This window comes from Podarcis muralis, chromosome 4, assembly GCF_964188315.1.
Source record: "Podarcis muralis chromosome 4, rPodMur119.hap1.1, whole genome shotgun sequence".
In the NCBI taxonomy this organism is placed as follows: Eukaryota; Metazoa; Chordata; class Lepidosauria; order Squamata; family Lacertidae; genus Podarcis; species Podarcis muralis.
Window position 1 is genome coordinate 11,182,992 of NC_135658.1, and position 981,132 is coordinate 12,164,123.

Genomic DNA, 981,132 nt, shown 5'->3' on the forward strand with positions numbered 1-981,132 from the left:
TCAGTCATCATGCAAGAAGAAAGGGAATGAGAAGAGATCTGAGCAATGTCAGCGGTGGGTGTCAGAAACAGACATTTCAGAGGCATTTGTGGTTCTTAAGACAGTGGAAAAAGCAACGATCTTAGCCTGGTGGACAAAACAGTCACTGCATTTTCTCTAAAGTGAAATTCAGGTGCCATTCTAGTGGGCAGTGCCAGCCTGCACATTTAGGATGGAAAAGGAAGTGCGATGCCCATCTTTCTGACATGTATCTATACTTGCAAGAAGAAGAGTTTGGATTTGATATCCCGCTTTATCACTACCCGAAGGAGTCTCAAAGCGGCTCACAATCTCCTTTCCCTTCCTCCCCTATAACACTCTGTGAGGTGAGTGAGGCCGAGAGACTTCAGAGAAGTGTGACTAGCCCAAGGTCACCCAGCAGCTGCATGCGAAGGAGCGGGGAATCGAACCCAGTTCACCAGATTACGAGTCTACCGCTCTTAACCACTATACCACACTGGCAAGCAGACTGTTTTGCTTCAGACTGCAGGTAGGGAGGGGTCTGCAGAAGCTGGATGACCGAGCAGACTTCCCTGCATGTAGAAAGCCAGAAATTTTGCCCTAGCCTCCTTGCTGCAAACCATAACCCTCACTTGCAGTCTTGAGATTATAAGGTGCACTCACATGGCAGTTGTTATCACCTCCAAGTCTTTGCTGGAGGATGAAATGTAGGTCTATGCCTAAACAAAGACTCTAGTGTAGGGGACCTGTGGCTGTTGGACTCCCATCACCCTACATTATGGGGGTTAGACTAGATGGCCCTTGGCCATCTACAATTCTATTATCTCTGACCTTGCTGACTGGGGCTGATGAGAGTTGGGACACGAGGGGGAGTTGGGACACTAGCACGAAGGAGGCGATACAGCAGTTCCCCACCCACAGCACTGTTAAAAGAGGTTTATTTTCTGTGCCAGAGACAACCAGTTCCCCTCTTTGTCCCAGAGGCGGGTTTCCACTGTGAACCAGAGTCTCACAATGCTGCTGTTTTCATTTGCACATGTTCTGAAATAATGGTGGCGGGGACCCTGGGAAACAGCCCTGGCCTGAGAAAATACAGTGGAACCTCGGGTTACATACGCTTCAGGTTACAGCCTCTGCTAACCCAGAAAGAGTGCTTCAGGTGAAAAACTTTGCTTCAGGATGAGAACAGAAATTGTGCTCCGGCGGCGCGGCAGCAGCAGGAGGCCCCGTTAGCTAAAGTGGTGCTTCAGGTTGAGAACAGTTTCAGGTTAAGCACGGACCTCGGGAACGAATTAAGTACTTAACCCGAGGTACCACTGTAAGCCGTTGGCTATTAAGTGGGACCCCGGTGTATACGGGCAGTATACCTGCCAACACCAAGAAAAAAAGGATTGCTGCCGTGTAATCCCTTGTACAGTCATAGCTCGGGTTACAGATGCTTCAGGTTGCGTTTTTTGGGGTTGCGGACCACCAAAAATCGGAAGTACCGGAACGGGTTACTTCTGGGTTTTGGTGGCTGCGCATGCGCAGAAGTGCTAAATCATGCTTTGCGTATGCGCAGAAGCGCCGAATAGCAACCCGGTGTGTTGTGAACGTGCATCCCGCATGGATCACGTTTGCAACCCGAGCATCCACTGTATGCAAGCTTCCCATGGCCATCTTCCTGGATCAAGTCAGAAAGAGAATGTGGACCTGGGCTGACTCAGCAGAAAAAGTCTGACTCAGCAGAAGTTCTGAATTCTCACGAATTGCATGGAATCTCAAGGCAGGGTTTGCCACAGACCAGTGCTCTACCACCTAGAATTACAGAAATACGCTTTCCAGAAAGCTAAGCATGGAAAGAAATCCTTTTGCAAAGGTACAGCTGTTGTTTTTTTTAACAGTCAGTGCACAATTCGCGACGTCACAGCTTTCGCCGGCTACCCGCGATAACCTGTACAAAAGTGCAAAGGAAGGTCACGACGATATGCTAATCGAGGCTGCGATCCTAAACACACTCCCCTGGGAGTAAGCGCTACTGGACACAATAGGGCTTACCTCTGAGCAAGCATTCACAGGGCACGAGGATGGTGTCGTTCGTCGGTGGCGTAGAGCCAGGTAGAATAAGGTGGACGGATCCTGGCATGCAAGGAAGCAGCGGAGATCACACCAAATAGCATTCTTCGGCCCCCGCTGCAACCCATCCTCATCCACACCGAGAAGCAAGCTCCAAGAAATGCAATCCTTTATCCCCACCCCCTGTGTTACCCGGTATAATGGCATAACAATGCACCACATTACGGCGGCGGTCCAATACACACCTGGGAAATAGCTCCATTGAACACGGTGGGACTTACTTCTGTGTAAAAAAAGGACAGGACAGTGCTGGACGTGAGTCTGCCTATGCTCAGGTACGGGTGGAGGTTGTACCTTTAGGCCAGAGGTCTTCAACCTTTTTGAGTCCATAGCTCCCTTGACCAACTGCATTCTTTCTGCGAGGCTCAGGAGCCCAGTTATGCCCCCCCTTGCCTGCAGAGCTGGCAGCCTCTCACCCCTTTTTGAACACCCTGCCTCGTGGAGGGTTCCCTCGGCCTCCTCTCCTCTCCTTGGGAGTGCTCTGGGCAGCCGCTGCTGCCACCCCTGGCCTCTGAGCTGCCCCCCAGTGCCCCAAAGAGGTTTTTTCCAGAGGCACCACTCGTCTGGGCAGCTTGTAGCCAGGGCTGCTGCAACCAACAGCTGTTTGGGAGGTAGAGACGTGAGAGGGCATCAAGGAGGGTGGGAAGGAAAGAGGGACAGAGGCGAGTGTTGCCTGCCGCACCCCTGACCACCATTCACAGCACCCTGTTTTAGGCTCTAGCTTAGCAGTATTTACAGGACCGCCTCTCCTGGTATGCCCCACAGAGGACCCTAAGGTCCATGAATAACCATAGTTTAGAGGTCCCGGGCCCTAAGGAAGTCAGATTATCCTCCACCAGGGCCAGGGCCTTCTCAGTGATGGCTCCGACCTGGTGGAATGCTCTGTCCCATGAGGCCCTGCAGGATTTCACTTCCTTCCGCAGGGCCTGTAAGACAGAGCTATTCCTCCTGGCTTTCCATTTGAACTTAGCCTGATCTTTTATTCCTCTTCCTTCCCTTCCCCCTCCCCTTTTTATGAAGATTACCCGCTCTGGGATCCCACAGCTAATAATCCCCTGGTCTCTTCGCTCGCCCAAATAGGACTAATTTAGCCAGCTAGCCCTAGCGATCATCTAATGTTTATTGGGTGGATTTCCCTCCTAAATTTATTTTTGAATACTGAATTTATTCCCGTTTTATACTGTATTTTATGCTGTTTTTTGTTGCATCAATTAAGTGTTTTAAATTTGTTGTTAGCCGCCCTGAGCCCGGTTTTCTGAACTGGGAAGGGCGGGATATAAATAAAAAAATATTATTATTATTATTATTTATTAGTAGAGCCAATGAGTTGTATGCAGATGGTTCCATTTCCAGCATTTCCAGTTAGATGGATAAGGTTTCAGGTAACAGGAAAAGATTCTTCTTTCTAACTGAGACTCTGGAGGGATGCTGCCAGTCCGAGTCGGTAATAATGGACTCGGCATAAGGCAGCTTCATATACAGAGCTCCCCATGCACTTACCACATTACGCTGGGGGCCCCAGAAGTGCTTTTAAGGTTGTCGTTTTTTTGCGGGGAAGGGAGGGGTGTCTGCTGATGGTCCAATATTAAATCCAAAAGGAATCTCTCAGCTACATGAAAAAACACATGGATATTCTAGAAGGGTTAAAGAACTAGAATCTCACTATTCTAGAGCAGTTGGTCAGAGCATGGTGCGGATCATGCCAAGGTTGCAAGTTCAATTCCTGTATGGGACAGCGGCGTATTCCTGCATTGCAGGTAATTAGACTAGATCAGGCATAGGCAAACTCTGCCCTCCAGATGTTTTGGGACTACAATTCCCATCATCCCTGACCACTGGTCCTGTTAGCTAGGGATGATGTGAGTTGTAATCCCAAAACATCTGGAGGATTACCGTGAGACAGGGTTCAAACCTAACAGGGCAATTTTGCTGACATCTGGTGAAACAGGTCCTTTTTTTTAGTGTGTTTTGCCCCCGGACTGAGCATCAAAGCAATTGGCAAATTCCAACACATGACGGCTGAATATTTGTAAATATTCAACCTTTCACCAACGTCTGAATTTTCGTTTTGAAAACGCGAAAAGTTCTAACGAGTTTTGAGTGCGCTAGATTTATTGGCAAGCATCGGACATGAACAGTGGCTATTCCTGGAAACGGAACGTCGGCCTGGATAGACCTTTAGCACAACCTGACAGGGCTCGTCTGACGGTCTCAACTGCGCATCTCTTGAGCTGCCAGACATCAAACTCACTCACCTACTAAGCACAACTGCACACCAGCTATCAAACACTTGTCAAACATCAAAGGCTGAACTCAAACATTACAGGATATCAGATACAGATATCAAATATTCCGCGAATGTTCAACAATATGCAAGAATTCAGAAAAGATTCGACATTAAGATTTGCAAAGGAGAATCTCGGAGGGGAACCAACACACTTTTTCAAGAAACTGATATATGCCAACGAGCAGTGGTTGTTTCCTTACAACCCACCATCCTCACAAGAAAAGCTCTCCTAAGTGCTCTGAGGACAAGGGTGCCTGTAATTTGCAAGGTAAACAAAAACCAGCGCTTCCACAGGCTTTGCTGAAAATCAAACGTGATTAGAGCCGACGTCCGGCCACTTTCTTTTCTGTAAAGGGATCAGGAGACGGAAGAGGGAGGCAAAAGGGAGACCCAAAGATCCCAGCAGAAGCCCAGCATTCTGCCATACTGGCACCAGTTTGGCTCGGGGCAGGTGTACTTTGAAGAAGAGGAGAAAACAGTGGATACAAGGCGGGTCTGGTGATGACTGAAAGCATGCAGGGCGTCAAAATTCCCAGTATTGCTATGTTGAATTTTGCAGATAATTTATCCACCAGGAGCTCTGGCATCCTTTAGCACTGGTAAGCAGTTGTCAGCCATGTTTTCCCCCCTGAAGTGAACTTTGCTTTCTTAGCCGACCCTGGCGCTAGCAGTCCTTGCTGAACGACGGCCGGTAGGCCCAGCGCCTTGATGGGCAGAAGTATTTAGTCTTTGCCCTTCTGGAAGGCTCTCTTTTTTTCCTCTCTCTCTTTATCCTGGTGTACCTCCGCCGGCTATTACTTCACCGCCTTGTTGGGCTCCGAAGACTGCCGGACGTCTGTCCACTCCTGCATGGTGCTTTGCAAAGCTTGCGTCTTCTCCTTGTCGACTTGTACATAGTCGACCTTCTCGTCTGAGGCAACCGAGGATGTGGAGGGCTGGTGACAGGGAAGAAGGAAGAAGAAGAAGAAGTTTGGATTTGATATCCCGCTTTATCACTACCCGAAGGAGTCTCAAAGGGGCTAACATTCTCCTTTTCCCTTTCTCCCTCACAACAAACACTCTGTGAGGTGAGTGAGGCTGAGAGACTTCAGAGAAGTGTGACTGGCCCTTGGTCACCCAGCAGCTGCATGTGGAGGAGCGGGGAAGCGAACCCGGTTCACCAGATTACGAGTCTACCACTCTTAACCACTACACCACACTGGCTCCACCACAAGGAAGCACAAAACAGTTGAACGTGGTTGCACATCTACCCCAAAACAGAGTGGGTGGCAGGGGGTGGAGAGAGAAGGGAATCCTTTTCAGTCTGGGGGCCACATTCCCTTATACAAAACCTTTTGGGGGCCATATACCAGGTGGTGGGTGTGCCAAGAGGCAAAACTGGGTGGAGCAACAGTTGGTTCTCTTGCACACATTCCTCTTTAACCGGGCCTTTGGCTGACAGACACCTAATGCTTTTTAAAAATGTGTTGTGGGGCCGTTATTGGGTTGTTATTGTTTTTTTATTTTTATTATGCATTTTGTGGTTTTATATTGTGATTTTACGTTGTGAACCGCCCTGAGACCTGCAGGTATAGCGTAGTATACAAATTGAAATAATGATGATAATGATAATAATAATGATTATGATACACAAGCCATGTATAGTTCAGAGGGTGCTATAATAATAATAATAATAATAATAATAATAATAATAATAATAATAATAATAATTAATAATAATACAGTGGTACCTCGCAAGACGAATGCCTCGCAAGACAAAAAACTTGCTAGACGAAAGGGTTTTTGTTTTTTGAGCTGCTTCGCAAGACGATTTTCCCTATGGGCTTGCTTCGCAAGACGGAAACGTCTTGCAAGTTTGTTTCCTTTTTCTTAACACCGTTAATACAGTTGCGACTTGACTTTGAGGAGCAACTCATAGAACGCGGTGTGGTAGCCTTTTTTGAGGATTTTAAAGACTTTGGTGATTTTTGAAGCTTTTCCAAAACTTTCCCGACACCGTGCTTCGCAAGAGGAAAAAAATCGCAAGACGACAAAACTCGCGGAACGAATTAATTTCGTCTTGCGAGCAGTGGCGTAGCGTGTGTTGTCAGCACCCGGGGCAAGGCAAGTAATTTGCGCCCCCTAACCCGTGGATTTGCGCCCCCTAACCTGTGGATTTGCCCTAACCCCAGATGTTGCGCCCGGTGCGGCCAGCCCCCCCTGCACCCCCCACGCTACGCCACTGCTTGCGAGGCACCACTGTAATAATAATAATAATAATAATAATAATAATAATAATAATAATATTTTTTTATTTATACCTCGCCCTTCCCAGTTCAAAAACCAAGCTCAGGGCGGCTAACACTTTAATTTAAAACACTTAATTTAATTTAAAACACTTAATTGTAAAAGCAGCATAAAATACAGTATAAAAACATGAATGACAATAAAATTCAAAGTTCAGAAATCTTTTTATGGGAAATCCAGCTAATAAATATTAGATAATCACCAGGGCTAGGGGAAAGTACATTGCTTGAATGGGACAGAACATTCCTTGTTTGCATCCCATTTGATTAATGTAAAGTCTTTGGGCTATACCTTTCTGTGAGGGCCAGGTGAGCTTGGCTGGAAGTCCAGAGCCAGGTAATCGACATTTCCTGTGCTCTTTTTCGTGGCTGGGCTGCTTGTGCCGCTGGGGATGGGCGAGGCAGAGACAGGGTTTTGCTGGAAAAGACAAATAAAGAAGGAACAAGTGAAAAAGAAACCACAATCAGAGGCCAAGGTCTGTTCTTGGACTTCTGCTCATGGTTTTCCCAGTAGTGATGTATGGAAGTGAGAGCTGGACCATAAAGAAGGCTGATCGCCAAAGAATTGATGCTTTTGAATTCTGGTGCTGGAGGAGACTCTTGAGAGTCCCATGGACTGCAAGAAGATCAAACCAATCCATTCTGAAGGAAATCAGCCCTGAGTGCTCACTGGAAGGACAGATCCTGAAGCTGAGGCTCCAATACTTTGGCCACCTCATGAGAAGAGAAGACTCCCTGGAAAAGACCCTGATGTTGGGAAAGATGGAGGGCACAAGGAGAAGGGGACGACGGAGGATGAGATGGTGGGACAGTGTTCTTGAAGCTACCAACATGAGTTTGACCAAACTTCAGGAGGCAGTGGAGGACAGGAGTGCCTGGCGTGCTCTGGTCCATGGGGTCACGAAGAGTCGGACACGACTAAACGACTAAAGAACAACAACAAAAGATGGAGGGCAGCCACCAGGGGTTCCATTGCTGCTCACCCTCTGCTAAAATGTGAGGTGGGGTTGGGACCACAAGGGAGGAAAATGGACTACAGAGAGAGAACTTGGGTTGTACTGAGAGATGGATTCTGCAGGGACTTACCATGGCCACATAATTCTCTTCGCTGTCTCCGGAGTCTGTGCTGGTGATGCTCTGGGTGGAGATGGGACGACAGTATTGGGAAAAGTTGGAGTTGAAGGTCTGGCTGTAATGAGAAGTTGAGAAGATGAGTTGGGCGAGGCGAGGTCCCTTACACATCCTGTTTACCCCCCCCCCCCGAAATATAGGCCAATCAGGCTGCGGATTCACTTCCACCTGGAGCTGGATTGGGTGGCTCCTGTGGACCAATCAGACTGCTGCATTCTGGATCCTATTGTTCTAGGACCAATCAGACTCTGCATTCTGGATCCTATTGTTCTAGGACCAATCAGACTGCTGCATTTTGGATCCTATTCAACTCAGTACATAACACCCCCATTTGCACAATCTGCTGGAGTGTTGAATGAGGACTCTGCACATGCCCCAACAGCTTTCCCCCGGAAAACTTGCTCTTTGGTGCTAAATCAGAACCAACGACAATCCACGGAGAACTCACTGTTTGCTGTTTGTTCCGATTAAGTGTTGAAACTGCGAGTTTTCCCGGGGGAAAGAGGAGCGGAAAACGGAAGTGTGAAAAAGCCCTTCTTTAACCCTCTGTTGACCCCATGGAGGGCCTTTGCCCTGTTTCATGGGCAAGATCTTCACTTAAGGAGGCTGGTCGTTTTGAGAGCAGCCAAGCCTGGTCTGTAGCGGACAAGGGGTCCTTTACTCACCCAGGCCTAGACCAGGATTTGGTGACCGGCGACTTGAAGGGAAGTTCATCGATAACGGTGTTGTTCCTCAAGTCCAGAGGCGTTGGCTTTGCTGGAGCGGAAAGAGATCTGAGTAAGGCCTGAGCAATCGTTTAACGGACACTTGATTGAATGGACTTGTCAGGGGACTGCCATCGGAACAGGGGAGGGAGGCAGGGGGGCCGTTGGGATACAGAGTGCCTCCAAAAATCCTGAGGAGCAGCTCCTCCTCCAGCGGTGAGGAAAGCCACACCTCCAGTGAAGGAGATAGAGAAGGGACCAGCCAAGTGGGGGAGGGGCTCGAGGATGCTGCTGAGAGCCCCAGCGCCTCACATAGCCAGGATGCCCAGGAGGGACGCACACCCCTTCTGCGCAGAGGGGTGAAACGTAAGGAAGGGAGGTGGAGGCTTGGGGTACCAAAGCTCTTCTGTTGGGGCAGAAGCCAGAAGGGGCCACTCCCAGATTCTGCAAGTGACTAAGACGGACATGAACATTGAGTTTCTGCACTGTAAATAAAAAGGTAAAGGGACCCCTGAGCATTAGGTCCAGTCACAGACCTCTCTGGGGTTGCGGCGCTCATCTTGCTTTATTGGCCGAGGGAGCCAGTGTACAGCTTCCGGGTCATGTGGGCAGCATGACTAAGTCGCTTCTGGCGAACCAGAGCACCGCACGGAAAAGCCGTTTACCTTCCCACTAGAGTGGTACCTATTTATCTACTTGCACTTTGACGTGCTTTCGAACTGCTAGGTTGGCAGGAGCAGGGACCGAGCAACGGGAGCTCACCCCATTGTGGGGATTCGAACCGCCAACCTGATTGGCAAGCCCCAGGCTCTGTGCTTTAACCCACAGCGCCACCCGTGTCCCACTGTAAATAGTTTGCATCAATCGAACCTGTAAAAGACAGGTCGGAGTCTTGCCTGGTTACTCACGAGCAACCACCACCTGCATCTGACAGGACTGATAAAAAAAACAGGAATCTGGCAGGCATCTGGTCAGCCACTGTGAGAACAGGATGCTGGACTAGCTGTTGGCCTGATCTAGAAGGTTCTTCTTAGGCTCTTATGGCAGAGACTGGCAGCCTCCTGAGGTGCGGATATTAGCCTCTAAACGCAGCTTCAAGCCGTAGCAGTTGCCACACACATTGCAAAAATATCGAATTGCCCACAGAAGAAAATGGCAGGAAAGCGGGGCCTTTCCTTCCCTGAACTAAATTAATGCAAAAAACCTCCCAAAATAACACCCAGTCCTCTGAAATGAGGGATAAGCTAGGGTACCTACACCTACCTCACAGGGTTGTTGTGAAGGGGGGGAAATGGGGAGGGAAAACCCATGTAAACTACCTTGAGCTCTGAATTGGAGAATATTTTGTCTCTTTTCATATTTAGTTATTTATACCTCTATAAAAAGGGACGTGGGTGGCGCTGTGGGTTAAACCACAGAGCCTAGGACTTGCTGATCAGAAAGGCGGTGGTTTGAATCCCCGCGACGGGGTGAGCTCCCGTTGCTCGGTCCCTGCTCCTGCCAACCTAGCAGTTTGAAAGCACCTCAAAGTGCAAGTAGATAAATAGGTACCACTCCGGCGGGAAGGTAAACGCCGTTTCCGTGCGCTGCTCTGGTTCGCCAGAAGCGGCTTAGTCATGCTGGCCACATGACCCAGAAGCTGTACGCCAGCTCCCTCAGGCAATAAAGCGAGATGAGCGCCGCAACCCCAGAGTCGGCCACGACTGGACCTAATGGTCAGGGGTCCCTTTACCTTTACCCCTCTATAAAATGCTATTAACAATAAAGCAGTGAAACGAAAGATAAGATATCAGAAAAAGAACAAAGAAAAAATAAAGAAGTAAAAGAAAAAGATCATAGGTGAAAATTTTTAAAAGTAGATAAGTACGCACAATACATAGCCGTGTCCCGTCTATATTTATATTCAATTGTATAATTTCATCTTGTCTGCCAAGGGCGGTTTGGAGGGGAGCAGAGCTTACCTTTGCGGTCTGGCTTGAGGTTGCGGTTGACGGGTGGGGGCTGGATTTCGCTCATCCTCCTGTGCAGCTGAGAACTGCTGCTACCTTTGTGGACCGGGAAGGTAGAGGAGGACATGCCCATCAAGTCCAGGTGGTGTGGCCCAGGGCTCATGGGGATGTAGAGGTGCTGGGAGTTGTCATTCGACCTCTCTGTGCTGATCAGGACCGAAGAGCCTGGGTTCATGGGGACATAGTTGTCTTCCGAGTCCGCACTGTGAGAGCGAGCCACCGTCGCCTTGTTTTGCTGGGGAAGGGAGAAAGTGGTGACACATGAATGGGAGGAGAGTCGGTGAGGAAAGGTGGCAAAGGGGAAAAACTCAGGTTCTAGGTCAGGGGTCAGCAAACTTTTTCAGCAGGGGGCCAGTCCACTGTCCCTCAGACTTTGTGGGGACGACGACTATATTTTGAAGGTGGGAGATGCATTTTAAATAAAAGGACACATTCTACTCATGTAAAAACACCAGGCAGGCCCCACAAATAACATAGAGATGCATTTTAAATAAAAGGACACATTCTACTCATGTAAAAACACGCTGATTCCCGGACTGTCTGTGGACCGGATTTAGAAGGCGACTGGGCCGGAACGCGGGTTAAGGGACGCGGGTGGCGCTGTGGGTAAATCCTCAGCGCCTAGGGCTTGCCGATCGCATGGTCGGCGGTTCGAATCCCCGCGGCGGGGTGAGCTCCCGTCGTTCGGTCCCAGCTTCTGCCCACCTAGCAGTTCGAAAGCACCCCTAAGTGCAAGTAGATAAATAGGTACCGCTTTATAGCGGGAAGGTAAACGGCGTTTCCGTGTGCTGCGCTGGTGCAGGCTCGCCAGAGCAGCTTCGTCACGCTGGCCACGTGACCCGGAAGTGTCTCCGGACAGCGTTGGCCCCCGGCCTCTTAAGTGAGATGGGCGCACAACCCTAGAGTCGGACACGACTTGCCCGTACGGGCAGGGGTACCTTTACCTTTACCTGGGCCGGAACTGGCCTCTGGGCTTTAGTTTGCCTACCCATGGACTAGGTCTTTGGAATTTTTTGCAAGGTAGCTTTCTGAGAAGCACAGATTTTATATTATTTATATATTGAATTTATATACCGCCCTATACCTGGGAGTCTCAAGGTGGTGCAAAGAATAAAATCAAGACATAAAACCACAATAATAAAAATGAAAACAACAACCCAACAGCCCGTCCCACAAAAAACCCACACACATTTTAAAAGGGAATCGGATGTAAATCGGAACAACCAAAGGCCTGGTTAAAAAGGAACGTTTTTGCCTGGTGCCTAAAGCTGTATAATGAAGGTGCCAGGTGAACTTCCCTGAGGAGAGCATTCCGCAGACGGGGAGCCACTGCAGAGAAGGCCCCGTTCTCCTGTTGCCACCCTCCGAACCTCTTGAGGAGGGGGTACATGAATGAGGGCCTCAGAATATGATCTCAGGGTATATATGTATGTATAGAAAACCTCAAGTTGCTAGTCCTTAGGACTCCAGCTAACTGAGCACCCATAGCTTACCAGATATGAGTTGAATCCAGCATTCACAGACTCCGTCGACTGAACTGCACTGCTGCTGCTGTGCTGAGGATATTCATAGGTTTCACAAGACGAAGCTGAAATCAGTGACATCGAAATCACAGTTAACAAGCAGTAAACAAAGTTTAAGAGGATCAACTGAGTGGGTTCTCCCAATTCCTTTTAGATGGAGAACAAAGGCCAAAATTCCTAGAGTGCAGATTTCATGAGCGTTGGATGAAGTTGTACATTATCTACACCCTCGGGGCAACTGACTAATGGAGGTCACACAACAGATACAGCTCTTTCCTTCAACATGCTACCACCACTTCTTGCCCCACGCTGTCTAACAGTAGAGCCGGACGGGCCCCAGAACTGGGAGGAAATTTGTCCCACCTCTATTTTTTTTACATCAAGGTCCTTCTGGAACAGGAACTCTATTTCTGAGCGATGGAGATGGAAGAGTGTCGTGTCCGTGTATTGTTGGCATCCGTCTGTCTCTAGAGACAATGGAGTGTGCCTCCGGGGGTGAAGGGAAACAGCTGCATCTGCAGCACTCAAGTGACCTCTCTGGGGCGCAAGCCTGGGCAACGTGTATGGAGGTCCTGGGCTGCCCAGAAGACAAGACCCCGCTCTCAGCCTTGACGAGATGGTCCAAAGGAAAGCTGAGCAAGATGTCTAACACCAGCATGGCTGGAGGAGTTGCTGGAAGGAAGCGTACAAGGTACCATCCAACCATCTTAGAGACTCCACTTTGGATTTGTGGAGCGTTGACTCCTTAGCCTTTTCTTCTCCTGAAGATGTCCCTCAAGGCAGTGGAGGTTTAGGATCAGAGATTTCCTTCTCCTAGATGGGCTCCCTTCCCAAGTGGATGAGACCCAAATGCCCCTCACTTCCTGAAATACACTCGGAGTCGAGAGTGGATTTCATGCTCTTTATTCAGCTCATAGTGGTGAGGAGGAATGGAAGTTCCCCCAGAATGTCGGCTTTATAAACATTATTTACACAATAGGCCTCACATGATTGGCTAATTCCGGGATTCTCCTGTAGACCAATCAGGTTGCGGATTCACTTCCACCTGGAGCTGGATTGGGTGGCTCCTGTGGACCAATCAGACTGCTGCCTTCTGGAACCTATTGTTCTAGGACCAATCAGACTGCTGCATTCTGGAGCCTATTGTTCTAGGACCAATCAGACTGCTGCCTTTTGGATCCTATTCAACTCAGTACATAACACTTCCCTTTACAGCATGTGCAGAAATCACCTTCTTGGCCCTTGGACCCACTCTTGGTCTCATCTGCTTAAGCCGCCAGAGCCTGTCTTTGCATGTAGGGAAAGTCCCCAACTCACTGTCAGGGTTCAGGGAATCGGATCCCTTCCTCCCTGGTAGTGAATCAGCAAATCAAACAAAAGGAGCGTTCTTACCAGTTAGTTTCTTTAATACTCACAGCGAAAGACAAAGGAATGTATATCTCTCTCTAGAAATGGCATTGTTCCCAGTAAAGGCTCACATCCTCTGTCCCTACTAATTTATGCCACATTGGGTAATCTGAGCTGGTTGCCCCTGTTCTATCACTTTCCAAGCCTGTCTAGTCTTAGGCGAAAGAGGGGGTCAGAAATGCTGTCCAAGGATACTGAATCTGCCAGCTGTCTCCTAGTGTTTCTGTGCTGGGCCCGGGGGTAACCTGTGAAACGTGGTCCAGGACCGGACCAGAACCTGGAGGTTCCGCTGGGAGTCAGTCTGACAGGGCCAAGGCAGGACACGAGGCAGGAAACCAGGCAAGGACAGGTACAGGATCTCAGGCAGGATCTAGCATACAGCAATGTTGCTCCTGCAACCTGGGGCCAGGTCCAACAGCCTTTTATCTTTGTCGGGGTAGCGGCCGGTCCTGATCCCCTAGCGACTCACCACCCTGTTTCGCCCAAAGGCGAGCACTCCTCCTGCGAGTACTCAGGTCTCTCCTTCTCTCAGACCTTAGTCTCTGCATCTCGGGAGACGTCGGTGGGTTACTAGACCCAGGGGCCGCCTCAGCCTCCCCTGAACCAACCTGTAGTGGAGCAGCTATAAGTGATGGCCCAGCTGGAGGCAACGAGGTCATCCCCACATCTGGAGCCAGGGCAGGCTCAGACCCCTGACTCAGCCCAGCTGGTGTTTGTTGCAGGGGAACCTGTGCAGACTGGGACTCTTCAGGATCAGGCCCCAGACTTGGTTCAGATGATGCCTGAGGCAAAGGATCCGGTGCAGACTGAGACTCCTCTGGTTCCGAGCCCGAGCCCGAATCCCAGGCCATCACAGTTTCCTTTTCTTGCTGTTCCTCACCCAGTATTTCCCAGCTTTCCTCCTCTGGACTCTGTCCCTCTGCAAACCACTGTTCTAAATCAATACTGTCCTCCTGCCCTTGAGAAGGTTCAGGAGAGGGGCCGGCGGCTCCCACCATTCCTCCTCAGTCCAGCCCCTGACACTCACTGAGGGTTGGATACTCACTGGTTGCCCTCAGCTGTTTTAGTCGGTCAGTGGAAGCTGTTTCCCGGGGTATGGCTGCTGTCCCATGCTGGCAGCTTCTATGAGCTGATTGCAAGGTGGGGACCAAAGGTGGACAAGCTACTTCTGAAGGAGCATGACGTGTCCCCCATGAGAGGTACTGCCCCTCCCCTAACAGCCCAGGCACCGCAGCTCCTGCCCAAAGCCTTGGAGAACTACTGGCAGTCATAGCAGTATAGCCACCTACAGTGGTACCTCGGTTTAAGTGCGTATTTTTCGCTCTATAAGACGCACCGGACCACAAGATGCACCTAGTTTTTGGAGGAGGAAAACAAGAAAAAAAATATTCTGAATCTCAGAAGCCAGAACAGCAAGGGGAATCGCTGTGCAGTGAAAGCAGCAATCCCTCTTGCTGTTCTGGCTTCTGGGATAGCTGCGCAGCCTGCATTCGCTCCATAAGACGCACACACATTTCCCCTTACTGTTTAGGAGGGAAAAAGTGAGTCTTATAGAGCAAAAAATACGGTACTTAATTCCTTCTGGAGGTCCGTTCTTAACCTGAAACTGTTCTTAACCTGAAGCACCACTTTAGCTAATGGGGTCTCGTGCTGCTGCTGCGCGGCTGGAGCACGATTTCTGTTCTCATCCTGAAGCAAAGTTCTTAACCTGAGGTACTGTATCTGGGTTAGCGGAGTCTGTAACCTGAAGCGTATGTAACCCCTGGTGCCACTGTATAGTCATCCAGTGCAAAGAGCCCTGATACTCACCTCGATGCAGCCGGCAGTTCTCCATGGCAGGCAGCGTATTCCTTCTGGGAATGGTAGCAGCAACTGAGCCCACGCCTAGGCCTTCGCTGTCCAGCAGGCGCTGCTGAGGGCTGCCCCACCGTGTCTCTGCCTGCCCTGGTTTAGGTGGCCTAGGTGGGGGAGTGGCGGGCGTTTCATTGGAGGCCACCCCCAGGGTGTTGTGGTTCTTGTCCAGCGTGAATGTCCTTGGAATCTGATAAATGGACAGAGGGGTGCCAGGGACGTCGTACGAGTCAGTGGACAGCTCCCCAAAGTCCTTGCAAAGGGTGTTGTTGGGGGTTTTGAAGGTGTACACCTCCTCGCTATCCGTTTCGGAACCAGTGAGGCTGGATTTGGTGTGCGTGTAGCACCCGAAACTCCTCGGAAGGTCGTAAGCACTGTCCCTGAGCTCCGAGTTGTGCCGGCTTGGCTTGGGCAAGCTGTAGAAGCCGTGGGCTTGCCCGCCCACCCCGTTGACACAGTGCCCGTTCCCCTGAGACAGCTTCTGGACAGATGGGTCGCTTCTCATGAAGAACGAGGATCTTGTGGCTTGAGAGAAACTAGCGCTCCTAAAACGAAAAGGGGGAGAGAAGCCGTGAGGCAGAGATTCACATTGGGCATTGCCTATGGTGACAGCAGTCACGAAATTAAAAGACGCCTGCTTCTTGGGAGGAAAGCAATGACAAACCTAGACAGCATCTTAAAAAGCAGAGACATCACCTTGCCAACAAAGGTCCGTATAGTTAAAGCTATGGTTTTCCCAGTAGTGATGTATGGAAGTGAGAGCTGGATCATCAAGAAGGCTGAGCGCCGAAGAATTGATGCTTCTGAATTATGGTGCTGGAGGAGACTCTTGAGAGTCCCATGGACTGCAAGAAGATCAAACCAATCAATTCTGAAGGAAATCAGTCCTGAGTACTCACTGGAAGGACAGATCCTGAAGCTGAGGCTCCAATACTTTGGCCACCTCATGAGAAGAGAAGACTCCCTGGAAAAGACCCTGATGTTGGGAAAGATGAAGGGCACAAGGAGAAGGGGATGACAGAGGACGAGATGGTTGGACAGTGTTCTTGAAGCTACCAGCATGAATTTGACCAAACTGCGGGAGGCAATGGAAGACAGGAATGCCTGGCGTGCTCTGGTCCATGGGGTCACGAAGAGTCGGACACGACTAAACGACTAAACAACAACAAATATCTTCCTATAGAAATAGAAATGTAACGTGTCATCACGTTCTGCAGCATGCTGAACAGCAGGCCGGGTGAGCTGTTTAACAGAGGGAGGGAAGTCACCTGCATCCCCAGTAAAGACGTCTGCAGTGAGGTGTAACATGGCAGGGGGGCTTCACAAGTTTAGCAAGCTGCTTTGTGAAGCACCTCTCCAACTCCATTAACATTTGGAAAATGCAATCTAATTTAGGGATAGGTGGGGATTTGTCAGAGAAGTCTCAGTACCTCAACAAATTATAATTTCCACGATTCCTGGAGAAATGTTGTAACAGCCTGGTATAAAACTTAAATGGGTTTATAGTGTAGAGACGCTAACCTCTCAGACCCCAACTGTGGGATCGTAGCAGTAACTGGTCTGTGTGATGTGATCTTACGTAGGGCTCTGAGCTTCACACAGTGGCCTGTAAAATGGTGAATAATTGTCTTGGGTCACACAAGTGTTGTGAAAGGAAATTTGCAGCCTTGGCAACAATGAAGATGAGTACTAGGGGATGCAATTACTCACAGTTCATTGCAACGACAATCCCAGAGCTGGTTACATAAGCCATTAAAATAGCAGAGAGACAATAAAATATTACAAATAAATGGACCATGTGACTTGCAACAAGCAGAAAATCGAAAGGGTAATGGCAAACAGGCACCATGCCCAGCAAACGCCTAAGTGTTTGGGTGGCACCTAAAACTCTCAGGAGCTGGCGCCAGCTGCCTCTCAGAGATGAGGAAGTTCTATAACTGGGGGGGCCACCACCAAGAAAGCCATCCCTTGGGTTGTGGCACTGCAAATATAAAATAGCTCCACCTCCACCAGGAGGACCCCCCTGAGAGATTTGAATGAACCAATGTGCACCCACCCACACCAGATCTTAATAAACACACACACAATTTTAAATTATTATTTTTTTAAGAGAAAGAGCAAGGGAAGCTCATTCAGTCATCCCATCAGCCGGGATTTAAATTTAAGAATTTAAAGGTAAAGGACCCCTGGATGGTTAAGTCCAGTCAAAGGCAACTATGGGGCGCGGCGCTCATCTCACCTTTCAGGCTGAGGGAGCAGGCGTTTGTCCACAGACAGATTTCCGGGTCATGTGGCCAGCAGGACTAAACCGCTTCTGGCACAATGGGACACCGTGACGGAAGCCAGAGTGCACGGAAATGCCGTTTACGTTCCCACCGCAGTGGTACCTATTTATCTACTTGCACTAGCGTGCTTTTGAACTGCTAGGTTGGCAGGAGCTGGGACAGAGCAATGGGAGCTCGCCCCGTCGTGGGGATTCGAACTGCCGACCTTCTGATCGGCAAGCCCAAGAGGCTCAGTGGTTTAGACTACAGCGCCACCCGCATTCCATTGCTGCACAATGGAACTTCCCCTTTCTCTCTGATCCCCTGAAAATTCCAGATGCTCTAGCAGGTCCTCCAACCCTCTGGAGCAGAGTTTTGGGGTGTGTCGGGTGGTGGAGAGTTTGGGGAAGCTCCACTGCTGAAGCAGACATCTATCCCTCTCATGCGGTGCTGTTGCTGGATGCAACCCACGCTGTGGAAAGGTCCCAAATGGCTGGATGCAAAGGGTTTTTAATGACCTTCCATTAGTTCCATCAGAAGTGAAGCATACTTTTAATTATTAATGAAAAACAGATGTAGGGGTGAAATTCTCTTGAACCCGGGAAAGCCCTGGGGTTCACCGAGAATCCAGCTGTGATTCAAGCATGTTGGGACCTTCTGATTCACACAGCTGGTACCTCTCCAGCTGTCGCCCACTGTCCTTTGAGCCATTTAGGGGTCCCTTCCTCTCATCCATCCCACATCACGTTCCTAGTACGTTCCAGTATGGTTTGAAGGGAAGGAAAAGGCAATAAGCGTTCATCCTCTAGGGAAACTGGAAACCAGTATAATGATAACAAACCAACTGTGACCAACAGAAACAAAAAGCCACAACACTGCTAGAATAAAGAAGGCTGATGTATGGAAGTGAGAGCTGGACCATAAAGAAGGCTGATCGCCGAAGAATCGATGCTTTTGAATTCTGGTGCTGGAGGAGACTCTTGAGAGTCCCATGGACTGCAAGAAGATCAAACTTCTCCATTCTTAAGGAAATCAGCCCTGGGCGTTCACTAGAAGGACAGATCCTGAAGCTGAGGCTCCAAGACTTTGGCCACCTCATGAGAAGAGAAGACTCCCTGGAAAAGACCCTGATGTTGGGAAAGATGGAGGGCACAAGGAGAAGGGGACGACAGAGGACGAGATGGTTGGATAATGTTCTCGAAGCTACCAGCATGAGTTTGACCAAACTGCGGGAGACAGTGAAAGACAGGAGTGCCTGGCGTGCTCTGGTCCAGGGGGTCATGAAGAGTCGGACACAACTAAACAACAACAGCAGATCGAAGCAGTTGAGTGGGAACATGTAGAGCCAGGAGATACATGTTCACACAAAAGTTTCAACCAAAAGATCATGGTCTAAGGCAGCTTCTGTGCCGTACTGCTTCATCACCAGTAGGTGGAGCTGTGTATAAAACGACTACAGGATTTATTTATATTTTGCAGGATGGGCCTATTTTATTCCCAAAACACAGCTCCTTTTGCAGAACAATTGCAAAGTAAGATGTGTCTTGTGTTGAAAGACCAGCAGCTGCTTCTTGTCGTTTGAGCTTCAGTCTACTCTGATCTCTTGCCACTAAGGCTAAATGGCTGTGCCCCAAGTTTTATAGAACAGTGGTTTTTGAAGAAGGGTTTATTTCCTGATTTTTAACTGCATGGGTATAAACTGCTTCAAATTATCAAAACGACTTTTACTTCTGTAAATGCTTTTTAAAGGATGAGGCAACGAGGCACAATACCGTAAGTGGAGCATACTGTGACTATTGCTGCTTGATTTTACTGGATTGTATCCAATGTTTGCCCTACTCTGAGTAGTACCATTGAATCTAATGGACCTAAGATAGTAATGGCTGTTCATTTCAAGCGGTGTCCTCCGAGTAGGAAGAACTCTGGGCACTACCCATGGTGCTTAATTGCCCTAAGCCATCCTGAGCATTGCAAATTCATTGGAAGGGCAGAGTGTGACGTTATTAAAAATAAACAATGGCTCTCAGGCACTGAGCTTGTAGGCAACAAAGAATATGCAATGAGTGAATCTGTCAGTTTTGGCTTCTCGTTTTTCCAGTCTGAAGTTCAGCACCTAACATTTCCACCTCAGTTTGCGATTATTATTGTTTTAAAGTCCTCCTGAAAATTCACCAGCAATTTTAGTGTGAATTTCTCCTAAACCACAGAGCCTAGGGCTTGCCGATCAAAAGGTCGGCGGTTCGAATCCCTGCGACGGGGTGAGCTCCCGTTGCTCGGTCCCTGCTTCTGCCCACCTAGCAGTTCGAAAGTACATCAAGTGCAAGTAGATAAATAGGTACTGCTCTGGCGGGAAGGTAAATGGCGTTTCCGCGCGCTGCTAGGGTTCACCATAAGCGGTTTAGTCCTGCTGGCCACATGACCTGGAAACTGTCTGCAGACAAATGCTGGCTCCCTCAGCCAGTAAAGCGAGATGAGCGCCACAACCCCAGAGTCGTCCATGACTGGACCTAATGTCCAGGGGTAAAGGTAAAGGGACCCCTGACCATTAGGTCCAGTCGCGGACGACTCTGGGGTTGCGGCGCTCATCTCGCTTTATTGGCCGAGGGAGCCGGCGTACAGCTTCCGGGTCATGTGGCCAGCATGACTAAGCCGCTTCTGGCGAACCAGAGCAGCGCACGGAAATGCCGTTTACCTTCCCACCTATTTATCTACTTGCACTTTGATGTGCTTTTGAACTGCTAGGTTGGCAGGAGCTGGGACTGAGCAACGGGAGCTCACCCCGTCGCGGGGATTCGAACCGCCGACCTTCTGATCGGCAAGTCCTAGGCTCTGTGGTTTAACCCACAGCGCCACCCATGCCCCGTTTCTTGAAAGTAGGGTGGTATAAAAATATTAAGGGACCTGCGTCCCTTACATTTTTATATGCAATTTTTATATGCAATTTTGCCCAGTAAACACATATTCTTGCATAGTATTTCTCCCAATGCTGAAGCATTCTTGTACCTTAACTCCACTATGATATACAGTTCTATGCACGCTTTAATGTGGCAGATGAATTTTTGCAAATGGTGGTTGGCTAGAAAGCTTCACTACAAAATTCGCAGAAGTGTGAATTTCGAAGGACCTTTGCGTTTCTGTTTGCGTACCGTTTCGAAAAGTGAGAATTAGGGAGATTCATATTTGATGTGAACCGAATCGAATCTCTCCCCCTACCCACCACCAATCCTTAGCCAAGAGATTCCGGTCCTACCTGGTGTTCTCCGATTTCCTGCTCATACACTGGTGCAGGAAGAGATAGTCTTGAGGGGCACTGGTGGAAAGCGTGGTCCGGATATGGTTGGCGGGTGAATCGAAGGTGAAAAGGGTGGGCTGGCTGGAGTGCGAAGGAGCGGATGACTTCCGTTCTCGCAGGAGCCGCTGGCTGGAGCCACTCAGCTCAGCCGGGGAGGAACGTGGCCCGTGAATGACAGAAGGAATGTTTCTTAGAGAATCTGCACAGGAAGAATTGAGGGAGATATTGTCACCCTTAAAATAATAACAACAATAACAACAGCAGCAATAAGGATAACAACAACAACAATAATTTATACTCTGTCTATCTGGCTGGGTTTCCCCAGGGACTCTGGGTGGATTCCAGCAAAATATTAAAATACAGTGGATGCTCGGGTTGCAAATGTGATCTGTGCAGGAGGCACATTTGCAACCCGCAACGCCGCATCTGAGCACGTGCGAGTTGCGACTCGGCACTTCTGTGCATGCGCAAAGCGCGATTTAGCGCTTCTGCGCATGCACGACCGCCGAAACCCAGAAGTAACCCGTTCCAGTACTTCCGGGTTTCGGCGGGTCCATAACTAAAAAAAACGCAACCTGAAGCGTCTGTAACCCGAGGTATGACTGGACAGTGGTACCTCAGGTTATAGACGCTTCAGGTTACAGACTCTGCTAACCCAGAAATAGTACCTTGGGTTAAGAACTTTGCTTCAGGATGAGAACAGAAATCGCCTGCCGGCAGCATGGCGGCAGACCCCATTAGCTAAAGTGGTGCTTCAAGCTAAGAACAGTTTCAGGTTAAGAACGAACCTCCGGAATAAATTAAATTCTTAACCTGAGGTACAGTGGTGCCTCGCAAGACGAAATTAATTCGTTCCGCGAGTTTTGTCGCCTTGCGGTTTTTTTCGTCTTGCGAAGCACGGTGTCGGGAAAGCTTTGGAAAAGCTTCAAAAATCACCAAAGTCTTCAAAAACCTCAAAAAAGGCTACCACACCGCGTGCTATGAGTTGCTCCTCAAAGTCAAGTCGCAACTGTATTAACGGTGTTAAGAAAAAGGAAACAAACTTGCAAGACGTTTCCGTCTTGCGAAGCAAGCCCATAGGGAAAATCGTCTTGCGAAGCAGCTCAAAAAACAAAAAACCCTTTCGTCTTGCGGGTTTTTTGTCTTTGTACAGTCTTGCGAGGTACCACTGTACAATAATTCATCAAATATTAAAAGCTTCCCTAAACAGGGCTGCCTTCAGATGTCCTCTAAATGTCAGATAGAACTTAACAGAGCTATAATGCCCAACATCCAACAAGCAAACCAACAAACCAACCACAGTTCCCATGATTCTTTGGAAGAAGCAATGTGCATTAAATATGAAATCAGGGACAGAGAACGAGTGGTTCTTCAGATGTAGAACAATAGAAGTTGGGACGGACCCTGAGGATCATCTAGTTCAACCCCCTGCAATTGGAGGAATATGCAGCTGTCCCATACGGTGATCAAACCTGCAACCTTGGCATTATCAGACCATGTTCTAGCCAACTGAGCTATCCAACTGAGTCATGCATCTAGATTCCAGTTCCCACCATCCCTAGCTACCAATGGCCATGTTGGCAAGAGGCTGATGGGGACCCTAAAACCCTAGGGATGACGACAAGTTCCTCATCTCCTCTGCCTAAACAAGGTGATTCATCAGTCTCCTATACATTGTCAAGTGATAAAAATAGGCATGTCTGCAGGTTTTCTTTTAGCCGTACCACAAATTCCGTATTTTAGAAAGAATAAAATAACATCAGTCCGTGGTTCTGACTGATTGGTTGGTGCCTGTGTGCACCACCGATCAATATCGAACATTAAATTTAATGGTGTCATTATGATATTAAGGAGAAAAGTTCTTTGCATAGCTCAGTACAGGGATAGATTACACGCACAATGCTCAAATTCCACTCTTTGGGCAGAGGAGAGCTACCTGGCAGCACAGCACGCTATCGGAATTTAAATCGTCACATTTGCCTAATTTTGCTATTAATATTACCCTGCGAATCATAATCTGAGGTTCTTCTTTGTGGGCCTCCTCCAGGTGAGGCCCGGAGGGTGGCAACACGAGAACGGGGCCTTTTCGGTGGTGGCTCCCCGTCTGTGGAATGCTCTCCCCAGGAAGGCTCGCCTGGTTCCTCCATTACATACCTTTAAGTTCCATGGCCTTTTAAATGTGCTTTTGGGAGGTAGGGTTATTGGCTTGTCATTGTTATGCATTTTGCGTCCTCATTTTGTATTGTTATGTTGTGAACCGCTCTGAGATCTTTGGATGAAGGGCAGTAATAATCTGAGAGAGTCTGGCTAGGGCTGATGGAAATTGAAGTCCAAAACATTTGGAGAGCACCAGGTTAGTGCCCTTATGATTTAGGAAGTTTTATATTCAATCCCAGGGACACGGGTGGTGCTGTGGGTTAAACCACAGAGCCTAGGACTTGCCAATCAGAAGGTCGGCGGTTCGAATCCCGGCGACGGGGTGAGCTCCCGTTGCTCGGTCCCTGCACCTGCCAACCTAGTGCAAGTAGATAAATAGTCAAAGTGCAAGTAGATAAATAGGTACCGCTCCGGCGGGAAGGTAAATGGCATTTCCATGCGCTGCTCTGGTTCTCCAGAAGCGGCTTAGTCATGCTGGCCACGACCCGGAAGCTGTACGCCGGCTCCCTCGGCCATTAAAGCGAGACGAGCGCCGCAACCGCAGAGTCGGCCACGACTGGACCCAATGGTCAGGGGTCCCTTTAGCTTTACCATTTATATTCAATCCCTCGTGCTGCATTCTCCATTTTCACAGCTGCTGCACACGAGGTTCAGAAAGGGAGGAGAAATGTGGAAGGAGGCAGGAGGAAGGGAATTAATCAAATCAGCTCCTGGATGAATAAACCCGTCCTGTTTTTTGGGTTTTGCTTCTTGGTCACGCAAGGAAGTGACAGAATGCCAGGAGCTGGCTTTTAAATGTATGGCTGCCCAACTAGTTTTTTCATTCAACTTTTGGGGGGGGGGCAGAAGGCAGAATCCTGAAACATACAAATAAAAAGAGGTACACACCAGGGATCTAGCCAAATTGGGGAGGGCAGGGGCTGCTGCCCCCCCTAAATCAAGTAAATAAATAAAAATACTTAACTGACTAATCGTGTTGCAGATAGCTCGGTTCTGCCCCCCAATAAAGCCTGTGCCGTCATCGCCACCATAAATCCTGGCTCCGTCCATGATACACACATAATTTTTGGACATACCCTAAAATATAGACCTTTTGGATCGAAGAAATAATAGTAGCTGGAAGAATGATAGGATATGTAGTCCCCGTGAACCCGCTGGTAATTTGGTTTGGGTATGCCTTGATAGACGACAGCGGAACGACCTTAAATATTATTTTTCTTTCCTTTGTTAAGGAAATTGGAAATTACAAAAAAGAGGAATGCTTTGATCTGGTTTTACCAAAATTATGCCAATACATCAGTCTCCCACCCCCACAGTATTTAACGAGCGCGTGGCACCCTACGCAGTAATTTTTATTGTTAATGGGGAACTACTTTTATGCTCCAAGTTAACAGTGAACTGGTGATCATTTGCTGCTTAAAAAACATTGAGCAAAAATAGATAAAAAGATGCATGCTGTTTAAACAAGCTAAGTGGGAGGGGGACGACAGAGTGAAATATATTTTGGGGGGGGGGTTGCTGGAGAGGAAGACAAATGAATCGGGGCGAAGGTTCATTGCAGGAGGCTCTAATGCAGTAATTTTTTTTAAAGCGCAGATTTTAGGTGGGAGAAATAGGTCGATTACTCAACAGCCGCACGCTATTCTAGAGACATGAGCGGGCATCACTCAAAGCAGACTCACACTCCATAATCTCTAGTAAAAGCAGGCTTCTCACCCCAAGGGAGCCCATTCCATTGACACTGGCATCGATTTTCAAAAATGTATCCTCGCTTTTCTCCCCACAGTGACCCGGCCACTAAGTGCTATTAGCGATTGCAGCGGGTTCAGAACTCACTCGCCACTGCTTTGGGAGCCGAAACCCCATGAATAGAGGCAAGCGGAAGGGGCAAGGAAGCTGCGAGCTGCTTGTATTTGAACTTGCTGTGGCACAGAGACAAGCAAAAGGAGGGGAAATAAGTCAGAAGATGGAACGTTTGTCCTCTGGGGCGGAAAATTCAGCGGACGTGCCTTACTTTTGGTCGCTGTTGGAGAGCGAGAAGGATCTGGGGCTCGTGGGGAATACTTGCAAACAGGTGAAACGTTTTGTTTGCTTGTTTATTATTTTAGTACAGTGGTACCTCGGGTTAAGTACTTAATTCGTTCTGGAGGTCCATTCTTAACCTGAAACTGTTCTTAACCTGAAGCACCACTTTAGCTAATGGGGCCTCCTGCTGCTGCCGCCGCGCCACTGGAGCACGATTTCTATTCTCATCCTGAAGCAAAGTTCTTAACCCGAGGTACTATTTCTGGGTTAGCGGAGTCTGTAACCTGAAGCGTATGTAACCCGAGGTACCACTGTTATTGTTCTCTATTGAATTTGTTTGACGACCTGCATCCGAAGATCACAGGGTGGTTTGCAATGTAAAAATGAGAAATGAAAGCACAAAATACGTAATAAAACAAAGACAAAGGCGAAACAAATCAATATCCCTCCCTTCTACATCCACTTTATGATTTATTAAATTTGCACCCTGCCCTTCCTCCCGAGGGAGCCCAAAGGAGAAAACCTAAAACAAAACTTATTTGCGAGCAATTAACACCATTTAAAAACATTTTAAAACGAGTAAGAACCATCTAAAAAATAAGACACCCTCAGTTACTAAATTTCAGAGGTATCTACCAGACATCTTGGGTAAACAAGAATACTTTCAATTCCTCCTGAACTATATGGGTTTTACATCTTATTATTATTTGTAACGAATACTATTAGCATCTAGAAGGAAAACTCTGATCCTAAACCTCTGCTGCCTTGTGGCGAATAATAATGATAATGATAATAATAATAATAATAATAATAATAATAATAATAATAATGATAATAATAATAATTTTATTATTTAAACCCCGCCCATCTGGCTGGGTTTCCCCAGCCACTCTGGGCAGCTTACAGCACATCTAAAAACATGATAAAAACATCAAGCTATATTCATTTGTGAGAGGGGCTTCAGGAATGAACCCTGAAGAACAATCCATACCCTCTTCCTTGCAGGATATATTTGGGAGAATAAAAAGATAAGAGTTAACCCTACACAAGGGGCTGACCTTGAGACCGACCCAGAAACTCCAGCGGGTGCAGAACGATGTGGCGAGACTCCTTATGGGGTCTTCGCTGCGGGATCACATTCACCCAGTGCTATACCAGCTGTACTGGCTCCTGGTGGAGTACAGGATCAGGTTCAAGGTGCTGGTTTTAATCTTTAAAGCCCTATGCGGCCTAGGACCCTCGTACCTACAGGACCGCCTCTCCTGGTATGTCCCACGGAGGACCTTACGGTCTTCAAACAAAAACAACTTGGAGGTCCCAGGCCACAGGGAGGTTAGGCTGGCCTCAACCAGAGCCAGGGCCTTTTTGGCTGTGGCCCCAATCTGGTGGAACGCTCTGTCACAAAAGACTAGGGCCCTGCGGGACTTGACATCTTTCCACAGGGCCTGCAAGACAGAGCTGTTCCACCAGGCCTTTGGCCAAGGCACAGTCTGACCCTTTGGTAATCCTCACAGAACTCTAGCCCAATGGTTGCCATTAATTTGATTTTGAACTGATTTTAAAATGAATTGATTTTAGAATGCCGTGTTACTTTTATGGTTGTTAGCCGCTCTGAGCCCGGCTTCGGCTGGGGCGGGCGGGATATAAATAAAATATTATTATTATTATTTTATTTACACAAATCCAGAGCGGAGTCCCCAAAGCGGTTGGATGCCTCCTTCCAGCAACACCTGCAGCCAAGCTGGTGCCAAACACCTTACTCTGCAGCCCAGGACCTCCAGACACACTGCCCAGGCTTGCGCCCCAGGGTGGCCACTTTGGTGCTGCCGACACAGCAAAAGAAAAGCTGCTCAGTTCTGACCGGTGCCAGGCAGCTGCCATCTGAAGTCTCCCCCAAAACCAATGCTCACCATCGATGTCCCATCCAAAAGCAGCATATACCATCACTGGGTGAGACACTTGTTCTCTCTGGCAAGAGGAGACAACCGAGTGACCATAATAATAATAATAATAATAAATTATTATTATTATTATTATTATTATTATTATTATTATTATTATTATTATTATTTTATTATTTTATAGCCCGCCCATCTGGCCGAGTTTCCCCAGCCACACTGGGCGGCTCCCAATCGAGTGTTAAAAACAATACAGCACTAAATACAGTGGTGCCTCGCAAGACGAAAATAATCCGTTCTGTGAGTCTCTTCGTCTAGTGGTTTTTTCGTCTTGCGAAGCAACCCTATTAGCGGCTTAGCGGATTAGCGCTATTAGCGGCTATTAAAGGCTTAGCGGCTAAAAGGCTATTAGCGGCTTAGAAAAAGGAGGGGGGGAAGCGGAAAAAAATCGCAAGTCTCGCAAGACGTTTTCGTCTTGCAAAGCAAGCCCATAGGGAAAATCATCTTGCGAAGCAACTCAAAAACGGAAAACCCTTTCGTCTAGCGGGTTTTTCGTCTTGCAGGGCACCACTGTATTAAAAACTTCCCTAAACAGGCTGCCTTCAGATGTCTTTTAAAGATAAGATAGCTGCTTATTTCCTTCACATCTGAAGGGAGGGTGTTCCACAGGGTGGGCGCCACCACTGAGAAGGCCCTCTGACTGGTTCCCTGTAACCTCACTTCATGCAATGAGGGAACCGCCAGAAGGCCCTCGGAGCTGGACCCTCAGTGTCCGGGCTGAACAATGGAGGTGGAGACGCTCCTTCAGGTATACAGGACTGAGGCCGTTTAGGGCTTTCAAGGTCAGCACCAACACTTTGAATTGTGCTCGGAAACGTACTGGGAGCCAATGAAGATCTCTCAGGACCAGTGTTATGTGGTCTTGGTGGCCGCTCCCAGTCACCAGTCTAGCTGCCGCATTCTGGATTAATTGCAGCTTCCGGGTCACCTTCAAAGGTAGCCCCACAGAGAGTGCATTGCATCTGGGAGTCTAAGGGGGCGCGTGAAAGCAGCCTAAAGGTGGCAGGGATGATGGTGTGAGGGTTGGCATTGCCTCTGGTGAGTCCCAACAGATGCCCGAGTGTGGCTGATGCTGGTTTTGAAAGCAAGTTGCGAACGTGAACAATAAAATCAATGAACGGCGTATGCCGAAAATAAAAATTGTGCAATGCAGTTCCATCTGTCTCTGTTTACCAGGTTCAGTCCCTATTTTCGGCACCTCTTCCTGGTAAAACATCGTCCCTATTTTGTGTTTTTCGGTGTGTGTGTGTTGGAGGGGGGGAGAGATTGGGAGGTTGCTATTTTCTTCCTTTAAAAAATGCAATCGCAGTTCCAACAGGAAATGTTGAGTTCTGTGAAGCCCTGGAAGTTTGTTTTATTCCACATTTACTTGAACTTCCTGTGGATGCAGAACACACGCACAGAAATCTAGCAAACAGAATGAAGAAAATGTTATTGCTGCACAATGGTTTTCTTCTATTTCTGTTAAGACTGACACTGCGAAGCGTTCCTTTCCCCAGCAGGCTCTTAAAAGGGGAGGAAGAAAAGGATCTGGCAGAGAATTAAGAGATTTCTCCTGACACCGAGTAAATCAAGGCTGGAGATTATCTGCGATCAGTACTCAAACCACTCTAATGTGAGAAAGAAATTCTATCTGTTACACAGGCCCGAGGCACGGTCGTGTTTTGTTCCACCGTCTCTGGGTGCAAGGAAGCTCACAGAGGGGGCCTTGAAGGTTTAAAACAGCCATCATTAAAAATATGAGCCCTCCATGATGTCTGCTAATGTGATGTGAAGGCTGGCAACATCAAGTCCGACAAGCGGGAATCCCCTGCAGATGACCGCAGTGCCTGGAGACAAGACAGTCAGGTTGTGCATCCACAGCAGTGACCACGGGAGGAATGGCCACCACGGTGCGTCTGCAGCAGCACAGACAGACACCGTCATCTGCCCCAGCTGCAACAAAACATGTCTCTCCTGCATCGGTCTCTAGAGGCACTACAACCTTCCAACAGCTTCCCTTCACTTCCTAAGGTGCACTCCACAGTGGTCTCCCAAGAAAGACTGCCAGCAGTTCTCCAGGGTATGGTGCAGGAGCTGGTGAGGGGCACGTTGTTGTCACAGTCCGGTTCACGAGCGATCGAAGTCCCAGCTGGGGACGCCGGGACCAGGGGCAAGATGGTGGGGTGGGAGCAGGAACAGGAGTCCAGAAGCCAGGAGTCCAAAAGTCCGAGGGTCAGGAAGCAAGGAGTTATGAAGTCAGGGGTCTGAGGATCAAGAAGCAAGGAGTGGCGAAGTCAGGGGTCCGAGGATCAAGGAGTCACAAAGGCAGGAGTCCGAGGAGCAAGGAGTCAAGGAACCAAACACAGCAAGGCAGGGAACGTGTTGCTGTGGCAAAGAGCTGAAGGGAAAATGCTGACCTTATATCCCTTCCCAGCTCTTGCCACCAGGTGCTGTGAGTTACCAATCGGCCTCACCTGTGCGACCGCGCCTTGCCTCTCCAAACAAACTTAGGAAGGCCCAGTCCTACAGAGTCCTACTGGTCACAGGGCCTGGCTCCTGCACGCATTTCTGACAGTCGTGCTCCTTCTTGGGTGGTTTGTCCACCTTTGGTTCCCACCTAGCACTCAGTTCTCACTTGTGGCTCCCAGAAGCTGCCAGCATGCGAGAGCGGCCACACATGAGGAAACGGCTTCAAGTGGCCAGCTAAACCAGGTGAGGGTAGCCGATGGGTCTCAAACCCTTGGTGAGTTAGGGACTTCCCCTGTGTACGAAGACAGGCTCTGGCAGATTGAGCAGACGAGACCAAGAGGGGGACCAACGGTCAAGAAGGCGGTTTCTGCACGTGCTGTAGAGGGAAGTGAGGGGCAGGTGGGGCCCCTCAGCCTGGGGAGGGTGGTCCACCTAGGACGGGGGTCAGCAAAGTTTTTGTGGCTTGGGCCAAAGTGCACACGCGCGCACACACACACATGCATGCGCAAACGCTATTTCCGGCGCTCCTTCCGGTGCGGAGGAGGCGGGCACAGCTTCCCATTGGCTGCAGGAGCTTCCTGCAGCCAATAGGAAGCTAGCCAGCATCGCGGAAGGTGGTCCCTGCTCTGCTCCGCGCCAGTTTAGTGCGGCGCACGGGAGACAACTGAGCAGGCGGCAGGGGTCCATGGGCCGGTTAAACGACCCCCATGGGCCGCTAATAATAATAATAATAATAATAATAATAATAATAATAATAATAAAAAATAAATTTATTATTTATACGCCGCCCATCTGGCTGGGTTTCCCCAGCCACTCTGGGCAGCTTCCAGCAGAATATTAAAATACAACAGTCTATTAAACATTAAAATCTTCCCTAAACAGGGCTGCCTTCAGATGTCTTCTAAAAGCCTGGTAGTTGTTTTTCTCTTTGCCATCTAGTGGGAGGGCGTTCCACAGGGCGGGTGCCACTACCAAGAAGCCCCTCTGCCTGGTTCCCTATAACTTGGCTTCTCGCAGTGAGGGAACTGCCAGAAGGCCCTCAGAGGTGGACCTCAGTGCCCGGGCAGAACGATGGAGGTGGAGACGCTCCTTCAGGTCTACTGGGCTGAGGCCGTTTAGGGCTTTCAAGGTCAGCACCAACACTTTGAATTATGCTTGGAAACGTACCAGGAGCCAGTGTAGGTCTTTCAAGACCGGTCTTATGTGGCCTTGTGGCCGGTGGGCCTTAGGTTGCCGACCCCTGACCTAGGAGAAGGAAAACTCTGATCCTAAACCTCCCCTGCCTTGTGGGACATCTCCGGGAGAAGAAATAATAATAAACCCTACACACATCTGGAGTGGGGGCCCTAAGGCGGTTGGATGGCGCCTTGTACGCCTCCTTCCTGCAGCTGCTTCAGCCCAGCTGATGCCAAACACTTTACTATGCTTTCTGTTAGAGATCATCAGCAAGGCCGAGAGGAGGGTGCGTGTGTCTTGCCGTCTTGGCAGCCCAAGATCTCCACATGCCCTGGCCAGGCTTGCACCCCTGAGAGGCCACTTTGGTGCTGCATTAGGAGTTACCAGTCTCCGCAGCCACAGCAGGCTCTGTGATTCTCCCGAAGTTTAGCTTCATCTCCCGGAGGCGCACTGCATTGCACTGTCTCCCGAGACAGACGGATGCCAACAAAGTAGGCAAGAGTTTTCCCAGCCTTGCCTGGAGAGGGTATTAGGTTTTGAACCTGGGACCTTCAGCATGCAATACAGATGTTATTCCAATGAACCTTAAAGGTAAAGGTAAAGGGACCCCTGACCATTAGGTCCAGTTGTGACCGGGGTTGCAGCGCTCATCTTGCTTTATTGGCCGAGGGAGCCGGCGTACAGCTTCCGGGTCATGTGGCCAGCATGACTAAGCCGCTTCTGGCGAACCAGAGCAGCGTACAGAAACGCCATTTACCTTCCCACCGGAGTGGTACCTATTTATCTACTTACACTTGGTGTGCTTTTGAACTGCTAGGTTGGCAGGAGCAGGGACCGAGCAACGGGAGCTCACCCCATCGCGGGGATTCAAACCGCCGACCTTCTGATTGGCAAGTCCTAGGCTCTGTGGTTTAACCCACAGCGCCACCCGCGTCCCTACCAATGAACCTTGCCTCCTGCTTAAAAAACCCTTTCCTCTGTTCCCCTCTGAGATCCTAATTGTGCACTTTAACAAGCACTGGGCCTGCACCTTTTAAATGAAAAGCAAGCCACCTTTCCGCCGCTTCCTTCAGCACAATAATCCAGCACCTCTTGCAAAGATGCCTTTCAGCAATTTGCAACTTAAAAACGTGACACGAGTATGGCGAATGATGCCTTGGTCCTGCGATGGGAGCCTAATGTATTATTTTCAGAGCGAACTGGAAATGCTGGTACTGCAAAGCGTGAAAAGCACCCCCCCCCCATGTTTGCTCTGTTCTCGGGTCCCGATATGCACAGCTAAAGCTGTTTCTCTTCATCATGCATGACAATTGTCCCTACCAGTGGCATTCCTTCTCGAAGATAAGGGCAGAATTTGCATAAGAAAGGGCTGTTTGGGTGAAGATAGGCTTGGCTGAAAAAGCACCCCTGCCTTATTTAATAAAATTTACGGTCCTCACAAGGAGCCAAGCCACACAATCAGCAGAAGCAGTTCCTTTGGGACTTCACTGTGACAGACTGCAGAGACGAGGGGAGGAATGTCGGAATGCCATTTTCTTTTAAAAACAAACGCTACCTTCATTTTACAGTCATACCTCTTGTTACGTCTGCTTCATGTTATGTTCTTTCAGGATACGTCCCGCGGAAGTACCGGAAAGGGTTACTTCCGGGTTTCGCCGCATGCGCAGATGCGCAAAATCACATCATGCGCATGCGCAGAAGCGTTGAATCGCAACCCGCGCATTGCGTTCTGCTCATGTTGCAAACGGGGCTCCGGAACAGATCCTGTTTGCAACTAGAGGTACCACTGTATGAAGCAATTGTGCCATGCAGAAACCTGGGCCAGGATCCTTTCCCCTTGATATATGTATGCTAGATTTCTATGCGCAAGGAGTTACGATGAGAGGAAACATTCACAGCATCACAGAATTGTGGAGTTGGAGGAGACTCTGAGGGTCACCTAGCCCAGGCACCCCCAAACCCGGCTGGCTTGATCTGGCTGGGCTATCCTCATGTTCTTAAGCTTCATAAAAAAACAGTACTGTATTGTGTGAATGAGCCCAGAAAGATGAGAGTTTTGGCGAGGCAAGGAAAGAGAACGGGCGTAAGCAGCAGCAATCGAAAGCAGCCCAGCTTTTAAGGAGAACCTGAAGGGCACTGAGACCTGAGTCACCAAATCCACTTGACATTTAATCTGCATGCTGTGTGTGCACACATGTTATCAGCAGGCCATTTGTTCCAAAGTTGTTTTGCCTCCGACTCGCTGCAAATATTTTCCACTATTTTAATCATGTCAACATGAGCAACTGCCTGGAGACACCTTGCGAATGTAGTCAGCCTGCGCTTAAGGTACAAATGTTTTGTTTCCTGGAGATGACAGCGCAGTTTATCTCTGTAGCTGCAAGGCAGGCTTCCCCAACCCGGTGCCCTCTGGGCAGCTGTGCTGGCAGGGGCTGATGAGAGTCACAGTCCAAGACATCTGGGGGGTGTCAGGTTGGGGGTGCCTGCTGTATGGGGAAAACAGACATCCTCCTCCCAGCTTCTGCTACCATAGCCAACATTTGCCCTGCAATGGGAAGTCGCTGGAGAAGAGCAACGATCTCTCCTCAGTTTAGTTGCGCTTCCAATAGCTTTACATGTGTGATTTGCTCACAGAATGTGGGTACCACCTATCCATTCTTAAGGAAATCGGTCCCGAGTGCTCACTGGAAGGACAGAAACTGGAAACCAGTATAATGATAACAAACCAACTGGGACCAACAGAATCCAAAAGCCATAACACTGCTAGAATAAAGAAGGCTGATGTATGGAAGTGAGAGCTAGACCATAAAGAAGGCTGATCGCTGAAGAATTGATGCTTTTGAATTATGGTGCTGGAGGAGACTCTTGAGAGTCCCATGGACTGCAAGAAGATCAAACCTATCCATTCTGAAGGAAATCAGCCCTGAGTGCTCACTGGAAAGACGGATCCTGAAGCTGAGGCTCCAAGACTTTGGCCACCTCATGAGAAGAGAAGACTCCCTGGAAAAGACCCTGATGCTGGGAAAGATGGAGGGCACAAGGAGAAAGGGGCGATAGAGGATGAGATGGTTGGACAGTGTTCTCGATGCTACCAGCATGAGTTTGATCAAACTGCGGGAGGCAGTGGAAGACAGGAGTGCCTGGCGTGCTCTGGTCCAGGGGGTCACGAAGAGTCGGACACGACTAAACGACAACAACAAGCTGCATTTGCAGCACCGAAGTAACTTTTTTGGGGCACAAGGCTGGGTAGGTTGTATGGAGGTCCCGCGGTGCCCAGCATCGTCCGTTAAGAGTTTGGGTGTAATCTTCGATACCTCCCTCTCCATGGAGGCGCAGATTACAGCTATAACAAAAGCGGCTTTTTCTCATCTCCGCCAAGCTAAGCAGTTGGCTCCTTATCTCTCTCGCCCTGACCTAGCCACTGTGATCCACGCGACGGTCACCTCCAGACTGGATTATTGTAACTCGCTCTACGTGGGGCTGCCCTTGAGACTGACCCAGAAACTCCAGCGGGTGCAGAATGCCGCGGCGAGACTCCTTACGGGGTCTTCGCTGCGAGATCATATCCATCCGGTGTTATACCAGCTGCACTGGCTCCCGGTGGAGTACAGGATCAGGTTTAAGGTGCTGGTTTTAACCTTTAAAGCCCTATACGGCCTAGGACCCTCGTACCTACGGGACCGCCTCTCCTGGTATGTCCCACAGAGAAATTTACGGTCTGCAAATAAAAATATCTTGAAGATCCCAGGCCATAGAGAGGTTAGGCTGGCCTCAACTAGAGCCAGGGCCTTCTCGGTCGCAGCTCCAATCTGGTGGAATGCTCTGTCACAAGAGACTAGGGCCCTGCAGGACCTGACATCCTTCCGCAGGGCCTGCAAGACAGAGCTGTTCCACCAGGCCTTTGGTCAGGGCGCAGCCTGACCCCCTCCTCTGGCAATCGGCATTCTGCACAGAATTTTGCTTGATGGTTGCCATTAATTTGATTTTAATTTGATTTAATTAATTTTATAATGAATGTTTTTAGAACGTCGGACTATTTTGATTGTTGTTAGCCGCCCTGAGCCCAGCTTCGGCTGGGGAGGGCGGGATATAAATAAAATTTATTATTATTATTATTATTCAACCGTACGTTGGCAAAATCCGACTGCAGAATTAAAGTTGATTGGAGCTGTTGCACAACAAACGTGTTCCTCCCCTCTCACCCTCAAATATCCTATTTTTTTTGACGGGAAAATGCACCAGAAAGTATGATATGGCATTTGCTTGATGCAACATCATCTAACGTCCCTGCAAACCAACCAGGATGATTTTGCAATAAACAGGTCACACAAACATGATCTTAGTTTTTCCTGGCATTTAATAAGGAATTAGATTGTCCAAATAAAGATTGGATACTTTCCCTTTCCGCCTTCATAACCTTACACATAACCTTAAGGCCCGGGACCCGGATCCGGCCCAATCACCTTCTAAATCTGGCCCACAGACAGTCCGGGAATCAGCGTGTTTTTACATGAGTAGAATGTGTCCTTTTATTTGAAATGCACCTCTGGGTTATTTGTGGGGCCTGCCTGGTGTTTTCACATGAGTAGAATGTGTCCTTTTACTTTTACTTAAAATGCACCTCTGGGTTATTTGTGGGGCATAAGAATTTGTTCATTCCCCCCCCTCCAAAAAATATATATATAGTCTGGCCCACCACATGGTCTGAGGGACAGTGGACCGGCCCACGGCTGGAAAAGGTTCCTGAGTCCTGACCTTACACAAAAGATTAGAGCAGGGCCTTCCCTTACTCTCAAATATTCTTGACGGCACCTCCATTTTTTCTCCTTTCTTGATCTCTCGTTTCCTTCCTTCCTATCTTTTCCTTTCCTTTTCTCTCTGTGCAATTTCCCTTCTTCCTTCCTCTCACCCCCAGACTCTATTGCAGCCATTTTCAAAGTGGTAGACCTGTTAAGTCTGCTGAAACGAGATCAACAAACAGCCCTGCTCTTCATTGTTTTCTTTTTCTGTTACCATCCTCATTTCCTCTCCCTATTTCCTGTTTGCCTTCTTTCTTCCACTTAGAAAAAGATTAGGGGTGTGCATATGGGGGGGTGCTAGCAGACTGGAGGGGGAGTCGCACCAATTGCTTATGCAGCTGAATGAGGTGGGGATCGTATAATAAAGCACCAAGGAACCTCTTAGGATCTCCAAAGAACCCCAGGATTCCTTGGAATATGGATGGAGAAATGACCAGCTCTTCGCACCATCCTCTGATTTCTCCTTTTGGGGCATGCAAGAACTTCCTTTGAGAGGAGTGGAAAAAAAGACCAGCGAAGATTTATGCAATGTTACGCCCCAAAGTTAGAATGGGTGACTTAGCCAATTTCGATTTCTCTCAATATCCCATTTCCCACCCAATCTTAATTTCAATTCTCCACCAAAAAGAAAATGATTTTTTTAATGGAAATTCATCACCGTTTTATAGTGTGGGTTGCTCATTCTAGATGCGCACCTGCATTTCATTTCCCCCAACAGACACATTTTTGCAAAGCAATTTCTCTCACCTGGAGAATATTTACCACTCTCAATTTTACCAGTGGACTGCCATCTGTCCAGATTTTAATTTGCTCTGAACTAAGTTTTAAGATGTATTTTAATTTAGGATTGCCTGTTTTTATTTTTTTATGTTCTTTGTATACTGTGTTAGTTTTATGATGTTAGCCACCCTGAGCCCGGCTCTGGCTCTCTGGCTGGGTAGGGCGGGGTACAATTTTCCCTATTATTATTATTATTATTATTATTATTATCATCTAATTTTTTACCAACCACCAAAACACAAACAGTGAAACCCTCCAGGCGGCTGATACATTGGGTATACAATATTCAATAATATACATATTCAACAATTTACATATTCAATAATAACATATTGAAATTAACCGTATGTACACTTCTATATACCTTAACACTCCTCCTTCCACAAGGGCGGGGTACAAATAAAATCTATTATCATTATTATTATTATTAGTTACACTCTCTAATATAGGTATCTTTAGGCACCCAAATATATATGCATTTTTGAAGAGGCTACTTGGCTTGAGAACCGCATTGCAAAATTCAGGTATGCGTGAATTTTGAAAGATGCCCGTGTTGCAGTCTGCATGCAGTATTGGAAAATAAATTCCGACTTTAAAGGAGAACTGGATCAAATTCCATTCCTACCCCCCATCTTGTAATAGTCATTTAAGAGAGAGGGAGGGAGAGGGAGAGAGATGGAAATATGAGTCCTTTTCCAAAGAAGCAAAAGTCACACGAGAACGACAGAGAACCAGAGCCCGCGATGGAGAAATGAAAAGGAGCAGCAGCAAAGAAGGGGTCTGGGGAAAGGGCCAAGTCAGATCACCCTGACCTCAAAGCATTATATATCTCGGTTATTTTAACTGCAATCAATTCTTTGAAGGGCAGAGCAGGGAAAGGCAGAGAACATAAAGGCAAAGCTCTGCATCTCATTCTGCCTAGCCTTGTCTAACTTTGTCTAAACTTTATGTCATTCCCACGAGAATCCTTTTCCAAATGCAAACTGCTCATGTGCTAATCTTGTTGCTGTTCTGTGAAAATAATAATAATAATAATAATAATAATAATAATAATAATAATAATAATTTATACCCCACCCATCTGGCTGGGTTTCCCCAGCCACTCTGGGCAGCTTCCAACCAAATATTAAAAACAATAGAGGATCAGACATTAAAAACTTCCCTAACTTCAGTTGTTTTTTAAAAGTAAAATGGTTGTTTATTGCCTTGACATCTGCTGGGAGGGCGTTCCACAGGGCGGGCGCCACCACCGAGAAGGCCCTCTGCCTGGTTCCCTGTAACCTCACTTCTCACAGGGAGGGAACCGCCAGAAGGCCCTTGGCGCTGTATTTCAGTGTCCGGGCTAAACGATGGGGGTGGAGACGCTCCTTCAGGTCTACTGGGCCTTTGAGGCCGTTTAGGGCTTGAAAGGTCAGCACCAACACTTTGAATTGTGCTCAGAAACATACTATTTTAGATCCACGGGATGCATTGTCTCCAACCTTATGAAGGGCACCTGCTGTTTTAGTCTATTGTCCAGTACAGGGTCGGCAATTTTTTTTAGCTGAGGGTCAGTCCACTGTCTCTCAGACCTTGTGGAGGGCCAGAGAAGTGGCACCGGGGGGCGGATTTGGAAGAAGAGGTGAGGGGGGCATGTAGTCCTCCTTCCTACCCCCCAGCCACTGCGCTTACCTTCACAGGGGATGCCACCACCACCGCTGCTTCTTGTGGGTAGACAGAGTAAGCTTCTCTGCTCTGCTCTTTGCCCCACAGGAGCACCAAGGCAACGGCGGAGGGAAGATGAGCGGCGCAAAAGGGCTGGCCCTGGAGTGGGGCTGCTTAAAATGGGGCTCAGCCAGCTCAGCACAGCCCCCTTCCTCCTCTAGGCAGGGCAGGGAGAAACCAGGGGGAGGGAGGGAGGAGGCACCACCACGGTGTGTGTGTGTAGGAATGGAATAGCGCATGGAGGGAGGTGGCGCAGCCCAAACGAACAGAATCCCCACAGACAGTCCGCAGGCTGGATCCTGAAGGCAACTGGGCCTGATCCGGCCCACAGACCTTAGTTTGCCAACCCCTGTCCCAGTAAATGGTAAAGATAAAGGGACCCCTGACCATTAGGTCCAGTTGTGGATGACTCTGGGGTTGTGGCGTTCATCTCGCTTTATTGACCGAGGGAGCCGGTGTATAGTTTCCGGGTCATGTGGCCAGCATGACTAAGCCGCTTCTGGAGAACCAGAGCAGCGCACGGAAACACCGTTTACCTTCCCGCCGGAGCGGTATCTATTTATCTACTTGCACTTTGACGTGCTTTCGAACTGCTAGGTTGGCAGGAGCAGGGACCAAGCAACGGGAGCTCACCCCGTTGCGGGGATTCGAACCGCCGACCTTCTGATCAGCAAGTCCTAGGCTCTGTGGTTTAACCCACAGTGCCACCCAAGTCCCACCCTGGTCCAGTAGCTTCCTTTAAAAACCTGGCAGTCAACTAAACGTTAGCAGGGACCCTGTTATAAATTGAGGATGAGCAGAACAGCCTGTGATGCTGGCGACATACTCTGATTCACGAGCTGAGTGCCAGAGCTGCAGATGATGCTAAACATGTCATTTGAAGCTGTGTTTAGGGGATGGGGAAGAAATTTGGCTCAGTTCGCATTTACAAGCAAAGAGACCTAATTTGCACGACTCATAAACTGAAAAGCATCAATCCTTCAAAACTCATATTTTTTTCTAATTTGCCAATGCAGTTCTTCAGTCAAGTTGTTGTTGTTAATTCAATTTGTGTCCTGGCTTTCTTCCCAAAGGAGACTAACATGGTAGAAAAGTGCACATACTGGGGTTAAACCAGAAAATAGCATGTAGAATCACTTTAGGAAAAATTGCTTGCAAAAATATGTATACAGTGGTACCTCGGTTTAAGAACAGTCTGGTTTAAGAACGATTCGGTTTATAAACTCCGCAAAACCGGAAATAGTGTCCCGGTTTGAGAACTTTACCTTGGTCTAAGAACGGAATCCGAACGGTGGAAGGGCACCAGCAGGCCTCATTAGGGAAAGCGCGTTCCGGTTTAAGAACAGTTTGGGTTTAAGAACGGATTTCCAGAACGAATTAAGTTCGTAAACCAAGGTACTGTACATGACAAAATTAACATTAAAATGCTGCTGAATTTTCAGAACTTTTTTATAAAAAATCTCAAACTGATGTGGAAATGTGGAGAAGTTAGCTTAAAGTTTGGAAAAACAAGAAGCAGGGAGAAACCGAAATTGTCAGATTTGCCAATCCCTTATCGTTCTATTGTTTTGTTTTGTTTTTTTAAGCTGGAAGTAGCAGGCACATGGGGATAGAGTCAGGATCCATACTGTAGAGAAGGAGGGGGGGGGGTTATCGGTTTTATCCCAAGCCACAGTCCCGACCAAAGTTGCCCCCCACGGAAGTGCAACAAAGGCTTTTTCAGACTTCTGTTCCTCATTCCCTTTTTGTTTTGTGTTTCAGCTTAAACTCGGGAGCGAGCAGATGAAGTCATAAGAAGACAGCACTGGGAACCAAATGGGAGGAAGTGGAAGAGAGGAAATGCAAAATTAACTGAAGCACTTACAAGTCAAGTCCGACTGAAAAGTCCCGGGAAACCACAAATTAACAACGCTGGGGGAAAACCATATATATTAGGACTGAGCGTGTAAAGAAAACTGTTCAAGAAATCTGGAAATAATTTATTAGGGTTTAGAAGGGTGTGTGCATCTCACAAGAGGAGCAGAGCAAGTTGAATTAGCAGATCGTATATATAGGGAGGGGGAAAGCTAGAAATGCTTCAAAACACATTTGGATTGCTTCCCCCCGCTGTATGCAAAGGATAGACTGCTGATTGTTTTACTTACTTGTCTATACATCTTGCGCAAAATAAAAAGTTTGACCTGTATTTGATCTGTGATGTGCTGCTAACTTAACATGCTAGCTTATGCTCAATGCGGCAATCATCAGCCTAGGCTGTGGCCCCAAATCTACCTCACCCCAAACCGATACACATTGCAAACAGGAAAAACACAGGTATAACTTCTTACATTTTCTCTTCTGTGGCTTCGAACCAGCTTTGGGAGAGGAGATTTAGATTGGTGCTATCGCCCAGGGGCGAGGGGTTACAACACTCTCTCCTGGCCTGGTGTCCTTCTGATATTTTGGACAATCTGGCTGATGAGAGCTGACGCCCAAAACAGCTGGCAAGAACCCGAATAGGGATCAAGAGCGAGCCTGCAATAAATCACACCAAGTAAGTGAAGTTAACTCTTTATTGGGAAAAACAAGATCTACCAGGGCCTTCTCGGTGGTGGCGCCCTCCCTGTGGAATGCCCTCCCACCAGATGTCAAAGAGAACAACAACTACCAGACTTTTAGAAGACATCTGAAGGCAGCCCTGTTTAGGGAAGCTTTTAATGTTTGATGTATTACAGTATTTTAAATTTTTTTTGGAAGCCGCCCAGAGTGGCTGGGGAAGCCCAGCCAGATGGGCGGGGTATAAATTATTATAATTATAATTATAATTATAATTATAATTATTATTACTCAGGGGTGCCAGGCCTAATGAGCATATCAGTAGTTCTTAAGGGTAAAAGATGCCTTGAATCCTGTCCAGATTCAAAGCCTCTCTTATTTTTCTCCCAAAAGTCACGTGCCTGGCTTTCTGATGTTATGTTGATTCTTTTTTTCTTGAATGTAAAGGAAATCCCTTCGGGGAATTCCCACCTGTAGTTTATGTTTGCTTTTTTAAGTACCGCTGCCAGGTAAAGGTAAAGGTACCCCTGCCCATGCGGGCCAGTCGTGTCCGACTCTAGGGTTGTGCGCTCATCTCACTTAAGAGGCCGGGAGCCAGCGCTGTCCGGAGACACTTCCGGGTCACGTGGCCAGCGTGATGAAGCTGTTCTGGCGAGCCAGCACCAGCGCAGCACACGGAAACACCGTTTACCCTCCCGCTATAAAGCGGTACCTATTTATCTACTTGCACTTAGGGGTGCTTTCGGACTGCTAGGTGGGCAGGAGTTGGGACTGAAAGACGGGAGCTCACCCCGCTGCGGGGATTCGAACCGCCGGCCATACGATCGGCAAGTCCTAGGCGCTGAGGTTTTACCCACAGCGCCACCCGCGTCCCATCCCGCTGCCAGGTATTTGAATTGAATTGAAGCATCCTGGCTTCTTCACCTGCCTGACTCATCTCTGCCTCTCCATGGCCCTCTCTTCACCTTCCATCTCTGCGTCCAGCCAGTCCATGACACTGGGGAAGGCCAGGTAAATCACCTTCCTCCCATACCTGTTTTCCCAGAAAGACGACAATGGCAGGAGCTCCAAGCACAGAGCAGAGTGCCTGGATGGATTCTAAGATAAGCCGAGGTGGTTTCACGATGCCGGATGAGAGGGGAATGGAGGAGCCAGATGGAGCAGGCAGAGGTGTCTACCTTGCTTAACCGAAGTCAACAGCGCTCCTCGCTTGATGATGATGCAAGCAGCAGGGATGCTGGCGGTGATTAAATGCCTCATTCCAGATAGGACTTCTCTCGACTTTAATTAATACCACTGCTCAGCTATTTATCTTGCATTAGACGGGAGGAAAACATTTCCCTGTCTCTGGTGATCTTTAGGGAAAGGGCAAGGAAATATTTCAATTACGTCTTGCCGGTGTCGGCGCTATGGGATGATTTTCTTGAAACTGTGCGCCGACAGAGTCACCCCAAGCCGAGGAATGAATAATAACATTGCATTACAGGTCGACATAAGCTGCCCAAACCACAGCTTTCTGGCCTGAATAAATAAGAATCATAGAATTGTAGAGTTGGAAGGGAACTTAAGGGTCCTCTAGTCCAACCCCCTGAAATGCAGGAATTTTTCACCCAATGTGGGGCTAGAACCTATGGGCCTAAGACTAAAAGTCTCATGCTCTACCAACTTAATTAATCACATTGCCATCACTCACTCTCTCAAGCTCAGCTAACGAAGGTGTTATTACAGAGTTATTACAGAATCTCTCAGTCACTAGAATCACGTTTCTGGCTTCTGCCGCACATTATTATTATAATTATTATTATTATTAAACATTATTATTATCTGCCACACATTTTCAAGCTTTATAGCAAGAGTAATAAAAAGAAATTGTTATTTAGGGGAACTGAATTTAATTCTAAATTATATTCCAGAAACGTGGGAGATTTCACGGCGTCAAAAAAATATATGGATGTACTGTGCTATATTAGAAGCAAAAAAACTTGTTTTGATGAATTGGAAGAGCCGCAAAAAGATTCCATTGAGCACACGGATTGATAATATGTACAGATTAGCTACATACGAACGAACTGCATGTCAACGCAAAATAAGAATGGATAAATATGAAGAAATCTGGAACGAATATTTAAGCGATAAGGCGGATAGTGGTGGGAAGTGGGGGGAGGAGAGAGAGGTGGGAAACTATTGTTAAAAAAGGTATAGTCACAGGTATATCAGTGTATTCAAATCTGAATTGTCAAATTGTGTTATTATTGTTATTATGGTTTTTGTTGTATGCGTGTTTTGCAGCTGATGTTAGTATCGAAAAATGATTGAACAAATAAAAAAAAAAAAGCTTCATTTTTCTTGCCAGCAGGGTGACTTTTGTACCGTTTTATTGTCGTTTTATTATACCCGTGGTAGAAGACGTCGCTCGTTATCTGCCAGCCTGTATAGGGACCCAAGAGATCGCTTTCTGAAACCTTTGTTCACACAAGTAAGCAGGTACACCCTGGCAGAAACGGTTTGGTTTCTTGTTGAGTGACAATAATAGCTGTGCAACACACAGAGTGAGGGCCCTCTATGCATTGGCTACGGGGGGGGGGGGGGGAGAGAAAACGCCAGGAAAAAGGAGTTAGATTATTCATGTCCCATCGATTTGCTTTAATGCTCTCTGGTCTTCAGATTCTATTGATTCCAGCAACTGACGTAGCCTCTGCAATCTTCTTCGTGTGTTTGTATATATGCGTTTGTGTTTGTATGCCTATGTGCTTTAGTCTTGGGCATAAATGCAGTTTATGAATATCAAGTAAAATTCATCAGCTCAGATAAGATTCATAGGTCTAAAAGCTTTTAAAAACGAATGCTGAAATTTTCCAAAAACCCAGGAAACATATATTGAGACGGATTGGTGCAGCTGTTAGAATAGGTCTGAGGATGGAATGTGGACCTTCAGGCATCCTTACCTGGCCCTTGGATCTCTCTCGAGGCCACACCCCTCACTAGTCCTGCTCTACGTACTCCTCCTGGCTGGAGCAGACCCCTGGGTTGTAGACCAATGCCTTTTGGATGGAGAGGAATGGGTCTGTGGCCCCTGGAAGGCTGCCAATGGGGCTCAAACTCTCACTCAGCCATGAAATTTACTGGGTGACCTCGGACCAATCGCTAAGGGAGGGCAACCAAGATGATCAAGGGTCTGGACCACAAAGCCTGATGAGGAATGGTTGAAGGAGCTGGGTGTGTTTAGCCCGGAAAAGAAGAGACTGGGAGGAGATAGTATAGCCATCTTCAAATAGCTCAAGGGCTGACGAGTGGAGGTTGGAGCAAGCTTGTTTTCTCCTGCTCTGGAGAGTAGGACTCCAAGCAACGGACAGGAAAGGAGGTTCTGACTGCACATCAGGAAGAACTTTCTGGCAGCAAGAGCTGTTGGGACAGTGGAACAGACTCCCACAAGAGGTGGTGGACTCTCCTCTCATTTAAGGTTTTTAAGCAGAGGTTGGATGGCCACCTGTCATGGATGCTTTAGTCGAGATTCCTCTATTGCAGGGAGGGGTCGGACATGATGACCCTAGGGGTCCCTTCCAACGCCACAATTCCATGATCCGAGCCTAATCTACAGCACAGGGATTTTGAGCGAGTAAATGGAGTGAGGGAACCAACATATACCCCTTTGCGTTTCTTGAAAGTAAAGGTAAAGGGACCCCTGACCATTAGGTCCAGTCGTGGCCGACTCTGGGGTTGCGGCGCTCATCTCACTTTACTGGCCGAGGGAGCCGGCGTACAGCTTCCGGGTCATGTGGCCAGCATGACTAAGCCGCTTCTGGCGAACCAGAGCAGCGCACTGAAACGCCGTTTACCTTCCCGCCGGAGCGGTACCTATTTATCTACTTGCACTTTGACGTGCTTTCGAACTGCTAGGTTGGCAGGAGCAGGGACCGAGCAACGGGAGCTCACCCTGTCGCGGGGATTCGAACCGCCGACCTTCAGATCGGCAAGTCCTAGGCTCTGTGGTTTAACCCACAGCGCCACCCGCGTCCCGTTTCTTGAAAGTAGGGTGGTATAAAAATATAAGATTTATTTTTTGGATAAAATCTTCTCTGGTCTACCTGAGGGCCAGGTAAGAGAATTCCCAAACTATTCCCGCTGCCTTACCGAGAGCTGCTTCGACGCAACTTCTTTAATTGTGAGAGTGAAAGCCCAGTGAAAAGAGAGAAGCCCCTCCAGATGGGACTCAAAACCTCTGCTTGCAATTATCGGGGTGGAGGGCAAAAGATGAGAGGTTTTGTGTGAAAACATCTGTATCGGTTTGACAGAGAGCTGGGGAGGAGGGCTTGCGCCCGAGCCGAAAAGCTGGCCCCAGATGAAAGCAGCACAGACGTGAAATGTGCTCGCTTGATATCCCGCCTTATAAATACAAGCCTTCTTCAGTTTGTTGCTGCTGCAGGCTTCTAGCGGGGCCTGCACCTTCAGCGAGGCCAAGCTCTGCTGGCACGCCTGTTAATAATAAATACAACCCCCGGGACCGATTCGTTCAATCTGCTCTGCTTCGGGAAATCAGGTGGATACTCGACGTCTTTCTTGTTGTGCTAACAGCAATGAACCCAGAAAAAAAGGCTCTGCATCATAAAGTTTTACGTCCACGCACAAACCCCTCAATTTTTGCTCTTCGTATAACAATAACTCGAATAGGAAAGAGATATAGGAGGGACGCAGCATTGCCAGACTCCCGTCTTGCTTTGCTATTGCAGATGTCTTCTGCAACTTATGATGGATGCAGTAAAAGCGGCCACCGAGACCACATAAACACCGGTCTTGAAAGACCTACATTGGCTCCCAGTACGTTTCCAAGAACAATTCAAAGTGTTGGTGCTGACCTTGAAAGCCCTAAGCAACCTCGGTCCAGTATACCTGAAGGAGCATCTCCACTCCCATCGTTCTGCCCGGACACTGAGGTCCAGCTCCGAGGGCCTTCTGGCAGTTCCCTCACTGCGAGAAGCCAAGTTACAGGGAACCAGGCAGAGGGCCTTCTCGGTAGTGGCACCCACCCTGTGGAACACCCTCCTACTAGATGTCAAAGAGAACAACCACCACCAGACTTTTAGAAGACATCTGAAGGCAGCCCTGTTTAGGGAAGCGTTTAATGTTTGATGTATTACAGTATTTTAATATATTTTTTGGAAGACACCCAGATGGGCAGGGTATAAATAATAATAATAATAATAATCATCATCATCATCATCATCATCATCATCATCATCATCATCAGCCACCCATGTTTCTGCACATCCCCCAGGCATCTGGTCAGAGCCACTGTGAGAACAGGAAGCTGGGCTAGATTGGCTATTGGCCGGATCCGGCAGATGTGGCCTTACGTTCTTATCTTCTTAAGCAAACAGGACCTCCTGGCTGCTACGCTTTCCCAGCTAATGATCTCATGGCCCCTGAACTGGAGAACATAGGGCCACCCCCGTCTGATAACTCCTGCAGCCTTGCCACACACTGTGCTATGCACCCTTCCCATAACTCAATACCAAGCGACTGGCAATCTGAAACAGAAAGCCAGGAGCCAGCGTCCCTTGAAATAAATCCAATCTGGTCGCCTACTGAGGAAGGGAGAACTTGGGAAGGTCTTCAGGGGCTTCTCCCTCCCTTGCCGTGACATAAATTTAATAAATAAAAACAACAACAAAAAAGCATATTTCTTGTAAGCAAAGCTGCCTGCCAGAGGATCTTCTAGGGAGGGCTAGCGGATGAGTCAGCCGATGAAACGGCCGATCCCCACATCATCTCTGTACCAAAGAAAACCACCTCAGCTCCCGATATTTGCTCCAAAACTCCTACACGAAGTATCCTGCGGGTTAAAAAAATAATTCCCCCACCCTCTCCTTCCTCTCTGAAACAATGCTCTTATTGGGTGGTAGATGAAAACAACTCTCTGGCCACTATCTATACCACACAAACACACACACACAATGGAAAGGGAGCCAAAGAAATCAGCAAGGCACTGCCTTTGGAGGATCACTATAAAACTGATTAGATGAACTTTTCCTCTATTCATTTCCCCATTCCCCACCCCATCTATACCCTTATTCAATGGCCTTTATAGATGTGTAGAACCCAAGGTCTTCGTCACCTTTGGACATTTGGCCACGCAGACTGGGTCTAATAGGAGTTGGAATCCAACAAAAACAATTTCATTATTTGTACCCTGCCCAGTCGTATAGTTAAAGCTATGGTTTTCCCAGTAGTGATGTATGGAAGTGAGAGCTGGACCATAAAGAAGGCTGATCGCCAAAGAATGGATGCTTTTGAATTATGGTGCTGGAGGAGACTCGTGAGAGTCCCATGGACTGCAAGAAGATCAAACCTCTCCATTCTTAAGGAAATCAGCCCTGAGTGCTCACTGGAAGGACAGATCCTGAAGCTGAGGCTCCAATACTATGGCCACCTCATGAGAAGAGAAGACTCCCTGGAAAAGACCCTGATGTTGGGAAAGATGGAGGGGACAAGGAGAAGGGGACGACAGAGGACGAGATGGTTGGACAGTGTTCTCGAAGCTACCAGCATGAATTTGACCAAGCTGCGGGAGGCAGTGGAAGACAGGAGTGCCTGGCGTGCTCTGGTCCAGGGGGTCACGAAGAGTCGGACACGACTAAACAACAACAACACCCTGCCCAGTGGCTTGGGTTGCCCCAGCCACTCTGGGCAGCTTCCAGCAGATATAGAATCATAGAACTGTACGAGTTGGAAGCAACCCCAAGGACCATCTAGTTCAACCTCCTGCCATGCAGGAATATGACGCTGTCCCATACTGGGATCCAACCTCCAACCTTGGCCTTATCAGCCCCACGCTCTAACCAACTGAGATATCAGTTGACCTAGTCTCAGTGTACTTCCAAAAAGCTTTCCACTAAGGACCTCACCAAAGAGTAAGCTTAAAAGTCATGGCATAAGGGTAGAGGTCCTTTTTGTTGGAGGGGGATTTCCAGCCGGTGGCAGAGTACAGAGTGACTCCAGGAGACATAGGTGTAAAAACCCAAACTAAAACGAAGACTTTATTACTAAGCAAATAAACACAAACTCTGGTGGGTGTTATTCCTGCAGGCAGGCAACAAAACTCAGCTTTTTTCCTTTATAGCAACGGTCACCTGCAGCCAATTAATCCCAGAAACTTCTTAAAGGTATACACACATGTTTCTGTGCCGAATGTCCTCTAACACCCCCTCTCATTCAAACAGAAACAATAGTATTTTAAACAGAACAGAACATATTTACATATCACACACAGCAACTCCCAACTTTGCTACCAGTCGTGCATGTTTTTCAAAAGTTAACGCTTTTGTAAATACATCCGCCACATTTTGTGCACTTTCACAATACTTCAGCATTATCTGGTTCTGTTTTACATTTTCAGCTACATTTTGATATTTAATTTCCAAATGCTTTGATTTGTTTCTAAACAGGTCAGACCCAGACAAAGTTATTACGGCTTGATTATCTTCCATTGTTTGTTCTTTGAATTTCTAAACCGAGATAATTTTTTACTGGCCCCAAATCTCTTACTTTAAATTCCTTTCTTAGTTGTTCTGCAAATTTTTTCCACTTGCTTGTCACTTTTTGTAGAGTAAAGCAAATCATCAACATAACACAAACACAATTCTTGTTTATCACCCTTTCCTTTAGTGTACAAGCAGTTATCAGCTAAGCTTCTTTTAAAACCAAGATTTTTTAAAGCATTATCAAGACACTCGTTCCAATTTCTAGCTGACTGTTTGAGCCCATAAATTGCTTTGTTCAGCCTATATACAGAATTCTGTTCTCCTGCCTCAAAACCTGGCGCTTGATTCATAAAAATTTCTTCTTGCAGATTTGCGTTAAGATAAGCTGTTTCAATATCAAAATGGTTTACCTTAAACCCACGTTGTGCTGCAAGAGCTAGCAATAAACGTACACTTTCACTCCTTGCAGTAGGAGAAAAGGTTTCATCAAAGCTTTCACCTTTTCTTTGAGTAAAGCCTTGTGCTACCAGCCTGGCTTTGTACTTAACATCACCATCTGCCAAGTGTTTTATTTTATACACCCATCTACAGCCCACTGCCTTTTTTCCTTCTGGCAATGGCTCAATGGTAAAGACATTGTGTTCTGCTAAAGATTTCATTTCTGCTTTCATTGCATTTTTCCACCTTACTATTTCCTGGTGTGGTAACTTTAAAACTTCCTCATAATCACGAGGTTCCTTTTTCACATCAACAGTTTTAGCTTCTTGTATAGTAAACCTTTCTGGAGGTACCCCCTTATTGCTTCTTTGTGACCTTCTAACTTGAACACTCTCCCCCTCTGAACTATCTTCCCCTTCTGATTCATCCTGCTCAGGAGAAATTGGTTCAGCTTTAGGAGATTGTGTACTGGGATCCTCATCCCCTGAATCCTCATCACTGTCACTTTCAGAACTTTCTTTAATTTGTGGCTTTTCTTCCTCAGATTTCACAAATTTATCTGTATCATCAGAAGATAACACAACTGCTGAATTTCCATGTAAACGAACCCAACCATCTTGCTCACAAAACTCTGCATGTCTTGATATTACAACTCTGCCACGCCCTAGTGCAAAACGATACCCCTTTGACCAAGTTTGATAGCCAACAAACCTAAGTTTCTTTGCCTTGGGCTCTCCTTTCCTTCTCTGTCCTTTTGGGATGTGAACCCAAGCCCAGCAACCAAAAGTTTTAACATGGTCCAAAAAGGGTTTTTTTCCATAAAGCAAAAAATGAGGGGTGTTGTTTATGGTAGAATGAAACAATCTGTTCTGTATGTAGTTAGCACACAGAATTCCTTCCCCCCAATACTTCCTGGATAGGCCAGAATCACATAGCATTGAATCTAGCATTGTTTGTAAAGATCTTATCTTGCGTTCTGCAACTGAATTTTCTTCAGGCGAAAAAGGACACGATTTACGGTGACTAATACCACGCTTTTTCAACCAAACTTGGAGGGCTTCAGACATGAACTCACCTCCACGGTCACTTTGCAACTGGGTAACTTTGTAGGGAAACTGCCTTTCTATATAGTTGACCCAATTCTTAATCAGTTGACCAGTTTCACTTTTGTGTTTTAACAAATATACCCAAGTATACCGGCTATAATCATCCACAAGAACCAAAAAAAACTTTGCTCCTCCTTCAGACTCTGCAAATGGCCCACAAAGGTCTGAATGTACTAAAGCAAATGGCCTCTTGCTAATTCTAGTACTTTCAGGATAAGACCCTCGCTTACTTTTAGACTCCTTGCAGGTATTGCAGTCTAGAAAAACTGAACATTTTTTCATTTTAATTCCCTTGCTTAATTCTGGCATTTTTGCAATACTGCGGAAATTGGCATGCCCCAAACGACGATGCCACAGATGCTGGCACTCATCATGCAAGGCTCTATTACAGGCTTTAACACATGCCCCAGACTCACTTACTAGCTGGTCTTTCAAAACAAACAAACCATTTTGTAGCGACGCTGTAACCACTTTTCCAGCTTTCTCTATTCTACAGCCTGAACCAGAAAAGGTTACTTTAAATCCCTGCTTAACAAGACTTGTAACTGAAAGCAAATTATTTTCTAAACTTGGTACACATAAAACATTGGTAAACTTGGTACTTAAACAGTTGATATTCACACTACCCTTTCCAGCTGACTCATGCACTGTTCCATCAGCTAGTACTACATTTACAGATTTACAAGGCTGCTTTTCTACAAGGGTTTGTGCAGACTTAACAAAAATGTTTGTCGCTGCTGAGTCTAAAATCCAGTCTTGTCCAACGTCGTGACTGGTGCCTCGAACTGCTGCAGAAACATACTGGACTCGACTCTTCCTGTCTCCTCGCTTCCCAGCAAACGCAGGCCGCCCTTGTCTTGTATTTTCTCCCGCAGACACAGTGCACTGTCGTACTAAATGCTTGGTTGACCCACAACGATAGCATCTTCTAACTGTGAACGCTGCTTCCTCTCTGTGGTCTACAACCTCTTTAGGTTGCCGCTCCTCATCAGTTGCATATTTTTTACTGGACTGCCTCCCATTTCTGGAGTTACGGTGAGGGGTTGTGGCCTTCCTCTCATGGCGTCTTTCCTCCTCATCAAGCAAACGCCCAGTTAAGAAATGCATTGTTAATTGGCTTTCTGGGATTGCTTCCAGAGTCATCACTAAATTGTCCCATGACTCAGGAAGTGAAGACAGCACAATATAAACCTTTCTCTGTTCAGAAAAATGTTCCCCAAGTTCATTTAACTGTGAAAATAAATCACGCATTCTTTGAAGGTGTGTTGAAACACATTCACCCTCACTTAGTCTGGCTCGGTACAGAGCTCTCGTTAGAGTAATTTTGCTGCCAGCAGTGTCTCTAATATGTATTGCTCTCAGTGCTTGCCAAATCTCACTTGCTGTTTCAAGGTCTCGCACATGAGATAACTGAGACTTCTCTAAACTCAAAATTAAATTGGCATAGGCTTTGTCCTCCAGCCTTTGGTCTGCTTCATCTACTTCTTCATCCTCCTCTTTTACAGGAGGGTTAACAATAACAGTCCAACATTGTTCTTTCTTTAAAAACGCCTGCATCTGTAAACTCCATGACATATAATTGGACTCTCCCAGTATCTCTACTGGATAATGGGAAGCTCCCCCTTGAGCTCCAGCTCCAAGTCCAGCCATGGCGCCACCCAGCTTTTAGCTTTCCACTCAGTCCTTACTCACACGTGGCTTGAAGAAATGTTCGGCTCCTGGTCCCAAACAGACACTCCCTGCCGATGCCTTCACACAGCCAGCTGCTTGAGAAACGCTGAGTTGCTTCCAGTCTCTGGGTTCTTTTCACGCTCTGTCTCTGCCCACTCAGGACTGGGGACTGGGCCCATAACCTGTTGGAGGGGGATTTCCAGCCGGTGGCAGAGTACAGAGTGACTCCAGGAGACATAGGTGTAAAAACCCAAACTAAAACGAAGACTTTATTACTAAGCAAATAAACACAAACTCTGGTGGGTGTTATTCCTGCAGGCAGGCAACAAAACTCAGCTTTTTTCCTTTATAGCAACGGTCACCTGCAGCCAATTAATCCCAGAAACTTCTTAAAGGTATACACACATGTTTCTGTGCCGAATGTCCTCTAACACTTTTGTGGGTTGGAATAGGAAGCAGAGAGTAGGAATGAATGGAGAGTTCTCCCAAAGAAGGGATGTGGAGGTCCTCTGTGAGTGACTGGGGGCGATTGGAGGATGGGTGGCGGCAAATAGATTGAGGTTGGATCCTGACAAGACAGAAGTACTGGTTTTTTTTGGGGGGGGGCGGGCTGGTGGGGAGGGCTCCCTGGTCCTGAATGGGGTAACTGTGCCCCTGAAGGACCAGATGCACAGCCTGGGAGTCATTTTGGACTCACAGCTGTCCATGGAGGGGCAGGTCAATTCTGTGTCCAGGGCAGCTATTTACCAGCTCCATTTGGTACGCAGGATGAGACCCTACTTGCCCGCGGACTGTCTCCCCAGGGTGGTGCATGCTCTGGTTATCTCTCGCTTGGACTACTGCAATGTGCTCTATGTGGGGCTACCTTTGAAGGTGACCCGGAAACTACAACTAATCCAGAATGCGGCAGCTAGACTGGTGACTGGGGGTGGCCACCGAGACCATATAACACTGGTCTTGAAAGACCTACACTGGCTCCCAGTACGTTTCCAAGCACAATTCAAAATGTTGGTGCTGACTTTTAAAGCCCTAAATGGCCTCGGCCCAGTAGACCTGAAGGAGCGTCTCCACCCCCATCGTTCAGCCCGGACACTGAGGTCCAGCTCCGAGGGCCTTCTGGTGGTTTCCTTACTGTGAGATGTGAGGTTAGAGGGAACCAGGCAGAGAGCCCTCTCGGTGGTGGCGCCCACCTTGTGGAACGCCATACCATCAGATGTCAAGGAAATAAACAACTACAGTGGTGCCCCGCAAGACGAATGCCTCGCAAGACGAAAAACCCGCAAGACAAAAGGGTTTTCCGTCGCGGAGGCGCTTCGCAAGACGAAGTTCCCTATGGGCTTGCTTCGCAAGACGAAAACGTCTTGCGAGTCTCGCCATTTCCCCCCGCTTCCCCCCCTTTTTCAAATCCGCTAAGATGTTAATAGCCTTTTAACAGTTTAGCCGCTAAGCCCGCTAAGCCGCTAATAGCGCTAAATCGCTAATAGCGCTAATCCGCTTAGCCGCCAATGGGGTTGCTTCGCAAGACGAAAAAACCGCTAGACGAAGAGAATCACGGAACGGATTCTTTTCGTCTTGCGAGGCACCACTGTACCTGACTTTAAGAAGACATCTGAAGGCAGTCCTGTTTAGGGAAGTTTTTAATGTTTGATGTTTTATTCTGTTTTTAATCTGTTGGGAGCCGCCCAGAGTGGCTGGGGAAACCCAGCCGGATGGGCGCGGTATAAATAATAAATTGTTGTTGTTGTTGTTGTTTAGAAAACAGAGTCCCCCAAGCATCTGTGTTTGGTATTTTTATGTTGTGAATCGCCCTGTGTTAACATCAAGAAGACGTGAAAAGATAAAATACGCGAATGAATCTGATAAAATATACCAACTGAAGGGAGGGAGGGAAGTCACAAGCTCGGGGGAGCTAAAATGCTTATACAGTGGTACCTCGCAAGACGAATGCCTCGCAAGACGGAAAACTCGCAAGACGAAAGGGTTTTTTGTTTTTTGAGTTGCTTCACAAGACGAATTTCCCTATGGGCTTGCTTCGCAAGACGAAAACGTCTTGCAAGTTTGTTTCCTTTTTCTTAACACCGTTAATACAGTTGCGACTTGACTTCGAGGAGCAACTCATAGCACGCGGTGTGGTAGCCTTTTTTGAGGTTTTTGAAGACTTTGGTGATTTTTGAAGCTTTTCCAAAACTTTTCCGACACCGTGCTTCGCAAGACGAAAAAACGCAAGACGAAAAAACTCGCGGAACGAATTAATTTCGTCTTGCGAGGCACCACTGTACAGTGGTACCTTGGGTTACATACGCTTCAGGTTACAGACTCTGCTAATCCAGAAATAGTACCTCAGGTTAAGAACTTTGCTTCAGGATAAGAACAGAAATCGTGCTCCGGCGGTGCAGCAGCAGCAGGAGGCCCCATTAGATAAAGTGGTGGTTAAGGTTAAGAACAGTTTCAGGTTAAGAACGGACCTCCAGAACGAATTAAGTACTTAACCCGAGGTACCACTGTATGTTGATCAATGTATTGTTAAGAAAGAATGTGTAAAGAAAATAATAAAAATTTATTGGGGGGGGGGGGCAAATGTTAAAGACTTCCCTGTATGGTCCAAACCTGCCACCCACCCTACTACCTTGGGGGGAGGGGAAGACACACACAAGCTTCTCCAACCTGGTGCCCTCCAAATACTGTTTGGCTCCCAACTCCCATCAGTCCGCAAGCAGGAATGATGGGAGCGTTGGGGAAGGATGCTGTGGAGTATTAGGGTACAGCTGCAGGTCTGCCCATCCCTAGGGTGACTTCCTGTCCTCTCTCTCTTTCAATTGTTTAACGCGGCATATGCTCCAGCTGTTCCTAGGAACAAGGCACAGCCCCTATTTTCCTCAAAGTCTCTATATCCCATCACGCGCTGTTCCGGAACTTCGTAAATGTCAGGACAACACATCCCTCTTTCTTTGAGAGCCTCGTGCTGAGAAAAAGAGGGGATTGGTTTTCATCGCCTTCCTTCCTTTCACTGCAGACTCCAGGCACGGAGAATTCCTGGGTATTTATTCGCCATTGAACAACTTCATTAATTGTGGTTTATTGCTGTTATTTATTTCCTCCTAGGCTGATAAGGGTAGAATTTATTAGCTTGATCCTGAGTTCTGTGTGGGTGTTATTGTTCTGGTGTGTTTTTTAACTTGTTCTCTTTGAGAATTTCCATGTTTTGCCTCCAAACTGCCTGTGTTTTGTGGGAAGGAATGAAGCACACACCTGAACTTCAGGTTTCCTCATTTAAAGAAGATTAAATGTCACTCAGGTATAACAAATTCGCTAAATCCCTGCACAATCACAGACTTTTTGTAGTTTGGAAAGTGACAAGGATATGCACGGAAATGTGCGGGACGAATGAATGACCAAAGGGAAGATGTGTAAAATACTCCGCAAGTGAATCGGAATGAACAGTCGTTGTTGTCTAACCACCCCACAAACCAATCAGAACAAATGCGAAATGAAGACGGGATATAATCTAACCTCTCTGAAACCTTGTGCAAGGAAATCAGGATCAATGCTCATTATGTTATTTTGTATGTATTATTTAAACACAAGCTTCTGGGTTAGGGTGGATTGTTTTATTATGTTAATTTACGCTGTCGTTTGAAAAAATAAAGTGAAATTAAAATTAAAATTTATTTTTTAAAGGGCCCAATGGAGCAATATAGTGGAACCTTGGTTTTCAAACGTAATCCGTTCCGGAAGACTGTCTGACTTCCAAAACGTTCGAAAACTGAGGCACAAAGGGCGGTCTGTATATTTACAGAGAAAATTGAGAAAAATGCAGTGGGACCTCAGAAGAAGCTGTCTGCATTTACTTCTGGGTTTTTGGCGTTTGGGTTCTGAAACGTTTGTCAACGGAGACGTTCAAAAACTGAGGTACCGCTCAGTGCTGGATTTACGTACAAGCTAAACAAGCTATAGCTTAGGGCCCCACTCTCTTGGGGCCCCCCAAAAAATTTAAAGGGAAAAAACACTGGATGTACATTTCAAAAATGAAAGATAAAAGGCTAGCAGGCTAGCAGGCGGGGCCCATGACTTACATCATAGCAGCCTACACAACACAAAGCACTGTTGCTGTATGTAGCTTTCATTTATTTAACAGTGTTTTGTGTTGTGTAGGCTCCTACGATGTAAGTCATGGACCCCGCCTGCTAGCCTGCTCCCTAAATATCACTGGTTTGCTCCTTTCTATATATAGGGTGCCTCCATTCTGCATGGACTGGTTGCAGGCAACATGTGCAAATGGCTTGAGGTCCATAAATTACCATATAGCATATATTCAACACAAAAAAAGTGGCAATTTGTGGTTGACAAAGGGCAGCTGGACATATAAAGGGCCCCATTACCTTCAGTAGCTTAGGGCCTCATCAAACCTAAATCCGGCCCTGGTACCGCTGTACAACTAATCAATCAAACGAATAAATAAATAAATAGCACCAGCAATCTTACTGCGCAGGCACACTGAGCTGGCTCCCTCCCTTCGGCCAGAGAGACAGAGCGTGCGTCAGCATTGCCAAAATGGCTCTTGGCTTCCGCAGCTACTTCCTAGCCATCCTAAGCCATTTATTTAAGAAGAGCCGGCAAGATCAGCCCAAGGCTCCTGTGCCTTCACACCAGGCGGAAGTTCAAAAGGTGCAGTTATTCCCCCCAGTGCATTCCCATGCCACGTATATGTTTTTCTAAGCTGAAGTTCTTGAAGGCGCAGTAATACTTTTTGGGTGGACGGCAAGAAGATCCAACCTCTCCATTCGGAAGGAAATCAGCCCTGAGTGCTCACTGGAAGGACAGATCCTGAAGCTGAGGCTCCAAGACTTTAGCCACCTCATGAGAAGAGAAGACTCCCTGGAAAAGACCCTGATGTTGGGAAAGATGGAGGGCACAAGGAGAAGGGGACGACGGAGGACGAGATGGTGGGACAGTGTTCTGGAAGCTACCAGCATGAGTTTGACCAAACTGCGGGAGGCAGTGGAAGACAGGAGTGCCTGGCGTGCTGTGGTCCATGGGGTCACGAAGAGTCGGACACGACTAAACGACTAAACAACATAGTGTTTTCATGGCTGCTGCAGCCAAAATGGAACCGCCATGTTCAGAGGCACTCTATCTTTGATCACACAGGGGCCTGTTGTCTGTGGGCTTCTGAAAATGACATGGCTGGACTGGCTTAATCAGGAGAGAAATTCCTTATGTTTTCTCTCTCGCTTGATAAATAGAGGCAATGAAATTAGAGAGGGGAGTGGGACATAATCGAACATATTTCAGCATCTCCTGTGTGCCAAATATACTCCTCTCCTCTGGAATTGTTTACTCTTTAAAACGAAAGCCAACTAGCGCTGGATTCTTAAAATAACTTGCTGCTTGGGACTCAGGAAACTTCGGGTCAAAGACATTTACGGAGAGAGGATAAAAATTAAAGAGGCAGCTGGCTATAAAATTATTGCTTCATATATTGCACGTACGGCGAGTCTCTTTTGAGCCTCTGGTGCCAACCAAAAATGCTAACTTTGGTCAAAGCCGGACAACAAACTGTTAATGAATTTCATATTGCATTTATTCTCAATTTCCCCCACCCCGGTCACCACAAGGTCCCAAAGGCAGGTCGCAGCAGTGTAAAGCAGAACATTAAAAACCATTTAAAGCAAATTTCAACCACAGCAAGAGAAGGTCCTAAAAAGTTTAAGCTCAAGTGTCGAAGGCCAGGGTGCAGAGATTGAGTCTTCAGCATAGAAGGAAAGCTGTGTAATGAAGGTGCCAGGCACCTTCCTGTGTGCGGAAAGAATCGTACACTTTTGAGGGACCCTGAGGGTCATCTAGACCAACCCCCCTACAAATCAGGACTCGAATCCACAACCCTGAGATTTAGAGTCTCAGGCTCTACTGATGGAGCTATCCCAGAGTTCCACAACTTATTCATTTATTTTATTGCATTTCTACCCATCCTCTCTCTCCACAGACCTCAAGGTATGGTTCTCACTCAATCTTCACAACAACCCTGTGAGATAGGTTAGGCTGAGAGGCAGACTCGTCCAAAGTCACCCAGACTCGTCCAAAGTCACCCAGCGAGCTTCACCGGCCGAGTGTGGATTTGAACCTTAGGGCTGCCACGAAGAATACCTTCTTCCAGAGCAGCCTTTCTCAACCTGTGGGTCCCCACAGATGTTGTTGAACTACAACTCCCATCACCCCTAGCTAGCAAGGCCAGAGCTCAGGGATGATGGGAGTTGTAGTCCAACAACATCTGGGGACCCACAGGTTGAGAACTGCTGTTTTAGAGGGTCTGGAGGGAAGGAGGCGGTCTTTCAGATATTGATGCGTTTTATTGACACGTTTTTATTATGTTCTATTGACGGAATGCCCCCCTTTGGGACTTACTGGCAGTAAATAAATATAGTTTTATTGACCAGAGGAGTCGACCCTGCTTCCCAACTACAAATCTGTGAGCCCCTCCAGACATCCTTTTTATTGTACTCATGATTTGCGCTCACAATACTATTGGGACATGATTTGCATTCGTTATTCTGTACAGTGGTACCTCGCAAGACGAATGCCTCGCAAGACAAAAAAACTCGCTAGATGAAAGGTTTTTCCGTTTGCGAGTTGCCTCGCAAGACGAATTTCCCTATGGGCTTGCTTCGCAAGACAAAAACGTCTCGCGACTTTGTTTCCTTTGTCTAAATAATAATTCGCAAGACGAAAAATTCGGTAGACGACAAAACTTGCGGGACGAATTAATTTCGTCTTGCGGGGCACCACTGTACATAATTGTGCTTTCAACACCTGCATAAGGGTTTGTTTTTTTGGGTGGGTGGGTTATATTGCTTCAGCTCCAACCAGTGCAATATAAACCCCCCTACAAAAAAAACAACAACCTTATGCAGGCATGTCCCATAGCTGTCAACGTTTCCCGCTTTTTAAGGGAAATCCCCTTATTCCGAATAGGATTCCTCGAAAGAAAAGGGGAAATTTGACAGCTAAATCCCATAACTTCTTATGATTTTTTTTTTCAAACTGCGAACTTTTTTCCAAACCTTTTTTCAAACCTAAAATCTCATAATTTATGACTTTTCCCCCCAAACATTTTGTAATATACAAGAGCGGCATGCCAAAGTGCCAGAATGAGCCTTCTGCTTTCTGATCTACCCACTCCTAAATACTTCCTGTTGATGCCAGATACCAGCATTCCTGTGGTTTGTGAATGCTGGGAGGGGGGGGGGGGGACACCAGTGGTTTAGCAAAACTTCCATTGCAAAACTGGAAGTGTGATGGCACCATGTCAGGGCACAGCTAGCTTGTGCATGAGAAACAGTGGGGGGGGGGTGAGGCTTGGGAGTGGTGGTGTAATAGGAATTTTATGGTCTTAGATATTTGGTAATGTTCATAAGTGTACCAACCAAGCACCTACATAGATCAGCACAGGCCAACCTGGAACCATTTTGATTCCTAAACTGAGCAAATGTTTTCTCTGCAAGGTCAAAGTGGAAAAGCCTCCCCATTGTCATTTCCTTCACAAATCCTGTCTTAAGGGTATGTCTGTGTTTGAATAGGGTGTGAGACTGTGACCTGGCCCAGGAACTAAGTATTTATCACTACAAAAGAATGGCCAGGCTCCCCAGGAAATCCAATCAAGTAACCTGCCAGACAGGAGATAAACAACATTCAAATTTTCTGTTTTAGACCGCCTTGTCTGTGATGTAGGTGTGATGTATCTGAGGGGTGGTCTTAGGTTACACCCCTTCTGTGATGTATGTATGATGTTTCTGGGGGTGGTCTTGATCTACAGGGTGGCAATTTCAAAAGTCTTTATAAGGCCTTGCATGCCATTTTTCTGGGGTCCTCCTCCTCTCCTGCGGGTGAGGGGAGCACCCTGTTGCAACAGATCAATAAAGATCAAGCTTACTAGCTGCTTTGCTTCTCAATATTCTCTGGTTGGCCTCTGTTATCTTCTTCTACCAATAGGGAACCTATGTAAGGACTCTATATGGGCTCTTGGATATCCCATAAGGGAAAAGGGCAATTTTTGTTTACAACAGCGGGAACATGGAACATGGACATACTATTAATGAGTCACTGACATGTTGTTGAAAACAGTCACAATAAACCAGCAGTCTGCATGAGCAGTCTTTTCACCACAGAATCATAGAACTTGGGAGGGACTCCTAAGGGTCTTCTAGTCTAACCCCCTTCAATGAATGAATCACAGCTAAATAAACCCAGGAAGACAGCCATCCAATCTCTTAAGTTCTTAACCCGAGGTACCACTGTATGCTGTCCCCCCCCCCTCTAATTTATGCATTGCTATGCACACTTCTGCACTTTTGTACGCACTGATTTGCTGGAGAAGAACAACATGGCAAAATTCGCAGAGGCACAGATTCCGAAGACGCTGTGTTTCACTTTCCATGTTGTTTGGGAAAAGGGGGATGACGCGGGGTGACTTTTAATCGCGAACTGAATCAAACCCCTCTCCCGTCCTTCGTTCCAGCCGTGCGCCGAAGCATTTGCCGACTTCCTGCTCCTCCAAGCGCTTGACACCCTTCCCCTCCTCCTCTACCCAAGCCCTGCCAAGAAAGCGCACATGGCGACCTGCCTTTGCGAGCGAGCCACCCCAAGTCATTGTTAATCTGCTCATGATCTCTCTTCCCCTACCACCCCAGAGACAATGCGCCGACCGCACAAAGCCAGCGGGGAAGGAAGCGGGAGTGTGCTGCTCACAATGGCGAGGAAGCACTCGGGGGTCTGTTGCAGCTGCTGCCATTTTCCTGTCCCTGTTAAGGTGTCGCTCTTAAGCCAACGGCCGCCGCAAGTAAATGCCGTTGCAGTTCAGACGCCTTGAATGTGTTACCGGAGGCCTTTTTGCAATTCTTCAACAGCCATCTGTCATATTAAAAGAGAGGGAGAGAGTTTACTTCGTATCCTTGCTTTCCTATGTTCTTCCATTCTTCTTTTCTCCCTGTTAATTCTACCCCATGTTCATGCTTTGCTTCTTGACGTTTCCTGTCTTGGATTAATGAAGGTAGGCACAGGAAGGGGATGGAGGAAGATGAAGGAGCCTGTATGAGGAGCAGGATAGAGAGGATCTCCCAGGGAGGCTGGGAGAAGAGGGGGAGGCTCCCAGGCGAGAGCTGGGAGGAGTCACTCTTCTGTTTTAGGAATAAGGGTTAAAACGTAATTAAGACAGAGGACCTGTACTGTGTCCAGTTCTGGGCACCGCAGTTCAAGAAGGACACTGACAAACTGGAACGTGTCCAGAGGAGGGCAACCAAAATGGTCAAAGGCCTGGAAACGATGCCTTATGAGGAACGGCTAAGGGAGCTGGGCATGTTTAGCCTGGAGAAGAGGAGGTTAAGGGGTGATATGATAGCCATGTTCAAATATATAAAAGGATGTCACATAGAGGAGGGAGAAAGGCTGTTTTCTGCTGCTCCAGAGAAGCGGACACGGAGCAATGGATCCAAACTACAAGAAAGAAGATTCCACCTAAACATTAGGAAGAACTTCCTGACAGTAAGAGCTGTTCGACAGTGGAATTTGCTGCCAAGGAGTGTGGTGGAGTCTCCTTCTTTGGAGGTCTTTAAGCAGAGGCTTGACAACCATATGTCAGGAGTGCTCTGATGGTGTTTCCTGCTTGGCAGGGGGTTGGACTCGATGGCCCTTGTGGTCTATTCCAACTCTATGATTCTATGATTCTATGACCTCGTGTTTATTTCTTCTTCTTTTTCTTCTTCACTTGTACTTCTTTATTTTCTTCTTTCGCTTATTCTTGCTTCTTTTCTTATCTTCTTTGGATGAGTTCGGCTTTCATTGTATTTTATGTTGAAAATTCCCAACAAAAATTGATAAAATATATATACAGTGGTACCTCTGGATGCGAACGGGATCCGTTCTGGAGCCCCGTTCGCATCCTGAAGTGAACGTAAGATGCGAATGTGCGTGTCACTGCTTCCGCACATGTGCATGATGTCATTTTGAGCATCTGCGCATGCGGCGAAACCCAGAAGTAACACGCTCCGTTACTTCCGGGTCGCCGTGGAGCGCTACCCGAAAATATTTAAGCTGAAGCGTATTCATTCCGAGGTATGACTGTCAAAGGATGTACAAGCAGTACAGAGGGTAGGGATGTGGGTGGCGCTGTGGTCTAAATCAGTGAGCCTCTTGGGCTTGCCAATCGGAAGGTCGGTGGTTTGAATTGGCGCGACAGAGTGAGCTCCTGTTGCTTGGTCCCGGCTCCTGCCAATCTAGCATTTCGAAAGCACGCCAGTGCAAGTAGATAAATAGGTACTGCTGCAGCAGGAAGGTAAACGGCGTTTCTGTGTGCTCTGGCATTCATCATGGTCCTCCGTGTGCCAGTAGCAGTTTAGTCCTGCTGGCCACATGACCCAGAAAGCTGTCTGTGGACGAACGCCGGCTCCCTCTGCCTGAAAAGCAAGGTGAGCACCACACCCCATAGTGGCCTTTGACTGGACTTAACCGTCCAGGGGTCCTTTACCTTTAAATCCTTAGAATGGTAGAGTTGGAAGGGACTGCAAGGATCACCTAGTCGAACCCCCTGCAAAGAAACTTTTGCCCAAAGCTGGGCTCAAACCCACAATAATGAAATTAACTGACTGAGCTATCCCTTTCATCTAGGTTGATCCCATTTCTATACTTCCTCTTCTTCCATGGAAGGCCAGTGAGCAGCGTAAAAATGTGATCCAAAAATACATTTCTAAAATAATAATGAAAAGACAAAGCAACACCAGTTGCAGAAATTTCAGTAAGAATTCCTGTCTCAAAGGCCCGGGTAAACAGATAGATGCATTTGCTCAGAGAGGGAGTTCTGCAAACGGAAATCCTTGCAGGAACTATTTTAGAAGCCCCTACCATGCTACAGTGGTACCTTGTGTTACAGCCGCTTCAGGTTACAGATGCTTCAGGTTACAGACTCCGCTAACCCAGAAATAGTACCTCGGGTTAAGAACTTTGCTTCAGGATGAGAACAGAAATCATGCGGCGGTGGTGCAGTGGCAGCATGAGGCCCCATGAGCTAAAGTTTTACCTCAGGTTAAGAAGAGATTCAGGTTAAGAACAGACCTCCAGAACGAATTAAGTTCTTAACCCGAGGTACCACTGTATTTGATGTTTTAATGTAGGTTGTAAACTGCTTCGTGTGTGATTTCCCCCCTTAAAAATACTAAGCGGCATAGGATTGAAATGAATAATAATAATAATGTTGTTGTTGTTTAGTCGTTTAGTCGTGTTCGACTCTTCATGATCCCCTGGACCAGAGCACGCCAGGCACTCCTGTCTTCCGCTGCCTCCCGCAGTTTGCTCAAACTCATGCTGGTAGCTTCGAGAACACTATCCAACCATCTCGTCCTCTGTCGTCCCCTTCTCCTTGTGCCCTCCATCTTTCCCAACATCAGGGTCTTTTCCAGGGAGTCTTCTCTTCTCAGGCGGTGGCCAAAGTATTGGAGCCTCAGCTTCACGATCTGTCCTGAATATTATCTGAATAATAATACAGTGGTACCTCGGGTTAAGTACTTAATTTGTTCTGGAGGTCCGTTCTTAACCTGAAACTGTTCTTAACCTGAAGAACCACTTTAGTTAATGGGGCCTCCTGCTGCCACTGCGCTGCCGGAGCACGATTTCTATTCTCATCCTGAAGCAAAGTTCTTAACCCGAGGTACTATTTCTGGGTTAGCGGAGTCTGTAACCTGAAGCGTATGTAACCTGAGGTAGCACTGTAATAATAATAAGAATAATAATAATAATATCCCAGCCCTACATAAGAGATGCCAGGCATTTAATCTGGGGCTTTCTGCCTGCTCGCCGCTCACTTCCTCCCAGAAAAGAGACAGGAGTCTCGAGGAGTTAAAAGTTAACTTCTGTTGCCACCAGAGGACCATTGTGAGCACACAGAGTTCTCTGATGGGACCGCTCTGAACTTTGCTTCCAAAGGCCGCTGTGTTCACACTAAGTCCTTTGTGCCCCTGTGTCAGAACAGTCCGTGACTCAGACATCCCTCTCCCCTCCATTCTCTTCCCCAAACACACTTCTCCCCTTGCTTTTCTTTCTTCCTCCTTTCCAAAGATCTTCTGTGGGGAGGGAGAGAAGCAAACCCATACTGGGGGTGGGGGGTGGGAACTGTGCGACCCAAGGAGACACACTGTACACACTTCCAAGGTTGTGCTTTTCAGGCCATGCACAAAAATGCATCAAAAGATGGGGAGAATGAATTAATTCAAACAGTTCCTCGAAAATGGGCTCCTTTGCAAGCAAATTAATCCTGATTTTTCATGCTCAAGTGTGAGGCATTTGGGAAACACCACCTGAGGGCATGCAGGGGGTGGGTCATAGAGTTGGAAGGAACCACGAGGGACATCCAGTCCAACCCCCTGCAATTCAGGAATTTTCACCCAACGTGGGGCTTGAACCCACGACCCCAAAATTAGGAGTCTCATGCACTACTGACAGAGCAATATGACTCTGTGACACTTGGTCCCTTCGGTTTCTCGTTTAACCAGTCTTCAGGCATCTGTATTTCTAAATAAATAAATATAAATACATTTCAATTTATACCCCGCCCTTCCTGGTTCAGAAAACCAGACTCAGGGCGGCTAACAACAAATTTAAAACACTTAATTGATGCAACAAAAAACAGCATGACTTTGCATTTTACTTAAGTCCTCGGGAAACCCACGGCATTTTATCGCTTAATATACACACCTTTAGGGACGCGGGTGGCGCTGTGGGTTAAAGCCTCAGCGCCTAGGATTTGCCGATCGAAAGGTCGGCGGTTCGAATCCCCGCGGCGGGGTGCGCTCCCGCTGCTCGGTCCCAGCGCCGCCAACCTAGCAGTTCGAAAGCACCTCCGGGTGCAAGTAGATAAATAGTGACCGCTTACTAGCGGGAAGGTAAATGGCGTTCCGTGTGCTGCGCTGGCTCGCCAGATGCAGCTTGTCACGCTGGCCACGTGACCCGGAAGTGTCTGCGGACAGCGCTGGCTCCCGGCCTCTTGAGTGAGATGGGCGCACAACCCTAGAGTCTGGCAAGACTGGCCCGTACGGGCAGGGGTACCTTTACCTTTACCTTATACACACCTTTGTGATCAATTTTGCCTGCTAATATTTTCTTGCAAGCTACCGGTATTTCTTCGCACGCAATGCATTTCATATGTTATTTTCCACTATCACCTGTATGTTTAATGTGCACTATCTTCCCATTGCTGTGGTTTGTAAAAGACACTGACTTCCCTAGCAAAACTACAATTCCCGGAGTGGTTTAACAATCAATGCCTCTTCACAGGGGACACTGGGAATTGTAGCTTCACAGGGGACTGGAGGGTCTCCTAAAAACTCTCAGCACACGTAACAAACTACAGCTCCCAGAATTCCTTGGGAGAAGCCGGGATTATCTGTTGTGTGTGGGTGATGCCACATGTGTGACGTCACATGCCATGCGCACTGCAGTGCCTGCCACCACTGCGGCGAAGCCTGCCATTGCAAGGCCCTGTGAGATTAGGCGCTGCCGCGAGGCCTGGCGCCTCAAGATTGGGGGCAGTGCCGGATTAAACCCTGTTGCAGCCCGTAGGAAGTTGAAACCTCGGGGGGGCCCTCACAAATTATCTCCTAATACTTGATTGTACAGTCATACCTCGGGTTACAGCCTCTTGATGTTGCGTTTTTTTGGGTTATGCACCCGCCGAAACCCTGAAGAACGGGTTACTTCTGGGTTTCGGCGGTCGCGCATGCGCAGAAGCACTGAATCGCAACCCGCATGTGCGCAGACTGGTGCGCTGCGGGTTGTGAACGTGCATCCCGCACGGATCACGTTCGCAACCCAAGTGTCCACTGTAATTTTATTTCAAGATCAAATCAATATTATTTTGATCTTGCAGGGCCCTGAAAAGGACCCATCGGCCGGTGCCTACTCTGCCTGTGTGTTAATCCAGCACAGATATTTTTTTTTTTTGGGGGGGGGGGGTCTCAGCCTCATCTCAACAGACTTTTGTGGGGGGGGGGGGCTGAACACACCTCAGCCCTACAGAGTTGGGGCCTACGGGCGTTGCACTCAGGTTGGGCTCGGAGGCCTGCCATTGTGGGAGCACCCAGCTGCTGAAAACAAATCACAGTCCGTGTTTTTGTTCCACGAGCCTTCCTGCTTCAGAAATCTGAACGACGCACTTAAGGACTGAAGAAGAGTTTGGCTGCTAGTCTCATCGCAGCCAAATACAGATGGATTTTATGGGAAGCCTGCACTTGTACCCTGAGCAATATTTATTTTAAGCATAGCTCATAGTGGGTTGGGCTGGATTCCTCATCCGATCCAAAAGTGAGAGGGGGGAGGCAGAAAGAGAGAGGCAGAGAGCGAACAGCACACAAAAGTATGTTTTAGCAAAACAGATGAGAAACTTTGGTTCCCAGATGAGAGTTGGACACCAGCCCATTGGGGCAGGCAAAATAACAGACAGCGCCATTCCTAAGAAGCGATTAACATTTCTGCAGCAGGGATAGCCAGTGCTTTGGCGTGAATGTTGCAAGTCAAGCCCAAAGGACACGCCTTGAGCACGGACCAAGCTTGTGGATAACAAGAACCAGAAATACCGTGTTGGATCAAAACAAAGATCCACTCAGAGCCGTGTATGGCTTCCTATAGTGGCCATACAGATAGTTCCTGGAAGCCTACAGTGTTGGATGTGCAGCAGCAGGAATCATTACATTTTCAACTCGAGGGTTAATTATGTTATTAGTAAACCAGCCAACCAAGGGGCATGTGTGGAGGTGTTGCTTAGCAACCAGTCAGAGTAGCATGATCTCTAGTGTTCTGATTGGCTATGCACCTCCGAGGGAGTTTGCCCTCGGTGTGTTTGGTTAAATGTCTCCCTTCTCTGTACAAGGCCTGAACTAAGAAAGGCAAAACTTTATCTTGCCTATGGCTATGCACTGTTTGGGACGCTAAAGAAGCCATAGCCCCGCGCAGCCTCTCCCTGCCAGAGGGGCTGCGCACAGCTATCCCTGAAGCCTTCCGAGTGCAGCGCAAGTTCCTGCTGCGCTCCTCAGGCTTTGGGTTCCTTTTGCTGAAGCCGGGAAAGCAAGACTCTCCTGGCTTTAGCGAAAGAAACCTGAAGCCTCCAGAATGCAGCGGGAACTCGCGCTGCGCTCCGAAGGCTTCAGGCGGCTATCCCTGAAGCCTGGAGAGCGAGAGCTGTCGGTGCGCACCGACGCCTCTCGCTCTCCAGGCTTCAGCGAAAGCAACGCGAAGCCTCCGGAGCGCGGAGGGAGCGCTCCCTCTGTGCTTCGGAGGCTTCGCGCTGCTATCGCTGAAGCCAAGGAGCCTGCATTCACTCCATAGGACGCACACACATTTCCCCTTAATTTTTGGAGGGGAAAAAGTGCGTCCTATAGAGCAAAAATACGGTATATTGTTTGATTATAGCCTTTCCAACTTGTGTAAACAAGTTCAAAATTTAGCAGAGTAACATTCCCCCCTTTAAACTCAGCAGATGCGTTTGCTCAGGCTCGCTAAAGCCTCTCTAATAACTCTTCTGATATTTTCCCCTTATTCCCACATAAAAGAGAAGACACGACACAGTCTTCTATAAAAGTATAAAAAGAGTTTACTCACATTCTGTTCACAATCGGATCCCAGAAGGCAGACTTAGCTTAGAAAAGTAACATACACCTGGAAACTATCTCATAAGGAGACAGTCCCTTTGTCCTCTCTTGGCTGGAAGCTAAGAGAGCATCTTTGGCTAAGGAGATGTTGCTTCTTTGATGCATGCAGTGAAAGAGAGAGGGATGGTTGCCCTGGCCTGTGCTTTTGTCGTTACCTGCACAGGTGAGGCCACGCCCACCTCTAGTCACATGCAGAGGAAGTCTGCCCCAGCCCAGAAGGAAACAGGAAGTTTACCTACTGGCTGGACAAACATTCCTCCCCATGTGTAAACATGTTCACTCTAGGAATGTTGTACTTGACTGCTCTTGTGTTTCACATCCCACCATCTACACCCAGAATGCATCAGGAGTATCTATAAACGGCCATATGTCCTCTGTAGGCTCAAGTCTTCCTTCTTCCTGTGAACGTAAAACAGCTTGGGAGCAATTGATTCCCACCTCGAGACGCCTCTTCTCCCTAATGCATCCAGGCACGTCTGCTGAGTTTGCGGCTGCCGAACGCCGTGGCTTTTCGTTAGGCTACTTGAGAAGAGATCAGTCTTGGCAGGTGAATTTGCTTCCTTTCCTGGGGCGCTAACCAAGTGCGAGTTCCTATCGCAAGGCCCTTCTCTGCCTTCACTCGCCTGCCGCTGAGGTCACTTGATCGACGCTTGGAGCTTTTCCACTTCAAACAATTCCTCTCCTCCCTCCGGGACGCGTCTGCTCCTAGCTTGTTTTCCACGGTGCCACTGATGACAATAGCCAGACTCCGATTACACTTGGAAGTCCAGCATTGATTCTGCAGAACCGGGGCTTGTTTTGCTAACGGGAACGCAAACTGCAGCCCGGAAGTCTGACTGATAAATGTCGAGACCAAAGTCCTGCAAAGGGACATCTCCTAAAAGCCAAACTACTTGCATTCCTCAGCGAGGTGCCATCTGGTGGTCCCTCTCCCAAGAACCCAGAATACGGAAACTGGATATGAGAGCCAGTGTGCTGTAGTGGTTAAGAGCGGTAGACTCGTAATCTGGTGAACCGGGTTTGATTCCCCGCTCCTCCACATGCAGCTGCTGGGTGACCTTGGGCTAGTCACACTTCTCTGAAGTCTCTCAGCCCCACTCACCTCACAGAGTGTTTGTTGTGGGGGAGGAAGGGAAAGGAGATTGTTGGCCGCTTTGAGACTCCTTCGGGTAGTGATAAAGCGGGATATCAAATCCAAACTCTTCTTAACATTGGCATGGCACCATTAGTGAAGATGCTACTTTACCGAGTTATAAGGAGGAAAAGGAGGTTCTGAAGGTATTTTTAATTTAGTTGGGCAAGAAGGAGTTTGGTCATCTTGATATCTGTAAACACCCAACGGATAGGCAGTGAGAGAGCCAAGGGCGTGAACAACCAGGGATATATATTTTTTAAAAAGCTTGGAATCTCTCTCTCTATAGCCTTTGGAATGTAAACACCCTTCAAAGTTTGAGGAGATGTGTCAGTGTTCTTCTCAGCATGGAAGATTTAGCACCACCCAATGACCGCTGTTCTGTTTTAATTTGGAAGAGGTATAGCAAACTTCTAATGTTCTTACAGCCGCGAAATTAAAAGACGCCTACTTCTTGCGAGAAAAGCAATGACAAACCTAGACAGCATCTTAAAAAGCAGAGACATCACTTTGCTGACAAAGGTCCGTATAGTTAAAGCTATGGTTTTCCCAGTAGTGATGTAGGGAAGTGAGAGCTGGACCATAAAGAAGGCTGATCGCCGAAGAATTGATGCTTTTGAATTATGGTGCTGGAGGAGACTCTTGAGAGTCCCATGGGCTGCAAGAAGATCAAACCGATGCATTCCTAAGGAAATCAGCCCTGAGTGCTCACTGGGAGGACAGATCCTGAAGCTGAAGCTCCAATACTATGGCCACCTCATGAGAAGAGAAGACTCCCTGGAAAAGCCCCTGATGTTGGGAAAGATGGAGGGCACAAGGAGAAGGGGATAACAGAGGACAGAGGACTCTGTGACTCTGTGTGTGTGGTCCCTTCGGTTTCTCGTTTAACCAGTCTTCAGGCAACACTCTGTGAGGTGAGTGGGGCTGAGAGACGTCAGAGAATGTGACTAGCCCAAGGTCACCCAGGAGCTGCATATGGAGGAGCGGGGAAGCGAACCCGGTTCACCAGATTACGAGTCCACCGCTCTTAACCACTACACCACAAAGGCAGTGTGGACCCAAGCAGACCTCCTTTCGGAAGGTGTTCTGCTACCTCGGTGCCACAGCTGACAAGGCCCTGTCAAATGTAACACTAGCAGCACCAAATGCAGCCTTTGATGCACATCTCAAATGTTTCAGATGCTTTCAGTATCAGAGGAGGCGGTTATTAAGCTATCTCCGTCACAGGTCATTTAAGGTCAAAACCACCACCGGGTCCCGAAACAAGCTGGAAACCAGCAAAGATCAAACATTGGCAGAGTTATGTGCTCCAGACCGCAGGCTCCAGTTAACAACCGCATTTTGGACTCACTGTACTTTTCAAACCGCCTTCAAAGCAGACCCACCTGGAGCATGCAGTATTCTAATGTAATAATAATACATTTTTATTTATACCCCGCCCTTCCTGGTTTAAAAACCGGGCTCAGGGCGGCTAATAGCAAATATAAAACATTGATTAAAATGCGACTTAAAACAGCATAAAACAGCATAGAATACAACATAAAATGCAGCATCAATATCAATAAAATTCAAAAGTCACTTTTTTTTGCGGGGGGGGGGGGGACCCCAGTCAGTAGACATTGAATGATCACCAGGGCTAACTGGCCACGTTGGTCCTACTAGGGCCAGCAAGGAGGTGTGTGAATAAGAATTTAAATGTGGGGTCATAGAAAGGGTGTCTTCATTGAAGAGGAAAGGGAAAGAGGAATAGAGGATCAGGCTAATTCAAATTGAAGGCCAGGCAGAGTAGCTCTGTCTTACAGGTCCTGCGGAAGGAGATCAAGTCCTGCAGGGCCCTAGTCTCGTGGGACAGAGCATTCCACCAGGTCGGAGCCATCACTGAAAAGGCCCTGGCGGAGGATAGTCTGGCTTCCTTAGGGCCCGGGACCTTTGAGCTATTATTATTCATGGACCTTAGGGTCCTCTGTGGGACATACCAGGAGAGGCGGCCCCGTAAATGTAGAAACGGCAAGGGCAAGAGTGAACATTATTATATACAGGTTAAAAGGACACTATTGCAGATTTTTAAAATCATGAAATGAAAGGTTGTGGAAGCAAGTGTTAAGGGTATGGCTTTGTGATGCTGCAAGATGGACATGTCTATAAGAGGGGAGGACCAGGAATGGATTATCGAACAGGCTAAAGACCCTCAAAATTCATAATGTGGTTCACCAAGAGCACCCAACTTCAGAACGTGGTTCACCAAGAGCCTCAAAATTCAGGATGTGGTTCACCAAGACCCCCAAAATTCAAGATGTGGTTCACCAATAACCCCCAAATTCATGACGTGGTTCACTAAGAGCCCCCAAAATTAATGACATGGTTTACTGAGACACCCCAAATTCATGACGTGGTTCACCATGATCTCCAGTCATTTTTGTTCCCTGTGGACAGCTTGAAAATAATGGTTGCTTTAGACCACACAAATGTGCTTGTCAACTTACCTGCTCTCATCCTAGAAAACACATGTCAGATTTTTCACTTCTACACGTAAGAAACAACCCTTTTCACAAGAGGAACAACTGCCTGTTGCTTTAAGGACTTTTTATTCTAAATGGTACCAACGTCTGTGCCGTGAAATTTCGCGCATACCTGGGTTCTCCTCGGACTGGTTGAATCCACAGATCTGGCAAATGCAACGGACCCACTTGTTCATATCCTCCTCTGTTTCGGCCACCAGGTAGAAAGTCCTCTCGCTAGTCTTGATATCGAAGACATAGCTGTCCTGCAGCTCCTTCTTGTTGAAGGTCAAGCCGGCGTCCACCTGCTCGCAGAAGTTGAGGTTGATCACCCGCAGGGGCTTCTTGGAGTGGTCGTTCTTGTAGTACTCTAGAACATCGGGGTCTCCGCTCATTCGCCCACTGCGAAGGATGAACCATCGCTTCTTCCATGCCTAGGAAAGAGAGAAGAGGTTGGGAACAGTCTGAATTCCTGGAATTAAGCATCTCCTGGCTAGCGTGGCTGAGCCTGTCATGTTTTTTTAAAATATTATTTTATTAATTTTCCAAAAATAAAAAATACTGTATTTTTTGCTCTATGACGCACTGTTTCCCTCCTAAAAAGTAAGGGGAAATGTGTGTGCATCTTACGGAGCGAATGCAGGCTGCGCAGCTATCCCAGAAGCCAGAACAGCAAGAGGGATTGCTGCTTTCGCTGCGCAGCGATCCCTCTTGTTGTTCTGGCTTCTGGGATTCAGAATATATTTTTTCTTGTTTTCCTCCTCCAAAAACTAGGTGCGTCTTATGGTCTGGTGCATCTTATAGAGCAAAAAATACAGTAAATACAGAATACAGTGGTACCTCGGGTTAAGTACTTAATTTGTTCCAGAGGTCCGTTCTTAACCTGAAACTGTTCTTAACCTGAAGCACCACTTTAGCTAATGGGGCCTCCCGCTGCCGCCGCATGATTTCTGTTCTCATCCTGAAGCACAGTTTTTAACCTGAGGTACTATTTCTGGGTTAGCGGAGTCTGTAACCTGAAGCGCATGTAACCCGAGGTACCACTGTAACAAAAATTAAAATAACAATATGGAAACAAAACAAAACAAATTGACTTCCCTGTAATCCCTTCCTTGGATCCATTATTCATCGAGATACTGCATGTCCATTGTTAAGTTTATAACATGTTTAAATCACCCGTAGTCCACTCACAATAAAATTGCAAGTATTCTTAAAACCCTGCTAATGTATTAACCTGTGTACATTGCTTCTGTATATATGCAGGATGAAGAGGTTGAATAAGTCCAGATTAAATGGGCACAAGATGTGGGACATAACATTCAAATGGCGGAATGGGAAAAATTATGGAAAAGTGATATAAAATTTACAGCATGTGCGGCGATCAAAGAAAATTATATGAAAATGATGTATGCATGGTATCTAACTCCAGCAAAATGAGCAAAAATGTATAAAACTAGCGAAAGCAAATGTTGCAAATGTAAAGCAACAGAAGGGACATTTTTCCATATGTGGTGGGATTGTAAAAATATTAAGAAATTGGGAAAGGATTTACAATGAAATGAAGAAAATGTTTAAAATAACCTTTGTTAAAAAACCAGAAGCCTTCTTAATAGGTATTATAGGAGTGGACTTACCAAAAATACAAAAGAATTTGTTTTATGTATGCAACAACGAGCCTGTCATGTTTAACACAGCTAACTGTGGTAAAAGTTCCCAACTCAGGAAAGCCTTGACAGGCAGCGTCAACTAATTCTAGATTTTGCCTCAATACTTCTCATAATAATAATAATAATAATAATAATAATAATAATAATAATCTTACACTCTACCCATCTGACTGGGTTATCCCATCCTCTCTGGGCGACTTCCTAGCAGACCAATTGGGATGAATAAGCAGCCAATGTCCTCCAAACTACTCCCAAACTTTGTGCAAAGTAATCTGGGATGCCAGATTAAGCAGGTTGCCAGAGATATCAGAGCCACGGGTCCCAATCCACCAAAAGATTCTACAGTGGAACCTCGCTTTTCGAACGTAATCCATTCCGGAACACCGTTCGAGTTCTGAAACATTCGAAAACCGAAAACTCAGTACGGAAGCCTCAAAAGGGAAAACTCAATATGGAAGCCGCGTTTGACTTCTGAGGTGCGTTTGAAAACCGAAGCATTTACTTCCGGGTTTACGGTATTGGAAAACTGAAATGTTCGTCAACGGAGATGTTAAAAAACTGAGGTATCACTATGCTGCAGAAAGGATAAACGAAATGAAAAGGGCCCACACAGGACGAGTTAATGAGAGAGAAATAAAGAGAACAAGTGTGTCTGTCTGTGACAGATTTGCTGCCTCATGCAGAAAAATCTCTTGGATGGGCCTTGAACTAGCTGGAAGCAACCTTGAATGGGCAATGAATGCAGAGCTGTGATTTATGGGCGCTGTCAGTAAACTCTGGTCCAGGGCGACGGAAGGGCTGAGCAAGACCGTTTGCCAATGCCTGATCTGAGGGAACATTTATTTAGCACAATTGTATCTCAAAACCTCTTCCAACTTGCTCAGGGCACAATGCACTAAAGTATATAGTCTGAATTAATAAATATATCTATTCTGTGAGTCGTCTGACCTGTAACGTCGTTTTGGAAGGCTTTTAGGGGTTGAAAATGCAAAGTCTGAACGGAAAGCCTTTCTCAACACCAGCAGATTCTTTGCAAGGTTTACATTTATACAGAAAAGCCGCAATTTGCGCAGGGGTTACGTTCCTGGTCATCACGCACTTCTGTGAAATCGTGTGTAACTGAAAAAGCCTGCAAACACCCTATTCTGCCCTGTCCTTTTAGTGACATCTTTTATGATGTCTCCAGCTCACTTCCAGATTCACACTGATTCGCATCCTGAAATGGGGCCCAAAATTAAAAGCATTTCAGCGGTCTGAAGATTGTATTGCTGCGTTTAAAACTCAGCGTGCCCCCCATTTGTCAGAGGTAGCACCACTGAGTTGAATGGGGCTTACTCCCAGGAAACTATCCATAGGATTGCAGTCATGGCAGATGTCTCAACAGGGCTGTGGAATCGGGTCTCCCCAAATTCAAACGTGCTAACCGCTAAGCCATCCAGTGCCATATTAAACCCTGTGGTGACCCCTTAGGCCGTCGAAATCTCGGGGGACCCCCCTCGCAAATGGTCTCCTAATACGATTTTGAACTTGCGGCACACTGACTCACGGAAAGCTCAGTATCCAGAGGTTTCTCGTCTGTGCACTCTTGTGAGATAACATTGAACTAAGATAGCTTGATTGTAATTGTCTTTCAAGATCAAATCCATATTATTTTGATCTGTTGTCACGGGGCCCCTAAAAGGGCCCATGGGCCAGGGCCTACTCTGCCTATTTGGCAATCTGGCACTGAAATGTTCTTTACAGTATGCTGGTCAGCTGGTCCCAATAATCTGGATACTAATCTATAATACAGTGGTATCTCGGGTTAAGTACTTAATTCGTTCCAGCCGGAACAAAATTTCTGTTCTCATCCTGAAGCAAAGTTCTTAACCCAAGGTACTATTTCTGGGTTAGCGGAGTCTGTAACCTGAAGCGTCTGTAACCCGAGGTACCACTGTATTAATAATAGTAATAATAATAATAATAATAATAATAACAACAACAACAGGGCTGAAGGCAGTATGCTATTTCTGGGTTAGCGGAGTCTGTAACCTGAAGCATACGTAACCCAAGGTACCACTGTAGTAGTAGTAGTAGTAGTAGTAATAATAATAATAATAATAATAATAATTTATTTATACCCCGCCCATCTGGCTGGGCTTCCCCAGGCACTCTGGGCGGCTTTCAACAGAATATAAAAACACAGTAATGCATCAAACATTAAAAGCTTCCCTAAACAGGGCTGCCTTCAGATGTCTTCTAAAAGTCTGGTAGTTGTTCTCTTTGACATCTGGTGGGAGGGCGTTCCACAGGGTGGGTGCCACTACCGAGAAGGCCCTGTGCCTGGTTCCCTGCTCTGTGTGTGTGTGTGTGTGTTGTACAGCTTGTTTCTCCCACCTCAGGGCTGCGCCACCTCCTTCCACTACCAACCAAGCCATTACTAAGGTCCCTCACACTTCCAATTCAGCATCTATGCATTGAAGCTGAGGTGTCTGCAATTACCCTGCCCAATTTCTCTTCACTGCTACGCGGCCCCCGCAAAGTTGCCTACAATGGGATGTGGCCCTTGGCCTGAAAGTGTCCCCCAGCCCTGCTCTACGCAATACTTCAGTGTTGCTTCTGCTGGTGTGGGACGTTTGAAAGCCTTCTCCATCTCCTTCCCAGCTAACGGAGGACCAATTTCACAAGTCTCCGAACATTCTGCGGCGCTCAATTCTATCTCCCTTTCCCCCGGAAAACATCTGTTTTGTATGTAGGATGGAGCTGGCTGAGTGACGCTCGCTCCGAGGGCTGTTTCTCAGATCATGCGTCTCCCTGCCAAAGCAGCGCATGTGTCTGTCGAATGCATATTGGCCCAGCTGTCAGAGACAGACAGCAGGGACTGGAGATAGAATGTTAAAAAGCGCGAGAAACAGCGCCGGCCTTTAATCATAGGTTGTCGAGGGAGTGCAGATGAGACCCAGCCCTTGAACACACAGCTGTCCCAGCTAAAGCTGCAGGCCTTCGTATGACGTGCCCCTCCACGCATAACTTGAACATACCGCAGAGAGCATCTCTTGCTAGCGTTCATAGGTAAAGCTCAAGGACACAGACCTCTGACACCAATGTCCCCTGTGCTGATTTTATAACGCATAGGTGGAATTTTGGGCCATGTTTCCGGGCTGGGGAGACAAACTCTGGCTCATGCTGTTAGGAGGGTTTGTTCCGCATTATGAGGTCCCAACAGGATTTTCTTGAGTTATGCTCAATGTGGGTTGGGCTCACTCATAATCTATTGGCAAGAACTACTGATTACATTCACGCCAGACAAAACAAAACTGAGCACCCTTTGGAGAAAGGGGATACAGCAAAGTTTTTTCCCTCCCCCTCTGAGAATTCGGGGCAACACAATGAAACCGAATGATGGAAGATTTGGGACAACAAATCTCTTATGTTCTCAAGACTAAAAAATAAATGTATCCTACTCAACGTTTAGTGAATTTATGGGGCGCGGGTGGCACTGTGGGTTAAACCACAGAGCCTAGGGCTTGCCGATCAGAAGGTTGGCGGTTTGAATCCCCGCGACGGGGTGGGCTCCCATTGCTCGGTCCCTGCTCCTGCCAACCTAGCAGTTCGAAAGCACGTCAAGTGCAAGTAGACAAATAGGTAGCGCTCCGGCAGGAAGGTAAACGGCGTTTCCGTGCGCTGCTCTGGTTCGCCAGAAGCGGCTTAGTCATGCTGTCCACATGACCTGGAAGCTGTACGCCGGCTCCCTCGACCAGTAAAGCAAGATGAGCACCGCAACCCCAGAGTCAGCCACGATTGGACCTAATGGTCAGGGGTCCCTTTACCTTTACTCAACATTTAAAATGACATCTCTCTCTCTCTCTCTCTCTCTCTCTCTCTCTCTCTCTCTCACACACACACACACACACACGCACCATTCCTCTTCTACCCCATCCAACTAGGGCACACACTTAGAAGTCTCCTGTCACCAGTCAATGCAATATTCAGCAAACTGCAGATAATCACAACTTGTGCCACCACTGGAAAGAGAATTAAGGTGGCAGGCATCTGGGACCTTACTGGCACTGTGTTTTGCAGTGACCAACCACCCTCTAGGCAAAGTATTAAATAAATGGTTTTTAAGTAGGAGAGGATGGGTTTAGAGTTGCGCAGCCTTGAACCCAAGACCCAAGGTTAACACAGTGGAGCTGGTTTCAAAGCATCGCCTCCCTGTCTCCAAATGCCCCCCCCCCCCAATATATATATTTTTAAAACATTCATCCCTGATTATTTGTGCTCATAATGGTATCAGGTGGTTATAGATGACCCAGCTTTCAATACTGGTTTGGCCTGCAAGTGTTTCCTGGTGGACACACTGCTTTGTTTCCAAATCAGTGCATGGCCTGTAACTTCCGGCAGAAACCCTGTGTCTTTTCATACCTCAACTGTTTCGATTCATTCCTACTTTTGTCTCGTGTGTTTTTTGCTGTGCTACAGAACAAGGTTACTGCCCCTTCTGACGGCAGTGTTGCTGTAACGCTGGGGTAGCATCAAAGGGCAACTAACGGAAGCGGAATGATACATGGATAGTCCTGCATTAATCCACCAATAAATGCACTATTTATTGCATTAGTCACGGGTTGCAGAATACGCCCACGGAAAACGCCGCCACCGCCAGGCCTAATTTCTTTTGTGTTTATATATATTTATAATATTTGCATACAGCTTCTACAACCACGATGATTCCCAAAGCAGTCCCAACGGCCATTAAAAATAGTAATCAGTTAAAACAACAATTAACTAACCGCGACATTCAGCAATTAAGACGGAGTAAACAGCAGAGAGAAAAGCACCACCACAGGAGTTCTCCAACAGCGGCAGACAATATCAATGGGAAGAGACCCAATGAAATAACAGGTCTTTACCCCTCTCCATCTTTTGCTTAAAAATCTCTAATGAGTAGCTGGATCAGACCAACAGACCACCTAGTTCAGCACCTTGCTTCTTACAGTGAGAGCAACCAGACCCCCATAGAAAACCCACAAACAAGGCAGAAAGGCAGTATTAGGTTCCACTTTGCTCTCATGCCTAATATTGGTGGACCAGACTCAACTCCTTCCCTTCTTCCAAAAGGAAACAAGGCAGCAAACGTTGAAAGGTGAAAACAATACAATTTAAATTAAAAGTAAAATAAAAACTGTTTAAAACATTAAAACTATCCAAGACAATTCAAATACATTTAGATAAATCTAAAAACCTATAACAGCTTTGCAGTTCTTAATTTCATGGCCAGTATCAATCAGCAATCAAGTGCCTGGGACATAGGAATGCTTTTCAATTTCTTCTGGACGTCAACAATGAGGGAGACACACGCACCACATCAGAGGCACAAATGGGGAGCCACCACCCAAAAGTCCCTGCAATGTGTCAGTGCAAACTGGGCACCGCCATGGGAGCCTTGGAAGGCAATAGCCACTGAGAAGCCTATCCACCTCAAATGATGTGGCAGATCCTCCTTTTAATAATAATAAAAAAGCTACCAAATCTAAAAGTCATAATCACATAGCATAGAACAGGGGTGGACAGCCAGCACCCCCAGAGAGGAGGAGGAGAAGGGAAAGTCACCACCACCTCAAAAAGTCTCTCTTCCCCTCTTAACATTATCACCACTTCATATTATTCCCCCACTTCCTTCCTTCCTTGTCACAAGAGTGTGGTGGTAGCTCTGGCGGTAGCCAACATTGGTAATATCCAAGGGCAACACGATGACCAAATACAACAATGCAATGTCAATATAAACTCGTTACATAATCTATGTTGTTGTTGTTCAGTCGTTTAGTCGTGTCTGACTCTTTGTGACCCCACGGACCAGAGCACGCCAGGCACTCCTGTCTTCCACTGCCTCCCGCAGTTTGGTCAAACTCATGCTGGTAGCTTGGAGAACACTGTCCAACCATCTCGTCCTCTGTCGTCCCCTTCTCCTTGCGCCCTCCATCTTTCCCAACATCAGGGTCTTTCCCAGGGAGTCTTCTCTTCTCATGAGGTGGCCAAAGTATTGGAGCCTCAGCTTCAGGATCTGTCCTTCCAGTGAGCACTCAGGGCTGATTTCCTTCAGAATGGATACGTTTGATCTTCTTGCAGTCCATGAGACTCTCAAGAGTCTCCTCCAGCACCATAATTCAAAAGCATCTATTCTGCGGCGACCAGCCTTCTTTATGGTCCAGCTCTCACTTCCCTACATCACTACTGGGAAAACCAGAGCTTTAACTATACGGACCTTTGTTGGCAAGGTGATGTCTCTGCTTTTTAAGATGCTGCCTAGGTTTGTCATTGCCCCTTCATGGATCACTGCCTTGCCGTGGCGAAGGGGCTTGAATAACTCAGAGAAGCTATGAGCTATGCCGTGCAGGGCCACCCAAGATGGACAGGTCATAGTGGAGAGTTTTGACCAAACGTGATCCACCTGGAGCAGGAACTGGCAAGCCACTCCAGTATCCCTGCCAAGAAAACTCCATGGACAAAGACAACAGGCAAGCTGCCTTATTATGGGTCAAACCATTGGTCCATCTATGACGGTATTGTCCACACTGACTGGCAGCAGCTCTCCGGGGTTTCAGACAGGGTGTCTCTCTGCCAATGAGCTAGGGCCCTTCCCAGCTGGCCGAACCAAGTGAGAGCTCAGCTAAAGCCCCAGTTGCAATGGGCAAAGAGGGGCAGAGGAAAACCCTTTGCTTTTTTATTTGCAGGAGTCAGTGTGCACAACCAATGTTGCCAACCCTTGGGGGGGGGGGACGGAGAGAGGAGCTACTCATCTCCCAGGGCTGCAAGTCTTCTGCGTGAGGACGGCGCCTGTTACGTGTTTGGCGTGCAGCACAGGAACTGGTGCATTCCTCCTCGTCCAGAGGTCACCTTTTTGCCACCTGCGATTAAGACAAAGTGGCGTTTTGTTCCGATGAAGCAGGCAAGGACTAAAGCAAAGGAAAGAAGAGACCTCTGCATAGCTTGGCAAACAACCAGGGAGTTAATTGGGCCCCAAAACCATTCATCAGGTGCCTTTTCAAAGCCGAGCCGAGCATGATGTGGCATTTATCTCCCGTAAACAGGTCTGGTCTCCTTCTGCGCAGGTGAGGCCTCTGCGCTCGGCTGCTGGGAAGAGGCAGCCCAGATACTCAGGTGGTACGGCTGCGTCGAGCCTGCAACTGTTTCACCCAGTCAAAAGCATTGGCAGGAATTCCTGGCTGGAACTACAGGAAGTGTGTTGGGTCAATGTAGGAACATAGCCTTGCACTGAGTAAGACCCCCACTCTGTCTAGCTCTGTAGGATCTACAACAGGGGTTGGCAAGGCTGGATCACTCCCACGGAGATCATCCGTGGGCTGGGCCAGTGCAGTGAGACTCCGGAAATCGCGCCTGCACATGTCCGTGGTGCTGGAAATTGCTTCTGCGCATGCCCAGACGCTGAAAACCGTGCTTGCGCAGAAGCAATTTTTGGCATCTGGGCATGCGCAGAAGTGATTTCTGGCACCGCGGACATGCGCAGACGCGATTTCTGGCATCTGGGCAGAAGCAATTTCTGGAGCTGTGGAAGCGAGTCCCCGCACCGTGCTGGTTTAGTGCAGCGTGTGAGGACTTGGTTCGGGGGCGGCTTGGTTTGGGGGCAGCTCATGGGCCGGTTAAGTGACCCTCATGGGCCGCTTCCACGGGCCTTAGGTTGCCGACCTCTGCTTCCCCATGGGCCTTAGGTTGCCGACCTCTGGTCTACAAGGACAGGCTGTGGCTCTTTGGAGTTATGGAAGAGGCTGTTTTCCAGTCCTACCTGGAGATGCCAAGGATTGCACCTGAGGCCTTCTGCATCCAAGGTTGATACTCTGCCACTGACCTGCTGGGGCAGTGTTTGAAATTAGATGTTGTTTAGTCGTTTAGTTGTGTCCGACTCTTCGTGGCCCCCTGGACCAGAGCACGCCAGGCACTCCTGTCTTCCACTGCCTCCCGCAGTTTGGTCAAACTCATGTTTGTAGCTTCGACAACACTGTCCAACCATCTTGTCCTCTGTCGTCCCCTTCTCCTTGTGATCTTTCCCAGCATCAGGGTCTTTTCCAGGGAGTCTTCTCTTCTCATGAGGTGGCCAAAGTCTTGGAGCCTCAGCTTCACGATCTGTCCTTCCAGTGAGCACTCCAGCACCATAATTCAAAAGCATCAATTCTTCAGCGATCAGCCTTCTTTATGATCCAGCTCTCACTTCCATACATCACTACTAGGAAAACCATAGCTTTAACTATACGGACCTTTGTTGGCAAAGTTTGAAATTAGCCAGGCACATTTTGCACCTGGCTCTTGGCCACTTGTGACCGAGTGAAGATCCCCGGGGGCCTGATATCTTCACCATCTGGAGGTGCATGCCTGAGGATCCGTGGATCTGGGCTGTTTTCACACACACTAATACCCCATCCTGTATAAATCTCTCCGTTATATTTTATCTGCACAATTGGAATGAATTTCAGGAACCGAAATTCTTTACCTGTTCAGCCTGAGCAGGGGCAGTGAACAACGTTACAGTTAATTGATGTCGCTTCACTTACCCCTACCCCACTCATAGTTGTGAAGAATATTCTTACATTACGAATGGTCCATGTCGATGTTAAGAAAAGGAGGTAGGAATAATCCTACAAATATGTGGACTGTCCCTGGATCAAGTGACTTTTCTTCCTTAAGTTCTCAAAGCTCTAAAAAATTAAGATTACAATTTGGAAGACAATTGGACTTTTTTATTTTATTTTTTATTTTTATTGGATTTGATTTGATATGTTAATTAGATGTTTTTATTGGAAAATTAATATTAAAAAAAAGTTCTCAAAGCTCTTAACCCAGCTCAAGGTTGTCATCTGAACTATCCAGATGTTCAAGTGAGAATCAACCACAGTCAGTCCATCCTTGGAAAAATGAGACTTTAGAGCCTTCTTGCCCCAAAATGGCAACTAGAAATTCCGTTTTGGCCACTGTAACCCCGGATTAAGGAGCCATTTAGCACCTGGCTTATATACCTGAATTTCTAACACTCCCCGCAATACAGATCTTTGCTTTACAGAGCCCCTGTGCTGAGAAACAGGATACCTCTAATCGCCAGATGGCGGACATAAACAATAGGGTACGGCGCTCCGCATCGTCTCCAGCTGGTGAGCTTCCAAAAACAGCTGGCTGGGAGCTCTTGGAAGCATGCAGGATTAGACAGAACTTGGTCTGATCCCACAGTGCAGCCCCTGTGACGAGAAGCCTGGAGTACAAGTTGGGAGCAACAAGGATAGAGAGCCAGCAGAACTTGCTTCCTGCTAAAGATGCTTAGGATTACAGCCTCAGCTGAGCAGAAACACAACCACATCTCAGAAGGGGGAAGGATGACTTCCCTTCTCTTTGCCGTTTTCCCCACTCCCTCCCCATGCCTTCCTTTGTCTTGTCACTCCAAAGATTTGTAGCCTAATTAGTTTTGCACTAAATCTCCAACTGGCCGCGCAACAGCCGAGGAAGTGGCGGCAGGACGGATCTTCGCAAAGGCAGCAGAGCAGCAAATTGTTTGGCAGTAAAATAAAAGCAAAAACCGTAGGCCGGCTTTCGGATTTCAATTTGGTTTGGGAACTAAATGCAATTTCCCCTTTGACATGCCTGCTAATAGAGGAGCTAAATATAGACATGCAGCCATCTTGCTGCGCCTATCACCGAAGGGGGGGGGGGGATATATAACTTGGGTCTTCCTCAGCAGAGAAGGAAATGGGATAGGGAAAGAAAGAAAGAAAGAAAGAAAGAAAGAAAGAAAGAAAGAAAGAAGGAAGGAAGGAAGGAAGGAAGGAAAGAAAGATAGAAAGATAAAGGCAGGCTTATGCTCTGTCGCTCCCCAAGTGAATGGGGAGGTCAAGATAACCTTCCCAGGTCCTTTATGAAAATCTCTTTAATTTCAATATATATGCAATGCTCCAGTGAAGGGGAAATAGCTCTGTTCATCTACAGAGAGCTCTAATGGTCTGAGGTTTTTGCTCTTTTATTCATTGTACTCACCCTCATGTGGGCAGCATAATTGTTGTATGTTGCTGGGTGATTTTTGTGGAGGATCACTTTTAGAAGGTTTGCTTCACTTTTGTGGATTTTTTTGGTATACAGCAATACCTTGGTTGTCGAACTTACAGTGGTGCCTCGCAAGACGAAATTAATTCGTTCCGCGAGTTTTGTCGTCTTGCGATTGTTTTCGTCTTGCGAAGCACGGTGTCGGAAAAGTTTTGGAAAAGCTTCAAAAATCACCAAAGTCTTCAAAAACCTCAAAAAAGGCTACCACACCGCGTGCTATGAGTTGCTCCTCGAAGTCAAGTCGCAACTGTATTAACAGTGTTAAGAAAAAGGAAACAAACTTGCAAGACGTTTCCGTCTTGCGAAGCAAGCCCATAGGGGAAATCGTCTTGCGAAGCAGCTCAAAAAACAAAAAACCCTTTCGTCTTGCGGGTTTTTTGTCTTGCGAGGCATTCGTCTTGCGAGGTACCACTGTATTCCGTTCTGGGAGTCGGTTCGACTCCAGGAATCGTTCAGAAACCAAGGCACGGCTTCCGATTGGTTGCAGGAACTTCCTGCATTCAGTCGGAAGCCGTGTTGGACGTTTGGCTTCCAAAAAACGTTCACAAACCAGAACAAACCGGGTTTGCAGCATTTGGGAGCCGATTTGTTCAGGAGCCAAGCCTTTAGACAATCAAGGTACCGCTGTATTTTGCATTGTTTAGTGCACGTATTCATTGAATTTATATCCTACCTTTTCCTCCAAGGAACTCAAGGTGACTTACACGGCTCCCACCGTCCAACATCACCTGCAAGGCCCACTAATTTCCAACCACACTGGCTCTCATATAGCACAACGTGCCCAAATACCTTAAAATGTACCATTAAACACCCTATATATAAAAGTGTAGCAATGACAAACCTAGACAGCATCTTAAAAAGCAGAGACATCACCTTGCCAACAAAGGCCTGTACAGTTAAAGCTATGGTTTTCCCAGTAGTGATGTATGGAAGTGAGAGCTGGACCATAAAAAAGGCTGATCGCCAAAGAATTGATGCTCTTGAATTATGGTGCTGGAGGAGACTCTTGAGAGTCCCATGGACTGCAAGAAGATCAAACCAATCCATTCTGAAGGAAATCAGTCCTGAGTGCTCACTGGAAGGACAGATCCTGAAGCTGAGGCTCCAATACACGTCATGAGAAGAGAAGGCTCCCTGGGAAAGACCCTGGTGTTGGGAAAGATGGAGAGCACAAGGAGAAGGGGACGACAGAGATGGTTGGACAGTGTTCTCGAAGCAACCAGCATGAGTTTGACCAAACTGCAGGAGGCAGTGGAAGACTGGAGTGCCTGGCGTGATCTGATCCACGGGGTCACGAAGAGTCGGACACAACTAAACGACTAAATAACAACAACATATAAAAGTATGCTTCCTGCAAGCTATTCCCTTTGCATGTAGACCATTGAAGGAATAATCAGTGGCGAAAGGAGCGATAATGAAGGATTGCTTCTGTTACGGTATGGGCGCAAGTTTGTGCTTTCTCTCCAACTTTCTGAAATCAAGTTCCCTTCCAAACTTACTCTGAGCGCGCAAGTGCACACACACAAATTGGCCATCCATCTCTTCGGCACAGTAGTGCGCAGACCTCCTTGCACCCAAGTGGTGTGCTCCTCCTTCCAATATCTGTGCATTCCACATGGCTGGCCAGCCAAACGAAATCTGAAGGGCACCTTGCTTCAGAAAAAAAAGAGATACCTCGCAAGTTCAAATGGTATCCATTAATCACGACATGCTAGAGGACCCAGATTGAAGGATCGGGCCATTAAGCCAACAGAATGCTCAACTGGAGACCCAGTTCCAGTTCATTTCAGGGGTTTGGCCATTCCCTAGTTTGTTTCGAAACCCATTTTCCTGGTTTGTCAGCCCTGAGCCAATTTGTTCCATTCACTCTGTCTCCTGTTTCAAGTGGGGCTCGGTTTTCTGCACTGCTTCGATCCATACCCTCTCCTCTTGAGCTTAAAAGATCTGAAGGTTCCTGGGCCAAAATTTCACATGACACTGAGATGGAGTGCAGTTTTTATTTTGACTTTTCATTTTCCTATTACAGTGGACGCTTGGGTTGCGAACGTGATCCGTGCGGGATGCACGTTCGTAACCCGCAATGTTCGCAACCTGCAGCGGCATGTCTGCACACGTGTGGCTTGTGATTTGACACTTCTGCGCATGCACAAAGCGTGATTTAGCGCTTCTGCGCATGCGTGACCGCCGAAACCCGGAAGTAACCCGTTCCAGTACTTCCGAGTTTCGGCGGTCCGTAACCCGAAAAAACGCAACCTGAAGCGGCTGTAACCCGAGGTATGACTGTATTACAGTGGTACCTCGGGTTACATACGCTTCAGGTTACAGACTCTGCTAACCCAGAAATAGTACCTCGAGTTAAGAACTTTGCTTCAGGATGAGAACAGAAATTGTGCTCCGAGCAGCCGGAGGCCCCATTAGCTAAAGTGGTGCTTCAGGTTAAGAACAGTTTCAGGTTAAAAACAGATCTCCAGAACGAATTAAGTACTCAACCCAAGGTACCACTGTATTTTATTTTATTTTTTTAAAAAAGCTTGGAAAACATAGGTGCCAATACTGCAACCTGGAACAGATGACTGGGACTGGGGTCATAATAATATGAACAACAACAGAAGCAGTTGCTGGTGATACAGACTCCCTCCAGCCTGGCAGGGTGTTTTTTGGAGGGGGGTGGCAGATTTTTTTGCATGTGCATTCTGCACCATGTCACTGACACACTAATAGTGCACTCATGGTAGATTTATACTGGACCATCCACACGCATCGACACACTTTATTCGTCATTCTGCAAGGATTTCCCTACATTATTGCCATCTGGATGAGCACTCTTGCGCTACAGCGCAACAAACGTCGGTCAAAATATAAACGGGAACATTTCCTGGCATGCAAAGTTGCGGGATTTCAGCAGGAGGCTACGGGACAGGCGTCAATTGGAAACGGACCCTGAAACTTGGGGCAGGTGCGAACAGTAGTATGTGTGGGGTTGGGCATAACCATCCCAATAACTACCAAGGGCCCTAGTCTCCGTTTCCGATGTTTACATATCTCCTTTTATGTGCAGATGCCGAAACCAGATGATGCCGTTCTGCAACCTCCGGGCAATTTGAGCTATTTGGCTCTGATATTCCAGTAAACCAGAAAACGCTCATGCAGAGACTGCACTGTAAATCAGGTTACGTCTACAAAGTACACAGGTCACCCCCTTGACTATCATCACGGATTTAGCCCTGCTGAACCACCTGACTTCCTGACTTTGTGGAGCCTTTTACCACTAGCAGGGACGCGGGTGGCGCTGTGGGTAAAAGCCTCAGCACCTAGGCTTGCCGATCGAAAGGTCGGCGGTTCGAATCCCCGCGGCGGGGTGCGCTCCCATCACTCGATCCCAGCGCCAGCCAACCTAGCAGTTTGAAAGCACCCCCGGGTGCAAGTAGATAAATAGGGACCGCTTACTAGCGGGAAGGTAAACAGCGTTTCCATGTGCGGCTCTGACTCGCCAGAGTAGCTTTGTCACGCTGGCCACGTGACCCGGAAGTGTCTGCGGACAGCGCTGGCTCCCGGCCTATAGAGTGAGATGAGCGCACAACCCTAGAGTCTGTCAAGACTGGCCCGTACGGGCAGGGGTACCTTTACCTTTACCTTACTGGCGGAAAGTTAAACGGCGTTTCCGTGTGCTGCGCTGGCTCGCCAGATGCAGCTTGTAACACTGGCCACGTGACCCGGAAGTGTCTCCGGACAGCGCTGGCCCCCGGCCTCTTGAGTGAGATGGGCGCACAACCCCAGAGTCTGTCAAGACTGGCCCGTACGGGCAGGGGTACCTTTACCTTTAACTTTACCTTTACCACAAGCAGAGAGGCTGATACAGACACCCACTAGCTCTGCAGGTGAGGTCAACCAAGTCCTGAGACTTGGAAAACGCGCCTCCTTGCAGGGATTTCTGGCTTAGTGACAGCTGCCCTGCACCTGGGTTTCAGAGGAAGCCATGCGTTATCTTCCCTGTTATTGCAGAATAGCAGATAAAAGGGGGGGGGGGGGAGAAGGTACCAGAGGCAGACAGTCCATAATACTTCAGCAAGAGATTACAAAACACCCTTTCAGAGGCAAGGCCCTGGCAACTTATTTAATCACAGCAGTGGCTGATAAGAGAACTTCCGCTGCTGCTGCCGTGGCTCCGTGAAGTCAATAAAGAGCAAAATCCACTCAGAGGGGAAGAGATGGGCTCTTTCCTTCTAAAGATTTCAGCGCATGTAAGGACACAGGTTCGCTCTTGGATATATTCTAGATTATACTGCAAAACCTCCAACCACTGTGTGTTTTTAAAAGCTCCCGCTGCAGGACCCAGCAAATGGAGCATTGAACATCTGAACATCTGGAGAGCAGTAGTTACGGAAATTACGGGAGGCCACATCTTTAAAGTTGTTAAATGTTACAAATATTATGCATAACTGTATTATTTCGAATTGATAAATCAGGGAAGTTACCCAGCTTTAAAAATCATATAAAATCAACTCCTTTGCCAGTTTCCTTCATTCCACCGCCAATTTGCTTCATTGGCCAAGGACTTGGAAACCACTTGGTCCCCACCATAATCCCTCAAGCGGAAGGTCACATACTCACAGGAAGGTACTCATAGGTGTCAGTCGCTGGGCAAAGGCACTCCTCCGGACTTGCCCAGGCAGCAGACTATGCAAACCAAAGTTCTATTGTCCCTTTGTAATAGGTGCTTAGAATGTGTGATAGGAATTTTGAGGTCTTAGATATATGGTAATGTGCATAAGCGTACCAACCAAGCTCGTACATAGATCAGCACAGGAAGACCGACCTGGAACCATTTTGGATTCCTAAACTGAGCAAATGTTTTCTCTGCAAGGTCAAAGTGGGAAACCTCCCATTGTCTCTTTCCTCACAAATCCTGTCTTAAGGACACATTTAAGATATGAATAGGGTGTGAGCCTGTGACCTGGCCCCAGGAACTAAGTATTTATCATTACAAAAGACTAGCCAGGCTGCCCAGGCAATCCAATCAAGTAACCTGCCAGACAGGAGATAAACAAGGACAGAGAAAAACAACATTCAAATTTCTGTTTTTAGACTGCCTTTTTTGTGATGTAGGTATGATGTATCTGAGGGGTGGCCTTAGGTTACACCCCTTCTGTGATGTATGTATGATGTTTCTGGGGGTGGTCTTGATCTACAGGGTGGCAATTTCAAAAGTCTTTATAAGGCCTTGCGCGCCATTTTTCGGGGTTCTTCTTCTCTCCTGTGGGTGAGGGGAGCACCCTGTTGCAACAGATCAATAAAGATCAAGCTTACTAGCTGCTTTGCTTCTCAATATTCTCTGGTTGGCCTCTGTTATTCTCTCCTACCAATAGGGAACCTATGTAAGGACTCTATATGGGCTCTTGGATACCCCATAAGGGAAAAAGGGCAATTTTTGTTTACAACAAATATACTTCCCAATACATATCCTGTATCGGCCTGTTGCCCCAACACATTCCTCCTATGTTAATCATGTATAACCCTCCCCTTTTCTGATGTGGCAATGATGTAGTGATGATGCTTAATGAACTGTATCCTGGGATAAGATAGACACGTTTAAAAATCCTTGTCACCCCATCCTCGGGGTTCAAAATTCCTCTTTGAACCTGTTGTGCAATAAACTTTGGTCTACAGCTATTTGCTGGTTGCTGGACTCCTTTCTTTATTCCGCAGGGACCAGCGGGCTCTGTCCGATGAGCTGGGTGACTGAGCAGCCTCGCACCTAGATTTTTCCGTAACAGCAGTGTAAGAAACTCAGATATAGAAGCTAGGTGCAAAATGGCTCCTTAAAACGGGGTTACAGTCGCCAAAGCGGAATGCGCAGTTGCACAACCAGGATGTGATTTTATGTTTCCAGTTCAAATCCCAGCTTGGAAACCCACTGATTCCACCCCCACCCCCCAGTTTTTAAGGGAGGCAGGGAAGACACCAACAAGCACACACTGCAACTTGCCATTTCCCACAAGCGGCGAGACACCGCAATCAAACTCGGTTTGCACGTTTACGGCACAATTCTTTGTCTGGAGCACCACACCTGTGACCCGGATTTTAAGAGGCGAGGAAAGATGCAAGAGACGTGGCAATCAGATACCCTCTCGAACTTCGTGATTTATTGGCATTTATGAGGAAATAGGTCCGAGCAAGGGGAATGCACAAGCAACCATGCTCCTGTACACTGAGGAGGTTTCTCTGACAGCCCTTTTTGCAAAAAGGACAGGCATGCCCCATTAAGCGCGATTGGCTCCCGGCCTCAGGGCATCCATCAGCTTGGCAGGGAGGGCAACCCAAGCTTGAAGAATTCACACTCCAAGGACAGGCCTGCAAGAGCCTCGACATTTTAATGAGGGAGGCTGAGGATTTTTCCTTGTAGATGAGGAAAGAGACTGAATTTATGGTGTGCCTGCTGTTGTGGTGAGCTCTGGTGGCTACTTGCAAAGCGTGGCTTGCTAGCGAGGCCCAAAATTTGGGAGTGTGTGCACACCCCACTGTCCTTGCCCCGCTGCTGCCCCAATTCCCTTCTGTTGTGGACTTTAGCTAGGACTTAGTGCCCTGCCAAGGAATCTCAGGGGCCGCACTGCCTTATGGTCCCGAAAGATCTTCATTGGCTCCCAGTACGTTTCCGAGCACAATTCCAAGTGTTGGTGCTGACCTTGAAAGCCCTAAACAGCCTCGGCTCAGTATACCTGAAGGAGCATCTCCACCTCCATCATTCAACCTTCAGAGTGGTACCTATTTATCTACTTGCACTTTGAGGTGCTTTCGAACTGCTAGGTTGGCACAATCTTTTAGAGCAGAAGATTGTGACGACTTTACCCGGCTCTAGGAAGAGCCGCCAGTTCCTTGCCGAAGCCGCACAGCCAATCCTGCTGTGTCTTACTCCTGAAACGAAATGCAAACATGCGTACTTTCCGGTGACACCTGTTTACACAGCCAAAGCGCCTTTTAATCCAATGTTGTATTTTACCCAACAGCTGGGTTTGTTTGCTTTCGGCCACGTTCTCCAACAAGGAAACACAGGAGAGCCCCTAGCGCATGAGGGGAACACGAGGAAAGTACTGTACATGAGCCCGTTGTGCATAAACCATAGCTTTAACTGTCACCGGGCAAACCGATAGGTAGAGTTTGTAGCCATTTCTGCCTTATCCCTCACCCCCTACCCACCCTGCAAAAATGTGCAGCGCACAGGTCTCTCAGTTTAGCCATGCCATGGCTGGCTGGCCAAATCTATTTTCTGTGCTTGAGTAGCTAAGATGCATCAATGCCTTCAGGGAGCTAGGATTTAATATCCGCTCACATCTGAATTAAATAGGAAATTGAGAGCAACACCTATGAACAAAAAAACGAACTGCATCCTTTGTGAACCTATGTGCTATTGCACCCAGTCACTGATTAATCTAACCCAGAACTGTCTACTCTGATTGAAAGCCGCTCTTTGGGGAAAGGGCGGTAGAGCTTGGTGGTAGAACATCTGCTTTGCATGCAGAATGTCCAGGTAAGATTATGAAAGGCTCCTCTCTGAAACCCTGGAGGTTTGCTGTCAAGACGGTAGGCTTCGCCGAGCCAGATGGACCAAACGCCTGATTCAACAGAAGGCAGCTTCCTGTTCTAAAATAATAATAATAGATGGTTCAGCTGTTTAGGTATGTAACAGCTAGGATTCTTTATGCACAAAAATGGAACGAGGTTCCCAACAAGGAATGGATAAGCAAGGTGATGGGGCTATGCAGAAATGGCAAAGTTAACAGCCAAAATAAGAGAAACTAATGACGATTGTTTTGTGGAAGAATGGAAGCCTTTTTCGGATCACTTAAAGAAATGTTATCGAATGATGCACTCGCGAGCAAGATTTGAACTCTGAGCAACAGGAGGAATTGGAGATTATTATATTGTCGTTATTGTATAAGAAAGGGAAGATAGTGTGCAGCAGAGGGGGAAGAAATTAAAAATACCGTGGTAAACGGGATGGGAAGTCGACAAAAGAAAAGGAAAAAAATTACTATGTATTGAAGTGTGTTCTTGGGGGGGGGGGGGAAATAACAAACCTAGACAGCATCTTTAAAAGCAGAGACATCACCTTGCCAACAAAGGTCCGTATAGTTAAAGCTATGGTTTTCCCAGTAGTGATGTATGGAAGTGAGAGCTGGACCATAAAGAAGGCTGATCGCCGAAGAATGCATGCTTTTGAATTATGGTGCTGGAGGAGACTCTTGAGAGTCCCATGGACTGCAAGAAGATCAAACCTCTCCATTCTGAAGGAAATCAGCCCTGAGTGCTCACTGGAAGGACAGATCCTGAAGCTGAGGCTCCAATACTTTGGCCACCTCATGAGAAGAGAAGACTCCCTGGAAAAGACCCTGAGGTTGGGAAAGGAGAAGGGGATGATGGAGGATGAGATGGCTGGACAGTGTTCTCGAAGCTACCAACATGAGTCTGACCAAACTGCGGGAGGCAGTGGAAGACAGGAGTGTCTGGCGTGCTCTGGTCCAGGGGGTCATGAAGAGTCGGACACGACTAAACGACTAAACAACAACATTGAAGTGTGTATGTTAAACATTTGAAAATTTAATAAAATATAATAATAATAAAATTAGAGGGCAGCTTGCTACGCTTCTGTGTTCAGGGCTTTTTGAAAGGGGTCTCTTCCAGAGGGAGATGTAATTCTGTCAGCATCTCCTAATTTTATAAGGTCTTATTATTAATAATTATTAAGTCAATGTATTTATTCGCTGGCTTTCTCCCAAGGTGGGATTCAAGGTGGCGGGCAGATTTTTTTAAAAAAACATTGTTATAAAATTTGTTGTTTAGTCGTTTAGTCGTGTCCGACTCTTCGTGACCCCATGGACCAGAGCACGCCAGGCACCTCTGTCCTCCACTACCTCCCGCAGTTTGGTCAAACTCATGTTGGTAACCTTGAAAACACTATCCAACCATCTCGTCCTCTGTCTCCCCCTTCTCCTTGTGCCCTCCATCTTTCCCAGCATCAGTGTCTTCTCCAGGGAGTCTTCTCTTCTCATGAGGTGGCCAAAGTATTGGAGCCTCAGCTTCACGATCTGTCCTTCCAGTGAGCACTCAGGGCTGATTTCCTTCAGAATGGAGAGGTTTGATCTTCTTGCAGTCCATGGGACTCTCAAGAGTCTCCTCCAGCACCATAATTCAAAAGAATCAATTCTTTGGCGATCAGCCTTCTTTATGGTCCAGCTCTCACTTCCATACATCACTACTGGGAAAACCATGGCTTTAACTATACGGACCTTTGTTGGCAAAGTGATGTCTCTACTTCTCAAGATGCTGTCTAGGCCTGTCATTGCCCTTCTCCCAAGAAGCAGGCGTCTTTTGATTTCGTGGCTGCTGTCACCAAAGAAAAACAAACCAGTTACAAGCAGTAGCCACAATACACTGAAACACACTAAGAACCAGCATCAGAGATCGCCCTGACAGCAGTCCAGCACCCTAATTTTCAAAGATCTGTCAAATACAAAGGTTTTGATCTCCTGGTGGACGAGAACAAGGAGGGAGCCAATCTAACCTCTCTTGGGAGGGAATTCCGCCATCTGGGAGCAGCCACAGAAAAGGCTCTCTCTCGCGTCACCTCTTGCCTCTAATCAGGGTGGATAAAAATCAGTGATTTTAAAAAAACAAAAACCAACGGATTTTTTAAAATTTAAATCGGATTTTTAAAATAAAATGCTTTTGGAAGAAAAGTCTTTCTAAAGAGTTTTCTACTTAAGTTACATTATAGTCCAATGGCTATTCCTCAGGAAATAAGGTTTTGTTTTAAGTTTTTTATGTGTGCTAAAACTCAGTCTAAGTTTTGTTTTTTTAATCGTTTAAAAAAAATCAGTTAACAAACATGGATACATAATGCTGTAACATTATTGTTTTAGTTAAATAAATAGTTTAAATTGTTTATAAGGAAAGGATTATTTTTCTCCTTCCAATAAAGTACAGCAGAAAAGTTGTCCAAATATACACAGTTAACTTATTAAACCTCACAAGAATTTCATAATTATCTGTGTATGTATTTCTACTAGTAGAACCAAATCAGTAATTTTTGATATAACTGTAAAAACTACTCTGAAACTACTTTTTTCATCAACAATCTGGCTTCCGCATGCTCAGTCGGTGCATTGTGATAGGAATTTTATGGTCTTAGATATATGGTAATGTTCATAACCGCACGTACATAGAGCAGCACAGGAAGACCAACCTGGAACCATTTTGATTCCTAAACTGAGCCAATGTTTTCTCTGCAAGGTCAAAGTGGAAAAGCCTCCCCATTGTCTTTTCCTTCACAAATCCTGTCTTAAGGGTATGTCTGTGTTTGAATAGGGTGTGAGCCTGTGACCTGGCCCAGGAACTAAGTATTTATGATTACAAAAGACTGGCCAGACTACCCAGGCAGTCCAATCAAGTAACCTGCCAGACAGGAGATAAACAGTAAAGGTAAAGGTACCCCTGCCCGTACGGGCCAGTCTTGACAGACTCTGGGGTTGGTGCGCCCATCTCACTCAAGAGGCCGGGGGCCAGCGCTGTCCAGAGACACTTCCGGGTCACGTGGCCAGCGTGACATCGCTGCTCTGGCGAGCCAGAGCCGCACACGGAAACGCCGTTTACCTTCCCGCTAGTAAGCGGTCCCTATTTATCTACTTGCACCCGGGAGTGCTTTCAAACTGCTAGGTTGGCAGGCGCTGGGACCGAACAATGGGAGCGCACCCCGCCGCAGGGATTCGAACCGCCGACCTTTCGATCGGCAAGCCCTAGGCGCTGAGGCTTTTACCCACAGCGCCACCCGCGTCCCAGATAAACAAGGACAGGAGAAAAACAACATTCAAATTTCTGTTTTAAGACCGCCTTTTTTGTGATGTAGGTATGATGTATCTGAGGGGTGGTCTTAGGTTACACCCCTTCTGTGATGTATGTATGATGTTTCTGGGGGTGGTCTTGATCTACAGGGTGGCAATTTCAAAAGTCTTTATAAGGCCTTGCATGCCATTTTTCTGGGTTCCTCCTCCTCTCCTGCAGGTGAGGGGAGCACCCTGTTGCAACAGATCAATAAAGGCCAAGCTTACTAGCTGCTTTGCTTCTCAATATTCTCTGGTTGGCCTCTGTTACTTTCTCCTACCAATAGGGAACCTATGTAAGGACGCTATATGGGCTCTGGGATACCCCATAAGGGAAAAGGGCAATTTTTATTTACAACAGCATCCCTCTCTGGTCCTGTCGAGATGCCCTATGTGCCCTGAAGACAGAGGGAGGCTGGTGTGGAGAAGGGGAGGATTGGCCAAGGCTGAATGCACAAAGCAAATCCTTAAGAAAGAATCGTCCGTGTAACTGAAGTCACATTTGCCCACATTCATCGGGACAATATCTGATGCGCGTGGAGCCAACTTGCTGCCAGATCCAATCAGCACCCCAGACCATATTTTAATTATCTGCCACACTGGTTGCAGTTTGGAGGTGTTGAAAGGTCAACGTTTACGTCGGAAGGTTTTTGTTTAGCCTGTTCATTAATTGGGGTAGCGGTGGTTTCTTGCATTTTGGGGGGGGGGGGGGCCCACACCACATCCCACATTAAAGGGGCTTTCAAAAGGCACACACAAAATAAAATGAGGAAAACAAAGCCTCCCATTCTGGGAACCATAAATAAAGGATCTAAGGGAGTCAGATGATACATAAATTAAGGCGTCAGGGATAGCCACAAACACACACTCAGTGAAGCGAAGACCGAGCGCAATGAGAAGCTCGCGCCAGACATTAGCCCATCGCCACATGACTTTGCTGGCTGGGGCTGATGGGAGTTGTAGTCCAAAATATCAGGAGGGCGCTAGGTTCACCTAGCAGCAATGTTGTTTTCTGAAGCCTTCTATTTCATACGTGGAAAACGTGACCAAGAAACTCATACGGCCTCGGTCCAGTATATCTGAAGGAGCGTCTCCACCCCCATCGTTCTACCCGGACGCTGAGGTCCAGCACCGAGGTCCTTCTAGCGGTTCCCTCATTGCGAGAAGTGAGGCGATAAGTTACTATCTGACTTTAGAAGACATCTGAAGGCAACCCTGTTTAGGGAAGTTTTGAATGTTTGGTGTTTTATCGTGTTTTTAATATTCTGTTGGGAGCTGCCCAGAATGGCTGGGGAAACCCAGCCAGATGGGCGGGGTATAAATTATTATTATTATTATTATTATTATTATTATTATTTATTAATGTATGTCGGAAGCCACCCAGAGTGGCTGGGGAAACCTAGTCGGGTGGGATATGAATATAATCATCATCCGCTTTTCAGTCTCTGGTTTTAGCTGACAGAATGTGGAACTAGTCCCTAGCTACATGTTTTTTTAACATTTTTGTGCGGATACGTATTGGGACCTCCGAAGGATTTCTGAAAACGCTGGAATTCGTGGACATCCCATGAAGCTGATTGTTGGAAGAGTCAGGACAGACATCTCAGAAAGAGAGAGAGACGCCAATTTTGAACACATTTCATCCCAAAGCATGCATTTATGCCAGAACGTGCATTTTTGTTTGCACTTAAAACTAAAATACACTGCTGTTGTTGTTGTTGTTCACACTCCCCTGTGATTTCTGCTTTTTGTGTGTGTGTTTTTTGCAACATTTAGAGCATTGTTAAAACCAATGGGTAACTCTTATCTGCATATCAGTCTGGGAAGTACAAAATAGGTGGATTTGCTTTAAAATGTGGGCTGAACAACCTCCTCTGACATCCCTAACCAAGTGGGATGACCCCGCGACCTCTTAATCACATGCAACTCTCTAGGCAGCGTGAGGGCATATTCCTGCAGACAATTTGCCCTAGACCTCCCTGTCTTCGGCACATCTGTTGTATTAACAGCTCAGGAGAGCACGTTCGATGGGGGGGGGGGTGTGTCAGCCGCGAGGTCATCTTCTAATGCAGCGAACCCGCTTGCCCCATGTGCATTAACAAGGAAGGGCGGGGGTTTTTTTGTTGCCCATTAAATAATGCATGCAGGTGGAAACTGAGTTTTGAAATGCTTGTCAAATATTCATGGGGTTAAGCAGGGTAGTGGCAGAATCAATGGGGTTGAGGGAGGGGGAATGAAAACAAGCTGGTCCGATTCCTAATCCATTGTAAATCTCAGCCCGTGAGGACAAATTGTTGGGGTTGGGAGGTGTCCGCCAGAAAATTTAGGAGGGGCGGAAGAAATATGAACAAGGGAGGTGTCAGCATGGAGAGAATGAGCAGAGGGACTCCTTTGTTTTAATTTCATTTATTTTATAATGTTTTATTATCATTTTGTATGTGCTGAAAGCCACCCAGAGTGGCTGGGGGAACCGACTTAGATGGGCAGGGTACAATTATTATTATTATTATTATTATTATTATTATTATCATTATTAGTGTTATTATTAATGTTCTGCTCTTCTACTTAGTAAGTACCCACAGCAGCTTACAGTAGAAATAACAACACAATAAATAATAATCTTTTTCTTCTTTGGTGATCACTCGTAGCCAAGTAAGATTGTCTTCCATAAACACAGTTTTAACAATGAGTCTGTAAGTGACTGTGGAGGCCAATCCTGGATCCACACGTCTTTCCACAGTGGAGACATTGGTTTCCGGGTGGGAGTTGATCACGGTGTGGATTTGCCAAGCGGGCTTTCCTCTTAGCACATTTCTCCTTTGCGTCCTGAGTTTGAGTGTCTTCAAAGCCCATGACACTGTTAGTAAAGGCTGTTCTTCAGCTGGAGCACTCGCTGGCCAGTGTTTCCCAATTGTTGGTGTTTATACGACATTTTAAAAAATTTGCCTTGATACAGTCTTTAAACCTTTTTTGTTGACCACCAGCATTACGCTTTCCATTTTTAAGTTCGGAATAGAGTAGCTAAGTTTGCACGTGCGCGGGTCACGTTTCGGCGCTTCTGCGCATGCACGTGACATGATTTTAACTATCTGCGCATGCGCGCATGGCAAAACCCGGAAGTAACACGCTCCATTGCTTCCGGGTCGCCGCGGAGCGCAACCCAAATTTGCCTAACCTGAAGCGTATTTATCCCGAGGTATGACTGTATTTCTGTTCTCCGCTAAACCGAGATCAACCAAGGCCACCTCGCTCGAAAAGCCCTGCAGGTTGACTTGTGTTAAGTTTTGTGTAGTAATGGAGATCATCCAGCCCCCAAATATGCTGGGGCTACCCTAGACCGGTCACAAGCTATCTTGCTCCAGAAAGCACGTTGCGGGGAGTCAGCTGCCATCCTGCGAACCTCTTTTATCTCCCTCTTGTCTCTTTGAAACCAGGCTCTGTGTGCCCTCCGGTCTTTTGAACTTAACCACACTTTCTCATCTCGCAACCTACGTTCCCCCAAACTTTCCCAGCCAGTCGTTGAGCTAATCGTACTGACAGGCGACGTCTAGCAGCGGGAAGAAATAGCAACAGCAGCAGCAGCAGCTGGAGAAATGGTTTCCTAGAATGACGTGGCCAGGCACACACTTGTGATGAGTGCAGAAAGATTTTTCCTTCGTTCTGCAAGGCTGCCTTATATCAGGGACGCGTCAGCCGGGTGTGAACGACATACACACCCCGCTTCTTGTTCTAGCAAAACAAAACGCGAGGACTATCTTGCGGGAGCAGGCGCAGGTCCGTCGTCTCCAGCATTTGAACTTGTGGTGCTGTCCAGCGTAATTCTCCTTAGAAGTTCACCTGCAGCACCCGAAGGAGATGGCACCAGCATCTGATAATTGGAAGTGTGCTGCTTCTGAATATCTGAAGGCCTGTCCTCACACTATTAATATTCACTCTAGAGGCCCCGGGCCCTAAGGAAGTCAGATGAGCCTCAACCAGAGCCAGGGTCTTCTCAACACTGGCCCCGGCCTGGTGGAACGCTCTGTCTCATGAGACCCTGCGGGATCTGATTTTTTTCTGCAGGGCCTGTAAGACAGAGTTGTTCCACCTGGCCTTTGCCTTGGAGCCAATTTGATTCCCTCCCCCTCTTTCTTTTTTCCTTTCTCCTTCTGTGTTGGAACTCCTATTTGGGGACTTCCCTGGCTTTTTTCTGGCCCATGTAGGACCAGTCTGGATAGTTAGCCTTGGTGAAGACTTGACGTTTTTATCCCCAAAAAAGCTTTTGATTGAGTTTCCACTGAAATGAGACTGCATTTTAATGTTGTATTTTAATCTTATCTTTTAAGCTGTATTTCAATCAATTGTTTTTATATTTGGTGTTAGCCGCCCTGAGCCCGGTCTTGGTTGGGGAGGGCGGGGTATAAGTTGTTGTTGTTATTATTATTATTATTATTAACTCCAAATCAACCTCAGTTGCACAAGCTGAATTGGCTGGTATGTGATTGAATCCCAACCCACAAATAGCAACGTCCTAGAAATAATAGAATTGTAGAGTTGGAAGGGACCCCAAGGGTCATCTAGTCCAACCCTCTGCAATGCAGGAATCTCATCTAAAGTATCCATGACAGATGGCCGTTCCAACCTCTGCTTGGAAACCTCCAAGGAAGGAGAGTCCACAACCTCCTGAGGAAGACCATTCCACTGCCGAACTGCTCCGACTGTCAGAAAGTTCTTCCTCATGTTTTGTAGGAATCTCCTTCCTTGTAACTTGAAGCCATGGGTTTGAGTCCTACCCTCCAGAGCAGGAGAAAACAAGCTTGCTCCATCTTCCATGTGACATCACCAAATCACTTCCAATACGCTGCTTTGTGCACCCAAGTGCCACAGAATCTTAAAAAGGAGAGATGGAGAGAACCTTTTGCTTCAGAATTACGTTTCCATTCAAATGCAAATACGACTTGCGTTAATAGAACAGGTCACATGGCCAATAGGGCTTTGCTGCCCCCTCCTCTCCTAGCCATCCCCTGTGGCCCCATAAGCCTCACTTGAGAGCTAGGGGACCCTCCGTAACAGAGTAGGATGCAGTGCTGCAGAATGTAGATGTAGAATAACTCACTGCAAGCAGAAAGCTAGGGTGTCAGAGAAGGTTGGAACGCTGTCTCCATGATGCTACTCTTTTCCATTCAATGATGTTATTGTAGAGTAGAGCTTGAAGGCGCATCTGTCTCTTCAGTCTTGGGTCCCCAGTTGTTGTGTGACTACAATTCCCATCACCCCCGACCATTGGCTAATCTGGATGGAGCTCATGGGAGCTGCAGTCCCTGCAACACATGGTTCCAGCACCTGCAATCTGAAATCCTGCACCCCAGCAAGAGGATATAAGTTCAAATAATAATAATAATAATAATAATAATAATAATAATAATAATACCCCGCCCATCTGGCTGGGCTTCCCCAGCCACTCTGGGCGGCTTCCAACAAAGATTAAAATTACATTAAAATATCACACATTAAAAACTTCCCTAAACAGGGCCGCCTTCAGTTGTCTTTTAAAAGTAAAATAGTTGTTTATTGCCTTCATAACTGCTGGGAGGGCGTTCCACAGGGCAGGCGCCACCACCGAGAAGGCCCTCTGCCTGGTTCCCTGTAACTTGGCTTCTCGCAGTGAGGGAACCGCCAGAAGGCCCTCGGAGCTGGACCTCAGTGTCCAGGCTGAACGATGGGGGTGGAGATGCTCCTCCAGGTATACTGGACCGAGGCCCTTTAGGACTTTCAAGGTCATCACCAACACTTTAAATTGAGCTCAGAAATGTACTGGGAGCCAATGTAGATCTTTCAGGACCGGTGTTATGTGGTCTTGGTGGCCACTCCCAGTCACCAGTCTAGCTGCCGCATTCTGGATTAGTTGTAGTTTCCGGGTCACCTTCAAAGGTAGCCCCATGTAGAGTGCATTGCAGTAGTCCAAGCGGGAGATAACCAGGGCATGTACCACTCAAGCCAAATATTTAAACAGACAGATGGGGTGGCAGCATCCTAAGAACATAGGAAGGCACCAAATACCGAATTCACATACGTTTTAACAGATGTCGCTCCATCATTCTGGTTGTCTCTTTTTGAATTTCTTCTACTTCTAAAAAGAAATCTCATGCTAGGCCTGTTCTGATCTCCCACTCTGGTCCTGGGTCTCCATCCTGGCACCAGAATTTTTATTTCAAGTGTTGCGTCCTGCCTGCAGCGTTTAGGCAGCTCTGTGATTTTTTATTTATTTTTTAAAGTCAGTATAGACTCTTTTGACACACCCACACCGAGATCTTTGTTGTTTGCCAGTGTTTCCCCCATCTGCAGACCGTAACATTTCGCCATATGGGTCTTGTGAGGATGGTGTGGTCATCGGCCGTCTGCAGCGAGCGCTGAGGGCGGAAAAATTCCAAGTTACATCATCTGCAGGGCTGTTTTCTGCCCAAAAAGAGGGAAAGTGCAAGCACTCTCTCCAGTGGGATGATGAGGTGGCAGAAAGACTAGCGGGAGGGGTGTAGGAAACGAGAACACCCCAGCCAGTAGTTTGGGAAAGACGGCAACTGCAAAGGCATGTTTCCTTGAATTGCGGCTGCAACGGCGTGAGGCTCATTAGCCTGGGAGGGAACCACCAGCTGGCGGGGAAAAGATGATGTCGAAATATTTTTGGGCACTGAAATCACGTCTGGGACTTGTGGCAGGCCGTTGTCATTGGGATGAAGGAGCCAAAATGATGCTGTTCTCGGAGAACTCTGAGGCACCAGCAGAAGGATGCGCAAGTCATTTATCGCTTATCCTAACAATGAATTCATTCTCCGAGCGCTGGATTCCTTATGAGGGAAGGGCGAATGTGTCGAATTTGGTTTTCCAGAAGGAGATCTACAACGAGGCGTTCAGAGCAAGGCCCTACTTAGCCTTGCTGATAAAAGAAGAAGAAACCCAAAAGACTTGCACAACAAAATATTATTTAAGGAGTTGAGCGAGCCTGGCTTATGAGCTAATTATTTAGCTTGGCTATGTGACAGGTCCAGTGATAACTGCCTGCGAGGGTGAGGAATTTGCTAAGCGCTAAAAGTCGAGAGAGCCATTGTGTCATGGCATCAAGGAGCAGGAAGGGCCTGTTTGATTCGTGAGTGTGCCCTTCTTTCCTTCTCCCGTGTGTGAATTATCCTACCCAAATAACTTGAGTACACATTTCTACTTAGCAAGGAACAATCCTGATTGGGGCCTGAAAACAACACTGGCCTTCCACAACAGGAATATCCAATGTAAGGTAAAGGTAAAGGGACCCCTGACCATTAGGTCCAGTAGCAGACGACTCTGGGGTTGCGGCGCTCATCTTGCTTTATTGGCCAAGGGAGCCAGCGTACAGCTTCTGGGTCATGTGGCCAGCATGACTAAGCCGCTTCTGGTGAACCAGAACAGCACACGGAAACGCCGTTTACCTTCCCGCCGGAGCGGTACCTATTTATCTACTTGCACTTTGACGTTCTTTTGAACTGCTAGGTTGGCAGGAGCTGGGACTGAGCAACGGGAGCTCATCCCGTCGCGGGGATTCGAACCACCGACCTTCTGATCGGCAAGTCCTAGGCTCTGTGGTTTAACCCACAGCGCCATCCAATGTGGTGCCTTCCAAATAATTTTGGACTACAACTCCCACCATCCCATGCTGGCGGGGTTTGATGGGAGTTGTAGTCCACAACATTCTGGATGTTCCCACATTGGTGGCCCCTGTCTGTGCAGCACTGGAATTTTTAAAGAAGTTAAGACACTGTCTTCCACTAAAGAAGACACTGTCTTCCACTAAAGAAGTTAAGACACTGTCTTCATACTCAGTAGTATCGACACGGACTGGTAGCAGCTCTCCAGAAAGTTGCTTAAAAGGAATCTCTCTCACAGTCCTATTTGTACTGGCCAGGAATGGAACCTGGGAACTTTTGCATGTAAAGCATGTGGTACAGGACTTAGATAAGGGCCTTCTGCTCAATGAGACTTTTGGGGGGGGGGGGCACGACAAATTCTGCCATGGAGAAATCAGAAGAAAATGTGCAGATTTAATGTATCTCCATAGGTTTGCTTTGCTTAAAGTAAAGGTAAAGGGACCCCTGAGCATTAGGTCCAGTCGTGACCGACTCTGGGGTTGTGGCGCTCATCTCGCTTTATTGGCAGAGGGAGCCGGCGTACAGCTTCCGGGTCATGTGGCCAGCATGACTAAGCAACTTCTGGCGAACCAGAGCAGCGCACGGAAACGCCGTTTACCTTCCCGCCAGAGTGGTACCTATTTATGTACTTGCACTTTGACGTGCTTTCGAAGTGCTAGGTTGGCAGGAGCAGAGACCGAGCAACGGGAGCTCATCCCGTTGCGGGGATTCATACTGCCGACCTTCTGATCGGCAAGTCCTAGGCTCTGTGGTTTAACCCACAGTGCCACCTTCAAAAATCCAGGGATTATTTGGGTGAATAGAATAGAATAAAGGTAAAGGTAAAGGTACCCCTGCCCGTACGGGCCAGTCTTGCCAGACTCTAGGGTTGTGCGCTCATCTCACTCTATAGGCCAGGGGCCAGCGCTGTCCGCAGACACTTCCGGGTCACGTGGCCAGCGTGACAAGCTGCATCTGGCGAGCCAGCGCAGCACACAGAACGCCGTTTACCTTCCTGCTAGTAAGCGGTCCCTATTTATCTACTTGCACCCGGGGGTGCTTTCAAACTGCTAGGTTGGCAGGCGCTGGGACCGAGCAACAGGAGCACACCCCGCCGCGGGGATTCGAACCGCCGACCTTTCGATCGGCAAGTCCTAGGCGCTGAGGCTTTAACCCACAGCGCCACCCGCGTCCGAATAGAATAGAACAGAGTAAAGTTGGAAGGGACCCAAGGGTCATCTAGTCCAACCCCTGCAATGCAGGAATCGAACCCTGCTCCAGAGCCATGAGGTCTAGAAACTTAAAAAATAAATAAACCTGAAAGTTTCAGGATAGTGACTTTCACAACCAGAAAGGAGTTTCAGCGCAAGAAGTTGAAGCAAATGCACAGAAAGTCCAGATACTGAAAGCAGCACAAAAAGCGCCAGAGATTCATGATACACAGCCGTGAAACCTTAGAGTGTAGGGCTGCCTCCCGGGGCGGGAAAGTTTTAGCACTTCAACCTCTTGGAATTAGGAGAGCAAATAACATCACTATGAACAAATCTCGTCTGGCAGAGACATACAGCTCAGATGACCTAATATTAACTCTCTCTCTCAGGCCTCTCCTCCCAGAGAAGGCCCAGAGCACTTTGCAAAGCAAATGTGGAGGATCTGGAAACGAGGACGTCCGAAAATATTCTGCCGAAAACATCTACGTGATGTTAACAGTTAACGCGAACGCAGAAGGGGAGATTTACAAGCGAGGATCAAGTTTTCCTGGTTTTTGCCAATTCTGTTTGCAAATGCCCTTCCCTCATTGACTGCCACCCTCTGCTTCTTCCATTTTCAGAGCCTGGCTGGAAGAGGGAAGAACAGTGGGTGGGGAAAAGATTAGGCATGAATTGTCCCCCACGGAATTGGTTTCCGACATCCCAACTTTCCGACATAGAGCTCAGGACAGCAATTGTGGTGTGGTTTGCCAGCACACAGTCACACAGAGCACAGAACCTAAGGATGTTAAGAAGAGTCTGGCCTGCTGGATCACGCCAATAGACCTTCCAGACCATCCTTCTCCTCCTCCTCCTCCTCCTTCTATTTTATTTATACCTAGCCCTCCCCAGCCAAGACTGGGCTCAGACTGGGCTAACACCAGGTATAAAAACAATTGATTAAAATACCGTATTTTCCGCTCTATAAGACGCACCAGACCACATGACGCACCTTGTTTTTGGAGGAGGAAAACAAGAAAAAAAATATTCTGAATCTCAGAAGCCAGAACAGCAAGAGGGATCGCTGTGCAGTGAAAGCAGCAATCCCTCTTGCTGTTCTGGCTTCTGGGATAGCTGTGCAGCCTGCATTCGCTCCATAAGACGCACACACATTTCCCCTTACTTTTTAGGAGGGGAAAAAGTGAGTCTTATAGAGCAAAAAATACGGTACAACTTAAAAACAAGATTAAAACACAACATTAAAATGCAGCCTCATTTCAGTAGAAACTCAAATCAAAAACTTTTTTGGGGATGAAAACATCAAGTCTTCACCAAGGCCAACTATCCAGACTGGTCCGACGTGGGCCAGAAAAAAAGCCAGGGAAGTCCCCAAATGGGAGTTCCATCACAGAAGGAAAAAGGAAAGAGGGGGAGGGGATCAATGTGATTGCAAGCCAAAGGCCAGGCGGAACAACTCTGTCTTACAGGCCCTGCGGAAAGAAATCAGATCCTGCAGGGCCCTGGTCTCATGAGACAGAGCGTTCCACCAGGCTGGAGCCAGTGCTGAAAAGGCCCTGGCTCTGGTTGAGGCTAATCTGACTTCCTTAGGGACCTCTAGGGTGTTGCTATTTATGGACCTTAAGGTCCTCTGTGGGGCATACCGGGAGAGGCGGTTCCGTAGGTACGAGGTTCCTAGGCCGTGAAGGGCTTTAAAGGTCAAAACCAGCACCTTAAATCTGACCCTGTACTCCCCCAGGAGCCAGTGCAGCTGGAAAAGCACTGGGTGAATATGCTCCCATGGCAGGGACCCCGTGAGGAGCCTCGCTGCAGCATTCTGCACCAGGTGGAGTTTCTGGGACAGCTTCAAGGGCAGCCCCGCGTAGAGCGAATTACAGTAGTCAAGCCTGGAGGTGACCATCGCATGGATCACTGTGGCCAGGTCGGGGCGGGAAAGGTAAGGGACCAACTGGCAATCGGATGCCCCCACGCTGGACCTCGGTGAAATAGACCCTTTCCCCGCTCACTCTCTTCCAGGAAATGAATCAAACAAGGAGATGAAACCACATGTTACAGTGAAGAAAGAGGGGAAGTGGTGTTCACACATGACAAGTGATGTACACATGTACAAAGAGTCTGCAAAGATGCTTGTGTGAATCACTGTACGGGTAGTGAATTCGAAAAATCAACACAAAAACCGACGGAATGAATGTATATTACAGATCAGATGTGCAGCTGGCCACATGTTCAATGTGTGGGACATTATTGCAGTCAAACCAACAATTCATGTTTTCCCAGATAGGCATATGAAGGGGCCGAGGGTCGCAGAGCTTTCCTGTAAAGTTTGCTAGAGAGAACTCTTGTGAGGTCACTTCCTTTGTCTGCCATGGCAGGAAACTGTGACACTACATACCTCCTTCTTGTCTGGGAAACTCTCTTTCCGCATCATCCCTCCAAGCTGACCACACGTGCGTGTCTGAGCTCTGCAGCTCAGACAACATTTGGAATTTAGGATTTTGTACTTTTGTAACTTAGATAGTATGGGACGCGGGTGGCGCTGTGGGTAAAAGCCTCAGCGCCTAGGGCTTGCCGATCGACAGGTTGGCGGTTCGAATCCCCGCGGCGGGGTGCGCTCCCGTTGCTCGGTCCCAGCGCCTGCCAACCTAGCAGTTCGAAAGCACCTCCGGGTGCAAGTAGATAAATAGGGACCGCTTTCTAGCGGGAAGGTAAACGGCGTTTCCGTGTGCGGCTCTGGCTCGCCAGAGCAGCGATGTCACGCTGGCCACGTGACCCGGAAGTGTCTCCGGACAGCGCTGGCCCCCGGCCCATAGAGTGAGATGGGCGCACAACCCCAGAGTCTGGCAAGACTGGCCCGTCCGGGCAGGGGTACCTTTACCTTTAACTTAGATAGTAGTTATAATAAACCAGGGGTCAGCAACCTTTTTCAGCCGTGGGCCGGTCCACCGTCCCTCAGATCATGTGGTGGGCTGGACTATATTTTTTTTTGGGGGGGGGAGATGAACAAATTCCTATGCCCCACAAATAACCCAGAGATGCATTTTAAATAAAAGGAAACATTCTACTCATGTAAAAACACGCTGATTCCTGGACTGTCCGCAAGCTGGATTGAGAAGGCGATTGGGCCGGATCCAGCTCCTGGGCCTTAGGTTGCCTACCCCTGTTATAAACCTGCCTTCCTTTTGCTACTGTAACTGTTGCTTCAAGACACAGATTCTGTAAGTAAATACTACTTTTACTTCTTCACAAAACACTACAGTAGTACCTCGGGTTACATACACTTCAGGTTACATACGCTGCAGGTTACATACTCCGCTAACCCAGAAATAGTACCTCGGGTTAGGAACTTTGCTTCAGGATGAGAACAGAAATCATGTGGCAGCGGCAGCAGGAGGTCCCATTAGCTAAAGTGGTGCTTCAGGTTAAGAACAGTTTCAGGTTAAGAACGGACCTCTGGAACGAATTAAGTACTTAACCCGAGGCACCACTGTATGTGTGCATATGTGCACATGTTATTTTTAAGTGGGGGGGGGGGGGGAAGGGATGCCTTAAAGGGGTTAACACCAGGGAAAGTCCAGTCTGCTTTCCAAGCACCCTGGATTATTATTTCTAGAATCAAACTTGTCTTAACTTCCGCATTTAAAGCAGCAAAAGATGGTAGTCGCTCATGTGAGCAAGGAAGGACAATAACAATATATTCTCTCCTAGTGCCTAAATCCATTCCTACAGAATGTACCCATGTATGATCATATGCAATATTCTAGAAACAGGCACAAAACCCAAACTATTGATGGAAAGTTATTGCCCTATTTGGACCCTGAAGCACCTGTCCGTAACCTAAGCCTGATGCTTAGGCTTGACCTGACCTGACCGAGACCTTTCGCACCACAATTCTTGATGTTTCCTTCTCCTGGGTTGTGATCCACCCCTTTGCCTCTGCTCTGCACGTTTGTCTCGCCTAACCAGCCCTCCAAATTATCTCAGCAGCACACTGCCCCCCCCCCCCCGCTGGTACTTGTGGAAATAAAAAGTTTACGTCCTGACATTTAAAGATGCTGCCAGCATATTAATAGCCTGCTGGGTTGAAAATAACACTGGCTTAGCCTGCAAATACCTTGAGACTCACAAGTCATAAACACCATTGCTTTTTATAGTAGAATTAAATATTTGGCCCTGGGGGTTATTAAACAGGGATGGGCACGTATCCTGCTATACAGCGGACAGCTGGGTGATCTTACTTCCTTCCAAATTTGCTTCTATATATATGTTATCACATATATCACATGGTACTATCATATACTGCACATATATAAGTGTGATATATATGTTATCACAGTGAAATCCTGGGCATATCTTTGGTTTGTCCTCCTTTGGGAGGTACGCGGGTGGCGCTGTGGTCTAAACCACTGAGACTCTTGGGCTTGCTTATCGGAAGGTCAGCGGTTCGAATTCCCTCGACGGGGTGAGCTCCCGTTGCTCTGTCCCAGCTCCTGCCAACCTAGCAGTTTGAAAGCACACCAGTGCAAGTAGATAAATAGGTAGCGCTGTGGTGGGAAGGTAAACGGCATTTCCGTGCGCTCTGGCACTCGTCACGGTCCTCCGTATGCCAGTAGCGGTTCAGTCATGCTGGCCACATGACCTGGAAAACTGTCTGTGGACAAACGCCGGCTCCCTCGGCCTGAAAGCAAGATGAGCGCCGCAACCCCATAGTCGCCTTTGACTGGACTTAACCGCCCAGGGGTCCTTTACTTTTTTTTACCTTCTTTTGGGGTGACGCATTGCACAATGACATCCAACCCCCCCCCCCAGCCCTGACCTCACTATCACTTTGCCCCTCCCACTGTGGATCACTGCTACAGCTCTGCCCCACCATGTGAGGTGCTAAAAGGTAGGGCAAAATTTACACCCTCTCCAACCCTGAAGCCCCCTAATCTCACCAGGGAGTGCTCACAATCACTAAATCAAAATATGAAGTTTTAACGCTAGCTGACCAACTAATACTCCCTCCACACCACCTGCGATTCCTTTAAAATCTCAAGCATGCCCCTTCATTCACTCAATCCTATTTCCACCCCATACATGCTCTAGGGACTTAACCAGCTTTAAGGACTTACTACTTACATATAAGCTCCCATTATGAACTTATATGTAAGTAGTTGTGAGTGCCCGTTGCTCGGTCCCAGCTCCTGCCAACCTAGCAGTTCGAAAGCACGTCAAAGTGCAAGTAGATAAATAGGTACTGCTCTGGCAGGAAGGTAAACGGTGTTTCTGTGCGCTGCTCTGGTTTGCCAGAAGCGGCTTAGTCATGCTGGCCACATGATCTGGAAGCTGTACGCCGGCTCCCTTGGCCAGTAAAGCGAGATGAGCGCAGCAACCCCAGAGTTGTCCGCGACTGGACCTAACGGTCAGGAGTCCCTTTACCTTTACTTACATATAAGGCCCATAGCAACTCTGGAGTAGGTTCTCTACCCTCCTTTCCCCGCTAAGAATCATAGAATAGAATCATAGAATATGGAGTTGGAATAGACTACAAGGGCCATTGAGTCCAACCCCCTGCCAAGCAGGAAACACCATCAAAACACTCCTGACATATGGTTGTCAAGCCTCTGCTTAAAGACCTCCAAAGAAGGAGACTCCACCACACTCCTTGGCAGCAAATTCCACTGTCGAACAGCTCTTACTGTCAGGAAGTTCTTCCTAATGTTTAGGTGGAATCTTCTTTCTTGTAGAGCATTGCAACTAACAAATATAACCCAGCAAGTTTTGCCGTGGGCTGATTACTGCCGTGTGGCAACATGGAGGTGGCTTTCTCAGTGGTGGCCCCAGCAGCAAGGAATGCTCTCCCTGCTGAAATACGAAAGACCCCCATCAGTATTGGCATTCTGCCAGCTCTTGAAGATACACCTGTTTAAGACAAGCGTTGGTTTGCTCTCTTGACCTAAACCTCCTGTTTTACTTGGCTTTTTGAAATCGTGGTGCAATTTTAATGGCCCTTTTAGCATGTGCACATTTGAACTGTGGGTTTTTATTCCAGTGTTTCAATGGTGCTTTTCCGCTGTGCCTTTTAATTATGTTGCTGTTGTTGTTTTGCAATTGGCTTTATACTTGCAAGCCGCTTAGAAGCCACGGCAGCGACTAAGCGACGTGTGAATTAATTTACTGCTACTGTTATTATTGATTACCGTTAACAACGACAGCAACATGAAAATCCCTGCCGTCCTGTCATGATCTCATCCTGTTGGGAGCACAATAGCGGAGATCATCAGCGCGTGACTCTGTTATGGGCATGGATGACAGCAAACTCCGATTGCCTGGAGGACCTAGTCAGTTGGGAACTAGCTGTCAGCAAGGAAGATGGCTGAGATTTGACAGCTGGAGGAGTTCGAAGGAAAAGTGGTTCTCAATGAGTATTTCCCCCTGTGTAGGCCTGGCTTAAGGAAGACCAACTTTTCTGCTTATTTCTCCTCATACAGTGGTACCTCGGGTTAAGTACTTAATTCGTTCCGGAGGTCCGTTCTTAACCTGAAACTGTTCTTAACCTGAAGCACCACTTTAGCTAATGAGGCCTCCCGCTGCCGCCGCGCCGCCAGACCACGATTTCTGTTCCCATCCTGAAGCAAAGTTCTTAACCTGAAGCACGATTTCTGGGTTAGCGGAGTCTGTAACCTGAAGCGTATGTAACCTGAAGCATATGTAACCCGAGGTACCACTGTATTTTATGGTATTTTTGTTCTGTTTACCTCTGTAAAGACTCACATAGGGCTGTTGAACCCCAGACTGTGTTTTGCTAGATTTCATTGGTAATTCCACTTTCTTTCTTACTATTTAAGTGTCAAACCTAACAAGGAAGGGGAAAAAACAGGTTCATTTTTTAAAATAAAGGACAGAAAATACACATGCAACGACAACACACAAGACAGGCTATCAACTCACAATGAGAATGCAATAGCTATCACGTGGGTGGTGCTGTGGTCTAAACCACTGCGCCTCTTGGGCTTGCCGATCAGAAGGTCGGTGGTTCGAATCCCTGTGACGGGGTGAGCTCCCATTGCTCTGTCCCAGCTCCTGCCAACCTAGCAATTCAAAAGCACACCAGTGCAAGTAGATAAATAGGTACCACTGTGGCGGGAAGGTAAACGGCGTTTCTGTGCACTCATGGAGTCCCGTTGTGCCAGAAGCGGTTTAGTCATGCTAGCCACATGACCTGGAAATCTGTCTGTGGACAAACTCCAGCTCCCTCGGCCTGAAAGCAAGATGAGCGCCGCAACCCCATAGTCGCCTTCGACTGGACTTAACTGTCCAGGGGTCCTTTACCTTTACTTAGCTATCAGTATTTTAGAAATCAATTAAACAACATATGAGTAAAAATAAAAACAATAGCCATCAGTACTTCCATCTAAAATTACAGACAACTCCCCATGCGCATTCAAGGCATGCGCGACCGCACACTTGCGCATCGCTGCGAACCCGCAAACGGCACAAAAGGGGCAAAAATTGCACAAAAACAGTATTTAGCAATCCCAGAAGCCTTTGCACCAGCCTTTGAGTCCAGAGAAGAGTTGGAGTTTTAGAGAGGTGGTTTGTGGGAGCAATTGTGGTGGAGTTGGGTGGATGTTTGGTTTTTTAAAGTGTTTTTAAAGGGTTTCCAGAGGTTTAAATGGTGTTTGCAGGTATATACGTAAAAATATTGTACAAAATGCATTAAACCACACAACTCAACATACGCTGAGGCTGCGTTCTGTGGGTAATGCATAAAGCCAAAATTCTGTAGTCGAAACACATTGACTTTGATGGTGGGTGGGATTGCCAAAGTCTCCCCCCCCCAATGCCCTGCCCCCATTCCATCCCCCCCTTTTTTTGGGGTGCCCAAAGCATAAAGCTGAATGTGCAGAAGTTAAAAGCGCGTAAGTTGCAAGATACATGGGGAAACTGCATGCAAAAATTTGTACAGGGGAAGAAATGCTTACTCAGATGCCGTTGGATTTTTTTTCACAGGGACTTAAAAAAAATGCACACACGGAGGTGGAAAAATGGCAAACTGAAATTAGGCTGGAAAAACAAAAAAACTGAGAGAAACCGCAATGGTCAGATCCATCCATCCCTACTCCTACACGGGCAGGGCCTACAACTCCCAAACCAAATCCCTGAATGGAAAAAAAAGAAATCTATACTTCTAAATCTGGAGCTGTAGCCTGAGCCTCCCCTCTGGCAGGGAATCGATAGCCCGCGTCCCCAGAACCGAAGAGAGAGAGCAAAAAGCACTAGGAGAGATTCTTCTCTGGAGAAAAGAGTTTTATTGCAAATCTGTGCACAGAGACAGTCAGCAGAATATAGTTTCTGAAATCTGACTGTAAAGCAATACGCATCTGCAAGCCTTCTTATACTTTAGAGTATTTACCCACCTCCCAGACCTCCCCCCAAAACTTCCCCAATCAGCTGGCAAGTTTTCAACTTATTCCTTATATGGCACATCTATATTTGCTGGCTAAGGCTGCTAGCTAAGCACTTCCTCTGCTGGTTAAGCATTTTGTCTGCTCAGTAAGCACCCCCTCCCACCTCCTTGTACACGTGTCTTCTTTTGCTAGCTAAGCATTCCCTTCGTATCTTCTTATCTTGCATTACTTAAAGCAGAAGCAAAGCAGGAAACATCTTGCTAGTGGTTTTTAGTTGACAGCAGTTTTTGGCTAGGCAGGGAACGACCTTCTGACCTGTAGCTAACATCAGCAGTTTCAGATAGCTGGTTAGACAGGAAACGGCCTCCTGACCTGTCTGATTTAGACTTTGCAAATAACTGCATTTTTGAGCTTGTGTAACCATCCTAGCAGAGTGCCGGAATTTACTATGTGTAGATAATATTAATGATTAACCGTTCCCCTCTCCCTTCACTCCCTCCTCTTCTTCTGAACAACCTAATACTTAGGTTCGTTCTGGGGTATGGGCCTATACTCCCTCATCACAGCGATGACTGTGGGTCCTAGCTTCCGTGACAGGAGTCTTTGCATCATTTGCTGCAAGCATTGCAATAAGCAGGGGATACAGAGGCAAAGAAGCAAAAGGATTAATAGCGGTCCTGCTAATAATACTATAACATTCCTGAGCCAACTGCCATCAGGGAGCCAGGAATACAACCAACCCCATGCATCACTCCCTGTGGCTTTCAGCGGGTTTTCAGCTATCATTGTTTCCATGTGGTTGATGGTGGCTGAAATACTGACATTATTATCTGGGATGAACATACAACAATGAGAATGAACCAGGGCACAAACCCCACCCTTTGAGGCCAACATCACATCCAAAGCATAGCGATTCTGTAGGACAACCTCCCTCATAGCAGTCACCTCTCGATTGAGCTCCTTCAATGCTTTTATGGTATCATTGAATAATCCTTCTGTCCAATTGGCCAGCAGATGGAGATCTCTATAATTCATGGCTGCCCCTAAAGAAGGTAGCAGGGCTCGTGATATCTGGGTCCCAATATAGTGGTTAAGAGGTGTATTAACTGCCCTGCGGTTACGCAGCCTGAGAGATGTTGGTAGCTTTTCCACCTTATATAAAAGGGGGATCACCATTCCCAAGGTACAGACTCCAGTAAGGTCTCGGGGAACAGTTTTGAATGCTGCATCGCCACAAATCAACCATAGTTCCTTCGGAAGAAGGCGACTGGTGTTTCGGCGTTGCTCTGACCACTGGAAGGCTTGCGAAAACAGGAGGCTCATGTGCCATTGCTCCTCAGTGAAGTTTAACAGGGCTATAACGGAAGAGTTGGATCTAGAGCTTTCGTGGAGGTGGTGCATGTCTGTCAGTAATTTGGAGCTAGTATCAGATTGATAACACCGGGAGGTATTACCATAAGGAAAGAGGGCGGTACAGGTCCTATTGAATACAAAATTTAAGACATAATGGCAATTGGGGTAAATCCCTCTTGGATTTGACCCTTCAGAAAAATTCAAACAAATAAGGGCTGGCTCGGACAGGGCTATTTTTACAGGTGGCCATTGAGCTTCCTCGGGGTTCAACGTATTTTCTATGCTAAAGATGGTATCAATGGGAATTCCGTGTAGCATCAAACCTGGCCGTTGCGCATAAGGTGGTATATGCATACACAGCCAACAATCGGAGAGTTGTAACATAGTAGCGAACTTAAACATATCCTTGATATAAACATTGTCTTCCCACATCTTATGGTAATCTTCTCCCCTGGATGTCTTGTTTAACAAACCTGTTCCCCCCTGGCCTTGCTTGCCAGTCCTTGCCTCTCCCCCTACAATAGCTAACATAAGATATACTATGAGGATCATCATGGGGATAGAAGGATCTGGCCGTCGTCTCCCGCAGAGCCTGTGACGCTCATGCCAGCAAAAGAAAGCACACATCCATATGACAAGAGCGGTTGAGATAACCCCTATCCACCAAAACCAATATCTCCAGGGTTCCTCCCACCAATATTCAGGGGGTGTGCTCATTGTTGAAGAGCTCACTGATATTTGTGCCCGACTATCTGTTGAGCCTCAAGGATGAGAGTCCACTGGTGAGCTGATGCTCCCACTACGTGGGTCAACTTTTCTGCTAACCCTGATGGGTGGATTGAACCACTTGTTTAGCAATTTCAATGCACACCTGGTTAAGGCTCCCACCCCTGCAATACTTGCATTAAGATAGGTTCCGTCCCATCTATCGCCTGGATTAAGAGTAGGACCTGGTCTATCAAATGAGGTTGGTACAATGCTCTACCTCCCAGATAACAGTTGATTACCCTCCCACAACAGCAAAAGCGGTCCAGAACTCGATAGATTTCGAGCGTCTCTGCAACTTCCCGTATGAGCACTATCCACGCTTGCTGGACAGTGGTGTGGGAGAGGAGCCACAACGGGGCAGTGGGGTGTTTCAATACGGCTATCTCATCAATCCCCAGTTTCCAATAGCCAAAGAGCACGCCATCTCTTACCACCGGCAAGACGAACCAGTCGTAGCAGAGGCTAGCAGGCCAATAAGGGCGGTATGGCTCAGTGGGGTCAGGGCTGCGGGACATAGAGCAGATAACAAAAAGAAAAGAGAAAGTCCTTATGGAAATATTAAATGTCCTGGTGAACTTCCTGGATTAGTCCCGGCACGGAGTTGGGGACGCTGCCCGCGGGCGCCCTTCCCATCCAATTCTTCAGCTGTGCGTTGAGATATCAGCTTCCGGTGTGATATCAGCAGAGCGGTCGTCTGCCAGGCGTCTGGAGATGGTCAGCCGAAGGGAGTTCTCTGGATCTGGAGTTACTGTCCAATCCAAGATGGCTTTCTTCACTCGAGTATGGTGGACCCACGGGGTGATGCCGGCAACCTTCACAGCAGTAGGAGTAGAGAGTAGCACGGTGTATGGTCCCCTCCAGCAGGGCTGTAGGGGGGCTCGCTGCCAGTCTTTCACCCACACTTCGTCACCTGGCTCGAACTGATGGAACGGTTCAGTTAACACACATGGGGTGCGGGCCTGGGTCCACCTGTTGAGATAAGAAAGAACTCGGGAGAGTGACTGTACATAATTATTCAGTTGCACATCTTGGCTAACATACGGATTTAACATTCTAACATATGGGACTGGTCTCCCAAACAGAACTTCAAATGGTGACAAGTGGGTCCGTTTTGACGGAAGACTGCGGACCCTGAGTAATGCCAAGGGCAACATGGCCACCCAATTAGACCCGGTTTCCTGTGTCAGCTTGGACAGCTGATTCTTTAGAGTTCTGTTCATTCTCTCTACTTTTCCAGAACTCTGGGGTCTATAAGCAGTATGCAGCTTCCAGTTGATCTGGAGCGCTTTTGCCAGCCCCTGTAGGACTGCATGAACAAATGCTGGTCCATTATCAGATCCTATGGACCTTGGCAATCCATAGCGAGGGATGATTTCCCTAAGCAGGCACCTGGTTACTTCAAATGCCTTTTCAGTCTTTGTGGGCCATGCTTCGACCCATCCGGTGTAGGTGCACACTGCCACCAGCAGGTAGCGGTGTAGTCCACAACGGGGTAATTCAGTAAAGTCCACGACAAGATCTTCCATAGGTGCCGTTCCACTGTGCTGAATCCCTGGGGGAGCCAGTGGTCCGGCTCTGGGATTATTCTTTTGACACAGCAGGCATTTCCTGGAAATCTGGGCTGCCAGTTGGTAGAGGTGGGCTATATAGAAGCACTTCTCCAGCTGCTTGGTTGTAGCATCTGGTCCTATGTGGGTTGAATCATGGTACCTCTGAATTATTTGCCGCGAAAGAGACTCTGGAATCCATATCCTGTCATCAGGGGTAAGGTACCATCCTTCTTTGGTCAATGTCAGTGCCTGGGCGTCTGCAGTGTCCTTTTCCTGCTTGGTATAAGCTGGCTTGTCAGCGGTGCTTAAAATCTCTTCTGGGACCAGTGCTCCAATGATTGGAGCTGGGGCCAGTTCCCGGGCTGCTTCCTTGGCCACTCTGTCTGCCAATCGATTTCCTCTGGCCACTTCCCCTGGTCCAGTTGTGTGTCCATAACAATGGATAACTGCTACCGCTTCAGGCTCCCATACAGCATCCAGAAGGTTCAATAAGGCTTGTGGGTGGGCCACCTGGCTTCCTCTGGAGGTAAGCAAACCTCTCTCTTTCCATAAGGCTCCATGGGCGTGTAAGGTCAGGAATGCATACTTAGAATCAGTATAGATGTTTATCTTCTGTCCCTTTGCCAGGCTCAGGGCTCTGGTAAGCGCAGTTAGCTCTGCCAGCTGGGCCGATGTTCCAGGCGGGAGTGACTTTGCTTCGACCACCTGGTCGTCCAGGGCTACCACTGCATAGCCTGCTTTTCGCTGCCCAGCCTCGACAAAGCTGCTTCCATCCACAAACCATGAAAGCCAGTGGGGGTCTGCTTCGTCTTTGAGATCAGGCCTGCTGGAATATACTTCGTCCATTACTTCAATGCAGTCGTGCGTCTGCTCCTCACCTTCTCCTACCGGCAACAGGGTAGCTGGGTTGAGGGCGGTGGTGACCTGGAACTTCAAACGTGGGTGCAACAATAACATCTGACACTTCCTCATCTTCGCTTGGGAGAGGAAATAGGTACCCTTCATGTCAAGCAGAGCTGGGACTGCATGCGGGGTCACACAAACAGTGTCTTGGCCAAAAGTAAATTTGTCTGCTTTGTTCAGTAGGGTGGCTACTGCCACAACTGCTCTCATGCACGGCGGTAAGCCTTGTTCTGTAGGCGTCAGGCGCTCAGATAGGTATGCCACGGGCTGCTGCCAGCTTCCCAATTTTTGGCATAGCACTCCCTTTGCTGTTCCCTGGTCTTCATCCACAAACAGGGAGAAAGGCTTCTCAGGATTTGGGATACCCAGCGCTGGTGCTTGCTGCAATGCCCTTTTCAGATCCTTGAAGGCCTGCCGTTGCACCTCTCCCCACACAAAGGGGTCCTTTTCAGTTCCTCTGGTTGACTCGTGCAGAGGCTTGGCAATTGTGCTGAAGTCAGGGATCCATATTCTACAGAATCCTGCCGAGCCCAAGAAGCCACGAAGTTCTCTGCGATTCTTTGGCTCTGGAATCTGGATAATGGCTTGCTTCCTTTCTTCTCTAAGGGTCCGTTGCTGATGGGATATATCAAATCCAAGGTATTTTACAGTGGGTTGGCATATTTGGGCCTTTTTCTTAGATACCCGGTATCCTGCTTCAGCCAAGTGATTTAACAAATCCTTGGTGGCTTCCATACACGTGTCCTCGTCTGAGCAGGCCAAAAGAAGGTCATCCACGTACTGTAACAAGACCCTGTGTGGGCTGGTGGGGAAGCTAGACAGGTCCGAGGCCAATGCTACCCCAAAAAGGGTTGGAGAATTCTTGAAACCTTGTGGAAGCCTCGTCCACGTATATTGCACCTTGGTGCCTGTTCCTGGATCCATCCATTGAAATGCAAACAGGGGCTGACTTTCCTCTGCCAGACGGCAGCAGAAGAATGCATCCTTCAAGTCCAGTACCGTGAAATAGCAGGCAGTAGGAGGTATTAAACTCAACAGCGTGTAAGGATTGGGCACATTGGGGTGGAGGGTTTCCACGGCTTGGTTGACCAATCGGAGGTCTTGGACCGGGCGGTACGTGCCATCTTCCTTCTTTACCGGCAAGAGTGGGGTGTTCCACTGAGATTGACACTGTCTCAGGATGCCATGGCGAAGCAACCGTTCCAAATGTATCCATACTCCTTCTGCAGCTCTTCGGGGGATAGGATATTGGTTCACAGCCACAGGGTTGGCGAATGGCTTGGGCTTGACTATTATAGGTGGGATGTTCTTTGCCATTCCGGGTGGGTTGCTTTCTGCCCATACTCCAGGGTTAACTTCTTGCAGGAGGTCCTCTGGGATAATCCCCTCCTCTTCTTTTACCATCATTAAGCGCCAGTGTTCCCTTAAGGGTACCTCTAAGGAGAACTCGCCTGCTTGCCCTGTAGTCATTGTCACTTCTCCTGTCGGTTGAAAGGAAATCTGGGCTTGCAATTTTGATAGCAGGTCTCGGCCCAATAATGGGATGGGACACTCTGGTATATATAAAAACTTGTGTTGGACTACTTGGCCGCCCAGGCGACAGGCAACAGATTGCAAGAAGGGGGCTCTTTGTGATTTCCCTGTGGCTCCTATTATGTTAATTGTTTGCTTGGTGGGCTTGGACACTGGCATGGGCAAAACAGAGTGGGCGGCTCCTGTGTCAACCATAAAGGGGATAGTTTGGTTCCCTGTTTGTATTTTGACCATGGGCTCACGGGAACCTAAAGCAGCTGGGCCCGGTCTGTCCTAGTATTCTTCCTCCTCTTTCAGGCTCATCATGCCGGGCTGCCTTTGGGCTGAGGGGTACCAGGGAGGTCCCTGTCCACGTCCTCTACCCCTGCTGGCATTTGTCGATGACCAAGGTCTCAGTTCCTGTCCAGGTCCCCTGGGGGTTGGGCCTGGGGCTCGTTCTCCTCGTCCTCTCCCTCCTAAGTGGGCCTGTGGGCATTCTCCTTTCCAGTGCCCTTCCTGCCGGCAGATGGCGCACTGATTCCTCCCCAGGCGGCCTTGCCCTCCTCCCCGGGCACTTCCTCTTTTCTGAGGGATGGGTGCGGTGGCCTGTAATGCCATCAACTTCTTTGCTTGATACTTCTCCTTTTTCTTTTGTTCCTCTTCTTCCCTCTGATTGTAAGTGGTTTGAGCCAGTTCTAACATCCACTCAAGGGTGTGGCCTATGAACCCCTCGTGTTTTTGAATTTTTCGGCGGACATCGGGCGCTGCCTGAGCTACAAAAGCAGCCTTTACAATAAGGGCGTTGGCAGCCTCATCTGGGTCTACAGGAGTATACTGACGGTAGGCTTCCTTCAGGCGTTCCAGGTAAGCCCCTGGGGCCTCTTCATTCCCCTGCACTACCTCTCTGACCTTCACAAAGTTGGTGGGTTTCCTGGCTGCCCTCCTCATACCATTTAACACGTTCTGGCGGTAGGTAGTGAGGGTTTTCTGGCCATCAGCAGTCTGGTAATTCCAATTCGGTGTACTATCAGGGTATCCTGTTATAATGTCTGGATCCGGTGTTCCCTGTGCTCTCATGTGTACTCGAGCTTCAACATGGATTCGCCTAGTTTCTTCTGTGGTTAGCAGCGCATCCATCAAATACTGCACATCATCAAAAGTGGGATTATAGGTTTTAAAAATCCCTTCAAACAATTTTATAATTTTAGCTGGATTCTCCTCAAAGGAAGGATTTTGATTTCTCCAATTACAAACATCTGCACTTGAAAAGGGTATATGCTGGACCGTGTAGGTCCGTGGTGCCTCCGCCCCACCAGGCCCTGGAGGTCCCGGTGGGTCATAAACCCTTCGGAGGGGCATTACTCCGACCCCACCCTTTTTCTGTGCCTCATGGGACTTATGGAAGGCTGCCCTGGTTGCTGCTTCTATCCATTCCTTCTGCCATTTCTTCCCTTGTGTTGAGGAGCATCCTGCTGCAGCCAACACGTGGGGGCTAACATCCACTTTTTCCGCATAGGGTTGTACATACTGTTGCAATCTCAAAGACTGATACTGAGTCCACTCTCTTCCCTTCTTTGCTAACTCAACCAATCCCTTTACAAATTCCTCATCATTCTCTTCTTCCTCTTCTGATTCATCAGCCTTGGGGGGTTCAGGCTGGGGGCTAGCTCCTCCCGGTGCTTGGGGACCTGGGCCTGGGGGAATTGCTAGAGGGGCAGTTGGTGGAGCATAGGGTGGTGGCGGTTTGATGATTCCCCCCTCCTCATCTTCTGGATCTTGTATCACCGGGGGCTTTTCTGCCTTCCCTGCCGGTCGAACTGTACAAATTGTATTTCGTGGGGCATCGCCTTGGCAGGCTTTCAACCACGGTGGATTCTTTTCTACATTGGTTTTCCAAGTAGAAATGTAAGGGATTTGGTCGGGGTGGACATTCAATATGTTCTGATATAATGGGCTGATTAGTTGCAAATCAAAGCTTCCTCCTGATGGCCAATTAGTTTGTGCGGGCCAGTCAACTTCACATAATGTCCTCATTCTCTGTTTTCGCAATTTGATTCCCCAATCATCATGCTTTGTGGCCGCTTTCCAGTTCTTTAAAAAACATTCCAGAGGACTACATTGGCTTGCCCCAGACCCCATTTTTTTTTTTTTCAGATACTCCGCACCTAATCCAGTTTGTAAATTCTTTCACACTCCACACGATACAGATTGTGATCTGCCGAGGTCTCCCTGACAGAAAATGCACAACCCTGCAATCGCTCGGCCAAGGGGAACGCTGAGCCCCGACCCACACTTGACAATTCAGTCACTAGAGTATCTTGACATGCACCACACAACATACAAAACACACCAATATAATTCCAACATGTAACACACCAAACACATCAAAATAATTTTCCCTCTGTTCCCCCCCCCTTTTTTTTTTTTTCTTTACCAAACCTTACTGGCGGCCCCCCCCCCTGTTGCCACGGCCAGTTCCTTTCCTGGTAGCACTGTACTGCTGACCAGGTGAGGCTGATCAGGCCTCGCCTTTTCCCTTGGGCCCACGCCCTTTCCCTTACGCCCTTTCCCTTGGGCTTACCGTTTTCCGCTGCGGGTTCCCTCCTGGCCAGTCCTCTTTCCTCCCTCGACCGAGGCCCTTGCTCCGGAGTGGTGTGGCCGGTTCTCCCCACGAATTGGCAGGGTGCGCGCCAGATCCTGCAAACGCCAGTCCAAGCCGTCCGCCTGCGGTCGAGCCTAGCTCTCCCCGGCCCTTCTGGGGCGGGGCGGATTCCCGGTCAGGGAACCAAGCTGTAGCCTGAGCCTCCCCTCTGGCAGGGAATCGATAGCCCGCGTCCCCAGAACCGAAGAGAGAGAGCAAAAAGCACTAGGAGAGATTCTTCTCTGGAGAAAAGAGTTTTATTGCAAATCTGTGCACAGAGACAGTCAGCAGAATATAGTTTCTGAAATCTGACTGTAAAGCAATACGCATCTGCAAGCCTTCTTATACTTTAGAGTATTTACCCACCTCCCAGACCTCCCCCCAAAACTTCCCCAATCAGCTGGCAAGTTTTCAACTTATTCCTTATATGGCACATCTATATTTGCTGGCTAAGGCTGCTAGCTAAGCACTTCCTCTGCTGGTTAAGCATTTTGTCTGCTCAGTAAGCACCCCCTCCCACCTCCTTGTACACGTGTCTTCTTTTGCTAGCTAAGCATTCCCTTCGTATCTTCTTATCTTGCATTACTTAAAGCAGAAGCAAAGCAGGAAACATCTTGCTAGTGGTTTTTAGTTGACAGCAGTTTTTGGCTAGGCAGGGAACGACCTTCTGACCTGTAGCTAACATCAGCAGTTTCAGATAGCTGGTTAGACAGGAAACGGCCTCCTGACCTGTCTGATTTAGACTTTGCAAATAACTGCATTTTTGAGCTTGTGTAACCATCCTAGCAGAGTGCCGGAATTTACTATGTGTAGATAATATTAATGATTAACCGTTCCCCTCTCCCTTCAGAACTACCAAGGACTAAGGAAAGAAAGTTGTTTGGGGGGGGGGGTTACCAAATCTTAAGCGATCTTGAGCCTATCCTTTGAGGGGACTTTCTGCACAAGCTGGAGAGGGTCCAAGGCATTTGCACCCACGACATTCCCTGAGAGTTTTTTAAAAAGGCCTAGGGAACTTTTCTAGGAATGTGGAATGGCATCCCAGGCCAAAACAAACACAGAGGTGGATGATGACCTTCCCATCGGAGTTTATTTTTAAATAGACGTGTGTATACATAAAGGGGGAAAACAAAATGAGTCCTTTAAAAAATTAATAATAATAATAATAATAATGGGTTTCTGGATACTGGGCAAATCTTTTAATTAAAATTGTCTCAGAAGGTTGAAAACTTTCATCTTCCGTCCCAAGCACCCTACAAGAGGTGACCTTTGTGTCCAAATAATTACGGGAAGGCGTCTAAAATTACGAGCTTTCTCTCTGCATGGTGAAAAGGATTCTCTCTCCTCCCCCCCCCCCACAAAAAAGTGCTCCTCAATTAACGGGTGGAAGCTTTTCAAAATCCCCACCGCGCAACTGTAGCCGTTGCCACGGCAACGGCAAAACCGCTCGCCGGCCCGACAACGAATGGAGCAGCTTCGCGGAAACGCTTAATATTCGCTTTTAAAAAATCCCGCAAATTCCCAGGGAGGGAGCCCTGTCCGTCTTACCGCTAAGGTAACATTGGGCGATCGTGCCGGTGAAATATTCATAGGAAGGGAAGACATGTTTGCCGGCCTCATCATCTACCTTTCACCGCTCAGGAATTGGCAGAGATAAAATTAGAGCTCGTATGTTTAGGTGTGGAGGGGGGGGGGGAAGCAATGATCCCCTAATGGAGCAAGACATCCAACCAGTTGCAGAAATGGTAAAAAAGGGGGCTTTAGGGCTCGTCCAAGGGGACATGGGTGGCGCTGTGGGTTAAACCACAGAGCCTAGGGCTTGCCAATCAGAAGGTTGGGGGTTCGAATCCCCGTGACGGGGTGAGTTCCCATTGCTCTGTCACTGCTCCTGCAAACCTAGCAGTTCGAAAGCACGTCAAACTGCAAGTAGATAAATAGGTACCGCTCTGGCGGGAAGGTAAACGGCGTTTCCGTGCGCTGCTCTGGTTCGCAAGAAGTGGCTTAGTCATGCTGGCCACATGACCCGGAAGCTGTACGCCAGCTCCCTCGGCCAATAAAGCGAGATGAGCGCCGCAACCCCAGAGTCGTCCACAACTGGACCTAATGGTCAGGGGTCCCTTCACCTTTAGGGCTCATCCAACAGTTCTGCCGCCCCCCCCCCGAAAACCCACCGTTTACTGCTGAATCGGAGCAAATGACGATTGGGTTTTCTTCGAGTGGCTGGGGAAACCCAGCCAGATGGGTGGGGTATAAATAATAATAATAATAATACAGTGGTACCTCGGGTTAAGTACTTAATTCGTTCCGGAGGTCCGTTCTTAACCTGAAACTGTTCTTAACCTGAAGCACCACTTTAGCTAATGGGGCCTCCCGCTGCTGCCGCGCCACTGGAGCACGATTTCCGTTCTCGTCCTGAAGCAAAGTTCTTAACCCGAGATAATATTTCTGGGTTAGCGGAGTCTGTAACCTGAAGCCACTGTACCACTGTAATAATAGCAATAGTAATAGTAGTAGTAGTAGTAGTAATAATAATAATAATAATAATAATAGTAATAGTAATAATAGAAATAAAGAAAAATAAAAAATAAGAATAAATAAAGAATAATCATCCCTACACACTGCCCAGGCTTGTGCCCTGGAGAGGTCACTTCAGTGCTGTCAACGCAGCCGTTTGACTTCACCCTCGGAGGCGCACTCCATTGTCTTTCGAGACAGACGGATGCCAACAACATGACCAAAAACGGAAAACAAAGAGGATTGTGATTGGTCCAGCCTTGACCTCCAGTTCTCGAAACGCTAGTCCTTCAGCTGGGACTTAAACATGGGGGTAAAGTGCTGGCACGTTTGCCTGCTTAAATTCATGATGTGTTGTCATCTTGGTCTCATGGTGGAGAGGGAGAACGGACGTTGCATACCCTCCTGTGCCCTGAAACCAGCAGATAACACCCCAAAAAAATGTTTGGGAGAAAGGTGGGGAGGGAACTGGTGAAGAAAACATGCAAGTCCACAAATCGCTTAACTCAGGCCAAAGAATCGGCCCTGCTGCCTCTCAATGATTTCAGTCTAGTCAAGATTTTTTTCTAGCATTTTTGATCCCTTTGGACTTCAGATGCTGAATGTGCTGTTATGGTTGACAGCGATTCATCCTGGCACGACAATTGACAGGATGACTGTCCTGTAAATAAGGCAGCGGAAGGAGATAGGAAGGTCGTGAAACTTGAAAGCGTTTTTTTGAAGACGCAAGGACCGGCCTGTGCAAATCTTCTTGTAACTCTAAGTTCTTTTCATGCAAAACCCACAGAATGCCATGTGCCTGTTCCCCTCAGCCACTCCACACAAAGCACCGTGGGGCAGAACCTATCCAAAAATAAGTAAACTTAAGGCGTATTGTCTTTAGTGGGGCAGCTCCTATCCTACTCTTTGGAACTCACCGCCCATTGACATTAAGCAGGCGCCGTCACTGTGTTCTTTTAGTGCCTATAGTCAAAGCCACTTCTGAGCTGGAGAGGAGGTGGGGTTGCGGGCCCACCCCTCCCACACATGCGGGGGCTGGCTCTTAGCCCCCGCGAGAGCGAGAGAATCCCTGGGTGTGCCTTCGACCTAGCCTGCCAATCGGCGGGGTGGGGAGGCGTGGCCTAGCCCATTTAAGGCCGGTGCGCCCGGGGACCGCCCCCTTTGCCCTTTCCAGCTGCCCGGTTTTCCCATCCCACCCACCCTTTAGGCTTAGCTAGCTATGACCTTGCTATGGACTCCAGTTGGTCGCCGCAAGGTAGGAATTTTTCCAATTTGGCGCACTTCAAGCCATTTGGTTTTTTCGCCTACCTCATAGCAAACGTCACAACTTCCTCGGTATTGGCGGTTAGGCATTGGCAGGGGTAATTGTTATGCAAATGAAGGGGGGAAGGAAGCGCCATCATCTTCCCCCAATAAAAAGGGTAGTTCGGTAGAGGACTCCGGGGGGCGTTGCCCTGTCCGAATCCTAGGGAGGTAAGGACCTCTGGCACGCCCCCGAGCGGTGACACCCGTGGGATCCTAGTTGGCGTACTTCAACAGGACTATAACCCTTCCCGGTCTCCATGCCGGGTAGTCGATAGGAGCCAATGCCTAAGGCCAAAACCTTCCAATTCCTGTAATCAATAAAGTTGTGGCCTTTTACACCCATTAACCTTAAATAATGTGTCCGGTGTCTTCATTTCACATGGGGGGAGGGGACTTGCCACGCAAACCTATCCAGACATTTAAAGTTGATGCTCATTTCAATCCGTAATCTGAGCTTATAATGTATACTTTTAACTGTTTGGCTTTTTAGAAACAAACCTTGATTTTTATTGAAAACCCTGATGTGTATTTTGTATTTGCGTTTTTTACTTAGACTTGCAGATGAATGAACCAGGGAACTTCCGCATGCGAGGCTACTGCTGAGCTGTAGTCCTCCCTGATGCTCAAACGCCGAACAAGAGAGCTAAATCTGCCTGCCCCCTTTCTACGCTACGCGTCTCCCTGCAAGGTCAGCTGGCAAAACCTTGGATCTCAGCCACCTCGCAGCTCAGTTTTCGCAAATTTTTCTTAATTAAAGCGCAAGGAGGAGAGGTTGTGTAAACAGCTTTGCTTTGAAATCAAAGCTCAGGTCAAATGTTTGAGAGCGTGTAAAGCAGACTTATTAAGCAACCGCAAGAACCCGTTTTCCAATATGCCAGAGGAATATCCCTGGTGTTTCTATCTGAGGAGCTACAAATATGAAGAACGGCATCAAGATGACTCTGACTTGCCTTTCATGGACCTACTGGGAACCAGAGGCTTTTAAAGCTCTGTGAGAAACACAAAAACTACTGGCCTGGATTGGGTGTAATGCTACGTTTTTGTTTAGTGAAGAACTGGGTAACCTTCCAGATGTGGTTGGATTCCAACAACATCTGGAGGGCCACAGGTCTTTGCTGCAATGTTTTGTACAAAACCCGTGAGCTCCTGTGTCTCCTTCTCCCTCTCCGTCAAGACCACATCAAGGTGACAGGACTCTTTCAGTTCTGCTTTCGCTTCGCTGCGGTTTAGTGTTACACCTCAACCCTAAATGGCAACTGACCACGGTTTACTGTAACAACCCAACTTTGCAAACCACAGTTTGACGCTGGCTTACTTCCCTGAACCGCAGTTAAGACGAACAACTGCTTGTCTGGGTTCAGATATAACGCTAAGCTGTGGTTAAGGGAGGAAACGGGAACGCTTCCAATCTCTTCCTCACAGCTTCACCCGAGGAGGAGGAGGAGGAGAGGAGACTATGATTTAGCATCGTGCAATCGTGACGTGGGTGGCGCTGTGGGTTAAACCACAGAGCCTAGGACTTGCCGATCAGAAGGTTGGTGATTCGAATCCCCGCGGCGGGGTGAGCTCCTGTTGCTCGGTCCCTTCTCCCGCCAACCTAGCAGTTTGAAAGCACCTCAAAGTGCAAGTAGATAAATAGGTACCGCTCTGGCGGGAAGGTAAATGGCGTTTCCGTGCGCTGCTCTGGTTCGCCAGAAGCGGCTTAGTCATGCTGGCCACATGGCCCGGAAGCTGTACACCGGCTCCCTCGGCCAATAAAGCAAGATGAGCGCCGCAACCCCAGAGTCGGTCACGACTGGACCTAATGGTCAGGGGTCCCTTTACCTTTACCTAATGCTAAATCCTAGTTTAGCGCTATGACCAAGCGCAGTCACAGAACTCCAATTTATCTCGCCTCTCACATCTTTTGACAGGTATCTACCCCCACTCAATAAACGAAGACTTGGAAACAAAGCAGAAGGAAAAGCCTGCTTATTTCTGGATCGATCCATCTCATACTATTGCAGCGAAGGAAGGCTGTGTGGGGACTGCCCTCAAACGCCGACCCACAGTCAACTGGCTGTCAAAACAGACTATTTTCCACAGGAGCCATCTAACACTTCCACAGAATGACCTGTTTATATTTAGGCAAAGCTTTTCCTCCTTCTTCAGGGCTTGCAGGAAATCTTTTCTTAGACACTTAAACAAACACACAAATACCGTCCCGGACTATTCCCCTGGATTCTTCCTTGTTACGTTTTCTCTCCTCCTTTCCACTCCCAAATTTCATCTCTTTGTCCCTCTCTTTAAGGGTGATGCCCCACAACTGGAGAGCGTTGGGAAGACTAGCAAGAGACGGATGGACGAAGGAAGAGTCCTTCTTACCACAAATCTTGCAGGGAACATCTTTTCTACGCACATTCCGTCTCTCGTCCCCAGCTACTGCCTTTCCAGGGAGTATTGTTGTTGAACTGCACCCGGTGACTCATTTTCAGTTATGAATTGAGCAATGCCTCGCTCATTGCCACTCACACCAAGCCAGAAGCAGATGGCTCTTTGAACCTTTCAACTCACCAGGTGTTTTTTAAAAAAGGAAAAAAGAGGAACCGAGGTTGCTTCCAGGTGACCTGTTTCTTGAGTATTCATCCTGATTTGTTTGCACCAAGTCTGCAGTAGGGATGGCCACCTGCCCAGGATTATTTAGCTGAGATTCTCACATTGCAGGGAGTTGATCTAGGTCAGGCTTCCTCAACCTCGGCCCTCCAGATGGTTTGAGACTACAATTCCCATCATCCCTGACCACTGGTCCTGCTAGCTAGGGATGATGGGAGTTGTAGATAGACCAAAAACATCTGGAGGGCCGAAGTTGAGGAAGCCTGACCTAGGTGAGCATTGGGGATCTTTCCAACTCTACAATTCTGTGATTCTACGACGGGTGGATCTCTGTATGTTCCTCTCCATTTCTGATTTTTCTAGTCTTAAATTGCACCCCCCCACACACACATTTCCACATCAAATTGTAATAAAATTCCTCAGCATCCGAATGCATATTTCTCCGAATTCGCACATTCTTACATGCACATCTGCCAAACACACCCATTTTTTGCAAAACGATTCCCCCGATGCAATGCAGTTTTTTTGTATGCTGTTTTCACTTAAATATGCATTTTTGTACAAATTACTTGGCTGGAGAACAGCACCACCCAGAGAAGTTTAAAGGATGGGGTTGTGTTTTCGGTCCCAGAAATTGCAAATTTTGTAGCTTCACCCCTACAATCGAATTTCTCCCCCTTCTCCAGTTTGCGGGGAGGTCAGATGACAGGATCAAAGGGATTGCAAGGTCTCAGGTTCTAATCCCACCATTTCTAGGTAGGACTGAGAGAGGAACCCTTGAAGTGCTGCTGAATGTGGACAATACTGCAATACATGGGACCAATGACCTGACTCAGTAAAACACCACTTTCCACACCCTTAAATCCCTGGAAGAGAGGAGGGGATACTTTAGGGAAGAGCTGCGACAGAAGCTGTTCATGGTTAATTTCTATTTGGCAATGGAACACTGTACTAAATTACTGTACTCTTCGTGGGCATCAACAATGTCTTCAAAATTTTTTACACATCACTTGGGAAGACAGGCGAACTAATACCAGTGTACTGGAAGAAGCAAAGATCACCCGTCTCGAAGCAATGATTCTTCAACATCAACTTCATTGGACTGGTCATGTTGTGCGGATGCCTGGTTATCGTCTTCCAAAGCAACTACTCTATTCCGAACTTAAAAATGGAAAGCATAATGCTGGTGGTCAACAAAAGAGGTTTCAAGACTGTCTCAAGGCAAATCTTAGAAAATGTAGTATAAACACCAACAATTGGGAAACACTGGCCTGCGAGCACTCCAGTTGGAGAACAGCCTTTATCAAAGGTGTCATGGGCTTTGAAGACACTCGAACTCAGGACGCAAGGGAGAAACGTGCTAAGAGGAAGGCACGCTTGGCAAACACTCACTGTGATCAGCTCCTGCCCGGAAACCTGTGTCCCCACTGTGGAAGGATGTGTGGATCCAGAACTTGCCTCCACAGTCACTTATGGACTCATTGTTAAAACTGTGTTATCTTACTCGGCTACGAGCGATCGCCAAAGAAGAGTTAGTAAACCCTTCTAAACTACTACGGTTGTTTCAAGTCCCACTCGTGGGTGTTCTGCAAGCTGTTATGGTTTCGTTTTTAACAAGCGGAATACAGAAAATCAAAACGAATGCTAATGGACATCAAACTGATGGCTTGGGAGCTTTCTATCTGCCACTTTAACAATAAGGGTTAAGATGTCAGCAAGCACACAGATTTCCCTGCATTGCGGTTGAGTGAGGCGGCCATCTTGATTCTTGCCCCCAGATTCTTGCCGCCTGTTCAGTTCCCTGAAAAAGTGGGGTACCCCCGTCAGCTGATGCCTGCAATGTGGGAGGGACGAAACCCCTTTTATCGGCTCCCTCTTTCCCCACAAGGTCGTGGAAAACACAAGGCAGCAGCTATAAAGGCAAACATCCTGGCAGGAAGAGGAAATGTTTCCTATAGAAAGGGAATTTTATGTTTCCTGGCTGAGGGAACTTGCATCGAGCAAGACGGGGGCGGGAAGGCGATTATATACATCCTCTGCCTATATCGCGAATGGGGTTGTCCCATTTTGCTGAGGGAGATTTGGCGGTCAGCCTTGAACCAAGATGAGCCTGTGTTGTGCGCAGCACCAAATCAATAAAGCACAAAATGAGACCAAGGAAAATAGGCTTTCTGGTGAGGGGTTGGGTGAATTTGCCCATTTCGGCTTCCTTGTCTTCCAGCTCATCACATTTTTTCACGTGTTCAATAAATGAAAAAAAAAATCCTCATGAAAACCCACCAGCGTTTTAGTGCTGATTTCCTAACAAGCAAGCAATTTCTCCCACAAAAATGAGTATTTTCACATACAGTGGTACCTCGGGTTACAGATGCTTCAGGTTACGTGATTTCTGGTTGCGAACTCGGAAGTACTGGAACGGGTTACTTCAGGGTTTCGGCACTCGCGCATGCGCACTAAGTCACACTTTGCGCATGCGCAGAAGTGCCGAATTGCGACATGCGCATGTGTAGACGCGGTGCTGCGGGGTGGCGAATGTGCCTCCTGCACGGATCATGTTCGCAACCCAAGGCTCCACTGTATATGGCTATGCTGGCAATGCCTGATGGGAGTTGTAGTCCAAAATCTCTGGAAGCCAACAGGCTGGTGCAAAGCTGATTTATAGTCTGGCCCCAGGAATTGTATTCTCAACCGACAGAACTCTGGGTTTTGAAACTGCTGGTACTTTGCCTGTCGTTTTGAATTTGTTATTTGGATTTATCCCCCCCCCCCCCCAATTTGTACTCTGCGTTCTTTGTGGCAATTTGCTGAGATGCATAACGAATTGCGTGATTCCCAAAGTCATCATGCGTGACAACTTTTCTGAAACAACAACAACAGACCATTTAAGGGCATAAACCCACTTTCACTTACCCATTTAAAAACTATTCAACTGTACACAGGGCACCAGGCAAGCGGTTAAGGGAGAAACGGACACCATCTGAGTATATTCTACCAATGTTTTCATTGCTTCCCCCCGCAGACGCTATAATGGATTTCCCATTTGAAATTACAGTGGTGCCTCGCAAGACGAAAATAATCCGTTCCGCGAGTCTCTTCGTCTAGCGGTTTTTTCGTCTTGCGAAGCAACCCTATTAGCGGCTTAGCGCTATTAGCGGCTATTAAAGGCTTAGCGGCTAAAAGGCTATTAGCGGCTTAGAAAAAGGGGGGGAAAGCGAAAAAAAATCGCAAGACTCGCAAGACGTTTTCGTCTTGCAAAGCAAGCCCATAGGGAAATTCGTCTTGCGAAGCAACTCAAAAACGGAAAACCCTTTCGTCTAGCGGGTTTTTCGTCTTGCGAGGCATTCGTCTTGCGGGGCACCACTGTATTACTGATGTTCTACACTGAAGTTGTAATGGCATGGGGGTGAGGGGTGCTTTCAGCCATTATAATAACATTCTACCCAAATCTGTCTGTCTGTCTATCTATCTATCCATCCTCTTCATAGTAAACTGTAAAACAGACATTTCCTCTGCAAAGCACGGACAGGCCACCTCCCAAAACCAATTAGCTAACTGGCTGCAATCATTCCCCAAGGAAACAGAGGCTCGTGAATGAACTCTGTCCACAGAAAGGGACCTGTTCTTCGTGCCTCGTACCCTCTCTCCCCCCTCCCCACCCTGAATTCATAATTTAACTTGGATAACCACTCTAATAAATGAAACCACACGTGCACCGTTTTTCTTTGCCAGCGATTAAGGGTGGAAATGACATGGAAATGAAAAGTGGTTGGGAGCAAGTGGGGACACAGCAACCTGGGGGGGCGGAGGGGGGCAACCTTCCGAACTGCAGCCATTGTCGGGGGTGTCTGTGTTTCATTTGCATACAATTCAGAATGCAAAGTTGATCTTTGCTCTTGTACAATGAACCCATTGCCCCCCCCCCTTCTGCAAATCAGACTTGTGTGTAATAAAGGAAGGGGGAAAGGCCAACATTCGTTCTGGAGGTCTGTTCTTAACCTGAAACTGTTCTTAACCTGAGGTACCACTTTAGCTAATGGGGCCTCCCGCTGCCGCCACGCCACCGGAGCATGATTTCTGTTCTCATCCTGAAGCAAAGTTCTTAACCTGAGGTACTATTTCTGGGTTAGCGGAGTCTGTAACCTGAAGAGTCTGTAACCTGAAGCTTCTGTAACCCAAGGTACCACTGTATTATTATTATTATTATTATTATTAATAATAACAACAACAGGGCTGAAGGCAGCCCTGTTTAGGTAAGCTTTTAATGTTTGATGCATTGCTGTATTTTAATATTTTGTTGGAAGCCACCCAGAGTGGCTGGGGTATAAATTATTATTATTATTATTATTATTATTATTATTATTATTATTATGCACTGGGTTAACATTTGCATGATGTAGCAATGTTGTTCTAGCTTCCCTGCAAGCAAATCAAGCACGTGCTCAACAGATAGTCAATGACTTTGACTCATTGTTGTTGTGTTTTTGATATCTACCGTATTTTTCACCCTATAGGACGCACTTTTTCCCCTCCAAAAATGAAGGGGAAATCTGGGTGCGTCCTATGGGGCGAATGCAGGCTTTCGCTGAAGCTTGGAGAGCGAGAGGAGTCAGTGCGCACCAACCCCTCTCGCTCTCCAGGCTTCAGGAAGACATCCGCAGCCTAGGCAGCCCTGCGGGAGTTCCCGCAGGGCTGTCTAGGCTGCGAATAGCAGCCTGCTTCCTGGAGCGCCGGACGCGCTGAAAGCAGAGCGGCAGGCGCTTCGGGAACACATCCGCAGTGTGGGGAGCCCTGCAGGAGTTCCCCGCAGGGCTCCCCACGCTGCGGATAGCAGCCTGCCGCCCGGTGGGCGGGGCGCCCTGAAGCAGAGCGCCCCACGTGCTGGGCAGACATCGGCCAGCCCCACAAGCTCGGGGGACAGCAGGGAGGCGCAGCGCCGCCATCCCGCTGTTCCTCGACCTGGTTCGGTTTCCCCAACCTGGTTTTGGGGGGGAAATAAAGGAAAAAAAATTCCCCTTTATTTCCCCCCCAAAAAACTAGGTGCGTCCTATGGGATGGAGCGTCCTATGGGACGAAAAATACGGTAATTCAGATCCGGATGAATGCCCAAGAAACAGCTCATCAGGGAGCGACCTAGGATAACAGGCGCAAAGCGATAAAGGGGGAAACAAGAAATGCGCTCTGGGGAGCGTAGTTTGGAGCAAAGTGTTCAAAGCTTTTGGAGAGTGCTTGCACCCTCTTGCACAAATGATTGACGGGCACACAGAATCGTAGAGTAGGAAGGGACCTCCGAGGGTCATCAAGCCCAACCCCCTGAAAATGCAGGAATCGCAACATGCAGTCCCCCCCCCCCAATCTAATTTGAAACCACACAGGACGCCGCTTGGCTTTGCGAATGCGATAGCGGTTTTATTGCTAGGAGGAACATCTATGAAGCCACATCTATCAAGTCTGAGGTCCAGAGCCTTCCCAGTTGGCTCTGCTCGTTTTGGGTTTTTCTTTAAGACAATGTACTTACATATCACATTTACAACCAGTAAATCTCTGATCAAAGCAGTGACAAAGTAAGGCAAATGATACAGTAAGCCCACAATTTAAATTCTGGGGATCACGCCCTTGCGTATGGTCAAAACACATTGGCTTCAGTGGCGGGTGGGACTGCCAAAGCCTTTTTCCCTGTATGCCTGTCCCCTTTCTTATTGTATTTAATTTTTTTGCCATGCGCTTAAGGCTGATGAGCGCAAGTTACATGCGCATTAAGTTGCGGGCTTACTGCATCACTGCAACGGAATGCCGAAAAAAATATCGTCAGCAACACACGGTTCAAATACAGCTGTACCTTGGATCTCAAACGCCTTGGATCCCGAACAAATCGGCTGCCAAACGATCGAAACCCAGGAGTGAGTGTTCTGGTTTTTGAACGATTTTCGGAAGCCAAACAACCGGTGCAGCTTCCGACTGGCTTGCAGGAGATTCCTGCAGCCAATCGGAAGCCGCGCTTTGGTTTCTGAGCCTTTTGGAAGTCGAACGGACTGTAACATATCTAAACATTAAAGGAATAATAATAATAATTTATTATTTATACCCCGCCCATCCAGCTGGGTTTCCCCAGCCACTCTGGGCGGCTCCCAACCGAATATTAAAAACAATACAGTGTCAGACATGAAAAACTTCCCTAAACAGGGTCGCCTTCAGTTGTCTTTTAAAAGTAAAATAGTTGTTTATTGCCTTGACATCTGCTGGGAGGGCGTTCCACAGGGCAGGTGCCACCACCGAGAAGACCCTCTGCCTGGTTCCCTGTAACCTCACTTCTCGCAGTGAGGGAACCGCCAGAAGGACCTCGGCGCTGGACCTCAGTGTCCGGGCAGAACGATGGGGGTGGAGACACTCCTTCAGGTATACTGGGCCGTTGCCGTTTAGGTCTTTAAAGGTCAGCACCAACACTTTGAATTGTGCTCGGAAATGTACTGCATACTAAGAGGTCAAGTCAAACTATCCATGAAGCAATTCCCTTATAAAAGTGCCTATGACTGGAAGTGGGGCAACACGGGTAAAACCAATAATCTCTCTCTGTCCCTAATAATAATAATAATAATAATAATAATAATAATAATAATTTATTTATACCCCACCATCTGGCTGGGCTTCCCCAGCCACTCTGGGCAGCTTCCAAAAAAATATTAAAATACTGTAATACATCAAACATTGAAAGCTTCCCTAAACAGGGCTGCCTTCAGATGTCTTCTAAAAGTCTGGTAGTTGTTGTTCTCTTTGACATCTGGTGGGAGGGCTTTCCACAGGGCAGGTGCCACTACCGAGAAGGCCCTCTGCCTGGTTCCCTGTAACTTGGCTTCTCGCAGTGAGGGAACCACCAGAAGGCCAGAGCTGGACTTAGAGTACTTCCTCTGGAAACAGTTCCCTTATGAACAGTCTCCTTCGGAAGGTGATGGACTCTCCTTCCTTGGAAGTTCTTAGGCAGAGGTTGGATGCTATAGTTGAGATTCCTGTATTGCGGGGGGTTGGACTAGATTGCTCCTTGAGGCCCCTTTCAACTCTGCAATTCTACGACTGGCAAATCCCCCCCCCAATACTTTGCAAGGCTGAAACGAATTAATAATACGGGAACCTGCTCTGACATGCTGCTGTCAACATCTCTCTCTCCCCTGCGGAGAAAGGAGATAGGAGGTTGCTTGGAAACTAGATTACTTCTCGTTCTTAGAAAGCAGTCGAGATGCTGGTGAGGTCACGACGCCAGGTTTAGCAGGGGCTCGCTGAAACGGCTTTCTGCCTAGAAGGGAGAGAATGAGCAAGAGATAGATTCCAGTCCTTGGTTGACTTCATCTAACACAAGGATGGGGAACCTGCGGCCCTCCAGAGGTTGAGGGCTGCAGTCCAACGGCAGGTGGAGATCTGGATGCTGTTGTTGTTGTTATTTATTAAATCTGCACACCGCCCTTCAACCGAAGATCACAGGGGGGTTCACAACAAATTAATCCTTTTTTTTCAACATCTGGCTCTGCCCAAATCTAGAAGAGGAACTGAAGAAGGGGGCTAGGCAGCCTTTCCCCTCTTTTGCATTTCCACCAAGTGAAATTTCAGGAGCAGAAAGATCTCCCTGGTCCTGAATGGGGTGACTGTGCCCCTGAAGGACCAGGTGCGCAGCCTGGGAGTCATTTTGGACTCACAGCTGTCCATGGAGGCGCAGGTTAATTCTGTGTCCAGGGCGGCTGTTTACCAGCTCCATCTGGCACGCAGGATGAGACTCTACCTGCCCGCGAACTGTCTCCTCAGGGTGGTGCATGCTCTGGTTATCTCCCGCTTGGACTACTGCAGTGCGCTCTATGTGGGGCTACCTTTGAAGGTGACCCGAAAACTACAACTAATCCAGAATGCGGCAGCTAGACTGGTGACTGGGAGCGGCTGCCGGGACCATATAACACCGGTCTTAAAAGACCTATATTGTCTCCCAGTACATTTCCAAGCACAATTCAAAGTGTTGGTGCTGACCTTTAAAGCCCTAAACGGCCTTGGTCCAGTATACCTGAAGGAGCGTCTCCACCTCCATCATTCAGCCCGGACACTGAGATCCAGCACCGAGGGCCTTCTGGCAGTTCCCTCATTGCGAGAAGTGAGGTTACAGGGAACCAGACAGAGGGCCTTCTTGGTAGTGGCACCTGCCCTGTGGTACGCCCTCCCTTCAGATGTGAAGGAAATAAACAGCTATCTTCTTTTTTAAAAGACATCTGAAGGCAGCCCTTTTTAGGGAGGCTTTTAATATTTAATGCTGTATTGTTTTTAACACTTGATTGGAAGCCACCCAAAGTGGCCGGGGAAACTGAGCCAGATGGGCGGGGTATAAATAAATTATTATTATTATTATTATTATTATTATTATTATTATTATTATTATTATCACCACCACCTTGAAGAAATCGTAGCTCAGCACCAGAGTAAATTCTGCTCCTACTGGATTCTGAGACCAAAACTGAACTGACCCATGCAGTGGCTGGCGTTTGACTACACCCCAACAAAGCCTACTATTTTGACACCCAAAGCCTACTAAGACGTCCTGGGAGGCTGTGACCAACTAATCATCTAAATTTCAAGTTCAGAAACCTGAAGTTGGATTTTATAGCTCTGATGTTCTGTGGATGTTCCCCCATCTCGGAGCAGGCAGAGCACCCAAAATAAATTCCTGGTATGTTTCTCTGCTAGGGACGCGGGTGGCGCTGTGGGTTAAACCACAGAGCCTAGGACTTGCCGATCAGAAAGTCGGCGGTTCGAATCCCTGCGACGGGGTGAGCTCCCGTTGCTCGGTCCCTGCTCCTGCCAACCTGGCAGTTCGAAAGCCCGTCAAAGTGCAAGTAGATAAATATGTACCACTCCGGCGGGAAGATAAACGGCGTTTCCGTGCGCTGCTCTGGTTCACCAGAAGTGGCTTAGTCATGCTGGCCACATGACCCGGAAGCTGTACGCCGGCTCCCTCGGCCAATAAAGCAAGATGAGCGCCGCAACCCCAGAGTCGGCCACGACTGGACCTAGTGGTCAGGGGTCCCTTTACCTTTACTATGTTTCTCTGCACCTTTCAGGGACACTAGATCCTATTTTGGATCTTGGGAGCCTGTATTCTGGGAGCGTGGATGGGCAGACCACACTTTCAAAATATACGGGCCGTCAAGGAGCGCTCGTCTAACCAACATCTTGTTGACCAAAGCCTTTTCCATAGCATCCTTCTCCAGTGACGTGTTCGCAGTTGCAACTCAACTTTTCCAGACAGGGAGTTGCCGAACGCACACATATATGATGATAATGGCTAATTCAGGCGACTTCTGGGAATAAAGAATACAAGACAGGCTGAGCGGCTGGGTTTTCCAATAGCAGCCAATAGCCATGTTTTGAGAGACGGCGTCCCCACTCAAATAACTTCCCCATGAATATATATATTTATAAAATTAGGTGTGCAACCAAGCAGCTATTTTAGAGGATTAAGTGCAAGTGGGGCCTGCTTCCTTGCTCTGCTTCCCAGGGTGGATAAAAATCAATGCTGTGTTTTAAAAAATAATAAAAAAATAATAATTGGATTTTTTAAAATTTAAATTGGATTTTTTAAAATTTAAATTGGATTTTTTAAAATTTACGGTAAATTGCATTTTTTAAATAAAATGCTTTTGGAGGAAAAATATTTCTAAAGAATATTAAATATTAAACAGTTTTCTATTTAATTTACATTACAGTGGTACCTCAGTGGTTACAGACGCTTCAGGTTACATACGCTTCAGGTTACAGACTCTGCTAACCCAGAAATAGTGCCTCAGGTTAAGAACTGTGCTTCAGGATGAGAACAGAAATCGGGTGGCGGCAGCGCAGCGGCAGCAGGAGGCCCCATTAGCTAAAGTGGTCTTCAGGTTAAGAACAGTTTCAGGTTAAGAACGGACCTCCGGAACGAATTAAGAAATAAAAAAGTTTGAGCACCAAGGTACCACTGTATGTTCTATTACTCCTGGTAAGAGCCCTCCTGAAAGAATAAAGACACCACAGTCTTATTCATAAGTAACAAAAAGCAGTTTTACTCAAGATCAGGCAGAGCAGTGTGTGATCCCTGAAGGCAGGCTTTAGGCTTAAAAGTTACAAACATGTATAAACTGGTTTACCCCATATGGGAGACGGCTGGCTGGCTGGCTGCCAGCAGTGCAGTCCAGGTGAATCAGGATGTTTGAGGGACGAAAAAAGAAGATCAAAGATAGAGATGTTGCTGTATGACTTGGCCTTTTACCTGGTCTGGAAAGGTTACGCCCACCTACTAGTCACATGCTAGGAAGGATGCTCCAGCCAGGTGTAACAGGAAGTCTGACCGGCTGGACCAACATCCCTGTGCATGTCCACTCTAGCAAAACAGTACTTGACTGCTCCCAGTGGATTACATCCCACAGGTAAAAGTCAGCTCCAACAGAATTACCGTATTTTTCGCTCTATAGAACGCACCGGACCATAGGACGCACCGGACCATAGAAGGGGGATAACGGGGGGGGGGGGGAATTCTCCCCCTCTCTGCTCAGCACCCCTTCAGCGAAGCGGCAGGAGAAACGGAGCGCAGAGAGGGAAAATTGTGCGGCGCCTCTCCAGCGAAGCGAAGCCTGGAGAGCATGAGGGATCGGTGTGCACCGACGCCTCTTGCTCTCCAGGCGGCTATCTGCAAGCCTTCGGAGCGCAGCGGGAACTCCTACTGACTGCACTCCGAAGGCTTGCGGATAGCTGCCTGAAGCCCCCGGAGCGCAGCCTTTGAAGCCTCCGCAGAGCAGCGGGGTGAAGGCACCCCACTGCCCTGCCGAGGCTTTGCGCAGCCATCCCCAAGCTAGAACAGCGAGACGGAGCGCTCCACAGCGCTCCGTCTCGCTGTTCAGGCTTCGGGGACAGCCTTTGAAGCCTCTGCAGGGCAGTGGGGTGCCTTCACAGTGCTCCGTCTCCCTGTTCTGGCTTTGGGCTTAGCCGCGCAGCCTGGATTCGCTCTATAGGACGCACACACATTTCCCCTTAATTTTTGGAGGGGGAAAAGTGCGTCCTATAGAGCAAAAAATACAGTAACGAGCCTCGAAAAGCTCATAGACAGTAATAAGAAGTGAAGGAAACACGAAGGAAAGGGAAGCACAATTCGCCATGTGCTTATTTCTAATATGAATTGCAGACAGAAAAGTCAAATGAGGATAGTCCCTGAAGACTCTCCGCTTACGGGTCTGGGCTACTGTAGAAACGGTTGCAATTAGCCTTCTGAACTAAAGTTACATCCCGAACGGTTAAAGAGAGAGATGGAAAACTTTCCAAAATACGAGCTGCCAAGGCGGTTGTGGAGGGGGCTATGAGCTCAGTGGTTTAATTGCTTTTAAAGAGGGGGAGTGGGGGAGGGGCAGACTCCTTAAAGCTCATTTTTTACAGGTTAATTTTTAACTCCAGAGTCACCTAATTACAGAATTGGGAGAAAAAGCCCCCTCGCCCACTTTATTTGAATTAAGCAACAAGCCACTAATAAGAAAAAGGTCAAAGTTGGAGAGGTCAGTGTGCCTCAAATGAGACACACCGGTCGACCTGCGAATGAACTCTTAAGATGGTGGCAGGTGGGACTGCCAACTGTGTGTGTGTGTGTGTGTATGTGTGTGTGTGTGTGTGTGTGATTTTTATTAAGTTCTCTCTTTTACAATTTAAAATATTCATTATACAACCTTAAAATGTCAATGACTTCCCTTCTTCTCTTTCCATGGTTCAATTTGCATATCCTAAATCCCTGCATATTTTACATAAACTAAACCATTCAGTATTCCATTAATACATCCACCAAAACTTGCATGCACTGTTGAATTTATCTTAATGCTGACAACATTTTCAAGTGTACACAGTCCCCCCCAATATATTCAATAAACATTTTGCAATCTTCTTTGAATGTATGTTCTTCTTGTTCTGTTATTCTATATGTTAGGTCTGCAAGCTGCGCATATTCCATCAGTTTAAGCGCCATTCTTCTTTAGTTGCGACCTCGCTCGTTTGGGGCTAACAACCACGGGCCGCAGTAAAGGTAAAGGGACCCCTGACCGTTAGGCTCCAGTCGTAACCAACTCTGGGGTTGCGGCGCTCATCTCGCTTTATTGGCCGAGGGAGCCGGCGTACAGCTTCTGGGTCATGTGGCCAGCATGACTAAGCCGCTTCTGGCAAACCAGAGCAGCGCATGGAAAAGCCGTTTATCTTCCTGCCGGAGCGGTACCTGTTTATCTACTTGCACTTTATGCTTTTGAACTGCTAGGTTGGCAGGAGCTGGGACCGAGCAACGGGAGCTCACTCCGTCGCAGGGATTTGAACCAACACCTGGGAATTTCCGTCTGAATAATCCCCAATGAAAAGGACTCTTTTTGGTGGTTTGTTGGAAAAGTATTTTAAACATTTTTTTCAATTCATTATAAATTATTTATAGAGACTGCCAACTTTCTTACTGCCCACTGCCCCTGTGATTTTAAGCAAGAAGCTTAATCAGGCATAGGCAAACTCGGCTCTCCAGCTGTTTTGGGACTACAACTCCCATCATCCCTAGCTAACAGCACCAGTGGCCAGGGGTGATGGGAGTTGTAGTCCCAAAAACATCTGGAGGGCCAAGTTTGCCTATGCCTATACAGTGGTACCTCGGGTTAAAGTCGCCTCAGGTTACAGACTCTGCTAACCCAGAGATAGTACCTCGGGTTAAGAACTTTGCTTCAGGATGAGAACAGAAATCGTGCTCCGGTGGCGCAGCAGCAGCAAGAGGCCCCATTAGCTAAAGTGGTGCTTCAGGTTAAGAACAGTTTCAGGTTAAAAATGGACCTCCAGAATGAATTAAGTACTTAACACGAGGTACCAGAGTATATGTATGCCTGGAGGGCCAAGTTTGCCTATATATATGTATGTCTTACATATCATGTATTTTGTTCTGTGACCTGCCCTGTGATCTTGTGATGAGGGGCAGTATACAACTCTAATTAATAGCAGTAATTACATATGCTAATACATATATGGTTATTATGATACTTCACTTTTGAAGTATTTTGACCTACAGTTGCGGTTTGTTTTAATCTCCCTATGGACTTGGTTCTTAATGTGCAGTACGCCAAGCTATTCGTATCTTACGGACTTGCAAGCTGCCTCGAGACAATTCTTTTTTGCGGAAAGCGGTGGATAACAAAACAAAAACGAACACACCTTTTTGGGAGGGTGGGGATACCAGCAGGAGAAAAACTTTATCCTCACAGCAGGTGAAACATTCTGATAAATCAGCCCCAAACTCCTTCTAGCTAAGAGTTCTCTTGGCTTGACCACACAAACACACACACACAGAAAGAAACATGGTTTTATTCAAATCAGATTACTGAAATTGCATTAAGCATCACTGTGCACATGCTTAATTAGGGCTCAGTAGCCGATTCTTTTGCTCGGCCCTGCACTCCCAACTGCTTTGAGCTGGATTTGAAGAGAAGAGGAAAACAGATTAAAATCAACTCCTAATCCAAATTGCTCCATTCATCCTTCCCCTCCACTACGCAGATCTGGCAGGCCAGCCTGAACTCTTGTTGTGTGCTGTTACACCATTTCTCTCATTATCCAAATTGATTCCTTCCTCTGCATGGGCTGTTTCCGAAAAAAGGCCAAAAAACAAAAGAAAAAAACCGTCAACAACGGCTGTCAGTGTAGTCTGAATCACCCGCATGCTCTGTGAGACAAAACAGAAATGAGAAAGAGAGAAAGAGAGAGAGAGAAAGCTTTGGCAGAATCACCAATTTGCTTCTTAGTCGTGGGAAGTGTTATTTACAGTCACAGACCAGACACTAAAAGTGCCTTCCTTGCGGAAGTTTTGAGGACCAAAATGTGGCCTTTTTGCTCAGTGTTCTGGGCACCGCAGCACAGAATCTGGATGCTTTAAAAAACAACAACCACCCCTTTGCATTCACTTATGCAAATAAACTTTAAGAAAATACTTATTTATAGAGCTAAGTAGCGGCCTTCCAACTTCCTATTTTAAAGGGACCTTTTGCAAATTGAGTATATAATCCTGAGGAGGGGGAATGGGTCCTCTGTCCCCTCCCTTCCCCAGTCAAACTTTGCATCCTTCTTCGGTGATCTTGCCTGGCCGGAATATGTCATCAACTCACAGCATTGTAGAGTTGGAAGGAGCCCTAGAACAGGTTGTTTGGGATATAGACTAGGATTTTTTGCAATTCTCTTGCATTTCGATGACAGGGGTTCAGGGGTTCCTGGTGGATCACCAGTGAGGGACTTTTTTCAGCCTGAGAGCCAAATTCCCTTCTGGGTTACCTCCCGGGGGCCACACCTGCCAGGGAGGGCTGGGCTAGAGGCAAAAGGTTGGCAAAGCAATGGGATGCAATTTTTTTTACCTTTTTGCAATAGGTAAAAATTCTCTGATGCTCATCTCCATCCTCCATCTTATATATTTACAGTGGTGCCTCGCAAGAGGAAATTAATTTGTTCAGCGAGTTTTTTCGTCTTGCGATTTTTTTCATCTTGCGAAGCACGGTTTCAGAAAAGTTTTGGAAAAGCTTCAAAAATCACCAAAGTCTTCAAAAACCTCAAAAAAGGCTACCACACCGCGTGCTATGAGTTGCTCCTCAAAGTCAAGTCGCAACTGTATTAATGGTTTTAAGAAAAAGGAAACAAACTTGCAAGACGTTTCCATCTTGCGAAGCAAGCCCATAGGGAAAATCGTCTTGCGAAGCAACTCAAAAAACCAAAAACCGTTTCGTCTTGCGAGTTTTCCGTCTTGCGAGGCATTCGTCTTGCGAGGTACCACTGTATTTATACCCAGTCTTTTCCCCGGACAGGAATCAAGGCAGCTTAAAGATACAAAACAGGAATCGCTAAACACACACACACACACACACACACACACACACAAAACAATCCTAAAATAACAATTGAACATTGTTTTTATTCATACACTTGAGGGCATCTTCTGGAATAAGGAAAATTCGGATTAAATTTTGTCCTGAGGTAAACATACGAACAGGTTTTTGTTTTAGGTTACTTTGCTAATTCGTGCCGAAGTAGAAACTAACTAGCAAACAGAGACAGACAGACAGACAGACAGACAGACGGATGGACGGACGGACAAACAAACAAACAAACAAAGAATGAATTCCTAGCTTGAAAGCCAATCGCCTGAAATAAAAAGGGCAGAAATTTAGGTCAGGCCAGCTGGCAATCGATGGGCGTCGTTAAGATGATGGAAAAACCCTGCGTTGTGTAAAAATCCACAGACGTGTGAGGAAACAAGAATATAGAAATCCCTCGCTGCGAAGGGGTGAAATGTAATCACCTGCCCTCCATTTTGCTTCCATTTGGCCTCACTGCATGTGCCAGTCGTAGCTGAGAGGTGAATTCCTCTTATTGAACAACAGCACCATCCAAAACATTTGAATTTGGTTACCAAAATACTGGGCGCTTAGACATTTCACCACACCGGGCAACAAGTGCAATCGGTGAATACACAACTGAGGAGGGCTCAGGAACCAAAACTCTTTGCGTCAGGTCGCCCTTAGGTTGCCAACCCCTGGAATACATAATACCCCCTCCTGCAGTTTCAGAAGCACTGCTGCCGCCAACCATTGATAATACAGTGGTACCTCAGGTTACATACGCTTCAGGTTACAGACTCCACTAACCCAGAAATAGTGCTTCAGGTTAAGAACTTTGCTTCAGGATGAGAACAGAAATCATGCTCCGGTGGCGCGGCAGCAGCGGGAGGCCCCATTAGCTAAAGTGGTGCTTCAGGTTAAGAACTTTGCTTCAGGATAAGAACAGAAATCGTGCTCTGACGGTGCGGCAGCAGCAGGAGGTCCCATTAGCTAAAGTGGTGCTTCAGGTTAAGAACAGTTTCAGGTTAAGTACGGACCTCAGGAATGAATTAAGTACTTAACCCGAGGTACCACTGTAATAGTAATAATAATAATAATAATAATAATAATAATTTATTTATATCCCGCCCTCCCCAGCTGAAGCCGGGCTCAGAGAGGATAGCCTTTTCCTCCACCGATTTGTCTGACAGGGTTGTTTTTAATATTATTATTATTATTGTTAAAGATTTTCTTGTTTTACGGAAGTATGTGTAATGTCTCTCGTATTTTTTCAGTGTAACATTTTTACAAATCAGTTTTATTTGTTGAGACATTGGGGGGGAAGATGGGTGGGGGGGCGATATTTCTATTTTGCTTAATGTATGTAGGGTTTGGTGTCACCGTGGCTCGTGCTGTTCATTTGTGTTCCTTTGGTGGGGAGAGAAGTTGGGGTTGGCCTAGGGTGTGGTTGTTTGTTTGTGGTTGGCTGTGGTGGTCTTTGTTTTCATGTGTGAGTGGGGTGGGTGGGTGTTTTGGATCAGGTTAGCCATATTGATTTATATGCTGTTGGTGGATTATTGTCATTGTCTTGTTGGGCTGTGTATGTGATAAAGGGGAGCCATACCGGGGTAAAGGTGTCTTCTTCTGTTTGTCCCTGTGTCAGTTTCAGTTTATCGGTTAATTTTTCTAGTAGGGCTGTTTCCCATGCTATTTGGTACCAGTGGTCCATGCTTACTCCTGACAGGTCTCTCCAGTGTCTGGTTATGGTGCTTCTTGCTGCTGAGAGCAGGTGGGTTATGAGTGCTTTCTGGTGAAAATGGGCATTGTTGTCTTGGAAGATGTTTAGTAGGGCCAATTCTGGGGTGATGTCTAATACTTGCTGAGTTATTTTACATATTTCTCGTATGTCTGTTGTCCAGATTAGTTGGATTTTGGGGCACTCCCACCACATGTGGAGGTATGTGCCTGTGGAGGTTTACCCTCTCCAGCATTTTGGTGAGGTTCCTGGGCGTATTAGCGCTAGTTTTCTTGGTGTTAGGTACCACCTGTAGGTGAGTTTCAGAGTGAGTTCTTTTCGTTGATATGGATTTAAAGGGGGGTGTAGACCACCTTCTGGTCCATTGAGTGGGGTGAATCTCATAGCCTATGTCATTCTCCCATTGCTTTTTGATTGCATCTAGGGGGTTTGTGGGATTTTGGAATAGGGGTTGTTGTGGAGATTAAATGAGGAAGGGGGTGAACCACGACCGCCACCTTGAGCACCTTGGGTGATACCGTATTTTTCGCTCTATAAGACGCACCAGACCACAAGACGCACCTAGTTTTTGGAGGAGGAAAATAAAAAAAAAAAATTCTGAATCTCAGAAGCCAGAACAGCAAGAGGGATTGCTGCACAGTGAAAGCAGCAATCCCTCTTGCTGTTCTGGCTTCTGGGATAGCTGTGCAGCCTGCATTTGCTCCATAAGACGCACACACATTTCCCCTTACTTTTTAGGAGGGAAAAAGTGAGTCTTATAGAGCAAAAAATACGGTATCCCAAAATCATATGTACCAACACTACAGACTTCCTGTCAATCACATTGTATATTCCTTTTTCACAAATGAGAGCCTCTGCGTTAGCTCAACAAATCCACTTAGAAAAAAACAACTGGCTTTGATATGGTTTGAAAAGTGTCGGAGAAGATCATCATCATCATTTTACTTGTACGCCACCTTTCCACAGTTAAAACAACGCTCAAGGCGGCTTACAATATGAAAATATTTCCATAATTACAAACATAGCAAAGCAGTCATAAAAATAAATAAAACACATCACAAACCACATAACCAAACTGAACAATTTCCACATAAAAACAAAGATACCGAAAAATTACTATCAATAACAGCAGCAAAAACTCCCAACAAAACTTCCCCCAAAATGTGCGGGAAAGTCTAGGACAAATGAATGATTAATGGGAAGATGCGCAAAACACCCCAAAAGCAAATTAGGGTGATTGCCGTCTGTCATATACCAGCCCCATAAACAAATCCAAACGAATGCTCAGTAAATATCAGATGTACACAAACCACTGTGTCAGCTCTGCCCAAGCAACTCAGGAAAAACGCTGAATAAGGTCAGTAAATGCTGTCTGCCAGTAGGCTTTTTATTACGTTTTTATCACTGATGTTCTGTATTAATGTCCTACGCCGCCCTGGGATCTTTTGATAAAAGTGTGGTATATGAATTGAATATATAATAATAATAATAATAATAATAATAATAATAATAATAATAATAATAATCTAGAGCTGCCCTTAAGAGAAAGTTTGGTTCCTTTTACGTTTCCTCCATGGTACAAATTCCTCCGGCATGCCCTTAAATGTCTTTTATAGTTCACTCAGACTCAGGAGGAAGATAAATCATTCATGCTCAGTGCTGAGTGTGGCCCATCGTGAGCAGCGAGTCCAGAGCTAAAAATGAACATGACTTTCCTTGAGCGCAAAGCGGGGCTTGGAAACACGTGCGGCTGGGCGATCTATCGCAGCAGGTAGATGCGAACAGCTCCGACAGCACTTGTTTCTGTCTCGTCAGCGATATGGTTCTCAATGAGACCAGGTGCACACGGACTTAATGCGCCGGCTGCTTTCAGAGCACACTCCACGGGGGAGTCCGGTTGCCATATTGTCAGATCTTAGAAGGAAGATGAGTGAAACGCGGCAGTTTTGCTCTTGGAAGAAGCCGGTTTCTCAAGAATGAAGTCTAGTGTCCAGGTCAAGGAGATATAATAGTACCACCCTGTTCTGCCTTGGGCAGACCACACCTGGAATACAGTGGTACCTCGGGTTACAGACACTTCAGGTTACAGACGCTTCAGGTTCCAGGCTCCGCTAACCCAGAAATAGTACCTCGGGTTAAGAACTTTGCTTCAGGATGAGAACAGCAATTGCGCAATGGCGGCAGCGGTAGGCCCCATTAGCTGAAGTGGTGCTTCAGGTTAAGAACAGTTTCAGGTTAAGAATGGACCTCCAGAATGAATTAAGTTATTAACCCAAGGTACTGTGCCCAATTCTGGGCACCACAATTTGTGAAGAATGTTGACAAGCTGGAACGTGTGCAGAAGAGGGCTACTAAGATGATCCAGGGTCTGGAAACGAAGCCATATGAGGAACGGTTGAAGGAGTTGTGTATGTTTAGCCTGGAAAAGAGAAAGATAGAACAGCCATCTTCAAATATCTCCAGGGCTGTCCCATGGAAGATGGATCAAGCCTCTTTTCCTCCTGCTCTGGAGGGTAGGACTCGAACCAACGGCTTCAAGTCACAAGAAAGGAGATTCCCACAAAACACCAGGAAGAACTTTCTGGCAATAAGAGCTGTTGTACAGTGGAATTGGACCATAAAGAAGGCTGTTCACTGAAGAATTGATGTTTTTGAATTATGGTGCTGGAGGAAACTCTTGAGAGTCCCATGGACTGCAAGAAGATCAAACCTCTCCATTCTTAAGGAAATTAGCCCTGGTAGGACAGATCACTGGTAGGACAGATCGTGAAGCTGAGGCTCCAATACCTTGGCCACCTCATGAGAAGAGAAGACTCCCTGGAAAAGACCCTGATGTTGGGAAAGATGGAGGGCACAAGGAGAAGGGGACGACAGAGGATGAGATGGTTGGACAGTGTTCTTGAAGCTACCAGCATGAGTTTGACCAAACTGCGGGAGGCAGTGGAAGACAGGAGTGCCTGGCATGCTCTGGTCCAGGGGGTCACGAAGAGTCGGACACGACTTAACAACAACAACAACAGTGGAATAGATGCCCTCAGGAGGTGGTGGACTCTCCTTCCTTGGAGGTTTCTAAGCAGAGTTTGGGCAGCCATCTGCCATGGATGCTTTAGCTGAGAGTCCTGCATTTCAGCGGGTTGGACTAGATGACCCCGGGACCCTTTCCAACTCTACAATTCCATGATTCTCCTGGCTCCATGAAGGTTCTGATGGTGGAGCATGCCTAGGGAAGATTTGGGGGGTGGCATTTGGCAGGGTCCACACATCACTGGCACCTGAACACAGCCTGCCCCACCCCAGCCCCCCTTCTTGGGTGTTCCTGTTGGTCGCCATCCCAGAAAAATTCACGTGGACTCCCAACTCCCAAGGCTACATTTTCCATGTGAGCGCCTACGACGTTTCCTCCTCCAAAACACAATTTTAAAACCTTTCCCATAAGGCGAATGCTGTTGGAAGCGGTCCCTGCGCACACTGCTTCCGCCATGATTGAGCAGCTTCTTGGCAGCTTTAAAACGCGGTGCTCAGGAACTATCTCCCAGACCTGCAGGAAGCCGGAAGGGAAAACATGGCTTTTGAATTGTACGGTCTGATTACGCTTCTAATTCTCTTCCCCCCCATCCTTCTTCCCTCCTTTCCTTTCCCCCACCCCCACATTTCAGTGTGTAGGCTGCAGTTTTGAGTTTCCAAAGGGAAGAGCACAGGATGATACCCAAATGAAGCAGCTCATTGTTTGGCAGGTCAAGGGTCCGGGATTTGATGTCACGATGTCGGGGAGAAGAACCAGCAGCTGCGTCCCATCCTCTGAAAAGGTCCACGGAAGCAAAACAGCACACAGGCCGCTCCCGGGAGCTGACGCTGTCTGGATCAGGCTTTGCCAACCTGGCGCCCTCCGGAAGGTTTGGAGCTGTGTTCGAAATTCGCCCGGCGCATTTTGCACCTGGCTACTGGCCACTTGGGGGACGCGGGTGGCACTGTGGGTTAAACCACAGAGCCTAGGACTTGCCGATCAGAAGGTCGGCGGTTCAAATCCCCGCGACGGGGTGAGCTCCCGTTGCTTGGTCCCTGCTCCTGCAAACCTAGCAGTTCAAAAGCACGTCAAAGTGCAAGTAGATAAATAGCTACCGCTCTGGCGGGAAGGTAAAAAGCGTTTCCGTGCGCTGCTCTGGTTCGCCAGAAGCGGCTTAGTCCTGCTGGCCACATGACCTGGAAGCTGTACGCCGGCTCCCTCGGCCAATAAAGTGAGATGAGCGCCACAACCCCAGAGTCGGCCACGACTGGACCTAATGGACCTAATGATAAAGATACCTTTATCTTTAGGGCTCATCCAACACTTCTGCCTCCCCCCCCCGAAAACCCACCGTTTACTGCTGAATCAGACCAAATGACGATTGGGTTTTGTTTGAGTGGCTGGGGAAACCCAGCCAGATGGGTGGGGTATAAATAATAATAATAATAATACAGTGGTACCTCGGGTTACCCAGCTCCTGCCCACCTAGCAGTTCGAAAGCACGTCAAAGTGCAAGTAGATCAATAGGTACCACTCCAGCGGGAAGGTAAACAGTGTTTCCGTGCACTAATCTGGTTCGCCAGAAGCGGCTTAGTCATGCTGGCTACATGTCCCGGAAGCTGTACGCCAGCTCCCTCGGCCAATAAAGCAAGATGAACGCCGCAACCCCAGTCGGCCACGACTGGACCTAATGGTCAGGGGTCCCTTTACCTTAACCTTTATTGGCCACTTGAGACCAAGTGAAGATGCCTGGGGACTACCATGGAGGTGCATTCCTGAGGATTTTGACTGTTTTCACACACTAGCAACACATCCTGTAGACTTCCAGCTGCGATATTTTATCTGCCCAATCAGAACAAATTTCAGGAACCCAGAAGCCAACCAGATGGTAAAACCACAAGCCGAGACAGCCCTCTCCCCGTATTTATTTCCACCTGCCATTTTGACACAAAGTTTTGCAGGTAGAGATGTGACTGTTGAAGGCAGGATGTTTCTGAACGCCCGTTGCTCGGAAGGGCAGTTCTGTTGCACTTGATGTTAAGAAATTGTCATGTGTCGAAAGAAGAATGGCAGACAAAATTAATGGACTACGCAGAATTGGATAAAATGACAGGAAGGATTCGAAACCTGCGGGACCAGAGATTTACATAAGATTGAAAGAAATATGCGAATTATTTGAAGAGCAACTGTAATCAACAAATTACGTTAGTAGTTTTGTGAGGAGAAATATATGAAATATTGCAAAGAAGAGAGATACTAGTTATGAGATTTAAATGTAATAGTGAAAATAAGAAGTGTAAATTAAGTAGATTGGAAAATTTTCAGATGTGATTGATGGAAGTCAAAAAAAATTGTATAAGATGTAAAAGTACATTTAATTATTGCTGGAAATGATATGTTGAAAAACTAATAAAAATTTATATAAAAAAGAAAGAAGGAAATTGTCAGGTGTGTTTTGCGACTGGCACGGGTCCAATTGTGATGACGTAGAGATCTCTGGATGCTAGTTGGACAACCAACATCTCCATCTGGCTGGTCCCTCCAGTTTTCTTAAGCAGGTCAGCAGAAGAGCTTACTCATTGCATTTCTATCCCACTTTTTTCCCCTCCAAAAAAAGTACATGGTTCACCCCCCTCCTCAGAGAATGCCTACAACGACCCTGTGAGGTAGGGCCAAGAGGCTGTGACTGACTCACCCAGTGAACTCACCAAGTGGGGACTTGAACCATGACCTCCCAGGTCCTAGTCCGACATTCTAACCACTGTACCACACGGGTTTCCTTTAGTACTTCTGCTATGGGGCAGCTATACAGATCAAGGAGGTAAATAAATATGCGGAAAGCAAAATCTCACTTAGAGAAGGACCTGAAAGATTTTCCTTGGAACTTTAATTCGTTTTATTCTGGGTTGTTTTGTCTGATGTTCTAATGTGTTGTAAACCACTTTGAGATTTTGTCCTTTAAAATATAAGGCGGTACAGAAATGAAACTAATAATAATAATAATAATAATGACAATAATAAATGTCACTGCCAAAAGAAAAAAGGTGCCTAGACCTTCCGTTGTGGCAACCATAACCTAGGTTTAAGGTGCCATTTGGCGATTAGCATGTGTATATATTTTACACACACACACATATATATGAGTTTTTAACGCTGGAATTTGCACTCAGGTCCTGCTAGCAGGCTGAATTCTGCCAGGCCACTGTGAGAACAGGCTGTGGGCCTGATCCACCACTCTTACGCTACTGGGCGATTCATAGTTTTGCAGAAAGGTGTTCCAATATTAATTTGATGCTTTCCTGACAACATATCCTTTGGATTTCAGAAAAAGTACACCCGCACATGCCTGACTTCCCTGCAAAATAACACGTGCTCAGACATTTTAACAGTTGTCCCTTGGACAGCAGCCACGAGATAAAAAAGCTGTATTTGCATAAACCCATCCGTCCTCAGGAAGGTATTTGCATAAAAGTCAACAGAGTGTCATTTCTGCAAACAACTTGACTCCCAAACGTTGACAAGTAATTGTTCCGGGACTGAAGGCTTTCAAACCGAACATCTTCTCTGTTATTACTGCGTAGCTGAACTCTCTTGCCATTTTTTTAAAAGGAAAACACCCACACATGTACGACTTTTGAAGCCAGCTACGCTTCAACGTGAAACGGCGAAGCAACAGAAAGCATTACAAAGTTTGCATCTGTGCGCAAAGGAACGGCTACAGCCTTGCTCTGTGTAAATGGGACTACTTGCAGGTAAACATCAGGCTCCCATTGTGGCTTTTGTTCTTCCTATCTCTTTATATCGTTTGTAATGCACGGGTGGCACTGTGGGTTAAACCAAAGCCTAGGACTTGCTGATCAGAAGGTTGGCGGTTCGAATCCCCATGATGGAGTGAGCTCCCGTTGCTCGGTCCCTGCTCCTGCCAACCTAGCAGTTCAAAAGCACATCAAAGTGCAAGTAGATAAATAGGTACCACTCCGGCGGGAAGGTAAACGGTGTTTCCATGCGCTGCCCTGGTTCACCAGAAGCGGCTTAGTCATGCTGGCCACGTGATCCAGAAGCTGTATGCCGGCTCCCTCCGCCAATAAAGCGAGATGAGCGCCGCAACCCCAGAGTCGGTCACGACTGGACCTAATAGTCAGGGGTCCCTTTACCTAATTGGTTATGGGAGCCCCTTCCCAGCCTACTAACCTCCATTTTTGGACTATAACTCCCATCAGCCACAACTAGCTTGGTGATGTTTACTGGAGCCGATGGGAGTTGCCCAGTCTATAAAACAGGAGATTGGGGGAAAGCTGGGTCGTAGCAGGTTTGGGGCAAATGCCACAGTGTGGGGCTCATTGCTCAGGGACCAGAATGATAAAGGGGATGGAGCAAATCCCCTGGGAGGAAAAGTTGCAAAGTTTGAGACTTTTCGGTTCAGAGAGAAGGCTTATCCACACACACACCCAGCCCCAGAGAAAACCCTTCTTTAGCGCTCAACTGGAGGAAACGGCAATTGGGTTTTCTGCAGATTGCTGCCTGTTCCGACTGAGAGCTAAAGAGCAGTTTTTCTCAGTGAAAGGAGTGGCCAGATGGAAAAACACCCGGAACTGTGCCCAGAAAACTGCTCAGACCCATGGAAAAGCAGAAGTGTGGGTAAAGGTAAAGGACCCCTGGACGGTTAAGTCCAGTCAAAGGCGACTATGGGGTTGCAGCGCTCATCTCACTTTCAGGCCGAGGGAGCCAGTGTTTGTCCACAGACAGCTTTCTGGGTCAGGTGGCCAGCAGGACTACAGTGGTACCTCAGGTTACATACGCTTCAGGTTACAGACTTCGCTAACCCAGAAATAGTACCTCGGGTTAAGAACTTTGCTTCAGGTTGAGAACAGAAATCGTGCTCTGGCGATGCGGCGGCAGCAGGAGGCCCCATTAGCTAAAGTGGTGCTTCAGGTTAAGAACAGTTTCAGGTTAAGAATGGGCCTCCAGAACAAATTAAGTACTTAACCCGAGGTACCACTGCAAACCGCTTCTGGTGCAACGGGACACCGTGACGGAAACTGGAGCTCACGGAAATGCCGTTTACCTTCCCACCACAGGAATACCTATTTATCTACTTGCGCTGGTGTGCTCTTGAACTGCTAGGTTTGCAGGAGCTGGGACAGAGCAACGGGAGCTCACACCTTCGCAGGGATTCGAACCGCCAACCTTCTGATCAGCAAGCCCAAGAGGCTCAGTGGTTTAGACCACAGTGCCACGACGAACACCCTAAAAGGAGACACGACTGAAGTTTATAAAAAATTCTGTATGGTACAAAGAATCTCTCGACACATGTCGAGAGACATGTGTTGAAGCTGAATGCTTCAACACAGGGTAGGTAAAAGAAAGGGTAGGTAAAAGAAAGTCAGGGTAGAATCATAGAATCATAGAATCATAGAATCGTAGAGTTGGAAGAGACCACAAGGGCCATCGAGTCCAACCCCCTGCCAAGCAGGAAACACCATCAGAGCACTCCTGACATATGGTTGTCAAGCCTCTGCTTAAAGACCTCCAAAGAAGGAGACTCCACCACACTCCTTGGCAGCAAATTCCACTGTCGAACAGCTCTTACTGTCAGGAAGTTCTTCCTAATGTTTAGGTGGAATCTTCTTTCTTGTAGTTTGGATCCATTGCTCCGTGTCCGCTTCTCTGGAGCAGCAGAAAACAGCCTTTCTCCCTCCTCTATGTGACATCCTTTTATATATTTGAACATGGCTATCATATCACCCCTTAACCTCCTCTTCTCCAGGCTAAACATGCCCAGCTCCCTTAGCCGTTCCTCATAAGGCATCATTTCCAGGCCTTTGACCATTTTGGTTGCCCTCCTCTGGACACGTTCCAGTTTGTCAGTGTCCTTCTTGAACTGTGGTGCCCAGAACTGGACACAGTACTCCAGGTGAGGTCTGACCAGAGCAGAATACAGTGGCACTATTACTTCCCTTGATCTAGATGCTATACTCCTATTGATGAGGCCCAGAATTGCATTGGCTTTTTTAGCTGCCGCGTCACACTGTTGGCTCATGTCAAGTTTGTGGTCAACCAAGACTCCTAGATCCTTTTCACATGTACTGCTCTCAAGCCAGGTGTCACCCATCTTGTATTTGTGCCTCTCATTTTTTTTGCCCAAGTGCAATACTTTACATTTCTCCCTGTTAAAATTCATCTTGTTTGTTTTGGCCCAGTTCTCTAATCTGTCAAGGTCGTTTTGAAGTGTGATCCTGTCCTCTGGGGTGTTAGCCACCCCTCCCAGTTTGGTGTCATCTGCAAATTTGATCAGGATGCCCTTGAGTCCATCATCCAAGTCGTTGATAAAGATGTTGAATAAGACCGGGCCCAGGACAGAACCCTGTGGCACCCCACTAGTCACTCTTCTCCAGGATGAAGAGGAACCATTGATGAGCACCCTTTGGGTTCGGTCAGTCAGCCAGTTACAAATCCACTGAGTGGTAGCATAGTCAAGACCGCATTTTACCAGCTTCTTTACAAGAATATCATGGGGCACCTTGTCAAATGCCTTGCTGAAATCAAGGTAGACTACATCCACTGCGTTCCCTTCATCTACCAGGCTTGTAATTCTGTCAAAAAACGAGATCAGGTTAGTCTGACATGACTTATTTTTCAGAAATCCATGCTGACTATTGGTGATCACAGCATTCCTTTCTAGGTGCTCACAGACTGTTTGCTTAATGATCTGCTCCAGAATCTTCCCTGGTATTGATGTCAGACTGACTGGGCGGTAATTATTTGGGTCCTCTCTTTTCCCCTTTTTGAAAATAGGGACAACATTTGCCCTCCTCCAGTCTGCCGGGACTTCGCCTGTTCTCCAGGAATTCTCAAAGATGACTGCCAGTGGTTCTGAAATCACATCTGCCAGTTCTTTTAATACTCTTGGATGCAGTTCATCTGGCCCTGGAGACTTGAATACATCTAGACTAGCCAAGTATTCTTGTACTATCTCCTTAGTTATTCTGGGCTGTGTTTCCTCTGCTGAATCATTTGCTCCAAATTCTTCAGGTCGGGCATTGTTTTCTTTATCGGAGAAGACTGAGGCAAAGAAGGCATTGAGGAGTTCAGCCCTTTCTGTGTCCCCTGTTTGCATTTCACCATCTTCTCCTCTGAGTGACCCCACGGTTTCTTTGTTCTTCCTTTTGCTACGAACATACCCATAAAAGCCTTTTTTGTTGCTTTTAACCTCTCTAGCAAGCCTGAGTTCATTCTGTGCTTTAGCTTTTCTGACTTTGTGTCTACACGTGCTGGCTATTTGTTTGAATTCCTCTTTGGTGGTTTCCCCCCTTTTCCATTTTTTGTACACATCCTTTTTTAATCTTAACTCAGTTAAAAGTTCTTTAGATAGCCACCCTGGCTTCTTTAGGCACCTTCCATGTTTCCGTCTCATTGGTATTGCCTGAAGTTGTGCTTTTACTATCTCCCTCTTAACAAACTCCCAGCCATCTTGAACTCCCTTTCCTTTTAGTATTACTGTCCATGGGATCTCACCCAGCACTTCCCTAAGCTTTATGAAGTCGGCTTTCTTAAAGTCGAGAAATTGAGTCCTAGTATGCTTGGCTGCTCCTTTCCGCTGTATAGTAAACTTCAGAAGAGCATGATCACTCGCGCCTAATGATCCTTCCACTTCTACCCCACTAACCAGGTCATCAACATTGGTTAGGACCAGATCTAAAATGGCTGTTCCTCTTGTTGCTTCTCCCACTTTCTGGACAATGAAGTTGTCTGCAAGGGCAGTGAGGAATCTGTTTGACCTTATGCTCTTGGCTGAGTTTGACATCCAACAAATATCCGGGTAATTGAAGTCCCCCATTACTACTATCTCCCTTCCTTTTGCATGCTTGGCCATCTGTTCCAGGAAGGCATCATCTATGTCCTCCGTTTGGCTTGGGGATCTATAGTAAACTCCCACAATGAGGTCACTGTTATTCTTCTCTCCCTTAATTTTGACCCAAATGCTCTCACTTTGGCTTTGAGATTCTAAATCTTGGATCTCTTCACAGGTATACACATCCCTGACATATAACGCCACTCCTCCTCCTTTCTTGTCTGGTCTGTTTCTTTGAAATAGATTGTATCCCTCCATTATTACATTCCAATCGTGGGATTTATCCCACCAGGTTTCAGTGATTCCTATTATGTCATATTTAGTTTGCTGTACCAGGAGCTCAAGCTCATCTTGTTTATTTCCCATGCTTTGCGCATTAGTGTACAGACATTGAAGTCCATTAATCATTCCCCCGTGTCTCTTATTTAAGGATTTTCTCCTCCCACCACTAGGTCTGCATGCTCTTTGCTCCATTCGGTCTATGACATTTGGATGATCATCTTCATCAATTGATAGACTCCTACCTTCAGGAGCACTGTCTCCCTCCCCCACATTAGTCAGTTTAAAGCCCTCCTGATGAGGTTTCTGAGATTTTTTGCAAAAACATTCCTCCCAACCGTTGTGAGGTGCAGCCCATCGCTTGCCAGAAGTCCATGTTCAAGAAACTGCATTCCGTGATCTAAGAATCCAAACCGTTCCTGTTTGCACCATTTGCGAAGCCAGTTGTTCACTTCCACTATTTTTCCCTCTCTCCCTGGGCCACGTCGTTCAACTGGGAGGACAGATGAGATGACAATTTGTGCATTTAATTGCTTCAATTTCCTGCCCAGAGCCTCGTAATCTCTTTTGATCTTCTGGAGGCTATTGCTTGCAGTGTCATTGGTTCCCACATGAACCAAGAGGAAGGGGTATTTGTCAGTGGGTTTTATGATTCCTTGCAGTCGTTCAGTTACATCTTGGATCTTAGCCCCGGGGAGACAGCACACTTCCCGAGACATCTTGTCAGGCCCACAGATCACTGCTTCTGTTCCCCTCAGTAGGGAATCCCCTATCACCACTACACGCCTCCTCTTAGGTCTGGTCGGGGTTCTTCTGTGAGCTGTCGGTTCCAAGGTCGCCTGGACATTCCCAGAGGACTGCCTTTGCTCCTCGTCTTCATATACCTGATCGACTGTAATGAGGGAGAGATCCTCAAATGGAGTCTGCTCTTCGTCTTCCATGCTAGGGGAAAGGACCTCAAAGCGATTGCGTATTTCTAAACAATCAGAGCGAACCCTGGGCCTCCTACTTCTTTGAGTCACGTTTCTCCATATATCTGGCTCCTGTGTTGGTGAACTAGCCACCTTCTCAGGGGAGTCCCCTGTCTCTTCCTTGGTGGAGACGGTGTGCTCTGTTGCTTCCAAGAAGAGTTCCAGCTCTCTAATTCTTTGGAGCGTAGCTACACGTTCCTCCAGTTGCTGGACTTTGTCTTTTAAGAGGGCAATCAACATGCAATTGCTGCAGGTAAAGCTGCCTGCAACCTTTGGCAAGATGGCAAACATTGCGCAGGAACCACAGGCGACTGCAGCTGTTCCCTCACCCTCCATCTTGGGAACGTGTCGTTGGGGGTGACTACAGTGGTCCTCTATCATAAAAAGTGTGGAGACAGGACAAATAAATCCCTCCCAAAAAAACCTAGGTCTCCCCCAACAAATGTTTGAGACTAGCTCCCCTAAATCTAAAATATGGATCAAACTGCGCGCGCCACCAGGCGCGCGCCACTGCCCTAAAGCTCTGATAAGCTCCTCCCACAGCTAATCACCTACCTCAACAGAAGCCCTGCCCCCTCTGACCTTTGCCCAGAGAGAGCAGCTAAACAGCCACAAGAAACTCACACAGGAAAACCCTTTTTGTTCCTTCTTCAGCTGCTGCCCTAAAGCTCTGATAAGCTCCTCCCACAGCTAATCACCTACCTCAACAGAAGCCCTGCCCCCTCTGACCTTTGCCCAGAGAGAGCAGCTAAACAGCCACAAGAAACTCACACAGGAAAACCCTTTTTGTTCCTTCTTCAGCTGCTGCCCTAAAGCTCTGATAAGCTCCTCCCACAGCTAATCACCTACCTCAACAGAAGCCCTGCCCCCTCTGACCTTTGCCCAGAGAGAGCAGCTAAACAGCCACAAGAAACTCACACAGGAAAACCCTTTTTGTTCCTTCTTCAGCTGCTGCCCTAAAGCTCTGATAAGCTCCTCCCACAGCTAATCACCTACCTCAACAGAAGCCCTGCCCCCTCTGACCTTTGCCCAGAGAGAGCAGCTAAACAGCCACAAGAAACTCACACAAGAAAACCCTTTTTGTTCCTTCTTCAGCTGCTGCCCTAAAGCTCTGATAAGCTCCTCCCACAGCTAATCACCTACCTCAACAGAAGCCCTGCCCCCTCTGACCTTTGCCCAGAGAGAGCAGCTAAACAGCCACAAGAAACTCACACAGGAAAACCCTTTTTGTTCCTTCTTCAGCTGCTGCCCTAAAGCTCTGATAAGCTCCTCCCACAGCTAATCACCTACCTCAACAGAAGCCCTGCCCCCTCTGACCTTTGCCCAGAGAGAGCAGCTAAACAGCCACAAGAAACTCACACAAGAAAACCCTTTTTGTTCCTTCTTCAGCTGCTGCCCTAAAGCTCTGATAAGCTCCTCCCACAGCTAATCACCTACCTCAACAGAAGCCCTGCCCCCTCTGACCTTTGCCCAGAGAGAGCAGCTAAACAGCCACAAGAAACTCACACAGGAAAACCCTTTTTGTTCCTTCTTCAGCTGCTGCCCTAAAGCTCTGATAAGCTCCTCCCACAGCTAATCACCTACCTCAACAGAAGCCCTGCCCCCTCTGACCTTTGCCCAGAGAGAGCAGCTAAACAGCCACAAGAAACTCACACAAGAAAACCCTTTTTGTTCCTTCTTCAGCTGCTGCCCTAAAGCTCTGATAAGCTCCTCCCACAGCTAATCACCTACCTCAACAGAAGCCCTGCCCCCTCTGACCTTTGCCCAGAGAGAGCAGCTAAACAGCCACAAGAAACTCACACAAGAAAACCCTTTTTGTTCCTTCTTCAGCTGCTGCCCTAAAGCTCTGATAAGCTCCTCCCACAGCTAATCACCTACCTCAACAGAAGCCCTGCCCCCTCTGACCTTTGCCCAGAGAGAGCAGCTAAACAGCCACAAGAAACTCACACAAGAAAACCCTTTTTGTTCCTTCTTCAGCTGCTGCCCTAAAGCTCTGATAAGCTCCTCCCACAGCTAATCACCTACCTCAACAGAAGCCCTGCCCCCTCTGACCTTTGCCCAGAGAGAGCAGCTAAACAGCCACAAGAAACTCACACAGGAAAACCCTTTTTGTTCCTTCTTCAGCTGCTGCCCTAAAGCTCTGATCTGGTAGAGGAGCTCTGGTAGGTAAAAGAAAGTTATTCTTTGCATACTGCGTTAAACTATGGCACTTGTTTCCCCAGGAGGGAATGAAGGCCACCAATTTAGATGGATTTGAAACAGATTAGGCAAATTAGAGGGGAGAATTGCCCTTGCGCTCAGCTTCAACTTGAGTTTCCCACCGGCATCACATGACTAAGTGAGTCATGGGCCTAATCCAGCGAGCTCTATACGTATGCCCCCAATACTTTGCTTCTAGAATAGGTGCACTTTGGAAGAACTGGATCTGAAGCACGCTTGTATGCTAGGGGCCGGCCCTATCAATGGGCAGAGTGAGGCGGCTGCCTCAGACAGCCGATCGAGGGTTTCGTGAAAATGGGAGCTGTTAGGAGACCTCTATTCCTCTCCAAGAATGGCCGGACATACAATCCATCTTCGAAGGGGCCTCTGGGAACTGCAGCTCTGCAAGGGGTTCCTAACAACTGTCAGCACTGGTAAGAAACTACAATTCCCAGGATTCTCCAGGGGAAACCCTGACTGTTAAAGTGGTATCACAGAGTTTCAAACGTACAGATGGGGTGTTTCCAAGTGTAGGATTTGGTGGTGGTGCTGGGCCACTTGTTGTTCTGCCTCGGGCAGCAAAATATCTTGGTCTGGCCCAACTCTCTGCTAATCACAGAATCACAGAATTGAAGTGTTGAAAGGGGTTCCAGGGTCATCTAGTCCAAACCCCCTGCAATGCAGTAATCTCAGCTAAAGCATCCGGTGACCTCAATCTGTTTTCCTGTTTTGCTTTCCCCCACTCTTTCTGGGGTACAGCCACCATCTCCGCACCTGCAAAAGTTCCCCACAATCTCCCAAGAACGATTCCCAAGGCCTGCCTGTTTATTTCGACGCTTGCAAGGTCCCAGTTGCCGCGAAAATTTTTTTTTAAAAAAATCACGTCCGGTCAGCTCTGCTTTTATGGCTTCCAAGCCCCCGTTTGATCTCTTCCTGGGCTGTAACAATAGCACTCTGAAAGCCCTTCGCCACTTCAAAGAGTTCGGCAGGCGTTAAATAATTAATGCTAATGACAAAAACACGCCATCTCGACCCCTCCTTCCCCGAAGTAAAGGGACAAGTTGATCCACGGCTGCAGGCTGCCCGTCAAGAGGTGCAAAGGTCTCTTATAATAAAGAGAAAGAAAGCGAAAGCGGCGAAGGAAGAGATCAAAGGATACGAGGAGGAGTGGGCGAAAACACCTTGCTGCAAAAATCACAGGAGCGGCAAAGGCAAGGAATGGCCATTAATCTGCTTCTTAGTCCTGCTCACTCCCAGGCCACCAGACCAGGGCGTTGACTTCCATCACCGGCTAGCCAAGGTGAGCCTCGCTCATTTCACTAATGCATCTAATTCTTGGAAGAGGCCTTAACGAAGGATAAAACCCAGCTAAGGCCCTCCTCGCTCACCTTCCAGCCCATCTGGGGGCTGAAACATCCCCATCTCAGATGTTTTATCCTGAAGTTTGTAAATATGTGAATGTTAGAACTGGGAGATATTTCGCTGTATCGTCCAAAACCGGTTCAAAGCCCGTATCGGGGTATTGGTTTCATCGTTTTCTGACCTGCCAAGATGTCGCAAATCATGACATGTGTGCCCTATGTCAAAACCAAAATTTGGGAAAACCCCTGAAGCCAGCTGATGCTTCCTGCAGCCCTTGTTAACTGCGCTGACTCAGCTCACCGCAACAGGAGGAAGCATATTGCCAGCCAGAATCACGATGCGGGACAAATTGTGAAGCCGGCCAATGCCTCTACGGAGCTCCATCCTTATTTCAGATATCCTAATATATCACAATGTTTAGCTGGCGGATATATCGCAATGTTGTAGTATAAACACCGACAACTGGGAAACACTGGCCTGCGGGCGCTCCAACTGGAGAACAGCCTTTACCGAAGGTGTCATGGGCTTTGAAGACACTCGAACGCAGGACGAAAGGGAGAAACGTGCTAGGAGGAAGGCAGGTTTGGCAAATCCACACCGTGATCAACTCCCGCCCGGGAACCAATGCCCCCACTGTGGAAGGACGTGTGGATCCAGAATTGACCTCCATAGCCACTTACGGACTAAATGTTAAAACCGTGTTTACGGAAAACAATCTTACATGGCTACGAGTGATCGCCAAAAAATAAGATATCGCAATGTTGAACACCAGATATTGAGATGTTCACCTCTTCCATCCTTATTTCAGACATCATGATACACCACAATGTTTAGCTGGTGGTGATATGAATTCCATCACCCCTGTGCGCCCCTCTTTCCCCACTCTGTAATCCCTTTTGAGGTGTGGCTGTGGGATGTGATACATAAGGAGCAGTCAAGTACAACATTCCTTATTTTCCTAGAGTGGACATGCGGGGGAATGTTTGGTGCAGCTAGTCGAAAGCTTCCTGTTTCCTCCTGGCTGGGACATACTTCCTTTGCATGTGACTAGAGGTGGACGTGACCTTACCTGTCCGGGTAACAAAACTACAAGGCACACTGCACACACTCTCTTTTTGACTTCCTCCGTCGTTGGAACAGGTTTTTTAGCTAGACAGGACACTGAGATTATCCCCATATGGCAGTGATGGCCAAACTTGGCCCTCCAGCTGTTTTGGGACTACAATTCCCATCATCCCTGACCGCTGGTCCTGTTAGCTAGGGATGATGGGAGTTGTAGTCCCCAAACAGCTGGAGGGCCAAGTTTGGCCATCACTGCCATAGATCCACATGAATATACTTTGTAACTATGTCTGCCTTCAGAGATACAATGTGCTCTGCCAGATGTAAGTAAACTTCTTTCATTGACTTTGAATAAGATTGTGGCGTCTTTATTCTTTTAAGAGGGATTTAAGGGAACTTACCAGGAAGGTACTATTCAGTCTAAAACAGACTGAATTATATAATAGTGAGAGGCTTACAGCACAAGCCTGCAACCAGTTATCCGCTGTGCGTTTTAAGGGAGAATGTAGAACTCTGCTAAGTAAAGGAACTTGCTAGCGCAAGTTAGGAAGGATATTAATAAACAATATATCCTCTCCTGCCTCCCTGAACATTCCTACAGTGGCAACCAAAACTGCTCACCATATATCTAGTTACAGGTAGGTAGCTGTGTTGGTCTGCCGTAGTTGGGAAAAAATAAAATAAATTCCTTCCAGTAGCACCTTAGAGACCAACTTACTGTATTTTTTGCTCTGTAAGATGACCAGAACCATAAGATGCACCTAGTTTTTGGAGGAGGAAAACAAGGGGAAAAAATATTCTGAATCTCAGAAGCTAGAACAACAAGAGGGATCGCTGCGCAACAAAAGCAGCGGATCCCTCTTGCTGTTCTGGCTTCTGGGATAGCTGCGCAGCCTGCATTCGCTCCATAAGACGCACACACATTTCCCCTTACTTTTTAGGAGGGGAAAAGTGAGTCTTATAGAGCAAAAAATACGGTAGTTTGTTACTGGTATGAGCTTTCGTGTGCATGCACAATCTGAAGGTATCTGAAGAAGTGTGCATGCACACGAAAGCTCATACCAATAACAAACTTAGTTGGTCTCTAAGGTGCTACTGGAAGAATTTTTTTTAATTATTTTTTTGCTCACCATACAGGCATCGTCAGCCTGCAAACTTGTGTCAAGGAATGACAATTCTAGCAGTTTCAGATCCGTTTTCTAACAAACCCCAGAATTTAGCAGCACAGCCGGCTATGCATCTCGACTAACAGCATAAGAGACTCAGCAATTTCATCCATCACCTGGTGCAATTTCGCCGTCAGCGGAGGAGAGCTGTGGCAGCCAAGAGTTGCAGACTTTGCAGACGGGCTGAGTCATAATCCCTCAGCTCGAGGCCAGTTCCAGATCCCGTGCAGGGATGGGGAGAGAGAGGGAGAAGGAACTGGGGTTCTTGGCCCCTTGCTCCATTTATCATGAGAATAGGGCCGGTACTTTAGCATTGTATAGCAACACAGAAAATGCCCTCAGAAACACTAAGAGGAATTGACTCAACAAGGAATTCTTCACAAACAAGCAATGACAAATATCTAACGGCTCCTCACACATACTGGAGCACATGGCTTGACGACACGGCTATACTACAATATGTCCACTGTCTGATGAGAAGAGTCGGTGGAAGAAGATTGGAAAAAATTTAAAGTATATCTACAGAAATATTGTAAAATTAATGAATGTTAGAAGGATGCTGGCTTTATATGGCTTTAGTAGAAATGTTATAAAGAATTAAGTAAGAATAGATTGATAACGGGTCAAGGCGTTAAGATAAATTATGGAACTAAATTTGAGAAAGAGGGAAAGGACTTGCTGAAACAACTAATTGAACTAGAATACAAAAAAGGGAGGTGTGAGGAAGTCAAGGAAATAAGTAAATGAAAGATAAAGACATGAAAATACTGGATGGACCCCCCCCCCCCTTTTTAAATGTTTTTCTTTTTTCTTTTTATTGTTTTGTTGTTGTTTTTATTGTATTTTCTTGGTTTTGAAGTATTGTAACTTTTTATTGTTTGCTTTTCTCTTTTCTGTAATTGTTAAACTTTAATAAATATTTTTGTAAAAAAAAAATATGTCCACTGTCTGCTGTTTAATTTGTGTGCATACACAAACACAGAGGCCTCCATTTTGGAGGGATGGGCGGGAAATGACTCCAGAAATCACCATTGCTCAATATCCCACAAAAACTGGTCAGTGACCACCTCTAGAGCAGCATGCTGGATTTTTGCTTGACAGACAGCTGTCGAGAGACAGAAATGGCAAGCTTTTTTCTACGTCAACGGCGGGGACAAACAAACACAAAGTTTGTTTTTTGTGCATGTGTTTTTTGTTCTCTCTCCCACAGGGGTGGAAGAACCCATAGCCCTCCCAAAGGGCTATATAGCTCAGCAGCACTGAGCATGAGACTCTTAAAGCCAGGGTTGTGGGTTCGAGGTTCACGTTGGGCAAAAAAAAAAATCCTGGATTGCAAGCAGTTGGGTAGATGACCCTCAAGTTGAGCTTTTTTTGGAAACATTACAGGGGGCAGGAAGACCTGCAGGTATATAAATTCCACAAATCGAATCAAATCTCGGTTAATTTGTGCACTTTGAATGCTTTTCTAAAAAAAAAAAATGGGGAGTCCGCGACCAGGAAGAGGAGGAGTATCAGGAAGAGTGGATTAAATTTAATGATTATTTAGTTAAATATGTTATGTTAAATTAACTGAAAACAGCTTGCAGATACTTAATTGGCTTAGGATTTTATTTATGTTAAGTGATGAATTAATATCTTTAATTTCATAACGTGAAGATTTAAGGATGTTAATGTCTAAGTTAAATTTTATAAGAATTGTGATTTGGAAAACCGTTAAAAGGATATGCAATGAAATTCAACCACGGGGAAACGAGGAAGTCACGTAACAAAGTTAATAGGTGTAATTTCCAATAAGGCTATGATTTATGTTGTTTGTCTTATGTGCTTGTTTGTTTATAATATTGTGAGAACCCAATATTATTATTTTTTGAATTTTTTTTTTTTAATGGGGATCCTATTCTCCCTATGAGGTGGGAGAGCCGCGGATGCTTAAAGCAGGCACCTCCAAACTTGGCCCTCCAGATGTTTTGGGACTACAACTCCCATCATCCCTAGCTAACAGGACCAGTGGCCAGGCATGATGGGAACTGTAGTCCCAAAACAGCTGGAGGGCCGAGTTTGGGGATGCCTGGCTTAAAGCGTCGCCATGCTGCTTTAAATCGGCAGTGTCAGACGGGGCGGGCCGACGGAACCGGGTTCCTACAGCGCGAACCCGGCCGCGTGCGTTCCCAGCCGAGGCCGCCAGGGGGCGCGCAGAGGCGGGCCGAGGCGGAGGCGCGCCCGCAGCAGCCAGACGCTCCCGGAGCGCTCCAGCCCCAACAGCGAAAACAAGCCGCCGCCGCCTCCGCCCCTCCCAGTCCGCACCTGTAGCAGCCGGAGCAGCGCAGCCGGGAACAGGCCGAGCCGCTCTGCACCCAGGTGGCGGCTGCTGCTGCTGCCCAGGCCAACCTTGGCGACGACGCCCAGCCAGCGCCGCTTGGATCCGCAGCTCCGCCCTGAGATCCGGAGTCACTCCGGAGCGGCGTGGGAAGGGATGCTTCCACGCGCGCTCGCCTTTGCCCGCCTCTCCCCCCCCCCCGTCATCCAGTTGTTTCGTTTTTATAAGTCCCTCTGGAAATTTATTTTAAAAGTCTAGCCAGGCAAGCGTTGTGTGTGTGTGTAATTGCTGTCCTTACGCACCCGGGTCCAACCCTGATCCGAATTCGCACCTCTGGAAATGACCTCAAAAGCAGAGACGGAGAGGGACAAGATCAATTGGTGGGGGAGGAAAACCGAGAAAATCATTGTAATGATATAGAAACATCCTACCTAGAAACACACCCCTACACCGGATTAAAAGCCAGGCAAAATCGAAGCCATACCCCCCCCCCCCGCGATCTACTGGGGTGCGATCCAGCGAAGGAGCGCAGCACCGACTTTTAGGAAACAATGTTGGGTTGATTTGCTCCCCGCACCTGCTTCTCTGCACGGAGAAACGGGTGTGATCTGCGAGAAGGAACCAGGAGGAAGGGAGGCAGGCTGGCTTTCCGAACTGATCCCAAACCAGTCTCTCTCTCTCGTCCTTTCTCCTGTTTGGGACCGAGGCTTATGACAGCTTGCACGGGACACGATCGATCCCGTCTGCACAACCAACCCCAGCGGCGCGGCTCGCCCCCCTCCTCGATCATTTTCACCGCTAGCTAACCTTCAACTAAGGACAAGCTATTGGGGCGGCGGCGAGGTGCGGGGGGGGGGGGGGATCCATGCTTGCACCGAGATTTTGCAACTGCACACACACACACACACACACACACACACAATCCTGGACTTTGCAATTACACGTACACAATCCGGGACGTTGCGATGACACACAACCCTGAGCTTTGCAACTGACACACACAATTCTGGACGTGCAACTTTGCATCCCCCCCCCTTTCCCAAAACAAACTAGGACCTTGTAGCTACACACACACACACAAAATCCTGGACGTTGCAATTATGGACACACAATCCCAAGACCTAGCAGTCACACATCGCTAGGGCTTTGTAGCTACACATGCACAATCCTGGACTTTTGCGAACCACACGCACAAACAAACCAGGACTTTGCAATTGCGCACGCCCATCCAAACAATTCTGGATGTTGCAATTGTAGACACACAAACACAATCCTGGACTCCCGCTTGGGCACAGCCCCAGATCGGCCTCTCCCGGTTTCTCTCTCACACACAAACACAAACACACACACACTCCTTGTCCGTTTGTTTCCAACCGCCCCGCTTCCTCCTCCGGACTTACGTATCTCCTCAACTTCTTCTCCGGCGGCGATTTGCGCAGCCAGCCCGAGCAGACCACCTCTCCGCCGCCTCCGGCTCCGCTCATGTTGCGCGGGGGCGCACAGGGGCGCTGGCCGCCTGTTCCTGGAGCTCAGCGCCGAGTGGCCCGCGGCCGGGTCGCCTCCTCCTCCCTGCCTCCTTTTGGCCCTCTCTGGGCTGCGCCTTCGCCCGCCTGCTCCGGCTCACAATGGCCATTCAGCGGCGCCGGCCCTCGCCATCTCCCGATCGCCCTTTGCGCGCTGTGCGCCTCCGCCCGCAGCGCAAAAGAGCCATCCGTCCCCGGCGGCTGCTCCCCGGGCCGCCTCCTTCTCCATCCCCGGACCACAGTGGCGCTTCTGTCTCTGCCGGCTGGCTGTTGTCCTCCTCCTTCGCCTTTCCTGGGGAGGGAAGAGTCCCCCTTCCTGCTTCCCTTCCCGGAGAGGGGAGAGCAGGGAGCGAGAGATGATGCTGCGAGCGAGCGCCCTTGCTCTGCCTTTCTCTCTCTCTCTCGTGCGCGCTCCCCGACCGACCCCTTGGGCGGCTCGGCAAGCAGGAAACTCCTCGCCGCCTCTGGAGCTCGCTCTCCCCACCCTCTCCAAGCGCACCCCGCCTACCTGGCAGGCTGGCCAAAAACGCACTTGTTTGGAAACAGAGCGCCTTGCCAAAAAAGGCCGAGCGGAGTCGCCTGGTTGTTGCCGCGGTGATCGGTGACGCGTGGGAAAAGAGACACAGCGGCATTAAGGATGATCATCATAATAATAAATAAAATAATAATAAACATTTGATCAGTGATGCTGGGAAGGGCATCCTTACGGCATGGAGAAAGACTGTGATATATTCATTTATTTAGACCTGCAGGGACTGAAGGCAGCTTGCAGATAAAAATAAGCAGATAAAAAGTGGGTTGGGAAGCAATTACAGTGGTACCTCGGGTTACAGACACTTCAGGTTACAGACTCCGCTAACCCAGAAATAGTACCTCGGGTTAAGAACTTTGCTTCAGGATGAGAACAGAAATCTTGCTCTGGTGGCACGGCAGCAGCGGGAGGCCCCATTAGCTAAAGTGGTGCTTCAGGTTAAGAACAGTTTCAGGTTAAGTACAGACCTCCGGAACGAATTAAGTACTTAACCCGAGGTACCACCGTAATAAGATTATATGTGTACAGTCATACCTTGGGTTACAGATGCTTCAGGTTGTGTGATTTCGGGTTACCATGCCGAACCCAGAAGTACCGAGACGGTTACTTCCGGGTTTTGGCACTTGCACATGAGCCGAAGTGCTAAATCGCACTCTGCACATGCACCAAATCGCGACTCACGCATGTGCAGATGCGCGGGTCGCGAAAGCTGCGGGTTGTGAACGTGCTTCCCGCACGGATCACGTTCGCAACCCGAGCGTCCACTGTATTATAAATGTGTGTGTAATATATTATATACCTGTAAGCACACAAACATACAGATAATTACAATACAGCACAGCACAGCGCCAGCCCTTTCATAGAATCCTAGAATGGTGGAGTTGGAAGGGACCCCAAGGGTCATCCAGCCCAACCCCCAGCAATGGAGGAATCTCAACAAAACCATCCAACCTCTGCTTCAAAAAACCTTTCATTAAAGCCTCCTGGGACAAGGTCACCTTTGCCTGCGGCCAGAAGGACAACAGGGAGCGAGCTGGTTTAACTTCTCTAGGCAGGGAGTTCCAAAGGTATCTGAGAGCGGCCACCGAGAAGGCCCTCTCCCGCATCCTTACAAATATTAATTGCTTAAGAAAACACTGTATTTATTATTATAATAATTTAAAAGACATTGTTACCATTGCATAGCAAAATAATAATAATAATAATAATAATAATAATAATAATAATAATAATAATACTTTTATTTATCCATTCTTCCATTTATGATTTGCTTCCCATAAAATATTTTAAAGTGATTTTGCAGTAAGAATATCAACAGTAAAAACTATTCCATCTGTAAAAACAAACAAACAAACAAACAAACAAACAAACAAACAAACAAAGGCCACAGCAGTAATGACACATTGAGGGAAAGGCAGTTTAGAATTTTCTTTAAAAGTTTTTATAGTTAAAAAAAAATCATTAAAAAATATTGAGAAGAATAATTGCTGCTGAAACACAGATTCAAGCAGCAAGAGTCAGGCGGTTAAATAATAATATATAATAGTATATAATATAATAATTATAATTATACTGCCCTATACCTGGGGGTCTCAGGCAGTAAGGGTGGAATATATTTCTTATGCAACCTTAACCCCGCCTTTCCATATCACACTGGTGGCCAAAAACACCTGGGAGGCACCCCAGAAATGTTTGCTTCTTCCTTCTGAAAGGCCGCAATTTGAAACTGTGGAACTCTCTGCCACATGATGAACTTCAAAAGCGGGTTAGAAACATTTTCACCGAGGTCAAGGCTATCAAATGCTACTACAGAACATACTATCACCTGGATCATAGGTTGCGTGCCTCTGATTACCAATTGTTTGGGCAAGAAGAGCCAAAGAAGGCTAATGTATTTGTGTCTTCCTTGCAGGCTTTCCGGAGGCATCTGCCTGGGCCGTGTGATAAAAACGATGCAGGATTAGAGGCCTTTAGTCAGATCCAGCAATTCTCCTCTGATGCCCTTATGACAGCAGCTGCCCCCTGGGTTGTTTTTTAGATAAACGCATTTCTTGCTCCAGAAAACCCAGACACAATATACCCGCTATAGGATTAATTTGTGTTATTATTAGAAGCCCCAGGCAGCCGTGCTGGGCAAACATCGCATTCGACTCCACCCACCCCCAAATTAAAGAGAAACCCTCCTCTGCTGCTCCTTCACTCAACCACCGCTGCCCTAAAAGGGACCAGAGGCATGGTTCATCACAGAATCGTAGAATTGGAAGGGACCCCAAGGGTCATCCAGTCCAGTGGCGTAGCGTGGGGGGTGCAGGGGGGCCCGGCCGCACCGGGCGCAACATCTGGGGTTAGGGCAAATCCATTGGTTAGGGGGCGCAAATCCACGGGTTAGGGGGCGCAAATTACTTGCCTTGCCCCGGGTGCTGACAGCCCATGCTACGCCACTGATCCAGTCCAACCCCATGCATTGCATGAATCAGTTTAGACCAGTGTTCGTCAACTTGGTGCCCTCCAGCTGTTTTGGACTACAAATCCCATCAGCGTGTGCCGACTGGCGCTGATGGAATTTGTAGTCCGAAACAGCCCACCAGGACGGCAAAGGCTGATTTAGGCCCTGAAGAAAGTACGCAGAAGGGGGTGAGAAAGAGACTTGGAACCCTTTTATGGATTGCCATGTCATCTTGTTGCAGGAAATACGGATACAGAACAGGCGTTCGTCCATTTATCTTTAAATTTAACAAGTGCTTAATGCCCCTTAATGCAAAAAGAACCTCACGAGCAAGCTTTCACCTTTCGCATTCATTCATCCTTTATTGGCAATAATAGCAGCTTTACCTAATATAAAACATTCATAAGAAAATGCCGGTAAAACCCGGAGACTAAAAACACACAATGTAGGTACATTAAAGCTATCAAAATGGAGATAAAACAAAATAAAAAAAATTCCTTCCAGTAGCGCCTTAGAGACCACCTAAGTTTGTTACTGTGGTTGTTGTTTAGTCGTTTAGTCATGTCTGTTCGTGACCCCATGGACCAGAGCACGCCAGACACTCCTGTCTTCCACTGCCTCCCGCAGTTTGGTCAGACTCATGTTCGTAGCTTCGAGAACACTGTCCAGCCATCTCATCCTCCGTCATCCCCTTCTCCTTGTGCCCTCCATCTTTCCCAACATCAGGGTCTTTTCCAGGGAGTCTTCTCTTCTCATGAGGTGGCCAAAGTATTGGAGCCTCAGCTTCAGGATCTGTCCTTCCAGTGGGCACTCAGGGCTGATTACCTTCAGAATGGATGCATTTGATCTTCTTGCAGTCCATGGGACTCTCAAGAGTCTCCTCCAGCACCATAATTCAAAAGCATCCATTCTTCGGCGATCAGCCTTCTTTATGGTCCATTGTTACTGTGGTACTTCGGGTTAAGTACTTAATTCGTTCCGGAGGTCCGTTCTTAACCTGAAACTGTTCTGGTAGATCCATTTTCTGTGCGCATACATGGGCAAATGCTTCAGAGCGCTCCGAGACCCTCTTTCGGAGTGACCTAAAGCAGTTTCCCCCTGAAGTTTCATTGTACGTAACAGAACTTATCTATGTTTTCAGCACTCCTAAATGTTTCGCTTTGGAGCACACCTTAAAAAAACAACCCCCCTCTTTTTATGCTGAGCGGCCGGCTCCAGGACTCTGGAGGCAAGGACCCTGCTGCAGAAATAGTAAGGGGTTTTTGACTGCCCCCTTCCCATGACCGCCAGACCGCTACACAAATGCAAGAACACCTCGCTAACCCACACACCCAGGTGCAAAAAAACTCATCCAGGTATCTACAGAGGAAGTCGCGACACCTTCCCAAAAGTCACCCACTTCTCCATTCCTGCCAAGTCATTTCTTGAGGGTTGGTTGACCGCGCACGTTGCTCAAACCGGTATTTTTCAAGAAATACAATTCCCAGATCTTCTTCGTGTGAAAAGGGGAGCTGCGATCAGGTTAGGTGCCGCACCCCGGACCATTCCAAACCCTCTGTCAGTTAAGCGTCTGGGTGTGGGAACCTCATTTTGCACAGACTCTGTACAAATTTCGCCCGATGCGCAACTCAAACTCATGACCCTGGGGTTAAGCGTCTCACGCTCTACCAACTGAGCTGGCCCAGCTACCAATGAACATGCCAGCAGTCACTTACATCCATCCAAGCTGCTTAAAGCAGCACAGAAAAGCACAATCACCTTTCAAATACAGCAAAGAGACTGATTTTGCACTTTTGAAAAACAATGACGACGACTTGTGCCATCTATTGGACCCGGGCTGTCACTGCACAAATAACATTTCACCTCTATATAGAGATACAGTGGTACCTCGGGTTACATACGCTTCAGGTTATATACGCTTCAGGTTACAGACTCCACTAACCCAGAAATAGTGCTTCAGGTTAAGAACTTTGCTTCAGGATAAGAACAGAAATTGTGCTCTGGCGGCGCGGCGGCAGCGGAAGGCCCCATTAGTTAAAGTGGTGCTTCAGGTTAAGAACGGTTTCAGGTTAAGAACGGACCTCCGGAACGAATTAAGTACTTAACCCGAGGTACCACTGTACTGTTATTTAAGTAGAGCTGTGTGCGTTTCATTATAAATACAGAGGAACCTCGGCTGTCAAACGTAATCTGTTCCAGAAGACCGTTCGACTTTCGAAACATTCGACAACCGAGGTGCAAAGGGCTGTCAGCAATTCCAATGGTGAAAATTGAAAAACACGCAGCGGAAGCCGTTGGACTTCCGAGGTGCGTTTGAAAACAGAAGCAATGACTTCCGGGTTTCCGGTGTTCGGGTTCCGAAACGTTCAGCTTCCGAGGTGCCCGAAAACATAGATTCCACTGTACGCTGAAGCAAAACAACTACCACCACCCCTCAAGGTGCTTCAGCTTCCCAAAAGCGGGCATGTATGCATGCATTAAAAAGAGCAAGTTTCTAGCCCTCATTGATACCAATGTATGATTGACATTTTTCAGGGTGGCTGGATGAGGTCTACATATCTCCTCGCCCCTTGCCCCTTACTCTCAGAAACAGGACAAAACTATGTACACACATGCAAAAGGCAGAATAAATGGGATTACGTCTATCTGCTCAATTTATGCTGGTGGCAAAACTGAGGCATTTTATTTTTTTCAGTTGAGAATTTGGGTTACCTTTGTGAAGAAGTTCAATTTGTTCCCCGTCCTGAAAACACAGAACACACGTATGGCTTTGGTGTTGACTAGCAGTGCCAACCAAACCTTCAAAATTGCAAAGGAATTTGTGTTTTTCCGGTTAGGACTCTTCCGGACTCAGAAGAGTCCGCGACCAGAAGGAGGAGGAGTATCAGGAAGAGTGGAATAAATTTAATGATAATTTAGTTAAATCTGTTAAGTTAAATTAACTGAAAATAGCTTGCAGATACCTAATGGGCTTAGGATTTTACTTATGTTAAGTGATGAATTAATATGTTTAATTCCATAAGGTGAAGATCTAAGGATGTTAATGTTTAAGTTAAATTTCATAAGAATTGGGATTTGGAAAACCGTTAAAAGGACATGCAATGAAATTCAACCAAAGGGAAGCGAGGAAGTCACTTAACAAAGTTAATAAGTGTAATTTCCAATAAGGGTATGATTTACCGCATTTTTCACTCTATAAGATGCACCAGACCACAAGACGCACCTAGTTTTTGGAGGAGGAAAACAAGAAAAAAAATATTCTGAATCTCAGAAGCCAGAACAGCAAGAGGGATCGCTGCGCAGTGAAAGCAGCAATCCCTCTTGCCGTTCTGGCTTCTGGGATAGCTGCGCAGCCTGCATTCGCTCCATAAGACGCACACACATTTCCCCTTACTTTTTAGGAGGGAAAAAGTGAGTTTTATAGAGCAAAAAATACGATGTGTTTGTTTGTCTTGTGTGTTTGTTTGTTTGTTTGTTTATAATATCGTGAAAACTAACAAAAAAAAATTAGGGGGGAAAAAGGAAATTTTGTTTTTCTTCCCCTCTGTCTTCCTATCTGCCCCATCACCTGCCCCCCAACTCCTGCCCTGTGATACAGAAAGCTGGAGCTATGACAGACAAGGGAGGGTCACAGACAGAAGAAAGAAAGAACCTACCACTGTATTATCTCCCTTGTTCCTAGTGGTGGTGTTGCTTTTTAAAGATATGCATGGTATTCAATTAAGTTTTACCAAAACTTGAAATTGATGAGCACAACTCCAAGTTAGGCCCATTCATTTTAATGTGTCTGCTCTGAGTAAACCGTGGTTGAATACCACCCAACAGATACGCAGCATCACCAGAATAGGAACCTTGCCAGAGTTGGACCTGTGACAGGTGCAATGACTAGAGACACAGTCTAGGCCTGGGGAGACCAATATAATAATAATAATAATAATAATAATAATAATAATAATAATAATAATAATAATAATAATAATAATAATTTATCATTTATACCCCGCCCATCTGGCTGAGTTTCCCCAGCCACTCTGGGCGGCTCCCAAACGAGTGTTAACGACAATACAGCATCAAAGCATACCCTCCAACATTTCACCGGTGAAAACAGGGACGTCCTATTCCATAATAAGAATAATTTTATTATATATACCCTTCCCACCTGATTGGGTTGCCCCAGCCACACCAGGCGGCTTCCAACATATATAAAAACATAATAAAACAACAAACATTTAAAACTTCCTTGTACAGGGCTGCCTTCAGGTGTCTTCTAAAGGTTGTATAGTTACTTATTTTCCAACATTTCTCTGATGAAAATAGAGATGTCCTAAGGAAATGAGCCCTGAGTGCTCACTGGAAGGACAGATCCTGAAGCTAAGGCTCCAATACTTTGGCCACCTCATGAGAAGAGAAGACTCCCTGGAAAAGACCCTGATGCTGGGAAAGATGGAGGGCACAAGGAGAAGGGGACGACAGAGGACGAGATGGTTGGACAGTGTTCTCGAAGCTACCAGCATGAGTTTGACCAAACTGTGGGAGGCAGTGGAAGACAGGAGTGCCTGGCGTGCTCTGGTCCAGGGGGTCACGAAGAGTTGGACACAACTAAACAACAACAAGAAGAAGGAAATGCAGGGCATTCTGGGATCAAATCAGAAACCGGGATGGCTTCTGTCAATCTGGGACTGTTCTTGGAAAATAGGGACACTTGAAAAGGGTTGTTGTGAAGATAAACAAGGAAACCTGTATGCTGCTCTGTGTTTGGAGGAAGGAGGGAAAGAAATATTGTACCTATGCAAAGGGCCTTTGGCTAAATTGGAGAATTACTCCCCTCCCAGCAGCTCTTTCCACCCGCCCAGTCAGAATATTGGCATGCTTTGCCAACGACAGCGAACTTACAATTGGCATTTGTTCCTCATTGGGAAAGAATGGATCGAAATATTGCACAAGCGTTTTAACAGGGCAAGCCAAGACTGCAGGTTTCCAAGCGTGGAACTTTCCTTTCTCCTTGCTGCACTGCGAAAGGGCAAGACTTGCCTGCCAAAAAATAAAACAACTTAATTAAAAGTTCCAAGAATGCTCCCTTACATCAAGGCGTCATTATCCCCATCATGTAAATGGGGAAACTGAGGGAGAGAGGCCTCTTAAGCAACCGCCCCAAATTTCCACAGCATTTCAACGACCGGTAGGGAAGAGCTAAGGCCTAGGAGTCATCCTTTAATTGATCGAGTCAGGGTTGTCTACGAGTCAAAACAAAACATACCAGTCTATCATGGCAAGATGTCACCGATAAGCTCTTTGAACCAGGACTCTGAAGAGTTCAATGAGAGGTGTTAATGAAACATCACTCTAGAATTCCAGAACCACCTGCCAACTACTTAAAAAAGAAATTACGTCAAGATCTGCCAGTATCTTTTTTTCCTTCTATACAGAATGGGAATGCATGAAGAAATATGGTGCTAAAGCAGAACTCTTAATAGGCCATTGTTAAGTGTGTAAGGACAAAAGAAGTAATTATAATTTAACAGTTTTCATGTTATTCTATTTTCTTAAACTAGAAAAAAATATTATGATGGGAAGATCTCACACAGGTCAAGGGAAGCGGTGGGGAGGAGTGGAGGGTTAGGTAGAATTCGGGAAATAAAATAATATATGGGACAGCAAAGGATATAATAGATTCTTATAGAACAGTAATGTACTGTAACCAGAATAGAAGTTCAAAGGGAAGTAAATGTATTTTTTAGTATTTTCATTATTGTAATAAGTTATTATTATTTCTTATAGAAAGAAGGCAATGTTAATTCAGGCTTCTTCGTTTTGCTGTTTGTATAATTTTCTTAAGTCAATTAAAAAAAAGATATTCCAGTATCTAAAGGGCTGTCACATGGATACAGCAAGCTTGGTTTCTGCTGCTCTGGAGGGTAGGACTTGAACCCAGGGATTTATGTTTCAAGAAAGGAGATTCTGAATGAACATCAGGAAGAACTTTCTGGCGTTAAGAGCTGGTGGACTCTCCTTCCTTGGGTGCGGCAGCTAGACTGGTGACTGGGAGCGGCCGCAGAGACCACTTTACCCACAGCACTGGCTCCCGGTGGAGTACAGGGTCAGGTTTAAGGTGCTGGGTTTTGACCTTTAAAGCCCTATGCGGCCTAGGACCCACGTACCTACGGGACTGCCTCTCCTGGTATGCCCCGCGGAGGACCTTAAGGTCCACAAATGACAACACTTTGGAGGTCCCAAGGAGGTTAGAGTGGTCTCAACTAGGGCCAGGGCCTTTTCAGTACTGGCCCCGACTTGGTGGAACGCTCTGTCACAAGAGACTAGAGCCCTGCGGGACTTGGACATCTTTCCGCAGGGCCTGCAAGACAGAGCTGTTCCGCCTGGCCTTAGGTTTGGACTCAGTCTGACCCTTATGTTTCCCTCCCCTTATGGTTTTGATCTACGGGCTACTTTTAAAATGAGGCTGCATTTTAAATTGCATTTTAACCTGTATTTTAAATTGGTTCCCCACCCCCCTATTATGTTTGTACTGTAATTTTACTGGTGTTAGCTGCCCTGAGCCCTGCTCTGGCCGGGGAGGGAGGGGTATAAATAAAATTTATTATTATTATTATTATTATTACTACTACCACTACTACACTGGTCCTGAAAGACCTACACTGACTCACAGTATGTTTCCGAGCACAATTCAAAGTGTTGGTGCTGACCTTCAAAGCCCTAAATGGCCTCGGCCCAGTAGACCTGAAGGAGCGTCTCCACCCCCATTGTTCAGCCTGGACAGAGGCCCAGCTCCGAGGGCCTTCTGGCGGTTCCCTCCCTGCAAGAAGTGAGGTTACAGGGAACCAGGCAGAGGGCCTTCTCAGTGGTGGCGCCCGCCCTGTGGAACGCCCTCCCACCAGATGTCAAGGAAATAAACTGCTATCTGACTTTTAGAAGACATCTGAAGGCAGCCCTCTTTAGGGAAGTTGTTAAATGACTGATGTTTTAATGTATTTTTAATCTTTTGTTGGAAGCCGCCCAGAGTGGCTGGGGAAACCCAGCCAGATGAGCGTGGTATAAATAATAAATTATTACTATAATATTATTATTCTAGGAGGTTTTTAAGGAGAGGCTGTCATGTATGATCTAGTTGGGATTCCTGCATTGCATGAGGTTGGAATAGATGATTCTTGGGTTCCCTTCCAATGACTCTGGTCGGAAAGTCCTGACATACAAAATTATATGATGTGCAGTTAGTTCAGAGGGGTGGGAATCTCAGGTCCAAGGGCCGGATGTGGCTCCCTAGGTCTCTCTATCAGGCCCTTGGAAGTCCTCCAGGTTATATGCCCTCCTCCCCAGACCACACTCTCTTCAGCGGCCCTTCTTCACCCCACAAATGCTTTTGTCCAGCTGGCAACTCTGATAATGCCTCTCTGCATGTCCAAACAGAGGAAAGAGGATGCAGAAACTAACCTGCTGTAAAGATGGGGAAAATTACATACAAGCTCCTCCCATATTTTGCCTTAAAGGTAAAGGGACCCCTGACCATTAGGTCCGGTCGTGGCCGACTCTGGGGTTGCGGCGCACATCTCGCTTTATTGGCCGAGGGAGCCAGCGTACAGCATCCAGGTCATGTGGCCAGCATGACTAAGCCGCTTCTGGCAAACCAGAGCAGCGCACGGAAACGCTGTTTACCTTCCCACCGGAGTGGTACCTATTTATCTACTTGCACTTTGATGTGCTTTCAAACTGCTAGGTTGGCAGGAGCGGGGACCGAACAACGGGAGCTCACCCCGTTGCGGGGATTCGAACCGCCAACCTTCTGATCGGCAAGTCCTAGGCTCTGTGGTTTAACCCACAGCGCCACCCGCGTCCCATATTTTGCCTTACCTTTACCTTTAAGAATGAAGCAGAGGTTTGGGAGAACAGCTGGCTCAACCCTTTCTGGTTCTTATCCAACCAGGGCATCATTTCAGTTTATGCAGCAGTTCAGTTTCCCTAACAAATTCCCCTGTACAATTCTTGAGGTAAGTCAGAGACGCTCTTCCAGGCAACACCACAACTTTCAGACAGGCGCTGAGCAGCAAAACGGAAGCAGGGCCTTCTCTGTGGTGGTGCTCTGCCGCCAGGCTGGATTGGGAGGAAATTCCTTTTGGCCAAATACTTTTTACCCAAGAAGGTAAAGGTACCCCTGCCCGTACGGGCCAGTCTTGACAGACTCTGGGGTTGTGCGCCCATCTCACTCAAGAGGCCGAGGGCCAGCGCTGTCCGGAGACACTTCCGGGTCACCTGGTCAGCGTGACAGAGCTGCATCTGGCGAGCCAGAGCCACACACGGAAACGCCATTTACCTTCCCGCTAGTAAGCAGTCCCTATTTATCTACTTGCACCCAGAGGTGCTTTCGAACTGCTAGGTTGGCAGGCGCTGGGACCAAGCAACGGGAGCGCACCCCGCTGCGGGGATTCGAACCGCCGACCTTTCGATCTGCAAGCCCTAGGCGCTGAGGCTTTTACCCACAGCATACCGCAAATTTTGCAGCGTCGCTTAGGGACTGTGCAGCTCAGCCCTTGCGCAACCTGGACCCGCCACATCTTTGCTTATTCTATGGGTGGGCAAACTAAGGCCCGGGGGCCGGATCCGGCCCAATCGCCTTCTAAATCTGCCCGGGAAATCAGTGTTTTTACATGAGTAGAATGTGCCCTTTTATTTAAAAATGCATCTCTGGGTTACTTGCGGGGCATAGGAATTCGTTCCATTCCCCCCCCTCCCCCAAAATATAGTCTGGCCTCCCACAAAGTCTGACAGTGGACCAGCCCCCTGCAGAAAAAGTTTGCTGACCCTTGGTTATTCACTTCAACAATTTATATGCCATTTAACTCTGTTGCCTCTAAGCGGCGTATGGGGGACTCTCCACTTACACATGGTCAGCACACAGATGACCGTAGGTGCATGTGCTATTTTGGGCACTGAAAGGGGGCAGGAGAGGAACAGACTTGTGAGCGTCCCACTGACGCACGGGGTGGCCAGGAACAGAGCCCCCGCATTAAGGGGCGAAATCCCCCTGTACCGTAAAAAGAGAAGAATTAAAGATAAATTCAGCTAAAACTAACTGCAAAACCAGAAGACAAAGAACACCGGTCTTAAAATGCCTGCTGAGATAAAAAGCTCTTTGCTAGGCGCCAGAATTATGAGAATTTTGAATTATGGTGCTGGAGGAGACTCTTGAGAGTCCCACGGACTGCAAGAAGATCAAACCGATCCATTCTGAAGGAAATCAGCCCTGAGTGCTCACTGGAAGGACAGATCCTGAAGCTGAGGCTCCAAGACTTTGGCCACCTCATGAGAAGAGAAGACTCCCTGGAAAAGACCCTGATGTTGGGAAAGATGGAGGGCACAAGGAGAAGGGGACGACAGAGGACGAGATGGCTGGACAGTGTTCCTGAAGCTACCAGCATGAGTTTGACCCAACTGCGGGAGGCAGTGGAAGACAGGAGTGCCTGGCGTGCTCTGGTCCAGGGGGTCACGAAGAGTCGGACATGACCAAACGACTAAACAACAACAGGCACCAGAAGAGGAAGTGGTACAATATCAGCACAGAATCGGACACAGTCCCTGGTGAATACGAGTAGTACGCCCAAGGCACAGGGGACCAGTAATAGTGGTTCGTCTCCCAGCTGCCACTGACCTCAGCCAGCCTAGCAAATGGTCAGGGAAGATGGGAGTCGGAGCCCAACAAATTCTGGAAGGCACTATGTTTGAGGAACAGCTGGCATCTCTCTTGCAACCTTCATAGTGTGTTGCTTCTTATTCCTCCTCGTTGAGTGTTTCGCGGTCCGCCCAAACGCTTCTTGCAGACGAACAGACACCTGGTGAAAGTTTAATTTTGTTCGTTCTAGTTATGGCCAAAGACAAGACAATTGTTTTCTCCCCTCCCTGAAAACAGTCAGTGAGTCCTACAATGCAAAGTGCTCTGCGGATTTAAAAACAATGCAATAATACAAAACTATCCTCAGCTTCGAATGTCTTTGGTGCAAAGTTTACCATAGTATTATTCAATGCTAAAAAAAGGGGGGAGCATTGTCTCTATATTCTTCCAGACAACATTGCAGTTTTGTCGTCAGGGCAGCAGGGCATGGATCCGTAAAAACGAGCGACAGCGGGATCTTCGGGAAAGGCTACAAAACGCACGAGTGCGAAAACCGTGGGAAGGGGATGACGTCCTTGATGTTCTCGACGCCCAAGATGCAGCGGAGGTAGCGCTCAAATCCCATTCCAAAGCCACCATGAGGGGTTGATCCGAATCGACGCAGGTCGATGTACCTGGAATGCAAAGCGGCAGATCAGTTATGTTTACCAATACTTGGTTTGATCCAGGAGGCCTCTATTTAGGTCCCAGCAACTGAGGAAGTTGTCTTATTCAGAGTCAGAGAATTGGTCCGTCTAGCTCAGCACGGTTTGCCCTGACCGGGAGCTACTCTCCAGAGTTGCCTCCCAGTCATAATGGGAGATGCTGGACATTGAGCTCATGGTTGTCTACACTGACTGACAGCTGCTGTCTGGGCTTTCAAGTAGGGGAGATTCTCAGCGCTGTCTGAAGATGTCAAATACAGCTACTGACAAAGACAAGCAACCACTTTCCCCCTCTGAAATCGTCCCAAAGGTTTGTTTCTGCCCAACTTACTTACTTTAAGAAAGATGTAGAATGGTAAAGGTAAATGACCCCTGGACGGTGAAGTCCAGTCAAAGGAGACTATGGGGTTGTGGCACTCATCTGTTCTGCCTGGCTTTTGGTTTGGACTCAGTCTGACCCTTATGTTTCCCTCCCCTTATGGTTTTGATCTATGGGCTACATTTAAAACGAGGCTGCATTTTAACCTGTATTTTAAATTGGTGGTTTTTTTCCTATTATGTTTTTACTGTAATTTTACTGGTGTTAGCCGCCCTGAGCCTGGCTCTGGCTGGGGAGGGCTGGGTATAAATAAAATTTATTATTATTAATCATCATCATCATCATCATCTTGCTTTCAGGCAAAGGGAGCTGGCGTTTGTCCACAGGCAGCTTTCCAGGTCATGTGGCCAGAATGACTAAACCACTTATGGCGCAATGAAAACCAGAGCGCACGGAAACACCATTTACCTTCCCGATGCAGCAGTAACTATTTATCTACTTGCATTGGTGTGCTTTCGAACTGCTAGGTTGGCAGGAGCTGGGACAGAGCAATGGGAGCTCACCCCATTGTGTGGATTCGAACCGCCAACCTTCTGGTCGGCAAGTCCTAGGCTCTGTGGTTTAACCCACAGCACCACCCGCTGAGGTAGAATGACAGCTCTGTCACTCACTGCTCTGGTTCACCAGAAGTGGCTTAGTCATGCTGGCCACACGGCCCGGAAGCTGTTTGCGGACAAACGCCAGCTCCCTCGGCCTATAGAGCGAGATGAGCGCCGCAACCCCAGAGTCGTCCGCGACTGGACCTAATGGTCAGAGGTACCTTTACCTTTTTACCAGCAGTTGGTGGCTGCAAATGTTTGGAATCATGGAACTGCAGTATAAGAAGGGACCCCAAGGGTCATCCAGCCCACCCTCTGCAATGCAGGAATCACAGCTCAAAAACCTCAGACAGGTGTGCCACCCAAAGAGGTGGATCAGATCCACCTGGGCAACGCTATGAACACAGCCGTAGACCGACAAACAACACATAGCTGTCCTTACCATTGGTAGGTGTCTTCAAGCCCCAGCCTGTGGAACCAAGCGGAAAACATCATGAAAGCAACCTACAAAAGGCCTTATATTATGGAAAACTGCTTTTGTGAAAATGTGCGTCAAAAAGAAATGATAGTGGACACAGGAGATTTTCATAGGTGGGCGTTAAGATGAATAGAAAAGCAAGCACTTAAGACAACAAGGTGATGCACGGCTGTGAATTTCTGTCCCCCTCCCCAGCACAAACACATTTGTGAGAAAGGGGCTGCAACAGTATTTTTTTTTGCATTTCTGCGTATTGGACAGATTGCACCAACGGCATGTCAAGGAACGCATCCCCTAAGAAGCATCTGTTCTGTCTGAACAAGCGGCCGGCCTCTCCCCTTTAATCACTGGCGTCCTCAATAGACCCTCCTTGACCAACTGTCCAACAGCTCCCCACAGTAAGCCAGAAGCAGAAATCCTCTCCCTGACCTCTGTAGGCGGGACTGTAGGAAATCGGGTCGGTCTTCCCTCAGGCTGCCTCCGCAAAGTTCCCCGACTGCTGGTACAAGGAGGTCAACTGCCGACACCTTGAAAGGAAAGGGGAATAAAGGAATAAATCTCTCTCTGAATCGCGTTATCCAAGATGGCGCTAGCCAGTGCGTATTTTAATGCCAAAACAGGACCGTTTTATTGTGCTTTTTAATTATGGGTGTTTAAGTTTTAAAGTCGTGCAATCAGGTTTTGTACGCTGTATATCACTGGCAAACCCAGTTTGTCTTTGTGTATGTATGATTATGTATGTACTTATAATTAATCACTTGCATTAGTTTATACAAAAAAAAAGTCTCAAAGTGACTTAGCAACAAGATTAAAATGCAAAACAGGTGAAATCAATTAAAAGCCAATTAAAGCAAAACAAAACCCAAGGGCAGCGAACAATGTGAATTCCTAAAATGCTCACCCTTCGCATTGAATTGCTGGATAAATCCTGTTCCACCCCACTAAAGCATGACAATGTGGTGCTGTTCGGATGCGGCTGACTGACAGCTCCCATCACCCCTGACCTCTGGCCGTGCTGGCAAAGGCTGATGGGAGTTGGAGTCCAAACACACTGACTACCCCTGGCCTAAGCAGTAAGCAGGGATACTAAATCACAGTAATTACACAGCAAACAGAAGCTTTGGGAGTTCTGTGTGGTGCCCTAGGCAATCCTTTCCTTTCCTGGGAGATCATGGGTTGCAGCCAATGTTAGTCCTACTCAGAGTAGACCCACTGGGATTAATGGACATGCCCAACTTATGTGCATTTGTTTCAATGGGTCTGTTTCAAGTTGGGCACTCTTTTAAATCCTCACCCACCACACACAAACATTCCCCCAAGATTCGGGGCATCAGAAGAGCAGTGCTTCATTCCAGAAACTATATGAAGAAAGCAAGATGCAAAAGGGCAATATCCTGCACTGCTTAGGCCCTAGGCATTCTGACTTGGAACTCTTACTGTATGTTGGGCTCCATCTTCGTTGTCCCGCATATAGAACGGCTTCAGGTCATAGGGATAGTTGAACACAAATACGGGAATCTCGCCACAGTGTTGGACGAGGTATCGCTCATGCTCAGTCTGAAGATCACGACCCCACTGAAAAAAGAGAGCGGAAAGCAAAAATATTAATACTCAGGCCTCGGTATTCATTTAGTTTTTCGAAGAAACCCTCCCTCACAGACACACACACGCGACAACACTCACCTCTGGCTTGTAAATGAATTCTTGGCGAGCTCGCTTTAAAACCTCTATCGCTTCCGTGTAGGACATCCTAGAAGGTGGGAGAGAACCTGTTAAGAACTTGAGCAGATTTATTCTGGGCACACATTTATTTGCAGTCTGCCTTTTAGGACAGGGGAACTCCTTGCTGCAAGGTCACACCTGAGGCTCAGGTGGCCTCAGTGGCCCGGAGTGCCTTCCATCATCTTCGGCTGGGGGCCCAGCTGCACCCCACCTGGACAGGGATAGCCTAACTACTGCTGTCTATGCTCTGGTAACCTCAAGGTTAGATTACGGCAATGCGTTATATGTGGGGCTGCCTCTGAAGATGGTTCGGAAACTTCAGCTGGTGCAGAATTCAGCGGCCAGCTTGCTCAACAGAGCAAGACGGTTTGAGCATATTACACCGATCCTGGTTCGACTGCACTGGCTACCAATTAGTTTCCGGGCCCTATTCAAATTGCTGGTTTTGACCTATAAAGCCTTAAATGGCTCAGGACCATAATACCTCAAGGACTCCTACCCAGACCCCGAGATCATCTTGAGGCCCTCCTTTGTGTGCCTCTTCCAGGAAAGGTCCGGAGGGTGGCAACACGAGAACAGGGCCTTCTCTGCAGTGGCTCCCCATCTGTGGAATGCTCTCCCCAGGGAAGTTCGCCTGGCGCCTTCATTATACACCTTTAAACGTTCCTTTTTAACCAGGCCTTTGGTTGATCCAACTTACATTCTATGCCCTTTTAAAATGTGTTGGGGGCTATTGGGTTGTTTTTATTTTTATTAGGTATTTTGTGGTTTTATATTTTCATTTTATTCAGGGAACCGCCCCCGAGACCCCTGGGTATAGGGCGGTATACAAATTCAATCAATCAATCAATCAATCAATCAATCAACCAACCAACTAACTTTACTCTTTACCCAGGCCTTTGGCCATTAAATAATCCATTTCTCATGAAAATGTGTTTGTGTGGGGGGCTGTTATTATGATTATTAAGCTCTGTATTATGTTTTTATTATTATGCTGTGTAAATTATGTTTTTATTGTTGTACACTGCCCTGCCATAATAATAATAGTAATAGGGGGGCCATGCTACTCTCTGTGCTGTTTGAAAGCGAGGCTGTTTAAAAGCCCTTTTGCAAAGAGCTCCACACTGCTCTCTGAACATCTGGTTGCAAAAGTGATTTCAAACAGCTCAGTGCTTGGGCCCACCTGCCAAATTTGGCCTGTCAGGGGTGGGGAGATAAAAGACCTGGCCTGCTGGTGAGAAAAGGTTCCCACACCCCTGTTTCAGAACAGGTAATCCCCTAACATGCTCATTTGGGGAGCCAACACAGCTCAGTGACTTTACGCGCAGAAGCTCAAAGGTTCCATCTTCGGCAACTTTAATTAAAAGGAGCAAGAAACAGGGAATGGGAAAAAAACCTCCCTCTTAAGACCCCGAGGAGCTGCTTTTGGTCGGAATAGGGAATGCTGGACTAGTAATAATAATATAATTTATTAGTTATACCCCGCCCATCTGGCTGAGTTTCCCCAGCCACTCTGGGCGGCTCCCAATCGAGTGTTAAAAACAATACAGCATTAAATATGGAAAACTTCCCTAAACAGGGCTGCCTTCAGATGTCTTTTAAAAATAAGATAGCTGCTTATTTCCTTGACATCGGATGGGAGTGCGTTCCACAGGGCGGGCGCCACCACTGAGAAGGCCTTCTGCCTGGTTCCCTGTAACTTTGCTTCTCACAATGAGGGACCCACCAGAAGGCCCTCAGAACTGGACCTCAGTGTCCAGGCTGGAAGATGGGGATGGAGACGCTCCTTCAGGTATACAGGACCGAGGCCGTTTAGGGTCTCGACAAGAAAGGAGTATAGCTCATTGGAAGAGCAGCTGCTTTTCCAGCTTTATTTCATCATCATCACCATCATCATCATCATCATCATGCAGAAGGTCCCAGCTTCATTCCGCAGTGGCACCTCCTAGTAGCTAAGTTGCCTAGGATTTCTTGACAGCTAACAGCAGTGAATGTTAAATTCTGCCGCCCTGGGAAGACTGTAGCATTGCTCCGCGGGAAGCCACAAACAGGCAGTTTGGAAAAGGGAAAAACCCACAGCTGACTGAGCCAAATACAACACACTTAAAATGAAAGCGGCATGGTCTGCGGGCTTGATGTCACAGCCCGAGAACATTTCAGGCTGGAGGAACGATTACCGTTCGTTTCTGCGCTTGCTGCCACAGAGAATGTGTCTCTTACACCTTACGACATAATCCATGCAAGGGCTTATGATGAATGCCTGGCGGCTTTTTAATTCATTTATTTTTTTAAAAAGAAAAATCACTCGGGGGAGACAATTTCAACTGGAAAAGTGATGGGAGAGTTGGTGGCACTTAAACTGCCCCCCCCCCCCGGCTGCTATTTCTCTGCTCTAAATCATCCCATTCTGAGGCAGAAAGAAAATAAATAAAATTCCTTCCAATAGCACCTTAGAAACCAACTAAGTTTGTTATTGGGATGAGCTTTCGTGTGCATGCACACTTCTTCAGATACAGTGGTACCTCGGGTTAAGAACTTAATTGGTTCTGGAGGTCTGTTCTTAACCTAAAACTGTTCTTAACCTGAGGTACCACTTTAGCTAATGGGGCCTCGCGCTGCCACCGCCGCACAATTTCTGTTCTCATCCTGAAGCAAAGTTCTTAACCCGAGGTACTATTTCTGGGTTAGCGGAGTCTGTAACCTGAAGTGTCTGTAACCCGAGGTACCACTGTTCACTGAAACAGAAGTCAGCAGACCCTTCTATATAGTGAGAGGATGCGAACCAGCGCAGTGGACGCTCGGGTTGCAAACATGATCCGTGCGGGGTGCATGTTCGCAACCTGCGACTGCGCATGTGCAGGTTGTGATTCAGCGCTTATGCGCATGCTCAACAGCCGAAACCTGGAAGTAACCCATTCTGGTACTTCCGGGTTTCGGCAGTCCGAAACCTGAAAAAAGGCGACCTGAAGCAGACACAACATGAGATATGACGGTTAATACCCTATACCAGTAATATGCTATATATAAGGTCTGGTGACTTCTGTTTCAGTGTATCTGAAGCAGTGTGCATGCACACGAAAGCTCATACCAAGAACAACCTTAGTTGGTCTCTGAGGTGCTACTGGAAAGATTTTTTTTTATTTTTTTTTGACTACGGCAGACCAACACGGCCACCTACCTGTAACTAGAATTCTGAGGCAGGTTTGTCTTGAGGAAAAAGACTAGGGGTGTTGTGCATCCACCCCAGTAATGGCAGGAGGATTAATAATTTTTATTTTATTTATTACATTTGCACGCCGCCCTTCATCCGAAGATAACAGGGTGGTCCACAACATCAACGTGAAAACTCAAAAAACATAATAGAACGAAAGCAAAATAACAACCCCACTGCCACAAAAACCCCAGCAACTTTAAGGGCCACAGAATGTTGATTGGCCAAATGCCTGGTTGAAGAGAAACGCCTAAATATATGCAATGAAGGTAACCAGCTGGTGCTCCTTTGGGAGAGGCTTCCACAAACGGGGAGCCACCACAGAGAAGGCCTGTTCCTTATCTTGTTGTCCTCTAGACCTCTCAAGGGGGAAGCTGTGGGTTGTGGGGCTGCATGCGCTGCCCATGTCTCCATGTGTTCAGTGAGCATGAGAAAGGCTGGATACCTACAGGTGAAACTCGAAAAATTAGACTATCGTGGAAAAGTTCGTTTATTTCAGTAATTCAACTTAAAAGGTGAAACTAATAAACAGTGGTACCTCAGGTTACAGACGCTTCAGGTTACAGACTCTGCTCACCCAGAAATAGTACCTGGGGTTAAGAACTTTGCTTCAGGATGAGAACAGAAATCGTGCATCAGCAGTGCAGCGGCAGTGGGAGGCTAAAGTGGTGCTTCAGGTTAAGAACAGTTTCAGGTTAAGAACAGACCTCCAGAACGAATTAAGTTCTTAACCCGAGGTACCATTGTACGAGATAGACTCATGACATGCAAAGCGAGATATGTCATGCCTTTATTTGTTATAATTGTGATGATTATGGCGTACAGCTGATGAAAACCCCAAATTAACAATCTCAGAAAATTAGAACATTAAATGAAATCGGCAAAAGAAGGATTGCACTTTTCCATGATATTCTAATTTTTCGAGTTTCACCTGTATGTATGCCTATACAGAGCTCTACCATGTGATGACACCCTCCCCCCCAGGACTAGCATAGGAACTCTCAGCACCCTTAAAAAACTACAGTTCCCAGGATTCTTTGGGGGAATCCTGGCAGCTTAAAGCGACATGCCACTGCTTGAAATGTATCGTGCCGGAGGGACCCCGCCATTCATTGCGATATAACGAAAAAAAGCTGGGAAACTTCAGCCGTAGCCGACAACAAACAAGAACGCCGATGTATTTTTTGCTTACGTTATGAACCGGTTCTTCAGCATCCGTTCCACCTTTGCCTTTGGGAGAAGAAGGAACAATTCACAATGGGTACCGGAAGAAGAGTTCAGAAACCACCAGCAAGTTCACATTTGCGTTTTTCGGAAAGGATTTCAGAACGGAACCGAGGATTTAAACATCTAATCTAAGCGGAAGATCGGTTTCCATTTCTGGCCTTACCGAAACCAGAGTCAAGACTACCCAGGTTTTTTGTTCCACAGGAAAAGCTGAGTTGTGCTGTTTCAAGCAACGCACAAGGCGAGGACGGTGGCTTTGTTTTGCTTTGGGATGGTCTGCTGGCTGCATGAAGGAGCTAGGCTAATAATTTATTATTTACACCCCGCCCATCTGACTGGGTTTCCCCAGCCACTCTGGGAGGCTCCCAACAGAATATTAAAAACATGATAAAACATCAAACATTAAAAACTTCCCTAAACAGGGCTGCCTTCAGATGTCTTCTAAAAGTCATAGTTGTTTATTTCCTTGACATCTGATGGGAGGGCGTTCCACAGGGCGGGCGCCACCACCGAGAAGGCCCTCTGCCTGGTTCCCTGCAACCTCACTTCTCACAGGGAGGGAACCCCCAGAGGGCCCTTGGCGCTGGACCCCAGTGTCTGGGCTGAACGATGAGGGTGGAGACGCTCCTTCAGGGACGTAGGAAGTCCACAACCAAGACATGAAAGCCATAATAGGGCAGGTGGTGCTGTGGGTTAAACCACAGAGCCTAGGACTTGCCGATCAGAAGGTCGGCAGTTCGAAGCCCTGCGATGGGGTGAGCTCCCGTTGTTCGGTCCCAGCTCCTGCCATCCTAGCAGTTCGAAAGCACAAAGTGCAAGTAGATAAATAGGTACCGCTCCAGCGGGAAGGTAAACGGCGTTTCCGTGCGCTGCTCTGGTTCACCAGAAGCGGCTTAGTCATGCTGGCCACATGATCCGGAAGCTGTCTGCGGACAAACGCCGGCTCCCTCGGCCAATAAAGCGAGATGAGCGTCGCAACCCCAGAGTCGGTCACGACTGGACCTAATGGTCAGGGGTCCTTAGTCACCATGTCTCTCTTTTAAGGTAACAGAAATCTTTTCTTTCCCTTACCTCTTGACCAGGAGCTACGTGTTTATGAAAAAGCTCAACATCGCGGGGGCAACTGGACAGAACTGTGTCGGTCACTTTCTTGAAAAGGTCCTCCATAACCTAAGGAAAAGTGAGGGAGCCGTAGATACACAGAGTACATGAAAGAATGCAATACTTAAATTTATTCCACGCTTTGGGTGGCTTAAACTCTCCACATACGGACGCAACATTACACCATGGCTCATCAAAACATGAACATTCCCAGCTGGACGAGTTTGGCAGCTTTTTGGTTTTCCTTAACCACAGTTTATCACCTTGCCTGGAGTGAGAAGACTGTTTTAGCGTTAGGTATTTTTAGCTATGTTTTTGTATTCAATTTTACTGGCTTAAGAGCGATTATTAAAAGAAATATTTGTTTAAAAAATACAGCCGTTCACAAGAGAAGGTGGCAAAGGTTGGCCTCTTCTGAACTCCAGCTCACCCAGAGAGTGGAAAAAACTAATTTTGTGCTTCACGCCACCCACTTTTTCCCCCCAAGAAAGAGAAAGTTGTTTCTTCTGCACACTGTGGGAACTTTAAAACTGTTAGTTCATGGCGAAGAGGTGGGGGCACGAAAGCCAAGACCGTGTTTTCCTTTCCTTGAAAGAGGAAGTGCTCTAATGCGTCACTGAGCTTCTGCCAGAGTAAAACCTACACAGCAGGGCATTGCAACAGTCTTTATACTGCTGTTTGAAGCCACTTTTTTCTCTTTTTTTAAAAGGAAATTGTGGTGGTGATATATTTATTTATACCCAGCATTTCCCCCTTAAAGCAGTGGTTCCCAATTAGCTAATTACGGAGGAGCCCCTATTTTATTTTATTTTCAAAAGCCAAGTCACGGACCCCCTACTTTTGGAAATTTGGGCAACTCTGTTAGTTACTTCTGCAAAGCAATCTTTTGAACTAAACGTGGGGTAGCCCCTAATAAGCAAATGATTTTAGGCATACTAAAAAACAGACCATAAAATTTGTTATTGTTGTTGTTTAGTCGTTTAGTCGTGTCTGACTCTTTGTGACCCCCTGGACAAGAGCACGCCAGGCACTCCTGTCTTCCACTGCCTCCCGCAGTTTGGTCAAACTCATGTTGGTAGCTATGAGAACACTGTCCAACCATCTCGTCCTCTGTCATCCCCTTCTCCTTGTGCCCTCAATCTATATTATCGCCCGGCACAGGGACATCAGGACAGCTTTTTAAAAAAGTGGTCCATGCTGGCTGCTTTGGGAGAAATAGCGCTGAACTCTTTCCGTGGGAGACACAAAGAATGTAATAAAACACTTAGCAGGACGGAAAAAAACACTACCTGTTGTACGATTGTCAGTAAGTTTGTGGAAAGTTAGCCGGAAGTGGAAGATGTGATGCTTCGTTCATTCAGATTTCCGGTCAATCCTTTTTAAGGCAGCTTTGGGCCTCTGGATATTGCTGAACTATAACTCCCATCATCCTTGACCACTGGCCACACTTGCTGGGGCTGATGGGATTTGTAGTTCAGCAAAGAGCCAAAGATTCCCCCATGACTGCTTCAAAGGTAGGACAGCCAGCAGGTTTCAAACCACACACAAAATAACACGGTTTTTTTGTTTTGTTTTGAAAGAGCTCCGTTTTCCACGCTCCCCATAACTCACGCCATACCTGCATGATATCCTGAAGGCTTTCGGCAAAAGACAGCTCTGCTTCCACCATGTAAAACTCTGCTAAGTGCCTGCGGCTTTGAGAATCGTCAGCCCGGAAGGTCGGACCGAACGTGTACACCTTGGAAAATGCCCTGCAACGAGACGGTGGGAAAGTCACGCCCACAAAACACATAGGCGGTGATCAGCACCTACTGGCTAGAGCCTGTGACGTCAACAATACGCTTCCCCCAGAATCCCATTTTCATAAAAATAAGCATTTTCTCTGTTTGGGAGCCCACAACTGAATCAGAAGAGGCTGCCTTATATCTCAGTTCTGACTACATGCCCAATTCACCCAGATTTTTTTTTTGGGGGGGGGGACATGCAGGGGGCTGGAAGAGGCAGGAGAGACTCCACTGGGCAACTGGACACCTGCTCATGTCATGCTGGATCTCACCCAAAGAGAGTCACACGTTCAGGTAGCCATGCCCCGTTTTGCTGCTTGAGGTAAAACAGGAAGTTCCACCTCTACCTCTGGAGAACCCGGCGCCAATTTCTGGCGAGATCTTGTGTGTGCTCCCTGCAAGATCTCACACAAGATTTTGGTGAGATCTTGCCAGAAATTGGGGCGGGGTGCCTCCTTGCGACCTAAGGCAGTGGCATCACCTTACCCATTGGCTGCCTTCCAAATGCCTTCCAAATATTCAAAAATGTATGTGCTCTCGGCCCCAGGTGCCCCAAGCTGCTCATGCGGGTCATTTAGGGGAGCACAATTAGTGCCCCCCCCCATGAAGAAGAAGCATGAATCATTTCAACAAAGAGCTGTGCTGCCCAGATGGGCGGGGTATAAATAATAAATTATCATTATTTTATTATTATTGACATCTTTCCGCAGGGCCTGCAAGACAGAGCTGTTCCGCCTGGCCTTTGGTTTGGACTCAGTCTGACCCTTATGTTTCCCTCCCCTTATGGTCTTGATTTATCGGCTACTTTTTAAATGAGGCTGCATTTTAAATTGCATTTTAACCTGTATTTTATGTTTTTTACTGTGATTTTATTGGTGTTAGCCGCTCTCAGCCCAGCTCTGGCCGGGGAGGGCAGGGTATAAATAAAATTTATTATTACTATTACTTACGACCGCCTCTACTTAGGCCTGATCCAAGTTGCGACCGCGGCAAACCCGGAAGTAAATACTGGGTTTGCTCCGATTCGTGCATGCGCAGAAGCGGCTTCTGCTGTTTGCGCATGCGCAGAAGCGCACTGCCGCCGAATGCGCCTGTGCACAACGGCGCTTCTACCAGCGACCCAGATCGACCTCAAGAACTGGTTATGTCCGTAAGTGGAGGTTCCACTGTACTGGGCTCAATTCTATGGCACCCCCCAGATTAGAAACCAGGCAGGCCATGTCAGTACTAAGTTTCAGACTCTGGGTTAGAATGGCTTAACATCAGGAAGTCTCGGCGCCATAAATGCTGCTCTAGCATTTTATTCTTCCATGTTCAGATCTACAGTTAAATTCTGTATACAGTGGTACCTCAGGTTACATACGCTTCAGGTTACAGACGCTTCAGGTTGAGAACTCCGCTAACCCAGAAATACTGCTTCAGGTTAAGAACTTTGCTTCAGGTTGAGAACAGAAATCGTGCTCCGGCAGTGCGGTGGCAGCTGGAGGCCCCATTAGCTAAAGTGGTGCTTCAGGTTAAGAACCGTTTCAGGTTAAGTACGGACCTCCGGAACAAATTAAGTACTTAACCCGAGGTACCACTGTACTAAGGGACGCGGGTGGCGCTGTGGGTAAAAGCCTCAGCGCCTAGGGCTTGCCAATCGAAAGGTCGGCGGTTCGAATCCCCGCGGCGGGGTGCGCTCCTGCTGCTCGGTCCCAGCGCCTGCCAACCTAGCAGTTCGAAAGCATGTCAAAGTGCAAGCAGATAAATAGGGACCGCTTACCAGTGGGAAGGTAAACGGCGTTTCCGTGTGCTGCGCTGGCTAGCCAGATGCAGCTTTGTCACGCTGGCCACGTGACCCGGAAGTGTCTCCGGACAGCGCTGGCCCCTGGCCTCATGAGTGAGATGGGTGCACAACCCCAGAGTCTGTCAAGACTGGCCCGTACGGGCAGGGGTACCTTTACCTTTACCTTACCACTGTACTGCATGTTTGAATTTCTGCAAGCCACTTGCGGACACAAGAAGAGTCTGGTGGATCAGGCCATTTGCCCATCTAATCTTAACGTTTTGACTGAAATTATTTCAGTTATAAAGAAACAGTCCTGTCCTATGGAGAGGCAGAGTTGAAGTCTTGCTCCAACTTCTGCACAACAGCCTTGCAGAGAGAGACATCAGAGAAGCATGATGGTTGTGCAACACACCAAAGCCCATCTATAGTCCAGCATCCTGTTCTCAGGGGGGCTGATCAGATCCCTCAGTGGGAAACCGGCAAGCAGGATTCGTGCAAAGGAACCCTCTCCCCTCCTATGGTGGTACCTTGGTTCTCAAACACCTTGGTACTCAAACAACTTGGAACCCAAACACTGCAAAGTGTTCCGCTTTGCAAACTGTTTTCGGAAGCCGAACGTGCTCCATTTTGAGTGTCACGCTTCCGATTTGAGTGCCACACTTCCGATTTGAGTGTTACGCTGAGGTCTGTCTGTTTTTGCTATTTATTTCACGTTTTTGTGGCTCTTTTTTGTTTGTTTTTGTGACTGTGTGGAACCCAGTTCAGCTCCTGATTGATTGATTGATTGTGCGACTTCAGTACCTTGTTTATTCCTTTCATTTTATGGACCAATGGTCTCGTTAAGATAGTAAAATTCATGTTAAATTGCTGTATTAGGGGTTGTTTTTAAAAGTCTGGAACGGATTGATCCATTTTGCATTGCATCCTATGGGAAAGCACGCCTTGGTTTTGGAACGCTTTGGTTTTGGAACGGGCTTCTGGAACAGATTAAGTTTGAGAACCAAGGTGCCGCTGCACTTAAAAAACATTCCTGCCTCAACTGTGGCGCCAGAGCACAGCCATCGCAGCTAGCAGCCATCCTTATCCCTCTCCTCTACGGATTTGTCTAATCTTCCTGAAGGAGAAAATCACGCCTCAAACATGGGTTCAGTGTTTGTTTGTTTTTTTGTCCTGATGTCAAGACTTCTCCCCCTACCTTCCTCCACAAGATGGAACGGAGGACAAGGAATAAAGAACAGGGGTTGCCAAAACTGCATATGCGTTGCCCGCCAAATCTGTCCCCCCAAGCTATCCTGGCACAGATTTCTGAGGTAACCCTGCAATAATCCGCACTGCATTGTTGCAGGATTAGCTCCCAGCCCCTGCCTCACCCCCAGCTGCAAATGCTTTGTAAACACCAATGAAAGATTTCCGCATCTGTGTATTTTGCAGATAAGAAAATTCAGCGAAGATCTGCAGGGTTTGTGTCCGCGCGCAAGGAGCATCTCGTACAAAGCGGTTTTTCAGGGGCAGAAAAACCTCTGCTACCCCCCAAACGAGCTTTCCCTCTTATTTCCAATCACCTAAAGCAAGAAAAGGACCCCATTGTTCCCTTTTTCCTCTGCAAACCTGGAATTTACCTCCGGGGAAGAAAGCCAAGTGCCCTGCCGATCTTAATTAAGAAGCAGCAGAGATGTTATTAAGGCAAACTATCTGCGCATGACAAGCCATTTGCACAAGGCTGAGGGACCCCACTGACCTGCAGAGGATTCTGGGGAAATGGTAGAAAAAGCTAGGAAGATCATGCCTGGAAAAGAGTAAAGGGAAAGATGGATAGCTGTCTTTTAGAATGTTTTTCAATTAATTGACTGGGATTTTATGTAAACTGTGCTATTTTTACTGTTGGCCACTCTGAGCCCGGCTTTGGCTGGGGAGGGTGTGATATAAATAAAATGTTATTATTATTATTATTATTATTATTATTATTATTATTATTCAGTTAGGGCTGTGTTTTCCCTCCACTACGGGGGCAGAATGCTTTTGCCTTTTATCTTATTTAACTAATAAGTTATTTGCCCGTATCACCCCCTCCTGGGGGACTTGTGGACAGCAGCCAGCCGGATATCATAAAAGCGACCAGTAGCCAAACTGACAGAAAGCTCGTTTTTCTTGGCCCCTAAGCAGGACTCCTTAAAATGTCTGCACAACTTAGAAGGGCATATAGTTGTTGTTGTTGTTGTTGTTGTTATCATCATCATCATAGAATCTTAGAGTTGGAAAGGACCCGAGGGTCATCTCGTCCAACCCCCTGCAATGCTGGAATCTCAGCTAAAGCATCCATGACAAATGGTCACCCAACCTCTGCTTGGAAGGAAGGAGAGTTTACCACCTCTTATGGGAATCTGTTCCATTGCTGAACAGCTCTTACTGTACAGTGGTACCTCTGGTTACGTACTTAATTCGTTCCGGAGGTCCGTACTTAACCTGAAACTGTTCTTAACCTGAAGCACCACTTTAGCTAATGGGGCCTCCTGCTGCTGTCGTGCCGCCGGAGCACAATTTCTGTTCTCATCCTGAAGCAAAGTTCTTAACCTGAAGCACTATTTCTGGGTTAGCGGAGTCTGTAACCTGAAGCGTATGTAACCCGAGGTACCACTCTATTCCACTAATCATTTTTTAAAATTAATTATTAATTATTATTATTATTATTATTATTATATTTGTACCTTGCCCCTCTGACTGGGTTACAGTGGACGCTTGGGTTGCGAATGTGATCCGTGCAGGAAGCACGTTCGCAACCCGCAGCGCCGCGTCTGCGCACTCGCAGGTTGCAATTTGGCGCCTCTGGGCATGCACAAAGCGCGATTTAGTGCTTCTGCGCATGTGCTGAAACCCAGAAGTAACCCGTTCCGGTAATTCAGGGTTCAGCGCGGTGCACAACACAAAATTGCACAACCCAAAGCGTCTGTATCCCGAGGTATGACTGTACCCCTGCCACATTGGGCAGCTTCTAACATATATAAATACATAGTAAAACACTGCACGTTAAAAAGCTTCTCTATACAGGGCTGCCTTCAGATGTCTTCTAAAAGTTGTGTAGTTATTTATCTCCTTGACACCTGATGGGAGGGCGTTCCACAGGGAGGGAGCCACTACCGAGAAGGCCTGGTTCACTGTAACTTCATTTCATTGGGAGCCGCCCAGAGTGGCTGTGGCAACCCAGTCAGATGGGCCACATAGAAACAATAAAATAATTACAATTGTAATTTCTAATTATTAGCACATTACTGAAAGAACACGTTTGTCCAAACCCACCCAAAAAGTGTGAATTGAGCCATCGTGAGGCGTTCTTCAATTCATTTTTTGTCAAGTGCCTTTCGGCAAGAAAGGGACACGGCGCGGCGATAAAAAATGGCGGCCAGTGCCCACTTGAAGACACGGATCCTTAGTCCGTCTTTTTTCCCCCCTCAGAGAAAAAGAGAGCGCTGTCGGAGGCAACTGGCCTCACTTCCTTGTAATCTGTTTTAAGACCCCTTTTTTCAGGCCCTTTCTTGAAGGCAGAAAAGCCTGGAATGTCATTTTGGCTCGGAAGAAGAAGAATTTCTCTCCAAGCGGATAAATTTAGCTCGTCTAAATTTAGCATGCATTCGAGAGGCTTAAGATGACTGGTGTTGTTCTTAAATAATAAAAGAACATGTTCTTGAAGGACAGGGTGTGAAGCAATAACATTGTGTCCTGTACTCAAAGAGCTCTGACTGTTTATTTTGAAGTCCGGTACAAGGGGTTGTTTTTTTTTGGGGGGGGGGGGAGGACTAAACAAAATCCAAAAAAACCAAAACACATCTGAAGGACATCACTATAATAATGACTGGTGTGAAGATGAGTCCCCTTCATTTCCCCCCAATTATACTTGTGTGGGGTGTCTATACTTTATAATTCTCTGGAAAAATAAAAAAAAAGTTCTGATTTAATAGTGTGCTGCGTCATTACAGCACCTTCATCCTGTTCAATTTACCCAAACACCGACACAATACATTATAAGATTATTATTATTACGGGAAATCCTAAAAAAAGGGGTCAGACCCCCCCACACCCCGGATGAGCTAATTTGACAGGTGGGTGTGGCGGAACTGAAATAATCAGCTGATCGGAGCTGAATTCAAGTCCCGCTTACATCAGGTAGCTCCAAATTTTGGTGTCAAATTTAATGGTGTCAGACTCGGATCACAAGCCCTGCTCAGTCTTTACCTGCCCCACACCTGATGTCATCCATGGTGACACATGGGGTGATCAGGTTGACAGCTCAAGGACGCATCTTCAAAGCCCAGCGGAATGCCAATAAAGATGGGGGCAACTCATATTTCAGCAGGCAGTATATTCGACAATAGTAAAAAAGCAGTTTTCTTATAACAACAAGCTGATACTGTGCTTATTAGTCCGATCTTAATGCCTTTACTGCACAACGAGCAGAAATTCCGGTCTTTAGAGAGCTCTATCTCTCTTTCAAATCAGAACCAGTGAAGGCAGTGAAGGTCCTGTGTGAGTGTCTGGAGGCGGTTGGAGGATGGATGGTGGCTAACAGATGGAGGTTGAATCCTGACAAGACAGAAGTACTGTTTTTGGGGGACAGGGGGCGGGCTGGTGTGGAGGACTCCCTGGTCCTGAATGGGGCAACTGTGTCCCTGAAGGACCAGGTGCACAGCCTGGAAGTCATTTTGGACTCGCAGCTGTCCATGGAGGCACAGGTTAATTCTGCGTCCAGAGCAGCTGTTTACCAGCTCCATCTGGTATGCAGGATGAGACCCTACTTGCCCGTGGACTGTCTCGCCAGAGTGGTGCATGCTCTAGTTATCTCTCGCTTGGAATACTGCAATGCTGAATGCAGCCCCTCAGTCCCTTCCCCCACCTCCCGGAAAAGCCCCCAAGTGCCGCACTCCCTTTCACAAATCGCGAGGAGGGAGAAAAGCCTGCAAGCGCGCACACATGCTCCATGCGACTCGTGAAAGGGAGCGCTGAGCAAAGCCTGGGATGCATACAGGCTCTGCTCAGCGCTCCCTTTAAAAATTTTTTTTTCTTGCATTCCCCCTCTAAAAACCAGGTGCGTCTTATGGAGCGAAAAATACGGTATGTTTAATAAATCTGTAGCTGCAGCATGTCTTACACCTCATGTGTGCGAACCACACTCTGCTAATTGCGCGCCCTGGCTTTTGAAGTTCAGGTCGCTGATTTACGTCAGAGCACTGGCCGATGGAAGGAGACGTCTGAGCTGGGCTTGCTAGCTGGTCTCCCGGCCCCTCTGCATGTCAACAGACCCTCGTGTCCCTTCCAACTCTATGATTCTCCAATACACCAGCTGAAGCTGGCACTCTTTCAAACTGAGACCACGTGACTCTCCTTTGCCTGGCTTCTCTGTTCCCCTGCCTACTCCAGTCTCAGGTCAACCAGACACAGCAGGGAGAGGCAGTGTGGTGGTTAGAGAGAACCAGGCTAGGACTTGGGAGACCAGGGTTCGAATCCCCACCCAGCCACTAGGTGACCTTAGACCAGTCCCTCTCTCAGCCAAGCCTACTTCTCATCAAGTTGTTGCATGGATAACATGGGGAGAAGTATGGGTGCCACCTGGAGGTCTTTGGAAGAAAGGTACGGCGTAAATGTAATATTTATTAATATAATATAATATAATGTAATATTAAATGTAAGGGACGCGAGTGGCGCTGTGGGTTAAACCACAGAGCCTAGGGCTTGCCGATCAGAAGGTCGGCGGTTTGAATCCCCGTGACGGGGTGAGTTCCCGTTGCTCTGTCCCTGCTCCTGCCAACCTAGCAGTTCGAAAGCACGTCAAAGTGCAAGTAGATAAATAGGTACTGCTCCAGCGGGAAGGTAAACGGTGTTTCCGTGCGCTGCTCTGGTTCACCAGAAGCGGCTTAGTCATGCTGGTCACATGACCCGGAAGCTGTACACCGGCTCCCTCGGCCAGTAAAGCGAGATGAGCGCCGCAACCCCAGAATCGGTCACGACTGGACCTAATGGTCAGGGGTCCCTTTACCTTTAAATGTAATATATAAGAAAGAAATATATTTGGGCTCACGCTTGTCCCTCCAATATGATTTCACCCACGACTGGGCTTCCAGTGCCATTTACAAGGGCCACCCCATGGATATTTCCGTTGTGTCAACGCCTTACAACCACCGCGGGGCCCAAAATACACCCACAGAGTCAGCCTTAAATTTCCCAACTGCGAAAACAAAAAACCAGCAAGATCCATACCCAGCCATCACTTCCAAGTGGAGTTGGCCAGAGACCGTCAGAAATGCAGGGACGTCAAAGAAATGGGGGTTTTCTCCAGGTACTCTCTTTTCATTTGCAGACTGGAAGAATTAAAACAAAACAAAACGGGAAACTGTTGATTAGCTCAGGTGTAGGGAACTTTCAGCTACCTCCAGCCCAGAGGCCAAATTGCGTGCCCAGGATTCAAATCTGGCCTGCGAGGCAGTTTTCGCCAAATCACATCCACCTTCCCCACACGTGATGTCCTGTCTGACACGAAGCATGTGCTGTAATGATGGAGCTACAGCCCCTCCCTGATAGAGCTGCTTCGCTGCGATGTCTAGAAACCGTGGTTTGTTCAAACAAAGGCTTGGTGTGATATCCGCAGTACATCAACCATTGCTAGCCTCCTTTAGAGGCCACCGCACAACAGAAGTGAGTGTACAGATCAAATGGAAAACAGAAGGAGGTAAGCAACCGTAAACTACAGCATGTTGGTATGTGCAGAAGCTCCAAACCACGGTTTCCATTTCAACTGTGGTTGGCACCAACCATAGTTTGGCTGAACGTCTGAATGGTCACACACGGGGGCACTTCGCTTTGCATATGCATCCCGGGGAGTGGGGTGGCGGCGGAGAGACTTGCACCAGTTGCGACTTCCCAATGCGAAATATACACAGGAGAGCCACTGCGGTGTAGTGGTTAGAATGCAGATCTGGGTTCAAATCACCCCTCAGCTCTTACGCTCCCCGGTTGACTTGTAACCTGTTAGCTGAACCAACTCCACAAGGTTGCTGAGAAGATAAAACATTTGCGGTGGGTGATATCTGGTTTCCAGCTTTGTGATATATCACGATATACAGTCATACCTTGGTTGTCGGACGCCTTGCGACTCGAATGTTTTGGTTCCCAGACGCTGCAAACCCGGAAGTGCGTGTTCCGATTTGCGAACATTCTTTGGAACCCGAATGTCCGGCGCGGCTTCCAATTGGCTGCAGGAATCAGAAGCCGCGCCTTGGTTTTCAAACGTTTTTCGGTCGAACCGACTTCCAGAACGGATTCCGTTCGAGAACCAAGGTACGACAGTACTGATATATCACAATGTCTGAAATAAGGATGGAGTTATGTAGAAGCACTGGCTAGCTTCAGTTTCACCCACAATGTGATTCTTGCATAGCACACTCATCATGATTTGCAATATATTGCTAGGTCAAAAATTATGAAACCAATTACAGTGGTACCTCGGGTTACATACGCTTCAGGTTACAGACTCCGCTAACCCAGAAATAGTACCTCGGGTTAAGAACTTTGCTTCAGGATGAGAACAGAAATCGTGCTCCGGCAGCGTGGCAGCTGCAGGAGGCCCCATTAGCTAAAGTGGTGCTTCAAGTTAGGAACAGTTTCAGGTTAAAAATGGACCTCCAGAACGAATTAAGTTCTTAACCCAAGGTACCACTGTATCATGATATGGACTTTAAGCTGCTTTTGGAAGCTACATCGCCCAGCCCTAAAATACAAATCATGATTCACGATATATTGCCAGGTCAAAAACTATGAAGTCGATATCACAGTACGGACTTCAAACCAGTTTTGGACAATATATCGATGTATCGCCCAGCCCTAGTATTCTGCTGAGGTCTTTGGAGGATAAAAAGATTGTTTAACGGCGACATGTACATCATACATGCATTGCCCACATTTCCCAATGAAGAAATGTGAGTTCTGCATTGTGCCTAAGAGCACTTGTGAGCCAGGGAAAACACTGTTATCCTTTATCGAGACTCAGTTTTGAGAGTTAGACTGGAACAGCTTAAAGGAAAACTACAACCGTGTCACACATTGTTGTCCTGCACAGACACACTCCTCAATCTTCCTTTTGAACAGCTCTCACGCTAAGCACCAGGAGAACATTTATATTCGGGAGAGTTTAAATGCACCGTTCTGCTGGGGGCGTTGGGGAAAGTTCCCTTGGAAGCAACTGATGAAAGAAAGAAAGAAAACCCTCTCTTTGAAGAGCCACAGGTGCTGTTCACAGACATGGAAGGAAGGAAGGTTTCGCGTCAGGATGAAAACATCTGTCACAAAAATTAAAACAAAGAGCAGCGTTTTCAAGAAGGGGCTTTTCGTTTCCTTGCAACGGCCACCAGTGAAGATTGAAGAAAGCTTTCAGGCACTTGCAAAAGGCAGCGGAGAGGAAACAAAAGGCGAAAAGATAAAATATTGAAGGATTCTTTGGATTTCTTTTTCAAACGCCTTGCCTCAAAAGGAACAAGACAATAACACGCCTGCTACGCTGCGGACGCCAGAAAAGGCCCTGGATAGGAAAGGAAAACGAAGATTTCACTCTCCGTTTGCAGATACAAACAAAATTTTCCATTCAACCACATCCTTCGGTCACTTGAGACATCTAAAGAAATAGGAAAGCCGAACGGGTCTCCCCCTAATATTTCCCCTTCTGCGCCCGAACCTCCATGAGGTGAGATATTTGTAGCAGATAAGGAGGAGCAGAAATACACCAACGGCAAGAGAAAGCCACAGAAAAATCAGAGCTCTTTCTAAAGGGCTGGCTCCATGTTTGATGGGAAATAATCATCTCCTGGCAAATAGAAGGGGAAGAAATGGAGGCAGTGAGAGATTTTACTTTCTTGGGCTCCATGATCACTGCAGATGGTGACAGCAGTCAAGAAATTAAAAGATGCCTGCTTCTTGGGAGAAAAGCAATGACAAACCTAGACAGCATCTTAAAAAGCAGAGACATCACCTTGCCGACAAAGGTCCGTATAGTTAAAGCTATGGTTTTCCCAGTAGTGATGTATGGAAGTGAGAGCTGGACCATAAAGAAGGCTGATCGCCGAAGAATGGATGCTTTTGAATTATGGTGCTGGAGGAGACTCTTGAGAGTCCCATGAACTGCAAGAAGATCAAACCTATCCATTCTGAAGGAAATCAGCCCTGAGTGCTCACTGGAAGGACAGATCCTGAAGCTGAGGCTCCAAGACTTTGGCCACCTCGTGAGAAGAGAAGACTCCCTGGAAAAGACCCTGATGTTGGGAAAGATGGAGGGCACAAGGAGAAGGGGACAACAGAGGACGAGGTGGTTGGACAGTGTTCTCGAAGCTACCAGCATGAGTTTGACCAAACTGTGGGAGGCAGTGGAAGACAGGAGTGCCTGGCGTGCTCTGGTCCATGGGGTCACGAAGAGTCAGACACGACTGAACAACTAAACAACAACAAAATGTAGTGTCCTACAGCGGACACGAAAACCTCCTTTTTTGTAACCCAAGGGCCACATTCCATTCTATACAGCATTCTGAGGGCCACATTCCCATGGGGAATGGAGCCAGCTGCCAATGTGGGTGAAACAAGAACTGTAAATTTAATATTTGTACAGCTGGCGGGGTAAGGGTTGTTATGGGAGGGTAGTACCTTTGGCGGGGGACATGAGGGGTACACAGTGGTACCTCGGGTTAAGAACTTAATTTGTTCCGGAGATCCGTTCTTAACCTGAAACTGTTCTTAACCTGAGGTACCACTTTACTTAATGGGGCCTCAGGCTGCCGCTGCGCCACAATTTCTGTTCTCATCCTGAAGCAAAGTTCTTAACCTGAGGTACTATTTCTGGGTTAGCGGAGTCTGTAACCTGAAGCGTATGTAACCTGAGGTACCACTGTATGTACTTTTCCCTTTGTTTGTTTTGCAACAATTCGGTTTGTTTACATTCGGCATGACACACTAATGTCATAGACATTGTGCGGCTGGGGGGAAAGAGGGGAGAGATAATGATTTTTCATTCTGTTGCACAGTTTTTGTGCAGGGTTTTTGTGTTGGCGTCATCTGGGTAGGTCGTTTATTTACATATCTATTTCTTTTTATTGTCTTTGCAAGAATTTGGAGGGTTCAGAGCCTGGTTGGTTGCATTATGGTTAGTTTGCATGTGTGAAGTTTTAGGAGGCTGTAGGGTCAGATTAGCCATATTGATTTGTATGGTGTTGGGGAAGGGATAGGTCATGGTACTGTGTTTTACATTTGATAAAGGGGAGCCACAACTTCTCCCTGTGCTACTTTAAATTTGTTGGTTCGGAGGGCCAGACAGAGAGAGTTTGACTGCTGGGTCTGATTTCCCCCACCCCAATTTAGAGAACAGTTCGATCAAGCTTCTGCTCCCATGTAAGAACAATGTAAGTTCTGCTTTAAACACCTAATGCTACCCACAAAATACCTGTTACTTTTCACATCCTCTATGGCAGATGGCTTTAGTAAATCCTCTCTGCTTCTTGGGGTGAAAGCGCTGTCAATACACAACAGAAAAGCTTGGAGCAGGGGGAGGCTTTGGAGACTGACTCCAGGCATAAAGAACAACCCCCAGTCAATTCCTGATTTGTGCTTCTCTCTAAGTGATAGAACAATGATTCCCTTTGATGTCTGCCTTCCCGGTTCTCTCCTTTAAGCTCAAAGGAGGCATTTGGTTTTAGGACAAACAAAAAAGGTTTCATTTGCTACTAAGCTACAGTGGTACCTCGGGTTAAGATCTTAATTTGTTCCAGAGGTCTGTTCTTAACCTGAAACTGTTCTTAACCTGAAGCGCCACTTTAGCTAATGGGGCCTCCCGCTGCTGACCCCCTCCTTTGGTAATTCTTCACAGAACTCTAGCCCAGTTGGTTGCCATTAATTTGATTTTGAATTGACTAAACCAAAAATGAGGAAAACTTCTGCACATGGAACAAGTCAGATAGGGTTTTGGGATCCTGTACCCAGTAGTGATGTATGGAAGTGAGAGCTGGACCATAAAGAAGGCTGATCACCGAAGAATTGATGCTTTTGAATTATGGGGCTGGAGAAGACTCTTGAGAGTTCCATGGACTGCAAGAAGAACAAACCTCTCCATTCTGAAGGAAATCAGCCCTGAGTGCTCACTGGAAGGACAGATCCTGAAGCTGAGGCTCCAATACTTTGGCCACCTCATGAGAAGAGAAGACTCCCTGGAAAAGACTCTGATGTTGGGAAAGATGGAGGGCACAAGGAGAAGGGGACGACAGAGGACGAGATGGTTGGACAGTGTTCTCGAAGCTACCAGCATGAATTTGACCAAACTGCGAGGGGCAGAGGGAGACAGGAGTGCCTGGCGTGCTCTGGTCCATGGGGTCACAAAGAGTTGGACACAACTAAACAACAACAGGTTTCAAAACCAGTTTGTCGTGTGACACTATTGCTGGTGGGAATCACACACACACACACACACACACACACACACACACAGGCTATCTATGGGACCACCTCTCCTGGTACGTCCCATGGAGGACCTTACAGTCTTCAAACAAAAACATCTTGGAGATCCCGGGCCACAGGGAGATTAGGCTGGCCTCAGCCAGAGCCAGGGCTTTTTTGGCTGTGGCCCCGATCTGGTGGAACGCTCTGTCACAAGAGACTAGGGCCCTGCGGGACTTGATATCTTTCTGCAGGGCCTGCAAGACAGAGCTGTTCCACCAGGCTTTTAACCAGGGCACAGTCTGACCCCCCTCCTTCTGTAATCCTCATAGAACTCTAGCCCAATGGTTGCCATTAATCGGACTCTGAATTGATTTGAGAATGAATTGATTTTAGAATGTGTTTTAATTTATTGATTGTGATTTTATGTAAACTGTGTTATTTTTACTGTTGTTAGCCACTCTGAGCCCAGCTTCGGCTGGGGAGGGCAGGATGTAATTATTATTATTATTATTATTATTATTATTATTTGCACAAAGACTAAACCAAAAATGAGGAAAACTTCTGCACGTGCAACAAGTCAGATGGAGTTTGGGGATCCTGCACCAAGAGAGAATGTGGCTCCTCAGGTAAAAAAAAAAAAAAGAAACCAAGGAGAAAAAGTTGGTCCTCGAAGAGGTTGGGTGGCCATCTGTCAGGGATGCTTTAGTTGAGATTCCTGAATTGCAGGGGGTTGGACTAGATGACCCGCGGGGTCCCTTCCAACTCCCTGATTCTGGCTTATTTATTGCTTAATTACCAAGGGCCTTACCTCTACTTGAAAGATTTCCCCGGCTCCTTCACAGTCGTTTGAAGTAATTATCGGCGTGTGAACATGCAAATATCCGTTATCCTAAAAATAAAAAGTGATTTGAGAAGGAGAAAAAGTTACAAGTTACTGATGGGCGACTTGAGTGTCTGCCCAGATAAAAGACTGAATGTGGCATATTAGAGTATTGGGAGCCGAGTTCAGATCCCCACTCACCCACAAAGCTTACTGGGTAAACTTGGCATATTAGAGTATTGGGAGCCGAGTTCAGATCCCCACTCACCCACAAAGCTTACTGGGTAAACTTGGGCCAGCCTTTCACTCTCAGGCTAACCTACCTCTCAGGGTTGCGGTGGGGATTAAATGAGGAGGGGGAAAGAACCATGTACATACGTCCCCCCTGAGCTCCTTGGAGGTAGGGTGGAAGAGAAATGTAATTTAAAGAGGGCGGGGAGACATGCAGGCTCAGATTATCCAAACCTGCACTTGCAAACTAACCACTTTCAAACAGGGCGCTTGGGCAGTAAGCAGCCAACAGGATGTGAGGCTAGGAAGGTCTTCGGTCTAATCCATCACGGCCCTTTTTACGTTCTCCCCCATTGTTTGCCATCAGTAGACAGCGATTCAGAGGTAGACTGCCATTAAAGCTGGAGGCTCGATTAAGCCACCATGATTTGTAGCCAAATGCCCTCAGGCTTCCCAGAATCATCCTGCTGGCTATTATTAAAAACAGGATGCAGGACGAGATGGAGTCTGATCCAGCAGGGCTTTTTTTTTGTGCCATGGGAGACGGGCCCATCAGTGGAGAGAGGCTGGACTTTAAATGCAGCTTTGCCAGGACTCTGGAATAACTTCCCAGAGGAAGTCCACTTCTATGTCTCCCCTGGGTCTTACAAAGAAATGCAAACATGCCTCTCTCTGGTCGCTCCTTGCAAATCAGCCCCACCCCCTCCAATCTGCATTTGGCTTTGATTTTTTAGAGTTCACTTTGATATATATATATTTTTTGCACTGGAGATATTTTGAATGCTTTGATTACCAATCCCCAACCTCAACCAGGTGGAAAAATTTAGCATAAAGAAAAAATATTTTTGTGTGTGTATCGCTTCCAACTCTACAATTCAAGGATACTTCCCTACGCAAGCACAGAATCTGCCTGCAGAGAGATCTCCAAGAGGCCTGGCAAAGCTTTATAGAGAGGGTCAAGGCCATTATTATTCCTCCTCCTTAGGCGATCACTCATAGCCGAGTAAGATTGTCTTCCATGAACGCGATCTTAGCAGTGAGTCCGTAAGTGACTGTGAAGGCCAATTCTGGATCCACACGTCCTTCCACAGTGGGGACATAGGTTTCTTGGCCGGAGTTGATCACGGTGAGGGTTTGCCAAGCGTGCCTTCCTCTTAGCACATTTCTCCCTTTTGTCCTGAGTTTGAGCGTCTTCAAAGCCCATGACACCTTAATACAGTGGTACCTCGGGTTAAGAACTTAATTCGTTCCGGAGGTCCGTACTTAACCTGAAACTGTTCTTAACCTGAGGTACCACTTTAGCTAATGGGGCCTCCTGCTGCTGTCGTGCCGCCGGAGCACAATTTCTGTTCTCATCCTGAAGCAAAGTTCTTAACCCGAGGTACTATTTCTGGGTTAGCGGAATCTGTAACCTGAAGAGTTTGTAACCTGAAGCATATGTAACCCGAGGTACCACTGTACTGTCTACACTGACTGGCAGTGAATCTATAGGGTTTCAGGCAGGGAGACTTTCACAGGCCTACCTGGAGATGCCAGGAATTGAACCTGGGGAAAGGTAAAAAGGTAAAGAACCCCTGGACGGTGAAGTCCAGTCAAAGGCGACTATGGGGTTGCGGCGCTCATCTCGCTTTCAGGCCGAGGGAGCCGGCGTTTGTCCACAGACAGCTTTCCGGGTCATGTGGCCAGCAGGACTAAACCGCTTCTGGAGCAACGGAACACCGTGATGGAAACTAGAGCACACGAAAACGCTGTTTACCTTCCCGCCGCTGTGGTACCTATTTATCTACTTGCACTGGTATGCTTTCCAACTGGTAGGTTGGCAGGAGCTGGGACCGAGCAATGGGAGCTCACCCTGTTGCAGAGATTCGAACCGCCAACCTTCCAATCAGCAAGTCCAAGAGGCTCAGAGGTTTAGACCACAGCGCCACCCGCATCCCTTGAACCTGGGACTTTCTGCATGCAATGTAGATGCTCCCGCACTGAATGACAGCTTTCCCCAAAGCAGTACCTGGTGCGCTGCATTTTTAAGGCATCCTATTTCTTTTTACCTCTATCACATCGGAATCCTTTTTTTTTTTTTTGGGTTATGCTTGGTGCCTCCCTCTTATGGCAAGACATAATGCATTACAGTAATTGATTCAAACTTTGATCCTGCCAACCTAGCAGTTCGAAAGCACGTTCAACTGCAAGTAGATAAATAGGTACCGCTCCAGCGGGAAGGTAAACGGCATTTCCGTGCGCTGCTCTGGTTCACCAGAAGAGGCTTAGTCCTGCTGGCCACATGACCCGGAAGCTGTACGCTGGCTCCCTCGGCCAATAAAGCAAGATGAGCGCCGCAACCCCAGAGTCGGTCACAACTGGACCTAATGGTCAGGGGTCCCTTTACCTTTAAATTAGCAAGCATGTTTATTTCGTAAAATTTATACACTGCGTGATTGTAAAAAAATACAAAAAACAAAAACAAAACCTCAAAGCGGTTTACAAAAAACATAAAGCAATATGCTCTGTCTCTGGAGCAGAAGGCATTGCAGGAATCACTTGCAAATAAAACCTGTTTCTTCCGGATATACCGAAAAAGTTGGTTAATTCATGTATGCATGCAATGGCAGCAGCAAGACCGAACAGAAATGGAAAGGGGAGGTAGGAAGAATTAAAATTATTAAAATGATGGGAGTTTGTGGAACTGGCAAAGCTAACCGAAAAGATTGGAGACCAAAAAGAACAATAACATTCTTTGAGGATTGGAAACCGTGCACGGAATATCTAAAGAACTATTATAACTGCGTGAAAATGCGAGCAGGATTTTGAAATACGAGCGGCAGTAGAAAAACATTAAGGCTAATAATCTAGGGTGTTTATATGAAGTGGGGTAAGTTAAAATATACAGCATTTGAAGGATAAACATAGAACACCATGGAATGGGGGGATGGGAAGTCAATGGATAAATAAAAGGTATTGTTGATGGTAAAGTGTGCAAACTTTTGAAAACTAAATAAAGAAAAATTAAAAAAATCAGTTTTTTATCCATCTGGAGTAATAAACACACAAATACTGCCACCCAGTGGTCAGAGACTGCATACTGCCGCCAAATTTTTTTACACATCACTTGGGAGGACAGGTGAACTAATGCCAGTGTACTGGAAGAAGCAAATATCACCAGTGTCAAAGCAATGATACTTTAACATCAACTTTGTTGGACTGGGCATGTTGTGTGGATGACTGATGATCGTCTTCCAAAGCAACCACTCTATTCCGAAATTAAAAATGGAAAGCGTAATGCTGGTGGTCAACAAAAAATATTTAAAGACTCTCTCAAGGCAAATCTAAAAGATATATAGTATAAACACTGACAAGTGGGAAACACTGGCCTGCGAGTGCTCCAATTGGAGAACAGCTTTTACCAAAGGTGTCATGGGCTTTGAAGACGCTTGAACTCAGGACGAAGGGGAGAAACGTGCTAAGAGGAAGGCACGCTTGGGAAACCCTCACCGTGATCGACTTCCGCCCGGAAACCAACGTCACCACTGTGGAAGGACGTGTGGATCCAGAATTGGCCTCCACAGTCACTTACGGACTCACTGTTAATATCGTGTTTATGGAAGACAATCTCAATCGGCTACGAGTGATCGCCAAAGAAGAAAGAAGATTACCGGGGGGAAATAATACATATCTCAGTAACACTTCTTTATTCATTTTATGTGCAATCTTTAGAACAGAAGACTTCACATCCAAGACAAAACAGTATATAACAAAACTTTGAGTCTCATATTTTCGTTTGTACTGATTCTTCTCAGACGCCCTTATTTTACTATTCCATAATATTTGTCTCCTTCTTTAGGTTCTTTATCCTTAATCTCTTAGGTCCCATATATATCTTTAAGCATTTTTCAATTAATGCTCTCAACTCCCTCCGCCATAAACCCGTTGCTTCATTTCACCCATGTGTAATCTTCTTTACATACTGTTGTTGTTTGTTGCATTAACAGCTGTTTATATTTGTTGTTCCATATTTGCTTTAATATCATCCTATAACCTTGCACCCTTTAAACTACAGTGGTGCCTCGCAAGACGAAAAGAATCCGTTCCGCGAGTCTCTTCGTCTTGCGGTTTTTTCGTCTTGCAAAGCAAGCCCATTAGCGGCTTAGTGGGCTTAGCGGATCAGCTGATAAGCGGCTTAGCGGATCAGCTGATAAGCGGCTTAGCGATCAGCTGTTAAGCGGCTTAGCGGCTTGGGGAAAAGGGGGGGGGGAGGAAAAAAACCCTGCAGGAACTCGCAAGACATTCTTGTCTTGCGAAGCAAGCCCATAGGAAATTCGTTTTGCGAAGCACCTCCAAAACGGAAAACCCTTTCGTCTAGCGGGTTTTCCGTCTTGCGAGGCATTCATCTTGCGGGGCACCACTGTATTTAAAAGAAATAATGCATATCAAAATACATGCCAATCATAAACTAATGAAAAGGAGTCCCTTCGTTAGAGATTTCATTTCCCCCAAACCACGCTGACCTCCCCGCACACCTGAGGATGTTAGGTCAGGTGTGGGGCAGGTAAGGTTGTGGCTGGATCAGATGGAGAGGAAATGCCTTCTGCACGTGCTCAAAGACACTCTTCATCAATGCACACTGCAGGTGCAAGCTCCGGCTAGCTGCAAGGTTCGGCTCAAGTGATTGAATTGGATTCACTTGAGCCGAACCTTGCAGCTTTACCTTTCCTGATTTATGAGGCAAATCAGCATGATCTGGGTAAATTCTTATGTCTGAAGAGTGTCTTTGAGCACGTGCAGAAAGCATTTCCTCACTGCTGGCTACACAAAATTAACATGCACATTGGGGACTTCAAAGAGGAGCTCCTCCAGGCTTCATAAGCGAGACTCCTGGCACTCCTGATGTTCTAAATTTTAAGCACTGTCCCCTATACATCGTCTCCTATACACAGCATTATATCTGTAAGATTCTCCTCTTGAGTGGATCAGCTGGAGAAATGGATTGAAATGTGAATCTGTGCAGGAGGCCTTTTGTGTCGAATAACTTTGTCCAATATATGGTATATAAAAGATGTTTACTCACACATTCAGTTCACAGATGGATCCCTGAAGGCAGACTTAGTTACAGAGTATATACATGTGGAATCTATCCCATATGGAGATAGTCCCTTTGTTCTCTGCTGGCTAAAAGCCAACAGAGCATCTCTAGCTAAAAAGCTCCTGGTCCAACGATGGAGGAGGTCAGAGAGAGAGCATCGAAAAGAAGAAGAGGAGTCTGGATTTGATATCCCGCTTTATCACTACCCTAAGGAGTCTCAAAGCGGCTAACATTCTCCTTTCCCTTCCTCCCCCACAACAAACACTCTGTGAGGTGAGTGAGGCTGAGAGACTTCAAAGAAGTGTTTAGCCCAAGGTCACCCAGCAGCTGCATGTGGAGGAGCGGGGAAGCGAACCCGGTTCACCAGATTACGAGTCTACCGCTCTTAACCACTACACCACACTGGCTCTCTAGAAGGAAGTGTGCTGCATGCCTTGCCTTCTTGTTACCTGGGCAGGTAAGGTCACATCCACCTCTAGTCACATGCAAAGGAAGTATGTCCCAGCCAGGAGGAAACAGGAAGTTTTCGACTGGCTGGACCAAACATCCCTTTGCATGTCCACTCTAGGAAAACAAGGAATGTTGACTGCTATCTATGTATCACATCCCACACGGGGTACCTTGAAAAAGGAGTGAATTGCAGCGGTGGCTTCGCTGCGGAGTCTCAGAAGGGCACCCAAGGAATTGGTTCTGCATCGGACGTGAGGGAACTGCCTGAGGTAATCCAGTGGGTGATGCGTTTTGTACTTCAGTGGGAATGCCTGGATGGGGGAAGCAAGGAAGAGACGGCAGAATAAGCTCAACTTTACGAATCACTTGCATCCCCTAGTAGAAAAGGCGGCATGGACAGATGGGGAAAATGAGTGATTAACAAGGAAAAGGGGGAAAAAAGAACCTCAACGTTCAATTTTCCAAAAACTTTTATTTCTAGGCAGCTGGGAATTCTGCCGTAAAAATTTGACTGAATTTACTTACATAGCTATGGCTCCCTTCGCAAAGCATCTTACAGTAACTGATATAAATCTTCATCTAAAGATATTATTTCTGAGTAAGAATCATTATTAGAGACTAGAATCATTATCAGAGGTGGTTCCATCTAAGAAGTAAAACAATCAACATGGTGTAAGAGAAAACAATCACACTCTGGGCCAGTTTGGAGAGAAGATGGACTGGATTTTCAATTAATGATCCTCTTGTTTTAAATATCTATTTTTAAAATTATTATTCTGTCATTCCTGTAGTGGTTTGCTGGTCTCATTGGTGCTGTTGTGCTAGTTTAGATATGGATGCTTGCTATTTTAAAATGGTTTTATGTTTGTTGTGAGCTGCCTTGAGAAAACTATGTCTTGAAAGGCGGGATAGAAATCTCTGAAATGAAGGCAAAGGAAATATTCACCAAAAAAGGAGAAATAATTTCTGAGCAATGAAACTCAATAAGCTCATGTTTGTTGTTGTTGTTGTTTAGTTGTTTAGTCGTGTCCGACTCTTCGTGACCCCATGGACCAGAGCACGCCAGGCACTCCTGTCTTCCACTGCCTCCCGCAGTTTGGTCAAACTCATGCTGGTAGCTTCGAGAACACACTCCAACCATCTCGTCCTCTGTCGTCCCCTTCTCCTTGGGCCCTCCATCTTTCGAACATCAGGGTCTTTTCCAGGGAATCTTCTCTTCTCATGAGGTGGCCAAAGTCTTGGAGCCTCAGCTTCACGATCTGTCCTTCCAGTGAGCACTCAGGGCTGATTTCCTTCAGAATGGAGAGGTTTGATCTTCTTGCAGTCCATGGGACTCTCAAGAGTCTCCTCCAGCACCATAATTCAAAAGCATCCATTCTTCGGCGATCAGCCTTCTTTACGGTCCAGCTTTCACTTCCATACATCACTACTGGGAAAACCATGGCTTTACTATACGGACCTCTGTAGGCAAGGTGATGTCTCTGCTTTTTAAGATGTTGTTTAGGTTTGTCATTGCTTTTCTCCCAAGAAGCAGGCGTCTTTTAATTTCGTGGCTGCTGCCACCATCTGAAGTGATCATGTTCATAAGCTCATGTTTATTCACCCTTAATTTGAATTTATTCTGATCAGCTCTTTCGGCACACTGACCAGCAGGCTGGCAGGTCACCCAGGCGCTGTACCCCTGAGCCACAACCATTTAAATTATATACCCTGGGAAAACCAAAGAGAACACCTGTACAGTTTAAAATATGGCTTAGCAGTCGTAATCCTGTAAAAATTCTCTCCAAAATAAGTCCTGCTGTGTTTAATGAGGTTGACTCCCAGGGAAACAGGAATCAGGTTGCAGCCTGAGTTTCCTACGATGACGAAAAAGCATAAATTTATAAACCAGGCATATCCTGCAGTTGGGAAGAGTTGCACTTACTGCTGTAGATTTCATATGTGGTGGATTTGTAAAAGAGTATTGGGAAATGATTCATAATAAATTGAAAAAAACATTTAGAGAAGATTAGAAAATGTTTATTGAGTACATGGGAAATAACTGTGTACAGCTGAAAACATTGGCAGCATGAAGATAAATTCAACAATGTAAATGAGTTATGATGGATGTAATAAGGGAATGTTGAATTGTACAGTTTCTGTAAAATATGAAGGGATTTATATGTAAAATGAACCATGGAAAGAGAAGAACGGAAGTCAATGGTATCTTAAGGATGTAAAAAGAAAATTTACCGTATTTTTCGCCCCATAGGGCGCACCGGCCCATAGGGAGCACCTAGTTTTTTTGGGGGGAAAATAAAGGGGGGGAGTATTTCCCCCCCAGGCGCGGGGCTGGGGCGGGGGAAGCCCGAGCTTCCCCCAACCCCAGCCCCCAGAACAGGCTGCTATCCGCAAGCCTAGGGAGCACGGCGGGAAGTCGTGTTGTTCTTCCCAGGCTTGTGGATATCTGCCTGAAGTTGCATAGCTCTCCCACGGCTTGCTGAGAGCTGTGCGAAGCTCGAAGCCAGGGGCGCGCTGAACGCAGTGCGCCCCAGGCTTCAGGATGCAGGCAGCTCTCCGCAAGCCGTGGGAGAGCTGCGCGACTTTGCGCCGGGCTCCCACGGCTTGCGGAGAGCTTCCTGAAGCCTGGAGAGCAAGAGGGGTCGGTGCACACCAACCCCTCTCGCTCTCCAGGCTTCAGCGAACGCCTGCATTCGCCCCATAGGACGCACACACATTTCCCCTTCATTTTTGGAGGGGAAAAAGTGCGTCCTATAGGGCAAAAAAGACGGTAATTAAAAAATTATGTTGCACTTACCAGGACATCGCAAGGGCCCACCACACGAATGTTCTCTGCAGCCAGCTCAACATTTTGGCGTTTATGAGGACTTTTTATCAGTTTCCCTTGGACTTCGACAGAACTTCCAAACGTCAGCTCACTGTGAATTTAAGACACACAGGCCATTTTCATGCTTCTTAAAAATAAATAAATGAGATTTTATTAAAGCTTTTTCATAACACAATAAAATAAGAGAAACTAATCTAAGTAAAAACAAAAGCAAAGAGAGAAAGAGAAAACAACTAAGGAACCTGGGGAAAACTACGGAAAAAAGATTTAAAATTTACCGCATGTTACTGAAGGAATTTTTTAATGAAAATGATATATAGGTGGCATAAATTAGCTAAGGGGGGACACGGGTGGCACTGTGGTCTAAACCACAGCCTCTTGGGTTTGCCAGTTGGAAGGACAGCAGTTCATATCCCAGCAGTGGGGTGAGCTCCTGTTGCTCTGTCCCAGCTCCTGCCAACCTAGCAGTTTGAAAGCACGCCAGTGTAAGTAGATAAATAGGTACACTCTGGGCGGCTCCCAACAGAATATTAAAAACACGATAAAACTTCAAACATTAAAAACTTCCCTAAACAGGGCTGCCTTCAGATGTCATCTAAAAGTCGCATAGTTGTTTATTTCCTTGACATCTGATGGGAGGGCATTCCATAGATAGATAGACAGATATTTCAACAACTTTTGGAGTGTCCTGGTTTTTACTTTTTGAAATACAGCAACTCTAAGGTATAGGGAGAAATCAGAATACAGTGGTACCTCGGGTTACATACGCTTCAGGTTACAGACTCCGCTAACCCAAAAATAGTACCTCGGGTTAGGAACTTTGCTTCAGGATGAGAACAGAAATTGTGCCCTGGCGGCGAGACAGCAGCAGGAGGCCCCATTAGCTAAAGTGGTGCTTCAGGTTAAGAACAGTTTCAGGTTAAGAACGGACCTCCGGAATAAATTAAGTACTTAACCCGAGGTACCACTCTATGTAGTGGAAAAGAATGTAATAAAATGCAGGGGAGGGGAAGGGGGGTCTATATTAATTGCATGCTTTTTATATTTGAAATATTGTTATTGCTTCAAGTTTTAAGTAAAAATGGGAAAAAATTGGGGGGGGGGAATAAAACACTAAAGGGATAAAAAACAGAAGAGAGAGAAAAAATAAACAAGGACTTCTGATTTCCCACCTGTCAGTTACCTAAAAGAAATTATTCAAAATATTCACTCCAGAACAACACCCACTAAAAAACTTGACCCCCCCACTTAAAACCTGAAGTGGGCACAGCCCATTCTCAGTTGCCAACTGGCTGCACAAATGGGCAACGGGCCCCAATTCAGCAAGTTCTGCCAACCTGGGTCCCAATCCTGGGTCAGCGACCACCTGCAGGTTCTCCAACGAGGAGCCGTCGTTCATGTGAACAAACAGAACGTCTTTCTGGGAGCGGACAGAACGGACCCAGCCCTGGAAGCAGAGAAAAGAGAGAGGAGAAGCTTGAATCAGACATTTCTTCAGCCTTCCTGTCAAGCCAGCGAAGAAGGACCAACGAAATACCGTGAAAATCCCTGAAACGAGAAGCAATCGACTATAAATATTATCTTGTGGAAATCAACTAAAAATCAAAAAGCTTAAGGAATTAAAATTAGAAAGACCTAAAATAGAACAAAGCCTTAACGGGACGCCGGCTACAAACCTCGTTTCACTGAACTATTCCGTTTCCTCAGAAGGAAATAGAAAAATCATAAACTTTAAATGACCAAAATTCTCTTTTAGGTTTTTCTAATTTTTTCCCCTTAAGCTTTTTGAGCGCTTTATTATGAGGTCATGGACACATTGTAGGCATGCAAGAACACACCAAAACGAGCATGGCTGGAAAGGGGCGTGGCCTAGGGAGAGAGGGCGCGGTCTGGGGAGACTCCCAAGGGCCACACAGAGAAACCCGGAGGGCCACATCGGACAGCCTGCACAGGGCCGGATTTAGGTTTGATGAGGCCCTAAGCTACTGAAGGTAACGGGGCCCTTTATATGTCCAGCTGTCCTTTGTCAACAACAAATTGTCACTGCTTTTTGTGTTAAATATATGCTATATGGTAATTTATGGACCTAATACGTATCTCAAGCCATTTGCACATAACCGTCCATGCAGAATGTAGGCACCCTATATATAGAAAGGAGCGAAACAGTGATACAGTGGTACCTCGGGTTACCTACGCTTCAGGTTACAGACTCCGCTAACCCAGAAATAGTACCTCAGGTTAAGAACTTTGCTTCAGGTAAAGAACAGAAATTGTGCTCCAGCGGCACGGCAGCAGCAGGAGGCCCCATTAGCTAAAGTGGTGCTTCAGGTTAAGAACAGTTTCAGGTTAAGAATGGACCTCCGGAACGAATTAAGTACTTAACCCGAGGTACCACTGTATTTTAGGGAGCAGCCTAGCCGGCAGGACCCATTCCTTACATCATAGGAGCCTACACAACACAAAACACTGTTGCTGTATGTAGGTTGTACTTTATTTGTTTTTTATCTTATATTTTGGAAATGTACACCCAGTTTTTCCCCCTTTAATTTTTTGGGAGCCCCCAAGAGAGTGGGGCCCTAAGCTATAGCTTGTTTAGCTTATACGTAAATCCTGTACTGAGCATGCATAGTCTTGAGCTCCTCAAAGGAAGGACAGGGTAAATATGGTCTGAAGCTCAACATCAAAAAAACGAAGATCATGGCCACTGGGCCCATCACCTCCTGGCAAATAGAATGGGAAGAAATGGAGGCAGTGAGAGATTTTACTTTCTTGAGCTCCATGATCACTGCAGATGGTGACAGCAGCCACGAAATTAAAAGATGCCTGCTTCTTGGGAGAAAAGCAATGACAAACCTAGATAGCATCTTAAAAAGCAGAGACATCACCTTGCCAACAAAGGTCCGTATAGTTAAAGCTATGGTTTTCCCAGTAGTGATGTATGGAAGTGAGAGCTGGACCATAAAGAAGGCTGATCACCGAAGAATTGATGCTTTTGAATTATGGTGCTGGAGGAGACTCTTGAGAGTCCCATGGACTGCAAGAAGATCAAACGTATCCATTCTTAAGGAAATCAGCCCTGAGTGCTCACTGGAAGGACAGATCGTGAAGCTGAGGCTCCAATACTTTGGCCACCTCATGAGAAGAGAAGACTCCTTGGAAAAGACCCTGATGTTGGGAAAGATGGAGGGCACAAGGAGAAGGGGACGACAGAGGACGAGATGGTTGGACAGTGTTCTTGAAGCTACCAGCATGAGTTTGACCAAACTGCGGGAGGCAGTGGAAGACAGGAGTGCCTGGCGTGCTCTGGTCCATGGGGTCACGAAGAGTCGGACACGACCAAACGACTAAACAACAACAACAACAAAAACATGTGGCAAGATACAAAACAAGCCTCCCAACTTGCTTGTCGTACCCACCTGGACTTTAATGTCCTGCCCTGCTGGGTCTCGGACTTCCAGCGCTTCTCGAACTCGGAGCAGTTTGGGAGTTGCCGCATGCTTGGGGCAGGGAGCAGAGGAACAGCGGCGGAGAACCAGGCGCGCACAACGCGCCCCAAACATCCTCGCTCAGCTCCTTCTTTCAACCACTTGCAACCCTGCAAAAAACAAAAACCCGATAGACCCAAGACCCCTTTGGTTACTCAGTTGTGCAGAAAGGGAAAAGGTCTTCTGATATGATCAAACACTGCGATGAACTCAGCTAGGAACTCTGCCTATTGTGAACGTAACAGCTATTCAGAACCAAAGACCCTGGCGAGAGTACTAGCAAGACTAAGAGACGCTACAGGTGAAACATTTGTCAGAGAGCGGGACATATAGTGTCTGTGTAAAAGAACATTGTCAAAAGATCAATTCATCGGCAGGTATTGACTTAGCTTCGGTGTGCAAATAGGGTAATTTTATTAAATAAAATGGATAGTAAATTAAATAATACAGTCATACCTCAGGTTACAGACGCTTCGGGTTGCGCGATTTTGGGTTACGCACTGCACCAAACCCGGAAGTACAGTGGTGCCCCGCAAGACAAATGCCTCGCAAGACGAAAAATTCGCTAGACGAAAAAACTCGCGGAATGAATTAATTTCGTCTTGCGAGGCACCACTGTACTGGTTACTTCCGGGTTTCGGCGCTTGCACATAAGTGCTAAATCACGCTTTGCGCATGTGCAAGAATGCCAAATTGTGACCCGTGCGGGCGCACACATGGCACTGCAGGTTGCGAATGTGCTTCCCGCACGGATCACGTTCGCAACCCGAGTGTCCACTGTACTGAGAAAGGAAAGTTTAAGCACGTGTTTAGGGAATTCAATTTGGGAACACAAGGGGGAGATCGGAAGTCTCGCAAAATTTAATTAGAAATGGATATACAAAGCAAGTACGAATAATTGTTTATTTTTTATTTTGCCTATAACATCTATTATACATTTTGTTTTAAATCAATAAAGCATATAACAAAAAATAAAATAAAAAAGAACCAAAGACCCTTTAATTCATGCAGACCTTAATAAAGTGATTTTTGTGATTTTAACTCCTGCCTCTTGCAATTATATATATAAAAATGCTGCAAGCTACCCTGAGTGGTGCATTTATATCTAGGTAGATATTGTCTTACGCATGGGGTACGCTCCTGGCTATTGTGCACACAAGCAAAATTGCTTAAAGCCAGAACACCCCTTAGAATATTGCAAACATAACGGAAGTTATGGGCGGCTTCCAACAAAATATTAAAATACAGTAATGCATCAAACATTAAAAGCTTCCCTAAACAGGGCTGCCTTCAGATGTCTTCTAAAAGTCAGATAGTTGTTGTTCTCTTTGAAATCTGGTGGGAGGGCGTTCCACAGGGCGGGCGCCACTACCGAGAAGGCCCTCTGCCTGGTTCCCTGTAACTTGGCTTCTCGCAGTGAGGGAACCGCCAGAAGGCCCTCGGCGCTGGACCTCAGCGTCCGGGCAGAATGATGGGGGTGGAGACGCTCCTTCAGATATACTGGACCGAGGCCGTTTAGGGCTTTAAAGGTCAGCACCAACACTTTGAATTGTGCTCGGAAATATACTGGGAGCGAATGTAGGTCTTTCAAGACTGGTGTTATATGGTCTCGGCGGCCGCTCCCAGTCACCAGTCTGGCTGCCGCATTCTGGATTAGTTGTAGTTTCCAGGTCACCTTCAAAGGTAGCCCCACATAGAGTGCATTGCAGTATTCCAAGCAGGAGATAACTAGAGCATGCACCGCTTTGGCGAGACAGTTTGTAGGCAAGAAGGGTCTCATCCTGCGTACCAGGATGGAGCTGGGAGACAGCTGCCCTGGACACAGAATTAACCTGCGCCTCCATGGACAGCTGTGAGTCCAAAATGACTCCCAGGCTGCGCACCTGGTCCTTCAGGGGCACAGTTACCCCATTCAGGACCAGGGAGTCCTCCACACCAGCCCGCCCCTGTCCCCCCAAAACAGCACTTCTGTCTTCTCAGGATTCAACCTCAATCCACTAGCCGCCATCCATCCTCCAACCGCCTCCACCTTACCTAGCTATTGCACCCGGGACCTTCTGCATTCAAAGCAGGTGCTCCGGCGCCGAATTGCATGTCGCCCTTTGCAAAACGCCTTAGGCAGAGCTTAGCCATTACCCCCCCCCCCCATCTCAATAGTGCATGCACTGGCTGGCAGCATTCTCCGTTTTAGGAAGGCAGACTTTCCCAGCTCTGCCTGGGGTTGCTGGAGATTGCACGGGGGCCCTTCTGCACGCATTGCAGCCGCCCCACGGAGTTACAGCCCTTCTAACCCACTCAGAGTTGCCCCAGCCCCCTTTGCACAGCCCTCCCCAAACTCACCTCCTCTGTCACTTTCCCCAGCTTGCTTCCAAATCTCCGCAATGCACGCACACCAATCGGCTGCAAAGCATGCAAAAAACTCATGCAACGCGCACCCGCGTCTTCCCCTGATCTCCCCCTTCCTCCAGAAGGGTCGCCTGGCAGCCAATGGAGGCTGCCGGTTTGCAAAAGCTCAGCCCATCGGAGATAGGGAACTCCTTGCGGAAGTTGCCCCTCGGTCTCTAGCTCTCTCCAGTGCAATGCATGACGGGAGCTGTAGTTCCAGGAGCTCAGAGCGCCTGCTTTCCTTTTCATTGGGAGCAGAGTTTTTTCGGGGGGGTGGCACGTGGGAATGGGTCCTAGCAGAGCTAGGACAGTCGCATTAAGCACGTCGAAAGCATTTTAAGCACGCTTTCCCCCCGCAGAAATAATTTCGATTAAAGATTTTCTTGAATTACAAAAGAATGTGCAATCTCTCTCCCCCCGTCTCTTAAGTTGCGTTCAATGTAAAACGATGTTGTATTTAGTATAGGGTTGAAGCGGGGAGAGGGAGGGATGAAATGGTGCGTGGTAAACTTAACACACTATTTTTCGTTTTTCCAGCTTGGTAGATGGGGAGAAAAAAGCTTGGTACAGCTGCTTTTGCCAGATTGATTTTGTGTTGTACTCGCACTGCAACTTGAGTGCAAATATATGTTTGTGTGTGTGTGAAGGTTTAATTCAAAAGTTTACTTGCAGAACTTTCTTAAAACATGAAATATACAGTGGTACCTCGGGTTATGTACTTAATTCGTTCCGGAGGTCCGTTCTTAACCTGAAACTGTTCTTAACCTGAAGCACCACTTCAGCTAATGGGGCCTCCCACTGCCGCTGCACTGCCGGAGCATGATTTCTGTTCTCATCCTGAAGCAAAGTTCTTAACCTGAAGCACTATTTCTGGGTTAGCAGAGTCTGTAACCTGAAGCGTATGTAACCTGGAGCGTATGTAACCCGAGGTATCACTGTACTCGGAGTCGAGTGTGGATTTAGAAAGATAAGGAGATTACAGCAATAAAAGATTAAGTTAAAGAAAAGAATAATGAAGGAATATATTTGAGAAGTCTAAAGTTAGGATTTGCTGAAATAATTTTTAAATTTTGGATGCAGAAAGGGGAGGTTTGGGGGAGTCCGAGAAGTAAGGTTTATGAAAAAAAGGTTATGAAATTATACATGTTTGTTTGTCTTTTTATTTGTTTGTATTGTGTATAAAAAATTGTAAATCAATAAAAAAATTTATATATAAAAAAAGAGTGTGGATTTCATGATCTTTATTCAGCTCATAGTGGTGAGGAGGAATGGAAGTTTCCCCAGAATGTCTGCCCCACGTGATTGGCTAATTCCGGGATTCACCTGTAGGCCAATCTGGTTGCAGATTCACTTCCACCTGGAGCTGGATTGGGTGGCTCTTGTGGACCAATCAGACTGCTGCATTCTGAATCCTATTGTTCTAGGACCAACCAGACTGCTGCCTTTTGGATCCTATTCAACTCAGTACATAACAAAACATAACCAAAAAAATTGTAAAGGATACATCCAAACAGTTCTATATCTCATGCATATCTAGAACAGGCTGAGCATCTTCTTAGAAATAACATAAACTTATAATTTAGGGTTTCAAAAAGTAAAAGCCAGGGCACCCCAAAAGTTGAGCTTTTTTTTAAAAAAAAACAACGCCAAAAAACTGAATTTTCGGTTGACTTCTCTAAGATCCAGGACAAAGCACCGCCTTTTGGAAATTCCCCTGGATGTCAATTCTACCTTTGAAACCCCAGTAATGCCCAGGAAAACCTGACAGTATGGCAGCCCTATGTAATCAGAGCTGACAAACATAGCTCTTTCTCTCACACAGACTTCTTTGCCTGCATCCAAGGCTCCTTTTCTGCTTGGGCTGTTTCCACTCCTTTGAAGATAATTTTTTGCAGGTGTTTACTCCATAGAGCAGGGGTCAGCAAACCTTTTCAGCAGGGGGCCGGTCCACTGTCCCACAGACCTTGTGGGGGGCTGGATTATATGGGGTGGGGATGAACGAATTGCTATGCCCCACAAATAACCCAGAGATGCATTTTAAATAAAAGGACACATTCTACTCATTTAAAAACACACTGGTCCCCAGACCGTCCGTGAGCCAGATTTAGAAGGCTGTCGGGCCAGATCTGGCCCCCGGGCCTTACTGTAGTTTGCCTACCCATGCCATAGAGTCTGTAAGAACAACAAAACCAGCCATCACCCCTCCAAGATGGTGAATGTGCAATTCAGTATCTTAATCAGCCAATCTAAGGTTACTTGTTATGTACTGAAGTTCTCACCCTGGGCCAGCAGGGGGATACTGTAGACAGTTTTCACTCAGGTCCACATATGCAAATAAGGGATTGAAAGTTACGTTCAGTGATTGGATAGTTACAGAAAGATTGTTACTGTTGCGTTGTAGTGGAGCTCTATTAAGCAGGCTGGCTGAACCCTTCAGTTCAGTTCTGTTCTGGCCTGTGAATAAACAAGAGCTGTTTGAAGAATCGCTGTGTCGTCTGATATGTTCACCCACAACTTAACATGACTCATCACTTGTTAGCTGCTAGAGAACAACAGTCAGTTAATTATCAACCAGTCAAAGCTCAGAGAGAGCTCCTTTTGCTCTTTTTTAGCTTCAGTGGAATCTCCCCATGTTTAACCCTTTTCACCAGGACACAGGTGTTCCCATTTCAGTGTGAATTAAACCAATTATACTAAACATGATCTTCACCTGGTCAGCTAGTAAGCTGGGCTGTGTTTACTTGCCCGCCTCAATTTCCTGGAGGGCACTTTCCACTGTTCCTGATGCCTCAGAGCCCGCCATGTCTGTGGAGAAGGGAGAACCTTTCATTCTGGTGATGTGTCGACTTCCACTGGCTCCCATGAACTATCAGCTGCTCCTTTGACATCCTCTGATGTTCTGTGAGTACCTCCTAAGTACCCAACCTCCCCTTCTCCATCTTCAGCTTGTCCCAGTGTTTACCAGTTGCAGCTACAGCCGTCCTAGGAATCCTTTTCCTCTTCCTTGGCATCCCATCGGTTCATGACAAGTCTTCTTCTTTCTCGTAGCCAAGTAAGATTGTCTTCCATGAATGTGGTCTTAATGGTGTGTCCATAAGTGACTGTGGAGGCCAATTCTGGATCCATACGTCCTTCCACAGTGGGGACATAGGTTTCCGGGCGGGAGTTGATCATGGTGAGGGTTTCCCAAGCGTGCCTTCATCTTAGCACATTTCTCCCTTTCGTCCTGAGTTCGAGTGTCTTCAAACCCCATGACACCTTTGGTAAAGGCTGTTCTCCAACTGGAGAGGTCGCAGGCCAGTGTTTCCCAGTTGTCAGTGTTTATACTACAGTTTTTTAGATTTGCCTTCAGAGAGTCTTTAAACCGCTTTTGTTGACCATCTTTAACCCTTTTCACCAGGGTTCCCATTTCAGGGTGAATTTAACCAATTATATTTAACATGATCTTCACCTGATCAGCTAGTAAGCTGGGCTGTGTTTACTTTTCCATTACATTTTCTATTTTTACGTTTGGAGTAGAGTAGTTGCTTTGGAAGATGATAATCAGGCATCTGCACAACATGACCAGTCCAACGAAGTGGATGTTGAAGAATCATTGCTTTGACACAGGTGATCTTTGCTTCTTCCAGTAAAAAGGTAAAGGTACCCCTGCCCATACGGGCCAGTCTTGCCAGACTCTAGGGTTGTGCGCTCATCTCACTCTATAGGCCGGGAGCCAGTGCTGTCCGCAGACACTTCCGGGTCACGTGGCCAGTGTGACATCGCTGCTCTGGCAAGCCAGAGCCGCACACGGAAACACCGTTTACCTTCCCGCTAGTAAGCGGTCCCTATTTATCTACTTGCACCCGGGGGTGCTTTCGAACTGCTAGGTTGGCAGGCGCTGGGACCGAACGACAGGAGCGCACCCCGCCGCAGGGATTCGAACCGCCGACCTTTCGATCGGCAAGTCCTAGGTGCTGAGGCTTTAACCCACAGCGCCACCTGCGTCCCCGCTTCTTCCAGTACACTGGCATTAATTCGTGTGTCTTACCAAGTGATGTGTAAAAATTTTCGGAGACACCGTTGATGGAATCTTTTGAGGAGTTGGAGATGGCATTTATAAGTGGTCCATGTTTCACAAGCATACAGTAAGGCTGGTAGTACAATAGCTTTGTAAACAAGCATTTTGGTTTCCCTGAGAATGTCCCAGTCCTCAAACATGACAAGTGCTGGGGTTGTGATTCTGGGGCAATTTTGGAGCATTTAGACACCAGGCTATCTCTAAAAACCACAGAAGTTTCTGTGAATTAACTCCTAAGGCTCATAGTTGAAGTTTGTGTGCTGTTTTGTACAGAAATATTTCCCGGCACAGTATATCTAGATATAGACAGATATAATACAATCTGAGAAGGTCTTGCCCCGTCACAACAGTAAAGGTGGACATCCCAAGGTTGGAGGGCCATGTGACATGGATGCTTTAGTTGAGATTCCTGCATTGCAGCGGGGTTGGGCTAGATGACCTTTGGGTCCCTTCCAACTCTCCAATTCTATGATTACAAAAGAGACAGGAGCTTCTGAACAACGTTGCTGTCTGAAAGCGAGAAGTTAACTTCTGAATGTCAAAAGATGCCAGCTTGAAAGGCACGTTTGGCTGTGAAGCAGATGGTTAAAATGTACATAGATATGAATTAGCCCACTAATCAAAACCAACCGTTTGTGTATTTTGGAAAGGGGAACTGAGTATTTAGAAGCAGAGGAGGTTGATCCATAAGCGACTTAGTGCAAACTTGTTTACAATTGGCTGCTAATCCCGTCCTGTGTGGGACTTCATTAACACCGTATCTGGTCAACTGATAATCCAACTTTGTTTCAATAGTGGATTTTCCAACCCGAATGAAAGGGAGATTAACCCAATGACTTTTCAAAAATTGAATTTGTTTGTTCTTCAGCCCGGTAGGCATTGTTCTCTATCAATTTATCTATTATTATTAGCGGGTGGTGGGTGAGTACGTGCCGGGTGCTGACAAGAAACTCAAAGAAACCCAAACTTGCCTCAGGATCTTGAGAACAATGATGCAAAATTTGGTTATAATATCTTAAAGTGTGTCCAAATGCCTCGGGAGCAAACAACTTCCTGAAATATTGAGTAGAGAGCAGAAAGTGCTGGGTGTTCCTCAGGAATTCTAAGAAACCAGTAAAATTAGTGCCATCTTGGAATCGGTTGTTAAAATCCATGCAATTGTGAAACGTTCAGTCTCTCTTCTTGATTCAAAATGGCATCAAACTGTATTCAGAGACAGAATCCTGCTCCTTGATGTCAGGAAACTGCCATACAAAATGTTCTTATGATACTGAAATATACTCGGAGTCGAGAGTGGATTTCATGCTCTTTATTCAGCTCATAGTGGTGAGGAGGAATGGAAGTTCCCCCAGAATGTCTGCTTTATATACATTATTTAAACAATGGGCCCCACGTGATTGGCTAATTCTGGTATTCACCTGTAGGCCAATCAGGTTGTGGATTCACTTCCACCTGGAGCTGGATTGGGTGGCTCCTGTGGACCAATCAGACTGCAGCATTCTGGACCCTATTGTTCTAGGACCAACCAGACTGCTGCCTTTTGGATCCTATTCAACTCAGTACATAACAGATACCTTACATTGATTAAAATCAGTGCCTTTACCCCTCTCAGAGCTATTTTCCAGTTTATTGCATTGCATTTTCTCCCAATCTTTTTTACTCCAATGAGCTCAAGGTGATTTGCATGGTTCTCCCCCCATCTCATTGAAACCCCACCACAACCCTGTGAGGTAGGTTAGGCTGAGAGGCAGTGACTGGGCCAAGGTCACTCAGGGAACTTCTGGGCAGGGTGAAGATTTGAACTCTGGTCTCCCAGGCTCTTGTCCAACTGTTGATAACCACTGCACCATGCTACAATTCCCTTAAACAGTTCCCTTGCACTACAATTCCCTTAAACTACAGTTCCCATGGTCCTTTGCTTTAAATATATGGTGTGGATGCAGCAAGAACTGAGTATATTAAAGTGGGGGGTGGAATGGCAGGCAGAATGTTTTCGCCCACACAAAAGGCTTGGTGAAACAAGCGTGGGAAAGCCAGCCTCATTCTTAAGTCTAGTTAATGTATGAAAGGGTTAATACCACAAAGTAAGCTGTCCTGCCAGGCTTAGCTATGTCCACTTCCTCTCATCTTGGGAGGAACTTGGTCATCAAGCTTTCATTCTCCTCCAGTATACATGAGAAGCTCCACTTGTGAAGAGGTTTGAGCTGGCTACTCCAAGCGGCCAGCTAAGGTTGTTGTCTTAAAATTATTATCATTTTCTTGATTAGTTCAGCAAGCCACTCTCTTGGATTCTCACCCTCATTGCGCGCAGCACCCCAAGAACTGGAAGCGACTCAGGACACGATCCACAGTGCCGAAACCCATAAGAGCACATTCAACGTACATGACTCTTCCCAAAGAATCCTGAAATCTGTAGCTTGCGCCTCAAAGCTACCATTCCTAGCACCCTCCTGCCTAACGCTCCCAGGATGCTATGGGGGATGTCATGTGCTTTAAATGTATGGTGGAGACAATGTGGGGCAGCAGGTGGCACTGTGGTTTAAACCACCGAGCCTCTTGGGCTTGCCGATCATAAGGTTGGCGGTTCTAATCTGTGCGATGGTGATGAGCTCCCGTTGCTCTGTCCCTAGCTGTTCGGAACCATACCAGCGCAAGTAGATAAATAGGTACCACTGCGGAGGGAAGGTAAATGGCATTTCCATGTGCTCTGGAACTTGCCACGATCCTCCATGCGCCAGTAGTGGTTTACTCATGCCTGCCACATGACCCGGACATGACAAATGCTAGCTCCCTCAGCCTGAAAGCGAGATGTGCGCAGAACTCCACAGTCAAATTCAACTGGACTTAACCGTCCAAGGGTCCTTTTACCTTTACCTTACCTATGGTGGGGACATCTGGTACGCAGGCTGAGACCCTACCTGCCCGTAGACCGTCTCGCCAGAGTGGTGCATGCTCTGGTTATCTCCCGCTTGGACTACTGCAATGCGCTCTCCATGGGGCTACCTTTGAAGGCAACCCAGAAACTACAACTAATCCAGAATGCGGCAGCTAGACTGGTGACTGGGAGCGGTCGCCGAGACCACATAACACCAGTCTTGAAAGACCTACACTGGCTCCCAGTACATTTCCAAGCACAATTCAAAGTGTTGATGCTGACCTTGAAAGCCCTAAACGGCCTCGGCCCAGTAGACCTGAAGAACAGTCTCCACCCTCATTGTTCATCCCGGACACTGAGGGTCCAGCTCCGAGGGACTTCTGGCGGTTCCCTCATTGCAAGAAGTGAGGTTACAGGGAACCAGGCAGAGGGCCTTCTTGGTAGTGGTGCCCTCCCTGTGGAACGCCCTCCCATCAGATGTCAAGGAAATAAACAACTATCTGGCTTTTAGAAGGCATCTGAAGGCAGCCCTGTTTAGGGAAGTTTTTAATGTTTGATGTTTTATCGTGTTTTTAATATTCTGTTGGGAGCCGCCCAGAGTGGCTGGGGAAACCCAGCCAGATGGACGGGGTATAAATAATAAATTATTATTATTATTATTAGTGATAGGCAAACAGACACCCTAACCCCCCAGGGGCTCTGAGAAATGTAAACACATTTGTATGCACATCCCTGATGTCTGTGATGGTGGGAATGGCAATTTGTGTGTGTGTGTGTGTGTGTGTGTGTGACTCCTTTCCCTGGGGAGAAAGAGGGGGCGGGGTGGGGAGACACAAGGAACGCAGAAAACAGCCCTAGATTTCACCCTTTATTGATTAACCCGAGGAACTGACTGAGCGCATTAGATTGCTGGCATTCAGCCCTGTGTTCTGTTCCCGAAAGGTGCTCACCGCATGGCCTGCGTCTGTATGGTGCGGCGAATGACACCAGTCACCGCAAAGCGTTATATTTAGGATTGAATTACGGTAAGAGCACGGAGGTCGTGCGCACGTCAGAGGCTTTCTGCCGGTGACGGCAAGGGCAATTCTGTTCACGCCCCGCAAATGTTTCTGTTACATGCAAAACTTCCACAGGGTACTTTGGATACCTTGCAGAAAGTAGAGGAAGTGGCACTGTTTTCTTTTTCCCCAAATGGGTTTCTATTAAATATTTTCTTGGTTTACAAAAGTATGTGCAATCTCTCTCTCTCTTTTTCCCCCCAAGTAACATTTTTTACAGATCAGTTTCATTTGTTGAGACATTAGGAAGAAGAGGGGGGAGGAAGGTGAGTGGGGGTGGGGTCGGGTGGCGATGTTTCTAGTATACTTAATATATGTGGGGTTTTGTGTCAGCGTCACTTATGCGGGTTCTCTGCTATTTAATAATAATAATAATAATAATAATAATAATAATTTATTTCTACCCCGCCCACCTGGCTGAGTTCCCCCAGCCACTCTGGGCAGCTTCCAATCAAGTGTTAAAAACAATACAGCATTAAATATTAAAAACTTCCCTAAATAGGGCTGCCTTCAGATGTCTTTTGAAGAGAATATTTCCTTCACATCTGAAGGGAGGGCGTTCCACAGGGCGGGCGCCACTACCGAGAAGGCCCTCTGTCTGGTTCCCTGTAACCTCACTTCTCACAATGAGGGAAGCGCCTTGTGTTTCTTTGGTGGTGAGAGAGGTTGGGGTTGGCCTAGCGTGTGGTTGTTTGTTTGTAGTTGGCTGTGGTAGTCTTTGTTTTTGTTAAGTTGCAGGTGAACATATCAGACGACACAGCAATTCTTCAGACAGCTCTTGTTTATTCACAGGCCAGAACAGAACTGAGCTGAAGGGCTCAGCCAACCTGCTTATATAAAGCTCAACTACAAAGCAACAGTAACAACTTTCTGTAACTATCCAATCCAATCCTTATTTGCATATGCGGACCTGAGTGAAAACTATCTACAGTATCCCCCTGCTGGTCCAGGGTGAGAACTTCACTACATAACAGTTTTCATGTGTGAGTGGGTGTGGGTGGGTGTTTTGGATCAGGTTAGCCATATTGATTTGTATGCTGTTGGTGGATTATTGTCATTGTCTTGTTGGGCTGTGTATGTGATAAAGGGGAGCCATACTGGGGTAAAGGCGTCTTCTGTTTGTCCCCATGTCAGTTTCAGTTTATTGGTTAATTTTTCTAGTAAGGCTGTTTCCCATACTATTTGGTACCATTGGTCCATGCTTACTCCTGACAGGTCTCTCCAGTGTCTGGTTATTGTGTTTCTGGCTGCTGAATGTAGGTGGGTTATGAGTTCTTTGTGGTGTAAATGGGCATTATTATTGATTGGCAGCAAAAGGACCGGGAGGGAGGGAGAGAGGAAGGATGGGTGCTGGAAGGAGAGAGGAGAAATGAGAAGGCGAAGCTTCTTTCAGGCTGAAGAATAAAATTGACCTTCCATCTACCAAATGGTGATGGAGGAGACACTTTCGATTTACAGCTGGGTCAGCCTTCCCCACACTGGGGCTTGCCATTTTGGGGGGAGGGATCACAACTCCCATACAGAGTGAGTTTTCGGGGGGAAAGTTGTGGCTCCAGCAGAAGTGAGGTTGAGTGTGCAAAACGGCCTTTTTCATATGCCCATATATTAGAGGCGACAATGTGCAAAGCTGATCAACAGATGGCAGCACAGCACAAAGAAAGAATATAAAAAAGGGTTGATGGCCAAGAATTCCAAATGGAGAATTTTATCTCCCAGGATTTGTTTTGATTTTTCTAAACCATATTCTCTCTCCCCGCACCTCTATATTTTTCTAGCTGTCTACTCTTTGCAGAACTGTTTCGGAAATATTTAAGTTCTCTTTATTTCCCTAAATAAAGCCTGCATATATTACATTTGCCGGACATTGGGGAAGATCTATGCTTTGCCATATTCTCCCCCTTCAAATAGGTCTGATGTTTCCTGCAAGTTAAAATAATAATAATTATAACGATGCGGCAGAACTTTATTTTTTATGAACTGCAAAATATCATGAAGCAAAAGTTCATGCGCCAGGTTGCAATGTTATGCTCTTAAAATCAAAAGAGACGGTGTGGTATAATGAGTTACAGTGTGGGGCATGAGAGATCTGGGTTCAAATCCTATCACAGCAAAGCGTGAATGCCAACAACATGAACTGGGGTTGCCCAAGATGGCTGAGGTTTTGTTATGGGGTTACTTTGGGCTGGGGGCTTAAAGGTAATCTGTGGTTCATCCTCCCAACTGTAGGGGGTGCTGCTGCATAATTAACTAAACACAATTCTAGTTTAGTAATGGAGTCGGTCCGGCTAAAGAGATAGATAGAGGAATATCAGGGCATCTCAGGATTGTCAATATTTTGTGCGAGAGATTCAGATGCATTACTAGGAAAAGTTGGTTTGCACAATTAAAGTGGATTAACGTTTCCCTTTGTGCGAGAAGCCTACTATGAAAAAGAAACAGACCTTTTGGGTGGGGAGATTCACTGAACAGCACTGAACAAACAAATGATTAACAGGTAAACACCCACAAGCAGATAAGAATGAATGCCCATTGTTGTACAACCTCCCTGCAAAGTAATCAGAATGAATGCAGAAGGCAGACCAGATACAATTTTACCTCTGCATGAGCCTTTTGCAAGCAAATCAGGAAGAATTCCTCATCTGCAGCACCGAAGGTGAGTCATGGGCAGTTGCCAGAATCGAACCCTGAGCCAGGGATGTGCCAAGGGGTCAGAGGCCACCTGAGGCCACCCTGTGTGTGTGCCACCTCCACAAGAGGTCTGGAGGCCAGCAACACAAGAACGGGCCTTTTCTGTGGTGGCTCCTCGCTTGTGACATTCTCTCCCTAGGGAGACTCACCTGGGTCCTTCATTACATATCTTTAGGTACCAGGTGAAAACATTTTTTGCAGGCCTTTGGCTGACAATGATGTGTTATTAAACTGTGTTTCAGAGTTACAGTGGTACCTTGGGTTAAGAACTTAATTCGTTCTGGAGGTCCGTTCATATATATATATATATATATATATATATATATATATATATATAATTGGTTTTTTAACATATCATTTCCAACAATCATTTAACATAAATTCTTATCTTATACAATATTTTAGACTTCCATCAACAACCTCTGAAGATTTTCCATTTGTTATCACTTATTCTGCATTTCTTAATTTCTCTATTACTTTTAATTATCATCAACTAATAATTCTCTTCATAAATCTTCCTTGAAATATTTTGCATAATCCTCCTTACATAACTTCTTGCAGTCCTACTAGCGTAATCTGTTTATTACAATTGCTTTTTAGATAGTTCAAATATTTACTCCAGTCTTCTAAGACTCTCTGGTCACGCAGGTTTCGAATCCTTCCTGTTAATTTGTCTGATTCTGCATAGTCCGTTAATTTCATTTGCCACTCTTCTTTTCTTTTGCTGGTAATTCTTCTTGCTTCCATTTCTGTGCCAGTTCTGGAGGTCCGTTCTTAACCTGAAACTGTACATAACCTGAGGTACCACTTTAGCTAATGGGTCCTCCCGCTGCCGCCGCACGATTTCTGTTCTCATCCTGAAGCAAAGTTCTTAACCCGAGGTATTATTTCTGGGTTAGCGGAGTCTGTAACCTGAAGCATCTGTTACCCGAGGTACCACTGTATTGTTTTCGTTTGGTAATATGGTATGTATTTTTGTGTTATTATATTGCAAACCACCCTGTTTACAATCTTTGGATGGAGGGGGTGGTATAGAAATTTAATAAATAAATAAAAGCAAGAACAGCAACATTTTCTCTGTCCTGAATCTTCCAACATTCAGCTTCACTGAATGTCCCTGGTGTTATGTACTGAAGTTCTCACCCTGGGCCAGCAGGGGGATACTGTAGATAGTTATGCAAATAAGGGATCGAAAGTGGCGTTCAGTGATTGGATAGTTTTAGAAAGTTGTTACAGTTACGCTGTACTGGAGCTCTATATAAGCAGGCTGACTGAACCCTTCAGTTCAGTTCTGTCCTGGCATGTGAATAAACAAGAGCTGTTTGGAGAATCACTGTGTCTGATATGTTCACCCACAACTTAACACATAAGATCTCTTATCGTGGCTGATAGCGACTGACAGCCTTCTCCAAGAATTTTTGTAATAGTCTTTTAAAACCATCCAACTTGGTGGCCATCAATGCTGCTTCTGTTGAAGGTCAGATAATAAATTCTATTGCCGTCATTAGCCTGCATGGAAATCCGCATTTAAATACATATGCGTTTAAATTAGTAGTTTTGAATAGGTTTTCTCTCCAAACTTGCAGTAACAAGCAGGGTGCCTCTTAAAATATGCACAGCTCGATGCATTTTGTCTCTGCATACGCATTTTTTAAAATGCATTTTCATGCCTCGAGCTGTCGTTTCCGCTTCTTCTGCATTCCTGGGTACATTCCAGAGACAGCCTCTAATGTTTTGCTCATCTACCGTACCATGAAGCCATCATGAGTTGGTTCCTAAGAGTTAATTCACACATCCATTATTAATGTGTGCCTGGAAATTCAATTTACTCTCATTAAAGAGTGATTAATAGCAAAAGATTCGGCAGATTACGGTTATGGCGCTGCACCTCTTCCAGTACGCCCAACTTGACAAATGCACTATTCCCCCCCTTCATTTTCCAAATAAATAATAATAAAATAATTCAAATAAACAATAAACAATAAAAACCCACAGAAAATTCTAGCCATTTGGAAGTTGTCTGGATTTTCCCTTTTTTTAAATGTTCTGGCTGTGAAAAATTGGCATCGCTGTTGGGAATATTTTGTAACGGGAAGGAAGGGAAAGAGGGTTAGGATTCTTAATTATGAAAACGTCACCTTTCCGTGGCGCCTCTCTGTCATATGCTCTTTCAAAAAATAAGCACAGATGGTAAAACTGAACAGGCCTCCATCTTGATAGGGAAGCACAAAGAGGTGTAACGTCATTGTCTGGGTTACAATCTTGGACAAGAAACGGAGTTTCGTCCCCAAACTCCTTCAACGTGTTGAGATTTGAGGCTGGGCCCTGAGCCGAAACCTGAAAGTAGTCTAAGCACTGGAGTAGCAAGGTCAGGTGGTACTCGGTACAGAAAATTTCTTCTCAACCCTCCCTCTCCCACTGAAATTATTAAAAGAAGGAAAAATAAGATACTTACAGTTAGTGGCGTAGCTAAGGTTTTTGCTGCCCGGGGCAGACACTGACTTTGGCACCCCCTCTAGCTGTTCTTCATGCGGGAGTCCTGTTGATTTGCCACGGTTCTCCCCTCCAACTGACATGGATGAGCAGAGAGAACAGGGCCTGTCACGCATGCGCCCGGCCACAGAGGTGGAAAGGGGATGCGATGCAACTCAACCCCGCTCCATTCCTTGAAGTAATCACATGCGCAAACATGCACATGCACACACACGCAGACCATGCCCAGCCCACCATCGGCCCCGAAGAAGAAGAAGAAGACGAAGAAGAGTTTCTGAGCGCAATTCAAAGGGTTGGTGCTGTCTTTTAAAGCCCTAAACGGCCTCGGTCCAGTATACCTGAAGGAGCGTCTCTACCCCCATCATTCTACCCGGACACTGAGGTCCAGCGCAGAGGGCTTTCTGGCGGTTCCCTCGCTATAAGAAGCCAAGTTACAGGGAACCAGGCAGAGGGCCTTCTCGGTAGTGGCGCCTGCCCTGTGGAACGCCCTCCCACCAGATGTCAAAGAGAACAACAACTACCAGACTTTTAGAAGACACCTGAAGGCAGCCTTGTTTAGGGAAGCTATTAATGTTTGATGTATTGTAGTATTTTAATATTTTTTGGAAGCCGCCCAGAGTGGCTGGGGAAGCCCAGCCAGATGGGCGGGGTATAAATAATAAATTATTATTATGATGATTATGAATATTATTATTATTATTATTATTATTATTATTATTATTATTATTGATATCCCGCTTTATCACAACCTGAAGGAGTCTCAAAGCGGCTAACAATCTCCTTTCCCTTCCTCCCCCACAACAAGCACTCTGTGAGGTGAGTGGGGCTGAGAGACTTCAGAGAAGTGTGACTAGCCCAAGGTCACCCAGCAGCTGCATGTGGAGGAGCAGGGAAGCGAACCTGGTTCCCCAGATTACAAGTCCACGCTCTTAACCACTACACCACACTGGCTCTCCTTTGCCTTGAGTACAAATTCAGAGACAGCGTCGAGATGAGTTCAGCTGGCATTTTGTCACCCTCCTCAGGGATGACACCCGGGGCGGGTCGCAACCCCCTGCACCCCTCTTCCTACGATGCTGGGTCTAAGCTCTATGGCTGCTGGTGCCCATAGGGACTCGGAATGCAGACGGCAGAAGTCCCATGCCAATGGGAAGTGAGGCAGATCCAGGGATAGATAGAGGCTTTTGCCTCCATTCTCCTGCCTCCTGAGTTCTGTAGGGACAACATTGAGGCCAGCTTTGCACCACAGATTTGAAGTGGTATCCTACCGCTTTAAACGCTCACGGCTTCCCGCAAAGCATCCTGGGGACTGTAGTTTGTTAGGGTGCTGAGAGTTGCTAGGAGACGCCTCCTCTTCCCTTCGCAGAGCTACAGTTCCCCGAGTGGTTTAACAATCAAGTCCTCTTCCCTGGGAATCATAGCGCTGTGTGAAACAGGTGTCGTCTAACAGCTCCCAGCAGCCTTAAAAAACTACAGTTCCCAGGCTCCTTTGGGGGAAAGCGATAGATGATAGATAGATAGATAGATAGATAGATAGATAGATAGATAGATAGAGCAAGTACTCTTTGGTGAGGGGACGCGGGTGGCACTGTGGTCTAAACCACAGAGCCTAGGGCTTGCCGATCAGAAGGTTGGTGGTTTGAATCCCCACGACGGGGTGAGCTCCCATTGCTCAGTCCCATCTCCTGCCAACCTAGCAGTTTGAAAACACGTCAAAGTGCAAGTAGATAAATAGGTACTGCTCTGTCAGGAAGGTAAATGGCGTTTCCGTGCGCTGCTCTGGTTTGCCAGAAGTGGCTTAGTCATGCTGGCCACATGACCCAGAAGCTGTACGCCGGCTCCCTCGGCCAGTAAAGCGAGATGAGTGCCGCAACCCCAGAGTCGGCCACAATTGGACCTAATGGTCATGGGTCCCTTTACCTTTACCTTTACTCTTTGGCGAGAGAACCCCAGCAGAGATTTAAAATCACAAAACATGCAGGAAAATAAAGTGGGGAATTATAGGCTGTTAGACCTTTAAAATATGCCCTTGTGAGTTCCATCCAAAGTTTCCCTCTTCCCAAAACATAGAAAAAGACCACGCTTGGCAAGTTAAAAATGGTTTACTTACATACTCTCCAAAGCACAGATTCATGTGCTTCAGGAAGTTGCACAGGCAGTATAACCTGGCTTAGTTACAAACCGGTGAAAGTTCCCAGGTTATTAGCATAGAAACTCAGGAGAGGCTTGTCAGAGCCATGTGGTCCAACTTGAGCTTGAGCTTGTGGTCCAACTTGAGCTACCAGCTCCAACTTGAGCTTCTCAGGTAGACTAGGGATGAAGAAAGGCTTGATTAGAATCATAGAATCATAGAGTTGGAATAGACCACAAGGGCCATCGAGTCCAACCCCCTGCCAAGCAGGAAACACCATCAGAGCACTCCTGACATATGGTTGTCAAGCCTCTGCTTAAAGACCTCCAAAGAAGGAGACTCCACCACACTCCTTGGCAGCAAATTCCACTGTCGAACAGCTCTTACTGTCAGGAAGTTCTTCCTAATGTTTAGGTGGAATCTTCTTTCTTGTAGTTTGGATCCATTGCTCCGTGTCCGCTTCTCTGGAGCAGCAGAAAACAGCCTTTCTCCCTCCTCTATGTGACATCCTTTTATATATTTGAACATGGCTATCATATCACCCCTTAACCTCCTCTTCTCCAGGCTAAACATGCCCAGCTCCCTTAGCTGTTCCTCATAAGGCATCGTTTCCAGGCCTTTGACCATTTTGGTTGCCCTCCTCTGGACACGTTCCAGTTTGTCAGTATCCTTCTTGAACTGTGGTGCCCAGAACTGGACACAGTACTCCAGGTGAGGTCTGACCAGAGCAGAATACAGTGGCACTATTACTTCCCTTGATCTAGATGCTATACTCCTATTGATGCAGCCCAGAATTGCATTGGCTTTTTTAGCTGCCGCGTCACACTGTTGGCTCATGTCAAGTTTGTGGTCAACCAAGACTCCTAGATCCTTTTCACATGTACTGCTCTCAAGCCAGGTGTCCCCCATCTTGTATTTGTGCCTCTCATTTTTTTTTTGCCCAAGTGCAATACTTTACATTTCTCCCTGTTAAAGTTCATCTTGTTTGTTTTGGCCCAGTTCTCTAATCTGTCAAGGTCGTTTTGAAGTGTGATCCTGTCCTCTGGGGTGTTAGCCACCCCTCCCAGTTTGGTGTCATCTGCAAATTTGATCAGGATGCCCTTGAGTCCATCATCCAAGTCGTTGATAAAGATGTTGAATAAGACCGGGCCCAAGACAGAACCCTGTGGCACCCCACTAGTCACTCTTCTCCAGGATGAAGAGGAACCATTGATGAGCACCCTTTGGGTTCGGTCAGTCAGCCAGTTACAAATCCACTGAGTGGTAGCATAGTCAAGACCGCATTTTACCAGCTTCTTTACAAGAATATCATGGGGCACCTTGTCAAATGCCTTGCTGAAATCAAGGTAGGCTACATCCACTGCGTTCCCTTCATCTACCAGGCTTGTAATTCTGTCAAAAAATGAGATCAGGTTAGTCTGGCATGACTTATTTTTCAGAAATCCATGCTGACTATTGGTGATCACAGCATTCCTTTCTAGGTGCTCACAGACTGTTTGCTTAATGATCTGCTCCAGAATATTCCCTGGTATTGATGTCAGACTGATTAGCTAGTTCCTCCCAAGGTGAGGAGAAGGGGATTTAGCTAAGGCTGGCAGGCCAGCTTATTTCTATAGCAATGGAAGTTAAATGGCATTTCTGTGCGCTCTGGTTTCCGTCACGGTGTCCCCTTGCGCCAGAAGTGGTTTAGTCATGCTGGCCACATGACCTGGAAAGCTGTCTGTGGACAAACGCCAGCTCCCTTGGCCTGAAAGTGAAATGAGCACCTTTGAGTGGACTTAACCATCCAGGGGTCCTTTACCTTTCCCCCCAGTATGTTTCTGAGCACAATTCAAAGTATTGGTGCTGATCTTTAAAGCCCTAAACTGACTCAGTCTTGTATACCTGAAGGAGTGTCTCCACACCCATCGTTCTGCCCGGACACTGAGGTCCAGCGGTGAGGGCCTTCTGACGGTTCCCTCGCTGTGAGAAGCGAGGTTACAAGGAGCCAGGCAGAGGGCCTTCTCGGTGGTGGCGCCTGCCCTGTGGAACGCCCTCCCATCAGGTATCAAGAAAATAAACAACTATCTGACTTTTAGAAAATATCTGAAGGCAGCCCTGTTTAGGGAAGTTTTTAATGTTTGATATTTTATCGTGTTTTTAATCTGTTGGAAGCTGCCCAGGGTGGCTGGGGAGGCCCAGCCAGATGGGCGGGGCATAAATAATAAATTATTATTATTATATTATATATCTGCATATATTAAAAGCAGTCAACACAACTGCACGGTAATATAACCACCAGTAACTGCTGTTGCGAATGCCGCTCACCTGGAATTGTCGCAGACTTGCGCTTTTTGCATTTCATAGCATTTCATCCCCGATGTTTGCAATTCCACTCCCCCATCCCATCTTTGAAGCCCGTGTGTGAAGGATAACCCTCACGCATCTGAAGAAGTTGACTCAGGTCCACAAAAGCATATGCCACAGTAAATCTGTTAAGCCCCTGAGGTGCCACAAGGCTGCTTGCTATTTTTTGTTATGTCTCAGTGGCCCCAAACCGCATTCTATTGTTATATGTTGTGCGGAGGCCTGAGGTGCTCTGATATCCTGGAGCCGAAGGTTTGAGGACTGCAGAGGTCCTTCTCAAATGAAGCCCTTCTGTGGCAACACCGCTCTGTCCTTGACCCCAGCTGTTTCCCTTTTGCTTTCAGTGAGGAAGGAAAGCCCCTTTGCGCCGGCAAGCTAAGTGCTCCAGTTGCGTGCAACATGTGGGGAGCACCGTTGCAAATCGTGCCGAAAATCGGAGCTGGCAGGACGGCCCAGAAAGCTGCTTTGAAAGGTTATTGAGAGCAGAGCCAAACATTTACGTAAGGCCAACAAAGCCGGTCTCCAGGGTGCGAAAGGGCGTCCGAGTCCCACTCCCCTTTAGCCTTCAAGGCTTTCTCACCTGCCCTCTCTCGAAACGATCCATGCTCTTTTTATTACGATTATTATTTCAAAAAATATTGAAAGGAATAACTTGTGCTCAGATCTGCCGGGTAACTCATGCCATATGCCTGCCGTCCTTCAGACGGGAGCGACACCAAAAGTTCATTTTACCTTCCTCTGTTCTCCCAGTGTGCAGAGGTTTGTTAGAAGTAATTTCAGGTGCTTTCATAATTTCCAAAAGCGGCAATTAGATCACGGGGCCCAGACCGACACTGGCAGTGAAAATAAGCCCCTATTTCCTTTCCTGGGCCTAAGGCTAATCGCTTTGAATTTGCGATGGCTGCTCTTGTTCCCCTGGATTTATCCCTCAAGGGTAATTATAACGTTTCTGAGGCTAGGTCGACCATCACGTTTATGGGATTCGAGACGAGGTTTAACTGTTCCCTTTCCTAGTCAAAACCCTGTGTGCTCCACCAGGAATGGGTGAATCTGTCTATTTCGGTTCCCCTCAGATTCTCATTTTTCCAACCATTAAGTTCACTTCTCCACATTTCCACATCAGTTTGCAACAGTTTTTTTTAACCCTCATGAAAATCCACTATCATTTTAGTGTAAATTTATCCTATAGACAATTTCCCCTCGTATACACATTTTTGCAAAGCAGTTTTCCAGGATTTTTAAATTTTCCGCTAAGGTGCCCAGTCAGTGTGATATGTCAGGTGACTGACAGACCGGCGGTGCAAATGGTCAATAAACAGGTTGTCTGGAAGCAGCTGTGAGGGCAAGGGATGAAGAGGACCAGAAGTTTGTTCAGAAAAGTGGCAGATTGCAGCAAATAATACATTTCTTGGCATCGGATCGAATATGCTAAATGGAGAAATTAGGCCAACCGTCTGTGGCTTTTAAGATTGTATAGCCTGCTCAGTGTACGCAGTGCCTTTCTCTCTGCTAGCAGAAAGGGAAGTTGCCCTCTCACTTTTCAGTGGAAAAAACCAGGAAGAGGAGAGCCGAAAGAGGCCGAGGAATTGGGCAGGTTCCCGTATCACACGGAGGTTTCTTCCAGCCCTAGTTACCTGAGATCTCTTCGCCCGACAGAAAACGTAATTTAGCATGCCCAGTGGACATTTTATCTCTGCGGTGCCATGCCGTGGCTGGCCCTTGGGATGCAGCAAAACTAATTCTTGTATCATCCGAAGCAGAAGGAATCTGAGGACAGCAAAACAGAGGAGAAGGACTCGCTATCTGGAGCGTTCCCTAATCCCTGTCTCTGCCAATCCCCGCTATCACCAAATTCATGATGTTCCTGCCATATTGCAGAGCAGGAGATAACATAATTCTAAATCTCTGTTACCGTTTGGGCTCTGCGATACTTGCCTTCGCCTTTCCGCCTTTTATTTAAAGCCGAGCCTATTGCATCAAACGACTCGCAGCTGGGGCGTACGCGCCATGGCTCTCTCTTGTGCTGAATCCCACAGGGCTTGCTCCTTGTATCGTTTTTCTAAGGCAAGCTGTTTTAAATCTCTCTCCTCCCCGTCCCCAATTTCTCCCTCACAAAGCAACAGAGCCTTTTAACATCGCCATGTGCCCAGGCCTTGCTGTTAACAGGCCCCCATAAATACTGTGATGTATTTTCCCCCTTACTAAATAACTCTGATTTATTAGTGGGAAAGAAACTGCACGTAATGGCTCCAATATGTGGTTACATGCTTATATAATGTAAACCGGTTGCTGGGTCTCGGGTAGCTGATCACTTGCTGCTTTAGACCCTCGAGGTCTCACCTGATGCCGTGAATGTTGCCTTCCTTGGGCTGCCGCCTAATTAGTTTGAGTTTATCACTTTGCTAGGGACGCGGGTGGCGCTGTGGGTTAAACCACAGAGCCGAGATCTTGCCGATCAGAAGGTCGGCGGTTCGAATCCCCGCGACAGGGTGAGCTCCTGTTGCTCGGTCCCTGCTGCTGCCAACCTAGCAGTTCGAAAGCACGCCAGTGCAAGTAGATAAATAGGTACTGCTCCGGCGGGAAGGTAAATGGCATTTCCGTGTGCTGTTCTGGTTCGCCAGAAGCGGCTTAGTCATGCTGGCCACATGACCTGGAAGCTGTACGCCGGCTCCCTTGGCCGATAAAGCGAGATGAGCGCCGCAACCCCACGACTGGACCTAATGGTCAGGGCCACGACTGGACCTAATGGTCAGGGGTCCCTTTACCTTTTACTATGCTGCCTTTTGACCATCACCTCCCCTAAGGCGGTTCACAAAGACTAACACAAATACAAGGTGAAATACAACCCGGGGGGGGGGTGACCTGGAGACAATGGAGCCGCCGGTGGGCTTCCCTCGTGTCTGCCCCTTGCCCATTTAAGCAGCCACCACCCGGGGGCTTAGCCTGTTTGTTCCTGTGCTGGGTATTCCTGCCCACCCACCCTCGGTTTAAGCTGATAGTCAATGACTTTGCTGTGGCTACAGTGGTTGCCGTTCTTTATGGGGCCGGGTAGGAATTTGCCCACCGGGCTAATTGGCACTGACCCAATGGTTTTGCCTACCTCATAGCAATCGTAACAACTGGTTGGGTATTGAGGCAATCCTTTGTTTTTTGATGGAGGGGAGGTTGTAGTCTCTGCCTGCCCCTCCAAACGCTGGGGTATCCTGTTAACAGGATCCGGGGGGGAGCGGCTGTTAGAATTCCTGCTCCGTGATTGCAGTCATGGTGTTGTTGTCTTTCACATGACGGTATATGTTTTGACTCCACAGAGTGGGAGGTGACGGAGACAGGATGTTTGTGTTACTGTGTTCCGTGAAGTGGGACTATTGTCCTTTGTTCTTTTTCCCTTTGCTGTCTGATGCTAGAGAGAGAGGGAGCCATGTTGCAGTGCTCCATGTGTGTTTATATGTAAATAAAGCAGATTAGCCAAAATGCTGAGTTGCTGTGGTCCATCACACGCAAACTCTGCGGATCCCTAAGTGTACCGTTGTCGGTTGGCATCGGTCGCTGTGATATTCGGGCTGAAGAAAGCTTTTGAAGCTCCCGAACAATCGACCAGGAGGGAGAGAACATACCAGTCGGGCATGTGTCTCTGCCAGGGTCCTACTTGAGTGTAGGCTGAACTCCTGACAGTGGCCCTGTCCACATGCCCTGAGGGGAGGCCAGGCCCAAAGGCATTCCCCCAGACGGCAGTCCCTGCGGGGGCCACCCGATTGGATGTAAGTTTTAGGAACCCCCGCCTGGATTGACCACATGTCACTTCTGGCGGGCTGACCGGAAGTATTTTGATTGCCCCATGCCCAAGCCAAGCCTCTTTCATCTGTATTCAATAAAGTTGTGGCCTGTTTTGACCCCAAACCCAGTCTTATTGGTCTCTTACTATTTTGGTTGGGGTATGGGAAGTCCGATGCCTGGTCCCGCGAGGGTGCTGAATTGTCAAGAAACTACTCAGTTCCTAGCACCCTTAGAAAACTAAGAGTTGTAGGCCAAAAACATCTGGAGGGCCCAGGTTGAGGAAGCCTGGTCTAGGCCCACCTCTACATCAATATAGGGCCGCCATATGTCTGGGTTTCCCCAGCAATCAGACTGCACCTTGGCATCTGGGGGGATTTTTGTGAAATCGGCAAAATGTCCGGGGAAACCCTGACATACGGCAAGGTATGTGCATTTTGGTTGCATGTTCGGCACGCGCCATCTTTATTTAATTCCCGCTTTCTCGTTTAGTCTGGTTCTGTTGGTTTGAGGCTTGATATTCCCACTGTATTGTTTTTAGATATTGTACACTGCTGAGATATTTTTGAAACGTTACGGAGTTTATAAACGTTTTAAAATACAGTGGTGCCCCGCAAGACGAATGCCTCACAAGATGAAAAACCCGCAAGACGAAAGGGTTTTGCGTCGCGGAGGCGTTTCGCAAGATGAAGTTCCCTATGGGCTTGCTTCGCAAGACGAAAATGACTTGCGAGTCTCGCCATTCCCCCCCGCTTCCCCCCCTTTTTCAAAGCGGCTAAGCTGTTAATAGCCTTTTAACAGCTTAGCCGCTAAGCCCACTAAACCGCTAATAGCGCTAAATCGCTAATAGCGCTAATCCGCTTAGCCGCTAATGGGGTTGCTTCGCAAGACGAAAAAACCACTAGAAGAAAAGAATCGCGGAACGGATTCTTTTCGTCTTGCGAGGCACCACTGTAAATAACAAAAAAAGTTGCTGGATGATATTCGGTGGTTGCTAAGTGGTTCTGAGTCCCCCCCCCCCAACTTTTTAACAATAGCAGAAAGAAAGAACATGGGGTTTTTTTTGTTCTAAATTAGGGACTTAAGCCCCAGATCTGCAGTCACTAGATGTAGTTTTGTCTGGCTCATGGGGTGCAGTTGGTTATTAGCGCCGCACCTCGGCCACCATTTTGCCTCTGGCTCTTTCCCCACAAACCACAACTTTGCAGCTGTCTCCAGTTAGTAGACACTGGCATCCTAGTAAAAAACCACAAAGTAGATTTGGAAAGTCTGCCACACCTGGTCTATATTATAACCATCATGGGGTCTCAGCATCCTTGTGGCAAATTTCCCACTCGCTGGATATATCATTAAGCAGAATTTATCAGATGAAGGACAGAGAGACTTTCTTTAAGGTAAGCACAGCGGTTAACTCTTGGCGTGTATAGACCGCCCATGTAGTTCGATTATGCCCCAACATTAGGCTTGTTCACACATTACACCGAACTCGGGTACGAGTGGTCTCTGCACACGAGCTTGTATGAAAGAGTGTACACTTGTTAATTTGCACAGCCCAACCATTGTCTGCGCAGACTGTACACACACTGAATGCCACATGTGAAAAGTGGTTTGAGCATGCAGCACCACTGTGTGTTCACATTGGTGCATGTTTTGCACGCTCATTGAACATAAGGTATGAATACCCTTATCATTGGTGTTTACAGCTTCTTATACTGCGACAAGATGTTATAGCAAACACAAGACAGCTGCTCAAAATGGCAACCTCATAGTTGTACCTCCCTCTCAAGAACAAAAGAAATTCGGTGTAAGAGTATAACATCACCATGTTGTGGATTTCCCCATTTTTGCTGTAGGTTTTCGGATCAGCTGCAAGGTTGCTGTAAAGCCTTAAATTGAGGGTGTCTCTGGATGAGCAGTTTATTGAGCATTCACCATGGTTTGTTTGCGGTGAGATTAGACAACATTTGGCTCCTTAATGAGCATTCACACCAATTTGTTAGCAAGGGAGATTAGATTGTTTTGCATCAAATTAAGCGTCACACTTTCCAGTGCCGTTCACCATCACTTTGCAAAAACTCGGACCTTTTTCTTGCACAATCAGTTATAACTATATGACTTAAAGGTAAAGGTAAAGGGGCCCCTGACCATTAGGTCCTGTCGTGACTGACTCTGGGGTTGCGGCGCTCATCTTGCTTTATTGGCCGAGGGAGCCGGCGTACAGCTTCTGGGTCATGTGGCCAGCAGGACTAAGCCGCTTCTGGCGAACCAGAGCCATGCACGGAAATGCCGTTTACCCTCCCGCCAGAGCGGTACCTATTTATTTACTTGCACTTTGACGTGCTTTTGAACTGCTAGGTTGGCAGGAGCAGGGACCGAGCAATGGGAGCTCACCCCGCCGCGGGGATTCGAACCGCCGACCTTCTGTTCGGCAAGTCCTAGGCTCTGTGGTTTAACCCATAGCACCACCCACGTCCCTTAACTTTATGACTTATGTGGACATATATAACTATATGTCACTTAGTGGAACAGCATCTGCCTTGAGATCTCCAAGCATCTCCAAATAGGACCAGGAGAGTCTCTCTGTCTGAAACCCTGGGGAGCAGCTGCCAGTCAGTGTAGACCAGGCATAGGCAAACTTGGCCCTCCAGATGTTTTGGGACTACAGTTCCCATCATCCCTAACCACTGGTCCTATTAGCTAGGGATGATGGGAGTTGTAGTCCCAAAACATCTGGAGGGCCGAGTTTGCCTATGCCTGGTGTAGACGATACTGATCTAGATGGGCCAATGGGTCTGACTCTGTGTAATGCAGCTTCCTATGTTTGCTATGCTGGTATGTGGTTGAATCCATCCAGATAATAGTGACCGCCTGGAAGCTTGCTGACATCATGGGGCCCAGAGAGGTTTAGGAAAGGGGGAACAATTTTAGGGATTCTGCGCCTAAAGAACAGTGGCAGGATCCTATCATCCTACGACCAGCCATAGAAAATTAGTTGTGTGCATAGAAATAAGTTAACCTTGTGTTGGGCTGTAGTCTTGGTATATTGTTGTTGGCATCTGTCTGTCTCAAGAGACAATGGAGTGTGCCTTGGGGGGTGAAGTCAACCACTGTGTTAGCAGCACCAAAGCGACCTCCCTGGGCAGCGTGGATGGAAGTCCTGGGCTGCCCAGTTGACAAGACCCCCCGCCCCCGGTCTCAGCCTCACTGATAGGGACCAAAGGAAAGCAGAGCAAGAAGTTTGGCACCAGCTTGGCTGCAGGAGTTGCTGGAAGGTGTATAATAATAATAATAATAATAATAATAATAATAATAATAATAATAAATTTATACCCTGCCCATCTGGCTGGGCTTCCCCAGCCACTCTGGGCGGCTTCCAACAAAATATTAAAATACCGTAATGCACCAATATTAAAAGCTTCCCTAAACAGGGCTGCCTTCAGATGTCTTCTAAAAGTCTGGTAGTTGTTTATCTCTTTGACATCTGGTGGGAGGGCATTCCACAGGGCGGGTGCCACCACCGAGAAGGCCCTCTGCCTGGTTCCCTGTATCTTAGCTTCTCGCAGGGAGGGAACCGCCAGAAGGCCTGGACCTCAGCGTCCGGGTAGAACAATGGGGGCGGAGACGCTCCTTCAGATATACTGGACTGAGGCCATTTAAGGCACCATCCAACCAAAAGGCGCCATCCAACCATCTTAGGGACTCCACTCCAGATTTGTGTAAGCTTTGCTCCTCAGCCTTTTCATCTCCTGAAGACGGGGGCATAGGAAGGGTGGGGGGCAGATCGCCCCGGTTGCCCTCACTGAGGGGGGTGACATTCAGCACACTGCCCGTGACTCCCAGGCCTACCCCAAGCCATCGGGGTAAGGGGGGAGCTGCACCGCGACATTCCCCCTTTGTTTTGACAGCTTGGGGGAGGGTTGGGAGTCACAGGCGGGTGGCTTGCCAAATGTCCGTCATAGGCGGCTTGCTCCACCCCCATGAGCAGCTCACTCCGCCCCATGGGTGGCTTGCTCCGCCCCTGGCTGCAGGGCGTGTGTGCCGCTCTGGGCACCCTAGTGGTTCTCATGTGCCTGGGAGGGCACCCTCCGTGCCATGCCCCCCTCACAAACGCACTCACCCTGGGCAGCATGGGCATATACTGCACCACTGCCTGAAGAGATCCTGCAAGGCAGCAAAGTTTTAGGATGAGAGTGTTCCTTCTCCTGCCAGATTCTGTGCCCAGATTTGTAGGCACAGATCATCCTCTAGAATAAAATAGCTTACTAGGGAAATGCTAGGAACACGGGTGGCGCTGTGGGTTAAACCACAGAGCCTAGGACTTGCTGATCAGAAGGTCGGCGGTTCGAATCCCCGCGACGGGGTGAGCTCCCGTTGCTCGGTCCCTGCTCCTGCCAACCTAGCAGTTTGAAAGCACGTCAAAGTGAAGGCAGATAAATAGGTACCGCTCCGGCGGGAAGGTAAACGGTGTTTCCGTGCGCTGCTCTGGTTTGCCAGAAGCGGCTTAGTCATGCTGTCCACATGACCCGGAAGCTGTATGCCGGCTCCCTCGGCCAATAAAGCGAAATGAGCGCCGCAACCCCAGAGTCGGTCATGACTGGACCTAATGGTCAGGGGTCCCTTTACCCTTTACCTTTACTAGGGAAATGCTGAAATTGCTCTTTGGGGTGCCTCAGGGTCATTTTTTTATGGTAGCCCAAATCTCAATTGTATGGGTGTTTGTATATATCTCAATTTTAACTCATGCACTATTGCTGCAATCAGCTCCGATTGTATATTTTATCTTTATGAACGCTGTTTTTATTGTGTTATGTGTGGAGAGCGGTAGTCTCGTAATCTGGTGAACCGGGTTCGCATCTCTGCTCCTCCACATGCAGCTACTGGGTGACCTTGGGCCAGTCACACTTCTCTGAAGTCTCTCAGCCTCACTCACCTCACAGAGTGTTTGTTGTGGGGGAGGAAGGGAAAGGAGAATGTTAGCCGCTTTGAGACTCCTTCGGGTCGTGATAAAGCGGGATATCAAATCCAAACTCTTATGTTATGTGAGCTGGTCTTTGTCCGTAATAAATCTATCATCTGGAGGGCCAAGGTTGAGGAAGCCTGGTCTAAGGTGCATCTCCTCTTTTTAAAACCACATTATCTGTTCCTTCTCCTAGATGGGCTCCCTTCCCAGGTGGACGAACCCCACCTGCCCCTCTTGGTATATAGCAAATGGCATTTTCAGCATCCCTTTGCAAATGAAATAAAATAGTGGTCCATTCTTCCTGTGTACCATTTATGGAAATCTCCACAGCGCTTTGAGGCAGGTTCGTGTAGGTCCTCTGTCAGGATATGTTTTTCCAGGGCCTATTTGTAAATCCTGCACCTGGATTCAGAGGCGACCGAAACAAGACTTGGTTTGTTCCAAGCCATCAAAAACTCGCCCACTCTTTTTAAACACAAAATATTCTTTTTATTTGTCACCGAAGGCTACACATGGTCACTTCTGTTCTGAGACTTTTTTTTTTGTTTTGATATTTGTTTTCTAGAAGGTATCTACATCTGCACGTATTTACAGGCTCGTCTTATTTACACAGTCAAGAATACAGTGTTAGAAACACAAAGTGGAGAGAGAGAGATTTCTATATATATATAAAAAAAGGAATAAAAAAATTAGTTCCAGACGTCAGGAAATTACAGACAGTAATGAGAACAAAATCCTCCAGTGCTCGGGATTACAAGTGCGGCTTTGATTTAAAAGGGGGGGGGGGGAGTCCTCCTTTTTCAAACTGGTAGCTGTGTTCAGAAGTTCTCCTGTTATATAAAGCATATTTTTCTTTGTGTACCATGGGGTAGGGGAGTGAAAGTGTTTGGTCATTTCCGTAAGGGTCCTAACCTTTAACCAATTCCTTGCTGGGGAGAGCTAAGGTTGTTGGTTTCCCCTCCCTCACCCCCATTCGTTCATTCAGGAGTTTACGGGGTTCTTGTGCAAATACAGTAAGCCCGCAACTTAGGTGGGTGATCGCGCCTAAAGCCAAAATTGTATATAGTCGAAACCCATTGGGTTAGATGGCCAGTAGTTTTGCTAAAGTCCTTTCCCCCTTTCTCGTTTTGTTAAGAGTCTTGCCACACACGTAAAGCTGAAGGCACACAAGTTAAATGTGCAAATGTTGTGGGCTTACTACAGCAGTGACCTTAGAGGTGAAGTCCCCTTTGTCTGTAGCAACATGATGTCACCAGCACATACCTTTTGATGCTTGGGGTGCGGCTGGGGGCATGTTTACAATGACTTGTGTTTCAATACGAATTCTGGGTTAGTCCACATACCATTAAAATGAACACAGTCTCTATTATATTTACAGTGGTACCTCGAGCTACGAACGCCTCAGGTTACAAACGCTTCAGGCTACAAACCCTTCAGGTTACAAACTCCGCTAACCTGGAAGAATTACCTCGAGTTGAGAACTTTGCCCCAAGATGAGAACGGAAATCGTGTGCTGGCTGCACAGCGGCATCAAGAGGCCCCATTAGCGAAAACATGCCTCTAGTTAAGAACAGTTTCAGGTTAATAATGGACCTCCGGAACGAATTAAGTTCGTAACTAGAGGTACCACGGTACTTTTCTCCAGCAATGAATATTTAAGAGAGATATCAGGATGGCATCTGGAGTAGAGGAAAGAGAGAGGAGTCCTTAGCAGGGGGAAGCCGGAATCCTAAACATATTTATTTGGGACTAGAGATGGGAGAATCTGCCTTTTCCCAATCATAAGTTCATTTTTCCACATCTGCATATTAAAAGGTTCTTTTTAAACTTTAGTGCAAATCTCTCCTAATATGCACATTCGTATACATTTCCTGAATTTTCACATTTTTTGCAAAGAAATTCCCAATGGAATGCATTTTTGCATTTGACTTTCAGCAAGATAGCCTTTTTTTGTGTGTACCTTGCTGGAGAACTGCTTTGCAAAATTCAGAGAAATGTGAAATTCCAAGGAAAGTTCAGTTATTGGTTCAGATATTGTCAATTGCCTAATTTGCCTTTAAATGCAAACTGAATCTAATTCCCCCCCCCAAAAAAAAATCTCTACTTGTGAGTAAGATTAACTGGACTCAGTGGGGCTTCTTCCTGAGTAGACATGCATAGGATGGCACTATAATAAAGCTTCTTTGTCCTCTTCTCGCCTGTATAGCCATAGCGCACACAGACCATCGCACCCAAGAGTGGCCTTTACTCTGTGTGGTATTTAGGTAAAGGCAAATGCATCTCAGGCCCATTGAAATGAATGGTCCTCAAGTATTTAAACATGCACTTCCATGTCACTGGTTTCACTGGGACTTCTGGTGCTGTTAACTTTCTCTGGATTGTGCCCTGTGGCTAGAATCACATCATGTTCTCTCTTTGGTGAGCAGGAAAGACTTCAGCGGTGAGGAAAATGGCAGAATGACCAATAACCCCCAGATATTCATTCTTAAAAACCTGCTCCAACTCTGTACACAGAACAAGATCAGGAAAAGCAGATCCCATGCATTAGGAAAAGGGATGCTGTAATCAAATTTCATGTTTTCCGCAGAATATCTCAAACATCCTGTTTCTCTTCTAATACACACACTACACTCCCTTTAGCAGCCAGATTTCCCTTTCCATCTCCTTTTCAATACCTTTTCTGTCCTCCCCATCCTTCTCCCTTAGCTCTCGTCTTACAGATCTGATTCACATATACCATCTGTGAGACAGAAAACAAATAATGTGCGCTAATTTAGCGCACCGTATGCACAAGTTGCTCCCTGACTTCTTGCTTTGGTGTTCGAATAACACCCAGTGTCCTTCTTAGGTCCCCACATGGGTCAGTGGATGCTATCAAGTGCCAAGAGTGCGCTATTGAAAAAACACAGCTGAGACCCAACTTCCTAGTGGTGCGTTCTTACTGCTCAGCAACATGCGTGGTGGAGATGTGTACAGATATGTAGAATGGGCATGTACACATGCAGAAGAAAGGTTTAGGTATTTTGAAGTCTGAAGCCCCTCCCCCTCAGTTTGCATGCATTCAGCACTATGTTCTCTCTAAAAATAGTAATATCTGTGGTCATTGAGAATTCTTTCCCGATATATTCAAGAGGTTAAGCCAATACATCTCTTCTGTCTTGCGTGGTACAAATCTTGATTTGCAAGTGTGTGTATTAACCCCAATTGGTTTTGTTAACTCAGGAGCCAGAAATTCTGGAAAGGAATGGTGAAGGAATTTGGTCCCCAAAACTGAAGCAGTTAAAACGTTTTGTAGAAAGACCCGATCGCGGCCGTGAGGAACTCCCAACCAAACATGCTACGCAAAGGAGAGCTGTTGGGAACAGATAATTGTCTGCTTTTCATATCAGATCAGTTACTGGGTTCATCAAAATGCCTGTGGACGCGCAGGCCCTTGCGGTGGCAACCGTCAAGAAATAATCTTTTGGGTGTGTTATATTAGTCTTCTTTTCAAAAGGAGCTCTGGTGTTCTTTGGAAGCTTACTGAGGATTACGCCGTGAGATCGATAATGGCAGACAAATGTCACTCAGAGACAACTTTAAGCAGAGGGAGCATTTGGGTGTGCTATAGGCTGAAATCAGTAAACAGTGGCGTTAAGACTGGGCTCTCAATCACAACCCAGATGCCTGCATAATACACAAAGGGTTTGGATGGCAGTGGCCATGGGAGCCCTCAGCAGACGGGAGGATTCCCTGCACGTAGGGAAACAAACCAACCTCAGGAGAAGAGGTTGCAGTAGACACACTAGGACACCAGCTTTCAAAGACCAACGCCCATGATGGCAACCGCATCCGGCATTGAACAGACTGCTCTCCTTATCTCTCGACAGTTGCCAGCTTCAGTTTCGTCCCTGGTTGCTTTTCTATCCTGTCCTTCCCTCAAGAAGCTCAAGGTCATATCCTGGCTGTCTCACCTCCAGATATTGGCCAGTGCCTAATTTGAGCCCTTTGATACATGTGCCTCCTATTTTGTGTCAAGACTTGACACCTGAGATGCCACCAATGGCCCTTGCCTGAAGCTCCTTCTCCTCGCTTAAAAGATGAGGTGTAAACAAGGTCAAACCAATGGCACAGGATTCCTGTGAGTTAAGGATTTGCCAGGCAAAATTTATCTTGCTCCTTTGGGAATGTTCTATAACTGTGTTATGGGCTGGCAGGTTCCAAACTACATGTAGGGTAGCTTTCAGCTGCTGTAGGTGAGACAACTACACAAAACGTCCAGGTAAGGCCAGAAGTGATGAAGTCATCCTGGTACTGTGCAAAGGGTGGCTTGAAGCGACAGACATTTTCCTACAGTCTCCTCCCCGCTTCTCCTTAAGGAGGTCCTCTACTGCCCTCCTCACAGTGCTAAAATGGCATGATCTGGTGCAGGGAGTGGACCTGCAGTCCAGACACATGGCAGTCTGTTTATCTCTCATCCTGTAATCATACAGAACACTCTCCAAGGCATACATGCATGGACCAGTGTCGTCCTCTGCTTCTCTCCCGCGTACAGCATTGCAGGAGCAACAACCAGCTGTGATTGGATGCAACCCATGAAGGCAGAAGACAGTGTCCCCTTTGGGCTAGCCATCACTATTTTTACACTCTCACTCTATGGCTTCCTGACACTCGGGAAAGCATCAGGGAAGGACCACGTGCCAGGAAGGACAAGGGTGGTGAGCAGTGAAGTTTTAGAACCTTACAGTCCTAGTCAAAACAAATTAAATTAAATTAAAAAATTCCTTCCAGTAGCACCTTAGAGACCAACAAAATTAGCTATTGGTATGAGCTTTTGTGTGCATGCACACTTCTTCAGATACACTGAAACAGAAGTCACCAGACCCTTATATATAGTGAGAGGGTGGGTCGAGTTATTACTCAGAAAGGTGGTGGGAATGGGTGATTGGCTGATTCAGCAACTTCTCTTTCTAGTCTACTTCTGAAATTCTTATTATTTGTAATAAGACAGCTACTTTTGAGATCCTGTAAAGAATGTCCTGGGAGATTGAAGTGTTCTCCTACTGGTTTCTTTGTCTTGTGATTCCTGATATCAGATTTATGTCCATTTCTCCTTTGGCGTAGGGTTTGGCCTGTTTGTCCAATATAGAGAGCTGAAGGGCACTGTTGGCATTTGATGACATACACAATGTTAGAAGATGAGCAATTAAAAAGTCCTGAGATGGTATGTTTGATGTTGTTGGGTCTTATTAGAAAAGAATTTCAGAAATAGAGACATTGGATTCTTATCTCATTATGTATGATAAAGCTATTTTTAGCCATCTCACCCCTTGCTTTTTCCTGTAAGACCAATTGCAGTCCTTAACAGTCGTCAACAGGTTTACCACACCTATCAGCCAATCACCCATTCCCACCACCCTTCTGAGTAATACCTCTCTCCACCCTCTCACTATATATAAGGGTCTGGTGACTTGTGTTCATACCAATAGCTCATACCAATAACTAACTTAGTTGGTCTCTACTGGAAGGAATTTTTTAAATTTTTAAATTTATTTTATTTTGTTTCAACTACGGCAGACCAACACGGCTACCTACCTGTAACTTACAGGCCTAGTTTAGCAGGCTCCAAGAAGCCTTGGGTCAGCTTACCCCAGACTGTGCCCTGCCTTCTTCTGGGACACCATATCGGTGGCACCTTCTTACTTTATTGACGGCATGCAAGAGATGTTGCTTGCACCATGTTAAATGATGCTTCAGGCAGCCTTGCCCTCCCAGGTTGCAGCTTCAGCAATAAAATACTCTTTTGAGATCGGGTGGCATTTCCACTGCCGTGCAAAGTTGCACAACCAGGGAGAATGTGTGTTGGGTGCGTCACCAGATGAAAACAAGAGGAGCAAAGTCATCTCATGGACGCATTCCCAGTCTGCCTGGCCTGTGCGTTGTAAACATTTGGGAATGGATCCATGAGACTCTATCCTCCTTCTGAACTCCCAAGTGCTTCGTCCCTAGGTTTGGGGATTATTTGACTCATGGTCAATTCACAAGGGTGGGTGAATGCCCATATTTGTTTGCAAGCCTGGTTTTCTCTGGAGAGACTCCTAGGCACATGTTGATCTGCTCGTGAGGCCATGTGCCTTCCATGTACACTTTATTATTTCTTATGAGCTATGAGAACCAAGTGAAAGTATGATGCCGAGATGCTAGTGAGGGTCTGGGGCAGGTTCTCCCTTGGCAAGGGGGCAAGTTCCAAGGTCCTTACCTACCACCCTAACCCTAATTATTTCCGTTCCCGCTTCAGCTCACCTGTCACCAATCTCCACATCTTTCTAAAAGCATCCTCAGAAGTAAAGTAAATCACACCAAAGAAATAAGGAGGCAAACTGCCCAACACTATGTGATAGCAAAATCTGGGTTTTCATGGGGTTTCTAGCATGGAGAATTAATGGCAGTTTCACTTTCCTAGACTGGAGGTAAAGGTATTTAGACACATGGCTGCACCACCACACACCTCTATAGTAGAAGATGCGTTCTGTGTGCTCAGTTCCTTAGGTTGAATCCATGAAAGGCTGCACAGAGGCAAATAAAGACCTTCGCCAAGCCAGAGAGGTGCTGCTGCAAGCCAGAGTGGGCCGTATTGGGGTAGGCCTGGCTCAGTAGAAGGGGCAAAGCTTGATAGACATGTACAATGTCTCCCGATGGATTGTGTTTTTTTAAAACTTCAACAAAATTGCAGTGGGCTTTCGGGATCCTAACTATGCGTGACATTATGTTGCTTGCAAGCACGTTATCCCCCCTGCCCCCGCTTAATTTAATTACAGGTGGGGACAATAGATTTGTGCAATTTTTATTTGCATCACAACGCGTGGGGAGGGGCGGTTTAACCCTTCCCTCCTGTCAAAATCTTGTCAACCCCCCCCGCCGCCCTCATACTGCAGTTAGAAAAACGGTTTCCCTATAGTACCAAGAATAATAATAATATTTTTTTATTATTTATATCCCGCCCTCCCCAGCCGAAGCCGGGCTCAGAGCGGAATGTGTTTTCAAGTGCAGTTAGGCCCAGAATTTGACCAAAACAGAGTGTATGTGTGTGTCTTTCCTCACAGACCATCTGCCCACTAAATATTATCGCCAGCTACTTTTCTACTTGAAGGGGAAAAGATACATGGACTGAATGCCTTTCTTTCCTGAGGGGGGAAAAGCAGCAAGGGAGTGGGATTCGGATTGGGAAAATGGCCCTCAGAGAAAGGGGTCGCTGTCGCTCCAATCACACCCGACCCCCCCCATCCCCACAGCAACACTGAATTAACAACCAAAGCCATTGATTTTCCACACACTCACACAGCCTCTCACATCCACATCTAGTTTGGTCTATCGCCCTCAGGAGGCGCCAAGAACATCCCACCACTAATGGCGATTCTGCTATTGGCCATTTGCTGCCTCAAAAGATAACGGTTAAGACACTCAACCTGGTGTACAGAAATACTATATATTTAAGGAAGGTTTTGCCATTTGACAAATATACATCATAGGTGCTTTCCCCCCCATCCAACAGCATGTGCAAGAAAATTTATTCTAGTAGAGCGTCAATCTCTCCCAACCCCCGCACCCTGGGAAACCCCCCAGCCCAGTCTGAAATGGGGTTTCAAACTAATAGAAAAACAAACAAACAAAAAGAAGCAAGGAAGATTTGCAGCGATACGCACTCTGTCGCACTCACACAAAAAACCCAAACCAAACCGGTGAACAAAATAGCCTATCGTAGTAAAAAAGACTCATTTAAAAAAAATAAAAAAAGAGATTATTTCCGTCTTGGGAAGGGAAAAGACTCATCTGGCAAGTTTATAAGACGCAGCTATTTCGCCTTGCCCGGCTACTTCTGAGCTGCAGGATGGCCCAGAAACGAGTGTGAAGTGTGAAAATGACCTGCAAGTTCTCATTTGGAGGCTCATGTTTATCACGTAAAGAAGATTCAGAACAGTCTACGGCTGCTTCTTCTTCGCTTTGCTGTGTGCAGCGCAGGATGCTGAGAGCTCGCATCCCCCCTCCTCTTCTTTCGCCTTTTCTTCTTTTTCAACCCAAACAGGGTTTGCGCGGAACTTACGCAGAGACCCTTTTCTCGCCGCACGAAGAAACCTAACGGGTTTTGCATGGACAAATCCCCCGATTTTTCAGAACGTTGCACAAAGGGGAAGGGGATAAGGATGGACGAAAAGGACACAGGATTTCCACCGTGCTCACACAAAGGTGAAATATACCTTCTGGTCCGTGTTTGTGTGTGTGTTTGCGTGCGTGTGTGCATGGAGGGAAATGATAACAGTAATGGGTGAGAAGGCCAATTTTAGAGAGAGAAAAATAAAACAATAGGATGTTGCATGAGTTACAGTGCAACTGTATTATCATTCCACCCCAACCTTTTTCATCACTGTTTCTTTAAAAAAAAAAGAAAAAGAGGATTGAGTACAACACAGTCTGGTATGCGGCCACAAAAGAGTAGCTGTCTTTGGCAAGAAGTCAATGCGCCAACCCTCCCTGTCACCTCCTGCCCATCTCGCTCTGTCTCATGAAATGAATGTTGTTGGCGCTGTCTGAGAGTTCGGGGTACTGCTCCACCGAGATCACAAAGTAGCCGTCGTAGCCCTGAACCCGCCCTGTGCTCAGCAACTGCTGCTTCTCCCCTTCTGTCCAGGAGCGTGTCCCCTCCTCCCCGTCCCGCAGTCTCTGCTGCTCCTGCGCCCAGGCTTGGGCAACCGCTCGCTGCCTGGCCAGCTCCAGCACGCGGGTCTTTTCCTCGTCCAAGGTCGTCCCGTACCGGGTGTTCAGGCACAGTGCTCCGTACTGGAGCTGGATGTCCGTGTAACGTCTAGTCCTTCCGTTGAGCACCGTGTTGATTTGGGAGACAGTGACATTGACGCCATTCTCCAGGGTCCTCCTGCCGCCGCTGAGGCCCAGGATGGATAAGTCTCCGTCCGACGGCCCTTGCTTGACGAAGTAGTGGGTGTCCACGCCCTCGACGGTGAAGTGCAAGTCGTCTAGGTAGTGGGCGTTGTTGAGTATGGCCGCAACCCTCCGCCCGTCTTCGTTGGCCGTGCTGATGATGTCCGTGGCCACCCTGCTGTCTTTCATGGCGAACTTGACCCCTTTGCCGATGACGGAGCCCCCCGAGGCAAAGTTGTGGTTCTCCTTGGTTTCATGGCAGCCGGCGATGCTGGAGCTGTAGATCTCCTCAAAGCGCTCCAGGGTGACGAAAGCCTTCAGTTGCTTCTGCACCTCACACTGCACTCCCAGGATTGACTGAGCAAGCAGCAGAGAGAAAAAGAGAGGGAAGAGAGGGGCTCGTGTTAGCGATGGGTGCAGGTTGAGTAAACAACAACAGCAGCGGCAGCAACAACAACAGCTTACAGCGCCTTAAAGACGAACACATTTAGTCTTAATGGCACAGAGTTTCATGAATTAGCTGCAACACTTGTTAATAGACCCCTGGACTTTCCCCGGTTTTTGCTACAGATTAATAATAATAATTTATTATTTATACCCTGCCCATCTGGTTGGGTTTCCCCAGCCACTCTGGGTGGCTTCCAACAAAATATTAAAATGCAATAGTCCTTCAGATATTAAAAGCTTCCCTAAACAGGGCTGCCTTCAGGTATCTCCTAAAAGTCTGGTAGTTGCTTTTTCTTTGACATCTGGTGGGAGGGTATTCCACAGGGCAGGTGCCACTACTGAGAAGGCCCTATGCCTGGTTCCCTGTAACTTGGCTTCTCACAGTGAGGGAACCGCCAGAAGGCCCTCGGCACTGGACCTCAGTGTCCGGGCAGAATGATGGGGGTGGAGACGCTCCTTCGTTGGCAAGAGCTTCTGGGCTGTTCTGCACAATGTTATCAGGGACCTGGCTGTGATCGTAATTTAAAAAACCCGGGAAAAAACCATTTCCCTGTTATCTCAAAACAAGCTCTGTGCCTTTGAAAAGCTGCTTAATTTTAAGATCTAACGACCTTGAATACACCCTTTTAATAATACAGTAATGCATTTGGGAAGAGCGTTTTCTTCCGCGGGAGAAAAACAACTCTTGGGCTGTGTGGCTGTGGAAATAAAAAGGAAGCGGCGCAAACAGATTGTGCAGAGTTCAAAGAGACAGAGTACCTTGCCTTTGAAAATTGCTATCCGCTCTGTTTCATCTTCTACCATGCAATTCCCCACCCCTTCGCCACTGAATTAGCGAAGACGAGCGGTAGAAAGTGCAACTTGAATGGGAGCTAGCGGGCCTCTGATAATGGGGAAGCTTTCAGCAAACTGTTCAGGTAGAGAGAAATGGTACAAAAAGCCCCCAGAAGTATCGCGGATGGAAAGGAGAGAACTCATGTGCATCAGTAGATAAGAGCACTGAGGGAAAACCTGGGGATGTTGACAGGGAGTCCCAGCTAAACCCTGGGAAAAAGCGACTGTTTTGCTTGGTACAGAAGGAGCATCTGTCAGGACATTAACAGCATGTGTGCAGATTGCCAAAAGTGACTATTAAACGTGGTCGCCACATCTCACGAGGGCAGATCTTTGATCCGGTGAAGGGTAAGTTAAACCACCACTCCCACCCAGTATGTCTTGAATGTGGGGCCAAAGGACCAACTTTCTCCACATGTCGGGGCTGAGTCTAAATACCAACCAATCTAGCTGTGGAGCGGATTGCAGAGGCCATTCTGGCTTCCACGATCCATTTGGCAGAATGGAACCAATTTCAGCCCAGTCACTGCCCAAACCCTGCAGAGTAGATACGGAAGGAAGGAAATGCCATGTTGCTCCTCCTTGGAGACAGCAGCAGTGGTAGGAGAGCATGGCAGTACTTCCAAGTTGGAAAAGAGAGCTACGGTAGTCACATTGCGGTTCACAGTGTAGGGAATTGTGGTTACGTGTTCGATTCCCTCCTTCGCCAGGAGAGCTGGCATTTCACGTGAGACAGTGGACATGTTCGAGAACTACCTTGCCATGGTCAAGAACAAGTTCCAGAGACGACAGCAGAAAAGAAGTCTTCATTTCCTCATCAAAAGGCCTAGGAGTCAATTGAGTTTTCTGGATTTTTGAGATGGCTAGTGTAGCTTTTGATAGCGATCTAGGCATGCCTGTGCTAACCGAACATAATTTTGTGCACTGGAAGCAACACTTAATAGCGCTTCTAGGTGCAAAATGAGTCCTGGATGCTGCAAAAGGCCCTCACACAGATCCTACTGTAATGGCACGGGGAGGCTGCGGGGGGCTGGAAGGCACAGCCACGGCAGTTGTACATCGGTCTTTTAAGGATAGAGCACTGCTCAGTTTTTACGGCGCAGAATTGATCATTCCTACGGCCAGGAGTTAAGCGCAAGAGGCCAAAATGCTAAAGGCCTGCTTACCTGAATGATTTCCTCCTCCCATATACAGTGGACGCTCGGGTTGTGAACATGATCCGTGCGGGATGCACGTTCACAACCCGCAGTGTTTGCAACCCGCAGCGGCACTTCTGCACATGCGTGGGTTGTGATTCAGTGCTTCTGCGCATGTGCAAAGCGTGATTTAGTACTTCTGTGCATGCACGACCGCCGAAACCCGGAAGTAACCCGTTCCAGTACTTCTGGGTTTTGGCAGGTGCATAACCCGAAAAAACGCAACCTGAAGCAGCTGTAACCCGAGGTATGACTGTATACCCAAATGAACCAGATATTGTGTATTCATGATTGTCTGTGCTCATGGCAATATTCAGGATGGCTATTCGCGACCCTGCTTTCATTACTGTTTGTGGCAGCAAAAGGGTGGGTGTGGACCCTGTTTCCAACCAGTGTGTGTCCCGTAACTTCCTGCTGAAACCTTGTAACTTTTGACACCACCAGTGCTCTGTTTTCATCCTGCTTCTGTTGCGTAAGAGCACCCCCCAATGCAGTAACAATGGATGTGTGGTTTGGTATAAATCATGAATGTGCTATTATTGTACCCATAACCGTTTGCAAATGAGGTATAGGGGGTAGCGACTAAAGACACAGTCTTTTTACTGGTGGTGCCCATTTGTTGAATGCCCTCCCTAGAGCGGCTTGCCTGACACCTCCCAACATTTTGCATACAGTTATGGTCCTTTCAGTCCCGGGTGAAGATCATTTTGGCTTTTCAATCTTAAAATCTGTTGGTACTTTAAACATTATTTGCACTACTGTTGTTTGGTTTGAATTTTTCTTCTTTACGTTTCTAATTTTTTACTGTAAACTGTCCAGGGAACCTTGGCTATTGGGCGGTATATAAAATGTATGTAAATGTGAATAAGGTTCTGTGCACCTGGAAGCAGTTATGTTTAGATCTGGAGAAGTGGTCCGCTGGCTATTTACCCCACCGAACGGGAGGGTAGTTTGTGGAATAATTTAATGACTCCAATAGGGGGCTTTCTAGAAACAGACAGTGGCCTGGTTCACACATCACATTAAACCATAGTTAACGTTTAACTATAGTGTAACATGAATGAGCAGAATGCTGGTAGATTATGCCCAGAAATCCCTCCTTCACACCTCCCCCACTGTTGGCTGTATCAATGGAGAAGCTTTGGCTTGTCATGTTAAGACTTGTGGTTGGCTTCTTTCCAAACAAAACAACCAAGGCTTAATCTTGGCTTACTTCTCATGGGTTGCTTGTGGGTCCAAGTATCATGATAAACCAAGGCTCGTGGTTTGTAACAACGCATGGCTCAGCCTGGAGTATGGGAAGAGCAAAACTGGGCCTTTTGAAAATTAAACTATGGCTTATTGTGATGTGTGAACAGTGAGGTAGATTACCTTGCTATTGTCCCATTCTTGAGTCTTCAGTTGGGTGTGGATGAGTTCATAAGACGGTTCCACAGCATCCATGTCTGGCTTAGGATACCCAGGGATGACGTTGTGCAGTTGAAACCCAAATGTGAGCAGCCAGCTGTTGACATCTGGGATGCGATAAACGAGAAACCGAAGGGTTAGCTTGTTCATTATACTTTATAGCCTGTAGGCACCTGGAAAGAAAGTCAGGTAACTTGGAAAGACCTTCCACCCAAAGTATGTGTGTGGGTGGGGGGAAGGAACTGACTATATTTGCTCATGTCCATTCGTGCAATGAATGAGATGTAAATCTGAAGCTGCACATTTCGTAAGATGTCTATAGTGGCCACATGGCAACTCTACTTTCTCCAGATTTTAGATTGCACAAGTTGGCCAAACGGGAAACAAATACACATCATGCAAGCAGGCTGATGGCTTGCTTCTCCTTGCTATATTCTCAGAATTCTGTGTTATCTGCTAAAGATTCAGGAGAGGGAAAATCCTTTGCTGGCCATGGAAAAAGCCTTCCTTCTGTGTCTTCGAAAATCTGACAGAGAAGAGGCAATGTTGCTTTTTTATTATTTCATTACCATTAAAATTAAAGCACTTTGCTCTCAACAGCCATTCACTCTCTATATTAATAACAGCAGTGTCAGGGGCTCAGGGGCAGAGCCAAAGGGGAATGAGGAGTTGGAGAGCGAAGGGGAAGGATCTGAGGGGAGCTTAGGAGGGTATGACAGTAACCCGGGAGATTCCATGAGTCTCTCCAGCGAATCAGAAGATTCCCAGAAAGAGGCGCCCAGGGTCAGGGCAAGGGGGGCCAGCGGTGAGTCCCCAAGCGGCAGCTGGAGATCAGGGCCAGCTTCCCCGCCAGAGCGTAGCGGGGGGGAAGAAGCCCACAGATCAGAACCAGCGTCTTCTCCAGCAGGGAGAAAGAGTGAGTCAGAACTGACCACGCCTCCGTCGGAGAGTGGAGGGGCGGAGCGGAGGTCAGTTCCAGCCAGCCCCCCCGAAGGGGGAAGCAGTGACAGGAGCAGTGTAGCCGTTAGGAGGAAAGTGGCCGGCTGGGCGTGCGCGCCAAGTTCAAAAGTGCAGGCGCGCGGGTCAGCAGAAAATCCGGATTGGGAGCCAGGTCCCAAAGCCCGCCGGAGACAGGGGGAGGAGTCAGAGGAATCCGCCTCCGAAGAGTCCAGGAAGGGTGGGACCCCAGGGGGCAGGAGGACCCAGAGGAGAAAAGAGCAGAGGAAGAGGTGGAGCAAAGCTCGGGTGTTAAACTGGTGTAGGGGAGGGGAAGAGTCAGACGGAGCTTCGACGGTCTAGAGTTACAGACGTAGGGCTGCGCGCCACGGATGTAAAACCAACAATGAACTTCAATAAAGACTTTTGTATATAAAGAGACACTGGCGTTGGTCCTTTGTGAGCTGGGACCTGAGGCACCCCTGACAAGCAGCAACCAGTTTCTTAATAGCTTTTTGGTGTGATCTTCTAAGTTATGCAGAAATCTATCCTGCTTCTGAGCAGTAGGCTATTATACCACTAGGAATAAGCCAGTGTCATTTATTGGAAGGGATAGAGGACAGGAGGAGACATTTTTTTTAAGATGTCCGAATGCTCAAAAGACAGTCAGGGCAACATCTAGCCATCACAATGCAGAAGCTTAGTCCTATCATTAAAATCAATGGAACCCCAAAAGAATTTAGGATCTGCCCTAAATATCAATCTGCTGAAAATGAAGCAGTGTTTATTTATCTGTTAAGTAAAAACAGTGCATTTCATAGGACACTGGGTACATTTTGGCTTCCACTCAATTTGGTTCCCTATATGCAGTGGCGTAGCGTGGGGGGGTGCAGGGGGGGCTGGCCGCACCGGCCGCAACATCTGGGGGTTAGGGTTAGGGGGCGCAAATCCATGGGTTAGGGGGCGCAAATTACTTGCCTTGCCCCGGGTGCTGACAACCCACGCTATGCCACTGCCTATATGTCAGAATGACTAGGGCTTGCCGATCGAAAGGTCGGCGGTTCAAATCCCCGCGGCGGGGTGCGCTCCCATTGTTCGGTCCCAGCGCCTGCCAACCTAGCAGTTCGAAAGCACCCCCGGGTGCAAGTAGATAAATAGGGACCGCTTACTAGCGGGAAGGTAAACGGCGTTTCCGTGTGCGGCTCTGGCTCGCCAGAGCAGCGATGTCACGCTGGCCACGTGACCCAGAAGTGTCTCCGGACAGCGCTGGCCCCCGGCCTCTTGAGTGAGATGGGCGCACAACCCTAGAGTCTGTCAAGACTGGCCCGTACGGGCAGGGGTACCTTTACCTTTTTATGTCAGAATGAATTCATTTTGGGGGCAGAGTAAAGAGCATGGCTATTGGAAACAGGGGTAATAGAAATGTCAACTCAACCTGCTCTTTCCACACAAGCCAGTCACATAAGCATTCCTTTTCCACTATGAACATAAAAGGTAAAGGTAAAGGTACCCCTGCCCGTACGAGCCAGTCTTGCCAGACTCTAGGGTTGTGCGCTCATCTCACTCTATAGGCCGGGAGCCAGCGCTGTCCGCAGACACTTCCGGGTCACGTGGCCAGCGTGACAAGCTGCATCTGGCGAGCCAGAGCCACACAAGGAAACGCCGTTTACCTTCCTGCTGGTAAGCGGTCCCTATTTATCTACTTGCACCCAGGGGTGCTTTCGAACTGCTAGGTTGGCAGGCGCTGGGACCGAACAACGGGAGCGCACCCCGCTGCGGGGATTTGAACCGCTGACCTTTCGATCGGCAAGCCCTAGGCGCTGAGGCTTTTACCCACAGCGCCACATGTATAGCTCTGGTGGCAGTGACCCAGTAGTACTTTATTCAGCTAAGCAGAATCAACAACTATGAACATAAACTCCAATTAATCCTAGGTATCCTTTACCAGTTCTCCTTTAGGTGATCTTTTACAACGCTCACAGCAGAATCCTAACATAGGTTTATTCAGAAGTTCTCCTGCATTCAATCAAATCTTATCCACTATAAGTGTGTTTCGAATTGCAGTCTTCATTTCGGAACCATCCCCCCCAAAATCCCCTCAACGTTAGGGATGGGAGAATCTGTAAATTGTGGTTTCACCCAGTTTCTCAAATATCCAATCTTATATTCAGTTCATATTTCTACAACAATTTGCAATTATTATTATTTTTAATTACAGGTGGATAGCCGTGTTGGTCTGCCGTATTCGAAACAAAATATAAAAATTCCTTCCAGTAGCACCTTAGAGACCAACTAAGTTTGGTATGAGCTTTCGTGTGCATGGTATCTGAAGAAGTGTGCATGCACACGAAAGCTCATACCAATAACAAACTTAGTTGGTCTCTAAGGTGCTACTGGAAGGTATTATTTTTAAGGGGTCCTCATGAAAATTCACCATCTAAGTGTGAATTTCTCTTAGCATTCACATGATTGTATGCAATTTACTCTTAATACATGTTTGTTGAAAGCAATTTTGTCTTGTAATGCATTTTTGGGATCTTAACTATATTATTATTGATTTTGTTAAGAAGTGCAAACATAAAAAAGAAAGCAAAGAAGACAAAATGTCAACCGTAAAGCGCCACAGTCTGGAAGGACAAAAGTACAAAGCTTCAGCACAGCTCCAAAGGAATAAAGTATGGACTCGTGCAAAGATTCCCTCTGCAAATAACAAAGATTTATAAAAACAACAGCATTCTCCACCTGTGAGTGCCATCATTATTGAAAATAAAGGTTCCAAAAAGGCTTAGATTAGCCAAACATTTGCGTATACTGGTGGCGCTGAACTACTCCATTGAAATGAGGCTGTATTTTAATGTTTTAATGTTGTATTTTAATCTTGTTTTAATCTTGTTTTTAAGTTGTATTTCAATCAATTTGTTTTTATATTGGGTGTTAGCTGCCCTGAGCCTGGTCTTGGCTGGGGAGGGCGGGGTATAAATATTTTTTTTTTATGATGATGATGATGATGATGAACCTGTGATCCTCTGATGCAAAGCATGCGCTCTACCACTTGAGCTACGGCCTGCCCCCCTCATATACTCTGCCATTCCTGTCTCCGTGTCTTTTGCTTTCAAACTCCCCAAACTGGCTGCATTTCCCCACCCCTCTTTATCTAGCAGGCCATTTCCTCGCTTCAAGTCCTTCGAGACTTGCTGAAATCTTCCCGTGCCACTGAATTCTTCCCTTCCGCATTCCTGCTACTGTTACGTCAGTGTGTTGCGTCTGCAGCGGCGTAGCGTGGGTTGTCAGCACCCGGGGCAAGGCAAGTAATTTGCGCCCCCTAACCCGGGGCAAGGCAAGTAATTTGCGCCCCCTAACCTGGGGCAAGGCAAGTAATTTGCGCCCCCTAACTCCTAACCTGCCGCCGCTGCTAGCTTCTTCTTGCTGCTGCCTGGGCTGGGGTATTTACGGTAAGGTAGCCACGGCGGCGGCGGCGGGTCCGTGTCAGGTGATCTGAGGCGAGTTGCCGTGGGCGCTGCCGCCCAAACGATGCCGCTTGCCCGGAGGAGGAGGGCAGAGAGGCGAGGAAAATGCAACATGGCCCAGCAGCTGCAGCAGTAGCGGCAGCGGTGGGGCTGTGAGGAGGGGCTGCCTGGCGCGTCCTCCACGGCCCTGACGCGCGGGCACCGCAGCGAGCGCTGAGAGCCGCTGCCAGCTCGTCGGTTCCGCGAGACATGGGGCTCTGCTACAGCCTGCACCCGAGGCTCTTCGGCGACTCTGGAGGCGGCGAGCGCGCCCCCCCAGATGTTGCGCCCGGCCCCCCTGCACCCCCCACGCTACGCCACTGTGCGTCTGTCCAGGCTGTGTTATTCCTCCCCCCGAATGCACATTTGCTCCCACCCGCGAATTACTTGCCCCAAATTTAATTCCGCAGCGACTCTGGTGGGAGTTTGGTCAAAGGCTGCCGTCTCTCTGCTCTGGCCTATATTTAAGGCACATGATACTTGTTTTTCCTCCATCCCTTAAGTAGCGCTTCTCATGGCTGAATTAACGCTTAATCGCATTGTTATTTTTAAAAGGCTTGATAAAAAGGTCATGATTAGAAAGGACTCAGCCGCTGCTCTCCTGGAGCGAGCCTCCTTAATGCAGTTTATTTAGATGCAATTTTGAATTTGGGCTGCCAGCTGATGCACACACGGATACCTCTGTGCAACTGATAGGAAATTAGGAGAACATTAATCATCCTTTAATCTGCAGGAAGGGGATTATCGGGTCTGGCTGAGCCCCTTGCAAAACGGAGAGCTTTGCAGTGGGACTTCGCAAAACCCAGCAATCAGCTGATTGTCAGGCCATGAGGAGTCCCTTGCAAAATGCTTTGCAAGACCTGTGTGGACAAGCAAAGGTCACTTGACCCCTGCCCACTTGGCCTTCAAGACCAGATCCAGCCCCCTTCCATGTGAAGGAATAAAAAGGGGGAGAGGGACCCTTTTTGCACGTTGGCTTAAACTACCAGAGTGGGTTTTTGATACAACCAAGCTAGGGAAAGTCTAGTGTCTATCGTGTCCTCTCTGGCAACCTCTAGGTTATATTACTGCAGCAAATTATATGTGGGGCTGCCTTTGAAGATGGCTCAGTAACTGCAGCTGGTGCAAAAATTGGCACAATATGGTCTGAACATATAACACCAGTTTGGGCACAACTATGCTAGCTTCCAATGAGTTTCTGGGCTCGCAACGAGGTGCTTGCTTTGAACTATAAAGCTATAACAACGACAACAACAATAATTTATACTCTGCCCATCTGGCTGGGCTTCCCCAGGCACTCTGGGCGGCTTCCAACAAAATATTAAAATACAGTAATGCATCAAATATTAAAAGCTTCCCTGGGCTGCCTTCAGATGTCTTCTAAAAGTCTGGTAGTTGTTCTCGTTGACATCTGGTGGGAGGGCGTTCCACAGGGCGGGTGCCACTACCGAGAAGGCCCTCTGCCTGGTTCCCTGTAAATTGGCTTCTTGCAGTGAGGGGACTGTCAGAAGGCCCTCGGAGCTGGACCTCAGTGTCTGGGCTGAATGATGGGGGTGGGGACGCTCCTTCAGGTATACAGGACCAAGGCCGTTTAGGGCTTTAAAGGTCAGTACCAACACTTTGAATTGTGCTTGGAAACGTACTGGGAGCCAATGTAGGTCTTTCAAGACTAGTGTTATGTGGTCTCAGCAGCCGCTCCCAGTCACCAGTCTAGCTGCCGCATTCTGAATTAGTTGTAGTTTCCGGGTCACCTTCAAAGGTAGCCCCACATAGAGTGCATTGCAGTAGTCCAAGCTAGAGATCACTAGAGCATGCACCACTCTGGCAAGACAGTCTGCAGGCAGGGAGGGTCTGAGCCTGCATACCAGATGGAGCTGGTAAACAGAACCCCAACACCTCAAGGAAGGACCATCTCTTCCCACTTGAACCCGGACCCTGCATTCATCATCCGTGTGCCCTCTTTGAGGGAGGTGAGGACTCATAATCTTGCTCCAGTGGGCCTTGTGGGCATTTCCTGTCGGCCATGAGTAGGACTGTTCCCAAGTTAACCCCTGCCAGACCCCTGCCTGAAACTTGAGAGAGCTGCAGTCAAGTATAGATGATTCTGAGCCACACTGGTCAAAAGCCAGCTTTTTAAAATTATTAAGTTGTTTATGATGAATAGGTGGCTCGGACAGCGTCTTTCCTCTTCCAGCTCACCTACTTGGTTTTTGGAAATGAGTTCTGCTCGTGCAGTGGGACTTCCCCCATCTCCTCCCTCTGTGTGCCCTGTGCACCCCCTAAATAGGCTCTGGAGGGCTGGGAGAAGCCCCAGATCAGGTTTAGGGGGCACGGGAGAGGAGAGATTGGAGGGAAGTCCTGTTTCATGAGTGGACCTTGTCCCCTATGCATGTGCTCAACTTAGTGCTACACCTTTGATTCCCCTCCTCAGTCCTTACACCTTGAATGTTTTTGGGTGCGACAGAGATTTGCAGTCCTTTATAGTGTTTTCTGCTATAAACCAGTTTGCAAAAGTTTGTGGAGTGTTTAAATCGAAGGTTTCCACCTAGCTAACTGACCTGAGAGAATAAAAACCTCTGCACGAATCAATGTACATTGTTATAGGGAAGTTTTCTTTTTTCTTTTTAATAAAATATTTATTAGTTTTTTCAGAAGTTATAGGGAAGTTTTCAATGTTTTATTGTGTTTTTAATATTTTGTTGGGAGCCCCCCAGAGTGCCTGGGGCAACCCGGTCAGATGGGTGACATATAAATATAATAATAATAATAATAATAATAATAATAATAATAATAAAAAAAATTGCTTTAGATACTCTTCCTTAGCAAACGAAAGAAACATTGCTTCTTTTCTATCTAGCTACCATGCAACAGTTGAAACAAATCAAGTAGAGTGAGAGATTCAGCTTTTAACTCCAAAGTATAGAACCGTATATTAGCTGCTCTTCCCAATGAAGTAAAAAATAATTCGGGAGAAACTGAAAATACCTGGGTGCAGATTTTAAAACTGACATTGTTTTAAAGAGACGCATAGTCAAATACGGTGCAACTGAGCTGACTGGTGGACTCGAGGCCAAAAATGAACCTTACCTGTCATGTAGCACTTGATATCCTGAGAGTTACTGATAGGATTGTTATTCTTGAACATGTAGAGACTGAAAGGCATTATATTGCTGCTGCTGAGACGTTTCCAAATGTCATGATCCGGACTGGTCCACCGGCCGGCGAGCACATCATAGTCTCTCTTCCCCATGTGTATCAGTTTGGTGAGGGGATCGTAGAGGCCTCCATGGTAGCCGATGATGATCTGGAAGTTTGGGTTGGTGTCAGTGTAGATCTCCCCATAAGCCGTGTACAGGATCTGCTTGATCATGAGCCCCGTCCCGCTGAAGACGGCCAGAGGAGTCCCGATGTTGTCACAAGCGATGTAGAACTCGTCCCCGCTGCTGAGCTCCATGGCAAACAGGTGGCCCTGCAGGTCATAATAGAGGGACGTTATCTCAGAGCTGGAGTGGTTGTACAGGTGGGTGACTTTGGTGGGGTTGGTGAGATCCGCGTAGAAGAACTGCAGGTGGTGGCCGTGGGCCGTTTTGCTGGAGACTCTCCTCCCAAGTCCGTCATAGCGGTACTTCACGCTCCAGCCACTGGCTTTGTTGTACGCCTTGATGAGCAGCCCTGCGGAGTTGTACTCGAAAACATCGTTCCCTCTTTGTCTCAAGAAGCCGTCTTCGTCCATCTTATATTGCACGTCCCCCAGCCTCGTGATCCTGTCCCTGAGGTCGTACCTCAGAGGCGTGAGGCGGGCGCTGTTGCCGGGACTCAGCAAATGGAGATTCCCGTTCAGGTCATAGCTGTACCGCCAGAGCGGCTTCTCGTTGATCGACACAGTCTGCAGCTGCCCGTCGGCATCGTACTCATAAGAGTACCTCGTCGTGTTTGCGTACGGGCCGACCTTCAGTTCCTTCTTCACCACCCTCCCCATGTTGTCGTACTGCACCGTCATCCAGTACATAAGGGACCTGAATATCTCGTACTGCACTTCCTTCATCCTGCCGTAAGCGTCAAAGTGTTTCGTATGAGTCATGACGGCGGTGGTGATGATCTGGTTGATGTCGTAGTAGATGACCCCGAACTTGCCGAACTGCTCCGTCTTGCCTGACACGTCGTCATACCGGTAGAGGTCAATGGGCAACGGCGTCTCGTTGATCACCGCTTGCATGCTGGTCACCCGGAAGCTGTTGTCGTAGTTGTAATCAAAGCGGGCGTTCACCATGCCTTCCTCCGTGAAGCGGAAAATCTGCCGGTCAATGAGGGGCCCAATCTGCCGGTACCGGATGGTGCAGGTGAACCCTTCGTTTTGCAGGTTTATGGTCTTCAGCATGCCGGCGGTTTCGTCGTAAGTGAAGCTGATCTTGGTGGTGTCATAGAGCATTTCGGCCAGTTTGGACAGCTTGCCGTACTTGTAGATGACCCGCCTCCCCGTCCCCAAATGATAGGTGTGGAGAAGCTGCCGCTCCTCATTGAAGTCCTGAACGACTGAGGCGTTTCCCTCAGGGGGCCTGTAGATGTTCCGGTAGTAGCCGATGGAACGGATTGTTTCAAAGGTCTGTCGGGCTACGTTGGGCATGGTCACCGACGACAAGCGGTCGTTCTTATCGAACTCGAAAATGTACTGCCTCTGGCTGTGGAGAAGCAGCACCATGGACTGTAACCAAGAGAGAAAGCAGTTATTATCCTTCATTTTACAGCCGTTGGAAATCTGAACTTTCTCAAGCAATGAAATTCTTTACTGGCACTGGGGGGCATTCAGTGTAGCGCTATGGCAATCGCTCCATCAGCTCAAGAATTCAGCTTGCCAGGCGGAATGACCTCCCACCAGGTGTACTAATTTTTTTGGTGTGTCTGTCCCTTGGCAGAATTCTGCTAGCCGGATTTGTTGAGTTGGATCTGGTCCATTATTTTAATTTTAATTATCATTTGCAATTCTGCCTCTTTTAGAAAGTGCCCCCTCCCCCTGAAATTTCTGTAATCAGGGCAGGGGAAGTACACTTGAAGACTGAAACATCGGAAAATGCCTTGCAGTCTCCTATTCTGTGGTACTGATAGCTTACTTCCTCCTGGTGCCCCTGTAGTAAAAAATTTGGTGGATGTCAGGGCCTGGCTGGACGACGAGGAGTGATGGGAGGAGCCAGCTGGAGAACCCCTAAGGGAAGCCTCAGAGAAGGAGGGCTCAGAACCCAGGGGTTTGTGGTGGGATGCAGAGGAGAGGTCAGAAGGGGAAGATTAGGAAGAGGTGCTGGATACTGAACGGACAACAGGGTTCAGTGAGCAGGAGGAGCCTGTGACAGGGAGCAGTTCAGACTCTGTGGCTGAAGCAGAGGAAGGGGGTGGGGCCAAGGGACTGCTCAAGACTCGTGGGAGTCTCCTTCGCTGGATGCAACAAGTTCTCCTCCCCCTGGTCTCCAAGAAGGTGCAGGGCAACGAGGAGAGCAGAACAGAGCCCGGAGGTGCGCAGACACAGTTTGAGACTGCTTGGGAAACATCTGGGAAAGGAGAAGTCTTAGGAGGGGATGGAAGCCAGGGGCCAGCAGTCCTGGCAACTGCTCTATGTGGGTAAGACCTGGTGGGAAGGGTTGCTGAGTTGTATGCCATTTCCTTGAACAAAGAAGACATGCATTGGTTCCCAGTACGTTTCCAAGCACAATTCAAAATGTTGGTGCTGACCTTTAAAGCCTTAAATGGCCTCGGTCCAGTATACCTGAAGGAGCGTCTCTACCCCCATCGTTCAGCCCGGACACTGAGGTCCACCTCTGAGGGTCTTTTGGCAGTTCTCTCACTGCGAGAATTGAGGTTAGAGGGAACCAGGCAGAGGGCCTTCTCGGTAGTGGCGCCCGCCCTGTGGAACACCCTCCCTTCAGATGTGAAGGAAATAAGCAGCTATCCTATCTTTAGAAGATATCTGAAGGCAGCCCTGTTTAGGGAAGTTTTTAATATTTAATGCTGCATTGTTTTTAACACTAGATTGGGAGCCGCCCAGAGTGGCTGGGGAAACTCAGCCAGATGGGCGGGGTATAAATAAATAAATAAATAAATAAATAAATAATAATAATAATAAATTTATTTATTTACAACAGACTCTGCTTCTTTGTGCTGACCTGCATCTGACTCCAGCCCTGACAGAGGAGCAATAGATAGCTCCAGTTTCCTGAGAGGTAGCTGTGCTGGTCAGCAAAACCGGTAGCGTGCCTTGTGGTACCTTAAAGAACAATGACTGTATCCAATGTAGCACTAAGTAATTCATTAGTGCAATGATTTACTGCTGCGTAATGGAGCTTCTTCCCCCGTTCTCTTTTCTCAGTGCCTTGCCCAAATCTGCTCCAGGGGGTGCACCGGGTGGGGAGAGGAGAGACAGGGAAAACTCTGTTGCACAACCGTAAACCCTTGGATTAGCTGGATACCATAGCAACAAATTAATTATGGCATAAGCATTCGTGGACTCGAGTCCACTATCATCTGACGAAGTGGGCTCTAGTCCATGAAAACTTATGCCATAATTAATTTTTCAGTCCTCAAGGAGCCACAAGACTCTATTCTTGATAGATCCAGTTTCTGAAACAACCCAAATCCCCTGTTAAACTCCACCGCTGAACGCTAAACAGCCCAGAATTCCATGAGAAGAGGGAATTGCTATGCTCAAAATTAAGAATAATGTGGATTTACTTGTCGACAAAGCGGGCTGGTGTCTTCTTGGCTTGTGTGGGATATGGGAGTGGTGCTGTTGCGACCAACTCCAGAATCCCCAAGACTACGCTCCTTAAGACTGAATTTCAGGGTCACGTACATGAGCTGCTAGAATTATTAAAGGGGGGTAAAAATGAGGAATAGTAGAAAACAGAAATCAAGGGATGTGGCACTCAAAACACCTTTAGCTGAGATTCCTGCATTGCAGAGGGTTGGACTAGATGACTTTGGGGTCCCCTACGGTTCTAGGCTACAAGTTTAGCAGCATCTTTTTACAGGCGGCCCTCACCTTCTCCAAGTAGGTGTAGCTCCAAGATTTGCCATCGGCAAAGATTCTGGATGTAATCCTGCCGGACTGGTCGTATTCCATCCTTTCCGACATGGTTCCCCTTTGGATCCCAGCAATATGTCCTCCTGCGGAGTAAGTTACGTTGACCCCGTTCAACCTGCTGCTAGGAGACCAAAGCGTGGGCCGGCCGGCTTGGTCGTAAAGGATCCTCAGGGTGAACTTGCGGTGGTCGTCGTAGATCTTCTCTGTCCTCGTCACGCGGTCAAAGTCTAACGACAGCAAGTTCCTGTTATGAACCTGCAGCAGAGAAAGGGGAAGAGTGAAGCATCAGAACTGAACAGAAAGCTGGAGGGTGAACTGCTCTGCAAAGCAACCAAGTCTTCTGCAGGGCTACAATTTATGGATTTGAGTTTCTTTTTTTGCAAGCAACTCCAAGGGGTCTCTGACAAGTTCCAAGACCCTGGATACTGTTCGAATCAAGTTTTAAGCAAAGAACCTACTGACATGAATGGACCTAACTTAGTCATATCCACTAATTTCAATGGTTCTGCTCCTGAGTAAAATTTAGTTGCTGGCCACCCACAGCAAGAGAACAGGAAGGACAATAAAACGAATCTTCACATGCAGCTCAGTTGCTGAATAGAGGAATTAAGGCCGCAATCCTATACACCAGCCTTACTCAAGTTGGAGCCTTCCAGATGTTTTGAACTGTAACTCCCATCAGCTCCCATCATTCATGACAATAGGCTGTGCTGGCTGTGCTGGGATGATGTGAGTGGTAGTGATGCGAGTGGTAAGTTTGGGAAAGGCTGCTATACACAATTACCTGGGAGTAAGCACTACTGAACTCAGTGGTTAACCTCACTCTTGTATCATAGACTTATAGAGTTGGAAGGGACCATAAAAAGGTAAAGGTACCCCTGCCCGTACGGGCCAGTCGTGTCTGACTCTAGGGTTGTGCGCCCATCTCACTTAAAAGGCCGGGGGCCAGCGCTGTCCGGAGACACTTCTGGGTCACGTGGCCAGCGTGACGAAGCTGCTCTGGCGAGCCAGCACCAGCGCAGCACACGGAAACACCGTTTACCTTCCCGCTATAAAGCGGTACCTATTTATCTACTTGCACTTAGGGGTGCTTTCGAACTGCTAGGTGGGCAGGAGCTGGGACTGAAAGACGGGAGCTCACCCTGCCGTGGGGATTCAAACCACCGACCATACGATTGGCAAGTCCTAGTCACTGAGGTTTTACCCACAGCACCACCCGCGTCCCTAAGGGACCTAATGGACCATAAGGATAATCTAATCCAGGGGTCAGCAACCTTTTTCAGTCGTGGGCCGGTCCACCATCCCTCAGATCAAGTGGTGGGCCGGACTATATTTTGGAAAAAAAAAGTGAACAAATTCCTATGCCCCACAAATAACCCTGATCTAATCTAATCCCCTGCAACAAAGGAATCAGTTTGCCCAAAGTATGTAGGACCTGAACCCTGAGATTAAGAGCCTTATGCTGTCCTCAACTACTTCTTTATTAAAATTAACTTTATTATTAAAATTAACAACTCATCTATAGCTGCGTTTTGGTTAAAAAACAACAACAACCCACTTTTTGGAGATCTACCAGCTCAGGTATATTAAGTATAAATGAATGAATGAATGAATGGATATTAAGGAATCACAAATCTCTCGGTGCAAATGTGGTTTGGCCCCAAAGATGTTTTAAGGTAGGAATTCAGCTGACAGTTGACAGAACGGTTTGTAGACATCTTTGTAACACCAAATTGGTCTGCCTACGGGCCTGAAGCCCGTAGAGCACGTCTTTGGGGATCCTTGTCCTTGTGTGATTGCTTTTAATTTCCATGAGATCCTTGTCCATTCTGTGGACAAGACCAAGCCTGGGGAGACGTCATTGAGATAGGAGTGAGAACATGCTAGTAATGTGGTCTTGGGACAGAATTCTACCCTGCTATGTTCAGCTAGGCATTTGATGGCTGAAATATACCATTGCTAGTAATCAGTGGCATAGCGTGGGGGGTGCAGGGGGGCCCGGCCGCACCGGGCGCAACATCTGGGGGGGCGCGCTCGCCGCCTCCGGAGTCGCCGAAGAGCCTCGGGCGCAGGCTGTAGCAGAGCCCCATGTCTCACGGAACCGACAAGGTGGCAGCGGCTCTCAGCGCTCGCCGCGGTCCCCGCGCGTCAGGGCCACGGAGGGCGCGCCAGGCAGCCCCTCCTCACAGCCCCGCCGCCGCCACTGCTGCTGCAGCTGCTGGGCCATGTTGCATTTTCCTCGCCTCTCTGCCCTCCTCCTCCTCCAGGCAAGCGGCGTCGTTTGGGCAGCAGCGCCAGTGGCAACTCACCTCAGATCACCTGACACGGACCTGCCGCTGTCGCCGTGGCTACCTTACCGTAAATACCCCAGCCCAGGCAGCAGCAAGAAGAAGCTGGCAGCGGTGGCAGGTTAGGGGTTAGGGGGCGCAAATTACTTGCCTTGCCCCGGGTGCTGACAAGCCATGCTACGCCGCTGCTAGTAATCTTGCAATTATAAGGTGTGGGAGCGTGTGATTGCTTTTAATTTCTTTTAATTAGTTTTAATTTAATTAGTTTTTATTTTATTTCATTGTTGCGTCACTTACGCGTTTGCTAGCCTGGGCTACCTTGGAAGGAAGGGAAAGAGATAAGTTTGATAAACAAATGAATCTACGGCATGTATGCATGCCACCTTGAGCTTGTTGGGCTGGAAACACAACAAATAAGTAAGCATCAATACCAGTTTCTTATTCCTCATGAAGAAGAAGAAGAGTTTGGATTTGATATCCCGCCTTTCACTCCCTTTAAGGAGTCTCAAAGCGGCTAACATTCTCCTTTCCCTTCCTCCCCCACAACAAACACTCTGTGAGGTGAGTGGGGCTGAGAGACTTCAGAGAAGTGTGACTGGCCCAAGGTCACCCAGCAGCTGCATGTGGAGGAGCGGAGACACGAACCCGGTTCCCCAGATTACGAGTCTACTGCTCTTAACCACTACACCACACTGGCTACTCATGGTGGTAAAGGTGACGTTGGGGACCGAACCTACAATGCACAGCTTTTCCCACTCACCCTCAGCCTGCGCCCGAAGACGGTGATCTGACCCCTGGCCTGCTCTTTGCGCTGCCTCCACTCAACCAGGTTGAGACCATTGTCAATGGGGAGGGTGACATTCCTCTTCCCCACCGTAGGGTTAACTGTGCCGGCCAGAAGATGAGGCTCAGTCTGCAAGGCCACCTCCATGCCGTTAGCCAGGATGAGCCGCAGGGAGCCATCTGCGCCGATGTAATAGCTGTTTCGCACCTGATCTGTAAGAAAGAGGATGGGGGAGGAGAGAGAGTGATCCAGAGGGCTGAAACTCAGCTGCTGAAGACATGTAAATAATAATAATAATAATAATAATAATAATAATAATAATAATAATAATAATAATAATAATAATTTATACCCTGCCTTCCCCAGCCAGAGCCGGGCTCAGGGCGGCTAACACCAATAAAATCACAGTAAAAACATAATAGGGGAAAAAGAGAGGGGGGGAAACAACCAATTTAAAATACAGGTTAAAATCCAATTTAAAATGCAGCCTCATTTTAAAGTAGCCGATAAATCAAGACCATAAGGGGAGGGAAACATAAGGGTCAGACCGAGTCCAAACCAAAAGCTAGGCGGAACAGCTCTGTCTTGCAGGCCCTGCGGAAAGAGGTCAAGTCCCGCAGGGCCCTGGTCTCAAGAGACAGAGTGTTCCACCAAATCGGGGCCAGTACTGAAAAGGCCCTGGCCCTAGTTGAAACCAATCTAACCTCCTTGAGGCTCGGGGCCTCCAAAGTGTTGTTATTTGTGGACCTTAAGGTCCTCCGTGGGGCATACCAGGAGAGGCGGTCCCGTAGGTACGTGGGTCCTAGGCTGCATAGGGCTTTAAATGTCAAAACCATGACGTTTAAACCAGGGAAGAAGAAGAATTGGGCTGTAGGCTCAGTGGCAGAGCAGCTGCTATTCTGGTTTAATCCCTTGCACCTCAAGGTTGGGAAGAAAGCTCCACCTGGGGATACGGATAAGGTCCATTATCTGACTGTTGACTCAGGACACTAAACTGTGCTTTTCTATTCAATTTTCACTTTCTTCTGTGTATATTGTAATGTTCTCTTGCTGCTATGGCCATTGGCTGAGGCGAATAAAGTTTCTATTCTATTCTAAACCTCCACCTGAGACTTCGGAGAGGTGATGCCTGTCAGCGTAGACCAGGGTTTCCCAAACGTGGGTCTCTAGTTATCGGACCGCCATCATCTCTAGCTAGCCATCTCTAGATGAACCATATCCTGACTCGGTATAAGATATTGTTACAAATGTTGGGTGCCCCCCCCCTCTCTCTGCCGAGTGGTGTCAAGTGATCACGGGGTTCCAGGCATTCTCCCAAGTTCTCTGTTCCTTTGGAGAACTGAAGACACGGCAGAAACTGTCGTTGCTTTAAGAAATATGCTTTATTCACCTATTTGCACCTTCAGCCTGAATGGAGGGGGTCCAGATCTTACAGCATGGTCATTTCAAGAGGGGCTACTGCAGTGCAGCCCTGAAGTCAAAAGCATCTCTCCCAGCCAGCCTTCAGCCAGCCTGCCCAAGATGAATCTAAGTCTTTCTTCTTCCTTCTTCTTCCCAGTAAAGATAAAGGGACCCCTGACCATTAGGTCCAGTTGTGGCCGACTCTGGGGTTGCAGCGCTCATCTTGCTTTATTGGCCAAGGGAGCCGGCGTACAGCTTCCGGGTCATGTGGCCAGCATGACTAAGCTGCTTCTGGCGAACCAGAGCAGCTCACGGAAACACCGTTTACCTTCCTGCTGGAGTGGTACCTATTTATCTACTTGCACTTTGACATGCTTTCGAACTGCTAGGTTGGCAGGAGCAGGGACCGAGCAACAGGAGCTCACCCCATCGTGGGGATTCAAACCACCAAACTTCTGATCAGCAAGTCCTAGGCTCTGTGGTTTAACCCACAGCGCCATCCACGTCTCTCTTCTTCCCAGTACACCTTCCTAAAAATTCTCTTTTCCTGTCACCTTACACTCAGTTACCCTGGCAACCTTCTAAACACCCAGTCTCTGTTTACACCTCAGGGCAAAAGAGCAGGACACTCACCTTGCCTTGCCAATGGCTCTCAATGGCCCCATATTGTTTCTTACTGGACCCCAGGCTTGGCCAAGTCATTTTGCATAGGCTAGCTCAAGAATTCCTGTGCAGCTAGTATTTCCCCCTTCACTTCCCAAATCACCAAAATCCTACCATTTCTTAATTTCTAAGGTTCTGTAACAATATTTTCTAGGGTTCTATAACAATAGTTTTCTATGTTGCTTTTTCATTATTAGAATTAATATGGTAGAACTGCTTTTCAAACTGTTAGAATTGTCTCAGAGTTATTTATTGCCGCCTTTGAGCCTTTAAAGGTAAAGGGACCCCTGACCATTAGGTCCAGTCGTGGCTGACTCTGGGGTTGCGGCGCTCATCTCGCTTTATTGCCCGAGGGAGCCAGCGTACAGCTTCCGGGTCATGTGGACAGCATGACTAAGCCGCTTCTGGAGAACCAGAACAGCGCACGGAAACGCCGTTTACCTTCCCGCCGAAGTGGTACCTATTTATCTACTTGCACTTTGACGTGCTTTCGAACTGCTAGGTTGGCAGGAGCAGGGACCGAGCAACGGGAGCTCACCCCATCGCGGGGATTCGAACCACCGACCTTCTGATCGGCAAGTCCTAGGTTCTGTGGTTTAACCCACAGCGCCACCCGCGTTTTAACAAGCTGTAAAACATGCAGAAATACAGTAGGTGAAGCTATACATTTCTCCATGTTAGAAGGAGCATCCCCTGTTAAATTTCAGCCTCTCATGTTGCTGTTAAAAAGCCCAAGGTCTCGCTGCCAGTTCACATGCGTTTATGTGTAATTAAGTTTTTTTTGTCCCGATACGCATCGCTTTACACTTTTTTTATATATTGCATGGCATTTGTGATTTTTCCAGGTGAAACTACGGGGTTTGCCTTGCCCACCCCACCCCGCTCTCCAGTCCTGGAGCTGGTGCTGATTTAGAATGATGTACCCTTATAGTTGTGCTGAGCTGCCGAACACGGAGATGCTTGACCACGAGACAATTATTAGACCCTCACCCCCAGATGCATAAATCTCAGCAAATCAATTAATTCCCCGAAGAGCCCCGAGCAGCAGCTACTGTGGCTTAATTAGACTCATGAGGAGGCGCTAAATTCCCTTCCCAGCGTTTGCCAGACATCGGAACGCTTCTAAAATCCGGCTGGTCCAATTAGAAATGGGCTTGATTTGTCTACATGACAGGGAAACTTATGGGGCTGTAATATAATCCGGAAAGGGCAGGTAACAGTTCCATCTCCTTTGCCAGGCATAACCAATGTGGTCACTTTCAGATTGTTGTTCCTAGACTCCCAACTCCCATCACCCCATACCGCCTGGGGCTGATGGGATGGGAAGTCCCAGCAAGATCTGGAGCAGCGGTTCTCAACCTGTGGGTCCCCAGATGTTGTTCGGTTTACGAACTTAATCCGTTCCGGAAGTCCATTCTTAAACTGAGGGGCGCTTTCCCTAATGAGGCCTCCCACCGCCTACATGCAGATTCCGTTCTTAGACCAAGGTAAAGTTCTCAAATCAGGACATTATTACCAGTTTTGCGGAGTTTGTAAACAGAATCATTCTTAAACAGGACTGTTCTTAAACTGAGGTACCACTGTATTAAGGGACACGGGTGGCGCTGTGGGTTAAACCACAGAGCCTAGGACTTGCCGATCAGAAGGTCGGCGGTTCGAATCCCCGTGACGGGGTGAGCTCCTGTTGCTCAGTCCCTGCTCCTGCCAACCTAGCAGTTCGAAAGCACGTCAAAGTGCAAGTAGATAAATAGGTACCGCTCCGGCGGGAAGGTATACGGTGTTTCCGTGCGCTGCTCTGGTTCGCCAGAAGCGGCATAGTCATGCTGGTCACGTGACCCGAAAGCTGTACGCCGGCTCCCTCGGCCAATAAAGCGAGATGAGCGCCGCAACCCCAGAGTCGGCCACGACTGGACCTAATGGTCAGGGGTCCCTTTGCCTTTTACCACTGTATTATGCACAGAATAAATGAGAATATAAATTCAATGTGGTTTTCCTTGGTGCAGAGCTGGGCTGTTTGTTTTGCATGAAGTTGTCCTGACCCCATTCCCTGTCCCCGATGACGATCTCTATGCTATGATAACAACAGCAAGGACACTGGAAGACTTTTGTCTTGTGAGAAGAGCTGCAATCAAGGAAGCAGGCTGAACCCCCAACAGAAAACAGCTGCAGTACCACGACAGGCCTGGCAAGGGCTCCGCTCCTTAATTAGGTGCGAGTGCGCGCCAATCAGCAAAGGAAAGCATTAGAAGGCGCCAGGATATGGGGGTCTCATGGTGCTGGGATTACCACGATGAGGTCTGTTTCCTGCTGCATAATCCAGTCTGTGCCGCTCAGCCCTTCCCAGCCCTTGCCAATAGCGGCAGAGCGAGATGACGATTCGTTATCTGAACGAATTTGTGTTAATGGCCTGACTTATCTCCGAGACTCTGGGGAAGTTACAGAAATAGTTTTGGCTTTACATTAACGCTCACCCCGGCCCCCGAAAAGGGATTCATACCAGACCTTCAAGCAAGCTCATAGTTGTAGGGTGGAGGAGGTGGAAAGATGTAGGGGGCTTCCCCTCCCCCATCCACCGGCACACCCTAGAAAATTGCATACAGTTTAATTCTCCCTTTCCCTTCTGCAGATTCGGTTCGCGTTCCTTTTGGTCAGGGGTCAGCAAACTTTTTCGGCAGGGGGCCGGTCCACTGTCCCTCAGACCTTTTGGGGGGGGGGGCTGGACTGTATTTTGAAAATATAAATGAACGAATTCCTATGCCCCACAAATAACCCAGAGATGCATTTCAAATAAAAGCACATACAGTGGTACCTCAGGTTACATACGCCTCAGGTTACAGACTCCGCTAACCCAGTAATAGTGCTTCAGGTTAAGAACTTTGCTTCAGGATGAGAACAGAAATCGTGGCGCAGCGGCAGCGTGAGGCCCCATTAAGTAAAGTGGTACCTCAGGTTAAGAACAGTTTCAGGTTAAGAACGGACCTCCGGAACGAATTAAGTTCTTAACCCGAGGTACCACTGTATTCTACTCATGTAATAACACCAAGCAGGGCCCACAAATAACCCAGAGATGCATTTTAAATAAAGGGACACATTCTACTCATGTAAAAACATGCTGATTCCTGGACCGTCTGCAGGCCGGATTTAGAAGGCGATTGGGCTGGATCCGGCCCCTGGGCCTTAGTTTGCCTACACATGCTTTTGGTGCTAGTAGCTGAGCACTCCTGCTTGAAATCTGACGAGTAAAATTGCGGGTGGGCACAGTCTGATATACCGTATTTTTCGCACCATAGGACGCACCGGACAATAGGACGCACCTTGTTTTAGAGGGGGGAGAACAAGGGGAAAAAATTCTTCCGCTCTCTGCCCAGCACCCCTTCAGTGAAGCGGCAGGAGGCGCTGCGCAGAGAGTGGGAGAATTTTCCCTCTCTTGTTTCCCCCCTCTAAAACAAGGTGCGTTCAGGCGGCTACCTTGGAAGCCTGGAGAGCGAGAGGGGTTGGTGCGCACCGACCCCTCTCGCTCTCCAGGCTTCAGGTTCCTTTCGACCTGCTCTTTGGGGCTGGCGGGGGGAAGCCCACCACCAGCCCCAAAGAGCAGGTATGGGAGCAGTGGAAAGGCGCAGCAGAGAGGCTCCTGCCATAGGCGCGCGTCAGCTCTCCAGCCGGGAGAGGGTCGCAGGGCTATGGCGTCTTCGCTCCATAGGACGTACACACATTTCCCCTTCATTTTTGAAGGGGAAAAAGTGCGTCCTATAGAGCGAAAAATACGGTAAATGGACTCCCTTGCCCAATTGATCCCTGCACTCTGCATGAGAGGGCTCCTGCTGATAACCATCTTATCAGGAGGTCTGTGGCCCCTTCCCCCTTGGAATTCCCTCTCATTACATACTGAAGAGGAGCTGCCTTTGTTGTCTTTTCAGCGCCTATTGAGACCTCCCTCTTCCAACAAGTGCACTTTGCTCAAACTATTTTTAACTGCTCTTGTATACAGAATTCTTTTGAAATGTTTTATATGTGGAACTGTTTTTACACTTTCCTTGGTTATTGTTTTTTGGTTGCAACTGTTGTTTTTGGTTTATATTGAGTGGCACCTGTCTGTCTCATATCCTCCAACACCTCTCCAATGAAAATAGGGATGTCTTATTCAATAATAAGGGACATGGGTGACGCTGTGGTCTAAACCACTGAGACTCTAGGGCTTGGCAATCAGAAGGTCGGCGGTTCGAATCCCCGCAATGGGGTGAGCTCCTGTTGCTGTGTCCCAGCTCCTGCCAACCCAGCAGTTTGAAAGCATGCCAGTGCAAGTAGATAAATAGGTACCACTGTGGCGGGAAGGTAAAAGGTGTTTCCGTGTGCTGCTCTGGTTTTGGTGTTCTGTTGCGCCAGAAGCGGCTTAGTCATGCTGGCCACATGACCTGGAAAAACTGTCTGTGGACAAATGCCGGCTCCCTTGGTCAGTAAAGCGAGATGAACGCCGCAACCCCAAAGTCATCTGTGACTGGACTTAACTGTCAGGGTTCCTTTACCTTTTTATTCAATAATAATAATAATAATTACTAATATTTATACCCCTCCCATCTGCCTGGGCTGCTCAAGCCACTCTGTGCGGCCTCTAACATATAAAAAAACACAATAAAACATTAAAAATAAAAAACCTTCCCTATACAGGGCTGCCTTCAGATGTCTTCTAAAGGTTGTATAGTTACTTATCCCCTTGGCTCGGGGGTCAGATAACTCCATACCCTCCAATATTTCTCTGATGGAAATAGGGATGTCCTAAAAAAAGTGGGACATTCCGGGATCAAATCAGAAACCAGGATGGCTTCTGTAAATCCAGGACTGTCCCCGGAAAATAGGGACATTGGAAGGTCTGCAGAGACAATGGGAGAATGCACCTTCAGGGGTGAAGTCAAACCATTGGAGAGTTACAGCGCCTGCTGTGGCTGTAGAGGCTGATGAAGGAGAGACATGTTTTGTTGCAGTTGGGGCAGATGAAGGCATCTGGTTGTGGAGATGCAGGTGTACCATAGCATTGATAATAATGTGCTTTATTGCTGAAACCTGGCTTGGTACCTTAAGGTAAAGGGCAGGGCTAAAGGAGACCAAAACCAAACCAAAAAAACCAGACAAAGCCCGTCCAGCAGATCTGAAGCTCACCTTGCAAGAGGGTGTAGAAGGCACCTGAGGCTGAGAGGTTGGTTGTTATGGTGACGTCATCCTTGCTGGAGGTCTCAACCTGGACATGCACTGAGCTGTCCGTGTCACTGCGGAAACTGCTGACCTGACCGGTAGGGAAAGTGATGTTGGTGAGGCGGCCAAAACTGTCGTACCTGGAAAGGAAGGAGATGCATGAGTAGCAAACAGGAGGAGGAGAGAGAGACAGAGAGATAGAGAGAGACAGGAACCTCCACCCCAAAGCATTGGGTTTTGACTTGTTGCCATCTGACCTAAACCTTGCAGTGCAAGAAAAAAATCTTTTTTTTTTTTAAAAAAAAGAGAAATAGTATCACTCATGCTGCAAACCATTTGAGCAACCTCTTTTTTATTTTTATTTATTTGCTTCTTTGCTGTTTGCTCACCAGGTCCTGACCTCACTTGCCATATTTTTCCGTCTATAAGACACCCCCATGTATAAGACTCAGATTTGGGGACTCAGATTTAAGAAAATCGGGGGAGATGGCCCAGAGTATAAAACGCCCCCTAATTTTTGACTTTATTTTTTAGGAAAAAACCGTAGTCTTACACATGGAAAAAATACGGTATATCCCAAGTAGCTGCTAAAAGGTTGCATGTTAGGGAGGAAGGTGAATAGCTAGAGCGACTGATGTTCTTTTGACGGTGATTTTTTAATTAGTGGCAGATGAGGTGTAAAATATTCTCACCCAGAAAGAAAAATCTGCTCTGCTACCGAGGAGGATGTGCGAACGCAAATTCTGAAAAGAGTTTGCTGCCGCTGTTCCTCTTGGCCACACAGGAATGCTTCTTTTAACAAACGCTTTGTGAAACTTTCCCTTCCACCTTCTTATGCCTGCTTTGCCCTGATGTTCCTAAAGATGTCTTAGGGCTTTCCATACTGCTTTGCAGCAGAGTTCCTCTCACGTCTGGGCCCCAATTCGCACACGGCTCGACAGGTTAAGTTTTGAATCTGCAGAATTCTCAGCTTGCGAGAGAGCGGTTTTGATTCAAGGGTTGCGCATGGAAAAATGGCACAAGATGTTCAAAGACACTGCTGATCTGGGCAGATGAAGCAAAAGCAAAAAATGGCTTGAAATCGAAAGGGCTGAGTTAGATGTGTTCTATGAGTGCAGGTCCGTAAGTGTGGACATTTCTAGCCTTTAAGGAACTGTTTTCACACATTTTTTTTAAAATTAATTGCGACCTAAAATCCGAATAGCTTATATCTATGTATATGTAAGGGATGTGGGTGGCACTGTGGGTTAAACCACAGAGCCTAGGACTTGCCAATCAGAAGGTCAGCGGTTCGAATCCCCGCGACGGGGTGAGCTCCTGTTGCTCGGTCCCTGCTCCTGCCAACCTAGCACTTTGAAAGCACGTCAAAGTGCAAGTAGATAAATAGGTACCGCACCGGCGGGAAGGTAAACGGCGTTTCCGTGTGCTGCTCTGGTTCGCCAGAAGCGGCTTAGTCATGCTGGCCACATGACTCAGAAGCTGTACGCCGGCTCCCTCGGCCAATAAAGCGAGATGAGCGCCACAACCCCAGAGTCGGCCACAACTGGACCTAATGGTCAGGGGTCCCTTTACCTTTATGTATATGTTTTTATATATGTTGGAAGCCACCCAGAGTGGCTGGGGCAACCCAGTCAGATGGGCGGGATACAAATAAAAAAAATATTATTAATTATTATCATAACTGATTTGTCTGATTGAGTGAAATCCTAGAATCATAGAACTGGAAGGGACCACGTGGTTCATCTACTCCAAACCCCTACAATGTAAGAATCCTTTTGCCCAATGTGGGGCTCAAACTCACAACCCTGAGATTAAGAGTCTCGTGCTCTACCGACTGAGCTATCCTGCAGGCTTGATTATACTAACCACCCCTCTTGATACTTCAGGAGTCCCCTAAACAGAAACAAACCAAGTTTCTCCTTTCTGTAACATCTTTTTTTCTGTTACAGGTAGGTAGTCGTGTTGGTCTGCCGTAGTCGAAACAAAATAAAAAAAATTCCTTCCAGTAGCACCTTAGAGACCAACTGAGTTTGTCATTGGTATGAGCTTTCGTGTGCCTGCACACTTCTTCAGATACAAATTTATCCTTTTTTCTGTGTGCCCTTTCGTAAGTGAGGAAACCCAGGGAAGCTGGAAATTGGGGCAGCCTACAGAAAACCCCTGAAAAGAGCGTCCAGAAGACCCGTTCAGCAACTGCATCGTTAAAATCAAAACAGACAAACCAAAAGCACCGCCATTCCCCCAAAAACATCTGTTCTGAAAACTGGGTAAAACGGATGGGTGTCAACGTATTGAGATCTCTGCTCATTTCCACCTCTATGAAGGCACATAATTCGGTTTGAAAAGGTAGCCTAGGAAAATGAGGTTACAGGGCACCAGGCAGAGGGCCTTCTCGGTAGTGGCGCCTGCCCTGTGGAACGCCCTCCCAGCAGATGTCAAGGCAATAAACAACTATTTTAATTTGAAAAGACAACTGAAGGAGGCCCCGTTTAGGGAAGTTTTTAATGTCTGACGCTGTATTGTTTTTAATATTCAGTTGGAAGCCGCCCAGAGTGGCTGGGGAAACCCAGCCAGATGGGCAGGGTATAAATAATAGATGATTATTATTATTATTATTATTATTATTATTATTATTACAGTGGTGCCTCGCAAGACGAAATTAATTCGTTCCGCGAGTTTTGTCGTCTTGCGATTTTTTTCGTCTTGCGAAGCACGGTGTCGGGAAAGTTTTGGAAAAGCTTCAAAAACCTCAAAAAGCTTTAAAAACCTCAAAAAAAGGCTACCACACCGCATTCTATGAGTTGCTCCTCGAAGTCAAGTCGCAACTGTATTAACGGTGTTAAGAAAAAGGAAACAAACTTGCAAGACGTTTCTGTCTTGCGAAGCAAGCCCATAGGGAAAATCGTCTTGCGAAGCAGCTCAAAAAACAAAAAACCCTTTCGTCTAGCGAGTTTTTTGTCTTGCGAGGCATTCGTCTTGTGAGGTACCACTGTATTATTATCTGTAGGGAGACAAATCCTCGCAAGTCAATTCATCCCACAGCTAAGCTGGCTGGGCCCTGTTTCCACAGCCCAAAGGATTCAGAAGGTAGGCCGGTCTCCATCACACCCTAATGTTCTCATGTTCATTTAACGCTCTGACTTGCACCAGAATTAAGGACAAACGCCGTGACGCAGGGAGGCTCCGAGCAGCCGGCGCCAGCAATGAATTCATCACCCCCCCTAATGTAACCTGCCGCTGTCCGACCGAGCTACCCCAGCCTTTACAATCACGGTGGCAATTATGAGGCTGACAAAGGAAACCAGGGCCATCCATCCCCAAATGGAAACGCATTTAGCCGCGGTTCACTGCACAGAATTAATGCAGTATTTGGTGCTTATGAGACCTAATTGTTTGCTTGTGAACATCCGACACTGTCATTTGTCACATTACTGGCGCGGAAAGGAGGCAGTTGGTTCCAGAAATGCCTGCTCAGAAGGTCCTGTCCCCCCCGGGTCCTCTGCTTTCGGCAACCTTTGGCAGCTAAATAATCGGTGGGAAACGAGTCACCTTGAAATACTGCTACGTTCGGTGACTAGGAAGCAGAAATAGCATCAGTTGTGTTTTTTTCCCAAGATACGGGGGTTTGGGAGAAAGGGAAAAGGGGCCATATCCTCCAATTTCAACTGCCTCGCTAAACTTTTAGCTACTGGCAGTGCTGCAGGCCTTGGAAAATGGGATGAGGTTCAAAATGCAATTTTCAGTAAAACAAATCTCTTGGGTGTTGGTCCTTGTCCCAAACCTCTCAGGCTTGCGCTAGGGCCTCCATTATGCCCCAGATTGTGCTGTACCCAAGGACACTGGCTCCTGGGCTCTGAGGTAATGTGGGACCCCCCTATATATATTTTTCTGGGGGCCGGGCCCCCAATGTTCAGAGGGCACCCCGTGCAAAGTCCGGCCCCCTCGATCCTCCAGAAAAGGTGGGGCCTCTGTGCTGCGCGCATGGTTTCAGCAAGGGGAGGAGTTGGGGGAGAACTCCACACCCTGAAGTAAGTTCCAGGGGGCAAAATTAATTCATGGGAATTCGCTGCTGGAAGATATGGCGACGGTCACTGGACTTGATGGCTTCAGAAGAGGATTAGAGGGTAAATTCACCGAGGATGGGGAGGTGGTCTAACAGCAGCCATTAGCTTTGATAGCCACCTGAGCAGACTTTATTTGGATGAATACAATGATAATATATCAGGCTACTGACAATTACAGTCATACCTTGGTTCTCGAACCGAATGCATTCCGGGAGTCCGTTTGAACTCACAGAACTGTTCGAAAACCAGAGTGCGGCTTCCGATTGGCTGCAGGAACGTCCTGCAGCCAATCGGAAGCTGCGCCTGATGTCTGGCTTCCGGAAATCATTTGCAAAGTGGAACACTCACTTTCGTGTTTTGATCGTTTGGGAGCCGATTTGTTCGAGAGCCAAGGTATTCAGCTTCCAAGGTACAACTATATATGTGTATTAGGATAATAAGAATATGCACATCTGTATATTAATGTAAGGGATGTGGGTGGCGCTGTGGGTTAAACCACAGAGCCTAGAACTTGCTGATCAGAAGGTCGGCGGTTTGAATCCCCGCAACGGGGTGAGCCCCCGTTGCTTGGTCCCTGCTCCTGCCAACCTAGCAGTTCGAAAGCACGTCAAAGTAGATAAATAGGTACCACTACGGCGGGAAGGTAAACGGCGTTTCCATGTGCTGCTCTGGTTCGCCAGAAGCGGCTTAGTCATGCTGGCCACATGACCTGGAAGCTGTACGCCGGCTCCCTCAGCCAATAAAACGAGATGAGCGCCGCAACCCCAGAGTCGGTCACGACTGGACCTAATGGTCAGGGGGCCCTTCACCTTTACCTTATATTAATGTATGGTAATGTAGTGGTATTTTTTTCATTCTCACATACTTTTTTCTTACTCTATCTTTTTATAAATGAAATTCATCCTCATCATCACCATCATTATTAAAGCTTTGGTAGCTATCTGGAACTTTCACATCCCAAAAAGACAATGTGCCCCTGTTTACTGCTGTGGGGTGGCAACAATGGAAGAGGCCTATTATGTTCATAGTGTTCTGTGGGTTTCTCAAGAGTATCTGCTTGGCCACTGGACTACACAGGCCTTTGGTCTGATTCAGAGAAGCTCTTCCTATCTCCTTAATGTTGGCTGTGGTTTTACTGTAGCGACTGATGGATGACGCCATGGCCTTTGTTTGGTGCAATAAACGATGGCAATATTCTTAACGCGATCTGGGATTCTGTTACGCCCAACAAAATACTCACTCATAAAACGTCGTCCACCCGTTTTCATTGCTCTTGGTGGCAAGGAGGCCAGAAATGCCGTGATAGGTCATCATGGCCACCTCGTGCCCCTGGGCTGTCACGCTCTTCAGGGCGCTGTTGGTGCCAATGGTCAGCCAGTAGACCTGCCCGTCCGGTACCACCAGCCAGAGCGGCATCCCGGTGGAATCCCTCCGGATGTTGACCAGGTTTCCATTGTTGTCGGTGATCAGGGTGATGTCCCCGTCTCCGGTATAGGTGAAGTTGTAGAGGTAGTCTCCGGTGGGGAGGCTCTGGGTGAAAAGGTGTTTGCCGCTGGTGTCGAACAGGTAGAGCTCTTGGTCGATGGGCGAGGACAACTCATACAAGTTCTGCGTGTTGAGGAACGGCTTGTTCTTCCGGATGAAACGGATCCGGATGTTCCCCAGGTCAGCCACATACAGCTCCCCGTCCGCGCACACCGCCAGGGAGGAAGGGGCGTTGAGCTTGGCGTCCTTTGCGTAGCCGTCGTCGCCGGAAAAGCAATCACAGCTGACGTCATTTTTGCAGTCGCAGCCGCTCGGGGCGCCGGCCACCAGAGAGATTTCCCCGTTGGTGGTGACCTGCCTGATGCGGTTGATCTTCTTCTCGTCCGTCTCCGTGATGTACAGGACGCCGCTGTGAGAGACAGCCAGAGCTGTGGCAGATTCCAAGGTAGCATGGATGGCCACCTTACTGAGAAGGAAGTGGTCAATGCCCGGAACCTGGCAATGCATTGGTCTCCCTGCCAGGATTCGCACTTGGTGGTTTTCGGAAATCTGCAGTACCACGTTGTTGTCGAGAACGTACAGAGAATTGTCCATCGGGTTGACCGCCAGGTCCGTAGGCCACTCCAGACGGACCTAACAGAACGGAAAGAAGCAGAAACGGTTCTTAGGACCACCACCATTCGTGTTAACATTGCAAGAATAGTGTCTTGGTTTATATGTGGGTTACGCAAGAATAAATGGATTGTTATTGTATCATATATCTGTCACGAGGGTGCCGTTCAACAGCTGACTGGGCTAACTGCCCGGTGAGATCTGAGACGTGGAGAGCGTCTTTCAGTTCTTTTACTTATCAACATGCTGGACTATGCCGAGATGGCAAAATCAACCAGGAGACTCAGGAATCAAGAATATAAGGACTTTAAAAAAGAATGGGGAAAACTAATAATCTACCTAAGAGAACATTGTAAGCAAATTAAAACGTTAGCTGGACTTAAGAATCACTTGTAAAGCGATGAGGTGTATGCATAACTTATAGTAATGAGAATTATGGAGAATATATTGATATGTAGATTGGTAAAAAAATTGTTACTAGGATCCATGTTAAGGGGGGGGGGAAGTCACGAGATTCAGAAAATCTCATGGATTGATTTTATAAAGAATTTTGTTATTGCTCTGTATATATAAAAGCCAATTAAAAATTATTTCAAACAACAACAGAAATACACAGAGACATGGAATGTACTCCCCCTTTCTTGAGCTGTTGCTCCAAGTGTCCGCTTCTCCCCCCTGGCAGTTACTTCCTAGCTCCTAGACCCCTCCTGCTGTTTATGGTGGCCAGCAAGGAAATATTTCTGGTTCTAGGACAGGCACAGGCAAACTTGGCCCTTCAGATCAGGCTTCCTCAGCCTCGGCCCTCCAGATGTTTTGAGACTACAACTCCCATCATCCCTGACCACTGGTCCTGCTAGCTAGGGATGATGGGAGTCGTAGGGCCGAGGTTGAGGAAGCCTGCTCCAGATGTTCTGGGACTACAACTCCCATCATCCCTAGCTAGGTTTGAGCTTCCCGGCCACTTTCCCCGCAAAAACCTGAACTGACATTTACTCTGATTCATCCCTAGCTAACAGGACCAGTGGTGAGTGATGATGGGAGTTGTAGTCTCCAAACATCTGGAGGGCCAAGTAATACTGTAATAATGTTATGACATAAGAGACAAACGACAGCAAAGGGTGAGAGAACAAAATCACCATGGAAAGCGGGATGCAAAGTCGACAAACCAAAAAAGCTAAATTATGTACTAGCGTGTATACGTGGAATTTTTAAAATTAGAATATTTTAAAAAATAAAATAAAATGGATTTTTTGAAAATTAGATGCATTACTTACTAAAGGGACTCTGTTCTACATTGTGACTTGAAACACAATGTAGAACAGCATAAGAGAAACGGGTTTGGGAACTGGGTCCTTATACTAAGATTCTGATAGGTCCTGATCGTAGCCCTTTAAACCCAAACTGCCACACTCTTAAATTCGAAGCACATCCTGCAATTATAGAGAAGGGCTCATTGTGGCTCAGGAACCCTGGCAAATGAAGCAGGAAGCCATGTGTCATTTCAGCTCAGGATCCAGGGATCCTCACCACGAGAGTGGCTGAATGTCCAGAGCAAAAAGCAGATATTGATTTAACTGCAGTTTCCCCCCCATCATGGCCGAAGAGAAGAACGGACAAGAAGCATGGGCAAAAAAATTAAGTTGACTGTTTTGGCTCAGCCCTAATCAAGAGATGGTTGTGTTTTAGTTTGCAACATGTTTTAGAAAATGCAAATTGGATAAGATCCGCCTTTAAATATGAACCAAGCTGAATCCGTCCCTCCAGCCCAGCCCTAATTAGGTGGCATCTCCTTATCTTCTGGTCCCGAACGGCAGCAGTTTACCAGCTTGTGTAGACCCCAAAGAAATTGCTGCAAGGTGGGTTCACCTGTCCATCTTAAGCAAAAGCTACTGTCATGGGTCTAGTTCTCATTGAGGTTGTGAATATATGTCTGTGCTGCTTCACTTCAGAATGCCAATGGGTGCCCATGTAAACGAATGCTCTTCTCTCTAATTAGACTGGCATGCGCCAAGAGACAGTGGGGAGATCTCTCTCCCCCCCCCCCCCCAAGTATATACATTTGGACATCTGTATTGGTTTTTAAACAGGCTTTTGAAAACCCATTAATTTCAAGCTGGCGAGCTTCTGATTATTTAATGGTTTATTAAATTGCTGCTGCTGGTTTAAAATGCCCTCCCCCCCTACACTCCTTAATTGTTTAAATTGTTTGTGCTGGGCTGTGAAATGTCTTCAGACTGCTGTTTTAGTGCGTTCTAGTTTCACCTGAATGAAATATTTTGTTTTCTCCGTTTCATTTATCTAAGGGTGCTGCCGCCTTGCAGGCAGGTCGCCCCCTGCAAGATGGCAAAGCAATATTTGAAAAGAAATAAAAATAAAATAAACAACATCAAATATCATAGAATCATAGAGTTGGAATAGACCACAAGGGCCATCGAGTCCAACTCGATGCAATATCCTGCAGATGATGATGATGATAATAATAATAATAATTTTTTATTTATACCCCGCCCTTCCTGGTTTAAAAACTGGGCACACGGCTGCTAACAGCAAATATAAAGCACTGATTAAAATGCGACTTTAAAACAGCATAAAATACAACATAAAATGCAGCATCAATATCAATAAAATTCAAAAATTCAGGGGTCATTTTTTTTGGGGGGGGGACCCAGTCAGTAGACATCAAATAGGTAAAAGGTAAAGGTACCCCTGCCCGTACGGGCCAGTCTTGACAGACTCTACGGTTGTGCGCCCATCTCACTCTATAGGCCAGGGGCCAGCGCTGTCCGCAGACACTTCCGGGTCACGTGGCCAGCGTGACAAAGCTGCTCTGGCGAGCCAGCGCAGCACACGGAAACGCCGTTTACCTTCCTGCTGGTAAGCGGTACCTATTTATCTACTTGCACCCAGGGGTGCTTTCGAACTGCTAGGTTGGCAGGCGCTGGGACCAAACGACGGGAGCGCACCCTGCCGCGGGGATTCGAACCGCCGACCTTTCGATTGGCAAGCCCTAGGCACTGAGGTTTTACCCGCAGCGCCACCCGTGTCCCTAGACATCAAATAGTAAACCGGTATGTCATGGAGAGAGCTATGTTGGTAGCCTTTGGCCTGGCCTCTCACCTTCGAGGTGCAAAGGTTTTTCTGCAGGGGTTTCTTTGAAAGTTTTGTTCTTCTTAAGCTTTCGGACGCAGCATTGCTAAATCAGAGGCAGCTTTACGGGGCATCTAGCTTAACGCACTGCACAATGTTGGATATCCAGGCCCAAGAGATGGCTAATGTCTCATTAGCCTAATGTCATGGGGTTCCATGTGTCCTCTTTTCCCCCGGGACACGTCCTCTTTCCCAGGGGTAAAATTTCTGTCTGGGTGGATTTTTCAAAATTTGCCAAAATGTCTCTGGCTATATTTTCTGGATGAGACATAACTGGTGGTTGAAGACTTGCTTTCCTCTTCTCTTCTCCTGCCCCACTCAACAATATATCACAGCTTCTATAGCCTACATACAGTAGGGGCATTTAAAATAGAGAGTCGTCACCGCGTCCTCTTTTTTGCTCTTCAAAATATGACAACCCTAGACATTACAGTGGTACATCTGGATGTGAACGGGATCCGTTCTGGAGCCCCGTTCACATCCTGAAGTGAACGTAACGCGCGTCTGCGCATGCACGGGTTGCGATTCGCCACTTCCGCGCATGCGCGTGATGTCATTTTGAGCATCTGCGCATGCGGCAAAACCCGGAAGTAACGCATTCTGTTACTTCCAGGTCGCTGCGGAGCGTAACCTGAAAATGCTCAACCCGAAGCTACTTCAACCGAAGGTATGACTGTACTGTTCTATGCAGTACAGTGGTACCTCAGGTTACAGATGCTTCAGGTTACAGACTCCGCTAACCCAGAAATAGTACCTCGGGTTAAGAACTTTGCTTCAGGATGAGAGCAGAAATCGTGCTCCGGCGGTGTGGCGGCAGCGGGAGGCCCCATTAGCTAAAGTGGTGCTTCAGGTTAAGAACAGTTTCAGGTTAAGAACGGACCTCTGGAACTAATTAAGTTCTTAACCCGAGGTACCACTGTATAAGGTTGGGGAGGAAGAGGGGGGGAGAGAGAGATATTCGTCTACTTAGTGTACGTGTTGGGTGTTTGTGTCAGCGTCACTTGGGTAGGTTCTCTTTCAATTTGTTTATTATATTTCTTTGGCAGTGACAGAGCCATTAAGAGAGAGAGAGAGAGAGAGAGAGAGAGAGAGAGAGAGAGATTGAGAGAGATGGAGACCACCATCCCTTCAGGTAGACGAGAGATCAGTCCTACCTATACTCTGAAATGGTACCCCCCAACAACTTAGGTTTACTGCCTTGGTGGGAACTAGGCCACCGACAAAGCTGCATCTGGTCTCTTTTTTTCCTCCCTTTTGGCTCCTGGCCCTCCTTAACCCTTCCTGTAGTAAAACATGACAGCTTGTGGTTTCCCCTTCAATAATGCATGCCTCTCTGCCTTGCCGACAGCCTTCTGAGCGCCTGCTACTACGCTTGCAACCTTGAGTTAGCATCAAGAATGTAAGTTTATTCGGAAACGGCAAGGGAATTCCAGTCCCCCCCCCTTTCTTAAAACCAATTCCTTGTCAACAACGACGGCTAAATATTTTATGGCTGCTGGTCCCTCACTGCCTGAGGGGCTCTGACTGAAGAGACCTCGAGAGCGGCTTTATAGGATGAAAGAAGGGAGAGTTCCCTAACCGGGGTGGTTTTAAAGAGACCTCTCGCCAGCATCTGCGAGATGCAAGCGGGCGACTCGAAAACGGGTCCCTCGCCTTTGAAAGAAGGAAGAATGGGAGCCTGGGCTCCAGATGGCTGCTTCTAAAAGCTTTTGCAAGGACTATATAGAGAAGACGTATTGTATGCATTTTTCAAAACACATCCAGTGATGAGATGGAGTTGGGGAAAGCTTGGGAGCTGGGGAAATATGATGCATCACAAAGCTTCCTAAAGTTCAGTTGGAATAATAATAATAATAATAATAATAATAATACCCTGCCCATCTGACTGGGTTTCCCCAGCCACTTTTGACGGCTTGCAGAAATATATAAAAAATAATAAAATGTCAAACATTAAAAGCTTCCTGATACAGGGCTGCCTTCAGATGTCTTCTAAAAGCTGTGTAGTTGTTTATTTCCTTGACATCTCATGGGAGGGTGTTCTACAGTGAAGGTGCCACTACCGAAAAGGCCCTCTGCCTGGTTCCCTGTAGCTTCACTTCCTGCAGTGAGGGAACTGCCAGAAGACCCTCAGTGTTGGACCTCAGTGTCCGGGCTGAATGATGGGGGGTGGAGACACTCCTTCAGGTATGATGCCATTTAGGGCTTTCAAGGTCAGCACCAACACTTTGAATTGTGCTCGGAAACGTACTGGGAGCCAATGTAGGTCTTTCAAGACCAGTGTTATGTGGTCTCGGCGGCCGCTCCCAGTCACCAGTCTAACTGCCGCATTCTGGATTAGTTGTAGTTTCCAGATCACCTTCAAAGGTAGCCCCACATAGAGTGCATTGCAGTAGTCCAAGCGGGAGATAACTAGAGCATGCACCACTCTGGCGAGACAGTCTGCGGGCAGGGAGGGTCTTAGCCTGCGTACCAGATGGAGCTGGTAGACAGCTGCCCTGGACACAGAACTGACCTGTGCCTCCATGGACAGCTGTGAGTCCAGAATGACTCCCAGGCTGCGCACCTGGTCCTTCAGGGGGCACAGTTACCCCATTCAGGACCAGGGAGTCCTCCACACCTGCCCGCCTCCTGTTCCCCAAAAACAGTACTTCTGTCTTGTCAGGATTCAACCTCAATCCATTGGCCCGTTAGCATGCATATATATAACATACAAAAGTGAATTACATTAGGGGGAATTGCATGCAACATTGTGTATGTTCCGACAAATGGCTGCTGGCATAGATGAAGGGGGCTGGATAAATCCACAGAGGGGTCTATCAACAGCTATTTAGCCATGTTAGCTGAACCCCCACATCCCAAGAGAGTATATCTCTAAATAACACTATCTGCCAGGCGGCAAGCAAACAGAGGTGTGCTGTTACTGCCATAGCTTGGGACATAGGTGCCAACTCTAATAATAATAATAATAATAATAATAATAATAATAATAATAATAATAATAATAATTTATTTATACCCTGCCCTTCCCAGTTCAAAAACGGGGCTCAGGGCGGCTAACAACAAATTTAAAACACTTAATTATAAAAGCAGCATAAAATACAGTATAAAAACATGAATAACAATAAAATTCAAAATTTAGGGGAAATAAGCTTTAGATAATCCCCAGGGCTAGCTGGCTGAATTGGTCCTACTTGGGCCAGCGAGGAGGCCAGGGGAGAATTAGCTGTGGGGTCTCAGAGCGGGTGATCTTCATAAAAGGGGAGGGGGAGGGAAGAGAAGGGAAACAGAAGAACAGGCTGAATTTAAATTAAACGCCAGGCGGAATAGCTCTGTCTTACAGGCCCGATGGAAGGAGGTTAAATCCTGAAGGGCGCTAGTCTCATGGGACAAAGCATTCCACCAGGTCGGAGCCATCACTGAAAAGGCCCTGGCCCTGGTGGAGGATAGTCTGACTTCCTTAGGGCCCGGGACCTCTAAACTATGGTTGTTCATGGACCTTTCAGCTCTGGGTGCCTGAGCACCCACAAAATTCCCCATGAAGGGGCCGGGAACCCACAAGTTTCAGTGCACGCTGCATGGCACCCATGGTCCCGGGTACCCACAGTTGCAGGGCCAAGTTGGCACTCCTGCTGTGGGATTCCCTCAAAGCTGGCTACTGTGGGGAAAGAAGAAAGGATCAATGGGCAAGTTAGGCCACATCAGAGCTATTATTGTGCTACATTCCCTGGGCACCTTCTCTAGCTGGGCTGGTGCGAGGAGGTCTAGAGGCAGCCATTCCAAAGGCTCAGCAGATAACTAAACAAGCTGTACAGTGGTACCTCGGGTTAAGAACGTACCGTATTTTTTGCTCTATAAGACTCACTTTTCCCCTCCTAAAAAGTAAGGGGAAATGTGTGTGCGTCTTACGGAGCGAATGCAGGCTGCGCAGCTATCCCAGAAGCCAGAACAGCAAGAGGGATTGCTGCTTTCACTGTGCAGCAATCCCTGTTGCTGTTCTGGCTTCTGAGATTCAAAATATTTTTTTTCTTGTTTTCCTCCTCTAAAAACTAGGTGCGACTTATAGAGCAAAAAATACAGAAATTCGTTCTGGAGGTCCGTTCTTAGCCTGAAACTGTTCTTAACCTGAGGTACCACTTTAGCTAATGGGGCCTCACGCTGCCGCCGCCGTGCAATTTCTGTTCTCATCCTGAAGCAAAGTTCTTAACCTGAGGTACTATTTCTGGGTTAGCGGAGTCTGTAACCTGAAGCGTCTGTAACCTGAAGCGCCTGTAACCCGAGGTACCACTGTAGTTTGGTGGTGCTTTTAAAGAGGACTTAAAAAATAATAATCTAGTTTGAGTGGAGAGATGGTGGAGGAAATCGCAGGTCTAAGTATATATCAGGCCCCTGCTTGCAGAAAGGAAACCACAATGTTCGCCAAGACAGATTTTTTTTTTAAACAATCAAACTTTACCTCTGGTCCACCAGGCAGGTGACTTTTGTAGGGCTGTAATTTTTATCCCGCTCATAAATGGCAGACGGTGGGGTAGCTGCCACAATGGAGCGGGAGCAATCTTTTCAAATTAGGGGGAGAAAGAAGCAAAGGAAGAGGTGCCAGGTGGATGCCTGGAAATTGCATGGGTGGTTGTGGAAAGAAAAGAAAAAACCCCATTGACTTCCATTGTGCCTAACTTACAGTGCTCAAGCTTCCCAGCTAGGAGCTGTGGTTCTGCAGAACAAAGTTTCATCCCCCAAGCCGTAATAATAATTATTTGAAGCGTGCAACCCCTGGCAGATTTAGAGGTTATGGCTCCAGGCTGGTGCTGATTATCGGGACGGACAGTGTCCCTGAAAACCAAGCCCTGAGCAGCAGCAGTTTGCCTACCTTGTGCTAAGAAATGCAGGTGTCAAAATAGGTTTTTTCCCTATATAAAAAAATAAAAATAAAAATTGAGCAGCTGGACTGAAAAAGCCCAGCATGAAAGCCATTTGCAATCTGAAGCAATTCAAGATTCTTCGTTTTCCTGCTGTTGATAATTTGGGCAGAACAGACTTCAACCACTGTTTCTGAGATATTAATTTGAACCAGTCCCACTCCAAAATGTGCTGTGTCCAATTTAGGAAGTCTCCAACACAAACGGAAAGAAAAAGTACTTCCGATGAGCAAATGAGTTGTGTATGTAATGGCAGACCTGAAGCCATTTTGAATTTAGGCTGCATTGCGATGTATATGCTGACTCCTAATAATAACAACAACAACAACAACAACAATAATAATAATAATAATAATAATAATAATAATAATAATTTATTTATATCCCGCCCTCCCCAGCCAAAGCCGGGCTCAGAGCGGCTAACAACAATAAAAGCAACACAGCATTCTAAAATGAATTCATTTTAAAATCAATTCAAAATCAAATTAAATTAATGGCAACCATTGGGCTATACTATCATTTATTGATTCCTCTCTCTCTCTCTCTCTCTCTCTCTCTCTCTCTGACACAAATTGCCAACTGCAGTAGTCTCTTAGCCATTGGCTGAGCTGCAGTGATGTCAGAGAATGCTCATATTCTGAGGGCGGAACGTTGACCAAGCAGTTCAGTGGCTGGAAAAGGGAAATGGCTTGAGATGAATCCTCTTACAAGACTGGAAGGCAGGTGGTAAAAGACAGGGGGCTTAGATGGCAAAGGAAATGGGGATAAAGTCAGAAGGCAGCTGCAAAAGGCTCATCTAAGCCAGAAGCTGAGGCTCCAATCCTTTGGCCACCTCATGAGAAGAGAAGACTCCCTGGGAAAGACCCTGATGTTGGGAAAGATTGAGGGCACAAGGAGAAGGGGACGACGGAGGACGAGATGGTTGGACAGTGTTCTCGAAGCTACCAGCATGAGTTTGACCAAACTGCGGGAGGCAGTGGAAGACAGGAGTGCCTGGCGTGCTCTGGTCCATGGGGTCACAAAGCGTCGGACACGACTAAATGACTAAACAACAACAACTTCATGAGCACTAGGGGACAGGAAGCCAAACGGGTCATGCAGGTAAAAGAGAAACTTAAGGAAAGGAAATAAAAATGCATATGGATTTAACACAGCCAGCAAAATATTTGCAGGTCTCCAGTTCCACGATATTGATTGTGTGCATACCGCGTGCCAGTTGCTGTTCCGATGTGATGAAGACGTTGTCCAGAGCGCTTACGGTCAAAAGGGACATTTAAAGCCCAGGTTGGAACACAGGAAGTGGATTGAGAATAAGGAGACAAAGTCAGGCCGTTTCCCCTCCCAAAAGACCTCTGCACTCAGTCGGATAATCCAGTTTTCCAGACTGCAAATGTGTGATGATACAGCAGGAAACCCCTACATTACTGCAGTTTGAGGGCACCGCGGCTTGAGAGTTCCTGTGTATCTTCTTCCCAAAAACATTGCAGAATGCTGATTTCAGTGCAGGCCAAAAATGAAGATATTGGAAGGTCGTGAATTCCCCGAGGTTGCATCGGAGACAGGAATGAAGAGGATTTATTTGTGGTGGATACTTTGGAATGAGCAGAGCTGCGGCAGCCCAAGAGAACCTTTGCGGAAGAATTTCCTATTGAGCTGTAGTGATGCCACGCAATAGCTTGACCAAAGTTGCCCATGCGTTGGCAACCTCAAGGTCAGATGACTGCAATGTGGGGCTGCTCTTGGGGGCTGTCTGCAGGCCAGTTAGGGCAGATCACTGGTGCAAATACACCTCGCTTGCGGTATTTGCAATGGCTGGCAATCTGCTGCCAGGCCAAGTTCAGGATTTTGATATTAACATAAAAGGTGTTACGTAGCTCAAGACCTTATACCAGGCACCCCCAAACTCAGCCCTCCAGCTGTTTTGGGACTACAACTCCCATCATCCCTAGCTAACAGGACCAGTGGTCAGGGATGATGGGAATTGTAGTCCCAAAACAGCTGGAGGGCCCAGTTTGGGGATGCCTTGCTTTATACACTCAGAAGGTGACTAACTGCAGTCTGTAGGAAAGCTTCTCCTACAGGTTCCTAAGATGTCAGAAGCCTGCTGCAAATGCAAATGTGAAAAAGCATTCCTGTCGATACATGACAGGTGCTCAGTATCTGTTTTTTCTCTGCATCAGTAAGATTTTCCAGCTGGATGAAAAACCTCAATTTTTTGTATCTTCTTTAAAAAAACGTATATTCTGTTTGGTTGTATTTTTTTGGGGAGTTGTTCTGAATTGCTTTTTAGTTGTTGTTTTTAATCACACTCTGCACATTGCCTCAATGACTAAACGGTGACGACAGAATATGCATAAACATTCCAACTTCTGAGCGAGAAGGTGCTGTAACAGAACGTGGGGAGGCAGCGCAGCCTGAAAGGAAGAGGTGCCTGGAGGAGGAAAAGGTAATTGGCTTGCCAGACAAGAGATGGAGAAGTTCTGCCGTGGCAGATGACGCACAGTTTTGACAGTGGAGAAGGAATGAAGAGGCCTTAAATACCTGGGAGATATCCATGACTGAGTCACAGCTCAGAGGCCGGGCGGATGTTAGGTCATTGGAACCGAGCACCGTTGAGATGATCCCATTCTGATCGATGCGCCGGATCATGGTGCCATCCACAAAATAGATGAACCCAAATTTGTCCACTGTGATGCCTGCAAAGAGGAAACAAACCCAGCTTGGATAACTGCGCAGAAAGAAATTCACTATATATATCTATATCTATAAAGGTAAAGGGGACCCCTGACCATTAGGTCCAGTCATGACCGACTCTGGGGTTGCAGCGCTCATCTCACTTTATTGGCCGAGGGAGCCGGCGTACAGCTCATGTGGCCAGCAGGACTAAGCCGCTTCTGGCGAACCAGAGCAGCGCATGGAAACGCCGTTTACCTTCCCGCCGGAGTGGTACCTATTTATCTACTTGCACTTTGATGTGCTTTCAAACTGCTAGGTGGGCAGGAGCAGTGACCGAGCAATGGGAACTCACCCCGTCGCGGGGATTCGAACCGCCGACCTTCTGATAAGCAAGCCCTAGCCTCTGTGGTTTAACCCACAGAACCACCTGCGTCCCTCTACAGTGGTGCCTTGCAAGACGAAAAGAATCCGTTCCGCAAGTCTCTTTGTCTTGCGGTTTTTTCATCTTGCGAAGCAAGCCCATTAGCGGATTAGCGCTATTAGCGGCTTAGTGGGCTTAGCGGATCAGCTGATAAGCGGCTTAGCGGATCAGCTGCTAAGCGGCTTAGCGGATCAGCTGATAAGCGGCTTAGCGGATCAGCTGATAAGCGGCTTAGCGGATCAGCTGTTAAGCGGCTTAGCGGATCAGCTGCTAAGCGGCTTAGCGGCTTGGGAAAAAGGGGGGAGGGAAGGAAAAAAACCCTGCAGGAACTCGCAATACATTTTCGTCTTGCGAAGCAAGCCCATAGGAAATTCGTTTTGCGAAGCACCTCCAAAACGGAAAACCCTTTCATCTAGCGGGTTTTCCATCTTGCGAGGCATTCGTCTTGCGGGGCACCACTGTATATCTATCATCTATCTATCTATCTATATCTATCTATCTATCTATCTATCATCTATCTATCTATCTATCATCTATCTATCTATCTATCTATCTATCTATCTATCTATCTATCTATCTATCATCTATCATCTATCTATCTATCTATCTATCTATCTATCATCTATCTATCTATCATCTATCTATCTATCATCTATCTATCTATCTATCTATCCACACTCAAAAACACACACAAATGCATGCTTGTTCCAAAAATGTGTTTGGCATCAATGCATGGCTGTCAGGCACTTCGTAACTACGGCTCAAGGGAACTACGGCGCAATCACATGATGTCATGTGATTGGCAGGTGGGGCTGCCCCTCCCACCTGTCAAGGTTGGCCTGCAGGCAGCCTAAAAGATTCACCCACTTCCTGGAAGGCTGGGATAAGGACTTTTGCAGCAACTGTTTTACACGTAGTGACGAGATAACTCGAAAGTGGACAAACTCTGCTTGGCTGAGCGCTTGACATACACAGACTAAAATTACACCTGCATGGCTGCCAGCTAAAGATCAAAGGCATTGGGTCACCCCATTTTTTAAAAGTAAAATAACCTGAACTTCCTAGGTCAACCCAAAACTGCCTGTATCGAAGCCACCGCATTCTGCCGCCCCTCTTACCCCTAGGGAACAGCCGCCCCTCTTACCCCTAGGGTTTGTGAGCGTGGCCTCCGTCGCTTTCCCCCCGTCTCCGCAGCGGGTGTCATCAAAGGGAAGACACTGGTCTCCTGTTCCGGCCACCACCTCCGAGTTCTTCACAACGTCTTTCACCACAGTGATCGACTTGATTCTAAAGACACGGCGGCTGTTGGTGTCGGAGAGGTAGATGGATCCGGAAATGGGGTCCGTGGTCAGGTAATACTTATGAGCGGGGCTATGGCTGCAAAAACAAAGGAGGCGGGATATTGAACTTGTTCCTACATTCGCAGGATGACAATCAGGAATCCCGCTGGAGGTGCGATGATGTCACAGCACCACGCAGCCAATCAGATTTGGCTATACGGGCGATGTCAAATGAAGCTCGCACATTGCCTGAGGGCAAAGACAGAATGTGCTCCCATTATTGGAGGAGGAGGAACAATGAGCTTTTGTCCCCTGACACTTGGCTCTTATGTACCGTGCATTATTTTTCAGACTCTTCCCCCCGAAAGCTGAGGCACAAGAGTGAGACTTGTGAGATTCAGGTCTCACTTTATTTGGGTGTAGCTCTGATCTGATCCTTATTCATTCCTTGAGGTTATGTCACTAGACAGAGATGCTCACAGAGTTATGTGGAGTGCCCAGTCCAGTGGCTATGTTCACACATTACAATAACCTCGGTTTATTATTATATTAGTGCATGCTGTTGGATCCTTTCCACTTTCCTCTTTCCCTGGAGAAAGAAGGTGAAAACAAACTAGGAGGCTATGATTATGCCTGGCTTCCTATTACAGTGGCACCTCGGGTTACATACGCTTCAGGTTTCAGACTCTGATAACCCAGAAATATTACCTCGGGTTAAGAACTTTGCTTCAGGATGAGAACAGAAATTGCGCAGTAGCAGTGCAGCAGCAGCAGCAGCAGGAGGCCCCATTAGCTAAAGTGGTGCTTCAGGTTAAGAACAGTTTCAGGTTAAGAACGGACCTCTGGAACGAATTAAGTACTTAACCCGAGGTACCACTGTACATCCAAACTTGGGATTGTGGCTTTTTGCTCCCTGAGAAACCAGCCTCCCTGCTCCAACCTTCTTTCTGAAGATCTCTGAGAATTGTAGATTATGGGCTCATCCGCACTTACCTGACGTCTCACATTTTGCTAGGCACAGATACACACTTTCCTGGTTCATCTCCAAGCGTGTTATTTTTTTGGTTTTGGTTTGTTTAACCCCACCACTTTCCCCAAGAAAGCCTGATCTCTCCTGCTGAATCGGAGCAAATGGCAATTCAGGTTTTTGCAGGGAAAGTGGCAGGGAAGCTCAAACCTGTGCCTAGAAATACGGGACAAAGATTAAGTGTGGATAAGTCCTTTACTGAGGGGAACAGGAGTCTCCCAGTGACTTTCAGAACCCTTAGCAAACCGTAGTTCCAAGGATTCTTTGGAGCATGGGTAGGCAAACTAAGGCCCGGGGTCTGGATCTGGCCCAATCACCTTCTAAATCTGGTCCGCAGACGCTCCAGGAATCAGCATGTTTTTACATGAGTATAATGTGTTGTTTTATTTAAAATGCATCTCTGGGTTATTTGTGGGGCCTGCCTGGTGTTTTTACATGAGTAGGATGTGTGCTTTTATTTGAAATGCATCTCTGGGTTATTTGTGGGGCATAGGAATTTGTTCACTCCCCCAACCCCCCCCCCCAATATAGGCCGGCTCCCCACAAGGTCTGAGGGACAGTGGACCGGCCCCCTGCTGAAAAAGTTTGCTGATCCCTGCTTTGGAGGAATCCACAGCTGTTGAAAGTGCCATGATACTGCTTTAAATCTATAGTGCAGATGAAGCCTCAGTCAGGGACCCTGGCCTATCATGGCATGCAAGTCCGGCCACTGCCTTAACTTTGTAAAAACAAAAACAAAACCCACCCAAAGAACATGTTGCAAATTACTTACCTAGCTAGCGTCCCACCTGGCTCATTCAAGTCTCAGGCCATGCACCTTGCTAGAAACGGCCATTTTACATAACCTTGCCCTTTTCTCTCACCTCTCTCCCAAATGCTCGGCATCCCTCAATTTGTAAAAATATATATATAATAATACCTCGCTCTTCTGCCCTGCCTATTGAATTAACTTAGTACCTTTTCCATAGAGCGGGCAGAAGAGAGGGGTGTTTGTGGGAAGACCTATCTGATTTATCCCAGAATATCCCCCTGTGATTTTACCTTATTAAAGTCTGAGCAGATTTCATCTGCGCACGATGACACTGATTCTTGCTAAATAAAATACTCTGACCTTCAGCGACTCGGGATGGCAGTTGGGGCTCCATCTGTATTCCTTCTCGATGACAGCTAACTGGCAGGGTATTATTTCATTTACCTGCCCGTCACTCAACCTGAGAATCCACTTTGTGTGTGTGTGTGTGTGTTGGGGGAAAGGTGCCCTGTGGGAATCCGCCATCCATTTTTATCAGGCCCCCAAGAGTTTGCCGCTCTTCTCCAGCAAGGCTCGGCTGAATGTCAGTCAGCTCTTGAGCGGCTCCTAATCACCGGAGGTGGGCCGGAGAGGCATTAATAACCACCGGCTGACATTCCCCAGCACCTCGTTCGCCTCCAAGACTTTCAAAAGCACTTTCCGCGGAGCCTCTCGTCAAATTGGACGAGGCCGCGGCGGTGATTTACACACAATGACACACAGACAATTTGGACAATGTGACCCCTCTAACCACTTCAGGTGTGGAGGAGTGACAGGTGCCGGCAAGTCTCCCCTGGCGGCCTTCTAGAAAAAGCATTTTTCACCTCAGAAAAGTGACGGACAGGTAGTAGCCGACGGGCCAGGTCCACCTCCTGAGTTAATTTGATCTGGCTGCCCGACCAAATTTCAATCAACGCAGAGTTTAAAAAAGGAAAAGGAGCCACATTTTTATGTAACTTTGGGGGACAAAAACCCTCAGGTCTGGCCCGCATATGGGGTGGACTGAACCAGCTGCCTTGGGCGGCAGAATCCTGTGGGGCGGCGACTCTGTGGGTGCCCTACCCACCCTGGCAAATTTTTGCTGGAAGTCACTACCACCCAACCCCAGTAAGCGGGGCTTCGGTGGGACGGGCCTCCCTTGAAAATATTTTCCCACTTATGTCTCAATAGGCACACAAGCACCACACACACCCCCCCATAGGATTAACCCCCCCCAGCAACAACAAATATTTATTTGTGCTAGGAAAGTCAGATTTCTTTCCCTGCACGAGTGGTTTAAGACATCCAGATTCCCATACAACAACGTCGTAAACAAACGCAACATTTTGATACCCAAAAGCAGTCTGAAATCTCTGTGATTTATTCTAACCTAGGTATTTTTGTGGGGAATGTCCATTTATGGGTGGATGAGGGCAGATGTAGATCTAACCAAGTTCTAACGCGCTTGGAGCAATCGCCATTGTGCTTAACTCTGCTACCAGAGAGTAAGAGATCTCTCTTCCAAACATTTCTCTCCGGCAGAAAAGACCATTGAAGTGCAGAAAGCACATCATCTTGGCATGTCCTGGGCATGATTTTAGAAAAATACCTAGGAATATAAAAAAATGCCCTGTTGGGGCAGACCAATGGCCCATCTAGTCCAGGATCCTGTCCTCACAACGGTCAACCAGATGTCAATGGAAAGCCAGACATGAGCACTCCTTCCACTTGAGGTGGGCAGCAAGTGGTATTCAGAGCCAAAACACCTCCAATAGTGGAGGCAGAAGGCAGCCATTTTGGCTAGTAGCTGTTATCCTGCATGCATTTCTCTACTGCTCTTTGCAAGGCATGTTTCGTCTGTCCAGTCATACCTCGGGTTACAGACGCTTCAGGTTGCGTTTTTTTGGGTTACGGACCGCCGAAACCCAGATGTACCGGAACGGGTTACTTCCGGATTTCGGTGGTCGTGCATGTGCAGAAGTGCTAAATCGCGCATGCGCAGAAGCGCCGAATCGCAACCCACACATGCACAGACGCGCTGCTGAGGGTTGCGAACGTGCATCCTGCACTGATCACGTTTGCAAGCCGAGTGTCCACTGTAATTTCTGTGTTTTTGTGGCATCTAGCAATAAAATATCATTGGACAAATAATCAATACACCGTGTAAAAAAACCCAACCATCTACATATAGCTCAACAGGCAAGAAGTAATAAACGAGAGAGAACACGCAACGGAGGAAGGGAGAGAGAGCGACGGTTGTCCGCTTGTTGGCTTACCTATGTCTGAAATCTTTATTTCTGACAGAAGAGCAGGAAAGCAGAAGAAAAACAAGACAGGAGGAGGAGGAGGAGGAAGAGAGAGAGAGAGAGAGGAGAGAGAGAGGTTAGCGGCTGAGCTCCGAAGCATTATTAGCAGGCTGAAAACTTGACAGTAACAACCACATTGTACAAGGCAATAATAAATAAAGATTTAGCAAGCCTGACACTGATACATTTCATAATGGAGATTACTTGTCAGAGGAGCTGCCTTGTACGTTGTTGCTGCCCATCACTTTGGGGGGGGGGCGAGGAGAGAAAGTGATCTCCTGGATGCCTTTGGAGTTGCAGCTTAGGTACGGAGGGACGCAGAGCAGTTGTCATGGGGTCCGCGGTTCCCACGGCCGCCTCCGTCTCGAGATGTCATTTCTCGAGATGGATCTCCCTGGCGCTTTAGGGACGACTCATACAGCCCTCCTTGCACACGGTGGACCGGGTACCTTTCCCCTTTCACCGCCGTGTCCTCATGAATGCAAATAACAGCTGTGTGAACAGGCCTCATACTGTGAGCATTAGTGTCTTAAGAAAAAGTGGGGAAAAGCAGTTCGTACCACCAGTCTTCTATTTTACAGAAAGGCAATTTAGCAGCTGCAGCATCGCGGCCAACAATGCACGTCGGTGTGTATTTTTAAAAAACGTTTGAGCGAGGCTCCAAAAGCAGCCGCAGGAGAGAGAGAGGGGAGAGCCGCGCTGATGTTGAGGCTGCTTTTTGTTGTTGTCGTTGTTCCCGAACAAAAGTTACAAACCTTCCCTCGCGGCAACCTTTTCCGAAACCCCGTTTTACAGCCCTCTGGAAAACAGGGCCTCCTATGAAGAAACCACACTGAAATGGCAGTCAGTCTCCAAGGGAACGGGCTTTGAAAGAGGCACAGAGTTTTTAAAAAATGTTTGCGCCCTCCAAAAAGGCCACAGTTTCCACGGATGGCCGTTAGCTGAGACCAGCCAGTCTGTGTGCCTTTAATAATTCCTTGATCCTTGGGTGTTTAAGCACACAAGAAACGGCTGAAGTCTTGCTTTCATACCAGAGTATGCCTACTTTGCAGGCAAGGAAGTAAGTTGTTCTTCTGAGGATCTGGAAAAGGATTTGGGGGGGGGGGCTGGGGGCTAGGCAGAAGGTTGCCTTTAAATTCATTGAGATTATTTGCCCACCTAGACCAGTGTTGTTTGCTCCGACTGGCAGCAGCTCCCCAGGGTCATTCTCACACATGCTGCCTACTTGGAAGGAGTGATGCTGGAGACTGACGCTGGGACCTATTGCATGTAGAGCATGTCTCTCCCACTGAACATAGCCCCTCCTTCCCCGCTATGATCTCATCTGATTTAGGAATGGCTTTGTAAAGTCTAGACCAGGATTGATCCAGACCAGAATTCCAGAACGCTCTGAGCTAAGCATAGGCTAGTCCACCCCAGGATTTACAGAGAATTATGGAAGGAAGAGCTGTAGTTTGCATGGAAACATGGACAAGGAAACTATTCTAAAACAAACCTTTACCCAAAGCAGTCTCAGTCCAGATTTTTTGTTTCTAAGAGTCCTAAACACTGGATGCTTAATAACACCATATTCAAAATGGTTTTATGCCACTTAATGTGCCTGCAATTTTGTCCCTGCATTATTATTTTTTAATGCTAACTAAGGAAGAAGAAGAAGAAGAAGAGTTTGGATTTGATATCCCGCCTTTCACTCCCTTTAAGGAGTCTCAAAGCGGCTAACATTCTCCTTTCCTTCCTCCCCCACAACAAACACTCTGTGAGGTGAGTGGGGCTGAGAGACTTCAAAGAGTGTGACTGGCCCAAGGTCACCCAGCAGCTGCATGTGGAGGAGCGGGGAAGCGAACCCGGTTCCCCAGATTACGAGTCTACTGCTCTTAACCACTACACCACATTAGCTTGAAATTGGGCTGTGGGAAAAGACTGCAACACTTCCTTTCCACAATTTTTGGATCTTGAGTGGGAAAGGAAATTTGGAAGTAGGCTCCTGTCTGGTTTAGACTAATTTCTTTAGAAGCCCCAGACTCAAAGCGAAGGTAGGCTCGGAACGAACCCTTTCACAATCTCTAGATGTGTGGACGTTATGGGTTGCATTAGTGCTACGCTAAAGCCACTTAACTGTATGACTTGCTCTGCTGGGATGTTGTTGCACAAAGAGAACGCAACGGCAGGTTGCACAAACACTTGTGCAAGGAGTTTCTGCGAAGCACAGCTGTTGCGCTGGATTCTGCTGCTGCACAATACTAAAACCCAACCCTCTACGGCTCTTGCTTGCGTTTTCGAGGCAGTCGCAGGAGTCAAGGACAGATCTTTCTGGCAGCTTCTCAGCGCTGTTGCCTTTCCACTAATATGGACACAAGGGAAGCACACAGGGGGAGAATTCCTTCCAATGGCAGGTCACCTTTCCATTATTTCTGAGGGCAGAAAGCCCACCCTCAAATCCCTAAAGAGGCTTCCTGCCCGCTTCTATGAACTTACTGCCCTTATCTGCAGAGCTCTCCATTGGCTTGCACTGTCCCTTCCAACTTGTTCCTGTTCTGCAGGGAGTTGGTAGGACGGCCAAGAAGAAGGTAGCTTCAGGAAGGTTTGGGACCTATAAATCACAGCTAACTTGCTGTCCTACTTATGAATGACTCTCTAATGTTCCCATTACCCTGCTACCCTTCCAATATTAGATATTTCCTTGGGGCTGCATATTAATTTTGCAGCGTGGGCAGCAGAAGCGCCGCCAAGGAGATGCTCGGCTTCTTAGGCAAAGCCTTCTCTGTGCCCCATTTGCCCTGTCCGTCCTTTCGTTGCAAAGTTTTGCTCTCAATTAGCTGCTGGATCCCATAATAGTCGGAGCTCAAGCTGGCTATCAGAACTGGGGGGCTTGTGGAACTGGCTCTTTGCAGATTTTGAACGTGCAGGCGGTGTTGTCACAGTCTCTCGGATTCTGCACTTCTCTGGATTTTAGGATAACATACGTTTAGAAATGCACATTTCGAGAGAGAGAGAAAATATGCATTTAAAACATGGGTTTTTGTGTGGGTTGCTTAAAAGAAAAATCACAGTTTAGCATAAAAATGAGATGAAATGGACCCAGAACGTTTCCTTGCACAATTCAAAGTGTTGGTGCTGACCTTTAAAGCCCTAAACAGCCTCGGTCCAGTATATCTGAAGGAGCGTCTCCACCCCCATCGTTCTGCCCGGACACTGAGGTCCAGCGCCGAGGGCCTTCTGGCAGTTCCCTCACTGTGAGAAGGCAATTTACAGGGAACCAGGCAGAGGGCCTTCTCGGTAGTGGCGCCCGTCCTGTGGAACGCCCTCCCACCAGATGTCAAAGAGAAGAACAACTACCAGACTTTTAGAAGACATCTGAAGGCAGCCCTGTTTAGGGAAGCTTTTAATGTTTGATGCATTACGGTATTTTAATATTTTGTTGGAAGCCGCCCAGAGTGGCTGGGGAAGCCCAGCCAGATGGGTGGGGTATAAATAATAAATTATTATTATTATTATTATTATTATTATTATTATTATTATTTAATGGATGCACAAATTCAAAAGAGACACAGTAGTAGACAGATCTATCCCCTCCTAACCTTAATTCCAGTACGTTGGTGACGTTTCCGGAGGGGAAGATTCTTCGGATGTAGTTGAAGTCCCCAACGTAAAGGCTTCCGTCTGAGCCGCAAGTCAAGGCAACAGGAGCCAGAAGCTTGTTCCCATCGGCAAGGCCATTGCAACTGGGGCAGGAGATGCTCCTCCTGCGGCCGTTCCCCATGATACTCCCTATGACAGGTGGCTGCTGGGAGATGAACTGGTTCTCCCCATTTCCTTTGTGCAGGATACCTGGAGAATAACAGAAAGCAAAACAGAGAGGGGGTGACTCTGCTGCGAAGGGTTTGGAGGCTGCAGCCAGCAATAAATCACACAGCGTAAGTGAAGTTAACGCTTTGCTGGAAGAAACAGGAACGGCTCAGGGGTCTTGACACTATGAGACAGATGTGGAGGCTGAAGGTCCCCAATGACTGCCTAAATCTCCTTCTCTCCTGGGCAAGCAATCTGAGACTATGCCGACGCGCCTGTCTCCGCTCCTCTCTCCTCCTGTTTCAGCTTCTGATTCTAGACTGCTCTCTGCCACAGCCTCTTCCTGCTCACTAAACCCTGTTACCCCTTCAGCTTCCTTGCTTCCTATACCAAGCCTCAGAGCAAGATAGGAGCTAATTTTTGTATGCCGTCTCCACGAGATGTCCGGAGGGTGGCAACATGAGAACAGGGCCTTCTCTGCGGTGGCTCCCCGTTTGTGGAATGCTCTCCCCAGGGAGGCTCACCTGGCACCTTCATTATACACCTTTAGGCACCAGGCAAAAGCATTCCTTTGGCTGATTAACACTCTAAGGTAAAGGGACCCCTGACCTTTAGGTCCAGTCGCGGACGACTCTGGGGTTGTATCCCTGATTAACACTCTATGTCCTTTTAAATATGCTTGTGGGATGGAGGGGGGCATTATTAGTTTGCTTTGGTTTTGTTCTTATTTTTATTTGTGTTTTTATGTTGTGAACCGCTCTGAAATCTTCAGATGAAGGGTGGTCTACTACTACTACTACTACCAATAATAATAATAATACAGTTGTACCTTGGAAGTTGTACAGAATCCGTTCCGGAAGTCTGCTCGACTTCCAAAACCAAAGCATGGCTTCTGATTGGCTTCAGGAAGCTCCTGCAGCCAATCGGAAGCCATGGAAGCCCCATTGGATGTTTGGCTTCCAAAAATAGTTCACAAACTGGAACAGTCACTTCTGGGTTTGCGGCGTTTGGGAGCCAAAACATTCGAGAACGAAGCTGTTCGAAAACCAAGGTACGACTGTAATAATAGTACTTTTTCATTAAACATCTTTAAAAACACGACCAATTCTGACCAAGTCAAAAGGAAGCATGACATCATGGGTGATCCTTCAAAAATCTCATTTTTAGTACCTTCTGCTCCCCTGTCAAGGTCAGGGGCCTCTATTGGCCCACTCTAGTTATGTGTTGGGACGCGGGTGGCACTGTGGGTTAAACCACAGAGCCTAGGGCTTGCCAATCAGAAGGTCGGCGGTTCGAATCCCCGCGAAGGGGTGAGCTCCCGTTGCTCGGTCCCTGCTCCTGCCAACCTAAAGTTTGAAAGCACGTCAAAGTGCAAGTAGATAAATAGGTACCCCTCTGGCGGGAAGGTAAACAACATTTCCGTGCTGTGCTCTGGTTCGCCAGAAGCGGCTTAGTCATGTTGGCCACATGACCCGGAAGCTGTACGCCAATAAAGCGAGATGAGCGCCACAACCCCAGAGTCGGTCATGACTGGACCTAATGGTCAGGGGTCCCTTTACCTTTTTTAGTTATGTGTTAGTGAGCCACCAGCCACGCAGGAAACAACCGCTCTGCTAGATCTCCCAGCACAGGTCCCTTGCTGTCCCACTGTGATCTACCACCCTCTAGTCCTGCTCAGGTTTCTTTGCAACGCAACTCCTCTAAAGGACGCACCTCTGTGTCGTGAGCAGAGGAAATCTATGGAAATCTAGGCTGCGACCCCCAGACCATGGGCCTGGATTTCCTCCGCTCATCCCAGATGCACCGGAATTCAAACGCTTACTCTAGAAGGACGGCGGCACTCAGGGCAATCTCTGCCAGAAGGAAAATGCTTGCAAGGGATTTGCAGAGGCCAGTGGCTCCCTGCATGCACACCCAAAGAGGTTGGCACCATATGTAGGTTGCAATAAATAATTTGTTAGAAATGTATGTGTGCGCGCACACTTTGTGTGTGCGCCCCCTCTCTCGTTTGGGCTGAATTATTAATGGCGATCAAGCTTCCGCTTGCCGTGCAACTGTGTCAACCCCTGTGCTATTTTTATTATTTGCAATTCGGGGCGGCGTGGGGAGAAGGAGGAAGCTGGGGCCAAGAAGACCCGACGCACCGCTCTGGATGTTGAGGGCGTGGTGCTTGTCCAGAGACCACCCTCCGAGTTTGGAAGCGTCGATCTCGTAACCTTGAAGCACCGCCGTTCGCTTCTCCCACAGGATCAGGTCCGGACACGATTCGTATTCATAGCCCACCGAAACTGGGAGGGAGAGACAGAGAGAAATGGAGACCCGCAGCTTAATGGCCTTAGAAGTGCACACTCAGCACAGAACGGAGGTTTCTAATTGGGTGGCCGGGTTGGCAAGAAGGGGATTTCTGCAGGCTACAGCAGATACTTATTTAAAACATCGTCACATCCATGCAGAGCATCCCTTTTTAAAGGCTACGGAGCATTATAAAAAAGGTCAGCGTAGTAATAGGTGTTGAACAAATGCGCTAATGATTTTAAAACGGCCCGATCAGGGACGTGTTTATTAGACACGGATCGCTCAAGGTCTTCCGATTTGCATTTTGCACCTTTTTTCTGCTTTAGCGGGCAGAGATGTCCACTGATGCAGGACAGGAGGAGAAAGAACTAAACGCAGAAAGAGAACGTGCTGTTTAGCACAATCCACATGTATTTTTCGCTCTATAAGACGCACCAGACCATAAGACGCACCTAGTTTTTGGAGGAGGAAAACAAGAACAAAAATATTCTGAATCTCAGAAGCCAGAACAGCAAGAGGGATCACTGCGCAGTGAAAGCAGCAATCCTTCTTGCTGTTCTGGCTTCTGGGATAGCTGCATTCGCTCCATAAAACGCACACACATTCCCCTTTACTTTTTTAGGAGGGAAAAAGTGAGTCTTATAGAGCAAAAAATACGGTAGATTAAGCAGGTGAGCAGCGAGTGAGGGAAAGCTCCTTACTCTCTCTCTCTCAGGGCCTGGAGGCTGAAGTTTGTCTGGGGGCAACAGAAGGCACCCCAGTTATGGAGTGTAAGGAAAGAAGGAAGTTGCTGCAGGATCAGGCCCAAGGCAGTGGCCAGCCACATGCTCCAAGTTCCAGTTCCCAGCAAATGGTAAAAAAAACAGGCTGAGCAATACTCCTTGCTCTGCCCATGGTAATTGCTTAAGTCGTGGATGTAGGCTGGCTCAGCTTTTCCACTTGGAAGGGAGGAAGCAACTAAAATTCTCCATCCCACTCCCGTTCTCCAACTTGATGGGGGCGGGACTGCCACCATCAACAACAACCTTTCCCTCCTGCCATCACAGAAACCCTGGAAGTGACTTACACCAGACGTTTAAAAGCAATCAGTCCTCCCCAAAACCAAGCCAAGCAAAGCATGAAAGAAGAACAAGGAGCAGCAGATTAAAAAGAATAAATCGTACACCCAAAAGAGCCAGGAAAAAAAGAAAGAAATTAATGAGTTGTGAGCTGGGCCGAAGGCAGGCCAAACATAAAACGGTATTTAGAAGTGCCAGGAAATCAACAAGGTGGAAGCCGGGTGGATGTCGTCCTGGGGCAAGGAGTTCCACCGTTCAGGAGCAGCGGCGGCAAAAGCCCTCTAGTGTAGGCATGGGCAAACTCGGCCCTCCAGATGTTTTGGGACTACAGTTCCCATCATCCCTGACCACTGGCCCTGTTAGTTAGGGGTGATGGGAGTTGTAGTCCCAAAACATCTGGAGGGCCGAGTTTGCCTATGCCTGCTCTAGCGTTGTCCTGTCTGCCAGATGGTGGTGGAAGGTGCAAAAGGGCATCGGCCAATTGAATGGATAGGGAAGCTCATGTGATACGGGATGGAGAGCAAGCTCTTACCAAAGGCCTCCGATAACCCATACACCTTCTGGTTGTAGACGTCAGTCTTGTCCCAGATGAAGTAGTAGGAGAGATCCGGGGCGGCAGCAAACCACTTCCTGAACAGGCGTCCCTCTACAGCTACCATGAGATGGACTTTCATGAGGTTGAACGGGATGGTAGGATGGGTCAAGCTGATCCTCAGGACCGATTTGTAGCCAGGCGTACGGCTGCTCAGGTAGCTCAGCTTGATTTTGCTACCCGAGATTTTAATCTCTTCTTGCAAGGCCTGGAAAAAAGCATCACACCAAAGTGTGTTATTATATCACATACCAAGCAGGTAAAGAAACATACACAGAGCTGCGATTTATGAGATGTTTATGTGCGTTTCTTAAAAAGAAGAAGAAAGAAAACTGATTTCACAGATAGAACTCTGGTTTTATACACCCACGATAAGACACACCGATAAGTAAAAATAATTTATAAGCTTGTTTTTGGAAGCTAAGAGATGCTCATCACTCTCAGGCTGCAATCTTATCCATCCATACCTTGAACTCAGCAGGACTTCTTAGTTGGTATAAACAAAACTGTGATATCATTATTATCAACATGCTCTTCACTCTAAGGTCCCACAAAGGGTTGCAACAATTTAAAAGACAACATAAAGGTTTTAAAAACATACAATTGCAAGAATTACAATTATCTATATATATAAAACCATCATGGCACCATGAATAATAACAGATGTATTTATTTGCATGAACACACACAACAGGTCTAACAGCGTCCCTGTGATCAGCGGGGAATTTTGTTCCAGTAACCTGAAGATCCAGAAGCATTTGTTTTCGTTCGTTCAAGGCTTCGAGATTTCTTGAAGACAATGCTCCTTCTGCAAGGTGAGCTTGTTTTCTCCTGCTCTGGAGGGATCCAAAACGAACACCAGGAAGGACTTTCTGACAGTAAGAGCTGTTTGCCAGTGGAATGGTCTTCCCCGGAAGGTGGTTCAGGAGCCCAAGGAATTGTTGTTTAGTCATTTAGTCGTGTCCGACTCTTTGTGACCCCCTGGACCAGAGCACGCCAGGCACTCCTGTCTTCCACTGCCTCCCGCAGTTTGGTCAAACTCATGTTGGTAGCTTCGAGAACACTGTCCCACCATCTCGTCCTCTGTCGTCCCCTTCTCCTTGTGCCCTCAATCTTTCCCAACATCAGGGTCTTTTCCAGGGAGTCTTCTTTTCTCATGAGGTGGCCAAAGTATTGGAGCCTCAGCTTCAGGATCTGTCCTTCTAGTGAGCACTCAGGGCTGATTTCCTTCAGAATGGAGAGGTTTGATCTTCTTGCAGTCCGTGGGACTCTCAAGAGTCTCCTCCAGCACCATAATTCAAAAGCATCAATTCCTCGGCGATCAGCCTTCTTGATGGTCCAGCTCTCACTTCCATACATCACTACTGAGAAAACCATAGCTTTAACTATACGGACCTTTGTTGGCAGATCTTTGTTGGCAAAGATCCTCCTTCATGGATCACTGCCTTGCCGTGGCAAAGGGGCTTCAATAACTCAGAGAAGCTATGAGCTATGCCGTGCAGGGCCACCCAAGATGGACAGGTCATAGTGGAGAGTTTTGACCAAACGTGTTCCACCTGGAAGCCACTCCAGTATCCCTGCCAAGATAACTCCATGGACAAAGGCAACAGGATAAACCTACACAAATCTGGAGTGGAGGCCCTAAGGCATTTGGATGCTTGTATGCTTCCTTCCGGCAACTCCTGCAGCCAAACTGGTGCCAAACGTCTTGCTCTGCTTTCCTTTGGACCACATCAACGGGGCCGAGGGTGTGTGTGTCTTGTCATCTGAGCAGTCCAGGACCTCAATAACACTCCAGGGATATCACGTTGGTACCACTAACACAGCAGTTTAACTTCACCTCCCGAGGCACACTCCGTTGTCTCTCGGGACTGATGGATGCCAATGAAAAGGATTGCAGCAGCAAACATTTCTATTTGATCAGAAGGCAGACAGGGTAGCCAATGCAGTGCTCTCCAAATGGTACTGGGACTTCTAACTCCCATCATCCCTAGTCAGTGTGGCCAACGGTCTGGGCTGATGGGTGTTGTAGTCCAATCACATCAGGAGGGCACCGTGTTGGCTATCTCTGGTGCACATTTCCAATGCAGGGTCTTAGATTGTGTGTGTGTGTGTGTGTGTGTGTGTGTGTGTGTGTGTGGGAGAGGATACACTGCAAAAAGTTAGGCAATCATTGGTGACTCAGGAATAATGGATGCTTCACACAGCGTTACAGTTGATAGAAAATGCCTTTTCTAACATAGTGCTGGCTGTGTGACACATATGCATAACTAAGAAATGAAACAATGTCTTTCCCCCCCATTTTCAGCTATTGTTTTTTCATGGATTTAGATTCATGTAAACTTAAGCAATTCCTTGATTAGTCCACTTAAATCTCATATATTTTATCAACGGAGATTTCTTTGATTAGGCAAATCCTACCAGTTGTTTTTTTTTTTAAATGTTAATTTTTCATGTGTCCCCCAAGCCACTTTAAATTGCGAAAATAAATAAATAATTAAGAAAAGGGTTGCTTTGAGCTACTAGCAAGGACCCAAAATATTTCCCCGAAGTGATAATTTATAAGCCCGGAGCTTTTTTTGCATCTCTCGACAAACTGATAGACCTGGAAAGTTAATAGTGCCGTTTCCTTGATCTCATACATATTTACTTTCCCCGAATGCAGCCTTTTCAATTTACATAGCTTGCTGGGTATGAGCTCGAAGAAACAACAGAACTGGGAAAAGCCGGGGACTTGTCTTTTTTTTATTTTTTAAACTTATTTTACAAGCTTATCTGCCAGGCATGCTGGAATCCAACGCAGCCAGTTACAAGCCAAGGAAGGGGAGGTGGCCCTTTAATGCAATCTGTCTTCGCATGGGGAGAAAGCGTTGTTTGCAACATCTTGCCCTGATGCTGTGTTATTAAATCATTGCTTGGCTCTGCTGTGGCCCATCTTCCTTGCCCGACTGCAGTGTCTCGTAGCGAAGGTCAGTTGTGGGAGAAAGCAAAGAGCAGCGAAAGGCTTTGGTGCAAAACGATGCAAGGAATTCCAAAATGGCAGCACTTTGGAACACACATGGAACACACACTTTGGAACACACATTCCTCCTCTGTTCGCCACTGTGGATACACAATCTTGACTGCCTGTCTTCAGGTGCCGTGGCAGACTTTGGGCTTTAACATTTCTGTGGCGCCCTAGGCAGTGACAAAATTCGGTGCCCCCTTTGCCTCTGGCCTTCCATTGTTCATCATTGCTGCAGCATCCCCCTATTGGCTTGGTGCCCAGTGAAGGCGACCCCCTAAATCTACCTCTGTCAGGCACTGATATGGGTGGCACAGTGGTCTAAAGCACTCAGCCTCTTGGGCTTGCCGATCAGATTATCTACTTGCACTTTGACAAGCTTTCGAACTGCTAGATGGGCAGGAGGAGGGACCGAGCAACGGGAGCTCACCCTGTCGCGGGGATTCAAACCGCCGACCTTCTGATCGGCAAGTCCTAGGCTCTGTGGTTTAACCCACAGTCCCTTCCCAAGGGATAGGCTTCTTAGAAAGAAGCATTCTCAACCCACAAGCCAGGTAGGTTTCACACTGGGATCTCCCTCTGTTTCTGAAAAATCTCACCCCATTGCTCCTTTCACCCAGTGGCTGCTGGGTAGAAGAGGCAATGCAAGATGCCAGATAATCTGGATTCCTTTTGCCTGCTTTATTCCCCCTCTCTGCATGTTGCAAAGCCTTCGAGTGATAATTTCCAAGTCCCTTTCCTTCCCTCCCATCGAATTGTAAATAACATAGCTCTGGGAGTGAGGGGTTTCCCCCCCCCCTTCTCCCCAGCAGAGACAATTGCAGATTGTCTCCGCTGGTGACTGTTGTTAACCGGCGTTTCCCTGCCAGTCGATCAGATACGGGCAGAAACAAATAATGGCGACGTGAGCGGCAAGCTTTAAATATCAAAAATATGCAAATGCCTATGCAAATTAGTCCGAGACCCAGAGGGGAAGTAAGCATTTGTGCAGAGAGAAGTGTGTGTGTGTGTATTTGTATAAGGAGGGGAAAGGCCATGCGTACTTTGCATGAGTAACACAGGAAGCTGGTTTTTTACGAGTCAAAACCGCCGTTGCATCTAGCACCAGTTCTGTCTACTCTGACTGGCAGCAGCTCTCCATTTTTCAGGCAGGATATCAGGGATTGGAAATAGGACCTTCTGAATGCAAAGCATGGACACAACTCTCCCAAATGCTAAAATCCTGCCCCTTTTTAGATGCAAAGCATTAAAAAAGTTGAAACAAACAAACAAAAAAATTCCTTCCAGTAGCACCTTAGAGACCAACTAAGTTTGTTATTGGTATGAGCTTTCGTGTGCATGCACACTTCTTCAGATTAAAAAAGTTGTATCAGGTTGAACAGGGGGAAGGAATGCTATGCGAGTGGCTGTTTAACCCTCTCTTTGAGGGCATTGGTCTATTAAAGATTCTCCCCAGTTGGTTTTCTGTCATTTAAGGAAAGGGCATTGTCCCTCTGTATCTTTTTCCCCTCTTGGGAGAAAATGGCAGCTGAGGAGGAGGATTTTGAACAGACAAATTGGGGGCAAGGGAAGTTTTACCCTTGCCTGCCCCTCCTCCAAACACATTGGTTCTCAAGTCTGCCATCCGTGGTTGCTTTGCATTTAGCGGTGCCTGCCCAGAAAATAAACTACAGTGGTACCTTGGTTCTCAAATGCATTGGTACTCAAACGGCATGGAGCCCAAACACTGCAAACCCAGAAGTAAGTATTCCAGTTTGCGAACAATTTTCAGAAGCTGAACGTGCTCCGTTCTGAGTGTTACACTTCTGTTTTGAGTGCCACACTTCCGTTTTGAGTGATATACTGAGATCTGGCTGTTTTTAAGATTTATTTTGCGTTTTTGTGGCTCTTTTTTGTTTGTTTTTGTGACTGTGTGGAACCCAGTTCAGCTACTGATGGATTCATTGTGTGACTGCACTACATTGTTTATTGCTTTCATTTTATGGATCAATGGTCTCGTTAGATAGTAAAACTCGTGTTAAATTGCTGTTTTAAGTGGTATCTGAAGAAGTGTGCATGCACATGAAAGCTTACACCCAGAACAAACATAGTTGGTCTCTAAGGTGCTACTGGACTATTTTTATATTTTTTATTTCGACTGCGTCAGACCAACATGGCTACCTATCTGAATATAGAATGCTGTTTTAGGTGTAGTTTCTAAAAGTCTAGAACGGATTAATCCATTTTGCGTTACTTTCTATGGGAAAGCGCGCCTTGGTTTGGGAATGTTTTTGGTTTTGGAACAGACTTCCGGAACAGATGAAGTTTGAGAACCAAGGTACCACTGTACATGCAACATGTAGTTTGGCCTTTTCACAAGCAAAGGCATTTATAATTATATATAAAATCTTTATTACGGTCCAGAGACCCAACAAATTGTTACAAAGCAATGCACAATTCAGACAGCCTACACCTCCAGGTTAGGGACGCGGGTGGCTAGGACTTGCCGATTGCATGGTCGGCGGTTCGAATCCCCGCGGGGGGTGCGCTCCCGTTGTTCGGTCCCAGCGCCTGCCAACCTAGCAGTTCGAAAGCACCCCCGGGTGCAAGTAGATAAATAGGGACCGCTTTATAGCGGGAAGGTAAACGGCGTTTCCGTGTGCTGCGCTGGCTCACCAGATGCAGCTTGTCACGCTGGCCACGTGACCCGGAAGTGTCTCCGGACAGCGCTGGCTCCCGGCCTCTTAAGTGAGATGGGCGCACAACCCCAGAGTCTGGCAAGACTGGCCCATATGGGCAGGGGTACCTTTACCTTTACCTTACCTCCAGGTTAAACAAGCATTTTGTTCAGACTTAAAGATAGGGATCATTGGTTCTTGAAACCACCGATAAAAACTTCGCCACTGCTAATGTTCTAGCGTTTGTCCGGTCTTCCAATAGGAACCTGACATAGTGAGCCTCTGATTTCCTGGGAAAGGTACCAGCAAGGGTAATATCAGTTTAGTTCTGACAGAGTGATTTATAATTAGAAAAGGCTTTGGCTGGCCTGTAAGCTGACTTGTAGATGTGCTGAAATTCGTTTTAACTGGGTTTTTTTTAATGTCTTACTTTTTCAAAATCTGGCATTATCGCTGCTTTAATCACAACACGATATTTTGTTAATGCTGGTTCTAACGTATGTACGCGTCCGTTTGGCTCATAGCTGTCAACTTACAGATTTGAAAATAAGGGACCAGCAGCCTTGGAAATAAGGGATCAGCAGCCAAAATAAGGGATTTTGTTTAGATTATTCAGAAATCCAGCACTCATGGAGCCATGCTGCTTTTGCTGCCACTGACTGTGTTTTGCAGGGGGTTGGACTAGATGATCCTAAGGGTCTACAACTCAGACCAAAGAAGAGTGGCAGACAAAACTGATGAACGACGTCGAGATGGCAAAGCTTACAGGCAGAATTAGAAACCAGGAAGAGGACCTCTTCAATAAAGAATGGGGAAAGGTTATAATTTAGTTGAAAAGCTATTGTAAAGAGTTACATACATTGGTAGGATTGACAGAACACTTGTAGTAAAAAATTGAACTATGGATGGACAAATGATTTATAAAAATAGAGTTATGAAAGGGATGCAGAGGGGGAAATCACTACATTAAGATGCTGCACTGGTTGGAGGGTATGCTAAGCAGCACGTCGGGGCTGCCGTCGTCCTGGCGCGAGGAGTTCCATCAGCCCTTCCCCGCCCGAGAGAGAGGGAGGGAAGGAGAGAGACTCTCGCCCACGCCACCCGCAAGCCTAGCATGAGGCGGTTGCAGCACCGCAGCGGCCGCTGAAGCGCCGTTCTTCTGCGTCCCTCCCCATCCCCTCCTCTTCCTCCTCCCTCAGGCCGCCTCCTCAGCTGCCGCTGCCGCCTCCGGCTTCCCATGGCAGCGCGGAAGAAGTCTCCCAAGAGAGGGGCTGCCTGCCTGCCCGCCGCCACCCATCACCTCAAGACGTGCCCCTGAGTGGGAAAAGGGAGAGCGGAGACGCGGCAGCTCGTCTGCGTGCTCTCTCAACACGGAGGACCCCGAGCCGCTGCTTCCCTCCCTAGCCGGGCGAGCATGAAACCCGGGAAATTTAAGGGACATCATCAGTAAGGGACAGCAGCGGGACACAGCGCTGGGATAAGGGAGTTTCCCGCCAAATAAGGGACGGTTGACAGCTATGGTTTGGCTTGCTTGTTTTTCCCACGTTGAGCTGGGCTTTGAGACCACAACCTCCCTGCTCAGTACAGACAAGCTGGACCTGCGATCAGAAATGCCCTTTCTCCCCCTTGTGGTCCTACCTGTATCTCCGGGACAATGGGACCTCTCTCCGAGCAGGAGCTGGCGAACGCCGTCAGAGGGGAAGGCGAGACCACAGGGTTGGGCCGGGCGAAGTTGCTCAGGTCGCAGCTGGGGATGTCGTTCTCTTCGTGCCTCATGACGATGGTCTCCATGACGAAGAAGCGGTCCCACGGCAGCCAGAGGGTGTGCTCCTGGGTGATGAAAGGCGCCCGCTCAAAGTGCAAGATGATGGAGATGCCGCCGTTGGTCACCAGGTCAAAGCTGTCAATGTAAACACAAGAACCAGGCGTTGGAAACCTGTGCAGCTCAACCCTTCACTGAGCTTCTCAGTTCCCAGGTCACGCTGGAAAGTGACCACCGGACGGAACCTGAGAACCAGTCTAATTTAAGCGGTGTACACAAGGAGCATTTTGTTATAGAATCAATGGAAACGACCATACTTTTCAGTGTATAAGACTAGGGTTTTTCTCTCTAAAAATTATGCTTAAAAGTGGGGGTCATCTTATACGTGGATAGTGCATAATGAGGACAGTTGGCCTTGGTGAAGATTTGACGTTTCCATCCCCAAATTTTTTTGATTTGAGTTTCTACTGAAATGAGGCTGCATTGTAATGCTGTATTTTAATCTTGTTTTTAAGTTGTATTTTAATCAATTGTTTTTATACCTGGTGTTAACTGCCCTGAGCCCGGTCTTGACTGGGGAGGACAGGGTATTAATAAAAATTATTATTATTATTATTATTATTATTATTATTATTATTATTATTATTATCTGCTACTGCTGTCAGCGGGCATTGTGCATATTATTTGTTGCTGAATCAATGGGTGGTGTTGATTGGGTGCTCTTGAGGCAATTGGGCGGGCGATTGGGAGCATCTGCCAGCGATGGGACAGACAAGAGGTGGATTTTTGCGGTGTATGAGCAGTTTTCAGCAATCCCAAAAAATTCAACAACTCTGGGCAGTCCTCTGCAAAAAAGTGCCATCTTCCCCCATTTTCTTAAATTTGAGTCCCCCAAAATAGGGGGCGTCTTATACATGGAAAAATGTGGTAGTTGTTATTTTTTGGTCTGCACACAATCCAGATCTATGGTGTTATGTACTGAAGTTCTCACCCTGGGCCGGCAGGGGGATACTGTAGATAGTTTTCACTCAGGTCCACCTATGCAAATAGGGGATTGAAAGTGACGTTCAGTGATTGGCTAGTTACAGAAAGTGGTTACTGTTACGTTCTAGTGGAGCTCTATATAAGCAGGCTGGCTGAACCCTTCAGTTTAGTTCTGTTCTGGCCTGTGAATAAACAACAGCTGTTTTGAAGAATCGCTGTGTCGTCTGATATGTTCACCCACAACTTAACATATGGAGTATTCTTTGCCCCTGAAAAGCACTTCCTGAGAAACCGGCTTCGTTCCAAAAAGAAACACTCATTGCAGATTGATTCTGCGTTCCCCCACAGCGTGTCATCTTGACAACGAATGAAAGCAGACATAGGGGGTCCCAACAACGTATTCACACCTGCCCAGTGGTGCTGTGGGTGGGCATACACCTAGGCTGAAACCACCAAGATTGCTGGACAATATAAAGAAGACGCTATGGAAAAAAAATGAGATTTTCAGAGGTGAATATTCTCTTGAACTGTATGCCCATTGTATGGAAATTGACAACAGGACAGCGAAAATAGATTCCATCTGCCCTAATGGGGGCTGAGAGACTGATGCTGATGAACTGGAAGAACAGAGATAACGATTCTCCTTAATCAATGGCTTGACAACACGGCAACATTGGCAATTTATGAATGGACAGCTTATTGACACAAACTTTCTTTGGATGAATACAATGATACCTGGAATGAGCTTACGAAGAATATATTAGGTTATTGGCAATTATATGTGTTTTAGGATAATAAGAATATACATATGTACCTGTTTATTTAACTTACATGCAGAATTCATCATGCAAAAGGCTGGGCTGGATGAATCCCAAGCCGGAATTAAGATTGCCAGAAGAAATATCAACAACCTCAGATAAGCAGAGGACACAACCTTGATGGCAGAAAGTGAGGAGGAATTAAAGAACCTTTTAATGAGGGTGAAAGAGGAGAGGGCAAAATATGGTCTGAAGCTCAACGTCAAAAAAACTAAGATCATGCCCACTGGTCCCATCACCTCCTGGCAAACAGAAGGGGAAGAAATGGAGGCAGTGAGAGATGTTACTTGCTTGGGTTCCATGATTACTGAAGATGGTGACAGCAGTCACAAAATTAAGAGACGCCTGCTTCTCGGGAGAAGCGATCCCAAACCTAGACAGCATCTTAAAAAAGTAGAGACATCACCTTGCCGACAAAGGTCTGTATAGTTCAAGCTATGGTTTTCCCAGTAGTGATGTATGGAAGTGAGAGCTGGACCATCAAGAAGGCTGATCGCTGAAGAATTGATGCTTTTGAATTATGGTGCTGGAGGAGACTCTTGAGAGTCCCATGGACTGCAAGAAGATCAAACCTCTCCATTCTGAAGGAAATCAGCCCTGAGTGCTCCCTGGAAGGACAGATCCTGAAGCTGAGGTTCCAATACTTTGGCCACCTCATGAGAAGAGAAGACTCCCTGGAAAAGACCCTGATGTTGGGAAAGATGGAGGGCACAAGGAGAAGGGGACGACAGAGGACTAGATGGTTGGATAGTGTTCTCGAAGCTACCAGCATGAGTTTGACCAAACTGCGGGAGGCAGTGGAAGACAGGAGTGCCTGGCGTGCTCTGGTCCATGCGGTCACGAAGAGCCGGACATGACTAAACAACAACATATTAATACGGTTATGTAAAACAATTTACCCCTTTTTTCCAATCTCGCTCACTTTTTTATATCTTTTCTCACTTGGTCTTTTTATAAATGAAATTATTCTAATAAAATATCAGTAAAAATAAAGATTGCAACCCCCACTTCTTTCTTTATGCACCTGGGGCAAGTGCAGGATAACCCATGAAGAGGACAATAAAATAACTACACCCATCCTCCGTTGACGGCAGTCTAGAATGCAAATAGTACAGTAAGGATAGGCCTAAACAGTTCCACATTGGGGGAAACCCACACTTTTGTGCTTTGAATGGGTTAGTGTGTACAGCCCTGGAGACAAAACCTGGAATCATCCCAAATGTGTGCTTTAGAGAGGACAGATTTTTTTTTTTTGCCATGAAGTGATAATAAAATGCTTCCATTTTTAAAAACCTCTTTATTTATATATATAAACGAAGTGAGATGTTTATTCTGCAATTCAAATAGGGACATCAAAAACTCTGGCCGTTCGCTTTTAAAAGCCTCCATTTGTTGCTTGCCAGCGAAATTAAGAGCATTTAAGTCTTGATGAGGGCATTTTTAACAGCTAGTTAGCATTTGGCAAAGCCTAGAAAGCAGCCTGGGGCTGAGTATGAAGTGTGTGTGTGGGGGGAGAGAGAGACTACAAAAAGGACTGGGGTTGTTTTCCTTTTAAATACTAAAAATAAAAAGGAGTTCAACAAGCGGCTGGAAAAAAGAAGGGTCGTTTATAAATGAAAACATCTCTTTGCCTCACTGGCGAGGGGAGTTGCTAGGAACAGTGAACTCTAATGAACTTTAGATCTGTGCTTCCTTTTGGCACAACCGTGAAACTGGGGGGAAAAAGGGAAGGAATCGATCTCAAGCAGGTGAGGAAAACACAGAGGCGACATTGTTGTTGCGGGAGATGCAGCTAGTCACCAGCTCCTGCCTTCGCCTTGAAGTTACCTTGATGAGGCCAAGAAGCGATGAAGGAAAGAGAAAGAGAGATAAGACCCAAGCCGGCGGAATCAAAACGAAAACCGCCAGCAAAACTCTCCTCCTATCAAGAAGGATCAAAGCGTTCTCTCTGACAAGGGCCGCCGATGATGCCCTGGCCTTTACGAAAGCTCTTTCAGAAGCGTGTGGTCTGCAGTCCTACCTAGTCAATGGCTCAAAGCGAGAATTTTGTTGCTGAAAAAGGAAGAGCGAGTTTTACAGCTTGGCCCTGCGAATTTTCCCACTGAGGTGGACATGCACACAGCCTTAGCAGGGCTCTCCCTAGTGCCCTTGGAATGCCCCGCTCCTATATTCTCCTGGCGTGGCTAGGACTCAGCCACAGCACCGGAAAACAGCCGCAACTCCACTGAGGTTTCCAATGTTTCAATGCAACATGCACCTGAGATGCTTAGAGGACGCTGGTTCCCTGTAGCTTCACTTCTTGCAGTGAGGGAACCGCCAGAAGGCCCTCGGCACTGGACCTCAGTGTCCGGGTAGAACGATGGGGGTGGAGACGGTCCTTCAGGTCTACTGAGCCAAGGCCATTTAGGGCTTTCAAGGTCAGCACCAACACTTTGAATTATGCCCAGAAATGTACTGAGAGCCAATGCAGGTATTTCAGGACCAGTGTCATATGGTCTTACAGCCGCTTCCAGTCACCAGTCTAGCTGCCGCATTCTGGATTAGTTGTAGTTTCCAGGTCACCTTCAAAGGTAGTATCGGGAGTAGCAGCTTTCCTTAGAAGTTGGAAGGTTCTAACTTCCCCACCTAATTCACAGCCTGCTTATTTATTAGTGCCAGTCCACACCCAGCAAGGAACGAAAGGAATCTGCAAGCACCCTATGAAACAGACAAGCTGAGTGGCTGGGGAAACCCAGATGGGCGGGGTATGTATGTATGTATGTATGCATGTATAAATAAATAAATAAATAATAATAATAATTCACAGCCAAGCCTCTGCTTTGAAGCCAGCCTTGCACTTCACACAACGAAAAGGCAGAAAGGGGCCCACATACATACCTGCCATCCTGCCTGCTGATAGTGTAGCCGAAAAGAGGGTTGTTGACAAAGCTGATATTCACGCCAACGAGTGGGGTCCCGTCTGATGTCATCACCTGCCCACGAATCACACAAGGGTGGCTGCAGGGAGGAGAGAAAGCGCCACAAGCTTAATTTTTAATCCTGTCCTCTGCTGTATGTTGAAGGAAAACCATATGAAAACAATGTACCGTTGGTACCTAAAGGTAAAGGTACCCCTGCCCGTACGGGCCAGTCTTGACAGACTCTAGGGTTGTGCACCCATCTCACTCTAGAGGCCGGTGGCCAGCGCTGTCCGCAGACACTTCCGGGTCACGTGGCCAGCGTGACAAAGCTGCATCTGGCGAGCCAGCGCAGCACACGGAAACGCTGTTTACCTTCCCGCTAGTAAGCGGTCCCTATTTATCTACTTGCACCCGGGGGTGCTTTCAAACTGCTAGGTTGGCAGGCGCTGGGACCGAGCAATGGGAGCGCACCCCGCCACGGGGATTCGAACCGCCGACCTTTCGATCGGCAAGCCCTAGGCACTGAGGCTTTTACCCACAGCGCCACCCGCGATCCCACCGTTGGTACCTAACTCCTACTAAATTAGCAAAAATGTATAGAAGAGCTACAAATATTTGTTGGAAGTGTAAAGAAAAAGAAGGCACATTCTGTCACATGTGGTGGGCATGCAATATAACAAGAGCATATTGGGAAATGATTCATAATGAATTGAAAAAAATGTTTAAAGTAACTTTTGTGGAAAAAAACCAGAAACCATTTTACTAGAAATTTTAGGTCCAGAAATAACGAAGGAGCAGAAAAGACTGTTTATGTACACAACGACAGCTACGAGGATACTTCTAGCCCAGAGATGGAAGGAAGACAACGTCCCTACCAGAGAACAATGGTTAATAATGATGATGGACTATGCAGAAATGGCAAAATAACTGGGAAGATCAGACAATAAATTTAATAAAAAATGGGAAAAATTTATAACTTATTTAGAAGAACACTGTAAACGATAAAAAACACTGTCAGGATTTTAACAACACTATGGTAACAATTGACTATTAAGGAAAAATGGAGAACACTGTATGATGCAGTTGAAAAAGAATAACTATGGAACCCATGGAGGCGTGGAGGAAAGTCTGGGATTCAGAGAATCCTATTTGTATATGATCTATATACGAATGCAAATGTTCAATGTAGAGCTGGATAAAAATATTTTTAAACATTTTTTTTCTTAATCCTGCCCTCCCAGTGGCCGCCCCTGGAGGCTTTCAACAATTTGAAATTTCGAGGTACAATAAAAAATAGACATGTATTAAAACTGCTAAGAACTTGACGATAAAAAAATATTATGTGTGTGTAATACGGTACACTTGAAAATAGAACTTACACCAAACCTTCGAAGTCTTATGAATTTGCACTAAATCTTCAGTACAAAGCCCCAGTTTAGGCAGTCGGCTCTGTGGTTTTGCTACTGCAGCCTCCGTTTGCGTATGGGTGTGTGGCGAAGGATGCATCTTATGAATCCTCCCGAGACAGACAGATGCTAACAAGCGATGCATGGAAGATACCAAACAATTGCTGGCAGATTTCCAGGGATCTCTGCATATTCACTGGAAGCAAAGCTTGCCCTGTAAGGTGCAAGGCCCTTTGCACCCTTAAGACGCAGAACTGAAAGCTGCTGAGGTAGAATCATAGAATCATAGAGTTGGAATAGACCACAAGGGCCATCGAGTCCAACCCCCTGCCAAGCAGGAAACACCATCAGAGCACTCCTGACATATGGTTGTCAAGCCTCTGCTTAAAGACCTCCAAAGAAGGAGACTCCACCACACTCCTTGGCAGCAAACTCCACTGTCGAACAGCTCTTACTGTCAGGAAGTTCTTCCTAATGTTTAGGTGGAATCTTCTTTCTTGTAGTTTGGATCCATTGCTCTGTGTCCGCTTCTCTGGAGCAGCAGAAAACAACCTTTCTCCCTCCTCTATATGACATCCTTTTATGTATTTGAACATGGCTATCATATTACCCCTTAACCTCCTCTTCTCCAGGCTAAACATGCCCAGCTCCCTTAGCCGTTCCTCATAAGGCATCGTTTCCAGGCCTTTGACCATTTTGGTTGCCCTCCTCTGGACACGTTCCAGTTTGTCAGTGTCCTTCTTGAACTGTTGCAGCCCTAGCTCTGGTGCCGTTTCTGGGAGAGCAATGTGTTGCAGCCCTAGCTCTGGTGCCGTTTCTGGGAGAGCAATGGGGTACGACTTCCTGCCACATGATGGTGGCTGTGCCCACTGTTGGAGGCTGTGCACCTCTGTATGAAAGCTGCTGGGAATTGCCGATGTGGAGAGCGCTGTGACACTCAGGTCCTGCTCACCTGCATCCTGTTATGGCCATATGGTTGGCCACTGTGAGAACAGGATGCTTGGTTACATGAGCTTTTAGCTTAATCCAGAAGAGCTCTTCCAGCAGAGAACGCTAGGGAGAAATACTCAAATTTTCTCTGAACTAAAAGGAGTGGCAGGAGCAGGGAATAGTCCTTCCTTCCTTCTTTCCTTCCTTCCTTCTCAGATTGGCTTGTTGAGCCGAGGGCTTCTTGATGTGAGAAGGGATGATCTCCGAGAAATGTGGCAACCATGCTTCTTCAGTCTCAACTGGGCATTGCTCTATTTTTTCCCTATTGCTCCTAGTCTCCGCATTTAGAACTGCTTTGATTTCCCCATTGCAGATCTGTTAGCAGCTGATTAAAGCTTGATCTCTACTACTGGTTATTCCTAGAACATCTAATCCCGCCCAGACCAGTTCTCCTCCTCTGAAGAAAAGCCTCTCTCTGATCTTGTTCTCTCCCCATCTGAGTTGCAGCCTAGAGGATGGCAGCCTTGCCATTGGGTTTTCATCTCATCTGCCTCTTTTATCTCAGGCCCCATCTGCGCACAATACGTTTTAAGGTACGACAGATCACTTTAAACCATTGTCGCTTCCCCCAGAGAATTCTGGGAACTGTAGTTTGTTAGAGAGTTCTCTGCTCTCCTCTAGTAAGAGGGATCGATTGTTAAAACACTCTGGGAATTGTAGATGTGCGAGGGGAATAGGGCTCTCAACATCTCTCAGCATCCTTATTGACCTACAGTTCCCAGAATTATTTGGGGAGAAGCTATGACTGTTTATAAAGTGGTCTGATACCCTTTGTGTGGTTGCAGAAGGGGCCTCAGATTCAACCACACATTTATCCTCCTTCTACCGCAAGCCAGCTATTTTTCATCATCTGCATGTCTTAAGTTTGTTTGCTGTTCAAGTAACTAATACAGTAGAAGATTGATTTACATGACTGGATGTGAGTTTAGCTGGAGGGATACACACTCAGCCTAATAATAATATGTGTTGAAGTCAGAATAAAACCATAACTTGAGGCACTTTTGGAGACACACTGGCTTATGGAGCTGGCGTGAGAAATAAGGTAAGAGGCTGCTGAGTTTGGGGTATTTCCACACAAAGGCATATATGAAGGCTCTGAGGTTTTTGAACCTCTGGGAAGACTATTGCCAGCTGAGGCTTGGCTGGTGGCAGAACCTTGAGGTGATAGTGAGAGTAGCACTATTCCAGTCCCAAGGTGGAGGAACACATTATAAACTCCCTGCACCAGCACAGAATCACAGATTTGTAGAGCTGGAAGGGACCCCGTGGGTTGTCTAGTCCAGGGATCAGCAAACTTTTTCAGCAGGGGGACGGTCCACTGTCCCTCAGACCTTGTGGGGGGCCAGACTATATTTTTTTTTTTGGGGGGGGGAATGGAACAAATTCCTATGCCCCACAAATAACCCAGAGATGCATTTTAAATAAAAGGGCACATTCTACTCATGTAAAAACACGCTGATTCCCAGACCGTCCACGGGCCGGCTGCACTTGGGTGAAGGGAGCCCAAGGAAGGATGGGTGGGTGAAAAATGAAGAAGAGGTTTAAGTCCTACACTTTGCCTGATAAGATGTCTCTCCCCCCCTTTTTTCTATTTCCCCCAAGTGATAAAAGTTACCCCGTTTGGGAAAAGCAATTAACGCCGTGCCTTGTCAGCACCTGGCCTCTACTGGGTCAACACGTCCTTTCTGGAGGCGAGGCCGCCTCTCCCACAATGCACCGAGCCCCACAGGAACCTGGTTAATGCTAATTTAGTCAGTTGTTTCCTTCAGAAGACCTTGGTCTAAATGCAATTACACTGCAAACAAGCTAACTGGTACTGCAAAAGACCCTCTCCCTCTCTGTGCTCTGCCCAGGGAAGTCTCTCTATGTATGTACATAAAATTACCTCTCCTGTTAATAGGAGGAGATCTCTTTCAATCAGTCTTGCCTTGCCAATATGGAATGCATATTCGGTAATTTAGCAACACTTATTTCCACCCTCCCATAGCCGAAGCCTCAGCGATCCGATGAATTATTAACATATTTCCTCTTATGAATTTGCTTGCCTTTTAAAGTTATTTTGGAAATTGTTTTGATGCTCTCTTTTCACTGAAAACAGCTATTTAGTCAGCATTTTTAATTAGTCCTTCCCAAAGGGGCCTTCTCCACTAGTTTTTTTTTTGGTTTAAATGACCTTTTGGGGTTTCTTAATATTTTGGGAATGATAATTCATCACTGGATTTCAAGAAAGCAGACGGCAATTTAGGCATGCAGTAATTTTGGCCTGTCACATTATTAAGTAATGCATAATTCACCGGGAGATTAAAGTTAATGTTTCTGTTTCCCCTTAGGTGCAATGGGAAAGTTCTGCTCAGAGCAAAGGCAGTGCTGGGGTTCATGGTCCATACACAGCCAAGGAAATAAAGCGCACTGCATTCTGCAACATGTCTCATGCAATCACTCCTAAACATTAATTTACCTTGTTGTCTAGGAAATAACAGAAAGACAAGAAGGGAAAAGTCCCTGAAGCGACACTCAATCCCATAAGCACTACACTTTCCCTTTTCCTGTGAAAGGGTTGCCCATGTTTAAATGCAAGTGTAATATGTAAAATGTTATATAAACACCAGCAACTAGGAAACACTGGCCTGCAAGCGCTGCAATTGGAGAACATCCTTTACCAAAGATGTCATGGGCTTTGAAGATGGTTGAACTCAAGACACAAGGGAGAAACGTGCTAAGAGGAAGGCACACTTGGCAAACCCTCACTGTGATCAACTCCCGCCCAGGAACCTATGTCCCCACTGTGGAAGGACGTGTGGCTCCAGAATTGGGCTCCACAGTCACTTAAGGACTCACTGTTTCCTAAAATTATGAATAAACATACAAATTGATCTTGGCATCCAAGAGTCTTCCTTTCCTCCTTGTCTGGTTGTTTTTATTTATTTGAGTGGTATTCTCTTACATTTTATATGGGGTGCGGGTGGCGCTGTGGTCTAACCCACTGAGTCTCCTGAGCTTGCCGATCCCAGGTTGGTGGTTCGAATGACTGCAACAGGGTGAGCTCCTGTTGCTCTGTCCCAGCTCCTGCCAACCTAGCAGTTCGAAAGCACGCCAGTGCAAGTAGATAAATAGGTACTGCTGCAGCGGGAAGGTAAACGGTGTTTCTGTGTGCTCTGGTTTCCGTCACGGTGTTTTGTTGCGCCAGAAGCGGTTTAGTCATGCTGGCCACATGACCCACGTGGCGCTAGCTCCCTCGGCCTGAAAGCGAGATGAGCACTGCAACTCCATAGTCATCTTTGAAAGGACTTGACCATCCAGGGGTCCTTTACCTTTTACCTTTTATATCCTGATTGTCCATATAGTTAAAGCTATGGTTTTCCCAGTAGTGATGTATGGAAGTGAGAGCTGGACCATCAAGAAGGCTGATCGCCGAAGAATGGATGCTTTTGAATTATGGTGCTGGAGGAGACTCTTGAGAGTCCCATGGACTGCAAGAAGATCAAACCCCTCCATTCTGAAGGAAATCAGCCCTGAGTGCTCACTGGAAGGACAGATCCTGAAGCTGAGGCTCCAATACTTTGGCCACCTCATGACAAGAGAAGACTCCCTGGAAAAGACCCTGATGTTGGGAAAGATGGAGAGCACAAGGAGAAGGGGACGACAGAGGACGAGATGGTTGGACAGTGTTCTCAAAGCTACGAACATGAGTTTGACCGAGGCAGTGGAAGTCAGGAGTGCCTGGCGTGCTCTGGTCCATGGGGTCCCAAAGAGTTAGACACGACTAAACAACTAAACAACAACAACAACAACTTCCTGATTGTATTCTGTCAAGAAAACCAAGGTGGTGTGTTATGTGGCTGGTCAAGACATGGACCAGACCCAAAGCTTGAGTGAAGTGCTGGACTCATAATGCCTTCAGGCCACACTGATGTTGTCTATGGGCCATGATGGTTATGCTCTGCATCCCTGGCCGGAGGTGTTTTGCTGGAAAGCACAGGGGAAGAGGGTCCTCCTGGTAGGTTTGCTGCAGACCTTTGGGTGGCCACTGCGAGGACAGGTACGTAGCTTGGGGGTACTCCAGGATCCTCTGCTGTCGCTTGAGGCTCAAGTGGACTTGGGGGCTCTGAGTGCCTTCCATCAACTTAAGCTGGTACCCCATCTGGACAGGGATAGCCTAACTTTTTGTCTTTGCTCTGGTAGCCTCTAGGCTGGATGACTGCAATGCGTTCTCCATAGGGCTGCATCTGAAGACGGTTTGGAAACTTCAGCCAGTGTAGAATTTGGCAGCCACGTTGCTCACCGGGAGAAGACAGTTTGAGTATATTACATCAATCCTGGCCTGACTTCACTGGCTGCCAATTAGTTTCTGGGCCCCAATCCAAAGTGCTGGTTCTGACCTATAAAGCCTTAAACAGCTCAGGACTGCAATACCTCAAGGACTGCCTCTCTTCATATGAACCTACCTGGACCCTGAGATCATCCTCTGTGGCCCTTATTTGTGTGCCTCCTCCAAAAGAGGTCCGGCGGGTGGCAGCACGAGAATGGGGCCTTTTCTGCAGGAGCTCCCCATTTGTGGGTAGTGGTTAAGAGCGGTAGTCTCGTAATCTGGTGAACCGGGTTCGCGTCTCCGCTCCTCCACATGCAGCTGCTGGGTGACCTTAGGCCAGTCACACTTCTCTGAAGTCTCTCAGCCCCACTCACCTCACAGAGTGTTTGTTGTGGGGGAGGAAGGGAAGGAGAATGTTAGCCGCTTTGAGACTCCTTGGGGTAGTGATAAAGCAGGATATCAAATCCAAACTCCTCCTCTTCCTCCTCCTCCTCCTCCTCCTCCTCTTCTTCTTCTTCTTCCCCCAGGGAGGCTCACCTAGCACCTTCATTGCACACCTTTAGATGCCAGGCAAAAACGTTCCTCTTCAACCAAGCCTTTAGCTGATTAACATTCAATGCCCTTTTAAAATGTGCTTGGTGGAAAGAGCAGGGATATTGTTTTGCAGTTTTGTTTTACTGATTTACTTGTATTTATGGGACGCAGGTGGCGCTGTGGGTTAAACCACAGAGCCTAGAACTTGCCGATTAGAAGGTTGGCGGTTCAAATGCCCGCAACGGGGTGAGTGCCCGTTGCTCGGTCCCAGCTCCTGCCAACCTAGCAGTTCGAAAACACGTCAAAGTGCAAGTAGATAAATAGGTACCTCTCCGGCGGGAAGGTAAACGGCGTTTCCGTGCGCTGCTCTGGTTCGCCAGAAGCGGCTCAGTCATTCTGGCCACATGACCCGGAAGCTGTACGCCGGCTCCCTTGGCCAATAAAGCGAGATGAGCACCACAACCCCAGAGTCGGCCACAACTGGACCTAATGGTCAGGGGTCCCTTTACCTTTACCTATCATGTATTTTATTCTGTGAACTGCCCTGGGATCTTATGATGAAGGGCAGTAAATGAATGAATGAATGAATGAACGAATGAATGCTGGACCAGATGAGCCACTGGCCTGATCCTGCATTAGCCTCATCGTCCTACATACCCAGTTATAACAGGTTTAGGTGTGAGCTCCAGTTGCTCAATCCAACTGCTGCTCATAATTGCCACCGTTCTTGACTGCGCCACTGGCAGAAATTAACTCCACCGTTGGCTCACAGCTGCTTAAAGGCATTATAACTACAGGAGCAGAGGGAGAAAGGTATACGCACACAAGGCCTAAATAGTTTTCAAGAGTTTGTTTCTGTGTTTGTTTGTGCCCCCCTTCCCAAGTGTTAAATAAGAATTTAAAAGACATTACAGGAGATTGCTGGCAAGGGAAGCCGGAAATGCAAAAAGTAGCCATCCAGAAATGCTTATTACGCCACCTGTGTTCGTCTGCAAGGGAGTTCTTAGAAGGAGCTGGCAGTCGGGAGACAAAACAAGCAATTAAGCTCAGCAGAAAAGCCCGGCAACAAACACAGTGCCAGGCAGCGACTGTCAGGCTGAGTGTGGGGACTGCAAGCCTCGACACGAGACCCAGAAGCTGCCTCGGGCTTTCGCCAAGTGACATTGACAGGTGACAGGTCCCAGGCAGCCATTTGCTGAGGAACTGGCAGAGTGCAAGATGGAGGAAAGGAAGAAGAGTCACAAAATGTGTAACCAAACTGGAATTAAAAACGACAACAGCACGGGTATTTTGCAAAAAGCAAACAACACCAGGATCATTCTACTACCATGATTCGCAATATGGATCAACCTTTACCCTGAGATTGGCTCTGGAGACCTTGCCTCTTGGTTCAACATTCAGGTTGCTTAGATTGGTGGGCACCAGACCAGGGGTCCTGATCCATGGCGATGCCGCCACCAAGGAAAGGTGATGTCCAAGCAAGGTGGAGATAAGTAGGCCAGGGAACAGATGGAAGGTGAGGTCAGGACTGTGGATGAGGAGCAAGGTATCAGTTCAGGACCATGGCCAGCGCCTTCAACAATATCATGGAGCTATTGGAAGAGCCTTAGGTCGTCGAGATGGAAGCTAATTCTAGACTTTTTCTAGGCAGTGGGGTTTCAGATTGTGGGGATTGCTTTGGAATAAGCTCCCCAGAGCTCTCCTGATCCTTCATGGAGCTTGTGGTCCAGTCACTGGAGTCCAGTGGCAGAGATGTCTCAAGTTCAGGGCATGGGATGTGGGCTCTAGCAGTTTCCCATGAGAAGGACTGGGCAGGTGATTCATCTCCTCTCCATCTGAAGATTCCTGGTCCAGAGCCATGACAACAGGGTCTTTTTATTGGTTGCCCCTAGTTTGTAATCATCCCTCCCAAAGGATTGGTCCTGTCTGCAGCAACCTTCAAGAAGCTGTGATGATTTTATCAGTTGTTCCCTTGGGCTTTTGCCCAAGATTACGCTATCAAGGTCACTGGGCTTATTTTAGATCACTGGGTTTAGACTGTTGGTTATTGGATTCCAGAATTATATTTATGCCGAGTTGACAAACGTTTTAAGCGATACCCAATTAGCATTCACTGCTCACTAGCTTTCTGACATTTTGTTAGCAATTTGTTTTTAATTACACTATATCATTGCAGCTTGTAAGTTGTCCAGAGAGAATATTTGTTCTGAAAGGAGGCCCCAAAATCCTTTGAACGAATTAACGAACAACCTGGAGAAGATTGAAGGTGTGCAAAAAAAAAAAAGGGATAACTCTCTCACGCTGGCCCTGGCTTTCTTCGGAGGCTCAACCAAGAATTAAGAACTGATCAGGGTGTGGGACCTTCATCAATCTTGGGGCATCAGCAAACACATGACCCCATGACCCTCTGGAATCAGCCTTGACGGCAGAAGTGATGGAGACAAGGAGGAGCTAGGAGAGCAGCTACCACTTTCACAAATGATGGGAGTTATCACTCTTCCACCGGCTACAGCCGACTGTCACAAATCCCAATTCTCCCCTTCTTGTCTTAGGAACGGTGGGGCTTTTGACAACTGAAGGAAGAACGCAGATCAAGGAGACGGAAGGGTGCTATTTTTGATACTTTCCCCACCACCTCAAGAGACTGCCAGTGATTAAGGAAGTTTCAACACAGGGAAGAGAAAGAAATGGACAGGTGCTGCTGGCTGGATGTCAATCAGACCGACAGGCAAGGGAAGCATTTTCCCCCTTCTCTCTCTCTCTCTCTAGCTTCTACAGTGCTGCTATACTGCCTGTTTTATAACTATTGGTCAGAACTGTTCTATGAAACCAGGAATGGTTGCAAAACAAAACAAAGTGGTGAAACAAATGTCCCAACAGCAAACACAGTGGGTTTGGATTAACCTAGCTGTTCCCAGGAGCAGGGTCATTCATTCATTCATTCATTCATTCATTCATTTATTTATTTAATTTCATTTCACCCATAAAATATTATTTATTTATTTATTTATTTATTTATTTATTTATTTATTTATACCCTGCCCGTCTGGCTGGGTTTCCCCAGCCACTCCGGGCGGCTTCCAACAGAATATTAAAATACAATAGTCTATTAAACATTAAAAGCTTCCCTAAACAGGGCTGCCTTCAGATGTCTTCTAAAAGTCTGGTAGTTGTTTTTCTCTTTGACATCTGGTGGGAGGGCGTTCCACAGGGCGGGTGCCACTACTGAGAAGGCCCTCTGCCTATAACTTGGCTTCTAGCAGCGAGGGAACCGCCAGAAGGCCCTCGGAGCTGGGCCTCAGTGTCTGGGCTGAACGATGGGGGTGGAGACGCTTCTTCAGGTATACTGGGTCTTTGATGCTGTTTAGGGCTTTCAAGGTCAACACCAACACTTTGAATTGTGCCCAGAAACGTACTGGGAGCCAATGTAGGTCTTTCAGGACCGGTGTTCTGTGGTCTCGGCGGCCACTCCCAGCCACTAGTCTAGCTGCCGCATTCTGGCTTAGTTGTAGCTTCCGGGTCACCTTCAAAGGTAGCCCCACATAGCGCTTGATTGGTAAAAAACCACAAAACTCACACACCCTTCAAAGCAGCCTGCAAAACAATAAAATGTGGGGGGAAATTGCAGCAATACTTGTTAAAGTTGAAATACTAAAGCAGCCTGTGAAAGAAGAGACCAAGAGGAGAGATGATATCCATCTTCAAATAGCTCAAGGGCTATCACATGGAAGATGGGGCAAGCTTGTTTTCTTCTGCTTTGGAGGGTGGGACTCGAACTCATGGCTTCAAGCTACAAGAAAGCAGATTCCGACTCAACATCAGGGAGAACTTTCTGACATTAAGAGCTCTTAGACCATGGAGGTTGTGGGCGCTCCTTCCTTGGAGGTTTTTAAGCAGGGGTTGGATGGCCATCTGTCATGGATGCTTGAGCTGAGATTCCTGCATTGCAGGGGGTTGGACTAGATGACCCTTGGGGTCCTTCCAACTCTACATTTCCGTGATTCTATGGTTCTCGGTTAAAATTCGCACCAACTTCCTAAGCACTTGGGTTGGCTTCTCTAAACAAGTATGTTTTGCTGTTGTTGTTTAGTCGTTTTGTCGTGTCCGACTCTTCGTGACCCCATGGACCAGAGCACGCCAGGCACTCCTGTCTTCCACTGCCTCCCGCAGTTTGGTCAAACTCATGCTGGTAGCAAAGAATGTTTTAGCAGGTGCCAAAAAGAATACAGTGAAGGCGCTTGCTTGATGTCAATAGGCAGGGAGTTCGAAAGTGTAGGACCTGCCGCATGAAATGATTGAGTTCTTACAAACAGGTATTATGTGGCACTTGTGGAAATCCCAGTTCTGCAGAAGGAAGTGGTTGAGTGGGCACATTTTGGGTAATGAGATCTCATAGGTAAGCTGGTCCCATGTAAGGGGTTATATAGCTTGGCCCAGTAATCTTATTATGATTTTAAAATCAGATTCTAATTTTAGGTTGCATGCTGTCCCTTGGGACCGGGAGTTCATTCCTCCTAGAATACCCCAAATGCCTTAGACTTTGCTGCCTGCACTGATTCTGCCGATTCTTGAAGTCCCCACCGTTCCATCTCAAATTGGTAATTTGTGATCGAGGAGTTCTTCATGTCCTTCAGTCCAGAGTTCTTTCCCTTCCAAAGGAAACTGATCTTACTCAGGCCGCCCTGAGCTTCCCGCAGCTCAGGAAAAGGGGGGGGATCAAACTGAGAGGGCTCAACTTTGGGTGACGAGACGTTAAGTAAAACAAGCTGTTCTGGTTCCTCCTGAATGCTCCTAGGTTTCTGGGAAAAACGTGATCTCTAGTTGTTAAGGGATTCAATTAGGCAGAAAGCAATGGAGGGAAAGCTGGAAATTCACTGGGAAGTAATAAAATAGACAGGCAAAAGCCTTGTGTGTTCCTTGGCTTAAAAGACACAGATGTCATCCTTGCTCTGAGGCCGACGAGAGGAAGAGGCTGAAATGTTATTTAAGCTGCCAAGTTCGGTCATGGCTGGGACTCATGTGTGCTAAGAACATAGTAAGAGCCTACTGGATCAGGCCAGAATCCATCTACTGTCACAGTGGCCAAACAAATGTCTGTGGGAAACCAGCAAGCCGGATATGAGTGTCAGGAGTTCAGCCTACACTCGAGTAGGACCCTGGTAGAGACTGGCATGTTCTCTCCCTCCTGGTCGATCGTTCGGGAGCTTCAAAAGCTTTCTTCAGCCTGAAATTCACAGCGACCAGTGCCAACCGACACCAGCACACTTAGGGATCCTCAGAGTTTGCGCATCCCGCGTGACAGACCTCAGCAACTCAGCATTTTGGCTAATCTACTTTATTTACATATAAACACACATGGAACACTGCAACATGGCTCCCTCTCTCTCTAGCATCAGACAGCAAAGAGAAAAAGAACAAAGGACAATTCCTGCTCCATGACTGCAGTCATGGGATTGTTGTCTTTCACATGACAGTTTCCGTTTGGACTCCACAGAGTGGAAAGTGATGGAGACAGGATGTTTGTGTTGCTGTGTTCCGTGAAGTGGGACTATTGTCCTTTGTTCTCTTTCTCTTTGCTGTCTGATGCTAGAGAGACATCACACACACTCAACACCGGCCCCCCAATCTGCCTCGCAAGTTGGAGCATACAATACAGGTAAACCAATGGCCGAAGTCAGTTCCTGTTGGGCTGAACTTATCACGGAATTACACTCTGGCTTTCTAGCAAACAAGCAGTGCCGACAAGCCGCCTCAACACCGCTATAGAGACAGAAGAGTGCAGGGTAAAGAGAGAAGCAAGAGATATAAAAAGGACAGTGATGAATTAGCCCGATGTGTAAAATGTAAAGGCCTCGCCTTCTTCAAAATATCTGTGCTGTGCTGCATTATTCATGAGCGGCAAGAGGGTGAGGTTTGGGGGGCGGTGGGGGGGGGGGTGTTGTGAAGCAAATGACAAAACTCAGAATGAGCACCCATACCGAAATCGAGCATTTTATGATAGCAAATCAAGCTGCCGAGACAGATTCCGAATGCAAAGGACGTCTCTCCGCATCATCTTGATGAACAGATAACAAGTGCTCTCGTGCCACTAGATCATTCCCTTTATTGATTTCCCGGCCACTTACTCCCGCTGTTTGCTTTGTATCCTTTAAGCCATTTTTAGCTGTCCGTCACCATAAAGATTGGCACGGGAGATCCGCTTGCGGTATCGAGTCGCCGGCTTCCCAGGGCGACACCCAAGAGCCCTCTTCTCAATCTCTCTGGAGTGGCGAAAGGTCACTGGATTGCAGTAGAGGGCAAAACGCTTGATGCCTGCGTGTCACAAATGAATACGGGGGCAAAGAGCACTTGCATGAAGCGCTAAGTGCAAGCTGCTTCACTGTGTCTGGCCTCCAAAGCCCGGACCCGATAGATGCTCAAGAATCAGTGCACAAACAGCGGTATGTGGATCTAGGGTTATGTTGAAAGGAACACAATTCCCTTCCTTGTCTGCTCCAGAAATACCCTTGCAGAAGGAAAGAAGTTTAATTCTTCAGGTGTCCACTGGAGAGTCCAGTTTTCAATTGGAGAGGATGGGAGCAGGCTGATGACCAAATTGCTGCTGCACACTGGATTATGACCCGGAGCCCTTCTTGCCAACCATCTATGGAAGTGAGGGTGCCAAAGAATTTTCCACCAGCAACTCAAGCCCCGGATGTGCTTGCAAGGAGGCTACAAACCCCAGGGGCTAGACTGCCCAGGTCTTCCTGTGTGGTTCTGGACTCAGGACACATCCAGAAACCAAGTTCTGGCTTACGGCTTAACGAGCCACAGAAATGCCTCTTTTTTGCTGGATTGTGCTTCATTTATGAAAAAACAAACGTTGCAGGAAGGCAGAAAGCCGTGTGTTCACTCTCCAAGAGTGTGTGTTCTGGGCTCTACTGGCAGGAGATGCAAGGAGGAAATGCAGTGCACAGATGTTTGTTGTTGTTTAGTCGTTTAGTCATGTCCGACTCTTCGTGACCCCATGGACCAGAGCGCGCCAGGCACTCCTGTCTTCCACTGCATCCCACAGTTTGGTCAAACTCATGTTCGTAGCTTTCCAGCCATCTCATCCTCTGATCTCATCTCATCCTCTGAACTGTCCAGCCATCTTATCCTCTGTCGTCCCCTTCTCCTTGTTTCCCAACATCAGGGTCTTTTTCCAGGGAGTCTTCTCTTCTCATGAGGTGGCCAAAGTATTGGAGCCTCAGCTTCACGATCTGTCCTTCCAGTGAGCACTCAGGGCTGATTTCCTTCAGAATGGAGAGGTTTGATCTTCTTGCAGTCCATGGGACTCTCCTCCAGCACCATAATTCAAAAGCATCAATTCTTCGGCGATCAGCCTTCTTTATGGCCCAGCTCTCACTTCCATACATCACTACTGGGAAAACCATAGCTTTAACTATACAGACCTTTGTTGGCAAGGTGATGTCTCTGCTTTTTAAGATGCTGTCTAGGTTTGTCATTGCTTTTCTCCCAAGAAGCACAGATAGATTTTGCAATTCCTCCAACCAGTATCTCTGCGGACTCTGCACAGTATTCAACAAAGCAGTTCCACTAGTGCAAGGACCTTCGGCTGAGCAACAGAACTTGACCTTCGTCTCCTCTCCTCTCCTTGTGTGCTTCTCCCAGGTCCCCCTAAATCTCCTCTGGGTCGTCCCCCCCCAATCCTCCACTGAAGATCTGGGGAGTGTGCAGGGAGAGGAAAGGGAGGGAAAGTTAGTGGAAATCCTTGCGTGAGCAGAAATGCTTGACTGGCTACTGCCCCTACCCTCTCCACTGGCATTCTGCTTATCATAATGATGGCAGATGGTCTCCTGCACAAACGTGAGCTTCCTGATTCATGGGCACCGCAAGCAGAAACCAAAACAAAGCATTGCAATGCAATGTGGTGCATTTCTGTTCATGCCAGCCATACCCTTCTCAATGAAACTCCATTCCACTCCCCCACCTGTTTCCTTCCATTAACTGCCAGTCAGAATTTGCGTCCAAAGACGCAATCCTCATTGGGCTATTGTAGGGCTTCTCCTTTTCCTTTAGGCTCCCCCCTCCAAATATATATATATATATATGTGTGTGTGTGTGTGTGTGTGTATGTGTGTGTGTGTGTGTGTGTGTGTGTGTGTACTTTTGCAAACCTTGGGCTGGGGCAGGGAACTGTGGGCCTGCAGGTATTTGCCGACTTCTGGTGCGTGGACATTGCACATTTTTGGCTACCAATGCCTGGAGAATTGAAACCGCTATCAGTTTATACAGGCAGGTTTCCTAGCTAGCTGGTTATGACGGAATTTAGAGCAGCCTCTTTGCGGGGAGAACCTTAGGCGAACTGCAACAGGCAGGCAGGGGAAACCTTGCAGGTCATTGGGCTGCCAACTGGAAAAGCTCATTAAACGTGACATCAAGTCTACACGTAACAAAACCTACCTGTCTGTTGGAAGAGCAAACAGACCCAAACAGAAAACAGCAGCAGCAGCAGCAGCACCCAGCCCCAAACACAACCTCATTAGGTATGGCTCTGGTGTGATGTTCACTTAAAAGGAAGTTCCTGGGAGACAGAAATGCCACAGGAAATGTTTTTTTCTGCAACCATCAGCTGGGATGGTGGTGGGATGACATTTCCAACAGCATCTTCCCAGTGCAGGCTTGCTTATTACAAGGCTCGTGTTGGCACTGGAGAGCAGATCACAGCTTGTTTACTCCCCCGAGATTGGGAGATTGATAACTCTGGGTCGCTGGCCTGGAAAAATAACTCCTACCTACAGGATGAAGGCAAAGGGTGGCGCTGTGGGTTAAACCACTGAGCCTCTTGGGCTTGCCGATCAGAAGGTCGGCGGTTCAAATCCCCACAACGGGGTGAGCTCCTGTTGCTCAGTCCCTGCTCCTGCCAACCTAGCAGTTCGAAAGCACGTCAAAGTGCAAGTAGATAAATAGGTACCACTCCGGCGGGAAGGTAAACGGTGTTTCCGTGTGCTGCTCTGGTTCGCCAGAAGCGGCTTAGTCATGCTGACCACATGACCCGGAAGCTGTACGCCGGCTCCCTCGGCCACTAAAGCGAGATGAGCGTTGCAACCCCAGAGTCGTCCACAACTGGACCTAATGGTTAGGGGTCCCATTACCTTTACAGGATGAAGGGAACCTGGGGTTTTCTTTAGCAACACCCCCTTGCTGACTATTTTGGACCATCCCTGCCTGCGCACACAACAGAGTGAAGTGGTAGATCGCTGAGGCAACTGGCTGCACCACTTCAGAGTGCAAAGTGGTGTGGTGTGTGTGTGTGTGTGTGTGTGTGTGTGTGTGTGCCATTTTTGAACACTCCATGCAAAAAACATGGACAGAGAAAATAGTTTCTCCTTCTCCCATAACATCAGACTCCTGGGTAGCCAGAGAAGTGGAAAGCCGGAAGGCTCTGGAAAGATTCTAAAATTACTTATCCACACAGTGCAGGGTTTAAACTATGGAACTCCCTGCCACATGAGGCCAGTGATGGCCACCAGTTTGGATGGCTTTAAAGGAGGACTGGGCAAATTCACGGAGGAGAGTGCTAAGGATGGTTGGCAGTTGCTGATTCATTCCAGGGTTGCATGTTCCTGACTCCTATTGCCAATGGCTACCAGCCGCATCATGGACTGGATAGCTCAGTTGGTTAGAGCGTGGTGCTGATAGTGCCAAGGTTGCAGGTTCAATCCCCATATTCCAGATGATACATTACCGTGTATCATCTGACCCGTCTACTGTGATTATTAAGTTTGCAGATGACACCACCATAATGGGTTTAATAACAGGTGGAGACAAATCAGCGTATAGAGGGGAGGTCCAAAAAATATCTACATGGTGCCTAGGGAACAACTTGCACCTTAATATCTGCAAGACAAAGGAGATGGTGTTGGACTTTCGAAGGAAGAGAGGAGAACTAGCCCCACTGTACATCTGGGAGGGCTGTGTGGAGAGAGTCTCTTCCTTTAAATTCCTAGGAGTTTATCTCAGTGAAGACCTTACTTGGAAAATAAATAACAACCCAGGTGGTTAAGAAAGCCCAACAGAGACTCCATCTCCTTAGAGTATTGCGGAAGAACGATGTCAATCAACATTTGATGATTGGACACAACAGAAAGTGTCCTTTCCTACTGCATCACAGTGTGGTACGCTGGTTTGACAACATCTGATAGGAAGTGCCTACAGAGGGTGGTGAATACAGCACAAGATATTATGGGCTGTCCCGTGAATCTGCTGGAGGAAATAGCGGAAGAACGTTGCCTCAGGAGAGTGAGGAAAATTCTCAGGGATGATTCACACCCTGGCCGGCACTTTCTTGATCTCCTGCCCTCGGGCAGAAGATTTAGAAGCAGGATTAGTCGCACCAACAGGGTAAAGAACAGCTTCTACCCGTGGGCTGTTAGGCTGCTGAATGAAAAGATAACAACAGGGCAACTGACTTTCGGGTTTGGTGGGTGTGTGTCAGTAAATGAGGGGAATTAAGACTAAGAGAGCTGAGTGGGGGGTGCTGGTGTAATCTCACAGCATACAAGTTGTACAAGCGGCAATAAAGTATTTCAATATTCAATTTCAATTCCTGCCTTGCAGGGGGTTGGATTGGATGTTCGTCAGGGCCCTTTCAAACTCTACAACTCTATGATTCTATGACCCTGAGCTCAGGTCTTGCTTGTGGGCTTCCCATTGTGGCATCTGGCTGGTCAGCCAGGAAAGCAGGGATGCTGGACACAACAGCCCTTTGCTCTCTTCCAGCAGGGCTCTTTCTTGCGGCACAAGAACACTTTTGATCCTTGTCAGGAATGGGGCAAAGGAAAGCACTTACCCTCCGTTGAAAGGGTTCTCCCCAGGGATGATGTGTGTGCTGTCCTTGCCAACCAGGAATTTGATCCGGTCGTAGAACGAATAAAGGTTCTGCTGCGACACAGGGGGCTGTGTCTCCTGTATGATATCCAGGGGGTCCGGGGAGCCAAGGCAGAGGGTGTTGGTATGGCACAGGGGCTGAAGGCAGCAGTCCGGATCCATGCAGTCCATCAGTCCATCTGTGGGTCGGGCAGAAAAGGAAAGATACACACTCAATAGGCATCGTGGGGAAGAAGCAGCAGGTGGCCACAGCAATACAGTGGTACCTCGGGTTACAGATGCTTCAGGTTACAGACACTTCAGGTTACAGACTCCGCTAACCCAGAAATAGTACCTCGGGTTAAGAACTTTGCTTGGAGGCCCCATTAGCTAAAGTGGTGCTTCAGGTTAAGAACAGTTTCAGGTTAAGAACAGACCTCAGAATGAATTAAGTACTTAACCCGAGGTAACACTGTATTAAGATTTTTCTAATTACAGTGGTACCTTGGGTTACATACGCTTCAGGTTACAGACTCCGCTAACCCAGAAATAGTACCTCAGGTTAAGAACTTTGCTTCAGGATGAGAACAGAAATCGCGCGGCAGCAGCGGGAGGCCCCATTAGCTAAAGTGGTACCTCAGGTTAAGAACAGTTTCAGGTTAAGAACGGACCTCCGGAACAAATTAAGTTCTTAACCCGAGGTACCACTGCACTCAGGGCAAGACTGGACCCCAGTATAGCAGTTTGGTGCACCCTTCCCTCTGCAATTTGTGAGACTCTCCTCCTGAAAACACATCTTTCTACTCAGGCCTTTCCTGATCCTCTAAGCTTCGATTCTCCTTCTTTGCTCGCCTGCTATTTTTTATTTTATTTTGCTGTTTATGCACAGTATCCATGCAACTCACTCAGCCAGCACAAGGATTCCCTTCTCAGTAGTGGCGCCTGCCCTGTGGAACACCCTCCCCTGAGATGTCCAAGAGATAAATTATTGTACGACCCAGCACTCGACATTAGCCAGCGTTTTGACCACTTGTGACCACTGGGCGCCAGGATGTCGCCTGACATTTCTACTATCTGAAGATGAGGGTACTTGGATCTGGGCTGTTTTCACACACACTAATACCCCATCCTGTATAATTCCCTCCGTTATGTTTTATCTGCACAATTGAAATGAATTTCAGGAACCAAAATGCTTTATCTGCGCAGCCTGAGCAGGAGCAGTGAACAACGTTGTAGTTAACTGATGTCTCTTGTCTTCACTTACCCCAACCCCACTGCCCTGCTCCCAGTTGTGAAGAATATTCTTATATTACGAATGGTCTGTGTTCACCATTAAGAAAAAGAGGTTGGAATGGGCCAGTGTATATGTGTACCAGCCCTGGATCAAGTGACTTTTCTTCTTTAAGTTCTCAAAGCTCAAGGTTGTCATCTGAACTAACCAGATGTTTTAACTGAGAATCAATCACAGTCAGTCCACCCTTTGAAAAATTAGACATGAGAGCCGCCTTACCCCAAAATGGCAACTAGAAATTCCGTTTTGGTGACTGAAACCCTGGTTTAAGAAGCCATTTGGTGCCTGGCTGATATACCTGAGTTCCTATTAAGAATAATAAATAATAATTTTTTATTTATACCCTGCCCTTCCCGGTTCAGAAAACTGGGCTCAGGGTGGCTAACAACAAATTTAAAACACTTAATTGATGCAACTAAAAACAGCATAAAATACAGTATAAAACATGAATAACAATAAATTCAGAATTCAAAAATCAATTTGGGGGGGGGGGGGATCCATCCAATAAACATTAGATGATCACCAGGGCTAGCTGGCTAAATTAGTCCTATTTGGGCCAGCGAGGAGACCAGGGGAGAATTAGCTGTGGGATCCCAGAGCGTGTAATCTTCATAAAAAGAGGGGGGGAGGAGGGAAGGAAGGGGAATAAAAGATCAGGCTAAGTTCAAATGGAAAGCCAGGCGGAATAGCTCTGTCTTACAGGCCCTGCGGAAGGAAGTTAAATCCTGCAGGGCCCTGGTCTCATGGGACAGAGCATTCCACCAGGTTGGTGCCAACACTGAGAAGGCCCTGGCCCTGGTGGAGGATACTACTGATACGACCTTCTGTAGATGTGTGAAGGCACCCTGTATTGAGAAGCTTTCCATGCCTGATGTTCTGTTGTGGTTCTGTAAATTCTGGGAAGTATTTCTGCCCCAAAATTGATAGGGTGTGGGGGCTGTGGGAAGACTCAGGCAGGGACCTTACCTAGTCAATAGCTCAGTCTCATAACCGCTGAACTGTACCAGCTCAGGTTTATAAATGTGGCTTTGGTCTCCCGATGCCCAGAATAACCAGATAAGCGATTGTGGGAAGAGAGAGCAACATTATTTATTAAATCCTTGCTGCCAAAAGACGCCATGTTGACAACTGGTTTTTTTTATGATCGTCATTTTTATTTTTATTTTAAAAAAAGAAAGAACACAGTAGCAAGGGTCCGTTTATTTGCTTCTTTCTCTTTGAGGCTTCAAGCCTTCCTGGTTTAGTGTGTGTGTGTTTCTGCACAGGTTGTGTGCGGCTGGATCTGCCCGACACACGCAGCTCCTAAATTTTCCTGAGCCAAAGGGAGCGTAATCCTGCAACACCCATTAAAAGTCAAGGGGAGCTGAGGATCCGCTTTCAGAGAGTTTTTAAGAGCCCTAAAGATGTCGGGGGGGGGGGGGGGGAAGGAAAGGTCCTTTGTCATGCTAGCAGAATAAAGGAAACAAGGAAAGAGGAGCGGGCAGGAGGGGAAGAAACCTCAGCTGCACATGGACAGGAAGGAATATTAGGTGCAAGGCTGCGTCTGCAGCATCCTTGCCTGGTCCCAGATGCTCCGCTGATGGTTTCCCCCCCGAAACACATGCCTACTGCTATTGGCAGTTTCATTTTGGCCTTTGCAGTCTTAATCTGAGGCAGAGAAGCCAAGGCGGAAGCCAGCAACGGATGCAGTCATCCGTTCCAGCTGTCCCGCTGAAGCGGATGAGAACAAATTGCAAGCACACGGGGACCTGACCCAGGTTGGAACCGAAACAGGGACAAAGGGGCATTGGGAGAAGGGCCACCGATGGCTATGAGCCACATTGGTTGTGCTGGGGCCCCACAGTCAGAGGCAGGAAACGCTTCTGAATGCCAGCTGCTGGAAGCCACAGGATGGGGGAAGAGTTGCTCTCCTGCTCAGGTGTCGCTTGCAGCTTTCCCACAGGCATCTGATTGGCCGCTGTGAGAATAGGATGCTGGACTAGATGTCCCATTGGTCTGACCCAGCAGAATCTCCTTCCGTTCTTAAAGGTAAAGGTAAAGGGACCCCTGACCATTAGGTCCAGTCGTGACCGACTGGGGTTGCAGCGCTCATCTCGCTTTATTGGCCGAGGGAGCCGGCGTACAGCTTCCGGGTCATGTGGCCAGCATGACTAAGCCGCTTCTAGCGAACCAGGGCAGCGCACGGAAACGCCGTTTACCTTCCCGCCGGAGCGGTACCTATTTATCTACTTGCACTTTGACGTGCTTTCGAACTGCTAGGTTGGCAGGAGCAGGGACCGAGCAATAGGAGCTCACCCCGTCGCAGGGTTTCGAACCGCCGACCTTCTGATCGGCAAGTCCTAGGCTCTGTGGTTTAACCCACAGCGCCACCCGCCTCTCTTGTATTAAAAACCAACAAATGCATTGGTTAGGCACACTTTCTCCAAATACATGCATTGTTGTACACACTAGTTGGCGGGAAACTGCACTGCAAAATCCAGAGGTGCAAAGGGGACAGCTGTGTTTTGCTTCACATATTATTATTGGTAGTTTCCAATTAAAACACAAAAATAATGATCAAATTTCTTCCCCATCCCATGTTCCAGTTATACTCCAAGCTGTCAGCTGAAAGCGCTACTTTGTGGGAAGAAAATTCTTGTGCAGGCATGTCCCAAAATTGCAGCGCGCATATATATATATATATATATATATATATATATATACGCGCAATATTGACCAGGAGCAACTCCAGCTTTGAGCAACACTCTCTGACAATAACAACCACAGCTTCCATTCTGTTTTGGGTCCAGATTGCCTGTCCAAAAACCCACATTTTTTCCTCTCCCCCAAAGGCAATTTTTGGTCCCCTCTCACAGAAGCAGAGATTACAGCCTAAATCCGCATATTTGACACATCTGGTGTGGTGAATGGCATTGCTGCTTTGAGCCTGTTGTAAACAGAAATGAAGACGGAGGTATCTAGTTTCGCGGGAGAGAAGAAAGTGTCCTTTGTTTTATAGCATGTATGTTTTTATACACTGGCGTGGGGGGGGGGGGAGAGCGAGAGACGGGCGCAGTTTCTGCACCTTCATTTCTAAATCTTTTTCCAAAGGAAGTAATCTGGGCCATTTACCACACCAGATGTCAAAACTATCTTAAGCATTCGATATATGTTTTGAAAAACCACAACCTTGGGTCCTTCTGCAACAGATAATCTCCCTTGGGTTTACTTCCAACCCCCCTCTCCTTGAAAAAGAATTGCTCTTGTAATACGGTAACACAGACAATGCTTGTGTTTTACTGCTGTCTTAGGAACAGGAGGGAGCTGACTTGCAGAGTCAGGACATTGTTTCCCTAGCTCACTATTGTCTACACTGTTACAGAAATTACTGGGGGGGGGCACATCTTTAAAGTTAAATATTACAAATATTATGCCTGAATATAACCTTTCAACTTGACGGCTTAGGGAAGTCACCTAGCTTTAAAAATAATATAAAATCATCTCCTTTCCCAGTTTCCTCCATTCCAAAGCTATTTTCCCCTTGAAAAAGGACTCCAGGAAGTTCCCAGAGGTGACAATTGCTGGGCTCATTGTTAGCCAAGGGAAGCCAAATCTCATCACCTGACTCGACTCAGGCTCCAGACATGCAAAGGAACTTCTATTGTACTTTTGGGTGGTGGGTACTTAAGACATATTTGTCTATGCCAATCTTATACCTGGGTCTTGCCCTGCCATGTCTCCTTGTGCTAATCTCGTACCAAGGACTTGTTTGGACACGTTTGCCAAGGTTAACCCCTCCCCTTTTGTGACACGTCAGTGATGTAGCAATGATGCTGTACGAACTGTATTCTGGGATATGGTGGGAAAGTTTTAAAAGTCTTTGTCACCCCATCCTCGGGGTTCAAATTTGCTCTTTGAACCTGTTGCGCAATAAACTTTGGTCTACAGCTATTTGCTCTGGTTGGCTGGACTCCTTCCTTTATTCCGCAGGGACCCGCGGGCTCTGCCCGATGAGCTGGGTGACTGAGCAGCCTCGCACCTAGATTTTTCCATAACAACACTGACTGGCAACAGCCAGGGACTAAAACTGGGACCAAGCAGATGATCCTCCACTGACCTATGACCCTTCCCCATAACTCATATGGCCCCTCACGACCGTATGGGCGACGTTGATGGGGTTTCCATAATCAAAAAAATATAAGACCATTGTTTATGTACGTGGTTACGGCAGCCAGAATAAGAGTGGCAAGAAATTGGAAAAATGAAATTTTACCAGCAATTACCGAGTGGCAAATTCTTATGATAGAATACCTGCAACTAGAAAATCGAGTGGAAAAATTAGAGGAATGTCAAACCAAAAGGTATTTAGGGAATGGAAAATATTTAAAGAATACTTGAAAATGTACAGTACGAACAATAAGATACTTGCAGAAATAGAATGATACTGATAACCAAGAATTATTTAAAATATAGTAGTGGATTATATATCTATATACAAAATAAAATAATATGAATCTGTGAAAAGAATACAGATACTATAAGTAATATAATGAGAATTATTGGAAGTTACATGTTTTAATTTGTTATGTAAGTGTATTATATTGTATTTGTTTATGTTTGTTTCTTTATCACTTCTTACTTTATTGTTTTTATTCATTTGTATCGTTTTCTGCATTATATGTTATGTATATTTGTTTATGTGAAAATTAATAAAGATTTTTCAAAAAACCCCAAAACAAATTATTAATTCCTCTATCTCCCTTGCAGTGCGATGTCTCCTAACTTCTAATCCAAAGTTAGCAGCCTACTAGAGCTTTCTTGGCAACAAGATCCTAACCTATGCTATTAATAGCCAACTTTAAAAACTCGGCTGACATTACTCAACATAACAGTATTGAAAGAAAAGTAAAAAAGACATGTCGCCTCAGGAGAGGTGGTTTAGCCTTATAAGAATTTAAATTTGGGGCAAATAACAGGTGTTTGGCGGGCAGGAGGGGTATCTATCTGCTTGCTCATTGGGGCAAGACGGTTTGAGCATATTACACCAGTTGCACTGGCTACCAATTACTCTCCGGGCCCAATTTAAAGTGCCTGTTTGGACCTAGGTAAAAGTAAAGGTAAAGGGACCCCTGACCATTAGGTCCAGTCGTGGCCGACTCCGGGGTTGCGGCGCTCATCTCGCTTTACTGGCTGAGGGAGCCGGCGTACAGCTTCCGGGTCATGTGGCCAGCATGACTAAGCCGCTTCTGGCGAACCAGAGCAGCGCACGGAAATGCCGTTTACCTTCCCTATTTATCTACTTGCACTTTGATGTGCTTTCAAACTGCTAGGTTGGCAGGAGCAGGGACCGAGCAACGGGAGCTCACCCCGTCGAAGGGATTCGAACCGCCGACCTTCTGATCGGCAAGTCCTAGGCTCTGTGGTTTAGCCCACAGCGCCACCCGTGTCCCTATGAAGCCTTAAATGGCCTATAAAGCCTTAAATGGCTCAGGACCGCAATACCTCAAGGACTGCCTCTCCCCATATGAACCAACCCGGACTCTGTGTTCCTCCTCCGAGGCCCTTCATTTGTGTGTCTCCTCCATGAGAGGCCCAAAGGTTGGCAGCGTAAGAACAGGGGCCTTTTCTGCAGTGTCTCCCCATTTGTGGAACGCTGTCCTCCAGGGAGGCTCGCCTGCTGCCTTCATTACAGTGGTACCTCAGGTTAAGAACTTAATTCGTTCCAGAGGTCCGTTCTTAACCTAAAACTGTTCTTAACCTGCAGCACCACTTTAGCTAATGGGGCTTTCCACTGCCGCCGCACCACCGGAGCACAATTTCTGTTCTCATCCTGAAGCAAAGTTCTTAACCCGAGGTACTATTTCTGGGTTAGCGGAGTCTGTAACCTGAAGTATCTGTAACCTGAAGCCTATGTAACCCGAGGTACCACTGTAATTTATTGAGCCAGACCACTTGTCCATCTAACTTAGCATTTCTGCACTGACCAATGGCAGCTGTCCATGGTTTCAGACGGGAGATGCCCCAGCCCTACCCAGCGATTCAAACGATCGAAGCCAGCAGCTGGGGCTCTCTGCCTGGGAGCTACAGACCTTTGCCATTTGGGGACATTCAGGGATACCACCCCCCCCTGCAATTTTCAGGATGGTGCAGGCCAACGGAGACCTGCAGTCTGACAAACCATGGTGGTGGGGTGCCTTACCTCCATCGTTGTCCTTCCCGTCACCGCACGCCGTCTCCATGGACGTGTCGCAGCCGGCCCCTCTCCAGCCCAGCTGGCAGACGCACCGCCACCCATTCATGTCGAGCGTGCACCTGCCGTTGCCGTTGCACAAGCCGGGACATCCCTCTGGAATGGCAGAAAGGGAAAGAACAGTTCCATCGCACCAGGAAGCCATTGGGAAATTAAAACAGGGTCGGGGAGTGAGAGGAATATGCAACCTAACTGTTGTGTCTAGACAAAACAGGGACTTGCAAGAACCGTGGTTAACAGTCTTCCCTGGGCCAGATTTAGGTTTGATGAGGCCCTAAGCTCCTGAAGGTAATGGGGCCCTTTATATGTCCAGCTGCCCTTTGTCAACAACAAATTGTCGGTGTTTTTGGTGTTGAATATATGCTATATGGTGATTTATGGACCTAATAGGTATCTCAAGCCATTTGCACATGTTGCCATGCAACCCCTCCATGCAGAATGTAGGCATCATATATATAGAAAGGAGCAAACCAGTGATGTTTTAGGGAGCAGGCTAGCAGGCGGGGCCCATTCCTTACATCCTAGGAGCCTACACAACACAAAACACTGTTGCTGCATGTAGGTTCTATTTTATTTGCTTTTTATCTTATATTTTGGAAACATCTATCCAGGTTCCCCCCCCCTTTGTTTTTGTTTTTGCCCCCCACCCCCCAAAGAGAGTGGGACCCGAAGCTATGGCTTGGGTAGCTTATACGTAAATCTGGCACTGAGTCTTCCATTAGAAAAGGAGGTTTGCACCATTTAAGTCAACATTTCTTTTTTTAAGAGGGCATGCAAGCCTCTAACCTGATTTGTGGGTGGTTGGACATGCAATCACAATGGAAGTATCTGGGAATGTCCTCCCCCCCCCTTAAAAACAACAACTTCTTTTCTCACCTCCAAATGGAATAATTTGCAAATTACTATAGCGAACGTAAAAGAAAGATTATGCCCTGCATCAATTATACTGCAATTTTTCTTATTCCAGAAAAAAAAAAAAACATGCGGAAGATTCATTTTCATTAACAAAAAACACTTTCTTTCACTTTGCTTCTTTATGCCATACATATGCCCACCAATTTATCCATGTACATTATCTCTCTTCTTAGCCAACTATTTACAAAAATAAAATACATTCTCTCTTTTAAAAAACCTACCCCAAAAAGTGCTGGGGATTATCCATTTTTTGCTTCCGCATCTTCATAAACAATTTCGTTACCTCCGTTATAACGGTATATTTTAAATAATCTAGTAATAAGCGAGGAAACAAAGGGCCAAGTATTTGAAAAGAACTGGCAGTGACGGATTTATCGACTGCTGGGAATGTCAACAAGGTATTAAACACGGAGTTTGTCTTATCGAATTAATCATTGATCTGTTCCGGTGTGTTGCTCGAGTCCTAATTTTGAGTACCTTTTTGTCAGAGCAAATCAAAACAAAGTTAAGGCAGGGCCTAGTGTAAATTATATAGTGTAAATCCCCCCCCCACTGTTTTTAGCAAAATAATTGCAGACATCCATTTTCATTGTTCAGCATTAAGCTTCTTGCATTTATCGTTGGCAAATTTCAATCTGAGTGGTGACTATAAATACGACATAACAATTCAGTACATCTACAGTGGTGCCTCGCAAGACGAAATTAATTCGTTCCGCAAGTCTCTTCGTCTTGCGGTTTTTTCGTCTTGCGATGCACGGTTTCCCATAGGAATGCATTGAAAATCAATTAATGCGTTCCTAGGGAAACCGCCTTCAGACCAGATTCGGGGACAGTCTGTCCCCCGACCTCTTCTGAAGGCTGGGGGGGGGGGGACAAGGGCTTTTCTTCCCACTGCCAGCCTTCAGAAGGCTGCTCTGAAGGCTGGCGGTGGGAAGAAAAGCCCTTCTTCCCACCTCCCGCCCCGCAAGCTCCGGGGACAGGAGGGCTTTGCTGCCGACCGCCAGCATTTTAAAAGCCCCTGCTGTCCCGGGGCGATTTTAAAATGCTGGCGGGCGGGAGCGAAGTCTCCGCTGCCCCAGGAGATTTTAAAATGCTGGGGGTCGGCAGCGAACGCTTCGCTCCCGCCCGCCAGCATTTTAAGATCGCCCGGGGCAGCGGAGAAGTCTCCGCTGTCCCGGGAAGGCAGGCGGGGGGAGCAAAGACTTTTGCCCCCGCCTGCCTTCAGAAGAGGTCCAGGACCTCGTTCCGATGCCCGGCGGCGGGGTGAGAGGTTTCCGCCTCCCCGCCCCGCTTCGGAGCAGCGTTCCGAAGCGGGGCGGCTGGGGCAGGTGTTCCCGCCCCCCCGCCCCGCTTCGGAGCAGCGTTCCGAAGCGGGGCGGCTGGGGCAGGTGTTCCCGCCCCCCCGCCCGGCTTCGGAGCACCGGGAGAAGCGATCTCCCCGCAGCCCCTTGCTTCAAAAGAGGTCCGGGGGCAGCGGGGAAGAAGCGCTGCGCTTCCTGCTGCCCCCGGACCTCTTTTGAAGCAAGGGGCTGCGGGGAGATCGCTTTTCCCCGCAAACCCTTGCTTCAAAAGAGGTCCGGGGGCAGCGCGAAGCACTTCCCGCTGTCCCCGGACCTCTTTTGAAGCAAGGGGCGGTGGGGAGAAGCGATCTCCCCGCAGCCCCTTGCTTCAAAAGAGGTCCGGGGGCAGCGGGAAGCGCTTCCTGCTGTCCCCGGACCTGGGGCTGCGGGGAGAAGATCGCTTCTCCCCGCCGCCCCTTGCTTCAAAAGAGAAGACCCGCTGTCCCCTGGGCAAGCTTCGTTTTGCGAAGCAAGCCCATAGGGAAATTCGTCTTGCGAGGCAACTCGAAAACGAAAAAACCTTTCGTTTTGCGAGTTTTTCGTCTCGCGAGGCGTTCGTCTTGCGGGGTACCACTGTATCCTTTGTCTGGAGTCTTCAGTCATTATCCTGTTTCCACTTAAACTTACAACCAGATCTTCCTGAGGTTCTTGTAACTTATATTTTGCCTAGAAGCATGGTGTGCCAGTGCTGTGTCCCTCTTTTATTCCCTGAGTGCATATATTCATATTATCATATTATCTCAGGCCCTCCAAGTGTCCCTATTTTTCAGGGACAGCCCCGGATTTACAGAAGGCATCCCAGTTTCTGATTTGATCCCTGAAAATCCTGCTTTTCCACAGGACATCCCTATTTTCATCAGAGAAACGTTGGAGGGTATGTTGTCACAGGAGAGTCTCCAGTTCTCTCAATTTTAGTTCATTGGAAAACTCAATATTTGTCCTAAGCAGTGGCAAAGTTCTTATTGGTGGTTGCAAGAACCAATGATCCCTCTATTCTGAACAAAATGCTTGTTTAACCTGGCGGTAGGCTGTATGAATTGTGTATTGCTTTGTAACGATTTGTTGGGTCTCTGGACCGTAATAAAGATTGTTGTTATCGTATTTGTCCTAAGCACTTCGTGAGAGTGTGGATGGATCTTAGTTCAGGATAACTAGTTCTGCTCTCTGAAATAGTTATGGTTGGCTAGCATATCTAGACTAACTGCAGTAATAATAATAATAATGATAATTTTTTATTTATACCCCGCCCTTCCCGGTTCAGAAAACCGGGCTCAGGGCGGCTAACAACAAATTTAAAACACTTAATTGATGCAACAAAAAACCGGCATAAAATACAGTATAAAACGTGAATAACAATAAATTCAGAATTCGAAAATCAGTTTAGGGGGGAAAATCCATCCAATAAACATTAGATGATCACCAGGGCTAGCTGGCTAAATTAGTCCTATTAGTAGAATTATTCTTACTATGGATGGGGAACTTGTGGCCCTCCAAGATGTTGTTGGACTACAACTCCCATCAGCCCTGACCATTGCCCATGCTGGCTGGGGCTGATGGGAGTTGCAGTCCAACAACAGCTTCCCCATCCTTCATTTGTAAGTCCCCTACTTCCTGCAGCAACACAATGACACTTTAGAAGACTGATGGGCATTTGTTGGGGATCGAAACCGGGAAAGGGTGGGGTGGGGTTTGGGAATCCAAAGGGTGCATAATTATAATCTGTTTTTTTTTATTCTGTTTTGTTATTAGTATGAAAATTGGGGAATTCGTGGAAGAGAATTTGGGTCGACTTTAGAAAAAGGTTTTAAGAATGAGCACTGATGTACAAATATTGATATTTATAAGGTAAAATTGGTTTTTCTAAAACGAACTAAATATAAAAAGGTCAAAAATTGGGGATAAGAACTTGCTAAACTAACAATTTGAATTGGAATATAAGAAGGGGAGGTGTGGGGAAGTCAGGGAAATATGTTATAGAAAATAAGGATTGTAAACTTTATGTGTTTTTAACTTTTTTGTTTTTTGTTTTTTTAATGTATTAAAGTGGAAAATCTCAATAAATATCTTTTTTAAAAAAAATAGAATTCAAGGGGAATCTCTTGTAGACTAGAATGTCAACATATGAATGGACTTTGGGCAAAGAGACCCAAATGGGAGTTTTTACAAGCTTGGTGCCAAAACCGAGCAAGCTTGAGGGCTTTTCTGTTAGTACAGATGAGCACCACCTGTTTAACATGGTACTTTGAGGGATAACGGACAAGCGGTGAGCACAAAATCCATGGTGCAGGAGGGCTACAAGACTGCTAAGCCAGGCCACTACTAATTTTTGAAAACGAGCTTTGAGCCTTGCAACTGAGCATCTTTTCTCCCTTCACCTCCTTTAATAATTTTATTTTTATTTATACCCCGCCCTTCCCAGTTCAAAAACCGGGCTCAGGGCGGCTAACAACAAATTTAAAACACTTAATTGTAAAAGCAGCATAAAATACAGTATAAAAACATGAATAACAATAAAATTCAAAGTTCAGAAATCAATTTAGGGGAAAATCCATCTAATAAGCATTATAAAGTCACCAGGGCTAGCTGGCTGAATTGGTCCTACTTGGGCCAGCAAGGAGGCCAGGGGAGAATTAGCTGTGGGGTCTCAGAGCGGGTGATCTTCATAAAAGGGGAGGGGGAGGGAAGGGAAATAAAAGATCAGGCTGAATTCAAATTAAAGGCCAGGCAGATTAGCTCTGTCTTACAGGCCTGACGGAAGGGGGTTAAATCCTGAAGGGCCCTAGTCTCCTGGGACAGAGCATTCCACCAGGTCGGAGCCATCACTGAAAAGGCCCTGGCCCTGGTGGAGGATAGTCTGACTTCCTTAGGGCCCAGGACCTCTAAACTATGGTTATTCATAGACCTTAAGGTCCTCTGCGGGGCAGACCAGGAAAGGTAGTCCCGTAAATACGAGGGCCCTTTAGCAAGCAGTGGAGGACAAAACTGGTAGCATCTGCTTCCAGGTTTAAATTAAACACAGTTTGTCATTGTGTTGGAACCAGGGTCTGTGTTAGTATTAGCTATGGTTTGCTGGAACACAGCAGGATCACAAAACACGGTTTCACCTCGGCTCGTTTCCGGAAGCCATAGTTTAAACTAACCAAAGGTTGCCCTTGACTAACCATAGTTCATTTGCACCTGGAAACGGATGCTTCTCATTATCTTCCATGGCACACAGCAGAGGAGAAGGTGAACAAACACGAGGGGAGACTGAGGCACCAGAGTGCCAAACCAAGTGCCATTATTGTTTTCCCATGCATAGCTCTTGCCTGACATTCCGGCACAAATAATGAGCGAAGCTACTTCTGGGAGGGTGGAAGCAAACAAAACCAGTTGCTCCATATATACAATGACATTTTCCCTCTTTCTGCCAAGGCTATTTACTCAGATTAGCGAGTGATTACCTTGCAGTTTTTAGAGACTGGTAGCCGGAATAATCTGCTGCTAATGATCTGGGCAATTAGAGCTCTTTAATTAGTCCCAGTCATAACCCTCCTATTTCCCTCAGAAGGCTCCTTCTAGAGGGTTCATAGAATCATAGAATCATAGAGTTGGAAGAGACCACAAGGGCCATCGAGTCCAACCCCCTGCCAAGCAGGAAACACCATCAGAGCACTCCTGACATATTTAAATGAGGTATGCCTTTAAATCCTCTTTCTCCAGCCACCCTTGTTCCTCTGTTATCTTTTGATTTGCTGTGCCCCCCAGCCCCCTTCCCCCCACATGGAGATGAGAGGCAGGAATGGGGAGAGAGGGACCCTATTATTCGCAAGAATTGCCACCCCTCTAAGAGGGTAAACAGAGACAAAAGCAGACCCTTGTCCCTTGAGCTAACAAAGGATACTTAAAAGGGTGTGTGTGTGTGGAAGCAACATAAAGAAATTCAGGGGCATTTCATTCATTCAATTAAGGGAAAACAACCTAGCCGCCACAGAGATGGGCAGCCCTTCTGAAGCGGCCAATTTGGCAAGGAGCAGTAGCCTTTGTTGCAAAGTTTCTCTGTCCCTGAAGGGCTAATTGGCTTGCCAAAGCAGCTTTTGCTGTTCCCGGGGATTAGCGTTTGTTTCGCCACTCTTGCCGTCTCCCCTGTTTGCAAGCACGGTTTGACCCTCTCTGCTTCTTGGACGTCCAAGAGAGGCTGCCAAGAGGGAGAGGGTCAAAAATTTGATCCGGAGGTCCACCACTGCGTGACGGAGAACGGAAAGGCGGTGGCGCCTGGCAAAGAGGGGAAAGCATGTGAGTTGGGCAGGAGATACGAGTTGGGCATGTTCTGCTGGGGTTAAGGAGGCCGAGTTGGAGAAGCTCATGGAGGGTTAGGTGGTAAATGGCTACTAGTCACCAGGATGTTCCAGGATCACAGGAAGTATTGTGATAGGAATTTTGAGGTCTTAGATATGGTAAATGTTCATAAGTGTACCAACCAAGCACGTACATAGATCAGCACAGGAAGGCCAACCTGGAACCATTTTTGATTCCCAAACTGTCCCAAACTGACCAAATGTTTTCTCTGCAAGGTCAAAGGGAAATGGAAAAGCCTCCCCATTGTCTTTTCCTTCACAAATCCTGTCGTAAGAGTATGTCTGTGTTTGAATAGGGTGCGAGCCTGCGACCTGGCCCAGGAACTAAGTATTTATCATTACAAAAGACTGGCCAGGCTCCCCAGGCAGTCCAATTAAGTAACCTGCCAGACAGGAGAAAAACAACATTCGAATTTCTGTTTTAGACCTCCTTTTCTGTGATGTAGGTGTGATGTATCTGGGGGGTGGTCTTAGTTTACACCCCTTCTGCGATGTATGTATGATGTAGGGAGGGGTGGTCTTGATCTACAGGGTGGCAATTTCAAAAGTCCATATAAGGCCTTGCATGCCATTGTTCTGGGTTCCTCCTCCCTCCTTCATATGGTGAGTGAGGACCCTGTTGCAACTGATCCATAAAGATCAGGCTTACTAGCTGCTTTGCTTCTCAATATTCTCTGGTTGGCCTCGTGTTATTTTCTCCTATCAATAGGGAACCTATATGGGCTCTTGGATACCCCATAAGGCAAAAGGGCAATTTTGGTTTACAACAGTACCACTTGGTGGGGAACAAGAGCCAAGAAATGTGGTCGTCCTTCTGTCCTGCTCGTAGGCTACCCATAGACAACTTGCTGGTCATTGTGGAAAACAGGATGTCGGACCAGGCAAAATCTATGCTTCCAGGTGCCATAAGAAAGCTGCAGAGATAGCGCAGGATAGTGCGCACCCTGGAAATGATCTCTTCCAGCTTCTGCATTCTGGAAGAAGGTATAGGGTTATAAAGACTAGGACTAGCTGCCTGAGAAACAGTTGCTATCCAAATGCGATTTTGGTTTTAAACACAGTGTAAGGTAGTCTCTAGAGCAGTGGCGTAGCGTGGGTGGTCAGCACCCGGGGCAAGGCAAGTAATTTGCGCCCCCTAACCCGTGGATTTGCGCCCCCTAACCCGTGGATTTGCCCTAACCCCAAATGTTGCGCCCGGTGTGGCCGGCCCCCCCTGCACCCCCCACGTTATGCCACTGCTCTAGAGGGACAGATTAACCAACCAGCAACACAATCCAAAGCACGTTTTCTCACAAAGAAGCCCCACTGAATTAAATGGGACATATTCCCAAGTTTGATTGCATGGGGTTGCAGGCCTACGCATTGATATAAAGGGGAAGCGACCTGGTTTTGCTCTGTAGCCAATAACCTACCGTCAGATGCTTTTAGTGGGGCAGGGGGCCTTCTTAACAGCACCCTCCCCACACACCGGCCTCACAACTATGCGCAGCAGTACCACTGCAGTTTCAAAAGGATGCGCTTGTCCAAGTCAATCAAATCTACTGCCATCCTGACAGCCATAACAAGAAAGCATTGCTGCCTGTGGCCTCTGCGTATAATGTGCATAATTAGCAACACGTTTCGAAATGGCAGGCAGTACTCTCCAGCATATATGTATCTCTCTCTCCTGCTGCAGCTATAATTCCATAAATTAAATTAATAAAGTGCGGCTCCCAACCCAGGAGAGTCTTGAAAGACGAAGACTGACTTTGGAACAGTCTTTTTACGGCTTTTTTGGGGGGTGGGGGTGAGACATTTTAGAAAGTGTGTGGTTTCGAAGGCTGAAAACAAAACCTCGCTTAAAAGCACGGAGGCCTGAATCTCATTCTCGCATAATTTTGATGGATTTATTTGAAAAGCGGCTCTCTACTTTTTGTTTGTGAGGATAGACGCCAGCTTGGTTGTAAGCCAACGTTTCTCTCAAGTGGGGATTCGGGTGGGTTTTGTGTTGGGGTCTGTGTGTGTGTTTGTGTGTGCCTGTGTGCACAAGCAGTGGAAAAGCTTCCATGTTTGAGCGCTTTTTCAGAAATAGAGGCTAGTTCATTAGTGCTGACCCAGAAACTCCAGCAGGTGCAGAATGCTGCGGCGAGATTCCTTATGGGGTCCTCACCGTGGGATCACATTCACCTGGTGCTTTACCAACTTCACTGGCACCTGGTGGAGTACAGGGTCAGGTTTAAGGTGCTGGTTTTAACCTTTAAAGCCCTATATGGCCTAAGGCCCTCGTACCTACGGGACTGCCTCTCCTGGTATGTCCCACAGAAGACCTTACAAGTCTTCAAACAAAAACATCTTGGAGATCCCAGGCCAAGGTTAGGCTGGCCTCAACCAGAGCCAGGGCTTTTTTGGCTGTGGCCCCAATCTGGTGGAATGCTCTGTCACAAGAGACTAGGGTCCTGCGGGACTTGACATCTTTCCGCAGGGCCTTCAAGACAGAGCTGTTCCGCCTGGCCTTTGGTTTGGACTCGGTCTGACCCCCTCCTTTGGCAATCCTTACAGAACTCTAGCCCAATGGTTGCCATTAATTTGATTTGAATTGATTTTAGAATGAATTGACTTTAGAATGCTGTGTTACTTTTATTGTTGTTAGCCGCTCTGAGCCCGGCTTCGGCTGGAGAGGGCGGGATATAAATAAATTATTATTATTATTATTATTATTATTATTATTATTATTATTATTATTGAATGTCCCACCAACTTCAGTTGACCCTCAGCCAGGAACTGCCTACCTGCCTTCTGGCTTATCCATCAGGCGTTAGATCTCTGAGGGGCAGGTGGGGCTCATCCACCTGCGAAGGTTGCCCATCTAAGAGAAGAAAAACTCTCATCCTAAACCACCACTGCCTTGAGGGATATCTTCAAGAGAAGACAAGGCTAAGGAGTCAACCCTACACAGATTCAGAGTGGAGTCCCTAAAACGGTTGGACAGCAGCTTGTACGCCTCCTTCCGGCAACTTCTACAGCCAAGCTGGCGCCGAATGTCTTGATCTGCTTTCCTTTGGGTCACATCAGTGAAGCTGAGAGGAGGTCTTGTCTGGGCAGCCCAGGGCCTCCAGACACACTGCCCAGGCTTGTGCCCCAGGGAGATCACTTTGGTGCTGCTAGCACAGCGGTTTGACTTCAGCCCCGGAGGTGAACTCCATTGTCTCTTGAGACAGACAGGTGCCAACAAGAGGGAGGTGGACCTGCCTGTCATTGGCTGTTGCTCCACCTACTGATGGTCTCCCTGCCTTCACCCCAGCAGTCACAATGCACACGAACCACAACCACCTTTTAGTTAAGAAAAGACGAGAAGCGATCGGGAACGTGAACCTTATAAAACCAGGCATGGTGTAGGGCAGGGGTCAGCAAACTTTTTCAGCATGGGGCCGGTCCGCTGTCCCTCAGACCTTGTGGGGGGCCAGACTATATTTTGAAGAGAGAGAAAAAAGAACGAATTCCTATGCCCCACAAATAGCCCAGAGGTGCATTTTAAATAAAAGCACACATTCTACTCATGTAAAAACACGCTGATTCCTGGACCATCCGAAGGCCGGATTGAGAAGGCGATTGGGCCGGATCCGGTCCCCGGGCCTTAGTTTGCCTACCCATGGTGTAGGGAAAGAGGACAGAGGAGCTTTGACCCTGCTCTCGTGATTCTATAACCTTCGGTCAGCCAATGAAGCTGAATTGTGGGAGATTCAGGACACAGGGAAGGAAATTCACACAGCGCAAAGCTAACTCACAGAGCTGGTGTCTGCTTTTGAATGTGTGCACCAGAGTGGCAAACTTTGGCCCCCACCTGTTGCACAGTCACCAAAACCTTTGGTCACTGTTGTTGTAAGTTGGGCTGCAACGCTGCTCAAGGAATCGCAAGTCGGTTGACTTTAGTCAACGAAATGTGCATGAAAAAAATTAAAATAACCCACAGCAGTTCTAAAGGAGCAAAAGCACATCTTGCAGCGGAAACATAGGAGGAAATGCCTCTTCTGAGATGGAGCTTACAATCGTCAGTTTTTGTTTCTTTTTGTAATGGAAACAACAGCAACAAAATTAAAAAGCCATTACCTGATTAATCAAGGGCACCACTTTAATTGATGGAAATATCTCAGTTTAAGCTTTTAACTGAACTGGATGAGCGTTGCAGCAACAGATGAACTGCCAACGAATGCATTCGAAATATGCTGGCCTTTCTTTTGTTGCAACTTGATATTGAATTTAGCCAGTTTGTATAAACTGTGCCCCACTCCGACACCCGGTTGCAAGTCCACGCAAACTGCTGCTTGGTGTGAACTGGCCCATCTGTAAGCAGGTTCACTCGCTGCTTTTTAAGATAGCAAAAAGACATGCTCTGATGCAGTCCGTGGGGCAGGTAGCATATCACCCAGAAATCTTAGCCGACACAGTGCAGTCCAGATATTCCTTGACTCCAGCTGCCATCAGCCCCTGTCACCATGGCTGGTGCTTAGGAGATGATGAGGACTGGAGCCCAGCAAACATCTGCAGGGCAAGCTGTTCTCTAGCCCTGACCTACAGCACGTATCATAAATGCATCAACAGGTCAACTTCGCTTGGGGATTTTGTCGGAACTTGCGTTCGGCCGAGCTGTTCCTCCGGTCGAGTCCTCCGACAGTGATTGACAACCTGAGCCTCTGATGAGGCTCCAGGCACGTTCCCTCATTACGCAGAGTATACAAGCAGCAGAAGGACGAGAAATATGACCTACATTGCTATGAGCTACATTGCTAAGAGTTTTATTTGGTATGCCCCACAGAGGAACCTACGGTCTGCAAATAAAAACATCCTGAAGGTCCCAGGCCACAGAGAGGTTAGGCTGGCCTCAACTAGAGCCAGGGCTTTCTCGGCTGCGGCTCCAATCTGGTGGAACGCTCTGTCACAAAAGACTAGGGCCCTGCGGGACCTGACATCCTTCTGCAGGAGCTGCAAGACAGAGTTGTTCCACCAGGCCTTTGGTTAGGGCGCAGCCTGACTCCCTCCTCTGGCAACCTGCACAGAATTTTGCTTAACGGTTGCCATCAATTTGATTTTAATTAATTTTTATAATCGAAATGTTTTTAGAATGTTGGATTATTTGATTGTTTGATTATTTGATTGTTGTTAGGCGCCCTGAGCCCGGCTTCGGCTGGGAAGGGCGGGATATAAATAAAATTATTATTATTATTATTATTATTATTATTATTATTATTATTATTATTATTATTTCTAACTACGCAGGCAGAAAAGAATATACATCCTCTCTCTGTGAAAACAGAGAGGCAACTGGTACAAAGAAACAGGAAACCAGTAATATCAACATCCGTCTCCCGTCTCCCATGAGACTTCCAACAGTCTGGAATCTCTGGAATGTAAACAGAGTCTTGTGACTCCAAGCATTGCACAGTGGCACAAACAGAAACCTAACAGATTTGGCCCCGCTGAATTTTGCTACAGTCAAGATTACTAGTTTCAAATTGAAAACCAAGAGACTTCGTACATCAAACACACTCACCTGTGTCTTCACCTCTTGGGCCATACAATTATTATTATTATTATTATTATTATTATTATTATTATTATTATTAACCACATGCTGATGCAGTAATTGCTGCTATTCCCACCCCCCACCCCCAAATAACTTGGCTAGGTGGGAAGGAGAGATGGAATGGGTAGGATAGAGGAAACATGGATATGACTTGATGGAAGTTGCAAAAAAACAACAACATTTCCCCTCCGTTCAGCCTAAATGCCTGAAAAGCCAGGCTTTTCATACATTAGGTGAGAGCGCTTGTGAACATGGAGAAAAGATGCCATCTGATTTATTGACTCGGGTGCGTGCAAACAAATGGGGAGGGTTGTCTATCTGGGTTTCAAACACAGAGACAAACGAGGGAGAAAAAAGAGGAAAGGAAGACCACCGTACCTTTCACTACCTTATCCAGATAGTGAGCTTGGGAGATAAAAGACAAGGACATGTAAAGTAGGGTTGAGTCAAGTGCAGTACAGCTTAGTACGAGACAGTGCAGAAGTGTTAACAGAGGCGCCGGGAAGGAGAGGAGGAGGGTCAGAGGTTGGGGAAGGGGGAAAACGACAACATCAGCAACAACAACAACAACAGGAGACCGAGCCTTTGTTAGGGAGAAGCAGAAAAGTGGCAAGAAAGGAAGGGACAGTACCAATACCATCAGTCAAGGAATGGCGAAAAGGTCTGTTTATTTATTCTGGGTGCTGCGGGTAATAAGGTCAGAATAAATGGCAGCCAGCCTGAAGGTCCTGCGAGCCTTTTCATGGCTATAGCAACCTCTTGCCACGGCCGCCGCTAAATGCATTTTTCCTCCTGCCTGCCTATCATTCATTTAGAGGGCATCAACAATGCACACAGCGCTTTATGGGGTAACGTAAAGTGGAAAAGACCAGCAGCCAACTCCAAGGACCTGGGAATCCCCACAAAAATTAATTTTCTCTGCAATTAATAGTTTGTGCGGTGCCATCGTTGTACATGCTGCTTTGCGTCCAGCAACACCAGCAAAAATGCCAGGTCTCTCCCGCAAGGAGCTTACAATCTAGCTTCCTGTCAGTTAACCACCGGAATCCCAATTTTAGTTTTTAACCTTTCAATGATCAGCATTTCATAAGAGACAAATAGCTCAGCTGATTAGAGCGTGGTGCCGATAACGCCAATGTTGGAGGTTTGATCCCCATACGGGACAACTGCATGGCAGGGGGTTGGACTAGATTGTACTCAGGGTCCCTCCCAACTCTATGGAAATGTGAGGTGGTAAATGTGTGCCAAAAGTAAAATCAGAACAGGTGGGTCGTGAGTGCTTCAGTCCTGAGACAGGAAAGCAGCACAGAGTCTGAATATTCTACCTCTTTCCTAGGTAAAGGTAAAGGGACCCCTGACCATTAGGTCCAGTCGTGGCCGACTCTGGGGTTGTGGAGCTCATCTCACTTTATTGGCAGAGGGAGCCGGCGTACAGCTTCCGGGTCATGTGGCCAGCATGACTAAGCCGCTTCTGGCGAACCAGAGCAGCGCACGGAAACGCCGTTTACCTACCCGCTGGAGCGGTAACTATTTATCTACTTGCACTTTGACGTGCTTTCGAACTTCTAGGTTGGCAGGAGCAGGGACTGAGCAACAGGAGCTCATCCCGTCGTGGGGATTCGAACCGCCGACCTTCTGATCGGCAAGATCTAGGCTCTGTGGTTTAACCCACAGCACCACCCGCGTCCCTTTCCTCTTCCCTAGAGAGCACTAAAAAAATCAGCACTAAAAAAAGGAAAGGGAAAACAAACCAAGCCTGAGTGTTCTGAATTTTGACTGACCAGCTGTCCATCACAGTGGGCACAACTGGTGACGTCATCTCGCAACCCAGACACTGAGCGGACCCTTCAAAATCTCTGCTAAGCCAAGGGAGGCACAGCTTCTCCCCTCCATCTCACAGCTGGGGTGGTCTCATCCAGGTCCCTGGCTAACAGGTGCCACATATGCAACAAGGAAAGTGACAACTTATGGGGGTGGCAGCAAGGTGGTAGATAAAATTCAGAAATAAGCGATCGCCATGGGCCCCTAGGCCAATTTATGGCAAAAGCAGGAGTAAGTTTTGAAGTGTGTTCCATAGTTGTCAGACAATTCCTCCCACTCTTTGTGCTTGCGCTCACCATCTCTTAAGAGGGGCTTTGAACGAGGGTGCCCCCCCTTGCCGGTACAGCCTGAAGCCAACTGCTTTGACTTTGCGGATTAACCTTGCCAAAGGGGCAGGGCAAATACCACGATGATATAAAGGGATTCAGGAGAAGAAAAGAGAGTTTAAACGACTGGCTTAAGGTCAGAGCGAGAGTGGAGAAAATATAAAAGAACCCCCGGGAAATTTAGCCGATGGGGTGACTGAACATCTCCTTTTCTTCTGAGCAGTCGACAACTTCAGAAGTTGGGGGGGGGGGCTGGGGGATGCTTCTGGGGAGGGGTGGGGTGAGATATTTTCGGCTAAAGCTCTCATCCTGCCAAGCTCTTTGCTCTTATTTAAAACGCCGTCCAAGTAAGGACCGGGCAAAGCTTGCTGCTCCAATTTGGGCACCATTCCCACGCTCCTTCCAATCTGGCTCTCAAACGACGCCTTGTATTTTCCATTTATTCTCCCCCCCTCCACCCCGCCCCTCCTGCACTGGCTCAGGCAAGACCACCCAACTAGAAGGGCCGTGACCTCCGAAAGAATTTTTTTGGCGCGTCCCCCCCCCCTTTCGAGTCTAGACTCTAGTTAATGTCTAAACGGGCAGGCGGAAGCACGAGATTCGCATTTGCAAGCGAAGAGGTGAGGAGATTGATGACTTGGCTCTGGGATGGGACAATCTCAGCTGTCGCCTGGCGGTTCAGAACATTCGCTCAAGGATAAAGGAGAATGGAAGCACCTGGGAAACACCCCCAGGAGGAAACGCCTGACAGGTTCAGAGCCTTATCCAGGCAACCCAAGTTACCTGGGTCTCCACCGCAGTCTCTGGGAGAATTTGCCATCCTTTTGCAGCGAAGAGCCAGGCTGTGGGGCCGGCAGAATAATACTGTGCAATTCTTGGTGCACCCCTCCTATTAAGGCTGCTTAAGGTGGGAGATTGCATGGTTGGATGCTTCCTTATTATAATAATATAATAATTATAATAATAATAATTTATTATTTATACCCTGCCCATCTGGCTGGGCTTCCCCAGCTACTGTGGGCGGCTTCCAAAAAATATATTAAAATACTGTAATACATCAAACAATAAAAGCTTCCCTAAACAGGGCTGCCTTCGGATGTCTTCTAAAAGTCTGGTAGTTGTTGTTCTATTTGACATCTGGTGGGAGGGTGTTCCACAGGGCAGGCGCCACCACCAAGAAGGCCCTCTGCCTGGTTCCCTGTAGCTTTGCTTCTTGCAGAGAGGGAACTGCCAGAAGGCCCTCGGTGCTGGATCTCAGTGTCTGGGCAGAACGATGGGGGTGGAGATGCTCCTTCAGGTCTACTGGGCCGAGGCCGTTTAGGGCTTTAAAGGTCAGCACCAGCACTTTGAATTGTGCTTGGAAACGTACTATTATTATTATTATTGGCCCAGTCCCAATCTGGTTGAAAGGTATAGGAAGTAATAAATGGCTAACTGACCAGGCAAAACATGAATTGGCTTAGTAGGCTGCAGGAAAGGGAGACAGTGCAAGAAAATAAATAAAAGGAGAAACCCTAATAAAGGAAAGCAGGAGAGGCCCGGACTCTGTCCATCAACAGCATGCTGTTAATCAGGAGACTGGTGGTTCGCAGCTACTCAGGGCAGGATTATTGCAATGCAGGTGGTTGGAATGGATGACCCCTGGGGTTCCTTTCAAGCCTACAATTCTAAGCATCCAGCCAGCACACTGAGCAGGTACAAAACTCACCTGGTCACTGTCTCCCTCCGTACTGGGAGGTGCATTGCATTTCTGCTTAAATCATTGCAATCAGTTGGGTCTCCGGCTGTTTTGGGACTACAACTCCCATCATCCCTAGCGAGCAAGTCCAGCGGTCAGGGATGATGGGAACTGTAGTCCAACTGCAGACCCAAGTTGGGAAACCCTGGTCGAACGTTAAGGAGAAACCTCTCCCGCTTCTGTCAGAGACTCCTAGCAATGTTATCTGCGCAGATGTCAGGATGGGGGTTCAGCCACTTTGGGGGGGGGGGGAGGAGGGGTTGGGGTTGATGACACAATTTTTATCAGGGATAAAGCAGGCAGGGAGACAAGATGTAACAACGATTTATGGCCGACCACGCATGTGCCCGTGCAGAAAAATCACACTGGGATGAGAGGGGGATGCTTGCTGCACACAATGACCTTCCATGCCAATGTCCTTTCACATGTGCCAGTTCTGTTACTCCTCTCACCACTCCCATCCCCCAAATATTGGATTTTTATGGTGGTGTAATGCTTGCTTTTTCAGTGACTATTGTGTTCATGAGCCTATGGACAAAACTGTGCAGAGCCACTGGGAAGACTTTCTAGGTGGTGGAGAAAAAGGTGTCTGTGTGAAAAAAATCTCTCTTTCTCTCTCCCTACATCCTTGACAGACCATGCTGCATTGGAGGGGGTTGGACTAGATGACCCCCCGAGGTCCCCGCCAACTCTACGATTTATCCTGCTAAACATGGACCGTCACCAGCTCCTCATTTTAAGTGTTCAGAGTAGAAAAGGCAGCATGTAAGACTTAAAACCATAAAGGATGGACCATCAAGAAGGCTGATTGCCGAAGAATTGATGCTTTTGAATTATGGTGCTGGAGGAGACTCTTGAGAGTCCCATGGACTGCAAGAAGATCAAACCTCTCCATTCTGAAGGAAATCAGCCCTGAGTGCTCACTGGAAGGACAGATCCTGAAGCTGAGGCTCCAATACTTTGGCCACCTCATGAGAAGAGAAGACTCCCTGGAAAAGACCCTGATGTTGGGAAAGATGGAGGGCAGAAGGAGAAGGGGACGACAGAGGAAGAGATGGTTGGACAGTGTTCTCGAAGCTACCAGTATGAGTTTGACCAAACTGCGGGAGGCAGTGGAAGACAGGAGTGCCTGGCGTGCTCTGGTCCACGGGGTCACGAAGAGTCGGACACGACTAAACAACAACAACAAAGACTTAAAACAGGGCAGTCTCAAATACTGCCCTGGGTTCCAAACTGTTTAGGGAAGCTTTTAATGTTTGATGCATTACAGTATTTTAATATTTTGTTGGAAGCCGCCCAGAGTGGCTGGGGAAGCCCAGCCAGATGGGCGGGGTATAAATAATAAATTGGAAATTGGAAGAAAGGGATGTGTAGAAATAAATGGGCATCTCCAACCCCATTGTCCAACCTGGTTACTGAGGTCCAGCTCGGAGGGCCTTCTGCTGGTTTCCTCACTGCAAGAAGCAAAGTTACAGGGAACCAGGCAGAGGGCCTTCTCGGTAGTGGCGCCTTCCCTGTGGAACACCCTCCCATCAGATGTCAAAGAAAAAAACAATCACATGACTTTTTGCTGAAGGCAGCCCGGTTTGGTGAAGCTTAGAATATTTGATGTTTTGGTGTGTTTCCTTTATACTTTGTTGGAAGCCACGAATAGTGGCTAGGCAACTGAGTCAGATGAGCGGGGCACAAGAAATTTATTATTATTATTATTATTATTATTATTATTATTATTATTATTAGTGATACTGCCAAGTCCTCCCACTTGAAAAATCTGGCTGCTTTTCAGGCCACATCTTGTTGCTAAGGCCCCGATCCTGTGCAGCTCTTCAGGCTCAAAAAAACCTCACTTGCATTTGAGTTTTTAAAGAAGAAAAGAAAGGCTTTCTCTTGAGTAATGCAGCAAGGAAGGTTCACCTCCACCAGGAGAGGCTCCTCCTTAGCTGAAAACTACTCTCGTGCATCATTTCCTGTGGCAGAAGTCAGTTTTCTAACTATAAGCTCCAGGTTCCCTTTGCAAGAAATGCTAGAAGTTTTTCCCCCAGAAGAATCCCAAATGGTTTTTACAGCCAGTCAGAGTAGGCGTGCAAACAGCTGATTAGGAGGTACAGAACAAATCCTATGCAAACTCTTCATCTTGCAACTGGCCTTCCCTATCTGCAAGAGCATTTGTTTGTTTTTAGAATTTCTGCCTTAAGACAAAACGCTTTTGAATGTGGCTGTCCACAACTGCATTGATGCAAAAAAAAACCCAACAACGCCCCCCCCCCCAAGTAAACCGTGGAAAAAAAGATGTTTTGAGAAAGGGTAGTACCCTGAGATGGCAGCATGGAGGAGTTGGTCTGGGGAGGGCTGTGAAGCGGCTGGTTTAAGGTTCTGCTAAAATGGGGTGGAGATACGACAATTGCATGCTGAACGACATGCTGGAACAGCCGGGCTCCCTGGTGAAATGGGGCAAAGCTTCACTAGGAAATTGGACAAAATTGGAGGGGGGAAAATTGTCAGGTGGGGAAGACTGCACAAAACTTCCGGTTACACAAATTGTGCAAAAGTTTGTCTCTCGTTAAAGTGAAAGAAGCCCTTGTCCCTAACTCAATGGTAAAAAAGGTAAAGGAGCCCTGGACTTTTAAGTTAAGTCCAGTCAAAGGTGACTATGTGGTTGCAGCGCTCATCTCGCTTTCAGATCGAGGGAACCAGCATTTGTCCACAGATAGCTTTCCGGGTCATGTGGCCAGCAGGACTAAACTGCTTCTGGCTCAATGGAACACTGTGACGGAAACCAGAGTGCATGGAAACGTTGTTTATCATCCCACCACAGTGGTACCGATTGATCTACTTGCAGTGTTATGCTTTCGAACTGTTAGGTTGGCAGGAGCTGGGACAGAGCAATGGGAGCTCACTCTGTTGTGGGGATTTGAACTGCCAACCTTCTGATCAGCAAGCCCAAGAGGCTCAGTGGTTTAGACCACCGTGCCATCCGCGTCCCTCTAACTCAATGAATACTCAATGGAAGAAGTGTTCTCAACAAGCCGGTGGAGTGAAACAGGAAAAGAACAAGTCTTGGGGGTTTTAAATTTGAAAACGAAGCACTTTCGTGGCTCCCTCTGTTCCACTTATTGGTAAATTTCAGGCTTTGGCGGTAAGCTGTCAGCAATGTTTAGATGAGGCACTTTTGTTTCTTGACTTGTTCTCCTGAGAGAAAGGAAGAGGGGGAAGTCCCCAGGAAATCTGGGGCTAAAAGAAGGGGGGTGGAACCCCAACCCACCATGTCAGCATGGATCCCTCAATTCAGTTAGGGGGAAAAACCTGAATCTTGCAATTTAGATGCATTATGGAGGGGGGAGCAACTATTTCCCCATTTTGGATAATTTACTGTACTTTCCCTATAATGGGAAACAATTCCCCTGGAAATTCAAGGCTCCCCGTATCTAGGCTGCTATAACATTTCTGCTCACTTTTGTTTAGGGAAGTTTTTAATGTTTGATGTTTTATCACATTATTATTATTATTATTATTATTATTATTATTATTATTATTATCCTGTTGGGAGCCGTCCAGAATGGCTGGGGAAACTCAGCCAGATGGGCGGGGTATGTATGTATGTATGTATGTATGTACGTACAGTGGTACCTAGGGTTACAAACACCTCAGGTTACAAACACTTTGGGTTACAGACTCCGCTAACCCGGAAGTAGTACCTCGGGTTAAGAACTTTACCTCAGGATGAGAACAGAAATCGTACGCCGGTGGTGTGCTGGCAGTGGGCGGCCCCATTAGCTAAAGTGGTACCTCAGGTTAAGAACGGTTTCAGGCTAAGAACGGACCTCCGGAACAAATTAAGTTTGTAACCAGAGGTACCACTGTATGTATGTATGATTAAATAATTACTATGCACTCTGAAGCTTTACCTTCAGAGGAGACTCTTGGGGGTGCTGGGCTGTGTGTGTGTACCAACCACCCTGTGTCCCCTTTCTGGGCTTGTGTGGAGTAGCTGGAGACTGTGCACGGCCCTGGCTTGAGCATGGGCAAAGCGTCAAAGGACATTGGTCGGGGGCTGCGGGATGGGGAGCGCCGCACATGGGAATGTATGACACTGGAACATGGAAATCCAGGAACAGAAGGAAGGGGGTGTGCATGCTGCGGGGAATGTCGCGGCAGTTCGATTAAGCATGCTCCTTTCACCCAGTTCCTCCACCCCTCCTTCTGCCCCACCACCCCACCGATTACCCCTTTCCGCGTGGGTTTCCCCCGTAGTCGAAAGCGCTCTCCCCCTACCCCTACCAATGGTGCAGTGCTCTCCGTTCCAGCCCGGGCTGCATTCGCACTTGCCGTCCCGGCACGTCCCGTGCTCGTTGCAACGTGGGTGACACGATCGCTGGTCGCAGGCGGCGCCCATCCAGCCTTCCTCGCAGCGGCAGGTGCCTCCGACGCAGACGCCGTGCCCTCCGCAGTCCGCGGCGCAAATCTCTGCGGAAGAGAAGAAAGGGGAGGAGGCCCGGGGTGGCGGGCGGAGGGGAGGGTTGGGTGGAAGGGGGGGAAAGGGAGAGAAAGTCAGAATTTTAGTGTTCGGGTGGGCGAGGTGGAAGAAAGCAAGGAAGAAGACACACTCTGCTACCTTGCCGGCGGGGGAAAAGTAAGGAATTCCTGCAGCTCATAATGGTAATCCTTTCCGACAATAAGAATCTAATAAGCAGATTACAAAACAGAGGAGATGGACATGAATCTAGCGAGGGCCGTAGCCAAATGAATCTCCTGTTTACTTTTGAGTGCTATCACGGCTCCCGTGGCGTTTGAGTGGAGGAGGGCAAATCCAGAAGCAGTGTGTGTGGCAGAGGAGGCTCTGCCACAGCAAAGGAACAAAAGCCGCTTTTTAATTAAAAACTGCTTAAGTGTGAAAACAACGAGCCCCTTAGTCGGCCGAAAATAAAGTTAAGTGTCCTGGGCAAAGTATTTATTTGCAGCTTGTTAGCTCTTTGGTTACGAGGCCAGGAGCCTGCAAAAGCCTCACGTTTTTTGAAATATACTCGGAGTCGAGTGTGGATTTCATGCTCTTTATTCAGCTGAGAGTAGTGAGGAATGGAAGTTCCCCCGAAATGTCTGCTGATATACATTATTTACACAATTGGCCCCACGTAATTGCCTAATTCTGGGATTCTCCTGTAGGCCAATCAGGTTGCGGATTCACTTCCACCCGGAGTTGGATTGGGTGGCTCCTGCGGACCAATCAGACTGCTGCATTCTGGATCCTATTGTTCTAGGACCAATCAGACTGCTGCATTCTGAATCCTATTGTTCCAGGACCAATCAGACTGCTGCATTCTGAATCCTATTCAACTCAGTACATAACATTTTTATTCTCAGATGTTGCTAACCTTCGCAAAGGATGTTTCATTTTCTCTCCAATGTCTTGCACGACTTTGAAACGTGGCAGAAAGTGCAGGTTAAGGAATCTGCTGGGCAAGGAATTTGGTCCCCGCCCCCATTTCTGAGGTTGATACCCACAACCCCAAGCGCTACCGTTAATAAAAATACGCTGTGGCCTTGCGATTCACTTCATCCAGCCCTTTCGCTGCAAGATGGACTGGTACCCAGAAAGCTCTCCTTTTGTGCATCTTGCTACATTAAATGTAAGGCTAATCCCCCAGAGAATAGCTGGGAAAGAAGAGGGGTCTGGCGTTACGTTATACAAGACATTTGCTTCAGGTCACTGCCTGCAGGAGTGCGGAAATCGCGCCCAACCTCTCTCAGCCTGTGCTAACATTACACCTGGCTGAAATTCAGCCTTATATAACCATCCCTGGAAATATAATAGGCGGCGGCAGCAGCAATAACAATAAATGAGAACAGCAACACTGCGGCAGGAAACGCCATAGGAGAAAAGCAGAAGGTCCCGGGATCAGTTCCTGCAGGCATCTCTGAGTGGGGCTGGGAGACAGTCCCTGCCTGAAGCCCTGGAGAGCTGCTGTCAGTGTAGACACTACTGGGAACTGCAGTTCACCCCTATAGGGAGCTACAAGTCCCAGGAACCTGAACGAACTGCAGTTTGTCCCATCAGCCTACAAAGCTGCCTTGAGCAGCATTGGCCCATTGGTCTGTGGAGTCATTGCTATGTAAACACAGAGGTTCCCCAGCCAAGCTACACATCACCTGGGAAGACAGGTGAACTAATGCCAGTGTACTGGAAGAAGCAAAGATCACCAGTGTCGAAGCAATGATTCTTCGACATCAACTTTGTTGGATTGGTCATGTTGTGCAGACGCCTGATGATCATCTTCCAGAGCAACTACTCTATTCCGAACTTAAAAATGGAAAGTGTAATGCTGGTGGTCAACAAAAGAGGCTTCAAGACTCTCTCAAGGCAAATCTAAAAAAATGTAGTATAAACACTGACAACTGGGAAACACTGGCCTGCGAGCACTCCAGTTGGAGAACAGCCTTTACCAAAGGTGTCATGGGCTTTGAAGACGCTCGAACTCAGGACGCAAGGGAGAAACGTGCTAAGAGGAAGGCACGCTTGGCAAATCCACATCGTGATCAACTCCCGCCCAGAAACCAATGTCCCCACTGTGGAAGGACGAATGGATCAAGAATTGGCCTCCACAGTCACTTACGGACTCATTGTTAAAACCGTGTTTATGGAAGACAATCTTACTCGGCTACGAGGGATCACCAAAGGAGGAGGAGGAGGAGGAGAAGAAGAAGAAGAAGAAGAAGAAGAAGAAGAAGAAGAAGAAGAAGAAGAAGAAGAAGAAGAAGAAGGTGCTTGTGGATGTGAACTGCTCAAGGCTCATTCAGGTGGGGGCATTTTGCTAACCTGTGGGCGCTCGCCACAAGGCAGCATGCGCTGAGAGGTTTTGCCAGTCTAGAGGAGAGAGAATTTAACAGGTTGCTTAAAGCCTGTGTAAATAAAAGGAAAGGGAGAATACAAAATACATCATATGGCAATTAACACACATGGTTATCTTCCTTGGGGGCTGTTTTCCAGAACGAGCCCGCTTGTGGTTAGCGGGATAAACTTCCCGATGACTCTGCCTATTATTCTTGGCAACTTGGTGAAATTGAAGGGGAAATCCTCGAAAGATTTCCTTCCTGTTCCTTAAGAGAACATATTTACCAAATTTGGGGAGGCTTTATGAGAGATATTTTTCAGGAAGGAAGGCTGACGGCTGTCTGGCATCCTCCCCTCTACAGAAAGCATAAGCCATCCCTAGTCAGACTGATTGTGTTTTGCCCTTTGGGGTCTAGACAACTAAGAAAGAAATGTTGTGTTTTTTTGTTTCGTTTCTCAAGCTGCATTTTGGAAACTTGCCTTTTAAGATCATCTTGCATTTTATACTTGAGAGAGATGCTCCCTGGTGGGCTCAGCGGGCTATAGACCCTCACCCCAGCGGGCTCAGCCAAGGCCAGGGTAAGTTAAGGGGGGAAAATCATCCTGGATTGAGGGCAGAGGTGGGACAGGGCGGTGGGGGGGGGAGATTTACCCCTACTCCAAACTCCTTTCCGCTCAGTCACTTGACCTAGCAACCGGGCAGAAGGGTAAAGGTAAAGGGACCCCTGACTGTTAGGTCCAGTCGCAGATGACTCTGGGGTTGTGGCACTCATCTCGCTTTATTGGCCGAGGGAGCCGGCGTACAACCTCCGGGTCATGTGGCCAGCATGACTAAGCCACTTCTGGCGAACCAGAGCAGCGCATAGAAACGCCGTTTACCTTCCTGCCGGAGCTGTACCTATTTATCTACTTGCACTTTGACGTGCTTTCGAACTGCTAGGTGGGCAGGAGCAGGGACCGAGCAACGAGAGCTCACCCCGTCGCGGGGATTCGAACCTCCGACCTTCTGATCGGCAAGTCCTAGGCTCTGTGGTTTAACCCACAGTGCCACCCGTGTCCCGTACCACCAACTTTAGAAACCACTAATTTAGACTGTAACTTAAATGGCGAAGGGACCCTTCTTTTTTTTATTTGTTCGATGCTGCAAAGCAACTTGTACAAGGATAAGGCTGTCTCTGTCTACATCATGCCCAATTTTTATGGGATGACAATGAATTACGACATCGCTGTTTGGTCCAAGCTGCCTAACTGCGGTCTCTGGTCCCCCTGCTGCCCTCAACATAGAGGTATCTGAGTCATATGCGCAGCCTAAATTAAAAAGAATAGTAATAAAATAGGGGGGTTTGGGGGGTGCAATGAAAAACGAGATTATACAAAATCTGAGACTCGGAAGCAAATGGGATGAAAGCTGAGGAGGAAAAAGGAGGCTTTAAATACTCTGATTACAGCACCGCGAGCCAGTGAGGGCAGCTGCGTTACGCCGACTCTGCCTTTCTGAGCAGATCTAACAGACTCTCCGCGGGCATCAAAGCCTTTTCCCCAATAACAAATATTTTCACACCAAATGTTTCCCTCCACCGCAAAAAAAACTTGATGGTGAAATATTTCCTTTCATCTATAATCTCTTTTCACCGTTTGTGAGAACAGCTCAGGCTGCTCCCTGCGCCATCGTGAGGTGCTCAGTGCGCTCCCGCTGTTTTTGCCTCACACACCGATTCATTCGCCCTGTTGCTCAGAAAGTCTCGTGCAGGAGGGGGGCCTGAGACAGTTTTTAAGGCCGGAGAGCTCTCCTCCTTAAGACTTTCAGGGTTAATTTTGACTTTGGAGTTGCCTACAGGTCCCTCTTCAGACAGGGAGAGTTAAAATGTTAAGGGAAATTGTTATGTCTGCAGAAGGCATAACAGGGGTCAGCAAGCTTTTTCAGCACGGGGCCAGTCCACTGTCCCTCAGACCTTGTTGGGGGCTGGACTATATATATATTTTTTTAAAAATGAACGAATTCCTATGCCCCACAAATAACCCAGAGATGCATTTTAAATAAAAGGACACCTTCTACTCATGTAAAAACACGCTGATTCCCAGACCATCCGCAGGCCGGATTAAGAAGGCGATTGGGCCGGATCCGGCCCGCGGGCCTTAGTTTGCCTAGTTGCTTAGTTTCCTAGTTGCCTAGTTTCCCATGGCATAGAAGACACTCTCTCTTTCTGCTCATGGTACAAGTAAAGGCACACAAGCACACACACACACACACACACACACACACACACACACACACACACACAGTTGTTGCTGTACAGAAACCAAGCTTCTCCCATGTGACTTTACTGATGCAATTATTTCATTTCATTTATTTATTGCACATAAAGGACCTGAGGGTGGCAACACAAGAACAGGGCCTTCTCTGTGGTGGCTCCCTGTTTATGGAATGCTCTCCCCGGGAAGGCTTGCCTGGCACATTATACACCTTTAGGCACCAGGTGAAAATGTTCCTCTTTAACTAATTTGGCTAATTAACATCTTATGGCCCTTTTAAATGTGTCTGTGGGAGGGGGTGGCTGGAGGTGTGTTATCGGGTCTCCCCTCCTCGTTTTTATTATGTGCTTTTTCTTTTTATCTTGTATTTTATGCTGTTACCCTTCCAGAGATCTATGAAGGAAGGGCGGCATACGAATTTAATAAATAAATTAACAAACGGAAAGGTGATAAGATGAAGCAAACAACCTGGGTCCCAGTGAAGCTCATCTGTTGACGGCCAAAATTTCTTTTTCGTTTTAAAGCACGTTGCTAGTATCAGATACTAAGCTCACAATTTAGCGGCCTGGAGATGAAGAACCTGGAAAGGGTAGGATTTCATCCACATGCAATTCATCAACTGATATATAGAGCGTGTGTTCCCGTTTGTAGCAAGCGAGTGCTCAGAATGAGCTGTGCACAGTTTTCTGCGCCACCGGAGGAGAGAGAGGGCATGCATTGCATGTGCTTCCCGCAAAACACTGCAAAACTTACTAAATAAAAATAGCGAACGCCTGGCTTGAGAGTGCACTTCTTGTCCGTTGGAAGCAATCCCTCTTGGCTGAAGAAAATCTGCTTCCACAAAGTAATGAATTGTTCCTGGCTTGAGACAGGCCCGTTTTCTGGGGGAGGGAGAGGGGATTGGCTCACGAAACATGTGAGAGGGTTTAAGATGCTTGCTGCTTGCTTCCTGCCCAAACCTTTGATCCCAGCAAATGTCCTGTTCCTTCTTTCCCAGCATAACAAAAGCCCAACACCCAGGGGTGCGTTCTCAGGGCTTGCTAGAAACGGGAGAATTTGCAAACGCGCAGCAATTGAGTGTGTAACACAGGCCTTCCTCAACTGCTGCTCTCCAGAAGTCTTAGGCTACAAAGTCCCATCATCCGTGGTGGTTAGCCATGATGGCTGGGGCTCATAGCTGCCAAGCGTCCCTTATTTGGCGGTACAGTCCCTTATTCCAGCGCCATGTCCCGCTGCTGTCCCTTATTGATGATGTCTCTTAAATAAGCTACTGAAGGTAATGGGGCCCTTTCTATGTCCAGCTTGCTTTGTGAACAACAAATTGTTGCTGTTTTTTTGTGTTGAATATATGCTATATGGTAATTTATGGACCTAATATGTATCTAAAGCCATTTGCACGCAACAAAATATGTATTTTATCAAAGTAATTGTTGATCCCTTATTTTGGCTGCTGATCCCTTATTTTCGAGGCTGCTGGTCCCTTATTTTCAAATCTGTAAGTTGACAGCTATGCTGGGGCTGAAGAAAGCTGCAGAATCCTAGATTTGGAAGGGATCCACAAGGGCCATCTAGTCTAACCCCCTGCAATGCAGAAATCTTGATCTGTAGTATAAAATATCTGGAGGGAACCAGGTTGGTATAACACTACAGAGGAAAGACAAGTCTCACAAGTCTCAACAATGCAACTCCATAAAAAGATTCCATTGAGCGCATGGATTGATAATATGGGCAGATTAGCTACATACGAACGAATTGCATGTCAACGCAAATTAAGAATGGATAAACATGAAGAAATCTGGAAGGAATGTTTAAGTGATAAGGCGGATAGTGGTGGGAAGTGGGGGAGAAGAGAGAGGTGGGGAAATATTGTTAAAAAGGTGTAGTCATAGGTGTATCAGTGTACAGTGGTACCTTGGGTTACATACGCTTCAGGTTACATATGCTTCAGGTTACAGACTCCGCTGACCCAGAAATAGTACCTCGGGTTAAGAAGTTTGCTTCAGGATGAGAACAGAAATCGTGCTCCGGTGGTGCGGCAGCAACAGGAGGCCCCATTAGCTAAAGTGGTGCTTCAGGTTAAGAACAGTTTCAGGTTAAGAACGGACCTCCGGAACAAATTAAGTACTTAACCCGAGGTACCACTGCATTCAAATCTGAATTGTCAAATTGTGTTATCAGTGTTATTATGGTTTTTGTTGTGTGTGTCTTTTGCAGTTGTTGTTTGTATTGAAAAAATGATTAAATAAATTAAAACAACCACAAAAAAAACGACAATGCAACTCCGGAGATACTATAGGCTTGTGGTTAGCTACTTGCCAGGTTGCCTGGGGTGAATTCAAACAGCTCCCAGGCGAGCAGAGACAGCCATTTCCAGTTCCACCTTCCAGAAGAGTCTGGTCATTCTTGAAAAACGAAACTCACTGACCATGCTTAGTTTAGGACTGAGTGTTCCTACAGGTAACCTCAAAAGTGGGGGAAGGCCCTCATTCATTCTTTTGTTGCAGTCTATGTCCAATGGGACGCGGGTGGCTCTGTGGGTTAAACCATAGAGCCTAGGACTTGCCGATCAGAAGGTCGGCTCCTGTTGCTTGGTTCCTGCTCCTGCCAACCTAGCAGTTCGAAAGCACGTCAAAGTGCAAGTAGATAAATAGGTACCACTCAGGCGGGAAGGTAACCTATCCGTGCGCTGGTCTGGTTCACCAGAAGCGGCTTAGTCATGCTGGCCACATGACCTGGAAGCTGTACGCCGGCTCCCTCGGCCAATAAAGCAAGATGAGCGCCGCAACCCCAGAGTCGGCCATGACTGGACCTAATGGTCAGGGGTCCCTTTACCTTTACCTATGCCCAATTCAAAGTGGAGTAAGGAGGGATAAGTAATGATACTAGCATCCACCTCACTTTTCAAACACCCACCCAGCCACCCACACTCTTTTTTCTATTAAGAGAAAGATCATACATTTGTCACCCAAAAAAATCTTCCACTCATGGCGCTTACTGGTTTGCAAGATGGTTGTTGGAAGGGGGTGGGGGTGGAGATTACATTTGTATGCAAGGGAAACAAAAAGAGAGAGAGATAGCCACTTCTGTTACCCGTGCTAAATCCTTTAATAAATGTGGATTTAATGCTAAGACAGAAGATCAGGTAAAAATTGCCCAGAGCTGCTTAAAAACTGGAACCGTTCCACTGACCTTCAAAACGTTATTAGAAAATTTAATAATTACAAACTGTCTTAAGTTGGATTTTCTGGTTTCAAGTGAGCTTAATTAAGCAGCAGCATCCCCACCCCACTGGTACTCTCAGTTTTTTTATCAGAATTGGAAGGGTGTGATTTTCCTACTGTGTTGCAATTAAAGCAAGCAAGCAAGCAAGCAAGCAAGCAAGCAAGCAAGCAAGCAAGCAAACAAACAAACACCCTCCCTGATAGACTGCTCACTTTCAGTTCTCACGCTGTAGCTCAAGGATAAACCCGTGTGAAGCCACAACGCCAGTCATTCGGACTACATAAGGACAGCAAAGCCACAATAAATTATCCCTTATCTTTGAATGATCCCTGGGTGATGAATCAGTACCTCTCTTTTAGGCACCACTTGGGTTATTTCCGAAATTTTTGAACAAGTGGGTGGTGGTGGTGAACCTATGAAAATTTGGACGCCAACGGCTGTCGGTAACACTCTGTTCCTCTGTGATGTTATCCCCCCCAAAAAAAAAACCCCAGCTCCATGTTGGCCTTATGAAACACCTTGGTACCTAAACAGGGAGGGGGGTCTGTCTGGATGATGCCCTAAGCCAGGGGTCCCCAAACGAAGGCCCGCGGGCCCGATAAGGCCCCAGAGACTCGTTTATCTGGCCCGCAGCGACCCCAGCCGCCCACTGCCGCCACCCGCTCTTACCGGCGCTGTGCTGCGCGGCTGCCCACTTCCGAGTCGGAGGAGCACCGGAAAGTGTTGGGCGCATGCGCAAGTGTTATTTCCGGTGCATATCCGGGTTGGAGGAGGCCTGTGCACATGCGCACAAGCTATTTCCGGTGCTCCTCCGACCCGGAAGTGTGTCCGAAATAGTGTGTGCGCACGTGTATGGGCATGCGCTCCCCTAACCTCTGGCCCGCTGTGCGATCGGCGCTGGAGACACCAGTCCGAGGCGCGGTAGGTTTGCTGACCCCTGCCCTAACCCCCTTCCAGTTTGGGGTTTCCTGTTCCCAGTGAGGACCGAAAACTAATGGAGGAGGTTGCTGGACTGGTCAGCAAGTTTCTTTGTGCGACAATGACCTTAGCTGGCCGCTTAGAATCGTGGAATCATAGAATTGTAGAGTTGGAAGAGACCCCATATGTCACCTAGTACCACCCCCTGCAATGCAGGAATCTCAGCTAAAGCACCCATCAGATGTGTCCAACAGCAACCCAAAATAAAGAGTTAGGTTGCAAGAGCTGCAACCAAGAGCTGGTGACCTAAGGGGTGGTCCACAGCAGTGACCAGAGGAGGAACGGCCGCTGGGAGGAGCTCAGACAGAAGAAACGCCACGGTGCATCTGCAGCAGCACAACCGGACGCCTTCCTCTGCCCCAGCTGCAACAGAACATGTCTCTCCCCTATTGGTCTCCTACAGCAACAGTGCAGAACAAAAAGACTGGGATCTATTGGCAGATTTCCGAGTGGAACGCAAGCAGCAAGCGTAGAAACAGCAAGGATTTCTGGCTATTGCTCGCAACGAAAAAAGGCTTTTCTTTGCGTGCTAAATTAGGATTAAAAGAAGAGTTTTGGGGAGGGCAGGAAAAGACGAGGAGCAGATTTCTGTTTTGTGTGGAAGGCGTGCGAGTACTCTTCCGGCACTGAAACCATACTCCTGGGCTCCTTAACTTTAACTGAGGTCGCCTGTCTGCAAAGACCACCATTTCCAGGTGGCTGATCTTAGTAAAGAACACAGACCCCATAAGCTTAAATCCTGCCATTCCATTCTTTAAGGGTCTCCAGAGATGAGGGAGATATGATTATGCCTTCCAACCACTACCAACAACAACAGCTTAACATTTTAAAAAAGAAGAAGACCCCAAAGCCATTAACTATAATTCCTGAAGAAAATGAGAGGCAACTACAATTTGAGGACTGGTTTAATACGGCAGACTACCCTCTTCCGTTATTTCTGCGTATAACTCCCCTCCCCAGCCCCGCTCCCACCTCAGTCCCACGGGAAACAACTCCCTCCAGGGGCCGCATAGCAAAACATAACCTTTCCCCTTTCTGCGTTTGTAGAATGCACCTCAAGTCCCTTTTTGTCAGGCAGCTCAGTATTACACCCAACCTTCGGCTCCACGACTCTATCCCTCACAGAGCTGTTTCCTATGTTCAGAAAGTTATTATTGTTTCATGCCTGGTGGCAAGAAATCTCTGCCAAGGTGGTTTGTAAACACCCATTTGTTACCCAGACCTCTCAAGTCTATCTCGGCCTCGGCTGCGAAAGATGGATTTGCACGCCAACCGTGGCTGTACTCCTGAGACAGGCCAAGCTCCCCCACCCCACCTCCCCCGTCCCCATATGGGCCTATATGTACAACAGGGAGCAAGGAGAGTTATGGGTGCAGGTGCTTAGAGACTACTGCAGCTAAGCGGTATATTGTTGACATCCGTCTTGTCTCCAGAGACAATGGAGTGCGCCTCTGGGGGTGAAGTCAAACACTGTGTTAGTAGCACCGAAGTGACCTCCCCGGGGTGCAAGCCTGGACAGTGCGAATTGAAGTCCTGGGCTGCCCAGAAGACAAGACCCCCACCCTCGGCTTTGCTGACGTGGTCCAGAGGAAAGCAGAAGTTGCCGGAAGGCTCTACGTGGGGCTACCTTTGAAGGTGACCTGGAAACTACAGCTAATCCAGAATGCAGCAGCTAGGCTGGTGACTGGAGGCAGCCACCGAGATCACATAACACTGGTCTTGAAAGACCTACATTGGCTCCCAGTACGTTTCAGAGCACAATTCAAAGTGTTGGTGCTGACCTTTCAAGCCCTAAGCAGCCTCGGCCCAGTATACCTGAAGGAGCATCTCCACCCCCAACATTCTGCCCGGACACTGAGGACCTTCTGGTGGTTCCCTCACTGTGATAAGCAAAGCTACAGGGAACTAGGCAGAGGGCCTTCTTGGTAGTGGCACCTGCCCTGTGGAATGCCCTCCCATCAGATGTCAAAGAGATAAACTACTGCCTGACATTTAGAAGACATCTGAAGGCAGTCCTGCTTAGGGACGTTTTAATGTTTGATGTTTTATCGTGTTTTCAATATTCTGTTGGGAGTCGCCCAGAGTGGCTGGGGAAACCCAGCCAGATGGGCGGGGTATACCCGATTCTACAAAAAGGATTATTTAGAAGAGCAGTTTTTAAATGTATTTTTAATCTTTGTTGGAAGCCGTCCAGAGTGGCTGGGGAACCCCAGCCACATGGGCGGGGTACTAATAATAATAATAATAATAATAATAATAATAATAATAATAATAATTCCAAACATCTTAGGGACTCTGGTTTCACCTCCATAGACTTTTCTTCTCCTGAAGATATCCCACAAGGCAGTGGAGGTTTAGGACCAGAGTTTTCCCTCTCCTCGATGGGCAACCTTCCCAGGTGGATGAGCCCCATCTGCCCCTCACGTCCCTCTACAGCAGCGGTTCTCAACCTGTGGGTCCTCAGACGTTTTTGGACTACAACTCCCATCATCCCTGAGCTCTGGCCTTGCTAGCTAGGGGTGATGGGAGTTGTAGTTCAACAACATCTGGGGAACCACAGGTTGAGAAAGGCTGCTCTACGGCATGTGCAGAAACAGCCTTCTTGACCATTGGTCCCAATACTGGTCTCATCCGCTCAATCCATCAGAGCCTGTCTTTGCATGCAGAGAAAGTCCCTAACTCACGAAGGGTTTGAGCCCCATTGGCTACCTTCACCTGGTTTAGCCGGCCAGTCAGAACCGTATCTCAGAGTGTGGCTGCTGTCACAGGCTGGCAGCTTCTAGGAGCCACAGGTGAGAAAGGAGGACCGACGGTGGGCAATGTCATGGGTAAAAATTGGCCGCTGTTTCTTTAATGCTAAAATAACTAAGTCAGAATGAGTCAGAGGCCTACAATGACTCATGCAACCTTTCACCAAATTGTACCTGTATATATAGAGTGGAGCGGGACGCGGGTGGCGCTGTGGGTAAAAGCCTCAGTGCCTAGGGCTTGCCGATCGAAAGGTCGGCGGTTCGAATCCCTGTGGCGGGGTGCGCTCCCGTTGCTCGGTCCCAGCGTCTGCCAACCTAGCAGTTCAAAAGCACCCCCGGGTGCAAGTAGATAAATAGGGACCGCTTACTGGTGGGAAGGTAAACGGCATTTCCGTGTGCTGCGCTGGCTTGCCAGATGCAGCTTTGTCACGCTGGCCACGTGACCTGGAAGTGTCTCCGGACAGCGCTGGCCTCCGGCCTCTTGAGTGAGATGGGCACACAACCCTAGTCTGTCAAGACTGGCCCGTACGGGCAGGGGTACCTTTACCTTTACCCTTATATAGAGTGGAGGAGGAGTTTGAATTTGATATCCCGCTTTATCACTACCCTAAGGAGTCTCAAAGCGGCTAACATTCTCCTTTCCCTTCCTCCCCCACAACAAACACTCTGTGAGGTGAGTGGGGCTGAGAGACTTCAGAGAAGTGTGACTGGCCCAGGGTCACCCAGCAGCTGCATGTGGAGGAGCAGGGATGCGAACCCGGTTCACCAGATTACGAGTCCACCGCTCTTAACCACTACACCACACTGGCTCTCATTGAGTGGTCAATGTTAGTGTTGGGTTGCTTGGATGCTAGAAAGCTGGTTGAATTTGGTGTGTGTAAAAGCTGTGGGTCGTGGTTGGAGAAGAAGACTTTTTAAGAATAAAAGCAGCATTCTGCAAAGTATTCTTTCTTAAGGACTCTTTGTACCAACTAAGGTCTGAGGGCTAGGCAAAGGAGTAAAAAGGAGGTCAGAACCTTCCCCACCCCCCAAACATTGACAGGTAAACGACCCCAGAAGGAGCCGGATGTGTCCCCCACCCCACTCCTCCCCTAACACCACCATACACTGTTGAAATAAATAAATGGGGGAAAAGCCGCAGGTGCAATTACCAATGGCGCAGTCGTGTCCAGTCCAGCTGGGATCACAGCTGCACAGGCCGGTTTCGGGCACGAACGTGCCGTGGCCGGAGCACTGGTCCAGGCAGGTGGCTCTGGGGGTCTCGCAGTTGGTTCCCCCCCATCCGACGGAGCAGTGGCATTCTCCTCTCACACACACGCCACGACCGGAGCAGGTGGGGTCCATGCAGTCCACTGCAGCAGGAAGAGAGGAAAAGAGAAGCACATGTAAAAACAAGCGTAGGTTCGCATTCATGACCTCATTTGTTTGTTCAGCTTATGCCCGTCCAGGGAGAGCAAGGTGGCCGAAGTACTCTGCCCTCCCCCTTCTCATCCTCACAACAACCTTGCGAGGTAGGCAAGGGGAGAGAGGGAACGGCAGGCCCCAAGTCGCACCCAGGTGAGTTTCATGGCTAAGTGAGAATTTGCTATAGAACATGGGTAGGCAAACTAAGGCCCAGGGGCCAAATCTGGCCCAATCACCATCTAAATCCAGCCCACGGACGGTCCAGGAATCAGTGTGCTTTTACATGAGTAGAATGTGTCCTTTTGTTTAAAATGCATCTTCAGGTTATTTGTGGGGCATAGGAATTCGTTCATTCCCCCCCCCCCCCAATATAGTCCAGTCCCCCACAAGGTCTGAGGGACAGTGGACCGGCCCCCGCTGAAAAAGTTTGCTGACCCCTGCTATAGATAAATATACAGTGGTACCTCGGGTTACATACGCTTCAGGTTACATATGCTTCAGGTTACAGACTCCGCTAACCCAGAAATAGTGCTTCAGGTTAAGAACTTTGCTTCAGGATGAGAACAGAAATCGTGCTCTGGCGGCACGGCAGCAGCAGGAGGCCCCATTAGCTAAAGTGGTGCTTCAGGTTAAGAACTGTTTCAGGTTAAGTACGAACCTCTGGAATGAATTAAGTACTTAACCCGAGGTACCACTGTATCTATTGATCGATTCCGTTTGCGGATTTGCTTCCTGTCAAAACATCGCTAAGAAGAAGAAGAAGAAGAGTTTGGATTTGATATCCCGCCTTTCATTCCCCTTCAGGAGTCTCAAAGCGGCTAACATTCTCCTTTCCCTTTCTCCCCCACAACAAACACTCTGTGAGGTGAGTGGGGCTGAGAGACTTCAAAGAAGTGTGACTGGCCCAAGGTCACCCAGCAGCTGCATGTGGAGGAGCGGGGAAGCGAACCCGGCTCCCCAGATTATGAGACTACCGCTCTTAACCACTACACCACTTTAACAGCAGAAGCACCGGCTAAGCACTTTAACAGCAGAAGCACCGGCAACAGAAACATACGTGAAACAATTCTGTATATAAAATCCGTTTTCCAACCCAATGCAAATGCAGAGCAGGGCAAAGATTTGCACTTCAAAGGCTTGTCAGGGCAGGTAGGTCTTCCATAGGTGCTGGAAAGAGAACGTGAATTCCAAAGGATGGGCGCCGCCATACTATGTTTCCCATATCTGACGCCTGTCTTCACTTCCTCCCTCTTAGATGTGATTCCTGTGGGTCTAGATGACCCTCTGGGTCTGCCCCCCCCCCAGCTCTACAACTCAACGACACCCTCCCATGTGCTGAACTATAGATTTCAAGCTCCGTAGGGCAGGGACCCACCCTCCTCTGCTATGCAAAGCGAAATGTGTATCTATGGCACAAAGATAATAGAATCATAGAACTGTAGAGTTGGAGTCTATTTCAACCCCCTGCACTGCAGAAATCCTTTGTAGGGCTCGAAACCACGACCCTGAGATTAAGAGCCTCATGCTCTCTTGGCTGAGCTATCCCAGCAGACAAACGCCTTTGTCAGATTCTCCTGCTAGCATCAAGCTACCAGACAGACCACCTGTTTGGCGTGATCTGGAAGCTGCTGTTGTTTAGTTGTGTCCGACTCTTCGTGACGCCATGGACCAGAGCACTCCAGGCACTCCTGTCTTTCACTGCCTCCCACAGTTTAGTCAAACTCATGCTGGTAGCTTCAAGAACACTGTCCAACCATCTCGTCCTCTGTCATCCCCTTCTCCTTGTGCCCTCCATCTTTCCCAACATCAGGGCCTTTCCCAGGGAGTCTTCTCTTCTCATGAGGTGGCCAAAGTATCGGAGCCTCAGCTTCAGGATCTGTCCTTCCAGTGAGCACTCAGGGCTGATTTCCTTCAGAATGGATAGGTTGGATCTTCTTGCAGTCCATGGGGCTCTCAAGAGTCTCCTCCAGCACCATAACTCAAAAGCATCCATTCTTCGGCGATCAGCCTTCTTTATGGTCCAGCTCTCACTTTCATACATCACTACTGTGGAAACCATAGCTTTAACTAGACGGACCTTTGTCGGCAAGGTGATGTCTCTGCTTTTGAAGATGCTGTCTAGGTTTGTCATTGCTTTTCTCCCAAGAAGCAGGCATCTTTTAATTTTGTGACTGCTGTCATCTGGAAGCTCTCTCTCTCTCTCTCTCTCTCTCTCTGTGTGTGTGTGTGTGTGTGTCACACAGTCATACCTTGGGTTACAGACGCTTCAGGTTGCATTTTTTTGGGTTACAGACCTGCCGAAACCCGGAAGTACTGGAACAGGTTACTTCCAGGTTTTGGGGGTCGCGCATGCGCAGAATGCTGACTAGCGCTTTGCGCATGCACAGAAGCACCGAATCGCAACTCACGCGTGCACAGACGCGCTGCTGCGGGTTGCGAACGTGCATCCCACATGGATCACGTTTGCAACCTGAGCGTCCATTGTGTGTGTGTGTGTGTGTGTGTGTGTGTATATATATATATATATATATTGGACTTAATTTACATCAGCTGGAAAACAAAGTCACCTGCATTTTACCTAGGCACCGAGCTGGCTGCTCAGCCCTTTCCCTGAGCTGCGCGAGGATATATTTCTGTGGCATGAAGACTCACACTCTTTTTGCATCGCCAGAGTGGCAGGAGGAGGAGACCCGGCCTATAAATCTCTGGGGCTGTTAAAAGCTTCCAAGAGCGAAGGCACCAATCTTAGAATGCAGGGACCTCTCTCAGCCCCCCGACTGTCTTCTTCCTCAGAAGTAACAGCCATGAAAGGGAGAACAGGGAGAGCGAGCTGGCAGCACCTTACGGCCCCGGCAGATGGTTCAACTGTGGGGAACAAAGATTGCCGGCTAACTGACAAGGGGCAAGGGATAGGCAATTAATCATCCTCTCCGAAGGCCAATGGGGGGAAGGAGGTGAGCGGTACAGGGGTCTCCATCACAGGCGGCAAGAGCGCTCTGCTACCTCAGCGTTAACACAGGATTACCGGGGGGGGGGGGGGGGAGGTTGCATGCATGTCAGGACACCTCATTCATCATAATCCCAGGGCCATTTTTCATGTTGAAACGAGCCCTTTCAGAAGGCGCCCGGTACAATGGCTACTTTAATCTTGCCCTTGCTGGCAGCATTGCTTCAGAGTCTTGGCACCGTGGCACGGGGTCTTGGATTGGAGAGTTTCGCTGCCTCCTTTGTGAACAAAAGCTTCAATGTGTGTGCGTTTGCTCCCTTTTCGTTTCCCACTTCCTTCTTCCTTCTTGAAGAAGAAGAATAGCATGGTTGTGGGTTTTCCTTTTTTCGTTTTCGCAGGAAGTTCTGCTCAGCAAATTCCGCTGAAAGCGAGTGAGTGGAGGCTTCCAGCCTCTTTCTAGAGATCTGTTCCAGGTGCAAACAGCTAAAGCTGTGATCTGGGGCACCGATCCACTGGGGGGGAAGGACATCTCCCGGGTCAGTTCCACCAAAATGACAGAAGGCTCTCCATGGCTCCCATTCATTTCTGCAGGGTGGGCGCCAGAGAACTTCCTTGGCAATTATTAGAGGCTTGTTTTCTGGCAATTATTAGAGGCCTTACAACTCAATGGGCTCAATTCTATACCACCAAACGGTTCAGGACCTGCTCTCGGACAGGAATGATCAACTTACTTTAACAGTGGCTGAATTTTCGAGTGCTGTCCATGTAGAAAGACTGGGCCATTATAAAGAGATTGAGTGGTTCTTAACTGACCGGTGATGTGGTAGTGTTGTATTGTATTATTTATGCAAATTGATTCTCTCTGGAGTAAAAGATCTGACTGGGACAAACCTTGTTATGTGGAGCTCGCATTTTGCACAATTTGTATACAGTGTTTGTTTGATAATGTGTGGTTTGCTATGCCTAATAAAGGATATTAATAATAACTTCCTTGGCCAAGTGTGGCATTAGGTTGCTGAAGCTAAAACAGCATTCTTTGATGATGAGAGTGGAATTGTAGAGTTGGAAGGGACCACCGGGGGCAACTATACCAACCCTCTGCAATGCAGGGTTCTTTGCCCGATGTGCGGCCCGAACTCACAACCCTGAGATGTAAGGGTCTCATGCTCTACTGACTGAGCAAGTGGAGCAGAGGTGCTCAACAATGTGCGAGATCCAGGGGTTTCTTGTTTAAGGAAGTTTTTTATGACTGGTGTTTTAATGTATTTTTAATCTCTTGTTGGAAGCCGCCCAGAGTGGCTGGGGAAACCCAGCCAGATGTGCAGGGTGTAAGTAATAAATTACAGTGGTACCTCGGGTTACATACTCTTCAGGTTACAGACTCCACTAACTCAGAAATAGTACCTCGGGTTAAGAACTTTGCTTCAGGATGACAACAGAACTTTTGCTCTGGCGGCGTGGCGGCAGCAGTGGGAGGCCCCATTAGCTAAAGTGGTGCTTCAGGTTAAGAAAAGTTTCAGGTTAAAAATGGACCTCCGGAACGAATTAAGTTCTTAACCCAAGGTACCACTGTATTCGTATTATTCTTATTTGGACTTCAGGATAAGCACTGCATGAGAAATAATAATAATAATAATAATAATAATAATAATAATAATAATAGTGGTAAAACATTAGAAACTTCCCTAAATAGGGCTGCCTTCAGATGCCTTCTAAAAGTCAGGTAGTTGTTTATCTCCTTGACATCTGACAGGAGGGCATTCCACAGGGTGGGTGCCGCCACCGAGAAGGCCCTCTGCCTGGTTCCCTGTAACCTCACTTCTTGCAGGGAGGGAACCGCCATAAGGCCCTCGGAGCTGGAACTCAGTGTCTGGGCTGAACAATGAGGGTGGAGACGCTCCTTTAGGTATCCTGGGCCAAGGCCGTTTAGGGCTTTAAAGATCAGCACCAACACTTTTGAATTGTGCCCAGAAACGTACTGGAAGCCAATGTAGGTCTTTCAGGACCAGTGTTATATGGTCTCGGCTGCCACTCCCAGTCACCAGTCTAGCTGCGGCATTCTGGATTGGTTGTAGTTTCCGGGTCACCTTCAAAGGTAGAAGAGTCCATAGAACAATGGCAGAGCATCTTCCTTGCATGGAGAAGGTTTCAGGAATCTCCAGGTATTGCTGGGAATGTCCTGTCTAAACATACGAAAAACTTTCTGACAGTCAGAGGGCCTCCCTTGAGAAGTTGTGGATGCTCCTTCCTTGGAGGTTTTTGAGCAGAGGTTGGATAGCCATGTGTCGGTCATGTATGAGATTCCTGCACTAGATGACCCTTGGCGTCCCTTCCAACTCTGCAATTCTATGATAGCTTAGGAGAGTCGCTGCCAGTCAGTGAAGACAATACTGAGTTATATGGACCAGAGGTTTGACTCGGGATAAGCCAGCTTCCAACATTCCTGTGCTCCCAATTGCACCAGCTGAACTGAAATACCTACACAGTTTAAGTCCCCAAAATACCAGAAGCCCACCTTCACTGAAAGCAGGGCTTTCAGTGTGGCTGCCCCAGTTTTGTGGAACGCTGTCCCCATTGAGGCAGGCGCCTGCTATCTGTGCTCTTCAGAAACATTTGCAAACACACTTGCTTCGACAAGTTTTTTCCAGTTGGGTGAAAAGGAGTCTCTGCCTTGGGAGCTCACTTCGTATTGCTATCTTGCTTTCTCGTACTGTTTCCAAAACTACCGTATTTTTCGCTCTATAGGACGCACCGGACCATAGGAGGGGGAGAACCTCTAAAACAAGGTGCGTTCGGTGCGTTCAAGGTGCGTTCACCCGAAGTCTCGGGAGCCTAGTGGGAGTTCCCACTGGGCTCCGGAGGCTTTGGGTTCCTTTCGACCTGCTCTTTGGGGCTGGTGGTGAGGGGAAGCGCTGCTTTCTCCCACCGCCAGCCTCCAAACCAGGTTGGGGAGCAGCGCAGAGGTGGCACGCCGCCTTCCCGCTGCCCCCCGAGCTTGTGGGGCTGGTGGTGGGGGGAAGCGTTGCAGCCTTCCCCCCACCTTCGTACACCTTCGGAGTGCTCCGTCTCGCTGTTTTGGCTGCGGGGACAGCCTTCGTAGCCTCCGCAGGGTAGCGGAGCTAACCCCAAGCTAGAAGAGTGAGACGGAGCGCTCCGCAGTGCTCCGTCTCCCTGTTCTGGCTTTGGGTTTAGCCGCGCAGCCTGCATTCGCTCTATAGGACGCACACACATTTCCCCTTAATTTTTGGAGGGGGAAAAGTGTGTACTATAGAGCGAAAAATACAGTATTTCAGTGGTATGGCTGCACCCCGCCTTGCGACGTCTTTAGGAGTCCATCAATACATTAATCAATAACAATGCATTGGGAATTGAACCTGCTGGATACAGTCGGGGAGGAAACACAGCTTGGATAAGAGCACGTGCTCCAGGTTTTGCAAAGCTGCAACCAGGATCATACATGACCACGCACCGCTGTGATAAATGGGAGAGGTACAGGAGAATAGGCAGACTAGCACTGTTCATTTCAACAAAACACAGGCAGGAGAGATCTGGCTGGACCGCAATAACTCAAGGACCACTTCCCCTGATATGAACCAACCCAGACCCTGTGATCATGACTGGACGCCCTTCTCCATGCGCCTTCTCCATGCAATGTCTGGAAGATGGCAACACAAGAACAGGGCCTTTTCTGTGGTGGCTCCCCATTTGTGGGGTGCTTTCCCCAGGGAGGCTTGCGAGGCACCAAGCGAAAACATTCCTCTGTATCTAGGCCTTTGGCCAGTTAAACACTCTTTGGCCTATTAAACTGTGTGTGTGCCCAGAGCTATTGTTTTTGTTTGTTATTATGGTATGTATTTTTGTGTTTTCATATTGTAAACCGCCCTGTGATCCTCGGATGAAGGGCGGCAAAGAAATCTAATAAATAAATAAATAAGTAAAATAAAAAAGGCGCTTTGATAATACAGTGGAACCTCGGCTGTTGAACGTAATCCGTTCCAGAAGACCGTTTGACTTCCAAAACATTCAATAACCAATTCGCAAAGGGCTGTCAGCAATTTCAATGGTGAAAATGGAAAAACACACAGTGGAAGCCGTTTGACTTCTGAGGCGCGTTGGAAAATGGAAGCAATTCAGCTTCTGAAATGTTCGGCTTCCGAGACGCTCGAAAACTGAGGTTCTACTGTATTGTACAGGCTTAATACAATGTGTGTTTGTGTGTAAGAGAGAAAAGTTAAGAGAACATTAATCAGAAAAGGCATATTTTAAACATTGGAGGAAGAAGCACTGAGACTTCAAACCAAAAGAGATCAAGACCAGATGGCCCTCCTTTAAAGAAAAGAAATAATATTTGTGAAATATTTGAAATCGACTTTTATTGGGGGGGGGGGGGGAATCCCACAGATTTCCTAAGTAACATATTTCATAGATTCTTTTTAATGTTCCTTTCCTCTTGGCAGAACTACGAAATATTGTCTTGCATATGGGAAACAAATGCTAAGTAGGAAAGGAGAAAGCTCCCAACCACACAAAGGCTGCTAGGAAAATGTGTTCCATTTGGTGCCTGCCCTTCTAATTCGGGGCTGCCATCCGATTAAATAATATTGGGCTTTTATTTATTTATTTATTTAAGAATCTCTGTCCAACTTTGTAGCCCTAAGAGGCTTTCAAAGCAAAGGCAAAAGAAGTTGTCCGAATAGAGCTGTAATAAAACTGCAACCGACATGAACAAAATCAGAATCATAATTATCTAAAAGCAGCAACCATTGGAATAATCAGTAAAGTTCTGCCTAATAAGTCATGGCAATGAAAATTCATCATGGAGAGGGTTCCATTTTGAAATGTGGTGGGGTTTTTTTTTGGGGGGGGGTATTGGGTTGTTTTTATTTTGATTATGTATTTTGTGGTTTTATATTTTGATTTTACAGTGGTACCTCGCAAGACGAATGCCTCGCAAGACGGAAAACTCGCAAGACGAAAGGGTTTTTTGTTTTTTGAGCTGCTTCGCAAGACGATTTTCCCTATGGGCTTGCTTTGAAAGACGGAAACGTCTTGCAAGTTTGTTTCCTTTTTCTTAACACCGTTAATACAGTTGCGACTTGACTTCGAGGAGCAACTCATAGCACGCGGTGTGGTAGCCTTTTTTGAGGTTTTTAAAGACTTTGGTGATTTTTGAAGCTTTTCCAAAACTTTCCCGACACCGTGCTTCGCAAGACGAAAAAAATCACAGACGACAAAACTCGCGGAACGAATTAATTTCGTCTTGCGAGGCACCACTGTATTCTGTGAACTGCCCTGAGACCTCTGGGTATAGGGCGGTATATAAATTCAATAAATAATAATACTAATAATACTACGGAACTGAAGTGAGTCGTATCTCCTCAGAGGTGAGTCTCACTCAGTTCCATGGGACTTACTCTGAGGTAAGCGGGCACAGAATTAAGCACTGAAGAGCACAGAGAGAAATTGTAATATGTAATTGTCCAAGCACTTCCTATTTAATTCACTGATTCGAAATGAAAGCTATGGAACGCCCTCCTTTGAGGGGTCCAAATGGCTTATTTCTCTGGGCTGCATAAAAATGGAAGAGGAATTAGACCAAAGGCCTATAGAGTCTGGCATCCTCACAGTGGCCATCCAGACATCTACTGGAAGCCCAAAACCTGCACCGAAGCACAACAGTTTAAGAGTCTTAGTGTGAGGACACTGGGGTGTGTGTATGTGTGTACAAAAAACCTCACCCCTTTCTTACAAAACAGAAGCGAAGATTGCTGTGGGTTTTTTACACCAGGGGGCATACAAATAAAATGATGCGTGTGTGCAGGTGTTCTGTAACCTCTCAGCAGAGCTCTGCTGCGTCTCCGGCTCACGACAAGACCCTCCACGGAGCCTGAAGGGGACATCCTTTAGAGAAAGTCTCCTCGTGAGCCAGAGGTGCAGCGGGGCTGTGCTGAGGCCCTTTGGCCTCCTGGCTAACAGCTAATGCACGGGAAAGCCGTCCTGTCCTTCCTGCTGGAACATGTGTATCAGAGAGGCAGAGCTGAGCTGCAAGGAAGAAGGCTCCCTTTGCCTCAGTTGAGCAGCCTCAGCAAGTCTCTGGCTCGTAAGGAGACCCTCCCTAGAGCCCGAAAAGATCCTCTTCGGGCTCTGAGGAGGGTCTCCTCGCATGTGACTGGGAGCGGCCACCGAGAACACATAACACTAGTCCTGAAAGACCTACATTGGCTCCCAATATGTTTGCGAGCACAATTCAAAGTGTTGGTGCTGACCTTGAAAGCCTTAAACGGCCTCAGCCCGGTAGACCTGAAGGAGTGTCCAGCTCCGAGGGCCTTCTGGCGGTTTCCTCGCTGCAAAAAGAGAGGTTACAGGGAACTAGGCAGAGGGCCTTCTTGGTAGTGGCGCCTTCCTTGTGGAACGCCCTCCCATCAGATGTCAAGGAAATAAACAACTTTCTGACTTTTAGAAGACATCTGAAGGCAGCCCTGTTTAAGGAAGTTTTAAATGTTGGATTGTGCTTTCAATACTCTGTTGGGAGCAGCCCAGAGTGGCTGGGGAAACCCAGCCAGATGGGCGGGGTATAATTAATTAATTAATTAATTAATTAATTAATTATGCTGCTGCTAGGACTCTCCAGGGTGCTCCCCATTATACGTGATGGGGATTTTCTCACCCAGTTATTGTACCAAAAATGAAAGATAACCAGCCTCAGACAGTGGTGTTGGCACTTCAAGGTTTGTGCGAAGTCTTGGCCTCCTCAAAAAACACATTGCGGGGGGCCGAAACGGCCTCGGCCTCTAGGACTTGGTCCGCCTGTGAACGACTCCCCTCTCTCTTGTTCTGAAAACCAAAGGGGGGAAATAAGACCCACTGGCCCATGCCTGCAAATACCTTCCTCGCAGCTCTCTCCTTTGTACCCCGGGTTGCAGATGCAGGTGCCCATGATACAGGTCCCGTGGCTGTTGCAAGCGACGTCGATGCACTGGTTGGTCGGGACGTCGCATTCGGCTCCTTTCCACCCACTGTGGCACAAGCAGCGCCCTTTCATGTACTGCCCGTTGCCGCTGCATAAGACCGGGCAAGATGCTGAGAAGCAGGGAAAAGGAAACAACAAGAAAGGCAGCAGTTAAAAACTTCGTTCGCAGGTACTTTGCAGGTACTTAATGGTTTGCGTTTTATTAGCATTGCTCCTACTGATAGAAGGGACGCGGGTGGCACTATGGGTTAAACCACAGAGCCTAGGGCTTGCCAATCAGAAGGTCGGTGGTTCGAATCCCCACAATGGGGTGAGCTTCCGTTGCTCGGTCCCTGCTCCTGCCAACCTAGCAGTTCGAAAGCACGAAGTACAAGTAGATAAATAGATACCACTCTGGCGGGAAGGTAAACGGCGTTTCCGTGCGCTGCTCTGGTTTGCCAGAAGCGGCTTAGCCGTGCTGGCCACATGACCCAGAAGCTGTACGCCGGCTCCCTCGGCCAATAAAGCGAGATGAGCGCCACAACCCCAGAGTCCACCACGGCTGGAGCTAATTGGTCAGGGGTCCCTTTGCCTTTACCTACTGATAGCCATCCTTACCTGTTGGAGCACCTGCCTGTTGTTTCATGAGCAGCTGCTCTGTTCAGTTGGGACTCCAAGGGGCTAGTTATTGGGCTTTTGAGAAGTCGCGGCAGCTGTGTGGTCAGAATTATTAGCCCCCTCCCAGCCCATGCGCATCAAGGCATCTATTCCCATGCCCTATATTTTCACATCGTCTTTCCAATTAATGGCTCTTGTGGCTTCCTGAACTCAGCTGTCCCACATCTGACCTAACAACCAGCACAAACCTGGCATGAAAGGTTTTTGGGGATGTTGAATCTAGCGCCTCTGCCAAAACTCACAATGTCTATTAAGCCTGAGATGGGTTGTTATTCCATTGCATCTGCTGAGAGACCAGCTGCCTTTGGCTCTGCTCAGCTGTTCTCCAACAGCAGCTGTTCCTCAGGCTACCTGAATGGTTTCCATCCCAGCTGGTCATTCTTAATGACTGCAGTTTGCATGTTTTCCTCCTCCATCCCCACACCCTTTTCCTTTTGTGTGTGTGTGTCTGGCAACAGGGACTGTAAACCAACTCTGGGAACCTTTTTGCTGTTATGAGAATGAGCCACAGCAACCCTTGGGTTCTTTGAGAGGCCTACATGAGTGAACCTTAGCAATGCTGGGACCTCATGCAAAGAACAGACCTTGTTGTTTTGCGTGTTTCCTATGACGAGTCTCGTGCACTTTAAACTATTTTGCACTGACTTGCTTCAGCCTCGGTTTCCATGCAAAGCCTTGAGTCCCTCTTTACAGAGCATTGCAGGCTATAGTTTTTTCCCTATAGGGGAAAAACCCCACAAACCTTTTAACTAGCCACCTTTTTTGAAGGTTTGGCTTTGTGGGAACTTCAGGTAAAGAGGTTGCTTGGACTAGCCCTGGCTCCCTTCTTCAGTAATAATAATAATAATAATAATAATAATAATAATAATTTTTTATTATTATTTATACCACAACTATCTGGCAGGGCTTCCCCAGCTACTCTGGGCAGCTTCCAACAAAATATTAAAAAACAGTAATGCATCAAACATTAAAAGCTTCCCTAAACTGGGCTGCCTTCAGATGTCTTCTAAAAGTCTGGTAGTTGTTGTTCTCCTTGACATCTGATGGGAGGGCGTTCCACATCGCCACTACCGAGAAGGCCCTCTGCCTGGTTCCCTGTAACTTGGCTTCTCGCAGTGAGGGAATCGCCAGAAGGCCCTCGGAGCTGGACCTCATTGTCCAGGTAGAACGATGGGAGTGGAGACACTCCTTCAGATATACTGGACCGAGGCCGTTCAGGGCTTTCAAGGTCAGCACCAACACTTTGAATTGTGCTCGGAAATGTACATTGCACCAGGGCAGGCTCTCTAGGACAGGCATAGGCAAACTCGGCCCTCCAGATGTTTTAGGACTACAATTCCCATCATCCCTGACCACTGGTCCTGTTAGCTAGGTATGATGGGAGTTGTAGTCCCAAAACATCTGGTGGGCCGAGTTTGCCTGTGCCTGCTCTGGGATAACCTCTGAGGTTCAGGCAAGGAAAAGAAGCTGCTCAGAGGCCACCTTATGGTTGACGGGAGGACAAAAAGGGTCAGTCTAAGCTCAGCCAGCTATTGACAGAGCAGTTGCTGGAGAAACAATGGAACATAGTGATTGCTAAGCTTCTTGGACCAATTCTTTCCCCAAGGGGCAGTGCCCTTGATGGGTCATTGTTCTCACTGTTTGCTCACATGCAAAAACCAAAAGGAAGGGTGGGTGTGTTTGGTTGGGGGCAGGGAGGAGTGAGGCCTGTAGAGCCTCAGCTAGAGAAACCTAAGAGAAACCTAAAAGTATGGATAAATGTTTATAGACTAGGGGGTGGGCTCTGAATCCACCTTTGCCTGGAAGCCCCCATCCCACCTTCCACAAGATACAGTAAGGACAGTAACAAACCTACCTCGTCCACAATCGGGACCCAGGAAACCAAGAAAGCAATGGCAGGTCCCAGAGACACAGTCCCCGTTCCCGTAGCAGTTGCTGGGGCAGTTATCCACTGATTCTGCGGGAAGGAGAAACAGAGACAACAAAAGAGTGTTTGAAGGAAAAGCAAAGGACATCAGTCATGGGAGTGGAGAACATCCCTAAAAAAGGTAGCGTAATTCAAACAGCAAACTTCTAATAATAAGAGAATATATTTTGAAAACAGAAACAACAACACTTAAATCATTCTCCGCACCAGATGCATTCCTACATAAGGGTGACAGCAATTAAGTTTGGTACACTAAATGCCAACCATTGTGGATTTCTCCATACAATTCCAGAGAGAGGGGAGTTCTATGCACCCAGTTTTGCAGGAACAGCAGGATCCCTTGCATTAAAACAAACATGTGGGCACTATATGTGCCAAAACGTCCAAGCTTGTCGTAGGAACATAGGGAGCTGCCTTATAGTGAGTCAGACCACTGGTCTATTTAGCCTAGCCTAGTGTTGTCTACACCAATTGGCAGCAGCTTTCCAGAGTCCATTGGTTCAGGTCCTACCCTCCAAGGAGAAAACAAGCTTGCTCCATCCTCTATGTAACATCCCTTTAGATATTGGAAGATGGCCATCATATCTCCTCTCTAGTCTCCTCTTTTCCAGGCTAAGAACACCCAGCTGCTTCAACCGTTCCTCATCAGGCTTGGTTTCCAGACCCTTGATAATCTTATAGCAATAAATGTAATTTTATTATATAACCCCTGCCCATCTGGCTGGGCTGCCCCAGTCACATCTTGGTTCCCCTCCTCTGCACACATTTCAGCTTGATAACATCCTTCTTAAATTGTGGTGCCCAGAATTGGACACAGTATTCCATGTGTGGTCTGACCAAGGCAGAATAGCAGAATAGAGTGGAACTATTACTTCCCTTGATCTAGAAATAATAATAATTTATTATTATTTATAGCCCGTCCATCAGGCTAGGTTCCCCCAGTCACTCTGGGTGGCTTTCAACAGAGCATTAAAACAGAATAAAACTTTAAACATTAAAAACTTCCCTAAACAGGGCTGCTTTCAGATGTCTTCTAAAAGTCAGATAGTTGTTTATTTCTTTGACATCTGAAGGGAGGGCGTTCCACAGGGCGGGCGCTACTACTGAGAAGGCCCTCTGCCTAGTTCCCTGTAACCTCACTTCTTGTAGTGAGGGAACCGCCGGAAGGCCCCCGGCGCTGGACCTCAGTGTCCGGGTAGAACGATGGAGGTGGAGACGCTCCTTCAGATATACTGGACCGAGGCCGTTTAGGCCTTCAAAGGTCAGCACCAACATTTTGAATTGTGCTCGGAAACGTACTGGGAGCCAATGTAGGTCTTTCAGGACCAGTGTTATATGGTCTCAGTGGCTGCTCCCAGCTACCAGTCTAGCGTCCGCATTCTGGATTAGTTGTAGTTTCCAGGTCACCTTCAAAGGTAGCCCCACATAGAGCGCATTGCAGTAGACAAAGCGAGAGATAACTAGAGCATGCACCACTCTAACGAGACAGTCTGCAGGCAGGGAGGGTCTTAGCCTGCATACCAGGTGGAGCTGGTAGACAGCTGCCCTGGACACAGAATTAACCTGCCCCTCCATGGACAGCTGTAAGTCCAAAATGAACTCCAGGCTGCGCACCTGGTCCTTCAGAGGCACAGTTAACCCATTCAGGACCAGGGAATCCTCCACACCTGCCCGCCCCCTGTCCCCCAAGAACAGTACTTCTGTCTTGTCAGGATTCAACCACAATCTGTTAGCCGCCATCCATCCTCCAACCGCCTCCAGACACTAGACTTTGGTTGATGCAGCCTAGAATAGCATCAGCTTTTTTTTGCTGTTGCATCACACTGTGGACTCATGTTAAGCTTGTGGTCCACCAAGACCCCCAGATCCTTTTCACGTGTACTGCTAGTAAGCCAGGTGTCCCCCATCTTATATTTGTGCAGCTGGTTTCATGCCAGAGACATCCCCAGCCACCGGGGATTGGACCTGGGAGCTTCATGCAAAACAGATGCTGTCCCACTGAGTTGTAGCCCTTCCCCTTAACAGATCAACAGATTAGGATACTTGCCTAATTGTTTATTTTTTTACAGTGCATTTATTTATTTTAGCGGATTCCGACTTCGGAGGACGTCAAAGTCAATTAACAGCAAAGAATCAAAAAGCTGTATCGAAATCAGAGACATCTAGCGCAACTCCGAGAAAGACGACATCCGTAAAGCTGTGTAGTTATTTACATAATTCAAAATATCTATGTAGCAGAACTCCTGCTTCTTGCCTGAGCAGGCAGCATTAATTTATTCCATATACGATGTAATGCTTTTGCTAAATAACTCCAGAAAAACCAGAAACATACACTATTTCTTGTCTTCAAACTTCATTTTGTTTTAATGACAGCTCAAACTATTAGTGTTTACAATTTGCTTTTAATATAGGAAAAAGCACACATGGCTTATTAAACACACTTTTTTTTTTTTTTTACCCGCGAAGAGAAAATAAAGATCATTTTGATGATTTATTCGCCGGCGTTTGCATGAAGACAGGTACGGCGGTGTGTGTGGCGTTTGGCGAAATGACAAAATACCATAGTTCGTTTGAGTCTATTGTTTCTGGTTCACACTCCATGCAATGTGTGTCATATTAAAATAGGATGTAATTATATAGGAGCGGCCTTAACTTAGCTAGATCTCTCTCTCTGTGTGTGTGTGTGTGTGTGTGTGTGTGTGTGTGTGTCCCCACTGAAACAAGTTAGAAACAATGGAAGCGGTGAGGAAAAAACTCTCTTTTTAAGAGCTTGGTTCAGGTTTTTGCTGCAACTGAGCCATTTCATAAACCTCTCACAAAAATTAACCGTTGAACTATCCAATAAAAGAGGTCTTAAAAGCACAAGCCTTTCTAGATTGCGCACTGCTCACTGTGAGGCATTGGTCACTGTACTCTGACGTAAAAGATATTCGTACTGGGCCCAAACCAGTCAACAATAGAAAGTGTCCTTTCCTACTGCATCACGGTGTGGTACACTGGTTTGACATCATCTGATAGGAAGTGCCTACAGAGGGTGGTGAATACAGCACAAGATATTATGGGCTATCCCCTGAATCCGCTGGATGAAATAGCAGAAGAAGGTTGCCTCAGGAGAGTGAGGAAAAGTCTCAGGGATGATTCACACCCAGGCCAGCACTTTCTTGATCTTCTGCCCTCGGGCAGAAGATATAGAAGCATGACTAGTCACACCAACAGGGTAAAGAACAGCTTCTATCCGGGGGCCGTTAGGCTGCTGAATGAAAATATAACAACAGGGCAATTGACTTTCGGGTTTGGTGGGTCAGTAAACGAGGGGAATTAAGATGAAGAGAGCTGAGTGGGGGGTGCTCGTGTAATATCACTGTATACAAGTTGTACAAGCGACAATAAAGTACTTCAATGATGATGATTTCAAATTACTTCATCTCCAATAAAAGGAGAGGGGTACACGCTGCTCCAAAGAGAGGTCTAAACTTGTAAGAAGAACCCCGCTGGGTTAGAACAAAGACCACAAGGATCTGATTTGCCCAAGATCAAAAGGATTTGAATCCCGTTTAGAATAATAGAATAGTAGAGTTGGAAGGGGAGCCAAAGGTCATCTAGTCCAACCCCTTGCAATTCAGGAATCTCAGCTCAAGCATCCATGGCAGATGGCCGCCCAAACTCTGCTTAGAAACCTCCAAGGAAGGAGAGTCCACAACCTCCTGAGGAAGACCATTCCACTGTCGAACTGCTCTTACTAGGTCTTAATCCAGCAGTTGCTGTTTTTCTCCTTTTTAAAGGACTGTCAGCTGGATAGAGCAATGTGCATGCACACGAAAGCTTATACCAAGAACAAACTTAGTTGGTCTCTAAGGTGCAACTAGACATTTTTATTATTATTTTCTATACAGTGATCTAGACAGCATCTTAAAAAGAAAAGACATCACCTTGCCAACAAAGGTCCGTCTAGTTAAAGCTATGGTTTTCCCAGTAGTGATGTATGGAAGTGAGAGCTGGACCATAAAGAAGGCTGATCACCAAAGAATGGATGCTTTTGAATTCTGGTGCTGGAGGAGACTCTTGAGAGTCCCATGGACTGCAAGAAGATCAAACCGATCCATTCTGAAGGAAATCAGCCCTGAGTGCTCACTGGAAGGACAGATCCTGAAGCTGAGGCTCCAGTACTTTGGCCACCTCATGAGAAGAGAAGACTCCCTGGAAAAGACCCTGATGTTGGGAAAGATGGAGGGCACAAGGAGAAGGGGACGAAAGAGGACGAGATGGTTGGACAGTGTTCTTGAAGCTACAAACATGAGTCTAACCAAACTGCGGGAGGCAGTGGAAGGCAGGAGTGCCTGGCGTGCTCTGGTCCATGGGGTCACAAAGAGTCGGACACGACTAAATGACCAAACAACAACAATACAGTGATACCTCTGGTTGAGAACGGAATCCGCTCCGAAGCCCCGTTCACAACATGAGCAGAATGCAACCCGTGTCTGTGCATGCGCGGGTTGCGATTCGCCACTTCTGCACATGTGCGTGCCATCATTTTGAGCGTCTGTGCATGTGCAAGTGGAAAAACCTGGAAGTAACCCTTTCTGGTACTTCCGGATCACCACGGGACGCAACCTGAAAAGATTTAACCTGAAGCAAACGTAACAAGAGGTATGACTGTATATCGACTGCGTTGGACCAACATGGCTATCTACCTGAATCTGGAGCATTTTGAAGCACAACTTGCGCGGGGCGAACATCTAAGGGCACCACGTTGACTACTCCTGTCTCCTTAGCGGCGCACCTCTCAGGGCATCCGTTCACGGAGCTGTGGGAGCCTGTTTAGTCCCCTGCGACCCACAGTGCAGACCTCGGAGACAGCAGAGTCACGAAACACTTGCCAGTTGGCAAGCAGCAAGCCTGATATAGTGCGGCAAGCTTGTTAAAGCTGCCTTGCCCTGTCCTGCAATTACCCATGTGAATTACTTTTTCTCCGGACAAAATGCAATTATATATATTAAAGAGATGGACAAATTGGCTGGTCTCCCAATAGATCTTCCTCCTCTCCCTCCCCCACCTCGCTTTCAGATTAATTATCCACCCTCTGGCGGGCTTGGGTGGGCCAGCAGAACAGCAAATGTTGCAATATTTCTTCCTTATTTATCTACTGGGTAGCATCATGCTTAATTACTAGGGGTCTCTCTCTCTCTCTTGGGCTAGAGGCCAAGGCAATGCCTTCCCAACACCAGGCCTTATTAGAAGCTTTGCTAATGAAAATGCATGTTAAGAGTTACATATTTTATAGCCTCTGTGCTTTGCTCGTGGCTCCCCAGGCATCGAGGAATGAACAAGCCGGCGCCAAGGAGAAACCAAACCAAACAAAACCCAAGCACTGCGAATTTAGCAGGGCAGGGAGGGCAGCATAGCTGTCAACCGTCCCTTATTTGGCAGGAAACTCCCTTATCTCAGCGCCGTGTCCCGCTGCTGTCCCTTATTGATGATGTCCCTTAAATTTCCCGGGTTTCAAAGGAAGCAGCTCCTCTCCCTCCCTGCTGGCCAGGGAGGAGGGAGGCTCCAACTGTGTTGCTTGGCTGCGTTGCTCACCCAATAAGGAGTCTAAGAACGACTGGGGGGTGGAGCTTGCATGCCTTGTGCCGATCAAATCGGCCACGTTGCCTGGGGACTTGCTTTTGCTCAGCGCTTCCCAGCGGAGAGGTGACGGTGGTTTTCCTTGCTGCATCCCCTTTGCCGGGTTGCTGTGCTGTGGGAACCACCACTTGAGGCTTTGTTTGGCTGCTGGCTGGGCTTTCTGCCTTTGGCTCGGAGGGGCTCAGAAGTTGAACATACCTGTGCTGGGAAAATCCCTTATTTTGGCTGCTGATCCCTTATTTTCGAGGCTGCTGGTCCTTTATTTTAAAATCTGTAAGTTGACAGCTACGGAGGGCAGCAGCTTGCATGCAGTTAGAACCAGCAGCAACTTCCAAGGAACAGATCTCGGCTCTGCTTTGTTACTGCAGGTGAAAGGCCAGACAACCGCTTGCACCACCTGTGTCCATGTTTTTGCAACAGCAGCCGCTCCCCGTCGAAACCAACGGGCTTCTGGACTGCAGAACAGCCAAAATGGGCTCAGGGCGATAGATCAGCTGCTGTACTCCGGCTGCTTCCCTTCTTCCTGGTTTCCGTGTTGTGGTGCACAACTGGCTGGGGACACTGCAAAGGTGCGTTATTACGTGTCACCAGCCAGTAGGCGAACTTGTACCATGGGCTTTCTGGAAGCAGCGCTGGAATGAATCCTAACTCTTGCGTACCTTTGGAGGGTGAAGTCAAATTGTTGGGAGGTTGCAGCACCTGCTGTGGTTGCAGAGAGATGCCAGGCCCGTTGGCCAGCCAGCTCTGTGTTACAAAGATGTCTGCAAATGTGATATCAAGGCTGGCAGCATCAACCCTGCTGCGAGGGAATCCCTTTCTGATGACTGAAAGTGCCTACAGATATGTAATGAAGTTGCCTGTCGAGCCTCCCTGGGGAGAGCATCCCACAACCAGGGAGCCACTGCAGAGAAGGCCCCGTTTTCATGTTGCCACCGTCTGGCAACCGTAATCTAGCCTAGAGGTTACTGGAGCATACAGCATTGCTTTTGACTGTTGGTTTGGTTTGTTTTGTTTTCCCTCTTTGCTTTAAAAAATAGTATCTGTAATTCTACATATCTTGGTCTTCCTCTTGAACACTGAGAGATCCCTCTTTAGTTCCTTTGTGGGTAAGGCTGTGGTGCACCTCACCCCTTATTCCTGGGTCCATTATGCTCCCACTACTAGTGTCTGAAGCCAAGTGCCTTAAAAAGCCCCGCACCTGGAAAAAAAAAATCCCCCCTTTATTCCCCCCCCCAAAAAAACTAGGTGCGCCCTATGGGCTGGTGCGCCCTATGGGCTGAAAAATACGGTATATATACAGTGGTACCTCGGGTTAAGTACTTAATTTGTTCTGGAGGTCCGTTCTTAACCTGAAACTGTTCTTAACCTGAAGCACCACTTTAGCTAATGGGGCCTCATGCTAATATTTCTGGGTTAGCAGAGTCTGTAACCTGAAGTGTATGTAACCCGAGGTACCACTATATATATATATATATATATATGCAGGTTTTGGTGTCCTCGGGTGTCTTCCCGTGTAAAAGTTGGGGTGTCTAGGCGACATTTCGACGAGGTCTCGCTCGTCATCTTCAGGCTGGTGCTTTCGGCTTCTTGTTACTGGAACAGAGCAGGGTCTCAGTGTTTGAGTTCCTATAAATACTGTTGAGGTGTGGTGTATAGCCTCCAATGTTCTGGGCCGAGAGGAAGTTCCCAGGCTAGTGTGCCTTTTCTTCTTTTGTTCCTTAATTGTTTGAGGGATATCTTGAGTGATTTCTTGAGTGATATCCTGAGTACCACTTAGGTGGGTCATTAGGTGTGGATTAGTTGCTAAAGCCTTTGTGTCTTGACCTCTTGAACTTTGTGAAGAGTTTTTCTGAGAAGATGGCTGTACTGCATTTTGTTGTGCTCTGGCTTGGCTTCGTGTATAGGGGCGAGCTGTGGTTTTGTGGCCTGTGTAGGGATATTTATATTTGGAGGTCTCAGCACTGACTAGTTTTGCTTCCCTGCACATCTGTCACAAATCAGCTCATGCACGTATTGCCCAACATGTCCGAATGATGGAAACTCAGCTCGCCGCCACCACCCGACAGATAATGTGGCAAAACACAGTTAATACTGATTGATGAAGGCAAGGGAAGCCCAGCAAATGAATGATAATTTCTCGGGAATCACGAGGCCACGTCCTCAAAACTCTTGCTCTGTCTTATTCCTTTTCCGTACCTTCTAATGTTAGTCATTTATCACCCACATCAGTAAGCTGGTTGGTGCAGACACCCTCGCCAGGCAGAATGCTTCGTTTATGCTTCTGCAGACTCAAAGACACGGTTCTCCGAGTGTAGGCTCAAAAATGTGGGCAATTAGAAAAAGGACTTGATGCCTGTCCCAAATTTGCACACTTTGACCACTGCTGCTGTGGTGTGTTTTTTTCTGGTATTGGCTGAACTTTCTTCTTGGGCCTAAGTGCCTTTAAAGATAATGGCCATATTAAAGCAATTATTCAATAGTATAGAGCAGCGGTCAGCAAACTTTTTCAGCAGGGGGACGGTCCGCTGTCCCTCAGACCTTGTTGGGGGCCGGACTATTTTCTCTCTCTTTAAAATGAACGAATTCCTATGCCCCACAAATAACCCAGAGATGCATTTTAAATAAAAGCACACATTCTATGTGCTGTACTGTTTTTAACATTTGATTGGGAGCCGCCCAGAGTGGCTGGGGAAACTCAGCCAGATGGGCGGGGTATTAATAATAAATTATATTATTATTATTATTCTACTCGTGTAAAAACATGCTGATTCCTGGACTGTCCGTGGGCCGGATTTAGAAGGCGATTAGGCCGGATCCAGCCCCTGGGCCTTAGTTTGTTTACCCATGGTATAGAGTGTCACACCTTGATGTACATTACAGTGGTGCCTGGGGCTACATACGCTTCAGGTTACATACGCTTCAGGTTACAGACTCCACTAACCCAGAAATAGTACCTCAGGTTAAGAACTTTGCTTCAGGATGAGAACAGGAATCGCATGGCGGCGGAACGGCAGCAGCGGGAGGCCCCATTAGCTAAAGTTGTGCTTCAGGTTAAGAACAGTTTCAGGTTAAGAACGGACCTCCGGAACGAATTAAGTACGTAACCAGAGGTACCACTGTACCTCTGACCAGACCAGGACAAAACCAACAACACTGGAGCAAGAAACTGAGGCACCACTGTAGTTTAAAAATGGGCGGGGGACAAGAATATTATTGGCACAAAAATGGAAACAAGAAGAATTACCAATGAAAGAAGAATGGAGGATGAAGTCGATGGTCTACGCAGAATTAGATAAATTAACAGGAAAGATTCGAAACCGGCGGGATCAGAGATTCTTAGAAGACTGGAGTAAACATATGAACTATTTGAAAAGTAACTGTGATGAACAGATTACGCTAGTAGGACTGCAAGAAGTTTTGTAAGGTGGATTATTTGAAATATTGCAAGAAAGACTATGAAGAGAACTATTAGTTAAGGATAATTATATGTAATACAGAAAGCAAAAAATGCAGAATAAGTGATAAAAACAGAAAAGCATCAGAGGTGTTGATGAAAGTCCAAAATATTGTATAAGATGAGAAGTTGGACTGTTGGAACCGATATGTTAAAAAAATTAATAAAAATGTACCGTATTTTTCGCACCATAGGACGCACTTTCCCCCCTCCAAAAATGAAGGGGAAATGTGTGTGCGTCCTATGGTGCGAATGCAGGCTTTCGCTGAAGCCTGGAGAGTGAGAGGGGTCGGTGCGCACCGGCCCCTCTCGCTCTCCAGGCTTCGTGCAGCTCTCTGCAAGCCGTGGGAGCCCACGCCGGGCTCCCACAGCTTGCGGAGAGTTGCCTGCATGCTGAAGCCTGGGCACGCTGAGCTCAGTGCGCCCAGGCTTCGCGCAGCTATCCGCAAGGCATGGGAGCCTGGCGTGGGCTCCCACGGCTTGCGGAGAGTTGCATGTTCTGGGGTTCCCCCCCCTTTATCCCCCCCCCAAAAAACTAGGTGTGCCTTATGGGACGGTGCGTCCTATAGGGTGAAAAATATGGTATATAAAAAAAATGAAATAAAAATGGGCGGGGGACAGTTAGGGAAATTCATGGAAGAGGAGTTAGTCATGGTGACTGTATTACCTCTACTATCAGACACACTGTGCCTCTGAAAGCCATTTTCTGGGAATCACAAGCAGGAGAATGTCACTGGACTCGTGTCCCGCTTGCAGGCTTTCCATAGGCATCTGGTTTCCCGTTGTGAGAAACGAAGGCCGGAGCGGATAGGCCTTTAGTCAGATCCAGCAGGATTCGTCTTATGTTCATCAGCGAGAACATGTGCCTCAGGACCACAGAGGTGGGAAACGACACAAAGGGAATCAAAGGAGCTGAAAGGGGGCAGGCTTCGATTCAATTTCAGAAATCCTCCTAGTTAAACTGGGATTCGGGAGCGGCGTGGTGCCGGGCAGAGGAACAATGAAGGAGAAGAACCAAAGAAACCCACTCATCGCTGCTCTGAATGTCAGGCGCCTGGGGACAAGCGAAGAAAGCTCACCACTTTTTCAAGCTCTGCTTGTGAGGTTACAAAGACATCTGGCTGGCTGCTGTTGGGGGAAAGGATGCTAGACTAGTTTGGCCTTGGTCTGATCCGCCAAGTTTGATTTCCTAACGCGAAAATGTATGCTGCCCACACTTGCTTTAGACGGGGGAAGAAAGGAAAGGAAAATAGCAGGCTGTGGTTAATTCCCTTTTTTGTTTCTAGGTCTTGCCCTGCCCTCCCCAAAGTCGGGATATTTTTAAACCGATGTTTTGCTGTGCTAAAATGAAGCACTCTCTTCTCGCCAATTTGCCCCAGGGACTGAATGTTAAGTCTACTAAAGGGTTTCTGTGCATATATATATATTCTCTCCCTCTCCTCTAAACTCATACGAACACTTGCAGAAGACTAGAGGAAACAACAATTATGCAACCTTTCGAGTTCGAGTGGCAGGCTCTTTTGCTTGTAAGCAGAAAGCTGTTTTATGTTCAGTATATTACAATCTCTGCTTTTCTAGCTGGGGGCAAGGCCAGTGCTGGCTTTTGAGTTTTGCTGCAAATGATAAGTTGAAGGCCATTTTAGAAACAAGGGACAAATCACGTTCACGAGTGCGTATTAAACTTGGAAGGCCACAGAGGTGGGTGGAAACAGCGGCAGGAGCCTGGCTCCTTCAAGGATATTCCTGCTGCCTCCCCTCTTGACTTTTCAGCTTTCTTTCATTTTCTTGATTTGTCAAGCTATCAAGAAACACAAGCACGCGGTATTCAAATGAGAAAGTGAAAGCAAGAGCGAGTGTTTCCCTGTCTTCCTCCTATTGTTGTGGCCAATGAGTGCAAGCGCTCTAGGACTTTAGGACTTCTTTAAATCAGAGCTTTCCAAATTGTGCATAGCAGCACATTAGTGCATCAGCTGTAGTGTGTGAATGTGTCGTGCGAATGCCCCCTATCAGAAGGTCGGGGGTTCAAATCCCCGTGATGGGGTGAGCTCCCGTTGCTCGATCCCTACTCCTGCCAACCTAGCAGTTCGAAAGCACGTCAAAGTGCAAGTAGATGAATAGGTACCGCTCTGGCGGGTAGGTAAACGGCATTTCCGTGCGCTGCTCTGGTTTGCCAGAAGCGGCTTATTCATGCTGGCCACATGACCCGGAAGCTGTACGCCGGCTCCCTCAGCCAGTAAAGCGAGATGAGCGCCGCAACCCCAGAGTCGGCGATGACTGGACCTAATGGTCAGCGGTCCCCTTTACCCTTTTAAAATATGCTTTACATATGCCTCTGTCTGCCCTTCCGTCACAAAGAGTTAATTACTCTGCTGATTAGAGCGTGCTCCATCTTCTGAAGAGTTCTGAAGCTCCGGGACACTGTTTGATGCTGTTCCAAAGACTGGAGATCGCCCGGGTACCGGCCGTTGGGCAGAGCTAGCTGGGGGCCTGCAAATTAGCCCTGTTTCCTTGGACACATCTCAACAGTGCCGCTCCAGGTGCCGGAGCAGCTAGCTCCACCTCTGCCACTCACCCAGCTTTTGGGATTCCCATGGGTCTCCACAAATGATTTTTCCCCATGTATACAGTATCTCACCCTATTGGTTGCAGGGCTGAGAAAAAATTTCTTGAAGGCACCTTCTATCATATGTGGTGGACATGTAGGGTAGTAAAATGATTTTGGAAAATGATATATAATGAATTTTTTAAAATGTTAAAAAATAACCTTTTCTTAAAAAACCCCCCAAAGCCTTTCTTTTAGGAATTTTAGGTGCTGAAATCCCAATGGAGCAGAAAAGATGATTTATGTATGCGACCATGGTTGCTCAGATGTTATTGGCCCAGAGGTGGGAAGGAGATAAAGTCCTGACCAGAGAAGAAAGGCAGATCAAGTTGATGGATTATGCTTAAATGGCAAAAATGTCGGGAAGAATCAGAAATCAGGAAGGCCAAAATTTTAATAAAGAATGTGGGAAATCTACAATTTATCTTACAAACCATTGCAAACAGTTATAATTGTTAGAAGGGTTGGAATAACACTTGTAGCTTAATGGTGAATTTTGGATATAATGGAGATGCAAAAGATTTGGATTATTATAAAAGATGTAGGAGGAAATGAATGACAATAGCGTTTTGGTTTTTGAACGTTTTGGAAGTTGGATGGACTTCCGGAACAGATTCCGTTCGACATCCAAGGTACAACTATATATATATATATGGAGAGAGAGAGAAATTTCCTTATATTTGGTTTTTTGCAATGAAAGCCGTCCTTTGAATGAGGTAGGTCAAGTCACGGTATTTTCACCCGCACCCACCCACTTCGATAAAAACTCTGGTTAGCAGTCAAAAAGTGTTAGCTTTTTAACAGCTTCATACGAAGGGATATGCTCAATTGCACACTCATGTATGCAAGCCCTTCGCTTTTATGGGTACGAGTTAAGAGCAAGTCTTGGGAAAAACTGCCCTTCTTAAGAAGCCCCATTGTTTGGGGGCCATAAAGATTTTATATCTGCGTGCCAAAATATACAAACAGTTCGGTACTCCGAAAGAAACCCCCTGCACCCGCTAATTTATACTCTACACTGTTAGGGCTTACATGGAAATACGAGCCAGGCAGTTCTATAATGTGAAACAGGAACAAAACATGCTTTGCTTACATTATCCAAGGGTCCAAGAACATTATACACCTAACAGAGAGTGCTCAGTCTTATATAAAGGGCAGAAACTCAAACCATACTGACTCGGGTTTCCAGGTTCGCTGGGGAAGGTTCCTCAGGTAACAACTGCGGCGAACACTGCAAGCCTTGTCGCAAAGGTTGAATTCGGGTCTTTGGAGAAATGTAATATCAACATCCCCCGCCCCCAAAAAATCGCATGTGAATTAAGTTTTAAATTATGTAAACCTTTCCTTGACCCCGAAGCTAAAGTAATTATGCCAGTCAATGAAACTTTTGTAGAAACTCTTAGATCAAGAGAAGTTACCTAGCTGAAATGCTGAGCGAATTGACAAGCTGTGGTTGAGAGGGAGTGGCCGTGAGGAAACGAGGCCTGGTGGAACAATGGACACACATTGGGTGTATATATATGTATATATTTAATGGGAAAAGAAGAAAAATAGAAGTAAATTTGATACTACCCGTTTTCAATAGTGCATGAGACCAAAGGAAAACAAACCTCCTTATGCAACAACTGGGAAACTAATATCAGTGTACTGGAAGAAGCAAAGACCACCAGTGTTGAAGCAATGATTCTTCAATATCAACTTCCTTGGACTGGTCATGTTGTGCAGATGCCTGATGATCGTCTCACAAAGCAACTACTCTATTCTGAACTTAAAAATGGAAAGCGTAATGCTGGTGGTCAACAAAAGAGGTTTAAAGACTGTCTCAAGGCAAACCTAAAAAAAAGTAGGATAAACACTGACAACTGGGAAACACTGGCCTACGAGTGCTCCAACTGGAGAACAGCCTTTACCAAAGGTGTCATGGGCTTTGAAGACACTTGAACTCAGGACGCAAGGGAGAAACGTGCTAAGAGGAAGGCACCTTGGCAAATCCACACTGTGATCAACTCCCACCCAGAAGCCAAAGTCCCCACTGTGGAAGGATGTGTGGATCCAGAATTGGCCTCCACAGTCACTTACGAACTCATTGTTAAAACTGTGTTTATCGGAGACAATCTTACTCGGCTACGAGTGATCGCCAAAGAAGAAGAGGAAGAGGAGGAAGAAGAAGAGCTTTTTGTACGCTTGTGGTGCTAATAATAATAAATACTAATAATAATAATAATAATAATAATAAACCTGCAATTTTTCTAGAAAAAGAGGTGCCAGAACTCATTATGAACACCTCCCTTATTGTCTTAGAATGGCAATGGTGCCCACCTGAGAGGTGCTGGAACTGAGTTCTGGTGAGCGCTGACTGAAAAAAGTCCTGATGGTGATAATAATATTTTACACACATATCTTACGGGGCACACTTGTTTTTCACAGTTATAGGCAAACCTGTCTAATCCACAATTTTTGAAACAGTACACAAATAGCTTTTAAAATTCGCTCTTCTCCGAATTTTGCAATGTCGTTCCCCAGCCAAATGATGGGCACAAAAACGCAGAGAGAAAAGTGTGCATGAAATTGCACATCTTACTGAAAATAACATTAAAATGCATTATATATGGGGAAATTGCTTCTGATTTTGGAAATGTGAAGAAATGAACTGAAGATTGGAAAGATTCGCCTATCGCTAACACCCCTGTAGCCCCAGAGTGGGCAAAGTTGGTCTTGATAACACTCCACAAATCCCTGGTTGCCTAACCTTCCCAGTGCTCTTTGCTTGGAACAAAGCCTAGACTTGCTGACTCAAGAGCCTTTTTGCGGTATAATAATCCATTTATCCTTCATCTAACTACTCGGAGCTAAGATCAACAGGATGCACGAAAGAATGCAAGTAAGAAGGAAAACACATGAGAAGCATTGGGGCTTGGGAGGAGGGGGCTGGGAGACGGGACTTCTGGGTTTTGACAGAACTGCAGGATCACATAGAAGCATTAGTTTAGCTTATAACCGAGCAGGACTTTCGTCACCAGTCTACCTTGAGTGGCGACTCCTCTGGAAAGAATAATAATAATAATAATAATAATAATAATAATAATAATAATAATAATTATTTATACCCTGCTCATCTAGCTGGGTTTCCCCAGCCACTCTGGGCAGCTTCCAACCAAATATTAAAAACAATACAGCGTCAGACATTAAAAACTTCCCTAAACAGGGACGCCTTCAGTTGTCTTTTAAAAGTAAAATAGTTGTTTATTGCCTTGACATCTACTATTGGGAGGGCATTCCACAGGGAAGGCGCCACTACCGAGAAGGCCCTCTGCTGCCAGAAGGCCCTCAGAGCTGGACCTCAGTGCCTGGGCTGAATGATGGGGGTGGAGACACTCCTTCAGGTATACAGGACCGAGGCTGTTTAGGGCTTTCAAGGTCAGCACCAACACTTTGAATTGTGCTTGGAAACGTACTGGGAGCCAATGTAGGTCTTTCAGGACCAGTGTTATATGGTCTCAGTGGCCGCTCCCAGTCACCAGTCTAGCTGCTGCATTCTGGATTATTTGCAGTTTCCGGGTCACCTTCAAATGTAGCCCCACATAGAGTAGTCCAAGCGAGAGATAACTAGAGCATGCACTACTCTGGCAAGGCAGTCTGCGGGCAGGTAGGGTCACTTTGAATTGTGCTCGGAAACGTACTGGGAGCCAATGTAGGTCTTTCAGGACCAGTGTTATATGGTCTCGGCGGCCGCTCCCAGTCACCAGTCTAGCTGCCGCATTCTGGATTAGTTGTAGTTTCCCATTCACCATCAAAGGTAGCCCCATGTAGAGCACATTGCAGTAGTCCAAGCAGGAGATAACTAGAGCATGCACTACTCTGGCAAGGCAGTCTGTGGGCAGGTAGGGTCTCAGCCTGCATACCAGATGGAGCTGGTAAACAGCTGCCCTGGACACAGAATAAGAGGTGCAGATGACTGATCAGTGATCTGGGATGTTAGGAAGCCAGTGTGGTGTTGGGTTGGAGTGTCGGATTAGGGTTCAAATCCCCACTCAGTCACAACCTTGGGTCACCGACTCTCAGCCTAAACTACCTCACAGGGTTGCCGTGGGGATGAAATGACGAAGGGGAGAACGATGTAGGCCACCCCAAGCTCAGTGGAGGAAAAAGGTGGGATACAAATGCAATGAGATAAATCAAATCAAGGAAAGTGAAATGTGCAAGGATCATGAAGAGAATGTTATGGATTCCTCATGGGGTAACAAGAGAACAATGGCTCCAGAAGGACCCCATGAAGACTCTGGGCAAGATCCAGCAAACTCATTCTGTCAGCATCGAGATTTCCACTTGCTGTCAGTTTGTCAAATTGACAGATATAATAAGACAAAAACCAAAAAGTGAAGTGAAAAAGGAATGGGAGTGCCTAAATGAATACCTTAAAAGCTAAGGGTCGAGGACAGAAATCTGGCTGAGTCTGGAATAACCTTGTGAAGTGAAAGGATAAGAAAGAGGGATTTATATCTAGATGCTAGGATAGAGATGATAAGGGAAACAAGACGTCAATGTGGACGTCAATGTTTGTTTTTCTTTTTAGTGTTTATATTATTAACTTGTAAGATATGGAATTTTTTTTGTATGCTGGTTTTTGTGTTTTGTGTATTGTTATTTTTCAATATTTTTCATGTTGTTGTTGTTGTGTGGAAAATACTAATAAAATTTATTATTTAAAAAATTGAAAGAAAAAAAGATTTCCGCTTGCACAACCTAAGAACATAAGAGCCTGCAGGATCAGGCCAATGGCCCACATAATCCATCACCCTGTTCTCACAACAGCCCAAGATGTATCTTTGGGAAACCTGCAAGCAGGACTCGAACACAAGACTCACCCTCTCTCCCCTCCTGTGATTTCTAGCAACTGGTCTTCAGAAGCATTGCTGTCTACCAACTGTTGGAGGAAGAGCTTAGCTGTCATGGCTAGGAACCATTGCTAGCCCTCTCCTTTGTAAATCTGCCTAATCCTCTTTTTAGGGACGAAATGGAGGCAGTAAGAGATTTTACTTTCTTGGGCTCCATGATCACTGCAGATGGTGACAGCAGCCACGAAATTAAGAGACGCCTGCTTCTTGGGAGAAAAGCAATGACAACCCTAGACAGCATCTTAAAAAGCAGAGACATCACCTTGCCGACAAAGGTCCATCTAGTTAAAGCTATGGTTTTCCCAGTAGTGATGTATGGAAATGAGAGCTGGACCATAAAGAAGGCTGATCGCCGAAGAATTGATGCTTTTGAATTATGGTGCTGGAGGAGACTCTTGAGAGTCCCATGGACTGCAAGAAGATCAAACCTATCCATTCTGAAGCCCTGAGTGCTCATTGGAAGGACAGATCCTGAAGCTGAGGCTCCGATACTTTGGCCACCTCATGAGAAGAGAAGACTCCCTGGAAAAGACCTTGATGCTGGGAAAGATGGAGGGCACAAGGAGAAGGGGGGGGGGCAGAGGACGAGATGGTTGGATAGTGTCTTCGAAGCTACCAGCATGAGTTTGACCAAACTGCGGGAGGCAGTGGAAGACAGGAGTGCCTGGCGTGCTCTGGTCCAGGGGGTCACGAAGAGTCAGACACGACTAAACGACTAAACAACAACAACAACAACAGCAACAACAGAAAACAGTGCAAGAGGCAATTGGCCCACCTGGGAGACATCTCTGACTTGATGCCACACCAGCCTTTACCTGCAGAGGACATGCCCTTAGTTTGACATAATAAGGCCACTCTTCTTCCTTCCTTTCTTAAAAAATAAAATAAAATATTTTTGTCCTATCTTATATATTCCTCCTCCCTGAGCTGCCTGGTTCTTCAAGCTTGACAGCAACAGCTGCAGGAAGGCTCCGTAGATGACTGGAGCCGGGCTCTCGGCTGTTCCTTGCCATCTCCGAACAGGTTTTTGGCCAACATCTGTCCCAGATGCGCTGACTCCAGCTCTCCCTTGACCTGCTATTTTGTTCTACTTAGACCAGATTGTCCCAAATAAATCACTGCGATCTGGCAGAGGTGAATCCGCCAGGCGCTTTGCCGAAGAGCATCTGTGTTAGAAAAACGCTGCCAAAGTCATTTACAAGGAGGTTAATTTATTACGGAGAGAGACCTTGGTCTTCCCATGCTGTAATTTGTAAGGACAGGGGATGAAATGGGCTTATCGCAAGGAGAAACCTCCACTTTGTAGTTCCTTCCTTTCGTCCACTGCCAAGAGGCTAGCATTAGATGGTTGCAATAGCTTAGAAGTGGACTATAGCAGGCCTCTTTCCCAAGGTTCCAGAGACCCCTGGAAGGGCGGCTTTCGAGAAATGTGGATGCTCTCAGCTTTGATCTTCCTGCATCGGAGCTGACTGCCCTGACTAAGAGGGGAGATGATGGTGGCTTACAAAATAATGCCTGGTTTGGGTAGAAAACCAGAGGTTCAGGACTATTTATCAGTTGTAGAGCACCTGCTTTGCATGCAGAATGTCCCAGGTTCAATTTCCGGCATCTCAAAGTAGGGCTGGGAGATGTTGGTGTTGTTTAGTCGTTTAGTCGTGTCCGACTCTTCGTGACCCCCTGGACCAGAGCACGCCAGGCACTTCTGTCTTCCACTTCCTCCCACAGTTTGGTCAAACTCATGCTGGTAGCTTCGAGAACACTATCCAACCATCTCGTCCTCTGTCGTCCCCTTGCCCTCCATCTTTCCCAACATCAAGGTCTTTTCCAGGGAGTCTTCTCTTCTCATGAGGTGGCCAAAGTATTGGAGCCTCAGCTTCAGGATCTGTCCTTCCAGTGAGCACTCAGGGCTGGTTTCCTTCAGAATGGATAGGTTTGATCTTCTTGCAGTCCATGGGACTCTCAAGAGTCTCCTCCAGCACCAGAATTCAAAAGCATCAATTCTTCGGCGATCAGCCTTCTTTATGGTCCAGCTCTCACTTCCATACATCACTACTGGGAAAACCATAGCTTTAACTAGACGGACCTTTGTTGGCAAGGTGATGTCTCTACTTTTTAAGATGCTGTCTAGGTTTGTCATTGCTTTTCTCCCAAGAAGCACAGGGCTCTGGTTGGCCACTGTGAGAGCAGGAGGACGGACTGATTAGGCCACCTGCCTGATCTAGCAGTCTCATATTATGACAGAGGGTAACCAAGGTGAGGTGGCAGTTTCCTGACATTGCAGGGGATGCAAGAGAATCAGTGGCAAATTGGTTAGCTCTACGATCTCAGGCAAAGTGCTGCTGCCCAGGGACGGAGGAAGGAGCGTGTGGTTGTTAGAATATTCTGTTCCACCTTAAGAGGGACAGGCATGACTGTTGTGTGTCACATGCCTGTTTACACTCCAGTACAGCTTGCCGGGAACTTCCGTTTGTGTATAGCTTTTGCTTACGCTGCTTGCTTGGACACGAAAGGGAGAAGACATGTTTTTCCCTTTTGTCCTGATGTACGCTGAATAAACTGCCTGTAAATATGCTTCACACAGCCACTTCTGTTGTGCATTTACTCTGCTGAGTTGTGTGCCCAGCTTCTGAAGCTCTGGGTCGGAGATTCATGCTGCACCAAGGACTGGAGTTCGACCGGCACGTCGACTGGTGGGCTGGGGGCTTGCCAATTGCCCCCGATTCCTTAGCAGCATCCCAACAGTGGTGACACCTGCTGCCCAGGGGTGGAGGAAGGAGGGTGCGGTGGGTATGGTCCGCCCTGGGTTACACCCCACCACTGAGGGGGGTGACAAAATGCCGGGCGGCACTCACTGCTGGGTCTGCAGCATGCCTGAGCCACACATCTCTCCTGGGAGAGATGCAGTGGCTTGGGCGCACACAGTCTCCGCACTGCCCAAATGGTCTGCCCGCTGCCTGCCCCCCAGCTGTAGGGCGGCTGAGTGGGAGGAGGCAGGCAGACTCCAGAGGCCCTGCGGTGGGTGCACCTGGCCCCTATGGGCGGCTCACCCTGCCCTTGGGCACACCACTTCAGGCACCCAAGCAGTTTCCTCCACTGCCACTGCTGCCTCTCCCTTGGGGGAAAAAACCCCTGGAAATTGAGCCAGGGACATTCTGCATGCAAAGAGCTAAGCTATTCCCCCTTCTCCAAAAAGTCAGTAATAAACCATCTTCAAGCCCCTCTCTGTGCAAGTTAGCTTTCCACCACCTGGGCAGAGAAAACAATTGTGCCTCCGCGATTTCCCAAGTCTCTGCCTACATGTTTATATTTTTTTTAAACACGAATGACTCAGCCATCGTGCCTTTCTAAGCCAAAACAAATTGAAGCGTTAAAAGAGGCGGGTGTTGACAAGCACACACCCAAAAGTCTCGACACAGCTCCTGATTTAGACATGCCAGCACCATACTTCTTTCCTTACAGTCCATATCCTGGCATGGCTCAAATGTGTATATCCCATCCGTGTTTCTTCTGATTTTTGAAAGTCACATAGAGACGAAACGTGTTCAACAGCTCTTGTATGAATCACAAGATCGCGGTTAAAATTAGGCATCTCGGAGCTTGCCTCTCACCCCGCGAACTTGCCCTCCCGGCCCAAATCAATCTATTTCCCTCTTCCTGCACAGATCAAGCCTCCCATCTGCTTGGTGACCCGGAACATCGCACCCTAGTTAGTATATGGAGTGTCTCACTCAAAACCTTATTTCGCTCTTCCTTGCTGCACTGCAAAAAACCAGAAAAGGAGGCTAAGGCTGCTGAGAAGATTTTAAAGTGTGCCCATAGTTCTTTCTAAAATATATGAAAATAATCAGCCTGCCTTTTAGCCCCACAAATGGGCTCTCAGTGTAGTTTTGTTCTCTTACCTTTACATATAGATTTAACAGACTTTGTATACAGTACTGCTTGACAGTAATAAGTAAGTTTATTTAAAAAAAATACTGTAAAATCGACTGGCAGAATCCGAGACCAGGGAGAAGAGTCGGTGGAAGAAGACTGGAAGAAATTTAAAGACTATTTACAGAAATATTGTAAAATTAATGAATGTTAGAATGGTGTTGGATTGAAATTAAGTGGTTTCTAGCTGTAATGGTATAAAAGAATATGAAAAAATTGTTTTTTAAATAGGTAAAAATTAAATGTTATAATAATTTAAGATTAAAGATCAGGATAAAATAAGGAGGGAAAGGAATTGCTGAACTAATAAATTGAACTGGAATACAAAAAAGGGAGGTATGAGGAGGTCCGGGAAACAAGTAAATGAAAGATAAGTGATGAAAATATTGAATTGTTTTTAACTATTTTTATTTTTATTTTGTATTTTTTCTTTTTCATTTTGTAATATTGTAAAAACCTTAATAAATATTTATATATATATAAAAAAATACTGTAAAATCAGTTATAAGTAGGTATTTAAAAACTGATTAAAACCAAGCTGCAGATTAGAACGCGTGTAACTTCTACATGCGGAAGACAGGAGTGCCTGGTGTGCTCTGGTCACAAAGAGTCGGACACGACTAAACGGCTAAACAACATAAACAAACTTCTACATGTCTGGCTAGGCTTGTCTAAACAAAAATGTTTTAAGCAGGCTCCTGAAAGGGTACAGAATCGTAGTGTACAGCAAAGGTGCCTACCTGGTGTCAACAGGCGGGGAGTTCCAAAGTGTATGTGCTGCCACACTAAGATATTTATTTCTTATTGCTGTGTAATGGGAATTACTGTATTTTTCCATGTATTGGACAAGGGTTTTTGACTCAAAAATCACGTCAAAAAACTGGGTTCGTCCAATACATGGATAGTGGCATGGGGGGGGGGGGGGGAGCGCTGCGCCACCAGCAGTGAGCGGGGAATGATCTGGGGGTGGTGGTGTTTCCTGCCCACAGCTTTGTGGGGGTGGGGTCGGGGAAGCTGCGTATGTTTAGCGTGGAAAAGAGGAGACTGGAGAGGAGATAGGATGGCCATCTTCAAATATCTCAAGGGTTGTCACATGGAAGATGGAGCAAACTTGTTTTCGTCTGCTTCCCCGAACCAATGGCTTCAACTTACAGGAAAGGAGATTCCGACTCAACATCAGGAATTACCGTATTTTTTGCTCTATAAGACTCACTTTTTCCCTCCTAAAAAGTAAGGGAAAATGTGTGTGCGTCTTATTGAGCGATTACAGGCTGCGTAGCTATCCCAGAAGCCAGAACAGCAAGAGGGATTGCTGCTTTCACTGCGCAGCGATCCCTCTTGCTGTTCTGGCTTCTGAGATTCAGATTTCCCCCCCCTTGTTTTCCTCCTCCAAAAACTAGGTGCGTCTTGTGGTCTGTGTCTTATAGAGCGAAAAATACGGTACTTCCCAATGGCAAGAGCTGTTTGGCAGTGGAACGGTCTCCCTCCTGAGGTGGTGGACTCCCCTTCCTTGGAGGTTCTTCAGCAGAATTTGAATGGCCACCTGCCATGGATGCTTTAGCTGAGATTCCTGCATTGCAGGGGGTTGGGCTAGATGACCCTCGGGGTCCCTTCCAACTCTGCAACCCCCACAAATCTCTGATAGGGACACTGAGTCAGACCCATGGGTCCATCTAGCTCAGTAATGCCAACACTGACTGGCAGCTGCTCTGGAGGATTTCAGGCAAGGTTACCCCACAGCCCTACTTGGAGATGCTATTGGGGGCTAGACCTAGGACCTTCTGCATGCGAAGCAGATGTTCTACCATGGAGCTACGGCCCTTCTTGATCCAGAGGCCAGCTCTGTGACTGCATCGTAATGCAGACGTGAATATAACGTATTTTTCGCTCTATAAGACGCACCAGACCATAAGGCGCACCTAGTTTTTGGAGGAGAAAAACAAGGAAAAAAAATTCTGAATCTCAGAAGCCAGAACAGCAAGAGGGATCTCTGTGCAGTGAAAGCAGCAATCCCTCTTGCTGTTCTGGCTTCTGGGATAGCTGCGCAGCCTGCATTCACTCCATAAGACGCACACACATTTCTCCTTACTTTTTAGGAGGGAAAAAGTGAGTCTTATAGAGAAGAAGAAGAAGAAGAAGAAGAAGAAGAAGAAGAAGAAGAAGAAGAAGAAGAGGAGGAGGAGGAGGAGGAGGAGTTTGGATTTGATATCCCGCTTTTTCGCTACCCGAAGGAGTCTCAAAGCGGCTAACATTCTCCTTTCCCTTCCTCCCCCACAACAAACACTCTGTGAGGTGAGTGGGGCTGAGAGACTTCAAAGAAGTGTGACTAGCCCAAGGTCACCCAGCAGCTGCATGTGGAGGAGCGGGGAAGCGAACCTGGTTCACCAGATTATGAGTCCACTGCTCTTAACCACTACACCACGGTGGCTCAAAAAATACGGTACTTTTGCAGTTGAAATAGGAGTTTCATGGGCAGGGGATGTGGGACTAGACAGCAAATCTTCAGGAGCAACCTTGCAAAGTCCTCTGGAGGGGGAGATACTGAGCAGGGAGTTAAAAGCGCATCTCATTTCCAATCGTAAGCTGCGAGAGGATCATGGAATAAAAAACTGCATTCCGTAGGGTCAGATTACCACATGGTAAATTAAAGGGCAATTATTTTCTGCGCCACTTAGTGATGAATAGGCTCCAGCACACGCATACGTGCGCATGAGAAAACGTAACACGTTCCTGACAGTGAATACCTGTTCAAAGTTCCCACCCGAAAGCAGAATATTACCATTGCATTTCAAACTGTGATTAAGTAAACTTTCACAGAAAAAAAAAAGAAAAAAGGTATATTGCAGCCTTAATGACTTTGCTTTAATAAGACCTAAACTTTTAATTAACCTGCCAAGACAAATTACAGCCAATAGCTCTCAGGTAACTACTGCAGACAGCTGAGACTCAGAGCCAAGGCCTCTTTGGGGAGAAGGATTAATGGAAAGCTCGGAACGACCCCTCGTTTCGCAGTCCAGGAAAAAAAAATTGGACCATTAAATAATCATTGTGGTTTGGAGAATGCTAAGTGTTAATTTTTATGGGAGGGTCTGTGAATTACAACAAGATGGATTAGGGGGCGAAGGAACATGGTTGGCCTGATTCCGTGAAATATAAAATAGCTGTTAATTATGGCCACCCTGTGTGGTTTTTATTGAGAGCCTCCTGATATTTAGTAGCTTTTTAAAAAATAAAATAAAACCAGAACAAAACCAAATACTGACTGTTGAAAGAATGTCCGTCTCAGCTTTCAGCACAGCAAAAAATAATCTAGACTACTTGACGAGGCTTCGTAATGTAGCGGCTGCGAGCTACGAGTTAAGAAATTCCTGGATCAAATCTCTCACCAGCCCTGAAATCGCTCTGCCTAAACCTCACCCTGACCCAGTAGTATGAGCAAATTAATGCTGCCCCACCATGCAGGCTTGTTGTAAAGATGTGGAAATGTACAATGCCCTTCAGACAGGACCAAATCACAACACAATTACTAACTGAGTTATTGTTGTTTTTCTTGAGCTGCAGAAGCAAGTTTGGAAATGTGGCTGTCTCCTTCGTCATACATTGTGCAAGGGGGAAATGACGCGGTGGAAACAGGTGCCAAAATAACTTTGTGCCACCCCACAATCTCGGGATTGGAAGATGTGTAAAGGTCACAGCCCAAAATGTATCTGACTGGTTTTGCATATTGTGCCAATAAAAGGAGCCTCCACAGAGCTGGCCGGCAGCTTGCTCCTGCACAGCTCACCTGCATTACCAACTCCTGCCTCATGTCCTTCACTTCAGGGGTCAATGGAAGATGTTGCCTAAGTGGTGCCCACAGGACACAGGTGTGCTAGCCGGTACTTCCAGTGTTGCTCACAGAAAAGGTAAAGGTAAAGGTACCCCTGCCCGTACGAGCCAGTCTTGACAGACTCTAGGGTTGTGCGCCCATCTCACTCAAGAGGCCGAGGGCCAGCGCTGTCCGAAGACACTTCCGGGTCACGTGGCCAGCGTGACAAGCTGCATCTGGCGAGCCAGCACAGCACACGGAACGCCATTTACCTTCCCGCTGGTAAGCGGTCCCTATTTATCTACTTGCACCCGAAGGTGCTTTCGAACTGCTAGGTTGGCAGGCGCTGGGACCGAACAACGGGAGCGCACCCCGCCGCAGGGATTCGAACCGCCGACCTTTCGATCGGCAAGTCCTAGGCGTTGAGGCTTTAACCCACAGCGCCACCTGCGTCCTGCTCACGGAAGGCCTCAGTAATTCTCCCTTTAATAATCCACAATGCACAAGGAACTTTCCTCACTTTGTTCCTGCCTGCACTTGCTCAGCTTCTGCCGTGCTCAGTGTGCTCCCGTAAATGTGTCCCCATGTCACTGGGTGCTTCGATTGGCTCCCCGTCTCCCTTCCGTTCTGAACACGGGAGATGCATAAAGAGTTTCTCTCTGCGAACGACCATTTTGTGGTCTTGCCTTTTTACGGCTCTGCCCAATCTGGCAGCCATTTTGTGCTACGCCACGAGCCCCACCGCAGCCCATTCGGCACCTGTGGCAACGCCTCAAGATTACAAACATGTGCACGCCGGCCCAAGAAAGGTTGCCTGGTCTGCAGCATTCCTGTGACCGAGAAAATATGAGCAAGTTTGGGTCAGGATAGCATCCCTGCGAGAAATATTGTTTGGTGTGGCGGAAGACAGGAAGATGGCAGCCCCAGTACCAACGCTGGCTGAAAAACAACTAAAAAGCATACATTGCCAAAAATTAAGTTCTTACCAACAGCAGTGGTGAGAAACGAGACCACCTCAGACTCCTTCCCGTCATTGTAAAAGGCGAGGTGCCACATCCCTGAATCCAAATACTGAATAAATCCCGTCTCGTGGCTGGCTAGTGGCACAAAGCCCTTGTGTTGCCGCTGAGGGCCTTCCAGACTCCGGGCCTCCTGAGTTAGCAGTCTCCTCCCATCCAGAAGCTCTACAAAGTCAAACTGGAACACAAGGAAACGAGGTGAAAAAGGGCAATTCAGAAACCTTCCCCAAGTCAAATGACTTCTGATGTTTTCGGGAATGCAGCCTGGTGAAATCTGCATCTGTATCTAGGTTACAGGTGCGCCGCAGAATTACATTAACAGGAAATACATCTATTTTTCATTTGTCATACTATTATTTAATTTGGGGGAAAACGCACGTGAAAATAATTACACCTCTCAACTGAAATTTGGGGTCAGGGGTTAATAAAAAATGAAGGCACCTCTCAAATACTTAATGGGCAGGAAGCAAAAAAGTGGGTCTCCAAGAGTGAAATCTTGTCTTCAGAATTTTTGGAAGTTTTAACCCCCTTTTTTGAATTTTGGTCATTTGAGGTTTATGATTTTTCTGTTTCCTTCTGAGGAAACTGAATAGTTCAGTGAAACGAGGTTTGCAGCTGGCATCCCTTTAAGACTTTGTACAATTCTAGGTTTTTTCTCATTTTTTCCTTAAACTTTTTGATTTTTATTATTTAGTTTATTTCTATAAGATAATATTTCTAGTCGATTACTTCTCGTTTCAGGCTATTTCATTTGTTTTGTGTAATTTCTAGGTTCCATGACTGTCTTTTTTCTACTAAAAACAACATGAGAGCAGATTAATTTTAAAACACCCAATTTATTCCAATTTAATTGCAGTAATAGCATTACTAGTAGTACTAGTAGTATTAATAATATGTAGTATTATTACTAGTAATACTAGTAGTATTAATACTATGACCTCCCATCCTGCTAGGTTAGAGGGCTCTGAGCTGCCTATATTACCTGAGCTCAACGTATACCCTCAGGTGACAACATTCTTCTTACCTGTGTGTGTGACGGCGGAAGGCCTTTCCTGCCATAAATCCCAACCAGAGCAGATTTTCCTAATGAAACGTTGAACTTCAGATGTACCGGGTGGTCAATGAACACCTGAGATCTCCAGAAGATACCGGGAGCGATCTTCTGCATGGCTCGCCTGCCAACATCAATCTCCCCAGTGTCTATAAAACTGTCTTCTGGAAAGAAACTACTGGGCTTCCCTGCTGAGATACAGGAAAAGAAAAGAAAATATTGGATTATAATGCTGCCGCCCATCATCGCCTCCACGGCAGCCTATGGAGATGGCTTCTGGGAATGAACGTGATCCTGCCTGCATTGTTATTTCCCCCCCATATTTTATTATCAAAAGCCACAAAGCCAGAGGGGTTGTTTGCCCTGAGTTGTGGTGTGTGTGTGTGTTTGCACATGGCAAATAAGAGTAATGGGGCAGATGTGGGGTCAGGGTCATCATCAACCCTGGAGATTCCTGCTTGAAGGAAACATCTGAGAACATTCAAAGGAAGGGGATTTGGGTAAGACTTGTGGAATTTCTGTGGAAGACCCCTGAATACTGCAGTCCTCTGCCTGCTGGGCTGGTTTTCTGCTTGTGGAAAGTTTATTCTTTGTGGACGGTGTTTGAAATCATGATCCCCCCCCCCCCATCTGCAGTCTGAAGTGGCACAGTCCATAGAACTGCAGAGCTGGAAGGAACGAGAGGCTCATCTGCAACACAGGAATTCCAACCAGATCGTGCATGCCAGATGGCCAAACTCATTCTTCTGCCTGCACAGCCCTTTCTCAGAAGGTTCCACATATCCTGAATTGGGGGGGGGGGAGTAAATAAAAAATGAAAAGCTGACCTGAAATGTCTATTAACGTTGGGTTGTGTATGTCTGTGTATAGCACCCAATAGTAACTTGGGTCTTTAATTTGTGTGCAATTTGTTTACTTATTTTTTTTGTCTCTGAGCACCTAAAAGCTGGTTTGTATGCAGGTCAATGGAGCAGAAAGCTTCTGCAAGCAACTGAGGGCTGGAATTGGCCTGTGAGGAGGTCCGAAGGGCAGGGAAAATTATGCATATTAATGTCTGCTGAGACTTGTGTGGTACGGAGAAATTTTGACTAAGAATCCAAATCGAACTCAGCCCATCCTCTGACCTGCAAATATTAACATCTGACTATACATGCTATTCCCTGCCGGCCCCACCTGAAACAGGGGTATAAAAGTAAGACCTACATTGGCTCCCAGTACGTTTCCGGGCACAATTCAAAGTGTCAGTGCTGACCTTTAAAACCCTAAATGGCCTCAGCCCAGTATACCTGAAGAAGCGACTCCACCCCCATCGTTCTGCCCGGACACTGAGGTCCAGCTCTGAGGGCCTTCTGGCGGTTCCCTTGCTGCGAGAAGCCAAGTTACAGGGAACCAGACAGAGGGCCTTCTCAGTGGTGGACCCTGCCCTGTGGAACGCCCTCCCACCAGATGTCAAAGAGAACAACAACTACCAGACTTTTAGAAGATATAGGGAGGCAGTCCTGTTTAGGGAAGCTTTTAATTACAGTATTTTAATATTTTGTTGGAAGCCGCCCAGAGTGGCTGGGGAAGCCTAGCCAGATGGGCGGGGTATAAATAATAAATTATTATTATATTATTATTCCTCTGCCCCTGGGCAGCAGCACTTTGCCTGAGATCATAGAGCTAACCAATTTGCCTTTGATTCTCTTCCATCCCCTGCAATGTCGGGGAAACTGCCATCTCGCTTTTAATGTTTGACGGACTATTGTATTTTAATATTTTGTTGAAAGCTGCCCAGAGTGGCTGGGGAAACCCAGCCAGATGGGCGGGCTATAATTAATTAAATAATAATAATAATAATAATAATAATAATAATAATAATAATAGTGTATTATTGTGCAGGACTTTTTTTTTGCAAGCCACATGTGACTACAACCTCAGCTTCAGCAAAACCTTTAACCTGTAGTAGGACCCTAATCCCTCTGGACAGCACTGCCGGGTTGTTGTAAACCACTCAGAGCCTGTTCTGCACTATTCAGCCTGAATAAGGGCAGGGCTGTCATAAGCCATGTTGTCTTCTGCCCATTTCTCTTGGGGGAAACGGGAGGCAAAACTTCCCACTCCCCTCCCTGTTTCTTTCCCTCTCAGCTAGACTCTCCTTCCACCTAACCAGAGGCACTTTGAAACATCCCAGTCTGCCCAGTTACACCCCATTCTTCACCAGACACTTCCAGTGAGCTCGCCGATTTAATTTTCTTTTTCGATTAAAAACGGTGAGGTTTTTCTCCTCCTCGCCCCTTTAAGGAAAAGGCCACTTTGCAGATCCTCCCCCCCCCCCTCAAAAAACCCCCTGGTGAAATGACCCACTCGATTTCTTTCTCAGCAAACAGGGGCAGTAGAAATTCAAGAGGCCACTTGCACAGAGCACTACGCTAAACAGGAAAATAAAATAAAATAAATGGAGCTCTCAGGAAGATAAGCTAAACTAATCATCCGAACTCATGCCACGTTTGCGGGGATCTTTGTCTTCTTTCCTTTTTGGGGTGGGGTGGGGGGGGAGAGTAAGCATCGTTCTGGGAAAAAGGAATTAAAATACCTCCTCCATCCACCACCTTTTTACAAAGCCAAATTCCCTGACAATGCATGTTTAGCGGCAAGATCATGATTGGTAGCACATTCTTGCAGCCATAAAATAAAAGTTTTTTTTTTTTTTTTTTTACTATTCTAGACAGTAAAAGTCTACTTAAAACGTTAAGTGATTCCATCTGTTATCAAGTCAACATAAACTCCCCCTGTGGACACATCAGGCAGGATGCGACTTCATTTAAAACAAGTGCGTGGCGTTGCTGTACGTGTGGAAATGCAGCCGTCAGGGGCGATGTTCAGATTTGTAGTCGTGGCTTGACTGAGGATGGGGGCAATGGGCAAGTCACCTGGACTTCCCACCCACCTGAGGTAAAACTAGGGGAACATTCCACTCTTGGCTCCCCCAAAAGGAGAGCTAGTGTGCACTTCCGGAGGCGGCGCCATCGGAAATGGCGGACTCCTTCTGAGTAAGAAGGGGAAGCTCCGCAGAAATCGGGTCTGCTCGCTACAGCGAAGCGGGGACCCTTTCAAAAACCGCAGGCGGGTGAAGCCTGCGACCGTGGGACTCGGCGGGCACCATTGTGCTCCCCCCGTTTTGTGAAAGGGCTCCAAAAAAAGCCCCGGAACAGGACGGGGTGTGTGACGCGGTGCTGAGAGGCAATTGCTACTTCTGCAGAGTGAAGCTGCACAGCTGATGCCGGAGAGTGCTGACCTTTCTTCCTTTGAAAATTCGGCTTTAAACTGGGCTAGTCACACTTATTTGAAATCTCTCAGCCCCACTCACCTCACAGAGTGTTGTGGGGGAGGAAGGGAAAGGAGAATGTTAGCCGCTTTGAGACTCCTTCGGGTAGTGATAAAGCGGGATATCAAATCCAAACTCTTCTTCTTCTTCTATTTCAAATATTTCAGAATACAAAAGCATTCATCCACAGAGGAGTTTGTTCCCTGTGTGTCTTGAGTCTCTGTTCTGCATGTGCCTCCTTAATCAAATCATACCCATAATATTAATTCAGAGCACGTGCACCCGCCTCAACTTGAGCACCATAGAAACAGGATTGTAGAGCTGGAAGGGACCGCGAGGGTCATCTAGCCTAACCGCCTGCAATGCAGGAATCTTTTGCCCAACATGAGGCTCAAACACACAACACTGAGATTAAGAGTCCCATGGTCTCTCTCTCTCTCTCTCTCTCTCTCTCTCTCTCTCTCTCCTCTAGTCTAATTTTGTTGGCTGAGTTTTTGAGGCTCCAGGATAGGGTGGATGCAGGGTTCTTCCTATCGATTCCTTGCACCCCGTGGTTTATTTGGCATCTAGCAGAAGATAGAGGATTGCTGGACGGAGGAAGCAATCAATACAAGAAGGGGTGGTTTCAGCTGCTCTGATGGAGGTGGGCAAGTGATAACTCCCTAAGAAACTCTCTCTGGGTAGTCACAAGTCTTCCCTTTGAGGGCAAGATGCCAGAGTGAGCGGCGGCTATGCAACTCTTCAACGGTACCAGTTGTCTGGATACTTTCCAATCTGGTTTCTCTTTTGGCAATGGAGCAGCCTTTGGCCTGGTTTGCCAAGGCAAGCTGTGGTTTTAGCCACCATGAAAACAAGCTGTAGCTTGTGGTTAAGTTTGGAAACTTGTGGTTCATTGCAAACTCGGGTGCAGACCAGCACGCTGTGCCAAAGCTTGGCTTCGTTCAGCATGGCATCAAATTGAACCACAGAGAAAAGAACGCAACTGTGAGCTCTACTCCACATTGGTGCAGTTCTGCTAGACCATAGTTTACCTTAGCGTGACGTATGGACCAGGCCATTGTCCTTCTAATGTATGGACAGGGGAAGTGTAACTGCGCTAATTCTTCTGGACTTTTCCATAGCTCTCTTTCTCTCTCTCACCCCCCCCCCCAATAATTGACCATGAAATCCTCCTGTCTCAGTTTGGGGAGCACATCATTCCAGGTTTCCATTTCTACCGGGATGATGAATTCCAGAAGACACTTCAACCAATTATAATATAATTTCACAGAATACCTTACAGCAGTGCTACCCAAGTTTAAATGGTCAGGAAAGCCAGCCTGGCTGGTCTCTAACCTTTTAATCTTGTGTTAACACAAATATATATATATATATATATATATATATATATATATATATATATATATATATATATTTGCTTTCGTAGATTTTCACGGGTATAGGTATGCAGGTTTTGGTGTCCTCGGGTGTCTTCCCGTGTAAAAGTTGGGGTGTCTAGGCGACGTTTCGACGAGGTCTCACTCGTCATCTTCAGGCTGGTGCTTTCGGCTTCTTGTTACTGGAACAGAGCAGGATCTCAGTGTTTGAGTTCCTATAAATACTGTTGAGGGGTGTGGTGTATAGCCTCCAATGTTCTGGGCCGAGAGGAAGTTCCCAGGCTAGTGTGCCTTTTCTTCTTTTGTTCCTTAGTTGCTTGAGGGATATCTTGAGTGATTTCTTGAGTGATATCCTGAGTACCACTTAGGTGGGTCATTAGGTGTGGATTAGTTGCTAAAGCCTTTGTGTCTTGACCTCTTGAACTTTGTGAAGAGTTTTTCTGAGAAGATGGTCAGGGGTCCCTTTACCTTTACTAATGGTGTGGTGTACAATATATATATATATATATATATATATATATATATATATATATATATATTGTACACCACACCATTAGTAAAGGTAAAGGGACCCCTGACCATTAGGTCCAGTCATGACCGACTCTGGGGTTGCGGCGCTCATCTCGCTTTACTGGCTGAGGGAGCAGGCGTACGGCTTCTGGGTCATGTGGCCAGCATGACTAAGCAGCTTCTGGCAAACCAGAGCAGCGCACGGAAACACAGTTTACCTTCCCGCTGGAGCGGTACCTATTTATCTACTTGCACTTTGATGTGCTTTCGAACTGCTAAGTTGGCAGGAGCAGGGAACGAGCAACGGGAGCTCACCCCGTTGTGGGGGATTTGAACCGCTGACCTTCTGATGAGCAAGTCCTAGGCTCTGTGGTTTAACCCACAGCGCCACCCACTTCCCATACACCACATGATTAAGAACATCCAAAAACTTGGTAGACTGGACTTAGAATGTCAGTGATTACCAAGAGCAGATCTTGGAAAGGGCAATGTCCATGGGTGAAAAAGAAAGGCGACTTGGGGCTTGGAAGATGAATCACAAGTGGGAAAGTTTGAATTAACTCAAATTTGACTTGGGACACATTGGTTCACTCAGCACGGCACCTTTCATTTTTTGAAAGGATGAAAAACCTGCCCATTCCATACCTGGAGCCAAATTCTGACTCACCACTGAAGTGGTTAATGATTGCTCTTTAGAAAGAGTCAGAACTTCACCTTTTGCAGGTATTTCTGCTATGGATTCCTCATTAGATGTTATCTCATAGGTTGTCAAGCTGTCAAATGTCCGCCCCCCCCCCCCCAGAGCAAAGGCTGGTCTTGCATAGGCCTGAACAGCTGCACCTTACTAATTTCAGTAAGTACTAATTCCTCTTGGCGTCTTGCAAGAAGCCAGAAAGCTACGTACAAGACATGGACCCTCTATAGGACAACTGAGAAGCGAAATGGACAATTTCCAGATATTAAACTGGCATCCCTAAGCATACTCACTTAGAAGTAAATAATCACACATTTTTGCTTCTCAATAAAATATTTAGGACAAGGGTTATAAACTGCAATGATAAAGTTAACTATGCTGGGGATAGGTTCACTGACTGAAGGAGAAGGGAATCTGAATTTTGTAACTTGTGGATTTTTGTTTTGAGAAAAGCCAGGTGGGAGAAACGGTGTAGATATTGTGAACTGGGTTATTTTTTTTAGTATCCAAAATTACCAGCTGAAGTGCTAATATCAAATTTTGATTCCTGACATTCTAATGTTTAATTCTGAATATTAAATTTAAGTGAATATGTAGGGATCCAGTAGGATATCTTGGCTTCGGGTCACACAACTGAAGAATAGGGACACCCAAATTTCATCATCATCTCCATTTTGATAGGGCTGGTGTTACTCCAGTCAAAGTTGAGAAATGTTGCAAATTTGATTCTAGCTATTACTATTAATTAAATTTGTACACTGCCCTTCATCCCTGGATCTCAGGGCGGTTCACTAATTACCCTACTGACTTCCAAATGGGCTTATTCAATAAGTGGTTTGAGGACTGCCAATTGATGCCTGTGGTTCCAGCGATTCTTAATTCATTTTAAGGCACGGCACCCTGCGGCATCAACCCCGTGCCAAGTTTGCCAACAAACTGAATAAAGCCAAGGTTTTTTAATCAGCATTCAGTAGCCCTGTAAAAAGAAGGAGCGTTGAAACAACATTTGAGATCAGCAAAACATTTCTGGTGAGAGGAAATGGAAGACAGGAGGATTGTGGTGAAGAAATGTTGTGCCCCCACAATGCATATGGATTCTTCCCAATTCCCTTTATGAATGGCTCTGGATAAATCACCATGCGGCAATGCACACTTCAGGACTTGTAGGCAATCCTGAGCGAGGGACAGATGGACACATAGATGGGCAACTACTGATTCTAGGAGGAGGAGGTTATGGAGTTATGAGGATGGATGTCTGGAATTCAGAGGCAGACAGAGGACTGACAACAAGGACAACACACCAACCGTACCTTCGCCGGCTCCTTTGCCTTTCCTGTCAGGTACCTCTAACCCCGTGCCCCCTGAGGAATATAAGGAGACGTCCGTTGGCACTGGCCAACTGCTGGCCGTGTCTTCCGTCATCTCAAACATCTGCCCTTCCATCGGCTGCAGGTGCCAGTTTAGGCCAAACAGGTGCATGGCTGTGGTGAGCAACGAGAAAAGTCATCTTTTTGTGGGGGGGTTGCTTCTCTGCCGAGGAAATACAAAGACTATGCCCAAGTTCACTGCTCCTCTTGGTTCGACCCCCAGGGCTCCAACATCAGCACTGACTTCTGCACTGCTTTGGACTTATGAAGATCACAATGGCTTGGGCCTAGTAGGGATGGAGAGCCCCTGGTCCTCCAGAGGTTGCTTGGTTACAACTCCCATCATCCCATGCCACTGGACACGGCTGGCTGGGGTGGTTGGGTGTTGGAGTCTAGCAATACCTGGAAGGCTACACGTTCTCCATCCATATCCCACCCACAACTTTGGAGAGCTGGTGACTGTGGATTCTTGAGTATAGCATCCATTGGCCAAATCCATTGGCCAAGCACATGCAGGTATTATCAGCGCCTGTTCCCAGCTCCACAGATCTCTTGCCCTAGAAATACATGGAAATCTGAGCTAAGTACCCTTCAGAGGTTCAATAAGAGAGGCCGTTTTGTCTTGATTTTTTTCAGAGGCTGGGTTTGAGAGCAGAACATTTTTATCTTGGCAAATACGTGTTCCCAAACCCTCAATGTTTTCTGAGATAAACATGGATGTAGGGCATGGAATTGAAAATCTGTGGGAGTTATAGACAGGGGTGCTTCCGCTGATTATCTTGTGCAAAGGCCTCAACCTCACCCCATGGGCATCTTTCACCCCATTTGGAATTGCTTCCAGTTTCAGAACTCAGCTGAGAGGGCAGACATTTTTAAACAACCTAGGAATGCTTGACAAGGAAGATCTGCCAGCTCAGATTGGGACCATGTTGCAACAACCTGGTTGAAGCTAGGAGCTGAAAAGTTGGGTAGAGATATAATTCCACAGGGGAAAGAATTGGGGCTCAATCCAAATCAAACTCAAACTCATTTCTTTGAGGTGGAGCTTTCTCTGAATGGAGAACGCTGCGTAAAAACAATCCGCAAAGGAGGCCGGCATAGCGTGTTCTCCAATAAATGAGAGCACGTGTTGCGGTGTGGGCCACCAGGCCAGGCCTCTTGTTGCCAGGCAGGTTAATAGTTGTTGCCTGGCACTGTGATTGGGTAACCGGGTTGCTGGGGCAAATTGTATGTTGCAAATTGGGTGGGTGTGACCATAGTCTTTAAATATTGGTGCACTCTGGTTTCTCTTTCTCTTTGCAGAGTGCATCGGATCACCCGCCCGCCCGCCCTCTTTTCCGTTTGACCTTGCTTTGCCTGTCATGGGGTCGTCTGCCTTGGCGCAGGGGCCTAGTAGGAATTTTGCCATTTGGTGATTGGCTATGCCATTTGGTTTTTGCCTACTACTCAGCAATTCGTCACAACTTGTAAGGTTGTGGTTAGGCATTGGTTATAATATGCTGGTGGTGGAGGGGTCAGGATAGGCTGTGCCTGCCCCTCCCATTGCGCTGAAGGGAATTCCGTTAAAGGAATCCTGGGGCTTGCCATGATTTCGTCCAATCCCTGTCATGGGACCAGGGCCGCCCAATCCCTGTCATGGGAATCCTTGTCATAGGATCTGGGCCGGCAAGCTTTCGGGGAGCTGCTGGGGTGAGCGGCGTGGGTCCGACGCTTAGCTCAAATGACCCCCAGTTTGACTTTCTCTTCTACTGGCTACCAATCAGACCTCGGGATGTCAGTTCTGTCCCAGGCGGGGGGACAGATAGTCATAACCAATGTCTAAACAACCACTCACTGATTTTGTATTTTAATAAAGTTGTGGCCAAAATAGTGCCCAAAAACCAAAACTAAATTACGTGTTATGTGTGAAGTTATTTGAGGGGTGGCCTGGGGACCTACACACGCAACCAATGGCACAGGAACTTTTTCTCCTTTTGTTTCTCTTTCCATTGTATGCAGAAAGAGTGAAAGAGAGCAGAGCAGATCTTATGCCTTGATGCAACGCCAGCGTTCTCCTAATCAGGTCAAGGGCTGCATTGGGTAGGTTGGATAAGCGAGGCAGAAACATCTATGGGATTTGCTTGATGCTAGAACGCACTGTTTGCTTGTCTATGTGCGTCGCGAAAAGTCAAAACAGTGGAAGAATCAACTCCGCAGAGAAGGGAGCACCTAAAATCCAAGGAATGTGGTGGCTCCATTTTTAAAAAAACAGTAATAACAGAGCAGTGCACTGGCATGGTATATAGAACAGGGCATGTTTATATGATTAGCCATCGCCTCCTGAAAGCAAAGAGAAAAGCCAAAACGGCTTCCTGTATCCTTTCTCTCTCCTCCCCAACATAAACATTTCATATTTAATCACGATCCAAATTTTCCCTTTGGGCTTTCTGCAGTTCTCAGATTCGCTGTTCCCCACTCTCTCGATTAAGGGGGCACATGTACCCACCCCACCCCACAAAAGTGCACGGCACATCCTCCAGGAACTTGTCCGGTGGTATTAGCGTCAAGTCCACTCAACGTAATTAAGAGCAGAAAAACGGAAAGGGAACGGCTCCCCAACATTGCCGTTTTGTTTATAAAACCATGCCAGAATTTGTCAAGCGTTCCAGGAGGCAGCTTAGCGCTGAGCACAGGGGAGAAGGTCAAAGCTGCAAACTTGTCGCACAAAGCGGAATCCGAGGTTCCTGAACTCTCCTAACAAAGAAAAACAAGCTTGGAACTGGGCGAGTACTTTTAGCTGCCAGTCTCTAATACCAAATTCCCAAATCTCTCAATGGATCAGACGCCATGCCAAGCCATGGTTTGTCCAACTCATCATTTAGAAGCAATGAAAACAAGCACTGTAACTATGATTTGTCAATGTAGGTATCGTGCCAAACTATAGGTAGGTACTAGCTGTGGTTCACATCATATAGAATAGAATAGAATAGAATAGAATAGAATAGAATAGAATCATAGAGTTGGAATAGACCACAAGGGCCATCGAGTCCAACCAAGCAGGAAACACCATCAGAGCACTCCTGACATATGGTTGTCAAGCCTCTGCTTAAAGACCTCCAAAGAAGGAGACTCCACCACACACCTTGGCAGCAAATTCCACTGTCGAACAGCTCTTACTGTCAGGAAGTTCTTCCTAATGTTTAGGTGGAATCTTCTTTCTTGTAGTTTGGATCCATTGCTCCGTGTCCGCTTCTCTGGAGCAGCAGAAAACAACCGTTCTCCCTCCTCTATATGACATCCTTTTATATATTTGAACATGGCTATCATATCACCCCTTAACCTCCTCTTCTCCAGGCTAAACATGCCCAGCTCCCTTAGCTGTTCCTCATAAGGCATCGTTTCCAGGCCTTTGACCATTTTGGTTGCCCTCCTCTGGACACGTTCCAGTTTGTCAGTGTCCTTCTTGAACTGTGGTGCCCAGAACTGGACACAGTACTCCAGGTGAGGTCTGACCAGAGCAGAATACAGTGGCACTATTACTTCCCTTGATCTAGATGCTATACTCCTATTGATGCAGCCCAGAATTGCATTGGCTTTTTTAGCTGCCGCGTCACACTGTTGGCTCATGTCAAGTTTGTGGTCAACCAAGACTCCTAGATCCTTTTCACATGTACTGCTCTCAAGCCAGGTGTCCCCCATCTTGTATTTGTGCCTCTCATTTTTTTTGCCCAAGTGCAATACTTTACATTTCTCCCTGTTAAAGTTCATCTTGTTTGTTTTGGCCCAGTTCTCAACATCTAATTAAAAAATCCCCAAATCTCTCAATGGATCAGATATCATGCCAAGCCATGGTTTGTTCAATTCATCATTTAGAAGCTAGGTAAACCATGGTTAAGAGCTGCTTATCTCCTTCAGTGTGTTCTCTGAGCTCTCAGCTCCAGAATTTGACCTTTCCCATTCTTAATAAAGACTCCAGCAATGAAAATAAGCACTGTAACTATGGTTTGTCGATTTAGATAATATGCCAAACTATAGGTAGGTACTAGCTGTGGTTTGCAAACTCACATCAAAACCATGGCTTGCTCCAACAATGACTGGTATCAATTCAGATGTCTCATCCAGCTACAGGAAAGCTTCCTAAGTAGTTACTATTTGGTTTTATTTAAAAATAAATAAATAGGAATAGATCAAAGGCAGTTGTCCCATTTCGAAGCATAAACCAGGTCTAAGTAAGCTGACTATGTACACACCTCTCGTTTTGCCATGTAAATAAGGGGTGTTTGTTACAAAAACTGCAATTAATCTTTTGGATAGTCCTCGAGGGTTACTATACAGAACAAAATTTATCTGAGCTGTGGGAAAGAGTTGGGTCACCAGGAAGTTTTCAAAACTTATCTCACGCAAAAAGCTTTCAAACTTCTAAGGCTGGCTAGTGCAAGATTTCTCCAAAACACTTATTCCATCACTGAATTGCTTTTACCGTTTGGCAGCTCTTAATGTCTAACCTATATCTTCCTCTGTGTAGCATAAAATAAGTGAAAGAACTGTGGGAGAAAGATTTTTTATAAAAGAGAGAGAGAGAGAGGAAATATATCCTTCGAAGCACTAAGAGCTCTTAAAAGCAAAATGGAAGTATTAGGAAGAGAGGAGTCGGGGTTCCAGAAAGTTCAGTCTGGACCATTCAGGGACGTTTCCTCAGCCACCGGTCTACTCAGCAAGATGGAAAGAAAGGGGCTCAAAGCACAAACACCTTCTTAACAATATTTCTCATCTCATGCAACATTCAATGCATTTTCAGCCACACTGAAGGCTTCCCACCCACTCAAAGAGCGCCGGTTAAAAAGAGCCATTTCCTACAGCACTTAACACCTCTGAATGCACACACTTCTGTTGTGTTTTAGTTACACCACTCACAGTTAATTGAAAGTGTTTTATTATTTCGTTTTCTCTTAAAGCTCCTTTTCGGCAGCTGACACACCAAGGGTATTAAAAGTAGAAGTTAAGCGCGGTTCAAACTGTATTTATATTTATGTGGAGTGCCGCAACTGCAAACTCATGAGGAGGCGGGGAGAGAGACGCTGCGTGGCTGCGAATATCATTGCAATGTACACAACCCACCATATTCAGTCCTTTACAGGGCTGAGTTAATAAGTTGTGCCTCTGGTTACTGCTAATGAAACGCCATTGCTGGTCATCTTTCCCCTTAGTAATTAAGTTCTTGCATTTCATTTTGAGGCCAGGCTCATTAGCTTTTAATGATGCCAGATTCTCACACAGTCACTTGTTGTACTTTAAGGTCCCTTGCTCTCTGTTTGCTTCTCATCTTTCGCTTCCCTATGGCTACCTCCCGTTCTATTGAAATTTGGGACAAGGATTCAGTTTTTCGGACGAATATTTTGGCCCATATTAATTCTGCATGTTCATTCACTCAGAAGTCCACTCAGTCCTATAATTGGTTTAATCTATGGTTTAGTTTTTAAATAAACGAACAGGGAAATTTGTATTCAAATAGGTATTTGATCACAAAATATACATTTCAATATCTAGGTAAAAAAAAGCTAAAGGACCCCTGGACAGTTAGGTTCAGTCAAAGGCGACTATGGGGTTGTGGCACTCATCTCGCTTTCAGGCCAAGGGAGCCAGCGTTTGTCCACAGACAGCTTTCTGGGTCATGTGGCCAGCAGGACTAAACCGCTTCTGGCATAACGGGACACCGTGATGGAAGCCAGAGTGCACGGAAATGCCGTTTACCTTTCCGCCTCGGTGGTACCTATTTATCTACTTGCACTGGTGTGCTTTCAAACTGCTAGGTTGGCAGGAGCTGGGACAGAGCAATGGGAGCTCACCTGTTGCGGGGATTCAAACCGCTGACCTTCTGATTGGCAAGCCCAAAAGGCTCAGTGGTTTAGACCACAGCGCCACCCGCGTCCCCTATTTCAAAGCCTAGGGTAGGGTTGTATGGTGGTTATGCCATTTTCTCTGTGTTTCTTCATAGAAACATAGAATTGGAAGGCAACCCCCAATTCTATGCAATGCAGGAATCAGAGCTAAATAATCTTTGACAAGTGGCCTTCCGACAAGTGGCCTTCTGCTTAAAAACCTGCAAAGAAGGAGAGTCCACCACCTTTTGCGGGAGTCCATTCCACAGTTGGACAGCTCTAACCATCAGAAAGCTCTTCCAGAAGTTTAGCTGGGATCTGAATCCCTTGTTTTGGGTCCTAGCCTCCGGAGCAATTTTGCTCCTTCTTCCACGGGAAGACAGCCTTGCCAACAATGGTCCGTATAGTTAAAGCTATGGTTTTCCCAGCAGTGATGTATAGAAGTGAGAGCTGGACCATAAAGAAGGCTGATCGCCGAAGAATGGATGCTTTTGAATTATGGTGCTGGAGGAGACTCTTGAGAGTCCCATGGATTGCAAGAAGATCAAACCTCTCCATTCTGAAGGAAATCAGCCCTGAGTGCTCACTGGAAGGACAGATCCTGAAGCTGAGACTCCAATACTTTGGCCACCTCATGAGAAGAGAAGACTCCCTGGAAAAGACCCTGATGTTGGGAAAGATGGAGGGCACAAGGAGAAGGGGACGACAGAGGACGAGATGGTTGGACAGTGTTCTCGAAGCTACCAGCATGAGTTTGACCAAACTGTGGGAGGCAGTGGAAGACAGGAGTGCCTGGCGTGCTCTGGTCCAGGGGATCACGAAGAGTCGGACATGACTAAACAACAACAACAAGAAAATCGTATCACCTCCGTGATTCATATTGCTAAGCAGCACATTGTTCCAGGCTTTTATGTCACCGAACAACATATTGTTCTAGGAGTGCAGTGCCACAAAAAAGAAGATGTGAATAAGGGGTGCAGGAACATTGCACCCATAGCTAGTCAACTTTCAGATTTGAAAATAAGGGATCAGCAGCCTCACCTGTCCAGGGAATAGTCTATGGGATATCTAACAATCCGGGATAGCAGCGGGAAGCAGCGGGAAACAACGCTGGAATAAGGAAATTTCCCGCAGAAAAAGGGAAGGCTGACAGCTATGATTGCACCCCAAAGCGACACATTATGCCCAGATGAAAATTGGCCGGCGAGGACCCACATTTGAATTAGCATCCTGACAGGTTCGTTGGTTTTCCCCCTGCTACCTGCTGCTATCAATTTGTGGAAAATGGGGCTTAAGGTAAGGTTACCAGACGTCCCCGTTTCCCAGGGACAGTCCCCAGATTTACAAATCTGTCCTCTGACAGAATCCATCTATTTAGTAGGAAGTTGAAAAATGTCCCCGGGTTCATTGGGGGTGAAAATCTGGTAACCTTAGCTTAAGGGACTAAGCAGCCCTCTGTATTGTCAACAGAGACTTATGAAAGAATTGAAGAAATCAGGCAGAAAGTTTGTAGAGAGCAAAGAAGGGAGTGGAAGGGAACCCGAAGGAAAGGAATGAAGAGGCTTTCGTGTGTGTGTGTGTGTGTGTGTGTGTGTGTGTGTGTGTGTCTGTGGTGATGAGGGAAGAGAAAGGTGGCCAACAAAATGGACTCCTCTCAGGACAGGTTGATGGAGTGAGGGAGTTAGCCGAGACAAGCCACTGATTTTGATAGATCACTGAGAGAAGTAAAGACCAAGACATGCTTAGTGAGGCGTAAGAGGCTTCTTTTCGGGGTGGGGTGGATGGGGAAGAAGAAATCCACAGAAGTCAGCAGGAAAATATAACAGAAGGAGGGGTGGGGTGCGGGGTAAAAGAAAGAGAGAGAACGAGAAGCAAAAAAACAACAAACCTCACACGTTGCTGGCCTTTTATTAGCTTGTTGACTTGCTAGAGCTGGGCAAAGGAAATGCAATAAATAACCAAAGTGATCAATTACAGCGTTTTAAATTAAGGCCTGAGTAAAAGCCCAGAGGCTGGAGACAGTAATTGATTTCTAAGTTGGTATTGAAAGAGGGATCCAGGAAAAAAGTCTCCCTGATGGTGCCACTCCTTGTTTAATATTCGGAGGGGGGGACGGACGGCAAAGTCCTCCAGGCCAACATTTTAGTCTTCAATCCTGAGCCACTGATCTTTAATTGAGGCAAATCTTCCAGTGAATGCAATTTTCTTAAATAAGGTCTCTCTCTCTCTCTGTGTGTCTCTTTCTCTCTCTTTCTGTAACCAACATCTTTTTTTGTTTTGTTTAAATCCCTTATACTTTACAGAGCCTGTTGGCTGGATGAAGTCAGCACACCTTCACTAGTTAGAGCATCAGCACCAGCCAGCAAAACAGGTAGGTTGCTACAGGTAAGTTTACCTGCTTTTATTATTTTGCTGGTGGAGAAGGGGAATAATGTCCAGAAGGGGAATTTGTCTTGCACCATCTGTTCACCGTCTGTTCTGTCAGAGTGGTTACAGAGTGCTGGACCTGGGAGACCTGGGTTCAAATCCCCATTAATCCATGAAACTCACTGGGTGACCCAGAGTGGCTGGGGCAACCGAGCTGGATAGACAGGGCATTACTACTACTGTCTTCTTCTTCTTCATCATCATCATCATCAACAATGACATCAGAATCCATGCATCACCTCTGTTCTAGCCTTTCTTGATAATGAAGATGCTCAGGCCTTGATCATTTTTTGTCGGCTCTTGAACTCCCACCAGATCTCTGGTGTCCTGTTCAAGATGTTGAACGTGTCAGCCAGCTCAGAAAAGTAGGCTGAAAGTCTTACATAAAGAACACAGTTACTTTCCTTGGCCTGTACTAAAAAAGCACCAGCAAACCAGGAACCTGAAAGATGCGGCATTATCACCGCATGCTAGCATTTGCCCATCATGCTGTACCAGAACGGTTCACCGCAGGCCCCGTCGGCGCCAGTAAATTTTGTATTATGCATCCTACAAGGGCCTTTCCTAGTAAAATAATATTTTTCCATCTAGATCCTTTTACGACGGGAACCATATTACTTCCTAATCTATATTGCGGCATGTTTCTCCACGATCAAAGTCAATTACCACTCGGTCCCAGCACACCTCTAAATGGAGTTTTAATTTGTGTATATTAAAGAGGAATCTTCCCATCGGGGTATTCGCTGTAATTAGAGAAACCAGGGCAAGCAGGTTTTTACAGAGAGCCTCCCACCTTGCCTTGTAATTGATAAAGGATAGGGCTGGTCTGTTATGGTCAGTATAACTTTATGCAAACCACCTCATTAACCAACCTGTTATTAGGGGAGGGCACTTAATTGATGAAGCATGGTTCCGATGCTTAATTCAGCCACCTCCAGCTCATTCCCCAGCTGCCCCCAATATATCTACCAGAACACATTCGGTGAGCCCACCTCATCCCATTTATCAAGGTGATATATTTATTACATTTATGCCCTGCTCTTCCTACAGGAAACTCACGAGTGCAGGCGTCCCCCCCCCCACTAGCATGCGATCGACTTGCGTGCAACCGCGTATATGTATGGCACCGGGAAATAACAAAATAATTTAATTGGGAATGGTGGGAGAGAGCTGGAGAGTCGTTGGGGCTCACAAGGAAGCCTGAAGAGGATGTCAGTGAGGGCAGAGGAAGCCCTGAATAGCCAGAGGCACAGTGGGGCTTTGTTTCGGCTGCTTAGCTTCCCCGCCTAACAGCTGACACTCAGGGTAGCGTAGCAGCAAGTACCACTTTCCTGCACATCCAGCCTCTAGCCGGTTCAGAGCTTCAACTCCAGATATTTGGGTCTGGACTGGGGAGAGACCGGGAGAGTGAGCGAGCTGGAGAGCAGGAAGAAATGGGAGTTTGGAGGGGTTTTAGACGGTGCTCCCCTCTATGCGATTTCAGTTATGTGCAGGGCCCCCCAGAACGCAACCCTGCATAAATGGGGAGATACCTGTAGCTCACATGAAACTACCCATCTCTTGTCCAAGTCCGGCTTAGTTTGAATCACAAAACAGCATCATGGACTCTCAAACCATCCCTTCTCATGGCTGAATTATAATTAGGACTGAGCTGAAAACACCCCACCATTTCTCGTGGACATTTTTGATAGCGCTGAAAAACGCCTCCCATGTCCCGTGACCATTTGGTATTCTGCATTTGCTCATTTGCGAAATCGGTCTCTCTCATCCTCACTTCCGACTGCCCTCGCTGATATGACCACACAGTCAAATCTGACCAGTTGCAATATTAACTACAGTTTTTCTGGTAGTATCATAACGTCTGGCTTAGCGACCTCCATTTCATTCATTACAAACACAACTAACATCACACGACTCACTCAGAACGAGGGAGAAGCAGCAGCTAGTTGAAAATATTAGCACTGCATGGGGGTTTCATTTTAAACATGGGCCCTTTGTACCATTTAAGTCGGGGGGGGGGGATTCTACTCCACTAAATCAGCACTTCCGTTTTTAAAATTAAGGGAAGAGGACATTGGCCACCTCATGAGAAGAGAAGACTCCCTGGAGAAGACCCTGATGTTGGGAAAGATGGAGGGCACAAGGAGAAGGGGACGACAGAGGACAAGATGGCTGGACAGTGTTCTCGAAGCTACCAGCATGAGTTTGACCAAACTGCGGGAGGCAGTGGAAGACAGGAGTGCCTGGAGTGCTCTGGTCCATGGGGTCACAAAGAGTCAGACACGACTAAACGACTAAACAACAACAAATCGTATCTCCTCTCAGTCTCTTTTTTTCCAGGCTAAACATACCCAGCTCCTTCAACCATTCCTCATCAGGCTTGGTTTCCAGACCCTTGACCATCTTATAATAATAAATATAATTTTATTATATTACTCCCGCCCATCTGGCTGGGTTGTCCCAGCCACATTCTTGGTTGCCCTCCTATGCACACGTTCCAGCTTGTCAACACCCTTCTTAAAACTGCGGCGTCCACAACTGGACACAGGACTCCGGGTGTCCACAGAGTGTGATTTCAGAGGCATCTCCACATAAGGAAGACTTGACCCTAGAAAAGGAGAGTTGAAGTGGGGGCTAGCTAGACACAGCAACCCTTTTCAGCCGTGAGACCCACAACGGCTAAGTAAAGTGGGCCAAGAAAGGCCCACAACTGGCGCGAGATGAAAAAGCAAAGCGGGGAGAATTGAGAGAGAAGAATGCCGACCACAGAAATGACTGGCGCGGAGCCAGGTCTGAAGGGTAACAACAGGAGCTGGGGAAAGAATTCGGTGTGGAAGTAAATTTACCACAAAGGAAAGGAGGAAGGGTGTGGAGGAGACTAGTTGTGCACAGCGGGGGAAATGTGCATTCCTCTCCTGTCCTTAAGACTGGAATTTTCGGAGCTACAACTAAGACTGAACGAAACTTCTTGGGATTAAAACAGCCTGAGTATGTCCGTGTGTGGAACTGAGGCAGATAGATGCTCCCAAGATGGGGACTGCTTCATTCAGCTAGGAAGGTGTGAGCGAGGCCAATTTAGATTTTTATTTGTACAGAGGAAGCTTTAAGAACACTTTATTCTAACCTGCTTGTCCTCTTCCTCCAAATGAGTTTCGGTCATAAAAACCCTCTATTAAAAAAATGAAGAACAGTGTGAAGACGACAGCGGGGAGGGGGAGAACGGACCGAAAGCAAGAGAGGCGCTTTTTTCTTCTGCAAAAACAAGGCCTGGCAAATTGTTACAAATGGACCCAAGTCTGGGAGGGCTGATTAACCAGCTGACACTGCGGAATTAATGACCGTCTCCCCTCCAGAGAACAGGAGCAAAAATCCAGCACAGGGAGTCGGGAGGAGAATAAATCTGAGGGAATGGGACAGATCAGCGTTAAGAGTCCTATCAATAATGAAATTTAACACAGCCCGGCAGCTGGCGCAGACAAGCCTCAAACGAAGGCGGCAGAGGAAGCGGTGGCTCGTTCGCACTGGGGTTGCCCCATAGCAGAATCCAATTTCCTCCCCCCACCCTCCGACCCCCAAATACCACCGTAGCAAGTTCAACCACGCATATTATCACAGGGCAAAGATCCCTGAGTTGCAAGACAAATCTGTACCAAGGGCTAGCTAACGTACGTTATCCCCAGGTAACAATCTCCGTCTCGCTCGATCCAACTTGCAATTTGTTTAAGTATGTTAAGAGCGGGTGAGCAAGAGGTTGGAGTGAGCCAAATCACCGATCAAGGGCCTTTCATCTGACTTTTGGGATCAGTGATCATAAAAAAACCAAACATAAATGGAGGAGTCAATGTTTTTATCCGTTTCCCACTTGCAATGCTGCTTGTTCACTTGGGCTGTTATTTGTTTGCTTTTAAAAAAATAAAATAAATGTTGGTTTGTTAACAATAACAGCAATGCTCAGAAATAAAAAAAGCAAGAAAAGAACCAACATTGTAAGCTGTAAAGCACCATAGCCTGGAAGGACAAAAGTAGAAAGATACAGCGTTGCTCCAAAGGGATAATAAAATATTCACTCATACAAAAAATCACTTTACAGATAATATGGACTGGTGAAAAACAAATGTATTCTCCACCATTGTTGAGAATCAAGCTTCCATACAGGTTTAAATGAGCCAGATATTTGCATGTACGTGTGGCACTGAGTGACCATATGCCTCAATATTTGTATAAGAAATAAAATCATGCTTTTTTAAAAACAACAAAAGTAACGCGAGCTCTGTATTAAGTTTATGGGATAGCTGTTCAAGACGGGCAATTTGCCTTTAAAAATAAAACAATTTAATAAAACAATTCAGTAAAATAATTTTAAATAATAAAATAGCACAATATTCACTTTCGAAAAATGCTTTTTCCCTAAAAAAAGAGAAAAGGCTACTAAAGACCAATAAGCCATTCCTACCCTTAGCGGTGAGCAAATAAACTCTTAACATGTGAGCTACAGCAGCCTGTTGCTTGCTATTACAAGTAAGAACACTTCACGTATGGCAAGTGTGTTCTCATGGAATAAATCCATTGTTGTGACAGAACCGCGAGAAAAACACGTTATTGGGTGGGAAAAGAACCAGATACTGACTTGAGTGTCAGAAGACTACGTTGCATTTCAACAGCGTCTCCGTCTCCAAGCATGTCTTTGTAATGGAAACAGGAGATTGAAAAGAAGATGGCCGAGTTTAATTCAACAACGCGGCCCACCCTCACGCGCTGTCTCAGACAACTCAATCTGAGGGCCATTATTATGACTGGATCGCCCCACACAAAATGCGTGGTATTTGAAAACAGTGAAAGCAGTCATTATGGGAGAAGTTTCCCCCTCCCTCTCATTCATCCCGCTCCCTCTGTGTCTGCATTTAGCTGCAATTAAAATACACTATTTCATGGTAATTAGCGTGAAATAAAGACCGGGGCTTGAGGAGACCTCCTTTCAGAAGTTATTAAGATCTGTAGCACCACCACCCCTTCCTGGCCACGATTCCATTTTCAGTACAGTGGTACCTCGGGTTACATACGCTTCAGGTTACATACGCTTCAGGTTACACAGTCTGCTAACCCAGAAATAGTGCTTCAGAACTAAGAACTTTGCTTCAGGATAAGAACAGAAATCAGGCTCCAGCGGCGCAGCAGCAGTAGGAGGCCCCATTAGCTAAAGTGGTGCTTTAGGTCAAGAACAGTTTCAGTTTAAGAACGGACCCCTGGAACGAATTAAGTACTTAACCTGAGGTACCACTGCACTTGTGGGCAAAGGCTGAAGAAAGTTGAGGAATGAAGGATAAGTCTGAGCATCTGCACTACGCTTGTTAAAAGACCATGGCAGCCATGCCTCCCCTCCAATCATCAGTGTCAGTAGGGACTTTTACAACTAGGGATTTATAATGACTGTTAAAACAAATCCCTCATGACAAGTGGATTTAAGACTGGGGCAGAGCGTTCAGAGCCAAACCGAAGCAGAAACAACCAGCTCCATCATATCCACACAGCCCACAGGGAGAAACACACAGGAAAGCTCAAGATACACATTGATATACCCACACGTAGTTGTCACTCTGAGAAACGTAGAAAATAACAGGATATATTTATCCGAAAGTCTTCAAACTTACACGACCCTTTAAAAAGTTAGCTGATGAAGATGAATACATCGAAACACGGCCCTGTCCTGGTTTCTGATCCATAACTGACTTCTGACTTCTGCTCAGTGATTGAAATTAAGACCTTCACGTTGAATCTGACAATGGACCAACATGAACTTATCTCTACTCATAATCTCTTATCTCTAATTCTGCAACGAATTATTGTGTTATACATATCTTTACATGTTTGAGTTTGTTATCTCTGTTAGAGTTTGTAATCTCTATTTGAGTTTGTAATCCTTGTCAGAATACAAACTTTTGAATGGATTAGTTTTTGTTACAATTGACTACAGTGGTACCTCGGGTTAAGAACTTAATTCGCTCTGGAGGTCTGTTCTTAACCTGAAGACCTACATTGGCTCCCAGTACATTTCTGAGCACAATTCAAAGTGTTGGTGTTGACCTTTAAAGCCCTAAACGGCCTCGGCCCAGTATACCTGAAGGAGCGTCTCCACCCCCATCGTTCAGCCCGGACACTGAAATACAGCGCCGAGGGCCTTCTAGCGGTTCCCTCATTGCGAGAAGTGAGGCTACAGGGAACCAGGCAGAGGGCCTTCTTGGTAGTGGCGTCATCCCTATGGAACGCCCTCCCATCAGATGTCAAAGAGATAAACAACTACCTGACATTCAGAAGACATCTTAAGGCAGCCATGTTCAGGGAAGTTTTTAATGACATATTAGTGTATTTGTGGAAGCCGCCCAGAGTAGCTGGGGAAACCCAGCCAGATGGGCGGGGTACAAATAATAAATTATTATTATTATTATTATTATTATTATTATTATTATTAGCAGACGATGTCCTCCAGATGTTGCCAAGCTACATCTCCCATCAGCCCCAGCCTGTTCTGGGAGTTGTAGTTCCAACAACTGGAGGGTGTCATGCGGGCAATGCCAACTTGTGGAACGAAGCGTATTATGCAGCTAAAGAGAAGGCACGGGATGGGCAATCTTTGGTTCACAAGGTAGGATTCTGGTCTGTGGTGCTATCAGCCCATCTTGAACTGCCTGCGGCTGACTTTTCCAGCCGGCCATTGCGGTTGCGCAGCAAGCAAGCAGCTAGATAGAGCTCGACCTACAGAGCTTCCCGGCTGAAGCTCTGCAGTGCCTGACAGATATAAGCCAATGTGGAAACGTGAACGTGCAAAGCTGCTCAGAGCAGAACTTGACCTGATCCCTCGAGACGGCATAGGAAAGAAATCTTTTAAAAAAGCAAATGAAAAGAAAGGCTGCTTTGCCCTTTGGGCTCTCCCGCGTGCCATTTCCGTATCGTAAGGTTGTTGGGCTTGGGGTTGGTTTGTTTTCAAAGTTAAAACCTGCGCTGCTCCTTGCTTGGGGCTGCTTGCTGAACTGGAAGATCACTCTTCACATTTTTCAAACAATTATTTCGTGGCACAGAAAGAGGCTCGTTGCCAGCAGCTCCTATAGGACCGTAGATCTCCCTTACTCCGCTGCTTTTAAATGTCAGGCTAGAGGTCTTGCTTAGGTTTGGAGCAGAAAAAGGACCAATTCATTATAGCCTTTTTTCCAGGTTAGCTCTTCACTCCAGTTTGGGGGTGGCTGGAATGAATCGATCTCGAGAAAGAAGGCTCTAATGCAAGTTCTTGTACCTTCAATGCCATTACTTTCAGAGCTGCCGTTAAATCATTTTAGCCTCCACAGTCCCAAGGCTACAAAAAAGCTATCCATGGCTGCTGTCCAAACCTATAACGTGAGATTCCAAAGCCAGCCCCTCTTAAAATAAAAAAATTGGAAGCCAGAAGGAAACGGACAGTTCTCCCCTAACAAAAGCAAGCAGGCCTCCGACAGCACTGCAGATTGGGAGAACAAAAGAAAACGTTATTTTTGGTTATATTTAGTTCTCGCAGTGGGCTTGAACCAGGAGAGGAAAGGACGAGAGAGGCAGGGTGGAACTGGAAGCAATTTCCCCAGCTTGGCTTTTTCGGAGGTACTTTCCTCACTTCCCAGAGTTAAAGTGCGGCTTTTAACGGCTCAAAGGCGGCTGAGTCAGTGTTGCTTTTAACTGTGCTCTTGGCACAGAGATGTGGATTTGATTTTTAAAAAAAAGTTCCCGGAGAGAAAGCCGGTTTAAAACAAAAACAAAAGCCTCGCACAACTTGACTGCGGTAAGCTTTTGAGCCGTTCGTCTGGAGGAGGGAATCCTTCGGATGCGCAGATCCTCCTCCAGCTCAACCGTCTTCCAAGCACTTTATTCTCCCACAACAGATGGGAGTCAGAGTGCGCAGGTTCTTTAATGAGGGGAGGCGTGTTAATTAGGCTAGAAAGCAGCCAGGAAGGCCTCCGGAGTTTCCCACCATCCGCACGGCGAGGGGAGGAAATACCTGAGAGAGCTGTGCCCCCGAGACAATATTATTATTTTTTTCAATGGCCACCTTTGGTTATGTCTCTTGAGATGCTCCATCTGTCTATTCATCTACACATGGAACGCTGTCGGGCTCAGGTTCCCAGAGACACTTCACAAGGGTGCATTGTGGAAGTCTAGGGTGGAATTAGCAGAGAGATCATTAGGCCGAAAGATCTGGCAGTCAGCAGAAGCGAAATCTGCATGCCGTTACAGTGGTACCTCGGATTAAGAACTTAATCCGTTCTGGAGGTCCGTTCTTAAGCTGAAACTGTTCTTAACCTGAGGTACCACTTTAGCTAACGGGGCCTCCCGTTGCTGCCGTGCCACCGCTGTGCAATTTCTGTTCTCATCCTGAAGCAAAGTTCTTAACCTGAGGTACTATTTCTGGGTTAACAGAGTCTGTAACCTGAAGCGTCTGTAACCTGAAGTGTCTGTAACCCGAGGTACCACTGGAATGTGTATGGGTTGCGTCCCCTTCAAGAAGGTGGGGGTTACTAGGTGAAAATAATAGTCCCTTCCCTTGTCCCAATTATCTGGGTGAAATAAATGCTTCCTAATTTTGGTTGCTCCTTCATGGATCACTGCCTTGTCGTGGTGAATGGGCTTGAATAACTCAGAGAAGCTACGGGCTCAGAGAAGCTATCAGCCCTGGAATGGATTAATCCATTTTGCATTACTTTCTATGGGAAACTGCGCCTTGGTTTTGGAATGGACTTCCAGAACGGATTAAGTTTGAGAACCAAGGTACCACTGTACTGGTGTTATCAGCACCATGCTCTAACCAACTGAGCCAACTCTCCCTGTGTCCTTAGTTCCAGTTTTTATACACAACCTTTCAAGACACTAAAAGATTCATTTCCACCTACATCTTGTAACCAACAACTAGTATTTGCTGTATGTAGACAGTCATACCTCGGGTTGAATGTGCTTCAGGTTGAGCACTTTCGGGTTGCGCTCTGCAGCAACCCAGAAGTAACAGAACGCATTACTTCTGGGTTTCGCCGCTCGCGCATGCACAGACGCTCAAAATGATGTCACGTGCATGTGCGGTGGTGGCAAAACACGACCTGCAGATGCGCCGTCGCGTCTTACGTTCTATTCAGGATGCAAACAGGGCTCCGGAATGGATCCCGTTCGCATCCCGAGGTACCACTGTATTATCGAGTTCAGAAATGATTTTAAATAAATAAATAAATAAATAAGTTTAAGGGGAGGACTGGAAGGAATGCAGTTTTATATAAGGATTTCTCCATCGGGCTCCGGGGAGGGTCTCCTCGCAAGCCACGGGGACTCTCCAGGGTGTTCCCCATTTAGATACATTTCACTGATGCCCACAGAGGCCCGGAACATAACTCCTGTCTTAAGTCGGGAGTTGCCTCTACATATCTTTTTGCAGACCGAAAGCAACAGCGACAGTTGTTTCCATTCCGGACATGGGACTAAGAAGTGAATGTCCGCATTTTCTGGCCCCCTTTCCATTTTTGCCAGAATGCTCCGGCACCCATATCCAGAATGCGTGTCAGAATGGGACTCCCAAAGCCTCTCTGTCTCAGGCCATCTCTAGTTGAGATGGGCTTCCTTGCCTTCGCCTCTGTACACACCGCTGCGAATATTTGAAAAGGGAGTCGCTGGTGACTCAAAGCCTGGCTAATTCCAGCAGGGATGTAATGGCTTCCTCAAGTTAATGCACCTTTATCTTTCTGTTTGCCCATTATTCCTCTAGTACGGTGAGTCAGCCTTGTGAAAGCCTTCTGTTAAATCACAGTATTTACACATCACACCAGTCGTACAATTTCGATGGGATCACATTCTTTTCCCGCACTCTCGCTGCCCCCCTCTCCGCCTGCGGAAAGCAGAACCAACACTTCTTCCGTAGATCTTTGAACGGAAAGAGAGCTAAACCAAGTTCCCTCAGTTTTGTTGAAAGCTATGAGAATGTCACTGAAGCCTAAAAATCCTTTTAGGAATTTTAAATGTTGATATTACAAAAGACAGAACTATTTTTTTCTTATACGCGATGTCTGCAGCAAGAATCCTGGTGGCTAAGTATTGGAAAGGGAACCAGTTACCCACTAGGGGAGAATGGTTATGTAAGCTTTCAGAATATTTAGAATTAGCCAAATTGACAGATATAATAAGACAAAAACCAAAAAGTGAAGTGAAAAAGGAATGGGGGTGCCTAAATGAATACATTAAAAACCAAGGTTCAAGGGCAGAAATCTGGCTGAGTCTGGAATAACCTTGTGAAGTGAAAGGATAAGAAAGAGGGATTTATATCTAGATGCTAGGATAGAGATGATAAGGAAAACAAGACGTCAATGTGGACGTCAATGTTTGTTTTTCTTTTTAGTGTTTATATTATTAACTTGTAAGATATGGATTTGGGGTTTTTTTGTATGCTAGTTTTTGTGTATTGTTATTTTTCATTTTGATGTTGTTGTGTGGAAAATACTAATTTATTATATTTAAAGAAAAAAAGAGAATGTCACTGAAGCACAATGAGTACGGACATTTCTACAGAACGTCTTTCTCCCTTAAGTGGGCAATTTATCGCAATACCACAGATGTGCAAGGTATACGCAAAATCCCAGGACCAATTCCTTCTTTCTTCTCATATACAGAATTTTGTAAGTTAAAGGTAAAGGGTAAAGGGACCCCTGACCATTAAGTCTAGTCATGGCTGACTCTGGGGTTGCGGCGCTCATCTTGCTTTATTGGCCGAGGGAGCCAGTGTACAGCTTCTGGGTCATGTGGCCAGCATGACTAAGCCACTTCTGGCGAACCAGAGCAGCGCACGGAAGTGCTGTTTACCTTCCCGCCGGAGCGGTACCTATTTGTCTACTTGCACTTTGACATGCTTTCGAACTGCTAGGTTGGCAGGAGCAGGGACCGAGCAACGGGAGCTCACCCCGTTGCGGGGATTCGAACCGCTGACCTTCTGATCAGCAAGTCCTAGGCTCTGTTGTTTAACCCGCAGCGCCACCCGTGTCCCATTTGTAGTATCTGTCAATTTAGGGTTCATCCCTGCGGCTGTGGCCTACGGAGAGCTGACTTCTGGCACCAGGCTGGTTGTAAATAATGTCTGCAAATATGACATGAAGGCTGTAGGAATCTCTTGCAGATGACCGCAGTGCCTGGAGAGAGATAGTCAGGCAGGTAGTCAGATTGTGCATCTACAGAAGTGACCAAAGGAGAAATGACTATTGTGAGGAGCATGGGGAAAAGAAACCCCCTGCAGCAGCACATCTGGATGCCTTCATCTGCCCCAGCTGCAACAAAACATGTCTCTCTTGTATCGCTTTCTACAGCCACAGCAGCTGCTGAAACTCTCTGAAGGTTTGACTTCAAGGCACACTCCTCCATTGCCTCCTGAGACAGATGGATGCCAGCAACTGGCAATTTAGGGTTTATCCAGGCTTCCTTTTGTGCCATGTTCCTAGGCACAGGACCAGGCTTTAAAGCTCCACACACCTAGATAGTTTTGGGGTCTTTTTGTACCCAGTCAGACCAGCATTTTATCACTGAATTGCAGCCAACAGCAACCGGGTTTTCTGCAGATTACCACTGGCTCCGTTTCAGCAGTAAAACGCGGGTTACCTTGGGACAAATAGCCAACAACTCTCAGACATGGAGCTTTGTTCCTGGAAAGCAAAAGGAAGTTTGGTTGAGTGCTAAATTGAATGATTTCTCAACTGTGCAATGCAGAACACAAGCTGCTGCTTTAACCGAGTCTTGTGGCACCCTGAAAGCCTAGCCAATTTATTATGGTATAGGCTTTTGTGGACTACAGTTAATGTCATCAGATGCATTTTAAATTGCAGGTATGTATAGAAGCAGGAGGTGCGGGGAGGGCTGAAAACAGTGACGTCAGGAGGAAATAAAATGCTGGAAAAGTACAGAAATTGATAATAATGCACAGTATTTAGAATAATAGGATTGGAATTGCCCCAAAAAAGATGTTAGACTGTTTTTGTATGCCACTACAGTGGCAAGACTTTTATTAGCTGAAAACTGGAAACCACAAGAGATACCAACAATAGAAGAATGGCAAATGAAGATGTTGGACTTTTTGGAGCTGGCCGACCTGACTGGAAGAATCCGCAACCAGAAAGAAGAGGAGATACAAGAGGATTGGAAGAAATTTAAAGAATATTTAGCTAAATATTGTAATATAAGATAAACAGAAAATTCTTGGAAGCAATAAATAGGCTATGGGGTAGAATAAGAATATGTGGTAGTAAAGATTAAGGAGTAGAATATTAATAAAAGAAAAGAGGAAAGTAAATGAAAGGAGTTAATTTTACTAGAAATATGATTTTGGAGAACTGTTACACAGGTGATACAGTGAAATTCAGTTAGAGGGGATTCGAGGAAGTCAGTTATCAATGTAACAAGAATTAGATATTGGAAGAAACAATGTTTTGTGTTTAGTTTATTTTTTAGTTTATTGTATTGTAATGTCTCTCTCTTTTTTTCTTTGTTTCTTTTTTATTTTTGTTATAAATGTGGAAAATCAATAAAAAAATTTTTTGGGGATGCACAGTATTTAAACATGGTAATTCACAAAATAATGACTATGTAATATGTGGCCTGCTATTTATGGCCAGCATCTGAAAGTTTATACCATAATAAATTTGTAAAAAATCATGCCATGGGTTAAGAAGAGAGCGGAAAACGATATACACCAACACTCTTGAGATAACAAAATTAACCACGGCAGTAGAATTTTTAGACTAGAGTCACTGCTCTGAGTTACTTTAGTGAACTATCCAATATTGTTTAGACATTTTAATGCAATGAACTCAAGCTCATTCCACTCCTTAACATAATCAAAGCCAACACAAGATGCATTTTGTTAACCTTTCTTAAAATTAAATACCGCAACTCAATTGAAATCAGTGCTACGAAACCAAAGATTAAATATTGTCCTAGAAGAGCAAAACAATTTAAAACCGTAAGCCTAGAAACGTACCCCAAAGTTCAGAAAGTACAAGTCTGTTTCTTGGGTTTTTGTTTAAAGTTGGGAATCAAAAGAAGTACTTTCCCTGACACTTCTACTTTAGTAAGGAAAGGAAAATGTGGAGGAAAGATTTATAAGGTGTGGGTGTGTGATTTCTAGTTAGTGATACAATTTTTATCCTCAACTTGACAGGATGTAGAAAATAATTACAAATGAAAAGGTTATTCATAATTTTTAAATGAGTTAATTAGTAAACCCAGTCAGAGTCACTCATTACATTAATTAATAATTGATTATACTTGAAATTAAACACAGTTTTTCATTAAATCTAATTAAATATCTGCATCCCCCCCCCCCTCAACATGGTGATTAGATCAGTGGACCTGATAGCAGCTCTCCTCATTAACTATGTTTATGCAGTGTTCAACCAATTACTTTTGATTTTGAATAATTCTTTTAGAATTTGGAAATTATGGACTCATGATCCCCACCAGCATAACATGACCAATAATTCTCCACCACCACCACCTTTAGCTTTGGTGCATCTTGCCAATTTACTTTGGCATGTGGAAGATACTTCAAAACCATCAGACAGGATAGGAAAAAGAGTTAAGGTTTATATCCAAAGTAGCGCTACATAAATGCCCTGTCTGTTTGTGCAAAGGAATGTTCTCCAACTCTCTTCCCCATGTAATGCTCCCTAAATCTGTTCCAATAGTTCCCCCAACCCCTATGGGCAATTTGGATAGGGTGTGGGGCCAGTGCCAGATTTAGGTAAAGGGACCCCTGACTGTTACGTCCAGTCGTGGCTGACTCTGGGGTTGCGGCGCTCATCTCGCTTTATTGGCCGAGGGAGCCGGCGTATAGCTTCCGGGTCATGTGGCCAGCATGACTAAGCCGCTTCTGGCGAACCAGAGCAGCACACGGAAACGCCGTTTACCTTCCCACCGGAGTGGTACCTATTTATCTACTTGCACTTTGACGTGCTTTCAAACTGCTAGGTTGGCAGGAGCTGGGACTGAACAACGGGAGCTCACTCCGTCGCAGGGATTCAAACTGCCAACGTTCCGATCAGCAAGCACTAGGCCAGATTTATGTACAAGCTAAACAAGCTATAGCTTAGGGCCCCACTCTCTTGCCCCCCCCAAAAAAAAATTAAAGGAAAAAAACACCTGGATGCACATTTCCAAAATATATAAAACAAATAAAAAACAAATAAAATAAAACCCACGTACAGCAACAGTGTTTTGTGTTGTGTAGCCTCCTATGATGTAAGTCATGGGCCCCACCTGCTATCTTGCTTCCTAAAATATCACTGGTTTGCTCCTTTCTATATACAGGGTGCCTACATTCTACATGGATGGTTGCATGGCAACATGTGCAAATGGCTTGAGATGCCTATTAGGTCCATAAATTACCATATAGCATATATTCAACACAAAAAACAGGACTATTTGTTGTTGACAAAGGACACTTGGACACATAAAGGGCCTCATTACCTTCAGTAGCTTAGGGCCTCATCAAACCTAAATCCGGCCCTGTGTGGGGTGGGGTGGGGAGAGTGTACTTTTTGTTGCGCAAGTATAAATCGTTGCACTAATGGAACAGGTGAAGCGGACAGCCCAAAATGCTTATGTAAAAAAAGAAAGGAAGAAAGGAAGAGGAAGAGGAAGAGATTTTCACACATCCAACCCACCCCCCTGGCCAACAAGTCCTGCCCGCTTTTGATGGATGCCAAAGTTCTACAGGAACTAGGGACAAGTTCCTCTGACACGCGGAGATAATGTCCCAACATCTACTTGGCGCATAAAGATAACGCAAGATAAATGGGACGCCGGGGTTGGACATACTTGGCAAATGATGAAAGGTGACTGCACCTTCCATCAAGCTGCTATCAATTTAATGCTCGCTGATTAATCACTTCTCCTCCTGCTATGCAGCACGCTAAAAAAACCGGTGACCGTCAGCACGGCGGCAATCTTTTGAGAGCTGGGGTTGGGGGTGGAAGAGAGATTCGGCCATTAAATAAATATCTGCCAGAAGAATACGGCCGCAGAAGAAATAATCTGTTGGTAACAAATTGCAAGCACAAGGGATGCAAGCAGGAAAGTCCTATTTTCTACTCACATGTGCAGCTTGCAGCAAGTTATAACACTAATGCTTTACCGTTCGATGGCATGGAAGAAGCGGAGGCAAAATCAACAGGGAGCTCAATTCTGCTGCATGGGAACAAGTGCTTTAAAAAAGGTAAAGGTAAAGGTACCCCTGCCCATACGGGCCAGTCTTGCCAGACTCTAGGGTTGTGCGCTCATCTCACTCTATAGGCCGGGAGCCAGCGCTGTCCGCAGACACTTCCGGGTCACGTGGCCAGCGTGACAAAGCTGCATCTGGCGAGCCAGCGCAGCACACGGAACGCCGTTTACCTTCCCGCTGGTAAGCGGTCCCTATTTATCTACTTGCACCCGGGGGTGCTTTCGAACTGCTAGGTTGGCAGGCGCTGGGACCGAACGACGGGAGCGCACCCCGCCGCGGGGATTCGAACCGCCGACCATGCGATCGGCAAGTCCTAGGCGCTGAGGTTTTACCCACAGTGCCAGCCGCGTCCTTAAATAGGCTTAAAGAGTCCTAGGAACATAATTATAGCAGCACAACCATCCCATCTATTGGGTTGTGGGTTTCTTCTTGTTATTTTTGTAAGGTCTCAGGGCTTTTTTTCCTCCCTAATGGAAACAAATACAAAACTGGGACTGACATGTTAAGCTGGCGTCTCAGCGAAGGAGAAAAGAGAGACATAAACCATAAGTATTTGTTTTCTGAATTGCAGAAGCATCGTCAGGAAGAGAGCAGCAGGCAGGTAGAAAATACAGGAAAAGAAATGGGGGTGAGAATTCCAGGCGCAAAGAGGTCTGTGTGTTTTCACTGAGACTGACGCATTACAAGCTGAATTCTTCAGGGACTCGCTTAGGCACAACCACATTCCGGAGACAGCCTCCCTGCTCAATTACGCAATAATTCTGAGACATGATTTAATTATTACATAACAGAATTTGGAGACTGTTGTGCCCAAGAGCACCCCAAAAAGAATTGAACCAGAAATGGGCTGGGTAAAGACACAGTTGAAAGCCGTTAGCCTAATCCCGCAAGATCACTGTCCCCACACATCAAAGTCTTCAATCCTTCCTTGCCTTAAAAGTGTTGGAAAAGCTGGAAAATTGAGAAAGGCCACTTTCCATGTTTGCCAGCTATTGTGGGAAGATAAAAAACATTCCAGATTTTGCATCTGGAATGTTTTGCCCCCAATTACGCAGACTTCATAGATGGGTAAACCTGCAGACTGCTCTTCCAACCATCACCACCCCATTTGCAGCTCCATTCACCTAATTTATCGGGGAAGGGGGTGGAAACAAAGAAATCAAGAATGGGTACTAATCTCAAGGTTAAGTGGAGTACTGGGGTGCTCTGGGGGCAAGCTGACTCTTCTACTAACCTGCCCCCCTCCCTTCCCACAAGACGTTTCCCTGTCGAAATTCAGAAATCACCAAAAAGGAAGTAACCTCATGCCGCCACTCCAAGTGAGCTGTTATCTACTGCTTGCCCTCTAGGTATTTGTAGATGTCTCCATTTCTCTAAGAGCAGAATATGCATTTACCATATTTTTTGCTCCATGACGCACTTCCTAAAAAGTAAGGGGAAATGTCTGTGTGTCTTATGGAGTGAATGCATGGTCCCTGGAGCCAAATTGCCCAGGGGCAAAAAGCAGATCATGGGTTTTTTTGAAAGAGGGAAGTGGGTGTTGAAACAAAGGCGCTGATCGGCAAGCGATCGGGAGCGAGATAAGGGATGCTAGAGATAAAGGAGGCTGCCTGGGAGAGGGAGAGGTAAAGACAGCAAACTTGCAAGCTGAGGAGACAGGAAGACTAAAGCAATGAGGAGAGAAATTAGAAGAAAAGGAGGAGCAAAAAACTGCTCCAGCTAAGGAAAAGACAATAAGGCAAACCAGAGGGAAGGGAGCGTTGAAAGGAAGCAGCTGATCAGTAAGGGATCGGGAGGGAGATAAGGGGCGCTAGCGATAAAGGAGGCTGCCTGGGAGGGGGGAGGTAAAAGCCCATGGATCCTCAGGATTTTTGCATTGGGTCACCCCAAATTCACCATCAGATCACATAGCATGTCCATGGCTACAGCCTGCTCCAAACAAATCACGCACCCACTGTTGTGTGGGGCCGCAATAGCACAAAAACATGGTTACAAAGCACGGATCCACATGGATCTTTAGGATTTTTGCATTGGGTCACCCCAAATTCACCATCAGATCACATGTCTGTGGCCACAGCATGAACCACAAAAATCATACATCCACTGTTTCGTTCAGAATAATTTTTTTCTTGTTTTCCTCCTCTAAAAACTAGGTGCGTCTTATGGTCGGGTGTGTCTTATGGAGCAAAAAATACGGTACCTGTAGCATATGGCACAACAAACTGTTTAAAGCAAGGTTTCCCAAACTTGGGTCTCCAGCTGTTTTTGGACTACGACTCTCTCATCATCCCTGGCTAGCAGGACCACTAGTCAGTGATGATGGGAATTGTAGTCCCAAAACAGCTGGAGACCCAAATATGGGAAACCCTGGTTTAAAACATAAGCAACTTTGTGGAGCTATGCTCCTGATGTTCTAGACATCTACTGGAAGAGTTCCTATATGTATTTGGGTCTTTTACTTATTGATCAGCTGCATAACTGTCAACTTACAGATTTGAAAATAAGGGGCCAACAGCCTCGAAAATAAGGGATCAGCAGCCAAAATAAGGGATTTTCTGGGCACAGGTATGTTCAGCTTCTGAGCCCCTCCAAGCCAAAGGCAGAAAGCCCAGCCAGCAGCCAAACGAAGCCTCAAGCGGTGGTTCCCACAGCGCAGCAACCCGGCAAAGGGGATGCAGCAAGGAAAACCACCATCACCTCTCCGCTGGGAAGCGCTGAGCAAAGGAGAGTCCCTAGGCAATGCGGCCGATTTGATCGGCACAAGGCATGCAAGCTCCACCCCCCAGTCGTTCTTAGACTCCTTATTGGGTGAGCAACGCAGCCAAGCAACACAGTTGGAGCCTCCCTCCTCCCTGTCCGGCAGGGAGTGAGGGAGAGGAGCTGCTTCCTTTGAAACCCGGGAAATTTAAGGGACATCATCAATAAGGGACAGCAGCAGGACACGGCGCTGGGATAAGGGAGTTTCCTGCCAAATAAGGGACGGTTGACAGCTGTGATCAGCTGTTTGGAGAGGTTGGGAGTAGATCTGTCCAGCAAATTCCTTCATCTTCCCCCCACCAGTGGAGAAATCAAACTCGTTACAGGCAGCACACAGTAGGCAAGGCAGAGGTTCTCTCTGGACAACTCGGCCAAAGGAGCAGAACCGCCCAACGAAAACAGCAACAACAACACTGAGGGTCGAAGGAGAAAGAAAGTCCCCAGAAAGGAAGGGAAAGCTTACCGATAAAATAAGCCAGCAGTATCACCAGTGTGACCGAGATGATGATAGCACTCAAGGCAGCACATTTCCACGTACAGTATTTATAGGGTTTCTTCAGGTTAAAGGCCGGCCTAGAAAATGTACTTCTGGGAAGAGGTCGAGGGGGAGGCGAGTACACAGTGCTGGACGTCAAGGGGTATCCCGGAGACGTTGTACAAAAGAGGGGAGAGGTGCCTCCCGGCTTGAACAGGAAGTGCCTGTGGGGAGAGAGAAAGAGAGAGGTTGCAAGTGATTGAGGCACAAGGAGGACCACACACACACATAAAAACAGTGCCATGCATCGAGGACAAAGGCTTTGTAAAAACAGGAATGAAGAAAAAGAAAGAAAGAAAGAAAGAAAGAAAGAAAGAAAGAAAGATGAAATGCATCCACTGAAATTAAAAAAGTAAGCCTGTTAAAGAACACTGAAGCTACTCATTCATGTCTCCATCAGAAAGCCAAATTACATTGGTTGTATACAGTGGTGACAGATGTCCAATGAGCAGAACCAAGAGAAGGTGGATCCGGAGTTAATGACACACAGATCCAGGTCCAGTGAGGTCTAGTGCTGAGGGCCTTCTGGCGGTTCCCTCGCTGTGAGAAGCCAAGTTCCAGGGAATGAGGCAGAGGGCCTTCTCGGTGGTGGCACCCGCCCTGTGGAACGCCCTCCCATCAGATGTCCAAGAGAAGAACAATTACCAGACTTTTAGAAGACATCTGAAGGCAGGCCTGTTTAGGGAAGCTTTTAATGTTTAATAGGTTATTGTATTTTAGTGTTCTGTTGGAAGCCGCCCAGAGTGGCTGGGGAAACCCAGCCAGATGGGCGGGGTATAAATAAATTATTATTATTATTATTATTATTATTATTATTATTATTATTATTATTATCATTATTATCATCATCCACTCTCCTGATGTTATCTACTACACTGCGCAGAGTGAAGGACGATTTGTGTTACATTTGCGCCACTGCCATATTGAAAAGTGTTGAGATTTTGGTCAGCGGTGGTCTTTCGACGCCCCTGTGGCGGATCTTCACATCTTGTACTCTCTCCGTAAAGAGAAGGGCACCACCCAAAGCACTGGGAGATGTTCTCTCATCAAAACGGAAGGAAGCAGCAGCAATAATGGCAGGATGTGCAGGTCTAAGGGTACAACTCCACATTGCAAGAAGCAAAGGGGGGTTCCCAGCCTAGTGTTACCCTCCGAGTGGAGATGAGAGAGGGGCATGTTTGCAGGAGAGAAATCAGTGGACTTACACCATCGAGAGAGCCAGTCAACATGGGTTTGGTTAAGGCTGTCTGATGCCAAGACTCCCCTGTAAGTGCCTCATCCTGTGCTGCATTCACATGACTTTCTGGTCACCTCTGGTGAACCTCTTCCTAAGGCACCTTGGTTGGCCAACCCTGAATATTCTAGATCAGCCTTTCTCAACACTGGGTCCCCAGATGTTCTTGAACCACAACTCGTATGAACCAACCAGGACCATGCAATCATCATCTGAGGCCCTTCTTTGTGCGCCTCCTCCATGAGAGGTCCAGAGGGTGGCAACGCGAGAACGGGGCCTTTTCTGCAGTGGCTCCCCATTAGTGGAATGCTCTCCCCAGGGAAGCTCGCCTGGCTCTTTCATTATACACCTTTAGGTGAAAACGTTCCTTTATAACCAGCCCTTGGGCTGATTAAACAATCTATGTCCTTTTAACTGTGTGTGTGGGAGGGGAGTTATTCGTTTGTTGGTGTTTGTGTGTCATGCATGTTGTTGCCCTTGTTTTTATTATGTATTTTGTGTTCTCATTTGGTGCGCCGCCCTGTGATCTTCGGATGAAGGGTGGTATTCAAATTCAATCCATCATCATCAACAACAATTCCCATAATCCTTGACCACTGGTCATGCTGGCTAGGAAAGATGGGAGTTGTAGTCCAACAACACCTAGAGACCCAAGGTTGAGAAAACTTGCTCTAAGATGGATCACTGGTATGTGGTCCAAAATGACAAGCTTTGTTTACATCATTGACATTCTCCCGTTCTTCTGTGAAGGCCCAGGTGGCAAACATAAGGTTTTCATAGGCAGCTCACCTATCTATGTACTGACCAGCCCTAGACTTGCTTCTGGGGGAGTTGCCTCCAGGACCACAGCCCTGAGACCAGGTACAGAATAAGCAGCTGGGGGTTAAAACTATCCTGTTTGATTACACTGATCAGGATTTTTCTTTTTTAATAAAGAACGGGCTGCATTCCACTTGCAGAATGCCTTCTGCTCAGTCAATGGAACTTACAGGCCTTCCCCCTGCATGCCCACCCTCCAAATATTCTCTGGGTCCACCCATCCCACCCCCAAACAAATTTGGAAGGGGGTGCAGGGGGGTGCAAGAAGAGGTGACGGAGCGAAATTTGTTTGCATGAGTGGAAGTTGTTCCACGAGTGCAAAGACTTTGTTAGATGCGGTCCCACTGGCTCTTACTGAGACACAACCACCAACCCTTTAGGGAAACAAAATGTTGCCAGTTCCACGATTCCCTGAAATACATGCCAACTTCTCCAATCAAAATGGTGGGCACGTGGGAAAAAAGTGCCGCCAAAGCAAACAACCGCTGTTGTCAAATGGACACAAAGACACTCCCCACCCCCTAAAAAGTTCAGACGTGAAACCTGGAAAACATCGGATTAGGACATTTAAACCATCTCAAACGAAGCACAAAGCAAAACACAGTGACATGTCTTAGAAGACCTGCTATCCCGCTACAGCTGCCTCTGTGTTAGTGAAATGGCTTTCAAGGTGTCAGGAGGAAGCCAATGAGATGCTATGGATTGGCATATTAACGAGGCTGCCATTAATATGTGCAGGACGATTTGCGTTCCCTACTGTCATGGACCTCATTGTTCTGATTACGACTTTTTTTGGGGGGGTGGGAGGAGGTGGGGGGAAGAGAGGAAAATAGGGTGGGGGGGATAGATTACGTGAGACAAGAAAGTGAGAGGGGAAAGAATAATATGACAGATTAATTTGTCATGCAAAGGACCGGGGGAATGGTTGCAATATTAAGAGAGCAAAGACCACATGAAGAGTCAACGTACCCATCATTGAAAGCACCGTCATGTCGGGAGGAGGTGAGAATGTCCATCTCAATTAGGTTGTCCTGCAAAGTCTCTAGGAATGTCTGCTTTGCTATGTTTCTACATACATATGGAAACATGAATGAAGCCAAGTGAGACATGCATCTATGAAGTGTGACCTCATAAACCCACAAATGGTTATAAGTGCAGCTGTGCATGGGATTAGAATGATGGGCCACTCATTGATATGTATAGCATGTTACAACATATACATATATAGCATTTGTGAATGTTCACTTCCATATATACACATATCTACTCTATGTATGCGCACACACAAGAATATATATGTGTGTGTATCGCCACAAACATCTTAACATTTGCTGAATGTTCGCATTCACGTCTCAAGGCCGGCGACCCAGCACGAACTTTGGGAACGTTTGAAAATTCCTTTTGTCGGTGAATGGCAACCATCACACTCGGGTGATAGGAACACTCAGCCGCGTTATCCTCTTTGGAGTTTTCAGACATTCACAAAATTCATCTGGGATTGCCAACGGTCACAGGTAAATGACAACATTCATCAGATTTCAGACATCCAAGGCAATAGATAGCTATATCTACACACACATATACACACAGATCTGTGAGCACAAAACATTGTTTGGTGCCTATGTTCGCATTTCACGGCTTTGCTGCCAACGCAGCTGTCCAAACCCATCGCGCATGAATCTATCTAATCCACTGGACGTCTTAATTTTGCACAGCAAGCGTCCCTAGTAATGAGTCTGGCTCTGTGGGTGCTCCGGCAAGAAGACAGACTACGCCAGTCAGTCAATAATCTTTCTAGAGAAACCCTATTCTTGCCGATCCGCAGATAAGAATTCAATCAGACTGAATCTCATTCTCTTTCTTCTTTTGGGTTACATTTCACGTTGCCGCTGCAAGGAGAATTGTTAGCGCCTAAGACAAGCGCCCCCCCCCCTCCGCCAGATATCCTTACCTTGTATTGCTGGAACACATAGTTCAAGAAACATTCGAGAGTTACAATTCTGTGTCTGGTTTTTTCACTCCGAATGTATACAGCCTGAGACACATCAGTACCAATTCATTTTATCCAGGAAAACAGGCAGACAACATAATTATGCCCTGTACACATCCCCTGAATAAGCACCCTTGAACTCACGTCAACCTCTGGTTTGCTTAAAATTCAAAAGCTGAATCAGACACTGGAGCCAATTGAAAACAAGTCAACAAAGGTCACTCTCGGCGAGGTCAGGAGCTCTTGAGTCAACCCTTATTTCATCCAAGAATAAGCGACCATGTAAACAGGGTGATCATACCTTGATATGCAAATGAGGCTGGAGCGGAGGAGATTCCTGACAGCAGTGGTTTACTATGAATGCCCTAACATTAGAGGATAACCTTCCTATCTTGAAATAAGCTGCCTGAGTGGCTGGAGAAACCCAGCCAGATGGGCAGGGTATAAATAATAAATTATTATTGTTATTATATGAAAGTTTCTGTGATGCTACTGGACTTTCAGCCTTGTAGGGTCTTCCTTTCCGGCTTTACCAAAACCTACTGGCTTGGATTCACATCTTAAAAAGCAGAGACATCACCTTGCCAACAAAGGTCCATCTAGTTAAAGCTATGATTTTCCCAGTAGTGATGTATGGAAGTGAGAGCTGGATCATAAGCAAGGCTGATCGCCGAAGAATTAATGCTTTTGAATTATGGTGCTGGAGGTGATTCTTGAGAGTCCCATGGACTGCAAGAAGATCAAACCTCTCCATTCCTGAGGAAATCAGCCCTGAGTGCTCCCTGGAAGGACAGATCCTGAAGCTGAGGCTCCAATACTTTGGCCACCTCATGAGAAGAGAAGACTCCCTGGAAAAGACCCTGATGTTGGGAAAGATGGAGGGCACAAGGAGAAGGGGACGACAGAGGGCGAGATGGTTGGATAGTGTTCTCGAAGCTACCAGCATGAGTTTGACCAAACTGCGGGAGGCAGTGGAAGACAGAAGTGCCTGGCGTGCTCTGGTCCAGGGGGTCATGAAGAGTCGGACACGACTAAACGACTAAACAACAAATAAATTCAATAAATAAAATAAATTCCTGGTGCTGATGGGAAGGCCACAGGTGCCCCATCCCTTTCACAGAGCATTGCGTTTTCAGGTGTTATGCAATGAGAGTTGGAACCAAACTTAATTTGCTTCCTTGCATATTGGGGGACCCCAAACCCCATCACCCCTGGCTACTGGCCATAGGGGCAAGAAATGATGGTATTAGGGAGTCTAGCAACATCTGAAGAGTCTCAGGTTCCCCACTTTTGCTCTATAAAGTGCTCTCATTTTGGGGGGGGGGGAATCCCACTTTCCCTTGGCAGAGGTGAGGGGCAATGGTTTCTTCCATTCCCCCCACTCTTTGCTGGGAAGGCGAGTCTTTGGCCAATTCCTGATCCCGAGAAGAGAAACACAATTCACATTTATAGCGTTGAGGTGTAGAGGATCGAGCTGCGTGAGTTGAAATGCTGGCTCGGAAACCGTTAAAAACCAAGCCCGGCGTATTCAGAATTTGTATGTCAAGAATAAGGCAGGAAAAAAGAAAGAAAAGAAAAAAGAGTGCTTTTGATGGATGCACTATCAAGAAAGGTAACAGCGAGGATATAAATATGAATTTATCAGTAGTTAAAAGCCTGTGTGTAAAAATGGGTTTCTACAATGGAACTGTACGTTTCAGCGGGAGATTGCCAATATAACGCTAGGCAGAATGTTGGGTTGTATAATGTTTAATGCAAGCGTCAATAACAGAATAGAAGAAGGAAGGGGCTTAACGGAGGAGGGAGACAGGAGGCAGCCCTCTGAGCCGAGATGAAGGGGGGGGGGGAATCAAATAGGAAGGAGAGAAGAAAGCTGCAAAGAACGATGGCTTTATTTTTGAAACTCGGACATGTTCCTAAGTCTTTTTTTTGGGGGGGGGGTGATATTCTTTGTATTCATGCCTTTTAGAAAGCCTTGAGGGAGCAAGCAGCTAGACTTCATAAGGAACAATGCTGAAAATAAGGACCCAACTCAGCTCGCTCCCGTCTTCCACGTAACATGGAAGAACGGTGTGATGTCATTACTCAGAATGTAGGAAGCACCTGGCTGTTCAAGCCATTGCCCACCTAGTCCAGAATATTTGTCTCACAGTGGCCAACCTGGGAAGTCCGCAAGCAGGAACCAGGTGCGTCCGCAACTGATAGATAGATCTCTGAACATAGCCATTGCGGCTAGTAGCTAGGATGATGATGATGATGATAATAATAATAATAATAATAATAATAATTTATTTATTTATACCCCACCCATCTGGTTGGGTTTCCCCAGCTACTCTGGGCGGCTTCCAACAGAACACTAAAATACAATAACCTATTAAACATTAAAAGCTGAAAAGGCGTAACCTGAAGCGTCCATAACATGAGGTATGACTGTAATCCAGAATGCAACAGCTAGAGTGGTGACTGGGAGCGGCCGCCGAGACCACATAACACCGGTCTTGAAAGACCTACATCAGCTCCCAGTATGTTTCTGAGCACAATTCAAAGTGTTGGTGCTGACCTTTAAAGCCCTAAGCGGCTTCGGCCCAGTATACCTGAAGGAGCGTCTCCATCCCCATCGTTCAGCCCGGACACTGAGGTCCAGCTCCGAGGGCCTTCTGGCGGTTCCCTCACTGCAAGAAGCAAAGTTACAGGAAACAAGGCAGAGGGTCTTCTCGGTGGTGGCTCCTGCCCCATGGAACACCCTCCCATCAGATGTCCAAGGAATAAACAACTATCTGACGTTTAGAAGACATCTGAAGGCAGCGCTGTTTAGGGAAGTTTTTTAATGACTGATGTTTTAATGTATTTTTTATCTCCTGTTGGAAGCTGCCTAGAGTGCCCGGGAGACCCAGCCAGATGGGTGGGGTATATGCAATAAATTATTATTATATACAGTGGTGCCTCGCAAGACGAAATTAATTCGTTCCGCGAGTTTTGTCGTCTTGCGATTTTTTTCGTCTTGCGAAGCACGGTGTCGGAAAAGTTTCGGAAAAGCTTCCAAAATCACCAAAGTTTTCAAAAACCTCAAAAAAGGCTACCACACCGCGTGCTATGAGTTGCTCCTCGAAGTCAAGTCACAACTGTATTAACGGTGTTAAGAAAAAGGAAACAAACTTGCAAGACGTTTCCGTCTTGCAAAGCAAGCCCATAGGGAAAATCGTCTTGCGAAGCAGCTCAAAAAACAAAAAACCCTTTCGTCTTGCGAGTTTTCTGTCTTGCGAGGCATTCGTCTTGCGAGGTACCACTGTATGCACGTTGTGACAGAGACTGATAATCCAAGAAATGTGAGACACCCGGCAGTAGTTTGGTCAGGCAGCAGTTTCAGCACCACGGACAGTTCCAATGAGACAATTTGCTTGAAGGAAAGGCTGGAGCTAATCTAATCTCGTGCTCCAGTTCCAGGTCCAGTTGAGAAGATCAGGTAGCATAAGAAGGTAAGAGCATTCTGCCTGTGAGAAGCCTGAAAGGACTGAGCAAAAAATGCACTGCCACTTGCTATTCCCAGCAACTAGTATTCAGAGCCGAACTCCAACAATGGAGGCAGAACACAGCCAATGTGGTTAGTAGCCATGTCTAGCCTTGTCCCTCCATGCATTGGTCTAATCCTCTTTTAAAGCCATCCAAGCTGGTGGACACCACTGCTTCTTGTGGCAGAGAGTTCCACAGTTTACCTATCAGCTTCATGAAGAAGCAATTTCTTTTCTCTGTATCGAATCTTCCAGCACTCAGCTCCATTTGGTATAGATGGGTTTTTAGTGTTCTAGCATAAGAAAGGCCCCAGTCTAAGATCTTGGAAAGCTACTGCCGGTCCGAGCAGACAATACTGGATTAGACAGACAAATAGCCTGATCTGATAGATGGCAGTATTGTAATGCTCAGTGGCAAAAGTGGGGAGGGGGTGGGCCGGAAAGAAGTCAGAAACCCTTAAGTCAACACGCCAGGGCCCCCAAATTAGATCCGATTAGATGTGCCCATAGACTCTGGGTACATTTGCAGCAGTTCCTGACAACCTGTGGTTGACAACACTTTTAAAAAGTGATGGGAGTTTCTCAGGAGCGATAAAGACTCACCTGTAACATGCAATTATCCAAAGACAGAAGGCAAGGAAAGAGATGTGGCGAAGGAACTCAGGGAAGTGGAGGAAGAGACTAATAGGGAAGGATGCTAATTGATTGATGTGGTGCTTTGTAGGGTTCCAGACTTGCCGGAGCAATATTTTAGGCAGCGGAAAATGCATCCGATGACATCTCCCCCATTATGTCTTAACAAGATCAAGTTCTCCTGCGCGGTAGACTACAATTATACTCGCTGCGATCGGCACAGCTAGGAGGCTAAATCTTTTCAATATATTGACTGATTCCAGTTTCTTAAATAGGATATTGATTTATTCCGCTTCGGGGGGACGAAGCTATACAAAAGAACGCACGCACACATAAGCCCATTTTGAATTTATGTTTCTCATTCCCGTTTTAAATGGGGGAAATAGCCTTACAAGCTACGGTTAATGCCGATGATATTTCCAAACTGTGGAAGACGACTGCGAGGCAATTTCCTCTTTCTCTTCGTCCAAGTGAAAATGCGTCAGGAATAAGCTATGAAGATACTACTACTACTAAAAAAGAAAAAGGAAACGAAAGCTAAACTAAGTCCCCACTGAAAGTAAGGAAGAGCCATAACTCAGTGGCAGACGATGTGCTCTGCATGACAAAGTCCCACGAAAGACCGACATTGGCTCCCAGTACGTTTCTGAGCACAATTCAAAGTGTTGTGCTGACCTTGAAAGCCCTAAACGGCCTCGGCCCAGTCGACCTGAAGGAGCATCTCCACCCCCTTTATTCAGCCTGGACACTGAGGTCCAGCTCTGAGGGCCTTCTGGCGGTTCCCTCACTGCGAGAGGTGAAGTTACAGGGAACCAGGAAGAGGGCCTTCTCGGTGGTGACGCCTGCCTTGTGGAACGCCCTCCCACCAGATGTCAAGGAAACAAACATCTATCTGACTTTTAGAAGACACCTGAAAGCAGCCCTGTTTAGGGAAGTTTTTAATGTTTGATGTTTTATCGTGTTTTTAATATTCTGTTGGAAGCTGCCCAGAGTGGATGGGGTATAAATATATTATTATTATTATTATTATTATTATTATTATTATTATTATTATTACAGCCATACCTCGTGTTATGTTTGCTTCATGAATGAGACATTCTTTCAGGTTGCGTCCTGCGGCGACCCGGAACTACCGGAAAGGGTTAATTCCGGGTTTCGCCGCTCGCGCATGTGCAGACATGCAAAATGATGTCATGCGCATGCGCAGAAGCAGCAAATCGCAACCCATGGGTGCACAGACGCGCCACCACGGGTTGCGTTCTGCTCATGTTGTGAACAGGCCTCCAGAACGGATCCCCTTCGCAACCATAGGTACCACTGTATTATTATACTAGAGAAGCTGGAAAATTGCTGCCAGTCCGAACAAACAATGCTGGACTATTCTATCGACTGATTGATTCCAAACAGTTATACTCTGCTCCAGTGCTATTCCTCTAGAAAAAGAGGTGCTGGAACTCACTACGAATACCTCGATGGCATGAAGTGACCACTGCGTTAGCGAAGCTTCCCAGGACACCTTCCTGCTGAGCAGAGGAGCAACTCAGAGCTCAGTAGAGGAAGCCAAACAAAAATGAAGACAATCCGTCACTGGTGAGAAGATGGGAGGGAGCAGGCAAATCGCTCTGCCTTCCCACCCCCTTCTCTCAACAAGAGGGACAGCAGCAGATGGGGAAAATGTTTGCATTCAGCACCCCGGCAAAAACGAAATTCTGCGCTAAGGAAAATGCAAATGTTATGCTCGGAACGCGCCATGGGAAGGAAATCCATCTGCAAATATTGATCTGTTTAGCATAAATTGTATTCGTTGCCGCTGATTCACACCTGAGAGAGCCACTGCAGGCCCTGGGCTAAGCGGACCAAGGGGTCCAGCTTAGGGCAACGTCGATTCAAAAGTTCGGCTTCAGAAGGGCAGAGAAACAGGCCTCATACTGTCCGGACAGCTGGAGGCGTCGCTATAAAATACCGTATTTTTTGCTCTATAAGACTCACTTTTTCCCTCCTAAAAAGTAAGGGGAAATGTATGTGTGTCTTATGGAGCGAATGCAGGCTGCACAGCTATCCCAGAAGCCAGAACAGCAAGAGGGATCGCTGCTTTCGCTGCGCAGCGATCCCTCTTGTTGTTCTGGCTTCTGAGATTCAGAATATTTTTTTTCTTGTTTTCCTCCTCCAAAAACTTATGGTCTGGTGCGACTTATAGAGCGAAAAATACAGTATATCCATGGCTAGAGATAATGAACATACATGCGCAAAGCCCAAATCCCCATTCATTTCTCTGGCGCATCACCAGGTGCCCTAGACATAACTTCCAGCCTTTTCTCTACATTCATGAGGACTAGATACCTGGCACAAACAGAGCATCTTACACCACTCCAGCCGAACAGGACTTACCTGGTCTCAAGGGGGATGTTACTGTTAAGCAGCCAGTTGTCCTGAGCGTGCGTGGAGTCTTGCGTCCCAGCTTGCTGCTCTCCAGAAAGGGAGTGGTCCGTCGGAGCAGGGCTAGGATTGCTTCGCGGGGTGAAGTTCCCTCGATTGAGAGAGTTGATGGAGGCCGCGTGATGTTGGTTTGGCGTGTGAGCGTGGGAAAGTGGAGGCGGCGGGGTTCTGAGCCTGGAGTGGTTCTGAAGACTCGGCGGATGATCTGCAGGGAAAACAAAAACACCCCACTGGTGAGTTTTGAGAACCATTTACTTTCGGACATCTCTCTCCTACTTTTCTTCCATCGTGGTATCTAATGCGTCAGGCGAGGTGAGGCAATACCTTTCCAGCAACTCTTTTTGGTAAAAGTGTATGCAAGCTCAATTTCATACTGTTGCATTTTTAAACAAAACACAAGCATTCCCACTATCATCTTATACCCTATATTCCAGCAGTCAATAGTCCCCCAGGAGGTTTTTGTAGCTCCTTGAGGCAATTTGCCAGTTTAATTTCACAGTATTTGCACCCCAAACAACTTGGGATCTTTAAAAATAAAATAAAAAATTACCGTATTGTCCCGAATATAAGCCACACTTTTTTTTTTCAAGTTCCGATCGTGAAAAGTTAAAGTGCGGCTTATATTCATGACCTTACACCACCGGCAAAGTGCCCCCCCCCCCCGAGAGCAGCCTGGGAGTGCAGGGCAATGGCGCCCGTCCTGTCCATGGCTCCCAAGCCGCCAAATTTTAAAGGTGTGGCTTATTTGCAGGTGCATCTTATATTCGGGCCAATACGGTATTTAAAGCTTTTTAGTTCAATTTATTAATTGTGCACAGGAATATCGCTGTTTGGATTTGTGCACAGGAATATCATCTACTTTGTGCATACAGTCTAAGGAAAGGAAATTGATGGCCACAAAAGAGATGCAAAAGTCTCATAAGTCTTTGCACTCTCAAACTCACCCTTAATTTGGGTGGTTGGGGAGGCAAAAAGACAGAAGGGAAGATTGCGCCAATTAAATTTGGAAAGAAGCAGTCAGGTTTCTTTCAGCTCGACCAAGCTAAAGCATCCTTTGGTTCTACTTGGCAATTTGACGCAGGTATAACGGTTGTGTTGCCTGCTACAGCAGTCTATCTGCTTCCACTATGTTATGCTTACAATATTCATAAACAAACCAAGTGTGATACAGACCCTGTAAGTCTCTGCTGCTCTGTCTCATGCAAAGCAAGCTACCTCACTTCTGACATTGCCCCTGGCTCCCAGATATATATTGTCATAATCGTATTTCCTGCGAAGTTCCTCGTTTACTGGCTGACTCTTCCTACTAGCCGCAGCCCAAGTTAGACTCTGCTTCTATAAAGCTGCTAGGTAAATTCCTATTTTACATCCTCGTGATGCGGTTGCTATTACTGACAATGACTTTTGAATTAAGGAAGGCGGAAAGTGTCGCTTCTGTTCTCTGTTTGCATAGTTTCTCCAATTTCTTCCCTAAATGCAAAGCAGCAAATTTCTCCAGCTCCTGCCAGTGTGATTTCCCCCCAGAGGGATTTATAAGGTACATTCCTTTCCAGATCGTCATTTACTATTCCACACATACCCCCTCATCCTGAGCCCTAGAGCCTTTCGACGATATTCATGCACACTTATGTCATGTTTCAGCACTGCAGTCGTAATATACCTTGACTGGGATTAAAAAAGGGATTTCTAAAGCTTTTCTCTTTTTCTCGCTCTTTTCAAGTTCTCAAATCGGAGCCCTTAACTAAACAGCCTGTGAAATCTGAGTGCCGCAAAGCACCGCAGGAAAGCAACGCTTTCGGAGAATACCTGTACCATGACACACCTTTTAGACTGACAAATTTATTACGGTGTATGTCTCTGTGGACCAAAGTCCAGGAAAGCTCTCCTGCAATAAATGTTCCAGTCTTTCATGTGTCTCAAGACTCCCTCTGTTGTTTCAGTTGCGAGACGCTAACACGGCTACCTCTCTGAAGATTACCACCTACCGTATTTTTCGCTCGATAACACGCACCTGACCATAACACGCACGTAGTTTTTAGAGGAGGAAAACAAGAAAAAAAATATTCTAAACGAAACAGTAGATGTATGATTTTTGTGGTTCATGCTGTGGCCACAGACATGTGATCTGATGGTGAGTTTGGGGTGACCCAGTGCAAAAATCCTGAGGATCCATGTGGATCCGTGCTTTGTAACCACGTTTTAAGTGGGGAGGGAAGGAAAAGCACTCAATGGACAAGGAGCACGCGTGGGGTGTGTGGAGAAGGAGCTTTTCTGTGAGCTGAGCGGGGAGGAGGGAGGGAAAGAGCACTGTTGCTTTAAAGGTATACTTAAGGTATTTGCCCTGTGACTGGGGTTTTTTCCATTTAACAGTTTGCAGCCTTTTAATTCTGCTCCTTGTTTTGAGGCAGAATAGATTTGAGCAAGTGAAGAGGACTTGGATTGCAGGGGATTCGCCATTAGCTGTGTAAAAGCGCTCCTCCTTGCAGCCTGAGTGATAAGCAGCCACCAGCAGCAATAGAATGGAGCACAAAAAAGCAGTAGGGGCACTAGGACCCAGACAATGCTCAAATCTATCCTGCCTGAAAACAGCTGAGAAGCGGGGGATAGCCTTTTTTTTTTACTTCCTGGTTTTCACTGCGCTCATGGCTCAGAGCTCCAGGTTGGTTTTTTTTTTGTTGTTGTTTTTTGCTGCTGGTTGCTTAAATTTTATCCTTCCTGATCCAAGCCCTCCTGTCCCTCTGCAGCCTCATTGCTCCGTTTAGAGAGCGGGCGGACCTTTGCTAGCTGAGGCTGCAGCAGCTGTTGCTGGCTACTTTAAAAGTGCTTGCTGGCTTTGAACCGCCTGCCTTCTCCCGGCTTGCTATGGCTCCGTCTGTCCCTCCTCCCGTGTAAGCGGCTGCTGCCCGCTTTGCTGCCATGCCTCTCCTTCCCTCCCTCCTCCTCGGCTCCTCCCCCTCCTCCTGGCTGCAAAGCAAGCAAAGCTAGAGCCGCTGACGGCAGCCACGGCTCCGATCCAGTGCATTCGCTCCTTAACACGCACAGGCATTTTCCCTTACTTTCTAGGAGCAAAAAAGTGCGTGTTATGGAGCGAAAATTACGGTATATAAGGTTTGCATTTTCCCAAGGAATGCATTTACTATTTTGCTGGATCACACCGACACTTGTCGAAATTCTGCATCCACAAAGGGCCAGCCAGATGGATATGGGAAGCTCACAGCCAGGGCTTGTAGGTAACAGCTGTTCTACAGGACTTCCCCCAATGCATCCTATATAACGCCATTGAACAGGGAAGTTTCATTTATGCATGTTTTAATTGTTGATGTTTTTATTCTCAAATCGCTTCTAGATGTCACGTAGGAAGAAATTCATGAATGGAGCTAACTAAATGAAATTGTTAGGGTCTACTATGAAGACTCTCTCTGAACAGAGGTTAACAGTGGTTAATTTAGAACTGCAGGAGTTCACCATGACAGTCTCCAAAGAGAGACAAAAAACACAGACATTGTTTTATAGACAGTGGTAAACAGCATAATGACCACTGTATTAGGTTCTGTGTGACTGCAATCCCATGTGTCTTTTTTTCAGAGGAAACTCGGTGGCACTTACTTTTGACTGCATAGATTCAGGTTGTAAAACACAGTGGTTCCCTGCCCCCAAAAGGAAATGCAACATTTAGCTTTTAATGGAAACGTGAATAGGCTTGCAAGGAAGTGCAAACTGCCAGCAAGAAGCAGTAACCCCATCAAAGAAAGGGAAAGACGTACCTAGCCTCTGCCCAATTCTTGCTCTCATCTTCTGACTCCCTCCATGCTAATCTGTCACAAAGAAACTTGAAAGCCTAATTATCACCTCATTCACTTGCCAGAGCAAGGAGAGGCTTTCAGTTACCAAGCTGCAAGGAAAATCTTGTTCCTGTTTTGCTCCACTGTATTCCCCCTGCATTATACCGCTGTCTCTGAACATGAAGTTTCCACTGAGCCATCAAAGCTAGCACTTGTTGATAAAATCTCCATCAGTTTGCCAAATTCTTCCTTAAAGTCACCTGAGTGAAGAAGCCCTTGCCAATTCCACAAGTTAATTTAGATTTCACAAAACGTGCTTTGCAAGAGCCAAATGGTGATTCCTGAAGTCACTATGAGTTAAGTTAGCAGTAATATTAGAAGAAGAGTTTGGATTTGATCTCCCGCTTTATCACTACCCGAAGGAGTATCAAAGCGGCTAACAATCTCCTTTCCCTTTCTCCCCCACAACAAACACTCTGTGAGGTGAGTGGGACTGAGAGACTTCAGAGAAGTGTGACTGGCCCAAGGTCACCCAGCAGCTGCATGTGGAGGAGCGGAGACGCGAACCCAGTTCCCCAGATTACGAGTCCACTGCTCTTAACCACTACACCACACTGGCTCTATATTAGGGAAAACGGTTCTTGAAGCAACAGAGGTACTGATGCTGGTTAGATTGCAACGACAGCCTCCTTCGCACAAACAGTGGAGTTGGCCTTACTACTTCACCTTCAGTGAAGCCGCTTGGTCCTCTCTCCTCTGTCTGAGCGTGTGGGTTGGAAGAGATCGAGGCGCTTTAAAAATGCAAATCAGTGATATTACCTCAAACCCCTCCTGAGGAGGTAACTGAATAACTGATTAAAGAGCATAATTCTCTCTCGCACACGCACGCTTATCTTTTCCAATCCTGAGCAATGATTATAGCATAATGAAATACACATTTCTGCAGTAAGAAAATAACATTTGTGCTGCATTAGCTCTCCCGATGTTCCCCTCTGAAACGGCACTCTTCAGAGTTATATAGGAAATCAGATTAACAACCTACTTATGCCTCCATTAAAGTAATGAATCAACACGGGGAGGTTACTTTTTTATGTCAGCCAACTACTTCCCGTCCCTTATTTTTACAACTACAAATAATTACACAGAGCAGCTAGCACAACCTTTAGGGGCTTTTTCTGGAGAGGCTGAGTCTCCTGCATATTTTCGACGGAGATTTCAAATCCGGGAAATATCACAGTTGCGGTGCATGGAGGAACGAAAATAGCACGCCCAAGTTTTCCCTCGCCCCCCTCCATGAACATGCTGTGATATATGCTACACATACTCCCTGCGAGACAGGCGGCCAGGAAAACAATAATTTATTTATTTGTATTCACAAGACGCCTGATAAAATACATTCTCGAGGTGTTGAATTAAAACTTGCGCCTGAAAGTCAGTAGAAAAATAGCTCCACTGTGGAGTTGCAAACAGGTCATTACAAAGTTTCCCATAAGTGAGACTTTGGGCGCTTCCAAGAGACCTGTTTGCGGTGCATCTGCCCTGGTTCGTCTGCAGAGAGATTAGATGACGTTGGCTCTTCAAAGAGCACTCATTATGCTCTGTTTGTGGGTAGGTTAGCTGATCTTTCCTTGTCACTTTCCTTATCGCGAAGAGTCCTTTCCAGGAAGTGGTTTTTGTGCACAACCACGTATAATGGTGCAACCCAAATTTGCCAGTACAGTTGTACTTTGGAAGTCGAACCGAGTCTATTCGACTTCCAAAACGTTTGGAAACCAAAGCACGGCTTCTGATTGGCTGCAGGAAACTCCTGCAGCCAATCGGAAGCCGCGGAAGCCCCACAGGACGTTTAGCTTGCAAAGAACGTCTGAAAACTAGAAAACTCACTTCTGGGTTTGTTGCATTCGGGAGTCAAAACATCTGAGTACCAAGGCGTTTGGGATCCAAGGTATGACTGTACATGATTTGAATCTCGGAAATAGGGACACTCTAGAACAGAGCTTTCCAAATTGTGTGTCATGACACAGTGTGTCGGCTGCATTGTGTAGGTGTGTCACAGAAACACTCCCCACACTCCTCCAGGGCTGGAAAGGGGTTAGTTTAACCTCTGGTTTGCTTATAAAACTGAATTAAGGTAAAGGGACCCCTGACCGTTAGGTCTAGTCGCGGACGACTCTGGAGTTGTGGCACTCATCTCGCTTTATTGGCCGAGGGAGCCGGCGTACAGCTTCTGGGTCATGTGGCCAGCATGACGAAGCCGCTTCTGGAGAACCAGAGCAGCGCACGGAAATGCCGTTTACCTTCCCGCCGGAGCGGTACCTATTTATCTACTTGCACTTTGACGTGCTTTTGAACTGCTAGGTTGGCAGGAGCAGGGACCAAGCAACGGGAGCTCACCCTGTCGAGGGGATTCGAACCGCCGACTTTCTGATCAGCAAGTCCTAGGTTCTGTGGTTTAACCCACAGTGCCACCTGCGTCCCTGAATTACCGTGTTGCAAAAGGATGCATATCTAAAAAATGTGTCGCCAACATGAAAAGTTTGGAAAGCTCTGCTCTAGAAAGTGCCTTTCCCCCTGAGAATGGGCTAGATGGCCAACACTTTGGGTCACTTGTTGGAGGAAAAAAAAGGAAACAGCTGCATTGGCCATTGTAGAAACAAACGACTTGTTGCACTGCGCTGAAGCATTCCTCACTTGCCCCAGCCCCACTCTGACCCCGCAACTTCTGTGCTTTGCTTTTGGATCGGATTCTGCACAGGAACAGCTGGAGGCGAAGTCAGGAGAGGGCGGGCATTCTAACCTAGTGTTTTGGGGTGGCATTAGCCGTCTTTTTGTTTCTCTGTTCATCATTCGCCATCAATTCTTTTTATCCTTTAGAGAGAGAGGGGGAGAAAGAAAAGGCAAGGGGAAACTTTTCAGCCCATACAAGTTGGAACAAAGCCATTTTTGTTCAAAGCTCTCCAAACGGCAACATAAACTAGGGACAATTTCTGTCCGGCGGCTGCAGCTTTGACACCCAGCCTGTCAAAATAATTTATAGCTTGCTCTCTGCTGCCCCAGCCACTGCTTCTTCACAAAGACCCACTGATTCTCTCCCCCCCCCCCCGCCCCTCCCAGGCTGGGAAACCATGGGTGCACTTAAGTGTAAAATTTCTTTGCACAGGTGGAAAAACTTCTCTGCTTTGGCTACTCGTGTTTTGGAAGCGGTGGTTGCTGGGACTTTTTAGCTTCTTGAAGGCATTCCCTGAATCGTGGCCGGCAAGTGTGTGTGTGTGTGGGGGGGGGAATGCACACCCAGAGCAGCACATCGAGGCCACTAAAACAGAGACAGACACACAGTCCTTGCTTTTTGGCCTTACAGTCTAAAAAGACATGACAGAAAAGGAAAAAGGGTGTGGGAGGGAGAAGGGGGGAATCAAACTCGTGTGTAAGTTCTTAGTTATCTAAAAGATAAAGATAAAGGACCCCTTTTTGAATTATGGTGCTGGAGGAGACTCTTGAGAGTCCCATGGACTGCAAGAAGATCAAACCTATCCATTCTGAAGGAAATCAGCCCTGAGTGTTCACTGGAAGGACAGATCCTGAAGCTGAGACTCCAATACTTTGGCCACCTCATGAGAAGAGAAGACTCCCTGGAAAAGACCCTGATGTTGGGAAAGATGGAGGGCACAAGGAGAAGGGGACGAGAGAGGACGAGATGGACGAGATGGACAGTGTTCTCAAAGCTACCAGCATGAGTTTGACTAAACTGCGGGAGGCAGTGGAAGACAAGAGTGCCTGGCGTGCTCTGGTCCAAGAGTTCACGAAGAGTCGGACACGACAAAACGACTAAACAACAACAACAAAGGACCCCTGGATGGTTAAGTCCAGTCAAAGGTGACTATGGGGTTGCAGTGCTCATCTCGCTTTCAGGCCGAGGGAGCCGGCAGTTGTCCACAGACAGCTTTCTGGGTCATATGGCCAGCAGGACTAAACCGCTTCTGGTGCACAGAGGACCGTGAATGAGTGTCAGAGGGCACGGAAACACTGTTTGTCTTCCCGCCGCAGCGGTACCTATTTGCCTACTTGCACTGGTGAGCTTTCAAACTGCTAGGTTGGCAGGACCTGGGACAGAGCAACAGGAGGTCACCCGGTCATGGGGATTCAAACCACCGACGTTCTGATCAGAGGCGTAGGAAGGTCAGGTGGTACTCGGTGTGGAAAATTTCTTGTCACACTCCCCCACGTTGATTTTTTATAGGAAGGCCCCAGTCCTGCAAAGTCCTACTGGTCACAGGGCCTGGCTCCTGCACTCACTCCTGACAACTGGACACAGTATTCTGGGTGTAGTCAGAGCAAGGCAGAATAGAGCGGGACTATGACTTCCCTCGATCAGGAGACTAGACTTCTGCTGATTTTAATTAAAAATTGAAATTTCTAACCATTTCAGGCTGGGGTCTCTCCTGCACCTGAGACACCAGAGATTTGACCTCAGACTTTCATCATGCAAGAGAAATACTCTGCCAGGCACCAGGCAGCATTGAGATTCCTGCATTGAAGAGGGTTGGACTAGATGAGCCTTTAGGGTCCCTTCCAACTTTACAGTTCTATGATTCTAAGATTTTATGACCCCACTAGAATCCTCGGCAGCAGGAAAGCCCTGTATCCCTATGAATCTCAAAGAAAGGGCATGAAATAATTTTTTTTTAAAGCCCAGATAAATATGTAAGCATCTTCCTTCCCTGCCAACCCTCAGAAAATCTGGTGATGTTCCTTTACTACCTGCTCCTGGTACCAAACGGTACCGCAGAAAGGGGGTAAAATGACAAGAAATTGGTATAATTCCAGAGCAGAGCATAAAGATATATTATCTGTAACTCAAGGTGCACATTTCCATTTCTCCCTCTCTCTTTCTCTCTTTCTAGAGAGAGCGAAAACTGCGTTCTGAAGCGGTCTCCTTCATAAAAGCCTATAAATTAAACAATAGAGTGAATAACTGACTGGAAGGTTTTATTGGTCCTAATGTAATACACGCAATTCAGCCGGCTTTTGGGGGGTGGGGGCGGAGAGAGAGACGGGCTCGAAATTTCATTTCGAAAGGAAAAGGGTACAACAACATAATAAAAATGAATTAAATTAATAAGGATTGGAATCCAGCACACCTTGGGAAGCCTGCATTTCAAGGCGAGGGCGGAATTGTTGCTGACAGAACCCAAATTAGTTTTACGCCGGCTTTAACCCACAGAGGTCCTAAATAACGTCAGACGTCAGCCATAACACCAGGCTGGCTTGGCCTGAGAACGCCATTGGATGAAGCTCTGGGGAAGGGGGGAGGGAAGTATACGCGTCCCCATGCTCTGACGCATGCGCGGCTCCACTACGGTGGAAGCAGAACTTTTGACTTCACCCTCTCTCAGGATTGCGGGAGGATTATAGCTCAGAGGTGGAGTGTAGAGGTTCAGTCCCTGACATTTCCATGTAGAGCTCAGAGAGGGGCCCTCAGCTCTTCCCAAAACCCTGGAGTAGGCATAGGCAAACTCTGGCCCTCCAGATGTTTTGGAACTACAATTCCCACAATCCCTAGCTAACAGGACCAGTGGTCAGGGATGACAATAGAATAGAATAGAATAGAATAGAAGTACTGTTTGGGGGGGTGGCAGGGGTGGGGTGGGGGTCCTGAATGGGGTAACTGTGCCTGTGAAGGACCGGGTGCGCAGCCTGGGAGTCATTTTGGACTCACAGCTGTCCATGGAGGTGGTCAATTCTGTGTCCAGGGCAGCTGTCTACCAGCTCCATCTGGTACACAGGATGAGGACCTCCCTGCCCGCAGACTGTCTCACCAGAGTGGTGCATGCTCTGGTTATCTCCCGCTTGGACTACTGCAATGTGCTCTATGTGGGTGACCCAGAAACTGCAATTAATCCAGAATGCAGCAGCTAGACTGGTGACTGGGAGTGGCCGCCAGGACCACATAACACCAGTCCTGAGAGATCTGCATTGGCTCCCAGTACGTTTCTGAGCACAATTCAAAGTGTTGGTGCTGACCTTGAAAGCCCTAAATGGCCTTGGTCCTGTATACCTGAAGGAGCGTCTCCACACCCGTCATCCAGCCCGGACACTGAGGTCCAGCGCCGAGGGCCTTCTGGCGGTTCCCTCATTACGAGAAGTGAGGTTACAGGGAACCAGACAGAGGGCCTTCTTTGTAGTGGCACGCACCCTGTGGAACACCCTCCCTTCAGATGTGAAGGAAATAAGCAGCTATCCTATTTTTAAAAGACATCTGAAGGCAGCCCTGTTTAGGGAAGTTTTTAATATTTAATGCTGTATTGTTTTTAACACTTGATTGGGAGCTGCCCAGAGTGGCTGGGGAAACTCAGCCAGATGGGCGGGATATAAATAAATAAATTATTATTATTATTATTATTATTATTATTATTATTATTATTATTATTATTATTACAATATGCATGTGCACTTGGGCCCAGGGTCCTTTGCCTCACTACCCCCACTACTGACTCCCTGTTGCTCCTCAGCTTCAAAGAATAAAAATAAAGAAATTGTCCCTGGGTTCATTGAAAAAAATCTGGTAACCATAGCTTATTGTATAATCACCCCACCCTTTAGGCAACTGGTTCCAGGAACACAGATGGAGAAGCAAATCCCAGGCATTGTGGCTTAATTGCTCCGCGTCTAGTAAAAGGACCATATAGGTATTTCAACTCTTTTGTGGAGTGACATTTTCAGAATAATCTGTTCTATAGCCACTGACCTTTCAGGAGAAGCAAGAGATGTACTTTTCTATTATCTAGCGACTTTCACCCTACAATATCAAGCAGGCAGAGCCAGCCACGGTGAAGACGTTAGACGCAAAAGAGGCATCCATATCCGTTGCCCGTGTGCTCAGAGGTGAGCCCTGCACATTTCAAGAATGGCCCTTCCTTCCTGTGGAGATGGCCACAGCAACAAGGCAGCTCTGAAGCAGGAAGTCTCTGAGAAGCGTCACGAGAGCTTTCCAATTGTCATCAGAAGGGAAGTGTCAACTGGAGGCAACAGAACCTGTCCCACTCACCTGTGCACATACCTGCACACACCCCGGCTGGATGTACCTGTGCTTTGGAAAGTAAGAGAACTCCAGGAAACCCATAATAAGGAAGCCAGCCCCTCTTGGCAAACGTTGCAAGTGTTGTTCAGGGCTAGGTTACCTCCAAACGTAAAGGATTCCTATAATCTTCCTGACCACAATACCTCAAGGACCGCCTCTTTTCCTATGAACGTACTCAGTCCCTGAGATCATCTTCCGAGGCCCTCCTCTGTGCGCCTTCTCCTCAAGAGGTCCGGAGGGTGGCAACACGAGAACAGGGCCTTCTCTGTAGTGGCTCCCCATCTGTGAAATGCTCTCCCCAGGGAAGTTCACCTGGAGCCTTCATTATACACCTTTAAAGGTAAAGGTAAAGGTAAAGGGACCCCCCGGTCCAGTCGTGACCGACTCTGGGGTTGCGGTGCTCATCTTGCTTTATTGGCCGAGGGAGCCGGTGTACAGCTTCCGGGTCATGTGGCCAGCAGGACTAAGCCGCTTCTGGCGAACCAGAGCAGCGCACGGAAACGCCGTTTACCTTCCCGCTGGAGTGGTACCTATTTATCTACTTCCACTTTGACGTTTTTCGAACTGCTAGGTTGGCAGGAGCAGGGACCAAGCAATGGGAGCTCACCCCGTTGCGGGGATTTGAACCGCTGACCTTCTGATCGGCAAGTCCTAGGCTCTGTGGTTTAACCCACAGTGCCACCCACATCCCATTATAAAACCTTTAGGTGCCGGGTAAAAACATTCCTTTTAAACCAGGCCTTTGGTTGATCTTATTGACATCTAACACCCTTTTAGAATGTGGCCTTTTTTTTGGGGGGGGGGTTATTTGGTTACTGCTTTTGGTTTGATTTTATATGTAGTGGTCTTGTTGTGATCCGCCCTAAGATTTCCGGGTACAGGGTGGTGTATAAGTTGAATATATAATACAGAATTATAATGACCAATAGTCACTGATAAACCTAGCCTACACTATCAATATTCTGATTCCTTGCCCACTTACATAAAAGAACTTGCAGCGTCTCTTCTCCCCCTGCCAGCCCCCAAAATCTTCTCCAGAGGGTCCCCCAACGCTCTAGAGCAGCCTTTCTCAACCTGTGGGTCCCCAGATGTTGTTGAACTACAACTCCCATCACCCCTGGCTAGCAAGGCCAGAGGTCAGGGATGATGGGAGTTGTAGTCCAACAACATCTGGGGACCCACAGGTTGAGAAACGCTGTTCTAGAGCAGTGTTTCCCAACCTTGGGCCTCCAGCTGTTTTTGGACTACAACTCCCATCATCCCTAGCTAGCAAGACCAGTGGTCAGGGATGATGGGAATTGTAGTTCAAAAACAGCTGGAGGCCCAAGGTTGGGAAACACTGTTCTAGAGCATATCTTGAGGGTGCAATGAGGGGACAGAGGAGAAAGGAGAGGCCCCATGCATGAGTGGATGATGGCCACTCACTATAGTGGATTTCAGCCAGATTACAGAGACTAACGAAAGGTAAAATTTAAATTCTTATAGCAAAATGCCCCCATGTTCGCTGTTCTGGCTGTACATATCGGACACGTTAACCCCACATGGCCTCAGGGACAGTACCAGCATCACATAGCTTCGGCAAATGAAGTCCTTTGAAGCATTCATAGAATCACAGAATTGTAGGAGTTGCAAGGGACCACGGGGGTCATCTATTTTTTTTTTTTTTTTTATAATAAATTTTTATTAGTTTTCCATAAATAAAGAATAAACAAAACAAAAACATAGACATAAACAAACAAAAACATGACTTCCCCATACCACCCCTTTCCTGCATTCTTGTTTCAAGATTTTTTAGCAACCCTCTGATCATAACTTAAGTATATTTCATGTATTTAACTTCAGTTAATTATTAATACAACTGTAGTTCTTTATCTCTTATAACTCTGAGCCCCTAATTTTCCAAATTACAACAGTTTTTAAGATAAACTTTGAATTTGTTCCAGTCTTCATCCACCGCCTCTTTCCCCCGGTCTCGAATTCTGCCAGTCATCTCTGCCAGTCCCATATAGTCGATCACCTTCGTCTGCCATTCTTCCAACGTGGGTAAATCTTGCGTCTTCCAATACTTTGCTAGAAGAATTCTTGCTGCTGTGGTGGCGTACATAAAAAATGTCCTATCCTTCTTTGGCACCATTTGGCCCACCATACCCAAGAGAAAGGCCTCTGGTTTTTTAACAAACGTTCTCTTCAGAACTTTTTTTATTTCATTATAGATCATTTCCCAGAAAGCCTTAATCTTCGGGCAGGTCCACCAAAGGTGATAGAAGGTTCCCTCCGTTTCACTGCACTTCCAACACTTGTTATTGGGCAAATGATAGATCTTTGCTAACTTAGCAGGAGTCATGTACCACCTGTAGATCATTTTCATAATGTTTTCTTTTAAGGCATTGCATGCCGTAAATTTAACACCAGTGGTCCATAACTGCTCCCAGTCTGCAAATTCAATGTCATGCCCAATGTCCTGTGCCCATTTAATCATATTAGATTTCACCATTTCATCTTGAGTATTCCATTTCAACAGCAAGTTGTACATTCTTGACAAATTTTTAGTATTGGGTTCTAACAGTTCTGTTTCTAATTTTGACTTCTCCACCTGGAAGCCTTTCTTTCTGTCCTGTTTAAATACTTCATTTATCTGTCGATAATGTAACCAATCTCTCACCTTAAATTTCAGTTTCTCAAAACTCTGCAATTTTACATTTTCACCATCTTGTTCTATAATTTCACAATATTTAGGCCAATTAGAACCCATATTCAATTTTTTCACCTCTTTTGCTTCCATTGGTGACAACCACCTGGGGGTTTTACTTTCAAACAGGTCTTTATACTTAATCCAAACATTATACAGAGCTTTCCTCACCATATGGTTCTTAAAACCTTTATGCAATTTTACCTTGTCATACCATATATATGCATGCCAACCAAATCTGTTGTCAAATCCTTCAAGGTCCAAAATGTCTGTATTCTCGAGGAGCAGCCAATCTTTCAACCAGCAAAACGCTGCTGATTCATAGTAGAGTCTTAAGTCCGGCAGGGCAAAACCCCCTCTATCTTTCGCATCTGTTAATGTCTTAAATTTTATTCTTGGCTTTTTGCCCTGCCAAACAAATTTCGATATGTCTTTCTGCCACCTCTTGAAACAGTCCATCTTGTCTATTATTTGTAATGTCTGAAACAGAAATAACATTCTAGGCAATACATTCATTTTGATAACAGCAATTCTGCCTAACAAGGAAAGTTTCAGCCTTGACCATATGTCTAAATCTTTCTTAACTTCTGTCCAACATTTATCATAATTGTCTTTAAAAAGATTCACATTTTTCGATGTCAAATTCACCCCCAGGTACTTCACTTTTTTTGCTATCTCCAAACCTGTTTCATTCTGGAATGTCTCTTTTTCTTCATTTGTTAGGTTTTTTTCCAAAACTTTAGTTTTTTGTTTGTTCAGCTTAAATCCTGCAACTTGACCAAATATCTCTATCAGTTCTAAAACTCTTTTTGTGCTAGTGATTGGCTGTTGCAAAGTCAAAACTAGGTCATCTGCAAATGCCCTTAATTTATACTCTTTCACTCCGACCTGAATTCCTTTAACCAACTGGTCCTTTCTAATCATATTTAACAAAACCTCCAGAACCAGTATAAAAAGTAGGGGGGAAATAGGACATCCCTGTCGTGTTCCTTTCTCTATGGCTATCTCTTCTGTTACCACATTGTTCACAATTAGCTTTGCCTTCTGCTCAGAATAGATTGCACCTATACCATTTTCAAAACCTTGGCCTACCCCCATCCCTTGGAGATTCTTTTTCATAAAACTCCAACAAATATTGTCAAAGGCTTTCTCCGCGTCCACAAAAATCAAAGCCGCTTTTCTGTTAATGTTCATTTCCAACAATTCCACAATGTCTATTATGTTCCTCACATTGTCAGACATGTGTCTACCCGGGAGAAAGCCAGATTGATCCTTATGAATCTCACCTGTCAATACTTTCTTCAGTCTTTTTGCTAAAATGTCTGCAAAAATTTTGTAATCCACATTTAATAATGATATCGGGCGGTAGTTCTTAACCTGGTTCTTTTCAGTCTCGGTCTTTGGTATAAGTGAGATAAAAGCCTCTTTCCACGTTTCAGGTGCCTTTTTCCCCTCCAATATTTCATTGCAAACTTCTTTTAGTGGTTGCACTAAACCTTCTCTCAAAGCTTTATAATATCTAGCCGTCAGTCCGTCTGGTCCTGGAGACTTTCCCAGTTGTGCCTTTTGAATGGCCTCCTCTATTTCCTGTTCTGTTATTTTCTCATTCAAAATCAACTTGCCCTGTTCTGGAATTTTCGGTAGTCCATAATTTTTAAGAAATTCTTCTATTTCTTGTTCATTTACTGGCCCTTGTGTGTATAATTTCCTAAAAAAACTTTGGAAACAGTTACTTATCTCATTTGGCTTATGAACATTCTTTCCCTCTATCTCCAAACAAGTAACTGTGTTCAATTTTTGTCTCTTTTTCAATTGCCATGCAAGGAGCTTCCCACACTTATCTGCAGACTCAAAAGTCCTTTGTCTCATTTGTTTAATTTTCCATTCTATCTCTTGATTTGTCAGTTCCATATATTGCGTCTGATAATATTTTATTTCTCTCAAAATTTCTTGAGACTTTGGTTTTGACCTCAGTTTCTTTTCTCCTTCCTTCATTTTTTCTAAAATTCTTTCTTTCCTTTCATTTTGCTTTTTCCTCTTGATTGAATTCTGTTGTATCAGGAAGCCTCTCATCACGGCTTTACTTGCGTCCCAAATTGTTCTTTTTTCCACATCTGTTCTCAAATTTATCTCGAAGTAATCTTTCAATGTCTTTAGGGCCTTTATACAGAATTGTTCATCTCTAAATAGGGAGTCATTCATTCTCCATCTAAAGGATCCAGTTGTTGTCATTTTCATTTCCATCTTTACGGCATTATGGTCGGAGCAGGTTTTTGGGCAGATTTCTACTTTTTTAATCTTTGTAGCCATCACACTAGATACCCAGATTTGGTCGATTCTCGTCCATGTCATTTTAGATTCCGAGAAAAAAGTTCCCTCTCTCTCGAGAGGATTCTTTGTTCTCCAGATATCAATCAAGTCCATATTTTCCGTCATCTCGAAGAAAGTCTTTGGTAATCTTCCTTCTTTAGATATTGTCTGTCTTTGTGCCTTGTCCATATTTGTAGAAACCACTCCATTCATGTCCCCCATCATTATTATTTTGCAGTCGAGATAATCTAGTAAGGTCTCATGCAACTTCTTAAAAAATTCTGCCTTCCCATCATTTGGTGCATATACTCCAATTATCAAATATTTTCCCCCCTGGATCTGTACTTCAATTGCCAGGTATCTTCCTTCTTCATCCTTAAATTTTAGCTTTGGGTCCAATTTTTCCTTTGCATAAATCACTACTCCTCTCTTTTTTACTTTATCGGAAGATATAAATTCTTGTCCCAGTCTTTTGTTCACCAACAATTTCCTGTGTGCTCTAGTTATGTGAGTTTCCTGTAGACATATCAGATCCAGTTGTTCCCTTTTCAAAATGTGGAAAACCTGTCGTTTTTTTCTGGGATGGTTCAAACCGTTGCAATTCCAGCTTAGAAGTTGCAGAGACATTTTGTTTGTTAGATGTTTGATCCTCCGACTGCTCCAAGTTTTTCTTCCTCTTCAGTTGGCAGTTGTGGTAGTCCAAATGATAGATTTGCAATGTCCGTTAGCCCTCCTCCTTCTGGTGTTAATCCTTGTCCTTCTCTTGCCGGATCCACCGTACCTTTCTGTAGGTCCTCTAGGTTTCTCTCCAAAAAGTACTCTTTCTCCTGTACTGTTCTTATTCTTACTTTCCTCCCTTTGTAGTTAAAGGACAACCCCTGTGGGAATTCCCACCTGAAGGGTATGAAGTTCTTCCTCAGCAAATTGGCAAGATCTCTATAAAAAGTCCTCACTTCCAAGATGTATTTAGGGATGTCCTTAAAGATTTGGACTTGAATGTTTCCAATCACCAAAGCTTTTTGATAATGAAGGTTCAGTATCTTGTCTCTTTCCTCTTTGGTTCTAAAGGTGATCAGACAATCCCTTGACTTCTTGCTTTGCTTTCTACCAAGTCTGAAAGCAGTTGTTATCCCCACTTCATCTTCCTCCAGATCTCCTTGCCAATTTTCCAGAATTGCCTCTGTGAGAAATTCCGCCAGATTGTCCTCTTCTTTCTCTGGAACCTGTCTAAATTTCAGATTTCGTTCTTTCCGTTGTAATTCCAGTAAGGAGAGGGCCGCTTCATGCTCATTCACCTTTTTCTCAATCGGCACAAGTCTTTCCTGTGTCTCACCTGCGACAGATTTTGCACTCTCTGCAATTTTCCTTGTTTCTGAAGATTCCTGAATCAGTCTATTTATAGATTCTGTATTTGTTGCCACTGATGTGGTATTCAAATCCAATCTTGCTGTAAGTTCTGTCAATTTCTTTGAATTTTCTGCTGATTGCTTTGTTAAGGCCTCAAGGGATTGATTTATTTTAAGCAGTGCCTGTGTCATAGGTTCCATTGATGCTGCTGTCACACTGTCTGGTGCAGGCACTGTGTTGCCAGAGATTGAGCCTCTTTTCTTTTGTGTTAGTTTAGCTTTAGATCTGGTTCTTATCTCCTCTGCCGTGCCACTCATATCCCAAGGCCGTTCTCACAGGAAAAACTTGCAATGGAAAATCCCAGTATTAGTCAGTTACTTTACAATTTTTCCCTCTTAGCCCTCAAGAGGGAGCAGTTAAAAGTTTCCAAGTTAGAAACAACAAAGAGACAGAAAGCCGGATGTAGAAAGTCTCAAGTCCGCCATTAAAGTTGTAAAACTTCTTCTCCAATTTAAATTTGGTTAGTCCAATATCAGTAACAAAGTCCCATTTGAATCTTAAATGTCTTAAAATTTTTCCACCATTTAAGGTATAGTCTATATCCACTTCAAAGTTGTTTTAAAGAACAGTTTTCCCGGTGTTAAGTCCTGGCAGGTCGTCCCGGGGATCAGAGCAGTGAAAAACTTTGTTTCCCTTTAAATTAAAAGTATCTTCACAAGACTGTCTTTTTTCCCCCTTCTCCTGCCAATCTGGAGGGGAGAGATACTTTTGACAGCTCAGGTTTGACAGTTCGCAACTAAGTTTCTAATAACTGCAGCGAGGTCTTTCGTTGCTTTAAATTCCTGCAGTCCGGGGGGGGGCAGACTTCCTTATTTTTTGCCCTCCCGTTTTCAGCCAAATTTTCAATTTTTAAAGGTTCCTAATTTTTTTCCCTTCTTACTCACGGGAATCCAGTCCAGATTTTCTTTTCAGGAAGGAATCGGCGCTCTCTGCTAATGGCGACGCGGCTTCACTCCGCAGGCTGGGTAGCGACTCTCAGCACCGCGCTCACTCCCGATGCCGCTCCGGAGCCTTTAAAAAGGCTCTTTCACAGTACCGGGGGGCGCAAAGGTGCCCACCGAGTCTCCTTGCTCTCAGGCTTCCGCGCCTGAGATTTTAGGGGTCCCCCACTCGCCGTAGCGGGTAAGACCCGAACTTGCGGAGCAGTCCTTCTCCGGAGCTCGGAGGTAGGACCGCCATTAAGCGCTGGCACCGACCGGAAGTCGGGACCACGGGGGTCATCTAGTCCCACCGCCCTCAAACGCAGGAATCTTTTTGCCCAACGTGGGATTCGAACCCACAGCCCTGAGATAAAGAGTCTCATGCTCTACAGACGGAGCTATCTCTGGTACCTTCCATCCACAAAGCTCTAAAACTGCCACCGTCACTTTTACCAGAGCCAACTGACGAAGCCGAAACGTTTTGACGTAGGAATTTAAAAATCCTGGTTCATTAGCCGCTGCGATAATTGCGGTTTTGGTGATTAAGTGCATCCTATCAGGATCTAGAACAAACTTGTCTGAAGTGTGCGCTCTCTGTCTGTCTCTCTCTCAATGCAATCAGTGTAGGGCAACTTTTATGAAACAAACAGTCTGGGATTCGGAGCTATTTAATCAAACACAGTAGTCATAGCCGCATCTCCTGCTATAAAATGCTGCTTCTAATTTCTGCTGCCAACGTTGCCCCCACGAAGCGGTGGGGGGCAAGTTTGGCATTCTGAATGACTGCAAAGGAACAGCTGAAAAACATTGCAGCGCCTACATATCTTTGTACCTGGCAACCCGAGGATATTAAAGAACTCCAGAATTGGAAACAATATCCAAGAGGGATTACACCTCTGAGTACACATCATAAACCTGCTACGTTTTCCCCCCTTAAGTGCAAAGTAAACTTTTCATTAGATTTCTTATTTTCGTTTTCCTGCAGAAAGAAAATTAAAAATTTCTGCTGCCTACACGGCCCTGCGCATTCAGGGTTTTTTTATTTCTTTTAAAATAATATTATGTTCGCCAGGCAGCGAAGCCTTACGATATATTTATATACCTCCATATAAAAATGCTTAAGGTGCAATCAATCCTATGCGCGCTTCCTCTGGAGTAACTCTCACTGAACTCGACGTGGCTTATTTCTGAAAAGAATTGCAGCGTCACTCTCATGCATGTTTACATTACTATCGTCTTCCGGTAAATGGCAGCGCAGCCCTAATCTGCTCTACCTAGGAGGAAGCTCCAATGGGGCCTCCTCTAAAATAAGCAAGGTTAGCAGTGCAGCCTAACACATCCGTCTGTGACGCATTGAAACACACGTCAATGGCTGTGTTCGAAATTCCCCAGGTGCTTTTCGCTATTGGCAAAGGTCCAATTGTGAGAGCCAGTGTGGTGTAGTGGTTAAGAGCGGTGGACTCGTAATCTGGTGAACCGGGTTCGCTTCCCTGCTCCTCCACATGCAGCTGCTGGGTGACCTTGGGCCAGTCACACTTCTCTGAAGTCTCTCAGCCCCATTCACCTCACAGAGTGTTTGTTGTGGGGGAGGAAGGGAAAGGAGAATGTTAGCCGCTTTGAGACTCCTTCGGGTAGTGATAAAGCGGGATATCAAATCCAAACTCTTCTTCAATTGCAACTACTGTACGTGCAGATTTCTGGGTGACAGTTTGGCCACCGCAGTTTAAAAGCCTCTGCCTCAGTCCACAGTTCAGAGCTTTCCGAACTTTTCCAAGTTGGCAACACACCTTTTGAACACGCATCATTTCGCAACACGGGAATTCAGGTTTGCATCATTTTGCTACACAGTAAGTCAGTTTTACAGTGGTACCTCGGGTTAAGTACTTAATTCGTTCCGGAGGTCCGTACTTAACCTGAAACTGTTTTTAACCTGAAGCACCACTTTAGCTAATGGGGCCTCGCGCTGCTGCCGCGCTGCCAGAGCACAATTTCTGTTCTCATCCTGAAGCAAAGTTCTTAACCTGAAGCACTATTTCTGGGTTAGCAGAGTCTGTAACCTGAAGCGTATGTAACCTGAAGCGTATGTCCTTTTATTTAAAAGGCATTTATTTTATTTTATTATTTATTTATTTATTTATTTATTTATTTGTTTGTTTGTTTTATTTTATTCATTCATTTACGTATTTAAAATGCATCTCTGGGTTATTTGTGGGGCATAGGAATTTGTTCACCCCCCCAAAAAAAATAGTCCGGCCCTCCACAAGGTCTGAGGGACAGCGGACCGGCCCCCTGCTGAAAAAGTTTGCTGACCCCTGCACTAACGTGTTGCGACACACAGTTTGGAAAGCTCTGCTAATGCTATTTCCATTCCCACTGTGAGAGTTTCTCCTCCTTGCAAATTTCTTGCCAGCGAACTGTTGCAAGAGCAAGCTACAATCAAGCAATGTACTTGAGATCATATAATTGCAGCACTGGAAGGTACCCCAAAGGTCATCTGCTGTGCCGACCGTAACCTAGGTTTAAGGTGCCATTTGACAATTAGCTTATATCAGTTTCTAACACTGGTCAGTGGTGAGCAGGGTCGTGTAGGGATAAAGGGGCGGCGGTGGTTTGAAGAAGGAAGAACACACATCTCCTGTGTTGAGCGATTGCCAGTGATGTCACACCCATAACTTCTCCTATCTTGTGCGAAGCGGTTATGTAGCGGTACACACCTTCCATTGTACTGCTCTATCGCACTGAGCTGTCTTAATTTAATTGCATTAGAGTCTATTAGAATGCTTAAGAGATAAGGAAAAAATCCATAGCATCTCTCTCCCTCTCGCCTAAACAATCTGATTATAAAAGTGGCTAGGTAGTCAAAATACATTAGGCCAAACAAACATACACTGCAGATGGCCTTTCTCTCTCCCCCGCCCATTGTCCCTCTGCCATTAACTTACTCGGAGGGGGTGGTGGAGAATACTGCTAATTACACTGGATTGCATTGATTCCACCACCACCCCAATCTCCCCTAAGAGGATAGATTACTGTGTCCTCCCAGACTCTTAAATGTTTAAGGTTAGAATAAAACTGCCGTCTGATAACGGTTGAAGAGTCACCTTTACAGAGAGGCGAAACTGTCAAGCTCAGCAACGCCACTTTCCTCCTTCTTAGGCTCTGCTTTCGAAACAAGCTTCCAAACAGGACGGGAAGCGCAACTCTCCTGCGCCAAAGGAAGCACAGAGATGCAATTGAGCGAGACCACAATGCACTCAGCTAGGAAACACAGAAGGGGCAAAACGGCCGATCCATCTCCTTCCAAGCTTCTGCTCTGGCCAGAGACAGCAGACCATCCCATTCCCATATAACACCGGTTTTGAAAGACCTACACTGGCTCCCAGTATGTTTCTGAACACAATTCAACGTGTTGGTGCTGACCTTTAAAGCCCTAAACAGCCCCGGTCCAGTATACCTGAAGGAGCATCTCCACCTCCATCGTTCTTCCCGGACACTGAGGACCACCGCCAAGGGCCTTCTGGTGGTTCCCTCAGTGCGAGAAGCCAAAGTTACAGGGAACCAGGCAGAGGGCCTTCTCGGTGGTGGCACCCGCCCTGTGGAATGCCCTCCCATCAGATGTCAAAGAGAACAACAACTACCAGACTTTTAGAAGACATCTGAAGGCAGTCTTGTTTAAGGAAGCTTGTGATCTTTCCCAACATCAGGGTCTTTTCCAGGGAGTCTTCTCTTCTCATGAGGTGGCCAAAGTATTGGAGCCTCAGCTTTATTATTATTATTATTCACTTATTGCAGAATTGGAGTGGGCAGCTGCCAGGGCATCCAGGCAACAAACCTTCCAGGCCTACAGTGTCAGGTCAGAGCTAATGCTCATTGAAATATATTCATTAAAAAGGCAGGCCACCGAGATGGAAATCAGATCAATAAAATAAGCGCACAGTAAAAGGGATGGAGAGGAAGGAAACAGCCAAAAAGCATCTTGACAGCCTTTGCAAGGTTTCAGATTTGTTAACTTTCCCAAATCCCAGGTGGGCGACGATTCCTGTTCTTTCCCCATCTTTCTATCAACCGCTGTCAGGACACAGGCTAATTGTATGTTATTGCAGTAATTCTCGTTTGCAAGGGGTCTTTTATATACCATGCTGTTTCTTTTAAAAAACACACACTTGTATTACATGGTGCAATTGCTGACAATTTTGACCAGAGGAAGGTTAGGAAGAAGTAATTAACTCAACAGGAGGACGGATTCTGCTCTCCTGTTATATCCCCCCTTCCTTTGCTCATTTCTCCACCCCTTTCCTCCCCTGCTTTATTCGTGCCCTAAACCTGGAAACAAACTTTCCCCCATCAGTTTAATATGAGCACTCAGCCTCTCCACTTGCCTCTTTCGAAAGACACATATTTTGTCGGCAAAGCTGCATCAATCTGCAGGGACCTTTTTGTAGTCAAGCTTGGGCTTTTAACGGGTATGTGATAGGAACAGATGAATCTGTTCATATAGGTTTCTCTCCAGTTACCATCTTCACAGTCTTCAATTCAGTTCATCACGGTTCTGCACTGGCATAAAGGTAAAGGTAAAGGGACCCCTGACCATTAGGTCCAGTTGTGACCGAACCTGGGGTTGCGGCGCTCATCTCGCTTTATTGGCCGAGGAAGCAGGCGTACAGCTTTCAGGTCATGTGGCCAGCAAGAAGAAGAAGAAGAAGAAGAAGAAGAAGAAGAGTTTGGATTTGATATCCCGCCTTTCACTCCCTTTAAGGAGTCTCAAAGCAGCTCACAATCTCCTTTCCCTTCCTTCCCCACAACAAACACTCTGTGAGGTGAGTGGGGCTGAGAGACTTCAAAGAAGTGTGACTGGCCTAAGGTCACCCAGCAGCTGCATGTGGAGGAGCGGAGACGCGAACCCGGTTCCCCAGATTATGAGACTACCGCTCTTAACCACTACACCACACTGACTAAGCCGCTTCTGGTGAACCAGAGCAGCGCACAGAAATGCCATTTACCTTCCCGCCAGAGCGGTACCTATTTATCTACTTGCACTTTGACGTGCTTTTGAACAGCTAGGTTGGCAGGACTGGTATAGGATTTATTTATCTGCACTGGTATAGGCTTTATTTTTTCTCAAGTCCTGACAAAGAATTGTCACCATTTTTCCCCTAACATGCATGTATTCCCATGCAATTTTGCATTTGCTTATGCCGGTTTTTAGGGTTGCCACATGTCTGAGTTTCCTGGACACATCCGGGAATCGGACTGTCAAAATAGCATCCGGGCAGACTTTCACTTTTGGGAATATGGCAACCCTAGCAGTTTTACTTTTTTCTCAGTTGGAGAACTGCATCACAAAATTCGGAGGAGAGCAATTCTCATTTATTGTTTCAGGAAGTGCTAATTAGGTAGGTCCGCATGAAAATGCAAACTGACCCAAATTCCATTAAAAGCAGTAACATTCAACATATCAACAATCAACAAATATTAAAACAACCTTTAAATGTACTATGTCAGTAGAGCAAGGAGAGCTCATCCGTTAGTCGCAGCTGGCCATAACCAAGTCCATTTCTCCTCAAAATCTCATGGGGAAAGTGTATATTTAAATGGCACTGGAAGATCTACAATGAAGGTGCCATGCGGAACTCCTGAAGGAGGGAGTCCCATATACAGGTGACCCCAAACGAAAAGGCCCTCTCTCATGTCGCCACATAATAGGCTACGTTCAACAGCGGCACAATGAAAAGAGCCTCTTCTGCACATCTCACAGTCTGTACCGGCTAATATAAAGGACTGCGGTCCTTCAAGTTTTGTTGTCCCAAACTGAGCAAGTCTTTATCAACCCCTTGAACTGGGTTTGGCAGGCTATAGGTTGGCTGTGCAGCAGAAATCAGTGTTCTATAATTCCAGATATCTAGAGTTCCCATTATGTCCAGATATTTAGTGGTCTCACTAGCTGCAGCTTTCAGACAGTGTTAGGTATATAAGCTGGGTGCCAAATGGTTCCTTAAACCGGGGTTGCAGTCGCCAAAATGAAATATCTAGTTGCCATCCTGGGGCCAAGTTCTTCTTGGGAAGGTTCCGGAGCCTGTGTGTGCTCCCGTCGCTAGATCGGCGCATTCTCTTTCTGTCTGTCTCTCCTTCTTTCCTGCCACTTCCCACCCTCCCGGCTTTGGTGAGTGAGACTTTCCAGAGAGGTGCCGCTGCACACAGCAGCTCAATACAATACGCTTAGGTGGCTTCAGCGGCGGGTGCCTGGCGCCCCCCAGAATTTGGTGCCCGGGTGCCCCACACCCCTTGCACCTCCAGGTGAAGACGGTCCTGAGCGCAATGCTCAGTTGAGAGTTCAACAACCCCTGGAGAGCCACAGGTTCCCCATCTCTCCACAAAACCATGTTTTGGCGTTACTTGTGAAAGTGGCCATTGTGCAAACAAATCAGGACAAACACTCAACGCACAGCTCCTCTGAAGGAGACATCTGTTAGAAAATGAGTGGCCAGCCCCCTGCTCCTGCTTACGGATTCAGCCTCGCAAATGTCAGCCTCCTGCTCCCACGTGGCTTAGCAATGTTCGGCGCAAAGAGTAACCATAGCAATTTCTCCACACAAATAAATTCCTCTTTCCAAAGGCTCCCCTCCTCTCTCTTTTTTCTTTCTTTCACCCCAGGCTGGCATGGGTAGATTTGAATATCAAGGAAGGGTGCAGACCCTCTCTGGGCCCAAACACAAGCGACTGCACAAATTAACTTGTAGAGTTATGTCTGCAAAGATTTGGGGTTGAAAGGGTTGTTTGCAAGTTCAGCCAGTCCCCTTCTAAACCACTCTGCAATCTCATCTCCCCGCTTGTCAAGAGAGGAGGCTAAGAGGAGTGTTAATCCCAGCTAATTCTCTGGGGTCATGAAGGAAACATGAGGCTGGCTTGAATTTTTCTTTTCTTTTTTGGTAAGTGTGGGAGTGCTGGGATTCTGTAAGGTTCTTAATTAAAGAGGGGCATCGTTGCAGCTGCTGAAGGCTCAAAAAGCAAATTCTAACAGTAAATTAGGTCTCTCTCATACACATACCAAAGCAGGCTTTTGCAAAATGACCACAGTTGTGCCTCATCCAGAGTGGAAACCATAAAACAGGGTGCAAAGGAAGAGGAAATTAAGCAGGCCCAAGATAAATAAGTGTTCTTCAACCTTGGTTCCCCATATGTGGTTTGACTACAACTCCCATCATCCACATCCATTGGCTAAGATGGGAGTCGTAGCCTGCAAAAATGTTCACAAGCCTGTTTGCAGGCTAGCTAATAATAAATTCTACCAAGCATACAGGTGGAGAAGAAAAAACTGGGGAGTGGGTTTTCCTTCCTCCATGGTGAGTATGGTGAGCAATGGCAAACCTAGACAGCATCTTAAAGAGCAGAGACATCACCTTGCCAACAAAGATACGTATAGTTAAAGCTATGGTTTTCCCAGTAGTGATGTATGGAAGTGAGAGCTGGACCATAAAGAAGGCTGATCGCTGAAGAATTGATGCTTTTGAGTTATGGTGCAGAAGGAGACTCTTGAGAGTCCCATGGACGGCAAGAAGATCAAACCTATCCATTCTGAAGGAAATCAGCCCTGAGTGCTCACTGGCAGGACAGATCCTGAAACTGAGGCTCCAATACTTTGGCCACCTCATGAGAAGAGAAGACTCCCTGGAAAAGACCCTGATGTTGGGAAAGATGGAGGCACAAGGAGAAGGGGACGACAGAGGACGAGATGGTTGGACAGTGTTCTGGAAGCTACCAGCATGAGTTTGACCAAACTGCAGGAGGCAGTGGAAGACAGGAGTGCCTGGCGTGCTCTGGTCCATGGGGTCACGAAGAGTCGGACACGACTAAACGACTAAACAACAACAAGCACAAGCAGAAATATTTGCACTGATGGGATGAATTACTTGGTGCTACAATGGACGCAACACTTAAGATCCTTGATCTAGGGTCATGTTTTCATTGCGGTGGCAAATGTCTGCCTGGGCTGTACCACTTCAGACTCTGAATGTGTAGAATGGGGTGGGGTGTGGGGATCCCATGCAAGGCACCCGAACCAAACACTCCCTGGAAAAGCAAAAATCAGGGAGAAGGGTTCTAGCTGGCACTTCCTTCCCTCGGAGAACCTGTTTTCTTATCGACGGAGATGATGTATTTATTGCCAAGAAATCTCCACCTGCGCTCTGAACCGGCACGGCCCTGACGCAGCAGCGAGAGAACCAGGCCCAGGTTTGTCCGTAAACACATGCCCGCCGTTTCCCCTCTTGTTTTGGAGACCCCCGGGGCCTGAAACCAATCCGGACCACCCCTGCAACGCTCCCTGGCAAAGCAAGCCATTCATCTTGGTTTTAAATTCAGCCCATCACTTGGAGTAGGGATCGGACAAAGAAACAGCAATCAAGCGATTTCCATGCAAGGCAGGTAATTACGGAATCTGTTAAATTACAGTGATTAGACGCCGCTCCAGAGGAGCACAAAGAACATTCCAAGCAACTTTTTTGGAGGGGGGGAAAGCTGGAGGGGGGGGGAGAGTTTTAATTAAAACAGCTGCACGCCTCTTGCAATTGATTTGATCCATTCCGTCCCGTCCTCCCACCTCATTCCTTGCAATCCACTACCTTCTTTTATTTTTTTTTAAATAAAAAATTGCAAAAAGCAAGCAGGTTAACAAGAGACAAAAGGCAGAGGAGGGAGTGTAAGTGGATCAAGGAGAGCCTTGGGAAATCCTCGCACAATAGGTCTGAATATGGCATTAAATGGTTCATTTGGTGGAAAGTGATTAAACGGGAGAGATTTGCCTTTCTTATGGAAATGGGAGCCTCTGTGCTGTTGGACCCTATGCTAATGACCTGAAACACACACAGAGAAAAAGAAGGGCAGTGTTCAAATGCTATATAATACACTACTTTGCCGTGGGGGCCCCCAGAGGTCATTTGCATGAATACAGTCACGCAAAAAGGGTTCAAACCCGCCAATAGATTCGGGGAGAAGGATGGCTTGGGCAGGAATCATTCGCGCCGGAGTCAAAAGTTCACGGCACGGAAAATCGGTATCCGGTAGGTACATTGGTCCAAAACCAACAATGCGAATTCTGCCTCCCTTTTTCTTTTTGCCGCGATAGTGCAGAAACAAAAGAGGGGTTTCTTTCTGTATTATTTGCAGAAAAGCTATATTGCAAGGTTAATTTAAACTGAGGGGGGGGGGGGGGAGCGAAGTTGCAACCACTTGGAGGAAGCGGACACGAGTGCTTAAAATAAACAAAAGCTCCAGCGCTTAAAACCATATAAATCCTCCGGAATCCCAATTTATGTTTCACAACGTAAACTGGTTAGGCTCCTGGTTATAATGCTCACATCACAATAGCGAAATCTTTTTTGGAAATTTTTTTGCCATGTGGCTCTTTTGTCATTTCCCCTCCCCTGATATAAATGGTGCCAGCAGGGTTATCCCCTCGCATTACGAAAAGGAAGGGGCCCGACTAGCAAGAAACATCAGTTGGAGAGGTTTCAAGGGAGAGATCTTTGACATCCTGTGCGGCGCTGCAAATTCCGCTTCCTAATTCTCGAGATTTGGTGGGTGGCTGCTGTTTAAGCCTTCAACACCTTCGCATCCTAAACTAACGCTCGGCTTGTGTGTTCCTGTTAAGAAGAAAAAAAGAAAAACCCCACAGGAGTGGGAAGGGAAGCAGGCAATGTTTCAAGTCTAATTGCTGAGAATTTCAAGAACCAGTTCAGGCTTACAGAAGTTAAAAGGTTTGTTTGTTTGTTTGTTTGTTTTGGAGGGAAGGATGTCACTGGTAAGAATGAAACTGGAATACAGTCATACCTCATGTTACGTCCGCTTCATGTTACGTTCTTTCAGGTTATGTCCCGCGGCAACCCAGAAGTACCGGAAAGGGTTACTTCCGGGTTTCGCCGCTTGCACATGTGCAGAAGCGCAAAATGACATCACGCGCATGCGCAGAAGCGGCAAATCGCAACCCACGCATGTGCAGACGCGCCGCTGCGGGTTGCGCTCTTTTCATATTGCGAACAGGCCTCCGGAACGGATCCTGTTCGCAACCAGAGGTACCACTGTATTTTCATTCAGCCTAGGGCAGCCTCCCCCTAGCTGCCATCAAGCATTGTTGCCTCTTACCAAGAGCGAGAATGACGAAAAGTGCAGGGCAGGGGCAGAAACAGAGCCAATCCGGCCCTCCGGCCACTGTGCCTGCACCCAGATCCTGCCCATCCAAGAGGCAGGGGGAAGAAGTTGCCTTGGGTGGGGGAAGCCCCCACAAGGTGCCATCCATGCAGTCACTGTGCCCGCCCCGCCAACTCTGCTAGAGAAGAGCCACTGGCATTGGCACGGTATTGTGGCGAGATCTTGCGAAGCGCGTAAGTTCACGTGAAGTTTTGTCGAGATCACAAATTACACAGTCGAGTTTCCCACATTTGGGGAAATCGCGGGGGTCAGCACACCCGCAGAGTGATGGATGAGCCTGCCTTGCTCAGTCGCTTAGAGTGTGGTTGTGATGGCTTGGGGCTCGGGCTCGGAACCAGAGGAGTCTCAGTCTGCACTGGATCCTTCGCCTCAGGCATCATCTGAACCATGTCTGGGGCCTGATCCTGAAGAGTCCCAGTCTGCACAGGTTCCCCTGCAAGAAACACCAGCTGTGCCGAGTTAGGGGCCTGAGCCTGCCCTGGCTCCAGTTGCAGGGATTACCTCGTTGCCTCCAGCTTGGCCATCACTTACAGCTGCTCCACTACCGGTTGGGTCAGGGGAGGCTGAGGCAGCCCTGGGTCTAGTAACCCACCGACGTCTCCTGAGTTGCAGAGAAGAAGGTCTGAGAGAAGGAGAGACCTGAGTACTCGCAGGAGGAGTGCTCGCCTTCGGGCGAGACAGGGAGGTGAGTCGCCGGGGGATCAGGACCGGACGCTACCCCGACAAAAATAAAAGCTTGTCGGACCCCACCCCAGGTTGTGGGAGCAACATTGCTGTATGCTAGACCCTGCCTGAGATCTTGTACCTGTCCTTGCCTCATGTCCTGCCTTGACCCTGTCGGACTGACTCCTAGCGGAACTACAGATTCTGGACCGGCCCTGGACTGCGGTTCTCAGGTTACCCTCAGGCCCAGCACAGTGCTGCTGATAATGGCAAGGTTGCAGGTTCAATCCCTGTATGGGACAGCTGCGGATTCCTACATTGCAGGGAGCTGGACTAGCATATCTGCCAGATCCCTTCCAATTCTATAGTTCTATCTCGCTGGAAATCGGCACCTATGCTGGCACCACTTCTCCAGCGGTGATGTGAGCTGCAGGGGAGACTTCTGGTTTCACCTCTAGCACCACCCTGAGCTCCTCATTCCTCAGTAAGCCAAGCACACAACTAGAGAGTGAAATTCACCAGGCACATTCTGCACCTGGCTATCGGCCACTTGTGACCAAGCGAAGATGCCCGGGTGCCAGGATATTGCCTGACGTCTTTCCCATCTGGAGGTCCATGCCTGGGAATCCTGGGAGCTTGACTGTTTTCACACACTAGCAACACAGCTAACACAGCAACACAGCTAACTCCTGCAGCTAACCAAAAGCCGTGGATGCCTCTGGGCGGGCAGCGACGCTGGCACGGCTTCTGATTGGCTGCAGGAAGCTCCTGCAGGAAGCTCCTGCAGCCAATCAGAAGCCGTGGAAGCCTCTAGGCACCACCCCTTCCTTCCTGCTGAGGCGGCCGAGGGGGAAGGAAGTGGCTGCAGCGTGAGTGGCATAGGTGGGGGGGGGGCTTTTGGGAGGGGTGTGTGTTACACAGCGATTCTTCAGACAGCTCTTGTTTATTCACAGGCCAGAACAGAACTGACCTGAAGGGTTCAGCCAACCTGCTTATATAGAGCTCGACTACAAAGCAACAGTAACAACGTTCTGTAACTATCCAATCACTGAACGTCACTTTCAATCCCTTATTTGCATATGTGGACCTGAGTGAAAACTATCCACAGTATCTCCCTGCTGGCCCAGGGTGAGAACTTCAGTACATAACAGGGGGTGCTTTCAGGAGGCAGTGGGTCCGGCCCCCCACCAAGGTCTGAGGGACAGTAGACCGGCCCCTTCCTGAAAAAGTTTGCTGACCCCTGTTCCAGACTGTCCACACATTATCCCATTTTATCTTTGTTCTGGGGTGCTTCTCCCGTGCTACTGCTACTCTTGCGGAATAAAAGAGGAATGGATTTCTTGAAGGCAGCACACCGGTGTGAAGTTTCATTTGCGTCATTTCAAGCAACTGCCGAAGGGTTTTACGGAGCAAGTCAGAAGCTGCCGAAGGTGCTAGTGTTTTGCCTCCTGTGTGGATTTGCTAAGGGCCAGCCAAGGCTGACAATTAAGAGGCTTGTTTGAATAGGAAGCCTTGTTTTCTTTTACTTCTTTTTTGCTTTTAATAACACACACCGCATTTTCCCTCATACCCATTTATGAAAAAAACCATTTGTTCGTGGTATTAGCAACGCTAATGCCAGCCTGTCATTCCGTCACTTCTCCGCCCTCTCATCCTATGCCAAGCCCTTCCAAACGCTACGCACATCTGGCTCAGAGGCTGGATTTCCTTCGACAACAGGTGGCTAAGCTGGCGCTGGAATCGTGCTAAGGCTGCAGACCCACTTCTGACAATTCCCTGACATGCAGCTCGGCTACACATTGCAGGGACAATTACACACTCCTTCCTAAGGAGCAGGGAAATAATTGTCCGCATCTATCTCATATTCCTTGCCCTATCCTGGAGTTGGAATACCCTATTTTTCGCTCTACAAGACGCACCAGACCACAAGACGAACCTAGTTTTTGGAGGAGGAAAACAAGAAAAAAAAGTATTCTGAATCTCAGAAGCCAGAATAGCAAGAGGGATCGCAACGCAGTGAAAGCAGCAATCCCTCTTGCTGTTCTGGCTTCTGGGATAGCTGTGCAGCCTGCATTCGCTCCATAAGACGCACACACATTTCCCCTTACTTTTTAGGAGGGAAAAAGTGAGTCTTATAGAGCAAAAAATACGATATATCACCCGCCTCCCCACACAAAATACTTGATGTTAGAGAAGATCCAGGGTTACCAAATGCTACCTGAAAGGGTCCAAAAGCAGACCTGTATATTCTTTAAAACAGTTTTCAAAATTAGCCAGGTGCCAGGCATGTTTTGCAGCTCGCCTTTGACCTCTTGTAACCAAGTGAAGACACCTGGGTGCCAGAATGGTGCCATCTGAGGATCATTGGTCTGGACTGTTTTCACACACTAATACCCCACCTGGTAGATTTTCTATCTGTTATATTTCATCTGCACAATCAGAATGAATTTCCGGAACCAAATTGCTTTTTCTGTGTGTCCTGAGCAGAAGCAGTCACCATTAAGAAAAAGAGGTCGGAATAGGACTTTCCCTGGTGGCAGCTAGACTGGTGACTGGGAGCAGCCACCGAGACCATATAACACCGGTCTTGAAAGACCTACATTGGCTCCCAGTATGTTTCCGAGCACAATTCAAAGTGTTGGTGCTGACCTTTAAAGCCCTAAACGGCCTCGGTTCAGCATACCTGAAGGAGCATCTCCATCCCCATTGTTCAGCCTGGACACTGAGATCCAGCGCCGAGGGCCTTCTGGCGGTTCCCTTACTGCAAGAAGCCAAGTTACAGGGAACCAGGCAGAGGGCCTTCTCGGTAGTGGCACCTGCCCTGTGGAACGCCCTCCCACTAGATGTCAAAGAGATAAACAACTACTAGACTTTTAGAAGACATCTGAAGGCAGCCCTGTTTAGGGAAGCTTTTAATGTTCAATAGGTTATTGTATTTTAATATTCTGTTGGAAGCCGCTCAGATGGGCGGGGTATAAGTAATAAATTATTATTATTATTATTATTATTATTATTATTATTATTATTATTATTATTAGCTGCACTTTCCTGTGCAGCCCCAAACCTTCCCAGGCGAGAAGAAAGACAGTGGAAAACCAGCACTGCTTGTATTGTGTATTATAGTACCATTTTACAAAAGTACAGGAGGACAGGCCCTGCCTTGAGGTACTCACCTTCTAAATTTTGACATAGGGAAGAAGGACAGAGGAATGGGAGCGAGATGGAGCCAGGGGTAAGCAGGGAAGTGGCGCTCTGGCTTGCTCCCAGAACTATGCACCACTGAAACCAAGGGATGCCAAAGCCAGCCTAAGTAGGAGAACAATGTTTGCTTCCTAGCTCTAAGATCATTACTCCATCCACTTGACTGAAAAGGCTTTCTTTCTTTTCAAAGCTTTCCCCCTCTGCAGAAGGAAGAAAGGGTTGCGTTGGCAGCCAAAGCCGGCGGGCAGAAGTTATCCTAGCCGCCAACCTCGGGCAACTCCTTTGGCTTCCACCCCAGAATCTGCCGCGGACAGGAAAGGCCAAGCAAATCCAAAAGGCTCCCCCTGTTTCCAAACTGCCTACCTGCAATTTACCGCACGTTAATTCCACAGGAAGCGAACGGGGCCAAACCTAAGCTCCGAAATATATTAGGGGCACAGCTGGTTTCTGTGTTCTTGCATCTCTCCTCTGGTATCCAAAACCACCACCTTTCTCTCTCTCTCTTTCTCCCCCTTTTTAAAAACCAGCCATGGTAGTAGATTTCATGTTCTTTTAACATGCCAGAAAGCTGGCTGGTGTTGTAAAGAGCATTCCACAATGACAGATTATTTTGTGCAAACTGGGTTGCTCTTGTGGGTTGGGTTCTCTCTCCCCCCCCCCCATGTGCTTTTCAAAATCCGCAGGCCCTCATCTGCATTTCCTTTGCTCTTGAGTTTTCCCACCATTGTTGGCACAATCTCCCTGACATTACACGACTCTGAGGTTTTTTTCCACAGCTGTAAGAATTTCAGAGTGAGATCCTGCCTCTCCGTCTGGGCTGACAGGAGCTGTGTCACAGGGCCCCACATGGAGTTTGCCTTTCATGCGGTTTTTTTCTTAAGATCGGAGGCGCACTGGAGGGAGGGCGCATAATGCGAGGCATGCTGCAGCTCAAGGAATGTGCTTGCTTGTCACCCGGACCCAAACCCCCAGAATTAAACAAGGGGGAAGGAAAGGACTCCCTCTACCCCTTGAACAATACCAGAGGAAGAACTGGATTTTATTGGTGCAGAAGTTGGGCGAGGGGTTATGTTTCCCTTGAAAAGCACAGCAGATGTGCCAAACCAAAGGGGGGGGGGGGGAAAGCAGCTTGAGAAATGGTGCCCAAGCGTCAAGTTTCAACCTTCAGGTTATTATTTCTCTCTTTCTCTTGTTTCCGCCACTACTAGCCGCTCCATTAAAATTCCACCTTAGGAATCATAGTCAAAGCAAACGAACAAACTCTTATTGTTCGGCATCAAAATCCACAGGAACCCATGGGGGACACGAATAATGCACCCCTGGAACTTGAGCTACGGGGACGGGAGAAAACCGCTCAGGCAGCGCGACGAGGAAATGCTTTTGGTGGGGGGGGGGGAGAACAGATTAAACACACCACTAATCCGTGTGTTGTGTTCCAACCGCACAGGTGTGTCCGGGGATTATCTTCCTGACAAGCACAGCGCTTGTGCCAGCTTTTAAACAAAAGTAAAACTACAAGAAAGAAAGAAAAAAGAGAGAATTCTCCCCTCTTTTCTCTTGCAACTCTCCCCATCGATCAAAAATAAAAAGCCCTGCAGCTATTTTGATCAGGGAAAAAGGGAGAAAACGCTCAACAACACCTCCCGAGTCGGATTTTAGCATAGCGGCTGAGTGCAAACGCAGCCACGTCTGACGCACAACCGCTTAACCGAACTTACGAACGGGGTTTGTCTCGCAGGACCCGGCTGCTGCTAATATTGAAACGAAAAGCTGAAGGAAAGTTTTCAGGCAGGATGAAAACGAGAAGCAGCTCCAGAGGCCACCAATTATAAGCAAAAAGTCAATGTAAGTTTTGCTACGTTCGTGCACCTAGTGTAGGGTTAAGAAGACCCAATATTCTGGTTCCGCGGGTCCCCCTTCCCCCTTTACTGTGCCCACTCAAGAAGTCTTGTTCCCACATTACACCAAACAAAGGTATATGCCGTCCCCAGTGTTCAACTCAAAGAGTGCACATTTGTGGAGCTGTACATCTCAACTGTTGCGTTATGAACAATTGCACGAGTGTACAGCTCAACTATCAGTTTAAAGAGATTGTGTATTCATTGGAATGTAATGTGTGAGCACCTCTTGAGTGTTTCCCCCACCTATTCCCTTTTTTAAAAAAACAAAACCCCACACTGTTTACTTGGGATTACTGGGTTGTCTATGAGCAAGTGCTGTAACCCTCCAATAGTTTGACTTCACCCCCAAAGGCGCACTCCTACAACAACAGTTACTTTCTGAACAGTTGTCTGTCTGTCTGTCGGTCTGTCGGTCTGTCTGTCTGTCTGTCTGTCTGTCTGTCTGTCTGTCTGTCTGTCTGTCTCTCTCTCTCTCTCTCTCTCTCTCTCTCATACACACACATAAAGAGGGAGAGGGAAAGGGAGAGGGGGACAGAGAGAGAGAGAGAGAGAGAGAGAGAGAGAGAGAGAGAGAGAGAGAAAGAAAGAAAGAAAGAAAGAAAGAAAGAAAGAGATGTTGCATGAGCAACTCTTTGGCTAAAGTGCATGGCAGATTGAGAGAAAGACAAGTGGAAACTGCACATCCCCTGACGTAAGTGAAAAGCAGATTGTGGCAAAATGGAATACAGTGGACGCGTGGATTGTGAATGTGATCCGTGTGAGATGCATGTTCGCAACCCGTGTCTGCGCACACTGACAAGAAGTGTTTGTTCACACATGGACATAAGTCCACTTTGTATTTAGTCATCCCCGCTTAACGTGTGGACTGCATTTCTCAGGTTGCTACAGCATTGTGTTACCTGCTGCAGAGTACTGCTCTGACCACTGAGCCTCTTGGGGTTGCCGATCGGAAGGTTGGTGGTTCGAATACCCACAACGGGGTGAGCTCCTGTTGCTCTGTCCCAGCTCCTGCCAACCTAGCAGTTCGAAAGCACACCAGTGCAAGTAGATAAATAGGTACCGCTGCGACGGGAAGGTAAATGTCATTTCCATGCGCTCTGACTTCCGTCATGGTGTTCCGTTGCACCAGAAGCGGTTTAGTCCTGCTGGCCACATGACCCAGAAAGCTGTCTGTGGACAACCACCGGCTCCCTCGGCCTGAAAGCAAGATGAGCGCTGCAACCCCATAGTCACCTTTGAATGGAGTAAACCGTCCAGGGGTCCTTTACCTTTACTGCTCTGAAAAAGCTGTTTGGAATTACTTACTATAAGGCTAATTGCAGGACGTGGGTAGCGCTATGGGTTAAACCACAGAGCCTAGGACTTGCCAATCAGAAGGTCAGCAGTTCGAATCCCCATGACGGAGTGAGCTCCCGTTGCTCAGTCCCTGCTCCTGCCAACCTAGCTGTTCGAAAGCACGTCAAAGTGCAAGTAGATAAATACGTAGGTACCGCTCCGGCGGGAAGGTAAACGGCGTTTCCGTGGGCTGCTCTGGTTTGCTAAGTGGCTTAGTCATGCTGGCCACATGACCCGGAAGCTGTACGCCGGCTTCCTCGGCCAATAAAGCGAGATGAGTGCCGCAACCCCAGAGTCAGTCATGACTGGACCTAATTGGTCATGGGTCCCTTTACCCTTTACCTTTACCTTTGCCTTCAGGAACTTGCCTGTACAGATTCTTGGTCAAAGCTCTAAGGTAACTATCCTACTGCCCGTCCACACATGCCAACACCCTGACTTCCCATTACTTTATCTGCGGAGTCCTGCGTGATTTGTTGCTGTCAGGCGTTTCTGAATCAAGCATACCCGATGGCCAGAGAAACCTTTCATTTAGCCACGCACCCAATGAATCCCAAAGTGACATTTCACTGTAATTCTTCCCCAGTTATTTGCCTTTACAAATGTGCCCTCTCTCCCTGCAGGCTGGGAATGAGATACAATCACAGGAAATGCAACATTAGCTTTCCGTGGCAGAATTTCACATGGCTTTATTGCCGCTCCATCATGGGGAGATGCATTCGTAAAGAAAAAAAAAGCAGCCCCGGAAGAATCAAGAGGGAAATATCAAGGTTTCCTCGTTGAGACTGAATTGCACCTTGGAAGGAATGAACAAGCTCCTGGCCTTCTCAGATATCTTATTCGGGCAGAGAGCCACTCACACAGATAAACGATTGGACAGCAAAGCAGCTTGGTCCATTAAAATTAACGGCATTGTTGAGGTTAACAACAGACTGACCCCAATTCACATGGCAGGTGGCCGCCCATGAATTAGTAACCTCCTAACTAGACTGCTGGAAGGCGCTCTACATAGGACTGTGCTTGAAGGCAATTTGAAAGCTCAAAAGGGTACAAAATGCAGCAGCCAGAGTACTGACCAGCATGGACGGGAAATAATCCATCACACCAGTTTAGAGGCCAGTTTAAAGGCAATTTTCTGAGAATCCTCCAGAAAAACAATCTCTCAAAGGACCTGTTGATGGCATTTTACCATTGTACTGTGGAGAGTGTATTAACTTATGGTCTCTGTGTGTGGTTTGGGAGCTGCACGTCAGGGAAAAACAATGCTGTCCAGGGTTGTAAAGACTGCAGAGATAACAATTGGGTGCACTCTTCCCACCTTGGGTCAAATCTATGCTTCCAGGTGCCATAAGAAAGCTGCAGAGATAGCGCAGGATAGTGCGCACCCCAGAAATGATCTCTTTCAGCTTCTGCCTTCTGGAAGAAGGTACAGGGTTAGGACTAGCCGCCCGAGAAACAGTTTCTATTCAAATGTGATTTTGGTTTTAGATGCAGTGTAAAGAGTCTCTGTGGGAGTGTATTGTATTTAATTATGGGGTATCAGAGTTTTTAGGGGGCTAACCAGGTTGGGATAGCTGGGATAGCAGGCTTGTTGGTTTTCGAATGTCCTATGTAGATTTTTTTCAATTTCGTTGTTCTGTATGGGACAATGACAATAAAGAGTATTGTATTGTATTGTATTGTATTGTATTGTATTGTATTGTATTGTATTGTATTGTATTGTATTGTATTGCATCGTCCCATCAGTTTGCATGCCCAAATCAAGGGGCTGCTCTTTAGCTTTAAAGCCTCAAGTCTTCATCTCTCAGGGAGCACATAAAAATGCTACACACAGCGCGTATTTTTAACCACCCACTAAAACATTCTCTTTTCTGATGGCTTTTCAGGACGGAAGACATCGCAGGATGTGGGGAGATGTTTTATATTGGATTTGATCGCTGCTGCTTGTCTGAATTTACGAGCTTTGTTTATCCCAAATGGCTCCAAGTTCTTTAAACGGAGAAGTGAGTAATACATTTTGCAAATGAATAGATGAAACAAAATAAGTTTGGCACCGGATTGCTTTCCAAAAGCATCCTCCACATCCCCTTTGCCACTTCTACCCAAATTCCAGCTTTGACCCACACTGCATCAGCTCAAGCCTGTTGGCTGTTCAATTTCCCATTAGCTACCGACTGCTTCGAGAGCATTGATTTCGTGGCAGCGAGCTCTGCGCATGAACCGTTCCAGGTCCCCTGGCTCTTAATTTATTCTGGGTACTCTGGGCACCTCTCCGAGGTAGCTGCTGTGCTAATGAGCTGCGTGTTGCCCCTCTTGGCTTCTCTGAACTGCATCCCCCGTTCTCCGGTTCTCAGCTTGCGAGACGAGGGATTGAAATTCTGCTGCGGTAGAATGATTCAGTGCGCCGGGGACAATGCTACGGAGCCAGAGAGAGAGATGTGGAAGTGGCGTATTCAAATCAAAGCCGCCGAGAAGCCCACAGATGTCTCACACATCACAGCAACGAAGAAAAGCAATGCTAAGAATGATGACATTTTAACGGCAGGCCCTCAGATCAGAGGTCACTAATGTGGCAACCATGAGCACGTCTCACTTCTACCTTAAATTAAGCACAGTAGCATGTCTTTCATACTGATGTTGGAATCTGCCTGCCTCAAGAGACAATGGAGTGTGTCGCCGGAGGTGAAGTCAAACCACTGCGTTAGCAGCAGCAAAGTGACCTCTCCGGGGTGCATCCTGGGCAGTGTGTCTGGTGGTCCTGAGCTGCCCAGACGACAAGACACACACACACCCCAGCGCTTTGAGGATGATGATTAATTCAATTTGTATACCACCCTTTATCCGTAGGTCTCAGACAGTTCACAACATAAAACTACAATATAAAATACACAAAACACATAATAAAAATACAGTGGTTTTCGAGCGTCTTGGAAGCTGAACGTTTCGGTTTTCGAACGCCGAAAACCCAGAAGTAATTGCTTCCATTTTCGAACACGCCTCGGAAGTCGAATGGCTTCTGCTGAATTTTTTCTCTCTTCAATTTTCTCAATTGAAATTGCAGGCAGGCCTTTGTGCCTCGGTTTTCAAACATTTTGGAAGCCGAAAGGTCTTCCGGGATGGATTACGTTCGAAAACTGAGGTACCACTGCATGTATTTGTGGTCCAAAGGAAATCAGAGCAATATGTCGGGCACCAGCTTGGCTGCAGGAGTTGCTGGAAGGAGGCGTACAAGATGCCATCCAACCATCTTTTTTTAAAAAATACATTTTTATTGGTTTTTTTAACATATCATTTCCAACAATCATTGGGTTTAACATAACTTCTTATCTTATAGATAACATAACTTCTTATCTTATAATTTAGACTTCCGCCAACAACTTCTGAAGATTTCCCATTCTTTATCACTTGTTCTGCATTTCTTAATTTTCCATTAGTTTCCTTAACTAATAATAATAATAATAATAATAATAATAATAATAATAATGATAATTTATTATTTGTACCCCGCCCATCTGGCTGGGTTTCCCCAGCCACTCTGGGCGGCTTCCAACAAAGACCAAAAATACACAAAGATGTAATAATTCTCATCACAGTCTTTCTTGCAATATTTCAAATAGTCCTCCTTACAGAACTTCTTGCAGTCCTACTAGCGTAATCCGTTCATTACAATCACTTTTCAAATAGTTCAAATATTTACTCCCACACCTTCCAACCCTCTTAGGGACTCCTACAATCTAGGGACTCTGGATTTGTGTAGGGTTGACTCCTTGGCTTATTCTTATCACAAAGATGTCCTGCAAGGCAGTGGAGGTTTCGGGTCAGAGTTTTCTTTCCTTCTCCTAGATGGACTCCCTTCCTGGGCTGAGGAGCCCCAGCTTCCCCTCACTTCCCTCTTCAGCACGTGCAGAAACAGTCTTCTTGACCATTGGACCCAATACTGGTCTCACCCACTCAATCTGCCAGAGCTTGTTTTTGCATGGAGGGTGGAGCAGAAGTCCCTCTCCCAGTGAATCTTTACTCCCGTCATCCCTGACAGATGACTGTGCTGAATGGAGCTGGCAGGAGCTGGAGTCAAGCTGAGGCAGTATGGTTAGTTGGGGTGGGGTGTGCAGGTGGGAGGGTGTTAAGTTGTGGGCGAACATATCAGACGACACAGCGATTCTTCAAACAGTTCTTGTTTATTCAGAGGCCAGAACAGAACTGAACTGAAGAGCTCAGTCAGCCTGCTTATATAGAGCTCCAGAACAACGTAACTGTAGCAACTTTCTAAAACTATCCAATCACTGAACGTCCCTTTCGATCCTTCATTTGCATAACTATCTACAGTATCCCCCTGCTGGCCCAGGGTGAGAACTTCAGTACATAACAGAGGGAGAACAGTGTTTTGAAGCTGACTTGCTTTAAGAAAATATAGTTACAATTAACCGAAGATAACAGAGGAAGCTTCAGTTAACCTACAACGGAAGCACAGGAGGCTGAAACTTGCTCCCGTCACGCTAAACTGTGGTTCAGCATTATGCCCAAAGAAAGTCATTGCCCCTAACACAGCTGGAACCTGATACGTTATTAATGGCTATGCATTTTATATCCAGCTCAGGGTTATAATATGACGAGACGCAGGGATGATCTAAGCAGACCAGTGTAATAGTTAAGGCATCCCCTGCAAAGCCCCCTGAGAATTGTTAAAGGTGCTAAGAAACCCGTCTGCTCATAATCCCCAGCCAGTCTTGCAGATCTCCTGTTCCCAAGGGTTCCCTGGAAAGAGGGAATGCTTATTAAACCAGTTTAAGGCTGCGAAGTCAATATGTCTTAAGGGAAGGACTTGTTCTAATCAAAGGAGCTTTGGTTTGGATTTACAGAGTTTATCCTGTTTATTTTAATTGCAAAAGGGAAAGAGGAGGGGGGAGACCCTCAAGAAACGGCGGCGAAAGAAACAAACAGATTGTATATTCTAAGGCCTGGAAAGATTAAAGAGAAAAAAGAAGACCACTGGTGCCCTGTGCTGATGTGAAGTGCTGGACAATTCATTCACTGGACTGACTTGACCCCAGCAGATCCCATGTATGCAGTAATAATATGGCTGCCCGTATATTGTTGGACTCCAGCCCCATCCAGAATGGTCATTCATCAGGGATAATGGGATCTGGTCCAACAATATCTGGGCAGCCAGAGGTTTCCCATGCTTGATGGACAGAGACCCCGGCTTTGGCTCACATTGCTTGAGGGCAGCATCCGAAATTCGCCAGGCACATTTTGCCCCTGGGTATCAGCCACTCGTGATCAAGTGAAGATGCCCGGGTGCCAGGATGGCGCCTGACGTCTCCATCATCTGGGGGTGCCTGCCTGGGAATCCTTGGATCGGGGCTCTTTTCTTTTTTTAATAAATTTTATTAACATATAAAACACATACATATACATTTACACGATACACAACACGCTACCTTATTTTCATAACATAAAATATACCTACACTACTCTATATAATACCTACCTATACTTTACATGCAGGATGCGGGTGGCGCTGTGGGTTAAACCACAGAGCCTAGGGCTTGCCAATCAGAAGGTTGGTGGTTCGAATCCCCACGATGGGGTGAGCTCCCGTTGCTCAGTCCCTGCTCCTGCCAACCTAGCAGTTCAAAAGCACATCAAAGTGCAAGTAGATAAATAGGTACCACTCCGGCGGGGAGGTAAACAGCGTTTCCGTGCGCTGCTCTGGTTCGCCAGAAGCGGCTTAGTCATGCTGGCCACATGACCCAGAAGCTGTACGCTGGCTCCCTCGGCCAATAAAGCGAGATGAGTGCCGCAACCCCAGAGTCGGTCATGACTAGACCAAATGGTCAGGGGTCCCTTTACCTTTATACTGTACATATCAACATACCTACACACCTACCCCACACGGACACCCACCAAGTGACTTGACTTCCAGCCGTTCTTGTTACGCGACTTTATTTTTTCAACTAGCTTCAACACATTTCATTATTTCTTTAATCTCTTCTTCTATCTTGACTTTACTCTCTTTTCACTCTAATCATTTTCTGGATTCACTCAATATCTATCAGAAATTCTACTTTTTTCCACATACATTTTGATGTATTCCTTAAAGATAGCCCACTCCTTATTCACTTTTTGTACCGTTGTACAAAAAGCAGATCTGGACTCTTTTCACACACTAACAACACACCCTGTAGAATTCTATCAGTGATATTCTACTTGCACCATTGGAATGAATTTCCATAACCAAAAATGTCATGTTGAAAAATACAACACCTGAGCTGTCTGGCCGCCAAAGCCAACTAGCCATTCTGTTTGGTGACTGTAACCCTGGTTTAAAGGGCCCATTTGGTGCCTAGGTTGTAAAATATCTGCAGCTAGCGAAAGCGACAGGAAGGGTATGAGGCCAACCAAACCAAAAAGTCTATAAGGATTGGAGCATCTTTAAAGAATATTTAGAAAACTGTGGAATAAAAGGAAACATCTTGGCAGAATTAGACTGATCCCTGTATTGTATAAATCTAAGTTTGTAGGAAGGTAAAAAGAAATTATATAAGAAATATGTAACTGTGCGGTATAAAGTAATGGATAGACAAAGTACAGTGAGGTTAACTGGAAGTCAGTTTTAAATTTCTTTTCTATAAATTTTATAATTGTGTTCAATACCAGGAGTATATATGATGATAATTATATTAATCTTCTTATATCTTATAGTGTGGTAGTTTGTTTGATTTTTCTGTTATTTGTTTGTTTGATTGTATGTTAGTTTACTTGTATGTATGTCTGTTTTTCATAAATGTATTTATTTTAAGTGGGACGCGGGTGGCACTGTGGGTTTAACCACAGAGCCTAGGACTTGCCAATCAGAAGGTCGGCGGTTCGAATCCCCGCGGTAGGGTGAGCTCCTGTTGCTCAGTCCCTGCTCCTGCCAACCTAGCAGTTTGAAAGCACGTCAAAGTGCAAGTAGATAAATAGGTACCACTCCAGCGGGAAGGTAAATGGCTTTTCCGTGCGCTGCTCTGGTTCACCAGAAGCGGCTTAGTCATGCTGGCCACATGACCCAGAAGCTGTACACCGGCTCCCTCGGCTAGTAAAGCGAGATGAGCGCCACAACCCCAGAGTTGCCCACGACTGGACCTAATGGTCAGCGGTCCCTTTACCTTTACCTTATTTATTTTAAATTAATAAAGATATAATTAAAAACAAAAACAAAAGCTTTTGAAGCAGCAGGGGAGACAGCTGATGTGACCAGATCTTGCTTACGAGCTTCTCGCGAGGCATCTTGTTGGCCACCCTGAGAGCAGAATGCTGAACTAGCCGGGTCTTTGGCCTGATCCATGCAGCCTTTGCCAACCCAGTGTCCTAAAAAACCCCAAATATCTAGAGATTACCAGTTTGGCAAAGGCGGATCTGAATAATACCTTCCCACCGGAGTCTACCTCGAGCATCTCTAGAAAGTGGTGTGAACCTCTGATGTTGTGGGTGGGGTGGAGTCTAACAGTTAACCTGGCCCTGTTGTTGTTGTTTAGTCGTGTCCAACTCTTCCTGACCCCATGGACCAGAGCACGCCAGGCACTCCTGTCTTCCACTGCCTCCCGCAGTTTAGTCAAACTCATGCTGGTAGCTTCGAGAACACTGTCCAACCATCTCGTCCTCTGTCGTCTCCTTCTCCTTGTGCCCTCCATCTTTCCCAACATCAGGGTCTTTTCCAGGGAGTCTTCTCTTCTCATGAGGTGGCCAAAGTATTGGAGCCTCAGCTTCAGGATCTGTCCTTCCTGTGAGCACTCAGGGCTGATTTCCTTAAGAATGGATAGGTCTGATCTTCTTGCAGTCCATGGGACTCTCAAGAGTCTCCTCCAGCACCATAATTCAAAAGCATCCATTCTTCGGCGATCAGCCTTCTTTATGGTCCAGCTCTCACTTCCATACATCACTACTGGGAAAACCATAGCTTTAACTATACGGACCTTTGTCGGCAAGGTGATGTCTCTGCTTTTTAAGATGCTGTCTAGGTCCTAAAACCCACCAAATATCTAGAGAGTACCAGTTTAGCAAAGGCAGATCTAAAGAATACCTTCCCACCAGAGTCTACCTCAAGCATCTCTAGAAAGTGGTGTGAACCTCTCATGTTGTGGGTGGAGTCTAACAGTTAACCCAGCTCTGCTTGAGGCCAAACCAAAAGCAATAAGAGGTAGAGGAAAGGAACTTTTCTAATCAGGCCAACTGCCAAGTTTCCTCCAAAAACAGTAATATATATGTAACGTATGCCTTGGAGAAGGCATCCTATGGAACAAGGATGAACATGCATTGGACGCTCACATGCAAAGCCCGACCGTGCCCTCCTGCCCAGTTTACAGTTACTCCTGCCCCCCCAAAAATGCTGCCATTTATTTAATAAGCGCTTTAATGAGCAACTGTGACTTGAAATGTGTTTTGTTTCACTGTCAGACGATAATGCTTTCAAGCACGTTGCAGGCGCATATAAACATTCCTATGGAAAGCAGACGAAAATCTAAAACACAGCCTATGAAATTTTCCACCACTGTTCGAGGCAAAGCTGAAACCACACACAAACACCCATTTGCAAAACAAAACAAAGCCCACGTTAGAATTCTAGCCTATTCTGTTTTTTATTTGGTGATGGAGGGCTTGCATGTGGTTTGGGCTTTTGCTCGGCTCTCCGGCAACAGCAGCAGGAAATAATGATTTGCTGCTGGTCCTACCTATGGCATAGGCTGAAGTGTGTTTGTGTGTGTGTGTGTGTGTGTGTGTGTGTGTGTGTGTGTTGGCGGGAGCTTCTGTCACAGGAAGTTGGATGTGGTTGCATCTACTGCAAGTCCTTGAAGACTGGCCATAGCCTAAGTTTCCACTTTGGCCAAGATGTGGAGTGGACCTTGAAGTCTCTTGTCTTTCCACAACCATTTCACATAATAGAAATTCTGTCCAGAATCGTGTGGGTTTCTGAAGTCTTCACAAACAACTGCCCAAGTCTGCACAGGTCCTCATTTTCTAAAACAAAGAACATCCCCCCCCCCCTTCATGATATATGAACTACTGAGAATGAAAAATTGAGCATACCGTGTCAAGAGTCTGTGGTTAGGAATTCAGTCTGCAGCTACGTAAGACAAACAGAGGTCTGGGAGGTCAAACGTCATGTAGAATTGTTCGGCGTTAAGTTCCCCACACTCTCGTAACACTAGAAATTGTGACCTTCCAATAAAGATGAATGGCGCAAAATTCAGAAGAAATACAGAAGAAATTGTCCTGAGGTATAACTCAGTCAGCAGAGCATGAGACTCTTAATCTCAGGGTTCTGGGTTCAAGTCCTGTACAGTAGTACCTCAGGTTAAGTACTTAATTCGTTCCGGAGGTCATTCTTAACCTGAAACTGTTCTTAACCTGAAGCACCACTTTATCTAATGGGGCCTCCTGCTGCTGCCGCGCCGCCGGAGCACGATTTCTGTTCTCATCCTGAAGCAAAGTTCTTAACCCGAGGTATTATTTCTGGGTTAGCGGAGTCTGTAACCTGAAGCGTCTGTAACCTGAGGTACCACTGTATTGGGTGAAAGATTGAAGGACTAGATGACCCCAGTTGCCTCTTCCAACTCTAGGAGACTGTCTGTGAAAGCACATTTTCATACAGTGCATAGCTAAACTTTAGAATTTGATCCCAGTAGATGTCACCAATTTGCATGTTTTTTTTTTTTTTTTTTTAAGGATGAGAGAAATTCATGAAGGATAAAGCTATCCATAGCTACTAGCCAGGAATACCTGTGAATACCTCTTGCTAAGAATCACAAGTTGGGAAAGAGCTGTTGCCGGCTTTCCATCCAGGGCATCTGGTTGGCCACTGTCAGAGGAGGTTGCTGGATTTAATGGGCACTGGGCCTGATCCAACAGAGCTCCTCCGACGCTCTTGGATTATTCCCGCTTTTCAAAAAGTGATTGTAAATCTTCCACTTTTTTCTTGGAAGGCAATTTTGTGCAACTCCCACTTGGGCACCATTATGGAAGTGGACCCCTGCTAGGCAAATTTGCATAGGTTAATTTGCGCCGGAAAACCCTGTTTGCACTGGAAAATCTTCTGACTGTCTGGGTAAACTCAACATAGCACGCTTATTTTCCTTTCGTTTGGCAAGGCTGAAAACTTTGAAACTGCCAAGCTTGCCCAAACCAGAACGGCAATAATCAATAGATTGAACAGTTAAATGGAGAGGAGAATCTGTATCGTTCTCAGGAACACGTGATAGTCAAAGCAGAAGGTGGCGTGGAAAAGTTATCTGCTATTTTCTCTAGGTTGGAAGTGCAATCGGGGAATGAGATTTGGCACAGGTTCGGCAGGCTCCTGCAGCAGAGAAAATTATTTTCAGACCAGGGGACTCATTCCCCACAGGTAACCTCTCTAGGACCACATGGCCATGGTGCATATGGGGTCATTGGCAAAAGCGCATGTAGTTGGCAGCAAAAAGGGCACAGCAAAGGAAGAGACTCTTCCTTTGTCCACATTTCAGGATGAGACTCTTAATCTCAGGGTTGTTGGGCAAAATATTCCTGCATTTCCGGAAGTTTGTCTAGATGGCCCTCGTGGACCCTTCCAAATTCTTTGAGTCTATGATTCTATGAAGTACTGTTTAAATGCAAAATAACTGCAGAAAGCATGGCTGGCAGCCACCGTTTTAGAAGGGGCATTCTTCCTCTTTGTGAAGACAATTCTTGCGACAAGAAAAGCATGAGTATCCTCTAAAGGACAAAAGCAGAGTGTGGCTTTTGCTTCGGAGATGCCCGCGCATGCAAATTCAACCTGTCAGTTAAAAGCTGCAAAACCATTGGCTGAAGCACAGCGTCATTAAATCAAGTTGACAGCCCTAATATCAGAGAGCTCTTAATCACCTCAGGGGCTAGAAGATAGCCAGGGAGATTTCCCCTCCTTCCATCTCCCCCTTTCTGAAGGAAAACAGGCTCAATTCCCGCCCTGTGACCTCTGGAAGCCAGGAGCCTTGGCTTAAAGGGTTAATCCCCCTGCCAAGGCCTTGTTTTATTCAGATTATTATGTGGGTGACACTAAGACTTGCCCTGCTACTCCCACCAGGCCAGTAGCATTCTGCTCATTTGGGAGGCTACGCAGACAAAGAGCTGAGGACTCTGCAAACAAAGTTCAGAAGCGCATTCGGTCACAGCCCACATCTTCTTTGCCTGATGCTCGCATGTCTGCGCATCTCCAACCATAGGACTCAGTGGGCCATTGTCGCCTCTAAGTGCATTAAGTACGCAGCAGGGTTAAGAAATTCCATTAGCCAACCAGGCTCCCTCCAGAGGTACCTGGTGGAACTACAACTCCCATCAGGAGTGCTGTTTTTTGGAGCTGATGGGAGTTGCCTCGGTTTGCATCTCTTAGTACAGAAAGTATTGATCTGATGTTGGAGTCAGCAAACGTTTTCAGCAGGGGGATGGTCCACTGTCCCTCAGACCTTGTGAGGGGCCAGACTATATTTTGAAAAAACAAAAAAATATGAACGAATTCCTATGCCCCACAAATAACCCAGAGATGCATTTTAAATAAAAGGACACATTCTACTCATGTAAAAACATGCTGATTCCTGGACCGTCCATGGGCCGGATTGAGAAGGCAATTGGGCCGGATACGGCCCCTGGGCCTTAGTTTGCCTACCCATGATCTGATGTGTAGAGACCTTTCCTATTCTGCTTAGTTCAAGAGGTTTCTGGAAGCTTCTCTGTGTGGCAGAAAGTTCGTGATGTTTGGGTTATTGTTTGGGTTATACCTTCAGAGAAGCTGAGTACAGCTGGTTTAAACTGGCGCTCTTATCTGTCAAGGTCATGCTGAGTATAAAAGCAGGGCCAGAAGGAGCCTGGGTTTCACTTTTTCCTTTCTATCTCTTTGTTCAGATGTGGTGTTCTGCTCTGTATGCTTAGTGTTAAGGTTTGGTCTTATTATAAGTCTTGTAAGTTTTATTGTAAGTGCTGCAACTGGATTTCTTATGGACAGGGCCAATCCTAAATGTATTGTATTTGTGACCATTATGCTCATTTGCCTTCAGTAGCAGCAAAGCTCTTATATTTTAACTGGCTGGATTTGGGGACATATTATCTTATCATTTGATTTATTTATGCACTTAAAGGTAAAGGGACCCCTGACCATTAGGTCCAGTCGTGACCGACTCTGGGGTTGTGGTGCTCATCTCGCTTTATTGGCTGAGGGAGCTGGCATACAGCTTCCAGGTCATGTGGCCAGCATGACTAAGCTTCTGGCGAACCAGAGCAGCACACGGAAACACCGTTTCCCTTCCCGCCGGAGCGGTACCTATTTATCTACTTGCACTTTGACGTGCTTTCGAACTGCTAGGTTGGCAGGAGCAGGGACCGATCAATGGGAGCTCACCCCGTCATGGGGATTTGAACCGCCGACCTTCTGATCGGCAAGTCCTAGGCGCTATGGTTTAACCCACAGCGCCATCCCTTTATGCATTTACCATGTTTTAAACCTGATTCTTAGTTGCCTCGAGTGCCAAATGTACACAAGCGGTCCGTAATAAATGTTAAAATACACCCAAAAGGCAACGTGGGAAAGCAGGGCAAGGAAATCCTTTATTGCATTTTCTGTCGTCCTTTTTGAAACGGCCGAAACGCACCCAGCCCCAGACTCCCTTCAGGAAGGCTGCCACAACCCCATCACCTCCCCCAAAATAATGCTCTATTGTATCTTCAGAGAAACAGCCTGCTCCTGCAATTCCATGTGCACCAACACTTGCGATTTACATGGGGATTTGCAATGGCGGCACTTTTCCCTGGGCGTTAGTTGTTTTGGAAAGGTTCCTGGCTCCAAGCAGAGTTTACACAGCTGCGGGAGGAAAATCTAGCAGAGATCAACTGGAAAAAGAAGAAGAGGGCAACACAAATCTCATGCAAAAGAGAGAGGAATAAATACTCAAGACAGCCTTGCTGTTGAAACAACTCTTACACCGAGAGAAAGAGAATGGGTTCCCTAACTGTATTAAGTGTAGCCACAACCCAAATAAGCTTTAGCTCATTTTCACCATTTAGAGAGAATAAAGACTCCCTTTTGTCATCTAGAGTCTAAGCTGCCTAAAGCCTTTACAGAAACACAATTTTGAGGAAAGAAGGCAATTAAATCCATTTGGAGAGGCCAGGAGGGTGTTTTTTTTCTTCCCCCTCCTAGTAGCTAGGATGGGCTTGTGTGGATCAGATTTATGGACTGTGGAGAGGACTATCCAAAGCTACTTTCAGGAAAAAAAGTCACCCTTTGTAGTTTTGCAGAAAGATGCTTGCAGGTGACCTCCATTGGACGGTTGTCTGTCCTTATCAGAAGTCGGCAACCACATCACACACACTCACACAAACACACACACACACACACATGCACACACAACCCTCCAGGCGCACCGTCTTGGTGCAGGACATATTTACTACCGACTTCCAGAATTTATTTTCCACATAAAGGAAGCTCCAGGGATGCAAATCATCTACAAAGGCTTAAGGAGCAAGGAGGCCGGGTAGCAGACAGCTGAGAGCCCAGAACCGCTGCGGCACATCAATAATACAATAATGTCATCAACCCGCTGTAGAGACTGAACAATGCTTTTTCCTGTCCGTTAGTTAATTAGCAAACGGGGTGAGATTAAAGGCTTTAATCTCTTGCTTACTTTCATTCCCTCTCTTCTTTTTTTAATAATAAAAAAAAGCAAAAGCAAAACCTGAAACCTGAACAAACCAGCGGCCACATGTAGGAAGGAAGAATAGAAAAGGGGAATACAAAATTGATTACATTTGTTAGAGGAGAATCGGTGTATTTGGCTTAGGGAAGGGCTAGGCTAGATAATAAATAATAATAATAATAATAATAATAATAATAATAATAATAATAATACCTTTATTGTCATTATACAACCTGTGTACAATGAAGTTAATCAAGCCTTCCTCCCCCCACTCAATCTCTTATCGAACAACACACCACCTCGCAAGTCAAATTTGCTATGTTATTTTCCGTTCGACAGCCTATGGATAGAAGCTATTTTTTAGCCTGTTTACGGGTGATTATACTTCTGTATCTCCTGCCTGAGGGTAGAAGATTAAAGAGGGGATGGCCGGGGTGTGAGTCATCCCTGAGATGTTGTTGGGAATAATAATAATAATAATAATAATATTGGAAGTTGGGCGGCTTCCAACAAAGATTAAAAATACATTAAAATGTCACACATTAAAAACTTCCCTGAACAGGGCTGCCTTCAGATGTCTTCTAAATGTCAGGTAGTTGTTTATCTCTTTGACATCTGATGGAAGGGCGTTCCACAGGGAGGGCGCCACTACCGAGAAGGCCCTCTGCCTGGTTCCCTGTAACTTGGCTTCTCGCAGCGAGGGAACCGCCAGAAAGCCCTCAGAGCTGGACCTCCGTGTCCGGGCTGAACAATGGGGGTAGAGTCGCTGGAGTATACTAAGAAGCACCTGCCATCATCCTTGTCCACTAGCCATGCTGGATGGAATTGATCTGAGCTCAATATTGGGGCAGGGGGGACAGGTTGGCCAATCTCCTGTAGTTTTCAGTTGAAATTCCTGCTTTGCAGGGGGTTGGACTAGATGAACCTTGGGGTCCCTTCCAACTCTACAATTCTATGACCCCCCCCCCCAGGCCACAGCTTCTGGTCATCACATGGAGAGGTAACCATGGAACAAGTTTTCCACTGTGCAGATATATAATGTCCACCTAGCCTGACCACGAGAGGGAGGCATTTTCACCATGCCAGTGGTCACTGGAAGAAACCCACATTGCGAGGTCATCCCAGCACATTTGTACACGTTATGTACAGCTGGAGGAGGGAAATGGCTCAGGAATGCTGATTCCTCGTGGCAGCTGTAAAGAAAGAGAGGGCTTGTCTGAAATTGTTGTTGTTTAGTCGTTTAGTCGTGTCCGACTCTTCGTGACCCCATGGACCAGAGCACGCCAGGCACTCCTGTCTTCCACCGCCTCCCGCAGTTTGGTCAGGCTCATGTTTGTAGCTTCGAGAACACTGTCCACCCATCTCGTCCTCTGTCGTCCCCTTCTCCTTGTGCCCTCCATCTTTCCCAACATCAGGGTCTTTTCCAGGGAGTCTTCTCTTCTCATGAGGTGGCCAAAGTATTGGAGCCTCAGCTTCACGATCTGTCCTTCCAGTAAGCACTCAGGGCTGATTTCCTTCAGAATGGAGAGGTTTGATCTTCTTGCAGTCCATGGGACTCTCAAGAGTCTCCTCCAGCACCATAATTCAAAAGCATCAATTATTCGGCGATCAGCCTTCTTTATGGTCCAGCTCTCACTTCCACCCAAGGTCTAAGGGTGTTCCCAAAATACTGGCCCCACAAGCTTTTTCGCTACCTCTGGGCACACAAACACAAGCAAAACAAAATGTTTGAAAAATACTGAACGAATATAAGATGGGGGACACCTGGCACGACAGCAATACATGTGAAAAGGATCTTGGGGTCTTGGTGGACCACAAGCTGAACGTGAGTCAATAGTGTGATGCAGCAACAGAAAAGGTAATGTTCTTCTAAGCTGCATCAACAGAAGTCTAGTGTCCAGATCAAGGGAAGCGATAGTCCCACTCTATTCTGCCTTGGTCACACCACACTTGGAATACTATGTCCAATTCTGGGCACCATAATTTAAGAAGGATGTTGACAAGCTGGAAGGTGTGCAGAGGAGGGAGACCAAGATGATCAAAGGTCTGGAAACCAAGCCTTATGAGGAACGGTTGAAGGAGCTGGGTATGTTTAGCCTGAAGAAACATAGAAACATCAACTGGTAGTGTTGGAAGGGACTATGAGGGTCATCGAGTCCAACTCCCTGCAGAGGAAACTGAGAGGAGATATGATAGTCATCTTCAAATATCTAAAGGGCTGTCACATGGAAATGGAACAAGGTTTTTTTCTCCAGTTCCAGAGAACTTTCTGACAGTAAGAGCTGTTCGTCACAGGAACAGTCTCATAGCTGTCAACATTTTCCTTTTTTTAAGGGAAATTCCCTTATTCCGAATAGGATTCCTCGCAAGAAAAGGGAAAAGTTGACAGCTATGAACAGTCTCCCTCGGGAGGTTGTGGACTCTCCTTCCTTGGAGGTTTTTAAGCAAAGGTTGGCCATCTGTCATGGATGCTTGAGCTGAGATTCCTGCATTGCAGGGGGTTGGACTAGATGACCCTTGGGGTCACATCCAACTCTACAATTCATTGACTCAGTTATTCTACCAGAGGGCAAAGTGTCTCTGGGCATGTCTAAAGTGCCTTTTCTTTTTAATTACGTTTCCGAGCACAGTACGTTTCTGAGTGTTGGTGCTGACCTTGAAAGCCCCTAAACGGCCTCGGCCCAGTATACCTGAAGGAGCGTCTCCACCCCCATCGTTCAGCCCAGACACTGAGGTCCAGCTCCGAGGGCCTTCTGGCAGTTCCCTCACTGTGAGATGTGAGGTTACAGGGAACCAGGCAGAGGGCCTTCTTGGGAGTGGTGCCCTCCCTGTGAAACACCCTCCCATCAGATGTCAAGGAAACAAACAACTATCTGACTTTTAAAAGACACCTGAAAGCAGCCCTATTTAGGGAAGTTTTTAATATTTAATGCTGTATTGTTTTTAACACTTGATTGGGAGCCGCCCAGAGTGGCTGGGGAAACTCAGCCAGATGGGTGGGGTATAAATAAGAAATTATTAAATTATTATTATTAAATTAGCAACAGATTTTTTTTTAATCAGGTGAAGGACAGGGTGAAGGACCTCATACATCTCTTTTGATTTTGAAGGTGTTTTAGAGGCAGCTTGGGTGTGAATTTCATTTTTTTGCAAAAGCCATCTCTTCTGGATTCACATCTCCCTGTTGTCGGAAGTGGTAAGTAGGGGAGAAATTGTGTCAGGGCCTGTAAAAGAATTCTGGTCCCACAGAAATCAGAGGAGGCTGGTTAAGACTTCACACAGGGATGTGTATTGCTCCTCACAACACCTCAATGACTCCTTGAGCTGAAGGAGACTTTATTGTTTCTCTAAAATATTTTCCAGCTACTTTTCTGGGCCTGTTCCTGTTCAACATGGCTGACAAGCAAAACAAAAGGATAAAGAACCAGAGAGAGAGAGAAATTACACTACAAATCAACACTGGACATTTTAAAAATGAAATAAAATACAGAACCAGAGTGGTTGTAATTTGAGCCTTGTGTTTGGAGGTGCTGCGAGGTGGCAATGACAGCACTGGCTGTTTGATCTGCAGAGAGCCCGTTTTGCGCCTGGACTTTATCACTTAGCAATCCAGTGAGGACTGAGTCGTGCATACCTTGACATGCTTAGGGGGGCTGACATCAGAAGGACACCTTGACAATGCCAGGATCCTAAGTCCCAGGCTTTCAGCACATCGGAAACGAATGCATGGACCACCTCGATTTACGCCAAGCGACGCCCTCGAGGTGGGACAGGAAGTAAATAAGAGTTTCCAGGTCTCTCAAAATCCCAGACCCAAATACGTGTTGGAATTATCCAACAGCAAAGCTGTTAGAAAGTTTGCAGGAGTTTTCATTGGATTCCATGCAGTTTCAACCTTCTGTGCATTTTGCAATACAGTGGTACCTCAGGTTAAGTACTTAAATCATTCCGGAGGTCCGTTCTTAACCTGAAACTGTTCTTAACCTGAAGCACCACTTTAGCTAATGGGGCCTCCCGCTGCTGCTGTGCTGCCGGAGCACGATTTCTGTTCTCATCCTGAAGCAAAGTTCTTAACCTGAAGCACTATTTCTGGGTTAGCAGAGTCTGTAACCTGAAGTGTATGTAACCTGAAGCGTATGTAACCCGAGGTACCACTGTACAGCTGCAAATTTTTATTTTTTAGTGATGGTTTCATCGTTTTATCTCTTGCAAACCGCAAGAGCTCCCCACTAGCAATCAAGCAGTGTATAGATCTTGCTTAGACATAGAATTATAGTACTGTAAAGTTGGGAGGGACTGCCAAGGGTCATTAGTCCAAACCCCTGAAATGAAGGAAACTTCCCCACACCCATAAACACATTAAGGATGCCGCTATCTTATGGGCAAGTGTCGTAGTTCAGTGGTTAGAGCGTCTGCCTTGTAAGCAGAAGGTCCCTGGCTCAGTCCCCATTAGCATCTCCAGGTAGGGATAATATTGAGAGGCAGTGTGGTATAGTGGTTAGAGCATGGGTAGGCAAACTAAGGCCCGGGGGCCGGATCCGGCCCAATCACCTTCTAAATCCGGCCCACGGACGGTCCGGGAATCAGCATGTTTTTCCATGAGTAAAATGTGTCCTTTTATTTAAAAAGCTTCTCTGGGTTATTTGTGGGGCTTGCCTGGTGTTTTTACATGAGTAGAATGTGTGCTTTTATTTAAAATGCATCTCTGCATTATTTGTGGGGCATAGGAATTCGTTCATCCCCCCCTCCAAATATAGTCCGGCCCCCCACAAGGTCTGAGGGACAGTGGACCGGTCCCCTGCTGAAAAAGTTTGCTGACCCCTGGGTTAGTGTGTCAACCTAGAACCAGAGAATGCCAGGTTCAAATCCCTCTCTACCAGTCCTGAAACTCACTGGGTGCCCTTGAACCAGTCCCTGTCTGTGAGGCTGACCTACCTCACAAGGCTGTGGTTGCGAGGCTAAAGATGGCTGGGGAATTATAAAGTCTGCCCCGAGTTCCCTAGACTGGGGAATAAACCTAAGAGAGGAATACAACCGAAGGATATGTTTCAACCTGCTGCACAATGGCAACTGTAAATGGCTTGGGGAAAAAATATGTAATGAACAACAATTTCAGCAAGCTTTTCCTGGATTATTGTTCTTAAATTGATTCTACACTGCCTCTACTCTTCTAAGCCTTTTAATTTATTTTATGAGATTATGTAAGTGTTGCATTTTATTATTATTTTTTTATTACTGAGCATTGTTTCATTTTAAGGTGTTAAAAGGTAAAGGACCCCTGACAGTTAAGTCCAGTCGCGAACGACTCTACGGTTGTGGCGCTCATCTCGCTTTACAGGCCGAGGGAGCCGGCGTTTGTCCGCAGGCAGTTTTTCTGGGTCATGTGGCCAACAACAACAACATCATCATGACAGAAACCCTGGGTGCTGGGAATTGTAGCTCTATGAGGGACAAACTATAATTCCCAATGTTGTTTTTGGAAAGCTGTGTGTTTTAAATGCATGGCAAGTACACAGCTCCAGTCTCTCATACAAAAAGGATTATTGTGAATGTGAACTCCACAACCTCTTTTTTTAAAAGATAAAAAAATGCTAATATTATTGAAGAGACTTTAGAAATCCTTGTACTGGCCTTGTATGGTAGGCCAGAATTATGTTTGCAAGAAAGCATGATTGCCTGCCTAGGGCCCCCTTTGCAAGATGATTTCTGAGGTGAAATCTGAACTCAGGACTGAGCCAACTCTGCTAGTAGACCTAAGCTCTTTTTGCAGGGTCCTTCCCTTTATTATCAGGCTCTTTCTTTCCACATCCACAATCTCGCCTTGCAAGCCTCAGAGAACAAACAAAAGCAAACAAATGAAAAAATGCCCAACAGAGCAAGGGCCCAAAGGTCAGCCACATTGCTGGGAACTTGACTGTACTGGCAAATGTTGGGGGAGGCAAATGGATGAGTTGTGAGCTGTTTTCCTAATGGAAGCAACAACACTGTACAGCGGTACCTCAGGTTACAGATGCTTCAGGTTACAGACTCCGCTAACCCAGAAATAGTACCTCGGGTTACGAACTTTGCTTCAGCGGCAGCAGGAGGCCCCATTAGCTAAAGTGGTGCTTCAGGTGAAGAACAAGTTTCAGGTTAAGAACGGACCTCCGGAACGAATTAAGTTCTTAACCCGAGGTACCACCGTATTACATTCATATCCCACCTTTTCTCCAAAGAGACCACCGTCTCCCTTTCTCCAATTTATACTCATAACATGCTTTTATTTTTGCTGATGGACTAAAGCGGTGTGGCAAACCGGTAGATGCTGAAAATTTATACCATCCGACTTTTGATTATTACTGTTCGTGATGTTAAAACGCCCCCACCCCCAATCTTGAAACTGGGCGGGGAGGGGAAACAGCTCAGGAAGATAACTATTTGTATTGTTTGGGTACCACTTTGCTCCTCTTATCAATATCTGAGCTATGAGAATAATTTCCAATTCTTCCTCTCCATAAATTCCGTTCCTTGAGAGAACTGCAGCTTCCTTTTTATGTGGCTGCTTGCTTGTTCATCAGGTGGAAGGGTGGGTAAAATCAATTTAGGATAACTTTTCTTAAAGCTAACAGTTTCTGACAGGAAGAGCTATTTGACAGTGGAACGGGTCTCGCTCAAGAGGTTGTGGTCTCCCCTTCTTTGGAGGTTTTTAATCCAAGTTTGGAAGGCCATCTGCCATGAATGCTTTAGCTGAGATTCCTGCATTGCAAGGGGTGGGACTAAAATTCAGGCTTCCTCAACCTTGGGCCTCCAGATGTTTTTGGCCTACAACTCCCATGATCCCTAGCTAGCAGGACCAGTGGCCAGGAATGATGGGAACTGTAGTCTCAAAACATCTGGAGGCCCAAGGTTGAGGAAGCCTGGACTAGATGACCCTCAAGGTCCCTTCCAACCCATTCGGTTTTACATATAATTTCCAAAAATCATATAACATAGATTCTTATCTTATACACTATTTTGGACTTCCATCAACTTCATCTGAAGATTTCCCAATCTTTATCACTTAATCTGCATTTCATTAATTTCACTATTGCTTTTAATAATCCTTAACTAATAATCCTATTCATAAATTTTCTCAGCAATATTTCGGATAATCCTCCTTACAAAACTTATTGTAGTCCTACTAGTGTAATCTGTTGATTACAGTTGCTTTTCAAGTAGTTCACAAATTTACTCCAGTCTTCTGAGAATCTCTGATCCCGCCGGTTTCGGATCCTTCCTGTCATCTTATCCAATTTAGCATAGTCCATTAATTTTGTCCACCATTCTTCTTTCGTCGGTAATTCTTCTTGTTTCCATTTCTGTGACAATAGTACTCTTGGTGTCATTGTCACGTATAAAAACAGTTTATTATCTTCTTCTACGATTCTATAACAACCCTGGGAGGTAGATTAGGCTGAGAGAAAGCGACTGGCCCAAGGTCACCTGCAGAGCTCCACCGCTGAGTGGGGATTCAAACCCATGTCCCCCAGGTCCTAGTCCAACACTCTAACCACCACACCACAATGTACAAGCCTTCACAGTCTACCAAAGGGACAGAGAAGGCAATTGGCTTATTTGCACAAAGCTGGGAAGGCAAAATTAGCAGAGCAAAAGGTGAAAAAGGATCAGGCACAGCATGGTGATGCCAGTGTCCGACTCTTCGTGACTCCATGGACCAGAGCACACCAGGCGCTCCTGTCTTCCACTGCCTCCCGCAATTTGGTCAAACTCATGTTGGTAGTTTCCAGAACACTGTCCAACCATCTCATCCTCTGTCGTCCCCTTCTCCTTGTGCCCTCCATCTTTCCCAACATCAGGGTCTTTTCCAGGGAGTCTTCTCTTCTCATGAGGTGGCCAAAGTATTGGAGCCTCAGCTTCACGATCTGTCCTTCCAGTGAGCACTCAGGGCTGATTTCCTTCAGAATGGATCGGTTTGATCTTCTTGCAGTCCATGGGACTCTCAAGAGTCTCCTCCAGCACCATAATTCAGAAGCATCAATTCTTTGGTGATCAGCCTTCTTTATGGTCCAGCTCTCACTTCCATACATCACTACTGGGAAAACCATGGCTTTAACTATACGGACCTTTGTCGGCAAGGTGATGTCTCTGCTTTTTAAGATGCTGTCTAGGTTTGTCATTGCTTTTCTCCCAAGAAGCAGGCGTCTTTTAATTCTGTGACTGCTGTCACCATCTGCAGTGACCATGGAGCCCAAAAAAGTAAAATCTCTCACTGCCTCCATTTCTCCCCCTTCTAATTTAATGCAAATGTTTAGGACTGGGGTGCGCATAAATATCAGAAGACTCCATCAGGGAAAGCCAATTTCACTGCTGGTTATCAGATAGGGCTAGTCCTTGAGGAATTCGCCACCTCTTTGTCAAGGACCATCTCCCTACTTAGAGCTTATTGACTTGAGGATGCGAATCTGGCAAGAGTAAACCCATTTCCTTTTTGCAAATGTTGAAGGCTGAGCTAGCCACTTAGTCAATTGGAACAATGCTTTGTGGATTGGAGTCTGAGGCATCAGTAACCTAACCTTTAAGTTCCAAAAAAAACCCCCTAACTTCCTTTTGTTTGTTCCCCTTTGTATGTTTAGGTTTCACCCTTGATCAGAATCTTATTTAGTGGGTCTCCCAGGGTAAGGAGCATCAGGGAGAGAGAGAACCAGTGCCTTTCTTTGACAAAAGGATGGTTAAAAGCACTTGGAAACTGCAGAACTGGATGCAAATGTCAGCTGATCACCTGATAAAATTGTTATGTGTGGTTTTGGGGGGAGTACATCTGGAAGGCTTCTAAGATTAATTTATTTTTAAATAAACTTTTGTGCCACTTTTCTTTTTTTACTGCTTTTTGTACTGCTTATTTTCTCCATCCTCCCGGAGCTACTGCTGTTGCGACTCCTTGTCTTTTCTTAAGGTTTTGACCCCCACTCCCTGAAAATAATCTCCCTTGATTATTTATAATCACATTAAATGTGATTCTGTTAGCTGTCTTGGGTCTTAGGAAAGAGGGGTGTTGGGCGGGGGAGAGCCCAAGTCTTTTAATTCTATTCCATTTCACTTTTAATTTGTATACCAACTTTCTATGCACAAAGAGGTTTACAAGCTGCAAAAGCAAGAAAACGGCAACAAGGATCACACTTGTAATAACCCCCTGATCTTATACAAAAAGACACAATAACTGAAAAACAAACAACTTATATCAAATAAAGCAATATTCAGTAATCCATTAAAATAGTAAACAGTAAAATTAAACATCAGCAAATAATAATTCAACAGTTAACACTTTTATTATTATTATTATTTATACCCCGCCCCTCTGGCTGGGTTTCCCCAGCCACTCTGGGTGCCTCCCAACAGAATATTAAAACCACAATAAAACACCAAACATTAAAAACTTCCCTAAACAGGGCTGCCTTCAGATGTCTTCTAAAACTCAGTTGTTTATTTCCTTGACATCTGATGGGAGGGTGTTCCACAGGGTGGGTGCCACCACCAAGAAGGCCCATTACAATGAAGAATTACTAAACTATAATCAACAAAAATAACACCAAGTCACAATGAATGAAATGCTGCAGAACATACAAAGCTGCGTGAAAGGATCCAACTGATCCAACAATTAATGTATAAATAAGTGGTACCTCAGGGTAAGAACGGTTTCAGGTTAAGAACGGACCCCTGGAATGAATTAAGTTTATAACCAGAGGTACCACTGTATTTCTTAATTTAAAGGTTGCATGGTGCACATCCATGTATACTGGGGGTGGGAAAGGCCAGGAAGATTTTGAGCACCTGTGTGGTAGGAGCTACTGATTTTTTAAAAAGAAAAAGATAGGTGCCAAATGGCTCCTTAAACCAAGGTTGCAGTCACCAAAACAGAATGTCTAGTTGCCATTTCAGGGCAAGACAGCTTATTTTTCAAGTCTTATTTTTCAAAGGATGGACTGACTGTTATTGATTCTCTGGCTAGTTCAGATGACAACCTTGAGCTGGGTCAAGAGCTTTTGAGAACTTCAAGAAGAAAAGTCATTTGATCCAGGGACAGTCCACATATATATTGGCCTATTCCGACCTCCTTTTCTTAATGCTGACTGCTCCTGTTCAGGCTGCACAGAACAAGCAATTTGTGTTCCAGAAATCCATTCCGATTGTGCAGATAAAATATAGCTGGTAGAATTCCAAAGGGTGGTGTGTGTGTGTGTGTGTGTGTGTGTGTGTGTGATATCCAGATCCAATGACCCCCAAATGGTGAAGACGTCAGGTGCCATCTTAGCACCCAGGCATCTTCTCTTAGTCATAAGTGGTCGAAAGCCAGGTGTAGAATGAAACCATTCACATCACAAAAACTACCATTGAGGTATCAAAAATTTCAAAAGGAGGGGGTTCATGGCTTGGCATTTTAAAAACAGGGGGTCGGCAGCACTTAGCTAATTGGGAACCGCTGCTCTAAGCAGTGCCTTTTTTCGGGGGGGGCGGGCAGCTCAGGGTTACTCATACCCCTAAATATTTTGTGAATCTGATGGTGAATTCATTTCCTTTCCCAGTGATTTTCTTGAGTCAAAGTGAGAGTACCCAGTGGCGTCGCAATGGGGGGGGGCATGGGGCGGTGCGCCACGGGTTCCATGTCTGCGGGGGTGACAAGAAGTCACCCCACAGGGGCTCGTGGCAGTATGAGCAACCATTGCGTCACCGCAGCTGCATGTGGAGGATCCTCCATTCATGGCTGCAGCCGCGAGCAGAGGATCTGGCGCCGGCGCCAAACCACTAAGTACAGCGCATGTGCGGCGTTGCATGCATGCACTGTACATAGCGACACCGCACATGCACTGTATAGCAGTTTGCCGCCGGTGCCGCTCCAGCACCGTCCATATGATGCTGGGATTCCTCTGTTGCCGCTACAGCCGTGAGCAGAGGATCCCGGCACTGTCTCTATGGCACTGGAGCGGCGCCGGCGGCAAACCGCTATACAGCGCATGTGCGGTGTCACTATGTACGGTGCACGCGTCATGCATAGCGATGCCGCACATGTGCCCTATGTAGCGACGCCCACCCTGGGTGTCACAACGCCTTCCATCACCCTTGAGAGTACCTCTAAACATTTTAGGGGGGGGGAAAGCCATTTGCAAAGATACGAGACAAAAAAAATGTAATTGGTTAAAACGATAAGATCAGTTGAAATGCCCACTGGAATAGTCTTCAGTAGGGTTCTGGAAGTTCGTGGGGGGGGGGGGCTCTCTGACCTCAACTGGAAGGCAGTTCCATATACTAGGGACCCCAATACTAAACTAACAACTCCTGGTGGGTCCAAGTGGTGCATCTGAGTCATGGTGGGCCATAAACATTGACTCCCCAAAGACTTCAGCAATTGGGCAGGGATATAAGGAAGATATCCTGGAGCCAAATTGTTAAGGGCCTTGTAACCTAATGCAAGAACCGGGAGCTTTAAAATACGAGTTCCCAGTGCAGACTTCTGAGAACTGGAGTTAAATGCTGGCAATAGCTTGTCCCCCATAAACTGCCTAAAGGTAAAGGTAAAGGGACCCTTGACCGTTAGGTCCAGTCGTGAATGACTCTGGGGTTGCGGCGCTCATCTTGCTTTATTGGCCGAGGGAGCCGGTGTACAGCTTCCGGGTCATGGGGCCAGCATGACTAAGCCACTTCTGGCGAACCAGAGCAGCGCACGGAAACGCCGTTTACCTTCCCGCTGGAGCGGTACCTATTTATCTACTTGCACTTTGATGTGCTTTTGAACTGCTAGGTTGGCAGGAGCAGGGACCAAGCAACAGGAGCTCACCCCGTTGCGGGGATTCGAACCGCTGACCTTCTAATCAGCAAGTCCTAGGCTCTGTGGTTTAACCCATAGCGCCACCCGTGTCCCTATATAAACTGTCTAGCCACTGACATTGTGCACAAGCTGGAACCTCCACACCGGGCGCCAGGGTAGCCCCACACAAAGTGCATTGCAGTAACCAAGGCTGCCATTTGATCTGCATAGGACCTGGCTTGACTCGCTTCCTTGAGTTACCTGCTCCGCACACATGAAGTCCTGTTCTTGCTTTTAAGGCGCAGTTGTCTAGCTTAGATTGTGCCCTGATCTGCGGAGACCTGATATGATGCTATTGCTTGGTGGCTGGGGACTTGTAAGCACATGTAATAGCTGTGCAACTTAGATGTTTTCTCCCGCTCTGCCCACAAACTTTTTAATTTCAAGAGTTGGCAAATGTACCAATAACCACCCCCTAAAACAAAACTGTTGACATACGTATTTGCAGAGGCTCTTAATTGCATTGACTGGAGGTGGGAACATAGCCGAGGTATTAATTAAGCTAATACTCATTTCATAGATTTGGCCCTGTCCACTTTGGGACTACTGCACCAATCATATTAAAAAATAAAAATTCTGTAGAACTTCAGGATTCTCTGTACACTGAAACATATCACAGATTCAGGTACCAGGTGGCAAAGGTGGATGAAACCAGAATAACAGATTTGGAATGAAAGATGGAACATGTGGGATTAGGAACCAAGTGTAAAGCCAAGCTGGCTGTGCCTAATATAACCTTAATATCACCTGCAAACTCCAAGAATTTCTTTTTCCCTCTCCCCAACCCAATCCAATATTTTACTCAAAGTAGCGTCCATGCACTAATAATGCAAACAACTCACTTTTTGCAAAAAAAACAACAACAACACAACACGTGTAGAACAAGTGGCTATTTTTACAGCCTCCAAATTCACAAGGTTCTCCTTGCAGCTGTCTCAGCCAGAAGCTGCAAAAACAACACACACCCCCTTTTTTAAAAGCTCCTGCAGTTTCTGAAGTCAAAAGACACTCTCTCCTGACCTGTTAGGACCCAATCGGACTGGGGAGAAAAACACCACCAGCAGTATTTCTGAAAAGCATAAATATCACCTGATTTTATAAAATGGGTCACAAAAATAAACAGCACATGGACAAACACAAATGCGGTTGACACGTTTCCCTGGAACAAAACCTAAGGATTTGCTTGAAGTTGTGAAAAGATCCAAGGTTTCTTTGACTCTCCCAATATACTGTATCATTTTAATTTTTCATTCAGAAACAGAGGCTCCAAAATTCAGCAGGGGGGAAAACAACAGCACGTAATTATAAAGGAACACCTCCTACCCAGCACCTCTGCTGGCAAAACCTCTAGCAAAATTCAAAACAGAATGCATGGGATTTAACCGAATGGTCCAGTTCGTTATATTTAAACACACAAGCGACCCAAATAATCTTGCGGAGAAGACTGCCGGGAGAGAGGTGGGCTGAACGTTAAGTCAGTGAAATCTGTAACGCAGGGCAAATGTTTTTGCCACCCTGACTGCAAAATCTCCATCAGATGCACGCCGGGTGGAATTTACCCCAACCCACACATTCTTTCTGCAGCTCTAAAAATGCAACTTGAGATCAGGCCAGGCCGAACCACCCCCTAACCATTCAGCCATGGGGGGTGGGAGTGGGGGGTCCGAAATCATCAAAAGTGGCAGAGTTGAGCTGCAATGCAAAGCAAGCCCGCCCACGCAACCCTCCTCCCCTGCAAAAAAACAACAACAACACACACACACACACACACACACACAAAAATCCATTTGCAAAACTTCGAACACCAAGAAGCAACAAAAGAAGCAGATTGTTCCCAATTGTAATGCGCGCTTGGCAATGCATCTTGCTCAAAGGAGTTTCGAAACATTTCAAATACAAAATAACCAGCAAATACATACATATGTATACTGTATATATTTAAAGCAGTAACACATTTAAGTAGGTAGATAGAATGAACTCACCAATAGAAGGGAGGGAGAGGTTCGCAGAGCCACTTTTAACTAAGAATGAATTGGGGACAAACTCTTCTTCAGAGTCAGAGTCCTGAGTTGGCTGGGCCACCCCATTGCCTAGCAACCTCCTCTGGCTCTCATTGGCTGGCGGGGAGGGGGGAGGGGAGGGGGTTTGCTCAATAGGGGTTGATGAAGCAGATGAACAATGCAAGGGAGGACCTGTTAAACACAAAACACAAAACAGAGACAGAAAATAAATAACTGAAAATTGCAACCCAAAAAAGGAAAACTAAAGAAGGAAGGGAAACACCAGGACAACAAGGGGGGGGGGGGGGACAAAGATACATCAAACAAAGACACACACACAAAAAACATGCACAGGGACACAGATAACTTCTTAGCAAAGCCTACGCGAGGAATCACCATTTGCAAACACTGTATACTGAGCACAATTTGGGCTGCCCCCTTGCGAAGGAGAAGATCCCATGCAATCCACTGGAGGAGATGACCTCTGAATAAATGCACACAGATGCATAAGGCATTCAGGTGTAGTCTTGGTTAAGCAGGGATTAAATAACAAGGGGAATCCTGCCGTTTTCAGACATTGGTTAGAAAGCCCTTGAGTTTCCTGTTGTATATGACTTCGGGTGGGGTGGGGAGAAAGGTTCTTGTCATTTTAAGCAGCCGGCTGGAGAGGGAATCCAAGAGTATGTATTGAGGCTGGATTTAATCATACATCGCTGCGATTTCTAAGCCCGGCGATCATGCCCTCCGAGGAGGAGACGGAAGGTTGCACCAGCAGGCGATTGCATGATGAAACTGAGCCGTAACAGATAAGGAGCAAAAGTCAATCGAACATCAAGAGAGAGGGTGCTTTGGAGTGCGGAACGCTAGGGGCAGAGAGATGCTTCGTTGGGTATCATTCGATGAGAGGGTCCTCCTCCTTGCCAGAAGGGAAGGAAGGGGCTTGCCCCAGTGGCACAGCTGGAAAGGACTGCAGCTCAACAGGTAGAGCATCTGCTTTCTATGGGGTGGGGGCGAGGTCCCAGGTTCATACCCCCCCCAAACGTCCAGATATAGGACTGGGAATCCTCCCTGCCTGGGATACTTCAGAGCTGCTGAAAGTCAGTGCCAATGATGCTCAGCCAAATGGACCAATTCTCTGACTCAGTGTATAAAGGTAAAGGGACCCCTGACCATTAGGTCCAGTCGTGGCCGACTATGGGGTTGCGGCGCTCATCTCGCTTTACTGGCCTAGGGAGCCGGCGTTTGTCTGCAGACAGCTTCTGAGTCATGTGGCCAGCATGCTAAGCTGCTTCTGGCGAACCAGAGCAATGCACGGAAACACCGTTTCCCTTCCCCGCTGGAGCAGTACCTATTTATCTACTTGCACTTTGATGTGCTTTCGAACTGCTAGGTTGGCAGGAGCAGGGACAGAGCAAAGGGAGCTCACCCCGTTACGGGGATTCGAACCAGCAACCTTCCGGTCGACAAGTCCTAGGCTCTGTGGTTTAACCCACAGCGCCACCCTGGTTCAGTGTATGGCAGCTCCCAATGTTTCTGCGACACACGGCAGGATTGGAAAGAAAGGGAGCTCAACAAATCTTTGTTATTTCCATAGCATACAGGTGTGGCCAACACATAACTCTGTCTGCCATGGCTTCATTTACACACGCAGCCGCCACGCTGGACCCAGAAAATATAAAATTTGCCACCCAACCGGGGGCCTCTGGCAGAGAAGAAGGTTTCCTGTCAGTATTTTTTTGCAGGCACAAAATGGGATAATAGGTTTTATTGCAGTTAAAGTGGATTAAAGCACTCTTGTCTCCCTGGTGCAATAAATCCAGTTTTTTTTTTATTTTGAAAAAAAAGTTGTATTTGGAAACTGATGGGGGAAATGTACTGAAAAGTGTAGGATGGTGTAATAATTAACAGGAATAAACACCCCACATTCAAATCACTGTCATATGACCTCTCCACAAACAAATCCTCAATAGAGATGGGCACAGAACCCATTCTGCTAATTCTCTGAGGTTGAAAGTATCCAACAAAGTAAAATCAAACATACAGAAAAAATTCACAGTAAATCATTTCTTAAAACAACTGGATCATCGCCGCTTGCAGGCTAAAACGCAGCATTAAAAAAATGAAGCCCTCAGAACCAGGGCTAACCATTTATAAAAGTAAGGTTTGTTTTTTAAAAGGAAAGTCTTTAAACGCTAGCGGAACATAGATGAAGAGGGAGAGGGCTAGGTTAGTAATAACATTTTTATTTTTTAAAAGTTTAGGAGTAGGTGAGATTATTATTTATCTTAGTAACTGGATTTTCCTATTCTATTCTAATCTGAAAATGTTGCCTCCGTTTCCCAGCTTTTAAAAACTTTATACTTATTATCATATCATAATTTATCATCATTGAAAGCTAGATGCTCCTATTTTGTTTTGGTTTGTGTATACATATATAGTATGTTACAGGGACATGGGTGGCGTTGTGGGTAAAACCTCAGCGCCTAGGACTTGCCGATTGCATGGTCCCAGCGCCTGCCAACCTAGCAGTTCGAAAGCACCTCCGGGTGCAAGTAGATAAATAGGGACCGCTTACTAGCGGGAAGGTAAACGGCGTTTCCGTGTGCGGCTCTGGCTTGCCAGAGCAGCGATGTCACGCTGGCCACGTGACCCGGAAGTGTCTCCGGACAGCGCTGGCCCCCGGCCTATAGAGTGAGATGAGCGCACAACCCTAGAGTCTGTCAAGACTGGCCCGTATGGGCAGGGGTACCTTTACCTTTATATATAGTATGTTATTTACTAGTAATGGTTTGTTTGTTTGTTTGTTTGTTTGTTTGTTTGTTATTAAAGAGTTTGATGCAAATGGAAAAGTTTGATTTTTAAATAAATAAATGGGAAACAAGTTAATCTTCTGGAGCAGGGAGTAATTTTTCCTATTGCCCATTGTTATTAGTACTATTTATTTATTTCTTAAGTGTGTCCTTTTTTGGGGGGAGGGTTTCCCCCCATTCATATCTCGCTGCTGCAAATTACATCTGAGGATTTTGCAGAATCTACAGGAACCATAGAGTCATAAGAGTTGAAGGGATCCCAAGGGTCATCTAGATAAAAAAAGGTTCCTGTTGTTGCAAATGATAGCTTCCCCCTAAAACAGGGGTAGGCAAACTAAGGCCCAGGGGCCAGATGTGGCCCAATCGCCTTCTCAATCTGGCCCGCAGACGGTGGTCCGGGAATCAGCGTGTTTTTAGATGAGTAGAATGTGTGCTTTTATTTAAAATGCATCTCTGGGTTATTTGTGGGGCATAAGAATTTGTTCATTTTTCTTCTTCTTCAAAATATAGTCTAGCCACATGGTCTGAGGGACGGTGGACTGGCCTCCTGCTGAAACAGTTTGCTGACCCCTGCCCTAAATCTAACTTCAGCATGGGAGATAATCTGGAGTGAGTCTGCCACTAGAGCGGGAAGGATTAAGCCTCCTCACCCTGTTTGCTGCCTCCCCACAGGAGAAGTGTATGCAGTTATGTGACCCCCTGAGCCACAGGGATAAGTAACTCTACAACCTTTAGAAGACATCTGAATGCTGCACTGTGTAGGGAAGTTTTTTTTAAAAAAAATGTTAATGTTTTATTATGTTTTTCTATATGTTGCAGTCTGGCCAGAGTGGCTGGGACAACCCAGTCAGATGGATGGGGTATTATTATTATTATTATTATTATTATTATTATTATTATTATTATTATTGATGTCCCTATTTTCATCAGAGAACAACCAACAACCACTGCAGAGGAGACCAGAGATCACTGGACCAGTGTCCTGTTGCCACAGCAACAAACCAGAGATGCCTACAGGAAACAGAACCATGTGTGTCACAGCAGTCAAGTTCTGAGCACAGCACCACTCCAAGAAGGCCTTCCCAAAATTCCTGGGAACATCACTAAAACTGCCCTTTTATTATTATTATTTTACAAACGCCCTGGGAACGGGAGGCAGAAAGTAGCGTAATCCCGGGGAGCGACCGCGCACTTTCCGTTAACTGCAAAGAAAACAAATCGCCCTGAGAAATTTGTGCCAGACTCTGCAAAAACAACAAAAATAAAACTTTATAATACTTTCTAACATGTTGTATAAAAGTTACGGGCTGGCGTAACCAAAACCATACGGCGACTGCACAGTATCTCTTTCCAAGAGGCATGCGGGGAAGGTCGGGGCGGGGGGGGGGGGGAGGAACCCGGCAAAGGGTTTTATCTGTTCAGCATTGCCTCCCCCGCACCCACCCAGAAAAAAAGATTTGCTAAGGTTCAGAGAACTAAAAGCCCATTTCTCCTCCCTCGCTTCCTCCCTTCCTCGCATTTGGTCGCTGGACCATGTCACGATGGCAGGGGGGCTGGCGTGAAATCCCCTCCCTGGTTTATGTCGAGCTGGCCTTGTACATTGTCGAAATTGCACATCGCTCCCCACCCCACCCCCTTCTCTCTCTTTGTCAGTAGGGTTTTGATCACAGCTTGTGCTGCGGCCCCATCCGTGAGGCCCCGAAGTTTCGGAGCAAGCAGATGAATGAAGCCCCCAGCCCTCCCATGTTAAAAGGTGCACCGTGTAATTCAGACCCCCGTCCCCCGAAGACCAAAGTGCAACTATAACTCCATCGGTACAAGAGAGAGAGATTTGGTCTTGCCCCGTGGCCACATATATCACTTCCACACAATGCTGACAAAGCCAAACGCCACCAATGTCGTTCTGCTGCTTTGTTTACCACTGGTGACGATGTAACCTTAAAGGTAAAGGTAAAGGTACCCCTGCCCGTACGGGCCAGTCTTGACAGACTCTGGGGTTGTGCGCCCATCTCACTCAAGAGGCCGGGGCCAGAGCTGTCCGGAGACACTTCCGGGTCACGTGGCCAGCGTGACATCGCTGCTCTGGCGAGCCAGAGCTGCACACGGAAATGCTGTTTACCTTCCCGCTAGTAAGCGGTCCCTATTTATCTACTTGCACCCGGGAGTGCTTTCGAACTGCTAGGTTGGCAGGCGCTGGGACCGAGCAACAGGAGCGCACCCCGCTGTGGGGATTCGAATCGCCGACCTTTCGATCGGCAAGCCCTAGGCACTGAGGCTTTTACCCACAGTGCCACCCGCGTCCCATGCCACCCGCGTCCCATGATGTAACCTTAGGTAAAGGTAAAGGGACCCCTGACCATTAGGTCCAGTCGTGACCGACTCTGGGGTTGCGGCGCTCATCTCGCTTTATTGGCCGAGGGAGCCGGCGTACAGCTTCCAGGTCATGTGGCCAGCAGGACTAAGCCGCTTCTGGCGAACCAGAGCAGCGCATGGAAACGCTGTTTACCTTCCCACCGGAGAAGGTATTTATCTACTTGCACTTTGATTTGCTTTCGAACTGCTAGGTTGGCAGGAACAGGGACCGAGCAATGGGAGCTTACCCCGTTGCAGGGATTCAAACTGCCAACCTTCTGATCGGCAAGTCCTAGGCTCTGTGTTTGAACCCACAGCGCCACCCGCATCCCAGCGATGTAATGTTACCCATGGTCTGTTCTCCCACTTACAGACGTACCTATCCGCACTGGTCAGAATGCAGAATGCTAATCTCCCCACTACCTGAACAAGGTTTTCTGGAGCCCCGGAAACTCACGGTAGTCCCACCCCACTCCAAAATTCTCTTTGCATCCCAAATAAAATGGAGTCCTGCAGTTAACTACTGGGCTGGTTCAGGTCAGCCTATGGAATTAAGCCTCAGACGCAGGTCATATGGCCCTATTTCCCCCTAGATTAGCCACGTCTGCTATATACAAAGAATCATTTTCTATCTCAGGTGTCAGGAGCAAGCCAGCAATAAATCACACAGAGTAAGTGAAGAGAACTCTTTATTGGAAGAAATAGGGGGTCTGCTCAGGGGTGCCCGGCCTAATGAGGACAGCAACTCTTCTTTGGTAGGTCTTGACCCTATGAGGCAGTTGTGGAGGCTGAAGGTCCCAGAATTCCCAGAGCAGCCTAAATCTCCTCCCCTCCCAGGTCCTTCCCAAGCAATCTGAGACTGCGCCCGTGTCTCCCTCTGCTCCTCACGTTTCATACCTCTCCTGGTCCTGTGGGGACCAGGGAGCAGGGAAGTTTGCCGCAGCAGGAGGGGGAGACACCTTGGCTTCTTCACCAGCCTGATTCATCTCTGCCTCTTGGCCTCCTCCTCCCACCCTGCTTCCTCTCTGGCACGGACTCTCCCTTCTCACTAAACCCTGTTACCCCTTTAGCTTCCGACACCACCTCCTCTTCCCAAGTTTCTCCCCCTTCTTCCTCTGACCATTCATCATTGTCCCACCACCAATCCCTGGGCTCTGAGCCTTCTTCCCTTGGGGGTTTCCCCGCTGGTTCCTCCCACCACTCCTCTGTGTCCAGCCAGTCCATGACATCAGGGGTGGGGAACGACCCGCCCATGGGCCAACTTTGGCCTGCTAGGCTGTTTCAGGCAAACAGCACCAGAGTTTGCCATTCAGAAGCCTATGGAGACCTGGAAAGGAAGGACAATGAATGGCAATACTAGCTGGGTAAGGCTGGACGCGGGTGGAGCTGTGGTCTAAACCACAGAGCCTAGGGCTTGCCGATCAGAAGGTCGGCGGTTCGAATCCCCGCGACGGGGTGAGCTCCCGTTGCTCGGTCCCTGCTCCTCCCAACCTAGCAGTTCGAAAGTTTAAGCCCATTTCATATGCACTACTGACTGAGCTATCCCAGCTGGAATGTGGCTCTCAGGCTGGAGAAAAGGTCCTCCGTGCTTGATGAAGATGCTAAACATCGTGCATGGTGTTTTGAGAAGCAAATGATTTCTCTCTGCACTGCTTGTAACTTTACGCATTTCTACACGGAAAGAACGCATCTTGTTTACCCCTAAGCTGAGTCCCTTTCAGCAAAGTGCATCTTAGCAATTGCTTTCATTTACCATTTCCAGGTCTCTCTCTCTCTCTCTCTCTTTCTCTCTCTCTCTCTCTCTCTCTCTCACGCCTTTCAGCCTCAGATATTTTTACACATCCTCTGAAGGCTTCTTGGAACAAGGTGTCAAAGGGTTGGCATGCTGTTGTCAGCAGGTTATTTGTTCCGCTTTGGGGGGGGTGCGTCCTTGAAAGTGGGAGGGAGACAAGAGAGGGAGAGAAGAGGGGAGAGGGTGGAAGGAATGAAAGAGGGGAAGGAAGGGAATACCAGAATTGGGTGGACCAAGGCCCAAAACTGCACAGGATGGGGAGGGAGTAGTTGTAAATTCTGGGGTGCATGTTGTTCATGGCTATGCCCTTTCTATATCAAGGTTCCCCAAACTTAGCTCTCCAGCTCTTTGTTGGACTACAACTCCCAGTATCCTTAATTCACAGAACCAGTAGTCAGAGATGATGGGAATTGTAGTCCAAAAACAGTGGGTGACCCAAGTCTGATAAACCTCGTTCTATACAGGAAAAATGACCAGTGTGGACATTATAGCTTCAATACTAAGCCAGTTTCTTTGCTCCCCGCAACTCCGCTTAGAATCCAGCCTGATGGGAAGCATGGGGAAAGCTACCTTATACTGAATCAGACCCATTGTCCATCTAACTTAGTATTGTCTACACCGACTGGCAGCAGCTTCCCAGGGTTTTAGGCAGGGGGAATTCCCTGCCCTGCCTAGCAATGCTAGGGATTGAACCTGATACTTTCTGCACGCAAAGGAAATCCCCCGCCACTGTGCTGCAGTTCCTCTCCGAATGAAGAGTTCTGTTGGACCCTAAAGCTTGCTCATGCTTAGTGACATTTTGGCTGCTCATAATAAAAGGGCCTGAGCATCTTAAAACAAGGAGTTCAGCCCTTAGCCATGCATACTAATGAAACCTCCCTCTTCCTCTGCTTAGCTTGTTTGGTGGATTTCCCTCCGGGGAGGAAAAAAGGCTCATTTATTGCCCCGTGCAGAAGATGGGCATATAATCTTCTGTCCCGTGCAGAAGATTGGGATACTGGGCTGGGACTGATGCACACCTTAAATGGGGATTGCTGGAGGAGCATATGCTTTGCACATGACGAACTGCTCAAGGGATTATACAGCATACCCATGTAGGAAACAAGTCCTGTACATGAAAGAGTCCTAAACATGTCACTGTGTTGTTGGACTATATGGAACTGGCAGAAATGACCGGCAGAATCCGAGACCAGGGAGAAGAGTCGGTGGAAGAAGATTGGAAGAAATTTAAAGACTATCTACAGAAATATTGTAAAATTAATGAATGTTAGAATGATGTTGGATAAAAAGTTAAGTGGTTTCTAGCTATAACGCTTTAAGGAATATGAAAAAATGGATTATTAACAGGTAAAAATTTAATGTTATAATATTTTAAGATTAAAGACTAGGATAAACAAAGAGGGAAAGGATTTGCTGAACTAATAAACTGAATTGGAATACAAAAAAGGGAGGTGTGAGGAGGTCCGGGAAACAAGCATATGAAAAATAAGTGATGGAAAGATGGAATTGTTTTTTAACTATTTTTACTTTGTATTTTTCTTTTTTCTTTTTTCATTTTGTAAAATCTTAATAAATATCTTTTTAAAAAATAATGATAAACATGTCACTGTGTTGCGTGGTCCCCGCTCGTCTTTCCCACACAGCAAATCTGAGTGTTACCCAGCTCACTTGTATGGATCTATGTCTGAAAGAGTGTGCATGGGGAAAAGCTATGGGGAAAATGTATTGCCCTGCCTGCACAAGTAGGCGCATAGGGCGCGGGTGGTGCTGTAAATTAAATCTAAACCAATGAGCCTCTTGGGCTTGGTGATCAGAATGTCAGTGGTTTGAATCCTCACAACGGAGTGAGATCCCATTGCTCTGTCCCAGCTCCTGCCAACCTAACAGTTCGAAAGCGCACCAGTGCAAGTAGATAAATAGGTACCACTGTGGCAGGAAGGTAAACGGGGTTTCAGTGCTCTCTGGCACTCGTCACGGTCCTCCATGTGCCAGTAGCGGTTTAGTCATGCTGGCCACATGACCTGGAAAGCTGTCTGTGGACAAACCGGCTCCCTTGGCCTGAAAGCAAGATGAGTGCCGCAAACCCATACAGTGGCACCTCTAGTTACGTACTTAATTCGTTCTGGAGGTCCGTTCTTAACCTGAAACTGTTCTTAACCTGTAGCACCACTTTAGCTAATGGGGCCTCCCGCTGCTGCCACGCCGCCACCACGTGATTTCTGTTCTCATCCTAAAGCAAAGTTCTTAACCCGAGGTAATATTTCTGGGCTAGAGGAGCCTGTAACCTGAAGCGTATGTAACCTGAAGCGTATGTAACCCGAGGTACCACTGTAGTTGCCTTTGACAGGACTTAACCGTCCAGGGCTCCTTTACCTTTTACAAGTTGGCGCATAGTTTAACCAAAGAAATAAAGTTAGTTAAAGCCGTTTCTTCCACACTATTTCAAACTGAATGAAATCCCCAAAGTGTGAAGCAAAGGAGAAAGGTGAGATTCTAAAATACGCACAAAGGTAAGATGAGCCATGTTTGGTTTTTGGTTTTGTTCTTGTTTTTAAAAAGGTATTCTAGCAAAAAAATCACACCTGGGAACTGAGAACCCCTTACCTGTTGAAATGTGTTGAATGGATTGCAGAAATGTGTGGTGGGGGGTGGTGGCGGAGGGCTGCCTAAATCTGAGGGGCTGCAGCTGGCCTCCTTTACAGTTTAAACACAGGCAGAGTTAGAAACCCACATACTAACTTCGCCAAAGTTTCAGAGCTGTGGAGCTCCATGCTGCGTTCGGGGAGAGGGTGAGAAAAGCAATTTGTATCCCTCTAGAGCTGCTATTTACAAAAAGAGGGAAGTGTATGATTTGAAAAGCATTATCTGTGATCCTGGGGTTTTTCCCTCCCCGTGTCCCCCAGATGGGAGGGTCTAGGGCAGGGGTGACGCGGGGGCTCAATCCAGCCTCTGGGCAAATTTTTCAAGTCCTCTGAGACCCCACTGGCTTTGGTTTTGGCAGCGGCGGCAGAAAGAAAACAAATTTAGAGTGGGCAGGATGCTAGAGTGGGTGGACCCCATAACCCGATGAGATGCAGCCCCAAACATCTGGGACCAGACTTACTAGGAAAAGCTAACATAGTAAATTAATTACTGTGGTACCTCGAGTTACAAACACTTTAGGTTACAAACGCTTCAGGTTACAGACTCTGCTAACCCGGAAGTAGTACCTCGGGTTAAGAACTTTGATTCAGGATGAGAACAGAAATTGCGCGGCGGCGGCAGCGGGAGGCCCCATTAGCTAAATTGGTACCTCAGCTTAAGAACAGTTTCAGGTTAAGAACGGACCTCTGGAACAAATTAAGTTTGTAACCAGAGGTACCACTGTACAGTGATGAGATTCAGATGAGCTGCCACACTATACCAGAAGCACGCAATTTCGCATCTATGCTTCCCAGAATAAGTGCTCAAAGCAGGCTTCGGATTAGGACTAGACATTTTCTCTGCAGGTAGGAAAACAAACAAAGGACGACTCCTTTGCACAGATTGTTGTGAGCACTTGCAGGGCCGTCTTAAACATATCTGGCGGTGTGGTGCAAAGCTCCCTCCAGCGCCCCCCTCCGGTTTCCCAGAGTTTTTTTAGGGAGGGTGGCACTGCCGGTGGAGCTGGAGGAGGCGGGCAGCGGCTGGAGGGCGGCTCCTCTGGCGGGGAAGAGGTGGAGGCTGGACGTGGCGCCTCCCGGCTCAGCTGGCCACTTCGTGCTGCGGTGGCCACGGCAGACAGAGGCTCCAGGCACGGTGCTGCTTCGGCGTGGCATGGCGGAAGCGGGTGAGGGCAGTGAGCTGATGCCAGGAGGCGCTGCGTCCAGACTCCACCTCTTTCCTGGATCCCTCCAGAACTTTGTGCCCTGTGCCACTATCCTCTATGGGTAAGACGCCCCAGAGTACTTGCAATGGACTCTCACTTTTGCATAGCTTGTGAAGAAACCTGTCAAATTTTCTCAAGAGCTCCAATCAGACCAAGGGAGGGAGGGGAGGCAGATACCCAAAGCAGATAAACTGAATTGCATTGCAGGGGGCTGGGCTGGACTAGTGTTCAAAATTCGCCAGGCGCATAGGTATTGGCCACTTGTGACTGTTAAGTTGTGGGTGAACATATCAGACGACACAGCGATTCTTCAAAGCAGCTCTTGTTTATTCACAGGCCAGAACAGAACTGAGCTGAAGGGTTCAGCCAGCCTGCTTATATAGAGCTCCACTAGAACGCAACAGTAACCATTTTCTGTAACTATCCAATCACTGAACGTCACTTTCAATTCCTTATTTGCATATGTGGACCTGAGTGAAAACTATATACAGTATCCCCCTGCTGGCCCAGGGTGAAAACTTCAGTACATAACAGTGACCAAGTGAAGATGCCCGGACACCAGGATGGCGTCTGAAGTCTCCAACATCTAGACATGCATGCTTGGGAAACCCTCGGATCTTGCCTGTTTTTGCACACTAGCAACACACCCTGTAGAATTCTGTTATACCATGGTACCTTGGTTTTCGAACGTCTCCATTGACAAATGTTTCAGTTTTTGAACACTGTAAACTTGGAAGTAAATGCTTTGGTTTTCAAACATGCCTCGGAAGTCGAACATGCCACGTGGCTTCCGTACTGAGTTTTCCAAATTGAGTTTTCCGTATTGAGTTTTCCGTATTGAGGCTTCCGTATTGAGTACTTCGGATGTTTCAGAACTCGAATGGTCTTCCGGAATGGATTATGTTCAAAAACCGAGGTACCGCTGTATTTTATCTGCCCAACTGGAATAAATTTTAGGAACCCAAATGTTATATTGAAAAATACAACTTTCGAGTCATCTGGTCCAAAAATGGCAGCTAGGCATTCCGTTTTGGTGACCGTAACCCTGGTTTAAGGAGCCATTTAGCACCTAGATTATACATCTGGACGATGACCCTTGGGGTCCCTTTGTCCCTACAATCCTATGATTCTGTGAAGGGTAGTAATGCTAGAGATTGAAAAGAAATGATGTATTATTGGTAAGAGAACATTAAACAGTACTTTATCTGACTATTATCAGGGAGGGGCAGTATGGTGCAGTGGTTAGAATGTTGTACTAGCATCCAGGAGACCAGCATTCAAATTCTTACTCAGCCTTGAAGCTCGTGGGGTGATCATGGACCACGCAGTAACCTGCTTAAATTTAACCTAACCTACCTACTTTACCATACATCACTTTACCATATACATCACTACTGGCTTTCCCTGTAGTGATGTATGGAAATGAGAGCTGGACCATAAAGAAGGCCGATCACCAAAGAATGGATGCTTTTGAATTATGGTGCTGGAGGAGACTCTTGAGAGTCCCATGGACTGCAAGAAGATCAAACCTCTCCATTCTGAAGGAAATCAGCCCTGAGTGCTCACTGGAAGGCCAGATCGTGAAGCTGAGGCTCCAATACTTTGGCCACCTCATGAGAAGAGAAGACTCCCTGGAAAAGACCCTGATGTTGGGAAAGATGGAGGGCACAAGGAGAAGGGGACAACAGAGGACAAGATGGTTGGACAGTGTTCTCGAAGCTACCAGCATGAGTTTGACCAAACTGCGGGAGGCAGAGGAAGACAGGAGTGCCTGGCGTGCTCTGGTCCAGGGGGTCACGAAGAGTCGGACACGACTAAACGACTAAACAACAACAACCTACTTTACAGGGTTGTTGAGAAGATAAAATGTGGAAAGAGAGGAGTATGCATGCCATGTTGAGATCCTTGCAGGAAAGGGGTGAGATATAAATGTAATTAATTACAAATAAATAAGCACAAGCTGTGTTACTTATCAGCCTGAAAAGGAATATTTTAATACAAATAAGGAAATGGTCAACATGTGGTGACCCCAGTTAAAGCTGGTTCTATCCAGCATTTCTCCCCCACTCTTAAATTCATCCCTACCTGGTGAAAATGAAATCCAGTCGTGGTAAATGCTAACTTCGAAGTATTCCTGCCTTTCCTGTGCTTATCTCCGAATTTCACCACATGAGGAGATGGGGGAAACAACCCTGGGAAAGTTATAGAGAATTGTATTCTCCTGTTGACAGCCACCCATGTAAGCAAGGCTTTTTGACAGCCGGAACTCACTGGAACTCAGTCACGGCACCTCTCAGGTGGGCACAACTGCCCTCGGAAGAGGACAAGCGAGGCATTCAAGGCGAGTTGTGGCACATCTTTCGCTAGAAAAATAGTAAGGGACGTAACATCCTGCGTACTTGCTTATGACGGAAAGCACATGCCCTCTTTCAAGTGCTTAATTTACAAACTGCTCATTTTCGCTACGACTAGTCATCATCAGTCACACCCACACTGATTGGATCCTATATTTATTTAAATAGGCTCTTGTATTCATTAAGTAAGGTCTCGCATTCATTTGTGCTTTGCATAATAGCATGACACATTCCTTTCTCTCTCTCTCTCCCACACACATTGCTTTTGGGCTTCACTTTGGAAGATATAAGCACTTCTTTCTATATTCACGGGATTTGCTTAGATTACCACATTATTTATTTATTTATTTATTTATTTATTTAGCTGTCTCCATCTGGTGAAGCGAAGCTTTACGCCACAAATATTTATGCCACACTGTAGTACAAAGTGTGCTGGTCCCGTGTGTGTGTGTGTGTGTGTGTGTTACCGTGCGGCATGGTCTGAGTCCAGTTCTAGGTCGAGGGTATAGAGACTGTCCGTCAAGGGCGAAGCGGGGTCCAAGGCATAGCTGTCAACTTACAGATTTGAAAATAAGGGACCAGCAGCCTTGAAAATAAGGGACCAGCAGCCAAAATAAGGGACCTGCAGCCTCCCCTGTTCCAGGCACTCCAGTCTTCCTGTCCTCCTGCAGTCTGGTCAAACTCATGCTGGTAGCTTCGAGAACACTGTCCAACCAACTTTGTAACCAGAGATTCAACTGAATAGAATCTGAATCACATGCACCATAAGGCCTATGCAGCCTCAACTTAAGATGGCTCCCTGGCCTGGCTTTGCACTGCAAAGTTTGCAGCAGCACGTGCAACAAAATGGCATCCAGCATTTAAAAACCCCCTCAGCTTGCATTAACTAGCCACACACAAGGCATGCAAGCTCCACCCCCCCAGTTGTTCTTAGACTTCTTATTGGGTGAGCAACACAGCGAAGCAACACAGTTGGAGCCTCCCTCCTCCCTGGCCGGCAGGGAGGGAGGGAGAGGAGCTGCTTCCTTTGAAATTTAAGGGACATCATTTAAGGGACATCCATCAATAAGGGACAGCAGCGGGACATGGCGCAGAAATAAGGGACTGTCCCTTCAAATAAGGTACACTTGACAGCTATGGTCCAAGCCAAGGAGCCGGGCGTGGTCAGGAACTCTGGAAGAGCAGGACAGGGTACTGGCAGGAACAGATTACCAACGATGTTGCTCCCGCAACCTGGGACTGGGCTGACTGGCTTTTATCTCCTCTGAGGCATAGGGCGGTCCCGGCTCACAGGTGACTCGCCCCTCCTGGCCTTAAGGCGAGCACTCCTCCTGTGAGAACTTAGTTCCCTCCGCCTCTCTGCCCTGATCTTCTGCAGTTCCGGAGAGGCTGGAGGGTCACTGGACCCAGAGGCAACCTCACCTTCCCCTGACAGGGCTGGGAGAGGAGCACCTGCAGGCAATGGGTCCTCGATCACCTCCGGAGCCAGAGCAGACTCAGCTGGTGTCTGCTCCTGAGGATCCGGCACAGGTGAGGGCCCTTCAGGTTCAAGCCCCTGCCCCAGCTCAGCCGGCCCTGGAGGCGGGGACTCCTGTGCAGGCTGGGATTCCTCAGGTTCAGCCTCTGAATCGGATTCCCAGGCCATCACACCAAGGAACGATGCATTGCTCGAGATGTTTTGCAGGCGAGTCAAAAGGACAAGGGGATGTTTTGCACAGGAGAGTCAAAAGGTTTGTCCTAGGAATGTGGCAATGGGGCTCATCCATGGATCTGCTCTCCTTCTGATCGACTAAAAGGTTCACAAAGGGGTGAAAAGAACGTATGTAAACTGAGCTGGAAAGTGAGTTGAAAGAGGAAAAGTTGCAAAGTTGTGCAGACAGAATTGCTAAGAGCAAGGAGTTGAAAAACAAAAAGAGAGAAGAAGGTTTTAAACACTTTAAGAGAGCTGGAACGCTGGGAAGTGTTAGAGCTCAGCTCACAGTAGGGTAGCGCGGCAGAAAAGAGGAAACTGAATAGCAAAAAGAACCCAGAAGCTGAATCAAGGGATGCAAATTGATATTGCCTTGGTTAGGGAAACAGTTCTGAATAGGTTTAGCTGGATGCTTTCATCTCTACTTATTTTTATTTGCTTTTATGGGTACTAAACTGCAAAATTAGGTGCTCCCCCTTTCAGTTATTCTCAAAAACTGTTTGATTTGATGCCTGAATAAAAATGCAAGAAAAAGCTTTAAAAAAAGAAAGAAATATGAACCGGGGCTTTGATATCCACCCTATCCATGCCTAAGTGCTATAACAATCAAGCCAATCGAGGAAGCAGGTAGGTCCAGTGGAAGTACCAAAAGTTGTTTTATTATGTATTTCGTGTTTTTCATATTGTGATTTTATGTTGTGAACCGCCCTGAGATCTGTGGGTCTTCTTCTTTGGCGATCACTCATAGCCGAGTAAGATTGTCTTCCATAAACATGGTTTTAACAATGAGTCTGTAAGTGACTGTGGAGGCTAATTCTGGATCCACACGTCCTTCCACAGTGGGGACATAGGTTTCCAGGTGGGAGTTGATCACGGTGAGGCCAAGTGTGCCTTCCTCTTAGCACATTTCTCCCTTGCGTCCTGAGTTCGAGTGTCTTCAAAGCCCATGACACCTTTGATAAAAGCTGTTCTCCAACTGGAGCACTCGTAGGCCAGTGTTTCCCAGTTGTCAGTGTTTATACTACTTTTTTTTAGATTTGCCTTGAGAGAGTCTTTAAACCTCTTTTGTTGACCATCAGCATTACGCGGTATAGGGTGGTATAATTATAAGAATAATACAGTGGTACCTCAGGTTAAGAACTTTGCTTCAGGAAGAGAATAGAAATTGCACGGCGGCAGCAGGAGGCCCCACTAGCCAAAGTGGTGCTTCAGGTTAAGAACAGTTTCAGGTTAAGAACGGACCTCCGGAACGAATTAAATACTTAACCTGAGGTACCACAGTAATAATAATAATATTATAATTATAATAATAATAATAATAATAATAATAATAATAATAATAATAATACCGCCAGTAGCTCATCTAGTCCAGTATCACAGTGGCCAACCAGCAGACAGGATTTGAAGACAAGACCACTGGGATTCAGAAGAACTGCTGCCCCCTATGTGTTCCAAAAACAAAACCCCTGTGTTGCAATACAGAATAATCTGCTCACATACAGCTGCAACACGTGGCTAATAAGTATGATAAATGTATTATTATTATTAGCAGTTAGAATATAACCCAAAATTTACAAATCATAAACATCATTATATAATGTGTGTGGAGAATTACAGTGCCTGCTGTGGCTGTAGAGACTGAATACAGGAGAGACATGTTTTGTTGCAGCTGGGGCAGATGAAGGCGTCCGGTTGGGCTGCTGCAGATGCACTTTACTTGAATTTACTTTACTTGAATTTACTTTCAATTTACTTGAAAATATGTTATTTGGGAATAACATCAAGGTTGCAGGTTCGATCCCAGTCTGGGATGGTTTGTAGGGGGTTGGACTAGATGATTCTCAGGGTCACTACCACCTCTACAATTCTATGATTCTATAATCATATGATTCAACAGCATCTAAAAAAGCAGAGACATCAGCTTGTCAACAAAGGTCCGTATAGTTAAAGCTATGGTTTTCCCAGTAGTGATGTATGGAAGTGAGAGCTGGACCATAAAGAAGGCCGATCGCGGAAGAATTGATGCTTTTGAATTATGGTGCTGGAGGAGACTCTTGAGAGTCCCAAGGACTGCAAGAAGATCAAACCTCTCCATTCTGAAGGAAATCAGCCCTGAGTGCTCACTGGAAGGACAGATCCTGAAGCTGAGGCCCCAATACTTTGGCCACCTCATGAGAAGAGAAGACTCCCTGGAAAAGACCCTGATGCTGGGAAAGATGGAGGGCACAAGGAGAAGGGGATGACGGAGGATGAGATGGTTGGACAGTGTTCTCGAAGCTACCAGCATGAGTTTGACCAAACTGCGGGAGGCAGTGGAAGACAGGAGTGCCTGGTGTGCTCTGGTCCATGGGGCCACGAAGAGTCGGACACGACTAAACAACTAAACAACAATGATTCAACAGAGCTTTATGTTCCTTTTATGACATGCACCAACACAGAGCAGCGCCCTTTCATTAAGAACTTTGTGGCAACTGAAGTAAACGCCAAAAAAAAATAGTCAAAGGTTTCTGCTTTGCAATCACAGCAAGGAAGCAAAAATGTCGTTTCTTAAGTTTAATTCGACCCCATCGCCTTTTGGGTGGGTGGTGGGGGAGAGGAAAAACACTGGAGATTCTCCAGGATGTTGAAGTAGGCAGGCGAGTGCAGAAGTCATCATCATAAAAGTAGCAGACGCAAGACAGACTCTCTCCACCTGGAGTCCACGAGGCAGCAAGAACCACCAGACCAGAACAAACCAACAGGGTATCTAATCTGCCATCATTTCTCCAACTGTAACTGACTGTGGATTCATCTTTAAAAAAAACCCCTCCATAAAGGCTTTAATTACGCAGCTCCATACCCCGAGGAGAGATTTTTCCCAGGCACCACCTGGCGACGGGTCGACTTGCCGAGGCTTAATGACTGACAGCGTTGCTCACCGTTAACCCAGCCCTGTAATTCCCAAAGGGTGCACTTCCAAGCCTGGGAGGAAAAGGGTGGCGTGCCTGGAGAAATAAAGCAATTAAGAGCCCCTGCGAACCCAGCAAAGTATCCCTCTCCTTCCCCAGAAAACATACCCCTGATTCTCCAGAATTCACAGCTCTGACCTTTTCTGCTTCTAAGCAGCCGCTGGCAGGGACCAGCAATTCTGCTTTCTGCATCAGCTGGGACTGAATAATTCAAACACTCTCTGAGCCAGAGACACGGCAGAATTACCTGTCGGCTAATTGTTCCTTATTTTTTATTTATTAATTAACGCACACATAGTACCTTGGTTCTCAAACGCCTTGGTTCCCAAACACTGAAAACGTGGAAGTAAGTGTTCCGATTTTCAAACGTTTTTCAGAAGCCGAGCATTCTGTACCAATCAGAAGCCACGCCTTGGTTTTCAAACATTTAAGAAGTCAAACGGACTTCCAGAATGGATTAAGTTTGAGAACCAAAGTACCCCTGTATTTGGCGCTTTTGGTTTTGCTATTTATTTTGCATTTTTGTTTTTGAGGCTTTTTCGGTTCATTTGTTTTTCTGACTGTGGAACCCAGTTCAGCTGACTGACTGATTGTGTGACTGTGGAAATGAATAAAAGTCCCCCATCCAAACAATGACTATCATCAGAGCAAGTAAAAAATATTTTTTTTAAAATTTTCATCATCTACAATGCTGTCTTATTTATTTTATAGTACAGTACATTGATTATTGCTTTCATTTTGTGGAACAATAGTCTCATTAGAGAGTAAAATTCGTGTTAAATTCCTGCTTTAGGAGTTGTTTTTAAAAGTCTGGAACAGATTAATCCGTTTTGCATTACTTTCTATGGGAAAGCATGCCTTGGTTTTGGAACGCTTTGGTTTTCGAATGGATTTCCGGAACAGATTAAGTCTGAGAATCAAGGTACCACTGTATATCAATATATGGATGGACCTTCTGTGTGCGCACATGCAACCTGCTTTGCACAATTCAGCAAACAAATGTGGAAGTCTTCCATTAACTATGTTTCGGCATTCAGGGTTTACAATGGGATAGTGACACTTTAGGGAGGCGGGTGGCGCTGTGGGTAAAACCTCAGCGCCTAGGACTTGCCAATCGTCAGGTCAGCGGTTCGAATCCCCGTGGCGGGGTGCGCTCCCGCCGTTCGGTCCCAGCGCCTGCCAACCTAGCAGTTCGAAAGCACCCCCGGGTGCAAGTAGATAAATAGGGACTGCTTACTAGTGGGAAGGTAAATGGCGTTTCCGTGTGCTGCGCTGGCTCACCAGATGCAGCTTGTCACGCTGGCCACGTGACCCAGAAGTGTCCTCGGACAGCGCTGGCCCCCGGCCTCTTAAGTGAGATGGGCGCACAACCCCAGAGTCGGACACGACTGGCCCATACGGGCAGGGGTACCTTTACCTTTACCTTTAGTGACACTTTGCTTACTCCCCTTTTTTTAAATGGGTAGCCCCATTAGTTTTTTTCTCTCTTGCACCTCTTCCATTGTTTTTCAGACTGTGAAGACTTTGACTATGCTGTTGGAAAGATTGAGTGGTCTTAGATGCTTTAGTTGAGATTTCTGCATTGCATCCCTGACCACTGGTCCTGTTAGCTAGGGATCATGGGAGTTCTAGACCAAAACATCTGGAGGGCCGAGGTTGAGGAAGCCTGATCTAGGTGAGCAGTGGGGATCTTTCCAACTCAACAATTCTATGATTCTAAGAATGGAGTAGCAGCACAATCTCCAAAGGTCTAAGCAGGGCTTTTTAGTTTCCCATCTTGCCCAAGCCACAAAACATTATTTGCTGCTTGCCCTTCATCATAAGGTGGCCAGGTGCATTGCAATAATAGAATATGTACAGGAATAGCTTTACCATTATAAATACAAGGGAACAGCTACAGTTAACAGCTTCAGAAAAGGCAAGATATTAACCTAGTAATAGTAGTAATAATAATAATAATTTATTTATATCCCACCCATCTGGCTGGGTTTCCCCAGCCACTCTGGGTGGCTTCCAACAAAATATTAAAAATACAGTAAAACATCAAACAATAAAAACTTCCCTAAATAGGGCTGCCTTCAGATGTCTTCTAAAAGTCAGGTACAGTGGTACCTCGGGTTAAGTACTTAATTCATTCTGGAGGTCCGTACTTAACCTGAAGCACCACTTTAGCTAATGGGGCCTCCTGCTGCCACCGCACCACTGGAGCAGGATTTCTGTTCTTATCCTGAAGCAAAGTTCTTAACCTGAAGCACTATTTCTGGGTTCGCGGAGTCTGTAACCTGAAGCGTATGTAACCTGAAGCGTATGCAACCCGAGGTACCACTGTATTTGGCGCCTCGCTTATATATCTGTGTTCCTAACACTGCACTCTCCATCTCTCGACCGCAGCCTTCAACTCTCATTTTCGATTAAAAATGAAATAAAATAACCAGGAGGCCGTTCACACACCTCCCATGTACCGTCTCATTTGGCCCTCAGACAACTATGGATTTTCCTCGAATTTGAAAGACAGGATGCTATTAGCTCCCACAGCAAATTCGAGACGGAGAATCTATTCCAAATGAATTCAATTATCCAGCACGGCCTGCAGCCAGCAAGTAACAAGAGGACTTATTGCTGGACTCTTTGTGTAATGTGGCTATAATTCAGTTCTGCCTTTGCCATGTGCAGGCTGCAGTGAGACTTAGGGGCATATTTGCTCTTTTTTCTTGCTTGCAGTTCTGTGCTGTTATTGTTTCAAACGCTGGCGATCCTGTTTTTTACACCTATCAATTAGATGCACGCCTTTACGTGTCTTACCCTAAAAGGTAAAGGGACCCCTGACCATTAGGTCCAGTCGCGGCCGACTCTGGGGTTGCGGCACTCATCTCGCTTTATTGGCTGAGGGAGCCGGCGTACGGCTTCCGGGTCATGTGGCCAGCATGACTAAGCCGCTTCTGGCGAACCAGAGCAGCGCACGGAAATGCCGTTTACCTTCCCGCCGGAGCGGTACCTATTGATCTACTTGCACTTTGACGTGCTTTCGAACTGCTAGGTTGGCAGGAGCAGGGACCGAGCAACGGGAGCTCACCCCGTCGTGGGGATTCGAACCGCCAACCTTCTGATTGGCAAGCCCTAGGCTCTGTGGTTTAACCCACAGCGCCACCCGCATGCCGTGTCTTACCCTAATCTATCCAAACAGCACAAAATATGAATATCGTTTATTATCCCACCCCCACTTTTAAAATTAATTTATTATTATTATTTTCCTTCGGGAGGAAGAACAGGATATATAAATCGTAGGAGTAAGTATTTATTTTCTGTTGTCCGCTGAAGACACAGCTCTTGAACACCTGGGGTTTGTATTTTTAGGATTGGCCCTGTTCCCGCGACTGTTAATTTGTTTTAAATTGGTTTCGATATTTAATTTTAAGTAGCTGTACCCTGCCCCGCCTGAGGGCGGGTTAAAAAACTGAAATAAATAATAGTTCTAAATTAATTAATTAATAGCACTTGGGGATTGAACCTGTGACGTTCTGAAACTAAAAGCATATTCCTTACCACTGTGCTACAGGGCAGAACTGCTCCAGCACTTGCTTTCTTTTTTTTAAAAAAATATAATTTTTGTTAATTTCCTTTTTAACACAGTATTTCCAACATTCCAATAACAAACAAATATACTCTAGGCTCTGCTGAGATTGTGACTTCCCTCCATCTCTTCAACAGGTTTTCTATTTTCAAGTCTTTGTATCACACTTTAAATTTTCGACTTCTGACCTTTGTATCCTTATAATCAACTCTGTCTCTTTGGTCTAAAAAGTTTTTTAAAAATTTCGTTGCGGGTTTATTTCAGTCCCGCTAGGGGCTTCACATTTTTACAGTAATTATTCATATACCAAATAAATTTACTCCAGTCTCTTTGAAATTTTTGGTCATCTTGGTCCCGGATTCCACTGGTCAGCTTAGCTAATTCCGCTTAGTCCATCATCTTCATCTGCCACTCCTCAATTGTTGGTAAAGTAAAGGTAAAGGGACCCCTGACTATTAGGTCCAGTTGTGGCCGACTCTGGAGTTGCGGTGCTCATCTCGCTTTATTGGCCGAGGGAGCCGGTGCACAGCTTCCAGGTCATGTGGCCAGCATGACTAAGTCGCTTCTGGCGAACCAGAGCAGCGCACGGAAACGCCGTTTACCTTCCCGCCAGAGCGGTACCTATTTATGTACTTGCACTTTGATGTGCTTTCGAACTGCTAGGTTGGCAGGAGCTGGGACCAAGCAACGGGAGCTCACCCGGTCACGGGGATTCGAACCGCCGACCTTCTGATCGGCAAGTACTAGGCTCTGTAGTTGAACCCACAGCGCTACCCGCATCCCCAATTGTTGGTAATTCTTGCAATTTCCACCTTTGGGCTAATAAAGTTATTGCCGCTGTTGTGGGGTACATAAATAATCTTTGATCTACCTTTGCAATTTCCTCTTTTTTGCTTTCATTTCTCTTCCCAGTTCCTTTTACCTTTTGTACCGAACTTTCCAAGTTAAACGTAAGGAAATATACCGAGCTCAATACTGTCTGTGCTGATTGACAGCATCACTCCTGGGATTCTGGTCGAATTTCCTTCCCAGCCCTACCTTGCGATTCTCTGCATTCCTGTGCGCACACATCCATTTATTTCATTCTGCAAACAGCTGCAGATATCAGTTGCAGAGCAATTTTACCGCAGGAGGTTAATTCTTCCCCACGCTGGCTTCATCTTGACACAGGAATTAACACTCTCATCCTGCAAACTCGCAATACTGATTTCTTATTTATAATGTGAGCCTGTCGGCGGGGACCAGAGTGACAAAAGAGCAGCACATTCCATCTAGGCCTGGGAAGCCTGAGCCCGCATCCTGTAAGGTCAACAACTTCAGGCTGCATTACAGTAACTTCCACGAGGGTTGGGTCACCCAGGCTGTTTCTCCAGATCCATTAACTCTAAGCAACTACATCCATCCCAGCTAGTTGTTATAAGCACCATCAAACATCAATAAATTCAGAGTCTTGCTTGTTTTCCTTTTCCCTGCCCATCCCTCTTTCCTTTTATGCTAAGTCTTATTTGTATTCATATTTCAGCCACTCTAGGTAGCTTTTCCACTTGAGTAAAAAAGGTAAAGGGACTCCTGACCATTAGGTCCAGTCGTGACTGACTCTGGGGTTGCGGCGCTCATCTCGCTTTATTGCCTGAGGGAGCTGGTGTACAGCTTCCGGGTCATGTGGCCAGCATGACTAAGCCGCTTCTGGTGAACCAGAGCAGCGCACGGAAACGCCGTTTACCTTCCCACCAGAGTGGTACCTATTTATCTACTTGCACTTTGATGTGCTTTCAAACTGCTAGGTGGGCAGGAGCAGGGACCGAGCAATGGGAACTCACCCCGTTGCGGGGATTCGAACCACCAACCTTCTGATCGGCAAGTCCTAGGCTCTGTGGTTTAACCCACAGTGCCACTCACGTCCCTTTCCCTTTCAGGGCATTTGGAAGGGGACAAATCCTAAGAGGCCACAGGGCCACAGAGGTACCTTGAACCCGTTTACTGCAAGATCAGGATTTCACCAAGGCATTTGCTGGGTTTCAGTTCTATCTCTATCATCTATCTATCATCTATCTATCTATCTATCTATCTATCTATCTATCTATCTATCTATCATCTATCTATCTATCATCTATCTATCTATCTATCTATCTATCTATCTATCTATCTATCATCTATCTAATATATCTATCATCTATCTATCTATCTATCTATCTATCTATCTATCATCTCTATCTAATCTTAAGATTTATATACTGCTTGGTTGTGAAGAAATATCTCAAGCGGTTTGCAGAAATGTATCACCTGAGACTCTCTCCTATTTCCTTATTCAAAGTTTCCAGATAGTCAAATGAGGAATATAGATTAGCACTGAAGGGTCCAATGTAGCTTGCATAGTAGACTGTGCTTTTGGAATTCGATACCAATACATTAAATTTTCATCTTAAACTGGTGAAATTTTGAAATTGATCAATGACATTTATTTCCAGGTAGGACTTGCAAGGGTTCCATTGCACTGATGAAAAGTGATGAAGGAGAGCAAAAATAAAATAAAAAAGTGTATCTTAAATGAGAACAAATTGTTGCTGTTTTTTGTGTTGAATATATGCTAGATGGTAATTTATGGACCTAATAGGTATCTCAAGCCATTTGCACATGTTGCCATGCAACCAGTCCATGCAGAATGTAGTCACTCTCTATATAGAAAGGAGCAAACCAGTGATATTTAGGGAGCAGGCTAGCAGGCGGGGCCCATTATTTACATCATAGGAGCCTACACAACACAAAACACTGTTGCTGTATGTAGGTTTTATTTTATTTGTTTTTTATCTTAAAATTTTGAAATGTACACCCAGTTTTTTCCCTTTAATTTTTTTGGGCGCGCCCAAGAGAGTGGGGCCCTAAGCTATAGCTTGTTTAGCTTATGCATAAAACCAGGACTGATCTAACCTCTGTGTAAGCATTGCGCAAGCAAAGCAGGACAAAGGCGCAATAAGCACATTGTCTGGAGGAGCCCCTAGTTACATGCCCTTAGAGAAAAGAACAACAACAAAAAATCAGTAGAATATTCGTTTCGGATGGACTGTCTGATCTTTCCATCATTGAAATTCATGCAACATTCCTCTAAAGTTTTGTTCCATTTTTCATCCGATCTGCCATTAATCTGTAGGCAAAAGGACTTGGATGTATCTGCCAAATGTGAAGCTGCATCATATCTCCAAAGTCCTCCGGGGCTAAATTATCAGCCAGATAAAACCTTTTGTTCTGCGTTTCCATTCTGAAAAGCTTCCTGATGGAATGAGAAAGGACTACTATCTGGACTCCTGTAGATACAGCACCTTATTTTTTATTGTTTACACTCGATCAAAATCAAGTGTCTCTTTCCCCCCCACTCTGAAGGAACAGTTACGGTAAGTAAAACGACCTTCAGGAACCATCCTTCTGAAGCGAACTGGTAGGTGCATGAGAACAGCCTGACCTGCATTAATCTCATTAAAAAATAAAACTTCCCACCCTCCTAAACACACACACACAACACTTAGGTGCCCGTTTTAGCAAATGCAACAAAGCTAAATTCCCAGCCGGATCTCAACTCACGTTTGCTCGAAAGCAAAACCCCACGGATCTCAAAAAGCCTGACTTTGAAATATGCACATCTAGGACTGCAGCTGTAAGTTCATTCCCTCAGTGGCGGACCAGCTTCCCACCATGCAAAAGTTCCTGTATTGAATTCCTTCCATCTCCGATAGTCAGTGCATACTGCAATAAGGCAGATGGAGGAAGGGAACTGTAAGTTAAGGCACCTGGGCTTAACTTCTGTGTCCTGCGAGCAGTAAGTATGTCCCGCGACAAAAATTGCCAACCCTTTATGGACAGGTGAACACATTTTGAATTTTGAGAGAGTGCTGGAGGCGGCAGTCACAAAATAGCTGCTTTGGCATATGTTGTCACCCCTGACAACTGCAAGCTGAACGTGAGAAGTCAGCTATGTACTGCAGAACCTGTTTGTGGAGATTAGGGCTGGGAGATATCTGGTTTTTAAAAATGTGATATATTGCCAGCCAGGGGGACGTGGGCGGCGCTGTGCGTTAAACCACAGAGCCTAGGGCTTGCCGATCAGAAGGTCGGCAGTTTGAATCTCTGCGACGGGGTGAGCTCCCGTTGCTCGGCCCCTGCTCCTGCCAACCTAGCAGTCTGATAGGACGAAGTGCAAGTAGATAAATAGGTACCACTCTGGCGGGAAGGTAAACGGCGTTTCCATGTGCTGCTCTGGTTCGCCAGAAGCGGCTTAGTCATGCTGGCCACATGACCCGGAAGCTGTACGCCGGCTCCCTCGGCCCATAAAGTGAGATGAGCGCCACAACCCCAGAGTCAGCCACGACTGGACCTAATGGTCAGGGGTCCCTTTACCTTTATATGGTCAGCCAGTGCTTTTTCTCCTAAAAAGTTGTTTAGGGGTACTCTCATTTTGACTCGAGAAAACCACCATTTTATAGTTCAAATCAGGAAAAATAAATATAGTAAATGGACTAAAGTACAAAGATTCATAAAATGTTTAGGGGTATGCGCACCCCTGCGTTCCCCCAGAAAAAAAGCACCGTCGCCAGCTAAACATTGTGACATACTGATATATTCATGATGTCTGAAATAAGGATGGAGCTATGTAGAGGAACAGGACGCGGGTGGCGCTGTGTGTTAAACCACAGAGCCTAGGACTTGCTGATCAGAAGGTCGGCGGTTCGAATCCCCGCAACGGGGTGAGCTCCCGTTCCTTGGTCCCAGCTCCTGCCAACCTAGCAGTTCGAAAGCACATCAAAGTGCAAGTAGATAAATAGGTACCACTCCAGCGGGAAGGGAAACGGTGTTTCCATGCGCTGCTCTGGTTAGCCAGCAGCGGCTTAGTCATGCTGGCCACATGACCTGGAAGCTGTCTGCGGACAAACGCCGGCTCCCTTGGCCTATAGAACGAGATGAGCGCTGCAACCCCAGAGTCGGTCACGACTGGACTTAATGGTCAGGGGTCCCTTTACCTTTACCTTTATGTAGAGGAACTGGCTGGCTTCACGGTTTTCCCTGCAGTGTGATTTTTGCATAGCACACACACACACATCGTGATTTGCAATATATTGCCAGGTCAGAAATTATGAAACCAATATCATGACAAAGACTTCAAAACAGTTTTGGACAATATATCGCCCAACCCTAGAGGAGATCAGACAATATTGTACACACACACACACACACACACACACACACACACACACACACTTGCTGCCTAATAGCAGATTGGCAACATCACATTTCTTATTTCACATTTATCCCTTGGAAGGTACCTGTACATTTTGCCCCTAACTTTTTTCCATGAGGGCTATCTACTTACTTTAAAATAAATGACAGATCAGAGTAGGGGAAACCTGTCTAGGGACATCACTATCATAGACTAAGTTTAGATTGTAAACTCCCTGGGGCAGAGACCTGCCTTCTGCTTTCATTTCCTTGTAGCCCACCCTGTATATTTTAAACTGTGGGAGCATTGTTTTGGTACATATGTTGTGTACTTTTGTGTTTTTATATTGTATACCTTCCTGTGATCCTCGGGTGAAGGGCGGTATAGAGACTTAAATTATTATTATCATTAATAATAATAATAATAATAATAATAATAATAATAATAATACTCTGGTGGTGCAACAATGCCCACTGCAACAATTGTGGTGTTGAGGAACTTCCGCTTGTGGGGCCCTACAAGCCGCCGGCCATTTCTGAACACGGGTCTTGTGCCGGGAAAATATATTGATTTACACAATCTGCAGGAGAACATATGTCTTAAATTGAACGCGAGAACAATGCCCAGCCAAACGCTTCCTTGTATAGAATTTCATGGGAAGTAACTTACACAATTAGAAAAGAAATTACGAACAAAATCGCAACAGACATGGCTATGCATGAGGAGAAGCAAGCAATTTATTCACAATAGGCTCCACCGTTTGGGCTTTTCTTTGCCTTCTTTTTTTTATTGCTTTGCTGAAATCCAATGAAGCCAGCTGTCATTCTGATTCAGGAGACCAAGCCCTGATCAAAGTTCCCCTCCCTCCCACCATGCACATATTCAAGCTTTTATTTTCTTCCTCGAGGAGATACACCCCTCCACCCCTCCATCTCGGAGCAGTGGGCTGTAGTCTATCAGCCGACTCTATTACATTATGCAAAACTTTGCAGTTAGCAGGGAGAAGGTGCAAAAGGACCCTCCTTGATTAACATCAGGGTCAAGCCGCTGGAATTGGGGGATAAAGAGAGAGAGGCACGAAGTACATTTAATATTTGTTTTAAGACACACACCCTGATTAAATTAATCCGCGTTACCAGACCGACAGGGGCACGCAAGAGAAAAGGACATAAGAAGCGAAAAATGTGTGTCATTCAATTTTCCGTTTCCCCATCCCTTTTGAGACCGAGGGGCAGGGATGTCACTGCAAGAATTGGCGGCCGTCATCACCCAGCTACTAAGCCGACTTAAAACCCAATCGTCCCTTGAAGTCCAACAATTCCGCAGTACAGGTGCCTTGTGGATTTCCGACCGCTGAGCCACACGCAAAACAGAACCTAAGCTTGTCGCAATCAGAAAGCAAAGAGGGGCACCCCCTTCCTTTGTAGGCAAAGGGGAAGAGTCACAATTAAGCGGCACAATGGCAGAGGTAAAAGTCAACGATCGCAGATATGAGAAGCGGAGGAAGTACAAAGGACCTCTTATAGGTCACGCTGCCCACCCCAAGAGCAAACTGTGATTGCTCCCTCTAATATATTCTCAAGTACTTCCATTGCACCAAGGTTTCAATGACATGAATGATGAGCTTCGCAATGTCTGATGAAACGTAATTTCTGTGTTCTGCACAATGGACGTTTCTGCTCCCAAGCGGTTGCTAATCAGACTATTAATGATAAAAGTCGGGGGGGGGGGGATGTAACGACAGGCTTGGCTTGTTAAGAGACTTTGTGGGGACTTGACCCCTGATAGGATGGAAATTAAACCCTTTCCAGATTTCTCCCTGACGGCGCTCTTTTCCAACCAACCGCAAGAGCTATGAAAACGTTGCTGACATAGTAAGCAGGCTGTTGCAAAAAAATATAGACTAGATTTTCTTTTTCTAACCTTTCTACGAGGCTACAGTTTGATGGTCCCAGGTGGTGGCATTTCAGGAGTCATTGGAAGCTGGATACGGTGGTACCTTGGTTCTCAAACGCCTTGGTACTCAAACAACTTGGAACCCAAACACTGCAAACCCAGAAGTAAGTGTTCTGGTTTGCAAAAAATTTTCGGAAGCCAAGTGTCCTCCCTTTTGAGGGCCACACCTCTATTTTGAGTGTTACGCTCCCAATTTGATGGATCAGCTACTGATGGATTGACTGTGTGACTGCAGTACAGTGGTACCTTGGGTTGCATACGCTTCAGGTTACATTCGCTTCAGGTTACACACTCCGCTAACCCAGAAATAGTGCTTCAGGTTAAGAACTTTGCTTCAGGATAAGAACAGAAATCGGGCTGGCGCGGCAGCAGCAGGAGGCCCCATTAGCTAAAGTGGTGCTTCAGGTTAAGAACAGTTTCAGGTTAAAAACAGACCTCCGGAACGAATTAAGTACTTAACCCGAGGTACCACTGTACATTGTTTATTGCTTTCGTTTTATGGATCAATGGTCTCGTTGGATAGTAAAATTCATGCTAAATTGCTGTTTTAGGGGTTGTTTTTAAAAGTCTGGAATGGATTAATCCATTTTGCATTACTTTCTATGGGAAAGCGTGCCTTGGTTTTGGAACACTTTGGTTTTGGAACGGACTTCTAGAATGGATTGAGTCTGAGAACCAAGGTACCACTGTAGAGAGGTCCAGACTTGAAGAGGGAGAGCCATGACTGATGCCTCCTCTGCTGCCATTACAGGAGTGTACAGAGCTCAGTGGCAGAGTATCTGCTCTGAATGCGGAAGGTCACGGGTTCAAACCCTGGCATCTCCAGATAGCTCTAGGAGAGACTCCCTGTCTGGAACCCTGAAGAGCTGCTGCCAACCAGTGGTGGCGAAATGAATCGGCATAGACCAGAGGTCGGCAACCTAAGGCCCATGGGTCAGAAGCAGCCCACGGAGGCTGTTTAACCAGCACATGAGCTGCCCCCAAACCGAGCCACCCACTCGGCGAGTCCCCAGCTGCTGTGCTAAACCGGTGCAGAGCGGCACAGGGACTCTCTTCTGCAGCTCCAGAAATCACTTCTGCGCATGCCCAGATGCCGGAAATTGCATCTGCGCATGTCCGCCATAGCTGTCAACTTACAGATTTGAAAATAAGGGACCAGCAGCCTTGGAAATAAGGGATCAGCTACCAAAATAAGGGATTTTGCTTAGCTTATGCACGTCGGGGCTGCCGTCGTCCTGGCGCAAGGAGTTCCATCAGCCCTTCCCCGCCCGAGAGAGAGGGAGGGAGGAAGAGAGACTCTTGGGAGTCCGGCATGAGGTGGTTGCGATGCGGCGGCGGCCGCTGAAGCGCCGCCCTTCTGCGTCCTTCACCATCCTCTCCTCTTCCTCCTCCCTCAGGCCGCCTCCTCAGCCGCCTCTGGCTTCCCCTGGCAGCGTGGTGGAAGTCTCGCAAGAGAGGGGCTGCCTGCCCGCCCGCTGCCACCCGTCTCCTCACGATGCACCCCTGAGGGGGAAAAGGGAGAGACGGAGATGCGGCAGCTCATGCGCGCTCTCTCTCGCGCGGCGGAGGACCCTGAGCAACTGCTTCCCTCCCGAGCCGGGCGAGCATGAAACCCAGGAAATTTAAGGGACATCATCAATAAGGGACAGCAGCGGGACACGGCTCTGGGATAAGGGAGTTTCCCGCCAAATAAGGGACGGTTGACAGCTATGATGTCCGCGGCGCCGGAAATTGCTTCTGCACATGCCCAGACACTGAAAATCACTTCTGCGCAGGCACAATTTTTGGCATCTGGGCATGTGCAGACGTGATTGCTGGTGTCGCGCTGCGTTGGTCTGGCCACAGAGGATCTCCATGGGACTGATCCAGGCCTTGCCCGGTAAGCCTTGCCAACCCCTGGCATAGACAGATAGCCTTCAACAAGTCCCAAGACCCATCTTCACCCCAAACATGCATTTGGGGTCCCATTTCTTAACCTTTTAGCATGGTAGTAGTGCTGCTGTTGTGACCCGCCTTGGAGCGAGTGTGGGTCCCAACCCATCAGTTGAAGACCAGCGGCGTAGACAACCCTGAGATAGATGACCAATGTTTTGACCCAGTGGAGGGCATCTTCCTGTGTCCCACAGGTCTTGCCCCAGCAGAGGTCAATAGTCTTCCCAGTCTTCCAACAGGCAGCAGACCAGAGACAGAACTACAGTGGTACCTCGGGTTAAGTACTTAATTCGTTCCGGAGGTCCGTACTTAACCTGAAACTGTTCTTACCTGAAGCACCACTTTAGTTAATGGGGCCTCCTGCCGCCGCCGCGCCACCAGAGCATGATTTCTGTTCTCATCCTAAAGCAAAGTTCTTAACCTGAAGCACTATTTCTGGGTTAGCAGAGTCTGTAACCTGAAGCGTATGTAACCCAAGGTCCCACTGTACACCACACCTGGAGATTAGTCAGTGGCTTTCTCTTCCCAGAGGACCAGGAAAAAATGGAAGAATTTGAGGACACCGCTTTACCTGTCTGTCTGCCCTTCTAGACTTCAGTTCTTCCCATCCCTGCCGCCTCAGGATTGCACCCTTAACCACCTTTTTTGAATCCCCTGTCAAGATGGCTAGACTGGGGCACAGATGGGGACTTTCCAATGGGTCAAAATTGGGGTTGTAATCAGTAGTAACTTTTATGAGTATGCAACCAGAGCGCGATCGTTATTCCAGATAAATTAATGCTGAGGACAAGGACATTTTCTCAAGGTAATTGAAATACTTTTTGCATCCTGGCCCCCAAGTCTCTACAGTGATGTCACACTTGTCTGCATTATATATGTCTCGATGCTAATCTTTTTGCACTCTTAATTATACCCACTTGAGCCATTTATTTAGGGAGAGAGAGAGAGAGAGAGAGAGAGAGAGGTGCCCTGTCCTCAGGAAGAAGCAATGTTCTTTGTGGGGGTTTTTTTTAAATAAAAAAATATAGCAGCCAATGACCCAAAAAGAGGATGTGCATATTGAGAAGGAGAGGGAGATATGCATGTCAGTTCATACAAGTTAAATAGCTCGGCTTTGGAGGAAGAGGAAACGGCATGTGTAACCCCTCGTGCCATACAGAGCCATTCCATTTGCCTGTAACTGAGGAAGTGAAGAGAATTGGGGCCACCATCAGCTCACTTGAGAAAGCAGCTCTATCAGGCTCCTCTCTCCACCCACAATCACCTGGCAGCACCCATTCCAGCAGGCTGCAGCAGAAGAGAAGCAGTTCCACAGCAGTTCCACTGTTTCCATTGAAATGGGCTGTTATAAGTGCTTTATAACCCAGGGTGTTTCCAGATGATCTTCTCCTTCTCCTTCTCCTTCTCCTTTGATGCATTTTAATATTCTTTTGGAAGCCGCCCAGAGTGGCTGAGGAAGCCCAGCCAGATGGGCGGGGTATGTATAAATAAATAAATAAATAAATAAATAAATAATAATAATAATAATTATTATTATTATTATTATTATTATTATTATTATTATTATTATCCTTCTTCTTCTACTCCTCCTCCTCCTCTATTAAATTTGTATAACTGTCTCGCCAGAGTGGTGCATACTCTAGTTATCTCCCGCTTGGACTACTGCAATGCACTCTCCATGGGGCTACCTTTGAAGGTGACCCGGAAACTACAACTAATCCAGAATGCAGCAGCTAGACTGGTGACTGGGAGCGGCCGCCGAGACCATATGACACCGGTCTTGAAAGACCTACATTGGCTCCCAGTACATTTCCGAGCACAGTTCAAAGTGTTGGTGCTGACCTTTAAAGCCCTAAACGGCCTCGGTCCAGTATATCTGAAGGAGCGTCTCCACCTCCATCATTCAGCCTGGACACTGAGGTCCAGCGCCAAGGGCCTTCTGGCGGTTCCCTTGCTGCGAGAAGCCAAGTTACAGGGAACCAGGCAGAGGGCCTTCTCGGTAGTGGCACCCGCCCTGTGGAACGCCCTCCCACCAGATCTCAAAGAGAAAAATAACTATCAAACTTTTAGAAGACATCTGAAGGCAGCCCTGTTTAGGGAAGCTTTTAATGTTTAATAGGTTATTGTATTTTAGTGTTCTGTTGGAAGCCGCCCAGAGTGGCTGGGGAAACCCAGCCAGATGGGCAGGGTATAAATAATAAATTATTATTATTATTATTATTATTATTATTATTATTATTATTATTATTATTACAAAAATAGCAATGGTCTGGAAACACCCTAAGAACTAGTGCCTAGGTTTTCCTTCTTTCTCTTCTAATGGGGGCGGACAGCTGGCATCATGGGCCGCCTCTGCTAAAAGTCCTGCACTGACTGCTCTTAGGCTACCAAGCCAAGTTCAAGGTTCTTGTATCAACATGAAAAGCCCTGGAGGCAGGATACCTTAAGGACTCCCTGAACCCTCATTTGACTGCTCAGTCATTGAGATGATCTAGAGGAGGGCTGTTAGTTGCTCCACATGTTACAGAGGACCAACGGGATTCAGCTGTTGGCATCTGTCTGTCTTGAGAGACAATGGGGTGTTCCTCCAGGGGTGACGTCAAACCACTGTGTTAGCAGCACCGAAGGGACCAACCCCGTTGTCTGGAGGTCCTGGGCTGCCCAGACAACAAGACCTTCCCTCTAGGCCTCACTGATGTGGTCCAATGGGAAACACAGCAAGACGTTGGGCATTTTTACAGCAACTCAGGTGAAACTTTTCCATGGCAGGTGTGGCGTTTGCCCTCCTATGTGTGTGACATCATGCTGGGTTCATAGGGAAAGGGTTAACTAATTGTAAAATGACTAACTAATGGGAACCCAAGGGGGCAGAGTTAACTGTGTACAGTGGTACCTCAGGTTAAGTACTTAATTTGTTCTGGGGATCCGTTCTTAACCTGAAACTGTTCTTAACCTGAAGCACCACTTTAGCTAATGGGGCCTCCTGCTGCTGCTGTGCCGCCGCCGCACGATTTCTGTTCTCATCCTGAAGCAAAGTTCTTAACCCCAGGTAATATTTCTGGGTTAGCAGAGTTTGTAACCTGAAGCGTATGTAACCTGAAGCATATGTAACCCGAGGTACCACTTTATAAGGTTTAAGCACAGAGGTTTTTTAGGGAGTTAGAGTTACAGTTGTTGAGAAGACAGTCTGGAGTTAGAAGAGAGAGAGAAGTTAAGTCTGTGGGTTGGGCTAGTCTGGTGTGAGAGAGTGAGAGAATTTGTTAAGAGGAGTCAGTCCAACAGTTGAGATAATCTGTGCTGGTCCCGGGGGGGGGGGGGAGGTTACTGTTACCGTAGTCCTGAGTCCTGAGTTCAGTCCTGAGTCACTAGCCTGGTAATAGTCCACAAGGTGCGAGGCGAGGTCCGAAGCAGGGAGCCGGGCGGGGACAGGGACACTCGAAGATCAGAAGCAGGAAGCCGGGCGGGGAACAGGATCGGCCTCATGGATGTGGGAAAGCAGAGCAAGCATTTGGCACCAGCTTATCAGAAGGAGTTGCTGGAAGGAGGTGTACAAGGTGCCATCCAACCGTCTTAGGGACTTTTGTAGGGTTTATTCCTTAACCTTTTCATCTCCCAAATATTTTCATTCTCCCAGAACAGGGGTAGGCAACCAAAGGCCCATGGGCCGGATGCGGCCCAATCGCCTTCTCAATCCGGCCCATGGACAGTCTGGGAATCAGCATGTTTGTCCATGAGTAGAATGTGTCCTTTTATTTAAAATGCATCTCTGGGTTATTTGTGGGGCCTGCCTGGTGTTTTTACATGAGTAGGATGTGTGCTTTTATTTAAAATTCATCTCTGAGCTATTTCTGGGGCATAAGAATTCGTTCATTTTTTTTCTTCCCAAAATATAGTCCAGCCCACCGCATGGTCTGAGGGACGGTGGACCGGCCCAGGCTGAAAAAGGTAGCTGACCCCTGTCCTAGAACTTCAACCAGGTCTGACATTTACCATCTTCAAGTCCACGGAGATGGTAAAGTTATCCTCACTAGTTTTCAGCTTCCATATCTTCCTTCTTCCCAAGTTCATTCCTTAAGCCATTTATTAGCATTGCAAATACTGAGCAGCTCATTCTTATGCTTTGAGCAGGAGTGGGTGAACTTTCTAATCCATTTATCTATTAATTTATTATCTAATTACGGTTCAGAATGACAGTGCTATTTGTTTAAATAGACCCCTCCAACTAAACCAATAAGGAAAAACACACGCATTCAAATCAATTAGAATGATCCGCAGCAATGTTTTCCTTAATCAGCCGGTAACTGTTATTGCCATTTTGCAAAAGGGAAGGGGGGGGGGGGAAGTGTTCAGCATCCTTAGAAGCACACGATTGTGGCTGCATACACAGAAAGAACTTGATCTAAAATATATGCACGCCAGCTCGCTATGAAAGCAGTGCGCAGGCAAACAAATTAGAATTATTGGGTTGAGACAGACAATAATCTGTTCACTCCAAATGTACCATTTCCCCTTCCAGTGTAAACCCTGAAAAACATAGCACTGAAATATTTAAACTGATGGGATTGTTAGATTAATATGTTAAAATCTAGCTAAAATAAAATCTAGCTAATGTTTTATTAACCATGTAGGATTGGGACAGAGGCAGAGAAGAAGCAGGTTGCAATTTTCAGAATTCCAATTTGCTTGAGGAAAAGCCACCCACGGATTGGCTAGCATCCATGCCATCACCAAAACAACTTTCCCCCAATTCCCAGAGCTTTTTCTTGCAACAGGCATTCTCTATCTGTATATTCCAGACACAACTGAAGACCTTTTTGTATCGACAAGCTTTTCCTGCTGGGCATGCAGGTCTGCAGCAGCCCACAGGGACCCGGCTTGAAATAGTTCCGTACATGGAAAAAGAGGTACGTGGAGTCTTCTTTGGTATCTGGGATTCCACAGTGTGTGTGTGTGTTTGCTTTCAAAAAATGTAATAATCAAAACAATGTGAAGGGGATGTAATATACATGTCGGGGTTTGAAAGCGGTCTGTTGTTTTCAACAGATGGGGAACATGCACAGCAAACATTCAGGGGAAAAGGGAAAGTTGTCTCCCGGGTACGACTTGAAGCCAATCTATTGGTTTCATTTGCAACTCAAGACTGCTTTTGAAACAGCATCCAGCCTCGGCTTGCAAATACATGGGGGAAACCCCACTCATTCGTAATATTTATTATGGCAGAGCATGATTCAGTACAAACCACCAACGCTTTATTTTCTTCCCCTCCCTGGCATGACGCCTCATTTTCCCTTCAAGCGAGGTATTTATAGCTCAGTCAGATATATTTTTAAGATGAAGGGAAACAAAGAGAGAACCGCCAAACCCAAACCGAGTGTTTCTTGCAGAAGAGCTACATATTCGGCCTTCGGATCGGAACCAATGCTATGTAACAGCTGCAAAATCTTGTGACTCCTCTTAAGGTCCCGGATAAGCTGAATCATTGCCTTGCCAATTTGTTAAGTCCCTTTAAAAGTGAGCATGTGTGCATCTTAGATAGTGGAAGAAGGGCTGGGAGTTGGAGGTTGGCTGGTTTTTCCCCGCCATTGTTTTGCTGAGCATGGAAACTTCCGTAAGACGCTGTGTCCCGAGGAGATTGTGAGGTCAGACAAGCAATGGGCTGATAACTTATGCACTACTACGAAGGAGTTTTGGAAGCAAGAAGCAAAAAAGACCCTCTTTTGGGCTCAAGGGAGGCAAATGCATTGTATTGGACTCACAGCTGTCCATGGAGGCGCAGATCAATTCTGTATCCAGGGCAGCTGTCTACCAGCTCCACCTGGTATGCAGGCTGAGACCCTACCTGCCCGCAGACTGTCTCGCCAGTGTGGTGCATGCTCTAGTTATCTCCCGCTTGGACTACTGCAATGCGCTCTACGTGGGGCTACCTTTGAAGGTGACCCGGAAACTACAACTAATCCAGAATGCGGCAGCTAGACTGGTGACTGGGGGCAGCCGCCGAGACCACATAACACCGGTCGTGAAAGACCTACATTGGCTCCCAGTACGTTTCTGAGCACAATTCAAAGTGTTGGTGCTGAGCTTTAAAGCCCTAAACGGCCTCAGTCCAGTATACCCGAAGGAGCGTCTCCACCCCCATCATTCTGCCCAGATGCTGAGGTCCAGTGCCGAGGGCCTTCTATCGGTTCCCACATTGCGAGAAGCAAAGCTACAGGGAACCAGGCAGAGGGCCTTCTCGGTAGTGGCGCCCGCCCTGTGGAACGCCCTCACATAAGATGTCAAAGAGATAAACAACTACCTGACATTCAGAAGACATCTTAAGGTAGCCCTGTTCAGGGAAGTTTTTAATGTGTGACATCTTACTGTATTTTTGGTCTTTGTGGAAGCCGCCCAGAGTGGCTGGGGAAGCCCAGCCAGATGGGTGGGGTACAAATAATAAATTATTATTATTATTATTATTATTATTATTATTATTATTATTATTTGCATAAACACTAAAGGTAAAGGACCCCTGACAGTTAAGTCCAGCCACAGGCGACTCTGGGGTTGTGGCGCTCATCTCGCTTTACAGGTCGAGGGAGCCGGCATTTGTCCGCAAACAGTTTTTCCGGGTCATCTGGCCAGCATGACTAAACCGCTTCTGGTGCAACAGTATACCATGACAGAAACTAGAGCACACAGAAACACTGTTTACCTTCCCGCCAGAGCGCTACCTATTTATCTATTTGCACTGGTGTGCTTTTGAACTGCTAGGTTGGCAGGAGCAGCGACCGAGCAACAGGAGCTCACCCCGTCGCGGAGATTCGAACTGCCGACCTTCTGAACAGCAAGCCCAAGAGGCTCTGTGGTTTAGACCACAGCGCCACCCACATCCCTGCTTGTTAATAAGCACTACTGCTTGTTAATAGATGCCATCCTGCAAGTACAGAGTCATTTTCAAAGGTTTGTGTGTGATGTCAGCTTCATCACCTGGGCTGAAACTGCTGCATGACTCTGCATGACTCAGAAAAAATAACCAACAATCACTGCCTCCTGTTGGATTGAGTTCCATGGTTTAACTATGCAATGCATGAAGAATTACTTACTTTCATTTGTCCTGAATCTCCCAACATTCGATTTCATTGGATGCCAATGAGTTCTAGTATTATGAGAGAGGGGGGCAGGGACTTTTCTCTGCCTGCTTTCTCCATCTTTCCTTCACCTGCAAAATGTTCCTAAGTCCTGCAGTGAATACTGTATTTTTTGCTCTATAAGACTCACTTTTCCCCTCCTAAAAAGTAAGGGGAAATGTGTGTGCATCTTATGGAGTGAATGCAGGCTGTGCAGCTATCCCAGAAGCCAGAACAGCAAGAGGGATTTCTGCTTTCACTGCACAGCGATCCCTCTTGCTGTTCTGGCTTCTGAGATAGGTGCGTCTTGTGGTCTGGTGCGTCTTATAGAGCGAAAAATACGGTAAATTCTGGCCAGCTTGTCTTTCCTAGGACTTTTCTGTGATTTAGTACAGATAATCAGGTAGTGTGTTACAAGATTTCACCTCCCAAAAAGTTTTAAGGCTGCTTCTCAACGTCCTTGTTTTATGGGGACGTGTCTGTGTTAAAACATGTCATGCCTTTCCTTCCAAAAAGGGGAAGGAGGCTTTTGCTTGAGAGAGCCAGGGAAATAAAATCAATTAACCAAGTAAAGTTATTTCAGTTTAAGATCATAGCACTTAAGTAACGACATCTGCTCTTTCTCCAAACAATTTTAAGAGCTCCCTTTTCTGCATTTAATATAAACTGGTGTCATTTAGAGATGCAAAGAGGAAGGGGGGCACAGTGTGGCTCTGTATGCTCTGATATGTTTGCCATTGATGCATCAGCAAAAGAGAGGGCCAATGAGTGAGGACACTGATTTGCATATAGTTTGCATATGCCTTCCCACACATGGGGGGCGAAGAGGAGGAGGAGTTTGGATTTGATATCCCGCTTTATCACTACCCGAAGGTGTCTCAAAGCAGCTAACATTCTCCTTTCCCTTCCTCCCCCACAACAAACACTCTGTGAGGTGAGTGGGGCTGAGAGACTTCAGAGAAGTGTGACTGGCCCAAGGTCACCCAGCAGCTGCATGTGGAGGAGCGGGGAAGCGAACCCGGTTCACCAGATTACGAGTCTACTGCTCTTAACCACTACACCACACTAGCTGATCTCTCCCTCTGCAGCATAGCTGTCAACTTACAGATTTGAAAAAAAGGGACCAGCAGCCCCGAAAATAAGGGATCAGCAGCCAAAATAAGGGATTTTCAGAGCACAGCTATGTTCAACTTCTGAGCCCCTCGCAGCCAAAGTCAGAAAGCCCAGCCAGCAGCCAAACAAAGCCTCAAGCGGTTGTTCCCACAGTGCAGCAACCCGGCAAAAGGGATGCAGCAAGGAAAACCACTGTCACCTCTCTGCTGTGAAGTGCTGAGCAAAGGCGAGTCCGCAGCAATGCGGCCGATTTGATCGGCACAAGGCATGCAAGGTCCACCCCCCAGTCGTTCTTAAACTCCTTATTGGGTGAGCAACGCAGCCAAGCAACACAGTTGGAGCCTCCCTCCTCCCTGGCCGGCAGGGAGGGAGGGAGAGGAGCTGCTTCCTTTGAAACCCGGGAAATTTGAGGGACATCATCAATAAGGGACAGCAGCGGGACACAGTGCTGGGATAAGGGACTTTCCCGCCAAATAAGGGATGGTTGACAGCTATGCTCTGCAGTACCATACGGGCCTTCATCCTGCCTGGCTTCTCTGGTCTGCTTGCTCACCACCTGGCCAATGTACTTTGCCCATATTGAACCACCAGAACACACCAAGAGCCCTGATGCTTCAGGCCAGTGGCTCCTCCAGTCCACAGAACCCGAACGTAACAGCAAATTCATGCGATTCGGAGGAATACTTCTCCTGGAGGCAGAAAGGGAGCCATCATGGCTAGTGACCTCATTGGGCCTCAGCCTCTCCCAGCCACACTAAGCTTAGCTGAAGCTTCCCTGCTAATGAAAACAACCACCGCCCCACCCCACCTGGGAGCAGAACGAGAGGAGGAGAAGTGAAAAATGCCTTTCTGCAAAAGGCCATTACGAATCAGAATCTATTATTCAACGTCTATGAAACTCTACGATGCATAAAGAAGGCTAAGTAATCACTACTGATATCAATGTTTTATGTGTGCTTTCCTAGTCTGCCCTCCCAGGCACAGGAACTGGGGGAAGGTGACAAATTATATTTCCTCTGCTTGGCTCCTGTCAAGTCGGGGGTGAAGCGAGGGAAGGCAGATGTGGGGAAGGGCATCAGAAATTTGGAACGGAGGCCCCCCCTCCCAGGGCTGGCTCAAGAAATTGTGCTGCCTGAGGCTAGGGAGAAGTTGGTACCCCCTCATCCCGTGTACAGAAGCTAAATGGAATGGCAGTTGAATCTCACCTCAACACTGATTGCAGGAGAATGCTCTTCTAGTCCACCTGAGGACAGCAGGCTAATTTAGGAGATGTATGCAAGGCCTGTGGTACACTGAGTTTTGATCTCCAGCAGAGGGGAATGATTGGGGGGGAGGTCTTGGAGAAATGTCCCAGGTGTGCTGCTGCTGACCTCCCAACATCTGCCACCTGAGGCAATTGCCTCACTTTGCCTAATGGAATGGTCGGCGCGGCACAGAGCAAAGAGAACCTGGGAGCTTCTGCTCTGTCATTTTGTGATGACTTGCTCCCAGGTAAGTGGGGTTAGGATTTCAGAGTTGGCCAGGCTACATGTCTATGGGTCTTTCTTTAACGAAGACTGATCGCCGAAGAATTGATGCTTTGGAATTACGGTGCTGGAGAAGACTCTTGAGAGTCCCATGGACTGCAAGAAGATCAAACCAATCCATTCTGAAGGAAATCAGCCCTGAGTCCTCACTGGAAGGACAGATCGTGAAGCTGAGGCTCCCATACTTTGGCCACCTGATGAGAAGAGAAGACTCCCTGGAAAAGACCCTGATGTTGTGAAAGATGGAGGGCACAAGGAGAAGGGGATGACAGAGGACGAGATGGTTGGACAGTGTTCTCGAAGCTACCAGCATGAGTTTGGCCAAACTGCGGGAGGCAGTGGAAGACAGTGGGGTCACGAAGAGTCGAACACAACTAAACAACAACAAATATAGAGTGTATTTTTAAAAAATGAATAATCAGAATTTATAGACCATTCTACAATTAAAAAAAAGAGATAAATACCCACCCAAAATGCAATACACACATATATTTATATTTTTAAAAAACCCATTCAAATGCAAAAAATTGTACCACATCAGGATTGTAAAAGGGGGGTTATGAATACTTTACTAAATAAACCCAAATTATATTTTCGTTGTATTTTATATTCTGTTGGAAGCTGCCGAGAATGGCAACCCAGTCAGATGGGTGTGGTACAAATAATAAGTTGTTGTTGTTGTTGTTGTAATGCAAAATGGAGGCTTCCACATGCTTGCACAAATTGTCTCATTGGAACTCTACAGTGAATTTTTTTTTCTTAAAAAAATGTTTAGGGGTACTCTCATTTTGACTCAAGAAAATCACCCTTTTATAGTTCAATTCGAGAAAAATAAATACAGTAAATGGACAAAAGTACAAAGATTCGCAAAATGTTTAAGGGTATGCGTAGTCCTGCCTACCCCTAGAAAAAAACACACTGGAACTCTATATTAATTTTTGTGATGTACACACTACACCAGCCTGGTCCCTTCCAGATTTTTTTGGATTCCAGCTCCATCTGGAGGGCACCAGGTTGAGAAGGCTGCCATACATTTTCCGCAACAGGTGAAACAGCAGCACAGCACCGGTCCTACCATTAGGTTAGAGACAGGGACCTGGGACCTCTGGGCAGATGGTTTAAAGGTAAAGGTAAAGGGACCCCTGACCATTAGGTCCAGTCGCGGCCGACTCTGGGCTTGTGGCACTCATCTTGCTTTACTGGCCGAGGGAGCCGGCGTACAGCTTCCGGGTCATGTGGCCAGCATGACTAAGCCGCTTCTGGCGAACCAGAGCAGCGCACACCGTTTACCTTCCCGCCAGAGCGGTACCTATTTATCTACTTGTACTTTGACGTGCTTTTGAACTGCTAGGTTGGCAGGAGCAGGGACTGAGCAATGGGAGCTCACCCAGTCGCGGGGATTCGATCCGCCGACCTTCTGATCAGCAAGTCCTAGGCTCTGTGGTTTAACCCACAGTGCAACCCGTGTCCCGGGGCAGATGGTTTAGGGTGTCACAAAGCTTTTTGTTCTTTTTTTCACCACCAAGGAGGGAGGAAATTCCAGTGTGGGATTTCCTTCCTTAGACACCCAAAGAACATGACTATCCCCTTGTAGTCTGAACCATCTCATGTAGCAAAATGTCTTGGGAGAGATCTGGGAGCATGTTTTAAACAGGTAAACAAAAGTGAGCGAGATCTCTGTACTCAACTGTCTTGTTTGGCCTGGGATCGCCCAAACGAAGGATACCCAAATCCTCAGCCCAGCGCCTCAACTGCTACACCCACAACTTCTTAAGGAATGGACTCGGAGAAAAAAGAGCTCTGCCGAAAGCTGTTTGTGGAGCGCTGCCAATGTCTACATGAGTTGGCTTTCTCGGCCAAGATCATTGAGCAAGTCAGTCAGTATCACAGTCAATTCACTCTCCCTTGGTACGGTTTGATCCCTTTGCTCAATGTTTGTCTTGGCCCTCGAAAGCAAATTCTGACACCGGCTATTCAGGACAATTAAGCAAAATGGAAATGTTCCGTGGTTAAAAGACATTTTTCACGGCTGGCTATTGGACAGTTTTCATGAGAAAAATAGAATAGCAGTCATTATTTTTGTTCTGGGGAGGTGTTTCCCCCCCTCTTCATTTTAAGCACAGTTAGGAGCTTGACCTCTTAAGTATGTTAGGGAGGAGGAGGTTTCTATGCACTGTGCACAAGTGAAAAAGAAATTAAAAATCTCATCCGTGAGTCTAAGACCGTGTAGACACCGTGCGTTTAAAGCACAGAACCTTCTGCAAATAGACTGTAGTTTACCACTTGCAGAGCTATAATTCCCAGCACTCATAAACTACAGTACCCAGGATTATTCGCGAAGTGTCACAGGCTTTAAACGTGCTTAAAATGTGTGGGGTGTGTGTGTTTGTATGTTCCGTTTCAGGCATCTCTGATTGAAAAGGATTCTAGGTGTTCCAAGATGCACCTCCCTCCTTGAGAAATAACAGTACAGTGGTACCTCAGGTTAAGCACCGTATTTTTCGCTCCATAAGACGCACCTGACCATAAGACGCACCTATTTTTTTAGAGAGGGAATGCAAGAAAAAAATAATTCTTTAAAGAGAGCACTGAGCAGAGCCTGTATGCATCCCAGGCTCTGCTCATCGCTCCCTTTCACGAGCCGCGTGGAGCGTGTGTGCGGCGCTTGCAGGCTTTTCCCCGAGGAGGGAGGAGGGCTGCCCTTCTCCCTCCTCGGGGAAAAGCCCCCAAGAGCCACACACACGCTCCACGCGGCTCGTGAAAGGGAGCGCGACTCTTGGGGGCTTTTCCGGGAGGTGGGGGAAGTGACTGAGGGGCTAAGCCAGAAGCTAGAACAGCAAGAGGGAGCGCTGTGCAGCGATCCCTCTCACTGTTCTGGATTCTGGGATAGCAGCGCAGCCTTCATTCGCTCCATAAGACGCACACACATTTCCCCTTACTTTTTAGGAGGGAAAAAGTGCATCTTACAGAGCAAAAATTACGGTACTTAATTCGTTCCGGAGGTCTGTATTTAACCTGAAACTGTTATTAACCTGAAGCACCACTTTAGCTAATGGGGCCTCCTGCTGCCGCCGCGCCGCCGGAGCCCGATTTCTGTTCTTATCCTGAAGCAAAGTTCTTAACCTGAAGCACTATCTCTAGGTTAGCGGAGTGTGTAACTTGAAGCGTATGTAACCTGAAATGTATGCACCACTGTACATCCCTTTCTCTTTTCGTATCTAAACTGTGAATTCTGATGCCTGGTTTTACACTGTTCTTATTTCATATTCATGCATAGCTTTGGGAAAAGAAAATATTTTCAAGGTGGCTAAGGAAGTGACTTAAATAAATAAAATAAATAATACATGGCTTATGGCTTCGGAGAAATTGGTGAATAATTGTTGATTCCCATGCACAGGAAGCGGTGGGGGTGGGGGGGTGGGGAGGAGAGAGAAATGCTTCTAATGAACTGCATTAATAAAGCCAGAACTGCCAAATAATTCAGTTCTTTCCCTTACTAGCTGTTCTTTCCCTCACTAATTTCCCAGCAGGCTAGAAAGCTGGATTACATCTCAAGAGTCTTCTTGCTGAGGTTGTGCCTGCATCAACTGGGTTTATTTAACCTGGGATGTGTCCCCGATCACAACTGGGAACGCCCATAAGGCAATCTACACTGTATCTGGGGTATTTTCCTCGAAAGATTCCATCAGTGGTGTCTCTGAAAAATTTTACACGTCACTTGGGAAGACAGGCCAACTAATACCAGTGTCCTGGAAGAAGCAGAGATCACCAGTGTCGAAGCAATGATTCTTCAACATCAACTTCGTTGGACTGGTCATGTTGTGCGGATGCCTGATGATCGTCTTCCAAAATGGAAAGCGTAATGCTGGTGGTCAACAAGAGAGGTTTAAAGACTGTCTCATGGCAAATCTAAAAATAAAGTAGTATAAACACCAACAATTGGGAAACACTTGCCTGCGAGCGCTCCAACTGGAGAACAGCCTTTACCAAAGGTGTCATGCGCTTGAAGACACTCGAACTCAGGACACAAGGGAGAAACAGGCTAAGAGGAAGGCACGCTTGGCAAATCCACACAGTGATCAACTCCCACCTGGAAAGCTATGTCCCCACTGTGGAAGGACATGTGGATCAAGAATTAGCCTCCACAGTCACTTACGGATTCATTGTTAAAACTGTGTTTATGGAAGACAATCTTACTCGGCTACGAGTGATCGCCAAAGAAGACGACCCATAGATCTCAGGGCAGTTCACAACATAAAACCACACTATAAAAAACACGAGGGATTGCCAAAGAAGAAGATTTTCTGTTTGCTGCTTCAAGCAGCAAAATGGCCTTGGGCCAGTGCTGTCTGAAAACAACATCTCTCTCCTCCTAGGTAACCTTCGCCTCCACCAAGGACCTCAACAGTCTGGGGCCCAAGTCTGGACTGGAGAATGTACTTTTCCCCTTTGTCAAGGTTAATAAAGAAAGAAAGGGAAGGGAAGGGAAGGGAAGGGAAGGAAAAGGAGATTCAGTTGTCTTACTCTTAAATCCCAACCTTCTGCATATCAAAGCAAGCACATGCCGTCAGAAGATGATTTAGAAATGCTAAAACATTTCCTGAAATCAAATATGTGGTACCTATTGCTCATCTTATTGTTTAGCAGACAGAAGAATTGGCATTCGTTCGGGAGTTTGTTCAGGGCTGATTATGATGGTGTTTGCGTGATGGAGGGGAACAGTAATTCATTGCAGGCAGGGAGATAATTCAACGCAGAGATTGGCTGGCAGAAAGTAAAAATGACAGATGATTCTGACAATAGTTTGCAATTATCCCCTTCCTTCTCTCTCTTTCTCAACTCTGGAAACTGGCTCAAAGAATACTCTTTGACATTTAGCTTTCAGGAGACAGGTATTCTTAAACACCTGGGCCTCATTTTTATTTTATTTTTTTAAAAACAGGAATCTAAATACAGTAATTCAAACACTCCCCACCCCTTTCCAGTAACAGAGTTACAGGGCTTCTGGAAATGTTTCTCACAAAATGAAGTCAATAGAACAGCTCACGAATGCAACAGGGAACAATATCCTTACTTTTAGCTATGCCCTATTAGATTCCACAGGATCTCTCGCAAAAATGTATATAACAAAAGCATGGCTCTTTCCATTCTCACGCTGTATTCTGGCCTATGGACTTTTTCATTAGGGAAAAGGGACTGTTCTGTTATTTGCTGCATCGCATCAAGAACGTTCCTGCTGTTCTCTAATAAAATGGGATTTTTAAAATATATATATATATAATAAAGAGCGAACACATGCTTAGAAGAATTTACAGAATATAGATGATATAAAGCAGGCCGCTTTTTGGAAAAGGAGGAAAAAAGGAAAGAAACAGGCAAAGGAAAACAAGAAGTTGAATACACTTTTTGAGGCTGCCAACTCAGCCTTGACAAGTCTTTGACAGGGAGCTGGCTGTAAAATATAGCGTTTGAGAGGGCAGAACAGGGAGAGGGGAGGAAACATTTTGGGGATAGAAGCATGAATTGGCCTCTCCAAGTCCAGATGGGTGAATGTGTCAGTTTTAGTTTTTATCTTGTGTTTTTTCTGATCTCAAATTCAGCTCTCTGCATTTATTTTGTTATCACCAGGTTGGGCGTTGCTTTAATTTGGGGTGAAAGGGGCAAAAGTGTATGCAGTTGTGCACAAAACTTGCATGTGATAATTTATATGTACAGACACACATTTAAAAATGATTGCTCTTTTGGTTCTTTTGGCACCTTCACCATGCACCTTTAGGCACCGGTTGAAAAATGCATATGTTAATGAAAATAGCATCAAAACGCATTCATAAGGGAAAAGTCTTTGCAAAAAATCTGTATATTAGGCAAAATTGCATACAAGATGTGTATATTAGGAGAAGTTTGGACTAAAACCCCTCTGCATTTAGGACTTAAAAAATAACGATCACAATATTAACCACAAGTTTTTAATGTTTGATATTTTATTGTGCTTTTAATTCTGTTGAGAGCCACCCAGAGTGGCTGCGGAAGCCCAGCCAGATGCACAGGATATATAAAAAATTATTATTATTATTATTATTATTATTATTATTATTATTATTATTATTATTATGAAATGTGGAGAACTGATTGCAGGTGCTAATTTCAGGTGCAGTGCTGAGAAGGAAGGGAGGGAATGGATCCTTCTAAGACACAAAGAGAGAAACAAAATCACCAGATTCACTTGTGGAAAAAGAGGTACAGCACTGATGGAATAAAAAGGAAGGAAGGAAGGAAGGAAGGAAGGAAGGAAGGAAGGAGGTTTCATGGAAAGTGCTGTCTGGCTGATACTTCTGCACCTGTTACCTCTCTGATGCAGCCAATAATTTGGCCACTCCAATCAGAAATCTTCTCAGGTTGTTCCTAGTTTGTACTTCAACTTCTTTCAAGTGTGGGAAGTTAGGGGCTGTGGGTGATGGGGACAGGGCCGGATTTAGGTCTGATGAGGCCCTAAGCTACTGAAGGTAACGGGGCCCTTTATATGTCCAGCTGTCCTTTGTCAACAACAAATTTTGTTGAATATATGCTGTATGGTAATTTATGGACAAACCTAGACAGCATCTTAAAAAGCAGAGACATCACCTTGCCAACAAAGGTCCGTATAGTTAAAGCCATGGTTTTCCCAGTAGTGATGTATGGAAGTGAGAGCTGGACCATAAAGAAGGCTGATCGCTGAAGAATTGATGTTTTGAATTATGGTGCTGGAGGAGACTCTTGAGAGTCCCATGGACTGCAAGAAGAACAAACCAATCCATTCTGAAGGAAATCAGCCCTGAGTGTTCACTGGAAGGACAGATCCTGAAGCTGAGGCTCCAATACTTTGTCCACCTCATGAGAAGAGAAGACTCCCTGGAAAAGACCCTGATGTTGGGAAAGATGGAGGGCACAAGGAGGAGGGGACGACAGAGGATGAGATGGTTGGATGGTGTTCTTGAAGCTACCAGCATGAGTTTGACCAAATTGCAGGAGGCAGTGGAAGACAGGAGTGCCTGGCGTGCTCTGGTCCATGGGGTCACGAAGAGTTGGACACGACTGAATGACTAAACAACAACAACAACAACAATTTATGGACCTAATAGGTATCTAATGCCATTTGCACCTGCTGCCATGCAACCAGTCCATGCAGAATGTAGGCACCCTATATATAGAAAGGAGCAAACCAGTGATATTTTAGGGAGCAGGCTAGCAGGCGGGGCCCATTCCTTACATCATAGGAGCCTACACAACACAAAACACTCTTGCTGTATGTAGGTTTTATTTAACTTGTTTTTAATCTTATATTTTGGAAATGTACATCCAGTTTTTCCCCTTTAAATTTTTTTGGGGCCCCCAAGAGAGTGGGGCCCTAAGCTATAGCTTGTTTAGCTTATACGTAAATCCTGCCCCGAGTGGGGCAGTCACTTCTGTTGACACTCTTCTTTTGGGTGAGGAAAAACTCTCAGGGTCATTCATTTCCTCCCCAGCTTAGGGTCTCTGTGACACTTTGGAGACAGATGTGGACCTTGGCTTTCAGGGAAGACAAAATGCCTTTATATTCCTATGGAGGAAACTTAATGAAGCATTGCAGAAAAGATAAACAACAGTGAGGACAGAAACCCAGCGCAGTTGCAGGAAGGAAGAAAATGCTTTATGTGTTTTAACCATCCTTCACTTTACAACAAAACTCTAGCTTCCCACTTCTGCCCGGACGGAATCCTATCTGGATTAGGGATTTTACATTAACATAACATACATTATATTAGGGGGAAATGCTTTGCAGCAACATTCAGGCGAAATTGCATACAAAAGGTGCATGCTAGGAGGAATTTGCACTTAAAATGCTGGTGGGTTTTCATGAAAACTTCTAAAAAATTTTTTTACAACTCATGTGGAAATGTGGAGAACTGGATTTAGGATTGGAAAAAAACTGGGAGAAAATGAAATGAACGGATTCTCTCATTCCTGATCACATTTTATATCCTAATTCTCTCATTTCACGCAGCTCAGTGTGGTGGACTGTTTGAACAAGCGGAGTCTGGTGTCTGCCACAACCTCATTAAACAAACCTTTTGCTCAGAGAGCACATTTTCCTGCACCCAGAAAATACACCACTCCTGCAACTGGAAAGTAAAATATGTTTTGGTTAGCTACTTGATTTTCAACTCTTCTTTTTACATTGATCCTTTTGTTCTGAGAAGGAGTAGAAAAGTTACCCACACTGGAAGAATGGCAGATGAAGGTAATGAACTATATGGAACTGGCAGAGATGACTGGCAGAATCCGAGACCAGGGAGAAAAGTCGGTGGAAGAAGATTGGAAGAAATTTAAAGACTATTTACAGAAATATTGCAAAATTAATGAATGTTAGAATGATGTTGGAATGAAGTTAAGTGGTTTTAGCAGCAATGTTATTAAGGGTTAATAAAAATGGATTGTTAATAGATGGGAATTTGAAGTAAAAATATACTAAGAAAAAGGATCAAGATAAGAACAAAGAGGGAAAGGATTTGCTGAATTAATTAACTGATTTGGGATGCAAAAAAGGGAGGTGTGAGGAGGTCCGGGAAACAAGTGAACGAAAGATAAGATATGGAAATACTGATTTGTTTTTATTTTTGGGGTTTTTTTTTGTATTTTTGTAATTTTGTTTGAAATTTTAATAAATATTATTAAAAAAGAAAGAAAGAGAAGGAGTAGAAAAGTGTGTTGCCTGGACATGGGGTGGGTAAGAGAAGCAAAATTAATTTGCAAAATAACTAGAGACATTCCAGCAGAAGAATGCTAAGTAGGTGGGATTGGGTCACAGCCACTGCACATTCACTCCCTCTCTCTCTTGCAAAAGGCTTGAAAGAGGTAAATCATGAAGGATCAGGGTGCAGAGACAATAAGCTGATCCCCTCTTTGTAAGAGGTCTGTGCTTTAAAGTCCCTCGAGAGGCAAAAAGCCCCGCACATTAAGAAAACATCGCGGGCAAAGTCTTCCTTTTAAAAAGAATAAAATAAAATAATCTATATGAATGGCAGCCCCAAGCAAAATGAAGGGAGCAGCATTCCAGGATATCGGAGATTAGCAGATGTGATGACAAACCAATAATAAATGCAGACCTGCCTGTTTTATGGGGAAGACTTAGGGGATAACAATACGGAGTGTGTGTTCCACGAACCTAGCCCAGATTGTTAAAAGGCTTTGAGAAGCCTCGCTTGTTTTGCTTAGTAATCCTAGAATGGCAGCCCAGGACAAGTTTGGCATCCTGGAATAAAGGTGTGCTGGGTGAAAATAGCTCTTGAGTCACGCACAAGAACAAAAGGAGGGGCGATAGTAGGAACATCTGTTTGGAAAGAACGCCTTGGAAAGCAGGGGGATGTGAATGAAAACAAAGCAAAAAAAAAACTCCAGAGTTTCCGCACACCATTAATGATGATCCAAAACCAAAAATCCAAGTTGCAAAATATTTCAACGTTGATTTAAACATTACGCAAAAATTACAAAACACACTCGCATTCTATGCAGTGGGACTTTTCAACAGACTATAAAATAGGTTAGTTAATTCTCGGTCAACCCTGGAAAGGATTAGCAGTTTCTCTTCTGGTTTACATCTGCTATGCCCAAAACTTTTGGCAACCATTTTACTTTAACCAGTGGGGAATTAGTTGGTTTCCAAAGTTTTGCTGGCACAATCTCTGCAGCAGCAAGTTTGGGGGATCCCAACTGATATTCATGTCAATTAATTATACCTGATGGATTCTACTGCAAACTGTAGGGTAGTGCTACGTGCCCCGATAATCATGGTATTAATAGGTTGAATTGCTTGGGGAACTGTCTATTAGGGTTGAAGAGCAGCTGTCAGTAAATCAAGCACTGACATGAAGGTTTCAGCAGCGTCCTCTTCCTTCTAGTCTCCCTTTGAAGCATCTCCTTCTCCATGTGCTCCAGACATTTTGTGAGGAACTGTGTTCAGACCCAGAATCAGCCCGCATTCTGAAGCAAAGAGCACAGATTTGCTTCGTAGCTTGTACAGGCTATGGATCATTAAGCATCAGGTAATGACCGGCCTCTTAACTGCATCCCCTCTCAAATCTATTACAGCTGGTTCCAAGCAGCTGTACAGTACAGCACTTTCAAACAATCCCATTGCAAGGAACAGTTACCGAATGATTTATTCGAGCGGCAGCCGTCGCCTTCGCAGGGATCATTTATTAATTAACAATCACTAACTAGATGGTGCTTGCTGGTTCTTTTTTATAAAACAACAACAACAAAACCCTTTAAAGTGGAAGAGGAGATGCAGCCATTTTGCCTCTTCAACCCAAGAATGGCATCGGAGATTCGGGTGGTTGTTTGCCCAGGCGGGCACATCATGTGGCCCATGAGAGCTGCAAAACAACCAGACTGTGCAAAGGTGATGGGATAAAATCAGGCCAAATCTTTATTGATAACAGCGGGCAGGGCAAGGGTTGGCATGGCATTGGGTCCCCGGATCAGTTCATCATTCCACAAGCCCCATGTTGATGGAATGGATCTGCTGGGCTTGGACCGCTCCAAACCTGTATGACACGAATCAGCCAGTGTTGAACTTTGCCGTGGTGCAAGCCAAGCAAGCAAGGTCTCCCTAGGACACCAGGGTATGGATTCCAACCAGGCAGATACAGAACCCATGCTTGGGTTTGTCTGGGTCAGTCCTTCCCTCAGGCCCCTTAATGACTCCCCCTATACTATAAGGGACGCGGGTGGCGGTGGGGTCTAAACCACTGAGCCTCTCGGGCTTGCCGATCAGAAGGTCGGCGGTTCAAATCCCCGCGACGGGGTGAGCTCCTGTTGCTCTGTCCCAGCTCCTGCCAACCTAGCAGTTCGTAAGCACGCCAGTGCAAGTAGATAAATGGGTACCACTGTGGCGGGAAGGTAAATAGCGTTTCCGTGCGTTCTGGCTTCCATCACAGTGTTCTGTTGCACCAGCAGCAGTTTAGTCCTGCTGGCCACATGACCTGGAAAGCTGTCTGTGGACAAACGCTGGCTCCCTCGGCCTGAAAAGCAAGATGAGCGCCGCAACCCCATAGTCGCCTTTGACTGGACCTAACCGTCCAGGGGTCCTTTACCTTTTTTTTAACCTTTTACCTGTGCTATGTTGATCCTGCCGAATGCCAATTCCACCCTCATACAAACAATGTTATCCTGCCTAACAAAGGAAAGCCGTAATTTCACTGAGGGAAAGGCCCAAAAAACAAAACACACACACACACACACACACACACACACACACACACACACACAACCAACCAAGTGCCAATCAAATTGAGAGAGAAATAATAATTTCTGGCCCTGTCAACCAGCAACCTCAAATTGCTCTAACCCGAGGGTTGGCGGGTGGGAAGCTCTCAAAGCAAAATGGCTGTGAGCTCCAGGGAAATCAGCCTTATATAGGCTTTCCCCCCCTTTCTGCAGCAAGGGCTCATGGGACAGCTTTTTCCCAGGAGCCCATCACACATAGAAGATACTGGGGAAAACCTTGCCCAGTATTTTGCTGTAATCCATGGACCACAGCACCATTGGGCAAAGGCATCCTATGCTTATTGGGCACAGAATGGGGCTTAGAATGTAAGCAGAACTGCTTAAACTGGATCAGTCTTCAGATTCGTCAAGCACACCCTTGCTGCTTCCAGATTTTTTCACCATCATCACATTTATACCCCCACCCATCTGGCTGGGCTGCCCCAGCCACTCTCTCTGGGCTGTAGATGTGTGTTGATTTGCAAACTGGCTGTTGAGATATGGTAAATTGGTCACTGACGACAAGTTATTTGTTGAACTTCATAGCTGAAGCTGGATGTCCCCAGTCAAAATACAACCAACCATGTGTTCACTACAGGACATTGTTTCTTTCATGCAAAGGACTGCAGGGAGTGCAAAGGGTTAAAGTCTCCTTATCTAGGTCCGAGTCTGGAAAAGAGAATCCTTGCACAACTGTTTGCTCAAAGCACACATAAACATTTGCTAAGTGCATGAAAGTTCTGACATGGTTAAGGTTACCATTTTGTTTAAACAGTTCCCCAATTTTTAAGCACTTGCTCATATAAGGAACAGCTTTAATTTTTCATCTGCTGCCAATTAGATTTTCTTTCTTTCTTTCAGAAATGACCATATTAGCAATTCATCCAGCATCAGAGTTTTTGTTTTGTTTTAGCTGTTGACTTTAAATAACCTACGGGCAAAGCGGGATGGAAAAGAATGAAAATATGTTGCAGGTGAGATAAGACCGCTGTAACACTCACTGCACAACATCACTTGGCTCTCACCAAGAGAAAAAAAAAGACAGCTGGATGAACCCCTTGAAATTGCCAAGCTGAAAACCAGCGTTGGCCGCACACAGTTTGTGCTTGACGTGGGGACGAAAAAGCTGGATGAAAAGATACAGGGCAGTTTCCCCAACCTGATGCCCTCCAGATGTTCATAGAATTGTCGAATTGGAAGAGATCCCAAGAAATGAAGGAATTTCAACGAAAGCATTCATGACAGATGTTGTTGGACTACAACTCCCATCACTCCTGACTGTTAAGCCATGCTGGTGGACCTAATGGGTGTTGAAGTCTGAAGCATCTGGAGGACACAACATTGGCTCCTCCTCTCAAACCAAGGGGGCTACCATCTTTGCTAGTGGGCCACATGTCGAAAACAAGATGTTTTTTGACAGTGCAAGATCAAAGAATAGGCAACATGTCATCTCATGGTTTCATGGCAAATCCAGTTCCTGGAAGAGAGAGTGTGTGCAGTTCAATGGCTATCATTAGAGCAAAAGCATGGTCCTGTGTGATTTCCAAGATGATACCCACATTTTGTATCTAAGGAGCTGGATGTGGGGTTGCCCACATGGAAGAAGTGAAGGCCGTTGCGGTTAAGCCACTTTGAAGATCTTTCCTTACTATTTCTGTCCCCAGAAAGAAAGAAAGAAAACGTCACCTGAACGGCGTTCATTGTAGTGGGTTTGGGGGGAAATTAAAATTACAGGCCTGAAACTCAGACCAGCTTGTCCCAAAGAAAACAATGTCTTCTGTGAAGGATGAGAAACCTGGGCTGAATTTAGACCAAAGCTCCCTCTGCCCATATTTGTGGCTTTGGGTGCAAAAGCCAGCCTGGCTGTCACATGGTTTCAACTAGGGGTGGTTTAACCTCAAATTCCAAATTGAACCTGTCAAACAAGGAATGAGTTCACAAACCCTGTAATTGCCAGATCCACAGCTGGTAAAAATTGAGCAGCCTTATGGGAATTTCAAGGGCAAGTCCATTTAAAAAAAAAAAAAAAAGGAGAGAGAGAAGGAAAGAGATGGAGACTTGTTTTCCATCATCCAATTATTTATACCACTGTTTTTAAAGTAACCCCTATTAAGTTTTCCTTGATGAGGCAGAAACGGTGGGCTTTCCTGAACGACCTTTCGAACAATCCAAATATTGTTCGATCTGAAGTTAAGCATGAGTAGATTCCATTGTTTTCATTGGGAATACTTCACTTAGTCTCTTCCACTGAAATCAGGGAGACTTACAATATGTCCCTGATGTTGGTTAGCATCTAAAACACCTTAAGTTATGCTTCAGCTTTTGAGATTTTAAAACAATGAGCAATTCACTTTTCCACCAAATGGTTTATAACTCAAAGACCATCCTATAAAGCAAAAGTATCCCACAGGGTTCCCTTCAGATTTGGTTGGCCTACAACTACCACCTTGCCAACAAAGGTCCGTATAGTAAAAGCTATGGTTTTCCCAGTAGTGATGTATGGAAGTGAGAGCTGGAACATCAAGAAGGCTCATCGCCGAAGAATCAATGCTTTTGAATTCTGGTGCTGGAGGAGACTCTTGAGAGTCCCATGGACTGCAAGAAGATCAAACCTATCCATTCTGAAGGAAATCAGCCCAGAGTGCTCACTGGAAGGACAGATCCTGAAGCTGAGGCTCCAATACTCATGAGAAGAGAAGACTCCCTGGAAAAGACCCTGATGTTGGGAAAGATGGAGGGCACAAGGAGAAGGGAATGACAGAGGACGAGATGGTTGGATAGTGTTCTCGAAGCTACCAGCATGAGTTTGACCAAACTGCGGGAGGCAGTGGAAGACAGAAGTGCCTGGCGTGCTCTGGTCCATGGGGTCATGAAGAGTCAGACACGACTAAACGACTAAACAACAACAACAACTACCACTGGCCATGTTTGAAGGGCTGATGGGAGTTTGAATACCCCTGTTATAAAGGAAGCTCACCTATAGAAGCTTGGGAAGGGAGTCCCTCAGTGGCAGGAGCGGCTTTGCAGGAAGTAGGCCTGCAGCGTGTCCAAGGTCGCGAAAGAAACATGTTGCAAAAATAAAGATTGCCCTCAGGACTCCAAAGATCTCAACCATAAAAGCCATGCTTCCATCCCACATGTCAAATAACTTTTCTGCCCATCCTTTTATTGCTTCTCAGGTAATGTTTATTGCTCGGAAAGTAACTAATCATTGGTTGATGGGAGCTTGGATGCAATTAAAAGGATACCCTTCGCCTCTTAAAATGCAAAACATTTCTGAGCGTCATAATCATCTAGGTTTTATAACTCGGCTTTATTACTTTCCAAATATACAATGCTCATAAAAAAAGAAGAAAGTAATTGGCTCTTTACAATAATGCTGCCTCCTAATGTTTGCTAGCAACACTGGATGATCAGCCATATCACACAGGTATTACGTCTTAAATTGTTTTGCTTCCTATCCCCAGCATTGAAAGTTTTGAGAGCAATTGTTTTGCATAAATATATTAAAAGCTGATGCAACAGAGGGAAACTATAGACCAGGAAAATAGGAGGTAACAACACCAGCCAAAGGTCATAGTAGAAAGCATCACTGAATACGAGTTAAGAAGATCAACATGTCAGTTCAAGAGCTGTGACTGCAGTTCTTTCCCCCCCTTGTGATGCAAGCCTAATTCACATCCAGCATCTAAAACACTATGAAGAGGGATAGCAAATCATCTAGGCTAATGAGAGGAGGGACAAGCCTAGACGATGATCCAGTGATCAGCCGCCAGACTTGTCCCTCCCCTTATGAGTGAAGAAGGCTGCCTGCTTCTTAAAAACACAAAAGCAAAACCCTGTTACATAGGTCACTGCCAGACTCGATGGTATTCAAATTATGCAGTTATAGCAGATTAGGAGAGCAGTGGCGAAAATGCCTGGGGAAATTTTGGGATAACACTTGCTTCGACACAACATCAGCTAACCTCCCTGCAAGCACATTAGAACGAATGCTCTTTAGATCAGTGTTTCCCAACCTTGGGCCTCCAGCTGTTTTTGGACTACAACTCCCATCATCCCTCGCTAGCAAGACCAGTGGTCAGGGATGATGGGAATTGTAGTCCAAAAACAGCTGGAGGCCCAAGGTTGGGGAACACTGCCTTAGATAGCCAATGTTGCGTAAACGCTTTGCGAATAATTCAGGATGTGAGCTCACTAAATCGCTCCCCTGCAATTGCCTGTAGACTTCTATGAGCATATACCCTTAGCTCTGTAAAGTGTAAAGAACATAAAGGTAAAGGTAAAAGGACCCCTGACCATTAGGTCCAGTCGTGACCGACTCTGGGGTTGCGGTGCTCATCTCGCTTTATTGGCCGAGGGAGCTGGCGTACAGCTTCCGGGTCATGTGGCCAGCATGACTAAGCCGCTTCTGGCGAACCAGAGCAGCACATGGAAACGCTGTTTACCTTCCCCCTGGAGCGGTACCTATTTATCTACTTGCACTTTGACGTGCTTTCGAACTGCTAGGTTGGCAGGAGCAGGGACCGAGCAACAGGAGCTCACCCCGTCACGGGGATTCGAACTGCCGACCTTCTGATTGGCAAGTCCTAGGCTCTGTGGTTTAACCCACAGCGCTAAAGACTCTCCTCCCTGAAAGAGAGGGGAGTGGTTGTGGGCGGGAGCCCAAGCACCGCCCAGCAGGGGGCGTTGCCCCCTGCCTCCAGCTCACCTGGCTGGCACTCACGCCCCCCCCCGGTGGCCACCCAACCAGGTGCCGCGGAGGGGGCGTGTTCAGCTGCCTTTTGCGGCAGCGCCAGCCTCTCCCTGGCCTCATTCCTCGTCGTCGACCCGCCGCGAGTCAACTCATCAGGATCTCCTCTTCCGCATGCCCAGCTGAGCGACCACGTGGAGCCTGTACTTTGAAGAGGACTTTTAAAAGGGAGGTTTCGCCTTGTTGTTGCTGTCTTCTAGGGTTCTCTGCCTCCCGACTATACTGCCCCTTTTAAAGCTTGTTTTAAAGGCAGTGGGGTCTGTGCTGGCTAATTTGGGCTTTTCAGCGCTCCTCCGACCTGCGGATAGCCACTCTGTGTGTGCATGTGTGTGTGCTGTTCCTCAGCGCCCTGGCGATCTAAGGAGAGACAGTCTGTGCGCCTCTGTGCTCGCAGTATCGCTGTGCTTGCTGTATTTAAATTTCCCTGCCTGTGAATGTATGGAGCTGTGAAACGTCTTTTGAATCTCAGCTGCTAGTCAGCTGCTAAGGTTTCGTTGCTGAATGGAAATGGTCAATATCCAGGTAGGCCTGGATATATATCAATATATCACTCAGGAGCGGTAGAAGGGACAGACTGGGATCACAGTTTCACTCAGTGGTATATTGCTGGTGAAATCACCCCCTTCTGAGTCCCTCCGCTACCAGCGCCAAGGGAGAAACAAGTTGCAGCTGGGTGCTGGAGGCACCATCAGAAAGTTCTTCCTGATGTTGAGTCAGAATCTTCTTTCAAGTGACTTGAAGCCATTGGTTTGAGTCCTGCCCTCCAGAGCAGGAGAAAACAAGCTTGCTCCATTCCCCACATGACAGCCCTTGAGATATTTGAAGATGCGGCTCCCTCGGCCAATAAAGCGAGATGAGCGTCGCAATCCCAGAGTCGGCCACGACTGGACCTAATGGTCAGGGGTCCCTTTACCTTACCTATTATATCTCCTCTCAGCCTCCTCTTTTCCAGGCTAAACATACCCAGCTCCTTCAACCGTTCCTCATAAGGCTTGGCTTCTAGACCCTTGAAGGGAGTTGGGAGTCTTCCAAAATTTGAAGGTCTACAGGTCCCCCATTCCTGATGAAGAGTTCCTAGGTATCTGTTGTTCCACATATAACAAACATACCGGTAAGTTGCGTGCCGCACTATAAAGGTGTTTGCTGGTGCGCCAGTTCTTTGGTTTGGTCTACAGGTCATCTCCTTCAATTTCCTGATGAAACAGGATTCTGCCTGGTATATTAATATGCGCTACCAGCAGACATCTTCCAAATGAGCTCCAGCATGAGTTCCTCTGATTTGCCACAGAGATAAGTGTGAAGGTTGCATCAAAGGTCAATGACAGTCCATGTTTATTGGCCAACTCTCCGGTCTGGAGCCACTGTTATTGAGCATGTCTACGAAATCACCTCGGAACGAGGTAGGGCTTAATCGATAAACGACAGCGCCTTGTGCATATTGATAAGCAGAGGAGCCTAGGGAGAAGTGCGGAACTGCAGGGAAGTAGCAGAACAGAGACTAGCAGCGCCATTGAAGTAAATATCCTGGCAAAGATTTGGGGGGAGCAGCTATCCCTTACCCTCACCTTACAGCCATTTCTTAAAGGAACGCCACACCCCAAGATCCACCTGCTGGAAATGGTCACTCCAAACACCTGTTTGGGTTGCTTCTGAAATTGGGCTGGCCTAGTTGGGGAAATTATCCAGTATCAATCCCAGTGTCAGGCTTCAAGGAATCCGATCCCTCCCACGGTGGCAGCCAAGGAGCAGATAAACAAGAAGAGTTCTTACTAAGTCATTTATTCAATATTCACAGAGAGAGACGAAGGAATGTAGTCTCTCTTAGAATACAGTGGTACCTCGGTTCTCAAACAGCTTAGTTCACGAACAACTTGGAACCCGAATGCTGCAAAACCTGAAGTAGGTGCTCCGGTTTTCGAATTTTTTTCCAGAAGCCAAACATGCTCTGTTTTACGTCCCCCTGTGTTTCCTGTTGCGCTGCTAATTTGCGTCTCCCCCCCCCCACTTGGTTTTCAGAAATACACCCATTCTTGTTATTCAGAAAGGGTTGCAGAGAGTTTTGGCAGGTGAGGTCTTCGGAATACTCCAAATGAAACCATGTTTGCGGTGAAATAATCTGAAAATTTGCAGCAAGGAAGCTGGTCCTGTCTAGGCTGGCCTTGTTGCAGTTAACCTGTGGGACTCATTGGCAATTCATAAAAAATCTACTAACAATAAATAAATAAATAATATTGAAAGGGTGTGGGGAGAACGAATACCTTACTATAAACGTAATGAATGTGCATGTTGATTTACATGTGCAAAAACCTTGTGTTATCTTAATATACCGTTTCCCCCAACCTGGTGCTGTTTTGCACTACAGCTCCCATTATCCATCACCATTGATGGATGGTGAGAATGATAGTTTATGTGGCTCAAGTGCGGAGCCATCCGACAGTTTGACACTGGAAGCGAAAGCAAAGACAGACTTTTGAAAGCCTGACTCTGAGGATCTGATTCCTTTTTTTTCCTTTTTCCTTTTTCCTAATTAAATATTAAGGATGTTATAGTCTCGTGGCTTCTATTCAACCGGATGTTCAAACACCTTCAGCATCCCACCAGATCTATGGCCAAAATCTTGAAGGCAGTGATGAAAATGATGTATAGATGGTATATTACACCTGTCAAGTTAGCGAAAATGTATAAAGTCAGTAATAAATGCTGGAAATGTAAAGAAAAAGAGGGAACATTTTATCATATGTGGTGGGAATGTAAAAAGGTGAAATGCTTCTGGGAGATGATATATAATGAGATGAAAAAAATGTTGAAATATACAATTATGAAGAAACCAGAAGCATTTTTACTGGGCATTGTTGGGAGTGATATAAATAGAAAGGAATGTAAGCTCTTTTTATATGCAATAACAGCAGCAAGAATATTATTGGCCCAAAAATGGAAGCAAGAAGAACTACCGCCGATTGAAGAATGGAGGATGACGTTAATGGACTATGCAGTACTAGATAAACTAACAGGAAGGATTTGAAACTGCAGGACCAGAAATTCATGGAAGACTGGAGTAAATTTACGGACTATTTGAAAAGTATTTGTGAAGATCAGACGACGTTTGTAGGTTTGCAAGAAGTTTTGTGAGGAGTATTATTGGAAATATTGCAAAAATGGAGAAGGGGGAGGATGATTTGTTAAGAGATGTAAAGGCAATATAAAGTTAAGAAATGCATAAGAAGTGGTTAAAATGGTGGATCATCAGAGGTGCTGATGGAAGTCTAAAAAGATTGTATAAGTGATAAGTTTTGTGGTACATTTTATAATTTATATGTTAAAATCAATAAAAATTATTTTTTTAAAAAATAATAATCTTGAAGGCAGGACAGACAAGAGTCAGCCTTGTCTTTGTATAGAGTCAGAGTAATGGGCTCATCCATGGTTTGAAAATCAGGAGAGGGAGAGAGAGAGAGATTTCTATCTAGCATGCACACATGTGCTTGTAAGTATGCGCAGATATAAGTGCCTGGCCTGTGAAACAAGAGATGCTTGAAAGCAGATGGCCCTGGGTAGAAAACCATGCTCAGGTTTATGTTTGAGAACAGGCTAACAGATGTGCCACATTATCCCAGCCTTTTAAGAAGATGTATGGTTTTGGTGCCATTCCGGTTTTCTGAAGGCTAATGAACTATCTTTCGGAAGAACCATATGTCAAAGGACACCCTGGCCAAAATCGCAACGATTATGATCGTAGTCTTCTCTACCCCATTATCTTGAGAGATCTTAATTGCGTTGTCGTGACATTTACCACGCAATCCTAAAGAGAGAGAGGCGCTTGCGTATTGAACTGTGATCAAGTGGGGAACAGGCTTCCCAAACATGGAGGGAATCTGATATAGTTGTGCCATCCGACAGCAGGTTTCTTCATAGAAGTCTTGACATTTATTTACTTATTTTTCACCACTCTGAATGTGCGGATAGAAGCCCTTGGCTCCATCTCATGCTCTATTGTGCCTGGTGTTTAAATGTTCATGTAATACTGAGATGTTGCAGTTGGGCTCGCTAACTACTCGGCTGAAACTGTCAACCATAGAATCACAGAATTACAGTGGTACCTTGGGTTACAGACGCTTCAGGTTACAGACGCTTCAGGTTACAGATGCTTCAGGTTACAGACTCCACCCACCCAGAAATAGTACCTTGGGTTAAGAACTTTGCTTCAGGATGAGAACAGAAATCGCATGGCGGCAGTGGGAGGCCCCATTAGCTAAAGTGGTACCTCAGGTTAAGAACAGTTTCAGGTTAAGAACAGACCTCCAGAATGAATTAAGTTCTTAACAAGAGGTACCACTGTATAGAGCTGGAAGGGATCTTAAGGGTCCCTGCCATGCAGGAATCTCAACTAGATCATACATGAGAGATGATTAAAAACCTTGAAGGAAGGAGAGTCTACCACCTCTTGTGGGAGTCCACTCCACTGCCACTCGAACTTAGGACACAAGGGAGAAATGTGCTAGGAGGAAGGCATGCTTGGCAAATCTACACCGTGTTCAACTCCAGCCCAGAAACCAATGTCCCCACTGTGGAAGGACATGTGGATCCAGAATTGGCCTCCATAGTCACTTACGGACTCATTGTTAAAACTGTGTTTACAGAAGACAATCTTACTCGGCTACAAGTGATCGCCAAAGAAGAAGAAGACTGTCAGAAATGTCTTCTTGATGTTGAGTCAGGACCTCCGACTCAAGCCATCCTCCATGTGTCAGCCCTTCAGATTTTGGAGGTGGAGAACCTATCTTCTCTCAGTCTCCTCTTTCCCAGGTTAAACACCTGCAAATCCCTCAACCGTTCCTCCTATGAGGTTTTTAAGCCCTCCGCTTACTGGCCTCTGGGAAGGTCATGGGAGGGATCTGGAAGGTCTTGAGAGGCTCCTGAGATCTTTGCCTTCTCCCTGCATCAGCTTTGGACAGGTAGGGATGGGCCCAGGGGGGCAGTTAGAGAGGTCTTTCTGACGTTATGCAATTTTGCCTTTCTGTGTGGACCTGTGGAATGCAACTCCTGTGTAAGTTTCAGGTCTACTGCTGTACACTGCCATCATGATTAATGGTCATTGATGGTCTTATGTTCCAGGAGTAGTTCATGGGTTTCTTGGATCTGGAAACACCAGAGTAGATACTTCCAGAGTAGATTCTTCAACCCCAAAGACCCCTCAGGCAGAAGAGTTTTTGACGGGATCTGTTCCCGCATTTGGTTGCCAGTCAATTATTGAGTGACCAGGCGTCGTACATGCATGTCTGAGCCATCCCTAAGGCTTGCAAACGAATGGGAAGGGCCACGACTTTGTAAAACAGAGGAACACAAATCCCAAACTTTCCCTTTAAGAGACAACTCTCTTCCAAAGCACCAAGCAATAAAACTATGCAGAAGGCTCTGGGTGTATGGACATCAGAATTCAATACTGATTATTTATTTTGCATAACTAATAAGGAAACATAACAAAAGTTGCTGATGTTAACATGCAGTGGGAGAAAAAATGGGCTTTAATGGCCCCCATAAACTCTGCTATTGATGGCAGCTTTATAAAACTCCACATTGACTACAGCTAAAGGCTATACGTTCTATCAATACGGTCAGCAATTAATATTGACCGATAAAATGCATCCGGTAAGCTCACTCATTCCTTGAGTCGCTTTGAGCTTACTTTCAGCATAATTTTCACATCTGAGGAAACATTTTCCCTGTAAAATCCTCAAAGTCATTTTGCGAGCAGCTCTTGGGATCCACAGTAAGGATCCTTAGCTGCGAGGAAGCTTCTGTTTCCTTTTTGTTTCCCTGATCCCTTCCTCTCTGGCCCACCTGTAGATCCGCACCTCTGAATTGCTTCTTGATTCATCCTCGGACTCGCATGCCATATTGGAGGAGAGAGAGGGGTGTTTGTGTGTGCAGACATTAGTTTTGTGTGCAAAGATAACATATTCATTCATCTGCTTGTTTCACTCTTGCTTTGGATCCAGTCCACCACTAGTATCTTTGCATGGAGGGTGTATAATAATAATAATAATAATAATAATAATAATAATAATAATAATTTAATTTGTTATATGCCGCTCATCTGACTGGGTTGCCCCAGCCACTCTGGGCAGCTCCCAACAAAATATTAAAAACACATTAGGCGAACTAATGCCAGTGTACTGGCAGAAGCAAAGATCACCAGTGTCGAAGCGATGCTTCTTCAACATCAACTTCGTTGGATTGGTCATGTTGTGAGGATGCCTGATGATCATCTTCCAAAGCAACTACTCTATTCCGAACTTAAAAATGGAAAGTGTGATGCTGGTGATCAACAAAAGAGGTTTAAAGGCTCTCTCAAGGCAAATTTTTAAAAAATGTAGTATAAACAGCAACAATTGGGAAACACTGGCCTGCAAGTGCTCCAATTGGAGAACAGCCTTTACCAAAGGTGTCATGGGCTTTGAAGATGCTCAAACTCAGGACAAAAGGCAGAAATGTGCTAAGAGGAAGGCACACTTGGCAAACCCTCACTGTGATCAACTCCCGCCCAGAAACTTATGTCCCCACTGTGGAAGGACGTGTGGATCCAGAATTGGCCTCCACGGTCACTTACAGACTCACTTTAAAAACCATGTTCATCAAAGACAATCTTACTCGTCTATGAGTGATCGCCAAAGATTAAAAGCACAGTAAGACATCAACCAGTACAAACTTTCCTGAATAATAATCATAATAACATGTGGCCCCAGAAGATCACTGAGAAGGGAATGTGACCTCTGGCTGAAAAGGGTCTCCCACCCCTGTTCCACAGATAGTAGTTTGTTTGCTTGTTTGAAACACACCCTTGCCCACCCTCACATGACATCTTTGTTGTGACGGAACAGAACCTTAATAGGCCTCAGTCACTGAAATTAAAACAGAAAACGAGGGGCAGAATGTGAGGAATCAGTGTTGCATGTCTCCATATACAAAAAGCAACCCTCCCAAAAAACCCACCAGTTTTACTTAAAATCACCATATGCTACCCAATCCGACTGTGGAAAGCAGCAGCAGGGAGAGAACTGCTTCACTTATTCCATGCGAGCGCTCAGAACAAAATCCCATTCCCCTCCGTGGCCAAGACGCCTGCTCTATATTAAGAAACTGGCAATGGAGCAGTTCAATTAAAGGTGTAAAAAGGAGCACGAACATCACTTGCAACGGCTGCTGCTTTGGGATGTGCTCTGCTTCCCATCTGCCCACCCTTCCTTCCCACTTTAAACACGCCGTGGTCAAGCTGCAATTGCGTACTGCGGCACACTCTTCCTCACAGAACTGTTGACCTCGAAATGTGCATTCCGTCGCCAACCCCGCAACTGGGAGACATCTCCGCGGCCGGGGAGACAAAACCGAGGAGGTGAAAGAAAAAGGGGGAAACACCCTGTGACCTTCAAGTTTCCGTAAAAGACAAGTTTCTAAAAATACGCCTTTTCTTTTCCCTCCTCACAGAGAGAGAAGCCGGGGTTATTTACATAAGTGGTGGGAGTCAGCAGAGATAGGCTTGGAAATGATCTGCTAGGATATCAGTTCCAGAGATAAGGAAATCCGGGAGGAAAGAGAGAGGAGAAAAGGCTTGATAGGGTGAAATTTCAAATGCAGGAGTTTGGGTGGCTGAATGGGCCCTGCAAAGAGCTCAGGGGCTGCTGAAATACCGCTGCTTTTCCACGACAAGCAAAACGGGAGCCTTTTTCATATCACAATGCCGCCAACCATTTTGTACAAGAGGCCATGCCAGCGAAGTACAAAAATAATACTATTCTGCCCAAGGCATTTTGCCACATGAGGCAAAACAGAAAATGGTGCTCCCTGCCTCCTCCTCCTTAAGGGTCCCGCTTCATCCTCCTCCGCTGCTACCTGAAGAGGAACAGGTGGCTTCACACTTCCCAGGCAGTGACCATGGGTGACAGTGGGGTGCAGTCAGTGGACTAGGGGGGCTGGGCTAGTCCCCTAAATGTCCCCCCAGCACCTCCTTTCCAAAGTCCAGGAAGCTTCTGCCCAGCTTAGGGAAGTGTTAGAATATTCCGTTCCACCTTAAGAGGGACAGGCATGACTGTTGTGTGTCACATGCCTGTTTACATTCCAGCACAGCTTGCTGGCAACTTCCATTTGTGTATAGCTTTTGCTTATGATGCTTGCTTGAACCAGAAAGGGAGAAGACATGTTTTTTCCTTTGTCTTGATGTACGCTAAATAAACTGCCTGTCAATATGCTTCACACAGCCTCTCCCTGCCACTTCTGTTGTGCATTTACTCTGCTGAGTTGCATGCCCAGCTTCTGAAACTCTGGGTCACAGATTCATGCTGCACCAAGGACTGGAGTTCGACTGGTGGGCTGGAGCCAGCTGGGGGCTTGCCAATTGCCCCCAATTTCTTAGCAGCATCCCAACAGGAAGAAGGCGCTATGCTCACATGTGCAATGTCACACACACACCATTGAACCCCGCCCCCCATCACACTTGTAAGCTGGCACCTCTGGCTCTAACTGCTCCCCTATGGAAATTTTTACCACACACCACTGATGGGCGACAAGCTCAGAATGTAGTAAACAGTGTGCTCCCAAGAGGAGAACACCCCTCCGAGCTGTCCCCAGCCTGCAGCCTGAAGCGACTGCCCCACAGAGGCTAATGGCTGAGCCGGCCCATTCTATGGGCTGGGGCTGATGGAGGCAGGCTAACAACATCCAGAGGACCCTAATAATTGTCCACTGCAAGTCTAGAAGACAAAAACCAAGACTGGGACACAAAACAACAGGATGGAAGACAAACAGATGGACAGAAGAGTAAGTAGCAGAACAGAAGCTCCAGTATCTCCCTGGCGGTCTCTCTTACCAGTTTCGGTGTTATCATGTTCCGTATCGGTGAGAGTGAGGTTGGAGTTGGCGCGACTGGACAAGCAGGAACTGCGGCCCGACTTGGGGTTGCGCCCCCACAGCCTCACGGGGTGCTCCGGAGACATGACTGCGTCGGCTTCCGTGTCGGCGTCCGAGCCAGCACTGATAGAGTAGCCGCAGTGGGGCAGCCCTATATCTGTCCGGTACAGAGTCCCGTGCGGTGGAGGCGATACGTCTTCAAGGCCCAGCTCTCGCAAGGAAAAGTTGGCTCCTGGGGCAGAAATGGGGGAGAGGGTTGGGAAAGAAGAAGAGAGCAGAACATTGTGGGATGTCCGTCTAACAAGGGATAATGAAGACGTTTACCAGCAGATGTTATGTTACATTGTGTGGACCTTCCATTGGAGATGTATCAGGGTTGGGGAGCCTGTGGCCCACCATATGTTGCCAGAATCCAGACCTCATCAGTCCCTGCCAACATGGCCGACAGCCAGGGATTATGGGAGTTTTATCCCAGCAACATGCTGGTTCTCCAACCCAGGGTGAGAGCTGAACAAGAATTTGAACATTGCGTCTCTGGTCCAAGCACAACGCTCTTGCCTACTCCAATTCAACTGATATGCTGGCTTAAAAATAAGTGTGCAGTGTGAGTCATATGGTTGTGCTCTCCAATTCCACCCACACAATTGTGTGCGTGGATTTGAACTTGAGTTGGTGGGGAGAAGCAGCAGTACTTGCACACTCTGGTCTGTCCTTCAGCCTCCGAAAGGTTGGAACAGACCTTGCTCACGTACAAATGTCTGTCTGCATTATCATGAAACCTGCAATTTGCAAGGTTCTCGGCTGTGCATAGTCGCATGTGTGCAGGATGCGTACAGCTGCACATGTGCCGACTCTCTTTCAAGATGTGGAATTTGGGGGGGGGGGGCAATTCCCGATGTGGAATTGGGGGGGGGGGCAAGTCAGCCCGGGAAAGCCCACCTTCGGGGCTATGATCATACTATGCCAGAACATCATTCCAAGTCCAGTGTGTAACACACTTTCTGTATCACACAAAATGAGTCTGTTTGGAACCCCAAGGTCATCCGCTCAGACACCTGCCCTTGACATTTCCCACTCCAATAAGGTCACAGCAGAATCCGTTCAGCAGCAGAACAGATGTAATTGTTTAGCTGGCTAAAAATATTACCTGGGAAGAAAGGGCTCTTGAATTCGCCTCTAGTTACCTGCAGAGCTACATAATCGGTTCAAGGCAGAATAAATAAACATTTGAATATCAGTCCTGCCTCTTCAAAAGGAAGAGGAAAGTTCAGGAAAGTTGTCTTCACCATTTAGTTATTCTGTTACAAGCCCCATTTATTTATCAAATTCGTATCACTCCCCCCTCTGCCTCCTTTATTTATTTTTGTCAAACAGAATTGCAAGGGTGCAAGAGGGTACCCAGAAATCTTCTATTCTTAATCTTTTGTTCCAGCTCATTAATCCCAAATACTGCCAGGACGATCCTGTCATTTAGGTTGGGGATTATTGCTGTTGCTCTTAGTAATAGCATTACAGTGCTACCTCGGGTTACGAACGCTTCAACTTACGTTTTTTTGGGTTACGAATGATTGTAACCCGGAAGTAAGTTGTCCAAGCTCTCGGAGGCCTCGCCGCTGCCTGGAGGCAAACCCAGACATTGGTGGGGCCTACGGAGCTCTCTGAGGCCTCCACGAACGCCGGGAACCAAGCCCCAACATCTGCAGTGCCTAGAGCGGCTCCGCGAATGGCGGGAGCCTAGCCCCGACATCTGCGGTGCCTGCAGGGCTTTGCAAATGCCGGGAGCCTAGCCCCGACATCCGCAGTGCCTGCAGGGCTCCGCAAATGCCGGGAGCCTAGCCCCCGCATCTGTGGTGCCTAGAGCGGCTCTGCGGATGTCGGGAGCCAAGCCCTGGCATCCATGGTGCCTGCAGAGGCCTCCACGAATGCAGGGAGCCAAGCCGATTGTGATTGTGGAAGAGGACCCTGAGCCCCCTCCGAACAGTGAGTTTGGAAATAAATTTTATTTTTTTCCCATCTAAAATACTGTCTATTTTATAGTACAGTACATCGATTATTGTCTTCATTTTATGGATCAATGGTCTCGTGAAACAGGAAAATTCATGTTAAATTGCTGTTTTAGGGGGTGTTTTTTCATCGTCTGGAACAGATCAATCCACTTTCCATTACTTTCAATGGGAAAGTCCGCTTCAGGTTAAGAATGCTTCAGGTTAAGTACAGACTTCCGGAACCCATTAAGTACTTAACCTGAGGTACCACTGTATTTTATAACCCGTCCTTGACTCTTAGGTTCCAGGTGGGTCACAACAATTAAAAAATACATTAAAGGCAGTAAAAGGTACACACCATGTATAACAATATGCACCCAAGGATTGTACAAGACCCCTTCTTCCTAGCAGACTGCTGTGGATCTCACTGCTTGCGATTTTACTGCAATGCTCATAGAATCTGAAGTTCCCTCACTGCGAGAAGCCAAGTTACAGGGAACCAGGCAGAGGGCCTTCTTGGTAGTGGCACCCGCCCTGCGGAACACCCTCCCACCAGATGTCAAAGAGGAAAACAACTACCAGACTTTTATTTTTATTTTTTATAAAATATTTATTGAGATTTTTTTTAAACAATCAAATAACAAAGTAACAGATACCAACTACCAGACTTTTAGAAGACATCTGAAGGCGGCCCTGTTTAGGGAAGCTTTTAATGTTTAATAGATTATTGTATTTTAATAGTCTGTTGGAAGCTGCCCAGAGGGCTGGGGAAACCCAGCCAGATGGGCGGGGTATAAATAATAAATTATTATTATTATTATTATTATTAATTATCAAACTGTAGAGTTGGAAGGGACCCCAAACGCCATCTAGTTCAACCCCATACAATCCAGGAATTTCAAATATGAGCCCTCCCTATACCGCTTCTCGGTGTATGATCCCTGCCTTTGTTAAGTTTACACAACTATTTAAAGAAAATAAAAGAACCGTACAGAGGAAAAGGAAAAGACAAGCAATGGAAACTTCTTAGAAGGGCGATCAAATGATCCACAGAAAGTTAAAGAACACCATAAAGTCTGGAGGAATGAAAAGGTCACAACTTGGCACACAAATGATAGCAGAGCCCTGTGCAGGTGAGGCACATTATAGCAAAGAGACCCACCGAAGGACTTTCAGTGAGGATCTTATTACCTGGGCAGGTTCATTAGGGGACGGGGTGCAGTCAGTGCTCCCCCCCTTTAAAAATGTTTAGGGGTACTCTCATTTTGACTCAAGAAAATCACCATTTTATAGTTCGGATCAGGAAAAATAAAGACAGTAAATGGACAAAAGTACAAAGATTCACAAAATGTTTAGGGGTATGCGTACCCCTGCGTCTCTCTAGAAAAAAAGCACTGGTTGCAGTTATGTTCATACACCTGGTCTCAGTTAGGACTTTTGTGTGGGGTGCAGTTTATTTTCTCTAACAAGAAATTTCTGATACCCTTCCCACTCCCCAAGCATGTGGATACCCTGTTCCTGTATCTCACTGGCTCCATTTGGGCTACCATCCTATCAGCCACTTGAGATAGCTCCAGCTATTTAGGCGCAGAACAGCTAAGAGCAGGGGTAGGCAACCTAAGGCCCGTGGGCCGGATCCGGCCCAATTGCCTTCTCAATCTGGCCCATGGATGGTCAACGTGTTTTGACATGAGTAGAATGTGTCCTTTTATTTAAAATGCATCTCTGGGTTATTTGTGGGGCCTGCCTGGTGTTTTTACATGAGTAGAATGTGTGCTTTTATTTAAAATGCATCTCTGGGTTATTTGTGGGGCATAGGGATTCGTTCATCCCCCCCCCCCGAAAAATATAGTCTGGCCTACCACATGGTCTGAGGGATGGTGGACCGGCCCACGGCTGAAAAAGTTGGCTGACCCCTAGCTAAGAGGATAGAGGGGAAGTTCTTCCATAGAGAGAGTCTGCGTAAGCTGAGTTTAAGGCCCATCTAGGTTCAGGACCTTGGACAGGGACTGCAGAACTAGTTCAGGACCATGGACAACAGCCCTGCAGCAGAGGCAGGAGATTTCAGTTGTCTCAGCAAGGTATTGAGGGCAGGTTTGTAGTTGGAGACATAGACTGTGGCTCCATTTTGGCTACTATCCTATTGGCCACTTGAGGTTGCTCTGGCTAACTTCAGCTCTTGTCCTGGTGCTGCTGTAATGTGCTTTTTGCACCAGGCAAAAGCATTCTTCTTTACTCAGGCCTATGACTATTGAATAATTTATGGCCTGTAAAAGTGTGGGGGTGAAGACACTTTACTATGATGATTATTTTACTATTAGGCTGTCAGTACGCTTTTTACTATGTTTATACTATGTTTTCATCATTGATGTTCTATAATGTGTTTTGATGATGTACATCGCCCTGGGATCTTTTGATAAAGGGCGGTATATAAATTCTTTATTATTATTATTATTATTATTATTATTATTATTATTATTATTATTATTTCTCCTCCCCATCACCAGTGAAATGGAGGGGAGGGAGGGAGAGAGGATGCACAGCAATGATTTGCACTGAGCTCCATGCTATGGAGAGGGAAGAGAAAATGCAAGGCAGAAACGTTCTTTTGCTGGTAGCTCCGTGTTTCCAAGCTCAGGCTGCTCCACCTTTAAACCGACGGCTCCCTTCAACTCCTCCGTTTGAAAAATAGCTATGATTTTTACACTCTTTTGTGGTGTGTTATTATGTAGGTCACACCTGTGGAAGAGCTGCCTCGCCACAAGCCTGCTCCCAGCAGGGAAGGACTCTTGCAATAACACAGGTGGCACCGGGGTGCTCCACTCAGCACAAGCAACCTGGCGATTCTGTGTGTGTGTGTGTGTGTGTGTGTGTGTGTGTCTGTGTTGTTTTTGTTCCTTACAGGGAAGCATTTGCTTAGCTAAGAAGAAGAGGAGGAGGAGTAGTTTGGATTTGATATCCCGCTTTATCACTACCCTAAGGAGTCTCAAAGCGGCTAACATTCTCCTTTCCCTTCCTCCCCCACAACAAACCCTCTGTGAGGTGAGTGGGGCTGAGAGACCTCAGAGAAGTGTGACTAGCCCAAGGTCACCCAGCAGCTGCATGTGGAGGAGCGGGGAAGCGAACCCAGTTCACCAGATTACGACTCTACCGCTCTTAACCACTACACCACAAGAAGAGCCTGCAGGACCAGGACAATGGCCCATTCCAGCCCAGCATCCTGCTCTCACAGCACCTGTGGGAAATTTCCAAACAGGATCCGAGAACAAGAGCAACTCTCCCCACTCCGGTGGTTTCCAGCAACCGGTATTCAGAAGCATTGCTGCCTCCAATTGTGGAGGCAGAACATAGCCACCCCCCATGGCTAGTAGCCATTGATAGCCCTCTTCCTTCATGAATTTGTCCAATCTGCTTTTAAAGTCATCTCGGTTCATGACCATCACAGTCTCCTGTGGGAGTGGGTTCCAAAGTTTAAATTTCTTTTCCCTGCCATGAATCCATTGGATATCTGCAAGTACTATTTAGTGCTTCTGCGCATGCACGACCGCCGAAACCCGGAAGTAACCCATTCCGGTACTTCCGGGTTTTGGCAGTCTGCAACTCGAAAAAATGCAACCTGAAGCGGCTGTAACCCGAGGTATTACTGTACAGTGGTGCCCCGCAAGACGAATGCCTCGCAAGACGAAAAACCCGCTAGACGAAAGGGTTTTCCGTTTTTGAGTTGCTTCGCAAGACAATTTCCCCTATGGGCTTGCTTCGCAAGACGAAAACGTCTTGCGAGTCTTGCGATTTTTTTGCCCCCCCCTTTTCTAAGCCACTAAGCCGCTAATAGCCTTTTAGCTGCTAAGCCACTACGCCTTTAATAGCCGCTAAGCCGCTAATAGGGTTGCTTCGCAAGACGAAAAAACCGCTAGACGAAGAGACTCGCGGAACGGATTATTTTCGTCTTGCGAGGCACCACTGTAGTTAATTTTGATAGAGGACTTTGTAATCTCCTTTTCTTTCTTTTCTTCATCCCTTTTTCTGTTTTCCTGTTTTAAATTGGCATGATTTCTTTGTATCTTTTGTGGAAAACCTTCAGTTAAAGTTGACTATTAGAAAAAGAGAAACGCCTTTTCTCTATGCTCTTTCTATGCACCACTGATATCAACTTCCCCATAGGTAGAGGTGAAGTTGCAGGGAGTGCCAGGCCCAAAGAACGCGCTAATAATTGCACGGAGCGGTTGTAGAGGAAAGGCTGGTGCAACTCTCCCCGCAACCACACAACCCCCCCCCCCAGCCATTATTTGAAACAAGTAGTCTAGCATGAGAACAGGAGCTGAGGGTGAACTTCACACCTTTTTTAATTACCTAAGACAGATTAAGCTTCCTGACAGCATTGACAGGCTTGGGGATAGCCGCTCTGCCAATTCTGCAGAGCCGGTCGAGAGAACAAGGAGTGAGCCTATGATAAATTAATCCGGATAACACCACTGGGCCTCCTTGCAAGAGAAGCAGCCATCCCATTTCACCACCTCGCAGCTGCAAGAGGATGGAGAGGGGCTAATGAAACAGAGAAAGCTGCACCGCCCTTGAAGTTTACCTGCGGGATCAGCTCAGCAAGGTTTCCCCCTCTTATCATTTGAAGCTAACTTGGTGTCAGGATTCTTGGCCCCAGGGAGATCTGTTTGGAGGAAAGGCCTCTGCTGGTTTACTGAACTGATTTCTGCTCCAGATATGGGATGGTTATAAGTGGCAATTCCTGCTCCTGTTTCCCTTTTTAGTCAGTGTTCTCTCACATCCCTAACTTCCTCAGCCAAATAATTCCTTCTTCAATAATAATAATAATAATAATAATAATAATAATAATAATAATAATAATTTATTATTTGCAGCCTGCCCATCTGGCTGGGTTTCCCCAGCCACTCTGGGCAGCTTCCATCAAAGATTAAAAATACATTAAAATGTCACACATTAAAAACTTCCCTGAACAGGGCTGCCTTCAGATGTCTTCTAAAAGTCAGATACTAGTTTATTTCCTTGACATCTGATGGGAGGGTGTTCCACAGGGCGGGTGCCACTACCAAGAAGGCCCTCTGCTTGGTTCCCTGTAGCTTTGCTTCTCACAGTGAGGGAACCACCAGAGGCCCTCGGCGCTGGACCTCAGTGTCTGGGCAGAACGATGGGGGTGGAGACGCTGCTTCACGTATACGCAGTCTCATTTTGCCTAACCTCCAGTGCAAGAATCACAGCCCAATGCCATTGCTTTTAGATGTTTCTAGATGTTCTAAATCAGTGGTTCCCAATGAGTTAAGTTCTGCGGACCCCCTGTTCCCCCCCCCAAAAGCAGAACCCTGACTTTTGAAAAGGTTGATATCTCTCTGGTAGTTTTTGTTATGTGAATGGTGCCACCATAAAGGTAAAAGGTAAAGGACTCCTGGACGGTTAAGTCCAGTCAAAGGCGACTCTGGGGTTGTGGCGCTCATCTCGCTTTCAGACCAAGAGAGCCAGGGTTTGTCCACAGACCGCTTTCTGGGTCATGTGGCCAGCAGGACTAAACCACTTCTGGCGCAACGGGACACCGTGATGGAAACCAGAGCGCACGGAAATGCCGTTTACCTTCCCACCACAGTGGTACCTATTTATCTACTTGCACTGGTGTGCTTTCGAACTGCTAGATTGGCAGGAGCAGGGACAGAGAAACAAGAGCTCACCCCATTGCAGGGATTCGAATTGCCAACCATCTGATCGGCAAGCCCAAGAGGCTCAGTGGTTTAGACCACAGCACCACCCACGTCCTTGCCACCATACCCTCTGACATGTCCCAGTGCCGTGTGTGTGACCTACCGTGAGATCATGGTGACTAAAAAGTGAGCATTTTGGGGAACTGCGATCTCGCACGAGAGCACGCCCCCCCCCCAAATGGAATGTCCCAATTTGGGACAGTGCCATGTGCCCCCTGGGTGGGTCATGCAGACCCCTTGGGGTCCGTGGACCACCAATTGGAAACTACCGTTCCAAATGTTTTTGGATGGTGTTTCAAGGTTATAAATATGCTTTTTTCCCCATTTTATGTTAAATTTTAGGTTTTCACATTTTGGAATTTTACCACCCTGGGCTCCTTTGGGTGGAAAGGCAGTCCAGGAATGTTCAGGAATAGATGGGGAAAACTTTGAGCGCCCTCTCCAACCACCCAACTTCAAGGAGGCCAGGGTGCAAGAACCGTACCTGTTCGGCAGTACTCGTCCACTTCCTGGTGCACCATTTCTTTCACCCGGTTGCCGTACGTCAGCCTGGAGTCCTGGTCGTAAGCCTTCAGAGTCTCGCTGGAGCTGTACGACTTCTGCGGTATCTTGCTGTCCTCGCTCTCTGCGGACGAGCTGGTGTAGCGGCGCTCTGCATCCCGGCGCCTGGTCAGAGAACGATACGGCTTCCTTTCTTTCACATCCATGGCCCTCTCGTCTCTGTCTTCAACATCAAAGAAACGGCGTCCGTGAGGCAATCAGATCAGAATGTTCTGGAAGGGAAAACCAACCATCTTTTACAGTGTGTTCTGTGTAAGCTATTAAGTAGGACTACTGGTCCATTTTTTTATAGTATATGCTCCCGATAAACAAATCAAGCGTGCTCCTATCTGCTACCTTGTTATTTTGGAATTAATATTTCAAACCCTTTTTTTGGCAGGGCACACCACTAGAGCTCATGAAAGTGGCATTTGGCTTGGTCATTTTCAAGTTTACGGTCAAAGCACCTGACTTTCGAGCACAGGAGCGAATTCCCCCTCCAACGGCTGCTTCCACAAGGCCTGCTCTATAGGAAGATTTCCCCATGGCACGAAAACCCATGTGTCATGCCAGCATCTACAAAGCCGATCTCTGCAATTTCCATTAGTGACTGTGTAATAAGTGAAGCAGCAACAAAGGAAAGCATAAAAACCTACCAGGAAATGGAGAGCATTCCTACCAAATGAGTTATATGAAAAATTTTCCCTCATAAAAAACGTGTTGGAAAACCTAAAGTTTCTGATCTGGAACACGTCGCTTCATGGATTATATAGAATCCAATAATCTGTTGCCTCGCCATCCTCTCATTGGGTTCCAAAGCAACATTCCACATAAACGTCAGGAAAAGACGTTAACAAACCCAAATCTGGGACTAGACATTAAAAAATATCTGTGTCTAGTAGTTGGTCCCCACAATCGCCCCTGTGGCGATCACACAGGGTCCCCGGACGTTTAATGGTCTATTGATCCCTGTGCCACCACTGCGCTCGCTTCCCCGCTGCCACCAACCCGTTACTCTCTGGTAAAACACTGAGTCCAGACAGTTGTTAAAAGTGAACAAAAACCCCAACAAGTTTCTTTTACAAACATTATCAAGTTTATAGTTTCTCAGATAATACTCCTGTCAGTATCTTAACTTTAGTTTCTTTACCAGCCTATACCTTCCTAATACCTTCTGACTGATTATCTCAACTGTTTGACTGACTCCTCTTAACAAATTCTCTCACACCAGACTAGCCCAACCCACAGACTTATCTTCCCTCTCTCATCTAACTCCAGACTGTCTTCTCAACCACTCTAACTCTAACTTCTCTTAACAAATTCTCTCCCTCTCTCACACCAGACTAGCCCAACCCACAGACTTATCTTCTCTGTCTCTTCTAACTCCAGACTGTCTTATCAACCACCCTAACTCTAACTCCTTCAAAAAAACCCTCTGTGCTTAAACCTTATACACAGTTAACTCTGCCCCTTGGGTTCCCATTGGTTAGTCATTTTACTTCTGCTTCATCTAGGTCTAACCAAGCTGCTAGCTCTTTTGAGATTTTTTTCTCAATTATTTCCTCTGCGTCCTCTGTAAGTCCTCTGAATCTTAGTGTATTCTCCCTTCTCTGCATTTGCAACATCGCAATAGAGTCCAAAGTTAAATCCTGCTGTGCTTTCAGATCTGCTGTTTCTTTCCTTATCTTATCACATTCCCTTTTCAACTCTCTATTTTCATTTTGTAATTTTTTTCTGAGCTTCCTCTAGGTTCTGTGTTTTACCTTTAAGGTCTAGCACTATTTTCGTCAGTTCTGAGTTTTTTTGTACTAAATTGTTGACCTGAGTTGATAACTCAGCTGCTATTTTCACATTTTCCTCTATTTTAACTCCCATTGAAATAAGTTTTTCTTCTGTTGCTTTTGCCTTTTCATTTACATTATTTTTTAAATCTTGGATATCTTTCTTCAAACTTAAAATTAATTCTCTCATATCTAGTGATTGATCCATGTCAATTACAGAAGTTCTTCTGATTTGTGAGGCTGAAACTGCCGCAGAACCTGACACAGTTGTTTTTTTACCATACATCACTAAGAAATTCAATTAGCTCACTAGGTAATTTGTTCTCTTTCCTTCTGTCTTACAGATTGGATATCAATTCCACTATTTTTTTATATTCCCAGTTTCACTAAATATATTTTAAATTGATAATGAACAATTATCTAATTAGTTACAGCCAAGTACAGTATCTTAACTTTAGTTTCTTTACCAGCCTATACCTTCCTAATACCTTCTGACTGATTATCTCAACTGTTTGACTGACTCCTCTTAACAAATTCTCTCACTCTCTCACAGCAGACTAGTCCAACCCACAGACTTATCTTCCCTCTCTCCTCTAACTCCAGACTGTCTTCTCAACCACTCTAACTCCTCCAAAAAACCCTCTGTGCTTAAACATTATACACAGTTAACTCTGCCCCTTGGGTTCCCACTGGTTAGTCATTTTACAATTAGTCAACCCTTTCCTTATGAACCCAGTATGATGTCACACACCTAGGAGAGCAAACGCCACAGCCCCCTCCCAGATGTCTAGGGAAACTCAGTATGTGGCATGATGTCATCAGCCCATGGCTTCGCTTGCCTTATCAGCCCTGCAAAAAGTCAGGTGGCAACCTTTACACCTGATTTGGTCTGATCGCCGAAGAATTGATGCTTTTGAATTATGGTGCTGGAGGAGACTCTTAAGAGTCCCATGGACTGCAAGAAGATCAAACCTATCCATTCTGAAAGAAATCAGCCCTGAGTGCTCACTGGAAGGACAGATCCTGAAGCTGAGGCTCCAATACTTTGGCCACCTCATGAGAAGAGAAGACTCCCTGGAAAAGACCCTGATGTTGGGAAAGATGGAGGGCACAAGGAGAAGGGGACGACAGAGGATGAGATGTTTGGACAGTGTTCTCGAAGCTACCAGCCTAAGTTTGACCAAACTGCGGGAGGCAGTGGAAGACAGGAGTGCCTGGCGTGCTCTGGTCCATGGGGTCACAAAGAGTCGGACACGACTAAATGACTAAACAACAACAACAACAGATTGGTTTGCTTCCAGTGGTAGCTGGGGACTATTAGCTATGGTAAGGGGAGGCAGGGAGCAGTAGCGTAGGGGTGCCAGGGAAGCCGTTGCCCCAGAAGCATGGGGCACAAACCTGGTGCCCCTACAGAGATCCTCGTTGTGCCAGCCCTACCTGGCTCCAGCAGTGAGGGTTGGGGATCATGGAAGATGCCCTCCGCCATTTGTGTCCTGTCCCTGCGGTGTCGGTGGCGAGAGTTAGGTGAGCATGCTCAGCGCCCGCCCCAGGTGCTGGCAAATGGCGCTATGCCCCTGGCAGGGAGTGTGACAGTGGTTGGCACCAGAAACAACGGTCGGCAGAGCCATCTGGTTCTAGTTTTGTCCCCATCCTCTTCCTCCCTGCTGAGTTCTACAAGGGCAACTCTAAGGCACAGGAGGGGGCTTCTACCACATGCAGTTTTGCCACATGCCTGGGCTGGTTGTCAGGAATTTGGCAGGCAGGTGGGAGATGAAGGTTGATGGGTGCAGTGCCCCCTTTGCCCTAACATAGCAGCCTCCAGCGTTTAGTTTCATGCCGGCGACATGGGGCTGCCTGTGCAAAGTGTTCAGAAATGTCAGCATATGTTCTCTGCAAACAGGGACAAAATCAGGTTCTGCACTTATGATTCGAGAAGTGTAGCTAGAATTCTGATGGGACTCTCTTTCAGACCACATCACACCTATTTAATAAATGATAATGATAATGATAATAATTTATTCATACCCCACCCATCTGGCTGGGTTTCCCCAGCCACTCTGGGTGGCTCCCAACAGAATATTAAAAACACAATAAAACATCAATTAGTTTCTGGGCTGAATTCAAAGTGCTGGGTTTTGAATCTGAATTTTAGTGGGGTGGGGTTGGGTTGTTTATACAGATATATATATCATCTGTGCATTTTCTCCAAGGAGCTCAACGTGGTGTACATGAATATAATTATAATTATAATTATAATTATTTATTATTTATACCCCGCCCATCTGGCTGGGTTTCCCCAGCCCTCTGGGTGGCTCCCAACAGAATATTAAAAACACGATAAAACATCAAACATTAAAAACTTCCCTAAACAGGGCTGCCTTCAGATGTCTTCTGAAAGTCGCATAGTTGTTTATTTCCTTGACATCTGCTGGGAGGGTTTTCCACAGGGCGGGCGCCACCACCGAGAAGGCCCTCTGCCTGGTTCCCTGCAACCTCACTTCTCGCAGGGAGGGAACCGCCAGAAGGCCCTTGGAGCTGGACCTCAGTTTGTGGGCTGAACGATGGGGGTGGAGACGCTCCTTCAGGTATACTGAACATTTAGCATATTCCGCTTCCAGTTTGTTTCTGTGCCCAGTTCTTACATTGAAAGCCCTAAACCTGCAGCCCTCTAGATGTTGTTGGGGCTCCCAAACAGCATGGCCAATGGTCAGGGATGATGGGAGCTGTAGTCCAGCAATATCTGGGGGTCACAGGCTCCTCATCTCTGGCCTAAACAGCTGGGAACCTATAAAGAAGTCATCCACATGTTGAATTTGCTCAATGAGACTCTTCTCTGTGTCTCATCACCCTCCAAAGTACATTGGATGGGTGCTTGGGAGAGGGTCCACCTTTGCCAATGGCACCTTCTTGTGTTCTTATGCAAAAGGGGTGGAGGGGAAGAGGTGGACATTGGGATGTCACGAGCCAGCACGCTGAGAAGACACTTTCGTCAGCAGCTGAATAGGCAATATCCCCAGTAAGCTGGGCACTCTTCACAGAAACCCAAGGAATGTACAGTTGGCTTAGCAGATTTATTATAACACTGAGCCCCCCGTGAGCAAAATAGCTCTGCAGATATCCCTGGACAGGACTTTGGAAAATTGCAACATTTTTAAACACAGAAGGACCGAGTTAATGCTGTAGGAATGCTTCATAAATTCATGCACGGCTAGGGGAGGTGTTTTAGCAGTTGCAATGTAGGCAGTCAGAGAACTTAGATCCCTGCTTGCTCTTTAAGGATTTCAGCTGGCAGCAGTGGAGAAGACCTTATTCAAGAGTTTCAAGAGTTGCAGGTGGACAATAGTGAGCTAATCTCAGTAGAAAGCAGTTTCGTATGCAAGAGGAGAACGTAAGAATAGCCTGCAGGATCAAGACAATGGCCAATCTACTCCAGCATCCTGTTCTCTGCTCAATCCACCAGAGCCTGTCTTCACATGCAGGGTTTGAGACCCATCGGCTATCCTCACCTGGTTTAGCCAGCCTGGGATGTGGCTGCTGTTGCTTGCTGACAGCTTCTAGGAGCCACTACAATAGGGTATGATATATAGGATGTATATATAGGATATATAGGATAGTATAGTTAAAGCTATGGTTTTCCCAGTAGTGATGTATGGAAGTGAGAGCTGGACCATAAAGAAGGCTGATCGCAGAAGAATTGATGCTTTTGAATTATGGTGCTGGAGGAGACTCTTGAGAGTCCCATGGGCTGCAAGAAGATCAAACCTATTCATTCTGAAGGAAATCAGCCCTGAGTGCTCACTGGAAGGACAGATCCTGAAGCTGAAGCTCCAATACTTTGGCCACCTCATGAGAAGAGAAGACTCCCTGGAGAAGACCCTGATGTTGGGAAAGATGGAGGGCACAAAAAGGGGACGACAGAGGACGAGATGGTTGGATAGTGTTCTCGAAGCTACCAGCATGAGTTTGACCAAAGTGCGGGAGGCAGTGGAAGACAGGAGTGCCTGGCGTGCTCTGGTCCATGGGGTCACGAAGAGTCAGACACGACTAAACGACTAAACAACAACAACAATATATAGGATGTGACATAAGCACACGCTGGTACTTTGTGAACTCTCCCTAGCCATTGGCTGAGTTAAACTATCAGTACAGAGAGAGTAGGGGACAACAGATGCTGAGAACTCTTTCTGTGACCCATAGGGGGTCAATTGTTGATGCACAACCTCTGTGCATGGCCTTTCTTGGGCCAAAGACTGGGAAAAGAACCAGAAAGATCCAGGGAAGCCAAATTATTGATGCCTGTGGGTATTACCGCCTTTGACAGAATGTGAAGTTCTTAAGCATGTTATTTGCAGTCCTGGATTACACACATTGCAAACATTTACGCAAAAGAGCCCAAAGTGCTCACAGACTAAGGCTATGCCTTAGGCTACTTCTAGACAAATTGGCTATTTACTGAAGACCTAATCCTGGACTGCAAAGACCAATTTCCTTGATAACGTGTTGTTGTTTTTAAGCAAATCTTTCCTTCAACACCCGGTATAGAACAATGCACGAAAAAGAACGCCGCCTAAGAAAATCTCTGATCTCTCGGCACAGAAAGAGACAAATACTGATTTTTTAAAAAACTCAGCAGGGCTAAACTTCAAACCGAAGTTTATTACCATGCAAGTTATACATATGAAGAGAAGCATGGGCCACAGATTGATTTTCGATTTTCTATGGGCCTTATTTTTAGACCTTCTCCTGGAGAGGGATAATCAGAGTGCACAGTAAGACAAGAGCAATTGATTAATGAGCATAGCCCCTGCTGTGTCCAAAGCTTAACTTTCAATTAGGCTGCCGGCGGCCACACTTTTGCCTTACATATATAATAGCTGCAGGGGCAGAGATGGGGAAAAATATACAGAGAAAAACAGGGTGAATTAGAGAGCCTAAGAATTTTCCTTTCTGCCCTGCACCTGCCACATGCAGCCCTGTTTCTGTTCCACTGCAATTCCGCCAAAACCAATGTTACTCGCTTTCGCTGCCCCCGGTGGTGAAATGTTGTAACACATGTAATTTATTGAATTAATTATGTGCATTGCAATGCCACTATGTTATTTCACCCCATTCACTTCAATACAAACATCAAGCAAATGGAGGGGAAGCAGAACAAATTACATTATCGCTTGTGGGCTAAAAGCAGCAACCTTGTTTGAAATTGTTTTTAATATTGTTCTAAATGCGGTAACCTGCCCTGGGGCCTTAGGGTGAAGGGCAGGTAATAAACAAACATACATTTATGTCCTTCTTTGGGGGAACATTGCAGAACAGCTGACAGAACGGGATGATGGATGGATGGTCCTGTATAAATCCAGTATGATTCTTCAGCGATGATTCTTCAACATCAACTTCGTTGGACTGGTCATGTTGTGCGGATGCCTGATTATCGTCTTCCAAAGCAACTACTCTATTCCCAACTTGAAAATGGAAAGCGTAATGCTGGTGGTCAACAAAAGAGGTTTAAAGACTCTCTCAAGGCACATCTTAAAAAAATGTAAACACCGACAACTGGGAAACACTTGCCTGCGAGCGCTCCAACTGGAGAGCAGCCTTTACCAAAGGTGTCATGGGCTTTGAAGACACTCAAACTCAGGACGGAAGGGAGAAACATGCTAAGAGGAAGGCATGCTTGGCAAACCCTCACCATGATCAATACCCGCCCAGAAACCAATGTCCCCAGGACATTGGACGTGTGGATCCAGAAGGACGTGTGGATCCAGAATTGGCCTCCATGGTCACTTATGAACTCACTGTTAAAACCGTGTTTATGGAGGACAATCTTACTAGGCTACGAGGGATCGCCAAAGACGAAGATAAACCCAGCACAAATGCACTGTTAATGCACCAGTGACATGCTGCAGAATACACCCATGATAAAACAGCAGCTTGAAGATGTCTACAGTCTAGCAACATCTGGAGGGCTTCGTTTTGGCCACCTCTGAGCTAAAAAGCCCATCCTCCTCCTTTTAAACAGTGCTGAGACAGCTACTAAAACATTCCAGGCCTGCTTTTTAAGTTCAGCTCATGGTCTCGCATTCCCTCCTTTGTTTTCTGCCAGAGCTAGAAAGCAGTCAGTCAAGGGAGACATCTTTTAAATCGCGAAAGGTTATAGCTCAAGCTTTGGCATATGAAAGATAACCCCTCCACAAGCTTACCCACCTCTATTGCCAACTTCCGGGTAGAGATAAGTTATATCCCAGCCGCCGCGATCACGACACCAAATGCGCCTTGTGAACATCTCTTGACTTTCCGGAAAGATGGAAGGCAGTGGAATTAAGGGAACAAGGAGGTGTGGATTTGAAGTATCAAGTTTGTAAAAGCAACGCAAACCCATCTTGGTTTTTGATCGCACGACTCTGCCTCAGGGGTGGGGAAAGAGGGTTTTAGTGCTTAGCAGGCGAAGCTACAGAATGAGGCTGCTCTGTTTCCTTACCTTAAATTATTGTGATTTTTTGAACAATACATTTCACCAGGAATGTCCCACAGAGCTGCAAAGTCTTGCCTTAGGGCAGGTTACCTCACTTCCTAATCCCTAAGCAACACCTGCTGCTCGTTTCGACTCATTTGCAGTTTTTTTTTAAAAAAAACAAAGCTTCGGGATCTGTTTGAAAAGTCCAGGAAGGGCTTTGTATCAGAGGTTGAAGAAGTCAGAGGTTGTTGGTTTTGTTCTGCGTTTTAAGGCTCTCCTGCAACCTGCTGTGCCTATATCTGAAATCTTATTCTGAATCTGGGGCTCCTTAACACCTTACAGATAATTGATTTCTTTCTGTCCTTTTTGGTGTACACAAAAAAAAATGTATACAGGCATGAAGAATAGGATCCGGTTGGTGGGCCAGACCCTTCTCTCCCCCCCCCCCCGGCCTGTGGGCCAAATTTGAAAGCTGGGCAGGGCTGCACACCTGTCAATCATTGCATGTCACAATGAAGTTGGGTGGTGTGGCACCTTGAAGCCTCAACAACCAGCCATAGCTGTCAACCGTCCCTTATTTGGTGGGAAAGTCCCTTATCCCAGCGCGGTGTCCTGCTGCTGTCCCTTATTGATGATGTCCCTTAAATTTCCTGGGTTTCAAAGGAAGCAGCTCCTCTTCCTCCCTCCCTCCCTGCCAGCCAACTCCCTGCCAGCTCCAACTGTGTTGCTTGACTGCGTTGCTCACCCAATAAGGAGTCTAAGAACGACTGGGGGGGTGGAGCTTGCATGCCTTGCGCCGATCAAATCGGCCGCGTTGCCTGAGGACTCGCCTTTGCTCAGCGCTTCCCAGCAGAGAGGTGACGGTGGTTTTCCTTGCTGCATCCCCTTTGCCGGGTTGCTGCGCTGTGGGAACCACCGCTTGAGGTTTTGTTTGGCTGCTGGCTGGGCTTTCTGTCTTTGGCTTGGAGGGACTCAGAAGTTGAACATACCTGTGCTTGGAAAATCCCTTATTTTGGCTGCTGATCCCTTATTTTTGAGGCTGCTGGTCCCTTATTTTCAAATCTGTAAGTTGACAGCTATGCAACCAGCTGGCTGGTAGGACTTCAAGGCACAGCACAGGGCTTTTTTTTTTGCAAGGTGCTTTGAAGTGCTGATGGATCAGCTGATTGCCGGGACTTCAAAGCACCTACTTGCAAGCTTGCACTTTGAAGCCCTGGCCATCAGTTGGTCCTCGGAACTTTGAAGTGATGTGCAAGGCTCTTTGGATGGGACTTGCAAAAGAGACTTATGTTGTCCTTTGAAGCCTTAACAATTAGCTGATCACCAGCGCTTCAGAAGCCTGGTACTTGGGGTTTCTGAACGCTGATGATCAGCTGATCGTCGGTAGTTCCTACGCAAGATGTGCTGCCACTTTTGATGGACTTCAGAAGCATTGCATGGGGCCTTTCAGTGTATTTCAGCCACCTAATGCTCAAAAGTCTCTCAGACACAGCCCAGGGCATTCCAGTCCTGTCATGGGTCAATGCCAACTGGGCATCCCCAAGTGGGCACCATCAACAAGGCCTCACCTGCTGATTGTGGGGCCCAAGATGGTTGAAATTGGGTTGGCATTTGTGGTAAAGGGGCTTTTACAGAAGAGGATATTCAAAAATTGTAGCCTCCTGACAGAGCGGCATGGCCAATTCCACTACCTTATTCAATTAAATTGTAGACCAGGCCTAAGCCATTTGCAGATTTTTAAAGTGTGTAAAGGTAAAGGTAAAGGGACCCCTGACCATTAGGTCCAGTCGTGACCGACTCTGGGGTTGTGGCACTCATCTTGCTTTATTGGCCGAGGGAGCCGGCGTACAGCTTCCGGGTCATATGGCCAGCATGACTAAGCCGCTTCTGGCAAACCAGAGCAGCGCACGGAAACACCGTTTACCTTCCCGCCGGAGCGGTACCTATTTATCTACTTGCACTTGATGTGCTTTCAAACTGCTAGGTTGGCAGGAGCAGGGACCGAGCAACAGGAGCTCACCCCGTCGCGGGGATTCGAACCGCCGACCTTCTGATCGGCAAGTCCTAGGCTCTGTGGTTTAACCCACAGCGCCACCCGTGTCCCTTTTAAAGTGTGTAGCCAATACCAAATAGTATGGGAAACAGCCCTACTAGAAAAATTAACCAATGAACTGAAACTGACACGGGGACAAACAGAAGAAGATGCTTTTACCCTGGTATGGCTCCCCTTTATCACATACACAGCCCAACAAGACAATGACAATAATTCACCAACAGCATACAAATCAATATGGCTAACCTGATCCAGAACACCCACCCACCCCACTCACACACGAAAACAAAGATCACCACAGCCAATCACAAATGAACAACCACACCCTAGGCCAACCCCAACCTCTCTCACCACCAAAGGATCACAAGTGAACAGCAGAGTACCTGCACAAGCAGCACTGACACCAAACCCTACATACATTAAGCAAAATAGAAACATCGCCATCTGACCCCACCCCCACCCCCACCCTCACCCATCTTCTCCCTAATGTCTCAACAAATGAAACGGATTTGTAAAAATTTTACATGGAAAAAATATGAGAAACATTACACATACTTCTGTTAAACAAGAAAATCTTTAATAATAATTTTTTAAAAAGTGTGTAAAGTTTGTAAAGTTCCCCTTGCCTGGTCGCCTGTAGATTACTTTTCCCCTCGCTGCAGGTGGCCAGGTGCGTTCAGACATTTGCATCATCCCCATCATATGGTACAATGAAAGGCAACATTTGTCTAGAAATACACTGTAGATGAGGAAACACGAGGTGTATGGAGTGAGTCCAGGGCAAGGAAATGTTGTGGATTGCACCAGTAAGCACTGCTTTTGGGCTATTACACAAAGCTCTGGAAATCAGCCAAACATGAGCATTATTGAACAGTATTTAAGAAAGAAACCATTCTTGGGATTAAAAGGCTTGCAAGCTGTCTACCCTGGTTCTTGCAGAAGAAAAAAATTAGAATCTCATGGCATTGTCAAATCAAAACATTTCACAGCTCCCCTCTGGAGATTGCTTCCTCCCTCCTTTCCTTCCTTCCTTCCTTCCTTCCTTTTTACAATCATGTTAACATTTTAAAAAGCATCTCTTGATCTCTTGCATGCCTGCAGAGAGCTGCAATGTCATTACAAACTGGCACAGATCTCCCTCCCTCCTACCCCCCCCCCCAATTTTTTATTTGTGTATTTAAGGACTCACAAAAACCCCTTTGCTTTGTGATGGTGGGCAGAAAGTGAAGGAAGAAAACTTGGGCAATAGTTCAGCGGCAGAACATCCACTTTGGAGGCCAAAGTCCCCGGGTATAACCCTCTTTTAAGTTGTCAAATAAGCCTAAGTTGATCCATGTCGTATGTTGTGAGTTGCATCCAAATAATCAGCTGACAATCAGGATCTGGGTTGTTGTTGACATCTGTCTGTCTCGAGACAATGGAGTGTGCCCTCGGGGGTGAAGTCAAACCGCTGCATTAGCAGCACTGAAGTGACTTCCCTGGGGCACATGACAGGGCAGTGTGTATGGAGGTCTTGGGATGCCTAGATGACAAGACCCTGCTCTCAGCCTCGCTGATGTGGTCCAAAGGAAAGGGGAGAAAACGTTTGGCACCAGCTTGGCTGCAGGAGTTGCAGGAAGGAGGCGTACAAGGTGAAATGCAACCATCTTAGGGACTCCATTCCAGATCTATGTAGATCTATGTATTCTGTGTGAGAGCTGGACCATATCACTGAAGAATAGATGCTTTTGAATTATGTGCTGGAGGAGACTCTTGAGAGTCCCATGGACTGCAAGAAGATCAAACCTATCCATTCTTAAGGAAATCAGCCCTGGGTGCTCACTGGAAGGACAGATCCTGAAGCTGAGGCTCCGATACTTTGGCCACCTCATGAGAAGAGAAGACTCCCTGGAAAAGACCCTGATGTTGGGAAAGATGGAGGGCACAAGGAGAAGGAGACGACAGAGGACGAGATGGTTGGACAGTGTTCTTGAAGCTACAAACATGAGTCTGACCAAACTGTGGGAGGCAGTGGAAGACAGGAGTGCCTGGCATGTTCATGGTCCATGGGGTCACGAAAGGTCAGACACGACTAAACGACTAAACAACAACAACATGTATTCTGTGAACCACCCTGAGACCCCCAGCTATAGGGCAGTATATAAATTCAATAAATAATAATAGAGCCTTTTCTTCTCCCAAAGATACTCCGCAAGGTATTGGAGATTTAGGACCAGAGTTTTCCTTTTCCTAGACTGGCTACCTTCCCAGGTGGACGATCTGCATATGCCCCTCACTTCCCTCTGCAGCACATATAGAGACCACCTTCTTGACCATTGGATCCCCTATTGGTCTTGCCCGCTCAATCCACCAAGGCCTGTCTAATTACATTACGCAGAGTTGGCCAAAGAGTTGGCCAGCTATCCGTTAGTGCTGCACACAATGGTTACTTGGGAAGCTCTGGCCTGTAGGCCCCCCTGCCCTACACCTCATGTCATATATGGCACCAGGTGTGGGGCAGATAAAGTCCCGGTACAGAGGAAGGGGGTCTGCAGGCTGCACAGCTCCTTGCAAAGCACTTGACAAGTCTGGGCAATCAGCTTGTGGAGGGCTTTTTAATGGGCTCTGCAATACCTATCCCTCCGCTGGTTGCCGGGTCTTAAGGGACCCCTTACAAAGTAACCCACAAGGTCTTCTAAAGTCCTTTGCAAGCTATGCATTTGATTTCAAAGTGGGTGGGCCATGTGACATCATGATGCAGTGAGGTGATTGATGTGTGGGCAACCCCGCCCACCTATTAAACTTGGCCCATGGGTGTGTGTGAGGGATAATAATAATAATAATAATAATAATAATAATAATAATAAATTGTATTTATACCCCACCCTCCCTGGCCAGAGCCGGGCTCAGGGCAGCTAACACCAATAAAATCACAGTAAAAACATAATAGGGGGAAAGGGGGGAAAACAAATTCAAAATACAGGTTAAAATACAGTTTAAAATGCAGCCTCATTTTAAAATAGCCAATAAATCAAGACCATAAGGGGAGGGAAACATAAGGGTCAGACTGAGTCCAAACCAAAGGCCAGGCGGAACAGCTCTGTCTTGCAGGTCCCGCAGGGCCCTAGTCTCTTGTGACAGAGTGTTCCACCAAGTTGGGGCCAGTACTGAAAAGGCCCTGGCCCTAGTTGAAACCAATCTAACCTCCTTGAGGCTCGGGACCTCCAAAGTGTTGTCACTTGTGGACCTTAAGGTCCTCCACAGGGCATACCAAAAGAGGTGGTCCAGGATACGGATAAGGATCCAGCCTGCCATTCAGATCCAGTTCCCCACCCCTGAAATAGCCCATCCCATTATATCATGTTGATGGTCCTTTCTCCCCACTAGAACACAAGAGAGAGGGAGGAAGAGAGAGAGAGAGAGAGAGAGAGAGAGAGAGAGAGAGAGAGGTCCCCCACTAAAAAACAGTGGTAAATTCTGTGTGGCCTTCTGCCCTGCGAGGGCAGCTGGACAAGGCTCTGACATTTCCGACTGCAGTCACTGTCACACAGAGGCGGAGGGACCTGATTGGGCGCCTGGGGCAGCGCTCCCAGAGGTGGGGTGAGCCTGCCCTAGGGGTTCAGGCGAGGGTGGGGCACATCGTGGGGTCTTTGGAGTCTGCCTGCCTCCTCCCACTCAGCCGCCCTACAGCTGAGGGGAGGCAGCAGGCGGACCGTCTGGGCAGGGCAGAGCAGAGCCTGTGCGCGCCCAAGCCACCACGTGTCTCCCAGGATAGATGTGTGGCTTTGATGCGCTGCAGGCCCTGCGGTGAGAGCCGCCCGCCATTTTGTCACCCTCCTCAGTGGTGACACCCGCGGCGACCCGCACCCACCGCACCCCCTTCCTCCACCCCTGCTGTCACATTTCCAAGGCCCCTTTCCTCCTTGAGGTGAAATTGTGATTCGCTCTCAGCGAAACTTTCTCTGCTTGATGTTCTCAGAAATGTGCCTTAAATAATTATAATTATAATAATAATAATAATTTATTTATATCCCGCCCTCCCCAGCCGAAGCCGGCCTCAGAGCGGCTAACAACAATAAAATGATACACATTCTAAAAATCATTTCATTATAAAACTAATTCAAATCAAATTAATGGCATCCATTGGGCTAGAGTTCTGTGAGGATTACCAAAGGAGGGGGTCAGGCTGCGCCTTGGTGGAACAGCTCTGTCTTGCAGGCCCTGTGGAAAGATGTCAAATCCCACATGGCCCTGGTCTCTTGTGACAGAGCGTTCCACCAGATTGGAGCCACAGCCGAAAAAGCCCTGGCTTTGGTTGAGGCCAGCCTAACCTCTCTGTGGCCTGGGACCTCCAAGATGTTTTTGTTTGAAGACCGTGTGTGTGCATTTTAGCGTGTGTCCGATCGTTGCTCCTCAGGGGGAAACAAGAAAGGATGTTAAGTCACTCAATCTCTACACCATTTCTAGAAAGCACATAACCGGTAAGGCCTCCCATCTGTTTGGGGTCCCAGAGCCGTTCCCAAGGGGCCAAGCGTCCTCTCTAGTTGCAGACACCGTTCAAGCAGCCGATATTTTAACAGCAGCTCACCATTCTGTCTCCGGGTTCCTCCCCGCCCTCTCCACCCCATCCTCCCTTTATAAATACTGAAAAGATGAAATCAACTTAAGTGTGGAGATACATCTCTCCTGTGGCTTTTGCAATTATCGTCTTCCTCCAAGCTATATAAATCGCACACATTTAATATATTGTTATCTCCAGTCTGTTTACACTAATTTTCATTTATACAATACATCTAGTATAACAGAGGCAGAGCCAATTTCTTTCTCTCTCTCTCTCTCTCTCTCTCTCTCTCTCTCTGGCTTTCTTTTCTTTTCCCCTTTTTGGGGGTTTTGTATGAAAGCCTTCAGGGAAGCTTGTAGCTTTTGATCGTTCTCTACTTTGATGTAAGCAAATGTTTTAAGTTCTGCTCCAGCGGAATGTTTCCAGCGCATATTCATTAATGATGCAAGTTCTCTTGCCTTTTGCTGGCTAGACTATTTATAGTTCATTCTCTGTGTGTTTTATCTTCCTTGTAGTCATGAAGGCAACCCCCGCCCCCCCCAAAAAAAACCTCAAGCAAGGAAAGACAAACCACCGCAGCTCTTCCTTTGTCCGATCTCATCCAATCAAATGGTGGTGTTGTTTTTTTTTTTGGGGGGGGGGGTTGCATTTACTAGCTGCTAGAGATGTGTGAAAGTATCAATTTCTGTTTCATTCTTCCAATCTTGAATTTGGTTCTCCACATTTTCACGTCAGTTAGTGATTTATTTCCTTCAAAAATTCCCCATGAAAGTTCATCAGCATTTGGGTGTGAATTTATAAAATAGACATATCTTAATGCATTTTTACCTAATTTTTGCAAGGAAACTCCCTAATCATAATGTTATTTTCACCAATATATGCAATTCATGCACATGACACTCTTGTAAACACACTTTCCCACACATTACGTGGCTAGACAACTGAAACGCAAAATTCAGAGCAGCGCAGATTTTGAAGGGCAGTTGTGTTTCAATTCACATGCTGTTTTGGAAAGTTCCAAACAGATAAGATTTGTCTTTAAATGTGGAGTGAACTGAATCCTGCCCCCTCATCCCTTCTAGCCTAAATCAACCAGGAATTACAGACTAGAAACATTGTGTACTCTATCAGTGCCGAAAGGACTTCAGACCAACAACATTGAACTCTTGCTGATTAACTAAGATGAGCCACTGGAAGAACAGTTCAGCCTTGCCAGAGATGGTTCATTTCCTTCTGCAAATATTCTTCTCTGGCCACTTCTTGCATATCAGTAAAGGTAAAAGGACCCCTGGACGGTTAAGTCTCATCAAAGTCAACTATGGAGTGCAGTGCTCATCTCTGCTTTCAGGCCAAGGGAGCCAGCGTTTGTCCGTAGACAGCTCTTCTGGGTCATGTGGCCAGCAGGACTAAACCGCTTCTGGTGCAGAGAGGACCGTGATGAGTGCCAGAGCGAATGGAAACGCCATTAACCTTCTTGCAGCAGCGGTACCTATTTATCTAATAAACTGCTAGGTTGGCAGGAACTGGGGGAAAAGCAATGGGAGCTCATCCCATCTTGCATATCACACTGGTTCTGATTCTTTGATTCTATACAGAGAAACCTCTGGCCTCTATGGCTGGAATGTAGCCTACTGTTCAAAGGTAAGAGTCACACCTGTGGCTCCAACCACTTTCCCCCTGCCCATGTGGCACCCCAAAAGTTGCCTGTGAGGTAATGTGCTACTTGGGGTGAAAAGGGACGCCCTGCCTGGTGTATAAGGATTATAAAAACGTAAAGGGACCCCTGACCATTAGGTCTAGTCGTGACCGACTCTGGGGCTGCGGCGCTCATCTCGCTTTATTGGCCGAGGGAGCCGGCATACAGCTTCCAGGTCATGTGGCCAGCATGACTAAGCCGCTTCTGGCGAACCAGAGCAGCGCACGGAAACACAATTTACCTTCCCGCCAGAGCGGTACCTATTTATCTACTTGCACTTTGACGTGCTTTCAAACTGCTAGGTTGGCAGGAGCAGGGACCGAGCAATGGGAGCTCACCCCGTCGTGGGGATTCGAACCGCCGACCTTCTGATCGGTAAGTCCTAGGCTCTGTGGTTTAACCCACAGTGCCACCCGTGTGGTTAGTTTTTTGAGTTATTCGTTATTAGTCTTTTGAGGTACTGGCAAGACTTTCCCCTGTTCTTTTATCTTTCTGCGAGCTTCAGGAATTTGCATTGTTAGCTGCAGTCAGGGCAGATACAGTGAGATACCGAAGACACACAGTAACTACCATAACGAAGGCTGGATAATTACACTCTGGGCAAGCAAAAGGAGGAGGAAAGATTAAAGAAAGAGATATGCAGATACATGAAGGTGAAAGCAAAGCTGATCTCAATCATATCTAATGGCCTCCTGACCACCTTGCTGATTAAAACAGATATAGGCAGAAACTTCTGGGAATCTAAAACCCAGAAAGTTCAGGGGTGGCGGTGGCTGGGGAGAGAGGGTTGCAGAGTGTGGAAGGGCTGAAAACTGTAGCTTGGAAACTGGAACTGTGGGAGGAACACAAAGATTGGGTTTGACTCGAAAGCTAAACAAACAAATCCTCTGATCACCGAAGTAGCAAATAAGGCGGAACACAATGGAGGCCCTCCAACTCAAACAATGGGGAAGTTTGGGAATAGGTTTTGCCCTGACATAAGAACCCCTCCCGGTCAACAGGAGTTGCATTCCCACCAGCCAGCGACTGGTTTAGAAGTTTGCTCCCCTTTTGTACAGCTTCCATGGGACCCCCTCGCATCAACTTGAAGGGTAGCTGTATTGGTTTAAGGCAGTCTTTGTTTGCTTGGAGCTTTCCAGAAGTCTGGGACTACAACTCCCATCAGCCTCAGCCGGCTTGAGCAGGGAGGGAGTTGCAGGCCTGATCCAAGCTCTCTTGGAGGAAACTGATTTTCTAGATTCATTTTGGCCCGGGTTTAGGCCTGGTTGGAGACATGGTGAGATATCGTTATGAAGCGTCTGTCTGAGCTGCGGAGAGGTGAGACCGCTTTGCCACATTTCTGATTATACTTAGAATCATAGAGAATTGTAGAGTTGTAGAGTCGGAAGGGACCCTGAAGATCATCTGGTCTGACCCCCTGCAATGCAGGAATATGCAGCCGTCCCATGCGGGGATTGAACCTGCAGCCTTGGTGTTATCAGTACTGCACTCTAACCAACTGAGCTATAAGGCGACACTTCCAGAGGATGGTTCTTGGGGGATACAGGCAGCTCCCCATTTAAGTTCCAAGGCACCGCACATTTAAGTGAAATTGTGTATATTTGAAATGCCCTGGGAAAACCCTGCAAAAGCCCTGCCCCGCCCCTTTTGGTGATGTTTCTGGATCACTTCCTGGTTCGGCATGATCTGCACATGCACAGTTGTGCATGTATCAGATGTGCCTAAAATGGTCACTGCCTGTATTGTTTGGCCCCGTGGAGTGTGGGGTTCTGCAGGACTCAGTTTCATACTCCCTGGCTGTTCAACATCTGATGAAACCATTAAGAGGGGTCATCCAGAGTTTCGGGGTACATTGTCGGCAATATCCTGATTTCTACTTCTCCTTTGCATCTGCAGGTGTGGCAGTGGATTGATGGACTGATGTCTTGCCTTCATAATGGACTGGACGAGAGCAAATAAACTGAAGCTCAACCCAGAAAAGATGGAGGGACTTGCTCCCTAGGCTGGGTGAGGTGGGTGTGCCCAGCTCTGAATGGGGCTCACTTCCTTATTTTTGTTTCAAACCCTACAGATCGTGGACAGAGTGGAATGTTTTGGAAAATGGCAGAAGGATATTTCTAGGTTTGTCTGGCAGGGCAAAAAGCCCCAAATAAAATATAAAATACTAACTGACGCAAAAGAAAGAGAGGGGTTTGCCCTGCCGGATTTAAGGTTATATTATGAAGCTGCAGCTTTCTGCTGGATGAAAGATTGGTTACTTCTTGAGAACACTGATGTCCTAGATCTGGAAGGGTTTAATAATGCTTTCGGATGGCATGCATACTTGTGGTACAACAAGGTAAAGATTCATAAAATGTTCAAAAACCATATTGTCAGGAAAGCAATATTCAGGGTCTGGACAAAATATAAAGACTTATTAGAAAGTAAGACCCCGAGGTGGCTATCACCAGTGGAGGCCAAGGTTCGAAAAAGACCCAATATGGAGGCCGGCTGGCCGAAATATTGGGAAATAGTAGGAAAAATTGGAGATAACTGGAGGCTGCAGAGCTTTGAAAAATTAAAGAATAGGGTGCAAGATTGGTTTCTTTATGCTCAAGTTCAAGAGCTTTTTAAGTTGGACAAGAAAGTAGGATTCCAGGTGGAAAAATCGAAACTAGAGACAGAACTGTTAGAACCTAAGGTGTATAACTTGTTGCTTAAATGGAACACTCAGGATGAGACAGTTAAATCAGCCATGATAAAATGGGCTCAGGATATTGGGCACAACATTATGTTTGAAGACTGGGAAAAGTTATGGACCACTGGAATGAAATTCATGGCATGCAATGCCTTGAAGGAAAATATTATGAAAATGATATATGGGTGGTACATGACCCCAGTCAAACTTGCAAAAATATATCATCTGTCCGATAATAAATGTTGGAAATGTAAGGGGGCTGAAGGGACATTCTTTCACCTCTGGTGGACTTGCCCAAAAGTGAAGGCCTTCTGGGAAATGATCTATAATGAGCTAAAAAAGGTGTTTAAGTACACCTTCCCTAAGAAACCAGAGGCCTTCCTCCTGGGTATTGTTGACCAAAAGGTGTCAAAGAAGGATAGAATTTTTTTTATGTACGCAACTACAGCAGCAAGAATACTTATTGCAAAATACTGGAAGATACAAGATCTTCCCACACTGGAAGAGTGGCAGACGCAATTGATGGACTATATGGAACTGGCTGAAATGACTAACAGAATCCGAGACTTGGGAGAAGAAACAATGGAAGAGGACTGGAAAAAATTTAAGGACTATTTACAAAAACATTATAAGTTGTATGAATGTTAAGAAGTTGCATGATTTGGAAATTTTAGCTTCAGCAATTAGATTTGGTGAGCAGGAAATTAAGATAAAAAACGTAAGAAAAGGTTGAAATTTAAAGTTATATTATGTTTATTTTAAGGTACAAGTTATTGACAGAAGGTATTTTAAATTTGGAAGTATAATATTTGAAAGATACAAGTAAGGTATGAAACAAGGTAATAATTTGCTGATATGTTTATTGAAAGGAACGCAGGGTGAGGGAGACGTGGGGAAGTCCGGTTAGTAATGTAAAAATGTTTCTGAAAGTTGGATTTTTTCCTTTTTCTTTTTGCTTCTTTCTTCTTTCTTCATGTACTTTATACTTTTGACTCTGTATTTGAAAACACAATAAAAAAAATGAAAAAAAAAATGAATGGGGCTCACTTCCTCCGAAGGAGCAGGTGTGTATGTTGGGGGCACTTCTGGAGCCAGTGTGGTGTAGTGGTTAAGAGCGGTAGACTCGTAATCTGGTGAACCGGGTTCGCTTCCCCACTCCTCCACATGCAGCTGCTGGGTGACCCTGGGCTAGTCACACTTCTCTGAAGTCTCTCAGCCCCACTCACCTCACAGAGTGTTTGTTGTGGGGGAGGAAGGGAAAGGAGATTGTTGGCCACTTTGAGACTCCTTCGGGTAGGGATAAAACGGGATATCAAATCCAAACTCTTCTTCTTCTTCTTCTATTACTGTCCCCGAGGCTCAAGTGGTCTCAGTGACACAAAGTGACTTACACTAGCTATGGCCCAGCTGTGCACCCATCTGGACAAGGGAAGCATAACTTCTGTTGTCTGTGCTCTGGTTACCTCTAGGTTAGATTACTGCAATGTGTTGCTAGGTGGGGCTGCCCCTTAAGATGGTTCGGAAACTGCAGCTGGTGCAGAATTGGGCAGCCAGGTGGCTCACAAGACTAATCTGAGCACATAACGCGACCAATTAGTTTCTGGGCTCAATTCAAAGTGCCGGGTTTGGATCTTAATTTTAGTGGGGTGGGGTGGAGTTGGGTTGTTTATACAGATATATATCATTTGTGCATTTTCTCCAAAGAGCTCAAGGTGGTGTACATGAATATAATCATAATTAAAATAATTTATTATTTATACCTCGCCCACTTGGCTGGGTTTCCCCAGCCACTCTGGGCAGCTCCCAACAGAATATTAAAAACATGATAAAACCTCAAACATTAAAAACTTCCCTAAACAGGGCTGCCTTCAGATGTCTTCTAAAAGTCAGGTAGTTGTTTATTTCCTTGACATCTGATGGGAGGGTGTTCCACAGGGCGGGTGCCACCACCAAGAAGGCCCTCTGCCTGGTTCCCTCTAACCTCACTTCTCACAGTGAGGGAACCGCCAGAAGGCCCTCGGAGCTGGACCTCAGTTTCTGGGCTGAATGATGGGGGTGGAGACGCTCCTTCAAATATACTGGGCCGAGGCCGTTTAGGGCTTTCAAGGTCAGCACCAACACTTTGAATTGTGAAACGTACTGGGAGCCAATGTAGGTCTTTCAGGACTGGTGTTATATGTTCTTGGCGGTTTCGGTAGTTTCCCCTCTCCTCATTTAATCCCCACAACAACCCTGTAAAGTTAAGATGAGAGTGAGTGACTGGCTCAAGGTGACCCAGTGAGCTTCATGGCTGAGAGGGGATTCGAACCCTGGTCTCCCAGGTCCTAGTCCTACACTTACTGCTATACCACCTTGAACCCTTAACATGCTAGTTTTCAGTGAGTTTTGTCCAACATCAGTTCTACTCAGAGTAAAACCCACTGAAATTAAAGGAGATGACTCACTCAGGTCCACAGATTTTCTAGTCACTCCACTCTGAGTATAACTTAGTTGCACAGAGAGTTTTGGGGTTGTTTTCTCCCATGGAAGAGTAACATTTTTTATCCCATGACCCTGCTGAAGGTATGAACTGCTGCTGAGGTTGGGGAGTTTGAATCATGGCCGATTATTTTCCTGTTCTCTCTTTAAAAAAATAAAAATCACAATAATGCACATTGTAACAAGGAAAGTGTGTCACAAGGGGGAACAATCACGCCTTGACATTTATTTTAATTCACTATTTCTGCCTGAGATTCTGCTTGCTATACCACTTTCAAACCTTCATCCTGATAAAATGTCAACCCCATTAACACGCAAAACGCATCTCCCAGAGTGGCAGCATTATTTTCTAAACTCTGCTTTACGCATCGCAAAGAAACAAGACAGGAGAGGGAGGGGACTAAGCAGGCAGCAGCAGCACTAGGGCTGTAATCTTCTCGTTCGAAATCTGAGGGTTTGCTGTTTAGACATTTATTTCTTGCATTTATATCTAGCCTCAAGGAGCTCAAGGTGGAATACGTGGTTCTCTCCCCCTTCTCATTTTAGCCCCACAGCAACCCTGCAAAGTAGGTTAGGCTGAGAGGCAGGGAATGGCCCAAGGCCACCCAGCCAGTTGAACGCTGGCCTCCCAGCTCCTAGTCCAACACACTGTGGCGATCACACAGGGTCCCCGGATGTTTCACCGTCTATTGATCCCTGTGCCACCACTTTATTTCTCGCTGCCACCACCCAGGCCCTACCTGGTACAATACTGAGTCCAGTCAGGGTTAAATTGGAACATAAACTTCTGTTTATTTATTGCAGTTTAACAAGCGTGCGGTTTCATAAACAGTATCGGTCAATTACAATCATGGGGTGCCTATCCAGACCTATAACTTCTGCTACCTGCTCTCACTCACAAAACCACCTCTCAGATATTTACTTGTCTTCCTAGCTCCTAACTGTTCCTGACTCAGCTTATTTCGCGACACTAACTCAACCTACCCACAGACTCTATCCCAATTCACTCCCACTCCAACCAACCACCCAACTCCCAATGAACTCCTCCCTTCGCTGGTTTTATAGTCCCTCTGACTCCACCCCCGGGTTCTGATTGGATAACCTGTTTAACTATTTCACCTCCAGCACTCTCATATGTTCATGTCACAAACCACTGTCTGTAGTAGAATCACAAGGCCCACCCTTCAGAGATCTCCCAAGCAGAACCAGATGCAAAATAGCAGTTCAAGAGTACAGATATACATATGAGAAGATGCATAGCCCCGGCAGACAAAATTAATGGACTATGCAGAATTAGATGACAGGAAGGATCAGAAACCTGCGGGATCAGAGATTCTCAGAGGACTGGAGTAAATATTTGAATTGTTTGAAAAGGCATTGTAATAAACAGATTACGCTAGCAGGACTCCAAGAAGTTCTGTAAGGAGGACTATGTGAAATATTGCACAGAAGATTATGAAGAGAGTTATTAGTTAAGGACAATTAAAGGTAATAGAGAAATTAAGAAATGTAGATTAAGTGAAAAAGATTGGAAAATCTTCAGATGCGGTTGATGGACGTCCAAAATATTGTATAAGATAAGAAAGTACCGTATTTTTCGCCCCATAGGGCGCACCGGCCCATAGGGCGCACCTAGTTTTTTGGGGGGAAAATAAAGAAAAAAAATTATTTCCCCCCCCCCCCAGGCGCGGGGCTGGGGCGGGGGAAGCCCAAGCTTCCCCCGACCCCAGCCCCCAGAACAGGCTGCTATCCGCCAGCCGTGGGAGAGCTGCGCGACTTCGCGCAGCTCTCCCACGGCTTGCGGAGAGCCGCACAAAGCCCGAAGCCTGGGGGGGGGCTGCAGGCTGCTGTCCACAAGCCTTCAGAGTGCTCAGAAGGCTTGCGGATAGCTTCCTGAAGCCTGGAGAGCGAGAGGGGTCGGTGCGCACCGACCCCTCTTGCTTTCCAGGCTTCAGCGAAAGCCTGCATTCGCCCCATAGGACGCACACACATTTCCCCTTCATTTTTGGAGGGGGAAAAGTGCGTCCTATAGGGTGAAAAATATGGTATGTTATATGATTTTTGGAAAAATATTTGTAAAAATCAATATATATATATATATATATAGAGAGAGAGAGAGAGAGAGAGAGAAGATGCATAGCCCAGGAATTTTGCTCCCAGTCCCAGAAACTCAGCTCACAGCCCTGTTTCTGGAAAGAAAGAAAAAACACAAAACTCTTAGGGTTTCTCCATGCCCCTGCCTCATCCAAAATAACTATAGAATCCTAGATTATAGAGGTGGAAGGAACCCCCAGGGTCATCTAGTCCACCCCTGCAATGCCAGAATCTCACACATGACTAACAGATGGCCATCCAATCTCTGCTTGAAAACTTCTAAGGAAGGAGAGTCCACCACCTCCTGAGGGAGCCTCTTCTACTTGTCAAACAGCTCTTCCTATCAGAAGTTCTTCCTGATGTTGAGTCGGAATTTCATCTGTTGTAACTTGAAGCCCATGCAGGAAGTGACCAGTGACAGGGTCTTTTTTGGTTGTGGCACCCCAGATTATTGGGGGAGTGTGTGGGGGGAAATCAGATGCATAGCTAAAACACATGGCCAAAGGAGTGAGCAAAGAAATGTGAGGGTGATAAATGCTCCTTCATTGCATCCCCCCCCCCAATACATTAATTCTTTTCTGCAGCCACAAACCTTGCAAATTCTATACAGTGGTACCTCGGGTTACAGACGGTTCAGGTTACAGACGCTTCAGGTTACAGACTAACCCAGAAATAGTACCTTGGGTTAAGAACTTTGCTTCAGGATGAGAACAGAAATTGTGCGGTGGAAGCGGGAGGCCCCATTAGCTAAAGTGGTACCTCAAGTTAAGAACAGTTTCAGGTTAAGAACGGACCTCCAGAACGGATTAAGTTCTTAACCCGAGGTACCACTGTACTTTTCCAAAGTGCAAAGTCAACATCTGTTCACCAACGTCTGTCACCAAAATCAAGCCACACGACAGATGAAGCACTTTTCATTTTGTGTCAAGTCGTTTGTCCACTTTGCCCAGGTTTGTTTGCATCTAGCTACAGCTCCCCAAGGTCACAGTGACCTTTCCCACCCTATCTGAGATCCAAGAAGAGGTGGAGGAGGAGACCTGGAGATGCCTGGAATTAAATTTAGGACATTAATGTTGCAAAGCTCGAATCTACCACTGGCCTACAACCCCTTCCAGGAAAGAGCAGAGGAAGCTACCTCTGAGTCAGGCCATTGATCCCCCAGGCTCCCTACTCTCTACAGAAGGGGTAGCCGACCTGCTACCCCCCACATCTTGTTGGACCACAACTCCCATCAGCCCCCGCTAGAATGGCCAAGGTGAGGGATGATGGAAACTATGCTCCAACCACATCTCAAAGGTACAACATTGGCAGCTTCTAGTCAACACTTCCTGGCAACAGGTCTCCAGAGTCTGAAGAGTATGGAGATGCCAGGATTGAATCTGGAACCTTCTGCATGCAAAGCAGATGCTCTAACCACTAAGCTACAGCCCTTCCCTGTCCACCCACTGATGTGGAAAGTCAAGATATAATTAGGGATAGATGGATCAGTTTCTGGTCAGTGTCTCCTCTGAATTCACAAGTCCATTCTGTACCATTTCTGTATTAATCTGCATTTTTACAACAACAACAACAACAACAGCAACTCTGCATTGAAGCCCACATCCAAATACTTTTCTTGCAGCACATTTTTTCTTACAGAATTGGAATTTCTGAACGTCTTTTTTAAAACACAAAATTCAAAGACATGCATCTTTTTGACACTCTTTCTGAGCAAAGCACAGCACCACGACATTCAGGAGAACGTGAAATCCAAAGGACATCGACATTCTGACATTCACATGTTAATACATGGTATGTGGATCAGGATTGCTTCCTATCAGAATTTGCAAAGCACCCCTAGAGGCAACCCTACCCATCGGTTCAAACATAACACAAATCTGATGAACTGCCATAGTTTTTATAGCCAGTGATCCCGTATAAAGTTATGCTCTTAAAAATATACGGCCGGGTGTTAGGTAGCGTCAATTCCATGCGGTCCCAACAACTGATATGCCAAGTCAGGTAGTGTTTTAGCAATTAAGGTATCATAGGAAAGCACATTGAAATAAATGTGGGTTTTATTTATTTTATTTTTTAAAAAACCAGCGCTTACCTGTTTTAGATGCCTCCCCCTGCCTTCTGCCAACCTAAAATAGTGGCTCCAAATCCTTCACAAGGAATGTCAGGCTGCTCCATCTACACTGCAGAGCTGTTCAATCATCTGCTTTTAGGTTGAGCCATTTACTAGACATCATTGTTATCTTTCCCCCCTCTGGGGTGGAAAATTTAAAATAAAATCCAACAAGGTACCAGGGCCTTAACAACCCTGGTGGACAGAATCCGGGCGGAGAAGAGGTAAAGAACAACAAGGATGCAACTTCAGCGAAGAAGTCAAAGTCAGCCGTTGGGTTTTCTTTTCTAAGGCAGAGGGGAGGGAAGAGCTCTTTGCTAACCTCGCTGAACCGCTGGGCATCTGCAGAGCTCCTCCAGGAAAACTCCGGCAAGCGGTGGGCTTGAATGGAATGCAAAGGCATGCTCCCAGGGACCGGCCTTTGCCTCGCCAGCCTTTCATTATTTACACTTTTCTATCTGAATGCTTTAGAAAAGGGCTTTAGAAAAGACACTCCCCCATTGTCGGGGGCCCCCTCCCTCTCCTTCGACAGGAACTTGTTGTGTTGTCGAAGTTCCTCTCATTTAAAGCTGAAGGGAGGGAGAAGCCATCCTCAATGGCCTCGCCAGGTGCTGGGAGAGGAGGAGGAAGACAGGAGGTCTCTTTCAGGCCCAGAAGCTTTGAAATCTCCCCATCTTTGTCCTCCGTGCTTTTCAACAAGCTGTCTCTTTAGGAGCCCTCGCACCTTAATTCAGATTTCGCTCCCCTCTTCGCCCCTGATTGAAGGTATTAAAAGAAGCAGGGAAAAGAAAGAAAAAAGCAGTGTGGAAAAAATTGAGCAGAAGGTGGGTGGGAGAGGCAAGTCACAATCCGGTGGTGAAAGAGAGGGAAGTTCATACCACAAAATGAAAACCAACAGGCGGCCAGCGCATTTTAAAGATTCTGAAATCTTCCCCAGGGGTAATTCAAAGAGAGATTCCCTTTCATGAGCAGAGTTCTCCCTCTGGCTTTTGATGATCCCCGAGGAAGATTTTTAAACCAAAATGTATTGCGCTCCGAAGGATGTTTGCCACTTTTAAAGGTAAAGGTACCCCTGACCATTAGGTCCAGTCATGGCCGACTCTGGGGTTGCGGCGCTCATCTCGCTTTATTGGCTGAGGGAGCCGGCGTACAGCTTCCGGGTCATGTGGCCAGCATGACTAAGCCACTTCTGGCGAACCAGAGCAGCGCATGGAAGCGCCATTTACCTTCCCGCCGGAGCGGTACCTATTTATCTACTTGTACTTTGACGTGCTTTTGAACTGCTAGGTGGGCAGGAGCAGGGACTGAGCAATGGGAGCTCACCCCATTGTGGGGATTCGAACCGCCGACCTTCTGAGCGCGAAGGTAGCATTCGTCTACGTCTCTTTGTAGAAGGCTTGCCTCTTTGTCGCCTCGACTTTGATGCCATTCTCAAAACAAAGCTCTCCATGTGGGTGCCTGAATTCGGAAGCTCAAAGCCTGGGGTAGCCGAAACCTGGTTTTCCGTCTAGCTGTTGCCGGACTACAACTCCCATAATCCCTGACCACTGGCTTTGCTGACTGCTGCTCATGGGAGCTGGAGTCCAAGCACACCTGGAGAGTGCTATTTTAGCTATACCTCCCCTGAGTGATGTGTAGAGGAAGGTGGGGAAAGAGGCAAAAGGATTCGGGCAATTTAGGGAAACAGCCAACAGTTAACCAGCTGAAGAAAATGGCATTGTTAAAAAGTAGCTTCCTAACTGATATACTGATACGCTTCTCTCCTCCCTCACCAGCCAAAAAATGCTAAAAGAAATAAGCAAATGACATTAGAAATCAGACTGATACCGTCTCAGTTAAGTTTCAGACTCCAAATTGTTTTATTCCAGGAGGTCTTTGCACCATGAATGTTCTCCTAATATTTCCACCTACTGATTCATGCAAATTTTAAAAAATAAAAAAGATTTTCCGCTATTCATTTTTTTTAAAAAAAAGAAATCAAAGTGGTTTACTGCAAGCGTACATACAAGGAAAACCAAGCTGAAATATTAAAACCAGAGACCATCGGCTAATTATTGCAGAAATAAGTGCAACAGCTTGGCAGCATAAAGGAGTTTAAAGGTGAGAACAGAAGGTGTCTGCTCAATCTCAGTTGGCAGAGCATGCCACTGAAAGCTCAGTTTCCTGTTGCTGTCCGAAGGGCCTCGCCAACTTGAGAGGCAACCCACAACTCTCCTGGCAAGCTGGGATATAAACTGATGCTTGAATCAATGTGTTATATTGTATGCTTTGCATCACATTCACCCAGTGCTTTACCAACTGCACTGGCTCCCGGTGGAGTACAGGGTCAGGTTTAAGGTGCTGGTTTTGACCTTTAAAGCCCTATGTGGCCTAGGACCCACATACCTATGGGACCGCCTCTTCTGGTATGCCCCGCGGAGGACCTTAAGGTCCACAAACGACAACACTTTGGAGGTCCCAAGTCGCTAGGTGGTTATATTGGTCTCAACTAGGGCCAGGGCCTTTTCAGTACTGGCCCCGGCTTGGTGGAACGCTCTGTCACAAGAGACTACAGCCCTGCTTGACTTGAAATCTTTCCACAGGGCCTGCAAGACGGAGCTGTTCCGCATGGCCTTTGGTTTGTTTCCCTCCCCTTATGATCTTGATTTATCGGCTATTTTAAAATGAGCCTGCATTTTAAATTGTATTTTAATCTGTCTTTTAAATTGGTTTCCCCCCTCTTTCCCCCCTATTATGTTTTTACTGTGGTTTTATTGGTGTCAGCCACCCTGAGCCGGCTTTGGCTGGGAAGGGCGGGGTATAAATAGATTTATTATTATTATTATTATTATTATTATTATTATTATTATTATTATTATACTGTATGCCCTGCTCCACAAGCCAACTTTCAGACCTAGCAACAAGCAGGTTATAAATTACTGAACAAACAGACATTAGAAACACCACTCATTTCTGTCACTGTCCAACACGGAGATTTGAAATCCTCATTGGCAGTGGATCTACTGGCCTTGAGAGGAAATCAGGGGTTTTGTGTGTTTCTCCTCCCCAAAGCAAATAAAATAACCAGCTTGCTTTTGAGAAAAGGATGCTGAGCTCTGGGAAACTCCCTGGTTGGATCTCATCAGAAACAGCCAACTGAGCTGGGGCTGAGGGGTGTGTGTGTGTGTGTGTGGCAGTAACACTACAGCGACAATGGCCTCAATCTGAGCTAGAAGTCTTCCCTGGCAGGCCAGACGTCAGACACAAACGTGAAACGAGAAAGGGCCTTGTGGCACCCGCCACTCGACTGTTTGCCTCTTGTGCACGTAATTAGGTTGGGTTCACCAGCGTCTTTAATTAGTGCGTCTGCTAACGCGATTAGGCTATTTGTGCGCACACAATTCATGCAATTATTTGGGTTTCCAACGGCCTTTTCCTCCGCTCTGCCCCTACAACTCAGAAGGCCACCTGCTTTGTTGTCAAGAGAGGACTTGCATGGGAAATTGCATGGGTGATGACCTCCCCTCATCACATATGGATGCAAAGATCCTTCCAGTGCAGGTGGAGGCAGGGGAAGAGAGAGAAAGAACAGGGCATCTTTGGCACGGAGCTTACTCTTTATCTTTAAGACTCTTTCAATGGCACAGATGGATCTCCCCCTTCGCCCTGGTCCATTGCCAGAAAAGGAAGGTCCGTGGCTCCATGGGAGAGACCCTGCATTGGACACAGAACATCTCAGATTCAATCCCGGGGGTCGTACTATCTGGGGTTGATGTGAGTGGTGGTCCAAAACAGCTGGAGGGCACCGGGTCAGGCAGGGCCAGATTTAGGTGTGATGAGTCCCTAAGCTACTGAAGCTCAATGTGGGGCAACCTTCGAAGGTGACCCAGCAGCTAGACTAGTGACTGGGAGCAGACACCAAGACCATATAACACCGGTCCTGAAAGACCTACATTGGCTCCCAGTACGTTTCCGAGCACAATTCAAAGCGTTGGTGTTGACCTTGAAAGCCCTAAATGGCCTCGGCCCAGTAGACCTGAAGGAGCGTCTCCACCCCCATCATTCTACCCAGACACTGAGGTCCAGCGCCGAGGGCCTTCTGGCGGTTCCCTCGCTGTGAGAAGCCAAGTTACAGGGAACTAGGCAGAGGGCCTTCTCGGTAGTGGCACCTGCCCTGTGGAACGCCCTCCCACTAGATGTCAATGAGAAAAATAACTACCAAACTTTTAGAAGACATGTGAAGGCAGCCCTGTTTAGGGAAGCCTTTAATGTTTAATAAGTTATTGTATTTTAGTGTTTTGTTGGAAGCCGCCCCGAGTGGCTGGGGAAACCCAGCCAGATGGGTGGGGTATAAATAAATAAATGATGATGATGATGATGTCCAGCTGTCCTTTGTCAACAACAAATTGTCACTGTTTTTTGTGTTGAATATATGCTATATAGTAATTCATGGACCTAATAGGTTTCGAAAGCCATTTACAGATGCAGAATGTAGGTACCCTATATATAGAAAGGAGCAAACCAGTGATATTTTAGGGAGCAGGCTAGCAGGCGGGGCCCATTCCTTACATCATAGGAGCCTACACAACACAAAACACTGTTGCTGTACGTAGGTTTTATTTTATTTGTTTTTCACCTTATATTTTGGAAATGTACATCCAGGTTTTTTTCCCTTTAAATTTTTTTGGGGCCCCCAAGAGAGTGGGGCCCTAAGCTATAGCTTATTAGCTTATACGTTAATCCAGCACTGGGGTCAGGGAAGGCTGATAGAAGGCTTCGAAAACCATGGCTGACAAACCATGGTTTACGAAGCCATGAATAAGTGTCACGCTGAACCGTGAATAAGTGTCAGCCTCTGGCTATGAGGCAGTTTCAGCACACAAAAATACCAGCTTCCGTGAATCCAGTGTTCCCTGCCATGTTCGAAAAAAGGAAACTTAACGAACCAGGATTGTGACTTAACTTCCTTGTTTGTTAACCAGCATTAAGCCAGTAGCGGAGATACAGCCGTGGCACCTTTTCTCCAGAATTATTCCTAGTTCTTTTGTCTTTTAAACTAAGGTACAGCTTATCCTTCCTGGATCTTTGGTTGAGGGGGTGGGCTGGGTATTTTATTAGGTCAAATGGCTTCATTTGATTTCTTTTCTTTTCTTTTTTATAAAAAAAAGTTCCTCGGTTTTGTAAGATCAGCAAGAAAAAGGCAGCTGAGTTATCTTGATCGGTGACTCTGCAGTGAGCAAAATGGGCTCAGACATTAGTAAGGCTGATAAAGGTGACAGGACAGGGTTGTGCCAAGCCATCCGGGTGCCGGAGCCACTGATAATGCGATAATAAATGTTGCTTATTAGGTATTGCCTCAGGTCTGCGGTTTCATGAAGGGTCAAGGGCTTAAGGAGCTATTTGTTTTCAGCATTGGGCAAAACAACTCGCAAAGCCTGCCAGGAAAGCCAGCTCTTGCAATGACCCTGGAAAGGAAGGATTTTGTTTTCCTGGGGCTTTTTATTTCCTGGACCATATAAGCCTTTGGTTTCTTGGTTTCCTGCAAGGGACTCCTCATATGTAACATAAGGACTATGAGCATGGAGAAAACTCTGGAGGCAAAAAGAATTAAACTTGGGGTTTAAAGCAAAGCATAAATATATACTGTTGGCCAGTCACGTGTCCAGCTCTTCGTGACCCCATGGACCAGAGCACGCCAGGCACTCCTGTCTTCCACTGCCTCCCGCAGTTTGGTCAAACTCATGCTGGTAGCTTTGAGAACACTGTCCAACCATCTTCTCCTCTGTCGCCCCCTTCTCCTTGTGCCCTCCATCTTTCCCAACATCGGGGTCTTTTCCAGGGAGTCTTCTCTTCTCATGAGGTGGTATTGGAGCCTCGGCTTCAGGATCTGTCCTTCCAGTGAGCACTCAGGGTTGATTTCCTTCAGAATGGAGAGGTTTGATCTTCTTGCAGTCCATGGGACTCTCAAGAGTCTCCTCCAGCACCGTAATTCAAAAGCACCAATTCTTCGGCAATCAGCCTTCCATAGCCTCCAAGATTTCTCTAATGAAAATAGGGACGTCCCGAGGAAAAGCAGGGCATTCTGGGATCAAATAAAAAAACGGTGTGGCTTCTGTAAATCCAGGATTGTCCCTGGAAAATAGGGACACTTGGAGGGTCTGAGATGCCTGTAGGAAACTGGCAAGGTGGCAAGGGGTGTCAAGAGCTCACCACCACCACCTCCTGCACTGTCCAGCAACCGGTGTGCAGAGACATTGTTGCCTCCAGCCACGAAAGTCAGAAGCCAAGGGGCAGAAGGAATCGGGGGCCACTTGACTCGATTCCGCCATGCAGAGAGCTCTCCAAAAACCTGCGGCTTCATGCAACCCCAGCGCTGGCCTGCTCAGCAGTCAATCTTCAGCAAAGCCCTGTCAGAGACAGGGCGGGAAGCAGCCCTAAGCAGAAAGCCCTTCTTCCCCTGAGCTGAGGGCCCCATTGTTTTAGCCACAAAAGGAGCAATTCCAGTTGAGCCGCCGTTTTCTCCCCAGCCACTTTGCATATCCTTTATTTCCCTCTTAATTGGCATTATGCTCAGAGGCCGGTCTGCAAGGCCATGGGAACGAAGAGGCAGATCCCCTACACACACACACCTTTTTGAACAAGCGGGGTCCAATTAAAGAGCCATTATGCCCCCCCTTCCCCAACCCCAACCCCCCCCCAGCTTTTGCCTCGTTTGACAGACTACCACAGAAAATGAGACACGTTGTTAATCTGCAGGGCCCGGCTACCTTTTCTTATGAAAATTAATGTCTTTTTCCCCACCCCCCTTTTAAAAAAGGGGGGGAAAGAAAGAGAGATAAATGAGGGTACAAAAGGAGAAGTAAGGGGAGACGAGTGGATTCGACTCTGAGGACCAAAAGTGGATTGTTTCGCAAATTGCGCACCTCGACTTTCCAGACGATGTGCCTCTTCTTCTTTTAATGGCCAAAGATTTAAAATCCATTTGTGAGGTCTAGCCGAAGGGCTGGAAAGAAAGGGGAGTTGAGTCTGGGTACAGAGGGGACCGGTGCTGGGAGAAAGGACTCAGGCTGAGTGTTCATGAAGGGAGAGGCAATGTTTGGAACTCTTGAGCAATGGCGCCTGCGCCCACGTGACCAAAGGCAATAAGCTGTTATTATTCTCTTAAGTTAGGAACGCGGGTGGCACTGTGGGTTAAACTACAGAGCCTAGGACTTGCCGATCAGAAGGTCGGCGGTTCGAATCCCCGTGATGGGGTGAGCTCCCGTTGCTCAATCCCTGCTCCTGCCAACCTAGCAGTTCGAAAGCACGTCAAAGTGCAAGTAGATAAATAGGTACCGCTCCGGCGGGATGGTAAACAGCGTTTCCGTGCACTGCTCTGGTTCGCCAGAAGCGGCTTAGTCATGCTGGCCACATGACCCGGAAGCTGTACACCGGCTCCCTCGGCCAATAAAGCGAGATGAGCGCTGGAACGCCAGAGTCAGACACGACTGGACCTAATTGTCAGGGGTCCCTTTACCTTTACCTTAGGCTTGCTAAGAGATATAAGACTGAATCAGATAAGTGCTGGAGATGCAATGAGGTCGAGGGAACATTCTTAAACATGTGGTGGAACTGTGGTCAGGGGTCCCTTTACCTTTACTCTCTTAAGTTATGCATCACCTTTCCTAGGACTCTCAAGGCAATCTGCAAACATACATTTAAAACAACTGAATAGATACATATATATTAAAGTACCAATGAAACCCTCCAAAGATGGGTTCAGGGTGCCAGTGGGGTGAGGTGGTTAGAGCAGGTGACGCTATGGTCTAAACCACTGAGCCTCTTGGATTTGCCAATCAGAAGGTCGGCGGTTCGAATCCCTGCGAAGGGGTGAGCTCCCATTGTTCAGTCCCAGCTTCTGCCAACCTAGCAGTTCGAAAGCACGCCAGTGCAAGTAGATGAATAGGTAGCGGGAAGGTAAACGGCGTTTCTGTGCGCTCTGGCTTCCATCATGGTATTCCGTTGCGCCAGAAGTGTGCCATTAGTCAATGCCATCGCCATTATAAGAGAACAAGGGAGGTGTTTGTGGTGAGTTCTGGAACCTCTTTTTAAATAGAAAGATAGCACTGATGATAATTTTATTATGTATATGCCACCCATATGACTGGGCAGCTTCCAGAAAAAATATAGAAACAACATGAAACATTAAACATTAAAAACTTCCCTAAACAGGGCTGCCTTCAGATGTCTTCTAAAAGTCAGGTAGTTGTTTATTTCCTTGACATCTGATGGGAGAGCTTTCCACAGGATGGGTGCCACCACCAAGAAGGCCCTCTGCCTGGTTCCCTGCAACCTCACTTCTTGTAGTGAGGGAACCGCCAGAAGGCCCTCGGAGCTGGACCTCAGTGTCTGGGCTGGACGATGGGGATGGAGAAGCTCCTTCAGGTCTACTGGGCCAAGGCCGTTTAAGATAACTGGGGCAGTTACACTGAAAGCCCTGCTCCAAGCTGCTGTAGTTCTGAGATTACAAGGACTTCATGGAGAAGCTCTCAAGGAGAAATACGTCCACAAAGGATTGTTTTGAAGGAGTTTCCTTCCCCAACCTGCTGCCCTTCAGATATTTTGGATTCCAGCTCTCTCCAACCCCACCCAACACTGCTGGGGTGGAGGTTGGCTCAGTGTAAAAGCCCACTTCCAACAGTAGTGCCATGACATTTAAAAATGTAGTCCGAAGAGCAACCACACTACTTGAGGTTGATGGGAATTGCACAGCAACAGCAGAACATGTGGGGTCCTGATTGCTGGGTTTGTATGCTCAAGATGTCACAAGCCCCTCTCTGGACTTTGCAGGGTGTGAAAAACTAATAATTTAGCCCGCGGCACCCTGGCAAACAAATCTAAAAGTGACACTTTGGGGCACCTTGCGTCTACCTGATGCTTTATGAAACTGCATCCTCCTTTTTCCAGCTGCCATCTGGAATCTATCAGCGACGCTCCCCTTGTTGTGACAATGGGAATAGAGAGAGTAACTGCCAATAAGGAAGGCATTCTTGTCTAATTTTTCCTGCTTACCCCTACCGTTTAATTTTCCAAATGCCAGGAAGCTCTTGGGCTGCTTCTTAAAGAACTATGAGCCCCTCCAGGAAATGAGCAAGTCCAGCAGAGACGGGTGTTGTGAAAATGACTCAAAATGGATTTCGACGGAAAAGCATATACCGTATTTTTTGCTCTATAAGACCCACCTTTTCCCTCCTAAAAAGTAAGGGGAAATGTGTGTGCATCTTATGGAGTGAATGCAGGCTGGGCAGCTATCCCAGAAGCCAGAACAGCAAGAGAGTTCGCTGCGCAGTGATCCCTCTTGTTGTTCTGGCTTCTGAGATTCAGAATATTTTTTTTCTTGTTTTCCTCCTCCAAAAACTAGGTGCGTCTTATGGTCTGGTGCGTCTTATAGAGCGAAAAATACGGTAATTCAGTTCCGATGTTTACCAGTAAATTCAAGCATAAGGGCCGTATAACTCCCTAACTCTGAGAAACGGACAGATTTCCCGTTGCCTGCCCAATGGCAACGGGCACAGGCTCCGGTCATCTGCGTGAATCATTGTGACATGAAATTGGGGCTGCTGAGATGATGCCAAGCCGCCTGGTGCATGTGGAATTGCTCATGCTGCAATGTTCCTTCGGAGGGTTGGGCCCCCAGAATATCTGGCACTGGGAGGAGTTATACCCTCAACCAGTATGCCATCTGCTGACTTAAAGCTCTACCTCTCTTTCAAATCAGAACCTGTGAAGGCAGTGAAGGTCCTGTGTGAGTGTCTGAAGGCAGTTGGAGGATGGATGGCGGCCTCTGTGTGATCAGCGGGTGGTGCTGCCACTCCTGGGAGGGTTGGTGCATCGCCGATGGCACCCCTAGGAAGATTGGTGCGCCCCTGTGGGATAATCGCCCCACCTCCATGGCCGGTTTTCCCCGCCCCCTGGGTGGATCAACCCACCCCACGGGTGCGCGTCATATTTGCCATTCCGGGTATTCCAGTGGCTTCCTCCGCTACTGATAGGAGGGCAAATTAGCCCGATATGGAGGAAAGTAGGAGTAGGAGTAGGAGTTTGGATTTGATATCCCGCTTTATCACTACCCTAAGGAGTCTCAAAGCGGCTAACATTTTCCTTTCCCTTCCTCCCCCACAACAAACACTCTGTGAGGTGAGTGGGGCTGAGAGACTTCAGAGAAGTGTGACTGGCCCAAGGTCACCCAGCAGCTGCACATGGAGGAGCGGGGAAGCGAACCCGGTTCACCAGATTACGAGTCCACTGCTCTTAACCACTACACCACGCTGGCTCTTGCCCTGTAGCAGCCAGGAAAGTATGCTTTCAGATCGTATAAGCTACACATTCTTCCTGGCATATAAAAACCTGGTACAGAAAAACCGCACGTCTTTTGCTTAGCCCTGGGTTTTCTATGCAGTTTTCTCTCCTCCAATAAGGGGCCATCCACACATGGAGGAAATCTAGTGTGACGAAGATGCAGACCTGGGCTGGGTGGAGGTGAAGCAGTGAAGAGGGAAGCACCCAACACCCCATCCAGCTCCTTTTCGGTTCTCATTTGCCCACTCTCTGAACACTGTGGCTTTTATAGGAGAAGCAGTAAGGGTCTTGAGCAGGAAGCTTGTAAAAGTGGGAACAGAGTGCCTAAGGCTTTGTGACATTTTCTTAACAGGACCTAGAGAACCTGATGTTAAGCAAGTCATAAAACCCCCGCTCGTTCTCCATAGATCCTGCTTGCAGTGAGGAATTCGCCCTAGACGAGTCACACCGCCTTTGGGGCAAGCGGCTTGCCAGGCACCCCACTCAATTTATATGGATGAGCCCATTCTGCAGAAAAAGTGCAAAGCCAAGTGCTTGCAAATTTGGGGACAGAGAGAGGAAACGTTTGCAGCAAGGGAGAATATTTCCGTTGGATTCACAAGAGCTTGGTTCAAACCACATTCAACTAGGGGCATGAAGTCTGCTGCAGCCCAAAGGCCACATTCCATTAAACAAAACCTTGCAGAGGCCAAAAGCCAGCAGTGGGCAGTGCCAGAATACCTTCCAACTCTACAATGCTATGAGCCTATGATTATCTGAGTTACATTTCAGCCAGATTTATACACTCCAAAGGGTGTGTGTGTTAACTACCTGGGCAGTTATCTTTCCACAAGGGCTGACAATGATGCTGAAATCCAGCACTGCCTGAGCTCTGCGAGCGCAGCTTTCTCCTGATTGAAGTGCAGAGTGTTTGAGGACTGGGACATTTGCAAGGAAACCAAAATGCTTGTTCACAAAGCTATTGTACTACCAACCTTACTGTATGCTTGTGCAACATGAACCACTTATAAACACCATCTCCAACTCCTCAAAAGATTCCATCAACAGTGTCTCTGAAAATTTTTACACATCACTAGGGAAGACAGGCGAACTAATGCCAGTGTACTGGAAGAAGCAAAGATCACCAGTGTCGAAACAATGATACTTTAACATCAATTTTGTTGGACTGGTCATGTTGTGTGGATGTCTCATTAACATCTTCCAAAGCTACTCTATTCTGAACTTAAAAATGGAAAGCGTAATGCTGGTGGTCAACAAAAGAGGTCCAAAGACTCTCTCAAGGCAAATCTTTAAAGAATGTAGTATAAACACCGACAACTGGGAAACACTGGCCTACGAGCGCCCCAGCTGGAGAGCAGCCTTTACCAAAGGTGTCATGGGCTTTGAAGATGCTTGAACTCAGGACAAACGGGAGAAACGTGCTAAGAGGAAGGCAGGCTTGGCAAACCCTCACTGTGATCAACTCCCACCTGGAAACCTATGTCCCCACTGTGGAATGATGTGTGGATCCAGAATTGGCCTCCACAGTCACTTATGGACTCACTGTTAAAACCGTGTTTATGGAAGACAATCTTATGGCTACGAGTGATTGCCAAAGAAGAAGATGATGAGGTGTGCAGCCTGGGAAAGAGTGCTGAGGTCCAGAAAGCAATGCTTGTGGTGTGTGTATCTCATTGAACCCTGTTCCTGAGGTTCTCCATCCCAGTGTTAAGCCATAGTTCAAACAAACAATGGTTTAATTTGCATGCTGGTGCATGCTGCTGTGTGCTGCTAGCTTTGCTCCTGTGCTGTGCCACTAGGAAATGCCAGACACCTGGGCTTGCGGTTCCATTTCCCCAAGCAGACCATAGGCAGTCAACCCAAAACAAACCATAGTTACAATTTAGTGAGAAATGATGACAAGCCAGACTCTGGCTTCCTTCCTGGTGGCAGGGCAGCAGCAGTGGTGGTGAGGTGAGGCTTGCACCATACCAATGTGCTGCTCCAGGATGCCATGCATTCACAGAAGTTGGGAATCTGTAGCTCTCCCACTGCTGTTGGATTCCAACTCCCATCAGCCCCACTCAGAAGATGTCAGGGATGGTGGGAACTGTAGTCCCACAGCTTCTGTAGAATCAGAGTTTCCCCATGCCTGACATCAAACCAAAGTTTGTTTCGAACTATTGTTTACTGCCATGTGCAAAGCAGAACAAATCATGGACTTTTACTGGGCTAAGAAAAGCTCCCTAACCTCTGTTATAGCAACACTTAAAACACATGCTTGATTTAGGGACTGAGATAATTCTTTTGGCTCCGGTGCAGGCTTATGGATGAATTACAAACGACCAACTCAAGGGTGTTTTTCTGCTGAGCTGTTCTCGGGAAGCCTTGACCAAATCCGTCTCAGATAAAGACTCTCTCTTCCTTTTCCATTAAACGCTGGATTCGGGCCATTTCCAAATCTAAGATGAGCATTCTTTAATCACCTTTCCTTAGCCGCACGGCGTTTGCCAAATAATTTGCCGACAGAAAGAGGAAATCGCATATAGTATAAAGAACCCCGCTAAATAGTGCAGAGTTAGATAAACAGCTGAGATGGTAAAGGTCTCTTGGGACAGAATTGGGGGAAATGAAGAAACTGTGTGAATGCCACGACATATCATGGAAAAGTGGCAAGGAGTGTACAGCCCGCAACTTCTCGTACATTGTGAGCTGGCTGCAGGAGGAAAGGCTCTGCAAAATCACCACTAGGGCTAATGAAGCACAACAACAGATCAAGCCAAAGTCCCATGCAGCCTAGCATCCTGTTCTCCCACAGTGGCCAACCAGGTGCCCATGGGAAACCCAAAAGCAACACCTGAGCTCAGCAGGGCTCTCCCCACCCCCTTGTGTTTCCCACCAGCTGGTATGCGGAGGCACTGCTGTTGCCAACAGTGGATGCAGAACATAGCCATGAAATGTGCATTAACCTTGGTGCTGGTCCCATCACCTCCTGGCAAATAGAAGGGGAAGAAATGGAGACAGTGAGAGATTTTACTTTCTTGGGCTCCATGATCACTGCAGATGGTGACAGCAGCCACGAAATTAAAAGACTCCTGCTTCTTGGGAGAAAAGCAATGACAAACCTAGACAGCATCTTAAAAAGTAGAGATATCACCTTGCCAACAAAGGTCCGTATAGTTAAAGCTATGGTTTTCCCAGTAGTGATGTATGGAAGTGAGAGCTGGACCATAAAGAAGGCTGATCGCCGAAGAATGGATGCTTTTGAATTCTGGTGCTGGAGGAGACTCTTGAGAGCCCCATGGACTGCAAGACGATCAAACCTATCCATTCTGAAGGAAATCAGCCCTGAGTGCTAACTGGAAGGACAGATCCTGAAGCTGAGGCTCCAATACTTTGGCCACCTCATGAGAAGAGAAGACTCCCTGGAAAAGACCCTGATGTTGGGAAAGATGGAGGGCACAAGGAGAAGGGGACAACAGAGGACGAGATGGTTGGACAGTGTTCTCGAAGCTACAAGCATGAGTTTGACTAAACTGTGGGAGGCAGTGGAAGACAGAAGTGCCTGGAGTGCTCTGGTCCATGGGGTCACAAAGAGTCGGACACGACTAAATGACTAAACAACAAAAACAAACCTTGGTGCCAATGTAGCCTTTACATACAAGTTTAATAAAGTTCTGGAGTCCTGTCCAGAAAGGAGTAAGGGAGCAACTACAGAATTCCCTGATCCGCTCCTCACCTTTTCTTCCTTCATTTATTTCTGTCCTACCTTAATTTATTTCTGTCCTACCTTTCCACCAAGGTATGCAGCATTATTAATATAATATAATCAAACAGCACAACCTCAAAGAAAATATACATATGGAATAACCAGTGCTTTTTTCCTGGGGGGGGGGACATAGGGGTACACATACCCCTAAACATTTTGTGAATCTAAGTTTGGCCTCATTGAGGGGCAGTATTTCAGTATGAGTAGGAAAATGAGAGTACCCCTAAACATTTTTTTAAGGAAAAAAAGCACTGGGAATATCTGCTAACAAAGAGATCCCTGGATTTTGAGTCTGCTGCAGCCTCAGAACGAATTATATTATTTTGTTTCTAAGGTTTATTAGACTGAAAAAACAACTTTGTATAAACCTGAGCAGAAAAGCGCTGAGAATTATACTGGGGGCGGGGAAGGAAACCACTGGACCCACACAGCCAAAATAACCCTGAGATCAGGCCCTGCCAACCTTCATGGTTCCATAGGCACTGTGCAAACAAACGCCAGTGCATTAATATTAAATAAAAAAGCGCCAGGTCTCCTTGGGAACATTGTTGGCTTTTCCTGCAAAGCAGGCAGCGCCGCTGAACTTGCCCAGTGACTTCCCATTCATCAACATCTAATTACAAGCTTCAAATTAAAACAAAGTTCTAGTCTGGGGCGGCTCCAGCTTTCAAACGCCGCTTGGTGGAAAAGGAGGATTTGCTCTCTCGCACACGTGAGAAGACAAGCTGAAACGCTCTGCGGGTCCACATGCCATTTCTCCTAGCAGAGGCCCAGAATGCGCTCAATGGTCCATTCCACAGCTATTTGCTCCATGCCAAGGTTTTGCCACGGCGGTGCGCTTGAGACTGACAGGTGCAAAACAAGCTGGCTTTCAATTGGGCCGTGTAAATAGACCCGCTGGTTCCCTGCCTCATGGTAGAATCCTTAAGAGTTTAACTGCTGTAAGTGTTTCCAGCACAAATTCATTATACAGTGCTACCTCGGGTTAAGTACTTAATTCGTTCCGGAAGTCCGTTCTTAACCTGAAACTGTTCTTAACCTGAAGCACCACTTTAGCTAATGGGGCCTCCTGCTGCTGCCGCCACGCCGCTGGAGCACGATTTCTGTTCTCATCCTGAAGCAAAGTTCTTAACCCGAGGTACTATTTCTGGGTTAGTGGAGTCTGTAACCTGAAGCGTCTGTAACCTGAGGTACCACTGTATTTGTTATACATTGTATTTGTTATACAGTGGTACCTCGGGTCACATACACTTCAGGTTTCATACTTCACATACACTTCAGGTTACATGCCATTTTTCAAGAGGTAAAAATCCCGACAGCTCAAAAGTTGTTGAGCTTTTTTAGGGCAATCTCACGGTAGCCCCTTTGCCACCACCGAACCAGAGCCATCAGAGCCCGAGCCCAAGTCGCCCACACCAGAGCCAGAACCAGAGCCGCCCACACACCATTTTTAAAAAAACCCCCCAAATTCAGGACATTTGGTTTAAAATGTAAAATCCCGCCCCCCCCACCCGGATGGACATGTAGGACCCCAAAGAGAGGACATGTCCAGGAATTCCCAGACATATGGCAACCCTACCTTGCGTGGCGAGTGTCCCCCTCCCCCCAGTGGAAATAAAGACACATGACACAGTTATTTAAGGTTAATGGGCTAAATAAGGCTACAACTTCATTGGTTACAGGTGATGAGCAGTATTGGCTTAGACATTGGTCCTAACCGACTATCCAGCTTCAGCCTGTTCGCTTGAACCCGGGACACATAACCCGGGAAGGGTTAACCACCAGTAGGGGGAGTCCTGCTGATGCACATCAACTAGGAACTCCCCCGGGGTCACCGCTAGGGGGCAAGCCTTAGGCCCTCACCTCCCTAGACTCCAGACAGGGCCACGCCCCCCGGAATCCTTTATCGGACTACCCTTCAATATGTGGGGCAGGTGATGGCGCTTCCTCCCTCCTTCCATCTATATACCAATACCAATGAGTAACTGCCAATACCAAGAAAGTTGTGACAATTCGCTACGAGGTAGGCAAAAAACCAAGTGGCTGGTGCCAATTTGCCAAGTGGGAAAAAATCCTACCAGGCCCCTTAATGGCAACCAACCGAGGTTCATAGCAAGGTCAAAGACGAAAACCTTAAAGGACGGGAGGGTGGGAAACGGGAGCAGCTGGAAGCGGCAAAAGAGGGAGATCCCAGGCCATGCCTGTGTTAAATGGAGCAGGCCATGTCCCCCAGGCCAGCCAATTGGCTGGCCAGGGGATGACGCGGTCGAGGATTCCCTCAATCGCGCGGAGGCTGAGAGCCAGCCCCTGCGCGTGTGGTGGGAGGGTGAAGCCTGCAACCCCACCTCCTTTCTAAGTCGAAAGCGGCTTTGTGGTACCTCTCAGTCCTGCAAGTCTATGATTCGAACACTTTTAGACCGCTTTTTAAATTTCACAGACGTGTTTGCAGTGTTGCAGATCACAATACAATTAAAAAACCCAACAGAACCATCCGGTATCAATTTAAACACACACAAAGTTCTGCATAGCACGTAGCTCTGTTGAGGCAGCACTGGGTGTTGACATTTTGTGCCCCTAGCAACTTGGTGAAAAATTCCTCTTACAAACTGGGGTATAACAAATGGGCTAAGCAAATAAATAAGTCTGCCTCCTGCTCATCCTTACCCAACACTGCCAGGCCCAAACCTTGGTCAAAGTTAGCAGCTTCTTCTCCATGTCTCGACACTGTCGTTTGATAGATTGTGGTAGTAATACTTAGCTATTTTCCATGGGCGTGGAACAAGGCGTTAATTCACTAACATTTGTCAAAATACTGAAATTCTCTTCCGAGGGACGGCTGTAGCACTGCGGCACGTTATTACACCTCGAGAAAGACAGGGGGGGAAATACTATTTTGCAGCAGAGATCCTGCTCCGATAACCACCAGTGCACTTTTCATTAATATCTGGTGACAGATGTAGTTTACTGAGGAAAAGTCTATTACCTACACTCTAACATGAAGTTATCTCTTCTTCTTCCAAACAGCATAATGACTGGATCTTTGCCCCAGCATCGCTGACATATATCAGTTCTTTGCAGGGCGTGAAATCATATCCTCTGCTTATTGTAACTATATTAAGGTGCTTACAAGAACAGGAGGCAAAGGATGTATGCGTGCTTGCGGGAGAATGACACCAGAAATGTCCAAAAGATACAAAAGAAACTCAATTACTGATCTGTGTGTACAGACACACACACACGGCGCTCTCAAACTATCCAAATTCTGTGCCCATTTTCCCTCTCCATGCAAAAAGTATTTCTGCTCCTGCACAACAGAATTAGGAGTGATATAGGCCACTGAAGACCCAGCCTTGCCTAGTGAAGAGCCTGCTTATCTGATTTCGACAAATTTATGTACTGCTCAACTGCTGTAGTCTCTGCGCGGTGCACAATAAGGTTACTGAAGATGCAGTACGGGTAAAAATTTAAATTTAGCCATAAAATAGAAAAGGGCTTAAAATGCCTGCAGAAATGAAAAGGTCTTCGCCAGGTGGTCAGCAGGGAAGGGGACTGCCGGGTCTCAGCCAGGAGGGAATTAGAGATTTAGAGCTACTTTGGTTACTTGCTATCACCCCTTAATGCAGGCATCCCCAAACTTGGCCCTCCAGCTGTTTTGGGACTACAAATTCCATCATCCATAGCTAACAGGACCAGTGGTCAGGGATGATGGGAATTGTAGTCCCAAAACAGCTGGAGGGCCAAGTTTGGGGATGCCTGCCTTAATGGGAAGAAGTTTCTTCTCTTTCCCGGGCTAAAGTGGGCATCTGATTAATGTGCAAAGCCGTCAAGGATCACCACCATCTTTGTGAGCCTAGGAAGGCCTTGCAAATAATTGAATAATGTAGAGTGGGACCTGTAATGGTTGTGAGGGGTTACTTGTGCGTAAATTGCCTTCGGTTTAGTTAGTTTGCTTGCCCAACCATGCTTGGGGTCAGAGCTCTCCCTCCGTGACCTGTTAGTCACTTGCAGAATCCGTCAGTGGGCGTCTCTTAAACCTCTTCCAGCATAAAAGCTGTTTGACCCCAAGTCTCCTCCTATGTTCCCTGCGCGGAACGCGTCTGCGCAAGTGAGGGGAAGGCAGGGGCGTGCCAGCGCTCTCTCCACTAGATTCGGGTGAAGGGTCTGGGAGCCCTGTCACCAATTCCTCCATCTCCCTCTCTTCCCTATTGGTGTTACACTGAATTCCTTCCCCCCTGCTGCTCCCCTCTCCAGCATCGTTTGGGAGCCCTGCCTCCTCTTCTCGCTCTGATGTCAGTTCCCTGACAGGACCCAAGAGGAGTGCTTTGGAGGTGGCATGACAAGATGTGGGTCAGAGAAGGTGCCTCAGCAGAGAGGGACCTTGGTGACAATGACTCACATCCCTCCAGTAGAGGTCAGGAGGACTTTAGGGTCTTCTCTCACCTTCTCCACCTGTAAGAAAGGATGCTGTTTTCCTTCCCACATTGCAGCTGGGTGGGTGGCTGAGAGGCAGACAGGAGGGTCTTTGCCTGAGGCCACCTAGAGATTCAGAGGCCAAGGGGAAATCTGAACTGAAAGACCTACAATGGCTCCCAGTACGTTCCTGAGCACAATTCAAAGTGTTGGTGCTGACCTTGAAAGCCCTAAACGGCCTCGGCCCAGTCGACCTGAAGGAGCGTTTCCACCCCCATCGTTCTGCCTGGACGCTGAGGCCCAGCTCTGAGGGCCTTCTGATGGTTCCCTCAGTGTGAGAAGTGAGGTTGCTGGGAACCAGGCACAGGGCCTTCTTGGTGGTGGTGCCCGCCCTGTGGAATGCCCTCCCATCAGATGTCAAGGAAATAAACAACTATCGGACTTTTCGAAGACATCTGAAGGCAGCCCTGTTTAGGGCAGTTTTTTAATGTTTGATGTTTTATCGTGTTTTTAATATCCTGTCAGGAGCTGCCCAGAGTGGCTGGGGAGGCCCGGCCAGACAGGCGGGGTATAAGTAATAAATTATTTTTATGAATAATAATTATTAATCTTATCGTTCAGTTTCCTCCCTGTCACGCTGATACAATGCAACAAAATGAAACTGCCTCCCACACCAACCAGGGAGACACAGGGCACGAAAGGGGAGTGCAGGCACAAAAAGGTCTTCAGATTATTATTATTATTATTATTATTACTACAGTGTGGGCAATTAAAAGGCAGTTTCCGGATACAGAGAAAATCTGCTACTGGTAAGAGGAAGAACAGATGTTTGCCCAGATCATCACAGGAGAGAGAGAGAGAGATGCAGTGGGCCATAGCAGATCCTTAAGAGGCCCACACCTTACAACATCTGACAGATGTAAAGCATCATAATTACCTTGCAGTAAGCGACTGAGCGGCTCCTGTGCAGACACTGAGCGAGGAAGCGTGTCTTCCCCCCCTCCACCCCCTTTTGCTAGTGGCTCATCAAGTGCAGCCTCCCCAAGGGAATTCCCGAAATGCTAAATTGAAAATAGCCTGTTTGCTGTCTACAGAACCAGATCTATTTATTTATTTCGAACAGAGACATTGCCGGAAGGGTGTCCCCACTCGCTTGCCTGGGTTACTTCCTTTAGCACGGCAGGGGTGCCGCTTTTTTGCAATTTAGACAGAAGAAGCAGTATTAAATCACCACAAATGCTTCAGAGAGTGCTTTGGATTTTTTTTTAAAATTCAAGCAATGCCCTCCCTGCCACACCAGGGCCAAATATTTCCATAATGCCTGCCAGTCTGCAAAAGTCTTTAAAACTCTTCAGTGCAGCAATTTTCAGAAGGGTGACCACCTTAAAGGTAAAGGGACCCCTGACCGTTAAGTCGCGGATGACTCTGTGGTTGCGGCACTCATCTCGCTTTACTGGCCAAGGGAGCCGGTGTACAGCTTCCAGGCCATGTGGCCAGCATGACTAAGCCGCTTCTGGCGAACCAGAGCAGTGCACGGAATCGCCGTTTACCTTCCCGCTGTTGCGGTATCTATTTATCTACTTGCACTTGCGTGCTTTCAAACTGCTAGGTTGGCAGGAGCTGGGACTGAGCAACGGGAGCTCACCCCATCACGGGGATTCGAACCGCCAACCTTCTGATCGGCAAGCCCTAGGCTCTGTGGTGTAACCCACAGCGCCATCCGCGTCCCTGGTGACCACCTTACTCAGTTGCAACAAAAGCAACGGGTCTTGTGGCACCTTAACACAGCCTCTCCAATTTGGCTACTAACCCTGATGGCTATGTTCTACCTCCACAGATGTGGAGTTGTTGAGAAAAGCAAAGAGGCAGGTGGCTCGGGTTCTACCCACCGGACCAGGAGAAAACAAGCTTGCTCCATCCTCCACGTGGTAAAGGTAAAGGTACCGCTGCCCGTACGGGCCAGTCTTGACAGACTCTAGGGTTGTGCGCCCATCTCACTCAAGAGGCCGGGGGCCAGCGCTGTCCGCAGACACTTCCGGGTCATGTGGCCAGCGTGACAAAGCTGCATCTGGCGAGCCAGAGCCACACACGGAAACACCATTTACCTTCCCACTAGTAAGCGGTCCCTATTTATCTACTTGCACCCGGGGGTGCTTTCGAACTGCTAGGTTGGCAGGCGTTGGGACCGAACAATGGGAGCACACCCCGCTGCGGGGATTCGAACCGCCGACCTTTCAATCGGCAAGCCCTAGGCGCTGAGGCTTTTACCCACAGCGCCACCCGCGTCCCTATCCTCCATGTGACGGCCCTTTAAATATTTGAAGATGGCTCTCCTATCTCCTCTCATTTTCCTCTTTTCCAGGCGAAACATACCTCTACCATTCCTCATCAGGCTTCATTTCCAGACCCTTGATCATCTTGGTCGCCCTCCTCTGCACATGTCCCAGCTTGTCAACATCCTCCTTAAACTGTGGTGCCCAGATCTGGACACAGGACTACGTGGGGTCTGACCAAGGAAGAATAGAGTGGGACTATCACTTCCCTTGATCTGGATACTATACTTCTGTTCATGGGTATAGCCAGGATTTTTGTTAGCAGGGGCAGAGCCTCAGTTTGCTATGTATTTTTATTGATTTTTAAAAATTGATTTGGGGGGCAGTTGCCTCTCCTTGCCCCCCACCCTTGGCTACGCCCATGCTTCTGTTGACGCAGCTGCTATTCTCTGTAGTCTGCTAGACCTTGCACAATCTTTCTCCTCTCACACACGACATGCCCAATCCTCATTCTAGCTCAGACATAGGCAACCTCGGCCCTCCAGACGTTTTGGGACTACAACTCCCATGATCCCTAGCTTACAGGACCAGTGGCCAGGGATGATGGGAATTGTAGTCTCGAAACGTCTGGAGGGCCGAGGTGGCCTATGCCTGTTCTAGCTCCTTCTTTTACATACAGAGAGACTCGAGTCCACTGGTTTCTTGAAAAGGATTCTTGGTTTCTCCTCTTGCATCAACAGATACATAAAAACACAAGACAAGCCTCCTGAGGTTTCCAGCAAACTGGTATTAAGAAGCATTAGCTAATCTGACTAATAGCCGATGTGCAATATTTACCGTATGATGTCGGGAACCGAAGGACCTTCAAGCAATCATCGCCCCAGCTTCCCTTCCCTTTATCAAACGGCGCACAGATGTGCAGCTACGAAGGCTGCGCAAAGCATTCCCTCCATGGCAGAATGAACAACAGCATTGCCAAGCCCATTAGAATGGCTTTAGAATTCAACCATGTGGTTATTTACCTGTTGGAAAGATCTAGGAATAATCCATCAAAAGATCCTTGAAGTATGCAGCCTTAACCTGGACATGTGTTGATTGCAGTTTACCTGTCGGGGGAGAGGAAATAAAGAAATACGATAAGGAGTTTGGCTTTTTCAGTTATTTCTTTTAGGCTGGAAAGCAGGAAGTGGAGCAATCATATTAATAAGAATAATAGCAGCAGCCATGGGATACTTCTTCAGGGGAAGCCGGGAATTCAAAACAGCTACTGATTTAGCTGAATTATAGAACAGCAATCTTGTCCCCTGATACAGTTAGCTCTTTAAAATCTCATTAACATCTCAGTGATATGAGCAGATGAATGGAAGATGCAAGCATCAAACTAGCAGAGCATCTCAAAGGTTGGTTGAACATCTGGTCTACTGGGGTTTTTTCATATGGAGTCACCATGCCCCCTGAGCTGGCTTGATGGTTTCATATTATTTGCTTTTGCGGGTGTAGTAGAATGGATTCTTACATTGTCCGAAGGTGGTACCAAAAGTCAAATGGATGTGATTTTTGGATCCTGATTTTTTTTTTAATTACAAAATCTTTAAGGAAAAACATGACTTATTTCCTCCACAGAAAATTGAGTTTCCTTATATTATGATCTCTTTCGTTCAGAGAAGGAATCACTGGAATAGCATCTAAAGCCACACACAGGGCTGGACCCCTCATTGCTAGGCAGTAGGACCAGTGGTCAGAGCTGATAGGAATTGTAGTCCAACAACATCTGGTGACCCAAGGTCGAATAAGGCTGGTCTAAAGCAGAAATGAATAAAATCAAAGTAAATTTTGAGATCTTCCTCAGGTGAAACACATGGGGATTTTCCAAGCAAAGGCAAAGGTTGGGAAAGGCTACTCTAGGGTAACAGACAGGAAATGTCATGGGAATTCTTGCATGAAAATCACTTGCTCAACCACTGAGCTACGACTCTTCCTGTAGAACAGGGTTTCCCAAATTTGGTACTCCAGCTGTTTTTTTGGACTACAGTTCCCATGATCCCTGATCACTGGTCCTGCTGCTAGGGATGATGGGAGCTGTAGTCCAACAATAGCTGGAGACCCAAGTTTGGGAATCCGTAGAAGCTCTAGAGGTTCCATATCCCCAGTCACAAATGAAAGCTAAAAACCGTTCTAAATGTTTTAAATAAAAATATGTATACACCACCTACTCATTTAAACTATCAAGGTAATATGCAATAGCTCACCCAACCCCCCACCACCAAAGCATTTGCCAAAGTTAGTAAATGAGTTGAACCAACCTCCCTCTGGTTACAACAGACACCATCCCACAAGGAAACATTGAAAGAACAACGAAGCACGAAAGCACGACACAGAGCGATTGCACCTCTTGCATCATGGTTTAGCAAAACAACATCAGAGAGATCTTTAGCCTGCCCCTCCGAAACCAAACGAGCTATCTTGAGGCAGCATCACAAAGCATTAAGATACCACAAAACAATGCAAAATAATCCTAAGCGTGAGCGGCTCACCTGGGATTAGTATTTGCTTAATTCTGAATACAGCTCTTGGCATAATAAAGTCTCCAAGAGACGCCTGAAAGTCAAAAGTGAAGATGTCTGAAGGAAACTCTGCTGGAGGAGTTGCCCGAAGCAATGGAACCAGCAACACTAAACCCCCAGCTTCTGGTTCGAGGTCAGTTTGGCCTCTGTAACCGGGGCGGTGGGTGGGAACAACTAAACACCACTCCTCTAGATGACCTTACTTCACCAACAAGGAGTGGCGAAATCTGCCAATGACTGTGTGTTTAAGTAGTGCTCTTGAAGAGCGACTCAGCTGGAAATGACAGTCTTCTGAAACCTCCACTCTCCAGGTGTTTCATTGAACTACAGCTGCCACCATCCCCAGCCACCTTAGCCAATGTCCAGGGATGATGGCAGTCATAGTCTAAAGCCATTTCTGGGAAGCCAGGGCTGAAGAAGGCTACCTTAATAGGCACAACAGGGAGAGAATTTAAGCTCCCACATCTTGCTACATGTTGTTGTTGTTGTTTAGTCGTGTCTGACTCTTTGTGACCCCATGGACCAGAGCACGCCAGGCACTCCTGTCTTCCACTGCCTCCTGCAGCTTGGTCAAACTCATGTTCGTAGCTTCGAGAACACTGTCCAACCATCTGTCATCCCCTTCTCCTTGGGCCCTCCATCTTTCCCAACACCAGGGTCTTTTCCAGGGAGTCTTCTCTTCTCATGAGGTGGCCAAAGTATGGGAGCCTCAGCTTCACGATCTGTCCTTGCAGTGAGCACTCAGGGCTGATTTTCTTCAGAATGGAGAAGTTTGATCTTCTTGCAGTCCATGGGACTCTCAAGAGTCTCCTCCAGCACCATAATTCAAAAGCACCAATTCTTTGGCAATCAGCCTTCTTTATGGTCTAGCTCTCACTTCCATGCATCACTACTGGGAAAACCATAGCTTTAACTATACATAGACCAATTTCTTGCCCTGTCCACAAGTGCACAGGAGCCAAGCCTGACAACTGTAGCTCCCTCTAGGCCAGCCTTTCTCAACCTGTGGGTCCCCAGATGTTGTTGAACTACAACTCCCATCACCCCTAGCTAGCAAGGCCAGAGCTCAGGGATGATGGGAGTTGTAGTCCAACAACATCTGGGGGCCCACAGGTTGAGAACCGCTGCTCTAGGCATTTGCTAATGGAGATCAGGGAAAGCCATGCCTGACACCCTCTGTTTTATCCAAGGCCTTTGCATTGAGCAGGAAGATCTGGAGGAGCTTCTAAGGAAGTTTGGCTGGGCATATTGGTAACCCTGGTGGCAGAGCCCAGTGCAGTAAGCTTGGTAGTGCCAGGGCATCGGAGAGGTTTGGGACACATGCTGCTGTCCTCATCCTCAGTTTCTGCTCTTGAATGTTCTGTCTACATGCCTGGAGAGGGTTATAACTTTCTCCAATGTCAAGGCCCTTTGTCCTCAGTTGCCATGCATTTTCATTCTATCATTTGCTAAGCCTCCAGAAAGCTCAGAGCAACTTATGTTAGGCAGCAGTTACCCACTTTGTTTGCACACCAATTAGATTTCCAGGACAAGTCTTCATGACCAGCTGAAATGCAGCAGGTGCAAAAAAGCAATGATCTTAAGACATCTGAAGGCAGCCCTCTTTAGGGAAGTTTTTAATGTTTAATGCTGTATTGTGTTTTTAATATTTGGTTGGGAGCCGCCCAGAGTGGCTGGGGACTGGGGAAACCCAGCCAGATGGGTGGGGTATAAATAATAATATATCATCATCATCATCATCTCAGTGCTGCAAAGAAAAGTTACAGCTGTTGGATGTGTGGCTGCTGTGGAGCTCTGAAAGATGCAGGAGACTTGGGGCTGCGCATCCATGTGTGGCAACTGTGACAGTTTGTGCCCTTGGTTTCAGCACCCGTCATTTGAGCTCTGTGGCTTTTGAAAATGCTATAAATAAGCATGAAGAGACCTCATTCCAAATCCATCATCAGTGTAATTTGCACTACACAGAACTTGGGTACAATATAATTAGCAAATGCATTGCAATAATTTATTTTGGGTTTAAAAGGCTGAACAGTCACGGTCTTCTAACAAGGTGGGGAAGAAAAAAACAGAGCTATGAGCCAAGTGGGGTTTTTTTTTAGTCCCCCTTTTTCTCCCTTATTCTGGCTCCTATTAAGTCAGTCATTTTACCTTTGGTGCGCATTCACTCACCTATGCAATGCGTGCCGCTCCACTGAGAAGGGTTTTGAATACTGAGGCTGCTTTTTTTTTGTTTTTTGTTTTGGGCGCGATGCAAAACGCAAAGCCCCTCTGCATTTGCATTATTATGATTAACACTGCTCCAAACAGAAAGCATCCGGCGGTATTAATTACAGGAATGGTGAGATTCAAATAGTCATAAATCATTAGACAGCATAATGTAAACTCCCCGAAACCTTATCAGAAACTAATTTTGCATGACTTCAGAGGCTTTTTTCTTCCCTGCTCTGCCTTTCCACCTCATTTGTATGGTGACTGTTGACGTAACGGCAGGAATTGTACGTGCTTGATTGAGAGGTATGAAAAGAAAGAGCAGAGAGGGTGAAATTTATGACTTTCCCTAACAGCTACTTTTGTGTTACGCATAACTCTTTATCCTAGAGGGTGGAAAGGTTATGGCTGGTATTTAACTAACCTCTCCCATCAGCTCAAGGATTTCCATTTGCACAGCTCCTTCTCCCTCTTGCCAGATCTGCTCCAAAGGGTTGGGAGAACCTCTAGAACTGACTTAGCGGGTACACAGAGGGAGGAGAGGCAGTTGTGGAGGAGTTGAGGATACGGCATTCGCTTACCCTGCACATCTGTCGCTTACTAGGCACATCTGTCTTGAGTTTACAGCATGTAATACTATACCTATAAAAGGTCAGGGACCCCTGACCATTAGGTCCAGTCGTGGCCAACTCTGGGGTTGCGGCGCTCTTCTCGCTTTATTGGCCAAGGGTGCCGGCGTACAGCTTCCGGGTCACGTGGCCAGCATGACTAAGCTGCTTCTGGCGAACCAGAGCAGAGCACGGAAACGCCGTTTACCTTCCTGCCAGAGTGGTACCTATTTATCTACTTGCACTTTGATGTGCTTTCAAACTGCTAGGTTGGCAGGAGCTGGGACTGAGCAATGGGAGCTCACCCCATCGCGGGGATTCAAACCGCCAACCTTCTGATCAGCAAGTTCTAGGCTCTGTGTTTTAACCCACAGTGCCACCCGCGTCCCTTATACTATACAGTGGTACCTTGGGTTACATACGCTTGAGGTTACAGACTCCGCTAACCCAGAAATAGTACCTCGGGTTAAGAACTTTGCTTCAGGGTGAGAACAGAAATCGTGCTCCAGCGGTGCGGCGGCAGCAGGAGGCCCCATTAGCTAAAGTGGTGTTTCAGGTTAAGAACAGTTTCAGGTTAAGAGCGGACATCCAGAACGAATTAAGTACTTAACCCGAGGTACCACTGTACCTATAATTAGTCATAAATAAGTCCCATTGAGTTCAATGGGTCCTTTTCTCCAAGGTAAGTGGAACCTGAGGTTCTATTCTGAACTTGAGGCTCTATCATGGAATTACTACCCAGTTGGCTCAAGAGGTCTGCAGCAATGCACCCTAACTGCATTAAGGATGCAGAAGCACAGTGTCAAGAAGGACACTGACAAACTGGAACGTGTCCAGAGGAGGGCAACCAAAATGGTCAAAGGCCTGGAAACGATGCCTTATGAGGAACGGCTAAGGGAGCTGGGCATGTTTAGCCTGGAGAAGAGGAGGTTAAGGGGTGAGATGATAGCCATGTTCAAATATATAAAAGGATGTCACATAGAGGAGGGAGAAAGGTTGTTTTCTGCTGCTCCAGAGAAGCGGACACGGAGCAATGGATCCAAACTACAAGAAAGAAGATTCCACCTAAACATTAGGAAGAACTTCCTGACAGTAAGAGCTGTTCGACAGTGGAATTTGCTGCCAAGGAGTGTGGTGGAGTCTCCTTCTTTGGAGGTCTTTAAGCAGAGGCTTGACAACCATATGTCAGGAGTGCTCTGATGGTGTTTCCTGCTTGGCAGGGGGGTGGACTCGATGGCCCTTGTGGTCTATTCCAACTCTATGATTCTATGATTCTATGATTCTGGCTCGGAGTGGGACCCTCCTTTGAAGGAAGGCAAAGTCCTCTTGAGTCACAGAGCTGAGCTTAGGACCCCACCCTGAAGAATGTGCTTATCTTGGGTCCCTTTGAGATTCAAGGCCTTCTCCTAACACCCTCAATCATTGGAATTTAAGAGGCAAACAAGCGTTTGTTCTCTGCAGGGAGTTGTAAGCCACCCTATCAGGAGCTCATTGCATTGAAGTTGGGCCTTCAATGGAAAACTGGAGCTCTTTCCTGCACGCACAATGAACCAAACACTTCTTCTTCTTTGGCGATCCCTTGTAGCCGAGTAAGATTGTCTTCCATAAGCATGGTTTTAACAATGATTATGTAAGTGACTGTGGAGGCCAATTCTGGATCCACAGGTCCTTCCACAGTGGGGACATAGGTTTCCAGGCAGGAGCTGATCACAGTGTGGATTTGCCAAGTGTGCCTTCCTCTTAGCGCGTTTCTCCCTTTCATCCTGAGTTCAAATGTCTTCAAAGCCCATGACACCTTTAGTAAAGGCTGTTCTCCAGTTGGAGGGCTCGCAGGCAAGTGTTTCCCAATTGTTGATGTTTATACTACATTTTTAAAAATTTGCCTTGAGGCAGTCTTTAAACCTCTTTTAAACCTCTTTAAACCAGCATTAAGTTTTCCATTTTTAAGTTCGGAATATGGAAGATGGTAACCAGACATCCGCACATGACCAGTACAACGAAGTTGATGTTGAAGAATCATTGCTTCAACATTGGTGATCTTCGCTTCTTCCAGTTCACTGGCATTAGTTTGCCTGTCTTCCCAAGTGATGTGTTTTGGAGACACCGCTGATGAAATCTTTTGAGTAGTTGGAGATAGCGTTTATAAGTCTCCTTCCAAACCAAAATACTGTAAGTCACTTTTCCATTTATTTAGGCATTAAGTATTTGTACAATGGCAACACTTAAGTATCTGCAGAATATTGACAAGGGAGGAGGCACTGAGTTCTGCCCGACATTGGGTGAGCTTGTCACGTTTGTGTGATGTCACATGGCGTGATGTCAAGTGCATTGAGGGAAGGCTGCAAGGCCCTATGAGACTCTCTGCCTCCATGAGGAGGCCCGGCAAGGCCTGGCCCCTCAAGATCAGGGGGAGCACCCGCCCTACCGAGCTATGGAACGCCTATGGAATAGGTTATTGTATTTTAATATTCTGTAATAATAATAATAATAATAATAATAATAATAATAATAATAACACTAAAGCAATAAAACATCAAACATTAAAAACTTCCCTAAACAGGGCTGCCTTTAGATGTCTTCTAAAAGTCAGGTAGTTGTTTATTTCCTTGACATCTGGTGGGAGGGAGTTCTACCGACTGGGCGCCACTACCAAGAAGGCCCTCTGCCTGGTTCCCTGTAACCTCACTTCTCGCAGGGAGGGAATCGCCAGAAGGCCCTCGGTGCTGGACCTCAGTGTCTGGGCAGAACAATGGGGGTGAAGATGCTCCTTCAGGTATACTGAACCGAGGCCATTTAGGGCTTTAAAGGTCAGCACCAACACTTTGCATTGTGCTCAGAAACGTGAATCCTGTGTCCAATTCTGGGCACCATAATTTAAGAAGGATGTTGACAAGCTGGAAGGTGTGCCAGGCTCTCCATGTAAACCCATTAACAGCCAGGTTAACCCATCAACAGGTTTCCTGCCAGACAGGATTCTATTGTAGACCCCCCCTTCTGTGATGTAGGTATGATGTACTGGGTGGTGGTCTTGGGCTGCAGGGTGGCAATTTAAAAAGTCTATATAAGGCCTTTCACACCATTGTTCTGGGTTGCTCCTCCGTCCTTTGTGTGGTGAGTGAGGGCCCTGTTGCAACAGCTCAATAAAGATCAGGCTTACTAGCTGCTTTGCTTCTCAATATTCTCTGGTTGGTCTCTGTTATTTTCTCCTACCGAGAGGGAACCCACTTAAGGGCTCTATACGGGCTCTCTTGGATACCCCATAAGGGAAGAAGGGCAGATTTTGTTTACAACAGTACCCCAAGATTTACAGCGCCTAGGCAGGCCTGGGAGATTGCTTGTCACCCGTAAGGGAAATCAATACAACCCCCCCTTCCTTCTCGCCTGGTCATTTCGACAGAATGAGATTTCAGTTTCTTTGCTAGAAGCACGAATCCAGCCTCCTCGCCGCCCTACCTTCCCCAGCGACCACCACACAGGCACACACACCCCTCCAAGGTGCTATGCAAACAGCATTACCATATGACATTACCCAGCCCTGTTCCATTATTTAATGCCTCTTGAGGAGAGCCTGAGAGTGAGCCTTTTAATCCTCGGCAAATTGACAGGATCTCTATCCTGGGAGATGCAAATTGAATAAAAACGAAAGGGTCTGGACTGCACCCATTGCATTCTCCCCAGCCGCTTCAAGCTACCCTCCTCCCCACTGCCGATTAGTTCTCTCCCGGAAAAGGGTACAGGAGGAAATCCACAGAACTGCGTTTCGCCAGTTGTCAATAACAATAAAAGCTCGCCTGTGCAGTCTTCCTCCAGACCTGAATTCTGCATTTCCAACCCGCCAATTAAACTCCCGCTGCGACTTCAGAAGTTGCAGCCACTGTGCAGCTCTTCTGCTTTGTTGGCACTAAATTTCCCTCAGTAGTGGATCAACGTGTTTAAACACTTTGATCTTCCTTATCTCAGCAGAGGGATTTTGAAAGCCTACTTGGAGAAACAAGCTTTCATTTGGGCTCAACCCTTCTTTATCTAACCTGAAACTTTGGGTGTTTGGGGGTGTTTTTTTATTTTATTTAAAAAAACCCTCATTGTCTTTGGAAATCGCTTCTTTCCCTGTGCACACAAACTCAGGCATTCTCTTTCTCTCTCTAACAAGAAAAGGAAAATAGGGGGGAGATTTAGCCGATGGTACTTCAAAGGGCAGATAAAGGCTACAAAGGAGACAAAATTCTATATGCAGTAATTCCATATCATCTCAATATCGGGCACATGCTCTCAGATTTTCTATTAAATCTTCTTCAAACACCCCACCGGCTTCCCCGAGTATGCAGACACAATGGTGGTTCTGTTAGAAAACATCAATGAAGAAATGTGGTTTTAACAAGGGCCGCTCCAGTTTCCTACCTAAACCCGGGAACATCTTAGCTAAACTGGAAATATGCAAAGCGTTGATTGGTGTTTTCAGATTGGCACCAGAATTCAAGGAATGCAGCATTATTATTATTATTATTATTATTATTATTATTATTATTATTATTATTATTATTCCTGTGCAGGCATGGTGTACGCTGCACCAAGGGATTTGTAGTCACAGTGAGATTACAGAACAGGGAGTGAGTAGAAAGGGCTCTATGAATTGAAAACAGAGACATTGTATGTACCCTTTATTAAAATCATTTAATCATCATCATCATCATCATCATCATCATATTATTATTATAGCATTCAAGAAAAATTTACAAACCAAGTCCAAAGACAGTTACCACACTGCAGCATGGATTACTTATTATCTTTTACAACTAAAGACAAATGGATAAAACATTGGATTTTGACCAAAAGAACCAAGGGTTGTTGCAAGGACAGAAGGAATCAGACAGGGTAGGCATCCTTTGCAATGTCTTGAGCTCCTTGGGAAAGATGTAGGATAAAAATAACACCCTCCCTTCTTTCCTTACAAGTGAAAGTATGAGGACCCAGACCCTACAATCATCATCTGAGGCCCTCCTCCACAAGAGGCCCAGAGGGCAGCAACACAAGAACGGGGCCTTTTCTGCAATGGCTCCCCATTTCTGGAATGCTGTCTCCAGGGAGGTTTGACTAGCGCCTTCATTACGTATCCTTAGGTGCCAGGCAAAAACGTTTCTCTTCTCCCAGGATGTGGCTTGGAGAGGGGGGGGGTGCACTGGGAGCCAGACCGAGAAATCTCTACTGCTCTATTCTGCCTTGGTCAGACCACAGCTGGAATACTGCATCCAGGACTGGGTACCACAATTTAAGGAGGATATTGTCAAGCTGGTACATATGCAGAGGAGGGAGATCAAGATGATCAAGGGTCTAGAAACCAAGCCTGATGAGGAATGGTTGAAGGAGTATATGATAGCCACATCAAAAGGTTTGTTATAAGGAAGATGGGGCATGCTTGTTTTCTCTTGGCTGTCTGTCAAAGATGCTGAAATTCCTGCGTTGGAGTAGGTTGGACAAGAAGACCCTCAGGATTCCTTCCAACTCTACAATCCTATGTTTCTATGAAGTGTAAGGGGCCTGAGGTTCTGTCCCTGGGCCTGAGGTCCCATGGAATAAACCTCCTATAATAAAATACTATCAAAATCAGTCCCATGGACCATGTCTTCCAAGCATACACACCTGGAGAAAAGTCTCAGAGGGACTATCCTCTAGTCTCAGTAATGTGATGATGATGATATAATAATAATAATAATAATAATAATAATAATAATAATAATAATTTATTTATACCCTGCCCATCTGGCTTGGTTTCCCCAGCCACCCTGGGCGGCTTCCAACAAAATATTAAAAATACGCCAAAACATCAAACATTAAAAACTTCCCTAAACAGGGCTGCCTTCTCATAGTAAGGGAAGAAGAAGAAGAAGAAGAAGAGGAGGAGGAGGAGGAGGAGGAGGAGGAGGAGTAGGAGTTTGGATTTGATATCCTGCTTTATCACTACCCAAAGGAGTCTCAAAGTGGCTAACATTCTCCTTTCCCTTCCTCCCCCACAACAAACACTCTGTGAGGTGAGTGGGGCTGAGAGACTTCAAAGAAGTGTGACTAGCCCAAGGTCACCCTTGGAGGAGGGGGGAAGCGAACCCGGTTGACCAGATTACGAGACTACTGCTCTTAACCACTACACCACACTGGCTCCAGAAGGCCCTCAAAGCTGGACCTCAGTGTCCGGGATGAACGATAAGGGGTGGAGACGCTCCTTCAGGTATACAGGACCGAGGCCATTTAGGGCTTTAAAGGTCAGCACCAACACTTTGAATTGTGCTCGGAAACGTACTTGGAGCCAATGTAGGTCTTTCAGGACCGGTGTTATGTGGTCTCGGCGGCCGCTCCCAGTCACCAGTCTAGCTGCCGCATTCTGGATTGGTTATAGTTTCCGGGTCACCTTCAAAGGTGATCTTACTCCCTTGAAGACACGGTTAGGGTTGCAAAATGCCGCAACTCATTGTTTCCCAGCAAGTCACCTATGAAGAAGGCCCTTTGATTTGAGGACATTTTACTTGCTGGACAAGTTCCTCTGTCGGAAAATCCTGTCTATACACAAGTATTGGTCCCGTCCACATTCCAGCATGGAACGAAGTGTGCTTCTCCTAGCTGGTGAAACCAAGGTGATTAAGCACACTTACCCCTGTGTTTACGCCTGCTCCTTGGGAGAAAGGCGATGGCAAACCTAGACTGCATCTTAAAAAGCACCTTGCCAACAAAGGTCCGTATAGTTAAAGCTATGGTTTTCCCAGTAGTGATGTATGGAAGTGAGAGCTGGACCATAAAGAAGGCTGATCGCTGAAGAATGGATGCTTTTGAATTATGGTGCTGGAGGAGACTCTTGAGAGTCCCATGGACCGCAAGAAGATCAAACCAATCCATTCTGAAGGAAATCAGCCCTGAGTGCTCACTGGAAGGACAGATTGTGAAGCTGAGGCTCCAATACTTTGGCCATCTCATGAGAAGGGAAGACTCCCTGGAAAAGACCCTGATGTTGGGAAAGATTGAGGGCACAAGGAAAAGGGGACGACAGAGGACAAGATGGTTGGACAGTGTTCTCGAAGCTACAAACATGAGTTTGACCAAACTGCGGGAGGCAGTGGAAGACAGGAGTGCCTCGTGTGCTCTGGTCCATGGGGTCACGAAGAGTCGGACACGACTAAACGACTAAACAACAACAACCTCTGTGTTGGAGCCTTTTGAGTAGCACTGGGATGATTTAAGGTAGAATAAAATCACACGCTTTTGATAGGGGGTTTTCCCCTTTCTCCTATCCCCCCAATACATGCTGCAAATCATCAGCACATTCTCCTCAGTTGGACACAAATTAGAGTCAGGCTTTGTGCAGGGGCAGGAAAGTTCTCGGGCAGCCTGTCTTATTTTATTTGCAGAAAGTAAGCCCAGGAATTTCTGGGGTCACGGGCAGACACCACGCTGGGCAGTGTCATAACACACACGGGTGGAACAGGCCTTACTCCATTTCCGAAGGAACCCCACAGCTCCCATAAATCAGTCAGCAGGTACCTTGGGCCCACCGATATTAGCAAAGCTGACTCAAGGAATTGAAAAATGGAGCGAGGTTATTTGAAGGCTGTGATTGTTATTACACCAGGCCTGCCGAGGCAGGGAAGGGGGAGAAAGGAAGTGCCAAAGCGACATCAGACTTGAGCCAATGGAGGCAAGGTGGCCCCTAGCAGCCTTTCGGGAAAAGGAGGAAGAAAACAGAAAGGCGATGCATGGTATGGGCACCTTGGACAGTGAATCTAAGGATGAAATTGAACTTAGTTTGATACCTGCTGCAATTCCTTCATTGCAGGGGGCTGGATGATAATGATAATAATAATATATTATATTATATTATATAAATATTAAATGTATTATAATATATTATTATTATTATTATTATTATTATTATTATTATTATTATAGGGGTCAAAAGGATTCTGATTCAGGGAGGATCTCTGCAGATAGCGTCTATGCACATGTCATGTCAGCACCAAGCAAAAATCTTTTTAATTTATTTTTTTACACCAGCAGGACCTGTTTCTTGCCCGCTTCCTTGATGTGCATATATGCCTATTACAGCCTCTGTGGTTAAACCTTTATTGCCATTAATCTTTTGCTTTATGGGTTTGACCGCTTTTAGCCATGGGAGCTGTCTGAAAGGTTTTTTTGCTGAAGGACAGGGAACAATTTTTACAAACAAGCAAGCCAAACACACTGACACTGATTGCTGGGGGCACCAAGTATATGTGTGCAAGGGGATTCAGAACTCTCCCAATATTTTGGGGCAGGGTTCTGCACCCCACAAATACTGAGGGGGCTGCCACCCCCACGTGACCTGGCTGAGCCCCCTCAATTTGGGGGGCAAGTTGGCATCCCTGTTGCTTGCTGTTCAAAGAACTATCGAGTCTATTATTGCACTCAACATCAAAAAAACGAAGATCATGACCACTGGTCCCATCACCTCCTGGCAAATAGAAGGGGAAGAAGAAGGAGGCAGTGAGGGATTTTACTTTCTTGGGCTCCTTGGTCACTGCAGATGGTGACAGCAGCCACGAAATTAAAAGACGCCTGCTTCTTGGGAGAAAAGCAATGAGAAACCTAGACAGCATCTTATAAAGCAGCGACAGCACCTTGCCAACAAAGGTCCATATAGTAAAAGCTATGGTTTTCCCAGTAGTGATGTATGGAAGTGAGAGCTGGACCATAAAGAAGGCTGATCGCTGAAGAATTGATGCTTTTGAATTCTGGTGCTGGAGGAGACTCTTGAGAGTCCCGTGGACTGCAAGAAGATCAAACCTCTCCATTCTGAAGGAAATCAGCCCTGAGTGCTCACTGGAAGGACAGATCCTGAAGCTGAGGCTCCCATACTTTGGCCACCTGATGAGAAGAGAAGACTCCCTGGAAAAGACCCTGATGTTGGGAAAGATGGAGGGCACAAGGAGAAGAGGACGACAGAGGACAAGATGGTTGGACAGTGTTCTCGAAGCTACCAGCATGAGTTTGACCAAACTGCGGGAGGCAGTGGAAGACAGGAGCGCCTGGCGTGCTCTGGTCCAGGGGGTCATGAAGAGTCGGACACGACTAAACGACTAAACAACAACAACAACAGCAACAACAAATTATTGCACAAGGCGCCAACCTGTTTCTTGCCCTTGCTTTGTCAAGGCAGTGATCAGCTTCCTGCTTATTACAGATCACCATCACCATCATAATCTTAGTGTTCGTACCCCACTCATCTGACTGGGTTTGCCCCAGCTGCTCCGGGAGGCTTCCGACAGATATAAAAACAGGTTGTCGACATGTCTTTCCCGGCCTCTGCAATGCCCCAACTTGACCCCGAGCCTTGTTTGAATGGCGGAACGTGGCCAGCTGAGAAAGTTAAAGGCCGGAGCCTGCTGAGAGCATGTGACAGCACGGCATCTCCCCGTAGGGCAGCACCTGTCGGGCTGGATGTTTTGATCACGTTGCGCATTGAGGAAAGACTCTCGCTTTGCTCCATATGGCTCTGAAAGGGGGCGCCAGCTGCCTCCCCTCTCCTGATAACGTTTGCTCGCCATCGAACGACATATGAAACCATATGGAATCATGTCTCCATTAGGAAGAGACGATAGCCAGACACACGAAGTCTCTCTCTCTCTCTCTCTCTCTCTCTCTCTCTCTCTCTCTCTCTCTCTCAATAACAAAGTTATTAGTGGTAGCTTCTCCTGACTGAGAACAGGCCTTTGCATAGTGTGTGAGAGAAATTGAGTGTGAATGTGTGTATATGAACGAGTTTAAGAAGCCTTAAGGAGTCACCACGAGAACCTCCTCTGTTTTTAAAAGCATCTATCGTCCCTCCTTTATTTTTATTTTTTAAATGGAGGCTTTCTTCATCCATCAGATTAACCTCAGCCCGGCTTGATTAACCTGCCGCAGCTGCACAGTTTCTCCTTCACTCGGAGACGACTTGAGCGTGACGTGTACAAATGGCACATTTTCCTGCGGAGCAGGAGGAGTGGAACTAAGAGCAAATGAGTGATAGCTTGCAAATCGACTGGGTTTGCAAAGAAACAGAGCCGCTTGCTTCAGCTTGCCCGGAGCATCGACCGCAGGCTTCCCTGGAAGTAGCCTCGGCGACAGGTGGACGCTTTAATTCCCCCCAGTGAAGTGCTGCCCTGGGGCGCGTGGGAAATGAAAATCGCCCCCTGACGTTGGAGAGAGGGCACCTTGCCAAGGGCTCCCTCGAATCTGGAGCTCAGGACACAGGAAGTCATATTGGTTCAACTGGTTCTGTTCTTATTTATGCTAAAACGTGTTCTCCCTAGCAGAGAGCACTTGTTGCGGTGGGGGATACAAGCCACCCCATTGTTGCTGGGCGGATTTGCGAAGGGACCCAGGCAGTGAATTGGTAATCGGGTCTCTGGGGAGAATTGCTTGTTGCCAATTTTGAAGGAGGGGTCAGAGGTTTTAAATACTGGACGCCCAACTTTGGGCGTCCTCTTGGCTGCTTGCACCGGATCACCCACCTACCCTCCCTGTATTGGGGGGGGGGGTTGTTTGCTTGACCTTGCTATACCTGTCATGGGGTCGTCTGCTTTGAGGCAGGGGCCTGGTAGGAATTTGTCCATCTGGCTGATTGGCTGGTGCCATTTGGTTTTGCCTACTGCGTAGCAAATCGTCACAACTTGTAAGGTTGGCGGTTAGGCATTGGTTCAAATTGGTTGGTGGTGGCGTAAGTGCCTAGCCCTCCAAAGGTGGTGCGGAAAGGGAATTCCGTTAAAGGAATCCAGGGGCTTGCCATGCTTTCATCCTTGTCCCTGGCATCGGACTTGGGCCGTGCAAGCCACCAGGAGCATGAGGGTGAGAAGTGAGGGACTGAGGCCCAGCCTCATTTTCTCCCCAATAATTGTTTCCCTGACTGTCTTTCGCTGGAATCTGGAAGTCAGTTCTGTCCCTGGGCAAGGACAGATAGTCGGAACCAATGCCTAAGCAACCACTCACTTGGGTGTATTTAAATAAAGTTGTGGCCAAAATCGTGCCAAAAACCCAAACCAAAATTGATGTGTGATGTGTGAGTTATTGGGGAGTGGCTTGGGGACCTCGACACGCAACTGGCAGCAGCTATCCAGATAAGAATCTCTCCCAGTACGGCCTGGAGATGCCAAGGATTGAACTGCCAACCTTCTGCATGCCAGGCGGAGGCTCTACCATGGTGCTACGGATCTTCATATGTTAGTCCTGGCGTCTGTATTGGGTTGTCTTCTATCTGCATTGATGGCTCATTTGGTAGAGCATGAAACTCTTAATTTCAGGGTCGAGCCCCGTGTTGGGCAAAAGATTCTGGCATTGCAGGGGGTTGGCCCTTGAGGTCCCAACTCTACAATTCTATGATTAATGCTACCATGAAGAATAAGAATAATAATTATTATTTTTCAGTGATGGCTCCGACCTGGTGGAATGCTCTGTCCCATGAGACTAGGGCCCTTCAGGATTTAACCTCCTTCCGTCGGGCCTGTAAGACAGAGCTATTCCGCCTGGCTTTTAATTTGAATTCAGCCTGATCTTTTATTTCCCTTCTCTCCCCCTCCCCTTTTATGAAGATCACCCGCTCTGAGACCCCACAGCTAATTCTCCCCTGGCCTCCTCGCTGGCCCAAGTAGGACCAATTTAGCCAGCTAGCCCTGGGGATTATCTGATTGATTTTTGATTTGTTGAATTTTATTGTTATTCACGTTTTTATGCCATATTTTATGCTGCTTTTATAATTAAGTATTTTAAATTTGTTGTTAGCTGCCCTGAGCCTGGTTTTTGAGCCGGGAAGGGCGGGGTATAAATATTATTATTATTATTATTATTATTATTATTATTATTATTAGTAGTAGTAGTAGTAGCAATAGTAGTAGTAGTAGTAGTAGTAGCAGCAATAGTAGTAGTAGTAGTAGTACCCCACCCATCCGATTGGGTTTGTTTTTAATGCACAACCTGTGATTCTTGCGGGGCAGGGGAAGAGAAAATCTTTCCCACCAAAACCTCTATTTTCAAGCCAAACATTGAAACCGGAGAATATTCAGCGTGCCCCTGCTTAGGACCACTGATGTCTGATCATCTGCTGGACACAAGACGGTCCAGAATCCGATGGAATCTGGAGCATCTCCCCTTGTTTGTTCTGCGGCAGGTGACAATCACTTTGTTGCATTTCCAGTGTCTCTGTCTGAACTGTGAGAAGGCTGCAGCGAGTAATAAGAGCTTCCCCGAGGGAACAGTTAATCTTGTGTTCCCCCTAGTCCTGTGTTTTACACTCGCCTCATCTGGTCTATCCGACCCAGAGGTTGGAAACTGAGCTGGGGAAAGGCACACCGGAAAGAGGATAAGGCCAATAATTAACCACAAGCGATCGAGGAACAAGGCCTAGTTCAGGGGAGGAGGGATGACAAGGCCTGGTTAGAAGTGCAAAGCCATGTTTAACAGCAAAACATGGGTACTTAGTGGTTTATTAAACAAGCGTGGAAGAGGAAGAGAACTGTCAGCGTGGCTTTGCTTCTCAGGCCCTGCAAACACACAGGTGCCCTTTGAAATGCACAGGGTGCTTTTACTCATGGTGTTGTGCAATGGTACACACCTTCATGCAATAGTACCATACACATCAACTATATATTGATTGTCTATATTATGCCCACCGACATTTCGCTGATGAAAATAAGAACGTTCTATTCCATAATGTCAATAATTTTATTATTTATACGCCACCCATCTGACTGGGTTGCCCCAGCCCTTCTGGGTGGCTTCCAACATGTATAAAAACATAATTAAACATTAAAGAAAAAAAGCTTCCCTAAGAAGGTCTGCCTTCAGATGTCTTCTAAAGGTTGCATAGTTACTTATGTCCTTGGCTCAGGGGTTACATAACTCCATACCCTCCGACATTTCTCCAATGAAAATAGGGATGTCCTAAGGAGCGTCCCCACCCCTATTGTTCAGCCTAGACACTGAGATCCAGCGCTGAGGGCCTTCTGGTGGTTCCCTCACCGCAAGAAGTGAGGTTACAGGGAACCAGACAGAGGGCCTTCTCGGTGGTGGTGCCCGCCCTGTGGAACGCCCTCCCTTCAGATGTGAAGGAAATAAACAACTATCTGACTTTTAGAAGGCATCTGAAGGCAGCCTTGTTTAGGGAAGTTTTTAATGTTTGATGCTTTATCATGTTTTTAATATTCCCCACCCAGAGTGGCTGGGGAAACTCAGCCAGATGGGCGGGATATAAATAATAAATTATTATTATTATTATTATTACTACTAAGGAAAAGTGGGATATTCTGAGCCATCATCGGAAGGCAATCTTGTATGTGGGAAAGTTTTCAATGTTCAATGTTTTTATATGTGTTGAAAGCGGCCCAGAGTGGCTGGAGCAACCCAGTCAGATGGAAAGGGTGTAAATAGTAAAACAACAACGGCATAGGAGATCCCTAGGACATTTAGGCAGAGCAACAGAGTGCAGGGGTGTAAATAAGGGTTGGTTTGGTTGGTGACCACAATTCCCACCATCCCTAGGTAACAGGACCAGCGGTCTGGGATGATGGGAATTGTAGTCCCAAACATCTGGAGGGACGGAGTTTGCCTAGGCCTGGTCTACACTGACTGACAACAGCTCTCCACGGATGCAGAGCTACCTAAAGATACTGATACAGTGGTACCTCAGGTTACATATGCTTCAGGTTACATATGCTTCAGGTTACAGACTCCACTAACCCAGAAATAGTGCTTCAGGTTAAGAACTTTGCTTCAGGATGAGAACAGAAATCGGGCTCCGGAGGCGCGGCAGCTGCCAGAGGCCCCATTAGCTAAAGTGGTGCTTCAGGTTAAGAACAGTTTCAGGTTAAGTACAGACCTCTGGGACGAATTAAGTACTTAACCTGAGGTACCACTGTAATTGAACTTAGGACCTTCTACATTCAAGGCAGATATTCTACCGACAACGACTTCTGTAAAACAACAACAACAACAGCCATGCATATGATGGAATCACAACACTGATACCCCAAATCCTTATACTGACTTTCTTGGCCCATTTAAATCGATGGGTCTTCCTTCTAAGTTGGCATTGCATGTTAATGGAGTGACAGCTCTGCTCTTAAGAAGCCTCCGGTTTCCTTCGCTTGCTTTCCTGCAACATCTAAAGCCCTCTCTGTGGAGCAACATTCAGCAAAAGAGCACGAGGTGTTTGGGCGCGATGATAGAGAGACCTGAAAACTGTAAAGACTGACAGATTTGCGCGAAAAGAAAGCGAGACTACAGTGGAATCGCTCTGATCACATGGAAGCCACTTGTGGGAGGGGGGCTCCTGGGGGGGGGGAAGAAACGCCTCAGGAAGAAGGATAAATGCTAGACGTGCCATGAGAAGATTAGAAAAGCAAGAGGTTTGCAAATTGACAGCGTAGAAACAAACAAACAAACAAATCTTTCCAGGAACCAATGGAATATCAATGGAATATCAAGAAAACTTTTCTATCTTGCACTGGAACTCACGAGAGATTTTATATCGAACAACATGCTTACATGCATCATTGTGGTCTCATTCCCCCAACCAACCAACCCCCTCAACTCTCCTATTTTCATCAATTGGCTTGTACTGCCTCTACTCATTGTTTAAGCTGCTATTATCTGGGTTGGAATCTCACATCCCGTTTCTTTTAAGCTCAGCACAAGTTTCAGGCTCATGCTTGCAGCAGACATCTATTTACACATGTGTAGAGTTGTGGTGGTGGGGACTACCGCAGCCTCGGGAGCCAGATGAGTCTCTAAAATGTGAGAATTCCTGCTCCCTGATTGCAGTCATGGGATTGTTGTCTATCACATGATGGTGTATGTTTTGACTCCACAGAGTGGGAAGTGACGGAGACAGGATGTTTGTGTTACTGTGTTCCGTGAAGTGGGACTATTGTCTTTTGTTTTTTCTCTTTGCTGTCTGATGCTAGAGAGAGAGGAAGCCATGCCGCAGTGCTCTGTGTGTGTTTATATGTAAATAAAGTAGATTAGCCAAAATGCTGAGTTGCTGAGGTCTGTTATGCAAACTATGAAGACTCTGCGGATCCCTAAGTGTGCCGGTGTCTGTTGGCCTCGGTCGCTGTGATGTTCAGGCTGAAGAAAGCTGTTGAAGCTCCCGAACAAACTACCAGGAGGGAGAGAACATGCCAGTCGGGTATGTGTTTCTACCAGGGTCCTACTCGAGTGTAGGACGAGTTCCTGACATAAATTAGGGATGGAGGAAAAACTCCTATCAGGTTCAGCCACCAGAGACTGGAAGAAGATTAACCACACTGCAGTTCCCTTTAAAAAACAAACAAACCATAGAGCTGTGCTTTTATGGGGTAGATGTGGACAGGTGGTTTGTTTTTAGGGGGGAATACAAGGGAAAGCAAACAGAGAGCAAAACATGTTGAAAATGTGGATATTAGGGAAGAGTGCACAAAAATGCATACAATTATAAGTGTGGATTTTCTGTGTGACTTTTAGTGATGAATGGGGCAGTCCATTTTTGGCCGATGTCAAGGTGTTTGTCCAATACTCACATTTACTCTGTGGTGATGATGATGATGATGATGATTAAAACCCGCACTTAAATTTCCATTCAAATGAACAGACACCTGACTTTTTAGGAGATATGGGAAACCCGAAAACTAGGATTCCAGTTCTCTTGAGTGGTAAGACAACGGGTTGGCGCCTGGACTTTTGCTGTTGACACCAAGTGGGTTATGGATACGGCCCACAGGCTGGGAACAGAGTCTGTTGCTTTGCAAGGGGGCACTGGGTTGAACAGGTGATGCTTGAGGGAGTTTGGCAGTGTGGGGCAGTTCAGGAGGGACAGACCAGGTGGCGGAACCCACAACAAGTCCTGCAGGGAAACCATCGTGTACTCTGGAGAAGGGAACATCAAGGTGAGACATGAGAGCTATCTTTAGTTTTCTGAAGGGCTGTCATGGAGGCAATGGTTTCTGTTTCTCATAAGGGAGTTGCTCAAATCTCCTTGATCACCACAACAGTGCTTTCTGAACCCTTTCCGACTTCACAAAACAGTGGTACCTCAGGTTAAGTACTTAATTTGTTCCGGAGGTCCGTTCTTAACCTGAAACTGTTCTTAACCTGAAGCACTACTTTAGCTAATGGGGTCTCCTGCTGCTGCAGGAGCACGATTTCTGTTCTCATCCTGAAGCAAAGTTCTTAACCTGAAGCACTATTACTGGGTTAGCGTAATCTGTAACCTGAAGCGTATGTAACCCGAGGTACCACTGTACCCGTTTTGAGTTGAGATGACCAAAACTGATGCCAATGCCTCTTATGTATAGGAATAAAAGCCTGTTCCTTTCCAAGATGGGGTTTGTACCCCCCAAAAATTGACACTCTCCACAATGTAGCAAGGGTTCCCCCCCTTTTCCTTCTTATCCTGACACTCGTTTTAAGAGCCTTCTGCGTTGACCTACCTCTTCGAAATTTGCCATCTTGGGTCTCTGGTTCCCGAAGTGGTTTTCTTTTTTCATTTACATGATGTGAGTTTATCCTAGCAGGAAACTGAAGCGTTTTCTACATATGTTTGAAGTGTGAAGAGAGGGCGGGGGAGGGAGGGGCAGGAAGGAAGCATCCTTGTGTAGATGAATAATACAAAACAGGGAGCTGGACTCCGTAGAAACAGTACAATATACAAAGAGAGGCTTCTCCTTTCCTGTTTAATTATACAAATGTAAGTCTGTTGGTAAATACCCTTCCTTCGCTCCAGACTACACTTCCATTTTTAACTACCATTCACAACTTGCTTTTCTGTATCTGCATATCTGTTTGTTCATCTTTGATAATCAAAAGAGCAGACCCTCCAAGTGTCCCTATTTCCCAGGGACAGTCCCAGATTTAGAGAAGCCATCCTGGTTTCTTATTTGATCCCAGAATGTCCCGCTTTCCCTTAGAAAATCCCTATTTTTGTTGGAGAAATGTTGGGGTATATGGAGTTATCCCTGAGCCAAGAAGATAAGTAATTATACAACCTTGTACAGGGAGTTTTAAAAGACAGCCCTGTATAGGGAAGGTTTTTTTTTTTAAAAAAAAAAAGTATAATGTTTATTATGTTCTTATATATGTTGGAAGCCACTCAGAGTGCCTGGGGTAACCCATTCAGATGGGTGGAGTATTACTATTATTACTAAAGGTAAAAGTTACTACCACTACTACTAGAATGTATTGTCCCTATTTTCTTTGGAGTAATGTTGGAGGGTATGGAAAAGGTTGTCCTGTTCTGTCCTTATTATTATTATTATTTATTATTATTATCCTTATTATTATTATCCTTTCCTTATTATTATTTATTAAATCTCTATACTGCCCTTCACCCAAAGATCACAGGGCTGTTTAATACACACACACTCATGCAGACTTTGAATTAATTTTGTATCATTCACTTATAGAGCGAAGACAACCAGAGAACTTTTTGTTCCAACAAGTTTTCCCAGCGTAAACAGGCCTTTCCACAAGTGTCTGCTTGTTAGGGTTTTAGCCTTGTTTTAAATGCACTGCTTGTCCTTGTGCTTTTGACAGTTCTGAACTACCTTATATGCTCATTCGCCTTGCGATGGATGCTTTAGAAAGCAATGGATAAATTAATAAAGACTTAACCAATAACTTTCTTTTTCTTTGATGCACTGGCGTCACAATGGGGGGCGCGAGGGGGTGGTGCGCTCCTGGTGTCACATCTCTGGGGGTGACAAGGCAGTGCTCCGCCACAGCGACGCAAGCAGCCATCGCGCCGCTGCATGTGGAGGATCCTCCGTTCGTGGCTGCAGCCGTGTGCAGAGGATCCTGGCACCGTCCGTACGGCGCTGGAGCGGCGCCGGCGGCAAACCGCTATGTTCAGCACATGTGTGGCGTCGCTACGTACGGCGCATGCATCGTACGTAGCGACACCACACATGCGCACTATGTAGTGATGCCCCACCCATAGTTGTCAACATTTCCATTTTTTTTAAGGGAAATTCCCTAATTCCGAATAGGATTCCTCGCAAGAAAAGGGAAAGGTTGACAGCTATGGCCCCGCCCTGGGTGTTACGGCGCCTTCGTTCGCCCCTGCTTTGATGCATAAATGGCCGCTCTGCCTGCACACCCCCAGAGTTTGGAAGGGGAGAGCGAAAGCATCGAAGGAGTTACGTGCGTTATTCCTCAAAACAGCCCACTTTAGCTGGCAACTCATTAAATGGCATGATGACCACCACTCTCCCCAACTCCTTTCATCTTTTATATTCTCATGCACTTCTGATAAATTCTGGGTCTCCCCCCCTCCCCGAAGTCCAGCCTCGCTACCCCCGAGCCTCAAAATCGGCGTGCCGCACCTCAGGCAAGCGTCCTTCCCCACAAAGTTGTGGCCAATTCATCTTTCCATTTGGCATTTCATTTTGATGTTCCAGGCGTAAAAGTTGGATGGCTCCCTCAAGCCATTTCTCCTCTACGAAACTGTAAATTGCTAGGCAATTGGGAAGGCGTTTAAAATGCACTGTTAGGCTGGGGGAGAGAGATGGAGGAGGAGGAATAGGGGTTGCGGGAGACAGTGGCAGGCGAGGAACAAAGAAAGCTTCTCTTCTAACTTTTAAGCAATGAATGAAGTCAGGAAAAGCCTGATCTGAATTCTCTGAAAAAAAAATTCCAGAGCCGCAGCAGAAGCAAGGCAGATGCTCTCTATTACCGTAAAGCTATTTCCATAAAAGAAATGAAACTCAATAGTTTTTATGATAATTAGAGAGGTGTGGTTTTTTAAAAAGTATTAATAAGTCTATTGTTATCGTCTCTGACATTGGAGGAGGGGGGGGAATGCAGAGATTCTGTCTGAAATATGGGGCTGCATTTTAAAGATGTGTTCCTTGAAGAGCACCATTCAAAGATCCCTTTGGCGTGCTCCCTGGGATTGTGGAAGAAACAGCAGAAGATTGTCACTGATAACCATGGTTGGGGCTTCTTCTTGGCTGGTTTGTGCTTGGGATGCAAAGAAGTGCACTTAACATTTCAGAGCAGGGGTACTGAAGGTGTGGTGTAGTGGTTACGAGCGGTAGACTCGTAATCTGGTGAACCGGGTTCGCTTCCCCACTCCTCCACATGCAGCTGCTGGGTGACCTTGGGCCAGTCACACTTTGCTGAAGTCTCTCAGCCTCACTCACCTCACAGAGTGTTTGTTGTGGGGGAGGAAGGGAAAGGATGGAGGCTGAGATACTTCAGAGAAGTGTGACTGGCCCAAGGTCACCCAGCAGCTGCATGTGGAGGAGCGGGGAAGCGAACCCAGTTCACCAGATTACGAGTCCACCGCTCTACACCACACTGGCTGTCAAGTTGGATCACCATTTGTCAAGGATGCTTGAGCTGAGATTACTGCATTGCAGGGGGTTGGACTAGATGACCCTTGGGACCCTTTCCAATTCCACAACCCTATGATTCTATGTGGAGCAGGGCTTACCTGCACCCCCTCCCAATATTTTATTGAAGTTGGCACCCCTGCTACAGAGGAGAACCAAGCCAAGTAAGAAGTGAACAGACGTTGGATTTCACCCATTGCCTCTTCTGTTTTCAGTGCCGCATTATGCCTTGGCAAGCCGAGAAGGGTGGAAGGGTGGTGAAAGTGGTGGAGGAAGGGAAGATGCCGAAATCCACATATTCATCGGAACCAAACAGCCAGACCTTGGGCTGCAGGTTCCTGCCGTCTGCGATGTGTAGCCAAACGCTGGTGGCGTATTGTCAAAGCAAGCCTGTCAACAGATTGATGTAGCGCATTTGGACACCTCGGAGACATGGTCTATTGACGGCGGCATCTTCCATTTGCCTGCGTTCGTCTCCTCCGAGCTTTGGAGCCTGTTCCGGAGATTTCATCTGACACCCTTAAGTAATTTGTTTAGTTCTGCTCTTCCGAGGGCTTAATCCCTGTCCACACTAGGGGGCCATGAATTCCTTCCTAGAGGGGAGATGTTTTGAGTTTTGGTCGTTTGCCGGCATAATGTGAAATGACAAGCACTTGGGGAGATGATAAATCTAATCAAAAGGCCCCCCTTTGTGCCCTTTCCATGAAGGTGAAGGAAGGAGCTGGATATGGCTTGATGTTTCTTAAATATATATTCATGGGGAGATTAAGCACCAGGGGGGGAATTTTGTTTTCCTCAACTTCTGTGCTGTCTCTCGGCCAAGCAGTTCTCTTCCCAATAATGACTGACAAGATTATGAGCTGAAAATTTTCAGATGAGAAACTTTTATTATTACAGTGGTACCTTGGGTTACAGACGCTTCAGGTTACAGACTCCGCTAACCCAGAAAAAGTACCTCGGGTTAAGAACTTTACCTCAGGAAGAGAACACAAATTGCATGGCCATGGTGGCAGCAGGAGGCCCCATTAGCTAAAGTGGTACCTCAGGTTAAGAACAGTTTCAGGTTAAGAATAGACCTCCAGAACGAATTAATTTCTTAACCCGAGGTACCACTGTATTAAAGAACATAGGAACAACCCTCTGGATCAGGCCACATCCCAGCTACTCCAGTGGCCAGCCTATGAGAAATTTGCAAGCAGGACTTGAGCACAATACTCTCCTCACCTCCTGTAGCTTCCTTCCAGCTACAAGCAGGCAGAAGTATTGATGCCTCTGACAGTGGCGGTAAAACACAGTCGTCATGCTTAGAACATAGAATTGTAGAGTCTAGTAACCCACCGACGTCTCCCAAGCTGCAGAGACTGAGGTCTGAGAGAAGGAGAGACCTGAGTACTCGCAGGAGGAGTGCTCGCCTTTGGGCGAGACAGGGAGGTGAGTCACCGGGGGATCAGGACCAGCCGTTACCCCAACAGACATAAAAGGCTGTCGGACCTGGCCCCAGGTTGCAGGAGCGACATTGCTGTATGCCGGACCCTGCCGGAGATCCTGTACCTGTCCTTGCCTCGTGTCCTGCCTTGGCCCTGTCAGACTGACTCCTAGCAGAACGTTTGGATTCTGGACCGATCCTGGACTGCATTTCATGGGTTACCCCTGGGCTCACAGCACAGTCGCATTCCGAGGGAGAAAAGCAGGACATTCTGGAATTAAATAGAAAACTGGGACGGCTTCTGTAAATCCAGGACTGTCCCTGGAAAATAGGGACACTTGGAGGGTCTGCCCTCTCTGCTTACCCTCTTCAATTCCCTCCTGGTTCTGGGAGACAGTGGAGCAGGAGGCACTTGGCTCTTTAATTGCCTGGCCTGCCTCTTCTTCCTCTTCTTCAAACTCATCTTGTGCTCTACCCTTCAGCTCTGAAGTTTCCCTGCCTTTGATGCTTGCCTGATGGCTGGTACAGTTCCCCAAAAATCACGGCTCTCATCTCCCACGTCAGACTCCAGCTCCCCTTCCCCTGGTGTTCACTCATCAGCATCCTGCCAGCTTATTATTATTATTATTAATGCCCTGAGCATCTGGCTGGGTTTCACCAGCCACTCTGGGTGGCTCCCAACTGTTAACGGAGAAATCTGAGGGCTCCCTTGGACAAAAAAAACAAGGACACCAGCCAGGAATACCAGAGCAAAACAGCAGCCAGTACACAACAGAATATTAAGAATAAAAAGCAATAAAACATCAAACATTAAAAACTTCCCTAAACAGGGCTGCCTTCAGATGTCTTCGAAAAGTCAGATAGTTGTTTATTTCCTTGACATCTGATGGGAGGGTGTTCCACAGGGCAGGTGCCGCCACCGAGAAGGCCTTCTGCCTGGTTCCCTGTAACCTCATTTCTCACAGGGAGGGAACCACCAGAAGGCCCTCAGCGCTGGACCTCAGTGTCCGGGCTAAACAATGAGGGTGGAGACGCTCCTTCAGGTATACTGGGCCGAGGCCGTTTAGGGCTTTAAAGGTCAGCACCAACACTTGGAATTGTGCTCGGAAACGTACTCAACATTTTACATGCCCACTTTTCCTAATTCATGGATTTGGGGACACTTTTTTTGAGGGGGGTGGGGTTGGATTGGAGAACAGCATCTCAGGAATCAGAGGACTGTCAAAGGATAGCTGGGCTTTGGTTTGCACAGTGCAAGTCAGGTAAGATGACACAGAAACGCAAACCGTACGAAGCCATCCTCCCCCTTGCCATAATATGCTAAAGGCTTCTGCAAACTGTCTTCTCTAGCACTGTCATAAATAATGAAAGCAGAACTCGGCATGTCAAAATAAATTAGAGCACTGCCTCACACAATGCGAGATCATCAATTCCACCACCCCAGACTCATCGCCCACTGCCCTACCTTTCTGCCGCATTCGCTTCCTTGCTAACTTGGAGGGAACCCCCAGTTTTGCAAGTATAGGCAGGATCGGGGACTGTACATCCAATTTTCATTCTTCTGTGATTTTACTGCTAACTGCATTGGCTTTGTACATGTGGGTGTGTATGCATTTCCATTCATTGGTACCTATTTCAATATTTGTTCCACCTGTCCCTACGTACCTTTGTGAAAGGTTTGCATCCCTGGTAAATATGAATCTATGCCAAAACCAAAACCAGGTTGGTCTTGTCTGGCTGCATTTCATATATGCATATAGTTTTAATTCTATTGATGTTGAATAAATTAATAATAATAATAATAATAATAATAATAATAATAATAATAATGTTTATTTATACCCCGCCCTCCCCAGCCAGAGCCGGGCTCAGGGCGGCTAACACCAGTAAAATTACAGTAAAAACATAATAGGAAAAAAACAACAATTTAAAATACAGGTTAAAATGCAATTTAAAATGCAGCCTCATTTTAAAAATAGCCCATAGATCAAAACCACAAGGGGAGGGAAACATAAAGGTCAGACTGAGTCCAAACCAAAGGCCAGGCAGAACAGCTCTGTCTTGCAGGCCCTGCGGAAAGATGTCAAGTCCCACAGGGCCCTAGTCTCTTGTGACAGAGCGTTCCACCAAGTCGGGGCCAGTGCTGAAAAGGCCCTGGCCCTTGTTGACTGTTTTAACTGTTTTAAGTTATTGTTTCTTCTATGTTTTTAAGCGACTCCCTAGCTAGCAGGAACAGTGGTAAGGGATGATGGGAGTTGTAGTCCCAAAAGAGCTGGAGACCCAAATTTGGGGGAACCCTGGTCTAGAGGGTACTATTCTGGCTACCACCGTTCTAGAGTCTTGAATTATTGGCCAAAGCAAACCCATCACAGCCTCTCCTCTCTCACCGAGACGTACTGGGCAAATATTCCATTTGCACAGATGATCTTCGCAACAGCAACAACAATACTGAGCGGAAAATGCAGAAGTGGCCCATTTCACTGGTTCCCATGGTAATAGATGGTGCTAAGAGCTGTAATTCGGAAGCCTTCACATTGTGAAAATGAGACGCAAAATGCATCATATTAGGGTAAATGGCTCTGCAGAAATGGGACACGTTAGATAAAATTGTATACAAAGATGCACATGTTAGGAGAAATTCCGACGAATTTCCTTGAGGCCTTTCAAAATAATCTGTAGACTGACACACAAATGTGGACTGAACGTCAGACTAGAAAAAGTAGAAATTAAAAGAAACCGAAATTGCCATTTTTGCCCATCCCAAATATATGAAAACCTGTGTCCTGTGGGGTGTGTGTGAGAGAGAGAGAGAGAGAAAGAGAGAGGGGGGGGGAGAAGAAAGAAAGAAAGAAAAAGATAGATAGATGCTTTGCAAACTCTTCATTATGGACAACCTGGAGAAAGAGTTCAGTTTTGCATGCAAAATAGGATGCCCAATTTATTTATTTTTGCATGAGTAAATGAGCGATATGGAAATCCAGCAGGATCCTTTATTGTTCCACACCTTTGCAGGAGAATTGCACCAAAGTTTGGCAAACCTCTCCCTCAAAATTTGCATCTTGACCAAGGATCATTCGCTAGAGCAGTAACTTAACCGCAATATTCATGCATGCATACACCTGCTTGGTACCTGGGTTATCTAATTGTCTTATCAACTGGTAAGGAAAATCTGAAATCCGTAGAAGGACGTGAGTGTTATAATCCTCCTCCCAATTTGACAAGGCAATTCAGATGATCAGCCCCCGGCCATGTGGCAAATGTTTGTTTGCCTCCATCCTTCATTTCCAGAATACTTGTGGCTCAAAAAATCTTGAACATCTGAGAATCTATGCAGCAGATAAGCAATTTTAGCCAGAGGAATGGACAGATGTGGGATTCCAAACCTACAACATAGGAACAAAGAAAGCCAAACTGCCTTCATAGAATCAGAGTTGGAAGGGACTCCCCTGGGTCATCTAGTCCAACCCCCTGCAATGCAGGTCTGACTGTTTGCCCATGAATCCCATAATGGTCTACTAGGAATGGGCAGATTTCCAGCTGAAGAACATGGGAAGCCACCTCACAGTGAGCCAGATCCATTGGTTCCATCTAGCTCCACATTGCCTACACCAGACTTCCTCAAACTCGTCCCTCCATATGTTTTTGGCCTACAACTCCCATGATCCCTAGCTAGCAGGACCAGTGGTCAGGGATGATGGGAACTGTAGTCTCAAAACATCTGGAGGGCTGAGTTTGAGGAAGCCCGGTCTACACTGTCTGGCAGCGGCTGTCCGGGGTTTCAGGTGAAGGCCATTCCCAGCCCTACCTGGAGATGTTGGGAGATGCTGGAGACCTTCTCCTTGCAAGACATGTGCTCTGCCACTCACAGATCCTAACTCAGTGGCAATTCAATAAGAGCTAGGTCAGGACATCTAGTATCCCTTTAGCTATTCAACTGTATTCTAAAAGGAACAATAAAGAACACCAGTCTTGTTCATGGGATAGATTTCCATTGTAGACACAAGATAGATAAGCAAATACCTGAAATTTGCACTCCCATTTCAGCTGGGATTCTCTGACACCCCTAATTGCAACCCACAGGTACTGGAAACAAAATTTGGTGATACGCAATGTCCAGACTCTTTATATTCAAAAGAATTTTACTTTCATAAACAAAAAACCAAGAAGAAAATATTTACAGTCTCACGCTTATGCACTTTGTTCCTATAGAGAGCTCCTGCACAGGTTTTTCCTTATTAATGTTTTAGGGATCTTCCTCAGTCTGTTTCACTTCAGATAGGTCACACTGACACAACACTGTCCTCAACAGTATCCTGAGAAGCCTCTCTCAGCAGCCATTCTCCCTCAAACACACAGAACAATTAAAAACAACAGCTATTGGAATAACAGTCACAACAGAATGGAATGCTACTCATGTGGCTCACAGTCAGCCAATCACAGGAGAGATGCACAGTAATTGAACATAAGTAAACATTCCCATTTCAGGAAATTAAACCATTATCCTTAGCACTGATCTAACAGCACTCTTATTGTGATGTATTTCAGGATGCTCCATGTGAGACCATGGTGAAAACGGTCCTCCCTCCCAAAAAAGCTCAACAACTTTGCTAAAAAAGCCACTTCCACGATGAAGAGGAGGTGGGGTTGCGGGCAGCTAACACCTCCCCCGCATGCGCGGGGGCTGGGTCCTGCCCCCACGATACATGAGAAATCCCGGTCCAACCCATACCCCCGTGCCAGCCAATCGGCTGGCGCCGGGAGCGGAGCCATAACTTTTTGAAATATGGCAACCCTAATGGTGAGGGCTGAAGATGAAGTGGGACTTAAACTTCCATCCACCATGCAGTGGTTCTGTTATGTACTGAGTTGAATAGGATTCAGAATGCAGCAGTCTGATTGGTCCTAGAACAATGCAGCAGTATGATTGGTCCGCAGGAGCCACTCAATTCAGCTCCAGCTAGAAGTGAATCCACAACGTGATTGGCCTACAGGAGAATCCCGGAATTAGCAAATCACGTGCGGCCCATTGTGTAAATAATGTATATAAAGCAGATATTTTGGGGGAACTTCCATTCCTCACTACTATGAGCTGAATAAAGAAAATGAAATCCACTTGACTCCCGAGTATATTTCAGGTTCTTTGACAGATGTTGAGGAACTCCACCAAAGAGAAGGTGATGTAAAAACAAGGGAAGTTCCCTGAAAGCAGAAAGTTTGAAAGCCACACATCTTGAGACACAGGCAATGAATTGGGTGAAAAGACTCCCGGGGAAGGCGGCGAACTTATGACAAACTTCCACCCCCAATATATTCTCATCGGATTTTCTTCTTTACCTTCAAAACCATTTCTTCCTTGCTTCATTTCCCCAAGCCCTTTGTGTGTTCGCTTTGTCCAAACCCATTGGGGGGAAACAGAAAGGGAAATGATGGATTCAATTTTGCACAAAGGGATTGCCTGTGGATTTGCGAGATGCCCAGAAGCCCCCGAGAGCAGATCCCTGGGACTTCTGGATGTGCCACCAATTTTTTGTTATAAAATAAAAGTGACAGCAACTCACGCATAAGTCTATCTAGAGAGAGGCAGAAGTTGCGCTTTGAAGTCGAAGCGAATCTGTGGAGGAAGGTTTGTGGGGAGACGATGACGGAAAGGCACTCAAAGCAGAGTTTGGGGGGGAACGTAGGTCTTGTTCATGCGTCTCATTTGCAACGTGGGGATAAGCCAAAGTTTCATGGGACTTCAAGATGGAACTAATAACATCTCTTCAATAAAGAACAGAGCTGGTTCTACCATTACGCAGAGAGAGGCAACCCCTCAGGCAGGTGGTTTTGGGGTATCGTGAAGGGACAGCAAATAGCTGGCTGTTTAATTTATTATTATTGTTTTTCTGGAGAGGGTCTTTAGGGAAATTCATGCCTGAGGTGACAAAATAACTGGGCTGACCTTGAGAAGTCTGTATATTGAATCAGGTGATGTCTCTGCAGAGACATCACCTTGCCAACAAAGGTCCGTATAGTTAAAGCCATGGTTTTCCCGGTAGTGATATATGGAAGTGAGAACTGGACCATCAAGAAGGCTGATCGCCAAAGAATTGATGCTTTTGAATTATGGTGCTGGAGGAGACTCTTGAGAGTCCCATGGACTGCAAGAAGATCAAACGCATCCATTCTGAAGGAAATCAGCCCTGAGTGCTCACTGGAAGGACAGATCCTGAAGCTGAGACTCCCATACTTTGGCCACCTGATGAGAAGAGAAGACTCCCTGGAAAAGACCCTGATGTTGGGAAAGATTGAGGGCACAAGGAGAAGGGGATGACAGAGGAAGAGATGGTTGGACAGTGTCCTCGAAGCTACAAACATGAGTCTGACCAAACTGCGGGAGGAAGTGGAAGACAGGAGTGCCTGGCGTGCTCTGGTCCATGGGGTCACGAAGAGTCAGACACGTCTAAACAACAACAACATATTGAATGAGAGGTGGAGGGCACTACATAGAAAAGCTGAACATCGCAAGATTCAAGACAAGGAGTGGCCAACTCCCAAGAGACTGCGATCTAGTCACAGTGTTAAAAACTAGCAGTGATCTACCCCCTTTTTTGGGGTTCAGGTCAGAGTTGTTGATCTTTTTTTTAGGAAGGAAGGAAGGCCCATTTTGGGGGCATTTGGGTCAAAGTTGTTGAGTTTTTTCAGGGAGGAAGTAAAATGTTGAGCTGTTTTTTAGGGGAGCCACAGTTGTTCAGCTTCTTTGGGGCCAGCCCATGATCTACCAGTGATTTACCGCAGACGTCCAGTGATCTTCTGGTAGATCACGATTTACCTGTAGGACATGGCTGGTCTAGGACAAGTTTTGAAACCCCTGGGGATGGGGAGACAACTCACAATAAGAGGCTTGTTGATTTCTGTGAGTCCTGGTGGCTATAGAATTGATCAGAAAGCAATCCAAAGTTTTCATGTACAGTGAAAACTGTTCCAAAACCAAAGAATTCCAAAACCAAGGCACAGTTTCCCATAGAAAGTAATGCAAAATGGATTAATCCGTTCCAGACTTTTTAAAAACAACCCCTAAAACAGCAGTTCAACATGAATTTTACTGTCTAATGCAGGGCTCTGCAAACTTTTTCAGCAGGGGGTTGGTCTACAGTCCCTTAGACCTTGTGGGGGGCCGGACTATATTTTGAAAAAATATATATGAACGAATTCCTATGCCCCACAAATAACCCAGAGATGTATTTAAAATAAAAGCACACATTATCCTCATGTAAAAACACCAGGCAGGCCCCACAAATAACCTAGAGATGCATTTTAAATAAAAGGACACATTCTACTCATGTAAAAACACGCTGATTCCTGGACTGTCCGCGGGCCAGATTTAGAAGGTGATTGGGCCGGATCTGGCCCCCAGGCCTTAGTTTGCCTACCCATGATCTAATGAGACCATTGATCCATAAAATGAAAGCAATGAACAATGTGCTGCAGTCACACGATCAATCAGTAGCTGAACTGGGTTCCGCACAGTCACAAAAACAAAATGAAAAGATCCACAAAAACAAAAACTCAAAATAAATAGCAAAAAAAGACAAACCTCAGGGTAACATTCAAAGCGGAAGTGTGGCACTCAAAACGGAGCACATTCGGCTTCCGAAAAATGTACCCAAACTGGAACACTTACTTCCAGGTTTGCAGTGTTTGGGTTCCAAGTTGTTTGAGTACCAAGGCGTTTGAGAACCAAGGTACCACTGTAACCCAAAGGCAAGGAGACAAATCTTCAGTTCGAATGCAAAAAAGATTTTGTGTTGGTGCGCTGAAAGTAGGGTGTGCATAGACCAGGCGTGGGCAAACCCTGGCCCTCCAGATGTTTGGGACTACAATTCCCATCATCCTTAGCTAACAGGCCCAGTGGTCAGGGATGATGGGAATTGTAGTCCCAAACATTGGGGGGGGGCGGAGTTTGCCTATGCCTGGCATAGACCCTTCTGCTCCATTTGAAAGGCAGGGATGGTCTGGGGCCTGAGAGTACTCCTCCCGCAGCCAGGATCTTATCGCGTGACCCTACCTATCAAGCCAGAAGAGGAGAAATCTTCCCCAATGGAATGGCTGTCTTTCAGGAGCTTCTGGGGAAAAGAAAGTTTTTCAAGCAGCTCCTAGTCAAACTATGGAGCTCCTTTCCCCACAGGAGGCAGTGGAGGCCACCAACATAGTAAAGGTAAAGGGGCCCCTGGCCATTAGGTCCAGTCGTGGCCGACTCTGGGGCTGCAGTGCTCATCTCGCTTTATTGGCCGAGGGAGCTGGCATACTGCTCCCTCTTCATGTGGCCATCATGACTAAGCCACTTCTGGCGAACCAGAGCAGCGCACGGAAATGCCGTTTACCATCCCGCCAGAGCGGTACCTATTTATCTACTTGCACTTTGTTGTGCTTTCGAACAGCTAGGTTGGCAGCAGCAGGGACCGAGCAATGGGAGCTCACCCCGTCGCGGGGATTCGAACCGCCGACCTTCTGATTGGCAAGTCCTAGGCTCTGTGGTTTAACCCACAGCGCCACCCGCGTCCCGCCACCAACATAGATGGCTTTAAAAGAGGATTAGAGAAATTCTCGGCGGAGAGGGCTACCAGCCATGCTGGCTATGCTCTTGCTTCCACAGTTGTATGCAGCAAAGCTTCTTAATACCAGCTGCTGGAAACCACAGGAGCGGAGAGTGACTCTTGCGCTCGGATCCTGCGTACTCGTTTCCCATGCTGTGAGAACAGGATGCTGGACTGGATGGGCCGTTGGCCTGATCCAGCAGGCTCTCCTTACGTTCTTGTGTTGGCCTTGAGAAGAAAGGCTTTGTGAACACATGAAACCATACGAACACATCAGACCACTGGTCCACCTCGTTACGCATTGTCTGCACTGACTAAGAATAATAATGAATTTTTATTTATACCCCGCCCTTCCCAGTTCAGAAAACCGGGCTCAGGGCGGCTAACAACAAATTTAAAACACTTAGTTGATGCAACAAAAAACAGCATAAAATACTGTATAAAACGGGAATAACAATAAATTCAGAATTCAAAAATCACTTTAGGGGGGAAAGCCATCCAATATACATTAGATGATCACCAGGGCTAGCTGGCTAAGTTAGTACTATTTGGGCCAGTGAGGAGACCAGGGGAGAACTAGCTGTGGGATCCCAGAGTGGGTAATCTTCATAAAAAGGGGAGGGGGAGGGAAGGAAGGGGAATAAAAGATCAGGCTAAGTTCAAATTGAAAGCCAGGCAGAATAGCTCTGTCTTACAGGCCCTGCAGAAGGAAGTTAAATCCTGCAGGGCCCTGGTCTCATGGGACAGAGCATTCCACCAGACCGGAGCCATCACTGAGAAGGCCCTGGCCCTGGTGGAGGATAATCTGACTTCCTTAGGGCCCGGGACCTCTAAACTATGATTATTCATGGACCTTAAGGTCCTCTGTGGGGCTAGCAGGGTTTAACAGCCTCCTTTCAGGTAGGGCCTCTGGCACAGCCAGGTGCCCTGACTGAGCAGAGTTCCTACATGTGAGGACACACCTGTTCTAATACAACTGCAACATTTTGCTGCAGGTTCCCACTTGCGATGACAAACAACTAATTGCCATCTCCTGCAGTCGTGATTTTCTCTTACTGTTCCCAGACCCACAAAACAACTCCAAAGGCTTATTGCATGCAGATGGTTCCCCCGGTTTCTCTTTATACATTTCTGGGTTCCCTTCCCTTTTAAACACAAAAGCAACAAGGCTGAAGAAATCTAATTTTCACGGCAAGAAACCAGCATTGTAGGCAACGCGACAGAAGGAAATGTTTTGGCTGTGCTTGGGGTAGGGGGAACACCCCCCCAAACGACAATCTTTTTGCAAAGCAAGATGTGATTAACAAGCAGGAAGCAAGCGGGATTTGGTAATTGAATCCACCCAGGATAATGACGTTGACCTTCCCATTTGGAACTAAACTAGGCATTCAGCTTATAAGTGCTGTTTGCATTAATTCTAATTGCCCATACATGGCTAACGCGGCAGGATACTACTGGGAGGACAAGGAACAGGTAAATAATGATTACCATTAGCCTGTTTTACTAACAACATCGACAAAGCAAGGAGTATTTATGACAACGGTTTCTGGACCATGTAAAAGGCAGAGTTCGACATCTGGATGCCATCGCTCCAACACAAGGATTTCCCTCCGCGTGCCAGAGCCCATGCATCAAAGCGTATCGTAAGGACATGAAGTCTGCCTTGTTGATTCAGACCAAACATCCATCGAGTCCAGAATTCTGGCTCCGAGGATCAAATGGTTATTTCTGACGATTGTTACTTCTGATGGAATAATCTCCCTTCTCTTGTTCTGGGGGTTCTTCCCAATGCTCCCAAGAAGAGTTCGGATTTGATTTCCCGCTTTATCACTACCCGAATAATAATAATAATAATAATAATAATAATAATAATAATAATAATAATAATAATTTATTATTTATACCCCACACATCTGGCTGAGTTTCCCCAGCCACTCTGGACGGCTTCCAATTGAGTGTTAAAAACAATACAGCATTGAATATTAAAAACTCCCCTTAACAGGGCTGCCTTCAGATGTCTTTTAAAGATAAGATAGCTACTTATTTCCTTCACATCTGAAGGGAGGGCGTTCCACAGGGCAGGCGCCACTACCGAGAAGGCCCTCTGTTTGGTTCCCTGTAACCTCACTTATGGCAATGAGGGAACCACCAGAAGGCCCTCGGAGCTGGATCTCAGTGTCCAGGATGAACGATGGGGGTAGAGATGCTCCTTCAGGTATACAGGCCCGAAGGAGTCTCAAAGCAGCTAACATTCTCCTTTTCCTTCCTCCCCCACCAGAAACACTCTGTGAGGTGAGTGAGGCTGAGAGACTTCAGAGAAGTGTGACCCAGCAGCTGCGTGTGGAGGAGAGGGGAAGCGAACCCGGTTCACCAGATTGTGAGTCTACTTCTCTTAACCACTACCCCACACCGGCTCCCAAGCAGATTTGGGGAGGGGACAGGGGACACAGAGGGAGCAAGTCCCATGGCAATGGCGGGGCTCATCGCACTGCTTCCTGCTAGTGCAACAGCCAAGTTGGAGCCAGTGTTTATTCTCTGTACCTATTTTGCAATACTCCCTTCATCTGACCTTAGGAACAAAGATAGCAACATGCTTCATAGGGGCAAAGGACGCTTTCTTGTATCGAGTCAGACCATTGAGTCTCTAGCGCAGTATTGTCTGCTTTGACTGGCCATGGCTATTTCTTCCAGAGTTTCAGACAGGGATCTTGGACATGCCTGGGACTGAACCTTTGGACCCCCTGCAAGCAAATTGGATGCTGTATCACTGAGCTGCAGACCTTTTCCTAAATCAGGATATTTATGGCCCATGCCACATATGCACGTATTTACTTGTAAGTCCACTCCATCTTGTTTCCACACTAATCTGGTGTTAAATAAAATAATAATAATCTGTACAAAAAAATTGCCTATATCTCTGTGTATGCGCGCGCACACATTTTCTCACAAAATATGCTCTTTGGGAAATGCATTTTATTCCAAAACTGTGAGTTTCTACATGCATTTGGATATGATCCTTGGGCCGAGAATCATGTTGTGGCCTTCAGAGAAGTGAGAGATCCAATGCACAGCTACATTTGACTTGCACGTTCACCCAGGGGGTGAGGAGGAGGCCACCACATATTGGAAATCGCAAATACAATATTCACAAACGTAATTCACAAATACGAAATTCCTCAAGCATCTCTGTGGAGGTTTCATTCAGCTCTCATGAGAACTTATAAGGTGCCCCATACTTTAGATTTGCCCATCTACCCCAGCATTCTCCAACCTGTTGCCCTCCAAATGCTTTTGACCACACTCCCATCATCTGCAACCAGTGTTCCTAGCAGTGCCAGATTTACATATAAGCTAAACAAGCTATAGCTTAGGGCCCCACTCTCTTGGCGGCCCCCCAAAAAATTAAAGGGAAAAAAACCTGGATGTACATTTCCAAAATATAAGATAAAAAACAAAATAAAACCTACATACAGCAACAAGTGTTTTGTGTTGTGTAGTCTCCTATGATGTAAGGAATGGGCCTCACCTGCTTCCTAAAATATCACTGGTTTGCTCATTTCTATATATAGGGTCCCTACATTCTTCATGGACTGGTACATGACAACATGTGCAAATGGCTTTAGATACCTATTAAGTCCAGAAATTACCATATGGCATATATTCAACACAAAAAACAGTGACAATTTGTTGTTGACAAATGGCAGCTGGACATATAAAGGGCCCCATTACCTTCAGTAGCTTAGGGCCTCATCAAACCTAAATCCGGCCCTGGATCCTAGCCATTTAAAGACTTACTGCGTTCAAGTGCACTCAACCAGCATGGGACAAGGCAAGTCTTCATTTGCCTTTCACTCGGCACTCGCCACACCAAAAGATAAAGTCGCTGCTGGCTGCCTGGCAATTGCATGTGTGTACACCTAGTTAGAAAACATTTCCTTCCATTTCTATATTGCAAACAGATCTTTGCCAGTAGCCACCCCACTGCTAATGATCTCTGAAACGGTCCCCTCGGCTGCTCTTGTTGACTATTCCAAAACACCACCTGGACACACTTAGAAATGCAAGACTGCCCACGGCAGAAGCAAAAGCTTTCCCCATGCGAGATAAGATTCGGTGCGGATGATACCTGGCTCCATTACAGCAGAAGCAAGAATCGCAGGGGCCTGGAGCTCTGCAAATCCCTCTTTGGTGTCATCGGATCTTCCTTTAAGGGCAGCCCAGAAGAACATTCTGAAAAAGGAGAGGAAAGAAAGAGAATCATTCCACGTGTGTTAGGCCACCAGAGGAGGCAACCATTTTCCTCGGCGGAGCTCCGCTGAGCAAGTGAAACACATACACAATTAGCAAATTAATTAGGTGGAGAAATAGTTGGATGGAGTCCGTTGCACCGCCAGGCCTTCTTCCTTCCACCTAGAAGAATGGTTTTATTTTTATTTTAACCCTCACAGTCCTTTCCCAGGTGTCAAGAGTTCATATCACCCACCTTCCCCTGTAAATGTAGATGGATCAGAGATTAGCGGACGTGGAGACTGTGGCAGGCTATGAGGAGGAGATCTTGACCTTGCGCAAAAAATACCCAATGGGAGCAGCCAACTGAGAATTAGCCAAAGGTGCCAGCTGTCTGAAAGAATGTTCATGCCTCAGAGCTGAAAGACACAGATTTTCTATCCACAGCCTAAGAGTGCCTCTGCCAATGATGTTTACTAGAGCCAGATGAAAGGACATAGGCCCATGACCTATATCTATCATCCCGCCTTTCTCCCAGGAAAAACAATCTCTCAAAGGACCTGTTGATGACATTTTACCATTGTACCGTGGAGAGTGTATTAACTTATGGTCTGTGTGTGTGGTTTGGGAGCTGCATGGTCAGGGGAAAAAACAATGCTGTCCAGGGTTGTAAAGACTGCAGAGAGAATAATTGGGTGCACTCTTCCCACCTTGGATCAAATCTATGCTTCCAGGTACCGTAAGAAAGCTGCAGAGATAGTGCAGGATAGTGCGCACCCCGGAAATGGGGTATCTGAGTTTTTAGGGGGCTAACCAGGTTGGGATAGCTGGGATAGCAGGCTTGTTGGGTTTTGAATGTCTTATGTAGATTTTTCAATTTTGTTGTTCTGTATGGGACAATGACAATGAAGATTATTGTATCGTAAGATTTACAGAAGCCTTCCTGGTTTCTCATTTGATCCTGGAATGTCCCGCTTTTCCTTAGGACGTCCCTACTTGCATCAGAAAAATATTTGAGGGTATAGTTGGACCTCCCTATTTTCATCAGAGAAACGTTAGTGGGTATGGAGTTATGCGACCCCCGAGCCAGGGAGACAAATAACTATGCAACCTTTAGAAGACATCTGAAGGCAGCCCTGTATAGGGAAGTTTTCAATGTTTTATAATGCTTTTTTATATGTTGGAAGCTGTCCAGAGTAGCTGGGGGAACCCAATCAGGTGGGTAGGATATAAATAGTAAAATTATTATTTGTATTATGGAATAGGATATCCGCATTTTCCTCGGCAGAAATGTTGGAGGGTATGAAATTAAAATAACACACACACATACATAAAAATATTTAAATAAGTAACCCTGCTTTAAGAAACACTGGGAACACCTAAAACCATTTGAAAGCATGCACACACACAGAATGAAAAAACATTTGTCTGTTGGCTAGGATTGCCAGATTTCCAGATTTTTTCAGATAAAAAACACGTGTTGAGCACTTTTTTTTTTTGCATGATTGCCCGCACCAGACCCCAAAACTGAGCCACCCATGCACACATTTTTTAACCCCCCCCCCCAAAAAAAACCTGGACATTTGCTTAAAATTGTAAAAAATTCCTCCGGATGGGCATGTAGACCCCCCCAAAAAGAGGACATGTCCGGGATTTCCCGGACGTATGCCAATCCTACTGTCAGCACAAGGAAAGCAGACAGGAGATCAGACTAGCCACACAAACACCATTCTCTTATTTCCTTCATAATGCATGAGAGTTTTGGATTTGATACCCCGCTTTATCACTACCTGAAGGAGTCTCAAAGTGGCTAACATTCTCCTTTCCCTTCCTCCCCCACAACAAACACTCTGTGATGTGAGTGGGGCTGAGAGACTTCAAAGAAGTGTGACTGGCCCACGGTCACCCAGCAGCTGCATGTGGAGGAGCGGGGAAGCGAACCCGGTTCCCCAGATTACGAGTCTATCGCTCTTAACCACTACACCACACTGGCTCTCTCACCACAGAGGCTACCCCAAACCTTGCCATAGTCCTCAGACCAGTGTTTTCTCTGAGATGCTCATCTTTTTTACGTGTTCGGATTTATGGAGAGTTTGTGTGCATGGAGGAGCACTCGATTATGCGGTTCCCCAACGGAAGCGAGATTCTGCAGAGACAAAAGTACCTTCCATTCTGCTGTTTGTGAGAACAAGGGCATTTGGGTGCGTTTTAGTGCTGCTCCAGAGCATCCAAGCACTTCCTCGAGTCCATCTGGGATATGAAATTTCAGAAGGGAAGATTTCCTCTCAAATGGAAAGAGGGGAAACAAGGCTACTCCATCATCATCTGTGCTCAAGCTTTACTTAGCGATGGAATCAGAGAAAGGTCAGAGGATCTCAAGAGGTTGAAGACTCCTGTGGCCTGAGGCTGCTGTGGATTTTCAGCACTCTGGCTTCTGAGACTTCTTCAGGGGGAAAGGAAGTCCACCATCAGTCACATTGGACTTCAAAAAGAGGACACTTCTAACTGAAAATAAAACGAGGGGATTCGTAAAAAGGAAGCTGAAAGAGAAAGTCAAGTGGGTCAAAGCTCTTCAGAATGCTAGGGGGGTTCTTCAAAATCGCAATAATAGAAGTTCAGCGAAAATGTATACTGACGATCAGTGTGGTTGCTACAAAACCCAAGAGGATTTCTGTGTGATTAACAAGTTAGTGTCAAATAAGTTATAGGGGGCTTCCTTCAGAAAATGGAAGTCTTGCCCAGGTAAAGAGGACCAAAAGGAACAGAAACGTTGGCCAAAGAAATTCCAGTAGACAAAAATGGATGCTGAAAAAAGAATTCTGAGGAGCGTGTTGCCAAAACCGTAAAAGCAAATAAATTATGTAAAGGCATTAGAAACAGGAGACCAAACAGGCAAACTGTTGGACCTTTGGATGAGAAGGGAGTCAAAGGTGTGCTCAATGAGGAAAAGGATGTTTAAGAGAAGGTGAAGGTATTATTTGCATCCGTCATCACTGCAGGAGATGTAGAGCAGCTCATCTGTGCCTGATCCAATTTTCTCAGCAAGGGAGTCAGAGGAAATGTAGCAAATAGTGGTGACGAGAGATGAGCACAATAAAAACCGACAAATCGCTGGGTCTGCATGGCATCCACCTGAGAGTTCTTAAAGAACTCACATGTGAAATTGCTGATCTTCTAACAAAAATATGTAAATCGTCCTTAAGATAGGTAGCTGAAGGCTGGAAAATACCAATGTAAACCAATTTTTAAAAATAATTTGCAGTTTTTTTGGGGGGGGGGGGGCTGGTAAAGGAAGCTACAAGTAGGTTAGCTCAGTATCTGTCCTGGGAAAAAAACTGGTGCAAAAACATGATCAAAGACAGAACAGCCTAGCATATAGAAGAACAAGCCATGCTGAAGAAGTACCAGCATGGCTTCTGCAACGGTACGTGCTGCCTAACATTTTGGAGTTTTGTTGAAAGTGTCCATAAGCCTAGGTCAAAGGACGGTGGAGGGAATACTCTTTACAGTCATACCTCGTGTTGCGTTAGGTTCATGTTGTGTATCTTCAGCTTGCGAACACGGCAAACCCAGAAGTGTATATTTCTGGGTTTCGCCGCGCCTGCGTGCGCAGAAGTGTTCTGCATGCTTCGTGCATGCGCAGAAGTGTTATGCATGCTTCGCACATGTGCAGAAGTGCCCTATCACACTCTGCACTTGTGCAGAAGTGCACCCCAGAACGGATCGTGTCCACAACTAGAGGTATCACTGAACTTGGATTTTCAGTTAGCTGTTGATACAGATCCTTCATTAAAGACTCATTGAATAAGCTTAGCAGAGGTGGGGAAAAGGGAGAAGTCCTCTTGGTGTTGTTTAGTCGTTTAGTCATGTCCGACTCTTCGTGACCCCCTGGGCCAGAGCACGCCAGGCACTCCTGTCTTCCACTGCCTCCCGCAGTTTGCTCAGACTCATGCTGGTAGCTTCGAGAACACTGCCCCACCATCTTGTCCTCTGTCGTCTCCTTCTCCTTGTGCCCCTCATCTTTCCCAACATCAGGGTCTTTTCCAGAGAGTCTTCTCTTCTCATGAGGTGGCCGAAGTCCTCTTATGTATCATTAATTGGTTAAAAAATCAGAAAGCAGGGAAAGGAATAAATGAACACTTCTTCCAGTGGAAGGATGTAGGAAGCTTGGTCCCTCAAGAGATCTGCACTGGGACAGATGCTTTTTAACTTGTTCATAAATAATCTGTAATTAGGATAAGCAGTGAGATGGCCAATTTGCTGGTGACACCCAACTGTTGAGGATGGCCAAAGCTACATAGGATTGTGAGGAGTTCCAAGTAGGTTTATCCAAAGAGGATGAACAGGCATCAAAACGACAGATGCAGGTTCAACGAAAACAAGTGTTAAGCGATGAACACTGGGGCAAAAACGTACACTAATGGGGTCTGAAATGGTAGCAACTGGCAATCCTTGGGAGGGCTGGTGGCTCAGAGTTACCAGTATGGTGTAGTGGTTAGAGTGATGGGCAAAGATCTGGGAGACTAGGGTTCAAATCTATACGAATCTCATTGGGTGACAATGGCCAATCACTATTCCCAGATTAACCTAACCTCAAGGGGTTGTTGTGAGGATGCAATGTGCTGTGGGAGAGCCATCTCCGCCACCCTGAGCTCTATGAAGGAAGTGTGAAATATGAATGTAGTGGTGATAATAATAATAATAATAATAATAATAATAATAATAATAATAATAATAATTTATTTATACCCCATCTGGCTGGGCTTCCCCAGCCACTCTGGGTGCCTTCCAACCAAATATTAAAATACAGTAATGCATCAAACATTAAAAGCTTCCCTAAACAGGGATGCCTTCAGATGTCTTCTAAAAGTTTGGTAGTTGTTCTCTTTGACGTCTGGTAGGAGGGCATTCCACAGGGCGGGTGCCACTACCGAGAAGGCCCTCTGCCTGGTTCCCTGTAGCCTCACTTCTCGCAATGAGGGAACCGCCAGAAGGCCCTCAGCGCTGGACCTCAGTGTCCGGGCAGAACGATGGGGGTGGAGACGCTCCTTCAGATATACTGAACCAAGGCCATTTAGGGCTTTCAAGGTCAGCACCAACACTTTGAATTGTGCTCGGAAATGTACTGGGAGCCAATATAGGTTTTTCAAGACCGGTGTTATGTGGTTTCGGCGGCCGCTCCCAGTCACCAGTCTAGCTGCCACATTCTGGATTAGTTGTAGTTTCCAGGTCACCTTCAAAGGTAGCCCCACATAGTAGTCCAAGCTACTAATTTAACTAACACCAGTTGTTCATGTAGTTTGGTGTGATCTACTCTAATGGGCAACAGCTCTCAAGGCTGTTTTTCCCCCCACCAGCTGCAACCTGCAGAACCTGGGACTGTCTGCATGCAGAAATTTTGCATGGCAATGCAGACATTCCAGGTCTGATTACGGGTAGAGCCACTTTGGCCCTGGACTTCTTGAAGTCCAGATAGCAGCGGCAGAAGGGGAGGCATGGGGTGGTGGTGGCGGTGGCGGCAGAGAGCGCGCCAAAGCACAGCAGCTGGGTTACTGCAAAAACAGGCACCCGTCCAGCACACCCGGCCTCCTCTTAAACAGGCTTCCTTATTTCTCAGACAATAAAAATCTTGATCCACTTAGTGACACCACCGTTTCAAAGAAGCATCAAATAAACACTGGGCTCGAAAACACTTTCTCTTCCCCCAGCCCCTTTCCCTTCCCTCGTTGCTCGCTGCGAAGCTCACATCTCAAGCCTGGTACTCTAATGGAATGTCGAATGCTCAGCAGCTGCACATTTTTAATGCAAAGCTGGGGGCGGAGCCTTGAGAATTATAGAGAGAAACACACACACACACACACACACACACACACACGCAGGCAACATATGGTTTTATGTAATCTTGCCATGAATTTTTTTAACGGAGTGTCCTAATTCATGCTGGACGGAAAGAGCTTTTCCAGCCGGTCCTCTGTGGCTACAGCCCCACTTGCGTGGAGTGTGCGATGCCTTATTGCCGCAGTGCTTGCAGCAAAGGCAGCCCTGGCGCAGAGGCTTAGACAAGAGAACCTCTTTTATGGCCAGCTAGCCAATGGCTAGGGACGTGGGTGGTGCTCTAACCATCTCATTTGTGTTTTCTTTCAAAGAGGTGAGAGTAGCATCTGTGAGAGCCCGGCTGGATTAAAGCATTGCTGTTTCCAACAATGGAGGCAGAACATAGCCAATATGACTAGTTACTATTTGATAGCCTTCCCCTCCATGAATTTGTCTACTCTTTTGAAGCCATCCAAGTTACCCCTAAGGGACGCGGGTGGCGCTGTGGGTTAAACCACAGAGCCTAGGGCTTGCCAATCAGAAGGTCGGTGGTTTGAATCCCTCCGACGGGGGGAGCTCCCGTTGCTCGGTCCCAGCTCCTTCCAACCTAGCAGTTCGAAAGCACATCAAAGTGCAAGTAGATAAATAGGTACCGCTCCGGCAGGAAGGTAAACATTGTTTCCGTGAGCTGCTGTGGTTTGCCAGAAGCGGCTTAGTCATGCTGGCCACATGACCCAGAAGCTGTACACTGGCTCCCTCGGCCAATAAAGCGAGATGAGTGCCGCAATCCCAGAGTCGGCCACGACTGGACCTAATGGTCAGGGGTCCCTTTAACTTTACCTCGCCAATGGCTATTGTCAGGAAAGGCCAGGCAATGCAAAGATCAGACTGAAACAACTAGGGACCGATCAAGTCCAACAAATCCTACCAGTGGACTCCTGGGGTGCAAGCATGGCTTTCTTAATAATAATAATAAATAAATTTTATTTATACCCCACCCTCCCCAGCCAGTACCGGGCTCAGGGTGGCTAACACCAGGTATAAAAACAATTGATTAAAATACAACTTAAAAACAAGATTAAAATACAACATTAAAATGCAGCCTCATTTCAGTAGAAACTCAGATCTTGGGAGTTCTCCAGCCAGATGTCAGGGAGACAGGTGTCCCAGCTTGAGTAACAACCACCTCTCGTCTGCACAGGGACTGAAATACACGGAATCATAGAACTGTAGAATACTAGTCCAACCCCTTCAATGCAGGAATCTCAGCTAGAGTATCCATGGCAGATGGCTATCTAACCTCTGCTTAAAAACCTCCAAGGAACCTCCCATTCTGTGGGGCAGTTTTTAATAGGTAGGGAAATACCCATTAAACACAATTTATCCCTCCAGGAGCCCCCATGTGGGGACTGAAGAGAGTTTTAAAATCCTATTCTTGGCAGCAAAATAAAACGCATAGGCATTAGGGGGTAAAACCTTGTTTTGAGCAAATCGACCTATGAAGGAAGCTGGCTTCCCTTTTGTACCCCGCTTAATAAAGCACCAGGCAACAAATTGGAAAGTAAGCTTAAAAATATAATCTACTTATTTATTATCATGCATGGGTTTCACAGCAATGGCAGCAGTAAAAACTATGCAAGCAAAATACTTATATTCAGGGGATAACGAGCTTCAGGCTTGTGCCTGGAGTAAACACAAGGTACATCTGCCCTTATGGCTGCTCACAGGAAGAGAGCTCAGGAGGAACAGGAAGTACTGCATGCACCTTCCTCTCCAGGAAAAGAGGGGAAATGACATCACACAGAGCCCTCTCTACCAATTGCCTTTCTATGGTCTGAGTATCTGCCTATCAGCAGTGCAGCTCTGTGGACTTAGCCCCTTCTCACGCTAACTACCAATAATACGCATTTGTTAGGTTTGGCTCTCTGTCCACTTTATCATCATCACCATTTTCCAGAATAGCTCAGTTGGTAGAGCACAAAACTCTTAATCTCAGGGTCGTGGGTTTGAGCCCCACGTTGGGCAAAAGATTCGGGGGGTTGGGGTAGATGACCCTCACGGTCCCTTCCATGGAATTCTGGGATTCCATGCACATCTACCATGACCTCCTTTCCTTAAACTAAAAAGCCTCAAACATAGCCACTGAGTTGCCACCATTTCCTGTAGTAGCTCCTACTCCTTCCGAGAATTTGCAAGTGAATCTCCAAAGAACAAGCACATCGTGCTATATTCTCCACCAACCTTCTAGCCTGGCACATACTCAAATCAAACAAATGTTTCCAAACTTTCAACCGAGGCAGAGGGAAATGATCAAACAATGAAGAAACCGCCCGCGTGTGGAAATAATCAGCGGCGCTTACTTCTGGAGAGAGAAATCCACAATGCTCCAGCAGTTTCTGATGCTCTGATCAAAAACAATTGGTTTTGCGAGCAAACATTTTCTTTTTCACCTGCAGCTGCTATCATTTTCTTATCAATCAACACCTTGTGACAACCCACCCCCCTCGGGTGAAAGGAGGTTTGTGGGTTTTTATAAAAATAAAAATAAAATAAAACTAAGAGAACCTATGAAAGATCACTGGGTTGCCCTTAAGGGGTAAAGGCAGCAGCTCATCTTTACACGGTATTGACGAACCGATAGACAATGAAGGAGGTTATTCAATAGACTTGGAAGATTCACTATAGACAAAAGGAAGGACTTCTTTGCACAGCAAGAAGTTAAACTATGGAATTTTCTCCTGCAAGAGGCAGTCATGTCCAACAAGAAAATCAAGCAAATGAATGAGTCTGTTAGTGGCTATCAGGTGCAATGGTTATGTTCTCCATCCTCTATTGCAGCGGTTCTCAACCCGTGGGTCCCCAGACGTTGTTGGACTACAACTCCCATCATCCCTGAGCTCTGGCCTTGCTAGCTAGGGGTGATGGGAGTTGTAGTTCAACAACATCTGGGGACCCACAGGTTGAGAAAGGCTGCTTTATTGGAAGAAGTGTTCTTCTGATTACTAGTTTTGGGGAATCACAAGTGAGAAGAGTGCTGTTGCATTCATGTCCCACTTGTTGGCTTCCCATTGGGGAATTCTGATTGGCCATGGTGAGAACTTAATGCTGGACTACATGGGTCTTTGTTCTGATCCAGCAGGGCTTTCCTTATATTCTTAAAAATGTACACATGCAGGACACACCACTTAAAATACCTGAAGGAGCGTCTCCACTCCCATCGTGCAGCCCGGACACTGGGGTCCACCTCTGAGGGCCTTCTGGCAGTTCCCTCACTGCGAGAACTGAAGTTACAGGGAAACAGGCAGAGGGCCTTCTCGGTGGTGGCACCCTCCGTGTGGAACGCCCTCCCGTCACATAATAAACAACTGAAGACACCTGAAGGCAGCCCTGTCCTGGGAAGTTTTTAATGTTTGATGCCTTAAAGGTAAAGATAAAGGGACCCCTGACCATTAGGTCCAGTAGTGACCGACTCTGGGGTTGTGGCGCTCATCTCACTTTATTGGCCGAGGGAGCCGGCGTACAGCTTCCAGGTCATGTGGCCAGCATGACTAAGCCACTTCTGGTGAACCAGAGCAGCGCACGACAACGCCGTTTACCTTCCCGCCAGAGCAGTACCTATTTATCTACTTGCACTCTGACGTGCTTTCGAACTGCTAGGTTGGCAGGAGCAGGGACCGAGCAATGGGAGCTCACCCCATCACGGGGATTCGAACCACCGACCTTCTGATCGGCAAGTCCTAGGCTCTGTGGTTTAACCCACAGCGCCACATGCGTCCCACGTTTGATGCCTTACTGTGCTTTAATTTACTGGAAGCTCCCCAGAGTGGCTGCAGTAACCCAGTCAGGTGGGTGAGATATTGATATTGATATTATTATTATTATTATTATTATTATAGGTTCAGAACTGCAAATAATGAAAAATTAAAACGGTAGAAGTCCCTCAAATGGTTTAGAATTGCGGGAGAGGAATCCTTGTGGCAGTCAACATGGTTTTGGGAGAAAAAAAGTAGCCTGTAATATTCTCGTGGCTGACACATCTGAAGTTTGTCCACATTGACCTTGTCGATATGGCAAAGCCAGAGGCTAAAAGGGCTTGGGGACCACCGACAGATGTATGCAGTGTGGGGGCACCTGCCTCTAGTAGAAGCTGTGTCTTTAAGAAAGCATATTTCAAGGGCTGGCACCTGCTGAAGTGCCTGTCCGTGGCAGTTAGCTTCAGAATATGCACACTGAGTGGCATGAAAGGAAGACAGGCAGGAACGAACAATCCACCGAGACCAGAGGTTATTTTTAGAGAGAAAGCTTCTCCAGCCAACATTTAATAAATAAGTAACGGAGAAGACCTCCAAGGAAGGCAGCAGCCGCTGGGGCCACGTGAGTTGCTTCCTTAGCCATGAATCTCAAATGCAAGGGCTTTGCAATTTCCCCTTCCTTTCATGCACAGAGTGGTTGAATTTTCCTCCTCTACAATCTCAGTTTTATGCTGGAAGCCGAGCAATGATGGTGGGGAGGGACTGCCACAATTTAGGGATGTGTTCCTCTGAACACGCCCAAAGAATCTGGGATTCACAGAGCAGGGGTAACTTAAAGGTAAAGGGGAAAGGGACCCCTGACCGTTAGGTCCAGTCGTGGACGACTCTGGGGTTACGGCACTCATCTCGCTTTATTGGCCGAGGGAGCCGGCGTACAGCTTCCGGGTCATGTGGCCAGCATGACTAAGCCGCTTCTGGTGAACCAGAGCAGCGCACGGAAACGCTATTTACCTTCCCGCCAGAGCGGTACCTATTTATCTACTTGCACTTTGTGGTTTCGAACTGCTAGGTTGGCAGGAGCAGGGACTGAGCAACGGGAGCTTGCCCCGTTGCGGGGATTCGAACCGCCGACCTTCTGTTCGGCAAGCCCTAGGCTCTGTGGTTTAACCCACAGCGCCACCTGCGTCCCTTAGGGGTAACTTGGATGGCTTCAAAAGAGTAGACAAATTCATGGAGGGGAAGGCTATCAAATAGTACCTAGTCATATTGGCTATGTTCTGCCTCCATTGTTGGAAACAGCAATGCTTTGATCCAGCTGGGCTCTCACGGATGCTACTCTCACCTCTTTGAAAGAAAACACAAATGAGACAAATAAATATTATGATTAGCTATGAATTCACCGTATGGTTTGGGGCAAGCCATTGCCCGTTCTTTAAAGACAACTAAATATAATTATTAGCTATGAAATGATTGCATGGTCTTAGGCAAGCAAGTCTATTGCCCATCCAAATCAAGGTTAAATTCAATCACTTCCGCGCGGCACTCCATGCAGTGAGCGATTTAAGTCATGTGCAACCACTCATGTTCTCTGCACAGAACGTTTTCCCTCTTGCTGCCACCATAAACCTTCTCCCCGCTTCGCACAATGAAGAAAAATCCTCTTGTATCTACATATTCATAAGAACATGATCAGTACACCAAATCCAATTAACTTAATGGACAGGCTCTTTTGAAATACATGCACCACTCAGAGAGAGAGAGAGAGAGAGAGAGAGAGAGAGAGAGAGAGAGAGAGGTGGGGGTGGAGAGAGAGAAAAAAAGGCAGCGAACAACACTCTGCAATCAATACATTCCCGTGTTCTAGGTCAAGGATTGCAATTTTTTTTTTACTTTAAGGAAAAGAGCTTCTGTTCAAAACTACCACAGCAGGGAAACAATCAAAGGAACGCAAAGCAGAAAGAACAAGGAATTCCTGGCAACCTGTCCTTCACAATGCAAATGTGGAGAGAGATGCCATGCAAGAGTGTGCAATACTTGAAACCAATAGTATTGACCTCAAACACTGGAATGAAATGAATGGGGAAAGCAGCATTCGCGAAAGCACACACCGTCCTTGGCTGGTGAGCCGGCACTAGAAGGATAACAGGGTGCCGAGCAGAATTCTTTATGGAAATGTCAAGGCTAGTGGTTTATTGTGCATGTTTGCAAAGGTTCAAAGACAAAGATGCTGTCAACAGAGAAACAAGAACAAAACCAGTTAGGAAAACAATGCTGTCAGTCTTAACTGTGCTAACAGCGCTGTGTAGGTGTAAGTATTGGGGATAGGGGCTCAAACACTTCAAGCGTGGGTTTCGCCGACAAATCGCCCAGGGTTAACAACAGAGTCTTTATTTTGGGGGAACGACGAGCGTCAGCTCAAGAGTAAGCCAAAGTCTGGGATGAATGCAATTGGAAATAGAGAGGCAGAAGGCAGATCTTGATTTCTGGACGGTTTGCATTAGATCAGAAGGAATTCACTGTTTTCCGGTTGTTTAACAACAAGCAGCAAGAAAATGGCTTCCACCCACCACTGCTGGGGCTGAATAAAGCACAGGTCAGTCCAAAGTGGTGTTTCGTATGAAAGGGTTTCTAAGTTCCATTCATTCCTAGGCTCAGAATTCTGTAATTCTAAGTCTATGAATATTGCACCAGGCTTCAGATGGCAGATCTCAAGGTTCTGGTTCCAGGGATGCAGAAAAGCTTTACTTTCGCTTGCATAGCTCGGTCAGTGGCTCAGTCAGGGTCATGGGTTCAAGCCCTATGCTGGGCAAAATATTCCTGCATTGCAGGGGGTTGGACTAGATGACCCTTGTGGTCCCTTTCAACCACAGTTCTATGGTAACGGTATGAGAAGTGTTATAGTGAAGCTGAGTGCTGGACGATTCAGGACAGAGAAAAGAACGGGATTCTTCATGTTAGCACATAGTTAAATAATGGCATTTGTTCCCATAGGAGGCAATGATGGCCACGAATGTAAGGTAAAGGTAAAGGGACCCCTGACCATTAGGTCCAGTCGTGGCCGACTCTGGGGTTGCGGCGCTCATCTCGCTTTATTGGCCAAGGGAGCCGGCGTACAGCTTCCAGGTCATGTGGCCAGCATGACTAAGCCGCTTCTGGCGAACCAGAGCAGCACACAGAAACACCGTTTACCTTCCCGCCGGAGTGGTACCTATTTATCTACTTGCACTTTGACGTGCTTTCGAACTGCTAGGTTGGCAGGAGCAGGGACTGAGCAACGGGAGCTCACCCCATCGTGGGGATTCGAACTGCCGACCTTCTGATCGGCAAGTCCTAGGCTCTGTAGCTTAACCCACAGCGCCACCTGCGTCCCGGTAGGTAGGTATCTATAAAAGAGGATTATCATGGAGGAGAGGTACATTGATGGCTGCTAGCCTTGATGGCTATGGTCTGCATCCACAGTTGGAGGCAGAAATGCTTCTGAATTGCTGGAGACTACAGGAGGGGACTATGGCAAGTTCTTAAAGAAATGGGAGTGCCTGATCACCTCATCTGTCTCCTGAGAAATCTCTATGTGGGACAAGAAGCTACAGTTAGAACTGGATATGGAACAACTGATTGGTTCAAAAATTGGAAAGGAGTACGACAAGGCTGTATATTGTCTCCCTGCTTATTTAACTTATATGCAGAATTCATCATGCGAAAGGCTGGGGAGGATGAATCCCAAGCCGGAATTAAGATCGCCGGAAGAAATATCAACAACCTCCGATATGCAGATGACACAACCTTGATGGCAGAAAGTGAGGAGGAATTAAAGAACCTTTTAATGAGGGTGAAAGAGGAGAGCGCAAAATATGATCTGAAGCTCAACATCAAAAAAACTAAGATCATGGCCACTGGGCCCATCACCTCCTGGAAAAGAGAAGCCCTGAAGGAAATCAGCCCTGAGTGCTCACTGGAAGGGCAGATCCTGAAGCTGAGGCTCCAATACTTTGGGCCACCTCATGAGAAGAGAAGACTCGCTGGAAAAGACCCTGATGTTGGGAAAGATGGAGGGCACAAGGAGAAGGGGACGACAGAGGACGAGATGGTTGGATAGTGTTCTTGAAGCTACCAGCATGAGTTTGACCAAACTGCGAGAGGCAGTGGAAGACAGGAGTGCCTGGCGTGCTCTGGTCCAGGGGGTCACAAAGAGTCGGACACAACTAAACAACTAAACAACAACAACAACAACAGAAGGAGGGGACAGTGTTCATAGAATCAAAGAATTGTGCTCCAGTTCTGCTTGCTGGTTTCATGCCTCTCCTGGTTCTGGGAGACCAGCTGAACTCATCTTTGCCTCTTTTCTCTTCTCCCAGACTCTCCACCACAGTCTCTCACTGCTCACTAAGCCCTGTTAAAGAAGGTAAAGGGACCCCCGACAGTTAAGTCCAGTCACAAATGACTCTGGGGTTGCGGCGCTCATCTCGCTTTACAGGCAGAGGGAGCCAGCGTTTTTCCGCTTCTGCAGACAGTTTTTCCGGGTCATGTGGCTAGCATGACCAAGCCGCTTCTGGCGAAACCAGAGCAGCGTACGGAAATGACGTTTACCTTCCTGCCGGAGTGATGCCTATTTATCTACTTGTAGTGCGTGCTTTCGAACTGCTAGGTTGGCAGGAGCAGGGACCGAGGAACGGGAGCTCACTCTGTTGCGGGGGCTCAAACCGCCGACCTTCCGATCAGCAAGTCCAAACAGCACAGTGGTTTAAACCACAGCGCCACCCACGTCCTGTTACCCCTTCAGCTTCTGACACCTCCTCCTCCCAGGCTCCCCTATCTTCTCCCTCTGTCCCCTCGTTGTCGCCCCACCACCATCACCACTCCCTGGGCTCTGAGTCCTCTTCCCTTGAGGGTTCCTGAGCTGCTTTCGCCTGCCACTCCTCTGCGTCCAACCCGTCTGACACCTGCAAACCCATACCTTTCGAGGAAACAGGAAAGGAGAGGGGCCTGTTAAACACCACAGAGCATATCTCAAGTCCATGACATTTTGCACTGCCACCGAGGGAGGGGGGGACGACGACAACAAAAGCAGAGGGGCAGGAAGAATCCATCCTCCCGCCCTCCCTTATGCCACACGCCCAACGACCCACAGCTCCCTCTGTTTTGAATCGCCAAATCATGCATTTCTCATTAATGGCCCAGACACAGAGAGTTTTCAATTAAGTCAGAAAGCGCTGTTGTAGTAATTACATTATGATATTAGCCCCCACAGATTAATACATTGGCAGCCGCGTGCAGGTTGCCTTCTGCAATTGTGTCACGCTCCGCTCGTTTGCTCTGGTAATGTAACCAAAACACAGGAATGTCTCACATAAAACGGCATCGGCCATCTGGATGGCTGAGATCAGCAGCTCCCATAGTCTATAAGGTTGGGTGCAGAAAGTAGCTTTTTTTCCTAGAGACTGGGAGTGTGGCAGCATGGCTGCGACCCTCCTTCCCTTCTTTACATCTGCAAGCTGCATTAGCATGCTGATCAGCTCCCAATCCCTCTTCTGTTTCTCACTTGAAGCTAAGTTTCCCGCACAATCTACCACTAAACATCTCTTAGCACCCTGGCTGAGTGCTTTAGCTGAGAGGAGAGGTGTCCTTGGACCTCTTTTCCTTGCCCAGATGGTGGAGAGAAAAGTGTTTGTGTGCAGAAACTAGCCTACAGTATAAAGGCAAAAATTTACATTTGTCCCTCCTCCCACTACTGCTTCTGGCTCCACCCACCACCGCCATGTGGCCCTCAGAAGGCTGCAAAAAATGGATTGGACTACTGCAATGCGCTTTACGTGGGGCTACCTTTGAAGGTGACCCAGAAACTGCAATTAATCCAGAATGCGGCAGCTAGACTGGTGACTAGGAGTGGCCGCCGGGACCACATAACACCGGTCCTGAGAGATCTGCATTGGCTCCCAGTACGTTTCCGAGCACAATTCAAAGTGTTGGTGCTGACCTTTAAAACCCTAAACGGCCTTGGTCCTGTATACCTGAAGGAGCGTCTCCACCCCCATCATTCAGCCAGTGAGATCCAGCACCAGGACCTTCTGGAGGTTTCCTCACTGTGAGAAGCAAAGCTACAGGGAACCAGGCAGAGGGCCTTCTCGGTAGTGGCACCCGCCCTGTGGAACGCCCTCCCTTCAGATGTGAAGGAAATAAACAGCTATCTTCTCTTTAAAAGACATCTGAAGGCAACCCTGTTTAGGGAGGTTTTTAATATTTAATGCTGTATTGTTTTTAACACTCAATTGGAAGCCGCCCAGAGTGGCTGGGGAAACTCAGCCAGATAGGTGGGGTATAAATAAATTATTATTATTATTATTGTTCAGGTAGTGATAAACCTCATTGCAAGAAGTGAGGTTACAGGGAACCAGACAGAGGGCCTTCTTGGTAGTGGCGCCCACCCTGTGGAACACCCTCCCTTCAGATGTGAAGGAAATAAGCAGCTATCCTATCTTTAAAAGCCATCTGAAGGCAGCCCTGTTTAGGGAAGTTTTTAATATTTAATGCTTTATTGTTTTTACCACTTGATTGGAAGCCGCCCAGAGTGGCTGGGGAAACTCAGCCAGATGGGTGGGGTATACATAATTAATTATTAATTATTAATTATTAATATTAGTTATCTATTATTATTATTATTATTATTATTATTATTATTATTATTATTATTATTATTATTATCAAGGTTCCTCTCTCCTGCTCTGCTGCCTCTTGCCAATGCCAGTAGCATGCTAAGCCTCTCAAGCCAGGAGGGCAAAACAGCTGTCCAGATATTGCCCATGATATTTATTAAAAGTTTTGGCCCACCCCAATTAAAATGGGCTAGAAGTCAATTTCACAGCCATTGCTTTTTAAGATCTCGCAAAAATGTTAATTCATGGAGAGGCAGTAATTTATCTGGCTGCAGTCACTCCCAGGCAAAGACTTGCACATTTTAAATACCACTCTTGCCTCTCTCCTTCACTTGGTTCCCAGAGCTTAAGAAGCCCAAGGAAGCCAATCGGGGTTGTTGTTAATCCCAAAGCTTAAGAAAAGTAAGCATGATTGAGGTCCAGCGCTGAGGGCCTTCTGGCGGTTCCCTCACTGCGAGAAGCCAAGTTACAGGGAACCAGGCGGAGGGCCTTCTCGGTAGTGGCACCCGCCCTGTGGAACGCCCTCCCATCAGATGTCAAAGAGAAAAACAACTACCAGACTTTTAGAAGACATCTAAAGGCAGCCCTGTTTAGGGAAGCTTTTAATGTTTAACAGACCATTGTATTTTAATACTTTGTTGGAAGCCGCACAGGGTGGCTGGGGAGACGCAACCAGATGGGTGGGGTATAAATAAATTATTATTATTATTATTATTATTATTATTATTATTATTATTATTATTGAAGGCAAAGATCACCCACAACCGCGACATGGCAGTCAAAGTGCTTGGAAGGCCCAGGAACCCACTTCTGACACCCTAACCGGGGTTGTGGCAAGCTTGCAGATTTAATTTAAAGGAAATAATGGGGGGACTGTTCCACCTGAGGATGTGATTTGAAAAGCAGCCTGGCACATAGGTGAGGAACTGTTGAAGGAGCTGGTATGTTTAGTTTGGAAAAGAAAGAGGAGATAGGATAACCACCTTCCAATATCTCAAGAGCTGTCACATGGAAGATGGAGCAAGCTTGTTTTCTCCTGCTCTGGAGGAGACAACTCGAACCAATGGCTTCAAGTTACAAATAATAATAATAATAATAATAAATTTTATTTATACCCCGCCCTCCCCAGCCAAGACCAGGCTCAGGGCGGCTAACACCAGGTATAAAAAAACAATTGATTAAAATACAACCTAGAAACAAGATTAAAGTACAACATTAAAATGCAGCCTCATTTCAGTAGAAACTCAAATCAAAAACTTTTTGGGGATGAAAAACGTCAAATCTTCACCAAGGCCAACTAACCAGACTGGTTCTACGTGGGCCAGAAAAAAGCCAGGGAAGTCCCCAGATAGGAGTTCCATCACAGAAGGAGAAAGGAAAAAGGAAAGAGGGGGAGGGGAACAAGTTGATTCTAAGCCAAAGGCCAGGTGGACCAACTCTATTTCAGGCCCTGCGGAAAGAAATCAGATCCCACAGGGCCCTGGTCTCATGAGGCAGAGCGTTCCACCAGGCCAGTGTTGAAAAGGCCCTGGCTCTGGTTGAGGCTAATCTGACTTCCTTAGGGCCCAGGACCTCTAGGGTGTTGCTATTTATGGACCTTAAGGTCCTCCGCGGGGCATACCAGGAGAGGCGGTCCCATAGGTACAAGGGTCCTAGGCCGTGAAGGGCTTTAAAGGTCAAAACCAGCACCTTAAACTTGACCCTGTACTCCACCAGGAGCCAGTGCAGCTGGAAAAGCACTGGGTGAATCTGCTCCCGTGGCAGGGACCCCGTGAAGAGCCTCGCTGCAGCATTCTGCATCCGCTGGAGTTTCTGGGACAGCTTCAAGGGCAGCCCTGCGTAGAGCGAATTACAGTAGTCAAAAAAGGAGTATCTGACTCAACATCAGGAAAAACTTTCTGACAAGCTGTTCAACAGTGGAACCATCTCCCTCAGGAGGTTGTGGACTCTCCCTCCTTGGAGGCTTTTAAGCAGAGGTTGGGTGGCCATCTGTCATGGAGGCTTGAGCTGAGATTCCTGCATTGCAGAGCGTTGGACTAGATGACTCTTGTGGTCCCTTCCAACTCTACTATTCTACAATTCTATGCTTACCACATCACTGAATCAGATCATCGATTGTTGCCTGCTTTGAGCGAAGTCCTCCATTGCTGTATTTTGACACGGGCTACTATAGAGAGGGTGTAAACCTGCAATTAGCACATTTGCAGTGGCTGATGCAGCCCTTTGTCAAATTGTGAGCAATGGAGGATGTTTGGATGTAAATTGCTAATTACTGCATCCCAATGTCTCACTTGGAAAGCACTTTTGAGGCGGTTAAAGAGGAACGCCACTAGAGAAACGCTTTTTCCTCCTCTCTCCTTGTTCATCTTGTCCTGACGCAGATGAACATGCCCTGAATGCAGCCCTGTGCCGAAGTTTGGAGGGCTATAGGCAGAGAAAGAGAATAGAAAGCGCCGGTGCCGTGGGGCAGGGAGGAGGGGCAGAATAATCTATTGGCTTCAAAGAGTCAAAATATCTGCCCTGCTCGACAAGGCAGCCTCAGAGAGCACTTAAAGAGAACACTGCGGGGAATTTAATGACCATGAGAAAGCTGAAGAGAAAAGGGGTTTTTGTACAGGCATGGTTGGTTTTAGTCTTTTCAGGGACAAAAAATAAAAGGGTCAGCGGGGTCGAGAGGTCATCGTTTCATGGGTTAAGCAACAAGACAAAAGGACCTTTTCTCCACTCGGCTATTCAGCCTTCGGAAATGTCCCGATCGGGGTTCCCCCACCCTCTGGTTCTGCCCACCTTGAAGACCACAGCAACCTCCCAGACGGCCCTTTTTCTACCACAATCTGTACTATTCATGAAATGGACTCGAGCTGACTTACGGGGGTGGAGGGGAGGAGGGGGGGTGACCTCTCACCGGAGTTTAAAACCAGTCTTAATTAACTTAGGCCAATTCATCCCTCCGGCAAAGCCTATACTTCAGGGCAGGACCTCACCGGTGGGCTCAGTGGCCTCCAATGTTAATCTTTTGTTATCTTCTGCCCTGTAATCCCTTCCCAACCCTCCGGGTCAGATCATAGTTGCTGATTAATGGAAAGGGAGACCTGCTATTCTGAAGTTAGGACGGATAAGGTCTTGAATATCTTCCCTGCCTGTGTTTCCATTGGCTGAAAGGAGAGATGCATTTCTGAACGCTAAAGGAATCCAAGCATTCACCCATCAACAATGAGACATTCGGCTGATACGCAACTAAGCCACACTCAGAGTTTAGGATGTCAGAGCACTCTGATGAAAGCGAGAGCGGGAACGGAAATTGGCAAAGTCCACTTACTCATCCCATGCCCAGAATGGAAATCAACCCACTTAATATGATTGACGTTCACGGTTGTTGTTTCTTTCAAGCCACAAAGGGAATGCCACTGATGGAAGTTTTCCCCATTTCCATTGCACTGAAAATGAATGGGTTGGGATAATGCAATTAATTACATAAACCACACAGCGTTCATAATTTTGCTACAGTGGGCAGCAAGATGAATATGGTTTTTGGTGGAAGATGAACTGCAGTGGGATGGGAACAGCGCTGCGTGCGATTAATACAGGGCGGAATGGAAGATGGTGCCTTCTGGCATCCCTACTCACGAGCACACCCATTGGAAGCAAAGCATTTCAGTAACTTGAGTCTACTGAGGTCAATGTGTCTACTCTGAGTATGACTAACAGTTGGTATCACCGAGATAAGAGAGAAAGAAGGTGGGAGAATGTCATGTTGAAAAGAAGCCTTAAAAAGAACTTTCATGCACCTGAAATCTAAAGAGCCACAGAACTGGCATATTTGTGTGTCTGCTATTCCATTCAATACATCTATCATTTTGGTTTTCTTTTTCAACTGCTGGCTTTATTAACGAAGTAGTACAATCCAGCTGTAGTTGCCCAGAAGAAAAAACTGAAGGATCCTAAAAACCTGTCAGAATTATCCCAGTTAGCACTCCATCTCCAGATGGCCCCAATCTCAGTGTGAAAGTCCATACCTCTCTGAGCAGTGATTGATCTTAGCTCACTGTTTTAGACACTAGTTTTGATTAATATCCTGCAAGGTTCCCACACTCGCTTTCCCTACTCAAGTGTTTTTTTCTTTTTTTAAAAAAACTTTATTCTCCACCTGCTCCCAATGACAGACACCTCATTTTTCACTTAAGAAAAAAATTCTAATATTTTTAGGCACTACACAGAAAGAACAACCAATGCAGAAAAACTTTGAGACAATTACCTAAGTTCGGTGCTGCTGAGATCAATTCACTTATTCTTTATGTATTAGTTGTCCCACAGCAAGGTTTCTTTGGTCTACTTCAACAATTTTGTAATTATAACAGATGCTTTACAACGTTTATGCTGTTCATTGTCACAACAACCCTACATGGTTGGCCACAACAAAGGATGACTCGTGGTAGAGAGAACGTTGTCCAGAGCTGTCCAATGACTTTAGGGCTAAGAAATTATTGTCCAGGATCAGAGGGTAATACACACACTAGATGACCCTTGGAGTCCCTTTCAACTCTACAGTTCTATTAGTAATAGTAATAGTAATTTATTATTTGTACCCCGCCCATCTGGCTGGGTTTCCCCAGCCAGTCTGGGCGGCTTCCAACAAAGATTAAAAATACATTAAAATGTCACACATTAAAAACTTCCCTGAATGTCTTCTAAATGTCAGGTAGTTGTATATCTCTTTGACATCTGGTGGGAGGGCGTTTCACAGGGCGGGCGCCACTACCAAGAAGGCCCTCTGCCTGGTTCCCTGTAACTTGGCTTCTCACAGTGAGGGAACCGCCAGAAGGCCCTCGGAGCTGGACCTCAGTGTCCGGGCAGAACGATACGGGTGGAGACGCTCCTTCAGGTATACTGGGCCAAGGCCGTTTAGGGCTTTAAAGGTTAACACCAACACTTTGAATTGTGCTCGTAATTGTGTTCACATAAGCTCAGTTGAACTCGAGCTACATTCCCGACGTCACAGATGCTAAGATAAAAGAGCCTCTAAGCGTCCCTTTTTTCCAGGGACAGTCCCGGATTTACAGAAGCTGTCCCATTTTTTCATTTGATCCCAGAATGTCCTGATTTTCCTAGGACGTCCCTATTTTCATTGGAGGAATGTTGGAGTTGTGCAAGCCCTTAGCCAAGGAGAAAAGTCACTATACAACCTTTAGAAGACATCTGAAGGCAGCCCTGTACAGTCATACCTTGGATCCCGAATGCCTTGCAAGTTGAACATTTTGGCTCTTGAAAGCCACAAACCTGAAAGTAACTATTCCAGTTTGCAAACTATTTTGGGAAGCCAAACATCCAACGGGGCTTCTGTGGCTTCCAATTGGCTGCGGGAGCTTCCTGCAGCCAATCAGAAGCCGTGCTTTCGTTTCTGAACATTTTGGAAGTCAAACAGACTTCTGGAATGGATTCTGTTCGACTTCCAAGGTACGACTGTTTAGAGAAGGTTTTTTTTTAATGTTTACTGTTTTATTATATTTTTATATATGTTGGAAGCTGGGCTGGCGCAACCCAGTTAGGTTGGCTGGGTATAAATAATAAAATTATGATTATGGAATAGGGTGTCCCCATTTTCATCGGAGAAATGTTGGAGGATATGAGATGTTCAAGTAGCTGATAATTGTCAACAGTGCTTTTTTTCTTAAAAAAATGTTTAAGGGTATTCATTTTGATTCAAGAAAATCACCATTTTATACTTCAAATCGGGGAAAATACAGTAAATGGACAAAAGTATGAAGATTCACAAAATGTTCAGGGGTATGTGTACCCCCAGAAAAAAAGCACTGACTGTCAATGACTTTTGGGGTTCTTTCCAATTCTGCAATGTTATGATTCTATGATATGAACTGTGTTCCTCTGGATGGTCTCAGGAATTGAGATTTGCATCCTCAGGGATCGAGCACCACATCCCCCTCAGTTTCTTGCGTAGGAATGAACCTGAAGGGGAACTGGACCATAGAATTGTTCTGAATTCCAGTCTGATCTTCTCTCCACCACTGCTACCAAGACATGCCTTGCAAATATTCCACTCTCACAAAACATGGTAGCAGCAATAATAACAGTACTACGTGTGAAGTGCAGAAGTGGCCTTTTTCACTGGTTCCCATGGTAATTGGTGGTGTTAAGAGCTGTTTGTAATTTGTAAGGCCTCAAGTTCAACAAAGAAAGGAGGGAAAGAACAAGGCAAGGCAAGCTTTTATTAGTGTGTTAAATAAACTCTCCATTCTACAATTCCTTTCATATGCCTTGAGTTTCCAGTATGACCAGAGGAACACCAATCTTCAAAGGCCATAGTCATATCAAAATACACTGTAATCCACTCACCCCTCCTAGCTTTCATCGGAATGGTCTCCATCATCATTAAGAAAAATTTAATTAATTGAAGGCTTACCACTCTGGTAATGCATTTTAGTTAATTATCAGAGTTTGTTTCTGAAGGAGCTATTAATCTTCAAAGATTGTCAAGTGTTTTGCAGGCCATTATGCCCCTATTTTGCAAACCGGGCTCTTTAATCAGACACCCAAAGGCCATGCTCCAATCAACCCCAGGCATGAAACCTTTGTTCCTTAATGGGAATGAATGATCTCTAAGCCCAGATGTTCAGGCACATTTCCTAGGAGGTTCTCAAGCACCTGCTCACTGCTGGGGCAATATTATATCCATGGCCTTGCATAGCTTGTTTATTTCTCAAGAGCCTGAAGCTGTTTTCATACGATTCTCAGGAGACGTTGCATCCATAAAGCCTGGATATGCAACCTTCCCAAACCTGGAAGAAGTTTCAGACTGCAACGCCCATCATTCCAGGCTGCCAATGATGGTGGGACAATGGGACAAGGCCTAGCTAGATGGCTTCTGAGATCCCTTGCACCCTATGATCCTCTGCATCCATGAGTTAAGAATGTGTGAAATTCTTGATGAAATTGCCAAGATTGGCAATATTGTCAGATTCTTGAGGCCCTCTGTAGTAGATTCTGTGGGTCAAGATGGCTTTTTCTCTATGTTCATATTTGTAATTTTAGGACGGCCCAGGGAATTGTCTGAAGGCACACAACATGGGTCTAATGAAAATCTAGGCTAGTCTTCCTCAACCTCAACCTGGTGCCCTCCTTATGCTTTTGACTACAGCTCTTACCTGCAACCTTCCCGAACAACTATAATGGAGAACCCATTTAGCTGCCGTGTTTAATAAGAGCAACCCTCAGCGAATTAGTCTAACCCTTTTTAAAGACATCTAAGCTAGTAATCATCTCTACACCTTGTGGCAGTTAGTCCCATTAGTTAATTATTTCCTCTATCAGCAACAAAATAGACTGGATGGGATTTCTTGTAGCCCCATAACTCTGTACCTTCTACAAAGCAGAGGTGGAACTATGACTCTTTGATTAAGGTTCAAGATCTTCTGGTAGATCTCTTGGTGTTCAACAAATCAACAAAGATTTCTGGCTCCTAATGGTTTAGTAACAAAAAACTCCCCCTTGCCCAAATTATACTGCCCAATTTAAGAATGAATGTGTGGCTAGTGGCCATCAGGTAAACTACAAGTGGATTTCTGTGAAGAAGTAGTTCAGTTGTGGTATTGAAAACAAATGCTTGGGCTTGAAATTATTTAATTCTAGGTGTATGCCTTTTGCTGTAGGCTCCAGTTGGGTGGATCTAGGGGTTCTGGAAAGAAAAGTGTTGTGTATCCAATGTAGTGCTATATTTAAATCACCCTAGTAGTACCCTTGGCATATGGGTTTCATGGCAGGTGAACACTGTTGTGTAAGATAATGCATTGGAAAGTCACTGGTAGCTTTGTAGCACAAGTTCCTGCTAGTGCAACTCTTGAGTTGAATTTCTCTGTTGTAAAACAAAGCTATCATCATCATCATCATCATCATCATCATCATCATCATCATTATGCTGCCCATCTTACTGGGTTGCCCCAACCATTCTGTGCAGCTCCCAATAAAATATTAGCTAGTTCACATATCTGCACTAGAGGACAGACAATGTGGGATTCAGCCCAAAATAGATGCTGCAGCCCTGAAGTATATCCATCTTGACAAAAAGCCCTTTCCTTAGTCTATCACAAACCTATTGCTTCCACAGTGTGACCCACAAGTTCCATAGATGGCCCCAGTGGTGCCATAACCTCAAACTTGATTTCTATCTTTCTCTCCTTTTTCACCCTTAGCCACCTCTGCTCAGTTAGCTAGCAGGCATGACTCTTGGGTAATGAACTTCAAATCCCACGCCTCTGGAACTCTGATCATATGGCCAATCAGTCTGCAGAAAGCCCACTGAAGAGGATGGGGAAATTGCCTAGCAGGGGGGTTGAGAGAGAAGATTGCACTCCAAGACGGGTTATCAAACCGTCTTCCATCTACTTAGATTTAATTAAAAGTGCCTGTCGAAGATGGTTAGATTTTACCGTGCACATGGCAGCGAGAACGCAATGTTTTCAACAAGGTGATAATTATTTTCTTTTGCAGGCGGTTTTCGAGAACATTTCCACACCGGGGTATTTCTATAACTAAGATGACTCAGGTTGACAGAAGCTGTCGATTTGGGCTTGAGACGAACGATTTGGAAAAAGAAGAAGGAGAAGAGGAGAAAGCAAATTATAGTGGGAAGCATTTTGATTCCTTTTTTATTGTTATTATCCTCATGTTATTGCACCTGTGAAATAACACCTCTGATGACTTTGGGAGAAAGATGGGGAAGAAGAAAAAAGCGAAACTTGTGTAACTTACTAGAACCACCAAAGTTCTGATACAAAGGCCAGGTTATCTCAGAACAATCCCCTGCCACAATATTCTTAAGCCTACCACTTGGAACAGCACTGAATAGTCCAGCAGGTCAATGAAGATTTTCAGGTGCAGTGCCATATCGGCTGACTTCATCAGAGCAAGGAAGCAGAGGTTCATTTTGCCCATCATCAAATTAGCCACAGTCAGATCCTTTTCACTTTTTTCTGGGACATATTTTAGGACGTACAAATATGCAGGTGACGGGCAAGGAAGCAGGTGAGTGGGCATTTGCCTAGCTAAGAAGAAAAATGTAACTAATTGGTTACATATATTATGCTTACAGATGTTCCACAATAGCATGTCCCTCAGATTCAAGGATCTTTCTCAATGTGGCAAAACAAGGGAATTTCCCCATTGAGAATCACAAATGGTGAGAGGGCTGCTGTGTTCATCTCCCGTTTTACAAACATCCCATAGACATCAGTTTGCTCATGGTGAGAACAAGATGCTGGACTAGATAGGACCATCATCTGATCCACCACCAAGACTTCTTATAGGCAGGGTATATGAATCTATCCCCTTTGGGAATGGTGTTATTTCAACATTTCGGAGTATGTGAGAGGGGGTGTCTGAATCTCACACCCTTCTAAAACTCATAAGGTAAAGGTAAAGGGACCCCTGACCATTAGGTCCAGTTGTGGCTGACTCTGGGGTTGCGGTGCTCATCTCGCTTTACTGGCCAAGGGAGCCGGTGTACAGCTTCTGGGTCATGTGGCCAGCATGACTAAGCCGCTTCTGGAGAACCAGAGCAGCTCACGGAAACGCCATTTACCTTCCCGCCAGAGTGATACCTATTTATCTACTTGCCCTTTGATGTGCTTTCGAACTGCTAAGTTGGCAGGAGCTGAGACCGAGCAACGGGAGCTCACCCCGTCACGGGGATTCGAACCGCTGACCTTTTTTTCCTTTTTTTTAAATAATATTTTATTAAGTTTTTTTCCTTACAGTCAAAAATGTAAAAAGTAGAGAGAAAAGAAAAAGAAAAAAGAAAAAAAGAAATATATAACAATCCAACTTTCCATAATGTTTTTAACAATCCAACTGGACTTCCCCACATCCTCCAAACCCTGCGTTCTTTGCAATAAAAGCGTCAGCAATTTGTTACCTTATTTCATAACTTACTGTATCTTTCGATTATCATGTTTCTAAATTCACAATGTTATATCCCAATTCTTATATATTTAAAATAAACATAATAAAGTTATTTCGTGTTTTCGCCTCTTCTTTCTTATAACTTAGTTTCCAATTCACCTAATCGTGTTACTGAAGCAAAAGTTTCCTAATCGTACACATTCTTAACATTCATACAGCTTATAATGTTTTTGCAAATAGTCCTTAAATTTTTTCCAGTCCTCCTCCATTATTTCCTCTCCCAAATCTCGGATTCTGCCAGTCATTTCAGCCAATTCCATGTAGTCCATCAACTGCGTCTGCCATTCCTCCAGCGTGGGTAAATCTTGTGTCTTCCAGTACTTTGCACTGAGAATTCTTGCTGCTGTAGTAGCATACATAAACAAAGATCTATCCTTCTTTGACACCTTCTGGTCCACCATGCCCAGGAGGAAGGCCTCTGGTTTCTTGGGAAAGGTATATCTAAATACCTTTTTTAATTCGTTGTAAATCACTTCCCAGAAGGCCTTCACTTTTGGGCAGGTCCACCAGAGGTGAAAGAATGTCCCTTCCGCCTCCTTACATTTCCACGAACCGCTGACCTTCTGATCGGCAAGTCCTAGGATCTGTGGTTTAACCCACAGCGCCACCAGTGTCCCTGTAAAACTCATAAAGGGTGACACTTTTCAAGAAATGCACTCTTTCTGAAGACCACTAAGTGCTTGAATAAGATCTGCTAACTTCTGCAGGATTGCAATACACTTCACGTAATGTTAGGTGCATGAACATTTCCCCCTCCAATCTGGGGCTACACATAACTTCAGCGCAATTAAGAAATGAATTATATGATCTTTGCAAGAATGAAATTCCACAGGGCATCTTTCCAGCCACCATTCAACAAGATTAATTTTGGACATAAGGGAATATTATGCCCCGTGATCTCCTTAATCTCTTTCACATCTCTCTGCCAAAACCCTTAAATGTATTTACAGGAACAACACGGATGCGTAAACGAGCCTCTCTCCCTGCCTATTTCCTTTCCAACAAGCCCTTCTCTCCTTTTTTTCCTTGCAACATACGTGTTCAATTTGCACAAAGCTTTCCCCCTGCTTTTGATTCCCTGACAGAATAAACGTAACAATTTGTTACATTTCCCTGCCATATATCAGCTAATTCCATTTCCAAAGCTTTGTTTCCAGTTTACTGTAAATGGTGTTTTCCGTTTTAAACAAAATCTCAGTCAAGTGTCATACACCCACCATAAAATCTGGACATCAAAGATCTTCAGAACTCCTGCCACTGCCTTCAACAAACCAACCAATCCAGGTCTCTTTTCAATCCATGAAAGATAGAGGGAGAAACAGTAAAGTCCCTATATGCAGATATCAGCTTGGATCTTGAGAAGTTAAGGAAATTCCTGGACAAAAATTATCACTTCCCCCCCCCGACCCCAAACATCTTTTTTGAGGGGCCAGACCCTCCTTAACAATTGGGCACAGAGGACTACAGTGGTAGGTAGGAAGGGATGGGGAACATTCCTTCTATTAACTTCCTTATTGCTTATTCATTGATCGATTGCATTTATATCCCAACTTTTTCTCCGCACAACTCAAGGTGGAATGCATGGGACTCCTTTCCCCACAACAACCCTGTGAGGTAGATTAGGCTCAGAGGAACTGTCTGACTCAAGGCCACCCAGTGTGCTCCATGGCCTAGTGGGGATTTGAACCCTGGTCTCTCAGGTCCTGGTTCAACACTCCAACCACTATGCCACACTGGCTCTCTAACCTATCTCATGCTCCAAGCCAAAGAGATTATGAAAGGTTGATTTGAAGTGCCTTACCTGCTAATTTCTCCTACATTTCATGTCTACCCTGAGAGTTTAGCATGATGGATGTAGTGTGGTGTAGTGGTTAAGAGCGGTGGACTCGTAATCTGGTGAACCGGGTTTGCTTCCCCGCTCCTCCACATGCAGCTGCTGGGTGACCTTGGGCTAGTCACACTTCTCTGAAGGTTCTCAGCCCCACTCACCTCACAGAGTGTTTGTTGTGGTGGAGGAAGGGAAAGGAGAATGTTAGCCGCTTTGAGACTCCTTAAAAGGTCAAGGGACCCCTGACCATTAGGTCCAGTCGTGGCCAACTCTGGGGTTGCAGCACTCATCTCGCTTTAATGGCCGAGGGAGCCGGCATACAGCTTCCGGGTCATGTGGCCAGCATGACTAAGCCGCTTCTGGCGAACCAGAGCAGTGCACGGAAATGCCGTTTACTTACCCACCAGAGTGGTACCTCTATCTACTTGCACTTTGACGTGCTTTCGAACTGCTAGGTTGGCAGGAGCTGGGACCGAGCAACGGGCGCTCACCCCATTGCGGGGATTCGAACCACTGACCTTCTGATCAGCAAGTCCTAGGCTCTGTGGTTTAACCCACAGCACCACCCTTGTGAGGGAAGAAGGAAAAAGAGAACGTTAGCCGCTTTGAGACTCCTTAGGGTAGTGATAAAGCGGGATATCAAATCCAAACTCCTCTAATCCTCTCTTCATCTGTCAAGGATGCTCTAACTGAGATTCCTGCATTGCAGGGGGGTTGGAATAATGACCCTTGGGGTCCTTCACAACTCTTGGATTCTACGAGTTGTAGTTCAACAACATCTGCAGGCCCAAAGGTTCCCTGCCAAGGAGATTCCAACTAAACATTTGGAAGAACTTTCTGATGGTAAGAGTTGTTTGACTTTGGGATGGGCTGCCTTGGAAGGTGGTGGAGTTTTCATTGGAGGTTGGATGGCCAACTGTCATAGTCCTAAGCTGCCGGCCACAGCAGAATTCAGTGGAGGGAGAATCCAGCCAACCAGCCAGGTTTCAGGGGGATACTTGCCTGGAGGCAGAGTCCATAGGTAGTCCAGACCTAAGGTCAGGAGCGTCTCAGTTCATGTAGTCAGAAGACCGGGGGGTCAAGAAAGCCAACGGTCCAAGGTCACAAGAAGCAGCAAGGTCGGGTCTGGAACAATGGATGTTGTATCCAGCAACTGACTGAGGCTGGAAACCCTGCTCAAGAAAGCTGGAGCCAGCTGGTTCTCCTCAGGAGCAAGAAGGCTGATCAACAGCAGGTGGAGTCACTTTGCCTCCTGCTTCTTCAGGCTGCTGCTCAGCAGGTGAAGTCCATAACACCACCTGCCAGGGATTCTTTAGCTGTGATTTCTGCACTGAAGGGGGTTGGACATCTCAGAATGTCTCTAATCTATACTGCCTCCATTTCTTGAAGGCAAGTCCCTCTTGATCAGCCTTGAAAAGGTAGGTGCAATGCTCTCCATCAAATTGAGTCCTGTATCCTGTTTTCACAGTGGCCAACCAGATGCCTGGGAAAACCCCACAAGCAGGATTCAAAGGCAAGAGCCCTCACCCCCTCCTGTGGGTGCCAGCAACTGGTATTCAGAAGCATTAATGAGGTAAAGGTAAAGGACCCCTGATCACCAAAGAATTGATGCTTTTGAATTACGGTGCTGGAGGAGCTCTTGAGAGTCCCATGGACTGCAAGCAGATCAAACCTCTCCATTCTGAAGGAAATCAGCCCTGAGTGCTCACTGGAAGGACAGACCCTGAAGCTGAGGCTCCAAGACTTTGGCCACCTCATGAGAAGAGAAGACTCCTTGGAAAAGACCCCGATGTTGGGAAAGATGGAGGGCACAAGGAGAAGGGGATGACAGAGGACGAGATGGCTGGACAGTGTTCTCGAAGCTACCAGCATGAGTTTGACCAAACTGCGGGAGGCAGTGGGAGACAGGATTGCCTGGTGTGCTCTGGTCCAACAACAACAAAAGACCCCTGACAGTTAAGTCCAGTCACAGACCACTCTGGGGTTGCGGTGCTCATCTCGCTTTACAGGCCGAGGGAGCCAGCGTTTGTCCGCAGACAGTTTTTCCGGGTCATGTGGCCAGCATGACTAAGCTGCTTCTGGCACAATGGAACACCGAAACCAGAACGCACGGAAACGCTGTTTACCTTACCGTCACAGTGGTACCTATTTATCTACTTGTACTGGTGTGCTTTCGAACTGCTAGGTTGGCAGGAGCTGGGACTGAGCAACAGGAGCTCACCCCGTCACGGGTATTTGAAACAAAAATTTTTTTTTCTTCCAGTAGCACCTTAAAGACCAACTAAGTTAGTTCTTGGTATGAGCTTTCGTGTGCATGCACACTTCTTCAGATACACGAAGTGTGCATGCACACGAAAGCTCATACCAAGAACTAACTTAGTTGGTCTTTAAGGTGCTACTGGAAGAAAAAAAATTTTTTGTTTTGACTATGGCAGACCAACACGGCTACCCATCTGTAACGGGTATTTGAGCCACTGACCTTCTGATCGAAAAGCCCAAGAGGCTCAGTGGTTTAGACCACAGCGCTGTCCGCATCCCATTCAGAAGTATTACTGCCTGGGAATTCAGTGTGACAGGCTTTCCAGCAGGGCTCGTCTTCTGTTTGTATGAGGACTGTCATTTTTAAATATATATATATTTAACAGAGTTAGTTGGGATTTTATGAATTCTAGGCAAGAACAAAATAAAAAGCATGAGCCCTGGAATCAGGACCACATAATGTGGTTTGTTACTCATTACTGTTATCAAGAATCCTTCAATGCTTGTCAGGATTATTGCACAACCCCATCTAAAATATATTGTACGTTCTGCTGCTGGATAGATGTTTGGCTCGCCAAATCCCTGCTTATCTCTAGGCCCCTGTAATGCCAAATCCCTGATTTTATTCCTAGTTTTATTCCAGATAAAGCCATCGATCAACTTTTGCCAAGACTTTAGAATATTTGACGTCAAGTATCCCATTATCATGGGACGCGGGTGGCGCTGTGGGTAAAACCTCAGTGCCTAGGACTTGCTGATCGTAAGGTTGGCGGTTCAAATCCCAGCGCGGGGTGAGCTCCCGTTGTTCGGTCCCAGCTCCTGCCCACCTAGCAGTTCAAAAGCACCCCAAAAAGTGCAAGCAGATAAATAGGGACCGCTTTCTAGTGGGAAGGTAAACGGCGTTTCCGTGTGCGGCGCTGGTGCCGGCTCGCCAGCTGCAGCTTCGTCATGCTGGCCACGTGACCCGGAAGTGTCTTCGGACGGTGCCGGCTCCCGGCCTCTTGAACGAGATGAGCGCGCAACCCTAGAGTTGGACACGACTGGCCCGTACGGGCAGGGGTACCTTTAGCTTTACCTCTTTATCCCATTATCACTTGGAACACTATGGTTTTTTTAAAAAAGGTATAATTTGGATGTTAATCTACATAATGATCTTTATTTGCTGCAAATGTTCCCTCCTGCCCTTACCCCTTGTATCCCCCCCCCATTATTTATAAATAAAATGGGGAAGGGGGAAGAAACAGTAGGAGAGGTTGGACGGCCTTCTATTATGGATGCTGTCCAACCCCTACTTAAAAACTTCCAAAAGCCCTGTCTGAGAAACCCTGGACAGTTGTTGCTTGTCAGTGCAGGTAGAGCTCTGCTAGATGGCCCAGAAGTCTGACTCAGGATAACACAGTTTCCCACATTCCTACACTATGTAAAAAAAAGAGAGATAAAGGTAAAGGACCCCTGGACGGCTAAGTCCAGTCAAAGGCTACTCTGGGGTTGCGGTGCTCATCTCGCTTTCAGGCCAAGGGAGCCAGTGTTTGTCCACAGACAGCTTTCCGGGTTATGTGGCCAGCAGGACGAAACTGCTTCTGGCACAACAGAACACCGTGACGGAAACCAGAGCGAACGGAAACGCTGTTTACATTCCCGCCACAGTGGTACCTATTCATCTACTTGCACTGGTGTGCTTTCGAACTGCTAGGTTTGACGCAGGTGGCAGTGTGATCTAAACCACTGAGCCTCGTCATATGTGGTGGGATTGTCCATAAGTTAATGAATTTTGGAAACAGATTGGTATAGAAATATCGGGAATTGTGGCTAGGAAGGTGGAAATATCTAAATCAATGGTTCTTATTAGACTGAGTAGCACCGAGTTAAAAACAAAAGAGGAATGTAAATGGGTAAAATTGATGGTAATTGCAGCCAGACAGGTTATAGCGAGCAACTGGAAAAATGCAGAAGAGCTAGGGGTGAACCAACAGAGGAAAAAATTGAATAATATTATAATTTTAGAATATCTAAGTATGAAGACACACAGAATGAAAGGGTTTAAGGTCAGGGTTTAAGAGGAGGATTGGACTGCGAAGATATTGAATTATTTGGGTAGATTTGAACAATTTGGGGCAATTAAAATGTTAAAAGTTAAATAACCATGTGGAGGGAGGAGTGTTAATGTATATAGAATTGTACATATGGTTGAATTGAATATGTTATTATTGATTAATTACGGTATACCCAATGTATCAGGCTGCCTGGGAGGTGTCACTGTTTATGTTTTGGTTGTTGGTAAAAATAAAAAATATTTTTTTAAAAAAATAAACCACTGAGCCTCTTGGGCTTGCTGATCAGAAGGTTGGCGGTTTGAATCTCCACAATGGGGTGAGTTCCCGTTGCTCAGTCCCAGCTCCTGCCTGCGCTATATACAAGACGAGCAACCAATATATTTATAGAACGCTATGGGAACATGATGCACGACTAAGCCAGTGGTGGTGAACAATATGCACGACAATATTTCAGAGGTGTGTTACGTTTGCAGAAAACTTCCCTGAGCACAAAGTGCTGGGTGGATGGGAGAGAAAGCAAAAAAGAAAAGGAAAAAGTATCGGTGGAAATGAAAAGACAACTCTGTACTGCTTTTCCTTAGTGATCAGGTTACCTTTGTCCCAATGGCAAAGTACGGGATCAAGGCTGAGCTTTGAGCCAGATAAAGCTAATTCACAGAACTAAGCTGCTCTGCGGGCTCATTATGAAACAACTTTGAGAACTTCTGCCCTGAATGGTTTAAATGCAATTCAAATTCAGTTCCTTAAAAAGAAAATGAAAAATCTAAACACAACTTTCTCTCTCTCTCTCTCTCTCTCTTTCTCGAACTTCTGAAGAAAGAAGAGCAAAGGAGCTCTTTAAGCTGATGCGGTGCCATTTCAGTGCATCGGAATAATGGGCTGCTTCCAGGGAAGAGATGAGTTCTCCTCTTGGTTCACTGGATGGCATTGTGTGAATGGGACCGGCTTTGCTCTTTTTGCTACTCACGGTTCAGAAATCCAGCAGGGAAGGGTCTCCCCCTCCCCGAATCACCCATTCATTCGCTCAGAGATCGCAAGTGGAATTGAAAAGGAGGCAGATGCGACAGTGAGATCTAAGCAAGGGAGGAACCGGACGTCAAGCCCAAGGACCCCAGCAAAGCATGAATGCAACCACATTTGCCGACGTTGTTGCCATTTCGTACCTCCCCTCTGCATCTAATCCGGGTAGCAGGTAGAAGCTTTCAGTCCCCCTTAAGATGAGTCTTTAGAAATCAGTGCTGCAAGGCAGTCAGATAAAATTAAACCTTCCCACCAGGAAGTATCAGATGCAGCCCTCCATGCCAAAAAACAAAAACAAATCAGGATTTAAATTTAGTGATGATTCGTTTTAAGATCACTACCTGATTGTGTAAGCTGTTGTGTTTGGGGTGCAAAATGGATTAATCCATTCCAGACTTTTAAAAACAACCCCCCAAACAGCAATTCAACATGAATTTTACTATTTAATGAGACCATTGGTCCATAAAATGAAAGCAGTCACACAATCAATCAATCTGTAGCTAAAGTGGGTTCTACACAGTCACAAAAACAAAACAAAAAAGAGCCGAAAAACAAAAAAATGTAAATTAAATAGCAAAAACAGACAGACCTCAGAGTAACACTCAAAACGGAAGTGTGGCACTCAAATCGGAAGCATAACACTCAAAACAGAGCACATTTGGCTTCCAAAAAATGTTTGCAAAACCGGAACACTTACTTCCGAGTTTGCAGTGTTTGGGTTCCAAGTTGTTTGAGTACCAAGGCGTTTGAGAACCAAGGTACCACTCTACAGCGAAATAGAAAACAGATGAAACATTGGAATCCATAAGGGGGAATTCCACTCAGTCAACTGCCTGCTGTTCCAGTGCTGATTGTTGGTGGGCAACTTCCAGGCTGCCCTGCTCCCCCGCTCTCCCTGGACCAGACAGCCCGTCAAACAGAAGACCTTCCTCTGCAACCGCCTTATCTCAGAAACGTCTGTCTTCACCTTGAGAAGCTTATCTCCACCACCTGCCTGCACCACTGAAGATGGCGAAATCTCCCTTCGGGATTCAGAGAAGAGCCCCACACATTGCTATGACAAAGGGAGACAAGAACGGTGACGGAAATGACTGGATATCTTTCCTGGGTTGTTGTTGTTATATTTATAAACCGCCCATCTGGCTGGGCTTCCCCAGCCACACTGGGTGGCTTCCAACAAAACACTAAAATACAATAACCTATTAAACATTAAAAGCTTCCCTAAACAGGGCTGCCTTTAGATGTCTTCTAAAAGCTGTTGTTGTTGTTTAGTCATTCAGTCGTGTCCGACTCTTCATGACCCCATGGACCAGAGCACGCCAGGGACCTCTGTCCTCCACTACCTCCCGCAGTTTGGTCAAACTCATGCTGGTAACCTCGAAAACACTATCCAACCATCTCGTCCTCTGTCGCCCCCTTCTCCTTGTGCCCTCCATCTTTCCCAGCATCAGTGTCTTCTCCAGGGAGTCTTCTCTTCTCATGAGGTGGCCAAAGTACTGGAGCCTCAGTTTCTAAAAGTTTGGTAGTTATTTTTCTCTTTGACATCGGGTGGGAGGGCATTCCACAGGGCGGGTGCCACTACCGAGAAGGCCCTCTGCCTGGTTCCCTGTAACTTGGACGCCGATATCCCAAAAGCGGACGCCGGAAAACATTTGGATCTGGCCATGAGGCTCACAGGCCTTTCCTCCCAGCTGCTCACTAAATTGCCACTTAGGGGAAGGCATTGCTGAAGATCGTCCCCCTTCCATGTTTGTCCTGGTGGTGCTGAGATGGAGGCCAGCAGGAGGCCTGCTAGATAAGCCAGCTAAAGAGGGTCAAGGAGGTTGTCCTCAACTTTCCAGAGGCATCTTAATAGCTTTCTAAAAACAGTGGGCCATCAAGTACCCAGACAATTTAATTTCGCTTCCCAGCTGGAATGTTAAGTACAGTGGTACGAAGTCATTCTGAAAACAAAGAGTGATAAAGGAGGACTCCTTTGCTGTCTCACTTTGTTTCTCTTGACATCACCGCAAACCTTCAAAGGATGTAGCGAGCAGAGAGCATGCTAATGCTCTTTTGGTACACGGCCAAGGAGAAATTAAAAGTGCTTTTGAGAGGTCTCCTCACCCCAGGAATGAGAATGGCGGGCTTTTTCTAAGCCTTCATCCCCAAAACTAACCATGAAGATGATGATAACCTGAACACAATATGAAATAGTGTTTTTTTTTTTTACATATCAAATTGTTTTTACTGTGAAATCGCTTCGGGATACTTTGTGGGAAGCAATTCGTAAACACAAATAAATGAACTAAAAATAGAAGTAAGGATAATATTATGTGCCCAAATCTTGTGCCAAGAGGAAGCTGATAAAATTGTGCAAGTTAAGTAAATTTGTGTGTAATCTGAAGGATTTGTTCTATTTCTCCGGTTCAAGGGGAGAGAGGGTGAATTGTACAGGATATAGAAATTCATACCCGCCAACATTTCTCCAATGGAAATGGGGACATCCTAAGCAAAAGAACAGGGACACGGGTGGTGCTGTGGATTAAACCACAGAGCCTAGGACTTGCCGATCAGAAGGTCGGCAGTTTGAATCCCCGCAACAGGGTGAGCTCCCGTTGCTCGGTCCCTGCTCCTGCCAACCTAGCAGTTCGAAAGCACATCAAAGTGCAAGTAGATAAATAGGTACCTCTTCGGCGGGAAAGTAAAGGGTGTTTCCGTGCGCTGCTCTGGTTCGCCAGAAGCGGCTTAGTCATGCTGGCCACATGACCCGGAAGCTGTACGCTGGCTCCCTCGGCCAATAAAGCGAGATGAGCACCACAATCCCAGAGTCGGCCATGACTGGACCTAATGGTCAGGGGTCCCTATACCTTTACCTTTAAGCAAAAGAACGGGACATTCTGGGATCAAATCAGAAAGCGAGACGGCTTCTATAAATCCGGGACTGTCTCTGGGAAATAGGGACACTTGGATGCCCTGTGACTACTGAACAAACTCTTGAAGGCTTAAGGGATAGAAGTTGACTTTTAAAAACAAACAAAATAAAACGCAACAGTTGCGATTCTCATGTTGCATTCTCTGATCAGAAATGCCGCCCTCAGGCCAATCCAATTTAGAAACTAAATCAATGTATTCATAGCATTAATTATGCTGATCTTCAGAGTAGCCTTCTTATCGTTCCCTTTAAAAGGAGGGGGGAAAGATAAAAAGCACACACTACTCTTTAAATTCAACAGGGGGGAAATGCAATAACACCTGTAGCAGTAAAACAAATGATAACTAAAAGTTTCTGGCACAGCAATCTGGCTGGGTTTGGGGAGGGAGTGGTTGTTGCGGAAGAAGAGCCAAACCCAAAGGATACATTCACAGAATCATACAATAGTAGAGTTGGAAGGGAACCCTGAGGGTCATCTAGTCCAACCCCCTGCAATGCAGGAATCTCAACTAAAGCATCCGTGACAGATGCTTAAAAACATCCAGGGAAGAAGGAGTTAAACAGTTCTTATTATCAGAAAGTTCTTCCTGGTGTTTACTCAGAATCTCCTTTCTTGTAACTTGAAGCCATGGGTTCGAGTCCTACCCTCCGGAGCAGGAGAAAATAAGATTGCCCCACCTTCCATGTGACAGCCCTTGAGATACTGGAGATACTGGAGGATGACTATCATATCAGCCATTCCAGCCAGGTGAAAAAGACATTCCAAGGGGTCCCTATTTTCCAGGGACAGTCCCGGATTTACAGAAGCCGTCCTGATTTCTGGTTTGATCCCAGAATTTCCCACTTTTCCTTAGGACGTCCCTACTTTCAGTGGATAAATGTTGGAGGCTATGGTATGCAACCCCTGAGCCAAGGAGATAAGTAACTATACCATCTTTAGAGGACATCTGAAGGCAGCCCTGTATAGGGAAGTGTTTGTTATGTTTGGTTTTTTTAAATGTTTTTATATACTGTATGTTGGAAGCCGCCCAGAGTGCCTGGGGCAACCCAGTCAAATGGGTAGGGCATTATTATTATAGTATAATTAAAGCTATAGTATAGCTATGGTATAGCTAAAGCTATGGTTTTCCCAGTAGTGATGTACGGAAGTGAGAGCTGGACCATAAAGAAGGCTGATCGCTGAAGAATTGATGCTTTTGAATTACGGTGCTGGAGGAGACTCTTGAGAATCCCAAACCGATCCATTCTGAAGGAAATCAGCCCTGAGTGCTCACTGGAAGGACAGATCGTGAAGCTGAGGCTCCAATACTTTGGCCACCTCATGAGAAGAGAAGACTCCCTGGAAAAGACCCTGATGCTGGGAAAGACTGAGGGCACAAGGAGAACGGGACGACAGAGGACGAGATGGTTGGACAGTGTTCTCGAAGCTACCAGCATGAGTTTGACCAAACTGTGGGAGTCAGTGAAAGACAGGAGTGCCTGGCATGCTCTGGTCCAGGGGGTCACGAAGAGTCGGACACGACTGAACGACTAAACAACAACAATTATTATTATTATTATTATTGGCCTCTGCAGTCACTTACGGGCTCATTGTTAAAACCGTGTTTATGGAAGACAATCCTACTCGGCTATGAGTGATTGCCAAAGAAGAGGAGGAAGAAGAAGAAGAAGAAGAAGAAGAAGAAGAAGAAGAAGAAGAAGAAGAAGAAGAAGAAGAAGATTGACAGTCCTGTAGGGGAGATAAAGAGGCTGGGAAGGCAATATTTAGCCCCCGAGCCTGAAGTTCCCCCTCCCGTCTCCCAGGGCAACAAAAGGCTTTTGAGAGAGACTCCTAAAAGCAGTGCAAACCATCGTGCGGAGCCATATGCAAAATTTTCTTTCTCTAACAATATTTATACTTTCCTCCCTCGCCATGATGGAGCGCCAGTGTTTCATTAATTCAGTCTGAAGAGCTCCGAGGATTTAGAGTACCGTACAAGAGCCAGCATTATTAAGCATTATTGCTACCGCTGTTATTGTTATTAAGATGTATATCAGGAGCCATTCATAAAAAGGAGGTTTGAAGGTTACCTGGGGAACCCAGTCAGGAACTGCAGGTGACGTTGTACACTCCACGCCATTGGGCGAGGGGAGAGGCTTACCTGAGGTGCCTCTTCCCCAGAGAACAGCAAGCAAGGAAAGATGGAGATGGACTCCTGCCCCACTGGAAAGCTTAAACACATGTGCCCTCTCCCCCTGGCAAATCCGGGCAGAGTTGTTGAGCTTTAGGCACTGTGGCACATTATTATTATTTTTGCATGGTGATTTACCAAACCTCTGTGTGCCAGTTTGGCTATAAAGCGGAGCACATGGGGGTTATTTTGCAGACCCGGGAGGGCAATCCAAATCACAGGAAATCCGGTGGAATTTACACCAGGGTAAACTGTGCCAGGTAAACTGTGGGACGCGGGTGGTACTGTGGTCTAAACCACAGAGCCTAGGGCTTGCCAATCAGAAGGTCAGCGGTTCGAATCCCCACGACGGGGTGAGCTCTCGTTGCTCGGTCCCTGCTCCTGCCAACCTAGCAGTTCAAAAGCACGCAGTGCAAGTAGATAAATAGGTACCACTCCGGCGGGAAGGTAAATGGTGTTTCCGTGCGCTGCTCAGGTTCGCCAGAAGCGGCTTAGACATACTGGCCACATGACCCCGAAGCCGTACGGCGGCTCCCTCGGCCAATAAAGCGAGATGAGCGCTGCAACCCCAGAGTCGGCCACAACTAAACCTAATGGTCAGGGGTCCCTTTACCTTTTTTAACTGTGCCAGTGTAACTTACCCTGGTTCCAAACTCTGTTCAGGAGCAGGGCTAATGCTGGCTGTGACAGCCCAGGCCTCACAGAGGGGAAAGAAGCCATTCAAATATCACACTTTGGACCGGTGTAAATTCTGGTGAAATCGGTACGTCATGTGGCCGAGCCGAGTGGTGTTTGGAATAAGGATAACTGCTTTCTGCTCTGTCCTGCCCCTTCTCTCTTTCAGAACATCCCTGTTCCAGGACTTTCATTGGCTGAGTCAGGATGGAGGACTTAAGCAAGAAAAATGAACTGTTTTCAGTGTTACCCATTTGTTGTTTGTTTTAAAAAAAATAAAGTGCAAAATTCAAGGAAAAAGCCAGGCCCCAGTGTTAGAGGACACATATTATAGTCTTGAATTTAGGAATATGGTTAAAATCAATAACAGGGTGTTTTTAGCAGATACCTAGGCCAGTAGAGCATGAGACTTAATCTCAGGGTCATGGGTTTGGTGACATGTAGCCAAAATACGAACCTAGGAGGAGTCCTTACAATGGCTTTTCCATCAGCGAAGGAAAAGGACAGAAGCATCTGCAATTTCTGCAGCACACACCATCAGTTTATTTTAAATATAGTTTAATACGGGGGCAGTTGATCCTGTGCCCTTCTGATGTTGCTTGACTACAGCTCCTCCTCACCCCTGACCAGTGGCCATGTTGACTGGAGCTGATGGGAAGGTTTGTGAAACATGGACCACTCATAAACTCCATCTCCAACTCCTCGAAAGATTCCATCAAGGTGTCTCCGAAAAATGTTACACATCACTTGGGAAGGCAGGCCAACTAATACCAGTGTACTGGAAGAAGCAAAGATCACCAGTGTTGAAGCAATGATTCTTCAACATCAACTTCGTTGGACTGGTCATGTTGTGTGGATGCCTGATGATCGTCTTACAGAGCAACTACTCTATTCTGAACTTAAAAATGGAAAGTGTAATGCTGGTGGTCAACAAAAGAGGTTTAAAGACTGTGTCAAGGCAAATCTTTAAAAATGTAGTATAAACACCAACAATTGGGAAACACTTGCCTGCGAGCGCTCCAACCGGAGAACAGCCTTTACCAAAGGTGTCATGGGCTTTGAAGTCGCTCGAATTCAGGACGCAAGGGAGAAACGTGCTAAGAGGAAGGCACGCTTGGCAAATCCACACCGTGATCAACTCTTGCCTGGAAACCAATGTCCCCACTGTGGAAAGACGTTTGGATCCAGAATTGGCCTCCACAGTCATTTGTGGACTCATTGTTAAAACCGTGTTTATGGAAGACAATCTTGCTCGGCTACAAGGGATCGCCAAAGAAGAAGCCACGTTGTCTATCCCTGGTGAAATGTGGCCGTGTGTGGTTCAAAGGATAGCTGTGATCTGCTACTGCTAAGGCAGGGAATGCAAGCAGTTGCGCTACAGAGACGCCAAGATCCTTGTCGCTTATTAAAGTTTCATCTGGCTCTCCCGCCCCCGCCCTCCATGCTCTCCCTGCCATGCTGTGAACATGGCAATTAATTATTTAGAACAACTAATCAATCAGGGATTAGATGTACTAATCAAACACGTTTCAGCTGCTAAGTATCACTCACATGAAGACATTGATCAGCTGAAAGATGCTCCGCAGACAGTTCAGAAGAGGATTCTTACAGGCCGCGTTACGCACCTCTTAAAACCCCTGGGGGTCGAATCCTTGACACCATCTGCTGGACCATGTAGAGAGCTGAACACCAAACTGTCAGACAGACGGCAATTATTTTCTGTTCTGGTGCCCTTTTATGCGCTCTCAGTAGGGAATCGGATTTCAGGGCAAGTCTGGAAACTTTGCCATCGGCTAAGAGGTTGAAAAATGTGCTTGGTTCCTCGTTTTCTTGATTACCTGGTCACTTGAAGTAGTCTGGGACTTTATTGCTAGTTATCAGCACTGGAGATTATCATGATTCTTAGAGCATATTTAATGTGCCAAGTGTTTTGCAATCAATAGTCCTTTTTTTTTTAAATAGGCAGGAGAGGGGAAAATATTCTGAGCTTAAATTTGCTTAACATCAAGAATTCCAGTTCTGTATTAGAATGGACGCTATGGCAAACCTTGAACTAGGAACCTTCTCCAACTGAGCTATGGGCCCGAACAACATCAGAAGAGCCCTGTTGGATCAAGTCAAAGGCCTGTGTAGTCCAGCATCTCGTTCTAACACTGGCCAGACAGATGTCTATGGCAAACCCACTGTCAGGAGTGCATGCAGGAGCCGGGCCCTGTGACTAGTAGGGCCCAAGGTCCCAACTGATGTAAAATCCCTGCCAAAACTTCAGACTCTCCAAGTGCCCCTGTTTTCCAGGGACAGTCCTAGATTTACAGAAGCTGTCCTGGTTTCTGATTTGACCCTGGAATGCCCTGCTTTTCCTTAAGATGTCCCTATTTTCATCGGAGAAATGTTGGAGGGTAAGGAGTTATGCGACCCCCGAGCCGAGGGGATAAGTAACTATAGTCATACCTTGGTTTTGAAACGGAATCTGATCTAGAAGTCTGTTCAACTTCCAAAAACATTTGAAAATCAAGGTGCAGCTTCCGATTAGCTGCAGGAGCTTCTTGCACTCAAGCGGAAGCCATGCCAGATGTTTGGCTTCCAAAAAAAGTTTGAAAATTGGAACACTCACTTCCGGGTATGTGGCATTCGGCAGCCAAAACATCACAAGACGTTCAAAAACCAAGGTACGACTGTATATAGCCTTTAGAAGACATCTGAAAGCAGCATGATATAGGGAAGTTTTTTAATGTTTCATGTTTTATTATGTTTTTATATAAGTTGGAAGCTGCCAGAGAGAGGCTGGGGTAATTCAGTCAGATGGGTGGGGTATAAATAGTAAAATAATAATAATAACAGCAAAATCAACATAATCAACAACAATAAAATAATGGAATAAAAAGGTAAAGGTACCCCTGCCCGTACGGGCCAGTCTTGACAGACTCTAGGGTTGTGCGCCCATCTCACTCAAGAGGCCGGGGGCCAGCGCTGTCCGGAGACACTTCCGGGTCACGTGGCCAGCGTGACATCGCTGCTCTGGCGAGCCAGTGCAGCACACGGAAACGCCGTTTACCTTCCCGCCAGTAAATGGTCCCTATTTATCTACTTGCACCCGGGGGTGCTTTCGAACTGCTAGGTTGGCAGGCGCTGGGACCGAGCAACGGGAGCACACCCCGCCACGGGGATTCGAACTGCCGACCTTTCGATCGGCAAGCCCTAGGCGCTGAGGCTTTTACCCACAGCGCCACCCGCGTCCTATAATGGAATAGGTCACCCCAATTTTCATCAGAGAAATGTTGGAGTCCGGTTTTGTAAGACAACACTGCTTAGCTTTCTCAGAGTGGATTGTTTTTTCCTGCTATCACCCCCGCAAAACCATTATTAAAAAGTTTGATGCTGCTTTTACATATTAGAGAAAGATAGGAATTAGGAAAACGAGTGGGGACCTCTCCCTCTGGGGAGTTCATATTACTGACCTCCCGAAAACGCTTGCCGAAAAAATACGAAGGACGACGCAACGTTAAAAGGCTCTGTTTTCGATACATGATTGAGCTGCTTGTCACTTTATTTGCCGTCCCAGGACTTTCTGACTGTTCCTTGGCAAGTTGTTCTATGGTTTCCCCTTAGGCTGACCCCTATAGTAATTGGAATTTCAATTATTCATTTTCAATTATAAGCACGGCACGACGATCACAAACGTCATTAAGTATTAAATTACTCCTAATGATGGATGGACGGATAGACGGGTCCTTCTTCAGATTGTCCACCGCCGCTGTTTCCTGCTATAGCCGCTCAGGTCAATGTTCTGATAGCACAGCTTGCAAAAACAGAAGGGGGAAAGGCCTTGGCTCAGTAATACAGCATCTGCCCTGCATGGAGAAGGTCCCAGGTTCAATTCTCGGCATCTCCAGGTAATACTCACTGGAAGGCCAGATCCTAAAGCTGAGGCTCCAATACTTTGGCCACCTCATGAGAAGAGAAGACTCCCTGGAAAAGACCCCGATGTTGGGAAAGATGGAGGGCACAAGGATAAGGGGACGACAGAGGACGAGATGGTTGGACAGTGTTCTCGAAGCTACTAACATGAGTTTGACCAAACTGTGGGAGGCAGTGGAAGACAGGAGTGCCTGGCGTGCTCTGGTCCAGGGGGTCATGAAGAGTCGGACACGACTAAACGACTAAACAACAACAAGGAGCTGGACACAGGCAGTGCTTCACTCAATGGTTGGCCGCCTCTGCCCCCTCAATATTAGGGGGCTGAAGACACCTCAGCCCATAGAAATTGGCACTTAGGTTGTGACTACATATGAGGAAGTGGGAGGAGATTGGTTCTCCCTGATCACCTGACCCTCTTCTGAACGTTCTGCCAGGCGATTCTGCCCGCACTTCCCTGCAGTTCCCACTTCTACCACCAATTGTCCAGATGATTCAGGGCTTGTTGACACTTCCACTTGTCCTGCCATTTCCCCCTTGGAAAACCCAATCTTTACGGCTGAATCAGAGCTAATGTCAATAGGATTTTCCGTTTTGGGATAGATGTTTGCTCATATTCAGCACTTAAGAGTCTCGGTCCAGTATACCTGAAGGAGCGTCTCCACCCCCATCGTTCTACCCGGACGCTGAGGTCCAGCGCCGAGGGCCTTCTGGCGGTTCCCTCGCTACGAGAAACCAAGTTACAGGGAACCAGGCAGAGGGCCTTCTCGGTAGTGGCCCCCGCCCTGTGGAACGCCCTCCCACCAGATGTCAAAGAGAAAAATAACTACCAAACTTTTAGAAGACATCTAAAGGCAGCCCTGTTTAGGGAAGCTTTTAATGTTTAATAGGTTATTTTATTTTAGTGTTTTGTTGGAAGCTGCCCAGAGTGGCTGGGGGTCCCAGCCAGATGGGGCGGGGTATAAATAATAAATTATTATTATTATTAAGATTGTGGTGGGGCAGACAGAAAACCGCTCGGACCCCTGCCCAGAAATCAACGCTTGCTTTCCAGGGATCCCGTTTCCTGATACGAATTTGTCCAAGGTCAGCGTGACACGCAGACGTAAAGCTGAGTGTTATTTCCTGGGTAACTTTGAAATTCTCGATAGCATGCTCTTTCAGCCTCGAATATCCTGCTACTTAATAGGTGCAGCGTACCGCAATGTTCTGAAAGCCCCCCGTTCCACCCTACGATGATCCCTGTGGGTAAAAGGTGAATTAATGTAAAATTAGATTGGTACTGTCTTGCTGCTCTTAAGTGCTCTTTGGTCAGCGCTGCCATGTTGCCGGCGCAGGGTCACCGGGTCATGGTTATTAGCATATGGTTTATATGGATCATCGCCATTCCCTTGCAACAGGGGAAAGAGCTCCCCCGAGAGCCTTTTCAAACAAACTTGATTTTATTCAGCCTACGGAATTCAGTCGTCATTATCCTCAGGCCTAACCAGAGAGAGCTCTGCATTCATACAAAAGGAGGCCACAGGTCAAACACAGAGATCAGTGACCCAGGCACTGCAAATCAATATCTTGCAACATGGTGTCTATGATCCCCCCCTCCTTTTTTTAAATAAATGTGGTTTTATGGATGCTGGATCTTCAGCTAATGCAAATCATTGGTCAATCTGGAGCTTGTGTGTGTGTGTGTGTGTGTGTGTGTGTGTGTGTGTTCGAAATCCCAACATCAAATTGAATCACATCCAATACAGTGGTACTTCTGGTTGCGAACGGGATCCATTCCGGAGGCGCATTCGCAACATGAAAACAGCACAACCCGCAGCGGTGCGTCTGCGGTCGTGCAGGTTGCGATTCGCTGCTTCTGCACATGTGTGTGACATCATTTTGTGCTTCTATGCGAGCAGCGAAACCTGGAAGTAACCCTTTCCGGTACTTCCGGGTCACCGCGGGACGTAACATGAAAGAACGTAACATGAAGCATACGTAACATGAGGTATGGCTGTACTCAGCAAAGATCATGGGGGCTGAGCTCGTTAGGTCATTTTAATTTATGGGCAATTTTTGTGGCATGGCTGTATCCGGTGGTGGAAGAAGAGGGGGGGCACCCCTGGTGTCACCACTGTGGGTTGTGTGTGTGACAAAATGACAAAAATATGAGTTTTAAAAAATAAAAAATCGTGCTCACGAAACTTTTTAGTTCAGTCAAGAAACGTAACGAAACGCGGCTGGCACTGGGCACCATACCATGGGGGCTGGCACTTACCGCAGGGTCTGCAGCGTGCCCGAGCCATGTGTCTCTCCTGGGAGTGATGTGGTGGCTTGGGTGCCTGTAGGCTCTGCGCTGCCTGAAACGGCAGCGTGGGGCTTGCGTATGCCCACCGCCTCTCCCTCAGCTGCCCTATAGCTGAGATGGAGGTGGCAGAGAGGCTTCACGCAGTGCGCCCTGCTCCCCTGGGCAGATTGCCTTGCCCCTATGGGTGGATCACCCTGCCCCCGGCTGTAGGATGTGAGCGCCACCCCGGGCACCCGAGACGCTAGCTATGCCGCTGGCTGTACAGTGGTACCTCAGGTTACATACGCTTCAGGTTACATATGCTTCAGGTTACAGACTCCGCTAACCCAGAAATAGTGCTTCAGGTTAAGAACTTTGCTTCAGGATGAGAACAGAAATCGTACTCCGGCGGTGCAGCAGGAGGCCCCATTTGCTAAAGTGGTGCTTTAGGTTGAGAGCAGTTTCAGGTTAAGTACGGACCTCCAGAATGAATTAAGTACTTAACCTGAGATACCACTGTGTCCACATTCCCAGCTGGACCCTGAAACACATATCTGGGAGCCGTATGCTAAACTCATTCTTCAGCAGGAAAGAGTCCCTGGAAGCAGACTTTAAACTCACAAAGTCAAGCAGCAGCATAGCATTGGGAATATGGGTTGTTAGACCCTTTTATCCAATTTAGTCCACTTGCCAATGGTTCCCCTCTTTTTACACCTTTTGCCATGAACAGACCACATACTGTTAAGTAAGTCCCTTCCAACTCTACAATTCTATGATTCTATGAAAATGGTATGCTCACAAATTGTTTCAAAGGTCAGATTCATGCATTTATCTAAGCAGCAGAAAGGACAACACAGGCGGAATACTCTTAGGTGGAAATACAGAGAGATAGCTTCAAATATGGACTCTAAGCTTAGAGGAAACTTAGACACATCTGTCCTCATAAGTTACATGGCACAGAGAGACAGAGAACAGGAAGAGAAGATCATCTGCTCCAGCTCCAGTGATGGAATCACAGCTAAAGAATCCCTGATTGATGACCATGCAACCTCTGTTCAAAGACCTCAAAGGAAGGAGAGTCCACCACCTCACGAGAGAGTCTATTCCACAGCCGAACAGCTCTGACCATCAGAAGGTTCTTCCTAATATTTAGTCCAAATCTCTTTCCTTGTAATTTGAATCCATTGGTTGAGGCCTTAGCCTCTGGAGCAGCAGAAAACTCCAACATTCATGTGAAAGCCCTTCTGGTATTTGAAGATGGCTATCATAGCTCTGGTCTATGGGGTCACAAAGAGTTGGACACAACTAAACAACAACAACAACAATCATATCACCTCTCAGTCTCCTCTTCTCCAGGCTAAACATCCCCAACTCCATCAACCATTCCTCATCAGGCTTGGTTTCCAGACCCTTGATCATCTTGGTTGCCCTCCTCTTCACACCTTCCAGCTTGTCAACATCCTTCTTAAACTGTGGTACCCAGAACTGGACACAGGACTCCAGCTGTGGTCTGACCAAGGCAGAATAGAGTGGGACTATCACTTCCCTTGATGCGGCCTAGAATTGCATTAGCTTTTTCTTAATGCTGCATCACAATGTTGACTCACGTTCAGCTTGTGGTCTACCAAGACCCCCAGATCCTTTTCACATGTACTGCTGTCACCTGATCCTATAGTTGTGACGATGGTGATGAAAATTGCAAGTGGTTCCCAGGCCCAATTACTTGGTGTTAGGGGCACCCCCACACAGTTGTGCGGAGAGGCTACTGGAATGCTCCTGCCCTGGCAGCTTCCCGAGGTGCCACCAGGCCTGGCCCAGCTTGCTAATGTAACAGAAATAGGTGTGTCCAGCTCCTAGCGAGGTGTTTAAGGAGAGATCCAGCCTTCCTGGCCCTCTTAGACCTGCTGTTCGTCATAATACTGATGGCTGGCATGTCCAATATAAGGATTTATTCTTAGTTTACACAAAGGTCCCAGAGGACAATAGGAAAGACGTGTGGCATCAGGCATGGCTCAGCTTACTAATGTAACGGAAAAAGGTGTGTCCAGATCCTAGCAAGGTATTTAGGGAGCGATTCATATCACCTCTTTTCCAGGCTAAGCCTATTGTACAGAACAATGAAAATGGAATCTACGTGCTCTAATGATATTGATGTACTGGAAGAATAAATATACGATGCCCTTTAATAAATGCAGAGCTTTTTTGGGGTGGGCAGGGGTACGCATACCCCTAAACATCTTGTGAATCTAAGTTTGGCCTCATTGAGGGGCAGTATTTCAATATGAGTAGGAAAATGAGAGTACCCCTAAACTTTTTTTTTTTAAGAAAAAAAGAACTGAATAAATGGATCAACAATATGATAACACCTGCAACTTATGGATGACGTAGACCTTGTTTGGATTAATATGACAATATTTGGAATGAATCTATACAAAACATAAAGGTAAAGGTAAAGGTACCCCTGCCCGTACGGGCCAGTCTTGACAGACTCTGGGGTTGTGCGCCCATCTCACTCAAGAGGCCGGGGGCCAGCGCTGTCCGGAGACACTTCCGGGTCACGTGGCCAGCGTGACAAAGCTGCATCTGGCGAGCCAGCGCAGCACACGGAAACGCCGTTTACCTTCCCGCCAGTAAGTGGTCCCTATTTATCTACTTGCACCCGGAGGTGCTTTCGAACTGCTAGGTTGGCAGGCGCTGGGACCGAGCAACGGGAGCGCACCCCGCCGCGGGGATTCGAACCGCCAACCTTCCGATCGGCAAACCCTAGGCGCTGAGGCTTTTTCCCACAGCGCCACCCGCGTCCCTGACATACGAAACATAGTAGGCTATACAAAACACAGTAGGCTATTAATATTTACATATGCATTAGAATAATAATATCAAATTTATAAAAGTATGTATGGGTTATGTATTTTTTTTCTACACATTTTTGTGCCTCCCCCCCCTTCTTCTTTGCATCGCTTTATTTCCTTATGATTGAAACCGTTTCAATAAAATATGAATACTGGGGGGTGGGGGGCGGAAATCACCTTGCAGTCTTCTCCTCTCCAGGCTAAGTAAGTAAAATAAAATAAAAGGCGGCGGCTGGATTTGACTCAAACATTTGTAGCTCTGTTCATGCAGTTCTGGAACACTCTCTTGAAGGAATTCCTTTCTGGACACCTGTTGATAAATACGGCTCAGAAACTGCTTTGCCTCTATGTCTGCTAGGCGGATTTCCATATCAACGCCTGTCCTCGCCGAAGTAATTCTCGCTTGGGGGACCTTCCACTCTCTGGACTCTTAATTCGGCCAAGACCCCCTCTCCACAGAATCTTTAGACTTCATGAATGCATTAAATACCTATAGATCATCTACCTTCTGGGAGGATTACCATAAACCTGGCCTGATAACACAGTCTAGGAATTATTTAAAAAATTCAATTTTTCAAAAGCATTGGAGCTTACAGAAAGCCTCATTCCCCGAGCACTCGTATACTCTGCACACTTCAAAACCTTCCCCTCTTGCTTAAACTTTCCCTTCCCTTCCTCTTTCTTCGAAAGCGATGATTTACTCTTGTTATTTTTTTAATTATATTTTTTTTTATTTATCTGCTCACCGGTCGCAGTATGGAAACTTGGCAAGGAGTCCCTTCCTACCTGTCCCTTCCCATTCATGATTTAAAGCGGGGGCAGAGGAACTTGTTCTACAGGGAGGAAATTTAGACAACACATTTTCCAACTTGCTTCCAAATGCACCCATGAGGGCTAGAATCTTAAGAACCAAAAGCTCGGGTTCCAGTGAATCAAGCAAGCTGCTGTTTCATGAGCCCCTTCCTGCTTTAACCTGACGATGTTATAAGAAGGCCCGAGAGGGCTATTAATGGTTTCCAAAACATTTTGCTGCACCAAAGAATGTAACATTGCAGCAAAGACCTCCAGTTCGTGTACTCCTTGAGCTCCACTGCTCTTCCTGCCCATGTTAAATTCGTCCAGTGGTACCTTGGCTCTCAAACTTAATCCGTTCCAGAAGTCCATTCCAAAACCAAAGCGTTCCAAAACCAAGGCACGCTTTCCCATAGAAAGTAATGCAAAATGGATTAATCCGTTCCAGTCTTTTAAAAACCCCAAAACAGCAATTTAACATGAACTTTACTTTCTAACGAGACCACTGATCCATAAAATGAAGGCAATAAAAAATGTATTGCAGTCACACAATCAATCAGTCAATCAGTAGCTGAAGTGGGTTCCACACAGTCACAAAAACAAAACAAAAAAGCCGCAAAAACAAAAACGCAAAATAAATAGCAAAAACAGACAGATCTCAGCGTAACACTCAAAACGGAAGTGTGGCAGTCAAAACGGAAACCTAACACAAAAAAGAGCAAGTTTGGCTTCCAAACAAAGTTCTCAATCCGGAACACTTCTTCCAGGTTTGCAGTGTTTGGGTTCCAAGTTGTTTGAGTACCAAGGTGTTTGAGAACCAAGGTACCACTGTACTAATATTATCTCCGTCTGCATGCAACTTGCAGATGTTGTGCGTGTTGCTTCTGCATATACATCTACAAAACATTTGCCAGGAAGCAAATTGTGCCTCAGGTCATCCATAGGGAAAGTTTTTCCTCTCACTCTCATGAGAACTGGGCGCCCATTCTGTGCGGTGGGACAATTTGAAGGCAAGTAGGTGACTGCCATTGCTACTGCTTGTGGGAGAAAATTTCATAGTTTAACTATGTGCTGTGATGCAATCAGCTCTGCTGCATTTTCATACATTTCTCCAATGAAATTAAGGATGTCCTATGTCATAATGATAATCATTATGATTTATATCCTGCCCAGGGACGAATTTAGGTTTGATGAGGTCCTAAGCTACTGAAGGTAATGGGGCCCTTTATATGTCCAGCTGTCCTTTGCCAATAACAAATTGTCACTGTTTTTGGTGTTGAATATATGCTATATGGTAATTTATGGACCTAATAGGAATCTCAAACCATTTGAACATAACAAAATATGTATTTTATCAAAGTAATTGTTGAAATATTTTTCTTTATTTTGGGTGGGGGGCTCCCAAGAGAGTGGGGCCCTAAGCTATAGCTTGTTTAGCTTATACGTAAATCCGGCACTGATCCCGTCCATCTGACTGGGTAGCCACTCTGGGTGGCTTCCAAAATATATAATACATAATAAAACATTTTTTAAAAAAACTTCCTTACACTGGGCTGCCTTCAGATGCGTTCTAAAGGTTGTATTATCTCCTTGGCTTGGGGGGGGGGGGTGTCAAATAACTCCATACCTTCCAATATTTCTCTGATGCAAATAGGAACGTCTTAAGGAAAAGCAGGACATTCTGCGATCAAATCACAAACAGGGGCAACTTCTGTAAACCCAGGACTGCCGCTGGAAAATAAGGACACTTGGAAGGTTTGCATTGGGGGGGGGGGTGTCCTGGACATCTGCCCCAAAGTCTTGCCTTAATGGGGGCCCTGGTTTTTAGTCCTATTTTCTGGCTAAAAACCCCGTTGTTCAGATCAGTCTCTGTGTGGTGATGTTCTTTATGCTGTGCTAGAATTTCAATCTCTGAGTCAGCCTTTAACTTCTTTAAAACTTAGCTTTACGTTTATTTTTATTTTTTGAAAGAGTACACATAAGCTGCCAAGCCCTAAGAAGGACAATTTAATTCACCATCCAGCACGGTTCTAAATCCACTGTAATTGGATGATAATTTGCCGTGAAGCATAGATGTCAATCCTCATGTTTGCCTCTTGACCTGACAGGATATGGCGAGCGAAAAATGTCGAACAGATAATTACCGTTGGAGTAACCCTGATGTCTTGATTATTACTTGCAGGCTAGTCATTCTGGGGTAATTCCCAGGGGTATCTCACCCGGTGTGTGGGGGGGGAGGTTGAGGGAGCGGCAACTTTTCTATATGAAACAGTTGCGGGCTTTCATCCTGTGCCCCCCCTTTTTTGCTTGGGAGTCACACTCCTGATTCTGTCAAAAATTTCCCTGAGCAAATACAGACACGATAAGACAGGGAGGGAATTTTACATGCTGCGAAAGGTCTTGCTCACATTCTCCATAAAGATGAAGCCTGCAGACCAAGGCTGCCAGTCCACTGTCCCTCAGACCTTGTGGGGGGGGGGGGACTATATTTTGAAGGAAAAAAATATGAACGAATTCCTATGCCCCACAAATAACCCAGAGATGCATTTTAAATAAAAGCATACATTTTACTCATGTAAAAACACCAGGCAGGCCCCACAAACAACCCAGAGGTGCAATTTAAATAAAAGGACACATTCTACCGATGTAAAAATACGCTGATTCCCGGACTGTCCACGAGCCGGATTTAGAAGGCGATTGGGCCGGATCCGGCCCCCGGGCCTTAGTTTGCCTACCCATGCTACAGACCATGCATGGTGCAACCATATCAGATCCTGGGAGTAACACCTCTCCCCCAAAACACTAGGTTACTTCTGTCTCTTGCACCAAGCATCCCCTCAACCTTTTCAGAGTTCGTCTTAGGCCTCTTACACACCATACACTATGATAATACAGTGGAACCTGGCTTAAGAACTTAATTTGTTCTGGAGGTCTGTTCTTAACCTGAAACTGTTCTTAATCTGAAGCACCACTTCAGCTAATGGGGCCTTCCGCTGCTGCCGCGCTGCCGGAGCACGATTTCTGTTCTCATCCTGAAGCAAAGTTCTTAATCTGAGGTACTATTTCTGGGTTAGCAGAGTCTGTAAGCTGAAGCGTCTGTAACCTGAAGCGTCTGTAACCCGAGGTACCACTGTACTTTAAATAGTCATGGTTTCCCCCAAAGAATTCTGTGAGCTGTAACTTGCGAGGGGTGCTGAGAGACCCCCTATTCCCTCCACAGAGCTACAGTTTCAATGGGTGGTTTAGCAGCCAACCCCTCTTCACATTCCCTCCTGTAGCTCTGTGAGAGGAACGGGGTCTCCTAACCGGGGGGCGGAGGAAGGGCCGTGCGGTGGGTGCCGACCGCCCCGGGTGTCACCACTTGGTGTGTGTAACAAAATGGCGGGCAGTACTCACTGCAGGGCCCCTCTCCTGGGAGAGACATGATGGCTTGGGCGCACACAGGCTCTGCACTGCCCAAACTGTCCGCCCGCTGCCTCCCCCCCAGCTGTAAGGCGGCTGAGTGGGAGGAGGCAGACAGACCCCAGAGGCCCCACCCGCACCCCGCCCCTATGGGGGGATCACCCTGCCAATGGCCGCGCCGCCCCAGGCGCCCGAATGGCTTCCTCCACGACGACTCCTAACAACTCTCAGCACCCTTAACATATGGGGGCAGCCATTTTTGTTGTTGTTTCTGTACAAGTCATCCCTGGGATAATGGAATGACATTGTATACTAGCCCCCTAGAGAGTGCATCTTTGAACACTGCGCCAGTCGCAGTGCAAGTGGGATTTCAAGCTTCTTGCGGCGGCTGCTACCCACCGAAAGAAAGACTTCGAACTTCAAAGGCACATCATGAAATTCAAAGACTGTGGCACAACGGCAGACTGAGTGGCAAAACTACGTTCTGATCCATACCAGGGTCCAGAAAGTGGAGATCAAGTCAGTTTTCTCTTAAATGCAGGTTTCTTTCCCCCCCCAGTTTAATAATTTTTATTAAGTATAAATTAGAAAACATACATATTTACAACAAAAGAAAAAGGAAATACATATAACCAAGGAAAAAAATTAGAGAATACTTTGTCTCTTTTCATATTTACAGTTATTTATACCTCTAGAAAATGCTATTCACAATAAAGGAGTGAAATGAAAGATAAGATATCAGAAAAAAGAACAAAGAAAAAATAAAGAAGTAAAAGAAAAAGATCATAGGTGAAAAATTTTAAAAGTAGATAAGTATTCACTATACATAGCCATTTCCCATCTATATTTATATTCAATTGTATAATTTCATCTTGTCCTTATCTACCTTAAATAAAGTGTGTTTTTTAAAAACAGACTTCCACCGTTTGCCTCACGCGTTTTTAATAATCCGTTCGTCAGATCCTCTGTTCTTCATATTTTCCCTTTGGATTTCCTTAATGTCTCACTTTGTATTTTTTTTATATAAGGTTTCCTTGACATCTCAAGTGTACCAACCCAGATGGAAGATCAGCCCCTTCGCCCCTCCCCTCACCATGTGTGGGAAGGCATATGCAAACTATATGCAAATCAGCGCCCTTCCTCATTGGTCCTCTCTCTTGCTGATGCATCAATGGCCAACTTATCAGAGCATACAGGGCCACACTGTGCCCCCTCCCACTTCCTCTCTGCATCTCTAAATGACACCAGTTTATGTTAAATACGGAAAAGGGAGCTCTTAAAATTGTTTGGAGAAAAAGCAGATGTCTTTACTTTAAGTGCTATGATCTTAAACTGAAATAACTTTAACTTGGTTAATTTATTTTATTTCCCTGGCTCTCTGACGCAAAAGCCTTCTTCCCCTTTTTGGAAGGAAAGGCATTGCGTGTTTTAACACAGACACGTCCCCATAAAACAAGGACGTCGAGAAGCAGCCTTAAAACTTTTTTGGAGGTGAAATCTTGTAACGCACGACCTGATTATCTGTACTAAATCACAGGAAAGTCCTAGGAAAGACAAGCTGGCCAGAATTTATTTACCGCAGGATTTAGGAGAATGAAGATAATGGGAAACAGTTGGCCAAGGAAACACGTATTAAATTGGAACCACTCTCCCTCGGCTTGTTATCAGGAACCTATCAGAAAGAAGCAGGTAATGCACTTTTATTTTATTTTTTAAACAAAAATGATAACTAGCAGCAGTTGCATCTTGATCAAAGTGGGAGTAGATGTCTTTCTTGATAAAGAACCTTTCCAGGATAGAGGACGGCACTTGACCTCATCTCTACAGTGTCTCTGGCAGCGCACTTCTTATCCCACACTGAACTTTATGTATTTGGCACAGGGTTGTAGAGGCTAAGAAACCAAGCTAAAGATCAGCCCATTTCCATTACACAGCTGTTTCATCTCATTTTTTGTGGATTTTTTAAAAATAAACGAACAAACGGCGTTTAAATTGTAAGTTGGACATTCCATAAAGCACACATTTTCTTTGCATTTTGTAGATTCTTCCTTCTCTTAATTTTTTTAAATGCATTTTCTGCTAAAACATTTTTTTTTTTGCACATCCTTTTTGATAAAATGTGCGTTTTCTGTGCGTCTGCATTGCAAAATTCAGAGAGGTGCATTCTCTGATTTATAGCTGTTTCTGACCCACATATGGGTCTGGATTCCACGATCTCTGACCACCAGCGCAAAGTCTGTTTTGTGTTCGCATAAGGGCGAGAATGATGGTTGTGCAATACGAAATCCAGGGCCACAGCTGTGCCAGCAGAGGAAGCAGCAATGTGTTGAGCAACCAGCCATGATAACCATGCTGGCTGCCTTCTCTTCCACCAGCCGTTCAATCAGTGCAATTAATGCATCGCTAAGGGACTTTGTGCCACGATGAATTCCTCCCATGAGCGGGTAAATCAGGCGTTTGCTTCAAAATGCAAACCAAGCAAATTTCTTCTATTTCCCTATGTGAGAGTGAGAGGGATTCCTGGCTCAAATTCACCACTCCACTCAACAAAAAGGAAGACCTTTTAACTAGGGTGTAGGTGGGTGTGTATGTTTGAAACACCACTGTCTGGAGTTGCTCCAACTAGCCATGGGCTGGTAGCCAGAATTTTCCATACCCAAAAGCTCCTACTACCTGATGATGCCATGTTGCTTCAACAGGGGTGTCTGAGGAAAACAGGGCAGCTGCTAGGAGGAAGGGCAAATCTAGCTAGGTTGCATTAGACATCACCCTATATAGAAAGAAAAAAGTATACTATTTATTTATTTTCTTCCATTTCTACCCTGCTTTTCTTCCAATACAGAACCTGAGGCAGTATACACTTGGATCCCAGGCAGGTACCCATCTAGGCAATGACCAGACTCAGGTGTGTTTAGTTTAGGCAAGATAGCTGTCTCAAGTCATTTCAGACAACATAGGGCCATAAACAAACCATCGTAACCTGTATTGTGGTTTGTTTGTTTGTTTGTTTAATTATTTTGTGGCTGATCTTTCAGTCCCTGTCACAAAAATCTTCACTAAAACATGTTGGGAATTTTATTACAGTCATACCTCATGTTACGTTTGCTTCAGGTTGCGCGTTTTCAGGTTGCATCCTGCGGATATCTGGAAGTACTGGAAAGGGTTAATTCTGTGTTTCACCTCTTGTGCATGCACAGACGTGCAAAATGACATCACGCGTATGTGCAGAAGCGGCGAATCATGACCAGCGCATGCACAGATGTGCAGGCGTGGGTTGTGTTCTGCTCATGTTGCAAACGGGCTTCCAGAACGGATCCCGTTCATAACCAGAGGTACCACTGTACTTCCTGAAATTCCACATATCTTTCCAGTACGATTTTGAGACTTTTCTTCTTTTCTGTTTCCAGTGCTGCCTTCTGTTTAGCACCGGGCCTCCCTTTTCTGCCTCCTAATCCTTCCCTCCCTGCATAGTTTCCATAGGGAAGTAGGTAGCACTGTGGTCTAAACCACCAAGACTCTTGGGCCTGTCAATTGTAAGGTTGGCGGTTCAAATCCGTGCAACGGGGTGAGCTCCCATTGCTCTGTCCCATCTCCTGCCAGCCTAGCAGTTCGAAAACATTCCAGCATGAGTAGATCAATAGGTACCACTGCAACGAGAAGGTAAACAGCATTTCCATGAGCTCTGGCTTCCGTCACGGTATTCCATGCACCAGAAGCGGTTTAGTCATGCTGGCCACATGACCCGGAAAAACTGTCTGCGGACAAACGCCAGCTCCCTTGGCCTGAAAGCGGAGATGAGTGTAACATCCCGTAGTTGAATTTGACTGGAGTTAACTGTCCAGGGGTCCTTTACCTTTACCTTTACCCTTTGTGTCATTTCCCTGAACCAAACAGAAGAGGAGCCCTGCTGCATCAAACCAATGGCCCATCTCCTGCCTAGCATCTTGTTCCCTGCCACAGCCAATCAGATGCCTCGAGGGAGCCCACCTGCAAGGCATGAAGGGAATACCGTAACCCTCTCCCACTCTTTTTCCCCAGCAACTGCACCCGAACATGGAGGTTCTGTTTAACCACCACCCCTCTCTAGAAGGCTGCTATTTGCACCAACTGGAGGAAAATCTATATATCTATGTTTTTGCAATGAGGAGTAAGGTTCCGAAAGCAGGGCAATGCCACGATACCATACACTACTCAGATTTTCTGCTCCATCTCTAACATTTTTGCTGCTATAGACTTCCAGGATGTGAGGCCATTTTACTATTCTTCCCAAATCTTTTCTATTCCCCAGCCTGCAATTAAATCTCAAGAACTGGTCATCCTTCGAGTAATTAGTTGGAGCTCTCCGTGGAGAGGAAATAGTATGAAATCAATATTGCCACTTCTTGTTTACACTATGCCCGTTGCCAGAGCTTATCTCTTTACGCTTTCTCTTTGGGAGTGTTGCCGATTCAAGATATATCAAATAATATTTGCTAATGTAAATAAGAGCCTGGTCTTACATGTGCAGCGAGGAAGCAGCAGTGGAGCATTTGCCGGCAATGCCGAGGGCGGGCGTGCTCCGAGGGGGAGTGGGGTGCGCTCCCGAGGGGAGCAGGGAACGGAGGGTGCCCTCCCATGCACCACAGTTCAGGGTAAGAGAGGGGCAGGGTAGCTGCTGTTCACCTTCTGCTCTCTGCCGCCGGGTCAGAAGAGCTGCTGCCACTGGGCATGAGGTGGCCACCCACTTGCCTGCCATTTTGTCACACACACCCCAGTCGTGACACCCAGGTCGGACCTTACCCACCACACACCCCTTCCGACGCCTCTGCAAGGAAGGCAGTACAGTGGTACCTCGGGTTACAGACGCTTCAGGTTACATACACTTTGTGATGGCCTGGGATTCGGACTCGGAGGCTGAACCTGAGGAATCCCAGCCTGCACAGGATTCCCCGCCTCCAGAACCAGCTGAGCCGGGGCTGGGGCTTGAGCCTGAAGGGTCCTCACCTGTGCTGGATCCGCAGGTGCAGGCATCAGCTGAGCCTGCTCTGGCTCCTGAAGTGATGGAGGACCCATTGCCTGCAGGTGCTGCAATCTCAGCCCCGGCAGGGGAAGAGGAGGTTGCCTCTGGGTCCGGTGACCGTCCAGTCTCTCCTGAGCTGCAGAGGCTCAGGGCAGAGAGGCGGAGGGAAGTAAGTTCCTGCAGGAGGAGTGCTCACCTTCAGGCCAGGAGAGGCGAGGCACCTTTGGACCGGGGCCACCCTGTGCCTTTGGGCAGATAAAAGCCAGCCAGCCCAGTCCCAGGTTGCGGGAGCAACATTGTTGGTAGCCTGTTCCTGCCCGCACCCTGTTCTGCTCCTCTGCCAGAGTTCCTGACTTCACCCGACTCCCTGCCTTGGATCCTGCTTCAGCTTTGACAGACAGCCTCCATACCGCACCCTTGACCTCGGACTGAACTTGGACCTCGCCGCACGGTTAACCCTCAGGACCAGCACACGCTTCAGGTTACAGACTCCGCTAACCCAGAAATAGTCCCTCGGGTTAATAAATTTGCTTCAGGATGAGAACAGAAATTGTGCTGCGACGGCATGACGGCAGCGGGAGGCCCAATTAGCTAAAGTGGTACCTCAGGTTAAGAACAGTTTCAGGTTAAGAACAACCTTCAGAACGAATTAAGTTCTTAACCTGAGGTACCACTGTAGTTTCCTAAAGGGGTAAAGTTTAATGTACCATATTCAAGCTGTGCATGAATCATTCCAAGGGACCCCCAAGGGTCGTCTAGTCCAGCCCCCTGCAATGCTGGAATCTCAGCTACAGCATCTATGACAGATGGCCATCCAACCTCTGCTTAAGAATCTCCAGGGAAGGAGAGACCACCACTTCTTGAGGGAGTCTGTTCTGCTGCCGAACAGCTCTTACTGTCAAAATGTTTAGTCAGATTCTCCTTTCTTGTAACTTGAAGCCATTGGTTTGAATCCTACCCTCCAGAGCAGGAGAATACAAGCATACTCCCTCACCCATGTGATAGCACTTAAGATATTTGAAGGATACCAGGTTTGCATCCATCCCCAGGTAAAAAAACAACAGACCCCCAAAGTTTCTCCCAGCAAGGCAAATAGAAGCAGGGAGAGCAAGAGAATTCAGAAAATGCAATAATTTTTATGATGCAATACGATAATCTTTACTGTCATTGTCCCATAAAGAACAACGAAATTGAAAAAATCTACATAAGACATTCAAAAACCAACAAGCCTGCTATCCCAGCTATCCCAACCTGGTTAGCCCCCTGAAAACTCAGCATTGTCTGAGGTGACTTGGAGTGGCCTTGGAGGGAGACTTTCCTAGCTCTACTTTGAAGTCTCATGGTTGAGTCCCTGGCATCTCTCTAAAACCTTGGGAAACTAACCAAAATTACCTTGAATTTCTGCTTAACTCTCAAGAAAGGAGGGCATTTTCGCTGGCCAGGTTTAATTCAAATCCATCCAACCTCCTTTGGGGAAGGTTCTTAGGCAGGGTGGAAGGAGAAAGAACTTGCCCATGCGAAGACCACCTGGTGGAAACCCTTACACATATGGTTCTCAATTGTAAACTATATGCTGATCTCCGCCAGCAGTTTCTAGATCAACTCTGTATCCCCAAATGGAAACCAGAGTTGGAGGTCATACCTTTTCTATTACTCGGGAATGATCAGGAGCTCACCAAGTTAGTGGCTAAATATTTAGTTTTTTGTCGCCGAAATACACTGCAGACGTCTGATCTCCCTGGAGACCTAGAGATGTGACAATAGACTGCTCTGCCTCCTTTCTTTTAGCAAATGTTTTGTGCCACTGGGGAAGTGGTAATTCTGTATTGATTTGTTTTGGATGTTTGTATGTGATGGCAATAAAAGGTTTGATGATGATGATGATGATGATGATGATGATAAAACCTTGGGGAGCCACTACCAGGTCCTGTAATCACCCACTGCCAATCAGCATCCCTCTCCTGGATGGACCAATGGCGTGACTCCGTATCAGGCAGGTTCCTGCATCTCCAAGGCATCTTCTCCTCTCTTCTCAATTGCCTTTGCCCCGTTACAGTGGCTTGGTTCCCCTCACCGCTTGAAAGCCACAGCTTTGGAAAAGCATTCGAGCTGACAGCACACATTCTCCACTCCCACCTTCCTTCGCTCTGCTCCCTTTCATCACCGACTTCAAAGGAATCTTTATCACTGGCTGCCTCCCTTGCGCATCAAAGCTTTGAGGTGTCAGCTCAAGAATGCAAGGTAAGTAATGACGCTGGGTTTACAGAGCTCGATAAGGAGGATTTCAAGACAGGGGAGTAAATACGCTTTCCCCTTTTTTTGGAGGGGGGGGGGAAGCAGGAGTAAACTAACCCCTCCCCCAGCTACAAATACAATAAAATAGAAATGCTATTGTGCTCCAGAATACAATTAATATTATAGTTGGGTAGGGAGTAGGCGGAGAAGGAAAAGGTGACTGCAAAAGCAGCCCTGGCGGTTTATGTAGATGTTCTGAACAGCATTTATCTTTAACGTAATGGGATCCAGCCCAGATGAAACTGGGGAAAGTTCAGAAAGGGCACTCAAATTGATCAAGGGGGTGGACCAAGGAATTTCTCCGTGAGGTACGGTTACAACATTCAGGACTTTTTAGAGAAAATGTAAGTAAGAGGAGACATGATAGCGGTAAGGGGCTTCAGGGGGGTTGCTGGGCATTGGAGGGCAACGTCTTCCAAAGCAACTACTCTATTCCGAACTTAAAAATGGAAAGTGTAATGCTGGTGGTCAAGAAAAGAGGTCTAAAGACTGTTTCAAGGCAAATGTAAAAAAGTGTAGTAAGAACACTGACAATTGGGAGACACTGGCGTGTGAGCACTCCAATTGCAGAACAGCTTTTACCAAAGGTGTCATGGGCTTTGAAGAAGCTTGAACTCAGGATGAAAGGGGGAAATGAGTCAAGAGGAAGGAACGTTTGGCAAATCCTCACCTTGATCAACTCCCGCACGGAAACCTATGTCCCCAGTGTGGAAGGATGTGTGGATCCAGAATTGGCCTCCACAGCAAAAGAAGGGTGGCAGATAAAATTGATGGATTGTTCCGAGTTGGCGAAATTACCTAGGAAAATTTGGAACCAGCAAGACCAGACTTTCCTGAAGGACTGGAAGAAATTCACGACATATTTGAAAGACAATTGTAATCAATTGACATTGCTTGTAGGGTTACAAGAAGTTTTGTAAGGAGAACTATATGAATTACTGCGAAAGAGGACTAAGAAGGGTTTTATTTAGGATTTGGATTCTATAGCAATAAGTATAATAATAAAATGCAAAATTAGAAAGGAAGTTAGAAAACCATCAGTCAGGGTTGATGGAAGTCCAAGTCAGTGATAGCCAAGGGTCTGTTTGGTTGTTTAAGATGGGATGTTATGTTTGGAAAACATGTGTAAAAACCAATAAAAAATATATTAAAAACAAACAAACAGAATTGGCCTCCACAGTCACTTATGGAGTCACTGTTAAGATCATGTTCATGGAAGACAATTTTACTCAGCCATGAGTGATCACCAAAGAAGGAGGAGGAGGAGGAGGGCGCGGAGCCTCAAAAAGCTAGCTGATCCCCTAAAAAAAGCAAAAAGGGCTCAACAATTTTGGCTGATCTCCAAAAAAGAAGCTGAACCTGAAGGTCCGTCTCCACCCCTGTCATTCTGCCTGGACACTGAGGTCCAGTGCCAAGGGCCTTCTGGCGGTTCCCTCACTGTGAGAAGCCAAGTTACAGGGAACCAGGCAGAGGGCCTCCTCGGTAGTGGCACCCGCCCTGTGGAACGCCCTCCCACCAGACATCAAAGAGAACAACAACTACCAGACTTTTGGAAGACATCTGAAGGCAGCCCTTTTTAGGGAAGCTTTTAATGTTTAATAGGTTATTGTATTTTAATATTCTGTTGGAAGCCACCCAGAGTGGCTGGGGAAACCCATCCAGATGTGTGGAGTATAAATAATAAATTATTATTATTATTATTATTATTATTATTATTATTATTATTATTACTACATCTTTGGGTGATCTCTTTAAAAAAAAAGCTCCACCCCAGGTGCCAGCATGGGTTGCTACACCACTGATGGGCAAAATACTCTGCAAAGTATCGTGTCAATAATGTCTTCTTCTCTGTGATGCAGAGCAATCAACCATGTATGCCAAAGTTCAAAGGTTGGGCGAGAGCTCTTGTCCAAATGCTATCTTGGTATTTGCCAGTGTCCTCCCAGACCTAAGCCAATTAAAACAGAAAATAAAATCACAATAGCTGAAGATTGACTGACGTGCATTAACATGCCAAGGTTCCTATTTTCATCGAATCTGTTTTTTTACCAAAAAAAGGCCAAAGGCACTGCATTAAATTTCATTTCATTTCATCTCTTTCTTTTAAAAAAGTGCCACCTGCGCTGACAACGCTTGGTTAGGCCCAGAGGGGTCGGCTGATTCTGTCCTGCTGATCACGTCCCCGAATGCAAAGTTCACCTTTTTGCGGCAGGCGGTGCCTTGTGCCTTATCTGCAGTGGGGAGATAAGGGGGCGAGTGGATGACTCTTGAATCTTTATTGCAGGAATCCAGGGACACCGAGCATTCAGTCTAAACCCCGGCATCAAACACATAATTACTTCATCCGTCAATTCACTTGCGGTTCTGGTAGCTGGCCAGTGCAGGAGAAAAAAAGGGGTTGGGAATGGTTGCAAAAAGAGGAATCACAGGCAGACTGTTGACACATGCCATTGTATGAAACTGCCTTATAGCTAGTGAGGCTCCTAGTCCATCTGCTCAGTAGTGTCTACATTATGGCCTATTCTATGTTCTGCCTCATTTGTCAGTGCCAGGATGCCTCTGAATGTCAGCCGTCGGGGACTTGAATTGAGCAGGAGCGCTGTGGCACTCAGGTCCTGTCGAAGTCAGAGTAGCAAAAACGTAGCTAAGAAGCTCAAATCACTAATAATAATAATAATAATAGTAGTAGTAGTAGTAGTAGTAGTAGTGGCTGGGGGAGCCCAGCCAGATGGGTGGGGTACAAATAATAAATTATTATTATTCATTGTTTCATTTCTGTGTTTGTTCCTTGATGCAAAGTGCACACACATTTACCATATTTTTTGCTCTATAAGACGCCCCAGACCACAAGACACACCTAGTTTTTGGAGGAGGAAAACAAGAAAAAAATATTCTGAATCTCAGAAGCCAGAACAGCAAGAGGGATCGCTGTGCAGTGAAAGCAGCAATCCCTCTTGCTGTTCGGGTTCTGGGATAGCTGCACAGCCTGCATTCACTCCATAAGATGCACACACATTCCCCCTTACTTTTTAGGAGGGAAAAAGTGAGTCTTATAGAGCAAAAAATACGGTACATATCTGTGGGTCTTTTTGCGGGTTATGTACATGTCATAGAGCCCTGGTGCTCAACTGTTGGGTCGAAACCTGATCCAAGGTGGGTCGCAATGGGCAGTGGCGTAGCAAGGTCAGGTGGTACCCAGGGCGGAAAATTTCTTGTCCCCCCCCCCATCACTGAAATAATCTAGTTGGACTCCCAAGAGACTGAGATCAACTCACAGTATAAAAAGACTGGCTGTGATTTACCCATTGTCATCGCCGGGAGTTGTTGCACTTTTGGGGGGGGGGAGGTGTGATGGCTTGGGAATCAGATTCAGAGGCTGAACCTGAGGAATCCCAGCCTGCACAGGAGTCCCAGCCTCCAGGACCAGCTGAGCTGGGGCTGGGGCTTGAACCTGAATGGCCCTCACCTGTGCCGGATCCTCAGGTGCAGGCATCAGCTGAATCTGCTCTGGCTCCGGAGGTGATCGAGGACCCATTGCCTGCAATCTCAGCCCTGTCAGGGGAAGGTGAGGTTGCTTCTGGGTCCAGTAACCCTCCAGCCTCTCCTGAGCTGCAGAGGCTCAGGGCAGAGAGGCGGAGGGAAGTAAGTTCCCGCAGGAGGAGTGCTCGCCTCCAGGCCAGGAGAGGTGAGTCACCTGTGGACCGGGGCCGCCCTATGCCTCGAGGGAGATAAAAGCCAGCCAGCCTCCGGCACAGGTTGCGGGAGCAACTTTGTTGGAAGCCGGTTCCTGCCTGCACCATGTCCTGCTCTTCTGCCAGAGTTCCTGACCTCACCCGACTCCCTGCCTTGGACCCTGCTTCAGCTTTGACGGACAGCCTCCATACCGCACCCTCGACCCCGGACTGGACTCGGACCTCACCGCATGGTAACCCCCCGGGACCAGCACAGGAGGATTGACCAAAGTTGTTGAGCTTTTTGGGGGGTGGCAGGGTTTGGGTCCTGAGTTGAGAGAGCTTCTACATGCCTCCTCCAGCAGCCTGGGATCACGGGGCTGTCAAAACGAAGAGGCAAAAAGCGACGCAACTACCCCAATTCCCCCAACGCCTCAGGGTAAGTGGGAGTCGCGGGCAGGTGGCGCGCTGAATGTCACCCCCCCCCTTAGTGATGACACCCAGGGCAGTGCGCACCCACCACACCCACCCTGGCAACGGAAACTCTACCACAGAGCAAACCTTTGGTGAAAGAGTAGGAAATAGCTCCCCAAATGGATGTTTGGGCCTGAAAAAAGTTGGGCACTATAGACTGGAACACTGAGCAGGAAATACTATGTGCAGCAAAATTTTGAGCGGGTCCCTCTCACGTCTGATACATTGGCTATTTCAAACACAACCCAAGTTATTCCTTGCAGAAATGAGGCATTTAAAAAGGTGTGAAACGAGCTCCGTGGCCTGGGCCTGCCTTTGAAAGTGTGTAGAGTTTTACTACATCTTCTCTGACTTTTGTATATTTTAGTGTCTGAAAAAGCTGTCGGTGCCGTTTTACAGCCCGGCGTGTCCACAGGTATTCTTCTTATTACCCTCATTTCCTGACAGGAAATCAAGAGCATTCCACGATGACCACATTCACACCTCGTGTTGGTAACAGGAGAAATGGAGAACACAATAGGCGCATTTCATGTAAGGCAGAGCAGACCTTATTGAGAGGAGTGATGCAAAGAAAGTGCGTGGAACAGCAGGGCCACTGCGACAGTCAGATAATCGTATGCCAGGTTTTCATCCAGACCTCATGCCATGGCCAAAGCAAACATGATGCAGACTACAGACAAAGAAAGCACCACCTCATGCTCCTAAGAGACCCATGCTCCTCAATGGGTAATGCACAGACCATGTGGGCTGGAACATTTGAGCCTAGCTGCAGGGGCAAGCGCATTCTTGGTGTACGAATGCTACCCTGCAAATCAGCCAACTCACACGGTAAGTACATTTCAATGTGCCAATGTGGGCATCAAGCCCTTTCCTCATGGCCTGCGTCATAATAATAATAATAATAATAATAATATCTTTATTGTCATTGCCCCCTCTCGGGGACAACGAAATTACTTGGCTGCTCCATCCACCCAGGTAGGGCACTCCACACAAAATCAAAACACTATAAAAACACTATAAAAACACTAATTAAAACAATACAGTATAATACAGCAAGGAAGATTAGATGACTTTCAAAGTCCAGGCTTCCCATTCAGGGCCGAGATCGCTCTGGAGAAGAAGCTGTTCTTAAGACGGCTTGTTCTTGTCTTCATCGTCCTGTATCTCCGTCCTGACGGCAGGAGCTCGAAGAGACAGTGACCAGGATGCGATGGATCTTTTACTATGTCCAGTGCCTTCCTATGGCACCTTGTGGCATAAATCTGCTCTAAGGTGGAGAGTGGGCAGCCAACAATGCTCTCTGCTGCCTTAACAACTCTGCACAACCCCATCCTGTCCTGGGTAGTACAGCTTCCGTACCACACACATAAGCCATAAGTGAGCACGCTCTCAATGGCACAGTGATAGAAGGCAAGCAGCAGTTTCTGCGGAAGATGGTTTTTCCTTAGAATTCTCAAAAAGTACAGTCTCTGCTGCGCCTTCTTCACAAGCCCCCTTGTGTTGACACTCCAGGACAGATCCTCTTGTAATTCAATGCCCAAAAATCTGAACGTTGTTACCCTCTCCACACAGACCCCATCAATCAAAAGTGGCTGGACATTGCTCTTCTGTCTCCTGAAGTCCACCACAAGCTCCTTTGTCTTCCTTGTATTTATGAGCAAGTTGTTAGCTCTGCACCACTCTGTCAGCCGCTCCACCTCATCTCTATAGTCCGTTTCACCCTCCCTTTCAGAGATGAGCCCAATCACGGTTGTGTCATCTGCAAATTTGACAACCCTATTACTAGGGTGAGCAGCGACACAATCGTACGTGTAGAGAATATAAAGGAGCGGACTGAGTACGCATCCCTGTGGTGTTCCTGTGTTAGTCTTAAGCATACTAGAGGTATAAGGGCCCAACCGAACCCTCTGGGGGCGGTCTGACAAAAAGTCCAATATCCACCCACAAAGTGATAACGGAAGCCCCAGATCTTCCAGTTTGGACATCAGACGTTGTGGTAGAATGGTATTAAATGCCGAGCTGAAATCTAAAAAAAGCAGTCTGGCATAACCCCCCCCCCCCCCCCCCGCTGCTCCAAATGTGCAAGAACGGCATGGAGGGCAATCGCCACAGCGTCCTCTGTCGATCTTTTCGTTTTATAAGCAAATTGGAATGTGTCCAGTCCCTCTGGTAGGCAGGCAATGACATAATTTCGTACCAGCTTTACATAGGGCCTGGGGAAAACTAAAAAGCAGAAACACCACCTGCTGGATCAAAATGGAGCCAGAGTAACACCTGGCAGGTATGTGATGGGAGTCAGGCAAAATCCTAGCAGGCCATGGGCAGCGTTGGTGAGTTCAGGCATTTTACCAGAGGAGGAACAAACACTGCGAGAACGCAGAGAGAAGCATCTATGGTGCATCTGCAGAAGCACAGCCAGACACCTTCATCTGCCCCAACTGCATCAAAACATGTCTCTCCTGCATCGGTCTCTACAGCCACAGCAGGCGCTACAACCTTCCAACAATTTGACTTCATCCGCAAAGGCGCACTCCTCCACTGTCTCCTGAAACAGACGGATGCTAACAATGCTGTGACTAGCAAGGGGGCTGTGCCCCACCCCAGTGGCGTAGCATGGGGGCACACACATTGGTGGTTGCCCTGGGTGCAAAACTGTTAGGGTGTAAAATGTCAACACCCAGGGCTGTCTCAATACAGCTGTGCGCTTCCGTTGCTGGGCTCCATTGAAAACGGCTTCTTCACGAAAACCAGGAAGTGACCTCTCCAGACAACGGAATGACTCTTATTATTTCTGTGGCTGCGATCTGTTGAGTGATGCGGACACCATTTGGCAGTTGAATGCACATATGTAGACCATCCATCTCCCTCACTTCCCCCAATCCCACGCTCTCTGCTTCGCCCCGGGCAACCCATGCTACACCACTGCCCACCCCCAGTGCTGCATATCACCCCTGCAATGCATATTTTGAAGTGCAATTTCTTTCAGCTGAGTATTTTCACCAGTGAAATGGCATTTCCTCCAATGAGAGGTCAACATTCTCCCTCCCTCCATATGTTATTTGCAGCATTCCATCCTGTTTGCAACTTGCTAACCAAACAAGCCTGGCTGTTTCCCATCCTCTCTCCTCATCTGAAACCCAAATGAGTATGTGGTTAAGGCTGGCAGAGGGAGAGATCCAGGTGTTACGGGTCAGAACGACGAACAGGCTGCAAGTGCCACGAAAGGATGCTTGCAGGAGGCCAAATGGTCTCTCCTTCTGGCAACCAGCCCAGTTCTCATAAGCATGCACACAAAAGCATCAGAATTAGCAAACCAACACTTCTAACCATACCACATAGTCTGCTGATGATTATGGTTGAATTTCCCACACAGCCCCCAGCTTCAACTTCTGTTTTCCTTCTCTGCACAAAGTGGTGCTGAGCTTTGCAGGGATCTCTGGATTTTCACGCAGGAATCTGATCGCCAAGAGTTGGTTTGGCACAGCTAGAAAACCTGCTAAGCCAACTTCTCATTATGTCTCTAATGAGGGTTTCTTAAGTTCTTGCATTGCATGGTTATTACATTGCTTATTATGTTCTAAACTGCCCTGTGGCCTTTTGGGGAAGGGCGGCATAAACATTTCTCAATTAACTAAGTAGGTGAGACCATCCCCTTTTGAGTCAGGTGGTATCCTCTTCCCATTGGCAAAGCTCTGTCTATGTAACCGGCGTCTAGATGGCACAGGGTGGCAGGGACTACCTGTGGGCATTGGCTTGCATATGAACCTTACAGTGCCAAAGGCGCAGGCAGAGTTGGCAGTGCCAAGGGGCATGGCTTCTCAGAAGTGCAGCAGCAGGGCACCCATGACCAGTGATTCAAAATCTGTGAGCTTGCCTTTGCCAGATTTCTGAGGACCCCTGCCCCCTGCAACAAGCCAAACACAGCCAACCATAGGAGCCCATCAAGGGCTTGATGAAATCACATGCTTTTGCTGCTTGCCTGGGACAGCACAAAGAAGAGGTCAAGAAACCTAGAAAGCCACAGCACGTGGTCTGCCATTGTGCTCAGCCAGAAGCTGTGCAAGACTTACCAAGGTGAACCCATTTAGAACAGGCACGTTTGTACTTTTTTAATGTCTGTAGAAAATGGCTGCCTGCTAAGGTGGTCTTGTGTCCTACTTTGCCAAGGAAATCCTCTCTTTGAAGGGTTATCAGAGGACAGTCCTCTATTTCAAGGAACATAGGAAGGATTTGCTGAGTAATTTTATTAACCTACCAGATAAAGAGCAAAGTGACATTCTCACCAAACTAGCTAAGTTAATAGTTCAAGTTGACTCAAATACAGTGGTTGTTGTTGTTTAGTTGTTTAGTCGTTTAGTCGTGTACGACTCTTCGTGACCCCATGGACCAGAGCACGCCAGGCACTCCTGTCTTCCACTGCCTCCCGCAGTTTGGTCAAACTCATGCTGGTAGCTTTGAGAACACTGCCCAGCCATCTCATCCTCTGTCGCCCCCTTCTCCTTGTGCCCTCCATCTCTCCCAGCATCAGGGTCTTTTCCAGGGAGTCTTCTCTTCTCATGAAGTGGCCAAAGTATTGGAAATACAGTGGTACCTCGGGTTAAGAACATAATTCGTTCCGGAGGTCCGTACTTAAGCTGAAACTGTTCTTAACCTGAAGCACCACTTTAGCTAATGGGGCCACCTGCTGCCGCGCCACCGGAGCACAATTTCTGTTCTCATCCTGAAGCAAAGTTCTTAACCTGAAGCACTATTTCTGGGTTAGCAGAGTCTGTAACCTGAAGCGTATGTAACCCAAGGTACCACTGTACAACAGCACGGACAACAAGACGTTGGTGAAACAATTGGCAATCAAGCCTTTTGCCCACAAGCTGTTTCTCCAAAATGTGTAGTTAGAAAGAGGGCTACCAGAGGAACTTCTAAGTGTGTAGATGCAGAGCTGCGATCTCAACCCCCAATTGGAATATGATATGGGGAGGGACAATCATGATGGCATGACTACGAATTCCTGGCTGAGCTATCGCAAATTAGCTCCAAATGAAATAGGTAGTCCTCTCCCGAGAATCAAAAACTATACTAACACCATTGAATGGGTTCCCACTGATAAGAGGAATGGAAGCATTTTTAAAAGATGGAATTGGGTACCTGGACAAAGTGGAAGCTGCCTTACGCTGAGCCAGACACCTGGTCCATCTTGCACCAAGTTTATACACTGGCTGGCAGTGGCTTTATAGGGTTTCAAACTGGGACAATCCCACCCATAACTGGAGATGCTGTGGATTAACCCTGGGACCTTCTGTATTCAAGGCAGATGCCCTACCGTTGAACTACAGTCTTCCCCAAAGGAGTCCTCTATCCAAAGAGCTGTTGCATCTAGGGCTGGGTGATATCTGTTTTTCAACATTGTGATACATCCCCAGCTAAACATTGTGATAAACCAATATATCACGATGTCTGAAATAAGGACAGAGCTATGTAGAGGCATTGGCTGGCTTCACGGTTTTCCTTGCATTGTGATTTTGGCCGGCACCTGCTCTTGTGATTCGCTGTCCACTTTGAGAGCTGACTCCGCAGAGTCTACAGGGGCTACAGGAATTGAGAGAAGCTTTGGCTGGCTTCACCATTTTCCCTACAGTGTGATTTTTGCATAGCACACACACACCCCATGATTCGCCAGGTCAAAAATTATGAAACCGATATCACGATATGGACTTCAAACTGGATTTGGATGATATACTGAAATATCGCCCAGCCCTAGTCCCATCCAAATCTACAGTAAGAGAGAAGGACCCTAAGAATTGAGGCCACTCCATTGGGAGTGGCCGCCGGGACCACATAACACCGGTTCTGAGAGATCTGCATTGGCTCCCAGTACGTTTCCAATTCAAAGTGTTGATGCTGACCTTTAAAGCCCTAAATGGCCTCGGTCCTGTATACCTGGAGGAGCGTCTCCATCCCCATCGTTCAGCCAGGACACTGAGATCCAGCGCCGAGGGCCTTCTGGCGGTTCCCTCATTGCAAGAAGTGAGGTTACAGGGAACCAGACAGAGGGCCTTCTCGGTAGTGGCGCCCACCCTGTGGAACACCCTCCCTTCAGATGTGAAGGAAATAAGGAGCTATCCTATCTTTAAAAGACATCTGAAGGCAGCCCTGTTCAGGGAAGTTTTTAATATTTAACGCTGTACTGTTTTTAACACTTGATTGGGAGCTGCCCAGAGTGGCTGGGGAAACTCAGCCAGATGGGTGGGGTATAAATAATAAATTATTATAATATTATTATATGAATAGAGACTGAGCAGGCTCACGGGTCATCTTGCCACAGACTTCCTCACTTTGTCCTGTATTTCTAGTGAAATTGTAGTCAATGTTTCTAAGGCTGCATATAACTGGCATATGCCAAACCGTTGTCCTCCTTCCCCCGTGTTTCCTCTTTCTTAACGATGCACAAATTGCCAACCTCCTGCCTGTGGCACTTTCATTATGCAGATCAATGGCCGTCTGCCCGTGAAAGTGCACCTTTAGAAAGTGGTGGAAAAGATTAAATAACCTGTAGCAATAACTCAGAGAAAGGCTATTTCACCATGGAGGGAGCCGTTCTGAATCCTAAACGCACTATGCTAGTACTTCAAAGGCAACAGGAACTCAGGCGTGCTGAAAGCTTCATTCTGGACCCGCCCATAACTGTGTCAACTACCAGACAAGGTAAGGAATCACCCAAGTAGAATGCCACAATGAGCTCTTTTGGCTATTCATAGATTCATAGAATTGTAGAGTTGGAAGGGACCTAGGGTCAAATAGGTCAACCCCTGCAATGCGGGTATCTCAGCTAAAGCATCCATGACGGACGGCCACCCAACCTCTGCTTAAAAACCTCAAAGGAAGGACAGCCCACAACCTCCCAAGGTTGTCCATTCCACAGCTCTTACCCATCAGAAAGTTCTTCCTGATGTTAGTCAGAACTTGTAACTTGAAGACATTGTCTCAAGTCCTATGCTCCAGAGCAGGAGAAAACAAGCTTGTTCCCTTTTCCTTCTGACCACCCTTGAGATTTTTGAAGATGGCTCTCTTATCTCCTCTCAGTCTCCTCTTTTCCAGGATAAACATACCCAGCTCCTACAAGTGCTCCTCAAAAGGCTTAATTTGCAGACCCTTGATCATCTTGGTCACCTTCCTCTACACACCTTCCAGCTTGTCAACATCCTTCTTAAATTGTGGCGCCCTCTGGGAAGATTAGATATCAACGGGATCACAAGTTCATCGAGGACTGGGGAAAGTTTACAGATTATCTGAAAAGCATATGCGACGAACAGACAACGCTAGTGGGATTTAAAGAGGCTTTGTGAAAGTTAAAGATGTATTGTAAAAAAGAAATAGAACTGAAAGGATAATATTAAATGGCAATATTAAATTTAGAGAATGCATAAAAATAGAAAATATGGATGATTGGTGGAGAAGCTGGTGGAAGTCCAAAAAGCTGAAATTTGTGAATATTGTTTGAGATGGCGAATTTGTAAAAGGAAAAATTTAATAAAAATTATTATAAAAATAAATAAATTGTGGTGCCCAGAAATGGACACATTTTTCCAGGTGTGGTCTCACCAAGGCAGAATAGAGCGGTACCACGGCTTCCCTTGATCTGGACAATGTACTTTCTGACACTACAGTCATACCTCGGGTTGAAGTAGCTTCAGGATAAGTATTGTCAGGTTGTGCCCTGCGGTTGTGCCCTGCGCCGCTCACACATGCTGTCAGCGGCTGCCTCAGGTCCCAGCTCACAAAGGACCAACGCCAGTTGCTCTTTATAAACAAAAGTCTTTATTGTGGTTCATTGTTGGTTTGACATCCGTGGCGCCCAGCGCTACGTCTGAGTCCTTAGACCGGCGAAGCTCCGTCTGAATCCGCCCCTCCTTTACACCAGTTCAAGACCCGAGCTTTGCTCCACCTCTTCCTTTCCTCCCTCTGCTCCTTTCTCCTCCGGGTCCTCCTGCCCTCTGGGGTTCCAACCCTCCTGGACTCTTCGGAGGCGGATTCTTCTGACTCCTCCCCCTGTCTCCGGCGGGCTTTGGGACCTGGCTCCCAATCCGGATTTTCTGCTGTCCCGCGCGCCTCTACATTTGAACTTGGCGTGCGCGCCCAGCCGCCCACTTTCCTCCTAACGGCTACACTGCTCCCTTCACTGCTTTCTCCTTCAGGGAGGCTGGCCGGCCCTGCTCTCTCCTCCACCCCTCCACGGAGGCGTGGTCAGTCCTGCCTCACTCTCTCCTCCTGCAGGAGGAGGCTTTTGTTCTAATCTGTGGGATTCTTCCCCCCCGCTGCGCTCTGGTGGGGAAGCTAGCCCTGATTTCCAGCTGCTGCTTGGCGACTCCCCACTGGCCCCCCTTGCCCTGACCCTGGGGGCCTCCTTCTGAGAATCTTCTGATTCGCTGGAGAGACTCAGGGAATCTCTCTGGTCACTGTCATACCCTCCTGCGCTCCCCTCCGATTGTTCCCCTTCGCTCTCCATCTCCTCCTTCTCCTGTGGCTCAGTCCCTGAGCCCCTGACACATGTGCAGACGGTCAAAATGATGTCATGTGCATGCGTGGAAGCGGCAAATCGTGACGCACAGACGCGGGTTGCATTCGCTTCAGGATGCGAACGGGGCTCCAGAACGGATCTCGTTCGCATCCAGAGGTACCACTGTATTCAAAGACTTGCAGGCTCATTATCCATATGGATCCTTCCTTCCTTCCTTTTATCACGATGCTCAAAAAACATGGGATTCTACTATTTATTTATTATTTGGAAATGGTATAGGCAGCTGCTTGCATGCTGCACGGGTGCTGAAGTAAGGGCATTGCGATGCTGTCGAATCTCAACCCTGGCAACTAGCCTTTCGAGCTATTTTACAACAGCTCAGAAGCAAGCCAAGTCAAACATGCAAAACTGACCTTTGAAATTCCACAACAACAACAACAACAACCATGCTAGCCAGCTTTCAGCAGCGTATCACTTATTCACCACCTTCCACAAAGAATTGTTGATGATACATAACAGTGGGGATGCGAGCTCCTTCAAAACTCTTGGGTTTATACACAAATGGTTATGTAATGCTGCAGGCGCCAAGCCAGACGGCCCGGCAACAGCCCCATTTATCATTCGTTAGCAACAGGCGCATTAATCGGCTCCAATATCAGCGCCGTCCTCCGACATTGACAAAACCCCTGTTGATTCTGAAGGCACCACCAAAACATTTTATTAAATGAGATGAATAATGCAGAGGCCAGAGGTCACTCTCCTTCAGCTAAGAGAGCTCAATTATTTATGGATATCTCCGTCATTAAGATGTCTCTAGGTTGGCAGGCCCATTAGAGATTTCATTTCTTTAACGCACCGTGTAAAATGTAGGATCTTCACATGCGGGGATAGACACACGAGCCCATGTTTTATGTATGTGGCAGGGAATGCTCAGCAAATGTCAATCTGGGATCGCTGATGGTCGCCGCTGTGATGGAGCCCGGCACTGATTGGCTGAGCTGGGGCGGGACGGACAAAAGAACATAAGGGTAGCCTACTGGATCAGGGCAATGGCCCAACTACTGTAGAAGAATACAGTGGTGCCTCGCAAGACGAAATTAATTCGTTCCGCAAGTTTTTTCTTCTTGCGAGTTTTTCGTCTTGCGATGCACGGTTTCCCATAGGAATGCATTGGAAATCAATTAATGCGTTCCAAGGGAAACCGCCTTCAGACCAGGTCCGGGGACAGTCTCTCCCCCGACCTCTTCTGAAGGCTGGGGGGGGGGACAAGGGCTTCTGAAGGCTGGGGGGGGCTGGGGGGGAACAAGGGCTTCGCTGCCGACCCCCAGCATTTTAAAATCTCACCGGGACACGGGGAGATTTTAAAATGCTGGGGGTCGGCAGCGAACGCTTCGCTGATCCCGGGACGGCAGGCAGATCTGCGCCGCCATCCCGAGCGGGGCGGGACTTAGCGCCCCGCTCGGGATGGCGGCACAGATCTGCCTGCAGTCCCGGGACGGCAGACAGCTCTGCGCTGGCATCCAGAGCGGGGCGGGACTTAGCGCCCCGCTCGGGATGGTGGCGCAGATCTGCCTGCAGTCCCGCGACTGCAGGCAGCTTTGCGCGGCCATCTGGAGCGGGGCGGGACTTCTCTGCTGTCCCGGGGAGATTTTAAAATGCTGGGGGTCGGCAGCGAATGCTTCGCTCCCGCCCGCCAGCATTTTAAGATCGCCCGGGGCAGCGGAGAAGTCTCCGCTGTCCCGGGAAGGCAGGCGGGGGGGAGCAAAGACTTTTGCCCCCCGCCGGCCTTCAGAAGAGGTCCAGGACCTCTTCTGAAGGCCGGCTGTGGGCGAAAGTCTTTGCTCCCGACCGCCAGCAATTTAAAACAGGTCCCCGGAGATTTCCCTATGGGCTTTCGTCTTGCGAAGCAAGCCCATAGGGAAATTCGTCTTGCAAAGCGCCTCCGAAACAGAAAACTCTTTCGTCTTGCGGGTTTTCCGTCTTGCGAGGCATTCGTCTTGCGGGGCACCACTGTAGCCAATGCTCTCGACTGTTTCTGGTGTATACAGTGGAACCTTGGTTTTAGAACAGCTCAGTTTATGAACAACTTGGAAATAGAACGCTGCAAACCCAGAAGGAGGTGTTGCGGTTTGTGAACTTTGCCTTGGAAGCTGAACATGTTCTGCTTTCTGTTGAGTGTTTTCCGCTTCTAAATTGAGTCCGCCACTGCTAATCAGAGGCTTCCTGTTGAGTCTGTTGGCTGTTGAGATCCGAGCACCTACGCAACACAGAGGTGATATTTGGAGCTTTTGTTTTTGCTAAAAGTTTTTTTGCATTTTTGTTTGTGTGACTGCAGAAATGGATAAAAGCCCCCCATCCAAACAATGACTATCATCAATGCATGTAAGAAAAAGATTAATTTTAATTTTTATCATCTACAATACTGTCTTATTTATTTTATAGTACAGTGGTACCTTGGGTTAAGAACTTAATTTGTTCTGGAGGTCCGTTCTTAACCTGAAACTGTTCTTAACCTGAGGTACCATTTTAGCTAATGGGGCCTCCCACTGCTACCACGCCACCGGAACACGATTTCTGTTTTCATCCTGAAGCAAAGTTCTTAATCCGAGATACTATTTCTGGGTTAGCAGAGTCTGTACCCTGAAGCGTATGTAACCTGAAGCGTCTGTAACCCAAGGTACCACTGTACAGTACATTGATTATTGCTTTCATTTTATGGATCAATGGTCTCATTAGGTAGTAAAATTAATGTTAAATTGCTGTTTTAGGGGTTGTTTTTAAAAGTCTGGAACGGATTAATCCATTTTGCACTACTTTCTATGGGAAAGCGCACCTTGGTTTTGGAACACTTTGGTTTTGGAACTGACTTCCGGAACGGATTAAGTTTGAGAACCAAGGTACCACTGTATCCCAAAAAAGTATGTTTCTATTATGCTAGACTAAACTAGAATGCACTAGATAAATGTTTCTTCATGCCACATTTGGCGTCCTCTCCTGCCACACCAAGTTGGTGCACCCCACCCTTCGAAAACCACTGGGCTAGATGAACCAATGGTCTGACTTGAACCTTTTGCCCTAATAGCCAGTCTTCACTGCTCATCTACTTGTTTGTTTTCTGCAAAGAGCCCTGTGGCCTGTGCAAAGGGTGCTACATACAGATACAGTGGTACCTCGGGTTAAGTACTTAATTTGTCCCGGAGGTCCGTTCTTAACCTGAAACTGTTCTTAACCTGAAGCACCACTTTAGCTAATGGGGCCTCCTGCTGCCACTGCGCCGCCGGAGCACGATTTCTGGTCTCATTCTGAAGCAAAGTTCTTAACCCGAGGTACTATTTCTGGGTTAGTGGAGTCTGTAACCTGAAGCGTCTGTAACCCGAGGTAACACTGTAATCTAAATCAGGGGTCAGCAACCTTTTTCAGCAGGGGGCCGGTCCACTGTCCCTCAGACATTGTGGGGGGCCAGACTATATTTTGGAGGGGAAAAATGAACAAATTCCTATGCCCCACAAATAACCTAGAGATGCATTTTAAATAAAAGCACACATTCTACTCATGTAAAAACACCAGGCAGTCCCCACAAATGACCCAGAGATGCATTTTAAACAAAAGGACACATTCTGTTTATGTAAAAACATGCTGATTCCTGGACCGTCCGCGGGCTGGATTGAGAAGGCGATTGGGCCACATCCGGCCCCCGGGCCTTAGGTTGCCCACCCATGATTTAAATAAACAAGCACCACCTCAGAATGAGAGTCCATCAATGCACTGGCATGTTTTTAAAGGGAAAAGCAGGCTCGGAGCTTATCAAAGCTGGCGGAGAAACTGTCCACCTTTGTGTTGCCTTTCCTTCTGCATTTGTTTGCCAATTCCCACCCCCCACCCCCCCTTCCCTGAGCGAGCGATTATCACGGACACTGTGTCATGTTGGCAAGCTCGCCTTCTACCTGCGTGGCAGCGGAGCGGCGGCAGATGGCGGGAGCTAAAGGGAAATCCCACCGATCCAAGGACTGACATCTCAACAAGGCTCGGAGGCCGCCGAGTCTCAGAGAGCCAGGCTGCTGCGCTAACTAGACTGACAGCATCAGGCCAAATAGGAGGCTCAGGGAATGGTGCTGGATGTGCTTTGCCTGCAGCCTCTTATCGGAAAGGTCTAAAGCTAGGAGTCTAAAGGGACGATGCGGAGCGGTGACTTTGCATTCTCTTCCGAGGGAACAAGGTAGGAGCGGGGAGCATCCCTCCACACCAGGGGTAGGCAACCTAAGGCCCGGAGGCAGGATGTGGCCCAATCGCCTCCTCAATCCGGCCCAAGGATGGTCCGGGAATCAGCGTGTTTTTACATGAGTAGAATGTGTGCTTTTATTTAAAATGCATCTCTGGGTTATTTGTGGGGTATAGGAATTTGTTCATATTTTTTTTCAAAATATAGTCAGGCTCTCAAAAAGGTGTGAGGGACAGTGGACCGGCCCCCTGCTGAAAAAGGTTGCTGACCCCTGATTTAGATTACAGTGTTACCTCGGGTTACATACGCTTCAGGTTACAGACTCCACTAACCTTCATGCCACAGACAGACAGATGCCAACCACAAAATTCAATATCCCAAAGCATTACTACTTCTGGCTACAGAGACGGAGCACAGCCGCCATGACTAGTAGCCATTGACAGCCAACTCCTCCATCAATTCGTCTTATTCTCTTTCAAAGCCATCCAGGTGGACGGCCATCGCTGGCTCCTAGGGGAGAAGGTTCCATCATTCTGTCTATCGCCAGATTTCACAATGGTGCCAAGGGGTCCATTTTCCTTTGCCCCATGTGGTTTGAAATCTTGGGTGATATCGCAGATGATGTTTGAAGTAGGGCAGATGGGTGAGGATTAGCCAAAACAGCCTGGTGGGCTGGTGGCTGTCACACCAAACAGCAACCCCCATTGGTTCCAACCACCAGTATCAATGAAACACACTCCTAGATTTCCCATGAAGTGGCAAATTGGGACGGGTGGCATAGTTCCTAGCGGCATCAAGATGCTCTGCAAACTTGAGCTCAGAAACCCTTCTGAGAACCCTCTCAAGCAGGCTGGCCTAGGGGGCAGGATCCACACTCTCCCTGAACAGCTAAAAGAGGCTCCTGGGAGGCCACTGGGACACTGCTGGAACAACTCTTGAGTTGGGGCAACTTGCTAAAATGTTTTAAAATGTTTTAAACGGTTCTAATTTTGGTTCCCCTGTTTCACTTTTGTTGAGTTGGTGTTGGTTAAATGTTTAGTGGGTGTTGGCGGTGCCTTTAATTTGGGTATAACTGTAAACTGCTTATTATTACCGCTATTATTATTATTGTTGCTACTGTTATCGGTTTTATTGGTTTATTGGTTGGTTTGTTGCCTGTTTAGGATATCTTTTTTAAAAAAATGTTTGGTGTTTTGTTGTGTTTTGTATGTTGTAAGCGACCCAGAGTGGGTGGGATATAAATTAAAAATTATTATTATTAGTAGTAGTAGTAGTACAGTCATAAAGGTAAAGGGACCCCTGACCATTAGGTCCAGTCATGGCCGACTCTGGGGTTGCGACACTCATCTGGCTTTATTGGCTGAGGGAGCCGGCATACAGCTTCCGGGTCATGTGGCCAGCATGACTAAGCCGCTTCTGGCGAACCAGAGCAGCGCACAGAAACACTGTTTACCTTCCTGCCAGAGCGGTACCTATTTATCTACTTGAACCTTGACGTGCTTTCGAACTGCTAGGTTGGCAGGAGCAGGGACCAAACAATGGGAGCTCACCCCGTTGCGGGGATTCAAACTGCCAACCTTCTGATTGGCAAGTCCTAGGCTCTGTGGTTTAACCCACAGCACCACCCGCGTCCCTAGTACAGTCATACCTCGGGATGAATACGCTTCAGGTTAAGCATTTTTGGGTTGCACTCTGTGGAGACCCGGACGCGTTACTTCCGGGTTTCGCTGCTCACACATGCGCAGACACTCAAAATGACGTCACACACATGCGCAGAAGCGGCGAAATGCGACCAGCGCATGCGGAGATGCGCAGTCGCATGCTACGTTCGCTTCAGGATGCGAACGGGGCTCCAGAACGGATCCTGTTCGCATCCAGAGGTACCACTGTAGTAGTATTTCCATTTTAGATGCATTGTTGAGGTTAAGAGAAAGAATGGTTTGTCAAAGGCCACACAGCACGTCTGTGGCTGCAAGAAGGCTGAAGCTGGGAGACAGCCTAATTCTTTTTCTTAACTTTTACATCATACTTAGAATCCTAGAATTGTAGAGTTGGGAGGGAATCTGAGGGTCATCTAATCCAACCCTCTGCAATGCAGGAATCTTTAGCCCAACATGGGGCTCGAACCCTCAACCCAAAGATTAGGAGTCTCATCAGGACCAACTGAGCTGTGGTGTCAATGTTTATAACCAACTCCAGGTCGCGGATTTTGACACTCTTCCTAGAAATGAAAATGGTGTGTGTTTATCCACACACACACACAAATCTAAATCACAGGGGGGGGGGGGGTCAATTATCTCCCAGGGATGGAAACTGCCTTCTCGTTTCACATCCTTGCATAAGATTGAGAAGCACATGATGAAACAGCTAATTGTCCAGATAAAAAGTCTTGCAGGGGAAGAAGGCAGAATTGACAGAGGAGCGGAGGAACACGCCTCTTGCTTGACGGCAGCGAAATTCAGGATCCTCCTGATGCATGCACTATCTCTACTTTCCAGAAACAATGGGAGGCGTCTGAAAGCTCTGCCAGACTTTCCCACCTGGATAAATGGATCTTTACTGCAAATGTCTACTATGGTTTTAGCCTTGGCTGGGAGAGAAGATGATTTATTGACAGCAACAAGTGCAAACCTAGTAAAGAGAAAACTACAACAAAGAATCGGAAATTTAAACTGCAAAGAGTCACGGCCTGGAAGGAGAAAAATACAAAGATACTGGGAAGCCTCCGAGGGATAATATTAACTCATACAAATATTCCCTTTGCAAAGAATAAACATTCATTAGAATAAAGGCATTCTCTCCACAAGTGAGTTCCATTATTATTGAGAATAAAGGATCTATACAGGCTTAAATGAGCCGGACATTATCACATACTGGTTGGCACTGAGTGACCCTTCGCCTCAATATTTGCATAAGAAGTAAAGTCATGCCGTATATGGGAAAAACAGTCATTCACCGCCAAGCCCTTATATAGCAGCAATCGAAATGATTAAGATTAAAAGTCTTCCAGGAGTTGGCAATGCAGCATTTCTTAGTATAAATCATCTTGAGAAGGTTGTTTAGAAGACCATTAATGAATTATATTATATTATACTATATTATTATTATTATTATTATTATTATTATTATTAGGTATGAAAAGGAGATGTGGGTGGCAGGAATTATACAGTCTGCATATAATCCAGAAGCTGAAAATTGGGTTGGTTTTTATGCCTTGTTACAACAACAACACCGGCTTCCAGTCTGTTTCTGGGCACAATTCACAGCACTGGTTATGCTTCGGCTTGGAGGAGGTGTGGGAGAGGGCCTTCTTGGTGGCTGCTCCCAGACTTTGGAACTCCTTCCCTAGAGGAACTAGACTGGCTCCCTCCTTGTTGTCCTTCTGGGGAAACTCAGCCAGATGGTGGGGTAGAAATAAATTATTATTATTATTATTATTATTATTATTATTATTATTATTATTTTGTTCCAACAGGCTTTGGGGAACTGGCAACTTTTAATGAGAGGGCTTCTGCCGTGCTGGGGTTTGTTTTGGAGGGGGGGGGGGTTAATTATCAGTATGTTCTTAAAATACACACACTCTCTCTCTATATATATATATATAAATGAGATTTTTGAGAGTCCCATGGACTGCAAGAAGATCAAACGCATCCATTCTTAAGGAAATCAGCCCTGAGGGCTCACTGGAAGGACAGATCCTGAAGCTGAGGCTCCAATACTTTGGCCACCTCATGAGAAGAGAAGACTCCCTGGAAAAGACCCTGATGTTGGGAAAGATGGAGGACACAAGGAGAAGGGGATGACAGAGGACGAGATGGTTGGACAGTGTTCAACATGAATTTGACCAAGCTGCGGGAGGCAGTGGAAGACAGGAGTGCATGGCGTGCTCTGGTCCAGGGGGTCACGAAGAATCGAACATGACTAAATGACTAAAGAACAACAAATACACACACACACACACACACACACACACACACACACACACTTCTTAACTGTAAGCCACCATCCTTGCCAGGGAAGAAGATGGGATATATGTAAATAAGGAAATGACGCTCCGTTGGGTGACCTTGGGCCAGTTCCTGTGTCTTAGCCTAACCTATCTGGTAGGTTTTGTTGTGGGGATTAACTGAGGAGAGGGAAAACCTCGTATACCGCCATCTTGAACTCTTGGAAGGAAAAGAAAGGGGGAGAGATGCAGTAGTCTAATAAACAAACAATTTTTTTTGGAGTTGGACTAGACAAGCAATCCAGGCCCCCTTTGATCTGATGCTAGGCTCCCCAACAGGTAAGCTGAAAACGCTTCTGTCTTGTATATTGATAGAGCGCTCAGAGTCACTGAAGCCCAGAGAGACTCTGATTACATTTGTATTCCTGATAGCCCGATCACTCCATTTCCTGTTAGAAATTCATTTCCCTGTCAAATAGGCAACTCTTGAACTTGCTGTGTGCGGAAAAGGAGAACGCTGAGAACGGCTTGCCTCCGACAGCCTTGAAGGTCAAGCGGGAGTTGTATTTCAACAGAGCTACACCTCTGGCATGTCTGACAGTGGGTGGGTGATGGCAGAGCAGGGGCGGGTGGGAGAGAGGAAGAAAAACCCCTAATATGGTGGGGAAAGGCTGAGCAGGGAGCTCTCAGAAGCGTATTTGCTCAGTGTGGGTACTAAAGAACCCTTTATGAAGGTGAGAGAGGGAGAGGAGGGGCTTCGGGTTGTGTGTGTGTGTGTGTCTTATTTCCCCTCTGAACTCAGTCCAGACAAAGAGCCTAATGTTATCGCGGGGAGTGATGTAAGAAACAGGATCGGCCCATTCCGCAACTGGCATGAAACTCTAGCAAGCGAGCTCTGCGTAGATGCGAGGCCAGAATTAAGGAGAGATCAGATAAACGGCAGTTGTAAGTGATGCAGAAAAATTGGGAGACAGGGCCAAAGTGGTGTGGAGATCAGTGCAAATTCACAGGGAGAAGCCGAGGGAGGGAGGCTGGAGGAGGTGGCGGCAGTGGCTCCCAACACAGTAGAGTTTGGGCAATTTAATACGGCATAAAGGCTTTTGGTGGATGGGTCAGGGGGGAACTGGCCTCTCTCCGCAGCCTGGGAGCTTAATGATGCTTATTTAAAAGGCTGCTAATTGCTACTGTGGATGAAACAGGCCCTAACGCAGTGCTTTGATCTCCCAGCTCGGAGCGCCGAGATCAATAAAGCAGCGAGCGGCAACAGTTCAAGACTCGGAGGCAGAATCAGGCCAGGTATGAGCCCAGGGCACAGCAGTCAGTATCCTCGTGCATCTCCCCGCCTGATACAACTCTGATTTGTTTCCCCAAACAGAAGGGACAGTCCTCAGCCTGACCTCTGAAAACGCACCATTAATTTGATGGCATGAAAAGGTAAAGGGACCCCTGATCGTTAGGTCCAGTCATGGCCGACTCTGGGGTTGCGGCTCTCATCTCGCTTTACTGGTCGAGGGAGCCGGTGTACAGCTTCCGGGTCATGTGGCCAGCATGACTAAGCCGCTTCTGGTGAACCAGAGCAGTGCACGGAAATGCCGTTTACCTTCCCGCTGGAGTGGTACCTATTTATCTACTTGCACTTTGACGTGCTTTCGAAATGCTAGGTTGGCAGGAGCAGGAACCGAGCAACACGAGCTCACCCCGTCGCGGGGATTCAAACCACCAACATTCTGATCGGCAAGCCCTAGGCTCTGTCCTTATTTTCATTGGAGGATATGAAGTTATCCAACCCCCGAGCCGTCTGAAGGCAATCCTGCATAGGGAAGTTCTTTTTTTAATGCTCTCCAGATAGAAAGCCCTGCCAGACAGCGGATTGCCTCTCCAAAGTTGGCCACATGGCCACACTATTTATGTCTGCGTTGAGACTAGTGGAGTGAAAGAAACCTGTTTCAGTGCACATTTTAATATGAACCTGTGTGTTCATGCTTTCTGAAATGCAACTGGCCTTCAAAATTCACATTTATCCTCATTTTGCTTTGTACTTTTCCAAAAACGTATGCAAGAAAATGAATATATTAGGGAAAATAACATAGAGAAATGTGTCAGGTGAGGGAAAATTGTTTGCACAAAATGTTAGGAGCAAGGCATGCTAGAATGCTGGTGAATATTTGGGAAAGACTGAAAAAAATTGCAACCCAATGCAGAAACGTGGTGAGTTTTTAAGAGGAGCAAAATGAGAAATGAAGTTAAACTGAAGTTGGCATATCCCTGGTTGTGACTTTCTATGTACATTGAATTTTGGGGGGTGGGGTGTTTGGAGAGGGGTGGGGGTTGGGGAGAGCACGCTACACCAATTCAGGACGGCAAAGAACGTATATAAAATGATCGGTCCTGTGCCGAACACAAGCAGCCTGTGTTAAGCCTAGTATCTGAAATCCATTGTTTCTTGCCTTTGGCGAGAAAATCTGTCACACAGTCTATCCGAGCGGCAGCACTCACAGTAATAAGTTATTAGGATTTCGATTTGCACAACCCACTCCTAAGGTCGGGGTCAATTGTTTGAAAGCCTGGCTGGCCACTGTTTTTAATACGTTCTGTTTAACAAACCACATGGGACTCCGAGCCACATCTGGTGACGGCTTGCGCTGAGATGCGATGGATTGCCACCGTGGGGATGAATTGGGCTAACTAGGTTTAGTGGGGGAGGCCCTTTTTCACATTGACACGTTTCATTAATGCTGCCGTTTCGTTGATGAGTTATGGCGCCTCTGTCAGACATCTTTTTCCCCGCTCCACCTCCAAATAGTCACCGAGGGAGCAGACTTAGCAGCAGAAGAGAACTTTCTTAAGGTCAGCGAGGAAAACGCGAGGGAGGGAGGGAGGTCTGTTGGAAGCGTGTGTGCGCTGGGGATCAGAGTCAATTATATTAGCCAATATATAACTTCATGGGAAAACTAGCCGCAATGGTTATGTCCTTCTTCCCCTTTGAGAGGCAGAAACACTTCCGAAAAACCAGTTGCTTGGAATCAAAAGTAGATAGAGTACTCAGGTCATGCTTGCAAGCTCCCCATCTTGCAGGTCAATGTGAGAATAGGATGTTGGACCAGAAGGACCAGGGGCCTGATCCAGACCCTCTTCTTATGCTCTTAGCACCAGAATAAACAAACATTTTCAGCTTAACTCCTTTCTCAATGTGTCTCTCGGAAGCTATGGCCTGCAAATGGACTCCATCAACCTCACCAGCACGGTCATTGATGTTGGAACATCTGACAACATCTGGAGGGTCAAAGGTCTTCCATTTCTACCTTTGAGTGAAAATGCATGTGAGAACAATGCAACATTTCTGCTCATTGGCGCAACGCCGATGCTAAACATGCATGTCGTCAAAACTCTGGCTGAACGTCAAATTCACACTTTGTCAGCTGCAGAAACCGGGACCCAAATTTCCTCCTTTTTGGGGGGGGGGGGTCCCCCTCTCACAAAATAAACCTTTGCACGGAGTGGGAATTTAAACGCTAGGAAGGTGCAAGAGTGAACACACGCAGAAATGTTCCTGGTGGTTCTGCCAGCCACATGAATCACATTCATCTCACGAGGCTCAGAGCCAGCAGCTGATCAGACCCAAACACCATCGCTACATAGCTTATACGCTCTCTGCCTGTCAGTGGTTGTTTTAATTAACACCAGTGAATGATATTTGGAAGCACAACACAAATCTAAAGTGACTGCCCTGGCTGGGAATAACTTGTTTTGGTCGAAGATTAAAAACCATGGACTGGTAATAACTGCGATGATCGTTACATAAGGCAGAACTTAATGCTGGTTGGAATATGGTTACGGGCTCATCCATCTGACACAGAAACCTCCTAATTGTTGTGTGGCCCCATTATCCGGGTGAGTGCAGAAGGAGTTCAAAGCACACAGAAGCCTGAATGGTACCCAGTTCTAGCCCTGGGTCATTGATCGATAGATATAGAACACGCAAGCGCACCAGTGAGCCAGGGTGGACGTTATTGGAGCAATTTTTCGCTCTCCGATAGGTGGATGACATGTCGCCCGAATCAATAATGCCCATGAAGGTGATGAATGGAGGATTTAAGCAGGCAGACACCCCCCACCGCCCGCTGGAGTGATACTCACTGAGCTTGATCGTCATACGTTTGATTCCCAAGCTCTCTGGATGGATGAGCAAAATGGCTGTTATTTTAAAATAGAGTCCGGAAAGGAGAAGATTTTTTTAAAAATGGAAAGTCTTCCAGCTTTGGAGAGACAGCGCATTTAAAAAAAGACAGCAGGGCTGCTTCTCATAGTAGTGACCTCACACATTTATTTCTGTAATGCCACTGCATAATAAAAATACAACCAGATACGTGCTGAAATAATTGTGCTCCTTCTGACTGTATAATAATGCCTGACATTTATGTACTCTGCACATGGGACTCCAAACCCTGAAATGGACTCCATAATCAACCAACAAAGGTATTTTTATTATTATTACTGTTAGTCTTCCCGCCTTTTCTCCAGAACTGGGACCCAAGGCGGCTTGCAAAAATTAAAGCAACATGGATAAAACAAAGAAAGCTTAAACAATTGGAAAAGATAATAGCTTAAAAGTTATTCAACTATAACAGAATCGTAGAGATGGGGGGACTCCGGGGGCGAGACTGAAGCAACTATATATTCAGAGAAAGTACTGTATATATGGAGATATAGAGCAGACATAGGCAAACTCGGCCCTCCAGATGTTTTGGGACTACAACTCCCATCATCCCTAGCTAACAGGACCAGTGGTCAGGGATGATGGGAGTTGTAGTCCCAAAACATCTGAAGGGCCGAGTTTGCCTATGCCTGATATAGAGTTATTAAATGGGAAGGGGAAAGAAAGAAAAACAAAACCCCTATACAAAAACAAAAAATCCCAAGCCCACACTAATGAGAAATTAATGTCGGCACTACTACATATCAATATTAAAGCGGATTAAAAGATTACTAGATAAAAAGAGCAAACGGAGCGTTCAGCATCATAGGTTCTAATAGCATTACATTCCCATTTCCTGCCAACTGGTTTTTAGTTAATTGCTATTAATTTTTTTTTTAAGGCGCTAAATAGCAGAGGTAATGAGATTCCTGAGTTATTGGCCTATACGCTCTAGACTTGATACTGCCTCGTTCAGGAATTGGGTGATTTGGTGACTCATAGGAGATTTAGGCTAGCTAGCTTGGGTGTGCACGAGAGAGAGTGGGCAAGCCTTTCTCCCTTTCCTCTAGGATCAATCATGATTTCCTCTGGTTAGGTTTACCCTGGTGGATCAGACCAAAGGCCCATCTAGTCCTGCGTCCTGTGGCCAACCAAGTACCTACAGGCAGCCCACAAGGCAGGACATGCTCACTTGTGATTCCCAGAGACTGGCAGTAAAAGGTAAAGGTAAAGGGACCCCTGACCATTAGGTCCAGTCGTGACCCACTCTGGGGTTGCGGCACTCATCTCGCTTTATTGGCCGAGAGAGCCGGCGTACAGCTTCCAGGTCATGTGGCCAGCATGACTAAGCCGCTTCTGGTGAGCCAGAGCAGCGCATGGAAATGCCGTTTACCTTCCCGCTGGAGCAGTACCTATTTATCTACTTGCACCTTAACGTGCTTTCGAACTGCTAGGTTGGCAGGAGCAGGGACCAAGCAATGGGAGCTCACCCTGTCGCGGGGATTCGAACCACCGACCTTCTGATCAGCAAGTCCTAGGCTCTGTGGTTTAACCCACAGCGCCACCCGCGTCCCAAGACTGGAGGCAGAACATAGCCTTATTCTCCATCAGTGTGCCTAAGCTTTATTTGGTGGCTATCACTGCAACTTGTGCCATCACATTCCTTTGAGTATGCACCATGTTGTGTGAAGAAGCACCCCAAATTTTCCAAGATTCAGTTTCCTCGGATGACCTCTGCTTCCAGTATGATTGGAGGAGGGGGGAAACCTCTTCCCACAAATCCTCTTTCTGCTACCAGCCTGCTACCCTCTTTCCACCTCCTTTCAGGTGGACTTCTTGGTCTAGAGACATTGCAGGATGAAAAAGAGACTTGATGGCGGCAGGGCTCCTCAGGCAATCAAAGCTCATTCTGCAACTGTCACAGACTCCAGACTGACACTGCCCCAGCTTCTCTACCCAAACCGTAGTCCCAATCCTGCGATGAATTGCAATTCATTTCCTCCTGTGCTTGGCTCACCAGAGTTGACATTGACACCTCTGGCTGCAAAGCGAATTTCAAGGCCCTTTTAGTCATTCCCTCCTTCTCTTGGGCAGCTGTTCTTTTTTTTTAAAAAAAAATAAAGCAATCAGGGGAAATTTCAGCCCCGTATTACCCTATGGAACAAGCAGTCCAAACACTCCTGTCACAATTGCCTTGAGATGCCATCAAGGAGCCCCGCTGTCATCAAGTCTCCTTCTCCCAAACCAGGTACCTCTCCAAGCCCCATAATGATTTTTGCTGCTGTTGGAATCCTCGCCAATTTGTCAACATCTATCAGCAACACCCAAGAGCTGTACCGCCACTCCGGCATAGCAGAGGGGCGGGGGGAAATATCACCTCCCCATGGATGGAGAAAGCCTGTTTTCTTATGCACTCATATCGCCTCAGATCACATTTGCCCTTTTTTGTCATCTTAGAACATTTTAAGCTTATATATATTATATGTGCTGTCTGCCAAACCCCCAAGGTCTCTTTTGCCATTACTCCATTCCAGGTTGCCTTGTCTAGCTGAATATCTGTGTTTTAGATTATTTTCTTTTAGATTTATTAGCTTGGTGTTTTTTTTCCCCCTTGGCTGAATCTCACATCACAGTTCCCTTCCTCTATCTGCGACATCTCCCCTTAAATCTTTTATACCACATCTTTCAAGGATTTTACTGAGACTGCAAGGATGCTCGCTGGAGCTTTGTGTAAACGTGAAAAATAACAACAATAACAGTAACAACAACAACAACACTTTTTAGTCTGTTCAATGGACTTGGTTGTATGATTTTAATCATGATTTTGATTACACAATTTTTTAAAAAATTATTGCAGTGTGTGTGTGCCTTTGGGTATTTTATAAATGGCGGGATATAATTTTGATGATGTTGAAGCTTTTGGAGCCAAGGAGGCTGTGATTTGTTGATGCATTGCATCTACTCAGTATTGCATCTACTCAGTATTGATCTTTTAGGAAGCAATCCTTTCACAAGATGAGTCAGGTTAGGATCCAGCAGATCCGAAGCTAAGCTGGGCATCTGCAGTGCAGCCAGGCTACGCTGGTGTAACTCCCCATACTCAGCTCAACCTGAGCTTCACCAGCATATTTTCCAGGACACAGCTGGTTGAGTCAAACCCAGTCAATCTTAAGATGGCGCAGGCCTTGAAAAAGTGTTGTGATGGGGGCCTGGCAGCTGTGGAACCAGAGGGAGGAACTTAAGCTGGATTCTAACTTATTCAGCTCGGTAGTATATAGTGTCGGTTCAGGACCATGGATAGCGCTCCTCCCCATCCATCCAAGTTGTCTCAGCAAGGTCTTATAGGGCTAGGTGGTCATTGGCCAGAGTCCCTCCAAGCCCAAACCAGAGTGCTACCCCCTGGCTAGTTAAAGGGCCAGCGCCTTCTTCTCTAGCCATTGCTTTCTTTGGAGGTAAGGGGGCTTACAGCTGTGGGGGTCTCTCATTAGGGCTCTGTATACCAAGTCAGAACATTGGACCCTCTAGCTCTGTATTAAGAGCTAGAGGTCCGTATAGTTAAAGCTATGGTTTTCCCAGTAGTGATGTATGGAAGTGAGAGCTGGACCATCAAGAAGGCTGATCGCCAAAGAATGGATGCTTTTGAATTATGGTGCTGGAGGAGACTCTTGAGAGTCCCATGGACTGCAAGAAGATCAAACCTATCCATTCTTAAGGAAATCAGCCCTGAGTGCTCACTGGAAGGACAGATCATGAAGCTGAGGCTCCAATACTTTGGCCACCTCATGAGAAGAGAAGACTCCCTGGCAGGAAGCGTGCTGCTGTGGCAAAGAGCCGAAGGGAAATGCTGACCTTATATCCCTTCCCAGCTCTTGCCACCAGGTGCTGTGAGTTACCAATTGGCCTCACCTGTGGGGCCGTGCCTTGCCTCTCCAGAACAAACTTAGGAAGGCCCTAGTCCTACAAAGTCCTATTGGTCACAGGGCCTGGCTCCTGCACGCACTACTGACATGCTGTTGCTGGGGAAAGAAGGGGTGGAACTCAAGAGTGAGCAAGGTCACTATGGAGCTAAGGACTGATTATTTGTCTTGCACCACGAGAACTGAATAAAACCATAAATATGAACTTTCTTGCTTCTGCCTTGATCCTTGACGCTGCCGGGGAAAGATATAACCCCCCACTCAAGCCTGACACCCAGATGACTTGCCCTAGAACAGTATGCAAAACTGTAACTGTGCACACAGGAAAAATAAATAAATGTGGAAAGGTTTGGCACCAGCAGTTGGCACCCTTGGGCAGCTGACAGGACTCCAACACCCTGACAAGGCTGGTGCCTGCTTTAGTCCCTAATCTCTATCCCCCCCCCCCCCCAGACCAGCGCTGAGCACTGCCAGATGGCTGCATCCATCCACCACTCTGATTTCCTACGATGTCTCCCACCTATTATCACTCCGGGCATGGTGGTAAATAGAGTGTCCAGATCTGACTCCACAATGCTGCTTGGAACCCTGCCACCATAGCCAGGTAATCCCACCTGGGTGTTATGCACTCTGAAGTCTGTAAGAGCCCTGGCTGGTTGCTGGATTTTAACATGATTCGTATTCTGAACTGAGCAAAGATGAAGGGTTTTGCTCTGCTCGCTGAACCACTCTCACCTGACTCAATATACAGAGCAAAGGGCTCTTTCGCCCTCTGCTCTCCAGAAGAGGCTTTGCTCCAGTTCCACTTGTACACCCTTGTGCAAATTAACTGAAACAAAGCATGTTTTCTATGCCACATCAATCAGTCTGTCAAGCACCCACAAAAGAAGGTGTTTTGGGGGTGCTTCCGTTATTATGGTGTCGGAAGCCTGCAGCCAATAGAAGGAATGACACGCTCGCCACAATATATTGAGGTTCTACGAAAGAGAGCTATTCCAGAACTGGAAAAGAGGTATCCTGACGGTACTGGGATATTGCAGCAGGACCTATCCCCCCGTCACACGTTGAAAGTGGTGAAGAAATTGGTTAGGAGGGATTCAAATCTGCTACTATTTTTGTGAATGGACAACATTTATCTTGGTAAGTCTACGTTTGATGAAGAAGCACATAAACCAAAACAATTTAAGTTTCCTTTTGGAAAAAGTCAGATAATGCTTAAAAAAACAACTGCAAGTACTTGGCAATCATTTTTAATGATTTCTACGCAGTTTTACACACATTCCACTTACCAAGCAAAACTAAATTATATTAATCTAACCAAAGTATTTTCTGAATTCCCAAGTCATACTGCAACTTTCAGTACCCCTCATTTTTGGAATCTGAAAGTTGAAAAATCCAACATGCCCTAATCACCTTTTGAATCCCGCTTGTCAAGGGCATTCCTATGTCAGCTTGGTGACCCTCCAGCTGTGCTGGGTGAAGGCTGATGGCAGCTGTGGTCCAAAATGCCTGGCAGTGAAGGTTCATGAATGTGGGATGCTGCTGTTCACATCTAGTGTGGGCGGAATGGTGTAAAGAACCCTCCTCTTGCATGGGAAGAGGTGGTGAAGGTACGGAATAAGGGATGCATCCTTGAGGCTACAACCTGGATGCATATGAGACGCTTCCAGTGGGCCAAATTCAGCATTCAGGCCAGGGCTGGATTTAGGTTTGATGAGGCCCTAAGCTATTGAAGGTAATGGAGCCCTTTATGTGTTCAGCTCAGCTGTCCTTTGTCAACAACAAATTATCACTGTTTTTTTGTGTTGAATGGGACGCGGGTGGCGCTGTGGGTTAAACCACAGAGCCTAGGACTTGCCGATCAGAAGGTCGGCAGTTCGAATCCCCGTGACGGGGTGAGCTCCCGTTGCTCGGTCCCTGCTTCTGCCAACCTAGCAGTTCGAAAGCACACCAGTACAAGTAGATAAATAGGTACCGCTCTGGTGGAAGGGTAATGGTCAGGGGTCCCTTTACCTTTACCTTTATATGCTATATGGTAATTTATGGACAAAATAAGTATCTAAAGCCATTTGCACATGCAGAATGGAGGCACCCTATATATAAAAAGGAGCAAACCAGTGATATTTTAGGGAGCAGGCTAGCATTTAAGGGCCTATTGCTTACATCCTAGGAGCCTACACAACACAAAACACTGTTGCTGTATGTAGGTTTTATTTTCTTTGTTTTTTATCTTATGTTTTGGAAATGTACATTTTTCTTTCCTTTAATTTTTTGGGGGGTCCCCAAGAGAGTGGGGCCCTAAGCTATAGCTTGTTTAGCTTATATGTAAATCCGGCACTGATTGAGGCCTATGGTCAACTTTCCAACTACATGCTCCAAAAGAGAGTACTTTCTTCAAACAAAAACATTGCCCGTAAGTATCACAATTGCATCCATCAAGGAGAGGTCATGCAGATGAGCATCAACTTAACTGCAATAGTCAGCAATTCTGAGAAATGTTCAACTTCATAAAATTACCTTGATTGTTTAGAAGGTTGGAGGTGACTTTCCTCTTAACAAGTTATGCTTCTCCAATGGGGATGTCATAGGCATGGAGCTTGTTGGAGGCTTGTTAAACAAGCCAGATTTTCAAGGACCCGTTTCTTGTATAATACCCTCCATTAAGTTTACTGATTCGAGCAAACTCACTTTATGTTTCGTTACAGAGAAAACTATCGGTTTTACTGTTTGCTTAACAAAAGGGAACTTCCCCTAACGACCCGTAATTGAAAATGCGCCATCCCTTCTTAACCCCTTGACATACTTTTATGGGTATTCTACTTTTAAAACTCAACTTTTAAAAGTAGGAATTACTTTCATCCATCCCCTGGCCTCTCCTCCTCCAGAACGATTAAACGGTTTGGAAAACGGCTTTCTGATCCAGTGGGCCTAGAATAAAGGCACCATAATAGAAATCATGACTTAACTCTTTAAACATATACAGTGGTACCTCCACTTGCGTTCACCTCTAGTTACGTATCCTTTGGGATACGTACGCGGCAAACCTAGAAGTATTTTTCTGGGTTTTGATGCGCGTGCGCATGCGCAGAAGTGGCACCTCCAGTTGCGGAAACCTCGGGATCCAACCAGAGCTCTGGAATGGATCCCATCCACAACTGGAGGTACCACTGTGTGTGTGTGTGTGTGTGTGTGTGTGTGTGTGTGTGTGTACAGTGGTCCCTCGGGTTAAGTACTTAATTCGTTCCGGAGGTCCGTTCTTAACCTGAAACTGTTCTTAACATGAAGCACCACTTTAGCTAATGGGGCCTCCCGCTGCTACCGCGCCGCAGGAGCACGATTTATGTTCTCATTCTGAAGCAAAGTTCTTAACCCAAGGTACTATTTCTGGGTTAGCGGAGTCTGTAACCTTCACTTGGAGCTGGCTCATTCCTGACAACATGTTAGGGAAGGGGTGGAGCCAGAAGCAAAAGTAGGCGGGGTAATGGCTGTGGGTCTCACATTTCTACAATAAGGTAGTTTCTATACACATGAGCACCCTTCTCTCGGTGCTCCATCCATGCAAGCAAGAGGTGCTATCTGAGTTTCATGACATAGTCAACATACTATGTTGTGAGCTGCCCTGTGATCTTTGAATGAAGGGTGGCATACAAATTTAATATATTTAATAAATAATAGGAAAAATAGATCAAACCTATCCATTCTGAAGGAAATCAGCCCTGAGTGCTCACAGATCCTGAAGCTGAGGCTCCAATACTTTGGCCACCTCACGAGAAGAGAAGACTCCCTGGGAAAGACCCTGATGTTGGGAAAGATGGAGGGCACAAGGAGAAGGGGACGACAGAGGACGAGATGGTTGGACAGTGTTCTCAAAGCTACCAGCATGAGTTTGACCAAACTGCGGGAGGCCATGTAAGACAGGAGTGCCTGGCGTGCTCTGGTCCAGGGGCTCATGAAGAGTCAGACACGACTAAACGATTAAACAACAACAATAATATTCTAGCCAGGCATAATCAGCCAAGGAGAGCTGGTGAAGGATGTGGCCTGAGGAATCATAGAATTGGAAGGGATTCTGGGGGTCATCTCATCCAACCCCCTGCAAGTAAGCTTGCAGTCTGTGGAAAGTCCCGAGGGCCTGATAAAGGAGCCCGGGGGCCACATTTGGTTCCTGAGCACAAGGTTATCATTCTTCACTCCTCTTTCTGTCTCTTTATGCTTCCCTCTTTTTCTTCCTTGCGATTCACACGAAATCCGCCAAGGCTTTGCCGATGCCTCTTTGTCAGAGGAAGGAAGCTTGTAACAAACAACAACACTGAAGAACAGATTTCAACACAGCCCTGCTTGTGACACAGATCACAGTTTGAAAAACTTACCAGCTGAAAAAAATACTGGGGGAAAAAATGTGTGTTTTGTGATGCAACATCTTTAGAAATGCATATTTTAGGGAGCAAATATGTTCAAGATACAAATTTAAATATGCATTTTCATACATACGTGTGTGTGTGTGTGTGTGTGTGTGTGTGATTACTGTGGAAACAAAACAGAACAGGCAAGCAAGACACATCCGAAAAAGACAGATGCATCCCTTGGCGGTGATAGTTAGATATGGGGTTCATCACTGTCCCCTGAACTGTATAAACACAGAGACAGTCTCCGCTGAAAGGCTGAGTGGTGATTACCATAAGACCGTCAAGTGCATCTTGACAATATAACCAGAATAGTAAATATTTAATACGATGCAGCTCGTGAACAGCAAAGCAAAATTAAATGAAAAGTCAAATAAAATGAGCTTAGAGACACAATAAAGTTACTTATTCAGTGCCTGGGAAAGGCTTTGTGTGAGTTCTCCCAACCCCTCCAGAGGTACCAGCGACTTGTATCTTGGCTGTTTCCCCACGGGCACCATGGGCATGCTGGTGACAAGAGGGCTAACATGGTCATTCTCCTGCACCTGATAGAATTGTGTGTGTTTGTGTGTGTGTGAGAGAGAGAAGGAGAGACAGAGGGAATGAGCCTGTTGGTTCCACCTTCCCTCTGCACAGCTCTCCGCCTCCATTCCAACAATCCTCTACATGTTGGGGGCTGATCTTCTACAATAGCAGGGCCTCTTCTCCTCCAGCTGGATCCCCACAATGTGGGAAAACCACACACAGAGCTGTTTATACTGAATGAGACTATTGGTCCATCTAAGGTCACTTTTGTCTACCCTGGCCAGTATTGGCTTTCCAGGGGTTCAGAATGGGAACGCCTTCAGCCCAGCTGGAGATGTCCAGAACTGAATCTGGGACCTTTGACCTGCAAAGCAGATATTCTACAACTGACTTACGGCCCTTCTTCAAGTGATGGAAGTGATGCTACCAACCACCTGATTTGGAATGCCTCCTCCAGGTATGTTCTCAAGGAAAAAGGCTCAGGACCACAATACCTCAAGGACCGCTTCTTTCCATATGAACCTACCGGACCCTGAGATCATCTTCTGAGGCCCTTCTTCATGTGCCTCCTCCGTGAGAGGTCCGGAAGGGTGGCAACACGAGAACGGGGCCTTATCTGCAGTGGCTCCCCATCTGTGGAATGCTCTCCCCAGGGAAGCTTGCCTGGCGCCTTCACTACAAACCTTTAGGCACCAGGCAAAAACGTTACTTTTCAACCATGTCTTCACCTGACTTGATCTATATCCTATAGCCTTTTTTAAAAATGCTGGCTCTTTGGGGTTTTTTTATTTGGTTGTTGGTTTTGTTTTGTTTTGATTTTATGTATTTGATATTTTATGTGATCAGCTCTGAGACCTTCGGGTACAGGGCAGTATAGAAATTAAAGAAATAATAACAATAATTAATAAATAAAAAGTGCCATTTGAAAATCGAGTGCACGCAGTTACCCATTACACTGACCGACAGAACTCAGGAGCAAAGGAAAACCCAGGCACTGTTATCAAAAGGAGCCACGTGAATTCAAAACATTAGTGTGTTCTTGGAAATGCCAGCATACATCGCCCCTCATTTTAATTAAAACTTAAATTAATTTTAATTAAAAAATCAATCTTTGTAATGAGAGCAAATATCACCTAACACTCTATTTTCAGTTTTGCTACCCTGCAGCTATCTTGATTATGGGAACGAAAGGAATGCTTTTCAACAAGTCTAGCCAATTCTCTCTCCCTCCACCCTCCTCTCATGTTTTGTTTTCCAGTTTGCTCACAACACTGAACAATTTATGGGTTGCGTGCATTTAAATGCAGGGACATTCCTAACGGTCTTTGGTTGTGTGTGTATATTTGACTCTGGAAGGATTAGCAATACAAGCTGATAAGAGTCAATGTGCATTAAACATCCTCCCATTCACATTGGGTCCCAATCATGCAAAGATTCCCATGTGTGCAGTGGGAGCTTCCTCCCAGTGCCCTCCCCAAACCCCTAAAACAGATTTAGGAGATTGATCCATTGCACAGCCAGAAATACTTCCACGGACAGAACACTCACATAGTATTACTTTGGATACAAGCCACTGGCTACAGAGGATTTCACAGAGACTCCAGGAAGCTTGTCGCTACCAGCAAACAGCAATGTGAACTGGCACCCCAGTCCTGGAAGCAATAAATAATACACATGGAGGAAGCTTTCATGAACTGATGACCTTATTGGATTTTGAATAGGTCAGGCTTCCTCAAACTCGGCCCTCCAGATGTTTTTGGCCTACAACTCCCATGATCCCTAGCTAGCAGGACCAGTGGTCAGGGATGATGGGAACTGTAGTCTCAAAACATCTGGAGAGCTGAGTTTGAGGAAGCCTGGAATAGGTGCTCACCTGGATGCAAGACATCTGACTACAGTTGGAAGGAAAGCAAGGGTAATCTAGCCAACCTCCTGCAATGAAGGAATCTCAGCTACAGCATCTATGACAGATGGCCACCCAACCTCTGCTTAAAACCCCTCAAGGAAGGAGAGTCCACCACCTCTCATGGGAGTCTGTTCCAGTGCCGAACAGATCTTACCGTCAGAAAGTTTTTCTGAATGTTTAGTCAGAATCTCCATTCTTGAGCCATTGGTTTGAGTCCTAGCTTCCACAGCAGGAGAAAACAAGCATGTTCCCTTCTCTATATGACAGCCCTTCAGATATTTGAAGATGGCTATCATATCTCCTCTCAGTCTCCTCTTTACCAGGCTAAACATACCCAGCTCCTTCAAGCACTCCTCGTAAGACTTAGCTTCCAGACCCTTGATCATCTTGGTTGCCCTCCTCTGCACACCTTCCAGCTTGTCAACATCCTTCATAAATTGTGGTGCCCAGAACTGGACACCGTATTCCAGGTGTGGTCTGACCAAGGCAGAATAGAGTGGGACTATTATTTTCCTTGATCTGGACACTAGACTTCTGTTGACACAGCCTAAAATAGTGTTAGCTTTTTTTTTTTGCTGCTGCATCACACTGTTGACTCACGTTAAGTTTGTGGTCCACCAAGACCCCTAGATGTGGCCACAACTGACACTAAAAGCTGTAAACATGTATTGTTACATGTTGCCTATAAGCTGCCATTAGAATCACTGGAATGAAAAGATGGATATAAATCATCAGAATAACAAACAAATAAACTTCTGCTTGTTTGTCTGGAGACGATTCTTTCCCAGTTTAGTGTCCCCTGCAAATTTGATGAGCATCCACTCAATGCCTTCAACCAACTCATTTATAAAGGCATTGAACAACAACCATTTCAACTCAGGATACTCCTGTTTTCAAGACCAACAACACAACTTCCCAATATCACATCATGGAACAACAACACATGAATATAATGGTACCTCGGGTTACGTACACTTCAGGTTACATATGCTTGAGGTTACAGACTCTGCTAACCCAGAAATAGTACCTCGGGTTAAGAACTTTGCTTCAGGATGAGAACAGAAATCGTGCTCCAGTGGCACGGTGGCAGCAGAAGGCTCCATTAGCTAAAGTGGTGCTTCAGGTTATGAACAGTTTCAGGTTAAGAACGGACCTCCGGAATGAATTAAGTACTTAACCCGAGGTACCACTGTATATGAAGCTGCCTCATTCCAGTAGCCAATACTGTAAGTCCACTTCATCCAGTATCTTTTGTTTCAAGTAACAGTGGTATCTAGGCAGGCATCCCTTTCCCAGTGCTGCTCCTTGTGGGCTTTAAAACTGGAGATGCCAACGACTGGGCATGCAAAGCATGAAGTCTGTAGCTGAGACATGTCACCAGAAATTTGTACTGTTCTTATTTCACAAGGTAAAACGGACGCGGGTGGCGCTGTGGGTTAAACCACAGAGCCTAGGACTTGCCGATCAGAAGGTCGGTGGTTCGAATCCCCGCAACGGGGTGAGCTCCCATTGCTCGGTCCCTGCTCCTGCCAACCCAGCAGTTCAAAAGCACATCAGAATGCAAGTAGATAAATAGGTACCGCTCCGGTGGGAAGGTAAACGGTGTTTCCGTGCGCTGCTCTGGTTCGCCAGAGGCAGCTTAGTCATGCTGGCCACATGACCCGGAAGCTGTACACCGGCTCCCTCGGCCAATAAAGCGAGATGAGCACCGCAACCCCAGAGTCAGTCACGACTGGACCTAACGGTCAGGGGTCCCTTTACCTTTTCCTTATTTCACAAGGTGGGCATAAATGATAAGGGAACGGTTTCTGAAAATGCAGGTGCCATACGTGACTCAGGTTACTATCCTGCACATGCTCTCCACCAATCATAGTCGGGCTTTGCTTCCGAGCAATGTTCTTCAACCTCCCCACCATCGCCAGCCAGCTCAGCCAACAGCCAAGGATGGTGGGAGATGTAGTCTAACATCACATGGCGACTCAAGGTTGAAAAAACAGTGCCATGAGGACTTGATATTAACCACCACGCATGGACTAGAACACAGTGTGCTGAACAAAAGATAACAACCAGCCTGTTTATTAGCAGCTGTCTGCTCTGCTGCCAAAAGAGGATTCCTTCTTAGACAAGGATCTAATGATCAGCCTCCACTCTCATCTCTGGAGGTTCTTCTTCTCTTCCTTTTTTCCTTCCACAATGGGAATCGTTTTCATCAACCTGCCAAAACGTGCCAGAGTTCTGCCCCCTCTTTTTCAGCTTCCTCTTCTGACCCCGCATGAGCAATGGTCTCTTTGGTGGTTGGTGAGGCAGGGACCTCCCATTTGTGAAGGTTTTCGACTGCTCGCCAGCTGCTACGCGTGTGTTCCAATTAATGCTCTCACCCTTCAGAGCTAGCTTGTTTACTTGCGTGCTCCCAATGTGTGGGCTTGGGGGTCAAAACCGTGCTCCCTCCCATATGTCAGGAGATAAACGCAGGAACACTGCAAGAACCCACAGTCCTTGTCATCGTAGCATCTCCAGTTCATTCCAGGACAGGATGTGAGGAAATCAAAATGGGCAAGGATTATGTACGGCACATTAAGAAATCGAGGAGCAATGGTAAACGTTGAGGCTGTCTTGGAGCTTGTGCAAAAGCCTTTTCATTCCATACACATCTGCTTTTACTTTTGGAGGGGAGGATATCATGGTAAGGTAAAAGGTAAAGGACCCCTGGACGGCTAAATCCAGTCAAAGGCGACTAAGGGGTTGCTGCGCTCATCTCACTTTCAGGCCGAGGGAGCCAGTGTTTGTCTACAGACAGCTTTCCAGGTCATGTGACCAGCAGGACCAAACCGCTTCTGGTGCACAGAGGACCGTGACAAGTGCCAGAGTGCACAGAAACGCTGTTTACCTTCCTGCCACAGTGGTACCTATTTATCTACTTGCACTGGTGTGCTTTCGAACTGCTAGGTTGGCAGGAGCTGGGACAGAGCAATGGGAGCTCACCCCATCACAGGGATTCGAACCACCAACCTTCCTATCAGCAAGCCCAGGAGGCTCAGTGGTTTAGACCACAGCACTACCCACGTGGTATTAACAATGGTTAAAAGATCAGATATTCTCTGTGGAGTCACCCCCTGACACCTCTCAGCCTTTCCTCTCCCATGTAAACACCTCCAGCTAACCTCTAACATGGTTGAGTATTACAGCTGGGCAATATATTGATAATATCGTTCAAAACCGGTTTGAAGTCCATATTGCGATATCGTTTTCATAATTTTTGACCTGGCAATATATTGTGAATCCTGGTGTGTGTGTGAGAGAGTGCTATGCAAAAATCACAATGTGGGGAAAACCGTGAAGCCACCCAACATAGCTCCTTTTGATTTATCAGTATATCACAATGTTTAGCTGGTGATATATCACAATGTTGAGAACAAGGTATCACCCTACCCTACTGAGTATCACAGCATCTGACAGCTCAGTTCGTAGAGCATGAGACTCTAAATTTGAAGGCTGTGGGTTCAAGCCCCATGTTGGGCAAAAGATTCCTTTCCAACTCGGCCATTTTATTAGCTATGATCAGCACTACAGACCGGCAGGGAGAGGCGGAATTAAACTCATTTCACATTTAGTGGTGAACCTGCCTAATTTGCACTTTCTGAAACAATACACAAACTGAAACGCAGTCATCATTTGAAATCTGTGCTTCTCCTGATCTTGCAGTAAAGTTCTCAAGTCAAGCGGTGTGTACGGCAATGCGAAGACTAGATTGAAGTGCGCATCGAAAAGCACATATTTGTGAAAATGACATGCATTGTATTAGGAAAATATGCTTTGCAAAAAAAAAAAAGTCTATTTGTTTGCTTCTTAAAATATATACACTGCCTGACTGCAGGGGAGGGTGGGAACCCACCTCAAAGCAGTTTACAAATTAATCAAAGTTGCATTTTAAACTTGTGTGTATTGGGATAAATATGCGCCCAAACACTGGTGAAATTTCTTGATGATTTCAAAACATATATAATCACAAACTGATGTGGAAAGTGAGCTTAAGATAGGAAGGAGAAACTGAGAAAAACCAGAAGTGACAGATTCACCCATCTCGAATCAGCATCGATGTTGGGTGTTTAACTTTGTGTTAGATATTACTTTCATAAAAACCATTTACTAGCCTCTCTCTTGACACTATTGCAACTGCGGGGTCGCCAACTTTAATTGGGTTAATGCTAACCCAATTCCCTCTGAAGCAGAGTCGCCTAATCCATTTCAGACTTTTATTTATTTATTGACTTAGCATATCTCACCCTTCTGGTATAAATAAACCACTCAAGGCAGTTTACAACACATAAAAATTCTAATTCCATGAAAACAGTGGCAATAAAGGGGACAGGGCCAGCAGCTTAAAAACCATAAAAAATATTGTATGTGTACCCCACAAAATAAAAGCCTGGCAGAATAAAAAGATACTGAACCACTGGGCAGAAATTCTAATTTGTTTGCATTTTAATGTGAAACTACCTAATTCACACTTCCTGAAGCAAGATGCAAACCGGAGAACAGCTACACTTCAAAATCCCCCCTTCTCTGGATTTTGCAGTGCAGGTCTCCAAGTAAGACAATATGTACAAAAATCCGTCTGTTAGGAACAAAGGCACCTAATATGCATGCTGTAGTGAAAATGAAATGCAAACTATCAGGGGGACATGAGTGCAAAAAATGTTAATGTTAGAACTGCATGCAAAAATGTGCTTATTAGGAGACATGTATGTGAAAATGCTGACAGACCTTCATGATTAATACGTCCCACAATGCCTATCAAAATTATACCTCAATGCAGGCTTCAAGGAAGGAAACCAAGGCACAAAATAAACACTCAAGCCCTTCAAGATCCTATTAAGTCAGATTGCTTCCAAACAACTCTTAAGGAGCAACTGCGTTCGGAGTTCGCTGATAACGTCGAGGAACACTGGACCAAGCTAAAGACATCCATTATTGCAGCCTGTGAACAAACTATGGGATACCAAACCAAGAAACACCAGGACTGGTTTGATGAGAATGATAGTGAGATTGAACGCAATATTGACAAGAAAAGGAATGCTTTCTGGATCTGGCAAAAATATAGAAACTAAGAAAAAACCTATGCCAACACTAAGGCACAGAGTTTCTTTAAAGCCACAAAGACTATCTATGGACCAATAATTCATGAAATATGCCCCCTACACTCAACAGGCGGTCCCACACTTCTAAAAGATAAAGAAGCTATTGCATTGGACTGGGACATTACCAGCATCTCCTTAACCACAACTCTCCTGTAGCTGCTGAGGTCCTCTCACAAATTCTACCAAACCAAATAGAAATGAGCTAGCAGCAGGAGAGTTGTGTACAGCTATTAACTAAATGAAAAACAATAAAGCCGGCAGACCTGATGGGATACCTGCCAAAGCCTTCAAAGTGGGCAGAATTGAACTACCCAGAAAAATTTGTGAGCATCCTTCAGCTCCTCCATGATAATATGACAGCAACAATCACAGATAACAATGGCTCTTAAAGTGAACCATTCACAGTGGGATCAGGTGTTAAACAGGGTTGTGTTATCACCCCAACTCCATTCATTATTTTCATTTCCCTGATCCTATACATTGTTGAAAGGAAGGAAACTCCCCACCAGGGTAGAAACCATATATCCAACAGATGGAAAGGTCTTTAACTTGAGAAGGCTGAAAGCAAAGAATAAGGTTACCATAACTTCTGTCTTAGAGCTTCAATATGCTGATGACAATGTAGTGTGTACACACTCAGAGGATGACCTCCAAACCATCCTAAATAGCTTTGCAGAAGCTTACGAAAAGCTTGGCCTATTGCTCAACATCCAAAAAACCAAAGTGCTGCACCAACAAGCACAAAAACCCCCTCTGCAGTGCCACAAATCCAACTTAACGGTGTAACATTGGAAAGTGTTGATCACTTCTCCTACTTGGGCAGCTATCTTTCCACAAGGGCCAACACTGATGATGAAATCCAGTATTGCCCAAGCTCTGTGAGTGCAGCTTTCTCCCAACTGAAGTGCAGAGTGTTTGTGGACTGGGACATTCTCAGGGAAACCAAAATGCCTGTTTACAAAGCTGTTGTATTACCAACCTTACTGTATGCTTGTACCACTTATAAACGGCATCTACAACTCCTCGAAAGATTCCATAAAAAAAATGCATATCATTTGGGAAGACAGGTGAACTAATGCCAGTGTACCGGAAGAAGCAATTATGACAAGTGTTGAAGCAATGATTCTTCAACATCAACTTCGTTGGGCTGGTTCGGATGCCTGATTATCGTCTTCCAAAGCAACTACTCTATTCCGAACTTAAAAATGGAAAGCATAATGCTGGTGGTCAACAAAAGAGGTTTAAAGACTGTCTCAAGGCAAATCTTTAAAAATGTAGTATAAACACCAACAACTGGGAAACACTGGCCTGTGAGCACTCCAGTTAGAGAACAGCCTTTACCAAAGGTGTCATGGGCTTTGAAGACACTCAAACTCAGGATGCAAGGGAGAAACGTGCTAAGAGGAAGGCACGCTTGACAAACCCTCACCGTGATCAACTCCCACCCAGAAACCTATGTCCCCACTGTGGAAGGACGTGTGGATCCAGAACTAGCCTCCGCAGTCACTTACTGACCCAGTGCTAAGACCGTGTTCATGGAAGACAATCTTACTCGGCTATGAGTGATCGTCAAAGGAGAAAGGTTACGCAACATGCTTGGCATGCATGAGACTCCTTATCTCAGGGTCCTGCATTGCAGACTCCTGCTTTGCAGGGGGTTGGACTAGATGACCATCAGGATCCCAACTCTATGAGTCAAGGATTCTAGGATTCCAGGGTAGCAATGCAGGGATGAGATAAGAAGCAGGCAAGGCGCGCAGGAAACAGCAAACAATGATCAGGATCAACAGTGCATGCTGGGTAGAGAATGCATTGAGATCTCTTAGGGCCTGGGATACAAGTGCTTCATTATTATTTTAGTTATTGTCCCCCTCACCCCCATGTTTTTAACTGTTTCACCTTGAGTCCCTGTCAGAGAGAAAAACAGGGCATAAATAAATATGTGATAATATCCAGCCACATGGAATACGTAGTAGCACATGCTCAACAGTTCACAGTGCTGCGTGTCTGCAGTCAAGTCAATGTCTTATTGCCACCCTGGGATTATCCGTGTTTTCTGGTGTGGAGGATTAAGGGGTGTGGGTTTAAGGTTATCAATGGCCATCGTGAGAGGCAGGAACACTTCTGCACATTCCCATTGCCGTCCCCATCAGTTGTCTCACAGCACAACCCTACTCAGAGCTAAGTCCCCTCTGAGCTCATCTGAGGCTTACTTACAGGTTTAAGTGGATACAGGACGGCAGCTTTTCTGAATCATCACGTAGACAATGCTGTGAGTCATCGCATGGTTATGTAGCACCCGTGACATCGCCCTAAACCAGAGAAGACAAGCAGCTGTGAGTAAGGACTGTGTCGCAGACTCCAGGCCTTGGAGAAGTGAACTTCTTTGCCTGGGAGTGAGGCTGCAGAGTTCTTGAAGACTGTATGTTCGTTTGGGCCTCAGAGGCTTGCTTGGTTGCAGCAAGGACCAGGGAAGGGGAAAAGGAGACAAATGCCACCCTCTCTCTATGGCCCTTGGGACATTTCCTGGATCACGCCCTTTCCCAGGCCACACCCCCTAGCCCCAGGTTGCGCCCCTCAATGGCCCTGCACTGCTTCCTCCTCAAACACTTTTGTGTGGGTGGAGTGCATCCCTCAACTGTAATAACGCCTTCTGCCCAGCAGGATGAAAGATGGAGGCAGAGGGCCTTCTTGGTAGTGGCGCCCTCCGTGTGGAAAGCCCTCCCATCAGAAGTCAAGGAGATAAAGAACTACACAACTTTTAGAAGATATCTGAAGGCAGCCCTGTATCGGGAAGTTTTTAATGCTTGATGTTTTATTATGGTTTCATATATGTTTTATATATGTTTCCATTATTATTGTTGTTGTTATTGTTCTGAATGGAGAGCTGTATCGTTATAAATAATTTTTATTTTTAAGTTGTAACACTTTTACTGATATACAAATCAAATAATTTCCCAATAAACATACAGTCGTACCTTAGAAGTCGAACGGAATTTGTTCCGGAAGTCCGTTCGACTTCCGAAATGTTTGAAAGCCAAATCACAGCTTCTGATTGGCTGATATGAACTTCAGACTTGTTTTGGATGATACAGTGGTACCTCGGGTTAAGAACTTAATTCGTTCCAGAGGTCCGTTCTTAACCTGAAACGGTTCTTCACCTGAGGCGTGCTTTCGCTAATGGGGCCTCCTGCTGGCGTGCGATTTCCATTCTTATCCTGGGGCAAAGTTCTCAACCTGGAGCAACCAAAGTGGTTAGCGGAGTTTGTAACCCAAAGCGTCTGCAACCCAAAGTACCACTGTATATGGCTATATCGGCCAGCCCTATCCTTGAATTGGCTCAGCCTAATCCTGAGAATTGGTTCCTGCTATGATATTCCCTAACCAAGGGTTTTCACTACATCCATGTCAAGGGCAGTCTTGTGTCTAAAATACCAGTTGCAAGAAACTGCATTCAATTCCTGCTTGTAGACTTGCCATGGGTACCTGCTTGGCCACTGTGAGAACAGGACACTGGGCAAGACAGGTCAACAGCTTGATCTACCAGGGCTCTTCATCACACACTTCAAAGAGTGTTGCAACTCGAGATAATCTTCTCCAGGCCCACGCTCTCCCTGCATTGTTGGGCTCCAACTCCCATTGCCCCAGACCAGGGGTCTGCAACCTTTAAGACAAAAAGAGCCACTTGGACCCGTTTCCGAAGGGGGAAAAACTGGGAGCCGCAAAACTCGTCATTATAAAAATAACTTTTTTGTCACTTTTTAAAATTATTTCTTTGTTTGACCCCTCAGAATTACTCCTCCTCATAGAAATAAACGTTAAATTAACAAGTTACCTTTTGTGTGTGTGTGTGTTCTTCACTCCCCTTCAAAACAGTGACCAGCATACATGCCCCCTTTCAATGCAGTGACCAGCGTACATGCCCCTTACAATGTAGCGGGCGGGCGGGCGGGAAGGTGACGTCGGGACGGTGCGTGACCAACGCACGCACCGCCCCCATGCGACGTCACAGCCAGTACAGCGCCTGCCACAGTGGGGAGTGTCGGGGCGCACAATGCGCCTCCTCCCCTCGCTACTATCCGCCCCGGAGCCGCGGCAAAGGTGTAAAAGAGCCACATGCGGCTCCGGAGCCGCGGGTTGCAGACCCCTGCCCCAGACCATTGGGCATGCTAGCCAGGGCTGCTGGTAGACGAGGTCCATCCAGGGGAGCAGTCCCTGGCTAAGGAAGGCTGCTTCAAGATTGCTGTAAGACAGGGGAGAAATGCCGCAAATTTTCAACCCACCTCCCAGTAGGCGATACAAAACAAACTAACTAACGATCGTCTCCTGGCTTTAATATTAATGAGGCGCTGCTGGTTGTTTCAGGTCTGCAATGTGGCTCTTGTGCTGGAGGCGGCTGCAACATCACACCTGTTCCCGAACCAGAGATGATCAAATAAAAAAGGTCTTTCCCGTTTGGATTGAAGGGTGTGTAAACAACCTTTGAGCCAAATCTCCGGCTGTGAGAAATTGCACGTTGCTTTTCTCCATTTCTTAATAAATAAATAAATTGTGATGCCCGACCCGCCGCTGAAAGTGCTTCTGCTCTGGGTTTAAAGAGCTAGCTAATCAGGCAAATCCCCTGTTTTAAAAAGCAGAAAACAAAACGCTGCTGTCATCTGATCAAAGGGAATAGGTTGCCTAGTACTTCCCTTCCCCTCTATTTGAATATCGCCATTTGCTTCCCTTAATTGGAAGAACAGGAACAAACTGCAGCATGTCTGCAAGGCAGTGCTGACAGGTTTGCTTGGACCACAGCTTTGCTCTCATCTACCCACCCCAAAACCATAAAGAAGGCTGATCGCCGAAGAATTGATGCTTTTGAATTATGGTGCTGGAGGAGACTCTTGAGAGTCCCATGGACTGCAAGAAGATCAAACCGATCCATTCTTAAGGAAATCAGCCCTGAGTGCTCACTGGAAGGACAGATCCTGAAGCTGAGGCTCCAAGACTTTGGGCACCTCGTGAGAAGAGAAGACCCTGGAAAAGACCCTGATGTTGGGAAAGATGGAGGGCACAAGGAGAAGAGGACGACAGAGGACAAGATGGTTGGACAGTGTTCTTGAAGCTACCAGCATGAGTTTGACCAAACTGTGGGAGGCAGTGGAAGACAGGAGTGCCTGGCGTGCTCTGGTCCATGGGGTCACAAAGAGTCGGACACGACTAAACGACTAAACAACAACAGCAACACCCGCCCCCAAAACGCTAAGAACTATACGGGCGACTTCACAAGCAACATCGGGAAAGGAAATCACCACCAGAAGAATCCAGCGATCTTGCATGATTGTTCTGCTTGCAGAACATCCCTACTTCTGCATGCATTTATTGGCTCCCATTTTGGCTGGTTCCTGGAACCGGTCCTATAGCCGATTTACCCCATGTAACACAATTTAAACCTATATAAATGGAAATCAAAGGCATATTCCTATTTTTTGTAACATCCTTTGGCGCGGGGGACCAACTCTCCCCACGAATGTGGCACTTATTACAGAGGGAACTAAGGTGACAAACTTAATTGCTAGGCTGTGCTACACAGAAATCAGGCTTCGATTTGTTCAATTTGACAGAGGAAATTGTTGCACTTGCTTGACTGTGCCACTTCATCAGCTCTGCGAACTCAAATCAAATCCCGAGTTGTTTCCTTCGTTAGTTAACTGATATTGGACCAGTATTCCTTGGTTTGGATGCAAGGGGTATCTCTGGTTTGGAATGAGTCGGGGTCTCTGGGTCCAAGGGAAGAGCAGGGAGTGAGTTCTCCTAACACTCAAACCTGGGTTTGAAGCTAGGAATGTAATTTGGGGACATGATACAGGTGTATGCCATTATGCATGGGATAGAGAAAGCAGATAAAGCTTTTCTCCCCCTGTTTTAATACCAGAACTCAGGGCCATTCAATGCAGGTAAATGTTGGAAGGTTCAGGACATGCAAAAGACAGGCCCTATTCAACAAGTGCATAGGTAAAGGTAAAGGGACCCCTGACCATTAGGTCCAGTTGCAGACGACTCTGGAGTTGCAGGGCTCATCTCGCTTTACTGGCCAAGAGAGCCGGCATACAGCTTCCGGGTCATGTGGCCAGCATAACTAAGCTGCTTCTGGCGAACCTCAGAAGCACAAGGAAACGCCGTTTACCTTCCCGCCGGAGCGGTACCTATTTATCTACTTGCACTATGACGTGCTTTTGAACTGCTAGGTTGGCAGGAGCAGGGACCGAGCAACGGGAGCTCACCCCGTCGCGGGGATTTGAACCGCCGACCTTCTGATCAGCAAGTCCTAGGCTCTGTGGTTTAGACCACAGCGCCAGCCATGTAAATTATGGAATTAGCTCCCGCAAAGAAAGGCAGATGGGCATCAACTTGGATGGCTTCCAAAGGGGATTAGGCAAATTCATGGAGGGCAAAGGCTAACAATGGTTACTGGCCGTTATGGCAATGTTCTGCCTACCTTCCCAAACTCATTGTTGGGAATGACAAGGGTCAGAGCACTGTCACATTCAGATCCATCTTGTGGGCTTTCTGTAGGCACTCAGTTGTCCACTGTGAGGACAGGATGCTGGCCCAGATGGGCCACTGGCCTGATCCAGCAGCAGCCCAACTGGGCCACAGGTTTTTTTTTAGTGGGGGAATGTTCTTAGCTTAAGATGCAGCAGTATCAAGATAGCAAATTCTAAAAGCTTCTGCAAAAGGTTGGGTTACAGGAAAATCAATGGCCTGGAGAACCATTTCTCTTTCTTTTCTACAAGAAGATTCACTGGGAAAGGGATTAGTGACTAATACGCTCAGAAAAGCAATGCAGGAGGCATTGGTTTTGCACTAACCAATGTACAAATCCATCTTTATATTCCATGCATGGCCATAAATACTTCGCTTTCCTGTGCACTTACCCTCATGTCATCCTCATGAAATACTATATTATACGAACGACATACTGTCTCGCCTGGTCTGAATCGATATTTCTACATATATCCCAGTTGCAGAAAAGAAAAACGTATTAAGTTAATATTTCATTATACTGAAAGACAACCTGGGAGCATATGACAGCAGCCACCAGAGGGGATTTTTTTTGGGGGGAGGGGGGAGAGGCGGAGAAGTGGAAACCATGATAAAGAAATATTTCCCCAGATTTAAAAAGTGCCCTTGATGTACTGGAGTACAATGAAGTTTTTGAAGAAGATAAGCCAATTTCCTGTTCTAAATTGCACTACAGAAACGCACTAAAATTTAGGGTGCTTCTCATTATTACCTGGGTTGCAAGTAGGGTCAACCAGGTTAGAATTCTAGGTGTACCCTCAACTTGACCATTATTGTCATTACTTCCCTGCCCTTCACCCTAATGTTCCAGGCCAGGTTACAACATCAAAACATAGTATTAAGAAGAATTTAAAACAATTTACAGTCACAAAAAGAAGGCAAGTCCTAAAAATATACACTTTGAGTGCCTAAGCTGTGCAATGACGGTGCGAGATGTGCCTCTGTGGGGAGCAAGTTCCACAATTTAGGGGCCACCACAGAGAGTGCCCTGTGGCCTTTGAAGAAAAAGGTTCCCCAGCTCTTAATTAAGGGATGCTGACATACACTTTGTCTCCCCCTTGTAATCCTTTCACCTGCCTTCTGTCCATGCTGAGTTAAACATTTTTACTGAACACAAAGGAACGTCACTTGGGAGAAGGAAGCGAGAAGTTGCTTCCTGCTCCCAGACTGGGGTCCTGAGTTTCCCGAGACTCCAGCTGTTTGTTTACTTCCCAGAAAGAATTAGGTAGTTAATTTCCCCGGCATTTCTTGCTGGCCTTTTACATCAGCTCCTTTGATAAATCATTTGGGACACTGCATAATCAAGTGCTGCCATAAAAACCCTTATACAGATCTATAAACCAGATTACATCGCACAGGGAAATCATTGCACCGGCCGGCTCCGAAAAAGCAGACAACTTGCGTTTAAAAATCAAAAGCGGAGGGCTGTCGCTCCGGTAGCGAGTTTAGTGTTTCCCTCTCCGGAGCTGTCAGGCAATGCCAGGAGAAATCATTGCAATGGCGTCTCGTGGGGTTCTGTAACCGCAGAACACGAGCAAAATTTGGACTGGTCCTCACTTCCTCTCCTAGTTTCGTTTTCTGACATGGGGGAAGCAGAGCGAAGGGAGGCTGAGACAGAGAAGGTGAAGCTCAGGCCCCAGAGCCCTTCCAGGTCTCTCTATATAGCATTTAGGATGCTCCCGCCAGGCCACCCACTATATAGCCACTCCCCCTTCCCTAGGCCACACCCCTCCTCAACTACATTCTTGTCCCAGGCCACACCCTTTCTCCAGGCCACTCCCCTCACAAGCCACACCCCACACAAGCACCACTTCAGACCCTCCTTGAGCGCAGCAGCACCAACTCTACAGGGGCGATGTGTCTTCGGCCCCCTCAATATGTGCTGGCAGGGAGCCAGGCCCCCCCAATGTTGAGGGGGTGGAGGAGGCAGAATGCAGAGCCAAACGCAGCCTGGGTTCTCTCCAGAGCGTGAGAGAGAAGGAGCCGCCAGCCACTGAAGCCATGCGCTGCTCCGTGCTTGGTCTCCTCATAATGATGCAACGTTGCACGTCTATGACATCACACACATGCAACATGTGTCTGATATCGCATGCACGCTGTGTGGCTGAAGTTACACCTGCCCTCTCAGTCTTGGGCACAAGACAGCGCCTCTGCTTGAGTGTTTTTCCCTGGCTGGGATGCGTCCTTCAACTCTGATGGAAGTAAGAAAGCAGACAAGTTGGGGCTCACTGGGGGGTAGACTATGGGTTAAGGCAGCAGTGCCTCATGTGCTCCACTGGACCAGCCTCTGCCATAGCTGTCAACTTACAGATTTGAAAATAAGGGACCAGCAGCCTTGAAAACAAGGGATCAGCAGCCAAAATATCCCGGCACAGGTATGTTCAACTTCTGAGCCCCTCCGAGCCAAAGGCAGAAAGCCCAGCCAGCAGCCTCAAGCGGTGGTTCCCACAGCGCAGCAACCCGGCAAAGGGGATGCAGCAAGGAAAACCACCGTCACCTCTCCACTGGGAAGCGCTGAGCAAAGGCGAGTCCCCAGCAACGCGGCCGGGCACAAGGCATGCAAGTCGTTCTTAGACTCCTTATTGGGTGAGCAGCCAAGCAACCCAGTTGGAGCATCCCTCCTCCCTGGCCAGCAGGGAGGGAGGGAGAGGAGCTGCTTCCTTTGAAACCCGGGAAATTTAAGGGACATCATCAGTAAGGGACAGCAGCGGGACACGGCGGTAGGATAAGGGGGTTTCCTGCCAAATAAGGGATGGTTGACAGCTATGGCCTCTGCTGAAGGCCTTCCACTAAATGGCCTCAGATTTTTGGACCAATGGGTCTTTCTCTCGCTTACAGCTTCGTCCCATGATCTTGAGCTTTAGCTAGCTTCTGTTTTGCTCTTTCCTTCCCGTAATTGAAGGCGCACAATTTTATTGTGCTCTTGACACACTTTCCCCACTTTTTACTGCTGTTAGACGCTGTTTCTGAGGAACACAGAAACGCAGGGTACTTTTATATATATATATTATCTAACAATGGAAAATGAGTCACAGCACTATCTTACGGAGTGGAGAAGTCTTCACTTGCTTTTTCATCATGAGGAAAGAGGATCGAAGGGGAAGACTTGGAGGGTACAACACCTGTGCCATAAGGAATGCTCACTGCTTGTCAAGAAGTGATGGAACCTGATGTTTTTGTATCCGGTAATGGAATCCCTTCATAAAATCATAGTTAGGAACATAAATAGGAAGCTGAGTCAGACCAAGTCGAACCCATTAGTCGAACCCACATCGCCTGGCTGTGAGTGTGAAGGCCACTCCCCGCAAGGCCCTTTCCACCTGGCCTAGGGGGCAAGGCCCACACTCACCCAGCCCTACTGTGTTAAATATGTATTCTGTAGTTGACCTCCTTTGCAATGTTTCATTTTGAAATCTTTACGATAATATTTTAGTTTTTCTTTTATGTTGCTTTGACTGCATACTCTATCTTTGACTTTCCTCAGATTGTTTTATTTATGTTTTATTGATTTAATATGCTCTAAACCGCTTTGAGATTTTTCTTAAAAATATAAAGGGGTATAGAAATTAAAAAGAAATAAAAACAAAATCTACCTCAGTGTCGTCTACACGGATTGGTAGCTCTCCAGCGTGTGAGATGGGTCTCTTTCAGCCCTTCTTGGAGATGCTAGAGATTTGAACCTGGGACCTTCTTAATGCAAAGCATGTGAGAAGAGAATGCTGCATCAGATGGGCCATTGGCCTGATCCAGTATACTCCTCTTAAAGGTAAAGGGACCCCTGACCATTAGGTCCAGTCGTGACCGACTCTGGGGTTGCGGCACTCATGTAGCCAGCATGACTAAGCCGCTTCTGGCGAACCAGAACAGCGCGCAGAAACGCCGTTTACCTTCCCGCCAGAGTGGTACCTATTTATCTACTTGCACTTTGACGTGCTTTCGAACTGCTAGGTTGGCAGGAGCAGGGACTGAGCAACGGGAGCTCACCCCATTGCGGGGATTCAAACCGCCGACCATCTGATCAGAAAGTCCTAGGCTCTGTGGTTTAATCCACAGCGCCACCCGCGTCCCTAGACTCCTCTTAGGTTCCTCGAAATTGTGCTGCAATTTAAAAATGTAGGAAGCTGTCATTGGTCCATTGAGCTCAGTAGTATTTACATTGAATGGCAGTGGCTCCCCAAGGCTCCAGGAAGGGAACCTTCAATCTTGCCTGAAAACGCCAAGGATTGAACCAGAGACCTTCTGTGTGAGAAGCAGATGCTTTAACTTATTGTTGGACAGCAGCTCCCAGCTAGTGCCACAAGACCCCTGCTAGATGGTCATTCACCCCAGGGCCGGATTTAGGTTTGATGAGGCCCTAAGCTACTGAAGGTAATGAGGCCCTTCATATGTCCAGCTGTCCTTTGTCAACAACCAATTGTCACTTTTTTTGTGTTGAATATATGCTAGATGTTAATTTATGGACCTAATAGGTATCTCAAGCCATTTGCACATGTTGCCATGCAATCAGTCCATGCAGAATGTAGGCACCCTATATATAGAAAGGAGCAAACCAGTGATATTTTAGGGAGCAGGCTAGCAGGCGGGGCCCATGACTTACATCCTAGGAGCCTACAAAACACTGTTGCTGTATGTAGGTTTTATTTTATTTGTTTTTTACTTTATATTTTGGAAATGTACATCCAGGTTTTTTTCCTTTAAAATTTTTTGGGGCCGCCAAGAGAGTGGGGCCCTAAGCTGTAACTTGTACGTACATCCAGCACTGATCCAACCCCAGTGTGGAACTCACTCTCCCAAAGTCTCCCCAGTGAAACGCTTTATCTCCCCTCCAACTTTTTACTAAACTGACGGTGAGGCTGCGGTTTTCCTCCAGAGCGATATGGGAAGGTTTGTGAAGACTTGCCAATCCCTTCAGACATGTGTGGTCCTCTGGAGTAAAGCGGGAGGAGATAACTGATGCAACCAATGGGTAATACACAGACTGGTCTGTTTCAACTTTGTTACAAGCGTATGGTGTTTAAAATACCACGACAGCAGCCATATAAGCATCCAAAGGTGTTCGGCCTGGTTAGTTGACTGCCATGCAAGCAAAGCTGGTGGAGGAAGAAGAAAACAGCTTTAGAGCCTTCTACCAGCTCCACCTGGTACGCAGGCTGAGACCCTACCTGCCCGCAGACTGTCTTGCCAGAGTGGTGCATGCTCTAGTTATCTCCTGCTTGGACTACTGCAATTGCACTCTATGTGGGATTACCTTTGAAGGTGACTTGGAAACTGCAATTAATCCAGAATATGGCAGCTAGACTGGTGACTGGGAGTGGCCGCCGAGACCACATAACACCAGTCTTGAAAGACCTACATTGGCTCCCATTGGGTTTCCAAGCACAATTCAAAGTGTTGGTGTTGACCTTTAAAGCCCTAAACGGCCTTGGTCCAGTATACCTGAAGGAGCGTCTCCACCCCCATCGTTCAGCCTGGATGCTGAGGTCCAGCGCCAAGGGCCTTCTAGTGGTTCCCTCACTGCAAGAAGAGAAGTTACAGAGAACAGAGGGCCTTCTTGGTAGTGGCATCCACCCTGTGGAACACCCTCCCATCAGATGTCAAAGAGATAAATAACTACCTGACATATAGAAGACATCGGAAGTTCAGGGAAGTTTTTAATGAGTGACAATTTAATGTATTTTAAATCTTTGTTGGAAGCCACCCAGAGTGGCTGGGGAAACTCAGCTGGATGGGCAGGGTACAATTAATTAATAATAATAATAATAATAATAATAATAATAATAATAATAATTCCACACAGTGCCCTCCGGATTTTGCTGGACTACAACCCCCATAATCCCTGAGCATTGGCCTTGGTGATGGGGCTCATGGGAGTTGTAGTCAAACAATGTCTGAATGGTACCATGTTGACTATCCCAGCTTTAGAATGTTAAAAAGGCAACAGCAGGATTTTTGTTATACACTCTGAAAATTAAAATTATGCAAACCCCCCCCCCCACAGAGTCACAGAATTCCAAGGATCATCTAGTCCAACTCTCTGCAATGTAGGAATATTAACAGAGGAGCATCTCCAACATTTCAGGTGGGAGACACTCCCCGTCCTACCAGGAGATGCTGGGGATCAAACCTGGGACCTTCTACATGAAAGCCAGGATCGGTGCCAATGAGCTACAGCTCTTCCCCGAGAGCAAAGGTCATTGCAAGCCTGTTCTTTAGTCCCAGTCTTGCCTGGTTTTCCTGACGCAACTGTATTGCAAAGCGTCTTCCACCCAGCCGGTAATTTTATATGTGCCATGCAAAGTACGGCAGGAAGTATCGGCTTCATTTATCGCCCTCCTATCAAGGGCAGTGCTTTCTTACAAGGCCTGCCACAAAGGGACTGACCCGGTGTCGTAATACGGGCCGGGGATGGAAGATTGTAACGGGACTCCGTGGTTACAGCTTACTCAAGCTGATGGCCTTGATAATATCGCAGCCCAAGCCCAGGAAGCTGCTGCCTAGACGTTCTCTCGGCTGTCGGTGTCAATACCAATGTGGCGGTGACGGAGCCCGGGGGCAAAAGTCTAGGCTCTGTGCACGCTGAGCTGATGAGAGGGGAGAAGTCAGTTTCTGGCACTGGGAAGGGACAGAATGGCTCCCAGTGCAAGGTCACAGGGAGTGTCGGACAGCTGAGTTGTTGCGGTGGAGAGCACACCATTGTGTGTGGTGGGGCGCAGGGAGAGAGCAAAGCCAAACAGGAGCCAGATAAGGGTCTGGAACAAGATCCTGCACTTTATCAATGGCCCGGGTTAATATAAAGGAGACACATGGGAACGCAAACAGAGGGAAAGCGATAGGTTTTGGGCTTTTTTTGTCCTCCCCCTGGCTCTGTTGACAACAAATAAGTTTCCTCTGGAAAGGGGGGAAGAAAGGAAGACAACAAAGGAGCCTTGCAGCCCAATATGGAAGAAAAGTCCATTTGTTATGTGCACACAATGAGGAGTTTGTTCAGCATGACTGCGAGATGGCCGCATTACTGAAAATCTGAATTTTGCGTTTTGACCTCTCTCCGTTGCGTATACCGTGTCAACTACAGCCGGCGTTTTTGCTCTGTAAAACTGATCTTTCTCCCTTTCAACTTTCTCATGCTGAGATTAGAGAACTGGCTGTTTGTAGGCATACTTCGCTGGCTGCACACAAACTTCCACTTGTCTCCAGCGACTCCACATTTCATACAGGTCAGAGACTTTTTCCCCTCCAAAGGGGATGCCCGTTAGCTATTATTTCCCTCCAGCGATGCAAAGCTGAGATTGAAGTCGTTGCACCTGTCGAACTTCAGCCTTCGCAGAAGCCCTGTCTCATACAGAGTCCTGTGATACTGCACCGTAACTGAACATGACCAAAATACAGATCTCCCAGACCTTTCACAGACAAAACAGTGATTCTTGTCGGCGGTGAATCTTGCTTGCATTCCAAGGTCGGCTGTACATTAAACTCTGGTTTTGGCACACCCGTTCAGCTTTGTGAAATGTTTATCTTTTCGCCTCTCTATTCCAGCTGACCATTGCAGCAATCTTTTAATCTCTTGATGATCTCTGTTCCAAAGGAATTTGTTTTGATTTTATAGCCTTTTCATTTGCTGCTTCTTAAATGCTTGCCTTACTTCGACTGCGACTCTTAATTTGTTTCTGCTTTCTCGATCGCCCGGAGGACTCTCGTCACTGGGCGGATGATGAGTCAAATGCATAAATTAAAAAAAAAGTTAGATATTGCATGCAGATGCCCTCTTCTGAAATGTTTTGCCCACATGCGGATGCCTGATGAGACATGCATGCATGCTGGTGGGGAAAAGGGTGATCTTAATCCCTTAACTGTGCATAAGAAGATTTGGAGGGAGGCAGACTAAAGAATCTGGGAAACTGCCAACATAGTTTCATGGGCTCTTTTACAGAAGGATCTTAAGGAATTGGATGGACACTGTTTCATTAGGGTTTGGCTTTCATTAGGGTGGTACGCAGGCTAAGACCCTCCCTGCCCGCAGAGTGTCTCGCCAGAGTGGTGCATGCTCTAGTTATCTCCTGCTTGGACTACTGCAATGCGCTCTACGTGGGGCTACCTTTGAAGGCGACCCAGAAACTGCAATTAATCCAGAATGCGGCAGCTAGACTGGTGACTGGGAGTGGCCGCTGGGACCACATAACACCGGTCCTGAGAGATCTGCATTGGCTCCCAGTACATTTCCGAGCACAATTCAACGTCTTGGTGCTGACCTTTAAAGCCCTAAACGGCCTCGGTCCTGTATAGCTAAAGGAGCTTCTCCACCCCCATCGTTCAGCCCAGACACTGAGATCCAGCACCGAGGGCCTTCTGGTGGTTCCCTCATTGTGAGAAGTGAGGTTATAGGGAACCAGGCAGAGGGCCTTCTCGGTAGTGGCGCCCTCCCTGTGGAATGCCCTCCCTTCAGATGTGAAGGAAATTAGCAGCTATCTTCTCTTTAAAAAACATCTGAAGGCAGCCCTGTTTAGGGAAGTTTTTAATATTTAATGTTGTATTGTTTTTAACACTTGATTGGGAGCCGCCCAGAGTGGCTGGGGAAACTCAGCCAGATGGGCGGGGTATAAATTATTATTATTATTATTAATTGGCTTACCATTGTAGCCTATTTCCTTCCCACATGGTCAAACCCTTCCTTGGAAGTTTTCAAGCGGAAGTTGGGTGGCCATCTGCCATGGATGCTTTCGCTGAGATTCCCACTCTACAATTCTATGATTCAATCCCGGTATTTGTGTACAAACCCATGCGCCAACCCAGAATGTCTTGTCAGCGTCTGGCTTTCCTTGTGTCGAAAGCCAACCCTCTAAGGCTGTCCTGGAACTTCCTCCCATTCAGAGTAAAGTGTGAAGCGTGAAACCAAATAAAACAGGCAGCCAAGAGGTTACGTGCCCCAAGGGCTGCCAGATCAAAATTTCATAATAAAGGGATGCTTTAGAGCTGTGGTGCTTGACATCCATTATGCCCTATGAAATACACGAGGAGCATCTATTATGTATGAGAGGAATCCATTATGCCCCTTGGAAACAAAGAGTGTCGAAACAAGGGACATCCATTCCGGGAGGAGAAGGCATGCATCTTACAATAAAGGGATCTAGCAATCCTTGTACACATCACCCATTTGGTCCACTCACCTACCACCAACTCAATTATCTGCATTTGAGCTGCATTAAACGACAGGACAGCATCTTAAAAAGCAGAGACATCACCTTGCCAACAAAGGCCCGTATAGTTAAAGCTATAGTTTCCCCAGAAGTGATGTATGGAAGTGAGAGCTGGACCATAAAGAAGGCTGATCACCGAAGAATTGATGCTTTTGAATTATGGTGCTGGAGGAGACTCTTGAGAGTCCCATGGACTGCAAGAAGACCAAACCTCTCCATTCTTAAGGATATCAGCCCTGAGTGCTCACTGGAAGGACAGATCCTGAAACTGAGGCTCCAATACTTTGGCCACCTCATGAGAAGACTCCCTGGGAAAGACCCTGATGTTGGGAAAGATGGAGGGCACAAGGAGAAGGGGACGACAGAGGACGAGATAGTTGGACAGTGTTCTCGAAGCTACCAGCATGAGTTTGACCAAACTGTGGGAGGCTGTGGAAGTCAGGAGTGCCTGGCGTGCTCTGGTCCATGGGGGTCACGAAGAGTCGGACATGACTAAATGACTAAACAGCAACAACTATTCAAGAGGTACCAGAGAGAAACATTTTAAAATTGATTAATACTAAATAATAATATTTTTTTTTATTTATACCCGCCCTTCCTGGTTCAGAAAACCGGGCTCAGGGCGGCTAGCAACAATTTTAAAACACTTAATTGTAGAAGCAGCATAAAATACAGTATAAAAACATGAATAACAATAAAATTCAAAGTTCAAGAATCAATTTGGGGGAAATCAATCTAATAAGCATTAGATAGCCACCAGGGCTAGCTGGCTGAATTAGTCCTACTTGGGCCAGTGAGGAGGCCAGGGGAGAATTAGGTGTGGGGTCTCAGAGCTGGTAATCTTCATGAAAGGGTAGGGGGAGGGAAGAGAAGGGAAATAAAAGATCAGGCTGAATTCAAATTAAAGGCCAGGTGGAATAGCTCTGTCTTACAGGCCTGACAGAAAGAGGTTAAATCCTGAAGGGCCCTAGTCACCAGGTCGGAGCCATCACTGAAAAGGCCCTAATTAGTGATTATTATATAGATAGATAAAAGAAGATTTACTCTACCCCACTACTTTGAGGACAGGTTTTTAAAAAATGTATAAAAGTCTTAGCAGAAATTGGTAACTGAACAGGTGACGTGGAGGGAGACGGGGTGGAATTTTAAAATGAAAGTTGTAAATGTTATTGCGCCGGGAGCAGCGATGGAGGGAGAAAAATAGAGGGAACATTGGGAGGGGAGGGTTATACAAATTTGTATATAATTTGTATTAATTTGGTCACAATTTGTTAAAAATTATGGAAAATCAATAAAAAATAATTGAAGGGGAGAGAGGAGAGACCTTACACAGGTCTTCAGTGTTAAGCAGGTGCCACAGTGATGGAGTTAAGATTGCAGAAGATGCAAATGAAAATAGAATTGAAAGTCTGTCATGGTGAGGAAGCGAGGGTTGACATTTGGCACCACATTACAAGAGAGCATTAATCCCTGTATCCCTCATTAATCTAGAGGAACAATTACTTCATCTCCAAATATTCACAGCAACTAAAAAGGCTCAGAATCCCTTTTATGAAAAGAAAAAAGAAATGGCCTCACACCCACTTTCAGACAATGGAGACAATATTTGCTAGCAAGCTGTCAGCATGCCTTAGAGATGGGAGTTTCGTATTAGTATTAATTGTATTGCTTACTTGTTATGTTAGGTGCCTGCTACTGAAAACAAAAGGCCTGAGGCAATTTACCGTGAGGAAAACAACAGCAGCACGATACAAATATATAAAAATTAGGAAGAACCAGCAAGCAGCATGAGTAGCCATAAGCTTATTCTAAAAGCAACAGGCAGACACTCTGACATCTTCCCACAACACACGCAAGGGATGTCTCTGGGAAAATTAGGTTTGCACAATTGAAGCGGATTCCAGTGCTCTGTTGCTCTAGTGCAACTTATCCACTTTAAAAAAGAAATAGAACACTTGTGGTTAAGAGAAGGCAGAGGATTTAAAAATGACTGAGAGCAGTGCTTTTTCGTCTTCCAACCGGAGCACAGTTCCAGCACCTCGCAAGTGGTCGCCATTGCTGGCCGGTGCTCTCCCTGCCCGATTCTTGCCTTTACGTACTTCTGATAAGCCCAAAATGATGGTTTCTGTTAAGTTGTGCATGAACATATCAGACGACACAGCGATTCTCCAAACAGCTCTTGTTTATTCACAGGCCAGGACAGAACTGAACTGAAGGGTTCAGTCAGCCTGCTTATATAGAACTCCAGTACAACGTTACTGTAACGACTTTCTAAAACTATCCAATCACTGAACGTCACTTTTGATCCCTTATTTGCATAACTATCTACAGTATCCCCCTGCTGGCCCAGGGTGAGAACTTCAGTACATAACAGTTTCAAGTCCAAAATGGAAGCTGGCCGGCATGTACGAGTCTAAACTTTTTTTAGATCTATGATTCCACATTGCTCCTAGCTGCTTCTAGCCACGATTAGTCAAATTAGGAGGCGGGACCAATTCACAGGTCCTTTTCTTCAATCCGTCTTCCATCTAGCGGTGGGGAGGGGCTTAACACTTTCCAGCCACACCTCTGCTATTTCACACACAAAGGTTTGTGCGATGGCACATCCATACCCTCCAACGTTTCTCCGATGAAAATAGCATCGTCCCATTCCATAATGATCATTTTACTATATATACCCCACACATCTTACCAGGTTGCCTCTGCCACTCTGGGCAGCTTCCAACATACAGCGGTACCTCGGGTTACAGATGCTTCAGGTAACAGACTCCGCTAACCCAGAAATAGTACCTCGGGTTAAGAACTTTGCTTCAGGATGAGAACAGAAATCGTGCTCTGGCGGTGCAGCAGCAGCAGGAGGCCCCATTAGCTAAAGTGGTACCTCAGGTTAAGAACAGTTTCAGGTTAAGAACGGACCTCCAGAAGGAATTAAGTTCTTAACCCGAGGTACCACTGTATGTAAAAACAAAATAAAACAACAAGCATTAAAAAAAGAACTTCCCTATACAGGATTGCCTTCGGACGGCTTGGGGGTTGGATAGCTCCATATCCTCTAATGAAAACAGAGACAGAGCCTAGGACCTGTCGATCAGAAGGTCAGCAGTTTGAATCCCCGTGACAGGGTGAGCTCCCATTGCTTGGTCCCTGCTCCTGCCAACCCAGCAGTTCAAAAGCACATCAAAGTGCAAGTAGATAAATAGGTACCGCTCCAGCAGGAAGGTAAACGGCGTTTCCGTGCGCTGCTCTGGTTCGCCAGAAGTGGCTTAGTCATGCTGGCCACATGACCCGGAAGCTGTACGCCGGCTCCCTCGGCCAATAAAGCGAGATGAGCACTGCAGCCCCAGGGTCATCTGCGACTGGACCTAATGGTCAAGGGTCCCTTTACCTTTACCTAACCTGTATTTTAAATTGGTTTTTTCCCCCTATTAAGTTTTTACTGTAATTTTACTGGTGTTAACTGCCCTGAGCCCGGCTCTGGCTGGGGAGGGCAGGGTATAAATATTATTATTATTATTATTATTATTATTGTTATTGTTATTGTTATTGTTATTGTTATTGTTATTGTTATTGTTATTGTTATTATTATTATAATACAGCAAGACACAGCATTGTTGTGAGCTGCATTTGGTGGAAAAAATGATAGCCACTCATTCTCCTGCCCCCTTCTGGCTATGGGTTTGGATGACATTACATGTTGTAGCATCATTCTGGAACTTTGCTGGAGAATAAAAAATGGTAGGGGGAGCTGTCAACTACAAGAAGGTGTAGGATATTTCACCCCTGCCTTTGCAATTCACTTTCGTTCCCCACCAAAAAAGGCAACATCAGAAAGGCCCACCTCAAATTCTGCCAAAAGTTGTTTTCTGAGAACTAGGAATTGGATACAATGCAAAGAATCACCGTATTCTTTTCTCTATAAGACTCACTTTTTCCCTCCTAAAAAGTAAGGGGAAATGTGTGTGCGTCTTGTGGAGCGAATGCAGGCTGCGCAGCTATCCCAGAAGCCAGAACAGCAAGAGGGATTGCTGCTTTCACTGCGCAGCGATCCCTCTTGCTGTTCTGGCTTCTGAGATTCAGAATATTTTTTTCTTGTTTTCCTCCTCCAAAAACTAGGTGCGTCTTGTGGTCTGGTGTGTGTCTTATAGAGCGAAAAATACGGTAAATGAAAATGAAAACCCTCCTTTCCCCCTCCCGTCAGCTGGAAGAGCCCTTAATGAAGACGCTGTTTGCAAGCACTCCTCTGCTATAATAAATGCAAGTGGTTATCAATAATGCATTTGCAAGGCTACCCAAATGCTATTTTTAAAGCAAATCGTTCACTCCACCCACCCCTGAAACGAAGCCATCCCATAAAAAAACACCCCGGCTCCTCAAGAGGCTGCAACGCGCAGGCAGAACATGCTGCAAAACAAATGAGGTCATCCTTGATTTCAGCAAGGCATTTGACAAGGTGCCCCATGATATTCTTGTAAAGAAGCTGGTAAAATGCGGTCTTGACTATGCTACCACACAGTGGATTTGTAACTGGCTGACTGACCGAACCCAAAGGGTGCTCATCAATGGTTCCTCTTCATCCTGGAGAAGAGTGACTAGTGGGGTGCCACAGGGTTCTGTCTTGGGCCCGGTCTTATTCAACATCTTTATCAACGACTTGGATGATGGACTCAAGGGCATCCTGATCAAATTTGCAGATGACACCAAACTGGGAGGGGTGGCTAACACCCCAGAGGACAGGATCACACTTCAAAACGACCTTGACAGATTAGAGAACTGGGCCAAAACAAACAAGATGAATTTTAACAGGGAGAAATGTAAAGTATTGCACTTGGGCAAAAAAAATGAGAGGCACAAATACAAGATGGGTGACACCTGGCTTGAGAGCAGTACATGTGAAAAGGATCTAGGAGTCTTGGTTGACCACAAACTTGACATGAGCCAACAGTGTGACGCGGCAGCTAAAAAAGCCAATGCAATTCTGGGCCTCATCAATAGGAGTATAGCATCTAGATCAAGGGAAGTAATAGTGCCACTGTATTCTGCTCTGGTCAGACCTCACCTGGAGTACTGTGTCCAGTTCTGGGCACCACAGTTCAAGAAGGACACTGACAAACTGGAACGTGTCCAGAGGAGGGCAACCAAAATGGTCAAAGGCCTGGAAATGATGCCTTATGAGGAACGGCTAAGGGAGCTGGGCATGTTTAGCCTGGAGAAGAGGAGGTTAAGGGGTGATATGATAGCCATGTTCAAATATATAAAAGGATGTCACATAGAGGAGGGAGAAAGGTTGTTTTCTGCTGCTCCAGAGAAGCGGACACGGAGCAATGGATCCAAACTACAAGAAAGAAGATTCCACCTAAACATTAGGAAGAACTTCCTGACAGTAAGAGCTGTTCGACAGTGGAATTTGCTGCCAAGGAGTGTGGTGGAGTCTCCTTCTTTGGAGGTCTTTAAGCAGAGGCTTGACAACCATATGTCAGGAGTGCTCTGATGGTGTTTCCTGCTTGGCAGGGGGTTGGACTCGATGGCCCTTGTGGTCTCTTCCAACTCTATGATTCTATGATTCTATGATTCTATGATTCATCCAGAGCTGTTAGGCGCGTTTGCTCCAGAGTAATCCCATTAAAGCCAATCATTTCGCTCCCTTCCTCCACACTGTTCCAGAATGAGTGGGCTGTGGAGCCTAGCCAAACGGCAGGACAAAGTAATCTGTGCCGCTGGAAACCGTGGGAGAAATTTACGCAGACAGACAATAGTTATCCTACATGGAGGACCGCCAGGGTACTGGGGTAATGTCTGCTGCCTCTTGCCAAGATCTCTGGGATCTCCGACTTGCAGAAGCTGCAACTTTCAGGCGCAGAAGGTGATCCATTAGAGCAAATGGGGCCTTATTCTGCCCTCACCTGACTGCCCTTTTGTCTGCTTGCAACCAGTAGGATTCCTCCTCTTCTTCCTTAGTCCCAGGGTTGCCCTCATAGAACTTAGCAGGGATGCGGATGGGAGCAAAATTAGTTGGTTCCACCTATCACTGGCTCTGGCGCCACTAATAATAATAATAAATTTATTTATACCCCACCCTTCCCGGTTTAAAAACTGGGCTCAGTGCAGCTAACAGGAAATATAAAACATTGATTAAAATGCTACTTAAAAACAGTCTAAAACGGCAAAAAATGCAGCATCAATATCAATAAAATTCAGGGGTCATTTTTTTTTGGGGGGGGACCTCAGTCAGTAGACATCAAATGAGCACCAGGGCTAACTGGTCATGTTGGTCCTACTAGGGCCAGCAAGGAAACCAGGGAAGAATTTAAATGTGGGGTCCCAGAAAGGGTTTCTTCATAATGTATATCCAAAGTCTAAATGGTGTGTTTCGGACTATAGTTCTTGTCAGTCTCAGCTAGCATGGCTGTGTTGGCCCAGACAACAAGAAGAACAATAATAATTTTATTATTTATACCCCGCCCACCTGGCTGGGTTTCTCCAGCCACTCTGGGCAGCTCCCAACAGAGTATTAAGGTACCCCTGCCCGTACGGGCCAGTCTTGACAGACTCTAGGGTTGTGCGCCCATCTCACTCTATAGGCCGGGGGCCAGCACTGTCCACAGACACTTCCGGGTCACGTGGCCAGCGTGACAAAGCTGCATCGGGCGAGCCAGCGCAGCACACGGAACGCCGTTTACCTTCCCGCTGGTAAGCGGTCCCTATTTATCTACTTGCACCCGGGGGTGCTTTCGAACTGCTAGGTTGGCAGGCGCTGGGACCGAGCGACAGGAGCGCACCCCGCAGCAGGGATTCGAACCGCCAACCTTTCGATCGGCAAGTCCTAGGCGCTGAGGCTTTAACCCACAGCGCCACCCGCGTCCCAAACAGAGTATTAAAAACACAATAAAATGTCAGACATTAAAAACTTCCCTAAACAGGGCTGTCTTCAGATGTCTTCACTAGACATCACTAAGACCAGGCCCATAACATAGAGGCACCAGGGCAAAATCCGCTTTGGGAGCCACACTAGTTTCCTTTTGTGGTGGGGAGAAGTTTGTTTTTTGTTTGCATTTTAATGAGAAATGACTTAATTTGCACACATAAAACAGGTCCATGGAAAGCCTGGGCAAAAAGATAAGTGTTTACAAGATGTCCAAACCTAACCATCTTTCAAAAGATGGCAAGTGACCAAAGTCAATGTTCTGGTGTGCCTTTAGTTAGGTTACAGAATAAGCTCGGGTATCCCTGTAGAATCACTATGCTGTATCTTGGTTTCACATTTCGAATAAGTCCGTATCATGTTTACCCCATGTCACTTATTTATTTAAAAGCAATTATAAACTGCTTAATATTTTAAGTGTCTCTAAGTGGTGTACAACACAGAAGCAACAGAGAACATCGCTGAAACGAAAATACAACACAAACCCAGTAAAATGGTGGCATAAAAGCATACAACACCAAAAGGAAATGAATTTGGAGGATGCTTTTGAATCATGGTACTGGAGGAGACTCTTGAGAGTCCCATGGACTGCAAGAAGATCAAACCTCTTCATTCTGAAGGAAATCAGCCCTGAGTGCTCACTGGAAGGACAGATCCTGAAGCTGAGTCTCCAATACTTTGGCCACCTCATAAGAAGAGAAGACTCCCTGGAAAAGACCCTGATGTTGGGAAAGATGGAGGGCACAAGGAGAAGGGGACGACAGAGGACGAGATGGTTGGACAGTGTTCTCAAAGCTACAAACATGAGCCTGACCAAACTGCGGGAGGCAGTGGAAGACAGGAGTGCCTGGCGTGCTCTGGTCCATGGGGTCACGAAGAGTCAGACACGACTAAACGACAACAATGTATAAGAAAAGCACTAATGGGTCAGGGATGGCCTGGGCCAAAAGCTAAGTCTTTGCAACACATCCAAAGCAACTGATGGTGGCTACTTTGTGTATGGCCAACAGCGTTCGAAACTAACCGGGTGCCAGCCACATTTCATGACAGGCAACCAGCCTTTAGCAAGGAAGTGGGGATGTCTGGTCGCCAGGTTTGGTGACTAACATCCCCAGCTGGCTGGCTTCAGAGGCAGCCCCATGCGCATTGTGCTGCAGTAATCTAACCTCGAGGTTAGTGAGCTGGTTTGACCAATGGTCTGACTTGCTATAAGGTAGCTTCCTATCTCTCTACATTCCATTCTTTTACTTTGTGCCGTCAGGCTCTATTGATAACACTGTCTATTTAAAAACAAAACAAAAAACAAACCACATCCATCATACCTTAAGTAAATATGTATATGAAATTATCAGGTTCTCCATCAAGTCCTTCAGAATGAATGAAAGTCATTGTTTGTAACCACTCTTTCATTCCATTCCATTTAAGGACATCACCATAGCTACGGCGATCTGATTACCAGTGGCGAGCAATTAAGGCCAGGCTGTTCAATATTAACCAGGTGATTTTTTTGAGGGGGGGGGGGAGAACCCCAAACTTTTTTAAAGAGCTCATTTAACTTTGAGGAGTTGACAGGGAGGTCAGCTGAATCTAAACAAAGCCTGTCTCCGTGGATGCGGGGAAGTTATTCGATTAAATTCTGGATGTCTGATCCCCATTTCTGCTTGCTCTGTTTGAGGAAAAATGACAATGCTATGATTAAAACTAATTATATTGTGCCATGGCATAAGATCACTGGAAAAGGGACTCCTTTGATGTGCTTCAGTAGGCCTGGTGTGTTTCTTTCTAAGAGGTCATAATCCTAACCAGCCATGAGGATGGGGGTGGGGATGAGAATCATAGAATTGCAGAGTTGGAAGGGACCCCAAGGGTTATCTAGTCCAAGCCCCTAAAATGCAGGAATCTCAGCCAAAGCATCCATGACAGATGGCCATCCACCCTCTGATGAAAAACCTCCCAGGAAGAAGAGTCTACAGCCTCCTGAGGGAGACCGTTCCATTGTCGAATAGCTCTTTACCACCAGAAAGTTATTGCTGATGTTGAGTCAGAATCTCCTTTCTTGTGACTTCGAGTCCTACCCTCCAGAGCAGGAGAAAGCAAGCTTGCTCCATCTTCCATGTAACAGTCCTTCAGATATTTGAAGATGGCTATTATATCTCCTCTCAGCGTCCTCTTTTGCAGGCTAAACACACCCAAGTCCTTCAACCCTTGCATGTAGTGGTGTTCCATGTGGTGGCCAGGATGAACATGCTTGGCGCATGCATTTGCTGTGCCTCCAAGGGCTGCAAGGCCTATCCATATTTGGTTTGGATACACTAAACGCGGATGGGCTCTTAGCCAATGCACAGACTAAGTGCCTCTTAAACATCACAGCAGATCTGCCGATAAGTGCTTGTTGGCATCAGTGCACATCACTGGGAGGTGCCGTGTTGAAATTTGCACTTGGAGCGAGGCCATAGCTCAAAAACTGATGTCCCTCGACCAAACTTCAACATCTCCATTTTAAAAAGCCCTTTGCCATCAGAGCTTGGAGAAGACTTCCACCTGAGAGTTTGGGAACTGCTGCAAGTCAGATCAGGCTCAGGGCTGGGAACATTCATTAACGACTCTACAATTCTGTTATTCTTTCTGAATGGAAGAGGCATTGCATCTTAATCACAGACACAACTCTTGAGCTTTGTGGCATTCAGCTATCAAAAGCTTGATTGCAGAAGGCGAAAGAGGCATTTGCGGGGGGCGGGGAGGGCAGAATAACACAGTTGCTGAAAAAACAACTTAGCTCAAAAGAGGAATGGCCCGCTAGCTATCGCCTGCCAACACGTCTCTCTGACTTTCCAGGCAAATAACAACATTCTCCCAAACGCAGGTCTTTCTCCCCCTGCACCACTCACATTTGGATTGCGGGTTCCAAATGGAATCTGTTTATTGTAATTACCTCTCTAACTGCAGCACGCTTCCAATGCGTCGGGTTAATGTTAATGGAAGCTGAAGCTGAGGCGAGCAATGCTTATTAATTCCCTCCTCTCTGTCATTGCATTTCCTTCGCTCCGAAACAATGTCGGCCTAAGATGCTTTGCCACCTGAGGAGCAAAGGCTCAAAGCAGGAGTCAGAGATGGTTCCCCATGTCCCTTGGGGGGGGGATGGGGGGGGGAGAAATTCAATTCAGTTCACTTCTGCAGGCAACTCTACCCTATCTGCATGTTCGAACCCAATACATGAACTGAAACACAGCCATTCTTAGAAACTCATGCTTCTCCGAATTTTCGCAATGCGGTTCTCCAGTCAGGTGATTTGTGCAGAAATGCACACGTTCCAGTAAAATGTGCACAGAAATAAATATATTTGTGAAAATAACATGCAAGATGCTGGTGTCTTTTTGTGACCACACAGATGGGGAATTGTGAAGAACTGAAGCTAAGCATGGGCGAAAAATTGAGAAGCTGGGAAAACATTGGCAGGATTATTGTAATAGCCTGCAGTTTCATAAGAGTATATAGTTACAGCAGATAATTAAATGGGCAAGCTAAATGAATTTGGATATGCAGAAGATATTAAAAAATAAATTTAAGGAACTGCAGAAAGAGGGGGAAGGAAGACAAATTTTGAAATGTGAAATTGATTGTAAAACTAATGAAATGTATAAATTTGAAAAGTATAAATAAAAACTTTTAAAAAACCAGACACTCGACCACTGAAATATGTTTTTCCCCAGTTTGCGAAATCTGCGGATACAATGCATATCTTCCCCGCACTGATGTATTAACTGTCTCCTTGACATAACTCCCTTTCTCTCAGCTCAGAACAGAATCATGTCAAAGGAGCTAAATCAGGCTCAATGCGGACAAGATTCAATTTAACTCACCTGTGCTTAGCCTCTATAGCACTCCTGTGTGTCACTGTGACCATCAAGGAGGCTGGAGAACTCCTTGCTCTCCCAATTCCACCTTCATTCCCCCCTTTCTCAATTTCATCTACCTAGTCAAAGGATGACAGCAACCTGGAAGCCTTCCAGCCTCAGGCATCAGACCTGGAAACCTTTCCTTTCCCACCTAGTGAGTCATTTCTGTCTATGTGACTCTAGAGATGTAGCTCCTGCAGCTTCATAAAGGATCTGGGGAACCTCTGGCTGGTTAGCAATATTACATTTTTTCTTCTTCTTCTTCTAATGAAGAGCCATGTGGCGGTATCCAAATAATTGTGTGAGTGGAACAACTTCCACTTGCACAATGAAACTTCCTCACACCGCTGCCCCATGCAAGACCCACATCGCCCCCAATTTTGTCCTAAGGGGTTGGAGACCCCCAGAGCAGGTTTAGGGAATGCAAGAAGGAGGAGGGGGGAAGTCCTGATGTGCAAAGCGGAAGTCATTCTGCTTTCACAAGGAGTTACTTAGCACTATGCTGGATACAATTTAAAGGTTCTTTTAATTTATATATATATATATATATATATAAACACCCTACAAATTCCATAAAATGGTAAAACCACCCCACTGCCACAAAGAGAACAATCAGGAAGAACCAAGAAGTGTTAAGATCAATATTTCAAGACGATAGATTAATCATTTTCAAATGAAGGCATTAGAAGCAATATACTAAACTTTGTGGGCCTTTCCCATTGCTGCCCAGTAGCTGTGTGATCTATATATCGTGCATTTGAGTCAAATCTCCCATTCTGAGTTTTGAGGATGTTTCATTCGCTCTTTTCCCTGTTTAGGGAAGCTTTTAATGTTTGATGCATTACGGTATTTTAATATTTTGTTGGAAGCTGCCCAGAGTGGCAGGGGAAGCCCAGCCAGATGGGCGGGGTATAAATATATTATTATTATTATTATTATTATTATTATTATTATTATTATTATTATTTTCACAGCATTTTACAAACAAACACACACACACACACACCAGTTTGCACGGCACTTCCTAGGCAGAACTACCAGTTTCGCACGCCTGAATATCCACAATGAGTTGCTTCCATTCTGAGGCCAACCCAGGGCCTCATTAACCTTGTGACTGTTGCTTTTCCAGGGAAAATGTTCGTTTTTCCATCTCTTTCACCAATTGTCATGCATGGCATTCCATTAAGTAAAAAAAACAAAAAACCACACACGCAGCAACAACTTTAAACCAATAGATTTTTTCATTGAATGACAGCAATCTGCTTTTAGTTTATTTAAGCGCTGATTTATGTGCGCTCACACCTATCAATTTTGGTTTAATTAGAGCCCATCCCTGCTTAATTACATGTACTGTCGCCATTCTAAATGAATGCTTTCTTTTCAAACCCCCGCCCCGCTTTTAAGGAAAAGCCTTCATTTTTTATTTATTTTTTTACTGCAAGGTAGATCAAAGTTGAACTCTTTTCACTGTTGTATTAAAAGCGGCGGGCAGAGATGACGACGACACACTATTTGGGTGTCTGCTGTAGTTCCACACACTGAGCGCCCTTGTGCTGTTCTATTTGCCATTGCACATTAAAAGGAGGCAATCTGAGCAGACACAGAGAATGGCAACGGAAGCGATGAAGAGGCAAAGATCACCGCGATAGGCTTGGGGAGCCGTTCCAGCTTTGGAGAAGAAGGAATGCCTTTTGACACAACAGATTGGAGAATACTGAAATATTGCTGGCCTGTGAAGACCCAGGGGCCCAGAAGCATATGCGCCTTGGCGTGTGCATAATGGAGCATCACTGCTCAGCGGCCTGCCAGTGGGATCAAGGTGCAAACAACCCTGCAATAGTCTGCGTGATGCCCTGGGACTCGGGCTCAGACTTGGAACCAGAGGAGATGCAGTCTGCTCTAGATCCTTTGCCTCAGGCATCATCTGAACCAAGTCTGGGGCCTGGCCCTGAAGAGTCCCAGTCTGCACAGGTTCCCCTGCAACAAACACCAGCTGGGCCGAGTCAGGGGCCTGAGCCTGCCCTGGCTCCAGATGCGGGGATGACCTCGTTGCCTCCACCTGGGCCATCACTTACAGCTGCTCCACTCCAGGGGAGGCTGAGGCGGCCCCTGGGTCTAGTAACCCACTGATGTCTCTCAAGCTGCAGAGACTCAGGTCTGAGAGAAGGAGAGGGCTTGAACCCACAAGACTGAGATTACGATTCTGCAGCTAGAATTTTGTTGGCCAAAAATTGGAAACTTCAAGAAGTACTAACAGTGGAGGAATGACAGATGAAGATGATGGATTTTTTGGGAGCTAGCCGACCTGACCGGAAGAGTCCGTGAACAGAGGGAAGAGGAGTACCATGAGTATTGGAAGAAATTTAAAGATTATTTCGCTAAATATGTTAAGATAACATAAATAGAATTACTTGTGAGTACCAGATAGGCCTAGGGACGCAGGTGGCGCTGTGGGTAAAAGCCTCAGCGCCTAGGGCTTGCCGATTGAAAGGTCGGCGGTTCGAATCCCCATGGCGGGGTGCACTCCCGCTGCTCGGTCCCAGCGCCTGCCAACCTAGCAGTTCGAAAGCAAGTAGATAAATAGGGACCGCTTACTAGCGGGAAGGTAAACGGCGTTTCCGTGTGCGGCTCTGGCTCGCCAGAGCAGCGATGTCACGCTGGCCACGTGACCCGGAAGTGTCTCTGGACAGCGCTGGCCCCCGGCCTCTTGAGTGAGATGGGCGCACAACCCCAGAGTCTGTCAAGACTGGCCCGTACGGGCAGGGGTACCTTTACCTTACCAGATAGGCCTAGGATTTAAATTTGTGATGTAAAATAATATGTTAATGTTAAAATGAGAAGAAAGAAAGATGTAAATTGACTAAGTAAATTTTATGGGAAAATAGTTTTGGAAAACTGTTACAATGGAGTATAGGGAAACTCAGCTACGGGGATTCGAGGAAGTCATTCAACAATGTTAACAAAAGTGGAATCATTATAGCAAGGATAAATGTTTGTCTGTTTTTTCATTTTTGATTTTTTTGTATGTTATAAATTGGAAAACCAATTTTAAAAAAATTTGGAAAAAAAGAAGAAATTAAGAGTCTCATGCTCTACAGACTGAGCTGCAGAAACTCTTGCAGACCTCGTACACACGCCACAACAGATCATACATTTCAATCCATTCTTCTGGCTACCACAAAAGGCATCTTTCAAGTCCAAGTTCAGCAGAGGACGGTCTCAGGCTCACAGTGATAGGGACCAGTTATTCCCCGACTTAAGACTAGCATTTGCCAAACAAAACGCCGGCCAATCTGAACCGGATCCCATTCTAAAACAGGTGCACGGCTCTTTGCCATGCACGGTTGCCAGGAAACGCGGGGAGCATTCCCACTTATGCGCACGGTTAAGGGCTGCTTAGCCAGCGTGGTGTAGTGGTTAAGAGCGGTAGACTCGTAATCTGGTGAACCGGGTTCACTTCCCCGCTCCTCCACATGCAGCTGCTGGGTGACCTTGGGCTAGTCACACTTCTCTGAAGTCTCTCAGCCTCACTCACCTCACAGAGTGTTTGTTGTGGGGGAGGAATGGAAAGGAGAATGTTGGCCGCTTTGAGACTCCTTCAGGTAGTGATAAAGTGGGATATCAAATCTATAAAGTGGGATATCAAATCTAAACTCTTCTTCTTCTTCTTAAAACATTTTAATTAGCCTTCACATGCACGCGCAAGTCAGTCAACCGCTCACACCAGCGGATTGTTTTTCCGAAGTAACTCATGCTGGTTGATGACTAAGCAACATCTGTGGGAACTCAAAGAAACGACAGCATGGTATCTGTCGAAGGCTTAATTGATTTATAAAAATTGCCGGCAGACAGATGTGAACAAACATTCTTGACAAACAACATAATTATACATAGGCTAGCATTTCCCCCCCCCCCCCCAAAAGAGGGAAAAGCTTATAGAGACGCACAGTCTGGATAAGTAATGGGGGCCCTGGAAGACCATTTTTTATTTAGCACATGTGAATCAGCATCGCAGTCCTCACAGCCCTCCGTTTGCTCAGAGAGGTGATGATTAAAGAAGGCTCAGAGATATATATACAGTGGTACCTTGGGTTACAAACTTAATTCGTTCCAGAGGTCTGTTCTTAACCTGAAACTGTTCTTAACCTGAGGCGCGCTTTCGCTAATGGAGCCTCCCACCGCCGCCACTGTGCGATTTCCGTTCTCATCCTGGGGCAAAGTTCTCAACCCGAGGTACTACTTCCGGGTTAGCAGAGCTTGTAACCCGAAGTGTTTGTAACCTGAAGCGTTTGTAACCTGAGGCACCATTGTATATACAGACCTAAAATAATAATAATAATAATAATAATAATAATAATAATAATAATAATAATAATAATTTATTATTTTTACCCCGCCCATCTGGCTGGGTTTCCCCAGCCACTCTGGGCGGCTCCCAATCGAGTGTTAAAAACAATACAGCATTAAATATTAAAAATTTCCCTAAACAGGGCTGCCTTCAGATGTCTTTTAGAGATAAGATAGCTGCTTATTTCCTTCACATCTGAAGGGAGGGCGTTCCACAGGGCGGGTGCCACTACCGAGAAGGCCCTCTGCCTGGTTCCCTGTAACTTGGTTTCTCGCAGTGAGGGAACCACCAGAAGGCCCTCGGCGCTGGACCTCAGTGTCTGGGCAGAACAATGGGGATGGAGATGCTCCTTCAGGTATAGTGGACCGAGGCCGTTTAGGGCTTTAAAGGTCAGCACCAACACTAAAGTTCAATGCCCCATAGCAGAAAGAATCTAGGGATCCTGTGTGGTATAGAGTGTTGGACTAGGATGTGGAAGGTCCGGGTTCAAATCCCCACTCCATCATGAAGCTCACTGGGTGACCTTAGGCCAGTCACAGCCTCTTAGGGTTGTTTTAGGAATTAACTGAGGGTGGGGGTTAACCAAGCGCTCCTTGGAGAAAAAAAGGTGGAATCTAAATGCAATAAATAAGATGTTTTGCTAATCTGCTTAAGAAAGCTGGAGGGGCCAGCCAGGTGGAGATGTCAGTCGCCAGCCTGGTCTCCAGAGTTCTCCACGTGGTCACAATTGGACCAACGTCAGTCGCAAAATGCTCCTGGCACCTGGCTAATTTCTAACACTGCTCTTTTCACATGACAGAATCTGGGGTGGTATCCTGGCATGGACTTCTTTCCCAGCATTTGAAATTTAGCACACGGCAATATGTCGACTCAAAAGACTTCAGTCCCACAATGCAACAGATGAGGCGGCATAAAGGGAATGTTAGAAACGGAGACAGAAATGTTAAGTGTTCTAACCAATATAGTTTCTGGAGAAAGCTCTCCGCTTATTTCAGATTTCTTGTTTTGTACGAGCAAAGAGCTGCTCGCCCATCTCTAGTGGAGAGGATGGAGAAGAAAAGTCTTAGAAGAAATCTTCCTTTGTTTGAAAACAATGTTTGAAATGTGTTTTGCCCGGTGCTGAAGAGCGGAGGTGGAAACACAACACGGTGCTCCTCTTCCCTCAACTGCTAGATTAAATATTGTTCGCTCAGAGGTTACCAAGACAAGGGCAAATCAATCCAGCAGCTCCACATACATTTTGAAAACCTTTACAGCTGCAGATATTCTAAACTCTGGCTGTCGGCCTGTACAATAATGGGTTTTTCCTCTATTCGTTTGAAAGTTAGTTTCTTTTCCAAGTTGAGCTTTCCTCTCTGCCTCCAAAATGAAGTTCAAGAACACACACACACACACACACACACACACACACACAGAGGCGGGGAACCTCAGTTCCAAAAACTGGCCCTTTAAAGACTTTCCAGACCAAACACCCCACAGGCTTCCTTCACATCTGAGTTGTTTTGCCTGCCTCTGGCAATGCCTTGATGGAGTGTGTACAAAACTAGCTTATTGTACAAAGGTTAAAATTTCCATTCGTTACTCCACCCACTTTTCCTGCTGGTCCTGCCCACGTGGCCCTTGGAAGGTTGCACAAAAGGCCCTCTGGCCATAAACGGCTCCTCACCCAAATAATTCTGGGCTCTATATTTCTTGAGCAGTGCTGAGAGTTGCTAGGCAACCGCTGCTTCTTCTGATGGGATGGAGTTCCACAGGGCAGGTGCCACCACTGAGAAGGCCCTCTGCCTGGTTCCCTGTAACCTCACTTCTCACAGTGAGGGAACCGCCAGAAGGCCCTCGGAGCTGGACCTCAGTGTCCGGGCAGAACGATGGGGGTGGAGATGCTCCTTCAGGTATATTGGGCCAAGGCTGTTTAGGGCTTTGAAGGTCAGCACCAACAATTTAAATTGTGCTTGGAAATGTCCTGGGAGCCAATGTAGGTCTTTCAGGACCGGTGTTATGTGGTCCCGGCGGCCGCCCCCAGTCACCAGTCCAGCTGCTGCATTCTGGATTAGTTGTAGTTTCCAGGTCACCTTCAAAGGTAGCCCCACATAGAGCGCATTTCAGAAGGTAAGCTCCTTCCTGAAGCCCAGCATGGTCCTGCCTTGACAAAAAAACACCCATCAAGCCTTCCTCCTTTGTTGCACCTTTCCACTTTTACCGGGTTCCTTGAAGGATGCTTTAGACACGAAAAATAAACCAGCAATACTCCTTTAAGGAAGCCATGGATTCCCTCCGTCTTTTGAGGAGGAAAAGTTGCTGTCAGAATATTTTCCCTTTCGATTCATGGGCCGTAAATAATCTCATCTCCCTCTGATAACTTTTATAGAGCTAATGGGGCTGAGCAAGGCATTTATTTATGGGTAAATGCTATGTTTCTAAATACATCAGGGCTTTTCAATATCAGGAGAGATCGGCTGCCTCTCTTCGCATTAGGAAGGTGAAAGATGGAAACACTCTAAATGGAAGAGAAAGGTTTCTGCATTCAAATGTTAATATGGCAATTACCATACTCAGGGATCTATTTACAGACATTTCCCCCCCCCCCTGTTATTCATAGTTGTGAGGAGCAAGAGCGGGTAGCAGGAAGGCCACTGACTCACAACAATACCTGCACTCCAGAGACCACGAGTCAAGGCGATAAGGTGGAAAGATGGAGATTAATGTTTTCAATATTCATCATGGCTGACCAGACAAAGTGGCTGAATGCATCTCAGGAAAAGCCTGTCACGTTCGCTGCTGATTGACACCTCTGAATGTGATCCACTAGGAATCAATGTGGTGCACATTTCCAGGGCAAGCAGACATCTAGGTTAGGCAAAGGTCCTAGAGACATCGAGAGGCCCAGCCAAGAAAGGGAGCACAAGCCTCAGCCAAAAGTTTATCCAGTGCCATCCCTTAACTGAGCTTTCCAAACTGTGCGTCATGACACATGAGTGTGTCGGCAGCAGTGTGTAGGTGTGTCGCACAAACGCTCCCCACAATCCTCTCAGGGCTGGAGAGGGGTTAGTTTAACCTCTGTTAAACTGCATTACTGTGTTGCGAAATGATGCAAAACTGAATTACCGTGTTGCAAAATGATGCATGTCTAAAAAGTGTGTCACTAGCATGAAACGTTTGGAAAGCTCTGCCTTAACTGAAAGAAAAAGAACTGGAGTAATTATTATATTGGGGGGGGGGGTAATTATTTGGGGGAGGGTAGATCCACCCTTATTAGGGTGATCTATTTATCAGGCCAACCCAAGCACCACACAGACCTTTCAAGTGTCCCTATTATCCAGGGACAGTTCCAGATTTACAGAAGCCATCTCGGTTTCTGGTTTGATACTAGAATGCCCTGCTTTTCCTTAAAAGGTAAAGAGACCCCTGACCATTAGGTCCAGTCGCGGACGACTCTGGGGTTGCGGTGCTCATCTCGCTTTACTGGCCGAGGGAGCCGGTGTACAGCTTCCAGGTCATGTGGCCAGCATGACTAAGCCGCTTCTGGTGAACCAGAGCAGCGCACAAAAACGCCGTTTACCTTCCCACCGGAGCGGTACCTATTTATCTACTTGCACTTTTGACGTGCTTTTGAACTGCTCACCCCGTTGTGGGGATTTGAACCGATGACCTTCTGATCAGCAAGTCCTAGGCTCTGTGGTTTAACCCACAGCACCACCCGCGTCCCTTTTCCTTAGGAAATCCCTATTTTCATCAGGAGGCGACGTCTCTGTTTTCATCGAGGAAATGTGGGAGGGTATGACCACGTAATGGTGATCTAGCTTTTGAGTTCTCCAGAACTCTTCATCAGGTTTAGGCCTGCTCACACATTACATTTAAAGCGGTATGATACCACTTTAAACAGTCATGGCTTCACCCCAAGAATTCCAGGAGCTGTAGTTTGTTAGGGGTGCTGAGACCCTAAATTGTAGCTTGCTTGGTTTGTGAGTAAGCCACTTCTGCCTTGCAGAGCGGTGGGATTGCGGGCGGCTGGAGCCCAGCCCCCGTGCGATTAGGGGAATCACCAGCCGCGTCACCCCCTGGCCAGCCAATCGGCTGGCTCTGGGGGCGTGGCCTGCCCTATTTAACACAGGCGAGGCCGGGGATCTCCCTCTTTTCCCGCCTATCAGCTGTTCCTGCTTTCCCTACCCTCCCGCCCTTTAAGGTTTTCGTTCCTTGACCTTGCTATGGACCTTGGTTGGTCGCCGTTGAGGGGCCTGGTAGGAATTTTTCCACTTGGCAAATTGGCACCAGCCACTTGGTTTTCCCTATCTCGTAGCAAAGCAACACAGCTTTCTTGCTATTGGCGGTTAGACATTGGTATTGCTCTGTAGATGGAAGAGGGGAGGAAGCGCCATCACCTGCCCCGCATATTGAAGGGTAGTCCGGAAAAGGATTCCGGGGTGTGTGGCCCTGTCTAAAACCTAAGGAGGTGAGGGCCTAAGGCACGCCCCTTAGCGGTGACCCCGGGGGAGTTCCTAGTTGATGTGCATCAGCAGGACTCCCCCTACTGGTGGTTAACCCTTCCCAGACTTCAAGCAGATGGGCTGAAGCCGGATATAGTCGGTTAGGACCAATGCCTAAGCCAATACCGCTCATTACCTGTAATCAATAAAGTTGTAGCCTTTTTTTAGCCCATTAACCTTAATAATTAGTTAAAGCCATGGTTTTCCCATGAGTGCTGAGCGCTCACTGGAAGCCATGAGTGCTCAGTGGAAGGACAGATCCTGAAGCTGAGGCTCCAGTACTTTGGCCACGTCATGAGAAGAGAATACTTCCTGGAAAAGACCCTGATGTTGGGAAAGATTGAGGGCGCAAGGAGAAGGGGATGACAGAGGACGAGATGGCTGGACAATGTTCTCGAAGCGACTAACATGTGTTTGACCAAACTGCGGGAGGCAGTGGAAGACAGAAGTGCCTGGCGTGCTCTGGTCCATGGGGTCACGAAGAGTCGGACATGACTAAACGACTAAAGAACAACAACCACCTTAATAATTGTGTCATGTGTCTTTATTTCCACTCGCCACACAGTTGTACTGTCTGTAGCAAGCTGTTTGGATGGGAAAAACAAAACAGAGAGGTGCCGGCTCTTTCTTTCTTGCAATCGCACTCGGGGGCACAGCGTGTGGACTTTTCAAAAGCCTGAGTATGCAGATGTGCCTCAACAACTTATTTGGAAATCTAGTCTCTTCACTGTGCCATTAGCAATTGCTTCCACATGAGAGCAACTCATAAGGTTATTTGCAAAACTGAAATGGAGTTGACACAGCCATGATTTTTTTTGGGGGGTGGGGGTGGGAATCTAATTCTTGGCAGGAGTGGGGAGGAGGCAAGCTGCAGATGAGATTACCCTTGGATAATGTTTTTTTTTTTTACTCTTCTAGGACTGCAAAAATCCTTCTACGCAAAGGGAGGGCTAGCAATGCATACCTCCAACATTTCTCTGATGAAAATAGGGACATCTTATTCCATAATGATAATTTTACTATTTATACCCAACATATCTTACTGGGTTTCCCTAGCCACTCTGGGCAGCTTCCAACACATATAAAAACATTATGAAAGGATGAAGGAAGTCAATTAGAAAAGAATAAGAATTGAAATACCTTGGGTTACAGTCGCTTCAGGTTACAGACGCTTCAGGTTACAGACTACGCTAATCCAGAAATAGTACCTCGGGTTAAGAACTTTGCTTCAGGATGAGAACAGAAATCACGCAGCGGTAGCTGGAGGCCCCATTAGCTAAAGTTGTACCTTAGGTTAAGAACAGTTTCAGGTTAAGAACCGACCTCCGGAACAAATTAAGTTCTTAACCCAAGGTACCACTGTATGGATATATGTCTATTATTTGTTTTGTATCTATATCTGTATCTTCTTTTCAAGTCTGGTTTATGTGTGTGTTTTGTTGTAAGAATAAGCTAATAAAAAGCATTAAAAAATAATAATGTAAAATTTAAAAAATTCCCTATACAGGATTGCTTTCAGACGGCTTGGGAGTCGGATAACTCCATACCCTCCAACATTTCTCCAATGAAAATTAGGATATCCTAAGGAAAAGTGAGACATTCTGGGGTCAAACCAGAAACTGGGACGGCTTCTCTAAACCAGGGATGTCCCTGGAAAATAGGGACACTTGGGGGGTCTGGGAATATGCCTTGGCTCAAATAGTCAAATAGGGGGGTAGGAAACATTTGTTACTGTTTTCTTTATGCTCTAAACCAGGGATCAGCAAACTTTTTCAGAAAGGGGCCGGTCTACTGTTCCTCAGACCTTGTGGGGGGCCGGACTATATTTTGAAAAAATAAATAAATAAATGAGTTCCTATGCCCCACAAATAACCCAGAGATGCATTTTCAATAAAAGGACACATTCTACTCATGTAAATACACGCTGATTCGGGGACCATCCGGGGGCAGGATTTAGAAGCTGATTGAGTCAGATCTGGCCTCCCGGACCTTAGTTTGCCTACCCATGGTCTAGTCCAGGGGTCAGCAAACTTTTTCAGCAGGGGGTCGGTCCACTGTTCCTCAGACCTTGTCGGGGGGGCCAGACTATATTTTGAAAAAAAATAAATAAATGAACGAATTCCTATGCCCCAAAAATAACCCAGAGATGCATTTCAAATAAAAGGACACATTCTACTCATGTAAAAACACACTGATTCCCAGACCATCCGCAGGCTGGATTTAGATTGGGCTGGATCTGGCCCCCGGGCCTTAGTTTGCCTACCCATGCTCTAAACTCACCAAGCACAATCCCACTGGGGTGTTTTTTGCAAAGAGAAAGGCAGGTGGCAGTGATTCTCATAGAGGAGGAACTAACAGCTAGCTTGCTGCCGGAAACAAATGAGCAAAGACTCCCAGGGGTCCCAGGTATCCAACGTGGAGAAAAGATCTGCCCATGAACACCCCTAGATTACTGTATTTTAATATTGTGTTGGAAGCCGCCCAGAGTGGCTGGGGCATAGCTGTCAACCGTCCCTTATTTGGCGGGGAAGTCCCTTATCCCAGCGCTGTGTCCCGCTGCTGTCCCTTATTGATGATGTCCCTTAAATTTCCCGGGTTTCAAAGGAAGCAGCTCCTCTCCCTCCCTCATTGCCGGCCAGGGAGGAGGGAGGCTCCAACTGTGTTGCTTGGCTGCGTTGCTCACCCAATAAGGAGTCTAAGAACGACTGGGGGGTGGAGCTTGCATGCCTTGTGCCGATCAAATCGGCCGCGTTGCCTGGGGACTCGCCTTTGCTCAGCGCTTCCCAGTGGAGAGGGGACGGTGGTTTTCCTTGCTGCATCCCCTTTGCTGGGTTGCTGCACTGTGGGAACCACCGCTTGAGGCTTTGTTTGGCTGCTGGCTGGGATTTCTGCCTTTGGCTCAGAGGAGCTCAGAAGTTGAACAAAGCTGTGCTTGGAAAATCCCTTACTTTGGCTGCTGATCCCTTATTTTCGAGGCTGCTGGTCCCTTATTTTCAAATCTGTAAGTTGACAGCTATGGGCTGGGGAAACCCAGCCAGATGGGCAGGTATAAATTATTATTATTATTATTATTATTATTATTATTATTAATAGATGAGCAGGGCATCCACTGGGTGGCTATCAGGTGGGCTTGTGGCAGAGGCAGTCCTGATCCTCTACCACACATGGGGCCTACAGAAGAGAGGTGTGTGAACAGGTCTCACCTTGCCAGCGACAACAGCATTTTCCGGGGCAGGCTGCTGTTATTTCATGGATGGGTTTCTACAATCCCAGCTCAGGCAGCTTGTGGGGTGTGTGTGTGTGGATCCAGTCATTTCTTATCTCCCTGCATCAGAGAGGGGAATACCCCTCTTGTCTGTAAGGAAAGCCTTCAGAAATGCAATTCAAGGCTCCAGTTCTCAAACGGGGTCAATCTACAAGGCCTTCAGTTGCCCCTCAGTTGTCGGGAAAAAGGAAAAGGAAACTTTGCAGAGGATGGCGGAGTTATTCAGGGTATGCATGTCAGCATCCCCTCGCTGGGTTTCTCGTCACATCTCTGCCAAGTGGTCTTTTTAAGCACCCGGAAAGCGCAAACGCTCCCCAACTAGTTTTTCATGACCGGAGTCTCGCTTTGAATTAGGGTGCTGCGGAAATGGCACCCAGTCAGCAGGAGGGCTGGGCACAAGCGAGGGCCGAAGTCCTGGGAAGCAAGGAGAGGCAAATTCGGGAAAGGGTTTCCAAGCGACCAAAGGCTCGCCCCCTCCCCAAAATAAATAAATAACCAGAGTTCACGGGGCCTTAACCTGAATGGTTCTCTTGATCCGCAGGCCCTTACCCTCTAGATAAGAGGAGGATGCAATCAGCATGCATAATTCCTCCTCTCGAGGGTTTAGGCCGGAAAGTTTCATCTCGTTCCTGATTAACATTTGCTTTCAGCCTGGTCCCCCCCCTTTTTTTTTAGCCTTCCCTGACAACGACAAATAGGCTACAAAGACATGGAGGGGTGAAAGCTCCGATAGAACAGCCACTCAAGTGGAATGCTAAAAGGACCAAGATTCAAAAAGCGGGCAGATCATCTCGCGCGCTCCTTTTCCTTTTTATTAACTTGCACCCCGCCAGCTTCAACTTGTGCGGTTGAAGCCGGGAAAGGAAAAAGAAAACATCTATTCACTTCTAAACTGCCTCTTAAATCATTCATTCCCCCCCCCTTTTCCCCCTTTCTCTCTCTCCCCTGAGGTGCCTTCTGCTTCTCATTAAGTCACTTTCTTAAACAAGGGGCAGGTGCGAGCCAACATTGGCATAAAAACACAAGAACAGGCTTCTGGATCAGGCCAGAGCCCCATCTGGTCCAGGATCCTGTTCTCACAGTGGCCAACCCCAGATGCACTCTACCCTCCTGTGGTTCCCAGCACTGGTATTTCTCTGGGACAGAGCATAGCCATCTTGGCTAACAGCCAAAGATAGCCTTATCCTCCATGAAACTGCCCCACCCTCTTTTAAAGCTATCCAATCGGTTGTTAGAAACTCCGGTATATAAGCCAGGCACCAAATGGCTCCTGAAACCATGGTTGCAGTCGCCAAAACAGAATGCCTGGTTGTCATTTGGGGGCAGTCTTATTTTTCAAAGGATAAACTGACTGTGACTGATTCTCAGTTAAACATCTGGTTAGTTCAGATGACAACCTTGGCTGGGTTAAGAGCTTTGAGAACTTAAAGAAGAAAAGTCACTTGATCCAGGGACAGTCCACAACTATATTGGCCTTTTCTGACCTTTTTTTCTTAGTGGTAACTGGGACCATTCATAACAAGAATCTTCTTCACAACTGTGAGCAAGGCAGTGAGTGGGGGAAGTGAAGACAAGCTCCATGTGGTACACAGGCTGAGACCCTATCTGCCCACGGACTGCCTCGCCAGAGTGGTGCATGCTCTGGTTATCTCTCACTTGGACTACTGGGGCTACCTTTGAAGGTGACCCAGAAACTACAACTAATCCAGAATGCGGCAGCTAGACTGGTGACTGGGAGCGGCCGCCGAGCCCATATAACACCGGTCCCGAGTAGACAAATTTACTACAACCCTCCTATCACATGCCTGAGCCCTCTGAAACTGAAACCCATCAATGAAGGGGTGAAACCTCACACACAGAGAGGAAAAGAATACACAGAGAATATTAAACTGACTGCCAAGTTCGGTGTAGGAGAATTCTGAAGGAATCAGATAGGATTACATAAACGGCACAAACACAAGTCAAGGCAAATTGACGTTATCAAATTAGCACCCTTCCTCTCGCATTCGGTCTCCTATCAAACTCTTCTCTGAAGTACATTTGATTAGTGATACATTAATAATAACACAAAACTTGCCAGAGTGAATTCCTTTCCAAACAAAAGAATTTGTTTTAAGACACAGGGAAGTGCTCCAAAAGCATCTGTACATTAGAGACTGACATTCAGCAAACTGCATCATGCTAAACTCCCTGCCTGCTAAAGAGTCTCATCAGGACTGCAGCCAGAAACTTAAAATAATATCTTGCATGGCAGTCACAACTCTTGTTGGGTGTGTATATGTGTGGGCATACACCTATTTTTTAAACTGATTACTGCTACAGCAATAAAAGGGGAAGGATGGGTATAATATTGGTCATTAAAGTCTAATAGGAGAATCCATTCATGGAATGGAAATCCAAGAGACAACGACACATTTTTAATGAGCCAATTAACATCTTGGTGCATGGAAGTTGGAAAGCATTGTATCTTTTTTTTTCCTGCACTGAAAAACGAAACTAACCTGGCCAACAAGAATTGGATGCATGAAATCGCCTTATTCTGTGAGAACCACCAGAACCATAGAGTTAAAAGGGTGTACAATTTAAAGAGGATATTGACAAGTTGGAACATGTGCAGAGAAAGGCAACCCAGAAGGGTCTGGAAACCGAGCCTTAGAAGGAACAATTAAGGGAGGAATGGATAAGAGGAGACTGAGAGGGGATATGATAGCCATGTTCAAATATCTAAAGGGCTGTCACGTGAAAAACAAAGCAAGCTTGTTTTCTGCTGTTCCGGTGGATAGGGCCCAAACCAATGGCTTCAAGTTACAAGGACGGAGATTTTGACTCAACATCAGCAAGGACCTTCTGACAAGAAGAGCTGTCTGACAATGGAACAGAATCCCTCAGGAGGTGGTGGACACTCGTTCATTAGAGGTTTTTAAGCAGAGGTTGAATGGCCATCTGTCATGGATCACATGTCTGATCACATTCATCCAGTGCTTTACCAACTGCACTGGCTCCCGGTGGAGTACAGGGTCAGGTTTAAGGTGCTGGTTTTGACCTTTAAAGCCCTATGCGGCCTAGGACCCATGTACCCACGGGACCTCCTCTCCTGCTATGCCCCGCGGAGGACCTTAAGGTCCACAAATGACAACACGTTGGAGGTCCCAAGTTGCAAGGTGGTTAGATTGGTCTCAACTAGGGCCAGGGCCTTTTCAGTACTGGCCCCGACTTGGTGGAACGCTCTGTCACAAGAGACTAGGGTCCTGCGGGACTTGACATCTTTCCACAGGGCCTGCAAGACACAGCTGTTCCACCTGGCCTTTGGTTTGAACTCAGTCTGACCCTTATGTTTGCCTCCCCTTATGGCTTTCGCCACGCACACATGCGCAGAAGCAGTACTCAGGTTGCAGAAACCTTGGGATACGACCAGATCTCCAGAGCGGATCCCATCCGCAACAGGAAGTACCACTGTATTTGAGTATGAGCAAGCGACTGAAGATCAAAGCACAGAAAGTTCGTAGGCAGGTAAAAAGAAACTACATAAGAAATATGTAACTGTACAGTATAAAGTAATGGATCGATAAAGTACAGTGAGATTAATTGGAAGTCAGTTTTAAAGTTCTTCTCTAGAAGTTTTATAATTGTGTTCAGTATCAGGAGTATATATGATGATAATTATATTAATCTTCTTGTATCTTACAGTGTGGTAGTTTGTTTGATTTTTCTGTTATTTGTTTGTTAGACTGTATGTTTGTTTATCAAACGAATCCATTCTTAAGGAAATCAGCCCTGAGTGCTCACTGGAAGGACAGATCCTGAAGCTGAGGCTCCAATACTTTGGCCACCTCATGAGAAGAGAAGACTCCCTGGATAAGACACTGATGCTGGGAAAGATGGAGGGCACAAGGAGAAGGGGGCGACAGAGGACGAGATGGTTGGATAGTGTTTTCGAGGTTACCAGCATGAGTTTGACCAAACTGCGGGAGGTAGTGGAGGACAGAGGTGCCTGGCGTGCTCTGGTCCAGGGGGTCACGAAGAGTTGGACACGACTAAACGACTTAACAACAACAACAATGTTTGTTTACTTGTATGTATGTCTGTTTTCTCATAAATGTATTTATTTTAAATTAATAGAGATATATTTTAAAAAGAAAGAAAAAAGAACGAAAGAAAGGGGTTTAGAAGAAGCGTCATTTTAGTTCATTGGACAAGAAGCAGGAGTTATGGACAACACACAAACACACAAGCCGTGTTTAAACCCCACCTGTCCCTCACAATGAAGGGGTGCATACCACAAATGCTTAAATAAAACAGAAAAATCAGATATATATCTCCCTTTCAAATGCCACGGCACTGTTCCTCAAGACATTTCTACGTGGTGGACTGATGAGGAATGAGTTATGGAGACAGCAAGTATTTAAGAGCGACGTACATGGAAAACAAAATAGATCTATTTCCACGTCTTTAGTCCTTCGGATTTCAAACACTAGAGTGAGCGGTTAATGAAAAAGCTAATTGATAAATCCCATCCCACCCCCACTTATTATTATTATTCTTATTTTAACTTTAGCACGCTCAAAATCTCCTTTTAGCTTGCTCAGGGTTATTAATTCATTTGCACGGGGAACGGAGGAGGGCTGCTGTTGTGGAATGACCAAAAACACAGAGCAGCTTAATTTAATTCCCACCCGCCAATCCCCCTAAATTGGCTCCCTGAAAAATTGCCATCCTGAATATGGCCGTCGTTTGGAATGTTGACGCTCTGAATGTTCTAATTAAGGCTAAGTTTGCAGACTGATTTCAAGGTTGGCTACCTCTGCCCATTGATACAATATGGACCAGATGTAAGTAACAGCAGGGCGTTAATAACTTTGAATGGCTGCATTGTTCCCTCTATGCAGCTTGGAGAAACTTGCCCTTTTGGATTCAAAAGGGGACCCAGAAAATGGGTTGCTGCTGCTGCTGCTGTTTTTCTGCTAAGAGAGTTTTTAAATAAAACCATCCCTTTCAGTTGTTTGTTTTCCTGTCTGGATTCAAGGGATATTTACTCAATTGATGAAAACAAGAGCTAGGCAGGAGATTAGACAGCTTTACTTGGTATAGGCCCTTTTCTCCATAATAAGCAAAATGTGTGTGCAGATATTTCGGTGATAAACAATGCCGTTCCTCACTCCGCACAGAAGCTTTCGGCACAATCTCTTGTTTATTTGTTTCTTCATTGGATTTATATCCCACCATGCTTTCAAGTTGGCATACAGTGATACCTCGGGTTACATACGCTTCAGGTTACAGACTCCGCTAACCCAGAAATATTACCTCAGGTTAAGAACTTTGCTTCAGGATGAGAACAGAAATCGTGCTCTGGCGGTGCAGCAGCAGCAGGAGGCCCCATTAGCTAAAGTGGTGCTTCAGGTTAAGAACAGTTTCAGGTTAAGTACGGACCTCCAGAATGAATTAAGTACAGTGGTGCCCCGCAAGACGAACGCCTCGCAAGACGGAAAACCCGCTAAACGAAAGAATTTTCCGTTTTGGAGGCGCTTCGCAAAACGAATTTCCCTATGGGGTTGCTTCGCAAGACGAAAAAATCTTCCGCTTCCCCGCGGTTTTTTTCCGCTCCCCCCCTTTTCCTAAGGCGCTAAGCCGCCTATCAGCTGTTCCACTGATAACCCGCTTAACAGCTGATCGCTGAAAGCCGCTAGACCGCTGTAGCGCTAATCCGCTAAGCTGTCAATGGGCTTGCTTCGCAAGACGAAAAAACCGCTAGACGAAGAGAATCGCGGAACGGATTCTTTTCGTCCTGCGAGGCACCACTGTACTTAACCTGATGTAGCACTGTATACGGGTCACCCCCAACTCCCCACATTTTATCATCACAACTACCCTGTGGGGTAGAATAGGCTGAGAAACTGTGAGTGGCCCAAGGTCACTGAGAGATGCAGCTTTCAAATACCTTTGCATGAATAATAATAATAAAAATACATGCGTAGTCTCACTGCATGAGTTATAAGACACACATGTAGGTTCCTTCTATGATTTTCACCAGTGTTTCCCAACTGGGGGCCATATGGCCCCCTGCCCCCCCTCCCAGGATATTACAAGGGGCCCCCAGGTGAAAATTGTGTAAATGAGGGGCCACAGCAAGAGGCTAGTAGGGCCACAGAGGGAAGTGAGAAGTGAAGGGGGGAAATCATTTTTTGTTGTTTTGTTACTATTATTAGTAGTAGTATTTCAATTTATATGCCACCCATTATCCTACCCAAGGCGCTGGCCTTCTTGAAGCAAAATGCAGGATAAGGTAAAGTTAAGGGACCCCTGACCATTAGGTCCAGTCGTGACCGACTCTGGGGTTGTGGCGCTCATCTCGCTTTATTGGCCGAGGGAGCCGGCGTACAGCTTCCGGGTCATGTGGCCAGCATGACTAAACCGCTTCTGGCAAACCAGAGCAGCGCACGGAAACGCCGTTTACCTTCCCGCTGGAGCAGTACCTATTTATCTACTTGCACTTTGATGTGCTTTCGAACTGCTAGGTTGGCAGGAGCAGGGACCGAGCAACAGGAGCTCACCCCGTTGCAGGGATTCGAACCGCCGACCATTTGATCGGCAAGTCCTAGGCTCTGTGGTTTAACCCAAAGCGCCACCCACGTCCCTCAAAATGCAGGATAGAAATATTGTAAACAGATAGGGATTTTTTAAAAATCACAGTCTGCATCCGTATGAAATTTGAGATGGAAAGAAGACAACGTCCCTATCATGGAAGAACGGCAAGCTAAGCTCATGGACTACGCTGAAATGGAAAAGCTGAGTGGAAAAGTCAGGAGCCAGGAGGACAAAAACTTTAAGAATGAACAGGGGGGGGGGGTGGAATATAATTTATCCAGGAGACCACTGCAAGCAGATGGAAACATTAGCAGGATTTGAAACCCACTTGTAATGTAACAAATACTATGGATAATATGGATGGATTTAAAATATAGAATATGGAATAATATGCAGTTGGAAATGTTGACATGAAGGGATTGGGGGGGTGTCCTCTAGATTCAGAATAATCTCTATGTATGGATATGCATTTGGAATGCTATAAATTTATATTTGTAAAATCAAATAAAATGATTTCAAAAAAAATCTTTTAATATATAAGAAGTGAAGGGGGAAAACATTTTTGTTGTTTTGTTACTATTATTAGTAGTAGTATTTCAATTTATATACCACCCATTATCAATACCAGGGCGCTGTACAACATTAAAGTACATCAGTTGATAAAAACGTAATAAAAAGCATCTAATTGTAATATTGTTTTAGTCATGTCTGCATCGCTGTAGTTTTTATTGTCAAATCTCTTCCGAGATGCACCACAGGCAGCGATTCATAAACGAAAATAAATGAATGAAAGATAACTAAGGAATTCCATTTCTGTTATCCTCCTTGACGTATCTGCCTTTCCAGCAGAATTTAGGTCAGGGGGGCAGGGCCCCCAGAAATCTGACAATTGCATATATTATCCTTTCCGCAAGCATTAAGATGCGTGGAACCCCCAAGGAATTAAAATTGCTCGGTTCAGAGTTTTTAGTTCAGCAATTTTTACACAGCACTTAAATCGCCTTATGCGATAACCACACACTATATGTGCATCTCTCTGTGAGCGCGCAGGGAGTGTTCCTTGTGTTTAACTCTTGTCTATACTGGTGGAAAAGAGGGGGAAGGTTGGCTGAGCCGCATTTGCTAGCTCAGCAAGCAGAAGTGGCGACTTACAGATTGTCACGGGCTTGAGGGATTGGCGTCTGACATCCCTTCCCCACCAAAAGAAAAGGGGGGGAAAGTTTGGCTGGGAAAATCACGATCACTGTAACAAGAAGCATCTTCATTTTTCTGCATTAGGGAGGGAGTGCTCCGTTTGCAGGGGGCAGTGAAATCAAAGTTTGTGGGACCAGAGATTTACAGACGGTTGGAAGAAGTATACGAATTATTTGAAGAGCAACTGTAATCAACAAATTACGCTAGTAGGACTACAAGAAGTTTTGTAAGGAGAAATATATGAAGTGTTACAAAGTAGAAAAAGATAGAGATATTGGTTATGAGTTTGAAATGTAATAGGGAAGATAACAAATGCATACTGAAGAAGAAGAGAGTTTGGATTTGATATCCCGCTTTATCACTACCCGAAGGAGTCTCAAAGCGGCTAACATTCTCCTTTCCCTTCCTCCCCCACAACAAACACTCTGTGAGGTGAGTGGGGCTGAGAGACTTCAGAGAAGTGTGACTGGCCCAAGGTCACCCAGCAGCTGCATGTGGAGGAGCGGAGACGCGAACCCGGTTCACCAGATTACGAGACTACCACTCTTAACCACTACACCACACTGGCTCTCAGTGTGAGAGAGATTAGATTGGAAAATTTTCAGACAGGATTGATGGAAGTCAAAAATTTGAATAAGATGTAAAAGTATGTTTAATTACTGTTGAAAATGATATGTTAAAAAAACTAATAAAAATTTATATATTAAAAAAAAATTAAAGTTTTCGCAAGGTCCGTGAGAAATGCGCAGAGGAACAGTTGACATCAGCAATGGATGTTTGCGGAGAGCTAAGGCAGAAGTGCTTGGAGTAAGGAGACCACTGTTCAGCTCTTTTTAGGGTGGGGCATACCTGCCATCCCTAATGCAGAGGTGTCCACAAGAGAGAAAGAAGGGGCAGGGCCGTCTTAAGCATATCCAGCGCCGTGGTGCAAAGATCGCTTCAGCGCCCCCCGCCCTTTCCTAGAGTTGTCGACCTTCTCCCAAGGCTCTGTGGGAATCGCTCTCCTCCCACGGAGGCTTGGGAGGCAAGCTGCACGCCCGCCAGCCATATGGTTGATGGCAGTGGCGTAGCGTGGGGGGTGCAGGGGGGCCCGGCCGCACCGGCCGCAACATCTGGGGTTAGGGCAAATCCACGGGTTAGGGGGCACAAATCCACAGGTTAGGGGGCGCAAATCCACGGGTTAGGGGGCGCAAATTACTTGCCTTGCCCCGGGTGCTGACAACCCACGCTATGCCGCTGGTTGATGGGGCCCAGCTGGTGGGCGTGCAGGGAAAGGGGAGGCTGCCGGTAAAGCCGCACAGCTCCCCCTCTCACTGGGGCACCCCTGAGAGGCCGGCGCCCTGGTGTGAGGCACCACTAAGCCCTATGGGAAACATGGCTCTGAGCGGGGGGGGGGGGGGGTGTTGTTTTTATTTTAAAGCAACAACAATGAACACCAGTGTTTTGCCATGAGTGTCATCAACTCCTTGCTGATTGTGCTGATTGTGTGTGTTCATCTTGTGTGTGTGGAATTTGCTGCCAAGGAGTGTGGTGGAGTCTCCTTCTTTGGAGGTCTTTAAGCAGAGGCTTGACAACCATATGTCAGGAGTGCTCTGATGGTGTTTCCTGCTTGGCAGGGGGTTGGACTCGATGGCCCTTGTGGGCTATTCCAACTCTATGATTCTATGATCTTTGAGGTTCCCCAAGAAAACCTTTCTAAGAAGAAAGGTTCCCCACTGGAAATGATGGCGGCAACTCATTTTCTGCTAAAAAAAAATTCCGGAGCAGAGAGCTAATGTAAGAAATGCGTGTTTGCCAGAAAATTATGAGCCTAAGTAAAAGCACTGCTGGACCAGGTCAAAGACCCACCCAGTCCAACATCATGTTTCCACAGCAGCAAACCAGATGCTTATGGGGCAGAACTCACCTCATTTTTGATTCCCTACAAGTGGTATTTGGAAGTAGATCATAGACTTTGCAGTTAGTAGCCTTTAGATGGAATCATAGAATTGTACAATTCTATAGAATTGTAGCCAAGCTGGTACCAAACGTCTTGCTCTGCTTTCCTTTGGACCATATCAGCAAGGCCAAGAGGGGGGTCTTGTCGTCTGGGCAGTCCAGGACCTCCATACATACTGCCCAGACGTGTGCCCCGGGGAGGACAATTTGGTGGTGCTCACACAGAAAAACAATGCAGGAGGCATTAGTCATGAGTTACTGGTCTCTACAGCCACAGCAGATCTCCAGTGGTTTGACTTCATCCCCAGAGGTGCAGTCCATTACCTTTTGAGACAAATGGATGCCAACAAGCATTGGAAGGACCCTGAGGGTCATCTGGTTCAGCTCCCTGCAGTGCAGGAATCTCAACTAAAGCATCCATGACAGATGGCCACCCAACCTCTGCTTAAAAGCTTCCAAGGAAGGAGAGTCCACCACCTCCTGAGGGAGATCGTTCCACTGTCAAACAGCTCTTACTGTCAAAAAGGTCTTCTTGATGTTTAGCCAGAATCTCCTTTCTTGTAACTTGGAGCTATTGGTTTGGGTCCTACCCACCGGAAGAGAAGAAAACAAGCTTGCTCCAGCTTCCATGGATACCTGAAGATGACTCTCATATCCCATCTCAGTCTCCTCTTGTCCAAGCTAAATATGCCCACCTTCCTCAACCATTCTACATAAGGCTCTGTTTCCAGACCCTTGATCATGTTGGTCGCCATCCTCTGCACACATTCCAGCTTGACCATATCCTTTTTGAACTGTAGTGCCCAGAACTGGACACAGTATTCCAGGTGGAATCCATGCTGATCCAAAAAGCTTCCTGGGTGATTTGGGGCCTAGCCTCTCTTACAGTCTTGCTATGAGAATCAAATGAGGGGGGGAATCCAAATAGACCATACTGAGTTCTTAAGAAGGAAGGGAAGGATAGAGAAGTGAGAAATGAATGAATGAACTGAAAGAAATCTTAATTAACAAAATGCACACACATTTCCCCTCCCTTCTGAGTCCCCTCTCTTCTTCTTACCAACTGGGAATCAGTCTATCTTAGCACTATTAATATATGCCATTGTTTTAATGACCAAGGGCCATTAGCAATTTTAAAAGCAGGTGTTCCCTAATTAACTTGTGCGATAAATGTTTGTGTTCCGTGATACTTTCCCCCAGATCTGTATAATCAAGGGAACATAGAATTTGAGAGCTGGAAATGATCCTGCAAGACCCACCTGCCTTCAAAGTCCATTAGCCAAAACGCTGTTTCAAGAGCACAGCTGGAGGGTAGGGAAGAGGACTGCAAGTTTTCAAGACATCCCATTGCAGAAAGTATATGGAGCTGGGAAATGGACAGAAAAGGGCAATGGAAACTGATAAACAGGCTGATGGTGCCTTATACCAGGCATCCCCAACCTGCGGCCCTCCAGATGTTTTGGCCTACAACTCCCATGATCCCTAGCTAATAGGACCAGTGGTCGGGGATGAAGGGAATTGTAGTTCAAAACATCTGGAGGGTCGAAGATTGGGAATGCCTGCCTTATACTTAGTTGGACGTTTTGTCTATACAACTCAGAGTTGTCTACACTTACTGGCAAGAGCTCTCCAGCTCTCTTTCCTATGACCTGAAGTTCATAGAAGAAAAAGAGTTGAAGAGTTGGAAGGGACCCCCAAGGCAGAGGGCCTTCTCGGTAGTGGCACCCGCCCTGTGGAATGCCCTCCCACCAGATGTCAAAGAGAAAAACAACTACCAGACTTTTAGAAGACAACCGAAGGCAGCCCTGTTTAGGGAAGCTTTTAATGTTTAATAGATTGTTGTATTTTAATATTCTGTTGGAAGCCGCTCAGAGTGGCTGGGGAAACCCAGCCAGATGGGTCGGGTATTAAATAATAATAATAATAATAATAATAATAATAATAATAATGATGATGATGTAATGCGATCCCCTGCAATGCAGGAATCACAGCTATTTGGGGATTGAACCTGAGACTTCAGATGCTCTTCAGAGCTATCTCTCCTGAATGTCATTGAGTCCAACCCTCAGCTTAGTTCAGGGTCAGCAATGCAAGATGTGGTTTCAGCATCCTTGGCCACACAACCTCTCCCTAAATTATTTCAGTAGAGGAAAACCTGTCTGTTCCCAAGGCAATATGTTCTACAGTTGAACAGCAGCTACTATTGGGAAGTTACTCCTAATATTTAGCCAAAATCTGCTTCCCTTGAAATCCCCACCGTGTGGTTCTTGTGCTACTCTCTGGTGCAACAGAGAACAAGTTTGCTCCATCTGCTGCATAGGAGCTCGCCGGATACCTTACAGTCACTGCCAGGTTCCCCATCCTGGATCCGCTCCTTTGTTTTTTTTTCCCCCAAATTTTTTATTGCGTTTCTTTCCATAATTTTGTACATTCCACACAACACAAATAAAGTAGATACAAGAAACAATTTTTTCCCTTTTTTCTTTAACAAAAAAAAACAACAACAAAAAAAGCAAAAAAAATAAATCCTTGTTTGGACTTCCCCACACCTTCCGGATCTGCATTCTTAAAATTAACAATGTCAGCAATTTGTTACCTTATTTCATACCTTATTGTAACTTTCAGTTGTTATGTGTCCAAATTCAATGTATTGTATCTCAATTTTAATGCATTTAAAATAAACATAACATGTTCGATTCAGATTATCTCCTTTTCTCTTTTATCACTTGTTTTATCATTTACTTAATCATATTTGCTAAAGCATAACATTTCCTAATCATGCCCTATCTTAAGATTCATACAGTTTGTAGTATTTTTGCAAATAGTCTTTAAATTTTTTCCAGTCCGCCTCGATTGTTTCTTCATCCAAATCTCGGATTCTGCCGGTCAATTCAGCTATTTCCATATAGTCCATCAGCTGCGTCTGCCATTCCTCCAGCGTGGGCAAATCTTGTGTCTTCCAACTCTTTGCAATGAGTATTCTTGCTGCTGTGCTAGCATACATAAACAAAGTTCTATCCTTCTTTGGCATTTTCTGGTCCACCATACCCAGCAGGAAGGCCTCTGGTTTCTTGGGGAAGGTATATCTAAATACCTTTTTCAATTCATTGTAAATCATTTCCCAGAAGGCCTTCACTTTTGGGCAGGTCCACCAGAGATGGAAAAATGTCCCTTCTGCCTCCTTACATTTCCAGCATTTGTTGTCAGACAGGTGAAATATCTTAGCTAACTTGACTGGGGTCATGTACCACCGGTATATCATTTTCATAATGTTTTCCTTCAAGGCACTACATGCCGTGAATTTCATTCCGGTGTTCCATAACCTTTCCCAGTCTTCAAACATAATGTTGTGTCCAACATCCTGTGCCCATTTTATCATGGCAGATTTAACTATCTCATCCTGTGTGTTCCACATAAGCAGCAAGTTATACATTCTCGATAGAGTCTTAATCTTTGGTTCTAACAATTCTGTCTCTAGTTTCGATTTTTCCACCTGGAATCCTACTTTTTTATCCATTTTAAAAACCTCTTGAATTTGAGCATAGTGTAGCCAATCTCGCACCTTATTTTTTAGTTTATCCTGGCTCTGCAACTTCCAGTTGTCTCCAGTTTTTTCAATTAATTCCCAATATTTCGGCCAGTAGGCCTCCATATTGGGTCTTTTTCGAGCCTTGGCCTCCATCGGTGATAACCACCTCGGTGTTTTGCTCTCTAATAAGTCTTTGTATTTCATCCAAACTGCAAAGATTGCTTTTCTGACAATGTGGTTTTTAAACAGTTTATGAACTTTAACCTTGTCATACCATAGATATGCATGCCAACCAAAAGCATTATCAAAACCTTCCAGATCTAGGACATCAGTGTTTTCCAACAAGAACCAATCTTTCAACCAGCAGAAGGCTGCAGCTTCATAGTACAACCTCAAGTCCGGCAGGGCAAACCCCCCTCTTTCTTTCGAGTCAGTTAGTATTTTAAACTTTATTCGGGGCTTTTTGCCCTGCCAAACAAACCTAGATATGTCCTTCTGCCATTTTCCAAAACATTCCACTCTGTCCACGATCTGTAAGGTTTGAAACAAAAACAACATTTTCGGCAATACATTCATTTTTATGGCTGCGATTCTTCCCAACAAGGAAAGTTTCAATCTTGACCAAATTTCTAAGTCCTTTTTAACTTCCAACCAACATTTCTCATAGTTATCTTTAAATAAGTTCAAATTTTTGGAAGACAAATAGATCCCTAGGTATTTCACTTTTTTAACCACATTTAATTCTGTTTCTCTCTGAAACCCTTCTGTTTCTGTAAGTGTCAAATTCTTGGTCAGAACCTTAGTTTTTTGTTTGTTCAACTTAAATCCCGCCACCCGACCAAACTCAGATATAAGTTCAAGAACTCTTTTTGTACTGGATTCTGGCTCCTGCAGTGTCAAAACTAGATCATCTGCAAAAGCTTTCAGTTTGTATTGTTTCACTCCGACCTCTATCCCTTGTACCAACCGGTCCTCCCTTATCATATTCAGTAACACCTCCAGAACTGAGATGAATAAAAGAGGGGATAGGGGGCACCCTTGTCGTGTCCCTTTTTCAATTTTAAATTCCTCCGTCACCACATTGTTCACTATTAGTTTAGCTTTCTGTTCTGAATAAATTGCTTGTATTCCATTTTCAAACCCCTGTCCCACTCCCATCCCTTCCAAGTTTTTCTTCATAAACATCCAAGATATATTGTCAAATGCTTTCTCCGCATCAATAAAAATTAACACCGCCCTTGTGTTCCTATTGGTTTGCAAAAGTTCCAAAATGTCAATGATGTTTCTGGTATTCTCATATAAATGTCTACCAGGGAGAAAGCCTGCTTGGTCTTTGTGAATTACTTCATTTAAGACCTTTTTAAGTCTACTCGCCAAAATGTCTGCAAATATTTTGTAATCCACATTCAGGAGTGAGATGGGACGGTAGTTCTTAAGCTGAGTCTTTTCAGATTCTGTCTTAGGTATCAATGTGATGAAGGCTTCTTTCCACGTTTCTGGTGCCCTCTTCCCATCCATGATCTGATTGCATACCTCCAACAAAGGTTGTGTCAAGTAATCCTTCAAAGTTTTGTAGTATTTGGAGGTAAGCCCATCCGGGCCTGGAGATTTGCCTAGTTGCATATTCTGAATGGCACCTTCGATTTCCTGTGGAGTTATTGTAGAGTTCAAGATTGATCTTTTATCTTGAGTTATTTTTGATAGCCCATTTGTCTTTAAAAATTGGTCTATCTCAAGTTCTTTCTGAGGCCCCTGTGCGTAGAGTTCTTTAAAATATCTGTGGAAGCACTTCCTAATTTCTTCTGGTTTCTGCACCGTTCTTCCTTCAATCTCTAGATTTGTAACTATATTTAACTTTTGTCTTTTTTTCAGCTGCCAAGCTAGCAGCTTTCCACATTTATTTGCTGATTCAAACAATCTTTGCTTCATCTGTTTAATTTTCCATTCAATCTCTTGATTTATCAATTTAGAATATTGTGCTTGATGGAATTTGATTTCTCTCAGCACCTCCTTTGACTTTGGTTTAGTTCTCAATTTTTTCTCTCCTTGATGTATTTTCTCCAATATTTTATCCTTCTTTCCATTCCAGAGCTTTTTCTTAATTGTGTTCTGTTGTATCAGAAACCCTCTCATAACGGCTTTGCTTGCGTCCCAGATCGTTCTTTTTTCTACTGTAGTATTCAGATTTATCTCAAAATAGTCCTTTAGCGTTTTTTGGGCCTTTTTCACAATCTCTTGGTCTCTTAATAGGGTGTCATTCATTCTCCATCTGAAGGAGCCGGATTGCGTTAGTCTGAGTTCTAATTTCAGAGCGTTGTGGTCGGAGCATGTTTTTGGGCAGATTTCCACCTTTCTGGTCTTGGGTGCCAGCCCTCTAGATGTCCAGATTTGGTCGATCCTTGTCCATGACAGGTGGGCCTCAGAGAAGAAAGTTCCTTCTTTACCTAGGGGTTTCTTTGTCCTCCATATATCAATCAAATCCAAATTGTCAGTCAGTTCAAAGAAAGTTTTAGGCAGTCTGCCGTCTGATGTTAAGTTTTGACTTTGAGACTTATCCATATGTGTAGACACCACTCCATTCAAGTTTGCTCCATCTGCTGCATAGGAGCTCGCCGGATACCTTACAGTCACTGCCAGGTTCCCCATCCTGGATCCGCTCCTTTGAACATGCTGCAGTTGCTCCATGTCCTTCATGAATTGTGGTACCCAGAACAGAAGTCTAGCAATGATGGAAGCCAAGCGAGGTCAGAGCAATTGCACAGCCCTGGGGCACATTTGCAGCCTCTGTTGTTGGTGGGGATTACTCGATCGCTGCTCAGCTTCAAGGAGAATGCTTTCTTTTTCTCTCTCTTTTTAAATTGAATTTATATTCCGCCCTATACCCTGAGGTCTCAGGGCAGCTCACAGAACAAAACCAGAACATAAAGCCACAAAACATATTTGTTGTTGTTTAGTCGTGTCCGACTCTTTGTGACCCCATGGACCAGAGCACGCCAGACACTCCTGTCTTCCACTGCCTCCCGCAGTTTGGTCAAACTCATGTTGGTAGCTTTGAGAACACCGTCCAACCATCTCGTCCTCTGTCGTCTCCTTCTCCTTGTGCCCTCTATCTTTCCCAACATCATGGTCTTTTCCAGGGAGTCTTCTCTTCTCATGAGGTGGCCAAAGTATTGGAGCCTCAGCTTCACGATCTGTCCTTCCAGTGAGCACTCAGGGCTGATTTCCTTCAGAAAGGATAGGTTTGATCTTCTTGCAGTCCATGGGACTCTCAAGAGTCTCCTCCAGCACCATAATTCAAAAGTATCAATTCTTCGGCAATCAGCCTTCTTTATGGTCCAGCTCTCACTTCCATACATCACTAGTGGGAAAACCATAGCTTTAACTATATGGACCTTTGTCGTCAAGGTGATGGTGTTCATTAGCAACAGTAATAGAACCCAAATCACTCAGTATATTTGCACAACTATATGACATGTGGGGGGGGGGCAGTTACACCAGTGCTATTGGATCCCTGTTAAAATGGAGATTAGAGTCAAACAAGGGACGAACCGGTTAATGTTCTTGCTTCGATACAGAAAGTACAGCTGGAACCAGGAGGGAACATACAAGGAATATTCTCCTTCCTAGTTTCTTGGCAGCAGTTCAGATGAATTTGCCACATTATTCATCTACTTGCTGCCTGAATTAAGAGAGAAACACTTAGAGCTTTGCAAACAATCCATCAGCAAAGCAGATCACGTACACTTTGAAGAGCAGAACTTGGCCTGTCAATAGAGACATATGCATGCGCGCACACATACTGTGGCTCCGTGTCACACTGTAGTGTGACCAGGAGACACAGCACAGTATGGGTCTATGCAAATTAAGGGGCAGGCGTGTTGCATGACATTCGCTAACAAGGGCTCTGCCCCCTGCCACTGGGTGGAGCGAGGTGACTGCCTCAGGCAGCTGACTTTGACGATCAGGAAAAGGCAGCCAATTGACATCTTTTTAATTTATATATTACCATGCATCGTTTATGCAGAGCATGTCTTATTAGGGAATGTGCAAAAAACCCAAACCAAACCAGAAAAGCAGTCTGTTCTCCCTCCACACCACCCCCAGGAGATCTTCAGAAGACAGAACATTTACTGGCCATGCTTTGAAATGAATTTCGGACAGAGGAGGACTGTAAGGTTCTTGCAGGACTTTCAGTTTCAGGTGCCAAAATAACTTGGTCAGTCTTGGGCAAAGCAGGTACCATTTGCTATTCTCCTTCTCTGGAAGGTAGGACCCAAAACAATGGCTCCAAGTTAGAAGAAAGGAGAACCCGACTAAACATCAGGAAGAACTTTCTGACAGTAAGAGCTGTTTGACAGTGGAACGGACTCCCTCGGGAGGTTGTGGACTCTCCTCTACCTAAAGGAGCGTCTCCACCCCCATCGTTCTGCCCGGACACTGAGGTCCAGCGCCAAGGGCCTTCTGGTGGTTCCCTCACTGCGAGAAGCAAAGCTACAGGGAACCAGGCAGAGGGTCTTCTCGGTAGTGGCACCTGCCCTGTGGAACCCCTCCCTTCAGATGTCAAAAACAAATACCAGACTTTTAGAAGACATCTGAAGGCAGCCCTGTTTAGGGAAGCTTTTAATGTTTAATAGACTATTGTATTTTAATATTCTGTTGGAAGCCGCCCAGAGTGGCTGGGGAAACCTAACCAGATGGGCGGGGTGTAAATAATAAATTATTATTATTTTATTATTATTCCTTGGAGGTTTTTGAGCAGAGGTTGGATGGCCATCTGTCATAGATGCTCTAGTTGAGATTCCTGCATTGCAAGGGATCTAGATGACCCTCAAGATCCCTTACAACTCTACCATTTGCTCCAATGAGGTCTGGCAGCAAGATGAATGCTTGTTACCCAACCTTGCCCCTGGCTACTTATTCTAGACTCCAGTGCATCTAGGATAAATGGAGCCCTGCACTCCATCACTGTTTGTGGCTCAGGCTACCTGGTGCACTTTCATCTCTGTAGTATGTTTGTGTGGAGGGTGAGACTGATATATCTTCAGTGCTGAGTGCAGCGGCTATTGGGGGAAGAGGAGCGTTCAGACCTGGGAGTGGCAACTCAAGGAGTTCTGGCTCAGGACCACTATCTTAGGGAATCAGTAGTCAATTTTGCATTGGTGTCAGGATCTGGGCCACTGGGACTGTCCAGGCCTTTCATTCTGAATCAGCACTCTTGACACTCCTCAGACACTCATCTTCTGTGGTGGGTGATGTTGCGGCAGGGCATCTGGGACCTTTAGTGACCTGGCTGTGGGATGCTACCCGTGTCATTCTGACTCCCGGCTGTGTCACGCCCCCAGCTGTCCAATCGGCACAGCCAGGGGCGTGGCCGTCGGCCGTATAAACTGCGGCATGGCCAGGGGATGTCCTCCTTTTTACCTCCTCACCAGAGGAGCATCTTCTTTTAATTTCAATTTTAATGTGGGGAGCTGAATTGAAGATTGTAAAAAGGAGAACTGAAGTTGCCAGAATTGTGCATCATCTCTATCTGTAAGGGTCAGCGCAGAAAGGTAAACCAGTAAGAAACTTCCCACTTGGCTTATGGTTATTAAGATGTGAGAGACAGATGTCCCTTCACCCTCTTGTAAACAGAAAAGGCACATTATGTATTATACCCAAGCTACCGAAATATATACAGTACTGTGTTTAGTTCCTCATCCAAGCAATAAAACAAGGCTACAGCTGTGTACATTCCGCCAGAAACAACTGTCTCCAGAAATCATGGTCTCATTTACCGCACACCCTTTATCAGTGAGGATTAGTTTGTGCAACTCTGACCTACTTATGCCAGAATGTCCAAACCCCTTTACAAAGGAGAAAACACACTCCAAATTAATGCACACAAGTGATTAGGATTCAGTGGGCAGCTGGCGAGGACTCCAGGCATAAGACAAGGTGAACTGACGCTGCTGTACATTTGCTGCTCTCCTAACAGGTCTTTAACCTCCCATGTCTTTTTCCTTAATAACTACGGTGGCGTCGTATCTGCCTCACCCTCTGAATTTTGCTTTCTTACACCAGACTAGCACACCTTACAACTAGCAATGTCGTCAAAGGTTGTCGTTTCCTGGTTTGGAACACAAAGGTCTCCAGCTCATAGCATTCAGCCGCATCACAAAATTATAGACTATAAGTTATAAAATTATAAACTTAGAATTGTAGAGTTGGAAGGGATACCTGAAGGACACACAGTCCAACCCCCTGAACATGCAGGAATCTCAACATTTGGTCTCCCATCCACTTGGAAACCATACCAGACCCTGCTTAGCTTTGCAAATGTGCTTGCAGATTTATTGCTGCCTTCTTAGCGATAACAGCAATGTATAATTTTTGTTTCTCCTTGAACCACTGAAAAGCTTTATTTACAATTAACCAGTATACAAACTTTGTTAAGTTAAATAAATAAATGTGGGTTTTTTGCACATGCCCATGTCAGCGAGCAGCCATGGAACATCTATCTATCTATCTATCTATCTATCTATCTATCTATCATCTATCTATCTATCTATCTATCTATCATCTATCTATCTATCTATCTATCTATCTATCTATCTATCTATCATCTATCTATCTATCATCTATCTATCTATCATATTCAGGCGCCCTGAAAATTTAGATGTTCCATGGCTGCTAGCTGACATAAGGTAAAGGTAAAGGTACCCCTGCCCGTATGGGCCAGTCTTGACAGACTCTGTGGTTGTGCGCCCATCTCACTCAAGAGGCCAGGGGCCAGTGCTGTCTGGAGACACTTCCGGGTCATGTGGCCAGCATGACTAAGCCGCTTCTGGCGAGCCAGAGCCGCACATGGAAATGCCGTTTACCTTCCCGCTAGAAAGCAGTCCCTATTTATCTACTTGCACCCAGGGGTGCTTTCAAACTGCTAGGTTGGCAGGCGCTGGGACCGAGCAACGGGAGCGCACCCCGCCGTGGGGATTCGAACCGCCGACCTTTCGATCGGCAAGCCCTAGGCGCTGAGGCTTTTATCCACAGCGCCACCTGCGTCCCGCTAACTGACATGGACATGTGCAAAAAGCCCACACTAAACTACTTCTGGCACAATGGGACACAGTGACAGAAGCCAGAGTGCACAGAAACGCCGTTTACCTTACCTTACCTATTTATCTGCTCATGTTGCTATGCTTTGGCCCAGGCAGGAGCTGGGCCAAAGCGATGGGAGCACACCCCACCCATCGTGCAGATTCGAACTGCCAACCTTACGACTGGCGAGCCCAAGAGACTCAGTGGTTTAGACCACAGCAGCAGAAAAGACTATTAGCTTCCCCTCTGTCAATGACCCAAGGCCTAATGACTGAAGACCTAGCTATCTCCAAAGCACTCTGTGCATGCCGACGGGTACATCAAAGGGCAATTGTTGCAACCTCAATTGTCTAGTAAGCCAAGTCAACGTCTGTGGACCCCTAAATAATGTTCTTTCTTGTGCATATTGACGCCCTGCTGATCTGCACAGCCACCGCCCTCTCTGTGCAGCTGCAGCAGCAACAATGCTCACGGCACACTTCAGATGGCGCAGCGTTGATCCCCATGCCATGTGCAACAATGACCTTTGCTTCATTAGCATAAAGCATTCACCAGGTCTGCTTTTTTAACGTTTGCCAGATGCTGCGAGGAGGCTGGCAGTCCTCACACCCACCTAACCGTTTGGAGGCGGGGCGAAGTTTGGTGTTTTGTTTCTGACCCATCAGTCGAAATAGGCTCTAGCATTTTTGTTTGTTTGTTCTGCAAATGATTCTTTGGCAGAACCTGTGCTTTATCTCAGCCTTCCAGTTCCTGCTCATCCATTCGGAGGGAACATGCCTCGTGGTTATCAATGCATTTGCTAGATCGGGGGTGGGGGGTGGGTGAAAAATATATGAACGCCAGCAATGCCCATGCATTCCTAGCAGCGTCCGAGCAGATAACTCTCTTATCACCCATTTGAACATTCTGTTAAAAATGGCAGCTGTTGTCTCCAGCAAGACAGAGAACGAGGGTATCAATGACTATGGCTATGTTTCACCTCCACTGTCAGAAGAAGTCTGCCTTTAAATCATCAGGGACAGGTGGGAATGGCAAGCAGAGAGAGCACTGGTGTGCTCAGGTATTGCTTTCAGGTCTCCCACAGGCATGGATGCTTCAGTTGAGATTCCTGCATTTAAGCGGGTTGGGCTAGATGACCCTCAGAGTCCCTTCCAAATCTACAATTCTAGGATTCTATGGGTCTGTGATCTACTCAGCCACTGTGAGAGGAGGATATGGGACTCGATGGGCCATTGGGATGAGACAGAAGGGTTTGTCTTACGTTCCTACATGCTATTATAATTTTAATTTTTTTTCATCAGATTGTTCATCAGATTACAGGTCTCCTGCAAAGTGCCGCTGTTCCCATCAGTAAAATGGGAATATCATGCCCCCTTCCTTGCATCAACGGATTTTATTTAAATTAGGTATTTCCACTCCTGAAGCTGAGACTCCAATACTTTGGCCATCTCATGAGAAGAGAAGACTCCCTGGAAAAGACCCTGATGTTGGGAAAGATGGAGGGCACAAGAAGAAGGGGACGACAGAGGAGGATGAGATGGTTGGACAGTGTTCTCAAAGCTACCAGCATGAGTTTGACCAAACTGCGGGAGGCCGTGGAAGACAGTAGTGCCTGGCGTGCTCTGGTCCATGGGGTCACGAAGAGTCGGACATGACTAAACGACAACAACAATTTCCAGTCCTTTTTTTTTCTTAAAAAAATGTTTAGAGGTACTCTCATTTTGACTCAAGAAAATCACCATTTTATAGTTCAAATCGGGGGAAATAAATACCGTAAATGGATAAAAGTACAAAGATTCACAAAATGTTTAGGGGTATGTGTACACCTGCATACCTCCCAGAAAAATGGAACTGGGTATTTCTATCCAGCTCTTCAGCTGACAACGCCCTCAAGAGAGGCTTCTGCAAAACCAGTATAATCACTAAAAACAAACACAACAGCAGTCAATGAAACATAAATGCAGAGCTGCTAAGTTGGTTCAGCTATTAAATTTGTCCATTGCTTCCCAATGCAAAAGGTGTTCCGAATGGCTTACAGAAGGTGAGTGTGTGAGTTAATCTGAATCCTGTCTGCATTGAAACTGATTTAGCTCCTTTGATGCAAGTCTGTTCTGAGTGGAGAGAAAGGGAGTTATGTCAGGGAGACAGTTAATCCAGTGGTACCTCGGGTTACATACGCTTCAGGTTACATACGCTTCAGGTTACAGACTCTGGTAACCCAGAAATAGTGCTTCAGGTTAAGCACTTTGCTTCAGGATGAGAACAGAAATCGTGCTCCGGCGGCATGGCAGCAGCAGGAGGCCCCATTAGCTAAAGTGGTGCTTCAGGTTAAGAACAGTTTCAGGTTAAGTGCAGACCTCTGGAACAAATTAAGTACTTAACCTGAGGTACCACTGTATATCAGTGCAAGGGCGATATACGCACATCCATATCTCAGTGGTCGAGTACCTATTTTGTGTAATATTAAATAATAATAATAATAATAATAATAATAAGTGCTATTTTTCTAGAAAAAGAGGTGCCGGGACTGAAAATAAACCTTGATAAAATATCCCACAGCAAAAAAGAAGAAGAAATGCACTTAGACATTCTGTTCTGGTGACCATAACCTGGGTTTAAGGTGGCTTTTGGTGATTAGCTAATTTATCTGAGTTGCTGGCATTGTTCATGTGCAAGAGATTATTCCATGGCAATGCTCCATCTTCCATCCTCCATCCCTCAACACTTCTTTTCAGTTTTGAGTTCTTTGCATGCACTGGTTAACTTAGGTAGCTCAGTTTTTGCCAACCTGGTTTTTTGTACTACAGTTCCCATGAGTCCCAACCAGCACAGGCTGATGGGAGTTGTAGTCCTAAGGCAGCAGGCTGGAGACGACTGAGCTACTTAAGTGAGCAAGCCTTCTCCAACCAGAAGACTAGTTGGGTTGTCTCAATATCCACACCTTTTGAATCTGAACCAATCTGTCACAAACAAGTGTTTAAAATGAAAAGCACCATTATCATCTCATTAACTCACCAGAGGAGGCAGGGCCTATTGCCATAATCACTCTGTCAGGACATTTTTGTTAAAGTCTGTATATGGTTTTATTTTTTTCCTGAGGTCAGTAAATCATCCACCTAGTCAACAACCCTAGCTTAGATCGGCCCTTGAGTATGAGCTACCTCATCGCACCCATTTGACTGTACAACTCACGTTCCTCCTCTGTTTTTCCTAAACTAAACACCTAATTATCCAAATGCTTTGGCAATCCCACAGGCCATTTGAACAAATGAGGTTGAACTATAGTTGGGATGAGGGAATCTTTGAAAAGCAGGTTTATTAGGGACCAAGGGGTGCGCACTGGGGGGTGAGGTGGGGGAACCTTTCAAGGAAAATGCTCTGCTGTTGTGTTTTCCCACCTCCACCCTCAAAACCTCCTTCAGAACGTAATTTTTCCATCCTCTCGTTTCTCGTCCTTGTGTGATCCTCTGACGCTTGATGGATGAAGAGGGTAATTGCCGATTACTTCATGCGTTTCTGGCAGGAGCGCTTACCAAACACAATTAAACCTCTGATTTTATGTTCTCTCCTTTATTAATAAGGTTCTTTGCCAAATGTTAGGGGCCAGCCTGTGTCTAATTTTGCTCCAGATTACAACGGCGGGATCTATTTTGGATCAAATTGCCTCACTGGGCTTTGTCCTCCCTCGGTCTCTGTCTGAACCAGCTCCGCTACCAGTCTGCAAGAGACGGGTGGCTCTCAGCAGAAGGCAGACATTTACAGGGAATGGTGGCTGTGACAGTGCTTGGGGTTGTTTTTTTTTGGCTTAGAGTCATCCGCCTCTTGAGATATGGTCACCAAACATGGAATGAAAATTCCCGGGGTGGGAGTGGCAGTCTTCATCGATGTTTGGATACCAGGTACCATTTTGTATCAAGATGGTGGACCAAAATGTGACTTTGGCATGACTTCACCTGATTTTTGGCAAGACAGGTCCGTTTAATAATCACAATATATTTTTTGTTTCTAAAAATCCCCAGGCAGCACCACAAAGTCCCCGCTAGTACACAATAAAAAGCACATCTGGAAGGTCTTCTCATACTCTTGACCAGGCATGGCCAAACTTGGCCCTCCTGCTGTTTTGGGACTACAATTCCCATCATCCCTGACCACTGGTCCTGTTAGCTAGGGATGATGGGATCTGTCCCCCAAAACAGCTTGAGGGCCAAGTTTGGCCATGCCTGCTCTTGACTCTTTAGGCTTCCATTCCAGATCTGATCCATCTGATAAGGTTGTCCTCTGACCCAACTCAGGCTCCACTTGCAGAACTGTCCACGACTCCACTCAAGTTTCACACATCATAAAAGTCAGGCGTTGTTGTTGTTTTTCTATCTAGAGCATCATCATATGATTATATATATAACGAGGGCAGAAAATGGAGCTCTCTGGATGTCTCTTGAGAATGCCAAAGGGGGTCCTAAGAAAAGAACCATAGTTGTTACATAGGAGTCGGCCTTGACAAACCCATCTGTAAAATGGGTACAAAAAAATGCACGACACTTCCTGCAACAAGCCTGGTTTCCATTCACCTTAATGATGACATTCTTTATGCCAGAGCTTCCCTCTTTGCTTCACATGCAACTGATAGTTGAAAGCTTTCCGTTCCCAGCTATCCGACATATGCTGCAGAAATTCAAAACATCCCTCTCCATCTTAAGAATTTACTGCCACTTGCATTGCATGTGCAATTAGGACAGAGAAGGTAAAAACTAGTCAGCCTCCTGTTTCAGGGTATTTAGTCTTATCGTATTTCTTCCCGTGATGGCTTTGATCTCCTCGGTGCCGTTTTAGGACAGGATCATAAAACGCACACATCCAAACACCTGCACAAAATCCTTTTTCTAAATTTGTCAGATGTAGGAAATTACTAGCCCATTGTTCTGCATTAGGCACTGCTAGTTACCTCCATTTTGAGGAAGATTAGCCATTTAGCTGTCAGAATGGCTCTTGAGATCCAAGGTGGTTCATTTCTAATCCATTGTATAGAACGGAGATGAATTCTCACGGACAGATATATATATATATTTAGCAGAAAAACTGTGTGTCAGATTCCTTTTAAAAATGGAATCTCTCTGTTCAACCGGGAGCTGTTGAATTTGGGGGACATTCTTTCCATTTGTTGCACTAAAAGATAACTCACTCCTTCCATTTTGTAGAAGACCTGAATTTCCTAGGATTTATCAGAGATGACTATATTTTGGAACAGGCAGCTCAGCCTTCAATGGTAAGCAAGGGCATCATTAGGAGTATCGGTGATGAAACATTAGAATCAACAGAAATTGTGGAGTTGGAAGGGACCCCAAGGGTCATCTAGTCCAACCCCCTACAATGCAGGAATCCTGCCCACAGCTGTCCCTGAGTGGGCTCAAACCACCAACCTTCTGGTTAACAGCCAGCTGCACTGACCCATTGCGCCACCTGAGGGAATTGAAAGAGTCCATCCCATTCTCGTTCACAAAATAATCTGTGTAACTTGTTGCCATTTGGTAAGATAATAACACTAGATACTGACTTCTGTATTTGACCATCTAGCTCAGTATTATCTTCCCTGACCACCACCAGCTTTCCAGGGTTTGGGACAGGAGAATTTCTTCTAAATGGAGATGTCAGGATTTGAACCAGGAATGCTGGTGGCACTGTGGGTTAAACCACAGAGCCTAGGACTTGCCAATCAGAAGGTCGGCGGTTCGAATCCCCGCAACGGGGTGAACTCCCGTTGCTCGGTCCGTGCTCCTGCCAACCTAGCAGTTCGAAAGCATGTCAAAGTGCAAGTAGATAAATAGGTACTGCTCTGGCGGGAAGGTAAATGGTGTTTCTGTGCGCTGCTCTGGTTCGCCAGAAGCGGCTTAGTCATGCTGGCCACATGACCCGGAAGCTGTACGCCGGCTCCCTTGGCCAATAAAACGAGATGAGCATCGCAACCCCAGAGTCGGCCACGACTGGACCTAATGGTCAGGGGTCCCTTTACCTTTACCTTATGGGGACGTCACAAATGGGGAGAGTGGTCTTGCACTCAGGTCCTGCTTGTGGACTTCCTGAAGGCATCTTGAGATGCCACCATGAGAACAGGATAGAGGACTAGATCGGCTATGGGCCTGATCCAGCAGCTAGCTTCCTCTTATGTTCTTAAATAAAGGATACACAAGGTAGAGGGCCTTCTGGCGGTTCCCTCACTGCGAGAAGTGAAGCTACAGAGAAACAAGCAGACGGCCTTCTCGGTAGTGGCACCCGCTCTGTGGAACGCCCTCCCATCGGGAGGAGATGAGTAACAATGTAACATTTAGAAGACATCTGAAGGCAGTCCTGTATTTTTAATGTATCATGTTTTATTATGTTTTATATATGTTGGAAGCTGCTTACGGTGGCTGGAACAGCCCAGACAGATGGACGGGGTACAAATATAACAACAACAGGTGATGGCCACTAATTTAGATGGCTTTAAACAGAAATTAGACAAAGTCATGGAGAATGAGGCTCTGAATGGCTACTAGGCTAATACAGAGAGCTTCCCCAAACTATGGGAAAGCAATGAACAAAAGCACAGGAATGCCAAAACAATGGATACCATGTATAAAAATGACTTATGAAATAGCAAGGCAACTGTCCTATGCAAATTAGGCTAATTGTCATATGGTAATTTGTACCAAAAATAAATGATGATGCCTAAGAGAATAATATAATTCAGCATGCTTATTTTGTTTGTGTTTAATAGATAAAGCTTTAAAAAGTATCTCATGTTTATTTATTCCAGTACGGCACGGGTACTTGAGTTGAAATATGTGAGGGTGGGGGAAAATAAAGCATACTTAGTTTAAACTCAGAGTAGACCCACCAAGACGAAGGAACGTAAATATGACTTACATTGGGTGTCAACCATGCAGAAATTTTTATTGGGATCATTATAAAAATTTAACGACAACGGAATGTACTTCCTTTACATTGTTTACGTTTGAGGTGAAAAAGAAATAAAATCAAAAGGTCCTGAAGCAGCTGACACACTAATAATTTAATAGCTAAATAAATGACCAACCTGTATTCTCTCATATACTTACTAGGGACAATCCCTTGAAAGAAACATTAATGGCAACTTTGAAATGTCCAAGCTTGTCCTAATACCGTTTTCGCAATGGGCATCCATTCATTGCCATGAATGACGTTATGAAATGGGAGATTTTCACTGCCCCAAATGTTGCTGGGAATGCACCCGCCCCACTCCTGACACAAGGGTGCATTCAGATGTGAGGAACATTGCATTAGTTTTCATGGGTATAATGCTAGTGCTTCTCTCCTGTTCCTTGCGCACTGTGATACCTGTTGCGTTATGGAACTGTGGCTTTTTGACCGAAACATCCGCATAGAGCAACTAACCCCAGAAACATTTGAAGGAAGCCTGCAGGTCATCTAGTCCAGGCGCGTCCAACTCCCAAGAGACTGTGATCTACTCTATTTAAAAACTGGCAGTGATCTACCCATTGTCATTGAGGAACCTGAGTTGTTGTTTCAGCTTTTATTAGGGAGGAAGAACCAGAGTTGTTGAGCTCTTCTTCTTTTTTGAGATCGCTCAGAAGAAGAAGAAGAGTTTGGATTTGATATCCCGCTTTATCACTACCCGAAGGAGTCTCAAAGTGGCTAACAATCTCCTTTTCCCTTCCTCCCCCACAACAAACACTTTGTGAGGTGAGTGAGGCTGAGAGACTTCAGAGAAGTGTGACTAGCCCAAGGTCACCCAGCAGCTGCATGTGGAGGAGCGGGGAAGCGAACCCGGTTCCCCAGATTACGAGTCCACCGCTCTTAACCACTACACCACGCTAGCTCTCAGGATCCAAAGATCAACCACAATCGACCAGGGACACCCAACAATTGACCAGTAGATTGCAATCGACCGGTTGGAATTGCCTCATCTAGTCCTGAAATGCAGGAATATGCAGCTGGTCATTATGGGGTTCGAACCTGTGACTTTGGTGTTATCAGCACCATGCTCTAACCAACTGAGCTATGCTGTGCTAAGTTTCGTTCATACCAGTAGGATGATGCAACAACAAACACTATTGGACAACATCGCTGCTGCCCTACCCTTTTTGCACATGAATGCTTCTGTCCCCCCCCCCCCCATGAAAACATTGGGAAAGATCCATATGCCGATATACTTACTCAAATTTCATCACTTTACCCCCCTGATCTTCTGGCAGAAGGGACTGCAAATGGATTTTTTATGGAGTCAAATAGCACATAAATGAGTGCTGAACACGACTTACATTCCACTGGTTTTTCAGAAGCAGATTTTTTCCCGTTTTGTGAAAGGTCAAAACAATGCAGAAATTCACAGACAGGGAAATGAAATAAACTTCGGTGTAAATGAAGACACAGGTCCCACACTGAACAACCACTTTTCTATAGACTCCGCCCTTGACTGCCACTCTGGCCCCGCCCAGATGCAAAGCCCATATGCAAAGCAGCCACCGCCTCTCCCATCGCCTCTCCATTGAAGTTCCTTAATGCAGAATGGAAATGGAAACTGATGGCTGAGCTGATGATGTCAGCAAATTAACAAGGGCACTCTCTTAATGAGGAAAACCTGGTCCCATTCCCATGCAAGCCACATCTTTATTATACCGCTACTAATAAAACTTCATACGCAATAAAATGTCGATGCCAAAAAGCACTTAGAAAACAAAAAGCACAACCACCTCATTTTCAGAGATTTACACGTGTTCCTCAATAGCTGCGGCAGGTGGAGATATTTCAAGCCTGGAAAATGTTCGCTAACCAAAACTTTAATTAGAGTTATGATTACACTGTGGTCTGCTGTTTGTATATGTGGATGTAATCACAGAAGCTTGGGGGACTATTAGCAATCCCTAACAGTCTCTTGACTTAAGACTGCTGGTGCTCACATATTGCCGATGGAGCATCAAGTGGTAATTCGCATGAGTGTCCAGGTCACCTCTAGATCTACCATTGCAGAAGGTATTTTTGTGTTATTTCAAGTACAATGCTTTCTATGCACTGAGATCGTAGAATGGGATCATAGTTGAGAGGACCCACGTGGATCACCTTTAAAGCCCTTTGTGGCTTAGGGCCCTCGTATTTACGGGACCGCCACTCCTGGTATGCCCTGCAGAGGACCTTAAGGTCCAATGAATAATCATAGTTTAGAGGTCCCAGGCTCTAAGGAAGTCAGATTATCCTCCACCAGGGCCAGGGCCTTCTCAGTGATGGCTCCGACCTGGTAGAATGCTCTGTCTCATGAGACCAGGGCCCTGCAGGATTTAACTTCCTTCCGCAGGGCCTGTAAGACAGAGCTATTCCGCCTGGCTTTCAATCTGAATTTAGCCTGATCTTTTATTCCCCTTCCTTCCCTCCTTCTCCCCCTTTTTATGAAGATTACCCGCTCTGGGATCCCACAGCTAATTCTCCCCTAGTTTCCTCGCTGGCCCAAATAGGACTAATCTAGCCAGCTAGCCCTGGTGATCATCTAATGTTTATTGGATGGATTTCCACCCTAAATTGATTTTTGAATTCTGAATTTATGGTTATTCACGTTTTATGCTGTATTTTATGCTGGTTTTTTATTGCATCAATTAAATTTGTTGTTAGCCGCCCTGAGCTCGGTTTTCTGAACTGGTGTGCTGGTCCCGGGGGTAAGGTACCGTGGGTGTAGCAGAGTCCACACGAAGAGGGGCGAGGTCTGATGCAGAGAGCCGGGCGGGGAACAGGAACGCTGGAACAGAAGGCTGAGCAGGTAACAGGAACACCGGATGGTCGGGAACAGGAGGCCGAGCAGGGAACAGGAGTACCGAATAGTCAGGAACAGGAGGCCGAGCAGGGATCAGGAACACAGGAAGGTCCGAAGCCAACAACGACGTTGCTCCCGCAACCTGGGGCCGGGCTGACTGGGCTTTTATCCTCTTCTAAGGCCAGGGGCGGTCCCGGCCCCCAGGAGCCCCGCCTCCTCTGGCCTTAAGGCGAGCACTCCTCCTGGGGGCAACCAGTTCCCTTCGCCTCTCTGCCCTAAGCCTCTGCAGATCAGGAGAGGCCGAAGGGTTACTGGGCCCTGGAGGAGGCTCACCTGTGGCCACTGAGTCGTCAAGCCCCTCTGGGGCCAGAAGGGCTTCACCTGGGGCCAGCTCCTGATGCACTGCCACAGGTGCAGGCTCTTCAGCATCTAGGCCTTGCCCCAGTTCAGCCGGCCCTGGAGGCGGGGACTCCTGTGCAGGCTGGGATTCCTCTGTTTCATCCTCCGAATCGGAATCCCAGGCCATCACAACTGGGAAGGGCAGGGTATAAATAAAAATTTATTTATTTATCTATCTAGTCCAACCCCCTGGAGTGCAGGAATATTTTTCCCCCAACATGGGGCTCAAACCCACAATCTTGAGGTTAAGAATCTCAAGCTCTACTGATTGAGCAATCCTGGTCTTCAAGGGTGTCATGTTCAGATCCAGAAAACTGACATGTCCATGTCAGCCTCTTCCCAACCTGGTGGCCTTCCTGATGTTTTGGGCTACAATTCCCATGGGTCATCTTGTCCAATGCAGGAATCACAGCTAAAGAGTCCATGAATGAGGGCCGCCCAACCTCAATTTAACAAATTTCAATGAAGGAGAGTCCACCACCTGCTGAGGGAGACCGTTCCACTGCTGAACAGCTCTTACCACCAGAAAGTTCTTCCTAATGTTTGGTCAGAATCTCCTTTCTTGTAACTTGTATTCATAGGTTTGGGTACCATCCTCTGGAGCAGCATAAAAGAGGCTCGCTCCATTTTCCATGTGACCACCTTTCAAATGATCAAAGATAACTATCACATCACCTATTCCCAGGGCTGGATTTAGGTCTGATGAGGCCCTAAGCTACTGAAGGTAATGTCAAGCTGTCCTGTGTCATATGTCGAGCTGTCCTTTGTCATATGTCGAGCTGTTGATATGTCAAGCTGTCCTTTGTCAACAACAAATTGTCCCTGTTTTTGTGTGTTGGGCATATGCTATATGGTAATTGATGGACCTCAAGCCATTTGCACATGCAGAACGGAGGCACCCTATATATAGAAAGGAGCAAACCAGTGATATTTTAGGGAGCAGGCTAGCAGGCGGGGCCTATTACTTACATCATAGGAGCCTACACAACACAAAACAATGTTGCTGTATGTAGGTTTTATTTATTTTTTATCTTCTATTTTGGAAATGTACATCCACTTTTTTCCCCCTTTTAATTTTTTGCCCCCCCCCCCAAGAGAGTGGGGCCCTAAGCTATAGCTTGTTTAGCTTATACATAAATCCAGCGCTGCCTATTCCCACCCCAGCGTATGCCTGAATGTGTGTTTGGGTCATGTGTCTGTGGGCTTCTCCAATCCATCACAGGCTTGATTCAGAAGACACGCACTAGCTTCACGAGAACTACAAGTTCAGTCATTTCCCTATTTGAGCATGCTGAAAATGGTTCCCACTTTCCTTTTTTCCCTCTCCTTTGCCATTTTTTCTGCCGTTGTGTATTTATTGCTGCCATTTATGAGTCGCCTGGTTTTAACGAAAAATCGCCCTAGGTGACATACAACAACAAGGGAAACTTAAAGGGGGGGGGGGAATCACAACAATTCCGTTAGGTAGGTTAAGCAGGGGACGTGGGTGGTGCTGTGGTCTAAACCACTGAGCCTCTTGGGTTTGCCAATCAGAAGGTCGGCCGTTCGAATCCCCGCAACAGAGTGAGCTCCCGCTGCTCTGTCCCAGCCCCTGCCAACCTAGCAGTTCGAAAGCACGCCAAAAAGTGTAAGTAGATAAATAGGTACCACTCAGGCAGGAAGGTAAATGGTGTTTCCGTGCGCTGTTTTGCTTTCTGTGTTCTGTTGTGCCAGAAGCGGCTTAGTCATGTTGGCCACCCGGAAAAACTGTCTGCGGACAAACGCCGGCTCCCTTGGCCTGTAAAGCAAGATGAGCGCTGCAACCCCAGAGTCGTCTGTGACTGGACTTAACCGTCAGGTGTCCTTTACCTTTACCTTTCTAGGTTAAGCAGAGGTTGACTTGCCCAAGTAAACTCCATGGCTGAGCAGGGATTTGAACCCCAGTCTCCACAGTCTGACCCCCACCACAATATCCACTACATCCTCAGTTGCTGCAACCCATGAGAGTTGCAAGCAATACTCTCCTCCTGTGAGTCCTATAGTGCCCAATGGGACTTGATTCCCTAAAACTGGGTTTAGGATTACAGTGGTACCCCGCAAGACGAACGCCTCGCGAGACGAAAAACTCGCAAAACGAAAGGTTTTTTCGTTTTCGAGTTGCCTCGCAAGACGAATTTCCCTATGGGCTTGCTTCGCAAAACGAAGCTTGCCCCGGGGACAGCGGGTCTTCTCTTTTGAAGCAAGGGGCGGCGGGGAGATCGCTTCTCCCCACCGCCCCTTGCTTCAAAAGAGGTCTGCCCCCGGACCTCTTTTGAAGCAAGGGGCTGCGGGGAGATCGCTTCTCCCGGTGCTCCGAAGCGGGGTGGGGGGGCGGGAACACCTGCCCCAGCCGCCGGGCTTCGTAGCGCTGCTGCGAAGCCGGGCGGGGGGGGCGGGAACACCTGCCCCAGCCACCCCGCTTCGGAACGCTGCTCCGAAGCGGGGTGGGGGGGCGGGAACACCTGCCCCAGCCGCCGGGCTTCGTAGCGCTGCTGCGAAGCCGGGCGGGGGGCGGGAACACCTGCCCCAGCCACCCCGCTTCGGAACGCTGCTCCGAAGCGGGGTGGGGTGGGGCGGGAACACCTGCCCCAGCCGCCGGGCTTCGTAGCGCTGCTGAGAAGCCGGGCGGGGGGCGGGAACACCTGCCCCAGCCACCCCGCTTCGGAACACTGCTCCGAAGCGGGGTGGGGGGGCGGGAACACCTGCCCCAGCCGCCGGGCTTCGTAGCGCTGCTGCGAAGCCGGGCGGGGGGCGGGAACACCTGCCCCAGCCGCCGGGCTTCGTAGCGCTGCTGCGAAGCCGGGCGGGGGGCGGGAACACCTGCCCCAGCCACCCCGCTTCGGAACGCTGCTCCGAAGCGGGGGGGGGGCGGGAACACTTGCCCCAGCCGCCGGGCTTCGTAGCGCTGCTGCGAAGCCGGGCGGGGGGCGGGAACACCTGCCCCAGCCACCCCGCTTCGGAACGCTGCTCCGAAGCGGGGTGGGGGGGCGGGAACACCTGCCCCAGCCGCCGGGCTTCGTAGCGCTGCTGCGAAGCCGGGCGGGGGGGGGGGCGGGAACACCTTCTGAAGGCGGGCGGGGGGCGAAAGTCTTTGTCCCCCCCCGCCTGCCTTCCCAGGGGCTTTTAAATCGCCCCGGACAGCGGAGAAGTCCTCCGCTGTCCCGGGGCGATTTTAAAATGCCGCCCGCCAGCATTTTAAGATCGCCCGGACAGCGGAGAAGTCCTCCGCTGTCCCAGGGTTTTTTAAAATGCTGGGGGTGGGAAGAAAAGCCCTTGTCCCCCCCCCCCCAGCCTTCATAAGAGGTCCGGGGACAGTCTGTCCCCGGACCTGGTCTGAAGGCGGTTTCCCTAGGAACGCATTAATTGATTTTCAATGCATTCCTATGGGAAACCGTGCATCGCAAGACGAAAAACTCGCAAGAAGAAAAAACTTGCGGAACGAATTAATTTCGTCTTGCGAGGCACCACTGTATAGCCTGTGTTTTGTAGGCCTCTCCAGATGGGTTGCCTGCCACCATTAAATCCCCCATAAGGCTGTAAATGGAAATGAGGAACCCAAAATGAAGCAGTATTTATAAGCTCGGTAACCCACAGGCCAGAGCGCAGCGTCTCATTCAAGAGATTGTTCTCTTTCCATCACGCTTCCAGTTACCCACTTAAAGTCTAGGCCATCAATTAAAGAACAGATAAGCGTTTGGTTCATTTTCTTTTTTCTTTTTCTTTTTGCATCCCAGTCACTTGAAGTCCATCAGTCCCTTCCTTTTAAAATGAAGGTGGTTTCCTGGTGAGGACAACCCTCAAGAAACAGAGCAACTCAGAACTGTAAACCAACATTTAAAAGAAGCATATATACCCCATATATGGTTTTAACAGATGTGGTTTTAAATTACCTTTGGGGCCTAATAATGTTTACTGAATGGTCTGAATGCTTTAAAAACCTTGGCTGTTCCCTCCAGCAGATTTCAAACTGACACACAAGCGTTTGGTCCTTAAAGCAGCAAAAAAATCCTTTCTACTGCCCACCTCTCCACATTCGGAGCAGCTATGCCTCAGTCGTTGACCATGTTTGGCCAGTTATTATTTAATATTTTGCCCACCAGTTTCCTTGCTGGAAACCAGGCAGGGGTCGGAGGCTGCTGTGCAGAACAAGCGAATAAATAAATCCTGGTAGACCACTGGCATCGCTCCTGCCCTTGGAGTTGCAGCCTTTCCTAACAATGGGAAGCTTTCCGGTCGAGGACAGCCATGGAAGGGAAAGAGAAAAACGTTGAATAATTCAAAGCCATCGCTGCTCAAGCCCGATGCAGGTTTAAAAATAGTCACAAGACACCACAGTATATAGCGTTTTCATCGCAGACTTCACTTGAAGCCTTTTTTATTATTTGTTTTGACGCAAAGGCATTTGTTTGGCAGAAGGGGCCGTAGCTTGGTGCTTTGCAGGCAGAAGGTCCCAGTTGAAATCGCTGGCGTCTCCTGGTAATTCTGGAGAGAGACTGCCCATCAGCATACTGAACTAGATGGACCAATGGGTCTGATTCATTACAAGCTAATATTAAAACTAACACAGGTATTCCTTACCTAGGTCTGGTATTGGCCCATGGGGCTGAGCCCCAAGTCTGGCTTGAATGGCACCATGGTTTGGAAGCAGGTGTGGGGGTTAAGCAAGCATTCACAATTCAGTGCTGGAAGCTCAGATATACAGTGGTACTTCAGGTTACAGACGCTTCAGGTTACAGACTCCGCTAACCCAGAAATAGTACCTCAGGTTAAGAACTTTACCTCAGGATGAGAACCGAAATCGTGCTCTGGCGGCACAGCGGCAGCAGGAAGCCCCATTAGCTAAAGTGGTACCTCAGGTTAAGAACAGTTTCAGGTTAAGAACGGACTTCCGGAACAAATTAAGTTCTTAACCTGAGGTACCACTGTTTAAGCTAGGCGCCAAATGGCTCCTTAAACCAAGGTTGCAGTTGCCAAAACAGAATCTCTAGTTGCCATTTTGGGGCAAGACAGTTCTAAAGGCTTATTTTTCAAATGATGGACTAATAATAATAATAATAATAATAATAATAATAATAACAACAACAACAACAATAATAATAATAATTTATTTATACCCCACCCATCTGGCTGGGTTTCCCCAGCCACTCTGGGTGGCTCCTAACAGAATATTAAAACCACAAAACATCAAACATTAAAAACTTCCCTAAACATGGCTGCCTTCAGATGTCTTCTAAAAGTCAGATAGTTGTTTATTTCCTTGACATCTGATGGGAGGGCGTTCCACAGGGCGGGCGCCACTACCAAGAAGGCCATATGATTAAGTCTCAGTTAAACATATGGCAAGTTCAGATGACAACCTTGAGCTAGGTTAAGAGCTTTGACAACTTAAAGATAAGTCACCCAATCCAGGGACAGTCCATATATATATATATATTGGCCTATTCCAAACTATTTTTCTTAATGGTGACCACGGACCAACCATAACGTAGGAATGACCTTCACAACTGTGAGCAGGGCAGTGGGAGAGGGAAGTGAAGACAAGCTACAACAATTAACTATGATGTTCATCACTGCTCCAGCTCTGGCTGCACTTTGTACTTTGGTTCTAGAAATTCATTCTGATTGTGCAGATAAAATATAACTGATGGAATTGTACAGGATGGAGTATTAGGATCCCCAAATGGTGAAAATGCCAGGCCCCATCCGGGCATCCGGGCATCTTGACTTGGTCGCAAGTGGTTGAAATCTCGGTGCAAAATGCGCCTGGCTAATTTTGAATCCTGATTAAGATCCCAAAGTGGAAATTATGTTGTCCATCAACCACCTTTTATTCCCAGAGCTCAGTGGAGATGCCATGTTGCTGTGAGGTTTACATATTCCACGATCTCTTCATAAAGGGGAGCCACTGGTGGAGGAAGGGGGGTGCGGTAGGTGTGGTCTGCCCTGGGTGGCATCCCTGAGGGGGGTGACATCGTTGCCCCGCCCCCTGGGACACTTGCCCCACCCCCACAGGTGGCTAGCCCCGCCCATAAGTGCTCCGGGTGCTGGAGCAGCAAGATCCGCCTCTGCGGGGAGGTGTTATTAAACAGCCCTGAAATTGCTTTGAGTGGCACATTGCCCACCTTGAAAACACACAAAGAGATCGGCTGAATCAAGACAAAGGTCCATCTCCTCCATCGTCCTGCTTGCAGGGTGGCCAAGAGATGCCCCAGGAGAAAGCCCACAAAAACAACTTGAACGCAACAGGCCCCTCCCTGTTAGCAAATCACTCCTCCGTTGCTGATGTGTGGCCAGAAAGCCATGTGTCACTGTTTACTTTCCTGAGCTGGCAAAGTCTGAGGGCGGAAGCTACGCCTTATCTCTTCCGTTATATCGTGCTGTTGCGCTGTATTTCTCTCTCTCTGCCTGCTGCTGAAGAAGAGAGCAGGCGCCATTATGAACTGTCCTGTAAATATTGCTTCATAAATCCTTAGGACGTTTCCGAGCACAATTCAAAGCGTTGGTGTTGACCTTTCAAGCCCTAAACGGCCTCAGCCCAGTATACCTGAAGGAGCGTCTCCACCCCCATCGTTCTGCCCGGACGCTGAGGTCCACCTCCGAGGGCCTTCTGGCAGTTCCCTCACTGCAAGAAGCAAAGCTACAGGGAACCAGGCAGAGGGCCTTCTCGGTGGTGGTGCCCGCCCTGTGGAACGCCCTCCCACAAGATGTCAAGGAAATAAACAACTACCTGACTTTTAGAAGACATCTGAAGGCAGCCCTGTTCAGGGAAGTTTTTAATGGGCGACATTTTAATGTATTTTTAATCTTTGTTGGAAGCCGCCCAGAGTGGCTGGGGAAACCCAGCCAGATAGGCGGGGTACAAATAATAAATTAATAATAATAATAATAATAATATTAATAATAATAATAGGAAGTTATTATTGTTACTACTACTACTACTATTATTATTATTACTACTACTTCTTAGGATGCTCACATTCACGCTTCCAGTCATCACTGCTAACTCTGCTGATTAATAGCGTGCACAGGATCATCCGACCTGTGTCCATCTCCCCTGGGATGGACATCAATGAAGAGTGATGTCCATCAAGGGGGAGCGCAACACCGGACAACACCTGGAGAGGTTTGTCTCATACCGGGGCAGTGGGCCCCCCCCCAGGGCGTGCTACAAACACTCCCCCCTTTGGATCCTTAGCAACTGGTACTCACAGGTACGTCAACAGCACAGGCAGAACATAAGCCACCATGGCTAGTGGTCCTGAAAGCCTTCGCCTCCATGAATTTCTCTACTTCCCTTCTGCAAGTCATCCAAGTTTGTGGCCATCGCTACCTATTATGGGAGAAACGGAGAAACTCCCCAAAGTGTGGTTCTATCCTGTCCTATTTATTTATTTGCATTCCACAAAATTGACAAAATAGGTAACAACTAAGTGCTGCTGAATCCAACCCAGAAATCTGGAAAGTCGCTTGAGGGATGTGTACAATTCTATATGTACAAACCTATACATAAATGCTCATCAGGAAGTCCATCTTTCTTTTTAAAGTGCAGGTAAGCAACTTTAACCTGTTGCAGGATCTTAGCCAGACCCAGTTGAATATAGCAGAACATACGCGGACTTCCAGAAGCCATCATTTGCAGGCAGGAAGGATGAAGCAGGAACAAGGCGCTGCTACCAGTAACGTGGTTACTTAGAGGTGTTTATTATTTACAGTAGACTCTACAAGTTACTATATACAAGATACAGACACGGATCTTAAACTCTTTCTCTTAACAAACTCCAAACGACTCTCAGAACACCACTGACCAACAACCTATCCAGCAAGGAAGGTTGTGAGTCATCAGGCCTATGTGGAGACCTCGACCTATAGTTGAGCTGTATCCAAGGTCCCATATCTCTAGGCAGAATAACTCCCTCTGCTTGGCCTTTGGCCAACTCTTAATTGCTTTGTGAGAAGCTGCATCAAACGGCACGTAGACAAAATATCCCAACACGTAGATCTTCCGTTGAAACGTAAGATATGAAGTCCCACCAAATCAAAGTGTGGCACAGATCCTGCTATAGCTTAGTTGGTTAGAACGTGGTGTTGATCATGCCAAGGTTGCAGGTTCAATTCCCGTAAGGGGACACTTGAATATTTCTGCATTGCAGGGGGGTTGGACTAGATCATAGAATCATAGAGTTGGAATAGACCACAAGGGCCATTGAGTCCAACCCCCTGCCAAGCAGGAAACACCATCAGAGCACTCCTGACATATGGCTGTCAAGCCTCTGCTTAAAGACCTCCAAAGAAGGAGACTCCACCACACTCCTTGGCAGCAAATTCCACTGTCGAACAGCTCTTACTGTCAGGAAGTTCTTCCTAATGTTTAGGTGGAATCTTCTTTCTTGTAGTTTGGATCCATTGCTCCGTGTCCGCTTCTCTGGAGCAGCAGAAAACAACCTTTCTCCCTCCTCTAGATGACATCCTTTTATATATTTGAACATGGCTATCATCTCACCCCTTAACACCCCTTAGATGATCCTCAGGGTGCCTTCCAACTCTATGATTCTATGCCAAAGATCTTTTCCCTCTGAGTACACAACTTTTGTGGGTTATTTGTTCAGCCCATGCATTTTTATGCCATAATGCAAGAAACAACTCGCGCGAAAATTTCCATTTCTGTGCAATAGACAATTTGGCAGGTGCCAATAACCAAGGTAACAACAATGCACAAATACATTTTGTGACCATGTATACTCAGATGATGAAGATACCTTGACCTCAATCCAATCATCACACTTGGAAACATCAGAGCCACCTCCCTGCTAATGCTTTTTAAAAAGTTGCGATAGACTTTCAGGTCTCCTGCAAGGCAAGAATCTCGTGCTTATCAGTGCCTCTGGGGAGCTGAGAGGAACGGCATGTGGAAGGCTGCAGGAAGAAGAAGAGAAGCAGCTCTCTCTTTGCAGAAACTTTAGAAGAACATTATATCACTAAACTCTTGGATGTGGAAAAGTGTGGAGCACAGAGACGAGAAACGGATGCGAAGGCAGGAGATCTTTCGGATAACAAAGCTTTTAAGCCTCTCGCCAATGAAATAAAAGCCGAGAACTCTCAAACTTATTTTTCTTAGCTGGAGTATATCTTGCATCTGGTGAGCTGGAGGTTTTTAGCCCGGGGGGGTTAGGGGGGTGGGGAGTCAGGGAGAGCGGTACCCATGACACTGACCTGATCCGCACATGGTAAGCCAAAGTGGGGGTGTCTAACTCATGGAATTCTCTCCAGGCTACAAACCCTCCCATGCTCTGCAGTCTCCTTGGGTGCTTCTGCCTGGCTACAATGTGTCCTTGAGTTTGGCTAATGCCTCTTCCTCATTTGGGTTGAGGGACGTGGGTGGCGCTGTGGGTTAAACCACAGAGCCTAGGGCTTGCCAATCAGAAGGTTGGCGGTTCGAACCCCCGCGACGGGGTGAGCTACCATTGTTCAGTCCCAGCTCCTGCCAACCTAGCAGTTTGAAAGCACATCAAAGTGCAAGTAGATAAATAGGTACCGCTCTGGCGGGAAGGTAAACGGTGTTTCCGTGCGCTGCTCTGGTTCGCCAGAAGTGGCTTAGTCATGCTGGCCACATGACCCAGAAGCTGTACGCCGGCTCCCTCGGCCAGTAAAGCGAGATGAGCGCCGCAACCCCAGAGTCAGTCACGACTGGACCGAATGGTCAGGGGTCCCTTTACCTTTACACCTGGATGGAGGACAGAGAAAGGTGTGTGAGTCTAAGCTAGCCTACATAAGATAGGATAATCTTTATTGTCATTGTCCCATACAGAACAACGAAGTTGAAAAATATCTACATCGGACATTCAAAAACCAACAAGCCTGCTATCCAAGCTATCCCAGCCTGGTTAACCCCCTAAAAACTCCGAGATCCCATAATTAAATACAATAATACTCCCATAGAGACTACCTTACACTGCGTTTAAAACCAAAATCGTATTTGGATAGAAACTGTTTCTCAGGCGGCTAGTCCTAGTCTTTATAACCCTGTACCTTCTTCCAGAAGGCAGAAGCTGAAAGAGATCATTTCCCGGGTGCACACTATTCTGCACTATCTCTGCAGCTTTCTTATGACATAAGATCATAAGAAGAGCCTGCTGGATCTGGTCCAATGTAAAGGGTAAAGGACCCCTGGACGGATTAAGTCCAGTCAAAGGCAACTACGGGATTGTGGCGCTCATCTCGCTTTCAGGCCGAGGGAGCCGGCGTTTGTCCGCAGACAGCTTTCTGGGTCATGTGGCTAGCAGGAGTAAACAGCTTCTGGCACAACGGGACACCGTGACGGAAACCAGGCGCACGGAAACGCCATTTACCTTCCCGCTGCAGCGGCACCCATTTATCTACTTGCACTGGTGTGCCTTCAAACTGCTAGGTTTAGACAGGGGAACGGGAACTCATCCTGTCGCGGGGATTCGAACCACCAACCTGATCAGCAAGCCCAAGAGGCTCAGTGGTTTAGACCCCAGCACCCCATGTGTCCTTTCATCCTGCTCTCACAGCAGCCAACCAGATGCTGGCAAGCAGGAACGGAACACAAGAGCACTCTAACAAGCGTTAGAAACTCAGTTATATACGCTCATCGCAAATTGGCACTTTACATGCAGGTTATGGCCCCTACAATGAAAGGTCTGGATGCCATTTTTCCCTGTTGGTTGCCCAGAAGCTGAGACTGCTTGCCGCTGACACCATTCATCAACACACCAGTTTTGCGCCTGGAGTTGGCAACTGAGGGAAGGGCGGTTGGCACCCACCAGAGAGTCAGATTTGGCCTCTGGGCGACAGTATCTGAGTCCTGTCCTATCATAACACGCCATCGCACTCTGCAGCTAAAAAATGAATCTTGCCAGCCGCAGCACATGGGATGCCTGCGCTCCCAAATACATAGACTGGTAGCGTAGTACACATTTAGAAAGGCCTTCATGAAATATTCAGAGGAATGTGATGTAAGGCTAGCTACCACGGCGTGCGTGCCAATTCTGCAAAGCTTACTCAGGGTATTTTTGTTGACACAGGACTGTGGGGAAGGAAAATCAAGTCCAAGCTTGGAATCAAGCGCTCATGACTACTGGTGCTGCTGTAATCAGAGAAGCGGCTTCGGAGAATATATTTGGGGTTGGAAATGTTGATCAGGGGCAAGCAGGAGGCATGCTTGGCCTGATTCTTTCTGACCAGTGCACTAACTCCTGCATTAATTAGCGCACCTCAGACCAGGCCACCTTGAGTGCCAGTGTGGTGTAGTGGTTAAGAGTGGTAGTCTTGTAATCTGGTGAACCGGGTTTGCTTCCCTGCTCCTCCACATGTAGCTGCTGGGTGACCTTGGGCTAGTCACACTTCTCTGAAGTCTCTCAGCCTCACTCACCTCACAGAGTGTTTGTTGTGGGGGAGGAAGGGAAAGGAGAATATTAGCCGCTTTGAGACTCCTGAAGGGGAGTGAAAGGCGGGATATCAAATCCAAACTCTTCTTCAGGTCTATGCTCTGCTAATGCCAAATCCAAGCACGCCCCCCCCCACAAGTGCGCTGTCAACACCTTGCATTAAAAGAGGTGCAAGCAAAGTGCAATCTCCTCTCCCCATCAGAGTGCAAACAAAGCACAATCATCGATGGCAAATCTGCTGGGCAGAAGTCGCCTCTGGTAGCAGCCCCAGTTGTTTCCAGTTTGCGCTAGGGATAAAAGAGCATATGCACAAAAAAGGACCTGTGTTAAAACAAATAAAATTGCATGGGGCTCATAAAATCTCCGAATAGCTGTGTGCCTTGCCTTCCTTTCCTCACTGCCCTTCCAATTCTGTTAAGATGAATCTAAGTGTGAAGACAGACATCCCAATTATTAGAAATACATAGACAGATAATTTTGAAATTATTGTGAGGTTTAATAAGTTAACTGTTTATATTTGGACAACTTTTCTGCTGTACTTTATAGGAATGGGAAAATAATCATTTCCTTAATAACGATTTAAACTATTTATTTAACTAAAACAATAACATTATAGCATATGTATTCATGTTTGTTAACTGATGTGGTTAAACAATTAAAAAACAACAACTTAGACTTTTTAGCACACCTGAAAAACTTAAAACAAATCATTATTTCCTGATGAATAGCCTTTGGACTATAATGTAACTTAAATAGAAAACTAGATTTAGAAAGATTTTTTTCCTCCAAAAGCATTTCATTTTAAAAATCTGATTTAAATTTAAAAATCTGATTTTTTTATTATTAAAAAAAAAATCAATGATTTTTATCCACCCTGACTTGGATCCAGAATTCCTCAGAGACTGCCTGATCCCTTAGATCCCTGCCCAATCACTGAGGTCTTCAAGCAAGTCAATGTTAGTGATTCCTCCATTACTCAGATGCATAACTCATATCCACCAGGAACTGTGTATTTATGGAACTCCCTTCCAGTTGAGGTCAGACAGGCAACTGCCCTGCTGAACTTCGAACACCCATTGAAAACTTCTTTTATTCCATTATGCATTTCCAATGGATTCTGATTTTGCCATTTTAACTCATTTCCATTGCCTCGAGTTTCTTGCACGCCGCTCGGAGACAATCGTAATGAAGTGGTATGCAGGGGCGTAGCAAGGGGGGTGCGGTAGGTGCAGACCGCCCCGGATGTCCCCACTGAGGGGGTGACAAAATGCTGAGTGGCACTCACCGCGGGGCCTGCAGTACGCCTGAGCCACACGTCTCTACCGGGATTGACACAGTGGTTTGGGCGCCCGCAGGCTCTGCGCTGCCCCAAGCAGTCCGCCCATTGCCTCCCTCTCTGCTATAGGGCGGTTGAGTGGGAGGAGGCAGGCAGACTCCGCAGAGGCCCCACAGTGTCCCCGCTCCCATGGGCGGCTGGCCCCACCCCTGTGGGCAGCTGGCCCCGCCCCCAGGCACAGGGCACACATGCCGCCCCAGGCTCCCGATTGGCTTGCTGGCGGTATGCAGATTGTCAGAATGAATAAACGAACCTGGCTGGCTTTCCCAGTCTGTATTTCTTTTTATGTAACCAAAGGCTGGCTTTCAGCCCTATCAACACAATCTAATTAAAGACTCTCCATTACAATAGACTGATACATGCAAATTAATATGACTGTCTCTGTGAATCAGGCATCCTAAGCGGACCATCAGTAACTTCTGCCCGCCTTTGTTTGGAAGAAAGATGCCGCCGTCCTAGGAGGCAAATCTGTATTTTCTGGCTTAAAAGAACCGAACGACAAATGTAATTGTGTTTACGATAAGATCTCCACAAATGCCGTTAGAACTCTGTAATCGCTAACCAACAGACACGCTAGCCTTATGATACATATCTTTAAGAAAAGTGTTGTAGGAATATTCAGCCAAATTGCTCCTGATCAAATTGAGGTCATGATTATTCCACCCTCCCAAGATGGTCCCTGCAGTTTACTGGGAAACATCAGAAATGGTCAGAAACAGAGGCAGCTCTGTACTCAATAAGTGTTCAACTGGTGGGTCTTCCATGGACAGAGAATGATAAGACACCACCTTATGTTGAGTCAGCTGATGGTCTCTCTACCCCACAGGTGGGGTAGTTGGAGACCTCCAGATGTTGGTGACTCCAATTCCCATCAGCCCCTGCCAGCATGGCCTATGGTAGGGGGACGATGGGAGTTGGAGTCCAGCAAGATCTAGAAGACCACAGATCCCCCGTGTTTTCAAAGTGCAGTCATATCTCGGAAGTCGAATGGAATCTGTTCTGGAAGTCCGTTTGACTTCCGAAATGTTCAGAAACCAAAGCGCAGTTGCAGAATCTTAGATCATGAAAGCCCCGCCCGATGTTCAGCTTCCAAAAACAGTTCACAAACCGGAACAGTCACTTCCGGGTTTGTGGCGTTCGGGAGCCAAAACATTAGAGAACTAAGCTGTTTGAAAACCAAGGTACAACAGTATTGAAAATGGCAATGTAGAAGGATCTCATACCCTCCAACATTTCTCTAGTTAAAATTGGGAGATCCTGTTTCATAATAATATCCATATTTTTATTATTTATACCCCACCCATCACGCTGGCTTGCCCCAGCCATTCTAGGCAGCTTCCAACATATATAGAAACATAATAAAACATTAAAAACTTCCCTATACAGGACTGCCAATGTCTTCTAAAGGTTGTATAGTTACTTATCCCCTTGGCTCGGGAGTAACATAACGCCATACCCTCCAACATTTATCTGGTGGAAATAAGGAAAGCCTAAGGGAAAGTGGGACATTCTGGGATCAAATCAGAAACTGGGATGGCTTCTGTAAATCTGGGACTGTCCTTGGAAAACAGAGACACTTGGAGTGTCTGGGATTTGCCCCACTTGTCCAAATATTTCGAGGAAAATTATTTTGCCTATTAGCACAGTAACTTTAGAACGTTACGCAGGAGAGTATCTTCTTTAAAAATACCATGGAAACAAATCAGCTAGCCCACGCCCCTTATGCAAAGATCAAATTTCTTTCTGTTTCTCTCTCCGCCCCGCTGCCCCCCGCCCGCCCCCCCGTCTTACCTTCTCAGCATCACCCCCCAGGTCTTTGCCGTGGTGAAAACGCACATGTATATATTTTTAGAAGCCTTTCATTAGAATCTTGTTCCCTCTGAAAACATATTGGTCAAAGATCCATGAATACCCAATTCACTGGGAAGTGGTGCGTGCGGTTCTGTCAAAGTGCCCAGATACGCCAATCTGTCAGCTCCAAGGCAGCAGCAACATATTTTAGCTTTTTAGCAACAATAGGCTAGCCGGGACGGATAGGCCCAAAGTCTGCAGCAGGTAGCAATCAGGCATTAAATCTGAGCCGATGTTGATTTGAACATTTCCATCACATGGAGATTTAATCAGCAAAAGGCAATTTCAATCCCTGCTTCTCCATTTTAGATATCGCACATTTCAAGGCAAGTGCGTGAAATGCTTTGCATACTGCTTAAACTATGCATGCTGAGTGCAAGAATCTAATCACTTTTTCACACACGTACACCCTGCACGGGTGATAAGATCTAAAGGGCAATATCAATCCATTCTCAGACCAGGTTATGTGATAAGCTGCCTTGGATGTGCTGGGCGGATGACTTCCAACATTTCTCTGATGAAAGCAGGAGCATCCCACCCATACCCTCTAACATTTCTCCAATGAAAATATGGACGTCCTAATGGGACCTTCCAGGGATGCGGGTGGCGCTGTGGGTAAAAGCCTCAGTGCCTAGGGCTTGCTGATCGAAAGGTCGGCGGTTCGAATCCCCGCAGCAGGGTGCGCTCCCGTTGCTCGGTCCCAGCGCCTGCCAACCTAGCAGTTCAAAAGCACCCCCGGGTGCAAGTAGATAAATAGGGACCGCTTACTAGCGGGAAGGTAAACGCCGTTTCCGTGTGCTGCGCTGGCTCGCCAGATGCAGCTTTGTCACGCTGGCCACATGACCCGGAAGTGTCTTCGGACAGCGCTGGCCCCCGGCCTCTTGAGTGAGATGGGCGCACAACCCTAGAGTCTGTCAAGACTGGCCCTTACGGGCAGGGGTACCTTTACCTTTACCTTTTTAATGGGACCTTCCAGGATCAAATCAGAAACCGCGACAGCTTCTTTAAATCCAAAGCCGTCCCTGGAAAACAGGGGCACTTGGAGGGTCTGGGTGACCCTGTTGGATTCCTTGAACCTCTCAGCTGGCATTTGATACCAGGGAGCCAGTGTGGTGAGACTGTTGGACTGGTGAGGCCCAGTTGACCAGGGTTCAAATCCTCAGTCAGCCATGAAGCTCACTGAATAATCTCAACTCGGTCATGGTCTCTCAGCCTAACCTACCTCACAGGGGTGTTGTGAGGGGGAAATGGAGGGGGATGGGGATAGAAAACCATATTCCCCACCTTGAGTCCAACAACCAGTGTTAGAAACTCAGATATATAAACACCAGGTGCCAAACGGCTCCTTAAACCAAGGTTGCAGTCATCAAAACTGAATGTCTAATTACCATTTGGAGGCAAGACAGCTCTCAAGCCTTTATTTTCCAAATGACGGACTGACTGTGATTGATTCTCTGTTAAACATCTGGCTAGTTCAGATGACAACCTTGAGCTGGGTTAAGAGCTTTGAGAAGAAACATCACTTGATCCACATCTACACTGGCCTATTCCAACCTCATTTCCCAAATGGTGACTGCTACTGCTCAGGCTGCACAGAAAAGGCGCTTTGGTTCCTGAAAAGCATCCCGATTGTGCAGGTAAAATATAACAGATAGAATTCTGCAGGGTAGGGTATGAGTGTGTGAAAACAGCCCAGATCCAATGATCCCCAGACAGTGGAAATGCCCCATCCTGGCCCCAGGCATCTTCACTTGGTTGCAAGTGGTCGAAAGCCAGGTGGAAAATGCGCCTTGCGCCTGGCTAATTCCGAACCCTGCCAACAACATCTGGAGGGCGGCAGGTTAGCCACACCTGTCCTATCTTGTTCCATCCTGGTTCAAAGCCTGCAGGTACTGGGCAAGAGGATCCCCTGATTTGGCGGTGCTACTGAGGAGTAAGAAGCCTGTGGGTTTCAACAAGACAAAGACTGAAGGCTCCATCTCATCTGACCGATGTCAATGCTATCGAAGCATTTTGGGATTAAGGATTTAAAGCAACATTGATCTGAAATCTGCAATAGGAAGCCGCTCGTGTCATTCACCGTTCATCTCGCCAAACACCCCCTACCTTTCGTTTTCCTTACTGTGGCACTTGCAACGTTAGATCTGGAGACATCAAGTTACATAAGATCTCAGCTCTGCTCTGTGGTTAGGACGTGATTCTGTCAGAAAACGAACCACTGGAGCAGAAAAGTGAACAAAACTGGGTTTGACTTTCCCTGGGATAGAAAAATAACAATAAAAGGAGAGAGGGAGAGAAAAGACGACCTTTCGTTATTTAAGCATCTTCCTCCCTTTAGAAGTGGGACCAGAGTTCAGTGCACTGTTGCACTCCTGGGTAGCAGAATGCATGTGAATGGGGGATCACATAAAACAAAAAGAGCACAAGTATTTTAATTGAAATACCGCTGCGGATGCTGGGGGAAAGAGATGGGTTTCTCTTGTTATACATGCCAGGGGAGCGGGGGGACGTAAAGAAATATCAGGTCCCAATTAGTCTCTTGAAACAGCACAAAGCAAAAATAGCAGTCCCCTAGGGTGGGCAAAGAAATTCAATTCAATTTGCATTCAAAGTTGAGCGTACCTGATATGCCCTTTCTGAAAACACGGTTTTGGGTTTCTGAGAACCAAAGCACAGCCACTCTTCTCTGAATCCGCACTTTTCCGAATTTTGCAGTGTCAGCCAAGCAATGTGTACAAAAACACATATGCGGGAATAAACTCTGCACAGTCATGCGCGTCTTTGGGAAAACAGCATGCACAAATGTATCTCATTAGGAGAAATTGTTTACACCTCCAAAAAAGTGTGCATTGGGCAAAAGCAACATGCAAAACATGTGCATTAGGAAAAAATTCACCCCAAACCGCTGGTGGGTTTTCAAGAGGGCTCTCGAAAATAAATAAATTGCAAACTGGTGTGGAAATGTGAAGAGCCGAACCTAAAAATGGGGAAAATGAGAAACCCAAACTGACAGATTTGCTCACTCCTAGCTTCTGCCTCAAAACTCGTTTCCCTAAAAAATAAAGGCGAAACATAGCATGTGCTAGTAATATAGCAGAATATCCAAGTGCTATTTCTCTGAAACACACACACACACTTAACCTCAGTAATCCCAGAAACCAGACAAGTACGGTAATCCCAGCTATCTTTCCAATTTTTTTACTCAATGACACGCATATACACACAGAACATTTTTGCCTCTTCCAGTAAATCTGCCACAGTCTTCATCGGCTCCAACGGACTCTGGGACTGCACATTTGTCAAAGGAGAAGCACATTTTCTCAACCCCTTCCCCTACAGAGACACCCCACCCCCAAATATATTGGGGTGTGTGTGGTGGTGGTTGCAAAAAGAGAGGTGGAATGCAGAAAGGTAGTTTGGCAGTTGTGAGAGACTCCCTGTAAAATTCCTTGACTGAGTGGTTCTCCTGTTACAGCTAGTTTTCAAGGGAAACAGGTTGCAAACAGAAACACACACACACACACAACTACAGTGCGTTCATGCACACGGAGACATGTGGCAGTGCACCAGTCTCTCTCTCTCTCTCTCGTGGAAGCAGCACACACCCAAGCGTTGAGCATGCCTCTGTATAGGTGACTGGAGAAAGCCTTCTTTAGCAAATGCCCAAGAATCTCAGCCCACTTTCAACACACATAGCTGCTGAAAAGAAACCCAGGCGCGGGGTTTTCCTGCCCAAACAGCCTTTCCCTCAAAGGGGGATTGTGGCAGCAGGGAAGCCTAATGGCCCCAAGCAGTCTGAGCCAGGGAGGAATTATCCGGCGGGCTTGCGGCAAGAGCCTTGGCTCTAGCATGCTGACCGGGGAAGAAGGCGGAAGCGAGAGTGGTCTCTCTTTATCATAGGTACAGATTCTCTCTCTCTCTCTCTCTCTCTCTCTCTGTATGAATTCTAAAAGAATAATCTATCCAGCCTCGCGGATTCCAATCTTCAATCTCTGCCACAACGCAAGGTTTTCAGGAATGGTGAACCTCCCCCTTTAAGTTCTGCCTAGCATGCAGAAAGAGAGAGAGAGAAATTGCTACCTAGACATGCTGGCTCTTTCATCAAAGCCTGCAAAAGTAGATACAGGCTGTGAAATGTGGGAAAGCACAGGTATCTCCGGCCCTGGAAAGGCCAATGAAATAAATTAAACGGAGACAAATTACTCGAGTCCATAACTAATCAGCCTGGCTGCCCCAAACCTAATGCTGCCCTGGGAACTAATATATTCTCTCTCGGATGCATTTTTTCCACCTTGCCTTTGGTTCAGAATGCTTCCCAGGTCCAGAGGAAGACACAGTGGGAGTCTGTATCAAGCACACATCCTAGCTTCCATTTGTGGTTGCACCTAACATGGCAAGAGCACATGGTGCGTGATAATGTGCCTTGGATGAAGGACATTTTCTTAAAAAAACAAGGGGTCATTCTTCTCTGCCATCGTTCACAACATTCTGAACCTCCCAAAAGTGAGTTGCATTAATGGGCCAACCAAGCAGATCAGTATGGAGATGGAGACGTGAGACGGCGTCTAGTCAAAGAGGAAGGAATGTGCAACCAAGACCTAACCCATCAGATGCCCAAAGCCAGTTGGTAGCCCAAGATCATTAAAGTTTGTGTGTGCATTGGAAAAGAACACATTCAAATTAACAGCTGTTGATTTGTTTGTTCCTTAAAACACATCTTTAAAAAAAGAAAACAACCCAAAAATAAATAAATCAGCTTTTCTAGAAGGCCAGGACTATATATTTCTAGAAAGTCTCAGCCACCTGAGCAAATCTGCTTTGCAGCTACAGAAGAGGACAAGACATACCAGAGGAATGCTGAACCCCTTGTCTCAAAAAAGCAAACTCTTTCTCAGTATGGTTGACAGCACAACACAATGGTTGCAACGTATGACAGATGTGTTGTTCTGGAAGCGATTCTTTCAGCACATTCTTTTCTTCAGGGCTACACAAGTTCAAAAACAGACACTTTCTACCTTCTGAAATCCAAGGTATCTAAACCCACTCCCCCTGCCCAAAATATGCACATGTGTGTGCGCATGAACGCAATACTAAAACAGGCAATGCAATGCAGGACATGTTATTTGGGTGTCTACCTATGCATTCCTCTCCCTATATATTCCAAATTTCAGCGTACACCTAGCAACATCACTCCCTGAGACACACACAGCAACACATTCAGAAGCACAACCCTATACATGTCTGCTCAGAAGCAAATCCCAGAGTTCAAGGGGTGTAGGGTCTCCCAGTGCTAACTTGGCTGCCAAGAATGGGAAGGAAAGTGCTTAGAAATATAATTAGCAGGAGGGCAGATTTCCTTTCTTCCTTTGGAGCTGGAACTCCGAAAACTTCGCCCCAGTCTTTAAAACAGCAACAACGACCCTCTCTCTCTCTCTCTTTTTAAGCAGGCATGGATTTTCCTTGGAAAGAAGTCCCACTGAGTTCAATGGGACTTGCACCCTGGTAAAAGTATGCATAGCTCCTCAAAGATGCAGATGTAAACAGACCCATAGAAGACCAAAGGTGGGGGAGTCAAGGTGAGGAAGGAGACTCTCAGGATGGGAAGATTTTGGGAGGAGGAGGGAGGAATAGCAGGTGACCCCCCCATTTCTAATTTTCAGCCTGTGGTTCTGAAATAACTTATTGATCTATTGGACAAAAACTCCTCCACCCTCCCTCCCTCCCTAAATCTCCTCCTCCCACTCTCTAGCAGCAGAACTGAGGGCAGGATCTCTCTCTGTGCCCCCCCTCCAAAGAATGACTGGAAAGAGAAAGGGGGTCACGCAGGCTTTTGCCACAAGCTTTCCAGCACAGAGGGAAGGTCTGTGCCTAGTTTACACGGCGAGGGATCCGCCGACCCTCGGGCAATGCTATTCAACCCGAGGAAGCTGTACGGATTCGTGTCTGCAATCTCTTAAAAAAATAATAATAGCGGGGGTTGGAAAGCAGAGAACCAAGCCGTTGCAAAAAAAAAGGCAGGGGGGTGTTTTTGCTTATGGGGTAAATCGCCCTTCTCTCGCCTATGCGAGTAAAAAAAATGCCAGACGTCCATATATATATATATCTATGGGTGTATGGAAGAGATGGATTTTCTTCCAACTGTATTGCAGCACAAAACGAACCGGGCCCAAAGGGTGGGATAGGCAGCTGGCGATCGCGAGAGAGCCGGGCAGATCTCTCTAAATCCTGACTCGGGTGGGGGTGGGGAGGAAAAGAGGACAGCGCCAGGGAGGTAACGGGGTGGGGGTGGGGAGGCAGCAGGGAGGGGACCTTCGAGGAGGAGGAGGAAGAGGGAGAGGAAGATCATCACCATAAAAAAAGCCCTTTTGGCGCTTACCATTTCTGCAGGGCTCGCCGTCCGCTCCGCCTGCGCGTTCCGATCTGCCCAGCAGCTGGATCCCAAGCCGGGAGGGTGCTTGCTGTGCGGATCGCGCTAAATCAAGCCCGGAAACGGCCGCGGCTCATCCTAAAACCAGGCGGGATCAGCCATGCAGAGACCAACCCATGAAAAACGCCAAATCCCCAAATCAAAAGGAAGCGCCCGGTTCCCCGTTCTCAGCAGCAGATTTCTCTCTCCGCCAAGCGAGGTGAAAATGATGATCGGGACGCGCACATCTCTTTTCTTCTCTCTCTCTCTCTCTCTCTCTCTGCTTTCCAATGTCCAGGCTTCCCAGCAAGTGGCAATCCCACCAAAAAACGCCTCGCGTGCCTTTCTCCTCCTCCTCCTCTTCTGCTTCTCTCTCTCTCTTCCTTCTCTCGCCTTCTGGCTCTCTTATACACACAGAGACACACACACACACACACTCATACGCAGGCAGGCAGGCAGGCGCAGGAGGGGCGAAGCGAGCGCGGCGCACTCAGCCAGGCAGGTTGCATGAATGGGAGCGCACGAGCCAATCCTCCGCTTGCCTGCGAACGGGAGAGCCACCCGGACGCTTGCAAGCTGGTCTGCACCATTCGCGCGCCGGGGAGGGGCGCCGGGGGGCGGGCGGGCGAGGGGAGCAGCCAGCTCGGCTCAGGTGAGCCTGCCCCCTTTACCATCGCCCGAGCGCCCCCGGCGCCCCTGCGCTGGATGAGGCTTTCGTGGGGAGGGGGGCATAGATCTGGGATCAGGGGTGCCCCAAATATTGGGGGCCCCAGGTAAGCCCTGCCCCACATAACTGATCACAAGACACACGCACCATTTGAATGGCAATGCCCATCAACTTTGGTTGGGGAGGGAGCAGCGGCGTAGCGTGGGTTGTCAGCACCCGGGGCAAGGCAAGTAATTTGCGCCCCCTAACCTGTGGATTTGCGCCCCCTAACCTGTGGATTTGCGCCCCCTAACCCGTGGATTTGCCCTAACCCAAGATGTTGCGCCTGGTGCGGCCGGCCCCCCCTGCACCCCCCACGCTACGCCACTGGGAGGGAGGGAATGTACCTCATTTTGTTAGGGGGTGGTGAAGGGACCTCGGCCACTAGGAGTGGGTCTTGGATCGTTCCTAGACCCATCTCTGTTTGGGAACAATGTGGGGATCCTGCAAGGTGCCTTTTAAAATCCTCCCCCCTATCGCTCTCTCCTCCCGTCCCGCTGTAGACGTGACAACCATCAGGAACAGAGGGCGCCCAATGTGCAAGCAAACACGTGGGTCACATTCACACAGCACATTGGAAGCATGCTTTGTACCGCTTTTGACAGTCCTGGCACCCCACAAGGAATCCTGGAAACCGTAGTTCACTCTCCACAGGGTGGCAATTCCCAGCAGCAAACTGTGGTTCCCGGGATTGTTTGGGGGGGAAGCCACGGCTGTTAAAGGAGTACAGTGGTACCTCGGGTTACATACGCTTCAGGTTACAGACTCCGCTAACCCAGAAATAGTACCTCAGGTTAAGAACTTTGCTTCAGGATGAGAACAGAAATCGTGCTCCGGCGGCGCAGCAGCAGCGGGAGGCCCCATTAGCTAAAGTGGTGCTTCAGGTTAAGAACAGTTTCAGGTTAAGAACAGACCTCCGGAACGAATTAAGTACTTAACCCGAGGTACCACTGTATAAGCATCCTTATGACGTGGTGCGGATGTGGCCAGTTGGCCTCTCCAGCGCACACTGACCCCTGGTTTGGGAACAGACTTTGGTAATATGGTGCCCTGAATATTGGTTTCAAAATAATTCCTTTCGGTGGAGTTGGTACTGATTAAGGAATATTGCTTTCTAAGTTGTGACTTGCACCTGCTTGGCGAAGTGTTGTGGGAACCGCCCACACCACCCTAAATCTGGTGCCGCCTGATTGCAAACCGCCCTGAGATCGGATGAAGGGTGGTATACAAATTTAATAAATAATAATAATAATAATAATAATAACCACTGAATCATGGCTAGGCGGCCTTGTTTTAGACCTGCAGGGCTGGATTTGTGTCCCAGCTGGAAGCCCTGCCTGGAGGCACTGGGAATTGATGAACCTGGGATCTTTTGCATAATAATAATAATAATAATAATAATAATAATAATAATAATAATAATTTCTTTGTACCCTGCCCATCAGTCTGGGTTGCCCCAGCCACTCTGGGTGGTTTCTAACACATATAAAAACATAATAAAAATTAAAGCTTAAAAAGCTTCCCTATACAGGGCTGCCTTCAGATGTCTTCTATAGGTTATATAGTTACTCATCTCCTTGACATCTGATGGGAGGGCGTTCCACAGGGCGGGCGCCACTACCGAGAAGGCCCTCTGCCTGGTTCCCTGCAACCTCACTTCTCACAGTGAGGGAACCGCCAGAAGGCCCTCGGAGCTGGATTTCAGTGTCCAGGCTGAATGATGCAGAGCATCTGCTGAGCCAATGAGCTATGTCCCTTCACCATCCGCCATCTGCTGTTTCTAATAAGCATCTATATTAAAAATAATTAACTTTCTTAAAACACCCATGCACCTGGTTAATCGGTGCGTGTGCCTTTTTAGTCCATTGAGAAGGTTTCTCATCGGTTAACTCAGGGGTAGTCAACATGGTGCCGCCCAGAAGGTGTTGGACTACAACTCACATCATTTGTGACCATTCACAGTGCTAGCTGCAGCTGATGGGATTTGCAGTCAACCGGAGGACACCTTGGAGTTAACCAATTGGTTGGTCAAAAGTTGAAATCTCAAGCAGATATTGAGGAATATAATAAACAGGTGAGGAGACCAAGGGAGGAGCTGGGAAGCAAATGCAGTTATTTTCTTAGAGAGCAAGTGTCCCCAACAAGGTTGTCCCAGAGCCATAGAATTGTGGGATTGGAAAGGGCTCCGAGGGTCATCTAGTCCAACCCCCTGCAATGCAGGAATCACTACTAAAAAAAATCCTGGACTAATGGCCACCTAACCTCTGCATAAAGGGACCCCTGACCATTAGGTCCAGTCATGGCTGACTCTGGGGTTGCGGCACTCATCTTGCTTTATTGGCCAAGGGAGCTGGCATACAGCTTCTGGGTCATGTGGCCAGCATGACCACTTCTGGTTCGCTTCTGGTGAACCAGAGCAGTGCACACAAACACCATTTACCTTCCCACCGGAGTGGTACCTATTTATCTACTTGCACTTTGACATGCTTTTGAAGTGCTAGGTTGGCAGGAGCAGGGACCGAGCGACGGGAGCTCACCCCGTCGCAGGGATTTGAACCGCTGACCTTCTGATCGGCAAGCCTGTGGTTTAACCAACTGCGCCACCCACGTCCCCTAACCTCTGCTTAAAAACCTCCAAAAAAAGGAGAGCCCACTACTCTTCAAATGAGTCCATTCCACTGTCAAACAGCCCTTACCACAAGAAAGGTCTTCCTAAAGTTTTGTGGGAATCTCCTTTTTGCAATTTGAATCCATTGGTTCAAGTCCTGCCCTCTGGGGCAGGAGAAAATAAAGCTTGCCATTGACTACTTTCCTTGCAAATCTCATGGCTGGAATTGTTCGTGTTGTAGGGAAAGGAGCAGCACCCTTTACAGTCGAGTGGGCAAATGGCGGAGCTGGTGGGTGGGTGGGGTGGGACGTTTTGCAAAAAAACCAAACCCACCCCCAATTCCAAAACACACCTCTCCAGTCAAATACAGTGGTACCTCCGGTTAAGAACTTAATTCATTCCAGAGGTCCGTTCTTAACCTGAAACTGTTCTTAACCTAAGGTACCACTTTAGCTAATGGGGCCTCCCGCTGCCGCCGCTGCACGTTTTCTGTTCTCATCCTGAAGCAAAGTTCTTAACCCGAGGTACTATTTTTGGGTTAGCGGAGTCTGTAACCTGAAGCGTGTGTAACCTGAAGCGTCTGTAATCCGAGGTACCACTGTACCTCAGGTTAAGAACTTTGCTTCAGGATGAGAACAGAAATCGGGCTCCGGCGGTGCGGCGGCAGCAGGAGGCCCCATTAGCTAAAGTGATGCTTCAGGTTAAGAACAGTTTCAGGTTAAGAACGGACCACTGGAACAAATTAAGTACTTAACCTGAGGCAACACTGTAATGTGTGCAGAAATGCATGGACAAAGGTCAAGCGTGCATCAAAGTGCCCACGAGTGGAAATAACAAATGCAAATGCATTCTTTTCGGGGAAATTGCCTTGCAAAACGGCGAACAAATTGCAAATGGAAAATGTATTTGGAGGAATTCTCACTAAAAGTAGGGTGAACTTTCATGGAGACTTGCGATTCATAGCAGCTTGTACACAGAGGCATGCAGCCTCCAAGAGTGAAGGTAGTCCACAGCCATCATGGCTGGTACCCCCTGATAGGTTGGCATGGGTAGAGCCCAAAATGGTTGCCACCACACGCTTCTCTCTTCCTCTCACCGCCAACTGCTCTCTCCCATTCTTCCTCCCTGCCACCAGCAGAACAATAAGCCTCGTTCTTCGTAGAATCAGGCCTCGTGTGAGCCTAGACCTGCAAATGGCCAACTCCTGAGTTAATATTAGGTTAACGATGCGCCCTCCCCCAATTAAATGGGCGGCAGATTTATTTTTAATACTGCAGATGGCATCCACCGTCTTAATTGAGGCATCCCCTCCTGCGTGGTACAGAAGAGGCAACGCGTTTTCAAAGATGAGGTCTGCTCTGACATATGTGTGCATTATCTAAAAAAGTAAATTTTTTAAAAGGAGAAATTGATGAAAGATATAATTCAGTTAATTAAGAAGCTAAGATTGTTTTGTTTGGAAGACAGTTGTCAGTGTGTATGAGAGAGGGGAGGGGGAAGGGAGGAAGGGGAGATAATTCAAATTCAACTATTGAAGTTTAGTTTTTTATCTTGGCAGAGTGACCTTCAGCAATTTACCTGGTCGATAGCTGCACATTTTTTAAAAAAAGTAAATATCCATACACTAGATTTAAGCACATCCTAGGCTGGTCTCTCACACACCTGTACACCAGTTTGCTTTCTAATCACTTGGTTACTCAGCTGCTAATAACTGGAAGATGGAGGAGAGTTTTCAGGTGGAAGAAATCTGCCTCTCTTTGTTGTTTGTGCTGCAACAGAATTCTACACCCACCTGTTCCAAATAAATTTTAAAGTTGTTTTTTTAAAAAAAGTTCCAAAGCACATACAATCAGCTGCCCATAATGGGCACCTAAATCATAGGAGCTGTCTTGTACTGAGGCCACATTCACACCAGCCATTTAAAGCACTTTTTATTTTTAATTTATTTTTAAATTTATATACCGCCCTTCCTTCGTGGATCACCGTGCAGTTTGGAATGCAGAAAACACCACAGTTTGTAACATGATAACGTTTTAGACAGCCATGGATTTTGGATATAATATACAACTAAAAGAATGGGAGAGGTTGTGGAAAGAAAGAATAAAATTGACAGCATGTAATGCTTTGAAAGAGAATATGATGAAAATGATGTATAGATGGTATATCACACCTGTGAAATTAGCTAAAATGTATAAGACAAGTAATAAATTTTGGAAATGTAAAGAAAAAGAAGGATCATTTTATCATATGCGGTGGGAATGTAAGAAAGTAAAAAAAACTTCTGGGAAATGAAATATAATGAGATGAAAAAGATGTTGAAATATACATTTTTAAAAAGACCAGAAGCATTTTTACTTGGTATTATAAGTGATGACATTAATAGACAGGACATTAACCTGTTTTTATATGCAACAACAGTGGCAAGAGTATTGTTGGCCCAGAAATGGAAGAAGGAAGAAATACCGATGAAAGAAGAATGGCAGACGAAATTAATGGACTACGCAGAATTAGACAAAATGACAAGAAGGATTCAAAACCTGAGGAACCAGAGATTCATGGACGATTGGAAGAAATATACAAATTATTTGAAGAGCACTGTAATCAACAAATTACGCTAGTAGGACTACAAGAAGTTTTGTAAGGAGGAATATATGAAATATTGCAAAGAAGAGAAAGAAGAGGGATATTAGTTATGATATTTAAATGTAATAGTGAAAGTAAGAAATGTAAATTAAGTGGAAAAGGTTGGAAAATTTTCAGATGTGATTGATAGAAGTCAAAAAAAATGTATAAGCTATAAAAGTATGTTTAATAATTGTTGAAAATGATATGTTAAAAAAACTAATAAAAATATTTTTTAAAAGGGACAGCCATGGCTTCCCCAAAAGTATTTTGGGAATGGTAGTTTGTAAAGTGAGGGGTGAGAGTTGTTAGGAGACCCCTATTAACTTCACAGAAGCGACAGTTTATAGAGTGGGTTGAAATTCCTGCATTGCAGTGGGTTGGACTAGATGACCGCTGAGGGCCCCTTCCAACTCTACAATTCTATGGTTCTAATAGTAGCTCTTTGCAATAAATGGGGTCTCCTGGCTACTCTCAGCGCCCTTAACAAGATACAGCTCCCAGAATTCTGGCTTCTGTAGACGGAACTGGGAAGGCGAGATCTCATCTTGTTCTTTCCCTCAGACAGTACAATGTAGGGGATGTGGGTGGCACTGTGGTCTAAACCACCAAGCCTCTTGGGCTTGCAGATCAGAAGGTCAGTGGTTCGAATCCCCATGGCAAGCTGAGCTCCCATTGCTCTGTCCCAGCTCCTGCCAACCTAGCAGTTTGAAAGCATGCCAGTGCAAGTAGATAAATAGGTACCACTGCGGCAGGAAGGTAAACGGTGTTTCCGTGTGCCCTGGTTTCCATCACAGTGTCCCATTGCGCCAGAAGCGGTTTAGTCCTGCTGGCCGCATGACCTGGAAAGCTGTCTGTGGACAAACACCAGCTCCCACGGCCTGAAAGCGACATGAGCACTGCACCCCATAGTTGCCTTTGACTGGACTTAACCATCCAGGGGCCCTTTACCTTTTAAGAGTTGCCATATTTCAAGAGGGAAAAAACCCAGGCATAAAAAGTTGTGGGGAAAAGTTATTGAGGTTTTTTTTTTGCGGCGGGTGGTGGGGAGAAGAGGTTTCAAAAACCTGGACATTTCGGCAATTTCCCAAAATTCCCCCCAGACACTAATTCCATCGTTGGAATCCCAAACATTTCTGGAGAAATCCAGATGTATCGCATCCCTAGTACAATGCCTCAGGCCAGCTCTAGCCTCAGGAATAATCTTGCCTCATGGTGGCTTCTTGTCCTGGGGGAAACTGATGGTGTATTTAGCATAACGACAACTCCCCATTCCCTAAATATTGTTTAAATATCAGTGAGTGAGGAGGACTCCTTCACATTTTGACAGTGTTCTCCAACCTGGTGCCCTTCAGAGTTTGTTGTCCCAGCCAGCATGGCCTATGGTGGTCACATGGTTGGTCAAAGGTGGCATAGACCAGTCATAGTCTTTGAGATGATGCTGGGCTGCAACTCCCATCATCCCTGACCACGGACCATGCTTGGCTGGGTCTGATGGGATTTGTAGTCCAGGAAAATCTGGAGAGTACCTTTAAATGTATATATATATTTCAGATCCTATTCCTGCTGTGGTTGTTGACTATGATTTCTGTTAGTATAGCACTATATTGCACCCTTGATGTACCAGAAGTCAAAGCACGGAATTGTGATTTCTAATTTTAACAGCGAAGGAGGGGAGAGGGGAAGGATGCGAAAGGTGAGGTGAGGATAACCAGGAAGGTATATGAGCAAATTGACATGTGTGCGTTCAGAATAAACTGCATTTCAGTTTGGGTTGGAGGCGAAGGGGGAAATTAGAAAAGACTCACCCAAGACAAGTCTGGGATGGCATCCTAATGAGATTTTGACAAGGCTTGGATTTGACTCTAAACCTGTAACTGGAGAATATTTGCCTGGTCCCAAGCGTCCACATTTGCAGGTATCATTTAAAGCTCTTATAAAGAAAGAGAAGGAGGGAGAAGGTGCTTTGGAGTGCAGAAGGAGCAAGATGGGGCAGCCTAACTGTCCCACTGCCTGTTGTTTTCCCACTCCAGAGTACCTCCAGACCCCCATCACCCAATGGCCTAACATCCTGCCACTAGGAAGGGCTGTAGATCGCTGCCAGAGCAGCTGCTTTGAATGCAGAAGGTTGAAGGTTCAACTCCCAGCATCTGCAGGTAGGCCTGGGAGAGACCCTGAGTTCTGAGGGGCAGGCAGAGGGCAGGTCTGCCCTGGGCAGGAAGAAATGGGGGACAGAGTGCAAGGGGTCTTGATTGATTTATTTTTAAATGCTTTGGGCATCCACCTCTTGGGCATCTTGTCCCTTTCTAAAAATGTATTTATCGGTGTGTGTTTTTCTTTTTGGAAATCTACCAACAATTAGTAGGATTGGAATATCATTTGTAGTTTAAGGGTGAATACTGGACACCATGGAGATGTAGAAGGTTTGGATTATCATAAAAGATTGCAGGAGGAAATGATATAATATCAACAACAACAACAACAATTTATTATTTATACCATGTGTCTGATATCGCACGCACATTGTGTGGATGAAGTTACACCTGCCCTCTCAGTCTTGGGCACAAGGCAGCACCCAAGCATAATTCAAAAGCATCAATTCTTCAGCAATCAGCCTTCCTTATGGTCCAGCTCTCACTTCCATAGCTGGTTCCATAAAACCATAGCTTTAACTATACGGACCTTTGTCAGTGTTCTAGATATGGCAAAATGCATCTGGAATCCCAATTGTGTGCGTGTACGTTAGGAAGAAACAAGCTGAGTAGATAGGAATGGCGGGGAGGGGAAAGGGTTATGCATCCTCTCCCCAGGGCATCTTGTCCCATCAAGGCTGCCACCTCCCAAGGCTGCGTTTCCTTTAAATAAGCTGTGTCAAGCTTCATTATCCTTGCAGTTTGCCACTGGGCAGAAGCTGTACAACTCCCCGTATTCTGCATTCCACATGCAATGCGGTTGGTGCTAAATCAATGCCCGCAATCGATAAATATTAGTATAATAAATAACGCCATACTTCTGAAGTGCAAGATTTTCTGCAAAGCCAAGTAGCGCTGAAGTGCCAGCATTTCGGAGCTTCGGTGTGGCTGATACTCTTAATGATGGCCAATCGTTTTGGCAAGGGGGCTACAGCTGATGTCCAAAATATCAAACAATGCCTCTCTTGAGTGCACTAGAGTAGATGCATGAGATCTCAGCCAAAAGTTCTTTTGAGAACCTTTTAAACTTGAAACTGGGGCATTAACATGTGTGTGTGTGTGTGTGTGTGAGAGAGAGAGAGAGAGAGAGAGAGAGAGAGAGAGAGAGAGAAGTTCCCAAAGATTTATATATCTTTCACACACAAACACACATACAGACACAAACACACTTTTTTTTTGCAGCTTCTGCAAGTACTGGAATAACTTTTTCTGCTCCACAGTGCTACTCAGCACTCTTTCCTTTGTGCTTCCTACCAACCTACCCAGAAAACAGCAGTGTGAGGGCCTCACAGTGACGTTCCACGTGGAAATAGCACTCGCAACAGCGTCACCAGTAATACATTGCTGAATTCTTGAATAAAACCTTTAAACCTAACTACCAGGGTTTGAGTTCGAGTTCCGATAGTGTGAGCTAGGAGAGCAGCCTGGGGAGATGAGGTGTGCTTGTATGAATACCCCCCAACATTTTCCGATGAAAATAGGGACGTCCTATTCCATAAAAATAATTCTACTACAGTGGTACCTCGGGTTAAGTACTTAATTCGTTCCGGAGGTCCATTCTTAACCTGAAACTGTTCTTAAACTGAAGCACCACTTTAGCTAATGGGGCCTCCTGCTGCCGCTGCACCGCCGGATCACTATTTCTGTTCTCATCCTGAAGCAAAGTTCTTAACCTGAAGCACTATATTTCTTAGTGGAGTCTGTAACCTGAAGCATCTGTGACCTGAAGTGTCTGTAACCCAAGGTACCACTGTATTTACACTCCGGCCATCTGACTGGGTTTCCCCAGCCACTCTGGGCAGCTTCCAACATATATAAAACATAATTAAACATTAAACTTTTTAAAATAAAAGCTTCCCTATACAGGGCTGCTTTCACATGCCTCTGGGGCTGCATAACTCCATACCCTCCCGCATTTCTCCAATGAAAATAGGGACAAGGCTGTATATTGTCTCCCTGTTTATTTAACTTATATGCAGAATTCATCATGCGAAAGGCTGGGCTGGATGAATCCCAAGCCGGAATTAAGATTGCCGGAAGAAATATCAACCATCTCAGATATGGAGATGACACAACCTTGATGGCAGAAAGGAATTAAAGAATCTTTTAATGACGGTGAAAGAGGAGAGCGCAAAATATGGTCTGAAGCTCAACATAAAAAAAACACCCTAGGATAATGGCCACTGGTCCCATCACCTCCTGGCAAATGGAAGGGGAAGAAATGGAGGCAGTGAGAGATTTTATTTTCTTGGGCTCCATGATCACTGCAGATGGTGACAGCAGTCACGAAATTAAAAGACGCCTGCTTCTTTGTGAGAAAAGCAATGACAAACCAAGACAGCATCTTAAAAAGCAGAGACATCACTTTGCCAACAAAGGTCCGTAGAGTAAAAGCTATGGTTTTCCCAGTAGTGATGTATGGAAGTGAGAGCTGGACCATAAAGAAGGCTGAGCACCGAAGAATTGATGCTTTTGAATTATGGTGCTGGAGGAGACTCTTGAGAGTCCCATGGACTGCAAGAAGATCAGATCTATCCATTCTGAAGGAAATCAGCCCTAAGTGCTCACTGGAAGGGCAGATCCTGAAGCTGAGTCTCCAATACTTTGGCCACCTCATGAGAAGAGAAGATTCCCTGGAAAAGACCCTGATGTTGGGGAAGATGGAGGGCACAAGGAGAAGGGGATGACAGAGGACGAGATGGTTGGACAGTGTTCTCGAAGCTACCAGCATGAGTTTGACCAAACTGCGGGAGGCAGTAGAAGCCAGGAGTGCCTGGCGTGCTCTGGTCCATGGGGTTACAAAGAGTCGGACACAACTAAACAACTAAACAACAACAACAAGGAAAAGTGGGTCATTGTGAGATCAGATCAAAAATTCAAAGCCTCCCACATTTCTCCAATGAAAATAGGGGCATCCTAAGGAAAAGCGGGACATTCCAGGATCAAACCAGAAACCAGGATGACTTCTGTAAATCTGGGACTGTCCCTGGAAAACTGAGCCAGATAAGAAACTTTGGAAGGTCACAACCAAACCTCAAGCCTGAGTTGCTTCCATCCGTGCCTTAAAACAAGGGCAACAGCATAATCCTAATTCTCAGGTTCCTTACAGCTCTTGTATTCTGTTGTTTTCTTCTGGTTCTTGCTTTAAATTGCCATTTTAAAGACAACTTCACAGCTTTATAGACTTATCCAGGCTTCCTCAACCTCGGCCTTCCAGATGTTTTGAGACTACAGTTCCCATCATCCCTGACCACTGGTCCTGCTAGCTAGGGGGCATGGGAGTTGTAGGCCAAAAACGTCTGGAGGGCCGAGGTTGAGGAAGCCTGGACTTATCCTTTCCTTGTTGAATGTTGAGGTTGGCTCCAAGTTTCATGGGGAATTTTTTTGGGTGCTGGGAGTCGGCACCTATGGCGGAAGTGCAGGTTCATTCCATTTTTATTTTTATGTTTTTACTATCTACGAAAACTTCATTTATTCAAAGTTTACCTTGCAAACAGCACAACGCCAAAACTGCTGCCTCTCGCTTTCGCCGTCTCTCTGCCTCACCCATTTCAGCTACTGTGAAGATTTGGCAGGGAGGGGGGAGCAAGCAAAAAGTCAGTGCACTTTAATTCAAATTTTGAAAGCCAAGCAGAAGAGGAATTGCAGATATGGAGTTTTTACTATAAGCAGCAGAATTTTCGAGGCAGAATTCTAGAGGGGCAGACGCGGCTGCCATTGCTAATTCCTTTACGATTGGATATATTCAAAATGCACTAATGTTTGCATTGATGGTATTGATTCTGCAACACTTTCTTCTTTTAAAAAAAGAAACTTAACTGAAGATGGGGGTGGGGGGAGTAAGATGGGTCTTTAAGAAGGACATATTTAAATTGGGGAACATCATACAGCTTTCAGAACAGATCTCAATTGAATTCACTGCGGTAGCAGACAGTCCCCTCCACCAGTGTCTTGCGGTGGAATTTTTCAGGGGGAACAGTTCGGGTCAGAGGTGCCAGCTTGCAAGGGCAAAAGGGGCTGTTTGTGAGTATTGTGCCTCCTACCCCCAACCAGGCAGAAAGGCAGAAGCTTCTTGAGCTTTGGAAAAGAGAGGAGGAGGAGGAGGAGAAGAAGAAGAGTTTGGATTTGATATTCCGCTTTATTACTACCCGAAGGAGTCTCAAAGTGGCTAACAATCTCCTTTCCCTTCCTCCCCCACAACAAACACTCTGTGAGGTGAGTGAGGCTGAGAGACTTCAGAGAAGTGTGACTAGCCCAAGGTCACCCAGCAGCTGCATGTGGAGGAGCAGGGAAGCGAACCCGGTTCACCAGATTACGAGTCTTCCGCTCTTAACCACTACACCACACTGGCTCTCAGTGGCACCAGGGGAACATTTAGGGGACTAGTCTAGTCGCCCTAGTCCACTGACTGCAAACCACTGCCCTCCACTGCTTGAGAGTGCTGCAGGAATGACTGATCCCCACATTAAATGGGGGAGGGGGTGCCCTTTGCGTGATCACGTGCAGCCCCCTGGACCCTATGTGGCACCATTAGCACAGGCTTGGCTTCATATATATATATATATATATATATATATATATATATAACGAAGAAGAAGAAGAGTTTGGATTTGATATCCCGCTTTATCAGTACCCTAAGGAATCTCAAAGCAGCTAACATTCTCCTTTCCCTTCCTCACCCACAACAAACACTCTGTGAGGTGAGTGGGGCTGAGAGACTTCAGAGAAGTGTGACTGGCCCAAGGTCCCCCAGCAGCTGCATGTGGAGGAGCGGGGAAGCGAAGCCGGTTCACCAGATTACGAGTCTACCGCTCTTAACCACTACACCACGCTGGAAGAGACACAATAAGTTTAAAGGGGGTAGAGAAGAAATTTTTAATGACAACCGGTAAACACAGGCTGAGCACGCAGAAACTCCCCCCCCCACCCCCTCTCCCTGGGTTTACACTCAGCTGATAAACCCAGACTTAACAGACCGGCATTCATTACATGATTGACCTTTCCTTGTTAACCGAAGTAGACAATGATGTGTTTGGAAAATTGGACAATAGTCAATTTAATGGGAAAACTATTTTGCTTGGGAAGCTCTCCCACTTCACTTCACAGCAAATTACTGCAGTTGCTGCTGGCGGGTTAGGACTCTTATTTTTGAACAAATGTGGAGGTGTGGTTTTTTTAAAAATCTTATTTTGAAAATAAAAAATAAAAATTGAAATCTATGTATTTGTTAGCAAATTGCCAGGCCAGGGAGTTCACCAAATAGTCCATCAGTGTTGTAGCAGTGAGATTGATGAGTGCATGGAATATAATAATTAGATGCTTCTAGGCTGCATTCGTCTCTCCCTCCCCTTGGTTCAACTTGGTCTGTCCCTATGGAAGGCATCTGGGAAGTCTAATGACCTTCAAGACCTTCTCTTCTAGGGGATGGGGAGTTCACACTGTGGAGCTGTTGTTCAGGTGACCATTTAATGGCCCCGGTACGGGCTTCTGTTTTGCCTGCTGGCATTTGCTCCTGGTAAATAATGGACGGTGGCAGGCTCTGTTGTGTGCGGACAGCCCACAGTTCACAAAATTCTTCCATCCATCAAGGGGGGAAAGCAGCAGCGTCTGCTGTGGTCAAAAGGCGCCACATTGCTCAAGCAGAATGGCAGTTGTCTCTGCAGGTGACTAGGTAGATGCCCTCTGCAAGATGTACCTTGCCAGGTGACAGGAGACATCTGCACACCCATTGTTTTTCCAAGTGGAAATAGTGAACTGCCACAAATCTTATTTCATTCATGCCCGTTTCTGTCTTCTATTCTACATTATAGCTGCAATCAAATTCCAATCTATTCCAAACTTAAAAATGGAAAGCGTAATGCTGGTGGTCAACTAAAGAGGTTCAAAGACTCTCTCAAGGCAAATCTAAAAAAAATGTAGTATAAACACCGACAACTGGGAAACACTGGCCTGCGAGCACTCCAATTGGAGAACAGCCTTTACCAAAGGTGTCACGGGCTTTGAAGATGCTCAAACTCAGGATGCAAGGGAGAAACGTGCAAAGAGGAAGGCACACTTGGCAAATCCACACCGTGATCAACTCCCACCTAGAAACCTGTGTTCCCACTGTGGAAGGACATGTGGATCCAGAATTGGCCTCCATAGTCACTTACAGACTCACTTTTAAAACCGTGTTTATGGAAGACAATCTTACTCGGCTACGAGTGATCGCAGAAGAAGAAGAAAAAGAAGAAGAAGAAGAAGAAGAAGAAGAAGAAGAAGAAGAAGAAGAAGAAGAAGAAGAAGTTGCAATATAGTGGCCTCCTTTATTTATTTGTTTGTTGGAAGGCTTGATACCTCAGACTTTGGTGATGCTGCATGGAATACGTACTTTGCTGGTTCCTACTCCCAAGACCTTGCTGTAGAAACAAATTTAAAACACCACCAGTTAGTTAGTTAGTTTTGTTGATATAGTTTCGTAATTATTTATTGTAATTGTTTAGAGTGAATTTCTATTTATTCTTTGCTTCAGTTCTGAGAGTTAATTTTATTGTGTACTAATAGATTATTGAATATTACTTTATTTCATTTAAGTTGTCCCATTTTAAAGTTATGTTTTATTAAGTCTTTTTTTGTATTGGATCAGATTATTATAAGGTGTTTGTTCTTTGCTGTATATTTTGTTGCTGCAAACTGCCTTGTGTATAATATAATAGAAAGGCTGTGTACAAATTAAAAGTGAAATGGAAATGAAATGCTCTCCCATATTTGTGTGTGTGTCTTATGCTGAATCACATCACTGGTCCACCGAACTCAGTGTTCTTGACACTGGCTGGCAGAAGCTTCCCAAGGATTTCAGATGGAGCAAGGGGTCAGGCTTTCATTGTTACACCAACTGAAAATTTTCCTCTGCAGCCTATTGTTTTTGTTGAACCAATTCTCCAAACATAGGTCTACCAGTGGCTAGTGATCATGACAGCTAAATGTCACTTGGGAAGACAGGCGAACTAATGCCAGTGTACTGGAAAAAGCAAAGATCACCAGTGTCAAAGCAATGATTCTTCAACATCAACTTCGTTGGACTGGTCATGTTGTGTGGATGAGTGATGATCGTCTTCCAAAGCAACTACTCTATTCCGAACTTTAAAATGGAAAGCATAATGTTGGTGGTCAACAAAAGAGGACTAAAGACCCTCTCAAGGCAAATCTTTAAAAAATATAGTATAAACACCAACAATTGGGAAATACTGGCCTGCGAGCGCTCCAGTAGGAGAACAGCCTTTACCAAAGGTGTTGTGGGCTTTGAAGATGCTCAAACTGAGGTGAACATGCTAAGAGGAAGGCATGTTTGTCAAACCCAAACCGTGATCAACTCCTGCCCAGAAAGCTATGTCCCCACTGTGGAAGGACATGTGGATCCAGAATTGGCCTCCACAGTCACTCACCAACTCACTGTTAAAACTGTGTTCATGGAAGACAATCTTACTCGGCTACAAGTGGTCGCCAAAGACAAAGAAGAAGATTGCTCATGAAAGCTAAAAGAAGCCTCCATGTTCCATGCAGTCTTCCCCTGAATAGTTGCTGAGGTGTGCAAATTGTGGGTCAGGGCTTTTGTCTTTACAACCTGCGAGCTTTCCAGAAACATCTGGCTGGCCACTTTGGGGAGTGTGGTGCTACAACAGATGTGCCTGTGGTCTGATTCAGCAAGGTTCTCCTCACTTGCTATGCTCTCCTGTTCAGCCTGCCCACCTTAGACTATTCTGAAATCCATTCGATTTCTCCCTCCTCTATGGATCCCAAGACTCAGCCGCTTGTAAAGCTGCTGTTTTTACCTTGGTCTTGCAGAATATGCTTGCAGCACATTGCCCATAAAATAAAGCCATCTACGGTAAGCACCGTAAAAATCCAAAGCACGGTTGAAGCTATTTGCAAACAGCAGCTGAGCTCCCCCAGCTGACATCCCAAGTTTTATCATTCTGTCAGGGACTCTGCCCTCTTATGGGTAATATGTAGCAGACAATTATGTCTAAGCAATTAGATGGAAGGTCCTATTAAATGTGCAGGGGTCTCTATTCTCTCTTGCCTGGCCCTTTCATTTCTCCCCCTCCCTGCTCCTGAATTATTTACAATTTAACTCTGTAAATGCATTTCGGTGTTGCGGCTGCTGTTGCTTTCTGACTACTAAGGGAAGTATTTGGAGGGTGCCGAATGCGGCTGAAGGAAGAAGAAAAATGAGACATAAAATGGTACGGGGCTTGAGAAGCATGTTGCCTCCGCTGTCTGGGGAAGGTCAAGAATGAGAGGGAGAGTGAAGCTTTCACATCCCAGCGGTGTGAATATCCAGTTTGCTTATTTGCCTCCAGAAATAGCTCTTGGTTGGTTATTCAGAGGAGACTTGCCTAGCGAACGTAAGAACCATCCCTCTGAGTATGTTATAATGTTTGTGAACATTCCATGACCTCACCCTAGCCACCATCCAGCTTACAACCACGTGGACGTTGGTGGCCCATAAACTACATTAGTTGAGTTCTGTAAGAATAGGGGTGGGAGACCTCTTGTCCCACCAGATGTTGTCGGGAGTCCATCAGCTCCCATCAGCTCCAGTTAGCAAGGCTCAGGGCTTCCCAAACTTGGGTCTCCAGCGGTTTTTGTACTACAACTTCCATCATCCCTAGCTAGCAGGACCAGTGGTCAAGGATGATGGGAACTGTAGTCCATAAACAGCTGGAGACCTAAGTTTGGGAAACCCTGGCATAGCCAATGATCAATGGTGATTTGAGCTTCTCATCCAGCAACACCTGGAGGACCACAGCTTCTACATCCCCATCCAGACTGTACACCCGAAGGACTCTTAGTCCATGCCTCCCCCTCCAGAATTCTGGGAACTGTAGTTTGTTAAGGGAGCTGACCTTAGGACTCTTAATGGACCACAGTTCCCAGGACTAGCCATGGCTGTTAAAGCAGTATGGGTGTCAGGGACTGGGCAGAGAAGGAATAGTGGAGACTGCCTCCTCAGCCTGACCCTTCCAGAGAAGAAGGAGACAGAATTCTGTCTCTGGAAGGGTCAGGCTGAGGAGGCAGTCTCCACTATTCCAAATAGCTCAAAGGCAGAGAGGACTTTTCAGCACCCATAGCGATGATGCATGAGGAAGTGGGAGAGATGAAGGGGGTGGAGACTCATTCAGGACATTATTCTAAGAGGCTGCATTCCCAAGCCTCTCTCCATGAATATCAAATAAAAAACAATTGGTAAGGACTTTTCCTTGTCTTGTCTGTTCCTGGCAACCTGCCGTGGGGGCTGGTTCCTCTGCCTCCTGACTACAGCAGTGCAGGGTGTGACCTTAGAGAAGAAAGGCAGTTCCACTGAATTCAGTGAGGCTTTCAAGCGTGAAAGCAGGTGCAGATAAGAAGTCAAAAATTATACACAGCGGGCGGGGAAATAGCAAAACATATTTCTGCACATGAGCTTTGGGTTTCAGACACAGAGCTATTTGTTGAAATGCAGACAACACGGTGCAGACAAGAGCAAAGCCACCTGTTCCATATAGATTCCGCATGACTTATGCAGTGGTTGGGACATACGCCATGTGAATGAGAAGAAACTCAACATGCTGGAGTTGTAGTTTGCGGTCCTGAATTGTTGTTGTTGTTGTTTAGTCGTTTAGTCATGTCCGACTCTTCGTGACCCCATGGGCCAGAGCATGCCAGGCACTTCTGTCTTCCACTGCCTCCCGCAGTTTGGTCAAACTCATGCTGGTAGCTTCGAGAACACTATCCAACCATCTCGTCCTTTGTCGTCCCCTTCTCCTTGTGCCCTCCATCTTTCCCAACATCAGGGTCTTTTCCAGGGGAGTCTTCTCTTCTCATGAGGTGGCCAAAGTATTGGAGCCTCAGCTTCATGATCTGTCCTTCCAGTGAGCACTCAGGGCTGATTTCCTTAAGAATGGAGAGGTTTGATCTTCTTGTAGTCCATGGGACTCCCAAGAGTCTCCTCCAGCACCAGAATTCAAAAGCATCAATTTGTCCTGAATTACTACCCACCAAAGTGGTCACATTGATAACTTCAGTTCCTTTAGCAATGCAATTTTTTGTTTTGGACAACCACCCTCATTTTACGTACCCTTCCCCAACCCCCAACGAAACTGCTGCATCTGATCTGATCAAAACCATCTGTATACTAATGGTATGAGACAAGGCGTCAAAGGCCCAAAGGTCATATCACACAGTTTAAGGGAGGCCAGTGTGGCCACGGCATCCCTGCTGATGCCAATTTCTGGATCACCTCCAGGAAGTAGGATTTGATGCTGGTCTGGTTCAGTAGGAGGTAGATTTTTAAAAGCTAATTTATCACTGGCACTGGTAAAGGTAAAGGTAAAGGGACCCCTGACCATTAGGTCCAGTCGTGGCTAACTCTGGGGTTGCGCCGCTCATCTGGCTTTATTGCCCGAGGGAGCCGGAGTACAGCTTCCGAGTCATGTGGCCAGCATGACTAAGCCACTTCTGGCGAACCAGAGCAGTGCACGGAAACGCCATTTACCTTCCTGCCGGAGTGGTACCTATTTATCTACTTGCACATTGATGTGCTTTCGAACTGCTAGGTTGGCAGGAGCAGGGACCAAGCAACAGGAGCTCACCCCATCGTGGGGATTCGAACCGCCGACCTTCTGATCATCAAGTCCCCGCGCTGGTAGTTATCACCAAAACCAAGAAGGGAAGACAAACAGGAAGTCATCTTATACTTGCTGCCATATTTATTTTAATTCAAGTATATATATATATTCATTTTTGATATGCAGATTGTTGGGAGAAAAGCATTTGCACCAGTAGCATTGCTGTGATTGTCAAGTTTAGTATTTCCCCCTCTTGGGAATGCTGAATCTTCAGGTGCTACCTGTCCTTATTCGTTCATATTTACTGGTAATACCTTCCAGACGAAGGCACTACAAGCCGTAAATCCACTAATGGCTGTAAAGTGCTTTTGGATGGAGGGTTATAGAAATTCAAAGTTTTATTGTCCTCCGTCTGCTCTATGAGGTAGCTGCATCTATATTGCAAGAATATGCTTGCAGCCTACAGGTGTTAAGTCAGATAGAATTATCTACAACGGAGTCCCAACCAGCCAGGTATTTCATATTACCTTTAATGGCAAGGATGGAGAACCGGTGGTCCTCTGGAAGTTGCTGGACTACAACTCCAACGCTCGCTGACCAATGGCCATGCTGGTTGGGGCTGATGGGAGTTGGAGTCTAACACCATCTGGCAGACACCATGTTAGTGTCAAGCTTCGGGAAACTGGTTTCTTCCCCCCATGGCAGTAGATACGGAGATCAAAGAAAGGAACGTCTTACCAATTAGAAACTTTAATAATAACAGTGAGAGAACAAAGAACACATCTCCTAGAAATGGCGGTGCTCCCAATTAAGGATCACACTCCCTTCCATCCCTGTTAATCTACATCACTCCTACGTCTTGTAATCTGAGGTATTATCCTCTGTGCTTTCTGTTCTGAGACTTTCTGAGCTCTTCTTGACCTTGGGCTGAGTGAAGGAATGCTGTTCAGAGACTGTGACTCTGTTAACCCTCTCTGTTCCAGTGTTTCTTCACCTAGTTGTTCCCCATCCAGTATTTCCCAGCTTCTGCCTTCTGAACTATGCCCTTCTGCAAACCACTGTTCCAAATCTATACTGTCCTCCTGCTCCTGGGAAGATTCAGGAACAGGAGCAGGAGCAGGAGAAGGGGGAGGCAGTGGCTCCTCAGCACGGTCTCTGATAGTTAGCTACCACACCACTACAGTGTGGGAGTTGTTGTTGTGTGCCTCCTTGCTACATCATGAACATATCCAAAGTCAACTTGCAGCACAAGTGATCACCTGCTAGGAACTGGGGGCAGGGCTGAAATGGAATGAGCCTTTGATCTGGCCTTGTCCCTTTGCCAAGTGCTCGGGCTCCTTGTGTTATCCAAGTAGTGTGGTAAAGAGCTGGACGTCACCAGAGGAAAGAGCATGGACTGATGTACACAACAGCAGATCAACAAGTATCATTCTTGGAGCTGGCGTATCTAGCTTGTGAGCTGTGTTTAGCTCATTGGGTCACCAACTCCAATTCCCCATTCTCTCTTCCCTTCCATTACTTATATTCTGAAAACCACAGCTTGACGGACTAATCAGTGATGGCTGCAGAGATGCCAGCAGATCCAACCACATCAGCAAAAAGGGAAAAATTCTGAATGTACAGTGGTACCTCGGGTTACATACACTTCAGGTTACAGGCTCCCCTAACCCAGAAATAGTACCTTGGGTTAAGAACTTTGCTTCAGGATGAGAACAGAAATCTTGCTCCAGCAGCGTGGCGGTAGCAGGAGGCCCCATTAGCTAAAGTGGTGCTTCAGGTTAAGAACAGTTTCAGGTTAAGAATGGACCTCTGGAACGAATTAAGTACTTAACCCGAGGTTCCACTGTATATGCATGCTGGACACTTTACTAGAGGATAGTACCAGCATCGCTTAGCTTTAGCGAACGAGGGTCTTTTGAGCATTTCATATATCTCACAGTGTGTGTGTCACATTCCAGTGGGGGTGGGGTCAGAGGAAAATGTCGGCGGAATAATGAATGCAAATATCATTTTTGTACATTAGGAAACACACCAAGTGTCCCTCTTTTCCAGGGACAGTTCCAGATTTAGAGAAGCCATCTCAGTTTCCAGACCCTCCAAATGTCCCTATTTTCCAGGGACATCCCTGATTTGGCTGGAGTGGCTGGGGAAACCCAGCCAAATGGGTGGGGTATAAATAAATACATATTATAATAACAATAACAATTTAGAGAACCTGTCCCAGTTTCTGATTTCATAGAATCATAGAGTTGGAATAGACCACAAGGGCCATCGAGTCCAACCCCCTGCCAAGCAGGAAACACCATCAGAGCACTCCTGACATATGGTTGTCAAGCCTCTGCTTAAAGACCTCCAAAGAAGGAGACTCCACCACACTCCTTGGCAGCAAATTCCACTGTCGAACAGCTCTTACTGTCAGGAAGTTCTTCCTAATGTTTAGGTGGAATCTTCTTTCTTGTAGTTTGGATGCATTGCTCCGTATCCGCTTCTCTGGAGCAGCAGAAAACAACCTTTCTCCCTCCTCTATGTGACATCCTTTTATATATTTGAACATGGCTATCATATCACCCCTTAACCTCCTGGAATGTCCCACTTTTCCTTAGGATGTCCCTATTTTCATTGGAGGAATGTTGGAGGGTATGGAGTTACGTCACCGCACCCCCCCACAAAGCATCTGATAGCAGCCCTGTATAGGGAAGTTTTTATTTTTAAAAGTTTATTGTTTCATTGTGTTTTATATACATCCCTATTTTCATTGCAGAAGTGTTGGAGGGTATGCAGTGTACACACACACACACACACACACACACACACACACACACACACCTCTGTCTTCAATCCAGATAAGCAAGAGGCATTATCAGAGTCTGTTGACATGATCCAGCCAGGCAGAAACACTTAAGCAGGATGCCAAGAGGTTTAGCAAGCTCTAAAGCTTAAAAAATAAGCAAGGAAAGAAACATGCCTGCTGTAACATTCACATGTGTTGCTCTACCCAGTTTTGCTTCCAGCCCTGACCAGCAGTGGAATGTGGTCCCCTCAGAAGGTTGCCCAGAAGGCAATGGGAACTGGATTTTTGGAGAGCGATTGTGTCTTGAGGAGAGGCTTCAAGGGCTAGATTTGGCCTCTGGGCTGAAAGTTCCCCACCCCTGTTTGGGGGGGCTTCAAAGTGGCGCTGAGCATTTTGCTGAAATCCCAGAATTTGGGAGAAAGGTGAGACCGTCATGATGATGGGAAAAGAGGATGGTCTCTGAGGAGACATTGGGAACTGATGCAGGGGTGGAGAGATGAAACAGAAGGAAGTGCCAGTAAGGATGAGGTCATGCCATCGTCTAGACACAAGGTGACACAGGGAGATGTCTTCACTACTCTTCCCACTCCATGTGAAGGAGGGCATCAGTGCTTTCCCCAAGTTTTTCCAGAGATAAAGGCCGAATGGAAAACGATAATATTGCTAAATTCCAGCCAGCAAAAGCTGCAATTTGCCTGGATAGTTTTAAGCTTCTGAAGTGCTAATTGCTGTGACTACTGTAAGCTCATATTTGAGCTGCTCTTTTAAGCTAGGCTGCGTAACAATTAGATTATGAGATTTGGGTTCTTATAAAGGGAGATACTTAAAAATTATTGTTTTGTCATGGTCTGTGTTGATGCTTTGTTTACTGCCAAGCAGTGGCAGTGATCATCATAATTATCAACTTTACTTTTTTTTTCTTGTGGAGGCCAGAATTACGTCCTTCTCAAAACATCGGCTGAAACACCAGGCGTTGCCCTGGACTTATCCCGAAGCAAAAAACATCCAAGAGGAATCTTAAGAGGGCTCATATTTATTCCAAATGTGGGTTGGTTTATCTCTTTGGTTATCCCGTGAGAAAGCAAAAAAATTGTATTCTGTGTTTTATATATAAGTCGCCTAGAGTGGCTGGTAGATCCCAGCCAGATGAGTGGGGTATAATAATAATAATAATAATAATAATAATAATAATAATAATAATAATACATGGTGTGTAAGAGCACTCTGAGCATCTTCACCAGTTTCCAAATAAAAAGCATTGGAAGACACCTTCTCCGGGTCAGACTATGAGTCAATCTAGTCTTGTCTCTATTCTGAACTTAAAAATGGAAAGCGTAATGCTGGTGGTCAACAAAAGAGGTTTCAAGACTCTCTCAAGGCAAATCTTAAAAAAATGTAGTATAAACACTGACAACTGGGAAACACTGGCCTGTGAGTGCTCCAATTGGGGAACAGCCTTTATCAAAGGTGTCGTGGGCTCTGAAGATGCTCAAACTCAGGACGCAAGCGAGAAACATGCTAAGAGGAAGGCACGCTTGGCAAATCCACACCGTGATCAACTCCCGTCCGGAAACCTATGTTCCCACTGTGGAAAGACGTGTGGATCCAGAATTGGCCTCCACAGTCACTTACGGACTCACTGTTAAAACCGTGTTTATGGAAGACTATCTTACTCGACTACAAGGGGTCACCAAAGAAGAAATTGTCTCCATACAGTGAATGGCAGTGGCTTTCCATGATTTCAAGCAAGGGTCTCTCCCAACTGTATCTTCCTTCCTACGACCCTTCTATGGCTTGCCAGCACACCAATTCACAGTGCATGGAAAACTGAACGGGGGAACGACTGCAATGACACAAGCCAGAATGTGACAGCGGCGGCGGTTGTCTCTACCTCCCCCATCGCAAGCAGAGATTCTGTTTGTTTGTTTACGTGCAATGCCTATTACCCTGCCACTCAGCTCCAAGAGCCCTTAAGGCAGCTTACAAAATAAAACATAATTTCTGCAAGAAGAACAATAAGAATAAAACCAAACAGGGAGCGTACTTCTGAAATTTAACAAGCAGACGCCACCAAAACCAATACAGCATAGGAGCAGCAACTGATTCAATGTGCTCTGAAAGCCTGGTAGGAAGGGGACTGTTTTAATTACCAGGGATGGAGATTCTGGGACCTTATCAATGCTGCTGGACTACAGGTCTCAGCATCCCTGACCACTGGCTATGTTGGCTGGTGTCAGAGACCAGGCTGAGGAGAGCTACTCTGATGAGGAATGATGGGGGCCTCTCCCTCTCCCTGCTCCTGACCAGGATCCTGAAGCTGCCCAGGAGCAGTGGAGCAGTATAGATTTGGAGCAGCGGTTTGTAGAAGGGCATAGTTCGGAAGACAACAGCTGGGTAGAACTGAGTGGGGAACAGCTAGGAAAAGAACCGGGAGAGAGAGAATTAACAGACTCCCTTTCGCTGGAAAGTCTCCCAGCACTCTGTCCAAGGTCAAGGAGGGCAGATAAGGTAGCTACACAGAAGGCCAAATGGTTGTGAGATCAGATTGCCAGACGAGGAAGTGACAGGGGTGGCTCGGGGGGAAGTGGGAGGAAACCTTAATTGGGAGCATCTTTCCTCCGAGATGGAGTCTTTGTTTTTTTGCTGTGAACATTAAAAATCTCTTCAAGTGGTAAGGGACTATTTTCGCTTTGTTCTGCTTATCCACGGTCAAAGGGAGGGAGGAGGCTGTTTCCTCGAAGCCTGACAGCTGGGCTGATAGGAACTGCAGTTCTTTAACACCTGGAAGGTGCAGTCCACATTTATTTGCATCTTCTAACCTGCCCTCTCCTATCATGGAACTCCAGGCAACGTATATGAGATTAGCATGTAATCTGCCATTCAGGTAGCAACGAGTCTCAGACCTGAGACTTTGTTGCATCAGGTGCCCTTTGGGCCTGGAACTATAGACCATCACTCTGGAGTAAGGATATGGGAGCCAGCTGCTTGTCATTTAGCAAATATGCCAGCTGTATATCATCTACCACCTTCCTATGAATTGTATTTAAGCTTGGCTCCTACGAGAGCAGCAAGACCAGTGCCAGAATCTTTATTGTCAATTAACTCTTGTTTTGTTATGTATTTATGTACCTAAGCCTAGATTTATTTATTTTTTTGTAATATTGAATTTATCCTGTATTTGCCAAATTGCTGATTTTTGTCATTTTTTTAAAATTTACTGTCGTATTCTGTATTTTGTAATTTCCATTTTCTGTATTTTGATGTTTTGAATGTTTGCTACAAGCCAATTTGGGCAAAGCTCATTGTGGAAAAGTGGTATATAAGTAAATCAGTCAATCACACAGTAGCAAGTGAAAACTACAAGTAGGGATTTGGGCGGCGGGGGTTTCACATTCAAAAACGAACCTACCTAATCCACATTTTCTGAAATGCAGCCAATCTTTGAAATTCGCACTGCTCTGACTTTTGCACTGAACATTCTCCAGCCACGTAATGTGTACTAAAGTGCATATGCTATGGTAAAATGTCCAGAAAACTGCAGGCATTGTTGCAAAAAAATGCATTATATGAGGGGAAATTGCTCTGCAAAAAAGTGTACACTGCACAAAACGATACACAAAAATATGCATATTTCAAGAAACGCACGCTAGAATACTGATACGCTTTCATGAGGACTAAATTGCAAACTGAAGTGGAGAGCTGAGATTAAGATTGCAAAAAAATTAAAAACAACAAACCAAAACTGGCAGGTTCAGCCGTACCTAATGACAACAAAATATTTGCCACGTAACCTTAGCTCCAAATAGGAGAGCTTCTGATCAACATTCTTGCCAGCCTGCCACACCCTCCTCCAGGACACTATCAGCTAAAAGGAGCCTGAGCAGAGAATTCCTCTTCCTTCTCCTCAGTGTTCTGTTTCTCTTTTCCCATTGACACACAACATTCCATGGCCACTAAACATTCCCAGTCTTCAGAGCACTGAGACGTCCATCTTATTGCCCAGTGTTTCCATTTTAGCGCAGTTTCTGTTGGCACTCAACCCAGCCAGATGGGCGGGGTATAAATAATAAATTATTATCATTAAATGGAAGCTTGACCTGAGTCCCGGACCTACCAGTGCTAACCAGTGGATGGACTATAACACCAATATAAAAAGCTTTCTGCAGCTTACCACGGCCAATCACCAAGCAGAGGCATTCTGGGTTATCTGCACATTCTGAGCCCTATGAAAGGGAAACATCATGTAGACAATATTGCGGCAAGCAAGGCTTATGCGCTGAAGATCAGCGTGCCCAGAAGATAAGGCCAGCTTGATGTAAGGGCAAGTTCTAATAACTGGGCTACGGTATAGTCTGTCGAACCTTTGTTTGGCATTAAGAAGCACACACACACACACAGAGAGAGAGAGGCTAGTTGACTCAAGAGAATTCTTGGGACCTGCATTGATTTTCTATATATTTTTTTATAAGCACAATATTCGTTTTCATTTCCTGACAAATAACCCTGTTCCCAAAAGGTACCCATAAAACAACATGCCGGGTAATTCTCACCTGGCATAAAAACAGCCTTGCAACGATGCATCAGCAACAATCGCAAGCAGAGCGGCCTTGTTGGTTTGGTCAGAGCTGACCAGCTGCCTGAGAAGCCAGACAGACAATTACCTATACACAAAGGGGCTTTCCCCCCCTTGTAACATACCCCCCCCTCCACTATGGTCTTTGCCACCAGGTTCCCAATAATGAACTCCAATTATGTTTCTTTTAAGAGTGCAGCTCAGACGCTGATCTCTGGTAACGGGTATGATCGCGGCAAATATTGGCCTGTAAACCAGCTACAATACACATGCTATGCATTTTAAAGCAATCAGCTTCTCAACTCTAAATGCATTCGCTTGGGATTTTAGATTCCATTTATTATATTTCCATTTTTTTAAAAAAACCACATCCAAAATTTTTAGTTCACATTTTGCTTCCCCAAAGGTGCATGATATTGGCGGTTTATGGTCAATTTCCACATTACATTGTCATACAGATGGCGGAGGACAAGAACACTGGTTATAGTACGTGGACTGAATCATTGGTTTCACTCATCCCAGCGTTCACACTGAAAAAGATGCTTTCTAAATTCACACCCAAGTTGCTCCCCCCCCCCCAAGTTTGGAGGTTTAGATCACCTGGTCTTGTTCCCAAAGCTGAACCGGGGGATTAGGAATTCTCCAACGTTCCACGTAAACCTATTCCATCAAGATTAGGAACACAGGAAAGTGCCTTTTTTCTAAGCTGGACCACTGGTCCATATAATTCAACATTACCTATGTTGATGGGCAGTAGCGCTCAAAGATTTTGTGCTGGAGTCTCTCCGGGCCGTACCCGGAGATGCCGGAGAACCTGAAACCCTTTGCCTGCAAAGCTTGAGTTTCTACCATGGAGCTACAACCTAAAAGCCATGGGCCTCTTGCTGTGTGATGCTTTAATCCATGTGCGTGTGCCTTTGGCTGCATGGAAACACATTGCAAAAATCCGATTGCATATGATTGCAGAGACACTTGTATTTATATTATTTTAGTCTGAGGTCTAGGCAGTGGGCATAGTAGAAGCGCTTTTCTTCATTGCCATACAGTCAAATGTACATTCAGGTCAGGGCTGGATTTGAGTTTGATGAGGCCCTAAGCTACTGACGGTAATGGGGCCCTTTATATGTCGAGCTGTCTTTTGTCAACAACAAATTGCCGCTGTTTTCTGTGTTAAATATATGCTATATGGTATATTTATGGACCTAATAGGTATCTCAAGCCATTTGCACATGCAGAATGGAGGCACCCTATATATGGAATTGAGCAAACCAGGGATATTTTAGGGAGCAGGCTAGCAGGCGGGGCCCATGACTTACATCATAGGAGCCTACACAACACAAATCACTGTTGCTGGGTGTAGGTTTTATTTTATTTGTTTTTTATCTTCGATTTTGGAAATGTACATCCAGTTTTTTCCCTTTATTTTTTTTTGGGGGGGCCCCCAAGAGAGTGGGGCCCTATGCTATAACTCGTTTAGCTTATACGTAAATCCGGCACTGGTTCAGGTTGAGTTTTTGCAGCATTGTATTGATACACACAGCATCCAGGGGTGTGGTTAAAGGATAGGCAACAGTGCCCGGGCCCTGGGTCTCGCGCATGAGGGTCAAGATTGCCTCCCCATTCCATTTCCCTTTTTTAAAAAAATCTTTGCTTGCAGGGTGTCTGGCCGGACTGCAAAGTGCAGTGCTACTGTGACCCCAAATCTTAATTTGCCCTGAAACATTCATGTACACACACACACACACACACACACACACACACAGGCTAAATATATTGCTGGGAATTTAATCGGATTGGCTTTTAAAATGGTATGATTGGCTGACGCATGGAAGGATGGGAATTGCGTTGACGGTCTTTTTTATTATTTTAAATTGCTTTATTGAACTTAAAAAAATATATAACACAAAATCAAAATTATCCATAACAAATAAACCTCAAAAATTATCAATATCTATTACACTTTATCACAGTCTTCTTTTACTTCCAGTGACTTCCTGCCAACTCCATCTAGCTTTAAATATATATTTATCTAGCGCACTATTTGTCTCTATTTTTAATAATGACAACCAAGATATTCTACTTTCTTAAACCTATTCGGTGAATAACAGAAGCTATTCAAAGGCTGCCACAGACTTCATGTTATTGCAATCTTTCATGTAACATTTAAATAAAGCCCATTTATTGAAAAATACTTGATATGCATGGTCTTTTATTCTTCCTGATAGCTTAGCCAGTTCTGCGTATTCCATTAGTTTTTGTTGCCACTCCGATTTTGATGGTACCTTTCCTCATTCAGTTACAGATGGGTAGCCGTGTTGGTCTGCCATAGTCAAAACAAAGAAAATTCCTTCCAGTAGCACCTTAAAGACCAACTAAGTTAGTTCTTGGTATGAGCTTTCGTGTGCATGCACACTTCTTCAGATACACTGTATCTGAAGAAGTGTGCATGCACACGAAAGCTCATACCAAGAACTAACTTAGTTGGTCTTTAAGGTGCTACTGGAAGGAATTTTCTTTCCTTTCCTCATTGACAGTCTTTGGCCTGATTGTCTACAATGTTATTTCAAAAGTTATTTATATTTTTAGTTGATTTTCATTCCTAATGCTTAAAGGATATTTTGTTTAGGTGTTTACCATGTTTACGATGAATTGCTTTTAGTAGCTGGTTTTTCTGTGCAATGCTTGTTTTGGATAGGAAAAAGATGCTCTGTTTAGTTCACTGTGTTCTATAGACTGTTTGGCTGGTTTTTTTAAGTTGCTGTTTTTGAGGAGGTTTCAACCTATGTTTTAAGCCACTTAGAGCTTGGTTTGAATATAGACTCACCCAAATAAAGAAACAAACCAGCACAGGCAAATTTTATACAAATTTGTGCCATGGGCCTATGCTTTCAGTCCTTTAGGTATCTAGCAATCTCCTTGAACACAGGCAATATAGAAAGCGAACACACACAAAATTGAAGGGACACAGAGCATTAGCAAACTGAACAGGATCCAGTTCTGGAGTTCATAATAGAAATGGGAGCAAAATTTGACACAGTTTGTATTTGAAAATGAACTTATTTCATAAATGCTTTATGAAATGAGAGACGAATCAAAACACAACTTTCTAAATGTACGTTTTCCCCCCAAACTGTGCAATGCACTGAGTGCATGCAAAAAAAGAGAAAGAACCTACTACAGTAAAATTGAATGTGTTGTTGAAAATAACATACAGAAATGCATTATAGAAGGGGAAAATACAAATATTAGGAGGAAATGCGCTTTGCAAAAAAAAATGCATTAGGCAAAATTGCATACGATATTAGGAGAAATTTGCACTGCAATGCTGGTGAATTTTCATGATGACTTCTTTTTGATTGTAAACTGGTGTGTGAATGTGGAGAAGTGAGCTTATGCCTGGAAGAGTGAGAATTTGAGGGGAAACAAAACAGACAGGTCCGCCCATCTCTGGTGTATATCATTAAAAATTAGGCTAGTTAAACTGGAATTAATGGGGAGTGGGTGCTGGGTGCCATGCACCAGGGAAGCAATAAAGGAATTTATTGGTTTGGTGGGGGGGGGGGAACTTCTCTTGCAAATGTGGTAACTGATTTATCGATGCTTATATTGAGAAACACACACACACAACATGTCCACTTTGGTTGTCACTTTGTTTTGCTACTGTAGGTGTGGCATATGGTATAATGGAGATCTGTCCCATTCCAGAAGTCCTTTTGAAATTGATGAGGATTCCATGGTGCTCCTTCAGTCTGGAGCGTGAGCCATACCCATGCACTGTTATTGGAGGAATTCAATTCAGCTGGCGTTCAGAGGTGAACCTACTTAATTTTCACCTTCTGAAACAATACATGAAACACAGACATCCTCCTAAATTCTTACGTATCCAAATTTTCCAACGCAGTTCTCTAACCAAGTGGTGAGTTAAGTATAAGGGCAAAAATGCACATCTTAGTGGAAATAACATGCAAAATGCATTGCATTAGGAGAAACGTCTGTGTAAAAAAAGTGGATATATTGGGTGAAATTTGCATTATGTGAATTTTCATGATGGTTTTAAAAATAATTGCAAACTGGTAAAGAAATGTTGGGAACTGAGCTTAAGATTGGATTTTGTTAATATTATAAAAAAAAAAAGATTGGATTTTGTTAGGGGGGAAATCTTAAAAAAATGTGAACACTAGGCAAAGCTACACACACACACAAACACACACACACAATGTGTATATAAGGAGAAATTCACAGTAGCACGTTCCTGAATTTTCATGGGGAGTTTTAAATGGAACTAAATCGGCAAATGTGGAGAGCCGAGTTTAAGATGGGAAGCATGGGGGACAGGCATGAGAAATGGAAACTGGGAGGTCTGCTCATCCCTATGCTCAACACACTCTTTTCTGCCAGGGAGGGTGCCAAGTCTGCGTCAATGGTTGTGCGGGCTCTGCCTGTGTGTATGAAAATGCAGCCTGGGAATTAAACCCCTGTGGTTGCCGTGGGACTTAATCTGCCTTACTTTTAATATTACAGGCTTAACAAGTTTATGGACTGCATATATATATATATATATATATATATATATATATATATATATGCAGGTTTTGGTGTCCTCGGGTGTCTTCCCGTGTAAAAGTTGGGGTGTCTAGGCGACGTTTCGACGAGGTCTCACTCGTCATCTTCAGGCTGGTGAGACCTCGTCGAAACGTCGCCTAGACACCCCAACTTTTACACGGGAAGACACCCGAGGACACCAAAACCTGCATTCCTATACCCGTGAAAATCTACGAAAGCAAATATATATATATATATATATATATATGCATGCCCGATTCATTCCGCCAACATTTCGACCCCATAGGATATATTTTTTCCCAATAATTGAAATGCATACACTGACTTTATACTCTATCCAGGGACCACATGATCAACCTCAAAGTAAGTCACACCAGTACAGCCTAGGTGCAGAACGAACCTAATCGAGGATTCCCAGCCCAGCGATGCGCTCCAAATACCACACATGCACACACAAATCTTTGAAGTCAGGAATCTGTCTGCCCCATTTCCCAAGACTTACTTACCCACAGATGTTCTTTCTGCAGGGTCTTTTGGGAACAGCAAACCCCCGCAGGCTGCAGAGGCCACGCCAGCAAACTCGAAACACCGGTTTCTGCCAAATCCTCCCCCTTGTACCACCCCGAGAATTAGATCCGAGCTCCAAGGGGCTGGAAATGTCATTTGAGACGGCCAAGCTCAAAGGCTGAAATCAAAGCATCCGCCGAGGTCCAGGACAGGTAAACAAGCCATCGCCGACAAGGGCCCTAACCCAAACCGAAGCTTTCCGTTTTGAGAAATGGTGCAACAGGTGAAAATGCTGCAGAGATGATGATAGGCGGCGGACGGCACAAGGGATCTGGCAATGGCTCAACCTCGTGTAATAGGACATGCGGGTTGCTGGTTGTTGCAATGCTATTGCAACAGTCTCTTCGTTTAGAAAAAAAAAAAAGAAACCCTGGCAGGCGAGACTGCGTGGTTACAGTTTTCCTACAGGCATGAATCTTGGCGTTGCTAGAGGTGGATATCTATTGATTATTGTTTTGGTATCACTGGGCAATTTTCCCCGCCCCTCGTTCTCTGGGACGCTTACAAAGGATGGAAAGGAGTCCTTCGAAAGGAACAGACAGGTGCTGCAGTGTACCACACTCTACCTTTTTATTATTATTGCTGAGCTCACGTTTCTTTTGCTTCTCAGCGTTGCTTTAATCAGATCTTCCCTTTAATGGAAAGGTTGGGAGGCCTGCGTCCAGCTTCTGCCCTGCTCCCCAGCTCCATTGCCAAAAAAAGAACTAAAAACGAGCCTGTAAAGAAAATAAAAGTGGGGCGGACTTCTGTCTTATGGAAGAATAGGGAGAGGGCTGAGAAAGTGGGGCAGAGCCCCCCGGCTCAAAGATCTGACTTGGCGATGATGTGCCTATTGTTGAGGTGGGCTTCTAAAGGCCTTACTGGACTGGGACCCTCCTGGTGGGGCCGGCACTGGCTGCAATCTGGTTGGCATTGTCCCGTGACACAGGCTTTTTAGTGGTGGCTCCCTGTTTGTGGAATCCCTGACCCCTGTGAAGTGCACCTGCCTCTTGCAATACTACATCCAGGAGGAGTTCAAAAACGTTCCTCTCTTCCCAGGCAATTGATGGCTAAAATGCACTGTTTCAGGCTACCCTGAAGTTAGTAGCTGTGAGGGTATGTGATTTATTTTTTAAAAAAAATATTTATACATTTCAGGTTTATACATTTCACTGACTTTACAATCATTTTGACATTTCAAAACTCGACTGACTTCCTCCTCTTTCTACGGTTCCTTAAATTTATTTTTAATATCTTCTGCTTATCCAAATTAACTTAATTTACTCATCTTCTTTAAATATATACTCTTATGGAACTGCAACTGTAATGGATAGACAAAGTACAGTGAGATTAATTGGAAATCAGTTTTACATTTCTTTTCTATAAATTTTATAATTGTGTTCAGTATCAGGAGTATATATGATGATAATTATGGTATATTAATCTTCTTATATCTTATAGTGTGGTGGTTTGTTTGATTTTTCTATTATTTGTTCAGAAGGTCGGCAGTTCGAATCCCTGCGATGGGGTGAGCTTCCGTTGCTCGGTCCCTGCTCCTCTCAAGCTAGCAGTTCGAAAGCACATCAGAGTGCAAGTAGATAAATAGATACCGCTCTGGCGGGAAGGTAAATGGCGTTTCCGTGCGCTGCTCTGGTTTGCCAGAAGCGGCTTAGTCATGCTGGCCACATGACCCGGAAGCTGTACACCGGCTCCCTCGGCCAGTAAAGCGAGATGAGCACCGCAACCCCAGAGTCGGCCACGACTGGACCTAATGGTCAGGGGTCCCTTTACCTTTACCCTTGGCTACTAGATAGGATGGCATTATGCCTCTGAATGGCAGTTGTTTTGAAATCCAGGTGGGCAGAGTGGTGTCACGCTCATGCCTGGCTTATCTACTTACTTATTAAATTTGTATTGCACCCTGTACCCATAGATCTCAGGGCAGTTCACAAAATAAAATTACAATATAAAAAATGCAATATGCATAATAAAAATCGAAACAAAGACAACTCAATAATTCCCCCCACCTTCCACAGCACATTTAAAAGGGCATTAGATGTCAATCAGCCCAAGGCCTGGTTGAAGAGGAATGTTTTCACCTTTTTTGCCCTTTCTGAGCTCTTTTAGGGCTGTTTCCCCCCTTTTTAAAGTCACTTCCAGGCTCAGCATGATGCACGTTGGTGCGGTCGCACATCAATTGGATGTGCGTAAATTGGACGTTGCCTGTATATATGAATTTGTACGGACGTTTTAACATAGTGCAAAATTCAGAAAAATGCAGATTTTGAAGGATGTCCTGGTCCACCTGTAGTCTCAGAAATGGCAAAATTATATCGGGTTGCCTTTAAATGCAAACTGAACAGAATTTCTCCCCCACCCCTATCCGGGTATTGAAACTGCTCTGTTTTTCATCATTCTCTCTATTTTATTTAAGTACCTAACAGCTTAGCTTTCAAGGTGGTGTGCAAAAAAACAACAACTCATCTTTCTGAGGGGGGAGAGACTTTTAAAATATATAAATATATATATCAAGAAATGGCAGCATAAAAGACAGCAGACTTGAAAACAGCATGTAAATAACTATAAAAGGGGCTCGTGCAAAACCAAAAACCAAAAGCAAAAACAAAAACTACAAAACATTTCAGCTGACATTTTAAAAAGGCTTGTCTGGGATTTTTATTTTTATTTTTAAAAGTGCACCAAAAAATACATGAGACAGGATTTAGCTCAGAAAATTGAGCTTGGTGGACCAGGGATGTGATAATTCCCTAGTTTCCCGCTTATCACACAGATCTGCTGAGTACTGGGCACCCCCAAAGGGACATCTTCTTGTTGTTGTTTAGTCGTTTAGTCGTGTCCGACTCTTCGTGACCCCATGGACCAGAGCATGCCAGGCACTCCTGTCTTCCACTGCCTCCCGCAGTTTGGTCAAACTCATGCTGTTAGCTTCGAGAACACTGTCCAACTATCTCGTCCTCTGTCGTCCCCTTCTCCTTGTGCCCTCCATCTTTCCCAACATCAGGGTCTTTTCCAGGGAGTCTTCTCTTCTCATGAGGGGGCCAAAGTCTTGGAGCCTCAGCTTCAGGATCTGTCCTTCCAGTGAGCACTCAGGGCTGATTTGCTTTTCTCCCAAGAAGCAGGCGTCTTTTAATTTCGTGACTTCTGTCATGGAGCCCAAGAAAGTAAAATCTCTCACTGCCTCCATTTATTCCCCTTCTATTTGCCAGGAGGTGATGGGCCCAGTGGCTATGATCTTTGTTTTTTTGATGTTGAGCTTCAGACCATATTTTGCGCTCTCCTCTTTCACCCTCATTAAAAGGTTCTTTAAGTCCTCCTCACTTTCTGCCATCAAGGTGGTGTCATCTGCATATCTGAGGTTGTTGATATTTCTTCCGGCGATCTTAATTCCGGCTTGGGATTCATCCAGCCCAGCCTTTCGCATGATGAATTCTGCATATAAGTTAAATAAACAGGGAGACAATATACAGCCTTGCTGTACTCCTTTCCAAATTTTGAACCAATCAGTTGTTCCATATCCAGTTCTAACTGTAGCTTCTTGTCCCACATAGAGATTTCTCAGGAGACAGATGAGGTGATCAGGCACTCCCATTTCTTTAAGAACTTGCCATAGTTTGCTGTGGTCGACACAGTCAAAGGCTTTTGCATAGTCAATGAAGCAGAAGTAGATGTCTTTCTGGAACTCTCTAGCTTTCTCCATAATCCAGCGCATGTTTGCAATATGGTCTCTGGTTCCTCTGCGTCTTCTAAATCCAGCTTGCACTTCTGGGAGTTCTCGGTCCACATACTGCTTAAGCCTGCCTTGTAGAATTTTAAGCATAACCTTGCTAGCGTATGAAATGAGTGCAATTGTGCGGTAGTTGGAGCATTCTTTGGCACTGCCCTTCTTTGGGATTGGGATGTAGACTGATCTTCTCCAATCTTCTGGCCACTGCTGAGTTTTCCAAATTTGCTGGAATATTGAGTGTAGCACCTTAACAGCATCATCTTTTAAAATTTTAAATAGTTCAGCTGGAATATCATCACTTCCACTGGCCTTGTTATTAGCAATGCTTTCTAAGGCCCATTTGACTTCACTCTCCAGGATGTCTGGCTCAAGGTCAGCAACCACACTACCTGGGGTATACGAGACATCAATTTCTTTCTGGTACAGTTCCTCTGTGTATTCTTGCCACCTCTTCTTGATGTCTTCTGCTTCTGTTAGGTCCTTTCCACTTTTGTCTTTTATTATGGAAAACTTTGTACAAAATGTTCCTTTCATATCTCTGATTTTCTTGAACATATTTCTGGTTTTTCTCATTCTATTGTTTTCCTCTATTTCTTTGCATTGCTCGTTTAAGAAGGCCTTCTTGTCTCTCCTTGCTATTCTTTGGAAATCTGCATTCAGTTTCCTGTATCTTTCACTATCTCCCTCACATTTTGCTTGCCTTCTCTCCCCTGCTATTTGTAAGGCCTCGTTGGACAGCCACTTTGCTTTCTTGCATTTCCTTTTCATTGGGATGGTTTTAGTTGCTGCCTCTTGTATAATGTTATGAGCCTCCATCCATAGTTCTTTAGGCACTCTGTCCACCAAATCTAAATCCTTAAACCTGTTCCTCACTTTCACTGTGTATTCATAAGGGATTTGATTTAGATTGTATCTTACTGGCCCAGTGGTTTTTCCTACTTTCTTCAGTTTAAGCTTGAATTTTGCTATAAGAAGTCTTCATAGAACTGGACAATTTCAGTTTCTTCAGCACCAGTGGTTGGTGCATAAACTTGGATTACTGTGATGTTAAAAGGTCTGCCTTGTATTCATATCGCGTTCATTGTATTATTTTTGAGATTGCATCCCAGTACAGCTTTTGCCACTCTTTTGTTGACTACGAGGGCCACACAATTTCTTCTACGGGATTCTTGCCCACAGTAGTAGATGTGATGGTCATCCGAACTGAATTCACCCATTCTCGTCCATTTTAGTTCACTGATGCCCAGGATGTCAATATTTATTCTTGCCATCTCATTTTTGACCACATCCAACTTACCAAGGTTCATGGTTCTTACATTTCAGGTTCCTATGCAATATTATTCTTTACAGCATTGGACTTTCCTTTCGCTTCCAGGGATATCCGCAACTGAGCATCCTTTCGGCTTTGGCCCAGCCGCTTCATCAGCGCTGAATCTACTTGTACTTGTCCTCCGCTCTTCCTCAGTAGCATGTTGCACGCCTTCCGACCTGAGGGGCTCATCTTCCAGCATCATAACTTTTATATGCCTGTTGTCTTTGTCCATGGAGTTTTCTTGGCAGGGATACTGGAGTGGCTTGCCGGTTTCTGCTCCAGGTGGATCACATTTGGTCAAAACTCTCCACTATGACCTGTCCATCTTGGGTGGCCCTGCATGGCATAGCTCATAGCTTCTCTGAATTATTCAAGCCCCTTCGCCACGGCAAGGCAGTGAACCATGAAGGGGACCCACGTCCCATAGACATGGATAAATCTTTTGTTTGATGTGTTCTACGAGCTATGGCTTTGGTCCTCATTCCCAACTATAGTAAAGGTAAAGGGACCCCTGACCATTAGGTCCAGTCGTGACCGACTCTGGGGTTGTGGCACTCATCTCGCTTTATTGGCCGAGGGAGCTGGTGTACAGCTTCTGGGTCATGTGGCCAGCATGACTAAGCCTCTTCTGGCAAACCAGAGCAGCGCACAGAAACGCCGTTTACCTTCCCGCCGGAGTGGTACCTATTTATCTACTTGCACTTTGACGTGCTTTCGAACTGCTAGGTTGGCAGGAGCAGGGACCGAGCAAAGGGAGCTCACCCCATCACGGGGATTCGAACCGCCAACCTTCTGATCGGCAAGTCCTAGGCTCTGTGGTTTAACCCACAGCGCCACCCACGTCCCTATGCCCACTTACTTGGGGGCAATTCCTCCATTGGGCCCAAAGGGACTTACTCGTGAGTGTGTGTTTATTGGTTTGCACTGTGAACAAACAAATGAATGACAGGAGGGTTCCATTCTCCAGACAGATGGCTGGCACATATGGTCTCTAAGTGGGGAAGAGGAACGGGGAGTGCCTAGGAGGAGTCCTCTGTCAACAACAACAACAACAACAACAGCAACAATTGGTGACTCTGTCAAAAATAGCGACTGTTCTGACCACATCTCTGGAGGCCAGTCTGAATTTGGAGTCTCGAAAGCGGCTGACGAGACCATAAAACCATCAGACTTACAGTAAAAGGAGACAATAAGGCACAGAGCTAGAACAGCGCAACCCCCCTGCATGAAATCATAATGTGATAAAATGGCGAAATAGCAGATTAAACAGTGAGTACAGCAACAGATAAAACCAGCAAATAAAACATTGTAGCAAAGCCGATAAAAAGCAGAGATAAAAAACGGAAAGGTGGAAGCAGACCAGGATAAAAGGATGCAAAGTTAGGAACTCGGGAAGATGCTTTCTACTGAATCAGAACATTGGTCCATTGAGTTCAGTATGGGCAGCACTGAGCAGCAGCATCTCTCAGACAGGGGATCATCCCCAGTCCCCCTGAAGGACCAGGTGTGCAGCTTGGGAGTCATTTTGGACTCACAGCTGTCCATGGAGGCTCAGGTCAATTCTATGTCCAGGGCAGCTGTCTACCAGCTCCATCTGGTACGCAGGCTGAGACCCTACCTGCCCGCGGACTGTCTTGCCAGAGTGGTGCATGCTCTGGTTATCTCCAACTTGGACTACTGCAATGAGCTCCACGTGGGGCTACCTTTGAAGGTGACCCGGAAACTGCAATTAATCCAAAATGCAGCAGCTGGACTGGTGACTGGGGGCGGCCGCCAAGACCGTATAACACTGGTCCTGAAAGACTTACATTGGCTCCCAGTACGTTTCCGAGCACAATTCAAATTGTTGGTGCTGAACTTTAAAGCCCTAAACAGCCTCGGCCCTGTATACCTGAAGGAGCATCTCCACCCCCATCATTCAGCCCGGACACTGAGGTCCAGTTCTCAGGGCCTTCTGGCAGCTCCCTCGCTGCGGGAAGCGAAATTACAGGGAACCAGGCAGAGGGCCTTCTCGGTAGTGACACCCGCCCTGTGGAACACCCTCCCATCAGATGTCAAGGAAATAAACAACGATTTGACTTTTAGAAGACATCTAAAGGCAGCCCTGTTTAGGGAAGTTTTTAATGTTTGATGTTTTATCGTGTTTTTAATATTTTGTTGGAAGCTGCACAGAGTGGCTGGGGAAACCCAGCCAGATGGGCGGAGTATAAATAATAAATTATTATTAGTATTAGTATTAGTATTTCTGGAGACATCAAGGATTGAACCTGGAACTTTCTGCATGCAATGCATGTACTCTACCACTAAATAATAATAATAATAATAATAATAATAATAATAATCAGTGCTTTTTTTCTAAAAAATTGTTTAGGGGTACTCTTATTTTCCTACTCATGTTGAAATACTGGCCCTCAAGGAGGCCATACTGAGATTTAAAAAATGTTTAGGAGTATGCGTACCCCTGCGTACCCCAGAAAAAAGCACTAATAATAAATAATAATAATAATAATAATAATAATAATAATAATAATAATAATTGTATGCCAGCCATCTTTCTGGATTGCCCCTGGGTGGCTTTCAACAAAACATTAAATCCCCAAAGCCTCAAATGTTAGAAACCTGCCTGCATAGGGCTGCCTTCAGATGTCTTTTCAAGAGTTATGACTTCCCCCAAGGAATTCTGGGAGTTGCAGTTTGTTAAGGTTGCTGAGAGTTTGCAAGAGACTCACGTTCTCCTCACAAACCTGTAAGCGACAGACTTCCCAGTGAAGAGGGATTGACTGTTAGACCACTCTGGAAATTGTAGCTCTGGAGGGAGAATAGGGGTCTCCTAAGGATTTTCAGCACCCTTAACAAATTACAGTCCCCAGGATCAGTGCCAGATTTACGTATAAACTAAACAGGCTATAACTTAGAGCACCACTGTCTTGGGCCCCCCAAATTTTTTTAAAGAAAAACAATAACAACGTACATTTCCAAAATATAAGATAAAAAACAAATGCAATAAAACCTACATACAGCAACAGTGTTTGTGTGTTGTGTAGGCTCCAATGATGTAAGTCATGGGCCCCGCCTGCTAGCCTGCTCCCTAAAATATCACTGGTTTGCTCCTTTCTATATATAGGGTGCCTACATTCTGCATTGACTGATTGCATGGCAACATGTGCAGATGGCTTGAGATACCTATTAGGTCCATAAATTACCATAGAGCATATATTCAACACACACAAAAACGTGACAATTTGTTGTTGACAAAGGATAGCTGGACATATAAAGGGCCCCATTACCTTCAGTAGCTTAGGGCCTGTTCAAACCTAAATCTGCCCCTGAGTCTAACCTGTACAGAAGTCTAGTCTAAGAGATGGAATTCTCCCCCATTGATTTATGCATACTTTTAGCCTGCCATTTCCCAAAGGGTTGCAACAGGCAGCCATTGTTACAGATAAAACAGAAGGTAAAATGCCCATTAAGGTATCGATCTTCCCAAAAGGACACTTCATCCAGATACGATTATACACATTGCCCAAGTAGCCGTTTTGCAAGTGACTTTGAGACTGCGATTTACTCTGCAGGAATTAACGATGGCAAACGCGGAACACACCCCTTGCAATTTTCCCCCTTTATCTATTTTGGCATCGATGCCCCCACCTTACTCACGATAAATAAAAGCAGAGGGCCGCTTCAAAAAGAAAAGAAAGGCATTTCCCAACCAATTAAAAGCAATCCTAAACAAATAAGCACCAGCAGTAAAAGAAAGACGTCGTGAAAACGGTTTGGGCAGACGGCAAATTGAAATAGATCTTAGTCATGCAACAGTTTATGAGGGAAAAAATAAACTGCTCCAGGAAATGAAGAGAGTTTACCAGCAGGCAAATACAGGTCTTTGAATTTATGAAGAGCTCTCCCTGTCCTCTAGATGACAATGTGCATTTGGTGACGGTTTGAAGGGGGAAATGTCTATGAGAGGCAGTGTGGTGTAGCGGTTATAGAGAACCAGACTAGGCTCTGGGAGACCAGGGCTGGATCTACACTCACCTTTTAAACGTTATTAGAACAATGTTAGAAATATTTTTTTCTAAATCGTCAAGATAGGAGAAAGCTTCTCTTTCGCTTTGTTTCCACGCCGTCTACCTGGTTTCTGGTAGGGGGCTGCTCTGCAGCACTCTGGCGTCACATTTTAATAACACATTATGAACGTTAAAAAAGAACGTCATATGGTTATCCTTTTTAGCGTTAAAAAACCAAACGTGTAGATCTGCCCCAGGGCTTTGAATCCCCACTCAGCCATGAACCACAGTTACAGGAAAGACACGCTATATTATTAACAAATCAATACAAACAAACAAATCAATACAATGTTTATAATCTATAAAACAATTTTATCAGCCTGGATAGCTCAGCTGGCTAGAGAGCGGTGCTGGTAATGTCAAGGTTGCAGTTTCAATTCCCATATGGGCAACTGCATATTCCTGATTCTACAATAAACAACATTAACAAAATAGCAACCAAAAAATAAATAACATAAGACCTGTTGAGATTATACACTCCTCATCCCCATGACTCATGATCTTTTACGCTGCATTCTGTGCCAACTGGAGCTTCCGGATGAAGCCCAAGGACTGCCCCACTCACAGTCGGAGGCATTGGCTAGGCAGCCTGGCTGAGGCACAGGCATCTAGAGCACCTTGGGTCCCAGAATATTGCTGGCCTAGAACCCCCATCATCCCTGGCTGTTGCCTGAGCTGGCTGAGGATGATGGGAGTTGTAGTCCAACGAAGGCAAAGTTGAAGAACTCTGATCTAGAGTATGGTTACCAGACGTCCCCGTTTCCCAGGGACAGTCCCCGGATTTACAAATCTGGCCCCGGACAAAATCCGTCCCTGGAATGTCCCCAGATTTCATTTAAAGTCCCCGGATTTATATTTTAAGTGTTGTAGATTTATTAGTAGGGAATGAATGTTGCGTGATTGGTTCAACGGCACAAGGCACATCATATGGGGACTTCTGGTGAGGCAAAATGATAGGTGCTATGGCACTGAGCAGCTCCTGAAGCCAGCCAGAGCCAACTGCGCTACCAGGCTGGCTCCGGGCTGCTGAGACTGCTGCTGCCACCACCACTGCCGAGGGAGAACCGGGGACGCCCGGTGCGTCAACTGGGGGAACCGCTGACACACCCACCCCACAACCCAAATTGAGCCGGGAGCGAGAGCGCCTGGCCACCCGGCCAACTGCCCAGCGACGCTCCAGTGCCAGGAAAACCCTGGAGCCAATGCAGGGAGGAGGAGGAGAGGAGAAGAAGAAGGAAGAAAGAGAAAAAGGAAGGAGAAAAAAGAGGCTGCTGCCACTGCTGCTCCTCAGGAGGAGAGGTAGGAGAGCACCGGGAGGGCAAGGACAGTGGCAGCTAGTGCTCCAAGAGAGCAGGCCGGGGCCCAGAGGAAGGCCATGTGACAGAGGAGACCACAGAAGAGAAGGTATTGCTTCTTAATTTTTTAAAATAACTTTAAAAAAATATCTTTCTCCTTTTTTTAAAAAAAAGTCCCCAGATTCTTTGAAAAAAATCTGGTAACCTTAATCTAGAGGATGGGGGTAGGGATCCATCCAGAAACCCTTTGGCACATTCAGTACCAACCCAACGAAGTACCAACTCCATAAACCCCTTTGTGGAGCAGTGAATGCAGACCTCTGAATGTAACAGGACGAATGGTTTTGAAAGATTCTGTTCTTTGACAAAAATAAGAGATGGGATTACCTGTTAAGGCTAACCCACCCTTTTGCTTCAAATCACCTGTTTTGTATAGGAGGACTCATCCTTCCCTCTTGTAAGGTTTCTTCCTCTCTCTGCTGCATGCCCTTACTAGCCCCTCCAATAGCACTCTGAGCTCTTGGCCTTATCGGGCTTGCCTGTTGGAAAATATTCTTGCAGCACAATGTGAAACTCGTGTGACGGCACCAGCCTTAGGCTCCTGATTGTCCAGTTGTACTCTCCACTATCTCTTGCATTTGCATTTCCCATGCTGCTTATGGTTTATTTTCTTTTTTTATTGTTTAAAAAATTCTTTATCGCAAAACAATTTACAACGAACATAGACAAAGACAATAAACAACATAGACAAGCCATAGACACTAACTAACAACATATCCTTAGACATTACACTTTCAATTCACCTCATTGTACTTTTTACACCTTATTCATCTATACGCAGGGATGCGGGTGGCGCTGTGGGTTAAATCACAGAGCCTAGGACTTGCCAATCAGAAGGTCGGTGGTTCAAATCCCCGTGATGGGGTGAGCTCCCATTGCTCGGCCCTGCTCCTGCCAACCTAGCAGCTTGAAAGCACGTCAAAGTACAAGTAGATAAATAGGTACCACTCCGGCAGGAAGGTAAACGGCGTTTCCGAGCGCTGCTCTGGTTCACAAGAAGCAGCTTAGTCATGCTGGCCACATGACCCAGAAGCTGTACGCCGGCTCCCTCGGCCAATAAAGTGAGATGAGTGCCGCAACCCCAGAGTCGGTCACGACTGGACCTAATGGTCAGGGGTCCCTTTACCTAATCTATACGCACTTTATTGTTATTATTCCTTTCCTAATTTCCTTGCACTTCAAGATTCAATCTAAATCTATTATCACATTATCACAGTACTTTTTACAGATATTCTTTGAGTGTTGTCCAATCTTTGCTGAGTTTCTGGATTGAGTTTCCTCTTATTCTCCCAGTCATTTTCGCAAGTTCTAAATATTCTATCATCTTCGCTTGCCAGTCAGTTTTTGTGGGGATTAGGTCACCTTTCTAGTTTTTAGCTATTAAAATCCTAGCTGCTGTGGTTGCGTACATAAAAAGGGTTCTAAGGGGTTTTTGTATTTCAGTGGACATAATACCTAATGAAAAGGCTTCAGGGTTTTTTTTGGAAGAGAGAATTTAAAGATCTTTTTGAGTTCATTATATATTGTACCCCAAATTCTCTTATCTTCACGCAGTTCCACCACATGTGCATAAAGGCACCTACCCCTTTTTTACATCTCCAACAAACATCTGAACTTTTCTTATACATCTTGGCCAATTTGGCCAGGGTCAGATACCATTTTCATTACATTTTCTCTCAGATTATAACATGCAGTGAACCTTATGTCTTCTCTTCAAAGCCTTTCCCTTTCATTCATATATAATCTTATGTCCAATGTCCTGTTGTCCACCAAACCATAACCAATTTTACCTCTTCCTCCTTGACTCCCCAGTCTTATGGTTTATTTTCTTTGTAAAGGTAAAGGGACCCCCCTGACAGTTAAGTCCAGTTGTGAACGACTCTGGTGTTGCGGCGCTCATTTTGCTTTACAGGCCGAGGGAGCCAGCGTTTGGCCACTGTGCAGACAGTTTTCCCGGGTCACATGGCCAGCATGACTAAGCTGCTTCTGCCGCAATGGAACACCGAAACCAGAGCAACGGAAACACCGTTTACCTTCCCACTGGAGCAGTACCTATTAATCTACTTGCACTTTTTGGCGTGCTTTTGTACTGCTAGGTTGGCAGGAGCTGGGACCAAGCAACGGGAGCTCACCCTGTTGCAGGGATTCGAACTGCCGATCTTTTGATCGGCAAGCCCAAGGCTCAGTGGTTTAGACCACAGCGCCACCCGCATCCCTGTTTTCTTTGTAGCCTGACCTATTCATGAGTGCTCAGAATGAATAATAATGGAGATGTTAGGGATTTAACCTGGGATTGAACCTGCATGGATGGCAAAAGTTCTGCCACACAGCTAGCGACTCCAAAGCAGCTTCCCAAGTTCCTATGCAATGGGCAAATCTGTCCATCTCAATTGCCTCCAGGCTGAATCTAGACACATCAAGGAAGTGTTTCAGTTAAACGTGTTGTAAACTTTGTATGAGAAATCAGGTTGGCAGAAACGGAACTCCCAAGCGCCATCTGGTGTCACAGTGTTATAATGCATACACAATGCATATAAAGCGCTTTTTCTTTGCCAATGTAGCTGAGTCTCCAGTTTCACAATTTCCCACTCTTCAGCTCAGTTTTTTAAAGCCTTCATGAAAATTCATCAACACTTTGATGCAAATTTCTCCCGATTATTTTTTAATGCAATTTTTCTCAATATATACACATTTTCACCAATTTAATGCACCTTTGTGCACTGTTTTCACTAATATAGGCATTCTATGCACACCTCAACTTAGAATATATGCATACCTTACTTAGATAGGTAATGACACTGCAAAATTTGGAGAAGCGTGAATTTTGAAGGATGGTTGTATTTCTGTTTGTATAGTGTTTTGAAAAATTAAATTAAAAAATGCGTGTTAGTAGAAATTCTTACTAAAATGATGGAGGAGATTTATGACTTCTTCTTCTTCTTCAAAAAGATGCAAAATGATGTGGAAATGTGAAGAGCTGATCTCAAGGTTGAGGAACGAAGAAACCAGGAAAAGCCAACATGGCAGATGAATCAATCACTGCTGCTTACCCATCTCCGATCTCAAATGAAGCTAAGCAGATCCAGTCATGAGCCTGGTATGGTGAGAAACGCTACTCATTTTTTGTATTTAAAAACAAATCTCCCTGATTTGTACTTTCTGAAACCATTTGTGAACTGTAGCATAGACAGCCTTCAAAATCTCTGAATTTTGCAATGTAGTTCTCAATCAAGTAATGTGTACCAAATTGCATCTACTAGGCTAAAGCATGCATGAAAATAGCATACAAAAATGTACAGTGGTACTTCTGGATGCGAACAGGATCCATTCCGGAGCCCTGTTCGCATCCTGAAGCGAACGCAACCCAGGTCTGCGAGTCGTCATTTTGACTGTCTGCGCATGCACGAGTGGCGAAACCCAGAAGTAACACACTCCATTACTTCTGGGTCGCCGCAGACCGCAACCCGAAAGTATTCATCCCAAAGCTACTTCAACCTGAGGTATGACTGTATTATATTAGGCAAAATGTAAATTTCAGGGAAATATGCAGTGCTTAAAAAAAAAAATGTTTAGGGGTACTCTCATTTTCCTACTCATATTGAAATATTGCCCCTCAATGAGGCCAAACTTAGATTCACAAAATGTTTAGGGGTATGTGTCCCTCTGTGTCCCCCCAGAAAAAAGCACTGTAAATATACATTGCAAAATGCATACATTAGGCAAAACTGCATACAAAGATGTGTGTATTACGAGAAATTCATACTAGAATTTTTCACATATACAAAAATGCAAACTGATGTGGAAAGTTGGAAAACCGAATTTAAGATCTGAAAAACCAGAAGCTGAGGGAAACTCAAAGTGACAGATTCGCGGATCCCTACATCTTGTTACGAGAGGCACTTTCCTTCCAAAGCTCTTTTCTATGTGCCTCAAATATTTGATATCCTTCTCCACCGCAGCTGATTCATTTCTTCAACAATGGGGATGTACAAGTTATTACAGGAATCACCCTGCATTGCCTGCTAAGTCAGGGCTTCCTATTCCAGCTGCCACTCTCTGACATAAAGCATCAGGTGGCTCTGGGAAATCCACATTTGATGGTCATTTGCCTTGCGATCTGCAAGCAAAACATTTCATTTCCCGGTAATGGGGAACAGTGCCCCATCAGTTGCAATGCGAGCATCAAGAGTGCGAGGCAAAAGAACCAGAGCGGACACAGAGAAGGCGATGCAGGAAATGAAGTGGGGAATGTTTTAAAGAGAGCTGTCAGGTTTAGCACAGCGTGGAATTGTCTCGGAGTGATGCAGGCAGGACCGCTTTTATTTGAAGGGGGGAACAGAAGCAGATTGAGAAGGAAGGGGGTGGCTTTGGATTCCAGAGGTGCTCTCCTTCCTTGAGCCAATGTGAAGAGGAAGTATAAACCCTGCTTTTGCAGAGCGATGCCGCGGAATACCGAATTTTTTGCTCTATAAGACGCACCAGACCACAAGGCGCCCCTAGTTTTTGGAGGAGGAAAACAAGAAAAAAAAATATTCTGAATCTCAGAAGCCAGAAAAGCAAGAGGGATCCCTGCGCAGTGAAAGCAGCGATCCCTCTTGCTGTTCTGGCTTCTGGGATAGCTGCACAGCCTGCATTCGCTCCATAAGACGCACACACATTTCCCCTTACTTTTTAGGAGGGAAAAAGTGAGTCTTATAGAGCAAAAAATACGGTAATTCAACACTCAGGAACAGTGGCACAGCATTCCTGCCCATGCCCAGTGTTGGATTTAAGTATAAGCTAAACAAACTATAGCTTAGGGCCCCACTCTCTTGGAGGCCCCCAAAAAATTTAAAGGAAAAAAAACTGGATGCACATTTCCAAAATATAAGATAAAAAACAAATTAGATAAAGCCTGCATCCAGCAACAGTGTCTTGTGTTGTGTAGGCTCTTATGACGTAAGGAATGGGCCCTGCCTGCTAGCCTGCTCCCTAAAATATCACTGGTTTTCTCCTTTCTATATATAGGGTGCCTACATTCTGCATGGAATGCTTGCATGGCAACATGTGCAAATGGCTTGAGATACCTATTAGGTCCATAAATTACCATATATTGTTGACAAAGGACAACTGAACATTACCTTCAGTAGTTTAGGGCCTCATCAAACCTAAATCTGGCCCTGTCCAATCCTGTTCAAACTACAGAGCCTCTCTCCTGCCATAGATCTAGATGAACTGTCTTCTTGTGTTTTCACAAAAGATTGGAAACAGGTTCTTTTGGGGGAAAGGCTGTAGCTCAGAGGAAGAGAGCAGAACAGAAGGAGAGTCCTTCTGGATCAGGCCAGTGGTCCATCAAGACCAGCATCCTCCTCAGAGGGGTGGGTTTTATGATACAACATGCAAATCGAAACACAACACTGCTTCATAATTCACATGTCTCTGTACTTTGCAATGTAGTTCTCTGGTCAAGTGACATGTACAGAAATGCACATACTAGGGCAAAGCATAAAAATTCACCGATTAGTGAAAATATCATACAAGCGTGCATCATATTCAGGAACTTTGCTTTGCAGCAACGTACCTAATAGGCAAAATTGCGTTCCAAAGTATGCATATTTAGGACAAATTGGCGCTAAAATGCCGGTGAATTTTCAACATGGTAAACTGGTGTGGAAACATGGAGAACTCAATTTAAGTCTGGAATAATGAGAAACCGAAAGAAACTGAAATTGACCGTTGTTACCCACCCCTAATGCAAGTTACCATTGAACGAGCCATCGGCTTAGAGCATTAAGTCCAGAGCCTAAAATAATCGAAGTGCACCACTGGGACGCGGGTGGCGCTGTGGGTTAAGCCACAGAGCCTAGGACTTGCCGATCAGAAAGTCGGCGGTTCAAATCCCCATGATGGGGTGAGCTCCCGTTCCTCTGTCCCTGCTCCTGCCAACCTAGCAGTTCAAAAGCACGTCAAAGTGCAAGTAGATAAATAGGTATCGCTCCGGCGGGAAGGTAAATGGCGTTTCTGTGTGCTGCTCTGGTTCGCCAGAAGCGGCTTAGTCATGCTGGCCACATGACCCGGAAGCTGTACGCCGGCTCCCTTGGCCAATAAAGCGAGATGAGTGCCGCAACCCCAGAGTCGGCCACGACTGGACCTAATGGTCAGGGGCCCCTTTACCTTTACCCACCCCTAATGCAAGTTACCATTGTACGAGCCATCAGTTTAGAGCATTAAGTCCAGAGTCTAAAATAATCAAAGTGCACCACTGGATCCATGGAGACCAGAGGGAGGAGAACTGGGATCCCTTTTCGGAATATGCTGCATCATGTTGCTTCTTGCATCAGGCTGCCGTCCTATTGCTTAGATACCCAGCGTGCCTCACCCTGTGAACTGATGGCACGATTATCGGCCTGCAAGTCCTGACAGACACACAGGGTTCAGAGACACAAACAAGCAAGGTAGAGGTGATACGACAATTTCTGATGAGTACCACTTCAGACGGAAGGATGGAGGCGGGCCTTTCATGACTGACTGCTCCTCCACCCTAAAAAAACCCCAACAACTAAAAAACTAGATGCCAGGAAGAGGGTCCTAAACTAACTTCTCCCCTAATGTGCTAGATTTCGACGTGTGGGAATGTGTGTGCATGTCATGGGGGCAGCAGTGTGGTGTGTGGTACAAACCCTCCAAGTGCCCCGATTTTCCAGGGACCACCCCAGATTTATGAAAGCCACCCTGGCTTCTGATTTGATCCAGGAATGTCCCTCTTCCCCCTGCCAGAACCGCTGAGGAGTACAGGAAGAAGGAGGAGCTGGCACATGTCCCAAGTGGTGGCATCTGCGACCGTTGCTAAGAGGGAGCACCCTGTTGCCTCTGTGGGCATCACTTGGACAGCTCATAATGGCTGCTGGAGAGCAGGCATGAAGGAGAAGAGGCTGCCGCCACCAAGCCAAGCTCCACATGACTGGCGAGACTCATAGGAGGGGAGAGCGCTCGTGTCCTCAGCTCCCGCTTGAGGGTTCCCTACAGGCGAGGGAACCTACAGGTTCCCGACTGTGAGAACATGGTGCTGAATTAGGTGGGCTATTGGCCCAATCCGGCAGGCAGGTTCTTCTTATGTTCTTATCTGCCATCTAGGCATGCAAGAGGCAGGATCAGAGTTCAAGGGCAGGTTTCCAGCCAGGCAAAAACCCTCAAGGAGGGTGAAAGCAGGCTTGCTGAGGGGCGTGGCCTAGTGGGAAGGGGTGTGGCTGGTGAGGGGTGTGACCTGAAGAGAGGAGGAGTGGCTGGTGAGGGTGTGGCCTGGAGAGAGGAGTGGCTGGTGAGGGGTGTGGCCTGAAGCGAATCCCAAGGATTGGAGAGAGAAGAGAGAGAGAAACCTCAATGATTGCATTTTGGCCCCCAAAGTCTGAAATTTCCCATCCCTGCTGTAAAGCCTGATGCGAATTGATTATGTGAAAGAAAAACATATAACTTTATTTATTTATTAGCTATTAATTTTCTATACTGCCCTTCATCTGAAGATCACAAGGCAGTTTACAATATAAAATATCTAGCATAGTAACAAACCAAAACAATACTCCCCCTCCCCAGACGGTATTTTTTATTTGTTAAATCGGGCTCTGCATATTTACATTTCCACTGCTGTCTTTCAAGAGCTGCTTGGCAGCTTGTAATAGGCAGCAAAGAGGTCCTTTCTACCCAGGTGCAATGACTCCTCATCCTTGACAAGGTGACACGAGCAGGCTTGGGCCATTAATATAAATTTCCCTATTGACACAGCTGTAAACTCAAAAATGACAATGGCAGGCGCCTTGCTAATTCCTGCAAGCCATGGGAGGGAAGCAAGCCTAGCAGTGGCTGTTGATTCTGGAGCCTGGCTTTTGTTCCCAAATGTGAATGGGGTGTTGCAATGCCATGGAAGGTGCCTGCAGACTATAGCTGACATTCAGAAGCTGTTGCTTGGGACCCCCAAGCACCAAGAGAGCCCTGTAAAGGTAAAGTTAAAGGACCCCTGGACGGTTAAGTCCCACTCAAAGGCAACTATGGGGTTGCGACGCTCATCTCGCTTTCAGGCTGAGGGAGCAGGCGTTTGTCCACAGACAGCTTTCTGGGTCATGTGGCCAGCAGGACTAAACCGCTTCTGGCACAACAGGACACCGTGATGGAAACCAGAGTGCATGGAAACGCTGTTTACCTTCCCGCCACAGTGGTACCTATTTATCTACTTGCACTGGTGTGCTTTTGAACTGCTAGGTTGGCAGAAGCTGAGGCAGAGCAACGGGAGCTCACCCCGTCACGGGGATTTGAACCACCAGCCTTCCGATCAGCAAGCCCAAGAGGCTCAGTGGTTTAGACAGTGCCACCCATGTCCCAGTGCCCTGTAGCACAGACGACCATTGGTCCATTCAGCTCAGTATGCTCCATGCAGTGGCTGCCCAGGGGACATTCCTAGTCCCAGATCATAGAATTGTAGAGTTGGAAGGGACCTTGAGGATCATCTAGTCCAACTCCCTGCAAGAATATGCAGCTGCCCCATACAAGGGATTGAACCTTCAACCTTGGAGCTATCAGACCATGCTCTAACCAGCTGACCTATCTGGGCTGATTAGGTAGTGCATTTGCTTTGCATGCAGGAGGTCCCAGGCTTAATCCCTGCCGGTATCTCCAGGCAGGGCTGGAAAAGATTCCCAGGCAGTGTAGGCAATACTGAGCAAGGTGGACCAATGGCTTGACTCAGTAGAAGGCAGCTTCCTATGCTTCTGTGTTGGGGGAAACCCGTCTAACACATGCAAGCTGCCTTCATGCACTGGCACCTGGTCGGTGCATGGTTCCAGCTCATGAAAACAGCCAGCATGCGCTTGGCAAGCTCCTCTGATTTTGACCTTACCTGTCTCACTCCATCACCTGAGGTGAAACAGGAAGGTGCCACCCTGCATATGTGCTGCCCCACATCCAAGTCTTGCTTCCTGGGGTCGTGTGACTGTTGCTTCTGGGTTCCAGCAAGATCTCGCGAGCTTTCGTGGAGGATCTCACAAGACTTTGCTGGAATCTGGAAGCTGCTGCAGGCACTTCTCCTCGCATCTCTGGTGGCAGCAATGTGTGTGTTTCTACATCCTTGGATTCTGCTGCCTGAGGCACCTGCCTCATGGATGGGCTGGCCCTATATTACCTGAACAGGTAGTGTCTAGTTTGTGATGCCAGATCCTATAGAGAAGGTGGCAGCAGCAAGTCAGGAGCTGCAGGACCACACATGGTTGCAGGTGAGCAACTCACTCCAGCAAAGGTTGAGAGAAGACCAGGTATTTTTAAGCCCCCATACTCTTTTCCCCAGGCTCTGCTCCTTTGTGAATGACCTTAGCATTCTCAAAGAGCCAAACCTCTGGTACCCCTCATCTCCACCTCCATTGTTCTGCCCGGACACTGAGGTCCAGCGCCGAAAGGCTTCTGGAGGTTCCCTCACTATGAGAAGCCAAGTTACAGGGAACCAGGCAGAGGGCATTCTCAGTAGTGGCGCCCGCCCTGTGGAACGCCCCCCCCCCACCAGATGTCAAAGAGAAAAATAACTACCAATTTTTTAGAAGACATCTGAAGGCAGCCCTGTTTAGGGAAGCTTTTAATGTTTAATAGGTTATTGTATTTTAGTGTTCTGTTGGAAGCCACCCAGAGTGGCTGGGGAAACCCAGCCAGATGGGCGGGGTATAAATAATAAATTATTTTTATTATTATTACTTTGGTACCTCAGGTTAAGTACTTAATTCGTTCCGGAGGTCCGTTCTTAACCTGAAACTGTTCTTAACCTGAAGCACCACTTTAGCTAATAGGGCCTCCTGCTGCCACCACGCCACCGGAGCAAGATTTCTGTTCTCATCCTGAAGCAAAGTTCTTAACCCAAGGTACTATTTCTGGGTTAGCGGAGTCTGTAACCTGAAGCATGTGTAACCCGAGGTACCACTGTATTATTCTCACCTGCTGTGCTCCCTGGGCTGCTGGGCAAGTGAAGTCTCCTTAAAAAAAACTAATCAGAAATTTGCTTTAAACCACATAGAAAAAAAACCTACCCTTCATGTAAATACAGGGCTAGTGACCCCCCCTTTCCACAACATGATCCCATTTCCAAAATAAAGACCTTGTTTTCAGCAATATTACATCCTAGTAGTGGCGGGGGAGGTACCATTTAGAAACTCTCTTCCAACCATTCCTGAGTTTCCTTCTCTAAAAGCCCTGATTAAAGCACCTGGCAGTTCCTGCACTTTGCATCTTATTACCCCGGTGTTGTAACCGGGTTCTAAAAATAAATGAAAATGTATATCCAGCAGACCATCTAACCACCGGAGGATTCGAGCCGTTTAGGAGATGTGATAATTTCTCCCAACTACTTTTCGCAATTAAAGGGCAAATTCTCTCTCCCCCCCCCCCCCTCTAAAAGGCTAACTTTGTAATGGATGCTGCAGCCTGCTGTATCTGTTCTGCAGCTTCCCTCGGTGTCGTCGAAAAGGAAAGTGAGGGGGAGAGAATTGCGCAGGATATTCGTTATCCATGGGAAGTAATCAGAACAAGGGAAAGGTGATGAGATAAAGGTGTTTCCTTTCTAGCACCTTGAACTAGTGCTGACATGGGGGGAAAGCACCTCTCATTTGGCAATTTTATCTGCGGCGGCTGCAAATGGGTTTTTCGTTGTTCGCCAGTCCTGGGATTATTGCTCTCATTCTGAATTGGCTTTGTTTCATCTCTCTCTCTCTCTCTCTCTCTCTCTCTCTCTCTCTCTCTCTCCTTCCCATTCACAACACTTTAAAAAGCATATATTTAATGAAACTAACAAAGACTAAATATCACTCAGAGCAATAGAACTTCATATACAAACTGAACAGCCAGCAATTCACCCAACTGTTGGAGTAAATGAACAGGTCTTTAACTGGTGTAAAACAAAACAAAACAAAACAAAATCTCAGGTGAGTTAGTGTCAGTCTCATCCGAATGGAGGGGGAACTCCACAATTGGGGTGCTTGCACAGAGAATGCCCTTTCTTTTGTCACTGCAGATTGAATCATAGAATCATAGAGTTGGAAGAGACCACAAGGGCCATCGAGTCCAACCCTGTGCTACTGCCAAGAGGGCATGCCCTTCAGATTTTAAGGTCTACATAGGTGCAGGCGCTCAGCTAAAACTCTAGCTCCTGAGCTCAATAGGGATTTGCATGTCAATAAAGTGCAATGAATTGGCCTCTGGCTTATAGTGACCGGCAGTTCCCCAATGCAGTCCTTTTTGAATGTGTGAAATGTGTTCCTGGCAGGCTGTCCCGCACAACAGCTGCATGGCATCATCTAGAGCAGCTGTGACTTCGCCACAGCTCCCCACAGAGCACATTGCGACCTTGAGGGTACCAGTGCACAGGATCCCAGCGACCAGCCTTTCCCAGCCCAGGAACAGCTCTAGCTGGGGCACCAGCCCAAGTCGACAAAAGGTGCTCCTCTCCACAGAGGTCCTTTGCGCTGGGTGTCATCAGCATCCTGTTGACGCTTCGTGGCGCAATCCCATTTGCTGCGAAATCCCCCAGCTGCCTGGGGTTTCCCATGTGGCCCTTGCCAGAAAGTATTTTCCTCACTGCACGGCTCTTTCGCTGCTGCATTTCAACTCCCAAGGACAAGCACTTGTGGGATTTTCTGTCTCAGGTGCCAAAATAACTCGGATGACCCTGAGTACGGTGCACTTTGCCTTAGATACCTTCCGTGTGTGTCACTTGCTGTTCTGTCTTAGGCAGGAAAAAAATCTCTCATGTACAGACTAGTCAGCTATGCAATGCATAGTAAGTTTTTATTTCTCACTGCAAGATTTGGAGTACATTTCTTGCATTTTTCTTGCTTTCCCCCCCAAAAAATAAGAATCGTATCCAGGCTCCCCTCTCTGCCTCCGTTGTCTGCGTGCAAGTGAATTGATCCCCATTGTTTTCTGCTTCGTCAAATAGCTTCGGGAAGGAGGCGGGGAGGAGATCTCAAGCACATGTGCAGAGGGGCAGCAGCTGCTGAAAAATGACAGTGGTGAGATGATGATTTGTTAACGCGCGGCCCAGTGACAACACAATGAGGCCGTTACAATAAGCAATGATCATTTATACTCCGCACTTGGAGAGCTTTTGCTTCCAAACGCCGAAACTTGGCAGCAGCGCTGGGCTCCTGGCTGCAGGTGTGCTCCGGCTTCGGAAACGGCTCAGGTTTAAAGTGCCTCAAATTAAATTCTCTATCTGTCTGCTGGGATCGGTTAGAGCTGTGCTTAGCCCACACAAGCTAAGAGGTTGCCGGTAGAGTGGGGCACACAAAGAGTGGCACAGTCGGTGCGTTTCTTATCAGTGCAATATTATGCCTTCCTGCCGTCCATCGATCTCCAGGCATATTTGGGGAAGGGATGAGAGCACGAACCCTTCTAATTGGCAGATCCATCAGCTCAAGCGACGGTTGATTTGGCTGTGCCCAAAGGAGACACTTGTTCATTATTGAAATGTTCATTTGCACATGGAAGGCTGACTTGACAATAAGGCATCAAAGAGGCATTCGGTTACACAGGGCTGCAGCCTTAGAGTAAGAGATTCATGTTGCATCAGGCCAGTGGCCCGGGAGCATAGCGTTGGGAGGGCCAGGGGGCCATAGCTCTGGGTGTATGATTTTGAGGGGGTGCAAGCCAGTTGCCCTCTTGCAGGGATCCCTACGCTGTTTGCCACTGGACGTTTTGCTGCTGTGCCCAATCCCCTCACTGAATGGCAGCACTGGGGAGGGTGAGATGCACCCACCATGGTCCGTGTCGGCTGCCCAGGCTCGCCCCTGCACGGGCAGTCAGGCAGTCAGCATTGCACAGCACAACAAGGCCTCCATGAACCCTCAGTGACTGTTAGGAGTCCAGTTTCCTGGCCTGATAACACAATAAGCGTACGTAATTAAAAAGGAGGATTTATTGCAACCCCGTCCCTAAGCAATTATCTCCAGGTGGCTCTAGCAAGCCTCCGGCCCCCATCACTCAGTTGACCCTTCTGAGGAGTTCTTCCTGTGTCGACAGAAGAGATTGAACCTTTGACCTTTATGTTTCTTATTTTGCTTCCTGTCCAGCAGCCTTCCTATACGCCTACGCCTTGGACTTATTTGGTCAGCTGCAGCCCCTTCCTGTTCCGAAAAGCTGTCTCTGTGGCTTTCCGCGCCTGTTTGGGCTTCGGGGGAGCTTCGGCTGTATTCCAGCCTCCTCTCCGTTTCTCCCTTATCAGCTGGCCATCCAAGGTCAGGGGGAGTTGACGCTGGCAGCTGCGGGCTCTCCTGTGCCGGCGTGAAAGCCCAACCTCCCTGTTCCTGACTGCATTCTGCAGCCGGCTGCGAGATTACACTGGGAGCTGGTGTGTTCATGACAGTGAGCCCTGTCTTTCCAGTGGTGGTGTCTGGCAAGGGTTGGGCTGGCGCAGTGGGTTTTGTTGACCTTCTGTGCCCAGCGCCTGTTCCTGCCTGGTACACACGTATGCCCTGGGTGGGTGCCACTACCAAGAAGGCTCTCTGCTTGGTTCCCTGTAACTTGGCGAGGGAACCGCCAGAAGGCCCTCGGCACTGGACCTCAGTGTCCAGGCAGAACGATGGAGGTGGAGACGCTCCTTCAGGTATGCTGGACCGAGGCCATTTAAGGCTTTAAAGGTCAGCACCAACACTGAATTGTGCTCGGAAACGTACTGGGAGCCAGTGGAGGTCTTTCAAGACCGGTGTTATATGGTCTCAGCATCCAATCCCAGTCACCAGTCTAGCTGCCGTAAGAAAACTAATCATTCTGGATTAGTTGTAGTTTCCAGGTCACCTTCAATGGTAGCCCCACATAGAGCGCATTGCAGTAGTCCAAGCGAGAGATTACTAGAGCATGCACCACTTTGGCGAGACAGTCTGCGGGCAGGGAGGGTCTTAGCCTGTGTACCAGATGGAGCTGATGAACAGCTGCCCTGGACGCAGAATTGACCTGTGCCTCCATGGACAGCTGTGAGTCCAGAATGACTCCCAGGCTGCACACCTGGTCCTTCAGGGGCACAGTTATCCCATTCAGGACCAGGGAGTCCTCAGATGTATGCTGCCTCCAAGAGCAGAGGTTGAACGTAGCCATCATGGCTGGTAGCCATTGCTAGTCTTCTCCTTCATGAATTTGTCTTTTACAGCAATCCAACTTGGCTGCCACTGTTCCCTCTTGTGGCAGCAAGTCCCATTGTTCAGTTGTGTCCTGTGTTAAGAATCAACTTCCTGTCGTCTCTCCTGAATCTTCTACCAACCAGCTTCATGGGATGTCACCAGTTTTAGTGTTGTGAAAGAGGGACAACCCCTTTTCTCTACCCACTCTTTCCATGCCATGCAAAATGTGTTAAAACTTCCATCATGTCATCTCCCGCTTGCCTTTTTTAGTCTAAACGAAGATGCAGACCGTATAGTTAAAGCTATGGTTTCCCCAGTAGTGATGTATGGAAGTGAGAGCTGGACCATAAAGTAGGCTGATCGCTGAGGAATTAATGCTTTTGAATTATGGTGCTGGAGGAGACTCTTGAGAGTCCCATGGACTGCAAGAAGATCAAACATTTCCATCCTTAAGGAAAACAGCCCTGAGTGCTCACTGGAAGGACAGATCCTGAAGCTGGATACCAATACTTTGGCCACCTCATGAGAAGAGAAGACTCCCTGGAAAAGACCCTGATGTTGGGAAAGATGGAGGGCACAGGGAGAAGGGGTTGACAGAGGATGAGATGGTTGGACAGTGTTCTCGAAGCTACCAGCATGAGTTTGACCAAACTGTGGGAGGCAGTGGAAGACAGGAGTGCCTGGCGTGCTCTGGTCCATGGGGTCACGAAGAGTCGGACACAACTAAACGACTAAACAACAACAAGATGCAGCAACATTTTTTCGTAGAGGAATCATTCCATCCCCTTGATCATTTCAGTTTCCCTTCCCTGAACCTTTCCCAACTCTACAATATTCTTTTTTGGTAAGGCGACCAGAACAATGCTTAATATACCACTTGTGGACACACTATAGACTGCATTATTTTGCGATATTTTGCCATTTTGAACTTTGTATAGTTCTGAAATGGTTTTGTCATAAGGGCTGAAGAGAAGCCGTTAAAACTGCTGTTTCCACGTAAGAATTGATGGTGGTCTTTCTCTGTTTCTCTTTGAACATTATCTCCCTGTTCTTTCAACGCTGTCCCCCCCCCCAAAAAAAAGGGCACCTCCAGAGAGCTTTTTGGTAATGGCAAACATACAATGGATTGAAATGCGGGTGATTAACCAATTTAAAAACTTTAATTAACCAATTAACCAGCATTTAATTGATGAAAGCCCTATACTTCACACACGGAGTAGTACTAAAGCAAGCATAATTTATACCTGCAGCGAGAGGCTGCTTTCAGTCATGTTCAGATCATGTGCAGTAAGGGAGATCTCTGTGTGTTGACTGCCATGAGAAATGCCAGGCTGACAGACAGCTAACAGCCTTTTCAGCCACATCTGCCGACCAGGAAGTGCTTCTCCTTTAATCTCAGGGATGTGTGTGGGCTAGAAGTGCTTATTCATCGGTGTGATGAGAGCACTCTTCTTGATGATTATGTGGAAAAAAGCTCCAAGGTTGCGTTCTGGCACTGAAAGCAGATTCTGGGACCCAGCGCTGCTTCACTCTGCCTCAGTGCCGGGGTGAGTACACAGTGTTTCATTGCTGTTTGCCGTCATGAACAGGCAAACTGTGATGGAGAGACGGGCATGTCTAAACACAGAGAGGACATGAGCCAGGAGTACAGCCAGCCACAGGTCCCTGGGGCTTGTCCATAGGACGCACGTACGCAAGTGTTTGGAGGTATCTTCCCTTCGTGCGTCTTCTCTCTCCTGTGGCAAACACAAGGAAGCTTCTTCATCCTAAGTCGGGCCTCATTATTGTCCATGCCAGGGATGGGGAACTTGTGGTCCTCCAGGACTCGGTTTGGCCCTCTGAAATCAGAATTCAAAGTGTTGGTGCTGACCTTTAAAGCCGTAAATGGCCTTGGCCCAGTAGACCTGAAGGAGCGTCTCCACCCCCATCGTTCAGCCCAGACACTGAGGTCCAGCGCTGAGGGCCTTCTGGCAGTTCCCTCGCTGCGAGAATATTTTGTTGGGAGCCGCCCAGAGTGGCTGGGAAAACCTAGCCAGATGAGCGGGGTATGTATGTATGTATGTATGAATGAATGAATAAATATATTATTATTATTATTATTATTATTATTATTATTATTATTATTATTATTATATCTTCCCAGACCACACACCCCTCCCCAGGCCACACTCTTCACTGGTACTGGTTCATAGCCATAGACCAAACCAAACCATACATTTATTACGGCCATAGGCCCATACAGGTAAAAACAACACATAAATAACAGCTTGTGCACGTGGGGAAAAAACAGCTGCTAAAACACCACTATAACAATAAAATACTATAAGATGGAATGGCATACTACGCCTTAATTTGTTTGTAGTGCTCCTTGGCGTCGCTTTTGGGTAAGGACAGCGACCAGGAACCTAGCCACTTTCAGGGTCGTATGGGTATCCTTATCCTGCAAGATTTGGGCAAGGTGGAATTTTGGAGGGGTACCCTCTAGTTTCTGTATGATTGATCCCAACAAATTTGCCCGTGGCACATTGAACAGGGGGCAAGTGAACATAATGTGCTGGAGCAACTCCGGCGTCTCCTGGTTCATAGCCTTGAACTCTGATAACGCCTCTTGCTGGTCTGGGTGGGGGGGGCAGAGATAGATTAATAGAATAGCAGAGTTGGAAGAGACCCCTAGGGTCATTTATTATGGTCTGACCCACTACAATGCAGGAATCTCAGCTAACACATCCATGACAGATGGCCACCCAACCTCTGCTTAAAGCCCCTCAAGGAAGGAGAGTCCACCACCTCTCGTGGGAGTCTGTTCCACTGCCGAACAGATCTTACCGTCAGAAAGTTTTTCTGAATGTTTAGTCAGAATCTCCGTTCTTGAGCCATTGGTTTGAGTCCTACCTTCCACAGCAGGAGAAAACAAGCATGTTCCCTTCTCCATGTGACAGCCCTTCAGATATTTGAAGATGGCTATCATATCTCCTCTCAGTCTCCTCTTTTCCAGCCTAAACATACCGAATTCCTCAAACCATTCCTCTGATGTTCTTTTGTGTTCATGGAGAAAGCTTAGTAGAGGATGGAGGTTTGCGCTGCCCTAGTTGCAGAAATATCAGGGGGTGAAATCCTCTTCCCTGTTTGCATTAGGATATTTCCCTGGTCTGTCTTTCAGGCTCTTGAAATATTTGTCAATGGGAGGCACAGGGTAGCTTGCACATGAAGTTCCTTTATTAGTCTTGATTGCAGCAAAAGTTGAGAGCCCTGTTTGCTAAAACAAATGTTGTTGATTGCAATGCAGATTTAGCAAGGCAATTTGAGGCCGTTTCGTTACTGCATTGTGATCGTTTTACAGCCTTTGCTGGCATGCTTTCAGTTACTTCTTTGGTTAAACAATGACCTGGCTCACACATAGCACCGAGCTGTAGTTTAGCACTGCAGGAAGGAGCAGCAGCAAGCTTTGGGGCTCACACATTCCCTTCCCACTCCTGTCTCCCCCTCTGGCCTGGTTGAAAAGAGGAGATTGGAAACATCTGCTTCCCATTTTAAAGAATTGGGTATTTCTTGGTATGCCTGAATCTGGGAGCTCTGGTTAGTTTGAAATATGGTTTGTCAAAACAAGCTGGGGTTATAAACTGCAGATAGTTTTACACTGGGCAACAAGTTTGTTTGGAGGGAAATTGCATAACCTGCTTTTGCGAATATTCCATGTTCAGCAGTAAGCATCAGAATATAAATGCAGTATTACTACTATTACTACTGGGGGACACGGATGGCGCTGTGGTCTAAACCACTGGGCCTTGGGCTTGCTGATCAGAAGGTCGGCGGCTCAAATCCCCGCGACGGAGTGAGCTCCCGTTGCTCAGTCCCTGCTCCTGCCAACCTAGCAGTTCAAAAGCACGTCAAAGTGCAAGTAGATAAATAGGTACTGCTCCGGCGGGAAGGTAAATGGTGTTTCCGTGCGCTGCTCTGGTTTGCCAGAAGCGGCTTAGTCATGCTGGCCACATGACCCGGAAGCTGTACGCCGGCTCCCTCGGCCAATAAAGCTAGATGAGCACTGCAACCCCAGAGTCGGTCACGACTGGACTTAACGGTCAGAGGTCCCTTTACATTTACTATTACTACTACTATTATTGCTCCACTCCCCGCCCCCCGAAGTTAGCAACTCTCTTCTCTTGTGATTCCTAGCAACTGCCTCTGACAATAAGTGTAGTACCCAAATCCTTAAAATATATAGCACCCCCTGGTTGCCCACACATCAACCTTGCCACCAACATTTCACTTTGGAAATGAATACCAGCCATTCAGTTATATGGGAAAGTGAAGGCAGACCCAACGGAGGACAGGAGGAATCCACTTGCTTTGTGGGACCCCAGCATATTAAACCTGGTGCTATCTGCATAGCTCTGCCCTCTCATCTGCATAGACATGCCCCTCCCTTGAAATGACCTGCTGTGGCTTCTGTTTGCAGACCCTCCAAGTGCTCTTATTTTCCAGGGATGGTCCCAGATTTAGAGAAGCCGCCCAAGTTTCTGATTTCATCCTGGAATATCTTGGTTTCCCTTAGGATGTCCCTGTTTACATTGGAGAAATGTTGGAGGGTATGGTAGGATGTCCCTATTTTCATTGGAGAAACCTCCAAACCATCTGAAAGCAGCCATGCATAGGGAATTTTAAAAAATGTTTAATGCTTTATTATGTTTTTATATATGTCGGAAGCTGCCCAGAGTGGCAGGGTAAAACAGGGTAAAATAACAACAACAACAACAACAACAGACTAGGATGTCCCTATTTTCATCAGAGGAATGTTGGAGGGTATGAATTTGTGGAAGGGTTGTAGCCCACTGCTAAGGTAAAGGTAAAGGACCCCTGGACGGTTAAGTCCAGTCAAAGGTGACTATGGGGTTGCTTTCAGGCCAAGGGAGCCGGTGTTTGTCCACAGACAGCTTTCCATGTCATGTGGCCAACAGGACTAAACTGCTTCTGGTGCAATGGGACACTGTGACGGAAACCAGAGCACACAGAAATGCCGTTTACCTTCCCGCCACAGTGGTACCTATTTATCTACTTGTGCCGGCGTGCTTTCGAACTGCTAGGTTGGCAGGAGCTGGGGCAGAGCAACAGGAGCTCATCCCGTTCCTGGGATTCAAACCGCCTACCTTCTGATTGGCAAGTCCTAGGCTTTGTGATTTAACCCACAGCGCCACCCGCATGCCTAGCCCAGTGCTAGAACCACAGAAAGTCCCAAAAATCAATCCATGGTATCAGGGCAAGGATTCATTCATTGCCGTTGTTCTCCTTCCTCCCAGAGATGCACACCGCCACAATCCTGTCTGTGCACTCTCAGACCAGAAGGCAAGAAGTTGCTTCCGATTGGATTGTGAACAGCACAGCGGCATATCTGGAGATGCCTGCTAGGCCGCTCACCTCCATAAGAAGGATTTCGGGACGTTGGGGGGTGGGTAGGTGGTCTTTTTGTCTTCTTTGCATTGTCAGCCGGAGACAATAAAGAAGCATTTCCATTCCTCACGCACAAGAGCGCCAATTATAATCTAATTCAATTCAGATTAACGGCGCTTTGATGGCATTTCCATTACATAAAAAATAAATTTATTAGCCCAGTATAATGCGACTTGACTATCATGCTAATGCTAATAAGGAGGCTGTTTAACTTCCTTAATGCCACATTTTAACCACAGTTAGAAGCGAGGGCTTCAAAATATATTCATCAGATTGGGTAAATATTACATAGGGAACCTGGGCGCTTTGTAAATCATATCAGGTTTGAAGGCGCTTTATTAATTTGTCAGTGGTGTGTGCATCCTTCCCTTCTAACAAGGGGCATTATGCACCTTCTATATGAGTCTCTGGTTTTCAGCTCTACTCCTGTGCGTTCAGCTCATACCTAGACAAGTTTAGGTAACCCAAAGTGAGGTCAATGGGGTTTGTTCCTGGGTAAGTTCCTGCAGGGAGTTGCAGCCTCAGTCTGTTCCCCTGTTCTCAGGGCCAAGCTATGCACATGCACAACCGACATGTGGAGAAACTCCCCTGCACATTTTCACCGTACCGGGCAAGGTATATTTGCAAAAGCTCTTTCACATGTTAGGCTGAACATGACTACAGTAGGGGTGAAGGGCCAGAGGGCATGATCCTGTGTTCACGTCTATGTGGCGTTTGCAAAAGCTCTTTGCATATCTTCACCAAGGGCATGGTTTATTTATTACCAGCAGTTTCATTGCTCAGGAATACAGTGGTACCTTGGGTTACAGACGCTTCAGGTTACAGACTCCTCTAACCCAGAAATAGTGCTTCAGGTTAAGAACTTTGCTTCAGGATGAGAACAGAAATTGTGCACCGATGGTGTGGCGGCAGCAGGAGGCCCCATTAGCTAAAGTGGTACCTCAGGTTAAGAACAGTTTCAGGTTAAGAATGGACCTCCGGAATAATAATAATAGATTTTATTTATATCCCGCCCTCCCCAGCCGAAGCCGGGCTCAGAGTGGCTAACATCAAATGTATAACACATTAACATAAAATCAGACAGTCAATTAAAATACATCCTCAAATCAGATCAGAATAAAATCCAATCAGATGGCAACCCGCAGATTAGGAATGAATTAAGTTTTTAACCCGAGGTACCACTGTAATAAGAATCGGGGGGAGGGGGGAACCCAACGCAACATTGGGATCAATGGCTGAGAACAGTGCCATTTTGAAAGTTTCCATCCGCCATCTTGATTCAAAATGGCATCCAATTGTATCCAAGCATGCAGAAAAACCCTGCTCCTTGGGCTTCCTGTTTGCTGTGAGCCAGGGGATGGAAGCCTCTCCCAACACCGCAGAGAGAGACAGACGGAGGTAATCAGAAAATGATGGGGGAATTGCATTTTCTGCATTCCTCTTCAGTTGGAAGAGGAACCTGGCTTTCACCCGCAGTTTGCCTGGCGGTCTGGCACTCAATGCCCCATGGATTGAGAGGGCAGGCAAAGGCACTCCGGCTGCCGTGACCCCCCAATCCCATTCCTGGTTATCCTGCTAATTGGTTTTTTTTAACTGGAGTAAACTACAGGCACGTGCTAGACAAGATGAGATATGAAACTGTGAAAATGAACCCAGCTACAAGGATTTAAAAGGTTTGGATTGAGAGATTTCGTTTGGTGAAGGAGACAATACAGGGAGGGGAGCCAATGGTTTGCTTATATTGAAGGTTTTCTCTCCATTTATGATACAGTAACCCTCCCCGGAAGACAAGTCTTTTTTTTAAAAAAATATCTGTACAAGTGAGGAAGGAAGAAACTGGAATACAAATATGGAATTCAACAAAACTGGAACTGCATGTGCGAGAGAAAGGTATGTTAGGTTCCTGTGAAGCATGTTAGGCTCAGAAATAGTGAATGGCTCAAACTTCCGTGAGCTTCATGGAATTGAGGATTCAAACCCATTATCCTCACCAGTCCATGTTCACACTTGTACACACAAAGCCTCTCAAGGTAGAGCACATGATTTGCATGTGCAAGATCCCAGGTTAAACCCCAAGCATCTCCAGGTAGGGGATACCAGAAATTGTGGGGAGCTGCTTCCAGCCAGTGTAGACTATACTGTGCTAGATGGGCCAAGAGTTTGACTCAGTACAGAGCACATGCCTGTGTTCTGTCGTCTAAGCTCAGAGCAGGGATCCATTGTACCGCCGCAGCTTAATGTTTGATTGAGTGGTTATATGTAACATGTGTACAGTCTTTTGCTTTTTAAATATTTACTGAATTGGGGGGGAAAAGACTAGAGAGGAAATTGAAACAAACCTCTACATAAGCATCAAATGTTTTCCCTGTTTGGTTATTTTCGCTAGCTGTTTGTCCTATCTATCTCTTTGCAATTGATGAATTGAATTATCTCCAACATCAATCACCCAACACTTTGATAAATGGGTTTTGCATTCCAGAACTGCAGAGACAGAGAACTTCGGGGCCTCCAGATTGAAGACTCCAAATCCCATCAGCCATTGCTAGCTTGGCCAATGTTCAGGGGTGGTGGGTGTGGTAGTCTAGCAATCTATAGAGGACCACAGGTTCCCATCTCTGCCACAAGGACTGGTATCAATATTCCAAAGAGATCTTTTCAAAGTCTGTTATGCTATCATCTGCATTAAGACCCTGGGCCATCTATTTCATTTCCAGCCCTCTATTAATGGCAGTTGTTGTTTCTTCCCATTTTGGAACTAATAATAAACAGGCTGCAATTAGCATATTTCCCACCGTTTTGTCACTCTTGATCAGCATTAACATATGCACAGTCTTAATAAGGGTTTGCAATCAGCACTAGCAACAGAAACAGCATTTTCCCTTTAAGTGGTTCCTGCTGGAAAACAAATTCACCAAGATCCAAGCTTGCCTCATCATCTTCCCCATCCCATTTTAAACAGTGTGGTATGTTCTTCTTGATGGAAATTTCCCTCCAAAGGAGGATCCTGGAAAAAGGAGCGATCCTGTATCAGACAAAACCTTGGTGCTTTGCTGCGGAATCAAGCAAACAATCGCAAGCAGCGGCAGCGTGCAAAATCCTGATTATTCCATTTTTATATCTATGAAAGCACCATTTTTAAATTACATTCCACTCCGACAGGAAGAGAAGACCCCTGCTGTATTTATGAATTACAGATGATTCAAGCTAATTTCTCTTGGAAACCGTTATTTCATGTGAGCAAAAATGTGCCATTTGATTCCCGAGACTTCATTTCGGAACGCATGGTTTAACACAACCCCCCCCCCCCCATCCTCGCTCCCAACCTGCAATCAAATCTGAGGTAACATGAGAAGAAGAAAAAAACACAGTGAAGCAGAGCTGCTCAAATGATTAAAGCAAGCGATCTGTCCTGTTCGTGGAGTTACAAATGGAGATAGGCAGCTAATTGCCTTTCCCTAGCAGCTGTTTCTCACTCTTCCACGATAGGAACTAGGAACTTGATCCGTATTTTGCACTGTCCCATTTTGAAACTTACCCACTGAATTCTGTTTGTTGGGGAACAATGAGCAGGAAGTGGCTCTAGCCTCCCTGGCCTGCTTGTAGGTTTTTCAGAGGCATCTGGTTGGCTACTGTGAAATATAGGGTGGTGGTCCAGATCAAGGGTCTTCAGCTGATTGGTTGGGAACCAGTACCAGGTCTGATCTAAGGTGGGTCACAACAACAGCACGTGTTGTTGTTTAGTTGTGTCCAACTCTTCGTGACCCCATGGACCAGAACATGCCAGGCACTCCTGTCTTCCACTGCCTCCCACAGTTTGGTCAAACTCATGCTGGTAGCTTCGAGAACATTGTCTAACCAACTCGTCCTCTGTCATCCTCTTCTCCTTGCGCCCTCCATCTTTCCTAACATCAGGGTCTTTTCCAGGGAGTCTTCTCTTCTCATGAGGTGGCCAAAGTCTTGGAGCCTCAGCTTCAGGATCTGTCCTTCCAATGAGCACTCAGGGCTGATTTCCTTCAGAATGGAGAGGTTTGATCTTCTTGCAGTCCATGGGACTCTCAAGAATCTCCTCCAGCACCATCATTCGAAAGCATCCATTCTTCGGCGATCAGCCTTCTTTATGGTCCAGCTCTCACTTCCATACATCACTACTGGCAAAACCATAGCTTTAACTATACAGACCTTTTTTGGCAAACAACAGCACTACCACCATACCAATAGATGACAATTTTTTTTGAAAATTACTCTCCAAATGCATGTTGCCATTAAAACCAGATCGCTAGCTGAAGACTGCTAGTCTAGATCAGGAGTGAGCAGAAGCAGGATCTGGGTTGATCAGTAGATCTCAGGATGATCTACAGTACATTGTGCTGGATTTCAGACTCCTGAATGTTTACCCACAATTTCTGACAGCAGCAAAGGCCCATGGAGTACCACCATAGCTATCAATGTTTCCCTTTTTTAAAGGGAAATTCCCTTATTCCAAATAGGATTCCTCGCAAGTAAAGGGAAAAGTTGGCAGCCATGAGTTCCACTCCCATCTTTTGGGGGTGGCGTTGGAAAGAGCTTGCATGCTGCAGTTGCAGAGTCTGGCCTTCATGCCATTCACCTTACAGAACTGTAATTCCCAGAGTGGTTTAACGATCAATCCATCTTAGAATCATAGAATTGTAGAGTTGGAGGGAAGATGGAGGAATCTCAACTAAAGCATCCATGATAGATGGCCATCCAACCTCTGCTTTCAAAACTCCAAGGGAGGAGAGTCCATCACCTCCCAAGGGAGTCCGTTCCATTGTTGAGTTATTCTTCCATCCTCAACAAACTACAGCTCCCAGAATCCTTTGGGGGGGGGAAAGCCGTGGTTGTTTGAAGTTGTATAAGACTGCTTTAAATGTTTAGCGTAGATGGGGGTCTTAGAGAGCACAATGTTACCAAGGAAATAAGATTGTGAGGACATCACACAGCAGAGAAAGGGGAAATCTGGCTTTCAACTGGCTAAGATAAAATCTGCCTCTGTTTCTCACCTTTTGGTCTGTGGCAGGGTTTGCAAAAAAGAAAAGAAAAGAGTGTAACAGGGCATTTAAACTTCTGCCCTGTTCCATAGGAGTGGCATCATTATTTGTAGCCTTCAGGCCCTTTTTACACATTTCTGCCCACACACCGCCAGAATATTCGAAGATGAATTATGAGAAGCGGGCAGAAGGAATCAGAGTCCAAGGCAGGACCGTCATTGAGATGAATGTTGCCAATTTGCCTTTTTTTTTTAATAAAAAAAGGAGGGAGATGTTAGGAAAAATATTGGGAGGTGTATGTGCTTGTGTGTGTGTGTGTGCGCGCACACATGTGTATAAAGTGCTGCAAGGGGGGGGAGCAAATAATTTGAATAACTATTTCCCATGCTCCCTCCAATATTTGCCAGGTGAAAATTCGTTTTATAATGAATTAACAAAATGCCCCATTGTTGAGGCCGGTGAGAAGGATGGTGAAGGCAGGGATTACGCATTGCAATTACTGTGGCTGTGCATGCACAACCCATCACAGTTGCCTTGTCACTGAGGGCCAGGCCAGACCCTATCAGGAGAGTGACAGCTGGGCAAACCAACCTCTGCTAAGTGTTCTCTCCCATAGGAGAGAGACAACAGCCTGTGGCAAACTCTCTCAGTAAAGATGGGAGCGAGGTAACTCGACTGAGTTTGGAGTGTTATAGAACTTAGACATTCCCTGTCAGTAACACTTGAGAGGTCTGAGATTCTCAGTATGTGGTAGCATTTGAAGATATCCAGCAGCAAGGACTACTTGAGCGCCAGTGTGGTGTAGTGGTTAAGAGCAGTAGACTCGTAATCTGGGGAACCGGGTTCGCTTCCCTGCTCCTCCACATGCAGCTCCTGGGTGACCTTGGGCTAGTCACACTTCTCTGATGTCTCTCAGCCCCACTCACCTCACAGAGTGTTGTGGGGGAGGAAGGGAAAGGAGAATGTTAGCCGCTTTGAGACTCCTTAAGGGGAGTGAAAGGCGGGCTATTAAGTTCAAACTCTTCTTCTATTTATGTGAAAAGAATAATTGACGTGGTCGTCATCACCACCATAAAGCCCCCCCCCCCAACCCAATTCTGGTTCACTGCTAATACAGTGGTACCTTGGGATGCTAACGGGATCTGTTCTGGAGCCCCGTTCACATCCCGAATGGAACGCAAGTCGTGATGGTGAGTCTGCACGTGAGCGGGGCGCATTTTGCCGCTTCTGTGCATGTGCGTGATGCCATTTTGAGCATCTGCGCATGTGCGAGCAGCAAAACCTGGAAGTAACGCACTCCATTACTTCTGGGTTGCCGCGGAGCGCAACTCGAACGCGCTCAACCCGAAGCACATTCAACTTGAGGTATGACTGTACAGTCATATCTCGGGTTACAGATGCCTTGGGATGTGCCATTTCGGGTTGCGCACCAAGTACTGGAATGGGTTACTTTTGGGTTTCAGCACTTGTGCATTCACAGAAGCACTAAAATGCACTTTGTGCATGCGCAGAAGCACTGAATCACGACCCGTGTGTGCACAGATGCGACACTGCGGGTTGCGGGCACTGCAGGTTGCGGACGCTGCGGGTTGTGAACGTGTTTCCCGCACGGATCACGTTTGCAACCCGAGGGTCCACTGTAATACTATTGACTGTATTACTAATTAGTGATTGCCCATGATAATGGTTGTGATGTCGTCTGTTATGAGGAGGTAAGAGTAATTAGCATCCTGATAGCCTGGGCTGCATCCAATGTTACTTATACTGAGAGTAAACCCACTTAAAGTGATGGAGGTTATTGGTTTGTTTGTCTTTTATTGCGTATGTTGTATTGCCATTTTGTATTCTTTCTGTTGTGAGCCACCCTTGCATCTTCAGATGAAGGGTCATATATAGATTAGCAACAACAATAACAATAAACTGTGACCACTTAATCTCTCAAAGTAATGATGAGACAGATTGCAAACAAAACTGGAAGGCTTCTTTGATAAGGTGCAAGGCTTTTGGTCAAAATCAATTTACCAAAGAAATTAAGAACTTTAGTTAAAATGCCCACACTGAACCAATTCTTCCTAGGATGGCTATTAGCTCTACTAAGCTTGTAAAACACTTCCAGACCTTTCTAGAATATTTTCCTCTCCCACAGGGAAATAATATGGAATGCCCTGCCTAGCAAACCCCTAACCACCCAGCTAATACCCAGCTCCCGTTTCCTATCTGAGCCCTATCTCAGCCATATCCAGTCTCTAACCAAGCCGTATTTAGGCTCCCATCCAGGTGTACCCATACCCAGAAACCAATCCCAGATGCTTCAGTTTGCATCCCGAAATGTCCCATATTTTGGTCTGGCACTCTGGCGTCCTTGCACCAGAGCGACAGACCCAAAAGTGTTCACTCTGACACTCATCTGCAGGGTCATGACAGAGCTCTGGTACACCCTGTTGACAAGTGCCCAAGTGCCAACAGAAAGATGGCCCGACCCTGCTGAGAGCACCAAAGCGCCAGACAGGAAAGCACCCCCTTTCTGGAGTCTCAATTTTGGGGAACAAAAAAGTTGGAGGGTATGTAAGCCTCAATGACACCAGCCGAGCTCCACCCTGGGTTCTGCTTCCAGTACGAACTTCTTGAATATATAGACTTGCTACTGAGTTAGATGATTTAGTAGGAAAGTGGGGTGGGGTGGGGGGATGGTGGAAGCGTTGCCAAAAGAGAGGACAAAAAGGAAGGCACAGATTTGCATAAAATTCACATGTGCTAATTTATACGTACGGATGCAAATTTAGAAATAATGACTATGATTTAAAGAAGAAATACAACCACCGTCAAAATATCCAGGAAGACTGTGGCCAAGTGTGTCTGTTCATTGTCAACAGGCAACTTGCAGACCTCCTGCAGACCACGCGCCTTAGGGATCCTTATCTTAAAATGGTCTCCTTCATTATGGGCTTCCAGGAGGAAATTAAACACGTTCTTGTTTACTCTGCCATTTGATGGCTGGAAGGTGCCTGCCCACCCTGAAATCTCTGGTTGAGAGAACGCTTTTAACTGAACTAGGGATATTTAAAAGTGTTTTATAGAATGCTTTTAATTTTTCCATTATTATTGATGTCTATGGTGCCTCGGGACTCCTTTGGGAGGAAGGGTGGGCAAGCAATTGAAATAATAATAATAATAATAATAATAATAATAATAATAATAATTCACCTAGGTTGGACACCTAGGGACGCAGGTGGCACTGTGTGTTAAACCACAGAGCCTAGGACTTGCCGATCAGAAGGTTGGCAGTTCGAATCCCCGCGACGGGGTGAGCTCCTGTTGCTCGGTCCCTGCTCCTGCCAACCTAGCAGTTCGAAAGGATGTCAAAGTGCAAGTAGATAAATAGGTACCACTCCGGCGGGAAGGTAAACAGCGTTTCCGTGCACTGCTCTGGTTCGCCAGAAGTAGCTTAGTCGTGCTGGCCACATGACCCAGAAGCTGTACGCTGGTTCCCTCGGCCAATAAAGCAAGATGACCGCTGCAACCCCAGAGTCGGCCACGACTGGACCTAGTGGTCAGGGGTCCCTTTACCTTTACCTTTTTAGGTTGGATACCTCGTGGAGAACTCCTTTAGTTAGAAGAGAGGACTGTTTGACTAAGTAAAAAGGTAAAGGTAAATAACCCCTGGATGGTTAAGTCCAGTCAAAGGTGCTATGGGATTGCAGCGCTCATCTCGCTTTTAGGCCAAGGGAGTTGGCATTTGTCCACAGACAGCTTTCCGGGTCATGTGGCCAGCATGACTAAACTGCTTCTGGCGCAATGGGACACCGTGATGGAAACCAGAGTGCACAGAAACATCGTTTACCTTCCCGCTGGAGTGGTACCTATTTATCTACTTGCACTGGCATTCTTTCGAACTGCTAGGTTGGCAGGAGCTGGGACAGAGCAACAGGAGCTCACCCCGTCATGGGGCTTCAAACCATGACCTTCTGATCGGCAAGCCCAAGAGCAGGCATAGGCAAACACGGCCCTCCAGATGTTTTGGGACTACAACTCCCATCAACCCTGACCACTGGTTCTGTTAGCTGGGGATGATGGGATTGTAGTCCCAAAATATTTGGAGGGCCGAGTTTGCCTATGCCTGCCCAAGAGGCTCAGTGGTTTAGACCACAGCGCCACCGGCGTTTGACTAGGCTTTGCTGGTCAGGAGTATTCTGGAGGTTTCAGGGTCCAAACCTGAGACCTGGGGTGACCCCTGGTGATGTTATGGAGGCAGACTCTGGAAGTGGAGGTTAATTGAGAGAGGAGGCAAGAGGGCACATGCTTAAATGTATTTTTAAAAATTGCATTTTCTCTCAAAATGCATGTTTCCAAGTACAATTTTTCTCAAAATACACCCTGCAAAACGTGTTTCTTTTGGATGCCTCAGAACTGCATCGGAACATTCAGGAACTGTGAAAGCCAATGGATTACTAAGACTGCAATCCTAATCATGTCTACCCGGAAGCAAGTCCCCAGTGAATCAAGGCCCAGGCCATGGCACTGGGACCGTAGGCTAAGTTCCAATCTGCAGGTGAGTCCAAGAGATGCAGCTCAAGGTCATTTGTATCAGAATTCACAAAGATTGAATTCTTCAAGCGTTCCTACTGAGGGATCCATTGCCTAGCTCTCATTTGATGTGTCTTCTCCCATTGCACAGCAAAAGGGGGGGGGGAATCTATTTCTCTATTCGTCACACTCAGCTTCCTAATGAACTCTCTTCTTCCTGGGACAGCAAAGTGGTTCAATAAGAGGACCAATAATAATAATAATAATAATAATAATAATAATAATAATAATAATTTTTTTATTTATACCCCGCCCTCCCCAGCCAAGGCCAGGCTCAGAGCGGCTTACAAGCAATAATAAAAACAAGTTGAATGATTACAACTTAAAAACAAAAATAAAATACAACATTAAAATAATGGAACATTAAAATATTAAAATGTAGCCTCATTGCAGGAGGAGAAGGAAAAGAAAAAAGAAAGAGAGGGAGGGAGGGAATCAAATTGGCTCCAAGCCAAAGGCCAGGCGGAACAACTCTGTCTTACAGGCCCTGCGGAAAGAAATCAGATCCTGCAGGGCCCTGGTCTCATGAGGCAGAGCGTTCCACCAGGCTCTGGTTGAAGCCAATCTAACTTCCTTAGGGCCTGGGACCACTAGGGTGTTGCTATTTATGGACCTTGAGGCTCTCCGTGGGGCATACCAGGAGAGGCGGTCCCGTAGGTACGAGGGTCCAAGGCCGTGAAGGGCTTTAAAGGTCAAAACCAGCACCTTAAATCTGACCCTGTACTCCACCGGGAGCCAGTGCAGCTGGAAAAGCACTGGGTGAATATGCTCCCATGGCAGGGACCCCGTGAGGAGCCTCACTGCAGCATTCTGCACCCGCTGGAGTTTCTGGGACAGCTTCAAGGGCAGCCCCGCGTAGATCGAATTACAGTAGTCAAGCCTGGAGATGACCGTCGCATGGATCACTGTGGCCAGGTCGGGGCGGGAAAGGTAAGGGACCAACTGCTTGATGCGGCGAAGGTGGAAAAATGTCGCCTTGGCTGTTGCTGTAACTTGACCTAGACACATCTGCACATCTGAAGCATGATTGTAGGCGATTATAGACATGTGTTGTTTTTCCTCCTGCTCTTATATGGATATGCATTGTTTATAATAGTTGAAGTAGTTTGGATCTGATGGAACGCTCTGTCACAAGAGACTAGGGCCCTGAGGGACTTGACATCTTTCCGCAGGGCCTGCAAGACAGAGCTGTTCCACCAGGCCTTTGGTCAGGACACAGCCTGACTCCCTCCTTTGGCAATCTTCACAGAACTCTAGCCCAATGGTTGCCATCAATTTGATTTGAATTAATTTTATAATGAATGATTTTAGAATGTTGTACTATTTTATTGTTGTTAGCCGCCCTGAGCCCAGCTTCGGCTGGGGAGGGCGGGATATAAATAAAATGTATTATTATTATTATTATTATTATTATTATTATTATTATTATTATTATTTGTTGAATCCCAGCAAATATACATAGAGCAGTAGCCAATGTTAGTTATAATCAGAGTAGACCCATAGGCCAGATTCAGCTACACTGTTCCACTAGCAGAAGCCAACGCAAGGACTCTTGCTAGCACAAAGGGGCCTCTCCTCCCCTCTTTGCCCCACATTGACCCCAAATCCACTCTGGGGGGCCAGGAGATCTCCAAGACCAGCAAACAAGGTGAGTTGAGGGGCGACTGCAATATCTGCTTGCCCTGACAGAATGATCTCCTTACAGCTACTTTGAATCCTGTTCATTGGAATCCATGGGTCTACTTATGACCTTATTCTGTTTGAACACCATTCTAGACTGAGAGCTAGACCATAAAGAAGGCTGATCACCGAAGAATTGATGCTTTTGAATTAAGGTGCTGGAGGAGACTCTTGAGAGTTCCATGGACTGCAAGAAGATCAAACCTATCCATTCTGAAGGAAATCAGCCCTGAGTGCTCACTGGAAGGACAGATCCTGAAGCCGAGGCTCCAATACTTTGGCCACCTCATGAGGAGAGAAGACTCCCTGGAAAAGACCCTGATGTTGGGAAAGATGGAGGGCACAAGGAGAAGGGGATGACAGAGGATGAGATGGTTGGACAGTGTTCTCGAAGCGACTAACATGAGTCTGACCAAACTGCGGGAGGCAGTGGAAGACAGGAGTGCCTGGCGTGCTCTGGTCCAGGGGGGTCACAAAAAGTCAGAAACGACTAAACAACAACAACATAAGCGGCATATGGTAAAATGGCTTAAAATAAAGCATACTGTAAAAACACGGTACGGAAGCAACAAAAAAAAAAATGCAAAAGCAAACTTATTCGGACATCATCTGCGGAATATTGTCTGATGTGATTATCAACCTGATCATCGCCTGCAGGCACTTCTGTGTAGGAAATACATCACAGCTGAAGCCGTCCTGATTAAGGACCATTGAAACAGAGGCTGAAGGCAGAGTAAGTGCGGGATAAACGAAGATCCTTCATAAATGGGACATTGTTCAGAAGGGAGCTGGCTGGGAGAGTGAGAGCTCTTTTGCTAGCAGGCGCTGATGGAAGCAAGGCAACTTCTATTTATAGCCCCTTCCGGGTCAGTCTTTCCCCGCACACCAGCCGCTGAATTGCATCTGTTACTCACTAGCTTATCCTGAGTCAAGTGATTGCCAGAATGTCGTTCCCTTGCCTAGTTGGAGCAGGAAGACTTTAAAACTGGGCCCTGGAGGAAGAGATGGATGCAAGGAACGGGCAGTTAAAGTTCGTGAGAAGGGTCATCTGTTCTAATCTGTCTGCCTGTCATATATCCCTGTCCGTCTACACTAGGGATCAGGCAGGATTTCGATTCACTCCGCAATTTGGAATGAACCTACCAAGCCTTCATACAATGAATCATGCCCAGGCATAAAGATCTCTTCTCTCTGTATTTTTCCAAGCTGCGGATACATGGGGCATCACACTACCACCTGCCATCTTTCTAACAACCAGCCTAGAGACTAGAACTACAAATCAGCTCGCTCCTCCCAGTGTTAACCCTTGCAGACGTCAGCAGAGAGGAGAACAGGGACAAAAACGAGTTAGCTCAGCCTGTCATTTTGTTCTGGCTCCCCCTGCTGTTGGTCTCCTGGCCTTCCATCCTACCAGCCTAAATGGCACCAGCCATCACTGTTGCACCACCCCTTTGTAAGACAGAGCTATTCCACCTGGCTTTCCATTTGAACTTAGCCTGATCTTTTATTCCCCTTCCTCCCCCCCCTTCCCCTTTTTATGAAGATTACCCGCTCTGGGATCCCACAGCTAATTCTCCCCTGGTCACCTCGCTGGCCCAAATAGGACTAATCTAGCCAGCTAGCCCTGGTGATCATCTAATGTTTATTGGGTGGATTTCCCCCCTAAATTGATTTTTGAATTCTGAATTTATTGTTATTCACGTTTTATACTGTATTTTATGCTGTTTTTTGTTGCATCAATTAAGTGTTTTAAATTTGTTGTTAGCCACCCTGAGCCCGGTTTTCTGAACCGGGAAGGGTGGGGTATAAATAAAATTATTATTATTATTATTATTATTATTATTATTATTATTATTATTATTTGTGTGCATTTGTTCTTAAATGAGGTGGTCTGAAGGATTTCTGGCTCGTTTTCTTTCTGCATGCCTGGTTGGAACGCCAAGAAAACGTGGCAAGGCCACGTTCGCTGAGCCGTTTTGAGTGAAAAGCTGCTGGAAACTGTGGTACGCTGTGATTTCTCACCATTTCCAAGGTACTTGTATGGAGCAAAAGAAGAAGAAGAAGAGTTTGGATTTGATATCCCGCCTTTCACTCCCTTTAAGGAGTCTCAAAGCGGCTAACATTCTCCTTTCCCTTCCTCCCCCACAACAAACACTCTGTGAGGTGAGTGGGGCTGAGAGACTTCAGAGAAGTATGACTAGCCCAAGGTCACCCAGCAGCTGCATGTGGAGGAGCGGAGACGCGAACCCGGTTCCCCAGATTACGAGACTACCGCTCTTAACCACTACACCACACTGGCTCTGAAAAAGATGGCTGCTGCCTCCATGTACCTATGGGGCAGCCAACGGAGGCTGTTGGCATTGGGACAGGGAGGGCAGAAAGCAGGGAGGCAAAGAAGTCAGAGCCAACGATAGGCAGAACCAACTAGTTCTGCTTTGGTCCCCATTCTTCTCTTTGCCGAATTCTACCATTCTTATTTATTTATTTATTAAATTTATATAATTTCATCGCAAGATCTCAGGGCAGCTCACAGAACAAAATACAAGGTAAAAGCACAAGTAAATAGTTAAAGTGAAAACAACAAAGCAATAAGGGCATATGCCTGATTATCGTCTTCCAAAGCAACTACTCTGTTCTGAAATGGAAAGCGTAACGCTGGTGGTCAACAAAAGAGGTTTCAAGACTGTCTCAAGGCAAATCTAAAAAAAATGTAGTATAAACACTGACAACTGGGAAACACTGGCCTGTGAGCGCCCCGGTTGGAGAACAGCCTTTGCCAAAGGTGTCATGGACTTTGAAGACGCTCAAACTGACCACTGGTCCTGTTAGCTAGGGATGATGGGAGTTGTAGTCCCAAAACATCTGGAGGGCCAAGTTTGCCTATGTTGGCTTAGCCAATGCACATTTCCTCCACTATTGGACAATGGACAAACACTTTGTCCCTGTTTGCAGACCCCAGAACACCACCAAAAGCCTCTCCACTTTTCAGCCCATAAACACGACTGTGAAATTATGGGGAGGCGGATTTCAGCTCAACTTTAGGGTTGAGTGGACTTTAGCAACGGGTGATATCCAGTGTCGTGCAAATGGATGTCCTCTTCATCATGTCGTTAGAACATCAGCAAAGCCCTGCCATATCAGACCAAAGCATCCCATTTTCACAGTGACCAACCAGATACCTGCAAGCAGGACTTGGGTGCAACAGCTCTCTCCGCATTTATGATTCCCAGCCACTGGTATTCATTGCCATAGGGCCTTGGGCAGTGGAGATAGAACATATCCATCATTGCTAGTATCCATCAATAGCCTTATCCTCTTTTAAAGCCATCCAAATTGGAGGCCACAATTTCCTTTTCTGGGAGCAAATTCCTATGGGAAGCTCCCAGGCAGGGTTTGCATTCCAGAGCAGCCTTCTCTCCTGTTGCTCCCCACAGCCCCCCACAAGCCCAGCGAATCTCCTCCAGGGGCTAGCAGATGGGCTCAAGAGGATACCACATTGCAACTTTTAGAATCACAGTTGGAAGGGACCCCATGGGTCATCTAGTCCAGCCCCCTGCAATTCAGCTAAAGCATCCATGACAAATCAATATGGCTAAAATGACCCACAACCCCCTCCTTCACACACAAACCGCACCGCAATCAGCCGAATGTCACCAACCATGCTTTGGGCTCCCCAATCTCTCTCACTGCCCACAGAAACTAGGTTTAGTGTGTATGCTCGATTTTCTATTCTATTCTTTTGGCTAGAAAAGCTGTATGTAAAGCTTTTGGCTCAATCTAAATCTTCGAAGAAGCTCTTGCAACAATGCCAGGGCAAAAAAAAACAACGAGTGAGAAAAATGGGAGAGGAGCAGAAAGACTGGTTACCTTGAGGCAAACAAATCTCAAGCAACAATACCATTGCACTATTGTGTTTGCATTGTTTTTCTATCACATTATAAGCCGGATTCCAGCTGGATGAGAGACAATCAGTTTAATGAACCAGGGATCTTGTTAAAAGCTCTTGTCTGGCATGATCTGCGTAACGATTCATTCTTCATGCAATGAAAACGCCTTGTCAGAAGATGCTTGAGGGCATGTTACATGCAGATCTGTGCGCAACGAAACCCCACTACTGGTTTCCGTCAACATGTTGTGAGGGATGGAGGAGCAATTCGATTCAGCTCACACTGAAAGGTGAAGCTACCTCATCGGCGTTTTCTGAAGCACCGTGAGAGGCAAAACACAGCCTTCCTAAAAAAAGAATTTCTCACTTTAAGGCAAAAAAGTATTCTAGCCCAGCAACATGTGCAAGAATGTTTATAATAAGGCTTGCATAAAAAGGCACAGTTTAGTGAAAATAGCATTAAAATGAATTATATTCGGCAGAATATGCTTTGCGAAAAATGTGCACATTGGGCAGAATTGCATGCAGAATTGTGTGTGTGAGAGCGCAGAAATTTGCACTAAAATGGTGATGAAATTTCAGAAGGACTTTTCTTTAAAATGCAAATTATTGCGGAAATGCGGAGAGCTGAATTTAAGGCTGGGAAAATGAGAAACCGAGGGAAACCGATATTGACCGGATTGCTGAGAGAAACTGATACGGACCGATTCTCCTGTCCCTCATTTTTACTGCGATGTTCCTTCTCTCTGCGGATCCAGTCTCCATCTGGCTGGGTGGGAAGCTTCTCTGCTACCAACAGCTGCCACAAAAGGAGCATTGTACCGACTGAGAAAAGTCATCAGGAAAGGTCTTCTGGGTGGGTAAGCCATTCAGAAATGCGCTGACGTCTGAGAATTGCGCCTCGCTGCCTGCTTTTCTCTCGAGGCAGCTGCCTCCCGCCCCACCCCTGCTCCCCAGACAGAGATTGATGGTCTCCCTAATGACGGTCAGCGAGATCCTTTTCTCTCGGTCTTCTCCCTTGTTCGTTCCCCACAGCGTGGGGCCTGCTCTTTGAATTCAACACACCCAGCTCTCTTTCATGTTGAGTTCGATGTGTGGAGGGTTCCAACAGGCCACGTCACGAGGACAACAGCCATTGTGGAAGCACTGACACAGCAGAAACCAAACTGCCTCTGGATCACGGAGCCTCCGCGTTTTCTGCCTCAAACTGAACGGCTTCTGCCAGTGAATTTCGTCCAATTATGGCTGGCCGGCTTCAATGAAAATGAAAGGGATCTGTTTCGATGGTGCCCTCGCTGACCTCCTGCCAACGCCATTGTTAGGGGGTTGGCAACCATCCGCATCTGCAGGGCCTCGCCTTTCTAGGGCAGGGCAAGAGGTGACTCTCCAACAAATCTGTGCTAAATGGAATAATTTGATCAAGCCAAATGCGTAGTTTCGGTTTGACCGTGTTTGAAATAAAAGGACAGATGCGCACTTATTTGCCTCCCAAGCAAATAAGCGGGAATACTTTGCTGCCTCCTTGCACCCAGCGTGGCCTGTATATATTCATTATTTCCAGTTAGCTGCCATAGAGCAAACACACACAAAGGCACCTCAGAACCCCAATTCCAACCTCCAAAAGGCAGATAAGAACTCGGCCCTGAGCCTCAACATGAGCAAATGTTTATTAGCTGTAAACGTGAAGCTGTAGCTCAGTGGAACAGTATCGCTTGGTGGGCAGAAGGTACCAGGTTTAATTCCTGGCATTTCCAGGTAGAGTTATGGTCCCCACTCTGAAACCCCTGGTCAGCTGCCAGTCACCGTAGACAGTATACTTAATTAATTAATTAATTAATTAATTAATTAATTAAATACTAAAGCAGATTAGAACTCACACCAGCATTTCTAAGTAGGCTTTTCTAAGCAATACTATTTTTAAAGGTAAAGGTAAAGGGACCCCTGAACATTAGGTCCAGTCGTGGCCGACTCTGGGGTTGCGGCGCTCATCTCGCTTTACTGGCCGAGGGAGCCGGTGTACAGCTTCCGGGTCATGTGGCCAGCATGACTAAGCCACTTCTGGCAAACCAGAGCAGTGCACGGAAACAGCGTTTACCTTCCCGCCGTAGTGGTACCTATTTATCTACTTGCACTTGATGTGCTTTCGAACTGCTAGGTGGGCAGGAGCAGGGACCGAGCAACGGGAGCTCACCCCGTTGCGGGGATTTGAACCGCCAACCTTCTGATTGGCAAGTCCTAGGCTCTGTGGTTTAACCCACAGCGCCACCCGCGTCCCTAATAATGTTTTTAGCAGGCAGCTAAAAGAATAGAGTGAAAGTTCCTGCTTGATATCAATAGGCAGGGAGTTCCAAAGTGCAGTTTCTGCCACACGAAACGGCCAGATACGTCCAAATGCGGAACGGTTCTTACGGTGAAGAGCATGTCAAAATGCAGGCATTCCTTCTTTGTGCCTCACCTTAAATTTCTCTATACTAGCACCATCTTGAAGCCGTGCGTCTGCTGTGTGGCAGTCTGCCTTTACGTCTCCCAGTTGATCCCTTACAATTAACTCTTTACTGAATCAGTCAATCATGTTTCAACGTTCCCCCCCACCATGCCCCAACCCCTCCATTCTAGCAAGTCGCACCTTGCCGAAAGCTATAAATCACGAGGATTGCAATTATTGTGCGTTACCTCAAACCACTGTAATTATACAATTAAGTTGTGACGGGAGGTCCTCAGCTTTTGGCTTCACAATGTGGTGCTTAATGTAGTGATTAAACTATCTCTGTACAAATGGGGCTAATTGGAAGAAAATGGGTTTTACTGAGGGGCGGCTCGAAAACAATGTCTGCGCTGGTTGAAAAAGGAATTTGCGCAAGGACAAGCTTTTCGTGGCACAAAAGAACAGGGCGTTCCTGCTCCGGGGGGAAGGAGAAAGAAGCTGAAAGGAGGAAGAAAGAAACAACAAGCAGATTCAGAGACTGCCTGGGATGAGGAGAGGTGTTCTAGAATGTTCTATCCTTGGCAAGTCGAAAAATCTAATCCATTTCAGCACCATCGTTTTTAATAAGATTCTCATTGATGTCCATGAGGACCTCTCAGACGTCAATCGTTGTGAAGGACACAAGAGCTCTCTGATGGGTAATGGATGGTCTGGACTGTTTAGGGACATTCTGAACTCTGCTCAGCTGTGAAGGCCATAGGGCAGCCTTAAGGCAACATGCCCAAGAAGGTGTTAGGATTTACCTCCTGTGGCTTCCTGTGAGTAGTTGACATTGATAGGTCAACATTGGCAGGTGTGGAGGACTCCCTGGTCCTGAATGGGGTAACTGTGCCCCTGAAGGACCAGGTGCGCAGCCCAGGAGTCATTTTGGACTCACAGCTGTCCATGGAGGCACAGGTCAATTCTGTGTCCAGGGGGACTGTCTACCAGCTCCATCTGGTACGCAGGCTGAGACCCTACCTGCCCGCAGACTGTCTTGCCAGAGTGGTGCATGCTTGGACTACTGCAATATGCTCTATGCGGGCTACCTTTGAAGGTTACCTGGAAACTACAACTAATCCAGAATGTGGCACCCAGACTAGAGACTAGGAGTGGCCACTGAGACCATATAACACCGGTCCTGAAAGACCTACATTGGCTCCCAGTACGTTTCCGAGCACAATTCAGCATGTTGGTGCTGACCTTTAAAGTCCTAAACCAGGCTTCCTCAAACTCGGCCCTTCTGCATGCAAAGCAGGTGTTCTACCACTGAGCTATGGCAAAGCATCAATTGGCTTAGAATTGCATAACCAGAATGGAAATCAGCACCCAGCTCAAGGGGAGTGGCCACAAACGTTATAGCTATATAGCTATTCTGGGGTCTGGGTCTGGCTGTGCTATGCGTCTTCATCTTAAGATATAATAAGAGGAGTGCTATGTTTTCCCTGCTGAGGTATACATCCTATATGTTCATGCTGCAACTTGGGGCTCCCGATGCCCTTCTGATGTACTCCGTAAATCTCTGTGGTAATCCCTGTTAATGCTCCAGATATCGGAGGGATAGACCGCCTATCTCTCAATTTGATCCAGCTTTCAAGAGCATAATAATGTCAGTATTACATTGTTGATAATCGTTTTCTTAAATGCTGGATTTTTTAAAAAGAAAAGAAAAGAAAGAAGATTGGTTGATGTGCAATAGGGAAGGAGGATGCACACACACACACACACACACACGGACACACAGATTGCAGCGGATGAACTCAGTTTGGTGGCCCTGAACTTGCCTACAAATTGAAGAACATTTCCCAATCTGATTGTGCATTTCTCCAGATTTTGCAGTGCAGTTTCAGTGTGCAAAAAGTACACACAAACAAATGTGTGTGTTACAGTTAAAATGTGATTAAAATTCCTATTTTATGGGGCAATGCCTTGAAAAGCATTAATTAATATCTTTGGGGGGAAACCTGTATTTAAAAAGCATCTAATAATGCATCTAATTTCAGTGCCATCTTTTCATACATTCTTTCAAACAATCTGCGTAAAATGTAATGGAACAGACCTATGATCAAGTGTCAGTTATGGATATGAAAATCTGTCCATTTTGTTTTCATTCAGTTTCTCGCTTTTCCAGACTTAAGTTCAATTCACAACATTTCTGCATCACTTTGCAATTTTTAAAAAAATTAAAAGTCCCCATGAAAATTTACCAGCGCAAATTTCTCCTAATGCACATTTTATATGTGATTTTCCCCAATATACACATTTTCGCAAAGCAGTTTTCCTATACAGAATGCATTTCTGCATGTGATTTTCAGTATGTCCATTTTTATATACAATACTGGGCTGCAGACCTGCATTACAAAATCCAGAGAAGTGTGGATTTCCAAATATAACTGTGATTCGGTTCATTTATTACAGAATCATGCAATCATAGAATTGCAGATTTGGAAAGGACTCTGAGGCTCATCTATTCCAACCAATTTAGAAATCTGAACTAGATCATACCTGGCAGATGGCCACCCAACCTTTGCTTAAAACCCTCCAAGGAAGGAAAGTCCACCCTCTCTTATGGGAGACTGTTCCACCCAGTATTGTGTTGAAAAGTGAAAATTCAGAAAATTTGCCTTTCACTGTGAACCGAATTGAATCTCTCCCCCATCAAAATATACTTACCAAGCAAGATGAAATCATATTAATTTTACCCAAATATTTTTTGTTATGTTATGTTACAGCTTTTTTAGCACCCCTCATTTTTGGAAATTGAAAGTTGAAAAATTCAACAGGCCTCTGTGTAGGAACCTTGCTTCTAAGTCACCCACACCAGCGCAAAGCCTGAATTCAGCAGCCATGCTTCAACAGAGAACACAACAGGTTGTTGTTGGTTTTTTACACCCATCAAGGAAGTTCAGAGTCCAACTCCTATATACTGCACCAGCCTTTGTTTGTGCATGCAGGAGATCTGTGGATTTGGGCCGATGAGTGTATAAGAATAATGTTAAGCAACAACTAATGAACTCCTTTTACCGGTCCACAATAGAAAGTGTTCTTTCATATTGTATCACAGTGTGGTATGCTGGCCTGACAGCCATGGACAGAAAGTCTCTACATTGGGTGGTGAACACAGCACATGATATCATGGGCTGTCCCTTGAGTCTGCTAGATGACATCGCAAGGGATCATTGCCTTAGGAGAGCGAGAAAAATTCTCAGGGATGACTCACACCCCGGCCATCACCTCTTTAATCTTCTACCCTCGGGCAGGAGATATAGAAGTATAATCAGCCATACCAACAGGCAAAAAAATAGCTTCTATCCGTGGGCTGTTAGGCTGTTGAACAGAAAATAACATAGTGAAATTGACTTGCAAGGTGGTGTGTTGTTCGATAAGAGATTGAATGTTTGGGCATGGGAAGGGAGGCTCTTTTAATTTCGTTGTACACAGGTTGTACAATGACAATAAAGGTATTATTATTATTATTATTATTATTATTATTATTATTATTATGTGGAGTCCAATCTTTAATTTCTTATCTCATCACTGCGAAATGCACAAGGATATACAATGCTGCCGTGAGACGGGAGACCTTGTTGATGACTTACATGCGTAATGAAGGATGAACAGCCTACTGGAGATTATCAGTTTAATTCTTCAACTGTTCCGTTTCTTTCATTCCTGCTGAGTAACCTTTAATCCTCCTCTCCTGACATGCGTTTGGTTACCTCCTCCCCTTATCGTGTCTCCCCCAACCCCAGATCTGCCCTCCAAGCCCACCCAAAGCAACACCTTCCTGTTGAGCGACGACACAGAAAGAGAAGATGACACTGAGCGCGTGTGGTTGAACGCTGAGAGATAAAAACAATGTAAGAACGATGGAGATTCTCAGGGCTTATCAGCCAAATAGGACACCGGATTGGGGAAGAAAGGAAAGAAAAAGCAATCAATGTAAAGCTCTTATCAAACCATCTCCCAGGAATAGATTGTTTTAAAAATAAAAAATAAAAAATCTGTTATTGCTCAAGGGGGAAATATTATGAGATTATTTTAAAGCAGTTTTATTGGAGAGAGATTTGGTACATTACATTGAGTTCCAGCAATCATTGGGAGAATCTATCTCTGCATCTAGCTATTCTCCCGCTATCAATGGGACTTATTTGGGAGTAGTCATGGATATAGGACTGCACAGTGTGTCAATGAACTGCCTAGAGTGGGGGTGAAATTAAGGATCTACATTGGCTCCCAGTACATTTCTGGTGTTGGTGCTGACCTTGAAAGCCCTAAATGGCCTTGGTCCTGTATACCTGAAGGAGTGTCTCCACCCCCATCCCAGACACTGGGGTCCAACGCCGAGGGCCTTCTGGCAGTTCCCTCACTGTGAGATGCAAAACTACAGGAAAACAGGCAAAGGGCCTTCTCGGCAGTGGTGCCCTCCCTGTAGAATACCCACCATCAGGTATCAAGGAGCTAAATAACTACACAGCTTTTAGAAGACAGCCGAAAGCAGCCCTGTTCAGGGAAGTTTTTAATGGTTGATGTTTTACTGTGTTTTTAATACAGTGGTACCTTGGGTTAAGTACTTAATTTGTTCTGGAAGTCCGTTCTTAACCTGAAACTGTTCTTAACCTGAAGCACCACTTAAGCTAATGGGGCCTCCCGCTGCCGCCGTGCTGCCAGAGCACGATCTATGTTCTCACCCTGAAGCAAAGTTCTTAACCCGAGGTACTATTTCTGGGTTAGCAGAGTCTGTAACATGAAGCTTATGTAACCTGAGGTACCACTGTATTTGGTTGGGAGCCACTCAGAGCAGCTGGGGCCAGACTAGATTAGCTGTTGGCCTGATCTAGTAGGCCACTTCTTTTGCTCTTATCCACAGTTGGAGAGACCAACTGTGATTTCTGAGCATCACTTGTAGGGAGCACCGTCATTCTTCTCTGGCCTGCTGGCTTTCCTGAAGTTGGATCTCAAGCTCTCCCAAAAGAAGAATTCAGTGTGCCCAACCTGCACCCAGGCAGTTCCCTCAAGCGCGAATGCTACAATAGGCGTTTCCTAACTATTCAATAGCTCATGAATATTTCAGGATAATAAATGTCAAATTAAATGCTTAACGATCTTGTTTACACTTAGAAGACCTTGAGAAGGATCCATTAAAAATATATATAAAAAATGAAGTCACAGAACACTTGCTTTTTGTGAAACAGGAACACACCAAAAATGTGGAATGCCACGAGTGACTGGAGTAGGGATGGAGTCACAGATAGGCTGCAGGCCTCCCGTCAGATGTCAAGGAAATAAACAATTATCTGACTTATAGAAGACTTCCGAAGGCAGCCCTGTATAGGGAAGTTTTTAATGCTTGATGTCTTACTGTGTTTTAATTTGTTGGAAGCAGCCCAGAATGGCTGGGATAACCCAGTCAGATGGGCAGCATTTAGATAATAAATTATTATGATTATTATGAGCATACCCTCCAACATCCTGCTGATAAAAATCAGGACGCTCATTTTTTTTTGGGGGGGGGTCTCAGCTCTTGTGGGAGCCAGCTGATTTGCACAAGAGCATGAAACTAAATATAAAGTACTGGACCAAAAAATGGGACATTCTGGGATCCAGTCAGAAGCTGGGAATGGCTTATATACGTAATTCTGGGATGTCCTGCTTAAATTGGGACAGTGGAGCAGTATGAATGGGTTTGTCTTCTGAGTGGACATGCATAGGGCTAGGGGTTAAGGAGAAATGCGTTTTGGTTTGCATTTTAATGTGAATCTACCAAATTGTCACTTCCCAGAACAATATGTGACCCAAAATAGGTCTTTATCAAGAATGTCCGCTTGTTTGTATTTGTGCCTTCAAACTGGTTTTAACCATCTGGTACATAAACCTCATCATATCCCGAAAGGTGATAATCTGGTTGACATGTGTAGCCAGATCAGACATCAACCTGTTTTATGGACAACTTCCAATACTGCAGAAAGGACTTTGGAGAGTAGGCGGAGGCTTTGTCCCACTTGCTAAATTTCAGAAATGGAATATTTCGCATTAACGCTCCCAGACTAAATGGATTTGTGAAAGTAAGTCCCATGGATTTTGAGGGAGCTCATTACCAAGTAAGACTGCCTGAGGCTGCAGATTTATTTTAATTTCCAGTTTCTAATCCAGTGAAAATGGCCACAGGGTTCTAACAGTGGTGTGGGAGATGTCACTGTTCGATGAGGGAGGTAAAGGGACCCCTGACCTTTAGGTCCAGTTGTGGCCGACTCTGGGGTTGTGGCGCTCATCTCGCTTTATTGGCTGAGGGAGCCGGCGTACAGCTTCCGGGTCATGTGGCCAGCATGACTAAGCCACTTCTGGCGAACCAGAGCAGCGCACAGAAACGCTGTTTACCTTCCCGCCGGAGCGGTACCTATTTATCTACTTGCACTTTGATGTGCTTTCGAACTGCTAGGTTGGCAGGAGCAGGGACCGAGCAACGGGAGCTCACCCCGTCGTGGGGATTCGAACTGCCAACCTTCTGATTGGCAAATCCTAGGCTCTGTGGTTTAACCCACAGCGCCACCCGCTTATTCCCCTTGCCTCCACTCTCTTGTGTTGCCTTTGATTCAACCTGAACATGCTGGGACACACCCACCCACCCTATCACTTGTATCCTGAATTGATACAGGGAAGGCTGCACCAAGTGAGTCCTTTAAAAATGTAGATCAACTTAGATTTGTCAATGAGTCTTCATTTCCCTTTCGTGAATGACCGGTCTCTAGACTGAGTTGCATGCATTGATGGAAGCTCGAGTCCAAAACCTACAGAGGGCATCAGGTGTGGTAGACTCTTCCTGTAAGAGCTGAAGATTCTTCAAAACATATCCATGGAACCCAATCTCAGTGCTATAATCTCCATGGTAACTATTGTTGGGAATGAGATTACTATGGTGATCAGATCATCCGTGTGTTGGAAGGGACACTTGTGGGTTACCCAGTATTCTACCAAAACACCCTTTGACAGATGCATGTCCAAAACTAAGAACGTTTTTAGCCTTAAAGATTCAGGTAGGTAGCCGTGTTGGTCTGACGCAGTAGAAATATATAAAAATAAAATGAAAAATTATCAGTAGCACCTTAGAGACCTACTAAGTTTGTTCTTGGTATGAGCTTTCGTGTGCATGCACACTTCTTCAGATACCATAAAAATGCATGAAGAGCCTGTTAGATCTGGCCGAAGACCTACCCAGTCCAATATCCTGTTCTAACAGTGGCCAACCAGATGCCTGTTGGAAGTCCAAAACTCCAACACAACAGCACTCTCCCTGTTTGTGGTTCTGCAAGAAGTGAGGTTACAGAGAACCGGGCAGAGGGCCTTCTTGGAAGTGGCACCCGCCCTGTGGAACGCCCTCCCATCAGATGTCAAGAAAATAAACAAGTATCTGACTTTTAGAAGACATCTAAAGGCAGCCCTGTTTAGGGAAGCTTTTAATGTTTGATGTTTTATTGTGTTTTTAATATTCTGTTGGGAGCTGCCCAGAGTGGCTGGGGAAACCCAGCCAGATGGGCAGGGTAATAATAATAATAATAATAATAATAATAATAATAATAATAATAATAATAAATAATTTCACCCAAACATTTAAATAAGTATTTTCCGAGCAGTAACGGTGAAAATTTTGCTTGGAAAGAGTTGCTGAAAACCTCAGCAAACTGAAGGTCAGACTTGGTCTCTCATTTTTGCTTTTTCACCCTTCAGGATTGCAGCATTTACTCAAGCCTGGGATGAGCAGGAGATTGTTTCTCCATTTTAGACCCGGTTTAAAATGCAGATTGTTTCTCCATTTTAGACCACAAATCAAGCCATGTGATTTGTGCCTCCATCCTGTGCAGTCCATAAAATGTCCATCATGTTTCAATGTCCATCTCTAGTTCAATCCTCAGCATCTTGAGGTGGGTCTGTCTAAAACTCCTGGGAGCTGCTGCCAGCCAGTGTTGACAAAACTGAGCTGCATGGGCCAATGCTCTGACTCAATTTAAAGCATCTTCCTATGTTCCTCTCTTCCTACGTGGAACATGGTCACCAGATTTTGGAAGGCTGGTCTAGGGCATTGGTTTTCAGCTGATGGGTCCATGCCCATGACCAGTGTAGGCTTGATCTAAGATGAGATGCAACAGCAGCATGACCCCCATCTAAAATATACAGTGGTGATTTAAGAAATGGGTCCCCATATACATGTTTAGGTTAACGGTGGGTCTTGGTGTTAGAATTCCTGATCCATGATTGCAGTCATGGGATTTTTGTCTTTCACATGACGGTGTATGTTTTGACTCCACAGAGTGGGGAGTGACGGGGACAGGATGTTTCGGTTACTGTGTTCCGTGAAGTGGGACTATTGTCCTTTGTCCTTTTTCTCTTTGCTGTCTGATGCTAGAGAGAGGGGGAGCCATGTTGCAGTGCTCTGTGTGTGTTTATATGTAAATCAAGTAGATTAGCCAACATGCTGAGTTGCTGAGGTCTGTCATGTGAGATGCGCAAACTCTGCGGATCCCTAAGTGTGCCGGTGTCAGTTGGCATCGGTTGCTGTGATGTTCGGGCAGAAGAAAGCTTATGAAGCTCCCAATCGACCAGGAGGGAGGGAACTCTACCAGGGTCCTACTCGAGTGTAGGATGAACTCCTGACACCAGTGTGGTGTAGTGATTAAGATCGGTAGACATGTAATCTGGTGAACTGGGTTCGCTTCCCTGCTCCTCCACATGCAGCTGCTGGGTGACCTTGGGCTAGTCACACTTCTCTGAAGTCTCTCAGCCCCACTCACCCCACAGAGTGTTTGTTGTGGGAGAGGAAGGGAAAGGAGATTGTTAGCCGCTTTGAGACTCCTTAGGGTAGTGATAAAGCGAGATATCAAATCCAAACTCTTCTTCTTCTTCTTTTTCTTCTGGACAAAGTTCAAAACTGCTGCTAGAGCATGTACAGATGACTTGGGGCAAAAGAAATCTAGACCCCCAGATAGCAAGATAGCCATGAGGGACCCCTGAACTGCTTCGGAAGTAGAGACACACTGAGGTCTGGGAGGGTGATTTCCTACTAAGAACACAAGAATAGCCTGCTGGATCCGGCCAATGGTCCACCTAGTTCAGAATCCTTAAAGTGGTCAATGAGATGCCTGTAGGAAGCTCAGTACTGGAGTGGCACTGGGAAACAGAGCTTTAGGAAACTGGCCACCAAGCTGTCTGGGTAAGGTAGGAACTGGTCCTTGCGTTCAGGAACTGAGCAGAAGTCTTTGATCTGCGGCATTCAGCCAACGGACGATTCCCCCTCTTTCTCTCTAAGTTTTATTTTCAGACACGCAGTTTACGAAAACAGGAAACTATAAAGAGAAAGATAACTCATGCTAATGAACTCCCCGCCCTCCCCACCCGGAGCAGCAATAGAGGAGCTTTGCTAGAATTTTAATTAGCCTCCCATTGGCATGTATATCATCCATAATATCTCATGCTGTTCGGAGACCACAGCGGGAAAAGTAGTTTGGGGAAAGTAGCACAAAGTGGGACGTTTGCTTGGGCTGCCCTATATTATGGGATGGCGGCATCAACAGGAGAGTTTGGAGCTGTTGATGCCTTCTTCCTAATTTAGGTTTTCTCTCTCCCCCCAGTTTAATTTTTAAAAGTTTGCATTCAAAAATGAATTATTATTACAATTATCAACTGCATGTAATAACGATGATGATTATAATCATAATATTAATGGTAATGATAATGTGTAGGCTCCTTTAGTTCACGGTTTGGCCACCTGCTAAAACTTTTGTTTTGTTTTGTTGAAGCAAGCCTACTTAGACATCTAAATAGGATTTCAATGTGTAATATTTCATTTTGTAATGTATATTTTGCAAACTGTTTTGATTTGATTTTTTTAAAAGCTAACTTGTTTTCAACATCTGATTTTATTGGTGATTTTAATGTATATTTTAGGTCTACTGCTTAAAGAATTTGGGGATAAAACGGCTTATAAATTTTGCTAAACAATTTAACGTAATATAATGTGATTTTTTCCAGCCCTTACAGCTTGTTATTTATCCCTGTACCAAATCAGACATGGTATTATTTACACATGCAACCATTTCATGCCACCACCCCTGCAAAAACAAAACAAAACCCAGTTGCAAGTGGCAGGATCCTGATCAGGACTGTGGTAAGAGGTGGTGAACTGCAATCCTTTACTCCACTGTAGTCAAGATTCCTCTCTCTCAATTAATTCTCCATCTCCTAGGAAGACAGTTGCCCACTGATGGGGCTGTTGCTGGTAAATAGGGGCACTTGGAGCATCTGAGATATCTTGCTTCCTTCTAGAGTTCAAATGCTTAAAAATTTATAGCTATCATGAGTGTTCTGTGACTTTTGTTTTTTAAAGTTTTCTTTTGTCAGCCTCTGTTAATGAGAAAAAGGCATTGAATTATTTCTTCCCCATCATTTTCAAAGTTGCCAGTGACAAATTGTACTGAATTCAATTAAATTAAGGCAGCAGGTCTAAAGTTCTTAATTACCAGCTTTTCCTGAGCTGGGTTGCAAAATTCCACTGGAGGCAGAAAAGCCACAAACGTGCAGCAATTTGTCCAAATCACGTGACCTCCGTGCAAATCCTAGCAAGGTTCTATATTGTTTTGTTTCCTAAAAACAAAACAAACCCCTTAACTTTGGCGTTATTGGGATACATGAGAGATAGTTTATGACATGGGTAGGCAAACCAAGGCCCGGGGGCCTTCTCAATCCGGCCCGCGGATGGTCTGTGAATCAGCGTGTTTTTACATGAGTAGAATGTGTGCTTTTATTTGAAATGCATCTCTGGGTTATTTGTGGGGCCTGCCTGGTGTTTTTTACATGAGTAGAATGTGTGCTTTTACAGTGGTACCTCGGGTTACAGACGCTTCAGGTTACAGACACTTCAGGTTACAGACTCCGCTAACCTAGAAATAGTACCTCGGGTTAAGAACTTTGCTTCAGGATGAGAACAGAAATTGTGCTCCAGCGGCGCAGCGACAGCAGGAGGCCCCATTAGCTAAAGTGGTACCTCAGGTTAAGAACAGTTTCAGGTTCAGAATGGACCTCCGGAACGAATTAAGATCTTAACCCGAGGTACCACTGTATAAAAATGCATCTCTGGGTTATTTGTGGGGCATATGAATTTGTTCATATTTTTTTCCAAAAATATAGTCCGGCCCCCACAAGGTCTGAGGGACAGTGGACCGGCCCCCTGCTGAAAAAGTTTGCTGACCTTTGGTTTATGAGATCTCTTTTCTAGTCCTTGTGATCACCAAGCTCACCTGACTTGTCGACGCAGTCACTCACATGCGTAGCAAAAGCCAACTTTCATCTGTTCCCTCGCCACAGCAACAGCCAATCAACAGCCACAGCCACCAATAACACACCCAATAGCCGCTGACAATCTCCAGCTCGCGGCAGCAATCGACCCCATGTACCCCCTATGCACTATGCGTGTATAAGATGACCCCCATTTTTTTTACATTATTTCTTAAGAAAATAAACCTCGTCTTATACATGAAAAAATATGGTAAGTTGTGTATTTTTAGCAGTGACTGGAGGAGGAATGACCACTGGGAGGAGTGCAGAGAGAAAAAATGCTGTGTTGCATCTGCATCAGCCCAACCGGATGCTTTCATCTGCCCCAGCTGCAACAAAACATGTCCCTCCTGTATCAGTCTCAATAGCCACAACAGGCACAACAGGCACTCCTTGCTGCCAAGGAGTGTGGTGGAGTCTCCGTCTTTGGAGGTCTTTAAGCAGAGGCTTGACAACCATATGTCAGGAGTGCTCTGATGGTGTTTCCTGCTTGGCAGGGGGTTGGACTCGATGGCCCTTGTGGTCTCTTCCAACTCTATGATTCTATGACTTCACCCCCTAAGGTTCACTCCTCCATTGTCTCCTGAGACGGGTGGATGCCAATTAATTTCAAAGCCAGGAGGAAAATCAACTCTGTTGATTTGCTTCATTGGAAGAACTTATGAAATGCCAGACTACGGACAGTCCCATTTGATCAGGGATTGTGCATCACAGCGTGCAAGTGAGGGTAACCGAAGCGAATATTTTCTCAACATATAACACAAATGGCTTTGTTTTAAGGCTGCTGAAAATGTTCATAAGATGTAGAGTTACAGCTTACCCTTAGCATAACACATGACAATCTTTAAGCGGATTGCATATTAATTACTAGATGGAAATGATTTGTGCAGAAGAAATTTGCAAAAAAAAAAAAGTTGTTGATTTTATCCGCTTTCTTGCAGCCGAAGCTAATCCTGAAACTGTTGTCTTTGGGGGATAGAAATCAGATGAATCTATACTGTAACCTAACCTGAGTGCTTGAAATTGTACAGGGATAAAGTCTAAGTAAATAAGAGTACGTCCCCCGTCCCCGGTTAATAGGCCGAGAGTGGATTATGAGTTGCCACCATGCATTAATGCTGTCATTAGTCAGGATCTTTTCCATATATATATAAATAAAGTTGGTTCCTATGAGTGATAATGAGAGAAGTCACTTTGCAATAATACATCCAGTAATTAGTGAGGGGAATGCTTTGGGGGCTAAATTTTGCCCTTGGATGCACACATATGGCTTCAGTTGGCATTAATAGGAGCCATGTGAATGTCCAAGGACAGTAATTAACCTGCAGTGGGAAAGCTAGGATAAAGGGAAGCAATGAAATAGCAAACCAGGTGGGTTTTAGTCTCTGCCTAGCACACACAGTGAGAGATTTTACTTTCTTGGGCTCCTCGATCACTGCAGATGGTGACAGCAGCCATGAAATTAAAAGACGCCTGCTTCTTGGGAGAAAAGCAATGACAAACCTAGACAGCATCTTAAAAAGCAGAGACATCACCTTGCCAACAAAGGTCCGTATAGTTCAAGCTATGGTTTTCCCAGTAGTGATGTAGGGGAGTGAGAGCTGGACCATAAAGAAGGCTGATCGCTGAAGAATTGATGCTTTTGAATTATGGTGCTAGAAGAGACTCTTGAGAGTCCCATGGACTGCAAGAAGATCAAACCTCTCCATTCTGAAGGAAATCATCCCTGAGTGCTCACTGGGAGGACAGATCCTGAAGCTGAGGCTCCAATACTTTGGCCACCTTATGAGAAGAGAAGACTCCTTGGAAAAGACCCTGATGTTGGGAAAGGAGAAGGGGACGACAGAGGACGAGATGGTTGGACAATGTTCTCGAAGCTACAAACATGAGTCTGACCAAACTGCGGGAGGCAGTGGAAGACAGAAGTGCCTGGCGTGCTCTGGTCCATGGGGTCACGAAGAGTCGGACACGACTAAACGACTAAACAACAACAGCACACACAAAGATGTATCTTTTTCAAAGTCTTGCAGCAAAGGGAACTTACGAAGCCCAGGGTGATGGGAGGAGGCTTAAGGCCATATTTCCTGCAAGATATTGACACTTTCAGACTCAAGGCACTTCAGGCAAATGGAATGGAACAGCGTGCACAAGAAGGCAAGCATATCCTCCAGGTGTCCCGGTTTTCCAGGGACAGTCTTGGAATTCGGAAAGCCATCGCAGCTTCTGATTTGATCCAGCAATGTCCCTATTTTCCCCGACAGTGCTGCTGCCACCAAGCTCTGGGAGGAGGCTGCGCTGACATTTGTCCAGGGCAGCGGCAAGGAAACATCCCATTGCCTCTCCGTGGCTGCTGCTGCCAGGCCCCCAACCTTGGGCAGCTCATGGCAGCCGCTGGAGAACAGGTGAGGAGGAGGAGAGGCTGCCACTGCCAAGAATCAGATGTGCATGGACATGGCTTGGTGGGGCAGCACTGTTGGGATGTGTCCAGGGAAACGGGGGGCAATTGGCAGGCCCCCAGCGGGCTCCATCCCACCGGCCAGCAGCTGGCTGAACTCCGGTCCTTGGAACAGCATCAAAACTGTGACGCGAGCTTCAGAACCCTTTCAGAAGCTGAGCACGCAAGCTAGCAGAGATAACAAACTCTTCGCTGCGAAAGGGGAGGCATACGTAAAGCATATTTACAAGCAGTTTATTCAGCATAGATCAGGTGTCTGTACAGGTTGCCGCGCAAGTGGCATCCCATACGGACTGCACATGTGCAGCAGCCAATAATCTTTATTCTCATTGTCCCACAGTAAAGGTAAAGGGCCCCCTGACCATTAGGTCCAGTAGTGACTGACTCTGGGGTTGCGGTGCTCATCTTGTTTTATTGGCTGAGGGGGCTGGCGTACAGCTTCCGGGTCATGTGGCCAGCATGACTAAGCCGCTTCTGGCAAACCAGAGCAGCGCACGGAAACGCTGTTTACCTTCCCGCCAGAGCGGTACCTATTTATCTACTTGCACTACTATGTTTTCGAACTGCTAGGTTGGCAGGAACAGGGACCGAGCAATGGGAGCTCACCCCGTCGTGGGGATTCGAACCGCCGACGTTCTGATCAGCAAGCCCTAGGCTCTGTGGTTTAACCCACAGCGCCACCCATGTCCACAGTGCCACCCATGTCCCATACAGCACACCAAAATTGAAAAACTCTACATCAGACATTCAAAACCAACAAACCTGCTATCCCAGCCATCCCAGCCTGGTTAGCCCCTAAAAACTCTGATACCCCATAACTGAATACAATATACTCCTATAGAGACTACCTTACACTGCGTTTAAAACCAAAATCACATTTGGATAGAAACTGTTTCTCAGGCGGCTAGTCCTAGTCTTAATAACTCTGTACAGACGCCTGTATGGATGGTGCACGAGAGCGACAGCCCATACGGACGCTGCACGAGTGGTGCCCATACTGACTGTGTGTGCCCTCAGCCTCTCTACAGCTGGGGGGAGGCATCTTGTCACCCCCCAAGTGGCCCCCGGGGCAAGCCACCCCCTCCGCCCCTCACTTCCTACGTCCCTGCGTACACACAAAGATTAGACCCTTTGTCTAATCTTGCCCCTTTCTAAAATTTATTTATTCGTGTGTGTTTTTATTTTTATTTTTTGTATTCTACCAAAGAATAAAATAAAATTGGGATTAAGGGGTTTTCTCAGAACACTGGAGGGAATGTATGCTATGTCCCATTGCTGTAGTAGTGGCGCTCTCCTTTATTCTGATAGGAAATACTGAAGGTGTGGGGGGGACACCGAAAAAGGGAGGTCAAGGAGGGTCAGTGGGGGGGGGAATGAGCAATGTCCCTATTTTCATCTGAGGAACGTTGGAGGATATGCAGAAGAAGAGACTCTGGAGGTGGAACATGCACAGTAGCTAACAAGGCTGTGGGTGGCATGCGGACGGGCAAATCTGTCAATTTCATTTTCTCCAAGTTCCTCAATTTTCCACACTTAATTTCACTTTGGCCTGCCCTTGTATCAGCGTGTGATTTTTAAAAGAACGGTCCCTTTGAAAATTCACCAGCATTTTAGCGCAGGAGTCGCCTAATACGTATATTTTTGTATGCCGTTTTGTCTGAATATATTGCACGCTTTCATACATTTTCATGAACATATGCATTTCATGAAATGTGCATTTTTATTCACTTTGGTCGGAGGACAATGCTGCAAAATTTGGAGATGTGTGTGCTTCGAAGGAGTTTCAGTCAGTCTATGTATTTGGAGGGAATTGTGAAGTATGCTCATGTTAAAATGCTGATTGGATCACACTAACAGCACCTGCGATATCTTCTGCAATATGAATTGGGTGCCCAGGAACATATAGGAGCCTCATTTAAGAAACTGCCAGCAAGTGAATGCTATTTTCTATGCTCTTCAAAAAGTCCTTTGCTCTCAAATAATCCAATTGAACATGTACAGGCAGCATTTTAGAAAACCAGGGCACTTATTCAGGGTATCTAAATATGGATTTCAGGATCTAATTTTAAAAAAAGGCCCTTTGTTTAAAATAAAAGCGAGGCGCACAGAACGGGTGCAATTCATGAAGACGTACGAGGTCAGGGGACTCGAAAGAACGAAGAAGAGGATTTTAGGATATCTCTGAAACACATTCCCAAACAATCACTTTCTTGTAGCTAAGCCCCAAGATTTATACAATTTGGTTGGCTGGGCTTGTGTGGTTCCTTTGAGATTTAGGTCATTTTCCATTCCTTGACGCATTCTGCAAGCTGTGGTAGCGAACCAAATACGGGGCGCCCTTTCGGCTTTCAGCGTGCCCCAAATAAGACATAGAATAATAGAATTAAAGAATCATAGAACTGGAAGCTCCACCCAAGAGTTGTATAGTCGGTGGCGTAGCGTGGGTTGTCAGCACCTGGGGCAAGGCAAGTAATTTGCGCCCCCTAACCCGTGGATTTGCGCCCCCTAACCTGTGGATTTGCCCTAACCCCAGATGTTGCGCCCGGTGCGGCCGGCCCCCCTGCACCCCCCACGCTACGCCACTGTGTATAGTCCAACCCTGGGGGGCGTCAAACAGAGAGTTCAGAAGAACCACATTTGCCCCCAGCCCTGAGGTTCCATACCACTGCTGCATCAGAAGGGCCACCCGGACCAGATGTAGTGGTTAAGAGTGGTGGACTTGTAATCTGGTGAACCGGGTTCGCTTCCCCGCTCCTCCACATGCAGCTGCTGGATGTCCTTGGGCTAGTCAGCCTCACTCTCAGTCTCTCAGCCTCACTCACCTCACACTTCTCTGAAGTCTCTCAGCCCCACTCACCTCACAGAGTGTTTGTTGTGGGGGAGGAAGGGAAAGGAGAATGTTAGCTGCTTTGAGACTCCTTCAGGTAGTGATAAAGCGGGATATCAAATCCAAATAACCACAAGGAGGCAGTACAGTGGCCCACCAAATAGGATCATTTTAATAGATGGTCCTGGTTGCGGGCAGGCCCTCAACCTGGTCCCCCCCCCCCGACCTGGCGTGGGTGGAGCTATCACCCTTATGCTGGGGTGGCACCACAATCACCCAGGGCTATTGCCCAATCATTTTGAAGGGTGATTGTGGGAGAAAGTATAAAAGTGGCCGCGCGACGTGTGCCAAGCACCTGCTTTGCACTGCTGAACACCTGCCCACCCTCCCTTTCATTTAAGTGTCCTTTGGCCTTGCTTTGGACTTCGGTTGGTTATCTCCCACTTGGACTACTGCAACGCGCTCTACGTGGGGCTACCTTTGAAGGTGACCCGGAAACTGCAATTAATCCAGAATGCAGCAGCTAGACTGGTGACTGGGAGTGGCCGCCGGGACCACATAACACCGGTCCTGAGAGATCTGCATTGGCTCCAGGTAAGTTTCCGAGCACAATTCAAAGTGTTGGTGCTGAGCTTTAAAGCCCTAAATGGCCTGGGTCCAGTATACCTGAAGGAGTGTCTCCACCCCCATCGTTCTACCCGGACACTGAGATCCAGTGCCAAGGGCCTTTTGGCAGTTCTCTCCTTGCGAGAAGTGAGGTTACAGGGAACCAGGCAGAGGGTCTTCTCGGTGGTGGCGCCCACCCTGTGGAACACCCTCCCATCAGATGTCAAGGAAATAAACAACTATCTGACTTTTGGAAGACATCTGAAGGCAGCCCTGTTTGGGGAAGTTTTTAATGTTTGATGTTTTATCATGTTTTTAATGCTCCATTGAAAGCAGCCCAGAGTAATAATTTATTATTATTATTATTATTATTATTATTATTATTATTATTATTATACGTTCCATCCCCTCAAAAGCAGAAGTCTCAGCAGCCTATGTGGCTTTTCATTAGAATAATGATATGTTGGCTGCCTATGTTCTACACACCTACACTACTCTCTATTTCTTCAATGGCAGATTACATTTTTCTCCCCTTCCCATTTACACATCGCCTTGATGTGGTTGCTGCACACATCGTTTGGTGCCCCAGGGACACATTATCAACGACAGGTGTGATTTCACACTCTTTGTGCAATGGACTTCTGGAGCAACAAAGACATGCCTGGATCTTCCTGCAAGCTCTCTCCCTCCTGCGCTTCTGCCGGGGGACATCCTCATTTCCTGTATTTGCACAATACTTTATTTCATGGGTCCTCCAAGCTTTGAGCGCTACCGTAATAATGCAAGTGTTTATTAGATCTGTTGCGCAAACATTAGGCATGTTACCACAATAGTCATAAGCACCAGCTAGTCTTAAGCAGTAGCTCCTTAGCTGCGACTCTCTGTGTGAAGTATTCTCAAAGCTGTTTCCTCCCACCGTTCCTCTGTGTTCAAGCAGTCCATGACAACGGGAAACATTTGACTCAGCTCACATTTTAATGCAGATTTACCTGATTTTTAGCTCCCAAAGCAATATGTAAACCAAAAGGCATCTATCCCTGGAAATTCAAGACTACCCTGAATTGTGTGATGCAGTTCTTCAGCCAAAGTTTGTGTCGCATTGGCCAGGGATGCTGGGAGTTGTAGTCCAATAACATCTAGAGGGTAGCTGCATTGGCAACCCCTGTCCTATGCCCACTGAACACTCACCTAGTTATGCAATAATATGCCTCTTCTGGGGAAAGGAGCCTGCATACAAACATATGAAGCTGCATTGTACTGAGTCAGACCAATAGTCCATCTAGTTCAGTGTTGTCTACACTGACTAACAGCAGCTCTTCAGATGTTCAGACATGAGCCTCCTCTCTTGGCGATCACTTGTGGCCAAGTAAGATTGTACTCCATGAATATAGTCTTAGTGGTCCGTAAATGATGGTGGAGGCCAATTCTGGATCCACACATCCTTCCACAGTGGGGACACAGGTTTCCAGGTGGGAGTTGATCACAATGAGGATTTGCCAAATGTGCCTTCCTCTTACCTCATTTCTCCCTTTCATCCTGAATACCCTTCAGAAACTTAAAAAGTGCTTCTTCAAAATCCATGGCGCCTTTAGGAAATGCTATTCTCCAATTGGAGCTCTCGCAAGCCAGTGTTTCCCAATTGTCATTATTTATACTATATTTTTGAAGATTTTAGGGATTTCCCTGTTTAGGGACGTTTTTAATATTTAATGCTGTATTGTTTTTAACACTTGATTGGAAGCCGCCCAGAGTGGCTAGGGAAACTCAGCCAGATGGGCGGGGTGGGAATGAATGAATGAATGAATGAATGAATAAATGAATAAATAAATAAATAAATAAATAAATAAATAAATAAATAAATAAATAAATTTGCTTTGAGAGCATCTTTAAACCTCTTTTGTTCCTCATCAGTATTTTGCTTTCCATTCTTAAGCCGGGAATAGAGTAGTTGCTTTGGAAGACGATACCAGGCATCCAAACAACATGGCCAGTCCAACGAAGTTGATGTTGAAGAAGCATTGATTCGACACTGGTGATCTTTGCTTCATCCAGTACAATTCCCAAGTAATATTTAATTTCCCCCCAAAGACACCATTGATGGAATCTTTCAAGAAGTTGGGGATGGCATTTGTAGATGGCCCATGATCAGGCATTTGCCTCCACCAGCCCTATCTCGGGATTGAACCTGGGACTTCCTGCATGCAAGGCAGATAGATGCTCTACCACTGAGCTATATCCCTTTCTTGAAAGATTTCTCAGGACTCAAGTGCTGGATCATCTCTTGCAATTTTTGCCATTTTCAGTCCAGCAGTCCAGCTCCTCTATGTTTGGGATGAATTGCTACGATATATTAAACTGTGTTCTCACATTGAGGACCCCCACCCCAAACACACAAGCTGAGTGCCGAAGCGACGGAAATCCATCCGTCAAGCCAAAATTTGGCTCTCCGTCATCGGTGACTTTGTGTCAGTTGAAGGAATTCTTCTCTGTTTGCCCACCCCTAGGTGACCCAAATGTTCCCCGTGTTGGCCTCTTTTTGGTGTATGAAAGATTAACTTATTTTCCTAGCTTCTGTGTTAAGACGACAAGTTAATTTTTCACTCCTTTGGTTGAGTTATTGTGCCACTGGCTTCTATGAGATATAGCCGAGGCCTTAGAAAGTGGCTCATAATTCACCAGAGGTGAAGCTCCGAGTGAGCAATGAGGGGGACGGCGATCACTCGCTTCCCCTTTTTAAGTTTCTGAAGGGTATTTTTCCTTCCCCCACATGGAGACAAGTAGGAGATGTAAATCAACCCTCTACAAAACTCCGAAGCAGCCAAGATCAGGTGTCTCCCAGAAGATAGCTCCCACGTCGTGTGGCCACCAAATCGACATCCAAAGGGAACTTCGAGACAAATTTAGAGGCTCATCCCAAACATTTGTGGGAATGTGTGGGGTACTATTACCATGGCATCACCAATGGCGACGGCACTTTATGCTGTAGAAGGGGACAGGCACATCTAATTCAACATTAATTGAGGGAGAAGGATGTAAGAACATCAGAAGAGACCTACTGGATTGGGTCAAAAGTCCATCTAGTCCACCAGCCTGTTCGCACAGTGGCCAGCCAGATGTTTCTTCTGGAAAGCCCACAAACAGGGCCTGAGTGCATCATCATCATCATCATTAATTTGTATACCATCTTTCTCTCTTACAATACTCAAGGCGGTTTACAAGCTGAAGAAACAGAAAATGTACATCTTATAACAATCTAATGCAATACAAAAATGTGATAATAAAACAAAACTTTAAAATAAGCAACCTACATCAGTACTTGCATCAGTATTCTCCCCACCTGAGATTCTCAACAACTAGTATTCAGAGGCACACTGCCTCCAACAGTGAAGGCAGAGAACGCAGCTATTGTGACTAGTAGTCCACGGTTGTGTATAATCCTCTTTAAAGTCATCTAAGTTGGTGGCCAGTAGTGCCACCCAGTAGTGATGTATGGAAGTGAGAGCTGGACCACAAAGAAGGCTGATCGCCGAAGAATGGATGCTTTTGAATTCTGGTGCTGGAGGAGACTCTTGAGAGTCCCATGGACTGCAAGAAGATCAAACCTCTCCATTCTTAAGGAAATCAGTCCTGAGTGCTCACTGGAAGGACAGATCCTGAAGCTGAGGCTCCAATACTTTGGCCACCTCATGAGAAGAGAAGACTCCCTGGAAAAGACCCTGATGTTGGGAAAGATGGGGGGCACAAGGAGAAGGGGACGACAGAGGACGAGATGGTTAGACAGTGTTCTTGAAGCTACCAGCATGAGTTTGACCAAGCTGTGGGAGGCAATGGAAGACAGGAGTGCCTGGCGTGCTCTGGTCCAGGGGGTCATGAAGAGTCAGACACGACTAAACAACAACAAAGTTGGTGGCCATCACTACCTAGTCCAAGGAGCAAAGTCCTAGAGTTGGAAGGGACTGAACTAGAGGCATAGACACAGAATCATAGAGTTGGAAGGGACCCTGAGGATCATATAGTCCAAACCCCCTGAAATGCAGGAATATCCAGTTTTCCCTTAGGGGGATCAAACCTGCAACATTGGCATTATCAGCGCCAAGCTCTGCCCAATGAGCTGTCCATGCTCTCATGTCACCCAGTTCAACTCCCTGCTGAATTCAAGATCTACAGTGCAGATGCAACCATGGCTTCCTCCATCTTCTACCCCCATGCATGCCTTGTCCCCCATCAAATTGGCTTGGGGAGGGTCAGGAGATCCCCAAAACAATGCGCAGGACAGGAGAGGGGAGATAGTTCTGTTGGGCAAGCAGAAACAATCCTAATAGCATGATATAGGAATTCTCCTGCTGAGTGGTATTCAACTAAGACTAGAGTGTTTGAAATTAAGGAACATGGCTAAGTTTTGTCCATCCATTCCAGTGGGTCTACTCTGAGTAATGTCACCTGATTTTATGAAATCAATCAATCAATTGATAAATTATTTAGACCTCCCTATATAATATATAGAGTCACTATGTATTATTTGATTTATATTTAATACGGTGGCACCTTGGTTTATGAACTTAATCCATTCTGGAAGTCCGTTCTTAAACCAAAGCATTCTTAAACCAAGGCGTGCTTTCCCTTAGCAGCGGGGAACTCAATTTACAAATGGAACACACTCAACAGGAAGCGAATCATGTTCTGATTCCAAGGCAAAATTCACAAACCAAAACACCTACTTCTGGGTTTGCAGCATTCTTAATCCAAGTTGTTCATAAACTAAGCTGTTCTTAAACCAAGGTACCACTGTATAAGGATTAAGATATGAAATGCAATATTTTTGTGCATTATTATTATTATTATTATTATTATTAATTATATACTGCCCTATACCTGCAGGTCTCAGGCTTTCAGAGTGGGCAACAGTATCCCAGAGAAATTCTCAACAACAATAAAATCAAAATCTCAACGCATTGTCAAAATGTGTATCTCAGAGCAGAAACGATGAAAACGTCTGAGAAAAGTTAGCAGAAGAACCGCAATTAAAACTTACCTAGCTGACATGCTGAAAAGCCCAGACAAATAGTAAAAAAGAAAGAAAGAAAAAAGTTTCGCCTGGTGCAAAACAGAAAATGGACTTGGTGCCAAGTAAGTCTCTCTGGAAAAGCAGCAAGTATATTACGAGCCAGGCAAGTTTGCATTCCCGGATAATAGAAACATCACTGACATCTCATGCATGCATTCAGCATCAGAAGACCTGGTCTCACCTATGGCTGTTTTGTGAGGTGCACACCTTCTTTGGAAGAAGTAAAGGCTTGGGGGTAAACCCTACACAAATCCAGAGTGGAGTCCTTAAGGCGGTTGGACGGCGCTTTGTACGCCTCCTTCCAGCAATTCCTGCAGCCAAGCTGGTGCCAAATGTATTGCTCTGCTTTGCTTTGGACCACATCAGCGAGGCTTGTGACTTCACCCCCAGAGGCACACTCCACTGTCTCTCAAGACAGATAGATGCCAACAAGGAATTGGTCCATCTAGGTCAGTATTGGCTACACTGGCTGGTAGCAAGTCTCCAGGGTTTCAGACAAGGACAATTCCCAGCCCTGACCAAAGAAGCCGAGAATTGAAACTGGGAGATTCTGCATGCAAAACTGATGCTCTGCCATCGAGCTACGGCCCTTCCCTATAGGTAAAGGTAAAGGGACCCCTGACCATTAGGTCCAGTCATGACCGACTCTGGGGTTGCGGTGCTCATCTCGCTTTATTGGCCGAGGGAGCCGGCGAACAGCTTCCGGGTCATGTGGCCAGCATGACTAAGCCACTTCTGGAGAACCAGAGCAGCGCACGGAAACGCCGTTTACCTTCCCGCTGGAGTGGTATCTATTTATCTACTTGCACTTTGATGTGCTTTCGAACTGCTAGGTGGGCAGGAGCTGGGACCGAGCAATGGGAGCTCACCCCGTTGCGGGGATTCGAACCGCCGACCTTCTGATCGGCAAGTCCTAGGCTCTGTGGTTTAGCCCACAGCGCCACCCGTATTTCCTATAGAGGCAGGCCTATATGCTCGAGTGAGTCGGAAGCTCTTATATACTCGAAATCCATGATGTGAATATCTGGAGGGGGAGGAGGGAGGGAGGGGGAGCTAGGGAAAACCTTCGTAATTGATCAAATGGAAACAAAGGCTTAAATTGGCAGCAAACCTCAAGAAATCTGAAAACCGCACATCTGCTGCCGTTGCGTTCTAAATACACAGTTGTGCCCCACATGCTGCGAACGCCAGTAGCAGCTGGCCCCCTGTTGTGAATAAGGAATGAAACAATTTATTACAAAGGGACCTCTCTAAATCAATCTAAAAACCAGTAGCAGAGGACTGGAAACAGATGTGACACGAGCAATGCCAGCCCACCCGAAGTGGCACTGCTATTCATCCCGCTTTAAACGCCGGGCAGATTCTTCCCTCCCCGGGGTGTGGAGAAAGAACGACGATGGGATACATTACACGAGAATGGCAGGAATCGACGCATACACAAACACCCATGAAGTTGGCATTTTCTGACGTAGTCCATTGCCATACATCATCATCATCATAATTTATTATTTATACCCCGCCCATCTGGCTGGGTTTCCCCTGCCACTCTGGGCGGCTTCCAACAAAATATTAAAATACAATAGTCTATTAAACAATAAAAGCTTCCCTAAACAGGGATGCCTTCAGATGTCTTCTAAAAGTCTGGTAGTTGTTTTTCTCTTTGACATCTGGTGGGAGGGCGTTCCACAGGGCGGGTGCCACTATTGAGAAGGCCCTCTGCCTGGTTCCCTGTAACTTGGCTTCTCGCAGCGAGGGAACCGCCAGAAGGCTCTCAGAGCTGGACCTCAGTGTCCAGGCAGAACAATGGGGGTGGAGACGCTCCTTCAGATATACTGGGCTGAGGCTGTTTAGGGCTTTAAAGGTCAGCACCAATACTTTGAATTGTGCTCCGAAACGTACTGGGAGCCAGTGTAGGTCTCTCAGGACTGTTGTTATATGGTCTTGGCAGCTGCTGGGACACTGGGTCAGTGTTTCTAGGGAGGCCACCAGTCCCACACAGTGGAAGATAGACCTCTGTTTGGAAGGTTGCTGCCTGGTCCAAGTATGGATTAAAAGGTAAGGAATCATCAGAAAGTCTTGCCCGTCAGCAGTTGACATCTGGACACACAGGTCAGCTGATCAAATTCTTTCCCACTGCAGCTCACATATTTAAGTTACCAACATTATTTCTACACCTGCATCTCCTACACAGGGCCAGATTTAGGTTTGATGGAGCCCTAAGCTACTGAAGGTAATGGGCCCTTCATATGTCCAGCTGTCCTTTGACAACAACAAATTGTCACTGCTTTTTGTGCTGAATATATGCTATATGGTAATTTATGAACCTAGTAGGTATCTCAAGCCATTTGCCCATGTTGCCTTGCAACCAGTCAGTGCAGAATGTAGGCACCCTATATACAGAAATGAGCAAACCAGTGATATTTTAGGCAGCAGGCTAGCAGGTGGGACCCATGACTTACATCACAGGAGCCTACACAATGCAAAACACTGTTGCTGTACAGTGGTACCTCGGGTTACAGACGCTTCAGGTTACAGACTCTGCTAACCCAGAAATATTACCTCGGGTTAAGAACTTTGCTTCAGCATGAGAACAGAAATCGTGCAGTGGCAGCGGGAGGCCCCATTAGCTAAAGTGGTACCTCAGGTTAAGAACAGTTTCATCTTAAGAACAGACCTCCAGAACGAATTAAGTTCTTAACCTGAGGTAACACTGTATGTAGGTTTTATTTTATTTGTTTTTTTATCTTATATTTTGGAAATGTACATCCAGTTTTTTTCCTTTAATTTTTTTGGGGGCCCTAAGAGAGTGGGGCCCTAAGCTATAGCTTGTTTAGCTTATACGTAAACCTGGCACTGTTCCCACGTTTTGGCTAAAAGCAAACCTCAGAGGGGGGGATGCGGGTGGCGCTGTGGGTAAAAGCCTCAGTGCCTAGGGCTTGCCGATCGAAAGGTCGGCGGTTTGAATCCCCGCGGCGGGGTGCGCTCCCGTTGCTCGGTCCCAGCGCCTGCCAACCTAGCAGCTCGAAAGCACCCCCAGGTGCAAGTAGATAAATAGGGACCGCTTACTAGCGGGAAGGTAAACGGCGTTTCTGTGTGCGGCTCTGGCTCGCCAGATGCAGCGATGTCACGCTGGCCATGTGACCCGGAAGTGTCTCCGGACAGCGCTGGCCCCCGGCCTCTTGAGTGAGATGGGCGCACAACCCTAGAGTCTGTCAAGACTGGCCCGTACGGGCAGGGGTACCTTTACCTTTTAAACCTCAGAGGGCCTTCCAGATCACCTGTTAAGACAGTTTCACTGTCCCTCGGCCTTACAATCGTAAGAGGACCTGACACAAAAAGAAAATGGATGAGGAGTGAAGAGAAAGTGAGCAAACTCAAGGGAATGTTTTCCAAAGAAGAGAAAATGGCCAACTGGCTGGAATGGCGAACAGATGCCCTCTATAGGGCTGACTGGTGGGGTGGGGAGGTGCTACCTGGCCAAACCCACCACACTGTTGTTCCTGCTGCGTATCTAGAGCAGCGGTTCTCAACCTGTGGGTCCCCAGATGTTGTTGGACTACAACTCCCATCATCCCCAACCTCTGGCCTTGCTAGCTAGGGGTGATGGGAGTTGTAGTTCAACAACTGGGGACCCACAGGTTGAGAAAGGCTGATCTGGAGAGTGTGGGGAGAAGACGATGGTGAGATTTGGGTTGTGGGAGTGGCTGTGTGGGAGTAGCAGCTTGGCCCTCTCACTGCGCCCAAACAGCCTTCATGTTGTTGCTGTCCTGCCCTGTCTCTGCATCATCCAGGTACACAGCGATGTTGGTGTTGAGAGAGGAGCTCAGAGCACTGCCCTGCCCCACCATGCCATTGTTAGTATCGTCCTACTCTCGTGTAGGACCCTGGCAGACACACATGCCCGAATGGCAAGTTCTCTCCCTCCTGGTCTGCTGTTCGGGAGCTTCAAAAGCTCTCTTCAGCCCGAACATCACAGCGACTGATACGAAGAAGCATCAGCACACTTAGGATCCTGCAGAGTATTTGCAGTTTGCATAACAGAACCAATAGCACAGCATTTTGGCTAATCTACTTTTATTTACATATAATACACTCGGAGCATTCTGACTTAGCTCCATCCTCTTTCTCAGCAGACAGCAAAGAAAGAAAGAAACAAAGGACAATAGTCCCACTTCACGGAACACAGTAATACCAAAACATCCTGTCTCCGTCACTTCCCACTCTGTGGAATGAAAACATACACCGTCATGTGATAGACAACAATCTCATGACTGCAAACATGGAGCAAGAATCCTAACAGCCACCACCTCCTCCTCCTCTGTGCTGCAACCTTTTGTCAGCATCTCCATGCCCTGCTTGGGAGCTACCAGAGGCTTTGCGTTGGCTTATGTTGGATGCAAAGAATGTGGGACTAGAGGGATATTTGATGTGATCCAGTGAGGCAACTGTTAAACTGAGCAGAAGAACATCCTGCCATTTGGGGAAGGGCGAGAGCTCAGCGGTAGAGTGTCAGGGACTGGCTGGATGAGGAGTGGTAGTGGAAGTTGCCTGACCAAGAGCGTGCCCCCCCCATGGAAAGCATAGAGGGAGAAGATTTGGATCCGGGCTCCTGGTGGTGGGAAACCAGCTACATCCCAGAGGAGGGAGAAAGCTAGGAAGTGCTGGAGGAGGAAATAGGCAGATGCCCGGCCCACAGGAATCAGACTGGACAGCTTCACCACAGAGTCACCCTGGCAGCTTCTCTACTGACAGCCTGTAAGACCGCCCTCCCCCCAACTCCCAGAACAAGGCATCTACTGCATGTCACAGAGCAAAGTGCCAGGCAGAAACAGAGAGGGTCCTTGGGGCTCGCTGTACACAGAGAGAAGGGCCTGACTTGGAGCGTTAGAGAGTGAAGTGGGAGGGAGTTAAAAGTCAGTCTGGGCAACAGTTTCATCTAGAAAGAAGAAGAAGAAGAAGAAGAAGAAGAAGAAGAAGAAGTAGAAGAAGGAAGAATAGGAGGAGGAGG

The 981,132-nt window shown here is 46.6% G+C and overlaps 3 protein-coding genes across 21 annotated transcripts; all 3 read right to left on the bottom strand.

The window, feature by feature from the left end:
• Positions 1 to 4,206: 4,206 nt before the first annotated feature.
• GAB2 (GRB2 associated binding protein 2) lies at positions 4,207 to 164,279 on the bottom strand. Its single transcript, XM_028725937.2, has 10 exons — positions 163,674 to 164,279; positions 70,593 to 70,893; positions 20,827 to 21,067; positions 15,271 to 15,857; positions 12,025 to 12,119; positions 10,484 to 10,766; positions 8,484 to 8,574; positions 7,774 to 7,876; positions 6,980 to 7,105; positions 4,207 to 5,337 (listed from the first exon to the last, which is right to left on the bottom strand). Exons 1-10 carry the CDS (start codon positions 163,755 to 163,757, stop codon positions 5,197 to 5,199), a joined length of 2,052 nt encoding a protein of 683 aa, XP_028581770.1. The 5' UTR covers positions 163,758 to 164,279; the 3' UTR covers positions 4,207 to 5,196.
• Positions 164,280 to 176,608: 12,329 nt separating this feature from the next.
• On the bottom strand, positions 176,609 to 216,131 carry NARS2 (asparaginyl-tRNA synthetase 2, mitochondrial). Of its 2 annotated transcripts, XM_077926938.1 has the most exons (15): positions 215,991 to 216,130; positions 213,582 to 213,760; positions 211,503 to 211,612; positions 210,136 to 210,256; positions 207,509 to 207,649; positions 201,569 to 201,649; positions 195,553 to 195,653; positions 187,373 to 187,505; positions 185,725 to 185,823; positions 184,619 to 184,656; positions 180,177 to 180,243; positions 179,931 to 180,068; positions 178,923 to 179,020; positions 178,458 to 178,484; positions 176,609 to 177,067 (listed from the first exon to the last, which is right to left on the bottom strand). In XM_077926938.1, the coding sequence occupies exons 2-15, from the start codon at positions 213,723 to 213,725 to the stop codon at positions 176,923 to 176,925; spliced, it is 1,443 nt and encodes a 480-aa protein (XP_077783064.1). In that variant the 5' UTR covers positions 213,726 to 213,760; positions 215,991 to 216,130; the 3' UTR covers positions 176,609 to 176,922. The 2 variants fall into 2 exon arrangements, with proteins under 2 accessions (XP_077783064.1, XP_077783065.1); XM_077926939.1 differs by lacking the exon at positions 211,503 to 211,612 and having other exon boundaries at positions 215,991 to 216,131.
• A 33,732-nt stretch (positions 216,132 to 249,863) lies between these two features.
• TENM4 (teneurin transmembrane protein 4) lies at positions 249,864 to 875,518 on the bottom strand. Of its 18 annotated transcripts, none has more exons than XM_028725944.2 (35): positions 874,963 to 875,518; positions 787,024 to 787,118; positions 684,167 to 684,270; positions 646,323 to 646,406; positions 598,617 to 598,905; positions 590,384 to 590,656; positions 525,267 to 525,476; positions 462,227 to 462,479; positions 454,676 to 454,774; positions 451,582 to 451,817; positions 424,767 to 424,937; positions 417,543 to 417,757; positions 416,486 to 416,696; positions 391,114 to 391,215; positions 388,517 to 388,711; positions 378,432 to 378,632; positions 365,530 to 365,715; positions 357,745 to 357,771; positions 345,164 to 345,310; positions 337,678 to 337,894; positions 319,582 to 319,701; positions 314,779 to 315,040; positions 307,420 to 307,687; positions 305,679 to 305,822; positions 303,327 to 303,576; positions 299,719 to 299,739; positions 295,511 to 295,743; positions 293,811 to 293,965; positions 282,353 to 283,230; positions 277,016 to 277,188; positions 269,774 to 270,009; positions 266,684 to 266,980; positions 262,744 to 264,358; positions 255,179 to 255,321; positions 249,864 to 251,687 (listed from the first exon to the last, which is right to left on the bottom strand). In XM_028725944.2, the coding sequence occupies exons 5-35, from the start codon at positions 598,837 to 598,839 to the stop codon at positions 250,929 to 250,931; spliced, it is 8,520 nt and encodes a 2,839-aa protein (XP_028581777.2). In that variant the 5' UTR covers positions 598,840 to 598,905; positions 646,323 to 646,406; positions 684,167 to 684,270; positions 787,024 to 787,118; positions 874,963 to 875,518; the 3' UTR covers positions 249,864 to 250,928. The 18 variants fall into 18 exon arrangements, with proteins under 18 accessions (XP_028581777.2, XP_028581774.2, XP_028581775.2 ...); XM_028725941.2 differs by having other exon boundaries at positions 417,543 to 417,760; XM_028725942.2 differs by lacking the exon at positions 787,024 to 787,118 and having other exon boundaries at positions 417,543 to 417,760.
• Between the last annotated feature and the right edge of the window lie 105,614 nt (positions 875,519 to 981,132).

What these genes read in the sequence shown, in the direction of transcription:
- GAB2 (XM_028725937.2), bottom strand. Translation starts at nt 163,757, where the DNA reads ATGAGCGGAGCCGGAGGCGGCGGAGAGGTGGTCTGCTCGGGCTGGCTG. An exon ending in GAACTGCCGGCTGCATCGAG is followed by an intron (nt 12,120 to 15,270) that starts GTGAGTATCAGG and finishes CACTGATTTCAG; the next exon opens with CTTCGTCTTGTGAAACCTAT. An exon ending in CTGGATTCAACTCATATCTG is followed by an intron (nt 10,767 to 12,024) that starts GTAAGCTATGGG and finishes TCCCTTCCCCAG; the next exon opens with CAAAACAAGGCGACGGTGGC.
- NARS2 (XM_077926939.1), bottom strand. Translation starts at nt 216,074, where the DNA reads ATGAGTTTTTTGCATGCTTTGCAGCCGATTGGTGTGCGTGCATTGCGG. An exon ending in TGGGCCCTTGCGATGTCCTG is followed by an intron (nt 207,650 to 210,135) that starts GTAAGTGCAACA and finishes TCCCCCATCCAG; the next exon opens with GCATTCCCACTGAAGTACAA. An exon ending in CTTGAAGACACCTACCAATG is followed by an intron (nt 177,068 to 178,457) that starts GTAAGGACAGCT and finishes TTTGCATTCCAG; the next exon opens with GTACATCGACCTGCGTCGAT.
- TENM4 (XM_077926940.1), bottom strand. Translation starts at nt 598,839, where the DNA reads ATGGATGTGAAAGAAAGGAAGCCGTATCGTTCTCTGACCAGGCGCCGG. An exon ending in TCTGGATAAGGTAGTGAAAG is followed by an intron (nt 345,311 to 357,744) that starts GTACGGTGGTCT and finishes CTGCCATTCCAG; the next exon opens with AGGGATGTCCCGGCTTGTGC. An exon ending in AAGAATGGGACAATAGCAAG is followed by an intron (nt 251,688 to 255,178) that starts GTAATCTACCTC and finishes CTGCTTGCTCAG; the next exon opens with TCAATCCTGGGAGTGCAGTG.